Below are 1,153,433 nucleotides of genomic sequence, written 5' to 3'. Positions count from 1 at the left end.
CATGAAAATTTCAGTTTCAGGGAGTCAACTATTCATGCTGAGAATCTCTTGCACTGCCCCTCTATGTTCTTCCTCTTGTAGACTACCGGTGTTTAAACTCAACACAGAGAATTGTTCCATGACATTCCAACTGGACTACAAAGCCATTTCATAATGTTTATTTTGAAATATGTTCATAATCAACCACTAAACTCCTATTTTAACTCATTATTCATGCCCTCTAGCATTTATCCCCTAATTTCATATATTCTTTTTTCAACTTTAATAGTTTCTTAATTATTTCATAAGAAATATTTTGGTTGCATTCACTCACCTACTACAACTCCTACCAGATTCACAGCCCTTCACAATCCAGTCACTTTTGTGTGCTTTTTCTAACAATCTTGTGAAGTCCAGTTTGGGTTCTGCATATACTTGTGGAAGAGTTACCATCCATAAAACACGATCAAACCACCAGAGTTCACATCACTAAAGAAAAGTGACTCTTCCTTCATTAGAAACTATTGGTTGCCAATATTACTGTCAGGAGTTAGTGAAAAGTTCTCATACATTCAGGCTTGATTTTGCATTATGTCTTGTGTATGCACACCATCATATATCATAACTACTATGAGTTCATATGTGCATGTATCTTTTTATGTTTCTTTGGAATAGTCAACCAATTTTGGCTTTTATAAATGGTCCACCATTCTTTTGCAATTATATCTGAGCATTTGGGGCAGGGGTGTTGACAGATATATGTCCTATTTAGGTCAACAGTCTGCATTTTTTTTTACTCTCTACACATTTACTGTTGTGAGTTTCTGTGTTAATTATTATCCACTGCAAAAATAAATTTCTTTAGTGAGGATTGAGTTATGCACTCATCTGGGGTTATAATGGTAAATCAAGAATAAGTTTAATACTATGTTCTTTTAGCAGAATTGGTAATGGTACATCCTTCCAAATACTAGGCATTTGAACTAGTCAACAGAGTTTTGACTCAGTGGTGACAGATATGGCTCCCAGTATGTAGAACATTTCTTAAATCTATTGAGAATGTGGGTAATTACTCCCATAACATGAGTGTCTTGCTAGGCTTGTCATTATTGTCACTCACAGGTTTCAAAGCTGGGTAAGATGGATGATTATTTTTCTCTTCTGGAATCATTCCTATAAGCTAGACTGAGTCTTATCATTTCTCAGTGTGGAAAAAGAATTGTGTTAGTCTACTAAATAATGAAAGAGTGGATGCAGTGAAAGTGAACATAAGGAAGAATGACTGAGTCTCTAAAACTATAATGCATGATGAATTATTTTCCTAACACCATTTACATTTGAATCTGCCTGGATATAAAGAAGACAGTGGGATAAAATATGTATATGTAGATAATTTTTCTTGGCTTTATCTCTGCCTTTGTCCCTGGTTTGATCATCTAGCTTTTGTAGATAATTCATCTCTCCTTCCTAGAGATAGTGCACTGTACAGTGGGTTTAGCCCTTCTTTAACCTCCTCAGAGATATGGCCAAAATTAATAAAGTAGCACTATGGGTAAAATGGGGTCACTTACAAATTTCACAATTCAATTGAAACTCAATGTGTTAACCAGCTCTAGTCAATTTTCAGGGATGAACTCCATCACATATTATCTAATCCCATGTGCCATGTTATCATATCTCATTGTACATATATATGAGGAACACTGAATTAATTTAGTATGATACATAAACACACACTAATATAAATATACATATATAATACACTAATATATATATATATTTGTATATATATATGTGTGTGTGTGTGTAAAATAATTCAGAAAGAGATCATGAATCTACCTAGTCTTTCCCTATAGAATATAAATGGAAGAATATGCTTTTTCCCTGGAGTTTATAAATGCTAGTTTCAGGTTGAGGAGAATTTGAGGGAATGGGATAGTCGATTTGGAAGAAGGACAGATATGAGAGCAAGGAAAGAGATATCTTGATTCAGGGAGCCATTGTGGAGTTTTCAAGAAACCTGGCTCTAGAAAAATGCCCAAGAACCCACAGGGATGACCCCAACTAAGACCCTGAGCAATAGAGGAGAGAGTGCCTGAACTGACCTTACCCTGTAGTCAGAGAGATGATTATCTTAAATATCACCATAGAACCTTCGTCCAACAACAGATGGGAACAGAGGCAATGACCCACATCAGAGCACTGGACTAAGCTCCCAAGATTCAGTTGAAGAGTGGAAGGAGTGAGAGTATGAGCAAGGAATTCAAGACCATGAGGGGTCACCCACTGAGACAGTTTGCTTGAGCTAATGTGAGCTCACCAACTCCAACTGAACTGGGAGTGAATGAGCATGGGAACAACCCTCTGAAGGGGGTTGACAGCTGTGGCCATTGATAGTGACACTTCGATGTGTCTCTACTGCATATACCGGCTTCATGGTCTCCTGTTCTCTTTGGATGTAAACCTTGCTCAACCTAGATGTAGTAGGGAAGACCTTGGACTTTCCACAGGGTGGGGAGCATGGCACTCCCTTAGGGTTGGATGGGTGGGGGAAGGGCCTGTGGAGGGAGAGGGAGGGCACTGGGAAGAGGAGAGGGAGTGGGAATTTGGATTGGTATTTTTAAAAATATTTACTTATTTGTTTATTTATTATGTATACAATATTCTGTCTGTGTGTATGCCTGCACGCCAGAAGAGGAGACTCCATTACAGATGGTTGTGAGCCACCATGTGGTTGCTGGGAGTTGAACTCAGGACCTTTAAGTAAAAATAAAAAAGAAAGAAAGAACAAAAAAAAGAGAGAGAGACCATATTAAAAGGTCAGTAGAAATAAGGCAGGATACACAAAGTTGAATTTTACTTCTCACATAGAGGAACATGAAGGACAATGCATGCACTCACATTCACATTTGTACTCGTTCAAATATAAAGAGGTGTGTATACTGTATCACACTAACAAAAGCACACGTACATAGACACAGACAGAGAAGTATTGCTAGAAACATTTAGAATTGAAAAATAAACTTGGATGGACTTGGATGATCCCCTTTTAGGAATTAATGACAGGATGTTAACAGGGCTGGACAGGAGACTATGAGTGTTGTGTTCTCTTATTTGTCTAAAGTGAGCTAATATTGCGGATATTGGCACATTGGCAGTGTTTACTCCAAATTTGATTCCCAAAAATAGATGGATGTGGGGTGACAAAGCCCCAGACACCTAGCTATTACTGACTGTGATGAAGCTAGGAAGCCAGCGATTCCTACAAACTGTGAGCATAATATATTACACTATTTGGATTTATTTTAACATTTATACATTCCTGACACCTAAGAAAAAAAGCTATTTAATACTCAAATTATCAAATTAAAGAAAACTATTTTAAGAGTATTAGAAACACTGTAAGACTCATTTAATAATAATTTCACAGCTCTAATATATAGTAAGAAAATATTACTGTCAACAAGAAATAATGCTTTTTAATATTTCACCTAGATGAAATCAGCTGTTGCATCAGTCTATGAATCTTGAATGTTCCTAATAAATACAGAGAAATAGAAGCTTCCATCAACTGAAAAGTGAATAAGAATTGTTAAGCAGATAGTGGAGGAGTCGCAGGTATTAAAAATCCTGTCATTTGTGACAGTGTGGATTGGTGTGGAATTCATCATGTTGAGTGAAACAGGCTAAACATGGAAGGCAAGCACTTCATAATCTTATATCTGCATCATGGAATTTATATATGTCAATATGGAAATTTTAGGTATCATGGCTGTTATCAGAGCTGGGGAGAATATATAGTTAAGTTATTTGAGGCCAATTAGTGGCTTTCATCAGCAGAGTTTTAGACAAATTCTAAATATACCAAATATTCTAGTTTGCTTTCAGTTTTTTGTTAAAACAAGGATTACAATGCAACTTGAAAAAATATTTATTATACAAATTACAGTTCATAATCAAGGGAAGACAGTGTGGGAACTCAAGATGGGAAACCCGGAGTCAGCAAGTGAACCGGAGTCCCTTGAGGAACACTACTGGCCTGCTCCTGGCCCTACATACACTTCTATAAAAAATAAAAGAAACATTTCTTTTGTCTTGTAAACATTTCAGAGAGGAATAATAAAATTTAAAATTTTGACAGTGTAGGATATTATGCCTGATTTCTTTTTGTATTGAGGAAATATTACCTATTTGCACATCATGTTTTTAGTCAGAAAAAAATCCTTCATACTTATAAACTGAAGAGCTGCTTCTGTACAATATAATGCATAACAGAGTTTGCTGTGGGTTGCATTTAGAAATACACATCTATTTATGAAGGTGTGCACACACAATTCCTCACAGGATCCATTCCCTAACATACAAACATTCCCCTCCCAGCACATTTACCTCATCAACATGGATGATTGTTATTATTAAAAGAAGTGAAAACAAGCAACAAAAGAAATTCTTTTGGTGTAAATCTGGATGAATATACACAAAGCATACCTACCGTTCAAGTCAAAGAACCAACAAATTTGTATGTTGTGACTTCAGAAAAATTCTTACACAATCTGTACATAGAAAACACCATTTACACACTTCCTTTTTGTAATAATTTACCTTTTGTGACTAATTTTAAAAACTCTTGCACTCACACTCTTTCAAATGAATACTTCACAAAAGTTCTTTTTGTCTTAAGATTTTCATTCCCAATGCATTTTGGAGGAAAACGTGGTTTAAACACTACGAATATCACAGTGCATCTGAAAATGGGAGCCTGTGGCCCTTTATGTCCAAATTACATAAGGTAACAATAAGTGCATCTTGACTCAGAAATGAAATGTGAGAAACAAATACTTGTTTTTTTCCTATCACTGGTGTAATGGTCAAAGGCACTTAAAATTTCTGCAAAATTTCTCAAAGTTGAAGGGATCTATAGGTAATTATACAAATATGCATGAGTTCTGAAGCGCTGTGGACAAGAATCAAGATCAAAGTCACCTCCACTGATGTAAGAATCTGAGTATGTGATGAGCTGACCAAGCTTTTCTTGGAAGTTTGCTGCATAATGATCTTGGCATTGTTGTAAATCTATCATTCTTGCACCTTGACCTGTCCTAAGAATGAAATATGACTTTTTGTGCTATGAAGTGTCAGTGCCTCATTTGAATGCCTAAATGAATGGAGCAGAAATGGAATGGTATGGAAAAGGAGGAAATTCCAGGGTAATTATCTGGCTGTCTTTCTTTTCCATCTGCTCCATTTCCTTGCTGTCAGGTTACTCACATGCTCATGTAGAAAACTGTCCCCGTAAGTGACATGTAACAGTGATGTGGCAGGTAGATAAAAAGAGTATTAGCAAATTAACTGGCTTATTCTCCTAAACAGCTGTAGTCCGGTGGCCCTTGAACTTTCCATTTTCTCTATAAATTTATCTGACATTAAATTTATAACTGTTCAGTTGGAAAAGTCAGTTCAATTCGAATGAAATGTATATCACTGGCCACAGAAATCTGTCTTTTAGCTAGGAGATTCCCTCATAGTGATTCTGTATTCACTGGCCATTTAGCTAAAAATATACTATTGTAATTTCTGGGTAGATGGAAAATTCAAACACCAAATAGAACAATTTTTGTGTATATTAAAAATGTCTTCGGGTTCAAGAGATGGCCCAGTCATTGAGAATGTTTGCAACACAATCAAAAGAATCTAAGTTCAGATATAATCATCTATATAACAAGTTGCGTGTTATCTTTTATATGCATTTAAGCTAGGTTCCTTAGAGGAGCAGTTTGGATTATTGGTCACCAAAATGTCTAAAAGACGAGATTTCTAGGTTAAGGGACAGACGCAGCCTCATAGGAGTAATATGGAGTACAGTTGTGACAGCGATTCTATTAGGTATCTTGGCATACGTGGCAAGAAAGAGCCTCAGTTGAGAAATTGCCTCCATCAATTGGTTGTGTGAACATGTGTCTCTGGAATATTTTATTGACTGCTAATTGTTCAAAGAAGGCCAAATCTACTGTGGGCAGTGTTTTGAGTTATATAAGGAAGCTAGCTGAGCAGAAGCCTGAAGCAAGCCAGTAAGCAGGTTTTCTCAATATATCTGTTCCTTTGTGAGCTCCTCCTTCCCTCCAGGAAGTCAACTAACCTCTTCCTCCTAGTAACTTTTGGTCAGCGATTTATCACAACTAATCTAGTGATGGAGGAAGATGCTCTCCTTTGAGCTCCGCACATCAGTGTACACAGAGTTAAGCAGTTTGCCAGAGCACTGAGATTCATAGTTAACATCCACCATTACATTTTACCATCTTCCTGTATACTTGTTTATTTATGGAGTATGAAGTGAGGTTAAAAATATTAATATAGTGTAAATTAAACAAATCAAGTCAATCCACAAACCTCTTTTATGAGAACTTTTTAAACCAACTCTTGACTATTTAGAAGTGTTTTAGTTATTTTATTGTATTTAGTACAATACAACTTATAAAACCTTATTTTTCCCTAATAAAAGAAGTTTTATATCCTTTCATCATCTTATTTCTTCCATTCACAACCCCATCTGCAAATGCAACACCATGCTCTAGCTTTTTTATGACATGTTTTGATGTGTGATATCTACCTCCTTTCCCTGGATAAAAAAGTAGAAATACAAAGGGCCAGCACACTGATGGTAAAATCCAATTTTAAATGAAGCCTCACCCTCAATTTGGTCCTACGGAGAACGCTGAAATAGGGATTACAACACTTTATTCCCAGTGTGTAGACAGAAGTCTCTGTCCTGCCCAGTTCCACAGCTGTTCAGTCCCAAAGAAACACACAGGAACTATACTAACTACAACACCGTTTCACTTGCTAGCTAGCTCAGGATTCTTATTAGCTAATTCTTACATCTTAAATTAATCCATCTCTATTAATCTGTGTTCCGGTTTAAGAATCATCGGACTTTGAAATCTCTTTATTTCTGAATAAAATTTTAAACTATTCTGTGTCTTGGCTCTATTTTTCTAATCCATAAAATTGAGATAAAAATAGGGGTAAATAAAAATATCTCAAATAATGTAATGCATATCAAAGTACTTAGCAGATAGACTGACAGAGTACTCAGCAGATGCATGAAACGCTGGAACCTGAGCAATTAGTGCAGTGTTCTATTTGTGTTCTTCAAATGATTTGTATCTATTAATTTATTTATTAAAATAATCAAGGTAAAGAAACTTGAATATATCTCTTTAAAATAATAGGCAATTCAAATTAGCATATTCTTAAATAAAATTGCTCATTAATGATTCATTGTGTGAAATGCCATATATTTATCTATAATAATAATATTTATCATTGATTCATTGAATATTCATCTCTAAAATGTGTTTAAATTGGAGTCATAGAATATATATGCATATTCTAAAATTATATATATTAAAATCAGAATTGATATTTTTAAGGAAAGCACTGAAGCTAGAAGTTTATCACCTAAATTTTCTTCTGAGTTATTGTGAAGTATTTCTGTCATTTTCATATCAGAAAGCATCATGAATTACAAGTGAATAAAATAATTCATTAAACAAGATGCAGCAGTACACAACCTTAATCTCAGAATTTAGGAAACAGAGTCATAAGAATCTTTGTGAATTCTAGTATAGCCTGGTCTACATAGTGAATTCCAGTGCAGCCTGGTCTATATAGCAAATTACAGGACAACCTGTAATAACCTGACTCTCTATAACACACATGCCTACACACACACACACATGCACACACACATGTCTCATGAAAATAAATGTACTTTTAGCTTCATCAAAAATAATTTTACTTTGTAAAGAAGTAAACAATCTTTGTAAAAGTGCTATCTTGTAGTTTTAGCTCTATAGCTTTTATAGACACATTAGGCATTGTTTTCTCTTATTTATAAATTGTGAAATATTATGTGATTTAATACTCTCTAGAAATTATATCATTTTGTGATTCAGGAGTTATGTCAGTTTAGAGTGATTTGATAGCTTTAAATGCATTACATAGTGCATTATTTTAAAAATAATGGAAAACATATTGAAACAAAATTTACACAGTAAAGTCTTGTCACATCCTTGTTCTTCTGAAAAATGACAATCTAAGGTAACATACTTAATCAACCATAACCTCTTACTTGGTTCAATATGTCAAAACATGCATGGTATATATGCAGAAATAATAATATTTAAATTTGTTTTTCAAAGTAAATAATGATTGACATCTTTTTATCTCCTGTAGTGATATTGGAAGATTTCATAACAATTAGGAAAATTGTGGATATGGTTGTCATTAATTGAGAGTGAATTATTAATATATTGAATTAACCCTGGGTATAATTATTCAAATAAAATATTGAAGTATATTGTTAAACAGTTAGGGGTATTAGTTTCAAATCAGGCATCTTATAATTAAACAGTTTTTAGTAACAAAGAGTGACTGAAAATAGCCTTCAAGGGTTAGGGTACACAGTGTCTTATTCACAGTTCTATTGGTATGAGGGATACCATGAACACAACAACTTTTCTGCAACAAACATTTAATCAGGCTGACTGACCTTTGAGAGGTTTAGTCCATTATCATCATGGCAGGATGCAGGGCTGGTGTAGAAGGATCTTCTTTCTATGTGTTGTTTTCATTGGTCAAATAAAGAAACTGCCTTGGCTTTTTGTTAGTGCAGAATTTAGATAGGTGGAGTAGACCGAAGAGAATGCTGGGAAAAAGGCAATGTGACAGATGCCATAGCTCTTCTCTCTGAGACAGACGCTGGTTAGACTCATGCCGGTAAGCCACAGTCAAGTGGTGATACAGATTATTAGAAATGGATTGAATCAATATGTGAGAGTTAGCCAATAAGAGGCTAGAACTAACGGGCCAGACAGTGTTTAAATGAATACAATTTGAGTATTGTTATTTCGGGTGTAAGCTATCCGGGATCTGGGTGGTGGGAAGCGGCCCGCTGCTCCTTTTACAACACAGTGACACTCCAATGTGGTCTATTAACTCCATGTAAAACCTGAGAGGGCTTAAAAAGGAGAGGGGGAAAGAGAGAGAGAGAGAGAGAGAGAGAGAGAGAGATTAACACAGCTTTTTGCTGTTTGTGGGTGGCGTGCCACAGAGAGAATTTCCTGACTCAGCAGCCTTATAAAGAAAAAAAAAAGCTGCACCATTTTAAAACAAGGCTTCCTGGGTCCTGCTGCTGGTGCAAACTCCGGCTATGGAGCATTTCTGGGCCCATTCGGGGTCAGGAACCAGCATAGAGGAGGTAAACCACAAAGCAAACAAGAAGTCACAGGGTAGGAAAGAATTATTTGTAAATCACAAGGTGTTAGGGAAAGCATGCTTAGAACAGAGATGAAAAGAAGACAGGGAACGGTGGGTGACATATTTGTGAGTAATTCTAAAAAGCAGGAATTACTATGAAGTTCATGACCACAGTTTTGGGAGTAACTGCAGAAATATTGAGGATTCCAAGCAGGAAAAAACACGTTGCCTCATCATGGGATACCTGTCAGACAGATTTTTCGCAGGGGATTGTTGCAGTCCTTCCAGAAATATCCTTCCTCATCTGTCCAGAAAGGCCAGGAGGAAGCTCCAGTTTCTCACGTCCTCAATGAGCAATCTACCTTGTTCTCCCTCCAAGCCATCCCATGTGCCAGTTCTTGCTCTCTTTCAAATTCATGGCTTCTTTATTCATTAAATTTAGTTACATATATAAAGTGTATTTCCATATACGTATTTGTAATGCATAATATATACTAAAATAGCAAACCCATAAATAAATAAATGACCAAATCTTTACTTTCTTCAGTTCCTTCATATTACACTGCCCTTGTGTCATCAGAATATTAACTTGTTATGTAATAACTAGAGAATACCAAAACCATTGGCTGAAGACACAATTATCCTCCAGAATAGGAATAGAAAGACAAAAAGAAAAAAAATAAGAAAAAAAATCATTGGAAAATGAGAAAAGCAAGGAAGCCTTGTTGCCAGAGTCTGAATAAATTCTCACTTGCTGGGGAGTTAGAACTCTAGCAAAATTAGGAAGATTTCAGTAAAGGCAGCTGACATAGAGACAGTATTTTAAAATAGTGGTTTTCTCCCAGTGGATTATGAACCCTTTGGGAGTCAAATAACATTTTCAAAGGGGTTGCATATTAGATATCCTGCAAATTAAACATTTACATAATTCATAACAGAAGAAAAATTACAGTTATGAGGTAGTAACAAAAATAATTTTATGTTTGGGGTGCACCATAACTTGAGAAACTGTATTAAATGGTCACAACAGTAGGAACATTGAGAACCATTACTTTAAACTAATACAGAACCAGACTAAAGACATGAATATGCATGGGTTTGAGTAAGTCTCATTCCTTTTCTCAGATATCCATTAAGAACCTCAAGCAGTGTTGTCTTACAGAAAAATACCCTACCTTTTGATAGCCCGGGGGGCTAGTCTTTTACCTTATCTCTTTTAACTGAATCAGGTTTACCACGGGATCCTTCTTATGATCTCATGTAGGTTCTTCTGAATCCCAACAATAGTAGCTACAAGCCCTAAGAAGATCATTCGAAAGACTATTGTAGGACACAATAAACTGAAAGTCTTTACTAAGAAATACACAAATGTGTTCTCCTATGTAGCTTTCTTCTGAGATACACTTTGATATATAATAAGATCTCTAACTTTGTCATAAAGTAGCAAGTCCTGAAATACATTTTAGCATTGAATACAGTAATCTTCTTTGGCATAAGTGGAGAGCACTAAATCTGGTGGAAATTTGGGATGCCAAAAGACAATACAGAGCTTTCTTTTTCACTTCATAGCAGGCATTCTCACCAGAAACTACATTGGCCTGTCTACATACATTCATGAATTTTCTACCTGGGTTTTGTTAAAGTCATCTTTAACAGAAGGGTCTTGGATAAAGGTTTAGCGATATACTGATGCATAGGTATGAAAATATGTCATTAGGAATCATTTTATTATTATGTTTGTTTAGTTAAATAATAGTAATAGACATTCTTCTACCTAGTTACAGGTCCTTAGTTTATTATTGTAAAGTTAGTTTCAATATACTAAAATGTGGGGCTTAAATCCAGGTAAAGAGGAATTAGCTACACCCTCAACCTTTGTGTCATTATTAAAACACCTTATCTTGCAGGCAGGTCACTGCTGAAAGTCACAGAGTTCACAGTTGAGTGACATTAAGAATTACTTTTCTCCTCTGGTATATCCACAGTATCTTTTAGTACCATGAATGTTACTCAGTAGGGGTAAAGCTTCTAATTGGGTACCAGCTAGATTCATCCGTGTTTGAGTGCAAAGTAAGTGGTGTATTCAATAATTGGTTTTTACCACCAATTGGTGATAAGTAACCAATATCATTGGCAATTACTATTGGTTTGCGGGACCTAAGTAGTCACATTAGTAAGTATAGACAGAAGTTTCTTTCCTGCTTGGCCCCACAGCCATTTGGTCCCAAAGAAATACACAGAGACTTATATTAATTATTAACTGTTTGGTCTATTAGTTCAGGCTTATTATTAACTAACTCCTACGACTAAAATCAACTCATAATTTTTGTCTATGTATAGACACGTGCCTTGGTACTTTTCATCAATGAGGCATTCTCATCTTGCTTTCTCTGCATCTGGCTGGTGACTGCATCTTTTTGCCTTTCCTCTTCCCAGAATTCTCTTAATCTGGTTTGCTAGCCTATCCTTTCTGCCCGACTACTGGCCAATCAGTGTTTCCTTAAACTGATGAATGACAAATATTTACAGTGTACAAAAGCATTATCCCTCAGCAGTAGCTAGTGACAAAATATGATGTGAATCATTCTTAGGACAGAATTATTGGCAGAAAAAAGAGTAGTAGTGAATAAGCAAAACAAAGAATCTCTGAAAAAGATTCATGGAAATCTAATAGTACATTACTAATTTCAATGTACAAGTGGCTGTGAGTGTGTGTGTGTGCTCACGTGCACATGTATTTTTTTTAATTGTTTGTGTGTATAAAACATGATTGGATAGTGCTGCTTTCAAAAATACTGGGTAATTAAATGAGAATCTAAGTCCGTGGCATGGGATATCTTTCTTCAACTTACTGGTAAAGATGGTGTCAGAAGTCTAAGAAAAAGAAATAAAGACAGAAAGAAAGAACCCACAGGTTATTGCCATTGTCCTTGATTATTTTCTTACTTTGTCCTCCATTGCCATGATAAACATTATGACTGAAGCACCTTGGAAAGGAAAGGATACATCTGACTTACATATCATGATTGCAGGCAGTCATTGAAGGAATTTGGAACAGTGGTACAAGAAAAAGCATAAGAAGAAACAATGAAAGAAACCTGATCTCCATGACTTGCTCATTTAGTTTTATATATAGCTTAGTCTTACCTGCCTAAATATGGCATGAACTTGAGTGATCTAAGGCATCTTATGTCAGCTAGTCATCAATACAATACTAAAGATATATCTACAGGCCAGCCTGATGGAGGTAATTAATTACTCTACTGAGATTTCTTCATGCCCAGGTATGTCTAGATCTGTGTAAATTAGATGAAAACTAACCAGTACAGCAACTCACCATTAGTAGATGGGAAGATCACATTGATAAAGATACTACACCCTTTGGCTTCAGAACATACAGAAATAAATGCAAAAGCAATCAGAAAGCCTTCCTTCCTCTTGGATAGATTTCAAAATACCAAAGATGCTATGAAAACTTCTGCTTTGGTTGACATCAGAATCCAAAAGTATGGCAAAGAAATTATTCTCTATTTTACTTTTCCTGCTCCTAGACATTAAATTTATTTAGTTATCTCTAAACAACTTTGAGATCTTCAAGAGTTTTGAGGAAACTTTTAGAAATAACATTAAAAAGTATGATTTTTATCATTTTGAAAAAGCAAGTTATCTTGGTCACTTTTATCATTCTATGTTCTCAAATGCCTTAGAAATAGTAGTCCCTGTGGAAATTGAAATTTTACTAACATATACATACAAAGTGACAGAAAGATAGATAAAAAGGTAGATAAACAATAGATAGATAGATTAATATTAACTTTTGTTTAACATTAGCCAGCTTAAAATTTAAACTGAGTCTTTGTTTTATTAATCTCTATTTTTATTAATTTTCATAAGTATTATGCAGTAATTTTACTCATTATTAAATTTTATGCATTTACTTTCTTAATTATGTCATTTGATGAAAAAATTTTATTTCAATATGTAGAGTCAAGTTGGCACATTAAATATACTTTTGAGCTCAATGCAATAAGTCAGTAGATAAATAATCTTACTGTGCAAGTTTTATGAGCCAAGATTGGACCTTTAGATCCAACAGTGGGAGGAGAGGACTCCTGAGGTTGTTATATGATCTTCATAGTACTGCGATAGTGTGCATTCACATGTAATTTTTCACAGTTCATGCACACTTACACAACAATAAAAATACATTTTAAATAAAAATATCTTGGCAATATAAAACTGTATTATTTTGATGCTATGTAAAGAATTTCCTTTCATATATATATATATATATATATATTTATATATACACACACACACACAATTAAATGCATTTCTACAGTATCTTCCTAAATTACAAACTCTGACTTAATTTTGTTTATAATATTTTCACTGACTATTATTTATAATATTTGTCTACTTTCATTTTATGACTTCATATTTTGCACCAGACTTTCAATTAAAACTGGAAATTTGAGTTGCTCTCTTTTTCTTCATAAAATAATCTATTATTAATAAGCAGTGTCAAAGATTGTCAATGCACAGGGCTAACTTCACTTAATTATGTTTTGTTGTTGGTTTTAGGAACAGCACATCCTGAAAATTAAAAATAAATTCATCTTGAGCATAGTTGTTAAAAATATGTATTGTATATTTTGTGTATTTTGTATTGTGTCTCCCATAGCTCTGTCTTTGTTTTTCTTTTCTCTTTTTTTCTCCTACTTTTAATTGGTTTGTCTTTTTGGCTGTATGGCAGCCTCAGGTAGTATTTTCCATCAAAATAAAAGCTTTTCTGGAATTGTTGGTTTCTCATATTCTCTTGAGTTGATCTTTAGAATTGCCTTCCCTACTTTACTGAGGTAAAATTTCTCCAGGGCAGCTCAGATTTTTGTGCTTGTTTCAACTTGAAAAATGGTTCCATATCCTGCTTTAATTTTAATCTTAGTGTTTGTTGTTACAATTAAGGATGGAGAAGAGCTGAAATTGTATTCTATATTTAATATATATTTCTACCAAGTTTATTGTGTTTTTTGAAAAGGTAAGATTTTTAGAAACAGGTTTTCCATTACTTGCTCTTTATAGTAAATATTAAAATGATTAGAAACTATTACTGTCAGGATGTCCCAAAAAACTAATTGGAATACGTTTTCTCTTGGTGCTAGTCTTAACCCTGTGGTATTTTCATCAGATAATTATCTGTGATCTGCATAAGTCCCATGAGGGATTTCCAGGTCTTGGTGGAAAATGAATGCTTGAACCTTATTTCACTATTAGAGCTAATCTTCTGATTAAGCTGCATCTTTAAACCCTTCCTTTTGTGGCTTTTCCTTCATGTGTATATAATACCTTTTGCTTTAAGCCAGATTTCACTTGTACATTTTTATTTTTGAGAAGCAAACTGCATAAACCTGGAGACATCATTCTTACTATTAAGGCACACAGATTTCAGAAGTCATGATGTGTGATTTTTGACCTTATCCCTTAAAACAGTTGGGAGACAAGAAAAATCACAAAGAAGTTGAGTAGAGAAAACATGGGAAAAAATTAATATCCTATAACCATATTTTCAGCTTTCAAAGAACATTAATGTGTGCAGACCTTACAAATAAACCTTAATGAACCTTATAAGCAAAATTCAAATAAAAAAAATAGGAAATTCTGAATTTCTTCCTAAGGGAACGTCTTTCAAATGGTTTTTAAATTTTTAGTCTTTGAATCCTGTACTTGGTGTCTTTATTTATTTTACATACCAGCCATGATTTCTCCTCCTTCCTCTCTTCCTGTTCCCACCACCCACTTCCTGCCTCACACCCACATCTTTTCAGAAAGGGGAAGGCCTCCCATGGGAGACAACAAGGCATAGTTTATCATGTTGCTGCATACCAAGCTATTCTTCCTGCACCAAGCCTTGGCAAGGTAACCAATTATGGGTCCTAAGTTCCAAAAGCCAGCTCATTCTCCAGGAAAAGGTCCTGATCCCACTGCTAGAAGCCCCAGAAACACAGTGAGCTACACAACTATCACCTGTGTAGAAGGGAGCGGGGCCCCTTGTTTGTCCCAGCTGCCCTGCTAGCTTACTCCCAAAATAATCACACCGAAATTATATTAATTAAATTACTGCCTAATCCATTAGCTCTAGCCTCTTATTGGCTAACTCTCACATCTTGATTAACCCATTTCTATTAAATCTGTGTATCACCATGTGACTTTGGCTTACCGACAAGATTCAAACCTATGTCTGTCTGTCTCAGGCCGGAGATTCATGGCGTCTGCCATTCTGCCCTTCATCCCAGAATTCTGTTCTGCCTTCCCTGCCTACCTGAGATCCGCCCTATCTACTAGGCCAAGGCAGTTTTTTTTTTTTTTATTCAGCCAATGAAAGCAACACAAATACAAAAGGATTCCTTACACCAAACTGCATGTGTAGAACCTAGGTCAGTATCATGAAAATCCCCAACTGTCAGTCCTGAGTCCCTGAGCTCCCAGGTCAGTTCAACTATCTCTGTGAGTTTCCGGTTCATGCTCTTGATCTGCGCTTGCTTGTACAATCCCTCCTCCCAGTGCTTGGCTGTGAAGATCTAAATTTGCTTTTGTCAGTTCTCATCAGTCTCTGATGAGAGCCCATCTGAATATAGCATAAGGCCAGTTCAGGAACCTTCTTCACTATTGCAAGGAGTCTTAGCTGGAGTCATCCCTGGAGATTCCTGCAGTTTCCCTGGCACCAAGTTTCTCCCTAATTTCAAATGTCCCCTCTATCAATGTATCTCCCCACTCTGTCTTGCCCAATTCAACTAACCCAATCCCTCACGTCCCCACACCAGTTTACCCAGGAGATCTCATCTATTTCTTTTTCCTAGGGAAATCTACATATCCCTCTTAGGGTGCTCATTGTTACCTAGCTTCTCTGGGGCTGTGGTTTCTAGCCTGATTATCCTTTGCTTTATGCCTAATATCTACTAAGTGTGCACACATGCTGTGTTTGTCTTTCTGGATCAGGGTTACCACAGTCAGGATGGTTTTTTTTTTTTTTTTTTTCCTGTTCCATTCATTTGCCTGCAAATTTCATGATGTCATTGTTGTTTTTTCACTGAGTAATACACCATTGTATAAATATACCATATTTTCTTTATCCAATCTTGGGTTGAACGGTATCTAGTCTGTTTTCAGGTTCTGATCGCACATCCTCGGTCATTTTCTAGGCAAATTGCACATTTGAAAATCCTGCTTCTCTGATTTTTGTGTTTCATTTACATTCTAAATTGGGCTAAAAGCTGACAGTACTAACTCTACTTCAAACTTGAATAAATTTCTTTTCCTCCCAATTAATTTGCCCATCTCCTTTAAGTCTGGTCCCTAACACCCTTTCAAGACCCAGAGAAAATATAGACAGTTTTATTTTTTATTCTAATTTAACACAAATCCTTTTTATTTCAATTCCTAATGGAGTTATTGTTGCCGTAAACAACCTTTACTGTTCACAGTTCTGTCAGAATTCTGGTCTTCTGCATTTCCAGCAGATCAGCATTATTCTCTCCTAACAACAGTCTAGCTGTTTTCTAGTCAGTATCAATAAAGTCTTCAATATTTTTTCCACAGACCAGTGCCTAAGGTTTAAAAACTATGTGCTGAGGATTAGGTTTAATAGTGGCAATGACATCACTTCTCTCGCAATAATAACAACAACAACAGCAACAACAACAACAACAGCAACAACAACAACAAATAATAGTAATAATAATTGTTAGGTAATTTTGTCTTGATGACCGAAATTTCTCATTGTTTTCTTAAGGAGGAAGTGTTTTGGGTATCATAGGCTCAGAATTTTCATTGTTCCATGTTAAAGACAGAATAATAGGTTAAGACATTTTGTATAGTGTAAGAGAGGAATGAGGAATGAGTTGGAAACCATCCTGAGTGAGATATACCCAAAGAACTACCAGGGGCTTTATTTCTCCAATTAGCCGTGTGCTCCCAATGATTCAAATTCCCTAACATATTGCCCTATCTGGAGACCAATCACTAAAATCATAATCTTGAGGGAGACATGTCATAGTTACACTGTGACAGCCTCTTTGTCATCCCTGTTGGAGGACTCTTCACAGTGTAACACAGCAATTCTGAAGCTCAAATCTGGAAGGTCTCTTTTTTCTTTGCTCTTCCCTCCCCCCCCCCCTCTCTCTCTCTCTGTGTGTGTGTGTGTGTGTGTGTGTGTGTGTGTGTGTGTGTGTGTGGTGGGGAGTGGTTTGGTTTTTCTAGATAGGGTTTCTCTGTGTTTCTTTGGCTGTCCCGGAATTCACTTTGTAGCCCAGGCTGGCACCTAACTCACAGAAATTTGCTGCTTCTCTCTCCTTATAGTGCTGGGATTAAAATGGTGTGCCTCTAAACCTGGCAAAACCGGAGGATTCTTAGATAATCCAAGAGATTCAATTCATGATTCTAGGTTCATTCCTTAGTGAGACCAAATATTTCTTACCTTTTAACTGGGCATTCTTTTTAGGCAGCTTTTGTTAATTTTGCCTTACGAAGTAAATCCCAATTTTTCACAATTTTTGCACTTAAAAAATAAATAGCTGTTGTTTTCAAAGTAAATTGTTAGCCAAACATCCATGAATCCATAATTTAGTTTCCATCTTTTTTACTGTTACACAATTGGAATATTTTACTTCCTAATGTTCCATGCCAACATTTATTTCACTGTATACACAAAAGTACCCAATCTGCTCAGCATGAATATCAATAATTTCCTTTTATTATTTGAAAATTCTCTAAAACATTTCCTACCATAAAATCCTACCATGATAAGGAAAGCAAGACTAAAGTATCAAATGTTTGGTTTGCTAAGTTTACTACCTTTAAAAATATTTATACGGCAGACTAGGAATTCCATCTAAGATTATTGCTTCTTTATCATCAAAGACATTGCATTATTATACTTTATCCCCAAAACAACACTCACATTATTAGTTGAAAAAAATATAATGATAAACAATGCAATGTTACATAATAAATAATTTCATGGATGCTATAAGTACATAAAACTTTTGTATTAACCAAACTTGGAATAACCATAATAATTCTAGAGAGACTTACACTGAATCTGTATTACATAAACATTTTAAAATAAATTAGCATTTACAAAGAAATATTTAAAAAGCATCTTTATCCACAAGATGACTTTACCCATTTTCAGATGAAAGATGCTATCTTTTTTGACTACTTGACGATTATCAACACACTGAATGTGATCCACTATCAACACTATGTCACAGAAGAATAAGCTGTGATTAATTTTCTTTGTATTCCATATCCAATTAATTACAAAGATTTGTCCTAGGTCTGCCTGACTACAAATAATTTACTATTGTTCTGGTTGTTATTGTTGTTACTACTTTTACAAAATGCATTTCAGAATTTAGTATAGAGAAATAAATAGAAAATTAACCTTGTAAATACATTTAACAGCTTCTATAAAGATGAAATTTTTAAAACATTCTATAGACAGGGTTACCATTTTTAGCCTATTCATATTTACAAATGAATTAGCTTTACACATTATTTTTTCCTCTTGAATTCAACCAGTGTTCAGTGATCTACTGGACAAATCTGAAGCCATTGTGATGTGTTTGGTAGAGTTTCATCCACTCGACAACTTTGTGAATAGAGACGTTTTGCCTTTCTTGCTAAGAATCTCTATAATCTGACAGAAGACAAATAATGCAAGCCCCAATGTAAATAAGTAGCCTTCATTAAGAACTTGCTTTAGCTAATGTAGAAGTCTCTATAAAGCCACATGGAAAAAAAAAACAGAGTAAAGTCATGGGTGAGAAAGCTGCACATGCAAAGAAAGAAAGGACTCTAGATATACCCTGGTGGGAGGCTCTTGGCACCTGAACGCTTGAGGTCAGTTAATAAGGAGAATATGTTTTATGTTTGATCAATAGAGCATAGCTCAATTTCTTAGTTGGTCATACCTTGTAAGGTGTCTATTTATAAGAAGTAACAATTAAGTAAGTTACCACTAGTAACTTTCTGATCTAATCTGACATTATACAACTAAATGCTGCAGCAAGGTATTGGCTAGACTTCCTGACGAATTGCTTCAGGTGGATGGTCATAGTTCCATTAATACTCTGACTTACTTACTCTCCCATCGGCCCCTGTCCTTTGTTTTGATAATGCTAATTGAAATGATTTTGGCAAAGGGATGCAATTACTTGGAATGATTTAGGAAAAGGAAGCAAGTTAATATCTTGTATTAATTCTATAATTTCCATTTTTGATAATCTAATATAGGAGTTAAAAAAATTCTATGGGGCTAAATAAATGTTGTAGCACTTGAGAGCACTGCTGTTTTTCCAAAGGACCTAGTTTCAATTCCAAGCACTCACACGGCAGCTTAGGACTATCTGTAATTATACCTTCAGGGAGTCTGACATCTTCATGAAGACATATATGCAGACAAAACACCAATGCACATAAAATAAAAATAAATAAATAAATATTTTTTTAAAAAAGGAATTCTATATTGTGGTTGTTGAAAATACAAATATATACATAACAGCTCTGATAAAATCACTTCTTATTGACCTACCTCTTAAGACAAACACATTAGAAATCCAGACTATTCAAATGAAATTTTAGGGACTGCAGCCATTCATTCCTTAGAAGAAATAGCTGCTCTTAAACATATTGCTTTTCTGAATCATGATTTAAAAAATGGAATCTCTAAACATGTTCTTTTTCTTACATAAACTCTTTATTTTATAGAAGTCCATATAAGTATTCTTTACTAAATAGTGGGTAAAATACATTAAAAATTAAGATTTGAGATATAACTATTAGACTACTTTTTCCTATAAATCTGGCCATTACTTGGAATTCTACAAATGCTGAAACAATTCAGGCTTACGACTTCGAATTCAACCATTTTTGAATTTTCAATGAATTTTGAAATTTTCAAAATTTCAACCAAATTTTCAATGACACTTTATAAATTCACCAGCTAAAAGACACACATTCTGGCATATCCTTGCTATTCCACCATATGGTAGGCTAACTGAGGGTTTTGGCAGCCTGACCTACCTAGGGAAATAAAAAAGCCAAGTTTGGATCCAAAAATCAACAAATAATAATAACAGTGAAGAAACACTAAAACCAAAGCTAAAATTAAATCTGTCTAAGTAGTATAATTTTAATCTGAAATTAATTTCTAAAAATAAGCAAACATAAACTTTTTATCTATTGCAAATAACAAATATCTTAGAATCTTCTTTATCTGTGATCTAATACTCTAAATAATGAAGTGGAATTCTGAAAGTCCTCTTGAACATTTCTCATTAGTAGGGAAAATCTAGTCAAGCATTGATTTTCAACACACTGTTTTTGAAACTCTCTTGAATACATCCATTGAGCTCATTGCCATCAGTGTAATTTATTCTTATAATCATGATGAATTGTAATATTCACTTATTAAGTGTATTTTATGACAGGGCATGTTTTAAACTACAGAATACATAACTTTTATTGTTATCACCCTATCACCAGAATTTGTTATACAGTCCCAAATTAATTGAATAAATACTTGTTAGGTGAATAAATATATCAATTGATCAACTATCATATTCCTACTAAGACCCATTGTTTTTCAGGACTGCTTTAATGATGGAAATTTAACCTAGTTCTTCATACATGGTAGCTAATTTCTCTACCACTGAGCTATTTCTCATATCTTCAGAATTTCTAGTTAATGGAGTATAGTAGACCATAAGCAGGCCACAGAAGACATTACTAGTTTGCAGAAGCCAATTACTCCGTTGAAGTTGTCACTTGGGTTGAAAGTTACTGCTATGCCATGATGGCCCAGATGCTAGTTAGGAATTTGATAATGGAGGATACTCTGTTGTCATACACATTGTAGTTTCTGTCCATATTGCCTGTGTTCCAAGGGAAAGCTGCTTTGTCAGTTTATCACTGGAAAATAAGATGAAAACTATAAATGATGAAAATGTAGCTGAGAGAAGCAAATCTTTTAGTCAGTTTGATTTCCCAGAGCTCATATGTTATGCCAGCATGGGTGTCAATACTGCCAGAGAGCTCACTAAAAGATTAGCTGAGAGATTTCATGGTGTGTGATTCCTTCTGTATATGTGCTGCTTTTATTGGTTAATGAATGAAGTTGCTTTCACCTATGGTAGGGCAGAATATAGCCAGGCTGGAAGAAATAGAGACATAGAAAATAGGAGGAATCAAGGAGATACCATGTAGTTGCTAAAAGAGAAGGGCATGCCAGAGCCTTACTGGTAGGTCACAGCCTTGTACCTATACACAGACAATAGAAATGGCTTAATTTAAGATGTAAGAGTTAGTTAATAAGAAGCTTGAACTAATAGGTCAAGAAGTATTGCAATTAATATAGTTTCTGTGTGATTATTTGGTCTGGGTGTATTGAAAACAAATTTGCAGATTCCATTTACAATATTAATCGGGAACAATGTTGTGTTATCCACATTTTAATCACCTTTAGCATACGTACAACCACAAAATCATGCATGCAGAGAGATATTAAATGTCATACTATTGAAATATATACATTACCTATCAGAATGATGTTTTATCATATAAAACATAACACAGGACAAAATTGTTAGTGATTTAAGTGTGTCGTTCCAGATTTAAGATAAAGAAGACATAGTTTAATGATAAACCTAACAGCTACTATAATTTGCATGTAATGGTGTCCCAAATTAGTATCTATCAAAAAATGATGCTGAAAAATCTCACAAGGAATTTTGATATCACTATGAATTTTGCCTGACTCCAAACTTAAAGATAAAGCTACTTTTCAATGAAAGATCAATAAGATCAAACAACAGGGCTTTCTTATCCAAGTTCAAGATAACCTTGACTTCTGTCTATCAGTACCTGTAAAAGTCCACATAATATGCACATAAGTCGCTTGTGGGTAAGCAAAGTAAAACAAGGGCAATATGATGGAGACACTGAAACTTAGCTCTTACGTTGCCCAGAAAGGCTGAACCAAAGTGACTGTATTTGATTTATTTTACTTTATAATGATATATAAATTCAAAACATGAATATCAACAACATTTCAAATTGTGTTCAAAGAATAAAGAAAAATATATAAATTTTCAGAGTTTTTGACACACTACTAGATGTGGATCCTAAAATAAATTTCACATTTCAAATGCAAGATATTTTAAATGAGATAAGGTCATAGGACATCACTTACTAAAATGGCTACATGTTATTGAGAATTCATTGTGGAGATCCAAAATATTCCAAAGGAGCAAATCATTCTTCAACTAATAGTTACATAGCCCTGCCAGGGACCTATCACTTCTGACAGGTGGAGAAGACAGAAGTGATTCTGAATTTAGCTCTAAATGTTCAGACATAATTGTATGTCCTAGAATGCATATATTGTTCATGAAAGGTACTCACAAACATTTTTTACTGCTGATTAAGTAAATCATCAAAAAATTATTTTCATGTAAATGTGAAAATCAAAAATTTTAATTTATTGCATAGTCAGCTACCAATTCATGCCATGTATTTTTATTATGGGTGACTACCCCTCAGTAGATTTTCATATTTTAATGAATATTGTTAATCATAATTCAAAAATTTTCAGTTACCTGAGTAACTAAAATAAAAGTACAGATATTATGAAAATCAGTATGGAAATTTCACATAAAGATGAGAATTGATCTACCTTCACATCCAGCTATACCATTACTGGGAATATAAAAAAAGATATTTCTTACTGCCATAGAGACATTTGTACATTCATGTTCATTGTTGCTAAAATTTGTAGTTTCTAGCCATAAACTAGAAATAACCTAGATTTTCCTCAATAGATGAATAAGTAAGAAAATGTAGTATATTTATAAAATTGAGTATTATTCAGTTGTTTAAAATTCACATGTCAATGGATAGAACTACAAAACTTCATCTTGAGTGAGGTAACTGTCGTGGTTTGAAAGAAAATGAAACCAAAGTGATGGCAGTAGTGGGATGTGTGACCTTGTTGGAAAAGGTGTCATCTTGGAGAAAGTGTGTCACTGTGGAGGTGGGCTTTGAAGTCTCTTATATGCTCAAGCCATTCCCAGTGAGATAGACTTCTTCCTGTTACATCAAATGTTCCTGTGAATTAAGATGTAAGGACTCTCAGCTTCTTCTATAACAGCATGTCTACCTGTATGTTGTCTTTTTTTTTGTAATTTTATTAAATTATAAAAGTTTCCATTTCCAACCCTCCTCCCACCACCCTCCCACTGTCTGTGATAAACTATGAACTAGGGAGGACAGATAGAGCTCTCTAGGTGAGGCAAACAATATACATATGGGTATGGATTAATGGGGAGCAGGAGACTGGAACAGGAATATCAAGAGTGCAATGGGAGGGAAGAGGAGAAAATGGAGGGAGTATGGGGAGAAAATACTAAAATTAAGGGCCATATGCAGAATAGAATGAAAAACTAATAAAGCAGAAGCTTCATTTTATTTATTGGCCTGTACCAGATAGGGCTGACCCATCCTTAACTGAGAATCTTCTCCAATTGAAAACCATTTACAAATGAAATTTTAGTTTTCTCTAATGTAATATTATCAGTGAAGCAAACAACGCTTCAATAGTAAGGCACAGCAGAAGACCAAGAGACACTGAACTCAATAGTGTCTTTGGAAGGTCCTCATCTCAGACTTCTTTTTTTTTAATTTTATCTCATTTTTATTTCATTTTATTTACATATTGTTTTAATTAGAGTTTCTATTGCTGTGAAGAGACACCATGACAACAGCTACTCTTATAAGAAAAACATTTAATTGAGGGGGCTCATTTGCAATTCAGAGGTTCAGTTCTTTATCATCATGGTGGGGATGATGGCAGCACGCAAGCAGGCATGGTGTTTGGTAGTAGCTGAGAGTCCTACATCATGCTGGTAACAGGAAGTCAACTGAAACACTGGTGGTATAGGAAACCTCAAAGCCCATCTCCAAGTGACACACTTCCTCCAACAATGCCATACCCTCTCCAACACTGCCACATTTCCTAATAGTGTCTCTCACCATGAGAATAAGGGGGGCAATTGCAGTCTAACGACCACATATATTTTTTACTTTTTATCCTTTAGATTTTTTTATTTATATATTTTGGTTTCTGGTTTAGTGTTTTTATGAGATTTCTGAATGATCAAAGGAGCAGGTCTTTGTATTTGTGTCTGTTTCATGGACCTTTACTCAGCCTCTTTTTCTTTTGTTTGTTTTATCCTAATCTGATGTATTTGTTTTTATCTTATTTTATTATACTATATTTGATTTACTATTATCCCTCAGAAACTTATTTTTTTGATGATCGGCATAAAGAGGTGGATCCAAATGTATGTAAATGGAGGATATAGGGAGAGGAAACTATTTTCAATTAAAAAATATATACATGTACACATGAGCATATATATACATGAAATAACAATAAAAAAGAGGTCATACACGTGATTGAGAGTGAGGAGGGGAGCTTTATAAAGCTTGCAATTTTAATTATTTTGTCAAATTTTAATGTCAGTGAGAGGAAATTAAATTCATTCATGCAGTGTCCATAATACAAATAATTATAACTGTAAGACGATGACCTGAATAGCTATGACATATCTAAATATAGCCAGGAAATGACAACTTTGTTGTTACTGTTGCATTGCTGACAGTAAAAAGATAAAATGAATGCTGAAATACATCCCTATTTCAGAAATGTTAAGAAGGAAAAATAACGCTTTATAATAGTAGTACTTTGATAAAGATACATAATTATGACAATGTTTTCTGAGATGTTCTTAAAAATATCTTCCAACGAATTTAAGAACAGAAATTATATCTGGTCCTAAAATATAATTTTTCTCCTCTCTATGTAATTAAACCTGTACATTTTTAACATGTTCTATGGTAATTATATCTCTCCAAGCAACTTAAAACTATATTTTAGAAACTTATCCTTTTGTTTTCAGATTTGGGTATGATTTGTGGGTTTGCAGGTGTGCTTAGGTCCCTGTAGCAGCTATAAGAGGCCATCTTATCCCCGGAACTACTGCAAAAGATGGTTTGAAGCAATCCTACATGGGTGCTTGGAAACTTGCATCTTCCTTAAGTAGTATGTGCTCCTAACTACTGAGCCACTCTGCCAGCCCTTGACTCTACTTTTAAAGAGAAACAGTTCTTTTTCAACCTACAATAAATTGACCCAAGGGATAATATCACCAATTTTTTAAATAAAAAATTCAGCTGAAATAAAAGTACAACATCAAAATTTGTGTGCCTCTCTTTCATACATATTTATCTTTCACCAATATCACATTCTGAAATAGACATTTAAAAGAAAGTTCCCAGCGAGACTGTGTCTCTTAGCAATATCAAAACCTATGCCCATAAAGTCTCATCACCGTGACTTACTAAACTTTAGCTGAATAATGATATAACAGTAGACCTGCACAGAGATCCATAGTCAGCTCAGAAATGCTGGGTGTGGGTCTTTCCCAGTGGAAAGCAAACCAACTGGTTATTCAACACTAAGAGGTCATTTCTGAAAACTTACATAGAAAAAAAAAAACATTATATAGAGTGAGCAAGTTGTTTTTAAGAATAAATAGGTGCATGTGTGTATGCACATGTGTACACACACACACACACATGCAGGATTTGGAGAATAGGAAGGGAAGCAGGCAGTGATATAATTACAATCACAGAAAAAAAAATTGAAAAAAGAAAGTCACCATAAAAAGAGAAGAAGAAAGAATGCTCTTGTGAGTCAGACACCATTCAAAAGACTGCCTGGCAAAGCTACTCTAGTTACTCCAGTTTGTAGTGAGTTATTTAAATGCTTAAGTGAGGAATGTGTGAAATAATGAGCCTGGAGCACATCAGGAATGGTAGCTTGTAGAGTTACCAAGAGACCCATGGCCAACCAGATATTATGCAGGGTCTAAATCGAAGGTCTCCTTTGAATTCATCCCCTAGAGGATCTGGGAGCCCCTTGGAAGGGGGAGGGGAAAGAATGTGGGAGTCAGAAGGGATGGAGGACACCTGGAGAACATGGCCCACTAAATCAACTTAGCTGAGTGCACATGAGCTCACAGAGACGGAAGAAGCAAGCACAGGGCCTGCAGGGGTCTACACCAGGTCATCTTTATATATGTTTTGACTGTAAGCTTGATGTTTGTGTGGGACTGCAAACAGTGGGGGCTATGTGCCGCTGACTCTTGTGACTGCTTTGAGGCTTCTTTTCCTCCTATTGGTTTGCTTTTTCCAGTCTCCCTATGAATGCTTTGTTTAGTCTTGTATATTCTTTCGTCCTGTTTTGCTGCTGTCTCATGGAGGTCTGTTCTTGTCTAAAGGGAAGTGAAGTGGGGATGGATCTGGGGAAGAGGGGAAGTGGGAATAGTATAATAGCATGGGAGCTATGGAGGGAGCAGATACTGTGGTGGGGATGTAATATATAAAAGAAGATAAAAAGAAATAGAATATATTTGTTTTGTTTTGTACTCGAGTTAAGCAGCAGTCCCCTAACAATGCTCTGGAGGAACATTTAAATCCCAAATATATGCTAACACAGGAGAAACAGAACTCACTGGGGGAGGTCGATTTCCCAGAGGAAAACCTTCCTATGTAACAGAGCTGTTCACACAGGGGTGACAGCTGTCTCTTGCACCTTCATACAAGCTGCACAACACAACTTAAGACTCTGGTTGAACAGACACTCGATTTTCTTATTTTCGATTGCACTCATCGCTTTAGTTGTGTGAGACTTCTGCTTGTTAGCTTTCATTTTAATGCTGCTTCCTAAAGGAGGAATGGTTTGAGGAAAATTAATTTTTACGGCTGTTGATGTGTGTTATTGAATGGCTATTTGTGTTGAAAAGTTTTCTTAGCGCTTTTAAATCGAATCCTCATAGGTTCTGTTGTTTGTGGGTTAACAGTTAATATAAGTATTAAAGAGCTTAGAGATAGCATGACTTAAATCTAGAAGTTTACTGGGCTCTTCTGTGAGGGAGAGTTGATAAAAAGTGTCATGTCTAACATGCTCTATAATGGAATTTAAATATTTCCCATTTTCCTGGCAGTAGGAAGAATGAAAAACAAAAACAAAAACAAAAACAAAAAAACCGAAGCAAAGCAATGGCTTAAAAACATGAAGTTATAAACATGGCACAGAGATAGAAACCTTCACGCTGTTTGAAATTGCCCAGAGAATAGTTTAGCTGTAGAAACAACCAAAATCTGAAAAAAAAAAAATCTAGACTCCCACTGCTTTCTGTGTACTGCGCTAAAACCCCAGGGATTCTGCCAGCACACCTTCTCATCCAAACGCACGTGGTTTTATTTTTATATAGAGAGCTCATCCTATGAAGAATGTTTTCTCATTGGATCTAATTCTCTTTGACTCCTCCATGATGGGCTGTACCCTGGCCTTGTAAGCCAAACAAGCCCTTTCTTCCGCAGTGTTTTCTGGTCATAGTGTTTTTTCACAGCAACAGAAATAATACTAGAACAGTGTCATCAGCAACAAATACATAAAAATATAAATATCTCGTTTCCCCTTTATCTTGTGCAAAGCAATGTTTCAGGTAAGGTGTACCTGGAAAATCAGTGAATTCTCAAATTAATATCAATGTCTTGATAAGCAAAACAAGCTACTGAGACTACTGGAAACTACGATAAGATACAGAACATAGTTCTGCTTGAAGAAGCGTTGATTCCCAACCGCTCTCCTCTGTTGCATCATGGTCATTCCTTCAGTAAATTCTGTCAGCTATTCTGACAAACATTCCTCTATGATTAACTTTCCTTCCTACTAAACTTTCTGACTCTGATGAATGCTGTGGGACAATGGTCTGTACCCTGTCATTTGTATTTTAATAAAATGCTGATTGGCTAGTAGCCAGGCAGTAAGTATAGGCGGGAAAACCAGGAAGAAAGTAGAGGTGTGGCAATTAGAACAGTAGAATTCTGGGAGAGGAAAAATGAAGTCTGCAGTCATCACCTAGACACAGAGGATGCAAGATGTCACAGCCTCAATGAAGAAGTTACCAAGTTATATGGCTAACGCAGACAAGAATTATGAGCTAATATAAGTTATAAGAGTTAATAATAAGCCTGAGGAAATAGGCTAATCAGTTTATACTTAATGTAGACCTCTATGTGACTTATTGGGACTGAATGACCGTGGGACCTGGTGGGACAGAAAATTCATCAACAGCTGAAGCAACTGTTTTCCTTGAATTTTATGTTTTCTTTCTTGTCTATTCTTATATTAATTTTCCCTATACTCCAATAAGCTGCTTGACATTTTACTTAACATTTGTTTTTCTGGCAATTTTTTTTATGTTTGCATCTTGATCTTATCCACATCTTGAATCCTGGGACTGGGTATATTCACTTAGACACATTTTTCATTCTTACTGTATTGGATCAGCGATTTTTTTTTTATTTTTTGAGGTTGTAATGGAATTATATCATTTCTACCTTCTATTCCCTCCTATAAAGCACTCCCCATATGCCCCTCCTAGTTCTTTTTCACATTTTTTACCTCTATTTTTTTAACTTGTTACTACATGCATATATGTATATATTTATATATACACACACACACATACATACATACATACATACATACATACACATAATGTAACCTCTTCAGTCAGTATGATGTTCCTCCTATGTCTACTTCCAGGACTGATCATTTGATACTAGATAACTAATTGGTGTGTTTTTCCTTGAAGAATACCTTCCCCATGCCCACTCTCAGCATTCCTTAGTTATCTTTAGGCCCTGTGTAGAACTGAGACCTAATAAATAATCTTTCTGATGTGCATTTGACTTGTCTACTGGTTTTGTCCTTTGTGAATCCCCTGTTTAGACAGTGATAGAAAGTCATTTAAAATTGATCTCAGCACATTTACCCCTTCTCTCAAACTTTTCTCATTTTCTAATATATTCCATGTTAATAATCTGAGCCACAGTATGAGCTGTTTCTATAAATTTGCATTCATTCATTACATATATACTTATGTGTTCAATTGTGTTGCTTTTTTCTCCACTAATTTAAGAGCAACTGAACAAAGTTCCCTGAGAACCTGGATGTAGAACTAAGATATCTATATGTTCTCATAGAGGCTTATGAACTGAGACATCAAGAAAACACAGATAGTGTTCGGTGTTCATTATTTAGAATTTCATATGCCAACTTATTTGTCATTTGTCTATAACAAAGGCAGTATAGAATCGTAGAGAGATGAGAAATCACCTAATGTTCTCCTCTTCCTTGGTAAGAGACATTAAACCTCTGGAGAAATGGAGCTATGTGAAGGTCAAAGCAAACATCTTTCAATTTGATAATCTATTAATACTTACAGTGCTGGAAGAAACCATTAAATAAAGATATAAAAGTTTCTGAAAATGCCATTTGGTTTAGATGAAATGACACTGATATATACTTTCAAATGATACATGGACTCTTCTTCAAGAGGTATTTATGAAGGTGTTGTGAAATGTCATTACTTGCACACAACGTTTTGTGCAATCTTTTGTCTCGAGTAGTCACCTTTTCCATTAAAATTAATTGAGAGATCGAGACTTCTTCCTTGGGGTGGTAAAATTTGATGGGGTATAGTTTGCTTGCTTACTTTGTGTTGATAAAATCAAGCTATCTACTCCACAGAAAGTTCCTTGACTTATTTTTATTTTAGTTTCAGGTTGTTAAGCTGGTTGCAATGCTCGAGCAGAGCCTTTGAGAAGCAGTCTGCGTCTGGATTTCAAAGAAACAATATGTGAGTTGTGCAGGCAATGAATTGCGGTTGCCTTGTAACTGGCTACTTTCCTTAGAATTTAAACAAGAAGTACGTTGAGTGCCATTAAATCCATTTTAATAAGAGATTTACATTTCCTTAGACAGAGTAGAAGATAATGCTTTTGAATATTTCCTTTGAATAGTAGGATTCTTGTAGCAAGAAATGTGAATAAGTCTTTTCCTAGAATTGAACAAGCTAAAGAAAAGACACAAAATTCAGACCAGATAAATAATTTACCAATGTTCAAATATGTTCAAGGTCTATAAGGAGGCATTTGAAGGTCAGTTATTTTAACTCTTACCGCACACTATTTTTATGACTCTAAGGTTAAAAGAACATGAATTGTGTGACTTTACAAGCTTAATTTTTCAGTGTTTAGGAAAATGCTATGACATTTTTCTAATGTCATTAAATACACAGTGACAGAATTTTCTAAAAAGCAATCTTTATGAGATTATAAGTTATTCAACAATTTATAGTGAGCGCTATTCTAATAATCCTCTTATTGATTTTTAATGCTTACATCAATATTAAAAATTGAACCTTGTTATTTCTCATTGTACATTACCATAAAATGAATTCTAGAGATTTTAAGCATTTTAATTTATTTAACAAGCAATAAGCAATATTCTAACTTAATACCATGCTAAGGCAAGGTTTTAAAATTGTTAAAACAAATAGCGATCTTATCTAATGATTTGAATCCTACCATTAAATGAATCATGGGTATTATTTCAAAACTAACATGAATAAATTTTAAAGTGCTTTGTACAAGCACTTTGTAGAGATCATGCTTGATTTTCAAATGTTAGTAATGAATCTAACATTGTGTGTGTGTGTGTTATGTGCACTCATACATATGTCCTATATGCAACAATATTTCTGAGGGACTGTTTTGTGGAGTTTAAACAATTTCTATATATTCCTTTCCTAGACTTTATATCCCTGTAATTCTTCTACAAATTACACAATTTAATTCCAAACATATTGTTCATTGTATAAAAATGCAACCCTTGTTGGACTCTGATACATTTATGCTACTACATAAGTCTCATAGCTTATCGACAGTTAAGAGGAAAACACTTTTGAAATATTTAGGATCTGTAACCTGAATCATATAATATAATATAATAGAATGTAGTATAATATAATATGATTAATATAATATAATATAATATAATATAATATAATATAACACACAGCCCATGGTTCCCAGACTGGACCAGCTATAGATGTTGCAGAACCTTGCATAAAATAAAAATGAATGCAATTTCCAGTGATAAGCTGCAGTTTCAGCACATGAAAACAAATCCTGACACAAAGTTTATTTCTTATGGGCACGGGTTTAGTTTAGCCTCAGGGGCCATACATTCACTGATGTAATTGTTTAAGATAAGTATCATTTATATATATATATATATATATATATATTTGCTATAATTAAACTGTAGAAGAAGGAAGCAAAACTTCCAAATGTATTATCCTGTGTGAATTTCTGCAAAAATATCAAAGTTCTGTCATTAATGAAGCACTGATAGGAATTGAACATGACTCCCCTAGTGGAGGCTGCCATAGCCATTTTGCATTGAATGTCCAAATCATTTTCAGTGTCTTACTTACACTTTTATTGCTGAAACAAAATATAATTATCAAGGCAAAGAAAACTTTCAATTAGGGTTCTTAGTTTCAGAGAGTTAAAGTCGGATACCATTAAGGCAGAGAGGTTGGAAGCAGGCAGAAATGCAGGCAGGACACTGGAGCAGTTGCTGACAGCTCATATCTTATCCACAAGCATAGAGAGACAGAGAGAGAGAGAGAGAGAGAGAGAGAGAGAGAGAGAGAGAGAGAGAGAGAGAGAGAGAGAGAGAAGGAGAGAGACAGAATGGAGAACTGGCTGAAAATACAGAACACTCCTTAAGGCCACATCTCTTAAACTTTTCCAAATACTTCAACCAATTGGAAACAAAGTATTCGTGTAAATGAGTTTGTGGAGACCACCCTTATTCATTCTGCTCTAGACTGTTTGCAATTACATGTCTCTGTGCTCTTCCTTCCTCACAATTAATGATTAATGAATTAAGTTCACTTAATAAATATCAAGAACTGTAGGTCATATTTGATCATTCTACTTTATTGAACACAAATGACATTTGTGTAAATATGTTAAAGATTCAATGACTTCAATATGTTTTAATTATTGAAACAATCTAAAGCTATTGAACATGGGATTCATTTTTAATTGAAACTGACACAACAAGATTAGAAGGTCTAAAATTCATTACTGTCTGTTATTAACAAAGTCCCTTTCAACTTTATGAATCAAAGTTAGAAAAATAAAAGAAAAAAATGAAGGCAACTTGTGATTTTCCCCGGCCCCTCAATTAACAAATAATTAGAAGTATGAAAATATGAGGAATGAACGAGGTAAGTTAAGTCTCTTTTTTTTAAAAAAAAAAAAGTTTACTTTTACTTCTTATGTATGAGAGATTTGCCCGAATGGTCATAAATGTGCATACCTGGTACCTGCAGAAGCCAGAAGAGGGGACTATATTTCTTGGAAATGCAAATTGACAATTGTGTGCCCCCATGTTGGTTCTGGCAGTTGAAGTCAAGTCCTCTTCAAGAATAAGTGCTCTCAATGGCTGAAAAAGCGCCCCAGATCCAGTGATATCTATTTGTGGTTATTTTATGTCCTTTTATTTAAGGTACACTTAAAAGAGTTCAAATAAGACACTCTATATCATTTTGTGCCATAATTTTGTAACAGAGACATAAATGATAAAGTACTTCATGCTACTTCCAACCACATGCTATCTGTAAATGATCACCTGATACAGGTACAAAACTGCATTTAATCTTCATTGTTTTCTGAACAAGTAACCTTCTCCTGTGAATGTATTCTGCAATGGATATGCGGGCCTTCACTTTAGAGAAGAAAGGTGTTTTTCTATAAATATCATTAACATGCCTGTGGACCAGCTTCATAATAAAACTCATGGAAGCAAGGTCAGGGAAGAGAGATTTTGTTACTTTCCTTCTGTGTGAATGTCATTTGTTTTTGTTAATACCTGTCATACTCTGCTGAGTCTAGAGATTATAAATAAAAAAGGAAGTCTTGCTATATTCATGTTATAGGAAAGCAAAATGATGTGGAGCACATCAAGAGGAGAGAAACACTACCAGTCAGTAATGTCTATTCTTTACTGCTCCTGATTCCTCCTGATCAGAGTTTTAAGTTTTTCTGTGATATGGCAAAACATGTCAGATGAACAACTTTTAAGGGAGGGAAGATTTATTTCTGCTGAGAGACTAGCATTGTACTATGATTTTTTTTAATTAAAAAATAAAACTCAGAGTCAGGCAGTGGTGGCACACGTCTTTAATCCCAGCACTCAGGAGGCAGAGGCAGGCAGATCTCTATGAGTTCAAGGCCAGCCTGATCTACAAAAATGAGTTTCAGGGTAACCTGGGCTGTTACACAGAGAAAACCTGTCTTGAAAAACCAAACAAACAAATAAACAAACTTGTGAATAAAGATTAAGGATATAAACCTGAGAGAACCACAAGCAACTACAAAACCCCACCACTGTCTACTTCCCAGCTCTAAGGAACCATGCAAGGATGACCTCAGCTAAGATTTCTAGCAATGGTAGAGAGGGTACGTGAATCAGCCTTCATCTAGAATGTTGATAGGGGAGTTCAGCCAATCATATTCTGTTTTCGGGGTGTGCCGCCCTCAGGCAAAAGCCTGCCTATAAACCTTGCAAACGTGCGCTAGCTCTCTTTTCGCCTGGCTCCTGTGTCCGGACGGATCGGTTGGATTCTGGTGTAAGCTGTTGTAAGTCTTACTTCTGTTTATTAAAGCTATATATTTTGTATCAAAATAGTCTGGGGACTTTTCTTTACCAATCGCCCTACAGCTTCAGAATGTGATTAATAACAACCCTAACTGTCATCATAGAACTTCCATCCAGTAACTGATGGAGGCAGAAGCAGAGATCCACAACTAAACACTGGGCTGAGCTCCTAGAATTTAGAAGAGAGGGAGGAAGGATTTTGTGAGCAAGAAGGGGTCAAAATCATGATTTTGAAAACCATAGAGACAGCTAGTGGAAGCTCACAGACTATGGGCTAACAGCTAGGGAACCTGCATGGGACCAAATTAGTCCTTCTGAATTTTTTTTAACTTTATTTAACTTTATTTCATGTGCATTGGTATAATGATGTCAGATTCTCTTGAACTGGAGCTACATACAGCTGTGAGCTGCCATGTGGGTGCTGGGAATTGAACCTGGGTCCTCTGGAGGAGCAGTCAGTGCGCTTAACCACTGAGCCATCTCACCAGCCCCAGTCCTTCTGAATTTGGGTGACAATTATGTGGGTGATAATTATGTGGCTTGCTTGATCTGTTGTGTGGGAGAGCTGGCAGTGGGACCAGGACTTATCCTGGGTAAATGAACTGACTTTTGGAGCCCATTCCTTATGGTTGAATACCTTACTCAGCGTTGATTGGGGGGGGGGGGGGCTTTGTCCTGCCTCAACAGGTATGCAGGTCTTTGTTGACTCCCCAAGGGATGCCTTAGTAACTCTGAAGAGTAGATGGGGGGGGGTGGGCGGGGTAGGGAGTGGGAGTGGTAACTGGGGTTGATTCCTAATGAACCATGGAAAAAATTAAATAAAAGGAAAACATGCAGCCCATCTGCCCCAACTCTTCTTCTTCCAAGTGCCTTTCTTTCTCTTCTCCTGAGTTGGCCAGGGGACTTCATGATCCCTTCTGGCCAGCTAAAATTTAACCCTGCCTCTTGAACAAATCCGTTGGACATCAGACCACAGCAGAGACAAAATTCTGGGAACAGATCCGAGTCTGTGGATGCATGGATGTACTGCATTTAAGCAAGTGACAATTGACAACAAAACTGACACTTCATTGTCAAGATGGACCCTTGCTACCCTCCTTCACTACTTACTGTACGACCAATGAAAATATAGATTTGTGCTACTTGTTTTATTTGACTTTACATTATTTCTAAACTCAGATCTTCATAGTAGTTCAGCAAGAGTTTTAATCATTGACTAATCTCATTACCATTAAAATGTCCTGCGGAGATAAGGAGAGAACATGAGACACAAACCCACGTGTATAAGTTTATTAAGATCTGTGCAGCTGAGCTCTGGTGAAACAGTGAACAGAAGGGGTAGAAGAGGCCGTGGGAATGGCGTCTTTAGCTTTTAAAGGTTTCCCAGCACATGCGCACGAGGGGAAAGACGTGTATCTACATGAGACATACGGGGGGCCTATACATCAGACACTGGTGACAGAGATGACAGGCGACTCACGCATGTGCACCTGGGATACATGGGGTGGCCTCAGAACCCCGAAGTGCAGCCTTCCAGGTGGCTAAGGAATTACAACCATCAATGTTCATGTGTTTTTACTAAATTAATTGGCATATAAATATGCATCTAAAGTTTATACAGGATATCTTTGTAATATCCAACAATGAAAAATAAGGAAAATAAAAATGAAAGAAGAAAATCTTTTAATAGTACCCACTAAAAATTAAATTTTTAAAAATATTGATTATTTGAGTTTAATAAAATGTATTTCAACACTCATAAGCATCCTTAAGTCATCCTCAATGCATCCCAGTTTTTCCATCCACTCAATTCTGTGTCATAACAAACAAATAAACCAAAAACAAAATAAAACAAAAACAGAAAGCAAAACAAACTAACAAAAGCAACAAAACCTTGAAGACTTATTTTTCGAATGTTCTTGAATGCGGGATCTTCCACTAGAAAAAGGGTGATTTTCCAGTGGCCACTCTTGGAGAAGGGAACTAGTTCTCTGTTTTCCTGCAGTTGCTAAAATTCAATAGCACCACTTCTTGAAATGGATTTTATGGCCACCTCTATTTTCCATGCTGGGATATGATATTGGTTTTTGTACATATTGTCTTAAAAAAAAGATTCTTTTGAAGAAGTATATATGTTAAAGAACAGTGTGAAGAAAAGATAGGGAGACATGTGTCACCCCTATTCAGATTGATAAGAAACATGTAAAGCTGGCCATGTAACTCTGCTGGAAAACAGTATACATTTCTTTAAGATGTTTTCCTTCCTTGTCATCAAAAAGAACACGTTTATTAGCCTAGAAAATGTAATGCATCTTCGAAGGCCCCTTCCCTATGCCCATTGAAGCTTGACCCCTCCCCAGGAAAGGTCAAGACCACTCCCACAGGCTATTTAAACTGCTCCCCAAAAAATAAACACATGATTTTCCCTCTTCCTCTGCTGGTCATGATGGTGGCTTTCTGGTTTCCCTTGAGGCCACCGGGAATATAGGTGCCTAAATAAACCTGGATATCTTTTAATTTGGTCTGATTTGGTTTGATTGGGATTATTTTGCATTGGCAGAGTGACTGGATTCCTAACATCTTGGAGGTCCCACCAAGAGGTTGTTTTTCCTGTAGGCCCAAAGTCACATGTTGGAAACACCCTTATCTCCTGTGCTCTCCACCAGACTAAAACCGGCTCCCAGGCTAGATCGGCTTCATCTTGGTGTGTTTGTTTTTCTCATTTATGTTACTAGGGTTTTGGGGGACCCATTCCTGTTTACTTTTGTCCATTTTTGGGCTTTTGTTGAAAGTGAGATCCATGCCAAAAGCCTGACCCACACTGTGAAAGCTGAGACTTTCACTGAGGTGAATTTTGTTTTTCCAAGGATGTCTGACATTCAATTTTCACAGCCCCATTTTGGTCCCAGACTTATTTCAATGGGTATACTGTACTAGACCTGAGCCACACAATTGGACATAGACCTTTAAAATGGGCACTTGCAATTTGATGCCAGATCTGTTACCACCCCTGGGCTGCCTCTTACAAAATCTTAATAAATTGGCACTGTCCTATACAATCTGTCCCGATCGACTAATTTCTCTATGCACTAAAATTTGACCTCAATATATGAAAGACTCCCGTGGGCATCTTCCCTCGGGAGAGACCCCATGCCCAAAGATCAGTCGAAAACACGCAGCCGGATGCAAACAGCAAGAGGTTTATTGGATACGCAGGTACCTGGGGCGAGAGAGTCTCTCGGAGGACTTGCGCGCCGCAGGTTGGGGGTGAGGGTTTGTTTTTTTTTTAAATACAAATACATAATATATTTTTTTAAGGAACTATTTTAAATTATTTTCTTTTTTATTTTATTTATTTATTTATTTATTTATTTTTTAGTAAATTTTATTAAATTATAAAAGTTTCCATTTCTGCCCCCCTCCCAACACCCTCCCACTCCCCCCACTCCCCCACTCCTTCCCCTCCGTCCCCCAGGACAGTCAGGGTTTCCTGCCCTGTGGGAAGCTCCAGCTCCCTCCCCCTCCCTCCAGGTCCAGGAAGGCGAGCGTCCAAACAGACTGGATCCCCAAAATCCAGCATATGCAGAGGAAACAGGTCCCAGTGTCATAGTCAATGGCTTTTCAGAAAGACCCCGGGCCAGCCACAGTCAGAGAATCCGGCCAAATTCCGAGAATCTGGCTAGATCACGTCCTCATTCAGTCCCAGTCCGGCTGGCCCTGGTAAACTCTCATCAGATCCGTTCCCTTGCATCAGTGGGTGATAGCATCCCTCGCAGTACTGATTTCGTTTTTCATGTTCCTCCTCCTTCCGCTCCCCCTCCGGACCTCGGGGGGCTCAATCCGGTGCTCCAATGTGGGCCTCCGACTGCATAGCCGTCCTTCGCCAGACGAAGGATCTATGGTGATAAGCAAAATATACATCAGTATGGTCATGGGCCACGGCCGATTCAGGCACCCTCTCCTCTGTCCAGAGAGCAATCTGGGGGATTTCTCCTTGGACCTGGGATCCCATATATAATCAAGTCTCCTGTAAACCCTAAAATGGCTCCCTTAGTTGAAATATATTGTTCCCTGATCCCATATTCATCCTCCCTCCCTCCCCCCCATCCCCGGCCACCAAGCTTTCCCCGTTCCTCCCCTACTCCCTTCTCTCTAGTCCTCTCCCCCTCCATCGACCCTCCCACCCCCCCATGCACCCGAGGTTACCTGGGACTCATGTCTATTTCCTACCTCCTGGTGGATAGCTAAATAATCTTCATCAGGTTCATCTTCTTATTTAGCTTCTCTAGGATCACGAATAATAGGCTCAAAGACCTTTAATTATGGTTAGAATCCACTTATGAGTGAATACATACCGTGTTCCTCTTTTAGGGTCTGGCTTACCTCACTCAGTAAAGCGTTTTCTATTTCCATCCATTTGCATGCAAAATTCAAGATGTCATTGTTTTTTACCGCCGAGTAAAACTCTAATGTATATATGTTCCACACCTTTTTTAACCATTCTTCTATTGAGGGGCACCTAGGTTGTTTCCATGATCTGGCTATTACAAATAGTGCTGCTATGAACATAGTTGAACAAATGCTTTTGTAGTATGTTAGGGAATCTTTAGGGTATATTCCCAAGAGTGGTATTGCTGGGTCCTGAGGGAGGTTGACTCCCAGTTTCCTGAGAAACCGCCACACTGATTTCCACAGTGGCTGCACAAGTTTGCATTCCCACCAACAATGGATGAGTGTTCCCCTCACCCCACATCCTCTCCAGCATAGGCTATCGTTGGTGTTTTTGACTTTAGCTATTCTGACAGGTGTAAGATGGTATCTCAAAGTGGTTTTGATTTGCATTTCCCTGATCGCTAAGGAGGTTGAGCATGACCTTAAGTGTCTTCTGGCCATTCGAAGTTCATCTGTTGTGAATTCTCTGTTAAGTTCAGTACCCCATTTTTTAATTGGGTTAATTAGAGTTTTAGTGCCTAGTTTCTTGAGTTCTTTGTATATTTTGGAGATCAGACCTTTGTCTGTTGAGGGGTTGGTGAAGATCTTCTCCCAGTCAGAAGGCAGCCTTTTTGTCCTACTGACAGTGTCCTTTGCTTTACAGAAGCTTCCCAGTTTCAGTAGATCCCATTTATTCATTGTTTCTCTTATTGTCTGTGCTGCTGGGGTCCTACTTAGGAAGAGGCCTCCTGTGCCTAAATCTTGTAGACTACTTCCCACTTTCTCTTCTATCAGGTTCAAAGTGGACGGATTAATGTTGATGTCTTTAATCCATTTGGACCTGATTTTTGTGCATGGTGATAGATATGGATCTACTTTCATTTTTTTACAGGTTGACATCCAGTTATGCCAGCACCATTGGTTAAAGATGCTTTCCTTCTTCCATTGTATACCTTTAGCTCCCTTGTCGAAAATTAGGTGTTCATAAGTTTGTGGGTTCATATCTGGGTCTTCTATTCGATTCCATAGGTCGACTTCTCTGTTCTTATGCCAATACCAAGCTGTTTTCAATACTGTAGCTCTATAATAGAGTTTGAAGTCAGGGATGGTAATGCCTCCAGAAGTTCTTTTATTGTATAAGATTGTTTTGGCTATCCTGGGTTTTTTGATTTGCCATATAAACTTGATTATTGTTCTCTCAAGGTCTGTGAAGAAGTTTGATGGGATTTTGATGGGGATTGCATTGAATCTATAGATTGCTTTTGGTAGAATTGCCATTTTTACTATGTTGATTCTCCCAATCCAAGAGCAGGGGAGGTCTTTCCATTTTCTGGTATCCGGTGAGGGGTTTTTATAGGAGAGCAAAAAGCGATGTTTACAGAAGCAAGATGCAGGGTGGTAAATTCTTAACCTAAATAACAATGAGGGGACTACTCAGCGGTTTACTGTTCCTCTTATCCTGCCCCCCCCTTTCCTGGCTGGCGACCAGATGTCTGATTGCACAGCCCCTGACTCGTGACGAGCCCCGCTTTATACGTGACTCAGGCCTCGCAATCTTCTCTTTCTTTGTTTCTATGACCAATCCATAAATCTCCTGTCTTGCAGCCAGATAAGGCTGTCCTTGCTCTAACCTCAGGTATCTTTGCTCAGCATTCTGGAGGCCCTGAATTCCGGAGGCCCTTAATTAAGCCTGTTATTTGCTCAGCATTCCGGAGGTCCTGAGCTAGTTATCTGTGAACCTTTGCAAAACGGTATAACTGTGGTTAAAACGGGGGGTCCTTCATATATTCTTGAAAAATGGGATGTGATGGACACCAGAGCAAAGCCTTGGGTTTCCCATCATACATGACCTAGAAAATTTTTGTCACCATGAGGACAAATGAACAGAACTCTCATTAGTCCATGGATTTTAAGGCTCTGCATTCTCGCCCCTCCCTCAGTAGCCAGTGTCTTGCAGCACATTTCTTTGACGCTAGGGTCATGGTGCCTCCAGATTCCCAGCCATCTGGGTATTGGGATCCCAATAGTTCAGCCTTGGTCATGCACCCAGAGGCACTGACCCCTCCCCCACTCCCTTTAACCCTCACTACCCACACCCTTCCTGTGGAGCAACATTTGCCACATTCCTTTCCTTATCTACCCACCACCTAGTCCTCCCCTAGCCAAACCAGAAGTTCAAGGTCAAATCTCCCCTTACCCACCTTCCTTCCCTCCTCTGCCCACCGGGTCTCCCTACCCTTGGACACCCTCTATGCACTGGGTTAACCTATCCCAAGCCCTCCCTCCCCCCTCCTTCCATACCAGATACCACCATAACCCTGCCCTTCTCTGCCCTCTCCAGGAAGTAGCAGGAGCCCTGAGGGCATTATTAAAGTCCCTGTTCCCTTTTCTCTTCCAGATATCTCTTAGATAGAAAAGCAACTGGGTTCCCTTTTTGCTAATCCTTTTGCTTGTATAAAGAGTTTTGATCTCTGTCTCAGGCCTCCGACCTAACTGGCACGACTTCTTTGTAGTCCAAGCTTCTCCTCTGACTCCTGAGGAGTGAAGTAGAATTCAGGCAGCAGCTACACAATCTGCAGACCAGACTCCTTTAGTAGACAGTATGGTCCCTGTAGAGGAAGTGGCTGTGCTAGCCACAGAACCACACTACCAACCTGGCCAAAGCGGCCTACAGACGCAGGACTTCATGGTTTGTTGCCTCCTTCAGGATATGGAAATGGTCTGAGAAAAGGTAGTCAATTTTGACAAACTTTGAGAGATCACACAGCTAGCTGATGAAAACCCAGCCGTTCTCTGTTCACACGCCTACAGTTGTCTACCTACCCCCACACCAGTGGACCTTTATGCACCTAAACCTGTCCCATCTACCCAGGGGAAAGAGTACTCCTCAAACAGCTAACTCATAGATCTCTTGAACCTCAATGGACAGGACCTCACACAGTAATCCTCACTAACCCCTCAGCTGACAAGCTCCTGGGACACCCATGTTGGTACCATCACTCCAGGCTCAAGTGGGCACTTTTTCTCTTCAGCAGTTAGAACCTTCCACCCTCTGGTTTTCCAACATGCCACAATAAAGGGCATACCTGCTTCTCATCCTGGCACACTCATCTTGGTGATACAAACAAGATTGGTAATAACAATATTTTTTCTCCTAGACACCTACCTTCTTATCTCCCTCAAGAAACAGATGCCTGGTGTCTCTGGGATGATGGTAAACAGGATGCCTCTCCATCACACCTCTCGCTGAACATAAACCCACCAACACCCAGTTCTCCAACATCATCCCATGCCCACAGGAAGTTGCCAGATTTGAGTCGACATCCTATTCTCTAAAGAGAGCTTAGAATGTTGGCCATAAATATCACCTCAGCTTCCTGTCACTCCTTATACAAACAGTCTGAAATGCCTCCATCTTTGTAGGCCCCTCCCCTGTGCCCCTTGAAGGAAAGGTCAAGACCACTCCCACAGGCTATTTAAACTGCTCTCACAAAAATAAACACGTGGCTTTCCCTCTTCCTCTCCAGTGGTCACGTTGATGGCTTTCTGTTGCCCCTCGGGGCCACCCACAGATGTTTAATTAATCCTGGATATCTTTTAATTTGGTCTTATTTGGTTTGAGTTGGATTATTTTGTGTCAGTAGAGTGGTTCGGTTAGGAAATATTTCTAACAGATAATAGATTAGTAAGGAAATTTGAACTGTGATTTAGGTAGCAGCTGTCCTGCTTTGGTGGATATTAGAGCCTGTGGTGAATCAGATTTAAGTGCACTACCTTGTGATGAGAAAATACCACCACCCTCATAGAAAATTCAGTCAAGGATAGCCACTTTAGCTGGAGAAATGAGGCATTCTAAACATCACTTGGCCATTTGTCCAGGCAAGACTGATTCTTCTCCACAGTCAATTTTGAAAAGCTCTGCTTGTCAAAAATATTTAGCAGTTATATGTGAGCATGACATATTATAAAGCTCGAAACATAATATTGAAACATGTAAATTATAATCTATTAAAAAGGAAATCCATTGGAAAGCCACATAACTCCTTCAGTCCCAGAATATTCCAAAAATAATCAGTGTGAATACAGCAAAATTAAGTATAATTAAATAAGTCTTCTTTTGCTTCTCTTAGTGTTTTAACAATCTCAAAGAGTAGATATCATTGAAATAAACAGGAAGCGAATTTATTTTTGCTTTATGCAAAAAAGAAATATATATAGTATCAGAGTAATATATGTGTAAGTTTCTATACACCAAATTCATAGAGAGTGGAAATATTATAATGTGCAGCACAAAGGAAGAAGAAGTTGGGGTTAGTGATATTTAAAATCAAGGGTAATTGAGAAGCTGAGCATGAATGTCACTGGATTCTCAACGGCTACTATAATTTAAAATAGAATGAAATCCGGGCATACAAAGCAAGGAATTTGCAAGAGGAAACCATTTCCAATGATTTTTCTGATTTTAATTTTACCCAGAGAATTTTTTCATCTTATATTGTTCTATATGAAATGTTTAACTGCATCCTGAGGTATAATCGTTGTTCAAAGAGTCATGATGAAAGCTAGTTGCTAAGACAATATTAAAGACCAATCAAACAAACATATTCTCCTTTTATACCTCTCTGATGCTTCTCCATTCCTTACTTCTTTTCCCTTTCCCTTTATATGTATTTTTTTCAATATGACCTGCTATGAATGTGTCAGATGTATGCTATTTTATATTTATGCGTGAATAAATGGTAATGTAAGATTTCAAAATTCAGGAAAGTAAAGGAGAAATTAATATGCTTATAAATATACTCCCTTTCCAGAAAGAAGAATGATTTAACAAAGTAACTGTAGCAATCCAGAGTGTAAAATAGTATAGGAAAATACCAAGGAAGAATGAGAGCTTGGCATGTTTCTATTGAAATAACTTATCTGACTGAATGAAGGCTTTTACTTTTCTTTTCTGTACAATCAAATATTTTAAAAATCAATTTGATAGTGAATTTATAAAATTGTATAATAGCAATTATATGTAGTAGGACATATGGTTTTAAAATATTTATTTATATTCATTTAGATATGTATTTCACCTTCATATATGTCTATAAGCCAAGTGCATGCTTAGTCTAGTATCACCTGAGTCCAGAAGAATATGTCAGATCCCATGTAACAGGAAATATAAGTAACTGTGATGAGAATTTGTTGGATTTGATATGGGTTCAGGGAAGAATATATCTCAACTATGGAAGTCAGTTTAGGGTTTACTAGAGACTTGACTGTAAATGGGATCCCAGGTCCAAGGAAAGATCCCCAGATTGTTCTCTGGACAGAGGAGAGGGTGCCTGAACTGGCCTTGGCCCATAACCATACTGATGAATATTTTGCTTATCACCATAGATCCTTCATCTGGCAATAGATGGAGATAGAGATGGGGACCCACGTTGGAACACTGGACTTAACTCCCTAGGTTCAACCGAGAAGCAGAAGGAAGAAGAACGTGAGTAGGGAGGGCAAGATCAGAGGGAACCTTCATCCGGTGATGGATGGCGATGCAGATGGAGACCCACATTGGAGCACCGAACTGAGCCCCCCAAGGTCCAAAGGAGGAGCAGAAGGAGGAAGAACATGAAAAAGGAAATCAGAACCGCAAGGGGAGCGATCACCCACTGATACAAGGCGACTGATCTAATGAGAGTTCACCAAGGCCAGTTGACTGGGACTGAAGGAGCGCTTGATCCAACCAGATTCTCTGAAGGAGGCTGGATTCTCTGAATGTGGCTGGCCCGAAGTCTTTCTAAAAAGCCATTGACAATGACTCTGGAACTTGTTTCCTCTGCATATTCTGGATTTTTGGGGATCCAGTCTGATTGGATACTCACCTTCCTGGTCCTGGAGGGAGCGGGGAGGAACTTGAACTACCCACAGGGCAGGAAACCCTGACTGCTCTTAGGGATGGAGAGGGAAGAGGAGAGGGAGTGGGGGGAGTGGGAGGGTGTTGGGAGGAGGGGCGAAAATGGAAACTTTTATATTTTAATAAACTTTTAAAAAAAAAACAAACAAGTGACTGTGAGCCACTATGTAGGTGCTGAGAATCAAATCCAGGTCTTCAGCAAGAGTAGCAATGCTGTAAGTCACTGAGTCATCTACATACACTGAGAAATTCGATATTAATTTTACATTCAGCCACATAATTAAATATATAAACATGCCTAAATAGTTGTATGATAATGCCTCATGTCTTGTGGCTAGCAATGAAGTTAGCTTGAATAATTCTATGAAGATAAAAGTGTGCATTTATGTGTTTACACATACATAGATTGTCATAGCAAAATAACAAAGAGGAAAAACATAGCTCACATCATTACATTCAAATTACAACCAATTTAGCATGTATCATATTCTCCTGAGTATTTTCTAAGCAACTAAATGCAGCCTTATATGACCATTAAGTCAAGAAATATTCCTTTTTTTCATCCCAACTCAATCCCTAGACTATTTTTCTGAATCATTTTCTCTTCAACTATAAACGTTCAAAGCAATCTTCCAGCATTCATCACCTCTAGTATAACTGCAGCCATCTTTTTAATTAATTTTATCATGTAAATTTCTTATTTATTGTTCTATTCTTCATATCAAACATGTAATTACTTATTTATTTTTAAGCAGTTTTAAATGGTTGGGCTCAATATACTATATTTATCTGGAACCATTTTCACTGGGTCATTCAATACAAAGTAACTCCTTACTGTGATTTAATATATGTGACAAGGTATTATTTATATTAATACTATTATATATATTGTTTAATTTTCCTTAGTCCCCTAAAACTAAGTATTAAGTGGGGGGATGACTCATATGTTGCATATAAGATAGGTCTTTGCAAAGAAATATATAATTGAACTGATAAATAAACATGAAGATGTTTCAAGAACAGTGGTGAATGTATGATGCTCATCAATCTTCTCTCTAGAGTCTCATGAAAAGGTGAAACGTTGTCATTCTTTCAAGAAGATATCAGAAAGGCGGCACCGACAGCAGTCACTTTCACAAGTTTAATTTTCAGTGCAGAGGAAAATTCAAAATTCTTTTTTCAGATGAAATGGTTATAGAAACCAATCATTTCTGGACATAGTAAAGGATGAGGATACCATTTTATATGTAGCCTCTGAGTTTATCGGTTCATCTTCTCTGTGGTTAAATGGCATGAAGTGCCCACATTGGACTTGACTGCATGTCAGACACATTGCTCAGCCATCTGGGGGGCAGAGCTTCCACTTGAACTGTTGAATGAGGCACTTAGGTGTGACCACTCAAGAACAGCATATCTAGGTCACTTGCTGTAAAAAGCAAGTTCAGAAATGCCCAGTGAGTCCCATAACCTTGCCTAGGACTAAATAAGTCGTGTTGTCCCCAAAGGTACTTTTTTATATTTAACTTTGTTCTCCAAGGCAGTATTTTTTCCCATTTTTCATTTGTTGTTGCTGAATTTCCTCAGCACATGCTGGTCTTGGGCTCCTTGCTGTCAGCTTGTATTGGCGTTCTACATTCTCAGATTCCACACAAGAGTCACACGCCTCAGTCCTTTGACATACCTGCTTAGCATGCATCACTACTGGAAGTTTTGAGACATACAAATATATTTGGTTTTGGAGACTATAATATAATTACATCATTTCCTCATTCTCTCTCTTTTCTCCAAACCTTCCTGTATACTCCCCTTGCCCTATGTCAACTCACTGGTTCTTTCATTAATTGCTGCTACATACATATGTATATGTGTATGCAAAAGTATATGTATGTACATATATATTTCTAATTACAAGATACAACTTGCTCAGTATATGTAGTATTTCATGTATGTACATTTTCAAAAATATGTTTGAAATTATATTTGCTATTAGATAAGGAATTGGTGTGTTCTTCCCTGGGAAATATTATTTTTACCTGTGTCAGCATATGTTATTAGGAAGGAATCTTGAACACAATCCATGCAGTGTAATGATAGTAAATCTGAAAAACAATGTGTCTAATAATTGTCTGATGAGTGGTTGAGTTCTCAGTATAGAAAAGACAACAAGGGATAATTCCATCCTTGTAGCACGAATAATAAAACGCCCTGAGACAGATATTGGGGTTCAAGCTGAAGATCAGAAAATAAAGCAGCCAACCACTAGAGAAATCTATCTCTATCAAATCTTCAGACCAACAGGAGGAGATCTAGTCTCCATGAATCCTCAGACTCCACACTCCAGTGTTCCTGTCCCTTCCTCTTTATATTCTTATCTCTGCCAATCCTTAGAGCTCCTGCTCCACCTCCCTAGTGCTGGGATTAAAGATGTGTGACCCCTAAACACCGGGATTAAAGATGTAAACCACCACCACTTGGATCTGTTTCTGGATGGATCTTATGTATGTAGCCCAGGGTAGCCTTGAACTCACAGAGATCCATCTTTCTCTGTCTCTAGAGTCCTGGAATGAAAGATATTTGCCACTACTCCCTGGCCTGTATGGCTGACTACTGTGGCTACTTTGCTGTCTTGTTTTCAGGTAAGTTCTATTTATTAAAACACAAGTAATAAACCACTGAACATCTTTTCTGAGCAGAAGGAATGAGTAAAGTCTAGATGTCACCATGGTACACAACCTACAATGTATAAATTGTTTCTGGAGTTTTCCATTTATTATTTCATTGGTCCATATTAAGTAAAATAGCTGAAAATAATAAGGAAAAAACAGAGATATTCACTCCCAGAGATATTCACTCATCTAAGAATATGTTCATCTTCCTTAATAATGAACTCTATTTGTACCACTTTAAATTGTGGTTAAATTTAGTGACAGCATTGGAAAGAACCAATTATTGTGTAGTAGTTCAACAAATGTTTGTTGTATATGCTCTACAGCTAAACAGATACCAATCGCCTGGGAAGTTTCTCTAAGTCATGAAATAAATGAAATAATATTTTATTCTTATTTTATGCTCATTCCACTTTTCTAACAATAGCTGGAAGGGTAGACCAATCTGTATGCTCTGTCAGAAATTGTTCCAGAAGGACTCCTTAATTTCAAAACCCTTTATTCTGTGTGAGCCTAATACTGGGGAAGACTGACAATGCAATGGCACTAATTACCTTACCCCTTGGCATAATTCCCTATCAGATTCTGTCATTGATGGACTAATTTTCTCCTTTGTTTTCCCACTTTCCCAAATCACAGATTGATTCCTATTAAGTGAATTAAGTCTTTAAACCCTAAGGAGAGCAAATACTACGGTTAAAGTGGAATCAAACATACATGAAGGCAAAAGTTAAAAGATTATAGCCTCTTAAAATTCCTGGCAGTATTTCTCAGTAGAATTTTAATGAGGGGGAAAAAAAGCAGTCCTGAAACTCTGTATTACAGATGGGAAAATGGTCAAATAGATTGCGAAAGAAGATTAATCAAGGAATTCCTTTAAAACTTGTATGTGGGAGATTGGACTATATTCCTATGAGAGAGAGGTAAGACTCCTAAACTAGCAGTGTCCCAAGGCAATCTTACATTTGTCTGCATCTGTTGCTGAAAAAGATATATTGAGCATGATGGCATTATTTTATTATTTCAGTTACTTTTTCTTCCATCCAAAGATTATACTTCACAAAGTCATCTATTTCTCTTTCTCTCTCACACACAGACACAGACAAACAAATAGACACACACACATATATCACAGAGACACAGAGATATACACATATATGCACACGCATACAGACACACAGATATAACACACACACACCCACATAGACATACAAAGACAGACACCTACGAGAAAGATAAATGCAGCCGAGACAAAAAACTGGATGGATAGTTAACCTTCATTAACTACAAAGTGGCATTTGTTTATGATATACTCTATGGTAATTTTAAATCTTTGCTTCATAAGGTGAAATCTGAAATAGAACCTAATGTAATTGTAATTCCGTATTTAATTGATTTTCCTATTAACTAATTTTGAATCCATTTAATGCCTATTCAAGTTACAAATGGGAAGCTAAATGTGAAACACTTAAATTATGTTTTTAAAAATCAAATTCTAATAGTACATATTCATAGAATTCACTATGCTACTTGCATATATGTACATTTAATATATGGATATGACTATCCATATGTCTACCACTAATTTACTAATTTCTTTACCCAAATCATTTTAGTTTTCATCTGACCCCATTACTGTCACTCATATTTCTAATATAGGTCTTATTTTCTTTTCATTGCTTCCAAATATTACATATATATATATACATATATATATGGTTATTATATAATAGCTACCTTTTTGCCTACCTTGATATTTTTCAATCTGTTCCTGAAAAGTGATCTACTTGACCAACTTGTTTCATGTACAGATATAAGCTAATATCATATGTAAAGGTCACATAAGATAATACAAGATAATTCCAATTTTGCCCAACAACTATAAGAATTTGTACACGAAGTGCATGTTTTGATTTTATTCAAAATTTGAATAAATTTGATTTTATTCTTATCCATTTGTCAATAAAGAACTTCTAGATGTCTCTATTTTCTAGCCCTTGTGGCTAAACTGACACTGAGAAAGTCTAGCAAGTATTCCTAGTAGGACATCGAGTTCTTAGTACATATGCTATGGAGTGTGATAACTTGATCATATTAGATTAATTTTTAGCTTTTTTGAGAATTTTTTCCTTTGTCTATCACAGTGATTGCACTCCTTTGCACCCCCACCAATCGTCATTTCCCACCAACATCTATGAATTATTTTCTTAATTTTAGCCATTCTGACAGGGTAAGGTGAACTCTTAGTGTTATTTTGTGTTTCCCTCATTAATAAGAATATTAACTACTTTCTGAGATATCTGAGTCACTTTTACCTGTTTTATTCACAACTCCTTACTCAGAGTCCAGAGTGCTTTAAATGAAAATAATCCCCATTATTTCAAATATTTGAATGATTGGTCCATAACAGAAACTGTTTAGGAAGGATCAGGTGGTACCCTTAGTAGAAGAGGTATATCTCTGTGTGTTGGCTTTAAGGTTTCAAAAGCACATTCATTCTCTTCTCTGTCTCTGTCATTCTGTCTCTTGTTCTTTCTCTCTCTTTTCCTTTTTTAAAATAAGCTTACAAATTAGCAGGGTTCCTTGTGGCATTTTGGTTCATAAGTCTTTTTGATTGACTCTCCACATCCAACTTGCTTCCTCCTTATGGATCAGAATGCAAACTTTTCAGCAGTTGCACCATTACTTCCCCACCTGCCCTGTCAGGATGGCCATGGTTTTCTCTTTTTCTGAAACTGAAACCCCTAGTAAACATTTTCTTCTGTAGGTTAACCTGGTCATGTGGTTGCTTCAAAGCAGCAGAAAGGGAGTTGGTACCAGCAAATGAGCTACTGATGTGACAGGCCAGATCACACAGCGGTTTGGGAGGAATGTGGAAGATTTTTGAATTTTGGATTAGGAGAGTGGATGACTATCACAAGCAGGACTTAGTGGACCATTCTCCTAGGAGCTTGGAAGGCGTAGGCTGAGAGAGATTTGTAGTATTGAGGCCCAGCTGAAGAAGTTTCCGGTGTAACAACATTATCAACCGAGCTAGAAACCATTCTTGGGAATTTTTGGCCAAGAATATAGCGACTTTTGACCTTTGTCCTAAGAACCTGATAGAGATTAAACTGAAGAGGTTTGGAGTAGTTCCCCAGAGAGTATTTCAAGACCGCTTAATATTTACCTCATTATACCATTGCCGGTAATTAGTCTTGTGAAGATTTGCATTGAAAACAAGTGGGTGGGGAGGAAGGAAGAGAAAGAAAAGCAGGAAAAGAGAATAATAAAATAGACAGCTTGAGGAGAAAAAGAACGCCAGAAAATGTAATGTTAGAGCCAAGGTTGGTATTGAAAGAGATTAGGAATTATTGGTTCCTAAAGAGGAACAGCAAAGTAAAGCTAGTTCTAGGACGGCTCCAAAGCAACACAGAGAAACCCTGTCTCGAAAGAACAAAATAATAACAGCAAAGTAAAGCTTGTTCAAATATGACTCAGAAGGGAGGCACCATCCATTACAAGCAGAAATTTAAAAGTTAGAGTCAAGAAAGATAAGGGAGCAATGTGGTTTTAGGAACTTCCTTAGTGGTGAAAGTAAGTCACTAGGGCAAGTCATGGGACAGCATAGTCCATGAATGAAGGTGGGGGAGAGAAGAGGGCACTGTGTGAAAGCCTTGGAGACTCTAGAATGTTGGATTTTCTAGATCCATATTATACCTACCAGGGAGAGCTGAAATCAGGAACAGGAACCAACCTAAGAAAGACAAGTGTTTTGCAGACAAAAAAAGTTTGAAAAGAATAGCTGTCCTAAGCTCCATGTATCAGACACACAACTACAGGATTTGGAGAGTGTCCTGCTTTGTGTTCCTACAGTATCTCCTCGCTATGTCCCTATTCCTCTCTTCTTAAATGGTAATATATATTATGTGCCATTGTATGTTGAAAATATGTAAATTGGTTTTTCATTTTAATCTTTCCTAGACTTACAATTAAGAACTCCCTTTGAGTCTCCTCCCCTTGAGTCCCAGAGGAGACTTTAATCTTTGGGCTTATACATTATGATGAGCCCATAAAAGACTATGGGGATTTCTCAAGTCCATCTAAATACATTACAACATGGCCACACACATATGGATTTGAGAGAATGGCATGTGTTAATTTGAATTAGAAGAAGTCTTATAGGCACACATATTAGAAATTTGGTCCATCGTTTGTGGAACTGTTTGGTGATGATTAGGAGGTGTAATCTTATTGAAGGAGGTATGTCACTGAGGCTGGGATTTTCGTTGTCATAACCCCATGCTGTTCCCAGTGCTTCTCCCTCACTCTTTTCCTGTTTGTGGTAAGTAAAGTTTCAGTTATCCTCCAGCGCCATGCCCAACTGTCTGCTGTCACTCTCCTAGTCGTGACAGTCATGGACTCACCCTCTGAAACTGTAAGCCATGAGTAAATAGTGTCTTCTATAATTTGTCTTGGTCATGGTGTCAAAACTATCTTACACGTACAGTTCCAACACCGAGTTCATGTTGGGCCACTGCGCAGGACACATAGACTTATCTCTGTAGGAGCTTGAGCTAGCATTTCTGTGAGAAACTGACTGAAGCTCTAAAACCTACCCCAGCTCCTTACGTAGGGTCACAATGTCTCAGAAGTCAAGAAGTATAAATACAGTCAAATGTTATCATGGTACTAAAAAAGAAATTCAGACAGCAGTCCAGTAGACTGCCCCTACTGGAATTTCTATCTCAGTAAGAGAATAAATTTTTCAGTGAGCTTTTGCAGTAGTAAAAATTTGCTCTTATTGTAAAGCATACAACATTGATCAAATTTCTCTGCCTACTTACTTATGGATTTTTTTAAATTATTCATTTAATAAGTATTGAATGTTTGTCTCACCTATGTCAATCCTGAAAGGCATGTGGAGGTCAAGAGTGCAAAGGATCATGTTAGCTGGAGAACTGTCATTCATGGGGAACATGAAAATGGGAAGCAGAGACACTGTTATATCTAACATGTTTTAAGCTAGAGTATTGCTTTAGAAATATTTAATTTTACTTTTAGAATGTCACTGCCCAAGCAGGACACTTAAAGTTCCTCCTCCTATAATTAAAAATAACTAATGTTCTTAAAAAAGAATTGGATGATTAGAAAAAACAGAATAACAGAGCTCAGAACACAACACCCCCCCCCCCCTTTCTTTACACTGGGAGTTTAAACACTGTTCCATGCCTTCTTGCCTAAATAACAGTCAACATCAGGATCTCAATTACATGCAATGTGATAAATTCTCGAACAGGAAATTATGGTTACCTTCTCCATAATTAAGCTGTACTTCCTTCAGACCAGCCCTATTAATCAGATCGGGCTTCATTTGCACAGATAAAATATTTTGATGCCTTTACCATACATGATTTTGTTTATAGCTTAAGATTCAATATATTAATTTCTTTTTTCTATTTTATTGCCATCTATAAATAAAGCCTTAAAGATCTAGATGCAACAATAGCTAGAAATGTAGTTAATATTCTCCATATGGATGTCAACTCATTACTCTTCTTGTCAGCATTGGATTAAACACCAAAGGAATGCATTATTTATAGCCTAAGGGAAAATACTGTAGGGTTGTAACTTTTAGAAATGTATCTATTAACCAACTAGCTGCTCTGTAGAATATTATTATGTTTAGACTCAACACCATCATGCCTCCATTGACATACAGACATATTACCTTAAGATAATAAGGTCCCATAAAATAAAAGGAAATTATTTTATCAAGAATTTCCTGGGTTTTTAACAGCATAGTGATTGATTTCACAAGGTGGGATTGGCACTCATTTATAGAACATTCAAGGAAAATGTTGTTTTACTGTCTTTCCAGTTATTTGAAATTAATTTCTAGCAAACTCTACTTGATGTGCTACTATTAAGACATAAATTAGCAATAAATTTAGTTCATGGTAATCTTCCCAGTTAATTAAAAGTAGTATATGATCCAAGAGTTAGTGAAATAACTTCTACTTAATAATCAATTACTCCACAGTTTGTCAGAAGAAAATGCAACTCTCACAAAGCAGTCGTTTTGAGGATGTTTTTCATGGTTTATCACATGTAAAAGTGTCAGCAATTGGCATTTTACAAAGCTGTCAGTGCATTCCTGATAGGTGAATAAAATCCCGTATGCTCCCCTAGGTATCATTCATTCTCTTCCTTGTCTCTTTCCACTCCACTCCTCTCCCGTCCAAACCCCTCCTCTTTCTCTATTTCTGTTGTCTCTGAGATCCTTATTCTCAATTACCTAATCCCTACTTTTCCCTCTGATTTATATTTTTACTAATTTCTAGGTTGTTTTCTGCTAGGCTGTTTAACATAAAACAATAGTCAAATTGATACCATCCTGAATTTATTTCTCTTTATACCTTTCCTCCTGTTTTAATCAAATTTTCTATCTCTGCCCATTTGCATCCCTGTTAATTCTTTAATGTCTCAAAGCTCTGATCAGGCACCTATTTCCAGGGGTAAATATTTTGCTGAGTGCCTAGATGAAATCAAATTTAAAGGTAAGAAACAAAACTTGTCATTTATTCTCTAAGAAATATTTTAAATAAATTGAGTACATGCACAAAAGATTCCCTTTCTATTTTATTTAGTTAATAACTGAGAATTCAAGTTTTTCTATAAAAGCAAAGAATCAAATGATCTGATTAAAGTAAATACATTTCTTTTTGATGGATAGGTGTTCACCTTCTCCCCTGATCAATATCTCCTCTCTTGTTTGCTTTGTCTTCTTTTATTATTATTTTCTATGCATTCTCATATCACTACTCAGCCTGGCTTCATGTTCTTTGTTGTGGATAAAGATGATCTTGAAATCCAAAGTGAGGCGTCAGTTAGATAGTTGACTTTGTACAAACAGGATCATTTGTGTCTTACCCGGGGTTTCTATTGTTATGATTAAGTACCGTGAACAAAAAGCAGGCTGGAGTGGAAAGGGTTTATGTGGCTTACACTTCCTCATTGTAGCCCTTCAACCAAGAGTAAGAAGAGAAACTTCAACAGGACAGGAACCTGGAGGCAGGAGAGACCATGGAGTGGTGCTTCTTATGGGCTTCCTCTCCATGTCTTGCCCAGCCCGCCTTTGTATAAAACCCAGGGCAAGCTGACCAGGAATGACACCATACACAATAGACTGGTCCCTCCCCCATCAGTCACTAATTAAGAAAACACCCTACAGGTTTGCCTGCAGCCTGTTCTCATGGAGACATTTTCCTAATTGGGGTTCCATCCTTTCAAACGACTTTAGTTTGTGCAACTTGACATAAAGCCATCCAACATAAATTGCTTTTTGAAATCTGAATGTTAAGAATTCTTTACATATTTGGTTATGCCATAGGTCCCTTCACTGTCTAATTTCAGGTACTGGGTTACACAAACAATATCTGATATGGATGTCATCTGCTAGAATGGGCTTTATGTCAAATCAGACAGACATTGGCTATTCCTACAAGTTTTGTGTCATATTTAACGAGCATATTTTGCAGGCAGGAGAACATTGAGCAAAGTGTTTGTAGCTGAGTTGGCGTTTATGTTTCTTTTTTAATACTGAGCAGAATACCTCTGTACTAGGACACTAGCACATAAGAGTGAAAGCTCTGTGTGGGCACCAGGTCAACTTCACCATATTCAATGGGTTATGAAGATGTTGTTTCTGTGAAATCACTACCATAAGGATTTCAAGGAACTCCGCAGAAGAGGGGGTGGAAAGAGTGAGTATTAGAGCCAGAGGGGATGGACGACATCAAGGAAACAATGTCTTCTAAACCATCATAATTGACACAAATAAGACATCACAGAGACTGATGTAGCATGCACAGGGCCTGCCCCAGTTCTTGGATATATAATAAGGATTCCAGCTTAGGGTTTTTAAAAGACTCCTGGGTGTTGGTATGAGTAGGTCTCTGTGTTGATATCTATTCCTTGTTCCTTTTCTTGGGTTCATTTCCTTCTGTTTGTTTGTTTTGCCCCATTCTGATATGCTAGATTTTTTAAAATTTTATTATATTTTAGTTTGTAATATTTGGTTGTAATTTCTTAGAAGCCTGTTCTTTTCTAATAAGAGGCAAAATGGGTATGGATCTGGATACTAGTGGAAATGGGAGAGGGACAGAAATGAGTAGAGGGAAGGAAAACTGTCACAAGGATATATTATGTGAGAAGTTTTGATAATATCAAAATAACGATATAATTAAACTTTAAAAAGAAGGAAGAGAATGTCTCTTTATCAGATATTACTTTACTCAGAAATTTTGGCTCACCTTTTCATTATAAACTTTGTTTTACAGGTGTGAAACTTGAGTTTAGTTTGTCAGTTCTTCTCTCAAACATTTTGTCTCTGGCATTTTGATTTAAAGGTTATCGACAAAGGTGATATCTAAACTTTCTGCAGTTATATCTGTTACAAGTTTTACAATTTTGCTTTTTTTCTTCAGATCTGCCGATCACTTTTTATTTGGTTTTGGGAAAGGTTTCAAAGTCTGCACCTAAATTCTTTTCATGTTTGTCTGAATGATCAGTTTCGCTGTCTTCACTGTTGGAAAGACTATTTTTTTTCCTTAGATTTCCTTTCTACCTTTGTCATGATCTCTTGACTCCATTCATAAGTGTGGTGTTAGTTTTTCTGTTCTATTGTGGTATAGCCTGCAAACATAACTCTTTGGCCAGGAGATTTACAGTAAATGTGGAAATTGGTTGCTATTCCTCTGATTTTATTCTCTATACGGTGTTGGTTATAAGTTCCCAGCTTCTCCTTGTAAGTTTAGATAGTTTGTTGATATCTTCTAACAACTTGAGCGGGAATACATTTGTGTTTGTTTTGAGTTCTAGGTAGTAATTTGCAAAAAAGTGCCATCCTCACAATAAAGATATGGGATATACAGTGTCATACACACACACACACACACAGTTTACAGATATATTCCTTTACTCTGTGACCATCCTCTGCTTTAGGAAAGCAACACTGGACAAAATAGAATATGCAAAGGGTCACAAATTCTTATTTCAGTTTATTAATCTTTTTAATGGTATTCATAAGAATGCATTTTCTAATTCTTAATCACAAAATGTTGATATTTGGTTTCTAATAGTCATATACCTTACCTCTTAAATTTAGGACAGCAGTCAACATTTAGTAGCTGTATATCACAAAGTTCAAATATATAGTCATGAGTTTGTGTGTGTGTGTGTGTGTGTGTGTGTGTGTGTGTGTGTGTGTGTATATATATATATATATATCAAGTTCTTCATTAACTTTGAGAAAAAACTACTTATTTCATGTTTGATTCTCTAGGTATTTTTGACAAATTACTAATTATTATTCTCTGTGTGGGTTTATTTTTGGTCATTTTCAATAGCTCAATAACCCTTATATCTATGCTTAAGATAATATCACACTTTAGTTAGCTTAGCTTTCTCACACGTTTGTAAATTGGGAAGAACATGAATGCTGCAATATTTCAAGATTGCTTTGTACATTCCTTCATTCTCATCTCTACAAAAAGACATGTATGATGCGAATGGCAACTTGCCAAATCAATTTGCTTGCTTGGAGTAAATTGTGATTTTCACCACATTAAGCTCATCAGTCCATGAACGCAGGATAGTTTTCCATCAGTTTAAATCTTCTTAATTTCTTTGAATGTTGTCTCAAAGTTTGTGGTGTGTATATCTTAAACTTTTTGTCATATTTATATACCAAGTGTTATATGGATTTAGTGCTATCACAAATTTAATTTTCTTAAATATATTTTCTTGAGCTCAAATGTGTATTTGTTGTTTGTTGTTCTTATATGGAAATATAATTTTATAAGACATTGCAGGATATGACTTATGAATATTTTCTTGAAGCTTTTTGTTCATATTTTTGGATGTTCCTCTTTATAAACATAATGCCTTTCATTGGTTTGATTGTTAAGGTAATTTGCATGCAAAGCATGAACCCTACTAAGCCATAATTTGACATTTCTTTCTTTATTTTTTATTTGTTTATTTTTATTTATTTATTATGAATCAGGCCATTCATACACTTTGACCTCTGGGAAAATAAATAGATGTGAAAGTCACTTTGGAACACAATCTGAAAATTTCTCAGTTAAAAACAGTTGCTATAGATGGTACAGAAACATTCTTGTCATAGAGTTTCCACTGCTATGAGAAAACAGGATGAAAAGCAACTTGGACAAGAAAAATCTATTTCAATTTACAATGCCAAGGTCATACTCCATCAATGGGGGAAATCAGATCAGAAATCAAGGCAGGAGGTCAGCTGCCTACAGTCTTGCTTTCCATGGCTTTCTCAGCCTTCTTTCTTATCACCCCTGGGATTGCAAGACCATGAGTGACTCTATGGACAATGAGCTACCACATCAATTACTAATTAAGAATATGTACCACATGTTTGCCTACAGGCCAATCTTGAGGGGACATATTCTTAGTTGAGGTTCCTACTTTCCTAATAACTCAAGCTTATGACAGATTTATACAAATTTCCTTTATATAACTCTGAACTCAGGTTGCTAACTTAAATATTTGTATATCTAGGATTTTTTTCTGAATACTGTTTTTCTATACTGTCCTTCAGACGTGTCATTACAATTCCCTTGTATATCAAAAACCCCACCTCTCCTAAAAAATATTGAAATTGTCCTTTCTTTAGTGAAGTGGTTCTCAAGTTTCCTATTGCTGTGATGCTTTAAGGTAGTTTCTCATGTTGTGGTGATCCCACGTTTAAAATTATTTTTGTTGCTATTTATAACTGTAATTTTGCTACTTAATTGTACCTCATTTCCTAAATATGTGCTTTCCAATGGTCATGATCCACAGTTTGAAAACTATTTCTTTTGGGTGTCTTAAACTATTAACAAGGCATTGGTGCTCATTTAGTTTAATTTTTGTCAGAATTCACTAGTCAATATTAGATACTTGGCCTTTCTTTGTAGGTAGTTAAGTTTATACCCTGTAGTATGAAGTCTCATTTATATGCCTGTAACCAGAGACTGCTCTTCATTTCCCGGCCACCCAGATCCAAATAATAACACAGAAATTGTGCTAATTACAAACTGTTCGGCCAATAGCTTAGGCATAATTCTAGATAGCTCTTACATCTTAAATTTACCCATTTCTATTAATCTGTGTATCACCACGAGACTATGGCCTAGTAGTACGTTTCTGGCATCTTTCTTCTTCGGTAGCGACATGGCATCTCCTTGACTCTGCCTACTCTCTCTCTCTTTCCATACCTCATCCAGCCTGGATATCATCTGTCCTGCCATAGGCCAAAACATTTTCTTTATTAACCAATGGTGATACAACATATTCATAGAACACAGATGGGAATTCTACATCATATTCCCATAAACTTTTTGCAAAAAACAAAAAAGTATAGCAAAGTGCTAATACTTTATCAGGTACAAAACTAAATCTTTGTCTATCGCTCCCCATTATTTTTTGAGTATTGGTTGGAATGACTGAATACAGGTATTTTGTGTGTGACCATGGCCACTGTGAGTTCTTATGTGCAATGAAGGACTGGTATATCTGAGAACCACTTCCATAGCAGTCCTTTGCAACTGATGACTCTTCCAATCTGTACCCATGAATGCTGAGCCATGGTTGAGAGGGAGAAATTGTGGAAGTATAGGAAGAAATGGAGAGAATAGAATAAGGTATAGGTTTGCTTAAGACAAATTGAATAAAATTCTCAAACAGTAAGTAAAATGCATTTTAAAACATTTCATAACTTATTAAAAATGAAAACTATTGTTGCAATTGCTTTAATTTGAAAACTAGGAATAAAATCATGGCTATTAATCCTTTTTTTCTTTATACTGATGATATAGGATTGATGAATCTCTCTGTACTCACCAGAAAAACCTCTTCTTTCAGTAGATGGAAATTAACACTCACGATTGGACAAGGTACAATGCATGAGAGACTTTAGAGCACTCATCCCAGACGGGATGTTGATCACACCTTTCCCATTAAGGCTCAGGAAATTATGTCAAAGACAAAGCAGAAAGATTGTAACACACTGAGGCAGTGAATAATTTCAAGAAAATAGCATATTCATACACAATCAGATTGATACACACATTACTTTCTATAGAATAGGACAGCAAGCCCAGGACCTACAGAAGTTCAAGTTAGATGAAATTCAAGTTCTGAGAAGGAGAAATGGACATAAATTTCAACCTCTCATTAAGAAACTATTTGTAATTGATACTTGCTGAGAGAGTAAAAATCCATTTTCTTAAAAGGAGTTACACTGGATCACACTCTGGGGCAGGTCTTATTCTCTGAAGTAGTTGATCAACACAAAATGCTCTCCAAAATTGTGTGTAGTTGTGTGTGTGTGTGTGTGTGTGTGTTTGTATGTTTCTCTCTTTGTGTGGATGCTTATGTGTGTGTTTGTAATTTGTGTTTAGCTTTTAGCACAGAAAGAATAGAATGTTTGGATGATAGACAGTGGAAATACGAGAAAACTTGGAGAAGCGGAGAGGATATGATCAAAATATATTGTCCAAAAACTTTTTAACTTAAAAATTAAAACACTATACAAATTTTACATGTGGAAATATGTGCATGTGTGTACTAGAAGAGAGGAAGACTTCTCAGAACTTTGCTAAATTCTGTATCTTTCCAATGATTGCTGTCTAGTACCAAAAGAATCTTCCTCAACAAAACTTGAGATGAATCAATATCTATACATACAATTATTTAGATAGTAAATTGACATTATTGCCCCTTATAATAACAATAGTAGGTTTATCAACAGGACCTGTGTGTGACCTCCCCAGTCATGAGCAATTGACAGTACTAGACAAACTTTTCTTACCTGTGAATCAGTTCTTAAACTCATTGAGAAATCTCTAAGATCCCCCGACAAATGTCATGTCACTATTGTAGAAATAACCACATCATGTCTGGCAGTTGGAAACTGCAGCATCCACGGTACAGTGCTGGGCAAGATAATTTGCTTTTCTCTCTCTCTCAGTGGTCCTCATAGGACATTATTTCTGTACCATAAATGTTACCAAGTATTCTTGTTTGGTGTGAGATATATTTTATGTGTGCTAGCACAAGATTGTATGAGGTCTTTATTAATAAGGTTTAATCATATAACTATGGTGGGTAAACAAGTGCAGTACCAACATGAAATAGATAAGTGATGTGGGAGTCTCCTCTGTGGACTGTCATTACCATTAATGAATAAAGAAAGTGCCTTGGCCTGTTGATTGTGCAGAACTTGGGTAGGCATAGAAGACAGAGCTGAATGCTGGGAGAAAGATGGGCAGAGCAAAAGAGATGCCATGGATTCCCTTGGAGACAGATACTGGGAATTTTACCCAATAAGCCACTGCCACATGGCACTGCAAAGATTAAAAGAAATGGGTTAAATTAAGATGTAGAAGTTAACCAATCAGAAGCTAGAGATAATTGGCTAAGCAGTGATTTAATTAATATAGACTTAATTAATATAGTTTCTGTGTGGTTATTTTTGGTTCTGGGTGGCTGGGACAAGCAAGCAGGCATTATCCTACAGATAAGGCATTTTTGAGCAATAAATGGTAGTGAGACAGTCTATGCTTTTCCCCCAAATTTCCATTTAATAATCCATGTCTATAGTATCATAATTTTTATGTTGAAGTTACAAATGAGGAAATAAGAGATTTCTGTTAATTTTAATTATATCAGAGGTAAATTGGTTCAAGAATATAGTCTTTGAAATCTCTCAATGCCTTGGACAGTTTCATCCTTTGTGTGAGACCTTTGCCCCAAATTCATTCTATGTGGTTCTTTTTCTCCTTACCTCTAATTGAACTAACTTTTAAAAATATCAGCTGTGCTTTCATGTCCCTATTATGAGTATTAATTATACATAAAATAGCATGACTTGAATTTATCTCTGTGGGCTCCACTAATAATGATAGGCTATGATTTTATAAACATTACTAATAATGATATATTATAATTTTCTAACTATTTTAGCAGTATCTTTAAGTCACGGCTACTGGTAAACAGCCATCTAGTAACAGTAATTTTATTTTTGTCTAATTAGGTAAATGAGGTTACACAAATTGCTCAAAGGTCATTTTTTTTAAAAGAATGTTTCTTTTATTCTTTATAATTGACATAACTCCACTTATAGCTTTCATACCTGAGATTTCAAGTGTAAAATAACAGTAAACTTACTCAAAATCAGCAATATTAATCTTGAGAATTATTTTTAAGTATTATCTCTGTTCTCTTGTACAATACAGAGGATAATCTTTGTTGTTGCATGAATCTACAATTAAAACATATTGAAAATATGGCATAAGTATAAATTGTATTTTATTCTGCAACATATCCTTTATTCTATTTAGAATAAAGAAGATGAAGAGTATATTTGAGACCAGAATGGGCAACAAAATGTTTGAGGTCAGTAGAGCTAACCAATGAGATACCGTTTAAACAAAATATAAAAAACAAAACAAAAAGCAGCATTCTAGATCTCTCTTTACTATTTCTATGTGACAGAATTCTTTCACTTCAGATCTCAGAGTCTTTACTCATGGAAGACAGAAGCCTTACCTGAATTCTAATCCCTGACACAAAACACTGAATTTCTCAGCATTTGCTTTTCTCATTGTAGTGCTCTATCAGAAATTTCTTCTCCACTGTGCTTAAGCCAGTAAAGCAACAAATCCAGGATATAGTCACAAGTGAACAATGCTACTATATGATCTTCAAAGTGTGGTTGGCATTAGTCAATTATTGGTATTAACCATATCATTTCTAATTACTTAGATGAGGTGTTCTAACACATAACAACCTTCTTCTGTTTATTACATTAAACTATATATTGTAGTAAGAGGAGCAGCAGGCTGTGTTCTCTTGCCCAGCTAGCTTAACTCTGAAATAACTGCTCAGAAATTGTGTTAATTAAATGACTGCCTGGCCCGGTATATCCTCTTATTGGATAACTCTCCCATATTAGTTTAACCCATTTCTAATAATCTGTGTATCACCACGTGATTGTGGCTTACTGGCAAGAGTCTAACCTACATCTATCTCAGGCAAGAGATTCATGGCATATGCCTGACTCTGCTCTTCTTCCCAGAATTCTGTTCTGTCTACTCCTCCCACCTAATTGCTTTGCCCTATTAAAAGTCCAAGGAAGTTTCTTTATTCAACCAATAAAAGCAACACAAATACATGATGTGGTTACTTCTAAAATAGTGGCATGACATTTGTGGGGGGATCTTAGAGATTTCTCAATGAGTTTAAGAACTGATGCACAGGAAAGAATATTTTGTCTAGTACTGTCAATTGCTCATGACTGGAGAGGTCACACACAGGTCCTGCTGATGAACCTACTATTGTTATTTTAATAAAGGGTGATAATGTCAATTTACTATCTAAATAATTGTATGTATAGATATTGATTCATCTCAAGTTTTGTTGAGGAAGATTCTTTTGGTACTAGACAGCAATCATTGGAAAGATACAGAATTTAGCAAAGTTCTGAGAAGTGGCTGAGTATTCAGCCCTAAGTAGGATATTGATCAATATTAATCTCAACACTACAAGATTGAAAGAACACATCAGAAAAGAGGTCAGGAATTAATGTAATATCCAGAGAATGTGTAGGAATGCTCTGAAATACTATTTTTTGAACATGACATTTCTATAGAACTCATGAACTCAGGTCGCCTATAGTTACCTGCAGAAGATGTATTTGAGATCATGCCAGCCAAAATCTTGGTATAGAAAAGATAGACAATTCCCAGGCTCCAACTCTTATTAAGCATGTATTGGCAGTGGACAGTCCCTGGGATAGGAGAGGCATTATTTATTGGGGGGATAAACATTGATAGGTTTCCCATAATTGACAATATTGCACCACACTCATGCACATTTAGACAACACTAAATAGACTTAATAGATTACCAAAATAAAAATACAAGGAGTTGTGATAAGGCAAGTGTGGGGGAACATGAAGGGGATTTGACTTCAGATTATATATTATCATACTTTATTATATACATGTATGACATTTTCAAAAATAAGAAAAATATACTTAAAATTTTTTAATTCTAAGTTACTAAAGATTTAAATATTAAACATATTTATGTGTGTATACAACTCATATATCTAGGTACATAAGCATATATGTAATGCAGAAAATAATTATTTTATTAGATTTTTTCTAACAAAGTTATTCTTTACAAGTATTTAAAATAATGTAGTTTTAAAAAGAAATCTAGTATGTAAGAAATTACATTCGAGTTTTTAATTTTTCATCATTGAAGAATAAACTGAATTTTCAGAAACAATTGCAAATCATACCACTATTTATAATTCTAGCATATATTAAGTTTTGTATTTCAATATGCCTTTACAAACTGTGGCTTCAGTTTTTGGTCTTTTTATTAGATTCATAGCAATGATAAAAGTCATCTGAAATATGTAATACTCTTGTTACTAATATGACCAAAGCCAAATATCAGAATTTATTTATTCAAGTGCTTGTAGTTGCAAAGGGATAAATAATTTCAGTTTACTATTTCTTCCTTGATATGTATCTGAATTTCTAATTAAATCATGTAGAAGAGTAGTGTGTGTGTGTAGAACTTTAAAATTCACTAGTGACAGACAGATGAGTACATATCTAAGAGCAGCTTATTTGAGTCATTGAATTAATGCAGGTGCTTCCTTCAAATGTAATTGACAGATATTATTTTTTGTACTTTACCTGAAGGAAAACTAAGCATAAATGCTTAGTTTAAAATTCAGCAGTGAAAACAGTATAAACAGAAAAGCACTGTGAAGACAAAGCATTATATAAGATTATAGATATATTAATACAAACATTTTAAACCTGAAAGTTGATTTAAAAAATAAAACCAGAAAAAAAGTTAGAAAGTGTAGGAGACATAATAAAGGTCCCTACAAGAGAAAAGTTTCATCTCCCAGCATGTAATTCAAATGCATGTGGCAAAGTGTGTTTAGAAGCTTTCTGTGCATTGGAAGCAGTACAATGACCATCCCAGGACACTGTCAAAACTGCTCTCCAATGTCGAAAGTTGGATTTTTAAAAGTCATGTGCTTCTATTTTGAAGCACAGCACTTTCCCACATTAATAAAATAATTGCGCAGGGCACATTCTATCAACAATAATTTCAGGTGCATGCTCCGAGGATGCCGTTTAGAATAAATTTACTCCTAAATTGCTTATTTCTGAAGTACAACAAAGGAAATTGGTAGGACTCTCTCTAAAAATAGGCCTGTCTACAAACTTAAGAAGAATAATATTAATAGTTCTCTTAAAATTTTAAATAAATCTACAGAAGTTGCATTTCTCATATTCCTAGATACCTAGCAATCTACTCAGTAAAAAATGAATATAAAAATATGCCATTATGATTACTAAGACATAGTTATTCAATATATTTTAATTATGTAAGATTTTTACAGCAATGGAGTAGATAAATGAAATTTTGATGAAAAACTATATAAATTGAATTTTATGTGATTAAAATGATTTTGTTGGGGAATTTTCTTTTTCAATATTATTGTTTGAGACTGTTTTCTTTTGTCTGAACATATAGCACTAAATTATGTCATCAAATATATAAACAAGTGTATTCCAGTAGACAAATTTGCAACATCAATCTAATTAAATTTAGATTAATTTCAACATTTTCACATTAAATAATGTCTCAAAAATTAGATTCTCCTAGCAGAATATAATAGCTGTAAATGAAGTTGATAGCCTTTTAAGTTCACTGCTACTGAAAAGCAAAATCTGTTATTTCACTCCCAACTGGAGACTACATAGATCATTTATACATGGAAATCTTGATCATCTGCATGAACCTTTTATACCTTGGGGGTACAGATGTACCTTTCTTTCTTTTCCAAGTTGTTTTTGCCAAGTTTTTATTTATGTAAGAGAATTTATGTAATGCCTTCACCACAATGAGGAACTCATATCTAATATGATATTATATAATAACTGGGTCAAACACTGGTAGTTAGCTGTCATCTGTCCTAGGGGAAAATTCAATACTGTTATTCTGCTAAACATATGCAATAATATACTGCCCTAAATTTCTTATCATTATACCCATTTATTATATTATCTCTCTACCACCATCAGAGAAGATTCTTTTTGTATAGATGGTGATTAATGCTGAAACTTACACCTGGTAAACATTCAGAAATTGAGAATGTGGAATGCTAGATGCTCTAATTGGACATCTATATCACATTTCTACCCACGAGGCTAAGGGCTCATCATAAGAAAGAGGTGGAGATGGTAACAGCCAGTGATAGTGGACATCTGCAGCAGAATAATGTTTGCTGGAAATGAAGGTGTCATTGTGCACGTGAACTCACAGGGACTATGACTTTATTCACATGACCTACACAATAAATATGCCAAATTACTAGACTGATGATGTTGTTGGAGGACACTCATGACGTCTCTGCCTTTAGGTGAGATGATATTGGCAATTCTTCAAAGTTGGAAGAGGGAGAGAGGCAATTTTCTTCATAGATAATACCCTAATACTCTCCTTAGGTGCCTTATGACAGGAGTAAGTGAAGTTATAAAAGAGTAGCAGATGTCGTGGAAGAGGTGGGAATGTCACTTCATCATTATATGCATATGTGAAATGTTCAAATGACAAATACATCTAAAGAAAATATCAGCCAGAGACTGGAAAGATGCCTTGCAAAGTAGCAAATAAAGCAATACATATACAATAATACTGCTTTAGAACACCAATTTCTATTTTTAAAATATAAGAGACTTCTAGAAGGAAGAGAGAATTGGAGAATATCTATTATTCCATTTTCAACTTTCTGTCTATCCCTTCATGTTTTTGAACAAACAAAAACAAGCATGGTAAAATTAATAGAAAAAATATTTTCATTGGGTATCTAATAGATAAATAAGTTTAGCTTCCAATACATAGAAAGTCTTAACTTTGATCAGTAAAACTATTTTGTGGAATCCATTTTCCTCATTTTTATATAACTCTACAGGCATAAAAACCCAGGAGGGAATCATAGAATAAAAATATATTAGCAATTGTTGTAGGGAACTTGATCCCATTCCAATTATATGCAGGTGCATAGTTTTAAGTCACGTGAATGTGATTGAAAATTCAGCAGTGCCTTATGTAACTTGGTTCCCTTTGAGATGCTTAGAGGAAGATTTTCCATGTGCTAAAAAACAAAAGCAATGATGTTTCTGCCTCACTGTTGTTTTCTTTGCCTTTATTTTCTTCATAAGTTTCTTTTTTTGCAATTTCTCTGGAGTTTCACTATATCATTGTCTTTCTCTTACTTCCTTGATTTATACAGTAAAATTCTTTGCAGAAATTTAGCATAAAATCTGAATCCTGCAGATTAAAGCTTCTAGAAATATCATTTAGTTACCAAAGTGCATAACAAAAGAACATTTTATGGATCATTCTAAATCTTGTTTCTATTAATTTGTTAAAATGAAATGGCATGCAAGATAGTGTGAATACATGTAAATGCTCCTTTTGTCTGGTATATCAATATTTTGGTTTATAATTACATTTTACTAGACATAAGACAAATTTGACTTCAAAACACTAATGAGAAATAATTAAAACTATCCTAGTGTACACATATATAAGTTGGTAGTTGTACCAGATAAATACATAAAAAATAAAATTAGTATACCTGAAATAACACTAGCATATATCCTTATCAAATGTAATTAAAAGACACAGAAAGAATATTGAGATTAATAAAATCAGAAACAAAAAATAAAGCATAATAACAGACACCCTGAAAATGAATATTATCATAATTGCACATTTTAAAAAAAATACATATATTTCTCCACCAAATAAGAAAATCTAAAGAAGTGGACAATTTTCTCAATAACTTATCAAAATTAAATCAAGATCAGATAAACAATTTAAACAGACTTATAACCCCTAAGGTATTAGAAGCAGTCATTAAAAGTTTCCCTACCAAAAAAGTCTAGGGTCAGAAGGTTTTAGCATAGAATTTTATCAGTATTTCAAAGAAGAGTTAAGACTATTACTCCTCAAATTATTCCATAAAATAGAAACAAAAGGACCATTCATTGGCAAATTCATTTTATGATGCTACAGTTACCCTGTTAGCTAAAGCATATAAAGACTCAACAAAGAGAATTATAGACTAATTTTCCTTATAAACATAATACAACAATACTCAATACAATACTTTCAAACCATACTTAGGGAAACTTCAAAAATATCATATACCATGATCAAGTAGATTTCATTCCAAAGGTGCAGGGATAGTTTAATGTATGAAAATCAGTAAATATATTGAGCAGCATAAAGAAAATTAAAGAAAAAAGGCTCATCATTATCTCATTACATGCAAAAAAGGCCTTTGACAAACTCCAACATACCTGCATGATAAAGATCCTGGAAAGATTAGCAATACAAGGGCAATTGATAAATGTAATAAAGATAATGCACAGCAAGCCTATAACATAAAATTAAAGGGAGACAAAATAATTCTACTAAAATTGGATACAAGATAATGCTGTCTCCTATGTATCCACATAGTATTTGGAATCTTAGCAAAGGCAATAAAGACATCAGAAAGAGATCTACGGGACACAGCTTAGAAAGAAAGAAATCAAGGTATCTTTATTTGTTCATGATATAATAGTTTACGAAAGTACCATAAAAATCTACCAGAAGACTTATACACCAATAGATGCTTTAAGGAAAGTAGCCTGATACAGTATTACCTCAAAAAATTCAGTAGTCATTCTGTATGCAAATGACAGTCTGAGAAAGAAATCATGGGAATAGCAATTTTCCCAGTAGCCTCAAATAATACAAAATGCCTTTGGGCTACTCCAGCCAAGTGAGTGAATGAGTTGAAAGATACAATCCTTAACAATAAAAGAATTGCTGGAGGTTTCACCATTTATGATTTCAAGTTACACTACAGAGCTATGCTGTGGGAGCTCCTTCTGCTCCTTCAGCCAATAGCCTTGAAGATACCAGTTCACTTGGGCATGGCCTCTTATACTATAAATGCAGATGTAAAGCCTGTGCTCACTCTCTTGCTTCTGGCTCTTGCTTCTGGTTGCAAGACTCTGTTCCTGTTCCCCATTGATGTAGAGGACTGTGATCTAGGACAGTGATCTGTAAGTCTCCCCTAAATAAATAACCCTTTATTATTCCTAATTCTGAACTAATGTGGGATTATTTTCTAACTTTTACCATCATTTGATGCATTTTATGTCATAAAAACACACATGTTGACCAATGGAATTGAACCAAAGGCCCAGGCATAACCAAACACACCTATGAACACCTGATTTTTTTCTTTTTTATAAAGAAGACAGAAATAAATGCTGGAAAAAAAAAAGATAGTGTCTTTCATAAATGTCATTGGTCCATCTGGATGACTGCATGAAGAACAATGTGAACAGATCCATGCTTGTTATACTTCACAAAATTCAAGTCTGTATGGATTAGAGACCTTATTATAAACCAGATACACTGAACTTAATAGACAAGTAATCTTGGAATACTTTTAGTATAGGAGTAAACTTTCTGAACAGAATACCAATAGCACAGACACTAAAAGCAACAATTAATAAGTAGTACCTCTTAAAACTGTGTGCTTCTGTAAGGCAAAGGATACCTTCTGGTGTGAGAAGTCCTTATGTATATGTGTTGCTTTTATTGGTTAACGAATAAAGAAGAAGTTTTGCTTGTGATAGGGCAGAATAGAGCTAGGTGGGGAAAACTGAACTAAATACTGGGAGATAGAAGGTGGAGTCAGAGAGATGCCATGAAGTCACTACTGGAGACAGATGCATTGTAACCTTGTCAATTGGCCACAAGCCTTGTGGTAAAATACAAAATAATAGAAATGGGTTAATCAAAGATATAATAGCTAGCTAGGAATACATATAATGTGGCTATTTTGGGTCTGGGCAGCCGGAACAAACAGTTATGGATGGTGCCACCTTGTCCAATTGAAGGTTGGTTCTCCTTCAATTGGTTGTTGGTTCTCCAACAACCTTCAGTTGGACAAGGTGGCACCATACATAATGGAAAAAGATTTTTACCAATGCCACATCCAATAGAGGACTAATATCCAAAATATATGAATAATTCAAGAAGCTAGATATCAGAAAGCGAAATTATACAATTATAAATTGGGTACAAATACAAACAGAGAACTCTCAATAGAGGAAACTGAAGTGACTGAGAAACACTTAAAGAAATGACGAACATCCTTAGTCATCAGGGCAATGCAAATCAAAACTACTTAAAGATTCTATCTTACACCAGTTAGAATAGCTAAGATCAAAAATACAAGTAACAGTGCATGATGGCAAGGATGTAGATCAAGAGGAGTGCTCCTCCATTGCTTGTGGGTGCATACACTTAGAGAGTTGCTATAGATATCAATATGGTGATTCTTCAAAAGTTGGGAATTGATTTGCCTCAAGTCCCAACTATATTGCTGTTGGGCATATATCTAAAGCATTATCTCGCCTACCAAAAGGAAAATAGATGGTAACATGAGAAGGCTGGGCCTTTTTGTTGGGGGTTTTCTGTCCTGCCTGCCCCCCAAGCTGTTTAGTCCCAGAGAAAAATCAAACAGATCTTATAAATTATAATGATGATTGGCCCATTAGATCTGGCTACTTATTAGCTAACTCTCACATCTTGATTAACCCATTTTTCTGATTTATTTTAACCATGTGGCTCAGTACCTTTTTCAGTGGGGCAGCTCACAACCGGCTGCTTAGGTGTTCTGGGCCGGAGTGGGAGGAATTAACTTCCTCATCCCCAGAATTCTCCTGCTCTCCTTGCATCATTTCCACTTCCTGTTTGGTTTTCCTGCCTACACCTCCTGCCTGGCCAATCAGCGTTTTATTTAAAACATGATTGACAGAATACAGACAATTCTCCCGCACCATTTCCCCCTCTTTTTTTTTAAAACAAACAAACAAACAAACAATGGAAAATATCCATAGTCCAGTTTTTGGGAGTGTGGGCATAGTATTCCAGGCTACTTCCTGCTGGTTGGGGGCACTGATAATCTTATGGGAACCTAAAGAAAATTTAGAGTTATGATCAAGTCCTCACTGAAGTATCCTGTGAGTCTTGATCATGTCAGGCAGCAGTCTTGAACCTGTTCTGAATGAAGAACTCAGACATCTGGGCCATCTGTTCCTACTGGAGATTGCTCAGGTGGTCTCCCTTGGTCAAAGATGATTTTTCTTAACTCTGAATAAATCCAGAGCCTCTCATTTTCTGTGGAAACAAAAGCAAAATCTCTTCTCCAAAGTAACATACCTTTTGATTTCAATTTTGAAGCCAAGGTATTTTCAAAATATCTATCTTGGATTAATTCTGCAGCATTTATAAGCAAATATCTTTTAGCAGCTGTTGCTCCTTCCTTAGCATTCAAACAATTTAAAGAGAGCATAATAGCAAACAATATCAAGATTCTCTGTGTATTTTCCATCTTTATGTGGCTTTATTTTAACCTCTATTTCTTTTATTTTTACTTTTAACTTTTGGCTTTTTGAGACAGGGTCTCTGCATATCTTTGTCCTGGAATTCCCTCTGTAGGCCAGGCTATCTTTGAACTCCCAGAGATCTGTCTGTCTCTGCCTCCCAGGCTACTTGTTCTTTCTTTTTTTTTTAACTCTGAGAACTTTAATCTTTAGGCTGTATATATTTTTAACACATTGTAAACCGTTTAGAGGTTTTCTTACTCTTTGAATCTCTCTTTACTGTATATCTCTCTTTTTCTGACCACATGGGTCTTTAATTTGCTAAGAAATATGGAGAAGACAACACTCAAAAGCTCCTATGGTGTTTCAAGGTCCTTGCCAGGAAGCAAGCTGCAACATTGTATCCATAGTCTGGACTGCCTGCTTGAAAGTCAAGAGTTTTCCCTGTCAGGACGGCCCAGAAAGCCTGCATAGCTTTTTTCCTGCCACGGCTGAAAACTTAAATGCTTTACTCTAATCTTTCCCAAGCATTCCCAGGCTTTCTGTGGATTCAGTTATCCACGATGGGCGCCAAATAATGGCAAATCAATCCCACACCAGTTATGTTTTAAAGGGGTATTTATTTTGGGGGGGGTAAAACTTTCATATACCATAAACCATCAGGAAGGGAGCCTAGTCGCTGGAGCAGGAGACGGGAGCAGGAGCCGGAACCAAGCGCCAGAACCAAGAGACCGAGCCGAGCTTGCTGCTCTTCTTTTAAAGAGAAATATACCACGCCCCAGTGGGCTGGTATTTCAACGGCTATTGGCTGACGGAGCGGAAGGCGATCCCGCAACAGTGTGGGCTCCTGCTTCAGCGACTATTGGCTGAAGCAGTGGAAGGTACTCCCGCAGCAATAGTTCTGCCGTGTTCACTGCTTTTTTTTATTCATAATAGCCAGAGACTGGAAATAACTTAGATGTCTCTCAATAGAAGAATGGATAAAGGAAATGTGGTACATTTTCATAATGTAGCATTACTCAACTACTTTCTTTTAAAAAAGTGACATCAGGAAATTCGCAGAAAAATGGATGCAACTATGAAAAAAATATCCTGAATGAGGATTCCAAGATCCATAAAGCCAAGTATGTGGTGATATTTCATTTGTATTATAATAAATAAAGCTTGCCTGAAGATCACTGAGTGAAACAGCTGCCCTGGCCAGCCTTACAGACCAGGCTGTGATAACATACGTCTTTAATCCCAGTGGGCACACTAGTTTGCCATAGAAACGAGGTGGCAGTGATGAAAGCCTTTAATGCCAGTACTAGAGAAAAGTATAAGACAGAAAGAGACAGTTCTCAGTCAGTTTCATTCTGAGAATTCATGGAGGCAGGATTCCCATTTCAGACTAGGTAGAGGTAACAGCCATAGCTGGATGTTTGGCTTTTCTGACCTTCAGGTTGAACCCCAATATCTGTCTCTGGGTATTTTAATTATTGTGCTACACAAGAATTATAACCATTCATTTGTAAGTACATATAAGACATTAAGAAAATTATAACCAAGCTACATTGTATAGACACAGAGAGGTTGGGTAAAGAGGACAGGTCTGTGGAGGTTGGGGCACAGGTCTCCTTTGGAAGAGGAAATAAAATAAATGGTACAAGCAAACTGGGGTCAGGTAAGAACAGGAAGTAGGAAATCAGGTGGGAGGGGGAGATGAGGTGAAAGGAGTGAGTACAAAGAGAGATGGCTGGAATTAGATTCTAGTGGGTAGTGTGAAAACCTAATGCAGTGGAAAAATTTTTGGAATGTATAAAGATGATCTGAATGTGGATTCAGTAATAGGGAATATGGAATATCAATTTGCCATCTCTTGTCATCAAGCAAGGCTTTCAGTGACAGGACTGGGTTGCATTAAGTTGACTTATTAGCCTTGGTGAGTCCCATGGAAATTCCCAAACAACCCAAGTTATTGCTAAGATAAAGTATTACTCTCTGCAAACTGAAAGAAGCCCCCATTGCCAAGGGCTAAACCCACACAACTCAATGAGCATAGGAAAAAAAAATCAATCTCCAAGCATATATGGAGCCCTCTACATTCTAATTTCATTGGTGTTGATAGGTACTTTTCTTGCTACAAAAAAGAGAAACAGCGATAACATTTCACCATAAAACCTCTAACACATAATATAATCTGTCCTGCCTACAAAATATGCTACAGCGATGGTGGCACATAACTTGTGCTAATAGCGAACAAATGTCTGATTTGACTTTTGAATGCTAAAAATGCAGGAAAAGAAAACTAAATCTGTTGATGAGAACCAATTATTATACCATTTTCTATGAAAAAGTTCTGAGAGACAGGATGCCTCAAAGATTTTACAGCCATAAAATGCAGGCTTAATTTATGTCAAAATTGGATGCACTTGATGTAATTTCTTTAGATCACTTAGAAAACCTACACAGTAAACATGGCACATGATAATGAAACGAAGGGAAGACAAGGACTTTTCTTGGAATCCTCCCTGTGTTCAGTTTGCAACATGGGCATCAATAGACGTCCATAGTTGTCTGATATGGGAATAAAATCTAGAGTTAAAGGTGATAACTTAGAATAAAGGTACCTCCATCCTCAGTGTCTCAAGGATTTTCCCTTCTGTCTACCAAAGCAAAACAGCTAGACTTCAGAAGTAATGTATTCACCAGAGTTCTACAGCGCATCCTATTTGTCTCTATGACAAAAGTTGAACTGCCTGTAGTTATTGTATGCAGAAAGAGATGCAACAGTTTACCTTAGGTCTTAGCAGCAGAAGGGTGTGGCTGTGTCTGAATCCTATTTATTTTTCCCTTATTTTTGAGATTGGGCTTTGACAGTGCAAAGCATGACACCATGTATTAATTTACTTCGCTAATTGAAAAATCATTTCAGATTTCATTGTTAAGGCTTACCAAATTTTAGGCTGTATAATCTTTATCTGTCAGGTGCATAAGCAGGCAATGCCACTGAAGTATCTTATATTTTTTTTTACCATGATTCTTCAGATGCCTTTCACAAAGTAGATTCACTAATCTGCTTAGTAAAGTATCTGTATGAGCCAGTACTTATAACAAAGGGATCTAAGCAATTCATGTATCAAAAGTGTGTAAGCCTGATTAAGTAAATTCTCTACTTACTGGTTTTTAAAATCCCACTTTGTAAGATTATCATTTTGCATACCCAGTATCCCAGCATTCATTTGTCTCAGGAAGGAGAAACAAACCAGAAACATCATGATTAAGACTTAAACACTTTCAAATCATGCTATCACTGGGAAATAGCTTGGGTATCCTTTGTTACTTCCTAAATGTGTATTATAATTTAATCATAAATATGAAACATCAAGAGGTAGGATGAGACTCGTTGGTGCATTTTTATAGTCCTAGCTGCTTGTGAACCTGAACTAGGAGGATCACATAATCCCCTAATTGAAGTACAGACCTTAAAACACAGGGTACCTCTCAAAAGTAATAAAAATAAACAACTAGAAATGAGATTAAGTATTACCCTTGTCTTAGTTAAGGTTCCTATTGTTGTGATGAAACACCATGACTAAAAGTCAGGTTGAGGAGGGAGGGTTTTTTTTTTCCCACTTACACTTCAGCATTGCTGTTCATCACTGAAAGAAATCAGGACAGGAATTCAAACAGGGAAGGATCTGGTATAAAACAACTGATGGTCTAATAAAGAGCTGAACAACCAAAAGTGAGGCAGGAACTAGGAATAGGTGGGCTGGCAGGCAGAGAGGATAAATATAAGGAGAAATCTTGGAGAAAATTATTGGGTAAAGAGAAAGATAAAACAAGGAGAGGAGGACATTGGGGGCGGCCTCTCAGCCACTCAGCTGACCAGCCAGTCATGGAGTAAGAGGGAAAGTCAGATATAAAGTAGAAAAGGAAAAAGCCAGAGGCAAAAGGTAGATGGGATAATTTAAAGTTAAGAAAAACTGGCAAACAACAAGCCAAGCTAAAGCTGGGTGTATTTATGTAAGAATAAGTCTCCATGTTTGATTTATTTGGGAGCTAGATGGCAGGCCCCCAAAAAAGAACAAAAATAATCAACAACAGGTCCCTTGTTAATTACTGCTAATTTTTTAGTTCTAGCTGACTAACATCAGCTAACCTAATAACATATAGGTTTCACTTCAGTAGTTCTGGTGTCTTGTTAATCATAGCTAATTCTTCAGTCCAGGTAACCAGAATCACAGGATCTTAATTCAAAATAACAAGTGGACCTGATAGAGTCTTTACTGTTCCCTCCGAAATTTCACAAACCAGGCTTCCATCTTCTTCACTTTTCTCGATCTTTTCTCCCAAGTTCCCACAAAACATCCCTCTGAAGTCTCTCAACATTCAAAGGATCTTATAGCCCAAGATTCCAAAGTTCTCCACAGTCCTCCCAAAACAGGGTCAGGTCTGTCACAGTAATACTCCCCTAAGCTGGTACCAGCCTGTTTCATTAAAGTTTGCATGACTGTGATGAAGCAACCCAACCCAAAAGCTAATTGGGAAGAAAGGAATTTATTTGATTAATAATTCAACATTGCTGTTCAGCAAAGAAGCAAATTAGGACATGAACTCAACTAGGGCAGGATCCCAGAAACAGGAGCTGATGCAGAGGCCATGGAGGGGTGCTGCTTACTGACTTGCTCTTGCTAACTTGCTCTGTCCATCTTCTTACAGAACCATGGACTAGCAGCTCAGGGAATGCTGCCTGTCACGGCCTGGGTCCTTCCACTTTGATCACTAAAGAGAAAATGCCTTATATTTTCTCAACTGAGGCTTCTTCCTCTGATGACTCTAGCTTGTGTCAAGTTGACCCACAAAACTGCCATGCACAACGCTTTAGGTTGATTAATTTTTTCCCTCCTGAATTGGTTTGGTAGTTTGCTGTGGTATGTTACTTTAACTATATGAAGATGTGTTGCATTTGTTTATGTTGCATTTCTTTTGTTGTCTTTTACCTCTTTTCCATACCCAAAGCACCTGATTGGTGTAAAACAAAGTTGAATAGACAATAGCTAGGCAGCAGAAGGATAGGCAGGGCTGGTGGGAGGCGAGAGTAAGTAGTAGGAGGAGGAATCTAGGCTATGGAAGAGAGGGAAAATGAGGGAGAAAGAGGAATCCACATTCCAGTCAGCCACCAGTCAGCCAGACACTGAGGACAGTAGGACATACAAAAGAAAGAAAGGTAAAAAGCCATAAGGTGAAATATAGATGAAGAGATATAGGCTAAATTAAGTCATAAGAACTAGTATGACAAACATAAGTTTAGCATGAGATTTCATAACTAACATTAAATCTCCGTGTTATGTTTTGGGGGCTGGCGATCTGAGAATGTCAGTCACGTTAGTTTGTTTCAGTTGATGGTTTAATGAGATGATGGGTTACTGTGATACCTTTAGAGTTAGAGGAGGTATTAAAATCAGTGCTTTTTGTTTTTGTTTTGTAATTATCTCAGATGCTTCATATTCCTTTACTGCCCTGTACTTCCTTGAGAAACCAGAAAAAAAAAAAAAAACAGCACAAGATGTCAGCCCTCAACCATAGCAGCATGAGCCAAACCAAATTTCTTTTTTCTTAACGTAGCTCTTTAACTATTTTGTAGGACTGCATTAGAAATGGTATTAAAAAAAATCATCATTAAATATCTTCTAGAGCTCTGAATGCCTTATGTGTTACAATGATTTGGAAGTTATTGATCCCAAAAGCATGGCCATAGTCAGGATATTGTTTGAGTTGATGTCTGTTGGTTCTAGAAACTGCCTATAAAAGAGTGCCAAATTTTCGCCACTCAAAATCATCTAGAGTTTCATGTTTTCTAGTTTCATTACCATTATTCTGATATAATTCTAAAGTTGTCTCACCACTACTTGTGTGGTATTGTTTTTCTCCTTGTTATCTTCGTTAAAAGTGAAATATATTGTCTTTAAAAAAATTGACAAATAAGGCTGAAATTGTACCATGAGCAGTATTTAATAAAAATATCTGCACAGAAATGCCTAGATTAGCACCTGAGAACACCCTTCCTAACTACCAAAATGTCCTTTGACTTTTCCAGGTTGAGCCATGCCTAAGTAGGTGCTTGTAGCTTGCTGAATTGGACATTATACTCCTTACAGTTGATTCTGTTTTTCAAACTCTCTAAATGTCATGATACTTTTTGCTTTATTTACTCAAGATTCAATGTCTAGGTATTGGGAGGAAAAGAAGGCATGGCCAGTGGGTTCAGGTTTTCTGTTGCCAAAAAGAAGGGATTATCCACCCTTGTTCAGTTTCCAAAACAGATGGTTCAGTTGGCTTCTACCTATCTTAAGATTTCCTGATATGAAAATATCGGCCAAAGCAATGAATTTATTTTTGCTTTAATTAAAGTATAAAACTTCATGGGGTAGAAGTTAAAAAAGCAAAGTGGAGAATTAGTAACATAACTGTTTTTAGTTTTATTAGTTTATTCATATGTACACTTTTTGATAGCGTATCTTACATGCCACAATGAAACACATTTTCTAAATAAATAAATATATATGTTATCTAACATGTGTCTTAAAAACTGCCAAGTAGCAGAATGTCTAGGTCTCTTTCTGTAGAAGCTACTGAGTTACCTGTGCAGGTTGCACTACACATACAGTAGTAGAAGGAGGAGACGGAGTGAACATTAACAAACTGAAATAGGTAGTTTAAACAGAAATTTTAGTTTCATATCTAGTAAGAACAGATGATCATATTCACTAAGTACACATTTTTCACAGAACCCTATAATGTCTGCAGTCAAAGGTTCACTTAATGAAAATCTGCATACACTTTCACATAATCACACTTGAAGAGTTTGGAAAAAAATTTACAGGGTAGTCTTTTACTTTCAAATACAGTGTTATCCTGTATTTAGTGTTTCTGTTTATTCTGTTTGATACAAGTATTATCTAAACAGTTTGATAATGAGTGAAAAGTAAGTAGCCTATAGTTATAGGAAAAAAACTTATATCAATGCTCTATTCCCAGTCCTCATTTAGAGAGACCAGGGGTGGTATCTACTTGGCTCTCTATTTGTGAATTTGTCTTTTCATTGCACCCTTTAATATATTGGTTATTATACTTTTGTGAGTTCTCACTTCACACATGTGAAAGTACAAATACGTAAAATAGTACAGTCACTGTTAGCACAATAAATAACTAGCTTTTTGAGAGATTTTTACAAGACTGTGTATTTATATTTTTGTCTTATTTTTATATATAAACACCAAAGGGCAAATTGATGAAATAGCTTATTATAATTATGTAAAATAAATTTATATTTTATAACTACTATGTGAAGATTCTCTATTCTGTTTGCAATGACAATTTTAAAAAGGTCACTTGAAACAAAGAAAAATCATTCTAGGTGCATATACAGAAGAATATTAAATAAAAGACAATTATCAATAAATATTTTTCTTATAATTTTATTTTTTAAATGTTTATACAATAAGGTAAAACCAAGAATTATTCTAATAAATACATAAATAATATTTGTGCAGCCATCATATTGACATACAGTTTTGATATAATGAGGCCATAATAATTTAGTAAATGAGTAAAGTCAAAAAGACATTCAAATCACTCTCAAAACATTTCTCTGTGAATGAAAATGAGTTATGATTTGTAAACTAAGAAATATTGAATTATTTTCATTTATAAAATTAAATATTTTCAAGTATATAATTTCTGTATAATATTAAATAGAATGATTAAGAAATGAAATAATATTCTGAGGGATAAAATCTCTGGTGTCTATGGAAGGATTCTCTGGTTAAAGAAATACAATACCCAAATAAAACAAAGATCTAAAAAATTTTAATCCCACAATGGGAGAATCAGAAAAATGAATTATACAGGATATGAGCAGAAAAAGAGTGAAATCAATTTGCAATGGAAAATAGGCAGTCAAGACTTTGGAGCCAGAGCTCTTCATGGTAGGAACCTGACAACAACAGTGATTTAGAGGTATGATCTGCTGTTGTCAAACACAAGGGATGATGACAGGGATGAATGGCAATCACAGATAAGAGAAGCTTGAAATCAAAGTTGTTAATAAAAGAGGCTGATAGAGGGTCATTGTGTAGACAAACAAGGAGGGACTTCCCATACATTTTAATATAAAACAGGAGTTAGGATATTTGTTGCAAGAAATAAAGAATTAAATAAATGACTTTGGTCATCCTGCAGAGAATTTACTATTAGAATGGAGCAAAGGAAATGTAGATTTCAGGTCAGAGATAGCTGTCATGGGCCTTGTGTGGGATAGTATTAATTTAAAATAAAATTGGGGCTAAGCAGCTTTGATCACTTACATGTGAAAAGAGAGAAGGGGACAACCACTATTTCGATTGAAGTAAGAGACAGTGATTTTTTTTTTGAAAGAAAATTTATATAATAAAATAGTTAAAGGGTGTTAAACTTCTGGTTAAAATATTTTAAATTTCTGAGGAAGTAAAATAGACATCTTAATTAGGCATTTTAATTCTTATGTGAAGGAAGAAATCTTTAGAAAGATATGCACATATAATTGAATGTAGTGTATTTTTTTCTTAATTTGGAAGTCACTGTCATATGTTAGTCTTTAGCAGCATACAAATAAGTAAAGGGTACATTTTAAATAGCCAGTGAGTTTGAAATCTATATCATGTCCCCAAACATGCAATATTGTGGAAATAAACTATTATATAAAAATTAACAAAACAAATAATAAACAGTGAGTGAAGAAACATATAATGAATTAGAATACATATGCTGAGAATGAATGGACACATAGTTATGCTTTATTATGCCTTTATAGTTTACAAATATTTCTTCTTAATAAGTAAGATATATTTTGAAAATTATACAGAAGTTGAAGCTGAAGCTCAGTTGGTATCATGGTTGCACAGCATACATAAAATTTTTGTTCAATTCCTGTTGCCATAAAATAGGCGCTTGTGCACATGTCTACAATCTCTACACAAAGTAAATAGAAGTAGGAGGATCAGAAGTTCTAGGTTTGCCTAAGATACATAACAATTCCAAGGACTCTCTGGGCTACATAAGCCTGTCAAGAAAAATATGGATAAATAAAATTAAAAAATAAAATTATCCCGTTTGTATGTGTGCCTGAGGATACAGTTCATCTATCTATCTATCTATCTATCTATCTATCTATCTATCTATCTATCTATCTATCTATCTTCTATATTTATATAGATAATAGATAGATAAATGGTGACAGAATGACTTATGAAGTCTCAGTGTCTTTAGACATATGAAGTATTGTTGATAACAGTTCAGAAGAAAGAATATTTCAGTTATCACCTACTGGTTATTCTTTGGTGAAGACTCATAAATACACACACACACACACACACACACACACACACGTTGGGAAGCAATGGGAGGAACTAAACTCTACCATTGCACAAAACAGACTGGAGGCTTCAAGAGAAGTGCTGGGCGGGGGGAGAGGGCAATGTGAAAAACCAATGATGTGCTGTTCATTTGAAGTCTGTGAATAGATTACATGAGTAAACACTGGAAATGTGAAATGTATCTAAATGAATGATTGCATGTGTATTGGTAATGCTCTGTCTGGGTACAATTGCATCATTCCCTACATTTGCTACAACCTACTTTGTGATAGACCCTCTCTTCATCGTATTTTTGACCTATGGAAATTCTATGTGAACTGTAGAGTCAATACTGCTTAGAAATGAATTATGCACCTGTGATCTGGATGCAGATCTTTGTATATCCATGAAATATTTGTGCGTATGTCATGAGGCGTTTGCTGTCTTATTAGTTTCTTTTCAGAAAGATAAAAATTATTCTCATAATCCTTTTCTTGTAATTCTTGTCTGTTACAAATGTTGTCTTTGTAGGGTTTTTACATGTGAAACTTATACTCGAGAGTAAAGGGTGGGGGGGTATTGAGTGACCACATCATGAAGGTAGATCACTCATTATTTACATAGTACTCTAGTAACTGGATGAAGAATTGGTCCTTTCCTTGTCCTTGATAACAGAGAAAGAAATACTCTAAAGAACCAAGAAGTGAGTTATCATCAGTCTGCTAGAGCTTTGGTCATGGACTTCCCATATTCCTAAACAATTAAAATTAGATTTCCAACACAGATTATGTTATTTCATAATGTCAGTCTAAAGAGAGTAACCCGCTCTAAAATATAAGGGAAAGTTTCAGACATTGTTAATGAAAACTATTCCATTAACAAGATACTTGGGTATATGCTTTTTAGACTTGAGAGAAATTATCAGCAAACATCGTACAATGGCCAGTCTAAAAACACAACATGCCTACCAGTTTCAACGTATTCCATAGGATCTCATGAAGCACTAAGACTGGGGACACAATGCTTATTTTCAACAGCCAGATCAAATCAGAGGTCACTTATTAAAAAAAACCTGTTTTTTTATGACAGACAATCACTTTATTCTTTAATAGTCTTTATCCTCACTTCACACCCAGTTCTAGGAAAATACAATGTCCATCTCGGTAGGAATAAAAATGGTTTGTCCATCCACATACTATTCTAGGAAATGAGCAACTTTAGTTCACACACTAAACTAAGACAAAACTCTTTGTCCAATACAAATTTCATTTCATAAAAATATTTTAAAAATGTATATTCATCATAAAAGAAATTTTTAAGGTAGACATAGGTTAGAAATATAAAAGTCAATTGTATGAAGTGCAGAACTTGATCCATTTTAAGCCACAGGTAATTATGAAGAGGAAAACAAAGATTTTTAAAGGTCAAGGAAATTTCCATCTGCTTAACAACCTGACCATCTGTGAAAGATAATTCAAGGCCAGTTAAGATCACAGAGGGTTCTAACTCTTACTCAGTATGAGTCATTCCATATCTGAATTTATAATTCAAGACACCAAATATCTGAACATTCCTATTTAAAGCAACTTAAATTTTCATTGTTAATTAGATGTAATAACCAAGTTCTCCTAATTAAAACTGTGATATAGGGGTACTAAAATTAAAAGAAAAATATCATTTTCTTTCTATTTTACTGTAAATAAAAAAATCTATTGTTTGTGCTATTTTGGTGAAAGTGGACACTTACAACATAATATGTTTTGCACATGTAATGAGATTTTTAATTTTATATATATATATCAATTTAAACTATTTAATATATAAAGAACACTTATTTACTCATCAAAATTGAAACTTCTCAGTGATTCTCTTTGAGTGTTTCACAGAAAATTAGTGTTTAAATAACTCAATAAAATATGGATGCAAATATAATGGTTTGTGCATCTTCTATTTTTAGTAGGTGAGCCTAAATTGTAAATTATTTTGAAGCATGTTTGAGATTTATCAGTCATAAACAGGGTGTATTATTCCACTTCACCTCATTATTACATCCATTGATGGTTTAATTTAAAATACCTTTCCTTAATCTAATTATATATTTCATTGGGTAGGGCTTGCTCATTTGAAAGGTAGCTGCTTTCTCATCAAAAGTTAGTTTAATGAATTTGTTCCATGATTGATATAGGTGAACTATATTCACCTGTATTTATAGGTGAATCGACTCAAACATCAAACTTTATCATCTGATATCATCCTTCAGTAGCAAATATCTAGTAACATTTCAGGGTCATTTACATTACTGGGCATTGAGAATGTAGACATAAACCAAAAATAAAATTCATTTTATAGATTAATGTTTTAAATTAACAATTTGAGAAAATAATCAATAATGTTATGTTTATATAAAAGGTAAATTTTTAAAACTTCATGATTCATAATCAAAGAATAAGCAATCTGTTTATATTCTCTGATTCCTCATATGTTTTCCACTGTGTATACAATTATCAATATTTTCTTCAAATCATCATGTTTTACCTTATTCAAAAATTTTCCAATTTCTAATCAGGGTTTTGTGTTTTCATAGTTCTCAGACTTCCCATCAGAAACTGATCTTTGTATATATGACAGACACATTTTTTAATTGAATCCTTTTTCATTTTCCATGTTTCTTTTGTAGATCCTCTTTTCAATTAGCCTTTTTTTCCTTTAGTGACCTGACAAGCAGTCTCTGCCATTTCCTTAAATTGCTTGTTGAGAAAATGATTATTCTGCTCTGTTCCTTCATCCAGAGTCAATGACACTATATCAACTACAACACTGCAGTAACAGCTTGGACCTTTTCCCTTTCAGAACTGACCTGGTTACAGAGCAGTCGGTACTCTTGAGAATGTTTTGAGCCAGAACCTTGAATGACACTACCATGAAGAAACTGTATACACTCTATTGACTTTATTAATATAAGGAAACCTTCACTTTTAATTGCTTATATCTATTTGTCATATGTTTATAGTATCTGCTCAAGTACAACTGAAATAAGATAACAAGAAAATATGCATTTGAGCAGTTATTTTAATCTTAATTTATATTGTTTATGGTGAATGTGTAGAAATCAGTAAATACAAAATTTGTAGGTAGGTAATCAAACATCTGAAAATTAAGTGTAGTAGATTTTTATAAAAGTTGAGGATATCATTTTATCTTATACCAGTTCTACACACCTCCACAACAGTCATATATATATATATATATATATATATATATATATATATATATATATATGTATATATGTATATATAAAATGTTAATTACATTTTTTATTAAGGGATATTTACAGAGAATATACTATGTATGCAATATATGGAAAACATTGTCAAACATGATTCAGGCTACTTTTAACCATCAACATATCTTGTCATTATACTTATCATTTAATTAAAATAGAAATATGTGGAAATAGACTTACATTAGGGGAAGAGCTTCTGGTGAGATGGCCATTGTCTCTGTTTCATGAAAAAGCTTGTGTGAGTTTGTGTGCATTTCTGGGCATGTGAATTTAGATTAAGAAGGAAGTTTTATTGGAAATACTGGAACAAAACCCCTGGAAGAATTTATAATGATAGAGAAGGGAGGGAAGGAGAGAGAGAGAGAGAGAGAGAGAGAGAGAGAGAGAGAGAGAGAGAGAGAGAGAGAGACTTCAGGCAAATTTAATTATGTTTGAGAATACACTGAAATATATTTTTATTTACATTATTATAATAGCTGCATGAGATAGGTAGAGAAATGTAAGCATTCTGTAAATGACTGTTTTGAGGCTCGTAGGAAAAAATATCACCTGACAAAGCACGTTTATGACCTAGAAATGACACTGCCACAAGTGATTAAGTCTTACAAGTGAGACCTGTCTTTGCCTGTAATTTGAAACTTGCCTGAGCATCAGATACCTTTTATGTCTGCAGAAAAGACAGGAAAGAATTGGTTCTCATTATACCAAACGCAAGTTCAGCATTTTGAGCATTTTTTCTCTTCCTAACTGATGTATATTTTATCTCTGCTTAACTGACACAGACAGAAAAAAAAATCAGAGTTGGACACAGCATTTATGCTCAGATTCATTAGTTAACCGAAGGGTGGAATAGGAAATCTTTCTATACTAGTTCCTATCTAAAAAAAAAAAAAAAAAAAAAAGCCCTAAAATGATATATAAAAATATTTCCAAAACATGTAAATCAAAGAAAGTACTCTATTAAGAAATATTCTTCCCAGTATTAATTCAGTGGTTTAAAGCAAGATAACATATTTCTCCGAAGGTTTAAGCTATATCTTGGGAAATTTTGAATAAGCTGGGAAATGTGATAGGAAATAAGGTCTAGGACATGCCCCCAGAGATTACATCCTAATTGGTATGTTATATCAATGGGTATTGAATTTCAAAGGGCTGCCAAAGCATTCCCCATGCATGGAATCACTGATCTAATAAACCCTCCACTGCTCTGACTTAATTTTGGAAGTCATTAACTTTCTTGGGCCACAGCGTCAGTGGTAGGTTATCTAAACCCGCATGCCTAATCCCCGATAATGAATAAGTCAAAGATTTATTTATCTTAGGATTTTAAATTTGAGATTCATATTCAAATGGAAAGACACTCTAGGGCCCTCGTATAAAAGTAATCACATGATAATCTGACGTTCACACTCACTCAGCCCTGCCATTAGACATTCTGATGTACTTGGATGACAAAGACGAGGAGAAAGCCATGGATAAACTATAAAACCACAAGCCCTACCTAGAGTGTTTAACGACTGGTGGGTGCCATTTAATTTCTCATTCTGGGAAAATGGAGATTGTGAGAGAGAAAAAATCACTACTTTCATTTTTTTTTAGAGATACCATTAACCCTGTAGTGGGCACTGCATTCTTCAGATAAATATGCATATATAATTTTTATATAAATAGATACATATATAATTTTTTAGACCACCAGACATATATAGGCATAAATTATCTCAATCCATAAACCTAATCTCTGATAATAAATGAACAAAAGATTTTAATAAGGCCTCAAATTCTGGTTCATGTAAAAAGAAAATAGTATATACTGAGTGTGCTGATATGGTGTTTAATGTTTTGTTTCAACTTGTCAGATTGATCTACAATCACCTGGAAAATGGGCATTCTTGTGAGATATCACTTTAGCTCAGTGTATTGAGCTGTGTAGACCACTCCCCTAACTGGCATCTTAGGAAGTGTAAGTGTGGACACAGAATCTAGTGGTGGCGTCCACTCACAATTCTCCTGGTTCCAATTGTGGCTGTGATGTAAGCATCTGCTTCAGTCTCCGCTGCTGCTGTCACACTCCGACTCCTACCATGTTGAAATGTTCCTGTGAGCGAAAGCAAACCCCTTGCCTTGAGTCGCTTTCATTACATATTTTACCAACACAAAAGAAAAAGGGACAAATAAACCAATGTGATGCAAGTTCACAGCAAAAGTAAAGATTTATGTTTAAGAATAGGAAGAAGTGATAAAAAAAAACCAGCAGGTATCTCACTGTCAAAATTTAATGCAAGTCATTTCTAATTACTTTAAATATTTGTGATGTGGACCTTAATTCTCTGCAGAACAACAGCTAATACACTAAAATACTAAAATATAAGAAACTAGAAAAAAGAACTTTTTCTCCACTTATGTCTTAGTTCTTCATTATTGTATCAGTCACTTTGCCGAAAGAGAGGGTGCAGGAGCCAAGCCAGTCTGCAAATTCTTCCCATCCGTGGATTAACCATGAACAGTTATGCACATTGTTCCAGAATGTTCCTACATTTTAGATACTAATTTCTAGGTATGTTTACTTCTTGCCGTTTTCCTTATGAAGACAACCATGTCTGCGTAGAGCTTGTGCCAATTTGAGCTAAGGTTATCATTTGGAAATAAAGGTTCTTCAGACTTATAGTAATGGGAGTGTATGGTTTCATTTAATATGATATATGGATCCATGGCATACAGTGTTATATGTAATGCCCAAGGAAAAATATCATTGCTTGTCAGATATTTAATTGCTGAGAAGGCGGCATGTTTTATCTCTAAATTAGAAACTGCATATAAGAAGTTGCCTGATGCTCTACTATAGAAGATGTAATTCTATATATAATTCTTGCGAAGATTATTACTAGGAGATGTAAACTAACGTTTAGTCACCACAGATCGCAAAACGATTCCACTTCAGTTTTGTGAGTCTATGAGATAATTGTTACACACAGGGCTTTGGGTGATCAAAGATAAATGCATCAACAGAAAGTGGGTGCTCACTCACAGCAGCCTCATCTCTAGATGTTTCATATGCAGAGTCTGGTCTCCCTCCACACTGATCCCATGATCTTGGAAGGAGCCTCAGGAGTGTTGCAACCTCCTTACATTCATGACTCTTTTAAAAATCTTAAGTTCTCTGATCTTGGGACATTTCATTTCCTTTCTCAATTTTGCAAGTCTCTGCTTGTGTGTGTGGGGATCCTTTTATTTATGGGAATTAGCTACATAACCCTGACACACAGAATATTTCAAATATAAAAGGATCACATTCCTTTTATTAAATATGTTTTTCTATTTGGGAGGTTAATACAGCTAGTAATTTTACTAATATGTATTTGTTTTTAATATACATTTCATTGTATTATTATAAGGCAGTGCTCTATATCTATACATCTATATGTACTGAATGTATTATATACATATATACATATATATATATATACACATATGCTCACATTGCTATTTTATATTGTAGCTGTCCTTGCCTTGTGTAATTACTACATATGTTGCTTGAGGACATTATGTGATTCTAATTTTTGGACTGAATTGAAGATATGCTGCATATAGTACCAATATAAATAAGGAATCATATTCAGCAATATGCTTTCTAAATATGTTCTTTGATTTTATCCTTAAAAGTCTCTCTTTAGTAGTGCAATTTAATGAATCAAGATCAATAATTTTTGAATCATTCATCAATTTTATTTCTTTGATTTATTGTTCAAGAAATCTCTTTCAGGCTTGAGGGTGAAGCCCAAACAGTAAAGTGGTTTCCTTGCTGGCATAAATATTAAAGTTTGATTGCCAGTACACATGATAAAATATGATTCAGTGTATCACTTATTGTTTTTCAGATGTAATAAAACAACTCAAAAATGCAGCTGAGAGAAGAAAGGGTTTTATTTTGTATTTGGGTACCTGAATTATAGACTATATCATAGTGGGGAAGGCATGGACGCATTCAGGAAAGATATGGGGCCAAGAGCTGGAAGCTGGATTATAACACACAAAAAACAGAGAAATAGAATAAGCAACAGGGAGACACTATAAAAATCACAAAGTCTACCACAATGATGTATTTCTTCAAGAAAAGGCCTGCTTCTAAAGTTCCTATTGCCTTCTTCAACATTTCCACAAGTGCGGACCAGGATTTCAAGAACATCATACTTTGAGGAGCATTATTGCTGAACGTGCCATATTCAAAGTGTTTATTCCTTACTGTGGAGAGACAGCGGTAGGGGGATCCCTAAAGCTCAATGGACAATCAGGAAGTATTATTACTTGGCAAGCAAAAGACCGATAAGAATCCCTGTCAAAGCAAAACAGAAATAAAGAAAGACAAGAAAATCAAAATAGGCAGCTCCTAAGGAGCAAACAGCTTGTCTTACAGTAAGCAGATTAGTACTCTATGCAAAACTACCTCCAGCCCCAACAATTATACATCCATTGGATGAGACTGTCTAGCATTTTACAGTGTCAGCTATTTTATGAATTATGGTCACAGTATTATAGATCTACATGTGAGTTAGTAGTCCTGATACATTATATTATTATTATTATTATTATTATTATTATTATTATTATTATTATTATTATTATATATCCTTTTGCCAACGTCACTTCTTGACTTTGGACATTTTTAGTATATATTGCCTTATGGTGGTATAAGTCATCTGTTATTCCTTTGACAAAAGATTTACCTGCAATAATATGTTTTGGCTTATGAAAAAATCACCTCAAGAAACCTGTGGAAATCTGGGTTAAAGTATTACATAGATATTGAATGGATTGATATCAAATCTCCAAAAACAATACACACTCTACATCATAAAAATTTTACCTGTAACTCCCAGCAATAAGTAATTAATAGCTTAAGCACGAGCTGAGGGAAACTATCAGACTTTTTCTTTAATTAGACATTTAACATTTGTATTCATCAAATGAATTTTCTTCATGAGCTAGTATGGTGAAAAATTTTTATTTTTTAAATAGCGATGTATTACCTCTATTCTCCCTTTTATGTTAAAGGAGATTTTTTTCAAGAGTGACCAAGTAGGAAAGATGTTAATGGTGATGTCAGAAAGGATGGTCAAGACCTTCGCTGTTTTCACCAGAAATACCAGCCTCAGGAATTTGTTGTGCTTACTCATTCAGGTATTAGAAAACTTCTATACACTTAAGCAGTCAGAGCACAGCATCTAACTTACGGATCCTACAAAAGCAGTTGCTTATTTAAATTCATCTGTGTTTTCTAATGGTGTAAAAAAGTTAAGTACATTACAGTAAAAACTTTTTAAATAGTTCCTTAAGGAGAATGAATGTGTTTATTGTAAGATTATAGCACTGTTCTTATCTGCCTCCTTACTTTGTAAGAACTTATCACAAAAGTACAAAGGTGCTTTCAACATACTAATCCATGTTGTGGCCCCACAAAGCACCATCTCTAATGAGTGTGACATGTGAAGATATATGATGTAGGACAGTGACAAGGAATGGGTTTTCTTCAGGCAAAGACAAGTCTGATTAATAATGTTCTCTATATAATTACAGTCTTCTTTATGAGATAGTAAATACAGAGGACAAAATACTGTGATTTAATTTATTTCCAAAGATAGTTGATAAGACATAACCAACTTAAAACTCTAAGAAGAAAAAAAACTAAAATTAAGATTAGTTTTGTTTAATTATGTGAAGACCAAAATTCCACTGTAACTTCTGGATTTACAGTTTTGTATCACCCACAAGTTTGTACCTGTACATATGACATATAACATGGTGAATACCAAAATTACACTCTTTAATGTAACACACCATGATTTGAGAAATTTGTGAACTTTTTACTTCAGGAAAAATCCTTTGTGTTTCATTTATTTTTAGTTTGACGCATAATGGATAATTTGTCATTTTTGTAATTCTTTTATCTCTCCTCTGATTTTTGTAATACTTCATATTCTTAATTTGTTTCTAAATAAATATTTTCCTTTAACATTTCTTAAAATCTGGATCTAGTGACAGATTTGCTGAATTTCATCTGTGTTCCACAGAAGACCTTTGCTATTTTATTTGTCTGGTTTTGAAAGCGGAATTATTTGTTTTTATTTTGATGATTTGGTATAATTTTTCCTTTTAGCATTTTTTTTGTTTAAGAGTCCACTCAGGCCAGACTCATAACTTTCTATGAGAAATTATCTCCCTATATCTTTAAAGAGCTTATCCTGTATGCAAGGAGCTACTTTTCTTTCCAAATTGTCTATTATCATGTAGATAATTTAAAAAATGATTTATCCCTATTTGTTATTTAACAATTTTATTGCAATGTGTGATAGTTTGTTCTTTGTATTTTTATTATGTAATAATTGTTGGGATCTTGGGATTAGAAAACCCAAATTTAGGAAATCTTTCACTGTTTTATAAACCACCTTTTGACATTTCATTTCCCTTGTGGCATCCATGCTGAGCACACTGGCATACTAAACAACATTGCATGGTCTTAACAGCTTCCATCGATCTTTTCATTTTTCTATTCTGCTTCTTTGATTGAATATTTGAGTCATCAAACAGGCCATTTTAGTTCTCACCTATAAGGTTTCCATTTTGTATGATTTATTTTTCATCACTTCAAAACTTTATTAATATTATCCTGACCTCTTTAGCATAATTTTTGACAGTTGTCTTGGGCTCGCTGTTAGTTGATTTGCACATTTCTATTTGACTAGGAATATCTTTAGGCAATTTATCTCTATGTTTAAAACATTGTTTTCAGTTTCCTTTATTTAATTGTATGTTCTGCCTGAGTGCTAGAGATATTACTAATCACCTTTCTTAAGTGTAGTCTACTGGCATTTTTTGAGTTGACAACTCTCATAAATAAGGGAAATCAGAGGATACGGAGAATGAAAATTGCCTCAGTAATGTAGACTGTTTCTACCTCTGTCCTTCTTCCAAAGCAGGCCCTATAGAAGACAGTACCTTGAAAAAATAAAACATTTTATATACTGTCCAATTATCCCAATAAATGTTTCAGATGACAATAGAGCAGGAAACTCCTTTCTGATCATAAAAGAACATACTGAAGTTTGGAGTTACATTGAGTTGTCCACATGCTACATAAATTTTTTTGTGAGGAGAACGTTTTAACTTCATGCTCACCTCACTTAAAGAAAATCTCATATATGTTCTGATTTCCTCTTACAGACATTGTATGTATTGCTCTGCTGTATCCTCTCTTATCAGAGAAGGAGCCAAAGCTTCCTACTATGTTGACTTCTCTACCACTTACTGCTGTATCAGTCTTTGCTCTTCATTTCACTTTTATATAATCCTGCCTGAAAATGATCTCCCAGACTTCTCATCCTAATTCTGTCCTCACTCATATGAACATTCATCCCTAAAGCCCCACCCTTAATATCTGAACTAATGGAGACACTTTTAGTCCTTTAGTTTGTTATCCATGATCAATGTTATTTCTTTGATTTCCCATAATATTATGGTTAGTAATTTAATTTTATCTTGAATTAATCACTTTTTATTGTGTACTTTATAAACCTTTGGTTTATCTTAATAATACATAAAAATGCATGGTTTGTAATCATTTGCACCTTATGAATTGTAAAATGCATTACATGAAAACAAACTGATTCATGTATGCATATATGTGTTAGATGTATACACAATTTAGTGACTATTAAAACATTGATAATCAGAAGATGTGTAAATATCAATAATAAACAAAAGAAAATTTTGTTTTCAGAATCAACCATTATTTCTTCTTTATAAGTGAACTTCAATATCAAAGTCAAAATGCTAATATTGCAGCTGTTTAGGTTTTTTTTTCTAGGACTTTCGGTAAGAAATGTTGGCTCTGGAGAATTACACTAAGTTTCTGTGTTGGGAATAATGAGTCCTGGCCTCCAGCTGCTCTTCCCAACTAGAGCCTTCTAATTGAAGTGACTAAAAGCTGTGCTTTGCCTAGAGGATCAGAGGATGGGATTTTCACCTGTTGGCTATTGACTGCAGGGTATTTAAGCCTCCATGGTGCTATTAAAAGAGGGCTTTTGGTACCAGTGATTGAAGGTCCGTGTGTCGGTCTGTCTCTGCGTGAGTATTCTCAACCTCCAGCCCCTTTCCCGAAGCTCGCGAACTGGGGTCTAGCACACAGAGCGCAGACAGGGGGGCGCGGTGCGTAGCATTTCTGAACGAATATATTGGCATCTAAGGGTATACAATAGCCTGTTATGAGCAGGAGCCTCTCTTTTTTCTTATCCTAAAAAAAAAAATATATTTTTCTACCCACATTGAAACGGCTGTTTCATATGAACAGTAATATAAATTCCGAAGGCAGGAGGAATACAGCAAATCCATAACTGAGAGGATTAACCCAGCCTCTGTTCACATCAACATTTAGGAAGAAAAAAGAAACAAACAAACCAGTCAGGAAAATTTTGATTCGAAAAACAAAAGTGAAGCAAAGACACGTATTAAAAATTTTATATACTAAGGAAACCAAAAGCAAGAGATGTTCTTGATATCAATGTCAATTGAGGGCTGTATTCCACTTGATTTGGCAGTAACAATCACTTTAATGAGAAATAAAATATTAATAGTTGTATTTCCAATTTATGAACATTAATATGATACCCTTCAAGAAGGTCTCAGTCCAAGGAAAGAGAATATGTAAAACATGGAAAAACAGATTGAGTATAGAACTGACTTTTCAAAACTGTTTCTAAAAATAAAATTGACAAGTTAAAGAAAGAACATTAGCTGTGAGTTTCTACAATATGTCATTTCCTGTAGCGAACAAAGTAACCTCAAAATGCTTTAGACAAACACCTTTAATATAGTGAAATTGTTTAAATATGTCATTTATACATTAGTCTGTCAGACAATACTCCCACACAAGCAGAATGACAGCTTTCTGAGAGTCTGGTTTACCTAAATACTCTGCACTGCAGAGATGAAAATAAATGCCCTACACATGCTCCACTGAGGTTCCCTTCAGCTAAGGTGGCATGAGGTGTATGGGAGAAGGGACACTGGAGAGACAGATTAGAGACTTCAAGTCTTGTTCCCATTGTGAGGACTGGAGTTGAGTTCACAGAACCCATGCCTTGTCTCTTACGGTTGCCTGTAAAATTAACTCCATGAGTTCTCATAAACTGTCTGGTCTCTGTGACTACCCATACCCATGTGTTTCTCTCTCTCTCTCTCTCTCTCTCTCTCTCTCTCTCTCTCTCTCTCTCTGTCACACACACACACACACACACACACACACACAAATAAATCTTTAAAAATAATGGTACAAGGGATTGAAATAGATGAAGACTACACATAATGTTACTGATAAAATCTAATAATAACACAAAATTAATGTATTAGTAATAGAAAAAGTAGTCTATATCATAACTAAATATCAGTAGTATAGTAGACATTAATACTATTTATAAATAAATAAATCTATAGACAAATACTCAATTGAAAAGAGACAGATGAAATTTGATTATTATATCAACAGGAAATTTAATTTAGAACCCAACTTAATAACCTGACTATTCATTGTGACTAATACCTAACCAAAGCAACTCAAGGAATGAAGAGTTTAGTTGGATCACATTTCAAAGCTAAACTGGTCATGATGGGAGATCATTCTGGCAGGAATTTGAGGAACATTTTCATATGACCTCTACAGTCAGGAATCAAGGACAGGTCAATTATGTGTTCTCTGCTTTTGACTTAGTTCAGCAGCACAGCCCATGTGATGCTAAGGCTCACATTTGTGATGGATTGGTTGACTTCATTAAACCTATCTAGAAAATCTCATAGGCATACTCAGAAGTTTGCATTTATAGTGATATTAGATTTTATACAACTGAACATGACATTTAATTTATAAATATATGATTTAATAAGAATATAATGTTATCGATTTTCTGTCCTATATTATGTATTTTTGTTACTATAGAAACTTCGTTTCTAGAGCTATATACATCCATTTTAATCCTATGAAGGCTTTTTGAAAGTCAAAATTATCAAGATATTAAAAAATAGAATTTGGTGATAAACAACTTGCATAGTTAAGAATGCATTGTTTTTATAACTATATTTAAGCATCATTTGTTGTTTCTGCTCTTTGAAAACATGGTGAACATTCATTATTTCAATGTGATGATGAAAGTGATATGCTTTCTTCTTAGAGTACACTATAATGTGGTGTTTGCTTTTTTTATAACTTTTCTTTGTAAATATTTTTGACAAAATTGTACTTGTTTACAGTTCATTTTTATATTACCCTACCCTCTCTAAACTTCCCCAGCTGCTATTAAAGTCCACTCATCTCTATAAGAGCCTTACTATTGTTTTTGTTGTTGTTTTATTCTGTTATCCCCTGAGTTTAACAAGGGTCATAGGTGTGACAAAGGACTATAAAGTCCACATTTGAACTTCTTAGTTACATTGCTTCCTTAACTGAAGAGAATGTCTTCCCCTCAATCAAATTTTTTTCTTAACCAATTGTTCAGTTGTGAGGGGCATGGGATCTATGAGCCATGGTTGCCTGTTGACAGGAGCAGTCCTTTGTGAGTCCATTGCCGGTAGTCACATGTGCTGTGAGATCAGGAATGCATTAGCTGAGTTGTACCAGAAGACAGTGTTTCATAAACACCCTTCTTATCTTCTGGCTCTTACCTTCTTTCTACTCCTTCCATGATTTTCCTTGAGCACCAAAAAGGGTGATGTAAACTTTTGTTTAAGGTTGAACTACTCAGTTGCAACTTTTATCCCCATCTTGAGCAATCCATGTGCTTCTATATTCATTGTAGAATGTGGAGGTTTGAAGGAGAGTTGCCCCAATACCCCCCCACACACACACACATTTTCTCACCAATTTAAAGACTGGCTCTGAGTTGATGGAACAGTTTTATTCAATGAGTAGGAGGTGTGATTTTCTTGGAGGAGGTGTGTCAATATCTATCTCTTCTCTGTGTTTCCAATTTTCAGGCAAGATGTTTCTTTCAGCTACTGCTCCAATTCCCGGCCTCCTGCCTTCTGTCATGCTCCCTACCATGATGGTCAAAGACTTACCCTCTGAGACTTAAAGCAAGTGCCCAGTCAGGTATTCCATTTTACAAGTTGTCTTGGTCATGGCATATCCTCAGTAAGATTCAAGGAGGGAACTTCTCTGTGCATGGCAGAGTTACTAATTATCTACCAATTTCCTAATATCAATTTTCAAAATGTAGTTTAAGCTTCTGGTTGGTTTTATTCTTTGTGCAAACATACTATGTAAAAACTCATGTGCCAAAATTATAAAAGTCTTTTTTTAATCCAATTCCATGTATCACTCATATTGCATATTGTTATTAGAAGCCATAGAGAATGTTTCTGTCAGTTACATTGATTATAATAACTAAATCATTGCTGAAATAAAATGATATATGTAATGAAATGCCCTGAATCCCTGGGAAGTTCTCCTCATTGCAGAACCCAGTAAAACTTAACCTTGCAGATGGATTTTTTATGAAAGTAATTTTGTCATTACCTACTTTGTCTTATAACTAATACAATGTTACTTCATTTTTCTCAGTATAGCATATAATACATATGACAAAAGGCTACAGATATCATTTAAAAAGACAAGGTTCACAAAGCCTTATGATAATTCCCAAAATAAAACATTTTCTTTTGCTGTATAATTTCCTATTCTTCATTAAATTCAACAGGAACATCTCATGAAAGGAAGGAAAGGAAAGAAGTCGAGCAACAGTAAAGTAATGAAAAGCACAATCACAGAATTATGATAGTTTTTAAGCATCCACATTTATAATACTTAGTAATATTTCAAAACTGTAGTGATTGCAAAAAAAGAAGAAAGATGGACAGAAGGAAGAGGGTTGTGAAAAGAAAAAAAAGAAAAGAAAAGAAAAGACAGGGAAAAGAAAGAAGATTCCCAATCAGGCATTTTTTTGAATGAAATGGATTGCAGTTTCTGCTGTACCACTTACTTTCAAAATGCTAAATGACATGAACGAATATTTTCAGTACCGTATTGGAAGAGACATCATCACCATTAGGACAAAATCTAAAAATTAGAGAAGAAATGTCAGGGCTGACTGAAATTTTGAGGCACAATTTTTAAAATAGTCTTCTGATGGAAAGTAAGTAGCATGGAGAAAATAAAAGGGAAAAGAAAAACCAGCAGCTAGCAGCTTATAAATAACCACAAGATGATAGTGGATGTTCAACCAGAGACATTAATGTGGGAAAGGCACTTTAGCTACAGTTCCTGAGACTATTTTGGAGTTGTAAATTACAAACCTAGCCTTAAACATGTAGTTGTTCTGTTACTTCAGATGACTTGATAATACTCAGAGCTTTTACTGTCTAAACTTTGATCAAGAGAAAGAAGGAGGTAATAGAGAGATGACCCAGCAGTTAAGAGCACTTACTGATCTTCCAGATATCTGGGTCCTTTTTCTCGAATTCACATTCCACAGTTCATAACTACCTGAAACTCGTGGTCCAAGGGATAAGAAGTGTTCTTCTATCCTCTTAGGCATAAGTACACACACACACACACACACACACACACACACACACACACATACACACACACACACAAGCATACACACACACACAAAATAAATCTTTAAAAAATAAAAAGACAGAGTAGAGACACACACAATTCTAGTTGTCTCTCTCAGTACTCTCTCCCTTCATCTGTCTGAACCTGAACCCTCCTTTTTAGTCCTCTCACCTTTTCCACCACCTATTCTATTTCCCTTTCTCAGGTAGATTTGTTTATCTCCCCTTGAGCTCTCCTTGTTACTTAGACTTTCTTGATATGTTTATTTTAGCATGATTATCATTTTTTTAACAGTTAATATTCACTTATAAGTGAGTATATATCATGCTTGTCTTTCTGGGTCTTGGTTATCTTATTCATGATGATTTTTTTCTAGTTCTATCAATTTGCCTCCAAATTTCATGCTGTTATTGTTTTTAACAGCTGGGTAACTCCTCATTGTATGCCACATTTTCTTTATCCATTCTTTGGCTGAGGAACATCTCTTGTTTCCAGTTTCTGGATACTAAAGGTAAAGCTGCTTTGAATATAGTTGAGCAACTGTCCTTATGGTATGATGGAGTATCCTTTCGGTATATGGCTGGGACTTAAGATAGATCAATAAACAATTTAATGAAGAACCACTGTATTGATTTCCACAGTGCCTGTACACATCTGCATTCCCACCGTCAATGAGAGAATGTTCCCCTTGCTCCACATTATCACCCGCATGAGCTGCCACTTGCGCTTTTTATCTTAGCCATTCTGATAGATATAAGGTTTAATGTCATAGTGGTTTTGATTTGTATTTCCCCAATGGCTAAAGATGTTGAACATTTCTTAACTGTTTCTCAGCCATTTGAAATTCCTGTGTTGAGAATTCTCTGTTCACATCTATACTCCAGTATTGAATTGGATTATTTGGTTGGTTGATGTCTAGTTTCTTGACTTCTTTATATATTTTTGGTTATTAGCCCCCTGTTTAATGTGTAATTGTTAATAAAATTTCCTCTTGATGGTGTACTTTACCTTACAGAAGTTTTCAGTTTTATGAGGTCTCATTCACTTATTGCTCTTCTTGGTGCCTGTGTTATTGGTGTTCTATTCACGAAGTTGCATCCTGTGCCAATGTGTTCAAGGGGCTAACCCCAATTTCTCTTTTATTAGGTTCAGTGTATTAGGTTTTTTGATTTTATGTTGAGGTCTTTGATCCACTTGGATTTGAATTTTGTGCTGGGTGATATATATCAGGCCTTGTAGAAACCTAGTACAGTAGAAACTCCATAGAATCTATAAAATAAACCTAGTGAAGTCTACTAGCAGAAGGAAAGGCAAAGCCTAAACTGACCATATTATATAACCAAGCAAAGCTCACAGCAGTGTGACTATGCCATCAACCTAGATCCCAGATCATAGACCTCTAATATGTCCTGCCTGAAAGGCATGCTGGGATAATGTTGGTACAGGATATTTGGAGATAATAAATCAATATCTGATATAACCTGAAGTCCACAAGTCCAGGTAGGCTGCTTCTTACCTGTCTTCTTCCTGAATTCAAAAAGGTTGAGATCCTATCTACACCCAACTTTATCACTACCTGCCTCCACCTTCCAGGTGCTGGTATTAAAGGCATTAACCACCATTGCCTGACTTCTGTGGTTAATTAGTGACTAGTTCTGCCCTCTGGTCTGCAGGCAAGTCTTATTTTTTAGGACGCAAACATAGGGGAAAGTGAGTTTTCCACAGGATAATAAAGTTGCATCGACATTTTATATAAAGATACAAGCAAAGAGAAAAACAAAATGAATTTGTCTTTAAAACTACCAGTTGCCTGAGATTAGATAACTCAGAGACCTAGGGTAAAAACAAATCACTACTGTTCTACTAAATGCTCTTTCAGCATCACAGATGCTTCCTCTTGCTGCAAAAGGGAACAAGTACAGAGTCCCACAGTCAGACAATATAGAGAGTGAGAGACCTTGAAACTCTCAGTTCTAAATGGGATGTCTCTACCAAATTCCTGTCCTCAGAAGCATGAGGAAGAGGAGTAAAAAGGAGTCTAAGATCCAGATAGGATGGAGCACAAGAAGACCTCTAAGTCAACAAGATCAACGCACTTATGAGCTCATAGAGACTGAGTCAGCTTGCACAGGGCCTGCACAAGTATTCACCAGGAGTCATAATGCTAAAAGTGGAAGTGCACACATGTTCCTATCCCTCACCTGGAAGTTATTTTAATTGACAATAACTGGTAAATGAAAATTGATATTTTTCCAAGGGAGTCTCACTGAGGAAACAAACTACTCTTAAGGATAAGCTGCACTCACCATGGTGAATGGCCAACAGAAAAAGAACCGCACAATGTCTTTGGAGGTTCCTTCTTTCATAGTGTCCATTAAGGGCTTTTTGTTCATTTACTTTTTTAATTTTAATTTTTATATATTTTTCTCTCTTTTTACCAAAATGTACTTTGCATAAATAATTTGGGTTTCATTTTATGTTTTTGTTGGATAGTTGGGTGTGCAAATGTGTCTCCATCTATATCTATTTCTTATGGATTTACATGGATTCCTTTTTCCCTTCTTTTCAGCATTTTTTGTGTATTTGTTCTACTTATTTTAACTCAATTAATTTAATTTTTATCCCCTATGAGCCTATTTGTTTGTCAATGAGAGACAGAAAGAAAAGAGGAGAAATCTGAATGGGATAGGAAATGGGGACAATATGGGATGGAAACAATCATTAGGATAAAATATATGAAAAATACCTATTTTCCATAAAAATAAGCAATTGTATTCTGCCAAAATGTCACTCAGGTCAGTATTCACAATGTGATGTGTCAGTATTAAGCAAAGAGATTAAAGCTAAAATCATTACATTTATTATAGAGAGATATGATGTAGTGATTGTGTACCTTGTGGTAAGAGTCTGAAAACTCCATCCATACTTTGACTAAGAACAGAGAGATTTTGATATTCTTCAAATACAAAATAAAATTTAAAATTTTTTAATATTTAAGTCGAATTCTGCTTTAAAATGAAATCTATAGTTCTTTGATATTTCTTATTACTTATTGTTTGTATATGTTTGTATGTGTGTGTATGTAAATACGTATTCATGTACATTGTGTGTATGTGCACACATGTATGCACATACATAGGGATTTGTTTTTTCTTCTGCAGGATGAACTAAGCCATCATGCTTGTACTGAAGATGATCTCACCTACCACTCCATACTACTGGTCCTTGTTTATGTGCCTTGTATTGCCCTGTTGAAAGCTATAAGCTCAATTTAGGAATGTATTTAATGTAGTGCTTGTGCTATCTTTAATTTCTTCATGAAATATTATCTCTAGCTGTGTTTTCACTACAGACATTATTTGGGACATTGGAGACAAGATTGAAATGACATTTAACATGAGCAGGATATATGACATCCTGTTATTACTATTTGTTGTTCCTGGGTTTAATTAGAACATGGTTACTAAAAGGTTTCTCTTTGGAAACTTGCAAAACATTTCTTGCTTTTAAAATAAATTTCAGAAACTTTTTAAAGTCAGGAATATGTGCTGTTTAGTTCCTGAGGAAGCCTGGCCATTTGATGGATGAGACACTGATACTCAGTGATCTATGATGCAATCACCGTACAAATCAGCTTAATAGGACTTGCAAAGGAATCTCTTTTTAAAATTTCTCCTCCTTTCTCTGCTGTCATCATTTAAGTTGATTCCACTAAGCACCAGAAGTGGCCTTCTGTGATGCTCATCTCTTCCAGAGCAGAACTTTCCAACAATGCTATTTATGCCGTCACCTGGGGATAATATAATCAAAGGATTTATAGAACATTTGAGGTTGTTTCTATCTGTTGCCAAGTTAGTGAGAATCATGCTTGTGTACAGAACAAGGGATTGATGAAGGAAAGGTCTGCAGAGCTTGAGAGTATGACATACTGCTTTTTCCGGAACACTTCATTTTGCAGAACTCTGATTCAAGGTCTTCATGTATCACATGATTTGCTCAATGTGAAATATGAGTGGGAACTTAAGGTCAAATGAGATTAAGAGATAATTGCTATTTTATAGGAAAAAAGAAACCTGGAATATTCAGTTTGTGCTAATGAAAAGAATGAAGTGTTGTATGTCCTATCATTTATTATACACACACACACACACACACATATCTTAGAAAATGTCAACATTTGCAGCTTCTGACAAGAGAAAATAATTAATGAATGAAATAATAAATTCTCATTCCCCCAAATATAATGTTAAATATCTTAATAAATTAGTTATTCCTTATAATAAAGATTGTTCCTGTTGAATTGTTTACTAAAATTGAATCAAATTTATTAAATAAAACCTCATTATTTTCAAAGTTATGCTCAGTTTTCAGTCTTTGGAATTTGAACTCACACCATACCACATCACGTCAATGATCTTAAAACGACTAGTGAAACTTCAGTAATTTAAACCCTGATGGTACAATGTTCAAATAAAACCAAAACTGACTTCTTCCTTGTAAATATTGAGATAAAGCACACATTTCTCAGAAATCCCTCTCATGAAAGTGTCTCTTAGTGTTTCGGGTCAGATACGTGATTCAAGGCCCAAATAATAACTAGTGTACTAGGAACAGGACATTGAGTGGCCGGAGAATAGATGTAAAATGACTGTTCTAAACTAACCCTTCTTAATCATCAATGGAAATGACAAGGACACAAAAGCTATAGAGAAAGTATAGTGACTTGTCTCCAAAAGTCTTTATGTTCATTTAGAATAAATAGTGGTAGGTGGGAGGAAAGATAAAAAAAAAAAAAACTCAAAGGATTTATGAAAAATTTTACAGAAACCAATGATTTTTATAAAGCTGTGCTTGTGTATGTATGAGAGTTCCAGAAGAATAATGACTATTCAACCCTCACTTATGTCGCTAATTTTAGCTCTGTAGGTACAAAAATGGTAAACATTAAAAGACAGAGCCACTCTTTCTTGCCGTTATTTGTTCTTCCCAAACAAGAACATTTCAGTATGTGACAAGACGGTATGAACTATACTTGTACCTGCATTATCTTGAACCGAAACACATTCTTACTCACATAATGCCCTTGTGTTATTCTATCATCAAGGAGAAGAGGACTGTGTACGAATGAATTGGTGAAAGGGGAATCACATCTTCTTCTGTATCTGTTGTTAAAGATCAACACTCAGACTAAACACAGGTAGGAATGATATTTTTATGAGCACTGAATGTCTACTTAAATTTCACCTGTTCAAAAGTAATTTAAAGGAAATTTGAATTTCCATGTTAGCATAATAAAATTATCAAAACTTAAAGGCAGTCTTTAGGGGGACATAAAATAGGAAATGGTAAACTTCCAATGATGACATAGGGTCAGGAACTTGGTGCCTCAGAACCCAACGTAATGGAACGTGCACAATGTTAGGTTTTATATAAAGTAGCAGATATAGTTATATTTAAAAATTGAGGACTGAAGATTAGATAGGACTTCAAACTGCAATATGGCATTATATGTGCATGTGTGTGTATATGTATGCATGTTCATGAACAAATACAATAGTGAATTATGTCTGTGGGCTTAGAACAATTAATTTGTCATATCCATCTGTCTTAGGGTTTATATTGTTAGGAAGAGACACAATGACCATGGCAACTTTTTAAAAGCAAAACTTAATTGGGGTTGCTAACTCATTTACAGTTCAGAGGTGTAGTCCACTATTGTTATGGAGGGACGCAAGGCAACACACAGGCAGACATTCTGCTAGATAAGAAAGTGAGAATCCCTACATCTTAACCCTCAGAAAAAAGGAAATGTTCTAAGTCATGGGACTTGAGCACAATGAGACCTCAAAATCCACCTCTGTTGTGACACACATCATTCCACAAAGCCACACCTCCTAATAAAGCCACTTCCTGGGAGCATATGGAGACCAATTGCATTAAAACTACCACATTGCACATTCTGGGATCCATAAGCTTGTAACAATGTCATAATGAGAAATGCATTTAGTCCAACTTAAAAAGTCTCCATAGTCTATCAGAGTCTCAAGCAATGTTCAAAATTCTAAGTACAAAGTCTCTTCTGACATTCTCTCAGTTAAGAGACATGTAATCTCTTAACTGTATTCCCCTTTAAAATCAGAGAAACAGATCACATACTTACAATATAAAATTGTATGGGATATGCATTACTATTCCAAAATTTAGGAAAAGGAGCATAGCGAGGAAATATTGGACCAAAGAAAGACTGAAAGCCAGTTGGGCAAACTCCAAATTCTGCATCTTCATGTCCGATGTCAAAGTGCTCTTCATATCGCCAACTCTTTTTAGCTTTGTTGATTGCAACATGCTTCTCTCTCTTTGGCTGATTTTATTCACTGTTCACTGTTAACTGCTCTCCTTGATAGATATAGCAGGACTCTGTCATCTCTAACATGTTGGGTTCTCCAAGGCAAATGAGATTTCAACTTCACAGATTCATGCAATGGTTTCTCTACGAGGCCTCAAAGCTGGCCCCCACAGTGACATACTTTCTCTACAGTGCACACAGTTCCTAATGGTTTCACTCCTTTGGAGGGCCATTTTTTTTGTTTACAGATTAAAAGTTTATTCCATTATCTTGGCAGGAAGTAAGGAAGCAAGCAGACTGACATGGCTCTAGAGAAGGAGCTGAGAGTGTTTACAGTGTGCCCTACAGGCAACACAAAGTGATCTGAGTTATTGAACATGACTTGTGCATAGATGAGACCTCAAATCCAGCCTCCACAGTGACTCACTTCCTCCAAGAAAGTCATACCTACTCCAATAAAACCACACCCCCCAACAGTGCCAAATCCTATGAGCTTATAAGGGCCAATTACATTAAATTTCCCACACCATCTTTATGCATGTGTTCTTTATTACCTTTTATCTTCTCAATCAGGAATGGGCAGGTATTCTAAAGCCACTTTTACATTTATTTCTGAAGAAAAACAAATGCTACATGTTCTCTTTTACATGTGAATCCTAGTGTTGAATATTCAGATTTTTTGTTTAAATTGTAATACCTAGAGACATGAGAAAAATAAAAACAAATCACTGAACATGGAAAAGTTAATGGAGGGAGGGTATAGAATATATACGTTATGATAGGTTGAAAGGAGAATAATGGCACATGATATTTAAACAGAGAGGGGAGATGGGAAGAAGGATTAAAAATACAAAAGATGTTTAAAGCATACTGTGTGAATGATCTTAATATATACCCATGTATACATATATGAGATATACCAGAGTTGCCTTACATTGGGGAAGATGCTCCTCCCAGAAACCACTGTGTGTTAAACTAAAATCCCTGTGGCAATTGTGGGAAACTAACCTTGAATTAAACGTTGAGGAGAGGTCCCAGAGACATCTTACAACAAAGCTAGTTATTGTCAAAAGTCTTGATTGATACGAAAACATGACGTAAACTCTTCCTAGCTAAAGTTTCCAGACCTTTTATCCCATGACTTACAGATAAAGTGCTACTGACCAGAGCTTATTCATAAGTGTCTAGCTTTCATAATGTTATATTTTATGCTAGATATTGGGTGGTGGTGTGGGAGAATTATCTGTATTTTGTCAATCATGTACTTTAATAAAATGCTGATTGGCCAGGCAGGAAGTATAAGCAGGTCAACCAGACAGGAAGTAGAGGCGGGGTGATGAGAACAGGAGTATTCCAGGAAGGAGGAAGTCCCTCCGCGAATCCTGTGCAGACCACCAAAGAGACAGCATGTAACCTGCCCAGCTGGAAAATGTGTAACTTGCCCAGCTGAGAAAGGTACGGAGCCATGTGGCTAATGTAGATAAGGATAATGGGGTAACATAAGTTATAAGAGCTAATGAGTAGCCTGACCTAATGGGCCAATCAGTTTATAAACTTATGAAGTCCTGTGTATGATTTTCCTTGGGAGTTGCTGGCTGTGGGGTACCAGGTGGGACAAAATCCCCAACAAGCCGGCCCACATGTTACAGAGTGGGTAGACTCATCAATGGTTTTATCTGCTTGTGAAACTTAAAGCTAAACATCTGGCCTGGTGAAAAAAAATATGCTCATGTTTTCATGAGTGATGTGAATGCTATATAATAACCAAACATATAATGATCGAACATAGGGCCATCTCTCCATGAAGAATTAAAAATCTGACCAAGGAACTGATACTCTTCTCAAATGGTCATTATAGACCCTAGCAGCAAGTATACTATTTTTATTTTGCTAAATGGACATACTTTCAAACTGTCTTCTAATTACTCTCACAATATTCACAAGTTAATACAGCTCTAAGTACTCAAGAGAGAAATTTTATGTCAATAGATGGTAGTTACTGCAATACCTGCAGAACTTGTCAAAGTACAGAAAGTGGAGAGTAGGGAATCAGGTAGTATTAGATTGTCATAGCGAACTAGTTAGTTTTTATTGTCATTCTGATGAAACCTACAATCTACTGGGAAAATAGAACCTGAATTGAATAATTGCTTGGTAAGATTTGTTTGTGACTCTGTAAGAGACTGTCTTTACATGAAATAAACCCTTTCCTCAACAAGTTGCTGTCGATCATGATGTTTAACAGGTCAAAAGTGAGAAAATTTGGAGAGCAATTGCTATCAGGAGTTGATGTTGCTGTAAGGGATTGGCAATTTCATTTTAAAGGATGATCTTGGAAGTGTTTGTAATGTTGAAAAAATATCACTTTTCTCCCCAAGGTAAATGATCTATTCTGTTGGAGATTCGAAGATTAAAATATTGAAGGAGATGGAGGCAATGGAGGCCTTGCTTTTTATGCGAACAAAACCTATCAGGGCTGCTTGCTTGATATTCTCAAAGAAAATCTGTTATTGTTGTTAAGAGAGGTCTGAGGGTTATTAGCTTAATAATGGTTATTAAGGTTATTTCTTGGTTAATAAGAAATATGAATAATTGACCTGAAATCTTTGGAAAATACTTTCACAAGTTCAGGAAGCAAAGAGTTGGCCCAGCAGGTCAAAAATTGCATGCCACATTGGTAGACAAACTTGTCAATGTGTAATAGCCACTTATTGATTTTAGTTTTGAAGGCAACATAAATGCAAAACTGAGGTGGACATGGATAATTAGTGAGGGCCAGCACCCTGTGGAAGGGGTTGAATTCCTACAAGAGGTCAGAAGAGACTATTAATCAAGGAACATCCTCATTTGCTGTGGAGACACAAGGATATTTGAAATTCCAGGAAAGTGGGATATTGGCCAAGAAATGGCAGTTGTGAAATTAAAGCAGCATAACCTAAAAGACATGGCGTCTGTCCTGAGGAGGGTGCGGCTGAAGAAATGGGGCATCCTAAGTTTTTAGGAGGCTAGAAGATTACATTCATCGTTTTCGCTCTTCCGTGTACTACATTAAACCACTCTCATCCTCCCTTCAGTACTTCTCAAATTGAAACTCACCTCTGAATTATCATTGTGATTCACATAAGCACACACACACACATACACACACACCCTCTCTGCTGCGTCCAGAAACTGTAGCTTGTGTGTATCATTTTAGAGATGAACACTATGTAATGGGTAATTACTCATCCCTTAGTTGGGTTAATTCTCCTTCTCCCAGCAGTAATTAGTTGCTTGGAGTTCTTTGTCTAGGGGTGGGCTTCTGTGATATTTCTAACACATTTTTATGTCTATTGATATTATCATGGCTGAGGTCTACTTCAGGAATTCATATTGTTGAGGCATCATGTGTGAAATTTCTCTGTCATTTCTAGAAGGTACCTTGTCTAAGCAGATTTTCTAATTCCTCTTGTTCTTAAATTCTTGTCATGATTATTTCCCCAATGTTCCTTTAATTCTTAGGGACAGACACAGTCCTTTGATGGCAGTGAACGATAACAATGACTGTGGAATTTCTAAAGAGGCACTTTATTCCATATTAGACTTTTACATATGTTTAAGATAAACAAGAATGACAAGGTTATGTTTTAACAGTTTTTTTTGTTGTTGTTGAAGTTATAAAGGTAATCTTGTGGTGGTTTGCTTAATTGCCCACCTAGAAACTAGAGTCACCCGAAAAGGATCTCTAATTGAGCACTTTCCTTGAAATCATGGTTTTGTGGTCCCGATCATGAAAGATAATATTGACTTATGATTTAATTAGGAAGTCTAGCAAAATCTGTGGGAGGGGGTGAGAAAGGAAAGAAGGCACCATCCCTAGGAAGGTTATCCTGAGGTGCATAAGAAAGCTAGCTGAGCAGGAGACAGACCAGAGAGTGATTTCATAACCTTATTCTTCCACAGTTCCTGTTTTGGTAGCTACTTGAATTTGTATCCTGACTTTAATCAGGCTGAACTGAAATTTGAAAGAAAATGCCAAAATATACCCTTTCATCCTGAGTTGCTTTTGCATATGTGTAAACATAACAAAGAATAGCAACAGAAGGCAAACAGGAACAAACAGGATTGCTTACTTTTCCCATCACTATAACAAAACACTGCCAAAAGTTTAAGTAAGAGAGGTTTATTTTGTCTTACAGTTTCAGAGAGACGAGTCTATCATTATGGGGACAAGCTAATGTAAAGACTTTGTGGTAGAAGGTATGTTCGGCTGCTAGTTTTTCACATCATGGAAAGGTCTTGAAGAAGACTGCCAAACCATAAGAGGAGGCAAGAATAAACTTTACTGTTGACCCTTGCCACCCCCTCCATCAGCTATACTTAATGTCTCAGATTCTACAACTTTCTAAACCAGTGTCATCAGCTGAAGATCATGTGCCCAAAATATGAAATTGTGGCAGACATTTCGCATCTAAATCAGAAGAGTCCAAACTATTTAAATGGAATAATAGAATGTCTCTATCATGGTATTAAATAGAAAATTTAAAGACGCAACTATCTAGGACTCCATGGATATTCAGTAACTCTCTGTCAGTCTATCTATCTATCTATCTATCTATCTATCTATCTATCTATCTATCTATCTATCTATAATCTATTTAGCTATCTATCATGTGTCTATCTATCATCTATTTTTCATATATCCATCTGTCAATCATTATTTATTTCTATTTTACAATCTATTATCCATCTTTATTTTCACTTATCTATACTATCATTCTTTTCACTATATATCTGTTATCAATCTATCTATTTATACATCTAGCTACCATCTAGCTACTATCTTTCTATTATCACCATATAGACACCATCATTATATGACAAGGTACAATTACTATCATTTCATTGTGCAGAAACAGTTTGGTTGTGTATCATAGAGTGAGTGTAATAACTTATCTTCTGTCCTCTAAAACAATTCACATAATTTACAGAAATTGTACTTTTCTCAGTAATAGGTCAGTGTTGTTTGTTCATCTGTTCAACAAATCCCTACAACAAGCTATAACTCAGGTTTTGTTTACAAATGGTGTCTTAAAGACTTATAATTAATTTTTTCATTCAGTAGCAGATGGATTCTGTAAATGGTGTTGGAAGACTATTATTTTCAGTGGAGCATAAACAGAAAACCATAGTTCTATTAAAACATTAACTACATTAGATCCCTTGTAGCGGGTTCATTGGACAGATTGCCATATCTTCTCTAACATGAGAAACAACAGGGATACCAAATTTCTCAATTAAATTTACTATTATAAAGATTTTACAAACATCTCCTATCTGTACTCATTGAAACATGTATTTCTTACTGTGGCTATTTTAATAGAAAAAGTTTTGCATAATATCTTCTCAAGTGGTAAAGAAAAAATATATTTCTGTTCAGTCTCAAGTGGTCTTCCAGGAGATCAGGCAGAGATTATACTGTTATTTTTATTATGTTTATGAAAATAGCTTGATGGAAATATGTTTAAAAGTGACATTTGATAAGATATATAACTTGAAAACTTGATTGAATTCAAACATAAATTGAGGATTTAGATTGATAAAAGATGTAAAATATTATTCTCTTTTAGTTAAGATATTGCAGTCATGTTGAAATAATACAAAATGAATTTACAATTTGTCTGCTTTACAAAAAGGGCACTGATACAATTTAATGGATTTCCTAGAAAATATAACTGGCATTTTGAATATGATACTAGGAACCCACAGGAAAAGCTGAAAGTCAACTCTTGAAACTTGACCTCTAATTTCCAAATCATATCATACAAATTACACCTCTGTCCATACATGTATGTACACACAAACATGTTCATTCATATATATGCATTTATGTCATTATATTTTTATCACCTCATTTCTTTGTTTATTACACCATCAAAGAATGCAAGAGAGAATCTCATGTAACAATTTTATGTTTGTTTGTGGTTTATTTATTATTTTATTATTGTTAGCCTCCGCACTTTTCTGTGAATACCCACACCCAATCCAGGCGCGCGCTTTTCCTGACTCGAGTCCACGAGAATGGACTATTGTCCTAAGGGTTTAAACAGACACACACAAAGAGACCTGCTCACTTACCAAAGAGTAAATGGCCCCTTTATTAAACTCAAGTCGGGTATTTATACCAGTGGGCAACGGGGGCAAAAGGGCACGGTCCCCTCCCATCAGGAGCAGTGGAATAGGATGACAGGTGCCTGGTGCCTCAGGCAGAATCAGCTGGGGGAGCCAGGCATGGCAGGCATATAGGGCCTGCAGCTTGAACCTTGTTTACAGGTGGAATTATCATAACAAAAAAGAGCCCAGTTCTTTCTAAACTATACCCTCAAGCCAGTGCTAGTGCAGAATCTCCAGGGAGCCAGAGGTCAAAGGGCCCTGCGAATCGCCAGGAAGAAAAGGGAAAAAGACCTGTGTACCTACAATGTTCATTTTATAGTTCAAATTGGCGTGATTTTATTGTGTAGCACAGGCATACCTTAAACTATGGACAATTCCTGGGTATAAATATATGATACCCAAAACCTGGCTTATCCACAGTATTCAAATCATTGCAGTGATTCTGTAGTGATGTTTCAGTATACATGTTCATACTTACAGATCATTGTTTTCCTACATGGTTCTAAAAGGTTAAAGGATTTATTATTAACTTGCTTGCCATAAAAGTAAAAGTAGTTCAGTCTCATTTGTCAGATTTTTCTTGAGCCTCTGACCAACAGAGAAGTGTGCTCCTATATTTCTTCTTCCTTTTTTCTGTTTTCTTTTTACTCCTTCTTCTGCACTGATGGCTGTATTTCTTCAGCCTGGATATTTTCTCTCTCTACACAGTATTTTGCAATCTCTGGGGATGTATTACACTTCACATCGAGATAGCAAAATCTTTTGAAAGGAGAGCAATTATTTGATCCTTTTACATTAAATGTCACCAATTTGTTTTGCATATTGATCTGTTGGAAACCTTACATCACTTTATAGCACCAGACATTGATCATTTTGGAACGCCAATTCACTGAAAGATGTGTGTAGGCCAAATATATGTGTATGGTGGTTTGAATAAGAAAGTCTCCTACAGCTCATATAGATGTGACCTTGCTAGAGTAGATATGGCCTTGTTTGAGGAAGTGTGTTATTGTGGGATTTGATTTCAGGTTTCACAAGTCCATGCCATGTTCCCCTCTCTGCCTGCAGATTAGAATGTAACTCTCAGCTACTGTTCCACTGTCATGAAGGCCATCATGCTCCCACCATGTCCCTACAAGGATCATAATGGGCAAACCCTCTGAAACTGTAATCAAAGCTCCAATTAAATGTTTTCTTTTATAAGATTTGCCTTGGTCATGTTATTGCTTCATATCAATAGAATATTGAGGAAGACATATGCTGTCCAGGAGTGGGATGCTGCTGTGTCAGGCCTAAACATGTTCCTTGTTAGTGGAATGTAGATTGATTTTGGGATTTTTGGATTAGGAAAGCAGTTGAACACTTTAATTGGGATATAATAGGCCAGACTAGTAGGTGCATCCAAGATATGGTACTGAGAAGGATGTAGATTATGAAGGCCCAGATTAAGATGTTTCAAAGAGGGAATATAGTAGTTAGTAGCCTAAAGATCATTCTTATCATATTTTGGCAAAGAATGAGACTATTTTTTCCCTTGTCCTAAAAATATTACTGAGGTTGAAATTTTTGATTAATCAAATCGGCGGAATAAAGTTCAAGTTCAAGACAAACTAGAATTGACTATGTCATGTGCTTTTTCGTCATCATTCTTATGTAGATGCACAATGAAAAGAGCAAGCTTGGCAAAGAGAAATACAGAATGAACAGTTTGAGAAGGAAAAAAAAATCATGAGTATAATGGAGCTAAGTCTATTGCTTAAGCAGATAAAAAGTTGTTTTTTTTTGTTTTGTTTTAAAGAGAAAACCTGATGCTGAATGTAATAAAAAAGAGTGTAGTCATCCAGACAAGACCCCACCTAACTAAGCTTCCAAAATGTGAAAAGAAATTAAAGAAAAGTTTAATCAGGGAAGGAAACAATCAACAATAGAAAACTGATGCAAATGTAATTGAACTAGGTGGTCAAGTAAGTAGCAGAACTTGAAAGTTTTGTTCCTGTGGATCTATTTTTAGTATCATGAATACAATAAGTAGGTTGTGGAATCTTCTATTCTAGCTAAAGAAGGACACTGATACCAGACATGTGTCAGGTTTAATTCTGTGTGCATCAAGAGATGCCACTGCATCATGCTCTGAAGGTCAAGCCTGGATTACCTTGGAGCCCTAATGGTGTTGAAGATGTTACAGGATGCCTGCTGAGGAAAGCATCAAACCAGGTGTGGAAAAAGCCCAAGAGAGAGAAGAGTGTTTCAACAATGTTGAAAAGTGCTGGAGCTTTGAAGAGCTTTTTTGTCATATTTGACATTATATAGATGTAGATTTATATAACTATAAATAATTGCTATAGATGTAGGTATAGATAGATGATCTAGATCATATAGATACAGATATAGATATATCTGCCTAGATCAGGATGTAACTCGGGTACTGCTCCAGCATATGTGTTACCATGCTTCCACCACAGTCCATCATGATGAAATGGACTAACCCTCTGAAACTATAAGCAAACATCCAATGAAATGCTTTCTTTTTAAAGTTGTCTTAGTTATGATGTCCCTTCACATTCACTAGAACAGTGAAAAAGCCAATATCATCATACATTATTTAAATTCTATAAATATTTAAATACTGAGATCATCAAAAATATTAAATAATAGGAAATGCTTAAGTCTGTTATTACATTCGTAAGTTTTCCAAAATTTAAATTGACTTGAAATTTACCATTTTATTATTTTTTCATATTCTATCATTCACTCCAAAATTCTTTTTTTTTTTTTTTTAGTAAATTTTATTAAATTATAAAAGTTTCCATTTCCACCCCCCCTCCCAACACCCTCCCACTCCCCCCACTCCCCCTCCTCCTCCCTCTTCGTCCCCCAGGGCAGTCAGGGTTTCCTGCCCTGTGGGAAGTTCCAGTTCCTTCCCCCTCCCTCCAGGTCCAGGAAGGTGAGTGTCCAAACAGACTGGATCCCCAAAATCCATTATATGTAGAGGAAACAGTTCCCAGTGTCATAGTCAATGGCTTTTCAGAAAGACTTCGGGTCAGCCACAGTCAGAGAATCCGGCCAAATTCGGAGAGTCTGGTTAGATCACGTCCTCCTTCAGTCCCAGTCCAACTGGCCTTGGTAAACTCTCATCAGATCCGTTCCCTTGTATCAGTGGGTGATAGCATCCCTCGCAGTACTGATTTCGTCTTTCATGTTCCTCCTCCTTCCGCTCCTCATTTGGACCTCGGGAGGCTCAGTCCGGTGCTGCCATGTGGGTCACCGACTGTATCGCCGTCCTTCGCCAGATGCAGGATCTGGGACTCTTGTCTATTTCCTACCTCCTGGTGGATAGCTAAATTCTTTGTAACACATTTATTTTTCTATAATCGTAGTGTATCTGTCATAAATCATCCCTTGCCATATAATAATTAAAACACAAAACATATAGAATAAAGAAAGAAAATTCTTTTTTATAATAAGGAATAATAAAGAAAGAGCTGCAAAGGAAAAGGGTCAAGTAGCATATAAAGGTAAACCTACCAGAATTGTATCCGACTTCTCAATGGAAACCATGAAAGCCAGAAGGTCCTGGATAGATGTGCTGCAGACACAGAGACCGTGGATGTGAGCTTAAAGTACTATACCCAGCAAAGCTTTATTCACCCTAGACGGAGAAAACAAGATATTCCATGACAACAACAGATTTAAACAATACGTATCTACAAACCCAGCCTTACAGAAAGTACTAGAAGGAAAAGTCCAACCCAAGGAAGGTAACTGCACCCGCAAAAACACAGGCATCCGATAACCCCCCACCAGTATAACCCAAAATAGGGAAACACATGAACACTACTACTGATAACGAACCAGAATTAACAATCACTGGTCATTAATATTGATTAATATCAATGGACTCAATTCACCAATAAAAAGACACAGGTTAAGAGAATGGATACTGCTGTATACAAGAAATGCACCTCAACCTCAAAGACAGACACTACCACAGAGTAAAAGGTTGGGAAAAGGTTTTCCAATCAAATGGACCTAAGAAACAAGCAGATATAGCTATCCTTATATCTAACAAAATTGATATCAAACTATAATCAGTCAGAAGAGATGGAGAAGGATGCTTTATACTCATTACAGGAACAATTAATTCATCAAGATGCTGTCTCAATGCTGAACATCTATGTCCCTAATAGAAGAGCAGCTAATATGTAAAAGAAACATTACTAAAACTTAAAACGCACATCAAACCTCACACACTAATAGTAGGAGACTTAAACACTCCACTTTCCCCAATGGACAGGTCAACCAGACAGAAACTTAACAGAGAAATAAGGGAACTAACAGATGTCATGAATCAAATGGACTTAACAGACATCTGTAGAACATTCCACCCAAACACAAAAGAATATACCTTCTTCTAATCATCTCATGGAACCTTCTCTAAAACTTACCATATACTCAGTAACAAAGCAAACCTCCAGAGAAACAAAAAAAAAAATAGAATAACCCCTTGTGTCTTATCAGATCACCATGCATTAAAGTTATAATTTAACAATACTACTCTCAGAAAGCCTACAAAAGTCAGGAAAATTGAACATTAAACTATTGAACCAACCCAGAGTCAAGGAAGAAATAAAGAAAAAAGATATTAAAGACTTCCTTGAATTCAATGAAAATGAAGGAATAACATATCGAAAACTATGGGACACCATGAAAGCACTGCTAAGAGAAAAGTTCATAGCAATATGTGTCCACGTAAAGAAAACAAGAAAGCTCACATTAGCGACTTAACAGCACACCTGAAAGGTCTAAAGAAAAAGAAGCAGACTCACCCAGGTGGAGTAGAAGATAGGAAATAATCAAATTGAGAGCTGAAATCAACAAAATTGAAACAAAGAAAATATAAAGAATCAATGAAACAAAGAGCTTATTCTTTGAGAAAATCAACAAGATAGACAAACCGTTATGCAAACTAATCAAAATGAAGACAGAGAACATCCAAATTAAAAAAAAAATCAGAAATGAAAAAGGGGACATAGCAACAGACTCTGAGGAAATTCAGATAATCATTAGGTCATACTATAAAAATCTGTACTCCAGAAAATTTGAAAATATAAAGAAATGGACAATTTTTTTAGATAGATACCATATACTAAAATTAAATCAAGCCTAGGTGAAAATTTTAAATAGACCTATAAACTGCAAGGAAATAAAAGCTGTCATTAAAAACCCCACAACCAAAAAATGCCCAGGGCCAAATGGTTTTAGTGCAGAATTCTACCAGAACTTCGAAGAAAAGCTAATACCTATACTCCTGAAAATGTTCTACATAATAGAAAGAGAAGGGTCATTGCCAAACTCTTTTTATGAGGCTACAATTACCCTCATACCAAAACCACACAAAGACTAAACCAAGAAAGAAAATTACAGACCAGTCCCACTCATGAACATGGATGCAAAAAACTCAATAATACACTGGCAAATTCAAGAACAGATCAAAAAAAAAATCAGTCACCGTGATCAAATCAGCTTCATCCCATAGATGCAGAGCTAGTTCAACATATGAAAACCTATCAATGTCATCCATCATAAAAATAATCTGAAAGAAAAAAAAACATATGATCATTTCATTAGATGTTGAAAAAGCATTTGACAAAATTCAACATCCCTTTGTGATAGAGGTCTTGGAGAGATCAGGGATACAAGGAACATATCTAAATATAATAAAAGCAATATACAGCAAGCCGACAGCCAACATCAAATTACTATCTCAAATAAAACCGAAATTCTATGAGTATACAGGTAGTTCAGCTTCTAATTCATCCACAACATAAGGCATTTCCTGCAGAGAATCACTGCACTGGGATTCCAGAATATAGGTTCATGCTGACTCACAGTGAGTTAATTTTCTTTGGAAAAAGGTTTCCCCTTAAAATTTCATTTGGGTTTTGGAATTGCTAGAGCCAACCATCAATCATTCTTGAGTGTAGAATAATCCCAAGCCTACCCTTATAAAATGTATGTCTCATACTCATTCCCATACTTTCTAATGTAAACTGTTGTGGCTTGTCAGGGCTTTCTCTTCATGTTTGCTCAAGTAAACCCTCACATGAAAGCCTTGCTGGTCCTCATGGGTTAGATTATTGCAGCTGCTTTTCGGTGCTTGTTTCGACTGCTTATGTTACCAACTCTGTTGGGGGAAGAATAGGAAAAATCACAAAGAATATTAAAAACTCAACACTGAGATTGCTATAACCTGCCTCCTTCTTGACAACAACAATTTTATTAGGGAAAATGGTGCCATTTTAACATAATTGCTTTATAATTTATACTGTGATCATAATTCCTCTTCTCCATCTTTTGGCTACATTTTCTGTTGTTTTTCATAAAAATATATGTGACATGAAACCATTTTTTTAGCCTCCACCTTACAATATAAATGAGTTTTTACACACCGTAAAAAAGTGTGTTAAAAGTGTGTAAAAAAGTGTAGGGCCCTGGGAAGCCTGGCCACACCTGTGGCCCTGGAAGCATAGCTACCATGGCAGGCTTATAGAGATGAACTAAAGAGTAATATATATATATATATATATATATATATATATATATATATATATATATATATGTCTGAGGATATAAGCGCTTTTATGATTTTAAGGTCACAGAAAACAGTATCAGATGTCAGTGACAAGTTATTAAGATATGGAAAATATTTCAGATTTTCCCCCTTTTATGGTATAGTTCTGATAAGTTGGTAGAGCAATGACTACTTACCGTTTCTGTTACAAGCTGAAGTTTTTGATTTATTTTGGTTGTCATCTAGACCTAGACTTCAAGGTACTTCTCATCAGGCTAAAGACATTTCTGTCCAAACCATACCTGTTTCTCTGGATAGAAGAAAAATGTATATGTTTCTAACCCAAATCTGTAGTTGTTGCTAGGATTCAAAGGTATGAGTCTGTTCCTGATGTTTGTTAGATACCTGCTATCTGCTATTTCTGTGACATGGATTTCATTATGGGCCTGAATGTTTCAAATGTAACATTTTCCTTTAAGTTCATAAAATTTAATTTATGTTCCTTGTCTCAACAAGTTTGCATTTGGCTGCAGATGACATCCAAGCATCCGTTGCTGACTACAACCTACTCTGAAGGACTGAGAGTCCTGGACTTACTGAGAAGTGACGTGGACCAGTCCAGCTGATGTGAATGCTTCCTGTCTCTTCAGCAGAGTCAATGAACCAGATGTTTCTGATAAATAGAACGTTTCCTAAATTTCCTCCTTACCTTTGACTAGCTTTGCAGCCTTCTTGAGCCTTGATAACAATGTCCTAATGTTAGCTCAAAGTAGTGACAGAAGAGGACACGTTGTCCCATGTTCCTTGAACAAAATAAGTTGAAATGCTAAGACAAAGGGGAACTCCCTGGTATGGGGAACAAAATGATTACTTATAATGCCCATCAACAAACCATGAAAAAGTCTCAAAGCTGTCGATTTATTGATTTATTAATTAAAATAATTCTGTAAGTAGATGAGACACTTGACTTTTTATGCAGAACCAAAGAGGTACTATATAACCTTTAAAAACTAATATTTTTATATAATACACACCCATATATATATATATATATATATATATATATATATATATATATATAATCATTCAAGGTTATAATCTGGCTATACTTAATATCAGAGATACAGGGTCTTAAGAATGGCAATAGATGAAAATGTCACTGTTGTAAAAACGTTTGAAAGCTAATGGTGCTGAGGTCTCAAAACCACCCACATAAGCCCCTAGGAGGGCAGGGCCCATGATTGTGTCCTATCATTGGTACTTGTGAAAAGGGGGCAATGTGGGACTCACGGAAGCCTGGCCACATATATGGGGCCCAGACTGCACAGCTGCCATGGCAGACTTGATAACTTGATAGAGACCAGCTAAAAAGTAGACCTGAGTCTCAGTTACTGGCAGACAGCACCAGGTTCTAGGAAGAGCCATAAGCTGACACCTACCCAGGGAAGGCCAGCACTTACAGGAAAGTTCCTGACATTTTAACCATTAGGTAAAATCACCAGAGGTCCCTGAGCCCAGCACACACTTATTTCCCCTTTGCCATGATACAAAACCCCTTGACAAATATCAGCCAATCAGGGTTCTGAACAATCCCTTTACCCTCAACCTCTATTATGATAAAAACCCTATCCTGTCTGGGCTTGGGATTCTTTGCTCTCAACCAGTGTGTTGAACAAACTGAGAGTCCAAGATTGAGCTTGAATAAGGACTCTTTGCTTTTACATATGAGTGTTACTCCATGGTGGTTTGGGGGGGTTATGTTTCTGGGCCTAACAATAATAAATTGTTCTGAGAGTTTTATAAATCTATTTATAACAATTTATACATCTGGCTCCTTTTAAGCTCCACTGTAACTCAAGAGTATTTCTATAGTTCACAGAAGATTTTCTAAACCCTATATTGCCTTTACTTGCATTTTTAATATTATTTTACTGCATTTTAAATTCTCCATGATATTATGGCTAAATATTATAAATTTAATTCTGAGTCTTTCTAATGTAATATATAATACTAATACTATTTATAATTATTTAATTTACTTATGGGTCTTCCTCAATTTCTTGTTTTTATTTTCATTTTTTCTCGGTTAAACATATAACAACGTTTATGGGATCTGGGTTAATATACATTTTATCAAGGAAAAATAATTTATAATCATATTTTTTCTTCAACAGTGTCTAGCATACTACTGTAGAAAAGGAATATCTTAATTACTATCTATGTCCTAAGTACAGAAGACATAAACATGTATAAATTAGAGTCAGCTTTCTGGGAACTTACAGCTAAGTGGAGATGTAGGCATGTAACATATACTACTATGGACACAAATCACAATTCTCACCTCAAAAAGGTTAAGAGGTAGTTTATTATGAAGTCAAATTTGATCCAGGCTACACAAAATTCCACGATCTGAAGCAATACCACGTTTTGTGGTAAAGGAACAAAGAAACTTGTAAATCATCTATCTCCCTTTCCTCTCCATTGGTGGAAACACAAGGAAGGTAGGTTCACCAAAGCAAGCAAAAAAAGAAAATAGCTACTATAGTCTTTAGATGCTTCATAGCAACATTTTTAGCCTTATGACTTGTGGAAGAGAGTGGTCTGATAAATTAATATAATTCAAAAGTTGTCACCTAATAGTCACAAGGCTGTTAGGTCAGACCCAGACATGGGAGAGGAATGGCTAGCTATGAAGGAGGCTAAAGGAGAGTTAAGGATATATCGATAAGAGATTCTGAAGCTGCAACATTCCGTCTCTCCACAAATAGTGATGTCCTAATTAGCTCATCAGCCTTGCTGAAGATAAAATTTAAGGAGAGGTTTCTTTCTAATTATTTCCATTCACATTGACACAGAGTTCATGTTCATGTTTCCTTTCCACTGTTGTGATAAAACTCTGTGACCAGTGAAAACTCAGGAAAAGGAAGGACTTATCGGGCTTATGCATCCAGGTCATTGTTCACCAAGGTGGGATGTCAGGGCAGGCACTCTAATAGGTGCTTTGGGAAGAAACCATGGAAGAATGATGCTGGCTGGCTTACTCTCTGGCTCATTGAGGTTTATATCTAACTAATTTTGTTATATAGAGAAGGACTATTGCCTAAGCAATGCAAAAGGCTCTGACAGCTATTATTGGTTGTCATCTTGACTATGTCTGGGATGAATTGCAACCCAGATGTGAAGGACACACCTGTGAAAGATTTGTTGCTTGACTTTAAGTAAGTGAATCTACTTCTAGTCCTGACATTTGATGTAGGAAGATACTGGTCTTTACTTATATTATGAGAGAGGGAGACACATCTTTAATATGGGGTATAAAGTTTCTCTGTCTGTCTCTTTCTCTCTCAATGCGAAATCCACAAAGAATCAACAAAAGTTTAAAGAGAGAAAAAGAGATTCATTTTATAAGTTCTGTTACTATAGATAACCTTGACTAATAATGATCATAGTGGGTTGGGTCCAGTGTGATAAAGACCATTATTGTGGCTTTTTGTTCACGTGATTCTAGATTAGATAAAATTGATAATTAATGCTAACAAGAACAGTAATAGTAGTCAGAAATACTGTAAAAGCAGTAATAAAATCCTAATGTTATACAAATACAAATAGAGAATAATGCAAGAATTTACTTAACAATGAGTAAACTAGAAAGATATTTCAGCTTGTTTAAGGGAGAACTCAAAATTCTTTCGGCACACAGGGAGTCATGGGCCATTCATTAAGTGTAGTATAAAAAGAAATTCACAGATATATGCAGCTGCGACCTACTCACATTAGAGAATAAACATAGCTTTAAAGACAATACCATTCAAGAGTTTCTTTTCTATTATACAAAGCCAGCTTCTCCACTTCTTTTTAATTTTTTAGTCAGAAGAAGACAACATAGTGACTATATTTTCATACTTACTTTATATAAGAACAGTTTTTTTAGAAAACAATACACAGAAGTATTAGCATAGTTTAAGAATCTGGACCTTTTAGAATTACATGTGAATAGGATGTTAGTTTTAAATAAAAATTGACAGTTCTCTTATTTTCAAATGACAGGCCTTTGGGAGTAACAGTTTTGCTCACTCAGAAGAAATGTCTAGTGATTATTCCAAGTGGAGAGTGATTTACTATGATAAGTCATTGCCTATTTCTTCTGGGAGGTCCGGGGGGGGGGGGCACTGTCCTGAGCAGGGAGCTGAGAAACCTATAACTGCCTTTCCACAGCAGGTGCTTCACATGTGATGTCTTTGTCTCTACCAATGCCAGCTCACAACTTTAGTTCTGTCCATGACAGCACTCCATGTCAGTGTGTGCTTTCCATGTTCAGAAAGGGGAACAGATTTATGAACTTGAACTACACTTTTTAAAATTGAAAATAGATTCTTCTCTCATATTATACATCCCACCCATAATTTCCCCTGGTTCTCATCCTCCTTGTTCCTCCATACCTGCCATCTCTATCAGATCCTCTTAGCCTCTGATTCCTCTTCAGAAATGAGCAGGCTCCCAAGAGACAGTAGCCAGACAAGACAAAACAAGACACGATAAGAATAACAAACACCCTTATATTGAGACTGAACAAGATATACAATAGAAGGAAAAGAGTCTCAAGAGCAGGTCAAAGAGCCAGAAATACAACAGTTTTCATTGTTAGGAGTCTTCCAGGAACACTAAGCAAACAGCTGTAATACATACTCAGAAGACCTGGTGCACACCCATATAGCCCCGTGTTTGCTGCTTCAGGTTCTGTGAACTCATGTGTCTTGCTTAGATGATTTGGCGATCCATGTTCTCCTGATATCCTCCATCCCCTAAAGAACTACTGACTCCTATAATATTTCATCCTCTTCTTCCTCAGGGTTTCTAGATTTCTAAGGGGAAAAGACTCAATGGAGCCCTCCAACTTAGACTCTTAATCTATCAGTGGGTCTCTTCCCTTATTCCTGTCTGCTGAAGGAGGATGTTCTGGGATAACATTTTTGTAAATCATAAAGATGTGTCTTTTTACCACACCTGCCTAACACACCTTCTGATTGGTTTAACTAAGAGCTAAATGATCAATAACTAGGCAGGACAGGATAGGTGGGACACTCTGGGATAGAAAGGAACACAGGGGAAGATTCAAAGAGGCAGGACACTTGCCAGACTGACATGGAGAAGTCAGAGGTAAAGTACTGAGGCGATGTAGCAAGCCGTGTGGCAGAACATAGACCAATGTACTAGATTAATTTAAGTCTTAAGAGCAATTTTATAATTAATAAAAATTACCAAGTCACTATTCAGGAACTGGACATTTTGATAAATAAAGTAGCTACCTTTTTCCCTTGTCCAAAGAGTCTGCCTAAGGCTAAAATATAGAGTGTATATTAATTACGTTCACATAGGAAATATTCAAACAGACTGGTATAGACTGTGGTTTTTGGTTATTAGTAGGTGTGACTTCGGTTTTCAATCACAATGAGGAGGCAAAAGGAAGACAGATCTCACCCAGCTAAGTTTTCAACTTGTGAAAAAAAAATTAAAGACAAGATTATGCAGGGAGGTGGTGCTTATACCTTTAATTCCAACAGAGAGGCAGAGGCAAATAGATCCCACCCAGCTAAATTTCCAACTTGTGAAAGGGAATTTTAAAAAAAAAGTTTACTTAGAGCCTGGGGTGTTAATGCCAATCTTTAATCCCAGCACTTGAAAGAGAGAAGCTGCCTGAACCTGAGTTTGAGACCATTCTGATTTACAGAGCAAGTTCAAGGATAGTCAAACGTAGTCAGTAAAGGAAACCATAAAAAAACAAAAACAAATATACAAACAAAAATCCAGAATGTTGGTGAAGATGTGATTGAATAAGGGGACCATATTCTACCCCAGCAAGCAGCAGAATTTGGAAGGTCTAGCTGTGTGGTTCTGGATTTAGAGTTAAGGACTGAAAAAAGGTATTATGGAACCTTCCTTGGTGACTAATAAAAGTCACCGAGGCCAGGCATGTATCAGGGTGTCACTGAATGGAGGTCCCTCAAAGTCATTGTCTGGAGTTGTAAAGGTGAAGCCTGGGTTGCCTGTCTTGGAATCTCATAGATTTTGGAGATGCCAGAGCCATGGGATACCTGCCAAGAAGAGATGCTCACAGAAAATGGAATGAGCCCAAGAGAAAAAAGTGTGTTGCAGTCAACAAATCAGAAAGGAATTGGAGTCCTGAGGGCATTTTGACATTAGACATGGAGTTGCCAAGTTTAGAGTTTGCCCAATGGTTTTCTGTCTTGCTTTGGTACAGTATTTCTTCAATACACTCCCTCTGCCTTATTTTGGAATAGTAATATATATCATGTGCCATTCTATCCTGGAAGTAAGTGATCTGTTTTTTTGGTTTAGCATTAATCTCAGAAGAGATTTTAAACTTTTAAATAAATTTGAGATTTTTATAGACTATGGGGACTTTTGAAATTGGACTGAATACATTTTTGAGTTATGATATAGTTAAAAGAATTTGATTGTCCAGGGAGTGGAATGTGGTGTTTTGAAAGAAAATCGCTCCCAAACAGAATGGCGCCATTAAGAGGTCTGGTTTTCTTAGAGGAAGTATGTCACTGTGGAGGTGAGCTTTGAGGTAAGCCATGAGCATTTAGAGAGACCACTTCCTTTTGCCATTGGATCAAGATGTAGAATTCTCCAGAACTATGACTGTTTGTATGCTGCCGAGGTCCTTGCCGTGATGATATTGGACTGACCCTCTCAAACTGTAAGCTGCCACCTCAATCAAATGTTTTCCTTTATAAGAGTTGCTGTGACCATAGTCTCTCTTCACAGCAGTGGAAATCTCAACTAAGATATCACACAGGATAACAGTCAAAGAACATTTTGTATTCTCCCAAGCACATTTTAATAAGTTTACCATTAATAATTTGAACTTAAAATTCTAAGTCTATAATCCTCATACTTAAGGACCTGTAAGTCCATGTTAAATTTCACTTTTATCAATCATCTGTCTAAAATTATTTGATGTGGCTTGCTATAAATATTTGATATTCATAAGTAGCAGTCATGTGGAGCAATACAACCTTAAGGCAATAAATTCTGTACATATTCTCACGGATACGTCTATACATCCGCACACAGTCTTTTCAATGCTGTTCTTTCCGTAACAGCAGCAACAGAAACTGAAAACGGTGCCTATGACTGTAATGAGCACATTATAGAACAAAGCTCTTCAAACAGCATATGGCATTTTAATTTAAATTCACTTCAGGGTAAGAAAAGTACTTCACAATGGAGTGTAATGGAAAATAAATAGCTGTCTAGGGTCCTTTAAGTACAGAAAAAGGGTTTTGGATAAGAAGATAATGCTATCCTTAAACACAGGAGGCACGCTGCATATCTTTTCCCTGCTGAGAAGAAAATCCTGGAAATATTTTAGTTTTATCAATTACACATTTTATAATCTTTTCTTTCTTTTTCTCTCATTTCTCTTGTCTTTTAAATCTTTATCATTTTATTCTTTGCATCACCTTCTTTTCATCAAGTAGACCTTTCTTCTAAAATCGCTTTCATGAAATTTTGACTCTGTCGATCACTCACACCATAATTTGTGTAAAGCAAAAAATTCGAGATAGGAAACCTCTTTATTCTCTAAACAGCTTAATAGTCTATGTAAAAATTATGCTGTCTGCTTCTCCAGGCAGGTCAACTTGCTCTAAAATCCACTTCTGAAGAACCCATTGTAAATCCATTAAGGGTAAGTTTGAAAAAGAGAAGTTATCAACCTCAGTCTTAAACTATTGAAGTTTAATAGCACACATATCTAAGAAAATTATCTGAGAAGTCATCTAGAAATGCAGCAATGGAATGAAAAATCCTTGGGTTAAGAAAGCAAACGTGAGGCTGAGAGAGAAACTGGAGGGTTTACGGAGGGAGCTGAAGGGTAGGAATTAAAGATGGACGTGACCAAAACACATAATATAATTGTATAGATGTTTGAAACAAAAAATGAAAAAAAATAAGAATGTAAATCGTACAACAAAAACTATAAATATACTAACTATTCACACCTAGTGTGGTCGTAGATCTGAGAGAATAACCTAGTACCATCCCTTCCCCATACCCATATAAGTCCTAGCTCAAGTCTCAATACTGATCTGTATACTCACAGAGAAGAGTAGCTCCCATCAATCATCCAAAAAGCATCTTTTGCAGCAGAGACAATGACAGAAAACCACAACTGGTCAAAATGCAGTTAAGATATGACATAGTGATGCTTCACTGCACCTGGAACAGGTTCCTCAAATCTCTTACAGCTGAGACTCAGGAAGCAGTATATGAGATGAGGCAGAAAATTCTTGTGAACCAGAGGAACAATATGTTTTCTGTGTGATTCCGTCTTTTATGTATGGCACAGAAGGAATCTCAAAAAATATGACTGTCTAAACAAGATCGTAACAATGACCAGATGAGTTGATATGCCATCATCAGATGGGGGAAAACTCATGGGGCCTCATCACTAGATTAAAAAACTATAGGTAACTATTGATGACTGAAAGAAGGAGAATTAGTCTTCCCCAAATTGAGTCCCTTAAACATTTATACAATAAGAGGTTATCAACCTAAAAGTATATTCTTGTAATTAATACTAAAGAACTCATCAACATCACATTGTACTTATATATTTATTAATATAGAAAACAATAATAGTTTAAGAAAAGGAGAGCATAACTTGAGAAGGAATGTGGGATAGAGGGAGGAAGATGTACATAATGATACATCAGAAAACAAAATATAAACATTTAGTCTGAACTAAGAAATCAACTATATCTTTGTACTTGATCTAGAATCTAAATAATGACTACCTATCTTTTTGGTTTCAGTATTTAATTTGTGTCTAGATAATTCCTTAACTTTACTATTTATGGAATTTGCATTTTTGAAAATTTGAGTTGTTTTGCAAATAAATATAGCTGAATTATTTCTTAAATCTAATTTGTCAGAGAAGTCCTATAATTTATTGCACAATATCTTATGTAGATAAAGTAAACACAGATGGAATAATAGAACAAGCGCTAATGTTTAAGAATTTGGAAGCTAGTTCATGTTTTTACAACTGCTTATTTGAAGAGAAATAAGGTACCACTGGAACCTAAAATGATTTAGGCATTCCTTATTTGTAAAGATATTAGATTGAATAAATATGAACAATAAGAAAATTGTCTAAATTGGTAAAGAGATAATAGAAAAAAAGGATACTAAATTAGTAATGAATTCTCACAAGTAGATACATGGGTGCAATGGTTTGAATAAGAATGACCCCATATGTGTATTTGAATGTTTAGAAGAAATTTCAAGACAGCCTAGTATTGTGTCTTCTGTCATCATCAGTAATGACTCTTATGCAAAGCTATAATGTAAAGTAACAAAACAAAGAAAAATATAAAATGCAGAGTTTGAGGAGAAAGTGAGGATCGGGAAGTGTAATGGAGCTAAGTCCAGAGATCAAGGAAATAAAAGGTTTAAAGGAATAAAAAGAAAAAGAACTTGACCTTAAATAGAATAACGGGAGTGGTGACATTAGGATGGGCCAACTCATAGACCTGGTTCTGAGCCTGGGTGCTAACAGGGCTGGTCAGCTCATCAGCTTTCCCTTGGGGTCTCTACCCAGGTGAGTTCTCCAGTACTGCATCAACTACCTCACCCACTGCAGCCTACATCAAGGAAGCGAGAAATGGGACCAGTTCTCCTGTTCTCAGGTCCTCGGATCCTGGTTCCCCACACTCACGTTGTCAGAGCCAGCCCTACTGTTTTGCCCAGGTGAGTTGTAGGGCCCCCTCAATTACTGTAGGGGGAATATGAGGAGGAGGTGCAGGATCAGCTCCCCTCTCTCATATCCTAAGGGGTAACTGACCTATGCCCTAGAGAAAAGATTCAGCCCTCCTGTGCTATCCAGGTAGGGCTCAGGACCCGATCTCCTATGTGTTGCAGCTAATGTAGGGCAAAGTTAGTTTTCACGAATGCTGAGCCGACACTCTAGAGTAGTTCCACAAACAGCAAAGGGTGGAGGAAGGAGAACAGCTTTCCCTCACCCGTGCCACCACATGGCAGATGACAGAGAGATCAGCTCTGCTGCACTCATGCCCTGAGAGCTGGTTAATCTGCATGCCCCCCAAACAGAGTGAAATCAGCTCTAGTGCGGGGACGAGCTCTGCAGCAGCCAGAGAGTGGCAGGAGCTTCCAACCCAGGGCCAATGAAGGACAGGGATGGCTCAGCACAGCATAGTTCCAATGACCCCCTAGTGCTAACACGAACCATAGACCTCATCACAGACACTAGCTCCAGTAGGACTGTGGACCCAGACATGTCTCTTGACAGCAGCTCAGACACAGATGTCACCGCGGCCCCCAGGCAGCACGGGCCAGACAGATCAGTATTGCCTGGGTGGAAGTGTGGCCTTTCGGCACCAACATGGTCTCGGGTGGCTGACCAGACGCTTGGCATCTGCAGAGCCTTCGGGGGTCACAGGAACTATGGATACTACTCCAGACCCAGGCCTCTAAAAAGCTATGGATCTAGACATGGTTCGAGGCAGCAGCCCATGAACTGATGTCTCCATGGCTCCAGGTGGGAGCACTGGCTAGCCAGATCAGTATGTCCCTGGCAGTAGCATGTTCCTCAGATGCCAACATAGTCTGAGATAACTGACCACACCCCAGTCATCCCTGTGGCCCTTAGTGGCTCTTACATCAACTCAGACCTTGGCTACTGTAGGGCGAAACATGCAGCCATGGCTCTCAGCAGTAGCCCTGGCCCAGTGTCATTCAGGCTTAGCCATCAGAGAAGGTAATGATATCATACTGTAGAACACAAACAAGAAAACAGAAGAATGAACAATGGATGGAGAATGAATAGAGGCATCTTTGACTTCTCTTCAGATGAATTCTATTATTCTGACCTGAGTATTTTACACTTCAATTCTGTTAATTTGCAAAAAATTGGCATCTCATATTTATACATACATTTCCCATAATGCACAGGTATCAACTTGTGAACATCACCACATTTTAGTTTTATTTCATACCATCTTCATAATTGTAAGGGAAAACTACAATGGTTGCAGGCCAGATTTTGTCTGGGAAAACTCACTTTCTTACTTAAGATTCAAGTCTTTTCTGATTTCTAATTAATCCAAAAACCTTCCTAGAGATCTGTTTCTAGGGTCACTTATGTTACCAACTTACTGTACATATGTCCCCTGAAGGATAGTCTGTGCATAAAAGGATAAAGAGAGGATTTCTTAGTACTCTAAATTCACTAGAATATAATACAACAAGGAAGAGTTATATTTAATGATAAGCGTTGTGAACTCTTCACTGTGGTTCTGAGTCCAAAACAGTCTAAGCTGAACCTCAGCCTTCTTAGTTTAAAGAAGAAAAGGGAGGAATGTGGTCCCTAACTTCCATGGCTCTCCCAACAGTGTCTCATCCTTTAGGACATTAGGATTTCCTCATTTAAGATTGCATGTGCATTAAAACAAACCTTAATCGCAGCAATGTCTGAAAAACTCTAGAGCACGGAGAGCACAGGACTGAACAGAGGGAACACGCCAGGTAGTTTCGCTGAAGGTTGTTGGAAACCAGGTACAGATGTTTACTACAGTGACCCAGCGAGTAAAAGATGTAAGACAGGGGGTTCAGAAACTAGGTATTCCATAAAGGAGTGCTTCAAATAAAATACTGTTGTGTAGGGCACCTGCATGGGCTTAAACTGAGCTTGGTCTATTCCAAAGGATATTCATTAATTTGCACCCACCTTTTTTATTTTTTCCAAGATGAGTTTCTTTATGTAGTTCTGGTTGTCCTGTAACTAGCTTTGTAGATCAGACTGGCCTTGAACTCACAGATGTCCACCTGCTTCTGTCTCTTCTGAGATTAAAGATGTGTGATGTGTGTCACTATTGCCAATCCAATTTGCACCTTTACAAAATTTAAAACTCATATTCAGGCATTCTTAATTTAGAAGAGAAGGGGGGAATATTTTTATGAACCCATCATTGAGGACTTATCTATAGAAGTATATATATTCAAACCACTTGTATATTAAAGAATAATGAATCCAAGGAGATTTTAAAAAAATACATATCTTACAAACATGAATAAAGTTCTACCAAGAAACCTAAAATATTTCTTGGTAGAACTTTATTGAAACATAAACATATCAAGTACATTAACTAATTAACTTTTAAATAGCTAAAATATGTTTTCAAATAATATTTAATTTAAAATATTAAAAAGTAAAGTAGCTGAGAAACAGAATATATTCAATTTCTTTCAATTTTACAGAGTAAGATAAAATAAATTAATTAAATCCATCTTTATGTAGAGGAATAAAATGTAAAACTAGATCTTAGAACCAGTCTGACTTAGTTCAATCAGAAAAAAATGATTAAAATCATATTAATCAAATATGAGCTCACCTTTTAGATTTTTATTCCCATAATATAATCATGTTTATTTCACCTGTTTTCTTTCCAAGCTAACCAAAGTGATTGAGTTATTTTAGTAATATAAATTTATATTCTACTTGGGAAAGTAAAAACATCAGAAAGAAACTAACCAAGTGGATATTTTCATAAAAATATTTCCATAAATTTCTGTGTGGTAGCAATCTTAACAGATGTCTCCTCACTACGTTTATCCATTATGGGACCCTATAAAACACAGTCAACTCATTTTCATACAAAACAAACCAGTTAGGATTTTTAATTTCAAAGCACTATGATGATATTAAATGCTAAAGATAAAATGTTCTCTTCAATACCCTATTTCAATCCTCTAGCTCCTGTCACTGGCATCCTATCATCAGATCTCATCTGACATAGTTTCCTCCTGGGATTCCATCTCCCGCCAAGGCACCGTCTGCATCCTGACCATCCTCTCTGTCTTGTCTCTATAGATTCTCTCTCTCTCTCTCATCATAATCTGTCCATCTCTGTTATTACCTCCTTGCTATCTCTGTTTTCTACCATCTCTGTCTTTTCCTATCTCTCTTTATACAAATCACAAGACAGTTGTGTGCTGGGCTCCATTTAGTGAGAGTGTAACAGAGATATTCTATCATCCACTGCATTTGAAAGGAAAGCTTCAGTGTAAATTGAATGTATTATATGAAATAACTTTTGCATTAAACCTCAATCTCTGTGGTTGTGCCTAATATGACTTTTACTCAAGTTTTTCATTATTCTCTGTGTGTGCACGCACACGCACACACACACACACACACACACACACACACACACACACACACACACACTCTAAAGCCTGCCTACACTCTCCCAGCCCGTTATTGTGATGAAGTCCAGTTAAGTGACATAACAGCCACCTAGTCAATAATTCACCTTCATTTTATTGGCACTGCTGAAACGACTGCCAGCATTCTAGGCTAAAATTGCACTAATGGAAAGCACAAGCACACATTAAATGTGAGAATAAACAGTTCACAGAAGAAATCACTAGGGAAGCTGTGAACTGAGTTCTGAGAGACAGGAAGAAAGCAGGAGTAGAGCAGACAGGAAAGAGTTATAAAGACGATCATGACAGCTACAAGAAGAAGGTCGGAGACACGATTTACTTCTAGTATAAGCACATATTAACTACAAAAATTTGAACAACTGCTGGCAATTATCATGGTAATAGTCATTTCTCTCCCTTTTCTCTAAGTGTTAATAGTCTTTCCTTCTCTGGGATAATGTTATTAAATATTTCTCATTGGCTCCTGTTACACAATTTATGGAGAAAGAAGTCTATTAACTACATTCTGTGTATTCATTGCTTTCTCATCATGGTATTGCAAGAAAAAAACTCTCCCTACTTTTTTGACCAATTTTGTACCATTTTAGATATATTTCTGTCTTTCTGTATCCTGGATTTGCCCACAAGCCCTAAAAATCTTTCTGACACTAGAGATCATAGGACAAGTAGCTTATTGGAGATGTCACATCTCCTCGTCATCCCTGCCCTTAAATGTTCATTCCCATAGCACAGGGACCTTATGAGGGAAATGAGCCCCTGTGAGGAAGGGATTGTCACCCCTCCCATACTGTGGGTTTTAAGGAATTTGCCCAGTTTTTTCACTGCAATAAATTCTAGTGAGTTTTAATTAGAGGTATTACAACCTCCAACAGCAGTAGATTCTGACAGTCCTTTTTTGTGTGTGTGTTTGCTTTTGCTTTTGTTATTTTTTTTTTCAAGACAGGTTTCTCTGTAGCTTGGGGCCTGTCCTGGAACTAGCTCTTGAAGACCAGGCTGGTCTCGAACTCACAGAGATCTGCCTGTTGTTGTCTTCCTTGTGCTGGGATTAAAGGCATGCACCAGTATCGCCCAACCTGACAGCCATTTTCAAATAGGAAGGTGGCACTTACAGGAATAAAAGACAACCATGAAAAGGAGCAAGCACAGATTAACAGTGAGTATTGACTCAAAGTGCTCTAATATATAGCACTGTAAGACACAGAGCATGTCAGTATGATTGGCAGGATAGTGTCTCAGAGAAAACAATTGTTTAAATGGGTGTACATTTTAAGTCTGATCTCATCTAGATGCCTTCAAGAAGAAAATATGTGAATGAAGCAACCATGAAACAGAAGCATGAAAAAACGTTTTCTAATTTTAAAATATTTTTAGTATTTACTAATATTCAAAAATCCCTAGAAAACATGATATAACAAGAATGGTTGTTTGTAAAATAGGGAGTTTTTTTTCTTTTGTAAATTTTTTTCTTTTAATTGTTGTGTTTGAGGATTTGGCTGAGGTATAAATGAATAGTACGGACCTATCTGCTGCCCATGAAGGCTTTATCAGGGCATCCAGCTTCCTGGAACTGGAGTTTCTGATCTCTGTAAACTATGAAGATGGCATCTGATCCCAGGTGTTTGCAAGAGCAGCATGTGATCTAAATGCTGCACCATCTTTCCAGATCTTTGTGCCCTTCTAAAGCATAATACTCATTGCTAGTATTACTCAACTATCATTAATTGAAAGGAATATTAATAGTTTTTAATTTTAAGTAATTTGCTAACATTTTATGAGATATGTCTGACATCTAATTATAATTTTTTAATAAATATTGTGCTTCAAACTAGGCCGACGAAATGTACCATAATAATTATATCCAACCTATTATTATTATATGATATTCAATTGACATATCATCATATAACAATTCAACTGTTAAATACATGAAGGTATACACATACCATATTTTTCTAAATGCAAATATATGAGTACCTCTATTTTGATAAAATATAAAGGGAACAGCTTAGACTCAAACAAAGAAAATTATTCCCTCTATTTGAAGAGTAGCTTAGGAGACGGTAGCATTGGCCACATGAAGAATGAGGACTTGAGAAGAAACCTTGTTGGACAGCCAGATATTAGTGGTTGTGTTTCCTTCAGTGGCTTGAGTGATCTGATTTATGAGACAATAACCATAAAACGTCAAATGTGTATTAAAAGTGAAAGATACATTTTCTAAAGAGAAGTATTTCTGTATCAAATAAGCACAATATATGAATATTCACATTTGTGCTTTTCTCCATAGTAAAGAAAACTGACATTAAAATTAGTAGTCACAAAAAAGTGGAAGCAAACCTTACTCTAGTCATAGCTTGCAGGAAAAGCCACTGTTCCAAAGAAGTATAGATTAAGTACTCACCGATTCTCAGAATGTAAATGAGTATAAGGGACAGCTATTTTATGATAGAATTACACTTCAAGTTTACCTCTAAAACATAATTTGAATAGGATGGTACAATATTTACACTTTCTCTGCTACTTAAAGGCTCTGTGGATCAACAGCCAGCCCTACACTTTGTGCTTCTGATTGACAGATCATTCATTTGACAAAAGATTTCTGAATTATGAATCAGTTGACAAAGTAAATATTCTGGCTTTAGAAAGAAATGTATTGCAAACAGCCTATCAACTTTAATGAAGAGCTCACTATAGATGAGAATAAGTATTTGGAAACAGAGCAATATAGAAGCCAATGCACACTACTGCACATAAAGTGATAATACACACTCAATGACACATTCCTAAGGCCTTTATTTCTAATATTTCTCTCCTTGGCTCCAGGAGACCTCACATCTCATAGGTTCAACATTGCCATGACCGATAAATGGTTCTTTTTATTGCTGTAATCATTGTGGCTATGCCACATGCTTTCTAAGGGATGAACATGAAAAAAAGTCAAACCAATCATTTAAATTAGTTTCAGGGATACTGTTCTTGGCACAGAAAAGACTCCATGAATCTTTTGCAGCTATTTCAGCTTACAGCATACCAGCTTCTGTAGATTTAACTACAAACCTCTCTTGTATTTTCTTGACCTTGGACACTTATTAACATTTATGATTCTGAAACAGTACTTACTCTATAATGACCATACTCTTTTTATGTTCTATTATAATAATAGATTACACAATTATTTTATAGGATAATATATTAAAATCCTCTGAATTTTTAACAAGCCTCTGAGCAAAATGTGAATAGGACTAACAAGGTGAAAGAAATGACCTAATTCTGTTTGCTTAAACTCTGTTCTTTCCCATCAAAAGAGAGGCCTCACTTAGCAAAATCCATGACCATTGGGAGGAATCTTCTTAAGCCAGAAAATAAACATCCATTCTCAATCTAGAGTGACACACCAGGAATTAGTATCACTTCACACACAAAAAAAACCTTGTTATTACCCTTATGACTAACTTCTTAATGTGATTAAATTCTTAAGTCTCATTCCTTTTAACTGTAAAATATATCTCATAACAAAAAGCAAAACCTCATAGATAATTATAGCTTAGCCAGATTGTATGTCAGTACTAATACTTGCTTTTGTTAATTCCTGAAAGTGAACATAAACTATAGAAGACATGTCATGTGTGATTTTTTTTTCCCTAAGTTCTTGGTTTGTTGAAGTAAAGGATTTTCAGAACTTTCTCTGGATAATATGCAGCAATGTGCCTGTTAAGCATGCTTGCAGCAAACAGAAATGTAAAGTCTTTGAAATTTTATTGACTAGTGTCTAAATGAGCATGAAGTTGAAACAAACAGATATACACAAAAGATCCCAAGGACCCTTTACTATTACGTGTTTAATAGGGTTCCACCTTAAAACATTCTTTATTGCCTAGAAATTAATTTCATTTGCATTTTAACAGGGTTTAAGTCAAGTTAATCCCCTTTCCTCCTTTAATAAGAAACTATTGTGCACACACAGCAGAAGAGGGAATAACATGAAATGTCATCTTGTAGTCAAAACTAAATTTATGGAGTGTGGGAGTGGCTGAAGGATAAAACGATTTCCATTGAGAGAAGGAAGATGCAGGTTTGCAGCTTCAGAATTCACACAAAAGCCAGATAGACTGCATTGGTGGCAGTTAGGAATCTGAGCATCCTGGAGGCAGAGGCATACATCCTGGATCTTAAGATCACTAAATCAAAAAACAAGAACTGGCAAGCCAAGAGTTCAGAAGGAAACAATAATTCAATTAATACAGAATGGAAAACAATTGCAGAAGACACCCAGTATTAGCTTTGAACCCCCACAAAATGTACATGTATACACAACCACAGAAAGACATACACAAGTACATATATACACATATGCACATACACATAAGCACATACATATACTCATAAACACACACACATATGAACATATAAGCACATGCATCAGGTATACCAAGTTCTTTGGATTTGTAGCAGCTTATTAAAAATATACATGTATTTATATAGCTCCCTTTTCATTTATTTCCACACCAAACATCATCTTATGGGTTCTAGCAAGCTTTACAATGAAGATAAACAATTTGGGTAATTTAAGTTAAATGTTAACTAGGGAAGCTGTAGTAAAAATCTCTACTTTTTGTGAATGTAGACAATAGATAAATTATAGACCTGTAATAACTGAATACATTTTCACAACGTGCTTATGCATGTAATACCTTGCATGAGTGCAGCACCTTTGTAGGTGAATATTTTTAGCTAGACTTTTAAATATGTTATATGTTAGAAAAATGGAAAAATAACATTGTTAACAGAAAGGAGAATGCTCATGATTTTAATTTTAATACTTTATAGACTACTTCTATATATACCATGAATATGCACCGTGAATATATACAATGGAATATATTTTTATATATACCATGAATATGCAACAATAAAAGAAAAATAAATATATAGTAATACTTCTTTACAATGAGCATTTGAATATATCAATATGACGATAGGAAGTTTCGCTGTAGAATGTTTTAGCATGGGAACAAGACTTGTTCATTTAAAGACTTGTAGAAGATATTAGAGACTCCCTCTGTGTAAGTCAATGAAGAAGACATACAGGATGAAAGAAAAAAAAAACAGAAAGGAGCTTGGAGTATTATAAGGGAAATTAAATGTATCAGAACAGATCAGGGAAAAGATGTCAGAGCTAAGAAGGGAGTCCTAACTTTGCTTAGCCCTGCAATTCCTTTGGATTGAACTCTAAAGAACAGACAGATCGGTAAGAACATCATCCAAAAGAGGGATTCAAGACAACATATGCAAAAGTTACACTACACAAAACAAACATGGTAAATATGAACCAGAACATCTAACACCACACACACACTCACACACTCACACACACACACACACACACACACACACACACACGCACAGAGAGAGAGAGAGAGAGAGAGAGAGAGAGAGAGAGAGAGAGAGAGAACAATACAACAATACTACATAGAAACAAGGACATTTTTATTTTTTTAAACCATCTTACCTTATATGCCAATCCCAGTTCCCTCTGCCTCCTGTCCTGCTGCTCCCACAACCTCCCCACCCCACCTTCATCAACTTTTCAGAGAGGGTGAGATCTCCCATGGGGAGTCAACAAAGTCTGTCGCATCACTTGGGGCAGGACCAAGGCCCTCCACCCTTTATCTAAACTAAGCAATGTATCCCTCCATAGGTAAAGGGCTCCTAAGAACCAGTTCCTGGAAGCAGATGCAGAGATCCACAACCAAGCAGGGGCCAAACTATTGCAATTTAGTCAAAGAGGTAGAAGTAATACTATGAGCAAAAGGGGAGAAGACTATGATGGGAAAGACAGAGAAACAGCTCATCCAAGCAAGGGGGAGCTCACTGACTCTATACTGACAGCTGGGGGACATGCATAGGACTGAACTAGGTCCTTTGAATGTGGATGACAGTTGAATGGCTTGGGCCATTTGTGGGACCACTAGCAATGGAACCAGTATTTATCTATAGTGCATGAAACAAAGACATTTGAGTAGAAAAACAAAAAAGTAAGTCCATGGCATCTTAATCTGCACTGCAAATATTATTTTTTTTAATTTTTAAGTTTTAATAAAGATATGAGTACTTTATTTCCCTTTGACTTTCCTCACTCTAAATTCCTCCTTTATCTTCCTATTTCAAATTTTCCCAAGGAATACTTACTAATCGAGGGAGATAGTGTGATCATGAAAATGGTTTTCGTGGGGTCAATCTCATCCATTCTATCTTAGATGTGCTTATTGCTATGGTTTCCTCAAATGTGAGAAACTTGACTTTTAACATGTGGTAGTGGGTACTGTACTTTTGTGCTCCTGGCTGTTAGCAATTCGTTTTTCACATCTAAGAAGTACTGTATAGAGATTCAAAAGTCCAAAAACCCTTCCTTACACAATGCACAAACATTTCTAAGATGGACTGTGATTCACAAAAATTTGTGGGTACCCAAAGTGCTCAATGATGAGTAATTATATATATATATATATATATATATATATATATATATATATATATATATATATATAAAAGAAATGCAGCTACCTAAATTCTGTTGGAGAATAGTGACTAATGGCATGGGAAGAAATTTAAGGTATATTATGTTTTAAGTTTTTGAAATATTTCAATTGAAAAAGAGTTACATGATTTCTCCACTACCTTCCCCTCCCTCCAAACTCACTCATCCCCTTTTCACTTCACACACACACACACACACACACACACACCCTCAAATACATAAATCCAACTGACTATCTATTTACTGTTGCTTATGTGTGTATGATTTCAGAGTTCTCCACCTGGTGTTGAGCAATCAATGAGGTGGCTCTTTCATTTTTAACTGAAAATATTTTGAAAATTCTTGAGGTCATAGCTGAGAAAGGGAAAGACAGAAAGGATATATCATATCCAACAAAGTAATCTGACATTGCACTAAATGGGGAAGAACTGTGAACATTTCATATAAACTCTGGAGTAAGGCTCTCAAATTCAATACAGTGCTCAAAGTCATCAGGTAAAGGCAGTTGAATGACCGAGGTCCACAGAAAGTTAACCAACTCATATATGAAAAAGAAAGACATGGTGATGAGTTATGCTGCTGACATTTGATTTTGTGTTATAATTTGATCTCTCTAGAGTAATCAAATGAGTCAATGACATGATTTATTTTTGTCTCATATTTTTCTGGCACACTTGTGGGCTTCATTTTGTTGAGATTTAATATACTGCAGCAGCATTAATTTTCTTCCTGGATACTGTATTGCATCGCCATAGCTGCCACGAAGGTCAGTCCTTGTGAAGGACAGTGTTTATGATGGAATAATCGCAACAAATTACAGACTACCACGAAGTTGTTTTCAGGTCTGTTGCCATTTCTGAACTTAGTAAGCTGTAATATATGCTGAATCCTTGAAAAGAGCATCCTTCTCCATTGTGAATTTATCATGAGAGTTTTCGATCATTAATCCTGAAAGACAGCTATGGGGACTGCAACTAATATGGGGACATTGGAGATGTGGAGCATAGAATCACCACGTAATATACAACAGTGAATGATTTAAAAGATCTGTTTGTTACAGGACTTATATTTGTCTTCTCTCCTCCTGACTTGTTGATATCTTGAAACACTGCTGAGAATAATTTGTATCACACTGGACCCATAGTTAGGGACTTTTCTACGCCTGGTAGACATTGCTTGGTGCCTAAAGAACAGGGCCTCTGATTTTTAGCCATTAGTGAAAATCCATACAAATCAAAATTGACACTGACAAACAAGTCTCGAGGGAGCCTACTGTTTAAGAAAAAAAAATCAGTAACTTTTAATCTAGATTTTAAAAAGTGACTCAGATAAAGAACACTTATTTGGTAGTGAATGCATTTTCAAATTCCTTGGGATTTTACAGAAAACATGCATGTCTAATAGGGACATAAATTAAAACTTGTGGGATGGAGGGGGTCATAGCCACGTGTTGGCTCTCTGAAGAGTGGATACACCATAAAACTTCATCCAGTCTCTTAAATGTCCCAAATGCATTGTGGATGGGAACATTTTCTTTTACTCAGTACAGAGTTATTTGTGATTATTTATATTCCCAGGAGAAGAAGATGCAGAATGGGATACTTCTCATTCTGTGGGTTTGCCATTACCTCAGCATTATTGCTCGGTAGATAAAAGAGGGTAAGCAACAGAATGCATTTCTTTGATAGTATCTCTAATGTATTTTTGGTAAGTTTTCATCTTAGGACTTAACAAGGAAAAAGGTCAATCTTTAATTATTTATTTACTTCTTTGAGATCATATTGTAATTGCATCATTTCCCCTTTCCCACTCCTTTACGCATATTTATCTTCTTCCCTTTCAAATTTACAGCTTCTGTTTGGATCAATTGCTGTTACAAACCTATGTGTATTTATGAAATTCCATATTCAGACAGGGCACAGAACATGCTCTGAATAAGGACATTTTGAAATAGCACACATGCCATAGTATATAGTTCCTGTTTAGGGTAGACCTCCTAAGCTTTTAAGACACAGACACTTCTTAGAGTGAGTAGCCTGGCAAGTGTAGGCAGGATGGACTGCAGTGGTGGATGGGAGTGTCATTAACTTCCACAGAAATTGATGAGTTTGGAGATCAAGCAAAAGATTGGTAAGAAAGCATGCATTGTTATTCTAATAATGTTAGATATATCCAAAGAAAAATTAAATAAATAGAAATCTGTATGTTTCACAAGTTTAGAGAAAGTGGAGTATGTACTGCAATGGTGAATGCTTAAATAAATATCTATAAGTGAAGACTTTTGAAAGTTCAGGTAACAAAAATGACAGGCATAATTATGATAACTATGTGATGTAAATCTGATAACACAGAAGCCTGAATTTTTTAACCACATAAACCAGAGAAACTGGAAAAGACTGGTGTAGGAGGCCCTTCTGTTTATGTGTTGCTTTCATTGGTTAATCAATAAAGAAACTGTTTTACCTAATAGGGCAGAACTTAGGTAGGCAGAGTTAGAGAGAGACACCATGGAGCTGCCAGAGACAGATGTGCCAACTCTTTCCAGGTAAGCCACTACCACATGGTGATACAGATTTATAGAAATGGGTTAAATCAAGATGTGAGAGTTAGCCAATAAGAGGCTAGAGATAATGGGCCAGACAGTAATTTAATTAATACAATTTCTGTGTAGTTATTTCGGGTGTAAGATAGCCAGGTGGCTGGGACAAACATAAGGCCTCTCCTTGCAAAAGAAGACAAAATAAAAATCAAAACCAAGAAACGTTAAATGTAGAAGGCCGCAACCACACTCTCCACCATAGATGGCGCTGCACCGCCAGGTGAGCTAGAAAGCTCACACGTGTTGGTATTTTTCCACTACTCCCAAGGTTTCACCTGGGACTGGGAGCAGTTGACCAATCCAGGAATGACACGTCCAGAGCAGGGTCTGTTTCCTTTATAAGGGATGGGTTCCATCTTATCTGGGTCCCCGGCCATGTGGCTTATGCTCTAGCTCCCAAGAGACATAAAGCTTTTCTGCAGAAGGATCCTATGTGTCCCACGTGGTTCTTGCTGGTGAGACGGTAGCGCGGGACAGTTAAAGTGAATTTTCAGTAAGTTTTCTCCACCTCAATTCTGTGGCAAAACACTGTAAAGTCACTGAGAAGGTAGTTATGTCTTGATTCGACTTAAACAGAACTCCTCATTTATTAATACTCTAGTTATATCATACTTTACATAGAATATAATTTTATATTATAATCTATATAAGATAGTATATTTTATTTAAATATATAAACCAAAACATTCAATACAATGTTAAGACAAATTAGACAAACATTTTTGAAATATTTATGTTATAGCTACAATACTTTTTCCTTATCTTCCTCCAGACTCTCCCATTTATCACTAGCCTCTCTCCTTCAATTCCTGGCTTCTATTTCCATCTACTGTCTTTCTTGCATACATGTATATACTTGTAGAGTCTTAAAGAAAACCTATTCATTTCATATAGTGCTGTTAGTATGTATGTGTTCGGGGGTGCCAATTCAGCACTCAGCCACAATCGTTGCGGTCTTCCCTGGGGAGGACCACTTCTGGGGAGGACCACTTCTCACGCTGCTGGTTTTTCTCAGTGGCCTATACTTCTTCGTGTAGTGTTCAAGCTTCATAGGTTTTCTCCATCCAGCTAGGCACACCCATAGGTGTCATCCTTGCTCATCGCATGTTTGGGTAGTCATAGTCATGTTCTTAACACTTTATGATGTAAATTCTCTTGTTGTTAGAAGACACAGTCTCAGGATCTTAAAGTAAAAAAAAAAAAAAACTTAAAGAACTGGATTATAGTTCACTAGCAGATCAGTAAAGTAAGGAAAGGACCTGGGTTCCAGTCTTCACATATTAAGTAAAAGAAGAAAAAGGAAGGAAACAAAGAAAGACACAATACTGGAGAAAGAAAGACAGTTGTATGTAGATTCAGGAATTCTCAGTAAATAAATATATCTCAGGCCTGGTATCATCTCTTTAAACAGTACCAAAAATTGCATAGTTTATACAGGTTATGATATTCATATAAAATAATATAATCATCGGTTCTACAATACTGTGTTTTTTTAAAACCAAGATTTAGATGAAATGTATCATAAGCCTTCAAGCAAAGATGAGTAATATAAAATGTACCAAAATGATACATGATGCATGTTGAAAGAACTTGATTTTCTCTTTAAGAAATTGTAGTAATCATAACGTATCATGCCACTCAGACAGATCATGGTTGACCTTAAACAGAGTGTTTTCAGTTCTGTCCTGAAATCCTGTCTTCTCCAAGGTGTTTGTGGTTCTCTGAAGGGAAGATAAGTGGAGGAAAATTATATTTTCCTTTGTCTTCTGCAAGAACCTCAAATAATGAGTTAAACTGACAGTGAAAAATTACTCATTTGAAAATTTATGAAGCTATCACTAAATTCAATGGCAGACATTGCTAGTGTGACTTTCTGCTACAACTGTTTTTCATGAATGAATCAACTGCTTGAAAAAGTTTTTATTCACATTTTATTTTAAAATATTTTAATTTACATTTCAATATGTGCAGTATGTGTTTCTGTGTGGGTGAACACATGGGTGCAAGTGTCCAGAGGTCTAATTCTTCAGAATCTCATAAACCTGGGGCTACAGGAGCTTGTGAGATGCAAAGAAATGTGTTCTGAGAAGTGAGTACTGGTCCCCTATAAGAGGAGTATGTTCTCTTAACTACCAAGCCATCTCCCCAGTCCCCAGTTATGATATTTTTTAAATTGTATGTAGTATATTGATACCATATTCTTTCAATTACTTTTCTTGTCTTTTTCTAAATCCTGCAAATTCTTTGTCTCAGTAATGACAACAGCAACCAATGAAATTTTTAAAATATTTGAACATATTTTGCAAAAGGAAGTGTAGTGGTTGGTTTGCTGAATGCTGCCCATATTTTTGGAACTTTGAACATTTTGTCCCCAGGATTTGTTGTTTAGGGAGGATTAGGTATTACAGACTTCGTGAGGAAGTACATCCCTGGAGCTAGGCTTAGAAAATAAGAACAATATCAATAATAATATTAATAAAACTTCACCTACTTCCAGATCACTGTCTATGCTTAAGGCTTGCATTTCATGATGTGAGCGTTCGGCTTGCTGTTTTAGATACTCTGCCTGCATCTTTCTGTCAGGCTTCTCTACCCTCACATACTCCAACCTTCTGGAAACGCAAAGTCAAATGAACTCCAGTTTAGAAATTGCCTTGGCCGTGGTGTTGTAAAGCAGCAGAATAGTATGTATTATAGATAGGATACAAAAGACCAGAGAGTATGTGGAAAGGTGTGGTTCCACATTAGTTAGAATGGAGTAAAGCAATTCTACGTAACATATTACCACATGAGATAATACCGACCATTAATGGTTCTGATGCAGGTCATGTCGTAACATAAGTTGGAAAACTTTCATAGCTTGTTAAATCATTAAAGGTAATTACATATTATAGCATTTCTACCCTTGTATATCTACTCAAGAAACAAGGATACATTCTAAAAACTGTGTATGTAAATGATTGTAAAAGCATTATTTCTGAAATCTGAAGTTTAGAAAGAACCAAAAGGTCCATTAGCTAGTTAACAGATACCAAACTATAATACATCCATGAATTAAAATGCTATTTGGTAATAAAGATAACACTATGTTGATATATGCCACAGCATCCACATAATAGTAAATGAAAAACATGGCGAGTGGAGTGGTTAATTCTCTGAATTCTATTCATATTTCCTTTAAAACCAATGAAATTCTTTCAGGAAAAATAAAAGGGCTAAGTTTTGGACGCAAATATAAGGGACAATGACTAGCAAGTTATTGCCTTCTGCTAATGAAGTCAACAGGTGAGCTTTCACTATGTTCATTATGTATCAGGGAGTCACTGAAGATGACTAAAATCTGAAGTTGTGTCAAATGTCTTTTGAACAAAAATCACCATGAGTTAGAGAATCCACGTGACCTTTACAAATCAACAATTCTCTTCTGCTGTTTATTTCTCCATGCAGTCATGGAGGCACAGCTTCGTCAGAGACTGAGACACATCAGTTTTTTATATAAATATAATGTAACGAGAACTAAAGAACAAGTTATGAATTTGAGAAGTGGTGGGGACATAAAAAGAGCTGAGGGTAGCAATAGAGAAGAAATATAGTACAAATATGGTACTCAAATAAAATTCTCATTTTTAATTTAAAATTGTGTATTATTGAAAGTACATATAATTTTCAAAGTGCAAAAAATTTAAATTAAATCATTAAATATTTTGATTTTGAGCAATGTTAAATAGTCTTGCCTGTTAATTTTGCATTTGTAGTGTTATATATACTTTTAGAAAGTATATCTGAGGAACATGCCATCAGACTTTTTATTTTGTTTCTTTTCTTTTCTGTTTTATTGATGCAGGGTCTCACTAGGTAGCTATCTTGGAACTTACTATGTAGACCAGCTTGGCCTCGAAATCACAGAGGTCCACCAGCCTTTCCCTCCTGAGTGTAGAGATTATAGGTACCAGACCTGTTCAAACATATTTTGATGTATTGAATACATACCATTTCTGGATTTTTAAAATTTAATCTACAGTGATTAATTGTATCTATCCCCAAACACTTGTCCTTAGTATTCTGTATAAGGCATTTTATAATTTGAAATTTTAGTTACAGTTCGACTCATAATGTCAAAATACCGTTCATCAATTTTATCACTTAAAGCTAGTACTTTGACTTCACACTGTGTTTATTCCAAACCTTCTTTCCTCGGCTCTCTAATAAGCTAACATAATAACAATAAAAATAAAACTTTTCTTAAATATCCAAAATACATCTCCTAGTTGCTATATTTAATAAACTTTCTAAATTGCCTTTCAGACTCCAACTGGATGACTTATTTAAGAGAACAAATTTTAGAATCCACTCTGTCTGTTATTGATGTTTGATTACTACTTTTGAGATTTGAAAATATAGTTTTGCGTGCCTGAAGTGTTTTCTACTCATATTACAAAGCATGAACAGCTTCATAGTTGGCACATTACCCTGAGAAGTTGGCAGTGAGCTCAACTTGAAAGAAAATATTTTAAAAACTGCAATTTAGCAAATGCAGATAAATGTAGTTAAAGCAAAAGTAGCCTTTTCTCTGATTATTTTAAGGGAATGAGCGATATAAGCACATATGGCGTGAATCTTCAGTGTCACGAATCCTTGTGAGTCAGACGTCTAGGCCAGATGAGAATTTCTGGAATGTTTCAACATAAGAAATATTGGAAACAACTGAAAAAATGCATAGAAGTTAGCCCTCATCAATAATAATGGAGATACTCCACTTGGTACTTGTTTTCTTCTTGGCAAAACTGGCCTTTAGACAAAGAACTTCCCATGCCTCATCCACTGACAGGTACTTGGTATCTGGAAATGGATAAACAGGACTGTCACATCTTGCTAAGACACAGTAAACCAGTTTTGAAAAATTTGCTGGCTCTGAAAACGGTCTGTCAGTTATTCTAGGCTTTAGTCAAAGTTGGTTGCTTCAACATTGCAAATGAGACTTTGGGTTATTATCCAGGTAGACAGTTGTCTCTGTTATTTGTTGCACATTTTGGAAGTTGCTTGATTGCACTTCCTGCTTACTCAAGTAATATTATTTTCCTTCTTTGATTTTCAATGGGGTTGAAGACTAGATAGTTGTAGTTACTTTCCTCTCATGACTTGGCCAAGTTATTTATTTTACAAAACTTAAACTAGTAAGGATAGGATAATTCCTTATCTTATTGTATGAAATTTTATATTAGGCTTAGATTTCTCTTATTTAATCAAAAGCGGGAAGTGCTGTAGGAAACCCTACAGCCAGTAGTTACCTGCCCAAAGGGCATGGCCTCATATACTAGTTATGCTCATGTAGAGCATGTGTCGGGCCTCTTTTCCGGCTTAGGGATTTGGTTTATGACCTCCATTCCAGGAGAGGATTCTGATATGTGAGTCTACACCTAAACAAATAATTGTCTGTTTCTGAGCTAGTGTGGAATTTCACTTAAGCATCCTTGTTCATCAAAGTGCTAAAAGTACATGGTATAACTGTCTTTTTGTTTGTTGTTCTGAAATCTGTCACTTCTTTTCTATATCTTGGGAGGCTATGTCTTCCCAATTGCCACCCTTGGTAGTATCATAAAGCTTCTCAGATTGAGCCTGGGAGCCAATTGTATCTAAGAGTAGTAGCAGAGGTATTCAGAAGGCAGTTTGCTACTGTGCTAGATTAGTTGATCTCCTCATCACAACTCCGTCTTTATTCTTCTCTGCCACTGAAGCCTGTCTTCCTACCACCTCCTCTCCTTGTATTTATGGCCTTTTGTATTCTAGTACAAGTGAGCATGGTTGGGCGGTCATTGCTATAGGCAACTTATCAGAGCAACGCGATTGAACAAGGCACGCCTTTACCCAAAGGCCATTGATTAAAAACAATCCATCATCTTACTTCCTACTGGTTTCCAATGTTATCCTATAAGATCCAATGGAACTGTTACCTGGAAGGAATGATGGATGGCTATTCACTGGGATTGTTGCCAGAAATGTTAGTTTGTGGATACCTCAATTTCTCTCAGCCTCTGAGAGTATTCATGTTGCTGTATGGATTGGGTTGCAAATCCAGTATCCAGTATGCGGCAACATACTTTAGTTTTTAAAAGACATATTCAGACCCAGCCTCAGAAAAATTTCAACATCACTTCAGATACGACGTGGTTTGAAAGTTGCCATAATTACTGGTCAATGTCAAAAGACAAGAGAACCTGGATTTACCTTTGGATAAAAGAAAACACTTACAATAAAACTGATTTTGCAAATTCAAAGTAAGAAACTGAAGTTCATACTGTTCAATAATAAACCACTTGTATTAAAAAAGATTCAAACCATTATGAGCAAGATCACTTTCAGAGAAATATGCAAATAATTCAGACAACTAATTTCCTTTTCTTGACTCTTCTTTTTTATTCTAAATACAGAGAATAAATTCACAGAAAATAGGTCTTTCTCAGGTGACTTATCCAGTTGATTTATTTAAGTTTATTAGAAATTACAATTGAACAATTAAACCCACATCTTTAAAGTATGATTTCCCAATAAAATTCTTAAGTTCTACATTAATATTTCCAAAGATTTACTTGACAATATTAGTTTATTAGAGGATAATGCTAACTTAAGAATGGGTACCCACTAAGAAGTCCAAAGAAAAGCATCAGCATTTTGTAATATTTATGGAAGAAAACATGATGGGAGGCAAATATAGCAAGGAAAATTATATATGATATAAAATAAAAAGCATAATATTCAATTTTTTGTTAAATTTCTAGCAAGTATTTTTCCACTATAGATTTCTGTGATACACTTTGAAAATGTTATGTGTAATTTCCTTATTCATTATAATATTGGTGCTTATAATAGTGAAATGGATTAGAAATATACTCCCTTTTCTATTTTAATATTAGTAAAGGAAATCCCCAACATTGTTAGTAAATTGTATGCCTTTTTGCTAGAAATTATTTTTGTGCTACCTAACACATTAAAATTTGTATTAATGAATGTAGATACTTTTCCCCCTGATATTAGATTCTCTACTCAAGAAATCATGGTGTTCCATTTGTTCTGTGAGGCATAATTCATTTGCTAGTGACACAACTTAAAATATAGCATGAAAATGCCCACATAAACACAGATGTATTTGTTTTGTTTATATCTCCAGACATATGCAAATGAATATTTTACATATATATATATATAATATGTGTGTGAATATTGCTGTTTTTTGAAAATAATTAGCATTCACATGGTTCTGTGTTCAATACTCAGAGCATTCGAAACAGAAAAAAAATCAACATAAATAGTATGAGTTTGATTTCCCGTTAAAATTCAAAAGAGAAAACATGGTGATTTGTAAACAGACAGCTATCCCATTTTCAGGGATGCTGCTAAAGAATTCAAAAATATTATCAGAGGAAAAAGGAATAATTGTATACATACACAAAGCACCATCATCATATTCCTTTTGTTTTCTGTGTCCAACAAAGCACTTGGAGACAATATTGTGGGCCAAGAACACAGGCAACTGGGTGCACAGTGGAAGCGCCCCAAACTCAGGAAACACTGGGTATTTATAGTAAGATACTGATATGACTGTATATTTCTGGCTAGAAAGAGCATTCACTTCACTTAATGAACACACTTGCTCTCTGCTCTTGAAAGACACACTCTGATGACCTTACCAGACTGAATGTTATACATAAATATATAAAGACAGTCTAGAGAAGGCTATTGCTGTTTCTGCTTATGCTATATGCAAAAATGTGTGAGGCACATGATGTATTTCTCTCAAATAAAATTATAGTCTTTTCACTGTTCACTATAAAATATGTGTATCTACATACTTAGGCTCATGAATCAAACATTAAAGATTATTTGATGAAATAGCAATATCAGTAAAGCATAAATTTGAATACAACACTAGTGATAAAAGTTTTAAATTGTATAGATGTGTCAGCAAAATTACAATATCAATTTGGTTTTGAAATACATGCCTGTTCTATTTTGTTGGTATTTTTCTAATGTTTTTTTCATTAGTAGAATGCATTAAAGATTACAAATTTATGTTATGGCTATGAGTCTATGAGTTAAGTGTTTGACTTGAGACTTCTGTGGATATTAGGTTGATAATAATGACAAATCTAAAATAATTAATAGACAGTTATCAAAGTGTACTTCCTGAGATCATTGTCAAAAATGAATTCCTTTGCATACTAGTGGTAAATTAGTCTTTGCATTTACATTTTTATCTCTTATTCTGTGTTAGATGTGAAAGTAGAGTTACATATAGTTTTGATGAATACAGATCTGATTTCTCTCTTATATGCAGACCTTCAATTTTGCAACACTTTATTCTACAGCCTATCCTTACCCTATAGTGTGATATTTACAATATCATGAACAACCAATTCAGTATTAATGTGTAGAGTAAATTCTGGGCTATCTTTCCCATTCTCGTTGAACTGTGAGTCTGATATTCTATCAACATCTAGCTGTTTTCTATACCATGATTTTATAGTAGATTTCAAGTAGTGTGATATTTCTGTCTTCATTGCTTTTTAAAGAATGTTCTATGCATATAAATCACATGAACTGCTATTTATGGCATATATGGATATTTTTAAATAGGGTTAAATTTTTCTGTGGATTATAAAATTTTGTAATAAGCAAATTTGTAATTGATTACACTAGTAAATAAGATTAACATATTCATCATTTTACTCTGTCTCTGTCTTTATCTCTCACTGTGTGTAAATACACACATATATCTATACTCAACAATATCTTGTAGTATATCTCAAATATGCACAATAAAATTATCAAAATTTTTATTTTGAAAAATATACACATACACACAAAATAAAGTAAGCAAAGAAAATTATTAGGAATATTTGATTATTTTATATGAATATATATGTGTGTATTTTATATATATATATTACATATAATGTTCCAAATTAATAGGAGCATATCATTTGTTGGCTAAGTGAGATGTTAATGATGCTATTAATTATCACATCATGACAGGTACAAATTTCAATGCTATTGAACAAGCAATTATAGTTGCTCTACTTCTGACCCTGTTTTATCATCTTCATGATATGTAATTTTACTCTCAAGAATCCCTACTTATTTTATTTAAAAACATTTAAAAATATTTTTCTGTAAATTATAAAACTTCCAATGAATATTTCTTAGTATATATTAGATAACTAGGCAAATTCACTATTTTGTATTTTTTTATATCTAGCTTTAACCTAATTACATTTCAACATTCAATACATAATTCATAAGTTCTACATATGATGTATATGTTTCTGTACCGAGCACTATGCTATAAATGCATCATAAATCGACTTATCTTCATCCTGTGCTGTGGTGGAAGGTCTATTTATTAATCTTGGCACTCCACGGGTTAAAAAAAATAAGATTAAGGTGCTGGGAGCTGTACACAGTGTCTCACAGCCATTATATAGTAGAACCTCATAAGGAGTCCATTCAGTCCTGTTCTGGAATATTTGTTTTAATGTTTATATGGATTTAATGTCTTGCGGTCAGTCTTGACACTCACCAATGTGGTAAGGTTGACTTAGATGTCAACCTAGTCAAGGCACTAATGCTATTAGTGTTTTTTTCTTTCAAAGGACAGTTGAAAAATAGTTGAGTTCTCTGTTCATTTTTCACAAAACTAGTACTGATTAAGATGACTCCAAACTGACTTCTGATGAGCATGGAAGCTGGAGCGATTAGAATTTGATTCTGTTACTTCACACAGTTTCCCCAGGTTCCGAGTTATCATTCTCATCACTTAGATTTACCATTTTAAACCACAGTTGAACAATGAATTTAGAAAATGTAGCCTGCAATAAATGAATACATACTACCCTTGGGAAAGATAAAAGTAGGATCCATTTGAAATCATCCATCAGCTCCCTGCTCCCTCAGTTATACTGATTTATACTTTAACTACTGAAAGTTGAGACCATAAAATAAAACTGGGAACTCACAAAACTGAGTCAGCAAGAAAAGCATTTAATGTATCTGTCTCCTGATAATTAAGGAAATGTCTAAAAAGTTAGTATTCTTTTCAGCTTTCAAACACAGAAAAAGAAATTACCAGAACTCAGTACAGATGTACTAATGGTCTATGATACGAATACCAACATAGGCACTAACTAATGAAATAATGTCTCTGATTTTAAAATCACTTAAGAGTTGGAGCTAGCAGAAAGGTAAAAAAAAATAATCTTTAGGTTCTCAAATTAAAGTCTGTTCAATGTAGGTTCATATTAAGACATCTTTCTTAATCTTTGGTCAAAAGGTAAGATATGTTCAGGAAACGTCCAGATGAAGGAATAGAAAGATTTTAAGAGCCAGAAAACCAGGAAACCTGCTGTGAAACTATCTCTCCTCAAAATGTCTATACAAACAAATTGGAACAATGAGAATATCAGTGGACATAGTAATATGAAAGAGGAAGCATTTTCAGGGCCCACCCCTAGATAAGAACTACAGGAAGCTAATGACCATGGGGAAGAGATTTGTCCTCTCCCAGAGATGGTTGTCCAAGACAATGTGGAAAGCCCTGAAATCCTGACATACAAATAACAAAAACAGATTTAGTAAGTTATATTTATATATTTGTATATACATAGAAACATGTATGTGTGTGTGTGTATGTGTGCGCGCGCGCGTGCGTGTGTGTGTGTGCAAAATGATGATAATCAAAGAAAAATTCTATCAACTTGAGAATGAATAGGGAACAAAGGAAAGATTGGAAGGGGTGTCTAGAGTAGAGTGGTTGAAGAAAAGCAGTGGGAAAAATTGATGCAATTCTATTTCAATTATAATCTTTTTTTTATTTCAGACAGTTTTTCTGTATAGTTCTAGTCTGTATACTACTATAGAGTAGGCTGGTCTTGAACTCACAGAGATCCACCTGCTCCTACCTCTTGAGCCCGAAGATTAAAGGTTTGAACCACCACTGCTCAGCAAAATTATTTTGAAATTGGAGCATGCCCTACCTTAAGTTTTGTCATAACAACACAATACAGGAGGTGATATGAATTACTCTTCCTTCTTGAGAAGGTTCATGCTATACTCAGCTCTAGTTAGGGACTATGAAGGAATGCTGGCTTATCTTTATTGCCTACTTAACTAGATTTAGAAGTGTTGTAGAAACATTACTTTCAGTGATACTTTAAATAGAACTCAGACAGGTGTAACTGGGAAATTGGGAGACCTGTTCTGAAAGTGGGGAGCACCATTCTGTTGCTGGGGTCCTATATTTAAGAGTAGAAAAAGGCAACTCAATAGGTCTGATGAGGGTGCATGAGACCAGTTACCTTGTGTACCTGATGCCATACCTTGACCACCGTGATAGAATATACTCCCAAATTGTGAACCGAAATGAACTTTTCATTTCTTAAATTGATTTTGCCATATATTGTTAATCTAGTTTATCATAGTGTAAGTACTATATAATAGCAATTATGCAATTTATAGAAGCATGTAAAAATAAATTTAATGTAAGTGTGTGGTAATATTTTGTTTGTGAACAAACAAATAAAGCTTATCTGACGATCAGAATGAAGAGCTAGCCACTAGTTAGCCATAGAAGCCAGGCCGGTGTGGCACATATTATTAATCACAAGAACCCCACACTTGGGAACTGGAAACAGGAAGGAATATGGCTGAGAAAAAAATATAAAGTGGGAGGAGACAGGAGCTCAAGCCATTTAGTCTAAGCATTCAGTCTGAGGATTCATGAAGACAGGATCTCACTTCCTTTGGTCTGAGAATTCAGTAAAGGCAAAAAGTCTCTCTAGATGTCATTGTTTTTTACCGCTGAGTAGAACTCTAATGTGTATATGTTCCACACCTTTATTAACCATTCTTCTATTGAGGGGCACCTAGGTTGTTTCCAGGTTCTGGCTATTGACATCTTGAATTTTGCATGCAAATGGATGGAAATAGAAAATGCTTTACTGAGTGAGGTAAGCCAGACCCAAAAAGAGGAATATGGTATGTATTCACTCATATGTGGATTCTAACCATAATTAAAGGTCTTTGAGCCTATTATTCGTGATCCTAGAGAAGCTAAATAAGAAAGTGAACCTGATGAAAATCATGTAGCTATCTACCTGGAGATTGGAAATAGACAAGAGTCCCAGGTAACCTCGGGTGCATGGGGGTGGGGGGTGGGAGGGTTGTTGGAAGGGGAGAGGGTTAGAGAGAAGGGAGTAGGGGAGGAATGGGGAAAGCTAGGTGGACTGGGATGGGGGGAGGGAGGAAGGATGGATATGGGATCAGGGAAGAATATATTTCAACTAAGGGAGTCATTTTAGGGTTTACAGGAGACTTGATTATATATGGGATCCCAGGTCCAAGGAGAGATCCCCAGATTGTTCTCTAGACAGAGGAGAGGGTGCCTGAACCGGCCTAGGCCCATAACCATACTGATGAATATTTTGCTTATCACCATAGAACCTTCATCTGACGATGGATGGAGTTAGAGACAGAGACCCACATCGGAACACTGGACTTAACTCCCTAGGTCCAAACGAGAAGCAGAAGGAAAGAGAACGTGAGCAAAGAAGGTAAAATCAGAGAGAACCTTCATCTGACGATGGATGGATGGCGATACAGACGGAGACCCACATTGGAGCACCGGACTGAGCCCCCCAAGGTCCAAATGAGGAGCAGAAGGAGGAAGAAAATGAAAAAGGAAATAAGGACTGCAAGGGATGCGATCACCCACTGATACAAGGGGACGGATCTAATGAGAGTTTATCAAGGCCAGTTGGACTGGGACTGAACGAGGACACAATCCAACCAGATTCTCTGAATGTGGCCAGATTCTCTGAATGTGGCTGGCCCGAAGTCTTTCTGAAAAGCCATTGACAATGGCACTGGGACTTGTTTCCTCTGCATATACTGGATTTTGCGGATCCAGTCCGTCTGGACACTCACCTTCCTGGACCTGGAGGGAGGGGGGAGGAACTTGAACTTCCCACTGAGCAGGAAACCCTGACTGCTCTTAGGGATGGAGAGGGAGGAGGAGAGGGAGTGGGGAGAGTGGGAGGGTGGTGGGAGGAGGGGCGGAAATGGAAACTTTTATAATTTAATAAAATTACTTAAATAAAAAAGATAAACTTCTTTCAAGTACAAAAAAAAAGTCTCTCTAGCGCCTGGATCCTTAACTTCTCTGACCTTTCAGTTTTTAGCACAATATCTGACTGTGGATTTTTATTTATTAGAACCAATTAGAATTTGTGCTACATAGGTGACCAAAACAGTGAGTGAAAAAGCAATAATTTAACCAAAAGTGGAATGTATTTAGTGGGGCAGACATTTCTTCAAAAAGTATATCTACTGAGACAAACATATGTGTAACCATGACCCAGCAAGCAAGCACGTTAACAACACTGTTTGAATTTAACCTTATCAAGAAGATGTCAATTACTATTGTTTTAGATGGACACAATTTTAACACTTCCTTAGTAGACAACAAATGTAGTTATTCATCATTGTCATTTAACCATGTCCTTTATCAAGTTTAAAATAGTTTTAAAAATGAACATTTAATATTGACTCTTATTTATACTAATAACATCATCTCAGGCGAGTCCCATAGTCTTGTGTACACACAAGGTGACATTCTCCATACTGAAGGCTGTGTAATTCTTAAAATGGAAAGTTACATACTGCTATCAGTTTTGTACTTTTAAATAATGCCAAAATAAGGATTGGAAAATAGTTGAGAGATCAGACAGGCATGATTTTACAGAAGAGAAAGCTAGAAGAAACCAATACATGCTTACACTTATTTATTTGTACAGAGATGCACAGTTGGTATTTTCCCAAATAATATTTTCCCTATAATACATAAATGCATAGTCCTGAATAAAAGCTTTGTTTACCCATTTTCTTATCAGTTGTGCCTATCTCTTTGGCATGAATTCCAATGATCTACACTCGGGTCCTCATGCTTGCTCTGCAAGAACTCTGCAGACTGAGCCATTCCTTAGCCCTTGGGAAAGAAGTTCTTCCATACTGACAGATATCTCACTACAGAAACTTTCTGTAATGTAGTATGTGTTCAGGTAATGTATATAGGATGGATGAAGCAGTATGGTAAATTTTATCATTAGGAATTAATTTAATAATTGAAAAGGACTCTGAAGGAACTCTGCCATATTACGGACACAGGACAGGTTCTGTAGAGCTGTAAGTCATTGTGTCTTGGCTTCTTTTTTTTCTTAATTGGTAGATGGACTTTGTTCTTGTGTAAATAAGAAAGAAAAAGGGAAAAAGAAACAGGACACAGAAATTCTGATGTTTTATGCATTTTCAGGCATAGACAATTTCCAAGATCCTCAATTCCCTAGGAAATGTTTGAGTTTGACATAATTGATTAAATGGTGTAAAGGACAGAAATCCAATAGTCATTTTATATTCTAAGATAGTAAATCTTTTAGTAAAGGGAAGTTGAAAGACTCAATTAAGAAGATATAGAAAGCTCATATGTTCTTTTATCAACGTATCCTTAAATAAAGATGGAACTATCACTGGATGTGCTTGAGAAATATGCAATTACAGGGAGGTAACTATGAATAAGAGAGCGTTCAATCTTTGTCTTTGTGGGAACTATAGTCTGGAAAGACAGGGGGATGGTGAACTAGTGAAATCGTATCTGGTGAGAAATTAATAAAAATATGGTAGATTGAGATAAGCCCCTATGTGTCGTTAGAAATTAGCTATGGGACAGGAGTAGAATAATAGGTAAAAGTCAGTTAGACAAGGGGGAAGAAAGGTCAACCAAAGATGAACAGCAGCATGAGGGAGATAATTTAAAGAGGAATGCATTAGTGGTGGCAATATCTGTATGTAAGAGAAGAAAATAGTAAAGGATATATTGAACAAATTAGCTACAGGTAATTTGGGTAGTGTTTGGGTGTGTGTGAATGGGGGATTCAATCGATTCCTTTAAAAGTCTTAGGGACTGGTAGATTTGAAATCTGTTCTATGACCAGGAGAGACACGAAGTGTCCATGTTGCAAGCTAAGTTTATATCTGGTAAAAACATTATTTCTGTGCTACAGTGTAGAAAGAGTGGCAAAGTTTCTTTGTGTCTCTTCTCTTAAAGCTGCCAACTGGGCCAGATAGTTAGGACTAAGTTATAGAAGTAATCTAGTTTGCTTAAGCCAGTGTTAGTCAATTTTAGTTACATTTTAAGAATTCTGTGATTGCACCATCTAAATTGAAGTTTGATCAAGCAACCCTTCCCCACAAGCTAGATAAGCAGACTCACAAAAAATTTATCCCAAAGTATACAATAATAAAGTACAATATTATCCTGGTCCATGTTATCCAAAATAAATATTCAGAAAACAACTAAATACAATTCTTCATATCAAATTCTCCAGCTATTAAAAAACAATAGGTTAATGTTTGAAATGCTGACAAAGTAGAAATGCAAAGAAGAGTTTCCAGGTTTATCCTTGGCTATAGGGTTCTGTGACATCTAAATGGCAGAGAATTTTGGAGGCAGCTAAATGAGGGGCAGTTTGAGATAAACAAGCATTTGCTACTGTGAGAGTTCTAGGGGGAATCAAGCAAATTTGAAATGAGTTAATCTAGACAGCACAGTTCTCCAGAGTGAAAAAATTTTTTAAAAGGGTTATTTTAAAAAATATTCATTTTAAATTAATATGTAGTTCCATCACTTTCTCCATTTTCTTTCCTCCCTCCAGCATTGCCCAGGTTTCCTTCCTCCAATGCCTTCCTTGCTTCATACCCCCAGTCTCAAATTTATCGTCCTTTTAAAATTTTATTATTGTCATATATAGTTATACATGCATAGACACACACACACACATATTCATACACAATTCAGTAAATGCAGACCATTAAATTCATTTTTGTTGTTTGTATGTATGCGATTTCAGAACTGATCATTATATATTGGACAAATAATAAAGGGCTCATCCCTGTGACAAAAAACATCACTCTTCCAGCAGTAATTTGTTGCCCGTAACTTTATTTTAAAATTTTTAAAATTTTAATTTTAAAACAATCTATTTTACATATCAATCCAAGTGCCCTCTCCCTCCTGTCATTCCACCCTCCCATTTTCCCCACCCCACCCCCATTCACTCCTCAGAGATGGTAAGGTCTCCTGTAGTAGGAAATCAACTAAGTGTGTCACATCACTCGAGGAATAGCCAAGCCCTCCCTGCCCCCGTATCTAGACGGATATAGGTATCCCTCAAGAAGGGATAGGTTCCAAAAAGCCAAGTTGTGCACTAGGGATAACTACAGGTTCCACTGATAGTGGCCCCACAATCTGCCCATGTCACACAACTGTCACCCACATTCAGAGGGTCTAGTTCAATCTTATGCTGGTTCCCCAGCTGTCAGTCCAGGTTGAGTGAGCTCCCACTAGCTCTGTTCAGTTGTTTTTTTGGATATTCCCATCATGATCTTTGCCCCTTTGCTCATAATATATATTAGCCCTCCCTCTCTTCAACTGCACTCCAGGAGTTCAGAGCAGTGTTCAGCTGTGGATCTCTGTATCTGCTTCCATCAGTTACTGGATGAAGGTTCTATGATAACAGGATACTCTAAATCTGATTACAGGGAAAGGCCAGTTCAGGCACCCTCTCCACTATTCCTTAGATACTTAACTGGGGTTATCTTTGTGGGAGTTTCCTCAGTGACAGTTTTCTTGCTAACCCCACAATGACTCCTTCTTTCACAGTATCTCTTTCTTTGCTCTCCCTCTCTGTCCTTTACACAACTCAATCTCTTTATCTGTGCACACACATGCACACATGTATGCACGCACACACACACACACACACATACATCCTTTATACATACATACATATTTTTAAAGGAATATTTGCCATTTGGACTGACAAACTTCCCCACAAAATCATACACTACATATAAACTATCAGCAACCTCAGTACCACGCAGGAGAAATTCCATTTAGAAGGGTTGATCAAGGTAGTCCATGTCTCCCTAAATTTAGTCTCCCTTAGTGGTATATGTTATTAATAGAACCCTTGATTATTTCTCAGAAGTTGACAATAAGCCCTATTGCTGAAGACACCACATACTCAAGGTACATGACTCAGATGATTTGAGCTGAATCTGACCATAAAGCCTCCTTCCTAATATCTGTTCTTCTTACCACAGGGAAATATAGTTCTCAACTTTTATTAATACAGACATAGTGGATTATTTTTATAAATTTAGAAATAGGTATGTAAATATGCATACACATAAGTGTACTAAAATTAAAGAAAAAGAGATTATGAATTCAAAAGACAGAAAGATTGATACCTGGAGGATTTAGAGGAAAGAGAAGGAGCCAATGATGAAATTATAGCCTTGAATAATAAAATATTCTTTTAAAAAGATAAAAAAGAAATTGGCTTTCTTACCTAGGGTTTCTATTATTGGGAAACGATATTACCATGGCCAGTCTTATAAAGGAAAACAATTAATTTGGTGACTTACGTTTTCAGAGGTTTTGTCTGTTCTCATCATGGTGGGACATGGCAGTACACAGGCAGACATGGCGCTGGTGGGCCATGGCAGTACACAGGCAGACATGGCGCTGGTGGGACATGGCGGTATACAGGCAGACATGGCGCTGGTGGGACATGGCAGTATACAGGCAGACATGGCGCTGGTGGGACATGGCAGTACACAGGCAGACAAGGCGCTGGTGGGACATGGCGGTATACAGGCAGACATGGCGCTGGTGGGACATGGCAGTACACAGGCAGACAAGGCGCTGGTGGGACATGGCGGTATACAGGCAGACATGGCGCTGGTGGGACATGGCAGTACACAGGCAGACATGGCGCTGGTGGGACATGGCAGTACACAGGCAGACATGGCGCTGGTGGGACATGGCAGTACACAGGCAGACATGGCGCTGGTGGGACATGGCAGTACACAGGCAGACATGGCGCTGGTGGGACATGGCAGTACACAGGCAGACATGGCGCTGGTGGGACATGGCAGTACACAGGCAGACATGGCGCTGGATACCTAGCTGACTTCATCATCTTGACTCACAGGCAGCAGGAAGTGTTCTAACTCACTAGGCATAAAAAGCTTCAGCGTAAGTGAGGCCTCAAAACCTTCCTCCTCAGTCAACAACTTCCTCCAAGAAGACCACATCTACTCCAATAAGGCCACACCTTCAATAATATCAAGCCCTTTGTAGACTATTTGGTTTCAAACTACCACAGTAACAATTGAAACCAAATTCTCTATTTTCTTCAAAGCCCACCAGATAGTGTTTAAATTTTGCAGGTTTTTCATGCTATACAAACTATATTTGAGGGGAAATCACAGGTTACAGGGGTCTCTGAATAAAACTTTTTGGGGAAGAAGCTGCTGAATATTGTTGATTGTCGTTTGTGAAAAGAAGAATGTACCCAGGCATAGCACACACTTTTAATCCCTCATTCTGGAACTAAACCAAAAGATGTTAATGACAAGGAATACAGCTTGGACTAAAAAAGCAGACTTTTTATAATCATCCTTTTCTACCAATAGCCAAAGGAGAAGATTTTCTTATTATAATTGCATAATTGAATCTTTTAATTCATTGAGATATTCACAGTGAGAAAAACTGGGACCTTTCTCCCAATATCTACATCCAATTTCTTGGGACCTGTAAAAATGTTATATATTCTAAATCATTTTAGAAATTATTATTAAATTTGCTTAAATAGATAATAATTCTGGGCAATATAAGTAAGAATATGGGATCATTGCATAGTCTAGTTAAACTTGGAAGAGGAACATATGTTCTACTGAGAGGGAGGAAGTGGCGAGACCTGAAGCTCAGACACTGCTCAACATTGCTGCACCTTAGAATAAAATGGGAGTGTTAAACAAGAAATAGATGACCCCAAAAGGCCACCACTAACCTGGGATCACTGAAAAGAATTAGCATGTTTGAATTTAGAACATAAGCAGGTATATGAATTCCCATCTAGATTCTTCAAGAAGGAGAGTTCACACACAGACTTTGATTTCAGCTAACTGCATCTCTTCTATACTGTGAGATGCTAAATACAGTTCACTTTGAAGTGCTAAATCTCTACTGATCTGCCATGTTAGCAATACAAATTTAATAGGCTCATGCTTAGTTTACTTTTTGTGAACATGTATTTATGATTTTAATTCCTTGATGGCAGATATAGAGAAGGAATATAGAAATACTCAATAAATTAAAACAGTTTTGCAAATGTTCTATCCTTTTTTGGGGCATATTCCACATGAAAAACAAAATCCATGGAAAGCAGATTTTTTGCCTTGTGTCGGTACAGTTAAGGCTGTAATGTAGTAAAAATAACGGAAAGGAAAGAATGCATAATTCTGTCCATTCTAAAGCCTTGTAGAACCACCAAAACTGCTGTCTTGATAATCAGGATGGCACAATTGTTTATAGTGTATACTTTATCATGTCTAGCAAACTCTCACTAAGATGAAATAGTGTAGCCAATTCTATTTTCTAGCAGTAATAAGTTTTTGTTTTATCCCCCAGGGTTCTTGGGCCAATTCTCTCAACTGGAGATTGAAATGAACTCAAGGTCCTAAGTTTCTTAGACCGTGGTACTAAAATCATTTCCTGTATTTAATACGGTGGGTCTTTTTCCTTTCTTTTCTTATTTTCTACACTTTATACTCTTATATCATACATGTTCTAAATTTAAAAGGCTTGTTATTTATCTTAGGTACATAAATTGCTGCTGGAATAAAGATGGTGTCTAGCATACTTATCTCATTTTAGGTCATTTGTGTGGTATTATACTACAAAACTAAACTGTGAAAAGGCAGATTGGTGGGAGCTGGTCTTCACAACACTCATCGTATGAGAAAGGGCACCAAGTGCTCACATTTTAGGCTCAGTGTGTTTTCACTGCAGGCTATAAAGCCAAGGTGATTTAGCTTTCACTTCATTTTTAAAACCTCTAAAAATGTCACAACATTCAAAAGCAATGTGTTATTCTGTAGTTTATAGAAACAATGATCCTACTATTTCTGTTGTTTATAAATTATATTTTCAATGCACTTTATTCTCATCTCATACTTTCAGTGATTTATACTTTTGGGACAAGAAAAAGAAGCAACATCACTTACCTATTGTTTTATGGTTTGATGTAGGATTCCCCTCTGTATGCTGTGAATACCACTGATGAATAAAAAACTGCCTTGGCCTGTTGGTAAGGCAGAACTTAGATAGGCAGTAAAAAACTGAACTGAATGCTAGGAGAAAGGAGGCAGAGTCAGAGAGAAGCCATGTAGTCCCATGGTGATGCACAGAATAATGAAGTTGGGTTAAATTAACATGTAAGAGTTTGCCAATAAGAAGATAGAGTTAATATGCCAAGCATTGGTTTAAATATTATGGCTTCTGTGTGATTATTTTGAGTCTGAGCTACTGGGCAGACAGCAAACCAACAAGTGTCCTCTTACTACAATGGTTAGCTTGTACAAATCGTCATGAGAAAATAGAAGGTCTAAAGAATGTATATAATCAAAGTACATTGAACATGTACAAAATGATAAGGAAATAAAAAGTTTTAAAAGCAATGTATTTGATAACACTAACATAAAATTAAGTATATTTCTGACTTTGCAGAACAGGTTCAGAAACAGTACTTTCTATTTGTATTCCTTTAAACATATGGTGTATTTTATTGAGTTCTTTATTTAGGATGTTTTAAAAATAATTCAATGAATTACATTTAAGTATAATAATTTTTTAATTTAAAAATACTTAATGTATGTTGTCTTCCCCAAAATATTTATTAGGTTCAAATGAAGAGAATAGTATACAAAGAACATTTGTAATCGTGCCTGATTGCAATCACAGTTATTTATTTTAAATATTATGCTTTATTTTCCTGGTTCCTTAAAATGGGTTTTACTCAATGGTCAAGAAAATTAAACTGAGCTGTGCAAATATGATTTTTTCCTTGTTGTTTGGCAAATGTTAAAGTAGATTAAGATCTAAAAGTATTCTGTAATCATTTACTGACCATAGTCCATGGACGGCGACTGTAGCTCAAGAATATCCATGAGGATTATTACAGGCTGTTTTGATTACTTGTTGTTTTAGAAGATTTTAAAGCCTTGTACTTACATTTGACTTTGTATTTTAGTGTCAACATTTATTTTTGAAAGAAAATGAGACACAAATTTTGCAGCAGATTATCATTTGAACAACTTGGATCTGCTTACTTTAAATGTTATTCCTGCAGAATTCTGATCATTGTACTTGGAATTTGTGACCTAATTTTACATTAAAACCAAGAAACAAAAGTAGTAATAAAGTCCAGAACAAAGTTTCTAGTGTAAGAAAAACCACACGACCACCAAAATATAAAAATATATTATATTAGTTATGTTATTACTAAACAGATTTTTAAAATGAATTTTAAAAATTAGAAGAAATAAAATAAAAGATGATATAGATAAATATAATGTTGTTTTAATGTCACAAATCACAAAAAAGTGCCTTTGGATTTTACAGTCTCTCCATCTCATCTTTGGTGATTATCTCTGAGACTTAAATTGGATACTTCTGTTGCAGGTTTAATCATTTTGACTGACGTCTGCATAATGTCATCACCTCTACAACATGATTTCTTGTGGCCTTCTGTAATTGTCTTGTTTTGTTCTAAAGACAATTATCGTTTATGAGGGGTAAAAGCTACACTTATTTGAGTTAAAGGGTAACCTTTAGGAAACAGGTATGACGCTGGTCTAGTTAGCTGATGATAAGTGGTTTTCTTCTAAGACAAAGCCTCACAAGAGCCAGACTCAATAAAATGTGATTATAGAAGATACCAGAGATACCACAGAAGAGCAAAATCTCACAGGAACCACAACTAGACAAAGAACTTCAGGTAAATAGTAACTACTGAAAGAGGGAGACTCAGCCTAATTCAGGCATGAGTCTCCTAAGTAATTACCCAATACAAGTGGTTAGTCCTGAAATAATGCATACATAAACCACACTAAGTGTGGTATCAACTGGTTGTATTCTATATTCATATGTATATATTTGTATCAATAATAATAAAATGAGGTCATCAATTTAATAGGAAATAGGGAGGGCTTATGGAAGGTTAGAGAGGAGATGGGAAGAAGAAAGTGGTATAATCACATAAAATTTTTATTTTTTTTGGATTTCTTGAGAAAGGACTTTTAATTAAAAAGTAACAAAAATTAAAAATCTACTCTGACTAATTGTCATTTTTCTATCTTGAACAAATATTAACCAAAATGGGTAAGCACATGTATATAACTTTAGTTTAAACAATACAATATATTATATATATCATGTCCTTACAAAACATGAATATAATATGCTATAGTTGATATAATATATATATATATATATATATGTAATGTGTATTTTGAACTTATCCTTCCCATTATCATCTAGTATCCCATTTCTTCCCCACAACCACTGAAACACTCTTCCCAATAAGTCTTCTTTATTTTCATGTTACAGTACCACTTTATTGAATTCTTTATTTTCATGTTACAATATCACTTTATTGAATCAGGGTTCCCTGAATGCACAAAAGTGTGAGGCTATTAATTAATCAATAACACTTTACCAGAGGATGCCACTGAGGAATTTGACGGGCCTCTTTATATTCCCATTTTAAAATCTCATATTCTATATTCTTTCTCCCACATTTTTCTTTTCATTTACAATTTAAGTATAATAGCAGTTGGTTGGGGGTAACCATATATTTTTTAGAACCAAGAGTGTCAAATTCTCTCTTTATGGTATTATGATTTATAACTTTACTGAATTTAGACTGTTTCAATAAAAGGGAAGCAATAAAGGGAGATAATTTAAGGGGATTATATTTTTTCAAATGTCAGAGGCCAAATTATAATCAAGTTTTCATACATTTCATTAATTAACATTTGGAAATAGGTTTAATTTATGTGGAATTTAGAGAGCTCTTAATAGGTTAGACACATGTAATTGCCTTTAGTACCTGTAATCATCTTAGTACATAATTTGCATGGATTAGTATGAAGATAAATGATCTTGAAAGTAAAAGGCACCAAGATTAAAAAAGTCTTTTAAAGCATTCAAGCCAATGTTCAAGTCTCATGAAGAACACTCGAGTCTGTCCCTTCATTTTAATAACCATGTAGCTATTTATCAATAAGACAAAATAAATGTTTCCTTGTAATTGATGTCAACATGCTATCAAAAAGCAGTAATCTACTTCTAATTCATATAACAAATTATAGAGATAAAAATAAATTGCTTTTCAGAAGGCTTAAATTGTCCTCTTCTGTTCAGTAAAGCATTGGAGGGAAAAACATAGTTCTTTCCTATAAAATGTGTATTTATTATGATGAAGGTTTCTGACTCTGTATCCATCAGCTGCTGGATGACGGTTCTAAGGTGATATTTAAGATATTCATCAGTCTGAATACAGGGCAAGGCTAGTTTGGACCCCCTCTCCTCTACTGCTTAGGGTCTTAGCTGGGGTCACCCTTGTGGATTCCTAGGAATTTATTTAGTGCCAGCTTTCTCACTAGTCACCTAAAAGTTCCCTCAATTAAAATATCACTTCTCTTATCTCTGTGCTTCCTTTATCTTGACTATTTGATTCCCTTAAGTTCTTCTCCTCCCTCCTCTTCTTTCATCATCTGCCCCTTCTACCCTCCCTACTCTCCCCACCCCCATGCTCTTTCCAACCTCCAGATGGATCTATGTATGGTTTTCTTTTTAGTGTTCACCTTGTAACTTAGTTTCTCTAGGATCATGAACTATAGGTTAAATATCCTTTGGTTTACAGCCAGTACCTATTTATGAGTGAGTACATACTATGTTCATCTTTCTGGGTTCTGGGTTTGTGTTACCTCACTCAGAATGTTTTTCTCTAGTTCTATCCATTTGCAGGCAAATTTAAATATGCCATTATTTTTTTTTTTTTACTGCTGAATAGTGCTCTAATGTGTCATGTTTCAGGTAATCTTAGTTTGTGGTTCTTCAGGGTAAACAATTAAGACTTAGGCCTCCATTAAATTTGCCAATGGCTGAGTAATATTCTGGCAGGTGGTTAGAAGGAAAAAACTTTTTTTGGGTGCTCTCTTTCTATTTACCTTATCATGGCTGTCTCCTACATTCCCTCTTCACAAGCACCTGGTGTGGGAGAATTGTCTGTATTCTGTCAATCATGATTTAAATAAATGCTGATTGGCCAGGCAGGAAGTATAGGTGTGAAAACCAGACAGGAAGTGGAAATGATGCAAGGAGAGTAGGAGAATTCTGGGAAGGAGGAAGCTGATTCCTTCCACTCCTGCCCAGGCCACCAAAGCAGCAGGATGTTAGCTGCCCCACTGAAAAAGATACTGAGCCACATGGCTAAAATAGATCAGATAAATGGGTTAATCAAGATGTAAGAGCTAGCTAATAAGTAGCCTGACCTAATGAACCAATCAGCATTATAACTTACAGAGATCTGTGTGTGATTTTTCTCTGGGACTAAACAGCTGGGGGGCCAGGCAGGACAGAAACACAAACAAGCCGCCCCCCCTCATGTTACAGAATGGCGCCCACGTGGATAACTGCAACCACACAAAGCCTGAGAAAGCTTGGGAAAGACTAGAGTAAAGCATTTCAGTTTTCATCCATAGCAGGAAAAAGCTGCACTGTTTTAAAATGCCGACTTTCTGGGCCGTCCTGCCAGGGAAAACTCTGACTCTTTCAAGCAGGCTGTCCCGATGGATACAATGTTGCAGCTTGCTTCCTGGCAAGGACCTTGAAAACGCCATAGGAGCTTTTTAGTGTTGTCTTCTCCATATTCCTTAGCAAAGTAAAGACCCATGTGGTCAGAAAAAGAGAGATATACAGTAAAAAGAGATTCAAAAAAAAAAAAAAACCTCTAAATGGTTCAAAGTCCTTAAAATAAAGAAGAAAGAAAGAAAGTAGTTGGTTGTGGTGGTACACACCTTTAATCCCAAGGCTTGGGAGGCGGAGGCAGACAGATCTCTATAAATTCAAGGTGTGGTGGTAGACACCTTTAACCCCAGCACTGGGGAGGCAGAGACAGACGGATCTCTGGGAGTTCAAGGATAGCCTGGTCTAAAGAGTTATTCCAGGACAAAGATATGCAGAGAACCTGTCTCAAAAAGCCAAAAGCTAAAAGTAAAAATAAAAGAAATAGAGGTTCAAAATAAAGCTGCATAAAGTTGGAAAATATACAGAGAATCTTGATACTGTTTGCTATTATGCTCTCTTTAAATTGTTTGAATGCTGAGGAAGGAGCAACAGCTGCTAAAAGATATTTGCTTATAAATGCTGCAGAATTAATCCAAGATAGGTATTTTGAAAATACCTTGGCTTCAAAATTGAAGTCAAAAGGTATGTTACTTTGGAGAAGAGATTTTGCTTTTGTTTCCACAGAAAATGAGAGGCTCTGAATTTATTCAGAGTTAAGAAAAATCATCTTTGACCAAGGAGACCACTTGACCAAGGGAGACCACCTGAGCAATCTCCGGTAGGAAGATGACCCAGATGTCTGAGTTCTTCATCCAGAACAGATTCAAGACTGCTACCTGAGATGATCAAGACAGGATACTTCAGTCAGGACTTGATCATAACTCTAAATTTTCTTTAGGTCCCCATAAAGTATCAACGCCCCCAACCAGCAGGAAGTAGCCTGGAATACTACGCCCACATTCCCAAAAAATGGACTATGTATATTTTCCTTTGTTTTTTTTTTTTTCAAAAAGAGGGGGAAGTGGTGCGGGAGAATTGTCTGTATTCTGTCAATCATGTTTTAAATAAAACGCTGATTGGCCAGGCAGGAGGTGTAGGTGGGAAAACCAGACAGGAAGTAGAAATGATGCAAGGAGACCAGGAGAATTCTGGGAAGGAGGAAGCTGATTCCTCCCACTCCTGCCCAGATCACCAAAGCAGCAGGATGTGAGCTGCTCCACTGAAAAAGGTACAGAACCACATGGCTAACATAGATCAGAAAAATGGGTTAATCAAGATGTAAGAGTTAGCTAATAAGTAGCCTGATTTAATGGGCCAATCAGCTTTATAACTTGTAAAGATCTCAGTGTGATTTTTCTCTGGGACTAAACAGCTGGGGGGCAGGGCAGGACAAAAACCCCAACAAGCAGGCTCGGCCTTTTCATGTTACAAGCACCAATAATAGGACCCAGTCTTGGATCCTGCTTGCCCATGGATTTAAGGAGGTTATATAATATAATATAATATAATATAATATAATATAATATAATATTTATTATAGTATAATAAATCCATTAATTGACAACTTTGGACCTATTTTTCTGGTATATCAACAGGCACTATAGGTAGTTATCTTGTACCCCATGCCAGGATTTCCCTCTTGTTTCAACCTATTCTGGGCAGGGAGCATGAGACAATGTGTTCCTTTCTGCAACTGCTTCAGGCTGACAATAGGGCATTGTTATCTGGTACCAAGCAAGTTGAAAGGCTAGCAAAGATAGGGAGGAAATTCAGGCAATGTAGCACTCATCAGACTCCATTGAAGGGACAGGGGGCATTCTTATCAGCTGGACTGGTCCACAACAGCTTTCAGGAAGTCCAGGGCTCACTGCCATTCAGAGGAGGTTGTAGTCAGCAACTCATGCATAGATGCATCTACCAGCCAAATGGAAGCCTATTGAGATAAGTTGAACTAGGAACAGAAGTTAAAATTTATATACTTAAAAAAAAGTCATATTGTAGAAAAGAGTAGATAATGAGTATATGTGAAGAGAAGGAATAGACTCATTCCTTTGAGTCCTAGCAAAAGCTATGGATTTTGGTTGAAAACATGTATATTTTTCTGCTGTCAGGGAAGCCATGTATGGTTTGGACAGGGATGCCTTTGGCCCGATGAGAAACACCTTTCAGTTCATATTTAAATGGCAATAAGAATAAATCTAAATTCTTGAGTTTGTGACCCAAACAGTAATTAGTCATTCCTCTATTGGATTTTAGACTATACCATAAAAGGAGGAAGATATCAGAAACACTTTTCATATTTTAACCTGTATTTACATCTTAAGTCATTTCTTTTAGACCCTCGTGGCTTATGAACATTTATATCCTCAGACCTTAAAATATTCTTTAAAGAGACCTAGTAGCTTTAGAATGAACTAACAAGCTGGCTGTAGCTTTCTGGAAGAATCTGGATACCTTTAGCTGCTAAACTGACATTGTTACTGCCCTAGCCATCAATACTATCAGAGATTTCAGAAGGATAAAGTATATCTGAGTACAGATCAAATAGTTTCCAAATCTATTAAAATTGACAAGGACCGGAGCCCTTCTACAGTTAATCATACCCACATCTCCATAGCATTGGAGGCAGAAGTATCCAGAACAGCAGTCTTAGCCAGGCCCATAAAGTGAATATTTTTCCTATGGAACAAAGACATTGAAAAGACAGACCCAATTTTGTATAGTCATAAGTGGTGTAATAAATTCTCCAATGTCTTGCTGTTTGATCACAGTCTGGACCGGGTCTTGACAGCAGGTGTTGCACTGGGGCATCTCACCCAGTCGTCAGCATCATCATAATCCAAGTGGAGATCATGGTGTCCCATAATCTTCTTTGGAGACCTTGGGTTACTGCTCATATTTCTGAGTCTCTGTCTAATATAATAAGCTTTTTAATCGTTATTTTAAATGACATATTCTGCAGATCTCTGAAGTATAAGGGCTGCCTTGGTATATCTGATTAGACAAACTTTGTTTCTCATTACTTGTTTTAAGTTTGACTTTGAATGGGATGGGTGGGATGGAGGAAGGGTGGATATGGGAGCAGGGAAGTAAATATCTTAATTAAGGGAGCCATTTTAGGGTTTGCTAGGGACTTCTCTCTAGAGGGGTTCCCAGGTCCAAGGAGAGGTCCCAGATTGTTCCTTGGGCAGCAGAGGAGAGGGGGCCTGAACTGGCCTTGTCCCATAGCCACACTGATGAACATTTTGCATATCACTATAGAACCTTCATCTGGCGATGGTTGGAGATAGAGACAGAGACCCACATTGGAGCACTGGACTTAGCTCCCAAGGTCCAAATAAGGAGCAGAAGGAGAGAGAACATGAAGGAAATCAGGACCACAAGGGGTGCGTCCACCCACAGAGACAGTGGGACTGATCTAATGGGAGCTCACCAAGGCCAGCTGGACTGGGAGTGTTGGAGCATGTGATCAAAATGGACACTCTGAACGTGGCTGGCAATGAGGGCTGACTGAGAAGTCAAGGACAATGGCACTGGATTTTTATTCTACTGCATGGACTGACTTTGTGGGAGCCTGGTTTGCTTGGATACTCACCTTTATATACCTGGATGGAGGGGGGAGGACCTTGGACTTCCCATGGGGCAGGGAACCCTGACTGCTCTTAGGACTAGAGAGGGAGGGGGAGGTGGGGAAGGGGAAGTAGGGAGGGGGAAAGAAAAGGAAGGCGGGGAAGGAGGCAGGGAGGAAGTGGAAATTTTTAATAAATAAATTAATTTTAAAAAATAAAAAATAAACAGGGATTTACATAATTAATTATATTAGTAAGGATAACTGAGTATCTTCTATTTCCTAACAGTCTATAACAAGTTAGCAGCTTTCACAAGAGTAGAACTCCACACTCTGTAATGATTTTGAATTAAAGCTAAGAAAAGGGTAAATACAGAACAAGTTTGTATTTAGCTGTTAATGCTGTCTCCTTGCAAGGGCAACAAAATGTCCCAAGGTGAAATGGGAACAGAAGGGAGTCTAAGAGCTAGCATTGTCCTAGGGAAAACTGACTCTCAGGTCTATTTTCCTGCTGATCTATAGAACCCATCTTGGCAGGTCTGTACCAAGTTGCCCTGGGAAAGCTGCCCTGCGCCCTACATTTTTCTCCCTTTACAAGTACCAATGGCAGGACTCCAATCACGAGTTCTGTCTGTCCAGTGGCTCAAGGGGGTGATACTGGGTCCTCAATACATCAGTCAAACAGTTTTGACCTATTCGCAAATAAAAGCCATCAGTCTGTTGACAAGAAGAAACAAGATCATTAGGGGCCTGTTAGAATTGAAAGTAAGGTGGTTAACCAAGGAGACCATTTGAATAAGTTTCTATACCATCTAGCTTTTGCATGAGCATTCTGTTCTCTATCATTCACAAGGCAATTGGATCTCTAATTACCCTGGAGTGATTGACTTCGAAACAACATTCTTTCCCCAGAAGAGGAAGTCCATACCTCTTAGTATCAATACAGAAATTTATGACTAAATTTATCCAAATAGCTAAACCCAACAAAATTACCAAAACCACGAAGGCTAAACATACATTTTAAAGCCTAAATGGACCTTGAACAAGAAAATACATTTTAAAAACATTAGTTAATATTTTTAATGCTTTGACCTTTTAATATAGTTTCCAATGTTATAGCGATCCTCCCACTACAGATTTTTTTTCTCATTATTATTTTACTACTGAAGTTTTTCCTATGTTATGATTCTCATTTCAAACATCTGACATGCAGGTGGTCCTGTACAACAGCCTTCAAAAGATTGAGATTCATAGGCTTGGATGATATTCCAAGCCCTCTATCAAACTGCTTAGGTTATTGTCTTCTGTAACACAAGAAATGAACATTTCCATTTCTGGTTAGCTTTTGGTGCTTATGGCTCTTACCCTAATTTTTAGTTTCTTATTTTACATTCAAATGTTAACAATATAAAACATTTATCAGCACAGATGTCCTACAGCCTTATAAATTTATTTAAAAACCTTTTTAAGCAATTAAAACCTCTCAAATATTTTCTTGTACTATTAAATACAAAGTACTTCTTTGGTCCCACCCGCAACAGCATATACATAGCCTGGTCCTTATTTAGATCTCATCCATTTCACTGTAGCTGATATTTCTGGTGACTGTCACCTGGCACTGGTATTTCTAAACCTGTTAGGGTCCATTGTTGCAACTGCACATTCTTTTGGACTCTAGTCCTGCTAGACATTTGTAAACCTCAGATGTTTCCTATGATCCCTTTATGTCCTTATAACCATTATCACCTGGGTGACTCTTAAAGAAATCTAGTTGACAGAGCTAGACACATTGTTGAGTATAAAACCATTGAGATGAAGTTTTAATACTTTAAATTCTCTCTCTTTATATATTTTAAACCTTGTTTATAGAAAGGGGCATGAGTCATCATGCACAAATCTATCCAATTTCAAACTATCTTTGAGATATATTAGGTCCATTTCACGTGGTTACCTTTAATCAAGATGGCAGTGAAATCATGTGACAATCTTTTTTTTTTAATTCTAGCAAAATGGCAATTCAAAATTTAAATGGAATCATGCCTTATGGTTTCTTTAAAATTACCCATGCATAGATTTTAAGTTATTAATTTCTAGTGTTACTAACTAACTTTTAACTAGTTTTATATTAACTTTAACAGAGTTTTGAATGTATTTGACAAAATAAACTTGTAAATCTGAAGCTACAAAATGTTCACATAAATAAGACAGTTTTGACATTATCTATATCAAACAAATCATCTGAATTTCTGCTATGTCAAATTTATTAACCAGAGCTTAGTGATAAATTTCTGAAGTCAGGCCTGTTAATGTGACCACAGCAGCAATGGGTGGCAGAAACAGCAAAAATAGTCAGACCATTTCTGTCTCAGCTCCATGCTTGCAAGAAAACATTCATAGAAAATGCAAGAAAACAAGCATATTCATAATTTGCATGTATGAGAAACCACAACAAACATAGCTCACATCCCCTCTGACCTTCTATAACTTTTATATTCCTTCAATCCACGTTTCTTCTCTTCATTCTTTCAGTCTCCTGTTTTCTCCCTTGCTTTCCAGATATAAAAACTCTTATCAAAGTCTTTCTTGTGGTTTCCCTCAGTGGCGTATGACATATGGTATGGCAAGAATATTTTAATCAAGAACAGAAACATGCATATATTATAACAAAAAACCTTTAAACTTACATCACATAAAATTCTGTACCAGCGTAAAACATTTGAGAGCAACATTGGCTTTCTTCCATACACTAACCAATAATAATTTATAACCAGCCCCTATAAACGATGACAGATATTTATAACACATTGGATCTGAAGGATCAAAGCAGTTCTGGTGGAAGGAAGTCTGTCTGGCTATCGTCTCAAAACATGGCCATTTTAGCAACACCTATAGCCAGAGTCCTTGACCTGCAGAGCCAAATCTTGGTAAAGTTTGACCAGAAGTTGAGGCATGCAGCCCCCAGGGGAGGCAGAGGAAACTCATCCACCAGGATCGAAGGGGGCAGGCAGGGTGGTATGCAGCATGGGGCAAAAAGATTGTTAGCCTCTCCAGCCATAGCAACTAGCCCCAGATTCTCGGTTCAGTGTTTGTTTGAATTAATATTGGGGCACATCTGTCCCCTTCAACAGTGGCTAGTAACCTTGCTAGAGTGTAACAACAAGACTGTAGACCCCAGCAACCCACCCATAAGACAGCTGCCCCACAGTCTTATGTTTGGGGCATGAGACTCCTTTTTCTGAAATGTTTAAGGCAGTGGGTAAAGGTTTTTGTGGGTTTCTGTAGTAGTAACCATGGGCATAAGGGGCCTCAGAGGTTCAAGTCTCTTGATTGGCTGACATTTGTCTAGGAGTGTGCTGGCAGGCGATCCTATCTACAGCGCATGGAACGTTAGGCATTTCCTTCGAATGGTCTGTTTTTCGGTGGTGCTCAGGTAATATTAGTTTGTTGCTCTTCCTGCAACCGGGTATTGCTTCAGGATAAACTACTCAGACTCAGGCCTCCATTAAACTTATTGATGGCTGAGTCCTACTGTCAGGTGATAATGGTTGGAAGTAAAGAACTTTTGGGTGATCTGTTTCTAGTTAGCTTATAATGGTTAGTCCTACAGATGGGCATGGAGTGAGGGGATATGTAGAGGGAATGGGAGGAGAGGAGGGAGTGGGAACTGGGATTGGTATATAAGAAAAAAGATAGTTTGTTTTCTTTTTAAAAAAGAAAAAAATGTGCATACATTTTTTTTCTAAAAAATATTTGCCTCAGTACATGAAAAGTCCTTGAAGACAAGGACCTAGTGTTGAGAAAACTAATGTATGTGGAAGCATTAACTCTTTCAAAGGTAAGTAGGGAGGCTAAATATTAATGTTTTCTCAGACTTTCAATTTGATGACAAAACTTTCAACTGAAATTCAAAAATCACTCCTAGGATATAATCGGAATCAGTTCTAGAAGTTTCTATAAGAAAGTCCAAACTCTGTTAGTATATTTTTAGTGTAGTTACTTTTTCACTTGGAGTGAGTAAAATCCTTACATGTCTTAGTCTTTAATTCTCTTGTAATATTTGGCACTTTAATAATAAGCAAGGAATCTAATGTGGTATGAAACAGTTATGTAGAAAGAAACCTACTACCTCCTAACACAAGTAAAAATATTAATAATTAAAGGGAGATATCATATATGAACGCATAATATTCTTCCTTGATTCAGCAAGGGACAACTCAAGAATTCCAATGTCCGTTATGGGGTGCTTCCAAGGGAGCTGTTGTTGAGGAAGGACCCGAAACCCCTTTTTGCTTGAATGCCCACTGGGACAAATTGGTAAGACTTTATTGATGAATAGTATACATACGATGGTTATAATATACATACAAATCAATCTAAAATTGACCTAAAAAATTCCCTACTGGCCAGTTTTCAAAAACAAAGATTCTATTTAGGCTGCTGGTAGAGAAAAGAATAACAACAATTGTACCCAGCACTGAATTCTCCAAATTACAGCACCAATATAACAAGTAAGATGGACCATCATCTGCAATAGTAGCAGGGCTGTTATAGGGGTAACTAATCTCTCTCTGATACTATTTGAGGTTAATTCTTTAGAAGGGTTCCCCAGTTTTCAGCTATAAATGGTGTGGGAAGTCTTTATTATATGTGTTGCTTTTTTTGGTTAATGAATAAAGCTGTTTTGGTCAGTGACTTAGCAGAGTAGATCTAGGTAGAAAAACTACATTGAATGCTGGGAGAAAGAAGACAGAGTTAGTGAGAAGTCATGTAACTGCCCATAGGAGACAGATGTACCAGGACCTTGCCGGTAAGCAACAGCCATGTGCTATTGTGTATAGAAATTAAAATGTAAGAGCTAGCCAGTAAGAAGCTATGATTTAATTAAAACAGTTTCTGTTTGATTATTTTAAGTCTGGAAGCTGGAAATGAATGAACAGCCTCTGATTACAAATAAACTTCTTCTAAATTCTGTTTGTTTGGGGCTGTTTTTAGTAATTTGTTTTGTTCAATTCTAGTTTGTTTGTGTTTTATTTTATTTTATTGTTTTTCTTTAGATGTTTGTCCTCTAACAAGTGACAGAAAGTATGTGAATTCAGAAGGTAGAAAAAGTGGAAGGATCTAGAAATTCAGGGAGGGAAAAACAATAATAAGCATCCATTTTATGAAAGAAAATCCATTTCAATATAACAAATCTATATAGAACAAAAAAGTATACTCTGGGAGTCATAGACGATGTAAGAAAATTTGTGATTAATGCTTACTTACCATCTGAATACATATGTTCCTGTGTGATTCAAATGTTAAGAATTAGTAGTAAATATTGACTCAACCCTAAAAGTTTCATTTACATCAGCAGCTATAGAACTAAGGAAACTTGTAGAAGATGAAATGTAAAGAACATTTTTTAAAAAATGCAGAAAATAGAGAGAAAGGGAAGAAAAACCTCATCTTCCAGACCTATCAGTCAATGTAATCGTGAACCCATATTTGCACTGGGCCTGTACAAAAAGTCAGTCATGAAGACTAGAGGAGCTCATGGGACTTTGCCTCTAACTGCTGAGCTAGGAGCTTCCAATTGACTCTGGAAAACAGGAAGATTTTGCCTTTAGCTGGGTACCAACTAGCCACCAATGGATAATTACAATTCCAGAGCCACACAGACAGCCTTGATCAAACCCAGAGGGAGGTAAACGTATCAGAAAGACCTGGATGTGGAAACAATAATCTCTGTTTTCATCTGTAAAGTTCTGATGTGTCTTTCTGGATTTTATGTTACGCATCTTTCTTTGGCTATTATCTACTAGGCGTTCTCAAGAGGTGTTTTCTAAGCTATATTCAGTGAACATTCATTTTTCACAACCTGGGAGATGATTCTGGTTGCTGTTCAAATTATTTTTCTATTTTGACAGTCCTAGTTCATACAAACAATCTTTTATAAAAATTTAAATGTTATATAAAGAATAGACACCCATGATGACTACACAATACATGGGTTTTCCAAAAGACCATGATAGCAACTCAGGTATTGAACATGCAATGCGCCTTCCTCCACTATCCATCTTCTCAATTGTTCTAAGTCTTTTTGTGAACACCTCTAAATTTAAGAAACAACATTTGTAGGCGTTCAAATATAACAATTAAGATGAAGAATAATTAACCAAAATTTTATGGGTGGTAATTGATGGTTTGTTCAATAGATCACTTGAGTATCTGAGTATATTTTGATCATATGATTTTGTAGTTATGGTTCAAATATCTCAAGTGGTAATAGATTTATTTGGTTCATTGACTTGTATTATTAACACAGTACTGATGTGATTACTATACCCCTATTAATAGGGATATATTTCAAGAAACTGCTTTCCTTCCTGTGGTTTCAAAGTCAATATTTTCAATATGATTTTTTCCTAAGATAGATTTGCATATATGCAAATAAAGGTGCTCACAGATACATATAAGAGTAAAAAAATGAATAAATCTTAAGACCCAGAAAAATAGTCTGTAAGCTATTAGATATAAAAATATGCATTTTAAAATATAGCAATACTTCAGAACTAAATTTAACTTTTGAAGGGAATTTCTTTTTGACTTGCTTAATGAGGGCTATTGGAAGCAATGCAATTGAGACACTGGTTAGGAATAAAGACAAAGAGATTTATTAAAGATAATAGCACGAGAAAGAACTACCAGAGTGGTATTTCCATAGTACCATGTATTTGAAAAGTTTATCTCACTTTTCCTTTGGAAAGTGGGGAGTGAAAAATGCCAAGTGTGACAGCCATGCTTTTAGGATGAGTTATGATTCTCCATAGGACTGCAATGAAAGACAGTGTTCCACGATAAAAAATATCTGGATGATTGGGAAACATTTATCTTCGTTTCTAACTAAAAAAAGAAAGGATGGAAGGAAGGAAAGAAGGAAGGAAGGAAGATAAAAAGGATGGAAGGAAGGAAGGAAGGAAGGAAGGAAGGAAGGAAAGAAGGAAGAAAGAAAGGAAGGTCACTAAGAAGCCTGAAGGCAATTGTCTTTTGGTAATTCGTTCAGGAAGACAAAGGAACTTTGCTGAAAGTCCCTTTTTCTTTGGGGAAGAACAGAAATTAGGGAAAATAAGCAAGTGAGACCTTGACCCTCTCAGGTTTTACAACAGTGATGGTTAGGAGCAGGTGCAAATCTCCCTGACACTTGACTATTCAGGTTACCTAGCCTTTTAAATAGCTCATCTTGCACAAAAACAAAACCAAAACTGAATAAACCACATATGCCTGAGCCCAGCTATACCTTGAGTAGTTTCACTAACTCATTGGCCACCACCCATTATCACTGTCCATTGTTTTGTCAATTTAAAAAGTTTAACGGTCACAGGATAGAAGATACAATTTGCAGTCGTACTCATTGTTGTACTTTGGTTTGATTCATTCTCGCCAGCATCTAGGCCAAAATTCTTTAATAATTTTTTACTAGGGGTCATTTATTAATGCATTATATGGCATTTAAAAATGTGCTGCTAGCTCAATAATTCTCATGGTATCAATCGTTTGCACAAAACAAATTCACTGAATGTTGACGAAATTCAAAAGTTGCTATACAAGTATGACACAACTTGAGAACAATCATTGATTTGTTCACCAGTTATGTGTGGCAAAAAAGGACTCTGGTGTTCTGGTTTATGGATATACATGATCTTATGAATTGTGGAAATGATAGTTGTGAAGAAGATTATTTGTCAAGGGTAGATATCTAGATATTTTTGCTGCTAATTTTATGCATCATTTGTTGAATATTTTGATAAATACTTATTTCCATGAACTTAAAAGGGATTCTCTGAAAATTGGAAGAAACTGGACAATAATACTTAAAGGTTGCATGTCACCAAGCATATTGAATTATATGTGTGGAGGCACTGGGAGCTTTTCCTATGACTCTAAAGTCTTGTTAAACTCTAAAATCAAATTAGGCAGCTTTGGGAATGTCATCCTAACTTTTGTTTTCAGTAAAGACAAAACTAGTATTTTGAAATTTAGTAGTCCCAATGTTTGAAAAGTTGCACATAATAATGAAACTCTTAGAAGCTAATGAAATGTAACCTTTCGAACCTTAGATGTTCTTCTCTTCAATTTTGTTTAGTTTTCAGCTTTTTTTTTTTTACAATTTTTTAAACTTAGTTGCTTTTATTGTATCAGCATAATCAGGGAACTGTGTTCTCACCAATAACCTTTGAGCAAGAGTTTTCAGTAAGCAATATTTTCAGTTAATAAGGTACCAAAAAGTCATGTCAGTCTGGAGTTAAACTTGATGAATTTAAACCTCAAGTCACTGCAGTTTTAGAAATCACTTATTGTGCTATTAGTTTAGATGCTAGCATTATTGCACAAAACCTGTCAAAAAGTCAAGAAAAATAAAGGAATGAACTGCAGGAAAGACTACATGTTAGAATTTCATATTACAGATGAACCAATGAGGAAGACAGGCAAATAGTATAAGAAAAAGTTAAAAAAAAGTTTAAAAATCTTAGAAAAGTATAAGGAATGTACATCACAAATTAATGAGTAAATGCAAAAATATTTATTTTTATATTTATGTAGTTTGTGTGTGTGTGTTTACCTGTGTGCTTACGTTTATAAATGTACTCATGTGAGGGTACATGTGGAAGCCAGAGAATATTTTGTGGGAGTCATTCTCTCTTTCTACCATGTTGGAGCCATGAATCAAACTCAAGTTGCCAGACTTGGTGACTAGCAACTTTATGTGATGAACTCCACATCTCCTAAACAACCTGTTTAGTTAGAAGTACTATAAGGAACAGGACTTCACATTTTCTAGACCTAATTTGCATGTCCTTATACAGGAAATACAAAGTACTGATTTGAATAATGTATAATGTCTACAGTTTCAATGTATCACACATACATGAAAAGATAGAAATTGTTAATTTGGGGGTGCCATTAGGAAATTACACATTTGTGTTCATTTTTGTCTTTAATTCTTAAGTATGAAATTAGAAAACAAGTTTTAAAATTCGCTATTTTTCAGACTGAAAAGGATCTAAAAATAGATGAACATATGCTTATAAATCTGAAATTCTAATCTATTTAAGATGTCTTTTAAGTGGACGGAACAATACGCTTCTGTGTCTTGGACTAATTTAAAATTTAATCAGTTATTTCTCTGATTATGTTTTGTTTATTTCCAAGAAAACATAGAGATTCTGAAAGGGAAATGTTGGTGATGACAGACTTTGAGATCTAGAAGTCCTATCATGGCCTTGCTTTCAGTAGGGGGCATTTACATACCTGTATTGGTATGTGTTTATAATGAGTAGGAAAGAAAATCTTACTGTAGAAGCTTTGTGTCTAATTCAAAATATAGACTCAAAACTAGTGCAAATGTAGTTTTACATCTTAAATTGCTTCCTTTCACAATAATGTGCATGAATTTTTAAAGTATTGGAACTAGAAATTACGCAATATGCAGCTTTTACGTCTATGACAACATAAAAAAACATATAAAAGGCTCTTAGAACTTATTGTTTAACTGTCGAGAATCCACATAGGAAAAATGAAAAATAAAGATTTTCAAGCTGGGTTAAAAATCCTAAAAGAAATGGCTTTCACCCCCCGGTGCGGTTTTAGTTCAGAGAAAGAAAGGATTATAATATTGAATCCAAATGTGACTGAGTGAATAAAGCAATTGGAATCTCTAAAACCTACAGAGGAACACAGACACAAAATAATGATGGGCTTTTGATATGGCCTGAGAAACCACTGAGAAAGTACCTCTCATGTGACTCTCAAGAGCTTTTCTTTTAGTCTTTTGTGACTGCATTCTGTCTGACATGGGGGGCCAATTTTTCCTCCTCCTGACAAGCCCACCTGCACCTCACTGATTCATTCTTTAATACAGTTCTTGATGGCTGCTATCTTTCCATTCCCATTTCACTGAGAACTCAGCTCCAGGGTCCCTAAGCCCTGGGGGACTGCCTTGGAACTACAGTCACACCAAATCTCACCAAGTCTTGCAAACCATTCAGAGTGGATTTCCAAGCAGGAGAAGATTCCTACTCATACGCCGTCATATATTTCTTTTATTCCCGTGGCTTTAAGTGTGTCTCTCTGTAATTGAAGGCCTCCTGGGGAGTAATGGGAATTGTCCACAGAAAGAGTCCCTGATGGGTTGCTCAAATCATCGCATTACATCTCCTCAAATCACAAAATAACCCTTCCCATAATTCCTGCCAGGCACAAAAATATCCTGATTTCACAACAACAGAAAGTATTTCGTAGGAAAGAAACTCCTGAGAATATTCTGGTATTTCTATGCTGGTTCTGCAAGACTCTTTTCCTGAAAATGTGTGTAGGAGATTGTGAGAGGCATGCAAAAGAACCGAGAATGAGTGCATTGTCTTCTTGTGTAGAATATTTGATGAAAGAAAAAGCCTTAACCAAACATAGTTATCCATACTTCTTTGAAGTATATTTTACTTCTCCATGAAGGGATGGAAGAAGACTCTTGTTTTTGCTCAGGTTGATCTTGAACTCATGGGCAGAAGGGCCCCTCTGAATCCCCAGAGTAGGAATACAACCATATCTGGCTCTTTCTATAATTTTACAATACTTCTTTCCAAATGCATATAATTTTCGATAAATCTATCTATGACAACAAAAATATATTACCCAGAATGGTAGCACGATTTTAAAGAACACTGACACTCTGACTCAGAATGAATTTCAAATTCTATAAAACAGCATTTTTATTTTACAGAGATAAAGCTTGGCATTGTAGCAAGTTGATTTTCAGAGTGTAACTTGATTTAATGGGATTTTATTATGGCATTGATAGAAGTTCCTCTAAAATGACAACAAAGAATTCTTTATTTTATCAATAATACCATTGGCAATAAAAATAGATTTCTCCTGTGGTATCTATGTTGAAAGACAAGTAGTCTATCTTTCTACTCTGTAAAATTGTGATTAATGAGGTAGTGATAGATTATTTATAAAGTCTTTGTGTTCTATTCATTACAGCATAGAAAACCGATTTTTTCATAAATCATTCTTATTAAATTCAATAAGGTGATATTTATTTAATCTGTTTAAAACTTTTCTCCAGCTATATTATTTATATTTTTCTTTAATCTTAATTTTTTAATTGCTATGATACATATAGTGAAATATAGCATACTATGCTCATAAAATAGCCATGTAACCAACTATATGATGTACAGTTTTGTGAAATAAGTGATTATCAATAATTTGCTTTTAATAGCAATGTGACAATACAATGTCATTCCATGTTAAATGCTTAAAAATATTAAGTTACTTCTAGAAAAACCTCTATAAGTCAATGTCATCTAATGCACAAGACAAAAACTATACAAAAGTACTCAAAATGGTAGCTATTAAAAAGTGTCATTAAAATAAAATAAAACTAATGAAATATGGGTTCCACTCAAATTTCAAATGTGTGGTATTTGTCAGATGGTAGAGGTGACTCTGTTCAGAATTATCTTATATAGAGATCGTTGGTCTTTCAAGTTTCTACAGATAATGGGAGAAGACACTTGGAAGAAAGAAAATGGGGACAGTGCAAGAGAAGCATCTTTATTTAACAAGAAAATCCGAAAGCTGGAGCATTTGGGGGAACCATAGAAAGCACGTCTATATTAGCGGCTACACATGTAAAAAATACTCACTTTCCATCTATTTCCCTAAAACCTACAAAAGTTCATAGAGTTTGTTTCATCACAGAGTGTAGCAAAACACTACTTTCTTACTATCAAATTGTTTTCTATTTTTTTTTTTTAGTTTTTCTATATTCTGGCTTTTGCTACATGATGTTCATTTTGACTGTTTGTAAGCACCACTTTCTTCTGTGACATATAGTAAAAAGACTGTTGAATCATCAGTAAATGGCAACTGAATAAGAAATTCATCTGCTTAAATGTAGGGCCGGGGCCTTCCCTTGGTCCCTGGGATGCAAATCAAGGACTGTTTTGGATAACCAGCTAAAGCTTCCCGCTAAATTCCGTGCTTGTTCTGTTCTAGCCTGGTATAATAGCCTAGGGCTCTATATTACTTTGAAATGGTATTTCTCAACCTGCCCAGGAGAGCCCAGGTGACAAGGTCCCTCTACCCTGTCTGACACTGCCCTGAACCCCTCGCCCACCTGCCTGCGGAGATGCTCACTCAGCGCCAGCTTCCCCATCCCCCTCTGGCTGGGAGGGGTTCTCCTCTTCTGGGGACAAAGTATATTAACCCCGGATTAAGTTGAATAAACGGGCATTCTCCTCTTGAGAATGACTCGAACTCTCTATCTGTGTTGTGTGTCTTGTGTTTGACCCCTAGGACCTTACCCAGCTCATGGAAGGTATTGAGTCGTGGTCCATATCAAGTGGGTGGTGATGCAGACGTCGGGTGCGGTGGAAATGTCCTCTGCAGTTAAAGTGAGATCTATATAATTCAAACTGCTTAGCCTGAAGGCCAGCAACATCCATGTCAATATATCATGTTATATGCAAGTGTCATGGTTCTACTTAAGAGGTTGATTTTGGGGACAGTTATTATTTTCTTTTCCTTTGTAGTTATCAGTTCAGTTCTATCTGCAACTGATAAGAATGCCACCCTCCTAGGAAGTGGTTTCCTGTGCCTATGTCTTGTAGACTACTTCCCACTTTCTCTTCTATCAGATTCAAAGTGGTCAGATTAATGTTGAAGTCTTTAATTCATTTGGACTTGAGTTTTGTGCATGGTGATAGAAATGGATCTACTTTCATTCTTCTACAGGTTGCATCCAGTTATGCCAGTACCGTTTGTTAAAGATGCTTTCCTTCTTCCATTGTATACCTTTAGCTCCCTTGTCGAAAATCAGGTGTTCATAAGTTTGTGAGTTAATATCCGGGTCTTCTACTCGGAACACTGGACTTAACTCCCTAGGTCCAAATGAGAAGCAGAAGGAGGAAGAACGTGAGCAAGGAAGTCAGGATCAGAACGAAACTTCATCCTACGATGGATGGAGATAGAGACGGAGACCCATATTGGAGCCCAAGGTCCAAGTGAGGACAGAAGGAGGGAGAACATGAACAAGGAAGTCAGGACCGCGAGGGATGCTTTCACCCACTGATACAAGGGGACTGATCTAATGAGAGCTCACCAAGGCCAGCTGGACTGGGACTGAACGAGCATGTGATCAAACCGGATTCTCTGAATGTGGCTGACATGGGGGCTGACTGAAAAGCCATTGATATTAGCACCGGGACTTGTTTCGTCTGCATGTACTGGCTTTTTGGGACCCTAGTCTGTTTGGATGCTCACCTTCCTAGACCTGGAGGGAGGGGGGAGGAACTTGGACTTCCCACAGGGGCAGGAAACCCTGACTGCTCTTAGGACTGGAAAGGGAGGAGGAGAGGGAGTGGGGGGAGTGGGAGGGTATTGGGAGGAGGGGAGGAAGTGGAAATTTTTATAAATAAATAAATAAAATAAAATAAATAAAAAAAAAGAATGCCACCCTAATTGTGGACTGTGAAATAGGATTTGGTGTATGCCTCATTCTGCTCAGAGCTGCTGCCTGCATATTTGATCTTTGGCTTCCAAAAGCCAGTCGGGAATCCCTGCTTTCAGGGTCACTTGACATCTCTGGCTTTTTTCTTATTCTGAGGACACTAATAGTTGGTCAGTAGCCTACCTGACACCATATGATGTCATCTTCACAATCTTCTTCTTCCATGGCTCTAACACCAAGCCCAGTTTATTTCTGATACAGTTGGTGAGAGAATAGAAATAGGACTTGGAGGAATCAATGCCGCACTCCCTTATAGACTATTGCAAAATCACTATCTGCTCAAGAGTGTTTGGTTCAACCATTCCAACGTCCTGTTCTCCTAAAACCCCACATTACAAAACTAAAGAAACACTAAAACTATATTTTTTTCAGAAAGGATTTAATCTGAAGTCCTGCAATTGTGAAAATTTCCTTCTAGCCTTCATTTTTATGGTTTTGACTACATTTTTTGCAAATTATGTTGGTTATGTTTATATGCATGTATATGTTAACAAACTATAAAACTTCATTATCATGCTCAGACTTAAAATGTATCTGAATTATATCAAAATAATTTCTTTAAATTAAAAAAGATGATTATTTTAAAAGATGATCATTTTTCTCTTTTTTTAAGAAAATCATTCTAAAACTAATACTTTTTATTACTTAAAGGACTATATGAGCTTATATTGTATTAATTTCAAGTATTTTTCACAAAACAACAAAAAAATAACATATAACCTAACCAGATACTTTTACATATATGTACATATATAGGTAAATTTAGAAAAGTATTAAATCTTAAAGGTCTATGATAAGAGGATTTTGACTAATAGAAAACTCATATAGAGATTTAAAATAAATAAAGGACTTTAGGTTATTGTATAAAAATAATCACTATCTTGATTTTTGCAACATACCTTTTATAATTTTAAACCATATATAAGAATTAAGAACCTTTAGAATGACAATTGTCTGACAGATAAAATCAACCCAAGTTACATAACATCATTCATAATATTTAGTGCAAGAATTTTATATTGTGTAGGGTTGTAAAAGCTAAAAGATACAGCAGACTCTTTGCTTTTCAGTGAACACAAGAGAATGGAACATTCCCCCAATAATGCGTAATATGTCGGCAGCAGATTCCACTGAGGATTGGTATTCTAAGTAGAAATAAATTTCCCTTTTGTGATCTAGGCTAGTTGAGCACAATGTCCAGTCAGTGCCAGACACTTAACATGCAGCAAAGTGTTGTTGATTATAAGCTTTTTGACTGAATTCACAGACTGTAACTGCCGCTGCTTAACTGTATAGAATCATAATTATGTGGATTTGTTATAGTATTCTTATTATTTTAATATGTGTCTTATAATTAGATGATATATTTCATCAGTAGATTGAAACATTGTTTCTTTTCATTAAAGTAAATAAGCTGTAGTCACAGGCATTTATAGTTAGGTTTTCTCTCTGAGAAACTGTGATTAGAATGTAAAATAAAATTTTTAAATTTTTAAGAAATCATGAAAATCAATAAATGTTTTATATATAATATCATAACAATTAAATTTGGAGAAAATAAGATGAATAAATTTTTGTAAAATGAATGTTAACAAGTGAAAGATTAAAAAGGAGCTCACCATAAACATGGATATAACTATGGCCCTCTCTAATTTTATGTGTATGGTGTATTGATATTTTACCTGAATGCGTGTCTATACCTCTTGTTCATGGCTATTGTCTGTGCCAGCTAGAAGAGGACATCAGATTTCCTGAAATGAAAGATGGTTATGAGCTGCAGTTGTGGATGGTGGAAACCAAAAGTAAGTGTTCTGCAAGGACATCAGCTTCTTTTATGCACTAGGCGTATTTACATCCCCCAAATACAATTATCTCTTATGTACAAATCACATCCTCAACACTCATCTCTTCAGCATCAATTTGGAACTTCTAATTACATGATGAATCCTGCTGAGTACATAAAGATGGTGCTCTTAGTACAAAATTCAGACAGAAATATGCTTCTGGGACCTCTATGTTATTTTCAAGCATGTTTTAGAGATGACACCGTCAGTTTTACAGGATTATTCACCCAAGAGTTAAGACATTTTTTAATCATGCATGATACAAGAGACACTGTACCCGTGCTTGTTACCACAGGGAACAAGATCTACAAATGTCCTTGTCTGTAGAATCTGAACTCAATTTAGCAGATACAAGAGTTAAAAAAGAATTATAAAGTAGATTTCTACTAGAAGAATAAATCAGGTGGCACTGGTGAAGGACTATTAGGTTAGGTGAGATGAATTAGGAGTTGTCTCAAAATAAATCAGCTGTAATTTGAAAGCTAACGTAATCTCTTAATGAAAGGGCCTGGGAGCCGTGTTATTGTTATTGGGGATTGCCAAAAGATAAGGAGGCGTTGCACAGTGGAGGAGATTAAACTGGGTGATTGCTGTTATCATTTATAATTCTGTGTCACAATCAGGCAGATAAAATTGTCTTTGGGAGGGGCTATGCTAACCTAGCTATTAGACGTTGTTCAAAAGAATGTGGCTCTTCTCAAGACACCTGTTTACAGTAGAACTGCCATTGCGACAGATGTACTTGGAACGTCCCCCAGCTAATTACATGGGGACTGCTGTAATCAAGAAATCCCGAGTAGAAATACAAGATGGGAATTATGCTTTGGAGACTGAATGTGAGAACCACGCTGTGGCAAACATGTCAAAGTGTCACATTTCCCTAGAGAGTGAAGCTCTCCTATAAACCCGAAACACAGAGGGAAAGAATGTGGGGTCTTCCCAGAGATCAAGACCATATTGTCATTGTTTTCATCCTTAATTATACTCATTTTCATGACATGTCTTCTGTCATGAAAATATATGCAATAATTGACATCCAACTGAGTCAGTAGTTTCAAGACCAGACAAACACATTTTATTGGGATCCAGTGGAATGTTTCTACAAATGTATTCCAAAAAGTTGTAGTATTTAATAGTTAATAGTCATCTAATGTTTGACCAATTTTTAAAATATACCTAAATAGCTACTGCTTAATCCTTGAAAAATCTGCACAGGACAGCACACGTTTGCCTACTTATTCACCTTACTTTGATGATACAAATACATGATGCAGAAATCATATGTGTACTATTGGGTTTACAAATATAAGAAGAGCGTTTGACATTTATACTGTTGTTTGGTTATTTTAAAAATGCACTAAGAGAGAGCAAACAGGAAGTGAGAAAAAAAGCAATGATGCCTTTTTTCCAGAAGTTTGAGAAGAAACAGTAAACTAATAAAGACTTTTAATGACACATGGAATAGTAACAATGCCTTTATTCCTTAGTTTCACATTTCTATACATGGGATACACACTTATGCACATACACACAAAAAAGACAGCTCCATTCACTAAAATGCTCAAAAATTAAATATGTAGACTCTAACTCATGTAATGCCATAAGTTATTTCATATTTAGGGAATAACTTCTAAACTAACATGTGGGTTTGTGTGTATGTGTATATATGCATATGTTAAGATAAGAGTTATTTTTGATTGACACCTAAAAGTGACAGCTATCCTTTTGCACGTATATTATTGCTTACGTTTTGGGGCCTAAAGAATACATTTCCACAGGTAGTTAGTAATTTTATATTAAGTAACTTTAACATTTACTTTCTTTCTGTCTTTAAGGGGGGCAGAATTTGGTTTTCTGGTACCTCTATCTAGTTATTGTCTCACAGTTCTCTGTGTCCTCTAGTACAGGTGGCTCTGGTGCCATCTTTAGAACTTAACTGATCCTGAGTTACCATTCACAAACCCACACTCAACCACATAACCATACACATAATTAAAGCAATTAAAAAAGCACAATAAATCAACTCTAGCCACTGTTTCTTTTTCCTTTCCTCTTAGCCATGTGTTGTTTTACATCCTTCAGAAGCATCTCTCCAATCCATAAATATATTAGCATTGTTTTGATGTGTCTGCTTTAATTTTGTTAACAGGAGTCTTCCAATTTCAACCATATTGCTAAAAAGAACAGGGATTTGTTTTCTGTTATAGGTGGACAATATAAAACTGCATACACATGTCATATTTTCTTTGTTCCTTGGTAAGTTAGGAGACACGTAGCTTGTTACCATTCTTAGATATGGTATGTAATGCTGACCTCTTATTCACATACTAACCTCATTTCTTTGGAGCATTAAATTTCTCAGTCACAGTTCAACAGTAACACAGATTTATGTTGAGTATATGCTGTATTACATTCTAAGTACAGGGAATGCAAAATTATATGTTAATATGAGCTAATAAAACTAATCAGATGAGGAACTATGCACTAGTGGTGAACATATGGCAATTATAATAAAAGATCTGATTGCAACATCAGTCTAAGATAGTTCTTATTCCCTTGATTTTCCAACGTTCCTGAGAGCCTGTCTCCTGCCCTCTCACTCCCAGCTCTGTGTGTATAAGTGTGTGTGTGTGGATGTATATGCTGTTTGTGTATACCAATTGAAGAGCCAGAGATTGAAATCTATTGTCCTCTATCACTTCCCAATTTATTCTTTCAGACAAAGTTCCTCTTTAAACCTGGGGCTAGCAGTTTTGACAGGACAGCAGCTGGCCAGTGATACACATGCATCCTGCTATCTCTGGTTTCTGCACCCTGGAGCTACAGAGCAGTGGCACCTCACCCAGTTTTCACACACGTGTGGAAAAACTGACCTCAAGATATCATGATGCATGACCAGCAGATAGAGTCATCCCTGCAGCAAGCAAACTATGTGACTCTTTCTAACATTCCCTTTTATATATATATATATCTATACCTCTCTCTCTCTCTCTATATATATATATATATACATATATATATATATTTCAGCAGAATTCTAGTCATTTAAATACAATATCACTAAGATGTAACTAATCACAGTGATCAAGTTAATAACAAATGCAAAGGAAAGGCAAACGAGAAAGACTCTAGATACTTCCTCACATGTGATACCACACTTAAGTAATTTGCCTAATTAAGAAAGAAAGTTCATACATATGCATCTACTATTTTACATATTGTAAAACAGAATGAAGCCCCAGAGGTCTCTTTATTCATCTGTTCATGTTGCTACAACAAAGTACCTTAGATACCATAAATAATAAACAAAAGAAATATGTTTTTAAGAGTTTTCTAGTATGGGAAATCCAAGGTGAAAGTGCTTCCTTGCTGGTGTTGCCATGTACACAGAGGATCACTTACATCCATGTGGTCCTATACACAAAAGGAATATGGAGACTTGATCCTTCTTTTAAGAAGCTGTATTGAGGACTCTGCCTTAATTTTCTCCTCATCTCTCAGAAGTTCTATCTCTTAGTATTATCATCTGTTGAAGAAGAGACATCACAGGAGATTTCAGGAAATAAATACTTAGTCTAAAGCTGTCCATGAAGTTTTTGAAAGCAGGTACAGTATGGTAAATCTAGTGGAGAGAAGGAGCTGCAATAACAAACACTGCTAGAGGTTTGATATTCCCGTACAGTACTCGACTTCTGATCTGTTTCATAACAATATCTGGTTTTTGCATAAAGCAATGATAACTCAGGAGTGATGACTATAAGTGGTGAGGGTTCAGAAGGTAAGTATTTTTAAGTTAAAATTTCTGTGTAAAGGTAACAGATACTGAGTGACATACAGTTTTTCGACTATTCCTGGATGCTTAAAATCTGAGATCAAAGTGACAGGAAAGCTTTATTCTGTGCTATGTTTCTGGTTGTAGGTAGCTGTGTTTTCTCTTTATCGTTTCTTATTTGTGTCAAATATTATTCTTGTTGAAAATAAATCAGCAATATTGTATTAGGCATTATATTAACACATTTTAATTTTAATTATTCCCTTAATGATGTGATGTCCAAATCCAGTCATACTCTGGCACTGTAGTATCAAGCTACAGCTGTTCCTATCTCCTGGTAATGAACCTCACTGTGAGGAGGACACCAAATACCATGGCAGTATTATCAGCCTAAGCAAAAACTGGATGTTTTCAATATACCTCATGATTTATGGATGGAGAGTTTAGTTGACAAATCAGCACTTTGTTCAGATAAAGTAGAGACACCAAAATCAGTATCCATGCTGAGCACTGCCAAACTCATGGACAGGCAGGATTTGGAGAAGGTTCAGATGAGATCCTCTTACAATGTGCTTGAAGAACCTATTTCTGTCCCACAGAGATTGGCAGGTGTTATACATTTCACACCAGCTGAGCAGGACAAAAATTGAACAAAGCAAAACTAAACAATAACAATAACAAACTTACACACCAATGAGACATAAAGAACTTACATTCCAAGTGCTTATGCCCAGTCTACTTGTGAGGTCACTTTATTGCCGTTTCCTGAGTCTGTCATACAGTGAACACTACGACATACTAAAAATCATGTGGGTAAATAACTTATCCCATAACATACTCCAAATACTATAATATGAATTGACAATTTTCCTCCCTATTTCATGTCGTCCTTCCTAAGGTGTGATTGTATTATAATGTGGCAATAAGGTATACTCAGCTGTAATATACTACATTCCACATCATAGACTTTTGGTTTCATTTGGTCCTATCTCACTCTTGAAATTTTGGCATCTATCATTATTAGTGTGTTTTATATCCAGTTCCATCCTGCATGCACTGTGGCAAGAGATGATCTGTTTTCCTAAGTCTTGGTGTTTGTTGGAGTTGTTTCCAGAGCAAGTACATTGAGAATTGACCTGTGTATAAATAAAGGAGATTATCCATAGGAAACAATAAGATGAACATCATAGTGCTCGAATCACAGGTATACCAAATAGTAGGCTAAAGTGTTATTATATTACTTTTTATATATTTATTTTTTAAATTTCATTTACATTTCAACCCCTGTTCTGCCTTCCACCCTTTCTCCTGTTCCCTCCTTGTCTCCAACCAATTCAACCCCTCCATCCACTCCTCACAAAGGTTAAGGCCTCCCACGGGAAGTCAACAAAGTCTAGCCCATTTAATTTTCACAGGACAAGGCCCCTCCCTTCTGCATTAATTTTGAGCATGGTATCCTACCGTAGAGCATGGTATCCCTCCCATAGAAAATGGTCTCCAATAAGCTAGCTCATGCACCAGAAATAGGTCCTAGTCCTATTGTCAGGGGCCCGCAGATAGATCAAGATACACAGCTGTCTCCCAAATGCAGAATGCCTAGTTCAGCCCCACAAAGACTCCACAGCTCTTCTTTTTAAGCTACAGTTATAAGGTATTTCAGAAAATGCTGAAAATATAATATCAAAAACTAAAAAAAAATGGGTCTATATATGTTTTTCTTTGGGTTCACCATATTACTTAGCTTCTCTAGGATCATGAACTATAGGCTCAATGTCCTTTGTTTATAGCCAGTTTCCACTTATGAATGAGGACATACCATATTCATCTTTTTGGGTCTGGGTTACCTCACTCAGGAGAATGTTTTCTACTTCCTTTCATTTGCTTGCAAAATTCAAAATTTTATTGTTTTTTTTTTAACCACTGAGTTGTACTCTAATGTGTAAATGTGGCACATTTTCTTTATCCATTGTTTGGTTGAGGGGCATCTAGGTTTCAGCAGGTTCTGGATATTACAAATAATGCTGCTATGAACATAGTTGAACAAATGCTTTTGTAGTATGATTGAGCATCTTTTGGGTATATTCCCAAGAGTGGAATTGCTGGATTCTGAGGTAGACTGATTCCCAGTTTTCTGAAAAACTGCCATACTGATTTTCAAAGTGGTTGTACAAGTTTGCATTCCTACCATCAAATGGATGAGTGTTCTCCTTATTTCACATCCTGTTCAGCATAAGTTATCATTGGTGTTTTTGATCTTAGCCTTTCTGACAGGTTTAAGATGGTATCTCATAGTTGGATGGTGCAGACTGATGGGCCACTGGCAGTGGCACCAGGATTTACCTTACTGCATATATTTTTGGGGGGCTTTTTGGGATTGTATTCTCTTTGGAGGTATATCTTGTTCAGCCTAGATATAGTAGGTAGGGCCTGGAACCTTCCTCAAAGCAATGTGACTTACCCTCTCTGAGGATTAGATGGGGTTAGGGAGGCTATGCAGAGGGAATGGGAGGAGGGGAGGAAGTGGGAACTTGTATTGGTATTTTTTAAATAAAATCTAGTAAATTGAAAAAAGCTAAAAAACTTAAAAAACTAAAAAGAATAATATTAGAACTTCATGCATTCAAATGACCAACTTCTCAATATAATGAAAAAAGAAAATATGAAAAAATGTAATCATATGCTTAGAATAACTATTTTAATATGTGCGATTGGAAGAATGATCAATTAAGTTTCACAGGATGAGAGAGCAAAGAGCAAAGATTTTGTTCTTAAATTCTGAGAAATTCCAGACATCCGTCATCATACAGTGAAAAGTGAATGATAAATTGATAATAATCATCTAGAAAACATTTCTTTTCAAGTTGAGTTTTATTATATAAAGACAAATCAATCTGGACTGTCAAGATCAGAAAAAAAAGTCTTGAGATTTCAAAGAGTAGACACTACAAAATGTACCACACGAATTTCCTTTCTTTTCTTTCAAATGTAGCCAACTAGATGAACAGAAGAGAGTGACATCTGGAAGACAGAGGGAAGAGCCAAAAAAAAAAAAAAAAAGCTACAGGCTGTGGAACTCCTAGATCAAGCAAGGTCAAATAGTGATTGTTTTCTCCCAAACAAAAAAATGTATCAAGAATTGTTGAAAAGTTTGCTTCAACTGCTCTAAATCTTCTTATATACTAATGCATTTCTTATGAAAAAAATCTCTAGGAAGATTTGCCAGAAGGTGATAATAAATCAGTTTCTACTACTTGTCTTGGAATCTCAGGGAAATCATTTGGGTTTGAGTTCATACCAAGATATTAAGAAGCCAAAATTTCTTATGAAATGCTTTGATTATGAAAATGTGAAATGTCTATCTAGGTTATCCAGCATACGTAAGGATAATCCAACCTTGTGCAATCCAAGTATGGGAAGACTTACCTGATGTATTTTTAATGAAATAAGTAAACAGGCAATAATTAATGAACTATGTTATATAGTGTGGGTTTGAGACCTTCATTAAAAGAGTGGCCAAAGCAGCAAGATTAAGATACATGGACAGAATAGAGGAGTCTGGGGTTAATGTTAGCCTTTCAATGACTGCTTGCTACTGCCAGTAGTTTGGGGAGAGGTCTATAAAAGGTTAGAAATCTACAGCCCATCAGGACACAGCTTACCAAGTGTTTGGACATATTAAGCTGACAAATGAAAGACCTAGAAATTGAGCACGCCCTTTTTGTTAGCAGCTAGGAATCTGTGTATCCACAAGCATTGAACTCATGGGAAATAAAAGCATATTACAGTTTCTGCAAGAAATGATCCTGATGCATTCACCTCATGTTAAATAGAACTACACACATAAACAATATGTGGTTGGTGGTGGGTGGCTTCAGTGTTGCAACTGGAATGAGCAAGACTGTCATAGAATAAAAATAAAATAGTAAGTCATAGTAAATACATCCCTTCAAAATATGAATGGGTGGTAGAATGTCTATGTGGTATGTACAAGGAGAAAATACCCTTCCTAGCCAATTGTACCTTCTTACTTTTTATTAGTTTATATTAATAAATTACTTGGTGAAGCAAAAGCATACTAAAGTACTTTTAAACATTAAGACAACTTTTTTCTATTAACCCGACTACGTTACCAGAAGATTTAGGAAAATTGATTATATTGAAACTTCTATATCTTTCAAACTAGTCACTAGATATTATTTATTATGGCTGCACTTTAATATTCATAAGGCAGTGCCATGAAAATATTAAAGTTTGAATAATTTAGAATAAAAAAGTCCTGGAACAAGACTTATTGTTATGAGAAGTTAATATTTATTTTCAATATTTTTTGTTAAAATGTTTTACTATTCAGCAGAATTATTAAGAAGGTTTAATCTTTGGAATATATATAAATACTCATTTTAAATATATTTTAACTAGCTTTATTAAGACATAATTCATATAAGACTCACCTACTAGAGGAATGTAATGCAATGCTTTAAAGTTATTTACAGAGTTGCACAATCATTAGCATAATGTAATTTAAAACATTTCCTTTATGGCAAAAGTAACCTAGCGTCTATTAATAAGCCTTTATTTATCAACCTAATCCAAATTCCTTTCAGCTTTTAATTTAAGTTCTGTTCATGTAAGTTTGTCAATTTGGGGATTTTGAATAAAAAGAATCGTGTAGGATTCAAGCTTGAAGTGAGTATGCCTTTTATACACTTATAATACTTTTTTAGAATATGCAGGGTTTTAATTCACTTTTGTGATAAAATAATATACTGTGTATATATATATTTGTATAGCTGATAAATTGGAAACATTTTCATTTATTGACCATTGGGAATATTGTTGTTATAGACATTTATATACCAAATTTAAGTAGCTATTTGTTTCGTTTATGTTGATTAGACATACAAGGAGAATTTAGCATATATTTTATTTATGAATTTTTTTCTTGAATAAACTACAGGACAATAAAACTACACTCATTAAAGTTTGCAGATGAGTACACACACACACACACACACACACACACACATGAGTGTAATATGAAATTTAGTTGTGCCTAGCTACCATGAGCTACTTCTGAAATTCACAAACTAAAAGAAGAGAAGAAATGAATCAGCTTGGAGGCTCTGTGTTTCAAATTTTAGATGGCAGTGTCTGCCAAGCTCATATTTCTGTCAAAATAGCTTTTATTCTTATTACAGATTCTCTGAAAACCTAAATGACAAAAATGATCACATAGGTAGTAATTTTGTAATTTTTTGGCTGAGTGGTCCCGAGTCTATTGGCACCCAACAGTGAGGAAAATGATTTATAAACAACCACATCACCTGATGTTCCAAAACTCCCCAGCTCTCAGACTTGAAAACGTTATTGCAGCAAAGATTTTACATGTTTGATTGACTTTTACTAAATTCGGTTTCCAATGACATTTTATCACAGATAAGAATTTCAAATTTTAAATTTGTTTATTTGTTCTGCTATTCCTTTCTTAGGAAGTCCACTGAAGCAATATACAAACACAAACTTTCTAAACATACTTCAAAATTTTGTAATCTTAAACGTGTTTTAAGGAAAAATATCTAATTGCTGGAAACTAAATAATCATTCTATTTTATAAATACGTTATTCGATTATGTAATTAATTCTTTCAGGTCTCTTTTCAGTGTTCATAATCTTAAAGACATTGGAAACTGATTCTGATTACATTATCTAATTTATATTTTTAGATTAATTATTTCTTTATTTAACCTAAACTAATATTGTAAGGGTCAGAACCGATCTTTCATACTGTTTCTTATATTCCAGTAAATGCTGGGGCCATATCTCAGTCATTGAACACTGGTCTCTCATTCACAAGATTTAGATTCAATCCCTGGTACTTGTTTGAACAAAACAGATATTTTTTAATGACCAAAACACTATTAAGAGAAGAATGGGGTTATTTCATTCGCTTTTTCTATCATAATTTAGATATCACTGATATACTAAAATCTGTTATACTGATTAGTAAAATAATTTCACACAACTATATTTAAAGTTAGTTATTTTGTTCAGTATTTAGGTAAAGATAACCTCCCACAGATCTGCTCCATGATAAGTTGAAACTTGATCCCATGAAGATCTAAACTCAAAGCACCCATGTTCTCCTCACTCAAGGTTTTCTCTCCTTTCAGTTCCTTTATATTAAATTATCAAGATTCAATAGGACAAGATTACAAAATAGACGCCCATACCACAACTTCTGGGAGGAGATTATAGACAATTGGAGAGGTGGAGATAATTACTACATGCCATTATAAAGAATATGTCAAACTAAGTACTTTTACATATTGTCCTATTTTGGGTTAATACTATTGCTGTGCTGAAACACTGTGACCCAGATGATTGCTGTAGATAAAAATGATCTTGAATGTCAAAATGTATCAACAGTTAAATGATGCGTGATTAATAAAAACTCAGAGGAACATATAGTGGTTCAACCTGAAGACAGAAAAGCAAACAGCCAGCCACTGGCTCTTACCTCGACCTCGATTCAAAAATGGAGATCCTGACTCCAGGAATCTCAGAATAAGAATGAGACTGAGAGCTGCCTCCTCCTGTTTTATAATGCTCTCTCATTCTGGGATTAAGGGAGTCCACCATTACTGCATGGATTCTATGGCAAGATAATGTGGTTACTGAGATTAAAGGTGAGTGTCATTATGGCTCCTGGGATTAAAGATGTGTATAATTGCTGCCTGTTCTGTAAGGCTTGCCAGTGTGGCTGTTTTACTTTTCTCATCTTCAGGCAAGCTTTATTTATTGAAAATACAAATGAAACATTTGATTATATACAAAAGGGCCATTTGTCTTAGTCAGGGTTTCTATTGCGGCAACAAAACATTATTACCAAAAAGCAAGATGGAGAGAAAAAAGTTTATTTATCTTACACTTCCACACTGTTGTCCATCATTGAAAGAAGTTAGGACAGGATCCCAAACACAGCAGATGACTGGAGACAGAAGCTGATTTAGAACTCATGGAAGGGTGCTTCTTAGTGACTTGTTTCCCATGATTTGCTCAGCCTGATTTCTTACAAAATGCAGAACCTCCAGTCCAGGGATGGCACCCCCTTCCATAATCTGGGGCTCCTCTATCAACTGTAAAATAAGGATATGCCCTATTTTATGGAAGTGGTTTCTCAGTTGAGGTTTAATCCCACACACCAGAAATAAAAAACACCAGAAAAATCGAAAAGCTTTCAAAAGATGTGAAAAAAGACCATTAGGACCATTAGCAACATTTTTTGTTTGTTTGTTTATTTTCTGGTAAAAGTCTTAGCAACATTGTTTTTTTTTTTTTTTTTTTTTTTTTACAAAGTGGTAAAAGTTCTTAAAATTGTTACTACAAGATTGTAAAACAAGCAGCTTCTGGGAATCTTGTAGAACAGAAATCTGGTATGTAGGGGGCGGTGTTGGTAACTGCAGGATCTAGACCACACAATAGCATGGTACAGCTCTGCCAGGGGGTTACTCCAGACTAGTCTGTCACCTCAATTGAAAAAACTCTGTTTTGTACTGAAGACATTTTAGTTTTTATAAAGAATTTGGGTTGCAGGATTATTTATTTATTTGAGATAAATAAATTAGTTAAACCATGAGTTTGAAATATTTGCTAGAAGATTTTGAAAATAAAGCACAATTTGTACTTAAGTCCATGTATGTGTATTGGACCAGATGCATGGTTTTCCTTGAATTCCTGAAGTTTTAAAATAAGATGGAGACTCTAGAGGGATACATCAGTGTTTATGAGCACTGCTTGCTAGCTCTTAAGGACCCAGGTTTCATTTTCTGGACCCAGTTGTGGTTCCCAACTACATGTAACTCCAGTTTCAGAAAACTGACATTCTCTTCTAGCCTTTGAACCCACCAAGCATGTGTGTTGTGCGTGGACATACATGGAGACAAATATTCATGCACATAAAAATAAATTTAAAATTTTACAAATAAAATGGAAAATAATATTTTTCAAAGTGCTAGAGAAAATTTAAGTGATTTAAAACTATATATTTTTGTGGGATTTAATGAAGACAGTTTAAAAAGAATCCAGCTGGTAGGCAGCCAGGGGAGGGCCATGACAAAGATGTCACTGGTTACTAAGATGCAGGAGGTAAGGAAGAAAAATGCAGTGGGGATATGGATAAATATGATAAAGGTCTTCACTAATCACAAGCCTAAGAATAAAATAATTCTTGTCATCATTAAATATTAAGTGTTCTGTCAAAAGCAATTTCTGATGAGCTTAAAAGCATTTCTTAAACCCATGCTGTCTTTTCTCTCTAATATGTGAATTACTTTTCTTGCATTGCACAGTGCTGGTTCTCTTTTCTTAGTAGAATTTTACTTGCAACAGGCATCAAACTTTCAGGGACATCCTGCAGCACATTCTTTTTCGAGGTACTTGCAATAATTATGAGTCACAAGTTGTACTACATAAGAAATATATTTGACTCAAGAACTGAAAATGAGCTTGTTTCCATTTGCCTCACAGCTCTTAGTCGACTCAGATTTGTCTAACTAGGTAATTTCAAAATAAATATCAATAGCAATTAAAACTGTTATGCTATTTCTACTCTTATATTTCTTTTATATTTCTTAAAAGTTATATAATAAAAGTAAAGCCTGGAACTAAGCAGATACTTAATAAAGTACGTCCCTCAAAAGCCTTACCACCAAATCTACGTCAAAAAGGACAGGTTTAAGTGTCTAAATTGTGCAGTGTGGAGGTGCAAACCTGCAGTTTAGAAGCCGAAATGGGAAGAAACGTCTTTCTGGTTCCAAGCCAAGCCAACCTTGCTGAGCTGGAGAGCTGCAGGTCCATGAAAGATCCCATCTCAAGAGATGAGGACATCTATCTTGAAAATGATGTATAACGTTGTTCTAGTTTACAGATATCTGTGCATATACATGCATAAACTCATATGCATCTTTTTGCATATATCTCACATGTTAAAATAGCTGAACACTATAACAAATACTAAAATATGCATAGGCAAGAATGGGGACATCAGAATGGGTTAATGACTTCTATTGACTACAGTAAACATCCATGAGAATATAGTATATCAGAATGGGTTAATTATTTCTCTTGACTTTCGCACAACATGGATGGCATTTCATTAGGAAATGGTGCTTACGATTTCCAAGAGAACTCGAGATGCAGCCTCTCAGTTTATTTTGAGCAATTCTTGATGCTGTGTTGGAACATTTATTTATCCACTCAGATGCATTTCTATTTATTTAGATGGCAAATTCCACAAATACTTTTAACCTTAAACATTTTTGCTTCAATATAGCTTAAAGGATTTTAATGCATCCTTACATGCTTTAAATAATTATCCAGATAAGTTTAAATGTTAAGATTATAAATAGCTCAAGAAAAATTCAGATTTCTTCTTTTATAGTAATAAAGGATTTGCTTTAGTGGGCACGAAACTCTTCCAGCTTGCTTTTTCTTTCTCTCTCTCTCTATTGGAACCTGGCACTTCCATTCCAATGGCACGGAGACTGCTGTAAGTCTCCTTTATTGTAGCCCAGCTGTTCTTGGTGGGCAGATTCTTTGACGGGAGCAGTGGTGGCAACATCACAGCTGTTGTAATAGCATTCCTGTTATGTCAAAAGTCTTCATTATTATTGGTTTTGATCCTACAAAATAAAACAAATCCTGCATACATTTCTAGTTAAATAGAGGTTTCCTCTTTCCCTGAGAACCTCTCACTGTCACACAGTAGCGTGGCTACAGTTTGACACGTAGTTATTCGTTGTCATGACACTAATCTGAGAGGTTTTATGTGTATACATAACAATCGTTACTGATTGATTTCATTATGAGGCGGAGCACAGTTGACTGAACACCACAGGCAAAGCTCCCTGAACTGTTGTCATTTGTAGAGGACAGGTTTTCCCAGAATCATTCTTCATGACTCATTCTCTAATTATTTTCTTGTTCCCTATAAACAAATTAGTAAAAAAAAATCCTAAAATTCAGTATCTTTTTCAGTACCTACCCAGTTTCCAAATTAGCTGTTAATTTTTTCAGTGCTCAGATGAATGAGAACTGCTAAATTAGAGCTATTTTTATGAAGAGTCCACAAATGACTATCTCTACACAAAAATACTAGTGACTGTTTCAAAGCAGATCATGCCCAGCCTACGCCAGCTAATGAAGCCCGATTTTGTCATTAGGATTGCTAAATTAATTGAATTGACTTTGCAATTTTCTGGTTATTTCCGTCTTAACCACTGACTCAGATCCAATCTATATTGCCTCATTCAATTTGTGACAAGTAGCTATTACTATAGCTAAGAGAACAATTTTAAGTCTATTAAGGAAGGGTTACTTTGATTATCTAAAAATAGCTTTAACAATGCAGTACCAGATTAACACAAAGGAAAGTGCCCCACAACCCACAGATGATACTTCAATTGACCGTGGGCTGCATCTTTGAAGACATTTACCATGCAATCTACCTGGACTTGGGTTGTGTTAGGTTATGTATTTTTGAAAATTTATTCTATATTTATACAAACACAAAAATGTCTAGTGCTACACATTTCAGAATACATCTTCAAATAAGCTACAATTGGCTCTATTTGTTCATGTAATATAAAGAGGATATAGACACAAAATTATTTTCTCTTGAAATGGAAAATAATAGGCACAAATGGTTCGCACAAGTTGTTATTTCACTTGACTGTAACATTCCAACATTGGTCGTTTTGACAATAACAATAAGAGCACTTTGGAAGAAAGCATTGGGTGTTTCCATGAGAAAATGGCTCAAATAGATCAAGTTACGCAGGAATGAGAATGAAAGCAGCTCATTGCCTGAAGGTATTCCAAAACCTTGACCAAATTATTTGCTATATATTTGGAGTATATACCACTTGTATTATTTTGTTGAAAAATAATACTCTTGGACATTAGCTGTTATATATACTCAAATTTCAGCTTATTTACTTTTAGTCATCTGGGATTTTAGGAGAGACAAGCTTCTTTGTTTGTGACGGTATATGGTACAGGTAATTACTGCCAACTCTCTGAGAAGAGAGGAGACTTGGAAAAACTGGAATTAAAGTGGATCCCTTTTATACATATCCTAAATGGACTGTAATTATTGGAATCTTTATCTGTTATTTACCTTGAATAGATTGACAACAGCTCCTCTCATACAACTATCATTGCCAATACTGTCACTAACACCATCAACACCACGACTAATGCTATCACTACCAATAGTTCATCATTTGATATCAGCACTAACTGAGAGAAATCTTCGGATTAATCAGTTGTAAATTGTATTACTAATTTTCAATAGTTTATTTCTCATAAAGTTTAATCTATTTGTATACTTAATTCTCAGCCATCTCAGATTTCTAAGGTATGAAACCTTGCTAAAAGATGAAATAACGTCATATAATAATTTACAAATTTGTCCAGAGTAACTTTTGTCCTTATAGAAAAAAGATTATTGACTTACACTCTTGGAGCAAATGTTATTATGGAGTACTTGACTAGACTTCAAAAGCATAACTGCAATATTACTGGTATTTATTTATTTATTTATTTATTTATTTATTTATTTATTTTTCGAGACAAGATTTCTCTGTAGCTTTAGTGCCTGTCCTGGAACTAGCTTGTAGACCAGGATGGCCTCTAACTCACAGAGATCCACCTGTCTCTGCCTCCTGAGTACTGGGATTAAAGGCTTGTGCCACCACTGCCTGGCTGCAATATTACTGTTGTAGAGTACTGTTATCCAAGCATAGTGGCCATTAGCAGCTTCATCAGAGCCATTATAACAACCTGCAAGTTACCCTCAAACCTCTTTAAGAGGGCACAAAGGCTAATTAGACAACTCCCTGATGTCTACCCACTACTTCCTCCTACTTTATCTAGCCAAATGCAATTGTGACCAGGCTGCATGTCATCTCCTAGCCTAGGAAGGTGCAAATGTAGAGTATAGAACTTGGAGGGAGTTGTCATCCATACTGAGGTGACACAAAATGATGAGGTTACTTTGGAGGGTAATCATACTGAATATTATTTCAAGTTGGATGTGGATGGCATTGTTACTTTGGTAGGTTATTTGTGGAGTATGTATGGTATAAGGAGACTGCTAGTTAGTTCCTGGCTGCTTAGTCTCTCTCTCTCTCTCTCTCTCTCTCTCTCTCTCTCTCTCTCTCTCTCTCTTGCACTCTCTCTCTCCTTCTTCCTCACCATCTGGTACTCTTTTCTCTCTTTTTTTGATATCTTCTGAGTATCGATATCATTTATCTCAATTCCTATTTGATACCTGTCTATTGATGTATTTCACCAGCTCTAAACACTTACTAGGCCAACATATTTATTTCTCTCCCCAAATCTGTTCCTCCTTTAAGTTAGTGTCTATCAGAAAAAAAGTGTGAAATACAATCCAATTTTTGAGGAAAGAGTGTTAGAGGACATTCTCTAAGTATACTCCATTGCATATACCCATGCTTTTCCTCCCTAGATTTTACTATTTTATGTGAAGCTTTCTGCTTCACATTGTCCCCTTGATGATTATTATGTCATATGGGAAATGGCGTCTTCCTTTCTTCCTTCCTTCCTTCCTTCCTTCCTTCCTTCCTTCCTTCCTTCCTTCCTTCCTTCCTTTCTTTCTTTCGACAGGGTTTATCTGTTTAACAGCCCTAGCCGTCCTGGAACTAGTTCTTGTAGACCAGGTTGTTCTCAAACTCAGAGGGATCCTCCTGTTCTGAGTCCCAAGTGCTGGAATTAAAGGCATGTGCTACCACTGTCTGGCAAATGAGAGTTTGTTTTACAAAGTTTCTTCTGTTTTATAATTTAATTCCATACTCAGTTTCCTTCCCACAAATATTTAAAATAGCTTATATTTCATGAAGCATAAACCCGACTCAATGTTAAATACTTCTTTCACATAATGCTAGGAAAGGAATGATTTTACCCAATGATGACATCGCCTTTTGTTACTAATCATGATTTTTATTTTTGATTAAATACTACTTTCAAATTATCACATTCTTCATCTATCTCTCATCTATCTGTCATTTGTTTATATATCATCTATCTCTCCCCTCTATGTATAGCTGTAGATTTATCAAAAATAGGCTGAAGTTTCTTGAATTACTTTTGAATCCAGAGTTCAATTTTCCAAGTATTTAAACTTGTTTTTTGTTATTGTTGCTGTAATATTGCTATTCGCCATGCCCACATTTTCGCTGCATTCTATTAAGGGATTTAGTAAATACAGAGAATGAAAAGAAGCTTCCTTTGAAAGACCACTTTTCAATTGTTTCTCAGATTTGATCAAGCATTTTGTGCATATTTTGCAAGTTTTGGTATTATCACTTTTCTAATCTCAAAAGGTTTGAGATTTCCCTTCTGTCTACGACCACAGCCAAATGTTCTGTGTCCTGTAATACCAACAGGGAGAGCTTTCTAGGTCTAAACCACACAGTACGACTTGAGAACGTTCTTTAATTATTCACACTTCATTCTGTGCCAGTGCAGCTACCTCCTCACTTCCTGGATGGGTAAGACTGAGCTATTTCACCCCACCCCCTTCTAACTTCAGGCCCTGTTGATAACTCCTCTCCTTATTGGTAAGTTGAAGTAGAACAACTTTTCCCTGACTTCATTTATTTTATTTAGGTGAATAGCTGCGGATGTGCTTGTGATTTTATTTTTCCCAAAGGATCCAGATTTCTTGTCAAAATCAACAGCTAATCGACTGCTCTGGTGATGTATAAAGTCTGAATCTCATGGATGCAGGCAGACAATGACAATTATTTTTCCAAAAGAAAGCTGAAGTTTGGGGCATAAAAATGGAAATTTGCTATAAATCCGGTAGTGTTTACTGAGCTCAGATATTATAATATAAAAATACAATTATAATATATAAGAAAAATATATAATTTAGAATTGTCTGATAAAAAGAGTCCCGTGTTAACATTACACTGGCAAAACTTACATCTGAAAGGACTTGTCCTTGGTGCTCCCAAATTTGTTCATTTTGAACAGAAGGGCCAGCTTGTCCTATACCTACTCATTTTTCCATATCTATTTATTGAATGAATTACATAAATGAAAAACAAAATGAAGAAGTGCTATATCTTTCTCATTATGTATTTATTGTGGAATCAGCAAAGTTCTCTACTAAAATGACTTTGTTGCAATTTCAGAACTCCAAGTTTCATCTGAAAATTGAACTGCTACTTGAAATTTTTACAAAGAAGTTGAATGACGCAGTGCACTATGTATTTGTTAGTATTTGCTAAATTGCACCATTGGGGTTTGTTTATGATGGATAGAACAAAATAACCATATACTACAGAGGAGGGGATGCTTCCCAGGCTGATGGTTTCAGGTGAGGATTTGATTGGTAGTGAGTCATTTCTCTTAAGTCACACCTTCTTGCCGTGCCTCACATGCCAGAAGAGAGCTAACTAGATGTCTAATGTCCCAAAGTGGGTAATAATCTCACTTGTTACATCTTTCCTAGGTGGTTAATTCTTTAGAATTTGTGTTTCAGCAAAAGGCGTTTTGAAGATATGGAGATTTAATCACGTCGAGCTCATGGCAGAACAGGATCCATGCAGTCATGTCTTTCTTAGAATGGAAAGTGTATTCTCCTAATCAAAAATGACCACAGATTCCAAACTCACCCCAGCAAGATCTCTACCATGTAAAATCATAAATCTCATTTCCATGTAATTTAAATTAGATACAAGTAAGTTATGAGGTACAATTATTCCCCAAGCAAATGTCTCCAATACCAAACATAATTTTTTAAGTGGTGAGGCAGGGCTAGGATACGGTCCAGTCTTAAGGTAGATTTGGAGGTAGGAAGGAAGATTGAGGACTCTGACTGAGGCACAGGCCCTCACTTTTTGGTATGAAGGATAATTGTCTGTTACTCCAGGATTTTCCTTCGAGTCTTCTAGTTTACAACAATCCAGTCCTACCTGAGAAGTAGCCTTGTCCTGCAGCTCTGTTAAGTCGGTTTCCTCTTTGAAGAGCAGGCATCAAGCAATGTGTCCTTGGCTAACCCTGTCACCTAGAGACTGACTCATGGCCTATGTTATCCAGGATGTATACACTTCATTGGTTGGCTCCACGTGGTTGTCTCTAAATTGCCCAGGAGTCCTTGCCCTAAATTTTATTTTGCTTGGAGCAAACATTCCTGCTACTCTAAGAAGTCTGAGCACCTTTCTTCACTCCTCTGCTTTCTAAATGGGGCAATATCTCTCCTGGTTTTCCTTTTAACTCTACATTCATAACTAAACTCCTTTACTAATCAATAGTCTATTGACCACACATCCACCATGCTCCCATCCTATAATGTCTTCTCAATTTTACAAAAGGGCTATACTGGTACTTTGTTTGCCTGTTTGTTTTATTTTTCAAATCTTTCTGTTTTAGTTACATCTATTTTGAATTTAGTTTTGTTCTTATAGTGTGTGAATGCGCACTACGCATGTGACGGCATATATCTCGCAGCATGTATGTAGGGTTTAGAGGAAACTTGTTGAGTCAGTTACCTCCTGTCTTTTCTTGTGGGATCTGTGGATTGAATACAGGTTTTAGGTGTGAGTGACAAATGCTCTTTAGCAACTACACTGTCTTGACAGAAACTTATTCTGAACCAATGTCTGTCTTATGTTTTCTTCTATAGAAATTCCAGAAAAGGGCAACTGGAACTGGAGTTAGAGACAGCTATAAGCAGTGATGTTGGTACTGTGAATTGAACCCTGGTTTTCTCAAAAAAAAATCAGTGCTAGTAACTGTGGAGTCATTACTATACCCCACCTAATCTCAGCATTACTTCTTTTGTACCCTCACGTGTAGAAAAGAGGACTATCCAGTCACCTTGGCTCTTCTGATAAATACGCAAATCTCCTAACATATCCAGTTCATTGTAAACATACAATGAAAATCTGAATCATAGTTTAAAATATTATATTTATTGCTCTGCTCTGCATGCATGCATATATGTGTTGGCCTGTGTGTATATGCATGCATATTTGTGTATAAAGATCAGAGTACAACTTCTTGGGATGGGTTTTTTCATTCCTCCTTATCAGAGCCAGCTACCAAACTAAATATGTAAGGCTTAGCAGCAAGGGTCTCTACTCTCTGGCCAATCTTTGATCCTTGAAATAGAGGAGTCACCAACCACTTTCTGACTGGTTCTAAAACTCATACCACAGGATAAGACATATACCTGGAATCACTATCTGCCTAATATCCTGTGGTTCGGCAGGTCATAGGCAAAAAGGAATAACTACTACTACTATGTGGCTAAATGGTCACCCTATAAGCTGACTCATAATGACAGCATTACATCTTCATGTCAATGCATCTGTCATCTGAAAAGCTCCTATAGCAGTAGGATGTGATGATCACAGTGAACTGCAAATGGCCAAGTTGTAAACATTAAAGGTTTTTTTTAAAAAAAAAGCTTAGTCCTAAAGGGAACATATACAGCATATACTCCCTCCCAAGGCTCAGGCTTCCATTTGGAACATGGGAAAGTGAAGATAGCCTCTTACATCCTGAGCTGGTGAGGAAATATTATCTTCTGTGCACATTAGAGAAGCCACTCACACATGAACTAAGAGCAATTGCAACATCATGAACAAACCAATGTAATCAAGGAGCTGGATGCACAATCTCCCTCCAAGATGTGGACTTTATTGACAGTTGTCAGCATCTGGGAGAATGGGTTATTTTCTCTGGGCATATATCCCTTGGGTGTTGATTACTCTCCTGTAAATGATTGCACATCCAAGAATATTTGGAGAACATAAAACTGGTCTTGAAGCATTAAAAAAGTGAATACAACTTGTGTGGGTGGAAAAAGGACATGGATTGGAAAAGAGTTGGATGAGGGCAGTGGAAAATGTTCCAAACATACAATAAAAGTACAGAATAGATGATGTTATAGTTTAGTTCTTATAAATGCTACTTCTATATTTTGTCCCTTAGTGCAGTCAGTCCCAAAGAATCTAGTCAAATTCTAAATTCTATAAGCAAACTAAGATTGCATGACTTTTTTCAAGAAAAGTTTTGTCGTTGCTATATTTCTCTTTCTATTTAAAACTCCAGAAGTTTGTAGGCATTGTTTAAAAAAAATGGCAGTTATAATTTTATAACCTATGAGGACTGGTGAATGCTCACATAAGGATGTGTTTTGTTGTGTGCTTAATGATACATCTTCTCTCACCTCACATAAAAGAAACGGCAGGGTTTTATCCTGACAATGTCACAGCTGTTTCAAATTCCCTTTCTTAGTCGTTTCCAGCTTTTATAGCCTATGCAGCTGTCAGTAGCAATGACTCTTTCTTTGTGAGGTAGGGAATGTCTAAACTTATAATTAGACCTCAGTTATGAAAATGTAACTAGTTAATCATAGCCTTCATTAGGGCTTTTTGCATTCCAAAGGGATTTGCACAAAACCAAGAATGGTGGAACACATCAAAACAAAGGGGTTGAATTTCTTCAGCACTGATTTTCTACTTTACATACAAACACTCATCTTCAACACATCACCTACAATTATCATTTGAACTGTAACTCAGCATCTTTAAGTCATTTAAAATGTTTACAGCATTTGAAACACCTTTATTTGAAGGATGTACCCACTTCTTGATGAAATTACATTTGTTACAAAACTGACATATACATAAACAAAACAATAATAAAACCCATCAGAGGTTTAAAATGCTAAAATATACAAAACATAAATATGAATTAAACTATGAAATGATGAATTTAATGTCTTTTGACTTTTTTTTTCTTTTTCAGTTTAAATTTGATTACCTCATTTTCTCTTTCCCTTTCCTACCTCCTTGCTCTGTTTTAAATTTGTGGACCTTTTTTTTCACCTCAAATGTTGTTATATTCAACTACATGCATGTATATAAACATATCCCAATAAATTATCCCAAATTCATAAGAATAACCTTTTCAGTTTGGATAATGTTCCAGGGCATGAGGTGCAGAATAACCAATTGATGTTGTTTTCCTTGGGGAAGAGTATTTCTCCTACCATCTGCATTCCTCATTGGTCTGTAATTCTCATGGACAGCAGAATCTTCCTGGGCTTTCTCAAGCATATTAGTATGTCTATTGTTTGCTTGTTCAGATCATGATGCAGCAATTAATTTTAAATTAAATCTGTAAGCTATTGGCTCACCATATATTAAAAATAGGTCACTAATAAGATTCAGATTAGGATGAGTTTATTGAGCCTGGCCTTATTTGCTCTTCTCAATCTTTCTTTGCCTTTATTAAAATTTCTTTAAGCTCCAATTATTTTTGAAGAACATTGTACAATTTTGAATATTAATATTTCTCTTTTTGAAAATTTCTTATGTGCACTCAAAAAACTATCATAACCACTCCCAATTTCTTCCCTCAATTCAAACACAATGTCTTCCAAATTTCATGCTTTTAAAAAAAAATAACCTACTAAGTCCAACTAGTACTGTCCATCTATGTATGGGAGTAGTGCAAGCCACTGAAGCTTACAAAGTCTACCTGCTGCATCACATTAAAAAAAATATATTCTCTCTTTCTAGCATATGTCAACTGCCTATATCTATACCTCTCACAAGAAATAAAAAGACTGAGTTTTCCTTTGAGCTCTGTTTTTCCTGGTTTGTCAATATAATCTATAGCACTTATATAAGAAAATATAACTTAATAATATTTGCTTACAATGTGGTTCTTTAAATCACATAGAAACCAGTCTGAGAAAAATTATTCTTCACATAAAAGAATTAAATTGCTTGCAGCTTACTAGCTGTTTTTAGACTCTTGGGAATTTCTCTGGAAACCGCAGCTCCTTTCCTTTTACCTGATTAAATATGAGGAACAGTCTCCCCTCTCCCAGGAACCATAAACCCATGACATTCTACCCTCCCTAATGCAATGCTGTATTCTTTGCTTCTTTACATTTCTGAATTAGATTTCACAGATCATCAACCTGTTATCGCTATTGAAGATGCCGTATGCTCCTTTGTTACCTCAATTCTTAAAATACTTGCTAAAAATTTTCTCAATATTGTTTCTACCTTCGTCATGTGAAAGACTAGAGCTTTACAGTGCATAAAAAAGTTGCCTACAAAAGCTTGCATGTCTTTCAATCACACCAAAGTATTCTATTAGTTTTTTGAAATCTATTTGGAATCTGAAATTACTATAAGAAATATGCTGTTGTTTCAAATCATTCTTCCAAATGCCAATGCTCAACAAATTATTATATCTTCTATTTACAGATAATATAGACACATTAAAAAAAGCCAACTATTACCATGCTTATTTCACAGTATGGAGGCATGAAAAGTGACCGGTGGCTGTAGTGAGGGCAGTCCTGGCCCCTTGATGCTGCTTCACTAAAGCAAAGGTTTAAAGTTGTAATCCCTGACCCACAAAGAGCTGCTAGTAGTTATTGCAAGAAAAAGAGAGAGAGAAGAGGGTGAGGAAAGCAAAGGAAAGAAGAAAGTGATGAAGGAAGAGTGGGAAGGAGAGAAAGAAAAGAATGCTATTAGCAAATCTGAATTCTGAGTGAGGGAATCAGTCATGTAGGTTATCAATTTACCATAGAATAATGAAACAATAAACAAATAGGAACCTCAGCATATACGTAGATGGTTATTGATTCGAAGAAAGGCACAAGCCCAGTGGTGGCGGCACAGGCTTTTAATCCCAGCACTTGGGTGGAAGGCGTAGGGAGAGAGATTTACAATGTATGAAAAATAAAGATTAAAATCTTGATGGATTACCATAGTACCTGAAAGTTACATTCTACAATTGATAATCTTAAACCCTTTCAGGATTATCAGAATTTACTATGAGGTCTGGCTGTCTCTTGGAATAGCTTGGAGTCCATTTCCCAGTCATTACAGCATAAGACACTGCTTGATAACTTACTCATTTCTCCTGCCAGTACATCCACCTTTCCAACCTTACAGGTGGATGGGGGAATGGTCTCAGTGGAGGTGGTGACCATTGGAACAGGAGGGATCTGGTGTGAGAGGATGGAGAAAGAGAGTTCTGGGAGAGACAACTGGGCTGGAATCACGAGTCCTCATTGGGAAGAGCTACAAATGTAGGACAATGTAAACTCCCTGGAATCCGTGAAGGTGATCCTATATAACATTCAGAGCCGGGCAGTGGTGGTGCACACCTTTAATCCCAGCACTCAGGAGGAAGAGTCAAATGGATCTCAGTGAGTTCAAGGCCAGCCTGGTCTACAGAGCAAGTTTCAGGAAGGCTGAATAACCCCGGGGAAACCGTGTCTCGAAAACAAAACAAAACAAAACAATACTCATAGCAATGGGCGATATGGAACCTAAACAAGTCATCTCCTCTAACCAGGCAAGACTTCCGCTGGACCTCAGAGAATTCTGTGAAAATGAGAGGATTGTAGGAGCCACAAGAGAAGGAAATTCTAAGAAATTCCACAGAAACAACTAACCCGGCTCCTAGGGGCTCACAGATACCGAACCAACAACCTGGGCGCCTGCATGGGGCTTACCTAGGCTCTCTACATAGTGTTACAGTTATTTATCTTGGTCTTCTTGTGGGACTGCTGAGAGTGGGAGCAGGAGCTGCCTCCGACTTTGTCGCCTGCTTTGGGGCACTTTCCTCCTATTGGGTTGCTTTGCTAATCCTTAATAAGAGAGGAGGGGCCTAGTCTTTCTGCAACTCGATATTCCATGGCTGGCTGATGTCTATGGGAGACCTGGCCTTTTCTGAAGAGAAACAAGAAAGAATTGGGAGAAGGCAGGGGCACAGGGTCTGGGAGAAGAGCAGAGAAAGAAGTGAAACTGGTTGGGCTGGGGAAAAATAATTGATTAATTAATTAATTTACAAATGCTAAAAAACTTCAAAAGGGGAAAGCAAACCATAACTAAACCAAAGGATTCTTACTCTAATTCTTGGCAACCTTGCTCTGTGTCATTATTTCCTTTATACCGTGATGGATTAAAATTTCTAAAACCTGAGCCATGATAAATTCGTTAAGTTTCTTCCCTAAGAAATTTTGTTAGTTAAAAAAAAATCTAATACTACTCCAAATTTAAATTTTAAGTGACGTATTATAAGCTTGAGTGTATATGATTGTATATGGTTTACTAATACAACAGTGGTCAATGATTTCATGTTTTGTCACTATTATTTGATAGAGAGAATATTCCCTAGGAATCTACTGAATAAAGTAACTAAAGATGACTGGTACAGTAATGGTGCTTGTAGTAGTGCTATTATTACTTTATCATATATTTATAAAATCTTCTAATAGTCACTTTACTGTGTTGTTATTTTACAAGAAGTCACGGAAAAAGGATTTATAATAATAAGTTACATTTATTAAGAACAACTGATTGCAATTAGATTTAGTCTTTAAATGGTAAATTCTAAAAATAAATATAAATGAATTAGAATCGTACTATTTTGGCAAGTACTGGCAAATATATAGAAAATAAATGATTTAATAATATTTCATCTCATGTTTTCTTTTCAGTTTAAAGAAAAGAAGGTCCTAACAGAATCCCTCTGCTCACTGTTTTATCAAAGTTGAAGACTTTAGTAGCAATCAGGCTACCTCTGCAGTCTTTAGCAGCTGATACCAAACAGCACAAATGAGGTTCTATGGAGTTCAGTAGTGCTCGCTACAATATTCATATAAAGACTTGAAGGGACCAGCTGCCGGGTTTTTTACTTAATTGTGCACTATATTCCTTAATGAGCTATTGCTTCATTTTCTGCAAAATGTCAATTTTCAGAGCAATGCCCTGGGACATCAGCTACCATGCAGCAAATCCCATTAGTCCTCAGGCTTCCATTTGTCACACAGACCAAATCAGAGGAAAAGAAAGGTTCTGCTCCTAAGAAAATGCAACGTTCACAAGAAATTTGTATTTAATGATGTTGAGATATGTGTAAGTATGAAAATATCATAATGAGACACATTACTAACCTAAAATTCATTAGAAAATCCTGAATTTAATGTTTTTGTTTCAATTATCAAGAATTATTAGTGTTCACATATTCTGAGCAAATTAAGAAATGTTTCTATAGCTAATGTCATGAATTTCTCTGTTCTGCTCTGAAATATACAAGAGTAAACAACCAAAAGGCATGCTTTGCAAACAAACTTTTTTCTGTTTACTTATTTATTTATTTTTAAAAAGAAGACAAACTATCTTTTTTCATTTTACATATTAATCCCAGTCCCCACTTCCTTCCCTCCTTCCATTCCCTCCACCTAATCTCTCACCCCACCCCAAATCACTCCTCAGAAAGGGTAAGGCACATTGCTTTGGGGAAGGTTTAAGGCCCTACCTACTATCTAGGCTAAGCAAGATATCCATCCAAAGACAATACAAAAAAAGCCAACACAAGCAGTAGGGATAAATCCTGGTGCCACTGCCAATGGCCCCGCAGAATGCCCCAGCCAGACAACTGTTAGCCGTATTCAGAGTAACTAATTCGGAACTATACTGGCGCCTTCCCTGTTCAGCTGGATTTGATGAGCTCCCATTAGCTCAGATAAACTGTTTCAGTGGGTGTACCCATCATGATCTTGACCTCTTTGCTCATAATCTTACTCCTCCTAGTCTTCAACTGAACTTTGAGAGCTCAGTCCAGTGCTCAGATGCAGGTCTCAATATAAATCCGACAACACTAAACCTGATAAAAAGAGATAGTGAGAAATATTCTTCCATGTATGGGCACAGGAGACAACTTCCTAAATATAACACTAGTATCACAGACATTGAGAGCAACAAGAAATAAAGGGACCTCCTGAAACTGAGAAGCTTCTTTAAAGCAAAGAACATATTCAATAAGACGAAAGGCAGCCTCCAGAATGGGAAAAGATCTTCCCCAACCCCACATCAGACAGAGATCTGATCTCCAAAATAAATTTAGACATCAAAATTTCAAATAACCCAATTTAAAAATGGGGTACAAAACTAAGCAGAGAATTCTCAAAAGAAGAATCTCAAATGGTAAAAATAAAAAAAAACCTAAAAAAAAGTCAACCCACTTAGAGATATGTTCATAGTTTTAGTCATTAGGGAACTGCAAATCAAAACAACTGTATGAAAACAAACTTTATAAAGGTATCTACAAATGTAGGATTTCTTACTTTTATGTACTTTATGTGTCTGTGACGTTTCTGAACCTTGGGAAATTAAATGTACATTTTTATAAGTTTATGTTCACATTCCTTTCAAGCATTCATCTCACATAATTCTAATAACCATGCAAACACAAAGAATGTTCCTTGAGTATGTCTTTTTTCTGCCTCCACTCTTCTGCCTTCCCCCTTCTTATCTCATGATAAAAAAGGTTGCTTTTGGCATGTTCGACAACCACATCTTTCATAGTCTCCAACCAGTGATATTTTATGACCTTGGACATGAGGGTTCAGAATTATAAATCAAAATTAATCACTGTTCATTCATTAGAAAGAAAATATCAGCTACTATTTTCCATTTATGTTGATCAAAGTTAACTCAAACACAAACACACACATGTAGAATCACAAACAATTCACATGAAATAGTGGAGTGAATAATATTGTTATGTCGTATTTATTCTCAAGGTTAATTTTGAGTCTCACACTATTAAGCCTATTGGTACATAAAAGGGATTTCCAGAAATTTTTGTTATTGTTAATAGTTTAAGTTTCATGTCTTTTGGAATTTATTATCATTTTGTTATGCTAAAAGGCTCATTTCAGTTTGTTAAATTATGTAAGAGAAACACTACGTTTAAGTACACGAATTTTTGTTGTTTGTTTATGAAGAATGAACCTCACTATGTTGCTATGGCTGGCTTGGTATTAACTTTATAGACCAAGCTGGCATCAAACTCGTAGAGATACACTTGCCTCTGCTTTCCAAGTTCTAGGATTAAAACAAAAATGTGCTATACCACACCAGATACACATTTTTTAACCATGAAAATAGTAATACTAATACATTGTGTTGACAGCTATGCTATTTGCATCCCCCAGCTGTTGGGAAGAGAAATCAATACATATAGAAGAAGAAGGATCCATGTAAGGTACTCTGAGTATACATGCAAGAAATGTATAACTAGATCATTTGGTAGATATATTTCCTGCTTTTGATGAATAAATACAATAATGTGATAATTTATATACTGGAATATTATTCAGCTATAACGTAAAGTAGAACAATGAAATATTCAGGCAGAAGGAAGTAACTGGATAATCATTCTGAAGGAGGTAACACACACAATGACAGTCATCATTTTTTCTCTTATATGTGGATATTGTTTTCCTGACACAACAGAATAGAAGGACATATGAACTCCTTGCAGTTTTGACATCACGTACATGTACTATGTTAGCTCAAACCAGACAGAGTCCTATCATGAGGGATATAAGCAGGTAATCTCACCCTAAAATTAGGAGCTCTTGGCATGGATTGTTGTTGAGAAAGGTTGGGTCAGATTTCTCGATTGTTGTAACCTCTAATATGTGGATCGCACACTAAGGTAGGGCTTCACCCCAAAACTGTTGGCTAATTCAGTGATTTCTTAAAGATCAAGATGGAGAAAGTAATCATGAGGTTGGGTGGTTAAGAAGTTGAGGTGTATTTGGTGGGAGCTGTGGGAGAAGAGAATAAATATGGTCAAAATATACAGCACAAAACTCTCACAATAGTAAGATTGTCATTAAAAAATACTAACGCATTTCAAAGAATTCTTTGAAAATTTAAGACTCTTTGTTAGTTTTTCATGATAATTTTGCTCCTTTCTATGTATTTTTAATTTTTGTTCTTTTTATTTTGAGTTAAAACGTTGCAATGAGTGATAAAACAAGCGTATATAATTTTAAGCTCTCTCGTCCAGTAGTCTTCAATAGCCCATACTCTTTGACCCTGATAGTGCAATCTGACCTCTATTTCAGAAAGTGAATATTTATAAGAGATGTAGAAGTATTTCTTTCTGAAACTGTTCCTGAAAGTAAGCAATATTAATGAAATTGAAGACTACTAGACAATTAGTCCCTTAAAACTAGAGAACTCGAGGAAATAATCAACAGTTATGCCTTTTTAATTAAAGTCAATGTAAAGTGACAAATTTGGTGGTATCAATATCACTTAAGAGAAGTCTTTTTGATATAATTATTTTACTTTGCTGCAATTATATTGCATTTATAATCTTGTCTGATTATATACACTATAAAATGGGTCTGTTAAAACTTTAATGCAATGTGCTTCTTTACTTTGGTTTTGAAGACTTGGGCATCAGCAACTGATGTAGAATGTAATGATCTTAGAATAAGGCATCTAGGATCGGTGAACCTGTCAGAGAGGTTTTGAAAGCATGCCTGCATTACAACTGTATCTCACAGCTGAAGGAAAAGAACACTTTCGCTATATTTAAGTCAACAATATACAGTTATTGAAGCTGAAAAGCAAACAAAAAAATTCAACTGTGATAAACCTGGAGAATAATGATAATTGTATGGATAGCTTGTGTCTTTCATTTTGTTGTTGCTAATCTTATTTCAAGTGCATGCACTCATGACTTGTTTTACTAACTATTTGAGAAACACACAATATGACATCTGATCCCTTGGAATTGGAGTTCCAGCTGTGAGAACCCATCTAAATGTGGCTGCTCTGGCTTAGCAGCTAGAGGTCTTAACAGACAAGACACATGCTCAAGCCCTGTTTTCCTATTTTTAAACTACTGAGTTCTTAAATATGAACTTATCTTTCAATATTGATTAGTAAGCAGATTGGAATAAGTAATAATACTAAAGAAATCTGTGTAACCCTGTGCATTTCTACACTGAGATGCTTCCTCTTGTAGAAGTAATACATTCAAACGAATATAGATGTTCTCCTTCATTGTCTCTTCTAAGAGAAATGCATTCACACCCTTCTTTTTATACAATTAGGACTCAAAGGGCTCGTGATCTGATAAATTCCTTTTCAATCTCCATCACAACTTTCAATTTTGCTAAAATTGTAAATAATGATTAGGAATATCGTGTTAGCAATTTTATGATGTCGTTTTCTTGGGCTATCTTCTTAACCAAGAAAATTAGTTTGACTTTTATTATGAAGCTAAAAGCAACTGGAAACTAAACTTTTAATTGTATACCAGGTTATATTACTGTCTCCATCTACTGCTATGGTTTTCTAATTTTTAAATTATTCAAATCAGACCCTAAAGCACATTTTATGCATCTGTATTTAAAAAAATCTAAATTCTCCCAGTAGCCATCTTTGTTAATACTGATTTATAATTCATTACTCTGTTGATGAAAGCACATTTATAATATTTTCCGTTTACTTCCCTCCCTCCAAAGCTTTCCATATACCCTTCCCCACTCTCTTTCCAATTCTGGGCCTTTTTCTCACTAATTGCTATTGCTTGCATATTGTATAGTTGGATACAAATATATCCCTAAATATAACCTGATTAACCCAAATAGCATAACTTACATGCAAATTTTCAGGAATGAACATTTGGCACTGAATAGCAGATTGGCATGCTTTTTCCCAGGTAAGATCACCTCTATCCTGGTCCCAGCTTTACTCAGCTGCCAATAGCTTGTTGGGTAGTGCTGAAGCCTTAAGAACTTTTATTGATTCATTTTGATACATCTATTGGTGTTTTCTTGTTCAGCTAATGTTTGGGCAGTCTCGTTGGTGAGACTTCTGGGTTAGTTTCTAACAGTAGGAGATACAGTCTCACAGAAAACTGCCTGATACTTTATCTCTTATGATCTCTTCCACTCCTCTTCCTAAAGATTCCTGAACCTTAGGCATAGGAATGTTTTTTCAATATATCCGTTTGGATGAGGCTCTACAACTCTGTATTTTGATTGGTTGTGGTTTTCTGTAGTGGCCCTTATCTGTTACAAATATAGGCTTCCACGATGAGGGGTGAAACTACATAAATCTGTGCATATACAAAGATTTCCATGATGAGGAGTGATACTATTTAAATCTGTGCATATAAGAACTAATATTTATGGAATATTGGTAGGGATTATGCTGTTTTGGTGAATATGTAGTTGTAGATTCTCCTCCAATAACCATGACTTCATTAGCACTGAGGATTTAGTTAGGTTTCTAGTACCAATTAAAGGTTTCCTATTAGTTGAGCAGGGGTTTAGTTCAATTAGACAGGTGATAGCTACCACTAAATTATGTGTGTACACACTGTATCTTTTAGGTTGCTCTGCTTTTCTGGTTGTTTATGTTTCTTACAGGCATAATAGATGGGTAAGACTCAGTAAAATTTCAGCTAAATGTAGTAAAATATTTATTTATTATCACCTCAAGAGTATTTAACCAAATTCTGGAAGAAATTCAGACAGTAAAATTATATATGGAATACTGAAAAGAAATCAAAAGCCAAAACTGGATAGTAATTTATTTCTAAAATGGTGTAAAAATGAAGAAAATTTTCAAAAATATCAGAGTATATATTAATGTAAGTATTTTATAATCTAGAAAATTGTAGACTATTTCATAATTATTTCATAGCTATGTATTTACTATAGACATGTGTTTAGCATCTTGAGAGATGTACATAGTTTCTTTTTTTTAACATTTGGGATGTGGACACAGCTTGAATATGGCCCTGTAAGGACATAATAGATATATGTATTCAGTGTTCCGGTCTACAGTATCATGTGGAAGTTCAGTTATTGAGGGCTCTGTTTTTGTGTGTTTAGTGATAGAAAAAAAAACCTCCTATTTTCAATAGCCTTTTGCACCCTCCACCTTAGATGTAAATTTTTCTTGCTGTTGGTAGATTTCCCAGGTTTAGTTCATTTCCATGACAGAGTATTGAAAGGAGATGTTAGTTGGCTGTCATTTCTGGAAACATGGAGGCCTAACTCTAACAGTGCCTCCAATATGGATGAAGGTTCTTTACCTGGATCAAGTCATGGGAAATTGCAAAGTGCAATAAGAGATCTCATTACCAAGAAAGAAGTCAGAGAATTTATGAGTTAGACTCGCTTTGACAAGTACTAGTTCCTGTGGGAGCTGGATGTGGGGTGTTCATGAAAACAACATGAAGTTCTTCAGATGGAAATTTCTCTGAAGACATATTGGAAGAACAATGCTATGCTTCTTATGGCTATATCCTCATTATCCTTCTGTAGTACCTAAAACCATAGGGTTTTGTATGTGTAGTCTAGGTCCCAAAGAGAAATAAGTGGATACCTAGGGAAGAAGAGCACTCTCCTATCCAAGAACTATATTTTACATGTGACTAGGTGGGAGCAAGGTTTAAGAACTTCACACACATCCTACATCTGCAGCATTCCTGCTCCTCCCACTCATGTTCAACTCTTCCTGTGCCCCACTTCTATCCTAAATTCATGACTTATTTTTCTTTCATTATGTGTGTGTGTGTGTGTGTGTGTGTGTGTGTGTGTGTACATGGACATACAGTCTACTTAGTCCATGTAGAATTTCTTGTATGTATATATATCCCTGGCCAATAACTGGAAGTACCTCCCTGGAGAAATTGATTCTCGATCTCAGCAACTATTGTCCACCAGTAGCATTCAATAAAATCCAACTAGGCAGAGGCAGCGTGAGCACATCCGGGCCTATTTCTCAGGAAACTATGAGGACTCAATCTTCCTAAGGCCATTTCCATGGTGCTAGAATTTGAATACATGTTTTTAAAGGTACATGCTCTTTCCAATCATAATACCTCTCCTGTAAATGACTAGAGCATTCATTGTTTAAGACTTTCTTTCATTACTCGGGATTTTGTACTTTTCTTACTGAACCCGAACCTTAACTTTCAAATGAGGCTTCCACAGACTGCTCCGTGTTCCCCTCCTCTCACAACTTCCACTTTAGTCCATTTCTTTTCTGTAGTTTTCACTTTGAAGTCCATAACAAAGGATGTGAAAAGCATCGAATCTGAGATAATGTCTAGGATTTTCTTTCAAGTATTTTTTTTAATCTAGTCATCTCCTACTGTTTAATTTAAAAATGGGCCCTCTAGATATTTTTGTTTGCTACCTACTTTTTTATCCTCTGCTCATATTTTATGTTGACTTACCAATAGTCTTGGCAATGTATACACCTTTAAGAGAGACATTGTTCATGTAATCTCCGGGCACAAGACAGCATTGACTGCCTGTCACATGCTGTTGGTGCTCTGGATAATGCTCCTTTTGTTAGAGAGCCTTCACATTTCTTTATTTTGCAGAGCCCTATAGGAAATCACTGACCTTGATTAGGGCTTGAGCCAATGCATGGAGGGTTAGAGCCATCAAAATCTAACATGAACTTCCTACTTTCACTATTCCTATTCATCCTTGGATTCCAGCACAGTACTTGAAATGCTTATTTGTGCTAAACAGCTTGGAAATATAAATATCAAATTTTGTCTCTTCAATATTGTGGAAATCACGGAATGTCATTGTTAATTGTGAGAATTTTGCCCTCTCCTGGCATTCTTTCCCCCAGGTGAGTAAAATTTTAAAGTATAAAATAAGAAAAACATGGTGATCATTCACATTTATTTAAAATTTTTTCCCCTTCTTACTTAAAGATGACCATCTGGTGCCATCCTGAGAGTGGAGCTTGGTGCTGTCTCCCATCCAAGCTGTATCTATCGGGGTTGCTTTTATGCCTCCTAGCAGTGGACCTTGGCCCTCACTGTTGATCCTCCATTTTGTGCCAACTCTGGCAAGTATCCTGGGAGAATATGAGGCTGTAGAAGGTTAGATCTCTGTCTGCCATTTCTGATTTTCCAGTCTTTCCAATTTCGCTTAATGTTTGCTTTGTTATTTATCTGTTCTGTCAGAAAATTGTTCTTTTCTTGATTGTTATTTGTTTTTGTTTCTAGCTATTCAGTTTTTTTCTTTAGTTCTTCAAGTAAGTGTTGGTTTTCGGACTATTTCAACAACCAAATTTTTTATGTGCATGCAAGTCTTAAGGGGCCGGTTCCCTGGGGAATATTCAATAGAAAGAAACCCCTGATGATTGTAAGAGGTGGAGGACACAGAGGAGTAGACTCAGAACACATCCACATACCACTTTCTCAACACAATGGAGATTTATTGCCCAAGAGGGACAAGCATGGGACAGGGAGGGAGACCTCTGCATCCTTCATAAACAGACAGCAAGGAAAGGTTTTACCTTGTTTCTTTTTTTAAGAAGTGGGGTTTTAAAGAGGAAAGGAGGAGTCTTTGCTAGTGTGAGTGGGTAAATCCTGATTGGATGGGTTAGCAGTGCAGCCATATAAGGAGATTTAATTGTTCAAACTTAGTGTCTAATCTCAGCAATGAGTCAAAGGACCAATAAGGAAAGAGACTGGGATCTAAATTTAGGAATGTAATCTAGTGGTTTAACAAGTAAGAGGGAAGGGGAAGGGAAAAACCTGTTGACACATGTTTGCCATGCTTGGGCCTGTTACAGAATCCTTCACATATTAGAAATGAATAAACAATATCAATACCTTAACAGTAAGCATCACCAATATATATTTTCTTTCCTTTTTGTTTACAGTTTTTATAAAGTTATTGACTATATGAGATATTCCATCTTTTGAGACACGTTTGAGGAGAGAAAGAAAGAGAACTCAGCCTTGGAGGAGTCTTTTTTCAAACATAAATGAAAGAATTAAGCAAACAGGAAAAGAAGTGCTTTTTGTGTTCTGATATGAGAAGAATAAGCTGTTGTGGTATTAGAACAAGGTGGCTTTTGTAGATATCTGTATTAAATGTAATTAATCCTAGCTATCCCTGCCTGAGAGCTTGCAGTTGACTCTCGGAGCTTGAGGGCAAGCTTATGTGGGTAAACGCATAGCACTTTAAGGGGACGAGACTTGAGTAATTCAAGTAGGTCTGATTTGAAAGGCTCTTCCTATAATCTCTCTTCCATGGTACCAAGAAATATAATGTGAGCTGCCAAGAGTGGGAAGCAAATAAATAGTCCTATCCCATCAAAACCCTCATGAACCATGAGAGTTATAAGAATAACAAAATATCTTTAAATATGTGAGAAGAAGCATCCACATCTCAGTGGTAACCAACAGTGGTCCAATTGCATTAGACAAAGTCAACAAAGGAAAGAAATCATATCTGCTGCTGAAAACTTGGTGAGCTTCCTGGGTCTAGGGAGGCCATGACCATTATAGAAGAATCTTCTGGGTCACTCTGATAGACCAGTACATTTTAAAATGTAATACCACAGATAAATGAAGCTAGGAACCCTCATCAAAGAAGCCTGTCTTTACGATAAAGGGAGACCATCGCAGAAAACCACAAATGGGCTCAATGAAGAGATCAATAGATAGTTTGGAGCCCAGCCCCGGTGGATACATCTATATCACATTTATGTTATCTATGCCTCAGGAAACATCAGGGAAGAAGGGACAGAAAAACATTGTAATAGCTAGAATACCGAGACGTTTGGAGTGAAACCCAAATTTTCTGAACAGGTGATGTTTTTCTCCTCACATTTTCCCTCCATGCATCATAAAACATCTCGTTCTGAATACCTCTGGATTAAACTGCAATATTGTTTCTCATTCTTCACTTCAAGCTGGAAGGTGATTGTTCATTCCTATCTTTGCCAGCTCTTTTAAGTTACTCTGGAGTGATGGAAAAGCCTGCCACCAACTTTACAACTTATTAGCAGCAGATGTGTATTTCTTACCACTTCTAAGACATGAGCTTGGAGGTCAGTGTACCAGCACAGTTATGTTCTTGTGAGAGCTTCTTCTGAGTGGCAGAGTGGAGAATTATTTACGATATTCTCGCAGATCAAAATTAGAAAAAGGAAACTATCAAGGTTTTTGTGAAGATGGGAATCTTGTATAAAAGGATTTGATTCTGTTTTCCAAGAAATCCCCAAGGTCCACAATAATCAGTTTCAAAGACCATCTCATTGATCATAAGAATTTTTATGTATTAAGTTCTGGGAGAAGTAGACATTACAGCTATTGTTCCTTATCCTTAGCAAAACACATCTCTATGCAAGACATCAGATTTTTCATTTGGTTCATTTTATTCAGATGAGATTTGGTGCATTCTGGGTAATATGGATTGATATTTGATTTACCTTATTCAGTGGAGTGGGTTTGGGCATATTAAATTAATTGTCTAAATATGTTGATTCAATTGTTTCTGTCTGCTGTCATAAACCAGTGTTGAATCCATCAGCCTTGGTTGAGCATGAAAAGACTTGCATAGACAAGCAGCCACCTCGAAAGCACCACAGAGCCACATACAATCAGGTAGAACTCAGAATTTACAGGTCACAGTTTGCAGTTAATATTTTGACTGTAAAGAATCATGTGCCCTTGTAGTTCTTGTCAGTGATAATAAAGTAGATATGCACTGCGGAACCAGGAGAATGGTTTGATTTCCTCATATTCACTCCTCCTTTGGCTTCATGTACCGTTTCCTCTCCACCTATGCCATGTTTTGTTTTTGACTTGGCAGAACTCGTTTTCCCACCAGAGGATTAACCATATATCTCAAACTTTGATATACTTCTGTGAATAGAGTGATCCATATTTCTTTTCTATTCTTGGCTCTGACATAAGAACACCATGTACCAGCTGGGGTGTGCTTCTTGTCCTGAAGGATATGAAGATGTAATGATCACTGCCAAGTCTATTCACTGCCAATCTGAAGATTCCTGAGTGAGATATAAGTGATTGTGACTGGGTCCAGAGAAACCCTTGGTTTTGAGAGAAAAGAGCTGGAATATGGGTTCCTGTTTTTTTGTGTTAGCTTGCACTTATATTATCCTGAATGTTCGTGATTGTTTTGGGTGTAGGTCTTATTCAGATTTTAAATTGTTTTCTTTGTTTTTCTTGTTCTCAAACTAACTATACCATCCATTAGCCTGCCTACACAAGGTCTCTCTGCCTTCTTCGTCTCACTGTATGCCTAGAGTCTATTATACCATAAGTAATATATATAATATGCAATATGTGCAAAGATATTTCTAGAAAAATAAGTGATATAAAGTATCCTCATTTATATGGATATTTCTAACATATAAGCATGGAATGTATATATTTGAGCCTGTAGAATTTAATAATAATTTATTAGAAATAGTCAGCAGTTTCAACTTCTGTTTGATTTAAACTTATATACATTTACACCCCATTATAGCTAATGTCAGTTTTATCCTGAAAGTGTCTGTGATTCAACTATTAAAAACTTATTTCACATACTCACAATTTATTATAAAAGTTTAAAATTTTATTTCCTGTCCTTTATCATGGTATAAAGTTAGAGAATAACTTCTTTGTCTCTGTGTCTCCAAATGCTTTTTAAGGACCCTTTTTCAGGTTATCAACCCACGAATTTCTGCTGATATGGAAGGGGTGCATCTCGCTGAGGTTATTATCCCCTGACATGAAGGAAATATTGCATCTATTTTCTGCATTGCTTTCTTCAGTGCTCCAGGTGTTTCCTTGTCTTATATCATTCAGTATCTCTCTCAGTCATTTGGGTTTCCAATAACTCCATAACAGAATTAGGAATATTTCTTTCACTAGAATTTTTTAGCCTCTGTAGAAAAGCAGCAATCGAATAAGGACTTGTTATACTCTCTTACGACATAAAGAAATCAGTTACAGACCACATCATATGTATACTGTGCATTTATGCTAGAAAAGTAAATTTAATTACGCTTCCTTTTGTGATAAGATTCAATTAACTATTCCCATGTGTATTAAATTAGCCTCAAGATTTACATACGTAGAAATCAATAAACACATGATCTGAATAGCAAAAAGTACTGTATTTGAATTTATATCTTTAGGATTTCTATCCTCACAGATACTTTTTAGGTACTTTTTAAGGTAGTCTTTCTTACATCTTTCTGAGACGAATAAAAATAGAAACCCTACCACTTCAGAAGTAAGAATGTCTAGGGCCTGAACTGGAGTGATGACTTAGTGTGTAAGGCTCTTGCCTTCCCAAACTGATTACCTGAGATCTAGAAGGCATCTACAAAGTCAGATTCAGTGGTGTATGTGTGCAATCCCTGAAACCCTAGAGGGAGTTGAGAAGTGAGGACAGGATGACTGAGAAGCTCAGTGCCAGTTGGACTATAATCCACAGCAGAACAACAACAACTAGAAAGGGAAAAGTCTACCTCAATCACGTATAAGAGTGGACTCACAAAATCTTTCCTCTGAAGAATGCACATACATCCACATATGCAAATATACACATACATAAATATTTTGAATAATGATGATGACTGTAGAATGAGAAAGAACAGAGAAATATATGTGAGACTTTATGATGGCTTATTCTACTATGCAGATGTATTCACATTCATCCTATAGATAAATATCCTTCAAAGTTATTATAGTAATCTTTTTTCAGTTGGGGGAAAAAGGAGACTTGCTTAGAATTAAGTAGAGGAAGTTGAAAACTTCCTCAACTGATTTCTCTTTCAGACTGTGCTTCTATTTAAAATCTGAAACACTTCTATAAATTGCTCCTTAGAGAAGTGTATTCTTCTTCAACTCCTTAACCATATGTCTTGATTTAGTCAATAACACATGTGTGGTGGTAGAAGATACTACTTTAGGGAAGAACTCTAAATTGCCAGCTATGATTTCTTGTGTCTTCCTCCCACTTCTTGTCATGGGAAATGTGTGTCTACATGCACTCCTCTCATCTAAATGCTTCGCTAGGGGTAGTCATCACAGACCCTAATTGGTCCTTCCCAGGCAAGGAGAAGAGATATTATGTAAGACTTGGGGATCATCAATCTAAGCTAGATGACTTTGTTTACACATGAAAACTCAAGTCATGAGTAACAAATATAGTATTTCAAAAAGTAATTAAATATTATTTGACTTATAGTCTTCAGATAAAGTCTATTCTAACACGAAACCTTCATTACATATAGATAGTTTTGATTGCTTTGCTTGAATCTTTTATTTCTGATTCCTTCGTTGGATGATAAATAATAAAAATTGTTCATTTGAAGTATTAAAATTTTCCTTTTCACCTATTTATATTATTTATGATCACATGTATATATAATGTAATAAAGTATATGTGATAGATACTATATTCTAGGTGATATAAGAGTATTTATTTTAAAAATGTTCATATTGTACAAATTAATAAAATGGTCAAATCACATTTTTATATACACAATACATTTCTGTTAATACTTTCAAATCATAAATTTAGAAATAGTTTTGAAGAAATTAAATAGGAATATGTATTAATAATGTCATTGAATTAATTTCACACATATGAAATGATTTGAATAAAGTTTATTTAATAATATAAAGTATATCTATTTCAGCTTACACCAGGTATATTTAGATAGCTGTGGTTTTAATGAATTAACTAGTTTTCTTGTCTTCAACAGCTATTAATTATGTAAGTTTTTAATTAAAAGTAAATTAGTACCATTACAAAAAGCCAAAAAATCCTTAAATCACAAATCTGTTTTATAAAATATACATAACTTCTGTTTGTTAAATAAATTCACTTATCTTGTAAATGTATAAACATAATAATCACTTCGCCAGTCTTTAACTTTGTGAATGTTTTCAAATGAGCTCAGTCAAATGAGAAATGGTGAGCTGTGTATTTTTAAGTGACTCAGAATGACAAAGTCTGTACTGCTTAACACTCTTCAATGAAAATAATTTCAAGAAAAGAAACTGTAGGTCAAATCAACTATAATATCTTCAATCATTAGCCTACAGTGACCAGAAGCAAATCAACAAGATAGTCATGAGTTATTGACATGAGACTAGAGAATTTTTAAGATGTAAACATTATTATTAAATTGTACTTTAAATATAAAAATAGAATCAAGAGACTTTTCATTCATAAGATACTATTTTACTCACAAAGAGCCTTTTTGTAATAAACAGGTAAATTCAGAAAATAAATCTATAATTTCGGTAGTTGTTCTTAATAACTACAAAGCACCATTAATGCGGGTCATGACAACATTGATTTTAGAGAGCTTTTAAGTAGTCATGTTGTCTGTTTATGAAGATAAATCCTTTCTTAATTTCTGTCTTGACCTGTGTTTATCCCAGAAAGTAAGTAATCTCCTTCTTGGATGAGTTCTTTATACTTGTGAAGTACTTTCATTTTGTTTTCTGAGTTTCCTTGTGACATTTAAGTCAGTAAATTAGTTCTTTCTGTTATAAATACAGCTTTCCCTCCCTCCCTCCCCTCTCCATTCCTCTCTCTCTCTCTCTCTCTCTCTCTCTCTCTCTCTCTCTGTGTGTGTGTGTGTGTGTGTGTGTGTGTGTGTGTGTGTGTGTTTGTGTGTGTTGAAGGGCTCCTGGAAGTTTTGGCGATTTCCTCAGAAATAAAAAGTATCAACACCTGCCTATATACGTGTGCATGCAATTTCAGCGAGTTCAACAGAACATTCCTTGTATCCCTTTGTTTGCCATTAGATGAAGTTTAGAAGTAATGGTTTCATTTATTTATTTACTTATTTACTTATTTTATTAATTTTGCATACCAAAATTCCCCTTCCCTCCTCTTCTCCCTCTCCCCAACCTAGTCCCATCCTCTCCCCAGAAAGGGCAAAGTCTCCCATGGGGAGTCAACAAATTCTGGCATATTCAGTTGAGACAGGACTAACCCCCCTTCTTTGCCAACATCAACTTTGAGAAAGATATCTGACCATGTGGAATGGGCTTGAAAAAGTCAGCTCATGCACTCGGGGTAGATCTTGGTCCCTCTGCCAGGGATTCCACAAACAGAGAAGGTTACAAAACTGCCGTCCATTTGCGAAGGGCCTGGGTCAGTCACATGCAGAAGATCCCCACCTATTGATCTAGAGTCCCTGAAGTCCAGTGAGTTCCGGGTCAACTATGTCTGTGGGTATCCGCATCATGATCTTGAGTCCCCACCTTGCTCATATACTACCTCCTCCCCCTCTTTGACTGGACTTCCATAACTTGGCCTAGTGCTTGGATGTGGATCTCTGCATCTCATTCTATCAGTTACTGGATGAAGATTTTATGATGACAGTCAGGGTAGCCACCAGTCTGATTACAGGGGAAGGTCAGGTTAGCTACCCTCTCCACTAAGGTTACGGTTTTTAGCTGACATCACTCTTGTAGATTCCTGGAAAATTCTCTAGCATCTGGCTAGATAAAGGCTAGCTAGCCCCATAATGTTTCCCTCTATAGAGATGTTTCTTTTCCTGCTCTCCCACTCCTGGTCTGAGCATTTGAAACCCTAAAGCTCACCTCCAGTGACACACTCCCTTTAATGAGACCAATCCTTTTCCCCAACAACTCCAGCCTTCCTAATTCCTGTTCAGTACCACCACTCCCTAATGACCAAGCATTCGGATCTATGAGTTTGTAGGTGCTGGTCTTTTCAAACCACCGAACACCATATCATTTTATTAATACTATATTTGTTAGTTATATTTCATATAGCCATATTTCATTTTAATGGCATCTACTTGGTCTGGAAGCCTCCTGTTTTATTGAAAGAGGAAGGGTGGTTTTAAGGTAGAAAAAAACAAGACTGTATTTCTGAATTTTGACGTATGAGGCAAGAAGAATATTTTCTACTAGTGATGGACAGAATAGATTCATCATGGTAGCTGGCAAGCTAGCAAGCTATCATGATAAATACAGTGTCTTCAGGTTGTCCCTGGGAAGAAGTGCTGACTACAACTGGTATGAAAGTTAATGAGTAGGCAGCAAAGTGTGGTTTAGAGAGAAACTGCCATTTTAATCAACACATCTTATATTCATGAGCAAAATAATTATACAAACAAGAATGAGGGATCAGCTTTTTCCCAGGGGTAACATTCTCTTTCACGACTTTGAAATTTTGTTTTGTTCATTTCTTATTAAAAATTTGCTTTTTTTTTTAACTTAATGTTGCTCAAATCAGTGCTTGTAATTGAGTAGAGAAATAGAATAATATGAGCCCTTTATTAAGAATATTGTGAGATTTATTGGTTTATTAGAGTCCAAAACTGAGAGTGACAACTTATTAAAATATTTTCAGAATAATAAATGCTACTGTGATCAACATTCTGATAACACACATAAATTTTTATTTCCATGTTAACAAAGAGATATATCTGTTGTTTCGTAAGTTTTTCTTCTTGTTAAAACCGTGGTCTCAATTAGAATGAATATATTATATTATTATTATTATTGGTGATACTAATTTCTTGATTATTGAACACTATAATTTTTTGATTATTTCATCCTTTTGAAAAATTGATGACATTTTTTCCATTGTCAATATGAATTTATTCATTTCACTATACATAGAATTGCCACAAACTCTGTGTAAGAGGAGGTGTTTATTTACTGAATTCTAAGTGAATAGATTATATGTCCTCTTTATAAATTCATGTGTATCATATATATATTACTATTAAGAGTTTCATTTAATAATTTTCAAATAGAAAAAAAATTTGTTAGCATTGATATATGTTCAAAGGAAAGATATTAATCAAGAAAGTAAACACACATACTAGAAATGACTTTTGTATATTGATATTGTACAACATACAATGAAGCTTCAACAATTTCACATTTTCTTCACCACAGAAGAATATTTATGCACATATCTATATATACATCTGTTTATGTACCTGGAAATACATCACTGTTGCTTATGTTAATATGCCAATTATTTGCTTTTTAAATATTAATAAAGTGGTTTTAGTCCATGCAAAATAGTAAAACAATATTCTGTTATTCAATAACACTTTTGAAATTTGATATGTATAGTCATGTATATTTCTTGTCTTTCTCTAATAAAACACAAAATAAAGAGTGTTATCAATTACTTAGGAGTTAGAGGTCATTTTGAAGCAGTTAATGAACAACAATTCCATATATTAAGGTCACCACCATGTAAATAGTTTGCATATTCCAAGTGGAAAACAAGAAGTGTCTCTGATATCTAGCAATGCAGGTTTGAACAGGTTCCTGAAAATGTTGCTTGGTTTGCTTGTTTCAGTACATAAAAATAAAATAAAATAAAATAAAAATCCATGACATGTTTTAAATGAAAATCTAAATGTAATTTTGGAAAGAAGAAAACTGATCTATACAACACATTAACAAAATATGATATTGTACTATATGAAAATTTATGTTCATGTCATATTATTTTAAGGACTTTGCAGGTTTTCTACTATTCTATTCTGTTCAACGATCTATGATTATTGCAAAGTTATGGGCATTGCTGCCTTTGCATTTGTTTAACGAGTCTTTTGTTGCTATTTTTGTTTTGTTTTTTCAGATAATAGTGATTAGCACAGAGACCCACAGCTGATAAACGTGCTGAGTATCAGGGACTACAAAGGACTACATATCCTTTGCTCCCAATGCTCAGGGGTCATTTTATAAGACTGGGTAGAAAGACTGTGAGGGCCAGAGCCGAGAAAGTTGTAAGTATGAATTCACAAGAGTTTGTGGCAAGATGCAAAGGATGGATGTAAGATAAATGAATCCGGACCAAATCCCAACATAGACAATGGGTAGAGGGCACATAGTTCCAGTGCAGCCTGAGGAACAGTTGTTAATTCATAGCAGATATGAGATGGAGAATCAGTTTCCTGTAAGTCAACATAATAGGCTGGCCATGCTCCAATGAATGGTCACATTGAACAAAATATGAGAAAACCAATTTTGACTTCTGAGGTTTCAGAAAAGGAAGGAAGAGAGAGAGAGAGAGATAGAGAGAGAGAGAAGGGAGGGAGGGAGGGAGGAAGGAAGGAAGGAAGGAAGGACAGACATAAAGTTGGGTAAGAAAGGAAGAACTGGGGGTAGTTTGGCAAGTATGATCAAAATATATTATATGAAACGCTCAAAAATGAAAAGTTTTATATCAAAGTCTGTTCATCTTTAAGACTACAATATACAAAGCAGTCTGCTATATTTTTCTGAGTATGTAATCACATGATTTCTTAAAATCTTGAAACAGGTTTGTTTTGTTTTGACTTTGTTTTAACCCTAGGCTTTAGAAGAAGCAAATTTTCTAGAAAAGCAAATCTCCCTTTTCTGCAAATTTTACCTTACTGCAATCATTTCCTTCTGCTTGGCTTTAAGATAGGAATGTGGACTGGGATGGAAATAGGCTTCTCAAGTATTATAGTTTAATTTATCTTTAATTTCAAGCACTGATGTAATACGTTTTTTCTTAGAGTGCCTCAGACTAGTCTGCTGGATGTTTTAGATTCTGTAAGGACCTCATTTACAAATGGAAAGCTAGTTGATTTTGGAAGAATCAGACATATTTCTCTATATTTCTTTATCATTGAGGTGGAAAATTATTCTCTTAATACCTCTTTGTTATTAGAGATTTTATTGGGTTTATCCATTTTTCAAATATGTATGACAAGTTGTCTGATTATTTATGCCTTCTTACAGACTGAAGCGTACTATTTGGTTGCTAAGAAAAAGATAATTACATCTTTAGAAAAGTACACGGAACACTATGTGCTGTATCGTCCTTGCTCAGTAATTTCTTCATAATTTATCCACATAGACACTAAGGTACATCTGATGGACAGATTAATAGAGATGGGTTAGTTTAGGATATAAGAGCTAGCTAGTTATACACTTAAGTTATTGGCCAAACAGTATTGCAAATAAAATAATTTCTGTGTGATTATTTCGGGTCTGAGCAGCTGGGAACAAATGAACAGCCTCTGCCAACAGAGGAATTAGGAAGTTTGGCCAACTTGGAGTAGGCATTGGAGAAAGGGTGCTGTTGGGCTTTTCTTTGAGTTTTCAGTAGCCCACAGAGCCCCAATGCTTCTCTCTCCCTGCCTGAGGACCAGGGTAGAGCTTTTGAAAACTTCTCCAGCACTATGCACCCAGCCATGATGATGTTGGACTAACCCTCTGAAATTATGAATTCCAAATTATTTGATGTCTTTTATGAGTTGCCATGGTTATTGTGTCCCTTCACAGCAATAATACAGTGACTAAAACGAGCTACTCTGGACACATCTTTTCTGAAGCATTAGTCTCCTCTGACTGGATTTTTATTACTAAAGTGTGCCAAATATGTACCCATTTCCAGGCTCACTAACTAGCTCTGGATAGTGCAGCTTTGATGCCCTGATGAAATAGAGTAGCATCACCTCTCTTATCTTCTCATCCCAACATTTGGGGGATGCTAACTCTTTTCAATGAATAGAAATTATGTCAGTTGGTCACTTCCTACCAATCCATGTGAGGTCACTCAGGTGAACATCTTACCTAAACAGTATACAAGAGACCGCTCAGAAAGTAGCTTAGGCACAGGACTCATTTAAATTCTTAGCTGAAGGAGGATTATAATATGACACACATGAGAAAAGAAAGACAAGTCTAAATGAGAAGGCATTAAATGAACTGCAAGAGAGGTAAGTTTTGTCTTTCTTGTAGTTTTAATACGCCAGATGTCTAGGAAATATGCTGCACTCCTCTGACATCTGACAATGGCGGTCCAACGGGATAAAATGCAGATGAGGAAAAACGTTTTGTTCTTGTCAGTGGCCCCCTGGCTAAGGCTCAATTTGAGGTGTATTTTTAGCCACCTAGTTATATGACTCTGAAACAATGAGATGGTATTTATTCTAGTCTCTTCTGTTCTCAGCATGTTCATTCTCTCATCCTTACAGTTCTATAAACATTGTAATTTCTTATATTATTAATAAATATATTAATGCTAATCATTATTTATACATACATATAGAAATAAGACTCTAGAATTTGATTGTATAAAATCAAACAATCCTTTTTATTATTGAACAAAAGAAATAAGAACCAAATATTTGAGTAAAGAGGAAAAATTTTACCTTAATGGCACTAAAAAATATTTATTCTTAATTTTGTACTATCTCTTATTCTAAAAATTTTGAGTAAATTTAGCTTAATAAAAGGAAATAACTGATACTCAAACATTATTTAAACCCATTTTTAATTTTAAAAATAACACATCTCTCTTATGCCTCTATATAAAATGATGGTGTAGAGTATAGATGCTATAAACATATTTGATAATCTTTTATCTGATACGGGCACATACTTATTAGGGAATTTTGCCATACTACTATTTTTACATAAGAATTAACATTAATTTATAGATGTATACTAAGACCATTTGCTACTAGACATCTAGCCTTCTGAATCTTGTGTTAATTCAAAGTTTCTATGCATTATATAAATTTTTTGAATTGATATTGATAGAGTAAGTGAGCCGGAGACGAATAAATGTCACAATCCCATGTCTGGAGTAAAAGTTCAGTTTTCAGCTGGCATATATGGAAGGCAGTCTTAGTTTTATGAAATGGTGCCAACTTGCTGAATTTTACTTCAAGTTCTCAAGCTACAATTTTGAAATTTATTTCCTGACATTTGTCACTTTATAAATATATACTGTGCAGGATTTCTGGAGTGAAGCTGGCTAGCAGCCAGATTTTATGCTGTCTATATCCATGACCTATCCTAGAATATCAAGAAACACGTTCTGCTTTCTACGTAAACTGTTTTAGGAACTAAAGTTTCCATTCAGAATAAAATGTCCTTGGTAGTAAGTTTTTCTAAATGTAGACTTAAGATTTCCAATGTACTCCCTTCCTTTCCTGGAAAATTCATCATACAATATTCATTATTGTATTCTGTCACTCTTTATCCAATAGGACTTCAAAAAATAAATAAATAAAACACTGAGTCTCTAATGACAAAGAAGAATGAATCAAATGCACACATAAAGTGAGTGAGCGTGCTGATTCCTTCCTGGTCTTAGGGGAATAAGCATCTGGACTATTTTGCATCTTTCTGTTCTTCCGACAAATTACCTGGAACAAATAACTGAAGAGGAGGATTGCTTAGTTTTGGCCATGTTCTTAGAGGTTTCATTCCACAACCAATTGGCCTCACAACTGACAAGGGCTAAAGCAACACAGTGTGCTGGTGAGTGCATGACAGTGACAGCTGTACACCTGTGTGAGGTGACACGGGGTGTCAGGGCAAGACAAACTCCCTGGTCTCACTAGGACCTAAAGAGAAGGTCCTGATATGTCACCTGTTTTGTATTTCAAAGGTACAGAACTCCAGATCTGTCTGCAATTTTTATCTCTGCTCTCTGAAAGTGAGAATTAATTGCTTTGTCCAGTCAGAAATCAACAAACCCACAGACAGATGTTTCAAGATTGCTGAACATTAAACATTCTACATTGTGTCTGTTGAAATTTTATCTGCATCTGAAAATGGGTTAGTTTGATAGATGGTAAAGTTAAACCTTTCTCATAAAATTGGTTGACTTCAGGGACTGAGGTAATGGCTTGGAGGCTAAGAGTATTGTTGGTCCTCAAGAAGATACTTGCTAGAATCCTGGCTGACATATCAGGTGGATCACAAATGCTTATAAGTCCAGTTCCAAAGCATCCAACATCTTATTCTAGTATTCATACATATGTTACACACACACACACACACACACACACACACACACACAAGTTTGTTGTTAGCACAATGTATCTAAATAACTAGGAGTTTGGAAGAATGCTGAACAGAAATTGGCTATTAATACCAGAACTAAATAGAATGAAGGGTGAATAGAGCAATCCTCCATAATCCTTTATTTTGTTGAGGGTGAAGAAGGGATAAGTACATCTTCAGGACACAGAAAGGGATGAGAGATGGCTTGGGAGTGTGGAGCAGAGTAAAGGAAGAACAGAGTTACACAAGGATCAGTATTCATGATTTGCGTTCTTGCCTGTGCCATCTTAGGCAAGGTCTTGCTAATGGGATAAAAACCAGCACTGACTGACTCATTCATTTACATTCCAGCAAATGCCACACTGTCCCACACAGATGAATGCTCATGAACTAACTTGATTACTAAGTGTCTTTCAATAACAAGCAAGCAAACAAAAACAAGAGCGAAACAAAAATGACAGCTTTTTACGATTTTTATTCATGTGCCAATCCTATTTGTCAAAAATCTCCTACTTAAAGACAGCAGTATTTTTTCACAGAACAGCCAGAAGAATAGAAGCAGGATTCTAACTCATGGATTATAATTTTTAAATTTGTCTGATTTGCAAAGTTCTGATTTCTTCTTGTGTCACGAAATTACATAAAATCCATACACATATGCAACCATTCTACACAGTTTTGAAAAAAAAATTACCAGTTAGCAGACTGTAGCAACTGCAGTAGAGGGATTAATATGGTTTTCAGATTTATCTTTCAAAACAGTTATTCAAACTCTAGATAAGCATGTCATAAGAAATTGGAATGCATTTTTAGATTTTTTTCAACATCAAATTGCCAAATGTTTTAATTTTTTCCTCTGTCTTAGTTCTTGAATCAAAAGGCTGACTTTCAAAGCTCTGTAAGGAAGGGACAGATTTCCTTGGGGCCACAGTCTGAGAAAGTGATTGATAATATTAAAATGAGTTATAAATATAGTTAAATAGTATACAAGATGTTAGCAGCAGCCCAATGAATGACAGAAAATTACAATGGTTTCCTGAAACTTTCCAGTAGAAAATGATCCATCTTAGCATGGTCAGAGCCAAATAGTAAATACAAGTCACAGGCTATCTATTAGGAGTCAGAATCAAACTGGCATTGATTCATAGTCCTTCTGGGGCTTTACAAATAATGCAGAACTTTTAAGATATATTTGGCTTCCTCAGCATGCAAAGTGCAGTGTGTGTTCAAAGGAAAATAGATGATTAAACCAATCTCAATAGACTACACTCGAAGAAGTACTGCCCCCAGTTATAGCTCAGAAGAACCTAGGAGTTATTCATCATTTGTTTTACAACAGCAGAAGAAAGGGCTTGAGGGTAAAGTAGGAGCGCCAAGAAAAGTATGTTGATGAGTAAGGGCAGCAGTGTACATTTCTTTTAATATTTTGACTAATTTATTATCAGCAGTTAAGCAGGGTAATTTTACACACTGAAAGTCTGAACCAATGAGAGTAGGAATACAGTTCATGATGAATTTATAAAATTTTGTAAACTTTGTAGTTCTATCAGAAATAAAACTGCGCAAAAGGAAGATTAAAACATGCTTAAAAGAACATATTTTAGAATATTATTTGAATTAAATTATTATAAATCATACTATTTGCTTCCAAATATCTCCACTTACCTCTGTTTTTGTAATTATAATATCTGTACTTTTAGAAAATTTTCCATTTTGTAAGAAATAAAATACTTTGATTGGAAGGAATTCAATATTAAAGGTCATGACAAAAAATAATATAGCACATAAGATAAACCAGCTATAAAACCAATATAATTCCTGTATTCCAGCAGATTTGAGGAGAAATTTAATCTCAGTCAATGTGGGAGTTTTCTTTCCATCTCAGTGCTATGTAAATATCAGAGCTGAGACATAAAATGCAAACATAATAAACAATCTTGAGGCAGACATGACCTTTGCTGGGAACCCCAAAGGCTACCTTTGAGGCCCTTGATGAATTCTGCCATGTGTTTCATGTCGTGGATTCTCCTTCACTTTCATAAGAGTGTTATACTCCTTTTATTTAGTTGGCTTTTTCTTTGATCAGCATTGAAGATGACTTGTTATTCAGACATATTGCGGATGTTCTATTTGCATTCTCTGTGAGAAGAACACAGCGCTGTTAAACACACTGTCTTCCTTCAGAGTATCTAGCTTTTGATCTTTCATAAACTTTAGAAGTTACTTGAGACAGTTTCATATCTTTTTACTTTGTGTGTGTGTGTTTCAGTGAGAATGATTATGTGTCTGGGGAGCTAATAAACAGAATTTAAATTAATATCTAAATAAATTATTCCACCACAACTGAAAAATATTGTATCATGTGAACATAATCAAACACATTTAGCAGTGCAAGTAAGCCTTGGGGCAATGCAAGTAAGCCTTGGTGTTTGTTAAGAAAAATAAATTTCCTTCAAACTTGAGAGCTTAGAGGCAAAAAACAATCATAAACATGTGTCAGGGTCCGTAGGCTTCAACTTAGAAACTATTTTCCCCCTAATTTGACCGGTATGGAAGTGCAAGAAATAACAAGACACAGTTTACACAGTCATAACGGAAGGGCATCTCAGGCTTTCTTCATCCTGAAGATCTACCCGCGTTTATTATACAAAACACCTTTTATTCCCCAGGTAAACCAAGGTGGATACTCATTAATATTCTCTTTTGGGGGGTCGCAGGGCTACAGAAACACCTGCAACTTCAGTCACCAGCTTTGGAAACAACACCTCTCCCCAGGTGATCTACATTATAACAAAGGAGAAGGAGCCATACATCCTGGCCTTTGTCAGGTGGCTAGCTTGTTTGGCAGGATTGCAACTGCCTTGAAAATTAAGCATGGCTAGAGAGCCTGCCTGCAGATTATCTTGTATGAAATATGGGCCCACAAGTATGTCCCCTTTGGGAATGTTTTTTCTAAATATATGAACATTGTTCTATGGATTTTGACTAAGATTGAATCAAATGTTCAAATGTGTATATTTTTTTCTACAGGATAGGAATTTCCCCAAGCTTAATTTTATCAAACCGTGAGTACTCGAAATACTTTAATCTTCCAGTGACTTTTTCAATCAACACTTTTATTGTTTTCATTGTTAAAGATGTTTTTATTTCTTTAGATATATTTATGCATGGATATTTTCTAGCCTATGGTGAATAGATGTATTTCTGTAATATCTTCCTGAACATAATTGCTATTGGTGTGTAGAAGATATCCTATGTTTTCTAAGTTGATTCTGCTTGCTGCCATTTTGATGAAAGGAGTGATCATTTCTGAAAGGTTTTGGTATAATTTTCTGGATTTCTCATGCATAGCGTCACATTTGCCCATAGGCATAATTTGAATTTACACAAGTTGCTAGCTCTCATATCATAAGGTGCTATGCAAGCTGTCAAGAGAGAAAAGTAGTCAACAATCTTGAACAGCTATTAAGTTTGGGAACCATAATAATGACAGGAGAACTAAGATACTCCCAGGCCTCTGATTACAGAAATCATATCTTGTGGGTAACTGACAGCTGTCTAATTAGACTTAAAACTTGTTCAGTATATATTCATGACTCACGTATTCAAGTATTCCTACAACTGATGCTCAAGGAACATCACAGAAGTGGCTAGAGATTTTAAGAGCCTGAGAATCAACATAGCAGGTATTTTACAAGTATAAACCTTATGAATTCTGATGCCTAAACAAGACCTTAATGACCCCATAAGTCAAGGTACCAATGAGGGGAGAGATCTCACTCCTTCTTAAGGAGCCACAGGCATGGAGTTTCTTTTGGGAGATTTACACAAGAATGAATAATCTCACATGAATGTAAAACCAAATATCCAGACCCAAACACTCATAAACACTAGTAATTCTAATTAGCTGCATGTGTGTCTGTGTGCACAGGTGTTTGTATTTTTCGTTGTGTGTGACATATGTATGTGCATACTAGTGACAATAATTGTAGAATAAGCCAAGAGTCTGAAAGGGAGTAGGTGGGACACTAGGATATGGAAAGTTTATAGCATTATAGAAATGATGTACATGCAGGGTAAATGATGTAAACGCAGTGTAATAAAATTCTCAGAATAATAAAAAGAAAAATACTATTAATGGATTATAAGACACCCCAAACAGATAATTAATATATTAGACATATATTATACTGGGATTGAGTTGGAGGTTAAAGAGTATATTTAGAAAGTCATTGTGAATTATTTTAGCTACTTGTCAAATGTCTTGTTGAATTAATTTTCTGTACTTAATTTAATGTCCTTAATTGGATTTTAATGTATCTATAAACTCCTGAAATTTTATACAAGCTTTTGCTTATGTGTGTAATTTCCTGATGGACAGATATACAACATCATTGAATTGACAATGAGTCCTTAATTGCATAGAATATAAGAAAGTACTCTAGTGACATAATAAATATTTCAGGGAATTAAATTGGTATAACTGATTAAAAGAGAAAATGGTGTTGGGGAGAGATGACTAAGTGGGTAAATGCTTGATACACAAGGAAGAGAGGATAACTTTGGGCTTTGTGGGTCACACCTGTAATTTCAGCACCGTGAAAGAACATTCAGGCAAATATCTAACCAGGGTTGTCGGCCAGCCTGGACATTCGAATTGGTTAACTAAAGTTTCAAGGAGAGACTCTGTTGCAATAATAAAGTGGAAAGTGTCTGGTAAGAGACCACCATCATCAAGCTCTTGTTGATATATATGCAAATGAACTTACACATTTATATCACCATATTTCCCATATATAAAATAAATAGAAACAGCATAGTTTCCATGACGATAAGCAGAAAAGATACATGGGAGTGCATTCTGTTAAGAGCTTTTGCGGATTAGAATGAGGACCTAAGATGATGGGACCATCCTATAAAATATTCATTTATGAAGGCAGTGTAAATGAAATTACCAAGTAATGGGAAAAATAGAACCTCAACTAGATGTCTTTGTCACCAAACAAATTTGCCATTAAAAAGAATTGGTTAAGTATCATAGAGTTGTTGGCCAGAAAAGTCCCAGTCAGAACTTCCAAACACCTCAGGTTGTTACCATGCCAAGACTATATGTGGTTTACCACAAATTAATGGCAAGGCCCTCTAGTTGAAGATAATCCCTAAATAACACACTAGAAAATGTCTAGTGCCTACAGACAGCTATTTTTAGTGCCATTGGTATCGCAAACTTCTAAAGGGGAATTTTAAATACCGACCCAGTCACAAATGCTTTGATCTACAACAATGCCTTCAAGATATGCTAGGACAACAGTGGCACAAAGCTTGTGCGAGGAAAGAATTAGTGTCTGATTTGAATCAAGGTCCAGTCCACAAGATGGAAACCATGCCCTGTTTTGCTAGGGTGACCAAGAAAGAAGCAGAGATTGAATGGCCCAGGGATATACAGTAATCCCAAATACTACTGTTTTTCTAAAAGAATGATAAAATTAAATGACTCCTAGTGGTATTCTTATGCAGTCAAACATCAGTGCTTTGGTCAGCCATCATCAGGGAAGCTTCCTCCTTCAGCAGATGGGAACAAAAACAGCGACTAACAGCCATCATACAAGGTAAGAAACCTTGGAACATTCAGCCCTAAATTAGATGTCTCCATCAACCCTTCTCCTCGGGGTTCAAGGATCTATGCAAAAGAGGAAGAGGGAAGAGTATAAAAGTCGGAGGAGATGGAGGACAAGGAAACGAGATCCTCCAAAACATCAGGATTAATGCACACGTGAACCCATAGAGATGAAGGCAGAAGGCCCAGGAGGGCCCTGTGTGGGTTTGCATCAGATGGGGTCCTGAGTGAAAGCAGAAGTGGTCACGTGCCTGCATCCCCTAGCCCAGAAGTTATCACCAATTGATGACTGCTTGACAGTGAAATTTAGTTTTCTTTCAGGGAGTCACCCCGGGGAAAGAAACTACTTCTTACGTGTAGTCTGCATGCCCAGCAGTAAACTTTCAACAGAAAAATATACTCAAATGCACCGTTGAATGGTTCTTGCCTCATAAATAATGTCAGGGCCTTCCTTCCTCCCTCCCTTCCATTCTTCTTTCCTTTCCTTCTTTCTTTCTTTCCTGCCTCCCTCCCTGTATCTCTTTTTCCTTCTTCCCTTTCTTTCTCCTTCCCTCTCTCCCTTTTTTCTTCCATCCTTTCTTTCTTTTAATGTTATCTTATTTTTAATTTTAATTTTCATTCATAAATATCTTTTTTACCCTACAGATCCTTGCATATATTCCATGATGTCCATTATACTATTTTGATGGAATCCTGAGTGTTTGAAAGACAGGGTCTCTGAGTCTTCATCTGTGTTTTGCACCTTTGCTTGGGCTTCTTTTCTGCTTGTTTCTGTATGTGTTTGTTTGTTTTTACCAATTCAGGCCTGTTAGCTTTTGTTTATTCTGTTTTATTATTACTATTATTAATCTTAAAAACTTGTTTGTTTTCTAGTGAGATATTTCTGTTTGTTTTTTTTTTTTCACATAAAGTAGGTGGCTTCAGATGGATGGGTAGGTTGGACCGTATGGAAGCAGTAGAGGGAGGAAAAGCCATAATCACGATATACTATGTGAGAAATAATATTTTCAATAAAAGAAAAAAATATCAACAAACAGCTGTAGATAATTAATGACTGGTGAAAGAAAGACAATGAGTCTTTCCCAGAAAAATGTCCTCTAATTTGTTATCAATGCAAAGTTGTCAGGCTAAAGTCATATATACATAAACGTCAAAAAAGTTACATTTAAAAATTTATGCATACTTATAAAGATAAGTATGTAAAAATAATAATCAAAGAAGAATAGTCTATTAACTTGACACTGAGTGAATAGAAGGAGCTAGAAAAGGAAACTTGAAAAAAGTTAAAAAGGGAAAAGGAAAATGATACAGTTATATTTTAAATAAAATATATACACATAAATTACAAAATCATAACATTTTAAAATATCTTGATATACCCCCAAATAATAAATAAAAATTCTTATTGTTCTTCAAAATTCTTTGTGTGTGTGTTCATGTACAGCATAAGAGTAGAACAGGGCCTCATGTGAGAGGAAGCACACAGGGAAAAAGACAGAGAAATAGATGAAAAAATAATTTTGGTATTAAATTTTTTTCAAATTATTCTGAAATGAAACCAAGAAGTAATACACCAAAGAGAAAACTGAGAAAACCAGTGCAAGTGAGACATTGTTATTTATGAATACAATCACTATAAAGTTCAGTAGCCAGTAAAGAAAATACTCAAGATCTTTCCTGGTGACCGAAATTTACAATTTCTCTCCATTGAGCTTTCAGCTCCAAATGTTGTGGGATTTAATAAGATAAAAAAGGTAATTTGCAAAGTTGGTTGGATTTCTCACACTCTACTCATAAACATTTTTAAATGGCAGTAATTGAAAGACATAATTAGATTTATATTTACACATCTGTAACAGGAGATTAGAAGATTGCAGGCTTCTTAAAGATGCAGTGTTTACTTCAGCAAACATTCTCACACCCTCCTGTATGGATTTTTACCCTACTTACATAATTAACTTACAGAGACTGCAGGACTGGAAATGAGTTTGCTCAGGTGGGCGCTGTCTGTCAGAGTTGAAATATTATTAGTCAGAAGCACATATGTACAACTTCTCATTTACAGCATCGGTTTCAGTTAATTTGGTTTATGTTTAGGCTTTAGAGAAATGACAGTCTTCAAATAGAGATTTGATGTAGTTTATTAAGTTCTATACTCTCATTTAATACTTTCCAGGGGAATTTGATTCCTCTTTTGGTTCATCTCCTGGTTCTGTTTATCAAAACTTATGCATAATATTTGCAACTTTTTCAAACACTTCCACTGAATGAGTGTTAAAGGAGATATTTATAAGAATATTTATAGATTCATATGTGAAGGACACAGCATCCACTTTTCACACATTCTCATGGTGCAGAAATTGTAAAATATCTTAAATTATTATATACTTTAATAAGATAAGTTATACACTTCGTTGAGTAATTCTTAACTCCAAATAGTAAGATCATTTTTGAACAGAGCTATAAAAGTTTAATTTTGAAGAAGTTGAAATATTGTCACTTTTCTACACTTCAAAACTTTCAGAGCTTGATATATCTAAACACAACACCTGCTTGAAGACATCCAGGATGAGAGAACTAGAACCTGATTTATCCATTATGTTTCATTACATTTCCAGGAACTACTTAGCCTGGACTAAACTTTGTTGAAATTACATATGTCGTTCTTTCATGCTCAAATTTACCTTTCTGTCTTCAGAAGACATGAAATGACACTAAAAACTTTTGACAAACACAAAAAAGAAAGTCAGTGCTGACCTATGACAGAAAATGTTGTCAAAAATTTTCACCAACATCATTAACTACACACGATCTGAACAAGGACAAAAAGCAGCAGACACACTCGAGTAAATAAGGAAAAGTCCAAGAGGTCTCAACAATGTTGGCAGTGGAAGAAACAATCTTCCTTACATAAGACCAACCAGTTGATTATTCAATAACAAGTGGTCTGCCCTGGAAACATGCATGTGATTAACACTGTACTGACTAGTCAGGTTGACTTGGGAACATATGTGAATATATATATATATATGTATATATATAATTATATGTATATGCATATAGTACCACATGATAAAAAGAGGCCACTAATTTGTAAGACAAAGAAGGGGTATATGTGAGGGTTTAGAGTTAGCAAATGAGTGGCAGAAATGATACGACTATATTGTAATCTCAAAAAATAAGTAATAATAAAGTAATTCTGTATTTACAATATCTGCTGGAAGCTGATGATTTAATCCCAGGACAACTTTACTCCCTTCTCTTATTTGTTTCAATGGCTCCAAGTAACTTAAGGTGACATATTTTGACGGTTTCAAGATTTTATATAAAGTATATATATATGCTACTTAAAAGGAAACTTGAAGGTTGATTCCTGGCTTTTATTTTGTTGTTCTGCATATTAGAGCATCTAAGCCCAGTAGCTTGAACCCAGTAGCTCTACAATGGCCTGAGAAACTAGTAGGACTTTGTCTTATATACGTGGTATAAAAGACTTGCATAGAAACTGCTGCCATTTAAAATATAAAAACGAGACAGAATGGAAGCCAAGTGTGGCAATAAAAACGAGAAGACTTAGTTGAGTTTGTTGGGCAGAGGCAAGTATTTGTCATAGTTTAATACCTCCAATCTTGTGCAATTTTGAATCTGTATTTTAACTTCTGCTTTGGATATCCAGGTTCTTTGGAAGCTCTGCAAATGTCAATGGTGAAAATCAATTCTTTCTCCTCTTCCAACTGTAGTTCCTTTAGAGCATTTTTTATAGGAGAAAAAGTCACAGGAGCTCTGAGTGTTGAATGGAGAAACCACACAGCAGAGTAGCACGGGGCAGGTAGGCGTTAGATATGAAAGAATAGAGTGGAACAAGCTCTCCATGTGTGCTCTCCAGTGTAGGACCCCGCCTCTTCTGTGGATACCCACACCCGATCCAGGCATGCGCCTTCCTGTACTCAGGCCCACGAGAATGGACGATTGTCCTGAGGGTTTAAATCAGACACACACAAAAGAGACCTGCTCACTTACCAAGAGTAAATGGCCACTTTATTAAACTCAAGTCGGGTATTTATACCAGTGGGCTAGTGCAGAATCTCCAGGGAGCCGGAGGTCACATGGCCCTGCGAATCGCCAGGAAGAAGGGAAAAAGACCTTGGTACCTGCAAACTTTCTTAAAGCTCCGTTCTGACAAAGCAAAAAATACAACCATGTGTTTGACATAAGCACCATGCTACTTTATTATCTGTTGTAGGAAAGCAAATCATTATCCAATATTGGAAGTGAGGAAGACGAATTTAAATCTTTTTTTAAAGAAATGATATTTTCTGAATTTTAAGTTTTCTTTCCTGGAGAGAAAAGCAAAAAAGGAAATAATTGAATTGTAAAGTCAAAGTATGGAGTTGGTGAGTTTCCTCAGGTGTAAAGATGCTTGCTATACAGCTTGACAACCTGACTTCAATCTATAGTCACAACATAGACAGACCATAAGTTTCCTCTGAGCTCCATATACACACTGTGACATAGGCGCAAACTGGTGCTCACACCAGTGCACATGTAAGTATGTAAGTATGCAAAGACAAGCACACCCCCTGACTTAATGATAAAAACTAAAGTGAAATAAACAGGGATTTTTGTAAAGAAGACGAGAAAAGATAGAGAAGATTATATGATATGACTAATATAGCAGTAATCAAAAGTAAAAAGTATTCTATTTTTTTACATAATTAATATAAATTATCATTCTATACTTGATTAAATAAGTGTGGTATTGTTATAAAAATTTATTGTGCATGGCCCCCTTCTGCATATTGTTTTGAATGAAGGCACGGGTATGGTTGAGTTGGGGCTCATGTGCAAAGAAGGGGGGCCATTGGCAAATGACTTTTGTGGGTAGTATATTCATTAGTTTGTATATAGGTAATAGTATTCCTAATTTTTCCTTCTTAAACAATATCATCTTTCTGACTTCTAGGTAATGGCTATGGGAAATCCATAGGACCTGAGATCTATAATGACACTGTGTACTGATTTTCCTGTCTCACCAGAACAAAAGAGACTCATGATTAATGACCACAGGCTATAATCTCTTGATCATCTCAGTGTGCCTGTGTTTTAGCATTAAGATGGTTACAAAATTGAACTCCTAGAATTAGTGTTCAACGAGTAATCTCTCAGGGCCCATTGAGGTTCCTTTCTAGTTCCTATTTCCAGGCAGTGTTAAGCACTTATTTGTAGCTAATGATACTGCGGAGTCCTTACGATTGGCTTAATATTCAAGAATCTGTTACTTGGCACGTGGATACAAGTTAAATTAAGTTCTGACATTTACTGCCCATTTTACTTTGCCTTAAATATGATTCATTTTTAATAACATGCCAAGTCCATGGTTCAACTGATTTCATTTACACAAGATGTAGAAAGTTAACAGTTTATTATATGGGAACAAAAGATCCCAAATTTAGCTAGAAAGATAATATTTATTAATTAATGATAATAGACCTAATTATTTTTAATATCTTGAAATTATTGACTTATTTTGATGGCATTCATTATTTTATGAATTTCTTTTATACAAATATTTTGGCATTGCAACATTTTCCCTTCTCTTTGCTTCATCCAAATCCACCAATATACCACTTGCCACTCTCTTTAAAATTAACAGCTTCCTTCTTTACTAATTTTTATTGCATGTGATGCATATATATGTGTGTATATATACATATTTATAAATATAATCTACTCAATCCACATAGTGTTACTTGAATGTATGTCTGAGATGTATTAAAAGAAATTATTATTTATAATACCTGAGATATATCAAGACTTCTGTGTCTTTTGTTTCTCTTTGCAGCATCTTTAGTTACTCTTTCATAAGTGCCAGTTTGCATGACATAAGGTGTTTCTTTATGCTCACGGTCTTCAACTTCATGATGCAAGCATCAGTGAAGAAGAATATAGCCTGAAATTCCTTCCCTTTTTGACAATTGCTGTCCATAATTCCATCTAGAGACTCAATTATGTACAGAAACATGAACTTCCTATAATCTTCTTTCTAGTCATCATCTAGGTTCCCGTCACATAACCATCCGGAGTCACAAGAATTTTCAGAAAACTAAACATAAAAGAATAAATAACACTCACAAAATATTCACTGACAGCTCAGGAAATACCCGGATAGTGCTATAACTTAATGAAAATGACAGTAGCAATCTATTGTAGTGTAAACCTCTGGGTTGTGCCTGATTTTGTGTCCTGTTGTCAATCCAAATTAAACCAAAAGTAATAGTTATTTTTATGCTCTAGAAAAAATAACACACACTACAAAGTTGGAGGTATATTCATACAGAAAACATTAGGTAATTAAATAACTGATGAGTTTTGTTCAATCCCCAAAAATGAAAAAAAATATAATATCTTGTCCTTTTACAGATGTCAGATTGAAAAGCATGCCAATACTGGGAAAACAAGAATGTTCTGAGTCTTTACTTTTAATAAGGAATGATTGAAAAAGTAAAGCAAACAATATAAGCAAATAACTTGCCATATCAAAAGTAGAATTTTCTAAGAATGTGATTAGTTTCTGTGTTTTTCTATAATTTCATGACATGTTTTCTTCCTAATGGGACCAAATATCATAAAATTCTTAAATCAACTTGATTTCTTTTTCTAGACATTTTTATGAGCGATACATACATTTTTAAACTGGAACATATTCAGTTGGATCTCTTTTTTGAAAAGTGCATAAATGACATAGAACTGAACCTCCATTGTACTAGTTTACTCAGAAATTCATGCAAATTAGCCCACTGTTGACAAGGTAGAATTATGAACTTCCCGGTTTTCTTTGTGAAGAAGATGGGGAAATGTTTATTGAGTGAATAAGGTTAAGCTGAACATATAGCCTTCGAAAACATACTCCTGTAAGTTTACTATCTCTCACAAGATAATAATAATAATGTCATAGACATGGCTGTTCTCCCAAAAAACTCCAACTTCTCTTAGTAGTGAGCATAGGAGCAAGTGGCTCACAGCACAGAACATGCTGTCCAGGAACCCTTTACAAGGTTTGAAACTGTCTCCACCAGATTTACAAGCGCATGTATGGAAATATCAAGAGTCAGAAGTTCTGAAATCAGGGAATTTCTTATTACTGAGTCTTTTTTTTTTTTTGATGCCTATGAAAATCTTGGCTTCTGTTAGACGCCTTTTCAGCCTTGTTTAGTCATTCAACAACACATTTCTGGTTCTGGGAGAGGATTGCAGTTTTTGTTTGGCTCAAATGATAATATTTCCTTATCTCCCAGAAGAATATGGTCCTGATAAAGCTGAAACGTGAGGTTTTAAAGAGATCATGTTCTCACTTTAGGGGTCATGCCGGTTAAACGTCTTTGAATATTTGTGTTCTGGAAAATCACTTGATTTTGTTGGTTAAATGTCACATTTCCAGCTGCCTCTTGCAGATCTTGTCTGTTGGATCTGGACTCTGAGAACAGGAAAAGATGGGGCAGACTACAGGCTAATGCTGCAGACAACCTTACTGCAGTTTCAGTGTACTTTTATACATCAATCTAACAACAGCAAAAAAAGATCTAAAGAGGATTGTTTGAGTTCCACGAAACATGATCAGAAAAAACATACAAAAAATAAACATATAAGTAAACTTCCATAAGCTCATCCAATATATTAACAGATCAACATTTTCTCAGAATTTTCTCAGGATAGAGTAATTGAAACACAATTGCCTGACATACTGTATAGATTATATATCTTGGAAAGCATGAAGGCAAAGAAGAAGCCCACACCCAGATTCTTGGTGCATTGACCAGATTTGGTTCTATAATTATGTCCTGGCATCTAACATTAATAAACATGTCTTAAAATTAAATGTAAATGTATATTACAGGGGACACAAAAATCAAACTCAAGAACAATCCAGTGAACAAAATGTACCTGAAATCAAAGAAGCCATGCATTTTTCTTTTCCTGGAGACTATCTCACAGTTCCTCAAGTTATTGTTCATCATGAATCATTCTTTTGGCCATATCCTGACAGTGAAAGAATAATTTTACTGTCTGTGAAGCACAGACATTTTGCTTTATTGATGTTTTTGATAGGATGGCATATGTTCTTTTTTCTTCTTTATTTCCAAGAAAGATCTTGAAATAAACCTGTACTATCTAATGGAGAACACAAACATTGTATATGGAATTCTCCAATGTTAGTTGCGGTGGTTTAATGTGCACCTTAGATGGTAGAAAAGAATATCGATTGGAGTATTTAGGATAAGTGAGCTTCTGTTTGGGATGAGAATATTTATGGACTCTTAGAACCTAAATGAGAGTCATTATACTTCGAAAAAATGTCATGCATCAGGATCTCTTTGATTTCATCACTGATATTTCAGCAGCCATACTTCCTTTGAAACAGCTTAGTCACCTGCAGGTATAATATAAAGAATCATACAGTGTAATGTTAAGGAGTATTTAAATCCTAATATGGAACCAGTGGCTCTTTAATTTCTGTCCATCTGTTCTCAGTCATTTCTTAAAAAATATCCAGTGTTCACCACTCACTTTACATTTTTTCTCATGACCCATGATTCATAGTGTAATATGAAATCCAGAGGTAATTTTTCTTCATTTTCCAGTATTCTATGGTTTTCTCAGAATATGTCACTCTAATTTGGCAACAGGATATCTGTGTCAGTAGAGTAGGGAACTGATGCATTATGAAAAATCAAAAGTTTCTTGAAATTACAATAAGATCCTAGGACCTCTTCACTTCACTCCCCACAGAATGAATAAAATACTTTGTAGATCATGCTGCATAAAATTTTGTGATGTGGAGGTTATAATTCATCACCCAGGAAAGCCTTATCTGAAACCCTGTGTAGATGAGATAGATTCATATTTACAAAGAGTAGAAGAGAAAGTCATCTATAAGAGCAGAAGGAGATTGACAAGAACACAGCCTTCCTTTTGGGTTTGCTAAAATATGCAAGCCTTATTTTTAAAATTATTTACTGAAGCCCGAACTCTCTGTTACTTTGAATTTGATCTTCTTTTAGAGAGCGAATTTCAAGGACAACAGTTACATTAAGGGGGAAATTATGGTGAATCCTAAAGTGAGTGGTACACTTAGAAGAACAGGGTTTAACATAGAAGGAACGAAACACTAATAGATGAATTGTTCAATGCTTAAACAATGTGAAGAAATGCAAGAAGTCATCCAAAGGCTCATGAAGAAAGGACTTCTCACCCAGAGGTAATCACTCTTGCCATTTCATTAATTTTGCCTTAACTGATAACAGTCCTAAAACAACTGTTGTATGCCATTTCAGTAACTCACCACGTAGACGTTTGTTACAGCAGCAGTAGCTGACTTATACACATTGGCTTTGAAAGCAGAAAAAAAATAATCGATAGTCAAAGAATACATAGAGGTAAATACAGTATTGGAACTAAGAAGCCACATGCCTTCTTATGTCCTCTGAGTGTCTGCTCTTCTATTTCTAACACCTTGAATTCTTCTCAGTGATCCTGTGAAGGTGTGAGAGAATAAATTTCTGCACTTTTAAAATGTCAAGGTTATGGTCACTGATTTAATCAGCCAGAAAAAGCTACAATATTCTATGTGACAGAGGAGATGGTGGGAAACTTTGAAAGGAAAATAGACTCTGAAAAACATATTCCATGGCAAAACAGCAATAGTCAGGTAAAATTACAATTAATAGCTCAGTGTTGCTTACATCAACTTAGTAGTTGAATAGCTCTCGCTGATTGTAAAGAGTTTAATTTCAAATTAAAATATCTTGTAAAAGGGAAGACAGTTTATTAATATAATAATTTAATTTGACATAATTTAAAGTGACACTCAAACATGATGCCAAGTCTTGAGATGGAGGGCAGTACCTTAAAGAAATAAATGTACTAGTGTTTCTCAGATATCTAAAACCACAGGTCCAGACTAAGATGGCTGGTGTGACTCTGTGCTCCAAGCTTGTAGGCATAACAGAAATACTGATTTACAAAAGAGCTTTCTCAGAAAAAAAGAAAAAAAAAGTATTGAGAGTTTTTCAACTCAATGTTTTAAGTTACAAAAATAAGTACATATAGGGCCTCCCAATTAAGTGTTTATCTCACTGAAATTTTATCCAAAGGTGTGGTGTGTTGATTAAGAACACTCAGATGCAGGTGATTCCAAAGGAGAACTCAGGTTACACAGGTTAACAGAGACTGGCGACAGCTGTAACAGCAATGAGAACACGTGACCATGAAATTTCACCATAACAACCTATGCACACAAACAAGAGACACGCATGATATTCAATCAATGTCGCCCAGTGCTATGGTTTAGAAAAGTGATGTTTTACACTGTTAACAAAGTGTGCCTCACATATACATGTGTGCTTAGATAGTTAATTGATTCAATAATCATCACCCTACAAATCCCTTTGTATCTTCTGCACCTTTTTGATTCTACAGTTTTCCTGTGAATTGTTTCCATTTCTCTTTTAAAATTTGGTATGATTCTGTGAGTTGCCCTTTATGTAATGAGTTGTGAGAGATGACAATTGTGTTTTCCGTGTAGCCACTCTCCACGTGACTGATTAATTTTCATATTTCTATTTTCCTATATAACATTGAAAACATGTATTTATAAAATCTAAGCTACTTAGAGGTATACATGGAAAAACAGATTTAATAGGGGAACCACTCAGATTATATATGTGTACATGTTAATAAAGAAAAAATACACACACAGAAACATCCATACATATAAATATAGAAACTTGTACATACATATCTACATGTACATAATAATCTACTGTGATCCTAAGAATATTTACTACAGCAAATAAAAATAAATTATTTAAACTATATATTAAAATAGCTTTATCTAACCAAGCCTGGGGGCACATGCTTTTAACCCCAACATTTAGGAGGCAGAGGCGGGCAGATCTTGGTGAGTTCAGGCCAGCCTGTTCTACAAAGCAAGTTCCAGTACAGCTAAGGTTGTTGCACAGAGAAACACTGTCTACAAAATCCAAACCCTCCAACATTATAAATAAATAAAATAGATTTATCCTATGAATTCCAGATGCAAAATTATTTTACCTTTAATCATAAGATAGTGAATTACTTGGCTATAAACAATGTCATATTTCATGCACACTTTCCACCACAAACATTACTTTTAATGAATGTACACTGAAGTATGTCTTAGTTTACAATGCAAAATATTTGCTATAAATATATCATAATCATATTTTATATGCTCACTGGAAATGGAAGGGTGAACATGGCTATATTAAACTAGGTAGACTCGCACATAAAATAACTCATACAGATTCATGTTCTATAGTAGAAAAAATATTAACTTCATCCAATGCAGTCTGCTTTTATTCGGAGATAAGGGCTTGCTGAAATTACTTTTTACACTATAGCATACAAAAAGAAAATCAAAGTCAAAAGTCAATAATTCCTTATACTCAAATATCCCCACTTTGTCTATATTAGTCTCCTCACAAGTAAACATATGACTGCATATGTACGGACAGACAGGTACGTTATGATACTGAGCATGTTATCTGTATAATGTGGTAAAAGCCACAAAGATGAGGTTAATTGGAATCATACTCATTATTTATTTCCAGGGTATTGGTTAGTGTGTGTAATGTAAAGGACAGCAAGGAGAAAAGGAGATGGGAAAGGGCTGGAAGGGCACAACGAGAAAACTAGAGTGAGTTTCAAGAAAGCAGAATTCACGGCAGAGAGGGGAGCCTGGAATGCTGGCTGTGATGACTTCATTAGACACACAGGTATATTTTTCCAGAATATCTTATTACTTTCTTCAAGGTTATTCAACTATAGTTGAATGCAAATTATACAGCCTCTTAACTGACATTGAAGACTCTGAATTGGTGTTTCAGCGAGTCTGTAAATTGGATTTTATGAATAACTTAATCCTTTTTGATTCTGTCATATTAACACAGGTTTGAATGAAGGAATATTACAAAAAGGCCATCCTATCAAATTTTGCCTCTGTATCAGCTCAAGTATTAAATCTGAAAGAGACCGAAGGAAGGGCATTGACCGAACATTAAAGAGACTGAACTATTTCATGATCCTCAGTCCTTTTGACCTTCACGGTTCTTAACTCACAAATAAACATGTTAGCAGCTTTGGCTTCTGGCTCAAGTCAATAAATACTAAGAGTTTGAAGAGCTCCATGGCAATACTAGCAGTAAATTGTATCATTACTTATGCAGCATTTATATTAAACTGTAATAATTTAAGGAGATTAAATATATACTTAAAAAGTAAACTTACCTTTTTCTCCTTTAAGAAAATTTACTTTACAACTCATAACTTCCAATAAATAAGTTACTGCTGAATGTCTGGTTTTTAAAGAAATATCTCTCTCACTACCTCCAAAAGGAAAAGTATTGAATGGTGGCTATAGAAGGAAGAGCTTTATTTGTCATATCTTTTTGTTTATTTGATTTTTTTGTTTCTCTCTCTCTCTTTTCATAAGTTAAATTAATTTATTATACATCCTTACCACAGTTTCTCCTTCATTTTCACCCTCCCAACAAGTACCCTTCCTACTCATCTCCCATCCACTAGTCCTCTGGATCTGTGCAGAAAGAGGCTGGTCTCTCGTGGGTTTCCACAAATTGTCCTTATGGAGCTGCCTAGACACTAAGCATCACCCCTTCTTAGTCGAGCAAACAAACTTGCTCAGGTAACTAAGATCCTGCCAGTGCTCATGCAGGCAGGATGCAGTGGACCACAAACAGGTCACGAAAGCAGGAGAGGATGTAGTTGAACTAAGGATTCTTATAGGAGACTGATAAGAGGGTAAAAGGAGAGATGATCAGAACACAAATTTTTAATAACCTTTTATGTATTACACCATCAGAAGTACTAAGTGATATTCTTAAATATCATATTAAGTTTGTTAATTTAAATGTAAATATGATCAGTTATAATTCTAACCTTAAAATTAATGGGAAATATTACATTTATACTAAACTAAGAATATAATGCTGAATTTATTAACTTTTAAAATATAATCTATTATACACACAGATATTTAACGTTTTTCAACATAAAATTATATTTGGGAGTTACTTCTGATGCAGGCAGACAGAGATATGTGATTCGGAAGTGCAGTTAAGTCCATTGTTAGAATTTGCCCTAGAAATCAGTGCTAAAGCTCTTTCTTGTCTTAGTCAAGGGTTTATGACTTTCAGACAACTTGATGATGTTTATAATGCTATTTATTAATTTTTAAGACTCTTTTTCACAAGTGTAACTTGTTTCATACATAATGTAGCATTGCTCATGATTTTATTTAATTTTTTTGTACTCAGTTTGGGTTAGTAGTCCCATTGAATGATTTTAGGTTTTACATTTTATTATATCTGATATTAAATTTAGATGACATGTGTAATCTGAAAGTTTTCCAGCAAATTTTCTTATTATTCAGATTTATTATTTTTGTATGTGTATGAGGAAGAGTGGAGGTGGCTGTGGACATGTCCTATAATCCCAGAGTAGCTGTAGGATCTCTAATGCTAGGGCTATAAAAGTATAAAAGTGAGGTGCTCCACCTAGGGGCTGTGAACTGCACTGAGATCCTTACAAAGCAGTAAGTGCTTTGAATGTCTGAGCTCTCACTACAGACCCTCTACTCTGTCTCCTGTTCTAGCTTTATCCGCTGTGTAAGACAAGTGAAACATTAGGGAGACAGTAAGTGGGATCAATGATCTCATAAACACTGGCTAAGATGAGGGCAAGCAAGTGGTTTTCTGAAAACATCTGTATGTTCGGTAAATAAAACTCAACAGACCTCAAATTTGACATCAGTTTGATTTCTGACCTGCCAATTCCTACAAATATGTAGAAAAAAATGCATCATATTAAATATTTGCCCAATATGTCACTTCGTGTAATGACAGCAAGAATTGACAGACAAAAGGTGGGCCTATTCTTGCACGTCTATTGTTATAGACGTGTCCTTATCCAGCTCATGTTTAGGTAGTCATGTTGATGACACTTTGTGGGTGGAGCTTCTGACATTACTGGCAGATACATTCTCAGAGCCAATGTCCTGGTCCTCCAGATTTTAGTATCTTTCCACTCCGTCTTCTATAATGATCCATGAGCATTAGGGGCAGGAGGTCATGGATTCGTTTAGGTAATTTTATCTGTGTATTGAACTCTATTTTCATATCTTGTTTTCCCAAGTGATTTGCTCTTGAGGCCGTGACTAGCGACTTAATAGCTTGTGTAGGGACATGTTGCTATGGTTATTCCTGTTCCTTTTGTTTCTACTCTTTGAGTTGGGGGTCTGCAGCCTTTCTTGGTTTCATTTCTCTTTCTCTTAGATTTTCAAATAGCCTTTTCTCTTCCAGAGCAAGTGTATATATTATCCTGGGGAGGACTGGCTTGTTTGGTGGCTGAGATATTGATTGTTTTCTTCTCCCCTGTGGCTTTGTTGAAGATTGCCTTGTTGTGTTGTGCTCTCTGTTTTCCTAGATTCTTCAGGACTCTTATCACAAATGGATGTTGGATTTTTTTCAAAGGTTTTTTTTTTTCTGTGTCCAGTGATATACATATTATGATGATCTACATACATCATCATTAAAAGTTTAAGTTACTGTATGTTGTGGCATATGTGTTATTGGAAATCAGAATTGTCATTGCTTTTGCTATTCATTTCATCTGTGGGCCATTGAAGTTTGAATAATCTTTTCACTTTTCTTCTCTGTATGCCTCTGAAATAATATAAAGTCAAGCATAAATAGCAACAACACACAAACACAGACACACTCACACGCACACACAAATACACACATATACATACACTTTTACTCCAGAAGCACATAAGAGTTACTGCTTGTGGAAACAGAAAGAGGCATAATAAGAACTCATAATCACTACATAGTACTTTCAGAAATTTAAGCTTTAACTGCATCTGAAGAGGGTTAGCTTGTGAATCAGTGAGTTAGCTGCAGAGCAGAGATGCTCTAAATGAATTCATTTACTTCTAAAGGAAAGAGGGAAAAAGACTAGATAGATTTCACTCAATTGCTCTGCCTGAAGAAAATGTCAGGGAAATACTTAAACTTGGATCTTTTCTTGAAATGGGCAATTAGTAACATTATGCTGACTGGGGATATGCATTAATCAGTGATTTAGACTTTAACACGAATTAAGCATTTATAACCAAAATGTCCAAAATGATCTTATTAAACTATCAACCAAGTTTTGAAATGTGTAACTCGTATTATCTGCCACTTCCTTTGAGACTTTACAAGAATGAGAAATCCATTAGTCTGTTTTTATTTCATCTTTAAGAGGTGAAATGTCAGATGATAAAATCTTATTTGAAGATAAAAAGGAAGAGGGAAATGGTGAAGGCCATTTTATTTAGAAATTATAGATAAATGTCATCCTTTGTTGTGAACCATGGGATTATTGCTACACTCTAGAAGCATTTGATTCACATGGAAGGTTCTCACACTTTTGGAAAGCATAAATTAATATCAAAATATTGTTTACAAAATTTGCGTTGTACAATCCATACTACATTTTTATGTTTTACAGAGAAAGGTCAGGTTAATAACGAAAGAGTCACCTTTCCTCCGGGGAAATAGGTGGGATTTGCCATAACCTCTTAAAAAACTTTTTTCCCTCAGTTCACAATGCCTCATCTAAGACATGATGTCACTATATGCCCACTATTCAGCTGACTGCACCCAAGGAAATTGAGCCTGGGGTGAGAGGCAATGAGGAGTTCACGAAGATGACACCGACTCTAGTGAGCAGTTGAGAGTAGGAACTTTGACCTAGGTCTCCTGTGCTCTCTTTTGTCTCTTATGAAACCCTGGAAAGTTAATTCATTAGCTTGCAAGTAGAGAACAACTCAGAACTTATTGTATCATTCCTTCTTTGAAGATTGTTAGGATTTCCTTGGAGTCTCAATATGCATGTTGATATTCCCCAGGGAAGAGCACCGGGCACAGCTTTCCATTTTCACCATGATCCCAAGAGTCCCGCAGCCACCAACAGACCCTAGGAATCACTAAGAGTTTAACGTTTCTCATTTCTGAAGCGCCACTTTCTTACAGGAAAATTTACATAATACTTTTCAGCTAGAAAAGCCATTTATCCTAAATCTTCCAGCTTAATATTCTCAAAAGCCATTAAGAACACAAGAACACACAAGTTCTCAGAAAGAAATCATGAGGTTCAAAACTGTAATAGCAATCAGTACATGACATTAAAAAATAGTATCTTCTCACACTGACACTTTGAATACCGTAACCAATGCTTTCTTTTTCAAATCTTATTGTCTACAATAAATAAAACAGAATATTATCTGATTCAGACTACAAATGTCATTTGAAAGTCTAAATGTTTATTACAGGAAATTTTATATTTATTTATCATCATTAAATTCATCAGGAGTACCATCCAGTAAATGTGCAAGATTTTAAAAAAATTGTTAGGAAGCTGAGCATCCAAACAGACTAGGAACCAAAAAAGCCAGTACACACCGAGGAAGCTAGCCCCAGTTCCATTATCAGTGGCTTCTCAGACAATCCCCGTGTCAGCCACATTCAGAGAATCCGGTTTGATCGCATGCTCGTTCAGTCCCAGTCCAGCTGGCCTTGGTAAGCTCTTATTAGATCAGTCCCCTTATATCAGTGGGTGAACAGAAACCCTGACTGCTCTGGGGTCAGGACTGGAGAGGGAAGAGGAGAGGGAGTGGGGGGAGTGGGAGGGTAGTGGGAGGAGGGGCGGAAGTGGAAATTTTTATAAATTAATAATAATAATAATAATAAAATTGTTAGAAATAAAAGTAGATTACACTAAAATATAAATTATATTAATAAGAAAATAAAATTTAGGTATAAAATATTTATTTAACCTTACAATTCTTAATCTAGTGAACTTCACTGAGGAAAGACAAAATGTTTACATGTTGACAAAAATAACAACACATATGCCAACATTATTCGGTGAAATCTCACAAGGTCAAATTAGTAATTGAAGAACTATAAGCAATTAATGGAGCATGTTCACACAAGGAAAAAAAATGGAGGGAGAGAGGGATAGAGGGAGAGAAAGAGAGAGAGAGAGAGAGAGAGAGAGAGAGAGAGAGAGAGAGAGAGAAGGAGAAAGTCATTTTTTTTCCCCAGGGACGAGTCCTACGATAAGTCGTAAATGTATTTACATACAGCAGCACTATATGTACTCAGTTGGTTATATACATATGTACACAGACAGTGTAGTGTGTGTGTGTGTGTGTGTGTGTGTGTGTGTGAGAGAGAGAGAGAGAGAGAGAGAGAGAGAGAGAGAGAATGTTTAAATAATGGTAAATAAAAAGAGGGAGGTTATGAGTTTGAGAGGGAGTGGAGGACATCAGAAGCATTGGAGGGGTAGAAATTATGCAAATAGAGTACTCTTGCATTGAATTTTCCAAAAAACTTTACACATCAAACATATCAAATAAATGTGAGTCAGACAGGGAGCTTATCATCCTGCTATATTCTTGTCCGTTTTATTTCATTAAGGCACTGTCTCTCACTCAGTTTAAAACTATGCTAATAGGCAACACACCCCAGAATCCTCTTGTTTCCATCTACTACAGCACTGATGTAAAAAACATGCAAGTGACCTAACCAGACTTTTCTAAACCTTTTTTATTGAGTTTTATTGAGCTCTACATTTTTCTCTGCGCCCCTCCCCACCTTTCCCCTTCCCCTTCAATGCTCCCCCATTTACTGAGGAGATCTTGTCTTTTTCTACTTTCCGGGCAGATTAGATCTGTGTAAGCCTCTCAAACTTTTTTAGCATAGTTACTGGGGTAAAACTCAGGTCTCCATGTTATTCAGACAGCACACTTTCGGGGTTTCTATTGTTGAATGAAACACCAGTACCAAAGAGCAAGTTGGAGGGAAAGTGTTTATTCAGCTTACACTTTCACAGCAGTTTTCACCATGGAAGAAAACCAGGATAGAAACTCAAACAGGGCAGAATCCTGCATACAGGAGCTGATGCAGAAGCCATGGAAGGATGTTGCTTACTGGCTTGCTCATCCTGTTTTCTTACAGAGTCTGTAGCCCAGGCCTACTAGCACCATCCACAACAGATTGGACCCTCCCTCACTGAGTACTAATTGAGAAAATGCCTTACATCTGGATCTTAAGGAGGCTTCTCTTTAATTAATGGTAGTCTTTCTCTCTGATGACTCTAGCTTGGGTAAAGTGGATATAAAACCAGCCAGTACACACAATTACAAACTGAGACATCTCTCTGCTGCCCCTGTACTATTTCAATTGATCAATAGGTTAAACTGAGTTATATCTATATAACTTAGGCCATTTGACACCAATTATCATCATTATAAATGTATCCATGCAATTTTAACAACAGTATTAATAAACAAAAACCTAAAGTAACTGCAGAAATCAGGAAAATAAATGGAGGTTATATAGCTCAGCTGAAGTTTGGGTTGATATAGATTGGAATATAAAGTGTAAGTTTATATCTGGAAAAGAAAAAAAAACAAGAGGAGGATATCAAATTAGTCAGTCATCAGGGGGAAATCAGTATAGATTAAGAGGGTAAAATAACAGTAAGAATGTCTGAAAACATTAGAAGGAATTATACTATTTACTACCTACTTAGGTATGCTCATGGTTGCTAATAATATATACTCAAAGAAGTTTTGAGTTTATGTAAAGGAAAGAAGTTCACCAGTCCAGGAGAAACAGTTCCCTCAACAAATCATGAAATGTGATGACATCATATGATAGAGAGAAATTGTTTTCCTTCTCTCTGACATGGTCAGAGTCACAAGCACACACTGACTTACCAGCTTTCTAGAGGTTTTTCCAACACTACAACAATACATCAGATTAATTAAGCCTACACTCCTGAACACTGCCTACTATAGCCAACCTGAAAATGTAGAAATCAAATATAGAGATTGCTTTTCTCCTGCCCTATCTAAATTGTGCTGTATGGGGAATATGTTTCTCTTGGGGGAAAAATAGCCATTTCATAATTGCCACGTTGTGAAAACTGGTGATTTTGTAAATTCTTTAGAAGCACATATCATAAAGTGTGTCTTTTGGCTTCTTCTAAAATATTTAAAAATGGTGATTGTAGCAACTTTCCAATCTACCTTTTATAGTGGCATTTATTTTTCAAAATTCTTTTTTATGTCACAGTTCAATTACCACGGATTACAAGTAGAACTAGGAAATGGTTGAGTTATTCTCCTTAACGGGGGAAATCAGAGGTATAATTTAGTGCTTTTCCTTGTGGAACTGACACACAATTATTTGCTGAGGAAACCCTTTGTATATGCTAATAAGTAGTCCCTTGGCCCACTTCTGTGATATGGTTGAACAGCCATCTACTCAGGAAGAAGTAATGGTTAGATCCTTCAACTCTCAGCAGAGGATTCAATCGTTCAGGCAACAAATTTTTATTGAGTGCCAGCCATATGCCAAAAGCGCTGTTCAGGTCACTTGGATAGCGAATAAAAAATAAATAAAAAATATTTGCCCTTGTGCAGCAGATCAGTCTGGGCAGAAAGCTAAAAACAAAACAAAACAACGATAAAAAAAAAGCACTAGGTCTGTCTGCAATTGTCTTCCAAGCCAGAGTAATCATCTTCAAGCATTCCTGAAAGCCTATATCCTCAGAAGCTCAGTGACACATTTATCAAAAGAATGGCAAGGAGAAATCATGTTTGCTTTGATTTGTGCTGGCTGCTTGCACAAAGTACCACAACAAGGGTGCTTTAAACTAAAGCATGTATTGTCTCCCTGATCTAGAGGCTTCATTAATGTTCTTCCAGGGGACAGTACTTATTTACCTTCATTCTCACTTGGCATTTTCCTTTGTCTTGTTTTCATCATCTTCCTCTTCTAATCACATTAAAACCAATGATATTCGACTATCACAAGCTTTAATGCTATTTTAAGTGGAATACATCAGCAATGACTTTCTGTTTGGGAAGACGTTGACATTTTGAGGAACTGAAGATTAGGGTATCAATATGTGAATGTGGAAGGTCCCAAATGAACCTGTCACAAAGCTTCTAAAAGATGCTGTAATAGGAAGATCATCATGACAATAGGTCAGGTCAGTGTGTATGAACCTCAAAAATTGACACTGTCAGTCCGTTTTGCTGCAATCACAGAGAGTATTTTTCTAGAAAACATTTCTAATTTGTAGCACTGTGATACATTGGGCTATAAAACATTCTATCAATTTTGTCTCATGAACGCAATAAATTACTCATCAACTATTAATTATAGAGTGGTATTTATTAAGTGTCTAATCAAGAAAAATTTTAAAGTCTTAGTATAAAGAATGTTATGAACTAAAATTGGATAACCAATTCACATTTTCATTCATAAAAATATTATTTATATAGTCACCAAAAATATTTTTATTTTTCTTTTGGGAAGTATACTCATATAATAAACTAGATAATTAATACTTATAAAGTTATAGTAAGTGTATACTTACATTTTGTTTTTTTTTCATATTATCTTAGATTGAAACCTAAATACCACCTTTTTTGGTTTTGTTTTTGTTTTTTTGAGACAGAATTTATTTGTGTTATAGTTTTAGCTGTCCTGGAACAAGATCTTATAAATCAAGCTGGCCTTGAACTCACAGAACGCACCTCTGCCTTTCAAGTGCTAGGATTAAAGGCATGGACCACCACCATCTGATTTAATTACCACCATTAAAAACTAAAGATCAAGTATATTTATTTAACTATTTAGAAACAAATGGAGTTTACAAATAGATCAATAAATAGTTCATATAGAATAACTAAATCTGTATTATATAAGAACACATTTTATTTTATTACAGTAAACATTAACTTATTGTTCATTTGGAAATTATGCTAACAGTCAAAATCCTGTGACTAATTTATTTAAAATATATTTCTCATTTAAGTGCTTATTCTCCTGTGGCAAAAATGTTCTATTTCCTTAGTGTTCTTAGTAGATCAAGGAAACTGAATTTCTATTATCAGTATCATTGGTCTCTCTCCCCCATGAAATTTCAAATTCTATATTTATTATATGACTACTACATAATATATATTCATTGCAGTTGCTACCCTGCTTTATTTATGCCCTTAATATATCAAATAAAATAAATAATTCTACATTTTTATTTATTTTTAAATGTAATAGCTTTTAATATATTGTAATCAAATGTCAAACCATTTCCTAACCGTGCCTTGCAAGGCAAGGTCTTCAGCAACTATTATTTCTTTTTCTCCAATTTACATTATTAGATGTTTAGGTAGAATGATTTGTATTGTATTTTTAAACTGAAATTATTTTTAATCTGTTAAAATATTTAGTTAATACTTACCATCCAATGAATACTTAGTTTCAATTAAAAACTTTACTAATTATAAGCTATTTTTGTTTTTTCCTTTTCTATTGATTTTTCTATTCTTTTCTTATCTTTTCCTGGTTTGTTATATGTCAATTATGTTTTTCCACACACATACACACACACACGCATATATATATACGTATACATATGTATATCTATATCTATATCTATATCTATATCTATATATATATATATATATATGCGTGTGCGTGTGTTCTCTGTGACTCAGGTGCCTACTGCACGCCCCATTTAAAATATGTTCTCTCTCAGTGGGGGACACCTTCATGGTCTTGAACTCCTTGTTCATACTCTCACTCCTCCCACTCTTCGTCTGGATCTTGGGAGCTCAGTCCAGCGCGCCACTATGGGTCATTGCCTCTGTTCCCATCTGTTTTTGGATGAAGGTTCTATGGTGATATTTAAGATAATCCTCACTCTGACTACAGACTCTCCTCTATTGCTTAGGTTCTTAGCTGGGGTCATCCCTGTGGGTTCTTGGGCATTTTTCTAGAGCCAGGTTTCTTGCTAACTCCATAATGGCTCCCTCAATCAAGATATCTCTTTTCTTGCTCTCATATCTGTCTTTCCTCCATCTCAGCTATCCCATGTTCTCCTCAAACCTCCTTCTCCCCTTCCCTCCACCCCCTGCCCCCCCTTCTCCCATATTTTTGTCTGATTCCCGGGCTTGAGCTAATGGGTGCTCACCAACTCCAACTGGACTGGGAGTGAACGAGCATGGGAACAACCAAGCCCCTCTGAAGGGCGTTGACAGCTGGGGAAAACTGAGGGGCCACTGATAGTGACACTGGATGTGACTCTACTGCATATACTGGCTTCATGGCATCCTATTCTCTTCAGATGTAAACCTTGCTCAACATAGATGTGCTAGGGAGGGCCTTGGATTTTCCACAGGGCAAGGTTCATGGCACTCCCTTAGGGTGGGAGGGGTGGGTGGGTGGGGTCAGTGGAAGGAGAGGGAGGGGACTGATAGGAGGGGAGGGAGTGAAAATTTGGATTTGTATTTTTTAAGTAATAATAAAAAAATCAAAAATAAAATAAAATATGTTCTCTTCCCCTTCTTAATCATGATATCTCCATGGACTGTTTTTCCTTAATAAAATTAAAAGGACAACGTTTTGAAAAAAATACATTGAATAAAAGTAAGGAAACTATCCATGTGAAAACAGGAATAAAACGAATTAATAGAGCACGCAGTTCAGACTGAAACATGGCCAAATATGCTTGCACAGCAAATTGCTAAGAAATTTAGACAAAAATAGTCAACAACTATCACCAACTCACACAGGAGAATGGCAACACATTCATCCAAAGAAATACCCCTTTTGTAGAAAAATGTTATTCATTATAACACTCAACTCCCCATGGTCATATGATACTGTTTCAAGCAATCACTGACTTTCCATCTACTGCGTAGAGCAAAGACCACCTGTGAAGGATGTTCTCTCATGTCACCCAGTGGCAACAGTAATTTTTTTCAGAAGTGAGAGTTTTGAGAAAATTCTTACAGCTAAGGGAGCGCCCAGATATCCATGTAATATCAAGTTAACATAGAAAGGACCAATTGAAACACCTCTCTTCAAGGTGTGAGAACTCTGCGGGATTGTACCTGTGGACAGAAAAACTGTTTGAGGAAGTAAATCAGGAAAACAGCCACATTCTCATCTCTCCTGGTTCTTTATTTCAAGAAAGTTTCCACAAGCTCAAATTGAACTTAGGTTCTTACAACAGAGCTTGCAAGCAGACTGTGGATGCCCTTGGATGTAGTCCCTTTTTCCCTTCATGTGTTTTCACTCAAAGTTCCTTTGTGATTGACAGGAAGGAAAGCTGGGGAGCATCACAGCAAAAGGCTTCAAATGCCAATGCAGTAGCTATTCTATGATATTGACTGCATCTTACCAGCTTTACTAGAGTAAAGCAAAGGCTCAATCGTGAATCAATAAATCATGACCATGTCCACAACAGTTTCCTCCTGGTTAGGGAATCTGTAGATACCATCTGTAACAATATTTGGCTCTTGTATAACTAATAAATGATCAGCTTATATTGCTGTTGTAGCCTAGTGATCTTGTGGAAAAACTACACATTAAAAGTTGAATTTAGAAATGTGTCCTTTGAATAAGGATTGTTGGAAGAGGGGATCTCATGTCAAAATAAGAGTTAAAATTTTGCTTCTGCTTCCATTTTTTTCTTTAGCTTTGCTTTTAATTAGGTCAGTCTTATCAAAACAATGTATTTATTTCTACAAAAGAAAAAAACTAACCTGTTCTATAATTCAGTAAAGTTTAGAGAGGACATTGAATTGAAAAGAGATTGAGGGATGACATTCAATAAGGGCCACCAGAGAAATAAAACTTTTATTTTACTTTCCCTTTTTTCAGAAAAGAGCTGTCTGTTTTGCAGAACAGGGTGTCTTAAATGCCAGGGCTTCAATATATAGAAAGTGCTAATAAAAATGCAGTGGTTTTGCATGTAAGTATTGGAATTTTTCGGTGAACAGAGCCTATGATCCTGACATTCAATTGAAGTGGCCTTTCTACAGGAGATCACAACTGGTGAAGAATATTAGAGCCACAAGCTGATCAGTGACCAAAAGCAGAGGAAAAAAGAAAAGAAAATCCCTCATGGATTCATACCTGATTGAGACTTGTAGAATGATTTTTTTTTCTAAATCTCTACTTTAAGGTCTGGTAAATTAAAATGAAACAATTTTCCATATGATTAATATGTAAGTAGTTTGAGTGTATGTGTGTTTGTGAGTGTATGTGTGTGTTCGTGAGTGTATGTGTGTGTTTGTGAGTGTGTGTGTGTGTTTGGAAGTGTGTGTGTGTGTATTTGTGAGTGTATGTGTGAGTGGTTTTGAGTGTATGTGTATGTGCTTGCATGTACATGCATTAATCATTAGAATATGATTATCTTTTATTTTTTAGTATCTATTTTGTCAATATAAAGCATCTTCACTACTTTACTTTATATACAATTCCTGAACATTTATCAGGGGTGAAATGTAATGATAAATTTTGTAAAGGGTTCTAACTCATGTAAAACTTTTGTTAAGATTCCAGCTCCCAGAGCAGAGAGAGAAAATCCCCAATGTTCCAAAGGCCTGTATTTTAAATCCTCAAACACCTGTCATATTTACAGCATCAGAAACATAGTTTTTGAATGAATTATGGATTGATTTTCTTTCAAATTAGGTAGCCAAAAAATTTAACTAAATCCCAGCACTAGGCCTAGAGTAACGGTAATGAATGAACTCTTAATACACCCTAAATCCCCAAATAAGTGCTTTCAAGAGGCTTCTCTGTAGATATTTGAAAAGGACAGTTCTAGTGCTCCCACCTCTTCCTGTTCTATAATCCTGCAGACAAGCAAAGTGTTGCCAACATCATAACAGGAGAAAACCTGTGCTTTATTAGCTTGTACTGGGGCTTTAAACTGAAAAGAAAACACATTAATCTCTAATCTGAATTTTTCATCAGTGTTCCACAATCTAAGCAATATCTGATCTTCTGATGTAATACACACGGGTTTCACCAGCATCAAGAAAACATGTTCTCTGTCTCTATCTCCATCCATCGTCAGATGAAACTTCCCTCTGGTCCTGCCTTTCTTGCTCACGTTCTCCCTCCTTCTGCTTCTCATTTGGACCTAGGGAGTTAACTGCTCTTAGGACTGGAAAGGGAGGAGGAGAGGGAGTGGGGAGGAGGCGGAGAGGGAGTGGGGGGAATGGGAAGGTATGGGGAGGAGGGGAGGAAGTGGAAATTTTTATAAACAAATAAATATTTTTTTTTAAAAAAGAAAACATGTTCTAAAAGGACACTACTTTTAAAAATTGCTAACCATTAGAAATAAAGGTGCAATCACAAGCAAGATATTGTTGTCTAAACCATGGGCTCTTAGTTGCAGATAGACCAATGGAATCATAGTGGTATATTGTTCATGTTTTTAATAAAGCTTGCCTGAAGGTCAGAGGGCAAAGTAACCATAATATCCAGCCAGTCAAGCCAGAGAATGGCGGCATACACCTTTGATCCCAGGACTTGGAAGACAGATCTCTGTTAGTTCAGGTCTTACACAAGATCTCTCCAGAAACAGATTCAGGTGGTGGTGGTTCACACCTTTAATTCCAGTGTTTAGAAGTCACACACTTTTAATCCAAGCATTAGCAGGATGGATACAGGAGTGATACAGCTGGACAGAGAGAGGGATATATAGGGAAAAAGATGAACTCAGTTGGGTGTGGAGTCTGAGGATTCTTGGAGACAGGATCACACCTTTTTGGCCTAAAGATTTGGTAGAGGTAAAAGGTCTCTCTAGTGGTTGACTGCTTTGCTTTTCTGATCGTTGGTTTCAACCTCAATGTCTGTCTCTGGGTTTTTATTATTTTTGCTACAGGAAACAAATTCAAGAGCAATACATGAGTGACTATTGTCAGAAGAGCTCCATACAGATATAGCAGAGAATATGTGAGCTTCTTCATAACCAAGTTCTCTAGAGCAAGGGAAGGAATGGAGACTTGACATGGGAGAATATCATTACTGACTTATATAAAACACTTTGTACTCATGATTCCGACTTTGGCTGACATCATTATTTTCCTTGTGGATTAGAGTTTTCCTATGCAAGAAATTATGAAAATAAATGATCATTACTGAGTATGCAACAAGTTAATCTTTAAAACATCTTATTCATCCAAATAGAAACGTAAGTAGCCTACAGCTAAATTATGTAGTAAAAGAAGTTTCCATTGACCAGTCAAAACCATGTCTACTTACTATACAACCATCTGTGTCATTGCTAATTGTAGGCAATGAACATATTTTAAAAACTTGTCAAAATTTACTTCTTCAACTAAGAAACATTCCTCTATTCTTAGAGGTGCAAATTCTGATTTTTCTGTTATTTTTGGAATGACAGAGATTTGTGTTAAACTAGGGAGGTCTCATGGCTCGATAGGTAAGTACATTTACTATGCAAGCATAAGGATCTCTAGGACTCATGTTAAGGAGTCAGACTCATGTTAAAGAGGCAGAAAGAGATTGTGTGCACTTGTAAACACATCAGTGGAGAGATAGTGGAGATGGGATCTCAAGATTTCCTTGACTTATAACAGCACCCCAAACTTCAAAATGCACAAGAGACCTTGTTTCAAGTAAATAAAGCAAAGTGATGTCTTGCATCTTGCTCTGAGCTCTATGCAAGATACACACATTTTTCATCATTAGTAGGCAACAGACACAGTCATACACACTCATTCCATCTTTAGATATTAAATAAAGTTTCTGTAAACATTATCTGGTTTGCTCATTTTCTTACCAGATTCATTAGAGGAGATGTTATTTTGTAGCAACTGTAGTCTGTAGACCCTAACCACTAAATTCAGCAGATTTGTTGAAAAATGTTTCCAAATTCAAAATTCTTTTGGTGATACAATTAGAACTCAACACTGTAAGAACTATTTATGATTTGTTTGAGAATTTTTCTCACATTAACTTGTGGCAATTTGTTACAAACATGCTGCCTATACAAGTTTATTCTTAGATATTAGAATATTATAAAATTTTATGCTTGTTTTGACAAAATAATGCATTTATTATTTTGCATACACACACACACACACACACACACACACATATATATATATATATATATATATATATATATATATATATATATATATATACACACATATAGCTTAGATGTTCCATTGTGTGGAAGTTAAAAAACAACTCATGGGAGTTGGTTCTCTTCTTCTACCATGTTTGGGTCCAGGTATTGAACACAATCTATCAGGCTTCATGGAAAATCCCTTTAGCCAAATTCTTACCATAGAATCTCAAATACTGATGTCTCATAAATCAATGGACAGTTGCAGGTGTTATTCTACTGACGTCACTGAAGTTAACAAAATATTACTCGGGACTCTTTCATTATGAAACTTCTATATGCTCACATGTGATGCTCATAAAATAGTTAGGCATGATATCATTCCCTTTTGAGGTGAAATAGAGAATTATGTTTAACAATATAAAGGTGAATAGTTCTTTTTTCTGTATACATGTAATTTTTCACTGCCAAAATCTTTTCTTGCCTTGCCTTTATAAACTTTCAAAGCAGCTTGTAATTCTGATAGAAAGAGAAAATGTTGAGATAAGTCTTAGATAGGCAGGAAACAAAACATGATGAGTTTGATTCTATGTGGATTAAAATGTATAAATCTAATGAGAATCAAACCGCTTTGAAAATATCAATTAAATAATTACTTCCATAATTTTTCCTAATTAACATATGAGCAAGATGCAGGAACTAATCATAATAATTTGAATAGCTCTAAGAGGCTAGCACAAGGAAGAACAGAAGGAAGATGAATCTCTATTGGATAATTATGATGCAAAACAAAGTAGAAAAAAACTTTGCAATGTTACTAACAAAATAAAAGAATAAAGTGCAGAAGTATTAATGCACAAATGATATAGGACCTTAATGCTATGTAACATAAACAAACAAAAAATAATATTAAACAGATGATTCATATTCTTTCCTAAAGACAGTGAAATTGACATTTCAGATGCCAATCACCTAATGTCCCATATCCCTTTAAAGGTAAAGGAAACAATTGGAAGCTTTATTAATAAGGATACATATATGCTTTTCTTTTTTCTTGAAAATATAAACATTTCACTTATCCTATTTCTGCAATTACAACATGTTCTTTGTAGGAAATAGTAAATTGGACATCTGCTGATAGTCCAGCATGCCCTATGTTCTCGATGCAAAAACAGAGCAAAATTCATCCCTGAGAGTTATATGTACCTCACAGAAAGGTCATGAATTGAAATAGAAACTTTTCCATGGGATACGTGTTCATTCTTCCAAATGAATTGAGAGCTTTCAGAAATAGATTCTTAGAAAAAGCAAAAGCCAAGTATACAAACCAAATCCTTGATGTCAGTGTCTACTCTTCATCAAGCATTCATACAGCTGCTCAAAATCGTTTATTCAAAACTCCTCATCACCCGAGTGAGAGGTTTTGTTTCTTATTGATTTCTTTTATCTAAAATCAAATAACATGCAGTTTTATTGTATCAAGGAAACAGCAAAACCATTTTGTTATACATTGGTGGAATACAAGCTTTAAAACCAATAAAAAATCAATTATATCAGCTCACATTTTTAGTTTAAAATGAAATGAAAAGTTTATAACTAACACAATACGGCACAACAAAAAAATTTAGATGGTATTGCTGAACCAGCTATAAAATAATTGGAAATCTAGACAAATATTCCCTAATATTTTTAAGATCTATTTGTAGAAATGTTTGAGTTTATGAACATAACACTTGTTATGATATATTCACATATGTGTGAGTGTGTTATTACCAACAAATCTAATTCAAATTGTTGCTATACAGAATATACCAGTGAATTTTATTGGTTAATTTATGTATGTATGTGTGGTTTACAAATGTGTGTATATCAGGGTAAAACTCTACAATAAAGATAAAAGAGGATTTTGAAATCCTGGGATTAGAATTACAGAGAGTTGTGAGCCATCGTATGGATGCTAGTCATCAAACCTGTATCTTCAGGAAGAGCAGTCAGCCCTTGACCACTCACCCCTCTGATTCATCAATTTTAATGTGTTCATTATTCTTTAGGAATATGTGAAGAAAACAGCCTGATTCTCAGACTTGAAGAACAAGGTGTGTTACCCTGTGGCTTCATGTGTCTACCATCCATCACATCTCCACTGCTATACCATCCATCACATCTCCACTGCTATTACTGTAATAAATATATTTTATGGTGCTTTTTAGGGATAAACCCAGAGATTTCTTCCAATCTGAAAGAATTGTCCAAGACACTGTCTTTGTCAAATCATCATGCCAGTAACTTTTGCCTTTTCTTGATGTTTGAGTCTTTTTTTACATAATCACTTATTAAAAGACCAACAATACATAGATAATAGTCTTCAATAGAATAAATCTTATCATGTATTACTTAATTTATTTAGAATTATTAACTGTTGAAATGTCAATGACTTCCAATAATAAACACTAGTTAATACTTTTTATATCAATGTTCTCCCACATGATAGAGCATAATGACGTGAATCTCTATGTCACAAATACATGGGTTGCCAGTGTGCATACGATTCATAGTACTGAATTCACTTTATATAAAATTTAAACATAATTCTACATAGCTACTTTCAAGAGGAAATGTTATTCTTGGTGATGAATTGCAATTTTGTGTGAGCATAATGAGGAAACTATTTGATTAATTACTTTCAGACTTCCTATTGTAAAGGTACTTTGTGTACTTTTGAATCCAAAATTTCAGACTATATTAGACATAATTTGTCTTTGGGACCCTGTTTGATAATGAGAGTTCATATATTTAGTCACCTGTCTGAAGCATCAAGGATAATCATTTATACATTTTGCTTTATAGATAAATGACTACTGACAGATCGTTAAAACTATATGTGTCCTATTGTTATAAAGTTAATATATACCCCATTCAAGAATTTGTTAAATTCCACTTAGAAGTACATCAGAAAAGTTTATATTATAAAATATGATTACCTATTTTTTTTACAATATCTTCCATAAGTACTTTCAGACAAGTATCAAAATAGAAAGAAGCAGATATTTGATGAAATTCGTTTGCTGTTCTCCTACGTACAACAAAGCAGAATTCACTAGTGATGGAAAAGACAGTATATAGTGTGTTTCACTAAATCTGACTCTAAACCACCCCCATCATAATGCATAGATGACTCAAAAAGCACTAGTTTGTGATTTGCTTCCATGTGAGTAATAATTAATTGATTTGCTTTGCTATGCTTGAGGAAGGCTGACAGACCTGGTGACTTAAAAATTTGAGAAATTCAAAATGTAGGTCTTCAATCTAAACTTGTTGTGGTGGTTAGAATGACAGTGACCCCCACAGGCTCCTATGTTTGACTAGTGGGTCCCCAGGTGGCTTTGACTGGGGTGATCAGGTGTGGCCTTGAGCAGGGTATGTCAATGATGACAAGTAATAAAATTAATAAAATGTATGTCATACTATTCCCACTGTGCTCTCTGCCCCATGCGTGGGCATCAAGATGAGAACTCTCAGGCGCATCCCTCCAAGCCTTTCCTCTGCCACTGTATACCCTAATCCTCAATAACTGAAAGGCCAATTAAACACTGTATGTTTTTAAGTTGCCTTGGATATGGCATTCTAGCATAGCACAAGAAAAATATTTCTTTAATAAAAATCAGTGAGATATTTGTTTATTTTTACCTTTCTAAGAGTCCATGGTACAGTTTAGTAGTGATACCATTAAGACTAAATTAATGTAAAGCTTAATATTACTATTGGACTACATGAAAACTTTCAGTGATACTCAGGGAAGCAGAGAAGGAGTCACATTCTTTCAGGTACTGAGCTGGGTTTCTAGTTTAGCATTTTATCTTCAAAGCTTAGTTTCTGTGGACATGAACGTAATTATTAAAGAATCAATAAAATTATTATATGTAAAAAGACACACCTTACATGGTTGGGACATAGAGAAAACAGATTTCCTCATGCTATACTTTTATCTCTAAAAATATTTCTAGTGTTACATGCTGTTAAAATCCCTGGATTTGATAAAATATAATCCTGCTAATTTCTTAAAGGTAAAGTTTTGCTCTGTAAATATAAATTTTGCTTTTTTCTGTATGGACAATCAGGAGTATTACTAAGTAGATAAAAATGTTCATCAAACAGTGACAACTCTTTTGTATTTTGCTGAAGGCCTAGAGAGATGGATCAGCAGTTAAGAGCAATGCCTGCTCTTCCAGAAGTCCTGAGTTCAATTTGCAGCAACCACACATGGTGACTCACAACCATCTGTAATGAGATCTGCTGCACTCTTGAGGAAGAGACCTTGTCAGTCATCCTCATCAAATTAGATCATGAAACACAATATGGCCAAGTTCAACAGAAATGCCATATTCAGGTTGTTCATGCATGCCTCAGCATTGCCAGGGCATAAATTTCATTCATTCATTCTCCATAGACTACAACATTGTCCTTTGATTTATGATTGTAGCATATTTTCAGTGTGGGAGTTTTTTATCATAAAAATATTTCATAACTATTCATATTAATTTTGTTTCTATTGAAATCATATATTGTTTCTCTAAAAATTGTTTCCAGAGAAATTAATAAATAAACTTTTTTTTTGAAATAATAACATTGGCCATTGTAGTAGTCTGACTGTAAATGACATTCACAATCTCAGTGGCATTATTAGGTGGTATGTTTTTGTTGGAGTCGGTATGGCCTTGTGGGAGGAATTGTGAGCACTGGTTTTGAGGTATCCTACACTCACAGTATTGCCCAATGAGTCAGTTGACTTCCTACTCCCTTCTGGTCAAGATGTAGCCAGGAGTACATTTGCCTGCACACCACCATGCTTCCTGCCATGATGATAATGAACTGAATTTCTGAAACTGTAATAAGCCACCTCAATTAACTGTGTATTTTTATAAGAGTTGTTGTGGCCATGGAGTCTCTTCTCCACAAGGAAAATCCAAAAATAAAATAGCCATTTATAGGTCGATTTTTATAAATAAATTTCTTAAAAGAAAGGTAATATGTGACGGAAAGGAAGTTTATAATATAGCTCTATATTTCTTAGTAAAATTATGCTCTTCCTGCATACTAAAGAAATCAAAAGTGACTCAGAAAATATTTTTTTAGTTATTATTTTTAGAATGATGAAATAAATGGATTAAATATGCTCAATGGAATGTATTTTTGTCTCTACATATGGTAACAGAAAATACTTAGTTTATGTAGAAATTGTCTAAAGCTTTTGTTACTTATATAGAGCCCAGGACCCAGTTTTCTCATTTCAGAAATTAGAAAGGCTAAAGGGATAATAGAGAAGTTATACTAATAAAACCATACAGCATCAAGGAATATATGTTGTTTTGCAAAGGAAAAATGTATGTTCTGTTTATAGTCATGAAAGACAAAGGGGATATAGTGTTTTTACATTAAACTAAAGGAATATTTAAATGAGCTTTAAATTGTTATGTAAACAGACAAATTATTTCATCAACATGATTTGAGACTTCACGCTCTAAAGCACAGACTAAAACCTTCCAGTCTAATAATTCAGACGTAAATGTTTTCTATTAATTTTGTTCCAGATTCATGTTTTTATTCAAGACACTAATTGAGAAGTAATAAAGCTTTGGCTTTAGGTAGCATTTTACAATAATTTGCCACAGTAAAGAAATTTCACTTCTGTTGTGAAACATTAGTTTGCACTGTCAGTCTGAGACTGATAATAAAGGTAAGACTTGAACCAAGAGGTGTAATGCATGGCTGGTTGACTGGGACAAGCCATAGACATTTTTAGAGAAATATACAGAGAGGTACAGGACGAGATAAGAAGGGGCTTACGGAGAGTCCCTGATTTTTTACAATCTGGGAAGGTGGAGAGACAGAGTCAGGCCATCATTTCTTCACTGTTTTCTTGATATATCAGGTTCACATCCCAATATCTGCCTCCCGAGTTTTTATTGATAAAAGAATGACTTAGATAAGCACATCACGCTTCCCTGCATTTATATGTTGTCTCACACTGAAGTTCAGACACACTTGGCTGAATTCAGTTAAACCATTTGGAAGAAAAGCATGAAGTATAGTCACTCAAGAGGCAAAGTTGAATTTCTATTTCTTTACTTCCTTTGGCAATCCATGGGTTGAGCAGAATTCTTCTAAACTGAGAATACAATTTTAAAAGATGTATCAAATACTTCATCTTAAATTAGAAGATGTGATTAATAGAACTTTTAAACTCTGGTATTTTATTAGACTAGTAGACATTTATTTTAACTTTGCTTTCAAATGTATAAAATTTATGTTCAATTGAAAAGAGAATAAAAATATAAACCTTTATAATCTTGGAGTATTTATTTTTTATCATATTCTCCTGGGGAAAAATCTATCTTACAGGTTATCTTCTCAATATGAAAAAGGATATACATAAAATTGGGCTTTTAAAAATTATATATTTAGCTTTTAGAATATACTATTGAAAAAAATCTCTGCAGAGTAATGTTGCAAGGAAGGGGACCTGCTTGTTTGTCCCACCTGCCCAGCTAGCATAGCCCTGAAATAGCCACACAGAAATGGAAATTGTATTAATTAAATCACTGCTTGGCCCATTAATTCTAGTTTCTTATTGGCTAACTTTTACATCTTAATTTAACCCATTTCTATTAATCTGTGTATCGTCACGTGGCAGTGGCTTACTGGATAAAATCAGCATCTGTCTCTGGCAGATCAATGGCATATCTCTCTTTCTCCACATTTCTTTCTCTCAGCATTCAGTTCTGCCTTCCCTGCCTACCTAAGTTCCGCCCTATCAACTAGGCCAAAGCAGTTTCTTTATTCATTAACCAATGAAAGCAACACACAAACAGAAGGAACTCCTTCACCAGAGTAAAGCAGGTTCCCCAGGGAAGAGAGCAAACACAGTAAAGTTCTCTTTTAATTTTATATGCAATTTTAACAGTTTGTGAAATTGATCACCTTGAGCATTTGAAATGAAAAACAAAAGCATTCACGTAGTTATCTTTTGAGGAGTTTTTTTTAAAAAAATGTCTTCCAGAAAACTGAATATATAAACAAAAGCAAGTGCATAGAACCAAAACACATTATCACTAATATACTTAGTGAGCTCCAGGTCAGTGAACAACTCCACCTTCATAAATAAACGGTATGATTCCTAAAGAATTGCTTCCACCCACACACATGAACACATGCATATACAAACATGTCCAAAAAGTAGCAGAAGCAGTTATAGCAAAGTATCAGTTTAGTATTTGGTTTATTATGTTTTTAGTTAAAATTATGTTTTTGTTCTTCTCAATCATTGCTGAATTATTGTCACCTACTGAAGAAATAATATTTAAGTGGTTGTGTTCTTAAAGTTATCTTTATATTTTTATCACTAAACTGACAATAATAAATGAATAAATTATCTATCTTTAGAGTCATATGTGAAATGTTTGATAATATTTTATAAATTCTAGAAATTACATTCATAATGTAGGTATTTTGATTTTGGAAACATTCAAAATTGTTTAATAATTTCTGTGTAGGTACATACACCTGTATTTCTCCTAGGTACAGATTAGTAGATAGATTATTAAGAAAGATGCAGTTTCCAAAAGCAGTCTACCTGTGTATATTCTCTGGGCAAGAGTAAAACCCACCCAGCAACACTGTTGTAGAGTAAGTCATTCAGTAACCTGAAGTTTGCTTGGTCCTCTTTAAATTTCTCTTGATCATTATTGCTCTGTCTTCTTCCTCTAACTCACATGGAATAACTGTCTACCTTCTCACTGGCTCCCTCTTCTGCTCCTTGTCCTGAGCCAATCTCCTTTCCCACAATTCTTAATGTCAAAAGTGAGATGCAGTTGTCCTTTCTTCCAAAGATGCTTCATAACCCAGCTTATAACTCCCCAGGAGCACTTCTAAAGTTCTGCTTTGATTTTCCCTTGACAGTGCTTTTATAATATATAGTTCCTAAGTGCTTTTTTTATAGAGAGTTCCAAATTCTTAAAAGACAATCTGATAATACTGGCGCTAACTAATGTCACCAGGATGCATTTGTTAGCATCTTTTGGAACTCAGAATGTGAGTCTTTTACAAGTTGAGTGCTAATTATGAGGAATTTAACTTTCTTTTAAATCCTAATATAATTATATCATTTCCTTCATGTCCCTTCCTTTTCTCCAAATTCTCCCATGCTCCCTATTGCTCTTGCTTAATTTCATTGCCTTTTTACTTTGAGTTGTTGATACATATGTAAACATATATGGTAAATATTATAATTTATGAGTTATTACATATAATGCATGTTATAAATTATGTGTAATATATTATAGAGCCTTCTCAGTTGATACATTTCTTGCTAATTAATATATCTTCAGATACATGAATTTCTTTTGGAAACTTATTCATTTGACTTGACACTTTAAAATTACAATAGATTCCTTAAGGTTAGAAGTTGGTCATTTTTGTTTGTTTTAATTTGACAAAGTTTCTTCTTGATGCCCAGGAAGGCATCTAAATTACTTCCAGGGTAAGTTGACATTAAAATCACAGTCTCATCCTTGAGCCTTTTGGTGCTGAGATTAAAAGAATCAGGCAACATTCGCAAATATGTGTTTATGTGTTCAATTTTCTTCAAATAGAACTTTTGATCATTCTTATTTTCATTATTATTTACTATAAATAGTTTCTAGTTTTTGTTGTATTTTTTATTTTTGGGTTTTTTAAAACATATTGCCTACTTTCTAAGTATTTATTTTTCTATATTTATTTCATATGACTTTTACATGCATCTTTTGTTAGTTATTAATTTCATTCATAATTTATATTATCATTTTAAAATCATCTAACTCTGCTATGCAGCACAGTCTGTGGTCAAATTATAGAAAGTACTATGTTGTCTGGGGTTTTCTGTCCTTCAGTCCCTGCAGTCATTAAGTCCCAAAGAAATCACACAGAGGTCTACATTAATCATAAACTGATTGGTCTATTAGCTCAGTCTTCTTAATAATTCTTATAACATACATTAGCCCATTATTCTTATCTGTGTTAACCACATGGCTCAGTACCTTTTTCAGCGGCGTAGTCACATCTTGCTTCTTCTGTCTCTGAACAGGACTGCAGAGGGAGCTTCCCTCTTCCCAGAATTCTCCTGTTCTCACTGACCTGCCTCTACTTCCTGTCTGGTTGTCCCATCTATATTTCCTGCCTAACTACTGGCCAATCAGCATTTATTTAAAACATAATTGACAGAATATGGACAATTGTCCTGCACCAGTATTATGAGGGTTTAGAGAAATAATGCAGGCCTTGAACAAAATGTGTAAAACACTGGGCATGGCTGTCTGTGCTTTTATCCCCAGCAACGTAGGTCAAGACAGGTGGATCATGAGAGCCAACTGAAGGGACTGGAACAGCAAGCTTCTGATTTAAGCAAATATGCATTACATCTCAGGTCAATGGAGCAAAGAGTAATATAGAACGACTCTGAGGTCAAATTCTTGCTTCTAAAAGCTTTCACCTGTGCATATTCAACTGCCCATCCATACAAATACATAGCAGAAAGAGAGAAGGAGAAAGAGAGAGAGAGAGAGAGAGAGAGAGAGAGAGAGAGAGAGAGAGAGAGAGAAATGGAGAGAAAGGGGAAGAGAGAGGGGGAAGAGAAAGAGAGCAAGAAATTTCAAACTTTTTAACACAAAAATAGGTACAACAACGTCTTAAGAGATGTCTCAGGTCATTGTGTTCACAAAGTAAGGACTCTTTTCCACTGAGCCATCTACCCAGCCCTGAGATACTTTTTTTATTTCTTTTAGAAACCAGGGGTTAAAAATTATGCTGCTAGTTTGTTTATAATGTTTTAGTTCTGCTTTCTTAACATTGTTGGCCTTCAAATTCATTACTTTGTGCTTGGAAAAGGTATCTGAAATTCCTTTTGTCTTGAATTTGTTAAGGATTTATTTGGAACCTCAGATTTGCTCATACTGTAGAGTGTTGTGTATGTATTTGAAGAATGTATATTCATCCCGATGTTGGTTGGAAAGTTTGTATATGTCTATAGCATTTAATTAGTCTAGTTTTATTTAATCTAGTTTATGGGTTTTCTTTGGGTTCTCTATGAGCTAAATTAAAATATTGAAGTCTTTTTAAACAATTGCATCCATATTAGCTTCCTTTTTTAAGATTGTCAATGTTTGCTTTCTATATTTAAGGGTTCTCAAGTGGTTTGAATATGTTTATAATTTTATTTTTTTTCTGTGAGTTGACTTTGTGTCACCATATTTTCCTACAGATTTTAGTAAGTTGAAACAAAGTGTGTTATATAAATTTAATCTATATTAAAAAATAAAGAATAATATATAAAACAGTGGATGGGGATATTGTCCTGTTGTGCTTATTAACCCAGGATTTAACCTGTGTCCTTACTAACTGTTCCACTTCTACAGGGAGAACTGATAAAGATATTTTCATCTGTCTCAGAGTTTATCTCCCTCTCCTTCAATTTTGTTAATTTATTCTTGATTTTGGTGTCTATGTTAGTAAGTGATTATTGGTATGACATTTTAACTGTATGAAAATAAAATGAGTCACCACCACACTCATTTATGTCTTTTGGTACACAAAAATTACTTAGGGCTGAGGAGATGACTTAGTGGTTCAAAGCTCACTACACAAATGTGAAGACCAAAGTTAGGACACTGATGCTACATCTAAGGGTAGGGTATGTATAACAGTCTGCACTAATTCCAGTCCTCATGGCAGCCACACATGATCCCTGACTAAATGAATAAGATAGAAGAGCAACTGAGGGTTGTTCCCAACATTATTGATGATTCTTAATGTGCATTTGTATGAACAAGTATGCATACACACACACATGCCACACACATGCACAAAAATATTAGAAAGGAAAACATTTTCTTGATAAATTTACTAAACAAGATTATTAGAGTCATTTTTTCCAGAGATTGAGTTTGTGTAAATGTTTGTGCAAGTGTGTGTGCACAAGTGCAAGTGCATGTGTATATCCTTGTGTGCAATTGTTACATGTGTGTGGGTTTATTTGTGCATGTGAATGTGGTGGTCCTAGATCAACTCCTTGTGTCTACTTTAATTGCCCTCTACCCTAATTTTGAAGCAGCATCTCAAACAGATGTTGATACTTAACCACTTGGCTTGATAGGCTAGCCAGTGAGCTTCAGGATTTTGCTTGATTCTTCTGTGCTCTCAGTCCTGGAATTACATGCATGGTCATAAGGGAAACCAGAGTTTTTACTTAGATGCAATGGTCCCATTCTCAGGTCCTTGTGCTCATGTGTAAGCATGGTCATCTCCCAAACACCAATGTTTGTGCTTTCTTCCATCAGATGAAAACGTCTGATAAAACCATAACATGTATTATGGTTTACGTTCCTGAGAGGATATGTTATTATGAGCTTCTGAATGTGCATTTTCTTCCTTGTCTTACAGCTCACAGATTTTTAAAAGCAAATGATTTTCGTTAGAAATTTAGAAGACTAAACCAGTAAATGAAGAGATACCAGGAGCCAATGACCTATTAAACAGGGACAATCAGTCTTCTCCAGAGAAGACCCGTGGTATGTTATCCAATCCCAAATTGATCTCCAGATATGAACACTACAGTAAGTTACACGCATGCACACACACACATACACAAATAGTAGTTAAAGAAGAAAGAATAAACTTGAGAGGGAGCTGGAGGATGGGTGCCTTGGAGAGTTTGAGTAGGGAGAGAACAAGGTAGAAATGATTTAACAACAGTACTTGCACATTCAATACTTAAATTTTTAAACGTAAAGGTTAAAAAATAAAATCGTGATGTTTCTGTCATGCAGAAAAGCAAAATTCCCTCATTTCTCTGAACATAGAGAAGTAGTAGTCAACCTTCAGGACAATGCAAGTTTTTTTTAATAATTTTCCTTGATTAGTCATAATAGCATCCTACTCATCTCTGATTTCTTTCACATTCAGAAATAACTGACTCACATCGTTTACCTTTCCATAGTTCATAGTGGGAGCTGTTTTGAGACAATAGAATGTATCTTATTTAATGCTTTCATTTTAAAATTATGTATTCAGAATGTTTGATATACTTACTGTCTTCAGTTCTAGTTGTTTTGAAGAGCTGTTGGTCCTTTTGGTTTATGAAATTTCTAATCTTATGTTGAAGACAAGATTTAGGTATTTGGGGGGGGGATGAAGTAAAATAAATGCTAAGATGATATTTGCTTTTAGAGAGGGAGATTTAATTTGAAAATAAGCCATAAGGTTCCCAGGTCATATTTTAGTAAATTTATTCTGTTCTTGAAATTCAGATAGACGTGAGAAGAGAAAATCGCAGCTTGAAGTTAAGCACAGTTGATCCTAGATCACGGATCTCTTAACTTTTCAAGAACATAAGCACTGGAGTTCCAAAGCTGTTCAAACAGAGGTTGAAACATCTGGCAAAGCCTGTTCTCACTCACAGATAATAGCCTACTGCAGTATGCTGGATCCAGCATGGTACTTTCCCTGGATTATAAAATAAGTGTTTTTTCTTGGATCTGATATAAATCTGCCTGGAGGTTGGTTTCAACTGAACTGAAAATCAGACTCCAAATCAGCCTACTGGGTACAGGTCTATAAGAAAGCAGCCACAAATATTTTAGAGCGGGGACACTTAGGATTTTCTCTTATCTTATAAATAGTTGACTCACTCTGAAACTGTCGTGGGCATATATATCTGGTTAAATGTTGGAGTACTGAGTATCAAAGCCCTCATTAGGATTTAACTGAAATGGAAATATATATGCGGTTAAATGTCGGAGTACTGAGTATCAAAGCCCTCTTTAGAATGTAGTGTGTGTGCTGTGTCCAAAATTCTGATTAATACCTATGTGATAATTTAGCCACATTTGAACATGCATAAGTTTTCTTTACAATACCTGTGATACATCTTCAAACTGACAGCAATGAAAGCTGTACATTAGGCTGGATAAAGTCACGCAATTCCATTTTGTATCTAATATTCATGGTGATACTTCCATTATGGTTTTATTTTAGGAATACATGTCCACATTAGCATTAAGTCTTTGTTCTGAATTATATCATCACCTCAAAACACTCTTCAAAAAGATATTAGCATATATGTGTGTACCCAAGTGGTTAAGTTTTGGCAATTGATTTCATGGCCATCTCTTTTCTGTGCTATATCATAGGTATTTGCAATTTACTACTGTATGGAGTTTTACCTGAGGCACAATTTCCTCTTTAATTTATTCAAAACACATTACTTGAAGAGATTTGCAATAGAATACATTTGTGACATAACTCCAGCTTTTCTACAAACATGTTAATTTTTAAAATGCTGAGGAATATTAATAAATACTGTGACAAATCCAATGCTACAAAACATCTAAGATAAATTTTTGTCACTTAATATTTTCTTCAATTGTAGAAATACTACTTTTGATAGAGTCTGTCTAAAAAATAAGTGGTCCATAGTTATTGAATCTACACTATATTTATGTAAAGAAGTATTAACTGATCTGCAAAACATGCAGTGAGGCATCATTGGTGTGAGAATCCAAGGCTATTTCTTGCCATGAAAGAAAGTAAACAGCTCTCTGAATTCTTGGAAAACGTTTTGTGGAGACCCACACAGATGTAATCCTGTTCCACCTTGTGAGAAGGTCGGAGAGTTTGAGCGTATTTTTGCTCTTTCACAGCTGTTGACAGCAGGTGTGGCTACAAAACAAGAAGAGATCCTGACCTAGGGTGTGGCTACTTGGTGTTTTGGACTTTAAGATGGTCCATAGAGATGAAGCCGCTCCACCTGACCAAAGGTCAGAGAATTCAAGCATACTCCTGTGCTCCTTCATTTAAAATAGGAGGTTTGACAAAGGGAGTGGCTGCCTACAGGACACTTGGTCTGGGTGTGTTCACTGCACCTTCTTACCCAAACCATCAGCTGCTGTACTGAGGAAATAATGGTTTGATGTCTCAAGTATTGAAGCAAGTAACTGTACTGTTTGTCTTCTCTGTCATGTTAAAGAAGTCTTTTGCCTTCTCCCTCCACCCCTTTTTTATTAGGGTATAAAAGTGTATGGAAAGAAACAAGGGCAAATTCAGGATTCAGTGTTCACTGAATGTCCCTCCCAATGCTGTTCTTCTCATTTTTTCTAGTCTCTGTTCTTTTAGCTTAATAATTCTAATCCTCACTCCCCTACCCAACAATGCACAAATTTTGTTAAAGATGGTCTTCGACATCTTTCTTTGCTATTGGTAAAACTGTTGATTTTAAATATAACCTATTGAGAGTGAGTAGCCAATTTACAGAGCATGATTTCCCATTACTATTTTGATTTAAATAATAGAATTGGAACCATGAAACCTGCTTTCTACTTACAATAACTAAACAAGTCTTTACTTTCAGAGTCTATATCAAAGGAAGGATCTAGAATGACTGTTAACTATTATTATTATTATTTTTAAAATATTATTATTTTTAAATTATTATTATTTTAAATTATTATTTTAAATTATTATTATTTTAAAAGTACTTCCAAATATAATAGAACCATATGTATCTTCATATTTAGATTAACATTAGGGACTTAGATGCAACAAATCTTTATAATTAATAAGTAGCTAGAATTAAGTAGCAGTGCATCATTTCATTGTACAAAATCAGGGAAATATTTTAGTGTTTGCAACCATTTAGAAGTCATTGGCTTTGTTACAGAGTTGAAAGGATACACACACTTTCACTCCTCAGACCCTCATCTGTGAAATAGCCTGTTGAATATATGAATTTATTTAAGATACTGATAGTTTTACAATCATAATAAAAAACTGAATGGAATGTCATAACTGGACCCTCATGGCCTATCAGAGTCAGGAGAGGTAACCTGTGGATACATTGCATTCCCCAAGAAGTACACTCTTCTCAGTAGAAGATGCTTCCTTATTAACATAACCAGACCTTGGGTATCCTAAAGCTGTTGTTTCCCCAGCCCTTTTTGTGTTTGATTTATCCTTACACTGGTGTGCACCCCATTATGATGTTTAAAGAACTGATAAAGCAGCATCTGGGAAGCTGGGAGGTTGTAAAAAGCTTAAATTTCATTTTATTCCTCAGGCTTAGAACACAAACTGAGAATTATTTAAATTAAACTCAGTTCCCAATCCTCAAAGCTGGAACATGACAGCACAAGGCAGATTCAAACAGAGGCACAGTCCCGAAGTTTGCACAAGGGTGGGATCAGAAAATGTCACATAACTTTTGGGGACATTATACTCTAATAAATTTAAAGGTCAAATGAAAAACATCTATTCCTTCAAATACTTTATATCTCATATGTTTATAAATTCTGATTTACTAGGAATACATAGATGAGGTAATTTTGAAGAGTAGTACCTTAATGTTCTATATTTTTTACATAAAGCCCCCAAAACAAGAGAAAGGAATATTCTTTTAAAAAATTTAAAAAGCCCCAAGAAGTTATAAAGAAAATGAGATTATTTGGAAAATATTAAAATTATTCGATCTGTTATTACATATTTATGTTAACAAAAGCTTGGCTCTTGAAGGTTTCATAAAGTTTTCTCATCATAAGATCATTATCTAGTAAAATGTATGCAAATATATATTTGGAAACTCATGGTATTGATAAATTAGCTGTGTGCAAGTTTTCAGAGAGCAGGATACGTTGCACTTGGTGAAGTGGCTCTTCAACGCCTAATCTGTCCTCACAACAGCCCTGTGAGGTAGGCAGGGACTTCATTGCCATGGCAACACTGCGCTGGGGGATCCCGACATCCCAAGACTCTGGGTGATCCGTTCAGGGGTCATCTGCATGATTCCTCGATTTCTTTGGCCTGTTCCTACACATTTTCCCGTCAATACCACATGTGCAAGGACTAAGCAGGGGACATGAGAAAATCTGAACCCACATGAAGGACGAAGGTGGCTAAACAATAGGATAAACCACCAAGTGACTAACATTGAAGGAAACCTAACATTGATGGAATTATGTGAACTGTGGGGAGGTGTAAACCAGTCTACAAAAATCATGACAACCGGTTTCAGATATATATGTAGTGAAATGAACGGGAATCAAAAGAGCGAGAGAAAAGCAATGGAATGTTTTCAATGTTTTATACAGGACAAGGTTCGCAATTAATTTTTAAGTCAAAACTTCCCTGACATATCTGGTTATTGGAGTCTCTTCATTTCATCAAATTAAAAACAGAGCGTCCCCTGTTAACATGTATGATTGACAGGACAGAGGCCTCGGTCTCCTTGCTGAGAACAGTGCGCCATCAGTGCGCTGAAGTTGCATATGTTAGAGTGCAGGCAGCAAATCCCCGTGCTCCATCAGCTTTGTGTGGAGAAAAGAAGTGGGGAGGGCAGAGGGAAATGAAATAGTCAACTCCACGACAGAGTTGCCTGGTTTGTGGAGAATATCCTGTGTAATTCAAGGAAAGGACAATAATGAGATTTGTCGCAATGACAGACTATAGGTCTCAAAGGTCTACCCAGAAAAGTAGCAAGGGAGGCTGTATGCGTCCATGGGCAGCGTATTACACTGTAGGGATCTGACAGCGAGATTAAATCCCCTTTCTAAATTTTGCTTTAGGAAAAGGAAATCACAACATAGTGAAATAAATATTCATTGTTTGGCTTCGTTCAGATAATCTTAATTAAACAGTACCATAGACTTTATTGAGCAGTTGAAAATATACACAAGGAACAATAGTTTTTTTTTTCTCTGTATTTTTATATTTGACTTTCTTCCAATCCAATAACCCACATTTGATCATAAAAAGGGCACTTGTTTCTACAGGAGCTGTGTACAGCTTGCTCAGTTCCAAGTACTGTTTCCGCTCGGCTTCTTTGTCATATTGAGGTCATATCTCCACTTGGTCAGGAAACAAATACTACAAAGCTCCAAAAAAATCGACTGTCTATGTTGTTCTTTCTGTCTCCATCTCTCCGTAGAGTTCTGCTAACTTTTTAAACTCCGGCCCCCAGTCACCAAGGTAGTGATAATCCTGGTCTGATTGCGTGGTGGCTGAGTCCAGGGAGCTGATAGACCCAGCTTCAGACCTCTGACCCTCATAGGCGTAAGTCTGAAGAGAGTCATAAGGGGGCACGCTGGGATCCAGGTCTGCCTCGGCCAGTCTTTGCTTAATAAACTCCTGAACATCTATACTCTCCAGAGTGGACAACGTCTGGTGTCTAGGATTGAGCTTCACTTCAGGCCGAATGTCTCTGCGGTATTTGAACTCCTCTGCAGCGGAAGGATTCCTCAAGGCTGTGATGTCGAAGGCCTCCGTGTCTTCTTCCCCACCTCCCTCATCATCGTAGGTGACCACATTCTCCCGCACATCCTCCTCTGAAATGATCAAGGGCTCTTTTTTGCTGCGCCTCAGGGTAATGAAAATGACTACAATGGCTGAAGAAAAATGGAAACAGGATGAAGTTAGAAGAGAGAAGACAATTCTTGGACATTAGGTATCGTTTTCTTTTTCAGTCTGTATTTCCTACACCTTGTTGAATTCAGATTGCATTGCAATGTAACCTTGATCTTCTTACTACTGAGTGAGAATGCAGACATTTGAATACTTCAGAGATGTCTAAACTGGTAACCTATTTAAACCATCGTAGATTTGCTAATCTGTGCGACGTTGTGATGTCCTCTTTTACCAAGTTTGTATGATGGAAAGAAATCTTATGACTGGAAAATATTTGTTCTTATAATTCATAAATAATCATTTGTATAGATATGCAGAAGGCAGGAAATATTTTATAAAATAATCAAACCCGATATTTCCCAAAAATACCTGCAAGATATTTTTACTTATTTATGCACAATGTGTGCCTTGAAGGAATTATCTACTTTGCAATATTTTTCTTATAATGTATGCATTCCTCATAGCAGAACTTTGGTTCTACACAATTATAAAATGAAGAAGCAGAGAATAAGAAAGGAGGAAAATAATTCAACAATCAAGAGAATTACAGAGAGGATACTAAATAGAACTGAGAGACTGGGTAATGACATCAACCCCTAAACATAATGGTATCTGCAGCAAAATTTCCCACTCGATGATACATTGTGCACACATGTATTAATGTATATGCACAGGTATTCAAGTAAGTGAACACCTAGACTGTGTCTTAAGACCTCTCACCAAAAGCTGTTTCTAATGTTGCTAGCACTGGATAAAGTCATGGAAAGAGGTCTTCCCACGTGGTTTTGGTCATTTCTCAGGGTTCTTTTGCCTTTATAGTTCAGCAAATAGAAAAAGGATTTCAGTTAAACTTTGTTACAGAAAGTATGCACATAAAAAAGGAAAAAGTAACCAACCCTATTACAGTCTAATAGAGACTATTTGTATTCTTCACAAAGTAAACGCTTCAAATTTTCTGTGTACTACATTTACATAACGAAATGTGGAGGATAATACTATGTTTCTTAAGCTGTGATCTTTTGTATGTGTCTATTATACAAAAGTTTAAAAATATTCATGGTAAGGATGGTTTAGATTTACTTATTTTGAATTTATGTGGATAAGCTGGGGTGAACAAGAGAAATTTCCTTGAAAGCAGAGGCATACTAGGTGAATGGAGACTCCTTATAGAATAAATAGCCTTTCTAAGAAGATTACTGTTAAGTGTTTCTACAAAATCATTTCTGGTTTACTATTTGTACTGTACATCTAATTGTTCTTGATAACACTTTGAGCTCTTGAAACTAACTAAACATTTCACCAAATCCAATGATTAAAAACACATCATTTTAAGACCATTAGTGAAAATGATAATTATATGAAATATCCACGATACACATAACTTGTTAAAAACTTGGAACTCGGCGTCAGAAAAAAATAAAAATAAAAAACAAAAAAAAACAAAAAAAACCTTGGAACTCAAATTAAAATATTCAAAATTTCACCCATTCTTTGAAATCATGTACATACTATGGCAATGTCATTTTATAATAAGCATTTGAGAAATACAAAATAAAAGAGCCATGGTACTATAAAATAAATTATATAATTTTATATACTATTATAAATTGTATATATTTGCCTTCTTTATTTAAAATTATAAATCATCCCAGAATATTTGAAAGCACATTTTAGTTGTACAATATAGCATGGAATTTCAACAACTATTGTAGTTTTGAAATGTTATCATTCTTCAGTATTTCATTCTTTCCTGGTAGATTTCTTTTTTTCTCTTAGTGCATTTCCTTTGTTCTCTCTTAGTTTCAAAGTAACAAAGAATTTGATATTATTATTGTTGTCGTTACTTAAGTAATTTTGAGAGGGGTTTGGACGGCGCCCTGGTCTTCTCAAACTTATGGTGAATTCTAATCCTCTTACTTGCTCTCAAGACTAATGAGATTCCAGACATGTGCTTCCATGCCTGCTTTATATGGTGCTAGGAGCTGAACTCAGTATGTTGTGGATACCAGACATCCTCTATACACATTCTGCTACATTTGAACCCTAGTATTATAGCATTTAAATTATCTATTTAGCATCATTTCATGAGTACAGATCTTTTAAAAGAGTGTGTATATGTACACCACTTATATGCAGTGCTCTAAGAGGCCATAAGAAGGTATTAGATCTTCCAGAACTAGAGATAAGATGGTTGTGAACCAACATGTGGTGCTAGTAATTGAACTCAGGTCCTCCCCAACGGCAGAAAATGTTGTGAACTGCTAAGATAGTTTCCTACTTATCTGACACTACATTGTCATAGACAAAGTTTCAAACAAATTGCTCTGCTTCAATTATTAATTTTAGTCCCAGGGAAATGTAAGTTAATGTAGCTACATTTTGCACTGGTTTTTCAGATTATTTTTTCCTGTCAATTGTTTATTATCCTCATATTTGGACTGCTCAGGGATTTCCATATTCATACACACCCTTTGTGTGACTTGTGTTTGCTTTCATTATCCATTGAATCACAATACATTGCCTGCAAATAGACATCACCACAGATGTGTTTACCTCAAATATCTGTTGATTCTTTTAGATTCCAAAATATCTTGGTATTAAATGTGGTAGAAATGAAGTAACACGATCATAGTGATTATTTTGATTAGCTCCACAAATGCTATTGGCAGCCTCTGGTCATGGCAGTTTTCACTGAAAAATTTCCAACCTGGATATTGAGAATCTCTCGAGATTGTTTAATTGAGACCAGATTGGCGGTACTGCTCAGCCTCCCTCTCCCTCCACTTCTGCAATCGCCACTCTGGTTTTCTCCGTTCATTGTGCTTCTCACACCTCTTAATCTATTCTAATCTCATTTTTTTCATATTCAAGATTATGGAGCAATCTGAACAGTGCTCACACCAAAGTTTTGTGCTTTTATGTGATCTTGGAAACACTGATATTGTCAAAAGTTTTTTGTCATATCGTGAATGGGTCACTATTTGTGACAAGAGGCAGGCTAGCAACACTTTCTTGGTGTGTCTGGCAAATGAGAAGATGAGATTGAAAATTTAATGTCAGGCATCTGAGTGGGACTGGGAAACCAAAACTTAAGTATTGAAATCTAATGAAGGGCCAACTCCAAATGGTCTTCCATGTATTACATAAAATATGTCTTTAATAACTGTGCCCATTGTGTGTGTGTGTGTGTGAGAGAGAGAGAGAGAGAGAGAGACAGACAGACAGACAGACAGAGACAGACAGACAGAGAGAGAAAGAGATACAGAGCAACCAAAATAGAGACAAATCATGAAGTTGAATGCATAGGAGGAGGAGAGGACCTAAGAGAAATTTAGGGATGGGAAAGATACTTATCCAGCAACATTATATGAAAAATGATTAAAATTATTAAAATTATTCATTTAAAAATAATTAAAATTTTAAAATTTGATTGCAACAGAGAGAGATACGACCACAAAACCTGTATGTGCATCACTTAAAACTGGGCTCTATTGGTGACAAACACCATTTTCTGCTAATCAGTACGTGTATAATTAGAATATAATCAGTTGTTGAAGCCAGTTTACAACCCCACAGATGTATGTAGAATGACATTTGGCCGACGACACTAACATCCTTTGAACTGACATTTCATTTTCATGGATTCAGACATAGAAAATAGAAAGTCTGAAAGTAAAGAAACTATAAGCTTATAATTATTGATCAGACTGGGACTGGGTTTGTATAGCTGCTTACATTCCCATAGGCATAAAAACACAATTTTCAGTATTAGGATATTAATTTCACAGCTAAATTGACTTGAAAGTTTGACCATTAGAATTTTGGATTATAGACTAAAGCTTCACTTTACAAAGGTGTTACTCGTTTCTATGAAAATGGAGAATAATTAGAAATTAACTTAAATTATAGATGACTACTGCCTGTCCAGTGACCTATATTTTCTGAAGATCAATAGCTCAATAAAAGATTTAAAACTGATGATTATTTAAGGAAAGCACGAATTCTTTAATATTTACCAAAAAGTTTGATAATGTTTTATTACAGGTATAAACATTTCAAATAGTTTGTCTCATTTTCTTGAACATAGTGCAAATTTTGCAAATGTACCATTAGTTTTCTTAGAGACTAAAACTATGTTAATATAGTGTGATTAAAAATATTTTTATGAAATAAAGTTTATTTAAAATAATAAAAAAGTAAAAACATAATTTACTTCAAAATTACAAGAACATCAAAACATTCATAACATTATAAAAATGTTTGTCTTAATATGTGCTCATAATTATATGACAATAAATAAAAATTAAAGTGAAGAAAACATGACTCTCCCAGAAGAATTTTTCTTACTATTGCAAATTGATTATCGTACAAGTACTAACGTGGGTCCACAGCCTCTATTTAAGCCATAATATTTTCTCCTATTTTCTCTTTGTGTTGTGTGCTTCTTTTATAAAAAATTAAAAGACAAGTCAAATCCTAAAGAAATGAGCAATAGTATGATGTACATAGGGACACAATGCTAAAGACCTGAGTTTCCCGGCTCGCTTCTCTTCTCTGCTTTACTATTAAAGGCTAAATGGAAAAGCTTAATGCAGCAGGGGTAGCTACAATGAATAAAGTAGATATTGCTCTCTAGCTCTAGTGAATCCTGTCTTGCTATAACGCACTAAAACACCAGGTGCCAGGTGACTGAATCTGATCAATAATTTTTATAAAGTAATTACGCACTAAGTTGCTCCTGACATTATCAGTAGACCTGTTCTATAATACATTTGTCTGTTTTTTCTACCACCATTTTTGCTTTTGACTTTCATGACACTGTGTTACTGATTTCCTTTATCTCCCGCTCCCTCTCTTTCATTATTTTTCTTCTGATTTTTTTTACTTTTCTCGGCTCACATATTTCTTTCTGTTCTAATCTCAATTTACCTTTACCGAGGTCAGTTATAGTATCACCTATCTAAGCATGTTCTTTTGCTATGTCCCTTGCACAAAGTATTTCTCTAGTGTGCAAAGCTCACAAAGACTCAGTATCTACACCAAGATGCAGTTGTCCTTCAGACCATTTAAACTCATGCAAATATCTAAGTGTCAAAGTTTATTTGACTTTTATCCAAAGTATTCTGCTGTGGATTTTTCTTTTGCTTAACTCAAATTATGCTGATAAATTCCATATCAAAGAACTCCTAGTATTAGCATGGTAAAGGTTCATCACAAGAAAATCTGTCAGGTTCTGTTGCATAGCCGTGTATGCATTCTTTACTCCTCAACCTCCTTCACTGAGCTGACATACTTATCCGAACTGTAGCCACTTACCAAGGAGAATGACAACACAGAGAAGAATAGCGATTAGGGCTCCTGTGCTCAAACCAGCGGAGGACAGGAAGGCTTCTGCATGGCAGGTCCGCACACGCCCATCTCTCTCGCATGCACAAACCCTGATGGTGAGGGTGCTGCTGCTGCTGAGAGAGGGGATTCCACCATCAGAGATCATAATGGGCAGATAATACACATCCTGCATAGTTCGACTAAATCTCCTCCGCCTTGTCAGAATGCTGGCTGTGTTATCTATGACAGACATAAGCAAAACAAAATATACTTAGTAAATCTGCCGTGAAAGATTCACATTTCCTTCAATGGATACAATAGTTATATGCAATTTTCTCAGCTTATAAAATTGGCACTGCAGCCTGAAGGGGCAGTTATCAAAGGAATAGCAAATATTGGTTCTCCAGTTGAGAAACTTACATCAAAGATAACAGACATAACTTCCGGAAAAGGAATAGAGTGGCATTACAGAGAAGAAGGTAAAACAGTAAAAATTTTGGACATAAACAGAGTCTCTGAAACATTTAAAAGGTGAAAATGGCCTGAAGTCAGGAGAGAGCCATAGGAAACTTCCAAAACAGAAAGACTGTAGCAACATGTTTCTATTCTTTCAGCAAATGATTCAGGTCACTTTATTTCCATTGATCTTGAATTTACATGGAAACAAGACTGTAAGGTTCTTGATGAAGAGACCACATCTTTATAGAGAATACAAAGAAACCAAGCTGAAAGTAAATTGTGAACACCTTCTGCTCTGTCATCTAGATGGAAGACATTATGCATGCTGTAGCCAGTACATACTAATGATTTTATCTAGCTATGAATCCTGTGTGCCAAAACACTGAGTGCCTTGTAGCGTGCACTTTTGATGAAGATAAACACTAGGTTTGCATTTGAATATGATTAGTAATAAAAAAGTATGTTCTTCTATCACATTTTGAATTTTTAATAAAAGTTTTATGAAATGGTAATATAAAACTTTTATTTTTTTTTCAGTCAAGGGTCTGACTTTTGAAAAGAAAGGAGAATTTAAGAAGCCATAGTCTCTCACCTAGACAGGCTTAGCAGAGGAGAATAGCAAGATCCTGACAAAAGGTATTCTATACTTCACTGGAACCACAAAATATACTTGGTGGAATACTCACTGAACTTGAACAAGAAACTCTAAACATCAAGAGTGAACATCAAAGTTGGAAAAAACATATGCAGCCTCACATATAAAAGATAGGTGGTAATAAATGCATACATAGATGGATAAATATATAGACAGACATAGATTATCTGTCCACATAGGTGAACAGATAGATGGATAAAGTGATATACATAAAGAAAATATAGAGTCTTCAAATAATGTAAAATAATTTTTAAAGCATTCATAGTATGTATAATTTTGACCAATCTCTTCCTTTAAAACACTAAAATAGTCACACAAAATTTTGCCTACTATTTAAAATGTGGCATTTCAATCCAATAGAGTGAGTGTAGAGTAACTCACCTAATAGAATGATCAAATTAGGAAACAATATGACAAAGAATTTTAAGGTAACAAGGAGGCAACATGTCAGATACAGATTTGATAAATTGAGGGTCTCTAAGTAATTCCAGAAATTAGCAAATTTCTTTCAGAACATAACTAAGGCAATTGTGTGTGCAGTACCTGCACGATCAGTTCAGTGCAGAAATAACAACACATGTGCTTTACTTCTTCAAAATAGTATAGTCCTTATTCATTCTACAAACCAATTTCTTGTTCAGAAACGAATATGGAAGCCTATTGAAGGAATAAGCCCAGATGTCATATTTAATGTGCAAAGTTTAAAATAATATGGTGATAACATAGAAATAGTGAAAATCAGTCTTTGAAATGCAGCAATATCAAAGATAGTAGTAAAATATAGAAATACTTTAATGGATAATTTTGTGGGATTTTCATAAATATATTTATAGTAAAGTATATTGGTGAATTGAAGACTGTTTCAGTAATGACAGAAGACTACAAAATAGGAATAGTACAATGCAAATTGCTCTTGGTCATAGAGTTTTGACATTATTTACTGAATTAATCTTATGAATAGCATGTTTTTATACATCTAAAAAGAATCCCACATAGTGAATCCTATTACTGACTACAGTTAAATTTAACTTACAGCTAATTTGACTTACAGTTAAAATAAGACACATTTTAAAATATTTTCAGTGCCTAATTAAAATCTATTTTACAGTCCATCATATCGTAGTAAGTATGCAAATCTTATGTTTCAGAAGGTGAAAAGCAATACACACAGATTCCTAGCCACTTCAATGGGTTATTTGATTTGTAATGAAGTTTGGAAGACATATTGTATGTAAATATGTATACATGTAAATACAAGGACAGTAAAACAGACGATAGAAACAATCCTTTTCACTCCACCAGCAGCAGAAATATTTGAGATCCTCGGCTGTGTGCCTCTAACAAGAGCAAGTGTTTAGGCTTTCTTTGTAATTATCTGAAGACAGCTGGGAAGTAGTCCTTCATCCAGACAGTCGGACAGACAGGCTTTTACCTCCTTTAGTGTTCAACTGTTCTCAGGCAGTGGTAGGAGTCATTCATAATTTAACTCCTAGAGCCCACACATGAAACAGTCTTGTCTGGGTTTCCTGTAAAGCTCCCCTTACATAATATGTTCCGATATGAACTTTACTCAGCAGGAGCTTGTCTTCTGCTAGTTTCTTACTGCAATGTCTGGCTTACAAAACACCCAAAATGAACTAAGCTAAGGCACATTCTTTCCACAGCAAAATCCTTTTTCTCTTGCCTTTGCCTTCAAAACACTCCAAGAAAGTCTACAACCTCGGTGTTTCAACTCTCGGTGTTTCAACTCTGGATTCTATCTGCTCATTTATATTTCCAAACACTCTTGGCCCCACTTGTCTGGCAGCCAAAACCCTGAGCTACCATCCAGCATCCCAATATGTTCTCACCCTGTAATACCACCCCTTAGACCATCTGTCACCCTTCTTCTGCAAACACCTTTATATCACAAATAGATAAAACAATCTGACAATTCTGGTTTTAGATTCATGAATAATAGTGGAAAATTATGTAGTAATCACTATTTTTTACTCATGTGTTTTATAGATAGACAAAACTTTCAGGGAGAACTAGAAATAATTAAAATTTATAATTATAAAATACAGTCAAGTAGCACTTCTGTGTTTGTTGGTTTTTTTCTATTTTTGTCTGACTGATCTATCACTGTCATGAAGAAAACAATTTTCTTGAAAAGAAGGCAGAAGATTTTTATCAACACTTTGATAATCCTTTTTGAAAACTCTTTAGCCCATTTTCACAATGAATTATACAGAAGGGTTATATGGATATACCATGTGGAATACAAAACACGAATAAAAATTGTAAATAGATATGAATCAAAGACGGATATCATGTCTTCAGGAAATCTGTTCATGAAAATCAGCCAGATTTTCATTAATTTAGGAGGCAGGTAAAATAAGAAAACATTAGCAGGCAGGTGAGGGAATGCCAGCTTATAGCGGCACTCAGGAGGCAGAAAGAAAAATGTGGAGGTTAATCGCCAGCTTGGGTCATGACCAGCTCACAATCTCCCTGAATTAGACTGACAGAAATGTCTCAAAAGAAAAAGAGGGGAAAGAAAAGGTGGTGGTTAAGTACGGGGCTGTTAGGTGTTCAAATGTAAATCCCCAACCCTGAATACTAAATAACCCACAAATATGATATAATAATATACTGATAGAATTAAGGGTAAAAGTAAGTGGCAAAGAAATATGAACTCTAAGGAACACCTCTACTTATTATTATTACTATCTGTTTATTATACACATACAAGATAAAGTACCATATTTTTAGCATTAAAATGATGATTGAGAAGAGATACTACAGTATAAAAACATTTTTAGTTCCTGGAAGTTTAATCCATGAAGAAAGTCTTTAGTCAGTTTTGATGAATACATATTGCTACTCTTTAAATTTGTTGAAATGCTCACTGCCATTTATGTAGATGTTGGATCCCATTACTCCTACAGTGCCGTGGTTCTGTGCAATGAGTATAATGAAGTAAAAATGGGGCTGACTATGTCATCAGAAGAAAACAAAGCAATATGTCTAAAATGGAAAAACAGATTTTTTATTTTTTTGGTATTTTTTTAAATTTTGTTTTTATAGAGCATATGAGTCAGCTTTCCTTTTGTTCTCATTGTGTGTGGGATGGAAAAGGATGAGAGACAGTGTGGGTTAGTAAATCAAGGAGGGGGGAAAGGGGTTAAAATGACTGCATAAAAAACAGCGTAAGAAATCAGCAAGGCTTGAAACATTCAGACTAACCAAAAGCACATTTTTCCATCTACACCGAAATGTTGACTAAAACTCCTTGCTCCAGTAGAAATTCACACATTCCTACTTTGGGGTCAGACAGTGCACACAGTTGTTTAACTTTGCAGCAGTCATGCTCTGGAAGTCTCCAGCGAGAGGACCTCGCTGCTCTGTCAGGTGAAGCCAGGTAAATGTTAGGAGCTGGTGACCCTGAGACTTGACTGCTAGGGCAAGGAGAACCACAATAGAATAAAAACATGTCCCAGCTCCTTGTTGACAGGAGTTAAGTGACTCAGCAGGGCACAGTGGCTGCCACATCCATTAGATGATGTCTGATGCTTGGTTTGTAACTTAGGGGTGATTATGTGTGCACTATTTTGTTTAGGAATGGGAGAAATCGCTAAATGTTTTCTTGAAACCCTGTGGATAAAAACAGAATTTTAAATGTTTATGCTCGATGGAGAAATTAAGCGCATTACAGCACCAGCTGCGAGTTCTTATTTGAAGGCCAAAAATAAAACTATGGGGAGATTGACTGCTATGCAGCTGACGATGCTAAAGAAATATAAAATAGCACGGCAAAGCTCCCCAGGTTTCTAATGTGTCTCAAAGTGACTTTATTGCAGTGAGATCTGAAATTCCAAAGAAAGAGCATCAGAAGCTGCATTAAAAGCTCCAGAGTCATGACAGAAATCATTCCACATGCTATGTCTGCTTAAAGTTTTGATTTAATACACTTTAATATGTCCACACAAAACATTATCCACCTTTTCATTTCTATAATTAAAAAAATTACCATAAGCAATCCATTGTATATTTTCTGAAGGGAAATTAGTATTATAAAGAAATAATTAAAGCTAAAAATGAAGGCAAAAAGTATATAAAATAAATTTAATATTTATTTTCAAAATATAAAATATTTTATATCTTTTTAATTTTTTGAGATTAAAATATAATCACATCATTTTTCTATTCAATGCATCCATCCAAACCCTTTTATGTACTATGTACCAGCCCCCTTGCTCTTGTTTCTTTTTAAATGTATGTTTTCTTTTTCATTCAAATTTGCTTTGTGTGTGTATGTAATGAAAATCATATATATTAATATACTTTTTAAATATTACTTAAAAATACCTATATTTGCATATCTTTCTAAGTATATTTAAAATGTGAAAATGCCACTTATCTAGATATCTTTACAGAACTCACCATTTGGCACTGAAAAACAAATCAGAATATGTTTTTTTGGGGAAGCATTTATGTTTAAAAAATATAAGTAAATATATACTTGGAAAATCATATTAAATAAGAGATATAGTATAGATGACTAAGGTATGTATATAATTAAATTACCATCATTTCTCATAAGAATAATATGCACATCTTACTTGATGCAGCATTTACAACCATGAATGGTAAATGAACTGAGAAACTTACATGCTCTAAACAAAAACATTTTCACTGTAGCATGACCTACAGCAATGAAACTGAAAGTACAGTAAATATACAACAATAGAAATTTATAAAATGTGACATAAAATATATATTCATAAACACATCCACAAAATTGAATACTATTTAAATTTTAAAGACACAGTGTGCTTTAGTACCCTGCAAGCAGCTTAGATATCACCATACAAAGGTACTGGATATCTCCTTAACTGCTAAAATCTGTAGGATTTAGGAATACACTTTACAGTCAGAATTAAGCCTCCGGCTTTGTCTGGAAAATCTCTTTACATTAAATAATGTCTAGTCCCTAAAGACCGAACAGGAGGTTTATGAAATAAGTTAGATCCATACAGCTAAGGAATTTTAAATTAGAGTAGCAGGCTGTTGTTACATATTAGTCAAGGCATGAACAAAGCTGTCCTAACAACAGATCCCTGACAAATTCCGTTACTTATTTGGTGACTACAGCTCAATTACTATAGCTAGCAAAGTAAGAAGCGAAACTTATTTAATGGAGAATTTTGGTGCTAAATTTAAAATTTTACAAGTTACAAGGGAAGGTCACCAAAAACAAAACTAGATATCAATTAACAAATGTTTCACATATTTCTTGCAACAATTTTACAATTAATTTCTTTAGCATGTTTTAAAATTATACTGGGTTTATTTATTTCATTATATGTGAGTTTTTGCTGCATACATACATGCGTGTGTGTGTGTGTACCACAACTACATCCATAGATGTCAAAAAGGGTATACAATTTCATGTCATTGAAGTTATGGATGATTGTGAACCAACTAAATGTGATTTGCCAAAGACCATATCTACCGTCTCTGAAAGAGTTTTAAGTGCTTTTATTCTCAAAGCATTTCTCCAGCCCCTTAACTGTGATCCACGTTTACAATAAGATTACACTACTAAGAGCATATTATTTAAAGCAAATAAAGCTCATTAAACCAAATTAAGTATTCACATTCTTTTCCATACTATGTCTTATAAAATAATTATCTGGTTTTATTTTTTAATATATGTGATTAATATCAATTTAATGATCTAGGGAAACAACTGTTCAGATAAATATTGATAATTTTTGTTTAGCACAACGTAAGTTTTCTAATAAAAAAATTTGACTGTATCTGCCCAGGAAATGGATGACAGACTCATTTAGTTATTTTTGAGGAAAGACAATTTTATCATATTCATGAGTTATATTTCAAGGACTAGAACGAGACCAAGTCTTTGTAGTATTCTGCTAGATGAGTCTAAACAAAGCATAATCTAGATTATCTGTCACCTGTATACATCTTGTTCAAAAGTTTCTGCGTCACTCTCTCTGGTCAATCACATTCCTAATACTTTATAAGGAAACATGAATGCTCTCTCTACATTCACCTAACTGACTTGAAATACAAATCACGTCTCACGCAGTTCTTGCTTCTTGAACCACACAACAAGGACCTTGGGAGCGGGACTGGCGGGTGATTTAGTCCTTTGGATTCCAGACAGCTTCCGCCACTGTCTGACACACTGCTGACTACATACCACTTTAAAGACGAAGGAGCAGGAGTGAAACAGGGTTGGCCTAAGACCTGACAATAGAATTTCTCTTAGAGGAAAGAATGTGTTCCAAGAAGGGAAGGAAAGAGAGGTACTGCACTGTGCCACACTATGCACTTGAGTGGTATTGTCAGTGGAGGGAGGAGGACAGGGGTATGCACACTGCATTATTTTTAGAGAAGAGTATTTTTTTTCTTTTTGTCATAAATAAACATACTGAAAATTTCTAAAGCATACTCAATATTTAACAAGTCTTCTATTTTCATCTCTGCTATTCTTGATTGATAAGTGTATTCCACACCCAATCCATTGAGTCTTCAAAGTTGCTTAAAATATAATAACTTTGGTAATTGTAAATAGGTTGGGATGTTTTAGGTCCCGAGATAAATGCATCAGATTATTTTTAGCGCCCTAAATACTCACTTATTGCATACCTCTTCGTGTGAGTGATCATCACTCTTACTATGAGGTAAATCCTTTGAGAATGTATGTAACTTTCACCAAGACAAAAGGTAACATGTACCAAAGCATCTGAGGTCTGTTGCCCCAGAGTTTCTGACAGTTCTGTAACATAACTTCGGTGCACACCAATGTATTTGAAGACATTGATTCATAACCATTACTATAAAACTTCCGCAAAGTTGTTAATTGCGAACAGGAAAGCTGAAAACCCTTATCTGTGTTCTCAGATCACAATCACTTACATTTGGCTCAAGAATAAATTACCTGTTACTCCCTCTGATTTGCAAACTACATATTTGTAAACATACCACCAATACTAAATCTGTGTGTTGCTTCAAATCTGGGATGGGATTCTGAGTTAATTACAATCATATACTAAATTTCAATTTTTTAGCATATGAGGAATAAACACACTTCCATCCCTGTGAAGGCAGATAATCATTCAATAAAATTATTCCCAACATTTCTCGAGTTTTTAAAATAAATTATGGAGAAGGGAAATGAGGACTTGGGTCAAACTGTACTCCTCTTGTTACAAAAAGAAATCCTGATAATGGGAATGGACTGTGCTCTTCGTGGAACAGAGAACCAGTGCAGCAAGATAATTCGGGAGATTAAGATTCCAGCAAGGAAGAATGTGGGAAGATAGCTGACAAACAGCAAGGAGCAATTTGTTCTACCTCCACTTGCTTCTCTTAGGAGCCTCCAAGCATTCCTGATTACATATCGTAGGCAGAGCAACTCTGAGAACTCTTGGAAACTGTTGTAAGGACATGGAAAATTTTAAGAAGCTTTACTTGATTAGAATAAGGTAAAGACACATGCCCTTTGCAACACCAAAGGAGTCAGCGTGGAAAAAAACAAATGTCCCTAGCAGCTAGCCCCCTGTCAACACCCAGCTTTGTGGTCTAGACAAGAGCAGAAATAACTTCTTGGGCAGAGGGTGGGGGGGCATGCACATAAGCAGAAGGAGTCCATACCCTGGACTGCAGAAGTAGTCCATACCCTGTACTCAGCAAAACTAATCCTCTTGACCCTAAGTAAACCTGGTTTGTGGTTTTTGCCTATATAAAGTCAACCCCAAATGATGAGAGGGTCTCTTCCCTACTGTGCTGTGTCATGAGTAGTGATCAAGCCTCCAGCTTGGCTGGAGAGTGAGCTGAATATGCCTTGCTTTTGCATTCTGGACTTCACTGGATCCTGGTGGTGGTCTCTCTAGGGGTCTCAACTTGGGCACAACAATTGTCAGGGTTGGTTTTCAACCTGAAAATGGAAAGATCTCAAATGGATGTGACCGTTTTTCCCTGAAGAATTTTGCGAACGTGGAAAGTCCAGTAGTAAATTACTTTTAGAATTCTAGCAGAGATCTGAAGCCCTACACTAAAGTCTTGAAAATCAGAGAGGGGCCAAGAAGAGCTCAGAAGGCCTGTCTTCGTGTTGAACCTGCCATGATTCTAGAACAGTCACGCACATGCAAATCCTCTGTAAGATGCCCCAGATTTACTGTTTATAGGATAGAAGTAATCAGAGACCACCTTCTCATTGGTTTATGTGAAGCAGTTTCAATGACTTTTTGAAGATAGTGAATATTGTTTATTGGAGTGTGTTAATATAGAAGTATCTTCTAGTGCTGCAGTTTGAGATTTTCAATCCCTTTGAAAATGTGGATTGATAGTTTAATCAAAACCACATCTGTTAAGAGTTGGGTCCCACTCATCTGTTTATAGATGTGTTTGTCTTGAGTGGATTTATGGCACACTGCAAAAAAAGCTCTTTTTAGTGAATTCTTTCCTCTGTTTCTCTATCATGTGAGAGACAGTGTCCCTCCATTCTATACAATCTCAAGACTCCATCTAGAAATCAGAAAACACTCCCTCAACCTTTCAAAGAATCTTTAGGTTTGTGACATTGGGAATTGTGAGAAAAAATAATTAATGTTTTCTAATTCCATCCTCAAGTGTGTTATTAAAGAAACTTGCAAGAAACAGAGCCATGCAGTTTCCAGACTAAATGTTCACAAATATGTCAGTAGACACATGAGGAATTATGCCCCATTCTCATTAAGAAAACAAATCAAAAGCATGTTAACAAAGAACAAAACTGGAGTCTGCTTCTGTAATTAGATGAGGTTGATATCTAATATAGCTCTTAAGACAGACATACTCATGAAAACACATGAAAATATGACAGATACACTAGTATCTTTTATGCTTATCATAAAAATAATTGGCCACAAACCAAAGCAGTGAATGTTTGGCACATATCTTCTTTGACAGATCTCCTGCCTCCCCAATAGTTCATGTGTTCCACGCTGGTGTTTTCTTTTAGTATATTTCCAGCATATGTCACAGACAGTAGTAAAAACTAAGTAAACCCAAATAACACTTAGTAATTAAATGAGCATTCTTGATGATATATGTTCTTCAATTTTCTGATAGTTAGTAGATTCTAAATTAAAGAGGAAATACAGCAAGTAAGAAAACACACAAAGAAGAAAGAAAACATGAGTATTGTGCAAACTCATGTTATTCAGAATGGAGTTGAAAACAGAATGGAGTTACTACATTGCAGATGAAGGAACATACTATTAACTGATACAAGGAACCTAAATACCGCTTATTAATTAATAAAAGTCAAATCACTACTGTAGTGTCCGGCTAAGATGAATTTCATATATACACATTAATTCTTCTTAATAAAGAGGTACTTTACAAGTGCTTTATAGAATTCTTACAGGATTAATTTAAGTGCCATATAGGTTCTTATAGGATTTAGTTCAATGATGACTCCATTATTGCTAAGGATTTTGTCTTCATAATCTTTTAACCTGTTAACATGCCATCATGTATAAATACTCAAAGATAGCACAGCGCTCCTGAACGAAGATGATCCACTGAACAGTACACATTCTGACAGCGTTTCCTGTTATTAAGGGATGAATAGGGGTGTTGTACAATAGACTAGGTGCATGAAGAATATGCAGTGTAAAGCATCCTTGGAAGATGGCCTTCTCAGGCGAAATTCTTGGGCAGGAGGTAGTGTTTTAAAAGGAAAGCCTTGGTATCACTGATTAAAAGAAGATATACTATTCCGGAATCTTAAGGTTATTACATAATTATTATAAATCAAAATGATCATTTCTTTCCCACAAAAACATTTTCTATGGAAAAATGGAAGCAATTTTTCATAAATCTTGAAACATTAATTGTCTTAAATTGTTAGTTTTCTATATCTTCCTTTTAAGACAAGAAATGGAAGTCTATTTACCATAAGCTATGAAACACAGATTACCTCAATATAGCCTTACTGACTATTCTTAATTACTTCCACCTTCCATAGACTCACCTATCATAGAAACTGACATGGAGAGTTTCCAATCTGTACTCAATGAATATGTTAGTTGATTTCATATCTACACTGTAAAAATTATTAGACTTATTTTGGTGAACTATTTCATTTATGTAGGAGTTAAAAGAAAATGTCACTGCTGAACTTTTATAATATAGCTATACCATTTTGCATAAATATGTTTTGCTTTAAGTAAACAGAATATTCATATATTAGTTATCTTAATAGTTCTGTCCCACCAATCAAAAGGGGCCTTACATACAACTATGAGGAATAGATAGACAGAGACCCTAAATAATGATACATTTCCTATAATTACTAATTAGGGTGGGTTCCTTTTCTCTATATAAGACAGAAGATTAAAGAAAGGAAATTTTGAAATGTAGTGATTAAATTATTGTTTAAAAAACATAGTATCCTATATTTATGCATACTTTTCTTTTTAGAATACATTTACAATCACAAGAGAAATTAAAATTTGTGCAGCACTTCACGATAGTTTTCCTAATGCAGGATGATTTCAAATATTGCATCTGATCTCAGGACTCTCTTAGGGACATATTTTTGACTTTTCCTAATTTATTATATATGGCTTTCTAGCAGTTGCAGAAGTGCTCATAAACACATTTATCAGCAAAGATTTCTCATAAAATTTGCCCAAGAGCAAGCTCTATGTACATTTCTTCTTCAAAGAAATACTTCTGAGCGAAATCAATGAATGGTGTTTGTACATATGGCTCAATTTTAAATACAAGCTAGTCTCAGATCATAACACGCTAACATCAGATTGAGTTTGAATGTCAATTTGCAAGAAAGGCAAAACTAGTAATGCCTGTACCTTGCCGATCAAAATAGAAAACACACATGTCAACAAATCTTATTTATGTTCACCTTCATTATCCTTGAGTGTGAAGTTTGGGTTCATGGGCAGGCGCTCATCAAGGAAAAAACTAAACCTTGGTCCATTGGCAAAGTCATCTTTATCAGTGGCAGCGATGGTGTGAATAACCTGAAGAGAAGACAGACACTAAGAGTAAGTTAATTTGTTTATCCCTTTGACTTTAATTATACTGTCATTTTAGTAGTTGTAATTAATGAATTTTAAAGATCTATTTTCCTACTCAAGTGTTTAAAATTAAACACACCAAAGAACCAATTAACTTGCTTACCATCCAAGATTTTAGAAAAAGAGTTTTAGTTTAATTTTAAATACTCACCCTGTATTTTACATAAGGATATACAAACATTTTGTATTAATTTTCTTTGTGAACCACAATACCTTGGCACTTATTTTCTTGGGACTCACAATACCTGGGGCTAAGTGGTCATCAAATTATGGTCATTTTTTTTAATCAGGAAGCATTTTTGCATAAATATAACATTCCAGTGTCCAGGTAGAAAATGTTGCTATCTAAAATCATCCCTTCCATTTATATAAGAAAAATAAAATCCCCTTCTTAAGGGTTCAAAAGAAGCAAGAAACAGCATTGCAGGCCCTAAATTTCATAGGAGAGATTGGGTTCCATCAACTGGGATATGTTCATTCTCTAAACAGTGGTGCAAATGACCACAGAACTCTCAGGGTCTTTCTGATTAATTTTGATCTTTCTGGTGGCTCAGACACAAGATTCTCAATTCATATTAATGAATACTCAGGAGCAAAGTGAAGTAAAATATAGGGAAAAAGAATTCTGGTGGCAAAAGAGAGAATGCAAATTCTAATTACCTTGCTCAAAACTGCCTTTAAATTTGGTTCCCAAACAAACAAATGGCAATGTAGGGTGTATCCAATTTTAAAAATTGTTGTTCTAAATATGCTGATTATCTCCTTTTACTTTTTAAACAAGGAAAAGCAAATACTAATCTAGCTTTAATTGATGATATTGAGCATGCAAAGTGCAAAAGTAATAGTTTCTAGGAATACCCGATGTTAATGTTTACAAGAGAAACAACGCATTTAAAAATAGCACAGTTGATTTTATTGGTTAATGAATAAAGAAAACTGGCTTGGCCTATAGCACGTGAGGAGGAAGACAGAGTTAGGGAGAAGCCATGGAGCTGCTGGAGACAGCCGCCGCTGAAAACTTTACCCGGTAAGCCACTGCTACGTGGTGATGCACAGATTCACATAAATGGGTTAAATTAATATATAAGAGTTAGCCAGTAAGAAGCTAGAGCAAGCAGCCAAGCAGTGATTTAATAAAAAAGAAAAAAAGAAAGAATAACACAGTGAAAACTCTAAATCTCCCACTTTGTACTGAGAGTATTGATTGGTACATGAGATCGCTAAGAGAAACCAGAAAAAAATATATATATAGAACTCAAACAATAGGAACAGCATGCCCTTGTGTCATGAGACACAGGCAATGTTTATAGAATTGAAGTGGCGGTTGTCTTCCATTCTTTCGTAGGTTTCACTGCACACCCCTGCCACCCGTCTTTAACCTCTGAGATCTCTCTGGGGAAGTATTCCTCAGCCCCCACCTTGATTTGTCGAGAAAGACATCTCTGTTGTGCTTTAGTAATTTCTTGTTCTCAAGAGTATTTACTTTAGAGATGATAGTTCTCCCTGATGCTTTCCTCTTCTATTTTAAGTACAACTACATCTCCACATCCATGTTTTTCTCATTTGACTTTTGATTCCAAACAGACGAAGGCACTGACGAGGAATCAAAAGCAATCTAAGTGTTTTTCTCAACTGCACAGAAAGCTTCAAATAGAGTTCAAAATGTTGTGTCAACTGAGCAATATATTTGAATTCTCTATGTGCCAGTTCTTAGCATAATCCAAGTGAAAATCATGTTTTATTTTCAAATTTGTTTTCATGGTTAAATACACTCAGACATCACACCTCATGTATCAGTGCCCAACGTACACACACACACAGGCAATGACAGGCACACATACACTCAAACACTCACTGACATACACACACACACACACACACACACACACACACACACACACTCAAGTAGTCTCTCACACACCAACACATTTATTGTACACTCATGGACATTATACAAAATATATTTCTTTTAAAATGATTTAAAACTAATAATGAATCCATAATGTTTATTCATTATGATTTCATTAGTTTTAATACTACTTTCCCTGAAATATTTTATAATATAATGATGTATTTGAAATTCAATTACTAATACAGTGTAGAATTAGGATTGGAAAAGAACAATTTAGCTGGACACACTGAGTATTTTGTCTTAAGTTTACAGTTTCATTTTCTTTGCTTCTCATTTCATAGTGAACTTATAAATAAATATGATACTTTCTAACTCTTAGAATCATGAGCTTATAGGCAGAAATTCTGACGTATCTAGTCTTATATTTTGTTATCTGTTTTGTTTTTTCATCTTTCTAAAACATCCTTTCTATTTTTGCACAAATAATTTCAAATTTGAATTAACAACGAGTTCGTTGACGGCATCTGTTTGCTTGAAACAACCTCCAGTCTTATCCACAGGACAAACTGAATATTGCATATTGATGCAAAGTATCCTCTGCTCCTTATACTCTTGCAATTTTGATGCTCAAGGACAATTTCATTTCCACTTGTATTTACTTAATTCCATAGCCATCATTCTTCTCCTTTGTATGTGGTGCTTCTTTCCATTCATTCTTCTGTGAAAGTATTGCTTCATTACCCCTTTATTAAAACTATATGAATAGTCCATGTTAGGTATTTTAGACGATTTAAAAGTCTAGCACATGTTTATGCAACTGACAGTTCTCCCTAATAAATATTTTCAGAATTGGCATTTGATTTACTGTTGTGACAATCTCTATTTCTGTAACTGATGGGTAATATGTAATATCCAACAGCTTGTTGTTTAATTCTGATGTTTTCTGGTTTCACACAAGCGTTATCAGTCAAGAAACCAAGTTCTGATTAATGCCTAATATATCTGGTTATTTTATCAGATCTAACAGGCAGAAATCCTTGAAGATGCTTCACCTTTTAAAAGTAAAGGAAGAAACAACTTGCTATTCACATACTACAAATAAACACTGAGAAATATTTGACAATATCGGAAAATATATGTTACTGCTTTTAAAGTGTTATTGACCATAATGTATTGATATGAGGATACATTACTGGTAAAAACTAAGTCTAACATGTTCAACTTATTACTAATTTTCTACTCAGAAAAACACTTTTGTATTTTCTTTAGTTACTTCATTTTATTTTTATATTTATGCAGCACTGGGAACAGAACTTTGAGTCTGACCCTTGGTGTGATAAGAAAGCCATTCACCACGGAGCTGCATTGCTTGATGGCATAGCAATTTCTAAATGTAAAACCCTCAGCCCTCACATTAGATATGAAGTCCTAAGAAACACTTAGCATGCTGTTTAAGTTAACCCATGATTTTGTTCAATGTCAAATACTATATGAGATCACATAAACTTACTTTATAATTATATGAACTTTTGTAGGTTAAATGAATTGAAGTATAGTAAACTATAATTCTGTATAAAGTTTGTTATACTTTAATATGACATTATGTAATCCATAATATGTACGTGATATAACAGAGGCTACATTAAGTAATAAAATGATAATTTTTATATGTTCTTATATAGTCTAGGCTATACTGGACTTCCAGCTTTCTATGTAGGATGAATAAGACCAGAAACATCTGTTCCTCCTGCCTCTACTTCCCTGATGCTGAGATTATAGGCATGTGACATCACAACTAATTAAATCCTGAGCTGAAAATATAGCTCGTTTTATTCCTAATAGCCAAGTTCTCACCCAACAGACCTATATTCTTATCCAAGAAATGACTTTTAATATTATATAACCTTCAACCTACTGTTTAAGGAATAGTAAAAAGGCCACAGCATATTTGTTATGAACAAAAGAAAAGTTTCCAGTTAAACTAAATATATAAAAATTCTCTTGGATGCACTGTAGTCTGGGAATTGACTCTAAATTTCATGCATAACAGACTTTCTGGTTTTCAATGAAGTTACATAAAATTAATTGTTTTCAGAACAGTAAAGTATACTAACTTGGAGTACTACATTGTTGCTATTGATATTGTGTTTAATTTGAGCTAATATTGGCATTGCACATGTTTAGAAATTCACAAAGTGACAATCTCTACAAATCAACATCCCAATGCATTTAGTTGCTCAACACCTCATACAGACTATCTTCAACCTCTAAAAATACTGTTGCAAGGAGCCGTTCATTTGTTCCCAGCCTCTTGTTCATTTCCCAGCAGCCTAGCAGCTCAGACCCCTGAAATAATAACATAGAAACTATATTATTTAAATCATTACTTGGACCATTAGCTCTGGCTTCTTATTGGCTAACTTTTAATTTAACCCATCTCCATTAATCTGTGTATCACCACAAGGCTGTGGCTTACAAGGTAAAGTTCTGTCTGGTTCTAGCATGGCTACATGGCTTCTCTCTTCTAAACTACACACATTTATCCAATACTGTATCAATTTAGAGGTCTTTTATGTCTGAATCTGTCCTATTGTGTATCTGTAATTCTTTACTGTCGAGGAGCACTTCTTAAAATGCTAAGTGCTTTTCAAAAACTTAAGCTGTATCATTGCTAGGGGAAATATGGCAGTGCCTGCTTGTCCTGCCCAGTCCAGCATGACTGAGTTGTTTGATGCCTCTGAGAGCCATGTTCACAGTCCCATTTTTAGGCACACAGCCAGTCTATGTTGCCATTAAGCAAGTTGTATCAGTCTCCTCACGAAAACTATTTAAATGCTTCATAGCTGGACGTTGTCAGAGTTTGCCTTGGCGGCATGGCCCGGAAAGCCAGCTTTCCAAATTGGCAGGGTTTTTTTTTTCCCTCAAGAGCAGAAATATATATACACAGTATAACAAAAGTGACCTTATTGTGGTGATGTGGGATTTTCCTCTGTGTGCTGTGATTACCATTAATGAATAAAAAAAACTGCCTTGGCCTGTTGATAGGGCAGAATGTAGGTAAGTGAGGAAAACTAAAAGGAATGATGAGAAAAAGGAGGGAGAGTCAGGGAGTAGCCAGGTAACCCAACTGGAGCCAGATGGAACTTTATCCAGTAAGTCACAGCCATGTGGCAATACACAGATTAATAGAAATGGGCTAAATTAAGATGTAAAAGTTGGCCAATAATCAGTTAGAGATTATGGGCCAAGCAGTGTTTTAAATAATATAGTTTCTGTGTGGACAAATATTGCATGCATTTTCTCATTTTGACTACTAGATTATTAAAAGTTCTTTAAAAAATGTATTATTTCTTTGAGAATTTTATTTTAATTATAATATCCCTCCCTCAGCTCCATGTGAGTTCCTGGTTTTAAGTAGGTATAGAGAAATAAATACACAGCATTAATAATCAAATAGAAACTATCCAGGGGTACTGAAGGAACTAGTGGAAACAAGGGTAAAAACGAGGTAGGTGTCAGTGTATAGGGAATGGCTAAACCGTATTTCATACATACGGGCTTACAAAATCAAGTATAGGGACTAAAGTAATAAAACAAAAGAGAACAACAATATGATAATCAAAGCATCTCACAGGGATTGATAAAGTCATTTCCACAGGCCCAAGTAGGGAACAGTGGAGAAATTCTAGGTCTCAAATCAAACCAAGACGAGTTCACATGTGAACCACATGAAATGATAATCTAATTACTTCTGAGCATCCTTTCTTCATATTTCAAGCATTTGGCCATGAATCAACATGTTTGTGCTATGCTACTGAAAGGGAGCATAGTATATTTCTGAGTTTCCAAATGGATTCACAACCTCAAGACATATTTATTCATATGACTAAAATGTATACATTTACATAGGTGCTCAGTGTGGTACATGTATTCTTCTTCTCCTACCAGTCTCTGAAGGAACAGACAGGAGAATCTATGAGTTAAAAGACTCTGTCTCCTACACAGCAGGTTTCAGGCCACACACTGCTAACCAGTGAGACCCTGTACCAAGGTAAAACAAAATCATGCTGCTATATTTAGGGAGGCGTCACATCACCATTCTTACTACCTGCTCTTTGGCCTCTAGCAAGCAGTAATATGTTCTGACTCTATATGTCTGTGATTCTAATTGTTGTCTGCTTTAGACTAAACATTGATGGATATATTGCCCAGTCAGTATTAAAAATGAGTAACCAATGTGTACGCTAAGAAGCTCCTACTGATCACCCCACATGTATATATACATATATACATAAAATATTAAATGTCATCTTGTCATGAGTTTCAAATGTGTTTTCGTAATTTTGAATGGTGTACACATTCTGATGAGCCCTCAGCATACCAAGGTTGATTAATATGAGACTTTTACACTTCTTCTCTGAGTGGATTTACCTGTAGCTAACAATTTTTAAGATGAGTTCCAAAAATGTATATTTTTCTCTAATTTCTTCTCCTTAAATGTGAATAACACCTGTGTCTGTCATTATCAACAAAATCTTCCAACAGTACTGATGTACCACTCAGCAGATTACATTGCATATGACAAATGTTTTATTATGTGCAAGAGAAGCTCACTTTATGCTCAGATAAAGTAACAAGTGGTTCACGTGGCAAGAAACTAGGTATGGTATCTCACAGTTGTTGGGAGCCTTAGAAGCTAGAAAACACCTCGAATTCCCTGGAGGATGGCTAATAGGAAAGTAAGACAGCGAACAGTTCTGAGAGAATCTATAGATTTCCAAGACTTGGTTGAGAACAAGAATGCCACCATGATGACAGTCTTGTGAGAACCTGAGGAGACCCAGGCTCGCCATACACTAGTGAGGGTGAGTCACAGGAAGTGAGATAATACGTGGACTTTTATTTTGGCAATAGTCTTCATATATTTTGTCAGGCAGCACATAAGATTAATTTATATTCCCCACTTATTTTTTTTGGCCTCAGCCACTCCAGCTTTCCTTCATGGGTGTTAATTCTAATGGGTGGCACAGTGGATCCAATCTCCTTTCTTGTCTATGTTTTCTTTACTTTCCCCATCTCATAATGCATAGGTTCTCTTAACAGTGTATGCAAACTCAAATGTCTGCATACATAGACCCCTTTCATAATCAGTATTTCACCAGCATGTGTTTAGTCCCAGAAGTATATGATCCAGACTCTCCTCACAGATACAGCCTCTAGGCTTCATCAGGTCATGAGAAGAGTCTGCTACTCAGTGAATACAGGGCTGGACCTAGACCATTCAAAGCCTTCAATTGTCATGATGAATTGATAATACCTAAATGAGCTCATTGTTCTGAATTGCATTGGGATTCATGGAAAATTCATTTTCTATGATGTTCAAAAGTCTATTTGTACTCAAAACCTTATAAAATTATCATCACTGAGCATAAAAATGACACAGAGGGATTTGTGGGATCAAACCTAAGAATAATAGAAATAAAGCTGCTTATTTTTCTTCCATTCAGAGGGTAGGAAGAAAGGAATTAACTTACCTGACCAGGCTTAGAATTCTCACAGACAACAATATCATATTCCCTGGCAAGTTCAGGTGGATTGTCATTGACATCGAGAACTCTAATGCCCACTGAGACGTGGCTCAGCAAATCAGGATTGTCTGCAAAACACACAGGGATGTATTTAGTATTTCAACACACACTTTAAAGGCTTGGCTTACAGCAAATCTCCTTAACGCTGTGGCTTGCCTCTAGCTCAGTATGCTCTAGTGTGATTTTTGGCAAAAGACAACTGCATGAAGTCTCTCTCTGCTAGAACTCATTAGCTCATAGAGAAGAAAGAAAAATGCAAGCCATGTTTTGACGTGAATACCAAAACCCCTCTCTTCCCATCAAGGAATTGCATATTATTAAGGATCCGGAGTGAAAGAAAGCTATCAGAATTCATGGTAAGCTGTCAGAACCTAAGAGATGAACAGCTGAATGTGGAAAACCCCAAGAAGAGCACAGACGCTGATAAAAAGCAAAGCAAAACAAAACCAAAAACATACAATCTGTAACATTCAAGGCTTGTAGCTAAACTTAGAGAAAATAGTAGGTGAGGTTTTTATAACACATGTTTACTATCATCTTATGTAAAACTGTATGAAGTTCGTAACTAGAATGTTTGATGTTAATAAAATCTAGCAAGGAATTTACATATACCAAATTTATTTCAAAATATTATATTATATTCAATATTAAAAATATTATATTATAACAAAATAAATAGTATTTATTATATATAATATAAAACATGGTCTCTATATTTTCCAGAAAGTTTATTAACTCTAAGATTCAGGATTAAAAAAATACTTATTTGATTTTTTTCTCTTTTGTTTCAAAGCATACAACTTAAAAGTGGTTTCAGGAAAACTAGGCCTTCCACTCTTGTTAACTGTCGTAGTTTTGATATATCTTTATTTGTCATTTTCTTTGTTATTGATGCCATGTCCTTATAAGATTCACAACAGTTTTCTGATCTCCAAAATATACAGAGAACTCAAGAAATTGGTCATCAAAAGAACACATAATCCAATAAAGAAAAATGAAGTACAGACCTAGTCAGAAAACTCTCAACAGAGGAATCTAAAATGGTTGAAAGACACTTAAGGAAATGTTCAACATCCTTAGTCATATGAGAAATGGAAATGAAAACAATTCTGAGATTCCATCTTACACCTGTAAGAATGACCAAGATCAAAAACACTGATCACAACTTTAGCTGGAGAGGTTGTGGGGTAAAGGGAACACTTCTGCATTGCTGGTGGGAATGCAAGCTGGTACAGTCCCTTTGGATGTCAGTGTGACAATTTCTCAGAACATTAGGAAACAACCTTCCTCAAGACCCAGTAATACCACTTTTGGGTATGTATTTAAAGGATATTCAATTGTACCCGAAGGATACGTTCTCAGCTATATTCATAGCAGCATTGTTTGTCATAGCTAGAACCTGGAAACAACCTAAATGCCCCTCGACCAAAGAATGGATAAGGAAAATGTGGTACATTTACATAATGGAGTACTACACAGCAGAAAAAAAATGACATCTTGAATTTTTCAGGAAAATGGATGGAGCTAGAAAACATTATTTTGAGTGAAGTAACTCAGACCCAGGAAGAAAATTATCACATATATTCATTCACTCATAGGTGATTTTTAAATGTAAAGCAAAGAAAAGCAGCCTACAACCCACAAACCCAGAGAACTTAGACAACAATGAGGACACCAAGAGAGACATGATATATCCAATCTACATCAGAAGTATAAAAAGACAAGATCTCCTGAGTAAATTGGGGCATGGGGACCTTGGGAGAGGGTTGAAGTGGGGAGGAGAAAGGTAGGGAGGGGAGCAGAGAAAAATGTAGAGCTCAATAAAATTCAATAAAAGAGAAAAGCAATGCTATTCTACAAAAGTAATCACCAAAAGTTTATATTGAGCACTCAGTCAATTTACAGTGTTGTTTTGGGTTGTAATTATAGGTATACATGGCCACATGCAGCTCACAAGATAAGGAGGAGACACATTGAGAAGGAAATAAACAATTTGAATAAAACTATATTATAAACTAAGTATATTTTTGGGAAAATTTCAGAAAGAATATACTTGGTCTATGATTATTGATATTTAATGAAACAAATAAGTTCACACTTACTTTAGAAAAAATTTTCCATGTAAAATGTGTCCCAGGTGTGGCAATGCACACCTTTAATCCTAGAACTTGGAAAACAGAGGCAGGTGGAATTCTGTATGTTTGAGGCCAGCCTGGTCTACAGAGTGAGTTCCAGAGTAGCCAAGGCTATACAGTAAAATCCTATCTCAACAAACCAAAAAAATAAAAAACAGAACAAAATAAAAAGTGTCCCATATTATTTTCTATCATATAAAATCTTTGAACTAATACAACACAATCTTCCTAATAACAGATATTTCGCATCAGCAGAATAAATAAAATAGTAGTGAACCACTCCCCTACCTTATTGAAATAAAATCTGCTGTGGTGAATATAAATATATACCCATGCATATATACATACACACATACACACTTATATACTACATACATACATACACACATGCCTACGTATGTGTGTATGTATATGTATACACATTTATAAATGAGATCTGTGTGGAGAACTACATAGGGAGAGAAGGGGAAGGAAGAAGTTGAGAGGGAAGGGAGCTTGTGGAAGAGGGGTTTATTTGGCTTAGACTTCCACATCACAATCCTACATCAAAGGGAGTCGGGGCAAGAAATCAAAGCAGGGACGAAAGCAGAGCCCATGGAGGGAGGCTGCTCCTTATCGTATCCCCGTGTGTTCTCAGTCTGCTTTACATTCAACCCAGGCACACCTGCCCATAGATGAAACTGCCACAGTTGACTGATGCCCTCCAAATCAGTTGGGGGAAAAAATGTTCTACCAATATGTGTCCACACCAGTCTGGTGGAGGTATTTTTGCTGGTTAGGGCATTTCTTCCAAGATAACTGTAACTTGTGTCAAGTTGGTAAACAGTAACCAGAACAAAAATGAATATTCTTAAAGAAGTAGAAGCTATCAATATAGCAAATTAATTACAGAACACATGGAACCACTGAACATAGAAACAGAAAACAAGAAATAAAGCACAGCACCCACTCATTCTAATGAAAAAAGCAGAAGAATAGTGAACCTAAAATGTTTTTAATTATGAAAACTAACAAGTCTTATTAACCAAAGATAAAAGAACTTAAGAATAAGTCTAATAAATTATGCATGAGATCTAACTCCAGAAGTTTTTATTGAATTCTATTAAAGAAGAGCTAACACAATTAAGATCTGTATTATGTCTGTGGTTAAGGAGACAAAATCACATAAGCAAGACTGCTCTCTGCAGATCGATGTGTGGCTTCAATATAATTAAATACTAACCCCTGGAAACTTCTCATAAAAACTGAAATTTGATTCTTAGTTTTATAAACACAAAGGTTATTTGGACTTTCAGGGGAAGTACACAGGGAAAGAGACTGGATCCATGCTTCACTGAAGGCTCTTTATCATATTAAAAGTACTGTGACAGCATCAGGGAGACACCCAAAGAGAAACAGAAACAGAATTTGGGATGACTGAGGACCCTGAAAGGGCTCTGTAACAATCCAGGTAAGATCAATTGAAGGGGATCATTATATCAAGGCAAGATTTTCACTCTACTTGGTGTCCACATAGCAAGGAGAAATAAAGTGTTAATGCTGATAAGTATTACAGTAATAAATTAATTATTATTTTATTTTGGCAAGGTATACACTGAACCTTAAAATGTATATTGAGGGACATAAATGTATATCCCAAACTACACATAAATTTTGAAAATATATTAACATGAATATATGATTAGGAGGAAAATTCATAAAAGCCAGCATATCGTAGACATAAATGAAACAGTGACAAGCTTGACGTCTGGGATTTTAGCACCCTCTGAGTTGTTCCCATATGTGACAAAAGAGCAGTTTGTCAGAATTCCGCTATGGAAGACACATTGACACCACAGGAAACTGACAACAGATTTTTCTCTAGAATAAATAATAAATATATTACATGGAAAGAAGCAAAATACTAGCACCATGCAAATTTAGACTGAAAAATTAAAGTATAAAAAATCCAATATCACTAAAGAAATAAAAGTTACTCAACTAAATTACCATTTTATGCCAACTAGATTGACATAACATTATACTGTTGATAAAATTAATGCAAGAATATGATTGGCCACAACATATAATATTAGGTTCTGTATTTTTGTGACAAATATCCAGCCATTTCTATGGATTTACAGATAGTAAATTTATTTTATACCTTCACAACCGGATCAATTAATGACAACTTCAAAAATTAGGGATTCAAACAACAGATGAATCGAGACAATATCAATAAAAGGTCTATATCAAGGAAAATAAACATAAACAGCAACATGTCCACTCTGTGGCAAATGATCTAGAAATAAAGCATAGCCTGAATCATTTTCTCAATAAAGTTAGAAGAGCATAAATAGCTATAGTAAAATTAAGCAATACAGGAAAACCAAATAATACAAAATTAAGTAACAGTGTTAAAGGCTGTTTCCTCTAGGATAATGTTCTTAGCAGCAACACTAGTTATTGCTTTTAAAAAAAAAACTTAAAGACATTATTTGTTTGTATGTAGGTATACATGTTTGTGAGTGTGTATGCACGTTCACACGTGTGTGTTGCTCGTGAGCAACAGCATACGTGAGGAGGTCAGACTAAAACTTAGAGGCATCAGTTTTGCCCTTCTGCCTTATCGAATTGGAGCTCAAACTCAAGTTATCAGTCCTGGAAGCAAACACCTTTACTGGCTTAGCCATCTGATTGGCTCTGCCAAGATTAATTCTTAGATAAAGACATTTACTTAAAATCTGCCTTTTAGTATCCCATGAATGCCTTTCTGCAGTTATTAAATAGTCAAAAGTAATACAAATAAGTAGCCTATAATTCATCCATGTAATTACCAAAACCTATTATTTTATCCTCAATGCATAATGTGATACCTGTGGATTTTTCTACATATGTTATACATATAAAATAAATACATATTTGCTCATGCTAATTAAATACTGACTTAATTTTGTATATTTTTGTGTATGTGTTTGTGTGTGTATGTGTGTGTGTGTGTGTGTGTGTGTGTGTGTGTGTTGTGTGTTTCAGGAGGTAAAGAGGAGTCAAAATGCTGTCCTTTAGTCAGACTACACTTATATTTGCAATGGAAACTAGTTTGGTGGTCTTCAATGTTTCTTCCTCTGTCTTCCAAGAATATTACACCCATGTGCTCTGCTCATTTCATATAATAAACCCTTATAGTCAGTGTAAATCAATGTTATGGCCTTTGTCTGAAATATATTTGGCATGTGAATCTTTGCTAATTCTTTTTAAGTTTTTTGTTTTGAATTATATAATAATTCAAAAATGATCTAGTTTACACAAAGCACCTTGGCAAAGCCAGTATTTTTACCATTTGTTAGTATCCCTATTTCCGGTCTTGAATTGGCCTGTATTGGCCTATATTTGCATATATTTACTCTCCTGGAATTACCTATACATTTCATGTTTCTATATCTCACATTTTGTGCAAAGGAAACTATCCCAGAAACTATTAAGCATATCATGGTATCCTTGCCTTAATATGTCCTGGGTAGGTGGGTAGATTCATCTTCTCCTACACTTGGCAGTCAGAGGTGAAAGCAGCACCAATGAAAGCAAAAAAAATGAGCTTTTTATAAAAGGATTCTTCAGAGATGGCATCTCTGGTAAGAACTTACAGAAAAGAGAGAGCAAGTCTTGAATGCAAAATGCTCTGTGCTTCCGTGCCTGCCTGTCTAGTTTGTATTTTGTTTGGCAATTGGCGTGCAGCTGAATCCATTCCATGTACACTCAACCACTCAAGACTGAGACATGGCACTGCCCACGTGAGGTGCTGCTTTTACATTCCCAATGCTGAATAACTAGGCCCCATTATAATCACTAAAATATAATCACTTAGGATCAGACAAGCAAGTTTTTATTAACTCCTAATGCCATTCTGCATTGAGTGGGAAAATAAGCTGTGAGCTTAAGCTAAGCACGTTGAGAAAGTGTATGAGTACAGTGCTCACACGACAACACTGTGTGAGACACTGAGTAAGAATAATTTAGAGAGAACCATGCATGATAGAAAAAGTTTAATTTACTTCCAAACTCAAATTATTTAGAGTTCCATATTATTTTAACTAAACATAATTTTAATTAGCAATGTATTTGTGAACTGGACACTTCTGATTCTTTTTTCATTGGTCCCTATGCTAGCACTTCATTTTGACTGTCAACCGTCTTAGCTCCAAGTTTGTTTGTAGATGCTGTACCATGTTTGTAAGATTAATTTTGAGATCTTTTTAAAAACCGCTAATGGATTATTTGTTCTTACTCTTTGTTCTTTTTATATCTTATTTCTAGAAATAAGACTTTGTATCCTTCTTATAATAATTTTAACAAAGTGCATTATCATCAGAGATTCTTAAATACTACTTCAAGCATTCTGCAAACTGGGAAACTTGCAAATTTGCTATATTTAGTCCTTAATAGTGCAATTAGCTGTCTGTTTCTTGTAAGATGCAATTAGAACATCATACAAATATTGTAACAGTGATCATGGAAGAAAGTTGAATGGAAAGATTAATCACGTAAAAACAAAATTTATAAAAAACCAAAAGGTATGTGATGTCAGTTCTCTAGTTGTTCCTTTAATATGTACTTTTTTAAAAAAATGTATTTATTTATTAAAAATTTCCACCTCCTCCCATTTCCCTCTCACTCCCACCCCCCTCCCCTCAGTCTCCAGTTCTAAGAGCAGTCAGGGTTCCCTGCCCTGTGGAAAGTCCAAGGTCCTCCCCCCTCCATGCAGGTCTAGGAAGGTGAGCATCCAAACAGACTAGGCTCCCACAAAGCCAGTCCATGTAGTAGAATCAAAACCCAGTGTGATTGTTCTTGGCTTCACAGTCAGCGCTCATTGACAGCCACATTCACAGGATATATATATATATATATATATATATATATATATATATATACACTCACACAGAAATATATATTGCACATATATATTGTTTCACAGAGAAACCCTGCCTTGAAGAAAAAAAAAATAGTTTGCAGCCTTTCTTGTCTTTCCAATCATTTGAATCTCAGTGCTGAACAACTGTTTTATTCATTGAGTTAGGGCCTAGCTTTCCATACTACCTCCTTGCCTTCAGATTCCTCCCTGGGAAAACTTTTACAAGTGTTTTACCTTCAATTCTGTAAAATTCAAATACTCTTTCTTACAGGATTCTGGCAGAGACGGAACCTTCTTTTTTTCTGTTTACATGTCGCTGTGATTTGTTCTCACCTATAAGAGTAACTATAGTTGTTTTTTGTTTATTAAAAACGCTATCCAACATTCCCTTTAATTTCCTATTAAAAAAAATCATTTGACAAGCAAAAAATTTCAATCTTTATTTTTCTTGTTACAAGTTTTTGTGAATCAATAGTGAGTTCTCTCCTCCCATCTTGGGTTCTGAAATTTTTACACAAGTGTCAGACCTTTGTTCAAAGTACTTTTATTTGCTGACCAAACTGTATGTAGAGTAAAATGTTTTATTATTAAAACTACCTCAGTATTTATGAACATCCCATAATATAAACATTTTCTCATTTTTTCTCCCTCACTTCTACTTTATTTGACCTTGTTTTAATATCATGAAATCAAATAGTATTTTAAATAATGCATTATTACTGATATGCATTTTTTGGTATCTGATTGAAAATTTAACAAGCCTAGCTTTATAACAGTAAATCATTGAATAAAATTTATATAACTGAAAATTAAACTAACTAAATATGTCAAAATTAATTGATTTCACACAATAAAAATAATATTTTACACATTATACATGTGTGTGTGTAGTTTAAAAATGCAAAAAGAGGGAACTTAGAATTAAACCATCAAAATACATCTCATGCATCCATCTTTTTTTTTTCAGTGAGCATACTTTAAGTTTATTTATTTCATAATCGTTATTCCAAGTCCTAGAATAAAATGAATTACTTAAGGGAAATCCATTCTCTTCAGGACATGGCTTTTTCCACTGTACACACAAATACCACAGTTCCCAGTAGGTCTTCAGTGTTATTGCTTGGCAATGACACAAGTTTCAGGCTTCAAATTTAAGTGGTGCCTTTGATCTTAGAGAAATGAACACTGCCTTTGTTCTGTTAAGCATAACTCCAGAGTCAAAATAATCTACTCTTATTTGAAATTAAGACCTATAACTGCTCACATTGATTATGAAATAAATTCGAAACTGTCCTTTCTTTAGCTCTGCAAAAAATGACGCGACAAGTCAGTTCAGTTAGACTGAGAAGACCTAGCTGAAATTTGTCCTCTGAAGTCTCTAATATTTCTGAATCCCAATATTTATTTCCCGTCTTAGTATCCTTACTTATAATGCCCGTGAAGACTATTTTAGCTTTCATCTTTATACACTAGAAAAATTCATTTCATCATCAACTCTTATGCTCTCCTTTGAACTTGCATTTACAGCTATGCATCTGTGCTGACTAGAACATTATCAACTGAATGGGGAGACATTTATTTATGAAGAAATAGTCCATCCAATACATCATTAACAAGAGAAATCTGACTCTTTTATTATTTTCATTTTTCAGAAAAAGTAATATAAATATAATAAAATTTTCATTCAACATCATCAATTACAGATGATCATTTGATTATTTTTAGGAGAAATGGAAATTATAGGAAATATTTTAGGAAATAATCACATATGTTTTAAAATATCCAAAAATTATATATTCATAGTATTTGTAAGCTTGATTATTTGCCAAGAACCAATTTCTCTGTGAATGACAAAATTTATATTTTAGGATATATTTACATTGTTTAGAGCTAATGCCAGAAGCCTATGTCAAGATACATGTTGAGATATCTAAGACCTAAAATTGACTTACATAAAGAAATAGGGTGAATATTTTTAAATATAGCAGTGTTTCTTCTTTGCTTGAAATTCCTTAAGATTTTATGATTGTTTTATCTTTTTTTGGAATTGTGTCACTTAAGAAAATCAAGTTACATTATCCATCTTAAGAAAGCTTTAAGCTTAATTCTAGCACTCAGGAGGCAGAGGCAGACAAATCTTAGTGAGCTCCAGAACAGCCAGGACTGTTACACAGAGAAACATTGTCTCGAAAATGAAGAAGAAGGAGAAGGAGAAGGAGAAGGAGAAGGAGAAGGAGAAGGAGAAGGAGAAGGAGAAGGAGAAGGAGAAGGAGAAGGAGAAGGAGAAGGAGAAGGAGAAGGAGAAGGAGAAGGAGAAGGAGAAGGAGAAGGAGAAGAAGAAGAAGAAGAAGAAGAAGAAGAAGAAGAAGAAGAAGAAGAAGAAGAAGAAGAAGAAGAAGAAGAAGAAGAAGAGGAAGAAAGCTTTAAGCTTAGACTAAAGAAATCTACAAATCTTGTTTCAATGAGTGCATACATTGTACATCTTACTATCTTACTATTGTATGCTATTTAAACTAATTGCCTACTTGTAATAAATTATCTGGTTCAAGAGCTAAAAAAAAAACAAATTTCCTTGTCTTTTGGAAAGAGCGTATCATGATGGCTTTCTCATGCCTTACTGTGCATCATAAAAAGTGCTGGAAGTTAGCAGTCAGAAAATAATATCAGAATGTTGATGATACAAAAGAAATCTATGATTCTTGAGAGATGAGGACATGAGGACTAGCCCTGGGCTCCCTGGAACTAAGATGAAGTGGGCTATAAACCAGCAAAAAGAGGCTGTTTGTTTCACACTTAAAAGAGTTACTTTCAAAAGAACCAATCATAAATAAATTTAGACAGTCTTTATTTGTTATTGTTGTTTTTTTCTTTATGAATAAGTCTGTATTTGTGGATATTAGTGTGAATGCGTGCTCCATAAGTGGCAATATTTTTAGTAAGCAGAAACGCATGTCAGATCTTGTGGAGCATCATTAGAGGAGGTTGTTTGTTGACAAACTGGGGATTGGGAAATGAACCTGGATCTTCTGACAGAGCAGAAAGGCCTCCCTGAACTTCAGCCATTTCCCTAAATCATAACCAATGGTGAAAATACATTTAATTCACTTGATCTATATAACATCACATCCCAAAACACTTAAGAACAGACCAATTACAGTCTCTGACTTGCAACTCATGCTAGTGACTGCTAACATAACAAGAACAAAATTCAAATTAATTTCTACTATGTGTGAATTTTATATATTACATATTAAAAATTTGAGAACTAAACTACTTTAAAATTTGGCTATTTGTTCTTTTGTGTACATATATTCATTCAGATGTTCTAATAGATATAATATTATAATAACATTAATTTCAGAAGAAAAATAGCATACAAGGAACTGAAAAAGCAGTCTACCCAGGAAAAATATGTGTACCTCAATTTGTTGTGAAAATAGTTTGTTATAGAAGCAGCAAATATAGTGGTTACATGAGTCGAAATGGAAGTGGAGAAAGAAATTCCAGTCAGACAACTTAAAATATCCTCTTACCTGATTAAGTGGTTGCTGTTTTAATCAAAGTTATTCTAAGTTAATTAATGATTAGAACCATGATAAATATTTGAGGGGATAGGTATATTAGTTTCCATTTAAACATAATGATATTATATACAAAGTTTATGTTCATAACCCTAAACTTCCATGACTTAACTCAGAAATTTTGTAGAATGATTGTAAAATTCTAGAGAACACTGAAATCCAGCTTAAAACAAACACACATGCACATACATACACACCAAATTTACTTATTTATATATATATGGCATATGCATTTATATATGAGTATATATATACACTCTCACAGAAATATATATTGCACATATATACTCACAAAACATAGAAACTCTTATGTATATATATATACATATGCATACATGTGTGTATACATGTAAATAGATAAATGGAGAGATGGATGTGTGTGAGTGTGGTGAGTGTGTGTGTGTGTGTGTGTGTGTGTGTGTAAATTACTGTTATGAGGATGTATAAACAACCAAAGAAAGAAATAATGAACAGAAATCAGAAAGGAATGTCTCATTGTGAAATAAAAATGGTTTATCTTAACATAAACATGTGCTACCTTATAAACACAAAGATGGTCACAGAAATAGCTCAATTATCTACACAACCTGCTGCCAGGAATAAGTACCCTACCTCTACCCTGAGAACCTTAATTGTAGGAGAAAAAAGTTCCCGCAAAGGATTTTTTTGACCTTCACACAGAGTCAGCCAAGTACTTCCAATGGCAATTAATCAATCACTTATGAGTAATATAAAAATTGTTAAACATAATTAAAGAGCCTCGAGATGAAATACAACTCTAACAAAGATGTGTCTGAATGGTACAATTATGCTTAATATTAATACTGTTTAGTTATAAAGGTGACTTTAACGTGCTTTTGTGTGAACTACACTAGATAGAAGATGATACACAGAGGTTAACATAAATTTAGAAAAACAAAAAATTTGTTCACAAAGATTTTGTGCATATAACTATGAGAACATAGAAATACCTTCTAAAATATTTTATATTCACCATATCATATCAAAATTAGACTGAAATTCTATGTTTAATCAGACAGATAAAACTATGTGAAGTATCATTTTCAATGATAAAATAAGAAACTTCACCTTTGTAAAATATTACAGTAAATTTAAACCTAACTTTAGTTCTCATAAATGTAGACACACATGAATTTCCATTTTATTATGGAAACAGTCAATCATTGATGCATGCTCAGAATACTGAAAGTTGGTTACAAATATTATGTCGACTTTGAAATAAAAGTGCCAATTGCTAACATATCAAATATTAACAGGAAAATAGTTCAGTATTTTTTGATGTACAAAGCCAAATCATTTTATATTGATAACAAATAAGAATTAAAATGAAAGCTATTAGAAACATGGATAAATATAAACATACTATGTAGTTTTACAGCAATACAGAGTTTATAAACAACAACCGTAATTTCTTATGAACTTCCTTTCTGTTTATTTGATGTGCTGGAAGCGGCAGAGATGGAAATGAAACAAATGATACTTGGGCAGGAAGAATGAGAATCAATACTAAATGGAAATGCCAGAGAATTTTAATGAAGTTCACTTTGTATCTAGGGTATAAGTCAGTCATGATTTCAAATCGCTGAACATTTTTATCTCACTAAAACAGAGCAACATCTGTCCATTTCATTACATGTCAAAATTATCTGATCAAAGAGAACGCACAGGAAAAACAAATCAAATTCACATGCATTCTGATTAAGACCCTACTAGTCACCCTAGAAATTAGTTCAAGGATTGACTTTTAGAGAAATAAATGGCAAAGAGTGAGATCAATTAATTCATTTTTCACGTGTCATGCTTCAATTATACATTATTTTCTAGATGTCCCTATATAAGCCTGACTTTTGGATACAAGTAATGATATAGAAAAGTTCAATTTCAACTTTTCATATAAGTTTCCTGCACAACACAATATATTCTCATGATATATCTAGCAATCATTAGTATTAATTTAACACAATTATCAAACAAATTATGGCAATAATAGGCACTTGCATTTATTATTTTATTACATGCAAGGTATCATGTTAAGTTGAATATCTTTGGTGATCCTCACTACAATACACTCTTGCAGACAAGGAAATACAATATATTTTTAAAAATGTTTAAAACATCTCTCCAATTCCCAAAATCTTTCTATGACTAGAAGTAAAACTTACATGGAAGCAGTATTATTCCAGATTCTGTAACCTTAAAATTATGCATATCTTCTTGCTAAAGTAATTTAAAGACTTCAGATTCTGTAACCTTAAATATTATGCATAACTTCCTGCTAAGGTAATTTAAAGACTCTATGCACATGAAAATGATAGCTAATATATAAAATATGCAGACTTGTTACAATAAAGACTGAAAATTATACATGATTAAAAGAAACCCATACAGTTATCACTTCACAATTTCTAAACTCCTTAATGACTCCTACAGATAATGGAAAATAGTTTTATAATCCTTAATTTTCTAAAATTTCAAGTTACATAGGATTGTTTTCAAACCAATTTTGAACTAAATACAACAGGTATTTTAAAGTACAATTTTTATGAACTATGTTAAGAGATTTAATAAACATTGAATATAAATTGATATTTAGCTTAATTTCATATAAATACACATTTATTGAAACTTAAGTGAATGATACTATTTGATAAAACATTCTAGAATGTTTCCAACATTATGTCACCAGCTCTGTAATACAGACCCGGAATATATGACAAGAAATGCTTTCTACAATATGCATACATGTTCAAAGCACAGTCAAGCATATTCAAATCACCACTGCCTCTAATACTAAGATCATACAATACAGAAAACAACACAAACACCATTGATGGTTGCATATATAAACTAATGTGAAGATATCAAAACTTCAAATAAAATGAGTAAATACATAGCTTCTTATTTAAATATAGAAACTTGTTCTAATTTCTTATAGACAACATCAATAAGTCCTCAAGATCATCAATTTATTAGCTAAACATAAAAATAAAATTTAATATATATTATAATTAACCAATAAATGAGGATGACTATATGGACATTAATACTTAGTAGTCAATAAGTTAAGCTCCATATCATTAATTGCAATACTTTCTACAATTATGGACATATATTTATTATTAAATAAGATACAGTGGCAAAAATATGAACTATTCTACAAAATATCTCAGAGTAGCAGAATTTTCCACTACTACAGGAAGTGATCTGTCGTTCTAAGTTGTTAATGAGGATGGTTGCACGCCAGCCTATAATTATACCATCATGTTACTGTGCACACATGTAACATAGAAATTCTTACAGAGCATTTACTATAATGCAATAAGCACTAAGACAATGAACAACATAGATACAAACTAGAGAATTTATAAAAAAAATTGGGACATAAATTAGATAAAATAAAATTTGAATTCTATTTCCATAAAAATTTTATAATCAATAGATATCTTCTAAATCAAGCATCAGCTAAATAATATGTCCTGTTTTCTTCTTTTTTAATACTGAAAACATTCTAAGGGTTTTTGTTAAATATCTCCAAGATGGTAAGAACATTCTCACTCCAATACTTTGATTACTATAAAATGCTTTTCTCCCTGTTGAACTTAATCTTCATCGTCCTCTTCACAGGATTTAGAATCATTAAGAACACACTAATGGGTGTGTGAGAGAGAGAGCATTATAGAAAGGGTTAACTTAACAGTAAGACAGAAAACCATTGCCTTGAATTTTAGATTCTACACTCCCAGGGCCTGTAATCCTCTGCTGAATAAAGAGTCATAGTGAAAACTTCATGGTCTACCTTTAATCTGAACCATTCACTAAAACTGTTCCTGTTTTAATCATCTAACAACAGGCATGAATAATACTCTTTAACGAGATTGAAAGTCAGTATTTGGAGTACAGATTTTTCCTGTCACTCCTCAGGCTAGACACTGACATTTTTATACATAGACAGAATTCCAGATGAGCAATTTATTTCTCTTGACTATCAGTGAAAGCAATTCCACTTTCATTGCTGTTATTCCCTTTGTGTGCCAAGGGAAGAAACCGTGCCAATTAGAATGGAGATGTGTGCTAAGTAAAATTGATAATATGAACACATTTGTGGAAGACAGATGACACATATCAAAATATCATAGTGACAGGAACAAAATGATGTGCAGAAGCTTTGGGAACTTGAAACCACTTGTTCTCCACTAATAGATTTTTGAATCATTAGATGCACCTGCATAAAAAATAATTTCAGGTTAAAGTCAACTGGGACCATATTCATTACACCTAAATTTAATTTGTACCACCTGAAATTACCAGTTGAATTAAATTTTAAAAAGGTGGCTTTGTTCTTTAAATATATTTGCATGAGAAAAAAGAGTCAATGAATAGAGAAAATACACAAATGACTTTTCAAATGAGTTAGGCATGCAATAAGAGAAAAAAAAGTTGAAAAGTGAACTGAAGTTATGTATCCTCATCACTGCAAGTCACATCCCATTGTTTCTACTACCATCATTCAATTCATGAACTACTAAACCGCTCTCATTCCCTAAATCACTAGAATCATATTTGTAATAACCACTTACTTATGCCGGCAAGGGAATCACAGGTAAGGCACAAAAACAACCGGATGTGTTTGTCTGGTATCATAGAGTTCCTAATTTTTTAATTCACATTGGAAACAAAGAACCGGTTTTGCTATGCTTTGAAACACTACAATTTGAGAATCATTACTTTGGAATTGAATATTCTGAGTCACAAAAATTTTGCACAGTATAAGATCATCTTGATTTGGTAGAAGCAATAAAAAACAGACTCTCAATTTGGCAAATTGATGAGGTCAAATAAATTCTAATATTTAACCCATGCAAGAAGGAAGAGCAGACTATGAAAAATGAAGTGGAATAATTATGAGTTGGCTGGCTGGTGTACAGAGACAAAAGAAGTTGGTGGTAGAACAGGGGTAGAACATTGTCTAACACTTAGAAGGCATAGTGAAAGAGGAATCAGGACGTCAAAAAGAAAGACAAGAAAGAGGGAGAGGTGGAGAGAAGCATAGGGATGAATAGTCTTGTGAGCAACATATTTGGTAGAGGAAGAAATGAGAAATAGACAATATTCATATATTTAAAATATTTTACTTATCAGTTACCTGTGCCAATTATTTTACTAATTATTTTAAAATAACTTGGTCAACAAGATTAAAATAAAGGTGTATCATACATTTGAAATGGTAACAATATAGTAGAAACAATAAAATATAACAAAATGAAACGTAATAAGATTTGCCTCTACTTAACCTGTACAGAATCTTAGATTATGGAAGCAGAAGTTATAAAAATTTCTAGCAAGTTGAGAAGAATTTCCTAGATATTACTTTCTTTGAAGAGTTATAAAGATATGGAAAATGAAACCTGCAAAGCAAAACATAGAACTAAAAAATTAAAATAGCAACAATTAGTATAAAAATATGGCACAGTTAGAGGCTATGAATAAAACCATGATGCATATATTTCACATTAACCTGACAATATATTCTTATGTAAGTTAAGAAAATCTTTACCTTTCTATATGGACTTTTTTAGGCTGTCAATGTGTGTGCTTATGGCTTTATGTATGTGTTCATGTTTGTACAAATGTGTGTGTATGTGAGTGTGAATGTATGTGTGTGGGTGTGTGTGTGTCTTTCTGAGATAAGTAACAGTACAATGATTTTAACTGAGTTATAACTGAAAAAGACTCTTTTTAAGTTCATATAATCTCATTTACATTTGACTAATTGACTTATACACGCAAAAGAAAATTGATGCAGGTGGGCCTTCTGTTATGTGTTATTTTCATTGGTTAATAAAGAGTCTGCCTTGGTCCTCTGATAGGACAGAAAATTAGGAAGGCAGTGTAAACAGAACAGAATGCTGGGAAGAGGGCAATGAGGCAGACGCCATGGAGCCAGCCACCAGGTCAGACATGCTGAATATTTCCCAGTAAGCCACCACCTTGTGGTGCTACACCGATTATTAGAAATGGGTTAACCAAGATGTAAGAATTATCCAGTAACTAACTCTCTAGAGATAATGGGCCAAGCAGTGTTTAAATGAATACAATTTGTGTGTTGTTATTTCTGGGGCTAAGTTAGACATGCGGGAGCCGGGTGGGACGAAAAGCAGGACTTCCCGCAGCTCCTCACTACAAATGGCACCCAGACATGGATAACTGAATCCACAGAAAGCTTGAGAAAGCTTGGGAAAGAATAGAGTAAAGCATGTTTTCTTGGTAGCAGCAATTTCTCGGGTCTGCTCTGCTTGCTAGAGGCAAGCAAGGCTCTCATCTAAGAGAGGCTTCCTGACTCAGCTTTAGCTGCAAAACCCTGTAGCTCTTTTAAGAGGTCCTGCCACGAAACACTTAAATGGTGTTGATGAAAAGCTAAATGCATGCTTTTCAGGTTTTCAGCGGTAGCAGGAAAAAAGCTACTCTGTCTTAAAATGCTGACTTTCTGGGCAGTCCTGCCATGGCAAACTCTAACTCTTTCAGGCAGGCAGTCTGACTGAGTGTGGTCTGTGAGCAGAATGCTGCAGCTTGCTTGCTGGCAAGGACCTTGAAATGCCATAGATTTGTGGCAGTGAACACAGCTCTGGCTGGTATCTCAGCCATGAGGCTGGAAAGCTAAGGAATGGGCTGGATCTAACTGTCAAAGCTACAGCTTTAGTCCTACCCATTGAAGGCTCCTGTAGTCAGAAAAAGAGAGTTATATAGTAAAGAGAGATTCAAAGAGGAAGAAAACCTCTAAATGGTTTACAGTGTGTTAAAAATATTTGCAGGATAAAAGTTAAAGTTCTTAAAGTAAAAAGAAAGAAAGAAAGTAGTTGGGTGTGGTGGTACACACCTTTAATCCCAACACTTGAGAGGCAGAGGTACATTGACCTCTGTGACTTCAAGGTGTGGTAGCACATGCCTTTAATCCCAATGCCTGGGAGGCAGAGACAGACAGATCTCTGTGAGTTCAAGGTGTTGTAGAACACACCTTTAATCCTAACACTGGGCAGGTAGAGACAAGTGGATCTCTGTGAGTTCAAAGATAGCCTGGTCTACAGAGTTATTCCAGGACAAAGATATACAAAGAACCTGTCTCAAAAAGTGAAAATAAAAGAAATAGAGGTTAAAATAAAGCCACATTAAGATGGGAAAATACACAGAGAATCTTGATACTGTATGCTATTATTCTCTCTTTGAATTGTTTGATTGCTGAGGAAGGAGCAACAACTGCTAAAAGATATTTGTTTATAAATGCTGCTGAACTAATCTAAGATAGATATTTTGAAAATACCTTGACTTCAAAATTTGGATCTAAGGTTATGATGCTTTGGAAAAGTTCTTCTTTTGTTTTCACAGAGGATGAGACCCTGTGGATTGCTTCTATCCCCATATGGTATGATAGACCATGCCCTCCTGAAAGGTTGCTGTAACAGCCTCAAGAAATTACTTCATTCAACTGTCAACTGAGATGAAGCTAGCAAACAGGTTTACTGTGAAAGACCTGATTAACAGTGCCCCTATACAGCAGGAAGAAGTTTGGAGAGAAATATCTATGTCCATATTCCCAAATATTGCTTATAAATGTTCTTTTACATTTAAAGGGGGATATGATATAGATATGAATAATTTGCATTGGTATGTATTTTAAGGTCAATTTTGTTATATGTATATATATTTCTGATCTTTATTGAGGTATTGTGACTGTAGTTCATTTAAAAATGCAATGTATAATTAAAAATATAGGTTGTTAATGGATAATCATCGATAATAATCAAGCTTGTAGTAATGTTAGTTTGATTTTTCTAGATGTGTATAGATATATTTCAGATAGGTATTCTTCATATCTTTCAAAGACTACAAAACATGGCATTTAATGTTTTAATAACTTAGGGCTTTTTATGACAATGAGACACGTCTGCTCCTGGCAACACCAATCTACTTCAAGAGGAAGATGCGCATCGAAGAGGCTCCTTATGGAGTTGGTTAGCTATTTTGGGCAAGAAACTGCTCTTGCCTAAACTTTTGTATAAACTGGACACAAAGAACCCACAGAGAGAAGACTGCTGAACTTGCCTATAGGTGAGATGATCTTTCGGGGTTCCTGATTCATGAAAGAGTCTGCGAGACATTCTGCAGGACACAGCAAATAGTGTCTGAACTGCCTTTGAAATTTCCTGCTTCATGGAAATTTCTCTGGATACTATGGGCCTGTAGGGTGAAGATGGATGCCCCAATGCTACAGAGGAACTTTGGGTGACTGTCCAGGTAGCAAGATGTCTCTGTCATTTCTAGAGTTTTGGAAGTTGCTTACTTCTTGTTTACTTAGGTAATATTATATGCTTCTGGAGTCTTTGATGGAGTTGAAGAATGGTTAGTTATAGTTATAATTTTCCATTATTATGATAAAGATAAAATAGATATAATATTGTAACTGTAATTCTTACTTGATAACTGTTTTGTTATATGTAATTTTACTATGTTAAAGTGAAAGCCTTTCTTTTTTGTTTAAATAGAAAAAGGGGAAATGATGTAGGTGGGCCTTCTGTTATATGTGTTATTTTCATTGGTTAATAAAGAGACTGCCTTGGCCCTCTGATAGGACAGAAAATTAGGAAGGCAGTGTAAACAGAACAGAATGCTGGGAAGAGGGCAATGAGGCAGACGCCATGGAGCCAGCCACCAGGTCAGACATGCTGAATCTTTCCCAGTAAGCCACCACCTTGTGGTGCTACACCGATTATTAGAAATGGGTTAATCAAGATGTAAAAATTAGCCAGTAACTAACTCTCTAGAGATAATGGGCCAAGCAGTGTTTAAATGAATACAATTTGTGTGTTGTTATTTCTGGGGTTAAGTTAGCCGTGCGGGAGCCGGGCAGGACGAAAAGCAGGCCTGCCTGCAGCTCCCTACTACAGAAAATAAGAACGGAAGCACAGTCAAGGATGAAGATTCATATAGATTCCTAATTATTAAATAAAAATGAAGACAGAACTCTACATTACTATATTTCAAATACCAGAAATTGAGATTCATTGATATAGAAATGAAAGCACAGACAACAAAATCACAATATATTGGCATGACAAGTGATAGTATATCACTTTCAAGCTGATTCAAATACAGAATACATAGGAGTCACATGGTAGGTGAGAGGCTCTGAAATACCATTTCCATGGTGAAACATAACCATTGCAATCAGGATCTCATGAAAGTCTAGTTGTCCTGTTGTACACACAGGAATAGTACCAGTAACCAAAAATGGATGGAGAAGGCAAGGATTTCTTTTAATGTCCATTTGCTATTTCTGGGATAGGGAAATCACTGCTTTTACTTGTTTCCACCCTATTAATTTTCCCTGACTCATGTGAATTGTGCCATTCCAAAGCTCAATCAGAAGGCCCTTGATAACGTGAAAGGATCACAGAACCAAACCTGAAGTCCCGAATCGGAGAAAAGTTCTCTTAGTAAGATAAGGGTAAGGTTTGGTGGGATGAAAGGAGATAAATGATTGTATTACAGGACTCCAAATATAATGCATCTGTATGATAATGTCAGAGAACATAAACAAAACAAATGACACAAGTCGTCTTGACTTAGATTCAGAAACTGCAAAATTCACAGTATAAATGAGAACTCTTATGCCACTCTGAAGTGAATTTTTGTGTCTCTTTGATTGCATTTTGCGTTTCCAATGCATGTGGTCACAGTTTATTCGCTTCTACAACATTGTTTGATTTGAGATTAAAATTTAAATTGACAAGCCAAACAGCTGATTGTCTTGCATGATGCACCTGTGCCTCATTCACAACGAGTCCTGAGAACAGCAGAAATATTGCCTCGAAACAATGAAATCCATTCCTGATTTGGTTTACCCTGAAGAATCTGCTTTGTAAGTCAGCCTGATCTCCATCCTGTTTTCAGCTAGGCTATGCTGCATTTGAAAGCTCTGGACTCCTGCGCTACTATGAGCCAATATATTGAGATAAATCAGACTCTCTCAGTTGCTTGTTTCTCTCTCTCTCTCTCTCTCTCTCTCTCTCTCTCTCTCTCTCTCTCTCCATATGTGTGTATGCATGTGTGCATATATAAATATTAGATATACACTATATGCATAGCCCTTCTTCAATTTCTCAAAAATACTTACAAATTCATGCTTTTGAGTGTATCTATAATTTGGACAAGAGGCCCAGGGCAGCTTCTCAAACTTCTCCAGACAACTAAATGCATTCATAAACCTCTTTATGAAGCCCTCACTGTGAGATTTAACTCCTCATTTTATTTTCTATCTCGAGTATCAAATACAATTTTACTATGATAAGGATTATTAGTGTAACTTTCTGCTTATTTTACCACCAAAAATAAACACATTCACAGTCAAAATAATGTGTCTGCTATGTTTGCTACCTAAATGCCACTATCTTTAAAATATCATTCATTAATAATTTCACAGTATGTTATTTAATAAATTTCTTACTATGGAGATTTTAAGGCATACCAAAGCAAAGACTAAATGGTTGCTTTTCTCAATTGGTAGTTGAAGAGACTGAGAGATTCAAAACACCGAAGAAACCACTCTGAATGTCCAAGGTTTAGAGCAATATAAGTTGAAATGCAAGCTGCCTCCACAGGAAGGTGAAACCTCTGCTGATAATAGGAAGAAATAAAAAGCTCACTTCGGTATTCTCAAAGTAGTAGGTTTTGTTAAAGAGAATGAGTTTGATTTTACCAAAGAGCCACCATAAAGTCTATCCAGATGGCATAAAACTTTAGTATTTTTGAGCCATAGCTATGACTGAATAAAGTCTGTTTCTTGACATGTTGTTTCATCTTCCTCTTCTTCATACTCTTCTTTTTCATAATCTCCTCTCTGAGACTGAAGAATCTGTCTCTGTAGCCTTAAACTGGCCTAGAATTCATCATCTGTTCCTGGTCATTCTTCTGAGTTCAAAAGAAATATCCTCTATTTTACAGAAATCTTTAAAATATATGCTATACTATAATTAATAGTTATCATTTACCAATGCAAGCTCTCAAATCCAAGCACTAGAAGACATATTAAAAACAAACATACCTATAAAGGTCAGGAATTGACTAAACATTTATTGGTAAGTATTTTCAAGGGAAATGGGGTAGAACACACTGGCTATAAAGAATTAAAAGTAAATACTGCAACAGGAAGGGTATAACTAGGTGAGGAAACTAAAGGTATGTCAAAGATGGAGTATAGCAAAAAACACTACAGTTGTTTTGAGGAAGATCTATAAATCCTACTACTGTACAAGATTAAATACCTATACACAAATAGTTAAAGCAGATAATAAGACAACTATGCACTTGCTAGATACCATAGGAAATTTTCAGTCTCTACGACAAGTAGAGAGAGGTTTCTCTGGATCATGGCACATAGTTAAGTTGAGCTATCTCTAGTGAATGATTCCACATCTAAAAAGATTTGGATAACATAAATGATAGGTGTTAAACTATTAACGGAAATGAACATAAAAATCCAGCAGTGATAAAAATGAGCAAGATCTGGAAAGAGTTTTTGGGGGGTAAATATGACTAAAGTGTGTTGTATGAGACTTTCAAAGAATAGCAATAAAACATGCACACACATATAACACACACTTACATTACACACACACACATACACACACACACACACACAAACACACACACATTCAACCTACAGTCGAATATTTCCACAGATAGCTTCTTACAAAATAGTAGGTCCCTAAGAACTTTGAAAAATGATGTAATAAAAATTTCAGTCTCAACTGATGGGAAACTTTTAAAATACAAATTGAAAAATAAGACTATTACACAATTTGAATAAACGTGGTTCACAAACTTTACGTCAAGTAAGTTAAAATGATTGCTGTCAATAGTACTGACTTAGCTAATACGCAAGATTAAATACAGAGGCATTGAATATTCAAATATATATTTTGTGTGCTTCCATTCCTTTGTTTGTGTGATAGTAATAGCTTTTATCTGTGTTACACAGAATTTTTTTTATTATGATAACATATTTGGTAATGGATACCTGTACTGGGTAAAATCCAGATGCTCAATAATCTGGGAGGTATGCCAGTGCTTATGCTCGGAGATAAGCTCTAGGGAAACCAGGAATGTTAAACAGAGAATTGTGTCCTCTGGAAAGAGATGCATAGCCTGTTTTTTACCGTGGAATGCTGGAAGTAGACATAGTTTTTAGACCAGTGACCTTTGTGCTGTTCGTGTACCTGAGACCACACTTATTCCTTCTTGATACCCTTATGATGAGCCCATTTTTCTCATTGAATCTATAGATCCATTTTATAGAAAGAGAGTGGATTTCATCATGTTTTAAGCTTTATTGTGTACACGAGATCAAGTTAATTATCACCAAGAAATTTTTTTCAACAAATTGTTCTGTACTTAAATTTACCTAAAATAAACTACTTGGGCTCAGAATTTCTAAGTTGAACCAACGCCTGGTGCTTAGTCATCCTAAATAAAACTACCTTCCTGGCTCCTACAGATCACTACTCTGCTAGCCATGGTGATCAAGAGACGTTTTAACAATACTTAATTTTGACCACAGCAGAAAATGACATCATAGTCCAGGCACATTGCTTTTGCTTTTATTGTGTGCTTGTGTGGTGGAAATCTCACAGTCCACAAGGGCAAAAGAATGGAAGAAGGAACTCAGATTCACAGTCTATGCAGTCAATGTCTCTGTTATTACCTTTGAGCTTTCGCTGAATGTGCACAGGCACCCTGGTTGAATTCTTCATTGTCATACTGTATTGTAGAAGTAAGGATGTTCGGTAGAGAGAATACCCAGCTTTCTTATTCCCTAGGCATGTTCCACATACAAAGCCCAGGCTAGCCGTAGGCTCCCTACTCACATTTGAAGGCATAAGATCATATGTGTGCTGTATACCCTGTGCCCGAATATTCTTATGCTCCTAAATCCTGATACATGTCCTTTTCTGCTCAGACAGGACTCTTCTCTTAGTTGCATAATTCTCACAGTAGAAAAATTAAAGTGCTTTAAATATTAACCAGTAAAAGCATTTGCATGGGACAATCTACTCTGTAGAAGCTACTACATTAAGAAGAATTTTAAAAAGCAGTTGATAAAATAGCAACTGCATTCCTAAGCAGAACATGTTTTTCCCATGTGGCTAATGGCGGAGTTGAGGCTACAATTATGGGAAAGCTTCTGTCTCTACTAAGGGACAGTTAGGCTAGGCATTAGGTGCTGGAGATGTACTTCTCTAAAAGCAATCTCCCAGCATGGTTGTAAAATCTTAACTATTGCTTATTCACTCTGTACACCTGTTTATGATTGGGATTAAATTATATTTCAGTAATGTTCATTGAATGGGTCTCTACGGCTTTTTTATTACCAACTATAAAATCCAGGAAATTACAATTTAGTATACTGCTTTACTTAGTAGATATGTATCAACTCTTTTCCCACAAGAAGGAATAGCAAATAGAAAAGAAAACTCAAATAAATAATTAAAATTTTACTCTTATAAAAACAGGACTTTCTCTTGGTAATGACTGCAAATGATACTCTATTTTATAGGCAAGTACTTGTGTCTATTTGTTAGTTGGTTTCTACTTGATGCAAATATTATTGTGGCTTAAGTGATGGTTCAGAATTAAATAACACCTTCTTTTTTCTTTTTTTCCTTTATGCTTTTTGGTTTTTTTTAGACAGGCAGTTTTGGAGCCTGTTTTGGAACTAGCTCTTGTAGACCAGGCTAGCCTCAATCTCACAGAAATCTTGCTTCTGCCTCTCGAGTGCTGTTTTTAAAGGCAGGCACCACCACCGCCTGGCAACACCTTCTTATATAAATCCTGAGAAGTGTTTCTCCTTCTACAAGTTTTGCTTAATATTTTCCACATTTGTTTGTAAATATTTTTAAATATTAATTCCAGTTTTTCACCCGATTCTTAATATTATTTATTATTTATTTAAATTCTGGGTATTTAGAAAATGAAAACTAACCAGAATGATATGAAACTAACCTACTTATGTCTGCTTTATCTATTTTCTAATAATATGGTGAAAATAAAATTTAATTCATTCTAGAGGCATAAACATTATAAAACTTATAAATTGGAAGGAACACAGTGATACAGTGTCTTCTGAAAAGACAGGACAAAGTGTCAGGATGCACACAGATGTAATCCTGTTCTACCTTGTCTGAAGGTATGAGAGTTTGAGCTTATTTTCGATCTTTCATAGTTATTGACAACAGGTGTGGCTACAAAACAAGATATCCTTGGTGTTTTGGTTTTTAAGATGGCCGACAGAGGTTACTCTGTTCAACCCTGACCAGAGGCTAGAAAATTCAAGCATGTTCTTGTTCTCATTCATTTAAAATGACATGGGGAGTTGCTGCCTACAGGAAACTAGGGCTAGGGTGTGTTCACTGCACTTTCTTGCCCAAACCATCAAATACTTTACTGAAGAAATAATGGTTTGATGTCAAGTATTGAAGCAAGTAACTGTTCTGGTTGTCCTTTGTGTCATTTTAAAGCAGTTTTTGCCTTCTCCTCCCTTTTGTATAGAAGTATAAAAATGTAGAAGATAAATGTGGACAAATTCAATATTCATGATCCACTGAGCTGCCTTGCAGATATTATCCTATCCTATGTCTCTCTGTATCTTTCTTATCTCTCTGTTCCTCCTACCCAACATTTCTAATCCTAAAGCCCCTACCCTAAAATGTATGAAACCGCCTTTGCAAGAACACAACAGAAGTTACCCCAAAAGATGGCTTATGACACAAAAAAAATTATGAACTCACAGTAGTGACTGCCAGAACAAGATTAAACCTGGCAAGATTTCAACATGGATAGATGAAATCATGTTGATCTCACCCATGACTGGAAAGCTATAGAGAGTTAATGGCATCTTTACGGAGGTGCCTTCTCATAGGCTGACCATGCTCTAGTGACTGGCCCCATATTTCTGAGTGTGTGTAATTGGAATTGGTATATAAAACAGCAATTCCACATTTAAGAAAACACTCACAGAAATGGTATGGAAACATTCTTACCCTTGCATTTCAAGGCAAATATGAACAAAAATATTATAAATAATCTAAATGTAAGACCACACTATAATATAACAGTTAAAAGAGTTAACTAAAAGATGCTAGATTCACACAATATAGGAAGCTTTATTTTCACATGGATCTTTCAGTACAAAATAAATATATTCCAAGTGAAATAGTTTAGTTAGAAGTTATCACATACGCTTTCATTGTGCTGGAAGAATCACCAGAAGAATCTGTTGTAGAGAGACAGGATGCATATCTGTGGTTTTCCTTACCTTTCAGGAAAAATGGCAATGTTTCAACATCCATTGTGATAATGGAGAGAAAACTGTATTATATACTTTATAAGGAAAGACATATACCAAGCCAATATTATTTAAATGAATGTCTTTAAATATTTTTATATTCTGTTTCATCTACAGAAAATAAATAACATAATTTCTGTTTACATAGCAATATTTTCCCTCTAAAATATACATTTAATTATATTTATGTTTTCACGTGTATTGAAACATTTCTTAAATATTTTTGTCATTTTTGTCTAAACTGAGGTGCTTTTAATATTTCCTAAAACATTAAGACAACATTATCAAGAAAACAGATTTCTTTATGAATATCTTGTTTTGATTTATAGTAATATTTGCTTTTTTCAACACCAAAATAATACTTTGTGTGCATGTGAAGGTGTGTGTGTTTGTGTATTTTTTGTTGGCTTTGTTGTTTTCTGTACACTCGGGTGTTTATGCACTGCCCTGGATGTGTGTCCACTTTCTCAGATTTGTCTTGTAAGATTTTCTGAAGGAGACGTTAGATAGACAGTTGAGATTTCCCAACAAAATCTTTCAGTGTATGCTATAAGTGCTAATTCAAGTAAGGTAGTTTAATGATATCTAGGACCTGAACAGCCTGATAATAAATACCCTTGCTGATAAGACTCGGTAGCATAAGTGAAGTATAAGTATATGAAACAGGAAATTAGCGCAATTAAGAGGAAAATCAGACACTTGACTCAAGGATGAGGACTAATCATTCCATCATATCAATTTATAACTTCATGCTAGATGAAATTGAAGGAAAAATAATAAAACGTACTCATTACATTGTGGATATGAGAAGGGCTTCATGTATACATTCTGCAAAATCCTGACAAAAGAGAAATGGGTCGTGCCTTGCTGGCTAGAAAATCTCTGCCTGGGATCCCATGCACAATGGCATTGCTCCCTGAGAAACATAAAGCAGGTTACCGTTCTCTGATGCAGTCACTGTGATATTGTACCATGGCGTTTCTTCTCTATCAAGCACTTTTGAAGTCTTAATGGTTCCAGTATTGGCATCAATATTGAAAAATCTGTCCTCTTCTGCATTGTGGTTGATGTAATACCTGGAAGAAAGAAGATGAAAGTTTCCCATGTAAGGAATGGTAAATAAGAACCATATAACATAATAATGGAGTTATTAAATAAAGTGCATTAAAATGCAGTTACATTTTAATGCCTGTATTTGACTTAAGAATTTTATTTATATAACCTCTAACAGTTGTTTTTAATAGTTAAATCATATGTTAAAATATTAGAGAAAAACTAATGAATTCCATGAATAAAATAAGCAGTAGATTTTAGGCTGGAGAGGAACCTCAGTAGTTAAGATAAAATACTTCTCTTATAGGTAACCCAAGTCAATTCTAAACACCTGTGTCATGTTGCTCTCAGCTGGATCCAACCAGTCAACATTTCAGGATAGAAGACCCATGTTTCACTAGATGACCCCAGACCAACTCTATATGTGTCATATGTGTGTGTGTAGACATATATATACACATACAAATGAATATGTACAAGTATACTTACATATACATGCATGCACACACATATGTAGAGAGACAGAGAGAGAGACAGAGAGAGAGAGAGAGAGAGAGAGCAGGAATGGACGGGTTGGTTGTGGATCTGGGAAGAGTTGTAAGGAAATTGGAGCGTGGCAATTTTCAAAATATTCTGTACATATGTATGAAGTTCTGAACTAATTATAGATAAGCATTGATTTAAAATGTTTTATTCTCATACAAACAATGAGAAGAACATTAGATTTAATACTTGCTCTACAGTAGGTAATACATGCCTGGTGTAATACATTTTGTCTAATATCCATGGGTAGGAACACAGTAGTTCTGAGGAGAAGGAAACCTACCATTTTTATTTTGCCAACTTGATGTGGTATAAAAACACCTATTAAGTATTTATGCCATACCTATGCTCAAATTGCCATCTTCTGTCTTGATTCTCTTAGTTTCTCTTTGCAATAAATAGTGATAAACATAGAAACTGATGGAAATTCATTAGCTAAATAAAGAGACGCATTAGTACATGAGGGGAGAGGCTGATTATTTCTTTTTATTTATTGATTTTTATCAAGCTCTACATTTTTCTCTGCTCCCCTTCCTGCCTCTCCCCTCCCTGCCTCTACCTTCCCCTTCAACCGTCTCCCAAGATCCCTATGCTGCCAATGGAGATCTTTTCTATGTATGTCTCTCTTAGGGTCATTGTTGTCTAGGTTGTCTGGGATTGTGATTTCTGGGCTGGTTTTCTTTGTATTATGTTTAAAAACCACTTATGAGTGAGTAAATATAAATGATTATCTTTCTGAGTCTAGGTTAAATCACTTAAAAGGATGTTTTCTAGCTCTATCCATTTGCCTACAAAATCAAGATGTTGCTTTTTCTGGTGTGTAGTACTCCATTGTGTAAATTTACTACATTTTCCTTATCTATTCTTTGGTCTAAAGGCATTTTGGCTGTTTCCAGGTGCTGGCTGTGGCAAACAATGCTGCTTGACCATAGTTAGCACATGTCCTTAGGCCACAATTGAGCATCGTTTGGAAATATACCCAAAAGTGGTATTATTGGGTCTTGAGGAATGTTGTTTCCTAATTTTCTGAAAAATCGCCACATTGACATCCAAGGGGGGCTGTATCAGTTTGCATTCTCACCAGCCATGCAGGAGTGTTCACTTTATCCCACAACCTCTCCAGCATAAGTTGTCATCAGTGGTTTTGATACACAGAGCTATAGTACTGAAAACAGCCTGGTATTGGCATAAAAACAGACAGAGGGCCAATGAAACCGAATCAAAGACCCAGATATTAATCCACACACCCAAACACCTGATTTTTGACAATGAAGCAAACAATTCTAAATGGAAAAAAGAAAGCACATTTGACAAATGGTGATGGCATGTCTGGATAGCAACATGTAGAAGAATAAAAATAAACCCATATCTTCGACCATGCACAAAACTCAAGTCCAAATGGATCAAAGACCTCAACATAAAGTCAGCCACACTGAACCTGATAGAAGAGAAAGTGGAAAGTACACTTGAACACATTGGCACAGGAGACAACTTCCTAAATATAACCCCAGCAGCACAGACACTGAGAAAAAAAATTAATAATTGGACTTCCTAAATCTGAAAAGCTTCTGTAAAGCAAAGGACATGGTCAATAAGCCAAAATGACAGCCTACAGAATGGAAAAAAATTCACTGACCCCACATCTAACAGAGGTCTGATCTCCAAAATATACGAAGAATTCAAGAAATTGGTCATCAAAAGAAAAAATAATCCAATAAAAAATGGAGTACAGACTTAAACAGAGAACTCTCAACAGAGGAATCTAAAATGGCTGAAAGGCACTGAAGGAAATATGCAGCATCCTTAGTCTTCAGAGAAATGCAACTCAAAACAACTCTGAGATTCCATCTTACACCTGTAAGAATGACCAAGGTGCTGATTTTTTCTTGTCACCTGTGCATCTGTTCTGTGTCTGTTGTGCTGTGCTGCACAAGAGAGAAACCCCCTGATGGAGCTGAATAAAAGATGAGGGATTGCCATAATGCAGCAATGATTTCACACTCAGATGTAAAGAATGGAAGGAAGGATGAAACATGGTGTGGGTTTCTATTATGATATCTAAACATGTGCATTCACAATAAATAGAATAAAATCTCTCACTGGGGGATAGTTGTATCCAATTTGGAAGAAAATTAAGAGAGAAAAAGAAATAATGAAGTATGGAGCTAATATTAAAAAAAAGCCTTTAGAGACCAAAAGCAGTACGATCTTTTTATGAGAATAGGTGGTAGAACAAGACCAGTGGGGACTAAACTCTGCATAAGGGGTCATAAGAACCAAGAATACAGTATCTCAAGCAAAGTTTGGAAACATAGGAAGAAATGAAAACAAATAACCAATAATTACATGAGTAAGAATTTAATCTCCCGGAGAAACACTGTCAAAAAAAAAAATAGAATTTCATCCCCTTAGCCAACAGTGAGATGTAAAGTCAAGCTATTTTCAGATTTCAGACAGATGATAACCATTCAAAAGTTAAAAGAAATGCTCTAAGGATTCAGGGAATCACAGAACCCGTATGTAGGAAGTTCAGGCCTATTAGGCCAAAAGGGGCCAGTCTTGTGCTGCCTGGAGCTGGCAGAGGTCCTGATCGTGCCTAGGCAGAGAAAGATGAGCGTGAGATTGTCTTTGATCAGAATGCCTGGCTACTGGAAAGTTTATAAGTGTTTACCCCGTCTAATGTAAGCCTTCTACCTGATTCCATGCATTTGTGTTTCCTGATGTTGCACCTTTTCACCCCCGCCCCCAAAGAAGACATTAGGGTCCAGAAACACCCTTATACACTGATACTGTGACTATAAAGTAGCCCATTCATTGTGAACAGGTAGTATGCTTGCTGTCATGTGAAACTGCTGTGTCACTTCTGAGTTCATCCTAGGGCATTGGACAGAAGTGTTTGCACAGATGATGCAGTGCATCACTATTTATAGGAACATATTATAGAATTAGATTAGGGGTCTGTCAATAATGAAAAGATAGGTTAAAAAATACAATACCCAAATATAGAATTTCATCCAATCATACTGAATAAAGCTATGCTGTTTACATGAACATAGTTATGATTACAAATATGTAATTTTGTGTAATTTATACACACATTTTGGTATAATTCATTTTATACACACACATGCACATGCATATGGGAAATTGAGAAGTGTGGGGGACATAATATATAAGGATGTTTATCTGAGAAAGGATATTGGAAGGTGGAGAGGATAGAGAGAGTATAGAAGGGAAATACTACCAAAGTATATGAAATTCTTGAATGGGAACGTATTTATGTTCTTATCACTATATATAATTCTATATGTCAGTAATAATTATGCACAAAAGAAGCTTGTAAAAATTTATAGCTTTGTCATGTTATATAATCACTATATTACATGTGAAATAGCCATCAAAATAGCATCTATACATGATGCAAAATCGTTAATGTCTATGCTAGGAAATACCTATTAAACAGTGGAACAAACTTTGGGTGCACAGATGAGGATTCTCATGAGAAAGTTAGGCAGTGAAGCTTCTGATGCAATCAATGGATTAATGTTTAGATGGACTCATAGTACGAAGTAATTAATGGGAAGTATTGAAAGTGGGAAGGTATGGTTTAAGTAGCGGAAGTAGGTCCCAAGCACATGAATTTGAGGCTTTGTCTCCCCTGGCAATTTCCCTGCTCATGCTCACCATGATGTTCCTCTATTTCATGCTCTCACCATATATTTCTCTACCTCCATGTGTTCATTACATTGGACCAAAGAGCAAATGAGTGAATTATTTCTATAACTGTTAAACAAAATACATAGTTTTTCTTCATATTTCTTTTCTGTCAGGCAGATGCTTGATAACCAATGAAAATAACTAATATAATCCATTGAAAGCTACTTATAATATATGATCATTAATCAAGTAAGATATTCATAATGTTGTAGACTTAGACTACAGGAAGTCCTATTGACATGTTGCTAGTTGCTATTTGCCCACTAGTCCCTAAAAACCCTCTAATTGGACCTGTCTCCAGTGGAATCACTAGTAATTTAGCACCAGCATATAATGCATCACTTGCACCTTATCTATTAATACATTTTTGTCAGTTTCTATTTTTATACAGAATCTTAATACTTGTGATTATCTATTTTACCACTTCCTACTAAGACATAAGACATTTGCATCTGTTAGTCTAGCATGTATATTTCAAACAGTGTAAAAAAATGAAAGAACTTCATTTGTCAAAATAAGATTAAATTTATTATTCAAATTAGCACCCTACTGACCATGAAACAGGCAGAAAGCTATACACTCTTGCCCGGCTATTGGCCATTCAGCTTTTATTGCACCAGTCAAAGCAATACATATTCACATAGTATACAAATACCTCATAAAAATTTGAAAGTCACTATGTAGCAATAAAACATCAATTAAGTATATATGTAGAATATAGAATGAGAGAAAATGTTTGTTAATTAGCCGTTGTGGAGAGGATTACTTTTTGACTATATAAAGAATTCAAGCTGGGGATAGAGTTAAGTCTTGTCAATCTCTCAACCGAACTGAACACTCCAATCAGAAAGAATTTTAACACACACCTCAAGAGGAATCAATTCAACTAATAAACGGGATAGCAAACATATTTTTTTATAAATGAGATATGTATGGGCAATTTGAGAAATTATTTTTTAATTAATCTACTTATTATACTATTTCCCTCTTCCCTTTGTTCCCTCTTAAACTTGCACGAACTCTCATGTGCTCTCTTCCAAATTCATGGCCTATTTTGTCTTTAATCGTTCCATATATATGTATGTCCATGCATCAATATCAAAAGTGACTGCCTTGAGTCTAATATTTAAACAAATCACTTAGTTCTTCACTTGGTACTCTAATTTCTCTATGTTAGTTTAAGCATAGGCCAAAGATAATTTTCATTTCAAAGTGTATTGGAAGAACTGTTTTTCATTTTGATACTCTCATAATCTCCTTCCTTATAAGGGTTTGCTCTATCTATGTTATTCTTTCTCTTTCCTCCAAGACTTAATTTCATGCTTGTATCAAAAATACATTTCCATATTGTTTTGCTCTAATAGTATCAGATTAAAGTATAGATTATTTCTCTGTTATTATCCTTTATATACTTGCAAATTCAGTATGTGGGAGAAGAAAGGAAATTCACAGAGATTCTTCGCTATGTAGCAGTTTTGTAAGATTGTGAATAATAGTTTGAATAAAGTTTAATAGTCTTTAATTATCTCACAAAATGTGACATATCATGAAAGCTTGGCTTTCTCTGCAGCATAATTAAAGGTCACAGATTTGAAGTGTATCTATATTTCATATTTTAAAACTTCCTTTCAAAAGGTTAGGGTAAGAAATGCGTGAACCATACAAATATCTGGAAAGTAATCATTCTACGCAAATAAACCAAAAGTACCATTTGTCATTTGGTAAATCGGATGTTATACTTCAGTGTCTAATAAAATGCCATGGAGACAATGCATAAACTGTATTAACCAGAATACGCATTATATAATAGATGCTTGCATCGAGAGAATTTTTATATTGTTAGCTGTACAGCAGGTGTGTGTCTAGAGTGTTTAACTACTACAGTTTATTGTTTGCCATTCCATCATTCAGAACGTCTATCTAAAGATCATCATCAGTGAAAAAATCATGACTGCTCTAATCATCTGTGGGCCCTTCTTATCTAATCTGTCATATGTAAATTGTATTTTACAGTCTTAATCTGTATGTTTTTATTAGCTGTATGTAATTGATACTAATAAAACACAAGTCAAAGGCAGAGGCACCTAGTTTTAATCAAGACCCTACTTTCTCTACCTCTATTCATTTCTTATTAAATGATTCTGGGGAATCGTCACCATTATATTTGGAGACTTTGGTACTCTTGATTAAGGCATACTTATGACTGAATTAAAAACAGTATTAGCATTATTAGTCAATAAGCTAAATGTTATATTAATTTGTCTATTTAAAATATAAAACATTAAAATCAAACATTATTTTAAAATATATTTGATGATATTTCATCTTTATTTTAAAAATTAAGAAACAAATAATCAATTTCAGTTATGTTTTTCTTCCCATTTATCTTTTTCAATGCTGCCAATGTAGCCATATCATTGTTATCCAATTTTTCTTTTCCATGAGATTGTAACATCCACAGATAATGGAATACTCAACAGTTGTATTTTTTTTTTAGAAAATCTGAATATTTCGGGAGAGCATAAGAAAGTCAGTATACCGCAAAAGAAGTGGTGAACATCTTCCCAGATTTCAATACTTCTCAGATGTTACAATTGGGGGGGGGTCAATAAAATATGCAGAATCATTCTTCTCCCCACTTCACTAAGATAGAGCAAGGTGTTCCATCACAGAGAATGAGCTCCAAAAAGCCAGTCCATGAACCAGGGATAGATACTAGAATACAGTGTTATACTAAATGTGTTAAAATGATACCCATTTAAATGTAAACTCCAATCATTAGCAGACTATTTCACAAATTTCCCAAGGCTAGGCAGTGGTGGTGGTGGGGGTGTCTGTTCAGCTGGTAGTGAAAGGTTTACATTTCTGTGATCTCATATCAGAAATAGAATGTTGTGTTTCTCAGTACCTTCTATGTGAAGTTCTACTTCTATTAAGCCAGAGAGTAAATCCAGATCCTTTAAACTACTGAGCTTTTAGGCCTGTATGTGCTACCCACTAATTTTACTTTTTGTAAACAAAAGGTAATAATTATATTTCAGAAAATTACATGTTATTTTGAATTAAACAAACAAACAGAAAACACAGAACATAATAGTTTAGAAAAATGAAATGTAAAATAAGAATAAAGTCTAGCAGATTTCCACAAATGCCTGTAAAATTACAACTTATTACTTTTATTATTAGTTCTACAAGTAGGAAATTAATTGCATCTCCTTGCACAGTGTAAGATGCATCTCCTATGAGAAATGTTCTTTAATTACTAAACATTTGACCCCCATAAAAGGAAGACATGGGGCATGTTTGTATCTTTGTTATATTTTCTTTTTCTCTTTTTTCTCATTGTTTGTACCTTGAATATTATGTGAATGACACATTTTTATTAAAATCAAGAATGAATGTTATGCATGTAAATTATATACTAATAACAGCTTTTGAGTTTCTAATTATTTCAAGGCAACTGAAGTAAATTCATTTTATTTTTTGAATCAAAGCAAAACATTAGGTAATGGTTATGCTAATAAACCTATTAGCATTTGAAGACTATGTGTCAATCATCCCTCTCCAGCAACATCTAATGCTTTAAATGTTCAGCTCCCTTTCCAATATATGAAGAAAGTACTGAATCAATGAGAAATATCACAGGATGATAAATTAGTCATAGAACTAGCCAGTTTTTCTCATTAATATATGAACGTGGGAAAACTCACATGGCCACATAACACACGGCTTCCATGTAATGACAAAATCTTCCAGAAAGATCATGTAAATTTATTTATATGAGTATAGTTCCTATAACAATTCTTTTGTCTTTTGATGTATCAAAGTTTCTCACCTTTAGCCATATGGGTATTTGAAGACAGAGAATTATTCATCATGCGAAGTGTTTTATTGATTAGAGTTTGGGTGTCCTGAGTTCTTTTCTGTGTCACTTTCAGTTAGCAACCCTCTACCGCTATATTCTAGACATACTTATCAACAAAACACATAGGTAGGACTTTGAGCAGTAAGGCTATAAATGTGGAACTCTTCTAAAGGAAAAAAAAAACAGTTAACTCCTTTTCAAGTATGTGAGGATTGAGGATATGTGTTTAACTAAATTGAATCACATTAATTTACTTTGTGACATAAACCACATCTTCAAGTACCTGTGTGATCAAGTGTATACCATACCTTACTAAGCTGTTGGCACTGTCTGGATCTTGTGCCAAGACGGTGCCAACAATTGTTCCAATCTTGGCATTTTCATAGACGTCCATGACGTAGGACGGCATAGAAAAGAGCGGTGGTTCGTCCACATCCCCAACAATGATCTTCAGCATTGTGGCGTCTTTAAATGGACCAAGGTGTGAAAAGCGGAAGTCCAGGTTTGTGTTTGCTCCTTCAATGTTGAGTGTGTAGGACTTCTTTTTTTCATAGTTCAGTGGCTGCAGAAGAATAATGTGATAGCCATCATTAGAATTTCCACATTTTCAACAATGCAGTTATTTTTCTACGTGTGAAAAACCACAGCAGAAAGAAGTCAAATTACTTTTATTTAAAAAAATTGCTATAATGTTTTCCTGAATTATGATATCAAAAGGGAACTCATGGCAACTCCAGACTTAATCCATAGGAATTTTATATAGCCTTAGAATGTGTTTACAACTACACGCAGAAATAAATTACCCCAGGAAAATAATATTCAATCTCAGAGACATTTTCTAGTTCTCCCCATCACCATGAACCTGGAATTATCAGATGAATAATCTAAAAATGTCTGTTGATAACTTGTCTGAAATTTGAAAAAAAATAACTTCTTATATTTATGTAATTTACCTCACATTATTTCAAAATGTTTTCCTTCTTTTAAATAGGATGTTTGGTGATTTTCCTTTTGACTTTACTTCCTTCTAGAATTGTGCTCCTCACTTATAATCAAATACATCATTTGACAATATTTTCTCCTTTCTTTTTTTAGATTTTTTTATTGATTTTTTTATTGAGCTCTACATTTTTATCTGCTCCCATCTCTGCCTCTCCCTTCCCCTTAAACCCTCCACAAAGTTCTTTTTTGTGTGTATTTTCCCTTCACTCTAATATTTGCATTCTTTGCTACACAGAAATTATGGAGTTTATGTTTGTTCTTTGTTTTACTTCTTGTTCTATTTAATCTACACTCTCATATTCTTTATTATATTATGCTATTTGGATCAAAGTTTTAAAAGCTGCCTTTTTTTCTTTGCTTGCTTACAACTTTTAGCTTTGACCCGGCAATAATTGGTCATTATATTCCTTCAGTTTCTTCCTTACTTTTCAGTTTTCCAAAAGCAGCTTTTATTGTTTTTGGGAAATGAACCTTGAGGCTGATGCATTAGGTAATCATTCTATAACTTAACAGCACAACCAGTCCTTCAACTAAAATCTAGCTTCCATTAAAAGTATATGTTGGGCATCATGAATGACTTTACGTGCAATGATATCAACCTATGCTCTATCTCAAAAAAAAAGCCATTCTATTATTATAGGAAAATATAGCAAACAAGTATTTTATATTAACTTTGCATGTAATATTGAATACTATAAATATTAGCAGTGATGCAAACTGATATCGGTATGCATGTCAATAGACAAACTGACTTTTTGAGGAGAACTGAAAGCCTGAAAAATGCTAACCATGCTGCACATTTATGCCTGCATTTGGATTTGGGAACCAAAATATTCTCAGATTTAGTTATAATTGTTGTAAGAACGTTTGGATAATGTAAATCGTTCAGATTTACACATTTTTAGTGGTGAACTAATTAAATCTGTAGTATAAGACCTACTAATTAGATGTTGTTTTCTTGCAAAAGAAGTGAAACTGAAAATAATTAAAAAACTCTCTTCAAAAAGATTTAAGTTCTGAGCCAGACGGTGGTGACACACGCCTTAAATCCCAGCACTAGAGTGGCAGAGGCAGATGGATCTCTGTGAGTTTGAGGCCAGCCTGGTCTACAGTTCCCGGACAGGCTCCAAAGTTATTGTGAAACCCTGTCTCGACAAACAATACAAACAAACAAACAAACAACAACAACAACAACAAAAAATCTAAGAAGATCTAAGTTCTGTCAGGATGTACACATTGAAACCTTAAATTTCTAGATCCCACTATGCTTTACAGAAAGAATCTGTCTCTCATTGTTTTATGAACTTCATTCTAGTTTAAATAAGATATTCTAAAGTTTGTGAACATTTGTTGCCTCTCAGGGACCAGAGGGTGCTGAATACTTGTTTATGGTGAATGAACACTGCTTTCAGAGTACCACCTGCTGGTCCCTAGCACCCACATGGAAATTCACAGCTGTCTCTAACTTCAGTTGCAGAGGACCTGACATTCACTCCCTACCATCAGGAGCACCAGGATTTTACATGGTTTACATACCTGTTATTTTAAATTTTAATTTATCTTATTTTATATATTGGTATGTGTTCCACAACAACACCATCCTCTTTATATCTAGGCCAGGCTATTTATGTCACTGATAGGAAACATAAGACAAGAGGTCTCATATTGATCTTAAGATCAATGTCTATAATATTAGTTATTAAACTTACTTTGGTTTAAAACTTCCTAACCAATGTTCTGATCATTATAAAGTGTGGGTCATATTTGCTTTGATATAGTGATTAGCACATCTTTTCTCACAGCACTGGATTATAAAACACCCATTTTCATTCATTCACTTTTACAGAATTTCACTCCCTTCGATTCAGAAAAATCAGTGACGGAAATTTTTGACCATATTAAGTTTATTTCGATGTTATTATCAGGCTGCACAACAGAGAGGATGGACCACACATTTCCTAGCAGGTCCCTTTGGCAAAAAAGATGTCACATGTCATAATGCCGCCCACCTAATGCTAAGGTACAGGCTGTTTGTGTGGACACAGGGTTTCGTGATGATCATCTACTATAAGTTTAACTACCTCCAAGCAGAGATAATCATCCTGGGAAACTTGTTTGCCAAGACTGGCAGTTGGATGGATAGGGGCCATCTGTAGCCACAAAGGAAGGAGAGAATAATTTCAGGTTGGGTCAGAAATTTGAAGAAAAATTTGCTACCACAAATAGGATAGTGTCATTTCTGAACAAAAATTGGTGATATTGAATTACACATATTGAAAAATTGGGAGAAATATAATAATTCATTTATTCTGTATATTTCAGAATTATCTATTCAATACCAAGCATATTAGTCTTTGTATTATAATCACAGAAGTATATAAAGTGGGCAATATATTATTTCCCTATACTGTAACTGTGGCAAACATGTATAACTACTTATCATTTATAAATCAAAATATAATTCTAAAAATCTTTAGACTTTGGAATCTGTCTCTGGAGCTTAGATGCAAGCAAATTTTAGCCTAAATATAATCCAACAAATATAGTTTGTTAGAAACAAAAAAAATCTATTTACAAAATCACATAAGTCAAAAGTCACAATGAAAAGAAAGAACAGGGAAAATTTACCATGACCACTGAAGTATCATGAAAAGGAAATAGCATGAGATATCTTTTGGAATTCATAAACTAAAACATAGCATTTTCTACTTAAACAAAAGAAACCTCACTGAACAAGGGTTACATGATAAAAACATATCTGTGTATTGTAAAACCACTGATTGTTCATGGTAAATTAGAGCTTTATCATAACTCTGCTTTGTAATGTCAAATACTTAGGATCATAGATGTTTCTAGGTGAATCCTGATGATCATTCAAATTGAGTATCCATGTAGTGCTCAAACTAAAATAGGAATTATGAAAATAAGTGTTTCTCCTTTAAATGATATGAATCTGCACTAAAATGACGGGGTCTAGTCCTTGCCAATCTGTTCACTATTATTTACAGATTGTTTCATTCATATATTTGCTGGTGGATGGGTCTGATTATTTGAAACAAATTAATTTTAGTTTACAAAACTGTAGAGCTGGGATGAATCTCCAGGGTGGAGCACCATGAGTCTGCATAATGAGTTTGTATTTACTATGAGAGACAGCAAAGTTCACGTTGGTTCTGCTTGGGAAATCACGAACACAAGTCAATGCTTGGAGAAGACAATTATAGGAATAAGAGCAAATTATTTCTCAGTTTTGTTTTTGGCTTTTTTGCTTTGTTTAGTTTTTGGTTTAATCGGATTTGCTTTAGGTTTAATTCTTAGGATAAAATTTTATAGCAGTCAAATTCCATTGACTTTGTTTGTATATTTATTGTGATAATGGTCATTAAACTGCACAAATCAAGGAACTACTCCATCAATGATCTATTTGATATAATTAAAATTAATGAATTATAAATTAAATAATTGTACTAATAACCATCTACTGGAAGAAGCATCTTTTCTGATGAGTGATGATTAAGGTACCGATCTATGAGTATATTAAGATGTTATATTATGTTAACATAGGTCATTCTTTTGGTATGTTCATTTAGCAGTATAGCAATAATAGGTTTTCCCCTATGACCTATTTAGTCTCAAGTTGTTGGCCTCATTTATAGTGACAGATGTGTGTTCCTTTTAATGGAGTGGCCTCAGATCCAATCACAATGTGGTGTTTAATCCCATAACGTTTGGGGATATGTGTCAGAATATTTTGGAGGCAGGTTCAGTTATCTCTGTGGCAGGTATGTAGCAGGGTTTGTTGCTAGGTGAGATTAATGATAAATTCCTTGTCTAATAAATTATATATTATCTTTCAGTTAGGGTATTAGTCAGTAGGGATGAAGCTTCTTGTTGGGTACCACAGAATATCTACATATACAGTGACATATGTAAGTGCTGTCTTTATCATATGTGTGTGCATGCATATGTTTTAAAAATCATCCAATAGTCATTACTCAATATATTCCCTTCTTTAGACTCCCCTTCCTTCTCCTCCCAATTTAAAATCTCAGAACTGGAGAGTGTGTAAAGAGATAGAGACTTTGGGGCACTCTGCCTTAAAAATGGGATGATATGTCCAAACGAGAAGCAGAAGGAAAGAAAACGTGAGTAAGGAAGGCAAAATCAGAGGGAACCTTCATCCGACCAGGGATGGCGATACAGACGGAGACCCACATTGGAGCACCGGACTGAGGCCCCCATGGTCCAAATGAGGAGCAGAAGGAGGAAGAACATGAAAAAAGAAATCACTCCCGCGAGGGGTGCGATCACCCACTGATACAAGGGGACTGATCTAATGAGAGTTCACCAAGGCCAGTTGTCTGGGACTGAGCGAGCATGTAATCCAGCCAGATTCTCTGAAGGAGGCGGGATTCTCTGAATGTGGCTGGCCTGGAGTCTTCCTGAAAAGCCATTGACAATGACCCTGGGACTTGTTTCCTCTGCATATACTGGATTTTTGGGATCCAGTCTGTTTGGATGCTCACCTTCCTGGACCTGGAGGGAGGGGGGAGGAGCTTGAACTACCCAGTGGACAGGAGACCCTGACTGTTATTGGGGATGGAGAGGGAGGAGAGGGAGTGGGGAGAGTGAGAGGGTGTTGGGAGGAGCGGCGGAAATGGAGATTTTCGTATTTTAATAAACTTAAAAAAAATGGGATGATATTATCAAACAAACCCCTCCCATCAGGACTCAGATAATAATGAAGAAGATGAATTGGGAGACGAGAAAGAATATGATCAAGTTATATCGTATGAGAATATTTTGAAATAATTACAATATTAAGAACAACTACTCTAAACTCGATAACAAAATATTAGGACCAGTGGAGTGAGATGTCGCAACTAGTGAAGTTGTTGCTGCCATGCCTAATGACCTCCTTTTGATTCCTGTGACCAATGAGGTAGAAAGGTAGAAGGCATCAACTGACTCTAGAAAGATGTCCTCTGACATCCAAACACACACCTTGGAATGCAAACACACACACAGACACATACACACACACACACACATTGGAAAGAAAACCACAGGCACCTATTCACCTATTAAGTCAAAGGATTCTCTACTCATTCTAGGGATTTTAATAGAAACTGTTTCCTGTTGGAAGTCCAAGGTCCTCCCCCCTCCATCCAGGTCTAGGAAGGTGAGCATCCAAACAAACCAGGCTCCCACAAAGTCAGTCCATGCAGTAGAATCAAAACCCAGTGCCATTGTCCTTGGCTTCTCAGTCAGCCTTTATTCAGGGGAGGGGGAGGGAAAAGGGAGGCAGGGAGGAGGTGGAAATTTTTAATAAATAAATAAATAAATAGATTCTGAAAAAAAAATAGAAACTGTTTCCTGGCTTTTTTAGGTTATATAAATTCTCAGGCACTGTTGGGATGTAAACCACCACTTGATGTCTAGGAATTTCAATCGCACTGAAATTCAACAACCAGCTAGAGATGCCCCGGATTTTGTTCAAAAATCTCAGCTTGCTCCTATGGTTGATAAAGATCCCTTTCAAGGCAAACAGATTTTAGATGATGGAAGCACTGAATTGAGACAGTGGGCTGCAGAGCAGTAGGCTTAGAAAACAAACTTGAACCACAAAGCATTATCCTCAGGACTTGAAATCAAATGAAATGTGCCTTGCTGGATTTTAAACTTGTTTTAGGCCAGAAACTTCTTAGCTTTCCATTTTCTCGGTGTCAGGATGTCAGGCGTGCTAACTACCTTCTTGCCTCTCCTAACACTAGCATTTGGCAACAAATGGTTTATTTTCTAAGCCCATATGTTCACAGATAAAGGATCAAACATACACAGAATTTCATCATTATTAGGTTTAGATAGAAGGATTTGGGACTTTGTACTGATTTTGTTTAGCACTGAGGTTTATGAATGTTTCCAGGTATGGTTTTCTATGCATTGGACAGACAAGAATTTTAGAGGACCAGAAGTAGATAATAGCAACCAAATTATAAAGAGAGACAGAGAGAGAGAGACAGAGACAGAGAGAAAGAGAGAGAGACACACACACAGAGAGAGAATATATAACAGGTAGGTAGGCTTGGATGTGCAAGTGAATGTCAAATTAAATTATAATAATCATTAAAGTTGAGAGATTAAATATTGTTAAACAATGCTATTGCATACACAGATATAGGAGTGCTATAAGCCAATATATTTGAGAACTTCTAGAATAGTGCTTGCTTAACTTAAGGTTTGTTTGTTTTTATCTGAGGGGTATGGAATAAACTCACACACGTGCTGCCCTGGTCATGTTCATTATTGTTCTGTTTATTCTTCTGTCTCCTAATTTTCTTCTAAATTTTTAATCCTTTCTACTTTTCCTTTGTTTCAATTCCCTTTTTAAATTTTCTTCTGCTTCTTTGTTTACCTAGCTTAATACACTTTTCCCCCGGGAGGCTAGGGGAAATAGGAAAAAAAATTACAAGAATTTCATCTCATTGGTCATATTACATTCCACGGGTAAATGATAATGACCTGAATTATACTACGACAATGCAAGGTTTTAATGATTCTGGTGTAAGACTGTGATAAGAGGCAGGGGCACAGTACCCAGTGAGACAAGCTATAACACAGTATAAAACAGGTTTTGTTTTGTTTTATCAGCCAGATTTGGCAAGCAAAGAATTGGAATGATGCCTTAGGCTTCTTTCTGCAACTCTGACCTTGGGCATGTATGTAAAGTTTGTTTTGTTTTTTGTTGTTGCTTTTTCCATTGCTTTGTGTTCTCTCTCTCTCTCTCTCTCTCTCTCTCTCTCTCTCTCTCTCTCTCTGTGTGTGTGTGTGTGTGTGTGTGTGTGTGTGTGTGTGTGTGTGTGTCTCACCACAGGAGTTCTCTGATAGCTTTTAGAGTCTGTTCTAGAATTCGTTTTATAGGCCAGACTGTCCTCAAACTCAGAAATTTTCCTGTCTCTGCTTCCCGAGTGCTGGGATTAAAGGGGTGCACCACCACCACCTAGCCTGTAATTTTTTTTTATTTATGATTCATTTACAGAATCATTCAGTGTAGTTTGATCTTGCTGTGAGGTAAAAATAAGCTAATTGTGTGTAGCTTGTCTTAGATTGAGGAAAAATCGATGTTTTCTTGTGTTAGTATTAGTATAAAAGACAAAGCAGGCTTTTAAGTACCCTACAGTCTTCATGGGATATTAGAGGTAGCCATGAAGTATATCCTAAAATATTTCATATACATCAAAATTATAAAACTTCATGAGAAGATATCTTCCTTATCAACCATGGATATATGTGCACATAAGTGTCAGATGGTATCATGAGATATAAATAAACACATACTCATAATTAATTGTTGACTAGGATTACAACTTTCTTTTTTCATCATTCAGTTTTGTATCAATAATTTTAGGCATGTCTTATTTGGTCTTTTCCTTCCATTATCACTTATATAGCTTTAACTACTATGTTTTAAAAAACTTCACTTCTGTAGGATGAAAGTCTTTTGATATTTGAAGAGTTTCAATTTTTGTTGTTTTAACTGCTTCTAGTGTACAAATTTTCATACCAACTAAAGTGCTTCAACAGCAAATATTAATGTCATAATGTAGTAAATAAAATAACTTGTTTCACCATTTTTTATTTTTTATTAGCTTTATTTATTCACCCCCTTTACATTTGACTATTCTAATAGAAGTAAAATTTGTTTACTGGCTCTGACCTATATTCCTTTATTTTTAACTATTGCCATTAGAACAATTGGTGATTTTTTTTACTCATTCCCAATTCAATTCCTGCATTACAAAGATTATTATTGGTATATTTTAGAATGAACACGCTTACCATTCTCTTCTTCCCCAATCCTGAGTCTAATTGTCATCAGTATTCTGACATACCATTATGTTTCAGCTGATAAGTAGTTTTCTAGAAGATAATGGATTTACAAAGATGATATACCACATTTTTAAATTTTTGCTTATTACTTTGTATATCTCTGTGTGAATACAAAAATATTTCTAGTTCTCCAGGTAGCATAAATCAGTGTGACTGAATTTCATTATTTAAAGAATTATCTTGTTCTTACCTTCCTTTCCACCACAGGAGTTCTGTCATTATATTCATGCATTACTGTATTGAATTTACAGGGATTCTGGCTCCCAAAACTCAAGTCATCAAGTTTGACTAGAAGATTCTTTACCAACAACTTGCATCCTTTTCTGAAATATATTTTCCTGTGATTTTCATACTTGAAGATTTCAGATATAATGCATTTGCTCATAGTGCATTCCAGCAAATTTCCCTGATACTCTCCCACTTCTGAAAAGGTATCATTCCTTAATAAAAGGAGATCAAATCAATTCAAAGAAAAATGTATGCTACTTCAGTATCCCTGTGCTTTGACAATAATTCATATAAATGCAGTTTTCCTCAAGAAAACCATATTATATCACTCATATTCATATTTCATGTATCTGAAGCATGTTTTAGTTCATGGAAAGTGACTGAATTCTTCACCACACTCAAGTATACCTGTGTTTGACGTGGTACTTAACTGAAACATGCCAAATTCCACATTAATTCAGAAATCTGAATTGTCAACAGCTGCATGTACCCCAAATGTTTATTATAAACTGATAAACTGATTCACTTAATACTGACATATAATTAACTTCTCATTTGTTTCTTTCTTACAAATGAAGAGCTAGAAGTCAGAAAAACTGAGAATTTCCAAGTGGAAGCAGGATATAATTGATGTGAATGTGTTTTTACAAGCATGAGGTCATATTATTGGAAACCTTACATGAAAAATATATACTATGGCATAACATAGTTGAATGAGTACAAAGAATTAGTCCCTGCATCTGGTTCCATTGGTTACTGGATAAAGGCTCTATCAATCTATCTGATTGCAGGAGAAGGCTATCAACAGCTGAACTCTGGGAAGACAATTGAAGAGAGGGAGGAAGGAATATATGAGCAAGGGAGGTCAAGATCATGATGGAGAAATCTGCAGAGTTTAACGAAGCTTGTGGAAAACCATAAGCTCTACAGAGACAACTGTGGAGTCTCCATGAGGCTGAATTAGGTCCTCCATATGTGAAAGACAGTGGTGAAGCTTGGACTATCTGAGAGGCTTCTAGAAATAGGAGCAGGATCTATCCCTGGTTCATGAGCCAGCTTTTTGGACCCCAATCCCTATGGGGGGGGGATTGATATGCTCACCCTTAATGCAGAGGTGAGATGTTTGAAACTGCCCCAACTTAATGTGTCAGACTTTCTGGACTCTGCATGGTAGCCCTTGCCTGTTGGGAAGAGTGGATGGGGGGGGGGGGGGTTGGAGGGCTGGGATGTGAGGCAAAGGGTATGAGAGGAAGGATGGGAAGAAAAACTAAGGTTGTAATGTAAAGTGAAATTTTAAAGTAAACAATTTTTTTTTAAAAATTTGAGCTTTGTGCATATATTATATAAAGTAATAAAAGAACTCATCCATTATCGTTTCTAGTATTTAGAGGTAAATTTAAAATGAGTCAAAAATTCTCCAATTCTAACTACAAGATGACCAAGTATTTTTGTAATTTTTTGTTTAAAATAATTATATAGCAAGGAAACGAACATTATTTGGGCAAATTTCTTTATCTCCTTGGTCTCTGCAAGAAGTGCTTACACGGGGACAATTTTAATTTCCTTGGACAATTGGATTTCTCTTATTTCTTTTTAGTTACTGCTCAACTTTCTAATTTAGCACCTCATTATCAATGAGCTAAGTGTGATTTTCATAGAAGATTTTAGTTTCTTAATTTTATCTTATTTTTCACAGTAATTGTCTTTACACATCATTGCTCTTTCTCACATATAATTCAGCACTTGTGCTCTTTAATATTAATCTATTTCCTATTAATCTAGATAGTTGTCATCTATCACATCAATCTAGTTCCATCCAGTTATACATATTTAGAATAATTTAATAGTTTCTCGTTTATCTCTTCTACTGTCCCTTCAATCACCCTTGTGTGTTTCTCCTCTGTAAGTATATTGCCATGAAGAAATTATGAATACTGAAACTACATCTAGCCAACAAGCCCTATTAAGTAAATTTTCATTGAATACAGGAGGACTAATGGTACTGGTCTTCTAGGAAACAAGAGAAAAACTCATCAGAACTTTTCCTTTATAGAATTCACATGTTGTTCTTTCATTTGACTTGGGACTTCACAGTGAGTAGATAATGATTCTGCTTCATTCATATTTCCATACATTAAAATCTTATTTTAATTATGGAAAACTGCTAAATTATAAATAGTACACAATATCATCATTATGCATAATTTTTTTAAAAGTGTACATTTGGTATACAAACGTAGGAAAGTAAGGATTAATTTACCTAATGCCCTCTTTGAACTTTCCTCTAAGCCTGCTTATTGTGGTTTTTCCAGGTGTTAGATATTCTAAGGAGATTAGAATTCATGTATGAGCTTTCTTGTTATTGATTTTGCATGACAGAAGAGTGACCATTCATTTATGTATAATTCCAATATCAATAAAATAATTAGATGTTTTACTCTTTTCACTTCTCCATGGGAAACAAATGGAAATATATTTCATCTCAACCATTGTGTACATAATTAGACACAACATTTATATGTATATGAATGTAAGTATATGTGTCCATATATACTGGATGTGCAATTATGTGTTATCTGTATATTGGACACAAATAAAGAAACCCAAAATATCAAAATTTATCAGTATTAATAAATGAACAGAACTTAGCTAATTACAATATCTTATTAGAAAACCTGTTTCCAATAGTTTACAGTGTTATACTATAAAATATTATATGTGATTGAGACTATAGTAAACATTTCATGAAATTTCCAATGATTGTTACTTAATGCTCATGATAATACCTAAATCTAAACATGTAGAACAGAATCTGTCCAATAGCAGTCCTCTATCCAATATGTTAAAAATGCAGCACTCTGGATGATTAAATTAAAATCCTGACTCTTCATTTTGTTGTTTCTAGAAAACTAAAATAAATTCCCAGATAATAGAACCTTCAAGAATCAAATATTCTTGTTTAATTTCTAAAAATAGAATAGCAAGCAATTGTTCAAAACGAATAGTGTATTAGAATTACAGTGTAGGAAGATGATTAATCTTTGTGTTTGTGCATGTATTCAAAGATACTTGTTTTGTCTTATTTGTTTTTCTTTGTGGTTCAGCAAGCATTAAAGTTCCATGGAAAAGTAGAAAAGAACAACATAGTATTTACTCTTCTAGTAAAAGCAAGAGGAGAACCATATGAATCTCAATAGTACAATTTACAAAACACCAAAAATATGTTATCGGGCATAATATTAATATGATTATCATAGAAAAATAAAACATAAATTTTTTCTTAGAATTGTCTGCAGTGCCTCTTATGGGTACTGCACACATATAGTGCACAGTGTTATATGAAGGCAGTATACACATATAAATAAAATAATAATAAATATTTTTTTAAAAATGAGTTTATGTACTAACAGGACCAATATTGATTTGTTTGCCTATTGCATTCCATAGACCTCTTCTCCTAAAGATGACCATATTGCTACCAATGTAACTGATTATGCTACACAACCTGACTGTTAGGGCCTTTTGCTAAAGATGTCACGTGTGTAGTTTAATACAGAGAAATAACAGTGGTGGCCAACTGGATGTTTTACCACTGCTGACAAGCTAGAAGGTACCATGCATTATACCAGACAAAAAAAGTAGCTATTAGTATCAACTAGATACAAACACTCTGACTCACACCAGCAATCTGCTTTGTGATATACTAGCACAAAAGTGGCAAAAATGTTATGTGCTAGCCAATCACTTAAAAATAGATTTAACATTGACTCACTTCAATGGAAGCATATGAGACACTGTTAATCAGACCAAACACCTGAGACTAGAACGACCATGGGCTCTAGGCGGAAACCTTACTCTGTATTATTCTTTTAGGGGAGTATAGCAATAAAATGATTCCAAGGGACACAATGCACTGATTGACCCCTCTTTTGAGACACTCTTTTTGTAGTGGTGGTAATGAACCCAGACGGATAACTGGATACTCTACAGCGAAAGACATTGGAGTACTCAGAACTACTTGGATGTATTAACCATACTCATACTGCCGTCTTGAAGATTCAGGGACCTTTTCAGAAAAAGAGATGAAAAGATTATAAAAAGCCAGAGGTGGTGGATGGCTCTGAGGAACCTGTGCCTTCTAGACATGACAGGACTGAAGGAAACATAGCTCACAGAAATAGAGACAGCACATGGAAGGCTTACGTGGTGAAGACAAACAAAATTTTAACCAGGCAGAAAAAAATCCCAGTGCTAACAAAGAGGCTATGCAAAATTTGTATCTAATCGGACAAGGAAAATCAGTTTCTCCAGGGGAGTGACAGTGGGTGCGTCAATCATCGTCAAGGGCAGACTTCATTCCTAGAAGGTGGTATCTAACACAAAATGTGATACGTATTTTTGTGTGATTTCAATTTCATTTTGTTATTGTTTATTATTTTATTGTTTTCAACTGCTTGGTTTGATTATCTTTTTGAAAGTGAGAAAGAATATGAAGTTGGGTGGGTTGGGAGCTTGGGGAAATTATTAGATGATGGGAAGGAATGAAATAAAAGTATATCGCACAAATCCGTATTTTCAAGCATTTATATGCATACAAAAAAGCTATGCCCAGTGATCTAGAACAATAAGCCTAACATACCCAGATGATGAACCAATAATATTAATTCATGATGGTGGTTTCCGGAGGAAGAAGTAGTAAAGCTCAAATAGTTAAGGTGTATTCATATCAAATATTTGTCATATGAATAAAAAGCACAGACTAAGTTGAACTTGTCTTTTATTTATATGAAGACAAAGAATGAATAAAATGTCATGAATTATTTAAAAAAAATTGCTTAAGTCTTCAGCTAATAGATTTATAGAAAGTGAAATAAGATAGAAAATGATAAATAGGTATCAAAATAGTTGTTGATAAAAGAATTAAGATAACAACTAAAATTGGAACCTTAAACTTAAAATGACAGATGCTGGAGAAATGACTCCATTGTGAAGAGCGGTTGTTTTGCCAAAAACATGAATTTGATGCCCAGATCTCATATGCAACTCTAAAACCATACATAAGTCTATTTCCAAGAGATCCTAGGACTTTCAATCACCTCCACCGGCACCAGAAACACAAGTAGAATATATAACTACTTTCAAGCAAAACAATCACGAAAATAAATAAAATACATAAATCTAAATACATTAACAGCAATAATAACTAGAACACTTCTGTAAAGGTACCGCTCTACATAGTGACCCTTAGAAGGGGTTCAAAGAGAAATTCCTATACAGAAGTCCATTCTCAAGCTTCAGAGGATTATTTTTTTCTTTTTCAGAGGAGTGGATTGGACTTTTATTCATCCTTATCTTTTCCACCTTTCCTCCTAGTCGGGCTCCATTAAGCTACGAATGAAACTTATCAAAGTGTATTTACAATGTAGCATGCAATGCATCAGTGAATTCAACCTGGCAATTTCCTGATGGAGCGATGATATGGACCGGGATGAGCATCTGTGTCTGCTGCTGATTCGCAGAGCAGCACTGACTTTGATCTCAGGAGATTGGCTTTTCTGCCCTGCTGACTAAGGTGAGCTGCCTTACAGATTAAATGAGAAACAAGTTTTCAAGGACTGTTTTATCCGTGTCTTGCCACTTGAACCAGTATCTTCGGAAGGTTAAAATACCCTAAGGAACAGAGTTCATTTTCGAATTACAATTCCTTATAAATAATTGTGAGATTGATATTATTAATCTGAAGATATAACAATTTTATAAGTGCTAACATTAATTCAACTCTGAGGAAGTATACCTAGGAAAGCGAGTTAGCACTTCTAATTGGAGCCAATTAGACCTAATTATCAAGACTATTTTCAGTCTACTCTCACTTACGCTTAGCCAATAAAATATTTCTTTCAAAACATCCACTCTATTCATAGAAAAGATAATGAAGTCAATCAAATGCGTAAACATATATCCATCAGTTTCTTATTGTGGAAAATTAGCTATGATCATGCAGATGGTAAGAGCTCTTCAATGTCGTCAATATCATGAAAAGTTTTTGTACTTTACTCGTACAGAAAAACTATCCCCTATAAGCTTTTTTTTCCCCTGAAAATCTAATAATGTCTCAAATTGTATGAACTTAATAAGGTTTAGTACTGGGGTGACCTCAATACAAGAATGCTGTAACTAGATTGTTGTAAATGTATCTGTATCTTAATGAATGACCTTCATTTTTCTCAATGGAGGATGTACAATACACTTTGTCATAAAATATATTTTTCTATTCTACTGATTCCTTTCAAGACAATCTCTCCCTCCAAATCCTCTCTTAGAATCAATTCTCTTGACTTATCACTTGCAATTATTCCATACTGAGCTTTGGTCCTAATGTAGGGGAACACATTTCAGGGTCCCTCCTTATGATTACTTCATACCATCACGCTAATATTCTCTTGCTTTATAACCCTTCCTACATTATTATATAGCTTACCAAACAAGGTGATATCCTTCCCTAATTTTTGTCACAATCTTCTTTATTCCTGTTCTTTCAAGACAGCAACTCACTATTCATGTTATATCAATATAAATCATTAGGAAAAGGATAGAAGAGAAACTATACTTTTCAGATAAAATCGTAAATGTGACATACATTGTTAGATAAGCAGTCAGATGGGCAAATTGACTCCTACATCTTTAACTTAGAATACAGTTTTTCTCAACTCACTTTTGGGCATCTATTTTTCTGCCGAAGTATTACCTCAATGATGGCTGAAAAGGCAAATACCCAAGGCCATTGTTGTTTGTCTTGAAAATATGCATTAGCTCAGACACTAGGAATCAGAACTTGCCATCTTTCCAAGAGGAAGTCTGAACCGATTTAAAGGTTTAGAATCTTTCCATGATAATTGTCTGTGTTCTGATTGAATTATAAAATTGAGTGTATTTTGATCTTTAGAACAAAATGTAACAGTTAAATTCACATAACAAGGCTGTTTTATAGATAAGAAACTTAAAAATTAAAGGACATGTGCGTAATAAATGGTTTCTATTAATTGATCTAATGGCTCCATTTCTATAAAAATAATTTGTACTTCCTAATAAGTGTAAAACAAGATTGTTGTATTGGAAGACTATGGATGTTATATAAATTAGTATAATAAAACTAATGGCAGTAGCTAAACTTGCATTCAAAATAAACCTATTATCCCAAAATCCAAAATTCTTTTGTACAAATGTAAGTATTTTGAAAAACAGATATTTTAACCTTTTAGAATTCATTTTATATGCATGTGGAGAAAAAAATAAAAGAAATGGTATTCATCACATGAAAGCAGATAAAATTCAATGAAATTCAATGAGCTATAAATTAAAAATGCTGGACATATGAAAAAAGGTGAGACCAGGGGCAAAACTGAAGAATCAAATGAACCTGAACGCAAAGAGAGCAAAACGGAGGAGCAAAAGATGAGGTATTAATAAACACAGCTGACAGAGAGAAGGCTGATCTCTAGCAATTAAGACATCACAGCATAGATTGACAAGGGCAGTTGAAAGCTGAGACTTATATCTGCTTTTTGAGATTCAGTTTCTCAGGTACTTTTCTGTTGATTAGCAGTTGCGTCAGAAAATACATTAACATTTTTATACAATAAGATTTAATGTCATGTAAGGTAGTTCTTTAAATTTTTATCATTTTTTTCTCTAAGAGATTGTAACTCTGAAATTTGTCCTTTCTCTTTCTTCTGTCAAGTTCTCCTATATACCCCTACTCACTCTCTTTCAAATTCATGGCTTCTTTATTTCTTCATTAACTGTTTTATATATATATATATATATATATATATATATATATATATATATATATATTCCTAAGTATAATATACTTAATCAATATAATGTTGCATCTATGTATATTCTCATCATGGACCATTTGATATTAGATAATCAATTGCTGTGTTCTGCCCTAAGGAAGACTATTTCCACGTTTCTGCATGCCTTAGTTGCCTGTAGGTTTTTTTCATAGGGATAAGTAAGGAATCATGAACTTTCTCCCAATAACCTAAGCATGGCTATTGATGTTGGCATTGCTTGGCTCTTGTTTAGGCAGTCATGTTGGTCAGACCACACGTGTGAGCTTAAGATGCAATGGCTAGAAGATGCAATCTCACAGCAAGCCACTGATTTTATGACTCTTTCAATACTTCTGTTTCTTCTTATATAATCTTACCTAAGTAGCTTTCCTTTTAGTCATTAGAAAACAGGATTATTCATATTTCTGCCAAATGTTGACAGTTTGAAATATTGATGGGTGATTTGAATCACAGTATTCTTTGTTTGCTTACCTTCTTTAAGGAGAGTATTCCTTCCCTGGTGTCTTTGTCTGTAGAGATAGAGAATATCCCAATCCCATCTCCATTAGTGATAGAATAAGTCATATCTGCATTTGAGCCTGTGTCTGCATCATTTGCCTTTATTTTTCCAACAGCTGAACCAACTTGAGCAGACTCAGGTACATACAGCTGATAGTGTTCTGGAAAAGATTTTATATTAAAGTCACTTACAATAGTTTTTAATAGAGTACATATCTCATCAGAAAAACAATGACTAGTATCTCATCAACCTTGTCAAAACATTGCATAAAATAAACTCACGGGTTTCTCTTAATCTTTCAAAGCATTTTATTAGTTTTTTCAATGTGACAGTATATATAAAATAATTTTGAATACTAGAATATGAATTATTTCATTATTCCTACAAAACTAAACAGAAAAATATTAGAAAATTTATTATATGGAATAAATTTTGAGTCAATCATAAGTTTAATCCCACTTTACTTTCTCTTCCCCATTGGTGTGAAGTTCAAATATGCACTGATATGAATATATGTGTATGTATTTATATATGCGTGTGAGAGAGAGAGAGAAAGAGAGAGTATATGCTTTAAAATTTAACAAGGAAAAGGAAAAATGATACCACAAAATATAGGCTATCAATTTATGAATAATGTACTTACTAAATACATAAGCAATAGCAAAGAAAGCTATGAAACAATTTAGAAATTTATCAAATATTTCTAATTATATCTGCAAATTTGTTGACACTTTATAATGGTGAAAGGAAAATTTTATTTTCACAACTAAAAACAAAGCCAATGGGGCAGTTGCAGAATGGAATTTTATACACATAGTGACGTAGAAGTTGTATGGTGACTTCAATTTTGACTGATTATCCAAAGTGCAAAACATACTCACCCTAAAATTATCATTGCTCAGGATTTGGAAAGGATACTATAAGTGAACTGATGCTTATAAATTGAGTTGGTGTTCTTATAATTATTTAATAATCATATGAATAATGAAAACCAAACAATATATACTTTATTAAATATAAAGTCTGGAATGAAGATATCTGAAAGGCTAACAACAGCTTCATCTAGAAGTAATGGGTTAATAAAAACAATGTATTTTCTCAAAGAGGGATGAAACTTTCTTTTGGACTTGTGGACCATGGAGGCCATAGATGCTGCTTAGCTTAGGTTCTGGCCATTTCTCTTGGTTACCAACCAGAACATAGACAATGAGAATCTATTGTTAAAGACGCATGCTGTTGGCATCATATAGAAAAATGAAATTGGAATTAAGCAGGAATATTTCACATCCAGCATATATGGAGTACCCCTCACTGTCCAGGTTTTGTGGAGCTTAAGCTAACATACAGGTTGCTATAGAAGAGTCACCAAACGGTATCACCCGGTTACAAAATCCCACTAAGCAGAATACTAACCAGCCATATAAGATGGCTCTGCTGTTAAACAGTGGTGTGCCTATTATGGGAGAAGTTGAGTTTTCTCTAAATCTGTGTCTCCATAGGACATCATCCATACCTGGCACTACAAACACAATTAAAAACCTATAACAGGGAGGACACCTAGAGGAAGCAGCTGAATTGTTTCATTTATTCAAATTGACGCACTTTCTAATCACATTCTGCATATACAAAAAAAGTTATAGTCAATTATTATTCTCAGGCTTAGTCATAGAAACCTCCCTTTTCAGTTAAATATGGTGCCTGAAAAAGGCTTCAGGTTGTACTCAATTGATGTTGAGAAAGAGTAGGTTAAGTGCTCAATCCCAAACAATACACTTATACCATGGTCACTGAGGCAAGTGAACATTATGTCAGAGAGGGTTGGAAAAATTAGGAGTCAGAATACAGGGACAAGGACTGTGAAATAACCATCTTCAGGGCAGTACACAACCACTTCAACCAATCAAAGATTGTTTGATTGATTGATTCCAACCAATCAAAGATGCCAGTAATGGCTTGGATAAGAATGGTCTATCAATAATCAGACATGGAGACATGAGGGACTTAGATAGCTCTAGCCATAACTGAGAAACTATTTTTTTTGCTGATAGATTAAAGCAAGGGAAAAACTGCCTTCACTTTTGTTCTCCCAGTGGTAACCACACCTGGATCCAATGGATAATTACCACCCAAAGATCAGACACATGACACTAGTAAAACTAAACTGATTGCACATGAAAATGTAATGTACCTAGAGAGAGATCCAGGAGTAAGGATGAGGAGTTGTTAGGACTGAAAACTAGATATGAGCCAGAGAGATAAAAATCAAAATTTTCATACCTCAACCACACTAACAAAAAGTAAGAGAGAGAAATACAGAAATTAAAGATGAAAAGAAGAGAGCTTACAATAGCTACCAGTGGAGAATTATTGCTTCACATTACATTCCAAAATTTTTTTTAAATTCTATAAAGATTACTTGATGAATTTCTAATGCATGTGACCTACCACCAGCATCACCACCATCAACGTCACCACGACTGCCACCAATACATCGACAACTAGTGATGAGTTTGAAACATTAACTGAAAAGTTTCTCAGCTAAAATCATCCAAATCCAGAGTTACCAATATGTCCATTAGTGATTTCTAGCAGCTCTTCATAGAGTAACTGGAATCACTCCTTCTCATATTATTCATTTTTAATTCATAAAGTGTTTAATTTTAGTAAAAAGACAGTAAGAAGTCAACTGAACATGTAGGAGTGGGCAGGTTTATTGCCTTTATTTATGCTTTTACATCAATATTATTCTATTTATTTGAAAAAGAAGAAACACTATTAAGTTCCATTAAAAAAGTCAGCATTAATTTTGTGCAAAACCAAATAAAGACATGAGGAAAACAACCAAAAAATAAAATTATAGATCAATTTAGCTGATGATCATACACACGGTTTTTGTCACTAAAATGCTTGCAACCAGATTCTTATCAAGATGCCAAAACATATTCATCACAACCAAACTGGGTTTAATTATAGATATGGAAAAGTAGGTCATTATATGACAACAAATAGCTTTACTACATCACAAAAGTGAACTGAAAAATTAGTGTATAAGATAAAATCAATAGATTTTATGTGACAAAATCATGCGTCCTATAATGAAGTTTCAAAAAGATAGAAAAAGAAATGAAATGTTTCATTGTAATAGATACAATATCCAATACTGTACTAAATGGGGAAAGAATGAAAACATATCATTAATACTAGGATGGAGATCAAGATGTCTAATTGATTGTCTTATGAAATATAGTGCTTGAAAATATATAACAAGAAAGAGATGTATCAAAGAAAGAAAGGAGGAAATTGAAGTACCCTTATTGGCTAGAGATATGCTCCTAAATATAAAATGAACTAAAGTATCCAAAGTTCTAAAATTTTGACATTACAGACATTGTTTTTTAGCACCTTCTTACTTTCATTGTTAATGATTCTCACTCTAAATGCCTTTTCTTTTGTGCAAGTTTGTATGGGATTCAATAAAGGATGAAAAAGTGTACATTGGTTGCCTCTCTAGATAAAATAATTCTTCTGGAAAAAATCCCTCCCACCAAGGAATCAGGAATTCCACTGTACCTTCCTAATTACACCAAGGATAGGAAGTTAGACATTTACACCAAATCTCAAGGATGAAAGGTCTACAATTCAGATCTAGAGTCTGAGGCCACTAAGGGCAAGAGTTCAATTAATAAATACAGGGAAATCAAAATTCTATAAACTAGGGGAAAAGACTAAGACACCAGGACCTTTCCGAAAAGTCAGTTTTATGAGGGGAAAAAGCGAATATAGAAAGATTAATTAAGAAATTGTAGTATAATGTGTGCTCGCCAGAAGGAGTCCTCTTCTCAGGTATCTAGATAAGGGTCTCCTTTCCTTGGGTGTTTGAGTAAAGTTCTTCCTTGATAAAGCAGTCATTCTTCTTATCTATAACAAGAAGAACTTGCGACCCCCTAACTAACTTATAACTGGTGGATATTGTCAAAGTCAATGGTAGATTCCTCAAACCCAGATCTCAAGCCATATCCTATTTCACATGCTCTTAATTGTTATGCAACTCTAAAGGATACAAGGTGTAATCTTTTTTCAATTAATGATTAAACAGAACCCTCCTTCACTCTCAGAAACTCTTAGTCTCTTCCCCTCATCCTCCACAACTCCATACTCCTCTTTGGGACTTGAATCCCCCTGTTGAAGCAGTTCTTTGGCAGATAAAGACTTCAGAAATGTGTCAGGCAAAGAAACAAAAAATATCAAATGGAAAAAAAGAAAGCATATTTAACAAATGTTGCTGGCATAACTGGATATCAACATGTAGAAGAATGAAACTAGATCCATATCTATTACCATGCACAAAACTCAAGTGCAAATGGATCAAAGACCTCAACATAAAGCCAATGACACTGAACCACATAGACAAGAAAGTGGGAAATAGACTTGAACACATTGGCACTTCTTAAATATAACCCAAGTAGCACAAACACTGAGAGTAACAATTAATCAATGGAACCTCTTAAAACTGAGAAGCTTCTTTAAAGCAAAGGACAGGGTCAACAAGACTAAATGGCAACCTACAGAATGGTAAAAATCTTCACCATCCCCACATTAGACAGAGGACTGATATCCAAAATCTACAAAAAACTTAAGAAATTTGTCATGAAAAGAGCAAATAATCCAATAAAAATATTGAGTACTCTCAACAGAGGAATCTAAAATGGTTGAAAGACACTTAAGGAAATGCTCAACATCTTTAGTTATCAGGGAAATGTAAATCAAAACAAATCTAAGAGTCCATCTTACACCTCTAAGAATGGCCAAGATCAAAAACATTGATGACAACTTATGGTGGAGAGGTTGTGAGGTAAAGAAAACACTCCTGCATTGCTGGTAGGAGTGCAAGATGGTACAGCCCCTTTGGATATCAGTATGACAATTTCTCAGAAAATTAGGAAACAACCTTTCTCCAGACCCAGCAATACCACTTTTGGGTATATATCTAAAGGTTGCTCAACTGTACCAAGAGGACATGTGCTCAAATATGTTTATAGCAGCATTATTTGTCATAGCCAGAACCTGGAAACAACTTAAATGCCTTTCAACTTAAGAACTAATAAGGAAAATGTGAAACATTTATGCAATAGAGTACTACAGAACAGAAAAAAAATAATGAAATCTTAAAATTTGCAGGCAAATGGGTGGATCTCGAAAACAGACCCAGAAAGACAATTATCACATGTACTCACTCATAAGTGGTTTTTAAACATAAAGCTAATAAAACGCATCTATAAATCACAATCTCAGAAAACCTAGACAACAATGGAGGACCCTAAGAGAAACATACATGGATCTAATTTGTGAAGCAGAAAATGACAAGATCTCCTGAGTAAAGTGGGAGCATGGAGATCATGGGAAAGGGCTGAAGGGGAAGAGAGAGGAATGGATAGAAACAGAGAAAAATATATAGCTCAATAAAATCAATAAAAAAAGAAATGTGGTCAGGATATAAATAACATTCTTGTATACCAGCAATGAGCATTCCAAGAAAAGTTTAGGGAAAACATCCAATTAATAGCATACTAAAAACATATCTTGTAATAAAACTTGACTACCAAAGCATGGAGATACTAAAGAAAAACAATGAAGAAGATTCTAGAATATTAAAAGTCATTCCCCATACTCATGGATAGTTAGAACAAAAACTGTAGATATAAATATCTTACAGAAAACAGTCTATTTATGTAATCTAATTTCTACCTCATTTCCAATATTATTCTTCCTAGAGTCAGGAAGAATAAAACAATAAAGTCCATATGGAAGTACAAAAGACGATCGTCAAAGCAATGCTGTACCAACAGAATGATGCTGAAGGTATCATTACCTCGTTTTCAAGTTAATCGATAGATCCACCAGACAGATCACGGTACCAGCACAAAAATATGCTGTGATAAGAAATAAAATGCAATAGATGATCCTGATACAAACAATACAGTTACAGTTACCTAAACTTTGATGCTGATAAAATTACATATTGGAGAAAAGGCAACATCTCAAAAAAATAGCAATGAGCAACCCATATATCCATGTGTGGAAGAACAAAATCAGATCGCTATTACTCACCCTTTTTTAAAAATAAAACAAAAATAAACAAACAAACTCAATTCTGGTGGATAAAACACTTAGCATAAACCTGAACTCTGAGAGAGCTAGGGACTGACAAATCATGCACACTTAAAGAAGCAAGAAAAAATAAAGATTCCATAAAAAAGATGCTTAAGTTAGTTTTTTTTAAAAAAAAAATTGTTGTGGTTAGAGAACATGACCATAGCAACTCTTATAAAGAAAATATTTAATTGGGTGGCATGCTTACAGTTTTAGAGGTCAGATCACCCTCACAATAGGGAGCTTGGCAGCCTGCAAGCAGACATAGGGCTGGAAGAGCTAAGATTTCTATATCTCTTAGGCAACAGGAAAACTACTGAAACAGTGGGAATATTCTGAGCAAAGGAAACCTTAACGTCTTTCACAACAGTGACACTTCTCTAATAGGGCCATACACACTTGAACAAGATCCCCTACCCTAATAGGGCCACTCCCTTGAGATTCTGGGCACCCATTATGTTAAACCACCACAAAGACGAAGTGTGGTGTTCATCCCTGGGGAAGGCTTCTTCTCCTTCCTTCAGCATTCTTTAAAGAGCTGTAGGAACTGAACACAAAGTTCTCAAAGGAATAAAAGTGACTAAGAAATATCTTTGAAAAAATGATGGTTATTCCTAGCAATTAAGGAAATACAATAAAAACATCGTGGACGTTTCATTTTACACCAGTCAGTGCTGCAAAGATGAGAATAGTCACCGAAACAAAATGCTGGCGACATTGCTAGGAAAATGGAAAGCTTGTTTTCTCTAAGTGGAATTATAGCCACTCTAGACAGCAGTGTGGAGAATTCTGAGAAAGCTAGAAATTAATCTACCACATGGCCCAAAATACACCAAAATTGACATATGTCCTAAGAACTTGAAACCCAATTCCATAGATATTTTCTCAGTCATGTTTATTGCTGCACTGCTCAAAATAGGTAGAAAATAGAAAACACCTAAATGTGCTTCAGTCAATGAATTGTCAATGAAATGGGGAATATGTACACTATGAAACACTATTCAGCTCTAAAGCAAATGGAAATCATAAACCTTAATTTATCTAAATGCATGCATCGAGAAATAGAGCCTATTGAGTGAGATTACACTGTCACATGTTCTGTCTCATTGAGGGATCAGAAAAACAATATTTTTAACCTCCTAAATTAACATTATAATTGCCAAAAAATACCTGATATTCTAATAATTTTGGAACTTTTCCCAAGGCCTTTAAAGGGAATGAAGTGTCTGTAATCAGTTCTCTGAGGTGAGCATGCCCCTATGGTCCCGTTCAAAGACATGAACTACTGCATACCTTAGTACATGACTCATTCCGTTCCCGAATACCACATGTAGGTAGATTTCTCAAAAAAGTAAACCGCACATTCCTTCTATCACACAAAAGTTATTTGTATGGTATTATATATCTGTTGAATATGCAATTATATATTGATTCAAGCATTCTTTATTTTGAAATCTGGAAAAGCCATCCCTCCAATGCACTTCTTCAAGCTCAAGTTTGCTTTGTTTATGTAGGGTCTTTTCTGTTTTGATAAAATTTTAGATATTTTGTTCTATTTCAGTGAGGAATGGTATACTTAATTTTATTTCTTTAGATTTTTGAAGTTTTCATTGTAGAAGCTTTCCTCTCCTTGATTAGATTTATTTGAAGACATTCTATTATTGTTAATGTACTGTAGATGGGCGTGTATCCATGATCTTTTCTCAGAGTGTTTCATACTGGTGTACAGAAAAATCTACTGATTCATAAGTTGACTTTGTGCCTTGCCAATTTGGCTGAAACTGCCAATTGTTTCTAAAAGACTTCTGGTAGAATATATTAAGGATATTTATAATATCATCCACAGGTGATTACATAATAGCATTCACAGGTCAGTGGCAACCAACAGCTACGTAATTGGACTTAAGGCCCATTCAGTGAATGAAAGCTTTGCCTGTACTGGACCATAGTCAGTTATTCTTGCCTAGGGTGGTTGTGAACTGTAGAAAAGAATCTATTCTTACTAATGTGTCACACTCTTATTACATTTTAAATATTATACTTATTCTCACTTAACAATCTGTGTCTTTTCTTTACATCAAACAGAAAGATATAACTGAGCACAATGCCAGTATCAATGGATCAGGGAAGGCACAGTCCTACTTCACAGATATTTTATCTATGGCTAGGAAACATCACAAAAGATGGAGCAGAAAGACCAGAGGATACAGAATACAAGAAAACCTGCTATTTAACAGCATTTCCTAGAAATTGTTGAAAATAATTGCTGAATATATATACACAAACATATATACACACATCTGTTTACATATATATACATTTGTGCATACATACATATCTGTGTGTGTTCACTTGTGTATATGTATATGCAACAAACATACCAAAAGAGAAAGATGCTATGCATTCAGTATGGGGAGGATATGCTAAACATTCAAGGGAAAGTAGGTGGGAGGATATAGAGACGACAAGAAGAAATGATACAATTCTATTGAAATTAAAAACACACAAAAATCTTCAGTGCTAATATGACTTGTATTCATCAGATCTTTCAGTGAGCCTGAGTGTCTTTCCTCGTCAAGAGAGGAGCCGTGCTGCTCAAGGCAACTCAGTGGTACACGCAGGGAAGGATAAGATTGCTGCAGCTATAACATTTGTTCTTTTTTCCTTACTTTTCTTTCTTTCTTTGTTTCTTCCTCCTTTCTCTTTTTTCTCTCTCTCTTTCTTTCTCTCTCTCTTCCCCTCCTCCTCCTACTCCTCCTCACGTCCTTCTGCTCTCTTTGCTTCTTTTCTTATTCCATTTCTTTAAGTCACATTAAGGTAGGCAAGACTTATTATTTTTATCTAAATAGTTGATAATGAGTGCCTCATATTAACTTCTGCTTGTATCTTGTAAGTGGGATTTCCTGTGAGGATTATGGGTCATTGTCAACATAATCAACTTAGTAACCAGACCTTCATATAACCCACTAATTATATATGTTTTATCAAAACACTGTCCCTTGTAGAAAAGATTTTTATAAAGCAAGTGATGGAGATGGATTACAATGTACCCACAGTGGAACTCTCAAGATATGAGTAGACTCCTTCAAATCTCCACTTTACCAGGTAGCTTTATGTGTGTTTGTAATTCCTCCTTGTCATTTCAACAATGTTAAAATACTCTACACAGAAATAAAGTCCAAGAAACCACATGTGTGCATATTTTAGTAACACTCCTCATCTGTGTAATCCTTTAACATGAGATTGCAGTAATTTGGTCACATACATGGGTATACAATTAAAGACATATTTCTTAATATTTATAGCACAGTCTCAAATGTGAATCTTGAGTCACAGTCATCCATGAGGTTGAAACCAACTCCTTTATTTTGCCATTAATGTTGTATCTGGCAATACCCCATAAAACATGAATGTAAATGTTCTCTAGAATGTGTCTGATTTACTTGATTCAGATCGAGGGGGAAATCTTCATGTGTGACAACAAGAGTCATATGAAATATATTTCTTCAACAAGAAATCTTTAATATAACACCTTAATTCTCTGACTACAGAAAAAATATTGTATTAGGTGGAATAGAAGCAACTTTAATCTTCATATGCTCCTCTGTTGGATCAATAAGATTACTAGGTACATTGAATAGGAGAAGAACTATTATAAAAAAGGGTCTCTTTGTTTTTTTAAGATGTATTCCTCAGCAAATTGCTTAAACCTTCAGCAAAGTATTGCTGTGGAGTATAATTTTAAGATGTTTTATACTTATTTATGTTGTGAAATCTTTGTTTAATGATGCAAAGATGTGTTGCATTCTTTTTTATGTTGCGTTTGTTTAACTCTGTGAAGCTGAACTACTGTGCCTGTCTGAAGCATCTGATAGGTCTAATAAAGAGCTGAATGGCCAATAGCAAGGCAGGAGAAAGGATCGAGAGGGCTGGCAGGCAAAGAGAATAAATAGGAGTAGAAATCTGGGATGAAAAGACCAAGGAGCTAGAAAAAGGAGCAAGTCATCAAGTCACACAGCCAGACATAGAACAAGAAGGAAAGAAAAGATATACAGAAACAGATTATTCTAATAACCCAGAGGAAAAAGTAGTTGAGATAATTTAAAGCCTGGTCTACAACAGATAGTTCCAGGACAGGCTCAAAAGCTACAGAGAAACCCTGTCTCAAAAAGCCAAAAAGAAAAAGGAGAGAGAGAGAGAGAGAGAGAGAGAGAGAGAGAGAGAGAGAGAGAGAGAGAGAGAGTGGCTAGAAGCAAGTTAAGTTTGGGTCATGCATTTTTAAGTAATAAGTCTATTGGGGAACTGAGTGGCATGTTCCGAAAGACCAAAATGAACAAAGAGTAAAGAGAAACAACAACCAACTACAGTATGTTGTAAACAGATGCCCTGTGATCTGGGTTTCCTGCTTCAACTTGTGCAGCAGCTTCAGTACAACATGACAGATCCTGAGGTTTCTAAAGTGAAGTTTCCTTGTAAATTAGAATTGGTTTCCATTCAGTGTCAAAGCTGTATTAACCATGACAAAAAGATGTAATATTTATAAACAGGAATAAAATTAAGAGATTATGATGAGTCATACTTATAAAATAAAATTAAACTAAATATAATATCCATTAGAAATATTAAACTTTCTTCCAAATGGAAAAAATAAGGATAAAAAAACCACTTATGAGTGAGAGACGAGACATGTGATAATTGTCTTTGTTGTTCTGGGTTACTTCATTCAAAATGATGCTTTCTAGCTCCATCCATTTGCTTGCAAAAATTCAAGATGTCACTATTTTTTCTGCTGTGTAGTACTCCATTTTGTAAATGTACCACATTTTTCTTATCTATTCTTCTATTTAGGGGCATTTAGGTTATAAGCATAAAGCAAAGAAAAGCAGCCCACAATTCACAATCCCAGAGAACCTAGTCAACAATGAGGACTATAAGAGAGACATACATGGATATAATCTACACAGGAAGTAAGAAAAGACAAGATCTCTTGAGTAAATTGGAAGTATGGAGTCCTTAGGAGAGGGTGGAAGGGGAGGGGAGAGGCAGGGAGGTGAGCAGAGAAAAACATACAGCTCAATAAAAATCAATAAAAAAATAAGGATAAAAGCTACAAAAACAAGGGATTCAAAAGTTAAGAATTAGATTCCTAAAGTGAAAGCTATATAACTACTTGTACTAAAATATTAGTTTTGCAATGAATGAAGCTTAGACTTTCTGAGACATGTTGTGAGGTAACTACATATATATATCACATGAACAAAAGCTTCCATTTTGGAATTCATTTGTTATACCATATTAGCACATTTTTCTTTTGATATCTTCAAATGCTTCCAGAATTTTAGCATGATAACCAAACCAACCTCATTATTCCCCATTTTTGTTTCTGAATGGGCTATAATTTAATGCACCATATGAGATCTTTTCTCATGATTTCTTTGACTCCACTGTGAACTGGTAATACTTTTCTAAAGCACACTTCAGAAATACAGTCCTGATGGGTAATGAAAAGGTATTTAGTTCACCAGCTCTTGGCCACTTTAATATATATATCCCTTCCCCAGGCAGTGATAACTCTAATTGCTTTTATGTTGTCAAGAACTAGAAAGAAGAGAAAAAGTTCAACACAATGACTTTTAAATTGGAAGCATTAGGAAAAGGTTATAAATTAAGTCTGTTCATTACATTTAAATAAAAGGGAGGAGATCTTTATCTTAAACCAAAGCTCTGTATTAGAACACAGCAGAGTATTTCATTACTGGAATTTGTGCTTAGTTAATGTGACTGCTAAGTTCACTGGAGAATGAAAAAGCAGAGAAGTAGACTCATCTATCGAGAATACAGATAGCATAAAATATCCAGCTTAAATAACACTGATAAAATATCTATCTACGAAAATATCAATCAATAGATTGATGATGCACATGGAACAGGTATAGTAATATAATGACTGGCACATAAGTAAGAAACTTGAATTGATTGTGACAGAATTTTCTCATGATCAGTACATAACTTTAAAAGAGATTACATGGGGAAGTGCCTATGTGCATCACAATTTAACTACATAGAATATAAGAGAAGATGTTATAAAAGAAAAATCTGTTAAATCTAAATTAAAAGAAAAACATGTTTAGGATAATATTGCAATCAGATGTTTCAAATAAAGACAGGGTTTATTTACTCTAAGATGGAATGATTACAAAAATTCTATTTTCTTGCCACACAGATTAATGTAAAAAGAAATTATTTGAGGTCCTAATTTAGAGTGATGTAAAGAAAGCATTGGCACTAAAGGCAATTGTAATGGTATGGCAGGAAATGTCTTTGAGTTCTGTGAAGAAAGATGAAAATTACAAGTGCATAAACTAAAAAAAAAATGGAACGCTCTTACTTGTTGGATCTATCTCACAATGAGATAAGCATCTGTGTACACTTTCAATTATTGAGAGATTCCTGGACAACCTAGTGCTCTGTGAAAACGTAGTCTTCATTATTGATTCTTTTGTCCCAAGTAGCCTGTCATGATATCCCACTATGTAAATAGCTATTTGATAATTATGTATCTATATATCAACAGAGTCTTAGTGATACAAAGTTATTCGACATTCAGCTTAACCTTCAGTTTTAATCAAAGTCAAAACCATTTTTTAGACAAGACAGAATAAAAGATTCTAGTTACATACTGCCTCCATCTGAAATCTCTAAGTACATTTCTGAGTTTGACAGGGTCTCAATCATTTTTTATCTGTTCAAAACGCTGAAAGTGGAAGAAAGCCACAGTACATTCTGTTAGAGTAAAAATCTAATGCTTCCTTGTCAGAGAGAGCAATTGCCCCTTGTTTATGAACTAATGTTCTCACACCAACATTGTTATCTGCCAATATAATTAAATTACAACTGCATGTGTCTCGTATCTAGATTCATCTGTATAAACGATATTATCCACATGTGACAAAACTTCATTATTATTTAAACTTCTTTTAGAATCTTATCTGACTTATAAATGCAGTAGTTTTTAGAGATAGAAATAAGGATGGAATACGCAATTTTACTTTAAGTAGATGTTCATGCAGCCCCAGTCATGTATACCCTGAGTTTAGGGGCTATTTAGAACTTCAATGTTAAAATATTTTTGAAAAAAAAATACTGAAATGTATGAGATGATGGGGAGGGTGATAGCAGGAGAAATGGGACTGTGCATGTTTAAGATATAGTGAGTGAAATCCTCAGAGAACTAATGAATATATTCCTATAAAGGTGCTCTAATGCAATACAAAGGACAGAAACTTTCATGCTACAAGCTGAAAAAATTTATATTCAGTGTGTGAATGTACGTGCACACACAAGGATATGTACATTTTATAACATGAATTGTTTTTTAAAATTGCAATTAAATAGCCTCAATAAAATTTTTTTAATGAATGAAACTCCTCTATCAAAATAGACAATAAATATTGTCATGAATGTTTTAGTAATGCATAACTCCTTTGTAATAAGAAAGGTATCATTACTATTAAGACCACATAATTTTTACTATAACTTAGGCCTTTAACAATATTCTAGATGTGTCTCAGAATTACAAGGTCTTAGGTCAAGTTATATATTTATATATCATTAGTGAAAAGACACAAGTACAAAGGCAAGCATCAGACATGGGAATATTTTAATATTCTCACTTTATAAAACAGTCCATCTATATTCAATCATTCCATTTGTTTTGCATAAATTAATAATAATTGATCAATACAAGATATAGGAAAAGGGTACTTACTCTGTGGGAATCGTGGTGGGTTGTCATTGACATCAGTCAAGGTTATATTGACAGTTGTGGACCCTGAAAGTCCACCAACTTGCCCAGCCATGTCTTTGGCTTGAATGACCACTGAGTAATGCTCTCTGGCTTCTCTGTCCATGTTATGTAAAGCTGTTCTAATGACTCCTGAAATATAAAGTTTAAAAATCAATCAGTACAAGTTTTATATTGAACAAGTAATATTTTTGAGAAACATGAACAGTGTTCTCAATATTGACTTTGAAATAGCACCATTTTAAATGAGAGCTTTTTTTGGAAAAAAATATTACCAATATTGAAAAACTGAGTCATTTACACATTTGTTTGTATACACATATTTTAAAGCAGTCATTTTTCTCAAAATAAGAAATCGTTCACTATGTGCTTCCTGGGTTAGGTGGCTCCCCAAAGCAGCCTTCACAAGACACACACATTGAAGTCACAGGACAACTTGTGAATATATGTTTTCTCTTCCTATTATATTGGATATGGAGAATAAAATCAGGTCATTAGGATAGGTGGCAGCCATATTTACCAATTGACTGATTTCACTGATGTTACAGATATTTATAAAAACATCCTCATTATCATGTCTTAACCCTCTGACTTTTCTGACAAATACCAGCAATGTCTATCTAATTTACATTAAAATAGTTTTCATTGTATTTAATTAGAAGTTTCCCAAAAAGACTCCCTGGTTCTAGAATTACTATACATTTATATACAATATCTTGATATGAGAGAATTAATTTTTATAGCCAGGTTAAAAGTAAAAAGAAGATAAGCTATAAAAGTGAAAGAATTATTGAATCTATCCATGGTTTGCAATATAAGATATTATGATATTTCTTTTTGGTTTTTTTTGTCTAATTTGTTTTTTGCAACTTAATTGATTGAATTTATAGTGACGCATATTGGAAAGCCTTGGACACCATGAAAAATGATAGATACCACAATTTCATATATATTGAACAAATAATTAAGGACATTTGATAGAGGCTTTTCTGAAGGTAAACAGAGAAGAAAATGATCACTATCAAAATAAATCCGACACTACAATAGTAAATGATACACCTAATTCATGCATATGCAAAATCCCCTTGCATTTCTCTTACAAAAAAACAGTGCTTCATCCCATATGTAAACTGAAAAAGTTGGAAATTGAATCATATAAGAATTATCATTCATAGGATGTAGAGAACAGATAGGTAAATGGTAGCTATTCTGTATTTTCTTAGTGTTTAAAAAAGTAAAAATGATGTTATTGAAAATAAAACAGTGTTTATTCTTTCCCTAGAACAAAATAAAATGAGATTTATAAATTATATTGTATATTCCTAGATACACAGCAATCACTAAGCAACTGTTATTGTGGTACTTACTAAATATATATATATATATATATATATATATGGAACATAAGACATAATATAAGAATAATAAATAGGGAAATATAACCATATTAAAAAGGAAAAAACATAATATAAATTGATGTGGGATTCCCCTCTGTACGCTGTGAATATGTTTTATTATCATTGGTTAATTAATAAAGAAGCTGCCTCAGCCTATGGCAGGACCCAATAAAGCCAGGCAGGAAATCTAAGCAGAGATATAAAGAGAGACTAGGTAGAGTCAAAGAGATACCACGAAGATGCCAAAGAAGAAGGACACCCCGGAGCCTTACTGGTAGGCCACTCTCTTGTGGCAATACACAGATTAGTAGAAATGGGTTAATTTAAGATGTAACTTCTAGCTAGGAATATGTTTGTACTATTGGCCAAAGAGTATTATTTCTGTGATTATTTAGGTCTATGTGGCCAGGAAATGCATGAGCAGTCTCCACTTACAGTAAACAGGGCATATATAATAGAATAGAAATGTTGCACAGATTAATCTTCAACATAATATTATTAAAACGATATTTTATCTAATATAAATATCTAAAAAATTTAAAAAATCTTTGCACAGTAAATGGCATTGTTTTCTTTGGGATATATTTTTAATGTCAGTCATTTAGGCGGACCTAATAAGGAAATATGTAATCTTTCCGGCTCTGTAAATGCATTGAAATCACAGTATGTTTCTACTTGTGCACTATATCTATTTCCTGAAGCTAGTATAAAGAACACAGTAACCAAATTAACTATATAATGAGCAGGATATCCAAAATTAACATGCAGTTATCAGGAACAATGGTCGAGGGTTCATCTGCACCTACACATTTCTTTAATACAGCATGTAAGATGGAGGTCACTTGTTGGTTCCTGGCTGCCTGGCTAGCTTAGACCTGAAATAATCACATCACTGATTGGCCCATTAGCTCTAATTTCTTATTGACTAATTTATACATATTAATTTAACCCATTTCTATTAATCTGTGTATCGCCACATGACTGTGGCTTACCGGCTAAAGTTTTGGTGTCTGTATCCAGCAGGGCTCCATTGTTTCTCTCTGACTCTGCCCTTCTTTTTCCCAGCATTCAGCTTAGTCTTCCTAGTTTGAGCCTATGCACATTTGCTTGTTGTCAGTTCAGAGTCAGTGTGTTCTCACTAGCTCGAATCAGCTGTTTTTTGTGTATCCCAATCATGGTCTTGACCCCTTTGCTCATATTATAACTCCTCCCTTTCTTCAACAGGACTCCAGCGGCTTGCTGTGAATTTCTGCATCTTTTTCCACAAGTTTCTTGGTGATGTTCAATGATGGCAATTAAGGGGTTCATAAATGTGATTACAAGGGAAGGCCAGTTCAGGAACTCTCTCCACTATTGTGTAGGGTCTTAGCCGGGATTATCTTTCCTTGGAATTTCCCTAGTGCCAGGTTTCTTGCTAGCCCCATGATGGCTCCCTTCATCAAGATATGTTTCTTTCCTTTTCTCCCTCTCTGTTATTTCCCCATTTTGGCCATCCTGTTTCCTCACATTCTCCTCCCTCATTCCCTTCTTCCCGCCCCCTCCCTTTCCATCTTTCCTCCCTTGCCCCATACTCCCAATTTTAACAGAAGTTCTTGTCTATGTCCACTTTCCAGGGGCATCCATGAAAGGAAGAAAGTATCTTCAACAAATGCTACTGGTGTAATTTGATGTCAACATATATAAGAATGCCAATGGATACCTATCAATCTCTATGCACAAATCTCAAGTCCAAATGGATCAAAGTCCTCAACAAATATGCAGCCACACTGAACCTCTTAGGAGAAAGAGTGGAAAGTAGCCTTCAATGTGTAGGCACAGGAGACCACTTCCCTCATACAGCATCCGTAGAATAGACACTGAGATGTAAGTGACTTAATTTGAAAACTTTGGGTATTTTTTGGTGGCTTTGAAAATTCTATCTTAACTTTGAAACTTGTCTTTAATTCTGTTTGCGTCCTCACTTCTGTAAGATAAACAATCTCCTCTAGCACATGCTCCTGAGGCAGTCGTGTCCTTCCTCACCTCTGTTCCAAGGCAGCTCACCCATCTATTCCTGGATTGAAAGATCTGAAATCACAAACTGATATAAAGTCATTCTTTCAAATAGCCTCTATCAGTTTGGTCACACAAACAAGTCTAATTACTACCTCGTATTTATATAGTATATGTGAGCATATAATAATTGTGGCTTGAAAGGTTTTCTGTTTCTCACATTTGTTCACGAATCTACATACCCAGTAATTACAGCATAAGTGATTTTTGAAGAGTAAAATCAATATGATCATACCGTACAGCATTTTCATTGGCAGATTTTACAGAAAGGGCAATAAACCATCACTTAATTATTCTGTTACTCTATGCTCCACATGTTGCCAATAAAGAAAAGGAGTTAATTTGGGTACATAGTATGAGAAAGGCTGTGTCCCATTAGAGTTTCTGACATGTTTTCCTAGCAATGTTTTCACACAGCTTCAACAGGAATCATTGCCTTTTAACCTATTGTGATTCTGGATTAAATCAACAGGATATGATTGCATGCATATCCTTTCATTTGTACCTAAGTATATTCTTGGTGAATTATTGTAGCCTCTTTCCTGCTGCATATTACATTCTAAGGTGGTCACTAGTATTTTCCAATCACCTTGGTAGAGAAGCACTTGAAAATGGGAATTATTCTCTACTGACTATAAGTTCTCAATGTTGAAGCTTCATAGATGGTTATAAACATTATTTCTTGAATCTCATTTATTGGATATCTTTGAAATTTAACTACTTGGATAATGATATTTGTATAACATTTCTCCAAAGTGTTTTCTTACATTTTTAATCAGTTAATAAAAAAAGAGAAAAAATATAACCAAAATTTGGCTTATTAGATATCACCATAGAAGGTTTCAAAATAGATATGCCAAAGAGATAAGAATAAATAAACACATACATAATCAAGTTGCTGTAGAAGCTTTTCAGGTTCATAAAGCATTTATATCAAGACCTTGTATATTTTTCTTCATGTGTATGCTTCCTTTTGCTAAGTTTCTGGAAGTCTAACACTTTTTCTCCAGCATATTAGACATTGTAAAAACTAATCAGCTATTGACAAAAGAATAAAAATAAGCATTTGAGCATGTGTGAAACTTAAGCATTTTTATAATACTAAAAACTTAAAAATGTGGCTTGACATTCAATTGTTCTAGAAAATAGAGAGAGAATACTTAGGCAGATTAGAATATGACACAATAATTTTGAAAAGACCCTCAAACAAAAGCAAATCCTTATAAAACATATCCATTAATTTAGACTACAGAGATAGAAATTATATACATATGAAGTAAATATTTATAAATTATATGTCTCAAAGACAATACATGACAAATATGCAAATAAGAATTTCTAGGTTTAGAAAAATAACCCTAATATATTGAAGTAAGATACCCCTTAGCATGTCCTAAAATAAGACTTAGAGAGATGCAAGAAATGATCAATATTGCAGATCAACATAGGATTGTAAGCCAAAGGCACAATAATATTTCAATTCCCCAAAATGTAAAATGACAGTAATCACAAAGGTTCAGGGAACTTGTGCTGAGGGAGATGTACAGATGAGGACATGCAAGAAATATTCAAAGCAAATTAACCTGGTAGTCCTCATAATTTCCTTCATAGGAAATTTTATCATAGAAGAAAGGAAGAAAATTAAAGTACTCCCTGCCCCACCCATCCCTCTACTGGGCCTATTTCCAAGACCAGTGATAACAATATGATTAAGAAATACTTTTATTATCCCTACGCCACCATTCTCAGAATGGCAGGAAGAAGAAACACCATATTTGGGATGAAGCAGTATCCAGTCATCAATAGCAACCCTCACACACTTGAGAAAACATGGATGCAAGAACTTCTTGTATGTAATTAGATAAGTTAGACACACAAAGAAAACAACTGTATGATCTCAGGCAAATTTGAAATATAAAATGTTAAGTTGAGACTTGGAGATGGGGGTGTAGTAGCACCTTCTGCCTATGTAGGGAAACACATTAAATTACAAGTACTACACACACCCTACACTCATATACACATGTGAAATTGAGACTATAATAATGATTACTAGAGTTCAGTAAATGAAGGTGATAAAATGGTATGAGAAAGATTGCAAATTTTATAAGTTACCATCTGGTAAGGTACCATTATAGGTGATGATGGATAAATAGTATAGTCATGAATTTCAATTTGAATAAGTCAGGAGAAAGGGTAAAGAATTTCCTCATCCACAAATATTATAGACATTTCAGGTAACAAAACTGCATCATCCAATTTAATTATTATATAGTATGCATGTGTAGTAATAAAACATGGAGTCCTATCAACATGTATAAATCTTATACTTATGTATTTGAACAATGAGTAAAATCAATATTAGAAGTTACAAATTACTGTTTGGGAGATGTCTCTGTGGTTGTCAGTGATTGCTTTCAAAGCAGTAACATAAGACATAAAATTTCTAGACTACACATCAAGAACCTAGAATAGCTATACATGATTGTAAAACAACTGGTAAGAATTGGAGACAGGCACATCTTGCTGGACAGCATTCCTAGCTAAAACAGAAGTATAAATAGAGACTGCTCATTCATTTTCCAGCTATCCAGAGCAGAATAATCACACAGAAACTATATTAATTACAACACTGTCTGGTCAATAGCTTAGGTGTATTCCTAGCTAGCTCTTATATCTTAAATTAACCTATTTCTGTTAATCTGTGTATCACCATGAGGTTGTGCCTATAGGTAAGGTTTCAGCAACTTTCTCCTTTGATAGCTGCATGATGTCTTCCTGACTCTGTTTTCTTTCTCCCTGCATTCAGCTTAGCTTTTCTGCCTAGCTCTATTCTGTTCTGCCATAGGCCAAAGCAGCTTCTTTACTAACCAATGGTAATAAAACATATTCACAGCATACAGAGGGGAATTCCCCATCACAGAGGCATCAGCTTCAGCGAGACACTGTCTCAAATAATAAGGTGGAGACACATAAGACTACTTGCCCACTTACTCTCCTCTAACCACACTTCCTAATCTTGAGTAGAAGGCACTATATTCCACAAGAAGGTTTACTTGATCTCATCATATGTATTTCACTGAACACAAGAACTTCTGCATGGTGTCCTGCACTGTCCTTCATATGATCAAATATTGGAATACATGCTCCTTCCCATGTGTGAGAATTTTTCTCTCCCTTTCTGCCCTCCCAACCTCCCTCTCCTCTCCGTCCCTCCCTCCGTCCATCCTTCCCTCCCTTTTTCCCTTTCTCTTTCTTACTTTCTCATTCAGACACAAATATACACACACCAAGAGCAAAGCAAAAGAAATCAAAACAAAATGTCAAGGAACTAAAGTACAAACAAAAAATTCCCTAAAAAATGGGATTTTCTTTGGTTCCCCTTAATCTCTCTGAGTCCGAAGATGACATCCATGTGCCATGAACTTCCAGGATGAATTCTCCTCTTTTAACGAATTCTCCTAGGAACTTCCCTAAGAAATCTAGCCCAAAGTGTGCTATACTATATCCTAGGCAGCTCTCAATTCTAACACACTAACAAGCAAGCTACAGTGATAAACTTTAATAATTAAGAAATAAAGCAGACCTTATTTTCAAACTTCCACTATAAGGATGCCGTAAGATACAGGGAGATACACCACAGACAGAAATTTTGTTGAAAAGATAATCCAGGGATTGTCATAGATGGACAAAATTAAGCAGCACATTTAGAATTAAGGGGATAGGTATACATACCTAGATATAGTTCACTCTCGACTTCTTTACATTAATATGAACTCTCAGAGGTTTTGCTATATTTTGAAGTTCCATTTACTGTTCACTGCACAGCTTGATTTTTGAGTATAATTGTGATATAGTAGTATTGAAAATTGTTTGCACTGGTAATTTCATTGCTATGCAAGTGTATATATTTCTATATATTTAGATTTTCTAACAAGTCTTCTGGGCTTGCATAAGTTCTTGTCTCTACTGTAAGATATATGCTAAGATCAATCAAGCAATACCTTCTTGCGGAAATGAGTGTCAGGAACTAAAGATTTGGAAGTGTGCTTGGAGTAGATCAAGCAGGCAAGTGAGAAAGTATAAGGAAATGTTTGTGTACACACATGCATGCACACACACGCACATACATATTGATGTCGCTCAAGTGAATGTCAAAATTGTCTAATCCACAAACTACTAGTCATTTTCCATAGCACTGCTGAACAGTGACACGGGTTGTCTAAAGGGACATTAGCATATGTGATAGCCAATGTTCCCAGAAGATAATGGGTAGTACTTTGGCTTGTTATTTTTCTGCTGTATTATTACTTTAATTAATACAGAGAAAGCATAAAATATCACATAAGACATTGGCATCGTACACTTAAAGGGAAACCGTATTTCCACTTAAAGGTATTATTCATTGAGCAAAGGTATAATGACAATGATCTAGTCAGTTGAAAAGAAATTGAACCTCGCCTTCTGAGAGCAGGATGACAGGATTTAAACCTCAGTTTGAGAGTGATGATGACAGAATTGCTCATGGTAATTTTGCAATAAAACTACTTTTATATCCCAGAACAATAAGGACTCAAATTACCCACCTGTTTTAAAATAAAGAGAATGCCAAACCTGGAAATGAGAAAATTGGCCAAAGATAGATAGGTCTGATTCAAAATCATGTTAGCTCTCGTACTACTTTCAAAAATAAATGGACAAATTTAGCATCTGCCCTCAGTCTCCACCTCAAAGCTTTCTACTCATTGTCAGTTAACCATGGAAATCACTGAAGATTATCTGTGCTCATACCAAAATATGAAGTACTGAACCATATTGTGTTTTAGGGACTCAATGCATGTTTGTTTCCCTTTTATTTGCTACATCCTGATGAGATATTATGATAGTATTGTAAGTTCTGATTTTAAAATGCATAATTTTAATACCTAGTGATATAAAAATAATTTGCATACACAGCAGTCTGATAGATTTTCTAAACAAATCAAGGCTAGTTATCACAGATACATACTTAGAGATTGTACTGTCAAATAACCTTAGTTTTATTTTCACATTTTTGCATTCTGACGAGATGGATGTGCTTTTATTTATTTTATTTTTCAGATTATAATTACATCTTATACACACGTTTGCACAGATGTGTGTAACAACAATTAATGATAGAAAAGTGCCTGTTAATTTGAAAGAAAAACAAGAAGGGTGTATGGAAAAATTGGAATGAAATAGGGGAAAAAGAAAATGATGTAATTACATATTACAATCTTACAAAAAAAAGAAGGAATACTTTTCAAATCAGAGATAATACCACATAAGCAATCCAGATTTGGAAAAAGAAACAGTGTCTGAGGAAAGATGGCAATGAAAAATGACATTTGTTTGTGTGTACTCTTTAAGACTAAACACTGTTAATAGTACAGTGGTTCAAAGTAGATTTGTGTTCCTCCGGTCCAACACTTTATAGATTATAGCACTCAATAGACACTCCATGCTCTACTTGAGTCTTACAAACAGCGCTCTTCACATGAAGCTTGCACTCATGACAGGGAAAAAACCTTAAGAAGGATAATTAAGAACACTGTACAAAACAAATGGAGTGGTATCAAATATTAAGGAAAAATAAAAGCATTGGCTTTGTGCATAGTTGTAAGGACAGTTAAGAGACAGCATGTTTAGAGTGGTGTACTTATCTGTTGACTTACATGTTATTCTTCTAAAACTTGCAGGGACTTAGGCACTGTTTATAGGCAAATTATAAGAATATATAAGAAATTATTATGTCTTAAGAGCTTATAGTGATTTTTGTCTTTACCTAATGCATTACTGTGATTTTACATTATCTGTGCTCTCAATGATATTTGTGCAGGTCTCTGACAGTATAGTAGACTTGCAACAAGGTGTAGGGCTACTCTCATTCAACTTTTCTCAACTTCATATTCACGAATCTCCATGCAATAACTTGGAGTATTTTATCCACTGGCATAATAAAACAACACTAAACCAGAACTAAATATACAAATTTGATGACCTAAGCTCAAGAAAGTAATACACCATTAAGTAGAGCTGCAAACTTAAATTTGTAGTCATTTCATTAAAAGCAATAAAGGCTGAAGAGATATTATTAAAAATAAAGGTATCTTCAACATTCAAAAAAAGTAGTTCATAATAGTAATAAGTGGCTGGTGGTCATGTAAACATTAATTATCTCCACATACATTAATGTAAACAAAAATAACCACAGTCAAAGTAGAATGATGTGCTTTTGTCAGGTAATAATCACAATTTATTAAAATTATGAGACTATTAGTAATATTTGAAGAAAAAGTATTAGATATGAATGTTAAACCATGACAAAAATCAACATAATTGTGTCGACAAAATCAAACAGCTTCATATTTTAGAATTATTGGCATATTTTGTGCTGCAGAAGGTTTATCAATTAAATATGTACATGCGTACAATGAAATATATGCCCATGAATTTCTGCTTGTTAGGTAGGATTCCATCTTATTACCTATGATTAATATGTTAGAAAGACGTGTAAAAGAACTCATCCTTTATGCAAACCTTTTCAAGTAGTATTTCTCAAACAGAGAAGAACCAAGGATTTCGTCTCACCTAAATCCTAAGGGAAATGCTGAGATACGATAGATCAGACTGAAGATACTGAATCAGCTCTGGAGATAAGGGCCTGCAAACTACAAGGCTTTTGAATTTGCCAGCAAATAATATGGAAAGTCATCAACAATCTTTATGCAAGGAAACAACATAATGTTATATTTTAGCACAATGGATTTGGATGCTGTACAGGGACTAGATAGTGTAGAACAAGTAAGAAATCAGAAAACAAGTTCAGAGATGATTACAATGAAGGGAAGTAAAATAGACTGCGGAGCAGTATCAGGTGTTGAACCTTTTGCTGATGGAAGAATTGTGTGCATAAAAGGAAAGGGATGGGATAAAGTATGATTTAAAATATTTTACCTTAAAGCAAATTGTAAGCAGTATTTGTGGGGACATTTTATATACCAGTGCTTGTGGGTTGCATTGTGTGTGTGTGTGTGTGTGTGTGTGTGTGTGTGTGTGTTTGTGTGATGCTGAAAAACTGGTTTTGAACATATTCTGTAGCAGACATCTCAGTAATTCAGAAGAGATTTTCTGTGAGCTCATAGTATATCAAAGGATCAGTTAAACCACACTTTAAACCTATCATAAATATAAGATTTAAACCCTTTAACCTGATGACATTCACAAAGGAAGAAGTATATAAAGACGTTCAAATATTGAATCCTGGCCCAGGAGACAGAGACAAAAATGCACACCAAAGAACAGGGACACAAGATGAAAAGCATGGAGGTGTGGCATGCTGGACATAAAGAAGTTTGCAGAGAATAGCAACTGCTCAAGTGTGCCCAATGCTGCTGCTAAGTCAAGTGTGATCCAGCCAGAGCAGGCTGTGGGATGAATTGATGGCACAGGCATAATAACGGAAAGTGTGGCGGCCTGACCTAAATTTTAACAGTGAATATGAGGCAAAAGAAATGTTACGTGAGGTATTTTGAAGTGCATCTTTAAGGACAAGTAGACAGGCCAAGATGTCTGATTATAAGTGGACCATGAAAAGGGGCATGATACTAATGGCACTCCAGGACTTGGTTTAAGGGGCCAGGTCAGGAGGGAGTCTCTTGAGAGAATGAGTACCAGCTGAAGATCACTGAAGAGTGCTAGCGCCTGACTACGTTGACCTCGATGTACTTGAGGGGTATCTGTGAGAAAGAATGAAGAGTATTTGAACACAGGGCCCTCTCGGGAAAGGTCCTGGACTGAAAAATGAAGATAATAATTACAATTTCAAAGAAAAAGATGAAGCGGCTCTCACTCCTGTAACACCGAAGAATATGCCAATTATGGCAATAAATGATCAAAATTGCTCTTGATTGAAGCTTCATCCCTTGTATTATATGTATAAAAGACTACAAAAGTTAGATTTTTAAGAAAAGTGCATGAGATAAAAAAATTGGTCTATCTGATCTTAAGAAATATGAAATAAAATTGTTCATTTTCACTAAATTAAACATATACATTTATTTATTAATATCAATACTGATCTTATAAATTAGCTTAACCATCTCTAGTTAGGCAAGTCAATTCAGAATATGCAAGAAGAAGTCACTATGCTTAATTTCCCTCAGCTAAATTTGGAGGATCCATAGCCTTGTATGGTTTGTTTTTAGATATTTGGAAAGACATACAGGATATTTCAGTAATCAAGATTAATATAACTAAAAGGAAATATATATGTAAATATATATATAAAATTTAAAAGTAAGAGTGATTTAAAAAATGATGTTACCTATTTAAATGTTTTCATGTATCATTTCTGCCACCTGTTTATTTGCTGGTTGTATGGCCAATTTTTCTAATTCTGCATGCTCCAATATATCTGGCAAGAAGAGGCAATATTTTATGAAAATAATTCCATATTGTTGCTTTGTATTACAGCTATTTTACCTGATCTCATGTAGCATATAATTTGAATGGACATATTCTATTTTTCTATTTTAATCTCTGTGTGTATATGCTACTTTGGTTTTGTACCTGTAAAGTTTCTATTTTGTGAGGTACTCCTAAATACTGAAGAGTGAGTGTGACTGCTCTCCCTCCTATTCACATTCCAAGGAGTTTTTTCCCTCTCATATTAGCCATTTTGTTCTTTCCTATGCAGAATTGACAGGAACTGAATTGGGCATTTACAGCAGTCCTATACATCAAGCAGAACAAACCCTGCACTAATGAAACAATGCACCACAAATGCTTGCAGGTCCTGATTCCCTGGGCATATCCAAGAATTCTTTGCAGAGAATTATTTAAGGTTTGAAGAATGATCTGTATTAGAAAACAAGAAAATAAATAACTAGAAAGGACTATGAAACAAAGCCTGAAATAGAAAGAAAATTAGCATACAATGACTGAAATAAAAGTAAATGAAGTATTGATTTTGGTTTCAGTGACTTTTGTTTTCTATTAATATACACCTAAAAGTCACACTATTTTTGTTGATTTAGCACCTTTCATGTTTATTTTAGTATTATTCATTCTTGAGGTTCCAAAGTACCTATAAATATCATTCTACTGATCAAGTGCCATCCCTCGGGGTTACTGACTAAGGTCTTACCAAGACAGTGCTTTGGACTCATCTTTTCCAATCTTTCCCTTCACAAATATTTCTAAAGGGAGTTAGCTAAAGAGATAACATCAAATGCAAACAGACAGAAGCCAGAAATCCAGGATGCTTCACCATATGGGTGATTATGATGACTTATAACTGAGAAACGTTATTACATTTTCCACTGTCAAGCAGAAGGAACATCACAATATCCTGTCACATTTCTTTTCACATTTATACTTCATACCGTTTGAGATTTAACAGACTCTTCAACTATCACATCTTCTTCCTGTAAGAGCATTCTATTCACTAAGGACTGCAATTTAAGAATTCTATTTTTCGCCTCTTAGTGTCTTTTTGTGTGTTCATGATAAAGTCATGGGACAAGTTATTTCTATAACGCTAAAGCAACTTTCAAAACGATATGGACCAAGATAAAACTTCTCTCTATATCACACCAGTATTCAGAGCTTTGTGTAATGGAAAGAAAGTTTATTGAGACTGAGACCATTGTGCTGGAGTATACCTCAGATTGACTAGTCTGAGAGAGCACTGGATATCATGGGTTTGAGCACTTGCATCATTAGGAAAAATAAGGCAAACGAAAATTAGTTTATAAGAATTGGAAGCAATGTATATAACAAGATAAAAGTAACTACAATCTAGTATTTTTTAAAAATTATTCAGATATAGTATCTTTCAAATCTTGTGTGTGTGTGTGTGTGTGTGTGTGTGTGTGTGTGTGTGTGTGCATGTGTGTGGTCCTGCAGGTAAAAACCAAGGCTTTGCATTCTGCCATTCAACTATATTCCCAAGCCAGAAATTTGTGTTCTTCAAAAATCATTCAAAATTATGTATTTCATTCATTCAAACTTTTTGAAATATTTTTGACTCGTATTCTTTGTAATTCTGTTTTCATTATCAATTGCCTGATTTAGCAGCTGGGGTTCTCTTGGTCATGTAGTTATTTGACTATGCATCACACTTGGCAATGTGCAAAAACCTGTTAAGATGTTAAGGAACTACATTTTAATTTTTCTGCCTCTACTGCCTGGCGTGTTTTCTCCTGAACCATAAGCAGAAACATCCATAATGTGGGTTCATTTGGTCAATACAAGGTGATATTGATCAGTTCATAGACTCTTTCAGAGGACTGAATAGCACATGGCAAAACTCTCCATAGAGTTATAGTACACTCATAAGAGACCTTGTTATAATTTTGTTCAAATATGAGCATGCTATTTTTAAAATGTCAATAAAATGTCTTTGTTTAGAAACAGAACTAAAAATACATCACAATTAAATGTCAGTAAAGGTTTGAAGATAGAGGAAGATTTAGGAATGCCTTGTGTTTTACAGCACCTTCCAAACAGGAGGCATTCCACACCAAAAAAAAAAAAACCCACATTGAATGAGTAAACAATTACTATTTACCAAAATATTTAATGTTAGCTAGAAAGGAAAGCAGAATTACTTGTACGATTTAGAGACTTGAGCCTTTAGCTTCTCTACACATGACAACAGCAATGTTTTGACTGTCACAATAGATCCAGAGAGAAAGTAGGGGGTAGCGTATATCATTTTTCCTTATCTAGACCAACTAAAAGTCTTAAAATTTAAAGTTCAAAATTAAATTGAATAGCAGATATTCAACTACTCAAGGGAACATATAAAACTCTATAGAAGGGCCTTGAGGAAGGATGTGCACACAGTAAAGAACCTGACAGGTCGACACTAAATTATAGTAATTATACTTTTTAAAAACATGACTTAAGCATCATGGAAAATTTCAGATATTTGAATCTTTTCAGGAAAGTCAGGAAGGCTTAGGTACTTAAAGGCATTTCCTCAAGAAGATCAAAAATGTATGAAATGACACATCAGAAAACTATCTCCTTAACATCAAATTTAGATTAAAATCATGCTTCTATGTAGTATGTGCAAATGAAACAATATACATACATGGTCTTTCTCAGAGGATAGATATACAGTTATCACTTATTCTGTTGTATTTATTCTGACAAATGTTCTACATCTTTATTTATCTTAATGGATTTCACCTGTCATCCTTCTCCTTTTCTTTTCTTTTTTTTGTGATTTTTTTTAGCTATATATTTTTTTCTGCTCCCCCCTTTCCCTCCCCTTCCCTTCAATACTTTCCTGTGGCCCCCATGCTCTCAATTTACTCAGAAGGTCTTGCTTTTTCTACTTTCCATTTAGAATAGAAATATGAATGTTTCTCTTAGGTTCTCCGAGATTGTGAATTGTAGGCTGGTTTTCTTTGTTTTATGTTTAAAAACTACTTATGAGTGAGTACATTTGATAATTGTCTTTTTTGGGTCTGGATTACCTCACTCAATATGATGTTTTCTAGATCCATCCATTTTCCTGCAAATTTTAAAATGTCATTTTTTTATGCTGTGTAGTACTCCATTGTGTAAATGTACCACATTTTCCTTATCCATTGTGTAAATGTACCACATTTTCCTTATCCATTCTTCAGTTGAGAGGCATTTTAGGTTGTTTCCAGGTTCTGGTTATAAGAAACAATTCTGCTATGAACATAGTTGAGTACATGTCCTTGTGATACGACTGAGCATACTTCAGATACATACCCAAAAGTGGTATTGCTGGGTCTTGAGGAAGGTTGTTTTATAATTTTCTGAGAAATCGCCATACTGATATCCAAAGGGGCTGTAACAGCTTGCACTCCCACCAGCAATATATGAGTGTTTCATTTACCCCACAACCTCCCCATCACAAGTTGTCATCAGTGTTTTTATCTTGGCCATTATTACAGGTGAATATTGCATCTCAGAGTTGTTTTGATTTGCATTTCTCTGACAAATAAGGATCTTGAGCACTTCCTTAAGTGTCCTTCAGTTATTTTAGATTCCTCTATTGAGAGTTCTTTGTTTAGGTCTATACTCCATTTTTTATTGGATTATTTGTTCTTTTGATAACCAATGTCTTGAGTTCTTTGTATATTTTGCAGATCAGACCTCTGTCTGATGAGGGATTAGTGAAGATCTTTTCCCATCCTGCAGACTGCCGTGTTGTCTTGTTGACTGTGTCCTTTACTTTACAGAAGCTTTTCAGTTTCAAGGAGTTACATTTATTAATTGTATTCTCAGGGTCTGTGCTTCTGGGGTTATATTTAGGCAGTGGTCTCCTTTGCCGATGTGTTCAAGTGTACTTCCCACTTTCTCTTCTATGAGGTTCAGTGTGGCTAGCCTTATGTTAGGTTCTTTGATCTATTTAAACTTGAGCCTTTTGCATAGTGATAGACGTGGATCTATTTTCATTCTTTTACATGTTGATATCCAGTTAGTCCAGCACCATTTGTTAAATAATGAACATAATTTTTGAAAACAGTAAATGTTAGTGACTTAGTCTTTAGTTTTTTTAAAATTTATTTTTATGTCTGAATGAGTATTTTCACAGGTATGTGCACATGTTGAAGTCATAAGAGGGCACAGCATCCATGGAGCTGGAGTTAGGAGAAAATTGTGAGCTACCTGGCATTAGGCTAGGAAGTCTTACTGTCCTTGGGATAGCAGTAAGTGATTCCAACATCTAAGCAATGATGCTGGACTCATGAGTCAGTTTATTACCCCAAGATCTGGGAATAGAAGCCTAGACAGGGTGCATTTAACATACCATGTGCTGTGACCAATATAATTCTTGCAACTATTTAATTTATTCTCTTCCTAACCAGAGCTACTCCTTACTAATACTCGTAAGTATAGAATATTTAAAATCCCAGTGGTTTCCAACATTTTTTCTTTAACTTGGGTGCTATGGCCCAGATGAAAACACCCTTATTGCCTCTGTTCTGTGGAAACATACCCTTTATTGAAACATCACACAGACTCCTTTGTGGCGAGTCTTCATTTGGCTGGTGTCTCAGTCTCACAGCTGGTTACAAAGATTGTTCTCAGCCTGTTGGAGTCCTCTAAGCAAAGCCCACAGTGTGCTGTCCTCTGTGGCTAGTGTTCAGGATTCACTCACAGTGCATCAATTGGCCTCCAATGTGTTTGCTGCTTTCTTGTTGAATACGAAGGAAATATGAAAATCCTCACAGGCCCTGGTCTCTTTGATGTATTTTCCTACCTCAAGGTTTGTGTTTTCTTTATGCTCTCAAACGGAATTGTAAAACGAAGCAAATCCATCAGGCTAATATGCCAACAAATGGTAAACTGTTTTCTCTAATTGCATTTTGTATGTTAAAACTACAAAATTCTGTGAAATTGGAAATCACCAAATGATTCAGCGGCAACCTAATGTTGTCATTAATTCAGTTGACATTGATTGCATTATGAGGTATAAGGTTCTCAGAACAGAAATCATCTCAGAAAGCATTTTTATTCAATTCAATGTGCTCATAGAGTATGATAATCTTACATTTTAAAATCAAATTACTCCATAGTTGATTTTTAAAAGTAACAAAATGTTCACTTCTTCTATTCTGCCTTTCCTTTTGCCTTTCCTTTTCATTCTTTGTAAAATAGAGTAAGATATAACAGTTGGGGAAGGAATTGCCCATTTGCATATATATTTAAATTGTTTCACAGACATTTAATCACTTGATGTGTTTCCCAGAGGAAGCAATTATAAGAAACTTTGTGTGACTGTGCAACTATCATTGGTTTTCATGTGTACATTGGGAACTTTGTCTATCAAATATCTGACCAATATGAGGTATCGATGATCAGTTTTAAGCTATATCTATCCCCTTTCCCTCAGAAAAGCAGGTATTGACTTGTAGGACTGTAAGCTAAGAGATTTTCTTTCTCTTGTGTATTAAACATGTCTACAATAGTTAATGCACTGTAACAATTTAAGACATGGACTTGCCAAGTAGACTTACAGGGTCTGAAGGCTATTCTCATTGTCTGTTTGTTTCTGCATTTTAATGAAGTTATTGTTCTATAAGTCAACTTCTTATTTAAAGAAATTTAGCTCACGAATTATCATTTGGTTGCAAGGATACTATATCAATTAAATAACAAATCATACTGAAAAATCTATAAAAAATTGGTCACACAAACATATATAAAATAAAAACAAGAGTGAAAACTCTTCCTACTTTGTAATAACATCAAAGAACCTCTGGACCACAGTCTCACAAGACTGACAGCAAACACAAGACCTAAAGGGATCAGCACCACTTGGGTTCCTGCTTCTCCTATGAGAGGAAGAGCAGAGATATTCCACACTCCTAATCCAGAAACTATCTCGAATAGACAGCTCTTTACAAACAAAGAATTAGTTTTTGCCATCAGAGTCTCACTGGGGAAACAAAACTCTCATGGGGTAAATCACATGCCCCCAATAGATGGAGAGCAGAAAGCAAACTCAGAATCATCATTGGGAGGTACTGTCATGTTATCTATCAGACGCTTTGTTGTTTTATTACCTTTGTTTGTTTATTTTTCTATGTTAGAGGTCTTTTCCTGATATATTACAGCTCCAGAGGTTTTTTGTTGTTGTTGTTGTTTTGATGGATTCTTTAGTCTGCAAGCATATTGGTCTCAGCATCTACATACCCTTCTTGTGTTTTTTTCTTATTTGATTGTTTAGTCATATTCAAATTTATTTGTCTTGATTTATTTAATTATCTTTCCTTAAATGTCTGTTTTTTTCCCTAATGAAAGACAGGAAGGGTGTGGATCCAAACATAAGAGTAGATGAGATAAACTTGTAAAGAGGGAAGGAAAACCACAATTAGAATATGTTGAATGGAGAAAATTCTATTTTCTAAAGAGTTTTATTTATCATCTAAGAGGAAGAAATAACCCTAAATTATTTATTTGAAGCAATATTGCACTAACAGTTCATAACGTTTTAAATGCAGTGCATTTTATAAATTAAAAAATTAACTTTCAATTCAAAGTAGTCTATGAAATGAAGAGTAGAGACATGTATGTATTAGAAGACCAGAAGTGTGTTTGGTAATTTTCCAATGATCATTGATGTCAGTTTCATCTTTCCATTTGGAGGAGTACAAGACAACATTCACATTCCAATAAATAATTTTCCCTCATCGTATTTGCTTAGGCAGTACTGACTGCCTCTTTGAAACATATATTTGATATGTTAAACAGCATTTTATATTTAGGTAACTCTCCTAACTTCATGTGGAAAAAAACCTTGAAAATATTAATGAGAATTCCAAATATTGTCTTCCCATTGTTGGATTCTCCGGACAGCAGTGCTACTGTTGTGCTGTTGATATATCATAATCGCACCTGAAAGAAGAAACCAGAGAGATTGCATCTTTTCAACCTCTTATTCACAAGAGCTTTCATCTCTGGAAGTTACATTAAATGCTTAGAAATATAGGTAGAAATTTTAAACCAAAGATGATGAATATAAGATTGAGCCACGTGACTATCCCGCATTTGAATCAAACTAACAACAAAACAAGAATCAATATCCTGAGAAAGGGATGTCTGTGATCATTTATCTTCGCCTCCTCCCTGTCATTTGTCAGCCCTCATTATCTGCCTAGTCAAAAATTGTTTCACTTTTGATGGAGGAGGGTTATCTGTCTATTGTGTTATTTTCATTGGTCAATAAAGAGACTGCCTTGGCCCCTTGATAGGACAGAAAATTAGGTAGGCGGAGTAAACAGAACAGAATGCTGGGAAGAGGGCTATGAGCCAGACGCCATGGAGCCAGCCACCAGGTCAGACAAGCTGAATCTTTTCCGGTAAGCCATTACCTCATGGTGCTACCACAAGATTATTAGAAATGGGTTAATATCAAGATATGAGAGTTAGTCAGTAACTAACTCTCTAGAGATAATGGGCCAGGCAGTGTTTAAGTGAATATAACTTGTGTGTTATTATTTCTGGGGCTAAGCTAGCTGTGCGGGAGCCGGGCAGGATGAAAAGCAGGCCTGCCCGCAGCCTCTCACTACACACTTTTTTTTTCTTTTTGGTTCACCTTGCAAATGATCTCTGAACATATTTTTGAAAGGAGAAGTAAGAGACATTATCAAGTTCTATAGAGTTGTATAGAATATAATTCTTGAAGTGATTGCGTTAAAAGGTAGACCACTTTATAGGGTTTGTGGTGAGAAACTAATGCATTGCCATTTATTTTGGTGAAAATGTATATTTATAATAGGTAATAAAAATGATGAAAAAGTTTCATGAAAGTAGAGAAGGATTTTTGCTTAGTAAAGTGACAATAAATTGTGAAATATTACCCATAAAACCACTTTTTGCTGAAGCACGCTTGACTCAATCGATTTTCAATTACTAACTTACAATGTCCACCCTTGACTTTAATATAGCTGGATTCAGTTAAGACAATAAATTCTCCAGAAAAACATTATGAACACTGGATTTATAAGGATACTTAGTTTTAGAGCTTAATTACTGAAAATTAATCATCTCTTTTTATTACTGCTTTGAACAAATTTCCACAACCTTGTTTCCCATGCAGTCGGACAGTTTCAGGAACATATATGTTGCAGAAAACGTCCTCTGATCATCATAGCTACTCCCTTTGAGGAGCTGTGAGGATTTGCAATAGATTTGCAAAATACTTTAAATATAAAGACTGTTGTCATTTCCTCAAGAAAGAAGAAACTTTTGACCTTTGCCTGAAATCCCAGTGACACTTTCTTGCACACTCCTCCCAGCTGTAGGTGATTCCGTTCAAGCTGTTCATGCTCTCCTAACTTTGAGCACTTAGAGTATGAAAGATACATTTATGTGCCTATGGGGGAAGCCATCATCCACACAGGGATGAGGATTGTCTGGGATGCAGTTCCTCTGGTGGTACACACTCTCCTGTAAGAACCCTCACCCATGCTCTGTGCGGAGGCCTGAATGTCACCAGCTGTTCTGGGCCATGATGCAAACACAGCAGATGGTAATTGATAGTTCAGATGCCCAGCCTCCAGATGGATAATTCTCTGATGGAGAAGAACCTTGTTCAAGCAATGTTTTCTGGACTACAGACTCTGGAAGCCAGCTGCTTCTGTCTTTAAATTCACATGTACTAAAAACTTTTGTGGAATCTCTTAAATACTATTCATTTTCATGTAATTTGTACATATAATCTCATGATTCCATATCAATGTTATGTTCACATATATCTGTGGATAGTCAGGAAAGTGACTTCTCATTATCTGTATAATTTTGATGAACAGAAATATACTAGAATATGCTTTTTAATTAGATCTATTGTTTCACAAGGACTGTAAGACATTTAGATGCTTGTTTTATTTCTTTACCCAGACTAATGTAAGAAAATAACAATTACTCTAACAAGCTACATACATTCAGGTGATATAAAACCTCAGAACAATTTCCAACTCTGTAAATGGATCCTAAATTAAAAATTTTACACATATGCACAAGGACAAAGTTCAAATGTTTAAACCAGGGTTATTAGTACAAAGCAACAGAAAATAATGGGAGTTTCTCTGAGTCTTGCTGACAGAGATCAACTCTTTGTGCAAATTTCTCAACCACTTGTCTCACTGTGCACTATTCCCCTTGCCTCTAGAACAGTCTGTACACCCGGAAACTTGAAACCAGGCATTGACATAGCTACCCACTCCCCCCAGATGTAGCTTTTATAACCTTTTTCAATGAAAAAAGTTTGTTGTTGAATGTGTAAATGTAAACTAGGTGAACAGAGAAGCTAGAGAGAATTAGAACTGGAGAATAAGAATAGGAAAATAATAAAGAATGTGACCTTCAGATCATGCATATGTGTCTTTCCCCCTCAGAAAGGTAGAAACTTATCCCTAAAACCCTAAGAGAAAAAGTTTCCTATGTGTGTGTATGTGTGTGTGTGTGTTCCTATACATACTTATGTATATATGTAATGTATATATAAGCACCTTGAGTAGTTCGCATGGTTTTTTATATAAAAATGCATAGAATGTTTCTATTCAAATGCTATTTTTATTATATTTGTATCTGCCTTATAAATTTTATGTGTGTATTCTTTGTGTCAAGCGGGTTATGAAATGTATTTAGCATTTTAAATTTAGTTGTTCAGCTATAAAACTTTGACTATCAAGTTTCATTGACACTGTCACCACTAATCTCAAGGGTGTGAAGTCAGTAAAGATAAATTTTAAAATATTTCAGTCTATAAATCAAATTATTTATATAAAGTTGGGGAGCATTTTATAGTGACTTTCAATAGCTAAACTTGACAGTCCATTTCAGTCTATAAATAAAATTATTTATATAAAGTTGGGAGCATTTTATAATGACTTTCAATAGCTAAACTTGACAGTCCATTTTCATTAATGGCTGACATTTTCTCCCAACATGCTTAAATGTACAAACTAATAATTATTTATTGTCATTAAATAGTAAAAGTAAGGAGGGAGGGAAACTGAAGTGCAATGATCTATTTTCTTAACTCTATCTGTAATGTATGGACATTTTGTAGTTAGAAACTCACAGTGATATCATATTTACAAATTAAGCCGCTTCAACTCTGTAAGTTCTATGACTCAGACATGACAGCATCCATTCTGTCTTCTCGCAAGCAAACAGAGAGAAAAGACGCGAGTCTGTGCTGTCTGTGCTTTTTCTCTAATGAGATTTCGTTCCGTGGGGGAAAATCAAAGAAGAGCTTTGGAAGTCTCCAGACTACAGGCAGAAATTTGTTTATCCTGTTTATTTCTTTCCCAGATTTCAATTTGCAAATAACGTTATTTTCTGTGTTGACTTCATACCACACTGCGATACCATTTAAACTCTACAATAAGGAAATTCTCCCTTTTGCATTAAGACAGATGAACCTGGACACATTGTTCTGTGCGTAATTAGCAAAATTTAGAAAATTCAATACTAAATATACCTGTTTACATGTGTAATCGAAAACTTTGTGCATGTACATGTAGAATAATATTTCCTAGGAGTATACAGAGAGCAGTGTAAGCGAAAGGCTAGCCACAACCCGAACTTGTGGAATTGTATTGTTTAACAATGTGACATCTGATAAAGCAGTTTCTACAATGAAAAAATTAAGTTGCTATCTCTCTAATAGTTCTCCCACAAAATAAAACTACTAGCAAATATGTGAGATTATATATATATATATGTATATGTATATACATATATGTATGAATTACATTGACAGTGAATATGTTGGAGACCAGTCTTTATAAGGATACCACCTACCAGATTAGGGGCATGGGGATTAGAAAAATAAGTAAAGAGAACAAAAACCCGAGTGAAAATAATGAAACAAAAACTTTTGGATAGTACCTGTAGGGAATTCTAGTGAGTACCAAAATCCCTGAGTTTAATTTTCCACACACTTGATACTCCAATACAACAGGGGTGGGTGAAGGCAAAAGAGTGCTTTAACATAATACAAAGGACACAGTTACTTGCTTCAATACTTGAGTTTTCAAACTATTATCATGAGAAAAACATTCTGTTGTTTAGGCAGAACCTACCCTAGACCAAGTATCCTGAAGGCAGCCACTTCCTAGATCAAACCTCTTAATTCAAAAGAAGGAGAAGAAAGAAGTATGCTTGCATTTTCTGACCTTTGGTCAGGGTGAACAGGGTCCACCTGTATAGGCCATCCTAATGCCAACAGCACCAGGTCAGGGTGTGCAACTATACTTGTTAAGAACTTCAAGCAAGTTGGAACTCTCTGACACTCAAACAAAATAGACATTAACTCACAATTTTATGTGGATACATATTCAAAAGTATTTGATTACATGATTTAAATATAATAAAAAAATTAAATTTTCACATACACTCTAGTGATGTTGTGAGGAAAGAAATGACACAGTGTTTACTTGTAACTTAAAGAAAAAGTGACAACGTATCTATACAAATTTAGTGTTGTGATCTGCTGCTGACTTGTCCAGTCACCCGGGTATCCTGCCCCTTTAAGAGACAAGACCCACCCATTCCTGCCCCTTCCTCCAAGGCAAAAGGTTCTTCAACTTATTCCAGCCTGTGCACACTCTCTTCCTGTACTTCTTTGGAAGAGGTGCTGCAGCCTTCTCTCTCTCTCTCTCTCTCTCTCTCTCTCTCTCTCTCTCTCTCTCTCTCTCTCTCCCCCTCCCTGTCTCCCCTTTCCCCTTTCCTTCCAAAACCCACTAAATATTCTCTATACCCAAACTCTCTCTGCATGGATTATTTGTCTGGGTCTCCCACCTGCCTGGGACTTGCCAAAAACTAGGTTGGTGGGACCAGCTGCTCCTTGTGGCCCTCTGCTGGCCCTTGGGGAACAGCTGCCCCTTGGGTAACCAACCTGCTGTGGCCTCTTGGTCACCCACCACCATGGTCTCCCAACTGCTGCTGCCCTGCTTGGGACACTGGTTATTTTTTTATTAATTTTATTGAGCTATTCATATTTCTCTCCTTCCCTCCCTTCCTCTCCCCTCCCCTTCAACCCTCTCCCATGGTCCCCATGATCCCAATTTACTCAGGAGATTTTGTCTGTTTCTACTTCCAATGTAGATTAGCTCCATGTATGTCTCTCTCAGACATAAAGCAATGAAAACCAGTCTACAAATCACAATCCCAGAGAACCTAGACAACAATGAGGACTGCCATTTTTTAGGGAATAACATTCAGAACAAAAGCTGTTGATTGTCACTAAGATAAAAAATATATATATTTAGCAAACCATTCACTTAGAATTTAATGACACACTCTAATAAAAGAAACATGCTCCGCACTCTAAATTTGCTTTCCAAGAAAGAGAAACCTCCAGTATTTGCAGCTTTGATGAAAATAGAAAATGAAAAAAAAGACCATCTGAGGTCTGACGTGACAGTATTCCTCAGCTTTGTAAATGCCGCAGGAGGCAACACGTTTCCTATATAATTATACTTTAGCAATGCACTTCAGTAAGTAAGGACTGCAGTGCAGAGGAAAGCAAAATGCCAAAGCCTGTCTAAAACATTCTGGAGCAAATGGCCTGGAAGCCCAAACAAACCAAGGCACTGGAAAGGAGGAAGAACATGCAAAGAGTTTTGCTTAGTCCTCACTTCTACAGAGAAATGCTTCTCGTATCTAGTTCAAGGGTAGGATGGAAGGTTTGATGAGATTGTTTAAAGGAATTTGTGGTTAAACCTTATATTGAAATGAAGATTCTCAAGAGTGGACTAAATAAATAAATAAGAAAAAGAACACGATGCTTTTTTTTTTTCTTTGATTGCTGTAGTCCCTTTAGAGTTTATGGGTCTCTGAAATGGTAATACTAGTTTACATCAAACTAGCTTTCAACTTCCCATGTGGAAAAATTCAACGAATTTCATATGTACCACGTGTGTTCAAATAACAACCACTCAATGCACTTGAGCAATTTTTATTTGTTTATGGTAGCAGCTAACAATACATTCCTTAAAATTGGAATACTCAGATTTATACTGGGTTCGTTCACTTAATCCTTAGTGAAGATAAATGGCTGAATCCTTTCTTTTCCTTTCTGAGCTGAAACCATGAATACTCATGAATATAACAGTGACATCTTTTTATTATTATTATTATTACTGACAAAATAACATGAGCCTGTAAGAATGGGCCTGTTCTTCTTTAGGCCACTCACATCGGTATTGGTCTTCCAAAAACACTATTAAGGGTGTCATGGAGAAATCTACTGGGACAGCTGAACAAAGTTTATTGAAACTCGGGGACTCTAGCTGACAACTGGGGAGCCTCCAAGGGACAAAACTAGGCCTTCTGCATGTGGGAGACAGTTGTGTAGCTTGGTCTATCTGAGGGGCTGTGGCAGTAGGTGATAGGCAGGCTACGCTGGAAAGCACAACAGACTCTTGAGAAGCACTGCAATTTCCAGTACCAGAGCTACAAATTTGTTTCAGGTGACTTTGCGAAGTCAGGAGAATCCCAGGCAACCAGTGGCTAGCTTTGGAGCATTTCTTTATGGAACACCCCAACTCTTTGACCCACCAGATATCTCTGGTCACCTATATCTACTCTTAGTCTGCTGAAAGGCTTTGCTTGCTTCTGTGACTAGACAAATGCTTCTGATGAAGGTCATGTGCAGCCTATAATGTCTCAGTATGTGAAGACTATGACAACAGTGATCAGGGGAATTGACAGCTGGTAGCAATCACAAGCTAATTCCATGCATCCCATGCTTTCTTTTCGTTATATCACCAGACTGCTCTCCATTCTTTTCAGGCCAGTCCTGCACTCCTATGCTATGTGCTGTCTTCCAATATTTATGCTTTATAAAAAAGAGTCTTCTTTTAGAACGTTTGCCCAATTATGGTTTTCATTGCATGTAAAGCTGACTAGGTTATCTGTAAGAGTTCTTTGCTTCCAGGCCTGAGAACTACTGAAGAGATGGCTGAAGATTTCTGGAGAGAAGCTGAGGACCCTAAAACCTAAAGCTCTGGTAGTCACATAAAGAGACAACAGCATTTGGGAGGTCCACAGATAGCAAGGACTCTGCTATCCATGTATCAGATCAGAGTGATAACGAGTGATAAAAGAGTAAGCAAAGAACTAAATTGAAACACTAGAAGCCCTGAACTGTAACACTAGAGATGGCTAAAGAATTTCAAAGCTGAAGGTGGCATCTAAAAACACTAAAATTGAAACTGAGGCTAAGGAAACAAGAGATCGAAAAGAACCTAAGATATCTTACATACAAAGAAGGCAAGACCTGATCACCAAAGTAACTGGAGAGAGAGCCAAGAGTTAAAGAGGTTAAGATCCTGACACCATGGCTCACAAGCTTTCACACTAGCCACTGCTAACCAATGAGTACGGTCTCTAAATCCCAAGTGATAAAGTTTTTTCTTGAACAGCAGACTACAACATCCCATTCCTAACTCTAAAATGTTGGTATCTTGAGCCTTAAATCTCACAGTCCAGAGCAGTCATTCCCTCTGCTCAGCATGCCAGGGATCACCCCAACCAAAGGAGCCATGGTGATTAATTTTTTTCTAGAGTTAGGATACAATTTCACCCATGTGGCTGTGTGGCAATAATTACTGGAAGAGAAGGCAGAAGACAATGACTTTACAAACTGTTTTGATCATTTATGTGATAAATCATTTGAAGACCAGCATAACCTGAGACATAAAAGTTGAATTGGATTGAATATTAAATGAAGGCATTGTGTACTTTTAAAATATTTGACTAAAATGGGGGGATTGAAAGAAAAATAAATGTAGTTTGAATACAATGTGTGGAAGGAGGGGAAAGTAAGCAGAGGGTCAATAAAACCCATATTAAGATTGATACATCATGCTTATTCTATCACATATGGGTTATAGAATAAACAAAAGCATATACAATAGAATGGAGATTATTTAATCAGGTGAGGGAGACCGAAGGGTTCAGACAGAGAGGGCAATAGATTTACAGATGTGAAAATGGTGTAAGAACATTACAAGTGTGTTTGAAAATGTCACAATTAAAGTCTTTATTTCGTACAAATTGTATATGTTAATTAAAAAGATTTTGGAAAGTTTTATTCATCCTGAGGCAGAGAGGAGAGCTGCCCCTGCCTTCTACCAGCTGAAATTCTCAAGAGAACAGGTCCTAGGCAACATAATAGAGTCAACTCCATCATCAGAGTTATGTGTGAGACAGTCCCGATGTTTTGAGTAAGGGAGAACTGTCCCAATTATTCACCTGCCATGTGTCTGCATGGATGGGAGGGAGATACCCTGTCCCCTTGCTCATCAATGCCTGAGGCAGTTGGGAGTCCTGAGATCATAGGGTGGGAGGACTGCCTCTGCCAAGCACAAGCTGCAACCCTCGAGAGATAAGGCCCTACACCACTCTGTGGGCAGCACAAAGGAGCCAACCCCATCGGCGGAGGTGTGGCTGAGCTAGACCTGAAGTTCAGAACAAGGGAAAGCTGTCCCTATTCCTAATCTGTCCTGTGGTGACACGAGTGGCATAAGAGCTGGCCCTGAAGTCATAAGTGTGGGGGAGCTGCTCCTGTCCCCCATCAGCTGCAACACTCAAGATAGTGGACACTATGGTCATTCCTGGGCAACACAGTTGGACTGACCCTGAAGGTGTAGCTGTGGGAGATCAGACTCTGTGGACAAGAAAGCAGAGCTGGCCCTGGCTTTTGCTCATCACTGCAAAGGCTGAACTTACCATGGCAATGCAGGAGTAACCCTGCAACTACCCAGGCGCAGAACCAGGGTACTGAGTTGGCCCACCCCAGCAACCATCCTATCTGTCATCTGCTGGAGCATGAAAATGGACATGCAGACCCAAAGCAGGATAACCAGGAGGTGCTCCAGTGAGGGCCCAGCAGAGATAGGATAACAGAAACCAGAGGCTTCGAATCAGACCAATGACTCTCTGCAACGAACACTTGCAAGTAAAGATATATAGATAAAAGGGTTTACTTTATGCTTCACTGTGTCACACTACAGCTTCCAAGTTGAGATTAATTTGTTTTCCTTCTCTCTGTCACTTTTTTTTCTTTTTTCTCTTAAATTTTATTTTATTATTTATTTTTTTTGGGGGGGGTTGCAAGGGCAGAGGGTGGATATGAAAGGATGGGGAAATCAATGGGACAGAGATCCATGATGTGAAAGACACCACAAATAAGTAAAAGGATGGAGAAAAAAAGTTGTGTTCTTAAGGAGAAGCAGGCAAACACTAGAAGTCACTGTAGGGTATGGCTCTGCCTTCCACTATAGGTAGGAATAAATAAGTGTTATTTTTATGTTTGTTTTTGTTTTGCTTTGCTTTTTAAAAGGAAAAGAGATCATTTATTTCTAAGGCAAATATGAGTATTCATGACTCAGAAATAAATTTAGTTTACCCTGAACTTTGTGTTTAAATGTGGAAGCAGTTTTGTGAAGTTTTTTTATAGTAACAGAACAAAGAAAACTATATATCAAGATATTGTTCTGATACACTGTTACAAACATTATGTATCACTGTTAAAGGGAATTGGACAACTTCTGTTAAAACTCAGACACTACCTGATGAGACTCTTAGCATCATAGCTGGTGGAAACTAGTGTTTTATTAAATTTAGATCAAAAGATTTTAATTTGTCTCAATTTTTTAGGTTAAATTTAGAGGTGAGAAAGGAATAAATATTTAGAGGATCAATAGCCCAAGATAGATTAAAATTAGAGTCCAGACTCGCAATGTTCCAATCTCTCCAAAGTCATTGAAGTTCTAATCAATCAATAATCAATCAATCAATCAACCACGCAAGGTTCCCTTGAAGGTATACCTTTTTTCCCCCAAGGAACTTTCTTCCTTCATTCACATCATGCAGAATATCTATTAAACAGGATATCTGGTAGGCCAGGCTGGGTTTGATCTTGCCTTGTAGTTAAGGGCGACCTTAAACCTTTGACCTCCTACCGGCAGAGGAGGTCCTAGCATCACTCTAGCTTAGCTAATCCAAATGGTCGGATTTGATTCCAGTTCACATTGCAAATCCATGGTCTTAGATCTTTGTAACACCTGCCTGTGAGTTATTTTATTCTGCTGTATTCATACATTGTGATTATCTCCCAAGATGGAATGGAAAAGCAAAAATGGAGCACGGTAGCTCAGAACCGGCATGTGAAATGGACATTTATCACTCAGTACTTGAATTGTATCAATAGTAACCCTGTAAAGAAAGTAAGGAATTACAATACCAGAGAATCACATGGAAACTCAATTGTCTTGAAGAAGGAACAATCGTCTTTATTATATTTAATGTTTATTTGAAACTAATCTTCATGTGAAGTGAGAATATATATTGAAGAAAGAGGCAACATGGCCCAGAAGGTACTACTGAAAGGAAATATGACATTTTTTTTGGTTTGGCATTATTTCCTTTTGGCCTGTGTAAGTAGAACAATGGTCTTTGTGTTAACTAGGTGACTATAGAATAAGAAAACAGTGGTGTGAGAAAAAAAAGAACATTACAAGAGTACAAATGTGTATAGTATAGTGCACCTAATAACTTACTTGAGAAAAAAATACTTTTTCAAGAATATGAAACACTGAATTTAAAATAATAAATGGATAGTTTTGTGGATTTTAATGAAAATCAGCATTGAAAAATCAAAATAACCTCTCAGTTGGAAAAATGATGTTAAAGCTTTCTCATAGAAAAGATTAAAAATAAATAATGGAAGCAGGAATGTAATAAAACGCATGCTTGGTTATCTTATGAATGCCAATCAAGTTTTTTCCCAAACCAAACCCCAACACAGACAACGTTGAAAAATTCAAGGATGAGAGAGGAAAACAAAAAAAAATTGGATTATGATAAATTGTAACAGAGATAATTATTACTAAACCACAATGGATCCTATATGAAAAATCTTCCTAGTATGAGATAGAAGTAAGAGAGAAAATAATATTTTAATATGTGAAAACAGGCTTTTTAAAAACCCTATCAAAGTAAAGCACAAATATTGAACAGCGACGTCTCAGGGCAGCAATAACGGCTTCATGGTGGAAATGGAGACATTACTATCCTTATCACCTTACGGGTTTGATGGCGAGTGAGTTAGACTTGCCTAACTTAAGAAGCATAAAATTCAGTATATCCCTCAGGCTCCTGTGATTAGGGCAGTCTTTCTCAGAAGGTCCTAGCACTCATCCCTAAGCATTCACAGATTTAGAAACAAATATTTGGGATCAGTTCTTTATGGAACTCAGATATAAAATAAGTCAATTGCAATGTTGTTATTAACTCCATTGTACAATTTCATTACAGACTAATAAAAATTTTAACAGATACAGATACACAGTTTGATTTGCCAAATATGAACCAACATGCAAAATCATCCAGTTATACACAAGGTACTTCTTGACAATGGAGGCCAAATGACACCATACAGCCTTGAGCTGGAGATTTTTCTACAAAAAACTTAACAGCAACTCCTCTTTCTACAAGCCTAAACTGTCCAAAATTACATATCTCAGTGAAAGAAAATAAGACACAGTAAGCAAAAGTGCTAAAGCTGTAAGTGTAAAGACTCTATGCCTTATCTAGTTTATAGTGAGGAGCCCCAGAGCACACCCACGAAAGAAGATATTGTTCTTTACTGCATTTCTGCTTTATATGGAAGAATAAAAAATGTTTAGGAATATATACAGCAGATCAAAAACCCACAGTGATGGCATCAATTCCTAATACTCAGAAGTTAGCTAAAAGAATTTCTAAATAAGGCAAAGCACTGTAAGCTATCAGTCTCATAAGTTTTTACTATGTTTCTGAATTCACTTAACCAATCACACAGGACAGCAATGTCTCCAGGTAGAGAAAACAGATACATACAATATAAGGTATGTTTGGGTTTTGATTTTCTTTTGTGAAATTTGATTACAATAACACACAAATTTCCTTTCAAAGTTATAAATTATATATAGTATTTAATAAGCCCTTATAAATTATTTTATGCTACTATTAACAATAGCTTCCATTCTCCAAGATGTGGTTCATTATGAATTGCCAACACTTCTTGGGTAGACCTATACCAAGTACATATGGGCCACACTAATTGGATATGGTGGGAACAATATAGGTAAAAGATACAACGTTAGGAAGAGAAAAAGGTTAGATAGATGTTTGAGTGGTCCAAGGATAGTTGAAGATGGAGCATGTGGGGTGCGGGAATCGGAATTGAATATATGATATAACCATAAAGTGAATAATTAAAAAGATCATCAGAGAATTAACAAAAAACGATTTTATACATACAATCAATAATTTTGTCACAAAAATGTTATATAATTGTTTTTATTGTGTCCACATGTAGGTGATACCTTAAGATTATACTAAATATCAGAAGTTATGTTTCAATTCCAATTTTCATTTTGATAGTATCTTTCACTTGACTCTTTATGAATATGTTTGACTTAGCAATCTTAGGCAAATAGTGGTATAAGAAAGATTTGTAGAAGACTAACATAACAGACAAAGGGTGTGTTTCAAATTGAAAATTGAGGAAATTCGGTAATGGTTTCTATAAACTCCAACTTATTAGAGCAAGAAACACTGATGACAAAGAGGAAACTGGGTCCTTTGTACACAATGGGAGAACTGCACACAAGAACCTTCAGGGATTTGTGACAGAAAGTAAGCATGTAAATTCAATGAGGATGATTACAGCCCAAGCTCTGGTATCTTCAGTCATGTGTTTGCATATGATTTTTGAGAAAATGTTGGGGAAACTGGGGAGGATCTTATGCTGTATATGGATGTTTATACAGTAATGGGATGCATCAAATAGCAAGACATTAATCAAAGAGAAAGTATTTGTTAAGATAAAGCTGATTTTTTTCTTTTACCTTGGAAGATAAAAGAAAGACATTAAGATAAATGATTAAAATAAAACACAGAAAAGATGAAAAATTACAAATAGGGCATTTGGTAAGAGAATTGTAGATACACAGAAATTCTTTGAGAATTTCATACAATGTACTTTATCATATTCACCCTCCTCCTAGAATACTTACCAAGTTTAATCCTGTTCCCTTTCCTGAGAACTTTGTGTTCATTGTTTCCACAGCATGGTCAGTTTGTGCTGTGCAAATATTCCTGAATGTGTGGCTATCCATGAAACATGGGTGACTTATCAGGTGCAGCACTCTTAGAGAAAACTAAATATTCCTCTCCCAGCATTTAAAAATTCCCAATTAGTCCTCAGCATGGGTGGACTTTGTACAAAGCTCTACTCTCCACAGAATTTATACAACTAAAGACTGCAAGTCATAGACTCCCAACACCTCATACACAAACTGATATGAGTAAAAGCTATGATCCTAAAAAGAATACCTGAAAATAGTAAGTACAAACAAACAAAACAACAAAAACAAAAGCAAAAGACATCAGTGATCAACAGGAAAAAGCAAATCAAAATTACAGTTAGAGCACAGTTACTAAAGAGAGGGTAGTAACATCAAAAGACTGAAGATAACAAGAGCTTGGAGGAATATAGAGAATGCTGAAACTTTGAATGAACCTTTGCATACATGGATGACATTTTCGGGAACATCCCAAGTTTCTATCAGCTGATCAGTAGTAGAAGACAACATTACACATAAACAGAATGAAACACTGGTCAGGCAGAAAACACAGAGTCATCTCCTTGAGAAAGTATCAAGGGAATTGGAGGCCACTGCATCAATTGGAATAACCCAGTCAGATAAATACGATTATCACCAAGTCAACATCATGTTTGCACTCTAAACAAAGGAGGAGCTCATATTTGATTGATAACACTATGGTTACATCTGGCAGGAAAAAAAAGAGGTGTGAGAAATGTTAAAATTTTAATGGAATCCCAGCACCTGGAAGGATGGTGATGACATATAGCATACTCATTTATAACCCTTTACAATATAGCTAAACTCTTCACCAGATATGTCACAACTTATTAGTAATCCAGTTACTTGAGAGTCTGAGGCAGGAGGACTACATACACGAACCTAGCCTAGTACACATGAGTAAATCCTATCTCAAAGAATAAGCTCACACTCACAAGCGCATGTACACACACACACACACACACACACACACACACACACACACACCAACACACCCACAAAAGCAACATGTTTTTAAACACTGAACTAAAACTTAGCATGTATAAAGAAAAATTATGGATTCCCAGATCATTAAAAGCAGCAATTGCAGAACTTATATTGTAGAATTCTTATTACTTGGAAAATAATCCACTAAAAAGGACCATGGAAGCTCTCCATCATCTGAGTTAGGTAAGCATTAAAAATTGTAAATTGGGAACATACTGATAAGATTGAGAATAACCTTGGACTTTCTTTCACTTAGTTCAAGGCCAAAACCAATAATAATAATAAAAAAACTATTACTATATTTAAGTCAGTATTTCTTTCTGCAAGCATTTAGGATACCAACTTTCTGCGTATCGCCTACATACAGGCTCTGAAAATCGAACACATTCTGCTAATGAAGTGCCACCTTGGATATCTCTTCTCAGCTTTCCTCCTGCATATTTGAAACAAACCTTCAGACAGCAGGGAAAGTGACAACAAACCCCAAAGCAATGCTCAGTGTTTGAGAGAATCAGTTATCCCAGTGTCTCCAGCAGCAAAATCAATTCATGTGCTCTGTCACTCTTAGAAAGAACTCTCTAACATGCTGTCAGCAGTAAATTCTACAGGACATCCCCAAAGTCAATTGCTTCTTCTATTCAGGATTAAGATAAAAGCAAATTGATTCTTCTCATACATAGAGGGAGCATGAGAGAAGATATGGTTTCAGTCTCCTCGTTTCTTTCCCCATACTGACAGATTTCTCTTTCCTTGCTAATGTAAAGTCCTCAGTAATTGAAATTCTTGCTGTGACATCTACTTAGGCATAACCAACAGGAATGCAATATCCATTCTCGCTACCTTCCATGATAGTAAAACAGGAATTTATTTATGAGCAAATTATTCTGGGCACATTAAAAAAAAAAAGAATAAGGTAATTCTTTGCAATGTTTTAACAGACATGTCAGCTAGGTTACAGAGACAGTCATGGTTTTGCCATATTTTCTGAACACCAATGATAGCAGTAATTTGTGTTCATTTTACTGGAATTGAGAAAATTCTTAATTAGTTTTAAATTTTCTTCATAATCTTTTTGTAACTATAATCACTTAAGAGCCACAGAGAATGCTTTAAAATTAAAACAGATAACTGGACAGTAAGAAAAGGGCGACACTCACATCCAAACGTTTTATTATTTTCTTACCCAAGATAACACATTAACAGAATGTACAAAATTTATAATAGTTTTCAATTTTTAAAATACCATTAATATATAGATGCTTTTAAAACAGTTATTATAAGTAATTAGTATTTTTGATGTATAGAACTATATAAAATATCAGACAAAATAGTCTAATATTTCTAAAGAAGGTAAAAATCATATAAGGAAACTATAACCAGATCAGTATTAGTTTATACAAGTCTTGTTATCATTGATAAGTACATATGAGGTTATGATAAGCATTTTGTCATTTATGAAGAATTAACATACTTTAGTGAGATATTATACTGTCCCCAGTAAATTTTATATACAATGTATATATGCATTTGAGAGAGAGAAAGAGAGTGTTGGGGTGGGGGAATTCAAAGAGGGACCATTTGGGACATGGAACACTACAGTTCTCTAGCAAGGAGAGCTGATAGATAAATACAAAGAGCATGCTGTGAAGATGGAAACACTGATAAATCAATACATTGTGAGGTTGGTGGGAAAATGTATTATTCTTCCTATTTTACTTTTTATTTTTTAATAAATAGGCATTCTTTTTATTAATTAATTTTTTCATTTATTTTACACATTAACCACATTTTTTCCTCCCTCCTCTCCTCTGATTCCCTCCTTCCCGCCCATCTAGATCCTTTTCCTATCTGCTCCTCCTCTGTCTCAAGTACAGAAAGGGGCAGGCCTTCCGTGAGTGTCAGCAAAGCATGGCACATCAAATTGAGGAAGAGCCAAGCTCCTCTCCCTGCATCAAGACTGTGTGAAGCAACCCAGCATGGGAGATAGAAAATGTATTATTCTTAGGTCTTCACAGAATATGTAACATTTTATTTGTGAAAGTGATAGCATCACTTATTTGTTTGTTTTCTTAATTATAATTTTAAAACCAAATATTAGAATTTTAGGGTAGAGAACAATGATGATTTCTTCAGTTCCAAAATGAATTAAATATTTATTAATGCTTTTAAATTATTTTGTGAGTTTCATGCAAAGTAGTGGGAATCTAGATTAATTCAGTGTCTCCTCAGGGAGTCTGTAAGACGGTTGAAATCTAGCTATTTCCAAGTATGGTATAGAATTTGTCACTGTAAGTAAGTAATCATCTTAAATTATTTTGAATTACATAGCATGGAAGAAAGAAGATATAAGATTTCTAATAACATCAAAGCTTCCAAATTCCACTAAAAATGAATCCTGTTATCAAAATTAAGCAGGATAAATGCTTTCACAAAAACATCATGAGATATTCATATATTAGAAGAACTTGTTTATAAAGTAGAATTTGTATAAACTGTTAACTTTATAATGTAATTTACTAGTTGATTTTTAATTGATAAGTTTAAATATGTACTCTTCCTGGAAAATATTAATTTGAAAAGAAAGTTTTTAAATTTGTTTTAATAGTTATAAATTTGAAAATGGTAAAACTGACTATAGTCACTAAACCCTACATATGAAAAATTGCTCCTAATATCCTCACATAAATCTAAAAGATTTTCTTTAGTTTGCCGATACAGCTTTAAACGTATCTTCTCAAGTGAAAAACACAATAGCATTCATTTCAACAGAGCATTTTTCCTTCAGGACAACAGCCTCGAAACATGAAATTGATTAGGTATTTTCGTCACTCTGAGATGTTTTTGGACTAGTCCAGTTTTGGGACCTGGTGAGGAACAGTGATTTTCCCTGGAGGTGTTTGCCTCACCTCATTTTGAGATTCTGAAAAACCGCCCAAAGGAAATGTGTGCAAGGCAGCTGAGACTTTGAGCAGGAACAGCGCTTGCTGGGAACACACTGCTCTTGTCATCAGTGTGAATCCAATCTGATAAATGACACTGGATAGAACGCTTTAGCTGGAATTTCATCTGCGAGATCTCTAAATAAGTTTCATCTTCAAAATAGCTACTGCTTCTTCAAACCTTGCTTCGTTAGTATGTGCTCAGAATTCTACATTAAAAGGATTACTTTCTACTGTTTTATCAATATTTCGTTATGAAACTCAACAATTTATTACTTGAGTTTTTCACTGGTATTTGTGAATATATATGTGACATTAGAAGTATGAAATACATTTGCCCTTGCAAGTCAATGGACCCTGCCCATCTAATGCCAGTGTGTAAGGAAGTTATCATTTGCACTCACTGTTAATAGGATGGGTAGCAGGGTGGGGCTGGGACTCAGCAGTAGAGAGCTTGACTCACATTCATGACAAACTATGTTCATTCTCCTGTATTAGCAAAGAGGGTGACGTGATGAACCACTGACTGCTGATCTATTGAACTCATTACCTTTGTGTTTCTGAGCAAGTTCTCTAATAAAGTTTAAATGCAAGGAAAAGTGGACTAAGAGTTCTTTTCTTACACCGTTCTAATATTTAATTATGCAGGAAAGTACCTTTGAAAATATAAAATCCCTGAGATATCAAGAATGTTAATTACTATTACTTTTAAATATAAAAGGATGCCTTCAAGAAGGTATGAAGTGATCCCTTCACACCATATTTTTCTCATTACATTTCTGACTCTCATCATGTGAGCACACAGGCCTGGAGACTAGAGAGTACAGTTTCTCACCAGACACCAATATCACCATCAGCTTGATTTTGAACTTACTGAAACTATGAGAAAATTTATTTATTTTGTTAAATTATTTTCTTCTATTCAGTTCCAGAAAATTTGTAATAGCAATACACTTGAATTAAGCTGTGCACTGCACTTGGCTTCGTCAAATTTCCTTCTCTATTTGTTGATGCTGCTGTAGTATAGCTTTAGATACAATAGTGTGTCTGAACAAACTATAACTTGCAATGTTATATTTTTGTATATATGTAAAAACCAACATAAACATTGGTTTTTTTCAAACATTTGAGTCATTTTCTGATTGCTTTCAATTCCTGAAAATATTCTCACTAATAATGATGCTAGAGTTTCCTGGCTTCCATTTAAGGTTAGTATGTTAAGAAGAACGAGCATGTGATCAAACCGGATTCTCTGAATGTGGCTGGCATGGGGACTGTCTGAGAAGCCATTGATAATGGCACTGGGACCTTGTTTCCTCTGCATGTACTGGCTTTTTGGGATCCTAGTTTGTTTGATTGCTCACCTTCCTAGACCTGGAGGGATAGGGGAGGAACTTGAACTTCCCACAGGGCAGGAAACCCTGACTGCTCTTAGGACTGGAGAGGGAGGAGGAGAGGGAATGGGGGGAGTGGGAGGGTATTGCGAGGAGGGGCAGAAGTGGAAATTTTTATAAATTAATAAAATAAATAAATAAAGAAAGAATATAGACGTTACCAAAACAACAAATAAAGGCAAGGAAAAGGACTGGATAAACAACAACAAAACTAATAATATTTGGCATCAGACAAGAAAGTGTGAATGGTAAAAGCATGACCACAATTTTCATATGAATGTATGAAATTGCCAAAGATAAAAACCACAATAAAGTAATTTAATTACTATGAATGTAAAAATTGTCCTTAATTAATAAACTAAATGATAAACATCAGTTCTGCTTCCTAACAGTACATACTGACTGAGTTTCAGATGCAAAACCGAAGATCCATCTTAGTTTGAATTCAGGTCCTTAAGGGAAATGGGATGTCAACAGGCAGTTGTGGTTGGAAATGGGGCACTGTACCCTGACTCAACTACTGCTTCCAAGACTGGTTCAATTGTGGCAATCCTTTGCAAAGTGCATTTTTTTTAAATGCTATCTATCAATTTGGCTAAAGTATGAAGACCAAATAGTCTTAAAAATTACCTTTACTATGAATCTACATATACAATTTTACAAATTTTCGAAGTACTTTCTTTTCAATAAAACAAGTGTTTTAGTTTGGGTTAAAGGAGCACGAAGATAATACGAGACAAATACATGAAAGCTACAAAAGATATTGAAGTTGGGGAACTGAAGGTAACCACTGCGCTTCTGTGATTTTAGGATTGGACAGGTGATTTGCAGAGTCTCTGCAGCCATAATTGAGGCCTGTAATCATTTGACCTTCAGTTGAGGCAATTACCTAGGTTAATCTAACCTTTCCAGAGATCACTTTAAATGCGGAGTTTTCTTCTGGTAGCTGCAGGTGAATTCAAAAAGATTTCAAATGCAGGAAGCATAAACCGCAGAAAGGCTTTTGCTGTTGGTATGAAAAAGAGGAAGTCCTTGCCAAAGAGAGGAACTTGCGAGGAGCCTTCCAGAAGAGTCAATGCTCCATGCTCAGTTCCAGCAAGCTACAGTTACAGAGGTTTGTAACTGTATGGTGCTGACTTTATGGCTCCTAGAGCTTCCCTGCCAAAACTTAGCCAGAATAACACATGAGCTTCACCTGTGTGAAAACCTACCAAGCAAATTCAGGACACATTTCATGACCTTCTGAACATCTCTCCACACTGGATGATATTGTTGTTGCTCCAATAACCTCGAAATTTGAAGAAACCTACTAGACTAGACATTACGGAGATAGGAGCACCAAGAAATGTGTGATATAGCCTGCCTGAAATCCTAGCCATGGAGAGGTAGACGTGAGCTGATGCATTCATGTCCTACGTATGCTAAACAGGTGCAGCCTGCCTCAAAATAGACAAAAAAACAAGCAAAAAATGACAAAATTCAAACAAGGTGCTAATATAATACAGTGTTGGTGACAAAAGAAATGGGGATATGTGGGGCAAAAAAAAATGTGGATGAAAAAATGATTTCCAGTAAGAGGGATTGTACACAATACACACATACACAGCTAAATCAACTACAGTATTTTCAAGAAGTATATTAAATATGTTATTATCCTCTTGTGTTAGAAGGAAACACTAATGTGTTTAATTAAATGAGTACTTAATTTCTTGAGTACATAGTTTCTCTTTAGTTATTCATTTTTATGAAACATTGAAAATCACATCAAACTCATATTATTACTAGTTCTGACTGAGATTGAAGGTATTGAGGTGCACTGTATCAACCAAATTGACCCCCAGGTAAAGGTGACCTGGTGACCCATTTCAATTCCTGCAACCCACATAAAAGAAAGAACTAACTCCCCAAATTTTTCTTCTGCCTTTCAATTGTATACACTGACAAACACACATAAATAACCAAAAATGTAATCTGATAAAATGTGAAGCTGTATAGGAGGTACAATTGCGCCACAATGGCAGAGGATCCTCCTCGAAGGGACCTGATGGTGCGATCATTCAAGTTCAGAAGGAAGATTGAGCAGTGACTTATTTTTTTTTTCAGAGGTCTGCCTAAAATTGGTGTCCATATGATTATTTATTACACATTCAGGGGCTGATTTTAGTTGACTCCTGCTTCCCAAAAGAGATACCATGAAGAGGAATGGATGAGGATTATTTTTTTCTATTGACTTCTTGGTAGAAAACTGCAACCCAATAATCACATTTAAACTCAAATCCAAATTCATCACTCTTAAGTGATAGTACCCATTGGGTTTTCTGAAGACAATACGTGAAATCTAGTATCAAACTTATTTAGTTTGAACAACTCATTCCCTTCCTTTTTTTATGTTTTTGAAATCTTTGAAATTTTATATTTTTTTTAATATTCACTATGCATACTAATTTGGGGTGGAGGAAGGGTACTGGAAACCAACCCCAGAGCCTCATTCACACTGTACTCCTGCCCTCTCAATGAGCTAGATTTTCTGTTCTTTTATACATATTATAAATATTGTAGAAAGATGCATGCAGATTTCACATTTGGTCACCATTCGCTCCCAAGTGAGGGAGAGGAACTCATTCTGAAAGCACAAGATTTGACTATCTTATCCGTAAGGTCTATTTTAATATATTTACATTTATTTTGAGCAAGCATGTACTCCATGGGAACAGTGAGGTAGAAGAAATATCACATAGATATTTTCAGGGAGAAAAAAGAACAAATGGATCATCTAGTCCCCAGAATTGCTACTTCTTGCTGTGAAAATAGTGGCAACTATTATCCTCTGAGAACTCTCGCTGTGACATAATACTTCAGTGACGTACACCTGAACTCGAAAAGAAGGTAATTGGACAATTTGTTATTGCTGCCAACTTTTAGGTCTGGTAGGTTTAGAAATCTGCTCACTTTAGCTATGGTAGTTAACAACGTCTTATAACTACCTTTTCTAACTGTACTACATCACTCATGACAATGACATTAACAATATAGTTGAAGGCACGTGCCATCCTCCATTTTATTTTCTTGACCAATATATTAATTATGAGGTTTTGGTTCATGACCTGTATTGTATGTGAAGTTATAAAAATATAAAATAATGAAGAACTGTATTGAACAATATGGAAATCTGCAAAGATAAAATACTACCAAAGTATAGTATAGAAAGTCATAAGAAGGTAGGGCTAAGTTTCTGGCTTACTTTCAGAGATGATCCCAAGTGAGTAAGACATGCTCAAGTGTTATAAAATATTTAGCACATATCAATGTGTTTTCTATTTTGATGGAGCCAAGGGAATAAGTCACATCAAATTAGGTAGCTTGAGATTATGCAAAACTCATATTAAATAGGTGAAAATTTTCTATTTAACTGTTGCAATAATGCAAGCATTACTTAAAGTCAGCAAAGTAAAGCTTTTATGGTGTTTCCTTATATTGCAAATGGCCATTGGGTACTGTTTTGAATTAATGGCAGAATATGATCAGAGGACTGTGTCTAAGTGAAAGCAGAACTGTTTAAAACCTCTTGTAAAAGGTATAATTTAAAATATTCTAATGCATTTTCATGAAACATAAAATATAAATGCTGGTGCTACACGCTATTTACAACTGTTTCAGAAAATATCTATACCTAATGCTTTCAAATTATTTGTTCTTACTTTAAAAAATAGTTTAAGTGTATGAGAATATCTTCCCCACATGCATACCTGGTGCCCTTTGAGGCCAGAGAGGGTATTGGAAACCGTGGCACTAAAGTTACTGATGATTGTCTACCCAATCCCAGTTCTCCACAAGAGCAGCAAGTGTTCTTCACCACTGCGCTATAGTTACAGTCCCAGCTCCTACTGTTTAACAATTCAATTGCTCATAATTATGTGCACACAGCATTATAAATCCTTGCATGTACAGAATGTGTGGTGATAAGATTTATTATAATTTATAAAATATATACATATGAATTTAAGTTTAGTACTATATAATTATAAAATATTGCAATAGAGTCTACTCTACCTACAATGTTATATAATTTGCTGTGATCCCTTCTAATTAAAAATATTTTGAGAACGAAAATACAATCCTTTGCTATAATCTTGCTGGTGTCCTGAAATCCCCTGAGATCTGCTTTCATAATTAAAGTATGAAAACTCATACTCCTTCTGTGTTTGTCTTTTTTCCACTAAATTGCCTCTAATACCTTTAAACTTTCTGTGAATCATAAGACGTCATTTATATTTTGTCAGATTTTAGAAAACTTATCTAGTCCTTTCAATGAAAGATGATTGATGCTTTAATTGGTTGCTTTTGATTTCTGCTACACATATATTGTAGAGTTCAACCACGATGAAGAAGCTTTGTGAACATTTCAAAGTTAAAACACTGTGAAGAGAGAGCGGGACGTCTGTCTTCGGGTAGCAGCAGCGTTTGTGGTGTTGATCACCCGGGAGCGAATTAAAAATGGGTGATGTTGAGAAAGGCAAGAAGATTTTTGTTCAGAAGTGTGCCCAGTGCCACACTGTGGAAAAGGGAGGCAAGCATAAGACTGGACCAAACCTCCACGGTCTGTTTGGGAGGAAGACTGGTCAGGCGGCTGGATTCTCGTACACAGATGCCAACAAGAACAAAGGCATCACCTGGGGAGAGGACACCCTGATGGAGTATTTGGAGAAATACAAATAAAGTACATCCCTGGAACAAAAATGATCTTCGCTGGAATTAAGAAGAAGCGAGAGAGGGCGGACCTAATAGCTTATCTTAAAAAGGCTACTAAGGAGTAACTCCACTGCCTTATTTATTACAAAACAAATGTCTCATGACTTTTAATGTGTACCATAATTTAATTCATACCCCAAAATTCAGATCATGAATGACTAACAATGTTTTGTTGGACAGTCCTGATTTAAGTAAAACTGACTTGTAGAAAAGTGGATCTGATCTTTTTTAAAAGTAACGATTCCAGTTGCATAAACAATGTCACTGCTCTCCCTTTCTCAAGATACGATTGGACTTAGTTATTAAAGTTCTACTTTCCACAAAGATGGGGGTGTTACCTCAAACCTACTAAACGGTCTTATAATTACATTTATATAATTGGACGTATGAATATGTTTAAACACTGGGGAAATTCTGTCACCATCTCAGAAATGAGAAGACTCGCCTGTGGTAAAGTTTGTACTCCCTGTTGTTACAGGCAATGGCTAAAGGTCAGGAGGCAACTGTCTATTCTTGACTCAGTGGTGTTATTTTATTAGAATTCCTTAAGTCAAAGGATGCTGCCTTTTACCATTGAAAGGCACTTACTGTGGTCTATGTATAATATATCAAATAAAGATATTTAGCAATGTTAAAAAAATAAATAAATAAATAAAACAAAAACAAAAAAACACTGTGAAGCCTGAATTTCTTAAAGGAAATGGGGGATGTGTAATCTCATGATACCATGAAAAATATTCTCTGGAAAAAAATAAGAATTATTCCTAGATTTCCTAAACGGAAATTATTTCCTACTGGAAATAGAAAAATGTCCATATATACTGTGAAGGACTCTGCAGACAAGTAAATTCTTTCTTTTCTCACAACCCTAAATTTAAAACTTATTTGTCCAATAAATACACTTGCTTTTAATAAGTTTATCAGCATTCAATATGAAGTATATTGATAATAAACTAACTGTGTGAAGTTCTTTACTGGAATATTATTTTACTGTTTAGCAGGAATTCAATATAAAATCATAAAAATTACTAAGTACACATGTAACAAATTAAGCATGTAACTCTGGAACTGTGTTAAAACAGATTATAATAAAAATAAAAATGAGAACTGGGTCTATGATACACAACAGAATAAATCATTAAATTGTATGCTGTTATTTTGTAGATATCGATTAAACATTATCAAGTAACTTAACTTCAAGCATAAATCATGGCATGGAAACATAATCACATTATATGCTAAAATATTTTTAAAATATAACCTTGAATTTAAAGATGTATTTAACAATGTCCACCATTCATTACATTTTTTATCAACAGAAGAACATTTTATTGAATAAAAAAATAGATGTATTACATCTTCCATGATCAAAATTGTGAAAGAGAACAGTAATTTCATCTGAAAATATATTTTTTGCTATGCAACCTAGATGATCAAAGGGGTATGAATTCAGTTTGATCTTAGTCTGGTAAGAAAGTCAGATAAAATGTACTAACAAGTTTTAATAGGACTAAAACAATGATCTATTACATATAAAATAGATTCCATATTACCATATTACACAGCCTTCCTGAAAGATGAGCAAACAGAACAATATCAAGCCCGGCAATCTCCCTTTGAGAATGAACAAAATATTATACTATCAGTAAATATATATATATATATATATATATATAGCTTTAAGATAGAGTTTTGCTGTTGCTTTTGAATACATTCAATTTATGGTCCTTTTTTTAAAATCAGGAGAGTTGTTGTGAATCAGATGGAAAACAACTCTCAGTCACTTCTTAAAAAGAATTTTGCTCAAGCCAATGTTTCCAAAGGAAATTAATTTTTGGCAAAATGTTCTTATCCAAGGCGAGGCAGGATATTTCAGTGTTATAGAAACTGTGACTAGGGTCAGCGAAGAGGAAGAAGTGAGCTCATGGTCATGGAAAAGGATGAGAAGTGTGCTCTCAGACACTTTATGAAAATTTTATTTGTGGTCTAGTGTTAGTTTCTTTGGAATAAGAACACAAGATAAGCAGAGAAAATCAAAGGAAAAACTTAAAGAAGTCTATACAGTCTTACTTTTTAACTTTAAAAAGCTGCCAATTACATGTAGTTTTATTTTTATATTAAAATCAATAATGAAATTTTCAAAAAAGTAGTATTACCACCTATTTGTTGTCTTCTAGTAAAAATATGTTTCTATTTTAAAATATTTCAGAAAAAAAAAATCATTTCATTCTCCAAGACTAAGTAGATGAGTAACAAAAAGAAAGAGGTGTTATATAAAAATGTAAGATTAGCATATATATATTTATTCACATATACATTTATCCAAATATATACTATATATATATATATATATATATCAAACATCCCATATTTTGCTTCTTTGAAATTGTTAAAAGTGTATCTATATTATATTAGTATAATATATATCTATATTATACTAATTTAAAGTTTAATAAAAATTAAAGGTATCTTTGTTATAAATTACCTATAATCTTAGGATTTAGGTAATCAGATTCAGGAAGGCTGTCAAAAGTTCGAGGTCACCCCTTTCTATATCGTGAGCACATTGTTGGTCTGAGCTATTGCAAGAACTTGTCTCAAATATCCATATAACAAGAGCAGTTAAGGACTTTTTCAAAAACTACAGATTATATTATTAGTATAAATTGATACCTATTAATCGCAACAAATGAATATAAGCTTTAGATATTTGCTTTTCTAATAACTTACAGATTGTTTTCTCCATAAAACCTAAAGGAAATCTATGCTGATGCATTACTATGATCCTATCTCTACAATCTGAGACTACACTGTGACTTTTGTTGGGCCTTATTGTTGGATCCCAGGCCTTTCCCAGCTCCTTAAGGCGCTTTACAAGACTGTTTACCCCACTAGTCTAAGCTTCCTGTCATCTCCTCTGCTTGCTCCACCAGCTAAGGGAATTAGCATAGAGAGCTTTATCCTCTATTGACATGGTAATTCCACCTGCAAACAAGGGTTCTTGCAGGTGCGCCTGAAATGTCTGTCACTGCAGTTAGCTCGAGCCCCCCTGCCCTGTTCCTCCTGTCACTGGCGTCAAGAGCTCAACACCTCAATCTCACTCCCAGCCGGAATGGGGTTCTCGTCCTTTGGCCCCCAAGTGTGGAATTTTGCTGAATAAAGTTGACATTTACCTTTTGGGCAAATGATCCAGGTCTCTCTGTGTCTGTGTGTATCTGTTTTTAACTCCTAGGACATTGTTCCAAGCTCGTGGTTTGATAAGTGAGGCGAACACAGTGTCGGGGAGTAGGGGCTCACAGAATTGGGTGGGACACCTTATTGCCAGAATGAATAAAATATGGTGGTGTTACTCACGAGCAAAGACTATATTCCTCCTGTGTACTCAGACTGTTTCATTAAATTATGAAGAAAATATTGTGACAATCATTTGTTGTTGTCATGTAATCAATGTTTACAGCCTAAGTTAATATAGAGTTGTAACCTTAAGTGATATACATTCCCATGTCCCTGACACAGAATAATGCATGTGTGTTTGTCATATGATACAATAATCATTTTATCAAAACAGAAAATACAAGTTGAAAAGAACGTTATAAAATAAATGACCACCATAAATGTTGAACACAACAACATACAGATATAGCTTGACAGACAAGGATATTTGTAATACTGCTTGCTAACTGGGCCAGTGGGAGTCATTTATTACACTTCATATAAAACTCTGTCAAGTATCAGCCACTCTGTGTCTAGATGATGATCTCTATAGTCTTCAACAAAGGAGAGAGGAAAGACAACAGACACAGAACACTTACAGGACAGCCTTCAGAAAGCACACATTCGGATTCATACGACAGACAGACAGGGATAATGGCAGACCCAAGGAAGAAGAAGTGAAGAATTCAAGTCATGACTAACTCTTGGTTAAACAACACCAAGGGGATGTGCTGATTTCTTTTCAGGACACTAATAAATCATGGCTGACTCTGAATATATTCTTAATGAATTAAAACTAAAATCTTGTTCATTTCATGAGATTTAACAATCACAACATATGCATATATGAATTTGAAAGACTGATCAGTGTTTACTAATGCTTTATAGTAAAAGCACATAAGTATCATTCGAAGAAGTCAAAAGAAAGTATGTAATACTATGTATGTGGCCATCTTTATGAATGAATCATATATGCATGGAAAGTATAATTTATAAATAAATTTTAAATAAGGAATATAGTCTCTGTCTGAGCTAGAGTTTTTATTGCTGTGAAGAAACACCATGCAGCAGCAACTCGTATAAAGTAAGACATTTCAATGTGACTGGCTTGCAGATTCAGAGGTTTAGGACATTATCATCATGGCAGGAAGCTTGGCAACACGTAGGCAGACACGGCATCAGAGAGGTATCTAAGGGTCTACATCCGGATTAGCAAGAAACAGGAAGAGAGAGTAAATCTCTGGGTCTGATTGAAATTCTGAAACCTCACACACCACTCCCAGTTAAAGAAAAAAAAATCCTACAATAAGGCCACCCATACTCCAACAAAACCACATGTCCTAATCCTTGAAATAATGACAATCTGTATGAGCCTATCAGGACCACTTTTATTCAAACCATGAATCATTTTGTTTGTTTGTGTATATGAAGAATATATATATATATATATATATATATATATGTATTAAGTAAGGCATAAATTTATACATTGTAAAAGCAAAGGACCCAGTATCCCTTTATACAATTATGTCCCTATATGTAAATTCATATATGCGAATTTTCCCTTGGTGTGAATTTTTACTCCTAAGTTAAAATCTAGTCTAAAGTTTCTCATCTTTTGATGAAATGAACAGGCTATAAGGCTATAGGAGCACCAATAACCACAGGAATTTGTGACCTATGCTAGACAGTGTGTTGGTGGTCCTCCTCAGTCTCTATACACATGCATTGTCAAAAAAATGCTCACTCATATATACAGACACTTACTTTTTAAGTATTAATAAAATAAATAAAAAACAATAATTTCCTTTATTTTGTCCTAAAACAATGGTGGGTATTTAGAGTTATCTGATAACAATATAAAGCATCTTTAAATGTAAAAACATGATGGTTTTCCTTAAGAAGAACATAAATTATGTGGGTACAGAGAACTAAGTATCTCTACTTACTGATTTGAATGCTCTATTTGTATTTACTTTAAATTTTGTGTAAGACAGTGCTTAGACGTTTTCAGTTTTTCTGCCCATGTGTAGTATTGAAAAGGGTTTGCGAAATCTATTAATCGTCTAATTTTACCTGGACTTCAGATTAACATAAAGTTGTCACTAATGATCAAATAGTTCCCAGAACTATCATTAGTATTGTAAATAAACACATAAGATTTTATTCACCCATAAAATCATGCCTCTCTAATCTTTTAGGTCATGTGACCAATACACCAAAAAATTATCATTGTAATTTAAAACGTGAATTCTGTTCAATACATAAAAGTATATAAAGAATTTCAAGAAGGAATGCCAAGGATTTCAGAGTCAGTTTGCTGTAGGTTGATAAAAAAGATCACAGCTTATTCCATCCAAGTGGCAGTTCAAGGCTCTCAGCATGGCTTCAAGGATTTATGAAAGGCTTCTTCTTTGGTAATTTAACATAGTCCTGTAATGAATGGTGTTTCTTAATTAATTGCCAAAAATAAGAAATGAAGGTGACTCCAAAATGTGCTATCCCTGCCTAGATGGCATGCCAGCAGTGCGAAGTATTCCATGCCAGCATTCATTTCTTTCTGAATCCATTTAGGTGAGTTTCACGAATATTAACTGAACAGGCAGATAATGTCATTTGATGTAAACCTACTTCAGTTAAATAAACTCCAATTTTTGTGTTACAATATTTAGATAAATAGTAGAGCAATAAGGCAGGAACCTAAATCCTAAATATTTTTGGTTTTTATTTCCTTCGCCACATTTCCATTCCATTCCATGACTTTAATCCATACTCTCTGTCTACAGAATTCATGCCATAAATCAAATAGATGTGCAGAACATTATAGTTGTACATTTAAGAGTCTTGCTTCATAATTCCACTTGTGTTCAAGATCACTAGCTAATAAATAGAAAGGATATATTTTTGTTACTCGAAATTCACTGATTTATTAGCAGATCTATAGATCTGTCTATCTATTTCTTGAAAGGTCTATATAGAGAAGAATTTGGGCCAAAACAGTAGTGACTTCCTCTGCCTACTTATTACTAAGTAATGGTTTTCTGAGTTACCTTCCTATAACAAGTCTTACATAAGTCCAGTAAATAATGTAATTAATGATAACAATAATAAATAAAAAAACAGAATCAAAAAGTTTATCTTACCTATCCACTGCTTTGCAAGGAGTATCCATTATTTTTATCCAGATACTTTATCAAGGATTGAGAGACAACCCCTAGCACATTTTGAATTCACATTAGAATGTGGCTTATACAGGCAAAAAGATGGTTCAGTGGCTAAAAGTGCTTGTTGCTAAGCCTTTTGACCAAATTTCATTCCTGATTACCACACAGTGAAAAGAAATATACTCCTGTAAGCTGGACTTTGACCTCTACAAGTATATAATGACCTCTCTCTCTCTCTCTCTCTCTCTCTCTCTCTCACACACACACACACACACACACACACACACATTTGTACTCACAGAAAGCAATGAACTGCGATTCATAGAAATAATGGCCATGAAAAAGAGGAAATAAAAGAAGGCCAAATCGTCAACTAGATCTGAAGGATAAGACTCCATGGAGTTTATTCTACACAAAGACATTTTAGATAAGAACAGAAAAAAGCTCCTATTGGTAAAGTTCATGAAGAAATTAACTAATTAATTTTGTCCCTTTTTAGATGAAAGATAGAGAGGATTCATTTTCTTTATGTAATTGAGTAAAGGATACAAATGAGGTTTTCGCAAAGAATAATAAACACTGCAGTCTCTGGGGTAAGCGAGGGAAGTGTATGTTAAAATCAGCACTGTATTTGTGGAGATTATGAGCCACACTCAGAGTTTAAGCGGCATAGAAATAATAGTTTGTGTGAATGCTCAGAGGGCTCGAATGGACTGTAAATAAGGGTTTTTTTCCACACTGAATCAATTTTACTTTAATTTGTAATGGCTGGAGAGTATTAAGAGGGCTTCATCTTACACCCATTAACACATTATAATAGCTAAGATCAATAACTCAAGAGGCAGCTCACGCTGGAAAGGATGTGGAATAAGGGAAACATTTACCCTATGTTGGTGGGAGTGCAAACCTGTAAAGTCACTACGGAAATCAATGTGTTGGGCTATTTTCCTCAGAAACATGGGAACTGCTCTACCTCAATATCCAGCTATTCAACTCTTTGGTGTATTCCCAAAAAGTACCTCATCCTGCTGCAGAGACACTTGTTCAACCATGTTTATTGCTGTGCTATCAATAATAACCTGAAATTAGAAATAACCTAGAAGTTCCTTGACAGAATAATGGATAAAGAAAATGTGGCATATTTACACAGTAGATTGGATATTATTAAGATTTAAAAATGATGCTATGAACATAGTTGAACAAATGCTTTTGTAGTATGTTAGGGCATCTCTTGGGTATATTCCCAAGAGTGGAATTGCTGGGTCCTGAGGGAGGTTGACTCCCACTTTCCTGAGAAACCGCCACACTGATTTCCACAGTGACTGCACAAGTTTGCATTCCCACCAACAATGGATGAGTGTTCCCTTCACTCCACATATTCTCCACCATAGGCTATCATTGGTGTTTTTGAGTTTAGCTATTCTGACAGGTGTAAGATGGTATCTCAAAGTTGTTTTGATTTGCATTTCCCTGATCGCTAAGGATGTTGAGCATGACCTTCAGTGTCTTTTGGCCATTCGGAGTTCTTCTGTTGAGAATTCTCTGTTCAGTTCAGTACCCCATTTTTTAATTGGGTTAATTAGAGTTTGAGTGTCTAGTTTCTTGAGATCTAATGAGAGCTCACCAAGGCCAGCTGGACTGGGACTGAATGAGCATGTGATCAAACTGGATTCTCTGAATGTGGCTGACATGGGGGCTGTCTGAGAAGTCATTGATAATGGCACTGGGACTTGTTTCGTCTGCATTTTTTGGCTTTTTGGGATCCTAGTTTGTTTGGATGCTCACCTTCCTAGACCTGGAGGGAGGGGGAAGGAACTTGAACTTCCCACAGGGCAGGAAACCCTGACTGCTCTTAGGACTGGAGAGGGAGGAGGAGAGGGAGTGGGGGGAGTGGGAGGGTATTGGGAGGAGGGGCAGAAGTGGAAATTTTTATAAATTAATTAAAAAAAGAAAAAAAGATTTTAAAATGAAACTTACAGGTAAATGAATACACAAATGAATAATCATCCTGACTGAGGTGGTTCAGACTCAGAAAAACAAATCGGTCATTATTAACTTATATATCCATATAAGCTGTTAAATCAGTGATAATCAAATTACAATCTGCAGAACCACAGAAAATAGATATAAAGTACAAGGACAAGCAGATAAATTTTCCTAGGAAAGAGAAATACAGTAGATAGTTACAGATAGAAGGGATTGCTGGGTTGGGAATAGAACCCAAGGATCAAGTGGGAATGGGAGCAAAAACAGAGATGAGGGTGAGAGTATGGGGAGAGACAGTTAAAATTTGAAGGGTAATATTGTAACCTAATTCAGTAGAAGGTTCTTAAAATACATACGTGAGCAAAGTCAATCTAAATGAAATCCCCAAACAATTAGGGGACAGAACCCCAGCTGGACAGATCTTGTTGCCAAATGAAGCTTCCAGTAACAGGAATGGGTTAGATATTATGAAGCCTGTTGTCAAAACTATAGGTTAGTTTTCACAAACTGTCCCCAATGTCCTGTTGCTAAAGACGACATCACACAACTTACTGAACATGGAGACTTTGTGCTGCTGCTATATAGAGTCTTTACCCCAGTAAGCTACCTTGTTGGGACTAATTGAGTCCTGGACTTCAGCTGCCCTTCCCTGTCTAGAACCTTCAAATTGAAGTAACTAGAACCTGTGCTTTGCCTAGAGGATCAGAGGATGGGATTTTCACCTGTTGGCCATTGACAGCAGTGTATTTAAGCCTCCAAGGTGCTATTAAAGAGGGGCTTTTGGTACCACTGATTGAAGGTCTGTGTGTCGGTCTGTCTCTGCTTGAGTATTCTCAATCTCCAGCCCCTTTCCGGAAGCTTGCGAACTGGGGTCTAGTGCAGAGAGCGCAGACCGGGGCTGCAGTGCGCAGCACTTCCTGCTTTAGTGCAAGATTTTACTTTGCATGCTACCAAAGGAGAAATTCAGACACAAACACATTCATAACTCCTTTGATCTACGATGACGTCCTGCCTGCAAGATTTATTGGCACAAACCGTGTGGGATAACCAACCATTAAATAACTTGTGAGCTCACAGAGACAAAGGCATCATACACAGGGCAAGCATTGGTCTGCATTAGATGTGGTCCTAGAGTTGACAGGAGAATTGGACACATGCTCCACCCCTAATCCAGGAGCTATCATCAAAGAATAACAACAGGCAAATGAAAATTTAGTTTTTTTCAAGAGAGTCTCACTGGAGAAAGAAACTACTCTGTAGCATAGGCTACATGCCCAGCAGGGGACAGCCAATGAAAAATACACTCAGTGGCATCTTTGAGTGTTTCTCATGATGTTATATCATTTATTTTATCTTTTTATTTTATGTTTTATATATATAATTAAGTTATATATATAATTTATTTTCTCTTTTTACTCTATAGTTCTTTTACATATATATTATGAAATCTAATTTAGTGTTTTTATGGAAAACATGTGTGAAGAAGCTTGTCTTTACACTTATATGTGTTTTTGTATAGTTTCTTGAGATCATTTCCCTTTCTTTGTTTGTTTTGTAATTTTTAAATGTTAGCTTTTGTTTTATCTTATTACATAGATTATATAGAGAAGAATTTTAGAGAGAGCAAAGAGGGTTGTATGAAGCATTTGGAAGGAGGGAGGGGAGAAGAAAATTATAGTATAGTCTCAAATGAAAAATAAATAAGTAAAAAGAATAAGTTGTAAGTAGGCGCCTAATACCATACATTCAAATTAGAAAGTTCCATTCAGAAGAAAAATGTAGAAAGAGTTAATAGTTATTTGTAATCAAGTACATGACAATGGTTTGTTTGTCTCTTTTTTATCTCATGGATTCATTCTGTCCTAGTTTCTCTTCTGGTTGCTGTGATAAAATACTCAGATGAGTGCTACGAAAGAATAAAGGATTTATTTTACTTCACCATTCAGGGCACAGTAAACCATGGTGGAAAATTAAAGAAGGGTTGGGCCTGAAGCAAATGGTCATATGACTTCCACAATTAAGAAATAGATGGGTGAATACATGTTTACAAGTTCTCTACTGACTTTCTTTATTTTATATTGTTGGAAATTCCTGCCCAGGAAGTATCCTAACACAAAATTAAGATGGAACTTCTGGCATCAATTAATGTAGTCCAGAGATGTGCAGGCACACCAAGGGCCTGTCTCCAGGCCATTCTGGATTCCATGCAGCTAACAACTCTAACCATTCCTGACCAAAGCTCCATGTGTCTTATAAAAGGGTCTTTGCAGGCTTGGGAAGCTTTATGCACTGAGCCCGACTTCTTTGCTAGGAGCATTGTTTGCAGTGCTGTGGTACAAAATCTGCATTCAGCACTGTGTAGAAGGGAGAACATCACTCAGGTGGGGTCTTGTATAGAGTAGCACTCTGAGCCAGCCTTGAAGCTCTTCAGTCCTTTTTGAACTTTGCATCCACTCTCACTGAGGCAAGCAATGTTTAACGACGATTTTCACTCCTTTACATTAGTCAACCATAAAATCAAGATAATTGCATCATAGCCATCTTGAGAGTTTAATTTCATAGAAAGGCACTTATTAAATAAGTGATAATTAGGTTTTTATTAAAGAGAGTGCTAACTTCTCTCAAAGACTCCCATTGCTGCCTTTTGAACTGAGAAGTGTCATCCTTTCAATTCATCCCACCTCTCACTTTTTCTAGAACAAACCAATCTGGTTTCAATTTTTTTATATGACTGGAAGCAGTTGAAGGTTCTGAAATTATACTGAATGACTGAATAATTTGATGTAATTTTTAAATTGATCATTGGTTTTGACCTAAGAATTCTTTGCCAACACAGGAATGTTTTATAAAGATGGATTCCAGGGCTGGGTGGTGGTGGTTCACACCTTTAATCCCAGCTCTTGGGAGGCTTAGGCAGGGGGGATATATGTGAGTTCAAGGCCAGCCTGGTCAGCAAGAGCTAGTTCCAGGACAGTTAGGGCTGTTACACAGAGAAACCCTATTTAGAAAAACTGAAAAAAAAAGATAAAAGATGAATTCCAAAGAAAGAGTGATTTCAGGGGCAATATAGTAATAATGAAGTCATTAGCTGACAGAACTATGAGAAGTTCTAAGAAAATTCCTTCATAACTATATTAAAATAATGCAATGAAGTTAATAACAATGAGACTTTTGTTCATGGTAAAGTCTGGTGTCAGTCTTTATGAACGGGTCAAAGGTATCTAAGTGCTGAATTTTGCTCTATAAAGCCTATTGTTTTGAGCAACAGTAAAGGTTTCCCATCACAGTGATTTCCAAAGAAATGACTGTTTCCTAACTGAAATATTTCAGAGTATGTTTGAATCAGACATATCTTTAGCTGATGTTTACCTGTGGGTCACAATTTATTTCATTCAACAGCAGACAATATCTCGCCACACTAATGAATCAGTTGTTAGTCATTTGTGGTGCTGTGGAGATGAGAGGTAGTTCTGGGAAAGTCTTTTCATTTAGTTTCCTGGGTACTGTTTAGTTTCTTATTAGAATTGACAGGAATTACCTCTGACAGTCAAGTTAAGTGTCATCTGGTACAATGTGACCCGGAAAAGCATTATTTAGTATCAACTTAAGTCCTTTAGCTTATGAAATATTTAGAAACCATAAAAGACCACAAACCAACGTTTTTTATATTTTTATATATCTTAATAATGAGCTCATATTCATCTGCAAGCCTAGGTGTTTGTAGGTATAAATGTTGGTATAAATCTGATCTATATTCAGTTTTAATAAATTGTAGCTTTCTTAACACATGTCTGTATATGGCTAAATAGGAATTTTGGTATAATTATAAATTATCAGTTGGATCATATTGTATTTCTTTAAGGTACTGAATTAAAACATCTCTAGAAAATATAATAGTTGAATATTTTAATTGGCTCAAAAAAGTTTCAGTTTTTTAAAATAGTTTTTGCTTAAATTCTACACATATGTTTTATTTCTGCTACGAGAATGAAGATAAAAATATGTAGCTCTCTTACCATGCCATAAACTCAAACTCTCTACTTCAGTACACATACACCATTTTCACAACATTATAAACCTGTTGTTTCTCTCTTCTTTTTATTTTTTTTAAAAGTGCTTTATTGTTTTGGCAGGCTGGATAATGTCATCCCAATATTACAAGCCAGAAAGTATGAAACCAGACAAGGTCCCAAGCCTTACGTGACAAATATTATACCACTTGCATCTTTATATAGATGCACATTCAAACTGGACAAACTTTACAGATCGCTACAAGCTGAAAGAAAATGAAGAAGGACCAGGCTGAAAATTCTCCTACTTTCATTTTAAATTTAATCTAATTTTCCCCTGAAGTTAAAGGAGAGACAATATTCTATTGAAAAGATGATCACTTAGCACCTTTTCAATTTGGAATGGAACATAGAACTACGTTTAATCGAAGAGAAATAACAAAGGTTTGCTCAGTGATAAGCAAGTCTGAGTTCAGCCTGGCTGAAAAATAAAGGGACTATATAAAAACTGATTGCCAATTAAGATTTAATGAAGAACAAATTAGAAGTAGCCACAAAAACAAAATGAAAAGAGGGAAATAAAACTATTTGGTGCTCATCCAAATTATGTCTAAAATCTGGTTTCTGAAAGAAACTATTTGGCATCTCGCTGTTATTTTTTCAAAAGTGTTTAGATTTCCTTGCAAAATTGTTAGCTAGAGACTTAGGTCATTATATATACTTGAGTGTTTCAATTTTAAATACATTAACTTTATGGGTTGCCAGTTCCTCATCTCTTGTTTGTTAACTATAAAAGTATAAAAGCCACATGTTGTCTACCAGCTAAGTCTGAATTGTGTATCTGTTATCTGTATCTGCATGCATAGATGTATATACAGATACAAATCTCCTCTCTCTCCCCCCACCGTGAGTGTGTGTGTGTGTGTGTGTGCTGTGTGTATGTGTGTGCTGTGTGTATGTGTGTGTGCTTGTGTGCATGTGTGTGTGTGCTGTGTGCATGTGTGTGTGCTTGTGTGCATGTGTGTGTGTGCTGTGTGCATGTGTGTGTGCTTGTGTGCATGTGTGTGTGTGTGTGTGTGTGTGTACATGTGTGTGTGTGTGCTGTGTGCATGTGTGTGTGTGTGCTTGTGTGTAATGGGGTAGAAATGGTAAGAAAAAATGTTACTATTAATATGCAAAGTGCATAAAGCTTTATTTTTTTAAATTGATTTTTATTGAGTTCTACATTTTTCTCTACCGCCCTCCCTTAATAGTGTATTTATCAGCAAAGACACATATTTAGAATATACAACCTTCTCGCCACCAGGCAATTTGGTGCACAAATTCCTTGTGAAAGACACCAGTGAGTTGAAGAGTTTTGCTATAGTGATATCCTGTCTCATTATCATTTATCTTGAGCCTTGTAAATCACTTCTTTATATTTATTCTTTTCCTTTATTTGTGGTGTTTGTTGTTTTGTAAGACAAGGACTCATGTATCCCAGGCTGTCTATGAATATCCTTGCAGCCCAGCATCACATTGCACTTCTAAAGCTCCTCCTGCTAACTGCTTGCTTGATGGGAGTAAATGCATGAACCACCTTCTGGATGAGGGTGCAATTTTCAAAGCAATTTAAAGGCTAGTTTCTTTTCCAAAAGTGTTGACATCAGTCAGTTGCCTGATATACATATCTGATATATCTGAAGTATAGACCCGAAAATGAAATTTCTTAGTTTCAAACTGTTCTTCATTTACCATTTTATTTCCCCCAAAGTAAGTAAGTAAATAAGTAAGCAAATAAATAAATGTTGACTAGAGCGACGTCTTAGGAAGAACATTTATTGTTCTTGAAGGTGATCCAGGTTTAGCTACCAACCCCCATATAGTGGTTTATAAACATAAAAACATTCTTTTTTCTTCTTCTTCTTCTTTTGATTTTGCTTTTGGATTTTTTAAGAATGGGTTTCTCTGTAGCTTTGGAGTCTGTCCTGGAACTAGCTCTTGTAGACCAGGCTAGCCTCGAACTCACAGAGATCTGCCTGCCTCTGCCTTCTGGGTGCTGGAATTAAAGATGTACACCACCACTGCCTAGGTCATAATGATTCTTCCTTCCACTTCCAGGCTATTCAATTCTTTTTTCTGACCATTATAGCAACAGGCACACAGGTGGTGCATGTACAAACAAGAAGACAAAAACACACACAGGTATAAAATAAAATAAATAAATGTAAACAATTACAACCTTATTTAAATTTTGATTCTTGATTTTAAGGTTTAGATTCGGCCAATAATACTTCTCTCGCAATGTACCCCCATTCTTTCTGTGCATAAGAACCCAGAAGGGCAGAAAGCAAGAGACAAGACTATGCTTGGACCATCGTGCTGGCTGTAAGACTAAGTTTCCTGTCTCTATTTTTATCTTTATTTGCCATGAAGAAAACCAACTTTCTCTTCTTCTCAGAAACACCCATGCAGCACAGCAGTACAAGGCCTTAGAGCACACATGACCACTCCATGAGTTCATAGGTGCAATATTTGGAACACTTTCACCAAAAGGACAAGCTGACCAGTATACATCCTCAGGGGAATTCTCTCATAGTCACCGGGTTCATACTGCTTCTCTAAACTATTATTCCTAATGGATTTTCATCTAATTTGCTTGAGAGCCATGAGAAGAACGCAGTGCAGGAAAGGGAATTGCTGTCTGCTACTTCTCTATGTTTCAAACAGTGTTTATAGTCTTAATCTTTACCACTGCCTAAGACAACTCTGATAAATTTCTTATCTTATTTTCTCAGCAATAAGATAAGTAAAAGGACCACATTTTTTTTTTCTGACAAGGTGTTGATTGATCCTACTGAAGTCTTTAAGAAAGTAGAACATGAAGTGTGAGTTTTCTCAAGCCACCATGAGCAATGACCTGTTAACTATGTTGACACAGGAAATGGTCCTAATTGCTCAGGTGAAAAAACTGTCACCAAGAAGAAAAATGCCTTTCTAACACTGTTAACATTAGGAAAAACAAGAACAGTTTGTGTATTTATTGTTTGCCATCCGCTGCAGCACTCTACCACTTAGAAAGCCACTTAGCTTTTAGATATTTGTGCTATATCAAATACTTCCTTATTTTTATAGAATTCTGTTAAGATCTACTTTGCTCTTCAGGTATTCTGAAGTTTATACCATATAACTGATCAGTAAATTCCCTCCTGACAAGAGGTAGGGCTTAGGATATAAGAGTTAGCCAGAAATATGCTTAAGCTATTGGCCAAACAATGTTGAAAATAATATAGTTTCTGAGTGATTATTCTGTGGTCTGGGTGACCGGGAATGAACAAGCAATCTCTTACTACACTCTGTGCCTTGGTAATGAGTGACCACATTGACTACATAAAACCCTAAGTTTGTGAAAGCACTGGGTCTTGCAAGAGTCAGCATGTGGGGAAAGGTCACTAAGTTACTTTGAGCATCTTATCTGCAAAGAGATTTTCTCCTGCCCCCCCACCCCCATCTGTGGGCCAACCACAGTGTATTTGGATTTCTATCCTCTAATTTCTACTAGTTTTTTTTTTTTTTGCAGGTAAGAAACACTTCACATTAATACAAAATTAGGCTGTGACTGGTCTCCTACATTTCCTAGAGTTCAGCAGATCTCATTCTAGAAGTGAGCAGTATGTACACAGACACCAGCTCACCATCTGCAAAACTATGAAATGTGTGACTATGTTTTGAAACAGCAATTTCGTTGCAAACACATGTGCTTATTAGGAAAAGATATTTGTTCAGAAACATGCGTCACATTTCAAATTAATAAGTAACATTCAGTATTAGTGTTTTGTCCAGCATGTTACTTAAAGTCACATTGAGGAGAAAAGGTAAATGTCATTAAAAGAGTAATTTATACAATCTAGCAGAATAAATTTATACCTCCTAGCAAACAAATTATTTCTTTATATAATTAATAAAATTGATATATACTCAATAAAATACTCATCAAAATCCCAGTTCAACTGTTCAAAGAAATTGAAAAACCAGCCTTCACCTTCATATGGAAACAACAACAACAAAAAACCAAGATGGTTAAAACAATCCCTGAGTACTGATAATAATGATAATAACAATTTGCTGAAGATATCTCCATCCCTCTTCCTTTATTTAAAGGTTTATTTCAGTTGCCACTGATTCATTTAAATAGACTTCTGTGAATGGCACTACCTCTGAGGCTTCATTTATATGGCTGAACTGATGTAAATATATCTGAAGGAGTTCTTTTACAAGGAGGCAGAAGAGACACATTTTTAAAGTATTTCAATAATTAACAATACTTGTAACTCTGTGTCTATTCATAGTGTATTTTTTTTTCTTTTTGTGGAGACCAATTTTGGGCAAACCCTTTCAGTTTTTCAGGGCCACTATATTATTTTATTGAATAACTGTGTCATCCAGGATAGTCTGTCCCGTGTTAACTTGTGCAGATCAATTTCTTACTTTTTTCTCTCCATATCCTATTTTTCTCTGCTTTATCTTGTTGGGCCTCATGAGGCCCAGTGTAACTTCCTGAGCCTAACTCGAGTTTGGTGACCTATCTCTGGCTATAGGTTCCACATAAGAAGTGACTCATCACAAACCAACCTAGGCCAGCCTCTGCCCAGCCACTGCTGACCTGGGAGGATGTTATTGGCCCTTATTCCTTACTCCACCTCACCCCATCCCAAGACTCCTGAAGACTTCAACAGACTCCTGACTCAGTATGTGTTTCTCACCAGGTGGCCATGGGGGAGGTCTGGGTTGTGGACACTCACCATACTATTCAACCCCAGGGAGAGACCAGCAGGATTAGCTCTGCCTCTGCCCTATCTGCTAAAGAACCCAGCAGTACCTTTATGTAAAGAGAATTTCCCCTTATGATCCTCTTTTCGTATGACTTCTGGATATTTTTTCATATAATCCTGACTCCTCAAAGTTTGGTTTCCATTGTTGTCTTTCTCGGCGTTACCATTCAGTTTTACAGTGGTTTTACAGGTCTACAACCAGAACTCTTTCAACATCTCTGCTGTGTAGGCTCCAAGAACACATCTTCTGCCTCTTTGTGAGGTTCATTTCTCTCTCCTGCATCAGGGCTACCTGGTTGGGTTTTGTGCTGTTACATCATCTTTGAAATCAGTTTCCTAGAGCTCAGGAAAATATATTCACTCTCTGGACACTGACAGACAGCAGTGCAGGAAGCGCTGGTTGTCTTCAAAATCACACGGGGAATTTTGAGGTCCTTTTGATAGATGATAAATATATCATTTTTATACTCTCTGTTTATAACACCGGAAAAAGTGACAGGTAAAGAGAATAGGGATTTTTTACACTTACTAGAAAAAAGAAAATAGTATCCTAGGCACAACAGCATATTTTGACAAACCATGGGATACCCCATTAATTATTTGAAGTGCAATTATTTCTAACTTCACCCTTATATCAATCATGTTGAGATACATTTTTGTTCCAAACATCTGCATCACAGTGCATTGTGCTCTTTTTCATGGATGAATTAATAATTCTCACATATCCAGTGAAATAAAAAACAATTAACTATAGTGAGACATACTATAATCTGACTCTCTTGTTATATGAGCAACCAGAGATATTTCTCAGGTTAAGAATGAGAATTTGGAATAAAATTCTAAAACAGAGTCTCTAGAGTATACATATAGTACATATAAAGTATAAAGGAGAAAATGTTATAGTTTTACTCTCTTGAATATGTGATTTATTTATGTGAAATTACTATGGTACTTTTATTTACAATCATAAATTAACAAATGAAATTATTTGAATTTATTTGAAAAAAGAAAATGTCAATTTTAACTTAAATTAGGCCTACCCCTGAAAAGTAAAAACAGCTAAGTATGCACAAGAGTTTCTATAAACTTTTTAAAGATAACTGTTTCAAGGTGAGATGCTGTGACCCAAAAGTTGAATTGAAATTTGATTATATGATCATAAATATTACATTTTAGATTACAGATCATACAGATAGCTGTCAGTTATTGCTCAAATTTTTTGGTTCTAGAGACAAGACTCCAATTATTTGAAAATATGAAGGACATTTAGTCAAAACCAGTGCTTTTTTAAACATGTGGGTTATCTTTACATATCAGAACTCTCCTTACATAAATAAGATTTAACACCTGAAGAATGAGGGGTGGGGGTTGAACAGATGACTCTGTGGTTAAAAATAATGGCTGTTCTTGCAGAGGACCTAGGTTTGATTCCTAGTACCCACACAGTAGTTTACTTCTGGTCCAGGGTACTTGATATCTTCTTCTGACATCCACAGAGACCATGCAGAGACACGACTAGCAGACATACTTGAAGGCAAAACATTCATAGAATAAAATGCAACAAACACATATATGTGCATGACAAAACATCTATAAAATAAAGGTAAAGAAATGCATAAAATTTTTAAAGAGTTAATCAAAACTGAACTTTGAAATATGATTCTGAGAATCCGTGCTATAAAGTTTTGATTTTTGAATCTGCTAATATACAATTACTAAAAATCGATATATTTAAATTTATGGCAGTAAATTTATTTAGAAGTTGTGGGAACAAATATAAATCATTGTGATGTTAAATGTTGTTATTACTAATACAGTTTACCAAAGAGCATCTACTGAACATAGCAATTAAGTGAAGGCTTTATTGTTTCTTTATAATCATAAATCTGTGTGTGCTTTTGTTCATATCACTGTGTGACAATTCTATGCAGAGTAATGGATCTTGACACCAGGCAACAGACACATTAGAGAAAAGCTATACCATTGAACTTCACTTATCTGTTTACTTATCGTTTTAAGGCTAAGTCTCACAAAGTTGCCCAGGCAGGCATTGAACTCACTCTGTGGCTCAGGCTGTCTAGAAACTTAGCTCCCTTTCCATAGCATTCTATGTAGCAGTGGTGACAGGCATGCAAGGCTAGTTGTAGTTTTGATATCTTAGATTAATCTTTTCCAAATTATATGTACAGTTTACTTTCAAACAAAACTCTGTGAGCAATGAGGGACTGATAAGATGGTTCTAGGAAATGATAGGAAGAATCTTAAATCTGAACAATGTTGATCAGTTTATCTGCTCTATCACAGAGTCGGGTCCTGCTCTCATCCGTCTTTTTATGCATCAAGTTTGTGCCACTTTTGCAGCGAAGACAAATACGGCCTCCAGTAATGGAGGCTTCTTGCTTTCTCTGGTAGATGAAATGTTTCAATAATGTTAATCAAAATTTGTTCAATAGAAAAAATACATTGCAAAACACTAGGGGCTAAGGAGCTAGGTTAGTTAATAATAATAAAGATGCTGCCCAAAGCAATGGGTTATAGCAATTAGTGTGAAAAATGCAGGGATTTACTATTTTTTAGGATTATTTTATTTGTCATTATGTGCACATGTCTGTTTCTGTGTGATTATGTGCATTTGAGCGCAGATGCCCCAGAGGCATTAGGCATCAGATTCTCTGGAAGCAGAGTCACAGGCAGTTGTGAGTCAAGGGCTATGCCTGCTAGGAAGGAAGACTGTGTTCTGGGCAAGAGCAGTGAATGCTCTTAGCTCTTGAGCAATCTCTCCTGCAGCAAATTTTTATTTCACTTGTTTGTTTGGACTAAAACATAAAACTCCTTTCCTGGAGCAAGATTAAGGACAGTGGGTAAGTAAGTGATTCTGAGTGAAAATGAGAAGGAGAAATGCAGTTACAGCTGTGGTCACCTCTGTATGCACAGACAGAAATCTCACAGTTTGCCAACTTGCTGAAAGGATATAGGCATGGCCTCTGCTTTTTCTTCTTCTTCTTCTTCTTCTTTTTTTCACTACAAAACTGTCTCAAAACTGGAGCTTTGCTTGTTGAACACATTTGTATTAAGAATAAAAACTGTCATTCTATTTTATTTTCTGCAAATAATAATTTTTGAAAATGCCACTGTAAGAAATCTTTCCCATAAGGACTCAGAACTCTTGACTGGTAAATATCAGTTTACTTATTAGAGAATGCCTCATTGATGATTGTCTTCCTTATCCAACAGAAAGAGCTCTTTTTGGAGACTCAAAATTTACAGGATAGTAACAGCCTGATGTGTATTTATTATTTTTTAATTCATCATAGTTTTAAATCCACAAATACTGTTTTAGAATTCCCTGACAATAACCCTGGGACCTTCCCCTCTCACAGATTTCTCCTCTGCAATCAGTGTCCTAGAGGGCTGTAATCAGGAACGAGGTAGACCATGTGAGCTCTTTTTGCTCTCACAGACCAATCAGAATATATTGCTTCCCAAGTGCACAGCCACCTTTGTTTCCATAATAGGATGTCTTACCCTGCTCTACTGGACAAGTGTCTAAAACTATAACAGATTTCCATGGTAATTCACTTACATATACTCTATACTATAACATCTCTTAGCTGTAATTACATTATATGTTAATCCATTACTTCATATACAGCTTAAATACTTTTTTGTTTTTTTGTTCGTATGTTTTCTGTTCTAATATGTAAGTTTGTAAAATCGTCATCGTTCTTGTCAACGTCATTTGGAATTAGGACATTTATGTATTGTTTGTTTATTATTTGGTCTTAAGGAACGTACCCAATGCCTTTTCCATGTGCTTCTGCTAAGTACCAGGGAAGAGTTTTTAATTTTCCTTTTATTGGGTCAGAACTGAATGAGCTAATTTAGTTGGATTGTGCTAATTATTTTGTATTCAAGATCGGAAGGAATACAATGGGTCCACACAATAATATTTCTGAATTATTTTATTCTGAGTTTCTGCTTCTCAGGACATACAAGCTATCTCATTCATTCTGTTGCCTTTCTCTCTTCTTTCCCTCAATCTTACCTCTTCCCCCTCCCTATCTCTTTCCTGCTCACTCTTTACTTAGCTTCCCTCTTTTCCTGTCTCTCTCTGTAGCTCTGATCTGCATTTCAAATAAAGAGTGCTCTTGTTGTATGATTTAAGCAACTATACTTTGAAACCTAGAAACAAATTTAAAAATAGTGTTTTTGTTTGGAATTTGGAAAGTGCTCCTAACCAGTACATTTTTAATCAAGGTCTCATGGAAAGGGACATTTATTACTAAATAATTCAATGTTGTATTTTCATAGATTGTCTATTAGAGCTCATTGTTGTAACTATTTATGCCAGTGGTAACTACATTCCTCATAGCAGGAACACATTTGGAGGGAACAGGAATTCTCAGCTCTTCATTTTATTGTTATGACATAAAAAAGTTATATTAGCCTATCATGATTATAGCTTCACGGGATTTAATTAATTTTTAATTGAACCATTGGCTTAAATATGAATATTTTAAATCAATTAAATTTTTCATGTATATAAATTTTCCAAACAGCACTATTAACATCTTGTGTTCTGGATGGATGTTAAAAATATCATCATGGTAAGTCTTGAAGAAATCGTGTCAAATTGCCTTATTCTCAAGGATGTGCTGCAGAGTTGATGGGGATTTTGTGTAATCAACATATACTTTAGTGACAGAGAAGTCTGGTTGCCTGCAGGCAGTCCTTACTAAAACTATTTTTAAATGAATCCCATTGTGAGCATGGTATTTCATTCATATAGATATCATTGCTCCGGCCCTGTTGTTATCAATAAAACTGGATAGATTTGTCATGTATAAAACTTATTTCTACGAGAATCAGCACTTCTCCTTTCATATTCAAGAAGCCTAGTCCCTCTTAGTTTCAGCAATGAGATCACAAGTTTTGCTGTTCAGTATTTGTTATTTGTAAAATTTAAAAGTTCTAAGCAGGAGCACACTATCAGGAATGCAATTCCTGATTTTATCCTACATAGTCAGAGGCTTCTTGTATGTCCCTGTCACCCAGACCCGAAATAACCTAACAGAAACTGTATGAATTGCAAAACTTGTTTTGCCAATGACTCTACAGTATTCCTAGCTAGCTCTTGCATCTTAAATTAACCCATTTCTATTAATCTGTGTATCTCCACATGGTTGTGGCCTATTGATAAGGTTCTGTCCGGTGCTGTCTCTTGCAGCAGCTACATGATGTCTCTGACTCCACCTACTTTCTCCTCTTTCTCTGTTTGGAATTCCCGTGTTGCTCTATTCTGTCCTGCCATTGGCCAAGGAAGCTTTATTCATTAACCAATAAAAGCAACACATATACAGAAGGACCTTCTACATCAATCCTATTAACTGGAAGATTTTAACATTTAACTGAAGTAGTGGACATCCTGGTCAAGCACCAAATATGGGCTGACTGAATAAATCAGCTGACATGAGTCTTAAATTAATGACTTGACTTACATGCCTATACATGGCTGAATAAAAAACTGAAACAACAGCTTAACTATCTGATAACATGCTTATTTTTATAAATGAAATCAGAAAATGTGTAGAGTGACGGAATGGGTCCTGTCTTATGTTTACTTGTCATGCATCTCATTCACGTCCATTATATTTAGCAATTGCTACAAGTGGCGTACTGATTCTTCAATGCAAAATGAAGCTAAATCACCTTATCTATTTTTAACGATGACAATTATCTATAGATCAATTGATGCATAATATTTCACATAATTGATGTTAGTAGAGTTACATAAAACAAATGAATTATTTAAATAGTACTTGAGATTCAGAATTGTGTATTAAATATGCATTCGCATTCTTTTATTGTAGGCATATTGATTATTGTAAGTTTAGGTTTGAACACTCAAAGTGTGATTCAAATAATTCCATTATATTATCCGAGGCACTCCCGAAACTGCAAGTAGTGCATTTTTATGCAAGATTTATTCATTATCTGATTAGTATCTTGTCATTAGAGAAATATTTTACTCTGTAGCTTGCTTCAGTTCTCTAGCAACAGGAGTCATGGTTTTAATACAAGGAAGACGATCTAAGAATAAAAGTTTATTTTATGTTTGTTTCAGATAGCATTAGGGTAATTTGAAAGCCTTTCACTAAGCCATGGAAATAATGAGACTTGATCAAGATCATATTGACAACCAAGACACTAGGATAAGCCTAGAATTTTACCTATTATGGGGGATTAAGGAAAGAGAGGCTCAAGTTCTTAGTCAGTCTGAGCAAATTAGTGAAATCCTGTCTCAAACTTACAAAAATGATAACAAGAAATAAAGATACATAGTAAAATAGTTTGGAGGCAGATCGTGTGTTTGGCATGTGGGAGACCCTAGGTACATTCTCCGTATAGGAGGAGGAGAATCAGAAGTCAGATAGACAACCTTAATTATACAGAATGAGCTCACATAGAAAAAAAATTATAGTGTGTCTTCCTGCCTGTGTATTCACTGTGCTATCTCAGTGACACTCCTCTGTATCCAAAGATGAATGTTGCCTTCTGTTGGCAGAACTGCTTTTATTGACTGAGTCCAGGTTTTTTGTCACATATGTGTCATATATGTGCATATGTAATCTATTTTCTGCTCCTGGAAGGTTCAAACACATTTAAATACCATAAATGCTACACTAAGTTCTATGTATATCTTTAGAAGAGTGGGTCATTTTTTCCCATTTCTACACACAGCCATATTCATTTGGAGAAGCAGAAATAGTATCTTATGTTACAGTCTTCACCATGACATTCTTATTGTTTTATAATTTCAACATTGTGATCAAATGTGTGCTATTTTGTACAGACTATATGCCACAATAAATATGTTCAGCATATGTGCAGTAAAAGAAATGATAAATGTGCTGTAACTATTGTTGTAGTCTTTCTAATCTAGAGGTCTACTTTTTTCATTTGACATAGATTTTAAATTTATGGAAGGCTAAGTTGACCCAATAAAGCAACAACAGACGCTCACAATTGTATAAGGATCTGTAAAATAATTTTACCTGGATGATAACAGAAAGTTAAAGCATGCAATATATTCAAAGTCATGATGTGCATAGGTAGAATGTTGTAAAATGGAAAATATTCCAATAAAAATGATAAGTTACAGGATAATTCATTTACCTTATAGTTATTTTCTCATTGTTTTAAAGTAGTCCCATTATACTTATTTGAGATGAAAAATAAAGTAAATGTCAGTTCCCATTCATAACAAAAATAAAAAGAGGCATAATTTCTATTCATCAAAAATTGAGGTTTAAATTTCTATACATAAAATTTATTAAATTTAATAACACATCTACAGAAATTAAAAATTGTATGGAAGTTGAGGGAGGTAAAGAGATTGTTCTCTCTAATCTAAGCTGACATGTCTTGAAAGGTTGTGATTGATGATGACATTTATACTTCAGGGATGATTAACATTCTTTCTTTATTTCACATTGGGCTGGAAACTATAAGCTGTCAGCACAAATTAATAGGGACTCTTCTTTATAAATATTCCTCAGGATTCCCATTTATTTATACTCCACTTCTCTGCAGAGTTCAAAGGTAACTCTGAACTCTTTCTATTTTTTAATAGTAGAAGGATGAAAAACTATCTTAAAACCTGCCAGAACATTCTCTAAAACTCAAGTATTGTATGTCTTATTGCATGTTTTCTGAAAGTTTTAAAGTAATGAATGTGTTTATTTAATAGGCTTTTCCAACACTTGCTCCATACAAATTAGCATATGCTTGCAAACTGAACATACGCCCATCTTTTATTACTACTTATATTCATTCTGGGGTCTATGTTCTCATGCATGTTGTTTCTATGATGCTCACTGCAGTTGAAACAGTTTTCAAACTAAATTTAATAAAACAATTCAGAATCTAGAAAGTGTGCAGACTACATACATTAATTCTTTACAGCACAAAACTAATAGGCTGAAGATGATCTTTATTCCTATAAAATGTGTGTTTATATCCTCTACAAATTTAATTGTCATATGGATCCCATTGATGAAGGGTCATGTGGAAGTTCAGTATTGGATAAAAGAGTATCACAGGCAATTTCTAAGATAAAACACAAATAACGTGTCTTCCCTATGATACTGAGAGCTATCGGTGTGTGGGGGGGTGTAGAGTGTAGATAAATGTAGCTCCAGAAAAAAAAATGCTAGAGGATCCAACCATCTTAGTACCTTGATTCCAAATTCTCTGCCTGGATAACTCTGAAAATACATGTTTGTTGCTTTATCTATACAACATACGGTCTAATGTGGATGTACAAACTATGAAACTACCAAAAATGTGTTGTACTTTTTATTAATTTGAGATAGAATTCAATTTACCTTTAAAAACTGCATACAAGTGTGCAGGTGTATGTGCATGTGTGGAGGACAGAGGCCAACGTTGGTTGCCTTGCTTGTGTACTTTCTACCTTATCTTATTAGGAAATGTCTTTACTGAACCTAGATTAATTAATTCACTAAGTCTGGATATCCACCGAGTTCCAGAGATATGCATGTCACCGTCATTGAAGTACAGATGTTACAGACACATCACACCAAGTTACTCTTTACATGGGTCCTGGGAATCTGAACTCAAGCCGCAACCAAGCACCTTGGTGACAGAATTATCACTATAGCACCAAGGTTCCATGTTTAAAATTTTTTTGTGCCCTGTTCCGCTTTCTAAAGAAAAAACATACAACGATTTTACAGACTTTTTCCTCTTCCTATGGCTGATCAAAATTATTTTCCACTCAATTGCACATAAATCTGTATAACTTCCTGTTAAAAAGCATTTGTCAGTGAATTTTCCTTTACTCTGATAAAATACCTGACACAATCAACTTCCAAGGATGCAATTTTTATTTTGTTTTTTTTTTTTTTAGTTTCCAAGGTTAAATCTGTGGGCAACAGAATCATCATCGCGACCTTTGGGAAAACAGACATCATGATGGGGAATGGGAGAAAGCAAAATTATTCACTTCATGGCATCCAGGACGCAGAGGGAAATGAGTTGTCACAAAACAGGTTTTTTTCAATGCTCAATGTGCTCTTTAGCCAGGGCTTTGATTTCAGAATTCAGGAGACAGAGGCAGGAGAATCTCTAAGTTAGAGGCCAGCATGATCTAAAGAGTGAGTTACAGGACAGCTGAGGCTAAACTCAGAAATCATATCGGGGGGGGGGTGATATAAGTAAACAAAGAAACAAACAAAAATGCTCACTAATTTCCCAACTATACAATGAAATAAATACACCTAGTATGTTTGAGCTCATATTTCAGTCACCTTGTTAAGGGCACTTTTGAACGTCTGTGCATTGTAGTCCTGCCTTGTGAAACTGCAGCCTGTCTAAATAAGATGCCAAAGACAGAAACTTTCAAGTCAACCTGTGCTTATTTTCTCTGCATCTTGTGGCTGTGTCTACATGGAACAAAGAGCACCAATACGTTCAGAAGGACATACACACATAATTAGAGACTCAGTTCCAAAGTTGAGCAGTTTGTGGAGGTGAGAAATTTAAATGTAAAGTAAAAACTATTTCCACTCATAGTTTTTCTGTTGAGGAAAACACACAGTACAACAATAGTACCTTTTCCTCTACTTACCCTCATCTAGCACAGAAGACTAAAAGCTAAAGATAAACAAAGGCAAGATATTCATGTTCAGCCTTCAGAAAAATTCAATTTATTCATGTTGATAGTTTAAAGATATAAATGTCAGTCAGCATGAGTATGTAAATAATGATTGTAAAGCAAATGTCAGACACTATCCTGAGCATTTTTGAAATATTTTATTTAATCTCTAAAGTAATCACATAAGAAGTTTATTTTTCTTCCATTTTATAGGAGATGACAAATAAAAAGTAAGAATTGCGTGTCTTATATGACGCACATGTATTTTTATGTAAGCTATGTTTATATAAATTAGTTAACAAGGCCTATTCTTTGAGACAAGAGGCATGAATAATATAACAAAATAGTTGATTGAGATAAGGATGAAAAGATGATGTCCTCAATGCACATTTCAGTACACACCTCCTGGTCCCGTGTTCAGTTTCCAATTGATCTCCATAGAGAATTGTCCAATTGTTCATAGAGAATTAACAATTTCAGCATTTCTGAGAAGAGTGAATTGCCCGTGAAGATTCTAAAGTAACTTTAGGCAAATTGGAGATTGATAATTAAAGACATATAATATACCATGTGTTAAAGAACTAACAAAGAGAAAATAATTAGCTGTAAAAATTAAATATCTGACCAATATCACTTTCTACTTCTTTGGATCTAACTGAGCATGGAAGAACCAAATAGTTAAGGTCCTTGACTGTTTTCATGTAGCCAGCCAGCAAGGAAAAACAAAACAAAAAGCCCGTTTGGGTTTGGCATCCCTATCAATCACCTACTCCTGGCAGTCAATCAAGCAGTCACCTGGAGAGCGGCACTGAACTGTTTGGCAGGCCTGAGAGGAATGTGAGCAGCAATGAGCCATGCTGACAGTTGTAAGACCGCTGCTCAATTTGTTTTCGAAGGATAGTATTAGAACGCATGGAGCACTGTGAATGTGTAGAGGCTGCATCAGTAAAACAGCACCATAAACATTCAGCTCTCAGAGGTAATGCCGCTTACAAAGCATCATAAATATGTGGTCAAGGAATAAATGCCTTAAGAATGCAGAGCAAAAGCCACGTACAGTCAATAACCATGTTATAAAATATCTATACAATGTATATCTACATCGAAAAGAACATGTATCTAGATATTTGATACTCATAAACCCCAAGATTTCAGGAGCTATTTCAATGTTCCACTCACTTTTCTTCATTTTATTTTTTTTCTCCTTTTTTGGTTTGCAGGTACACTGTCTATACAGAGAAGCTTTGGGACCACAAAGCCCTCATCTCTTAATACATAAGTTATTCCTGCCTCGGATGAATGCTCCACAAACTAAGAGTGACAGTCTCCTGCGGGTGTTTTGAAAGCATGAGAATACCAAAAGAAAAGCTTGCCTGTCATTAAATTTCAGAAACTTCCACTGCTGAGCATGATGCTATGTGTTAAGGATTCCCAATAAGGGTTTTGTTTTCTCAAAAGACTATGCCATGGGCCTTTGTAGCTATGCTAAAGTTACCTTACAACTGGTATCTAGTAAAGATTATAGTCATTTTAAGCAGAAGACACATAAAACAGGTATGAAAAATTTGTGTTCAGGGCACGGGATAGACTGTAGGGTATTCTATATTTCTATATGATGGTCTGATGATGTGTAAACATATGTGTGTGTGTGTGTGTGTGTGTGTATGTGTGTGTGTTTGTGATCTATCTTAATTATGATATTAAGTGACCAAAATACGGAAGGATTAAAATTTAAAATATGCAAACAATCTTATGGACACATGGTGTGGGAGAATTGTCTGTATACTGCCAATCATATTTTAAATAAACGCTGATTGGCCAGGCAGGAGGTGTAGGCAGGAAAACCAGACAGGAAGTGGAAATGATGCAAGGAGAGCAGGAGAATTCTGGGGAGGAGGAAGTTGATTCCTCCCACTCCTGCCCAGAGCACCAAAGCAGCAGGATGTGAGCTGCCCCACTGAAAAAGGTACTGAGCCACATGGCTAACATAGATCAGAAAAATGGGTTAATCAAGATGTGAGAGTTAGCCAGTAAGAAGCCTGACCTAACAGGTCAATCAGCATTATAACTTATAGAGATCTGTGTGATTGATTTTTCTCTGGGACTAAATAGCTTGGGGGCTGGGCAGGACAGAAAACCCCAACAAACAAGCAGCACCCCCTTCATGTTATAGACACATATAGTGATTATAATCAGTAAATAATTTTAAATAAGAGAACATGTTTCTTTGCCCTTTCTGGTCAGCTTTTATTGTTCTGGAAGGTTCTATGCATGCTATAGAGGAGAAAGGTACTCAACAATCTTTCCTAGCTGCAAATCTTATTAGCAACAATTAACAGCTGCCCTCTTGAGAGATGTCTATTGGTACAATAATGACTCAAAAGACATGGGTATAACCAAATCGTTTATGATTGGATTCAAGATCTAATGTAGCCTCAACCAGGTAAAGCTATCAGATTCTGAGAATAAATAGGTCAGAACCCCTGGAGAGGAGTCTACTACTACTATTCTAAGAAACAGACAGAGTATAAAGATGAGCCTTAATGTCTCATTGTCATTCCCTTGGAACAGTACAGCTCTAGGTTCTCAAAAGACAAAGCTTATCTTGCAAAAGATGGAATAACAAAGAAACTCACAACTGCTCAATTTGAATGGGAAGGTACTGTTCAATGTTGAGCAATAAATAGGTCATCTATATCCCAGCCTCTGCACAAAGTTCAGACATCATTGTAAAAGAGGGTTCAGAATGAGTTTGGGAGCCATCTGTTTTAAGAAAAAAAATGAAAAAATAAAATTCACATGGAACTGGATGAAACTAGGAAAAATGTCAAGCAGGGTGAAGTAAGCTAGAATCAAGAAGACAAATACAGTATGTACATGCTTCTATATAATGGTTAGAAGTTTTTGAGAAGCAGGCGACAAACTATTTACCCACTGAGTAAGGAAGTAGATGGAGAGATTGGGTCTCTTCCGGTAGGAGAAGTAGATAGTTATGAGCTGACAGGATAAGAGAACTGTAAATGGTGGATCAAATGTGGAAGGGGAGAGAAAATGGAGGTGTACAGGGAATATGTGAAAGGTTAGCTAAAATAAAGGTCATTTGAGGAATCATATGGAAACCCAACAGAGTAGAAGCTTCCTAACATCCATACGTGTATGAAAGTGATATAATTGGAATCACAAATTAATGTGGGAGACCTAACCCTACCTAGACATTTAGAGTCACCAAATGAAACCGCCAGCTCTGGTAATGGGTTTTAGCTAATTGAGAAAGGACCCAGTTGGAACCATTATCATCCAAAGCTATTGCCAAGGCTATTAATAACTCTCCATAAACGAAGAGTAGGGTTGTAGCGCTAAAAACTTAAAAAATTCATTGAACATGAAAAAGTTGACCAGGTGCCTTTAGAGAACCTTCACCCCCCATTGACTGGTGCTCAAGGTACCAAAAGCGTTCAAAAGAGAAGAGTAAAGACAAACCCAGTTACAAAACCTTATAATCTATAATGGCGTCAGCTTTCAAGATGTTCTACAATGGTGGTACAACACTTCTGCACCAATCATGCTGGTGGGTCTTAGTCAACTTGACACAAGTTATAGTAATCAGAAAGAGAGAAATAATGATTAGTAAAATGTCTCTATTAAGATCAGGCAGTAGGCAAGTGTGTATAATATTTTAAAATAAGTGCACGATGAGGAAGTTCCCAACCCATGGTAGATTTTGTCATCCCTGGGCTTCTTATCCTGAGTTCTATAAGAAAGCAAACTTTATAGGATTTGAAGAGAAATCCAGTAATAGCTCCACGCTATAACCTCAGTTCTTAAATTTTCAGTTCTTGCCTCTAGGAACCAGTTTTATTTGAGTTCCTGTCCTGACTTCCTTCAATGATTGCCTACAGTGTGAAAGTATAAGCCAAGTAACCCTTTCTTGCCCAACTTAGTTTTGGTCATGGTGTTTCATCCTAGGATTAATAATCATAACTAAGAGAGTATCAAAATATATCTGGTTGTACTTAAGGTCTAACCCGTTAGTGGGAATCAATTTCTAAAATTGTTTAATTGACTGATAACCAGATACTAAAAGGCTAGGGACGTATGGGAAAATCAAACACTACTATTTTGCTAAAGAAATGAGCCATAAATTGACTCATACTGACCCTTTATTAAATTCATAGGTTAGAGATATCCTCTGTAATCATCAGAGATGTTTCTCTCTTCTGGTAGTAGTTGAGAACGAATGCAGAAACCCACAGCTGGACAATGTTCAGAGAGTAAGAAACTTTTGAACATTCAATATTAATGGAGATGTCTCCATGAAATGCCTCCTTTTAGGGATCAGAAAACTCTGCAGAGGACATGTGCTCAACCTGGTTAATAGCAGCGTTATTTGTAATACCAGAACCTGGAAACAGCCTAAATAATCCTCGACTAAAGAATGAATAAATAAAATGCAGGAATTTACACAATGGAGTAATACAAAGTGGGGAAGAAATAATGACATCTTGAAATTTGCAGGCAAATTTCCAATTGAGTGAGGTAACCCAGACTCAGAGAGATGAATGTAATATGTACTCACTCATAAGTGACTTTTAGATGTTAAACAAAGAAAAACAGCCTACAATTCACAACCCCAGAGAACCTAGTTAACAAAGAGGAACCTAAGAGAGACATACATGGATCTAATCTACATGGGAAGTAGAAAAAGACAAGATCTCCTAAGTAAATTGTGAGTAAATTTAATCTCAGTTTCATTTTTATTATGATTATCATTATTATTTTACATGACTGCTTGTATTCTAATGAGAAAAAAATGTGGATTTGGGTGGGTGGAAAAATGAGAAGGATCTGGGACGAGGTGGAAAACTAATAAATATACTGTATAAAATATTTATTTTCATTTAAAGAAAGATACGACTATAGCAGCCCTGTAACCTTTTTTCTGAATTAGCAAATTAATTAGGGAGGGCTCAGATTATTATGTGAGGCGGTATCCCTGGGCTAGTGGTCCTGGGCTGAGAAAGCCATGAGGATGAAGAAAGTAAGCAGCCCTCCACCAAGACCTGTGCATTAGCTCCTGCCTCCAGGATCCTACTATGCTGAGTTTCTGCCTTGACTTCCCTCAGTGGATTTGACTCCAGGTATATAAGCCAAATAACACAACCCCAGACCCTATCAATCCCCAAGGAAAGATATGGGGGTATTGGATTATTACAAAGAAAAAGTGTTTTTCAGCTATGTTTATGAACTCAAAGATGCTATGGCAGTATATATAAGGTCAAGTTGTAAAAATAATGGCATAGAATTGGGGGTGTGGTGGGATCATGAAGTCCTCTTGCTAGTAGAGGAGTTACTGGTAATTGATTGCTATTGGAGAAAGGAGAACCAGTTTTCTGTAAGGGTGTGTGCTCTGAGAGGGGAACCATGGTACAAGACAGGCCCCACAGCCAGAAGTATTTGAATAAATTTGGGCCACACAAATAAAGCTTATTGTGTTAAGAGACAGATAAGGAGGGAGGGAAAGAAGGAGGAGACAAGAAGTTAGAATGAAAGAAAGGGAGTTGCAGGTCACATGGGAATGGAGGTGGTGGTGGGTCAGCGCAAAGCTGGAGGGATGAATTTGATCAGTCTGCTGTATGAAACTCTCAAATAAGCAATACTATGAAGTAAGAAATGGTGGTAATGGAGATACAGAATGCTTTTGTAACATGAATGTTAAGTGCTGTAGGGGAGTGGAAATACATTGCTTGAAGCAATTGCTTGTATTTTCTCTGGGGTAGCTCTGTGCAAGGAGAATGGTAGCTGTTCTGAGAATAGTCATCTTTACTATGTTTTCGATATTAGGCTAATGATTCTTAGATTTAGCAATGAAAGAGTCTGAGGCCCAACAAAATTGTTTTGTCTCTATGTACTCACACCAGAGATTCCGTGGAGCACTTGGAATAAATTTACAATACAAAGACAATAAAATGCAGCCCACAGAGTGAGGGAGATAGAACCTTTGTGAAGTGGAAGCAAACAGTTTGGTTCTGTAACACTACGAAAAAAATCACACTGAGGAATTTAGCTTCTATTCCAAGAAGATTCTGTTTTGTGTACACAGCATTATGTCCAGCATTGTTTCAACTTCCAGTGAACCAAATAAACAAGCTCCCTGTCGCCTGTGTTGTTATCAGTGCAAAGGGATATTAAACAAAAGTGACTTTTGTCCAGCAGGAGGTGAGACAAGAGCCCTTAAAGCTAAGCTTAATGTTGACAGCCTAACAACAGGACAAAAATTCTTTCTAGACCCAAAATATTCAGACCCACACTCACCCCATACGGCTTGCAGTGGAAATCTAAGGCATTTTAATATTCTTCTAATGTTAAAGGGGAGTTTTATTTTATAAAAATAAATGATAGAGTTGTTCTTTTTTTTCTTTTCTTTTTTGGGGTTTTCGAAAATGGGTGTCTCTGTAGCTTTGGAGCCTGTCCTCGAATTTGCTCTTGGAGACCAAACTGGCCTCAAACTCACAGAGATCCTCCTCCTTCTGCATTGCCAGTGCTGGGATTAAAGGCATGTGCTACCACCACCCAGCTCAATAGACTTGTTCTTAAAATAGAAAAGGGAGATGAAGTTTAAGAAACAGAAAAAAAAGGATGTTTTCTCTATTTGTTCTTTGCTTAGCTATGTGAAAGATCTGAAAAAACATTTTGAAACATGATGTAATGACAATAGAAACTCAATGTGGTCACTAAAAGAGATGAATAATATGCTATATTCAAAGTGGTACTGTCATCTTTTATATGTTATCAATGTATTAATCATCTTGTGCAGTATGGAAATGAGCAAGGACAGCTCTTGGGGAGTTTGTAACCTAGGAATTTATTGTTTAATTAAGAATGTCCAAGACATACAGTTCTATCAGTAACAGTTTACATAGTGATCTATGACTCAACAACAATTTAGTTCATTTGTTTTCTAACAGCTTTTCAGTACTAATTTTTTTGGCGATCATTAGACCCTATATTTTCAGCTCATGTAGTTAAAAAATACCAATTAAAAACAGGTGCTTATATGAGACTAAAGAAATGGAAGATATTATAATATACCGGTGATATAAAAATAATTTTTAAAGAAAATTTCAAAGATAGTCAGTGCATTTTTTTCTGCAGAACTATAGATAGTTTCAGCAATTTAAGCAAACAATGAGAAAATAAGAATCTTTGTTTTGTACAGCAGCAGTCTTGAAAATGTTCATTGAACCCTCAGAAATAGAGAACACCACTCTTTTTCTTTTCATAGGCATAGGCTTGAGAGGATGAGTCCAGATTTATGATGTCTGCCTTATATCTATTCAGGACAGTGAATTTCACAGTGAACGTCAGTTATCAGATTGCACAGGCTTCACCACTGTCTCTGGCTTTAGTCACATTTGGTTATATCAACAAATGAAACTAGTACAATGTAAATTAATTGAAATCTATTTGTTTACTCATATTTGAATTGTGTATATTTTCATAGGACTCTATCATGACTGCTACTCTTCCAATGACTGAATCTGTGCTTAATCACAGACATTAAGGTATAGGAAGCTGTGCTAGCTAGGTTTATGTCACTTTGACACAAACTAGAGTCATTTTGGAAAAGCAAATCACTATTGAGAATGTCACCCCATCCTACCATATTAGACTGTTGGCAATCCTACGATCCATTTTCTTAATTTGTGGTTGTGTGGGTGGAAGGGCAGTTGACAGTGAGTGCTGTCACCCTGGGCAGTTGTTTCTGACTGCTATAGAAAATCAGACTGCCTCAATCAAGATATCTCTTTCCTTGCTCTCTTCTCTGTCCTTCCTTCATCCTGAGTATCCCTTTTCCTCAAGTTCTACTCCCCACCTCTGCCTTCTCTCCTCCTTTTCCCCTTTCACCTTCCCTCTCTCCCCGCCCCCATGCTCAATTTTGTCAGGTGATCTTGTCTATTTCGACTTTCCAGGTGGATCTATATATGATTTTCTTAAGGTTCACCTTATTACTTCGCTTTTCTAAGATCATGAACTATAGGCTAAATATTGATTGAGGGAGCCATTATGGGGCTAGCAAGAAACCTGACTCTAGAGAAATTCCCAGGAATGCACAAAGATGACCCCAGCTAAGACCCTAAGCAATAGAGGAGAGGGTTCCGAACTGCCCTTGCCCGGTAGTCAGACTGATGAATACCTTAAATATCACCATAGAACCTTCATTCAGCAACTGATGGAAACAGAGGCAGAGATCCGCATCAGAGTAATGGACTGAGCTCCCAAAGTCCAGTTGAAGAGTGGGAGGAGTCATAATATGAGCAAAGAGGTCAAGACCATGATAGGGACACCCACTGAAACAGGCTGCCTGAGCTATGGGGAGCTCACCAACTCCAACTAGGTTCAGAAAGAACAAGCATAGGTCCAAACTAGCTCCTCTGAATGTGGGTGACAGTTGCATTGTTGGGCAGACTGTGGGGCCACTGGCAGTGGAACCAGGATTTATCCCTACTGCTTGCACTGGCTTTTTGGGAACATACTCTTTTTGGATGGATACCATGCTCAGCCTAGATATAGAAGGGAGGGCTTTGGACCTTCCTTAAAACAATGTGCCTTACCCTCACTTTGAAGTTAATGGGGCCTGGTATATGATGGCAAATGTAGAAAATGGGTGAAGAGGAGAGTGTGGGAACTTGGATTGGTATGTATAAGGAAAAAAAGATAGCTTGCTTTCTTTATTTAAAAAAAAAATAAAAGTAAAATAAAATAAAAAAGCATACTGAGCAAACAGAAAATGCTGATGATTTTCATTACCTTAGGTGAACAAGCAAGAATGTTGAAACTGACATTTAGTTCTTACAATTGTGTATTTCTTGTGTTTATGATTTATGGAAAGGATTTCTTAAAATTAATAAGAAAATATGCTGGCGAAATTATTTTGAGTTCCAAATCCTCTTTAATCTTTGTTAAATTAAGTTATAGAGTATTAGCTTTCCATATGAGATGTTCATACATAATTTATTTTCATCTCATTCTCCCCAGTTTTCTGCTCTATCTGCCATCCCCAGTTTTTCACCTCTGTTTTGTTCTATTTTCTTCTACTCTAAGCCTGTTCTGTCTAGTCTTAAGGTTCCCTTTCTAGTTTTTTTGTCTTTAACCATGTTTACTCCCATCTGACTACAGAGTTAAAAGATAGATTCAGCTGGGATATTGAGAGTGAATAAGTTGCTTTTTTTTAATGCAAAGAATTAACTTGGTTGATAAGATTTTTACAGTTTCAACTATTTTCCAACAAAATTCATTTTTGTTGGTGGCTGAACAAAATTCCATTGAATGAACGCATCATATGTTTACTTTCCTTCCATGTGCTGCTGAACAGACTGGTTCTGTTGCCTTCCTACTAAAGAAAACCTGCTACAAGTAGATGTGTGTCAGGGTCCCTGTCAGAAATCGCACATCACATTGCCCGGGAATCGTACTGCTTGCTTAGATGGTGCTTTCTGTTGTTTCCAAAACTTTCACATCAGTTTCCTGAGTGGCTCTCCTACTTTCCACTTTATCCAGCAGTGGATAGGGTTCTTCCTTGCGCATATGCACACTAGTGCATGTTATTTATTTTCTTGATGGTTGCCATTCTGACTGGGTTGGATGGAACCTCAAAGTAAGTTACAACAGATTCCTCTAATGGTTAAGGATATTGAACATAAAATATTCATAGGCCAATTTTATTTCTTTGTTAAAGACTCATTTTATTATTTTTAATTATTTGTATGTGTAGGCACCCTTCTGTGAGTATGTGCATATGGATTAAAGTGTTCTTTAGGCCACTGGTGACAGACAGCTTAGAAGCTGAAGTTAGAGGTGATTGTGATTCACCTCACATGGGCACTTTATACTAAACTCAGGTTTTTGGAAGAGCAGTTCTTGCTGTGTTCCTAACTGCTGAGCCATCTTTCTGGACTCCTCTTTTTATTATTTTAATAACCATGTGTTTACTTCATTGGCAAATTCATTGATTAGTAGGGTTGTACGTGTGTGTGTGTGTGTGTGTGTGTCTATGTGTTTGTGCCTGTTTATTTTATTTGTTATTTTTATTATTTGTAGTACTTTATAGATTCTGAACATAAAATTCTTGGCTGAAATATAGCAGGAAAAGATTTTCTGCCATTTAGTAGCCTATCTGTTCATTCCTTTGATCATTTATTTTTCTGTGCTTAAGCTTTTAAGGTCTTATAATTCCATCTGTCTCTACCGTCTGTGATATTATGGTTCTATTAAGAAATTTGTTGCCTCTGTCTATACCATGAAGTGATTTCCCTATACTCCGTTAGCAGCTGCAGTGTTTACAGTTTAAATCGATGTTTTTGATCTACTCAAAGTTATTCTATTCTCAATATAGAACATATACTACACCTAAAATTCTCTGAATCTGAAAAGCACTTTCAGTAAACTACCAGGGTACAATATCAATGTATAGAAATCAGTAGTTTTTATACACACTGTAAATTGCATTTCTGATTTAAAAAAAAGACCAAGAAAAATATGCTATTCACAGACGCTGCAACATGTGTTAGAATAAATCTAAACAAAGGGTTGGAAGACCTCTGTACGGGAAACTTTATGATGATGAAAAATAAATTGAAGAAGCCACCAGATGGTGAAATTCCCTCCTATGTCTTTTGAATTGGCAGGATTTATATCACAGCAAGGGCTGTATTGAAAGCTGCAGAATTCAAAGCAATCCCTCTCAAACTTCCATGGACATTCTTTACAGAACTACAAAAATAAAATTCTAGAATTCTTAAGGAAAGAAAAATAATGCAGAATAAACCAATACATCATTAGATTTTAAAATATACTTACCACACTGATAAAGAATGACACACAGAAACATACCTGTAAACCATTGTGAGTTCTAAAGAGCCACAGGTAAATCCACACAGGTATACACACTTAACATTTAAATCATCAAAACCATGTATTCGAAAAGTAGGGACAAGAAAATCGATATCTTGATTGAGGGAGCCATTATGGGGCAAGCAAAGGATCTGGCTCTAGAGAAATTCCCAGGAATCCTCAAGAATGGCCCCAGCTAAGACATTAAGTAATAGAGGAGAGAGTGCCCAAAGTGGCTTTGCCCAGTAGTCAAACTGCTGAATATCTTAAATATCACCATAGAACCTTCATCCAGCAACTGACGGAAACAGAGGCAAAGACCTGCAAAGGATCACTGGCCTGAGCTCCAAAAGTCTAGTTGAATTGTGGGAGGAGTGAGAATATGAGCAAAGATGATGTGGGCTTCCCTTCTGTATGCTGTGAATACCATTGGTTAATAAAGCAACGGTCTTGAAACTGCACAGGAAATAGAGGTAGGTGGGGAAATGCTGGGAGAAAAAAGGTGGAGTCAGAGAGAAGCCATGAAACCACTGGAGACAGACACTGGGAACTTTAGCCTGTAAGCCACTCTAATGTGGTGATACACAGTATTAGAAATAGGTTAAATTAATATGTAAGAGATTAGCCAATAAGAAGCCATGGTGATACACAGATTAATAGAAATGGATTAAATTACTATGTAAGAGATTACCTAAGAATAATATTATAATAATAATAAGAAGAATGTAATAAGAATATTACAATAAGAAACTGGAGTTTATTAGCCAAGCAGTGATTGATTTAATACAGTTTTTGTGTGATTATTTCAGATATAAGCTAGCCAGGCAGCTGGGAACCAACATGCAGCCTCCTTTCTCCAACAAATTGGCATTCAATGCTGCTAACTACATTCACATAAAAACTTGAGAAAGTTTAAACAGTAATCCTAGACACAAAAGAATAGAGTTAGTTAAGCATGGTTTGGGAGCAGCATTGTCTTGGGTGGGCTCTGTTTGCTAGAAACAAGTAGAGGCATGGCTCCTTTAAGAGAGGTTTTCTGTAGCAGAAAAAAAGTAGCATGGTTTCAAAATGCAGCTTCCTGGGTCATGCTGCCAGCGCAAACTCCAGTGATGGAGCTTTTGAATGGCATTTGTGGGCTCAGGTGTTTGTGTTCCTACTTAGGGTTGGGTGTAAAGTAGCTGAGACTGTGCCCCCGGCTCAGTGCTCCCCACCTGGGCAGGCAGCAGGATCAGGACAACTAGAACTGCAAAGGCAGGTGAGCATTGTGGATTCCTGTCACCATACACAGAGCCATTTCTAGGCTGTGCAGTGCTCTGCATGACAGATTCAGCTATTACTCAGATAAAAAGGGTTTTTATGATGCACGCTCATTCTCAGAGTTAAAATGCTGAGCTTGGCTCCTACCTGGAAGCCACAGAGCTGACAGTAATGGTGCCTCCATAATTTGAAAAGTGGAGAGAGGTGGAGTCAACATCCAGAGCAGTTGAAACCAAGCACTTGCCATTTTAAAAGCTCTTCAAGACAGCAACGAATTACAGAAAACACAATTATCTGAAGGACAGATTCAGACATAAAGAAAAACTCTAAATGGATTACATTGTTGAATAAATGTATGTAGGCTATGGAGAGAGAAGAAAAAGAGTATAGAGAGTTGGAAAAGAAGTAAATTGTTTTAAAAAGTCTTTAAAGAGACAGAGTATAGACAGTCATAGATTAAAAGGTGTAAAGGAAAATAAGACACATAAAGGTGGACTTTACACAGAGTCTGGATTATGTATATAATTGTATTTTCTTTGAATTTTTTGATTGTGAATGAGCTAAGTACAGAAAGACATTTCATTGTATGGGCTGTTAAGCTAAACCAGCATGTATATTATAAAATTCTTGACTTCAAAATTTGTGTCTAAGGATATTTGCTTTGAAATAGAGGTTCTTCTTTTGTTTCCACAAAGGATAAGAACCTGTGGATTCATTCCAGGATAATATGGTTTGATAGATCACAAGCCCCTAAAAGGTTACAGTGAATATACCCCCAAAATTACTTCACCCAACTGCTGACTGAGATTAACCTAGCACACGGAATACACCATGAAATATCTAGTTACCAACGCCCCCAATCAGCAGGAAGCAGTATGGATAAAACAACGTTCATATTCCCAAATATTGTCTATAAATGTTTGTTTATGTATAAAAGGGGATATGATATAGATATAAATAATTTGCATTGGTATAGATCTTGGCTTATTGATGCAAACTTAAGGTCAATTTTGTTACATGTATATTTCTACTCTTGATTAAGGTATCATATTTGTGTAGCTCATTTAAAAATGTAATGTATAATTTAAAAATATAGGCTAATAGATAATCATATATAATAGTCAAGCTTGTAGTCATGTTAGTTAGATTTTCTATACATATAGAGATATATTTCAGTTACATAGGTATTCTTCAAATCTTTCAGAGACATTCAGAATGTGGCATTTAAAATGTTTTAAGAGCTTAAATTATTTATAATAATGAGACACATCTTCTCTTGGTAGTACCAATTATGTCAAGAGGATGATGGGACTCAAAGAGTCTCCTTATGGAGTTGGTTGTCCATTTGACAACAAGCTGCTCTTGCCTAGACTCCGTGATAAACTGGACATGCAGAACATGCAGAGAAATGACTACTGAAGTTGCCTAAAAGTCTGCCGATACTATGGTCCTGTAGGGTAAAGATGGATGCCCCAACAGTACAGAAGGACTTTGGGTAATTGTCCAGGTAGTGGGGTGTCTCTGTCAATTCTAGAATTTTGAAAGTTGCTTACAATGAACTTATTGTTTACTTAGGTAATAGTATATCCTTCTGGAGTCTTTATAGTTATACTTAGTTATACTTGCTTGATAGCTGTTTTGTAATATGTAATTTTACTATGTTAAAGATAAAACTTTCCTTTTTATTTAAACAGAAAAGGGGTGGTGATGTGGGATTCCCCTCTGTATGCTGTGAATGCCATTGTTTAATAAAGAAACTATCTTAGGCCTGTGTAGGGAATAAAAGTAAGTGGGAAAATGCTGTGAGGAAGAAGGCAGAGTCAAAGAAAAGCCATGGAGCCACTGGAGACAAACACTAGGAACATTAGCCAGTAAGCCACTCTCACGTGGTGATAAACAGATTAATAGAAATGGGTTAAATTAATAAGTAAGAGATTAGCCAATAAGAAGCTAGAGCCAATGGGCCAAGCAGTGATTTAATTAATAAGGTTTCTATGTGATTATTTCGAATCTCAGCTAGCTGGGCGTCTGGGAACCAACAAAAGACCACTCTTAGACCCTGATGGGGACACCCACTGAAAAAGTCTAATTGAGCTAATGGGAACTCAATAATTACAGCCGTATTGGGTAAGAACAAGGATAGGTCCAAACTAGTCCCTCTGAATGTGGTGACAGTTGCATGGCTAGGGCAGACTGAGGGGCAGTAGAACCAGATATATCCCTATTGCTTATGCTGGCTTTCTGGGAACCTGTTCTTTTTAGATGGATACCTTGTTCAGCCTAGATATAGCAGGGAGAGCCTTGAACCTTCCCCCAGAGCAATGTTACTTACCCTCTCTGAGGAGTGAATGGGGGTTTGGGTATGTGGGGGGAGCGTTAAGTGGAGGAAATTGGAGGAAGGAAGGGAGTGGAAATTTGGTTTTGTATGTATAATGAAAAAAAAAAGATTGCTTTCCTTTTAAAAAATAAAAATAAAATAAAGCAAAAAAGAAAAAAGAAAAGTGGGTAGACTTTTCAATAAATAATGTTATGACATGTGGATATCTACCTCCAGGAGAATGTAATCATATTCAAATCTCCCACACTACTCAAAAATCAATTGAACAGCCACCTTCCTTACTAGGGGGAAAAGATGTAGGAATCGATGCTAAACACTTTTTTCATAAAATATAATCATTTTTTTTCAATTTTAGATAACACTACTACAAAGGCATGACTATCCATCTTTCAATGGTAATAAAATCTTTTTTATTTTACAGGATAGAATAAAGAGGACACAGTACATTGCTGGACACTTGCATTTTACCAGACACATGGTTAAAGAATTTGCTAACTTTGTCAAGATATCTTGTAGAAAGGGACGGTGGTGGGCTGCGTCCCCCCCACCTGGATCCCTGCTAGCTTACCCCCGAAATAATTACATGGAAACTCTATTCTTTTAAACACTGCTTGGCCCATTATCTGTAGCCTCTTATTAGCTAACTCTTACATATTGATCTAACCCATTTCTAATAATCTGTGTAGAACCACGAGATGGTGGTTTCCCAGGAGGATTCTAACCTGCAGCTGTCTCGGAAAGGAGAGTCATGGCGACTGCCTCATTGCCTTCTTCCTCCCAGCATTCTGTTCTGTCTACTCCACCCATGTAAGGACTGGCCAATCAAAAAGGCCAAGGCAGTCTCTTTATTAACCAATGAAAGTAACAATAGACAGATGACCCTCCTCCATCAATATCTAGATAGGCACCATCATTACAAATTTAGATATACTGGAATTGGAATGCAAATTTTCTGGAATATGATCAGTTTAATAAATATTAAGTTGCACATTTGTATCAAAACATAAAGTATCTCCAAAGTTATTTTCCACAAGAATATTATTTTTTGGAAAATATAAATTTAACTAGTTCTATGTAGATATCATAATAAATTTTAAATGAACTAATTATGAGTCTATTATCTGCAGAATTACTGTTGTAAAAAGGCACATGTGTAATATTCCATACACTAATGATTACTGATATGATTACCATTAAGTAGAAAGTTCTGTATTGTATATGAGGAGACTCCTGTACTGTGGGATAGATGTAATTCCTACAAAAGTAAATGATTAACAAGAAATTTGATGTTCAGTCAGTGTCTGTTTTTTAATATCAAACAGCAAACAATGTTGAAGTGCTAAACCATAGTAGGAGTACCGAATGCAAGTGTAAGTAGTACTGTATGTAAAACTAAAGTCAGTCGTTTAAACTGTATTACTTTTATATACCTGAAAATTAAGTATGATATTTATAACGTGTAATATTTCTTACTAAGGGTGTATTCTATTATTTTCTTTAGTAAGAAATTGAGTCTTTTTTCAATTTTACATTTATTTTATAAAATTGAATTTTAGTTGTTTGTATCACATGCAATATATATGTATGTATATACATATATTCATTTATATTACAATACGGTATGTTATAAACAAATAAATTAATGTTGTAAATAAACATGTAAGCATCCTTGTGTGCCTTAGCATAGGAAATATGGAGTGCCTTCTTTTAAGGGAGCCATCAAGTCACTATCAAACACAAGACCATTAAACAGATTCCATTCCTAATTTAAGACTGCTTGCTTGTGTTGTATATAATATTTTTTTTCTGCTCCGAAGACACTGGGAAGGCATCTCCTTAATCTCTGTTCCTCTAACCTAGGTAAGGAAACTAGATTCTATGAAATGCCAATGGATTATTCAGCTATTGCCTTCGACCCTCAGAGAAGCACAGAAGTCTTCAATATAATCACTTACTTCTAATGATGTAAACAGTACAATGACAGTGTTGGATTGAGCTATGTGCTTTGTTAAAAGCAACGATCCTCAGCCGGGCAGAGATGGGGCATGCCTTTAATCCCAGCACTGGGATGCAGAAGCAGGTACATCTTTCTGAGTTCTAGGCCAACCTGGTCTACAACTTTCTTCAAATATCTAAGTGTTTCTGCTTTAGATAATAGTAAACATTATTGTTTGCTTATTCTACACCAATGCTTCATTCATAATCTTCCATAAATAGTGTATTTTTAATATTTCATTCCTATAAGGTTTTTACTTATCAAATGTTAATTTTAAAATAATATTTAAGTGGGTACTCTTTGGTTGTCTTATATACGGAGAAACATCACATTGACTATAACAAAAGTTGCACAATTTACAAACTATTCGGTTCACAGAACTAATTAAGGAATTTCAGTTTAAAATCCCACATGTTATTAAATGATATCTATTTTATATGCTGAACCAATAATCTCATCATTGCTATCTTTGGATACTGGTTTTAACATATGGTTTATACAACAGAAAAACACAGCCTCTTTGGGAACTCATTATTATAAAATCAAGGTGAATAACAAAATGTACTTTTACCATAATGGAAAGAAGGCAATACAAGTAAAAAATTTTAATGATAAACACTGAAATCTCATTGTTATTTCAAGAGAAAAGTTAAGTTATGCATTATGATAATTGCTCTTCAATAAAAGTAATTGGAAATGTGTTAGGATGGATCATTCAATTAGGAGAATGGAATTAAGTTATACTATAAAATTTCACCTTTGCAAATGGCTAGTGTTCCCATGCTTCCTATATTACACCCTATTATAGCAACTAATTCTCTACTTTTCACTATGTCTGTTTAGATTATATTCTGGGCATTTGGAAGCACAGTTACAACTAGATTTATTAGTTTTAAGCATGTTTAATTGCATGGTAATAAGGTTTTTAAGCACAAGTAGCCAAAATGTAGAAGCTTTGCAGAAAATAATGAGTGTTTGTCTTAGAACTCATCTTAGCACTTTCTTCAATAACTGTTTAATGAATTTACTGGCTTAATGCAACTTTTAAAACATTTTCTTTCATTACTGGCATGATAAACAGGAAATAGACCCACAGGTCCCATGATGCTTTAAGCAGAGAAATACTGATATTAACACAGATCCCTACGGAAGCATGTATTTCATTTAATACACTGTGCATTTGGAAGAGAAGAAAAATAAGAGGTCCAAGAATTAATAGAGTTTTCTTTGAGGTCACCTTCTTATTTAGCTTCTCTTGGATCACAAATTTTAGGCTCAATGTCCTTTAATTATGGCTAGAATCCACTTATGAGTAAGTACATACCGTATTCCTCTTTTTGGGCCTTAGATATCTTCCTGGATATTGGAAGTAGACAAGATTGCCAGGCAAAACTTCCGTGCACGGGGTTGTGGGGAATGAATGTGAGGGGAGACAGGTAGAGAGAAGGGAGAAGGGGAGGTTTCAGGAGAGCTTGGGGGAATGGGATGGGTGGGATGGAGGAAGGGTGGATATGGAAAAAGGGAAGTAAATATTTTTTTAAAGGCCAATAATGTTGCAATTTATTATGAAAATGATTTTTGTCTCAACTTGTCAGAAAGTTCCAAAGGACCTACCCAAACGTCTTTCACCCCCTCCCGCCCCCCTCTGTTTTTTTTTTTTAATTTACTTACTTATTTATTTATAAAAATTTCCACTTTCTCCCCTCCTCCCAATACCCTTCCATTCCCCCCACTCCCTCTACTTCTCTCCAGTCCTATGAGCAGTCAGGGTTTCCTGCCCTGTGGGAAGTTCAAGTTCCTCCCCCCTCCCTCCAGGTCTAGGAAGGTGAGCATCCAAGCAGACTAGGATCCCAAAAAGCCAGTACATGCAGACGAAACAAGTCCCAGTGCCATTGTCAATGGCTTCTCAGTCAGCCCCCATGTCAGCCACATTCAGAGAATCCGGTTTGGTCACATGCTCCTTCAGTCCCAGTCCAGCTGGCCTTGGTGAACTCTCATTAGATCAGTCCCCATGTAACAGTGGGTAAACGCACTCCTCGCGGTTCTGACTTCCTTGTTCATGTTCTCCCTCCTTCTGCTCCTCGTTTGGACCTTGGGGACTCAGTCCAGTGCTCCAATGTGGGTCTCCGTCTCTATCTCCATCCATCGTCGGATGAGGGTTCCCTCTGATTCTGCCTTCCTTGCTCACGTTCTCCCTCCATCTGCTTCTCATTTGAACCTAGGGAATTAAGTCCAGTGTTCCAATGTGTGTCTCTGTCTCTATCTCCATCCATCGCCAGATGAAGGTTATATGGTGATTTGCAAAATATTCATCAGTATGGTTATGGACCAAGGCCAGTTCAGGCACCCTCTCCTCTGCTGCCCAGGGAACAATCTGGGGACCTCTCCTTGGGCCTGGGAACCCCTCCAGAATCAAGTCTCATGCAAAGACTAAAATGGCTCCCTTAGTTGAGATATATACCTCCCTGCTCCCATAACCATCCTTCCTTCCCCCCCCATCCCATTCCCCCAAGCTATCCCCAGTCCTACCCCTCTCCCTTCTCTCTAGCCCTCTCCCCTTTCTTCTTCCCCTCCCCCGCCCCGTGCACCCAAGTTTGCCTGGCAATCTTGTCTATGGGAAGTAAATATTTTAATTAAGGGAGCCATTTTAGGGTTGGCAAGAGACTGGAATCTAAAGGGGTTCCCAGGTCCAAGGAGATGTCTCCAGATTGTTCCTTGGGCAGCAGAGGAGAGGGTGCCTGAACTGCCTTGTCCCATAGCGATACTGATGAATATCTTGCATATCACCATAGAACCTTCATCTGGCGATGGATGGAGATAAAGACAGAGACCCACACTGGAGCACTGGACTGAGCTCCCAAGGCCCAAAAAAGGAGCAGAAGGAGGGAGAACATGAGCAAGGAAGTCAGGACCACAAGGGGTGCGTCCACCCACTGAGACGGTGGGACTGATCTAATGGGAGCTCACCAAGGTCAGCTGGACTGGGAGTGATGGAGCATGTGATCAAACTGGACACTCTCAATGTGGCTCTGAATGAAGGCTGACTGAGAAGCCAAGGACAATGGCACTAGGTTTTGATTCTATTGCATGGAGTGACTTTGTGAGATCCTGGTTTGTTTGGACGCTCACCTTTATTGATTTGGATGGAGGGGGGAGGACCTTGGACTTCCTGTGGGGCAGAAAACCCTGACTGCTCTTAGGACTAGAAAGGGAGTTGGGGAGGAGGTGGGAATTTTTTTAATAAATAAGGAAAGAACTAATAGAGTTTAATGCATTAGAAACAGTGAGAGAGTCTCTTTATACCTGAGATAAAATTCCTTGTTAATCATTACTTGATCTACCTGTAAGATTTATAACTACAGCAAAATGTTAATTGCATTTAAATGGTATGCCACCAATAGCATGCTGATAAGAACAGTTATAAAATGCAGAATATAACAGCATACATAGGCAGACAATTACCCTCAAAAATCTGTTTAGCTCACACAAGTTCCTTCTCACACCTGCTTACATTTACATTCAAAACATAGGCACCAATTCAGATACTATGATATATATAGAAAACTGATTTTTTTAGCTGATATGAGGCATAATTAGAATACTAAAGTTTAAAACACATTTCATGCAATATGACTTTATTTCAACTTATTGTTACGTAAATATGACATTTTCTTAGATGAAAACATTTGACTAATATACAGAGTATTAATGGACTACAAATTTATTTGGGTACATGTGTATTTATACATGGCTATATGTGTGTTCATAGTAAAAATAGCAATGCCATATTTTTTCTGCTTATTTCTTTCATAATACACTTGTGCAAAGCAGAAATCTTCTTCTTTTTTTAATGCGAACTTGATTTAAAGGCAAGAATAAAAAGATCACTTATATCAAATAGTGAGGTAATTCAGTTGTCAATAAATTTTCATTTGTTCACTAACAGAGATAACAATTCATAAACATTTTGATTACCTGGTTCATAAGAATTTTCCCTCTATAAATATCTCAAAACTAAATTGACTGAAGTGTCACATAATAATGTATAGCACATTACTGACACTTGTTTTATAATATTTATTTTTACATCGTCAATGAAGTATTTCAGTCTATATTACAATTGATATTTATAAAATGTGTGGATCCATAAATGCTTTTGCATGAGTTTATCCTCCACTTATAACTCCTTCTTTGAGTATTGGTTCTACATTGTATCATCTAGGGAAACAGAGAGATACAGGTCTGTTTCTGGCAGTGAACTTGAATGCTGGAACCTCTTATCAAAGTAAGGAAGATTATTTAATCAAATTTTCTTAAAAACAAGGTAATAAAACACCACTAACAGTAACCTAGTCCCATTAGATTCTGAAAGTGTGCTTAAGCCACGAACTTCTTACTGGTATGTATTTCATTGTATAAGAGGATTTGAAACTAGGATGGATTTGAAACCATAGGACTAATGTAGAACTTCTTACACAAATAAAATACCTAGCACCAGTCAAGAGAAACCTTCCTTTGCATGATTGGTCAGGGCAGTCCAATGGACTCTCTAAACAATATAGACTACTGATGTAGTGATTGCTTAGATTCCAAAGGTTGAAGGTGAGCCCAATTCCTAAACACACTGCATACAAAAGATGCAGGACTCTGATGATCCCAACTACATCAGACATGAACACCTCCTTTCTGCAGTGTACTTTCCAAGGTGGCAAAAAACACTTTGCAAACTGCCAGAAGCTGCCTTCCTAGCTGTTAAAGTTATGAACCACATGTACGACCAACACGGCAAGATATCTAAGTGACACTTTACTGTTGATGAGGACCAGTAGCAGCCTTTTTGGACTTTTTCCTTCATCAGGAAGGAAACTGCACCTAGTGCTAGAAATAAAGCTATTTCCCAGGGCTAATAAGGTCAAGGACTTTAGAAAAGTTCTGCTACCAACAATTTGCTAGACTAGCATAGCTCTTTATTGCAATCTTGCACTTATCTTTATAGTCACAGAAAAGTGAGACTCCCCTCGTCAGTACAAAGAAGCTTCCCTCTACAGAAAATAGGGACAATCATAGAAACCATAAGTGAACGCAAATGCACAGATCACGTGATCTTGGAGAACCCAGCCCCAATGAAGGCATCTAAATATCATAGCTCCTGTGTCAATGGCTCCGGAAACATCTCATTAGACAGGGCAACAGACTATCAGACACAAAATATCAGAAAGTGTGCTGTGAAAGTCTCTCCTGGAAGTGACTGCACAAACAATAAGCACGCTATGGTTGGGCAGGAAACTTTCATGAGTTCCTACATTTAGACCAAATCCATAGACAATTAAAGACAGCTTGGAGAGCGGGAATTAGCCTCTCTTGGGAATGAGCCCCGTTAACTAGTTAACCAACGCAACATTTTCAGACACGAAAGCATGTAGAAACATCCACAACAGAGAGAGAGAGAGAGAGAGAGAGAGAGAGAGAGAGAGAGAACAAGAGCATGCAATCAATTCAACAAAATGTATTTAGATATTTATGCATACATTATACATGTACATATTATCGGTAGCATTAAGAATAAAAAGAGAGCTTAGTAGGGAGGAATGGGGAAAGCTCGGGGGACTGGGATGGGGGGAGGGAGGAAGGATGGATATGGGATCAGGGAAGAATGTATCTCAACTAAGGGAGTCATTTTAGGGTTTACAAGAGACTTGATTATAAATGAGATCCCAGGTCCAAGGAGAGATCCCCGGATTGTTCTCTGGACAGAGGAGAGGGTGCTTGAACCGCGTTGGTCCATAACCATACTGATGAATATTTTGCTTATCACCATAGAACCTTCATCTGATGATGGATGGAGATAGAGACAGAGACCCACATTGGAACACTGGACTTAACTCCCTAGGTCCCAACGAGAAGCAGAAGGAAAGAGAACGTGAGCAAAGAAGGCAAGACCAGAGGGAACCTTCATCCGATGATGGATGGCGATAGAGATGGAGACCCACTTTGGAGCACCGAACTGAGCCCACCGAGGTCCAAATGAGGAGCAGAAGGAGGAAGAACATGAAAAAGGAAATCAGGACCGCGAGGGATGCGATCACCCACTGATACAAGGGGACTGATCTAATGAGAGTTCACCAGGGCCAGTTGGACTGGGACTGAACGAGCACGTGATCCAACCAGATTCTCTGAATGTGGCCGGATTCTCTGAATGTGGCTGGCCCGAAGTCTTTCTGAAAAGCCATTGACAATGACACTGGGACTTGTTTCCTCTACATATACTGGATTTTTTGGGATCCAGTCTGTTTGGATACACACCTTCCTGGACCTGGAGGGAGGGGGGAGGAACTTGAACTACCCACAGGGCAGAAAACCCTGACAGCTCTTAGGGATGGAGAGGGAGGAGGAGAGGGAGTGGGGCGAGTGGGAGGGTGTTGGGAGGGGGGCGGAAATGGAAACTTTTATAATTTAATAAACTTTGGAAAAAAAAGAATAAAAAGAGAGGTTATAAGTTTGAGATTGAGCAACAAGCATGGGAGGGTTGCTGAATGGTACATGGAAGTATCTGGAAGTAGTTGAGGTAAGGTTAGGGGGAAATGATGTAATTATATTTTAATTTAGAAATGGGTTAAATAGAGAAGAGTGTTTCTTATAGGCCACGAGAAACAGTAAAAAGAAAAGAGTATTGTTTGTACCATTGATGGAAGAACTTGCATAATAACATACATAAATTTGCTAACCTGTTTTAGGATCCACAGAGAAATAAGGTTGTCCTTGCAGGATGCTGTAAACAACACGAGCGCTGTTTCCATAGGTGGGGTCATCTGCATCTGTAGCTGTCACCTGTAGAACAGAGGTACCTGTACATTCAGAAAACAAATTTTAGTGTGATGTCATTTAGCGCATGACTCATTTGAACACAGTAAAATGTTTGTCTCAGTTTCAATGCATTACTAAAATGACTATGACCTATCAAATTTAATTCTTGTCTTAAGATTTATTTCTGCATTTATTTGTATTTATGTGTACATGGGTATATTGATGAATAAGCAGAGGTGCCCAGAAAGCCAGAAAATGCCATGGGATAAGCCAACACTGGAGTCACAGGCAGACTTGAATTCCCCAATGTGGGCATTGGGAACTGACCACAAGACTTTTGGAAGAGCAGTCAATGCTCTTGACAATTGAGGGAGCTATCCAGCCTCCCATAAATTACTTCTTAATTGTGCAGTGTATATATTGTTTACTTTATCTCCACACTATTAGTAATATATAAGCTCAAATACAACACATGCTAGATATTATATTATATTTTTTTATATGACAACATTGAAATGTTCTTGCTGATATGTTAAGAGGAATGGGCTTTTATTATTGTCCATAAATAAAGTAATATTGCATGTTTTGATAAATCAAGAGTACAATGAGGCTACACATTTCATGTATTGAGAACATCCTTAGTACCAAAGATGAGATAATGTGTGATTAACGTGAGAAGATAGACAAGTGATATTACCAGTGACATTTAACCACTCAATCCATATTCAATTGTTCATTTATCTATTTGTTTTATATATCTTGCCTGGACTAGTGAGTCTCAAACTACTATGCTTGATTCAAACTTTATTTACTCTGAGGCTTCTTTACAATATGGACATAGTTGCCTTTTTAAAACAAATATTAAAATAAGCTTTTGAATAGTAGGAACTTTAAAATAATTAGTAAACATTAACATACATATTTGAAGTGCTAAAATTGGAGATGTATCATCCTGATTTTTTCCTTATACTTTGTGAATCGCTTGTTTCATTACATACATCTTCTTTACTTGGGAATTATTCTTAAGTTAAAATTAGTCCCCAACATAACAGCCAACTACTGAGGGTTGTTCAACTTTATGATAAGTGGGTAAATACTCTCCTCTGTTAACCGAATTCATTTTACAAATTATTCTGTGATAAATACTATATAACTAAAAATATTATCTAATACTTAAAAATATATGTAAAACAAAAATATTTACACAACCAAAACAGCTTTTACGAAATTTTGTTTTGATTCTTGTTGTTGAATATACAGTGCAATAACGTTCTGTTGTGAATTTTGTTGTAAATTTTGCAAACATTTATTTTCTAGTATCAACTCACTTCAAAATTTTTATTTCTACTTTGAAACTCAGACACAGCCTTAACCAAATCTTATTCCATGTCTTTGAGAGATTCTAGAATACCAGAATCAGTAAGTTCACTTCAAGTTTTTTATGTGCAACAAAAATGCACGTATGTGTCGAATAACATAATGAAATTTTAAGACACATATTTTAGTTTATACAATAAGCACCTGAAATAAATATAAATGATGAAATAATGAATGACTATGTCACACTTATATTTAAGCTGTAGATTAGTGTAACACACTGGGAACTAAATCCTGACAGCGATTCAGTGAAACAGGTGATACAAACACTGATGTGAAAACATAGAACAGTGCAGCTGCCATTTTTAAAACAAAATTCACAATTGTAGTATGACCCAGAAATTGTGATAAGGCATTTATGCCAAGTAGAAAATTTTATTAATATAAAAGCATTATATAAATATTTGTCAAACAAATTTTTTCTCATAGTCTCATAATGGAAAGGAATGAAGTTCTTTTAGTGGGACAATCATTAAACTATATCACATTATAATATAGCATATTATATATGTTACTCAATTAAAAGGAAGTAATTAAATGTTACTCAATAAAAAAGGAAGATATATTGACTGCTCATACATGCATTGACTTGAAGAGGTCTAAGTTTCAAATATAAATCATGCATACTTTTACGTTGTATTATTCTGCTGATATGATATTGAAATGTATATTAGGATCCTATGGTCTGAAGATTGAAACAGTGAAAAGCAAGTTTGATTTAAACCTATAAGACGACAAACTTAACAATGATGAAAAGGTTAAGTATTCTTTACAATGATGATTCATTGCATGATGGACATGTAGCCCCCCAACAACACTCAGGGGGCAATAGAATGACAGGGAGAATCTGTAATGAAACAGCAGAAAATACATGAGAACACTGGAAAACCTTAGTGTACTGAGGTAGAAAGTGGCCATGAAAACACAGTTCTCCTATTTGTACTTTCTGCAGCTGTGAGACACAATGCTTCTGTTGAGTGAATCAACTTCTTTACATATATGTGAAACACGGAAAGAAATAAATGGTACCTGTCCTCAATACTGACTGTTAAATCCTACCAATAGTCTAAAAATTCAAAGCCAACAAGCAAACAGTGAAAAATCCCATATGGTATTTGGTCCCAGATACCTTGCTGAGTAAAGGAAACAAACAACATGATCATATGTTGATTGAATTTCATACAGGATAATATTTTTGGAGACTCATATATTTTTAGTTGTCCACTTGTTGACATTTAAAATTAAATCAATGGCTGAGTTATATTTTAATAATTAACCTTTTTTCTTTAAAAGTTTATATGAAAAAAATCAGCATTTATTTTGTTTTACATATTTTATTGTTACCGTATTGCTATATGTACATGCTGTACAGAGTGAGTAGAGGTAAGAAGACTGTGTGATAAGCTTTTCCCTCAACATAACTTTGTCAATAAAGATCCTCTCACAGTGGAGTGCACAATTCTTTCCCTCGTAGTATGTAGTAAATAGTGTCCTTGGTAAAAAAATTAAAAAATAAATTTCCCAAGAAAGTTATATAGAATAAGGTCTATAATTGCACTAACCTGTCAGAATGTTTAATGTGGACTGTAGCATTTGCTGGGAATTATTTTGCTTTGTGATTAACACTTATCAAGACTACATCTCTTCCCCTGCCTAACTGGCCTTTCTTGTGAGGAACGCTGGCTACGTGGATGGAAACATTTTCTGATTGCAGAAGCATTCCTATTGAAAACAGCAACCCTGGCGATGCTGGATTATGAAGCACATAAGCTATTTCCCATGCAGTGTTTTATTCCGAGTATTTCCTGTGACACACACTTGCTGTTCAAAGCCTAGGGATTAGTTCCTCTCAGCTGATGTTTTCTACAAATCTGAAAAGATTTAAATGCATGAAAAACAGCTTTCCAAATATCTTCACAATGTAACTTAAGTCTATTTCCCCCTCTGGAGAATCCACCTTGTCATTCCCTTCACTTGGCTTTTCTTTGTTCTGATGCTTTTTAAATAGCACACATTCTGTCAAGTTGCATATCAACGAGAAGCATATGAGTGGCCTTCTTTGAAAGTCCCTAAAGACCAATTTGAAATATTTAACAAGACTTTTTTTAATACCGAGCAAATTCTCCCTGAGGTTGCCAATTACTACACGTGACTTGTCAGAGTTCACAACTGTGTTAAAATCCCATGAGAATCGAGGCTAAGCAAAACATTTGGATAAAAATAAACTAGAGATTTCTGCAGGCTGAAAGGCTTTACTGACGGAAGCTCTTGAGGCATACTTCTCTAAAGACTGCCTTAGGATTTCGGGATAAAACACGACTCATCAACACTCTGTGTGAATTTTGTGCTACACAGGGAGACTAGACTTTCATTAACAGATGAATAACAGTGTACTTTAGTTGTTTTGGGATTTTCTCACACTTTATTCACCCAAAAGTTATAAGATTTTCAAAAATTATGTCTGAGATAACCCTTACACAACATCTCTGCTGAGTAACAACAGAAAAATCACTATTTTAGGATCTGACAGATGGCTCAGATGGACATCTTTCTCACTGCCAAGTTTATTGACTTGACATCTATTCTCCTAACTTACGTGGTGGAAAAAGTGAGAATTAAATGCCATACATTGTCTTATAAATTTCTTATGATGCTCCATATTCACATGCATGTGAAACACACACATGTGCTTGCACACACACACACACACACACACACATTCAATCTCTATTTCATTTTATTCTACCCTGTGTGTAAATTATGGCTACTGTTTATTTTCAAATTTCATTTACATGCTTATTTAATAATCCAATGTGAAATGAAATTTTTGTCCAATGTGGAAGTTTTTTAGCATCTTCTTTAAATGAAAAATATAACAATGGCATGATATGTTTTTCTTTAAAAGGATGTTGAAAAGCCATTCCTATAAGCTACTTAATTTAATGATAAAATCAATATGGAAAAGGTTATATTTAATTATATTTATAAACATATGATATTGAGAGTTGTAAAGTTATATAGTTTAAGCACATCTATCTATTCTGAAAAATCTATATACTCAGTTTCTCTGCCCAGTCATAATTTCCTGCCTCTGCTTTTTTCTTACCATTTTCTCTTGTATAATCTCTTGATAGAACACAGTCCAAATTCAGATGCATCTCTCTGAATAAAGGCACATTTATTATCTAACTTTATAGACAAAAGACAATTATATAAATAGATTTTTCACAAACGAAATCTCTGGAATTGAATATCAAGAGGAAGTATTGACTGTAGATATGACTCAGTACAACTTGTTCTCCACTGTCCCTGGGTTCAATTTTCAGTACCCATGTTAGGCAATTCACAATCTCCTTTGCCTCTGACTCCTGAGGAATCTAATAACTATGGCCTCTCAGAATATCTGCAATCACATGTACAACAGACACATACACGCATATACACATACCTAGGCTTTAAAATAATAAAAATTCATCTTAAAATCAGGTAGATGACATTGCAGAACAAAGCATTGACAGCATTGATTTTCCCTGCAGTTTTTTACAGCGTGTATGATTTCCTACTTCCTAAAGAGTAAGTGACTGTAGTAAAAATAGGTAGACTAATCATATGCTTGTCAGTCTTATTGATTCTATAAATAACATTTTCAGGGGCTTTCAAATAAGTCAGACCTTCTGCCCAAGAACGTAACTCCTATTACTGGTGTCCACTGGCATTCCTGACCACCTGAAGAAAGGAAAATTATAATGCAAGAGAATGCCCCCACACATAATCTGTGAGTCTATCTCTCTCACTAATCCCTTCTCCCCCTTTCCTTAGGAAAGAATTTTCTAGAAATATCAGTTTCTTAATGCTTCTATCTACTTATTAATGATATTTTTCAAATTTCTACTCTATGGGGCTCATCTCTTGAGGTCATATTATAGTACATCACCTAGAACCAGAAATGTCCACGGAGAGATTTACTCCACTGGTATGCTCACAGTCTATTTGAACTTTTATACTCTACATTTTCCATAGTTGAGTCTCAAGCTCTGCATTCCATCACTCTAACTGATAACAAGTTTATTTTTTCTATTGAACATTGGTTGTGGCAGAAATTATTTGCATATATATCACTAATTCTTCAGTTACTTTCTTGTGTGAATGACTATGTTCTGCCAACTGTACACTCATAGAATACAACCAACATAAAGGTTGTGTTCTACACTCCAGGTTGATATGCTAAGAGATTTAAAATATAAATCGAATTTTTTCACATTCAAAAAATTGATTTATTCAGTGTATTAGGTTCTGGCTGATGTTTTATTCTGGAGAACTTATCAGTATATGTAAGAAAAATAATGAAACTTTATGAAAGGATATTTTATGGTATCAAGAAAATATATTTGAAGTTAAAAAAATACATAAAATTTCCATCAAGTATTTCCATTTTCAGGAAATCTATGGTGCTTAGAAATTACCTTTGAGAGAATATTTTAGTAATTTAATAAAGATATAATTTCATAACTTCACTGTCGAGAATAATGTATCATGATTTCAGTATATAATGACAAAACAGTATTAAAAGAACAAATTAGGAGCTCTCAGATCAGTGTGGGAGAGAGCCCCTCAGTGTTATTGTCCACTGGTGAATCATGAATGCAGCAATCCCATCAAACTACAGCTTTCTGATAGGCTCTCAGGCCTGCTCCAGTTGGGCTTTGTAGTAAAAACTCATTAATATCTATATTTCTGGAGCTCATAGGTACTAGTGGTGAGCCTTCTACTGCAATCTTGCTTAATCAACATGTTTCAAACTTCCTGATAAATACTTATGTTTATACTTATTGGTTAGTTCTACCCTTAGCCTTAGTCAGAGCATTTGCTTCTGCTGTACCAGCAATCATAATTTATTTTTTTCCTTTAGAACTATTTATATAAACACATATCATACCGTAAGGATTATTACATTGTTAGTCTTTTTATAGAGTAATGAATGCACTTTTTCTAAGGTTAAATTTGAGAAACTGAATACACAAAGGACAATGGCTAGACAATAGGTATATATAAAATACAAAATTATAATGGGAAGTAATTAGCAAAGATAACTAGTTCATTATCTCCCATTATCTACAGGAGCAAAACCATGAACAAGATCCACCTGTAAAACAGATTCAGGAGAGTTTCAATAATCATTATTAGCTTTGTTCCGAGAAACAATGAATCATTATCCTTCTGCCAATGGCCAAGAAATGATCAATAATTGGTTAGTAAAATTTTGCTTGTTTTTAATCCCAATTTCCAATTTAGACTAAGCTCAAAAAATCTAAAATTAATCTCTAATAAGTCTTCCAGGATGATGAAGTTTTATATAATTGTTCCTGCATGTTCCTCATGCCAAGAGCTTCTAAAAGAAATGTATTAGTAGGTCTTAGCTTTTGCATGGTAACTAAATCTGAAACATCTCCACGTATTTTTGCCTATGCAGAAGAGGAAATGATAGTGACTGATTCCCAGACTTGCTTAAGAATTTAGTAAACTGCTTTTATTTGCTAGATTTTAACTAAAAAATATAACATGTATTAGGGAATACAAAATCCATTTTCTCAAATCTTAATGTTATCAATAAACTTAAAATGATACACATGCCAATTATTCTACATTTTGCACCAAAGTAAAAACATTCAAATAACTCAAAATTTTGCTTACATTAAGAATAGAATTAACACCCTGATAACTGTAAGTATTCTATAAGTCAAAGTTTATAAAACTTATAAATCTTTATATATATATATGTATATATATTTCTGTCTAGTGTAATATATTTTCGTCTCCTATGTATATATTTCATCTAATATATATGTATATATAATGTTTTGCCTTAATACAGTCTTTTAAAACAGTAAATTATAACTAATACAATACATTTGCATAATTGGCATAGAGATATTTACAGCAGATTATTAAGTGTATACAAAAGTGCATATTTGTTTACGGAAAGAGCTCGATCACACTGTAACACTTTAGGTCCTTCCTAAGAGTAGAACTTTTTGCTGGTCTGTAACACAGTGGAGACCACACTGGTCTTGAACTCATAGTCAACTGCCTGTTTCAGCATGCAGAGTGTTGGGATTTAAAGGCCTGTGTCACTATAACCAGGGCAGTTATAGAGCTTTGAATGCACATAGATATTCTTATTTTAAGGTAGATAGGATGTTATTAGGTTTGCTTCTGTGAAGAGATATGACACTCAATTTGTGTTTATCTTCCTTGTTTTTTTCTACTTTCATGAAATTATCCAATATAACCAGTAGAGTTAATTACAAAAGGAGACTGAAAAGCAATGTATTTCATTTTCTTCCCGCAGAGAGTGACCTGAACACTTGCCATAGAACTACATTATTCATAGACTATTATTACCACCAAAGTACTTCTACTGGTTTCCAGTGACAATTGTCTTCTCATGACTTGTCTTCTTTTCTCTGGGACTCAACAGATTTCAGGTTGATCACCACTAGGGATCCTATAAAGTCTAAAAACACCTGACACTGATATGACTGAGACCCTCTAACTGGCCTATTGCATCTTGAGAACCTGGGCTAGTCCACACCAGTAGAAAAATTTGGTTTCAGATTTCTTGACCAAATAGTTCAAGACATAAGGGAAACAGAACACTTGGAAACAAATGCGTCACCAAATTCCACACAAACATAGGTAGTTGAATTTCTACCTGATGTACATAAGCCTTATCCTGAATATTGTGAACACCCATACTTCAGGAAGAAATATAATTTGAATACAATTGAAAGAAAAACTCAACCAACAAACGAACTCCATTTGAAAATTTAAAACCCTTAAGAAAAATTGAAAATAACATGCCAGCTCCAAAGTAGAAATCCCGAAATAATTGCCCCTGATGAAAACATGGACAAATTTACAAATTCAAAATAATTATCACTATGGAAAAACAACTGATAAAAGACAAACACAAAGAGAAAAACAAAATAATGAAGGAAATACAACAAGGGAAAAGAGAATGTGATTTCATTTTTTTTAAAAAAATCTAAACTGAAATAATATAGGAAATGGAACTTGTAAGAAGCCAATTACAAAACTAAGTAGAAATCATCAACCAATCATAAGCATTGACCTAAATTCTACAAAGTTATGTGGGCAAAGATAAAGCTAAATTTAAAAATCACTAAAATTCAGTGAAGACTAAAATTATTTTAATATAAAAACTAAATTTTGCATGGGGATAGGCTTCATGGTCCTGAGTTTTCAGTGAACAATGATGAGAATCAGAGTAATCAGCAGTCATGGAAATGGACAGGCATGATGCCACATACACATGGAACTCGGGTAATTTGGGCCATGGCATAGAGAAAGGGGGAATGATTGGCCTTGATGGATGCCAGTGAGCCTCAGGTTAATGAGTGGTCCTTTTTCTTTTTTTTCAAATAATAAAGCAAATAGTGACAGAGATGATACACAGGATTTTCGTCTGGCCCACCCACATACATGCAAGGCTGTTTTAATACATACACAGACACACACACACACACATATCCATACTCTATCTCTCTTTCTTTCCTCTCTCTCTCTCTCTCTCTCTCTCTCTCTCTCTCTCTCTCACACACACACACACACACACACACACACACATACACACACACACAATTTAAAATAAATAAAAAGAAAAGAAAGTTAAATATATACATGCCAAAACTTTGTCCTATAAATGAATACATTGAGTAGACCTCTCCACTGCTATCAAATTAATATGCAGTTTGTTTTGGGTTATTTTATTCTTTATTTATTCTTATTGTAATGGTTGTGTATGTGTGTGTGTGTGTGAGAGAGAGAGAGAGAGAGAGAGAGAGAGAGAGAGAAAGAGAGAGAGAGAGTTTCAGAAGACTAAAATATGACAATAATTCTTTGTCACACATTGAAATACCAAACATAAATTTAATTTGAGCTAGTTGTAACCTAGAAAAGGACAAAAAAAATATTTATTACCGTAAGGTCTTTGTTATCATGAGCTTTTCAGTCCATACAGGAATTCTAAGGCTTGTCTGTTTCTGAAATTTTCATACACACAAAAAATTACAATAAGAGTGTAAGTAAAGAAAGTATGAAATAATCTAAGGCAAGCTACATATTAATTTGATGGCAGTGGAAATATCTACACAATATTTTTATTTACTGGACAAAAGGCAAACAGAAAACCAAAGATTTATCTGTACCATAAAATTCAAACCACTGACTTACCTCAGCCTTTAAAGGAAAGTGAGAAGCTAGTTTGAATTATTTGAGACTTCTTATTAGAATTTAATAATGTAATCATAAATAGGAAAACATAAAATATACCATTGCCCAATATTTACCACACACTTTGCTCAGATGTTCAAACAATGTGTTGCACTTAATATGGGTCTATATGCCTGCAAAATTCTCCCTGAATGGAAGTATTTGTGGAATGGATGGCCACGCATTAATACAAAATATATTGAGAGAATATTTGTTTCAAGTGAGGAGGTTGCAAAAATTATCAGACTAAAATGAAATAATGGTAGAACTCCCAAGGCTCCTATTCAAATATTTCCTTCCATTCTGAACTCGGCCTTTTCTTTCTGTCAAATGTCTTTCTAACACTAACACTTTATAATTAAAATCAGAATCTCCAAAGCTCCTCTCTCAGGCTCTGGAAACACTGCCCAGCATGTCCAAGTTAATGAGGACCTACATCACCTAATTGAGTTGAGAAAAATGTGGGAGTTATTCTCAAGACACCTGCTGAAACCTAACACAAGAGTCACAGGGCAGCATTCACAAACAAAGCATCAGTTTGAACTTTGAGAAGTTACAAGCCAATTGTCTGTGACCCCACACAATAATGTTCTGGCTACTGAGAAAAACTTAAATGCAATGAATACTACATTGGACTTCAGTCTTCTATTTCTTTTCTTTTTTGTTTTTTCATTTGAAATATTATCTTCTAGGCTCATGTGTTTAGAGACTTGATCCTTCACTGTTGGTGGTGATAAAGAAGTTGTCAAAACTTTGGGAAGTGATAAGTTATCCTGGACAAAGCAGACCACTGAAGACCAGCCTTGAAGAATGACATTCAGACTCACATCCCAACTATGCCAGGGCAATAGACAATACTTTCTGATTTTGATCATGGCGTTCTCAGCTCTCTTCTGGCACGGACAACATGGCCTCTTTTCCATAAGGGCCTGAATAACCTCAAACTGTGAGTCAAAAAAAAAAAATCCTTCGTAAGGTTTCATAGGGTATTTGGTCACATCAAAAGCAACTAACTCAGTTACTAATTCCTGAATGACATTTTGTATAAGATGAAAGCTAACTAACATTTAAGGAAAGTTATCAGATCAAAGAAACAAAGGAAAGAAGAAAGCTTCATAACTTGAAGATTTTTGTTCAATGGACTGTTCCTCAGATCCACCATATAAAACCTCACGTACAAACCAGCTATTATGTGATATATTGTAATACAACCCTTGTGTTATTAAAATCATATCATCTACAAGATTATGTCTCCAGGGTGAACGTTGGGATATGGAATCTTGAATCCTGGCAGGTGTCCAGAATGAAGCTCCCGAGATGTTTGGTCTGATCTAAATCAAGGACCCAGCAAGCCTTACCGTAAAACCATTACCCATCTGATGCCTTTTGTTGCTGTGTGACAAGGAACACACACAAAGAGGCCCTTTGGCTTTTAAGATTATAGGCAAATTAAAAAGAGGAATAAGAATGCTTAAGTATATCACACAGAACAAGGAACCTAGTGGATTAAGGATTAGAAGCAAAGCAAATGGCAGTATAATATCTGAAAAGTTTTCAGTGTTCCATTAACCTAAAGTTTGTAAGTGATATGCTTGCAATTATTTACAATGTATACAATAGACTAATAATCAGTATTTCTGTCATGTGTTCTATTATCTAAATATCTTATCTCAGAGACATTCTTCCAGTGAGAACAGTAACATCCTTTACAAATACTGTTCTATTGATCTTCTTTTAATTTCTCTTCTGTCACATTTTACTAACCTCTGACTCAGGAAATACGTAGTATTCTGTGTAATGATGTATACTTAATTGGACTATGGTATACCGTAGTACTGAATTATATCACATTTTGTGTTATTTGCAAAATGACTTGACAGTTTATACAACTATCAAAATAATATGGAACATTATAAAAGCGTACTCTTTTACTTGTTGAAAAAATTAGAAAGAGTATTAGAAGGAAAAAGAGATGGTTGCCATGATTCCTCTCCAATTAGAGGACATTCTCCAGAGGTTCATGTTCTGGAAGCTTGGTTCCCATGTGGTGATGCTGAGACATGAGTTGACTTTCAGGAATAGAAATGCAGTGTGATGACAATAAGTCACTGGGGCAATCACTGTCTTTAAGGAACCAAAGTGACTCTTGTGAGACCATAGTTCATTCCCTGAGAGACTTGATATTTGAAAATATGCTTCTTCCTCAACCCTACAACCTCTCCATCATTGTACAGCAATTTACAGGTAGTGCTTAGCAGAGCATTATATGTCAGACCCAAATAATCTTGTACATTCAACCTCAAAATTGTAAGATCATCTTTTTACTTGTTAGGAAGGCTCAGTAATTTAATGTGACAATATAAATGGACAAAGATTGTCATTACCAGCAGCATGATCCATGATGATGCATTGCAATTATAAACAATAGGAAAGAATCCTAAATTTGAATTGCTATAATTTATAAAAGTTTATTTTGGGTAAAGGAAATAGTTGACTTCAATTGTGTTATAATGTTTATTTTCAAATACTCTTACTATACAAAAATTATTAAATATGTATTTATATAAATATACTATATGCACTTATGTATATGCAATTATATGGCTATCACTAGATTGATTTACTGAAAATAATCTAAATAAAGGTTATAAAAGTAAATTTTATGAAGCTTGTGATTTCCCCATATCCACTTATTTTCCATTTCCTCTCAGAAAAGAACAGGACTTCTAGAAACATCAACTAAATATGGCAAAAACAAGCTGCAATAAGACCGGGCACATATTCTCCCATCAAGGTTGTGGGAGGAAAACAGTCCCACAGGCAGGAAAAAGAGTCAGACACTACTCACTACCACTATTAGGAATCCCACAAGAGCATCAAGTTATACAACCATAAAATATGTGCAAAGGACTTCGATCAGACACACAGTGGCTGCTCGGATTTGTGAGCACACATGAGTGCCAGTCAATGATTCTGTGGGCCTTGTTCTTGTGCTGTCCTTGACCCTTCTGGATCCACAGTCCTTCTTCCCCTTCCTCCACAGACAGGACTCGCCGAGCTCCACCTAATATGTGACTGAGAGACTCTGTATCTGCTACCATCGTTTATTGAATGAAATCTCTCTTGTCTCTCTAATGACGATGATGCTAGGCTCCAATCCCAACCTTTCTTGCAGGAAGGGAACTGTTAATCGAAGGTTTTGTGGACGGGTTAGTGTGCCAGTTCCTCCACTTGAGGCCTTGCCTGATTACTGAAGATGACCAGTTTTGGCTCCATGTCTTCTTTACAGGAGTCTTAGATAGGGTTCCTCTTGTAGGTTTCATGGCGTTTCCAATGCTCTAGGTTTTTACTTCAATCCCCGTTCGCCCCCAATTCCAGTCATCTCTCCTCTATATTCTCTCCCTCCACCTTCCCATCTTATTCCTCCTGTTCCCATCCCTACCCAGTCCGAGTCCACCCAAGAGATCTATTATATTCCCTTCCCAGGGAGATTCATGTGCCCCCACTAGCCCTCCTTTTTACTTATCCTGAATCTGTGTACCATAGCATGATTATCATTTACTTTACAGCTGATATTCACATACAAGTGAGTGCTATAACATGTTTATCTTTTTCGGTTGGGGTTATCACACTCAGACTGCCTTTCTGCTAGTCTCATCCTTTTGCCAGCAAATTTTATAATGCCATCTTTTAAACAGTTAAGTAATGCTCCATTGTTTAAGTGCACCACACTTTGTCCATTTTTTGGTGAGGATGAATTTATGTTGTTTCCGGTTTCTGGCTATTACAAATAATGCTGCTACAAACATAGTTGAGCAAGTGCTCTTGGAGTATGATGGAACATTCTTTGCATGTATGTCCAGGAATTGTTATAGAATATTATCTTAAGTTTGTTACTTTTTTTATGTGGTTGAACAGTGGTTTAATGATGAGAATATGCGTTGCATTGTTTTATATTGCATTTGTTTAAGTCTGTGAACCTGTGTTACTTTGCCTGTCTAAAGCATCCAAAGGTCTAATAGGAGCTGAATGGCCAATAGCTAGAAGGGACAAAGGATAGACGGGGCTGGCAGACAGCAAGAATAAGATCAAATATTTTAATTTAATAACAATATTCATTTCTTTTAACAAAATATTTAATTTAATAAAAAATAGAAGCAAAATCTTGCAGGAGCAGGGGAACACGGAATGGAGGGTGCCAGGAGTCAGCCATGCACCTAAGCTGCAGAATAAGGGTGAAAGTTTACAGAAGTAAGGAAAGGAAAAAGCCCAGAGGCAAAAGGTAGATGGCATAATTTAAGTAAAGCGAAGCTAGCTAGAAACAAGCCAAGCTAAGGCTGGGCATTGATAAGAAATAATAAGCCTCTGGGTCATGATTTGGGATCTGGGTGGCAGGGCCCCCAAAAGCAAAGAGTCCAAAGAGTGAAGGACCACCAACAACAGGGATTGGTATGGCTGAATCTTGAGGTAGATCAAATCCCAATTTTCTGAGAAACTGCCTCATTTCCAAAGTGGCGGTACAAGTTTGCACTCCCACCAGCAAGGAGTCTTCCCCTTGCTCCACATCCTGGTCAGCTTGAGCTGTCATTTGTGCTACTGATCTTAGTCATTCTGACAGGTGTAAGATCGAATCTCAAAGGGACAAAGATTTTCACCACATTTGACAGTTAATATCCAAAATATGTATAAAGAATTCAAGAATCTATATATCAACAAACTAACTAATCGAATTAAAAAATAGAGTGCAAGAAATCAATCAATAGTCTATATTATTTAGAAAGCCTTCTGGAATCCCCTGACCAATAAATTAAAGAAAGGTTTCTCCTGGATGGTGCTAGGGGGTTTATTTGTGAAAGAAATTTTTAATAACCATGGTATTTCAGACAAATAAAACAATTCCATATTTCATTTTTATCCCGAGAACACAAGTATGATCTTCATGTTGACACCGTGATGACAATTTTGACAAATACACGACATTATTGTAAATACATGCGATTCCTGACACTTAGCAAGTGTTTAACAAGTGTTCCTTGTAGTTGTCTGTTGGATCATTTTCACAGTTACTATGGTGACCAACAGTCACAGACTCAGGCAAATTTTTGTACAATTTTTGATGAAAAAAACTACCGCTATTTTTTTTCCAGAACAGAGAGCATACATTCAAAGGAACAAATCTCATTAATCTATTAATTAGTACTTCTATGGGCACAAATAGTTTTGATGGCAAGAATGATTTGAATATTTAAAATAGCTGTTAGCCACACTCAAGCAGAAAGGACGTTTTCTATCACAACAAGTCATCTGACACCATAATTACTCTGTGGGTCAGTGAAAGAAAAAGGAAGTGAGAGTTTCATATTTCAGCCCCAAATCAACTTCTTTAAAAGAAAGCAGGATTGCTGCTTCTAAACAGTAGTGAGCATCACTTTCCTTTGGATTCACTGTTAGATTTGTTTCTTTATGAGTATTTCCCCAACAAAACCTTAAATGCCATAATTAAAGTGCTCTCGATGGATGGATGAAGACATGAGTTCTGTCTGGAGCAGCCCCATGATAATGGCACAATGTTGGAAAATCAGAAACAGACAGATAATAGGGACCTGCTGGCCAGCAACCGTGGTATAACTGGCAAGCATCAGGTTAGTGAGAGACCTGAACTCAAGTTAACATGTGAATAATGTTTTGGTAAATTTGAAAGAAAAATAAAAGCTGCCCACTGGTTAGATAGATGGCAGCATGTTTTAGGAAGAAAGGGAGCCATTTGTTTATGCTACAAGCTGTCCTTCTGTGAAGTGTCAAGTACTGAGGCAAGGCTTGCAGAAAACTTCCTGGCTCAATCAGCAGACACCTTGTTACTCAGGACCACAGCACAACTCTCTAGTTGTTCTTCCTCAGGTCTTGGTCCCTGAAATCTCTTGCAATGCAACTGACAAACTTTCTTTTCCAAAAATAATCAAATTTTAAGCTTTGAAGCCACATAACCTTCCTCCCAACTGTGCGACTGTGCAACTCTTCTTCTTTCGTGTTTAAACTATGTAAAATCTTTTTCATGTGAGTGATCGATTATGCTTCAAGAAATGATCTGCAAAGTCAGCCAGCAGGGAGATTGTCTCTCCTGCAATTGCTTGATGGTCCCTTATCTTCAGCATATTTACATTTTATTTCTACAATCATAGTCGAAACAACATCTTCTGTTCTTAAGCTCAATAGATAAAAGAAGTTGCACACACACATGCATGCACATACTGCGAGTTTAACATCAGCTTCCAACAATCATAGTACAACGTGAATTATTTGTTATTTTTATACAAACACACACAAACATACACATTTTGCCACAATAATAAGCTCCGTTCATTCAAAACCAATAATAAAGTGTAATATCCAAAATTTGGCATCTGGCCTCCAATAAATTACTATCATAAAAATGTTCTTGTTTTAACCACAGTAGTATGGAGATAACACTTAACTGTCTTAATTATTTTATATTTTTATGAATTAAAGTTATATTCTAAAACCACATTTTTGTCACTCTGAGAATGTAAGAGTATTCCTTATTCTCTCAATGATTCACGTTTTAGGAAATGTCTTGGAAGTTATTTTGTTGAACCCACAGCCTTTGTTGAACCCTCAGCCTTTACTATGATAATTCCACCTTTTATTTTGGCTTTGATTCGCATTATCAAAGATCAGATTGGTGCTTGAAAAAGGTACCAATTTGTATATACATTTCTATTTGTCTTTATGCACATTTCTGCTTCAGGGTTTGCCATGTTATCTTTACCATCTCTTTACTGATTTGACTTAGACCTCTGTTCACCTTCAACCATTTTCAATTTCTCATCCTACCTATCAGTCATTAGAGCTTGATTTTGTATTCAGTCTTTGGAGCATTGCCAATATTTGCCTATACCAAATCTACTAAAGTTATCCTAAAAATTAGTATCTCCATGAAGCTTCCCCCATCTGAGATGGGAAAATACAATTTATCTCTTCCTCTGTGCATATTTTCTCTGCTATTGGGGATATACCTTGTTTCCCTGATGCTTAAAGAATAAGTTTTCTACAGGTTGCTTATTTCTTAAGAACTTGATATATTCTCTTATGCCAGGATACAAAGTCAAGCCAAATTAGTGACCATTCATTATTTCAGGACATTATGTACACTTTTCTCATGATTTATTTCTCATGATATATTTCTCATTTTTATGTTTTTAACATAAAACATCATGACTCTACACCCTCCTCAATCTCTCTGTTGTATTCAATAAAATTTTCCAGTTCTCTTCTTATTATTTGTCAATTAGGAACTACCTTTGGCTAACGATGAGTCTGCCTATTTCATTGTCTCTACTGTTATTTCTTTATAACTCTAGTGGTTTCATGTTTGTCCTTGCCCAGTATCACACAATGGAAGCCTACCAGCATATTTTTTATAAGTGACGGTGTATTAAAACTTGTTGCATTTATAAATTAGAAGGGGCTTAGACAACATGATATTGCCTAGCCTGTCCTAGACAGGCATGGGGTTTATTTTCAGGCTTTCCTCACAAGCTCTTACCCATCTTGAATAACAGTGCCTAGTCCACCATTTTTTCCCTTAAATGTCCTTAGAGACCAATAAGCTTGAATATAGTCTGAGAATATGCCAAGGACTGCTATGGCTATTCCCTGAATTCTGCTGCAGATAGAAAAATGTTGGAAAATTGTTTTTCCCCAGAGGCTCTGGCTGAGAGCATCTCTCTTGATTTCTACCCTTTCTCCATCAGCTAAAGAGCCACCTGGCTCTCAGGAGAACTAAAATGGGCTGCAATTCTAAAACGAAACAGAGGTTCACTGCTAGCAAGGAAGCTTTATGTGAACATTCACAGACTGATTAAAGAATACTATCAGCATTTATATTGTCATTATTGAGAAAAAGAATTGACATAGATATTTAAGTAAAATACAAAAATTATCATTAGAACATGTTTTCTGAAAGCGAGTGGAATCTTACAAAGTTGACAAAAATTAATGCAACTATTTAAGTTCATTTTTAATTACTTCCAGGAAATTTATTTATGGAATAAAAATAAAAAAGAAATAGGCTAGCAACAAAAATCAATGAGTAGAGAAAATATCTCACGAAGTCATAAACCTTGAGAACTGTATGAAGATATTTCAATTTCAGTACAGCCATGCATTGAGATAAATCTTAAATTAATTACTAGTTGTTTATTTTTTAAAAATGTTATTATAGTTAAGAAGGATCTAGAAGTCTATAAAACCTGTAGTCTGAACTTCAAGATGTCATACACTCTGTCTTCAAAGCCGTTACTATCAAATGTGCTGGCATTTAAGATTACTCAGTAATATGAAATAAAAATTTAAAGAATCAAAAATAATGCCAACTAAGAAAAAATTACATGTTACCCAACTTAGGAATTTTTCCTTAACAAACCATTATATGGACATACAGGCTCAAAATTTTATTTCAATTAATAATATATGATTAAATAATCAATAAGTCTTAATGCAATAAAAATAGCCTAACATTTTAGAAGTTTCTCGAATTTCTACAAATATACACATATACGTTTTAAAAAAGTTCTTCAGAAAATAATCTTTTATGTTATCAATAACATACATTAATTTCTACATTATAAAAATAACTTCCTTACCCATATCTGACATTTCAGGCACAGTAACGATGTATGGTCCATCTGTGAACTTGGGAGCATTGTCATTGATATCTTGTACTTTGATGATGAACTCGGATTCAGGTTCAAGAGGCTTGTTTGTCCTTCTGTCGATAGCCTGGGCATGAAGAACATAGTGTGTTTTCTGCTCTCTGTCCAGGCTTTTGGTTGAGTGGATGTCACCCGTTGTGTCGTCGATGATAAATATAGTCCCAGCTCCTTCCCCAGTAAGGATGTACTTGACAGACCCGTCACCTTTGTCGGAATTGGAGTGCAGCTGTAAAACAGACATAGACAAAATCAGCTTGATTTATATTCTGATGACATGTGTTTTCTGAAGATTATCAAGAGATTAAGACTTCAGTTTTCTTTTACACTGTGAACTTCACGCTACAACAGCCATTTCCTTCCTTATAGATTTCTTTACTTGGTATTAACGGATACTCCGTCTTGATTTCTCCGAGTTTCAATAACTGTTTTAGAAACTGATAAATAGTATGCATTTTAATTTCAGTATTTTTCATAATCACTGTTGTCTTTCTTCTTAATCAAGATTACACTGTGCAATATGAAGTTAGGAAAAGATATTTCCACCACTCCATCATTACTTTCCATGTCTGGGGAAATTGTCATGAGAAAATTCATATAAAATTTAATCAACATTGATTGTTGACATTAGATCTTGAAAGAGTAGGAGCAACTGAAATTCAAACATATTAATCAATTTTTCAAAAGCCAAAACATATATCACCAAGGTACTAATTTCATAATTCGTAGAATAAAAAGTGTAATATCATTTCCAATAAATGTTTCTATGTAGAAATTATAATTTTTGTTGCTATTTTTATTTACTTAAGGGACTTGAAAATATTATGACAAATCTAGTTAGTGGAGAAATATTAATCAATTGGTAATACTGACAAATGATTACATTTTCATTTCTTCAAATGATAAAATATATAATGTTAATTTACAAATACTACCTCTGTAGCAAATAGCTTCTGTAAGAAAGATGAATTTAGAATATAAATACATAAATTTGACTAACGTGTATAGATAAAATAGCTTCTGTATGTCATTTAACTCTAAGTGACTGAAATTTACATGGCATAGCTTAACGTGCAGGTAACTCACAATTAAGATTCTACTTCAATTTAATTTGTGACACCAAAATAAATAAGATTCACTGCCAGTAGAAGACAAGGAATTTTGTAAAACCACTGATATCTATTTTTTGAAAAACTGTCTTTCCCTCTGAAGAAATCTGAGTGGTTTCCTCTGCATGGAATATTTTGGTTTGCATATCCTCAACTGCTCACTTTTAACTTCCTTTTGATGTTAAGAACAATGAAAATATAGTGGCCTCGGGCTCACTTAAGAGTCTGGTGTGGAATAGTGTAGAATAGTGTGGCCAGTGAATCTTAGGAACCCAACTTTCTCCTCCTCCACACACTGGGAATATAAGCATTTATCACTGTGTCCAACTTTTAAAAGAATAATTTATTTTATGTTTAGGAATGTTTTGCTTGCATGCATGTAAATAAAAATAAAAACATTTTGCCATGTTTTATCATTTATGAAATGCTTATCATTTATGAAACAGACACTGACAATCTGCCCTAACAACCCATTTAAGCCACTCTTCATCTGTATAACAATTTGTGACTAACACTAGCAAAGCATCAAAGATGCTATCTAACCATTTCTAAGAGATTTTCTAGAATACTTGTTAGGAACATTATTAAATAAGAAGTAGTTTGGTAATATATATATTTAACTATTATAACTTAAAACTTGGCAAAAATGTTTTATTTTATTTTAGAAGTAATTTTAGAAAGATATAACAATGCTTAAAATAATCTTCAGAAGCTAAGGAGTGATCACCTATATAATCAGTGAAATCACTATGAATACTTATTTTTGTATTTAATAATTATACTATATTTAGATAAAAGAGAGTCTTGTATGTATATTAGAAGGAGAATTAATGTTTTCACCATGAAGCACATGTTTACATTTTTTCTCACTATGTATTTTGTAAACTAGTCAGATAAATTTTTATGAGTTTTTATGAATTTGGCTTTTTAAGCATGAATTTAGTCCAACAAATGTATCTTCACAATTTATAAAGCACTGTACATTGACATGCCAGAAGTTATGATTAAATTGAACATAGTTTATTACTGATGATTTAGAAATATTTATAAAACTGGAAAATATTACTAACATTATACTGAAATACTAGAAAATACATTGGGAATATCATCAGTTGTTCATAATACATAGCTTGAGTATTTAAGTAATGACGGTGCTTATATTACTAAAGAAACTTTTAATCTAGTGAGCTTGGTTGACTTGTAAAATCATTATTTCAGTGTAGCACTGATGAAAACAACTTCATTAGGATTTAGTTCACTTATTAATAGTTTATATAATTTTGATGATAACTGTTGCTGAAGGAGCAAACTGATTCATTGAGGGTTTTCCTTCACTGTTCAATCCTTTCTCGGTTATCCATTTTTACTTTCCAGGTTTATTCTGCAATAAAGTTTGAGCCTGAGAAAACTACACTTGTTCTACTGTGAAATTTTGTTTAATAAGAGATTTGTAAGTACCCAGAGGGATCACCGTATGTATATTATATTTTAAGAGACAAGGTATGAGTAAACAGGGGGAGGAATGGATGAGAGAATTACAACTAAGAGAAAAGAAAGGTTACATACACATGGGGTGTGTGCTGCTTTGAAGGATGAGACACAAAAAACAAAACACAAATCTTTTGCAAACAAATATATGTTGTATTATTACCTAGGTCTAGGCAATGGTAACAGAAATGTTTTAGTTTGTCTGCGGCTCACAATCAGACTTGACTAAAAACAATTATGAGTAGAGCATGAAAATAATGAATATTCAATGCATAGATAGAACACTGACTTTATAGATACTAAAATGTTATTCGTTTGCGTGAATTTTTCAAGGTATGTTAGAAAAATTATTTGGAAAATAGCAAAATGTTTTGTTGAAAAAATTCCAACTTGTACTAACTTATTTTTCTGAAAATATCTCTTGATTCCACAATGACTGAACTTTCTCTGGGCCTTGCAGCCAGATGAAAACTATGCTTTGAGAATATTGTAGTGACCTGCTATCCAATGTGCACTTAGCATGATAATTTTTAATATGCCTTTAAGAAAAAAATATAACCAACCAATCCTTGGATTTCCCATGCAATTATCTTTTAAAACTTAAGCTAAAAGCCTAATTTTTAAATGTCTAAGTACTCTCCCATGCCCTTAACTCCAAATTTGTGTGTGTGTTATGCTAATCATTTAAATCATAAAAGTTTTCAATACGTTGAAAGCATTCTTAAACAAACTATCATTAATGTCAGAAGTACTCGGTGGATAAAATCTTTTTGTAGCTTCAGGTGCTTTTCTAGATCAGTGGTGTCTTGAATTAGGGTCTCTATTGCTGTGACAAAACACCATGACCATATAGCTCTAGATCATAGTCTATCATTGGAGAATGTGAGAATAGGAACTGAAGTAGAGCTGGAACCTGGAGGAAGAAGCAGTTGCAGAGGCCATGGAGGGGAGCTGATTGCTTACTTGCTTCAACTGGCTTGCTCAGCCTTCTTTCTTTTTTCTTTTCTATTTTTTTCTTTTATTAAATTGGTTTTTATTGAGCTCTACATTTTTCTCTGCTCCCCTCCCTGTCTCTCCTCTTCCCTTCCACCCTCTCTCAAGGTCCCCACGCTTCCAATTTACTCAGGAGATCTTGTCGTTTTCTACTTCCCATGTAGATTAGATCTATGTATGTCTCTTTTAGTGTCTTCATTGTTGTCTAGGGTCTCTGGGATTGTGATTTATAGGCTGGTTTTCTTTGCTTTATGTTTAAAAACCACTTATCATCCTACTTTCCTAAAGAGCCCAGGATACCAGCCTGGGGATGAACCACCCACAATAGGCTGTGCTCTCCGCCATTGATCACTAATTGAGAAAATGCCTTACAGTTGGATCTCATGGAGGCATTACCTCAACTGAGGCTCCTTCTTCTGTGGTGACTATAGTCTGTTTCAAGTTGACACACAAAAACAGCCAGTACATTTGGGTTTAGGAAAGAAACATTTTTCTTCGTATAACTCTGTTAAGGATTTCTGTAAAGAATTCTGTCATTCCTTTCTCAGACCCCATTTTATATGTCATTTAACAAATATAGATCACAATGCCTTTATTACAGTTACAGACTTATACAGAGAACAACACACAGGCAACGTGTAAAGACAGAACAGACATATAATTGATAGACCACAGACAGCATTAACCACAAACTATAGACTAATAGGAAATTTAAGTTAAAACGTGGTGGAATCAAATTTGGGTTCAGGTTTGTTCATGTTAATTCAAGAGAATATTTCTCTCAACTTTTTAGTATGGCATTGAAACATTTTAGTGCCTTCTCTAAGTTGGTTTTACATTAACAAACATGTTTATTAAAATAACAATAACAAGGTGTTACGCAGGATGAGAAATAAATGATTAAACTTATGAACTTTTGTGAAGGAAGTTATATTGTCATTCTTGTAGTCTACTAGGAGTGTAGAAACTTCTTGTATGTCTGATCACATAATAAACAATGGTAATCAGTTCTTCTTTAACAGACAAGAGAGAACAAAGGGCAAAGAAGAAAAACAGGAAGGTAGTCACCCAGAAAATAGCATGAACAGTTTTCCTGCATTACCTTCATAGAGTGTCTTTTTCTTGGTGTTAAATGGAAACATATGGTCCTCTCAAAGCTAATGTGGCACACATGAATTCACCCCAGAAAACTATTTATGCACACTAGACCACATTCGGATCATGACCTAAAAATTTATAGTTTTCACTCCAATGCACAGTTGCTCTCTGGGATAATATGTGATTCCTTAGGGATGAATAATTTTAAAAGGTTAAGGACATGGTGGCAGAGTCATTAATTTTGAAAGTTGCTTTGTGTTAGAACTTCGAGCTGTATTACAAATGTGGGCCACTGAGTTAAAAGTGCAATATAGTATGTTGTATAACATTTGTATAGGGGAAATGCTTGTCTTTATATTTCAGAGAAGAAAGAAAGAAGGGCAAATATCCAATGTTAACAATCCATCATTATCAAACCAACACTGTTTTTATAAAAAATACTGGTGAATCAATGTGGGATATAAAAATGACAGTAATTTGTGTTCTTGATAATTACTAAATATATTGTTTTAAATTGTTATATTTTAATTAGAAGTTTAAAATGTAAAGTAATATATCATTGATATATATTAATGAATTCATTTTGTCCCAAACATTTCAAATACCAACAATATCTTGATACCTCTAAACCTGTTTCTCTGGGAAAAAAGAAACAATAATAATATCTTAAAATTAATTTTCAAATTTTATTATAGAATATATGTATTCAATGAAAAAGTAAGTAACAAGTAAGTCAAAACAGAACAATATTTTAGAAAAGATTGGAGGATAAACAATTAGCTTGATAAAATCAATATGAAAAGATATTTTGAGTAAAAATTTATCCTTTAAATTTTATCAAATTTACATTTATTCCCAGAGAAGTAAACTAATAAATAAGGAATAGGAGGGCAAAGAAACCAACGGGAAATTAGATAGAATATTAATCTTGTGGGACAATGGTTTTGTACCCTGTAAAGATTTGTTACTTGTATTGCTTTAATAAAATGCTGATTTCCAGTAGCCAGTTAGAAATTATAGGTGGGGAAACCAGAACAGGAGAATTTTAGAAAGAGGAAAGGCTTGGTCTGCAGTCATCACCCAGATGCAGAGGAAGCAAGATTAGAATGCCTCACTGATAAAAGTTACCAAGCCATATGGCTAACACAGACAAAAATTATGCTTAATGTAAGTTTAAGAATCAATAAGAAAACATGTGCTAATAGGCCAAACAGATTATAATTAATGTAAGCCTCTGTATGTTTCTTTGGTACTAAATGGCTGCAGGACTGGGAGGTAGAGAAACATCTGCCAACAGAAATCTAAATACAAGTTTGGGGATCTTAATATACGCTATAAGAAGTCTCATGTTTCTTATCATTTGAAGTGGTCATAGTGACATACCCCTCACCGGAATTTTGGAATGTCTCATCTAGTTGTTCTCAGTGTTTGAGGACTATAGAATACAGACAGTGGTTAAGAATTTCTTTTTTAGTTGTTGGGAAAACTCAAAAATTGATCAAACAAGTTGGAATTGAAATAAAATTCATAGCATACATATCTACCTATAATGACATAGTGACTTTTTTTTTGTCTCCATCAGAGTCAACCAACAGAAGAAGGAAGTGACAAGTAGCAGTAAAAAAGAATAATAATCTCATTAAACTTGATTTCAAATCCCAGAAAATATTGACCCATATTCACTGACCAAACATTAGGGTTCAGGAGAGTTAGTGATTTATCTGATTAAAATGAAAAAAATGCTATTCATGCTAGATTGTTTCATTTTCAAAGGAAAACAGTGCTGACATACAGGAGAGAAAAGAGACAGGAATTAGATGTGCTGTCAAAAATCCATGTGAAAGTAAAATAAAAAAATAGCTATTTAATATGATCAACACTTTTAGTTCTTTTATCCGTCTGTGTTTGGGTACGAACAGTGTTTATTGCTCGTTGTACATAATTACTTGGCTACAACTCTGAGAAAACCATCAGAATGACATTCTGAGTAGAGTCTACAAGTATATCACTGATGAGATCAGGACAGTTACCAGAAAAACATAACAGATATGCATTATGCTGAGAGGTTACAACCAATTCAGCAAAGAAAGAGAGAAAGAGAAGGGTTGGAATAAAGAATGACTATCAGATACTATTGGAATATTGTAAAAACACTGTGAGTTTAATTGCGGGCTGTGTTATGCTCAACACTCTGCATACAGATCTTTATCTTACAAAGATAGTTCATAGAAATGAAGATTCAGAAAGAGGTCTCTTGAAACTGACAAAGAATTCTCAATGGATTATTTTCTTGATACTATGGAAATGACTGAAGATCTGTTCAGTTCTTATTCTAATCCAGGGAGAACTATCTAAAACCTATGGTCAGGTAAAGTTACTGAAAAATATTTTCATGTTTCAAGTAATCAAGTTTGGAGGATTTGTTAAAGAACTTGGAAGGGTCTAACTTATCATTCTGATACAGACATAAAAAATTCTTTTCACATCGACAACAATGCTTAACAAGTGAATATCTTAGGGGGGAAGTGTTGACAGAATAAAATAATCACTTTAGAAATATTACTAGCATATTTCAAAAATAAGATGCCAATGTGTTCCGAGGAGCATGGGGAACAGGAAAGGCTCGCAGAGAATTTATGAAAGTGAGCTCACAGATGAAAATTGCATGAGATGGGGGAGAGAGGAGAGTTTTGACCTGTGATGTATCATAACTACCTGAGACATATAAAGGACCATTGTGGTTTTAAACTAGAAAATACAAACAGGAGATTAAAGTGACATGAAGCAGTAAGACATGTTCCTACCATTTATATGTCCTGGAAGTGAAGTTTCTACAACATCTGTATTTTAATTTGTAAGAAAGATTAAATAAAACATAATATTTTGCAACAGTTTCTGAAAAAAAAACAAGATAAAAATTTCTATTGATCAGTTGAAGGATTAAATAAATTACAGAAATATCAGAGGAATTCTGAGACACTCTACTTTGGCATTGTCATTGAGATATCCCAAATAAGATCTTAGAGAGAAAGAAAGATGATATTTCAATGTAGAATCTTGAGTTCATGATAAAAAATTTGGCTAACATTACTTCATGAGCACAAAAAAGTATCACCAAAAAGGCAATAATTACAGAAATAAAGCTAAATGATGTTATTGGTGAACTAAAAATAAAGGGGGAAATATTGGGGTATTCAGAAGCCTGTGTTGCAACGCCCAAGCAAAGGGATCCAATTCCATTTGCTTCGATCGGTTCTCATTTGAAGAGAATTAGCAATTTGATCTGCTTGCAGTCAATATTCCTAAATACTTTGCTGATTTCCAAGGCTATTTGATTATGTTTTTCAGGTATTTAGTTATTTTATTTTATATTATTTATTTTTTATTGATTTTATTGAGCTATACATTTTTTCTCTGCTCCCTTTTCTTCCTCTCCCCTCCCCTTCAACCCTCTCTCATGATCCCCATGCTCCCAATTTACACAGGATATCGTGTCTTTTTCTACTTCCTTGTACATTAAATCCATGTATGTCTCTCTTAGGGTCCTTATTATTGTCTAGGTTCTCTCTGGAAATGTGGATTTTAGGCTGGTTTTCTTTGCTTTATGTCTAAAAATATCAGACAGAGGACTGATCTCCAAAGTATATGAAGAACTCAAAAAATTGGTCATCAATAGAACTAATAATCCATTTTAAAAAATGGGGTCCAGACCTAAACAGAGAACTGCCAACTAGGAATCTAAAAGGGCTGAAAGACACTTTCGAAAATGCTCAACATCCTTAGCCCTAAGAGAAATGCACATCAAAACGACTCTGAGATTCCATCTTACAGCTGTAAGAATGGCCAAGATCAAAAACACTGATGACAATTTATGCAGGAGAGGTTGTGGGGTAAAGGAACACACCTGCAATGCTGGTGGGAGTGCAAGCTGGTACAGCCCCTTTGGATAGCAGTGTGGTGATTTCTCAGAAAGGTTTCAGGTATTTCAATTCGATATTTGTTAATTCAGTCCTTCCTGAATTTTTTGAATTTTTAACCATGTTTCTTTCTCCCATATTCAATATAAGCCTTATCATTTCTATTTCTCTTCATAGTCATCAATCTGACCTGAAATAATGCACCCGAAATAATTAACAATCAATAAAGTCAATTCAGTATAACTGAAGAGAAGGACTAAGTATATTTTTACTATGTTCCAGGCAACATACCAACATAAATTCAACAGAATCCAGTATCCTCATGTGTATTCTTTGTGAGAGCAAGGAAAAGTAATAGATCCATACCTCGAGAGTGCTCCCAGGAAACCATAATGAAAGCCTCCTTTCAGTTTGGGAAAATTTTTCAGAAGTTAGAACACTGAAACCCATATCCCAGCTCTGCTTCTCTTCCATAAAGATCCTAAGGTACTGATTTTTTTTTTTAATTTCTCAGCACACTTTTCCATAGATCCTCATCTTCTTTAATAATAAATTTTAATGTATGAATAGATTTAACATCACAAAGAAGTAAGAGTTATTAGATGACATAGATTTTAAAAAGGAGGGGAAACTTAGGAATCATCTTAAACTAGATTAAAACTAGAAATCAAAACACAACATTCCGACATAAAGATTTTGGATTCTGGAAAGTTAGGATAAGTGAATAGCAAAAATGGAGAGAAATATATGAACTAAAGCATAAAAAGGATTTCTTCAGGCTCCCTCACCAGGTTTCCTAGCCTTGTGGAAATTACTCAACTCATGTAGAAGTCCTCACGAATCTGCATGCTAAAAAAAATTTCTGCAAAATCTGCCATGTATTTCTCCTTGTTCAGTTCATTAAGAATGAAAATGGCATTCCGAATTTTTAAATTGAGTCCAAGTTGTTTTGTTTTGTTCGACACCTAAAAATATTCTTTATCCTTTCTTTTCTTTTTCCTTTATTTCTTCATTCTTTCCATACATCTTAGTTTGAATCAGAGTAAATAACCAGAGCTGTCTGACTCTGCCATTTCTTAACTGTGATTAGTATTTTATGTTTTGTTGTGCATTTGTCTCTCAGATTTTCTCCAGATTATTTTTCAATTGTTTTCTGATTCTGTCTTCATTAGGATATCTGCCAAATCCACTTCTTTCACCAGCTGCCGTTAATCCATCTACTCTTCATACTTTCTCCCTTAAATTATTTAGTGTTTTCTCACCTGTAGAATCAACTCTGTTGCCCTTTTCCCCATACCAAGACGTTGACTCTAAATAAACCTTAGTGAGTTTCAAGACTTTGAATCTGATTATTATCCAGATGAACAACATGTAAATGTTCCCAGGATCTACAGTTGAATAATGCCTTGTTTTTTGTTATCTCTGCTTATGCGCTCATCTTGTGGATGTTCATTATTCATGCTAAATTAAAATAAAAACAGAATAAATTTGTTCCTTAATTGGTAATAATTTAAAACTAATTATTTCAAACAAGTATTGTCTATTTGTCTGCCTGGATTTAAGTGAATACCTTTCAATTTTAGTGTAATTTAAATAATGTATTTTGTTATTTAATATGGTCAAATAGACAAAATTTAGAATCAACCCAGGAGAAAAAGAGACTGCACAACAGGTCATGTAAAAAGTTTGTTACTCCATAATGTTTCACAGAACTCCATATCAGTGTATCACTCATCACTGTGTACATGGTCGAGCATCACCGATATTGTGTCCCATCTCTCCACAGTTACTTTAGTCACACTGAGAGCAGAAACAAAATTCCATTCCACTTTGTTCCATATCATAAAAAATTCTGATTGTTAATAAGTACCATTCTAAAATAACGTGATTCAAACTTTCATAACTAATTCTTTTACCACTATTAAGGATTAATCTAAAAATTTTTATACACATGCAATGCTGTGGTTCACAAACTTCCCCGATGATTCAGTCTATTGTTATTGCTCTTGGTGGGCCACAGAGATTGAAAGTGCCTATTGCTGAAAGTATATATACTTCAGAAACAGAGACCAGAGAACTCTGAGCTAAAACTGACCTAAATGTCCCATTGTTTCTCGATATGTTTCCTGGTACCAGAGGGACCCATGGAAACTTCAAGAGATGGAAGCAACCAACAGGCCTATGATGCCTATGAACCATATCAATAACCAGCATGGCACAAATCCCCCAAGGCTGCAGTACTGGCATGAATACAATGGTGGCAACCAATAATTCTCTACTGGACCTAACCTGACCTTAAAATTGAAAACCATGCTTGGCACTGAAGAACTACCCAGCTACTCAGCATGTCAACAACAGAACAGAATATATAAACAACACTTTAATAGGACAGTGTAATGTCAAACTATATTATAAATACTTGTTCTTAATACCCACAAGTAACTGTAGTCCTAACTCATCTATGATGAAATTTATTTTTCAGCAGACAAAGAACAATATGAAATGTCACAATCAATCAAAACACAGATTGTGGAGACCAGTTTTAGTGGGTAGATCTAAAAATCACTCCTAATCTAAGGCTCAGGGGATTGTCATAGAAGAGGAGACAAGATTATAATAGCAAGAGGATCAGGAGTTTGCTGAGATATTGCATTTTCTAGTGATGCCAATTACCAATAAAGTCTCATACACATGACTGCCTAAACATGAGCTGAAGAAGGCCATCAACAAAGAAATGACAAACTGGAAAGATAATGTCCACAAGGCCTCTAGCCTGCACCTGAATATCTCAGTGCCTGAGGGATGCTGAGAGGGGCAGAAAGAGTTTCCTCTAGTAACAATTACGCTGACTGGTTACCCAATGCCAAAGGGTCACCCCTGAAAAGGTACAGAAAAGTATCATCATACAGAATGAGAAGGCTATATTTAGAAATATATGCATATACATATAAGCATGTAACAGCAATTGATTAAACATAGGGGTCATAGATTAGTCAAAGAACAAGGATTAAATGGGAGTATTTGGAGGGCTGAAAGTATTTGGAGGGCACAAAGAGAAGACATTCATTGTTAGTTATTTTATAATTTCAAAACAAAATAAAAAATTTAAAAATATGTATACCACCAGGCAATGGCGACACATGCCTTTAAATCTAGCACTCAGGAGGGAAGGACAGGCAGATTTCTGTGAGTTCAAGATCAGCCTTTTCTACAAGAACTACTTCCAAGACAGGCTCCTAAGCTATAGAAAAACCCTATCTCTAAAACAAACAAACAAATAAAAACATATATCATGCAAAATGAGTCAAGAAAGTTAAACCAAAACATTATCAAACTAATAAACAAAACTGGGAGAAAATAGAAGGAATAAAAGACACCATTAAGTATTCCTAGCAGAAAAGCATTCATTACTGACAACGCATCAGAAAACTCTCATCTGTTCTCGTTAAGTAAGTATTACTAGTGTCTATAGACACATGACTAATGATAAGGCCAAATGATAAGTAAATAGGTAGGCAGGTAGATAGGTAGATAGATAGATAGATAGGTAGATAGATAGGTAGGTAGGTAGATAGACAGGTAGGTAGGTAGGTAGATAGATAGATAGATAGATAGATAGATAGATAGATAGATAGATAGACAAGTAGACAGCAGATAGACTGAGAAATGACATCATTCAGATAAGTAGATAATTGATTATTAATCAAAGCATAAATATGTAACAGGGAGTTTAATAGATACTGGTTTGATTCATGATAATAAAGATGGGGATAAAGAATAGGTTTACATAGCACTAACTTGTACAATTAAATAAATTCTATTATATAAAAAAGCTCTTTGTAGCACAAATTGGGGGAGTAGGCTTACCATCTATAAATATGGTACAATAAGGCCCAAAGTGGGATTTTCTTTAAGGAAATTTTAATAATACTTTAGCTAAGTTAATACTATAAAATTAGATTTTTCCAAATTAAGATGGAAAATTGTACTCAGCATCATAAAACTTTAAAAAATGTATAAAATTTACAAAAATTATAAATATATGTGAATTCTAGGAAATATTTGGTATAAAAACAGAGCATTTAAATATTATGAGAAAAATAAGATGAATGTAGATCTGAATTGCATGTATTGGCTTATACATATTTATCTGAGATACCATGGTGGTAAATCACAAGTAATTCCCCTTAAAATATTGGCATACTTGCTATTAGAGATTGAGAGTAAAATAAGTTTTCCAATAACCCAACCAAATCTGATTGTTATAAACAAAAAAAAATAAATTTCAAAGACAAATACCAAATTGAACATATATAAGAAAAATATACATCACATAATCTTCACAAAGGAAAAATGATAGTGTCAGAAATCAGAAATTATCTTATTTCAAGCTGAAAATGGCCAATGTAAAACCATTATGAATATTTGAAAACAAAAGAATTAACCAGGAAAGAGTACACAGTTACAAGTGGAAGCCCAATACTAGTGGTAATGAATATATGAGAAAATGAGACTGTAGGAGAGAACTATCCTTTAGACATGGGTAGTTAAAACTTAAGTCCTTTTTTCACAGTTATAGATTACTCAGTTAGTTAGAGAATAAACAAAAATAGAAGACTTGACAACAACTAAGTAAAATAGAAATAAAAACTCTTTAGATAAAGCTCTAAGATGGGTTGGAGAGATGGCTCTGTGGTTAAGAGCATTGCCTGCTCTTCCAAAGGTCCTGAGTTCAATTCCCTGCAACCAGATGGTGGTTCACAACCGTATGTAATGAGGTCTGGTGCCCTCTTCTGGCCTGCAGACATATACACAAACAGAATATTGTATACAAAATAAATAAATGAATAAGTATTTTTTAAAAGGAAAAGAAAAAGCTCTAATATCATAAGATCACCTATTGCTTTCAGTATGCATTCTCCAGTTTAAAACATATTTTAGGTAATAATAGCAGGGATTAATATGCACATGCAACATATCTAATATAATCTTTGACCAAACAGGAATGAGCTTAGAAAACAAGAAGTAAAAGAAGTTTACAAATGAACAAAAATTATAAAGCACTCTTAAATAATTAATGAGTTAAAGAGAACTCTTGAAGAGTATTCAGAAATTATCACAAATTTCATGAAATATAAACATATAATAAAACTTTGAGCATTTATATAGCTCAAAGCTATAATATATATAGCAATATAGCAATATAATAATATATAGCAAAAATTACAATAGAGAAAAATATGAATAACCAAAAGGTTGATTATATGTTTAAGATAAATAGAAAACAAATGGCAATTTTTAACCATTGAATATTCTGTACTGGAATCCTTAAAAATAAATTGAAAAATCAAACATTGATTGGATGAATAGCAATAGGCCATATTTTTGATAAGGATTCAGGTTATACAGTTTATATATAACAATACTCAATAAGAAAAAAAATGAGAGAAACTAGTTTAAAATCAACAAAGTATTTTATGTATACTTTTCAGAAGAATGTTTAAAATAATTGTAAACACATGAGAAAATGTTTATCTCCATTAGTCATTAGGAAAATGAAAATTCAAAACACAAAAGTTCACACACTAAGAGCTAAAGCTTCAAAGAGAGAAAATGAACAAGTGCTGGCAAAGTCGTGGACAAATTTGATCACTATATACTGCAGATGCAAATGCAATGATTGTAGTCATTTTAAACTGTGATAATTCTTTAATTTGTAACATATATAATTATTGTATGAAGTTACAGTTCTAGCTTCAGTTGTCAAAGAAATAAGAATCTCGTACCTCAGAAACACATAGAATCAATATGCAGAAGTAGGTGAATTGGAAGATAAATGGGATTGATTACTAATGAGGAGAATGTTTTATTTATAAGAAGGGATATAGAAATATTCTATATCTAGAGAGTTTTATGACATCACATTTCGAGTATATTGAAAACTAGTAAATTATACATGTGCAAATGTAAATGCTATATTTTACTATTATATTATGTTATATTTAAGTTGTATAATACTTTATATATGTTTATATCTAATAAAACTGTAAATGTGTTAATAATATGGAATACAGGCAGAAGCTTTTAGGCTTTGTTAAGAATAAATATACACATTGTCTGTGTTCGTGTCCTTTACACTAATTTATATGAGAAATTGGAAGGATGAAGATGACCTGGGACTCTTGCCATAGGCATTGTCAAGCATGGTTTGTGCTGGGTATGAGGGTACATATCTGCAATGCTAGCAACTTAATGGGGCTCAGAAGAGTATGAGGGTCCAAACTAGTGCAGTAAACACAGAGAAATAAATATCTCCTTTAAAAAAAGTGTACAGTTTTGAATATAAATCATATTTTAAACAATATGAAACATAAAGAGAATTTAAAAAAACCCACCAAGCTCTAAGTCTTATAAGCCATATTCAAATTCCAAAAATTCCAAAAGAATTTTGGAAGAAGAAAAATTCCAAAGCTTGACTCAAGCTTTCCCATGAAAAATTGTTTGTGGAGATTATAAGGAAGCCATAACTCGTTATTATTCAACATGTGGATCAAATGTCCTACACCTTTAGCGAGACTGAAAAAAAAAATTCCTAGAAAGCAATGCCATACTCAGGATAGACAGACAAGGAGAAATCAAGATTTCTCCTTTTGAAGAAACAATTAAATATTACCATATGCTAAAAAACGTGTACACAGAGAGTAGAGGTCAAAATATAGCACTAAGGCACCTAAGAATTTCAGGTAATATCTAATACAATATAATAGATTCATTTGCTGCTACCCAAAGCATAGAGTCAAGGAAAATTTTGCATATTTTGTTAAATCAAATTTATATTTGTATGTATGAATTACAGAATTGTTGTGGAACAAGAACTCCATTGTGTGACCCATTAAACCTTCTGAAAAAATATTTGTTAGTTTTCTTATGTTTGTTTCATGAAGCATGCTTTGTGTATGAAGGGCAAATAATGTGTCTATTTTGCTCGACTACCAACCAAGAGAAGAGTGTTTTCTATCTGTATACACCATGGACATCATATATCCAGATTTAAATCAAATAAAATTGGATACTTTATTAGATAAATTTATTAATTTGTTAGATTATAAATTAGATGATTTATTAGATAATTTAAATTAGATAATATATTTTAGTTAGACAATTTAAACAAGATAATGGACCAAATTTCTTTAAGAAATTTGGGTGGAAATTATTCTAATCTGAGGAAAGAAAGGAATCATGAGGATTTTAAATGGAAGTCGTCAGCAATGTCTGCTTTGACCGAAACTTATGTACCATCTCTGATGAATTTGCATGTTGTGTTCCTTTCCTTTTGCTGGGCGAGACTCATAGGAACCGTGTAATAAGGTGAACGTGATGTTACGACATTTTGACAATTTGTTTTTAAAATGCTGCTGTTTGTATTGCTTCTCTCCATTCGCCATCCCTGTCTTCCTTGATCTCACTGAATCCTATTGACTCCAATCTAAAGAAAGGGAACTGTGTGTCGTAGCCCTAAAGAGAGAGAGGCTGATACCAGAAAGCAACTCAGTCACCAACTGCAGTACAAACTGTAAGCCTGAAAGTAGACTCGTGAGTGAGCGTGAAGGAGGATTTTCTGTAAAATTGAGCCCAGAGATAACAGCAGTTCCAGCTGCCACCTTGATCCCTGTGTTGTGAGAGACTTGCTATCACAGAAACCCAGCTAAGTCACGCCTAAATCTCTGATTCTCAGTAACTAGGATGACAAACACTGCATGTGGAAAATGAGACGTAAAGGCTTCTTTTGGGTTACTTGTACAAATTTGATGGATTTGCCTAACGCCTTTAATGTCTGAACTAAGTTAAACCCACATCTGAACATAATTGAAAGTTTAGGTGCTGTGTGTAATTTATTCAGCTGCTTGCTTCTGCATGTTGTGGCTAGAACTTTTTCCTCCGTGGCTAGACCAAAGGATCTGTCTTAGTGTTAAATCTATTTTTCACTATTTCATAAAGTATTTTTTTAAACAACTGATACTTTGTGGGAGAGAGGATAAGGATTTGATCTTAAACAGAAACATATATGTTAAAAAATTAATGTATATAACAAGGAAGCCGGTACATACAAAACATTTGTAAATTGCCTTTAAATGCATGACAGGAATAGATAAAACAGAGTCACTGTTAAATGACACAAAACAAATGGGTAGTTTCAAATATCTTCAATTGTGTGTGTGTGTGTGTGTGTGTGTGTGTGTGTGTGTGTGTGTGTGTGTAGTATAAAGCACTCAAGGAGTAAATCTCTCTATTTGGTCTTACCTCTGCATTAGAGGTTTATGATAATTGTGTAGGTTACTGAAAAAATACAAATTTCCTTTTATTCTATGACTAACCATAGAAGTTTTCATTAAATTATAGAACGCATTTATTTCCCAATGTCCTCATTTATAATTTAGTTCTGCACAGAACTTGAAAATGAACATGCTAAAATTCATATTTAAGTTCTAAAGAGTATGAATCACAAAGATAATACTCAGCAGAATTTCCAAAGAGCCATATCTCAGATTACATTGTAGGACCCTAGTAACATAAGTAGTATGGTGCTGAAACAAAATGAAAGAGTAGATGGATGTAATGAAGCATAGAACTGAAATGTAAATCCACAGAACCCTAACCTAACAGTAAACAAAAGAAGTCAAACATACACATTGGATAAAACAAGGAGTATTTAACAAATGGTGATGGGAAAGTTTGATTTCTCTGTGTAGACAGATAAAACCAATTCCAATTCCCATACTCTGTACAGAAAACTAATCAAAATTCGTCACAGGTTTTTTCTTTGTTTGTTTTTTGCTTTATGAAGTAGAGTTTCTCTGTAGTTTGGGAGCCTACCCTGGATCTAGCTCTCGTAGACCAGGTGGGCCTCAAACTCACAGAGATTCACCTGACTCTGCCCCTGGAGTGCTGGGATTAAAGGTGTGTGCCACCACCACCCGGCAATTGGAGCATTTAGTGTAAACAGAATCTTTGCAAATTACCAAGAAATCCTAATAAAGCGCTTTAAGATATAGGAATAGGCAAGGTCTTAAAAGGATTATAAAAGCTCAATTCATAAACCTAGTAACTAACAACCGGAGTTCCATGAAATTTTACTACAGTGTAACAAGTTAATTAATCCTTAAGAGTAAATAAATGTCTTTCAGAAAGGAAAAAGAAATTATGTCCAGGACACACATATTCTTATTAATTTTGATGACTAACTTGATAAAATCTAGAGTCATCTGAAAAAGGAAATTCAAATGAGAAATTATGTAGAACAGATTCACCTGTGTCCATGTCTGTGTGAATGTGATTGTCTTGGTTATTCACTGATAGAGAAAGGTCTAGCCCCAGGTGGGCAGCGCATTAGCTGTGTGGGTGGTAATGAAGTATTCAGTAAGTCTAGCTAAGAATGAGCCTGTGAGCAAGCCAGCCCCTGGCATTCTTTCATGGTTCCTCTATAGGCCTGCAATGACTTCCTCGAAAATGGACTATGAACAGGAAGCACAGACCAAATAAACTCTTTCTTGAATTAATTTCCTTTTAGCTAATTGTTTCATTATGGGACCACAAAGAATACTAAGACAACAGCAGATGAATTATTCATATATATATATATATATATATATATATATATATATAGAGAGAGAGAGAGAGAGAGAGAGAGAGAGAGAGGGTCATGGCTGAAAAATGAATCACCCTATCAATCAATGGCTTAGTAAACTAAAGAGACAAAATTCACAAGAAAACAACGAGTAACCAAAGAATGGTTGAAAAATTGCTTGACCTCTTTTACAGTCAGAAAAAAATAAAAATTAAAATTGCCTTTGATTCTAGTTCATTACATACAGCATGGCAATATGCAAAGAAACAAATAACAAGACTGGCAAAGGGCATAGCAAAACACAAATCGCTATTTATAATTTATGGGAATGTAAACTTTCATAGCAACTAGAGAAAAGAAAAATATTATAGAAATAGAGCTACTATATCACCCATCTATGAAGCTCCCAGTGTGTACCTGGAGGACAGATTGGAAGTCGGTGTAGACAGAGACAATTCCTGACTATTGCTGCTCAATTCACTATAGGAAATCAAGCCAGCATAGACATTTATATTTATCCATTGATGAGAAAGAATATGCAACAAATCCATTATTCAACCATAAAGAAAAATGAAATAATGGAATTTGCAGGAAATTTGATTGAAGTGGAATTCATCACGTCAGTTTTTCTTTTTTTTAAGGCACATGCGGATAGGCAAATGCTGCCTCCTTTTTGGCATAAGGTGAAAGAATCTAACAGTTCAACTGTCACCAACCCCTGTCTCCGTTTTTGGATTTCAGAGCTTAAAACCTAGGTTTCTATCACCTTTGTCGGGACAGAAATATCAAAGTGTCAGGATTACAATGTAGAAGTCTAAATATTTGTTTCCCCCTCAAATTCATGCTTAAATACTAAAGCCCAGTATGATTGCACTAAAGGCTTGAGGAACAAGATATGAAGCTAGACACTTCCAGGATGGCCCAAACACGACTGTTAAAGTGACCCCAGCGTGACAGTACCTCTCATTTTCATGTGGGAATAGAAGGGATCTGCAGCAAATTAGATGATGTTGGAAACATCATCCAAAACTTCTAGGCTCAAAAAATAGAAACAAATCACTTGTTTATAGAGCACCTTGTCTGTGGTAATTTATCGCCAAGACAAAACAAGGTGTAATGATGCAGCTTAGGAGAGTCAGGGCAGGAACAGAAGTGCAGCAAAGAATAACAGTTGAAAAGAAAGAGCCAAATTGAAATAAGTGCTCCCTCACCATGACAAGTACCAGTGAAGACGAGGAGACAATGTCAGCTCCATCACCATGACAGGGCCCTGTGAAGATGAGTTGTGGCTGTCTGTATTCATTTCCTTCCACAGTAATACTGAGAGCTAAAGTGGATCAGAAATAAGATCTGATCCTGCTTCCAGCTGAGGCATATTAACATCCACAATGGATGAATATGAGGCTTACATATGAAAAATAAGCATATGTTCACAATAAAACATTATGAAACATGAAAAAGTGTGGCTTCACAATTGAGATCAGCAGACACACATTAAGATTAAGAAATCATTATACTGCACACAAAATGAAAGCGGAATAAAGGATGAAATTACAAAAATGCTCAAACAATAAGAAGCTATCAAGATTGAGGAATCAATTGAAAAAACTACCATCTGGAACAGTAAAATATGAGAATTAACATGTTCGTGGGTGTCTTAAACAGTGGCTAGGATAGAATAAAGACTATATGCATGAGCAAAATAGTTAAAAATTGAATGTATAACAACATAGACCAGCAAATCCAAAAGGACTTTCCTGTTAAATTTTTGTGTAGGTGTGTTATATGTACATGTTTCTGCATATGTGTGCATTAGTGTGTGCATATATGCATATATGCACGCAAATATGTGTCTGTGTTTGTGTGTGAATGTGGAGATCAGCAATCAATATCAAATGTTTTCTCTGATAGCTCTTCATACTGCTATATAATCTCTAAACTGGTTGCTGATCAAAGATTCCAATAAATAAGCTTGCGAATGAGCTCCAGGGATCTACCCGTCAACATACTTTCTATGGCTATCTCTTATTCTCCTTATGGAAGGTTGACTTTATCCTGAATAGAAGCAAAGGTCCCCCTGACACCATGCACCTTGCTTGCTCTTCAGTTTACTTCTCATACAAAAGAACTGTAGAGAGTGAATTTCTTTTCTTTATAGTTGGACCAATATCTTTTACTCTTTTACACTGTCAAAAAACAGAGTACACTAGTAACATTTTCTCCTCAATTATAAACTGAGAAGTAAAAATTAATATGAAACAGGCTCACACAGTAAGTAGTATTATGGGAGGTTGTGTATGTGTGTGTGTGTGTGTGTGCATGCACACGCCTGTTTGTTCAATCTAAAAGTTTAATTTTGTGTAGAGAAACTTCTGACAAACAGGAAAGTTTCTCAGGGATTCTAGAATTATATCAGAAATCCTTTGACATTTGTATACTTTATGTTTGTTATTTGCTATTTTAATTTTTAAATCTTACCACACTACCTTTTTAATTTTTGTACAATAATTTTGCATTATTTTAAAGTTTATAATATCGGTTTTTAGAATGATTCGAAACTGTAAAAATTACTCAAATATTAATTATAAAATATTATAATTTTATTACATGTATTATTTTATAATTAAAGATACTACACATATTTTCAGTTCAAAATGATTTTAGCTTGATTTAAGCATTAAAAATAAGCTTAGCTCCAAATGACTTCCTATATTTAAACAAATACGTAAAGTTTATTTTCAATGAAATATAATTTGCCATTATTTTATTTCAATCGAAGGCTAAGCAATATATTCCTGAGTAAAAATATTGGTACAAACTTGATATTTGAAACATCATTACCATTTAATCATTATAAATAGCTACAGTACATATAAACACTACTATCCATATTGGGACATTACATATGTTTCTGTTTAATCATGAGGCTATAATTTAAAGTAATGATTTTCCCAGGTGACAGAAAATTGCCAACACTGCCTGGTGACAGAAGAAATAAGTAAAAGGATTGTTTGACAAAAATGAGCTTATTTATTGTAAACCAAGCATATATGTGATAATAAGTCAAAAATAAATGATTAAAGCCCATGGCAACATTTTTAAAATATTTTTATTATTTTATTGTTTTTATTGAGCTATATAAATAAGTCTCTTATGAGTGAGTACATATGATATGTATCTTTCTCGGTTTGACTATCTCACTCAATATGATGTTTTCTAGATCCATTCACTTGCCTATAAATTTCAAAATGCCACTATTTTTTCTTCTGTGTAGTATTCCATTATGTAAATATACCACATTTTTCTTATCCATTAATTGGTCGAAGGGCATTTAGGTTGTTTCCAGGTTCTCGCTATGACAAACAAAGCTGCTATGAACATAGTTGAGCACATGCCCTTGTGCAACGATTGAGCATCCTTTGGGTATTGACATAGGTTGTTTCCTAATTTTCTGAGAAATTGTCATATTAATAATCAAAAGGGCTGCGCCAGTTTTCACTTCCACCAGCAATGCAGAAGTGTTCCTTTTACCCCAAAACCTCTCTAACATAAGTTGTTATCTGTGTTATTGATATTGGCCATTCTTAACATTTGTAAGACGAAGTCTCAGAGTTGCTTTGATTTGCGTTTCTCTGATGACTAAGGATGTTGAGCATTTCCTTAAGTGTCTTTCAGCCATTTTAGGTTCCTCTGTGGAGAGTTCTCTGTTTAAGTCTGTACCTATTTTTTATAAATTGGATTATTTGTTCTTTTGATTACAAATTTCTTGAATCCATTGTATATTTTGGAGATCAGCCCTCTGTCCAATGTGGGGTTGGTGAAGATCTTTTCCCATTCCATAACTGCTGTTTTGTCTTGTTTACTGTATCCTTTGTTTTACAGAAGCTTCTCTGTTTCAGGAGGTCCCATTTATTAATTGTTTCCCTCAGTGTCTGTGCTCTCGGGGTTATATTTAGGCAGTGGTCTCCTGTGCCAATGTGTTCAAGTGTACTTCAGACTTTTTCTTCCATAAGGTTCAGTGTGGTTGACTTTATGTTGAGGTCTTCAATCCATTTGGACTTGAGTTTGTGCATGGTGATAGATATGGATCTATTTTCAATCTACTACATGTTGGTATATGGTTATGCTAGCACCATTTGTTGAAGATACTATCTCTTTTCCATTTTATATTTTTTGCTTCTAGACAAGGCTTTCTACTCTCTCCGTTATCTATTCAATACAGTTTTTCAGGTTCTAGCTAGAGCAATAAGACAACAAAAGGAGATGAAGGTGATATAAATCAGAAAAGAAGTCAAACGCTCACTATTTGCCCATGATATTATAACTTACGTAAGTGATCCCAAAAGTTCTACCAAGGAACTTCTACAACTCATAAACACCTTCAGTAATGCAACAGGATACAAGATTAACTCAAAAAAAAAATCGATAGCCCTCTGCTGTTGAACGATGATCTTGTATCATTTTACTAAAATGTTGATTGGCTAGTAGCTAGATAGGAAGTATAGGCAGAATGACCAGGCAGGAAGTAGAGGCAGGACAATAAGAACAGGAGAATTCTGGGAAGAGGAAAGGTGCAGTCTGCAGTCACCCAGACACAGAGAAAGCAACTCGAGAACACCTCACTTTTAAAAGGTACCAAGCCATGTGGCTAACACAGACAAGAATTATGGGCTAACTTAAGATGCAAGAATTAATTAATAAGAAGTCTGAGCTAATAGGTCAATCAGTTTATAATTATTATAGACCTTTTTGTATTTCATTAGGACTGAATGGCTGTAGGACCTGGTGGGACAGAAATCTAAGTCAACAAACGGCACCAACGTGGATTAAGTACCATGCCTAAGTGTGCTGGTATCTTAAAGGCTATTGGTCAAAGAAGCTCCCACAGCAGCCTTCCGTTACAAAGATAATAAATGGGCTGAGAAGGAAATCAGAGAAGCTGCACCCTTCACAATAGCCACAAATAGAATAAAATATATAGTTGAGCACCTGTATGAATGGCAGTATGACTACTGAAAAGAAGCTGAAAAACATCAGGTTGTAGAGAAAAGGCGCTGTCTTAAACACTGTGTTGGTACTGAGTTAGATTCAATCCAGAGCCTTATGTGTACAATGTAGCCACTAAGTTCCATCTGAAGACTGTCACTTTTTAAATTGTCCGACTATACTTAGATTAGTGATCCCTAAAGCTCAGTGTCACAAATAGCTAGATTGTAGAGCTACATCTTCAAGCCTGTCCTTTAAGTCCTTAAAAAACAATCAAATGCGTGTAAACAAACATATCAAGAATGTGACCCACTTTCAAATAAAATTAATTTGCATTAAAAAATATAAAGAGGCTCAGATTCGACATTTCTTTCTGTGCTTAATTTTGAGATGCAGCAAATAATTCAAGATTACACATTAACATCATATTACCTACAGATGACTGAAGCTCAAAAAAGTTTTGGATTATGAATATAAATAAAGAAATTTTCCACCAGATAGAATATGACTAAAGAGTCATTTTGCCTATTTGAAAACGAAGGAAATATTGCATGTAATTTTTAAAAATGTGGGGAATTCTGGGCACAAAACACTGAACAGGTTTTTACAGCACAATGTGTAAGCTATGTAGGGAGCCAGCAATGTTCCAACACTTCCAAATACACACCTACTCTCCTCTCTCTCTCTCTCTCTCTCTCTCTCTCTCTCTCTCTCTCTCTCACACACACACACACACACACACACACACTCACACACAGAACTGCTATCTAACCAAGGATTTCCTGAAATGTATTTCTTTTAATAAGCGTTGAATAATTGTATTTTGTATTCAAAATCAGAAATGTATTGGATATCTATCTTACCTTAAGATATTTTAACTTTCTGGAATAATCTTTATTTTGACATTCTTCATCACGTCTAACCATAGGAGGTAATTACTCCTTCTCACTACATAGAAAGGTAACTTCCATCAGCATCCTGTGGCTGCCGATTTCAGCTTTTCTGTTTACCAGGAAGAAAAGCAGCTCCTATCACATCTGGCTTTCAGCTACAGAATTCGGAACGTAATTATCTGACGTAGCAGAAGCCTAACAATACTTTGCTTTTATTTTTCTATCTCAGACTTCAAATGTGAATCAAATTCTTACAAGAAATATGACAAACATAGAAATAAATATATGTACTAATTTATTTACCTGAGCCAAAGCTCACATGAACTCTAAAATCTTCTAAAGGGTGCTGTTCATTCTTCAGCAGCTGACACTCCATTCTCACTTATTTTGTGCTGTTCCGCAATCTTTTTGAACAGTGATAAGTTGTGTGAAGATTATTTATTTCCTTTCACTCTAAATATGAATATGCCATAACATATCTGGATCCTGTGTTTTAGTCAGTGTGTGCAAAATGTTATGTCTAACTGTATGGATGCCCAGACAAGTGAAAAACTAATTTTTTTGTGGCATGTTTGTGAGTGATTCCTGAAGGGACCAGCGTTGCATTAGAGAGCTGAGTTAGGAATATCATTCTGGATCATATGTGAAGGCGCCATCCTGTCCTCTGTCAGCCCAGAGAGAATTCTACAGCCCATGGAGAGTGGGACTAAGGTCTAGAGATGAGAGGTCTATCATCCTCTGGCCTCAGTTGTCAGATATTCCCTATTATAGCAGTACTACTGGTCTCAGACTTTAAGTCAAGGTTTGAGCTACATAATCAGTTTTATTAGTCTTTTGGATTAAAGATCACAGATAGAGTGGCTGCTGAACCTTTGTTTTATGTAAATGTAAGTAAATCACTGTGAGGTGTGTGTCTGTGTGTGTGCTTTTAACTATAATAAATCTACCCGTTTATCTATGCTCTGTTCTTTCTGTTTCTTTGTAAATATTTAACTAAAATCACTTGCCATAATCTTATACTTAATGTTTTTTGTAACATAGTCTTTTACAAACAAATGCATTGTGTCTATAGCATTTTGAGAACAACTGAGTGGCAAAAGTCAATATTAAAGACATAAAAGTAAAAATCTAGACTTCTTGACACAAAATGACAATTAAGACTTAGAAAACTCAGAATGTAAATGTCTACAAATGACTTCTGTTTACCTCTGTAGCTGTGAGTATACTAAATGTTTTTCATGGAGAATTTCATATTTTTATTATATTGATGCAATAGCTCCTTAAAACACTTTACTGGGACTCCCACCCTGCTGTACATATATGCATATATGTATATGTTTGCTATATAAACTTCAACTGCTCTCACTGTTCTCCAATACCATTCAGTCATATATATTTGGTATCAAATGTTTTAATTGTGTAAACATCACTTACAGAAAGCTACCACTTTCAGAGGGAGCCTGGCTCACATACATCACTTCTATCATTAGCTGTCTGGTTAACTAAGGAGAAAAAAATCCCTATTCTGCTTTTTTGGAGGCAATGGAGGCCTCAGGATCTTGGGCTTTCTTACTTTAAATAAAGGTAAGTCATCATAACATGAGCAATTTAGGGTACGTGATTTTGCCTTCAAGAAACTTCCCTATGATTCTGGTTTATTGTAGATGTCTCCTCTTCTGTGGTTGTGATCTCAGTAAGTCAGCTGCTTTCTCAGTACCCGTATGAACATTCTCAAGACCTGATGTTTTCTTTGCTGAACTGACTCTTTTATTATTGGGGTATGCCAGTATGAAGTCAGATTCTTCACCTTTATAATGTGGAAGACAACGCCTAGTTGCTGAAAATATCAGGCAGTTCAAACACAGTGTTTAGAGACCTCTGCATTGGCACTGACCTGAAAACTTCCTTCTTGGGGAAAAACTTTTATGGTACCAGATGTGCATGCAATCTTACCAAGGATCAAAATAACCAACAATCTGATCTGTGACAGCTATAAATGAGAAAAAGTACCAGTTTGCCTCAATAAACTTAAGGGTAAAATAGCAGTGCATGTTCCTTGGAGGTGAACAGTAACTCTCTCTTTGGACCTAAAACCCACATAACATGAACAAAGTCATGCCTGGTGCTGGAAACCTTGGCATCCACCCAGGGCAAGTGAAAGCATGGATTTGAAGAACACTGAACCATCTTAGTAAACCGGAGGAACGACACTCTAAATGTGTGTCAGTATACCTACATGTAAATGTAACCCTCAGTGTTCCTCAAGGCAACTTCTCTTTGCAGCAGACACAGATCATTACAGAAAACTGCAATCAAAATTCAAAGTTGTGGAGTCAAATAACAGGGCTAGAGCTATAAACACCCTCTCACCCTTGGCTCAGGGAAAGCTGTGGAAGAGGAACTAGACAAACTGTAAAATCAAGAGGAAAAGCAAGTTTGATGTGAAACTGGGTTTTCTAGTAATGTGAGAAGCTATACTCAGAAAGTCTCATCAACGTGACTGCCTAAATATGAACCAATCAAGGAAAACAACTATAGAATGCTAAAATGTCTGGGGGCAAGATTCCATAAGACCTCCACCCTATATAAAGCACCACAGGCAGCTAAGGAATGCTAAGATTTCGAGAAATATTTTTCCCCAGGGAAAAGCACACTGACTGGTTATCCAGTAACAAATGATCAACCATAAAAACATATATACAAGCAACATTATACAGACTTACACATTTATGAACACACACACACACAAACATACACATACACACACATATATTGATTTTTCAAGACAGGGTTTCTCTGTGTAACAACCCTGACTGTCTTAGAACTAACTCTTATAGACTAGGCTGGCCTTGAACTTAAAGAGATCTACCTGCCTCTGCCTTCTGAGTGCTAGAATTAAAGACATACACAACCACTGCATGGTAATATACATATATATATGTATATGTGTTATATACATATATGTATGTAATAACAATTAATGAAAGAGAGAGAACATGAATTTGAAAGAAAGCCAAGAGAGTTAAGAAATCATTTGGAGGGGAGAAGAAAGAAGAAATTATGTAAAGATATTATAATCTAAAAAAATAAAGAAAGAAATAATTTAAAAAGCTCCACCTGCACCAGTTAGAGGAAGAGGTACATGACTGACCTCCTGCTTAGACGGCCTTCATCTCTAGGCTATAGACAATGGGACAGATTGTGCCCCTCCACCCATCCCAGACTTATTCGTGGTCTACATGTAGAGTCCTGCAAACAGACCCCTCTCCTCCCCTCTCCACCTGTTCCCCAGGTCACTCAACCCCTGAGGCATCAGAGTCCCATAAAACACAGGCTCCACCTTTCCCGTTTGAAAGATAAGCCACAGCAGCCTGTCAGCAGCCGGTCCTCAGAGGCACAGACACCTCTTAAAAAATCAACACCTGAACCTGTAACTTTCTCAAACCTAGATGGGTAGATGGCAGTTTACGAATACGTTCAACTGACATCATAGTAATTCTACAACAGCAAAGTCTGAACATCCCATCGCAGATGAAGCAGGAGAAAACTATCTTATGGGGGTAGGGGTGGGGATGGGATTGGGAGAAGGGGAGAAAGGGAGAAAGGGAGAGAGAAAGGAGAAGGGAAAGACTGTAGAGAGCTTAGGGGAGTGGAGGAAGGGCAGATATAGGAGCAGGGAAGTAGATATCTACATTAAGGGAGTCATTTTAGGTTTGCAAGAGACTTGGCTTTAGAGGGGATCCCAGGTGTCCACAGGGATGTGCCCCGCTAGGTCCTTGGGCAGCAGAGCAGAGGGTGCCTGAACTGGCCTTGCCCCACTATCACACTGATGATTATCTCAAATATCACCATAGAATCTTCGTCCGGTACAAGATGGAGATTGAGACAAAGTCCCTATCAGAGCAACGGACTGAGCTCCCAAGGTCCAGTTGAAGAGCAGAAGGAGGGAAAAGATGATCAAGGAAGTCTGGACCGCGAGGGGTTGGTCCACCAACTGAGGCAGTGTGTGTGTTTTAATGGGAGCTCACAAAATTCAGTTGGACCAGGTCTGAACGAGCATGATCAAACCAGACTCTCTAAATGTGGCTGAAAATGGGGGCTGACTGAGAAGCCATTGATAAAGGCACTGGGACTTGTTTTTACTGCATATACTGACTTTTGGGTACCTTAGTCTATTTGGATGCAAAGCTTCCTAGGCCTGGATATACAGGGGAGGGCCTTTTATTTCCCACAGGGCAGGGTTCCCTGTCCTCTCTTAAGGAGGGAGGGAGAGGGAGGAGGAGTGAGAGGGGAATGGGAGGAGGGGAGGAAGTGTAAATTTTTGAATAGAAAAATAAGTAACTACATACATAAATACATAAATAAATATGCCAAGAAAAAAAGTTGGAGGGAAATAAGCATTTAATAATTAAAAAATAAAAATTAAAATGAGAGAGGCCCTTAAGAAAGAAATGAAAAAGTTCCATAAAGAAATCAAGGGAAAGACAAGCAAAAAAAAAAAAAAAATCAAATAGACGAAGGAAACAGTTGAAGACTTGAAAACTGAATTAGTGGCAATAAAGAAAACACAAACTGAGAGAAATCTAGAAATGGAAAAATCTGTGAACAAACAGTAACTACAGATGCAAGCATAACCAACAGAATGCAAGAAATGCAAGAGAGAATCTCAGGCACTAAAGACAGGATAGAGGAAGTGGATCCATTGGTCAAAGAAAAAATTAAGTTCAACAAAGTCTTCACACAGAACATTTAGGAAATGTGGGACAGAATGAGAAGACTGAACCTAAGAATGATAAGGATAAGATAAGGTGACCAGTCTAACTCAAGGGCACAGAAATTATAGAAGCCTCAAAATAATAGAACTGAGCCCACAAGGTCCAAATGAAGACTGAGAAGCCATTGACAATGGCACTGGGTCTTGTTTCGTCTGCATGGACTGGCTTTTTGGGATCCTGGCCTGTTTGGATGCTCACCTTCCTGGACCTGGAGGGAGTGGGGAGGAACTTGGATTTCCCACAGGACAAGAAACCCTGACTGCTCTTGGGAATGGTGAGGGAAGAGGAGAGGGAGTGGGGGGAGCTGGAGGGTATTGGGAGGAGGGGAGGAAGTGGAAAGAGTATTTTCGGATACTTGAATAAACAAGTCTAACGGGGGGGGGGGTACAAGATGCTTACAGAACAAAAAAAAAATAGATTGTATCAAACTAAAAAAAAATCCAGCTGCCATAATATAATCGAAACACTAAACATACAGAGTAAAGAATACTAAGAGCTGCAAAGGAAAAAGGCAAAGTAACATAAATACAGACCTATCAGAAAAAATACCCGAGTTCTCAGTGAAGACAATAAAAACCAAAAGGTCATGGACAGATGTTTTATAGACACTAAGATAACATAGATGTCTGCTCAGACTGCTAGACCCAGCAAACTTTTCAATCACTGTAGGTGAAAAAAATATATTCAATGACAAAACTACATTTAAACAATACCATTTCACAAATCCAGCCCTGAAGAAAGTACTAGAAGAAAAAGTGCAACCCAAGGAAGTTAGCTGCTCCCAGGGAAAGACAGACAATAGATAATCCTATATAGGACATACCAAAGCACTATCACTACCAACAACAAAACAAAACACCCAGAGATTTATAATCACTGATCATTAATACCCCTTAATATCAATGAAATCAATTCACCTATAAAAAGGCACAGGCTAACATAATGGATACAAAAACAGGATCTGTACTTCTACTGCATACAAAAAACACACTTGACTTCAAAGACTGATATTACCTGAAAGTAAAGGGTTGGGATAGATGTTCCAATTAAATGAACCTAAAAACAAGCTGGCACATTTGTACTAGTATCTAATAAAGCAGATTCCAAACTAAAATTAATCAAAAGAGATGGAGAAAAACATTTCATATTCATGAGAAGTAAATCAAACAAGATGAAGTCTCAATTTAGAACATTTATACCCCAAATAAAATGGCATTACTAAATTTTAAACCTTACTAAAATTTAAATTATACATAGAACCCCACAGAATAATAGTCCGACTTCAGTTCCCTACACTCACCAATGAATAGGTCCCCCAGACAGAAAATTAGCAGAGAAATAAAGGAAATAACAGATGTTAAGACACGAATGAGTTTAACAGACATTTATAGAACATTTCACCCAAACACAAAAGAATATACCTTCTTCTCAGAACCTCATGGAACTTTCTCTAAAATTTGCCACATACTCAGTCACAAATCAAATGCCAATAGGTATAATAAAATGGAAATATCTCTTCGTATCTTATCAGGTCATATTGACTTAAGGTTAAAATACAACAGCACGCAAATTGCAGAATTCCTAGAAACTCATGGAAACTGAATACTGCTCAACTGAATCAGCACTCAGTAAAGAAGAAATAAAGGAAGAAATTAAAGACTTCCTAGAATTCAATGGAAATGAATGCACAATGTACCCAAAGTTATGGGAAACTGTGAAAGCAGTGCTAAAAGGAAAGATAATAGCACTAGGAGCATAAAAGAAGAAATGAAAAAAATATCACACAATGAATTAACAGCACACCTGAAATCTCTAGAGTAAAGAAAAGCAAACTAATTCAGGAGGACTAGATGCCAGGAAATAATCAACTTGAGGGCTGAAGTCAATAAAACAGAAGCAAAGAGAACAATACAAAGAATCAATGAAATAAAGAGCTTGTTCTTCCAGAAAATTAGCAAGATAGGAAAACCATTATCCAAACTAACCAAAAGATGGAGAGAGAATATCCAAATTGACAAAATCAGAAAAGAAAGAGTGATATAACAATAGATACTGAAGGAATGCAGAGAATCACTAAGTTATACTTCAAAAACCTATACTCAATAAAACTGGAAAACCTAAAAGAAATAGACAACTTTCTGGATGGGTACTACAGAAAGCATCTTCAACAAATGGTGTCGATAACTGAAAGATAATATATACAAAACTACAAGTAGATCCCAAATACATCCATATTTATTTCCTTGCATAAAACTCAAGTTCAAGTGGATCAAAGACCTCAACATAAATCCAGTTACACTGAACCTGAAAGAAGAGAAAATGGGAAGGAGCCTTGAACACACTGGCACAGGTGATCACTTCCTAAATAGAACACCAGTAGCACAAACACTGAAAGTCACAATAAATACGTGAGAAACTTCTGTAAGGCAAAGGACACTGCAAATAATACAAAATAGCCATTTACAAAATAGGAAAAAAAGTCTTCACAAACTCCACATCTGAGGGAGTGTTGTTCTATAAAGTATGTAAAGAACTCAAGAACCTAGACATCAAAATACTAAATAATTCCATTCAAATATGGAGTATAAATCTAAACACAGAATTTTCAACAGAAGAATCTCAAATGACTAAAAGACATTTAAGGACTTGCTCAACATACTTAGTCATAAGGAAATTACAAATCAAAACGATATTGTGATACCATCTTGCAATTGTCAGAATGGCTAAGATCAAAAACACTTATGACAGCTTATGTTGTAGAGAATGTGGAGTAAGGGAACACTGCTTCTCTTCTGGTGAGAGCACAAAATTGTACCGCCTCTTTGGAAATAAGTATGGTGGTTTCTCAGAAAATTGGGAATCAACCTATTTCAAGACCCAGCAATACAACTCTTGGGCATATACCCTAAGAATGCACAGCCATACCACAATAACATTTGCTCAGCTATGTTCATAGCAGCTTTATTTGTAGTAGTCTGAACATGGAAACAATCTAGATGCTCATCAACCAAAAAATGGAAAAAAAAAACCCTGTAGTACATTATACAATGGAGTATTACTCAGTCGTTAAAAAAATGACATCATAATATTTGCAGGCCAATGGATAGAACAAGGAAAAAGATCATATTGAGTGAGGTAACCCAGACTCAGAAAGACAAACTGGTATGTAATCACTTATAAATGATTATTAAATGTAAATCAAATGACAACCAGGCTATAATCTGCAACCCCAGAGAAGCTAGATAACAAGGATGACCCTAAGAGGGACCTGTATTGATCAAGCTCGGAAGGGGAAATAGATTAGATCTTCTGGGTAAACAGTAGGTGGTAGGGGAAGAGAAGAGGGGAAGGGCGATAAGAATGTGAGGAAACAGAATGGTCAAGTTGGGGGAGGGATGGAGAAGAGGGAGATCAATGAAGGAGATACCATGATAGATTGAGCCATTTTGGGGTTAGGGAGAAATATGAGGCTAGGGAAACACCCAGAAATTCACAAGGATGACTCCAGATAAGACTCTGAGCAATAGTGCAACAGGTGCCTGAATTGGCCTTCTCCTGTGATCTGATTGATACCTACCTTAATTGTCAACATAGAACCTGTTTGGTTGGAAGCATCACCTCAGCCCCTAACATCCTTATCCCCAAAAGTCTGGAATGTTGGGTTAGAAGTGTCACCCTAGCTCCTGATATTCATTTTGTAAATTTGAATGGAAAATTTCATTTCAAGTCCAACCCCTGGGAGTTGCTTCAGTCCAGACTCCACCTCTGAGAAAGCTTGCCATAAGATGATTCCTCCCCAGAAAGAGTCAAGACCACTCCCACAGGTTATGTAAACTGCCCCCCAGAGAATTAATACAAGGTCTCACCTTTTCTCCTTCCCCTTCTCCATATTTTTTTGGAGGACCTCCCAGGAACACTGGCATCCATTAAACCTGGGCTGATTCTAATTCAGTTTGATTTGGTCTGATTTGGATTATTGCATTGGTGGAGAGGCTACCGGGCTGGAAAAACATTACACAACCTTCATCCACTAACTGATGGAAGCAAATGCAGAGATCCACAGCCAACCACTCAGTTGAGCTCCTGGAGTTCAGTTGAAGAGAGGAAGGAGGAATTTTATGAACAACTAGGACCAAGATAATTATGGGGTAACCCACAGAGACAGCTGATCAGAGCTATTGATAGTTCATAGACTCTGGACGGACTGCTGAGGAGCCTGTCAGGGAGTGAACTAGGCCTGTTGAATGTTGTTGACAGATGTGTGGATTTGTCTTTTTGTGGGACACAAAAGGGCAGTGGGACCAGGATTTGTCCCTGGTGCATGAACTGACCTTTTGGAGCCCATTTTGTAGTTTAAGGTACCATAGTCAGCCTCCAGGCAGGGGGAGAGGGGCTTGGCCCTCCAGCAACTTTATATGCCAGGCTTTGTTGACTCCCAGTGGGAGGCATTACCCTCTCTGATAAGTAAATGACAAGTGTAGTGGTGGGAGGGAAAGTGGATGAAGAGGGAACTGTGGTTCATATATGAAATGTAATAATTTAAAATGTAAAAATACATCCTTAAATGGAGATTGACAAACCTTATTCTTCATAAAAAAAGAATGGCAATGATTTATAAGAATACAAATGAAGAGAAAGAAAGGGATATGCTATGAAGTTTGTATAGAGCTATCATTTCATTTGTGATATAGAGAAAAATGAATATAAAATGAATCAAAAAAACTGTAACAGTGTACAGGATCTAAAACCAAACATTTGAACATTCGAAGTAGAAGATGTTTGGCAAACTCTAACCAATTCACACAGTGTTATCAAATGTTTACATGAAAAAAAAAACATTAAAAAGCCAACAGGTGTGAAGTATTCCACAAAGGAATCATGAAACAGGAAATAAAATCCAGATCATAGCATATCATTGCACAATGGCAGGAATAAAAAAAGAAAATGAAATGCTGACAGTCAGTATGACTCTAAGAGCTTATGGGGAGTCACAACTAACTCTCTCTCTCTCTGTTTCCCTCCCTCCCTTTCCCTCTCTCTCTCCCTCTCTCTGTTTCCAATTTTGTCTTCTATATTATAGGGGAATGTGTTCAATCAATTTCAAATAGTAGGCTTCAACTCTATCCTCCTGTTTCTGTCTCCAGAATACTGGTATAACAAACATTTATACCACATTCTTCTCTATTTCTATTAATTTCCTTGTTAATTAGTGTTGTTTTAGCTTATTGCTGTTGGTGTTGTGGTAATTACTGTCAGCTGGTTAGTGCTGTAGTTTTTTTTTTTTCTTGTCTGTTTACATTTTGTGTTGTTGAAACCATTAAATTTATTCTTTATAAATGAGACCATGGATTGATCCCAATCCTGTAATCTTTTTAGCTGAATGTATTTCTTCTGAGCTGTATAATTTACAGCTAGAAAAAAAATGTGACTCAGTCTCGCCTGGATTTAACTCTGTCTAAACCCTGATAAATAATCAGCGAATGATGAGAAACAAAAAGACCTTCTACATGATAACTTAACCCACAGGTTTGACTGAGGTTCCCATTTGGGTACTTCACTCATTAGAGAGCAGCACAGAAAGCCAAGTGATTATGGCTGTGTCAAAAGAGCAGCAGGTGACAACTGAATTTCAAGGTGTCAGCCCACCTGGAGGAAACTGATGGGCAAGTCTCAGAAAGCCAAGGGCCCTAGACCTCAGACCCTGGAATGTCTTTTGTTTCTGCTCTGCCTTTACATATTTGTAGCTGCTCTCTTTCTCTGGTATCTGGCATGGTGTGAATGAGTGTGGGGAGCTCCCCACTGCCTGTAATGTAGTGTGTTTATCTCATAAAAGCATCCCAGTCTACTGAGCATTTTACCTGTGGATTACTATAAAGGCGACTTCTTCTCATGCTTTACTGTCTAACTGATAATAATAATAATATTAGTTTTAAGTAGAGTTTTGATGATTGAAATTAAAACAAAGAAGTGTGACACTGCTACACACATGAGCTTCTATTGAAGAACTATATAGACTGTGGCTTAGGTTAGGATTAAGAGAAACAATTGAGTCCCAGTTAGATCTACTAGCTTAAACTCTTAACCTTAATTTTGGGAGATGTGTTCACAGGTTTCAAAGTGCATCACTAATGTAACAAAGCTTTGAAAATTACTTCGACTAAGGTGTTTTTGTCAAATAGCTTTGAGGTTAAAAAACAAAACAAAACAAACAAACAAACAAAAAACCAAGAAGATAATCTATAGTTTTAGAAGGGCATATAGTTGAATGAAGAACTTGAAAAAGAACAAAAGAACAAAGAGGCCTCATTATTACTAGTTGAAGCACTCTTTTTGCTAGGATTAGTTGATGAGCAAAGGTGATGATTAGTTACTTGTACCCATCGATCTTCTGATATAAAAACTATTGATGAGTGGGTATGTACAGTAAAGATTTAATAGGATTTATATATGTGTGAATGTGTGTGTACATCTCTATATATTTCTGATGCTTTCATTCTGTGTGTGTATGTCTTATTCTTATTTGTTTGTCTTTTATTCCATTTTGTTCTCATTTTCAGGTGTTTGTTTGTTCTCTGAGAGCAAGAAAGGGTATGGATTTGCATGGGTGTGGAAGTAAAGAGGACCTGGGAGGCATTCAACAAGGTGAAAACAACATCCCCCCACAGCTCATTGAATATAGAGAAATGAAGCTGATTCCTCCATGGAGCCGTCACCAAACATTCTGGTCACATTGGTATAGGAAGACAATCTTCAGGGAACAGAAAGAGAAGCCTGGACATCCATTCAGCCACAAATCCCTCTACCTACAATATTTCCTACAAAACATCCTTGGCAATGATGGCATGACACTTGTGGGAGTGACCAATAATGGTCAGATTTAACTTGAGGCCGACAGAATGAAAGAAGGCCCATGCCCTATTCTTCCTGGATGACCAGAAACCTGAGACTGAATAATTCAAACACATTTGAATAAAACTAAATAAAATAGACAAAGCAAAAGAAAAAAATAGAGAGAGATAAATGAAATGTGTCTTAATGATATTCTTGCTATACATGTAGACCTGTACCTTGTCCATGTATTATCAGATGGAAGCAGGTACAGATACTCCCGAGAAAGAGGCCTGCCTACATCTTCCTGAATATGTCCTGTGGCTATCAGCTTGGCGTTTTGTGGGACTCCTAACAGTGGGAATAGGAGTGTCTCTTGTGTGGAATATTATTTTACACTGTGTGAAGAAGATACGTCATTGTGATTGGTTTAATGGAAAGCTAAACAGCCAATAGAAAAGAGAAGAAGGTAAAGTCATGAGACAGCTGTGGAGGAAAACAGAATGAGCAGCATGGTACCACAAACATTCACTGAAAGAGGTTAATTTAAGTTATAAAGGCCAGTTAGTAAAAGCTTAAGCTATCAGCCAAACTTTCACAATTAATAATAAGTTTCCATTTAGGGGCTGGCTGATGGTGCAGAAAAATCCACCTAGAGTTTCTGACTCTTGCCTGCTCTTGGAGCTCTTTCCTCTCACAGGGCTGCCTTGTCCAGTCTTGATAAAAGCGTTTGCTTTGTCTTATTGTATCTTGCTTTCCCAAATTTGGTTGTTATCACTTGGAAGCATGCTGCTTTCTGAAGGAGAGGAGAAGAGTGGCTCTGGGTGAGAGGTGAGGTGGCGGGGGCCGGGGAAAAGTGGACAAGAACAAAATGCAGCTAGGATGTATCCTGTGAGGAAAGATTCGATTTTCAATAAAAAATATCAGAAAATATATTGTATGAAAAAAATCTCTTTTCAATTGAAAAGAATGCATTCTTCAGATACGCTGCTATTAGGTGAGTACTCAGGTAAAAGAAATAAAAGAGCAGAGAGAGGAGAGCCTGCATTACTGTACTGTGGCACTTCTCCCATTGGCCAGACCATGGAATCAGTGCACTGCTTGTCAGCAGACAAATACATAAGAAAAATGTGGCCTGGATAGATAAGAGAATGAGTTACTGATGAGAATATGAAGGTGATAGTGATGTGTCTTACTGCATATTACCACATTACTCAAGAAGCCTTTCAGCTTCAGCATAAAACTAAAATTCAACCGACTGTGCTGTGGGAGGAGCACACTTATCCACCATGCTTGGTTTCCTGCATTCTATTTCAAGGTTATAGAAAGAGCAAGAGAACATATAGAAAACAAAGTTGATAAGTTTTGAGTAAAAAATTAATTTAGAGATCACCAAAGTAGACAATCTAGATTCTAACAAACACTCATGATTTCTCTTGTGTGAAAACTGGAGAAAGAAAGAAAAAAGAGAGAGAGTGAGAGAGAGAGAAAGAAAGGGGGTGGAGAAGGAATGTGGCAGAAGAAAGATAACAGAATTAAACAGGTAAACAGGAAGAAGATAAGGGTGCACAATATATTTGAGAATATGACCAAAATTATATAGTATACATGTACTCAAATGGCAATGATCACCACTATATTCTATAATAATTCTTATGCAATTAAAACAAACAAATACTAGAATTGGTGAAAAGAATGATTAGACCTTCCGGAAAGATATGATTTCTATGCAAGAAAACTGTGTTTCGTTGATGTGGAGATCCCTGCAAGGATCATGACCTACTGGGAAGCAAACCACAAGAGACAAAAAAGGAACACTTGCTTCAGCCCAAATTAGTTGGCACTGGTTCACACTTCTAGAGAAGTCTGACATCAGGCAAGTTATTGTAAGCATATTTAAATAAGTAGAATTTTGCAGCAAAGAAAAACATAAAAATCTTCTTTGTATAATACAATCCTTGATGCAGGAGAAGCCATAATTACATCAAAACTGAAAGTACGTATGCTCATGAAGATGGGTTCTATAGCATAAGGGCCTAGGATCTCCTTTTGTCTTTGACCAAGATAGCACAGGGTCAGCAGGTCAGCAGTCTATAAAGTACATGTGACTACTCCCCTAAGAATGGGTTCTATTTACTGAGAAAAAAAAAAGCTAAAAATAAATGTCTAAGGAGAGAGTCTTTGATAAACATTGCAGGGAAATTGTGAAGACTGGCAGTACAGATAACAAAGGTTACTACTTTATTAAAAACATCCATTCCCATACTTCTCAGATGTCTCTCAGCAGACAATCCTTCCCGATTAACATTTCAGGATTCCCTGGTGATCTGTGGGTACAAGGACCTCTGTGTTCCCAACTTTTGAGACAACATCAAATGAAGCCCAAGGTTATTAAATTCAATATATAGAACACGTAACTTCCAATCATTACAATCCAAGTGTTTGATTTAAATGTAAGTACCACTATTCTCTTACTGAATGTCAAATATTAAAATGATGTACTAAAATTGCATTCTCCATATTACTGTGAAAGTATTGAATTCCAGTAAAAAAATTCCACTATCTATCCTTAGAAGATGTACTTTAACATATATATTGTTCAAAGAAAATGCTAATAAATACAGAAAAATGATACTTTTACCATAAAAAATGGCATATGATCTGAGAATATTTCAATATTTGGCTAAAATTCATAGCACCAATGTGGTGGTTTAAAAGAAAATGGCCCCCATTGGGAGTGGTACTATTAAGAGGTGTGGCCTTGGGGGCTGGAGAGATGGCTCAGAGGTTAAGAGTATTGCCTGCTCTTCCAAAGGTCCTGAGTTCAATTCCCAGCAACAACATGGTGGCTCACAACCATCTGTAATGGGGTCTGGTGCCCTCTTCTGGCCTGCAGGCACACACACAGACAGAATATTGTATACATAATAAATAAATAAATATTTAAAAAAAGAGAGGTGTGGCCTTGTCAGAGGAAAGATCTTACTGTGGGGGTGGGCTTTGAGGTCTATGTCCAGTGTCACAGATTCCTAACACTGCCAAGGGATCAAGATTTACAACTCCCAGCTTCTTTTCAGCACCATGTAAATGTGCATGTCACCCGCCATGATGATAATGGACAAATCCTGTGAAATGTGAGCTAGCCCCAATTAAGGTTTTCTCCCTTAAAACAGGTTCCTTGGTCAAGGTGTCTCTCACAGCAATAAAACCGTAAGGAAGACAACCTGACTTCCATACCAAACAAATACAATTTAGTGAATTTTGCTATAATTTAAATAAGAATTAAAATTGTTTGTGACATATTTGTTAATATTGGTGGTAAATTAATATCACATCAACAGACTAAATTTTCTTCTCTGATGAATATTTATTTATTTTTTCAGTAGGGTTGCTTTTTATATTAAACTTTAAAAAAGCAGAACATATTAAAAATGTTTGATTACGTGTATAAAAATGTGTTTGTTGAGATAAAATGATGAGTCGTTCTTTGCATTTCTCAGAAAACCAAAACTTTAAAGTTGTATAGCTATCAAATCTAGAAAAAGAGAGAGAAGACACATAAGAAATATGACAATGGAACTACCAAGAAAAATAAATCAATTTGAAAAATCAAACTTGACAATCAAATGCATGATTTACAATAATTCAGTAGAAAATAAATCAAAAGTAGTACAAATTACATTATAAGTGACATGGAAAAGAGAAAGGGCAAATAAAAGCAGATGTGATTTTAAAAGTGGATTCTTTGTGTTTAATCCAGAAAATAAAAGGAACAGTTTAACTCTAGTTCTCATCACGAAACTAGAAATAAATCATGTAAATTATGTTGAAAGGAACTTTCAGAAGATGTGGTAGCACACACCTTTATTCCCTGCATTTGGGAAGCATAAGCTAGTTGTCTTGAAAAACAAAAGTGGGGAAAAGGAACTTTTAGAATGAAGAAATGAGCAAATTAAACAAACTGAATGCAGCAAGAGGTGACACTATATTCATGCAAATGTTAGATTTCATAGTGAAAATAATAGTTAAATAAACCACATTATACAAACGTCAATAATTCCCAAAAGTGATGGTGTAAATGTGCATCAATGTGCACATGATTTTGTTCCAGGACTTCTCAACTTCCTTCTTCAGAGGAAGTCTTCTCAGTACTGAATCAGTCAATGTTAGACCATTGACAAGGATTATAATTTAATACAATAATTAGAAAAATAAAACTTGTGTGTGCAATTTCATTTTGTTTTCTGTTTGGAAAATCCATTATTCTCCCTTTTGGTTTATTTAGCCAAGAATTCTGATCACTGAGCCAATATAAATGTGTGTGACTCTGAAGAAAATATTTCTTAGTCATTGTTAATCGTTCCTGAGGTCAAGTTCTCCAGAGAATGAGAGCAGTAGCCTACACAAGCATGGATATTAGCACACACACATACAAATACACACACACACACACACACATGTTACTACTTTTTTTATATTTGGAGATATCTTTTCATGCAATATGTTAGTTTTACTAATTCTTATATTTTTGTATGAGGAATTATAAAAACAAATTTCATCCATAAAAATTGGAAATAATTTGTTAGTTTTTGCATCATTGAATTATTAAAATAAAATATAAGTTATTCTTTGAAAATGTAATTAATCTTCTGAGGCTGTTTGAAAGAAAATGTTCTCCAAATGGAGTGACACTATTGGGAGGTATAAGTTTGTTCCAGTGGCCTTCTTGGAGGAATTGTGTCATTGTGCATTGTGGGCTTTGATGTCTCAAGGATGTTCAAGCCACACCCAGTGTCTCAGTTCACTTCCTGTTGCTTTTGGATCAGTTCTAGAAAACTCATCTCCCTTTCGAGAACCATGACCATCTGCATGCCACCAACCTTCAAGCATCATGTCCCACCAGGATCATTGTGATCTAAACATCTGAAACTGTAAGCTGTCACCCCAATTCCCAATTAAATATTTTTCTGCCCTCTTTTAAGACTGGATGGGGAGGGAGGAGGGAGAGTGGGGGAGTGGAGGGGAATAGAAGGAGGGTTGGAAGTGGAAGTTTTTTAATGAAAAAATTAAAATAATAATAATAAAAGAAGAGTTGCAGTGATCATGGTGTCTCTTCACAGCAATAGAAACCCTAACTAAGAGATCTTCTAAATATGATTTATTTTAAAATTACGCCCAAGTCATTGCCATAACTTAGATATAATTAGCCCCATAATGTTGTCTGGAGTAGTACTATTAGGAAGTGTGGCGCTTTTTTGGAATTTGGAATGTATATTATTTTATTGGATGAAATGTGTCATTATAGGGGTAACTTTCAGATTTCTTTTGCTGAGGATACGCCAGTGTCTCAGCTGATTCATTCTAAATTTCCTGTACAATTTAGAAATTTGAGCTACCTCTCCAGCCTACACACCACCACAGAATGTTGAATAATGGACAGAACCTCTGAAACTAAGCAAGCCACTCCAATTAAATATTTTTCCTTCATAAGAGTTCCCATGATCATTGTGTTTCTTCACAGCAGTAAAAGCCCTCACTAAGATAGATGTTGGTACCAGGAAATAGGCTATTATTGTGATAGGTCTGAATGTGTTTTTATTTTGAGGAATATATGACCTTTATGTGAAACTTAGGGGGAGTTACAGTTATCAAAGAAGTGGAATGCTTTAAGTACTGCTCAATGCGCCATGCTAGTAGGCACCTGGAAGACATTGGTTCTAAAAATTATTTGAACTGTGATTGACTGATTCAAGAAGTTTCAGAGGAGAAAAATTTCATTACATTGCTTCGAGATTGTTTTTGATGGTTTTGTGAAGAATGTGTCTGCTTTCTGCGCTTGTCTGAAAAGTTGCTAGTTTTGGATTAATTTCCATGGCACAGGAAATCCCCCCCACAAAAAAGAGCAAACTGAGCAGTGTAAGTTACAAAATTTAGGAGAAGAGGAACACAAAAATAGAGGAACTGAACTAAGTCCAGTATTCAAGAAGATATGGAATAAAGGAAGGTATGACATCAGGGCCAAATCTCAGTGAGTTAAATTTCTAATTTGTGAAAAGAAACTAAAGAAAGTTTAGAGCCAGGTGTGGTATTTCACAAGATTAATCCTAGTACTTGAAAGACAGAGACTGACAGATCTCTGAGGTGAGGATAGCATTGTCTAAAGATTCAATTTCAGAACAATCAAGCTTAGGTAGTTAAGGACAGAAAGTTGGTAAAGACATAATTGAACAATGAAGCCATGTTCTAGCCCTAGTAAACTGCAAAATTTGGCAGATTAAATCACACGGTTATGAAGTTGCAGACAGAAGAAAGGGCCTAAGGAATTTGTCTTTGAGATTAAGGAAAGTCACTGAGGACAGCAATGAGTCAGGGGTGTTCCTAATGAAAGCCTAGGAAAGAGGCCATTGTGTGAAGTTGTGAAACTGAAGAAAGGATAGCCTTAGAGAACCCCAAATGTTAGAAACGACAGAGTCAATCAAGAGATAACTGCTGAGGAAATCTGCTGAAAGACATTGGAACTAGCCCAAGAGAAAGAAGTGTGCTGACATCAACAAAGATGAATGGGTTTGAAGAACTGAAGAACATTTTGACATCAAGCATGGAGATACAGAGTGTAGAGTTTGCCCAGGTAGTCTGCAGTTTTTCTTTGGTCCAGGATTTCCTCACAGTGTTTCCTTCCATGAATTTTGGAATAGTAATGTATGCCCTATTTCATGATACATTGAAAGTATGTGATCGGACGTTGGATTTTATAGGTGACTACAGTTGAAAGATTACATGAATCTCAGAAAAGACTTTGGACTTTGAACTTCAAAACATTGTTGAGACTGTGACAGACTACAGGGATTTTTAAAAATGGAGTGAATATATTTTACATTATGATACTGTTATAAATTTATGGGGTCAGGGAGTGGAATGTAGTAGTGTGAATGTTATTGATCCCCATAATCTCATAGGGCGTGACATTATTAGGAGGCGTGGCTTTTTTGAAGTGTCTATTTCTGTGTTGGAGAATGTGTTTCACTAGGGAGGAGTGCTTTGAGGTTTTCTATGCTCAGGAATTAGTCCAGTGTCCCAGCCGACTTCGTTTTGCCTGAAAGATGTAGAGTTCTCAGCTACTTCTCCAGCACCATGCAATCATTAAATCAAATTTCCCTTTTGCTCTTAGTTTCTTCTAAATCAAATGCTATACAGGTAAGTTTCTAAAATGTTAAATACTTGCATAAAATGTGATCCATTGCTCTGAATTCGCAAGATACTGTGAATTCAAACTGTCATTCATATGAATTTCCTATGCCATATTTTAATACATTAACTTTTCAATTTCAAAATTTATCAATTTAATAATATGAAATAGTTACTGGGTTAATTTTTATGGCTATTCATTTATATTTTAATTCAGAGTTCTTTGACATTAATGCTACTGAATTCTTTTTCTGAAAATCTGAACATCCCAATATTGTATGATTTATTCTTTTTTTAAATCTTAAACTCAAATATTTGATAGGAAAATTTGGCGTTAGAAAATAGAAGATATTTAGCTGCTCTTTTCTCTACAAACAAAGGTGTAGTTAAATGGAAGTCGTCTTGAAAAGCTCTCAATAATTTCACACTTTACACACCTGAAAGCATTTTAATTAAAGTATTGGATATATTAATTGTTCTGACACTGTCATAACAAATCCTAAAAACATCAAGAAGTCACTTAGTTGTATTGAACTTGTTTCCCATCACTTCAGATATGCAAAAAAATGGTGATTTTATTTCTATTAGAACTTAGAATTCTCTTTTATTGTTTATATGTTTAAAATCAATGTAAGGGTGATTCTCTTTAATGTAGAACATTATTTGAAAGGGAAGAGTAACAGTGGGAAAGACTTAGTAATAAAGTTCATAGTAGATATATGTGACATCTTCAAAGTATTATAATTTAAACCTAGTGAAAATTATGGCAGTAATATAAAATACTGCACAATTTCAAAAAAGTTAGTTTATTCATTTCATCAGTAAGATGCAAGCATTTATTAACTTTTATTATCGTACCTATTTCATTGTAAAGATAGCTAAAAGTGAAGGTAAATATAAGGAAAATGGATATATTATTCTTGTCTTAAGTATATAAAACATTTTCCTCTTATTCATTTTATTATGTGCAATATAGACAACATATGTACAAGTATTCTGAAATAAATATGTTTCCTTTCTGCTGGGGAACCCCCTTTAGTCAATGGCCTTTGAGACACTGAACCACCTTGGTCGTAGCCTTGGGTACAAAAATATGCATGCTCACAAACATGCATCTCCTCCTCTCTCACCTGATTGCTGGATTTGGTTACTGTTGCTCATTCTTGCAGAGGACTGTGATCTGTGAGTCCCCCTAAATAATTTTATCCAATTATGAGGTAGTGTTGGACTACTTTATTCACATTTTCCTATATCTGGCACCCAACGTGGACTGACTGCATCCAAATAACACCTGAGAGAGTTTTAAAAAGGAATTCTAGACACACAAAAAAGCAGAGTTTAGTGCAACTTCTTGGTAGCCACATTTTTTCTTCCGGCACCATTGCTCCGTTTAAGAGAGGTTTTCCTGACTCAACAATTCTGAGCTAGTGCAAGACTACTTTATTCACATTCTCCTACACTTGTTCTCATTAAAGCAAAATATAAAACAAATAGAAACACCATATATTCTCTTTTATATTCCCATACTAGCTTCAAATCTTTGATGTATTTAACTTGGATCACAAGTGGACAAAGACAGTGGTGACATTAAAAATAGGGATAATAGAGTATAATAAAAAATAAAATTAGGAAGATGGGACCCTGGAGGGGTCCTTACCATAAGGTTTAAGCAGGAAATATTGTTTAAAAATTGGGGTAAATAAGGGGATAAGGCTACCTTAAAGGACAGGTGCATAAAAATTTATGCTGAATCCTCTTGTTGTCAACCATAATCAAAACACACTGTGGGATATAAAGTAGAGTGCATATGACATCAAAGAAAAGGAGAGAATACTGGGAGTTCATGTACTGAAGAGGCAAGGTGGGAAAGAAGAAAGAGTAGTGGGTCTTAACCAAAATTAAGAGTTTACTAGGAGTCTTATGGAAACTTACTAGTTAGTAAGATAACTTCAAAATATACCTCAAAAAAAGTTTGCACAAAATGACCCTGCAATTTTCATCGCAGAAGACATGGATCATTAAACTACAGTGAAAGGCATGAGATAAACTCTCTTGAGTTCCTGGCTGGGTATACCACATAAGTCTTCAAACAAGACAGGCTATTTGACCTTGATAACCAACAATAACATAATTGTAAGACCTTAATGCTCAATATACCGCATCTTTGGATATATGGCTTAGAGACATTAACGTCAATTGATGAGAAAAATCTGTCTTTAAGAGCTAGCTTTCAAGCGGATGTACAGGAAAGAAGAGAAAAAAAGAAAAAAAAAAGAAAAGAAAAAAAGAACAATGATCTGATTCTAGACTAGACTGTCCATGTTACAAAACTGATCAGTCTGGCAAGATATGGTTATTAGTGCAATGTCCATAATGAAAGAATTGTTATGGGGAAGCTAACAGTTTTCACACTATATCTGAAGCCTGTTATACAAGAAGAAATTTCAATCCTGGTACTCCAGTAATGGTTAAACTCCTTGGCAGGAAGTCATAGTCTCTAGGACAGTATTGCTAGTATTATTTTGCTAAATAGTGATAATTTCAAGTTTTCTTTTAAATATTATACTCATACCATTGACCTGGGATTCTCTGTACTTCAGTCAGATAAGCTTCTATTTTTGCAGTGGGCAGGGGTCAATGGAGAGCTGTTTAACTGTTTTACATTCTGAGAATGAAAGACTGGGTGCACAGCATTAAATTGTATATCTTTGTCAAACCTGAAAGACTCAGGACCACAAAAGCAACAGAAGAACAAGGAATGCTATGAAATGTTATCCCTGGACATGGCGTGGCTCCCACAGTCATGAACTCATAGCTTCTGTGGTTTCCTGAATAAGACCTATCCAAGATAAGGACAACTAAATTCTATCTAGAATATTTACCAGTCCCAATCTCTAACTTAAATCGAAAAAGATATACTGGCAGGTGATTGCTTCTCATGAAGGAAGAACCATTCTTATTTTTAAAGAATTAGTTAGCTTCCCCATGACCATGTGGATGGCCCCAGATCAATGTATATATCAACTATAATTAAACCAACTATTAGCACTGCTAATTGGAGATGGGGGAGCAGTAGTTGGATTCAGAGGATCTTGATGGAAGAAGAAATATATGAGAAGGAGGAGGAGGAAAAATTAAGTTGGTAGGAGGATTTTTTGAGGGTGATATAGGATAGATGAGTGAGACAAAAGCAGAGGTAGATGCGAGAATGTTTCAACATATATGTATATATATATGAAATTTTAAAGTATTTTAGAATATAAGACCTCGATGTATGTATTATACAGATGATAACATATATAAATGAATTTAATTTTATTTTATCTCATTATATTTTATTTTTTGTTATTTCTTAGAATTCTGATTGCTTTTTGATGAGAGACAGAAAGTGGATGGATCAGGATGGTAAAAGAATGGAGGAACTGAATGTAGTAGAGGAAAGGTAAAACAAACAGAATACATTATGCTATAATAATCTATTTCAAAAAAATGGGAGGAAACATCAAAAAAAGAAAAAACAATCTAAGTTAAGAAATTAAGTCACTAAAAATGATACTATCATCCAAACACAGTATGTGAAATTAAAAATAAATTAAAAATAAAATTAAAAACACAGAAGTCTCCCTCTAAAATTAGTAAGACATTTTCAAAATTTCACACCCTGTAACTTTATCTGTGGCATACCTATTCAGACAGCTACTTCTATTTATTACTATTTAATGTTAACATACTTTACCCCCTAAGTGAGAAGATCTACAGTTATACAAATTTTGGTATTTTCATGAATCAGAATCCTACTTCAGAAAGATATTTGTGTGTACAAGTATTGAATTATATCTACAAAGAAGATTTATTCCATAATTGCATGCCATAGTAGTAAAGCAGACAGCTCAGGTTACTTAGTACTTAATAAATTAATATGGGAATTTTAGGAACAGCATTGAAAAAGGCAATGACCTTTCAATGTCTCCCTTATTGAAAAATACAGCCATTCACTAAAGATACTTTGATTTTTATCTCTTGTATTAGTTATTCTACCTACTAACATTGTTACAAGGTCCTGAGATATATTCCTCATATAAGGATTAATATCTAAGAACTCTCTTCTGTGCGTTGCATGCACCTAAAACCTGACTCAGCACAGAAAAATTTTCTGTAAACGGTAATACTGAATATTTTCAAATTTGTTCCTTTTTTATTCTACAGCTACTCAGTTCTGCCATAACTGCATCCATGTAGCCATAGGTAGTATGCAACTAAATAAATGTTGTTGAGTATCTAAATTGATGCATCTTTTGGGGTCATCCTTTATCCGGAGTATTTTTTCATTAATACACCAAAAGTTGGTAAAAAGCACCATTATCCTTCAACCCTCTTTAACAGTTAGAAGATTTCAACCTTAAGTCAGGGGGCTCCATATTCAAGAAAGTAGCTTAGAACTAATCCTTTCATTAAGGCATCATCTTTCTTCAGCCTAATTATGAATAAGAGGACGTGAAAAATTGCCCTATTCTTTGCTCACCTCTTCTAGAAAATTTTATTGATTTTGCATTTATTTAAATCAACATCAAATGTTCATTGACTAAGTAGTAAAATACACGTGAATTATGTATCTTTATATTGTTTTATCGTCAAAGAATCATTTTTTTCTGTTTCTCTTGTTTTATATCTATTTCAAAAACTAAAGGATCATTAAAAGGATATAGAAGTTTATAATAAGTAAATTATTTGCTATGCACTTTGCTATGCACTATGCTATGTTTTAATGTTCATGCACTTCTCATTCCTTAGAACACACTGATGGGTAAAAACACATGATGCATGCAGATAAATCAATTGTTTCATTTTGATATGTGAATGTGAATATCACCGAATTGTTTCAGATTTTTCTCTGTCTTCTGTACACAGACGCCCCTCAACTTCTACATACTATAGATAGAACAGCTGCATCCCAATCTCTGATGGGCCACATAATTGATTGCTTGTGATCTTGCACAGTCTGCATATGAGGTAAGTACCATGGTTTGGATCAAGAACTATTTTTCTTTTAACCAGTAACTATAAAGCAAGAATAAGTAGCCACACAGGGAAAAGGAAGAAGCTGAGCCTGCAGTCACTGCTCTGAATTCTGTTGTAGCTGTTGGTCTGAAGGGTGTTAAACAGACGAAAGAGCAGCTGCTTCCACAAATCAGCAATTAATCAGAATTAAGCTTTCCCGATGCATTTTTTTTTGTTCTAAAATTGAGGCGGTGCATGGCTAATCTGGCTCATATAATAATCATGGTTTCCTCAAATTTTTGACATAACACTGTTTTTAAGGAAAGGGAAGTTGATCTGACATTATTAGTAATTTTATAACTACATTCTTTTGTGATTTTATCAACATCTCAATCATTTTAAGCTACATGAAAATATAACAACATATAAATTATTCATAGATATTAGGCAATATGTTCATGTAATTTAGCAAGCTAATTTAGGAATACATCTTAACAAGTGAAGTAATTATTAAATGATAAGAGGTAAAGTATTATTTAAGATCATGTCCGTGAGACAGAAGAGAGTGAAATAGAGTAGCAGTCAATAGCAATAGACCAATCAGAACAATGGTGAAATCTGAAACAATTGTATGATAATAAGGACAAAGGTATTTGATTGCATGCCCAATAAAAACTTCCTGTACAGGGAAAAGACAACATTAATGCAGAAGCATAATTCAGTATGTATAAATAACTTGTTTAACAGATATAACCTGAGATATTCCTGTTTTTCACAATAATTTTGATTTTCCCAGTATAAGGAATGGCTTTCTATAATTCGTGCCACATGGTATTGTCCCTTCATTTGCCACCTCCCCCTTCATTTCACCACAGGATTTCTCAAAAGAAGAAAAAAATAACAAGCAATTCTAAAGGAATCGAAACAAACTTACTTTTCCCACATACTGTGGATCTGGTCCCATATGTTCTTCTAAAACAAAGAACTGGTTCCATACCCATCCCCTCTTGGGACGATGGTGGACTTCCGTCTCCCCTTCAATGTGTTTGGTTTGGTTTCTGGTCACCTTGATGGAGCTGTGGTGAGCAGTTCCATAACACCTCTGCACGAAACAGAGACACACAAGGACTGGGCAGATGCAAGATGTGCTCGTAACTTTCATTGTAAAGATCACTTCCCGTTCACACTCCGTCTTGTCTTTGTGGACTACAAAGGCTCAGGGTGCATTCAAGAAGAAAGCCGAAGCATCTCTTGGAAGGACAGTCCAGAGTAGGTCATTTAGTCTGTCCATGATTTAACTGCCCATCAGCAAAGTCAGACCATATTTACATCCTTCTTCATGGCTGGAATCTCAGGGGCAGCCATTAGATCCCAAGTTGTCTCTGTAGGTGAAGCCAGCTCATCATTTTCTACCTAATGGGAAGAGAGAATTTGTACATGTTACTAAACACCTGACTTTTAGTTACATGTTTCGAAGACAAATTATTTTTTACTAAGGCACGTAGATGGTGGGTGTGAATTTGTCTAGAATACACCCTTCTGTGCTTTGCTGTGAAGGTATTTTTGAGAGATATGACTGAGGCGAGAACAATACTGAATGTGGATCTTCACACTCCATGGAGCAGGATTCTGGGCAGGATGAAAGAAGAAAGAGGATACAAATATAAAGCTGAGCTCACATGTGTCTCTTTTTGCTTCCTGACTGTGGATACAATGTAATCACAGACCTCGCACTCCCTTGGCTTGCCTTCATTGCCATGAAAGCCTACACCTATGCAAACCCTATGTTAAAACAAATCTTTCCTCCCTTAAGTTACATTTTCTATGATATTTGGTTCCAGCAATGAGAAAAGTAATCAATGAAACTATAAAATGATAATGTGCAAATGTTTTCAAAAATACACATAAACACACATGCTTGAATATATTTTACGTGTAATTTTTTACCTTTGATTGTCATCCTTAATTACACATGTACCTATATATGTTATTCTATACTTATACTTTTGGTAAATACAAGAAAAAATAATGTGTATATTACAAATTAGTACTGGAGGAAAATCTACAACCACTAATTTACTACAACAATCTATAAACATTGGTTATCATATACAGAGAAGTGTGATCTTCACTCCCATCAACAACAACAGACCGAGAACACTACAAAATACCATAGCCATTCAAATGCCAGAATTATGAAGGACAGTCCTAGTGGATATATTTACAAATGCTCCCCTAACGTTCAGATATCATTGTGGAAGACTGGATGGAAAAACTGTAAGAGCCAGAGAAATAAGGAGTTTGAGGGGAAATAGATAGTGTCTCCTAGTAACAAAAGAAGCTATGGTCATAAATTCTAACCCACATGACCACCAAAACCTGAGCTGAACAAGAGTGATAACAATTAACATACCATACTGGAATGTGGGATTAGAGTCCGTGAGGCATCAACCTTACACAAATACTAAAAGCAACTTGGTAAATCTGGGAAAGGAAAGAGGGCCTTCCTAGAAAATAGCATACCAAATTGCTGTCCAGTGGCAAATGGAGAGCCATGAAGACAGCTCCAAAGCTGATGGAAATGCAAACTTTTACATCCACTTTGGATATCAGTATGGCAGTTTCTCAGAAAATTGAAAATCAATCCCAGAAAATCCCAAGACCCAGGAAATCCATTACTGAGCATACTGCAAGGACATTTGTTCAACTACGTTCATCCTATCATTATTTGTAATAGCCAGAATGTTGAAACATCCTAAGTGGCCCTTAACCAAATAATGGATAAAGAAAATGTGGTACATTTATACATAGGAGTACTTCTCAACCATAAAAGACAATGACATCTTGAAATTTGTATGCAAATGGATGGAACTAGAAAAACATCTTTAGTGAGGCAACCTAGATCCAGAAAGATGAGCATGGTATGTATTCACTCACGAGTGGACACTAGCTGCAAAGCAGAGGATAACAAGCCTATAGTCCATAACTACAGAGAAGTAACAAGGAGAACCATAACAGAAACATATATAGCCCTGGAAAGGGGAACTAGACAAGATCTCCTGAGAAAATTGGTAGCATGGGGTTGGGTGAAGAGAGGGCTGAATGGAAGGAGAAGGTGGGAAATGGAGGGGGAGGAGAATTAGAGGGAAAAGCACACTTGAGATGTCAGAAGGACAGGGATGGAGAGCAAGAAAGATGTATCTCAAATGAGTGAGTCATACAGGGCTAGCAAAAAACCTGGCACTAGAAATTCCCAGGAATCTACAAGGATAACTGCAGTTAAAACCCTAAGCAATAGTGGAGAGGGTTCCTGAACAGGTCTTGCCCTGCATTCAAATTGATGACTATCTTAAATGTCACCATAGAACCATAACACAGCAACTAATGGTAACAGAGGCAGAGATACACAGCAGAGCACTGGACTGAGCTCCCAAAGTCTAGACAGAAAGAGAGAGGGGTGAGAATATGAGCAAAGAGGTCAAGACCGTGATGCGCAAAGCCACTAAAACAGCTTCCCTGAGCTAATGGGAGCCCACCAACACTGGCCTGATGGCAAAGAAACCATCATAGGACCATACTGGGCCTACTGAATGTGAATGACAGTTGTATGGCTAGGGCATACTGTGTGGCCCCTGGCGGTGATAGTAGGATTTATCCCTACAGCTTGTACTGGCATTTTGGAACCCATTCTCTTTGGAAGGGTAATTTGTTCAGCCTAGATATAGTGGGGAGTTTCTTGGTCCTTCCTCAAAAATCAATGTTCTATACTTTCTTGTCTCCCATGGGAAACTTACCCTTTCTGAGGAGTGGATGGGAGGGTGGAGTCTAGGGGTGAAGGTGGAGAGAAGGGAGAGAAGGAGAGCAGGGGAACTAGGATTGGTATATATATATATATATATATATATATATATATATATATATATACATACATACATATAGTCAAATAAAATGTAAAACAGATGAAGCTCATTGGGAGAGTAAATACAGCTGAAAATCCATACAGGCTTGAGAACAGGTTGACAGAGTAAAGTATAAAAGAGAACGCCATTTGGGCTCATCCTTGGCTTCATACATTTTCGCAGGTACTTTTCTTGTTTCTCTAAAGTGTGGACTTTATATCCAGGCAAATGTCAAATATCCAAGCTGGGGGTTGACTTCAATAAAGATTTGATTTTACTACACATTTTCTTTGCTGCTGTATCAAGCAAAGCTTTCTGGTAAAACAGTGATAACATTTCCAACAGTAAAAAGTTTTTATTGGTTCATATAAAAAATATCCAGGATCTCAACTTAGATTTTGTTATATTTAAAGGCAGTGTGACTTGTTTACTTGATAAGGAACATGAATGTCTTATGTACTTCTGTATTAAAGTGTAGTTCACGATGACAATGTTTCAGACCATCCATAGTCCTTCTTTATCTATAAGGAGCTTTTCTAATAAATTAGACTTGATATTTATGGCATTTTATTTGTGGTATGAGATTTGTGGAGAAGTAAAACTGGGGTTATATTTCAAACATCTAACAAATGTGCTAATCACATTTTACACTATTTTGTGAGAGCAGAGATAGATACATGTTTCACTGATTTTATTTAATTGATTCAAAATTTCCTGTAGTTTATTAGTAAAAAAGAGTATTGTTCTAGGCTAGGTTCAAAGTTATACAGGCACTGGAAAGAGAGTCAAAACTCACAAAATTTATTATAATTTTTAAAAACATTTCTGCAGTATTCCTATTTGCATAATCCAAATTCTTCAAGTCTCAATAGTCATATCTACTTAAACTTTTGACTGAAGTAATTGCCTTCAATGTTCATTCCACTTTACTTAATACAAAATTATTTTGGTGTTATATATTTTTAATTTCTCCTGGACTTTTGTCAACTAATGAATTTCAAGGAAAGAGATTTTAGTAACACTTTTTAGACTCCAAAGTGAGAAATATATAGAAGGTGATATTACCTTAATGCTTTCTCACCATTTGGTGTGATTTCTCAAATGAAATTAATATCATTGCTCTTTATAAATAACTTAACAAAGCATAACTTAAGAGTGCAATGTGATAAAAGTTACTTTAGAAATGCATTACACATACGATGAATGAGTGATCTTCTTTACAATGTTGATCCTGTGTATCATTGTAAAAATATGTAAGTGCATTTTCAACTGCCTGCCCGTTAAAAGTTGTAAGCTCTTGTTACAGTTATGAAAAGTAATAAATACATTGAAGAAATTAGAGAAATAAGCATAACTATTGAGCTTTTTTAAAATAATATCCTAACTCAGCCGATATGTCATAGTCCAACAGTGACTGTAAGTGTTTGAAGCCACCTCCAGTGGCAAAAACATGATTGTTTCTGTGTCTTACCCACATTATTTCTTACTTCTTTCTAAACACAGTTCTTAAGGAGTCTCCTCACTTCAGATAGTAATAAAATATTCCTTCAAAAATTGCGTTTGTAACTTCCCAAAAAAATCTAGGTTTGTGCTAAAAAAATAGAATTTCTAGTATGAGTGTGATTGCAATAACGCCCCCAAAATGTAATATCTGAAGAGGAGAATATATGAACAGCAAAAAGGAGATTTCTCTCCCTTGTGTTCTGAGTTCTGCCTGAGTTGTCTGACATTGCTTGCAGACGTTCATCCCTGGCACTTGGAAAAATACACTTTTCAGAAAAGGAGTTAATAAACCAGTACCATCAGGAGACCTGGCCTGTAATGTTCATTTTAAAGAGCAATATGCAATTTATATTGGTATTTTTTTCTGAGATTCATATTTCTTACACTCCAAATATCATTTCTTGTAAATAAAACCCTTGACTAGAACCACTTTTTAATTTAAATTTATGAATCTTAGATTTAAAAAAAAAGTCTGGGGAGACTCTTCTATCTAAAAAAAAAAATTCCTAAAGCACCAAGATAAAAACCATGCTGGTCATAAATTCATGGTTCTTCTGATGCTGTGTCTTCAGTACATACTACCAATGCACATCTTCACAAATGGGAATCAAAAATGGGATGTGGCGTTGAATAGATATTTTTCTAAAGAAGAAATATAAAGGAATAAAAGTACTTTAAGAAGTGTTCAGCATCCTTAGCTATTAGGAAATAAAAATTGAAAGTATCTCCCCCTATGAAAAAATCCTGACATTAAGAAAACAAATGACAGCAAATTCCAGTAATGATGTGGGAAAAGGGCCCATGCACTCTTGTTGGAATGCAAACTGGTGCAGATACTGTCAAATCACCAAAAATTCTCTTTAGATTTATCGTTTGACCTACTTCATTTCCCACTACAGACACACATGCCCTTTCATGATCATCTTATCTACTCCCAATGTTGGTGCACAGTTACAGTCTCTGTTTACATTAGCTGATAAATGAAAATATTTATATACCACATATCCATATACAATGAAATTTTATTTAACAGCAAAAAATAAAGAAATTTGCAAGTCAATATACAGAAGTAGAGAGATTGTGCTGTATGTGGTAACCTGGATTCAGATATAGAAATGGCAAATGTTCAAGCTCACATATGGATTTTAAAAAAGAAAGTTTAGATTGTATGTTTACCTTAGACATTATGGTGAAAGGAGTCAAGAAACAAGTAAGAGGCCAATGAGGGGGGAACGTGACAGGGGAGGGATCATAGAGAACAAGTGATATGAAGGGGGAAAGTAGGGGTGAAAAAGAGAGTGTTTTTAAAGGGGGGAGAAGAGGGATGAGACTGTAGGACACAGGAGGTGTAGGATGGGGGGGTCAAAATTCTGTCAATGTGTTAAAAAAAAGGAAACTATCTATTATATACTATACAAGGAGGTCAGTTGGAGTTATTCTACAATGAAGGTAACAATGCTCTTCCCAGAAATCATAGGCTGTCAATTTAAAAAATCACTACCAGGTATCAGATACTTCTACTGGGTTGTTGGCCAGGGGCATTCCACAGACTACTACTAAAGACAACATTTTGGTAACAGAAAATACAGAAATCAAGTTCATACTGGAAGGTGCCACCAGGTTGTTGAGGGTGAGAAGTGCTTGAGACATTGTATATCATAACAATTTGCTTGGCAAGTTGCAGTCATGGGTGCATATAAAATATAAATGTTAGGAGGGCGATTACCTTCTTTCTGACTGGATTTAAGAAATGATCTACAGGAGGAAACACATGCCCACTACTCTAAATCTATCAGGGAAGCCATAGCTCAGGAACTCATATACTACAGGCTAGACCCTCCTGTTACTATTTTGTCAAATGGATTTACTATTATCCATATCAAAAGTTTATTTTTCCAGTGAACACAGATAATCCCAAATGGTTAAGGTGCAGAGAGTAAGTGGTTATGCATTGCTCAGATTTAAATGAGATATTTATATTACACTCCTTCCCTGAGAGGTTTTGGACTATAGAAAAGAATAGGCATGGAAGATTATAATAGTTACAGGTGATATTGGAGTCCCCTCTGTGTGCTGTATTACCATTAGTGAATAAAGAAACTGCCTTGGCCTGCTTATAGGGCAGAACTTAGGTAGGCGGAGAGAACAGGACTGAATTCTGAAAAAAAAAAAAAAGGTGGACTTAGGGATATACTATGATGCCACCATCAGAGTCAGGCATACCGGAACTTTGCTGGTAGGCCATGACGTCGGGGTGATATACAGATTTATAGTAATTGGTTAAATTAAGATAGAAGAGTTAATCAATAAGAAGCTAGAGGTAATGGGACAAGCCGTGAATTAGTACAGTTTCTGTGTGGTTATTTTGGATCTAAGTTAGGTAGGCAGCCGGGACAAACAAGTGGGCCCTCCCTCCAACATAGGGGTTAGGGAGAGCTGAGCAAAATGACTGTTTTCTGAACAAGATCTAACTATTATAAACTTGCAGCAGCTCAAGTTAGCAGCAAAAATTCACACTATGTCTGGCCATGCTACAAACCAGACGAAGAGTGAGAACAAGGTCTCAGTCATCTGAGCTGGCGAGTTATGGGCAGGTAATATCTGTTGGAAGAGTGAGAGTCGATTTTTGTTAAGACATGGGTCCCTGCTTAGTTAATGATTACACAGTGTGAGGACCAATATCTAATTGTATAAGCAGCACATATTGGACTCTGCATATATATTTTGTAAAAAGGACATAAAGTTGAAAAGAAGATGGGATGAATCTAGAAGAGTTACAAATTAAAGTGTGGAATAAATATGATCAAAATGTGTTTATTACATGTACATTTAAAATTCTCAGATAATAAATAGCATAGCACATTTCCCTTTCTATTTCAAGTTTTGAAAATTATCTTCATAAAAGTTTGATGATTTCTTTTCTAAATGACCCTTTACCTTTCTTATAAATGACAGGACAAATAGTATTGCACATGTTCATAAAACATAATCACCTTGAACTTTAAAGTCTTGCATTATGTATTATTGGTATAGCTTATTCGTTTTATCTAAAACAATAGTACCTTAAATATATAAGATATATATACCATATTGGGTGAAATTTACTTAGGAATTAGTTTTATTTGGTGATCATTAATGACCTTTTATGAATAAACAGCAGAAGCATTGTTATCCAGAGTTTTACATACTTAGAAAAAATACCCATAGGAAAAGTTTCAATATATTTACTAAGTGAAAATATGTAAATGTAAATTCACTCTGAGCAAGTATATTCTATAATAAACAATGTTTCCAAATCTTGATGAAATAAGGCTATCTTGGAACAGTTAAATTGAAACTTCAATATAGATACCAGACTTAGACTGGAATGGACACTTGAATCACCATTCTACAGTTCAGTCTGTCTGATGAATAGACTTCCTTTATGAGAATGACTTATTGTGAAAAGAGAGCAACCTTACTCTTCCTGCAAGAGGTTCTTTAGCCATCCTGAGATTGTCAGGCATACTAAATATGAAATGGTTGTATTTGGATATCTTAATTGCAGTCATTAGCTGTGAAAATTACAGATCTGGAATAAAAGAACATTATCTTTTCCTTAGTTGTGATTCTTTATGTGTGCTACATGGTAATATCCCAAACTAAGGCACATGACTTACAGAGGATTTTAGTATTTAGCTTTTGTCACAGAGCCCAAGGTCATTCACTGGCCTGTGATACATAGACACAGCTTTCTTTATGAGCTAGACATGTCTTCAGATACTTGTTTGATTCTGGAATGACAGCTTTTGAAGACTTCTGTATCCACTCACGACTATGTGTGTACAATTCTTACTTCAAGTCTCTTTTTTCAGTAGATGATGGTATCTGCATCTTAGTTTTAATTATATTATTTCATTCCTTAGCACTCCATTTTAACTCTTTTCTCTGTAACTAGTGGAAGTTTTTATTTCACAATATACAATTTGTGAGTTGAATAATTAAATTCACCCCTCCATCTGCCAATTAGTATAAATAGTTTTTGTTTAAAGTCCAAATGCAAATTTGTGTACACCACAGAGAATCGTCAAGAGCCTTCCTCAGTCCTTTGTCTCTGACTCAGAGTATCTCGCCTCCTGCCATAATTAAAGCAACTGTGCCAGGTCAAGCTGTTTGACTGTAGGAAGGGTAAAATCTCATTCTCCTACTTCGCACAGTAGCGCATGCGTGGAATAGCAGCATCTGTAAGACTAAAGCAAAGCGAGGCTGGGTGAAGCATGTCTGGGCTGCAAGTAAGATTTAGGCAAGCTTGCATTACATAAAAGACCTTCTCTGAAAACTAACAAATGAAAAGGAAAAATTTATTATAATTCCCTTATCCTTTACTTCAAAATTCAGACATCAAAGTTCATTGAGGTAGCCCTGTCTCTAAGCTTCTGTGCTCTGATCTGAATTATTCTAGAGAAGTCTGCTATTTGTCTTGTTTTGTCAAAATCGTTGACAAAAGCAGTTTAAAGGAGCAAGGGTGTATTTTGGCTCACACTTCGGGGATCTAGTCGTCCTCAAGGAAGGAAGATTTGTGAAGACAACCCCATTTTATAGTCAATCACAAAACAGAAAGTGATCCATGATCACTTTATCTCTTTATACTTTATACTGAGCTCACTTTATCTCTTTAATTTATTGTTGAACTCCAAATTGTGCAATGTCATGATTAAAGTAAATCTTTCTAACTCAAATGACATCATCTCTAAAATCTCTTTCAGGATTTTATAGAATCTTATGTGAAGTGAACACCGATGGCCATCACACCTCTGCATCTGAGTTGTCTTAGTCTTTTCACATTTAGTGGATTTTCTTGCTCCTATATTAACTGGTTTAGTTTACTTCATTATTGTAGCCAGTGAGTAAACATTTGTAGAGCGAGGAAGAAAATAAAACCGTGAACAAATTAATCCTGACTCTGGCAGTACTTACATTGTTAAGATAGTTAGCTTTAATTTGTGTCTTTGTGGATCCAGTCTGTCTGGACACTCACCTTCCTGGACCTGGAGGGAGAGGGGAGGAACTTGAACTTCCCACTGGGCAGGAAACCCTGACTGTTCTTAGGGATGGGGAGGGAGGAGGAGAGGGAGTGGGGGGAGTGGGAGGGTGGTGGGAGGAGAGGCGGAAATGGAAACTTTTATAATTTAATAAAATTACAAAAAAAAGAAAGAAAATATTGTTAAATAGTCCTCCAGCAAGAGAATAAAGGTAAATACTTACAAAAAAAATAAAACTGTACTATAGAATCCAAGTAATTTAAAACATGTGTTGACTTAAAAACTTGGTTCTTTTTCAGCTTGACAAAACACACTGGAGAACTCTTAAAGTGACAAAGTCCCAGTTTAACAATTGTACCACTCATTACTGAGATCTATGAACTTAAAAAACCCAGTTCACTATTGAAACACCCATATATTTTAGGTATTATTTTTGGAGCTTTCTGGACACATTTTTCGATAATTTTAATTCATTAAGTCACATTTACATTATATTTTAAGGCAGTATGGACTAAATAAACATGAATTTGATTCTTAAGTCTTCTGTTTGCTTACCTTTTGACTTTGAGCTATGAGTCCCTAACACCAAATGGTTTCAGAGCCCAGGAGATTGAAAGCACATCCTCCAGTGTCGGTTGTACTTATTATCATGTGAACTAATTGAAAATAGTATAGCTAAGAATTCTTCCTGTCCCATGGTAAGAATACTAGTGAGCAAAGTTAATTATGTTTTTAAAAAAGATCAGGCATCCAAGAAACAACAACAAACTTGTCAAAATTAGGTACAATAAAACAAGGTAAAAGTCCTCCTATTGGAGATGGACAGAAAAACCCAATAGGAGGAGAAGATTAAGAAAAAGGGAATGGATCTAGGGAGGTGTGGGGTGGGGGAGCTGGAGGAGTGAAGGGAGAGGGAATTGTGGTCTGAATGTACTATACGAGAGAAGAATCTATTTTCAACTAAATATATTTAAAAACAGCTGTCCGAACTGAACTTGAAACTTTCTCTTTCTTATTGAGGACTTATATTTTGGTTTACATTTTGCCTTTGCTCATGTGTGTGGGTAGAGAAGCATGTGTACATATTTGTTTCTGTATCTCTATGAATGTGTGTAGGCAAGAAAGCAACCCTTATTGTTTTTTTTTTGTTTTGTTTTGTTTTGTTTTGTTTTTCAGGAGTCATTTAGCAGTGGCTGTTTTGCTATATGAAATGCAACTTCCATGAGGATCAGGGCTTGTCAGTTAGGCTAGGCTACTTGGTTTATCAGCCCTGCATCTGCAGGTGTGTGCCACCACAACAGGGTTATAGATGGGTGAGTCAGATTGCCTCTGGGACTCATGTTTGCATGGGAAATGTTGCAGAATGACCTGTCTGCAAGTTACTACATCCTTATCATTTACCAGATTATTTTTAAAAACTTTTGTGATTTAACTTTGTATTTATGTGTATGTGGGCATGTGCATAAATGAGTGCAGGTTTCCTAATAATCCAGAAGAGAGTACTCAATTTTTGGTGCGATACTTTCAGGTGGTGTTGAGTTGTGTCATGTGAGTGCTGTGTTCCAAACTTAGGTCTTCTCCATTACAGCATTGTGTGAGCTTCAGGAACTGAACCATCTCTACAGTCCACATTTTTTAACCTATACACATGGTTTAAGGATTGCATACCCACTTCTGTTATTATGTGATTTATCCTATCATAAATTAAAAAAAAATCTAATGTGTCATGGTAATTAACGACAAATAGTGTGGAAGGGACATGTGATTTTTCCTCAAATTATTTTCTCCATACAAGCTTAGAGAAGTCAGCCATGCATACTTAATAAAGAATTTAAATGAGATAAAGATCTTACACATTATAAATGGGAAAAATTCACTGTCTCTGAGAAAACAAACTTAGACTCATAAACAATTTCCACATAGGTTGTGTTACATGCAGTGGCAGGGATGGTTTGACTGTGAATTAGTGGTAGAGAATACACAGGAAGACTGCAGAACATTGCACCTCTTTGATACAGCCACTAAGGTCTATTAGAGGAGTTACTAAACTTTGAGTTACTAATAATACAATATCCATTAAACATCTCATTTTTTAGAACTAGCACTGAAAGTCTCAGATTTTGGCTGTTACTATGTGTAACCTCATTGAGATTTTATCAGCAATTCGGTGTACGTATCTCCAGCTTGTGTATTATCCTGTTTATATAGCTTTATAGCCTATGGCAATTAGGAAATAAAACAGGGGTAATGCTGCATAACACAACCATCCAAAAGACTGAATATAAGGAAGCCATTCCTGGTTGTACTGATGTCCCTGTGGATAGTGTCGTTGACTGCTCTTGGCTACTGAATTGAAATTTTTTTGAGTCTTGAAGAAAAAACATTTGCAGCATGAAAATAAAGCTGTAGCAGAATCCTGTACAATCCCCGGGTGTATTACTAGATATAACGCAGATAGGGTTTCCTGGGGAATCTGCAACATTTTAAACACAATTGCTAAAATGTAGTCTTATAAAATAAAGGCTTTTAAGTTGATGTCTTTATGGGGAATATTTCAGAACCTTTTATAACTCCAAAACATGCCCCTGTAATTATGACTACATTCTACATGTATTAATTGTTATCATAGAAATATTTGTTTTTATGCTTCTGTTATTTGATCTTATGATTGATTTGTCTACTCTAAGTGGGGGAATTAGCAAATATACCAACAAACCTGGGTATGAATTTGATAAGAAAAAAATTCCTTGAAAAGCTTTGTATAAAAGACAAGGCAGTTTTTCTTGGCTGGGGTAAGGAAGTAGGCTGAACTAGCCATGGAAAACAATTCAGTAAGCATTGTTCCTCCTCCATGACCTCTACTTCAGTTCTTGCCTTCAGGTTCCTGCCATAAGGCTGGCTCTAACTTCTCATCAAGGAGGATTTTAAACTGCAGAATGAAGTAAACCTTTTCTTCCTAAGCTGCTTCTGGTCATGGTTTGTATAAGAACAGACACCAGACTAACATTGTGCTCACTGGAAATATTATGAGAAGCACAAGTTTATATGCTGAGGTTGAACTCTAGGTAACTGTGGAAGTATTATGTCATGCCTATGCATGCCTATGCAGGTAATAGTATGATCTCTGAGGTCCATCATTAAAAGAAATTAACATGTTTCAGAATAATGCAAAGAGTCACTATCAAGATATTTTTTAAAAAAAATTGATGGAAGTAAAAGTGTTTACATAACATTTTTTATATAAATATTTTTATAGAATAATTGAAGAAGTTATGTTATCTCTCATTTACAGAAAAATAGTAAACTGTTAGAGAAATATGGTTCAAGAATAAAGTATCTCTAGGAGTCTCAGTTATTTGAAAGCATAGTCCCCAACTGTGATGCTGTTTGGGGAGATTTAGCAGGTATGACTTGCACAAGGGATTTCTTACTGGAAGTGGGCTTCCACTGAGAATAAAAAGCCTCACCTGCTTCCAGTTTGTTCTCTGCTTAATTATTATCATTTAAGATGAAAGCACTTAGGTTTCTGTTCTTGGATTAAGCCTGCTGCTTGTTACAAAGCCTCTGTTCTGCCACCACACACTGTTAGACTTACTGAACAAGCACTGTCCTGAACTTTCAACCTAAATATTTCTCCTTTACTTCACTTCATAAGTGAAGTCCTCAAGGGACATTCTCCTTGCAACTGATGAAGACCCCAGAGGACTACCGCTAATCAACATGAATAGATATGGAGATCAGTCCCAGTGAATATATCTAAAAATCAACCCCTATGTGGAAGGCTCAGTGGATATGGAAGAAGAGGAGGTAAGAGTTATAGGATCAGAAAGCATGTTGTGAGATTGTATCACCTAATAATATCAGCAATTACATCTGCAAAGTCTCACCAGCGTGACTCTCTTATATATGACCTGGACTTGGTCAACAACAAGAGTCATGCCAAAGTGGTCAAAAGAAATATCATGAGGTCTCAACCCCACACACAGAAATACAGGCATGGATGGAATTCTGAGAAAAGAAGAAATAGTCTTCCTCAGGAAGTGCATGCCAACTGCTTATTCATTACAAAATAGAAAGACCTGAAAACGTACATACAAATAACATACATACTAAACAGGTATAATTTTGAAATATGTATATACAATATTATATCCATAATATATTATAGATATATGAATATAAAAGCAATTAGTGAAACCATGAATTTGAAAAAGAGTAAGTAAGAGTATAAAAGAATGAGAAATTTGAAGGGAGAAATGATGCAATTATATTAAAACATCAAAAATAAAAGAAGTAAGAAAACAGTAAATAAAAAGTGTTTAATAAAAGAAAAAGGTAACAACTTTGCAATAAAAAGACTGGCACCTCTTCATCGTTCTGCTCATTTGTGCATATGTTTAAATAATTCTAAACAAATGGCAAACACTGAGCATCTGGTGCTTGAGGTAGTGTGCCTCTTCCAGCTGTGCTTCATCCTCAAACACAATATGCTTTTCAGTCGTGATGTTTTAATAATTTCAACACTTTAGTTAAAACAGATAAACCTGAGTGGTAACTTAACACTACTAAAACAAATAAGATCATATCATCCATTATGTAGATTGAGATGGTACGGTATTTGAAGAGTTCTGCTTGAAAAACATGATAAGCATATCTTCTGAATTGATAATACTTTTTTGATATTTTCAAGCTGGTTTTTAGAAAAAAAAGATGTATTGTGTAATGGCAGAACAAGAAACATTATGCTTTTTATAGAGAGGAAATGCATTCATTTAAAGTCAAGTGTATATTGTAGCAAGTATTTTCTCAACAATTGTTGTAGCCTCCCTTTTATCGCTGACAATTTTAAATCAAATTATGATATTTTGCAGAAGAAAGGGCTATAAAGCACAGGGTACATTGGTGTGAAGGGTTTTGAACTATGACACTTAACATGTGCTGGAAACCCAGCAGCTTCAGCTTCAACTGAAGCTCATTTTAGATGAAAACTCCCAGATGCCTTTGTTGAAGGTATTATATTCTTTGAACAGAAGTTGTGCATGAATCAAACTGGAACTGACCTGGCACCCTTATTCATGAGGACTACATCTCAGAGTCTCTGATGGAGCTGTGCAAGCTGACAAAGGAGAAAAGCAATCAATAGTTATATTCAACTAGAATGTCTGAGAACCACAAATATACCAAAACCAGTAAGATATTTTGGAAGGTACAATGGTGATGCTTATATTCTGGCATTACCCAACATCACTTACTTGAACTTTGGGCCTACACAACAGGAGTGAATTCTTGATTTGAACTATAAATGTTGTCAAATTCCTGTGGCAGGTTGTGCCATAGAATCTATAGGAGAGACTAACACTGCCATTTTTCCAACCTATATTTGGTATGGGAGGTTTTTCTGTCTATGTGTTGATTTTATTGGTTAATGAATAAAGAAACTATCTTAGCCTATAGCAAGGTAGAAGGAAGGCAGAGTCAGAGAGAAACCATGCAGCCCCCGCTGGAGACAGACGCAGGGCAGAATTTTACCGGGTAAGCCATGGCCACGTGGTGATACACAAATTACTAGAAATGGGTTAAATTAAGATGCAAGAGTTAGCAAGTAAGAAGCTAGAGCTAATGGTCCAAGCAGTGATTTAAATAATATGGTTTCTGTGTGATTATTTCAGGGCTAAGTGGCTGGGAACTGAAAGCAGCCTCCCCCAACATATATTATTTATCACTGCTTCCAAAAACTTTTCCTGTTGCCTACAGACAGATATAACCTTCACCCCTCATCTAAGAAACTTCATTCTTTGGCAAGAAATGGAGATCACAGCAAAGACAACAACACTTCAACACGTACGGGACAAATGTCATTGGGGTGTCGTATATGCAATTAATAAATGTGTGTTCCAACACAAAACACTTTAAGAATCAGAGGAACAGGATATCTGCTGCAAGATAGTTTCTCCTAAAACAGAATTAAGAACATAAAAATGAGGACAAACAGGAAACAGAAGGGAAAGAGAGTAGAAGAGATTCTAGGTGGAGTTGTGGGAATATTATTAAAATGCACTCTTAATATTTTAGGGAATTAACAAAGTATTGTATTAGTTATATCTTGTTTGAAAAAATCTCAGAAGTAAGATAGTCTTGAAGAAACGAAAAATTACATTGTGTCAGATGCCATAGCAAGGTGTGTAGAAAAAAACTAAAATAATAAATAAAATCATTACTCCAAAATCCTGAAAAAAAACTAACAAACAGTATTGTACCCAGTCTTAGCAAAAGTTCCAGGAAAATATGAAGATGCTTTGCCATTGTATATTTGTTCCCTGAAATTCTTCACAAGCTCACATATACAAGAAATCAATTTTCATCTATCAGAGATGTTGCTAATGTACATTAAAAACTAAGCCTTTTATTAGTTAATTTCTTGTCGTAGACATTACAGAGAAGTTCCCTGTGCAATTGAAGTCAGGCCTTGACACGTGGGGCAAGTTCCACCCCATATCTGATAATCTCCAAGTCTACATTGATAACCCTTGTATGCTAATCGGCTGTGCTCTAATGTAACTTATGCTGTGCATTGCACAGATGACCAGAACATTCTAATTTTGTACCTTACAGGGTTTTTTTTTTTGTCACTCATACTTGTAATCTAGTGGGAATCAGTTCAGACATTCTGAACTGAGCACGGGTTAAGAAATGGAATGAAAGAGGCCACCAATGGAAAATTAAGACCTGTTAGCTGCTGGAAAGAAATCCCTTCGCGGGGAACCAGGAGAGATGAGTGTATGGGGTTCTTTCAACCATTGATCATAACTACTACTAAATAAAGCAACAGCGTTAACACAGGACCATTCACTACCTGTCTTTCCTCTGCATCTGGGGTCTTTCCAAGTATCACCCTTTGTCAATCTTTAGGATCATTTCACAGAGAAAAGAAAATTCTTCACATGAATATGAATAAACCTACCCCTTTTCCATGCACATCAAATACTGCTCTAAGTTTCTCATGTGGAAGGATGCATGAACTAGGGAAGTCAAATTCTATTTTCAATACTGAGCCTAACCAAATACAGATATTTTCCACCTGAAAACTCTAGTAGTCACCTTTGCACAGTGACGTGCAGAGGGATGGACCAATACTGGATATCCCACACACAGGGATTCATTTTTTTCCCCAGTGCAGAGCAAAACATTCCTGTTTATTTCCACTGGAAATCCCCCATTCCCAGTACATTGTTGTGTAAGTTTTGTTGGAGAAGATGTTGTATGCCTGTAAGTCTGCATTCATTATTAATATTTCTCTCTACCTCTTTCAGGGGATGGAGTGGTTTTATACATACCTGCCTGCTTGCACCTATAAGAAATTTAAGGGCAGAGCAATTTGACTTCAGCTTCGTGGCTCTTCAGGTAATGTGATTATCATCATTCTCCTGCCACCCTGGGGTAATAGGCCTTTATGGATTGAGCTTCTTGTTTACCCAGGGTATGGCCAGAAGGTTTATTGAATCTCTCTGCTTTTGGTTCTCTGCATGTGTCTTTTATTTCAGATTCATTTTCAAAGATTATGTTCAGGATAGAGATAAGAAACATGATTTCAGAAGTTCTTCTGATTTCATACTTTATGTTTCCCCTTCTGTTTTGTATTTTAGTTAATGACAGCCTTGTCAAATCTGCACTTCATTGAAAATAAGAACAAAACAAAACAAAAAATCATACAAAAAGATTCATACAAACCAAAACCTTTCTTATTATTTAAAGAATAAACTTTTGGATTAGAGGTCTTTAGTTCTGCATTTGAACACAGAAACCAAGTCCCTTAAAACGCATAAAGCATTTCTCTCTACAACACTAACCATGCCTTGAGGCGTTTCTATAATAAAACGGAGAGCAATCAACCAGGAATGGAGATTGTGCCTGGAGAACACATAATCAGTATAATCAAATTATTATCCTGTCAAGAAAGAAATGTGTCCTTACAAAACCCAGCATCTAGGATAACCAGCAGGCTCCTAGTGACAGCTCCACTTAGCATCAACAGAGAATGATAGGTTTATAGACTTGGACTTAGGAAAGGGAAGATTTAAGGAAGGGATTTGGCAATAGAAATCATTTATTATTGGGGGAAAGAAAGAAAGAAAGAAAGAAAGAAAGAAAGAAGGGAGGGAGGGAGGGAGGGAAGGAAGGAAGGAAGAAAGAAAGAAAGAAAGAAAGAAAGAAAGAAGAAAGGAAGGAAGGAAGGAAAGAAAGAAAGAAAGAAAGAGAGAGAGACATTCTGTGGCCCACAAATGCAGGACCAGTAATGACTAAAAGGTGCTGAACTGAAGTCAGAATTTCACTGGAGGGAACTAATACACCTGTTTCCAGCATTCTCATTTACCATGGCAGGAGATTATGATTATTCTATCTTTTTCATCTTGCAAAACAATGTAGATTTGGTCAATAAGTTCCTCCACAAAGTCAATCCACATAAGTTCTTAGAATGTGAAACTATTAAATTTTATGGAGTACCTACTCATCCCCCCAGTGGCAATATTTTGACAATATTTTATTGACATCTAATAATTATAAAAATGGGGTTTTGAGACATAGCTCAGTGGATCAGAGCAATTGCCACTTTTGTAGATGTAAGTTGGTTCCCTACATCCACATGGTATATCACAACCCCAATTTCAGAGGATCTGGTTCCCATTCCTGGCCTCCTTAGGCACCAGGCATGCATACGATATTCATAAATAAATGCAAGAGAAACTCCTCCAGAGACTATATGAGTAAATAAATATTAAAAGTAATTATAAAAAATGTGAATCTTGATATCATGAGAAAAATATTATTTAACATCCATTTTATTTAAAAGGCTTTTAATTTTATATACTAGCCCCATTTCCTCTTCCCTCCCCTTTTCCCTGCTCCTCCACATCCCCCTATCCCAGCCCCATCCACTCCTAAGAGAAGTTAATGCCTCCCTTCGAGGAATCAACATAGTCTGGAATACCAAGTTTAAGCAGGACCAAGCGTCTCCCCCTGTATTGCAGCTGAGCAAGGTATCCCACCATAGGGAATGGGTTCCACAAAGTCATGGACCTAGGATAAGCGCTGGTCATACTGCCATTCCCCTACACACACACACACACACACACACATACACACACACACACACACACACACACACACACACACACACACACACACACCAGAACAAGCCACATAACCATCAACCACATTCAGAGGGCTTAGTTCAGTTTCATGAAGGATCCCCAGCTGTGGGTCCAGAGTCTGTTAGCTCCCACTGGTTTGGGTCAGCTGTCTCTGTGTTTTCCCAATCATGATCTTGACCCCCTTTGTTCATATGATTTCTCCTCCCTTTCTTCCACTATGTTCCAAGAGCTTAGTTAGCCCAGTGTTTGGCTGTGGATCACTGAATCTGCTTCCATCAATTACTGGATATAGGTTTTATGATGACAACTAGGGTAGTCACTTATCTGATTTTAGGGAAAAGTCAGTTCAGGCCCCCTCTCCACTATTGCTAGGAGTCTCAGCTGGGGTCATTCTTGTGGATTCTTGGGATTTTTTTCTAACAACTGATTTCTCCCTGACTCCATAATGGATTCCCTCTACCAAGATATGTCTTTCCTCGCTGTATCCCCCCACTTGACTATTTCAAGACCTCGTGTTTCCAGCTACCATCATTTCCTTCTATTCCCCTTCCCAGTTAATCAAGGAGAACTTCATTATTTTCCTTATCTGTGTCTCTCTTAGGATCCTCCTTCATAAATAGCTTCTCTGAGGCTGTGGACTGTAGTCTGGTTATCTTTTGCTTTATGTCTAATATCCACTTACAAGTGAGTACATACTGTTTGTCTTCCTGGGTCTTGGTTACCTCATTCAAATAATTCAAATATTTTTTCTAGTTCCATCCATATGACTGCAAATTTCAAAATACCTTTGCTTTTTTTTTAACTGCTAAGCAATCCTCCATTGTTTAAATGTTCATTTTCTTGTCACATGGAACTTTAAAAAATAAACTAAGACATGGATTTAGTTAAGAGAAATGCAATTTTCATAATTTCATAATCTTAGGAACCTCATTCATCTTTTCATACTTTATATTTTTAATCCCCTTAAATAACAACAGACTATGTAGCTTGTTTGTATCCAAGATTATGAGAAATATTGATTTATATAGTAATAATAAAAATTTGCAAGTTCAAATTATAAGACATTAAATTATCCTTCATAGACTTCATTTATCAGATAAAAATCTCTCTGTTTCATACAAAAACATATCAGGATGAGTCCTACATCCAGAAGACCATTTGATCAGGACACCCAATAAGCTTCAAAATCATTTTTCTGACACTCCCTGAAGAGGAAGAAGAAAAGACAGACAGACAACCTGGGAACTTGAACCTAGCCTTTGGAGACCTAGAGTAGAGACTCAGATAAGCCACTGTTACCTCCTGCTGCACAAGAACTGAGAAACCAGTGTATTTTATGTAAATATAGAGATTTGCTTAAATTTTGTTTACAGAGTTTCAAAGAACAAACAAAAATTGAGAGGATCATTTTGCCTGAGAATTAAAATCAGAACATATGTGTGCACGTGCGTGCGTGTGCGCACACACACACACACACACACACACACACACACACACACACACACACACTGGTTTAAAGGAGTGATTATCATGCTTAAACAGATCATAAATACTTGATGATCCCATCTAGTTATCATTCAAACCCTTTGGTAATCTCAGGAGAAAATTGCATGCAAATGTTTAAGCATGTCTGAGTAAATGGCTCAGTCTACACTAAACCAAAGCAAAGTAACAAATTCACTGTAGTCTTAAGGAAAATATAATCTTTAAGAACATACTCTTTTGGGAGAATGAAGAATTTCTATATAGCACCTAGGAACAAAGGTTACCTTGGTGTGACTCTAAAGTTTTTCAACTTTACTTAAACATAGCTCTGTTTGTGCTGACTGTGATAAACCTTACAGAAAATTCTTAGGAATTCTTATGATAAACCTTATGAAAATTCTGTTCATTTCTCTTCTTGTGGAACATAAAAATATGGAAAAATCCACAAAATATTTATAATTTCATTCTCTCTAAATTCTAAAACTGATTTTCAAGTTATGGATTGGGGTTTTATAATTGTTTCTATAAACTAATTTTAAACATAATTTTAGATGACATAGTGACTTGTTAAAATTAAAAGGCAATAATTTAGAAAAGTAAGTGTAGAATAGATAAATAAGAAATTGAAAACCAAAGGTCACATGAAATTGAATCCTTGATAGCTAATATAACATTTCATTATTGACCAAAACTTGAAGCCCCCAGCTAAGAAACTAAGCAATGGAGAAGGGATGGCCTGATCTTTACTTGCCCTGTAGTCAGACTCATGAATATCTTAAATATCACCATAGAACCTTCATCTAGCAAATGATGGAAACAGAGGCAGAGACCTGCATCACAGCACTGGACTGAGCTCCCAAGCTCTAGTTGAAGAGTAGAAGGAATGAGAATACGAGCAAAGAAGTCAACACCATAATGGGTACACCAACTGAAACAGTCTACCTGAGCTAATGGGATCTCACCAACTCCAGTCAAATTGGGAAGGACCAAACGAGTCAGTCTCTCTGAATGTGGTTGACAGTTCATGGCTGGGGCAGAATAAGTGGCACTGGCAGTGACACCAGGATTTATTCCTACTGCATGTACTGGCTTTTTGGGAACCTATTCTCTTCACACTCAGCCTAGATATAGTAGGAAAGGCCTTGGACCTTCCCCAAAGCAATGTACCTTACCCTCTCTAAGGATTGGATGGGGATGGAGTGGGAGGATGTGAAGAAGGAATGGGAGGAGGGGAGGAAGTGGGAATTTGAATTGGTATTTTTTTAATCTAATAAAAAAAGAAAAAAATTTAAAAAAATACCGGAAGCCTGGAGTTTAAAGATTTTCAGTATTAAAATTGATTCTTGTGCCTGTGTTTTATAGTATCTAAAAACAAGCAGATGCTGGGGGGCAACAAAACATAGTTTTTGATAACACAAAAATGATGAAGCAACAAGAATTTGAGCATTAGAAATGGGATAACCCAAAACTTCTTACACTGTGAGTCTTGACCCCATATGGAGTCATGTAGTTAAATTTGGGGCTTTTGGAAAATTTGGGATACTGGAATATACGAGGACAAAACAGGTATTTAAAAAGCAAGTGATTGATGCATCTGAAGCTGCCTTGGCAGCTGGTTTCTAGAGTTGGTTTATTGAACTTCACTTAGCTTTGGTACAGAACACTACCACTTCCTACTTTACGTTGCTAATGCCACATAAGATGTAAAAGTAATGAATGCTTCCTGAAACACCTCAACTTCGATCCAACCATTCAGTTTTGCACTAAGAATCTAAGAGTTATTGCTGGGCATGCAACATTTTCTATTCTTATGAGCATAATGGTATAACTACAAAACATTTTTTTTTCATGTTTTCTGGTCATCGTTTCTCAAATTGTGTATTCTTGAATTGTATTGTTTTAAAGTGTTTGATTCACTTAATCACTGAATTTGCATTTAGAAGGTGTTAAATGAATTTTGGATTGGGTTAGGACAGAATTTCTAACCTGAGCCTGAATATATTTCTGCCACGTTGTACTACAATGTATACGAGGTGTTATTCTCAGCAAGAAAAATTGTATGTCCAAAACAATTATATATGATAACCAATATTGAAAATGGTCTGTATTCTATAATATTAAATGTGGACCCAAGGTTTAATTCTTTTTTTTTTAAGGATTTTTTTTTTTTACTTTTATTGATTCTTTGTAGATTTCACATCATGCATTCTGATCCCACTTATCTCCCTGTCCCCTCACATCTGCCCTCTGTCCTTCTAACCACTCCCCAATCACAACAAAATTTAAAAGAAAAACCAAACAAACAAACAAATAAAACCAAAACAAACAACAAAACAAAAGTAGGAGAATCTTGTCATGGAAGCTGTGGTGTGGCCTGTTGTATCACACAGTCCATTCATCTTCACTTGCAAGTGTTCATTGCCTTGAGTCTGCATGTGTAATTTTAAGAGGAGAAAAAGTTAAATGGGCAGGATGCAGTGGTGAAGGAGATAGGGGAGAAAGAAGAAGATGGACAGGACAAAGGAAATGGTGCTGGGGTATGTGTCCTGTATGGACAAAAGACTGCCTCTGGATAGAGGGGAGACATACATGGCATATAGGCAAATGGCAGTTTATAAATGTAAAGGTGAAAACTCTGTATTAGGATGAGATGTTTAATTTTAATTGGGCATATTAATTAGGTGAGCCAAAGGGGGCTTCTGGCTGCTGGACTTTGGTAGTAAGCTTCAGGAGGAGGAAGTGGCCAAATAAGGGAATAGACTTTGGTGGCCAGCTTAGGAAATACAATATAACTTTTTCAAGGCAGAGGGAATGGAAGAGAGGGCCAAGGCCTGCTAGAGCCACGTGTTCAAGTGGGCCAGTGTCTCTTCACTGACTGTGTAATTGAGCCTCTGTCTTAAATTCTGGATCCTCTCCTTCTAGCTCCCGAATTCTGGGACTGCAGGCATATGGAAAGCAGAGTCAGAGAGGAAGCCATGGATCCTCAGCCTGAAACAGATGCTGGTTAGAACTTTACCCAGGAAGCCACTGCCACGTGGTGATATACAGATTAATACAAATGGGTTAAATTAATGTAAAAGTTAGCCAGTAAGAAACTAGAGCTAATGGGCCAAACAGTGATTTAATTAATATAGTTTCTGTGTGGTTGTTTATGAAGGGAAGGAATATGATAAAATATATTTAAATTTAAATTCATTTTAAATAATTAAAAACATAAAAAATAAAAGAAAGCAATATAAGAACAAGGTTTAATTCTTTATGTAGATTATAAATAATGACATTTATTTCAGTAGTTTTAAATTTACTTTCATTTGTAATAAATGTTAAAATACTGAATAAGTAATTTAATTACTTTTATTTATGTTTTATTATCAATAATTACTTCATAATGCATGCTGATTTCATACACTTAAATGCCAATTTTCATATACACTCTTCTCTAGTGAGGGTCTAGAACAGAAAAAAAAATTTAAGCAACTTCAGTCATATTCTCATTTGCATGTATGAAACATCAATATAAAGTTATAGAATGGAAATCATCTTTATATATTATAGTACATCGTGGATCAAAGGTTTTTAACCCTTTGTTTTATTAGAATTATTATTATTAGCATTATCACCTTGCAAATCAGCCTTATTAAGCTACCAAAAAGATTTTGGTGAGAAAGCCCACTGAACAATGGGAGCAGCATTCTGCAGAATGAGTATAAGCATTCCAAGATGCAAAATGGCCAACTGTCTCCAGCGCCTGCCTTCCTGACATCTTTGTCACTCTGGATTGTGGCACCAAACTGTGAAGAAAAATGAATTACTCTTTCCATAAGCTGCTTTTGTAGGGCTTTATGTCATACCTACAAAATGCATGGCAAATGCATTCACCTTAAACCATTAGAAGATCTAGTCTCTAGTCTGTTTGGCTATGGTTCCAAGTACTGGAATTTTCCAAGACGTTTTCTTGTGGTCCTCTCCTATTCACAGTCAGTCCTCCACACTTTATTAACCCAGGCCTCAGTGTTGAAGTAATTTATCAGTATCCTCCAAGTGTGTGAATTAGAGATCTTTGAAGAGTTTTTCTTTCAAACCACCACACCACCCCCATAAAATCTGCAACTATTTTTAATAGTGTCTTCCACAACACATTTATGACAATAGAGCAAAGCATTACGCATGTTTCTATAGCAACAATTTCAACATCACTAAACATGCTTCTCTTTTAGACTTTACTCAAAGAAAGCTAATTATCTATCATAAGTGTATTTTTTATGATACATAACAAGGTTCTTTCCTATCTTTTAATGTACTTCTACTTGAAAGTTATTAATTAATAAATACTGAAGAGTATTACATAATATGTATCTAATTCTCTTTGGGCTAAAATAAATATATAATACACATAAAAAGAAGGAAAATATTAATTAACTCATTCATTCTTTATTACATTTTTTATTTTATTAATTTTTTATTAAATATCCACAAGACCTACTTAACTGTGATTTATTCTTGAAAGGGACATTGGTATTTGCAAAAATTATTGAGTACAATATGTTGACAGAGGTTTCTGTCCCACCCAGTCCCACAGCCATGCAGTCCCAAAGAAACACACAGAAGTCTACATTAATTATAAACTGATTGGCCTATTAGCTAAGGCTTCTTATTAACTCTTATTACTTACATTAACCCAAAATTCTCATCTGTGTAGGCCACGTGGCTTGGGACCTTTTATAAGTGAAGCATTCTCATCTTGCTTCTTCTGTTTCTGACTTCCTCTATGAGCACTGTAGACTGAGCCTTTCTCTTCCCAAAATTCACCTGTTCTGGTCACTCCACCTATACTTCCTGCCTGGCGACTGGACAATCAGCATTTTATGAAACCAGTATAACTGACAAAACTTTACAGGATATAAGACCATTATCCCACAGCAACAATGAAAGTAAACGAAATAAAAGTTGCTGTGGTGAATTTCTAACATATTAAATATTGATATTGTATTATAAACAATGCTCAAGGTAGGGTAACCTAGGAGCACTTGGACCTGCTCTTAGACATTATTCCTATTCATGTGATCATCAGCTTTGCTTGTCCAAAACTACCAAGGGTTTTATATATACATTTCTTGAATTCTTGCGTGTTTAATGAGTTCAAAGGTGGCAGTAATTCTGTCCATTTGAAGCAGCATTTATTACTCATTCTAACCAACTTTAATCTGTTTTATTTACTTTTGAATCCTCATTAAATTTCACTGACTCACAAAGGACAGATGCTTAATACATAACTATTGAGAGGTCAATCAAGGGCTTCACATTTTCAAACAACAGTGTTTAATGAACTCTTAAACAGGTCCAAATTAATGAAAAGGTCTAGAAAAGAAGTTTTACTTTCAATTTTGGCCTTCATATTATTGGGGAACCCAAATTATCCATAAAAAGTATTCCCTTCACTACATGGAGAGAGGTTTTTATTTACTTACATTAACACAGATAAACACATGACTCTTTCCTTGTAAACTATGTATAACCTATATGCAATTAGATATTTTTCAAATTGTTAGAGTGAGAACCTTTTCTCACACCTGAACTAATATTCTTTGTGTAGGCTTGCAAATTTCATCAAAATCTAAAACTTTATGCCAAGATTATTTTTCTTCCATAAATATAGCAACACAGGGACAATGTCTCTTAGAATTTCTCCTTTCCATCATAATGATGCAACTGTTATAAGACTTCCTCCTTCTTGTAGATTTGACTGTAACCACTGAGTTCTTAATGAATATACATGTCTGAAATGGAAAAAATATGACTTTCATGTGTTATATATAAAAGAGTCCCAAAGTTTTGCCTCTAATTTTCCCATTTACAGGTACTAGTTGAAGACATTTGAAACTTTGATCTATCTGGACAAACATACAAGAAAATTATAGACTTACTTTTCTAAGGACAGTAATCAAAATTCCCATGGCTTTCAAGTAATCTCTGATTTTAAGTAAAGTAAAACTGTGCTGTTTGTCAAGTATGCTTTCCAGTTTCCTTCCAACTCAAGTCTGAATTCAAGCCTTGAAAGGGAACCCTTTGTCATATTCCAGGCTCTTAAATCTTGGTTAAGTAATCATAACTTGCAGTCATTTAGAAGATATATAAGGCAGATGACCTGCTGACTGACACTGATGATCAGAAACCCTTAATCACAGAGCCTTCTGGAAGCAGTGGCTGTTTGTTCTGCCTTCACAACAATAATGAGTTTTCTCTGGGACTGTCTATTGATGTTTACCTAGAGATCTAAGTAATGGAGCCTGTGAATTTTGTTGATAAACACAAACTGTATCGTGAAGTCCAACCAGAGAAAGGAAAACAGATTTTACTGAAATTAAAATAAGAAGTCTTACAATCTGTCAAAAAATTGGGTTGTCTACAAAAACAATCAAAAATAAGTATTTTAGAATTGTAGAGATGGCTGGAGGGTTAAAAACACTGGTTGCTCTGAAGGAGGACCTTGGTGAAATTTTCAAAGCCCACACGGCATCGCAGAACTATCTGTAAGTGCAGCACTGTGGAAAGCATTGCCCTCTTACAGCCTGTACAAACGCACATCAGGAGAAATGTCAATACACATTTTTTTAAAGGATATTATGCATTTGTACTCAAGTCTAGATCTAGAACATCTCAGCAAGAACTGTTTATCAGAAAATAAAAAGGGACTTAGAGATAATATATAAGAATATAAGTAAGAGTAGAATTAGTCTCTGTGGGAAGACTAGGTAACATTAATGCCAATTAAATTTTTATGATTATATATTACACTTTTAATGTTTTCATAATTGTTAAAAGTTTATGATGCATGAATGCAGTCAACAAACACGGCCAATTTAATTTTTGAAAGTAAATAAGAATCTTCTGGCTTCTGCTAGGTCCTGCCTTATTTTCATGCACTTAGAGTACCTTGAGCATCACCCCACACCCCAAGTTCATACCCAGACTTCTCATTTCCTTCTCCAGGCTCCTGCTTAATGATGAGTGGAGTTCTTTGTCACTCTTCATAAAAACTTCCTCTTGCAACAGATAGAGATCACTACAGAAAAACAAGATCAATTTGCAGGGCTGTGGAGCCCAGTCCAGTAGGCACATCTACAAAACACTCCTACACCTACGGACGGCTCAGCGGATATTGCAGAAGAGTGGACAGGTAGACTGTAAGAGCCAGAGGATTGGGGAGTTTGAGTTCAGACTGTGTTATACCCATAAAGTCTCACCAGCATGGCTTCCCAAAACTTAATTGGGCAAGAATGTAATCAGAGAACATGCCAAAGTGGATGAAAAAAGATCATGAGGCCTTAACCCGACATAGGAAACTATAGTCAACTAAATAGAGCTTGGAATGTGAGAGAAGGCTGTCATGGGAGAAGTGCACACCAACTGATTGGTCAATATAAACAATCAATCCTGAAAATATACATACAAGTAACACTATAAGCGCGCAGCAGATTATGATTATATTTAGGAATATATATGCATTTGTATACACATACAATGGCATTTAATGAAAAGTGGGGTCATGAATTTGTTGGAGAGTAGGAGGAGATATTGGAGAGTTTGGAGGGAGGAAAAGGAAGGGGAAATATTGTAATAAAATTAAAATCTCAAAAAGAAACAACAAAGCCTTGTTTGAAGAAATGTTATGAACAAAGAAACAATGATTTCAAACTAAGAATCTGTTACAATTTTTGTGATTCAGGTCACAATCAGCACCATAGTGCATGGCTATGTAGAAAGTACAGGAGTTGATTCTCAGTAGGTTTTGAGGGGGAAAAGCCCATGATGAAAGCTTGAAGTTTCTCACATATTTTATAATGAAAATTAGACATAGGTCAAAGGGAAAATCAGAAGCAGAAATGTAAAGGCTGGGACAATGAAGAAGGTAAGTGAGAGGCTTTTAGTAGGGAGTGAGACAACCAGTTGACCAGATAAAAGGAGAGACAGGGAGCTGGAACAATAACAGTGATGTAGGTGTGTCTTTCTATGTGTTACTTACATTGGTTAATAAAGAGACTGCTTGGTCTGATAGGTCAGAACATAGGTAGGCGGGGAAGACAGAACAGAATGCTGGGAGGAAGAAGGCAGAGGAAGGAAGAATGCTGTAGCTCTGCTCTCCAAGATGGATGTAGGTTAAAATCCTTCCTGGTAAACCACCACCTTGTGGTGCTACACACATTAATAGAAATGGGTTAATCAAGATGTGAGAGTTAGCCAATAAGAGGTTGGAACTAATGGGTCAAGCAGTGTTTAAAAGAATACAATTTGTATGTTGTTATTTCAGGTGTAAAGCTAGCCATGCGTGAGCCGGGCAGGAATGCAGCCCGCCGCTCCTTCTACATAACAGAAGGCCAACTACCTCACCTCTCTGAAGTTTTAAAGCCATGTTTCTCAACCTGTGAGATGCAATCCCATTTTTTTTGGGGGGGGGTTCATATATCAGCTATACTGCATTAATAATAACATTCACAAAATTGCAGTTATGAAGTAGCAACAAAATAATATTAAGGTGGGGGTCACGAGGAACTCTAGTAAAGATTCTCAGCCTTTGACATGATGAGAACCGCTGTCTTAAAGAACATACAGAAGGCAGTGTGCTTATTATACTTTTTGTATTTTATTACTTTTGTTGAAGTTAGTTTTTTGATTTCTATTTTCTGTTTTTGTTTTATCTTTCAGGACTAGACTGTAAGTGACAATGGTTTCCAGTAAGAACACTTCTGCATCTATTTCAGGGAAGAGTTCCTGACCATTCCATGGCAAAGGTGTTAACTAGGGTCAAATGTAGCTTCTTGGTAGCTCTGGAAAGTAATGCAGCTCATTATAATTAATAGCACTAGAGATGCCTACGAGGTGGGAGAGTGGTAATACTGACCCAGGGATTAAGAGGCAAGAACAATAAGTACCAATGACAGAGTCAGTGATAGACTGAAGGGAGCTTCAGTCACCCCTAAATGGGTAGGCAGTATATGAGTAGTGACTGCATCATTAGCGCTCTGATTTGGACAGGGAAAAACCATAGGGCATGTATGCTTTCCTTTGGTTCAGCATTTAATACTCAGGGAGCCAACTATTCTCACTGAAATTATATTAACCCCTGTCCCACATTTATCACAACCCTATAAATCGCTAGACAAGACATTTCAGTGTTTTTTTCCTCTCTTTTAGAAACCCCTTCCACTATCTGTAGTCTCTCTGTTTTCTTTACTTTCTTGGTTCCTTTAAGCAAAGTTTTAACACACTTTGCATATTCACAAAAGACCATGGTGTGGTGGTTTTAATAAGAATGGCCCAAGCCAGTCAGTCCCAGTGGCTCTCTCTCTTCCTGCTGCCTATGAATCCAGATGTAAACTCTTAGCTACTTCCCCAGTACATGTCTGCTGATGTACTACCATGCTTCTCACTGTGAAGATAAAGGACTAAACCTCTGAAATTGTAAGCCAGATCCAATTAAACGATTTCTGTTTATGAAAAAAAAAAAAAAAAAAAAAACAGACAGAGCTTTGTTGGAGAAAATGTGCCCTTGCTGGAGGAAGCGAGTCAGTGGGGGTGGACTTATGGGGTTATCAAAAGCGCAAACTAGGCCTAATGTTTCTCTCTTGTTTCTACACAAATATCCGGGCACTGAACTCTCAGCTCCCCTGTCTTCCTGTGTTCTGCTACGCTCCTCTCTTTAGGATAATGGACTAAACCTCTGAAACTGTAAGCAAAATCCAGTTAAATGTTGTCCTTTGTAAGAGTTGCCATGGTCATGATGTCTCTTCACAACAATAGAACACTTGCAAATAAAGTTCTATTCTATTTTTTAATTAAAAGTAATTTGCTTAATATAGTCGGTGATTTAATCTAAGAAGGATTAAGTAGCAGAAGGAAGTGTGATGTTGTGAAAAATAGATCGAAAGGGTGATAAGAATACTCTAAGTGAATAGAAAATTTGTGTTAAAATCCAAGAATATAGCAAGGGACATAACTGTCTACAAAGTAACTGTTGATTGTTTTTAAAGCCAGAGTTGATACTTTGAACATAAACTGAGCTTACTAATTTTTTTTTTTTATTTGTGAGGAAATGTGAACGTGACTGGGAAGTGGAGCAAACATTAAATACACTGTTTAACACTTGGTTCTGACATTTATTACATATAGTACTGGTTAAATTTCCAGAAATGTGTTCTTAATTACTGTCATAGATATGAAGTAAACATAAATATGTAACTGGGGTTTTTATGGGGCTAATGAAAAGAATATATAGAAAACAGTCACTGAAATGCAGCAAATGATGTTTTAGTTTTAGTAAACTTGTGCGTCACTAGGAAAACATGGAAATACTAAAGCACTAAACCGCAATACAGAGTAATTGAGAAGATTTAAAGCTCTTAATGCATACATTTGATTTGTTTGATCAGGTTACTTTTAAAGACAGACATAGATTTTTCCCAGGTTGAATCTAATGATTTTAAATTATTACACCGTGGCTTCTTTTCAGAGTTTCATTTCATGCCTGCCTATTTATAGCTTAAAAAATGAATAATATCTTTCAGAAGTGCTAGTGAAGTGTTTTCTGGAAACATATGTCTCAACAGGATGAGTGAAAGAATAGAATTTTTTATGATACTGAGCTCTCTTGCATGACTTTGGAGACACATTAAATGAGTAAAAGTTCATATATTACAATAGTCAACTATATTTTCCCAATGTAGCTTGAGCTAAGGCACTGTTGTGTGAATTTGATCTCACAAATTCTCATTTTAAAGTTAACCCTTATACTTTTTTCTACTTCCTTTTGCATCCTCCAAGTGAACCTATGAAGAACATATTTAAATACAATTAGGTGGAAAAAAGAAATAAAATAATTCTGAAGTTGCAAGATATGTCAAAGTTCCACCTAGGAGTCTTGGCTGTATCAGACACTAAAGTTTATTGAATTGGATTCTGTTTAAATTGGGCTTCTGAACAACAAATGTCATTCACACATACTGAGGTGAATGCAAATTGAGTAATTTAAAACAAGAAGAATCAGTTTTAGAAGACCTAAAATGAGGAGTAATTATACTCATTTAGATTACCATCAAATCTATAGGATTCAAATTTCAAGTGAATTAAGCATTACAGAAGGATGGATTTATCTGACAGTTTTGTAAAGAGCTCCCCAGATTTGCAATATTTTTGGTTGATATACATGTGTACAAGACCAACTACTTTGAAAGTGAAGTGCAGGGAATAATGTCAAGAGATCAATTTGGTGTAATCACTGCTCTGGACTTGGCATTGCGCAATGAGCTACAGTAAATTACTGAAGTGTCTCATTTTGAAGGTCACATTAAATAGCATTTAATTATATCTGTTCCAAACATGAAGGGATTTTAATGTAACACCCAAAATATCTAAAATTAGAATGAAGAATATGTTGGAAACATTTGCATGCTCACAGAGAATCATGAAAAATCTTCTTTATAAAGATAAAGATGCCATTTACTCTCAAAAAGAATCTGGGGCGGGTGTTAGTGGCTCATCTATTGCTAATCTTACTCTGAGCTCTTATTGACTCTGTCTGCTCTAATTGTTGACATCTCAAACAATTTCTATTTACTCTTGCTTAGCATGACGCCTATAGCCCTGCAGGGAGCCCCTTTGAATTCACACACTTAATTACTTACATCTCTCTAGGGAAGTGTTAACTCTGGCAGAAGGAGAGGGGAAAGAGTTTATTAAATGGTGCCATAAAATATTGTAGAAGGGCTGTGTGTGGACGAAGGCAGCATGGATATCCTTGGAAAATACTCTGAAGGGGAAGCAGAATGTCCAGTTAGTGCCTTTTCTTCATACACTAGCTGAAGGTTATCTAAATATGTAGAGAAATACCACATCATTTTATGCCTTATTTATTATTGATTAAAGGTCAATATACACGTTGTAGTCTAATGCTTTTTTAAAGGTCAGACCAACTATGAAGAGTTCTAATCTGAACAAAAATGGCATCAGATCTTCTGATCACACTAGTCTGGTTAGACTCAGTAGTCATACAAAAATCAAATCTGACTTTTCTTCACATGCCCTCTGAATCGCTTTCAGTCTTCTCCCGTGCCCTTCCTGATGAATGCTACATTTTATACATTCTTATTCTCTGTGATATTAAAGTCACAATAGATTTCACCCTGGCAAGCAGAGGTAGGTGTATAAAATACGCCTATGTGATCAAAAACACTTGTGTGCCACGTCACACTATATAAGTCTTAAAATATCAATTCGCTTATTTAGCTTTGAGAAAAATATTTCATGCACAAAAGCATAATATTGCTAACAATTTTCTATTATTTTTGTTCTTTTTGAAACTGTATCTCATTATTTTACAACAAAATATTCTGAGTAGAGGAATATTGTTGCTTTAAGTTCTTTTTAGTGTGAAGTTATAGGATAAACTTTTAATATATATATACATATATCTTTATATAAATCTTAATTATTCATGTAGCCATAGTCCTTTTGTACTGATATTAGTATTAATATTTTCTGCATTTAGCCCTTTTAATAGAAACACATGCTTTGACTTTTAAGGAACATGTAACCTTTTAATAAAAAAATAAACTGTCAAAGACACTTTCAGGTTACCAAACTACAGATGACATAAGATATAATTAAACAGCAATCAACCTCCGCCCTGCAGATAAGAACTTGACATGGCTTGAAAAATATACTTAAAACCATTTGCATGATTTTCAGAGTTGTGTTCTAAGAGTTGGAAACTTATATTAAATTGGTGAACTAGAGTCATGAAAATAAGTTTGACAAGAAACTGTGAAAGCCCCACTACCCATTAACATGAAGTTAAAGGCATCTTATAAACACAGAAAACTAGTAGCTGATACCCTAAAAATAAATCCCAGGTATGAAAGTCTGACACAAAGACTACCAAATGATGCTCTTACAGGATTTCATTTAAGCATTTCTGATTTGGCTACTAATTATAGGTTTATATCATTTCAAATGATTAATATGAAAAAGAATTCTATTTCTTTCTATCTAATACAAAAATTTCAAGGTTGTTTCTTATTCCATCATCATTTAAATGTAATAACTACAATGAGAACAGGAGTCTGAGTTTGTGAGAAAATCCATTTATTATTCAGTATAGCTTTGGAACTGGTTATTTTGTGTCTTTCAGAATTTTCAGTGACTGAAAGATTATGTTTTGTGTATTCAGTGCTTTATCTTAAATATAGCAATTGTATTTTTGACATTAACTGTGGTTTAAAATTTCTTATAAGCTTGAGACCAGAAAAAAATAGAAAAGGTTTATTCTTCTGTTTAGTGTCAAATACATATTCTTGCTGAGCTGTTTCTTAAATGCAAAAATATATTTCAGCTTATAAGTACATAAGAATAGAATGGGGTTTACTGAAGAAAAATACTTATTTTTTTAAATATTAAGCTAACATCAATGCTTTATGTTATGTCACATTATTATATAATTTTCAGCTGTGTTTGTGGCATCTTTATTTAAATTTCCTTTGGTTTTCTGAAACATGACTTAAGGAACAACATTTGTTCTATGTGTTTTCTGGTCCCTAAAGTGTTTATTTCCTTGTAATGTGTGACAATTTTTATGCGAGGTAAAGCAGGGGTTGTCAAGTCAATATGCCTCAGTGTATAATCTTTACACCTTTTATGGAGAACTCCACAAATAGCACATTTCCTATATACTTTCAACTGACGGGCTAAGGGAAGCTGAAATCACTGCTACTTTGGGAACCTGTATCCTACTCAAACATCTGAAAGTCAATTCCTCATCAAGCTGGTTGGCTTGAGATCACCGACGGCTGGAAAGGACTGTTAACAGAATTATACTCTCTCAAGCTTTGAAAATTTAAGCATTAGAGTCTCTGAGTAAGCTTAAGCCCACTTAACGCAAAGGGATGAGAACACACACGGAAATCTAGACAACCCTCAAGGAGCAACCCTCTAAGTTGACTTGCTGACAAGTCTCTAGTATCTTTTTGTCTCTGCCCACACAGTGCTGGATTTATAAGCCTGGTTAGATGGTATGAGGACTTGAACTAAGTTTCTTGTGTTTACACAGCAAATATTTATCTACTGAGCCATCTCCCCAGGACCCTTCTTACCCTAGAAAAGGAGGTTACGTTTCCTAATAACTTTGACCAGTCTAAGATTTTAAGTTTTTTTAAAAAGTTTTGACCATATCACTTCCCTAAAAATTTGTAAAAAATCAAATCCATATGATCAAAGTATTCCATTTTTAGCCTTTAAAAAAATCTGAAAATTAAGTGACTATTGATAAAAGAAATCACACATTATAATTATTTAACTAATGATGAATAATATTTAAGAATATCAAGACATGATTCATTTTATGCTATTTCAGCAGAGATTAAATAAAATAGAAAAATATCGCTGTAGAGCTATAAATTAAGGCAGTATGAGCCAATTTTTGTTCTCTAATGTATTACATATAACCACAGAATATTTCAGAATGGTGCCTTTCTGGTTAAGGAAATACATCTCAGTCCTAGATTCTGAACCAGACCTTCTCCATCCAGCTTCTCTGGATCTGGAAAAGTGGGTTGGTTTCTGCTTCCTTCACCTTGTCTAGAGACAGGTGTATTGAACACCTTGTGTTTGGAAGGTTGTTGAGAACACTTACTGCAATAAGAGCTCACCCCAAGAAGTTAATGCAGTCAAGATGAATGATCGTTTTTATAAAGAAAATCAGATTTGCATAGATCATGATTCCTTTATACAAGGTGGTCAATCTGTCATATGACATCATATCTTTTTAAGAGTACCACATTTATTCTGTGAAAGAATAAAAACCTTGGTTCAGAAATCAATTAGTATTTGTTGCTTACATATTCATTATAAAATAAAGTCATCATATTGGGGTCAGGTATTTGCATAACTTATTTCAGCTGTTTATGAAATTAATAAAAATAAACCATTTGCTACTCACATACTTTTTTCTATACAGGAGCAATACGAGATATTGCTAAATCTCTTAGCAATTTTATTTTTAGAATAAAAAGCTAACTCTTTATATTTCTTTATAAGTAGCTAATGTTTGTGATACAGACATCAGTGATATTTTTAACTTTAAATTTTTATTTTTGAGCTAGTCTGCTGCAAAAATCAATAAGCATGATGTACAGGTAGTATAAAATTTAATAAAAATCAATCTTTGTTCTTACAAGTGAACTCTGTTGAATTGTTCATGTGAATATTCAATAATAACTTCAATAATATTTTTTCTTTGGTAGTCTTTAAATTCGGTTTCATTTATTTTGTATTAGAAAAATTCTAAGGCTTAATTTAAATCTCAGTAACCTTCAGATTTAACATCTTTATTTCTAAGGAAATACTGTATTTCATCAAATATCTTATTTGAATATTCTTTATTTAGTGAAATTATTGTTACATATATATTTGGCTACAAATTCTATTAATATGTGTTAATTTTATAATATTTTTATTACTTTTTGAAAAAAACATACAATTTTTGTTTTTTTCTGTTATACTTTAAGTATTTTTAAAACACTATTGCTCCAAACAGCCATATTGTTCTGAAAGCATGTCAATTTTTTTGACTTTGTGGTGAATGACAACACTGGATCCTTCCCTTCTTTATCCCCCCCCCCATCTCTCTACCTACCCACCGCTTTCTTATAGTATTTAGTTATAACACATCATACATTTATTATATAAATTTATATCACTCAATTAACTATTTCCCATGTTCATATTCATTAGATGTTTCACTAAAAGTATTATTATTACATATTTAAATATTTGCATGACAAGACAGTGCATACCTCTCAAGTCTATGGTTTATTTTAGCATGATTATTTTTTATTTAACATTTTTTTTTAGTTCCTTGAGACTTTTGCATATGTATACTATGCAATTTGATCATGTTCATACTGTGCTCCATTCCAGTTTCTTCTAGCTGGAAACTAGAAGCTGTTGGCTTCTCATTTCATATCCTCTTTGGTTTTATAACGCACTAAATCCAGACTCCAATTTGGAATCACATGTGTGTGGCCAACTATGGGTGCACACTCAGCCTTTCAGAGCTCTCGTTCTTAAAGGAAACTGCTTCTTTTCCCCATGGAAAAACATCAGCTATCAACAAATCCCATGTCAGGGGTATGTCTCTTGAGTACTTCCCACTAGTCCTGGGATTTTCACGGGCTTCCCCAGTGAAAGTCTTCTGCATGTAATCACAGATACCAATGCTCAAGAGTACAACTACCAGGTACTATTCAAAAATTCTGTTTCCTCCAAGTCAACCCTGGCCACCTCCTCTTACAATCTTTCCTCACACTTCCAGAGTGGTCCTTAAGCTTTGGTGAGGAAGGATGCAGCACAAGTGTCCCACATGTAGCAGACAATCTACAGATGCTGAGTCTCTGGACTTCAACAAGTATAAGTTTCTGGTACATCCACCAAATTAGAAAATTGTCAAATGAGATCTGGCAGCTGAAGTAATATATGTGTATAGAAATACACATATAAGGCACATTCAGAGTATATAAATATAGGACTATACAATATATTGCAAATACATACACATATTATATAGTCCTATGTTCATATAATATATAATACAATATATATCTATATATTCCAACCCCTAAAAATAAGCAGTTTAAAATAATCCTTGATAAAACATGAAACTTATTGCATTGTAGGCATGTGGAAAACCTGAAGAGAAACTGCTACCTACAATGGCACGTTCTTCATTTGTTTTCACTAGCAGTAGACCCTAAGGCAAATTATTGGTATATGGAAGCCTTATTGAAGCTACTGCCATCTTTAATGCATGTTGGTGCTTGCCTGACTCAGATCAATTCTCTGCAGCCTGCAATAACACTGTTAAAAGAGATGGAGGTGACTCTAGTGTTAATAAATTAGCCTCTTTATACTCCACATTTTATGCCCATTCCTTTATTTTGAAGACCTTGTATTGCAAAAGCCAAGGAGAAATAGTAACAAGCAAATATATTTCACTGTATTTTTCCAGCAGTAAATTTAACAGTCTTGACCTTATTGTGATAGCTTATTATACTATCATTTTGTTTAGCTTCAAATTTTAAAAGTATATATGTATTCTAAATAAATAATTTTATTGATTGTATTTATGGATGTGGATATGCTATACCTAATCTCTTATGGTAAATGTGTTTCTAATGATATTCATTAAAGATTATAAATATTTCATGATACGTAGAATAATAAATACACATTTAAAATCAGGTCATGATGAATGACAATGTGTAGGACATGTGATTTTTACACATGACTGGGATAATTTGAAAATTGAAACCTGCTTTAAGTGAAAAATATGCACATGTTCTCATGGTTCCATAATGTTAAATTATTGTTGCTCTCTATGAAGATGTCATTTATTTTCAAGAAAGCGTAAGAACTACGTATGCATTGTGAATTGAAGAAAACTATGATTGACATTGTTTTTGTTGCCCTACCTCTGTTTTCCAAGCTAATCCTCATTTATCTTCACAATTGTTTTTATAGCGTTTGGAGACTTGAACGTTATCAACATTTGACCCTGGAACATTTCTATCTTCTCTCAGACTTGTCCAATATTAGAGAACAACAAAGGGTCATCTATCACTCTGTCACACTTGCCTGGAGAATTTCTTAAGGGTTTGGGAAGAATGATGAGGTTCGTCTTTAAGTTCTCAGATTCCTGAAGATGAATTTTCTGCTTTTTTTTTTTTTCAGAGATCATTTTGTCATTTCTGAGGGTGTGCTCTGTACTAGATTCATCTATGTAATGTTCTTCAGTGACGAGAACATAAGCAATAATCTGCTTTGAAAATACTTGTGAGTAAACCTAGATTACTAACACCGCTAGCTAGGATTATGCGCCCTGAAATTGTAGGATATATCCAACGGAAACCTAATATTGTAGTGGTGATGGTGGAAGCAATGTGTGTGTGTGTGTGTGTGTGTGTGTGTGTGTGTGTGTGTATGTGTGTGTGTGTGTGTGTGTGTGTGTGTGAAGGAATTGCAAATGCAATGGATACATTTTTTTATGAGATATCTCTAAACCTAGATGGCTTCGATGAAGTTTGATTTCAGAGTGTATGGAAAGAGGCCAGAAGCTGAGCTGGATCTTGTGTTGAGCCACATTTTTTTTTTAAAAAAGTAGCTTTCCTCAGTAAAGCATCAGACATACTATAATTTGTCTTTGTTCCGAAATCCTGGGACTTAAGGAACAAGGCGCTCTGGACTTAAAAATGACAGAGTTCTAAACCTCCCAGCCTTTCCAAATGACCCAGCAATTGCCCTGCTGGGCACTGATCCCAGAGAAATGAAAACTTATGTTTCCACCAATACCTGTACACAACTGTTGATGACAGAGTTATTAGTTATAGCCTGGATGTGGACATAGATCATGTGTCCTTTCCCAGGTATAGTGAACAAATGGTGGTTTGCTCACACCACAGAATACTGCTCAGTATGGGAATCTGGGTTATTGGTGAGTGGAAGGGTACCAAAATAAAAAAGCCAGATTAAGAAATCTGTAACCTAAATTTTCTGCATATCTTTTAAGTTCAGGTTATTAAGTTTGGAAAAAAGTTTTCATTTGAAAATTATTTTGTAATATGTAACAATTACAGTTATTCACATGACTTATGATTACATTATTTTATTCAAATTTCTATATACAGACACATATTCTATGCATATGTTTTGGACCTCAATATTTATAATTTTAAATAAGAGAGTAGTATCTGGAGCAGTGATAATGAAGTAATCACATTTACTATAATACATAACTCACTCAAAAGTAATGTGAAATTAAAAGATGTAAAGACTAGTTCACAGTGAAAATTCAATTTTTTTTGCAGCAAAAATATTGCTTAATTAGTCTGTGGAGGTAGAGTCTGCTTTTTCTGTTGGATGTTAGACACAGATATCCAGAGAAATTACACAATATTCTTGTGTAATTCTGTTTGTTCATCTAGGGGAAGAGAATATGAGTGACCAATTAAAATTTCATCAGTTTCATATTTAACGTTTGTGTTCTTCATGTGTGGCACATATCAGTTAAATTATGCTTGGGGTGCTTCTGTTCTGAATACTCAGTCCTCATATTGACAGAAATCAAATTGGAATTTTACTCAGCTTCTCGACTCGGGAATTAGGTTACACTTGCTAATTTTCATCTCAATAACCAGGAATTCTTCATCTTTATATTTACTCACATATGGGAAAATTACAGTATTTTCTTCTTTCTTAATTGTTCATAAAAGGTAGGCAAAAGAAATGGCTCAGGACATGATGCACTTCCAGAGGATCTGAGTTTGATTCCCAGCAACCATGTCAGGGGCCTCACAGTAGTCTGTAATTACATGTTCAGTGGATCCAACACCTCTAGGCTCCAAGAGCTCTAGAACTCATATGCACATGTAAATATATGTAATTAAAATATTAGAAATAAATATTTAAGCATATTTCAAAAACAGCATAAAATAGAATTTTAATAGTTCATAAATGATTTGTGGCAGCATAGCTTTATTTGAGCCACACTTATCATGGAAAGAGAAACATCACATTTTCTAATTAATTAATAAGTAGAGAATCAATTTTACATTTCAGAATATATTCTAGTCAGATAATACTGGATATGCACAAATACATAGCTCTACAGGGATTAAGCTTGTTCTGCCTTTTGAAAAGGTATCAAACCGTTACTAAAACTCGATTAGAAGACAAGGCTGTAATCAAGTAAAGAAATCATATAGAGTGAATAAAAAAGCTAATTATCATTCAACTAAACAGAAAATGAAGATAACACATTGCACTTGAAATGACATGTTATAAGTAAGCTAGAAAAAATGTCAAGGGAAAAGTTTAGCTATTATTTTGGCAAAGATTTCCTGGATATGACACTAATATCAAAACAAGCAGAAACATAGCCAATGTAAAATCTGCATTTGAAGGAATGACCCACAGAGTGAAAACAGGCCCTGTGGACATGAAGAAAATATTTAAAAACATAAATATCATATGGTGTACTTCCCAAAGTATGTTAGAAACTCTTTTTTGTTTTTGTGTTTTGAAGTAGGGTTTCTCTGTGTAGCTTTGGTACCTGACTTGGAACAAGACAAGCTCTTGTAGACCAGGTGGGCCTCGAAATCACAGAGATCCGACTGCCTCTGCCTTTTGAGTTCTGGGATTAAAGGCGTGTACCACCACTGCCTGGTTAGAAACCCTTATAATTCAGTAGCACACCCACAAATTTCTTGAAATAAATCAAGGGGCCAAGAACCTGAATATGCACTTTTAGATAACTTTCTTTCCTTAAAAATTTCAGTGATACATACAATACAGCATAACCTTTACACAACTCTTTACTCCCTGCAGCCCTTCTGGGGCCCCCTAAATATATTTCCCTTCTAGACTCACATATTCTGTTATTCTTTCTTTCTTAATAATGTTTATTCTTTTCCCACTGAAACCAATCAATGCAGCCCATACTAATATGAACATTGTGTTATCCACTGTATATGAATATTGAATATGATTTTGAATATGACCATTTCAAAGAATATATAATATGGCAACTGATAAAAGAATATATGTTCTGCCATCACTAATCATTAGTGAGAATAAAAGCAAAATCTATGTGATATCATCTATTATAGTGAATAGGTTAGCTCTCACTCACGATAAAGAAATCTCTAAAATACATTTTTGAAAAGAAAGATCAGTGCATCTGAGCACTTCCTGCCAATTCTGATGACCTGTGTTCAAATCCAGAACTCTGTATGGGAGAAAGAGGAAATAACTCCCCCAATATGTCCTCTGACATCATATGTGTGCTACAGCCCACACAGACACACACAATTGCAAATAAATATAGTTTTGAATCATAAGAAGATTTTTTTATTGTGCTTTACAGTTTCAATTTACCAGGCCATGTTTGGGAAGGATACTAGCTTTTAGATCAGAATAGTTAAAGTGAGGCATATACATAGTATCATAGAATAATCTGGCACCAAAAAAGAATTTTTGCTGTACATAATAGCATGAAAATGAGAATGTTATGGTAAGCAAACTAAGAAAACAATGCAAAGACATTTGCAGCATGCTTATATATATGCATATATTTATATACATATATGATTTTAAATACTATATATACATATGGTTAATAAAATACAACACATGAAAATGCAAATACAAATGGTGGTTCAAAGATCTGGAAAAAGAATACAAGGTTACTGATTAATGAGAATGAAATGTCAGTTATGTATAGAATTAAATTTTAAGGTCAATAATATAATACAATGTTGCAATTATAATCTTGGAAGGAGTAGACAAATCTTTCCTAAACACTCTTTCAATTTCTTAAAAAAATGCATGATAAATCAGATACAGTCATTCTTTAAACATTCTCTAATGATCTGAGACTATTACACATGATTGAAAAACTTCATGTTATATCTGTGGTTTGCTTTATTCTTTTCTTGTGTCTGTTCTCTTGAAATTTTAGTGAGAGTATTCAAGCCATTACGTCTATACTGAAAATCAATATTGTTCTTTTTCAGAACAGTAATAAACACTACACGATATCATTATTGATGTTTTATAAGTAGAGTGATGTGGGATGTCCTTCTGCATATGTGTTGCTTTTATTGGTTGATGAATAAAACTGGTCCAGTGGCTTAGCAGCATGTAGCCAGGCTGGAAGAGATATAGAGAGAGAGTAGGCAGACTCAGGGAGATGCCATGTAGCTGCCAAAGGAGGAAGAAAAAAGGTCAGAAACTTACCTGGTAAGCCACAGTCTCTTGGTAACAAACAGACTAATAGAAATGAGTTAATTTAAGATGCAAGATTTAGATAATAAGAAGCCTGAGCTGATAGACCAAGTAATAAATATTGCTTCTATGTGATTATTTGTCTGGGTGGCCAGAAAACAAAACAGAAGAGATTCCCACAATAAAATCTGTGTCTCCTCTCCACATGTGACATGCACCCACTCCCAAACTCACAAATGGAGAAAAATAAATAATTTATTTAATAAGTAAAACAAACAAACAAACAAACAAAAAGCAGGTATAAAACATTTCTATCTTGAAAGTCAATGGAGGCAGTTCTAGGTCACAATGCTCTTAGATCATAATGTACTCAGATTCAGAACTCCTAATAACAGGTTAAAATCATGATATGCATGAAGGTAATTTCTCCTTCACTAAAAGTTATAGCAATGTTTCTCTACACCTCTTCCAAAAAAAATGCTTTGAAGAATTTGCATTTTATTATTGTCTCAGTTCTATGCAAATCTGAGAAAATTTATAAAAGGAGATGTGTTTCCCTGTTTATAAATCATCATGCAACACTTTTGGCTTCTTACACTCTAATAATGTTGTCCAATAGAAATATTTCTGAGAACCCCATTCTCTAGCCTTTTTAGTCCCTATCTCTAAACTCAAAGTGTCCTTTGAATCCCATTTTACAGTATGTAGACAGAACTTTATCCAGCATCTGAAAAGACAAATGCAATATCCCACATCCTCCTCAATGTCAAGGACACAGTGGGTGCCTGCTGGAGTCTGTACTGACAAAATAGACAGTGCCTTAAATAGTTCCCATCTCCCCAAGCATCTTTTTTGAGTCTCTGCTGAATAAGACAATTGAAACTGATGACACTGGAATTCTGCTTGTGCTTAATGATTTAATGGGTCTACCTTATCAGAAGACAAGGCCAAGAAAAGCATGCGACATAACAGCATAAGAAAGTAGAGTATATATATGAAACATAAATTATAAAATCCATAAGGGCTAGGAATCTGAATAGATTCTTGAGCACCATAATTTATAAATATAGTATATTCTGCTGCACTTGCAAAGTATCTTAGAAAAAAATCAAGACCTCATGATTTTCTTTCTATGTAACTATTCAAACATACGAAAGAACCCATTACTCTGCTTTTAAACCTGGGGCTACAAATTAGTTAAATAGGTAGCTTGGATAAATACTAGCTTGAGGTACTGCTTTCTATGTATGACAAAATACATACATTTGATTTTCAATATTAAGTGACTTCATGTAGTTAAGTATTTATTATATTAATCTTGATAATGATAATATTTTCGAATATGATAAAACTATAATATCAATGTCTTGGAGAAGGGAGAACAATGCTCTTACTGTATTGAGAAAATTGGGAGAACTGTGAATTTTTTTCTTGAAAAAATGCAGATATAAATGGAAAGACCTTCCCTGCTCTTGGATTGGGAGAATCAACATAGTAAAAATGGCAATTCTACCAAAAGCAATCTATAGATTCAATGCAATTCCCATCAAAATCCCATCAAACTTCTTCACAGACCTTGAGAGAACAATAATCAAGTTTATATGGCAAAACAAAAAACCCAGGATAGCCAAAACAATCTTATACAATAAAGGAACCTCTGGAGGCATTACCATCCCTGACTTCAAACTCTATTACAGAGCTACAGTATTGAAAACAGCTTGGTATTGGCATAACAACAGAGAAGTCGACCTATGGAATCGAATAGAAGACCCGGGTATTAACCCACAAACTTATGAACACCTGATTTTTGACAAGGGAGCTAAAGGTATACAATGGAAGAAAGATAGCATCTTTAACAAATGGTGCTGGCATAACTGGATGTCAACCTGTAGAAGAATGAAAATAGATCCATACCTATCACCATGCACAAAACTCAGGTCCAAATGGATTAAAGACATCAACATTAATCCGTCCACCTTGAACCTGATAGAAGAGAAAGTGGGAAGTAGTCTACAAGATATAGGCACAGGAGACCACTTCCTAAGCAGAACCCCAGGAGCGCAGACAATAAGAGAAACAATGAATAAATGGAACCTCTTGAAACTGAGAAGCTTCTGTAAAGCAAAGGACACTGTCAGTAAGACAAAAAGGCTACCTTCTGACTGGGAAAAGATCTTCACAAACCCTTCAACAGATAAAGGTCTGATCTCCAAAATATACAAAGAACTCAAGAAACTAGACACTAAAACTCTAATTAACCCAATTAAAAAATGGGGTACTGAACTGAACAGAGAATTCACAACAGATGAACTTCGAATGGCTAAAAAGCACTTAAGGTCATGCTCAACCTCCTTAGCGATCAGGGAAATGCAAATCAAAACAACTTTGAGATATCATCTTACACCTGTCAGAATAGCCAAACTCAAAAACACCAATGATAGCCTATGCTGGAGAGGATGTGGAATGAGGGGAACACTCATCCATTGTTGGTGGGAATGCAAACTTGTGCAGCCACTGTGGAAATCAGTGTGGCGGTTTCTCAGGAAACTGGGAGTCAACCTCCCTCAGGACCCAGCAATTCCACTCTTGGGAATATACCCTAGAGATTCCCTAACATACTACAAAAGCATTTGTTCTACTATGTTCATAGCAGCACTATTTGTAATAGCCAGAACCTGGAAACAGCCTAGGTGCCCCTTAATAGAAGAATGGTTAAAAAAGGTGTGGAACATATACACATTAGAGTTTTACTCAGCGGTAAAAAACAATGACATCTTGAATTTTGCATGCAAATGGATGGACATAGAAAACGCCTTACTGAGTGAGGTAAGCCAGACCCAAAAAGAGGAACACGGTATGTATTCACTCATAAGTGGATTCTAACCATAATTAAAGGTCTTTGAGCCTATTATTCGTGATCCTAGAGAAGCTAAATAAGAAGATGAACCTGATGAAGATTATTTAGCTATCCACCAGGAGGTAGGAAATAGACAAGAGTCCCAGGTAACCTCGGGTGCATGGGGGTGGGGTGGGAGGGTTGTCGGAGAGGGAGAGGGTTAGAGAGAAGGGAGTAGGGGAGGATTGGGGAAAGATCAGGGGACTGGGATGGGGGGAGGGAGGAAGGATGGATATGGGATCAGGCAAGTATATACCTCAACTAAGGGAATCATTTTAGGGTTTACAAGAGACTTGATTATAAAGGGGATCCCCGGTCCAAGGAGAGATCCCCAGATGGTTCTCTGGACAGAGGAGAGGGTGCCTGAACCGGCCTTGGCCCACAACCATACTGATGAATATTTTGCATGTCACCATAGAACCCTCATCTGGCGATGGATGGAGATGGAGGCGGAGAACCACGTTGGAACACTGGACCTAGCTCACTAGGTCCAAATGAGAGGCAGAAGGAAAGAGATCGTGAGCAAAGAAGGCAAGGGCACAGGAAACCTTCATCCGACGTTGGATGGCGATACGGATGGAGACCCATATTGGAACACCGAACTGAGCACTCCACAGTCCAAATGGGGAACAGAATGATGAAGAAAATAAAAAAAGTAATCAGGACTGCGAGAGATGCGAACACCCACTGATACAGGGGGACTGATATAATGGGAGTTCACCAAGGCCTGTTGGACTGGGACTGAGCGAGGACGTGATCCAGTCAGATTCTCTGAATGTGGCTGGCCCGGAGCCTTTTTGAAGGGCCGTTGACAATGACACTGGGACTTGCTTCCTCTGCATATACTGGATTTTGGCGCTCCAGTCTGTTTGGACTCTCACCTTCCCTGGACCTGGAGGGAGGGGGGAGGAGCTTAGGCTTCCCACAGGGCAGGAAACCCTGACTGCTCTGGGGGATGGAGAGGGAGGAAGAGAGGGAGTGAGAGGGGTGGGGGGTCGTGGGAGGAGGGGCTGAAATGGAAACTTTTATAATTTAATAAAAAAATAAAAAAAATAAAAAAATAAAAAAATGCAGATATAGCAAAATAATCACATGATTTGGTTCACTATAAAACTTGTCTGAGGGAAGTCATTACATTTTGAGATATCTATATTTCTTGCAAAGCTTTCTATTTGATGCTTCTTGAGAGATGTTTTTAAATATTGATTAAGACCCTTCACATTATTAAAGAATGAGTTTCCAAATGTAAAGCCTACAGAACTCTGAAGAATTTGAGATGTGGAAGGAATAAAAGCCTAAATCATACAAACAAAAATACATTCAAGTATTCCAATTTGCAAATTCTAAACCGGAAGCTGTTTTACAAAGATGTATTTAGGTAACTAATAGCCAGGTTCTAGAATGATCATGGTGCTTCATTTTAATTCCATTTGCTATGGGCAGAATTGCACAGGGTGGTTTGGTTTCCTGAACGTATTAATCACAAAGGTTGTACAAAGAAATAACTTGTAGACTCTAACAGAGGCTTACAAAAGAATTTGCAAAACACAACCTGTTTGTAAATCAAGGATGCCCTCATTTCTTTATTTTCATGGATATTGTACTGCAGTATCAAAAAAAGAGATTAATGAGTTATAATTTCTTTAGAATTAACCAGATTTGTACAAAGTACACCTAATTTTATAAGACTGTTATGACTTGTAGTTACAATTTTTGCACTTATCTTCTTCGTATGTTCATTCATGACAAAGAAGGAAGAACAGTAGCTGCAGGTACAATAAAAGTGATTGTGCCTTGAATTTTATACTAACTTACCATTGGTACTAACACTTGTAGGGAAATGGGAAGATCGGTTGGGAATAATAGCATAGAACCCCTGAGTCACAGACCAAGACACAACCGTTTCAATTCCACAGTCCCAGAGAATTTCCTAAAACAATAAATAGTGGGGAATAAAGGAAAAACTCACAATCTGCAGCTATATTTTCAAACCATCATTGTAACTGATAAAAGTCAGAAAGGTTTGGTAAATGTAAATCATCTGCTGTAAGCATTCAGACTCCTTCAGATAATTGCGTTCTCCAGACACTACTCTTTAAGAGTAGTGATCCATATCTTCTGGGCATTAAAATACTCTTCAACCATGTGTATCTAAGCAAACTAAATTCTAAGTGTGCTATCCTTAGAGATCATGTGAGCGAGAAATTATCCATTAATGATCAGTTAAACACACAAAAACTAGATGTTGGTATTTCCTGTATTTAGTGACAGCCTTATAAAAATTCATGAAGAATGCTCTAAACTTGCTGAGAGCAAGGAGATCATGGGATTTGTAAATGTAATTTGTAGGCATTAACGACATAGCACTCATATTTTTAAATCTTTTAAATATTTTCAATCCTTTGATCATTCCATTAATACTAATTTGAAATGTCTAATATGCTAAAAAGTTCAATGTCAAAATTAATTTTAGTTTATAATTTATTATAGTAAAAACATTTGCATCAAGACTTATAATTTCTTCAAATGCAAAGAATAACGGGTTATGATGTTAAACATTTGTTTCATTAACCTAAACAGGACCAAACTGCCAGAAACGAAACCACAATGGAATCATTATTCAGTGCTTTTCTTTCAAGGGTCTGTCAGTTGTACACGTCATCACCAAAGTGAGGCAGCCATGGTGTATAAGACTCCAGGTTTTCATGTAAAATGTATCATTCGTAGAAATGTTTAAAAAAACAAATCAGTTTATCCCCCTTTAAGACATCATGGGAAGTCCTTAAAAATGAAATCGTTTTTCTAGATGACTTATTAGCAATATTTTTGGAAGCATAAATGAATCTAGAAATAGATCTAGATAATAGAAAATCCCTATCCACTACAAATCGAAGAGACATCAATTAACCAGTTCTGAATAACACTCTTTTTGTCGAAGATTTTGCTAAGAGCATGTTAGAGTTTCTGGAGAGATGAAGGAATACAGCACTGGACCCATGGTGATGTCCACATCCATAGAGTGATAAACAATAGAGTTTTTAATTTGTGTCTAAAACGGAATATCAAACCTTTAAGTAATATATTGAAATTAAAAAAAATCATCGTTCTTGTATAGTATATAAATATAGACTATTTTTATTTTAGTTTCCAGTCATTTTCCTGGTTTGTCTTTGTTATATTTTGATTTGGCTTTGAGTTATTTGGCTAGTATACGGGTTCTGTACATTGAGTCCTGTTTGTCCTGAAATTCACTCACTCTGTAGACCAGACTGGCCTTGAAACTTCAAATATTTCGCCTGCCTCTGCTGCCAAAGGATTAGGATTAAATGGGTGCTGTTTGTTTGTTTTTATTTCATTTCCAAATCACAAAAAGAAAACAAATGTAGGAAAAGTGTATTCATTAGTTAACTTACTATAAATATTATAATGTTATTACATGATGGTGTATTTACTTTGTGAATTTAGTAATTTCAAAATTGAATAAATTGAAGGCTACTATATTTTTAACTGACAATTAGTGTAGTACTCATAAACAATACACAATTTATATTATTTTTATTGATGTCTCCTATTAACATTACGTTTTCAAAATTGCATTCTACTCCTCTTTGAAACAAAACAGTCTATTTCAGAAAGCTTATTTATTCTCATTATAAAAATGTTCTAATTATCTGACCACTCATTTAACGTGTATGATATACTGGAAAGGCAAATGGAATTAAGATCCTTTAGTAGGTAATGAAAGTGATTTTTGGAGATTTCTAAAATATTACTTTGATGAAACTATACCACTAACATTGAAGATTTGAATATTTTAGTACATAGATTTGAAAAATCTGATTTAATTAAAATTATTTGAGGAAACTAATATTTTAGCTAATTTGTTTTCTATATGCTATGAATAAAATGAAACAAAACTAGGATTAAAAATAAATGTGTAGAACATGACAATCTATCATCAATATTTTATGCATAATTTCTATATATTTACTAACTTGACTTCAGTAAGTTTTAAGATGTTGGAATGCTTAAGAGAGTGTTTAGAGCTGAATCATATTTCCTGTTTTGATAGCTCTTTTTTACAGAGTGTGCTGTCCACAAATACAGAAGATATTGCCTAGAATGATCATCCATATGGCCTGCTTTTATCTGAGCCCTGGTTTCTATTTCTTCCAAGTACACAGTGGTAAAGGCATGATCATTTGTAGTAGTGATTTTAACTCTGTTTTACCAAGCATTAATCCTAACAGAAAATGTGATATTGAAATCTGGCTGTGAAAGTTCATATTCCCCTAAATCCAAATTCATTAGAAATACTGTCTGATGGGGAGCTTGACTGTTTGTGCGGGGCGTCACTCCAGCGCACAGACGAGAGCCAAGTATTAGGGTCAGGTTGTCTGGCAGACACTGTAACCTGCTCTAGTCTCGTATTTTGTGTACATTGCCCCATGATTTGCAGAATATCTGCCATCCTCAGAAACATCAACTTTATCAGCAAAATAAAAACTAGTAAGGAAGAGGACTTTTTCTATATTTTTTGAAGAACGAAGTGCATTATGACACAATTTTTTTCCTTTTGAACTGAAACTCAAATGAAACACAGGTCCTAAAATCTTTGTTTCTAAATATCTCATCTATGAAAAAAAAACTCTGTATACTTGAGAAACTGAAACAATGTATGGCTAGTATATGGGTTTCCTACACTTCTGTTTTACAGGAGTCTTCTAGTAAATACTATATTTGTATATCTTTCCTTTATTTTCTTTTAATTTTTGCTTGTTTGTCTGTTTGATATGTTGGTTATCTTGGAGGCAGGGTTTCTCTATGTAGATTTGTCTGTCCTGGAACTCACTATGTAGAACAGGCTAGCCTTGAACGCACAGAGATCCACACGGCTCTTGCTCCCCAGTTCTGGAATCAAAAGTTTTGCTACTACAGTCATTTATTTTCAGTACATTCCTAAGTAATTTGAGGGATGTCTGATGGGTGAAGCACTGAAAACATGTATGCATCGATTTCTGTCTATGATAACATGTTTTTTATTCACCCGCATTCAGTGCAGGAAAAATCATAATACTAAAGGAAAAGATTTATGGTGTTTTTTAGCATAATGTTTTCACTTTACATTCAGTTAAAATTATATTGAATACATACCCTTTCTTGCACATTAATGGTAAGTAAATATATAATTCAATTTGATAAGTGAAATAAATTACAGATGTAAGTACCATAGCTTAAACTTCAAAATATGCATGCTGAATTTTATGCCCCTTTTCCTGCTTGACATATGAGCATGAGGTGATTTCAGTTTTTCCTCTGAGTTTCTTCTTGTTTTGTCATGAGAAGCATCCTTCAGGGTCCAACTAAGTAGGTTTTCCTCTGCTAATGTATCGGTTAACCTTCATAAAATGGATAGTTTATTTTCTACTCAGGAAATGAATCAGCCCCAGTATCATTCAATAGCTGTGGCCCAAATAGGATATAAAGGGGGAAATGTGAAAAGAATTGCTTGAAAATGGATGTTATTTATGACTATTAAAAAATTATGACATGCTATGAAACCCACCCTAGTGAACTGAAACACAAATTAGTCGGCAATGACACAATCCTTCTTCTTAAGTGCCTCTGCTACCTAAATAAATACAGCGCTATACAATTTTAGGTCACCCCAGGGCAGGTGGAGTGCATTGTCCTTAATAACATGGAAGTAGCAGCCTGTATACCATTAAGCCCTGCATTATAAATTCCTGTGGGGATTTAGGCTTTCTATCTTCAGAACTTGATTCTTCAGTTACACCCTTTATATGAGTTTCCTTTTGATGGATTCACAAATGGACATGGTCAGAGATATTTCTAGGCAATCAAATCAATATTTCTTTCTCATATTAATAATGAATGAAGTTTATAGGCACTATGCGAGAGTAACTGAGAAACAAATGAGTACTCCAAGAAAATATTGGAGTGGAGAAGTCACACGTGGAAACAATGGTTTCTAAAAGTAATGTGTGACATAGGCAGACATTCATAATCATTTTGCCAAAGCTGAGTAGTCTCCTAGGTACTGGTGATGACAGATGTGCCGCCTGCTAGGTAAAGGCCTGGCTCCCTTGCACCATATGATCTAAACATATGACAAGTATAGATAGCATTTGAGTACCCATTTAATTATTTTAAATAATCTAGAATGTATAAAACGATGTGGACTTTTAAAAAGAGGAGTTGCTCTCCCTATGAGGAGACCTCCATCCCAAACTGATGTCAGAGCTGAAATGTGAATGGAAAGTACATCCCAGTGTGGAGCCTGGTGAAATTCCACACAGAAGGCAAAGCACCCTGAAACACCTGGGCGTAATAGCTAACAGCACTGTTACAAAAGTAGCAAGATGGGGGGGGGTCACTTAAACATAAGTTGAAGATCTTGGTGCCTGCCAGCACAGGAACCTAATTTGTATCGAGTTTTTAATTTTTAAAGAGAAAAAAGTGGTGGTGCGTGGTGTCTAAGGCCATGATTAGACCTCTGGTCTAAATAAAACTCACTCTTGTTCCTGTGTAATGAGCCAGAGGGGGAGGTTTGATAGATGCAGATAAAAAATAAGTGATTGAAAGAGATTGTTGATACTGGATGTAGACAGAGAGGAGACCATTGATGACATAGGAATTTGGTTGAAATACTGGTGTGGAATGACTTTTCATGCTGTCTACTCCTGAAAGTAGATTTTAAAGCCATATATCATTCATTCTTGACATTTGGGGTTGAGGCCCTTAGAAGGCAATACAGTTTGGGTGAGTCCTGATGAGGGTAGCTTTATGATGTGAAAGTCCTATAAGAGCTGTCCAACCCCTTCTCTGAAATAAGAGGTATGGACAGACAGGAATCCTTACCAGGAACCAGATCTGTTAGCATGTTTACATAGTTTCCAGCCAGGAAGAACTACAGAGATATAAATGTCTGAGCCCTATCTAAGTGAGAACTGACTCGGTTATATTAACAGTAGAGGGGAAGTGAATACTCCAGTAGGGAGGGAGATGCCAAAGATTATGTTGAAGATCTTTCCTGAGCCATGGATGTCACCGGGAAATGGAGACAGCCATGAAGAGCTGCCCTAGGTCTGGTGGGTGGGAAGTCTAATCACATATCCATGCGTGGTCAAGTGGAACTGGAGCCGCCGCGGGAGAGATTTTAAGTAAGGATGTCAGCAAGGTGGCTGGATTTACAGCTCTGGAAATTAGAGCAGGCACCTGAGCTAACGCTGTTCCTTGAGAGTGATCGATGCTGGGTAATAATTAAACACGTGCGAGATAACAGAGGAAGAAAGCAGAGTAGAAGGAGGGGGGAAAAAAGCCCAAGATTCTCTAGCTTTTCCTGGCGAGCAGCTTGCAATTTAACAAGCTTTGCTGAAACAATGGAAATTGCAACAGAGCAGCCTCAGGAGGGAAGGCGGTGGAGAGTGAGCTTCACATATGCCAGGGATGGCTTTCTAGAAGAGAGTGTATGAACTACCCAGTGCTCCAGGCTGAGAGGCTGGGAGATGGCTAGAAAGAGCTCTGGATTTTATGATCCTGGAAACATTGCCATCTCAAATAAATGGTTGCGTTTCATCAACGAGGCCAAATATTAGACTAGAGAGGGAAACACTGTCATACTTAAAATCGAATTTGAAACCAAGTAAGTATAGGGACAGAAACTAGCCATTTCCTCCATGTTGAATCTGTTCTTTTACTCCATAAATGTTACGTGACCTGCACGCGAGTTAAGAAGAGGTGAATTATTTTACTACTAATCAGTTTTGGGTTATGAATTGGTTGACAGCAAACGCCAAGAGAGAAATGACATGTGTGGAGAAGGAAAAACTGCGAAAGCAAGAAGCATTAGTGGTCAGTGTGAAGGTCAAATGCATCCTGTGGGAAAGCTAAAAGTGTCCATTAAGTGACAATAAGGCTGGGTGGAAGCCGCGGGCAAGAAGATCCTGAAACATAAGGAAACACAGGAAGATTTAGCATATTGATATTATCCGGCAGCGGACTCTAGAAGATTCTCTGGGGTCTTGATAGCCAATTAGGGAAGTTAACATCTCGGGAGAGTATGATGGTCTTTGAGGTAGTTAGTCACATTGGAAAAATCAGAATATGCAGGGCCTTTAATCATGCACTATGGCAAACAAGAAAGTTATAAGAAACTGTACTTTTCTTTTTTCTTTTTTTATCATACTAATAAAAATATTGAGTCCCCATAAACATGATGCTTACAAATGTAAATGATTTAATTGAGATATTAAATTTACTCAGCTTTTTAATAACATTTCTCCTTAAAGAAACAAAAAGATACATAGATAAAATGTATCTGGGGGGTGAGTGACTGAGTTTGGGCTTTTGAGAATTTCCAGGAAGGTAGAAGGAGAAGAAAAAGATATAAAATGCATTAGTAAAAAAGAATTAGAAACATTCAAACTCGTCATTTTATTACAATGAGTGATGGATTACCAGGAATCAGAATTTTCTGTGCCTTTCTATTTTATGAAGCCATTTGAAACAAAATCTATTAACTATAACCACAGTTATAATGCAAGGCTGAAATCAGACAGCTGAAAGCAATGGTCATGCACAGATATCTCCAGATACTTACAAGCAAGCCTCAGTAAGAGCAGAAGATAGATCCCTCAAGGGCATTTCTGCTTGGATGAGCCAGATGACTGAGAAATGCTTAGAAAACATGGAGAAATCTCAAGAAAAGATACTGCAGAGATGCTCCTTAGGCATCCCAGACAGAAATTCCCTACTTATACTACAAAGCATTCATGCCTTCGCTGATGCCCCATCTCCAAGATCTCCAAGATCAGTAAGAAGAGCTTGTAGGTTTAGAGAATGAAGAAAGATCAGAGCATTGTGGAGAAAACTCACACACATGCAAATGTATGTGCAAGACCGCAAGCACAGAATATCTTCATGTTCAATGACAGAAAATTACAAGAGGACAATTTCTTCACTTTTTTGTTCTATCAAATATAACTTTCAAAATACTGAGGATACTAATATCTTGTCATTGATAGCCAACTTGTGCCTAAATTTTATTTAAACCATCAGCAAGGAAGTCAAACAAACATACAAGCATATCAGGCTACAAAAACAAAAAATGACCTGGAATTGCAAAATCATGATGGGACAACAAAGTCATATAAGTTTGTTTTGTTACATACAAACTCTGCCTGTGTTTATATGCGGCAGGGAAAAAGGATCACAATTTTCAACAGCTTTTATTGCCCATGCAAAAACAAAACTAAAAGAAAAATAAAACTATCTCATTATATCTGTTTTATAGTAACATAAAATACCAAAGAAATAGATCATTTATATAACATTCTATACTTTCTTGAAATGCATGCAATCCCCTATGGTAAACATTGCAACTATCATAATATTAATAGGCAATTTAACCAAATGTCTGTTGATTTTGTTAAGAAGACTGACCTACAAACATATATAGATACATGAAGATATAAATGTATATACATGACTGAGTATTAACTCTGCATATACATATCAATGCTTGACAGTTGTTTGCTTATAGTTATAATATACATTGTGTTTCATGTTGTTCATTTTTGCTCTGTACACTTTGGGGAGCCTGCCCACTCGGCTCCCATATAAATCACACATAGAGGCTTACTTCAAAATGCCTGACTTAGCTTGGCTTGATTCTTGCCAGCTTTTCTTAAATTATCCCTATCTATCTTTCGTCTTTGGGCTTTTACCTTTCTATATTTCTGTATAATTTTCATTATTTCTTACTCTGCTACTTGCTGTGTAGTTGGTTGGCTGGCCTTTGATGTCCCCTTCTCTTCTCCTCTCTTCCTTCCTCCCTTCACAGATTTCTCTCTTCCTGCTGGTCGCACACATTTCTCTCTCCTACTTTGTTATTGGCCTTTCAACTCTTTATTAGACAATCAGGTATTTTAGACATGCAAAGAATCATACATACATGTGCATATATATATATATATATATATACACACACACACACACACTTTTAATAATTCCCCTACCAACTATGAGATATGGTGGCCGCAATAGGAACTTATTTGACAATTTTTCGAAGTCATATCAGTAAGAATCCAGCTTGTTGTCAGCCTGTATTTCACACTGATGCATCATCTTTGACCTAACAAGTCCTGGGGAAGTAGGTCCTTGTTGGAGAGATTACCTAGGATTCTCTAGGCCTTAACTTTAAGCCCCATCACTAGAAAACAAACAAAAAAAACAAACAAACAAAACATAAACATTACTACTATTTTTCTACATGGAGGGAAGGAGGGAAACCTCAGTGTGACAGCATCCTATACTAAAAAGATGCATTTGTCCTTAGTAGACACACAGAGAATATCTTTACAAAACAAGGGTGCGAGTCATCTTTCATGAAAGAAAGCACACCGTTTCCCTTTAAGTGGTATATAAAAGTGGCATTTTTTGTCTGAGTCTGCCTTTAATTCCCTGTCCCTTTTTCAAACCCCTCTGGTAATTTTCTTTTCTCAAGCTATCATGTCTCTGGGTCATTTATCAGTTATCTTTTCTTAATGTCTTTTTATCATCAGTATTTTCTGTTCATCTTCAGCTTGCAGATTTGAGATCTCAGATTTTTCTTTTAGCTTTCTGGACTTGTGATCAATCCAGCTGCCCTCTTTTCTTTTCTTTTTTTTTTTTAATCTGTCAACGACTCAGACCTTTTGAAAACTTGAGGGTCTGAAGTATTGTTTTGATGTCATTCCCTCTAACTCCCTCAAATTGCTCCTGAGTATTGTGAAAGGAAAACCACTCAGTCATTGTAATTTAAAAAATTATAAATTAAATTAAAGTCCAAAATTTTGTTCTCTGTTTATTACTGATAAGGAACAAAGCAGCATTTCACCCATGCAATGCTGGTTACTAGGGTGAACTGCATGCACTGTGGGCACATGGCATTGCTGACCTGGCACTGCACACAGGAATCACATTGTTCAGTTACACCCATTGTAGAAGGAGAAGGCAAAAATTTTGAGATGGGCTGTATACAGTGAAATTCTATTTTAAAAATAGTATTGCCACTTTGTTTGCCAAATCCTTAAGAACTCAGAGTGAGAAAGCCTTAGTATGAAATATCTTTTTAAATTCTAAAAGACTGCAGTGTCTACTGTGCCTCCCAGTCAGAGTTAATCATACACCTTGAAGTCACTTAAGACTCAAAATTACACTCTCCTGTGTACTCAAACCTGTTTGTTTAACCTGATATTAAGGGAATAATGCAATAACAGACCTAACTTGTATTGGATTTCCCTTGTGATCAACTTTTACAACCTAAGCTAATGCATAGCTATAATCTAATTTTGTTCTCTTCCATCGCCCTAACTCAAGAGTAATGCATGTGAGTTTGTACAAGGGTTATGATAATCACCTGCTATAGCAGTGGATATAGCATGGAAGAGGCCTACGAAATGGTTATTCACCATAAATATTTGACACAACATATAAGTATTGCTTGAAAACAATGTTGGTGATACTATTGTTATATTTATCAGTTGAGTTTAGTGGCTTAATTCTTTATAAATGTCAGTTACAGCTCTCTCTCTCTCTCTCTCTCTCTCTCTCTCTCTCTCTCTCTCTCTCTCTCTCTGTTCAATGAAAGAGATATGTTAGGTACACACATGGACATAGACACAAGTACAGACAGACTCACAAGACAGCAATCAGGCAAGCACAAACTCAGGCTCATACAATAGACAGAAACCAGTGGAAGACACAGGGAAAGAGGAGCAGAGAATACTACTCTGAGCTCATTCTTCATAAAAATATATCAAAAGCAAGTGCTTTTAAAGTCCTTATCTTACTGAGGCACCTACACTTGTTGGAGACTCTGGACTTATAGATGATTTCATCTTGAGATCCCATATAAGTCATTGAATACCATGGTAACAATAATCTTACAGATATAGTAAAAAAATTAAAAACCAGAACTTCTTTTCAAGCAAAATCATGTGTAACACTCCAGAGAGTAGACCTTATGGAGCGACAGGTTTTTGTTAGCGCTTGGAAATGAAGGCATGATCCTTCTCTTGGGATGTCACTGCATGATATGCTCTCTTATAACAAATACTGCTGGTGAGAAAAATACCACATTGCAAAACACATTAGACTATTGTTAATTTTTACGGGACTAGGCAACCTCTTTTCTTGTAAACAGATGAATAAGTGGAGGGAGAAAAATAGAGGGAAAAGGGAAAGAGAGAGAGAGAGAGAGAGAGAGAGAGAGAGAGAGAGAGAGAGAGAGAGAGATTGCTTTAGAGAGAGAAAGAGAGAGATTTAGAGAGAGAGAGAGAGAGAGCAGATGCAGATTAAGCAAAATGGTATATAGATAAATGGGTCTCTGTCTTTGTTCAGAGAATGTTTAGAAGTAAAGTTAGTGAGACTTTATGGGCATAGCTTCTGACAGGTTCCAATAGCTCGAGAAAATATTTTCTCATATTCAAGTCCCCTAATGCCTAGTGATGTCAACTTGTTGGTCAAGTTGAGTTTCACCTTCTGTGCATTCTATTAACTGTAGTGCTTTGAATAAGAATGGCCCCAGAGACATAGCTACCCTGGGACTTTTAAAGGCCCTGCATGACCTACATGTGGCATGGTGGCATCACCTGCTTCTGACACAGCCCTTGTGCATGCGTGAGCACTGTCATCTGCGTATGTGCCAGGGGAAGAAAATAAAACAAAGTAAAATAAAACAAGAACAAAAGCTACAGTATGTTATTAAACAACTAATGATTCTAGCTGTCATTTTCACTAGGGTTATGGAAACCCACCTGCCCAGGGTAATCCTTAACCATCATGATTGAAGTATTGTCTCCACCTGGTTGAGGGTTTCCATACTCTTCACCATGAGTTTCCTCTACTCTACAACCTTCATATTTAAAAATGAGCACAGTATGAGACTATTGATCCATGATGAAGTCTAAAGCATGCTGTTCCTTTGCAGGAATCCACAAATTAGTTGCAGATTGAAGCTTTTGTTACATATTAATAATATCCATAACATTGCACAATTTAAATTTTGTTTAGAGTACTATTCTAAATTGCCCAATATCCTGTTTTTTTTTCTATTGGTCAAATATTTTAAATTATACTTGTACATTATTTTAAAATCAGGAGCCTAAAGACTAGTGTTACATTTTAGCATATCAAGACCAAAGTTTCCCGAAACCATAGATTTTTAAACAGGCATTAGCTTAACAATAAAAAATTCCTGATTATGCATTCCTATGCCCTCATTTAATAGGCCTGTATCTTGGTGAATACTGCTTCCTCTGTTTGAGTTTGAACTCTGCTCTATGAAGGCAGCAAATGATATCTATTCAGTTAACATCTCCTGGGTCACCAGAGCTAATGGAAGAATGCACAGCCACGTTAATGCACACCATGTCCAGGCAAGGCATTATTGCAAGCCGTTGAAAGGAAGAATATTACATAATTTATTTCTATATTTCCTAAGTAACTAAGACAGAGTTTTACCAGTTAATACTCTGGAAATATGTGCTTAATTGGTTTTTTACCACATAACGAAGTCAAAACTTCCATTTACATTATCTATGAGGTTATTTTACTATTTGATTTAGCCCTTTGAGGGAATTCAACTGTTTTAAATTAAGCCTCTAAGATGGGCTCATTCTAATGGACAAGTAACATCAATTTTCTAGATAGTTGAAAGGGAAAGTTTAAATGTGGAGAAAAGATTCATAAGGCAGCCCCTGTCTTCAGGAGCCCACGGTTCTCAAGGAAAGTGAGCAATGTTATAATACTCTAAAATGATGTGTGTTGTTAATGTTCTCCTATCATTTTTCAAGTCAATTCCATTTTACGTGATGGTGAAAATTTTTACATGTTTGAAGGCAGAGCTGTACTCTGTCATGTTTGGTCAGCATCACCCTTAATCTCTGACTTTCAATGAGACTTTTATGAAAATGAATTAACTCCCAGTATGACAGCCATTTTGTCATTGCAAACTAATGTTCTCTAGAATAGTATGGATACTATGTTTCTTTAAAGGATAATTTCCAAATAGATTTTATTGTACTTTGTCATTATCATCAATTCTGTTTTTTAAATAGAAGACTTTAGAGTCTAAGTAAATATGGGCTATATCACATAGGTTTGGGTGGAAATTGGCAATATATAACATGTTGCAATACTTTCTCTGAAAAACATTGAATAGAATCTCTTATGACATTGTGCCATGGCATGTACTAAGGTCACATGTGATTTATCAAGACTAACAGACCCAGACTAATGCAGTGATAACATTTACTGAACCACACAGTAATACCTGCGCTATTTAATTCCTACAGATAAAAATAACTTTAGATATTTTTTTAAATTTCTTATGTACATGTTATCATTTTTTAATAACATTTACAAGCACTTAATCAGAATTAGGAAATTTCCTTGGAAAGTGTCAGTATTCCAAAAGCACAGAGTAAGTAGAGTCACAGTAAATGGTAGGCAAGCAACTGCAGTCTGACAATAATATATATTTGGTCTTCATTTGTAGTTCATGGCTCGAGTTACTATAACCCTTAAAATTTCCTGAGAAATAAAGGATCTAATACTATTTCTTGCTAGTCACAACCAACTCTTGGAACACACCTGAATCTGAAAGAATTAAATGACTGGCAGATGGAAGAACTGTAGCTTAGGTATTTCTCTATTGCTGTAATAAGACACCACTCAGAAGAATGCTTCCTTAGGGCTTACAGTTTCAGAGAATGACCATGACGATGCCTGTGGGGATCGTGGCAGTGGGTAGGCAGTGCTAAGCAGTGTCTGAGAGCTTGCTTACTGAGAAACCCAAAAAGAGCAAATTGAAATGGCAGGAGCCTTTGAACCCTCAAAGCCCAACTCCTAGTGAAATCTCCTCCAAAAAGGTCACATCTTCTAATGCTTTCCAAAAGTTCTACCTATTAGTGACCAAATATTCAAGCATAGGAACACACGGCAAAAATTGTCATTAAAACAATCAAACTCTGCAATAATTTCAGGTTGTAGATGGTTCATGGGGATCAAGTCATAATGTGAGAGATTTTTCTCTTTCTCATTATTTTCATATAATCCCGACTTGGATCACCAACCACAAAATTCTAAAGAAATGCTATATGCTAGAGCACAGTTTATTATCAGTGTAATGGTTTAATCCTTCACATCTGTATAGCAGACGTAGTTTCATACAAAGAATTAGGTAGACGGTCCTGGTTGATGACTGCAGCACTGTGGCAGGAGGATGGAAAGTTCCTCAAATATAAGGTCAGAGGAGTTTCTGAACTTCTTGGCCTTCCAAATTCACTGTCTCTAAGTCTTCAAATGGTTGCACCTTTGCATACCTTGTCATATCTTTTACAATGAACAAATAAAATCTTATGTGACATCTGTGAACCTTAAAGCAAGTTATTGAACTGGAAAACGAGATTGTCAAAAATCCTCATTTGTAGCTAAATGAAAGAGACACATGAATACTTGGGTCATTCAAAATTTGGAGTAGATCTTTTAGTGAAGATTAATTTGGGAGGAAATAAGCATTTCTTTTTTCATTTTCCCATTTATTATAAATATTATTTTCTCAGATAATATATCCTGAGTTTCCCACCTCCCCTCTTCTGCAGATACTTTCTTTCTGTCTCCTATTAAGAGAACAGAAAATAGGTACAGATCTAAACAAAGAGTCCTGAACAGACAAAATAAGCCTTTTGAATTATGGGGTCTATTCTAACTTTGGATAATTATTTTCTGTATTAAAATAAGTTATAGGAGACTTTGTTGATATGCATAAAGAGTTACAAAAATGCTTAGGAAGGAAAATTCATATTTGACATCACATACATTGTGACTAGAATCAGCTCATAGCAAAATCACATAACAATGGGTTCTTAAAGGGTCAGACCACATCTTTTACCAATGTCAATTTACTTACAGTAACTTATGTAGTTCACTTCAATTTGAAGATACGATTGAAATTCTGATTCAATGTGAACAGAAAATAGTCATTAAAGTTTTATCCTTTGAGAACTACCCGAAAACTTCTCAGTTATGTTTTCCCCTGTAAGAGTGTAAAGAGATAATAAGTATGAAAGGAGAAATAAGAATATAAATAAGGCCAAAGTTACAGTGGCTCTATGCTAATTTCCTTTGTGTTTTATAGTGAAAATGGTAGCCCCTATATCAGGATGAAAAGAATTCAATCCTAGCAGTTGTTGATTTCTGTACAGACTGACATTCTAATCTTACCCCTTCATAGACTCTAAAGGAAATGGCAGACAAATTAGAAAATACCATTTTTAGGACTAACATATATTCAGTCTCAAAATTAGTTTTTCAAACCCTTTAGTTAAAATATTTCTTCATTTAAACATAGATAATGATATCCTAAAGGATATTTACTTTTTCTTTGATCATTTTACATACTTTATATTAAAATTTATAATTTGTGCATGGTAACACTTGCAGGTAGCTCTCAGTCTTCAGAGTCTCTGCAAGGAAGGCAGATATTTTAAACACAACCAATTTGCCTAGAAGAACCTGTTCCACAAAATATATTTCTTTAATTTTTAAGGTGAGAAGTTTTAGTACAGACATTATGGAGAAAAATATGGAGGTTTATAAACTAACCTGATATAGTTAAGCAAATATCTAAAATAGTTCTACCATTTATTCTTCCTATTATACCAAAATTAATGAACTCAGTATATCACCAAGACACCTGCATCCTCTTTTTTTTCACCCAAGCCCTACTAATAACACCTAAAATACAGCAGGCAGCCTAGGTATTCTTAACAAGATGAATGGATAAAATCCACTGTCATAAATAAGGCAGTGCTCACAAGTATCGAGTCAACTTGAAAGTAAAATAGTGGCCATTAGGGACTGATAAGCATGAAAATTATGTTGGGAAAAAAGGAACTATATTAGTTCAATGCAATCAATATATATGATTGAAAATATCACACAGAATTCTGTACATAAAAATAAAATGTGCCAATAAAAATGTTAAATACGTAGTTTAAACAAAATAACATTTATTTTTTTCACCAGCATGAATTTCCGGTTCTTTATCAAATATTGGGTGGTCGTGTGTGTGAATTTATTCTTGGGTCTTCAATTATTTTCCACTGATCAGTTCAAAATGTCTGTTCTTATGCTAGTACTATGCTCCATTAATAGTTATAGCTTTGGAGATATTTTATTCACAATACCCAGAAATTAGAAACAAACTGTATATCAATGAACAGATGTATAGATAAAAAATGTGGTGTATTTGCATAGCAGAATGTTACTAAATGGATAAAAACTGAAATCAACAAAATCTTGAGTGAGGTAATTTAGACACAGAAAGACAGATTTGGTATGAATTCACTTATATGTGGATGCTATCTCTTAAATTATTGATAAACAAGCTACAATCCATATATCCATATAATTTACATAGAGAGAAAGGATTAGGAATAGGGATGAATCGCCCAAGAATGAGAAATGGAATAAATAGTTACAGATGTATGGGTAGGATAGGGGAATGTATTGGAATTGCGGACCAAAGAAGGAGAAAGAAAAAAAGAGTTGAGGAAAGGAATATGGGGAGTGATAGCTAAAAGTAAGGGCCAAATGGAAACCTCATACAGTAGACATTTCCTAAAATATGTACATATATGCTTTGAATATAAATGAAATCACCAAATAGTGGATCCTTAACTGGATGTCTCTGGTAACCAAGTGAGGCTTCCTACACTAGAAATACTTCAGCGACTGAATGGGTTCTTGGAAGGGGATTCCAGGGTAAACTCAAAACAACCTAGGCTTTTTCCAAGGCCATTGATTGTTCTCTACCGAATAATGGTAAGGCCCCATTGCTGAAGACAACACCTACCCTATTCTCTGAACATGAAGCTGGTGCCTACCTGGAACTTTCAGCCCTGTGAACTAGTGAGACTACTGCAAGGTGTTCTGAACACTGGCAGAAGAAACAAAAAGTATCACCAATCCAGCTACAAGCCTTCTGATCTACAATGGTGATCTGCCTGAAAATAACATTGGGGCAAAAGTGTCACAAACTTTTGTGATTAACAACCAATATCTGTTTGAATTTGAAGACCACCACATGAAACTGAACTTATCTCCAACTCTGCTTAGGTGACCACAAATCTGAGACTGGCCAGGGACCCAAGGTAGAACCAAATGCCACTGTCCTGCTAAAGAAATATAGTCATACAGGGGCTGGAGAGATGGCTCAGTGGTTAAGAGCATTGCCTGCTCTTCCTCCAAAGGTCCTGAGTTCAATTCCCAGCAACCACATGGTGGCTCACAACCATCTGTAATGAGGTCTTGTGCCCTCTTCTGGCCTGTAGACAGAATAATGTATACATAATAAATAAATAAATAAATAAATAAATAAATAAATAAATAAGAAATATAGCCATACAATGACGTCTAACGACATTCTCCTACATTTATTGATCAGTGCCTTGTTCAGTCGCCCTCAGAGAAAGTTCCTTCTCCTGTTGAGGAGCATGTACAGAGACCCACATCTGGACAATGTGCAGAGAGTGACAGACCTTATCACATTCAGCTCTAAATGGCATGTATCCATCAAATTCTTTCCCTCAGGGCTCACAGAACTCTTTGGAAGAGGAAGCAGAAAGAGCAGGGGCCAGAGCAGATGGAAACCATCAAGGAATCAAGGCCTCAACAACACTGCAGTTACAATATACTGTGGAACTCAGCATGTAAAGGGCACATCAGTCAGAGCCACATGGGGTCCTTGGAACTAAGAGAAATGGAGCATGTTCCCATGCCTAACTTAGAAGTTAGGCTCAACAGATAACCAACCTCAAAGGTAAAATTAGTTTTCCTATGGGCATTTCACTGGTGATACAACCAGTCTTAATGGTTGGTCGCACATCAAACCATAAATACTCAACACAAAATGAATTCCATAGAAATCTTGGAGGACTTTTCCCCATAATGTAACAGGTTTTGAGTTTACTTGTCTGTTTTGTTTTATTGTTTCTCTTCTTTTTTCTCTTTTTCTTTTTCCTTTTCTTCTTCTTCTTCTTCTTCTTCTTCTTCTTCTTCTTCTTCTTCTTCTTCTTCTTCTTCTTCTTCTTCTCCTTCTCCTTCTCCTTCTCCTTCTCCTTCTCCTTCTCCTTCTCCTTCTCCTTCTCCTTCTCCTCCTCCTCCTTCTCCTCCTTCTCCTCCTTCTCCTCCTCCTCCTCCTTTTCCTCCTTCTCCTTCTGATTTGTTTTTGCTTTGCAGGTTCTTTGAATGTATATTTAACTTCCAGTTTGAGGACTTAAAGGATTTGCGTGTGAGAGAATGTGTGTATATCTCCTAGTCTATGTGTTTATAATTATTTTTTCCCTATGGCTCTTTTCCTTTTATTAGATTTGACCTATTATGTTGTTCTTCTTTTAATGCTATTTTATTATTACTCTTTAGATGCTTTTTTGTTTTCTAATGAGAGACAGAAGCTGTGTGGATAGGAGGGAGATAGGGAAGAAACTAGGAACTATTGTGGGAGGGAATATATTAATTGAAAAAATACTCTATTTTCAATAACAGGAAAAAGATTTTAAATCTCCATGGATATTCAGTTGGAGAGAACGAATTTTCATTTGTGAATGACTATTGGGTGGAGACAGCTGCTGGGTTAGGAATGGGGGCATGTGCCCACTTCTGCACTCAGTGCCGGGCGCCATCTGACACAGACTCATGCAGTTCCTGCATGCAAGGCCGCAGTCTCTTGAGTTGGTAGGTACACTGTTCCTGCTGTAATTGGAGGGCCTTTTTTCTGTGGTGTCTTCTGTCACCTCTGCCGCTTAATTTTGCCCCTGCTTCCTCTGCTTCAGGAATCCCTGAGCCCTAAGCAGGGGCGGGTTGATGGATATACCCAATTTAGTAATGACTGTTCCAAACGTTTTCACTCTCTGCATGTTTTCTGCCTGGGGGTCTCTTTCTCCATCTGGTGCATGAGGAATCCTCTCTCATAATGGCCTAGCGAATCACTGATTTATGACTATAGCAGTGTTCTGTTAGGAGTCATTTTATTATTATGTTCCTTTAGCATAATAATAGTATTTGAACTTCCCCAGTTCCTTAGATTACATTGTCTCGGGCAGACTCTTGGCCACTGGAGCAGTGTTGGTGATGGATTCCAACTCATAGAGTGGACTTTGAATCCAATCTGATATTGGTTGGTTACTCGTACAAACTTTGTGCCACCATTACATGAAGGTGCCTTGCAGGCCAGGCATCATTGTGGACTGAAGAGATGGAAACTGGGCAGGTGTTTGCTTTTCTCCCTTGGTGGCAGTCAGAGTAACTTGAAATGACATGAAAAATGTCTGTAGTGGTAAAGACCCTTCTTCGGGAGTGAGCTGTAATTTTAATTCATCGTTGTCACAGGTGACATATTCTCTAAAACCAGCCATTTGTCAGAAAATTAAGGCAGATTATTTAAGAGGTGCCACCTTATTTGTTCATTTTGTGTAGATTAAGGGATATAAAATTGATGGGGAAGCTCAGCCAATCACATCTAGCTAGGGTGTGGCCGCCTTGGGCCAGGTAGAAAAACCTGGAGATCCAGGTGCATGCAGTGATCACCTGACCCGTTTGGACTTCTGACCTTCTCCTGTAGCATGAGTTTCCTGGTTTTCAATTACTAAATTATATCTGTTGTTTTGAGCTGATCTGTTTATTTGAGTGTACTGGTCGAATATGCCTTCAGAAAATATAGTAAACACCAACATATTTGTCAGAGAGAGAGAGAGAGAGAGAGAGAGAGAGAGAGAGAGAGAGAGAGAGAGAACCAAAGAAGTTGTTCATATAAAATTAAAATTACATTAATCAATAAAGAAAGATAAATTATCTCTCAACTATTGTAACATAGAACACTAAGAAATGATTATTTCTTGAATCTCAGTAGAAAAATGAATTCAGCGGAGATCAAAATAAAATAAATACAATAGTGCATATAGGAAACAAAACAAACACAAACAAACAAAATACCAAGAACAAACACTTTGTGACATACCAGAAAAAACATTATAATTATCAACTTGGAATGAAATACAAAAACTGATTTATGTAAGCTTTTGCACTTTTCTGTGGACACCCGAACCTCGAAACAGGCGCGCGCTTTTCTGACTCGAGCCCATGAGAACGGACGCATGTCCTAGGGGTTTGAACAGACGACACACATACAAAGAGACCGGCTCATCTGCCAAAGACCAAGTGGCAAATGGTAGCTTTATTAAGCATAAGTCGGGTATATATACTGTGGGGCAAAAAGACACCAGTCCCCCATCAGGATCAAGGAAAGAGAAAAGTCAGGGGGCCGCACCCAAGGTCGGAGAGCAGCTGAACAGAGAAAAGAGAAAGCCAGGTGGGCATGCTCAGGCTCAGAGAAAAGCTGACCCAGGAACCTTGCCTGCGGGCGAGAACCTTGCTTGCAGGTGGAATTACCATGACAGAAGAGTTTTCTCTGAGCTACACCCTTGGGCCGTAGGTGAAATTAACATAACAGGAGAGGGTAGTTCTATGCTACATCCTCAAGCTGTTGCAGTGGAACCAGGAAGCAGAACAGTCCTGCATAGCGCCTCGGGAAAAATAGGGAACCTGTGTACCTACAAGTCTCCCTTTAAATATATATAAAACATGATGACTAGCAGCTGTCTTAGGCATGTCGGTCATTGGGTAAGATCTCTAAACCCGTCTACGGGAATGTGTTTAGGTCCAAACGCATCCCCTGTCTTAGGCGAGACCGCCTCCCCGTGCAATAAACCCGTCATTGCTTATTAGTCATACATTGAATTTAGCCATATTTATGTTGAAAGATACTCCGAGGTGAATGTCTATTAGGGCCAGGCCGTGGCGGACCTGAAGCCATTGGCCAAGTCAAGATGTTCCAGCATACATATGAGCAATCCTGGAAGAGACTGTGCTTGCACAGTGTCTGAAACGTTTTGCTCTGAACAGAGCCCTTTTGAGTAAGGCTATGGCATCGGCAAATGGGACCCCTGGAATGACTAACTATATTAAATTAAAGCCAATTAGTAATTTTGTATTTTGGGGTCTGAGAAAAGCAGCAAGATCTTATCCAGCGACCAACAGAGGTCAAAATCCATACCCAGTTTGTAAAGATCAACTATAGCAATCAATCGAGAATCTAAATTAATTTGAATGTCCATGGTATTTTTGTCTGACCGGCAGGGTTTTTGCCTCGAGTACTCAATGTTGCAATCTAGGGTAGGGGAAGTAGCTGCTTCCCCTCAGGGGGTAGAACAGCCTTGGCTAAACAGGCAGATCAAGGCAGAGCAAAGATAGGAAGCTGGGAAAGGGGCAAAGGCAGGCGCTGGATCATCTTTTAGGAATCTGTCATCTTTTTCGCCGCCTCTGTCGCGCCCGCGGGGTTTTTTGATCTCGCCTTGCCCTCAGGTCTCTGAATAGAGGAATCCATGGTCCACATCAGACATTTAGGGACCCAAATGGATTGCTTTGCATCCTGTGGAAATACACAAACTGCTCCTCTACCCCAAATTAATACATGAACTGGACGATGTTACATATTGGGAGTAACAAATAGAACAAAACTTAGCTTAGCCAGTATTGACGTTGGCTGGTCTTGAACTTAGAGACCTACAGGTCTCTCCTTTAAAGAGCAAATTTTATTGGCCTGTGCCATTGCAACCGGCCTAAATATTGGGCTGCATAGCGAACCCCAAAACATCCTTTAGAATTAGTTTTGTCTGGAACTTTTTTAGGGGTAGAAAATAATTATCTGATCCAGTATGTGAGCACTTATACAACTGGATAGGATTATTAAAATTGTTATCTTTATGGGGGCACATTGTCTCCCGCCAACATTTTGAGAAATAATTAATAGGATCGACATATCTGTCTACAGATGTGGAAATCTTTGTCAGTCATCAATCCATATAGAAAACATTAGGACTCCAGAAATAGTCCTCCAAAGAACAATTAAATAAATTAAAATATATGTAACAAGTCTAAACTGAAAACTCTCAATGGACAAACCTTAAAATGACTGAAAGATATTTAAAAAATCCTTAATATGATATCTTTAATCATAGGAGAAATGTAAATCAAAATAACTTTTGAGACTATCTTATTTTAAATGACATGACCAAGATCAAACATTGTTTATAATTTACATTTAAGAGAAACCTTTTTATGATTGGTGGAAATGTAAATTGGCACAGTCTGGAATTTAGAAAATTAGGCAACATATCATTTTAAAATTTAGCTATGCCTCTTTAGGTCCTAAATAGATTGTTTTGAATCTGGTATAGTTGAGCTATTGTTCCAAAAATTTGAGAAAACCAGTTTTCTCGCTCCTAGCCTGGAGCCCTCTAAAAATGTGTAAGCAACCTTTCCTTAGAAAGGAAAACATTAGATTTAAAACCAGACAACTGTTTTTTACAACAACCTTTTTAACTTTGATTTACTCGGGGTATTTCCCATTTTTTAATTATCTCTTATTTAATTATATCTCAACCCATAATGTATCCTGGCCATACAACAGGATGACCCAGTCCATGATCCTCATCTTTTTGATCTCGTCTACGAGTCTTGGTGGAGGGTGTCCAGGTTGAATGAAATCCATAGAGCATGAAGTTGAGGAGAAACAGCAGCTTGCTTATTGCTGAGGGAAGTTATGATTTTTTGTAGATAAGCTCCTAAAACATCTTGTCCTGGAATAACTCTGTAGACCAGGCTGTCCGTGAACTCATAGAGTCCCATAGTTTCTGTTTTCCCAATGCTGGGATTAAAGGCGTGTGTTATAACATCTTGAACTCATAGAGATCTGTCTCTGCCTCCCAGGCATTGGGATTAAAGGTGTGTACTACCATACCCAACTACTCTCTTTCTTAAAGAACTTTAACTTTTAGCCTGTGTACATTTTTAACATATTGTAAACCAGTTAGGTTTTTTTTTTCTTAGAATCTCTCTTTATTGTATATTTTTTCTTTTTTGACTACATAAGCCTTTAATTTATTAAGCAATATGGAGACCCGTGGCTTTGACGGCTAGATCCAACCCATTTTTTAGCTTTTTGTTGAGATGGAAAATCCTTGAGCCAGCTGTCTTAAAGTTGTTTACCGTTGTCCCAGGCTATTGGTTTGTCTTTGTTATCTAGAACATGGGCAACCTGCTGAAGCAGCTCCCCAGCAATGGCATGCTTTTTGAGCTAACCCAAAGGTAGCAACTGCCTGCCAGAAAACTGTAGGCTCGTGGCCTCTGTCAGCTTAAAGGCATTTGTGTCTGGCCCGGTTTTAGTCATGGGCGTGTGTAGCCTTTGTTCTGTAGACGCTGCTCCGAGCCTCATGTGACTTTACATACAACCTCAGGCGTAAACCTGCCCTTAGCCCGCCCACTTGTGGCAGGCACCTTTTGTCACCTCAGTGTTCCACGCCTTGGCCGCCAGTTTTCTGGGACTCCTAGAGTTGTCAGCCGCAGTTGCGCAGCCTGCCAGAGTCCCATGTATGGACCCTGTATGGTCTGTTGGCCTCCACGCAGGTGGATCATATTCTGCCTAGCATGTAGCTCATTAGCTGCGGGTAATACCCAGCTTCATCTATGGCTTGGGGCTCAAGGCTGCTGCGCTCTCTTATTTTGTTAAAACTCTCTTTCTTTTGCTCTTTTGCCTTTAGTTCCTCAGAAACTTTTAATAGAATTGTTAGACATACCTTTGAATATTTTTTTAGCCCGAGGCCCGCAGTTATATGGCCACCGGCTATTGTTAGCGTGCTTGCTTAAGTTGGGTCCCGGGTCCTGTAACCTTGGGAACAGATTTTAGCAGGGAGCTAGTTGCACCCCGCCTGTTCTCTTTGGCAAAAATTAAAGTTTCCTGCATGTGAGAGTTAGGGACTGAGTTTTAAAATAGTCTAAACAGTCTCTTGTGCAGTGTCATCTTAATCCTGGTATCTAGTCTCTTTACGAACTTTAGCAGCTGATTTGCCCATTGGCCTTTAGCTCTGGATCAGACCTTTTGGTACCCATACTTCTAAAAATCAAACTCATTTAATACCCCCTTATCATATGTGCACAACTGCACATCACAACATTGGCCAGATTTTGGATCGTGGGGGAACCCCTACTTCTTTGGGTTTCTCGTGGTAGATCCATAGACGGCAGAATACTGTTTTTCAGTCCTTATTTAAAGCCCACCCAGGGACGCCATCTGTAAGCTTTCGCACTTTTCTGTGGACACCCGAACCTCGAAACAGGCGCGCGCTTTTCTGACTCGAGCCCATGAGAACGGACGCATGTCCTAGGGGTTTGAACAGACGACACACACACAAAGAGACCGGCTCATCTGCCAAAGACCAAGTGGCAAATGGCAGCTTTATTAAGCATAAGTCGGGTATATATACTGTGGGGCAAAAAGATACCAGCCCCCCATCAGGATCAAGGAAAGAGAAAAGTCAGGGGGCCGCATCCAAGGTCGGAGAGCAGCTGAACAGAGAAAAGAGGAAGCCAGGTGGGCATGCTCAGGCTCAGAGAAAAGCTGACCCAGGAACCTTGCCTGCGGGCGAGAACCTTGCTTGCAGGTGGAATTACCATGACAGAAGAGTTTTCTCTGAGCTACACCCTTGGGCTGTAGGTAAAATTAACATAACAGGAGAGGGCAGTTCTATGCTATATCCTCAAGCTGATGCAATGAAACCAAAAAGCAAAATAGCCCTACATAGCGCCTCAGAAAAAATAGGAAACCTGTGTACCTACAGATTTATCCCATTATATTTCATTAAAAACATTTACATCAGAAATAGTATTAACAAAATGAAGTCAAAAATCAAAAGCCAAAAGGATGAAGATACCCTGCCCATACAAATACCAGTTAATACTTCATATTATAGAAAACCTGTAAAATCAAGGAAGAATAAAGTCAACAGAATAATATGAATAATTTAAACTTCATCACAGAAAATTTTATGAAGAAGTTACAAGGTGATTAGAAATAAAAATAAATTATATTTAACTTATAAGCAATTACTTCCTTTACGATATGTATACAATAATGTATAATGAGTATTTTATGTAAATTTTCCTTAAGCAATACATTTACATACACATTTTTATTTACCTTCTTAAATTTTAGGAAAATCAATAGATTTTAAACATTTAGGTATGTTTAAACATATGATGTACTGAAAGTCTGTAATATGTCCTTGGGTCTTAGTGAAATAAATCATCCCAAGGTTAGGTTATTTCTCAGGTTAATTTTGAAAAATTAACAGTTTTAGAATCATTTCTTTCAGTAAATTGTCAGATCCAGTCATTGTAAAGAGAGTGTTGTTTTCCATTCAAGGCAATTAATCCTTTCTGTCTGATATAAAATAAGTCTCCTGTAGAAATAATTTTAAGAAGGGGATATAAACATAAAAGCATCTTTGCCTGTGAATGTTGTACATATACACTAGTGTAGCTAGGTGGGATGAAGCATGTTTACATTTCTTTCCATCAGTTTGTGATACAGTTATAAGAAATTGAATTTATTACAAAATGGAGTCTTTAAAATGATCAAGATATTCACAACTGCCAAATTTAGAACATAATTTTTTTTCAGTGAATGGAATTTTATAGACATTACAGGAGATCAAATGTCATATAAGCATCAAATACTAGCATATGACTTAACAGTATATCTTTGATCCTGTCAGATCTATGATTTTGACATGAAAATCATCTCCAACCTCCAATATCTGATGTTAACAAGATCCTTGTTGCTGTGACAAAAAGATTTAAAATCACTGAACTGATGGCTACCTCACTGAATTTATCTTATAATCTCTTCTACCTGGGAGTTTTGCTTTCATTCTTGTACATTTGTTTTACCTCTGTGTTTTATCATGTCAGCCTTTGAGATATTAATTGTTCCATTGTAATCTGGATGAATAAAAGAAAACTCATGAAGTATCAAATAATTAAAGGAAGAATGATATATCGTAGTAGCATGATTGAGGTGTTACTGAATGCTGAGCACTTCTTTCAGAAATAAACATGTGAAATCACACACACACACACACACACACACACACGTGTGTGTATACAAAACATCTTCTTTTATTTTACTTGCTGCTCTGCGATATGGTTCATTTAGATAAGACTTCCTGTTAAACAGTATAACCTCAGTTGATTTCTCAAGATTCAAATTATGAAATCAGTGAGCTAATTAGTATATTTGACCTCCCCTGACTTTCACATCTGCTGCATGGAACTCACATGTAGGAAAACACACCAGTGACAAAAAAACTAAACAACAACAACAAAACAAACAAGCAAAAACCACCAACTTTCCATGGTTTCCTACCACCTTCTACTTAGATATGGCCAATCTTGTGGAAAATTTGTGTCCAATAGAAATGATTCTATCTTGCAAGACTAAAATATATGTCTATGCAACTTAGCTTCTGTATTTGATCTTTTCCATAAATCCAGGAAGTTTCTTTCTAGTCTTTGAGTTCTGTGAAACCATGGCAAATCTAGGAACTATCAGGGTCAATGGAGATCCAAGTAACAGTTGAAGGTCATGTAAACTTTCAATTGAAAGTACTGCTGATTTATTTGTAATAGTCAGAATCTGTAAATAACCTAGATGTCCCTTAACTGGCATATGGATAAAAAAAATTGTGACACCTTTACACAATGGAGTTTTACTCATCTGTCAAAAACAAATGACATCATGAAATTCATAGGCAAATGGAGAGAACTAGAAATAAATATCCTGAGTTTGCAAACCCAGACCTAGAAAGAAAAATGTGAAATGTACTCACTTAGAAATGGATATTGGTGTAAAATAAAGGATAAAGAGGCTATAAACCACAGCCCCAGAAAGGTTAGGTAACAAGAAGAGCCCAAGGTAGGGGATACATGGATCTCCCTGAGTGGGGAAATAGAAGACGTTGTGGGTGGACTGGAGTCTGGCAGAGACAGGAACATGAGTGATAGGCAGGAGGGTATGGGGGAGAGGAATGAAAGAGATGACAATAAAAAGGGGACATTTCAGGGTTAGAAATCTACAAGGATGAACCCAGCTAAGTCTGCTAGCAATCTGCGATACATAACCTGAACTGGGCATTTCCTTCAGCAGGTAAGACTTCAACACAGCCTCATACACATCACTGACCTAGTATGTACTGTCTATGGATTGTGCTGGGGGTAAGATGGTACAGAAATTGTAGTAGTGGACAAAGACCAGTCTAAGACCGATGCCATGAGAGTGAGCCCTCCCAGGACACTGTCTAGAATGCCAGGACCCACAGATTTGATGGTTCAGAAACTTAGACTAGAACCAAACATGGCTGGAGAAAAATATCAATGCAGTGATGCTTACGGATTTTCTGCTAAACTCAGATTGGTGCCTACCCCAGTTGTCATCAGAGAAGCATCATCCAGTAACTGGTAGAAGCAGATGCAGAGACTCATACCAAACATTAGCCTAAGCACGGCGAATCCTGTAGAAGAGATGGAGGAAGGATTGGAGGAGCTTGAGGGGTCAAGAACAACACAATAAAATCCCCAGAGTCAGTTAAGTGGCCTCAGAAGGGCTCACAGAGACTGAAATGGCAACCAGAAAGCCTGTATGGGACTGATTTAAACCCTCTGCATATATGTGGCAGTTGTGTAGCTTGTTCCTTTTGTGAGGCTCCTAACAGTGAAAATATGGCCTATCTCTGAGTCTTTTGTTATCTTTTGGGACCCTGTTCTGAATATTGGGTTGCCTTGACCAGCCTTAATACAATGGAGGTGCCTAGTCCCACTGCAAATTGACATGCCTTATTTGTAGATATCTATGGGAGACCTCCCAGTTTCTAAATAGAAATGTAGGAGGAGTGGAAGGTAGTGGGCAGAAGGGGTAGGAGGAATGGACTGGGAAGAAAGAGGGGAAACTGTGGCTGGGCTGTAAAAGAGATAGATAGATAGATAGATAGATAGATAGATAGATAGATAGATAGATAGATAGATAGATGGATATGGATGGATGGATGGATGGATGGATGGATGGATGGATGGATGGATAGATAGATAGATAGATAGATAGATAGATAGATAGATAGATAGATAGATAGATAGACAGACAGATGTTTTTAAAAAGTGCTGCTGAACCAGATTTCAAATGATTTCAATTGCAACCTCACAGTCAGGTGAGTGGAAGTCCCAAGATCATTTTCGTGGCCAGCCAGGTAGATAGGCATAAAGCCTCCTTTCATGGGGTTCCTGACAACAAAACAGGTATTATCCTTATGTGTGCTAAAAGGTTTCTGAGACAAAGTTAACACTCGGAGAAGATTAATTTCTCTAACTAATTAATTTTTCTAACTAGGCTTCTATATTAGGCAGGTCCATTTCTTTTACCTGGTATTTCTCTAAGTTCACATTTATAACAGAAATACAAAGAAAAATGAATTCTAGGTATCAGATCTTTTGAGCATTTAAGAATATAACCTTATAGAGAAAGTTATAAAATAGCGAGAAAGGCTTTACTCCCTATGTCTTATCGCTGTCTGACAACGCAAGCCAAGAACTGAACTGGATAAAATATAAACTGACAGTGCAGTTATTTATAAAATCTTAAATATCAGCTCAAAGGTCTTTAAAACATCTGCAGCCATACGTAAAGGCATTCCTATTATATCACCGTGTAATCTTCTGAAAAGGATGGCGTTTGAAGACTCATATTTAAGCTGTAGATTCTGACAACTGCCTAAAGCTGTTGTTCACCTCTAGTTAAAAAAGAAAGTTGCAGACCAAGTCCTATGCCATCATTCAGTGAGAAACAGGACTTGCAGGAACTGTGCTGTGAACAAAAGCGGCAGGAAAAACGTGCACTGTGCTAAAATATGTATATAAATACTTTGTTTCCATGCTGTCACTGCTGGTTTCCATTTAATGCTGTTCAATATAACTTTCCTACAGTGAAAAGCATAACAATATAATGGTTTCCAATCAGAAATTTAGAACTTATTAATATTGAAGATTATTAATATTCACTTGATGAAGAAAAACATTACAGAAGATTGAAGCTTTGAAGAGTATGTTCCTTTGACCATACACCAGACCGATAAAAATTATATCCCCTCTTCCAGAAGAACTTATTTGACAGCATGTTGATTTGTGTTTGAATCTTTATATATGTATTTACATAGACATACATACATAAGAGAAAATCCTCATTATGTTATTTGTGTCAAAAACAGAGATTTGTTGCTGCGTAAGTAGCTAGAACAAGTGGACAAATGAGAGCTCAACCCTGAATCAATTATTCATGCCATCCTTTGTAAGTCTTGGTGAACTTTGTAGAAAGGGATGAAAAGAACAGTTAAAAATGAAGAAAAAGATATGTAAAATAATTATTTGAGAGCAACAGCTATTTGAATCTTACACTCTCAGAAGTAGTTAGAAATACCTGTACTATGAGTTACAAGAGTGGTCCAGTGGCTACATGTCTTAGGTAGAGTTTTTATTGCTGTGAAGAAAAGCCATGATTATAACAACTCTTATAAAGGAAAGACTTAAATTGAGGTGACAGCTTAGATACAGAGGTTTAGTCCATTCTCATTATAGCAGGGAGCATGGTAGCATGTAGGAAGACATGCTGCTGGCTACATCTTGAGAAGGCAACAGGAAGTGGACTGTAACAGTGGGAGTAGTTTGAGCATAGGAGACCTCAAAGCCTTGTTTGAACTAAATGAGCCAGTTTTATGACTCTGGGAAAGACAATACTTGAGATCAATCAGAGGGTGGTTGAAGGGGAGGTGGAAAGATAAAGGGTGGTATAAATGAAATGCATTACATACATATGTGCAACTGTCAAATACAATTACTAAAACTTTGAAAAATGTTTATTACAAAAAGTAGTCATGTAATTTAATTTTTAACAATGGGGTACATGCAATGGAACCTAGTGGTGATATCAGAACAAAAAATCAAATTCATGAAACATCTAAAAGCATTTCTTCGTATGGAATACACTCTTGTATCTGCCTCTGTTCTGCAAAGTACATTTTGAACTTAATGTAGACTATGAGTCTTAAAAATTATCAATTTAATTTTATCTAAAAAGTAATTTAAATATATTTAATCTTGCTAAGAATTTATATCACTTGTGCTGATATTACAATTTGAGATTTAATAGATGGGCAATTATCAATTCCTAATATCACCCAGATAAGTCACGTTTTACTGTCTTCAGCGTAAAGCTATCTAGGCCATCCATATTTTAATTAAAAATACTGTGAAACTTCTCAGTGACATCTGAAAGCTCTGACTATATGCCAGTGCTCATCTGTGCTTGGTAACTTTGTGTCAGCTTAACACAAGTAGGAGTCATTAGAGAGGAGAAATTTCCTGTTAGGATAAGGCCTCAGTAAGATAGGGCTATAGACAGGATGATGTGGTGTTTTAAAAATTAATGATTGATACAGGAGAGTGAAGCCTAGTGTAGGTAGGGCCACCCTTCAGCTAGTGGTTCTGAGTTCTAAAGGAAAGTAGAGTGAACAAGCCACGGAGAGAAATCCTGTAAGCAGCAATATTCCATGGCATCAGCTCCTGCCACCGGGTTTCTGACCTGCTTAGTTTTTGTCCTGACTTTCCTTGATGATGAACTGTGAAGTGGAAATGGAAGCTGAAAAACTCTTTCCTCTTCATATTCCTTTTGTCATGATGTTTCATCGAAGCAACAGGAACTCCAAGACACCATTTTTAAAAAATATTAAAATTTTACAAAACTTTGAAAGTGAAAATAAAGCAATAAGAAACTAGAAAGGATATAATATAAGCATACTATGCATTGCAATTTCTAGTACTCAGTTTTTATATCAATGAAATACAACATAGTTAATTTTATGTGAAATATGAATAGCTATTCTGTTTATCAAATATGAAATTAAACATTCTTGAATTTGGAATAAAATAATTTCTATGTGTTGAATCTAAATGATGAAGTAAGGCCCATAGTTTTATTCTACTGTAGAATGGAAGTCTCTGGTTCAGTTTTAAATTTGTTTTTTCCTTCTTTCAAAGTAACTTTAGCTAAATAATCAAAATATTACGCCTATAAATGGAATCACTCAATTAAAAGGTACTTATATATACTTATATATAATTGGCTTTATTTATATTTACTTTCATTATGGAAAATATTTTTTGCAAACCATTCTTAACGAGACAAATTGCTGAGTTCTAGTACAACTATTCAAAATTCTATGTAATTCATAAAAACGTAAAGTGAAACAAGAGTTACATTGATTCCTATCAGACTGTTTTCATCAATTTATTACTGATGTGTCAGTACTGGAGGTTTCACCTTCAAGTATAGACTACAATCTCCCAGTAAAAGATCTAATGTAAACTACTTTATATTCTATTAAAAACCCTTCTAAGGATGAGCTCTTTCCATTTTAAAATAGTCACTTCATACCTTAAATTCATCTACAACACAAGATTGGGGAAATGTAAGCATAGATAATTGAGATGGTATACTGACGGCCACGTGTTTGTGACCCTGGAAATTGCAATGGATTATATTCAAATCAGATAAAGTGATAGCAACATTTTAATCACATTTATTAATATAACATGCTGCCATTATAATATAGCAAGATGGGTATTGAAAAGATCATATACAGACAGTAGACAATTGAAAAACAGAGTAAAGAACTATTTAAAAAGAAGAAATGGCTGGTTTTTTCTTTATCAGAACACCATTATGTAAAAAACAAATAACCTGCAGCTCATGAAATGTAGACAATGATAAAGAGGTGCTCTTTACATATTAAACAATAGCATTTAGGGTTCAACTATGATGTAATTCAGATTAAGATTATTGATCAAATGGCTAATAACTGAGAGGCCACATAAATCTCGCAGGGATAGTTCTCCATGAGAAGGTAACTAGGAATGAAATTGGAACTGAAAAGATTTTAGATAAGCTCAGTCAAGGGGCATAGAATGCCAAATGAAACTAGGCCACCTTTAAGTGTACACCACACACTTGTTTTCATTATGTAGATGTGTTAATTCCAGAAGATCATGGGTTTCACTTTTTATGCCATAAAAACCAATGGCCACAGCTGCTTTCACACCTGAACGATAGAAATGTAAATCAAACATGATACAGGCCTGGGGAGATGGCTCAGTATGAACCATCTGCTCTGCAAACATGAAGCAGAGACAAGTGAATCTGAGTGGCTACCTACCAATCTAGCAAAATCAGTGAGTTCCATCTTTGGTGAGATTCTTCTTTAAAAAGCAAGCAAACAAATGAACAACAACAACAAAAAAAACACTCCAGTAAAGGAAAAAAGCAGAAGATATATCAATCTCTGACCTTCACAGATGAAAGCATTGGTATATATATATCCTGTGTGTATGTACACACAAACCACACATGCACACATGAGCACACACCACACACACACACACACACACACACACACACACACACACACACACACAGGTCATCAACCATACAAAAGATTTGTGGCTGGAGAAACAGTTCAACAACTAATGCACTTGCCATGAACATTAAGTTGTGAGTTTGAGTTCCCTAAGCCCATCTGCAAACAGTGCTGTAACAATTGCTAAACATTGCCTAACATTGCTATGTGAACATAGCAATATATATCAAATATATATATCAAATAGACTCTGTTTTGAACAGGTTCTCCTCCAACACCACCAGCACCATTGTACATGAGCATCCCTGCACAGAAACAAATGCTCACACACAGGCAAACAGGAACACATACATGCAAACACACATACATACAAAAATTTCTTTTATAATACACTATGACTAAATTCATGTACTTGTTACTTGATGAATCCAAGAAGGGAAAATGGATTTAATTTTAGTTGTGCATCAGATCTTGCGAGGTATAATTTCAGAAACAGGCTATGCAGGCGTGGCAGTTATAGTGAACTCAAATTAGAAAATGATGAAGTAAAATCTACTGTTATTGTTCAATGCCAGCTCACATCATCTATAACATTTTAAAAAAATATATATCACACATTTTCATGGCTAAAGATTACTTAGCACCATCATAGCTCTTATATTTAATTAGCAAAATTGCTCCTTTGGGTTAAAATTCCACATTCATCAATGATAATTTTATGCCTTTTCAATCTAATCTCAGTTGTGATTTAATTTGTCAAAATATCATCAGCTTAGCTAAAATCCTGACTAATTATGGACCATTTTTCTCTGTTTTACTGTTCTCAAACAGAGACATCATTTGTGATTCCAACAATGAAATCTCATTTTTTTGAATTAACATGATTTTAAAAATTTGGAATGAAGGATTTTCTCATAAATGTGTATTGTAGTTAAATCTGGGTGTCAAGGAAAACCTTGGTACCTTATTTGGTTTTTTCTCATGTGTGGGTAATGATGGCTTAAATTTATGGAAATATTATCACTTAAGTAGACATCCTAAAGTCTGCTGACATTGTAAGCTACTAATTAGATAAATAAGTTGCCACGCTAATTTGTCCTTTTGAGGAAATTTTTGAAATTTTATATAGTTTTCAACTGTTGTATACGTGTGAAACCTAACAGGATTACCATTTTATTCCCAAATAAGTATTAGTATTTTTTTAAAAATAATTTTTGCATTCTTCAAGTTTTTAACAATTTTCTCATTTTTTATTTGCCCCTGAATCGCTCCTCTTTGGAAATATACCTCTGTTATCTCTTATGTATATCTATGCTTTCTTGTTTATAGTTATACCTTATTTTCTAGCTTGCTCTCATTCAAAATGTGACTATGACATTTTCTTTCTTTCTTTTTTTTTCTTTTTCTTCTTTTGTTTTTCTGAGACAAGGTTTCTCTGTAGCTTTGGAGCATGTCTTGGAGCCAGGCTGGTCTCAGACTCAAAAAGATCTGCCTGTCGCTGCCCCCCAAGTGCTGGGACTAAAGGAGTATGCCACCACCTCCTGACTACATTTTCTTGATATTTAATCAGAGAAGGTTCCATCTTCTTGTGTCTCTTATTGTAGCCATAATGTCTAATATTTTTCTTTTGGAAGTTGATACAATAGTTAAAAATTAAGTGCAGAAAAGGAAGGAAAGGCATTTAGCTTTTGAACCAGTAAGACTGTATGTAGAGTTTGCATTTGGAGCACTTAGTTTTTTTGAACAACAATGACCAGGCACTTAGAGTAAAGAAACACATCAGGGTCCTGCCAGTGAAACACAGTGACAGAAAAGGAAATTTCTGATTCTTCCTGGCGGCTATTTCATCCTACCTCAAAGTCCCAGACCCAAACAATCCTCTAGGAAAAATGATATCAGTAAAATAGACTCCAGTTCCTCTGTCCATAAAAGTTTCTTACACATTCATGACTCAAACTTAAATTTCAAACAAGTGTCAAAAACCCATGTTCTAAACTAGAAGGCAAAAATGATATGGATATTCAGTATATGTGTGGTTTCTCTTGGTTGATAAATAAAAATTCTTTTGGCTAATAACTTAGCAGAGTAAAGTCAGGTGGAAAGTCTGAACAGAGATCTATTGAGAGAGTAGTCAGAGTCAAGGGGACACCTTGTAGTTGCCATAGGAGACAATTACTACAGCCTGAATGTGCTACATAGGTTAATAGAAATGGATTAATTTAAGTTATAAGAGCTAGCTATAAATAGGCCTGAGTCACTGACCAAACAGTTTTGTATTTAATATTGCTTCTATGTGATTATTTGGGCCTGGGTGGCCAAGAACAAAACAGCAGTCTCCCTTTTACAAAGAATTACAAGCACAGCAGAGGGAGGAAAAGGAACTCATAGATAAATACAGAATTTCTTCCCCACTGGGAGATGGGTATATTCACTGGAATTAGATAAAATGTACCTTTAATGTGAGTGCAGCCTTCATAATACTCTGTGACTACTTCCATGATTCCTTTTATTTATTGGTATCTTATTTGTGAAAATGCTTAGATTAGGTTTTCATTTAATTACTATAGCCTTAATTCAGTACAAAATAATAAATGAGGTCAGAAAGCTATTTTCATCATAGTAGCATTAGCTCAGGAATTTTCTACTATAGTGTATCAGCAACCCACATTTGTAAGGTGCAGAATGAATTCCACAAGAACATTTTATCCATCATAGCTTATCATGCATAAAAACTTAAAGTATTATAATTTGTTTTCTTCACTTGTGATTATGTTTTATCTCCAAGATATTTAGTTTTGAGAGAGAAAGAAATTAAATTGGTATTACATTGTGTTTGTTCTGTATAATGTACTTTTGGAAGGAAAAGTCCTTCAAAACCCTTTATATTTCCTAACATTTCTCCAATGGTTGATTGAGAAGGGCCAGGTTATAATCTTTCAAGGGCAGCTCTACATTTATTGGATCCTATCTGCAAGACCTAGTAATTGTTAGCAGACTCTGCCTTGCTTTCCACTTTCCTCTATTTCATTTGTAGTAAGGTTAAACTACCGAGAAAAGTAAATATCTTATTGTATTTACACCAGGAAACAGTCCTCTCTCTCTCTCTCTCTCTCTCTCTCTCTCTCTCTCTTTCTTTCTCCCCCTTCCCTCCCTCCCTTCCTCTTTCTCTCTGTGTGTGTGTCTGTCTTTCTTCCTCTTTATCCTCCACTTTTCTCTTTCCTTCCTTTCCAGACATGTTAACACCTCTTCCTTCTCTTCATTCTCCCCCTTCCTGTACAATGGATTTCAACATTTTGAATTCTGAACAATTATTGAAGAATACAAAATAATGTTAAAGTTCCCAAGTAAATCTTTAATACAAGTCACCCTGGATTTTATGCTTTTTAACTCCAAATATTCTGTTTGATAACACCACAATGGAAAAAAAATAGATGATATTCCTCTGAAAGCTACTTTCAATCAGTTACAGTAATGTTTACATTCAAACTCATATAGCAAACATGTCATAATTTTGATTTGAGAGTATTTTGTTTTAGCTTTTGAGAACAAAACATCTTTACTTGAAGTCAAATTTTGAATTTTGATAAAGTTTTAAGAAATTTACTGCTTTATTTGAAGCTTAAATAAAACAATGTTAATACAGTATTTGATAACTCTCCTGAATATTTCTCTAGAAACCACGTATCCGCCCAGCTTCCATCCAGAGGGCCATCGGAGGGGTGAGTGTGCTTCGGGCCCGCGACAGGGGCCCTGCGAGGAGGAGCTAGGACTTTCCCCGACCCCATAGACTCCCAGGTCAGCCTGCTCTGCTGGATCCACCCTGCTAGCGCCTCTGCCAGCCATCCCAGCTTCCATCCAGAGGGCCATCAGAGGGGTGAGTTTGCTTTGGGCCTGTGGCAGGGGCCCTGCGAAAAGAAGCTCGGTCTTTCCCCGACCCCATAGACTCCCAGGTCAGCCTGCTCTGCTGGCTCCACCCTGCTAGCGCCCCCGCCAGCCATCCCAGCCTCCAGCCAGTGGGCCATCGGAGGGGTAAGTTTGCTTCAGGCCAGCAGCAGGGCGAGGAGGAGCTCGGACTTTCCCCGACCCCATAGACTCCCAGGTCAACCTGCAGTGCTGGTTCCACCCTGCTAAACTCTCCCGCCAGCCATCCCAGCTTCCATCCAGGTACAAATTTCTATATTTCTCCCCTCCCACTGGGGCCATAAAATTTCCCCAGCTCAGCTGCCTTGCATACTGGGCCTGCTCTGTAGGTGCATCCCGGAAAGAGGGAGTGCCTGTGCTTCAATAACCTGCCTGAGGAAAGGTAGGCATTCTATCAGTGAACTCCCTGCCCAACAAGGGAACCTGACCTGCTACCAGAAGTTCCAATAGAGAGCATTTGAATGAAGAGATTGGTAGACGCCAAGGCAAGACCTCCTCCAACAATCTGAAAAACAACATGAAAACACCAGATCCCAACGAACCTACAACAGAAGGATTTGAACTCTCTAACCCAGATGAAGTGGAAAAAAGTGCCATTGTGAAAGCAATAGAGTCCCTTAAACAGGATATGAATAACTCCCTTAAGGAACTGGTCGAGAAGTATTACAAAAATTTGAAGAAATGAGTATAGAAATGGATGAGAAATATAACAAAAAGTTTGAAGAAATAAGTAAATCTGTGAATGATACCCTGAGAAACCAAGAAAAAACAATCAAACAAGTAAAGGAAACAGTCCAAGAATTGAAAACTGAAATGGAGGCAATGAAGAAAACACAAAACGAGAACCGGCTGGATATGGAAAACCTAGGTAAACGAGCGGAGACTACAGAATCAAGCATAACCAATAGAATACAAAAGATAGAAGAACGAATCTCAGATTCTGAAGATACCATAGGGAAAATAAATGCTCTGGTCAAAGAAAACAGCAAATTCAACAAATTCTCTTCACAAAACATTCAGGAAATCATGGAAAACAATAAAAAAACCAAATCTAAGAATAATAGGGATTGAAGAAGGAGAAGAACTGCAGATCAAAGGCCCAGAAAATATATTTAACAAAATTATAGAAGAAAACTTTCCAATCTAAAGAACGATATTCCTATGAAGGTTCAAGAAGCATACAGAACGCCGAATAGACTGGATCAAAAAAAAAGTCCCCTCGCCATATAATAATCAAAACATAAAACATCCAGATTAAAGAAAGAATATTAAGAGCTGCAAAGGAAAAAGGTCAAGTGACTTATAAAGGTAAACCTACCAGGCTTACACCAGACTTCTCTATGGAAACCATGAAAGCCAGAAGATCCTGGATAGAGGTACTGCAGAAACTAAGAGACCATGAATGCAAACCCAGACTACTATAACCAGCCAAGCTATCATTCACTATCAACGGAGAAAACAAAATATTCCAGGATAAAAATAAATTTAAACAATTCGTAGCCACAAATCCATCCCTACAGAAAGTAATAGAAGGAAAATCGCAACCCAAGGAATCCAACATTGCCATCACTGCCTACAATAACCCAGACATCTAGCGACCCTTCACACCTACAACTCAAAGAAGAGAAACACACAAACTCTACTACACACACACACACACACACACACACATAATAAATGGAATCAACAACCACTGGTCATTAATATCACTTAATATTAATGGACTCAAATCATCTATAAAAAGGCACAGACTTAGAGACTGGATAAGAAAACAGGATCCAACATTCTGCTGTTTACATGAAACACACCTCAACCACAGAGATAGATATCTACTCAGAGTAAAGGGTTGGGAAAAGGTTTTCCAAGCAAACGGACCTAAAAAACAAGCTGGTGTGGCCATTCTAATATCTAACAAAATTGACTTCAAACTAAAATCAATCAGAAGAGGTGGAGATGGACATTTCATACTCTTAACAGGAACAATTAATCAGGAGAAAGTCTCAATCCTGAATATCTACGCCCCTAATATAAAAGCACCCACTTATGTAAAAGAAAAACTTTTAGAACTCAAGGCAGTCATCAAACCACACACACTAATAGTAGGAGACTTCAACACACCTCTCTCACCAATGGACAGATCAAACAGAAACTCAACAGAGAAATAAGAGAATTGCTAGAGGTAATGAATCAAATGGACTTGACAGATATCTATAGAACATTCTACCCAAAAAGGAAAGAATATACCTTCTCGAAAATTGACCACATACTCGGTAACAAAGCAAACTTACACAGATACAAAAAAATATTAGTAATCACCTGTGTCTTGTCGGATCACCACGGAATAAAGTTAGAACTCAATAACAATTCGAATTCCAGAAAGCCTACAAATGTGTGGAAGTTGAACAGTCAACTACTGAATCATCCTTGGGTCAAGGAAGAAATAAAGAAAGAAATTAAAGTCTTCCTTGAATTTAATGAAAATAAAGACACAACATACTCAAACCTATGGGACACAATGAAAGCAGTTCTAAGAGGAAAGTTCATAGCGCTAAGTGCCCAATTAAAGAAAACGGAGAAAGCATATATTGGAGACTTAACAGCACACCTAAAAGCTCTGGAAAAAAAAGAAGCAGACTCTCCCAGGAGGAGTAGAAGATTGGAAATAATAAAATGAGGGCTGAAATCAACAAAATAGAAACACAGAAAACAATCCAAAAAATCAACGAAACAAAAAGTTGGTTCTTGGAGAAAATCAACAAGATTGACAAACCCCTAGCCAAACTAATCAAACGGCAGAGAGAGAACACTCAAATTAATAAGATCAGAAATGAAAAGGGGGACATTACAACAGACACAGTGGAATTTCAGAGAATCATTAGATCTTACTACGAGAGTTTATATGCCACAAAGTTGGAAAATGTACAAGAAATGGATTGGTTTTTAGATAAATACCATTTACCAAAGTTAAATCAAGAGCAAGTGAACAATCTAAATAGACCTGTTAGTCGCGAAGAATTAGAAGCTGTTATCAAAAACCTCCCCACCAAAAAAAGTCCAGGTCCAGATGGTTTCAATGCAGAATTCTACCAGAACTTCCAGGAAGAGCTAATACCTATACTCCTTAATGTATTCCACAATATAGAAACAGAAGAATCATTGCCAAACTCTTTTTATGAAGCTACAGTTACCCTGATACCAAAACCACACAAACACACAACCAAGAAAGAGAATTACAGACCAATCTCACTCATGAACATTGACGCCAAAATACTCAATAAAATACTGGCAAGCCGAATCCAAGAATACATTAGAAAAATTATCCATTAAGATCAAGTGGGCTTCATCCCAGAGATGCAGGGCTGGTTCAACATACTCAAATCTATCAATGTAATCCATCATATAAATAAATTGAAAGAAAAAAACCACATGATCATTTCATTGGATGCTGAAAAAGCATTTGACAAAATTCAACACCCCTTTATGTTAAAGGTGTTGGAGAGATTAGGTATACGAGGATCATACCTAAATATAATAAAAGCAATATATAGTAAGCCGACAGCTAAAATCAAATTGAACGGAGTGAAACTCAAAGCCTTTCCACTAAAATCAGGAACATGACAAGGCTGTCCACTCTCTCCATACCTCTTCAATATAGTGCTTGAAGTCCTAGCAATAGCAATAAGACAACATAAGGGGGTCAAGGGGATTCGAATTGGAAAGGATGAAGTTAAACTTTCGTTATTTGCAGACGATATGATAGTGTACATAAGCAACCCCAAAAACTCTACCAAAAACTCCTACAGCTGATAAACACCTTTAGTAATGTGGCAGGATACAAGATCAACTCCAAAAAATCGGTTGCCCTCCTATACACAAAGGATAAAGAAGCAGAGAGGGAAATCAGAGAAACATCACCTTTCACGATAGCCACAAATAGCATAAAATATCTTGGGGTAACTCTAACCAAGGAAGTGAAAGACCTATTTGACAAGAACTTTAAGTCCTTGAAGAAAGAAATTGAGGAGGATACCAGAAAATGGAAAGATCTCCCCTGCTCTTGGATTGGGAGAATCAACATAGTAAAAATGGCAATTCTACCAAAAGCAATCTATAGCTTCAACGCAATTCCCATCAAAATTCCATCAAACTTCTTCACAGACCTTGAGAGAACAATAATCAAGTTTATATGGAAAAACAAAAAACCCAGGATAGCCAAAACAATCTTATACAATAAAGGAACTTCTGGAGGCATTACCATCCCTGACTTCAAACTCTATTACAGAGCAACAGTATTGAAAACAGCTTGGTATTGGCATAACAACAGAGAAGTCGACCTATGGAATCAAATAGAAGACCCGGGTATTAACCCACAAACATATGAACACCTGATATTTGACTAGGGAGCTAAAGGCATACAATGGAAGAAGGAAAGCATCTTTAACAAATGGCATAACTGGATGTCAACCTGTAGAAGAATGAAAATAGATCCATATCTATCACCATGCACAAAACTCAAGTCCAAATGGATTAAAGACCTCAACATTAATCTGACCACTTTGAACCTGATAGAAGAGAAAGTGGGAAGTAGTCTACAAGATATAGGCACAGGAGGCCTCTTCCTAAGTAGGACCCCAGGAGCTCAGACAATAAGAGAAACAATGAATAAATGGGACCTCCTGAAACTGAGAAGCTTCTGTAAAGCAAAGGACACTGTCAGTAAGACCAAAAGGCTACCTTCCGACTGGGAGAAGATCTTCACAAATCCCTCATCAGACAAAGGTCTGATCTCCAAAATAAACAAAGAACTCAAGAAACTAGACACTAAAACTCTAACTAACCCAATTAAAAAATGGGGTACTTAACTGAACAGAGAATTCACAACAGATGAACTCCGAATGGCCAAAAGGCACTTAAGGTCGAGCTCAACCTCCTTAGTGATCAGGGAAATGCAAATCAAAACAACTTTGAGATATCATCTTACACCTGTCAGAATAGCCAAACTCAAAAACACCAATGATAGCCTATGCTGGAGAGGATGTGGAATGAGGGGAACACTCATCCATTGTTGGTGGGAATGCAAACTTGTGCAGCCACTGTGGAAATCAGTGTGGCGGTTTCTCAGGAAACTGGGAGTCAACCTCCCTCAGGACCCAGCAATTCCACTCTTGGGAATATACCCAAGAGATGCCCTATCATACCACAAAAGCATTTGTTCAACTATGTTCATAGCAGCACTATTTGTAATAGCCAGAACCTGGAAACAACCTAGGTGCCCCTCAATAGAAGAATGGTTAATAAAGGTGTGGAACATATACACATTAGAGTTCTACTCAGCGGTAAAAAACAATGACATCTTGAATTTTGCATGCAAATGGATGGAAATAGAAAACGCCTTACTGAGTGAGGTAAGCCAGACCCAAAAAGAGGAATATGGTATGTATTCACTCATATGTGGATTCTAACCATAATTAAAGGTCTTTGAGCCTATAATTCGTGATCCTAGAGAAGCTAAATAAGAAGGTGAACCTGATGAAAACCATGTAGCTATCTGCCTGGAGATTGGGAATAGACAAGAGTCCCAGGTAACCTCATGTGCATGGGGTGGTGGGAGGGCTGTTGTTAGGGGAGAGGGTTAGAGAGAAGGGAGTAGTGGAGGAATGGGGAAAGTTAGGTGGACTGGGATGGGGGGAGGGAAGAAGGATGGATATGAGGTCAGGGAAGAATATATCTCAACTAAGGGAGTCATTTTAGGGTGTACAGGAGACTTGATTATAAATGGGATCCCAGGTCCAAGGAGAGATCCCCAGACTGTTCTCTAGACAGAGGAGAAGGTGCCTGAACCGGCCTTGGCCTATAACCTTACTGATGAAGATTTTGCTTATCACCATAGATCTTTCATCTGACGATGGATGGCGATGCAGATGGAGACCCACATTGGAGCACTGGACTGAGCCCCCCATGGTCCAAATGAGGGGAAGAAAAAGGAAGAACATGAAAAAAACTCAGGACCGCGAGGGGTGCGATCACCCACTGATACAAGGGGACTGATCTAATGAGAGTTCACCAAGGCCAGTTGGACTGGGACTGAACGAGCATGTGATCCAACGAGATTTTCTGAATGTGGCTGGATCTCTGAATGTGGCTGGTCCGGAGCCTTTCTGAAAACCCACTGACAATGACACTGGGACTTGTTTCCTCTGCATATGCTGGATTTTTGGGATCCAGTCTGTTCGGATACTCACCTTCAGGGACCTGGAAGGAGTGGGGAGGAACTTGAACTTCCCACAGGGCTGGAAGCCCTGACTGCTCTTAGGAATGAAGAGGGAGGAGGAGGGGGAGGGGGGAGTGGGAGGGTGTTGGGAGGAGGGGCGGAAATGAAAACTTTCATAATTTAATAAACTTTTTTTTTTAAAAAAGAAACCACGTATCCAATTGATTTATTGAATACTCAAATATAAAATTCCCTTGATGTTAAGACAATTAAAAATGAGTTGTTAAAACTGTCAAATATATTAGATACAATAATTCACTAATCATATATGTGTAATAATTACATAGAGATACTATTGCTACTGTGGATATATTTCAGTTTTAACAGCACTTTTATTAGGTAATATAATTGTTAGCAGAGGGTGAAAGAAGGTGGCAGTTGTTGGGGAATGTTACTTTAAATTGTGTTGCTTTTGTTTATGGTGTATTTGTTTAACTCTATGAAGCAGTGATTCTTTGCCTTTCTAAAACATCTGCTGGTCTAATAAAGAACTGAATGGCCAATAACAAGGCAGAAGCAAGATAAATGGGGCTGGCAGAGAGTATAAATAGAAGGAGAAATGAGAAAGAAGAAAAGAACAAGGAGAAGGGAATACTAGGGTTCAGTCACTCAGTTACTCAGCCATGGAGTAAAAGTGAAAGTAAGAGATATGGAAATAAGAAAGGGAAAAGCCCAGAGGCAAAAAAAAAAAAAGTAGTTGGGATAATTTAAGATAAGGAAAGCTGCCTAGAAGCAAGCTGGCGTTAACAGATAGTTTTGTGTTGCCTTACATGGATGCTGAGAAGAAACTCTATCCTGTTCAAGAGTAACTGAATCTTCTCCCTCCAGCCCACTGGACTGGCGTTCACAACAGGAAAGTATACATACGTTTTCTCTGAGGAACAGAGCCATTGGTAAATCCACCATACTCCAGTGGAAGTCATAAATCACAGAATATTTGGGTGGCACAAATTGTTCCTAAGGCATAAAGAAAGGATGCAAAGTTGGGTGGCTAGGGAAGGAAGGGAGGAACAGATTGGAGTGGGTGTGAATATAATACAATCACATTTAATGAAACTCTCAACGACATAACCTTTTTTAAAAAGTTACTGTGTAACAGTTACCAAACGTAGTTTAAACTTTCTAGTCTTGATGTAGGCTCTTTCCCATGATATTATTTCAAATCTTGAATAAATATACTTGTCTTTATTAAAATTTTATTTTTGAGTTTATGATTGCAATAATTCCCCTTTACTTTTCTTTCCTTAAATCCTCTCATATACCTTTTCTAACCTTCCTTTAAATCCATGGCCTCTTTGTTCACTAATTGATACGGTATTCATGTATGTGTCTGCATTCACATATATATTCCTAAATATTACTTGTTCACTCTGTATATTGTTATTTATATGCATGTTTCCAGGGATGACCAACTGGAAATGTAGTAAATCTTTTTTCTTTAAAAATTAAGCTTGGTTTTGAACATTTTCATATATCCATCCATTAATTTAATCTGATTTCTGTGCCTACCTACCATTTTTATCCATCGCCTATCTTAATCGTCACCAAACCACTGCATTCCCCCATAAAGTCTTTTTTAAAATTTTTATAAAAAGTCTTTTTCAAAGATTCATGTATTTTTCATTTTCTTTAGAGATCCAGTGTATAGTCATCTGATAGAATTGTTTTTTTAAGTCTGGTAGATTCCCTCATAAGGGTTAATAGATACCTAAAATCATTTGTTCTCTAACCATAAAAATATTCCATTTATTTCTTACTTTACTGGATTATTCATGCTCAATCATATTGCTATCAACATATTATTCAATATAAAAAAGGGATGTGGACAATATTTAAAGAAGTTACAAGCTGAGATTTAGGATATATCAGTGGGTTAAAATATTGAATTTAGTCCTCAGGCAACCACGGGGCAGAAAGAAAGAAGAAACTCCAGCAAGGAATCCTCTGATGTGTACAAGAGCATCACAGCAAACACATGAACACACACATACATACACTTATGCAGAAGGGTGCAACCAACATGAAATACGAGTTTTATTGAAGTATAAGAGGTATAAATGAAACGTATTTCCAAACACTAAACTTAAACACTCTTCCCAACATGAGAATACATAGAGGCAAGTTCTCTGGGAAGCCAGGCATGAGATAGCACCTCACTAATGGGATCAGCAATCTTATCGAGGAGCCTCCAGAGAGCTTATGATCACTTCTACTTTTATTGTGAAAACATTGAGGGACCTATTACCCAGAATATAGTTCTCATCAGACAAGAGATCCACAGACAATCTGATCTTAGCATCCTAGCTGTAATCTGTGATGAAGAACAAGCTGTCTGGTTTGTCTTGTGATATCACAACAGCCTACATGGATAAACTTTATAATTTAATAAAACATGTGACAGTGTCTGAGAAAGCATTTAATACAAGTAATCTAATTTTACTTTTTACAACTAACAAACCTCACACATGCTCTGGATGTTACCTTAGATGGGTTTTAGCATTCTCTCCCTTCCTAACTTGTTATACAAGAAAAGAAAAAAAAATTGAGTCACAAGCAGACATATTTTCTGGAATTCATCTATCAAACTTCATAAGAATTTGAGATTAATATAGATGCCTCATCAACTCCACACATGCTCATTTTATTTGCCTTTGCTGTTTTCCTTCTGCTTGAATTCTGAGTGTTCCATAGATATCTAAAGTTTTCAGTTATGTTTAGTTCCAGGGCAGGATGTTGTGATCAGGAAATTGGATCTCAAATAGGAAATATGACATAGAATGCAATTAGATAAACATTCAGAATCAAAAAGCCCATTAAATCTTGGACCCAAATCATTAACTCCATTTTTGTGGGGAGAGTTTCTATTCCTATTCTGTTCTGAATGTATGAGAATACGTCAGAAGAATATATTGAATGTAAGAATGTTTTCAATACATTGGAGAGAGCCATTCGGAAGAAGAATTTACACACATATTTCTGATGACTTCCTTTGAATGGAAAAGATGTAATTACATTTCTACAGGTTTTCTTTACCTCTTGGAATATGACATATTAGCATCAAACTGGATCAAGTCATGGTCCTTGGAATGTATAATCTACTTTAGGTACTGAATGGCTGGCATTTTAATAACTGATGCTGCCATTGTGAGTTGACTCTCTGACCCCAAGTTCATGAACAAATAAAATATTGTCTTTTGTTTTATCTCAATGCTATATGATAAGAAATATTCAGATTTTCCAAAGAAAATATGCTTAATCGAATTTTGTAGATGACCGCATTGACCTCTTCATATTTTGGTTTTAATCTATTCTGCTAACTTTTCTTTCATGGAACGAAAGACTGTCAAGGTGCTTTCTTCTGAACAGATTCTGCAGGCTGACAGATGTTATCCATCTAGTCCTTTTTTTTTAAACCTCTTTCTATGGATGCATCCTAGAGAAATATTAGGGAAAGAAAATGATTTGACCTAAGTGTGAAAAGCAGGGCAATGTCAACACAATGAAGTAGTCAAAAAGAAGTTTTAGGAAATCCTCAGGTGCATAACCTATGTCAAGATATGCGCTGATTTTCCAGGGAACTATCCACAAAGGCAGGTGGGCTGGGCAGCTTGATACTGACAGTGTATTAGCCGACAGAAAATCCAACACAATGTTACCGATAAAATTAGTCCTGAATAGTCTGAGCAGGTGACCCTCATGCTTCTTGATAATATATCTCTTTTAAGCTTACTATTATCTAAAAAACTTCCTTGTCAAGAGACAATACTAGAAACAACACCATAAAGAACAATGATTTGCAAACTGTTTTGAGTCATAACATCATATCTCAATATTCTCAAATCAAATTCCGTGCTCACAGAACAAAATAACTTCAACAGGTTTTTTTCTGTAAGGAAAGTAAGAATCAGAGAAGTTAAAAGATTTGACAAGCATATAGAATTGTTATATGGGGAAGTTAGAATTCAAATGTGGTCTCCTGAAATGAAATGTCATTTTCATTCCACGCTACCGTATCAATCTAAGTAATTCAGTTCTCAAAGTGAATTGGGAGGAAACATGAAACTAAATGTAATATTTCAAGGAGATAGAGAATGAGTCCAAACATATGAATTCTGAGGTAGAACTCACATCGTAAATAACCAAGCTTGTCAAGATATGAAAGCCATTCTAAGCTATAAACTGAGATTTGATTTAAATGTCATATTTGAATAACTGCCTTCTGATCCATCACCTGCTCAAAAATTTAAGATCTAATTTTAGAGGAAATTAAAACAAATAAGTTGTTTCTTTTATACCAACATATAGAAAAATCACATAATACGCTATGAATCTTTAAGTCATAATTTTAACTATACTGGTCCATTGACTAAATACATTTCAAACTTTTTTCATATTATGATATTTGAGTTTTAGAACATTGTACCATTCTGTTTATAATTACATTTCAACCTTAGAGAGAAGAATAAATATTTATTATTTTTTCTTAGTAATCATACCGAAGGCTGCTAGAGATGTAAGCATCTCATTACTTCCAAGTTTAGAGCAGCAGACTAAACCAGGGAGAATTTCCCCAATTGTCACTCTGCAAAACTAACAAGTAGCAGTTGTTCGAATTCACTCAGACAATAAACACTTAGTTAAAAGTCAGGTAAGTAGTTCAACCAATAAGATACAGTGTAATGCTATTCACTTTTAAAGTCCTGAGTGAAGAAAGCACTTGTTTACATTTGATTTCTACTTTTTATCTGTTTACTCTATTCACTATATTTCTTCAAACAATTATTCTAGGTTTATAATACTGTTCCCAATAAAGAATACAGTTTACACCATATATTTTTTAATCAAAATTTTGTTCTGTTTTTTTTAAATACACAAAATTAATTCATCATTTGACATAATAGTATAAAAATAGATATAAAATAAACCTGTAGTTCTATCCTATTTAAATCTTATATAGATCTATCACATTTCAATCTAACATTAATGGATTGAAGAAATGGAAAAAAATTAACATGAATCTCAATATAATTGTTAATCCTAGTCTCTGTGGCTTATTAAAAGTTCTAGTTTAAACATTCCTTTAATAATATGTTGCTTTATCATTGAATATTTAATTGGCTTAGAAAGAGAAAATATATATTCTAATAGTAATTTCTTCATGGTTTTAGTAACTATTGTAGGGTTTTGTTCAGGCTTTTCCCTATCTAAGTTCTGTTGCTGGAAATGAGCTCTTTGTCTTAATAAAAGCTCTACATAGAAGCGGTCAGTTTGAAATGTTGATATGTGTATATGTACATATACACACACATATCTATATATGTGTATATATATATCCATGTCATGTAGACCCATTAGTAATGTTAAAATGAGATGCTACAGATATCCTGTTGTTTTTTTTACCCACAGACAATCATCAAAGAATTATAAAAACTTATATAAGAATTATCTTGTTGAAGAATTCAGGACTCAAGGCAAATTGTTGTAATTATTATTTGTGTATTATTTAAAATTAACAAATTGTTTCCCAAAACAAGGACTATGTCCTGGAATGATCAGTATCAATATAAGCACACTACTGGTTTTAGCTACCAGCTAAGTGTGTAGAAGCCCTAAGACCATAAGAAGAGGGCTCCAATCTCAGTTCTACATCTAAGGTGTTCCATAATCTTGAGAGAGCTTGGGGTTTATGTGCTCTCATTTCAAAGAATTTAGATGTTAAAACTAAAGATCTTTGCACTGTGGAGTGTGAACCATGCCTACTTGCTCCTCTGTGTATGCTCCCATGCAGGTGGTTATCCCAGGAAAATAAGTACCCAACAGCTGGCACCAGTAGGCCCAAGCTGAAACTAGGTCAGTAGAAAGACACACAAGAATGCTAGAAAAGTGAAGCAGACAAGTAAACAACCTAAGAAACCTGAACATTCAACCTAATTTGTAAATGAAGTTAGCCCAAATACACTCAGCCTTTTAGAATACAACTCACTGCTTATATAGAAAGATGAAGCGGAATCATTGTCTCTTAACATGATATTCAAGTATTCAGAACTCCAGGAGACAATGGAACACTAAATATAAAGCTCTTCATAATGTGATGGTATAGAAATTAAAGTAGATTAAAATTTAGTTTTAGTTGTACTTGGCAGCTCTCAAAAAACTTCAGCAACCAACTAAAAGTACTATCAAAGGAAATAAAATATTTCTAAAGCTCAGAAAATATACTAAATTATTATTAAAGAACTGCATTGGGAACTACAGAGTAAAAAGACAAGAAAAATAATAATTTTGATGGTTTTTCTAAGTAAAAAAAGTGAAAAACAGAAAAGAAATCTGAAGGCTTAGCATGAGTCAAAACCATTTGACCTCTACTAAATACAGGACCCCTCCACACACACACACAAAATAACCTTTCCTTGGCCTCAGGTTTTCTGGGTGATTCTAACAGACCCACTTATCATTCACCTAGGTGAAACTCAAAATCAGAGAACAGAAGCTGCAACTCTTGAAAAAAAAATGAATGGAGCCAACATACTATACTAAATATACTTTGTTCACTTTTAAGCGCACAAAGTAGAAGTCTCATTAGTGTGAAATAACCAAAATTTAAAACAAATAAGAAAAAAAAATAAAAGCAGAGAAAAATGACTTGCTTTCTGTAGAGAAAGCAATGTGAACAAGGCATGATACCTTTTTTGTAGCTACAGACACATGAAGGAAATCCTATAACACTTTGCAAGTGATAAATAACATAAAAGGACTGTCAACTGTGAATTCAATATGCTGAGAAATTACACTTCTAAAGTGAAATGGAAAACCCCAAGCTTCTAAGGAAATACATGAGGAGAATAGTCAGCTGACTTCCCACTAATTGTAGGCACAAGAAGATTACTGAAGAAGAATAATCTGATAATAAATAAATAAAACAAAATTAAAAGAAGGGACAAACATTAAGACTGTATGTAATAATCTTTCTTTCCTTGTAGGATCAAAATAATTATGCTATTTGATGAGGTGTTTTTAAGTGAGAGGCTGCTTGAGAAAATTAGTGCTGAATATATAACCCATGTAAGTAACAATATACGGACTGTGTACATTGTAGCTATGCATTTAGAAACACACACAAAAACATATTCATATTATAATATATGTATATATTTGTATCAACAGGCAAGAAAAAGAGGTAATAGATTGGAAAGCAAGCAAGAGGTGGTACACTAAAGGTTTTGGAGGGTTAGAATGGAAGGTTGAAATGATGTACTTAAAGTCTAATAATAAAAAATAAATTAAAAAACATTGAGTCTACAACACCAAAACTCATTCAAGATAAAATAAACAGTTGTAATAGTCTTATAAACAGCAAAGAAGTTGAAACACAGAGAAAGTGTTTTGTGTTTGAGGTTTAATAAAAAGAACTTGATGATTATATAAGGAAAGATTTCAAGCCAAAGTAAACAATATTTTAATCTAATTTTGTGTAGTCTCTCAGGAAATAATGAAATATTTCCAAATATATATGTATAGTATTAGCTTGACTATAACACAGTAAAAATCAATAAAAATATAGAACTATATCTATTAGGAACATTAACGGTAAACAAAGTACTTTAAAACTGGATCCTAGATGAATGAATTAATTGCTTTCAATAACCAAGTAAAAATGTATTCCATCAAGTCCAAGCCAGTAAAGTTTGTTTAACATCTAAGCTTTCTGCCGTCAATTTTAATAATCTTAAAAAGTTAATTAGACTTGAAACCTTAAAATTCTTTCCTTACCAATTGGATGTCACATACAAACTTAAGATTTGACAAATAATACATTTTGGTTTACATTTATATGTAAATTTATATGGTCATTTATACTTATAACTATGTTTTAGTCAGTAATTAAATTATGGTTTCTCAGTACACGTTGTTTAGACGATATGATTTCCTTTTTATAATTGAGTTCATGATTTTCATTATTTTTCATAGTAAAAGAAGATGAAAAAAATCTCTAGCTAAACCTGACTTAATGGGATTTTCTCTAATATTTACTTAATACTTTTGATGTGTGTGGAGTCAGGCCATAAGGATTCCATGGAAGGTGGAGAACACCCACAGGTGTCTTATTCTAGCAGGCCAAGTGTATTTTGATTAAAACAAGGGTATTATAGGCTCATTTCCAGCATCTGCTCTCATCAGTTATCTGAAGTACCCTTGAACAGATGTGAACAAGGAGGAAGTCATAGCTGGGACAAAGACTAGAGAGATCTGTAACTATTGAAACCTAGAATGTGATGAAGCATCAAATTTATTTTCACTTTTCTTATATTCTGTAAAGATATGTGAAAATGATACCTTGCTTGTCAATGACTTTTTACCCATATAAAATTAGTAATCATGTAGCTCAAAGCATGCAATATTCTTTAAAGGTTTATTACTCTACACGGCTACCTCTTTATACATTCTCGCATATGTAATTTTTGTCTTCCAATAATGTAAATTAGCCTTTAACACTGTTAACTTTAAATGAGAATATTCAACATTATAATCAGAATTTAGAGAATGTTGGATGAAGTCTGTCATTTTGTGCTTGCTTAAGTGGGCTTTTATAATTCAGCTGAAGCAGTTATAATACCTTACTTTATAGTGTATGTAATTCTGAAAGAAATACTTTTAACTCTTGGAAATGAGAAGATGATTTTTAAAATCTGGACGCTTTGCAAAACAATGCACATTCTCATTTTAGGCAATTCAGTTTTTCAACTGTGTGACTGGTGGGGGATGTCCAGCTGTTTGTTATGATTACTCTATTTTGCTTTTGTCTTCTCACCATTCAGTCGTAGCCAGATGGTTATAAATATTTAGTAATCTGAAGGCATTTGAAAATTATCAAATCTGTTACATTGCAAATAAGAAAGCAACATACTAATTTTCAACTCACTGATTTGCAAATCTAGAACCAGAGAAGCATGAAAAGAAAGTAAATTCAAAGAATTACTTATTCTCCCATACAGCTGTCTTGAATATCATATAACAATTGCATGTTATAAGACAGACAGAGCTATAACCTAGCAACTTTGCCTCCTAAGTTCACATATTTCAAAACTGATTAATGGACATTTCTGCTTGCTTTCACTACCTTTGAGTTCAAAACACTCAGTATGCACAAATCACACTTATATCGCTACACCTAGTTGCTCCCTGCATAGCACTCTCCATCCATTAATAACATACACAACTTTTTGGATTTAGTCCACAAGAAAGAAGACATCTGCATAGCAGGATGGAAACATTTCCTAAGACCATCTGAAAAACATACTCGTCCTGATTTTAGTAATGGGTCAGAATTTTTTGTGGTAAACAGCATTGACTCTTATATAGGAAAATTCAATGTTAGCTCAAAAAATTAAATGTGTAGTCAAACTCTTTGCGTATTAATCAACATGGAAGGATTTGTAAGAAATATGTGAAGTAAAAATAATAAGTACTTCACTATAGTAAAGTTTATAATGATTTGGTACTGCCAGTAAACCAAATTATCTCTGGAACATAAAATAAATAAATCTACAAAATATTTATTATATCTATGTGGTAATTTAACCATTTTATATAATCCAATCACCTGACTAAGGAGCATAATTTATTGACAAACACATATCTATCTATTCTTTATTGGAAAGAATTCTTGTTGTCATTATTTTTTTAAGATTTTAATGCAACTATGCTATTTCTTCTTTTTCTCCCTCTAAACCTATCACGTACCACCATCCTCTCTTGCTCTCTTTCCATATTCTAAGTAAACATGAAAGACATTGATGGCTGAGAAAGCTTTTTGTTGAGTTCCTTTGGGGTACACACCAGTCTCAAAAGTCCCATGGAAATACTATGAGATCTCACCTGTTTTCTAGACTACTAGAATACCTATATTAACAGAAAATTCCTGGACGACTTCAATTACTTAGAATGAGAGCATAGTAAAATTTAATGCAAATACTCAAAGTCTGTGCAAAATACTGAACATGTTTGACACAAAGACAAAATTAGATTAGCTGTCAGAGAAAGAAGGACACATTTCTCAATTAATATGTTGGAGTTTTGTTTATAGTCTACAGGCTTGTAATATTTTGGCAGAAAGAGTAGATAATAGCAATGAGTAATCTTTGGAAATTCTTGGGTTTTCTAATTATGATTGTGTGTTTAAATAATAGTTCTTTGACAGACATTAATGGTTGGCAGGAAAGTTTCATCCTAATAAAAATTGAACAATATTGCATCCAAATCTTTCCTGGCCATTTAGGAAAGTTGATGATTATGATGATTTTGTTCTGGCAGTGTTCATAGCATTAGGAAACCTAGCCAAAGGTCAGGTATAGTATTACATGTCTTTAATCTCTCCACTCACATTGCAGTTACAGGCAAATATCTATAGGTTTCATAGAAGACTAGTCAACATAGTGATAGCTATGAACTGGAGTTACATAGAGAGATCTTGTCTCAATAAAACAACAGAAAGACAAAACAACTTCACATTAGTGAAGCATCTAATAATATCGTTCTTCAAACGATTCAAATTAACTCTGAAAAATAAAATATAAAAAAAATCTTCTTAAAATTGTATCATTGAGAAAGCTAACAAGTAGAGGTGAAACTGTTAGGCCAGTACAAGTTGGATTTCTTCATTTTCTATGGTTTGCACATACTTGATAAAATAAACAATACAGTCTAAACATCAGTTTCTAGAGGTTAAATAAGAGGAAAGAAATATCTTGTAATGTTGGGGGGGGGGTTCCTATAGAACCTCATTGACTGATGAGATTTTAAAGATGTAACAAATTCCTGGGCTTTTGTTTGCTTGTCTAGTGTCTAGAAGGAACATTGTCTCCAGTCATAACATTACTCTAATTAAATCTATTTTACATGTGTGTGTGTGTGTGCGTGCATATTTATATGTGTTTTAGAAGGCTTCTATGTTTGAATGTTTCAAAATTAAACTTCAATTGTCTTTAGAGTTGGCTATTCATTCCTTTCTTCCTCTTTTTGGCCTTCAAATAAATGTACTCTACTCCACACTTGATAGAATAATATGAGTTATAACAGTTACATAGGAATTGGATTCAAAGCCTATTACACAAGACAGAATCTGTGAATTGGCACTTCTTTTGGAACCAAGAAGCAGAGTCTAGCTAGGCCATAGAGCCTAGGGGGAAAAAAACCTCCAACTATTACTAAGATAAGTAGATGCAGATTTAAATTAATTTCTAATGATTTATTTTTATATCAATTGATTGGTGCATCCTGCAACCCTCATCAGAGATGTTTTCTTTGCAACAGATGACAATCAACAGAGGTACCACAAATTGTAGACTGAAGTTTCCATCTCAGTTAATCCTACAACCAAATGAAAACGCAATAACAAAGACAAACTCATTTTTGCACTGAGGAATCTCATAAAATCATTAAATTTTATGCTTTAACATATACACAAAAGACCATTAGGGTATAAATAGAAAAGAAAAAATATACATAAAATAAAAATAAAAGTCATGAGAGAAAATTAATACAAACCATTATATTTAAGTTGATATCACCAAGAACTTGGCTTTTCGTTGGTATAATATTTGGAAACTAGAATGGTGTCATTTGCCCATTTTGTTTAGGAGACCAGGGAAACAGAATTATTGCTAGTACAAGGCACCCAGGACATGTATGTAGGACCCCACTTGAAACGAAACAAAATGAAATGAAACGAAACCAACTGTAGGAACTGATCATGTTTAAAATCATTCAGGAGTCCATGCAGTCAGAAGCATTAACCATGAGCTATTATGAGCCATAATCCAATTGCAGCTTATAGCAATTGAAAATTCAGTTGTCAACCCATCAGAAAAATTACTTTCAGTTGGAGGAATCCTGCTGGGTAGACCTTCAGGGCCTCTGACTCCAAAAACTGTTGCTTTTATCTGCAATTTCACATGTGCCATAACAACAATGATATATCCCCGTTGTGATGAATTTTCATGTAATGTATGTATGTAATCTTATAATTGCATTTCAATCTTAAGGACACATATATTTGAGGGTAGTCACAAAGATAACTTTTCATTTAGCTATGTAATTTTGATATAGAAAAAAGTACTAGGCCATGTTGTAGGAGGCCACTTGTTCCTTTGCTACCACCCAACCTCCCAAAATAATCACTCAGAAACTATGTTATTTCCAATATTGTTTGGCCAATAGCTTAAGCATATTTTTGGCTAACTCATATCTTAAATTAATTCATTTCTATTATTTTATATTTTACCACGAGGCTTGTGGAAAGGTTCAAGCTGGTAATTTACATCATTCTCTTCTAATGGCAACATGGCATCCAGAGGAAGTGAACATTCCTGCACCATGTTGAACTGAGTAGAGCCAAAAGACAAAACAGCTTTAGTCCTAGTTATAACATAGATTAGCATTTTAATAAGAGCTCCTGGACAGAAAAGGATTACAGATACACAATAGGACAGATTCAGACATAAAAGACCTCTAAACAGGTCACACTGTGTTGTAAAATTTATCTAAGCCTGGGAAAGAGAAGAAAGAGTAAGAGACAGTAAGTGTAATATAAGAGAATGCAGGCAGTCATAGACTAAAGGAGTAAAGATAATAAAATAAATATTAAACTTGTAGAAAAAGTAATAGAGTAAGAAAATAAGCCACAAAAAGATGGAATATACACAGAGTCTGGATGATGTATATTATTGTGTTTTAATTAAAATTTTTAACTGTGAGAGAGGTAAGTACAGAGAGACATTTCATTGTATGAGCTGCTAAGCTAATCAACCTGTATATTTTAAAGGTGTCTTGATTTGAAAATTTGGGTCAAAGGATTTGTTGCTTTGCAAAGAAGTCCTTCTTTTGTTTCCACAGAGTGTGAGAATCTGTGGATTAATTCCAGACTAATGTGTTTTGATGGATCAAGATCCTCTGAAAGTTGCTGTGAACACATCCAAAAATAAAACAAAGCAAGAAGCAGTTTGCCAAGAACTATGCCTAAATTCTTAAATGTTGTTTATAAATGTTTGTTTGCATTTAAAGGGGAATATGCTATAGAGACAGATATTTTGCATTGGTATGGATTTTGATTTATTGATACAAATTTAAGGTCAATTTTTTTATATTTCTGCTCTTGATTAAGGTATTGTGTTTGTGAAGCTCATTTAAAAATGCAGTGTATAATTAAGAAATATAGGTTAATACAGACTCATCTATAATAATCAAGCTTATAGTCATGTAAGTTAGGTTTTTCTAGACATATAGAGATGCATTTCAGTTAGATAGGCATTCTTTAAATCTTTCAGAGACCATCAGGATATGGTATATAAAATGTTTTAATAACTTAGATTTTTCATGACAATGAGACACATCTGATCCTGGAGCACTGATAACTTCAAGAGAAAGATGGGCACCGCAGAGGCCCATCATATGGAGTTTGCCAGCCGTTTGAACAAGAAGCTGCTCTTGCCTGGACTGCTTGATGTTATGATATATTAACTGGACATGAAGGACCCACAGAAAAATGTTGAACTTGCCTAAAGGTGAGATGATCATTTGGGGTTCCTGCTTCATGAAAGATACTGCCAGACATTATGCAGAACACAGTAGAAAGCAACTGTTGGACTTTGCCATTTAAAGGCAAAAGAGATCTTCAAATATCCTGCTTCATGGAAAAGTCTGCTTGATACTATGGGCCTGAGGGTAAATATGGATGTCCCAGTGGTACACAAGAAGTTTGGGTGACTATCCTTCAGTGAGATGTCTCTGTCAATTCTAAAGTTTTAGAAGTTGCTACAATGAACTTCCTATTAACTTAGGTAAAATTATATCCTTCTGGAGTCATCAATGGAGTTGAAGAATAGATAGTTATAATTGTAGTCTTCTTTAATTATAACAAAATATACAGTAGATATAAATGTTGTAACCGAAATTTTTTCTTGATACCTGTTTGTTATATGTGATTTTACTATGTTAAAATTTAAGCCTTCCTTTTTATTTAAACAGATAAGGGGAAACGATGTGGGAAGTCCTTCTGTATATTTGTTGCTTTTATTTGTTAATGAAAAAAGAGAAGCTCTTTTGTCCTGTGACAAGGTGGAATAGAGCTAGGTGGAAAAACCTAATCTGAATGGTGGGAGAAAGAAGGTAGAGTCAGTGAGAAGTCATGTAGTCTGCTGGAGACAGATGCAGGGAATGGAATTTTACCCAGTAAGCCACAGTCAGGTAGTGATACACAGATTAATAGAAATTGGTTAATCAAAGAAATAAAAACCAGCTATCAATACACTTAAGTGCTTGGCCAAGAGGTGATTTAAATAATATAGTTTCTGAGTAATTATTTCGGGTCTAAGGGCCAAGAATGAATGAACACCATCCACAGCCTCCACCAACAAGGGCATGTTTCATAACTAGATCTATTTGTCTCGTGACAACTGTGGGAAGTCTGTCTTGCTCATTTTGCTAAGAATAAATGTACAAAATTAGCTCACTTTCACCTTAGAGAGAGTTCAAACTAGACTAAAGGCTTTTGGTCAATAGTTTGTAAGTTTCAAACTTGAGAGAATTGCACAAGGTCAGAGACACAGGTGTCTAACCCAAAGCACCCTAAGAAAAGCATGCCAATTCTTCACTTGCCAAGTCTGTTTACCTATGTCTCAGAGTGTGTCACTTAGCACTGCTGCCCCTTCCTGGTCTGATTATAGTCTTACTCCTGTAACCTAGGAACCATGTGTGGTCATTGAAAAGCTCAGCTCCTTATCATTTACCTAGGAATATGCTTTTAACCAATAAGCAATAACTCTTGCATTTTGTTTATTGCATCAAGGCTCCTGTTAGAAGGAGAGCTCTGAGGCTGGAAGAGAAGAAAAAAGAAAAAGCTAGGATAAATGAGAAGCAGAACATGAGGATTTCAATGAAAACAGAACAATAGAGACTAATTGAGAAAACATGTAGTAAGAGAGTTTGTTCATTCACACTCAGATACCCAAAGAAAAATCCCTTTTCACTTACTGCTGTGTCCAATCTATATCCTGAAGAGAGTCTTGGGGATGAACCTCAAAGGTTCTCATTACCATGTCAAATGTGTTTATTAATAGTTGTTATGGTTTTATATGTCAACTTGAACCAAGTTGTAACTTTTGGGATGAAGAAATTTGCTGAGAAACTCTCCACCACATTGCCCTATAGCCAATACTGTTGGGCATTTTATTGATTAGTGTTTGGGATAAGGGATCCCAGGTCATTATAGGTAATACCCTTATTATTACCCTGACTTCTTTCAGTGATGGGTTGTGATGTATAACTTTAAGTGAAATGAACCTTTCATTTCCAATGTTGTCTGTGGCTATGGATTTTCATCACAACCATAGATGTCTGAGACACAAAATTTGATAAGCAAAATTTAAAAATTTATATATAGGCATTGCCCATGTCTTGCTTCAATGTGCACTACTACTTAAGACTTAAAATAATAGAAACAAAGATTACAGTGATATACTTTTCCATAGTTTAACTATTAAATTTGGGTATAATGTGCTATGATTGTCTCTTCCCCCAACCTTTCCCAGGTCACCCTCTGTATCAATCAAATGACTCAATAATTATATTTGCTTTATGATACTATTTCATCATGTAAATATACTATAATCCTCATATACACATATATGTGTACATGCAAGACACATAAATGTAATAAAATATAAAACTCTAGTTCTAGAAATACAGATAAATAATGTACAACTGTCCATATATACAGTCATATACACTTGTATACAAAATGAAAACTGCTATTAAACCTAAGTGTTTTCAATTCACTGCATCAATATGAAATGATTCTCAATATCTGTTTGTTCACTTATTTTTAGAGTAAATGTGTCTTTTCAATATACTAAGCTGATAATATTTTTAAATGGATAGTGAAAGGCCTCAAAGATACTATGTTCCATAATAGAAAAAACATAAATAGAAATTTTACATTTCTTCAAAATTGTAGGGCAGATTTTATTTTTCTCTCAAAATATTTCTAACACTTATTGAGCAGAAAAATGAGCTAAATAAAAGGGATGATAAATCTAAAAATAGAAAACTATATGAGGTATAAATTCATAAATAAGTTAGATAGTTTTGTTTATTTCTCTCTTGTTCGAGATTTTACTGGGATGCTTGCTTCACAGATTTCTGCTCTTGCAATTCTTATATGAATTATGTATGACAAGTGAAAACAAGACGAGTTGAAGTGTGAAGTCTCTGAGAAGGATTAACACCCACGAATAGTCTAGGGATAAAGTTGCATCAGATTCTCAGTTCTACATCAATATTTATTCTCTTTGTTGAGGTTATAAAACTCTGTGATATTTAATGACGAGTAAGCCTCAAATTAAGTTGTGCCAGGCATAGAGAGAGGTGTCCTGATAGCATATCACATCTAATCACCATTGCAGTGAATATGAAATACAATGGAAATTTAACATGCCCCTGGCAAGGTTAATGTCTGTCTCACAAATGTCCCAGTGCAGTGGCCAGGCTACCAGACTTTAGTGCCAAGTATACACCAAGAATTTTGTCATACAAAATGATGATCGCAAGAAAGAGTAAATATAAAATATTAATGTAAAAGTAGATACAACCTTGCAAAGCAGTTCAGAAAGCACTGTAACTATATAGCTATCAATGTGAAACTTAAGACTCCCTGTACTGGAATGTTGTACTTGAAACACAGTATCTGAAATTATGGATAGTTATAAGCAGCAAATATGACAGTGCATGATGCTGTGTATAATGCCATAGTATTTGACAATTCTTAGATGAACATTGACCCTTCAAACACAGCATTGTTCAGTCACACTCCCTAAGGTCAAGGGCAATGGTGTCCTTTAAATTTGGAGAGAATATTCTTCCCTTTGTATCATACTTTCTTCTAAATTATTACAATTTTCATTTTTCTTGAATTATACCAGTAGTGACTACGATTGGTTTTGTTTTAATAACTTAAATTATAACTTTTATTTAAAGATAGTGGTGTGGAGGGAACAGCAATACGTGTAAGAAAAAGGGAAAGAAAAAATGTAGACTCTAAAGTTAGTAAAGTACTAAAATGAACAGAAAAAAAGGGGGCAACAGAGGAACAGACTCAAAAGACACAATGTCTTCCTGGAATACATTTTCACAAATTTTGACTGATTTTTTAACACAAGGTTGTATGCAAATGAGAATTTGCATGTATTAAGTGAATGTGTGAAAACTATTGATATTTTGCATTTTATTTTTAAATTAAGGAACTTTTGACATAAACTGTTAATTTTTACTTATGATAATTTTTAAAGATTTGAATAAAAAGGGCACCAATGCAAAGTGCTTTTGTGCATGTACGTGTATATAAATCTGATCCAACGCTGTTTAAGTCATTACTTCTCTCTTCACAAAATCAGAGAAATAAAGACATCCCACTTTCCATCAACTGATGGATGGATAATGAACATCTAATACATAATTACAATTAAAACACTGAGTTTAAAAAAATTAAATTGTGAAGTTTTCAAGGACATGTATGGAGATGAATATAATCATTCTAAGGAAAATCAGATGTGCAAACACAAATGTTGCATATTCTCTTTCATAAATTGATGCTAGCCTAAGTCTACACATGCGTGCTTAAATTGGAATACTCACAGAAGTCAGGAGACTGGTAAAGGGCCTTGAAGTTGGTGGCAAGAGATGAGAAGAAGACACAGATGTTATGGAGGTAGAAATGGCATAACAAAACAGGAAGGGTTGAATGAGGTGAGAGATCGAGGGTAGTAAATGGGGTTGTGTGTGAATATATCTAAACTTTAAAACATTCAAAAAAATAAATGGAATCCTACTCTCAGAAGCATGTATCATGAGCTATTGCAGGCCATGACATAATTAGGGTTTAGTCTGAAAACCATTCTTTTCTATATTCCTGACACACTACTACTCTAGAAGTTTCCTAAAATATATGCACACATTTTGCTATATACTAAAGGATATCAAATACACTTAGCCTATGAATAAAGAAACTTCCTCTGCCTGATATTATAGGGCTATTGAATACAAATTCTAAGGCCAGGTATGAGCAAATTCCTTTAGAACTGGGTCCGTGGGCTTTTATAAACCCTTTCCTCAAATGTTGGGAGGTATTGCTTCTGCTCTTGATTGTCCATCAGAATGTTATAGAATGCTCCTATTTCTGAGTCATGGCAAAATGGAGAAATCAAACAGGTAAAAACCTAGAAACTTTATTTCCTACTAACTACCGTTTGTAGGGATGAAAATATTATGGCAGGCACTCAGTGTGCAAAGAGTCACCAATCTTAGTCAGTTAATAACCCTTTGAGATAGGGTTGTAATTGACCTTGTATGTAATGACCAATGATATAAATCTTGGTGGAAATATTATAAAGAAACCAACCATTTTGCAATTGGGTTATTAACAGGACCCCATATCCCAAGATTGACTAGTCATGAGCTTAGCAGCACTATTGTGCTGCTAAAGAAAATAATAATAATCTGTCCACTGACTTCCAATATTCTGATCCATCTCTCAAGCTTCATTGGATCACCCACTTTATAGAGTATATATTGATTCACAGCATGTTGGGGTGCAGAGAATAAGAGGCTGTGGAGTGCTCATCTATAAACAGTGAAGCAATATCACATCCCCTCCTCACAATGTTCAGGGAGCACCATGAACATGAGGGTAAAATGATTGGAAGGGTCCATGATAGTGGATGTCTGCAGCAGTACAGCATTTGACCATGTGTGGTGTGGGAGAATTGTCTGTATTCTGTCAATCATGTTTTAAATAAACGCTGATTGTCCAGGCAGGAGGTATAGGAAGGGAAACCAGACAGGAAGTGGAAATGATGTAAGGAGAGAAGGAGAATCCTAGGGAGGAGGAAGTTGTTTCTTCCCACTCCTGCCCAGATCACCAAAGCTGTAGGATGTGATCTACCCCACTGAAAAAGGTACTGAGCCACATGGCTAAAATAGATCAGAAAAATGGGTAAATCAAGATGTGAGAGTTATCCAGTAAGAAGCCTGACCTAATGGGCCAATCAGCATTATAGCTTATAGAGATCTCTTCTGTGGTTGATTTTCTCTGGGACTAAACAGCTGGGGGGCAGGACAGGACAGAAAAACAAAAACAAGCTGACCCCCTCATGTTACACATGTGAACTCACAAGCCTGTAACTGCTTGCACAAGACCTACACAAGATCAAGTGCGTCAAAACTCCTACAAGGACAAAGAAGGGCTTGTGAGGTCTCAACCCAAGCTGTGCTATATTGTTAACTTATGGATGCCCAGGGATGGAGTATCCATTCTTATAATAGATGTGATCTCATGCTTCAGTCTTACACCCACAGCCATACAGGCAGAATTAAGGTAACTCTAAGTTTAAAATAAGATTATTTCAGGTAGGGAGGGAAAAGCAGTGGGGAAGATACGGAGAAACTGCTGGGTATGGAAGAACATTTGAAATTAATCAAAACATTATACACATATATAAAGTTATAAAACTATAAACATACTATAAAATAAAGTGAAAATATGTGTACAACATAAGGTAATATACCACAAGAGATCATAGCCATTATATTCTTTGACTGTGGCCCCATGCCACAATTACTTAATTTTGAAATCTTCTACATATTTCTTATATAACGATGTTGCTTTATAGTCCATTCACAAGGCTTTCCAAATTCTGTCATAATACTGAGGTAAAATAATTGACCTATCAAGTATAGTGCAGCAAATATTTTATCAGCTTTCTTTACTATTTTTGTTTACATTTCTCTAATTCAAAATTTTCTTCTGGATTAATTTATTATGAATATAAAAACATGTTTTCCCAGGGTATCTTAATTACTAAAATTATTAAGAATAGGAATTATTATAATTACTCCAATTTTCTATGTTCTTCTATCTAAAACATTTCTTCTGGATTGATTTATTAAAAATATGTTTCCTTGGAGATCTTAATTATTATAATTATTAAGAATATAAATTATCACTATTTCTCTGCTTTTCTATTTTCTCATGTTTATAATTTATTTCTAGGATATTTTTATTTTCCTTGAAGAATAATGATTTTAAAGTACTTTTCCTGATTTCTATAAGATCTACACTTTTTCTTTAAATTAAGTGCGGATATTTATTGATGATAAATAAAATAATGATGCTTGAAACCCATATAAAATATTTTAAATTGTCCTAGACATGTGTCAAATTTTAATTCTGAAAGGTGAAAATGTATTATTATAACTTAGAGTTACTATTAACATATATAACAGATTAAGGTGAGAAGAACCATTAATGTATAAGTGATAAATTCATATTTGAAACTGAAGTTCTAAAAGGTCCCTGTTCTTAGATACATAATTCTTAAATCGTTCATCTCAAAATTTGAAATTTACTTATACTTATTTTTATCAAGCAATCAGAAAAGAAAATCAAAACCGTAGGCAACAAATAGACATTAATAAAGAGAACACTGAGACACAAGCCCAGTCCCTGAGATAACCCAGGTGATAATCCACACAACAAGCTGAGTCTTAGACACTTTTACTGACCAACACTTTTAAAAATTATACCAGAATTTGTCTAAAATATTTTTTTCAATAAATATATCATATAGACTTATAATATTTTTTTCCAGATTTTATTGAGATTGTCTTTGAGTATGGACAGTTTAAAATTTCATTTCCTCCCTACATTTTCTAAACTCACTATGAACATGGTAGATCTGTATCACCATATCCAGAAGAAAATGAAAATATACCTTATGATGATATTTTCTATTTCATACAGTTTTATGCAAGTTCAAGTCCTAATCACCTAGGACTTTCAAAGAAGTGATAAAATTTATGTGAATTGAGTAAACATTTATGGGTTTATAAAAGGAACAACATGATGGATTTTAACAGAATTTTGACTAACCAAAGGAATATTGGTTATGTACCCTACATTGAACACTATTGTGTAGGTTCTATCTGAGATATATTAGAAGCTAAATATTTGAACAGTTCAGTTCTACCTGAGGGTGCTTCTTCTTCATGGATGTATCAAGTCCAATTAGAGTATCTGGATTATTAATCTTCAGGAAATTGGGCATCTGACTTCCTTTCTCGTGTATTAAATGCATTTTACTTCCTCACAAATTCAACCTGTCATAAGGTGGTACCTCACAAAAACTTGAAGCCACAGATCAGGTTTGGTAACCTCAGAAACTGTAAGAAAAAAAAAAAGCTTCCTTTTATGAAAGAGTTTCCTTTAATATTTTATTGTAGTAGCAAAATCTGCTTCAAATGACCCCTGATTTTGAGTCAAAAATCAGTTATCACTCATCTGCTAGACAAAACCAAATGAAATAATTATCTTGAGTAGATTTAATGCACCATACTACATACTAGTAAACACCTAATGTTGATGAACCAGCCATGTAGAATCAAGCTATAGCTTGCTTGCTATTTTTGACTCTGGGAATTGGTAAAGAGAGCGCTATACATGACACCATGAAATCTACTGTTCTGTAAGCACAATGTTTCAATGAGATTTATTTAAGGGGGTATTGGTGAAGGGCAGACAGAGTGGAGTGTTAGGGTATTATGAGTGGTGAGCAAGAGATTTTCTGGACAGAAGAAAAAGAAACCCTCAAAGCACTGGTTCTCAACATTTGTAATGCTGCTGCCCTTTAATACATTTCCTCATGTTATGATGACCCCAACCATAAAACTATTTTTGTTTTTACTTTATTGCTGTAAGTTTGTTAGTGTTATGTATCTTAATGCAAATACCTGATATGCCATTCCTGTGGGGGGATGTTACCCACAGGTTGAGAACCATTGTCATAAGTTATGGTCCCTGTTTGTCAATGAATAGCTCTCTATGTTCTAGAAAGGGAGCCAGGGCTCAAAGAAAGTGTATGTACAATTTTGGATTGTTGATCCAGCCTGAAAATAAGAAGTAAACATACAGCAGGTCAGGTATGTTGTACACATAAAAACACTGAACCATTGCTTCCAAAAGAAATTAATCAAGTAATATTGTGACTGTTAAATATTTATATTTATTGTCTTTTATGCATATGTGTATGGTCTGTGTGCAGCTTTGGACATATATTAGTGCTTGTAGAGCTCAGAAGTGTTTAGTTCCTCCTGAAACAGGAGATACATAAAGCTATGAACTCTGACATGGGTGTTGGGAGTCAAATACAGGTCCTCTCTAAGAACAGTAACTGTTCTTAAAAACTGAGTCGTCTCTTCTGCCTCCACTTTAAACGATCTACCCAATGATCTAAATTCATTTGTATATGAAGAAATAATATGTTATTTAGATGATGCAAAAAACAATAGAAAGAAACCACTTTTAGAAATTTAGTACATTAGGTAAGGTTACTAATCCTTAAGCATAGTGTATGGTTTATTCTGTACAGTGTTTCAGAGGATGTTCTTTACGCAATTCTTTTCATAATAAATCCAACAATGCCTATGCTCCACAGTAAAAAATTTCATGATTTCACAGGTAGTAGCTAGCTTCTTATTTTTAATAGCTAAAATTATGGAAACCTGACAGGAGATAAAGGGAATGTGAATCTGGATAAAATTTAAAATGTTAATCACATTTTAATCTTATTAGCTGTGTAATTTTATAGTCTGAAAAGTCCTTTATATTAAAGCTAAAGCATGAGTAATGATGCATTGGATAATTTTTCATATCAATGAAAAGTAATAAAATATCTATATTACAAAAAATAAAAAGTGCTACTCTTAGCAAAAGGATTCTTATTAAAATCTGACCATTGGAAATGACTTGAAAATATATTTCAGATCTTTTTTTCTTTCTACTAGTAAACTTAAAGTTATAAAATCCAAAAATTCTTACAAAGTTACATATAATATACAGTGACTAAATAATTTAATGTATTCAGTATTTATTATCATGAGCAAATATAAAGATTTTGTCTCAGAATATTTTTTGGGAGAGTTGATTTTAAAATGAAACACATCAAATAAAAATCATACATTGCCCCAAATTAAAACTTCATTGAGTAGGTATCAGACCATGGTAAAAAAGTGCTCTAATAGGAAAATAATTGCCTAAAATGAACACTGTTCTCATAATAATTTCACTATGGGGAGAGCATCTAGCTGTCAAAAATAATTAAGAATTGTATAAACTCCTAAGACAGAGTATAGCAGTGTAGCAAACATGAATCTGAAAAATGTTTGCAAGAAATAATAATAATAGACAAATATTAGAATACAGGCAATAGAAGTTGTAAACCAACTAGGAATGGTTGAGTTTATTAAATGAAGAGTTATTAGTATACAGCAGACTTATATCTACAAAATATTTAAATGACAGACTGATCGATTTATAAAAGAGTCAGAATAGGGAATTAAGTACTGTTTAAGCATTCCAATATTCAAGGAATCACACTGCTCTTGATACATTTGATTGATTGCTAAATACAAGTAAATCTGTTGTCTAGAATAGACAAGGTAGGATTGGTTTGTTTGCACTCTGTGGTTTTTTTTCATTTTAAATTGGATTTTATACTTAACAGTACAAACTTTCAAATATCTCTATCTGTTTCAAATATATTTTACTAATTACCTTATTTTGCATTGTTGAACCTGCAGGTACTCTCCCCCGAATCTATACAGGTTGTGGTCATTGTTCTTGGTTTCCCTCCAAATATGTCAGTAATATCCTGTTTCTGAAAACACGACATGCTTGCGTCTTAGCACACATGGAAAAATTAAACTGTCACTAACCTGGCAATTTATACCTAGTCTCCTTACTGCTGAAAGGTGTGGTGGACAATATTTGGAGAAATATGGCATTAACAGTTTTACCATATTTGATCCCCGTGATACAAAATGACCACACTGACAAGTGCTCATTGGTGTTAGACAGGCATGGATGTTGTGGGGACAGCTATCGTCTTTAAGTTTGGCTCACTAAACTGACTAAACTGGGTGGCATCTATATCTGTTAATATTAGCTGAGCCAAAAGACCATGGACTGGGAATATGATGCGCCCTAGAGGAGAACCCACTACCAATATTCTCCTAAAGGAAGTAGAAATAAATTGCCTCTACATGCTCATCTTTATACCCATGGAGTAGTAAAGTTCTCAGTCTACTTCCTTTAAAGTAGACAGATACTAATATAAACACAAAATATCAACGAGTGGAAAATCAGAATCTGTGGAACATTTAATAATAGATGAAACATCTAATATCACCTCTCCAGTCCCCAAGGCTCAGAAATCATGCTTCAAATGAGAGAAGCAAAACTTTAAATCAGAGATTTTGAAGGTCTGCTGCAACACAGTGTGTTCCAGATGTGGCAGATACAAAAACTCAGTGGTTATGACTGCACGCACATGGCTTGGACAAGGTTCAGCAAGACAAAACGGAAACACTGATGGCTTACAAAGTCCTAGGTGCAAACAGAGTAGCAGTCAATAGTTACTGTGGGGGAAGAAGCATTGGAAATAGAAGTTATTAATACTTGTGTGGTTTTCAGATTCCTCTTTCAAGAAGAAAAACATTCTGTACCTAGAGGTTCCCATAGGATGCTCAATCGTGCCACAAGGACATGTGCTCAACTATGTTCGTAGCAGCTTTGTTTGTCATAGCCAGAACCTGGAAACAACCTAAAGGCCCCTCAACCAAAAAATGGATAAGGAAAATGTGGTAAATTTACACAAAGGAGTACTACACAGCAGAAAAAAATGACATCTTGAATTTTGCTGGGAAATGGATGGGAACTAGAAAATATCATATTGAGTGAGGTAACCCAGACCCAGAAAGACAATTATCACATGTACTCACTCATAAGTGGTTTCTAAACATAAAGCAAAGAAAACCAGCCTACAAAGCACAATCCCCGGGAACCTAGACAACAATGAGGACACTAAGAGAGACATATATAGATCTAATCTACATGGGTAAAAGAAAAAGACAAGATCTCCTAAGTAAATTGGGAGCAAGGGTACCTTGGGAGAGGGCTAAAGGGGTGGGGAGAGGCAGGGAGGGGAGCAGAGAAACATGTAGAGCTCAACTAAAAACAATTTAAAAAATCCTAAAACTAAAAAAAAAAAAAATCCTAAAACTTTAAAAAAAATAAAAAGTTCTTTTAGTTGTTTATATTTTCCTATATTTTGAGATTCCAACATTGGTACTTTCCCAATCATCCACCCAGACTCTCTCTGTTTCTCTGTCAAATTTGTGGCTTCTGTTTTGAAACACTGGCAGTGAACAAGGCTGAGTGTTCCTTCAAGTGAATAATAAGTGATCAATTTGATAAATAAGAACAAAATTGGAAAACCGGTGCATTTAAATCTGAGTGGACACTATTCATTTATCTCTATGGATAGCTATATAATGTGTACTTACAAACATAATTGTTTCTCCCAAATATCAGTATACTTTAGTACCATGATAGAACAGTGAACCTTCATATGATATTGATCTATTGTCCAAATGTGTTAATTTACTATCTTAGAAAGTATCATATTTTTATAACTTCCTTTTCATGAATTCAGTAAGAATGAATTTTAGTAGGAAAAGATGATCATTTATTGATGGAGATCAGATTGTAGAATACATCAGAGAGCTGTACTTCAGGGCAGGCATCTATATTCTCTACAGTGTAAGTTCTGGGCTGAGCACTCAGGCAGAGCAGAAGGATCAATACCAATTAAAGACAACATTATTTGTAGCAATTCTTATTTTAGGTATACTTGAAAATCAAATTTTTGCAAAGATTATTTTCTCATGGTTGGTAATAAATTTAGTAGATAAAGCCTATTATCTAAGAATCACCTATTCTTACAAAGCTTATTGATTGGGACAATCCAGCTTTTTCATTGAGTTAATGTGTTTCTTTTTGACTCCGAATGTTTGGCATTTCCTATAGTGAAAGAATGGGCATCATTTCCAGGATGCTGACAGGGTGTCCTAGTTTACTTCTGTCTGAAAGCCACAATTTTGCACTCGGAAGAGTCAGCACTTCCAGGATGATAATACCACATTTAAGTGTTAAAAATACCTTTCTGCATGCACATGAAATCTGCCTGCAATGCTTCCTCAGAGGAACAAGCTATTCCCAATACACTTTGCTAGTCACAGCCATTCAAGAGCTGTTTTTGAAGCTACTGCGCTTAGATAGTCTAAAAGCTGGTTCTTGTCTCTGCCCTGGCAAATCATAGATATCCATAGAAAACTGAGTCTTTGAGTTCCAAAACTGCATCTTTTTGGTGTTTTGTGTTAGCACTCAGTGGTTCAAAGTTAATTTTTCTTGATGCAACTTTCATAATTTCTTCTAAAATATGCCGAAGCAAATGATTTTGCATAGCAATTTATATGATACATTTAAATGTGCACCTCCTAGAAAATGTCTTCAGATAGTATGGAAAACATAAAATTCGCCTAGATTTTGACTATCAACATGATCATAGCAAAAATATGTAAAGAGAAAAGACAAATGATCTTTTGACATTCTGATGTGTTCTGAGTGATAGTTACTTGCCCATCACTGTACACATGGACATGCAAAATGTAATGTTTTCGGTATTTTACCTTATAAATCAGTAATTTAGTTATAATCAGTAGTAATGAGGATTTTTAAACAACTTTGAAGGATTAGTAGTCAATGATAATTGTCTACAAGATTTAGGAAGTAAGTGTAGACTTTCTTACTAATGAGAAGTTTCAAAAAACAAGCTGCCTATATCCTCCAGGTATATCATCTGTCAATTGTATAAGTTGGAAGGACTTTATAGGAAGAAATTAATGAAGATCAGAGAAAATTTCAAAGATTGGAAAGCTTGGTAGGATAAAGAATGACAGAGTAAAGAAATAACAGTGGTAGGAAATAACTATGATTCACAAAAAGCAGGAATATACATATATACACATATATCCATGGGTACTGATTAGAAATGATGCTGGCGTAGACACAGAAATAATGTTAAAATGAGCTAAGAGGGGAAAAAGGCCCAGATTGATTTATTTTTGTGAGATATCAATCTTCTCATAAATATGTATGTTCTATAGAATTGAGAAAATTAGTAAACAAAAGTTGAACAAAGCTTATGTAAGTATTTCTATCAATCTGCCTCTGTATGCATAAATGTTCATACATATGTGTGTATATGTATATACATACATATAATCTTTATATCTATCCCTCTCTCTCATATGCACACATGCTTCTCCCCCCACATAAACACTATATCACAGATTATAGATGGAAAAACTAATGATTAGTATGTGAAAATTTTAGTAAAGTAGATAATTTAAAGAAGGAAAGGAGGGTTAAATTTGGAGTATGGATTTATTGTTTTGTTTTGTTTTTTGGGATTGGACAAGACCTTCAGCATCTTGAAAATAGCAACTACATTTGAGTCACCCATTTTACTGCAAGTACCTCTAAACAAACTCTTTCACTGGACTTGGACAAAATCATACATTGCCTTTTTGGTGCCCTTCCTATCTGGGTAAATAGTTCTGCATATCACCCCAGAAAAGTCACACAACAACCTTATCATTTAATTTGTTACAATAAATATTGCCACCAAAGAAGCTAATAGAACTAAGGCATAAATGTAAGAGGAAAAGACATGAAAAGCTATGTCTTATTTGGATGATAAGCAAGGGTTTTTGGAGAGAAGATAGGTGCTAGTATAACCGTTACTACCTGTTGCTTCCATGGGTTCTGCAATCCCCAATTCCATATTCCCCAGTTCTGTATTCCCCAATCATTTGTTTTTCTTATAATTTCCTATAATTTCTGAAATTCTCTAGTGTGCAGGGTAGGCAGCCATACTACTGCTTTAAATATATATATATATATGTATATATATTCGATATAAATATTAAACAAGTACATTTACACTAGACAGAATACCCTATTTCATTTTTTTAAATTTATTTATTTATTTGTTTATAAAAATTTCCACTTCCTCCCCTCCTCCCCATACCCTTCCGTTACCCCCACTCCCTCTCCTCCTCCCCCCACTCCCTCCCCTCCTTCCTCTCTAGTCCTAAGAGCAGTCAGGGTTTCCTGCCCTTACCCTATTTCCTTTTATGAGGAAATTCAAATTTTATTTTCTGTGAAAAGCCCTGATATCTATCCAGCTGTGAATATTCTTCATGTTTGTGCACTGAATTTTCTTCAATTTATCCTGCCATGATGAAAATAATTACAGGTCAGTGAGTGGAATATCCATTACAGATTCAGTGATAGTTCCTGTTTAGATATGCAAGTGGTGATTTTTTTTTTTTTTTTAGCTGTTAACACGAGGCACAACTCAGTTTACATCAACGTCAGCATATCCGTGCCACTAGGCAGGTACGATGTGGCAATTTCTTCTATGGTATTTATAATTTTCATTTTAAAGGGTATCTCCTCAGAAAGAAGAAGGATAAAAAGAAAATGACAAGGAATACTAAGAAGTCCCATTATGTTTTATAAGTGGTGGTGGTATATGTACCATGTAATACTTTGTGAAAGAATATTTTAATTTCTATTAGTCTCAGAAATACTCGTTTAGTTTAGTTATCTTTTTTGCATAAATATCACATTTACATCTACAGTAATTTTTTCCCCTTGTTGCTAAAAGTACAGATTTATATTTAAGCACCTAAAGGTTTTTCAGGCTTTTCAATGTCTGGACATAAATCATAGGTGGAATTGCAAAGTTAAATGTTCAGCCACTTAATCAGATAATTAAGGGAAAAAGTTTTCATAATTCATATAATGTTCTCATTAGATTTATTGTTGAATTAAAATTTTCCAGGAGTTAACACACAATAATATTAATTTCATGGTATAACCTAGTCATATCAAAAATGAAAATATTAAACAACATAACTGTATATTAGAAGACAAACAATTCATTATACAAAAAACCCACATGGATAGTTATAGATTTTTGTAGCCTTCTGTGATTTATTTATTTATTTATTTTTGACATTCAAGAAACTTTCCAGAGCCGGGTGTGATGTCACATGTTTGCCATTCCATTGCTAGAGAGGCTGAAAAAAATAGAATCAAGAATTTGGGGTCAACCTATTAAATAAAGTGAAAGAGTATTTCAAAAAGATTCTTTTCTGTGCCAGGATGGTGGCACATGCTTTCAATTCCAGTACTCAGGAGGCAGAGACAGTTGGATTTTCAGGTGTTCATTTACGTTCATTTCTGATTAATAAAAATATTTATATGTATATTTCTATACTACCAATATAACTAATTGAATTAAAAAACTGTAATGTTATTTGAGTTTTTTTTTAATTAAAGCAAGTTCTTCATTCAAAGTAAAATATTGCTATCGGCTTTCTGCTCTATGCTATTATAATAGAGCTCGTTAGAATGGGAAATCTGCATTGGCCAGAGAGTTTTGTTATCCCTGCTCTGGACACCAGCAAATCTAATAGCAAGGTCTGGATTTTCATAAGGGTTTCCTGGCTCTGAACCACATGGCAGAGGAGTAGAAATCTGAATCTACTCTCCTGAGTTAATTTGGGAGTATATTCAATTAATTCATGTGACTAGGAAACCTCACTTGTTTAGTAAACAGCTTCTCATTAGACCTAACTTTTGTTTGTATGTGGATGTATTTACAGAGGTCAGAGAACAACCTTGAGTGTCATTTCTCAGGCATAATTCAAATACACTTTCTTTTTTTTTTTTTTTAAGATGGGTTCTCCAGCTGGTCTGAAATACAGTGTACTGCAAAGTTGCCTTGCTGTCAACCAACAGCTTCATGTCTCGCCAGCCTCTGCACAGTTTTAAGACAAAAGCACATGGTCACACCTGTGTGTGTGTTGTGTTTGTGTGTGTGTGTGTGTGTGTGTGTGTGTGTGTGTATGATGGATCTGGAAATCAAAATCAGGTCCTAACATTTGAAAGACAAACACTTTTCTGATAGCAGATTCCACCTCTCAACAGTGTCCATTGTTGATTAAATTCTAGTATAGGATATTGAAAAAGATAATAACAAAATAAAACAAAGCTATAGTGATAAATGTTGTTCTTTGCAACATATTCAAAGAATATATATATACTTGAGACAAGGCTTTTCTGTAGCTTTGGTTCCTGTCCTGGAACTAGTTTTTGTAGACCAGGCTGGCCTCAAACTCACAAAGATCCACCTGCCTCTGCCTCCCGAGTGCTGGGATTAAAGGCATGGGCCACCACTGCACAGCTGTATATGTGTCCTATTTATATGGACATACATTTTTTAACAATACAAGATTTTGTTCCATAGTTTCTTCTTGAAAATCATCATTCCTGCTCAGAATATAATTGCAAGGCTTGAGGCCACAAGCTTTAGCTGTTTGTTTTGCAGTTGCTCCTAAAGCCAGAAATAATGGAGAGCATATGGTTATGCCTCCCTGCTGTTTCCACTGTTTCTGTAAGGGATCCTTTTGTCAAGGTGAGTGAGATCTATTGGATTAATGTTGAATTTTTTCTCAAAAATAGACTTTTTATTTTATTTATAATCTATGATGTTATAGCATCTAAATTGATAAAGATTACTTTTTAATGAAATGTGTCTCCATATAAAAATGAGAAATCAAACAATAATTTTTTAAAGAGATCATCTTCTCCAGGTTTTCAGGACTCTCTACTCCCTGCAGACACATCCTTCTATTCAATTTAGTTCCCGCCAGTTTTCCCAACCTGAGTCCTCATTTCTTCAAGTCGATAGCCTTCTGTGTACATCTTTCTTCAACATTCCTGTTCTTCCTTTTAACTGCATTCCTCTAACCATAACTTCTACTCTGGTGTCTGAACACACAAATCTTCTGTGATTTTGCTTTCAGAGAAGACATAGACGCCCATCGTGGACACCTCATGCTTTAGAGTAGAAAGTACTATTTTATTATTCTCTCTTCTTTCTCCTCTTATTGGAAAACATGCTTATTATAAAAGCTATACTAATTATATTTTTCTTCTTTAGGACACAGTACTTGTTATTTTTAGTGTTCTCTCCAATACATCTGCATATGCTTTTTTCCAGCTTTTTTATTAATGTAAATATAGAATCCAAACTTTTCTTGTTTCTTCTCTGTCACTTGGCTGTTAGGCACCATCATTCCTTCTCAGAAATCAGAATATATCTGTCACCATCATTCCTTCTCAGAAAACAGAATATATCTTCTTGTTTTTGTCCTTGTTCCTCTATGGTGTAACTTCAACAGAGTCTGTGGTATTCTTGTAGAAATATACGACAGATAATGTCACTTTTCTGCTCAGAACTTTGACTGCTGTCCCAACTCCCCAAGGAAGACTCCAAATGCCTAACACTAATCTTCCATACCAGCATGTGTGGCTTCGGCTCTTGTTTCGCTATGTTTCCTTCTGTGATTTGTGGTTCTTTTATTCATCTACATCCAAATGTCTCAGTTGTGGAAAAGAATAAACACATTTCCTTTCAGATAAGGAATGTGAGAATCTAAAACACAGCTCAAAGAAAAAAGAGAAAACCAATTCCGGAATGCTTGTTTGTCTGTGATTTGATTTTTATTGTTTAGCTTTATTTGTTTTATATGTTCTGTTTGAGACATGACTTCACTTTATAGACTAGACTGACCTCAGACACACAGGCCTCCTACCTCACCCTCCCGAATTTAAAGGATCTCTGCTTGAGCCACCATGCCAACTAAGCTTCAAATTAGAGCCTTAATCCATTCCTAAGTGTGGTTCATTTGGCCTAAAATTCTTATATTTCATCTCCTTTCTCAGCATCTTTTCTTAGGAATTAAGACTTCAACACCGGAATTTTAAAGATGCCCCCAGACTTTCTCTCCATGGCTGTTTATTCAGCCACTGCTGACCAGGCGGATCTTTCAACAGGGCAGCTGTTCTTTTGCCCCAGGACTTTTGCATTTCTCACTGTCCATGGAGTGTGACTCCACAGAAATCACTCTCATTCCAAGTCACAATTTTTCGAAGATTTTATTAAAAGTATTCTTTTTAGTGAGGGCTTCATAGTCATAGTAGATACAATGCCTAGTCACTGTCTACCTCTTTAAACATGTGTTCCCATTTCGCTTTTATTCCTTCTTCATATAATTTTTCTAGGACCATAAAATGTTCATTATAGTCTTTTTTACAACAACTCTTATCAGACTGTAACTTATTTAATTAAAGATACAGATTCATAACTGAATGTGTAATATCATAAAATATAAGGTAGTGTTTAGTAGGCTTTGCTTTTGTTTCTGGAAACTTGATTAGTTTCTCAGAGAAGAATTAGCCTCCAAAAGAGAAAATTGTAACAGCATTGGGAATTGGGCTTTCTTTCCGAACTCAATCACATACGTTTTCTCAGGTATCCTGAGTTCAAAAGAAGCCACCCGCTAAAAACAAGATATTCCATAAAACCAGAAAAACAGAGATGACGAAAATGTCATTCTGCATATTTTTATTATTCATTCAAATTGTGTCATCTTTATTGCAGACAGACACAGTTAACTGCATATGTTTAAAAAGCAAAACTAATAAACAACAAAAGAGGAACAGGAACATGCAATTGTTTCAATTCATCTGTTAGTGCAATAAATTTTTGTTGATAAGAATTTTAAATCTCAGAACAGAAGAATATGTATAAGGTTTATGATGCTATTTTCAATTTCATATATATATAGTAATATTTATTTAAACACTTAAATTAGCTTTGTTCATTTTGTCTCCTTTCATATTTTCCATTACGTCATAATTTTTAGGGGAGTGTTTTTCCTTTGTTTTGGTTTTGGTTGTTATTTTTGTTTGTTTTGTTTTGTGTTTTAGAAGGTGTCTCTATTTTCCAGGTCTGCCATGACTTCGCAGCAACCCACCCATGTCGGACTACAGCATGTTTTAATTACAGCCCTGAGGCACCATGACAAGTTCCAGAAGGTCAACAAAAAGAAAGTTAGCTTTCTTTTTCTAGAAAGACATTGTGCTATATTTTTTTTAAAAAAAAAAACTTGTAAAATAATTCACTTCTACACATTTTAAATGTAAATTATAATTCCATTATACCTATTCCATACTGAGCTCAGTGTTCATTATGATAATAGTTTTATTAGTTAAATACCACCACAAATATTTATAGGAAATCAATGACTCTGTGTTTAAATCTTGATAGGTATATTGATCTACAAGAATGCTGATTTCAGATAAATTGAAACAATTATACAATAAACTTCCAATGTCTTCTAACTATGTTTCTTGTGAGATACAAATAATCATAGATTAGTTCAAAATATCAAAGTTGATGTGAAAACTCTCCCATTTACAATGTAATGACTGTTTAAATCCCCTCTAGTGGTTGAAACTGGAAAACTTGAGCTATCTTTATTTTTTAAACATAGTTTCACATCCTTTACATGGTGTAGGCACAATCTTGACTTGCCAGTCTTATTATTGATCACACTCTTCTATGCACTGGAGAAATGAGCTTTATTGAATACCTTTGGGTATTATCCATTGTCCAAGTAGCTTTGTTTACCAAGATTTTCATAAATTCTTTTAGCCCATCAAAAAAGAAAATCTACACATCAAAACCTTAAACACAAATGCAACATCTGCACATGCGGTCAGAGGGAGGGGCATCTGTGACTTGTCTACAAGCTTTACCTGGACACCCTTCTGTTCAATTTCCTGTACGTGTCTTGCTATTTCACAAATGCACCTAATCAAAGCAATTTCAGTACTGATACATTACCTTATTTATTTTGTACTGGCCTTCCTTTCAGTCTTCAATAAAGCATTTTGATATGTAACTTGGTAAAGAATGATAGCATAACTATGCAATAATATGGAAGAATCAACATAGAGATATATACTACCTAAAACTACTCTAATAATAATAATACAAAACTATTAGCAACTGTCTCCAATGATGAACCAAAGTCAAACATCTTGGGATCCTTGTTCTGCTTTGAATTATAGACTAGAACTGTTCCAATATTTTCAAAATGTATAGTCGGTTGCTGTTGCCACTGGTTACACCTCAGAGGCGAACGTTACATCTTCATTGCTGCAGACACCATGTAGTGTAGAAATAGGACCCGAGACCTCTGTTCTAGAACTCATGTGAGAACTAGCCTTTGTGAAAACAGAAAGTACCATGGAAGCTTCCCATACCAGGAAGTTCTATTCTGGTATGATGCCCACGGACTAAATTAAAATATGCATGACAGGATATCATTAGCGTGCTATAGTGGCATGCATATCTTGTCAGTAAACAGTATCTATGTAAATGGATATAAGACATGCTCAATGAGAAGGAAACCACTCCTGGTACTGGAAAGATGGCTAACTAACCACTCAGTGTGTGGTGAAGTCATGGTCATTGTTGGAGAATCTACAACTACCAATGTACTAAACCAACGTATACCCTAACAACTATAGATATTTGTCCTTGTATCCACAGGAAATTTCTCATCAAGGAAATTTTTCTTTGCAACAGACTGAGATCACTACAGAGAACCACAGCAATCAAAATTCAGAGCTGTGGAACTCTGAACTGGTAGATACATCTACAAAACATTATTGCCTAAGAGGGAACTGATATAATCTAAGAGTCAGTAGATCATGATTTTCCTGTGAGTTTGTATCTCCAAGTAACAGTATAAGCTATCCCCATAAAGCCCCATCAATATGATGCCCACACATGTGCTAAATAAAAATGATGCCAATGGTCATGCCAAAGTAGAAGGGGAAAACCATAGGCTACTGAAAACTGTGGGACCAAGGAAGGTGTTTATCCCCAGGGAAGACCACACTAATTGTTTATCAGTACTAAAGGATTAATCTTGAAACATGCTTACAATTTACATTATATGGGTAGTCTATATATGCATATACAATATGCATGCAAAATCAATGTATGTATGTATAAAGAAGTCATGTATTTATAGGGGAGCTGGTGCAATATGTGGGATTACTTGGAAAGAGGAAAGGGAAGAAAGAAATATAAACTTAAAGGGAAGAAATTGCTCAATAAAGTAGTAATATATAATGCCCAATTGTAAAACCACACACACACACACACACACATACACACACATTGGTTTTTCAAGACAGGGTTTCATTACATTTACATTTTAATTTATAACGGTACATGTACATCTATATTAATTTATCATTTCACAATTAATTCTTAGTATTCCAGAATTAATGATGGAGTTTCTTTTCATGTGTGTGTAAGTTTGTAAGTGTGTGTTTGTATACATGTAGGCAGGTGCACATGTTTATGAATACTCATGAATGAGAATGACCCAAAGTTGATGCTAGGTGTTTTCTGCAATTGATCCCCATTCTATATATTGAGGAAAGGCATCTCACTGGACCAGTATCTTGCAAATTTTGGTTAGTTTAACTGGATCCTTCTCTGCACAAAAGAGCAAGTGTTATAAACAACCACTACATCTGCTGTACTTTTGCCTAAGAATTTTTGGGACTCGAATCCCAGCATTCATTCTTGTACAGTGAGTCGTCTTGAAAGCTCTCAACACCTGCTTTTGAAAAATAAATACCAAGTCACATATTTATGAATTTTTAATTCTGCATAGGAAATTTGACTATGGCTTATATGAGAGTAGAAACATGAAACAAGTGAAAATTTACATCTAGCTTTAAATTGCACATTTCATATTAAATTTGTGCTCCATGAATGAATATTATCTGAAGAGAAAATACTAACCATTCTTGTGGATAAGTTTTATCAACCATCTAGTTTGAAGGCAGCATTCCAAAATACTCTTAAGCAAACAAGACTTTAAGGACACTGATTCTGTGATAATATAACAACAATGCCTTGAATCCTTACAGATAACAACCAAGCATATCAGTTAGTATGCTAGATTTTTACGCCTACCATTGCTTCTGTTGAAAATTGGGAAAAAATATGTGACAGAGAGTCCACAGGAAGTACAGCGCTTCCTGGAGTACCCAACTTCTGTCCCATCTTCACATCATGGTACTCAGTGCTTTCCTAGTTTGCTACTCGTAACTATCAATGAAAACTTATTCTTTAAAATAAAAGTTTTATCCTATTATGCACAGTGGTTTGAATGCTCAAAAGTACACCAAAATCCAGAACAACTAGACTAAATGTCACCTCTAAATGTATACATACCAAACATTACACCCCAAGCAATGAAAATGGAGAACAGAAACAGTCTGCCATAAGAAAATTAATTTTCAATAGTTCATCTAAAAAATACCATTTGAAGTAACATTTATTGCAGTCCAGACATGTAAACTGTTTCTTTAGTGTTCTCCCTCTCCTCTATTCTATTTTAGCATAGGACACTATAGTGTCAGTCTTGTCATTCATAGAAAAAAATGAGGATGGTGTCATGACAGTGTCCAAGAGTAATGCGCTAAGGGCTCATTGGAAATGTACAACATGGAATTCATTCATTTTCAAAGTAATTAGAGATTAATAGGCAGAGCACCTAGATTGAAACACATGAACAGTCTGTCTAGCTCACTGGTCTACTTACTGACACTTTCTAAAGAAGTATAAAGAGCATCATGCACAATAGTTTTAGCTTTCAATGTCTGTACTCTTCCATGGACTCTACTACCTCCATCAACTTATTCAGGGTAAGTGAAAATTTATCCTCAGTATTCCCAACGTGCTGCAGTGTACCTGCATATTTAGATGTCACCACATTTAGTTTAAAAGTCCATAAGGGATGGTTTCAATTCCTAACCACCCAGAAGTCAAATTCAGAGCCGAAAAACCACAAATTTTCTAAAAATGCAGTTTATATAAATTGGGCCACAGAGACAGATTCAAAACCTAACAATCATATTCCTAGGAGCAGATAAGGACAAACAATTTATATTTAGTCTATGAAACACACTTTGTTTAAAATTTCATAATGTTGTACAATTAAATCTCCAATCATTTCACCATATCCATTTTAGCAAAGGTCACAGGAGTAATAATAACCACCAGTTTGCACAATATGAAATCTAAGTATCAGAGAATCTGTTGCCTATGCTTGCAACTGCTATAGATAGCTATATTCAGAGTGTAACAGTCCTAGTTAGAAGTAGAGTTCCTACAATATTTCTTCTACTGTCTTACTCTCCTCTGCTATTGGCTTATTTCTGCTGAGCGTTTCTGCTGCATTTGAAATAGCTTTCCTTCATTTTGTACCATTCCTTGTTTTCAGGTAGCCAATCAATAGAGGCCATTAGCATCATTGTCTGTTTGTTTCCTTAAGTTAGCGCTCTGTGTTGAAAAACACGGAAACTGTAATGCCTAAAGTAATTATTGACCAGAACCCATTAAGTGAATACCGTCTAGAGTGAATGAATTGGGTCCTGACTCTAGGTTAATTCATTAGTTGTAAATATAGAATCAAATATATAACAGGAAGCTTGAAAGAAACGGCAATAACAATTGGAGCTTGGACCAGAATGCTACAGAACGGACTCTCTTCTAGCATCATGTTCTGATTCCTCCTCCTACATCTTACCAGGTATGATCAAGATCTACTCTGCATTTCCACTCTTGATTCAGGACTGAATATAGTCTTTGAGGAGACTATGCACTAAGACAGAGAACACTCACTGAAGACGGGAAGCCCCCCTGCATTTAACATCTGTGGGTGATACCAGAATGAAAGATAAAGGTGGGAAAACGCAAGCAGAGCGTATAGTTAGGTTTTTGGCTGCATAGCAAGATCTTTCTCTGATCTCTCTCTGGTCTCAAAGCAGACTTGCCATCACCTGAGCACACCAAAAAGCAGACTATTTTCCCTAATACTCTTATTTTTCTCCTTTTCCAGTCTAAAAAACACAAAGAACACTTAGCTTGAACAAGCGTAAGGTTTATTTAATGTAACAGGTAACAGAGCTAAGGACATCTCCATATCCCTAACTAGTAAAATTCTGTTTTCACCTGTTACAGAGACAAGATTTGCCCGATTCAACATCTGCATGCACAGCACACTCACATACAAGTACGGACGTGATCTCCCTTGATGTTCAGATGTGGAAACAAAGACAAAATTAGGGGATTTCCACACTCAGAACAAAGCAAGTGTAGGAAGTTAAGGCAATGCCTGAGAGTTAAGAGACAGAGGCAGACACTAAATGAACGAGCTAGTGATCAGAGGAGCCAGCAGGCTTCTTTCTCTCCCGGCATCATTACTATGCCTTTTATAAAACATAAAAGTTTCACCTTAGGCTTCCATAAACAGGTATGAAAGACATTTTTTAAAGTTAAAAAAAAGGAAAAGCAAACAAATTTCTAAAAATAAAAAAAAAATAAAATTAAGCAAAAACAAAACAAAACCAGAAAGGCTCATGTTGCAGCAGTCCCGGTGCGGAGATGCCATGTAATTTTAAAGATACTGGAAAGACAATAATTAAAAAGCTCTGTGGAAAATCTGACTGCAACATCCCTGTTTGATTCTGATCACGCGGATCGCACTTTTATAGATAGACATAAATGCTGCTTAATCGCACGCCCTCAGTATTCCAATGCGCCTGGCAGAGTCCCCTTCCAACTTCTTCAGGGGCAAGGCAGATAACAGCACATCCACAGACCAACATCTCCACCAAACCAGCTATATCAGAAGCTTCACATTCCAGAGGCTCTAGAGCAGCATTCCGGCATAAGAAACACAAATTTATACAAGCGGCAAGGCTGCGGGCTGCAACTTTCCCATTAGCACAGCACCCTGTGAAAAGCATCCAGGAGGAAGATTTTCACCAATACTGTTTCACTCCGAACTGGGTAAGCAGTCCCATTGTATAAAAATATGAATGTCACGACAGAGTAAAGTGTGATGTATTGAAACCTTACCTTGGCTGACTTGCCCTAACTGGTGGAAAGAAACTTAATTTATGAGCAGCAGAGGGGGGGACGTTCTCAGAGCTCTGGGCACGGCTGCTCGCGGTCCTCGGAGAGCCCAGGCTGGGCTGCGCGCACCTCCAGCCCCAGGCTCCCAGGCTGGGTCTCTGCAGCTCCTAAGCGTGCCTCTGATTGGCTGGCAGCGCTTGTCGGCCTGATGCTCGGCTCTCGCAGTCTCTCCTCCTTCCTCTGCTCTCTGACTCTCCCTCTACTCCCTTCCCCTTTTCGCCTCCTTCTCCCACACCCCAGCGTGCATACTTTTAGGGCTACACTACTACCCTTTCTGTCCCATAGACAAGGTCACACAGAGAGCAGTAAGGTTAATAAGAATCATTTCAACACACAAACAAAACAAGAAATCCTGTGTTCTTGAAAATTGACAGCCCGGACTGTGACAGTTTAGACCAGCAGTTCTCTGCCGGGGGGGGGGGGGGGGGGGGGGGGGGGGATGGGAAAGTAGGGTGAGAGGCAGGGGGTGGCTGTCAGAGGGAGTGGGAGTATACATCAGAAGGGAAAGAGCAGAGGCAGCCAGGGTAAGCGCTGATGTGGCAAGCTGATAATAAATTTTCATATTTCCGTGCAAAGTCGTCACAGCCTGCTAAACATTCAACTGCTAGCTCATCCATCAGCGATTCGTAGTACTGAGGAAGTCCGGCGGTTTAGCCTGAGAGATGTCCTTTTATGCCTTACCCCAAGTACTCAAAGCGTGTATAAAGCTTCCTCTTGGAGGTCAGCGTTTTATTTGTGAAGACGGATAGGACTGCAGTGCCTTCCTTACCTCTTCCTAGTGCCAGGAGAACTAAGCCAAGCATGAACTTCTCACCCTTTCTGACTCCTGAATAAATTACAACAATTTGTAACGTACACAGCTTATGATAACAGGGATTTCGGGCCTGATTGGCTGTTTTCAAAATTGATGAGAACAGCTGAGAGGCAGCTTAGGTACTTTCTGCCAGCAGGAAGTCACGGACACTCACCCACCAATATCACCTTGCATCTCATAGTAAACAAGTATGGGTGGGTGGGTTTTTTTTGTTTGTTTTGCTTTGTTTTTCTTTCTAAATTGAATGACTATTTCAATAGTTTCCTGGCAGGGATAGTAACACTGACATAACATTCTCGATCATTACTAATACCAAGAGACTAGCATTCCTTTGGATACATATTTGTTAAACCTACAAGTGACCCCCTCTTGTGCTTTAGTGGAGGAAAGATTACTCAGGCTTAGCAGAGGGAGTGTGCAAAGGATTCAGGTTTGTTAATGTGCAAAGCATCTGGGTGTGCAGTAAGGTTGGTCTTTCCTCCTGATGTCCATACGGATGAATATGGCATCCCGCGGTCTCAAGCGACTTCTTCAATATTGATAAAGTAGTCCTTTTCAAAAACCTTCTTTGTGAAGAGTCGGTAAAAATATCTAGGCAATTATTACTAAATCATGGTAAGTGTTTGACAAAGGTTACTTAACTTGTAGCAGTCCCTTTTTATTTAGTTTTTTTTTTCTGCATTGAGAAAGGTCATTTGAGAAGATAAGGTAAGTGATATTACTTTTAAAGTGCAGCAGAGGGAATATTTAGCATCCACTTCTTTATATTTGACTGTCTTTATCTCACTGGAGTATGTGGCTAGCAGAGCCATTTCCGTTCATTTGGAGGTTGATATGTTGAAACAAACAGTGATGGAAATGCTGCCATTCAATTACTCCTTATTGTGAAAGCCTGGCACATTGAGGTGCTAAGTTACGCCTAAGAAAGATATAAGAAGTCAATTAAAATATGGAAATTACCAACATTTAAAGTGGTTGAGGGAAAGTATCTGACACTGAAAGGAACAGTGTCAGAATAATGACTCAGTGTTCTCTCCGGCTTTGGTTATTCTCTCCTTTGGGGCTCCCAATAGACGTGGAGGGTTTTCTTTACATTGTGTCCTAATTTATTATTGAAAAATATTTCTGAAAATTTTGAGATTGTGATGAAGTTACATTGTTTTACCCATACATTTTGACCCACATCTCTTCTATAATTTATACTCTCTTTCAAGTCCATGGCCTCTTTTTCTTTTCACTAATTTTTGATGAACACACACAGACATATTAAAAACACACACACAAACACACACACTATGTATTTATATATGTGATGTATATATAGCAGGTTGTAATCATATGTATTTAAATATAAATTTTTGAAACTGAAATTTATGCCCTGGCAATGCTAAAGCATGCATGGGCAACCCATATGTGATGACTCTGCTGAACTTGTCCATATTGGGTTTCATGGTCTAAATTGATGAGATCAAATGATCAGGTTTCTTCCTCAAGAGGGCACCAAATACTGTAACAGATGGTTGTAAGCTACCATGTAGTTGCTGGGAATTGAACTCAGGACCTTTGGAAGAACAAACAGTGCTCTTAAACTTTGAGCCATCTCTCCAGATCCATCCATTCATACACACACACACACACACACACACACACACACACACACACATATGTTCAAAGGTATAATTATAAACTGCTCTGTCTGTATAATGCTACTTCAATGTATGGTCAGTCTTAAAAATATACATACAAGTAGAATTATACAGACTAATATATTTTTGATTCTTTTAAAAAATATAAAAACAGAGTCAAGATCATGTCTTACTTTGCTACTAAGGCACTGACTAATAAGGGAAGGGTTTGTCCTGAGGAGCATTTGATTTCAGAAAAGACCTGTAGCTTAATTTTCATATTTCACACCATAGCATTTTCAGGAAAAGACCAATTTTGCTTCTAGTATAGTGAAATGAAAATGTTTATTAAAAACAAAACAAGGTTTTATTATCACCCTTGTGGTTTTCCATTTCTAAGACCACAGCAACTGAACAGAATGGAGACACATCTTACGAGTCTACATGGACTTGCTCTGAACTGCCAAACCGACACTCCGTTGCTCTGAAACAAATCTATTCATCGAGGAATGATTTGTATCAATGACTGCCCTCAGTCTAAGGGCTGTAGGCACTCTCCAAACCCCACGATAAAATGTGCAGTGTACATAAGTGGCTTTAAAAGTTTGATGTTCTGAACAGGTGTCAACTTTCTCCAGTAATAGGAAAGTGAGCCTGTTGGTCATCAAGTACATGGGGTGTGTTCTCAGGCTTCAAAAGAGACAATAAATGAACTAATTTGGTCAAGGTTCCCTGGGGAAGGCCAGGTAGTAAACAGTTGATCATTTTCTTTTTATTTCAAAGATTAGTTTAAAGGACTAGACATGTATTTCAGTCAACAAAATTTATTACAGTGCTAATCTCTGAACCTGAAAGCATGGACATTTCTCATACTGAGCCCTTCCTTTGTTACCTTGGGAGAGTTATAAGAATCATTTTAGCTGGTGGCAGAGAAGCATCCAACATTAGATTGATGCTGCTCAGACTACAGAAACTAGAAAGGCAAAATTTAGTGCTAAACTCTGAAGGTTTTGAGAGAGAACCTCAGAAAATTGTCACTTTAGATGCTGTCACACGCTTAGTTTTACTGTGAAAATTTAGGAATATTATATTTTCAAATACAAATGAAACAAGATTGTAAAAATGTATGTAGATACTCCCACCACTTCTTGCAATTCAACAGCGGGAAGGGCCAAGGGAACAAAGATGGAAAACTAGTTCATCATTGAATGTCTTTATTGAGTTGTCTCATGAACCAACGCATATGCTTAAGGTATACAGTTTTTGTATTGATATGTGTTGTGAAAAGGCCTTCACATTTCATCGAATTAGCATATCCATCAGCTCAAATAATTTCTAAATAATAATATGCAATTAATTATTTGATTTTATGTGGGAAAAATCAGAAACATTATTACTTCAGTCAGCGAAAATGTACTTCTTATACCTTTGGTTAAAACGATGTGAAAGAAAGGCAGTACAAATGGAAATATATCACACTACTTTATGGTAAGAGCAGGAAGCACCACAGAAGAGGGACAGAATGTATGTGAATGAATTGGACTGCTTTGAGGTGGTTTCGTGAGGATGTGACAGTGTTGGTTTGTTGACCCACAATCTCAGAAGACCCTGCTCATCATCAAGCCCGCCAAACTTACAACATGGATGGGTAAAGAACGCTTGAGAGACTGACCCTATCTGTAGCTGAGGAGCCACTGGTAGCTGATAGCTGCTGCCCTGTGACAGCTGAGAAATCGCCTCTCTAGTCATACACATAGTAGTGTGGCACGAAGCACAGTCAGTGCGATAATTCTTCTTAACAAAGGAAATCAACTGGGAGGCATTGGGGAGGACAAGGAGTCTGAAAGGAGAAGGCATGGGTAGTAAGGAGTGAATGTTATCAAAATACATGGTATTCTTATGTGAAATAATTAAAGAATAAATAAAGTAGCACCTTCACTTTTCTTATTACAGTTTACCTAATAAAGTTAATCTTGACTCATTTTGGCATTTCAGATTAAAATATGGGGTAATAGGTCAATAATAATGCACTAGAGTCAAAAGAAAGGTATCTATGAAGAACCTTTCAATTAAACATGAATAAATTATGACTAAAACAGAGTATTTCCTTTCCACATAAAAATATCAATCACTAAATTCATTTTACTTGGATTTAATGTATATAAAATTCTAAATCACTCTTGAGAGTTTTGTTGGATGGCATAGTATTGATAACTGGTAAAGCAAAAAGCAATAATGAGCTTCTATTGATATCTATCTATCTATCTATCTATCTATCTATCTACCTACCTACCTATCATCTTCCTATAATCTATCATGTATCTATCTATCTATAATCTATGTATCATTCTACATTTCTTGATAGCATTTTATTCTAACAAAATTAATAATGATTTCAGATAGAATGAGTGCATTAATTTTTAGGAAATTGAAAATACATCAAAATTTAAATCATATTTTATGGATTGAATCTTAGCAATATTATATATGTATATATATATTTACATTCATGTAATGATTTACATGATAGGCTTTTAAAATTCTTTAAGTAAAGGGAGAATTTAGAGAAACAAAGTCAAATGTAAAGAGTAAGGGCAAGCAAATGATTTGCAGTTTTGAGAGCCAGAATGTGTATGGATTCTATAAATTTTTAATTGTTAACCATGAGTTGGTTTGCCAAAATTTTAAAGTAATTTGTTAAAGATTGGTGAGAACACTTTGAAGAGGAAATAGTCCAATCATCCTGTGAAATCAACCATCTGAGAATGAAGTATGGCTTTCCATTACAGATATGCCAAATGTGAAAGAGCAGCCTTGAAGAGGGCCATCTTTACACCATCAGAGATGTATTTTGAAAACTTTAAGTAAAATATCCATGCAGCAAAACAGATATTCCATAGCTGGATTCAAAAGTGGAATTGGTTAAGTATATGTATTGGAGACAATTCTAAGTTTATATTTATGAAAAAGATTTTTCTATTTATATTACAATAAAATCTGCTAAATTAATCAGCTGTATGGTAACGAGAATATATATTTAGCTCAAGGAGTGGATTTGGGAGGAGCTAAGTGAAGGTGAACATGATCAAAGATCATTGTTCTAAATTCTCAAAACACAAATTGCAATTAGGTATCCTTAGTAAACTAATAGTTTCCAGTCATCTCAATGAATTCTAGATCTAAGAAATGATAGTTTAGTTACAACATTTTATTTTATGAAGAGTTATCATGTTTGTCTTTTTATTCTAATCAAACTATTTTTTAGAAACATGACATTCTATTTCTTTATATAAAAAAAAACAAAAAATAACATCTCAAAGTTCTTGGTTTTACCCTGGAATGGCACATGATCACTACTTTTAACTTTTAGTTTCTTCAACAACACCTGTCTTATTCATATTTTAAAAGTCAATACCAACTATACTCCTGGTTAATGAGGCCTTCCTTAAAGTTATTTATAGGTACACACTTATTAAATTAAACAGAATAATTTTTAAAACATGTCAATGTATCAATTAGAAAAGTGTTTGATAATTAGAGGAAGCATTGTACAGTAGTTTGGAACACAAAATCTAAGAAAAAGTCAACAGGTAAAATTATTGTTGACTTATATGTTAGATGTCTTTAGCAGTAAATGACTACAAAAATTATCTATTATATTAACTAGGCTTATCCAGAGTGAGAGAAAAAATGGAATTGAATGAATAGACAGATGAATGCATAGATGGTTGGATGGACAGATGGATGTATTGATTGATCAATCAATGGAGAGGTCATATATGTCTATACCTATGTCTGTATAGATAAGAGATATATAAATAAAGATAGACAAATAGATGATAGATATGTAGATAGATAGATGACAGATAGATGACAGATAGATGACAGATAGATAGATAGATAGATAGATAGATAGATAGATAGATAGATAAATAGATGATAGATAAGACATAAGATTCAGGAAGAAACAACTCATTGATAAACCTGGTGAAACCTCATGATCTCCATCTATAATGTAGATATGCAATAAATCTGGTAATAAACAAACACAAAGGATGATAAGTTAGTGAAACCACCTTAATGTCCATTCAAAGAAATTTGGATTAAGACCACTGATTATGGAAGCCATGATAAGATGAATGTTGCCTGTAAAACAGAGGGCAAATTTATCAGTCCTCGCATGTCTCATTTTAGGTAGACACATGAATGATTAAAAGATGACCATTGTTGATGATGATAATTATTTGCTTTACCTACTCCAGGAATGGACATACTGTCTAATTTCTTTCATAGGTAATTTAGAAGACACACAAGTAGTAATGTTTTGCCTTCTATATTGGAATAATTTAATCTGGCTCATTATTTATCAATCTAAATATTTATATTTTAGGATTTTCTTTGCTTCTAATATTTTGGGTTAATAAAATTTATTCTTTAAAATATCCTAGGATCATTACGTATGTGTTGCTGTGGGATAATGCTCTTGTAGATTCTACAGATTTGTCACTCATACTATTAAATCACTCATACATATTAAATCATCAGTGATTTAATAAAACACTGATGGGCCAAGAGCTAAGCAGGAAATATAGCTAAGCAGGAAGTATAGGTAGGGAAATTAGACTCAAAGAATTCTGGGAAAAAGAAAGAAGAGATTTAGCTGCAAACCAGAAACAGAGGAAGCAAAGTAAAAATGACTTACTGAAAAACGGTGCCAAGTCACATGACTAAACACAGTTAAGAATTTTGGGTTAATGTAAGTTGTAAGAGTTAGGTAATAGTAAGCCTGATCAACAGGCCAACTGATTTATAATTAATATAAGCCTCTGGGTGATTATTTGGACTGATAAGCTATGGTACCTGGTGGGACAGATTTCTGTCTACAATGAATTAGAAACATACTAAGCTAGTAAGGTTTATGTAAATGTGTTGATTATATTGTTATATTGTGTAACCTGTTTGAGATATTGTGTAACCTGTTTGAGTCACACTACTAATGTCCATCCAGTTTCTAGTAGGATTTTGGAAGCACCAGTGTGATGTGGAAGTTCTAAGTTAGCACTGAAAGACATAGATCAAGTCATATCTTGATATCTTTTTATTTACAGAAGTCTTTAAGCATGAAACTTTAGTCTCAATATATCACTTTATAATGATTAGGTTGCTATCCCCAAACAGGTGAGCTTTTACAAGTCTTACACAATTTTATTACAGTCCAAAGTCTCTGGCAGTTCTCAACTTATAAAAAGGGTCTGGAGGATGTCTAGGTGAAACTAGGTGAAACAGTAAAGGTTGGTTAGTAACATTATATTAGATTTGCTTTCTATGCTCAGCAGAGAAGAAGCCAATCACAAACCAAAAAATTCTTAGTGGGGAGTTTATTATTAAAAGAGAAACTATGGTGTCTGTGTAATATCCTGGGGGTAGTATTCACTCTGTTCATCCTTTCATTTCTGTGTTTACCTCCTTGATGCAATATAATGAAACTGATGTTTGGGTGATCCTGAGGCACTTTAAGTGCTTGACCCTCTAGGATATATTCTATTGAACTCAGTATAAATTATTATAAAATATAAGAAACTCTTAAAATCAACTTGATAACCTCAGTTTAATAAGTGCTAGGCTTATTTTACTAATATTTAATGAATCAGAACTTCTAGATATTAAATCCTTGACATTTCAGAAATGCATTAAATTAGTTATTGTAAGTTGTGATATATAAAGATGGTCAGTAGCATGCAGTGACTCTTAAATCTATAATTGTTTTCTACAAGAACTTGGAAAAACTCTCCATATCTCTTTGACTTTGAGGATGTGTTTGTCAGAATGTCTATTTAAGTAAATATTGTGTTCAACACTTTTAGTAAATTTTCAGCATTGGTTTCTGTAATGTTTTTGTGGTATAATGTATTTAATCCTTTTCATCTAAGTGAATCCTAAGGTTATTGACAAATTTTGCTATTGTCTGCTTTAATGAACAGCTCTGCAGATGTAGAGACCGATAGCCCTATTTTAGACAGAGTTCAGATAACTCCATGAAAGAGGAAAAGGAAGGACTTTAGGAGTCAGAGGTATGAGGACACCACAAAAACACAGACAACAGAATCAACTAAGCAGGGTTCATAGGGTCTCACACACACTGAACTGATAATCATGAACCCTGTATGGGTTTATATTGTGTTTCCTGAATATATGGTATGGCTGTACAGCATGTTGTTTGGGGGAGACCCCTAGTAGTGTGAAAAGGGGCTGTCTCTAGCTCTTTTGCCTTCTGTTGAGATCCCTTTCCTCCTACTCGTTTGCCTCATCAAGCCTTGACATTCCTCAGAGGCCTGCTCTTTTATGAAGGGAAACAGAAGAGGATAGGTCTGTGAGAGAAAAGAGATGCAGAGGGGGTACTGAGAGGAGTAGAAGGAGGAAAAACTGAAGTTAGGATGTGCTGAATGAGAGAAAAATAAGCAACAAACAAGCAAAAGAGTAAAACAAAACAAAACAAAACAAAAACCAACCACTTAATGATTCCATACCTAGATCTCTACCTACTGTAAAATTGTAACTACAGTTACAATCTAGAACAATGATTACTCTAAACACCATTAAAGAGAACTTAGTAAAATATTAATTATATCTTCGTTATGACTGAGCAATAACTTTTTTCAATTTGGTTATGAAATATCTGAAGATTAATATTTCATTGTTTCCATTTCTATTAATGTGATTACTATAATAATTATTGACCATTTCTTGTTTTTTCTCAAAATTTCTTTCCACATCCATTTCCCTATCATATTATTGTTAATTGAGGATTATAATGGACTTAAATTATATTAGTACTTAGTCAAATAGGAACATTAGAAGTTCATCTGAAATTTCTGCAGCTTTTCCTTCATGTACTTAGAATAAATGAATGTTTATGTGTGTGAATGAGCATGCATATGTGTAAGAAAATACTTGTATTTGAACACATATATACCTGAAAGGCATGTAATATCCAGATAGAAAGTGCTGAGGGAAGTTCATTAAGCAAGATCAAGAGAAAGAAGAAAATCTATTGATGTAAATTAACAAATTGAAATTTAATAAAATGCAAATTATTTGCAAAGACCTTTACATAAAAAATAAATATAAATTTATGTGCAACGAGCTGATATCAGGCATATTAGAAAGGTAGACTTTGAAGATAATCATAATATATATATATAATATATATAGTGTGTAGAAAAATATTTTTAAAAGAATTTATGATTTCCAAGAAAATGCAGTAAATATTACTATATAAAAATCAAATTATTTAATTCTGTTACGTGAATTTTAAAACACTTCCACAGAATATATAGTAGGCAACTACTGTTACAGAATGTCTCATATTTGTGGTGGTTTGTGTGTATATTCCCTTTTCTGTTCCCAAGGGCAGGATTAACTACTGAATTCTGACATTTCTGAGAAGATAAACAAAATGTATAGACTATTTTAAGAAGATATCACATTGAATAGTATTTAATGCCCTTATTTCTAGACTTCTAGCGTCATTCTATCATATACCTACATTAACACGTTTAGTATGTGACAATACAATATATTAGTGACTATATAGGCGACTATATATGATTATGCAAATAGAAAATCTAAAATACATGGCAAACAAATACAATAATATATGTAAGTTTTCTGGTTCAGTTTTGCACAGGGCAGTCAAGTAGCTATCTATCAAATAAAACCACGGAAAATTACAATTCACAATTTAATTTTATCATAGAATGATGGAATCTTAAAAATCAACATTTCGTTGTAATGTGATACAATAACAGAGACAAGCGCAGAGGGCTACGAAACCACAGGGATGCTTTTCCATTCTTCCTGAGCATGTGAGGACAGATTTTGGGGAAGTGTGAGTTGGATGATAGAAATAAATTGCCCAGAAATAATAAGAAGAACAGGAATCAGGATGAGCCCACATGTTTATTAAAATCCAGTAAAGGAGAGAAGTTCAGAGAGCAGATAAAGACAGAAAAGGACTAGAAAGAGGCCAATGTTTACTGTGTGAAAATTACATTCTTGTTAAAATGTGGCCATGATTAAAAGAAAGGCAAGGAGGATGATGAGATGTCATCACTTGATTATGTGCAGGGTCTGATTACTGTAGATAAATATTAAGAGTTTAGTTACTTACAATGTTTCACTAGCGAGAAGGATGAAATTGATACCCATTTATTTAAAAAAAAAATAGAAAGAAAATGGGATGATACTAAAGAAAAAAAGATGTTTTTTTCCCATTTGGGTAATGGGAAATTTAAGAAGGGTCCTACTAATTCTGATCAGTGGAGACTGATATCTAAAATATAAAATAACAGCAAATGTAAAAAGAAGTAAAATGTAGTTTGTTTAAGTTCCCCAGAAACATAGAAAAACACTCAAGAATATGTTAAGTCTATTTCTTTTGTGCTTTACAGGGTTTCTTATGACAGCAAAAGGACTCCTACAGAAGAAGACAAATACACACCAGCATACCACACATACACATATACACATGCATACACTCACTTTGCAAGTGTTAACACAAAAGTATGTGCACTGCTTTTGGTGTTCTCTTTTCTGTAAATGCAGATTCCTATCTTTGAAGTGAGGGGATTTTAATAAGTGTCCCATTTAGAGCTGAACTATCCATAGTTCCACATTCTCTGAAAATTGTATAATCGTCATTGTCTTTATTAATTACCAACAACTTAAAAGAATATTTCTTTAAATTTGGACCTCATAATTTATTACATTTTCTTTACAGTAGAATAGTAAATTCTTCCTTCAGGACTAAGAACTCATGAGTGATGAGTTTTGGGCCCAGTTACCAGTACCAGGAATGAATTCCACATTAAGTTCAATAAACAAATGGTTGAATAACCTGATAACATTCATAGCAATATCTTACCAATGAGAATATCTATGAGGCAGTCATTGTTATATATCATAGAGTTTTCATCTGCATAAGACTACTGAATGCTTTTCTCTCCCAGCAGTGACTATACGTAGTCAGAACATTCAGTTTTGTACTGGTTTTATTTATCTATGGTCCATATCACACAAATATGGCATTTTCAGAAACAGAATCCCTCTCCTCTGGGATCTCAAGGGTGCTCCAGAGCAATGGCAACAATCTTTAATATCTCAGAGTTCTATGAGATCACAATGACAACTTAAAAAAGATTTTACCTATACCGTTTCAAGCTTATTCATTCATCAATAATTGATAATGTATAGGGAAAGGAACTGGCCACTTATTATGGAGTATCATTAGTTAAATTCCTTTTATGTATACATATGTATATATTTTAGGAAGTGTCAACAGTAATAATTATTCATATATCTTTTTACTTTTTTCTAAATACTTATTCCTATTTTTTCTTCTTTTAATACCATTTAATCTTTGTTTTGCATTATTAAACTTTTTTGTTTTCATTTTTCTTTGTTCTATTCTATTCTCTAGAAATACCACTATGGCCTCATACTACTTTTTCTGAACTTAATGAAACTCCATTTCAGCACAATTATTTAAAAATTCAAAGGAACTTCCAACTGTGAGATAGAACATATTTGTATGCAATATCCACTGAAATGGAAATACGGTAGACAGAATTTGAAAAACTGATCTCAAAATTCAAATATAAACATGACTGAATAGCTAGAATATACCTTAGCAGTAAAACCTTCTGAAATATCTATAATGGAAATTCTAAGTTGTCTACTTGAAGTAACCAGAAAGAGAGGACCACAATTATAAAATATTCTTATTCCGGTTGGCTCATTGTAATGTATGCTCAGTGTTTAACAGATTCATACAGGATGGATTAACTCAAGAATAATGCCACCCTATGCAAGTGTCCCTAGATTATCTAAGAAAACAAATTGTGCAGGAAGCTGCAAGCAATCCACAAAATATCACTCCTCTATAGTCTCTTCTTCAGCTCCTTAATCCAGGTTCCCATCTTGTGTTCCCTCAGTAGTAGACTGTAACATGTAGGCCAAGGTAAATAAACCATTTCTTTCCTAATTTCTTTTGGATAGTGTTTTATTAAAAAAAAAAGGCAAAACAAGCAAACAATTAAATGTAGGTAAGGACATGTATCATCTTCAACAAAAAAACAAACAAACAAACAAAAAAACTGCTGAACAACAGGGATAGGATATGAAACAAATGAAACAAATGAAATTAGATCCTCAATTGTCATGCTATAGAAAACTGAACTCCACATAGATGAAGGTTCTAAACCTATAAATGGATGCTATATAGTAGTCCCATGCCAGCTCAGAATTATATACTAAAGTGTAATAAAAGGTTCTTTATTTTAGGGTAGACTGACAGATCACAATCCTCTGCATGAACAGGGAATAGGAACCCAAACCAGCAGCCAAAAAGAGAGTGCAAGTTTTACAGCTGCATTTATAGTATGGGAGATCATGGCCAAGTGGGCAAGTATCTTAAAAACTATTGGTTGAAGGAGTTCCCACAGCACAAACCTAAGACCTAATATCCTTAATCTCTTCTAGGAGAAAGTGGGTAATATATTTAATCTTAAAGGCATATGAAAAGACTCTCCACATAGTAAAACAGTAGGCCAGGCTTTAAGATCCACAATTGATAAATAATATGAACTTATCAAACTCTAAAGCTTCTGCACAGCACATAAAATCATCAACCAAATGAAGAGGTTGTAGAATGGAAAGCCATCTTTGCCTCCTACATATGAGACAAAAAATTAATGTGTTCAATATACAAATAATTAAAAATACCTAAGGATTAATGAAACAAAATATTCAAAAATGAAGTAAGAAACTAACAAAGCATCTTCAAAGGAAGAAGTATATGTAAAAGATAATGCTTTTAATGTTTTAAAATATTTTTGTACTTTTTAAATTATTAAACAGATTATATTTAATGATCAAGAAAGATAAAATTATGAAATTTGCAAACTACAATAGCAAAAAAAACCAATCATTCCCACAGTCCCTTTCCTCTTTACAAATTTTTCCAAGCATTCTTTCTTGCTCTCACTAAAATTCATACTATATATATATATATGTGTGTGTGTGTGTGTGTGTGTGTGTGTGTGTGTGTGTGTGTGTGTTTGTGTCTGTGTGTCTCTACCTTGGTCAAACAATTTCTCCCAATCTCAATATTCCTCATTCGGCTGGGGGTAGAAGGCTCATGATAAGATAGGGCTTATCCCTAGTTGATAATATTTTGGAACTTCATAGTCACTGAGATTGTTGATTAGATTTTCTTCACAGGTACCAGTCCCCATGCACTGTTGAATTGTCTTACAGGCATGAAAACACAGGGCACTCTAACTTAATTCATTGGATTAAAATAAAAGAGCGCATGAATTTGGAAGATAAAAGTGGTAATAGAGAGGAATATAAATAACTAGACCAGAGACATTCAGGGTTGATTTGATAAAAATGTTTAAACTTTTTTAGTTTCTTTTTTAATTTTTTATTGCTTTATAAATAATTCTATTCAAAATTTCTACTTTCTCCCCTCCTCTCACTTTTTTCCTGCTCCCCTACTCACCCTCCCCCCTTTCAGTTCTAGGAGAGGGCAGGGTACCCTGCCCTGTGGGAAGTCTAAGGCCCTCTCCATTCCTGATAAATACCTTCAGTGATTTGGCACTTACAAGATCAACTTAAAAAAATCAGGATAGAGAAGCAGAGAGGGAAATCAGAGAAACATCACCTTTCACGATAGCCACAAATAGCATAAAGTATCTTGGGGTAACTCTAACCAAGTAAGTGAAAGATCTATTTGACAAGAACTTTAAGTCTTTGAAGAAAGAAATTGATGAGGATGCCAAAAAATGGAAGGATCTCCCTTGCTCTTGGATTGGGAGGATCAACATAGTAAAAATGGCAATTCTACCAAAAGCAATCTATAGACTCAATGCAATCCCCATCAAAATCCCAGTGAAATTCTTCACAGACCTTGAGAGAACAATAATCAACTTTATATGGAAAAACAAAAAACCCAGGATAGCCAAAACAGTCCTATACAATAAAGGAAGTTCCGGAGGTATTACCATTCCTGACATCAAATTCTATTACAGAGCTACAGTAATGAAAACAGCTTGGTATTGACATGAAAACAGAGACATTGACCAATGGAATCGAATTGAAGACCCAGATATTAATCCACAAACCTATGAACATCTGATTCTTTACAAAGAAGCTAAAATTATACAGTGGAAGAAAGAAAGCATCTTTAAAAAATGGTGCTGGCTTAACTGGATGTCAACCTGTAGAAGAATGAAAGCAGATCCATATCTATCACCATGGACAAAACTCAAGTGCAAATGGATTAAAGACCTCAAAATAAATCCAACCACATTGAACCCGATAAAAGAGAAAGTGGGAAAAATCTTATATTTTTTAAAAGATATAATATACTAAAGACATAAAGATGCATGATATAAAACTACTGGGCACCTGCTCTGAAAGGAATATCAATTTTCTCCAAAGAAACTGTCCAGACCCAAAAAGAGGAACACGGTATGTATTCACTCATAAGTGGATTCTAACCATAATTAAAGGTCTTTGAGCCTATTATTCGTGATCCTAGAAAAGCTAAATAAGAAGATGAACCTGATGAAGATTATTTAGCTACCCACCAGGAGGTAGGAAATAGACAAGAGTCCCAGATCCTTCATCTGGCGAAGGACGGCGATACAGTCGGAGACCTACATTGGAGCACCCGACTGAGCCCCCCGAGGTCCAAATGAGGAGCAGAAGGAGGAAGAACATGAAAAACGAAATCAGTACTGCGAGGGATGCTATCACCCACTGATACAAGGGAACGGATCTGATGAGAGTTTACCAAGGCCAGTTGGACTGGGACTGAACGAGGACGTGATCTAATCAGATTCTGGGAATTTGGCCGGATTCTCTGACTGTGGCTGGCCCGAAGTCTTTCTGAAAAGCCATTGACTATGACACTGGGACCTGTTTCCTCTACATATACTGGATTTTGGGGATCCAGTCTGTTTGGACACTCACCTTCCTGGACCTGGAGGGAGGGGCAAGGAACTGGAACTTCCCACAGGGCAGGAAACCCTGACTGCCCTGGGGGACGAAGAGGGAGGAGGAGGGGGAGTGGGGGGAGTGGGAGGGTGTTGGGAGGGGGGGCGGAAATGGAAACTTTTATAATTTAATTAAATTTACTTTAAAAAAAAAAGAAACTGTCACTATTTCTGTCAGCCAAACCCCAGGGAAGTTTAAAAAGGAAAAAAAAAAAAAAAGACTCCATGCTTTTTATTGTTTTTTGGATATTTTTTTTTGGTTGTCTTTTGTTTTGTTTTTGTATTTTTAGTATGACTGACTTTTAAAAATTATCTTTTTTTAATTATTTGGAGAGAAAGAGAGGAATTATTTAGGTCTGAATGTGGTTAGGATCTGAGAGAAGTAGGGGAAAAGAAAAAAAATATGATCAAAGTATATTGTACAAAAAATAAAAAGAAAACCAATTCTGTTCTCTAATAAAATCCAGTCAAAGTTGGAAAGAATGAACATAGCAACAGGAGATCTAGTTCTATACCTTAGAGGAAAACACATTGAACTTATTTTGACTGAGTATATGGTGTTGATTATTGCTCTGTATTAAGCAGATTAGTGTGGGAGAATTGTCTGTATTCTGTCAATCATATTTTAATAAAACGCTGATTGGCCAGGCAGGCAGTGTAGGTGGGAAAGCCAGACAGGAAGTAGGGGTGGAGCAAAGAGACTGGGCGTATTCTGGAAGCAGAAGCTCCTTCTTGAACTCCTGCACAGATCACCGAAGAGGCAGCATGTAACTGGCCCAGCTGAGAAAGGTACAGAGCCATGTGGCTAATGTAGATAAGGATAATGGGGTAACATAAGTTATAAGAGCTAATAAGTAGCCAGAGCTAAGGGCCAATTAGTTTATAACCTTATGGAGTCCTGTTTGGGATTTGCAAGCTGTGGGGTACCGGGCGGGATGGAAACCCCAACAAGCCGGCCATCATGTTACAGCAGATGAATTATTTTTCTATAATATAGGATTTAAAAAGTGGTGAATTAAAAATATAATGTCGAACAAGGTAATTTATAACTTTCTCATGGTATATAAATACAAACTGAAGAAGTAAAGAATCTGTCTATTTTTACTGAAGGCACTGGGCAAAACCCAGAAGAATGGATCAGTAGGGGAGGGTCCACACTTTGTAATCCAGTACCAAGTGGTCAATATTCAGTTGATATGCATACAGACTGAACAGGTTGCTTTTGTTTACTCAATTACAGATCCATTTTTAAAGAAGAAGTTGTGATTTTCAGAAGATTCAAAATGGTGGAACATAGGAGAGATGGGAAGGAAGAAGTTGAAGGGAGCAAATAATTTATTTATATTGTAACTAAAAAGTTTAAAAGTTAATGAGACAACATTTACAAGGTCTGTTTGTTACTGGAAAGAAAAGAAGCAGGTGATATGATCTTCAGAGTAGAGGAAAGAAAACTGTAAACACCATGAGTGAGCATAATGGGGTTAGATTGGAATACATGGATGTTGTATTAGCTCCATATTCAAGACACCTCTAAGAATCAGGAGAAGGCCAGGCTGAAGTTTTCGAAACAGTTGTAAATGGATGCAAAATTTTATATTGTATTAAGACATTTTTGGAATTCATGGTAATTATAGGAGTATTATGTATTACTAGATGCCCACATAAATAATAATGAGCAAGATAAAAAATTCTACTGGATGGAACAGTTTGAAGTAGCTGAATACAGAAGAGATAAAGAGAGGTGAGACAGAGGGAAGCAGTGAGAATGAGAAGGGAGAGGATGAAAGATTAAGGCAGCATTTATGAAGAAGCTAGACTACATGATCAGAAAAAAAATCTTCCACTTAAAATTTTTCAGGTCATTTTACTCGTTTGAAGCCATATGTATTATTGATTAGTAAACAAATACTTCATGCTTCAGAAACAGAGTAAAGTAGAAATATATGAACTCCTTGTGAAGGTTTGGTCAGTACTGGAGGACGGCTAAAAATAGATCAAATTAGCTCTTAGTGTATGGTGAATTTGCATATTCTACAGCACACAAAATTGTCAAATGAAGTCTCATAATTTCCTTTTATTTTAATGCATGAGAAACTTGATCTGCATTCAGAGCACATGATTAGCTGTACGTTACCATTTCCTTCCTCATTCAATGTTGCTTTATGAGAGAGTTGCCAAGGAGTGAGCATGTGTAATTATTCATAGAGGAAATAAACGTTGTATGGAAAGCAAGAGGTTGAAATGTGAACTGTACTACACTGCCTTACTTTGAAATAAAAGTTAAATGAGTTCCTGAGGCTCACAAAGAAGTAGGAACATCTATATGTTAAAAGATACTTTTATCTCTAGAAACAAAACACGAGAGGAAACATACATGTACATACCTTAAAAGAAAAGTTGGAACATATCATCAAGTCTGATTATTTTTAACTCAGGGAAACCTCAGAAAGAGTAGACTAAGTTAAAAAGGAAAGAGGATTTAATGGAATCAGAAATTCTGTTACAAATAAATTGCATATTTCTATTATTAACTTGAGAGTCTTAGAAATTTGTTTAGAAAAATGTACTATATTTGCCTCTCTTTCAGGACTATTAGCATTCCTTCTTTCTTCCATCTTATACTTCAAGTCTATTTACTGTGTTGAAATAACTAACCCGCTGAGCCCAGTAATTACTAAATCAACTGATTTCCATCCTCTCAGATCATTAAATTGCTAAGAGTTACATGTACAGATCAGGGGTATCCTGAAAATACAGACATTGAATAGTCTACTCTACATTTGGCTTTCAAAGTGTCCACATTCAAGTAAGTGTGGGATTACAGTATTCCCATAATGCTATAGACATACTGAAGCTTACATTTATTTAGGCTTTAAGTCACTGACTAAGTGAAATTATCATTGTAATTCAGTGTCGATCTAAAGTTTCCTCAAGCCACCAATATTCATTTGTTAGAGCTGGCAGCTTCAACCATATTGTCCCTAACCATATGCTCTTCCCATTACTCCTAACTAGTAATTAAGGCATGGATTATTTCCGCCTCACATTCTTCAAGCCAGAATACCTTCTTCTAAAACCTTCTAAACCTATCAGGAACATATCCACCAGGCTTCAAATTTTACTTTCCTCATTACAACTCTCCCATTGCTATACCATTTGCATTGTTTCCATTTAATTGACCCATTGTGACATTTTCCTTGAACAATATGGAATATGTAGTAAGCTCTGTTGTTGTTGCTTAATGTTCAGTCCATCTCTGGTCAGATTTTTTAAACTGGAAAATATTAAACAAAAACTATTGTGTGAACTTTTAATCAAGTGTGAAGAATTTGGCCAAACTTACATTAAACAATGTATTTTATATGTTGCCATTCATAAATTCTTGCTCTCAATTTGCCTCTTTTAAAGGGTGTACTAGTACATTTCCAATAGAGAATTCATAAGACTGACAGGGAAAGATAAGGTGCAGTTTACATATTACTGTACCTACTGCATAGTATACATGGGGGAAGTAGCCATTATAAGGTCATAATCATATATATATATATATATATATATATATATATATGGATATATATTGGATATATATGATATGATATAATCTTATATAATACACTTTGGATATATATATATCTTAAATATAAACTGATGACTATGATATATGTGTTTGTTAGTGTGTGTTATGTGTGTAAGTAAAAAGCATCTTGCTAGACACAGCTAAGACTGCATTAAAGTGGAGATAGCATAACCAAAACACTATGTGATTTGTGTCAATAGCAATACAGTCCATTTGTTAAGATAGCTTGTTATTGAAATCACCTCCTTGTCTGAAAAGTGAAAACCAAGATTAAAGAAGGATCAGCTTTCATTCACAATCTTCTCAAGAAAGATACAGATTTTCCTGTCTGTGAGAGTTCCAGAGCAAACACTTAAGACACCAGAGATAAAAAGGATTGGCCTGTCAGTCACAGGACCTATAAACCACAACATTGCATATGAGAAACAGAGAAAGGGGAAAATTAAACCCAACAAAACCCTGCAAATCTCCTCTTGAGTGTGTTTTCTAGTAATTACCTACTACTAGCATATTACTTAGCTACAATGTTAACTCATTCAGACCTTTTGAACCATTATCTGTATAGCCTGTCCCAAATTGAACTGAGTGTGTTAAAAATCTGTTAGACTAGTTATGTGAGGCTGGACAATGACAGACGTGTGAAGAGTAATCAGTTTAAAAACTGAAGTGATGCTTCCCACACTAAAATTTAAAAAAAAAGGAAAGACTTAGCATGGATCATGTTTATGCAAATTGGAGTTTTATTTTCCTCACTGTGCATTAAGAGTGAGTACATGGAGCGTGAGCTTTGGAAGGTTGTAGGTTGAAGACTGATTTAGCACTGTTCAATCAGAGCTCAAGTTACTTGAGGATATGCTGTTCCTCAAATCCTTCTGCCTTCAGATTTAAAGAGACGGCAAGTTGACAACTGGCTCTTTTTAATAATCGAACTACACTTTCCAGCACTAGTGCTTCTTTTGTAAGATGACAAAATCTTCACTTTTCTCTTTTTTGACGATTCATGATTGAATCGATATTAATTTAATTTATAAAGCAGTGATAATGTAACAAAACAAGAAACAGATTCTAGCAAAAAATTCTTGCATCTATGCTTTTATGCAGATGATCTCCAACTAATGACAAAGTCACTTCTCAAATAAGTTCACCATAAATTGCAAATGGTGGGTTTATAATCGATTTACAAACCTCAACATCATTACTAAGCAAGATAGCAATTCTAGAGCCTTAGTTGTTTTCTGTGCTGTTCTTGTACTCATATTCCTGTGATGCTAGATCCTACAAGAAAATCATCAAGACTCAATGTTTTCTTTCCACAAAGTGTGTATTGCTTCCATACCATTTTAGAGGGAGAATTATGTGTTGATGCACCATGAGTCGTTAGTCTTTGCTAGGTATTGTGATAGGCATGATTTTGCCATAACGCCTCATCTTCACTTCTCCATTGCAGTTGATCTGGTATGCCTTACTTTGACATTTCATTTTCCATCTCAACATCAATACTAGATCCCTGGGTCATTTTCTACTTTATTCATTTATCCACTAACCTTAACACCTCTTTGCCATAACATAGTAAGTTGGATTTTATTATATCTATGTGAAATCCTCATTATTTTAGCAATTATATACACGCACAGCCTGCCTTGCTCTCACAACATGAGCATCAACAAAAGTTTTAAATAGCTTTTCATGCCATTCATCTAAAGATGCCTTCCTCCACTAAAGGAACAGTTAAATCAGAGAAATAAAACTTCATACAATTTCATAACAGCCTAATATTTTATGACTTCATTAAACAATTATATTTCTATGGCCATGAATAACTAGGCAAAAGTAAATATGTTTAATATAGAATAATGAATAATATGGGAAATTCTTTGTGTACTTGGCCCCAAGCTGCTGGTGTATATGGGAGAAGTTTAGTGGAATTGCCTTGTTGAAGAAGTATGTCCTAGAAGTCAGGATTTCAGAGACACAACTCCAAAACTACATTCATTTTTTGTTTGCAGATGCAAATGTGAGCTCTTAGCATTTGTTCCAGCCACCATGAAGGGTAAAGGGGAGGGGAGGAACAGAGGAGGAGGAGGGGATTGGGGAGGGTTGATGAGAACCATCATTGAAATTGTTGTCCTTTGCCAACAATTTCAAATCATATTGAAATTATGTGTATAAATGTAAATATGCACACATCTACAGACTCACATACTATCAGACATGGTTCTACAGTTAGTTAAGCAGAAATAAAAAGACTAAGGCCAGCTGGTGATTCTAAGGAATGTAGCTTTGAGGAAATATTTTTGTTATTAGAGGAGATGGGCAGTGGGTTTCAGGAAACAAAATATTTCCTCAAAGCTTCTCTGTGTAGCCCTGGCTGTCCTAAAACTTTCTCTGTAAACCAAGATACCAGGTTGGACTCAAACTCACAAACGTCGGCTTGCCTATTCCTTCAGAGTGCTTGGATTAAGGGTGTGTACCACCACCACTTGGAAAGAAAGAACACTAAACACATGATGATTTTGAACAAATCGTGCCTAATTAATTTCTTGGGTAAATGAGTAATTCTGTGAAATATAAATATACAAAATATAAAAGACAGTGAATATTTATTTCAAAATCACCAGAAATTTTGAACTTGGAATTAGCTTGAAAATAAATGTGTTTAATTTATAAGAAAAACAAAAAAAATATAAAATATATCTATATGACCATTTCAAACATGAAAAACAATCATACCAGTTCTTAGGTAGTTTATTATGAACTCTAACAAAACATAAGTTGTGAATCATGTCGATATTGCTTAACACTAGTGAATTACATGCAACAAGAAAATTATAAAAAAAGTATTTTTTAAAAAAATAAATAAAGGCTATACAGAAATATTCAAAGCAATCAAAAGAGTTAAAATACAAATGTAAACAAATATTTAATACATGTCAATATCCCATTTCAATTTATAAACAAAAATATTGACTTACTGAATTAATGGTGGAAAGTTATTTGGCTCACAATTTGGGTGAGAAAACCGAGAATCTAATCAGAAATGTACTCAAATAAATCAAAGACATAAAGACTTCGAGTTGAAGTCTTGACTGCGAAAGAAAAGAAAAATTATGAAACTAGAGTCGTGAGGAGATGTGTTCTTGATATACTTCTAAAATGATTTTAGTGAAAATGATACATTCATGTGTGTTCAAAAATATGAGTTAAATACCCATGAAATTGTTAAGTGTTGAAGAGATACTGGAGAATGACTGATCAAAGCAGAGCAATGAGGCAAATGTTCATGAAAGAGCAAAAGCACAACTGAGTGTAAATTAGCCACACATGCAGAAGAGAGAGCACCTGATCTGGGATACCTATCAGAAAGACTGACGTTTTCCACATTATTGGAATGTGTATGTGTGTTTGTCTTTTTATAAACTCATAAAATAAGAGGCACATGTAAAGTTTTCATTATATACTGAGACAAACACACTTTTGTATGGTTTATGAACTAAGAATATATATGTGTGTGTGTACTCATGTATATATGCATGCATGCATGTATGTATGTATATAGTGTTTAAACAGTAAGATTGTTGTGGACTTAAAAGAGTGTATGGTATTTACATTTTAGTGTCTACAATGAAGATTCATTTGAGCATAATCCTGTTCATTTTTGTTAAAGCCTTGGTGCTCCAACGCTATGGTGGAAGGCTTGAATAGTTTTAACAGTGCCATAAGGATCAGCAGGGTAAAATATCACTCTATTTATAGGCAGAAGTGGCTGACCACTGGTACAGTATCAACCTTCCCAATAGTCACAGCATCACGTCAATTTGTATAAAGTGTTTCTAAGCCTCATATAGCATATGAATATATATCTTCAGCAAGAATGTCCTGATAATGTAGTTTTATGAATTGCTTAATATATGTGTGTAATTATATCTGAGTGTTATAAAAATGAATACATACTGAGAGCCAGTGGTACATGCTTTTGAGACACATAATCTCTTATGTTTTCTATTTGGAGGACTGAAGTGAATTTCTGAGAACAAGCATTTATTTTCCATTTTAATTAAACTAAACATTTAATTACATTTCCACAACTCTGTCAGCAGAAACGAATCTATAAATGTGGAGTGAAAAATTATGAGAGCTGGTCTTTAATATCCCATCACAAACAGAGCATGTTATGGGCAATCTGTTCTTGGAGGGTACATAGCAGCCGTGTTTCCCATGAATGTTAATTTTGTTGGAGCATTCAGCTACAATATAGAACTTTTATATTCTTAGCTAAGATCGACTAGTAGAAGCCCAGCTCTTGAAAGTGCATGCCATATTTATAATCATACCTTTGCCCCTCAGGGTTTTAATTTTCAGCACAAGGGAATTGAATAAGTGGAAACACTTTGCATATCAAGTACAGGTTTGCTGGGAAGCAGAATATGCACTGCCTATGTTCAAATTCACATCAATAAAATTCTGTGAGCACTTAGACATTTTTATTTTATTTTCAGGGCCAATATGTCTACAGCAATTTGCTGGGCACTGCGAAATCTAAATGGTATCAGCACACAAAGTGATTATAATGGTGCTAGAAGGAAGGCTTATAAATGTGAGAAGGCATAAGAAGTAAAGAACAATGCTGCACAGGGACACATGGAGTTTCCTCTTTTGCTTATTTTTCCCTCCTAGCAGAGCTCCTAACAGGTCATGGTTCAGAATTGATAGGATTCTGGGTTCCTTTCTTACGTCTGTTCAAAAATCAGAATCTAGTAACAATCAGAAATCATCATATTTCTTTGGAACAAAACAAAAAATATATTTATTAAGATTATAAAACTGCCATATAAACCAACATACTTATATGATAATACACATTGGTGAATTTACCACTTAAGTACATAAATAACAAGCTCTCTTTCAAGTGTGTCCTTGAAAGACACACTTGAAATATATAAACCAAAAGTACTATGACTATAAGGAAACAGTTTGGTGAGAACAGACAAGAAATTATGCTATCAAGTTAAGAAAATGTAATTCTTCTTTCTTGAAGATTTGTAAATAACATGTTCGAGGCCAACCATTTGAGAAAAAAAATTCTAACAATGCTTCTTGTTTCCTACAATAACTGTTTTAGCCCTTCTGGAAAGACTGGATTCCTTAGAAATTTAGTCAGTGCATCACACTGGAGAGAACCTCAGTTTGGTTCTCAGCAGTTTACAACTGGCTAAAATTTCTGCTCTCTGGAATTCAGATGTGTTTTCTCCCAAAGCACTGCACTCTGGTGGATGTATAACACACACACATACAGATACACACACACTCACACACACTTTTTTTTAAATGTTAAGTGTAGATTTTTAATAAATATAATATGCTTACAATTTTATTTTGTTTTATAGAATTATTCTATTTATTTTGTTCGCCTAAATTTTGGTTATGTTGATGATTTTTTTAACTATGGAGGTAGAACCTTTCTTTCTTTTTCTTGGGAGCTTAACTAATAGAAATTTAGAATGTCTGAACAAATACGACTATATCTCTTTCTTTACAACACAAGATATTGGCAGATTTGTGCATACACATTTAACTTTCTATACTTTTTCATTTTTAACTTGACTTTATATCTTTCATTCTAACAGGAGGTTTTATTAAAATCCTTCATCAATCCATCTTAGGCATATTCTAAGTTTATATATACAGAAAAGTTTGATTTTTATCATCATTTCTCTGGTCATGCTTTTCCAATACCATCCCCTCTCTTATAGTATGTGTTACAGTATTCAAACACAGGCAATATTTTCAGATACTTCAAGAAATTCCATGTATGTCCTGTCTCCCACATCTGCTTCATTCATCAATAACTCTCCCATGACTGTATATCTAACTGCCTACTTAAATATCCCCATTTCTTTTCTACATCATAAATCTAGCATTAGAAAAATTGAAATAATCATTATGTATTCCCCCAAATACAGATCTTTATCCATTAGAACTGTTTTAATGACCAATAGAAATACCAATGCAGTCACCCAGTTCAGGCATCAGGAATCTCTCCAGTCTTCCACCTCCCACACTCTCATCTAGTGCACATTACACTGTCATTTGACAACCCAAATAGCCTCTTCAATTCCATCTACCTCCTCCTACTCCAATTGACATATTCTTACCCAGTTTATTATCATCTTTCTCTTAACACACACGAATGCATTTCTTAATTAGTCTCTCTACATAAGTTGATATCTCTATCCAATCATTCCACACATCACACCAGAGCTGTCTTTAAACACAGAATGGATCCTTCCTTGCTGCCTCATTAGCATTGTGAAAATGACTCCATTTATTTTAAAGGACAGAGGGGAGTTGTTATTTTGACACACAAGTGAAAAATCTGTATTTAGTTCTTCTTTTCTAAATATCTAGCCTGGGCTTAAGATGGTGAAGAGTTTTATAAATATTTATCATTGTTCAGTGAACATTAAAATAGGTCTGAGCGGAATGAGCTCTTCAGCAGTGTCTCTGCTGCTGCATAGAAAGAAGTAGTTAGCGCAGTATCAAGGAATCCAATAGAAGACCATCCTCCTCCAAGAGAGAGTAGAATGAAGAGAGTGCACAGTTCAAACTATGTCATAGTTTTATGTCGAGTGGGAGAGAGGACAGCACTGGGCATGCAGCTGGAAGAGCCACATCTGTAGTGTTTGTGCTTGCCAACAGAGTATTTTCTCAGAGCAATTTTCTTACCGTTCTATAATGATATTACAAACACCTCTGAGGCCCACGATTTAGACCCTCAAGGAAGGGGTAAAATGAAAAGAGAATTCACTTTACTTTCATCCTTGGAAGACGTATCAAGTGGCGTCCTGCTGAGAGTAAAATTGATTTTGGAGTTCCAATACATGTGTGGACATGTAAGAATATCCACCAATGCTCATTAAAATGGATGAGGTGCTGGTATAAATGCTGGACAGAATGACAAATGCCTAAAGTTTGAAGAAAGTTTAAGAAAGAGTCTCCCATGAAAAAAACCTATGTTATATAAAACCACCATACACATATTATCAATGTTAATGAAGAAATAACTCAAGTTATAAGCTGTTACTTCTAAAACTTCAAAAGTTTTTAGTAGTTTTTATTTAAGTATATCTGTTGTAATTTGAGTTTTGAGTCATCGGTCACAATTATTTAGAAAAACTAAAAGCCACTTCAACACAGATTTTCAGCTTTGCTCAAGTCATGCTTTATGTTGCTTGTTTCATGTTGAGATGCTAAGGTGTGGCTTCCCTAATCGAATATCATGATTAGCATTGTTGTTTTTATTTTATTTTTCAGTTACTGGACTTCCCGGTGCCCTGATCAGTTTTTGTCTTCAACCTGAAATACCTGGGGAGAAATGAATTAAACTGCTTCCACCAGGATGTTATGTGACCACATCGGAGGGATTTTCTTAACTGGAGGGATTTTCTTAACTGTGAGTTCAGGCAGGCAGATAAGTAAGTGGTACCATCCCCAGGCAAGTGACCCTGACAGGAGTAGCTGATCATAAGCCTGCACCCATCCAACAACTGCCTTTCTCCCTTATCTTCACTTCAATTCCTAACATGCTTTTCTTTGTTGATGGATTGTAATTTGTAAGCCAACATTGCTCACGATCTCTTTCCTTCTGCCTCTCATTTGGACCTAGGGAGCTAGGTCCAGTGTTCCAACGTGGTTCTCCGCCTCTATCTCCATCCATCGCCAGATGAGGGTTCTATGGTGACATGCAAAATATTCATCAGTATGGTTGTGGGCCAGGGCCGGTTCAGGCACCCTCTCCTCTGTCCAGAGAACAATCTGGGGATCTCTCCTTGGTCCTGGGATACCATATATAATCAAGTTTCCTATAAACCCTAAAATGACTCCCTTAGTTGAAATATATTCTTCCCTGATCCCTTATTCATTCTTCCTCCCTTCCCCCCATCCCGGTCAACCGAGCTTTCTCCATTCCTCCCCTACTCCCTTCTCTCTAACCCTCTCCCCTTCCAACAACCCTCCCACCCCCCCCATGCACCCAAGGTTACCTGGGACTCTTGACTATTTCCTACCTCCTGGCGGATAGCTAAATAATCTTCATCAGGATCATCTTCTTATTTAGCTTCTCTAGGATCAGGAAAAATAGGCTCAAATACCTTTAAATTATGGTTAGAATCCACTTATGAGTGAATACATACCGTGTTCCTCTTTTTGGGTCTGGCTTACCTCACTCAGTAAAGCGTTTTCTATGTCCATCCATTTGCATGCAAAATTCAAGATGTCATTATTTTTTACCGCTGAGTAAAACTCTAACGTGTATATGTTCCACACCTTTTTTAACCATTCTTCTATTGAGGGGCACCTAGGCTGTTTCCAGGTTCTGGCTATTACAAATAGTGCTGCTATGAACATAGTAGAACAAATGCTTTTGTTGTATGCTAGGGAATCTCTAGGGTAAATTCCCAAGAGTGGAATTGCTGGGTCCTGAGGGAGGTTGACTCCCAGTTTCCTGAGAAACCGCCACACTGATTTCCATAGTGGCTGCACAAGTTTGCATTCCCACCAACAATGGATGAGTGTTCCCCTCACCCCACATCCTCTCCAGCATAGGCTATCATTGGTGTTTTTGACTTTAGCTATTCTGACAGGTGTAAGATGGTATCTCAAAGTGGTTTTGATATGCATTTCCCTGATCGCTAAGGAGGTTGAGCATGACCTTAAGTGTCTTCTGGCCATTCGAAGTTCATCTGTTGTGAATTCTCTGTTCAGTTCAGTACCCCATTTTTTAATTGGGTTATTTAGAGATTTAGTGCCTAGTTTCTTGAGTTCTTTGTATATTTTGGAGATCAGACCTTTGTCTGATGAGGGGTTGGTGAAGATCTTCTCCCAGTCAGAAGGCAGCCTTTTTGTCTTACTGACAGTGTCCTTTGCTTTACAGAAGCTTCTCAGTTTCAGTAGATCCCATTTATTCATTGTTTCTCTTATTGTCTGTGCTGCTGGGGTCCTACTTAGGAAGAGGCCTCCTGTGCCTATATCTTGTAGACTACTTCCCACTTTCTCTTCGTGAGCAATGAAGGCAAGGGCACAGGAAACCTTCATCCGACGTTGGATGGCGATACAGATGGAGACCCATATTGGAACACCGAACTGAGCACTCCACAGTCCAAATGAGGAACAGAATGATGAAGAAAATAAAAAAAGTAATCAGGACTGCGAGGGATGCGAGCACCCACTGATACAAGGGGACTGATATAATGGGAGTTCACCAAGGCCTGTTGGACTGGGACTGAACGAGGACATGATCCAGCCAGATTCTCTGAATGTGACTGGCCCGGAGCCTTTTTGAAAAGCCGTTGACAATGACACTGGGACTTGCTTCCTCTGCATGTACTGGATTTTGGCGCTCCAGTCTGTTTGGACTCTCACCTTCCCTGGACCTGGAGGGAGGGGGGAGGAACTCGGGCTTCCCACAGGGCAGGAAACCCTGACTGCTCTGGGGGATGGAGAGGGAGGGGGAGAGGGAGTGGGGGGAGTGGGAGGGTGCTGGGAGGAGGGGCTGAAATGGAAACTTTTATAATTTAATAATAAAAAAATAAAAAAAAAATTTTTAAGCCAAAAAACCCTTTCCAGTCCCAAGCTGCTTTTGGCTAGTGGGTATTTTCTTTCTTTCTTTCTTTCTTTCTTTCTTTCTTTCTTTCTTTCTTTCTTTCTTTTTTCTTTCTTTCTTTTTTTCTTTCTTTCTTTTATTCTTTCTTCCTTTTTTTCTTTTTCTTAAGCAATAGAGTAATAAATCAGAATACCTGACCATAATGAAAATTTACCATAAAGTCACATAAACTAAAATTACTTGGAAACAAACCCACAAGCACCCTCATCAGAGAGATACTCTATTCCTCACTTTCATAGATTTGGTGAAAGGGTTTTACATACTTGAAATATATTATTTTTCAAAATAGAAAATTTATAAACAGACCCAAAGATTATCTCCGTTATGCCAAACAATATGTAGATGAAATTTTATTTTTTTCTCTTTTTTCCACAAAGTAACCTTCAAATCATTTATTTTCCATTCAGACACTTCATAACTTAAATATATTTTTTTCACAAACAAATATATTGTTTTTTTAGCAAACAGTAATAATTAGGGTTGCTTCTCCTGTCACATAGCTTTTAAAAAACAAAATACAAAACATAGCTAATCTTGTAAATATTAAAAGGCATTACTATAACAACATAGAATAAAATTAGAATTTTGTAAACGTTTGCTGCAAAATAAAAGTAACTACACATATTTTTAAACTTTATTGTTATTGTGTGTGTGTTCATGCATGTGTGTCTGTGCCTGCATGCATGCTTGTGTGTGTATGTATGCATGTGTGTATGCATGCTTGTGTGTGTGAACATGTTATGACTCAGGAGTTCAGGTCACAGGAAAATTCTTGAAGTCAGTTCTCTTTCTTATTCCCATATAGGTTCTACAGATCAAGTTCAGATATTCAGGTTTGAGTATCCAGCGCCTATACTAACTGAGCAAACAATCTTGCCACCTCTAATTACCTAGGATTTAGGAATTCATCCAAAATTGAAACAAGTGAAATATAGCCCTTCTTAAAAAATTTACTCTCCTGATCATCATCTCTATCTGAACACCCAATATATAAGTTAGCTTTCTTTTCTGTTGCAAAGTCCTGGTACTGATTCCATTACAAAGATGCTATCGGTCTTATTCGGAAGCTCTGCATAGATCGTGTGTATAAAAATACAACCAGTAGAGTTCTTAGCACATGGTAACAATACTTTTTCCGTGTTTTCATTTCACTTGTCCCTTCTCTCAACAAAGACCTGTCATGATGTCTCCATTCCATTGTTACTATGCAGTTTTTTCTTAGCATGAACACCTTCATGAGTTCTTCATTATTGGTATAATATGTGTTAAGCTCCTTAGACAGATGACCAATTTAGAAAGTCTTTCAATTTCTTTTTTTCCTGGTTAGAACAGTGGGAAAGACTAAGATTATATTCAGTGTATCTTTTTATCTTATTACGCTAATTTATAAGTTCTAATAATTGTTTAATGCCGTGGTGGATTTTATTTATAGGAGCTATCCATCCCCAAAATAGTAAAGAGTTCAATGTCACCTGGTCCTCAATAAAGAGTTACACATTTTCTGTACTGATATTACAAACAAGTCTAATGGAGAAATATAGGTATTTAAATTCACAAATACTGGGGCTGAAGAGAAGGATCAGTGGTTATGAATACTTTTTCATTAAGAGAACCAGAATTCAGCTTTCAAAATCCACCTAATAGCTCATGAACATCTGTAACTTCAGTTCTGGAGATATACAACAGCCTCTTCTAACTCTATAGGTACCAGCCATGAATGATTTGCACATAAATAGATGCAGGAAAACACTCATGTGCATAAAATAACACCTAAATCTCAATTTCAAATCTGCCAAATGATTTTTAGGTAGCAAACCTCAGGGGAGACAAACAGCACTTTGTAAATTCACTGTTTTAACTGTTTTTGAGGCCCAAAATTAGAATACCACTTTGTTTTACAGAGTCAACTGTATTTTTTATATGCTTTTCCAAATGCTATTAGCAGCAAGGAAAATTGTTTATGGTGAGATCTAAAGCATTTTAAGATTGCTTATTTAAGTCAATAGATACCCTGCTGCTTAATATACCATTGTAGAGAATCTACACCACTGTGGTTATACAAAAATGCCAATGGCTGAATAGTTACATTTCTCTGAACTGATACAAAGTGAGTTAGGGGCTCACTAGGTATGCCACAAACACATGTAGGTACTATCCTTCAGATGCTGTGTCAGTCAAGGCCAGGAGGGAACATTGACCTGCATGTCAAAGCACTTCACAATAGATGGCTCTGTGATGGTTACTGTTCACACTTTTAGAATCCAGAGAAACTGCTTCAGTCATTGCTTGTAAAATGTGCTCTATTGTGGTGGTTTGAATGAGACAGGCTCCCAGAGGCACTTACATTTGAATGGCTGATTCCCAGCTGCTGGTGGTTTAGGAAGGATTATGATGTTTGACCTTGGAGAAGGATTATTACTGGGCTTGGGTTTAAGGTTCCAAAAGTCAATATCAGGCCCATTCTCACTCTTTCTGCGCCCTTCTTATCGATAGGATGTAAGTTTTAGGCAAATTCTCCAACACTATACCTGTATGTCTGCCACAATAATGTCTACCATGATGATCACAAAAAACCTTCCCGAACTGTAAGCCAACCTCCAATTGAATGGCTTATTTTATAAGATGTCTTGGTTTTGATGTGTCTTCAAAGGAATAGACAAAATTTTAATGGATAAGAAAGAAAAACAGAAGTTTAATAGCTATAATGTAAAGAATACTATTATGGTCAAATAATATACAAATGAGAATTTTCCTAAAATTCTATATAGTCTAATCAAAGAAGTTGGAATTTTTCAAGGAAAATGTACAAATGTGATTGCAAACAATGATATAATGTGATCACAAATGGAAGACCAGTACTGACTGAAGGAAGTAAACATACCCAAGTTTCCATCTTTGTAATAGAAATATATCTGTGTATGTGTATATAAAAGAGTATGTACATATACATATATATATACATATATATGCACACACAAACATATCATAAGATTCAACTATTATCTTATAAAATTGTTTTATCCTTATATCAGAAGTATTGAAATATTATGAACAGGGATGTAGAACAGAAATAGTATAAATCAGAAGATTGAACTTGTTTGAGAAAGCACCTTTCAAAAACAGTTTTAAAGAACCTGGAGGAGAGATTTAAGCAGTTACACTTTCTAGTTTATTATCTCCAACTGGAGAAATGTTCATTCATTACTGAACAAACAAATATATCATTTGGTTGACCCATAATTTATCTTCCAAGTATTGGTGGTGTCTTTCTACCCAGTCTCTACCTCAACAGTTCAGAAGATATACAATTCTCTAGAGCAGTGGTTCTCAACCCGGGGGTTGCATTACCCTTTGGGTTTGCTGAATGACATTTCAGCAAGGGTCACTTCAGAACATTAAAATATATAGATACGACTTACATTACTATATATACCCGTAACAAAATTACAGTCATGTAGAAGCAACAAAAATGATTTTATATTCGGGGTTAACACAACATGAGGAAATGCATTAAAGGATGGCAGCTTCAAGAAGATTGAGAACCCCTGCTCTAGAATGAGATGAGCATCTTCTGAACTTTCTAATATTGTTGAAGAAAAGAAAGAATTTACATTGATCAAAGTCAACAACAAAAGACAACCATGAAAATGACAATACCCAAGAGAACATAGAAAAGCTAAAAAAAAATGGAAAGAACCAAAGTTATAATGGAACTGCCATATATGTTTGTGCAAGATTAATTTACATGTCATGTTAATACAAATTCTTGGTCAGGAATAATGATGGGACAATTTTATCTGTGAAAAAAATGAACTAGCATGTCCAGATCAAGTTTCTTATAGGTCTAAATTTATTTGAAAGTGATAAAATATTTATTATGTACCTATAACTAGACAAGTAAGAGAAACAGATCTGGACTATTTCCCAGATTCTGAGTGAGTGAGCCCAGACTACACATCAAAAGTCTGACAGACATGAGTGAATATAGAACAGCAATATTTTGGAACATCACAAAATCAAGAGAGCAAGCTTGATTTATGATGACATTGGTTAAAAGACAAGAAGTAAACATCAATATGGTTATACTCATGAATAAGAAAAATGAGGTTTTGACTTAAAGATATTACTATAATTTTAACTAATATTTGAATAATCATTGTTGCACAGTTAAATTTGAGGGTCCAGACACACCAGCTACTACTTAGTTATAGTGAACAGGGTAAAGAAAATACTGATAATGAGATATTTGAATGATTTAATCACCAAAGGTTCCTAGAAATTATTGGTCATTTCTAGAATGGTGGACTAATAAGACACTTGTATTTGAACTAGCAGAAATTATGGACAGTTTGAGTAAACATGAATAGCTTGTTTGAACACGTTTTTGTTTGTCAGTTGGTTGACTTTGCTTTTGATAATGTAAAAGTCAGCAAAAAAAAGTAAACTAAGTAAGTAGGGGAAAAGAGTGAATTTTTTTATAGAATTGAAGTGTAGATAAAATTTTCTAATCAAGGGATTTAGACATATGAGAAGAAAATACAGTGGTAATCCCAGTAGTGTTGGGAGGAGAAACTGAACAGGACCTGTCATATCCGCAGAGGGTGTTGGGAAGACACAGTTCATCTCTTCAAAACCGTTTCAACATGATATGGTCATGGTGTGGGTGTTATGAGAACAACCAAAGAGAAAAACAGTAGAGCAGAATTTGAATCGTCCAATTGTGAAGGAAGCCCCAAAGTGGTTGAGTGCATGTGTGCGTGTGTTTGTGTGTATGTATGAACGGACACAGGCCTTTGACAGTGAAGAAGAAATTAGCTTTCTGACTATCAGCAAAGATTGTCCTATGTAAGGGGGCATGACGACCATCTGTATTTTGTACTATTGTTCATGTGTTTTTTAAAGAATTTGAGAATTTTTCTTACCTTCAACTTTGAAAACACAATTTAATATTGGTTTTAGGCTTCAATTTTAAATTATAAGGTCTCATATTGCCTCTTTGTGGTTTTCACCCAATAATTTGGCTCATAGGTCAATTATTTGAAGCTTTCAAGTCATTAGCATTGCCAAATAATAAAGAAAGCAACAATTAATTGGTATGAATATTATAAACAAACATTTAAATAATACTTTAACTCCATCTAATTTTCATGTTTCATAGTTTTTTTCAAATAAATTCAAATAAATATAACTATCAATGTGAGATTATATTATATCAAGAATTTTCCAGATATATTTAAAATGCTTCAGAGAAATACATATACTCATTTTTCATGCTAATGTAAAATTATTTCAAAACATTCAATATATGTTCCAGCCAATATCTTTAGTTGTGAAGGACTGAATACATATTGAAAAATGCTCAAATATTTAAAGAAGTACTTCCCTTAAAAATTTGGCATGGAATAAATAGCAGAGATTTTCATTTTCTTAAAGTCAAGTCCTTCTGTATTCAATATGATGGGAAAATATAGGAACATTCAAATTCAACTTTTAATGACTTTTCCCTTCCAACAGAAATATCAGGTTCATTATTTTTGGAAGAATATACTCTCTTAGGTCCTTTTACTATTGAGGTAAGAAATGCTATTTTCATAGATAATGTTCTAACTAAATGTGAGTAAATCACTTCATATCATTAAAACTTCATTGATTAGAAGGAAATAATAGTCACATAAACAAAAAGGAATTGCAAAAGTCATATAATAATATAAATAAATTATCCCCTCAATAAAAATTACTTTATCACATAGACTGATATATTTACTGAGTGGATGATTGCAGGCAGAGGATTATGGTCACATGTTTATTGGTACCTGAGACAAGAAAGAAGTGAGTTTCACCTGAAGAATATATCAAAATAGAACACTGCAGTAGAACAGGATTCCAAAACATCAAAATATTTATAGAAATCATACTGATCAGGGTTATCCATCTCTGCAACGCTTATGGTCTATGTTCAGTCTCCCATCACGTAAGTGTAGTTGTGGGAATGTATGTGCTAAATGAAAAAGTAGCCTTTTATACATAAATGTAGGTCAGTTCACCTTCAACTTTCCTATAAAATACATGGCTGGAATAATTATAGTTGCCAGCTATGAAACTAGTAATTGAAGAATACATTTCAAACTCTGTAGAAATGCATACATGTTCATGAAATCTAGTTTAATATTTGAATGACATATCTTGCTGATGACTCTCTGAATTCATTGTACTAAAGCGTACAAAGCTGAATTGTGTGTTTTTCCTCTAAAGTGATGACTTTTAATATTACATTTTTATATCTCCTCTTTAATATTAAAATTAAAACTCTACCATTGTTCAGATTCTACCTTTCAAATCAATGTCCAGGTTTGATTTTTTTCCGTTTTGCACCTTTTCTTATTGTTTTTGTCACTTTCCATTACCAGCTTGACACAGCAAAAGAAAGCAAGCTAGGAGACCTGCAGTCAGAAATTACCATGCCTCAAATTGCATGTGTACCTGATGACTGCTTTCACTTCTATCATTTCACTGTTTGTTCTTTGTGTTACCTCATTTAGAGAAGAAATACATCCAATTAGTGTAGTTAAGAAAGGAATTATTACATGACACATATAAATCACAGAATCTTCAATGGCACCATTACATTAGAGGAATTTATACAAGAGGACTAAGGCCACTGAATGAGATACTTCTATCACAATCCCAAGTGTTGTTCAGGAATCACATTATCTGGGAGCTATTACAAACAAAACATCACCTGAAAAACATTCAATGGTTCACACTTTGTGCATTGATTAGAGAAACTTATATTCCATCTACAACTCATACTTTTGTAGAGAATCATAAGCACACTCCTTAGGTTTCCAACCAATACGGTCAAAGAAGTTACTTTGTTAGAATGAGTTTTGCAAAAATAAAATCACAAGTATCACATATTTGGACTAAAGTCATATTTATAAAAATCACAATGTAATGACTATTCTTCTGTCAAAATGTCTTAATCATTGTGAAAGGAAAAAGACTCTAACCTTCATTGACTTGTTTTTACTCCTCATTGTTTCTTCAAGAATGACCTGCAATTTATGCATGATATTCAAAGAGTAAAATATATTTTAATCATGAGAATGTAGATATGAATGTATTTGCATTCTTCTACATGTTGATATCCAGTAATGCCATCACCACTTTCTGTGTAATCACATATAAGCATCAATATGTGTAGCACAAATTGTATTTGTTCTTAATAATAAAGCAGCCAGACACTAGTATAAGTTTATAAAAAAAAGGTAAATCATTTGAAATGTTTTACTATTTGATCTTCATTTTATGAATACTCTTGGAACTATGAAAATTCCCATTTTTTTATCAAGTGTCTCAACTACAGTCGACAAATAGTTAAGAATTATTGACAGATTTTGGCTAAAGACAAAAATGTCTGTTTTTCTGAGGGTATTATTGGGCAGCAAAATGATGACTCTCAGGACACATGGAAACAACTACCCTAAAATTGGATCTCCTTTCTGGAGGTGGATGCAAGCTTTAAAAGGAGCAAATGTGTTGTAGTGAATGAAGGTGTAATTTTTCACTATCTGCCTTACATGGTCTTTGAAAAGGTGCCCCACCATGCAGAAATGTCCCCCAATACACCCAAGTGACTGAGTTAGTCTTCTCGCTCATGTTCTGCCATTTCCTTCACGACGTCTTACTTTCTGTTCTCTCTGTAAACACCAGCCTCTGACAGTTTTGCCTCAGTTTCTTCCCTATGAGCATCCAGAAAGCCTCTGCTTTATACATCTTTCCTCTCTGAAGCAAAATAGACAACCTCTCTTACTATGTGGACTATTTGTCCTTTCATTCTAAGTAAAATACAAATCTTTAAGCACTATAAAAAATCATTTTATGTGTGACTGTGATTTGTTAAAAGGTAGAGACTTTATCTTAACTCTGAATATGTAGAAAGTCTTAGGAATACGAGTTAAGCCAAACATTTTTACTCAGATGCAAGAAAGGCGTCAGGAAATGTGAGGTAAAGTTAGAACATTTCAAGTGTTTCTAACTCTGATATGTAATTCATCATATTTCTGTCCAAAGTATGGAACATTGCCTGAAAACATAAAAAATTGATTCCTATACTTTTTACAGAAGTTAATGTGAAAATATCCACAGTTTAATCATTGGGTTAATTAACATGTAAAAATCAGTGTTCTTATTCAAATCATTTTCTTTCCAAATTTTACCAGTTTGTGTTGTAAAATATGCTTTTCATTCCTTTCAATAAAATAATGTGTAGTGAAGGCCTGGGTCACATTTAACTGCTGTCATTTTCTCATAATCAGGACTCTTGTTTGCAGCCTCATTCTCTTTCAATCAGTTCAGACTTCCCCATTGTCAGGACCAATTCAAAATGACACAGCTCCAGTCTGTTTCCTGGGCTAACCACCCAGCGAGTTCTTTACAGCCCTATTTCGACAACTCCTTTTATCTCTACACATTTGTCACACGTTTTCTTCTCTTTTTTTTTGGTTAGAAATTTTAATATTATATATTTTTATGACTCCCCAAGTACCCTTAAAACGTCACAATTCATCGTCTAAAATTTGACAACTTAGCTCTTATAGACTTTTACGTAAATGTATGGGATATTGTTTGTTCAAAAGTAATATTTGTATTTTGATGTTAGAAAACTAACTTGAGAGTTTTATTAGAAAATATAGTAAGAACAGTCTTCTTTTCTTTCTCAGAAGAACATAATGAATGACCTGTTGGATGAGAACATGTGAAGAGTATGAGGCTGGGCAGACTGTGTGCAGTGAAATCATGACTTGGTTAATATATAGACACTGAAGAATTCTCTCTGTCTTTCATATTTTCTAAAATGGAGAAAAACACATAACATGATTCTCACTGAAAATCTGTAAAGTTAAATAACAACCTATATGACAAGAATACTAAGTTTAATTAACCTGAGGTTATTGATGAACATAAAACTTAGATCACACTTATTATATGTCTATGGAAACAACAGTATAATGGTATTAATTTTCTACCACAGAGAAAAATAGAAAACAAATATTAACTTTAGTGCTTGTAACATTTCTGATATTTATCCATGTTATACATGGTTACAAAAACCTCATAGGTTATATAGGACTTCAGCACTGTAGTAATAAGACTATTGCAATCTATTGGAAAGCAGGAAGATTTAGAAGTTGTACCTTACAACTAAAATATGCACGTATGTGTGTATAATGTATGTTTATGTATGTATATATGTATATGCATGCACACGTACTCCTAAATGTACCTACTCTATATGTGCTTACATTTAGAGTAATGAGAGATGGGGTATGATTATTAAGTTTATGTAAAATATAACAATCAGACATGTGCTAAATAAGTTTTTCCAATTCTTTAAATATTATATGCACATATCATATCATGAAAAGAGTCCATTTTTATGACGGCAAGGAGGGATGCTCTAGAACCCCAGGACTGTATAATACAGAATGCCCTGCATGGGGTTTCATCTGCACCAATATATTTAATCCTTGCCACACCAGTGAGGAAAGCAGAACTTGACCATGTCTGTGAGAGAAAGGATTCTGTCCAAACTGATTTGTCTCTGTTAAGGTGTGGGGAGTGATGATCCTTCATCTTGAGTCATCATACAGCTCACTGAGTCCTGAGATAGAGATGCGGTTTTACATCCAATACTTAAAATTTTCTTTGTACCTTTTAGAGTCTGACTTCAAAAGGCAAAACATTGACCAAGGCCAAAAAGTAAACTAATATAATTATGTGAAAACTTCTGTTTCTGGAATATTTGATTCATATGGCTGGTTTTGTTTAACCATAAATTATAGAACATATTATATCAAATAGATGCATAGTTAATGAGTACCCATTATAAACATAAACGATTACTGACATATTTAAAGATATTCTAAAATACTGTATAATTTCTTCACTTCAATGACATAATTTGTATATATATATATATATATATATATATATATATATATATATATACCGTACTTGTTAAACCTTCATTGTAAAATTCCCAATAAAATATTAATAAATTTAAAGCTTAAAGTATATTTGTCTCTGAATTAGAGGCATTAACTCCTTCTGTCTGTTAAAATTCTATGCTAACTTGTTTCTACAATCCCTCCTCTTTTCTAATGCATATGAACTAGTGAGCATAGGTACTTGACCTTGAATTCTACCAAGGTGGGGTGAGATACATATCTATTGCCTGTAAAACAACTAGACAGAATCCAACAGCTTTACCCTTAGCATCTCAATGGCTGCTTCAGTGTGGAGAAATGCTACTTTCTTTGAATCTGAAAGTGAGGAAACAATATAAAGTCAAAATAAAGTGAAGATCTGATTTCTGTCACAGCCTGTTAAATATCTTCTTTGAAATCAAAGGAATTGTTCCTTGTGTCAGGAACATATTATCGTAAAAGCAAGATGGAAATTCCAAAACTCTTATCTTCAATGTTTAAATATTTTTAAAATATATTGTTACTATAGTGTGTGTTGTCTATAGAAAATACTCCACCCTCCCCCAACACAAACATGTATATGTTTGTCAGCACTGTCAGTATGTAACAGAACCGGTATGAAACGTGTTAGGATTCTTAAAGAGGTGTTTCAGGGGAAGCCTGAACAGGACTAAGTTGCTGTACTAATACCATATGATGAGTTGAATACTGAAGCATCACTTATATCTCAACAGATAAATATTCTTTCTTCCTCGTATGCTCATTAAGTCATATAAAATGCCTGGCCTTCCCAGCAGAGTTATTCTATTTGTAAATTTAAGGTATGTTCAACCTTTAAAGCTTACATTTGTTTTAAAATTATTGAAGTTCTACTTGAGGCTTACTCTAATATTTCCTTGTTTTTATAAGATTATTTGCAAGCATTAGTTATTGAAAAATGATTAATGACTAATTTTTAAAATGAGTTTTATATAAAACACAGTAGTGAATTTAAACTGTTTATTTTTGGGTGTTTTCAAAAAGGGTATGTTATTTTAATCATATTACATCTAGACATGAATGATTATAACAGCATTAGTTTAAATTGCTGTGTAGCAAATACACCAACTTAAGCATGTCAGTGCAGCTATGTAATAAAAAGAAGTCAAAGCGCCTGAGATTTCTGCTCATAAAGTAGAACCTAAGGCTTCTGTTATTCTCCGCTCTCATATGAATGTTTGGGTAAAAGTTTGCAATCAGCGCCATTCTGCCTATAGTTAGATTTCTACAATGCTGTATTTATTGATCACAGTACCACGATGCAGAATCAATCTAAATATCAATAGCTATTAAGTGTATAAAGAAGTGAAGTATATCTAAATAATAGAATATTAGTCAGACAGGGATCCTGTTGTTAGCAGTATTATGAATGTTCAAAAAAATTTTGATTGGTTGGGCAAACAAAGCATATAGATAAATGTCGTGTTTTGTAACTCAGGTGCAATCTGTAGTCTAGAAACAGAATGTAGAAAGGTACCAAACAGAAGCTGCACAGAAGAGAGAAATTTAGGCCCAGGGAGATATTAGTCAGCATATACTAAGCACTGCTTAGATATGAAAAATCTTACATAGTTTTATTCAACTCTAATTTATCTGGAACCTCATCAGTAGACCATGGAACCTGTGGTAAAGTATAAAACAATAAAACTGGGTTAATTTAAGATGTAAAAATTAGTTAATAAGAATCCTAAGCTAATAGGCTGATCAGTGTTGTAATTAAATATAGTTTCTGTGTGATTGTTTCAGGTCTGGACAACTGGATAACAAATGAACAGTCTCTGACTACAAGTGTCCAAACTTCCCTTAGTGTGAGCTTTCAATTTCTGAGAGCATGCGGAAACTACATAACTGCTTCTCTTCCACCTCATATATGGAGACCTTAATTACATTCGTGTTGGTGTCCAGGTATCTGTTTAGTCTTTAAGAGGAAAATTCAATAGTAAAATTGATTGTTGATAGAATTTGAGATACTTGTTACTAAACTACTCTGTGTTCAAGCAAACAACAAGTAAATAGAAAGCTTGAGGGGAAATTGTATAGTGGTCTTTAATCCTTACTTAGTATCTTTATAAAAGTAACAGTGAGGTGATCAAGGCAGAAAATATCTCAGAGTTCATGATTCGTGCACATCTCTGCACAGAAGCAAAGGTCGATTTTGAGAACGCAGTTTTAAAAACTTTCAGTGGCAAATGGAGTAGATAATACTTTGATAAAATTTGGAAAACCACGGTTGTCTGATGAAGACTGCACTGTGCCCAATGTATGGGAAAAGGCAGAGAACAACCTGGAGACTGTGGCTGCAGGGACCGGGAGCCAGAGGAGAGGAAAAAGCTCACCTTCTGATCACTTTCCCAAACATTTCTCTAAATGAGAACTAAGAAATACACATTTCTTTTCCAAGATTGTTTTATAGAAGACTATTTGGATCTTTCAGGAAAAAATAATACTTTCCTGAACTACATAATAAGATCAGATCTATGATATAGTGCAGTGATCAAATACTGCTTAGCATGCATGAGGTGTTTATTCTGTTCACATCACTGCCAAACTAGTCGTAGTAGTAGTAATAAAATGAAGACTAATAATGATAGCTACAATTAATCATCTTATAACTGAAAATGGGATTATATGTGATGAAATAAATTTGAAGAGAAAGAAGCACTGAGAGGCTGACTCAACAGTGGCTGGTGCTGGAGACCTCATGAAACACCCTGCTTCCCCAAATGGCTGCTGGAAGGAAAGATTTTTCAGTTTTCACAGATGACAAAATCACCAGTATCTACTCTAAAAATAAATCCAGAACAAGGCAAGCCAGATACTGTTCTTAGTTGAATAGTGATAACTCTACCCCTGCCTAGAAGAAAATTACCCTCTTACTAGAGGTTCTCAACATCCCTAATCCTGTAACCCTTTAATATAGTTCTTCAGGTTGTGGTGACCCTCCACCCCCAAAAAATATTTCATAACTACTTCATAGCTCCAATTTTGCTAATGTTATGAATCATTTTATATATATCTTTGGAGAGAGTGATTTGCCAAGGGGTATTGACCCACAGGTTGAGAACCCCTTCTCCAGGTACTATGCCTGTTGGATCCAGGGCACCATAAAGCATTTTGATTGTCCCTTTGTTCTGTGGGTGTCAATATTCTGAGATCTTGGAGAGGGTGAGGGGAATGTGGAGTACTGCCCCTGTATTTACCCTTATTTACTACTGTAGAGAAAAAATCTGATGCTGATGCTTTGAAATATTGTCATAAAGCATATAATACATATATAAGTAGACTGGAAAAAGGAAGAATTAACACTTTTCTGGGTAGTGACAATTAGTGATTTTTTCTTATAAAAATCCATTAGTGGTGCGAGAGAATTGTCTGTATTCTGTCAATCATATTTTAAATAAATGCTGATTGGCCATACAGGAAGTATAGGTGGGAAAACTAGACGGGAAGTAGAGGTGGAGCAAAGAGAATGGAAGTATTCTGGGAAGCAGGAAGCTCCCTCCGCCATTCCTGCCCAGATCACCAAAGAAGCAACATGTGAACTGACAGCTGAAAAAGGTACCAAGCCATATGGCAAATGTAGATAAGAATAATGGGGTAACATATGCTATAAGAGCTAATAAGTAGACTGAGCTAATGGGCCAATCAGTTTTATAACTTATGGAGACTCTGTGATTTTTCTTTGAGACTTGCTGGTTGTGGGGTACCAGGCAGGACAGATACCCCAACAAGCCAGCCCTCATGTTACACATTAGTATTTCATTAACCTGTATTGTTTGGTCATAAATCCTCTTTGTATATACATGTGACTGCAAATGCGTACAGGCCATGGAACATATGTGATAGTAAGAAGACAAGTTTATGTGTTGTTTGTTGCTGTCCATCATGTTTGAGATAGGGTCTCTTTGTTGTTTGCTGCTAGGCACATCAGGGAAGTTGGAATCTGAGCTTCCAGAGATTCTTCTGACCTTATCACCCTTCTTAGAGGAGTTATCCTGGGATTACAGACACATTTCACCATGTCCAGATTTACATGGGTTGCAGGAAGTGAGCATCCTCACACTTGCATGAGAAGCATTTTGCTCACTGAGCTGTCTCTTCTTTTTCTAATTTTTTTAATGAAATATGTGCCAAAATTATGAGATTTTTGGTATGAATAAAATACACAATGGCCAAGTCAATGTACTTTCAATACATTCTGCTTAAACATTTTTAGAATTTTGATTAACATGTAATAATTGTACATATTCATGAAGTACATTATGGTTTTCAGTACATGAATACAATACATAAAGTTAAAGCAGGCTAATTTATGTTTCTATCTTCTTATCATTTATGTATGCTTGGAGACATTTATCTCACTGTTTTCAACTAATATTTGTTTTTTGAACTGTAATACCCTATGCTGTGAACAGAACATGAGAGCCATGACATAATGTTTTGTTTTGTGTGACCGTGATGGTTAAATTTTTGTCAACTTTATGTCAGCTGGCGTCACTAAAGGTGAGGGAGCAACAACTCATAAAGTGCCTCTATAAGATCAGGTTATCGGCAAGTTGGATGTGGGATGCCCCTCTGTATGTTGTGAATACCACTGGGTAATAAAGAAACTGGCTTGGCCTGATAGGGTAGAACAGAACTAGGTGGAGAAAACTAAACTGAATGCTAGGAGAAGGAAGGTAGAGTCAGGGGAAAAGCCATAGAGCTGCTGCCAGAAACAGACATGCTGGAACCTTTGTCAGTAGGCCACGAGCCTCACTGTGAAATATAAAATAATGGAAATGGGTTAAATTAATATGTAAGAGCTAGCCAATAAGAAGTTAGAGCTAATGGGTCAAGCAGTGATTTAAATAATATGGTTTCTGTGTGGTTATTTTGGAAATCAGGGCGGCAAGGAAACAAACAAGCGGTCTCCTACTATACAAGCCTGTAAGGCATTCTCTTAATTAGTGATTGATGTGGGAGGGATCAGTCTATTATGGGTGGTACTAACCCTTGCTTGATAGATCTAGATTCTAAAAGAAAGAAGGCTGAGTAATCAATATAGACAAGACAAACCAATCCTCCATGGCCTCTGCATCAGGTCCTGCATCCAGTTCTTGTGCTCCCTGCGTTCCTGGCTTGATTTCCTTTGAGGATGAGCTACATGTGGGATGTAAGCCAAATAAATCATTTTCTCCCAAACTGGCCTTTCATTCCTGTGCTTTGGCATAGCAATCGTAGCCCTGTCTGAGACAATAAACTAACCTTTTTCTATCCTATGACTTCTCTTATACCCTAAGAAAAACACCACTAGATGTACACCAACATCCTTCTGTCCTTCGGATCTGACAGAGAACCCATGACTTGTTTATGTAGCTCACTTTTTAAATAAATACATTGTCTGTATTTCCATTGATTTTTATGTACTTAATATAATTTTTAGTTTAAAATCTCCCATCATATCTCATTTTCTTTATTACATTTTCATTGTCTACTTACCCATGTATGGGCATCTAACTTGCTTCCCTATCTAGAATAATGAGGCTAAACTTTACTGCAAGAAATATGGGGATTTAGTCATCTCTTTGATATGTTAATTTCATGTTTTTTAAATATAAATCCAGAATTGGGACAGTCGGATAATATGATTGATCTAATTTTAGTTTAATTGAGGAGATTCCATGTTGTTTTCTATAACACTTCTGCTAATTTACATTCTTGTCAACACTAACCAAGACCTTCTCCTTCCCTAGTATCCAAATAAGTATGAAAATATAGGTAAATATTGATTTTAAAATAATCTAATTGGCATGGGCTTCCTTATATGAAGAAATATAGGGGGGAGAAGAAAGAAAGGAAGAAAGAAAGGAAGAGGGGCAGGAAAGAAGGAAGGAAGGGAGGGTTAAATGCCAGTCAGTATGTTTAACTTTGTCTATCTGGGAGGAACCCCCAGATCAAAGGAGGGAACTATTTCAGACGTCAAGAGGTTGATAAGGACAGCAATGGCTGCATTCCAGGAACTAGAAAGTTTTGGTCAGCAAGTGACACAATGACAACAAGAAAATTACAAGTATATGAGACATGTTTCTTGTCTTTGCAACTCCGAAAACTGAACATCAGCTGAATGTGTTGAAGATGGCGTGTCTCAGGAGAATTCTCGGCATCGTATGAAAAGATAGGCTTGCACCAATGACATTAAGAAGCATCTCCATCCACAGAAGAAAGTAAGCTACAGGATACTACGACAGCACTTGAGATACTTCTCTCATGAGAATAAATGATGGCAGATACCCGAAGATAGCACTCTTTGGAGGCGTGCATAGAATAAGTCAAAGAGGAAGGTCCAAAAAACACTTGGTAGAGAGCATAAAGGAAGACTGTGGGACCTTGGGAATGAATGTAACTCAAACATTTAGGACTACCCATGATATATACAAATGGAAAATAGCCAAAACTGAGCAGCCTGTGCATGCCTAAGTATTGCCAGGGCATAAATGATGACATATAAAGACCTTATATATTATTACCCAATGGAACAAGTGAGTATTAAAAAAAAGAAGATGAACCTGAAGAAAATCATATAGTTCACCCACTGTTACAGTGGGACTGATCTAATGAGAGCTCACCAAGGCCAGCTGGACTGGGACTGAACGAGCACGTGATCCAGCTGGATTCTCTGAATGTGGCTGACACGGGGGCTGACTGAGAAACCATTGATAATGGCACTGGGACTTGTTTCTTCTGCCTGTACTGGCTTTTTGGGATCCTAGTCTGTTTGTATGCTCACCTTCCTAGACCTGGAGGGAGGGGGGAGGAACTTGGACTTCGCACAGGGCAGGAAACCCTGACTGCTCTTTGGACTGGAGTGGGAGGAGGAGAGGGAGTGGGGGGAGTGGGAGGGTATTGGGAGGAGGGGAGGAAGTGGAAATTTTTATAAATAAATAAATTAATTAATTAAAAAAAATAAAATCACAATGAAGTATACAGCAACTCACCCCATCACAATGGGCGTTATATTAAAGAGTGAATCTGGACCTAATCTGCTCTTTAAAAAAAAAAAAATCCTCTACAAAATAAAAAGACTTAGAGAGACAATCCCTAATACCTCTTTACTATTAAAAGAAACAAATGAACAACAACAACAACAAAACAAACACCCTTGTACTCTGGATCAGAATATCAAAGAATAATAAAACTAAGGCATGCCTTTTATCAGACAGACTGGGACACAGCCTTTGTCTGCTGCTATATGAAAGCACTCAGATCACTGCAAACAGATGTGTGATAGCACATTAAATGAAATGAATAGCTCACCATACGGGAACAGAACATCTGGAAGTTGGAATCTGTGTTCCACACTTCTGAACCCATAAGGCCAGAAAAGTTAAATACTAGACTTATGCATACTTAACGAGGCTGTAATATTTCTTCTGCCTGGCTAGTTTTAAAAGGTAAAGTCTTGATTTTGAAATGGTAGAAACAAATTTTACATCACAAAACAATCTGTTTCCCATGGCAACAAATTCCTTTATATTCTGCTGTGCTTTTAGCAGACAAGGTTCACACATACTCTTTAAGGTATATAGCAACATATTTCCTTCACATTAAATAATTATACAATGAGGTACATTCATAGTACCGCAATGTCTGAGTTTATATTCTCATACATTTCCATTAGTTATTTTCCATGTAATTCCTAGCTGTTCTGGATGATAAACATTAATGTTATGAAAATAGAAAATAGACTTGCGTTGTATTTTAAATTTATATTTTATGACAATCACTGATCCTGACATAGTACAGCTTACAGAGAAGAAGCACCTCACACAATAATGAAACAGTTCTCAGAAATCAAGAGATTACAAGATGCTGAAACAGGATTGACTTTAAAAAAAAAAAACACCAATGGCACTGGAAGCAGCTGCACGCCGTTCCTGCTGAAGTGCCATACACATACACACACACACATGTGCCTCGGAATATGGCGTGTGGAAGGCAGAGAAAATCCTATTATACATAAAAATGAGAATCTGATACAGCTTCAGACTTTGGGACGTGGTCCAAAGACAGATGACAGAATCTACTCTACTCATATTTTTTGTCTTACTTATTAGACATCATTTCATGAATAGGCTTACTTTCTAATATCACCAAATTTATTGAATTTTAGAGTGTCGGTTTTTGAAGTTATTTGTTCACTTGAATATGCCATAATATTATATATATTACATTATATATGTATATATATCAAATATTTTATATTATTAAATATCATATTTATGTGCAAGCATTATTTGGGGAAATTTCTTAGAAGATACTTCTGGAATTAGTATAGAAGCCATCCTTTTCTAGAGATGGTAGGTCACATAATACCAGTGGATTTATGAACAGAATAAAATTTTGAAAAAATAATTTTCTTTGTGCCTGCACTATCAGCAATCAACTCAGAAAGTTGTTTCCTGTGCTAATAAATTCTAGACTGTTGGCTAATTTCTGTTCTATGAGGTTCAGTATGACTGGTTCTATGTTGAGGTCTTCGAACCACTTAGACATGAGTTTTGTGCATGGTGATAATATGGATCTATTTATATTCTTCTGTATACAGTTTGACTAACACCATTTGTTGAAGATGCTTTCTTTTTTTCCAGTATATGTTTCTGGGTTCTTTATTTTAAATTTGAGGTTTGTAAGTGTGTGCATTTATGTCTGGATCTTCAATTCTATTCCATTGATCAATGTCTCTGTTTTTATGCCAATTCTAGCCAATTCCTATTGCTTTAGCTCTGAAGTACAAATTAAAATCAGAGAAGATAACTACTCTGGAAGTTCTCTTATTGTACAGGTTTGTTTTAACTATCCTAGTTCCTATATGAAGTTGAGATTTTCCTCTCAAACTCTGTAAAGAATTATTTTGGAATATTCCTGGGGATTGAATTGAATCTGTAGATTTTCTTTTTACTATGTTAAAACAACTGACCCATGAGCATGGGTGATCCTTCTACCTTCTGGTGTCTTTCTTTAATTTTTTTCTTCAAAGAATTTTCTCGTACAGTCTTGGACTTTCTTAGTTAGAGTTATTCCAAAATATGCTGCATTATTTGAGGCTATCATGAAGGGAATTCTTTTTTTTTAATCTCTGTCTCAGTTCCTTTGTCATTGTATATGAGAATAATGACCTTTTCTTTCTTTCTTTTTTTTAGTTAATCTTGTATCCAACCACTTTGATGAAAATGTTATCTAGTGGTAGAAATTCCCTGGTATAATTTTTAGTGTCACTAATGTATACTACAATATTATCTGCAAGTAATGATAATATGAATTCTTTCTTAAACTTGATATAAGAGAAAGTAGGGAATATCCTTGAATTCAGTTGTCACAGGAGACAACTTTCTGAACAGAACACTGGTACTGGAGTCAATAAGAACAGCTATTAATAAATGGAATCTGATGAAGTTGAAAACCTTTTCTAGGAGAAGGACACCATCAATCAGACAAAGCAGCAACCTACAGAGTGGGAACATGTTTTTTAGCAACTTAATATCTGATAGAGGATTAATATGTAAAACATAAAGAATATAGAAATTATATAGTAAAAAAATCAAATAATCTAATTAGAAATTATGTAATGTACTGATTTAAACAGCAAATCCTGTAGAGAGGAATCTCAAATGACTGAGAAATGTTTAAAGAAATGTTCAACATCTTTAGCCATCATGGAAATGAACATCAAAATTCCATTGATATTTCATCTTACACTTGTCACAATGGCTAAGGTCAATAATACACATGACACAGTTCATTCTGGTGAAGATGTGGAGCAAGTAGAAAACTCTTTCATTGCTGTTTGGAGTACAAATTTATACAGCCACTATGTAAATCAACATGGTGGTTTATAAAAACACTGGGAATCTATCATGGTGGTTTAAAACACTGGGAATCTGTCTACCTCAAGACTCAGCTTATCACTGTTGGGTACAGACTCTAAGGTCATTCCATCCTCTCACAAAGACACTTGTTTAGTTATGTTCATTTTGATTTTATTCATAAAATCCAGAAACTGGAAACAAGCTAAATGTCCTACAACTGAAGAACGTGTAAAGACTATGTGGTACATTTAAACAATGGAGTATTACTCAGTTATTAATAATTATGGAATTTGCAGGCACATGGTTGTAACTAGAGAAATTCATTCTGAATGAGATAACTCAGACCCAGAAAGGCAAATATGGTCTGTACTCATAGTGGATATTAGTTGTGATGTAAACGATAATCATGCTATCATCCCTAGACCCAGAGCGGCTAAGGAGCAAGGAGGGCTAGAGCATGGGACACAAAGATCTCTCTGGAATGAAGAAATACGATAGATTTAATGTGTGGACTGGGCGTCCATGGGATGGAATCAGGAAAGACTAGGTGGAGGGGAGAGATGGAGGAAGAGAATAAATGATGAGACAGTTGTTATTCGGGGACACTAAGGGGTAGTGAGCAAGCCTAGTGCTGCAGAAACTTCCTGGAATCCACGATGGTGATCCTTATGAGTACTCCTAGAAACGGAGGACACAGAGTCTGAACTAACCATCTTATGGAGAAAGGCAAGGCTTCCAGTGCTGGAGTGGGTTTTATTTGACTGAGTCATTGACTGAGGGGGTTCCCTTGGAGATCCCTAAATTCTGCAGACTAATGGTAGGGCAGATAGTGTTTATCTGAAAACAGACAGTGGGACCCAATTGCTGAGGACAAAATTTACACAACCCATGGAATGAGAAAGGTCAGCCTGGGGCGGGAATGGAAGGAACCTCCACTCTATTATGGAGGAATAATAAATTTTGGTTGGTATATATTGTGTGGTAGAAGAATTTATTTTCAATAAAAACAATAAAAAATAAAAGCTAATCATATATGAAAAAGAAAAGAGAAAATAAGTTCCTTCCCTACTTGATTTTCACTGTTTTGTGTCATCAGAATTTTTCTACATTTGCTCCAAGATTCATCCTGTATCTTAAACTGTATAATCTGATTACTTTTTCTTTTAGATTTTCGATTCTAATTCAAAATATAACATCTGCTTCATCTGGTTTCCTGGGTCTCATCTTTCTAGTCTCCACAGCTGTGAGAATCACATTCCCAAAATAAATCTCCATGTATCTCTCCATGTCTTTCTCTCTCCATGTCTCTCTCTCTCTCTCTCTCTCTCTCTCTCTCTCTCTCTCTCTCTCTCTCTCTCCCACCACTCTCAATATATCTATATATCTATATCTATTTGATCTTTATTCATATTGGTGTACACACAAGCACACACACTCTCAATCACTTCAATTCTGAAAAACCAAGGGAGAGGCTCCAGCAAATCTTCTCACATGCGCACTTCTCTCAGAGGACTTTGTGGTAAAGGTAAGCAATGTAAACTTGGCACTAATTATCACAGGCACTAATTATCACATACTGATTGCTTCTGCATTAAAGAATAAAGGTCTATTATATAATTAAACATGTACCCCCACTTTTATTTGTAGGAAGGAATACTGAGGCTCTTGGAAGAACCTATGCATTTCTGGGCACTTCAGTGTTTATAACCAGTAGTTTGTCACATTAAAGTTTTAAAATTCGTCAAACATGAACATCTAATACTTGGGGATTTTCCATTTTATAAACTAGCCAATATTAATTGTTTCAGCACAGACTTCCCATGAAGTGGGATAATTCCTGGATTTTACTATTGTTTGTTAGAATAGTATTGGGCTAGATAATGAATTTCTAGAAATGCTGCAGATATTAAAATACATATATCATTATAGAAGCTATGTCTTGAACACATTAAGAAACCTCCCGAAGCAAGAAGCCAAAGAGTCATTCCAATGCTTTCTACAATCTACAGTTGGAGATTTTACTTTTGACTCTGATTTCATTTTAGAATTCTATTTTACATAACAGTGATTAATGGTTTTACATAATTTTTTCATTCTTGGAATTTCAGGGTACTTTTCTGGAAGTATGAGAGGCAAAATATTTATATAAACTTGTTTCTTCAAACATCATGTTTGGAAATATATGCACAATTGTTAGCTATTCATAAAACATTTTAAGTTTAGTAAGGGTTATGTACCAAAATATTAAAAAGGGAGTATGAATATTTATAAAAGACACACTTCAGGGTGGCTTACCCACCATACACAACCAGCAGAGTTGACCAGCTTTAGTATCTGATAAGCGGGCTTAGACATGGGCTACTGTCCACTGCTCAGTTCATCAGTTTCTCTATTGACAACAGGGAAATTATGACTGTCTTTCCTACTGATACTCATTAGGATGGCATAGTTACATTACTCAGTCTGACAAGTAATGTGTTCCCAACATAAACAGAGATGGTAAATATATAGAAGAATAAATAAGCATGACAGCACATAGAGAAAAAATATTAGCTACAGTTGTGTATCTGAGCTTTGTCATAATTCAAGCTTTTAAATGACGAGTGGCTGGATTGTCTGAATGTGGCTGGCCCGGAGCCTTTCTGAAAAGCCATTGACAATGACACTGGGACTTGTTTCCTCTACATATACTGGATTTTTGGGATCCAGTCTGTTTGGACACTCACCTTCCTGGACCTGGAGGGATGGGGGAGGAACTTGAACTTCCCACAGGGCTGGAAGCCCTGACTGCTCTTAGGGCTGGAGAGGGAGGAGGAGGGGGGGAGTGGGAGGGTGTTGGGAGGAGGAGCAAAAATGGAAACTTTCATAATTTAATAAACTTTGAAAAAAAAAGAATTTAAAGGTGTCTAGCCTTGTTTTTGGATGATATATAAATATATTTATAAGCAGTATTTTCTTTTGTATTTCTTTAGAAATGAAGATTGGGTATCAATCTGGAGATATGTTCCCAGAAAACAAGCTGACAAAAAGAAAACGCTGAAACAGAAGTATTGTATTGGTGTTAGGCTTCTAATTTACAGAAAGAACTTTACAGCTAGGGAATGGGCCAAGCTCCAGCACAGGGCTTCTGAGAAGACAAATACAATATTGTGCTAAGTCGGATGAATAAGACTTGCAGAGGGCTTAGAACTGGAATGAAACTAACATTTAATGAACTGTGCCTAAACTAGAAATGATTTATTGCAAGTAAAAGAGAGGCTGCTGATTGGATGTGAACGTGTGCTCCATTTGCAAACTGCCAATGAGTAAGCTTCTGTTCCGACTTGCAAAAAGCAAAATCTCCTCATGGATCAGGGTTTATTCCTTACTGAAAGAAAAAGTTTTTTCTTTTATTTTCTTAAAGAGTTTTGTAGAGTACATTACAAGGCACATAAAACTGGAGAGTAACTTACTTCCCAGAAAACACTGCTTATATATCCACAATCTCTAAATAGATTCTCTGAAAGAGTCCCCATGAAGAATATATCCTTGCCCTAAAAACTTTGTTATAGATGCCAGTTCAAGTGACTCTCTGTCCTCTTGCACAGCACCACAAGGGTGGCGAGGAGAGGAGTGTTACTTAATAGAAATGTGTTTTGAGTCCAGTTACTTTTTATACTTCCTTCAAAGCATGAAATAGTATATTTGTCTCCATTTAGATCTACTCGTAAATCTATCAAGTATGTAAAGATTTTGTATCATAATAAAAGCACTTTGAATGAGATTATATATCAATCAATTCCATGAATGACAAGAAAGATATTGTGTTGTTTTACGTAATTAAGAATAAGTTAAATAGCATGACAGTGGATACATATAGTAAAATGGTAAAAGTGCTGCACGAACACTCTCAAATTGACTCTAAGATTGGAACTCTCAATTATCTTCCTTCTTTAGTGTAAAAACACAATCTTTTCAGTTTTCCATTCCATCTCTGGGCTGCTTTCTCGGTGTCAGTATATTATAATTATATTTCATTGAATTAAAAACATCATCAGGTCATAAAAATCAAGTGGGATTTGTTGAGTTCTAATCAGCGTTTGCCATTTCTTTTGCTTTCTGAGATGAAAATCCAAAGTTATATTTATGAATCCAATAGGGTTTAGAACACTTCTTCTTAAATGTTGTCATTAGCAGATTGCTAACATCTCGTGATAACTGCTCAGTGAGATGAGTCAGTATTATAGAATTTTATTTTTGAAATGACTGTGCACTTCAGTGAGTGATTTTCTTGCTTCTTCTTGAGAAAATTCCATCTACTGACTAATGTCATGAGACAATACAGACAATGGTTACACAGAAGGGGAAAGGACAATAGTAAGAGGTGGTGACTAAATAAACAGCTCATGACATTTTCTTGTTTGTTTTTCTTCTGTTTAAATTTAGGTAAATCCATTATTTTGTTTTAAAGAGCAATTTTTTTCCTTATGCTCTCATAATGCTGTCCTGTTTTTCTGGTGAGTCAGCATTGCCATGACAGAACATTAAACACTACTTGTAAGATGAAGGATAAAAGAATTGTAGTGTTGAATAGAACTAAGAAAGCAATATTACATTATAAGAAGATTGCGCATACTATTTATAAGTAATAGGAATATGGATAAATATACCACCTTCTATAACATGTGACCACAGATATGAGTCATATTATCGTAGCTCTAAGCATGGTAGTTCTCACATCTCTGGGTATAAAATTAAGTGTCATTTTCAAGAGAATCTTATCATTTCAGATAAATGATGGGGAATGAAAAATATCCTCATAGTACAGACAAATAAAAATTTGGAAAGAGTTGAAACAAATGCATTTTTCACATGCGTCTTTCAGTGACTAATTTGGATAAGTAATTGAGATTACTAATTGAACATAGGTACACACTTGTGGTCATAGCACTCAAGAGGGTAAGGAAGATTGAGCACAAGTTCAAGGCCTGCCGGGGCATTGAAGCCAGGACATGTCTCTGTGAGTTAAATGCACAACAAAACAAAAGAAAAACAACAACAGCAGCTGTACTCTTTTGGTTCCCTGATTTTACCTTCAGGATTTCAGTATATGTTTTTAACTCAAGTCAAACAGTACCTGTAGATTTTGAAAAATTAAAAGAGATTTGGAATGGGAGAAATTCTGGGAATATAGAATTTCTTTATTATGCAGAAAGATGTTTACCTTTCAGTTTGTTTAGTACTGTGTAAAGGTGTCTAAATTAGCAAAATATTTACCAGGAAATATACTCAACAGGCATGTTTGATCTGAGTGGCAACATTTATTACCAAAACATTCTTTTCTGCCAATCTACCTCACTAACCACTGTGCCATTTGGGCTATAACTTTTCAAGCTCATATTTTGAGTAGGAAATTTATTTGATGAAAGTTCATACCTAGGAATAACTCACATAAACGTGCTGCAATCTTTATCTGCTCTTCTCCTGACAGGATTATCTTCCGACTATATTTCTGCTATTATTTGCTGTTAGAACATTTGCCTCGGTAATAAGCTAAGCACATGCCTTTGTTGATATTGCTTAATGTGATTCTGTATTCATGGTTTTAAAGGTTAACTCCTCTGCCTTTTGCTGCTATGGTCTTATATCAGGGTATAAAAGCTGAGAATCATAATAGGGTCTGGATATCTTCAATAGATCATCCCCTTTCAGGCCAATCTCATGAAGTATGAGAGCTTTCATGCCTTCTAAGGTGTTCTCTTTATACTATTGAAAACTACCCCAAGTAATTGGATGTCTTGTACTTGGAAATTAATGTAACCATAGTGACATGATAATAGGGAGTACTCCCAGACTAGTCTTCAAAAGTCCATTGACCTATTTAATCAGTTCAAGTCTATAGTTGTAATCCCTTGGGTTTTGAAGTCTGGTAATAGGAGTTCCACTTTAAAAAATAAAAAGGAGAAAAGTAGATACTTGAGTTTTCATTATTGTTTTTCCTTCCTTCCTTCCTTCCTTCCTTCCTTCCTTCCTTCCTTCCTTCCTTCCTTCCTTTCCTTCCTTCCTTCCTTCCTTCCTTCCTTTCTTCCTTTCTTTCTTTCATTCTTTCTTTCCTTCTTTTTCTTTACGCTGATGCCCTTTGGCAAATAAATTAAGCCAAAGTGATTTAGTGTTAGCGTTCATCATATAAGTTTTATCCCCAATTCTAACTTTGTAACTGGGACTTGGGAGATGGTTCAGTATGCCAAATTCCTTGTGTCAAGCATGAGTACTTCATTCAGTCCATAACCCCAGCAACCAAGTAAACATTCCCACACATGTGCCCGCAATTCAAACACTGGTGAAAGTACTAGAGAAATGGACCACATCCTAAGTTTATTAGCCAGTCCGCCTAGCAAACATGATGAGCTTCTGATTAGCTGTGAGTCTTTGTCTCAAAGGATGAAGGGAATGGGGCTTTGAGGACTGACACCCGATGTCTACTTCTGGCACCAGCACACAACTGTACGAAGACCTTCATTAATAAGTGCAAGAATCACACATATACACATGCATAGCCACATTAATTCATTCTCATTTTTAACATAAGGAAACCAATTTTTTTCTTACGAAATGCTATTAGATAACTTTCTAGTAGAAAGTAAAGAAGTGAAATACAGTCGCTGCCTAAGGCATTTACCAGATACAGCAATAAGTACATGTTCAATTTTGAGTCTTTTACCACCATCTTCTTTCAGAGGTAATTTCTGTAACTCTCGGTTTCACCTCCATGCTTTTGATTAAAAAAAACAGATATTAACTGTCTTTTCAAAACATGCCAATCATTCAGTTATTCTAAAGCTACATGGTAATGGAGACATATTTCATGACTTGAGGGGAAAAGACCTTTGAAATTTAGGAAAATATTGGCTATAGTAATAAGGAAATGGTATTGGGTAGGCTTCTCATGACAAACCCTAAAGTAGCTATGCATATTTTCCCCTCCCATAGGGATGCTAACTGTCACTACCTAATTATGTTCTGTTCTCTCATGCATTTACTTCTATGGTAATAGCTTTACAAATGTACTGAGGAGATTAATTGAATGAAAAAGAAATAAAGTAAGTGCTACATTTACATGTTAGCCATTTACATAAAACAGAATTCATAGAATTATTGTGATGAAGATGTACTATTATATCTTTCCTGGAAGTTCTTATGACAGGCTGAAGAGAATACTGTGTCTAGGGTTACAGTTCCACCACAGTACCTCAGGAAAAGGATTACGTCTCTCTCTTCTTTCCACACATTTTGACAGAGGGTAATTTTAATAGGACTAAAGTTATTTTATTCTCACAAATTCAGAAACAGGTTTAACTCACCCAATCATAGTATTTCAGTTTCCCGAGGAAACACCGTTCCTGCTGCTAGGTTTATTTTCTCATTAAAAAAGGATGGGCATGGTAAAGACTGTGAAGTCACTGAGTTTTCTTCAGCATCTTTGGTATGTCTTCTTTTTAATTTGCCTTTCCTTTTATTTTATTTTCTCATTATTTCTTTCCTTCTATACTGCTTTGCCTCCTATCTTTCTTTATGAGATACATTAATCTCATAATATATTAGTACATTAATATAGGTCATATTTTTTGCATTTTTCAACAGTTAAGACCATCCCTGAGATAGACTACTTGTGCAGACGTGAGTGCTAGAACACAAACAATTGCTGCTCATCCATTACTTTAGTTTGGCCCATGTTCAGAAGTCACGTTCTGAAAACAGAAACATAGTCCTGGGGTATACCTGGTCCTGCCTTACAAGTTCCATACTGAAGAACACTAACCAATTAAATGGGAAAAATGTATTTCAGTTCATTGTATAGATTACTGTACATGTTGTATTTCAGTTCATTGCATAGGTTACTGTACATGTACAAGTATATTTTGAATAAGTACTGGTCTTGCTATTTTTTTAACAAGAAGTAATTTTTATCAATTCATGTGCACATAATTTCAAAATTGTAATATATTAGCAGTACATGTAAATGCCCAGACAGCACAAAAGTTAATACCCTTAGCTTGTTAAAGCTCCCACCATAAATATACAAAACACTTTTCTCAGATTCATAAAAATTGCATGCATGAGAGATTAGATGTTTTCTAAAGCTTGAAGTTGTTCTTCATTTGATCTGAGCTTTTGCTGCTGTGAACTGATTTCCATTTTTTGACTTCCTCTATACCTCTGAACAATTTTTTTAAATTCATTTTATTTTTTTAAAACAATCTTTATTTTACATTTCAATCCCAGTTCCTTCTCTGTCCCCTCCTACCACTCCTCCAAACTTCCTCAACCTTACTCCCTAGCCACTCCTCAGAGAGGGTGAGGCCACCCATGGGGAGTCAACAAAGACTGTTAAATCACTTGATGCAGGACCAAAACCCTCCTTCCTGTATCTAGACTGAGCAAGTCTTGTTATTTTCTTTTAAGTAGAAATATGGGTACTGCAAGGCAAATTCTAGGACTTATCTTTAGCTTAAGACCACAAAGACTGCCATAGAGAGAGGAAGCTGGTAGGTGACAGGGCAAGCTCTGAATGATATAAGGATATCCCTGTTCATTAACACAGGGGGTTGATATTAAATATAGTCTTAAAATTATTAAACTCTTCAAGCAAAGGCCCAGAAAATATATTCAACAAAATTATAGAAGTAAACTTCCCCAACCTAAAGAACGATATCCCTATGAAGGTTCAAGAAGCATACAGAACACCTAATAGATTGGAACAAAAAAAAATCCCCTCGCCATATAATAATCAAAACACAAAACATTCAGATTAAAGAAAGAATATTAAGAGCTGCAAAGGAAAAAGGTCAAGTAACTTATAAAGGTAAACCTATCAGACTTACACCAGACTTCTCTATGGAAACCATGAAAGCCAGAAGGTCCTGGATAGAGGTACTGCAGAAACTAAGAGACCATGGATGCAAGCCCAGACTACTACACCCAGCCAAGCTATCATTCACTATCAACAGAGAATGCAAAATATTCCAGGATAAAAACAAATTTAAACAATACGTAGCCACAAATCCAGCCTTACAGAAAGTATTAGAAGAAAAATCACAACCCAAGGAATCAAACATTGCCAATACTACCTACAATAACTCAGACATCTAGCGACCCTTCACAAGCACAACTCAAAGAAGGGAAACAAATACACTCTACTACCCCCCCCCCAAAAAAATAGAAAGAAAATAACCAGAGTCAATAACCACTGGTCATTAATATCACTTAATATCATTGGACTCAATTCACCTATAAAAAGGCACAGACTTAGAGATTGGATACGAAAACAGGATCCAACATTCTGCTGTCTACAAGAAACACACCTCAACCACAAAGACAGACATCTACTCAGAGTAAAGGACTGGGAAAAGGTTTTCCAAGCAAACGGTCCTAAGAAACAAGCAGGTGTGGCCATTCTAATATCTAACAAAATTGACTTCAAACTAAAATCAATCAGAAGAGATGGAGATGGACATTTCATACTCATAACAGGAACAATTCATCAGGAGGAAGTCTCAATCCTGAATATCTATTCCCCTAATATAAAGGCATCCACTTATGTAAAAGAAACACTTCTAGATCTCAAGGCAGTGATCAAACCACACACACTAATAGTAGGAGACTTCAACACACCTCTCTCACCAGTGGACAGGTCAATCAGACAGAAACCTAACAGAGAAATAAGAGAATTATTGGAGGTATTGAATCAAATGGACTTAACAGATATCTATAGGACATTCCACCCAAATAGGATAGTATATACCAATTGAAAACTCTTTGAGCTAGACAATGAAGTACTTATACTCGTAGATCCTTCAACACAAGAAAATCAATCTTTGTCTTAAAGATAAATGGTGATGGGTATTAGTAGGCACTTAATAATGATGTTACAAAATCCTCATCAGTTTACTTCAACCTTTCCCTCTGTTATCATTAATATTTTGTGATTCATCCATGCTACAATAACATTGGAAAGAATTATTATACCTACTCTTTGTGTGTTTGTGTTCTCTAGACATGGTTTTTTGTATAGCCCAGGCTTGTCCCAAACTCATAGGTCTTCCTGCCCCTGCCTCCAGAGTGCTGGGATTAAAGAAATGTGCCACTACTGCTGGGCATACATGATTTTTAGAAGAAAAATTATTTTGGAAAATGGAAACAATTTTAGCAGGTATAAAGCAGAGGCACTTATGAAGCCAACCATGGCATTCTGTGATCCTTATTACTTCAATTTTCAGTTCCCCTTCCTCTTCTCTCTCCTCTTCCTCCCCCACATCATTCATCTTACTAATGGTCTCCATTCTAATTGTAATATGGTCTATATAGTATTTGTTTAATTAAAATGGGGATAATTATTCTTTCCCTTACTCAAAGTACATTTTATTTTGGGCATTGTGGCATAAATGCATAGCAGCTGCTAGAAGATCTATCTCTGCAGTGAGGAGTGTCCATTTTATCCCCATCTTTTTTCAATATGACATTGTTTTAGTTAAGTAATGTCCATGTGATATAATGCAGCCAAAATTTTAAGAAAGGCTTAAAATATTTTTTTTCTGAAACTCAAGTGAGTTCAGATATGTCTGTCATAAATTCTAGGCATTACAGTTTCTATAGAAGAATGATTCTTAACCTTTTGACTATGACCCATTTGGGGTCACATATGAAATATACTGCAGATCAGATATTTATATGACAATTGATAGCAGTAGCAAATTAGAGTTATAAAGTAGCAATGAAATAATTTTATGGCTGTTGTTCATTACAATATGAGAAACTTTATTAAAGGGTTGAACTTTAGAGATGTTGAGAATACTGTTACAGAACATCTAGTTATGATTCTTGAGTTACGCAGTACTTCTCATTGATGATCCATCATGCCCGTCCCTGGGAATTATGGGTTTCATCCCTGAGATCAGACATGAGAAGAGTAACAATAAATAACCTGTAAGATATAGACCACCATCTTCTTTATTAAATGCTAGAGATTTAACACATAATTAGGACGAAAATGTTCAAGATACCTGTTCACATAAGATGCAGGGCCTACAAGTTGGTGATGTAAGCTGATTAATATATAAAGAAGTGAGTATCATGTGGGTAACAGTTTCTGTAAAGTTAACTAGAAGCAAAGGTTTGCAGTCTTAGTAAACCAAATTCAAAGCAATTTACAAGGAATCTGCAGCACTTAGTGGAGCAAACATTTGCTTTCAGATAGTCTATTGTTAAAATTTGAAAAGTGCAATCACATCCAAATGATTTTGAGGCTGTTATCTAATACAGAAAAACAATTAGGAAGCTAAGTATTAGCAAGTATCACTCAGAAATAAATATTTATTGTTCACCTTACAAATAGGAGAAGTCCCATTTCTATATATAGTTCTAATTGTATTTAAGCTGCTTTCAAAGTGTTCTTGTGAATCTTGGATTCTTTTTTACAAATGGCAACATCAGATTATCTTCGTAAATTTTAAAAATCATTGAATACATTGGAATGCAGTAATTGTCTAAAATTAACAGAATATATAGGTGTATTATGAGTTGTTGTTTGGGGTCCCTTTCAAAATAGTAAGAGATTTCAATGCATTATAATAAATAAATAAAGGAACATTCCCAAAAAGTGGATGCTTTGGATTCAGAGTTGCATAACTCCATTTTTGACACCATTTTACTGTCTTCCCTATCATTACTAATCAACCCTAATCTAAATTTTATTAAATGCTTTCCTTGATTTTTTTAAAATGAGTGAATAAGCTAAAAATTGTAAATGAAAATCAGAACTTGGGAAACCCTGTCTATTACTTCATTTTTTTTTATAGCTACACTGTATTCTTACTCCATTCCTTGCATAGAATGAGCCAATCACATTAATTAGTGCCTCCTTCCTGATGTGCTCCAAGTACCTCCAAATGACTTATTGTGTTAAAGCCAGAGGAATAAAGTTTTATAAAAAGGGACTGCTTGGGAAAAACTTTTGATGAATTAAAATCAGCACTTTCCTCTCTATCAATTACCTAGGTTGAGTTGCTAATGGGTCCCTTCTTTTTAACTGTATACACCTGTGACCTATGAAGATCTTAATAAACAAAGGAGAGAGGTATTGATACCTTCTTCTAGGGAATGAAACTAGAGACTCAAAGAGTTACCTAGCCAAAATAAATGACATCATAAGGTTTGAAAATCAATGACTCATTTCTCTGTAGGTATTCCATGGTAAATTTTCTATAATGGATATACCATTTATAAAATTCACGGGACTCTTTCTTTTTTCCTATAAAAATCAAACAATCCTAAACTATCAGAAAATGCTTAGTAACTCTTTAATACATTAAGCATTTTCTATCTGGAACATTATTATATTATTGTTTTATACATTTTGATTCCTCTATTTCCAACTTTTTAAAAATATAGTATGGATGCCAATAGAAGATTTTATAGTTGAACTGGTTTTCACATAATGTTATCAATAAATGTGCCTTTTCTCAAAGCAGTAAATTTAAGTAAATTTATATTGGCTTAAAGGATGTCAAATGTGAATTTTTCAAACCTTCTAAGCCATGAGACACTACAGTATTTCACAAAATATTTACTGTATTGTTTTCAGCAATGTAATATAATAGTGATTCACAAGCATCTATAGTGTGAGTGACAAGTAGAGGGTCAGAAGCACATGTGATATATTATTTATTTTATTAATAAAACAAAAACAAACAAGAGATGCATCTGAGAGAAATTTATAAAGACAACAAAGAGAAAACATCCGGAAGAAGATTCTGCTGGATATTGTACATGTGTGCTGCACATAAACTCATTTAAGACATTTAAAATTACTAGACAGATAAGCGTATCATTTTAAAAAATACTCATAATCTGCTATCTCTAGATATGAATTTACCTTTTTCTACCCCAGGTGGACAACAATAGTATTGGCAATTTTGTTCTTGATCAAATTGAGCTAAATATTCTTTTCTTTTAAATGAGATTTACTAATTTTTATTTAACATATATTAGTTTTGTTTTAAAAGCCTGTCTGTTTAATATAACTCTGACCACACTGAAACTGATGGAAGAGAAAGTGAGAAGTAGTCTTCAATGCATGGGCACAGAAAATCACATCCTAAATATAATGCCAGTAGCATAGGCACTGAGAGCAATAATAAATAAATGGGACCTCCTGAAACTGAGAAGCTTCTGTAAAGCAAAGGATACTATCAACAAGACAAAAACAGCTTATGGAATAGGAAAAGATCCTCACCAACCTCACATCAGATTGAGAAATGGTCTCTAAAATATATAAAGAACTCATGTAATTAGGCATCAAAATTCCAAATAACCCCATTAAAAATGGGGTACAAAACTAAACAGAATTCTCAACAGAGGAATTTCAAATGACTGAAAGACATGTTTGCATAGGTGGCAACATCCTTAGCCATCAGGGAAATGCAAATCAAAATAACTCTTAGATACCATCTTACAACTGTAAGAATGACCAAGATCAAAAACACCAATGATAACATATGCTGGAGAGGATGTGGAGTAAGGGAATACTCCTACATTGCTGGTGGGAACGCAAACTTGTGCAACCACTTTGGAAATCAGTGTGGCAGTTTCTCAAAAACTTGAGAATCAACCTACCTCAGGACCTAGCAATACCACTCTTGGGCATATACCCAAAAGATGCTCAATGATTATTCAAGGACAATTATTCAACTATGTTCATAGCAGAATTATCTGTAATGCCTAGAAGCTGGAAAGAACCTAGATGCCCCTCAACCGAAGAATGGATAAAGAAAATGTGGCACATTTACACATTAGAGTACTACTCAGTAGTAATAAAAAAAATGACATCTTAAAATTTACATACAAACGAATGGAACTAGAAAAAAAAAATATCCTGAGCCAGGTAACCCAGACTCAGAAAGATGAACATGGTATGTGCTCACTCATAAATGGATACTAGCTGTAAGCAAAGGATAGTTCATGATCCTAGAGAAACTGAGTAACAAGATGAACCCTAAGATAAACATATATAAATCCACCTGGAAAAAGGAAATAGACAAGCTTGCCTGACAAAATTCGGAGCATGGGAGTGGGGGTGGTAGCGAGGGTGAAAGTTACAGAGGAGGGAAGAAGGAGAGGGTATAGGAGAATTTGAGAGAATGGGAGAGATGAGATGGAGGGAAGGACAGATCTGAGAGTAAGGAAACTGATATTTTGATTGAGGGAGTCATTATAGGCCTGGCAAGAACCTGGCACTAGAGAAATTCTCAGGAATCCACAAGGATGACCCTAGCTAAAAACCCTAAGCAATACGGAGGGTACTGGAACTGGCCTTTCCCTGTAGTCAGACTGACAAATGTCTTAAATATCACCATAGAAACTTCATCCAACAACTGATGGAAACAGAGGTAGAGACCTGCAGCGGAACAGTGAACTGAGCTCCTAAAGTCCTGTTTAAAGAGTGGGAGGGGTGAGAATATGAGCAAAAACGTCAAGACCATGATGGCTACACCCACTGAAACAGTTTACCTGATTTAATGGAAGCTCACCAACTCCAGCCAAACATGGAAGAAAACAGCATATGTCCAAACTCGTCCCTCTGAATGTGAGTGATAGTTGCATGGCTGGGGCAGACTGCAGGGCCACTGGCAATGGCACCAGGATTTATCCCTACTGCTTGCACTGGATTTTTTGAAACCTATTCTCTTTGGATAAATACCTTGCTCAGCCTAGATAAAGTAGGAAGAGCCTTGGACCTTCTCCAAAGCAATGTGCCTTACCCTCTCTGAGGAGTTGATGGGGAGAGAGATTGAGGTCTAGGTGGAGAAAATGAAGGAATGGGAGGGAGTGGGAATTGGGATTGGTATGCAAAATGAAAAAAAGATAGTTTGTATTCTTTTTTAAAAAAATAAAAGCCTATCTCATTGTTTTAAGCATGTTAAAACTAACCAACTTTGAAGTTTATTTTAATTTTAAGTATAAGAACACGAATACCAAAATGAGAAGACTGAAAATCAGTGGCAGCTTCTTCCTGTCATATTATTGGTATGACCTGAAATTTCAAAACTGGTAGGTTCAATCACTGTGTTGTGGAGGTTGAAAACACCACGACATATATGTTTTCATTCATATTTTAATTTTTATGCAAATGGTTACTTGTAGTACTTTCAGTAAATGTTTAAACTCATTAATAAATTTGTAGTAACTTAAGTTATCATTAAGAATGGAAGCTTAATTAAATATTAAGGACAACATGAAGTACTGGAAAAGAGAAAAGTTGTTTTATTTCTTATATAGCCAGTAAGGAAAGAAATGCTTACTCATTGTTGATTTAGGAGGATTGTGAAATATCCAAGCAGAATAGTGGTAGGCTCTTACTACCAAAATAACACAAGGTGATCACTGATCATAACAAAGGAAGTCTTGTCTTTAACTTGTGAATAATAGGATGTAACAGAGCATTGAACTTGAGAAACTAAGTATTTTTTTTAAAGGGAAATACCCTTGGGATGTGAATGCTGATTTCCTTCTCTAGAAATCCCCCACTCTAGAAAAGTCACGCTTTCTAGACAACAGCCTCTCTTAAATTTTGCTACCTATAATTTTACAATTCCAGATAGCCAACCCTGAGAACATATACATATAAGTATTAGTTTAAAGATTAAGCAACTGAGCAGGTTATAATTATGAATACACACACACACACACACACACACACACACACACACACACACACACACAAACACACTCTATATACACCATCAAACAATTTAGAAACAAGACACCAAAAAGCTACAGACAAATTTTGAGTAAGAAGAAATGTATTTGTAATACAACAAAATTTACTTTGTCTTCCTTACATTTATTATTTGTCCAGAAAGTAAAAGTATGGTCGCATGTATAATTTCTTGTAGTGGTAATAACAACCATAACAAATCAAATATTTTTGTCCTCCTTCACACTGGCTCTTTGGAAGCTGTCCTGTCTGCACTATGTTTGTGTGTTTCAATGCATGAATCAGTTTGCTCAAATAACCCTATAAAATATTTTGCAGCTTAACATTGAAATACATTAAGAGTAGACCTTATAAAAGATAATCAAATGAAAGCTTCAGGAAAGAACTGGGTCACATGTTCATATATTTCAGAGGTTAAGCATCACTCGGTGGAGGGCCAGGAGATGGCTCAGTGGTTAAGAACCCTTGTCGACAAGAGAACTGGAGTTCAGATCCCAGCACCCATGTCAGAGAATTCACAACTGCCTGGAACTCCAGAAACAAACAAACAGAAAGCAAAAGAGCTGCAGGTGCTGCCGCTTCACCTGTGACCACACATCCATACATATAATTCAAAACAACATTTTAAAATGGGCAGCTTTGTAACTTGCATACTGCTAACTGATGATATATAAAAACATTTTGTTAGCAACACTGTGCTCTTCTCGTCATCTATATTGCAGGTCATATATATACATATATATGATTTTTTAAAAAAAATTAGTTTTATTTTTGTAGATGGTTGCTTTGTCTGATTGTAGTTCTGTGAATCACATGCATTCACTGCCCCCAGAGGCCAGGAGAGGGGGCCGTGGGTCAGCTGGAAGTGAACTTTCAGACCGCTGTCATCTCTTAGGTAGGAGCTAGGAATTGAATCAAAGTCCTTAAGTAGACCAACCATTGCTCTTAAACACTAAGACATCTCTCGGGTATACTTTAAAATTTCTTCTCATTCTCATTTTTCCCCAAGTGTTCTTGGTGATTTTATCTCATTTAATGACTAGAAAGCCATCTACACGATTCTCACAGCTCTTCTCAAAGTTTCTAAAGCTGAGGACATCTTCCTAGTTGGTTATGGAACTTAAGGACTCCCTAATTTTTTTCTCATACATACTACAAAATAATCTTTACAGCATCATTCATAAATATTGACAAATTCCAAATAAATGAAAATAGATCAATCTACAACTAATATTCTTTTGGACTTCACACACAATTCTCAACAACTCTGAATTTTCTTGCTCTTTTCTTTATTATTATTAAGATTTGTTTGTGTATGCATGCTTTATTTCTATTTCTTTCTTTCTGGTCCCTCAGCCTTTCCCATACTTTCTCCTCAACACTACACTGAAAGAGAACATTAAGTTAAACTTTGTCAGTATTTTACTGAGAAGCATTCAATGATCCAAATTTAAACATGATTTTATGTAAAAGCTAAAATATATAACCTCTGCAAAGATCCTCAGATTCTCAGGTTTACTGCTCAACATAATACAGACTGTGATTCAGCCAAAATTTGGTTCATCATCATCTAAACATTCTGGAGATGTCTTTTATTTGTGAAATCTTCACCTGAGACCTTTTGTCAACTATCTACCTAATGATGTCCTTTAGTGCTTTGCCTAAATATCACCTCTTTTGTTTTCTACAGGTCGATTCTAAACAGTCTCTGAATGCCACTTTTGCCCTAACCTTAATCATCTATTTTCCAAAATTTGTGACATAACATAAAACAGAGAAAAGGACTCTAGGATGCCGCATCTATATCTGGCTGTTAGATTCCTTCTTCTAGCACATGGAATGTAGGTGTTAATACTCACTTTCTGAGACTTCATTGGGGATAGTTTTTAGGTTGAGACAGATGTTCATATTTGTGACAAGGAAATCCATGCTGTATGGATTGGTTACATTAGAAGGCAGCAAATGCTTATGACCTTGCATCATGGCAGAGGGGATATTACAATCATGTCTTGTTGAGATCTGCATTAAAAACTGCAACACACTGTGGAAGCTGAGAGCATCTTGTAAAACTAGAGTCATTGTCTTCAGCCCTGTATTCATCATGATTTCCCCATGCTTCAACAGATATCCACACACCCATGTTCATGCTGGCATCACTGGTTGCACTCAATAGGAAACAGAAAAAACAAACAAACAAACAAACAAAATAAGTGAAAGTGAGAGAGAAATGTGCTGATATTGCTCAGAGCAGAACGGGTGTGACCAGAGATGGGTAGAAAGGGTATATGTAGGGAGAAAGGAGAAGAAGATGTATAAATGTAGTGAGGATGCAACATATACTTCTATGGAATTGTCAAAATTACATTTAAATCATTACTAAAACAGTTCTTAGAGCAAAATTGCTAATTGCCCTATTGCAACATAGTGACTTTTTTAGTATTGTCTTCTTCACTGAAAATGGAAACCACATTGTATATTTCCTCATAAATTTTTGTGACATTGTTTTCCTTTACAAATCTATTTCACAAAGGTGACATATTACGTTACAAAATGTGTAATGTATAAAATGTGTAATGCATACAAATGTGTAGTGCTTAAAAACTGTGTTTATTTTGTGATGCGAGAATGCATGAATTATGTGGCAAAGGGAAGGATGAGCACGTTTGCCACAAGGATTGTATACATAAAGATTTAGGTATTTGATTGAAAAATGACAGTGAGCAAAATTGTACTACAGCAATGCTCGGTTTCTTTATAACATTTAGTGCTTATTTACATTAAAAACACGATAATCAAATCAGTAAATGCTAAAGAAGGCTGCACAGTGTGGAGGTTTCTGAGATCTGAAGATATTCTATCCCTTTGTGAGCATTTTTCAGCATTGGAGATTTAGTTCCTTCCTTCGTCAGTTTGATTATCTCTTCTAACCCTTGTCTATCACTCCCTCTGCCAATCCATGTTTTCAGTCCCATAACTCTGCTTTACTTTATCTAGTTCTATGTTATCTTACAATGTACCCAGACTCCTACGGCTCTTCTCAGAAAGAGCAGTTGGTATGAAGAGATGGCTAGGTAGCTTCCAGACTTCCAAGTTACTCAAGCCATATGGAAAAAAAAATGCATTCTTAAGTTTCAATATGTTATTAGTTATCCTAGAGGAACAAAATGCCAGCTCTTCACCCGCTACCTGGAGGAGCTAACTCCTGATACAAACTTGACTGTCTATGACTTTGAAGGTGTTACAGTCTCTGTCATGGCACAAGGTAGAGTTAGATCCCTGGAGGAAGGATGAAGATGCAGCAGTCCTAGCAGCAGGGATGGATAACGATGCCCTATCCCATCAACACAACTCTTCCTGCTTCTAAAAATGGCAGTCAGTAAAAGAAAACCAATTTTTGTTTTTCTTGGGAATTTTAACAAAATTATATTTTTATTGTACTTCAATTATAAAAAGCATATTAGGGAGTAATCATTTTAGATACATCTGATTACCACTAAGAAGCACTTCTGACTCATTATTAATGAATGGAATTATATAATTCTTATCACAATAGTTTAAGACATTGGAAAAATAAGTAAGCCTCTTTAGTTGTGAAGTGTTCTCATGTTCAAATTTGGCAATCAAACAAGCCAAGCTCCCAGTTCTCAAATCCTGAATTCTAAAACACCTTTTCTTTCAACTGAATACATATTTTTAAACTGTGGAGTCATCTTATATCTGCAAGCCAAGTAGAACGTGTGTCGAGGAAGGATGCTTTTTCTTGTTGTTGTTCATAAGCCAGTGAGATAAGTTCTTCAAAGACACTTGGAATGTATCCACTGCGGGAAAGCATGCGGTAAATATAGCTTCTGTATTTGTATTCTGCACCCATGCTCAGAGAGCCAGGCTAAATGTGGATTTATGAAGTAAGTAAATAAACTCAGAGCACAATGGGTTTTCAGGACAGCCTGCTTTCTCTCAGCAGCCATTGATTCCAAAAGTGCTTCTTCTGAATGAAAGAAACGGAAGTATTGGAGAGAAGCACCCCCCACTGAGTTAACACATAGGTTCTTCTTTTTGAAGCATGCCAGAGGCACTGAAGTAGACATTTACACTTTCATTTTGTTACCTGGCCTGAAATGGAAGGTCCTTTATATAGATGACAGGAATACATAAGCACCTGCTCCTGAGATCAGTATGAGAAACAACTGTTTCTTTCTATGGGAGAAAAAAACGGCGTTTCCCCCTTCAGTATTAAACAGGGAATGCCCCTTAAAGGTTTCATTTCATTTCTAAGTTTGAGTCTAAAATATTTGATATGTTCTAAATTTACAAAATGCATTTTCATATGCAAGAGTGGGCAAGGTGTTTATTTAGAATAAATTTTCTCAGCCTTCAATACAAATTTTCACGTGAAGAGAGGTATGCCCCAGCTCATCTTGTTCATGTAAAGGTGGCACAGATTCTAAGACCATATATCAAGTTGTCCTCACTACTATCTGAAGACAGCAAGGAAAAATCCTTCAACTCAAAACTGCTGAGACAAATTAGGACAATGGAAAGAAATGTGGAAATCCATATATTCAAAGCAAAACGAAAGGCATGTGTACTTCTCAAATGATTTCTTTAATTATTTTTTTAAATATTTAATATTTTTCTTTTTTTGTAACAACCTCAGTTCCTCCTCCCTCCTGTCCTGCCCCCCCACTTCTCCCTCATACTATTCCTACCCACTCATAAGGAGGTAGGGCCTTTCTTGGAAAGTCAACAAAGTCTGGCATATCAAGCTGAGGCAGGACCAAACCCCTCCACCCTGTATCAAGGCTGAGCAATGTATACCACCATAGGGAATAGACTCCAAAAAACCAGGTCATGCACACAGGATAAGGCCTTGTCCTTTTACCAGACGCTCCTCAACGGATCAGATTTTATTACTATCACCCACATTCAGAGGATGTAACTTGGTCCCATGCAGGTTCCATGGATTGTCAGTTGTCAGTCCAAAGTCCATGGGCTCCCACTAGACAAGGTCAGCTGTCTCTGTAGCTTCCCCTATCATGATCTTGACCCGGATTGCTTATATGATCCTTCCTCCCTCTCTTCAGCTGAACTCCTGGAGATTAGCCCAGTGCTTGACTGTGGATCACTGAATCTTTTTCTATCAGTTACTGGGAGGATGTTGTATGATGACAGTCAGAGTTGTCACTAATCTGAGTATAGGGGAAGGCCAGTTCAGGCACCCTCTTAGGTTTCTTGGCACAAAAAAGAAAGCATAGCCACTAAGAGAATGTCAACATCATGAGAAGAAGGACATGATTTGGACTCTTAAGTACTTTATGCCCAGTGTTTAGAAAATGTCAAACAATGATAGCAGCATAAATATTTCCTCCGTATGTAAATTATTGTTCAATAATGTGTCCTTGAACAGTTCCCATCACAAACATCTGATTGCTATAAAATTTTAGAAATTTAAATGAGAGAAAAAAAGTTAATTTCAAACTTTGCAAATATTCACTCATTAAGTCACCCACTTCTAAATGAATTTTGTAATTCGGTTCTGAATTATGCATGCAAATATCTTGTTCCAGACTTCAGACAGATTTCACTTTCATCTTGTTGTATAAAAGTAATTAAGCAACGTAACAATAATGGATGCCATATATTGTTTATAAACTTAACAATTTATCGACTAATAATATTGGCTCTATTAGCAAATATTCTATGACTGTCCAATATTTGTTAGACATTATTTCAGCCACCAAACATACAAATCCTTGAAGAAAGATGACATCTATAAAGTTTGGCTTCTCTTAAAAAATAGCTTTGATGTCACCTATCAAATTTATGTTCTGTAATTTTGTTGTCATTGAATCATGAATGATCTAGCAAGTACTTGAAAACAGAGATCATTGAAGTCATTGTGATTTTGACCTCATTATAAGAATATGGAACTCCAACTTTCTAACTGATCTCTGTCCCGAGAAGAGAAAACAACTTTTCTTTCTCTTTTTAATATGGTAGGATAATTCAACATAAAAGGCACTTTTAGAATATCATTGTCTAAACAAACACACATTTGCTTAGAAAAAGGTTATTTAAGTTATAATTAAATTAAGTAAATGACTAGATATTTTATGATCAATACTGCTTTTCACATCTTGCATTGATTTAATTCTTTTTGGTAGCATATATTATATTATTTGAGAATTTCATACACGTATACACTATGTTTTAAATATATTGGACTTACTCCCTCCCCTCAAACTCTTTTAATATTCTTAACACACACATATGTATATGCATATACCACATTATATATTGTTTTGCTTTATTTATATGAAACATTATATATAGAACTATACACACACACATATACACACACACACATATATGAAATAAAATGCCTCACAAGTATGCCTACAGGCCAATATGACTGAGGCCTTTACTCCATTTGGCTTCTCTCTTCCTAAATGTTTATACTTCTCTAAAGTTGACAGAAACTAAAAAGGATATTTTTCAAATATTAATGCTTACCATTATTAAATTTCATTTCTGCCAGCATGAAATAAATATCTTCAGTATGTAGATTTACATGAGTCTTTTATGATAAAGAAAAGTTCATTTTCCTCTTAGGTAGAGATATTATTGTAGCTTATTTGGTATAATTTAGACACTTGGGCTATATACATTGAAGATGTGGTTCAAATATATTTTCTGCGCAGTAGTATCATTCCCTAGTCGCACATTCAGACTGTAAAGTTCAATCAAATAATCCACTAAATAAAAAACAAAAAATAAAAAAATTAAAACATAGTTATTAAGTATAGATTATAAGGAATTGAAAAAGTAAATCTTAGTCATGTAAATATTAATTATTTGAAGTTTTTAATCTTGGAAGCTTTTGTTAGTGTGCCAACACTAAATGAAAAGTACATAGTTGGTTTCTATTTCCACTACGAAGCATGGCCTGAAATAGCACCTATAAATGCAGTGACTGCTAAGTTGACTACTAACTCTAAGTTAGTAAGTTATGACTCAAGATGTGAAAATCACACAGAAAATTATCTAAACAATGACAACAGTTCTCATTTAAGTAACTACTTACATGCACCAATCTGGCGTATCGTGTGTTTTTTTTTATACTGAGAATTTATGAAAATATAAATATTCATGAAATAAATGTCATCATTTATTAAATAAAATTGTTTAAAAATGAAAACAGCATACCTATGACAAAAAAGCTATCTTTTGGATATAAAGGAAAAACATGTTAATCTGCTTAATCTGATTAATTAAACATGAATCACTCAGAGAATGACATTTAGTTTGTTCAGTTTTCTTTAGAGCAAGCAATTCAAGATTTACTCTGTGCTTATTTTGAAATGCATGACAACTGGTTTTGAAAGAAAACAGTTCAGTACTTTAAAGATTTGTGCTTCTTTTTTGTGTGAGTGAGATTCATATTTCTAAAGCTAAATTTGTTCTAGAATTGCAGTGTAAAAAAGCTGCTTTGAAATGGAAAATAAGATCACATTTGTAAAAGTTTCATAACTTATGAAAATAAGCTTTGCATATTTTGTATAAGTCCTCTGGTATCTAGGATCTTTGGGGTGATATTTACTATGTGGGTGATTGCTTCTTCCCGACAGCTTCAAGGAATTTCCTGACACATCTACCGCAGTGGTCGGGCTAGTTGGATGACAGTTACGAACTCAGCCCTATAATTATTAAACTTAAAAACTAAGACATTGCCGGAAGATCACTAAACAATTAATAAAATAATTCAGCAAATATCATAACTGCTCTATTGTTATAAATAAAGAACCATTTCAACGTAAGATTACAAACATTCTCTGTAGAGACATACAAAACCAAGGAGCAAGCCATGGTTCTACCAAGGTATTATAAGTGCTTCTTTGTATTAAATTAAAATTATGAATAAGTTAATTTAAAGGAGGACCACTTTTCTAAAAAAAAAAAAAGCTTATGTAGTAAAATATACATACACAAAAATATTTATAGGTTCACTAAAAGTTATCCAACTTCACACTCAGTCTCTCTGGCTGTGGGGTTGTCTCTTGTACTGTAACGATCCAAAAGGATTATATGGGACGTTATACTCAATTTCAAATAATATGAGTCAAAAACTTCAGCAGTAATTTATTACACAATTTTATTTACCTTTCTGGTTCAGTCATTCTGCCTTATAAAATTGGAACACTTGTCATAACAATATTTTGGCAGACTATTTTTGTGATTTTATTAATAAACATGATTTGGTGCAGTGTGGAATCCAGTTTCGTTAGACTTAGCCTTTAGGATTTCAGGGGAAGCTATTGTCCATGGGCCAGATTTTAGATGTATTTGCTTCCACCTTAGTTTTGTTTGACTGACCTTCTACCCATTCTTTCCTCTGCCACCAATTCTTTATAAGAACTTGAAATTTTAGCTATCAGCATCCCAACCCTGTTCATTATCACGTGTTCTCCTTTTACCATTTCCTTATATTTACTTTTAATTGTGCTGCAAGTGCATAGGTTCTCAACTCATGTGTACGTACATCATTAGGTTAACCTTTCCCATGTCCCTTCTCATTTCTCCATCACCCACTGTCTGCTTGAACATTTCTGTGCAGTACTCTGCTCCCTCTCTACCTTCAATTCACTCATGTGTTATTTTCTGTGCTCCATATATTCATCCACTCAGTATTGGGTCATTTTGAGTTTCAAGATTTCCAAGTGATCTCCAGCTAAATATACTAAAGATTTGAAGTTAGTATCCACATACGAGAGATAATACATTGTATTTTTCTTTTTGAACTTTCACGATTTAACTAAACATATTTTTCAATTCCATCTGCTTACCCATAATTTTTTTTATTTCACTTCTCATTACAGTTAAAGAATATTATACTGCTTATATACCACGAATTCCCTATCCGTTTGCTGGTTAATGAACATTTGGTTTATCCTAATTTGTAGTTATTGTTGTGGAGACCCAAAAATGTGAGCCTATATCCACCTTGTCTGATGGTGAATTTGGAGGTTGCTAAAAATGGTTGACAACAACCAGGGCTACACATTCTGACCCAGGATGTGGTTACTTGGTTTTTTTTGACATTAAGATGGCTCATCCAGGTAGATCCACTCCATCCTGACAATTGGTCAGGATATACAAGCATACTTCTTCTCCTTCTTTTGTAATAGGAGATGACCTGGGGAGTGACTGCTTTCAGAGTTCTTGGTCTAGTGTGAGTTCCCTGCCTAAACAACAGAATGCTAATGCTGTGGTGTCTCAAATTATTGAAGCAGTTAACTCTGAGTTGTCTTTTGTTTCATGTTAAAGAAGTCTTTTGTTGCCTTTTGTATTGGGATATAAAAGCGCATGGAAAGTTAAATGAGAGGATTTTCAGTATTCACTGGAACTTCCTCCCGATACCATCCTGTTTCTGTTTTATTGTTTTATTCGCATCTTCATACTCTTTACTTGTTTTTCTGATCCCTACTCCCCTACCTTGGCAAGAGGCTGGTCCCTTATATGTTGTGTTTGCAACACTGGTGAACATGGTTGTACATGTGTCTAGGTAGTGGGACATACAGTCTTTAGGGTGTTTTTCTGGGAGTGGTATAGATGAGCCAATGAGAAGTCCCATTCTTTATGTTTTGTGAGAACTCCAGGTTCATTATGATGGTCTCTATATTAGTTTTGTCATCTCACCAATCGGGTATAAAGCTTCGCTTTTCCCCATACTCATGCTAGCACTTTTTAAAAAGTGTTTTCTATGAGTTATTATATGAAGATGGTTAGGACATAAGTTATAGCAGTTGATGGTTCACAGATATCTATAAAATGTCGTTAGTGAATATGCAGTTCATGAAGGCACATTATCAAATACAGCATACCTTAATGTCTTCACTGTATTTGCTGTCAGCTACAAAAAAACATGAGAGGTACCTTATGATTAGGTGAACAGGCAATAATAAGTATACCATTCTACACGTGTATGAATTACAATCACTCTTCCAAATGCATTACTGCTTACTTACTATATCTTAGAGCTTAGAGATGATGGTGCTATGATTTTTTTTCTGTTTTTAGAAGAAACTGAATCCTTAATATACACTGTAAATCCCCTAAAGTGACCGACCTGAAGACAGACCCATACTCAGAGCTCTAATGCACCGTTCTCCTGATTGCTTCCCAACAGAAATACTACAGTACCCTGCTTGCTTCTTTACGGAGAGAATAAAATGGTAGGAGAAATGGAAAAATAGTGACCCCTTTGTTGTGTTTAATCACGTAGAATTGTCAGCCTGAGAAGATTCCTCTAGGTCTTGTAAAGTAATGAAAAGAGCATTAATCTGATTTTAAATTTAATGGGTGAGATTTCTAATACCTTGGAAACCACCATAAAAAAGAAAACAGGTCAAAATAACTTTTTAACTTGATATTATGTTAGAAAATTTTAATAAAAAAATGAAACACGTCATACATCTAAATATCCAAAATTTCTTCAAACATGTTGATAAGAGGATTTAATGCCTAGGTCATTTCTATCTGGCAATTAGATGACATCTTTTGTGAGAGAAAATGCACAACTATAAATGTTCTGAATTTCTTATTGTAATGTACTCATTGTTTATTGTTAAACACATTATTAAAAATGTTATGCATTATTATTTGATAAAAGCTCTCTCACTACTAATCTCCTCTGGCTCTTTCAAAGCATCTTACCCACCCAACTTTTGTGTTGTTTCTCTTCACTGTCTCTTTCTTTATTTCTTACTCTCTTTATCTCCTTCTTACTCTTTTTCTTTCTGCCATCCTCATTATCTCCTCTGTCTTTCTCTCCTTCCTCTCTTGCTCTTTATGTCTATCTCCCTCTGTGTTTCTTTCTTCCTTTTCTCCATTTTTCTTTCTCTCCTTTCCTTTTTTTTTCTTTTCTTCCACCCACCCATCTCTTTCTCTCTATATCTCTTACGTAGACAACATAATAATCAAAACAAAGGAAGAATGGAATCCCCAATAACATAATTTTTATAAAAAGAAAGTTACAATAACAGCTAAAATTAACAAAGAAACAAGCAAAATAAAAATGTTTTGTGTTGGCCAACTACTCCAGAGGTTGAGAAGGAGTGTGGTTGATATACCCAGGGACAACCCACTTGAGAAAATTTATTTTTCCATTTATTAGGGAGCTTCTTAGTCCTTTGACATTATGCATATTTCCCCTTCCCATTGCTGGCATTTTGTTGGTATTAATCTGTGTGTGTAGTTCTTGTGTTTGTTGTTTTAGTCTTTGTAAACTCATAAATTCAGACTTGTATCTATAAAAATGCTATTAGGTTGTTGTGTGTTTGATTGATTGCTTTTGTTTTGCGTCATTCATCATTCATGACTGGTACAATGTGTCTGTGTTCTAGTCTTCATAGGTCCCTAGTCCTTGAGAAATGAGTTTAGATAAAGATATCCCTTTCAGAGCTATATGCTAGAAAGTCTCTGATTTTCTGTGTTTTATCCCATTGTGGGTACCTTGTAAACTATGCTCTATTACAAAAGACACTTCTCTGAAGAGAGCTAAAAGATTTTTCTCATCTATAGGTATAAAAATATGCAATAATGACACAATTTATTGATATGTTTACTTAACAGAATAATAGTAACAGTTTTCCCTTAGGGCCCCTGTCATATCTAGTTTCTGTTTCTTGGCCAGTTTTGGTGTATTAGTTATGGGCTCTATCTCATGAACTGAAATTAAATGTAGTCAAAGATTGGTTTGCTGTGCCTATAACATTTGTACACCTTGTGTTCCAGTATGTACTTCAAAAAGGTTGTGGTTTTAGGACGATCGGACTTATATCCGGGTGAATTTAATACCTACCTTTATCCTCCAGTAGAGTACAAAGTCTCTTTTAGGACCATGGTCACTAGTGGTGAAGAATCTTGCAGGTCACCAACTCTATTCCCTCACTTTGATAATATAAATAAGATGTTTTTGAGAAATATGGCCTGACCTTTAGGTTAGAGAGAGTAACTACTAGCTTTGATACTAAGCTATGATAGTTTATGGGGTCTATCAGAAGACTTTAGCCAACATCTAACCAAAATACAACCCAGATGAGGTATTGCTTCCCCCATTATATAGTAACTCTATTTAACTTCATTTCTTCTATTTATATATTTTGGGAAGCTTCTACACTATTAGGTTTTAATATGAATTTTTCAAAAGGCCTTTAGTGTTAGGTATCTATCGCCACTTTCCTCTGGTGTGTGACAATTCTGTATTCTGTCAATTATGTTTTAAATAAATGCTGTTTGGTCAGTAGCCAGGCAGGAAGTCTAGGCAGGTACAACCAGACAGGAAGTAGAAGCGGGGCAATGGAAACAGGAGTATTCTGGGAAGAAGGAAGCTCTTTCTGCAGTCCTGTCCAGATATCAAAAAGCATGGTGGGACCTGCCCCACTGAGAAAAGTACTGAGCCATGTGGCTAGCACAGATAAGAATAATGGGTTTATATAAGTTAAAAGAGTTAATACAAAGACTGAGCTACTACTGGGCCATGCAGTTTATAACTTATGGAGACCTGTGTGTGATTTTCTTTGGGGTTTACCAGCTATGGGAACTGGACAGGACAGAAACCTCAACAAGCAGAACCTCATGTTACATTACCCCTCTACCTTATATTCCCATCTTACCCTACTTAATCCTCTGATCCTAGTATCTCCTTTATAACAGTCTATTCTAGGTCTCCTTATTTGGAAGATGTCCTCCTTCCCTTGACTCTTTCTAGCTACCAGAGCTCTGTAGATATTTGTTTTGAAGCACACACACCTAAACCCTAACAGTTCACATCCACATGTAAAAGAAAACTTAAATATTTTTTTTGGGGGGGGTCCTGGGCTATTTCACTCAGGATGATTTTTATAGCTTCATCCATTAACCTGCAAAGTTTTAATTTAATTTCATAGCAATTGAATAATATTCAACTGTGTAAATATACCCACATTCTCAGTATCTTCTTACAAGTTGGTGAACATCTAGGCTGTTTCTGTCTAGCAATATTTATAGTCATTTGGGTTTATATCCAAGAGTGGTATAGCTGTATTTTTTCACAGATTAATTTTCAGCTTATTGACAAAATCCAACATTCCTTCATGATAAAAGTATCACAGAGACCAGAAGTATAGAGATACACCTCAACATGGAAGCAAGCATAATATAATCATATATGGAAAGAAACTCAATGCATCTTCACTTAACTCAGAAATGGCCACTCTGTGTGTATCTGTTTAATTCAGTACTTGATGTCTTACCTAAACCAATAAGACAAGTGAAAGAGAGTCAGGTGATACCAAGAGGACAGGAAGTGATCAAAGTTGCTAATCTGTACAGAATTTGATAAAAAACCCTCAAGACTGCACCAAGAAACTTCCACAACTGATAAACATTTTCAGCAAGTATTAAGATGTGAACACACACACACACACACACACACACACACACAGCAAAAACAAAACAAAACAAACAACAACAGAAACAGTTTTCTTACCATCCAAATGGCAAACACACTTTATAGCATTCGAGTAATGAAAAAGAGGCCTTGGGAGCAATGCCTTTTAAAACAGAGTCAAAAATATTTTGGGATAATTCTATTCAATCAAGTGAACAATCTGTATAAAACAAATTTTAAGACACAGAAGAAAGAAATTGAAGCAAACATCAGAAAATAGAAAGATCTCCCAAGCTCATAACTATGGGATTAATATTGTAAAAATATTTTTTCTGCCAAAAATCACTCTACAAATTCAATGCAATCTTCATGAAAATTCCAACATAATTCTTTGCAAGAGTTGAAAAAAAAAAGAATTATCAACTTACTATGCAAGCAGGAACCCTCTAGGATAGCTAATACAATTTGGAATAATAAAAGAACTACAGGAGGGATCACTATCCCAGATTCAAGTGGAACTGCCAAAGCATAGTTAAAAACAGCATGCATGGTCTTGGCATAAAAATAAGCCTGTTTGACAACAGGATAGAAATGAAGGCCTAGATATAACTCCACACAGATAAAGGTCCCTGATTTTTGACAAAACCAAACACACTGAAAAATGGACAAGATCCACATGTGGAGCTGCTCAAACTGGATTGCTGCTTGGAGCATTCCTTATTTGAACCTCTGAATTTCTGGATGCTATAATATGGCAAATAGTTTATCTTTGCTTTGCATCGTGTCCATAGAATTTGGTTCAAATTTTCACAGTAAGAAAATATTGTGTTTCATTAAAGACTTTAATAATTGACGTATTTAGCAAACATTTCTTGTATTGTCATTGTCTCTTAAACACCTTTTCATTTGTAAATTTTTTTTGTAAAGTACCCTCACTCTATGTGAACTTTTGGATCAAGACTTCACCCAGCTGTATCAGAATCAATACTATTTTCGTAATGGAACACCTATAAAATAAAATCATAAGTCTCCATGCCTCATAATATATAGGATTTTTTTTAAATTTCAAGAACAGTTACAAAAATACTTGTTTAAAAATTTTTTATCGCTCAAGAAACCATTAAATTCTACATGTGAAGATTAGCTGCAGAGCCGGAAACCTGAAACAGACCTTCACCGGGCACGCATTAATTTACTGCATCTGCGCTGACTCGCCCAAACAGCACGTAATTATAGGTATCATAAATAATCCAAAATCTAACGGACTTTCACAAAGAATCTTGATTGAACCGGAGGGCATTGACAGATTCACATTTTGCTAGTGAGCCATCAACCACAGAAAGTTTAATCAACAGCACAGTGTAGTCACTCCGATTGTTCTTTCTATGTAAGGCAAGTTTTTTTTTTAAATAATAACTAAATTCCTTTGATTGAACTCATTGTGTAAATTCTTGTTTTGATACTATCCATCAAACCAAAATATTAAATCTGCATATTTTTTATGCCCTTGAATTCAACACCCTAGTGTCTTCACTTATAAATACACCACTACTCGGAAGGCCGCTGCTTCTTAAGAAACACTGAAGAAATGTGGACTACAAACTTGTATCCATTTTATAATCAAACTGCATGGCCCTCATGAATAATAAACTTTTAAAGTGTCATGCTCAACTTCTAAGAAAGAGAATCATGATTTAGAAGTTCCTTTAAAAAACAAATGTATTTTAAGTCACTTCTTAAGTTTTAAAAAATACCACATTTCAAAACCATATCAAATGTCAGAAGGTATTAATATTTATAACATTTATATACTCAACATTTACAACTCAAACAAGTTTTCAATGTGTTCTCTTGAAAGCCAACACTGTTTGTCAACAGAGACAATGTTGTGTGAAATCTCCGCAGCCACACTGCATGGCTGGTAGTGACAAATACAAGACTCTGGATTTGGAGTCAGCATATTTAGAATTTATTAGTTGAATATACAATGTCACTTAAAAGCTTGATGACTTTTCTTACTATTTCATGAACAAGCTGAAGAGCCTTAGATGAAATCACTTTTTCAAGAAATACTGGCAAATAAAACATCTATCCACATCTATATACCCTGTTTCTTGCTTTTTGAAATTAATAGAGAGCTGTTGTTCAGGAGGTGTTTATGACCTATGCATTGCTTAGGATGACAAGAAACACTTTCATCAAGTATGACAAAGAAATAAATATTAGAGTCATTTTAAAATCTGTGTTATTTCATGTATAAATTTACAGGATTTACTTGATTGAGATGTTTTACACTTTTGTGTCATATTGCTTAACTTGTCGGATATTGTAAGTCACACAGAGTGATTGACTGACAGCCTTGATTCCTCTGATGACTTGAAGGCTAACGAACAAGTGACATGCTGTTAATTAATTAAATTCTGATCCCTAGTTTTTGCAGAAATCCTACATGAATTGAGACATTGAATGCTCTGTAATGAAAGTAAACTTAAGTATTTCTCATGAAATATATCTTAATATTAATACCTAAAACTCAATTAACATCCTCAAACTTATGAAAAAAGTAATATTTTATATTACATACTTAAGTAGGTAGGGTGGAATATATAATCTATATGCTGATGCAATTTTTGTAAATTTTTTAATATGTTCTTTATTTATCTTTGGTGTTTCCTAAAGGCTTGTAATGTTAATTCCCACCTAAACTACGGACATACTTTGTTCTCCTATGTGAACCCACTTTCCTTCCTTATGTCCCTCTTCAAATTTCCATACCTTTTTCTTGCCCCCTAAGGAATGCCATGGTATTGACATAGGAAGCAGTTATAAGTTAACTATTCTTGCCAATCCATGGATTTTATAAGGGTACTGTATAAAATTAGGATCATGCTTTCACAGTTTTAATTGATATAGCATTTGTATAGTACTAATTATGTGTTGAGTTTAAGAAGTTTTGATTTAACTTTATTTTGATATTCATTAAATATGTCACTTATATTATGACATGCAATTTATGTGCAAGAAGGAAAGTTACTCTTGAATAGAATTTGAAAGCAACGACAATGGTTAAGACTGTAATTGATTTAATTATAAAATTAAGAAGTTTCTTCCAATAATTTCCTTAAAATATGCCATGATTATTCACATGTTTGCACAGTAGTTTACACTTTTAGTAGACTAAAAAGTAAAGTGTGTAAGAAACTGATTAGAATACCATAGCAATTTTCCTGAAACTTTATAAATAGATTAATATCTGTCTATATAGTACTATACATCCATTATTTAATTTTCAATATATATATATATATATATATATATATATATATATATATATATATATATATATATAACAACAAATAGCAAGAGAGCCATTTTTGGGTATAAATGTTTTTTAATCAATACTTTCAAAATAGATTCACAGATTTTTATCATATGCATACAATAGTAATGATTTCATTTAGAAAAGTTACCACAGTGAAAGTTAAGATGAGTCTACTATGAGTACTCAAGAGTATATGGAAATGCTCCAATGAAGCAGAGGATGTGATTTCATTAGCTGATCTCTGTCGCTCCCTCTCTCTCATCCACTGTGCACTGCGTTACTTAATATATTACTTGAGAAATCATTACCCTTCAAAAATTGTCTAGTTACCCGGTTAAATATCATTGACACGTGACTTCAACTGTTTTTACTTACTTTGTGAAAAGCTGAATTTTCACTCCTCCCTTAGAATTGCTCTCTCGTTATGAACTTGAGGAGGAACAAACCAAAAGCAAATACATCTAATCATCTGAGGTTACTCATAGGAATTCTTATTGTGAAATTTGAGAAAATCTGTATATATTAAAAAAATAAGAAACAAAAAAGAATCCTTTGTGGTATTTAAATTTAAATTAACATGAATTATTTCTTTTTATGGAAAAGTTGTACAGGGAGCAGTGCTTGATGATAATATCCTCACGTTTTATTAGAAAATTTAGAAAATTGAAGAATGTAAACTGAACAGCAAAATTTTAGATTCTAAACAAAAGGGCTTGATTTTTTCAGGTCTATAAGATACTAGCATTATTCTGACATTCTCAATAATAAGTATGATTTTAAAATAATAAGCTATACCCATATTGGCCAGAGAAAATTTATATACTTTTGTATTAGTATATTCAGGTTTTTGTTATTTTTTTTCTGTATTTTGAAACTTGCATTGAAATTCCAGGAGCAAAATAGATAATTATGTAATTTCTGAGAGCTCTGTGATATTACTGTAATATCTCATTGACTACTACATGCTTGTAGGCAATCTGGATTCCAGCTCATAGGTATTGGAATTTTTGAAGCCTACACCTTCAGGATATAAGCTTATGAGATTTTATTAACAATAGTGAATATTAATGTTGAAAATTTTCAAGTGGCCAAAAAGAATTCTACTATATGACCAGGTTATACTACCTTGGTTTATGCCCAAAGAACTTGGCATCCTACTCTACAGATTTTTGCCACACTCTTCACAATGGAAACAACCTGAATGTTTTTTAACTTATGAACAGATAATGAAATATGGTGCATATAAAAACAGAATACTATTCAACTATACTGACAAATAAATGAAGGTAAATTGATGGAACTAGAAAGTATTAAATTGAATGAGGTAATCAAGACTCAGAAAAAACAAGTCACCCACATTTTCTTTCATTCTATTTACCAAGTTCCGATTTTACTGTGATTATGAAGCCTAAAATAATTGTAGAAATAAAGAACATAACAAGGAATCATGGGAGGGGTGGTAGAGAACAAAAAACAGAATACAGGTTATGTGAAATAAGAAATAAGAAATGGGGAATCGGTGAGAGAAGTGAGTAGAAAAGGAGGGGGAGAAAGAATGAATAATAATTTAGAAATAACTTACACAAGTATTTATCCTAAATGAAATTATTCTATTTGGACTGCCAGGATCCATAGACTACATGACAAAACCCCAGTTATAGATATAAGAAACATCATTTCAAACCTTTAATCAAGATCTTCAAATTGACTCCCCAAACAGTATAGGCTATTGTTACCCATGATTACTTCTCAGAGACTGAAGTTAAGTTCCTTTGACTAAAGTTGTCATAAATTTCAGACACAGGACTTTCAAGATAGAGGTGATATTAAACTGGAAGCCCCTTTTGTGGGATGTGACTTTCATAATAATAGAAGATCAATGAATGCTTCCGGGAGAGGGAAGCAATCAATAATCCTACTCAACTGTGATGTTTATACAGAACAATGAATACCACCTTTAAAAGATATACCTAATGACATATGGTGGCATGCACATCTAGTGTTAACCAACAGCTGTTTGCATGAACTGAAGGTCCACTCAACATGAGAAAAATCATATCTGGTACTAAAACTCTAATCAACCATTGAGAGTTTGTGAGGTCATGGAGTTTAGATTATACGCTAGAACGCTAACTGCACTCTATAACATATTCTTACATCTAGAGATAAGATCTACTTTTGTGTCTCACCAGGAAGTGTCTTTGTGAAGCTAACTAAGCACCACTGAAAACCATAAATGTACAAAATGCGGAGATCAACTGATCTTGGTATGCAGTACATGTATTTATAACACAAAATGTTTATGGAACATCATGGAAGATGGAGCAGAAAGATTGCAAGGGACGGATGATTGGGAAGTCTTGTGAGATTTTGATCTCAAGAAATGACAAGGAAAATACATCCATGATACTTGAACAATTTATCTACCTACGTATGACTTGAATGATAACAACATGCTGACATAGAAAAAAGAAATCTCATGGGGCCTTATGTGCAAAGAATTACAGGTCACTATTGTAGGAGGCAGGCATAGATGTGTTTTGGGTAAGTAATGATAAGGAAGAAAGGTATGATTTTAATTCATTAAAAATAAAATAGTAAGAATAGGAATGGTTAGATGAATAAAGAAAATAGCTAATAAGTCTGATGAACTTTGCTAGATCCTGAAAACACTCATGGTGAAGAAGTGGCTCCAACATATCATCTTCTGACCTCAGCCTTGTGCTCTCCACACCCCTCCACACATAAATAAATATATACAAAATTACCAATATAAATAAAAAATTTCATAATGAAAGTGTGAGTTATCTAACTTCATCCATGTAGCAATACTTTGCTGTAATACAGCTACTCAGGCCTTTGGTTCATTGTAATTAAGTGAAAGTCTTCTAGTGATTAACGGCTAATTAATTTTTAACTGAGTAATAAACTAAGGCAAGGTTATTCATTAATGATGAATATTATGCAATTCATTATTCTATATGTGAATATATGGTCAGATAGATACTTATGCATCATTTATTTTCTCTAAAGGAATGAAAAAGTTGAAATAGCATGTTAGACATTATTCTAGTAAGACTTTTACCTTTTTGGTAAGTGCATAATTTATGTCTTTGTACCAGCACAGCACCACTTCCCATACAAATATATAGTGCAAGTTTTATCTAGAAATAAATTTTTATTGTAAGAACAGAAGTTTTATCTTCTCATTGTCTTATCTGTTTTAACTAACTTTTATTATCATATTCATTTCTCCCTTGCACAAAGTCACATCTAATTGTAAATTTCTTAATAAAACAAATCAAAATAATAAAATATTTGTGATATTGTATGGGTGACTCTTACTGCCATTAAATGTTGCTTTTAGAGACATTGTTAATTTTTCTAAAAGATTCAGCCTTGGATTATAAATTTTGTAAACAAGAGTGCAGATTTTAAATAAAAGATGCTCTGAAGATTCTGTTGGGGAAAATAAAGATGAAATATCTAACTTCACACACACACACACACACATAGCATACAAACACATATGTGTATGTAATAGAAGTCATGTGTTTATGAAAAATCACTAACACCTTACTGGTGATCCACCCAAAACAAAAGCTAAGTTTAAGTTGAAAATGGAAAATTCCTAATATCTCCATTTTTTAAGAATTGATACTTTGTCATTGATTATATTATTGCCATATAGTTAGTTTCTGTGGTTATATTATCGACATATAATTAGTATACTTTATACATAAAAAACAAAAACATATGGAAAAAGAGACTCAACAAAGTGCATGTACCAGCTGCGAAAGGTGATGTTTTACTGCGGAAATCACCATGGTGTCTTCATCAAGTTGTAAAATGCCAAATAATTTTTTAAATCAGTGAAGTTTTGATAGAGAACATAATTAAAACAGTCAAAATATCCAGGCACAAATGGATTGTTTTTGTCATTTTAATAAGCCCTTAAGAATAGTAGTTCATTGATTTGATTGATAGCTTACTGCTTCATTACAGTAGTGAGGAAATATATCCAAATTCACTGAAATAATTTTATCAAACTGATTAAAATGTCTGTTGATGCTCGTTTAAGCTTGAATCTCCTAAACACACACACTTGACAAATGCTGTGCGCCAGCATAAAAGGGATTCTTTATTCTTTCAGTCAGAACAGGTTTAATGATTTTGAAAATTTCTGATTCTAGAGGTTATGCAAACAATCATCTTGACATTGTTCACATTCAACAGCAGAGAAGCCTTTATTCCATTATGCGCACAGCCAGAACTGACTGCTGAGGACACAGTAAGCAATTGTCAAGGTGTGATCTTCAGTTAATTCAAACTAAAGGAGAGGAAACAGCAGATATGATCCCAAAGTTTGATGCCAGGTGTTTAAATATTCAGGGAACAAAGACAACAAAGGGAGTCAGGGCAAAGCTCAGGGGTCCAGCACATGGTTAGCATACCAGAGACCAAGTCTTTGATATTCAGTTAAAATATCAAATATTTTTATATAATATAAAATATCAAATAGCTATCAACCAAGCAAAATATGCAGTAATTTAAAAGAACGAATACTTTGCAGAACAAACGTGAAAGCATGCAAATATTAAAAGACAGGGCTATCTGAGTATTTTGTTTTGATTTACTTTAAATAAAGCTACTATAATATTCCATATTGAAGATGAGATTAAAATGACAATTTATGATAAGGACCAATTACATATTTGCTGAAAATATTCTTCTGCCATCAGTTTAGCAGGAAATAGTGTTTTCTAATGAAAAAATTTCACTTGCTAGTTCATGATTTCTCTGTACTCTAAATTTCAGGTAAATTTAATGAATGTAGTCAACCTGATAAGCATAGGAAACAAAGATACAACAATTTATCCAGGTAAAGTTGGTACATCTGAAGTGCAACTGATACGTGATGTTAATATAAAAAAAAACTTATCTCATATATCTGAATATAGCAGATGCGCCTAAACTTTTGCGAACGAAAATGAAAACTAGGAAATAGCTGAGTCAGCAGAGTGCTAGCTATTCAATCATGAAACTCTGAGTTCAATTTCCACAACTCTTTTCTGAAAAGACAGATAGATACAAAGCAAGAAAGCAATCAAGAAAGGTGAGAGAGAGAGAGAGAGAGAGAGAGAGAGAGAGAGAGAGAGAGAGAACCCAGTCATTATAATAGCAAATGGCAAAGCAGTAAGAGCGGCAGTTTTGTCAGCCTTGACAGGAGAATCCTGGGGTTTGGAGACAATGAACCTAGTTAGTGGGATGCCCACAGCCTTTGAAGAGATCTGCTAAGAAACAAACAGAACAAAACAAATGCCAAGAAAGATTACTAGATTACTGTTCTCTATCACCTACAGTACAGAGAGTCTCTGGCCACGATTGTGGTAATGAATGTTTAGGTAACACATTAATACTGAGGTGGCAGAGTCTCTACATGTCCTCTTGCCTACTCTCATGTATGTCATTGATCCTTATTTCACACTGTCTCTTTCCTTTATATTATATAAATATATCATATAGCAGAAGTGGCTCAATACCATTAGTAACTTCATATAGCTCTCTCTTACTAAATAATTGACTGCTGTGTATTCATGGCCCATGTTGTTTGGGTTTATGTAAGTTAAATACATGTTGTGTGAGCATAGCTCTAGAATGGAATCTATACCACCTCGCCCAAGACCCAGCAAATACCAAAGCTAGTGTAAGGACGGTAGTCCTGTGAAATTCTGTTTTCTAGAAAAAGCATGGGTGATGTAGACATAAACACACCATTTGGCTCTGTATGTGCAACATTGTAGTTCTCCATAATCATGAAGTTACAGCCAGTCTTATAGTACACTGTTCTCCCCTCCCCACCCCATGAATTATGCTACAGGAAGCCACTTGCAAAGTTGTACTATAGTTTTCTGCATTTATTTTGAGATGTACATGAGATTATTAGAGTTGGGCTAATGAATTTTTGCTTGGCTATGGGATGTTTGATTTTTCTTTTTAAAATGTAATGGGGAAATCCCGAACAAGATGATAAAATTAATATAGAATCCTTTGTTAGCTTATACTTTCCAGGAATCAGAAGACAATGACTGTATTATTTGAATCCGAGTATGTGTATATATTTCTGAATTTTCAAAGGTGAAGTCAAACCTACATCAATAATCACTTCAGAAAATAGATTCATCAAAATGATGGGCCACATATGAAAAAAAAAAGTTCATGAAAAAATAAATCTGGCATTAGCAGAATGTGTTTGCAGGCACCATCTGAAACTGAGGGCCATTTCTTTAGATTCTTAGAGAAGCTACGTTTATAGTATAAAATTATGAGTATCGTGCCACACAGTTTCAAATGCAAACGTTTAAAATTCCTGGTGTAATTGGCTGTCATAGCAACAGTTTGGATACTCCTACTTGGCATATCTGTCAGAACTGGATCACATACATGATGGCAACCCCATAAGATTGTTTTACCATCTGATATCACCTTAATTTATGTAATTATACACAATAATGACCTCACAGTGATCAAGGGAACATATATAAGAACCCCTTCTGGACATAATGGCTGCATTAGAAAGTGGTGTCCCTAGGAATTGCATGAGGGAGGGGCTCTCCCTTCTTGAAAAGTTATGCCTTCACCCGGATTAGGCTGGAATTTAAATGACAAAATCTCAAAGCTGCTATTTAAGATTGCAGTATAAATGTTTCCCATGAGAGAATAAAAAGGTCTCAACCTCTGCCTCTAAAGCATATTCAGCCATATTTCTTCATCTACTTATATTCATTAATAGTAGTAATTCTCCATACAACACAGAGAGTGTGTCAACCCCTTCCTGTCCTCAGGTTTAATCACTGATGAAGAAGAAAGGAAAACAGTAACATAGGACAAGACCTCAACCGTAAACTTCCCAGAAAGCAGTTAAGTGAGAAAAAAAATGGGAGATCTTCACCAACCCCACATCAGACAAAGGTCTGATCTCCAAAATATGTAAAGAACTCAAGAAACTAGACATTAAAACTCTAATTAACCCAATTAAAAAATAGGGTACTGAATTGAACAGAGAATTCTCAACAGAAGAAGTTCAAATGGCCAAAAGACACTTAATGTCATGCTCAACCTCCTTAATGATCAGGGAAATGTAATGAAAACTACTTTGAGATACTATTTTACACCTGTCAGAATGGCTAAAATCAAAAACACCAAAGATAGCCTGTGCTGGAGAGGATGTGGAGTGTTTCCCATTGTTGGTGGGAATGCGAACTAGTGCAACCACTTTGGAAATCAGTGCGGTGGTTTCTCAGGAAACTGGGAGTCAACCTACCTCAGGATCCAGCAATTCAACTCTTGGGAATATAACCAAGAGATTCCCAATCATACTACAAAAGCATTTGTTCAACTATGTTCATAGCTGCACTATTTGTAATAGCCATAACCTGGAAACAACCTAGGTGCCCCTCAATGGAAGAATGGAAAAAGAAGGTGTGGCAGATACATACTTTAGAGGTCTACTCAGCGGTAAAAAGAAATGACATCTTGAATTTTGCATGCAAATGGATGGAAATAGAAAACACTTTACTGAGTGAGGTATCCCAGACCCAAAAAGAGGAATATGGTATGTACTCACTCATAAGTGGATTCTAACCATAAATAAAGGACATTGTGCCTACAATTCATGATCCTAGAGAAGTTAAATAAGAAGGTGAACCTAAAGAAAAACCTATAGTTATCCTCCTGGATATTGGAAGTTGACAAAATTGCCGGGCAGGATTTGGGAGCACGGTGGTGTGGGTGAGGTGGAGATAAGGGGAGATGGGGGAGAGAAGGGAGAAGGGGAAGATGGGGAGACCTTGAGAGAATGGGATGGTTGTGATGAAGGAGGGGTGGATGAGGAAACAGGGAAGTATATATCTTAATTAAGAGAACCATTTTAGGGTTGTCAAGAGACTTGACTCTACAGGGGTTCCCAGGTGTCCAAGGAGATGTCCCTATCTTGTTCTTCAGCAGAAGAGGAAAGGGTGCCTGAACTGGCCTTGTTCTATAGCCACACTGATGACTATCTTACATATTACCATAGAACCTTCATCTGGTGATGGATAGAGATAGAGACAGTGACCCACATTGGATCACTGGACTGAGTTCCCAAGGTCCTAATGAGGAGCATAAGGAGGGAGAACATGAGCAAGGCAGTCAGGACTACGAGGGGTGCGTTCACCCACTGAGACGGTAGGACAGATCTAATGGGAAATCACAAAGGTCCCATTTTGAATGGGACTGATGGAGCATGTGTGGTCAAACCGGACTCTCTGAATGTGGCTGACAGTGGAGGCTGACACAGAAGCCAAGGACAGTGGCGCTGGGCTTTGATTCTACTGCATGGACGGGCTTTGTGGGAGCCTTGTCTGTTTGAACGCTCACCTTCCTGGACCTGGGGGAACGGTGAGGACCTTGGACTTCCCATAGGGTAGGGAACCCTGACTGCTTTTGGCCTGGAGAAGGAGGGGGAGGGGAGGGGGAAGGAAGGGGAGGGAAGTAGGAGGAGGGGAGGAGGTGGAAATTTTTAATACAAAAAATAAAAAATATCACCTATGGAAATATCGGCAGATATTTCACTAGAGAAATGATGCGGGATTACTAAACATGTGGCAACTCATTCATTGTAATTAAACATGATCACCTGTATAATTCACAAATAAACTGCTAAGTGATTATCATCAAATCCTTAAGAAAGTTAATATTTTAAAATGTATGTTAGTAATAGTTGTAGTTTATGATAGCAATCACTAATAGGAACAAATTTCCTGTTGAATTTAAATTAGATGATAACCTGGATATTAATCATACAAGGAACTAATAACAAGAACTCTAAATAAAAGCTATTGGCATATGTAAAACTCAGGGAGTTTACATACATACATATATACATGCGTACACACACACGTATGTGTGTGTGTACGCATGTATGTATGTATGTGTATTTTTTTAAACAGTTTCTATAAATAGCTTTGGTGCCTGTCCTGAAACTAGCTCTTTTTGACTAGACTCACCGTGAACTTAAAGAGATCCACCTGCCTCTTCCTCCCAAGTTCTGCCAAAAAAGGCCTGCACCACCACCACCGGGCTATTTCTCTTAAGATAGTAAACAGTGCCAGGTATGGTACCACATGTGTTTAATCCCAGGGCTGGGGGCAGAGGCAGACTGATCTTTATGAGTTCTAGGCCAGCCTGGTTCTAGAACAGAGTTAGTTCCAGGACAACCAGAAACCCTTGTCTTGAAAAAACAAATAGAGAATAAACAGTGTCATAATAAAACCAAAAAGTGATGCTTTGAATGAATAATTAAAAAAGCTGAGGAGTGCATATAAGTTCAGAAATTAGTAAACAAATTTAGTGTTACTGCTAAACTAAATTTACTCTCTGGGTCACAGTGAGTAAGAGGACCTTTTTACAGTCAGCTATATTGAAATAAACATTAAAATTTAGTGTTTTAAAGTAAAATGTTTTCTTTTTTCATGTAAGAATTAGGAAAGATTATGGTTTTCCATATGACATCTCCATGAATATTATAATGATTTCGTCATATTTATCGTGATTACTCCTTTTTGTCAACCTCCTGGTTGTTACGAGTCAGGCATCTATACTGGCCTGCCCTTCGGGTCCTGACAGGATAGTCCTCAGCTGCAGTCAATAAGAACACCTCCTGAGCACATTCACTACATTTCCTTTTCAAAGGCCACTTCCTATCTCTGTCTGTCTGTCTCACTTTCTGCCTTCTCTCTGTTTGTCTGCTTATCTCTCTGTCTCTCCCCTTTTCTTTTTCTCTGTGACTCTCTCTTTTCTTTTGTTTCACCTGTCTCCCCTTCCCTCTATTTATACTCCGTTTCTCCTAATAAACCCCCTGGACATGAACTGTGTTGTGAGGTGTCTTTATCGCTCAGCACATATTTAAAGTTACAACACTGGTCCCCCATACTTCATCCTATTCACAGTAATCCTCATTCAACTTTAATATTTGTTTATTTTAAATTCAGTCATCTAAAATTTGCTATAGGAAAAATTTTTGCTATAGGTGCATCAGAGAAAAATTATTTACAAGAGTGTGGGCATCTTATTAATTGTCTCACTGCTGAAGAAAAATGTGCATATCTCAGAACTCATGTCCTCTAATAGTTATCATTCCTAATAATGTCTATAATCTCATAGTGCTGGAATTATGCACATGAGTAGAGGGCCATACAGTGGGGTTTTGGAGAGACCTTTCTTTCGTCATGAGATAAATATGTTATCTATTCACTTATAAGTGGATTCTAGCCATAAACAAAGGATATTGAGCCTAAATTCTTGATTCTAGAGAATCTAAATAAGAAGGTGAACCCAAAGAAAAACACATATTTATCCTCCTGGATATTGGAAGTAGACAAGATTGCCGGGCAAAAGATGGGAGCACGGTGGTGAGGGTGGGTTTGGGGAAAGGGGAGATGGGAAGAGAGAAAGGAGAAGAGGAGGATTGGGGAGATCTTGGGGGAATGGGATGGTTGAGATGGAGGAAGGGTGGATATGGGAGCAGGGAAGTAAATATCTTAATTAAGGGAGCCATTTTAGGGTTGGCAAGAGACATGGCTCTAGAGGGGTTCCCGGGTGTCCAAGGAGCTGTTGCAGCTACGCCCTTGGGCAGCAGAGGAGAGGGTGCCTGAACTGGCCTGATCCCATCAACATAGAACCTTAATCTGGCGATGGAGATAGAGACAGAGATCCACACTGGAGCACTGGCCTTAACTTCCAAGGTCCAAATGAAGAAAAGGAGGGAGAACATGAGCAAGGAAGTCAGGACTGCGACGGGTGCGTCCACCCATGGAGTTGGTGGGACTGATCTAATGGGAGCTCATTAAGGCCAGCTGGATTGAGACTGAACGAGCATGTGATTAGAACGGACTCTCTGAATGTGGCTGACAATGAGGGCAGACTGAGAAGCCAATGATAATGACACTGGGTTTTGATTCTACTGCATGTACTGGCTTTTGGGGAGGCTAGTCTGTTTGGATGCACACCTTCCTAGACCTTGATGAAGTAGAGAGGGCCTTGGACTTCCCACAAGGCAGGGTACCCTGACTGTTCTTAGGACTGGAGAGGGAGGAGGAGGGAGAGTGGGAGGTGTGGGAGGGAAATGGGAGGATGGGAGGAGGTGGAAATTTTTAATAAATAAATAAATTTTTAAAATGCTGTTCATTTGAAATTATTTAGTTTTTGTGTTCTATGACATCAACACAAAAAGAAACAGGACACCATGCTAGCTTCCCTTCTTGTATAGAATATCTCTTACAATCATATGAGCCATAAGTTAGAAAAACTCCAAAGGTTTACAAGAAAATGGGGAGGAGAGGCAACAGAAAAAAAAAACTGCCAATAGAAGGGACAGTACTCTGAACATCCCAACATCTCAGCTTGCCTAAAAGTCAAAAATAAGGGTCCTCAGATTCAGACAGCGCCTGGGAGTGCACACTGCTAAAGCTACAGAGCCATTTCTTTGAGAAAAACAAGATTTTCTCACTCCATAGCTGACACATCATTCTGAGGGTCCTATTTTCTAAAATGATTATTGATGTTGGGTTGACATGACTTTTAAAAATTAGAAATGTCAAACGAACCATGCTTCAAATAATAGAGGTGATTTTTACTGATTCCAAGGAATTATGTAAGATGGTAATTTGTCCTAACTGATTGTAAGTCTATTGGATCAGCTCCCTTCATCATGGATAAAATATAGAAATAAAACTGGCAGACATTCACATATCTACAGATAGTTATACAACTGGGGCCATGTCCACTCATTTCAATTCTTTGTGCTATACCTTAAATTCATATGCATATGATGACCATATCTTGTCACTCATGATTAACTTTGAGCACTCTTACTTGTTTGGAAATAGCTCATTATGACACATACCCACAGTACAGTTTTAAAACTGATGATTGGCCCACTATTGACAACTTCTTGAAAGAAAATGCCTTGCATACAGATTTAGTAATAATCGCTATGGGCTTTTGATACAAAGGAGCTAAATGAAATGTCTAAACAGTAACTGAAGTAAGTCAAATTCTGAAGTGTCTTCCTAAATTAACAAGCACAAAGTGGCACATTAGCACTTCCAATGGACCTTAAATAACAGGAGAGCACAGCAGAAGAAATACCATAAAAATGCTGATCTTCATGAATTTGAGAATATCATCATTATCCACACTTTTCTACTTTTACAATTACATAGAAATGGCAATGACTATACAGTCAGAATAGGCAATACAAACCACCATATGGGAACACATGAAGACTTTGATACAACAAATTTCCATTAGCAACTTGATACTTTTATATATAAATTCTACAGTGTAAAACCCTAAAGGCAAATGTTGTGAACATTTGGAACTGAAGTGTCATTCCCAGTGGAAAGGCAAGTTCCTTACTTAGCATAGTATTACTTCTTTTAATTTACTATATAAATCAGCTACCTTGGATAAAATGAAGAGCACATGTCATCATATATTTATTTACGTTGTTAGTAAAGCAGTTCTGTGAGTTTGATCTTCATCTACTCATTGAGTCCCTAAACAATCACACATGCATGGGACGTAGGACAGGAGGAAAAATTCATGAGTACTTGTCTATGGTTTCAGATCTATTGGCCTATCTTGTTCGTGCTTTGAGGTCAGAGAGAAGTCAGCTCTTGTGTGCAGACTTCCCTTGGCCTGAACGGAAGTGCTGATCATGGAGAACTTTATCACAGCAATGGGAGAATTAGAAAACTTTAGGTCACTAAAGATAATACAAGGAACTGTAGAAAGGAGTTCTAAATCTTCTATAATTCATATATGAAGAGTGAATATCAGTCGATATTCTTGACAGCTGCTAATAAACATAACAGCTCTGATTCTGAGTCTCAAGTCCATTGTTCAGTGAAGCACTTTTAATAGCAACTTAGTTGGGGTCTCAGCAAGAAACTGTTTATTGAGATAGTTTTTAAAAAGTATTTATTTTATTTTTGTTATGTTTTAGTATTTTCTAAATAGACATGTTGCCATGTTCATGCATACATAGTTCAGAAAGAGGCCATAAAAAGGCATCAGATTCCTTTGAACTGGACTTACAGGTAATGACAACCCACAATGTGAGGTACTAGGAACCAAATGTGGGTCCTCTGAAATATCAGCAAACAACACATGCAATTCACCACTGAGCCATATCTTCAATCTTTACAAGATTTTTATATTAAACTTTTGAGATTTCATTATGCCACTAGAAAAGATGAAACTGATAAAAGGCTTTTTAAAAGAGTGATTATTTTTTGTTTTATTGGTTTTTATTTTTCTGCATTTTTGGTGTGTGTTGTCTTTTTGTTTTGAGAAAGATCATATTATGAACCTGATCCCTTTCTTGCAAACATTACTCTCATGCCTCAGCCCATGCAGTACCAGAATTAAAAATATATACAACCACACTCAGAAAATATTTGTTCCTTGTTCTGAAGTGATAACAAGCAGTCTATAGAGCAGGTAGGAGGAAGAAAGGGAAAGGAAAGGAGGAATCATTATAACCAAAGTACAAATACATTAAATATATGAGAGAAAATATCATGGAAAGCATTATATTGTACAAATACAGATACAAATAATAAGAACTAAGTTTGGATGGCAAAGTGTCTTGCTAAGCAAGCATGAAGAAGCTTGTGTTTCTGCAAAACTGTGATTTCTTGTCATCTGTACTCACATTGCTGGGGAAGCAGAGATAGGCATATTAATGGAGCTGCCTTTGTATATCAGTAAGCTCCAGGTTCAAAAAGAGAAAGGATGTCTCAAAAATTGTAACAGAAGATACGGAAGATAGTCAACATGAGCCTGTCACTTCTATTTAAGAATGAACACAAGTTTGCATGCATACATGCAAAAGTGATGTTGCCATAGACATGTATAGTCAACACACACACATATGCTCAATCTCTCAATTTGTCTCTCTCTCTCTCTCCATGTCTCAAAGTTAAAGGTAAGTAAAATAAAAGAAAATAAAAACAGTCTGTTAGCAGATATTCAGTATCTTATTCATCTTTTGATAAATATCAAATTTTATACAAATGTTATTAACAAAGATCATTTATATACTCCTATAATATAATACATACATTTGTTTTTTAATGTCAAGACTTGCTAAAGAATTTCTATTTTGATTGAGCAGATACAGTTTCTAATTTATTTTTCAGAAATTGATATTGTTTTTATTTGTCAAAGTCAGAAAATAGAAAAAATGTGACAGTTTTCATGAGTATTTCATGAATAACTGAGATGATGATAAATTACACAAAAATAAATACAAATATCATGAGATGAAACACTCTTATCCCCTTTATCTTTAATTCAAAATAAAAATTTATCAGCGTGCATCAGACAAATGAGTTATTAAAGCATGTTTGAAAAGAAATGAACAAGACCAAGTTCTAAACTCAAGTACAGCAAACATCATGAAGAAAGACAGGACAATCATAAGGACATTTATGAGAAGGTTAAGGCTTCTGCAATCTCAAGCACAAGTATTTCATCTTTGACTGAAATTTACAAATAGTCCATTTAATTTCACACTTACTTTATGAAAGAGATACACTATTGAAGAAAGAGCTATAATAAAAGGTAATATAAGGTAGAAGACAGAATAATTTATCAAGTGTGTGATATCAATTTATTTTGTAATTATCAACATTTCCCAGACAATAACATGAGATAATGCAAATAACAAGGGAGGAAATCATAGGTATGTGTTTTTGTTTTCATCTGTTGATTTATTTTTATTTATTTGGTGGGGTTGGGAGAAAGAGAGAGAGAGAGAGAGAGAGAGAAGAAAAGGGGAGAGAGAGAGATATGATTGTTTATTAGTATAGTTGTACGCATGGATGTGGCGATAGAGAAAAATTCTTGAATGTGCTCTTCTTTTTCTCCCTTGAAATTTGTGCTTTACACTCAGGTTGTTGGGCTTTTACAAGAAATGAGAAAATGACTTTACATACAGCCACCAGATACGATTACCATGATTACCATGTCCTTTTTAAATGTGATGCCATTAATTCCCAAATATTGGGTTATGCATCCTTTTAAAAATTAATTTGCTTTGCTGTGGAAAGAATGCCCAATATATCTAATTCCAATTGGACTGAGTTGTGCTAAGTACTCAATAGTCCTATAGATGTGGCATGAGGGTGAGCATTATCTTGTTCTTGCAGCACACACTGTCAAATATTTATGTACGAGGGTTTATAAAAACACTTATATATGGCCTGGTTAAACTTCAGAATGTATCCCTTAGAACAGAGATGTTCAAACTCAGGAGTCAAAATTCTCTGATATACAAACATAGGACAGGCCTTTACACAGCAGTCCCTCAGTTTAAGTGTGCTTTCCACTCATCTAAGCCAGGGCATATTGTCATTGTCAGAAAACTTCATAACCTAACAATAACCTTTTGCTATCCGTTCTGTAGTGTTGTCCAGATAAATTGTCGTGCTGTGCAGCTGAACAAGATTGATGACACAGCAAACTGCCGGTGCAGACCTTAAGAGAGTCTACCCCTGCGGTGAACTCCACAGCACTCCAAATCTCTACCGTGGGCTGGGATGGCAGGAGTCCCTGAAGGATGTTGATTTACAGGCTGTGAAGTGCCAAAAATACAACTCCAACATGAAAGAGTATCTTTAGGAAATGGAGCAATAAACCTTTTCTTCTGAATATAGTTCATGAGGCTATGCGTTGGTAGGAACAGAGTTGGCAACAAATTTTCAAGGGGAGATTGGCAATTAAGGGTAGTTCTGGGGGAAGAGTCCAAATTCTTTGGGGAAATGCATCCCCCTGAGAGGCTACCCTCCCTGTACATGGCCCTACACCCATGAACAAACCAGAAGCACATAATGGACTGTGTCTATTTAAAAAAATCCTCCAGAAGAAGGGGCTGGAGAGATGGTAAAGTCACTAAAGAATGTACCACTCCTACAGAGGACCCAAGTTCAGATTTCTGCCTAAATAAAATGGGCACACATTGACATGCCAATGTGTTCATGGGAAATTTCACATGGTACCACCTCCAGATGATGGTGGATGGCTATAAAGGCAGAAAAAAAATCTGTTTTTGCCAGGAATTAACTTACCGGTTTTCCAAGTTCAATTGGGCAGCTCTGCACACATGTACTTACAAAATATGCTAAATGGACATGATTTTACTGTGTTTTCCTAGGTTTTATGGTGATTAAAAATATAAAGTTTGAGAATATGGCATTCTATCACCCCAGTGGTCATGACATTTGGTTATCTTTTAGGAAGAAATTTGGCTGTGTCAAAAACATTCACTGTGTCATTCTCTTACAACTGCCTGATTTTTAAATTTATTTTAAGTTTGCTTGGCACCTACTTTGTCTATGAGAACATTTTCTTTACATTTTAGTTACAGTCTCATCATGACAAGTCTGTCACACATTAAGGAAATGTTACATTGATTTGTTGTTGTGGTGGTTGTTGTTGCTAGGGATATAAAGTTTAAAAGCTGCCACTTCATGTTTGGTCAGACTTTTGAGAGCCAAAAATAACTGACATAATCTGTTCCTATGCTTCCTAATCATCTTCACTTCTTTGCTGAGGAAGGTGTGGATGCAGGTCATGAAGCAAGGAGGCATTGGCAAGTTTTATTGCATATTTGAAACATAATATGGTCAGAATGCAGTCTCCTTTTCTGCATATATTTACAAATGTAGAACGTACCATCAGAAACGAGTTTGTCAGTGGTGGAAAAGAGCATTCACTGCTTTTAATGTTCTAGTCTAATAAGCAGTTAAGAACACTACCTTAATTTTGAGTGTTATAGCTAGCTGATTGCCATAATCCTGAACTACTTAAATAGCACTTCTTGATTTCAGATGGATTTGGGGACTGCAAAGTCCATGAAAGAGGTACCAGAGATTATTTTATTGCTGAAGACACACTTCTCATTTCTTTTTGAAAAAGTATTTGATTACTATTTATTTACACATACATTTGAATATGTCAGTATATGTTTTGTAAGAAGCTGCTTGTTCATTTCCTCGCCACGCAGACTCCCCAAATAACCACACAGAAACTGTATTAATTAAATCATTGCTTGACCTATTAGCTCTAACTTCTTATTGGCTAGCTTTTATACCTTAATTTATTACATTTTCATCATTATATATTTTATCACGAGGCTCATGGCCTATGGACAAGGTTCCAGCATGTCTGTCTCCAGCAGCGGCTCCTTGACTTCTCTCTGACTCCGCCCTCTTTCTCCCAGCATTCAGTCTAGCTTTTCCCACCTAACTGAATTCTACCTTGCTACAGGCCAAACCAGTTTCTTTATTCATTAGCCAATAAAAACAACACATAGACAGAAGGATCTCCCACACCATATATGTGCATGTATCTGCACATATATGTGCAGGGACATCCTTTGGAGCTTGAGCTACAAGTAGGTTCAAGCTGCCTGATGTGGGTGCTGGGAATAGCTCTCTGGTCCCGTTTAAAATCAGACATGTTCTTAAACACTGAGATATCTCTCTAGACCACCATCCTTTCTATGTCTAGCCATGTATCTTGTTTTTCTTTTCTTATTGGTTGGACAACTTTGAGAATGGACTACCGCTGTGCCTGTACACATGAAGGAACTAATCCCATTCTACATGCCAATACCTTGTTGTGACTAATGACCCCAGAGAATAATTCCTAAAATCCATCACACTGGGGAGTTAGTCTTAACTTTGTAAATTTTGGAAAGACACATGTATTTACACATTGGAGGACATATTGACACATATATTAATAAGATAATCATATATATGCACAAATATCTCCTTTAATCAAATCATAAATCAAGGCATGTATTTCTTTAAAGCTAAGAAAAGCAGTGTTATACTTGTTACACAATATTTTTATGCTCTGTTATGACTTTGAATTTTCTTAAAACAAGTCCCAAGTCTATATAAAAATCTTTTCTTTTTCCATTGAGCAGTCAAAGGACCCTGTGATTAATAATGAGACATTATAATTTAGCATAGTATATAGGATCCCATTAAGATAATTCATTAGGAATTAAGCACCAGTGTAGCCTTCAGTGAAGGAAGAAGCTGAGAACTGAGCTGAAGAGTAGAACAGTGATATAAAGGAGTCCTCCGCTGAAGCAGGAATGTAGATCACAGTATCCTTAGATTGGTATGGTTAGCCATATAGTGTTAAAACAGAGTTTCAAAGGGATAAAGAATAATACATATCTAATTATTTTAGTTACATCTCTGACTATTTGATCAGTGTGTTTTTGGATTCTGAAATAAAACTTCCTAATATTATGCATTTTAAAAGAATAGTATGAAAAGACAGGAGACTAGATAGGGTAAGATAAATGAGAATTCAAAAGAATAAAGAGAAGGACTAGGTTAATGACTCAAAACAGTTAAGAATACTTATGGATCTCCCAATGTATGGTGACTCACAATTAACTTTGACGTCAATTACAGGGGGTCAAATATTCTCTTCCTGCCTTTGTGGGCACTGAATGTATATTTTCTTCAGCTTTACCTGTAAGCTAATCACACACAGGCACAAAACTTAAATAAATATATAATCTTAAAAGAAAAGGATCTGCTGATATGACTCATTTGGTAAAGTACTCTTCACACAAACAAGCAAGCTGAGTACAGATGTTCAACAAACATGCAAGGAGTCTCTAAGGTTGGCCAGACTTGTAATCCAAGGGATAGGGAGGCAGAGATAGGCTTAGTCCTGAATTCCAGTGGTCAGTCAGCCTAGCACAAAATGTAAACTAAATATTCAGTAGAAGTACACGGGAGTTTATCTCTCAAAACAGAGGATAGTGAGGGATTATTTCATTACACTTATTTTTTATTATTGTTCATACTTTTATAATAAATGATAGAAACACTTTGGATGACTCTTAAACTATATTGCATTGCATTTTTACTTTGGAAATTTTAATTCGAAATTTTGAAATGCATATATACAATGTGTCTTAGTTATATCCATTACCCATCACTTCCTTTGATTTCCTATTCCATTTATCTATCTCCCAATTTTACTCCATTTTCCGGGCTTAAAAAAAATAACCCACTGAGTCCAGTTAGTATTTCTCATATAGTCATATATGTGGGTTTATCTTCAGAAACAGGGTTTTGTTTCTTTAATAAATATGTGAAAATCTACTTTTAGTTCCATAGAATATGTTTTCATTTGGATATAAAGCTTCTTAGTTGTGAAAACAGTTTTAACATAAGTCACAGATTTTTAAGGTGGCTAAATGAAAATAATTGACGGAAAAATTATAGTCAAATTAGAAGCAGAGGCTGTCTCAGAAATGGATAGCTTAGAATCAAGAATGGTCTACAATTAGTAGATAATGATTTACTTCACTAAACTTCAGAGTCAAAATATCATGAACAGAATTATAAAGAGAGAAAATGTCCAATATCTGACATAAGAATTCAATGGATTTTGCATTTGGTAAGGTTACTGATAATCAAAGTCAGTTTGTTCTAATAGCATATTGCCAAGGAGATGAATAGGTATAGCTAAAATATAGGAAGGCTTACTAACAAACTGATGACAAAATTACAGTTGAAAGAAGAAGGTATAAACATCAAAATATTTGTATTATTTTTTTTTATTTTAAAAAAATCTTTCTAAATTTTATATAGCACCCCCAGTTTCCCACCCATCCTCTCCTCCCTGTCCCCTCATTTCTCCCCACCCCACCTTAGCTCACCCCAAAATACAGCTCAGAGAGGGTGAGGCCTCTCTTGGAGAGTCAACAGTCTGGCAGATCAGGTTGAAGTAGGACCAATGCTTTCCCCCCTGTATCTAGACTGAGCAAGAATTTCCTCCATAGGGACTGGGCTCCAGGAAGCCAGTTCATGCACTAGTTCATCCTCATCCCACTGCCAAATCCACAAGGATAACACCAGCTAAGACTCCAACCTACAGTGGAAAGGGGCCCTAAACTGGCCTACCGCTGTAATCAAATTGATGACTATTCTAATTGTCATCACAGCCTCTTCCTCCAGTAACTGACGGAAGAAGCAGATGCAGAGATTGACAGCAAGGCAGTGGGCCGAGCTCCCAGAGTCCAGTTGAAAAGAGGAAGGAGTGATAATATGAGCAAGAAGATCAGGATCATAATGGAGAAACCTACAGAGACAGCTGGCCTGAGATTAGTGGGTGCTTACTAACTCTGAACTGACGGCTGGGGAACCTGCATAGGACTAAACTAGGTCATCACCATAATTTTGAGTCCCCACGTCTTGCCACACACCAAGTGCATGAATTTCCTATTGTGCCATGCATTGTACGTGACAGTTTACAAATGTTATTTCACCTAAGCCTAAAAGAATGAGATGATTATTCGCTATAAATACGTGTATCAGTTGATATTTACTTACTTATAGTTTGGTTGAGCAACTGAGAGACAGATCTGGTGGTTTTATTCACATTCTGTCCATAAAAACAATTGCTTCTGAAATGCTCACAGAATAACATAGTTTATAGTTCAAAATCATCAGGGACATTTAGGTTAGATCTTTCTGAGAAAACGAGTCTTATTTTTACAGAGAACACGGGCATACTGTAATTTTTATGTTTTACTGCATGCAATGTGGGGAGAAGCAATTGTTCCTATTGATTTCTAACACGTGACTTCTGTCCACAAGGCAGGCTAGCTTGTAGCTTGTGTGGGCACTTCCAGCTTGTGGAGAAAGACAGACACAGGACACCAGAGAAAAATTAGCTGGAGCGGAGTGATTCAGGAAGAATGACGAAATGTTCCTTGACTTCTATGGACTAAGGAAGTTACCTATCATGGAAAGCTTCTCCGATTGGCTTTTCTATAATTGACCATGGAACCAAATAGAATAACTCCGCTTTTATGACATTAAAAAAATTAAAATATTGAGTCCAAATGCCCATGATTACAATTCAGGTAGCTGCTCCACTGGTTTTAGTTCCAGCTTTGTGTGACTCACTGCCATTAAATCCTTTCTGAAAGGATCTAAGAATAGTTCTCATGTAAAGGGCTTTTGACTTATCGATCCCATGGCTCTGTCTGGCTTTTGAGTTTAAGAAAATGAAGAAAAACCCTGGATTGTATTTTTATAGAACCTCAATAAGATAGCAATATAGTGAAATTATTGCATATTTCTTGATATAGTACATATAATTAAAAATATTGTTTTAGTCCTGTTTTAACTTTTAAAGATTATTGCTGCTTTCACTTCAATCATGTTTAAGATATATAGCATTATGCCATCCAATTGGTTCAATATCACTAGTTCACAATTCTGTCTTTTTGTCCAGTGTCTAATTTTTCATTTTTTTGTCAAAATCAGGTGTCCATTGGTGATTAGGTTTATCTCTATATCTTCAATTTCATTACTTGATCATTGAATTTTATACCTAGTCAATGTTGATTTTATTATAGTTCTTAGTACAATTTTAAATTTAGAACTTTGATATCTCCAGCAATTATCTTAGTATTTTGGGCTGCCTTCAAGATACATATACTTGTGAAATAATGGCACAAACATTGTTATAGTAACCAACCACTCTCTGATTGATGTTAAGTCCTACTTCTTGAGATGGATCACATGCATGACACTGCTCATGTGGCCAAGAATCTGAGACTATCAGGTCATGGTGCTCAGAGGAAATCAAAGACTATTGTTGTGTTAGATGAGAATAGCAATAGCAATAAATGACTTAAAAATCTTGTTTTGAATTTAAATATTTGAATTTTTCTATTTCATGAAGGACATTGAATATTTTATTCTGAATATAGTCAGTAAAAAAATGTAAGTGTGGTGACTTTTCTTCTGATACTTTTTTAATACAACATGCTGAGTTTTCTTTCTGGACTTATTTGAACCAATGTTAAGAAGACTATGTATATATAAAACCTAAAATAATTATATATCATGCTCTCACATGGTGAAGGAAAAACACTTTAATTTATTAAGAAACATCAGAAAGCACTATCACATATTTAATACCCCTGCGGTTGCTATGCTGATATTTAAAATATATCCACTTTGGGGTCCTTAGGGTCCTGATGAAATCGTTCAAAGAGTTAGCATATTACTGGTACTAGCTTATTTTCTGTACCTATATATCAAACAGTGACAATCCCCAGCTATTACATTATAACTTCATTCTTACTTCTTTTATATATGTGTATGTATATATTTAACAAGTTTCTATAGAAATTGGTTTAACATGGCCTTTACCAAAGTTTTTTAGTATTAGTTATTCCCCCACTGCATTAACTCTTCTACTGTGGTCTCCCAAAATCCAACTCTTTTAACCCATTCTGTTCTTTTATTTCACTTTCCCAATTTATAACATTATGTTGTACCTCCTGTCCTTTTAACCATCCCAATACTATAGCTACTTATCAGTCTTCTGACTCTGGGTTTTCTAAATGGAATGAACATATCTAAAGATTCAAAGCTAGCATCCACAAATAAAGAAAGCATGAGGTACTTATCTTTCTGAGTCTGAATTATGTCACTCAAAACAATTATTTACAGCTCTATTCACAAACATGTAAATTTTATAAGCTTGTAATTTCTATCATTTGACTTATGTTATTTAAACATACCACGTTTTCATTATCTTTTTTTAGTTGATGGAAATTTAGGCAGATGTCATTTCCTAATGAGAATAGAAGTGTAACAAACATGGATAAACAAGTATATTTATAGCAGAATGTAGAGTCTTTGGGAATATGTTCAAATGTGGTATACCTAAATTTCATGCAAGTTCAGTTCTAGCATTTTGGATAACCTTCACATAATTTCCATAGCGCCTGCCCTCTTTGCAAGTCCACTATTTGGGGAGGAAATATTCCCCTTTCCTTACAGCATCTGCTGCCATTTATTTTTCATATTAAACATTCTATCTTGGGTAAGATGAAATATCAAAGTAGATTCTATTTCATTTTACTCATAGCTATTGATGTCATCATTAAAAATAAGTAAGTCTCAGCAATTTGTACTTCATCTTCAAATCGGTTTAATTACTTGCCCTGTCTTTACTGATTTCCCTAGAGAACATAATGCTAAGTATCTGTTCTTGAGGACAGCGCATGTATGAATCCTAGAACATGGAGAAATTAATCTTGTACACACCTGGAAATACCTGCCATACTGGCTGCCATATTGTTGGAAGATGTTATATATGCTTCTAGGAGAAAAAAGCAAATAAACAAACATAAGAAATATCGTTATACCTAGCTGTCAACTCTTTAATCTATAACAGTGATACAGATGGTATCACATCCCTACTAAAGCAATAGTGTCAGGATATCATATGATTGGCCAACCTCTTTGTGGTTGACTTACATCCAGCTCTACTACAAGAAATACATACCTGGGAACTTTATTAGAACCAAAGACCAAGAGCTAGGGAGGACATAAATCTTTTTGAAAACCTATTGGTATTAGTCTGTTACAGATACAATATTTAACCTACTCTTAGTGAGTTATTGTTATATGTAGGCAGAGGTCACCTGTTTTTTTCCCACCCACCCAGTTCTGAAATAATCACACAGAAACTATATTGATTGAAGTACTATTTGGCCAATAACATAAGCGTATTTCTAGCTAACTCTTAAATTAATCCATTTCTGTTTTTCTGTGTATTACTATGAGGCTTGTGGTTTATTGGTAACATTCTGGGGTGTCTGTCTCTTTTGCCAGTTACATGGTATCTCCAACTCTGCCTTCTTTTCTCCTCTCTCTCTGCTTGGAATTCCCGCCTTGCTCTATTCTGTGCTTCCATAGGCCCAAAGCAGATTCCTTATTAACCAATGAAAATAAAACATATTCACAACATACAGAAAGGAATGCCACAACAGTTATACACATAGATTAATTAGCTTCACAAACTTTCAGAGAAAATTTGCTTCAAAGATAGGAATTAATGAAAATATTCAAAATTGATTACAGTACAGAGAATAGGAGATTACAAATACTCAGCCATAAATGTTCATCTAATTTGTAATCCTGCCCATTAAAGTTCACAGATGATCAAGGACAAGCCATCAGGAAGATTTTAAGAGTTAGAGGAGATAAAATAATACAGTTAAATAGTTTTCTGTTTTTTTGGGACATAGTAAGACAATTGCATACATGAACTCACATGTATTGTGATAGCATGAACAAGACCTATAGAAGCTCAGGCATGACAAAATCCAGTATGGAGTAGGGAAGGTGGCAGGATGTTCCAAGTTCTGTTAAAGAATCTCTGGCAATTGGTAACTTCTTAGGAGTCAGTTCATTTTCTTTAAGGGTGTGGCCCATTATAGGTTGAACACAGTCAAGGGAGTGAATCCACATAGAAGAGTATTGGGGAAAGACAAATTTGGTTGGGTTAGTTCTGACAAAAAGAAGACAGAAAGTTAGCTAGATAAATCATGGTTGTGGATTCAGGAGGAGTTAGAGGATAGAGGCTATAAAGGCTCTAAACACCTTGTATGAAATTATCAAAAAATTAATAAAATTTATATGTATATGTATAGTCTGTAATACTTTCAAGATCAACTAATAACAGAGAAATGCATTTTTACAATCATTACATTTCACATACATGAATATCTTGTGCTAATATTCATGATTCCATTGTAAAAATTCAAAAGCTGACTTTATCATTTTAATCTGATTTTACAATGAAGACCTGGCAGACCTTGAACTCACAGAGCTCTTCCATCCACTGCACACTGAGTCTTGAGTTAAAAGCATGTGCCACCATGAACGGCTCAAGAAATTGTTCTAAAATAGTTAGGGATTATGTTTCCACCAAAGCTCCTTTTGTGAGCCAACCAAGAAGATTTGCATAAAATATGATCAAAACTATGAGATATATAGAAAGATCATTTTTACCATGAATTTTGTATGACCTTTTATTAAAATGTAAACTACTTTAAAAAGATTGTCAGATTCAATATTTCCAAATATTGCTGTAGAATTAAATGACTATATAACTAGAGATTGTTATCTAACTGCCAAGTATAACCATGGTAAATTGTTAAATAAGTGCATCTAATTTACACTGTTATCAGTGAATATTAAGAGACCAACATAACCGTTCTTCATAAATTATTCATGTTCTATATTTCTCAATATACATTCATAGTTTTACCCTTTTTGGCTGAAGTTTTGATTTTTAAATTGCAGTTGTGGAAAAACTTCACACTGAATCTTTAAATAGGCACTAAAAATATTATTTTTTTGAAAAATTTGAAATTATACTCCAAAACTAAAAACTCAATTTGGTATAAAATTCACATAAAAAGTATAAAAAAGAAGGTGGCCTTTTAAAAAGCCAGCATCAAGCAGTTTGATACTTCTGTCTCTCTCCACAGCAAACAGGTTTTTTTTTCTGGTAAAAGAAGTGAAGTCAAACGTTTCAAACAAGCTAATGATATCTTAAGGAGTTCTTGATTTTATGCTCTAAACTGTAATATTTTTAAACAATTTATTTCTTTCTAAGTTTCCATATTGTAGTTTTCACCTGATAAACTGCTGACATGTGATTCCCAGTTATTTCATACCACTGTCTTCTAATTTATCAGAAAAATAATCATAAACAACTTTTCCAAACTTGGACTCACTAATCATCAGATAGTAAATTAGACTTAAGTTTGTTGTGCTCTGTATAGAAAGGGACCCTTTCAATGTAAATTTTACGCAACACCATACTTAAAGCTTGTAATATTTAACTCCTAAAAAAATTTTAAAAAGTAAGTCACTATTATTTCTGCTTCTTACATGTTGATTATGTTCTAATGCCAGGGAACTGATTTTAGGAAGGAGCTGTGACACACAAGGAATGACAATAGAGCCATTATGTCCTTATGGAACTCATTGCCAGGTATTCTAGTATCAAATATTTCAAAACCATTATTAGCAAAGGCAGCCTCATGAGTCAACTAGAAAATCCAAAGGTGAAAACATAGTGGTTTGTTGGTAAAACAGCTCAACAATACATTCAAGATAGAAAGTCCAAGTTCACTAACCATAATTTCCAATGAAAATATTGATGGAAGAAGAGGTTAGCTTAGCAAATTCAGAGAGAAGTTGTGACCATACACAGTGATGGGCTGACTGGGAGGTAGACTTGGTAGTGGACTGAGGAAAAGAACCATAAGAAATGGACTCTGTACTCTTTAGTATATATTCAATCCTGCTTCCTTTCTCTCAATAATCATTTTAAATATTGACATTGTGACAATATTTTCTGTATCTCTGCTATTGGAAAATTGCTGTTGCTAATTTCAATTATAAAAAATTGTCTTATGTGTTTGTGTTTATGCAGTGAAGTTCTTAGCTCAAACAGAACCATAAATTCACAATGGTCTATAGGTTTAACATTAATCAAGTAGATAAGTTTATTAAAGATTTTTTTCTTTTTTTTTTTTTTTGGTTTTGTCTTGTTTGTGAGACACTGCTTCTCTGTGTAGCCCTGGCCAATCTGGAACTCTGTAGACAAGGATCGCCTGGACTGATTCGCCTAACTCTGCCTCCTGAGTTCTTGGCTTGAAAGTATGACCCACCACTGCCTACGGTTTTTTTTTGTATTTATTTATTTATTTATTTATTATTCTTTCATATTGCATCACAACTTTGACCATAGCTTTCCATTCCTTCACTCCTCACAGTCCCTCCAATCTCTTTCTCTCTCCCCAGAGTCTGTGTGCGGTCTGAGCAGAGGACAAATCTGAGAAATGTATGTACACATTGAATGTTTCTTCTAGTTTATAGTAAGTGCACAGAAGAAAGCACAGTGAGTAGATGATGCTGAGGGTGTAAAGGACGCTTTGTGTGACATGGAACACAGACACTGAGATAAAGAAAGCAAGGAATGGACTGAATTATAGTCTAGTGCTATCAACCAGAGAAATGATAGCCAAGGGCTTCATTTGATGTAAGGACACACAGCAAGGAAGTCAAAACAAAAGGGGGCATATGAGAGACCTTGGTGAAACTAAGTGCCGGAAGAAAGTCCTTTGATTTCAGGACCAAGAATCCAGCCTTGGTTTGTTTTTAATGGTCATTTGATAAAAAAAGAAAACCAAGCCATGGCTATGGTCTAGAAGATATCTACACAGAAAGGGAGAGGGGAGGGAGAATGAGAGGGGGAAAAAGGAAAAGAGACAATGTGGGAAGACAGGAAAAGAAAACGGGACAGGGATTACTTTTAAGGTTGTGGTCACTGGTAAGCTGCTTATGCTCCATAGAAGAGTAAATATCCAGTACTCTATGGGTAGCACAAATTGTACTTGATGTCATAAAAATAACAGAGGATAAGAAGTTGGGAATATCAGGATACTGGCGAAGATCTGGAAGGAGTTGGAAATGCAGGTGATTGTGACTAAATGTTATTTTGTGAAATACTCAAAGCACTCATAAAAAGGGACTAAAAATTACCACGAAGTTGATTGAGACTTGTGAAACAGGAAGAGAAAAAGCAGGTTTTTTGTTTGTTTGTTTGTTTGTTTTGTTTTGTTTTGTTTTGTTTTGTTTTTGTGGAAGCACAGCAACACCTGAGAAGAAGCAAGCAACTAATATACCTTTTCAGGAGTATACAGACACTTAGGGCCATGGATACATTTGCTAAGGATAGAGAAAAGATGCTAGCAAGTGGAATATGCTCTCTCATAAGCAAGTACATTCTAAGATTATCGAAGGCAGATTCTCATTCCAGATGGCAAGCTGTGTCATCTTGGATATATTTCAGGAGGAAAGCAATAGTCATAACTGAAAATGAGAACAGAGCTCACGCCCTTCCACAGCTATCTCTCGTACGCTCTCATTGTAGAGAACATTAGCTTTTTTCGATCTTAACTTGTAAAGGAACCTAGGAGTAAGATAATTTCATTTTTGTGTGTGTTTTGAAAAACAAATTCTTAGAAGAGAAAGGAGTTTGTGTCTTGTCTATTGAGAGAAAAATACTGTGAGTACCCACTCATATTACAGTATGAAGGATGACAAGGAATGTTTGTTTGTTTGTTTGTTTGTTGTTTGTTTTGCAGCTGTCCCTGAGCCCAGGTGGTCTAAACAACAGTAATTTTCTGTATATAATTCTAGGCAGGACCATCCCAGATCAAATTGCTAGTAACAAAGTTCCAGGCCAGAAGCTAGCTCCTGTTTTTTTTAGATTTTTGCCCTTTGCATGAATATTCACTTGATATAGAGTGATGAAGAGATCTCTGATCTCTTTCTACACTAACAAGGAAACAAATGTCATCCTGGGCTCTAACTTCCCATGACATCATCTACAACTAATGACTCCTCATAGAGTTGTGATACCATCGCCACACTGAGGGACAAATTTCCCCAATGGAAAGTTTCAGAAAAGCGTGATTAGTTCACAGGAATGCTGGAAAGAGTAAAGAGACAATATGTCCTCTGACACATTCTGTGCAATATGCAAATGTTTCCATCCAACTTCATTCTTAGAAAGCTTTGCTGATTATCATTTTGGACCAAGGAAGAAAAATGTTTTCGTGCATAATAAATTGAAAGCTGTTCAAATCACGACTGAGAATCCCTGTAGATTTACTATGGTTATTAACAGCACAATCCCCAAGCCTGCAAGCCTTGCAAAATGCTCTCAGTCTTCCTCCCTTATTTCTCTCACTATAATTCATATTGTATACGCTTCAAAGACACCTACAGGCTTATTTTAACTTTGCAATGGGCCTGAGTATTGTGGTTAAAATCTATTGTTTCTAATTTGTGCATCAAATTTCCCAATTGACTTTTGACTCTGGGGCTGCTGAGGTCAACAGCCTCATCTACACTTTTTTTCCAGCACAAAATGCCTAACTTAAGTGGAATTTTTATTACAAAATTTAAACTTTTAAAACCATGTTATATTTTGCTAATATATATCTAATGAAATGTTTTCTCCTTTATCTTTTTACTAAAATTGCTTTAATATCCAATGAAATTCATTATTGCAAGATATTTAGCACTGGGTATAGAACTACAAAGTAAATATTCAATCAGCATCTCATGATGCATAAAGAAGAGGGCACAATGATGCCTTTTGCTTAATAAGCATCAAAGTAATCAGAGGAAATGATAAAATAGGCTAGAAAATTCTAATATATATTATATATTATATGTATGCAAATAATTGTATATATATTCAAATATGCACACAAATGCACAAATACATGCACACACACACACACATAGACATACAGACACATATCCTTGGCAGGGAAATGCCAAAATATTGTAGAAATAAAATTATGAGGACATATTACTCCCTTACATCACACTTAAAAATAAACTCTAGGTTTTATTAGGTTCATATCTCACACGTTACATACATATATTGGTATCTATACTTTGTATACATTACACCTATTTATAACAATTAATTTTTTAATAATTAATTTTTGCTTTGTAGGTTTAAGAAAGCTTAGCATATTTTCAACTTTATCATTTATTTAATATGTTTCATATTAAAATTTGTATCCATAAAACTTAAGCACAAGTAGTTACAACTTTTTATAAGTATTTAGGCCATCATTTCAAAATTTTTCAGAAAAGCCTTGCAAATTAGAAGTACAAAAACTGTGTTTGTATACTGTACATCAAGGAAAACACAGTAATTTCATACAAACTTATTCTAAAATATAGTTTGTTCTGATAAAGTACGTGTAGTCCAATGAATTCTGACTAATTTCTAAGCAATTATTTTAGAAATGCAACGTGTCTTAGAAACAGAAGGAGCAAAACATACTTGGCCTTAATGAGATTTTATTGGGATTACTTGTTTTTATGTGGCAATCAAATCTGCCCTTTCTAATACAGTATTTGTTTAAATCTCACGGAAATAAATTGAGTGCACTGATTCTAAATTGAAGATCTATTAAGTAATAAGTACAATGTATTTACAGTCACCTCTGCATTACAGACAATATTTACCACAATATAAAAACAAGTTGACCTAGAAGTAACTGCAAATTGAAATAATGGAGATTTCAGTAATGCAGTCATTTTTATCTCAATATGTGATGCTGTTAAGATTTTTCTCAATATTTCTTATTTCTTTTTAATGAATGGTGATTGTGCTTTGGAGGAGTAAGTCAAGAATAATTTTACTGTACTTCATATAATGTCTAAATAATTATAGACCAATAGTGAAGAACATAGAAATCAAGATATTCCAATTTCTTGAAGGAATAGTTGGATTTATCACACTTTCTCTGTTTCTTTTGGTTACTAATTTGCTTTCAGAGCTAATGAAGGAAATAAATTCCTTTAATGCTTACTATTATGACACAGGACCAGTGGCATATGAGAGCCAAGACGGACTGCAAAGCAATAATGACATTGCTGCTAATTCTTTTGGAATTCACAAACAAATAATATCAGGAAGGATCAACTCTTTAAAATTGAACTTCTTTGGCTTGAGGTAATAAAAGTGAAAAATATTTTTTATGCTAAAGGCAGACTCATAGAAAACCTTCATAAATTGTTTTTTTCTTATTTTAACTAATTTTTGGAAATTGGTGAGTTCCTTACAGTCTATGAATCATAAGGATAATATTTTCTTCAAATACATTAAAATATTAACTGCTTATATCCAGTTTATACAAGGGTCTGTTGGTAGCCATTACCTTTCAATAAACTTTTCTGAATGTGTCATCAATTATGAAATCAAGCAAAATATTTGCAGATTACAATTAGTCATTACTATAGTTGTAAAAGCAATGTATTGGAAATAATTACTGTGTGTTCTTTTTATAATAATATAACAATGTTTGGAAACCTAAAGTTACTCCATGCCAATTCTTGTATGTACATAAAACATGTCTGTTAATCTGTCTGTGTCTCTCTAGGCTTATATTTGTGTTATTTAAATTACCTGTGAGCATGACTTCATCACTATGTCAGGAAGTAGAGTTCTTAAGCTGGCACACAGAGGACACTGCCCAGCAGTCAATCAACAAAACTAGCAGAACACAGGAGCTAAATTTAGACATGACATTGAAGCTCTGCATCCCGTTTGAGTTTAAAAGATCAACATATGAGATAAAGTCACTACTTCTTGCTTCATCACTAGTTAGTAGTTGTGTGTGTGTGTGTGTGAGTGTGTGTGTTTGTGTATGAAGGGGTCAATAGCTATATATGATTTCAAAAGTTAGTTTGAAATAGAATTTTTATTAGGACAGTAGTCAGAGAGAATCACACAGACAACCGTAGATAATCCCAATAAACTAACAGTTCTCCAGCAAGACACGCAGTCTTGTCTTAGGTCTATTGGTGATCAATCTGGTGCCTACAGATGACACTGTAGATCTCTTTAGAAAAAGTCACATAACATACATGATACAACTAGTATGGCAACATTTACAAAGTGTGGTTTAAAAAGCTAAAACCAGAAAGCTTTCCCCTGCCTCTCTGTAAGTGCTCATTCACCCTCCCAGAAATACACTTTCCCCTCTTCTATTAGGCCCGTGGCTCACATAACCCAATGGTCTATCCTTCAAGATAAAATTTATCTATGAACTCAGGTTAATTTATTATCACCAGCAATGTTTACTTTAAACACATACATTACACTTTGCCATTATACACTTGGTGAGTGCTACTCTACCCCATACTAGTCAGTGCTAGAGACCATGCAAAGTCACAAGTTCATATAGTGGGAGAAAATGAATCTGACTCAAATGATTCATGCTCCAAGCATGTATTGAGTTTTATATTTTTCATTGTACATATGAGCTTTATTATTTTATTCTTGATTTCATCATAGTAAATTACCAAGTAATCATAATATTCTATTAAAACTTATATTAAGAGATATATTTTATGTACAAAGTATTAAAATACAAATAAATCTAGATTTCATCACCATGAGCAGCAAAATTTCTTCAGTGATGTGTTGCCAGTCTTCAGCACTGTACCACAGCTTACTTAAGATGAATGGCTATTAGTGTTAATATCCAGGGATCAGTATACATGTTATGAACTGAGAGGGACAAGAGATGCAGCACATTTCCGACATGTACTGTTCTATTTTCTTCTTAACGTGGAATTGAATTAGATAGAGAAAAACAAGTAGTAATGCGGCTATGTGCTAAATTCTTGGCTGTGAATAGGAAATGATTATGACAGGTTAATTGGTGAAGAAAATTATTTCGGCCTGTAGTGTCAAAGGTTGACAGTGATATAAGCTCCTCTCCCAAAATACATAACAAAGAGAGACTAAATCTTTATTTACTAGGCTTAGTTTTAAGATATTTAGATAAATGAAAACACTTAAGAAGAAAAACTATTGAAAACATAGTATGACTTTTATTTTATAGATATAGAAAATATAATGAAATTGAAATATAATGAAATTGAATTACACACAGTTTCTTCATTCAGGTGACTATGGGTCTGTGTGTTTAAATATTTTTGAATGTGTTGTCATGTATGTGGCAGTATATGTACATGCATATAAGGACCAAGGATCACATCACTCTCATCCATAAACAATTCTTAACCTTATTTGTTTTTAAATTGGGATAACTAGCTTACTAACAAAGAAGATAGGTGTCCTGCTGTTGCCACCTCCCAAGCATAGGAATTGCAGGCAAAAGCTAACATCCTGGGCTGTATGTTTGAGTGCTGATATCTTAACTTGGGTGCTTATACTGTGAAGCTTTACTTATCTTCAGAAATCCTGTGAGTTGGATTCATTTATTTGTAACACCTTTCAGTCAATGAAATTCATCCCAATACTGACTTCAACTCAATAGATTTCAACTTTAATCTAGTCTAGAAGCTACCCACTGTTTTGGGTATGTTACAGAATTGCAATTCATTGCCTGTATTTGGAATGTTATCCATAAAATGACACATGTGTTAATCGGATTTGAACCATTTCTCATCAGAAAAGAAGTCAGTTGAGATGCATTACAGACTATTGAAGCGTCTCATTTGTTAATATCTCAAAATCCTTTTTTACTATATTAATCTTTTGAAGAAGTCAAAAATCTGAAATCAATTTTGTTTATTTTTATCTTTTACGTTTACCAGTAACACTGGGTACACAGAAGGAAACACTACTTTTTATCAGAATGCTTTATGATTTCCTCCCATATTTCTATAATACTTCCAAAGGAAGTGATTTGCAAGAATTTTTTTTATCACAACTGATTTAATTTCTAAGTTGTTTTGAAAAACATTTTCAAGACATCCTCATTCACTGATGTTTCTAGAAGAATTAAATAAATTTAAATCACTGCATTCTTCATATTTGTTTTGAATTTCAGAGAAAAAGATATGGATTCATGGCTTCAGCTGCATTTAATTAAAACTTGGTTTTGTTGAAAAATATGTGTTTCTACACTGTTTGTTACCATTTGTGTTATTAACTGAAGTAGATTATAGCCACTTCTTAGAGGAACAGCGAAAGTATGAGACTCGAGAATGTGCAAATACCAGCAGATGGCTCTTCCTACCTGGGAGCTGGCAATCAGTCCATAGAAGCAAAGGCTTTGTAAACATGAAATGGCACAGCTTTCTCTTCCTGATACACAAGCCTGATAATGTACTCCCGCACTTCCATTCACATCTCAGCAGGTCTGCTGCTCTGCAAGACAAACTCTGACGATCTTACAGAAAACAGGAGCATTACTGTGTCTGGGCTGAAAAGGAGGCCAAATTTCCTGCAGTATCTTGCTCACAAGCTGAAGCCGAATGCTGTAGAAAGTGATATGGGCTTAACCATCAGAGATAAAACAATAAGAATGAAGAATCAAATATTCTTTGCTAATATTGTATTATTGTACTGTAAAGGATATTTGACAAACCCTCTGTCTACACCGAGCAAGCATCATAGTCATTGCTGGAGCTTCCCTGTTTGCAAACCTTATAGCTTACTAGCAGTACAGCTGATCCTCTTCCCTTCCCTCATAGAAACACCTAGAAAATAGATTTTAGTAGAAAAAATGCAAGGATAAAGTGGAAAAATAAGGCTTAGCACTTCTGTGTATATTGCTATAAAAACCCAGCAGTCCTTTTGCTCCACATGCTCTTGGTTTATAGCTTCATTGAACACAGTCCATAAATACACAGAATTGTAGCTGTCATACTCAACACCTATACTCTGCAGCCTTAAACAGTCAGTGGGTGCCTGCGTATGTGTGTTGATGAAACCATTTTTACTTAGACTGTCTACTTGTTTCTATGTGGACTTTTGCAAAATTTTGGTGGATAATATGTGAACGCCACTTTATAACGATTGTTATTTCTTCGTAATGGACAATAAAACATCAATAAAATATCAAATCTTTTAGAAAAATCTGGACATTTGAGTAGTTTTGAGTTTAAAAGTGCATGACTATCACATATCTCTTTTCCTATCTATGGGTGATTAATACTGAATTTGTATTTTATAAATACCAGTTACATAAATGTTTCCTTAATTAGCAGCTATTGAGACTTTGTGGTTATTCTGTTTCTACTGCCCTAGAGGACTCCAATGAAAAGGCAAATGCTAGCTGTGGGAATGAACACTGCCTGGGAATGTTGCTATTTTAAAGTCCTATTATGGCTTATGAAATTATCTTATATGAATAGAAAATGTGTGTTTACTGTAATCTGTCTGGAATAAATACATCATGTGGTTCTTAATTATGAAACACATTACTTGTATTATATACTCATCATAATCAATATTTTGTGATCTTCTTTGCCATGATCCCTGAAATTTAAACACAGTTAAAGCTTGTAAAATCTGTACCAATATTTATGTATGAAAGTACATAAACACTATTTTATAGAACATAAAGCCAATATTATATACTTATATAATTTTAATTATTTTATTTTACAACATATATAGACATATCAGACAAATGTATTGTAAAACGTAGTCAAACATAGAGTAGACTTGTGACGGTAAAAAGGAAAAGAAGTTATGTTGTTGATCCTATGTCAGTCTAAACATGCACCAGTCAGAACTCCAAGTACAGATGCAATTTAAGCACTGATAGCCTAAAGACTCGTTTCGTTCAATTAAAATTTAATGCCACTTTTAGACTGGTGACTTTTCTGTGCTCTGAAATGCCACGGGTTAGATGTATGCAAGTGAGAATGCAGTTTACAAAGCAATGGTGAACACACATACCATATCACCATTGATAATCTGTTAGTAGTAGCTATTAGTTGAGACAGAAATGTGAATATAACACTCTCTAATTTACTGAACTTTTATGCGAGTCTTAAAACATGGAGGCTGGACTTCTGCTGACATGAGACATTGTGGTTTTGCAGTAAAGAGAAAACCTAGAGAAAACCTGAACTGATCTGCAGCAAGAAAGGAAAGAAGACATGAACTGAGGGGAAGAAACAAGTCAGGATGAGAAATTTTTATTCTTGGGGAGGAAGCATTGTGATGTTTATGATTTTGTTACATTTCCCGGAGGTAATGTAGAAGACAGAGTGCTTTACAAGGCTGCCCAAAAGTAGATCAATATCTTTAAGGGGCTTATTTGTGTTCTAAAGAAAATAATTGTGCTACAAACAAACACAGCATGACTTTCCATCTGAGAAAGGTAGATTTAGAAAGAAAAAAACGGAGGTTGTGTCTCCATTACATCAAGTGCAAGCTGTGCAATCACCTTGAGTACCAATCTCCTCGCTGAGAAACATGATGCTGTGAGGATTAAAAAGGATCAGATGGAGGAAAATTTTTTAAACCATCAGGATGTTTAAATGTCTAGATAGATTAATATACTGTTTTCTTTACTGAAGTAGCTTTTACCCAACCCAGCTTTACGAGAAGATTGTAGAAAGTAGGTCCTTCAGGGAAAAGAAGAAACAAAATCAATTTCTTTGCAGTGAAAGTCTATTGGAATGAATGTTCGGGAAGAATTTGTAGCACTCTTCTTTCACACCATTTATCATTTTTATGTAAACTAAGGAAAGTCCTATCTGAGAAGGTGTTTGATTCCTGTGTGTTGAATTTGTGGAAAAAAAATGAACAAACAAATAAAACAAATAACAAGATGATGTCTTCAGGGCAAAAAAAATTGATTGATCAATTCATTCTTTCTAGTAATATCTAGTAGAGAACACTGGGAAAAAATTAGATTATGTTGAAATAAAACACTAAACAAAGGATTTTATGTGTAGTGGTCCCCGTGTAAATTTCTTCTGTTCAGTGTTCATAGTTGTGCACTGTTTGCTTTTGCAACATAAAATTTATGTTAGAGTCTGAATTATCAGACAAAAACAATGATGTGTACTTTGGTACTGTTCTTTTTTTTTTTTTAAAAAATATGGTTCCTTTAAAACGTTGTCAGATATTAAGTTACTGAACATAGTATTAAACTTGTAAGCAATGTAAATAAACAAGCAATCTCTCTACCATACAAGTGTACGTAAGCAAAAGTTTGTGTGACGACAAATTATCTTTCTTACTAAATGGCTTAAAGAGGGCAATTGTGACTCAAGAAAACTCTGAAAGTAAATAAAAATGAGGATAATCATCCTTTATTTCTCTCTCTCTCTCTCTCTCTCTCTCTATTTTGTGTTGTTATGAATTACAGAGGAAAGAAACTTTTTTCTGTGTTATTTTGCAACTTCTTCATTATGTTTGCAATAATGACAAAGTTTCCTATACTGTAATAATTTTATCTTCTCTGTATTCTATAATCTTAAGCATGGTTTTAGTTTTTTCCAGAAATATGCAATTTAAATGTTCATATTTCATTTGGGAGAATAAATAAATTGTTAAATCTTTAAAAATAAATCTTCCTAAATAAAATCATATTCTATGTTGTCTCTTTCTCACTCTATATTTAGAGAATTTCCATTCAAAATGTCCACTTTAAATGTTTTAAGTGAGGGAGGCTGATGTACATCAGAATCATCTATAAATGATCACATATATATTTGAATATGTAGATATGAAAGTTTAAATTCATCTATTGAAAATTTATTTCATTTTCATTGTGGTAGAAACTTCTGCCACTTATATATTTCACTGAAGAAAAATGACTCTCGCTGATGATTTTCTCTGCATTTCGAGGTTCTTAGAGCTCATTCTTCATGTCATACTCACACCATGTTTCTAAATTTAGAGAAAGCCTTTTTAAGTAACTTCAAACCCCAGATGCCTTCAAAGTTCCCTAAAGTCCTTTAAAGTCTCTTTGGACACTCTATGGAAACAAAGAAGGAATTTCCAAACTTAATGTAGAGCCATAACACACTCCAAATAAGCAAAGTGTTCTTGAAAATAGAGACAAGAAATACACAAAACATACCTCTCTTTCTGATATTAAGACAACCTACAAAGTTTCAGCAATTAAGAAGTATGTTACCGATGCAATGGCAAAATTTCATCAAATAAGTGAAAGACTTCTCAGGAACTTAAATTGTCATCTTATTTTTGACAATATGTTCATCTGTGAAGAAAATTAACGGGTAGAATCATTCTCAAATGGGGACGTTAAACATCTATCAATATGGATATGAATTTGTCGGTCTGTATGTCCTGCCTCTAATTGAACTATGACACTATGTGATACAGCTGCGTCATGCTGAGATTCAGGGAGGTGACTGAAGCAGTGGTGTGTTACAGTAACCACATGACATCCACTGCAACACAAGAACTGTAATCGCACAATGGATATGACAAAACTGGAACTGTCGCTAACTGGCTAGTGAGTGGGGAAGGGTAAGCATCATGGCTGTAATGTGCAAAATGATATTGGAGTCCTAGGACTGTTGCATGTTGTCTTGGGATTTAGACAGCATTACTAACAATTAAAACCTTAATAACTATGGAGCTTTTCTATAGATAATTTCAGTCTTCTTGGATGATAGGCTATAAATCAGTGAGAAAAGAGACTGGCTAAAAGCTAACAGCTGTACGGGGTATCTAAGGCAGTACAACCACAGAGACACAAATATAGTCCTTGCTAATACCCAGGAGAAAAGCTAGCATGAGCTGAGTTGGTATGAAAATTATGAAGCTAAATGTGTAGTGAATGCTCTATTATGTGCTTGAAACGTTCAGGAAGCCACTTGTCACATTGTATGGAAGTTTATATGCTCCATTATCAAAGAATAAGCAACATTCATCATAGAAATCTTTTTTTTTTAAACAAGTGTGTGTACTACCTGGATAAAAAGAAACTTGACATGAGCTAAAGAGCAGTGATTTATGGAAGTTTAACCTTTCCCTGGGAAGAAGTACTGCTTTTCCCTCACTCTGTTCATCACTGTCCCCTTCAGCCACTACTAGATCATATCAGCATGATTTTTTTTTCTACAAAGCAAATTCCAATGAGGAACATCCAACAACATTCCATCTACTACTGAAAAGGTCATTTTTGAGACAGGGCACTCCTCATTCTGTGCCTTTAGTCTGTATCATTAATCTTTGCCTCAATGTTCTTCAATTCTTAGTGACAAAAGCCCTCTTACCATTCACATAAGCATATTCTAAGAGTACAAATAAAGGGTGATATGGAACAGTATCTTTGAAACATCATACAAACACATGATATAATTGCTTTTAGGTAAAGTTGGCTAAAATATTTCTAAACTATAAAGGATCTGCATCAAGAAAGAATAATTGCAGAAACTTAAGTCTAGATTGCCTGCAGTATGTAAAATACCCTGCTGTCAACCAACTGGAAACCAGGCTTGTTGTACAGTGACCAGGCTTGTTTGTACAGTGCAGAGGTGTTCTCATGAGTTCCGTGGTATGAGTCAGTTGACCGACCACCACATACTGCTGATTCAGCTATCTCACATACTTAATAGGATTTCATCACCCACACTTGTCTCCATACCCAACACAAATCCAGATATTTCCTTTCCGGGAATAGGTCAGTTTTCAGTTTAACATTTTACTAACTTGTAAGACCAAAGTATCAGGAGAAAAATGATGATTAATCAGAAATTCTATACTAAGGTTATTAGTAATTTTTCTTATATTAATAGAGTCACATCAAGACACTTTGAGGAAATATCGCATCTTAAAAAATTAGATGTTCTGGCTACTTAAAAGATTTATTTGCTACATGAGAGCTTTGTTCCCAGTTTGCATGTCAATAAAAATATGATGGAAAATTTCCAGGATATCTGCCCATTGCACCCAGAATCATTAAATCTTAACCCAGACTCTATCTTCTCTGGTCGATTATGACTATTGACCATAGTTAACAACAACCACCTACACCACGTTCTTTAACTGTAAGTAGACTCTTGAGAAAAGATTAAATAAGAATATTTCAATCCTAAAGTTTGACAAAGTCTGTAGAGCTCAAGGTATATGAAACATGGACAGATTCAAGCAAGTTTATTATGTGACATATGAATCAGAAGACTTTATAGGAGATTTTATGGGGTAGAGATAAAGGTGAGAAATGGGAATGAGTGAAGGAAAGGAAGAAGGAGGAAATGGAGAGAGATATATTGTTTATGTGGTTATAAGTTTCAGGAAAAACTTAATTCCAAATGCCTAGGTTGAGGGTAAAAGCGTAGCAAGCACCGTGTTGATTAATATCTATATTCAAGTAAGGTAATAAAATTTACAAAAATTCAATTTTCTTTTATAACCATTATTATTGCACACCTTGCATTTTCATACTTCTGAATAGTTTTATCTCACACTATATTTAACTTGCTATGAAATTATGAAAGGGTACAGGCAGTGCCCATAGGCACCACATTCTTCTATTGCAAGCATTATTTTTATAACTATCACAGATCTCCTGCAACCATAAGTCAGTGCTGAAATTCTATCATTAATAAAATCCATAACAGTTTCAAATTTTCCTCATATTTGAAATATCTCAAACATAAATTATTCTTTGTTGAAGACAGTTTTCGAAAGCCACTCATTGAGCTATGTTGAATTACTCCATCAGACACTCTCACGAGTGTTTGCCTTTGGGGTGAGACCACTAGTTCATACCGTATGGCTGAGACAATTCACATGCTAACCTCACCTTTATTTTTCCTTCTTCTAAGTTGTTATGTCCATAACCACTGCTTTGCTATCTACTTCTCTCATGATGTTGCTTCCTGGTGCTTTATTCCATGCAAACATATGCCCACAGTGCTACAAAATTCAGACTTGGGATTAAAATGTTGCATTCCTTTCCTTATTTTTGTTTTTTTTTCTTTTAATATTTATCTTCCTTAGATGCACTTCTTATATTTCTGTCATTTCCTATCTTGTGAATATTCTATTTCTGTTAATATATTATTTTAGGTAAATTATGTTCTGAATCACAATTTTTTTCCTTTTTGACGTTGTTTTTTCAGAGGACAATTTCATGACACAAAGAATTATACATTATTGTCATGGGTATTTCAGTTTAAGTGTTTGTGTACTTCACTCTTGTCTGAAAACAAGCCTGCATTAATCATCCCTTTCACTCATTCTACAAGATTCTTTCTCTCAATCTATGCATTCTTCTTAAGACATATCTTGTTTACCACCATTCAATGTTATTGTGAAATATTACTTTAAGTATATAAAGCTGTTTTACATTTGTATGCTGTATTTGTATAATTATGTAAAGATTTGTCGCTGTTTCATCCTGCTTACCTAAGGCACCCAATTGGTCTAATAAAGGTTGAATGCCCAATAGATAGGCAGTAGAGGGATAGGAGGGGCAGGCAAGCAGGGAGAATGAATTGGAGGAGGAAAGTAGTCTTATGAGCAGTGGAGAGAATGAGAAGTGAATACTAGGGAGAAAAAGGGAGACACCCAGGGCTAAGAAGGCAGCTGCCAGACAGGCAGATGTGGAGTAGGACATACATAATGAGAAAAAAGTAAAAAGCCATGATGCAAAATGTAGATTAAAAAAATAATTATATTAAGGAAAAAATAGCTAGCCAGTAATGAACATAAACTAAGTCTAAGTATTCATAACTAATAATAAGTCTGTCTGTCATGATTTGGCATATTAATCATGGATATTCTATATAAGTATATGAAAATGTTTACATATATTCCTTTACAATTTGACACTTTTTTGCTTAGTAGTTTTGATTCACTATTTTATTTCATGCTGTCTGATATTCTCATCTGTAGGGAATCTGTGTCTTGCAATCTTTCACACAATCCACATGTACTAGACCTGTGCAAATGTATTCATTATCTATCAGAGTGTTTTCAGTCTCTTACTGGAGCTACACTTGAGGGCTGTGTCCTGCACCATTGGACCAATGTTCTCCCATGTTCTGTCCCATTCTTTGCCATCTGACTGTCAGTGGTCTCTGTCCTTTCAACCCAGTTGACCGGGCTTGTATTTTACCCATGTGTAGGAAATATGTTGAAATAGAATGGTAATAATTTAAGTATATAAACACAAAAATTACACCCTTACAAGGATTTTGCTCTGATTAGATAGTGTGCTTTGGATACAGAACATTTTTTTGGACAATTCGGAATGTAATATTTCCTTCCCCACCGAATACACCAGGGATTTATCCTCTATCTAGACTAAGAAAGCAAGAAGTTCCTTGGTATAAAGCTCAGGAATAATGTGATCTTTTTATCTTTAGCCCTAGGGTACTATCATGAGTATGCCTCGCTAGATATAGACACCAGAAATCCAAGATACTACTGCAGCCCTGACGTAGTTCTGCGAGCGTAAGGCTGCGTCAGAGCCAGTTCCACAGAAGCAGCTTCCAGCTGTGCATCTCTGAACAGAAATGTTCTCTGACCTCAATTTCCTGACGGATCTGCCCAGTTATTAATTTTCAGTGTGTTCAGCTATTTCTGGTTGTGTATAGATGACTGATGTCTTGCAACTTCTTGGCGTGTCAGAGCTGAAACTGAAAATAACCTTGTGGGAATGCATTAAGTTAACTATATTACCTTCAACCCTCAGTCGGCTCATGGCTCTGAGTTCTAAACTACCTTTCTATCAAACTTTCAGAAAGCTGGAGATCTTATCTAACGCAGGCTTTCTCTTTCCTTTTGAGCCGTGACAACCTCCTGCCACTCGCTGAATTTCCATGTACTTGGATGCACAGATCAATGTCACCAGACATTTTTTCTGGGCTTGACACGTGTTCTCTCGCAGCCAAACTCCCACTCAGCTTCCATTTGCAGCTGCGCCGTGTAATTTACTCTGAATTTCCAGGAAGAAATCTTGAATTGTGTGAATGCTAATCTCGATGCGCGTAGTGTTCAGCGCTCATGAGTAACATAAGACTTATTTTTATGCACAGGTCTCCTAAATAGAACTTGCTCGTGAAAACAGAAAATCATATCTGTGTATCCAACGAACATTTTAACAATTGCCCATGACAGCTGATTGAATTGACTCGGCAGTACTGCTAGAACTGTTGTAGAATAATACCACAAAGGAGATCAGTAAAGTCAATACTAAAATAGGATTTTATTCGTTGGCATACAACTGATGTTTACATATATCTTCTGAAAGAGAATCAATTGTTATTGTAGGAAAATTAAAATCAAACAAATAGAAACTCAGTGACGCCCCTGGAAATTGTAAACTGGGAGGACATTGGACATCAGGTTACAATTACAGGTGCCTCAAAACAAACATTAGATTCTGGCTAAATGCACTCCTTACTCAGTGAATAATGAAATCTCACCAGGCCCAAGCTCAACATACGCTGATGCTTACAAGCTGAGTTTCTTGATCTCTTTAAACTGGATTGTTCTATTCCTACAGTTTGCAAATAGTCATTTCATTTCTTCTCTTCCATCCTTTTCTTGGCATTTCTTCTCCCTTCACTTTCTGTTTACTTTCCTTGAGAGACTTATCCCTCCCTCTTTTATACCAGGGTTAACTATTCTACCTGCATCAATGTTTGATTACTGTTTAGATCTCCTTCCCATGTGGGATTTTACCGTTTTATGTAAAATAAATGAGAAAATAAAACCAAAGGACATACATATCTGTGTAAGTTTCAGATGCTTTGGAGTTCCAAAGAAAATGTTTTGAAAATAAATTGTAAAATAATTTCATATGACTTCTGTGGAATCATAGATAGTAAATTTACACAAAGTTGAGATCGATCAAAACCTAAAATACTTCTCTTGTTTTATTTTAAGGTTGTAAAGGAATTGTTTTGCCCCCACTCCACAACTGTGATGATATAAGCTCAACATTTGTATGTGTTTTTTCCCTCACTGTTGTATTAAGTCGTTGTTGTAGGTAGTGACCCTCTATTAAAATATTATGGCATTTTTTTACTATGTACTCAACAGAAGGGAAAACTAAGCTTCTCCTCAGTCATACCTACAAAAGGAAATGTAAATTGGCAGGCAGCAGATCATTTTGTAATGGGAAACACCTAAAGTAAGTTAATGCAATGATTCTTAATATAAAAGATATTATGATTCTTTAGTCTACATGTCTAATTCTTTTAAAAAGGAAAAAAAATGTGTCAATGTTGACTATGTTTATTTTACATTTATTTCTGACTTTTAATATTACAGCTACTTGAAGAAGCCAATCACAATTTTGTAAGATGAGTTGTTCCCCATCTCATATGTGAATGAGTCACTGATAGGAAAGTGCCCCTGCATGAAACCTAAGGTCACCACTGCTGTTTACAAGGCTTCCTTAGTGCTTTGCATTGAGGAGACTTCTTGGTCACTTCTTCTAAAGGTTCTTTTCTACAGAGTTCTGTCCAGAGAACAGCCTCCTTTGTTTTGCTGGATGTAATTTCCCTCTTTCCTATCTGATTTAGGCCAGCAGTCTGTAACACCTCACTGCTGTGTCCCCTTTGTACCCGACATGTGCGCCTTTGTTCCTCTGTTCATGTTGGGACTCAGCCAGTTCTCTCCAGCAGCTTTCTTTGGGTGACCCCCCCCCCACCCTGAGAACCCTCTCAACTTGATGGTCTCAAATCTTTCTTCCAAGAACTGACTCCTACACACTTCAGATCTGCAAACCTGATATGCTCTCTAATATCTTTATATGCATTTCTAACAGGCATCTGACACACGACATGATAAAATAAATGTTACAAGGTGAGAAGTCCCACACTGAGTCTCCAAATTCTTTGGGATCATTTTTCACTCAAATGTCAAATATAAGATGATCTTGCTTGAACTCTCTCCTTACCACCTAGAGGTGATACTTTTTTCCTTTGTTTGTTTGTTTTACAAGACAGAGTTTCTCCTTTCTCTGTGTAGCTCTTTGGTACCTGTCCTGGAACTAGCTCTTGTAGACCTTGCTGGCCTCGAACCCACAGAGATCTTCGTGTGCCAACACTTTCCAGGTGAGGTGGTGCTTCTTAAGGGATGCGGATCACAGTAAGCTGAATTTGACCCAGGGCTATTGCTCACTGTCTAGACTTTTGAGTGTATCTTATTAACATTTTGCTCAATGAGGATTCTTTTCTGTTGTCATTCACTGGGCAAAAAAAACCCAGTTCCCAAATGCAGTCACTCCAGAGTTGCTCATTTGGAATTTATTATATTTTTTTATTATTGTATTGCTATCTGTCATTTTAACACATACCACTAAAATTGAAGCTTCCTGACACATTTTTTTCTAATAAACGTTTACTCCATCAACAAGACTTATTAATACTTAATATATTACAACTACAAATAACAATTTTGAGCAAAGTATAGCTAGTTAGTTAGACATATGTTTATAGTAGTTAAATGACTGTATAATGGCAATGAATAAATAATTAATTGAAACTTTTTGTTAAGTATTCTTTGGAATTGTTGAGAAATACTATTATAACTTCAAATATTTTCCTTTTGATGATATACTTTAGATGAGTAAGAATAGTATTCCTTTTGAAAAAAATGTAGTCAAGAAAAATATTTTGCAAGATTTTCATATAGATACGCTTCTATATCTTAGATTTCCAATTATTTTAATTACTTTTTTAAGAAAATGTTGAAAATTAAAATTAGTGTTTATGTTTTTAATTTCTAGAAGAATGAATTCATTTTTATGGAACATATGTCTGATAAACTATTGTAATGGAGTTTATGATAATGTTTAAGATTTGTCTAGCTAAAGAAAAACATAATTTTGAGAACACTGCCAAAGGGCGAATTCTACTCATTCATTTTCAATTTTAAGAGATCTGATTACAATATGTTTGCAAAATTTATTATGTGAGTTTAATTTCCATATGTTGCATATTTGATAACATCTTTTTGAAAAATACTTAGGGATGTGATATTACAGCATTTCCTTATTTTCTGCTTTGAATGTTTGGTGTATGCATACAAATGAATAAAATTATGACTAACACAAAGGCTTCACATAGTTCCAAAGCAGAAGCCTGATTGCATTTGTGCCCTACAGCTCTTCAAAAATTGTGATTAGATTGCTATTAACAATAAGAAAAAATTCAAAACTAAGTAAAAAATAAAAATATAAACAACAATGCAAGTATAATATGGACTTTTAATATTCACTTGTGGCTATTTTAAAATTCAGAAATTTAAAAAAAATGATCATATAGTAACTATGAGGATACCCCTCACTTAATAAAAACAATATGCATTTTTATTTAATCATGAGAACTGAACATTTGTTAAACTCTTATCTGCCTTTTAGTTTCTTCTTCCTTCAACGTTTATAAAAGTAGTTTTTTTTTTTAAACTAGCCCCAGAAAAGAACCTGCTTTCTAAAAACTTCATTTATTACTAGTGTGTGGATGATGTGTTTCAGCTGTCACACATGTGCCGTGTCATGTGTGTGGAAGTCAGGACACAATGTTACAGAGTCCATTCTCTCCTTCAGTGTTCTCGTGGGTTCTGGGAACTGATTCAGGTCCTCAGACCTTTGTCCATATCACCCTCATCTACTGAATCTCCTTGCTGTTCCTCGAACCTATTTTGGTAATTTGTTAGGAGAATTTGTACTCTGATGAGATAATGACCAGGAAAATACTTTCAAGAAAAATACACACTAGGTATCATGTAGCGAGAATATTTTGTGTTTTTAGCAAAGGAATCTCACTGTCAAATTATTGTGGGTGACCAAGAACAACCATAACTGCCTGCAGGGTTTGGGATGCAAGAGTAACCATAACTGCATGCAGGGGGTCTTTGTCACCCCCTCCATGACTGACATGCTCAGATTTGAGTAGTCAGTTACAGCACAAATATCTCATCGTGGTTCCATCAATTGCTCTTGTGTTTTTATAGGAAATGCAATAAGTGAACAAAGAATCCAAAGCAAGCGGAGGTTATGGCGCCGAGGAAGAGAAAACTGCAAATCACTGAGCAGCACCCAACCCTGGTTCTTATTTCCCTCTCCAGACTTCTTTACCTTCTTTCACTTTCTGAGCCAATGGTTCTCAGTCTTCGTACTCTGCGACCCATTCATACTGTTCCTCCCATGTGGTGACCACCAGTCATAGATTTGCTTTTGTTGCTACTTCATGACTATAATTTTGCTAGTGTTATGAATCATGTTGTAAATATCTGTGTTTTCTGATGGTCTTAGGTGATCCCTGTGAAAAGGTCATTTGACCCCCACAAAGAAGTTGCAACCCACAGTTTGAGAACCTCTGCTCTAAGGAGATGATTAACATATTTATATGTCACCAAAACTTGTGAATTTAGGCAAACTTTTAGTAACCCACTCTAATACCTTAGATATTGAAAGAAAAATTATTTGACTCCATAAACCAATAAACCAGGTTTTGACATATGATCTACTTGGTTTTCAGACTCTATTTAAAAATGTGCATATTATAGTAAAAAAAACTGTTAAATAAACAAAGCTCACATCTTACCAATATTTTGTTTCAAACACACGGAAGCTTATTTACATCACCCAGACTCTAAATTTTTCCATCTAATTGACCTCTCTCACCATGGCTATATTGACAGACATCAATCATATCAAGAGACAGGATATCAGCTCTGTAATTGAAAGCTGACTACTTCTGGCATCTCATACAGAATTGAAGAATAGCCTGCATTCTAGCTACCACTTCATTATTTTATCAATCTGATTTTTAAAGTTCTCTAATGATCCTCTTATTTAATCACATGCACACACACAGACACACACACACAAAAATAAACACACATTCTTATACATATACACACTCACACACATGAACCTGTGTTATTTAAAATAATAATAATTATAATAATAATTATATCTTAATTGGGAAAAACATTTGTTTATTTTATCCTAAATCAAATGTCTATTTGAATTTTTTTCTTACTCTTTCTAGTTTTATCCCAGTTTCAACAAACATTTCTCCATCCTCCCTGACACTATCATTTTAATGTTTCTCATATATTCCAGAGACTTTTTCCTATATGATTTTACCTATGAAACTCTGAAGACGAATACACATTTTTCATTGCACTAATTTAACGACGAGGAGACTAAAGCACCACAATTTTTAATCGTGTTTCATTAGTCCCTACTGGCTTCAATAAGAATCTTTCAAACAAAATTTCTTTCTGATGATTCTCCTCTTCAATAGTCTTCAGCATCCTTGAAATCTCTTTTTGTGCCTTTCTGCTTCTCTCCAACATAGTTTTATTTCTTGATTCTTATCCCAGATAAATAACCAATGCTTGTCCTCAAAATATTTTTGCCCTGTGGTGGCCTCATTTCTACTTTGATGGCCCATTCCCATGTGTAACCCGCTCTTATACTTTGAAACAAACACACTGAAGACTTAGATCTTCACAGTTGGAGTTTTGACTTTCTCAGCCTCGTTTACTTTGTTTATTGTGTAGCTTTCCAGAAACATTCATTTTTTTGCAGACTTCATGGTTTCCTATCTCTGTAAGCAGAATAAAACTCAAATGGGCTTTTATGCTACAATTTTGTTGTTCATCTGTTGATGGATATCTAGGCTGGTTCAATTCCCTTACTATTGTGAATGAAACAGCCATAAATATAAATATGTAATGATTTCAACAATGTAGTCGGGTGGTGGTGGCACATACCTTTAATCACAGGACTCGCAAGACGGAGGCAGGCCGATCTCTATGAGTTCGAGGCCAGCCTGGTCTACAAGAGCCAGGACAGGCTCCAAAGCTACAGAGAAACTCTGTCTCAAAAAACAAACAAACAAACAAACAAAGAATTTCAAGAATGTCAATTTTAAGATATAATCATTTGGGTATATGTCAAGGAGTCAATATAACTGGGTCATGTACATCTTGTCTTGTAATGATATATATCCCGTTGCTTGGATAAAATTGGAAAATTCTCTGTATAAACTCACCTTGTACTCACATCATTTTTTTCAATTCAGATCATTCACTTCCTACTGGAAATAAGCAATGCTTAATGGATCTATTTGTCCTTGTTATTTTTAACTGTTAACGAAATACATCATAAAGTCAGGCACCAATGGACACAATCTCAATGAAGTACGATAGTTCGTAGATCCCTTTGGCCTATGGCCATGCTGTAGGGGATTGTCAAGGTTGTCAGTTGATAAAAGACAGAGCCCCACTCCCTGTCAAGGTGTTCTATAATATGTAAGGAAACTATGTAAGTATGAGCTTTCAAACCAGCAAATGATTACTTCTTGACAGTGACCAGGTAATGGAATAATTAGTGAAATAGGAAGAAGGACCACCTTGATTGCTTCAATGATAAATGAACTCCTTAGCCATTTTCAGTCAAAGAACTTTATCACAACAACAGCAACGATGGTTTTAGAACAGAAAGTGCAGTTTTGCTGAGATTAACCTGACTCTGTGACTTTGTATGGTTTGGAACTGTTTTGTGGGAAGATTGTGAATTTGTTTGAAACTTTGAGCTAGAAAAGTCACTGAGTAATCAGCAGCTTAATGAGCCATTCTTGTGAAAGCATGGGATACAGTAATTCTTAAAGGAATGCAGACTTTGATGGCATATCTTGTGAGGTTACAGGGGAATTAAGGCCATAATTAAAAATGGCTGCTAACAGAACATCTAACAAAAGCATACTAGCTATCAGAAGCTCATTTTCATGTTGTTATTTAAGGGAGTTCAATAGACTCTGAATACAATACTGGCTACTGCTGTTGTCCTTGGTTACCTTCTGGATACAGAAGTTAACTCCATATTGTGGAAGGCATCATGAACTTTGCACATAGGACTCAGACGTTACAAGCTGGGTAAGATCCAAAAGCCTGTGTGTCCTGTGCACACTTCCAAAGAAGAAAAGAAACCATCAGCCTTACTCAGCTGTGATGCTCATTAACAACAACAATGACCAGCATTGCGAGGTAGCTTTGTGAGTACAGTAGTGGCATCTGCATATTGATCATAACCAACAGTTCTCTAATAGTTCTTAAGACAATAAAAGAAAAACAATGATTGTTACTAGAAACCTGGCCAAACAATGAGGGCTAATGAAGTCATGACTCTTAATCAGTCTGTCTACTTTTCTAAGCAGGCATAATTCCCAATTGCACCTATGTACTTATACCCATAGCTAATTTTAGCTTTCTCTTTTTAAATTTAAGATTCTGGAAGAATCTTATTTATGAAATATATGGAGACTCTTAAAGACTCATACGATGGGTCAAAATCACAGAGAACTGTGGGATGCTCAGCCAAAGTGTAACATTTACAATGCAACTCCGGCCCTAAAGCTCAGTGAACATTATGGAAAAGGGAGTGGAAAGATTGTAAGACAGAAGACCAGGAGCCCTGTTGTTATATTGTATCTCCTGGAAATGAAAATGAAGCCTCACCCATGATACCTCAATAACATGGTTGCCTAAACATGACCTGAACATGAATGTCTCCAATAGACATGCTAAAATGGAAAGAAGAAAATTTGCAAGTCTCCTCGACTAGACAAATAACTATAGAAAACAAAGAATGCCAAGAGTAGAAGAATTTCCTAGTGCAAGATCCCTAATTGATCATCTAATAACATCCCTGAAATTATGTACATACAAGTACCAGTAAATAAAATAACAACTTGTTTTTATGTATTTATAATTATGATGGCTAAAGATCTGTGTGTACTGATCAGATGGGGTTGAAGATACAGTTGTGATTAATGAGATCAGCTAAGGAGATGATATCTTCAATGCCTCATTGGAACTATAAAAAAAATAATTACTTAGTACTAGCACATAAAGGCTGTAGCCTAAGGCAGCCAAATTTGCCTTTGCTCTCAACAAAGCTTGGCTATTATTATCTAAAAATTATCCACATGATGCTGATTTGTATAATTGAGGGGATTCTGGAGTTTCCTTTAGGTAAGCCTCTTTGTGACAGTCTCAGAGACTTCCTGATGAAAATTCTGTAGTAGCCATTGAGAATGAAGTCTCATTTTCAGCGGATCTCCCCAGGATATCGGAGATCATCTGTCTGAGAGAGCAATAAATATAAAGTGGAACTTTGCTGAGATTACAAGACAAGCTATCTGCATAAGAGGACATTGCTGGATGAGGGGAGGCCATTGGAGAAGAAAGGCAGCATCCTAGCTGTTATTAACTGTCAATTAAATACATCCTCTATTCATCTGGGAAATATTCTTATTGCTGCGTTACCTTGACAGTTGGGAACTGAAGTTTGTATCCAACAGTTGAGGACATCATTGCATTATTAATTGTTTCTGAACTTCATGAGAAAGCAAGAAGGTCATGAGCTGGGGAGCCAGACAGTAGCAAACAAACTTCCCCATGCAGTTTCTGCTTCCAATTTATGCTGTATTTTCTGCCAAGGCTGCTTCCAATGATGGACTGTCACTTGGAAGTTATACGTCAAATAAATCCCTTCCTAAACTAAATTTATTTATGTTAGAGTGCTTTGTCCCCAAAATAGAGTAAAACTATGACATTATTTAACTGATTTTTAAAACATCTTGTTTTACTTGATTTTTCAGTAGCATCTGGAAATCTGTTTGTGGTATGGGCATTCCAAGGCTGAGCTTGTTTGACGTTATTCTTTGTTGGCTTTATGTTTTATTTGGTCTTTCTTGAGGTGTTATGAAGGATAAGAAAGTGGGTTAGGGGAAATAATGATGATGAGTGGCAACTTTTGTACACTTTCATTACAAGACATATGACACATATAAAAGTAAAATGATGGACGGTTAGTGTCAAATCTACACAGCATAGACTGCATTGTCCATGCCATCCTTCATATCTTTCTTAAGTGTCAGTCATAAGAACATATTTTTTTATGGCAATTCTAAAATGGTTGGGAAATTTTGAGGGATTTAATAAAGAATCTCTGCAACATTGGCCATGATGACACTATGAATACCATCCACATTTTCTTAAGTAACAATTTTTTTTTTGGTTTGTGGGAAATTTTGTCTCCAGATACGATAAAAATTTAGTCAAGAAAGAGAAGAATAAAGAACATTAGGAAAATAGATAAGAGATGAAAAAACTGCAGGCTTGTTGTTTAAACACATTGTATTTTCATTCCTGTTACTTATATGTAAAACTTGCATTTTACACCCATGGAATTTTAGACAAGTAATCAATCACATACTACAGCTGCTTGAGAATCTAGATAAATGGGGTGGTTTTATCCTAAAGATTTTACAATTTTTAATGTCGTAGTTTCGTGTTAAAATCTAAGAGGGTGTTCTTTTAATTAGGACTATATCTATGTTTTTCAATATAATTTTGGTGAACTTTCATAAGAACTGGGTTAAAGTAATTACATGCAAAGTACATAGAAAAGCGGCATTGTATTACTACATATTCTGCATCAAGGGAACAGACTAATATGATGCATCTTACCTCATATTGTAACAAATAATCATAATAATAAGGTTAATTTGAAGTTATTATAAAAAGTAATATGTACTTAAAACAGAAAACTTACCACTTAAAAATAAAATATCTTTACAATGTTAAATTGTATGATGGTCTCAAAGAAACGCAAGCGAGGTTTAATTATCAAATGTACATCTACGCTAGAAGGGAGTAGGGGAGCCATCATTGGGCAGATGAAACTCATTATGAAATACAAATTGTTGTTGCTTTCATTTTCTGGATTATGTATACAATATGAACATAAATATTTCCTTTTCCTCTAAGAATTCATATGTTCAATTATGGTTGTCAGTTTCTTTCTTTACAAAAAAAAACCCCACTTACATATAACTTATCAAAAACTTCTATAGAAACTAACAAGCATTTGACTTTCAACTACATTGAATCCTAAAATGTAATTTTAATTTGGTCATGCTTTGAACTTTGATAGTGGAATGATTTCCTATGTTTTATGTCCTTACAATTTGTCTTTGTTTTTTTTTCTTTTTCTTGGTGATCTTTTCCTAACTTGAAGTGAACAGGTTCTACACATAAGTATGAAAAATGTCTCCATATGTTTTCACAACTTTTGAAATATAATAATCTTTAATGAATAATTATATCATAATTACACTGTTAAATGCTTCAAAAAGAAATACCCCTTTAAATACAATGGATCACATAACATTACTGTCAATAATTAATAGTTATTGGTATCAATTATTAGCAACTTTAATAAATAGCCACTGAGTCTATAAACAAGCTACTAAGTACACTGTGATCAGCTATTAAAATATTCAAAAAATTCTTACTATAACTATGCTACTGTCTATTGACTATTAGAATCAAATACACCTTAATGGAAAAAACTCTGGAATAAATAGGAAATATTACACATAAGAAGGTATCTATTTAATACACTAGACAACATAAGCCCCACTTGGACATCATATTCTCAATATTGTCATCATATGACCACTCTGTTGTCTGTTCTATTGCATATGTTTACAGAGTCTAATATTGGAAATAAATTAAATTGCTTAGAGTTTTGGAACACTTTCTTTGTAGACATAAAGATTAAATTTCTCTCTCATGGACACAGAGTGAGTATTGCTTTTGCAGCTGGTTAATCCCCATAATCTATTACCCAATCACAATTCCCACAAAAATTAAAAAGCTTGTTAAAAGAAGATAAGACATTATCTCCTCACAGAAGGGTGCTTCTTAGTCTCTGAAAAAATTACACCAGTGAAATTTTCTTATAAATTAAATTGAATGTAAAAATGTGCTTAATACAGACAAGACAGTTTTGTAGATTATTCCAAACTGGGACTCTAGGGTGTCTCTGTTAGCTCAGTTGGAGATCTCTGCTTTCAAGGTTAAGATTGTATGCAGTTGTAGCTCCCTAATGCTTATTAATTTTGCTTAGAGAAAAGTTTCTTTTTCACCAACTTCTGATGAACTGACAGGTGCACGTGTTATGTGTGAGTCCTTTATTGAAAACAGGAGATGAAATGTCTTAAACAGGTGTTTATAGGCAGGTATTTTTCAAGTTATTTCAGGGTTTTAGATGTCAGGATGTGTTCTGTAATTTTTTGAGTCTCCGAATAACTAATTTACTCATATTAAGTAATTCAAATTATATATATACACACACACATACACACACACACACACACACACACATATATATATATAATTTTCTTCTTTGGTTTTTCTGTTACTTAAGGTTCTAATAAAAGTGCTATGAGAAATACAGTCAACAAGAACTATAAAAACAACTAAGACTTATAAAACAATAATAATAATTAAATCACCTGTGAATTTTTCTGGTTTTATTTTCATTTATAAAGCCAACACATTTATATTAATTCTATAATTTTTAAATGAAAAATTACTGAGAAGCCACAAACATTTTTGGAGATCAATGGCAAAGTTATCCAGACTGGTGACTTATTCATTTTGAATTATTTAATTTCAGGCCTTTTGGCTTTAACAGTTGAATGAGTTTTAATAAAAGTTTTCATGTGTAAATAGAAAAATAGAGCATCTACACATTGATAGCATTCCCTGGGTTTCTTAGGAAGACTATCATTCATATATATTTTTAAGAGAATCTTAGGTTGAAAGATAGGTTAGTACTGAAAGCGAACCTTTCTCCTATGTCTAATTCTCTAAACTTAGGCTTGCTTCTGCTCCTGTAATGAAAGTTTCTACCACACAATTATAAATTAAATATTAGTAATTCTTTTCATCATTTTGTTTGCAATCATGAATTTAACTCATGTTAAGTTCAATGCAGATAAATTTAAAGAGACGAAGAAGAAGAAGAAAACAAGGCATTCCAGTGAGAACTGAGGCCATTAATATCATGATCGAATAGATGGAAGAGGAGCTACAGAGTTGTCTGCTGATGGTGATGAATACAGCCAAATGCACTAGTGTTATTAACATATGAGAAAGGTCGTCCTCCCATGTTTAGGCCCAATGCGCTGAGTAGGTTCCACAATGCTCATGCCATGTTTTCACTTTCTTAAAATCAAGCTAGTTACCAGCCAACCAGTCATGGAAGTGAAATGAAAATAGGAAAACCTTTGTGTTTGTGTAATATTTGGCATGGAATCACTACAAGGATGAAAATCTTCAAATTCACAATTTCATCAAGTTTCTTCCCTTAGCTCAATGGCTCTTAATCTGTGTGTCTTGATCATTTGGGAGGTGGGGCATGAATGACCATTTCACTTAGGTTGTCTAAGACCCTTGGAAAACACAGATATTTACATTACGATTCATAACAGTAGCAAAATTCAAGTTACAAAGAAGCAGCAAAAATAACTTTATGGTTGGGGATCACAACAACAAGAGGACATTTAGTAAAGGGTCACAGCATGAGGAAGGTAGAAAACCACAGATGAACTTTTTTCAGTCTCATCATGATTTGTGAAGGTTCCCCATGGTGCATGGCTCCTGGGGTCACTCTGTGATAAGAAGAACCCTTATGAAAATCTCAATTCTCTTTCTTGCTCACAATAGGAGAGTTTTCTACTGGGGTTGAAACTTGGTCTCTAAGTAACTTGAAGAAGATATAGCCCAAGGGTTTCCCATCAATATTGATGTACAAGACATATTGGGGTTGACCAGGACTCTAAACAAGTAACTCTAACGGATGGTGACACCTACCAAGCACAAGAAGTTTCTTAGTTAATATTCTTACTCATATGAAGTGGAGGATGAATATATAAAAAAAACACCAAAATTGTCTTCACATGCTAAATGTCTTTTCCTTTATTCAAAAACCTCCAAAATAAAAAAAAAACTGTATTGTTAGAGATTCTAATAAATCTACTTTGGATTTTTTTCCTCTCTGTTTTTTAAGGTCTGTTTCTGTTGTTTTCATTTGTTTTGTTTTGTACAGCTGAATATTCTACATAGTGACTTTAGAGCTTAGTTAATGCAGTATTTAGGGAATTTGTGTTGGGGTTTCTTGTCCTGCCCAATTCCCACAATTGTTAAGTCCTAAAGAAATCCCACAGAGGTCTACATTAGTTATAAACTGATTGGCCCATTAGTGCAGGTTTCTTATTAACTCTTATAAATTATATAGCCCATTATTAGTCATTATTCTTATCTGTGTTAGCCATGTGGCTCAGTACCTTATTCAACGGAGCAGTCACATCTTGCTTCTACAGTGATCAGGGCAGAACTGATCCTCTTCCTAGAATTCTCCTGTTCTCCTTAACCCGCCTCCACTTTCTGTTGGTTGTCCTTCCTATAATTCCTGCCTGACTACTGGCCAATCAACATTTATTTAAAATATAATTGACAATACACAGACCATGGTCCCACACCAGGGAATGACAGATCTCCAACCTCCTAATAAGAGTCTTCTAATAACAGAGTGGATGAGGAAGTAGTGGTGAAGTTTAATCTTGTAGTTAACCACTAGGCTTGAGACTTTCTGATTACACTTTGTAGAGAGCTGAGCACAATGGGCATTGGAAACAATATCAAATGTCATAGTACCTGTGTATCAGTTTCTAATTTTGTGATGAGAAAAAAAAATGACACATACACATCAGCATCATTGGCAAATCAACTCTAGATACCTTCTCAAATATTCATACACTGCAATTTACGTGGGATTACAATGAACTAAAACATGTTTGTACCAATACTTAACAACTGTGAGCAATAATTGGGTTCAATCTGATTTCTTCAAAAAATACAAAACTAGCAGAATTCATCATATTTAATTACAAAACTATTTATCTTTTCCTATTTATTTGACTAGATTATGTATTATCTTAAAAACATATTACATGTTCCTTTGGTACTGTTGTTGAAAAAATCATTGCACTTTTATTTTATCTTAAGAAAAGATTCATGAATTACATAGCAAATGAAAAGATTGCACAGATATTAGTGAAAACAAAGGAAAGGTAATGGTCTGGTCTGGGAAAACATGGTTCTTAAATAACAACAAGTCTCCCATTCACATTTTATTTCATTTATTTATTGAAAGGTAACAACATTATTCAAGTTGAATGTCTTACAATAGTGACCAAAATATATACCTTGTAGGACAAATTAGTCACAACACTTTTTGCTATTATTTTCAGCTAAGAGTGACACCGATGATGTTAAATATTTGTCAACAAGAAGATTTTCTGTGATGCAAGCTGGGTTTTTAGTTTACTTTTAAGTTTCCATTGATAATTTTTATGGACAGAACCTTCACTCTTTTAAAAACAAGTATGATTACATTAATCTTATTAAAACATTGAATACTTCTGAATGATGTTGAAACACACAAAACAATAAATACTTACAAAAATCAAATTATAGTTTGAAATGTCACTGTTAATGTCTGTGATCTCATGGATTGATTAGACTCATTTTTGGGTGTACTTTCTGAAAGTGTGCATTCAGTAATTACTTGACTGAGAAGATGATGTCTACCTTGGTTTTTTGGGTATTACTTCTCTTAATCCCATGGTCTTGCACTATCATTTTTCACATGGAAACTCATTTTCAAAGACCACATTCCTGCAGGATAATCACCAATCTGCACATGGTCATCAGATATGTAGCACACAACAATATCAGACTATATAAAGTAACTGTACAAAGGACAGATATCTTTTGATGTGAGATGAGAGGGTCATATTTGAAAATAAGTAGGACTAGTGTGTGTGTGTATACCATTCAGCATAATTTCCTTTCTGTTGTTGTTATTCCTTTGTTTCACAAATGAAAATAATGAAATAGTTAACTTTTATTAAGTTTTAAAGAAAATTAAAGTTTTGTTATGTGTCTGAGTTAATCTTTTTTAGCTTTGTACATGTTTTATTTGTGTGAAAACTATTTTTCTGTATTTCTTTATTTATTTTCTGGTAACCAGTTTTCTATGGAATATATACAGATGCAATTTTTTAGGCATGTAGTTATTTATCGTTATCTCTGTATTCGCTTTTGACAAGAATACCAAGAACCTTCAACTCTCAGTTTTAGAATATTCTGAAGCAATACATCTTCAGAGCTCAAAGATGAAAATATATTAAAGTACAATTCACATGTTAATTTGAAAGATTTTTTTCCTTTATATCTAATTCTTTATATTAGGTAAGATGACTTTCCTTAGACCAGAACAGGAAGACAGAAATTGGCCTTTCATTCAATGTCTTCTTATATTGAAGTTACGGTCATTGGGCATATCAAAAGTATTTAGAAATTCCACCACAAGGTTTCACACCTAGAAGAAGTACCGCAAGCTTATAAAAATCAAAGTCAATTTGCACATGTCAAACTTTACAATGCCCACAAGACATAATGCTGGATACACTTGACTGCCATTACTCTTCTTCTTTATGACTTTAAATTATTTTTTCCTCATAACTCCCTATTTTCATGAGAAGTCATTGATGCAATCATAGTGACAGTTTTCTTTGTTTAGTTTTTAAAGTATTTTAGCAGCTTTCAGCAGCAAGTTAATAATTCTGTATAGTTCATCATCATGCTAGAACCAGACAGATTACTTCATCATTTGCAAAGTTCCTCAAATATTTTTTTTTAATTTTTAAATGATTATAAGCACATTAACGACAGATAATCCATTCATGTGTAGATCTAATTATTATGAGGATATTTTATTCCTTTTTTATCACATCATTTTTGTGTTTAAATAACAATATATAAGTTCACCTTTGTTTTATACTACACATTTGCAATCGTTGAAGCTATGGAGATATTCTTCCATTGCTATAATTGACTTACCATTCCTACAAATATTAAAAGTGTCTAATATTGTATAGTATCATATTCATGCTAAAATTTCCTCAGGATCTATAAATGATATTTTAATTCAGTGCTTACTCAAATTAGTCTTTATATCTATGTAAATATACGCTATGTATCTAGAGTAATTTTAATCTATAACTGGTTTTGTCCAACATTCTTGTTAAATATTATGTGATATTTTCCATGGAAAGTTTACAATTATTATCCAAATACTTTTTAGGCATCTCTACATGTGTTTATGTCAGCTAATATAAAGGCTAACAATATGAATATTCAATGCCATCCTTAGATTATTCTCTTCTTTGACAGCATGGTCCTGAAATGATGAAATGTCATTCTGATGAAGAAAATTTCTAGAGAGCAAAGAATGAGAAAAAACTGAATGGTACAATATCAAATGGAACAAAGAAATTAAGGAAACAAAAATAAATCAGTGTCTGAAATTTTCTAAATATATTACTTTGCAAATATGAATAATAGCAAGACACAAATCCAAAACTTTGCATTTTCCCATATCACACATCTATCTAATTTATAATGTAAAGTTTTATGCTAGCATGTGAAAATTAGCAAATTGTGTATCTGTCAGACACCAGTAGTGGCTATCTATTTGTTTTAATTTATTTAAAAATGTGTACAGTATACAAAGTATATTCACTCATGGTCCCAAGTTCTTAATTACTGTAATTGATTCATTTATTTCTAGATACGCTAGTTAGACATTAAAGTAAGGATGCCATCCTTTCCAGCCCTCCACTGTTGGACTATAGATATTCGTCATCATGCCTGCCCTATGCTTATGTTTATTGAATTCAAGAAAGATTTTCACACACATAAATCAATAGACCAATATGTTGAATTTCTGTTGAGATCTTAAACCTTGAGGAATTTAAAGAGGGTTGTACAGGTACTTAGAAGTCAATTGCTTGAGAAGATGAAAAGATGTGCATTTTAGTTGAAGAGAGTAAGATTTTGAAAATGTGTTTTTGAATGATACACTGTTTCTCCAATGTTTACTAACATCATAACTTTCAATTTTCTCTTTCAATATGCTTCAGGTTTAGTGGGAAAAGCTAATTAGAGTTGATTGAGTAATTTGAATAATAACAGAGTAATTCTTAAAGAATTCAGCAAAAGTTTATACTATATTTCTACTATGATTTTTCAATGTATTTAAGAACAATTATTTAAGAACCAGACAAACTGAAATGTGTAGCATGAGGGCCGGCTTGTTGGGGTTTCTGTCCCTCCCAGTACCCCAACAGCCAGCAAGCAACAAAGAAAATCACACACAAGACTCCATAAGGTTATAAACTGATTGGTCCATTAGGTCAGGCTTCTTGTTAACTCTTATAACATATATTACCCCATTATCCTTATCTATGTTAGCCACATGGGCTCAGTACCTTTCTCAGTGTGACAGCTTACATGTTGCCTCTTTGGTGGTCTGCGCAGGAGTCGCTGAGAGAGAGCTTCTGCTTCCAGAATACTCCCAGTCTCTTTGCTCCACCCCTACTTCCTGTCTGGCTTTCCCGCCTATACTGCCTGCCTGGCCAATCAGCGTTTTATTAAAATATGATTGACAGAATACAGATAATTCTCCCGCACCATTTCCCTCTCTTTTTTTTTTAAACAAAGGAAAATACCCATAATCCATTTGTTGGGAATGTGGGCGTAGTATTTCAGGCTACTTCCTGCTGGTTGGGGGCGCCGATAGTCTTAAGGGGACCTAAAGAAAATTTAGAGTTATAATCAAGTCATGACTGGAGTATCCTGTGAGTCTCGATCATCTCAGGCAGTAGTATTGAATCTGTTCTGGATGTAGAACTCAGACATCTGGGCCATCTGTTCCTATCGGAGATTTTTCAGGTGGCCTCCCTTGGTCAAAGGTGATTATTCTTAACTCTGAATAAATCCAGAGTCTCTCGTTTTCTGTGGAAACAAAAGCAAAATCTCTTCTCCAAAGTAACACACCTTTTGACTTCAGTTTTGAAGCCAAGGTATTTTCAAAATTCCTATCTTGGGTTAGTTCAGCAGCATTTATAAACAAAAGTCTTTTAGCAGTTGTTGCTCCTTCCTCAGCAATCAAACAATTTAAAGAGAGCATAATAGCATACAGTATGAAGATTCTCTGTGCATTTTCCCTCTTTATGTGGCTTTATTTTAACCTCTATTTCTTTTATTTTTACTTTTACTTTTTGAGACAGGATCTTTGTATATCTTTGTCCTGGAATAGCACTGTAGACCAGGCTGTCTTTGAACTCACAGAGATCCTCCTGTCTCTGCCTCCCCAGTGCTGGGATTAAAGGTGTATGCTACCACACCTTGAACTCACAGAGATCTGTCTCTGCCTCCCAGGCATTGGGATTAAAGGCGTGTACTACCACACCTTGAGGTCACAGAGGTCAATCTACCTCTACCCCTTGAAGTCACAGAGGTCAATATGCCTCTGCCTCCCAGGCATTGGGATTAAAGGTGTGTACCACCACACCCAACTACTCTCTTTCTTTCCTTTTAACTTTAAGAACTTTAACTTTTAGCCTGCATATACACACTGTAAACCATTTAGAGGTTTTCTTCCTCTTTGAATCTCTCTTTACTGTATATTTTTCTTTTTCTGACCACATGAGCCATTAATTTACTAAGCAATATGGAGAGCCGTGGCTTTGACGGCTAGATCCATCTCATTTTTTAGCTCTCCAGCCTCATGGTTGAGATACCAGTCAGAGCTGTGTTCATTGCCATAATTCTATGGCGTTTCAAGGTCCTTGTCAGCAAGCAAGTTGCAGCATTCTGCTCACAGACCATACTCAGCTGGACTACCTGCCTGAAGGAGTCAGAGATTGCCCTGGCAGGACAGCCCAGAAAGCCGGCATTTTAAAACAGCACACCTTTTTTCCTGCTACAGCTTAAAACCGAAAAGCATGCGTTCAGCTTTTCATCAACACCGTTTAAGTGTTTCGTGGCAGGACCACTTAATGAGCTGCAAGGTTTTGCAGCTAAAGCTGAGTCAGGAAGCCTCTCTTAGATGAGAGCGCTTGCTTGCCTCTAGCAAGCAGAGCAGACCCGAGAAATTGCTGCCACCTAGAAAACATGCTTTACTCTATTCTTTCCCAAGCTTTCTCACGCTTTATGTGGATTCAGTTATCCACGTTGGCGCCATATGTAGCATGAGGGCCGGCTTGTTGGGGTTTCTGTCCCTCCCAGTACCCCAACAGCCAGCAAGCAACAAAGAAAATCACACACAAGACTCCATAAGGTTATAAACTGATTGGTCCATTAGGTCAGGCTTCTTGTTAACTCTTATAACATATATTACCCCATTATCCTTATCTATGTTAGCCACATGGGCTCAGTACCTTTCTCAGTGTGACAGCTTACATGTTGCCTCTTTGGTGGTCTGCACAGGAGTCGCTGAGAGAGAGCTTCTGCTTCCAGAATACTCCCAGTCTCTTTGCTCCACCCCTACTTCCTGTCTGGCTTTCCCGCCTATACTGCCTGCCTGGCCAATCAACGTTTTATTAAAATATGATTGACAGAATACAGATAATTCTCCCGCACCAGAAATGATTTACCTATTTCATAAAAATATGATTTGCTCAAGGTTGAACTAATATACAAGAACAATATTTCCATAATCTAATTTTGATTTTGGTTTCAAGGATACAACATCAAAAACACTGGCCTCACCCTACTTCACTCTCCCCATCTCTTAGCATTTACTAAAAAAATAGCACAGTGAGTAATTCATTTATAAATTACCTCTATCTATATCTCGTAAATAAATTGTAATTTGAAAAAAATAAAGAGTTTCTTCAGGTAGTTTAAGTCTGTAAAGAGATAGGAATTTTGACTAGAAGAAATTGCGTTAGGAAAATAGCAAAGAAATTAGAATAGTGAAATTATAAAAAATGTATTATTTAATTTTCCCATTGGTTTTCTCATTGAGAAGATAAGACATGATATCCAACAAGTAGAAACCTGAAGAAATATTTATTTTGTCTTACACTTCAAGAAAATACATGGCACCAAAAGCAAAAGTGGAGAATGCAGGGCCAGCTGGTTGGGGTTTCAGTCCCGCCCGGTACCCCATAGCCGTAAATCCCAAAGAAAATCACACACAGGACTACATAAGATTATCAAACTGATTGGCCCATTAGGTCAGGTTACTTAAGCTCTTGTAACATTTGTTACCCCATTATCCGTATCTACATTAGCCACACGGCTCAGTACCTTTCTCAGCTGAATACAACATTGCCAACACTGCCTACAATAACTCAGACATCTAGTGACCCTTCACAAGCACAACTCAAAGAAGGAAAACACATACACTCTACTACCTAAAAAAATGACCGAAGTCAACAACCACTGGTCATTAATATCACTTAATATCAATGGACTCAATTCACCTATAAAGAGGCACAGACATAGAGATTGGATACGAAAACAAGATCCAACATTCTGCTATTTACAAGAAACACACCTCAACCACAAAGACAGACAACTACTCAGAGTAAAGGGTTGGGAAAAGGTTTTCCAAGCAAATGGACCTAAGAAACAAGTGGGTGTGGCCATTCTAATATCTAACAAAATCAACTTCAAACTAAAATCAATCAGAAGAGATGGAGATGGACATTTCATACTCATAACAGGAACAATTCATCAGGAAGAAGTCTCAATCCAGAATATCTATGCCTCTAATACAAAGGCACCCACATATGTAAAAGAAACTCTTCTAGAACTCAAGGCAGTCATCAAACTACACACACTAATACTAGGAGACTTCAACACTCCTCTCTCACCAATGGACAGGTCAATCAGACAGAAACCTAACAGAGAAATAAGAGAATTATTGGAGGAATTGAATCAAATGGACTTAACAAATGTCTATAGAACACTCCACGCAAATAGGAAAGAATATACCTTCTTCTCTGCAGCTCATGGAACCTTCTCAAAAATTGACCACACACTCGGTAATAAAGCAAACTTCCACAGATACAAAAAAATATTAGTAACCACCTGTGTCTTCTCACATCACTATGGATTAAAATTAGAATTCAACAACAATGGTACCCCCAGGAAGCCAACAAACTCATGGAAGTTGAACAGTCAACTACTAAATCACCCCTGGGTCAAGGAAGAAATAAAGAAAGAAATTAAAGTCTTCCTTGAATTTAATGAAAACAAAGACACAACATACTCAAACATATGGGACACTATGAAAGCAGTGCTAAGAGGAAAGTTCATAGCACTAAGTGCCCAATTAAAGAAAACGGAGAAAGCACACATTGGAGACTTAACAGCACACTTGAAAGCTCTAGAAAAAAAAAAGAAACTGATTCACCCAGGAGGAGTAGAAGACTGGAAATAATCAAACTGAGGGCTGAAATCAACAAAATAGAAATGGAGAAAACAATCCAAAGAATCAATGAATCAAAAAGCTGGTTCTTGGAGAAAATCAACAAGATTGACAAACCCCTATCCAAACTAATCAAACGGCAGAGAGAGAACATGCAAATTAATAGGATCAGAAAGGAAAAGGGGGACATAACCACAGACACAGAGGAAATTCAGAGAATCATTATATCTTACTACGAAAGTTTATATGCCACAAAGCTGGAAAATGTAAAAGAAATGGATATTTTTTTAGATAAGAACCATATACCAAAGTGAACCAAGAACAGGTGAACAATCTAAATAGACCTGTTAGTAGCGAAGAATTAAAAGCTGTTATCAAAAATCTCCCTACCAAAAAAAAAAGGCCAGGACCAGATGGTTTCAATGCAAAATTCTACCAGAACTTTCAGGAAGAGCTAATACCTATACTCCTTAATGTATTCCACAATAGAGAAACAGAAGAGTCATTGCCAAACTCCTTTTATGAAGCTACAGTTACCCTGATACCAAAACCACACAAAGACACAACCAAGAAAGAGAATTACAGGCCAATCTCAATCATGAACATCGACACGAAAATTCTCAATAAAATACTGGCAAACCGAATCCAAGAACACATTAGAAAAATTATCCATTATGATCAAGTAGGCTTCATCCCAGAGATACAGGGCTGGTTCAACATATGCAAATCTATCAATGTAATCCATTATATAAATAAACTGAAAGAAAAAAACACATATGATCATTTCATTGGATGCTGAAAAAGCATTTGACAAAATTCAACACCCATTTATAATAAAGGTGTTGGAGAGACTGGGGATACAAGGATCATACCTAAATATAATAAAAGCAATATACAGCAAGCTGACAGCTAACATCAAATTGAATGGAGAGAAACTCAAAGCCTTCCCACTAAAATCAGGAACACGACAAGGCTGTCCACTCTCTCCATACCTCTTCAATATAGTGCTTGAAGTTCTAGCAATAGCAATAAGACAACATAAGGAGATCAAGGGGATTCGAATTGGAAAGGATGAAGGTAAACTTTCGTTATTTACTGACGATATGATAGTGTACATAAGCGACCCCAAAAACTCTACCAAAGAACTCCTACAGCTGATAAACACCTTTAGTAATGTGGCAGGATACAAGATCAAATCCAAAAAATCGGTTGCCCTCCTATACACAAAGGATAAAGAAGCAGAGAGGGAAATCAGAGAAACATCACCTTTCACGATAGCCACAAATAGCATAACATATCTTGGGGTTACTCTAATCAAAGAAGTGAAAGACCTATTTGACAAGAACTTTAAGTCTTTGAAGAAAGAAATTGAGGAGGATACCAGAAAATGGAAAGACCTCCCCTGCTCTTGGATTGGGAGAATCAACATAGTAAAAATGGCAATTCTACCAAAAGCAATCTATAGATTCAATGCAATCCCCATCAAAATCTCATCAAACTTTTTCACATACCTTGAGAGAACAATAATCAAGTTTATATGGAAAAACAAAAAACCCAGGATAGCCAAAACAATCTTATACAATAAAGGAACTTCTGGAGGCATTACCATCCCTGACTTCAAACTCTATTACAGAGCTAAAGTATTGAAAACAGCTTGGTATTGGCATAAGAACGGAGAAGTCGACCTATGGAATCGAATAGAAGACCCGGATATTAACCCACAAACCTATGAACACCTAATTTTGACAAGGGAGCTAAAGGTATACAATGGAAGAAGGAAAGCATCTTTAACAAATGGTGCTGGCTTAACTAGATGTCATCCTGTAGTAGAATGAAAGTAGATCCATATCTATCACCATGCACAAAACTCAAGTCCAAATGGATTAAAGACATCAACATTAATCTGTCCACTTTGAACCTGATAGAAGAGAAAGTGGGAAGTAGTCTACAAGATATAGACACAGGAGGCCACTTCCTTAGTAGGACCCCAGTAGCACAGACAATAAGAGAAACAATGAATAAATGGGACCTACTGAAACTGAGAAGCTTCTGTAAAGCAAAGGACACCGTCAGTAAGACAAAAAGGCTGCCTTCTGACTGGGAGAAGATCTTCACCAACCCCTCATCAGAAAGGTCTGATCTCCAAAATATACAAAGAACTCAAGAAACTTGACACTAAAACTCTAAATAACCCAATTAAGAAATGGGGTACTGAACTGAACAGAGAAATCACAACAGATGAATTTTGAATGGCCAGAAGACACTTAAGGTCATGCTCAACCTCTTTAGCGATCAGGGAAATGCAAATCAAAACCACTTTGAGATACCATCTTACACCTGTCAGAATAGCTAAACTCAAAAACACCAATGAAAGCCTATGCTGGAGAGGATGTGGAATGAGAGGAACACTCATCCATTGTTGGTGGGAATGCAAACTTGTGTAGCCACTATGGAAATCAGTGTGGCGGTTTCTCAGGAAACTGGGAGTCAACCTCCCTCAGGACCCAGCAATTCCACTCTTGGGAATATACCCAAGAGATGCCCTATCATACTACAAAAGTATTTGTTCAACTATGTTCATAGCAGCACTATTTGTAATAGCCGGAACCTGGAAACAACCTAGGTGCCCCTCAATAGAAGAATGGTTAAAGAAGGTGTGGAACATATATACAGTAGAGTTTTACTCAGCGGTAAAAAACAATGACATCTTGAATTTTGCATGCAAATGGATGGACATAGAAAACGCTTTACTGAGTGAGGTAATCCAGACCCAAAAAGAGGAATATGGTATGTATTCACTCATAAGTGGATTCTAGCCTATTATTCGTGATCCTCGAGAAGCTAAATAAGAAGGTGAACCTGAAGAAAATCATGTAGTTATCCTCCTGGAGATTGGAAATAGACAAGAGTCCCAGGTAACCTCGCGTGCATGGGGTGGTGGGAGGGCTGTTGGAAGGGGAGAGTGTTAGAGAGAAGGGAGGAGGGGAGGAATGGGGAAAACTCAGGGGACTGGGATGGGGGGAGGGAGGAAGGATGGATATGGGATCAGGGAAGAGTATATCTCAACTAAGGGAGTCATTTTAGGGTTTACAAAAGACTTGATTATAAATGGGATCCCAGGTCCAAGGAGAGATCCCCAGATTGTTCTCTGGACAGAGGAGAGGGTGCCTGAACCGGCCTTGGCCTATAACCATACTGATGAATATTTTGCTTATCACCATAGAACCTTCATCTGGCGATGGATGGAGATAGAGACAGAGACCCACATTGGAACACTGGACTTAAATCCCTAGGTCCAAACGAGAAGCAGAAGGAAAGAGAATGTGAGCAAAGAAGGCAAGACCAGAGGGAACCTTCGTCCAACGATGGATGGCGATACAGAAGTAGACCCACATTGGAGCACCGGACTGAGCTCCCCAAGGTCTAAATGAGGAGCAGAAGGAGGAAGAACATGAAAAAGGAAATCAGGACTGTGAGGGGTCCGATCGCCCACTGATACAAGGGGACTGATCTAATGAGAGTTCACCAAGGCCAGTTGGACTGGGATTGAACGAGCATGTGATCCAACCAGATTCTCTGAATTTGGTCGGATTCTCTCAATGTGGCTGGCCCGGAGTCTTTCTGAAAAGCCATTGACAATGACACTGGGACTTGTTTCCTCTGCATATACTGGATTTTTGGATCCAGTCTCTTTGGATACTCACCTTCCTGGACCTGGAGGGAGGGTAGAGGAACTTGAACTTCCCACAGGGCAGGAAACCCTGACTGCTCTTAGGGATGGAGAGGGAGGAGGAGGAGGAGTGGGGGGAGTGGGAGGGTGTTGGGAGGAGGTGCGGAAATGGAAACTTTTATAATTTAATAAATTTCAGACAGTTGAAAAAAAAATAAAATCACACACAGGACTCCATAAGATTATAAAACTGATTGGTCCATTAGGTCAGGCTACTTATTAGCTCTTGTAACTTTTGTTACCCCATTATCCTTATCTACCTTAGCCACATGTCTCAGTACTGGACAGGTTACATGCTGCCTCTTTGGTGGTCTGGGCAGGAATGGCAGAGGGAGCTTCCTGCTTCCCAGAATATTCCTGTTCTCATCGCCCCACCTCTACTTCCTGTCTGTTTGTCCCACCTATACTTCCTGCCTGGCCAATCAGCGTTCTGTTAAAATACATGATAGACATAATACAGATAATTCTCCCGCACCACAAAAGGGAACTGGACATATGTTTCAGCAGTGAGGAAGTCTGGAGGGATAGGTACTGGTTCAGACAATGCTATACTTGATTTTTGCTCTTAATTCTCTTGAAGGCATTGAAATGAGGATTTCCCCATTAAAGGAGTGCCTTTACTCTTCAGTTAAATCGTCCGAGGCAGACCTTCAAGATACATCTAGAGAATTGTGACTATGGAATTCTACATCAAGTTAACATAAAAAAGAAATTTACTATGGAAATTAATTTTATTACTGGTATGTCTGGGTAAGCATCAGTAAATTGTTAACACTGTTATGGTCAAAAGTGGAAGATAAGGAAGTGATACTAAAACATTCATTTGAGGAAAAAGGGGAACCTTAAAGTATACTACTTTAAAGAACAACCATGAGGCTGTTACAGAAGATAGTGATTTTGTTTCACTGCATGTTTGAGTATCTCTGGCCAGGGCACCAATTGTGATAGCCCAACAAAATGCACACCAAGGGTACAGATAGTTTACTTCTGTAGGTTAGACGGCTGAATTTAAGACAGTGGAGTGTAAATATGCAAGGACCAAGAATAAAACTTGACTGAAAGATTATTCAAAAGAAGGAATAAAGGCATGATGAATGAATGAGTGACTACATAACAGATATCCTTAAGAGAATATTTATAAAGCATTATATATTTTCTTTTGTGTTCTCTTTACTTGCTAGTGATGTCAGACAAATTCCATTTTAAATAATAATATTTAAATTGCTGCACTCTCCATGAAATTTTTACCATTAAATTGCTATAAGGATTTTATTTTCAGTGGTATTTGTTAATAAAATTGGGATGCTTAAAATTAGAACTGAATGATTCACTTTTGCATACATATAATATTATTGAAGTTTCTCCTGACTGGGCCTGTCAATACTGCTTCAACTTACTTAGTTTTAATATATCTACCACATTTTAAAATACATATTCCAGTTATTGTTTGAACAAGGCTTAAAAAGAGGGAAGAAATGAAATAAACGTTTGTGTGTTTGTGTGTGTGTGTGATGTTGAAAATTGTATCCATAATTTAACAGGTTGTAATGACTTATTTAACTAAAGAATGATTTCATATACATGGTACAATTTCTGCAAGAGGCAGATGTAATATCACTTCCATGTGATTAAATCAAATATCTGCAAAACAGTCAGTTATAAGATCTAGAATAAAGTTCAAAGCAGTACTTTATGCACAATTGAACTTCGCTAATTAACATTAGTACATGATTTTACTAAAGCATTTACAAGTAGAAAGGTATTTTAGATGTCAGTTTTAAATGATGGAGTTATTAAATAACATGAAAGACTATTGGGATGTCCAGTAAATATTCCCAAATAAATGTTAATTGAGATAATATTCTGGTAATTTGATCACAATTTACATAACCTGTGTTTTCATCAATAAAATAGCTTCTCACGTGGCAGTGATAATCATTATCTTTCTGACTCACCTTTATGCTACTTTCTACATTGAATAATGCAATCAAAATGGAGCTAAGGGATACTTTATGCATGCAAATTATTTTGGGCTAATTTAAATCTTGCATAGTCTTAAAACTTACTTTTACCTTGAATTTACAAAATCAATTCTATGTAATACTAAATATTATACAAATAAGTAAGATAACACCATCTATCCTTATTCTTAAAAATAGAATAATATTCTTTTCTCAATATTATTATATTACTTAAAATTTAAATTATATGCTAATATATGTCCCTTTATAATCAATCATTTTTTAAAATGGATCTAATAAAGTCAGCATCCAATAATTAATTAAAATTCGATTATTTTCTTTTCTTAAAGTGCACTTTAGTGGTACTTTTTTTGGTAAGAATATTATTGAGAATTTGAAATAGCTCAACTTTTCAAGAAAAAATATATAAACATTTGTGTTTATTATAGTGTTTCTGGAAAAAATATCAACTGAGTTTCTTATATTCATAGACCAGAAGTCTTTGTTAATCATTGTATATTAGCAAAGCAGATAACCACTACACTATGACATGTTCTATCTGGAAAATACCAGTGAGGTTATACTAAAAACTTTGATCCAAACAGCACAGATTAACTTTTTTCAATCTGAAATATTTTAGTAGGCATTCATTGATATTCTTTCTAGTAAACATTCTTTTACTTCTGCCTTCTACAATATTCCTTTTTTTTTTTCCTGAAATGTTAAACTTCTTTAAGATAACAGGGGGTATTTTTAACCATGGTGTCTATAGGTTACAATATTGAAATGCTTTTATGTTTTGTTTTCTAAACAGTCTTGTAGCAGTCTTCTTAATTAACATGATTGACTCTTAAATGGAGCATATTACAGTCTGGATTTTTGTAACCACAGTGGTGAAAAGGCTAATAGGAATGCAGAGGTAAAGGAAGGGATGTATGAAGGAAGTCACACACAAAGCAGTGTAGGGAGAAGATTGTACCTTAAAGACGTGATCATTGTCAGGGAGTAGAGTCAAGCAAAGATCAATGGAATAGTCAGAATAAAAAGTGATTCTCTCTTTTTGTTTTTTTGAGCTCTACAGTTTTCTCTGCTCTCCTCCTTGCCTCTCCCCTCCTTTTCAATCCTCTCCTATAGTCCCCATGATTCCAATTTACTCAAGAGATCTTGTCATTTTCTACTTCTCATGTAGATTAGATCTATGTAAGTCTCTCTTAGGGTCCTCATTGTTGTCTAAGTTCTCTGAGATTGTGATTTGTAGACTGGTTTTCTTTGCTTTATATTTAAAAATCACCTCTGATTGAGTAAATGTGATAATTGTCTTTTTGTGTCCGGGTTACCTCACTCAAAATAATGTTTCCTAGCTCCATCCATTTTTGTGAAAATTTCAAGATGTCATTATCTTCTCTGTTATGTAGTACTCCATTCTGTAAATGCACCACATTTTCTTTATCCATTCTTCAGTGGAGGGGCATTTAAGTTGTTTCCAGGTTCTGGCTATGACAAACAATGCTGCTATAAACATAGTTGAACACTTGTCCTTGTCGTATGATTGAGCAACTTTTGGATATATACCCAAAAATGGTATTGCTGGACCTTGAAGAAGGTTGTTTCTTAATTTTCTGAGAAACGTCATACTGATATCCAAAGTGGATGTACCAGATTATACTCCCACCAGCAATGCAGGAGTGTTCCCTTTTCCCCACAACCTCTCCAGCATAAGTTGTCATCAGTGCTTTTGATCTTGGACATTCTTACAGGTATAAGATGGAATCTCAGAGTTGTATAGATTTGCCTTTTTCTGATGAAAAAAAAATAAAAGTGCTTCTCTTAACCCATTTCTCTGAAATATGGAGACCTGCAAGTGTAGGAAATTCATAACTGAAGCCTTCATTAAGCTTATGACAGATTTGACAAGTCACAGACATTTTAATAAATATAAATAAAATATTATTTGTTTTTTTCTAATCAGGAATTACTTGGATGAATGTTTACTGCTAAGATTAATCACTGAAGCCTTTTTTAAAAAACAGTTACCAAATTATTTTATTACTGGAAATGAGTAGAGACTTCATCTTAGAGAGATTAGAGAGAGAAAGAGACTGAGAGACTTGTCAACTACTTACTCCAGGGAATGAGGTCTACCATGAATTGTGGTTGACATACTTAGTTAAACTAATGGGAGAAAAATGAGCAGAAAAAACAGCTCACTTTCTTTATACTGTCCATGTCTCGGTCTCTCTGTGAATTACCATCTAGATGTTATTATATCTTCTTCTGGTGAAGAAGGTTATTATAACTTCTCTGGTGAGGTCTAAATGAGGAAAGATCTCCATGTATAGCAATATGTCTTGATTTTCCCTTTTCCAGATTATCCTGTGATTCCAGGTCAGGCCCCAAGCCCAAGAGTACTTTGCTAGTACAAAATAGAATCCACTTTTTTCCCCTAGTTTTTTGTTTTATTTTTGTCTTATTGGTTTTCCCTTTTTTATTTGTTTTGATTTTGTTTTGTTTTATTTTTAAAGAGAGCAATAGGGTGAAGTTGAATATGAAGGAAGGGGCAGAGGATCTGTAAGACTGGGGGAGGGGATGGAATGGGATCAAAATATATTATATATCAACTCATATCAGAGTCTGAAAAAACAAGTATAACTAAATTAATAACATTGTGTTTACACCAACAATCCTCATGTTTCTAAAACTTAAGTCACATAACAATATACATTGTACATATTCCCCAAATTATAATATTATTGTGTGTGTTCATGTCTTCACCATTTTAAAGCGTTTGCAAATGTGTTAATATTTTCAGTGAGAAAAGAAATGAAAGTGAGACTATCCCTAGGAATTTGCCTAGACAGAAAAAGAAGTAAGTGTGACAAATGGAAAAATACATTTACTCATTGGAAATAATAAATTAAGTTATATAAATGGAAATCATTTTGAAGAAAAATATGAAACAAAAGTTTCACAAGTAGCAATGAATTCTGTGAATTTAAGTGATCGTTAATCTTCCTCAATAATTATTGCCAGAAAATTCTTATTTATTTACATAACCCCTCTCTGATTATCTCCACTTGAGTTAATCTTGATGAGGAAATCACTTACAAATATATTCATTTGTGTTGGACATTTGTCACATATTTATAGGTTATTTTGAAATGAAATTTATTTGTGCTTTAAATGCCTTTATTACCCTGAGCTGAGCCTGAATCACTGAAAATATCACAGCAGAGACCAGCTGCTTAGTGCTGCCTCTCTGAAGGAAACATGAGTACACCTTTCGTCTCACAGTTTAGTAGATTTAGTTTAAATTGCAGATAGAACTAATATGAACATCATGCTGGTTTATAAGAAACTTTCATTGACTTTAAATCAAGTTATTTTACTACAAATTCATTATTGTAAACTTTCTTCACTTGTGAAGAGTGTACATGTTCTTTGTTCAAACATGTGGTTTGAAGGATATGCCTAATATGTTTCTTTACATAAATTCATTTGGATTTTAATAAAACAGTGTTCATTTGCTCTACAGAATTTCTGTAATTTTCTTTACCTAAACATTATACATAACCTAAAATTCATTTTAATAATGTTTTCCATTTTAATTTTCTTCAATAATTTAATTTCAATTTTTTGTAATTTAGATTTGTGATGATTTTACATGTCATTTGTCATTTTCCTTATTTTTCAAGCTCATTTTAACATTTTTTAGTTCATCTTTTTATTGTGTGGTAGACATGGATGCCTAAACTACTTCTTCAACTGTAGGAATATTACAGTTTACAGATTATATACCCTTTATTTCCTATGATTTCTAAGGTAGATCACAGTAGCTTTCCCTGACTCATTTTAAAGGAATTTTCTTTTTTCTTTCATTTTAAACCACATTAAAACAGTAGAATCCAGCTTTCTGAGGTTCACATCTGCCTGCCGTTTCTGTCATATTTTCTCATTCTCCTACCCAACTCATTGATATTCTCGCCATGCTTTTGACTTGGGAGCGCAAGTTGGTTTATGAGTCTCCAGGGTTCATAACCCAGAAACTTGGACAGCTTCAGAGCTGTTGACCTTCCTGTATCCTGTTCTATGTATTTGATAATTGGCGTCTTTAATTTCAACTAACTCCCATGACAGTCAATTTCAGAGTTATCATCGGGCTGGTTGGTGAGTTTTACCACTGAACGCAAGATGCTCGCTCTCGGTATTCCACTTCTCTGGATCATCACATAGCTTTATTTAGCAATAGTTTTGATATTAATGTTTAACTAGATCATTTACATTTTAGGTTTGAAGAATGTGATTTGTCTCCTAGCATTGTGGGAATCTTATTCTGTTTACTGTCTAGTTTTTTTTTCCTGTCTTCCAAACTGTTCTTCAGTTGATGCAAATAAATAATAACACTAACAATAAAATATTCCTGAAGTAGTTCTGCAGATAATATTTAAACAATTCTAAAAGTAAAACCTAGCAATGTACTCTCAAAGTTGTTTCAAGTTCCAAGAGGAATATAAATATAAACACAAATCTTACAGTAAATAATGAAATATCATTAAATCAGTCATTCTGTTTATGTATTATACATGTTGACACAGTAAAAGAGTCTTAAAGAAATTATAAACAGTCAATTTTAAAGAAAATGAATAATCTCTTTGTAAAATTTGAAATGCTATTTATTAAATAACAAAGAACATATGATGATGATACAAAAAGAAATTAACAAAATAGTTAAATAGAAATCTAAGTTTTCAGTGACAAGACTGGGTTTATACTTAGGTTAGGTGCTCAAATCTATTTTGTTGTATGTTTGTGGTGAAATTTTGTGATAGTCATGCTTCATGAATAAAACAAATGTAGACTTTTCAAGATTCTACAAGTCATGAAGCTTTCTGTTCGCAGTGATTTTTTTCCCTTCCATCTAAACAATCATCTCTTTCCAAGACAGGATTTCCCTGTGTGTCCGTGGCTGTCCTGGAACTTGTTCTATAGAACAAGCTGGCATTGAACTCAAAGTTTCACATATCTCTGACTCTCGAGATGGATTTGGTCATGATATGAGAAGGATGAAATAATAAATTAAAGGAATAGGAACATAAATGGTAGAGAAAATGAAGAAGCAGAGGAAGAGGAGAGGAAGAAGAGAGGAAGGGAAGGAAGAACAAAAGGAAAAGAGGAAGGGCAGTAGAAGGATAAAAAGGAGACAAGATGTATTATAGAAGAGGAGTAAAAAATTATGAAAAAATATATTCCAGTGCTACAATAAAGCAATGTGGCACTATGCATATTGGATAACAGAATGCAGCATAAGGTATTCTGTCGTTAATTCACAATAAAGTTTTCCAATCATCAAGAAGTAACTATACCATTTTCGATAAGATGTATGCAACTGAGATACTACTATTTATTCTCTTTTGTAGTTTCAAAAAATTTTTTGTGGAAAAAAATCTAATGAGAGTTTTCAAAAAGAAAGTGGAGTTTTTGGCAAAGAAGGAGAGTAAGGTAATATGCAAACCATATCTTATGTAGTTGTTGAAAATATCTGTTTGGAATTTAGAGTTGATCATAATGAATGTACAAAATGGAATATATATATATATATATATATATAATATATTATAATATATATATATATATTGAAGGGAGTAAAGTGGCTGGGGTGATGACCACAAGTCATTTTGGAGCTTCTAATGCTTTATAAATTTACACTTATATATTAGAAGGAAATTGCTTTTATGGCTGGATTCTGACAGATTAAAAATGTATATCATTCTAGTTCACACATCTTCCCGTTTTCTCCACAATGCTAGTCACCTGGATAATTCAAGGATAACCTTAAAGTTTTATGATGAGCATAGAACTCCTATGGCCCATGTTATTAATATCAACCCTTCAAGGACTATTCAAGATTGAAAAATATATAGCAATTGCCTTAAGTTAGTGAAGACTGGAAGTTATTTTCTGTTAAAACAATAAGTCTGACAAACATAAGAGTTTTCAAAATAAATAACTTTATTAATATTTGGTTACAGTATCTCATATTTAATGATAAAAAATCTTATTAACTTCATCTCAATCAACTTTGCTATCTCTAATTGACCATCCTAGTTAGTCTTTCTTTCTTTCTTTCTTTCTTTCTTTCTTTCTTTCTTTCTTTCTTTCTTTCTTTCTTTCTTTCATCATTCTTGGTACTAAGAAATTGCTAGTCTAATTAAATGAAAGAAATATGGCATCAGGTACTGTTATTACTGCAGAAATTTCATAGATCATTCCTTTTATAAAAAATACTCTTCTCTTGTTTCTCCTGGGGATTCAAAGGTGCTGTAAAATACACACGAGTTTCTCACAAACTCTAAATAGATACTTCCAAGAGTGTAATGGGAGAAACAACTGAAGTAAAGTGTCTGACCTTTTCACAATGAGGAAGTTTCCTAGTTCAGAAAGTTAAGTTAGGTGCAATTTTCTTTCTTCTTTGGCCATGAAAACTAAACATAGCTCTCTGTAGCCAAAATTCTGCTGTATTTCAGAAAGGAATTTATTGTATAGGCTTCCCTTCCTTCTGACTTGTCAGCTACAGATCCGGGGATTTCTCATCAGGCAGTATCACAAGTAACTGTGTTAGCTAGGCTTTCTACTGCTGTGAAGAGACACCATAAGGAGAGCAACTTTTGTAAAGGAAAAATATTTAACTGAGTGGATGTTTACAGTTCAGAGGTCTAATCCACTACCATAGTGGGGAACATGGCAGCATACAGGCAGACATAGTGCTGGAGCTGCAAGTGTTATATGTCTTGCAGGCAACAGGAAGTGTACTATCTCTCTGTGTGTAGCTTGAGCATATATGAACCCTCAAAGCCTGTCTCCACATGACATACTTCCTCCAACAAGAATATACCTACAAGTGTATCATACCCATACCAACAAAGCCACACCTTTAATAGTTCTGTCCCCTTTGGGCGTGATTTTCTTTCAAACCACTACAACTTCCTGATTAGTCTCTGCCGACTCTTTCATCTATTTCTGAGTGTCAACACTAATTCTCCATTCCTTGTATCCTTGGTGTTATTTCCCTTTACTCTACTATATGACTGCAGATAAAATAACTAGGCTTTTATAAATTCCAATTAAAGCAGCCAGAAAAAAGAAAAAAACATTTAAATAGTTAGAGCAGGTGTGAGACAAAACTTTTTTTCAATAATTAGTGTAAATAGACTTTCTCCCGTTTTTTCTAAAGTAGTAAGTGTCCTGCTTTACTTACACAGCAGGTGGCAAATGGCTCCAGGGAAATTTGTAACAGCGGGGTGTGCAGGCAATAATAATGCCTCCCTCTGCTCTGTGAGTCCCATTCCCAAAGCATTTCTATATGGATTTGAGTCACAGCATAACTAGAGGGCTGACAGCGCAGACACTGTCACCCTTCACAGAGGAGACATTGCAGAGAGAAAGTAAGTGTCAGAAGGAAAATTTCAACCAGGGTCTTCGGCAAATGACTAGGCCATTTTTGCAATTTCATGGCTATGTTTGGACATGGTGCTGTGCTAATGAAATCTTTCAGGAAGAAATTGATTGTCCTCAAAAACAGAATGGACAAGACAGATGTAGCTGGAATGTGCTCCAGCACTAGCTGGGATGGTTTAAATTTAAACAAAGAGTTACGTGGAATATAAATCTGGTGAGTATGAGGTAATTACAAAGAGATGTTTGATTTATGCATTTGCAAAGGAAATCGGCATTTTAGCAAATATTTAAATGGAAAACCAATAAGGTTAACAGTAGTTGAGGCAGTCATCTACATCTGCATAGCACCTGCTAAGTATAAAGAGACTTACAGTAATTTTTCTGGATTTCTGAAAATGGTGTTTATGAAAACTGTTCTAACTAACTTAACAGTGTTGAAGAAAGTGAGACTAAGTTTAAATGAGACTAAAACTAGTTATATTTCAAATTCGTATGTACTTTTGAAAAAACTATAATAATTTTATTATATTTATATTACTGTCACACTTTATTCTCACCATTTTCATTCCTTCTACACTCCCTTTCCTCCCTCTCTAATTATTGAACTCTTCTTTAAGTATTGCAGTTATACAACAAACAGGCAAATATTTGTGTTTTCAAAACATCCTTTTGAATCGGTTTAGTATTGTTTCAGTATGAATGTGTTTAAGATTATTCCAAATGAAAAAAATAATTGACTGTGTTGTGCCCAACTCCAACTGATATTTCTACAACAGAATCTCTATACCTGAGGAATTAACAACACTAAAGAGGAAAGGTTAGAAAGATTGAAAAAACCAGGGACCAAAATGTTTACTGAGAGAGAATGTATTTTATATAGGACAGGAAAGCTGCATCTATGAAAACTCAAAAATACAGCTGTCTAAACAAAATTTAAATAGCGATGAGACCAGTTGGCATGCCAATGTGGATGAGGGAAATCTCATCAGACCACTGGATGATGAGCTTCAAGCCATTAATGGCTAGAATGGTCAGTTGCTGTGGCAGTAGGATGTTCTTCTCCAGACTTGAGTGCCCTTGTAGATTATCCTATTCAAGTGGGCAACACTAAGTAGATACACATATTATATTAAATAATAATCGTAATCTTCACATGAGGAAATACACATTTCTTGAGAAATATGGGGACAGTTCTAAGAGCTATGAATGGAAGACAGATATTTTTGTAAGTTTGGCATGGCTAAATAATGAATTCACTACATATGAGGCACCAAATGCCTAGAAAATTTAGGAAAAAAAAGGGATCTGAATTTTTGTAACCTTTCTTTAGTTTGATTTACCCTGGGAAAGGCCAACCTTTCTCTCAAAAGTAATTATTTTCCTATAGTTCTTTATCTATGGGTAGGACTCTATATAGTCCCTGCTTCTTTGTTAACATATGTATTGACATTGTCATTGTTTAGGTCTTATTTAGGCAAAAATTACTAGAACACTGATTGCATAGAACTTACTGGCAATATGGAAGCTAGACTGCAGGGAGAAGGCTTTTAGTCTACTTAGCTCATCGATCCCCTGTGTCCTTGTAAGTAGAATCTTTAGAAGTAGGAATTAATCTGTAACCTCTGTGAGGCAACCAAGGGCAATAGCAATAACCTAATTTATTTGAGAGTTACATGGAATACAATGACCAACAACTGAAACCAAGATTTCTTAAGTTTGGCATAGGGTATTTGTTTGATAGAATGTGACTCTTGTAGCTACTCTTGTAGCTCAAGTTGAATAACCTATTCTAAGAATATATATGTGTATATAATTTTACATATATATGTAAATTTAAAGTGGTATTTTTGACAGTTTATCAGATGACTTAATCATTTTCCATCCTTCATCCTTCTTCTGTATTGAATTCTTCCCTCTCAGTTAGAGTCTCCTCTCATGGTCCTGTTCATATCATCTCTTTCCAGCTATTTCCCTCAAGTCAAACTCCTATACTTCTTATACTTTTTTGATTTCTGTTGTTACTCCATACTGAATATTCACCTTTGAATATTTAAAGCTAGGACTCACAGATGAGAGACTATATGGCATTTTCTTTCAGGGTATATGTTATTTGATTTAATATGCTACTTTCTAGTTGCACCAACTTATCTAAAAATTTTCATGATTCAGTTTTTGTTGCAGATAAAAATATTGAATTATGTACATGTAGTATATGATCTTTATCTACTCATTTGTTGATGGATATTTTATTTTGTTACATATACTAGCTCTTATGAATAAGGTGGCAATGAAGTGTTGAACAAGTATATTTAGAGTAAGATGTTCAGTCCTTGGTTATATGGCAAGGAATGGTATAGCTGGGGTATATGGTAGATTTATTTTTGTCTTTGTGAGAGCTCCCCATACTGATTTCTAGAGGAACTGCACAAGTTTGCATTCTGAGCAACAGAGAATAGTGATTCGTTCCCTTTTGCACACATCCTCACCAGCACTAATTGTCACTTCTTTAGTTGATCTTTACATCTCTAATTAGAATGACAAGGAGATTCAAAGTTGTTTTCATTTGCATTTTCCCCATTCCTAAAGATCATGAACACTCTACAAAATATTTGCTATCTTTTCTTCTTCTATTGAGAAAATTAGTCTAACTTCTAGCATATTTATTAATTTTGTGACTTGTTTTGAGGGTTTGTTAGCATTTTTAGGGCTTTGCATATTCTGGATATTTTTTCTGTCACTCTGTGGCTTTCTTCTTCATTTCACTGCTTTCTAAGCAATACAAGAACATATTAGATTTTAGGGTCCTATTGGTCAATTGTCAGCCTTAATTACAGTGGTAGAGTCCTCCTCAGATCTTCCTTTCCTGTTCTTAAATTTACTAGCATACTGCCTATTTGTCTTCTAACAGTTTTAGTATTTCAGGTTTCAAATTGACATCTGTGATCTCCTTGGAGATAATATTTGTGTGGTATATAAAATATGAATCTACAAACATTCTTATGCATGTAAAATCTAGTTTTCAGCAATATTTTTTAAATATGTTGTCTTTTCTCCAGTGTAATTCTTTCTTCTTTGGGGTCAGTTATGTCTATGGGATAAAGTTATGTCTCGTGTCTAGGGCTTCTATTTTTATTTCAAAAATGTCTTTGACAAAAATATAACACATTCATGATGAAAATTCAACATATTTTCATGATCAAAGTAGTATAGATTGTAGGATTAGAGATAAGACAAATACAATCTATATGTAACAAATTCATTATTATTACTAATAATAAACTCATTATTACTAAACGGAGGAATACTTGAAGCAATCCCATCAAAATCATGAATATAACAGGCGGTGATCTATCTCTATTCCTTTAAAATAGAGTGTTGGAAGCACCAACTAGAGCAATAAAGCAAGAAAAAGAATTAATGGGCACACATAAGAAAGAAGCCAACTTATGCATATGTGTAGTGGAGATAATATGACATATAATATATCAAAAATACCACCCTAACACTTCTATAACCAATTAACAAACCAGCAAAGTGAAAGGACACAAAATCAGTCTACAAGAATTTACCTTTCTATACACCATCAACAAACATGCTGAGAAAAAGTATGTTAATATACTCTCACTTATAGTATTATCAAAGACAATAAAAATACCTTGGACTAAGGAAGCTGAAACATAACTAAGAAGATGAAAACACTCTTCAATGAAAATGTCAAGTTTCTGAAGAATTAAAAAAATGAAAACCAACATGTTTATGAATAACTATAACTAATATTTTAAAAATGAACATCTTTCTAAAAGCAGTTTACATACTCAATCTGGCATGATTAAAAGACCCACACATGTTTCACAGAAATAGAACATAAATCAAAACTCAACAGAAGTCAGGATAAGTCTGGCTAGTCAGTTCAGTCCTGTGACAGAACAGCACTGGTGGGGCTGAGATGAGGCAGCCAGAGGACATCAGGAAACACCAATGACCAATTTGTGTTCGACTGTCTTTAGAATTAGGAAATAGTTGTGCTTCCCATGACACTCAAGCATCACTTAGGTCACCATGACATCTGGAAAAGTAAAGGTACTCAAAATTACAGGATGCTGTGTTGTTTGGGGAGACCACAGGCTATAGAGACACATTGCCAGAGTAATGTCAAGTCGTCTCATGATTGGTCTCTTGGGATTCTTAGCTGCAACATCAGAATAATAAGAGTAATCGTATTAACTAGTTTATTACTCCTATTCTCAACTAAAGCGAGACTTAATTTTTTTTCTGGCAATTAAAATAGTTACCACTTACATAGTATTCACAAATAATGCCTAACATAGAACAATCAGTTTTAGGTACTGTTATCATAGCTGTTGTTCGTATTGATGGGCAGCAATAACTCCTTAGCAGTCAAAATAGCCTTGATTCATATACACAGACCCCTAAAAATCTTTTCACAAGTTCTGTTTCCAAGTAAGTTTTATGTACAGTGAATGAAATAATTTAATGGTAAGAAGTAGTCATGTCACATTCAAGAGCCAATTATATAAAAAATTTAATATTATTACAACTTTGGTATTTTGTATTTTCTTTTAATTTATTTCATCTTAATTTTGTGAAGACTTGCCAAAGATAACTTGAAAATTATTCAAAAGCAAAATATGAAGAAATGGTGAAAATAAAGGATTATTCTCTCTCTTTCTCTGTGAGTATGTTTGTGTGGTGTGATATGCTAATGTTTGTCTGTGTGTGTGTGTGTGTGTGTGTCTGTCTGTCTGTCTGTCTGTCTGTCTTCAAGTGGTGCTGTGTATAGTGTTAAATGGTCTGTGTATGTGTGTGATGTGATATGATGTGGTGTATGTGTGTGTTTATATGTGGTGTGGTATATGTATGTGTATGTATGTGTGGTGTGGTATCTGTGTGTTTGTTGTGATATAGTGTGGTACATATGAGTGTACCTATTTTTATGAACAAGTGCAATTATATGTAAATGGATTTAGACTCCAGGGAACCATACTGCATACCTTCCTCATTTGTGAGTCACTTTTTTTTTTGATTGTCTCTCATTAAACCTGGAGCTTAGTGATTCAGATAGATTTTGCTAATAAGCAAGACCTAGGGATAATCTTCTTACTGCTGGTAATACAAGTATATACACAGCAACAACCAGTTTATTATTTATTTGTAAAATTCTCTCATGTGTTACCCGTGATAGGGATCATCTTATGTTATCTGGTTCCAACATTCCCCTTATTTTAAAAATATTATCACATTTTATACAGATTCAATTGCATATACTATTCTCTTAAATCAGACTTTTGGTTCTTGTCTTCGAAGAAATCTTAGTACTATTTCATGCACTAAATTGCATCTCTGTAACTATTTAGTAAATAGATGGGCAAATAAAGCTATAAGCTGTAAGATTCATAACACATTAGACATATGGTTGTTCTGAATAATATTGATTTTCTCTAATAAATCTCCTACATTGACTACAATGTCAAAGATTATTATAAGAGATATTAAAATGACATTAAGATATATAAACTTCATAGTAACCAAATATTTTCTTCCTTCAGTGACATTGAGAAACAGAAATTGATTTAAATTCAGAATTCAGAATGAACTGAAATATAAAACCCAGAATTTGTGGATTGCTCTCAAGTGTACTAGCTTTCCAACTTATTCCAACTAACAGGAAACCTCACAAAATATACTATTCTTTACATTATGCAGGCATAAAACTTACTTTTATAAATGTAAGTTTAATAAAGTTACTTTAATGAGCAGGTACAAACAGCTCAATCAAAGACAATGGTCCTTACTCTGGGTTGCCAGCAGTAACAGTAAGGCTTCATCCATGAAACTCCCTGATGTAAAAGATGAAATGATATGACTTTTATTGTCTTAAAACTTTTCTTATTTACAGAGCTGTGGAATCATTTTCCTTTTTTATTTTTGTGTCTTTTCTCATTTATCTGTCCACTTCAAAACTGCCTTTTAACCTGAGATCAAAGTACTAGTAGCTTAAACTCTCTTCTGGCCTAGACACAATTTCTGTTCTGGTCATAACAAATAGTGGGAGAACACCAGAAGTTTTGTACGTCGATGAGGGTATGAGAAAATAATTTTTAAAAGCTGAATTAAATTATGTTATTTTCAAAGATATCTGGAAAAATGCATAACTAACTGGATGAATATTTTTCACCATTTCTATCAGAATATTCTTACCAATTCTGTCATCTATGGTTTGAAAGACTGTCAAAACTTCTTAAGCGGTTAGTCTATCTTTGCTACAAAGAACTTATGCACTTATAATGTGATGTCCATACCCATTTCATTGAAATTCAAGAAATACAAGGCAGTCCTCTGCTCAAACATTCCATTGTTTCTTCATGATATAATCCAATGTGTACTACTACTTCAAAACACAGCACACCTTGACATCTTAACCTCTTTTAGTTTGGGTAACACTATTCTTGCATCTCACTCAATTTCTTTTGTCAGTCATTCTGGAGCCCCTCAGAGCATCAAGTGTTGACATTCTTGTGCATAATGTTTGCCACATGCTGGGTTCCTTCCATAGCACCACAGAAAATAACAATCTTAATAAAAAATGACTGTAATTCAGTATTAATCCAAGATGTAAGTCAACAATAAAGGTAAAGAGTTGACCTCATATTCATGGAAATATATTAAAGTAGTGAGTGAGTATATGAAAAAATAAATAGGAAAATAAAAATCAAAACAGTAAAAAATCAAAAATGAAATATAATTTATTACATCTGTTAATTTAACTATCTGAAAAAATTGAAAATGAATGTTGAGAATACGACTTGATTTTGCCAATTAAAATAAAAAAATCACAGCCAGAGTGAAAGAGAATATATTAACAGTGCAAGTACCAACACTCACACACATATGTAGCAACCAAACTGTCTTTGTCAAACCAAGTTAAGGCCCAATAATTAGGTGGAAAATCACGCCTGGTACTGGAAACATAACAACCTTACGGGGGCTTGTGAGGACATGAACCTTAGAAAAGAATCTGTTGCTTTCGTTTTCTACACCAGCATAAGGCTTATTACATTCCAAATCTTATCTTTATGCCCTCAAACATTTGTAGGCACAATCCTCATTAAAGAAGCATCATGTACAGCATATGGAAACCATAACAACAACAGAAAACCCTAATCCAAACCAAACCAAAACAACAACAAAAACTCAGCAACTGAACAAGATGCAACAATGTTGGATTACAACTTCTCAGATATATCTACATCATAGTTTCTGCATTCTTGGCTCAGGGAACATCAATAAAGATGAGTTAGAAAAACATTTAAGAGCCAGAATACCAGAAGTCTGCTGATAGTCATTTCTAGGCATGTCTACATAAATAAAACTGGAACATTATCAATATTGATTTATTTGTTAATTTGGAAGGAGAAACTTTCATGGGGTCCTTCCACAAAAAAAAAAAAAAGACTACAGGAAAGGATTGACTGCTGGGCAGCAAGGGAACTAGCCTCTCCCAGAGATCAGCTGATTATTGTTCAGTGAGTAGAGGTTAGTCTTGAATCCATATACAAGTAACAACAAAAACAGACTCAGTATGTTGTATTAACTGATTTATCTGTATTATCATAGAGACATTCAAGAGATGGTAACTGGGTAAGGCATTACTGGAGGTAAAAAAGGAAAGGAAAAATAAATTGAATTATATTTTAATTAAAATAGATTAAAAGATAGTATGGTAATTCCTCAAAAGTTAAATAAATATTGCATGTGGTGATGAGGTAGCTATGTGTCATTATCCATTAATAAAGACATGAGAAAGTAAACACATAAAACTTATGGTTATAGAGGCAATACTTGAAATGAATAGAATGAAACACTTTCAAATATATATAAATATAATATATATAAATAAGATACTTAGTGTTCTGTTATCAAAACTGAACCATACATCAGTGGAACAAAATAGAAAATAAAAAAATGAGCTTAAACAGCCATAGCCATGTGATCCTGAAAAGTGGTACTGAAATGTGTATGGGAGAAGGTGATCTCTGAACAAGTAAAGCTGGGGAATTTGGGTGCTAATTTCTAGGAGAAATAATGTATATCTGTATCCGTCGCCCTCCCCATATGCATCAGATACAGTTATACTTCAATCTGAAATCTTAAACATTAATAGAAACTAAACTAGCTAAAAGAAGACTGCTTCAGGACATTGGTCATTGACTTTGGCAACAAATTGCTGACAAACAAACAAAAAAAAACCCTCCAAAGCCCAAGAATATAAAAGCAAGAGCAAGGATTGCATAGAAATAGAACACCCTGCACAGTAATTGAAATACTTGGGAGAGGGACAGGACAACCTAAAGAGTGGGTGACAATGTTGACACATATTTATCTGGAAGGGGGATATTATCTTGACTATATATGAAATTCAAGGAATTGCTGAAGAAATGCACAAATGTCAAACAAACCAATATTAGTAAAATTAAACTATACCTAAATGCTTTAAACTCTTATTCAATTAAATAAAATAATTTTATTTGATGAAATACATTCAGAATTGTGTTATGATGTTAATTTTTCTAAAAGTCTCTCATATTGGAAGCTATACATGAAGCAATATGATTAAAACATTTGTTTCTGTTTGTCAGACATGTCTGAGAATGGATTTCAAAATATATTCCTTATACCTCTGAGCCCTCCAAATATTTATTTCAATTCTGTATTGTTATCTACATTTTCCCTGAACAAAATAATAAATAAATAAGTAAAAATAACAATTTTCATCATTATCATTGTCAATATTATCTCTTTGATTACTGTCTTCATCAACCTCATTTTCAGAATGAGCTACTATGTGTGTCAACAATTCTGCTAAATATTTTATGTGCTCTTTAAAGAAAGAAGTAATTATTCCTTACTTTTGTTGTCACAGCAAGCATGAATAGTGTCTTCAAAACTAAGCAGATGGCAAATTGTGGAACTGACATTTCTGTCCTGTTTTGAGTATCTTATCACAGTGTCCTCATAACATTATATTCATTTGCTTTCTCACTTAGAGACCTGTTCCAAATGCAAAACGATCTAGAATGTACTTTAGCCATATTTTCTCTATTATCTTATCTAAAAGATGCCATTTATTTTCTTATGCTGTATACCCACTTTCTCAGAGAATCTAAAATATTAATGTAAACTATTTCTTCTACTCCTCCTTCCATTTACATTATCCACTGGGTCAGGCAAACATTCCATTTCTTTGTTTTCTCATTTTGTGTCTCATTTGTGGTTCCTCTCTTAGCTCCCAGGGAAGGCAAGGTTCTTGACTATTATCAGCCCCCAGGCATTTGTCATTTAGCCAATTACAAAGCCACATCTTTAACAGCTTTACACAAATGTAATCATTCATTTCACAGGTTTCTAGCCGCTTTCCCTTTTTCTCAGCATGGTTTTCCAACTTAGGAACTTATTGCAACTTTTGTGCATTTCAAAATATATCTCATAAATTGATGTAAATTCTTATCTTTTCAAATTTTTAAATTCATGGACTATTTTAAATACTCAAGAAGATTAATTACATAAATCAATGACTTTAATGATTTCATTTCAGTAATCCTAGACAAAAAGTAGAACAATGATAACAACTGTGATACATTAGTTTGATTTATGCATTCTGCTTTAACTACTTCTGTTTACACTCCCTACAAAATGAACAAGTATTGATCACCAAAAAGGTAAAAATATAATTCTAACCAAGAGATCCTATGTGGAAAGTCTACTGGTTTTGGCTAGAGTTTTGGACCATCAAGGACTTGGACCTAAAAATAAATGCTTTCTTGCTGGAAGGAGGGAGGCTGCTGGTTGATTCCCAGCCTCCTGGATAGCTTATACCTGAAATAATCACACAGAAACTGTATTCATTAAATCTTTGCTCATCCATTAGCTCTAACTTCTTATGGGCTAATTCTTACATTTTAGTTTAACCCATTTCTAGTAATCTTTGTATGGCCATGTGATGGCTCACTGGCTAAATTTCCCAGCATCTGTCTTATGTAACTCCATCGCTTCTCTCCGACTCTGCCTTCCTCCTCCTATGCTATAGGCCAAGCCAGTTCCTTATTCATTAACCTATTAAAGCAACACATAAGCAGAAGGACCTCCCAAACCACGTTCTTTTCTTTTGTCAGACTCACTTTTATCTATTGATATTCCTCATTCCTAGTTAATCTTTAGGATTTCACTAACATAATACAGGATTAACATAACTAGAATGAATTTTTTTTATTTTATCTATTTTTTTTCAAAGTTTATTAAATTATAAAAGTTTCCATTTCCGCCCCCCCTCCCAACACCCTCCCACTCCTCCCACTCCCTCTCCTCCTCCCTCTCCATCCCTAAGAGCAAAGACCTCAACATTAATCTGACCACTTTGAACCAGATAGAAGAGAAAGTGGGAAGTAGTCTACAAGACATAGGCACAGAAGACCACTTCCTAGGTAGAACCCCAGTAGCACAGACAATAAGAGAATCAATGAATAAATGGGACCTCCTGAAACTGAGAAGCTTCTGTAAAGCAAAGGACACTGTCAGTAAGACAAAAAGGCTACCTTCTGACTGGGAGAAGATCTTTACCAACCCCTCATCAGATAAAGGCCTGATCTCCAAAATATACAAAGAACTCAAGAAACTAGACAATAAAACTGTAATTAACCCAATTAAAAAATGGGGTGCTGATCTGAACAGAGAATTCTCAACAGAAGAACTTCGAATGGCCAAAAGACGCTTAAGGTCATGCTCAACATCCTTAGCGATCAGGAAAATGCAAATCAAAACGACTATGCAATACCATTTTACACCGGTCAGATTAGCTAAAGTCAAAAACACCAATGATAGCCTATGCTGGAGAGGATGTGGAGAGAGGAGAACTCTCATCCATTGTTGGTAGAATGAAATTTTAAACTTACAACACTGTATAATAATTCAAACAGAGGCTTGGTTACATTGTTCATACAAACATAAATATAAAATTGTTGATGAATGAAATACCCAGAGATACTTAATAACACACGGGATTAAGATGGGATCAGGGTGTCAGGGTGATAAGAATGAAGGGTGTATGTTTTCTGCAAAATTGAGCATGTTTCTGAATACCAGAGTTGGCACATTTAACCTGGTTGCTAGAAGGGATTTGGGCTTTCCTCCCTTACTACTCTTACCTGATTTCTTCTCCTGAGAGGCAAAAGGCAATTTCATATTAGAATTTCATCACCATAACTTCAAGCCTGATTTAATTTTTTTCCTCTAGACTTGTTGTCCGTATATATAGTTTCAGTTTCAACTTTTTATTCTTATCAGACTGTTTTCAAAGCCTATAATGTTTTGTTAATACGTCAAATGGTTTTATTTTGAAGCGACGGTGTGGTCTAATAGAAACAAATAGATTCAACAAGATAACCAAAATTAAAATCTCAAATAATACACATAACTCAACAAATACCAGTGTCTTAATAAGTCATAGGTTTTGTGTATAAACATTCAACATTATAAATTCATATTTCCTTATTACTCAAGCACGCAGTGAACAAGAAATTTCAGTTTCTTGAAGTTGCCTATTCATTGTTATTACAAAAAAGAAATTTTAGCCCTTTAAAATATATATATATATATACATTATTTTAATGCATTTATATATTAAATAGATCATATGTATTAGCTATAAATCATGCCAATAATCTCTTTAGCCATCATTTCAAAAGTGATATTTACTACATAATAAATAGCCCTAGCACATCATTCCATTTGACTTACAAACATTTAACTAATTCATTTATCAACTTTATTCTATTTTGTAAATATTTATTAATTTTTATTTGATTTATCTTCATGCATGCAGTACTATATATATACATATATATACTATATATACATACACACATGTATATATATGTGTGTATGTGTGTGTACACAGGCCAGATTGGATGATAGTCTTCAGACACTGGAATTATAGACAATTATAATCTGTCATTTTGACAGATTGAATCCAAACCTGGGTTCTTTTCAAAAAATTAATGTGATCTTAATTGGCGAACCCTGTTCTTAGTCTCTATCAAATTGATTGACTTTTAATTCACATAAACTATTTATTGTGACCAAGTTTATCATAAAGTTTGAAAAACACATAATAGCTGTCTTTGGTTAAAATATATGTCAAAAAATTCTTAAATAGTTTTATGAAAGTATATTATATTGAAACTAAACACAAAATAGAAATAATATTTAGGACATAGAATAGTATAAACAATTCGATTATATACAATTATAACAAAATCCCTTTCTACACAGACTCTGAAAAGCTAGCTATCTTCCTTTAAGAAATTGATTATTTTTTTGGTAGGAGGTTTTTTGATGACAACTTCTAATTCTTCGCAACTTACAGATCTATTTAAATTGTTCACCTAGTCATGATTTAATTTTTGTGTATGGAACTTATCTAAAAAAAATGTCCTTTTCCTTTCCATTTTCTAAATTTGTGGCATACAGGCTTTTGTAGTAAGATCTAATGATTCTCTGAATTTCCTCTGTGTCTGTGGTTATGTCCCCCTTTTCATTTCTGATCTTGTTAATTTCTGCTGTTTGATTAGTTTGGATAAAGGTTTGTCAATCTTGTTGACTTTCTCAAAAACTGGCTTTTCAGGCTGCCTCCATGAGGACAGGTATTATCCACATATTCCTCACTATCTTAATTATTTCTTTCCCAGGAATCCACAAGGAGGACCCCAGTCAAGACCCTAAGCAGTGTTGGAGAGGGTACCTGAACTGGCTTTCCCCTGTAGTTGATTGATAACTATTTTATTGTAACCATAGAACCTTCATCCAGCAATTGATGGAAGCAGATGCAGAGATCCACAGTGAAGCACTGAATCACTGGGCTGAGCTCTCAAAGTCCAGTCGAAGAGAGTGAGGAGTGATAATATGATATATATATTATCATATTATATATATCCCCAAAGATGGGGATACCCACTGAAATAGCTTTCCTGAGCTAATGTGAGCCCACTGGCTCTGGGATGACAACAGGAATCCAGGAAAGGAACAACCTAGACCCTCTGAATGTGGATGACAGTTGTTTGACTGGGGCAGCATGTGGAGCCACTGACATTGGGATCAGGATTTATCCATGTTGCTTAACTTGGGTTTTTGGAGCCTGATCTCTTTGGAGGATACCATGCTCTGCCTAAATATAGTGAGGAGGGCTTTGGTCCTTCCTCAAAGACTGTGCTAGATGCTGTTGACTCCCCATGGGAAGTCTTACCCTCTCTGAGGAGTGGATGGGGGTCAGGTGGATGAAAGATGGAGAAAGCAGGAGGAAGGGAGGGAGTGGAAACTGGATGGGAAGATAAAATGATAAGATATTGTTTTTTAAAAAAAAATAAATTAATTAATTTTAAAAATAGACAACTGTTAAGACTATAAGTCAGTGAGTAACAGATGAATCTACATCTGTTTGTTTACCAAGTGAGAGACTGACAAGGACAATGTTGTTTAAAAAGTTCTTTTACTTGCTTGTTTTCAGTATAATGTTTGTTATAAATGCCCACTCCACAACATCATTTTACCAGACCTCTGAATCTCATATCATGCTTGGTTATACTTGTAACACTCACTAGTTTGTCTGACAATATTTTGAATACTGTAACTCTATTAATTCCTTTAATCTGTAAATTTCCAGATTTCTATTTTAGAAACAAGTACATAGGGGCAGAAAGGCAAAGTCAATATGACAAGACACGCAACTAACATAGAGAAAATTTGAAATTACATACAGGGATATCGAGCTAGGCTCTCTGCAATTATGCCTTAAACTGATCTATTATCTTTCAATGGAAATGTTAGTCTAGCTTTCTTCAGGGAAAAAATATTCACAGTTATATTTAATTTTTGTGTTCCTAATCTCACGTTAGAAGTAAACGGATATAAGTTTCACCTATTTTTATATCCTTTAGAGCGTTATATCCTTTAACAGCGTTTATATCCTTTAACAGCATTACTGTTAGAGCACTGTATATTCACACAACATTACTGTAAGGGCACTGCAAGGGCACTGTGTATTCACACAGCTTTACTGTAAGGGCACTGTGCATTCACACGGTGTTACTCTAAGAGCACTTCCTGTTAATAAACGCTGCAATGGATGGAAATGTAAATACAGGATACCAGACTCTTCATCTTTTGTCTCCCGAAACCTGGTTGGCTGTTTATTAAATTTAAAAGTACCTTCCTTACTGTCCTCGCTTTAGCTCTGTTGCTGTAATAGCACTGTGACCGAAAGAAGCTTAAGGGAGGAACAAGTTTACTGGATTTGTGGTTTTAGGTATAATCTATCAGGACAGTGACTTAAGGCATGAACCTGCAACTAAGAGGCATGAAGAAATATTCCTTGTTATCTTGTTCTCCAGTTTCTTCGACTCACAGCTTGCTAATTTTCTTTATATAACTCAAGGCAAGTCACTATCTTGAATATCCTGACCTCTTCTACAACAGCTGCTACCTAAGGCGGTCTCTCACTCCTCAGGCTTCAACCTGATGTTGAAAATTATGCATTTTTTTCCAAGAGATTCGCAGTTGTGTGAAGGTCACCGGTGATGATAACACCCTCGGACACACGGACATAGAAACACACACACTCCTCTCGTTTAAATAGCACGCTGGTAATAGTAGTCACTGAGCATTAACACATGAATCTTGGAATTATGGAAATACTTTGAATCACTCTGATTTGTATTTAAACACAATATGTTAACCAGGGAATGATGATTTAAAAAAAGAAAAGGAAAAATACAAGGGAAGACCTTTTTTGTTGTTTCTGTAACTCTCTTGCAGTGATGAGGCTCTATATTTAGAATATGTTGTTAAACATAATAAATACACCCTAGACAACAAGCCAAAGTACATCCAGTAATTATGTTGTACTAAGTAAAAAATGACAAACTGTCTTGGCTTAAAATTTAAGTGTCATTTGAATAATTCTACTAACACTATATTCCAACTATAGCTGACATAAAAATTAATACACTTATATACTCTAGTTGGAAAAACCAAAGTTTTGCTATACAAATACCACTCCCTGTGGTAATGACCATAATTTTGTCCTGAGGCACAATGTTGTAATTTTCTGTTGCTGAGCATTGAGATTTGGACCTGTAATTTATTAGTGTCAACTGTTAAAGCCAGACACTATGACTGTATAAAAATGGAAAACATGCATTACATATGAAATAAGTGGGGAAAGGAGAGATTGAATCCAAGCATAGAGAAGCAGCATTAGAATTCTTGGACACTTGACTAAAATATTAGTCATAAGATCTAAAAGAACAGTGATAATAAAAACACTGTGAATAATATTTCAATTATTCCAAAAAAATTTCTAGACATCAGGTTTTCTTAAAGACAGTTAAGTAATATAGTAATTTCCTTCTATTTTCTATTAATGATAATAATCAAAGAAAAATGTTTTTAAGAAACATCAGAATTTTATCATATCTTACAGAAAATACAGCTTTGAATCATCAACCAGAAAAAGATTGCATGTTCCTCTACTTCAAGTCTTAAGTATTTCATACAAAATTAGTAATCAAAAGACAGTACAACTTATTTCTTATAAAACTTTTGCTCACAGGGGTTGAAGAGATGGCCCAAGGGACAAATTTCTTATTTTGCAAGTTTGTACATCAAAATTAAAAGTTCCAGAACCCACATGACTGTCAATTCAGAAATCAGTTAAAGAGAATCCCCCGGAGCGTAGTGACTTCTCAAATATGTCATATCTGTCTATGATTATTGCGTTAAACCGAGAAACCGTGTGTCAATATTCAGTTTACAGCAGTTGAAAAAAAAAATCTGAAAACTAACCCTGAGCCTCAATACAGACTTGTACATATATCTGCCTTCACCTGCCTTCAAGAGAACCCACATACATGAAAACAAAGATGCATGCAAGCTTAACACATGCACACATATGGATGAAATAGAAGAAAAGCAAAGTTCATTAAGACTTTCAGCACATGGGGTAAACTCTATATACTATTTCAGTCATATGTTATCCAATATTCAGCCACCCATGAAATGTAATTATAATGCTTTGCAAATTCTTATACCCATGTAGTGATTACTATTCTTATTTGTTGGCTCCCAATGAAAATGAAAGTGTTTGTGATTTCAAGAGCCTCATTATACTGCAAATCTCCCCATCTTCAGTGCTTAACACGCCAGTTATCCACTTTTACTCTTCACTACATTCTAATGGCATAAGTTTTTCAGGACTTCAACCATCAAGAAGGCTAAAAGTAACCATATATTTTTGAAGGATTCTGGAGGCTATCTCAGCAGAACCCTATTCTGTTCTCTGTAACCTGCAGGTAAGAATCCGTACCTGCCTCTTCTGAGTTTTTAACTTTGCCTGCAACCCTTAGCTTCTGTTAATTTAAAAACACGTGTCTCTTAGTTGGCCCTTTGCTGGCCTGCCCTTCTGAGTCTTGGTTTTCATCTGATGTTTTCAATTCTTTTGAATGATGATCATACTGCTTTATGACATGCTTTAACAATACCATATTTAGAGGCTACTGTCTATATATGTTCTATTTTTAAATTGAGTAGTATCTACACTTAACTGATGATTAAGATTCCAATAGAATTCCTAGACACAGTTTAATTACTCACAATTTTTGTCTTACAATAGTCTTACATATAAAATTGGGGAAATATTGAATCAAAATTTCAAGGCGATTATGTGGGAATTTTAAGATTTATTAAATCTATGATTAATTCCATAATTATGCCTTTGTAAAAATATAAAAACTTCATATATATAACTGATATATAATAATTGACTGAAATATTATACATCATTTTTCTGCATGTGCTAAAATTCCTAAGGGTGTTTTAGCTTCTGTTCCATGCAAAATTGTGCCTGTGATATGATTTCATTCATTTTGTTCCTATATTTATGGATTCAACTTTGCAGAGACACATTCGTGCAAGGATAGGTAGAGGTCAAAGTTTTCCTCCATTGCTACCATATTTATATACAATAATATAAAACAAAATAAACAAGCTATGAAAGCATTTCTGTTTGGATAGGAGACTATACTAATTCTAAGCAAGTAATATATACAGAAGAAACAAATCTTAACATTTCCACAATGTTTCTGGTGATTTAATCAGGAAGAAATATAGCAAATAATGTAAGAAAAATGCACTAAGAAACTAACCAAAGAGTGTTTGGGAACAATTAAAATCATAGTTTGACTCATATAGAGATACATAACACAAAAATTGAAATATGTAAATAATGTGGGATTCCCCTCTGTATGCTGTGAATATGTATTATTACCATTGAATAATAAAGAAGCTGTTTTGGCCAATGACTTAACAGAGTAAAGCCAGGTGGGAAATAAGAATAGATATAGAGAGTATGCAAAGTCAAAGAGAAGCCATGTAGCTCCTTAAGGAGAAAGATACCCAGAACCTTACTGGTAGGCCACAGTCTCATGGTGATACACATGTTAATAGAAATGGATTAATTAACAATGTAAGAGCTAGCTAGTAATGCGCCTGAGTTTTTGGCTAAGGAGGGCTGTAATTATAGTTTCTGTGTGATTATTCGGGTCTGGGTGGCTGAGAAACAAATGAGCAGTCTCCTTTTACATGAAAAGTCAGTTAAAAATAAGGAGAACATCAGCCAACATACCAAACTGGACTAGGTAATGCCCAGAAGTTCTCAACCCTTCACGAAGGACTACCAAACACTGAGTAAGACTGGGCATGGGAGAGGTGACCTCCATATGTAGAAATACACCAATTGGTTTCCTGGTGCCAAACAGTCAACTTTAAAAGCACTTGTTTGGACTCAACAGGTTGTGTTTAAGAACATATTATGTGTGTGTGTATATGTGTGTGTGTGTGTATCTTATAACAATTAAAATAAAAGCTCAATAATTGAAGGAGAGTGGGGCTGGGTATATGGCATGCTTAAGAAAGGACAGGGCGAACTGTAATTAAATAAAAAAGCTCAAAATTGAATAAGAACAATGCAACCAATTTAAACTGAATTCCAGAAAGATTCTTGCAGATTTTTCAAAAGGCAATCACATAGGGATGCTTGTGCGCCATGACTTTTCTTAGAAATGTTGACAAATAATTTGTTCAACTTCGGCTTGGCTAACAAATCTTGCCAAGCAAGGATGAAGACCAGAGGTCAATCTCCAGAACCCATGCATTAGAAGTGGTGGCAACACTAAGTGCTGGAATTCAGTCACAGGGAGGTAGAGACAAGTTATTTTGAACACACTCATAGGCTGTCTAGTTTACTTGAACAGACCCTGACTTTAGAAAACAAACAAACAAACAAACAGGGTGAATATCTTCAGGAGAATTACATTTTATGTTGATATCTGACTTCCATGTATACACACATACAACCCTCATGAACAGATGTGTTCTCTCTCCCTTCCTCCCTTCATCCCTCCCTCTCCTTCCTTCCCTTCCTTAGAGATAACAACCAAACATGACTAAATAAAATGTAATCAAATGAAATAAAATGCATCATATTGAAGTTGGACATGGCAACCGATAAGGACGAAAAGAGTCCTAAAGGCAGGAATAAGAGTCCCAGTGGAATACTAAGGTGAAAGCTCTGATATCTACTCAGATGACCTGGTGTAGATCTGTGCAGGCCCTTGTTTGCTGCTTCAGTCTCTGTGAGTATAAATGTGCTTTGTTAGTTGATTTAGAGGGCCTAGTTCTCCTGTGATTTTACTTTTCCCTCCCTTCTTCCATCTCTCTTTCCCTCTCTCCTTTCTTCCCTTCCTTTTTCGGTTCATTTCGCTTCTTCCCTCCCTCCACCCCTCTCTCCCTCCCTCTTTCCTTCTCTCTCTCCCTCTCTTTCTTTTAAACATACACACAGGAACGACTAAATATTCTGACAGAAATCAACCAGGAGGCAGTAGCATTTATTCGTTCTGCAAATTTCTCGTGTTAATAAAGTCTTCAGTGTGCAAGTTCCCTGGAGCTTGGAAAAGGAAACACCAGGACATTTTATAATCTGAGGAAAATACAAAGACATTTGTAAGAAATCTACCTGCCTAACTCAGACTTTTATATCCAATTTTTTTAAAAATCAATGCTTTTAAGGTATTTTTTGTTTTCAGTAGTTTCTTTTTAGTATCCCTAGGCAAAAACTTAAAAACATTGATTATTAAAAAGTTTAGGAATCTGGTTTTTAATTAAAGATATGTTATTTTTGTCCACATCACTTTAATATATATCTTATATTCTTCATTAAGTTTATTCTTAAGAATGAACACATTTTCATTACATTGAAAACAAGATAACAATAGTCTTCAAATCCTTAATTTATTATTTTTACCTACTTATTGAATAAAAAAGCTAATGCAATAATATATTGCTGAAAACCAATAATACTGTTTAGTGTTTATTGGATTTTTGCTTTAAAACATTATAATCTTCAAAATTTTAATATCATTTTTCTTACTATCTCACTATATTTCACTATGAGTCTCACTATGCATCCCTTTTTTCCTGGAAATCTGTAGACCATGTTGCACTTGAAAAATGAAACAGAGATATGTTACTATATCCAGGTTCTCATCACTGGTTTACCAGTATGTTAGTGTACCTCTTTATTGCATGACAAAAAGTAAGTGTGTGTGTGTGTGTGTGTGTGTGTGAGAGAGAGAGAGAGAGAGAGAGAGAGAGAGAGAGAGAGAGAGAGAGAGAGATGGAGGGCTGGATATTCTGGTTAGTTTTCATATCAACAACACAATAGCTAAAAATGCCTAGGGCTAGAAAACTCAATTGATAAAATTCCTCCATTAGATTATCCCTAAGCAAACCCTTCATGCATTGTATTGATTGGTGTTTGAGGGAGAACACAGCACACTGAGGGTCATGCTCCTCCTGGGTAATTGGTACTGGGATGTATAAAATAGCAGAGTGAGAAACCCACAGTGAGAAAACGAGTGAATAGTGTTCCCCCATTGTCTTTGCTTCAGAGCTTGCATTGGGTTCCTGCCTTGAGTTCGATTTTGCTTTCAATGACAATGGATTGTAAACTGCAATGCAAATAAATCCTATCCTCCCCAACATGCTATTTGGCTATTTGTAAGAGTTTTATTTTATATATATATTTAGTTGGGCAGAAAAGATACTTTTTTTTTTTTTTACAGTTTCTAGTACATAATTAAAGGAGGTCAAGGCTAACACTTGAAGTCAGTAACTGAAACAGAGGTCATGTAGAAATATGACTTACTGATTTTATCTATTCTCAAAAACCACAGAGGAAAAATCAATGACCTCTTCTCTCTTACTTCCATCCTTACTCTAAAGCTAGCACCATGTGGACATCACTAACAACATTTTCTTACCATAGAGTATTAACAGACTGAAATACAGAAAGGCCAGTTTTGAGGTGTTTCTAGGAAGAAAAAGTATCCTGGCAACCTTTCAATGCTCAACTTGGTGAGATACTGCCTGGGGCGGGGGGCATCCTTCCTTTTATTTCATTGCTCTTCTTTCCAAAATGGCCCTAATCTGCTTCTTTATTTTTCATCAAACTCTCCAGTTTCTATTTGTTTCTGCCCCACTTGCTCTTTTTTTTAGACTTGCCTAAGAGTTACTAATTATTCCTAACAACCACACTACAGAGTTAATAATATACTATTAGAAATTGCCTCTGCCAAATAAATCTCTCTACTACTTTTAATTTATCCTTAGGCAAGTTCTTCGATCAAGGGTAGAATATACAGCCAGATTCTTTGTCAAAATAGCAATTAAGGGCCTCAAGTCTTGTTTCTACTCTTTTTATTTGAGACCTCATGTGCTGAGCCTTTATTGCCCATATTTCTCCGACTAAAACTGTCTAAAAGGTCTCACTCAGAAAGACCTTAAAGCTGCGTTTTCAGAATTTGATCACTTTCCTCATCCACTGTCCCCAAGTCTCCCACAGGCCTTCCAAACATGGCACGAGTGGGCACCTCACAGCTCTAGTTCTCTCTATGGCATCAGAGGCTTTATTAGTTAATTTTCTATGACCATGGCAAAAGCATGATGACCAGAGACAACTTATAGAAGAGTTTGTTTCAGCTTTGCATCGCAGAGGGTAACAGTCTGGAAAGCAGGCCAGCAAGGGAATGCAGGGACAGAGAGCTGAGAAACCACAAGCCATCCCACAAACATGAAGCAGAGAGAGCTAACTGGCAGTTACACAGGCATTTCAAACTCTTAAAGTCTGCTCTTTGTGGTATACTTCCTCCTTCCAGCAAGGACATACTCTATCAGTCTCTCCAAGCAGTGCCACTAAGTTGGGAGAAACTGTCTTTTTCCCAACAGAAGTCAAAGCCAGAGACTACCAGGCATATTTCTTATGCAAACTATCACAACTAGGTTCCTAAGAGATACTCTGTCTTCTCTCCTCTCTCCTATCTCTCTCTCCTCTCTCTCTCTCTCTCTCTCTCTCTCTCTCTCTCTCTCTCTCTCTCTCTCTCTCTATCTCAGTGTGTGTGTGTGTGTGTGCATCATGTGTTTTTCTATTTGTGTGTCTCTCTGAGAGTGTGTCTGTACTGGATGTGGATGGGGTTGTATCAAGTTGTATGTAAGTATGTGTGTGTGCTTTATCTAAAATGTGCTCAGTAAGTTCTTGAAGACTATTGGATTGTTAGATTAATTAATAGGATTACTATGTCTTTAAAATTTATTCATTTCATAGCTTTAGTTTTCTGTGTTCTTGCTTTTTATTTTTGATCTATATTCTTTTGATGTAAAAATCATTTTTCTTATGCAAAACTGCCTTTTGATTCTAGTTCCTAAATTTGTCTTTTAGAGTAGGATTCTTCCTCTAAGCATTAGAAATGTGCTTATATTTGGTCAGGATCAAGTCTTTGAGTAATAGATTTCATGAAAATACAACTATTGGGTTGTTCTTACTTTCAAAGTAAAATCAAGATTTTATTTCTTTATATTCAATGGTAATTTAGGTGAGTGCATTTAAAAATGCATTTAAAATTTTATCCAGACTTCCAAATAACTTTATTAAAATATCTATACCGTGAATATAAGTAGTTTTAAAAGTAATGCTTTTAATTGCTTGAAAGTTTCATGCTTGTATAATATGAACTCACTAAGTACACTCAAACTTCCTCCCCTCCAATTCTCTCCTAGTTTCTTTCACATCCCCCCCTCAAATTCATGGTCTCTTGCTTTACCCACAGAGTCTGCTTAGTGCTGCCTCTACATACATTTGGGTGACAGAACATTTACTAGAACATGGGCTATCTCCCAATGAACACATTCTTGAAGTAAACTGCCTTTTCTCCTCTAGTAGTTATCAGCAGCACAGAGGATCTCAGTTCTGGGGGAGATTTCATGTGCTTCTCCTACCCACAGTGACAGTTTTTCTGGCTTATGCTTGCAGATCTCATATATGTGTCTAAAGCAGTCGTGAATTCATGCATGCCATTATCTTGTCATGAATGACAAGTAATGTTCACTGCAAATATTCCCCTTTCACCAAGTTTTACAGGTTAAGACCTTTACAATTAATATTTCCATGAGTCACCTGTGGATTTTTAATATTTTTTTATGAATACATTAGAGTTGTTTTAAATTGGACTAGAATGCTCATTCCTTCTTGTCAACCAATAATATTGATGTAATCACTGATGAAAGTGCAGATTTTCAACTAGAATTTTACCTATGATAGAAAAATAGAGCTGTTCCCTCTCAAATTTATGTATATTGATTTTCAACTTACTGAGTCCACGTATTCCACATTTCCAAAGAAAATAAAAAATATAATGTTGATCATTCTAACACTACACAAATGATCTGCATCAGATAAAGTTACATATTTCAAGTCATATTCACCCTTTCAGAACTCATGGTTAGCTGAAAATAAATAGGGGTTTATCACTATATCCAAATAGGTCTCAGATATTTCATTTCCTCTCATCAGCTCTTGACTCTCTACATATTGAGTTCCTAATATTTGCCTTAGCATTCTATAATAGATTTTTAGTTGAACTTCTAAACTTTTCTTAGTAAATGCCCCTAAAGTGTTCCTGAGGAAATGTGTCTGTTTGACAGCAGAAAAATATTCCAGCAGCTGCAGTGGAAGACTTAAAAGCTAACAATGAAACAAGAAAAGTCTGAGACTCCCTTTTATAGTCTTGATCCAACTGAATCTAATCACATTTCCCCACATTTCCAAGGTATATAGAGATCAAATGAAAATCAAGATGAAGCTGTCTTTCTTCACGGTGCATGCTTATGCAAGCAACTCTATGGCATATCCATTTCTGACACCTTTCTCCTTTCCCTTACTTATCGATATACAATCAAATGTCTTTTGCCAGCATTTATTGCCTAAGAACAGGGGGTTCCTGAAGAAATAGGATATGTGCAGTGTGGCTGTGCTGTCCCTGCTCCTCGGAGGAGCTAATAGGAAAATGATGCATGAAGAGAGATATGTGCACAACACCTCCATTTAAACGATCAGAACAATTCTCTGCTCCAACATAATTTAACTTTCACTGTAAAACTGAGGCATAACATGTATGTTCACAATGTACAAAGGGACAATATTTAAATATGTCTTTTGCATCTCTCGTGATTATCCCATTATACAGATGAGAAGATTTAGGGTATCTCAAACTTGCCTGGGTCACACTTGCTGAGTACAGGTAGGGTTTTCCTTATAGGAAACAGTTTGCTACCAAGACCACCAATATGCTCTACACATGAGACATAAACTGAACCCAATTTCTGCTTCCTCCCTTCTCTGAATGGTAATCCACCAATAACCTGGTAGAGTAAGGCCAAGATCAGCGCAGCACAACATAGTGTGCATCCTGGTATTTAGATTTAACTTAGTGATTTACAGTTATAGAATCATAATGATCATATTTTTAGAAGTCTGATTTGTGAAGAAAAATATGCTTTGCCTCCAGGTTCATTCAATCAGTATTAAAAGCAACAGCAACTGGATGGTAACATTTTAGTGCTTTTACAAACGTATTCTTGGAAAATTTCATACATGTATACAACATATTCTGATCACATCTACTGTTCTTCAATCTCAAGCTCATGCCAACTCGTGTTTATCTATTTTGCTTTTTTTTTATTATTTTAACTCAGTAAGTCCAGTTTCTGCTGTCCATATGTATAAGGGAGTGGGGGTCATCTGCTGGGCAAGGGAAATTTACCAGTAATCCTTCCCCTGGATAAAGTAACTCTCCACAGCAACCATAAACTCACAACATCTTCTCTAGGGAGAGGGTGATCATTTTTTTATATATCAGTTTCTGTTTTTCTTTTCATTTAATATTCAATTTAATTTTCAAATCACTTATAAAATTTTCAAATATCACCTATAAATTTTCAGATTTTACTAAAATATTAATTCTCTTTTTATCATGTCTATTCTCATTATCTAAGTAATTCATTTGATACAAATTAGCTTATATTAAAACATCATTGATGGTTATGTTATCAATAAGTGTCACACATTGTATACTATTACAATTCTTTTCTGTTGTGATTTCCAGTTTTAAGAATATAGCTACATAAAACTTATTTAAATAATAAACATAATAGTAAACTAGAAAGTACTTGCATTTCATATTTCATTAAAATTTAGAACACAGGGCACATTTTCAGTACCTACTTCCTACAGTAGCAGAAGTGGCAAATGTCACAGGAGATAAATTAATGCATCTTTAACAATGCCCTGTGACATTCAGATTCTCTGAAATCTGAGTCTTATATTGAACATGTGAAATTGCTTTGACAAAGAGTTTCTGCAGTCTTGTTTCAAGAAATATAGGTCAAGTATTTACTCATTAAACAACGGTATTTAACAGGCTGATACTGTACATGATAACAGTAGCCTTGACACTACTTTATACCAGAGGAGCTTGTATTTTTTTTTTCTGCTAGAAGTCAATGTGAAATGTTACCTTACTCTGGATATTTGGAAGCTTCTCTTTTGTTGGAGAATTTTTCTATCTGAATACCAATATTAATTTTTATGAGTTAGGATATCACACAGAGTTCATAGTCAGAATGTGCTAATAATGGCTACATTATTCAGTTCTGAAAACAACTTGTATTTTTGCCAGGCAAAAGTCTACATTACCCTTTCTCTATTTGAGTGAAAATGGTATTTATTTCGAAATCAATTTGTACTGCATTATCTCGTATCAATTTTATTTGCTATTTTTGGTTAACTCAATTCTATTTATGAGCCATTTGGTTAAAGCATTGTAGACAGGATAAAACTTATTATTCTAATTAAAGGACATATGTAATTTTCTTTTTGTAATTTAATGAATGCTTGAAATTATAACAGAAAAGCTTACTAGAAATTTCATGGTAAGGATACTGTTTCCAAATTGTAATATTTGTTCTTCAAATGATTATACAATATTCACTAGAAAAAGGCCAATTACTGAATATTGAGTGGAGCCACAATTATTTTCATTTTTATGTAAAAAGAGACCCATATATTTATGCATGTGAAGATGTACTTTGATCCTTATCCTCTGTGTCCGTCTTCCTTGTTCCGTCCCATGAACCCTGCAGTGAATCTAGCTGCTACATCATCACACCAAGTAGGCAGGCAGTCTTTTTCTTTTTCCATTTCGATAACTCCATCATTTTCTTAATTCCAATTACTGTTCAAATGACTGCCTGTGAAATCAATGAAAATCTTAATGAACTTTATTCTCATGAAGGTGCGGTTTCCCTTCAGATCACTCTTTCTTATGTTTTCATTGTGTATTATGCTTTATGCTTATCTCTAATATAAAAAGACAATTTCTACAGCACTAGGTAAATATTGACCAAGTATTAGCAACTGCGTTTGTCCTGAAGCTGAGGACAGATGCCCAAGTAAAGAAGAAATTTGTTGAATACTTTCTGAGTGGAAGAATAATAAAGGAAGAACAATCAGCTTCCAATGTTAGCAGCATGGTAGATAAATGGGATGATTTTGCCATTTACATAATCATAATACCTCAACTGCAGCCTGGGACCACAACACACACACACACACACACACACACACACACACACATACATTGAATAGTAACTGTGCTTCAGGAACTTCTAGTCTCTGTTATGAATAATGAAATAATGTTTAGATGTGGTTGGCATGCGTTTTGGATGAAGAATCATGAGGAAGGCATAAATGTGTTCTTAAATGGAGGCTCGAGGCTGTCCACTCTCTCCATACCTCTTCAACATAGTGCTTGAAGTTCTAGCAATAGGAGTAAGACAACATAAGGGGATCAAGGGGATTCGTTATTTGCAGACGATATGATAGTGTACATAAGCGACCCCAAAAACTCTACCAAAGAACTCCTACAGCTGATAAACACCTTTAGTAATGTGGCAGGGTACAAGATCAACTCCAAAAAATTGGTTGCCCTCCTATACACAAAGGATAAAGAAGCAGAGAGGGAAATCAGAGAAACATCACCTTTCACGATAGCCACAAATTGAATTCTTTGCTACATTGAAGTCACCTGAGAAACAAAAGATCAAAGAAGCAAAACCACAGGATAGCAAATATTTTGTGTGGAAGGAATGCTTATCATCCCTATGACAAGAGTAAATGCAGCAGAATGTGGTATATCCTTAACTGTCTTCAAGGCATCTGTTTAATAAGGGAAGATATTTTGGATGAGATTTTAAATGGAGGTAAATATTGAAGACTCCAGTGGACTTAAGTAAGTATTTGTTTCAAAATAGAGTAATCTAAGTGTAATGAAGAAAACTGTCCACAGCTCAGTAGAAGGACCAGTCGTGTGACTAATCTGTTGACAGGAAATTATTAAGGAAAATAAAAGAATTTAGTCACTCAGGATGCAATAAATTCACTAAAGTATTCTTATATATACAACATACTGAGAACCAGTATCAACTGAGTTGGACATGCTCCAAGATGTGTTATTATACAAAGATGTATTCAAAAGCCTGTCTTAAAGTAAAGGGAAAATAGCCATAAAGTCGCCGACCTTTGCAAGGACAAACAGATGATTTACTGCAACCTGGTGTGCCATGTTTTGTTGATACTCATGGGAGACCTGCTTTTCCTAAAGAGAATGGAGAAGCAATAGATTGGGAGAAAGGAACAGACAGGTGATGGAAGGAGAAACTGGGAGGAGGGGAGTGGGGAAAACTGAAGCCAGGTTGCAAAATAAATAAATAATACCTGTACACTTACATGCACACACACATACACACACACACACACACACACACACAGACATATACACACACACTTTTAAATAAAAATGGCATGGCTCAGGAAGTAAAGTACTTGCTGTGTACACATGAGAAGATATGTTCAGATCTTTCATACCAACATAAAAAGCCAGACACTCATGCTTTTGTAACATCAGTGCTGGTCCAGGGACTGGTGAGTAATGGGGGCTCATGGGAACCCTGGTTAGCTGAAGTAGGAAGCTCTAAAAAGACTAGAATAGGAGCCTGTTTCAAAATAAGGTGGAGAGTAACCTAGGAAAGCATTGGATAGTTACATCTGGTCTGGACATACATACTCATGGCCTTGTCCATTCTTATATACACAAGTAAATATCCACAAGAATATTTTTAGATTGACACACACCTACATGCAAATATTTTAAGTAAAAGTATATAAATTATCTGTCAGCGTCATGAATAAGATCCAGGTTATATTTGACAATCAAGTATCAACTGAGAAGTGAAATAGTGAAATTATTATAATTAAAAGAAAATGAAGATATTAACTTTACTAATTTATTATTTGATCAAATGAGTCATATATATGATTATATCTCTTATACTATACATATATTGTAATTAGGATAATTATTCTTTGATGAAATTGGTGAAGGGATTTCTATATTGCAAAAGGAATTATCCTTAGAAAAATGCCAGTTTAAAAATAAAACAATAAGTTTCAATATAGCTACATTTAATCATAATTTAATAGCATATATTTTTATTGATTAGATGGAACAATAATCTGAGATACAATAAACTGAGATTCAATAAATTGAGAAATAAATACAATATGTAAATGCTTACAACATCTTAAACATATAAACAAGCTGTGAATTATCATAAGGTAGCTGAGCTGTTTTACCTATATTTAAAAATATATATTTGTCAAAAAACTATCCTAATGTTCAAAAACAGAGAATAATTAAGAGTCAAGTAATGGTTTTATGAATAAGCTTTGTGATCTGCTTAAATATATTTGGCCAATGTCTTTCTTTTAAAATATAGTAAGTATTTATTGAGGTATATTTAATTAACTTGTAAGAAAATGATTTGTAGGTTAATGTATGTTTGCCTATACTTTAACATTTCAGCATCTTATCATTTGAAAGTAGAATGTACTTCCATATATGGGAAAGAGAAAGTGGAATTATCCCATCAATTATTTTCAATTAAATGGTATACTTGTTTGTCTTAGGAAAATATGCGATTGAGTCCCCGGTGAAGAGCCACGACAGTTAAGGACAACATGCATGTAGAAAAGGAGCACATATCTCACCATGAGACTTTATTTGAAGTATATGCTTTCTCCTTTAAGAGGATAGAATTTCCCAAAATACTTATGATCTCCCTCAACTACTATTTGTATATTATTAAATATTGTAAATTAAATATTCAAATGTCTTATTAAAATTAGTTTTTATAATAGTCTGAGATTCCCCCAAATTAGAAAAATAAGTATGTACAAATAAATATATCTTTCTTTTAAAACATCCATACCACATTTATCAAGAAATAATTTTATTTTATCTTTGAAACTCTAAGCCTGTATTGAGGGATATTTATAGATATAATCATATGTTTCTGCTGTCACAAGTAAGTGGTTCCAGCCAATGTGAATATACTGCTTTGTCCGTAAGACATGCTGTAACTTGATTTCCTAAGTTTTTCATGTTTGAGACACTGTTTTTATTGTAGATTCCCAAAACTATTCATACTCTTTATTAGAATGTAAGTAATTAAGCCATTTGTCCCTACACCTTCCCATCTCTCTACTTGAAGCTCCTGTAAGAGTTAGAATTTGAGACTATTACAATCGGCTTACTGGATGAACAGAAGGTATTATCACTCTCCTGCATACTGTGCTCCTCTCAGGACAATGTCCGCCTTTCAAATTCTAATTTCTTCGTTCAACTGCTTCTTCCAAGTTACAGAATTTTCCTTCCTATCGTTTTTTTCATCTTTATCCAAGTCAAATTTCATTGTTGGTGAGAAACTAAATAACTTCTGAATTTTCCCAAGTCTCTATTTCCCCTCACAGAGTGATGATCAATCATTTGCATAGTTTACTTTGCATTTTCATTCCCAGGTCTACACTCGTCCTGTGTGGGTTCAAACATTGCCGGTGGATAGTTGTGTCTATAGTTAATGGAAACATAAAAGATATCAGGATTCACAATTAACTCTTACTTTATTTTAGTAATATCTATTCAGATGTCTGCTTTATTCTGCCCAAATCCTCTAAAACCAACCATTTCAATATATAAATATATATCTCATCCTGATCTCCACATCACAAAGGTAGGTATTTTTACTCCCGTTTTACTACCTTTTGTTTTCTCTAAATGTTTATGTACCAGTGTTTAAGCATACTTTGATCAGTTCCATCTAACATAGCCAGCAATACTAAATGCCATCCCCCCCCCCATATTTCTATTCATTGATGGGAGTACTGGAACACATAAAGGCTTTGGTTTTTGTGTTGACTCCTCAGTCTAAGAGAGGCTATTCGATGTCTTGGGCCATGTAATATTGGTTCTTAGAGGATGATCAGATAATACCAGGTTTAATGTGTATGTCAACTATATTTCTTTGCAGGGCAAGGAAGGAAATGGTACTCATTGATGGTAATAGAAACTCTTTCATTAAAGCATACAGTTGAGGAAGTTGGGGTCATTTCATGTTCATAGTGGGTATAGGCAATGGTAGCTAAATTTTCTAATTGACAACTAACCAATTTTTTATAACATGTCTCTGCTACTTTGGCTCTTTGACATTTTAGAATGTCAGGGGGTGATGACAGGGGATAAATCTTAACCATATTAAAATCTGTCTAGGTGTTGAATCATAATTTCTTCAGCAAATATCTAACACTAGATTATTTATTAGACTGGTAGCTTAAAATTTTGATTTATATATTTACAAATGTCAGCAAAGTAAATTAGATTGAATCATGAACTTCAGATAAAAATATTTAAGCATTTTGACATTGCTTTGGTTAATATTCTCAGATCCTTCTGGGTATACAATCTCTAGAGAACACTGAATGTGATTTAAAAATTGAGGTAATCTTTCTCAGGGCTTTCCCAGGAGAGAAATGAATTTTCAGTTGGGAGACAGGCCACAATCTAAATAATTCCTGAAATATTACTAAGATATTTGGTATTCTGTAAAAGTCTTTTACTTTTTATATTGAGTAGATTTCTTAGAATCATTATCTTTCTATGAGTTATTTTCCTTTCTCAGGTACCTTCTATATTTTTTATTCATTTTGTAGTAATATGCCCAACTATATTTATAACATGCTTCAATTTATCATTACTTTATTTTGAATTCAGTATAGTTATCATTTCATTTCATTTATTTATTTATTTTTCGGGTGTGTGACTCCAGCTATCTTTCCTGTGGAATAGATTCTTTTTCTTGTTATTTATATATATTTTAATGTGGTTGGATTTATGTGCCCAGAGCCAAGACTGACATAATTTTTGTTCATTTCTCACATAAAATCCTATATTCTGTTTAGTGAGCATTGAATTTAATAATGTGATCACCATGTTATTTCTGCTGTTTATTGTCTGTAGAAAATGTAGAATATGGCCGGGAGGTAGTGATGCACACTTTTAATCCCAGATTGTGGGAGACAGACAAAGATGGATGTCAGTGAGTTCAAGGTCAGCCTGATCTACAAAGAGAGTTCCAGTACACCAGGACTGTTCTACAGAGAAACCTTATCATGAAAAGGGTTTCTCAGAAAATCTGGAATCAATCAACCTTAGAATTCAGCAATACCACTCTTGCGCATATACCCAAAAGATGCTCAATCGTACTACAAAGCCATTTGTTTGACTATGTTCATAGCAGCATTATTTGTAAGAGCCCGAAGCTGAAAACAACCTACATGGCCCTCAACCAAAGAATGGATAAAGAAAATGTGGCAATTTACATATTAGAGTACTACTCAACAGTAAAAAAAGAAGGACATTTTGAAGTTTGCATGGACATGGATGAATTGGAAAACTAGAAAAACTAGAAAATAACATCATGAGTGACATAACCCAGACCAAAAAAGATGAATATGGTAAATGCTCACTCATAAGAGGATACTAGCTATAAACAAAGGATATTGAGCTTATACTCATGACCCTAGATAAGCTAAGTAACAAGATGAGACCCCCCCAAAAAAAAATCTAGTTAAACCTGAAAAATGGAAACAGACAAGATTGCCTGACAAATTTGGGTATGGGGAGAAGAGAGGGTGGAAGGGGAAGTAGAGGGAAGAAGTGGAGGTAAGAGAACTGGAGGCAACAGGGTAGTTGACATGGAAGAAGGACACAGAAAGAGCAACGAATGAGATATCATGATTGAGGGAACCATTATGGGGCTAACAAGAAATTTGTTCTTGAGAAATTCCCAGGAATCCACAAGGATGACCCCAGCTAAGACCTTAAGTAATAGAGGAGAGGGTGCCCGAACTGGCCTTGCCTGTAGTCAGACTGACAAATATCTTAAATATCACCAAAGAGCCTTTATCCAGCAATGGATGGAAATAGAGGCAGAGACCTGCAGCAGAGCACTTGGCTCAGCCCCAAAGTCTATTTGGAGTGGGAAGAATGAGAATATGAGCAAAGAGTTAAGACCATGATGGGTACAACCACTGAAAAAGTCTACCTAAGCTAATGGGAGCTCACCAACTCCAGCCGGACTGGGAAGGAAGCAGTAGGGCTGGGGTAGACTGTGGGGTCACTGGCAGTGGCACCCGGATTTATCCTTACTGTTTGTACTGGTATGTTGGGGAACCTATTCCCTTTGGATGGATATCTTGCTCAGCCTAGATGTAGTAGGGAGGGTTTTGGACCTTCTCCAAAGCAATGTGCCTTACCTTCTCTGAGGAGTGGGTGGGGGTTGGATTGTGGAGTGGGGTAAATGGAGGGAATGGGAGGAGAGGAAGGAATGGGAACTTGGGTTGGTATGTAAAATGAAAAAAACATTTGTTTTATTTTTTTAAAAAAAACAACACAAACTTCATTTAAAAAATAGAAAAAACAAAGTGGTAAAAAAGAAAAAGAAAGAAAGAAAATGTAGTTAGTATACATAGTATGTTATATTACTTACAGTTCTTATCTCTAGATTTGTACATAGCTGGTGTGGGAGAATTGTCTGTAATCTGTCAATTATATTTTAAATAAATGCTGATTGGCCAGGCAGGAAGTATAGGCGGGAAAACCAGACAGGAAGTAGAGGTGATACAATGAGAACAGGGGAATTCTGGGAAGCAGGAAGCTCCCTCTGCCATTCCTGCCCAGATTACCAAAGAAGCAACATGTGAGCTGACAGTTGAAAAAGGTACCAAGCCGGCCCTTCACACTACACATAGCCAAATTAATTTCTTAGCATTTATTTATTTATTTTATTGGAATTAAGTCATATCCTTAGGTTTCTTAAATATGAGAAATATAAGTGATAATATCCTCCAAAATTCATTAAATCATAAACTCTCATATAACCCATGTCCTGCCATGTTCTTCTCATAGGAGTCCAATCTTCCTCATATGTCTCTGCCAATCATTCATGTGAATACGAGAAATGCTATGCCACTATACATGAAACACTTAATGTCCATTGAAAATAATCAGTGCTTGTATACAATATTTACTGTCCTAGTATAACTTCCATAACCTAGAGAAAGTGAATTTCCCACTTAGACTTATAGAAAGACAGATAAGAATTTAAAATACATTCTCAAATCATATTTGTTCTCTTTTCAATGCTAACCAGAATTTGACTTGGTATCTTAATTTCAGGTACTGAGATACTAAAATCTAAGCATTTCTGCTTAAAGCATCCTGTTGGTTGAGCACCTACAAAACTCTGATCCTCTATAGTTCAGCTATGATCATCCTGCTCATTTTTTTCCCAAGTATGCTGTCACAGTTTGCATTTGAAGTGACCCTTAGAGGCTCTGGGTTTGATGTCTTGGTCTCACGCTGTGCTCACAGTTTAGAAGTTCATAGGACATTTAGAAGATTGTGGCTTACTGGTAGAAGTCTCTCAGAAGGAGCATGCCTTAAGTTTATCTGGCCACTACTTCCTAATTGTCATTTCTATTTTAACTATAGATACATGTGACTAGCTAGATCAGCCTTCTTCACGCTTCTTCTGCCATGTTTTTTAAATGTTTATGAATGATTTCTCCACAACTGTAAAGGGAAATAGCATCTTCCTTCTTAGTGCTGTTTCTTATCAGGTGTTTGTACAAAACAAGAAGAGATATGAGTCGTGCATGAATATATACATATAATATCATTACTGTATATTTATGGTATTCCTTGTCATTCTTTTCCTTGAAATAATAGCTGTTATTAATTTTTAGAAAAATTAAATTTATCTGAACTCTGTCAGTTCCTATTTGTTTAATTAGGTGATTGACATTTTTTCCAAATATTAGAAATGAGTTTTCTTACTACCATACACACACACACACACACACACAAACACACACACATATATATGCATATATTTATATTTATATTATTCAGGTACAATACAGTATGGCAGCTGTTAAATATTCATTGCATTTCTCTCAAACCAAACCAAAAAAAAAAACCCAGAAAACTGAAATAGACAGTATAGTCAGCATAAAAATTTGCTGAGGACTTTTGATGATGATTTACATATCCTTTTATAATGATGACTCCGTAGGAAAAGGGTATTCCACCAAACCTTACCACTGGGGTTCAAGCTGCCCTCATGACACCTTTGATAGAAGGAGATATGGATTTTCTTTGGTAGACATTTGACTTCTAAATATGTTCTATGCCATGAATATAGATACACACTTATACACAACATGTATAAATGAATAAAGCTGGGAGAATCAAAAGCAATTCACAGGAAAAAGGTGCGAGAAAAAGGAACAGGTCTTCAGTATTGTCCACATAGTGAGATATTTGTGAAATGTTCTCCTTAATAGGTCAGTGAAGTAGAGCCCAAAAAAGTATTTAGGATATATTTATCTTTTAACAAAGAATACGTTCTTTTAATACTAATACTATCATTGGAAAATATTTTTTTTCATATATAGAATAACTATTATGAAAATTTTGGAAACAAATATGTAATAAGAAATGTATTGTACCACTGGGTAAACGATAAAAATACTGATTCAAACGCTAGTGGATTTGCTTCCCCCTAGTGGTAACTAACCAAGATTATACAAAATGCATAAAGCACTCAGACTAACACCATAAGCAAATTTGTAAAAAAAGTCTCCCCATTTCTCACATTTCGCAAAATATCTAAATTCTACATCACCTGCATAGATTACCAAGTCACTTTGGAGGGAAAGATTTCCTCTTCCTTCCAGATTAGTGACTGTGATCATGACGGAAGTATTATGAATTATTTTAACAGCAGATTAAGACTGCAAAAATTTCAATTTATTAATTATAGTGTAGTTGTGTAATAAAAACTAAAATTATTCTATTATTTAAAATTTTTCCAGAGCCTTAAATTTAATGGATGGTATCACTTAATGGGTAATAATAATAATTTATTATTTTAGTGAAAGAATAAAATATTTAAAAGTTTGTTTCACTAAGCATAAACACCAATACTTCAAGATTATTTAGCAAAATCATAAATTGTTATTAAAATATTTATCTTCTTTTCTATATGTAACACTGTGCACAAATGCACGCACGCATACACACACACACACACGAAAGCATTTGATTGCACACGGGCTAGAAAATGAAGGCATTTTCAGCACTTATTTTTATAATTATTCTTACTGTCATAAATGATATATATGTCTCATTACTTTGTGAACTTGAATCCTCAGGCAAGGCACTTCTGAATTGAATATAAGCTAAAGATATTTATTTGAAATGACCATAACTATGATGCTCACACAGCTATGCTATGCAGGAAAATAAAGAATGAAAAACTTCAATATATAATTTGCATTAAATTAGAATTACTAGATTCTTACAAAACGTCGTCCAAGTTATCCTTTGGCTATGTTTAGAAAGTGTATAAAGTTTCCTTGGAAGTTTTCTTCAGTCCAAGCACCTTCAGTGCTACCCTTGTTCTCCTCTCCCTTTGAGGATTTTTTTTCTCCTTTGTAGCATCACTTTGTCAACTGTGATAGAGTTTGCTTCTGACCTACTTCTATGAGTTATATAGAAACAAGGATATGTCACAGAGATGTGTCTTACAAGAATGAGAAGAGGGATATTGCTAGATAAAAATAGTAGAAATACAAACTTTGTGATAAATGAGTTCTATTTTTGTGTCACAGTTGACATGTGGCATATATAGGCTGGATGTTATGTATGAGTGTATAGGTTAAGAGACCAGCTCCCAGCCCATAGTCGGGGTTCCAAAAGAGAAGTGCTTCTCAAGAGTGGGAATTGAAAGATTTCTATAATAACCACATAGTATCTAAGGATCCTTTTCTTTATTTCTTCCTTACTTCTATTTCTCTTGTCCTAATTGTCAATAATTTCTTAGCTCTAATTTTCTGTCACAATTCTAACATTCTCATTTTTCTACATTCTACACTCTGAATTCTCTACATTTTATATTCTTATTCTTCCAATATTATTTCTTCATAATCTTATTTTTCCTCCATTGCAAATTCCCAATACACACACACACACACACACACACACACACACACACACACACACACATCCATTCTGGTTGACCCGCCTATGCTTCCTGCCTGGCCAATCAGTATTTTATTAAAATACATGATTGACAGAATACAGACAATTCTCCCACACCAACCTACAATTTCATAAGTAAAATCTGTGAAAGTTCTATTTGTTATCTGTCTGGAAGAGCACATGTCTGGCACATGTACACAATGTTATTATACAAGCAAAATTCCAGATGAAAGTCAAAGTTTTCAGAGCCAGTGACCCAAAAGTCTTGCTGGTGGATTGACCCAATGGAGAATAATTTCTCTGGTGGATTGACATCTGAATTATCAATTGCTATAAATTGTTAGTGTGTCATGAAAGATCATAGTTCATGATTAATGCTCCTGACTTATAAAAGGGTTTCCTGTCATTGAATAATGTTTTACACATATAATATATAAATCTGTGAATCGTGATGTAGTTTAAACTTTTATCATATTGGAGAACAAATCAGAAGAATACTAACTTGGACAAAGAAACCTAATCTCAAAGAAAGAAAATCCAGCCAGTCAGGGACAGTAACCCCAGAATAATGCACTTGTCTATCATGTAGAAGTTTCTGAATTTGTTCCCAGGATCATAAATAGAACACACAGCTAATTAATGATTTGACCTTTCACATCTTCCATTCTATACAAAACGATTATAAATTTATAAATTTTGTGATTTCTTTTACTTCTCTATTTTAAATAAAATTCTTGAAGTTTTCTGTGTCACAATATTTGAATGCATTCTACAAATCCAAATTTAATTTAAAACATACTAATTCTGAAGCAAACTACTAACAATAATGCCCAATTAGACTGTTTTATACTTGGAACTATTTTAGCATCTGTTTGTAAAGCATCATTAAAGCCATATTAGTTTTCATTTCTAAAATCTTTATCTAATGGGAGCTAAAGTTGAAATTTTAATCTCAACCTCCGACTTCTATTTTGCATTACTTTTTTTTTGGTAAAATGAAGAGAAAATATTTTGTTTTCTTTCTTTATGTAAGTAACTCTCCATTGGATTAGAATAAGTTGATACTCTTTCATTTACTTTCTGTTAAACATATGAAGACAAAGGTTATTGCATTCAGTCTTCTTTTTTGTAACATAATACAAAAATACTTTGAAGTTATTCTCTCTCTCTCTCTCTCTCTCTCTCTCTCTCTTTCTCTCCCTCCTCCTCCCTCCCTCTCTCTCTGTCTGTGTGAGTGTGTGTGCTGTGTGTTTTGTGTGTTGTAAGTTCCTTAGTTTTATTTGGCCTCTCTTCAGGCTCCTGCCCTCCCCCGTTGCTGACATCACTCATTCCCTGCCAGTTAGTTGCTTGCTTTGGAAGGAAAATATTCTAGGTCACCTTTGAATTTGTAGAATTCATTAAGTTCTTCTCAGGCAATACTCTCTCTTCTGCTTCTGTATCACATGTTTGGTTTATTTATTTATTTATTTATTTATCTATCTATCTATTTATTTATTTATTTCATCAGCCTGATATCTGCTAGAGTTATTTAGCAGATATTTAGAGGAACCTCAGTTGAAAAAATGCCTTTCTCAGATTTCTAAAGACCAATCTGTAGGACATTATTTTTTATTTATGACTAAATTATAAGGGTACATAAACCTTCTGTACCACCCCAATGTGTGGTCTGCATTTGTGTAGGAAAGCATGCTTAGGAAGTCATGGAGAGCAAGTCAGTAAGCAGTGTTCCTCAATGGCCTTCCTGCCTTCATATTTCTGCCAAGTTCCTGCCCTTGTTTCCATAAGTTACTAATTTATAAGCTATAATGTAAAACCAACACTGCTCCCCTCAGGTTGCCTTCAATCATGAGAAGCTTAATAAGACACAAGTATTAAATTATCCTTCAGTCCTCTCTCTTAAAATCTCTTTGTCACAACTCATGGCCTATGTCTAGATTCTTAGCTTATAGATTCCCTCATTCCCACACAAATATACATATACAAAAATTAGAACTGGGATTCACATAACATTCGAAAGGATATGCACTGTTTGTCTAACAAAACTTTTTGTTCCTATAATAAAACATTCAAGTTTTCACAGATGGAAATATAAGGCATTACTTAGGGAACTTTGTCACTGCTAAACAAGAAAAATCAGCTTTTATCATATGGCTAATGCCTCTAATATCAATGTACAAAATCCAACAATGGTTATATGCTGTTATTCCACAGAATTGAGTGAGAAAACTGGTAAAAAGCAAAGACAGAATAATGAGTAAGTTAGTAAGAGAGAGAAAAGCAGAAACAGAAAGAGAGAGACAGAAATAGAGGAATAGACAGAGAAAGAGATAGACATAAAGATAGAAAACAGTGTATGGGTGTTTTGTGTGTGTGTGTGTGTGTGTGTGTGTGTGTGCATTCTCTTGCACAGTTACTGGCTTTCAGAAATTAAGGGACGATATAAAAAAGTGATTTCGTTCCAAAATTAAATCCTAACCTCTGATGAAATGGCCATTGAACCTCACTCCAAACACAAGTCCACAAACTTTTAAAAGTGCTTAAGTCTTATTTAGTTTGAGGCACTATTTACATTCACAGTATATTAATCACTCTTGTGAAAAATTACACAATAAATTATGGCAAAAAATACCCTTAGTTAAGCATATGCAGGATAAGTGAAGAAAAAACTGAAAGCAATAACTCACTTGTCTGAAGTTTTACTTAGTTTTATAGAAGGAATTTACAATGTAATTTAATAAGAAAAATCGTTAATTTAATGTTTGATCATGGATTTTATTGGAAAGAAGATTGGCTACAAATGAAAATGTTGTGAAATAATTACTCATCTATTATTTTATTCATCAGCTAATAAAAGTTTTGTATTGCATGATATTTAAGTTTTATTTTAAAGTATTTTGAATAGAAAAAAACAAATCCCCACAGGACTTAAGTGGAGAACCGAACTAAGGAAACATATAAACATTATTTGTTCTTCTTCTTCCTCTTTCAAACTCAAAATAACCTATGAACCATGCATCTAATATCAATCCCAAAAACCCAACAATATTTGTATAATGCTATTCCATAGAAATAGGTTAGACAAGTTATTAAAAGCCAAGGCAGAATGAGAGAGAGAAAGAAAATGAAATGGCCCTCTCTATTCAATTTCTCGTGTTAACTAACAATTGAAATGAATAAACGTCCCTATTATGCCAGTGATCATAAAGGCTAATTAAATTCATTCCTCACAAGTGCCTCAGATGAATTCACACTCACTTCTTGCTGAACACCTGCTCTCGAAGGAAATGTGTAAGGGCTTAGATCTTAGGAAGCCCTTAGCATACATCGATGCATGACTCAAATGTGCTGAAAGTTATGTTTTGCTGACGTGAATACAAGGCTCCTAGGCTGGCATCTCCATGTGATCCATATAGCAAGATGGTGAAACAGCTGCATGCAGCCAAAAGAGGAGCCAAGTCCACTCTGAGTTGAGAAGGAGAAACTTCACCTTTACTCAGTTTGTTGTCCTAGGCCTATTTCTCTATGAAGATGTCTTGTGTGTGATGGGAGACATGCTTTAGCTTTCCTATATGACTGTATTTTGGTAGATAGTCATATAGTCTTCATCAGATCTGGGTGACAATTTTGAACATTTAGGTTTTATATTTTATGGTCATCTTTTGATTGCTTTGTAACTATATATAATATCTAAATATTTACCCCTACATATTTACCAATGACAAATGATCATCAATAGCATTAATAAAATAAGCACCTTTGATCAGTTATCAGATGAACTAATGTAGAAATCTCTTTTTGAAATGTATGATAAATTTATGTTTAAAACAGAACTATAAGCCTACTAATTACTATAATTTCACAAAAATCTAAGAAAATTCAATTTAACATATAAATATAGAATTAAACATATAAATAAAGCAGGATTCTTAAGTAAGAATGCCATTAAAATAAACTCAATGATCTTGTCCATGATTTTAAATAAGAGCACCGAAAGTTTATAATGGAAAAGCATTTGAGAGTCACTCATTCCCAAAGGTGATTTTCAAGTCACATACACTGAGACTGAGAAAGGCTTCACTAATTATCTAGGGTCATAAAGGTAATAAGCATCGAAAGAGAGAGCTGTCAATCAAGCCCGTATCTCTGAATTCACAGTTGAACATTTGACACAGTTCAATTAAAAATTTATTACGACTTACTGAAAGAGTGAGTGTTATGCAGTATTTACATATTTTCACTCAAAATATTGCAGTTTCAGCAGTGCTGTTGAGAAAAACAAATGAGTATCCCTTACTACAAATTGCTACCTGTAAACTAAGAGCAACCTACTGACATTAATTCCTAAGTGAGAAGTTTCACTTTAAGTAGCTATTGAAGGAAATGTCATAATCAACACAGAAAACAATGCAATGATGCACAAGCAGAAACCTCATGTTTTGTTTTACATGCTAATGAGTTCTACTTGGAGACTGTTAAACCGGGCACTCTGCACTCCCTTTCCGTGTTCACATATGCCCACACTGGATGGAGTCTTCATGGCAACAGGAGAAGAACAACATCAACACATTTAAAAGAAGAACACCTCCGCAAGTATCAGAGAAACCCAAATGCTGAGAGTCGTGGTGGAATTTCAAGAAATGGTTGAAGACAAAAGAATTGCTGTAATTAAATAATTTGGATGGGATATAAAAATATATAGTTTGTTTATGATAAATACATGCAACAATCTCATATTTTCTAAATAATTCTTTGATTTAAAAGTTTTTGTTCTAGGAAAGTAGAACTTTTTTTGACCTGTTCATAGTTTATTATAAAAATGCATTTTCAACTGTGATTTTTTTTTAGGGAAGAAACTAATAAAAAATCCTAGGAAAGAATGGAGAACCCAAAAAAGTAATCTCTTGAATGGTGGGGGTGGGGGTAGAGAAAGGAGAAAACTTGCTATTTTCTTTAATGTGTCCAGCCCTTATGCAATAGATTTAGAAACTGATTCTGAATAAACAAAATTGGAGAAACAAAATTACAGAACTAAAAGACCTTATGCATTGACTTTGAATATGAGGTGATTTACTAGTGCCCAGAAATTGTGTTAAATCAAAACTAAATGGCATTTCTTTAGTAGGTATGGCTTCCTTGTCCTTACAGAGTAGGCTTAATAAATAAAATAGAAATCCTTTCTTGTACAATATTCAGATCTTGTTTTAAATAAAACAAAGCAATGATAATATACTTTTGTATTTAATTGAGGAGGATGACAATATGTTATAACAATCTCTGATTTTAAACTTTTGAAGCTATATTAAAGAGTTTCTAAAATATAGAATGCCTAGATTTGAATCCGAGAACAGTATTACTAAATATAATTTATTTATTTCAGAGACAGAACAGTAAACAAAACTGTAGTAAGTATTTTAAGGCAGATGCCACCAAGAAAGCTGAGATAGAACACACATTCTTGCATGAACAAGCAACTTGAAATGAATTTAGTGTGTTTTCAAAAAAAAAATAAAAGAGATTACATGATGTTGACGGAGGATATTGGAGAATAAGCAACAAGTTGGAGAGGATAATTGGGTGACAGGGATGATCATATTTCTCTGTATATTTGTAAAAGTAGAACTCCAGAACCTGAGTGTAGATGCTTATTTGGTCTAGAGGTATTTGTTCAGGAAATTTCTTCTGTGAAAAACCTGGGGTAGTCAAAGTCACTTTAGATTTCTAAAAGCTTTTATAGAAACTTCTCCCCCGTGTAAGAGCCTATCACAGTGGCTAAAACTACAGTTACTCAGGAACACTCATGAGAATGATAGATATCATTGTGACTGGTGGCTGTATGCTATTGCAACAATCCATACCACACATTAACAAAAATGTGGACAGTTGCAGACAGAAGAGATGGCTGTTGTTAAGAACATTTATTACTTCTCCAAATAATCAAATGCTGATATTTAATTTCTTGTTGTTATTATCTTGGTTTTTTTTTAGATTTGGAGACATGGTTTCTCTGTGTTACAATCCTAACTGTCTTTGAACTCTCTGTAATCCAGAACACTCCAAGCTCATAGAGATCTGCCTGTCTCATTCTCCTGGGTGCTGGGATGAAATTTATGCTCTAGCATGACCAGAATACCAAATCTGATTCTTAACACCTGTACCAGGTGGCTCACAACCACCTGTAAGTCCGTCTCCAAGACTACTGATGTCTCTAGCCTCCATGGACCTGACACTCATACACACACAGTTACATAGAGAGACACATGTTTACACATCATTATAAATAAAAATAAAATTAAAAAATAACACATATAATAGTACTGAGGAGGTGAGAATATATTATGAGTTTGAAGGCTGCTTGAGCTGCAAAGAGTTTCCTAAAAGGCTGAGCAATACAGAAGAACCTCCTAATTCTCTCAACAAAATAAAAACAAACAATAAAACTTCAACGCATAAGACACAGTGAAAACCCATGCATCAGTAAACTTTTGTGCTTTTCCTGAGCCATCAGAATTTCTGTTGATGCTTTGCAAGTACTTTATAAGCAGCTTTGAAATTTATATGTAATAATGTACATTTCCAAATGTATATATGTACATATGTGTGTATATTATATTTTAATATATAATTAATTAATATCTAATATATTAAATCCATAATACTTACCATCTTTGTTATAGCAAAAGTTTTAGAATGAACTTCCAAATTTTGGAAAGTAAAACAACAGAGTATGAATTATTCTAAGGATCATGCACAGGCATAGATTTTTAATATAGAGCAATTTCAATAATGTAATGAGCTCAAAATTGTGTTAACTACACACTGTTGCCTATAATTACTTTAGTGAAGTATATAACAGAACATAACACATGTGTGATGATGCTACAGTAGTATTTTGTAAAATTGACACAAAAATCCCCTGCTGTGGGCTTCAGATCAGTCAGTGACAGTGTTTGCTTTACATGAACAAATCCTGCATTCATTCCTTGACATTTGAAAGCACATATATGAACAATAAACAAACACATTTGAAAACATATGCATAAAGGAAAATAATCAATGCATTAAGATATTTGTATCTTGTCTGCTAGCCTTACTTCAATCCTTAGGATTAACACACACACACACACACACACACACACACACACACACACACACACATACAAACACACTTGTAGTGAAGGGGTGCTGAGGTTTCTTTTTAATGTAAAATTTTATAAGGTTTTATTTGCTTGTTTGCTTTTTTAGAAAAGCTGAGTTTTTGGTTGGAAATGGAGCATTCTGATTTACTACACACTGGATGAGGGTTATTTCTTCAAAGAGACATGTTTCAAGCAGCTGTCACTACTAAGTAAGAGAGAGCAATAAATGCTTGACTCTACAGTCTGAGTGATGCTGTCCATCAAGAAACCTGAAAGTCCGCAATCATATTCTTTCTCATAAACAGTCTTTTAGACTCTGTCTCTCAGACGATAAGACATGCTTATAAATCTTCAGCTTCGTGTGGAGAGAAAAATATTTTCATGGATTCAAGGACATCTCTCTACACCCTAGACTCTTGTATTCAGACAAGTGGCAGCATCAACAGGCAAATCAAGAACGATACCTACTTGCAAGAAGGAAACCCATTCTGTCATCTTCATGAATTACAAACCTACATAAAACAAGCATGCACATCTCAGACAAACCAGAGTTCTGTTAGGTCAAAGATCAAGGGAAGCACAGAGAAACTAATCAATATCTTAATCAGGTAGAACCATGGCTCTCTTCATGCCAACTATCGTGATGTTTTTCATGAAAAGACACACAACAAATGAGGAGCTTAACATAGAATTACTATTTCCTATTTTCAATCATGTTTAACATAAACTCTCTTGAAATCATATGAAGTTGTAGATTTCATCTGTAGTCAAAGGTCTAATAGAGTAATAACTTACACAGAGCTTGTGATCATTTTGAGTAACAAATGCATTGACAAGCAAATATCAGAAGATGCTGAGTATGTTGATGGATACGGATTTAATCAATTTGATTTGACAAGCACAAAACCATTGGTGCAGCACGTTAGACCTACTCAATTAACCTTGGGAGACTTTTAATTGTACTGTAGTTTTATCATCTAATATCTCTGTGGATTTAAAAAGACATGTGAAAATAAACTAAATACCTGTGAGTAAGTACAAAAAAAAAATCAAATGTGAATTTTCCTAACATACTATATGTATCTGACATATGAGTGCTGGTAATTTGAGACAAGAAATATAAATACTAAAGAGTGCATTCAATGAAACATACTTAAAATAATTTTTAGAAAGGAAGGTATTATCTCACAGCACTTAAGCAAACAAGATATTGGATAAATTGGAAGTAAATAAATATACAGGAATCATTTATCATTTAATAAGATTAATTTATTTAAATGTTATTTGTATATATTTTAAATTAAAAACATATTATTGTAACAAAAATCATAAAATCATAAGTTAAACATCAAAAATCTAGATTAAAGGAAACATTTGATTAAATGTGCTCTTTTTTTTTTTCCCCGAGACAGGGTTTCGCTGTAGTTTTAGAGCATGACCTGGAACTAGCTCTTGTAGACAAGGCTTGCCTTGAACTCAGAGATCCTCCTGCCTCTGCCTCCCAAGTGCTGGGATTAAAGGCATGCACCACCACTGCCCGGCTCTTAATTGAAAGCTATACAGCTTGAATAACCATTCCATAGCCAAAAAGATTTCTTAGGGCATTGTTGTTTCAGGATCAGTTGTAGTTCTATGTACTTCACCATCACAGTAATAATAATAATAGCTGTGACAGAGTTGAAACTATAGAAACAATTTGTTTTATAATATTTTTATGACCTATGTATACTTCAACATCAGTATTTACCCTTACTTGATATTTCTAAAATAAACACTCTACCCACTCATACAGCTGTATTAATATATATATATGTACAATTTTATATCTGATTCATGTATGAGTGCAAATTTTTTGTCTTTTTAACTTAAGCAACCTTTCTCAATATTAACTATATATTTTAACTTTCACTTAAATAAAATAAAGTTCAAAACTGATGAGCTATTGAGCATTATGTAATTATTACTCCAGATTTTAGTTTTATAATTAAAATTTTGCAAATATGTTTTGTATTCAGTTTGAAGACATCATTAATTTAAAGTAGAAATACTGCTGAATACAAAATCTCTTTGTAAAGATAGTTGAAAATGATTTTTTTTCTAAAATGTAAGACTATACTTAGGAAACAGTTAAGCCACAGTTACTTTGTTAGTGAGTTTAATTCTTCAAGAATTTGCAAACCTTATTAACTAACAAAATGAAAATGTGCTTCTTGAACTTATTGCTCTTGACTCTAAAGTACTTATTAAAATCACTCATAGTTAAGACTTAAAATATTATATTGTAATGTAGAATTTTAAGAGTACCTAAGAAAATCCTAAGATTAACTGGAATTAATAGGACTTCAATACTATGTAAGTCTTTGCCCCACTGTAGAATGCAGTTTTTCTCTTAGCTTTATTTTCCTCCTCTATTTTCCATGGTTGACTCTAACAATTGTGGTTGATTTTAATAGCTTAAAAGCATCATCATCATCTTACACTAGTCAAACCTGTTTTCTCCAATGGAAATGTGGAGTCCACGTTTACAGTGTGACACATTCTTACACAGATAAACCTCTGAGTCAACTACAAGAGTTTTGAAATTAAGCAGGGACGGTTTCACCATGAAGAACAGAATAAATACATAAGCCTAGGTCACCTCTAGTCTAGGGGAAGGAGATGTAAAATTTATACATAATAAGCAATTTATTGCAAAAAAAAGATACAATTGTTTAACTTCCAAACTTATAAGTTTAGTTTGCATCCTGGAACATAAAAAGAGCTTTCAGTTTTCATTTCGACAAACTCAAAACACATGGTTAATGGTGTACTTACAATGATAAGTTTTAAAAAGGTATTTGTTAGTAATAGTATGATTGGCATTTTTATGTAAACAGAATTTCATAAACCAAACTAACAATATAGATTTAAAATTATTTTTAATTTGATGTTCAGTGATATCTTCAGAGACATTTAAAGCATTTTTGAAAAACAAATGAACGCTAAACTATTTGAGAGCAAAACAATAAAGAAAAGCACTTTGCTTGAAGATTTCAGCTCGGTTAATGTGAGACCACCCTAAAGGAACGCTGGGAATGGAGTGGAGAGAACTTCAAACCAGCATCCAGCCCTGCATCTTTGCATAGAAGTGAATGCAATTTCAGGTGGAATTTGCTTCGAGTTAGCATTTTATCTGTGTTTATTTCAGACTTCCAAAATTAACAGACATACCAAATTAAATAACACACTACAATAATATCAATATTAAAAATGAAAATACTTAACTTGAGTTTTACTTATTTTACTTCTGTTCTTTTGATACTGGATCTCACACTATCTGGAGGGGTAGATTTACTACATATCTCAGTATGGTCACAATTTTCTTGCCTACGTCCCTTCCCAAGTGAGAGATTACAGATAAATACTGTTAAATCTTGCTGATTATTTTATTTTTCATCTATACAAATACAAATAATTCATAATGATAGGATATTGATGTATAAAATAAGTGGTAAGCTTATAATATATAGAAAATTAAACGAGTATGAATTAGCTCATGTGTTGTTCATCATATTATATTTTAAAGAGAGAGGTAAATCCTCAATAGCTTTTTGATATATAGATTAATAATTAGATAATAGCAGGTACATTATAAACTGCTATCAATAATTGTCTTTTTATCTCCCATAACATTTACAATTTATTGTATTAAAAGGTAAAGATTTTATTGAAACAAAAGATTTGCATATGTAAATGATTATTTTAAAACAATATATCTCCATATTTACTTGTATAAAGAAATATGGAGTATCCAATAAAATAGACAAAGTGTCTGTTTTTCTTTGTTTTCTCTATAATGTGTTGTGTATACTCCTGTAGGATGAATGATCAACCAGAAATGATAGCACACCACTATAATTCTACCACTTAGGCCTCAGAAGGCAGATTCAGAGTTTAAAGATAATCTAATCTTCTGTACATTAAATACATTTGAGTCTAGAGTGAGCTCTGACTACATAAGACCATATTTTGAAGAACAAATAAGACAGAGGAAGTCATAGAGAAAGAGAGACAAAAATACAAAAATTTACTAATACTAATAACTGTTAAATGAGTTTTAAAAGTAAATTTGAAATATAGAAGATACTGGGTCCTGTCACATTTCTAAATATTTCTTCATTATCACAGAAGATAATTCAGAAACATTGCATGCTAACAACTTGACATTTCTGTAACATTTTTGTGTAGGAAATAGAAAATTTACCTTATAATTCAGTTCATGAATATTTGATGATAGGATTTCTTCTTAAGTATTTCAGGGGTTGAGTCCTACACTGAAAAAAAAAGTGGAAAGAGAGAAAGAAAACATGAAATCCTTGAGAAAGGAAAAAAAAAAACTAAGAAATCTCCCTGAATACTTTTATATTTTGGTTTTACTACTAAAATCAAACTTATTTTTGTTATAGACGATATATGATTAGTTTTAGAAAATAAACTTTTTAAACCAATTTAAAATATACAGTTTTTTGGTTGAATAATTTTGGTGTTGGAGATTGACCCAAGGGCTTTATCTGTGTAAGACATTCTATAGCTTAGGTATAGCATTAGTTAAAGCACATTTAACAGGCAAAATTGTAAGGACACAATGGTAAGGAAAACCAGAACTAATAGCAGAATGTCATCATGCATGGAAAGGCTTAAACTTTAAGACTTTTCTTTAGATTTTGTACTACGAGGGAAGGGAGTGGAAACTTGGTTTGGTTTATAATATAAAAAGATTGCTTTTTAAAAAAATAAAAATAAAATAAAGCAAAAAATGAACTCTGTACTCTTTAATATGCATCCAATCCTGCTTTCTTTCTCTCAATAATCATTTTAAATATTGACATTGTGACAATATTTCTTGCATCTCTGTTATTGGAAAACTGCTGTTGCTAATTTCATTTAGAAAAATTTGTCTTATGTGTTTGTGTTTATGCAGAGAAGTTCTTAGCTCAAAATGAACAATAATTCAAAATGGTCTATAGATTAAATATTAATCTAGTAGGTTTTGTCTTGTTTGTGAGACGCTGCTTCTCTGTGTAGCCCTGGCCATTCTGGAACTCTGCCTGTAGACAAGAATGGCCTGAAACTGATTTCCCTAACTCTAACTCCTGAGTTCTTGGTTTAAAAGTATGACCTACCACTTCCCTTTGGGGCAGATTTAAGGCTCTCCAGGCTGTATCTAGGCTGAAAAAGGTATCCATCTTAAAAAGATCAGTTTCCCAAAAAGCCAGCATAAGCAATAGGGATTTATCTGGTTCCACTGCCCCTCAGTCTGCCCTAGCCATGCAACTGTCAACACATTCAGAGGGAATAATTTGGATCTATCCTTCTTCTTACCCAGTCTTGAGCTCCCATTAGCTCAGGTAGACTGTTTCAGTTGGTGTCCCCATCATAGTCTAAGAATGACCCTTTGTTGTTTCCCAGACACGCAGCTAGCTGAGACCCAAAATAATCACACAGAAACCTTATTAATTTTTTTATTAATTTATAAAATTTTCCACTTCTGCCCCTCCTCCCAATACCCTCCCATTCCCCCCACTCCCTCTCCTCCTCCCTCTCCAGTCCTAAGAGCAGACAGTGTTTCCTGCCCTGTGGGAAGTTCCAGTTCCTCCCCCCTCCCTCCAGGTCTAGGAAGGTGAGCATCCAAACTGACTAGGATTCCAAAAATCCAGAACATGCAGAGGAAACAAGTCCCAGTGCCATTGTCAATGGCTTCTCAGTCAGTCCCCTTGCCAACCACATTCAGAGAATCCGGCCACATTCTGAGAATCGGGATTGATCACGTGTTCATTCAGTCCCAGTCCACCTGGCCTTGGTGAACTCTCATTAGATCAGTCCCCTTGTATGAGTGGGTGAATGCACCCCACACGGTCCTGCCTTTCTTGTTCATGTTCTCCCTCTTTCTGCTTTTCATTTGGACCTTGGGGGCTCAGTCCAGTGCTCCAATGTGGGTCTCTGTCTCAATCTCGATTCATCATCTGGTGAAGGTTCCCTCTGATCCTGCCTGCCTTGCTCACGTTATCCCTCCTTCTGCTTCTCATTTGGACCTAGGGAGTTAAGTCCAGTGTTCCAATGTGGGTCTCTGTCACTATCTCCATCCATCGCCAGATGAAGGTTCTATGGTGATATGCAAAATATTCATCAGTATGGTTATGGGCCAAGGGCTGTTCATGCACCCTCTCCTCTACTGTCCAGGGAACAATCTGGGGATCTCTCCTTGGGCCTGGGAACCCATATATAATCAAGTCTCTTGTAAACCCTAAAATGGCTCCCTTAGTTGAGATATATACTTCCCTGCTCCCATATCCATCCTTCCTCCCTCCCCTCATTCCAATCCCCCAAGCATTCCCCAATGCTACCGTACTCCCTTCCCTCTAACCCTCTCCCCTTCCATCCACTCCCGCCCCCGTGCACCCAATGTTGCCTGGCACTCTTGTCTACTTCCAATCTCCAGGAGGAAAACAACATGATTTTATTCAGGTTCACCTTCTTATTTAGCTTCTCTAGGATCACGAGGAATAGGCACAAAGACCTTTAATTATGGCTAGAAACCACTTATGAGTGAGTACATACCATATTCCTCTTTTTGGGTCTGGCTTACCTCACTCAGTAAAGCGTTTTCTATTTCCATCCATTTGCATGCAAAATTCAAGATGTCATTGTTTTTTACCGCTGAGTAAAACTCTAATGTATATATGTTCCACACCTTCTTTAACTATTCTTCTATTGAGGGGCACCTAGGTTGTTTCCAGGTTCTGGCTACTACAAGTAGTGCTGCTATGAACATAGTTGAACAAATGCTTTTGTGGTACGATAGGGCATTTCTTGGGTATATTCCCAAGAGTGGAATTGCTGGGTCCTGAGGGAGGTTGACTCCCAGTTTCCTGAGAAACCGCCACACTGATTTCCACAGTGGCTGCACAAGTTTGCATTCCCACCAACAATGGATGAGTGTTCCCCTCACTCCACATCCTCTCCAGCATAGGCTATCATTGGTGTTTTTGAGTTTAGCTAATCTGACATGTGTAAAATGGTATCTCATAGTTGTTTTGATTTGCAGTTCCCTGCTCGCTATGGAGGTTGAACATGACCTTAAGTGTCTTTTGGCCATTCGAAGTTCTTCTGTTGTGAATTCTCTGTTCAGATCAGTACCCCATTTTTTAATTGGGTTAATTAGAGTTTTAGTGTCTAGTTTCTTGAGTTCTTTGTATATTTTTGAGATCAGACCTTTGTCTGATGAGGGGTTAGTGAAGATTTTCTCCCAGTCAAAAGGTAGCCTTTTTGTCTTACTGACAGTGTCCTTTGCTTTACAGAAGCTTCTCAATTTCAGGAGGTCCCATTTATTAATTGATTCTCTTAATGTCTGTGCTACTGGGGTGCTACCTAGGAAGTGTTCTCCTATGCCTATGTCTTGTAGACTACTTCCCGCTTTCTCTTATATCAGATTCAAAGTGGTCAGGTTAATGTTGTGGTCTTTAATTCATTTGGACTTGATTTTTGTGCATGGTGATAGATATGGATCTACTTTCATTCTTCTACAGGTTGACAAACAGTTATGCCAGCACCATTTGTTAAAGATGCTTTCCTTCTTCCATTGCATACCTTTAGCTCCCTTGTCCAAAATCAAGTGTTCATAGATTTGTGGGTTAATATCTGGGTCTTCTTATTCGATTCCATAGGTCAACTTCTCTGTTCTTATGCCAATACCAAGCTGTTTTCAATACTGTTTTCAGCTCTGTAATAGAGTTTGAAGTCAGGGATGGTTATACCTCCAGAAGTTCCTTTATTATATAAGATTGTTCTGGGTTTTTTATTTTGCCATATAAACTTGATTATTGTTCTCTCAATGTCTGTGAAGAATTTTGATGGGATTTTGATGGGGATTGCATTGAATCTATAGATTGCTTTTGGTAGAATTGCCATTTTAACTATGTTGATCCTCCCAATCCAAGAGCAGGGGAGATCTTTCCATTTTCTGGTATTCTCTTCAATTTCTTTCTTCAAAGACTTAAAGTTCTTGTCAAATAGGTCTTTCACTTCCTTGGTTAGAGTTATCCCAAGATATTTTATGTTATTTCTGGCTATCATGAAAGGTGAAGTTTCTCTGATTTCCCTCCCTGCTTCTTTATCCTTTGTTTATAGGAGGACAACTGATTTTTTGGAGTTGATCTTGTACCCTGCCCCATTACTAAAGGTGTTTATCAGCTGTAGGAGTTCTTTGGTAGAGTTTTTGGGGTCACTTATGTACACTATCATATCATCTGCAAATAACGAGAGTTTAACTTCTTCCTTTCCAATTTGAATCCCCTTGATCCCCTTATGTTTTCATATTACTATTGCTAGAACTTCAAGCATTATATTGAGGAGGTATGGGGAGAGTGGACAGCCCTGTCGTGTTCCTGATTTCAATGGAAATACTTTGAGTTTCTCTCCATTCAGTTTGATGTTAGCTGTCGGCTTGCTGTAATTAGCTTTTATTATATTTAGGTATGATCCTTGTATCCTCAATCTCTTCAACACCTTTATCATAAAGGGATGTTGAATATTGTCAAATGCTTTTTCAGCATCTAATGAAATGATCATATGGTTTTTTTCTTTCAGTTTATTTATATGCTGGATTACCTTGATAGATTTGCGTATGTTGAACCAGCCCTGCATCTCTGGGATGAAGCCTACTAGATCATAATGGATAATTTTTCTAATGTGTTCTTGGATTCGGTTTGCCAGGATTTTGTTGAGAATTTTTGCGTCGATGTTCATGAGTGAAATTGGCCTGTAATTCTCTTTTTTGGTTGTGTCTTTATGTGGTTTTGGTATCAGGGTAACTGTAGCTTCATAAAAAGAATTTGGCAATGACTCTTCTGTTTCTATATTGTGAAATACAGTAAGGAGTATAGGTATTAGCACTTCTTGGAAGTTCTGGTAGAATTCTGCATTGAAACCATCTGGTCCTGGGCTTTTTTTTTTGTCGGGAGGGTTTTGATAACAGCTTCTAATTCTTCGCGACTAACAGGTCTCTTTAGATTGTTCATCTGGTCTTGATTTAACTTTGGTAAATGGTACTTATCTAAAAACCAGTTCATTTCTTGTACATTTTCCAACTTTGTGGCATATAAGCTTTCGTAGTACGATCTAATGATTCTCTGAATTTCCTCTGTGTCTGTAGTTATGTCCCCCTTTTCATTTCTGATCTAATTAATTTGAGTGTTCTCTCTCTGCCATTTGATTAGTTTGGCTAGGGGTTTGTCAATCTTGTTGATGTTCTCCAAGAACCAACTTTTTGTTTCATTGATTCTTTGGATTGTTTTCTGTGTTTCTATTTTGTTGATTTCAGCCCTCAGTTTGATTATTTCCAGTCTTCTACTCCTCCTGGGTGATTCTGCTTCTTTTTTTTTCAGAGCTTTCAGGTGTGCTGTTAAGTCTCCAATGTTTGCTGTTCGTCCATTTTCTTAATTGGGCACTTAGTGCTATGAACTTTCCTCTTAGCACTGCTTTTCATTGTGTCCCCATAGGTTTGAGTATGTTGTGTCTTTATTTTCATTAAATTCAAGGAAGACTTTAATTTCTGTCTTTATTTCTTCCTTGACCCAGGGGTGATTCAGTAGTTGACTGTTCACATTCCATGAGTCTGTAGGCTTTCTGGTGTTAGAATTGTTATTGAATTCTAACTTTATTCCATGGTGATCTGACAAGACACAGGTGGTTATTTGTATTTTTTTTGTATCTGTGGAAGTTTGCTTTGTTACCCAGTATGTGGTCAATTTTCAAGAAGGTTCCATGAGCTGCAGAGAAGAAGGTATATTCTTTCCTAGTTGGGTGGAATGTTCTATAGATATCTGTTAAGGCCACTTGATTCATTACTTCTATTAATTCTCTTATTTCTCTGTTGGGTTTCTCTCTGATTGACCTGTCCATTGGTGAGAGATGTGTGTTGAAGTCTCCTACTATTAGTGTGTGTGGTTTGATGACTGCCTTGAGTTCTAAAAGTTTTTCTTTTACATAAGTGAGTGCTTTTATATTGGGACATAGATATACAGGATTGAGACTTACTTCTGATGAATTGTTCCTATTATGAGTATGAAATGTCCATCTCCATCTCTTCTGATTGATTTTAGTTTGAAGTCAATTTTGTTGGAAATTAGAATGGCCACACCAGCTTGTTTCTTAAGTCCATTTGCTTGAAAAACCTTTTCCCAACCCTTTCCTCTGAGTAGATGTCTGTCTTTGTGGTTGAGGTGTGTTTCTTGTAAACAGCAGAATGTTGGATCCTGTTTTTGTATTAAATCTTTTAGTCTGTGCCTTTTTATAGGTGAGTTGAGTCCATTAATATTAAGTGATATTAATGACCAGTGGTTGTTGACTCCGATTATTATTATTTTGGGGAGGGGGTAGTAGAGTGTATGTGTTTCCCTTCTTTGAGTTATGGTTGTGAAGGGTTGCTAAATGTCTGAGTTATTGTAGGCAGTGTTGGCAATGGTGGATTCCTTGAGTTTCGATTTTCCTTCTATTACTTTCTCTAAGGCTGGTTTTGTGGCTACGAATTGTTTAAATTTGTTTTTATCCTGGAATATTTTGTTTTCTCCGTTGATAGTGTTCGATAGCTTGACTGGGTATAGTAGTCTGGGTTTGCATCCATGGTCTCTTAGTTTCTTCAGTATCTCTATCCAGGACCTTCTGGCTTTCATGGTTTCCATAGAAAAATCTGGTGTAAGTCTGATAGGTTTACCTTTATAATTTACTTGACCTTTTTCCTTTGCAGCTCTTAATATTCTTTCTTTAATCTGTATGTTTTGTGTTTTGATTATTATATGGCGAGGGTTTTTTTTTTATCAAGTCTATTCGGTGTTCTGTATGCTTCTTGAACCTTCATAGGAATATCGTTCTTTAGGTTGGGAAAGTTTTCTTCTATAATTTTTTTGAATATATTTTCTGGGCCTTTGATCTGCAGTTCTTCTCTTTCTTCAATCCGTATTATTCTTAGATTTTTTTTTAATTGTGTCCCAAATTTCTTGAATGTTTTGTGGTAAGAATTTGTTGGATTTGCTGTTTTCTTTGATCAGAGCATTTATTTTCTCTATGGTATCTTCAGAATCTGAGATTTGTTCTCCCATCTCTTGCATTCTATTGGTTATGCTTGATTCTGTAGTCTCTGGTCATTTACCTAGATTTTCCATATCCAGCCGGCCCTCAGTTTGTGTTTTCTTCATTGCCTCCATTTCAGTTTTCAATTCTTGAACTGTTTCCATTACCTTTTGATTGTTTTTTCTTGGTTTCCCAGTGTATCATTCACGGATTTACTCATTTCTTTTAACTTTTTGTTATACTTCTCATCCATTTCTTTACTCATTTCTTCAAACTTTTTGTTGTACTTCTCATCCAGTTCTTTAAGGGAGTTATTCATATCCTTTTTAAGGGACTCTATTTCTTTCATAATGCCATTTTTTCCAATTCCTCTGGATTAAGGTGTTCAAGTCCTTCTATTGTAGGGTCGTTGGGATCTGGTGTTTTTATGTTGTTTTCAGACTGTTGGAGGAGTTCTTGCCTTGGCGTCTGCCCATCTCTTCCTTCAAATGCTCTCTATTGGATCTTCTTTTGTTGGGCAGGGACTTCTCTGACAGAAGGCCTACCTTTCCTCAGGCAGGCTATCATAACACAGTAACTGCCTCCTGCTGAGTTGCGCCCACAGCCCAGGTCCAGCATGCAAGGCAGCTGAGCTGCGGAGATCTTATTGACCCAGGGGGAAGGGAGGAAGAGAGGAAGGTGTACCTGATTGAAAGCTGGGATAGGAGGTGGGAGAGCTCCACAGGGTGGAGCCACCACTGCAGGGTGAGCAGGGAGTCAAGGGGGTCGGGAAAGATCTGAATTCCTCCTTGCCGGGCTTCTGCTGTGGGTCAGGTGTAAACTCACCCTTCCTCCGATGGATGTCTGCTAGAAGATCAGTGCCCCTTGCTGGCCAGGAATGTCACGGAGCTGACAAAGGGCCCACCTGTCCTCAGGCAGGCTATCAAAACACAGGAACTTCCTCCTGCTTGGTTTTGCCCACAACGTCGGCCGAAACCTTATTAATTAAATCACTGCTTGGCCCATTGTCTCTTTCAGTACTAGAACTTGGTTACATCCAATTGAGTTCTTGACCCATAAATCCTGGTCTCATAAACCCTGGTCTCCATAAATCTTGGTCTCAGAAAAACTCAGAAAACCAGTCTGCTGATAATGCAATACATTGTTCCCTATGCCAGACAATGCTGTAGAATAATGACTGTAAAGATTTGTCATCCATATTGGTTTAATAAAACATTAATTGGCCAATAGCCAGGCAGAAAATATAGGCAAGGAAACTAGATGAGGAGAATTCTGGGAAGAGGAAACACAGTCACCAGCCAGACACAAGGGAAACAAAATAAGAATGCTTTACTGTGAAAAGGTACCAAGCCACATGGCTAAACATTGACAAGAAATATGGATTAATTTAAGGAATATAAGAGCTAGTTAATAATAAACCTAAGCTAATAGACTAAACAGTTTGTAATTAATGTAAGCTTCTGTGTGTTACTTTGGGACTTAATAGCTACATACTAGCTGGGACAGAAACTTGCATCTACATGGCTTCAAATTTCCATTGCTGAAAAAATACACACACAACTCATTGAACATGTAAAAGTTGATCTGGCACATATATAGACTCACTACTATGTTATAGTGTTTTTTAAACAAGATGGTCCTTTATAAGCTACCAAAAGAGAAACCTTACACCAACACAGTCACAAAATCCTTCTTGTGCAATGCTGATCTGCCTGCAAAATATGCTAGGGCCATAGTGGCACAAGCTTCTGTAAGTTACCAACTAATAACTGATTAGACATAAGGAGCATTCCATAAGATGGAACCCATATCCAAAGCATATCCAACACTTCTCAATTGTCCAAGAACCAGAAATTACAATGTCCAGAAACCTAGAGTAAAACAAAATATTATTGTTTTTTAAATGGAGTGATAAAAATGATTCCTAATGATATTTTACTCTACTCATATATCAGTGCCTTCTTTAGATGTCATCAGAGAAACCTCCTCAAGTAGTAGTTAAGAACAAATACAGAGACCCACAGTCAAATAATATGCAGAGAGTAAGAAAGACTGTGGAACAGCCTCCTTGAAAGAAAGTCTCTGTGAAATTGTGCCCCTCAGAGATCAGGGAACCCTGTTGAAGAGGAGTCAGGAAGAACACAAGATTGAGAGAGGATGGAGAACGCCATGAGAAAAGGCTATCTAAGTCAACCAAATTCATGAACTCACGGAGACTGAAATAGTCCACATAGGGTTCATAGAACTATCAGGTCCTCTGCATATATCAATGCATATATATCAGTGCTTCAAGTTTAGTGTTTTAATGGAATTCCTCAATGAGTGAATGAGTGGGTTTCTGATATTCTGCCTCCTCTTAGGCTTCTCTTGGCATGCCTTAGCCACCCTCATTGTGATGTTCTTTGTTTGTTTTTTATTTTATTTTATTGTGTTTTCTCTGTCTTCTATTATTTTCTAAAAAAAACAACAAAAAGTAAATATATCAAAAGGAAGGGAATGGGGAAAGAACCTAGAAGAGTAGGGTTAAGGTAAAGTGTAATCAGGATGTATTGTATAAAAAAAGAATCTATTTTCAGTGAATGGTAAATAAAAATTCAAGAAACCGAGAAATATAAACGAAAACATTTTATAACTGTAGTGTATTGAAAATCAATACACATATAAACTTGAGAACAGAATCTTAAAACTGAATAAAACCTATTCAATAATGTATGATCTATGCAACATAATTTCAGATGGACTGAATTGCTAGTCCTGAAAACCAATATTGAAAGTTCACTGAAATGTATGATCTTAGAGATGATGAATATTTTACAAATGCTAAGGACCCAAGAATTATATGTATTCCTTGACCTTCTTAGAAAAAGTCAGTTTTACCTGTTCATAGCTGTCGATGTAATTTAATTCATGATTGCAATTTTTCTGAAAGTGTGACTATTTTCGGTGTAGTTTTCAAACAAATATCTCAAATACTTTCATGACATAGCAAAAAGAATAGACTCATTAACCAATTCTTCTACTGTCTAAATATCTGGAATCATTATATTTAAGTCTGGCAAGTTCAGTGGTGAAAGAAACATAAGCAGAACTTCTCGCCAACAAAACCACACACTACATGTAGGGCTATTGTAAGTTCTAGAAGGAAAATAGAGACTCCAGGATTTAGAAAACATCATGGATGGAGATAGAAAACACTATCCTGAGTGAGGTAACCCAGACCCCCCAAAAATGAATATGGCATGTACTCACTCATAAGTGGATTCTAGTCATAATTAAAGGGCTTTGAGCCTATAATTCATGATCCTAGAGAAGCTAAATAAGAAGGTGAACCCAAAGAAAAACATATAGTTATCCTCTTGGATATTGGAAGTAGACAAGATTGCCAGGCAAAAATTGGGAGATTGGGGGTGGGGTGGGGTGGGAGTAAGGGGAGATGGGGAGAGAGAAATGAGAACGGGAGGATGGGGAAGGCTTAGGGGAATGGGACGGCTGGGATGGAGGAAGGGTGGATATGGGAACAGGGAAGCATATATCTTAATTAAGGGAGCCATGTTAGGGTTGGCAAGAGACTTGACTCTTCATGGGTTCCCTAGGTGTCCAAGAAGATGTTCCCAGTTTGTTCCTTGGGCAGCTGAGGAGAGGGCGCCTGAACTGGCCTTGTCCCATAGCCACACTGATGAATATCTTGCATATCACCATAGAACCTTCATCTGCGGTGGATGGAGATAGAGACAGAGACCCACATTGGAACACTGGACTGAGCTCCCAAGGTCCAAATGAGGAGCAGGAGAAGGGAGAACATGAGCAAAGAAGTCAGGACCATGATGGGTGCGTCCACCCGCTGAGACAGCGGACTGATCTAATGGGAGTTCACCAAGGCCAGCTGGACTGGGACTGATGGAGCATGTGATCAAACCGGACTCTCTAAACATGGCTGACAATGAGGGCTGAGTGACAAGCCAAAGACAATGGCACTGGGTTTTGATTCTACTGCATGGACTTGCTTTGTGGGAGCCTAGTCTGGATGCTCACCTTACTAGACCTGGATAGAGGGAGGAGGATCTTGGACTTCCCACAGGGCAGGGAACCCTGACTGCTCTTTGGACTAGAGAGGGAGCAGAACAAGAAGTGGGGGGAGGGGAGAGAAATGGGAGGAGATGGAAATTTTTAATAACAATAAAAAAAGAAATGTCAAAATAGGCAACGTTGTATTAGGTGAGACAAGTGGATTTTAGGAAAACTGTTAAATCATTGTTGAGTATGAAATGCTAGTTAAAAGTTCAGAGCCAAGAGCTTGGTCCTTTAAGGTCCAGGAAATAAAATATAGTAGTTAATGAGCTGAGAATACTAGGAAATGTGCTATGGTGTTCTATAAGTATCGTGTGCAAAAAGAAACCTTTAATGCTTTGATTGTCTGTCTATTGTTTAATCTTACAATAATTTTATAATATCACAATTATAAGCATAGGAAGGCAAAATACATCAAATTACAAAAACACTTTTCTTAAGTCTCATGGTAACTATGTGAGTCATACAACTTTATAATGCTATCCTACAAAAATAAATATAAAAATGTATGATCTTTTTGAAAGTTTAACTCCAGGAACTATGATAGAAGTGTGTGTTTCTCTGTCTATTAATTCTTAGAATTAACTCTTTCCAGGACTTGGTATGTTAAGGTCTGAGAGAAGTATCGAAGAAAAGATCCCAATAGTCATGTCTGCAATAATCAAGAGCACTTTATTAATTCCAATGTTGGGGTGGCACATGGAAACGCCCAAAGAAGGTCTAAAGCTCCTTTTAAGTGATGTCAGGGGAATTCCTGGGAGAATGGATTAATCTGAGGCTGATTAGAGGAGGAAAGATTAGTCTGGGGCTGATGGGTGGGAGCTGATTGGAAGGAGGCCTAGTGCTGTGTGAATCTCTGACTGAAGGGTAGGAAAAGCTATCTTTAGTTGTCAGGAGACTGTGGTCATCTGCGAGTCAGCAGAAGGCCAAGGGGGTGCCTGTTGATTGGTTGCCCCTGAACTGTAGTTTCCTATGAGAATTGTCAGTTCAGGTCCAGGCACTTCCAGTAAAACAAAACTAAGGCCTGGTCCCTGGTAGGAGCTATTTGACACCTGCCATGGCCTTTGTCTGGTGCCCCAGCCCTTCTAGGTATACACACATCAACTTTTAGACAAATAATCTGGAGTGAGGAATATCAAAAACTTCTAAGCAATAATGCTCAGAATTGGATTAACTTACTATTCTACAGAATGGAAACCTGTGCACCAGCGAAATACTTTTATGAATAGCATATATATATATATATATATATATATATATATATATATATATATATATATATATCCTGCTGGGGCTAACATAGGCTAATCGGAAAAAAAAGGCAAATAGCAGGTGCCTGTTCCTCTTTGCTCCAATGTTGGCACTTGGGGGCCACCACTCTTAGACCTGCAGTACAATGTACATCTTAACTAAACAGGACTTAGCATGCTGGCTTAGTCACTGAAATGTGGCAAGAGAAAATTAATCTATAAATGTTCTTTATTTGCTAGAAAATGCTCAGCTTGAGCTATCGCCAGAAACAAGTACATTTTCCTTATTAACATATTTATATGAAAGTAATAAATAATCCAGTTATAACAAATCTAAAGAAAGGATTTGTAATATTTTCCCTTATTAAGAACATATTTCATTTTCACCTTATTTTTACTTTTATGTTTGGAGTTGTTCATGTTTATATCATAGTTTAATACCATGGCTGGTACATGCTAGGGAAGTATTGTGGGATAATATGTAACTACAGCATTGTCTCCTTTTTACCTCACATCACATTATCTTGTCTTCATATCAACAATTTCTGAATGTCTAAGATTAAAAATGTAACAATTACTCTAAAGAAAATATCAACAATATTAATTTATACTGAGTTCTTGGAATAACAATATAACTCCTTAGTAATGATAAGAATTTGCTCATATACATAATTGCATAAAAATGTATTATATAGGACACCGTCTTAAAGGAACTCAAGTTATGATAAATTCCACTCAATTTCAATTCATTCTTCTATTTACAATTTTATTGTAGATTCACAAAACCAAAGGCTCTATGAGTTCAGAAAAAGTGAGTGGCTGCATAAGAAACAATATTAAAATGCTTTGCTGTTACTTCTAACAGGGTTTACAAGAACCAGGTCGGTCAATTCAGTGAGACTTCTAAATTTGACTCCCAGAAAGAATTCCAATAAGAAAACAAATAGAGACACTTATTTTTATATTTTAGTTGAAGGAATTACTTCTTCAAACAGTGTGTTTTCTGCTTAGGAGACTCAGATCCCACAGATGATCTCATCAACTATTCCCTCACTACTAGTTTAATCATTTTTGAGTCAAAAACCTTTAAAAGTGCTGCTAAATCCCTTTCAAGAGATATGATTTTTGACTGACAGATTTTTTTGAAGAGTTTCAAATGAGTTTTCCAGGTCTTCAAACCCAATGAATAGCATGCACCTTTTTGGAAACATGCAGCCTCATTTCCCCATTCATGTTGTCACCTTCTTCGTTCAGAACCCGGAACTATTTCACTTTACTGCTTGTTCATAGTGAAGTGAGTGCTTTGTAGTTTGATAAACTTGTTACTATTTGAGGTTTATCATAGAAAAAAATAAATTCTTGGAACTCTAATTATTGAATTACATCAGGCACGTGCCTGACATTTTAGCACTGGAGAGCAGCAATTGACTTAGTACTATTTACCTGGTTTAGATTTTAGCATCCAAGATAATGTGATTTTGATGAGGTTGGCTCTGAGCTGATGCACTAATGAAGTGAGGCTATTTGTAAACCTGAAAGGTAATGAATGTGTTTCACCTTTAGAAAGACCCAAATCATGGAGTAGAAGTTGTCAAGCCCCCACCTTCTACTTTATATTTCTTGTGGAGATTGTCCTTCCTTAAAGGCAGACTGGATTTAATCATGGATAGGAAATCTGTGATTAGGTTGTGTTAGGAAAGGGTCCTTCATAGTAAATTCACTCTCCTGCTGGCTTTGCAGAAGTAAGATGTCAAAGTTCTGCCTTCCTGAAAGACTGGGGTCCTCTAAGACATGCTTCATTAAACAGCTCTGTTATGCAAATGCCATAAACGCTAAAACCTAGGTCTCTGGTGAAGAAAACAACTCACAATAATGAAGAGAAATTTAAAAACATCACTGTGAGATGTGGAACACACAACACATGTGAATTTGCTACAATGCAATATGGAATTTTTTACAAGACTAATTTTATTATAAGTAGAAGTTATACTTAAATTAATAATTATTTAATTAATAAGTTATAATATAATTAAATTAACAATGAATGAATGACATAATTATTATTATCTCATATTTGTACAAAAGGGTATATAATATATGTACATATGTTTGTCATCACTTAAGGTTTGCTTACAGCAAGAGTATCCTGGCTTCAGTGTCAGTAGGAACTTCTAAGGTCTATTGTAATCTTACAGAATGAACTTTATGCATATAGTTCTTCTTGATCAAAATGTTTTTTATTACAATGACTATTCATTTTATTAAGACTTGAAAGTTATAATTTTCAGAAGTATAACAAAGCAATTGTTTTATATCAACCACTTACCCTTACAATTTCAGAGAACTAACTTTTCCCAAAGAAAAAAGCTGAAGAAAACAAGCCTCTAGCTATGACATTAAAAGTCAATGCTAGTTTAATCATGTAATATTATGATTATCTGTTATATATAATTTGAATCTAATATATCCAGTTTCATATTAATATTGGAAATCGATGCATGCCTAACTTAGCTCTGGTTATAAAATGATATAAATACATTATTTTCATAATTATCTAATACCCACTTCTGTAGTATCTATTTTTGAATATTGTCAATTATTAGAACTCTGATATATATATATATATATGTATATATATATATACTCAAACATATATCTGAATTTGGAAAGAGGAAAATAAATTTTAGAAACACAAGACAAAGATTTTATTTTTATAATCTATTAATATTAACTATAAAAATCATTATTTATTCAATACTTTTGATCTGGCATGTAGAAATATTCCATAATGTAACATCAGTAAAAAAAAAATCATACTTGTGGTTATTTCCAGTAAGGTATTATTTCAAATGAGGCAATAAAACAGAATCTCTTGCTTGAGTCTCATTGGAAAGTAACCTGCTACAGGAACTATACTTAATGATATTATGAGGAAAACAATGAATAAATAATCATTGGTGCTTCATGCAAGGTGCTGATCCTTCATTATTCTAGGGGTCATTTGTAAACCAGCATTGTTATTGCCCTGAGATGACATTATGGTTAAATTGTGATAAAGGGGAAACCATAAATTGGGAAAGAATTGTAATGGTCATTACCTTAATTAGCTAATGAGATTGCTAATTACGTTTTTAAATGACAATGATTTAATAGCCCTGGCATAAGGGCTCACAGAGTAGCGGCGAAGACAACCTTTATCAATGTGTTTTCACATTGGTGGAAAAGATATATGTGTGAGACTGAGTAACATAATTAGGTTATGCATGAAATTAGTCATTAAACAACTCTCTCTTAGTTGTAGAGTTAGTTCAGATTTTGTGTTGTTTATTCACATACAATATACTTACATAAAATTCAAAGTATAGACAATGTTGTGTATGAAACTTCTGGAAGTACAGTCTTTCAACTACTAGTACAGCCGTTTTCTTGTCACGAGAGATATGAGGACAAACCATTTTAACAATGAATGATATCTGCGTAGGACAGTACTGCTGAGGGCCAAAATATTAATAGATAATGAATATTGATTTTAATTTACCCATTTTACAACTTGCACTTAGAAAAGATCATGGAGAATATCTTCAACATATGTAATTTTATATGTTATATTAAATCTTTAATGAATTTAAAATAGGAGTGATATACAGGATGAAGTATCAAAGTAACTCTGAACCTAACTCTAACTATTAAGGCTTATATAAGTCAGAAAAATTAATTGCAAAAGAGAAAGATAACTGAGAAAAAAAATATAAAGTTTAAGCTCTGTGTTTCCATGGCCATAAACAGCCATTTCACATTCAAGAAGAAGACCTAGAAAATGTATGTCCAGCAGGTGCTCTTTGCCAGGATGGCTGATGGCCATGGCTAGGTAAATCAAAGATTGTGGACTGCTCTGAGAGAGAAACAATGACTTGTATCTGAAGAGTCCACGTTTGTTTTCAGGCCACACACACCCGAATAATCACACTGACTATATTGATTACAACATTGGCCAATATCTTAGGTGTGTTTCTACCTTGTTCTTATATCTTAAATTAGCCCATTTCTAATAATCAATGTATCATCATGAAGCTGTGGCATACTGGCAAGGTTCCAGTGTATCTTTCTCCTTCAGCAGCTACATGGTGCCGCTACTCTGCCTACTGTCTCTATATATCTTTTCCAGCCTGGCTATATTCTCTACCGTCATAGGCCAAAGCAGCTTTATTCATTAACCAATAAGAGTCCAGCATTTACAAAAGGACATCCCACATCATCTACCCTTTTCTGTATAAATAAAAAGGATGGTTTTAACGTTTTTTGAAGCTCACCAATTAAGATTTATTATCCAAAAAACTTTAGAAAGACAAAACTCTACAATCAACACCTATGTGTGTTCACTTATGACACCTAAAAGATAGGATAGATGATAGAGTATTTTCCTTAATTTGCCAAATATAAAGGGAATTTTGTAACTACAATTCGTGCTTGATAACGTTTTGTTATATGTAATTATACTATGTTAAAGTTAAAAAACCCTCCAGTTTTTAAATACTCTATCATCTATCCTATCTTTGTGAATCTAAAGTTTTATATCTAATTTACCCTTTATCATAAGTAATAAAAATTATAACTGTCTTCAACTCTGTAAAGACCTACAGAATATGGCATTTGCTGGGTGCAATGTTGTAAATGGAGACTGCTCATTCATTTTGGCCACCCAGACCTGAATAATCACACAGAAACTATATTAACTACAATGCTATTTGTCCTATTAGATCAAGTTTTGTATTAACTAACACATCTTAAGTCAACCCATTTAAATTCATTTTTATTGTACTACAAGATTGTGTCCTATAGGTAAGATTCTGGTGTGTTTCTCTTCTTTGGCAGCTACATGGCATCTCCTTGACTCTGTTTACTCTTTCTCTATGTCTTGTCCAGCCTGACTATGTTCTTTCCTACCATAGGCCAATGCAGCTATATTCATTAACCAGTAGGAGCAACACATACACAGAACATCTCAAATAAAATTAGTTTTATCTGCTTATATGCTAAACACCACTTTCTTGACATGATCTCACAGAAGAAAAACATAATTTGGCCAGTGGTGGTGCATGCCTTTAATCCCAGAATTTGAGAGGCAGAGGCAGTCAGATCTCAGTGAGTTTAAGGCCATCCCAGTCTACAAAGCAAGTTCCAATACAGCTAGAACTGTTACACAGGGAAACCATATCTCTAACATCCCCTCAAAAAGAGAAACACAAAGAAATAACATAATCCAAATATATAAATATATTCAATTTTGTTTTTTTGTCAATAATTATTTAGTCTGTCTACCAGGGTGGACATATTATTAAGCGTTGAATATATAGACATATTTATTTTTAATTTTTTTACTCTTTTAATAACATCACTGATGTTATTTATTATATGTATATTCTTATTTTTTTCTTCTGTGGGCCTGTCTTTGACTGTTTTGCCTGATCTTGGGAATCATTTCCTCCTACTGGGCTGCCACATCCAGCCTTGATATGAGGGATTGTGACTAGTTTTATTGCATTTTGTTACACTGTTTTCTGTTGCTGTCTTTGGGACTCCTATACTTTTCAGAAGGTGAATGGAGAAACAGTGGATTGGGAAAGGAAAGGTGACCAAAAGGTGAGGAGGGACTCAAGCATTAGAGGAAGGTATCCTGCAGTCAGAATGTATTGAATGAGAGAGGAATACATTTTAATAAAGGAAGGAAAAAATTCAAAAAGAAAACAATAGTAGATGTCAGTTGAATTTCTTAAATCTTTGGAAAAATTTAAAAACATTATTGAAATAAAACCCAAATTGCCAGTTCTTCAGTACAGTGTTAGGGGAGAAAAACATGGGCTCATGTCTGACTCAGAATTATGGGGAATATGCACATATCATGACATCATTTATCCCTACTTATCATACAAGTAGAGAATTCCTTGTAGATATTGAATAGTTCATTTTAATGGAAGGTCATTAAGTGGTGAATCACACAGACTCCCATATGTGAATCTTGTGAATCACTGCACTACAATGATTTCTTGATAATTCTTTAGATGTAGAAGTTAAATAGCACATGGCATACTGATCACCTCCCCAACACAGAGATCAAGAATCACAGGCTCATTGTCCAAAAAGGAACACTGCATTGACTTTTTCTGAATAGTGGAAACATACGATTTCCAACAGTCTCATTGATTATACAGGACTTTTTTTTTCCAATAGAATTAAAACCACATCAAATTTAATAAAAGTTCAATATTTTAAAATGCATATAGTTTGAAAATGACATATGTATTCAAAAACAATCTATGGTGTTCTCCACAAATCTTTTCTGAGTTCTTGAAGATCTTTTAAAACTCCAAAATAGTTTGTACGTAGTGACTTACTTTTAGTGGAAAAATAAGGTAATTGAAATAATGAATTTTCAATTGGACACATTTTAGGTCATTATGGAAGAATTACACTAGAGATATTCACAGAGGTCACTTTTAATCCAATTTTCCTTTCTGTTTTAAGTCTCATGTCAAGTCTGGAATGAAACTATAAGCTTATTTTATTAGAATCCTTCTTTTCATATTTGTATAATCATCACATTTTCCACTGGTCATTCAATGAAAACTACACTCCCAGGAAATAAAGTGACTTTAAATGGAAAGCATCATGATCCATTATTTGTATAACAAAATGAAAATGAAATATAATATGCTTATTATCATAAAAAATAATTGGTTAAAATTACATCCAAGTAAGTGACTTTTATAGGTTGCTGTGTTCTTTCAGTTGCTTCATCTTAACTTTGCAGGTTGTTAGAGACAAATAAGACACCAAACCATGTACTGGAGAAAAGACAGCATCTTCGGCAAATATTGCTGATAAACTGAATATCCAAATGTAGAGAAAGGAAGTTATATCCACATACACCACTGTCTCCAAAGATAAGTGTCAAATATATCAAAGAGTTTAATGTACAACTTGAAATCTGAAACTCCTAGAAAATAATTCAAAAGTCTACAAGACTTACATACAGAAAAGACCTTTGGAATATGACTCCATTTTCCAAGGAAGTATGGTCAAGATTTGACAAGTAAGACACTATGATTTTGGAAAGCTTTTATATGGCAGTAAAGTTTTAATGAGATAGAGATGAAGCCCAGAGTTTAAGAGGATCATATACATCTGACAGAAGAGAATTATCCCTTTTGCATTAAAAATAAAAAAAAGTCAAGAAAACAAATATCACAACTAAAAATTGGGTTCTGAAACTGAACACATCAATATCCATAGAAGAAACAAAGATAACTAATACATATATTAGATTGTGGTTAACTTTCCAAAGAAAATGGGAAATGCACATTGCAATTTCTTTTAAATATCATCTTCCTGCAGTCTGGCAAGGACAACAAAACAATTGACACCAAATGCTGGAGATGGAATGGAGGAAAGGTAAACCACCTCACTAGTGCTGTGATAGAGAACTGGAGCAGTCACTTTGGGAATCTATGTCGAGAATTCCCAAAAGCTAAATAAAGTCTACCCTGTGGCTTAGCTATACTGCTGCTCCATAAGTGCCCCAAATCTACAATACACCTCATAAATACTTGCACAATTATGTTCACAGTGGCTCTTTTTGCACTAGCTATGCACTGGAAACAGCCAAGATGTCTTGCAGGTAAAAGGATGAAACTAGAATGGATTATATTGAGTGACATAACCTTGAAACAGACAGACAGATGAGGCATGTCCTTTCTTATCTGTGGCTCCTAATTTCAAATCGTTAGATTGAATATATTGCCTAGAGTAATCACAGAAAGAAAGAAAAGGAAATAGAAATTGAGATGGTGGGGGAAAGAAAATCATAGGATACAGACTCTATGAGGAATGGAATATTAAAAAAATAGGGTAAAGGTTTTTAAGTGAGACTGGAAGAGGGAGGGCAATATTGATGGAGAGGTAAAGAATAAATAAACCTGTTTGGTTGAAAACAATGAGTAAATATATTACTTCATGCTTATCTAAATGTACATGTAACACAAATATATATATATATATATATACACACACACACACACATAAAATAAGTATATACATTATCTATCTCTCTATCTACAGAAAGAGAGAAAGAGAGAGAGAGAGAGAGAAAATTTATATATAGAGAGACCACTAGAGGTAACAATACTTCTCACTAGAGACACAGTCTAGCCAAGGAAAAATTCTAGTGCTATGTATGAGAAATCAACATTATCCAAGAGACTTCCAAATTACTATAGGTTATTTTCAGTGTTTTGGTTGCTTCCCACAATATGAAGTCAATCTGTATTTTTGAAACAATATACAGTCAATACACAGACCTCAGCGGTTTTGAGCTGAATCTGATTTAAATTTCCCTCCTCAATAGATTTCAGAGTATCACAAAGTGCTTTGTGAGCTGCCAAGTGAGAAATGTGATCAATAGTCCTACTCGGCCTTTATGTTTACTGTAGTGACTTCTCTTATGTCAACTTGCCACAAGCTAGAATAATTGGAAAGAAGGGACCCTCACTTGAGAAAATTTTCTACATAAAATCCAGCTGTATGTATGCCATTTTCTTAATTAGTGGTGGATGGGAATGACCCAGAACATTGTGGTTGGTAATCTTCCTGAGCTTGTGGTCCTGGGTTCTATAAGAAAGCAGGTTGAATTTTTTTCCATTTTATATTTTGGCTTTTTTATCAAATATCAGGTGTTTGTAAATATGTGGATTGTTATCTGGGTCTTCAATTTGATTCCATTAGCCCTCCTTTCGCATTTTATGACAATACCAGGCGGTTTTTTATTACTGTAGCTCTGTAGTAGAGTTTGAAGTCAGGGATTATATTGGAAAAAATAAACCATATTCAACAAATGATTTTGGCATAACTGGATATCATCATGTAAAGGAATGCAAATAGGTCCATATCTAGCACATGCACAAAACTCAAGTACAAATGGATAAAGACCTCAACATAAAACCGTCCACACTGAACCTCATAGAAAAGAAAATAGAAAGTAGAGTTAAATGTATTAGTGTAGGAGACCACTTCCTAAACATAACCCCAGCTGCACAAACACTGAGAGAAACAATTAATAAATGGGACCTCCTGAAACTGAGAATCTTCTGTAAAGCAAAGGACATGGTTGACAAGACAAAACAACAATCTACAGAATAAGAAAAGATCTTTGCCAGTAGCACATCGAACAGAGGGGTGATCTCCAAAATATACAAAGAACTCAAGAAACTGGTCATCAAATAATCTAATATAAACAAATAATCCAATAAAAATGGGGTACAGACCAAAACAGAAAACTCTCAACAGACAAAACTAAAATGGCTGAAAGACACTTAAGGAATGCTCAACATCCTTAGCCTTCAGAGAAATGCAAATCAAAGCAACTCTGAGATTCCATCTTACACTTGTCAAAATGGCCAAGAACAAAAACATCAATGACAACTTATGTTGCAGAGGATGTGGGGTAAAGGGAACATTCCTACATTGCTGATGGGAGTGCAAACTGGTACAGCTGCTTGGAAATCAGTGTGGCAATTTCTAAGAAAATTAGGAAACAACCTTCCTCAAGACCTAGCAATACCACTTTTGGGTATATACCTAAAAGGTGCTCAACCATACCACAAAAATATATGCTCAACTAAGTTAAAAGCAGCAATATTTATAATATTCAGAACCTGGAAACAACCTAAATGCCCCTCAACCAAAGAATGGAGAACGAAAAAGTGGTACATTTGTACAATGGAGTACTACGCACATGAAAAAAATTAATGACATCTTGAAATTTGCAGGCTAATGGATGGCTCTCGAAAATTTCATATCGAATGAGATAACCAAGACCCAGAAAGACAAATATAATATTTGTCATAAGTGGCTTTTAGACATAAAACAACAACAACAAAAGAGACGAGCCTATAATTCACAATCCCAGAGAACACAGACAACAAAGAAGACCCTAAAGATGGCATACATCAATCTAATATACATGGAAAGTAGAAAAAGACAAGATCTCCTGAGTTATTTTGGAACATGAGAATCACTGGAAGTGATTGGGGGAATGGAGAAAAATATTCAGTTCAATAAAACAATTAAAAGATAAAAATTTAAAAAAAAATTAAAAAGTAAAAAGTAAGCTGAGCAAGTCAGGGAGAGTAATCAAGTGAGGAGCACCCCTTCATGGCCTCTGTATAAGCTTCTGTATCCAGGATCCCTCCCTGTTTGAGTTCTTATCCTGCGATCCATCAATGATGAATTAAGATATAGAAGTATAAGCTGAAATATACCTTTCCTCCCCAATATGCATTCTGGTCATTGTTTTCTGTTGCAACATTAGAAGCCCTACTTAAGATACATATGAACTACAGCAATGAGCAGCACAGTGAGAGAGCCCCAGGGGTACAATAGCGGCACTTACATGTTTGCAGTAGCCAATAGCTATCTAATTGGATAAGATCCACTTAATAGAAGGATGTATGACTGGTACTAGAAAACTAGCCAAATATCCATGGTTGGTGAGACTATGGGATCTTAGAGGTGAACATAGCATGGTGACCTTCACAATCCAATACAAACAAATTCTACGTTTAAAACTTAAATTTATATTTTTCTCTTGTAAGTATACATTGTATTTGCATCATTTTGACCCTCTCTCCTGCCTCCAACACCTCTCATGCTTACTACGCTCCCTCTCAAATTCATGAACTCTTTTTATTTAATTATTATTTTATACCCAATAAAATAATTTATAATGCTGAGTCCCTTTAGTGACTAACCTTTTTTCTTTTTAAGTTCATTTTTGTTAATTTCTTCATGTGCAAGTGTGTGTGTATGTGTGTGTGTGTGTGTGTGTGTGTGTGTGCGTGTGTGTATGTGTATGTGTGTGTATGTGTGTGTGTGTATTTGTACACATGACTGCAGGCACTCTCAGAGGTGAGAGGCAGCTCTAGGATTCTCTGTGAGGCACTAGCTGGGAGTAGTGAGAACTATAATCAGGCATTCTGGAGGGACAGCAGTGCCCTTAAGAACCAGTTCATTTATCTGACTTTTTAATACTTATCCTTACCACTCTCAGAAAAGTGTGGCTAGGACTCTTCATAAAAGATGTTCCTATTTGTAGTAGATGGGGAACATTAGTGTTACTTTTCCATTGCTATGACAAAACGTCATGGCCGAGGCAACTTACAGGAGGGAGGGTTTATTGGGCGTTCAGTTATAGAGGGAGAAGAGTCTAAAGCAATCAAAGCACTGAAGCATGGCAGCTTTTATTGAAGATACTGTGTGATGGCTGAGAACTCATATCTTGAAACGTAAGCTGTATCAAAGAGCAAACTGGCAATCGTGAGTTTCTTGGAAACTTCAAAGCCCACTTTCTGGAAAATGCAGATTTAAGTCACTAAAGACAAGGCAGTGGGTGTCATACACCTTTAATCCCAGTACTCAGAAGACAGAAGTAGACAGATCTCTCTTAGTTCAAGGACACCTTTATCTTCACAAAACTGACCTGTCTAAAAGAGAAACAGAGCTCACACAAAGGTGATCCCAGCACTTGGGAGTCACATACCATTACTCACAGCACCTAGAAAGACGGAAACAGGAGTGATATGACTGGGTAGAGAAAGGAATATAAGGCTGGGGGAGACAGGAGTTCATTACAGTCTAAGGATGCAATGTGAGCTGCAGTCTGAGGAAGCGGTCTGCTTACTGGTCAATCGCTCTTCTTTACGGAAGTTCCAAATCTTTCACATTCTCTCAAAACCATCCACATTCATTCAGAAAAACAACAAACAAGCATACAACAACAACAATAACAAACCCCAGCTTGGTCAAGTTTGTCACATCAATACCCAAGATCTGGTCCCAACTTCTGTATTAATTAATTTTATACTACTATGATAAAAACCATGACTAAGGTTTTTTTTTGGCTAATGAAGTTTTTTAGGGGAATAAGGTTTTTTAGACTACCAGATACAAAGGTATAAGAGCCATCACTATCACTACTATTTTAGAAAAGTATGCAAGTTAATGAAGTGGTGGTTAGGACAACTGATAGCTCATAGATTGAGCACAGGAAGGAAACAGACACGAAATGGTCGCTGACTTTGAAAACTCAAAGCCTGCTTCCAGGGGTTTATTTTCTCCAGCAAGGTCACAGGTACAAAGGATCCCCAACTGTACCAGCAAACACAAGCAGGAACCAAGTATTCAGAATTTTGGAGGCCAGGAAGGACATTTTTGTTCAAACAGTCACAATTATAGAAAGATTCAACTGAGAAAGCTGGAGAGAGCAAATGACTATGGGATGCCCAGCCATAGGAAATACATTTGCAAGTGAATCGCTACCCTGAGTAACTGGAAAACTTCAAAAAGCAAGGAAAAGAAATTATGTAAAACCCAAAGGACCATAGGTATTTTGACAACTTGCATCTTCCATGTATGACGAGGAAGTTAATTCAGGAAACTTCAGCAATGTGGTTGACTAAACATAAGCTGAATAATGACACTATCACTTTATCTGCTCACACAATATGGGAAACCTCCCAATGCCCTATTTCTTGGTTATGATCTATAGTTAGCTGATGCATACGGGGAGGAAGAAGAAATGTTCCCTATGAATGTTCTGCCTAATTGATTATCTAACACCAAATGGTAAGAACTAGAAACAATATTAAATGGATTCAGAAGGTTAGACTAATATAAGAAGAGAGTTTTGATCATGCAGGAGAAATGATAAGAGTAAGAGGAGTAACTAATATAAATACAGTACACATGTATGAAATGTGAAAATAATTTAAAAATAGTTTCATAGTTTTAACTTTATTTTTGCCATTGCCACACTCTATGCCTGATGATAACCTTATAACTGATTTGAAAACACTGTGCTGTGTTCAGAAAACAAATAACAAAAGAATACTCAGAAATTCTGATTATGGGAAAAATACAAGAATTTCTGGGAAATCAAAATGGTTGTTATTAATTTTTTATATTAAACATTTTGTTCACATAGTCTGATACAATTTTTCAATATACAAACTAATTGCTTCTAAAAATAAAGTTGCATGAAGGCACAAGGGCAAACGATAAGGATAAACTATCCAATATACTGAATTATGTGTGTCCTCTACTGGCAATTTTCTAGATTTCAGTAAAATGCATCTTTAAAGAAGTATATGTTCTTTATTATTATTATATTTTTCTTTTAATTTTATTATTTGAGTTTTATATTTAAGCTAGAATACATAATATTAGATCTCATTGTGGCAGTTTTGAGCAAAGTCTGTTTTTATTCTCTCAACTTATTTCCCACCCTCTTACTGCACTGAAACCCTTTCTGTGTTCTCCCCCAAATAACCAATTTCATTTAATTCATTCTTCATTGTAGCAAGAAAATTGCTAGAACAGTATTTAAATAGAGGAAGCACCAAGTTTCTTTCTGAATATTTAAATAAATGGAGTATTAAGTTTCTTTCTGAAGATCTATATTTGTGTGCACATAAAAATACTATTCTCAGCTTAAATCAGGGAAGCCATACTTTTCAATGAATGGCAGTGAACACAGATACTAAGAGAGTCCTTAAATAATGAGAGTAGGTGACTCTTGAAAACATGACCAAAATGAGATACATACATCACCCTCTGTATGACTTAGCAACCATTGTCTAGGGCAACACAAGTAGATTTTAAGAGCTAGAAGACAGCAAGGAGGGCTCTGAATTGCTATGCCCTAAGCAAAACACAAGCATTGCAATAAAGAGCTTGCAACTGCTGCGGTTATTGCACTCAACATGCAAAACACTGGCCCTGTCAGCAGTTATTCATGGATAAGCAGAGAGAGTTCATAGTGCACTGTCCTTGAGTAATGAGCTGGAGATTACTGATTGATTGTAGACTTAGGGAGACTCTATTTTCTGCTATATGTCAACTAATGAGACTCCTAGGATCCAAAGAATAGTTCTAAACCCATAATTACACACATCGTCCTGTATCAAATCACAAACATGAAAACGTGACACATAGGAAAGAGGAGTGTGGGAAAGTATACAAATGAGTGTCATCAAGATAGAATATATTTAATTAATACACTTTTTACACTAAAAGAAAAAAAATTAAGTAACTAGTTATTAATGGAAGCAGAATATCTTAGAGTTTAATTCAATGTAATTTGTCATTAGTATCTAGCTTTTAATGAGATATACATAGAGCTACTACACTTAAGTTATAATAACCATTCTCAACCTTTTGGTTACAAACTTTGGCCTTTATTGACTCAGCCCTTTCCCCTATCCAATGACAATTCTTAAAATGTAACGAAATAGAAAGTATCTATTTCTAATGTGATAGAAGCACAGAAGTTGTAGTACCTAGAATTACCATAGTGCATATTTTAATTAAAGAAACATGTATGATTAACATAGAAAAATTGATACATATAATATAACCCTTTACTGTTTAGTTATATTTTATGTAACTTGGTGATTTTAAAATGAAAACACAATGTCCCAAGTTATTGTCTGAGTCAACCCCTCCTCAGTGAGCCCTGTGTCAACAGAATTTTCCTGATTAACGGCATTCTTTTCCAGAGACTGGGATCTCCCTGAGATCTAAAGGAGGAGATTCAGCACACAGCCTAAACAGAAAGGCTTTATTTACTCTCTTCATCCCTGGTGACCAAGTTTGTGATCCAGCTCACTGAAGCTTTTAAGAGGGGATTGTGTATTCCCTGAGCAGATACTGCAGAAGCTCGGCCATGAGAACAGAGTCAGATAAATAAAGTTCATCTGCCTGCATTATATCAGAAAGTTTGAGTCTACTTTTAGTTCTTTATAATTTCTTCAATTTATGATATATGTGATTTAAGTTCATTTACTACTCCATGTAAATTGGTTGTTTTTCTAAAATTAAATGAAAAACAACAACAACAAAACAAAATAAAAAACATCATTATTTTCAAGCCAAAGGAAACTTTGTATTTTTGGACATAAATTCTAGTTGTGACCCTAAGCTAGTCAAAAATTGCTTGAGGTAATCAAATAAATTAGAGTTATACATTTTTGTTTTCATAAAATTTACTAACATTACTATGGAATAGTTCTTAAAAATAAAGCAAGTATTATCATTTTTATGCCCAGATAAGAGATAATAAATAATTGATTTAATAGAACACAGAAATCATGATCATAAACCATGTCCTCTAAAAAGGTAAACAGAATAATCAGAGAATGCACATGTAGATTTAAAGACATAATGTTGTCACTTGCCACATATCACAAGTTCTAATATTTCATTTTTTCTTATTTTATAATAGGATACAAGTCTAAATATTTACTGTATCTTTTAGAATCCTACATTTTTCATGATTAAGAATTACATAAAAGTCAAATAATACGGACACATAAAAACCTTGTATTCTTAAGATTATGCAAACAAATAGAATTTTATGGCATTCTATTTTCAGCTCACATAATGTGTTACTACAACAGACAGACAGGAAAGTATGTACTCACTCACAGAAACACAGGCAGATTTGCAGACACGCATACCCAGAGACACATACACAAGTACATATGTACAACGAATTATGATGTGCTCATAAAAGTAATGAAATACATTCCATAATCCATAAATCTTTTGGAAATAGCTGATTTGAGAGTTTGATTGAATTTTCCTTACCATTGTAGACTAACAAGCACTCACGTGAAACGAATCACTGTGTGACTTCTCAGGATGCCATTAAAATGCAATCAAATATTTCATGCAGTCTCATGCCACGGAAGAATAGGAAAAAGGATTGCACTGATGTAACTGACCTGAACAACATTTGTTTTCCAGGACATATCCATATGCAAACAGCCAGAGCTTTCGCTGCAGTTTGGATGTTTGATATACAAGGCGTTGCATAAGCAAAAAAAGCATTTCACAAGGTCAGAAATGAAATGCATCTGAGTCCGCTGTTAGCATTCAGCAGAATTTACTGCAGATATTCTGGGATCATATTTTTTTTTCTGTCACTGTGGAAAAGATGACATGCAACCTACATAGAAAGTGATGGCATAGATTCTTTTTCTGAAGGAATATACTTTGCAATATAAAAAGAATGAAGTTGCCATCCGCAGTCAGAATCTCACTTCCTCTCAGGCAACTGAAATACTTGACTGCAATAGAAATCATTTATGAGGATTTGAGTGTGTCTCTGAAAATAAGTATGCCTGTTTAAAAACCTGGGAAAGCAGGTTGATTTGTAATCAAACATTCTTCTTTGAATCTGAGCATTTCTGTTTTATCTGTAGCTTAACAAATGTGACTAGCAGAAGAAAATAAATCAGAAGTGACTCTCGTGTTTTCGCTTTTTTTTTTTTCCCCCTTGCTTCTGCTGATCAGAGCTTTTGCAGCTCAGGGTACATCTAACGCCACTCAGCGCTAATTTCATTGGGTTTGAGTAAGTAAATTATAACAAAAAGTTATACAAACTGAAGTAAGAAGTGGAAATTTACTAAGTTATATTTTAAGAAATTTTTTATTTATATAATAATTTAAGTAGTATAATATTTTAACCTTAAGTAATAATTTTAATTTAAAATTGCAATTGTACTTTATAGTTTTAATAAGTGAAGCATAAATTACAAAATTATTTGCATTAACAGTGTGTTTTTTGACAGTTTTCCACATGCACACACCATGTAATCAAGCCAAGTACATTATCTCCACAAGTAGTTGTAATCACTTTATGGAAAACACATAATCTCTTTTAAAAAATAGCATGGCATCACCTGCTTGTCGTGATGCCGCCCACTAGCACACTGCAGCTTCAGGCTTCGATCTACATTCATCTTGACTCTTAGTACTCAACTTTACGTGGCCCTTTTGTCTCAATATCTTTCTCATGTTTCTGGTACCAATAATTTAATCTTCAATTTTTGTGGAATCAACTTTTACTTTTTAAATTCCACATCTCAGTATATGCAACATCTGTCATTTTAATGTCTGGCACATAGTCACACAACACTGTGGTCACTATTTCAAATATACATTGCTTGAAAATCCATTCCTTTTTAGGTGTATGTCATATTTGCTTCTGTATGCACATGACATTTTTTTATTCCTTCATAATAATTATATTCACACATGCAGAACAATAAACACATATATACAGTACAGAAATATTGATACTTTGGATATTGGTACTCTACTCAAAGACCAATAGTGTAGATTCATTTCAGCAGATTGAAATCATGTGGAATTTATGGTACATACCTACTACTTTTCCTCCTTCAACAGATGGGTTACCACAGTACCTAGAGAGTAATCATTTCCCACTATGAAAGATCCCGTGGGCAAATACCAGAGTTAGGAGATCCTCATGGCTGGCCAGGGAGAAAGATCCTTATTTGTGGATTATGTTACCAAACACACAACAGACAGAGTAAGTAGGTTCAGGAGAATAGCTACTTCTGAAATACACATTAAAAAATCACGAATTTCTAAATCTAAATTTTATTATTTTCAAATTATTTCATCTGCTCATTTATTGTTTGTTTTGAATTAGACATATAGCTTTAATGTTGACAATATTTTTTGTCATATAGCAGAATTGTTTTCATTGTCTTGTCATGATTCTTGCATCTTCTCAAGCTTTCTCAAAATGTTTTCTCTTGAGTGATATAGTATCTAGCCCCAGATAAGGAATTGATATTAACAGATTTTTGGTAAACTTTTTCAGCACTGCAACTATATTACAAATGAAATGTAGAATAAATTGTATATTTGTTCATATACTGCTCAGTGCATCTTGAGTCATTTAAAATTTTATACACTTTTCTTTTCCACTTTACAAACAGTTAATTTAGTACTGATGACTTTGCTTAATTAGGACATAGGAAGCTACTGTCCAAAGGCATAAAATTACTAATAAATCACAGCCAAAGCAGGAATCAAAGAAGTTTAGGCACAAAATAATATTAGTCACATTATGACACATTGATTTTTTGTAATGTTCAAAGTCCCTGATCTGAAGTCTGTACATATTGGAAAGGTGGTTACATTAGGTGGAAGAAGAAAGAAGACTTCCCAAGGACAGGAACAAAATAAAATAAATGTTATGCCCAGGGGTCTCATGTTTCATGCTTTTGAAATAAGCCTAAATCCCTAACTCATTAAATCTATTTTTACTGAAATTAAATGAGATCAAAGAAAAACATAGATTTTAAATCTAAATTAGATTGTTCATATTTAAAGATATATAGCAATGGTAGTATAACAGCAAGAAACACTAGAAAATAATCCATATAGTAAATTTATAGATTCTGTGTAGTCCTAACAGGTAGAAGAGGCACAGGAGGGTGATGAGCTTGCTCAGTGGTGAAGTGTACTTGGAAGGCATGTAAAAGAACCTGAGAACATTTTGCTGGGACCCACAACAAAGTCGGGTGTGGCTTCACATGACACCGCCTAGATTCTGGTTCACTGAAGGAGTGTGTTAGAGGAAATAAGGCAAAGATTGACAAGGCAAACCATTCAGTATCCTCCTCCAGTCACCATGGTACACAACTGCACTCACCCTCCTCAACAAAACAAGCAACCCGGAAAGACAGGGCAATAGAGTAAACACTGTAATAAATTTACAAAAATAGGTAAAAAGATTATATAAAGGTATTTGTTTCTATTTTCAATATCTGATTATCATTTCTTTTTTATTTTCAAAATTGGGATATTGTAATCATAATGCACAATATTTTTAATTTATCACAATAAGCAACAGGTTTCAGAATGCCATTTTCTTTTTTTTTTTATTGATTTTTGTTGAGCTCAACATTTTTCTCTGCTCCCCTACCTGGCACTCCCCTTCCTTCTCCCCTCCCCAAAGATTCCATGCTCCCAATTTACTCAGGAGATATTGTCTTTTTCTACTACCCATGTCGATTAGATCTAAACATGTATCTCTTAGGAGCCTCATTGTTGTCTAGGTTCTCTGTGATTGTGATTTGTGGGTTGGTTTTCTCTGCTTTATGTTTAAAAACCACTCATGAGTGAGTACATGTGATAAATGAATGTCATTTTCATGTATATCTAGTGCTGTACTTTGTTCATATCACTCGCTACCCACACACTCAGAGATTTCCTTCCTCCAAGCTGCCATGTGTTTGACACAAACACATATATAATACAACTACAGTGCCCATGTCTTTATGTTTCATGTTTTTATTTTGCAAAGCATTGAATTCTCATGTGTTAAAATGGTACTCAGCCATAAATTGTAACAAAATATGATTATATAAAATCAAAGAGCACAGTTCAGATATAATGTAATCTATAAATACAAATAGGAGCCTGGTAATCAAGAGGACTCACATAAACTATGTAATGATAAAATTATGCAAGGTGTTTTGTATGTAGGTATATTCTTTAAATTGAAATTCTACATATCATATAAAACATACAGTTTTTGATATTCTAAGTCTAGATTATTTTACTGACTTTGAGAATCTCCAGTTTCTATCTTTTTTTGCAAGCAACATATGGTCTTTTGTTGAGTAATCTGTGAGGCATACTACATTTTCTGTATCCACTGATCTGTTGATGGATATCTAGATATTTCTGCCTGAGTCTTTTCTTAATACAGAGAAAATATATTCCCTTCCTCCTGGACTGTGATCTGTTCCTGAGGCAAGTACCAAAATGAGGTTGGAAGTGTGGTATTGGTTCAGGACAGTCCTGTATCCCATGATATTTTATGAGTCTGTACTTGATTCTGAAATTTCGTGGGAATCACTGAAAAATCTAAGACATAGGGAAGCTGTGGTAAGATTATAATATTTTTAAAAGAATGTGGAGAGTATTAAAGCAACAAGATTGAGCACAAAGGATTCAATTATAAAGATATTAAGATGACAAAGAGAGAAGAAACCTAATATTACAATGTTGGCAAGGATAAAAAATTTAGCTTTCATAAACACATATTCATTTTATAAGTAACCTATTGAATGTAGGAGAAATTATATTCACAAACTAGACACATTCAGACATGAGCATGTTCATTTTATTTATTTTTTTATTTTATAAACTTAATATTAATTTATAAAAATTTCCACTTCCGCCCCTCTTCCCAGTACCCTCTCACTCCCCCCACTCCCTTTCTTACTCCCTCTCCAGTCCTAAGAGCAGTCAGGGTTTCCTGTCCTGTGAGAAGTTCAAGTTCCTTCCCCCTCCCTCCAGATCTAGGAAGGTGAGCATCCAAACAGTCTAGGATCCAAAAAAGCCAGTAAATGCAGAGGAAACAAGTCCCAGTGCCATTATCAATGGCTTCTCAGTCAGTTCCCATGTCAGCCACATTCAGAGAATCTCGTTTGATCACTTGCTCGTTCAGTCCCAGTCCAGCTGGCCTTGGTGAGCTCTCATTCGATCAGTCCCCTTGTATCAGTGAGTGAATGCACCCCTCGCGGTCCTGACTTCCTTGTTCATGTTCTCCCTCTTTCTGCTCCTCATTTGGACCTTGGGGGTTCAGTCCAGTGCTCCAATGTGGGTCTCTGTCTCTATCAGACAAAGGTCTGATCTCCAAAATTTACAAAGAACTCAAGAAACTAGACACTAAAACTCTAATTAACCCAATTAAAAAATGGGGTACTGAACTGAACAGAGAATTCTCAACAGAATAAGTTCAAATGGCCAAAAGACACTTAAGGTCATGCTCAACCTCCTTAATGATCAGGGAAATGCAAATCAAAACAACATTGAGATACCATCTCACACCTGTCAGAATAGCTAAACTCAAAAACACCAATGATAGCTTATGCTGGAGAGGATGTGGAGTGAGGGGAACACTCATCCATTGTTGGTGGGAATGCGAACTTGTGTGGCCACTTTGGAAATCAGTGTTGCGGTTTCTCAGGAAACTGGGAGTCAACCTCCCTCAGGACCCAGCAATTCCACTCTTGGGAATATACCCAAGAGATGACCTATTATACTACATGAGCATGTTCATTTTAAAGTTAATTGTGAAACAATGAATTAATTAAATGATATTGTATGGGTTGGAGATATCAGTTTGAAAGTTATTAACTAATAGTTGCTAACTGAGGGATCACACGGCAAGCGAATGTTCTCATTTAGTCACTGTCAGAAAGTAAGACTAAAAGTTCCAGACCGGAAAGAAAAGACTAAAAACTGTTAAAATGCACGAGTGACTGAGGAACAATCTTGAGAGTGGTAATGGGGAGCCAAAAGCAGAAAGATTATATACAGTTAAGAAAATGTAAGAAACAAAATCAGACTCAATGGGGCAATGCAAAGGGCATTCAGCATCTAAAGAAAATTACAACACCAAGTATGTGAAATAAAAATAACCCTTGTGGCTGTACAGAAAAGCACAATCTAGACAGAGCTAGGTAAACAAGGAACATGGGATTTGCTTCATTTTATTGTTTCTTGTGAGCAATCGTGTCTTGACAAATGGGACATTTTAAAATGCACTTTGTCAGCATCAAAAAGAGAGGTAAGAGAATAATGTTTAGATTCCAGAAAAAAGAAATAATTAAGAATGAACCAACACAACTTCCAGCTTTGAACTTCCTTCTTATTAGTCCCCAGTGCAAAGTAGTCCAGGCCAATTTAACCTGGCTCCATTGATCCTAAATTGTCTTTGCTTTATTTATGTTTCAATGGGGAAAATTCTTAAATTTAGAATAACTCCCTTGGTCCTACTGATTTTTCCAGCCTTAGTGCTTATTTTGATTTAGCTCAGTGATTGGACTCATACTCCAGCTCTTTATTGCTAGACTCCCCTTTATTCAGACATTTCCTACAAACTCCAAATGGCCTCCATGCTGTATAGCTAAGAGTAGGCATGTGACAAACTCATTCAAGCAACCTTCAGAAAATGGAGGCATTTACTTTCATCTCAGATAATTGTAAGTGAGTGAGATAGTTTTATCTTCTTCTTCTTCTTCTTCTTCTTCTTCTTCATCATCATCATCATCATCATTATTATTCCTGATTTTCATTTCTATCAACTGTTAGAACAGAAAATACGACTGAATGAGGATAAACTGAGAAATGATAAACGTCATCTGGCATTTCACTTTATGATAATGGAAAATTGTGCTGTTTTGCTTTAAAAGTTGGTTTTAAAGAGAAAAGTTTGCCAAAAAAAAAACAAAAGAAAGAAAAGAAAAAAGAAATAAACATCTGCCTCTAGTCAAAGCCAGAATGATTACCCATTCCCAGATTGCCTTGCTAAAATTGTGGCGGACTTCTCTTCATTTATCTTTAGTTTTGAAGCTTTTCTTATTATGATAGTAGATGGTGAAGAGTGTTCCATGGTGCTTAAATTAGTTTCCTAAGGCTGGTTTAATAAAACTAGGTGACATAAAATAGCATTCCTCTCTCTCATTCTAAAGACAAGCTTCCCAGGATGATATTGTTAGCCCCACCACACTCCATCATGACTTAGCATTTTGACTTGGAGGAGAAATCTGCCCTTTGTCTTTCTGATAACTCCCAGATATGTTCATAATGGTGGTTTGATGGTGATGGAACGTGTAAACACATATGTTTGAATTCTTCATCTCTATTTGGTAGAAATGTTTCTGAAGGACTAAGAGGCATGGCCTTGATAGGGGTGTGTAAATCAGGGTAGAATTCTAGTGGTTCGCTTTGCCTCTTGGTTTTGTCTCGATATGTGAGCTCTCAACTACTACTCCAGAACTGTATGGACTTGTCTGCTGCCGTACTCCCCACCATGTTGATCATAGAGTTTAAACCTCTGAAAATGTAAGCCCTGAAATAAACATTTTCGTTTTAAACTGCCTAAGCTATGGTGTTTTATCACACCAATGGGAAAGTCACTAAGACAGTCATCTTGTGAATCTTTGGTTTACAGAAGCATCACTTCATTCCTGCTGCGATTATCACAAATATTTTCTTGTTCTTCCTTTGTATAATTTCTCTCTCCTCTTTTCCTGAGAAACCTTAAATTGATTGTAAGTACTCAAGTCTATATCTTTAGGTCTTATTCAAGAGATTGTGTGTGTGTGTGTGTGTGTGTGTGTGTGTGCGCACACACACACACAAGCGTGTTTTTAGTTCGAGATTATTGTGCTTCTAACTCAAACAAAGGTCCCATCTAGTTGTAAATCAAGAGTTCTGCTCTCTCAAGACTATTGTGAACAGGTGTGGCTAGTTGCCAGACCTTATGCTTTTGAAACAGGGAAGTAGTTGGTTCCTACCTAAAACAAAAGTCTAAGGATCCAGCTAAATTCTTGTTCCCTTTATGGAAATAATTTGGGATTCCACCCAAGGAGGGATTTGCCTACAGAATGTTTGGTCTAGGGCATGATTCAAGGGTATGAGTGATGAATGTATCCCATGACTTTCAATTTGTATGTTAATGCAGTCCTTTTTTCTACTCCTACTTTTGAAATCAGGGGTGCACTAAGCTGTTGGAAATTAAATACGGACAAATTTTCCGTACTCATTGAAATTCCCTCCCAATACTAAAAATAAAATAAAATAAAAAAAATACATTGAATTAAAAGTTTCAATGTGTTTTCTAGGGAACATGATTTGACTTATCAAATCTGTTATCAATTGTACTAAATGGGTCCGCAGTGATTTAAGACAAATGAGGAACAGCAGTTAACATTATAAGTCAGGGAAGAAGAGTGCTGTCCCTTAGAAGTGTGCTGAAGAGACGCTGCCTGTAAAGGCTGATGAACTGATTTTAAAAAAAAAAAAGCCTGCAGTTGCTAAGGAGATTTCAGAAATTTCTGCAGTATTTAGACCAATGGCCATTTCTCTGGGGCTCATTTTATGCCAGTGTAAAGGTAGTCCTAGCCTGCATCTGTATAAGACCTAATGTTCTTAAAAAGAAATAAAAACAGATAAAGATGTTTGTAATGTATTAACTTATTATTCTCTAACCCTGGAGGGCTAAGAATGCTATCAAATAACATTAGGTCCATCTACCTGGGTGAAAATTGCATCTGAGCTACACACACCAAAGAATTTTATTAATGACTTTGATATTATACTTTCTGTGTTCTGTTATTATAGAAGTTCATGAAACTTGTCCCACTTTGGGACATGGAAACTGAGATAACCTAGTCCCATCTTACCATAATAGGATCACTCATATTTGGCTCTAAAATTAATTATTTAATTATTTCCTATTTCCTTGAGAATAGACATTGCGAAGGAATGCTGCAATGTCTTAATAAGAAAAATGCATATGCTGAATAAAAGAGAAGAAAAGGGTATTCATATACAAGAAAGAATAGGATTTTCCAACATGAAAAATAAGTAATGTTTAAAAATAAAAAAGTATTGTACTTTAGGAATTTTATATTTAAGTGTACTTGAAAAATACATCAAAATCAAATTTTCAAGAAATATTGACTATAGTAATACATGAATTATGACTTCAATTGAATATCAATGAGATTTAAAATGTCTAATTACATGTATTAAGGATATCATGCAATGTTATTGGCTTAGCCAGTCTTTAAATAATGAATTATCTTCGGTACATGCAGAGAATCTTAAAGAACATACAAAAACACAGGTAATATCAAAATTTAAAATAACCATGAAAATAAATGCAATGGTATAATTTTGGTAAGCTTATGAGATCTTTAAGCATATTCAGTACATCGAACCATTTTTATGTGCTTCCTTTGAATAAAATAATTTCAAATACCCTTCAATAAATATTTCAAGAATATATATGCCTTTCTATAAGTAATAGATAAATTTATATGTACTTCTAGGCTTAGAGCATCAGTTGAATTGGGAAATACACATTGTCAAGTTGGGAGCATAGCCCTCAGCCCCTCACATCCATCCCAGCACTCAGGCCTGAGAGTTGTGTTGGTCTGAACTCCAAATCCCAGAATTCCAGGTCCTGACTCCTACCAGGTGAGGGGAGGTCAGGAACACTCCCACAGTGTATTTAAGTGAGCTCCCAAATGAGAGAAATGTGGTCCCCATGCTCCCTCCCCAACCCCATGGTCGTGTTTGTGGCCTCCCGATTCCCTCTTGTGGCCACCAGAGAGAGCAGGAATCCCATTAAACCTGGATATCTTTTAATTTGGCTTGTTGTGATATGGTTAGATTGGGATTTTTGTGTCAGTAGAGAGTTTGCATTAGGAAAAATTCCTAACACACATAAAATCTTTAATAGCTATATATGAATACATTATATATATATATATATATATATATGTGTGTGTGTGTGTGTGTGTGTGTGTGTGTGTGTGTGTGTGTAGGCATATATGCATATATATATTCTATTATTAAATAGTACTTGAGTACCCATTTTGTAATCTGCGTATGTAACAAAAATAGCTACTGTGGTTAAAATGTCAGCATCTTTGCAATCACCATATTGTACAAGCTTATTATCAAGTAGTTTTCCATTTCCTTGCACAACAGAAAGCCTCAAAGATAAAATAACAGCACTATTCACCACAAATATATCCTGTTTGTTTTGTAAGTGGATGCTTGGGTTGATCTTTTCTCATATAAAAATAGCTGATTAGCTGGCCATTAAGTAATAGATTTCTGGCCTAGTACAGTGGGACATTTAATCTCAGCAGCCAAAAGCAAACACAGGCAAAACTCTGTGAGTGTGAAGCCATCCTGTCTACATACTGAATTTCAACAGCCAGAGTTACATAGTAAGACACTTCTCAAAAACAAACAAACAAGCAAACAAAAGTAATAAATTGTTTATCTAAGATATAATGGTGAACATTAAAAGAGAAAAGAAAACAAAATATCAAATTATTGTTGAATGAAAAATAAAGAGTATATTACTTGGCTTCATTTAAAAACCAAATATGGGCTATTAGTCACATGATTTCATTTTTTTGTGTACTGTCATCTTTTTAATGTCTCTCAGATTTTTAGCATCATAAAATTACAGTGGCACTTTTCACATTGTTTAAAAGAAAGCAGGAAGACAAAATTTTCCTTTAATATTTTTCTTGCAGTTTTAATTTACATATGTCTACCTAGATCATCCATTATATAATTTTGATTCGATTTTCTTAAAAAGCATCTAGTGGCAAAATCCTTTAAGGAAAAAAATTGGGTCATCACTATGACATTAAATTTACCGCTTCAGTTTTATATATTATATGTAATTAGTTTTAATATCTTAACATTGAAAATTAAATTATATATGTGTAAGAATGCTGGTGTAATTTTACCAAATAATAAATTTCCATAATGAATTAATTTGGAAAAAATAAAATGTTTCCTATGACCATGCACTCACAGGGCATTTTTGAGTGTATGAAACTCAAACTAACATTGACATGTACCCTATATTTTTAATATAATTACCTTCAACTCCAAAGCTATATTGTTGCTAAACTTATAACATATTCGATAGTTTATCATATTTTAAGACTCTTAAGTAGACTCTTAAGATCTAGGAAGGAGCTAAAATGACAACTTAATATCATAGTAGAAAACAATAAGAACTTTTTTATTGAAAAGAAGAGAATACATAATAGAAAATGAGGGAGGCGAAGAAAATGATTTTAAAGAACTTTATTAGATTGCTACCAATTGAATAAAGATATTAAGGAAATGTGAGTTTTATGAAATCACCAATATCTCTAAATACAAACAGTCATTGAATTTTGCCTTGGGCACATTTATCTCAGGAAAACAAGAACAGAGTCAATAATAAATAACAAAGCAAGCCCTTTACAATCTCAGACCGAGACACGAAGTGACTTTTGTGCTTTGTATTTACAGTTGTGTTTGACAAATGAAATCGATCTGCTTACAAATTTCAATTGTTTGTAATGACACTAAGTTAATAATCCCTTAATAAATATTTATAGTGTATTCCCATGCTACTAATTAGTATATAATAAATCAATCTACATAAATGTAATAATTATTATCTAATTCATGATTTATAATACACAAAATATATACCTTTCTATAATACATTATGTAAACAATATAATTATACATATTTAAATGTTGTGAACCTAGGATGTATTTTAAAATTATCACCAGTGTCTTCAATTTGTTTAAGGTAAGATACAAGAAAAAAGTTAGTTTTCAGTTACTAACATTAGCTCACAAACCTGTTTTACTCAGTATAAATCCTGTTAATTACCGTGTGTGTGTGTGTGTGTGTGTGTGTGTGTGTGTGTGTAAGATTTTCACCTATCCCTCTCCGTGTTTTCACTCTGAGACTGTCTACCATTGAAGTGGAAGTTTTTCATAACACTTGACTGTTTGATGGGAGTAGTTTACAGACCTTCCAGTGATCACTCCATGTTTGGGTTAGAAAAATAATCACTGTCTTACTTGGAATTTTTCATGGGTGCTGGTGCAAATTCAGATCTCCGTGCTTACAGGAAAAGCACCCACTCAGTCTTCTCTCCAGCCACAGAGAGTTTATTTTTGCATGTGTACTGTCTATTATGTGATAAGAGATTAGTTAGAGCCGTCAGACACAAGTGCCTATTGATCTATTTAAATTTACTTTTCAGTGACTATTTATCTCATGTCATACCTGAAACAATTTTAGTCAAGAGCTCACAAAAAAGATATTGACATTTAAATGTATCATATGACAAAGGAATTGAAGGTTACTCTAAAACAGTACAGTGTCTAAATACAATATTTGCATTTAAATAAACTCAAGATGTTACTATAGTTAGTGCATGCCCTTACCCATTTCTATGAATTGCCATGTGTAAACTTAATTTTTCCTCGGACGACAGTCGTTTTTAAAATGTAAACAAACTGATGCATAACTGGTCCTGGACACAAAAGTAAGTCTTATTGTAAGGAAGGACAATAGTTTCTACCCAAACTCACTAAATCTGACTCCTGACTTTGAAATTTTCTAATATTGATAGATTCAAACTTCTTCCTAAACATACACCCCAGTCCTGGGTCGAATTTCTTTCTCACAGTCTTTCAAACAAAAGAAATCCTGTTACTCAGAAACACACATTATAAGAACAGTTCTTAAACTGCAGACTCAGGAACATCGAACAGATTATCTGGAGGCTCCATCAAATGTGGACTGGTTCCAACAATGATTTATATCGGACTCTTGCTAGAATGACTAGTATCGAATCACTTCTTAGAACATTGTTTGGTGTAAGCAAGAACAAAAACATGATTCTCAAAAGGAAATCAGAAAGTATGTGAGAAAATAAGAGCGCTCTGAGCTCTGAGTTAGTTGATGATCTGATGGGTTACTGTCGTCCACACATCTCTGATTCTCTTCTTGATAGAAAGATTTTATTTATGTATTTACTTACGTATATTTCAGAAAAATGTGTGTGTGTGAGTGTGTGTGAGTGTGTGTGAGTGTGTGTGTGTATGTGTGTACATGTCCACAGCACATGGGAGGATATGAATATGGAAGTCACAGGAAAACCTTGCGTATCTTTCCTCAGGTACTACTGAAATGGATTAATTAAAAATGCTGCAGTGGCAGAAACACTGCAAGTCCCCGAGTAGGGGCAGGCAGTGGGCCTCTGTCACGTGGTGGTGGGCATGGGGCAGCAGGGTCCCAAGAGCAGCCAGTCCCAGGCAGGGATGGTACATGAGACCATTCTGCAGGTGTCCAAAGGTGCCTGGTACTGGGCAGTGAGCCATGTGGCAGTAGCAGGTGACAGACAGATGGATAGGCACGCCATGCAGAGTGAGGTTTGATATTTATTTAGTGGGTTATAGAGGGGAAAGAAAGAAGGGGAGAAGAACAAACAGAGAGAGAGAGAGAGAGAGAGAGAGAGAGAGAGAGAGAGAGAGGAGAGACAGAAGCTACTTCTTCGAGAGGGGGACAAAAGAAGAAGGAAGAGACTCAGCTGCAAGCAGGAAGATCTGCCTGCCTCAGCAAGGGTGGGTGGGTGTGGCTTGTCTCTTAAAGAGACAGAAGAGACAGAACAGATCATTACAACTACCAACATTTTGTTTCCATGTAGTATTCCTAAGTGGTCTGGAGCTCACCAAGTTAGCAACATGGGTAGCAACATGGAGGAACCCACCTATTTCTATCTCTTGGACTTTGCAATTATCAGTGTATTACCATACCCAAAATGCTTCTTTTACATGATTTATGGATTTTGAATCATAATCCTATGACTTACACAGCAAGTACTTTCCTAATTAAACTATCTCCAAAGAGAAGAATAAATTGGAAACAAGCAAATTCATCTCAATCAGCCAAATACTTGAAAAATAACTCAGAAACAAAGTTTTGGGGATTATCATCTTTGAACAGTATCTATAAATATTCTATTTTAATAAGTAAGTCTAAAGCATCTATTTTTCCAAAATGAGTTAGCCAGTCAAGAGATTTCATTTCCTATAAGAAAAAAAATGAATAAGTACTTGCATCTAGAAAAAGAGCTTATATCAGTAGAAGACTGTAACTAGGCAGTGGCAAGTTCCAGTCTGTGATGATTTTAAGCTATCACAGAGAGTGATATGTCCAGATGAGTGATAATTCAATACAAGAGAATTCAGGAATAATCTCAAGGCCTCAATAAAATTAAACATACATACAAAGATTATTTAATACATAAAAATGAATCTTTTCTATAGTATTCCTTCAAACAGTTCAATGAAAGGACGTTAACTTAAGTAACTGATAGAAGTTTGAAGAAAGTTCTATGAAAAGATAACCTCAGTGACTGCTCACAAGGTCTAGACGAACTCACTGACAATCCTTCTTTCGTGCTATTCATTTAAGGAAGTGAAGTATTTTATCCTTGATAATTAAGTCATCAAACATTGTAGAAAAGTATTAAACATCAAAGACCTCATGCTCACTAACTTGTCTATAAGGGATCCTAGAAAGTAATATCCAGGATCTTCATGCAGCCTGACCGTGAATACACACAGTGCTGACACTTGTTATGAGGTACAGCAGGATCTATAACCACTGACATGTCTTCTAAATTACTGTAAGAAATGTACAAAAAAAATCAAGTAATTCTTCCAAACGAAAAAGTATTCACTAATACTACACGAAGGGATTTTAGAAATGGCGAACCCAAAAGGAATTGAAGGAGAGTCTTGGATAAATATAAAACAGTATGGATGCCAAGTGGTGGTGGTGTATGCCTTTTAGCCCAGTACTCGGAAAGCAGAGTCAGGCTCTCTGTGTGTTAGAAGCCAGCCTGGCCTACAAGAGTTAGTTCCAGGACAGGCTCCAAAGCTTCAGAGAAACCCTGCCTCGGAAAAAAAAAATCCCAAAAAACAAAAAAACAAACAAAACAACAAAAACAAGACAGCATGTATGTCAGGACATCTCTGCCTTGGTAGAACACAGTATGCTGCTGGAAAGAAGTCATAAAATAGGGATACTGGTTGGGTGAGAGAAATATCAAAATCATGGAACATTTCCCAGAATTTTAGATTTGCTTTGGGATGGAAAAGTTTGGTGCATTTGAGAATCTTTGCTGTGTTTAGTTAAACAAATCATCGCAGCTTCTCAGTGCCATCTGAGGAGACTATAAGACTGCCCAGCACACAATGAGTCATATCTAAAAGATTTCTTCCCAGCAATGTATAGAAAAACATAACACACAGCCCAAGAACTCTTGATCGTCTGACTTAACATATGCCCTTCTAAAACAACACTTCAGAAACATGTTTTACATAGTCTAACAAAATGGATGTAAATTTATAATTTAAAAGGGTATGGGTTAATGTATCCTTTTTTGGGCATATAGAATGCATTTCTCATTGAGATTTATCCAGGTATAAAACCAACCAAAATTAATTAGTAAAATCCAATGTTTAGAAGAAGGAAATTTAACACTAAATATGAAGAAGCATTGATATTTAAAAATTTATTATGGATGTTTTTCCTTCTGAAAGAATCGAAGCTATTTTTTTTTCCAGAAGAGTCTGTGTGGACTCTCAAGTGCTCACCAAAACTGCAACTCTCTAGTTTTATCAACTACATATAAAACAGGGTGGCAGTGCCAGGCTTGCTTAGACAATCCGATGGATGAAATCTTGTTTGTGTCATATGTGTCCTTTCCCGCTAATAACAGGAAACGTTCATGTTATTTTTTTCATTCTCTGTTTCAGTTATCTCCTCACATTAGCAAGATAACAATATGGTTCTCTTCTAGTCAGAACTCCCTGTCTCACTAGGTTTCAGAAGACAATTTTGAAGATATGGCAGGTGGGTAAGGAAATTGCTTTCAAAATCTAACTGCCGATAAGAGATTAGAAAGGAAATTTCATATATCCTCTAGTTGCTGAAACTTCATAAATCCTCAAGACTAAATCAGCCAATCATCAAAAGAATATGCCATCTTAGGAAGCCATCTTTATTTTGAAAACAGTTTGTCCTCCCTGCCTTACATATGAAATATTCAATTAATTAAGAAATTATGTGTTTGAATCAATCTGGCCAAAATATTTACTCCTAATTATATGAACTGCTTCCATAGGCTCCCTTCATTCAATAAACACACTTTCATTAAATTATCCATTTAAGAAAGTGAATTTGTTTTCCCTTATAGTATACATGTATGCCATTGAAAAGAATTAGCATTTCCATTTAGTTTAATAGAAACTAAAATTTAATTATAAATTTATATGGTCAGGAGCCATTCACGCTAATAAAGAAAACTAATAGAAATAAACCACAAAAATGTAATGAATCAGAAAAGGATAGCATTAACGGAATTAGGAAGATATATTTTTAAGTTTTGAGATTATATATACATCAACCAGGCTTTCCTATTACTCCCTCAAAACTCTTTTAGGCACACCTGTTTCTTGCTGTCTTTCATAACCGTTTTCACTAACAATTTTATACACACATAAGTTATTTTATACTTTAAATGAATAATAAATTAATTTCAGACTTGGACAATTATACATTTTAAAAAGCATCACACTAAATAAATACGGTGCCTATAGTGAGAGAATTTTTTTATGGGATATGGTAAAAACAGGCTTTATTATGTATTCATTGAGCCCTATCTAAAATAACTGGTATGTTAGACAGTCAAGACAGATCTACTAACAAAAGGGAAAGGGTGAGAAGCTTTTAATTGTTTATTTTTACATATTGGAAGAGTAAAAACCTCAGTATTCCTCTCCTCTTTTCTGTTTGTTTTTTGTTTATTTGTTTGTTTTGTTTTGTTTTGGCATAGGGTTTCTCTTTGTAACAGTTCTGGCTGTCCTAGAACTTTCTTTCCCAGCTTCTGTATTCTAATGCTGAGATTAAAGACATAAATCTCAGCGAAATTTTTTATGCTACAACTGAATCCATCAAATGACTGCAAAGGGAGAATTATTATCACTTAAAGATACATTTAGCTAAAAATTTAGCTTTTAATATTTAGTATCTATTCAAAGGAGTAAAATTTGCATACATATATGTAGGAAAAGTGGCTATTACAAAGACTGTCAACTTTTAGATGATGGAGAAAAAGTTACTAAAGACAATAATTCCCCAGATACAACATCTATAACACAACTTCTGCACACAAGTGTCAGCTGACATCCCAGAGGAGGAGGTGGAATGATTTCAGAGTCATAGGAACAGGGTAACTGGTGTCATACATGTTTTCCTATCAATTGTATGGCTGCTTGAAGAAGATCATACCAATCTACATGCCAACTTGATTTGGAGAGATTTCTTTATGGTCCCATACTAAGATGAAGAGCCATAGGCAGCCAACAGTTGCAGAGTGAGGGAGAAGCAATTTTCTTCAGGGATATAATTGCTAATAAGTTTCCCTTGTCCATCCTGCCCAAGTTAAAGCATATAAAGATACATTGCAGTAATGAGAGTCATGAGGCATGTGTGTGTGTCTATATATGTGAATGAATTGTATTTGAATTTGTGATTTGAGCTATAGGTAGACATCAGAAGAGTAGAGGGAAAGAAAAGAGTAGAGATGATATCAAGTCAGTTTCTTTATTTAGAAAATTCTCCAAAATTTCAAAAAGTATAAATTTTCCTCCCCAGCAATCCTTTAGGTATATACTTTAAATTCCCAACTGAAAGCAAAATTGGTGTGTAAACTACATGAAATACTGAAGAACATGAAAGTTGGAAAAAAATGTCCACAATAAACGAATATGTTTGAACTTGATCTCCTGTAAATAATATTTTGGAAATCTGTAGAATATTTAGGTGTAAGTGTATTTGTTGAAGTGGGTATTATGGGGAAGGCCTTGAAGGGAGCACCTGTCTAGGGTTCTTGCTTGTTCGCAAGCTCAGATTCCAGGGCCTTTTAAAAATAACCGTTATCTAACTACTAATGGATGGCACCGCTCAACACATATGAGCTTAACTCTTCTTGAATTAGCAGTATTGAAAATGGCCTACTTACTTGCCCACAGACTAGACCGAAGAGAGGAATTCTTCAATTAATTACCCACTTCCTACGTGTGTGAGAGCTGACAATCAATTTAGTGACGAACCCATTTCTCCAGTGCTTGTTTGCTTTTCTTAAAAAGAAGATATAAGCAAGTGGAATATATAAGAAAAATAGTCAGGGAATACACATTGTTCAAAAGAACATAAAAATTCAAGCCCAAACATATTCATTCTTTATGAATTCATATAAATTGTGGGGAAAATAATGCAATAAAAGGCATCTATTTTAGTTGAATTAAGAAAGGTTCTTTACTCTTAGCCATTGCAATTCTTAGGTCATGGAATAAAAAGTTATGAAAAAGATCATTTTACTCAATAGACTTTCTCCATAGCTGGCTTAAAACTTTCATCATTCAAACACTAACTCAACTCAATACAATAATTGATATATATTGTGAAGAAAACGCACTATGTTTCTAGAGATTTCCAGGTAGTCCAGCAAAAGATATAAGGGGAAAAAAGGCTTCAGACACATTGACTTATATGCTACATATGACAGAAGATAACACTTCTAATGTATAATATCCACTTAAACAGGAAGTAGGGAAAGGAGTCCAGTATAGCGGGAAGTTCAGAGAGGAGAATGACACGGTATTTTCAGTCCTAGGATCAATGGAAACATATTGTGGACATTCTAGTAATGGAGGAACAAGAGTGCATCTAGATTTCAAACACCCTTTGAGGACACGTGGAGAAGTATGACAGTCAGTCAGTGATTAGTTTAGACAAGAAATTATATGTACTTGGATACAGATTTTGTTTTAATGAGAGATATCAGATTACAATATTATTCTGCAGATTTTATTTTGTATCAAAGAAAATCATATTCTGAACAGTCATACACATTAGGGAGGCACTGGAGAAGACATTTCATGCATGCTAAACTTAAGCAACAGTTTCTTGAACATGAGAATGAACCTCCTCTATTGTGTTTCATTGGCATTCATTTCCTAGCAGAGAGACGAAAAAAAAATCTCTTGGGAAATACAGGCAAACGGCAATTACAAAATTGCTCCATGCCTCGGTATTATTTCTCTCACATTAAGCACAAATATTCCAAACCACAGAAAACAGCTATGGCAAATTCATTATTGAAAAACTTCCTAATCTTTCCCTAGCTCCCCTAAAATATCCATCACTCCGTCAGTGCTGCAGCAGTGAAATCCAGGATCACTTGTTTTTTTGCCTTGCTTTTTTTTCTTTTATGTTGATTAGGTTTTGTCCCACACTAACCTTCAATATTTATAATTTTGCATATGTGAATAGAACACAAACTCAAAATTATTTGAGAAGGAAGAACACTTATTTCTCTGCCATTTACCTCAATTGTGCTTTTTAGATGAATATGGAACATTATGGTGAAAGGACTCTATTTTCAAAGCAATGTGCATTAAATCGTGGTCCTCTCTGGCTTATTTGTTTCTCTTAACTACTACTGTGATTGTTGGCTGTTTGAAAAACTATATTTCGCAGAATATAGTTAATGGAGCTTAACTCTTTTATGTTGGTATGATTAAGCTGTGAGATGAGTACTCCCTTTCTGTTCATGAAGCATTTTTGATTGTAGAACTGAAAACAAGAAGAGGAGGAGTTCACATGGAATGCTAAAAAAATTAAATGACAATTATTCTTAAAGTAAGAAACTGCTGGAAAGCAGTCAAGGAACTTGTCAAAATTAAACTCATGTCAAAATTAAACTCTAACCATATATTTTCAAAAACATAAAGGATGGGACTGGACAGATGGCTCAAAGCTTAAAAGCACTACCTGCTCTTCTGAAGGTCCTGAGTTCAATTCCCAACAAGCACGTGGTGGCTAGCAACCATCTGGAATGAGATATTTGCCCTCTTCTGACCTGCAGGCATACACTTTATGCATAATAAATAAGTAAGTAAGAAAGTAAATATGTAAATAAATAAATAATATAAAGAGCTACGTATACGTCAATCTGACTCATTCTGCTGTGAACGCTGTGAAGAGCTGTGTTTTGATCGCAGTGTTTTATGGACAAATGTTTTCAGAGATAGGACTTTTTCTGTGTGGTCTAGTGTTCTGTTGTGCACGAAGCACAATGATCTCCTTGCTCATAGATGCTCGTTTAATCACAATGGATTTTAATTTTTATACATAGGATAATTAAGATGAGCCCATTCCCTATGGTGGGATACTTTGCTGAAGCTTGATACAGGGCAGAGGTGCTTAGTCCTGTCTTAACTAGGTTTGCCAGACTTTGTTGATTCCCCAAGGGAGGTCTTACTCCTCTCAGCAGTGAATATGGGTCAAGTAGGGGGAGGGGAGGAAGGGGGAAATCGGTGTTGGTATGTAAAATGAAAATGAATAAATAAAAAAAAGATAAAAGATAAGATTTACGATTGCTTAAATTTATAAAGAGTGAACAGAGGAACAGAACTCTAGAAAAACAAAAATAGTGAGAGGTGCACATTCCGCACTCATTCCCATACACACGTGCACATACACATGAGTAGTTGTTCAGTGAAAACTTATTAAAGATTTCTTCTCATAGTAATATCCTGGCTATTATACTCTTAATTAACTTATAATGATAATTTCTTTCTCAAGTATTGCTAGAGAAAAAAAAAATAAAAGTAACATATAGTTTCTTGTGTTGGAAAAATATAGGCTCTGTCTTTTTACCATATTCTCTTAAAACATATGAATTGCCTAAATAATCAAGAAATGTTGTTGTCAATGTTACCTAGGGGTGCTTTTACCAAAATAACATTTATTTTGTTCTATCCTTTTATTTTCTTTATTTTTCCTTCCTTCCTTCCTTCTTCCTTCCTTCCTTCCTTCATTTGTTCCTTCCTTCCTTCCTTCTTTGGTGATACAGGGTCTCTTTATGTAGCTGTGACTGTCCAGTAGCTCAATTGTAGACAAAGCTAGCTTCAGACTCAGATCCTCCTGCCTCTTCCACCCAAATTCTGAGATTAAAGGAGTATGCCACCACACCCAGGCAAAATAACATTTCTAAGGAGTGTAAAATTTCAATCTATTCTTATACTAAAATAATATAAAGCACCCATTATTTTAAAAAGAGAGGGAGAATCATTTAAACCAAGATTCATGGTTAACGTGATACTTATGATGAAGACACTACAATAGGCCTTCTTTAATATCAAATAACAGAGACCATAATATTGACAGCAAACTCATGAAAGAAACTGCTAGCAATTTTTCTTCTCCCATGTGATGTATGAGAAATACAGGAATAATGAGTGAATTGTGCTGAATAAATATTTGCTTGGATCTCACTCAGGTTCCATAGAGACTTTCTTATTAATTTGGAAATTCATAGATAAATGTTTTTGAAAGGTACCAGTGTCATTTAAGAATTATTACTGTTAATTTATCTTGTTTCCCATTCACATATTGCCTTTCAACTTAACATAAACTCCATATTCTCTAACACTTTCATTTCAGTTTCAAAATAAAAAAAAACAAAATATATTTTTAATTTCTTGAGTAATTTTTCACTTTTGATCTGGAATATACAATCTACTGTATCCATGTCACACAACACATACTAAGATTATCTATGTGTGTGATGACATACACAAAGATAAAGCCGTGTCAAAATGTCAGAAAGGAGAACACCCAACTCTTTATTTACCTATTCAATTGATGCTCATTAACTATGCGAACACTTTCTCATGCTGTCCTTTGAAATGACATAATAAAATGTATAAATGTCTTTATCCTATTGAATCTACAGTATGTTCTTTTGTGAAACCATCATTTATTCTGCACACTGAGGACAGAACACCCCTTTGCAATGAGTTTAATAAAGAAATACACGTGAGTACATAATGAAATAAATACTATAGGGTGTGTTCTGTGAGATTCACCTTTGTTTTTCTTTCTGTTTAGCTGTCATATCGTTTAAAAACAAATGGGGGTCAAACCTGTGATCCCCGACTTGCTGTTGCTTATAGTGGGTAGTCAGAAACTTCTTGTGTTGTTTTCTTTTCAGACTCCTCAAGCACATTTTCTGTACTTGTTGTTTTCATGCCCCATTTACCATTGTTATTAGGATTCAATCCACATTTTACTCCTCTGCTTTATTTGACAAAGCAGAATGCTGAGCAACTCACATAATATGAAGTCATTTTCAGAGCAGATTTACCACCAGAATGTCAAGTGCTGCCTTCAGCCCAGAAATGCACTGATCACATGAATTTGGGACTGTTGTCTCAATCATTGTTTGAAGTTGTGATAAAAGATATAGAATATGTACACACACACACACACACACACACACACACACACACACACACACATGCAATGCATGCACATGCTTCAAACTTTCAGTTACAGAAATTTTTATTGCATTGTAAATATAACAACACCAATTTCTATAACATTGACTACATCATCTTCTTTCAATTCTAGTATTTGGTTCAATTTGTCATTTGATATACATTTCATATTTAAGGTACATTTGAATGACCTATTAATTTAATTCCTTTCCACTCAGATTTATTTAGTGGATGCATTTTATTCCAATATAAATAGCTAATAATTTGTCCTTATACTTCTGTTTATTTCTCCTGATATCCATGTTTCAACAAATTTTCAATAAAATTGTTTGTTTTATAAATTATCTTAAGGTTATAAATTTCCCAGTACTTTATTTTGGGATATCATACAGAACACCCAACTTCTGTATTAGTGATATTATTCAAAATTATCCTCCCTCCTTTGTTGTGACAGAGTAGTTACTAGATTCTTTATGTACAAACTCAAAATTTTGTTGACCTTGTTTTAGAAAAAATAGAAAGTCCCGCTCCAGTCACATTTATTTCAAGGGCGATTACAGATACTCGCTGTTTTAAACTACAGGCTAGATTTTGGTCCCTCTTTGCTAACTATTAACTGTAGTTAACATCTTAAAATGTTTATTATTAGAATAATTTGTTGCCTGTAACAGATAAACTTAAAAATAATGACTAAAGAAAAGATGCATCTTATTCTTTAAAGTATTTTGGAAGTTATACAATGTTATGTATTCTTGTTACATACCAAAGGTAAATAAGTTTGCACTAGTATAATGATTTTCAATGCAGAGGACAAAAGTTTGGGATAACAGTACGGAATTGTTATTTAGATATGAGATTTCTGACTAAGAATGTATTTGATTCTTTTTTGAAAACTATTACTACCTCAATCAGCAAATACTGCCTCACTAAATACAAGGGATGCCTTCATTTTATTATTTTTATAAGAAGTAGACTTTTTGAACAGATTATGTCACAATTACCATTTCTCCCCCCTCTAGTCCTAACATTTCCTCCCCAACACCCTCCTATAGGTATCCAAACCATTCTGTTCTTTCTTTAGAAGACAGAAAACTTTGACCAAGAGAACAAGTAGACTAACAACAAATCTTCACCTCTCTTTCTGTTCCACCAAATTCAATTTCCTAGTCTCATACCCAGCTATGCAACAGAACATCTGTTTCAGCCTTCCCTGATCCTATACCATCACTATTGGATCACAAATCTCTCTCTGCTAATCTCACTCCACACAATCATTGCTCTAGCCAGGCTTCCTAATCCAGCAGGCATTCCCTGGGTGTCTACAAGCCACTTTGACTTGAAAAAAAGGTAGATTAACAGCAAATGTTCACCTCTTCCTCCATTCCTACATGTTCAATCCCCAGTCTCATCCTCAGTTCTACAGCAGACATACTTCAGTCTCTCCTCACACCCTGACCCCATTCCTATTACATTCTGAGTTTTACATATGCCAAAGCTTTTATTTAGAGTTCTTGTTATTAGTTCCTTGTATGATTAATATCCAGGTTATCATCTAATTCAAATTCAACAGGAAATTTGTTCCTATTAGTGATTGCTACCAAATACTACTACTACTACTAACGTATATTTTAAAATATTAACTTTGTTAAGGATTTGATGATAATCACTTAGCAGTTTATTTGTGAATTATACAGGTGATCATGTTTAATGACAATGAATAAGTTGTCACATGTTTAGTAATCCCGCATCATTTCTCTACTGAAATATCTGCCAATATGTCCATAGGTGATAGTTGTTTTTTTTTTTTTTATTAAAAATTTCTACCTTCTCCCCTCTTCCCACTTACCTCCCCTCTCCTCCCCCACTCCCCCTCTTTCTCCTTCTCCAAGCCAAAGAGCAGTCAGGTTTCCCTACCCTATGGTAAGTCCAAGGTTCTCCCCGCTCCCGCCAGGTCCAGGGAGGTGAGCATCCAAATACACAATGCTTCCACAAAGCCCGTCCATGCAGTAGAATCAAAGCCCAGCACCATTGTCCTTGACTTCTCAGTCAGCCTCCACCATCAGCCACATTCAGAGAGTCCAGTTTGACCACATGCTCCATCAGTCCCATTCCAAGTGACCTTGGTGATCTCCCATTAGATCTGTCCCACCATCTCAGTGGGTGAACGCACCCCTCGCAGTCCTGACTTCCTTGCTCAGGTTCTACCTCCTTCTGCTCCTCATTAGACCTTGGGAGCTCAGTCCAGTACTCCAATGAAGGTTTCTGTCTCTATCTCCATCCATCATCAGATGAAGGTTCTATGGTGATTTGCAAGATATTCATCAGTGTGGCTATAGAAGAAGGTCAGTTCAGGCACCCTTTCCTCTGCTGCTCAAGGAACAAGCTGGGGACATCTCCATGGACACCTGGGAACCCCTCTAGAGTCCAGTCTCTTGCCAACCCTAAAATGGCTCCCTTAATTAAGATATATACTTCCTTGATCCCACATTCACCCATCCTTCATCCCAACCAACCCATTCCCTCAAGCTCTCCCCATCCTCCCCTTCTCCATTCTCTCCCCCATCTCCCCTTATCCCCACCTCACCCCACCCCTGTGCTCCCATAATCATATCATCTGCAAATAATGAAAGTTTGACTTCTTCCTTTCCAATTTTCTTATGCTGTCTTATTTGCTATTGCTAGAACTTCAAGCACTATATTGAAGAGGTATGGATAGAGTGGACAGCCTTGTCTTGTTCCTGATTTTAGTGGGATGGCTTTGAGTTTCTCTCCATTTAATTTAATGTTAGCTGTCAGCTTGCTGTATATTGCTTTTATTATATTTAGGAATGAACCTTGTATCCCTAATCTCTCCAAGACCTTTAACATAAAGTGGTGTTGAATTTTGTCAAATGCTTTTTCAGCATCTAATGAATTGATCATATGGTTTTTTCCTTCAGTTTATTTATATGATGGATTACATTGATAGATTTGCGTATGTTGAACCAGCCCTGCCTCTCTGGAATGAAGACTACTTGATCATAATGGATAATATTTTTGGATGTGTTCTTGGATTCAGTTTGCCAGTATTTTATTGATAATTTTTGCATCGCTGTTCATGAGTGACATGGGTCTGTAATTCTCTTTCTTGGTTAAGTCTTTGTGTGGTTTTGGTATCAGGGTGACTGTAGCTTCATAACAGGAATTTGGCAATGACTCTTCTGTTTCTGTTTTGTGAAACACATTAAGGAGTATAGGTATTAGCTCCTCTTGGAAGTTCTGGTAGAAGTCTACAATGAAATCATCTGTTCCAGGGCTTTTTTTGGTAGGGAGGTTTCTGATGACAGCTTCTAATTCCTTGTGACTTACAGGTCTATTTAAACCGTTCACCTGGTCTTGATTTTATTTTGGTATATGGTACTTATCCAAAGTACCATATTTCACATTTTCTTTTCACATTTTCCAATTTTGTGGCATACAGGCTTTTGTAGTAAGATCTAATGATTCTCCTAATTTCCTCTGTGTCTGTGGTTATGTCTCCCTTTTCATTTCTGATCTCGTTAATTTGCATATTTTCTGTCTTTTGATTAGTTTGATTAGGAGTTTGTCAATCTTGTTGATTTTCTCTAGGTACCAGCCTTTTGTTTCATTGATTCTTTGGATTGTTTGCTGTGTTTTTATTTTGTTGATTTCAGCCCTCAGTTTGATTATTTCCAGTCTTCTACTCCTCCTGGGTGAATCTGCTTTTTTTTCTTTCTAGAGCTTTCAGGTGTGCTGTTAAGTCTCTAATGTGTGCTTTCTCTGTTTTCTTTATGTGGCCCCTTAGTGCTATGAACTCTTAGCACTGCTTTCATAGGGTCCGATAGGTTTGGGTATGATGTGTCTTTGTTTTCATTGAATTCGTGGAAGACTTTAATTTATTTCTTTATTTCTTCCTTGATCCAGGGGTGGTTCAGTAGCTAACTGTTCAGTTTCCATGAATTTGTAGGCTTTCTGGTGTTAGAATTGTTACTGAATTCTAGCTTTATTCCATGGTGATCCGATAGTACACAGGTGGTTACTACAATTTCTTTATATCTATGGATGTTTGCTTTGTTATCAATTATGTGATCAATTTTTGACAAAGTTTCATGCCATGCTGAGAAGAAGCTTTTTTGTTTGGGTGGAATGTTCTATAGATGTCTGTTAGGTCCATTTGGTTCATTACATCTGATAGTTCTCTTACTCCTCTGTTAAGTTTCTGTCTGGTTGACCTATCCATTGGTGAGAGGGGAGTGTTGAAATCTCCTTCTATTAGAGTGTGTGGTTTGATGTATGGTTTGAGTTCTAGTAATGTTTCTTTAACATAAGTGGGTGCTTTTATATTAGGGGCATAGATATTCAGGATAGAGACTTGCTCCTCATGAATTGTTCCTGTTATGAGTATAAAGTGTCCATCTCCATCTGTTCAGATTGATTTTAGTTTGAAATCAATTTTGTTAGATATTAGTATAGTCACACCCACTTGTTTCTTTGGTCCACTTGATTGGAAAACCTTTTCCCAACCCTTTACTCTGAGGTAGTGTCAAACTTTTAAGTTTGAGGTGTGTTTCTTCTAAACTGCAGAATGTTGAATCCTGATTTCGTATCCATTCTCTTAACCTGTGCCTTTTTATAGGTGAGTTGAGTTCATTGATATTAAGCGATATTAATGACCAGTGGTTGTTAACTCTGTTTTTATTTTTTTTCTGGTGGCAGTGTTTGTGTGTTTCCTTTCTTTGAGTTGTGCTGGTGGAGGGTTGTCAGATACTTGTGTTATTATGGGTGTTGTTGGTTTCCTTGGTTTGTGGTTTTCCTTCTAGTATTTTCTGTAAGGCTGGGTTTGTGGCAACGTATTGTTTAAATCTGTTTCGTCCTGTAATATTTTGTTTTCTCCATCGATGGTGAATGCAAGCTTTGCTGGATATAGTAGTCTGGGATTGCATCCATGGTCTCTTAGTGTCTGCAGTACATCTATCCAAGACCTTCTATCTTTCATGGTTTCCATTGAAAAGTCAGGTGTAATTCTGATAGGTTTCCCTTTATATGTTACTTTACCTTTTTCCCTTGCAGCTCTTTATATTTATTCTTTATTCTATATGTTTGTCTTTTGATTATTATATGGCGAGGGAATGCTTTTTTTTTACAAAATTAGAATAGAGGATGGAATTTACTATGATATTACTGAGAGACCATCTATAGATTCATTTTTGTCATCAATAAAATTAGGTGACAAGTAGATACTTAAAAGTACAATACAATTCTCCTATTTAATGTCACTTGTATATTTTTCACAATTATTAATTCATTAGTTTCACAAATGCTTAATCTTGATTTGATTTAAAATTTAGAAATTGTAGACATGTAATCTTGTAGATAAAAATAACTAAAACTATTCAGGATATACAGTGAAAGAACTTTATTTAATCTCTTGCTTCACATGTCTCTTTTTAAAAAATGGTTATGTTATTAGAGATAAATACTACAATGTTTTTTTAGATTACCCCTATGATAATTCCTCTTGCATGCTTAGAAAGGTAAATATTGATTTAAAAACTGAGAAACATATTTACTAACATCTATTGAAAAACATGCCATAATTTGATGCTGTTTTGTATCTCCTAAATTTATTAATTTTGAATTAATTAGAACTTTTTTGCCTTGTAATAAAGGAAGACACTAACTAAAGTTTTATATTTGGCTTGAAAATGTATTCTAACTTTGGAGAAATGAACAAAATAGTGACATTTGACAACCAAAATGTAGTAGCAAATTGTGAAATGATAATAGCTCAAAAAAGAACAAAAGATTCATACTAGATGGATTTGTTTAATATGCATGCATTATTTTATATTTTATGATATATTTTAAGCAATTGGATTGTTGGATTTTGTTTCGTTTAGCAATGATTTTGATGATACATTTAACTGCTAAAATAGAAAAGGTTCTAAAAGTACAAAACTCTTAGGAATTGGAAGGATTCCAAAGTCTTAATAAAAACAGAAGGAAGAATTGCTTATGCAGAAATGTGAACTTTATCTTAATGGCATAAAGTATAATGAAATTTCTGCTTGCTGTTTTTATCATAGACGTGCTATTCCGAATCAACTAAACGTTTGGCTTTGCTCTTAGAATTTCATCATCTCTGCTGAAAAGCATGAAACCACACTGTAAATATCGATAACATCTTCAAATTTCAATAAATGTCAGGTCAGAATAAAGTCCAGGAAAATGTGTGTGTCCATGCTGACAGCTGCTCAAAGAATCATTTATTTAAATGCAACTTCATATTCTTTTACTTGGAAGTACAACTGAATGCATATCAAGCATAAGACACATTTATCTGAAAATTTATATTGGAATATAAATCTCTGTATAAATCTATTTGTACTCTCTAAGATGGTCTTTTATTGTTATTTTTCAAGAAGAGATGGTTTAAGGTTAAAATTTTATCAGTTAAGTATTTAATATTTTTTAAGTGATGCAAATATTTTTTGTTACAATCTGATATTTATTCTTTATATAAACCAAAGAGACAGGATGTAATTACTTTGGATAGGAATGCACATAGGCATAAGCATAATTTTAGTCCAAATGGTCTTTGAAATGCTTACAAATTAAATTCATCATAAATTTTGAGCATCTACCAAAATGATAATGTTAGGTAACAAGGATGCATTTTAATTACAAAAATGTTTCATTTGTGATTATGGTATGATGTGTGTTCTGTGGTGGCTAAATTTCCCAGTAACTCACATGTATCAATATGCTACCTTAAAGATATAATAGAAAGGGACGGCATATATCTAATACTGAAAGACAATGTTAGAATATTGATAAACTAAATCTACGCCTCTGTTCAAAAAAAAATCTTTAGGACTGTTGTATAGTGTGTCTATTTTGTGCGGGAGGAAATTAAAATATAAAATTGTTTGCTAAGAGCAAGTAAATGTGGGCAGTAATGGAAATTTTGCTGTTTTACACTTCTTCAATCCACTATTTTAACAATTTTGTTGATCATGGAAATTCTATTATTCTTTTTTGCTTCTATTTTCTTAACAGACACAGGTAGTTTGCTATAGGGCCCAAGAGAAATGCTGATTTAACTACAAGAGACACTAGAATCCTCAAGGTTGTCAAGAACAAAGAAAGGCAACATAAAATAAGACATACAGAATCACTTTTCTTCATTACACTTTTTCTCTTTCCTTTTGCTATCACATCCCCATCAGACAAACCACTCTCAAGAATTCCACCGAAAGATTATTTATCAAGCACTAATAGTATTTGAATATAATTTCTTTATAATGAGATTTTGCCTTTTCTCTCAATGTCCTCTCTATTCATAGCCTTTATTTACCAGGAACCCTCGCTCTTCTGTGCTGCGTTTTTGATGTATTTGTGGCCTGTACTTTGAACTCTATGTACTTGTTTATTTCAGAACACCATGGTTCTCTGTTAGGTGACTGCCACATGATTGTGATGCCATTGGTTCACAGCCATCGCATTTACTTTTTCCCTTTTTAAAGCACATCATCCTCAATACATCAGTCCTGTGCTACGATTCATAAATGATTCCCTTTGACACGATAAAGCAAATAATATGGCACTTGAAATTCTTCACATTTAAACAGTATTCTGCTATTTTATTTTTGGTGATTTCTAATTGAAATGTTGAGTATACCCATTCTCCCTATGTATATATTTACTTACATATATTCTATTTTATTTACTCTTGTGGATTTCTGTAGATTTCTAAAGTATTTTCAGGTCATAACTGTCTTCCATAGCCTTCCTTCCTTACCTACTAGACCCTACTCCCAGTTTCTTGCTCATTTCTTCTTTTTCAGCCTACTGAGTCTGGGGAGGGCTGCCCATATGCTCCTGAGAATGGCATCAAGTGGAGCTTAGGCTATCTATTGGGACCACAACCCAAAAAATATAAAAGGACTCTCTTTAAAACAGGAAATTATTTGGGACATCAAGTCACTGTGATGCTAGTGACTATATCTTTCCCTACTTCTTGAATTATTTTCTAATTATATATTAGAATTATGTGTTTTCACTAATCAATTATGAAGCATTTTTAGACATGTTGTGTGATTTCCCGCAAGTTGTCTCTACCTACTAATTCTGATTTGTTTGGACTGAAATAGAAAAAAGAAATCAAGCAATAATCCAAGAAGAAAAGGGTGACTCTTTTCAGATTAGACTGTTATATTCCATCACTGAATAAAATAACTATTTTTTCTCAGTTGTGTTTCTGTGAACTTGAAAATGTAATCATTCATGGTTTCTTCTAAAGAACAATTTTGTTTATTTCTTCTCCTTTCTCCCTCACCCACTCTATTTTATGTGCCTTACATCTAGTAGTGCTCGAGAGAAAGTGTGCTAATGGTCCAACAAGAGAGCAAGAAGTAATTTCATGCAGCGGAGCATATGACAACCATAACAACAGACACAGACTGCTTTCTTCTAGTAACATCATCCTCAACCATCTTTCCATCACCCGTCATTAACCCTGCTACAGAAAAAAGGAAAGAAAAGTCTCTCTTTTGAACAACAGAAACTTACTTTTTTGACACTTATCTTTCAAGACTCACTTGGTTTAGATTTCAAATTTGTTTCACATCAGTGTAGAGAGATTTTGCCTGCACTAATACGTTTTAAGATGAAATAATTGATTAACGTCATCACGACACTTCCCACAAAGAAGCAGGTGAGTGCAACTTAAAGGTAGCAACTATCGATGACTTGGAATTAGATGATTGAATCTGCATCACGGTATTTACAGCTGAATCGATTTGAAAAAATAATTTGAAACATTTGTCATCAAATTAACTTAATTGCTATTATAATTACTGCTACTCAGCAGATGAGAAAGAAAATTAAATTAGAATTAGGCTAAACTTCTAGAAAGCAAACATAAATTTCCCACTTATCACTGCATATAACAAAGAAAAGCAAAACATGTATTTTTATTCAGACTATATTAGGGGAACATAGGTCTTAAATACATAATTGTATGACTTGGGCAATAACTTAAGTGTTAGGACCTTAGTTCATCAATCTAAATATTAACAATATAACACAGTGTCATGATGGATATTAAATAGAGTTGAATATATGGAGGGAAAATCCATGCTCAACATAAAGGTGTTCAACACATGCCAAGTATGTTAAACTAGTTTCCTTTATAAAATTAGATTTGATTTATTAATTACAAGATTCTAGAATAAGTCAGAGGAAATATAAATCTTCAAAGACCTCATGGATTGACAAAAGGCACCTGACAAAGTGATTTTAACTGCTGTGTTTTGGTTTTCACAGCAACATTCTGAAATTACAGGCTTCATAAAGTAACATATTATGCAAACTATCTAAGGAAAGCAGAGTGAGAAAATGTGCGAGGCATTTGCCCATGACTTTGATTCCTTTGTAACACTACATATAAAAACATTAAAAATAAGCCCTTATTTAAATGAATATAAAAATCTAGAGAGAATATTCTTGGTGTATCAAGGAGAATAACACTGATTGAATATACTTTTTTTTAAAAAAAAAAGCAAGACAAAATGATGAGACAGAATCTTTCTTATACAGTCTGCATCCAATTTTAGATATGAATAAATGCTTAAATATACTTCCTCTGGTGAGTAAAAAAAGACCAAACCCTTGAAAGCAAAGCCAAGCATGAGGAAAATGAGCATACTTTAAGGGCTGGCTGGAGTCCTTACAGTGGTCTGCCTTAAATTATGCATTTGTTCAGTGTAATGTAACATAGCTGTATACATAGCCATCAATGCATAGTACTAATATTAATTGGATCTCTGATCTGTGGCTAAGGAAATATGTAAAAGATATCCTTCATGTGAAAACACACAAGGTCCTTTCTTCTGTTCTCAGTTTAAATCCTTTCTTTAAAATTCATGTAAATAGATTGCCATTTGCCTCAAGAGACCAAATGATAAATTTTTTAGATGAAAGTAATTTCAGTGTGTTTCAAGAGAATGCACTTCACATTAAACAGTGCATGGAGTGTTTTTAGCAACCATAATGGCCTTCTTGTTCTATGTGCTTGAAACTGAGAACTGGGCATAGATTGCAAGACATACTTTCCAATTCATTTTAAATTCCTCCCTTTGCTATGTGTCACTGAAAGAGAATTCCTGAGACTTTACGGCTTATAAGCAACAGTTAATTTTCCCACTTATGAAAGATGAGGAGCAGGAGGGGGGGGGGATCTGGTGAGAAGCTGCTTGCCCATGGTGGAAGGTGCTAAGTGTTCATGTTTAACCTTAGATCAAAGAAACTATCAATAGTCCCTGCATCAGAGTGCCCCGCATGGTAACTAATTCAGACTATCTTCATTTGTCCACTCTTGAGACATTGGATGCAATCTATCGACAACTTGCATGCCTTAAATGGTCACATTGCCACATTGGAGTTTGCTATTTTTTTTCTCTTACCCTTTTGGCTCTTTGTGGGGCCTGCCACGAAGCTCCCGAATAAATACACCCAGGGTGTTATTCTTTGTTATGAGCGCCCACCTTAGCTAGGCTATTTCTACTTAGCTTTTCTTCACACAGATTGTCCTGTCCTGTCTACCTTTTGCATCTGGGCTGTTATAGTTCCCTATTTTATGTTCCTTCCTTTACTTCTTACTTCTTTACCGGCTGTGTGGCTGGGTGGCTGGCCCCTGGAATCCTCCTGTCCTTTCACTCCTTGATCTCTCCTTCCAAATTTCTTCTCTTCTTTATTCCCTCTGCCTGCCAGCGCCACCTATCCTTTCTCCTGCTTAGCTACTAGCTCTTCAGCTCATTATTAAACCTACCAGGTGTTTTAGACAGGCAAAGGAACACAGCTTCACAGAGTTATACAAACGGAACACAAAAGAATGAAGCATATTTTGCATCATTAACCAAATGTTTCACAGCATAAACAGCTGCAACGCATTATCAACTAATCTTTCACAACAGTGGCTAAATACCAAGGGCTTGCTTTTTAGGGGATACTGACCACATAAGTGGCTAAGTCCTTATTTCTGGGTATTTGGTATAACACCATGCAGAGAACAAGCTTTCTTTTTTCTATAGTTCCAGTAAATATTATTATAGTAAATTGACTGAATTCTTCCATATTTATGCACTCTAAATATGACCTGTATACATCAGTAATTGTTTTAAATACTTCTTCTTATGTTTTTAAGTACCTAGTATAATACAGAAAATTTATAACATAAACATCTATTTTCATTTACAATATTCTGAAGCCAGTACTTCAATAGATTAATTCACTTGCAAAATCATAATCCAAAATTTCATGGAAATGCTGATATAACTTATGGAGAATAGATAACCAGGTATAACATATTAATAAAGTTAATACAGCAACACTGATTGATTGCCCTTTGGGTATATTTATTGTGGAAGTGTCAAAATTCAATGACTACAAGCTAGAACTATTTTCCTTTTCACTATTATATACTATTCTTGCACTTTGTATACACAAAACCTTATGATTAGTGGCTTCTTTCATTTTAATTTTTGTATTATTTTATTTTTTATAAAAGAAAATAAACTATATTTTCTCATTTTCTATACCAATCCCAGTTCTCACTCCCCCCCCAACTCTATTCCCTCCACCATCCCCTCAATTCATTCATGATCCATTGCTCAGAGAGTGGCTTCCTTATCTGGGCTCATGACATGCTCTCTTAATGATACATGATTTTATTTACTGAAGATATGTACCTATAAACTGCTTAGTATCTAGAACTTCTCCTTTCCCAAACAAAGGAAACAACATTGCCAGAAAAATATGCCTTAGCAGCTCAGTATTGATTTGAAATTGGAATGTGGTAAGGGCCTTGAATGAGTGCATATCAGACAGGACACAGAGGGGTATTTAACCAGTCAAAGAGGATGGACAAAGGCATGGGAATGACAGATGATTATCGATATATAGTCTTTTGAAATTACATTGAATTTTAGTTAGCGACAACTTCTGCAACAAATGTTTCTGTTTAATTAAACTAGGTGTGTGGCCAGCTATACAGAGAGCTTTGAAAAAAACAAGTGACGTGGAATTAAGTAGATGTTATCCCAAGACTTCCATTAAACATTGTGAAGAAAACATTGTTTCTGTCAAATCTAAACACTAGTCAATGTTTGCCCTCACCATGAAAAACAAAAACAAAACACAGCTAAATAAAAATGAGAAATAAAAAGCAAAAACAAAATGAAATTGCAAGATGTATATATGTACTAGATGTTAATAACGTAGAATCTTAAAGGTTTGATAAAGCCCTAGGAATATATTAACTTCTCATACCACATCATTTCTCCAACCTTACACTACTAAGATCAATAGGCTCAATTGAAACTGGATCAAGGATTTATTTTTTGTCCCCTGACATATCTCACATTGTTTATTTTTCACCACTGTTTTCAGAAAACTAGTTATGACTTTGACTTTTCTAGACTATAAAAAATTATGTAAACTCTTCTAAAATTGAATATTTCATTAAACCAACCTGAATTTATGTTCCCAGATTGTGGCTTTTTATTTTGTTTTGTTCAGTGTAAGTAGTCTTGAAATCCTTTCAAAGCAAGAAATATTTTATATGTTTTCATGAATAAAGACTGAACTACTTTCTTTTGCTCCCTGGGGGACCCACCTCCAGAGCACAGGGCTCAAAGGGAATCCACATAGTGGATTATTATGACATTTAATCTGAAGGGGTAAAATGAAAGAAACTTACACACTCTCTTGAAGTTTTCCTTCTAACCCTCTTTACTCTTCCTTATATTCTCATTCTTGATGTTTTCCTTCTTTTTTTTTCCATTTGAAGTTTCTTTTTTATTTATTTATTTATTAAGAATTTCCACCTCCTCCCCGCCTCCCTTTTCCCTCCCCCTCCCCACCTCCCCCTTCCTCTCTAGTCCTAAGAGCAGTCAGGGTTCCCTGCCCCACAGGAAGTCCAAGGTCCTCCCCACTCCATCCAGGTCTATAAAGGTGAGCATCCAAACAAACCAGGCTCCCACAAAGTCAGTCCATGCAGTAGAATCAAAATTCAATGCCATTGTCCTTGGCTTCTCAGTCAGCCTTCATTGCCAGTCACATTCAGAGTGTCCAGTTTGATCACATGCTCCAGAGACCCACATTGGAGCACTGGACTGAGCTCCCAAGGTCCAAATGAGGAGCAGAAGGAGGGAGAACATGAGCAAGGAAGTCAGGACCACGATGGGTGCGTCCACCCACTGAGAAGGTGGGACTGATCTAATGGGAGCTCACCAAGGCCAGCTGGACTGGGAGTGATGAAGCATGTGATATTTTCCTTCTAACTCTATCTTTTTTCTTCCTTTTTCTCTGTAGGTTATATTCTCCAAACAAAATAGTTCAGGCAATATGTAAATTACAATGTGGTTACATTCTACTTTTCAAATTAATGATTACAAATGATACAGGTTTTTAAAAAGCATGTCATTTATAACTCTTATATGATTAAACGTTTACATATTATAGGTGAGAAACAAGTTATCTCCAAGAATCCACAAGTATCCATACCCAAGCAACTTGTTATAGATTAAGAAAGCACAGGCAAGCAAGATGTTCTCCTTCTTGTGTCTGGCTGTGTATTGTGGTTACAATAGGACAAATCACTTTATTACTTATTTTGAAAGATAATCTTGTAACGAATCTTAAAGGAATCACAAACCTAAACTTCTATACATGAAAAACAATCAACCAGTGGTACTTTAAAAATTTAAGGTACATACCCATATATATGTATTGAGAGTAGTAATGGGTACAAGAAATTAATCATTGCCTTTGGCCACCAAGCAATCCAAGCAATTGGTCTGCTTTAGTGTTTGTTCTCTGAACACCATGAGTTCCTCAGTCAACTATGTACCAGTGTAAAACTTTAGATTTTCTTCTTGTGTTTTTCAATTCAAAGCTATTTGACAAAAGCATCTTAGTCTAACCTTATTATCAAGGTTTTTTTTTTTCAGCTATGATAAACTCTAAAATCTGTGAATATATCTCCCAACTTTAAGATTAAAAGAATTTATACTAACTGGACCACTTGGACTCGACTGCTTTCATTATTCATTAATCTAAACCACAAACTACATGGTCCGTCAATAGAAACTCAAGTGGTCTAGTTGTAAGACCCTTGCTGGTTTTACCCTCTGCAGTCTCTGCTTTATCAAAGGCAGAGACAACATCTTATTACAACTTTACCTCTGTTAATTTTTCCACTAAAATCACACCTACATAATCCCTTACTATAGTATATATTTAAAGAAAACCCCAATCATCAAAATCCTTTTTACACACTAACATTATAATTGTATAAAATCTTTATTTCAATTAAACAATACAACTTAGGAGGCAATCATCTTTATAATAATCCAAGATAAAAATGAGCAGAACAGGATATTTCCATGAGATAATCATGCGACATTACAGGCAGTGAGTATCTCCCTCACACCCATTCACACCATGCCAGATGCCAGAGAAAGATATCATGCAGCGGCAAACATGTGAAGGCACAGCAGAAGTCGAAAACATTATAGAGTCTGTGCCTATTAGAGATTCACCCATCAGGGATTTTCTTCCCTATGGACTGACACTTTAACCTTCAATTGCCACCTCATGCTCCTCTGTCATGTCCACTTTGTTTTATAAGTTTTTTTCCTTTTAAATTTTTATTTTAATTTTATTTTCATAGATCTTCTATGCTTCCCTACCAAATCAACACTGTGTGCTCAATGGTCTCTCTAAATATAAGACAAAAAAGTAGATAAACAAACATACAAAACACAAAAGAAAAAAATCAACAAGTCAAAAAATAGTAAAATAAAACTAATATTTCTTTATATTATGAGGTGTGTCCTTAAAAATGATTAGATTTATTCCTCTTATAGAGAAAAAGTTTAAATGCAGTGTTTATATAGTTTATTAGAGAGACAGGGTTTCTAGATAAGATTGCATGTGTGTGTGTGTGCATGTTCATGTATACATGCATACATATATACATTTATGCATATAGAAATATACATGTGACTAATATTATCTTATAGAATAAATTTACACATTATCTTCTAGAAAATTAATAAGAAAATTACTCGTAAATAACAAAAAGCCCCTTTACACAGTTGGTTTGATCTTCTAATGAATGTGTCTCCTCAAACAAATTACAAGAAATCTTTATTCTACATCTAACTTTCCTGTCAAGCATGTTTGGATATGAATTGGGATCACTAACCAGGGAACAACAAACTCATTAACAATAAAAGACATCTACTAATTGCTTAATTACAACACTCAATGGTGAATATGCAGGCAAATCTATGCCTTGTTGACAATTACAACATGTAAGAGAATCCTGTTGAAAATGTGAGTGAGCAGGAAGACACCCAGATAACAGAGTCAAACAGATTTATGAGATAACACTCATGAGATCTTAGAGGCTTTTGGAAGGTGATGCATTCCTTTTGTTTTGTTTTGTTTGTTTGTTTGATGTTTGCAAGTGTTGGTCCTGAGGCAACTTTCCAGGATGTGTGGTGTACTGATTTGTAATAGTGACTCATTAAGGACCATTGAACAATTTAGTTCACTGAAGCAGAAGCTAAGAAGGTGAAGAGCACTGTAGAAAAAGACAATTGGGACATTTGCATCAACCAAGAAACTATATGAAAGAAAGATGCATACATGAAAAAGAATGGCAATTTGATTTCACATTGGATATTAGATGCATAGTGGGAAGAATCATCAAATGACAAGAAACTGTGATATACAATGTTAAATCTCTTATGTTTTATAAGCACTCTTTCCTGTAGAATTTGAGAATGGTAATACTGGATAGAAACTATCCTCCCTAGCCCTTCATCCTCAAAGAATAAAGCAAATCAAGAACACAATAAATGTTCATACTCCATCTTCTGTGTGTTCCTTAGCTGCACAGAGTTAAATGAAAATGCAAAGTTTGTAAAACTGGTGCTCTTTTGACCTACAATCTCATTTAATTTGTTTTGAAGAAATGAAGGTAAAGGATTAGTTGTGTCATTAAATAGCAAACATTACTTGTGAAGATCATTTAGACCAAAAGTCTGGATATGTACAACGTATTGACTCTAGTGCTTTAGTGATAAGGTGTAATTTTAATTTAAATATAACTTTGCCTCTCTCACCAAGAAATAACAAATTTCTTTTAATTATGGTTCAAGTTGATACAGAATATACACCCTTAACATATATCCAAAACTCGATGAATACTCTGATTTCTACTCACCTTTGGTCTCTCATCTTCAGAATAAACTGGTTTATTTTGAAAACGAGAATAACACATGGGAACTCTTTTCATCTATTGATAAAAGAAAGTGTTTGATCCAGCAAGCATTAGAGTTCAAATACACAGATAAAAGATGAAATAGTGGATTATTGAAGAGAAGATCCTGGGTTATGCATTCATTGCAAGTGAATACATGAAAAAATGATTTTATTTTCAGTGCATAATGAATTGTAAATACACAAAGATTATGAGATATAATGTTTGAGCTTCTTATTTATAAACATGATGAATGTAGCACATCCTTACAAATCACTGCATTGTATATGTCCAATTTTCCAAAAGTAAGTTGCATGTGATATTTGAAAGCTTTAAAGAATTAAATACCCTGTTAACTAAGGAAAATTGAAGACATGCTATCAATTTAATTCTTGATGCTTTATAAAGAAATTTGTAAGAGTCCATAAAATAAGAATATTGTTTATAATACAGAAAGTTTCACATTTCAGTATAAAGGTATATTGAGTGGTTTCAAAGATGTAGTAAAGTTGATCCATGTCAAGTAAGCAAATCTGAAAAAAGCTTCCTATAGTTTACCCGACCTGGAAGGTCAAACAGTAATGTTTCAAAGACAACAAGCGTTGGGCTACTGTCTACAGTTTTTATGTTATTAGACAGGAGTTTTCAAAGTACAAACAAGAAACAACTAATAATGTGCTTGCTTCCTTTCTACTTATCTTAATTGTCTTAAGAGATAGCTTTTTCTATTAGATAACATGTTTGCAAAGCTAAGGCTAAGAAAGGTGGCCATGAAGTTCTCCAGAAGTATCTTTTATGTAGAAATTTCCACAGGATTAGTGTATATGAAAATGTGTTTTGAGACTAATAAAACCAGATAGAGATCATATTACTCATTTTAGCGTATTAATAAGAATATTAAAGATTATAATAATGATAAATGTATATTAATATATCACACTTCTACCAATCTAACAATCTAAAGATTGCTAGAAGGGATGGGAAAAAGAGAAAAGGAGAGAAACATAGATTTATATGTGCGCATCTTAATTAATTTTCTTTACAGTGAATAAAAGCTTAACTAAAAGCATTTTACAGGAAAAAAGGCATGTTTTAGTTCAGGATTCTCTAGGGGAAACATGATAGTAAGGAGAAAGTACATAGGTGGGAGCAGATGGCTAAATGGTTATACTGCGTCTAAGTTGTTCAGACAGTGGTAAATAGGATATGGGGATTAGCTACAAAGCCTCATGGCCCACCTACAGTGACACACTTATTGGAATGTGCTATTTAATGCCAGGATGAGTTACAATGCCTTCTCAAAAAGAAAAAAGGAAACTCTCACACAGTGCTCTGTTGTTAGAAATGTAAATAGATTCAAGCAGCAGACCAAAACAGTACATAGGGTGGAAGGGAGAAAAAGACATCAATATTTGTACTCAGAGATGGACCTTACGTGCCATAATATTTCCATAAATAATCATGCCACTATTGTGGCTTTGCCGTCTTAGCAATAGCGATATGATAAGGAAGTAGTTAACTATTCTGTTGTGTAGGTCTGAGAATTTCTTCACAGAAGAGAATAATTTTATGTTGTTCCTCATGTGGTCAAAGCCCATCTAGTAAAACAATACATAGGAGAGAATTTCTTCCTATTGTTTCTCTGTGTTGCTGGGTTGTGAAACAATTTTCTAAATATTTGTGAACCCAGCCATTACAAGGTCAATAGAAGCCTGAGTCTCAGTAGTTTACTCTAAGGTGATACCTGGTTCCAAGAATAACCACAGATTGAAATCACCTAGGCACCATCCAGGAACAGACCATTCAAAGGAAATTCCTGATGATTCAACCTTTGTTATAGGATCACCTTCCAGAACACACCCATTGCTTTTTACCAGGACACCTATAGACAAATGTCAGCCAATCAGGGGTCATGTACTTTAGAAATCCTTCACCCCAACCTCTACCACTATAAAAAACCTCACCCAAACTGAGCTAGGGGGCTCTCAGATCACACCAATACGTTGGACACATGGAGAGTCCAAGTTTGGACTTGAATAAGATTGAAGGCTCTTTGCTTTTATATACAGAACTCAGTCTCCTAGTTGATTTTTGAGGACTCTGTGATCTGGACATAACAGTTTGCATCCATAAAAGTGTGCTGTTCTCAACCTTGGTCAGAAAAGATTCTTATTGCAATGGATAAAGATTAATACAGAGACCAATTACTTTTCTACTTGTAGAGAAAAAGCAAGTGTGAGTTTTGAATATTATGGCCCCCATTGAGCTCACAGGGAGTAGTGTTGTTGAAAAGTGTAGTTTTGTTGAAGTAACTATTGCCTTGTTAAAAGTAGTGTGCCACAATGGGGTGGGACTCAAGTCACACCCAATACTTCAGATTTCTTCTGTTGCCTGAGGGTCAAGATAAAAGAACTTTCAGTTCCTTGTCCAGCACCATGTCTTTCTACATGCTGCCTTGCTTCCTGCCATGACAATAATGGACTAAATCTTGGATCAGTAAGCAAGTCAAACCAATTAAATGTAATTCTACAAGAGTTGACATGCTCATGGTGTTTCATAACAGCAATAAAAAAACCCTAACAAAGACATGAATGTTCAGTCACAGATGGAAAAATCTATATCCTCTGTGCCCTCCAAAGTCCCAGGAACATGATAGAGTGAAAAGATTTGAATCCTATCCGCTGCTACATCCCAAGACTCGGGAACACATGGGCAAGGTATTAGAAGTAATTGAATGCTAGTGGGTTGAAGAGCTATAAGCAGAGTGATGTGAAATACTGTCCTCTGGACATGACATGGCTATTGCATACCTAAAGCCCCAGCAGCTATGGTTATCTCCTCTAGTCCTGAATTAGAGAAAGGCAATAAAAACTCCCAGTATGGAGTGTGGAGAAGTTACTGGGGCCCTACAAGGAGCCGAGGAGCTATCCGCATTCGATGCTACCTGAGAGCGAGAAAATCGCTTCTAAATCTAAATGTTGCTGCTGATGGCTTCACCATAACCAGTGGATAACTCCACATCCACAACCATATAGGTAGCCAGTGTCTTAAAATAATAAATAAATAATTTTAAAGGAAAGACATCAGTTTGGGAGAGAAATATTATGGAGCCTACTGAGCATAATGTTGGAAGCGGTGACTAAAAGATCAATATCACCAAACAAAATATGTACATGTATGAAATTTCAAATAATATCTAAAATTTAATGTTAAAAACAAACAAAAGTAATGAAATTCTTTAAAAATTCAAACCCAAAGAAAAGGTAACCCATTTTGAGTTTTTGGTCAGATTTGTTCAAGAGACTCTGAAAATATTAAAGGTTATTGTTATTGTTCTTGTTTAATCAAAGGAGCCAGAAAGTAGGACCCTATACTTCCTAAGCAGGGGCCAAGGGACAATGAGCTTAATCTAACTGAACCCTCCTGGAAGATTAGCTTTCTTGGCAAAGAAGGTGACAGACAAGCTCCAGAGGGAGGGAAGCAACCAACAATTCTAACCAACTCTGATGCTCCTGAAATACAGTAACACAGAGAATGGTACACTAACCTCAGGATACTGTAGTGCCTTGCATACCTGTGCATTCTACTTGACTTTAAGACACATTCAATGTGAGGGAAAATATTCCTGGTACTGGAAACCAAGCCACTACCCAGAGCTAGTGAAATCATGGTTCTTGAAGAAACCAAAGCAGCATAGTCCCTAGCTGCATAGTAAACATTTATCTTTACTTATAGATAAATATAGTCATCATCACACATCAAGAATCTTCTCTTTACCACTGACAGAATGGAGTTCAGTTAAGTAACAATCAATAGCTATGATAACTTTTTATATATGTTTGACTGTTGTAAATATATCCCTGTGAAATTAAGTGAAAACCTGTTTTGTGACCATATTTATTGCAGCTTTATTTACATTAGTGAAGATTTGTAATAAGTGTCCATCGACAAGGACACTGTTTCATACAATACAGAATGGAATGCCACATTGTAGACATGAAAAATATCACACATATACATGTAAAATATTAATCAAAAGCAAATAAAAGGGGGTGATGTTTAATACATTACATTAAACGTAATACATATGTTTGATACATGTATTAATGTAATACATTAATACATATAATTTTTATTTTCTAAGGGAAGAAATATTTCTGATATTTTTATTGTTAACCATACCATTGCTATTATGTAATTGAAAGAAAGAAGATTAAATTTCACAAGTGTAAAATGTACCCTACTTTTGGGTTTCAGTAAAACAAAATTACTCCCTATAATATTACCTTACAAAGGTATTCACTTGTCATTTTAAACTCCACCATCTGCTGACTGAAGAATAAAATGGCAATTATGGGAAAGATTGTGTGCAGTGTTCGTGCTCAGGTCTGTCACCTGCATTGTGAGTCAGTTCAGTCAGGTAGCACTGTTTCCCTGGCTGTACTTCTGCCTGGCTATTCTTTCCGTGGGTCTCTGCCAAAGATCTGTGTGATGATTCAGCTCTTCCTCTAGAGGCAGATATTTCAGAAAAGGATCAAAGAATGGGATAGAAGGAGGCTTAGAATTTAGACATAAAAGCACCAGGAATCTGACTTATCAAACTTAGCTTTGCACCTGGATCAGTAAGAATATTATTGATCCTTGAGGTCTCTATTCAGAAGAAGTTTAACTTTTTTGTAATGAAAGTGGATATGTAAGCAGGAAGAAATGATCTGATGCAGAATCTCAAAGACTTCCTCATGCCTACATTTTCAAAAAGTGAGAAATTATTTTTTTTTTAATTTCATCAAAACTAGCCTCTTGTAACACTTTTACAGAGGTTTGCTATGACCTTTCCATTTAACATTGCAGGCCATCTCATGCCCTGTCTTTCTCACCCTGTTATCATCTGTATTTTTTAAATGCATTATTCAAATTTCTTATGTGCTTGTATATATCTCATATTTGTTATTTAATGTGTTCTGTTTCCCTCTATTAAAGTATGGATTCTATAAAAGAAGAGAATTTTACTCTATTTACTATTATTTCAAAGTATCAAATTCTTCTTCTCACAAAAATTATTTTCTGAATAAATTCATAAATATATGTCCATGCTTTCTTAAGACATATATAGCAGTAAAAAATATCAAGGGGTTCTTACCAATATTTAAGTCAAAAAGTGGCATGAGAAACATCCAATTACTTTTCTGAGTTTTTCTTGAACTGTGTGAATAATTTATATAATGTCTTGTCTTCCCAGAACAAACTTAATTGCTTGAGTTAACAGAAAATGTGAGAGCAGACGCTCAGTTATGGAGATTTATGGGTTTTGTTTTACCACAACTCAATATACACTCTCCTGTAAAGAATTTCCTAATGTTCTTTTTATTAATTTTAGTTAAACTCACACTTTCCTCTCTTTTTTTCCAAAGATTGCATGTCTTACAACAAGTTAAAGTTTTGTAATCAGGGAGATGATTCTGTGGGTATAAGTACTTGCTGCTTACGCCTACTTTCCTGAGCTCTATCACTGGACCCTGGAATCCATAGTGGAAGGGGAGAATTGACCCTTGAAAGATGTCCTCTAACTTCCAACATATTTGCAGTAGCATCTGTAAGCCCCCGTACTTAGTTTAGTTTGATATGATCCTTTTTCTTTCTTTTTATTTCAACTACTCTACCTCTTTTAATAATATATCTTTATTATATATATATATATATATATATATATATATATAGCTATTTTTTTTGTTTAGCTATTCTGAATCATTGGTGCAAAGTCAGGTGTACAATAATGTGACCTCTACTGCCCTTTTAAGACTCTACTAGGATATATTCACCTACTTAATATCTATGAATTAACTGTAACAGTCAATGAATTGTTTATTTGATTGACAGTAGTTCCTTTGTCTTTCTCCTTTCCCACCGGCATTTTCCTTTTAAATTTCCAAACATGTTTAGTTTATAAGTGAATACATGTTTATCAGTAATACAAAAATTTCCATAGGTTCTCCAAGGAAGTCTCAATGGAGACACAAACCATTCTTAAGGGGAGGCTCTATGCTAGTAGTAGATAGCCAAAACAAAGTGACCTTACCCAGTCTTTTTCATATATGTTCGTACTGCTATATTTGTATTTTTATGGGATTCCTATGTGTCTCTGCATCTATATGTGTTTAATGTGCTTTTTCTTTGACTCATTTTCTTCTGTTAGTATTTTAGTCCTATTCCAACTTGTTTTTGATTTAACTTATAGTAGATTATTATTATTATTATTATTATTATTACATACCTGTTTGTTTTCTAATGATATATAGAAAGGGTTTGGTTTGTATGGGAGTGCAGATAAGGAGGAACTGAGATATTGGAAAGGAGAAATAATAATCAAAAAATATAGTATGGAAAACGTCTATATCCATCAAAGAAAAAAACCTAAAAAGAATGAAAATGAAAATTTCCACAATATTCCTTAGTAGGATAGGTATATGTTATTAATAGAGTGCTTCTTATTAAAATTATCATCCATAATTGAGAGAATCAAAATGAGGGAGTTAAAAAGACTGCAATCTTCTTGCAAACACAGTCAACAGCAGTATATGATCTGTGTACTAACTTAAATACCATTTAATTTATCATCCAGATACAGCCTAGTGTTGTGCATTAGCTCTCACATGAAGGTTCTCTTCTGACTCACAGAGTTCAGACTGTTATTCATGGCTTCCCGAGGATTTGTCCTCAACCTTCAAGCTGCTGCCAGAAGTCTCCCCGGAACTGCTTATCTTAAGCCATCACATTGTCACCTGAAAGGGTGATTCATTTTGTGACTATTTCCCAACTCTTTAAGGCTGTAATTTGTCTTCTTGTGCACTCTGAGTCAGCTAAGTCCCAAGAGCTCCCACATCCTTTCATCCTTTCTCTCGCAGAGCTGAAGAATCAAAGAAAGCAGGCGCTCCCCAATAGAAAGCTTAAGCAATTCCTTACCAACCATGGTTAGAACTTAGGAAGCTCTAACAGACCCCCAAAAAAATTGATTTGCTTTCTATTATATATATATATATATATATATATATATATATATATATATATATATATATATATGAGATGATCCTTTTAAAAAGAAGCACTTTTAGCTTCAATTCTATAGGTATAAAGTTAAATTCTTCTTTAAAATGGATATCCTGTCACCATTATTTTTATCAGAAACTAAGTAAGCTCCCTGGCTTTGGACATTGAATTTCCAGCATGGATTTGAGATAGTTTTAAATTCTCAGTACAGAAGAAAACATTGCAATTGATACACTAAATAGAATCATTTCAAAGAGGAACACACACGGAGAGTGTCACTATTCTATCCAACCACTTAAAGAACTTTCAGCTTTAAATTTCACATTTCCTGATGCGATAGAGGGCATTCTGCCTAGAGAAGGAAAACACACTTATGTTCACTGCATCCAAACTGCTCTAATTTATTCACAATGAGAACAAGTTTCTTAATATAATATCACAAATTTATGCTCGCACTTGAATTCCATGGTTTTGATATATCCAATATAGGAAAAGTACCCAGAGAAGTTTTTCTTTCTTTTCTTTCTCTCTATTTTATCGAGAAGATTTAATGTCTGCAATTGCAAGGAAGGACCACGAAAAATGTAATGAGTGAATAACCATGAAAATACCTTATCCCTTTAGACAAGGACATCACTGACAATATTTCTTATGGTCTGTCCTAAACAGTCTTTTATTCTGTCTATTGAAATGAGAATTCCCACAGTTGTTCCCAGGAAAGGACTTATCTAGACAACTTACCACACTAAATGATTTGTAGCTAATATTCCTCTAAAAAACAGCAACGCCTTTTTTCCCCCCATTTTTCCTGTTGTCATGCTAAAGCGTTCTTAGCACCAGATGTCACTGCCTTCTCTTTTTTCTGGGAAGAAAATGACACCTTTATACTTTAAACATTTGTTCAGATCTCCTTAGCACTTTCCACAGCTTCTCCAATTAAGCTCCCTTTTAATAAATGTCCTGTACATTTAATTTTGGAATGTATTCTCAGCTTAATAAACTGCATTAAAGAGAAGATCTTATCGTCTAGCTCCCCAGCCCCACAGACCTGGGAAATCCAAGGTGTCTGCTGGTGAAAGTGGTTCTCACCTTACTCACTTCAGTCCAGTTCTCTGGACCATCCAGCAACCATTAATGTTGCCCACACGAATTCAACAGACTCTGTAGAGCAATGACACTATTTCCCCCTAATGTTACTAGGAATGCATTCAGTGGCCAGATGTCATGCTTGTTTGAGTCTATTTGACTTTTTAAAGGAATATTAAGACTGAAATTGGTATAACTGAGAGAAGGTGGATACTTTTCATTAGTTGTAATTAAGACTACTCGAACTGTGTAAAGAAAAGTGTGTGTATGCATGTGTGTGTGTGTGTTTCTAAAAAATAACTTAAGGTAAATTAAAGTTACTTTTAGATATTTGAAGCTATTTTTGGAACTGGAAATGTATCTATATTTAAGTGATTATTTTGTAAAGCTTATTCTAATTCTGGTTAAGTTATATATTCTTAAACTACTTTCAGAGGATATTTATGGAGACACTAAATGCAAATACTGCTCTTGGTATTTTATAGTCTAAACAAAATAAAGAAAAGAAACTTAGATAATAGCAAAATGCCTCAATAGTTCTGAGTTATAACCTATAAAGTAAGCTTTCTCTTCTAAATGCATGATATGCAATATTTGTAAACTATATGCAACTTTAATTTAAAACAAGACAACCAGTATACTCATTTTCTAACAAAAAATAATACTTTTCCAAAAAATACTAAGATCTTATAAAGATTCTTCCGAAAAAGCTTTAATTACACATGGAAGCACGATGACACTCTAATAAGTTAAGATTTCTCTTAGAGAATAAACAAACACTTTATTCAAACAGTTGTTTATTGGGAATCTTTAATAACTTGCACCAAATGTAGATAATTTTAGGATGGAGGAGGCTTTTCTTCATGGGGTATATAAAGTCAGGGTTAATAGAGTCCCTGCTTCATGACAGTTAGAGAAAAACTTTCAGATCAACAGACCAGAACAAAAGTGAGACAGGAAGAGACAACACATTGAGACACTTGGCATCTATAATATAATCTCTTCCCAGAGAGGTGAGTGGGTGCTCGCCTGGGTGGCCTGCCTGTCCGAGAAGAGAGCACAGCCCCTCCCCCCTCAGCTTCTGCAGCAGGGTCTTCGGTGTTCCACGGGACCCCTCCCTGCCCCCACTACTGCTGGCCCTTTGTCTCCTGGGTCCTGGGAAGACCAGCTAGCCCTGTTGCACTGCTGAGGAGCTCTTCCCAGAGAGTGCTGAGGAGCTCTATCCAGAGAGTGCTGAGAAGTCCTACCCAGAGAGTGTTGAGGAGTTCTATCCAGAAAGTGCTGAGGAGTTTCATCCAGAGTGGAGGAGATGGGCAGGCGCCAATGCAAGAATTCCTCCAAAAACCTGAAAGGCAACATGACATCTCCAGAATCCAGGGAGCTCGAAACTAGAAGAATTGAACATCCTACTCCAGAAGAAATAGAAGAAATCGACTCTACTGGATCTTTATGAAAATAATAGAGGAACTTAAACAGGAGGTGAAAATCTGCCATAAAGAAATGGAAGATAAGTATAACAAAAAGATTGAGGAAATGAGTAAAGAAATGGAAGAGAAATATACCAAAAAGTTTGAAGAAATGAGTAAATACGTAAATGAAATTCTGGGAAACCAAGAAAAAACAATCAAACAGGTAATGGAAACAGTTCAAGATTTGAAAACTGAAATGGAGTCAATGAAGAAATCACAAACCGAGGGCCAGCTGGATATGGAAAATCTAGGTAAATGAACAGAGACTTCAGAAACAAGCATAACCAACAGAATACAAGAGATAGAAGAAAGAATCTCAGAGTCTGAGGACACCATAGAGAAATTAAACACTCTGACCAAAGAAAACTGCAAATCCAACAAACTCTCATCACAAAACATTCAGGAACTGTGGGACACAATAAAAAAACCAAATCTAAGAATAATAGGAGTAGAAGAAGGAGAAGAATTGCAGATCAAAGGTCCAGAAAATATTCTCAACAAAATTATAGAAGAAAACTTTCCCATCCTAAAGAACGATATTCCTATGAAGGTTCAAGAAGCATACAGAACACCTAAAAGTGTGAATCAAAAAAAAAAAAACATCCCCTCGCCATATAATAATCAAAAACAAAGCATTCAGACTAAAGAAAGGATATTAAGAGCTGCAAAGGAAAAAGGTCAAGTAACTTATAAAGGTAAACCTATCAGACTTACACCAGACTTCTCGATGGAAACCATGAAAGCCAGAAGGTCCTGGATAGAGGTACTGCAGAAACTAAGAGACCATGGATGCAAGCCCAGACTACTATACCCAGCCAAGCTATTGTTCACTATCAACGGAGAAAACAAAATATTCCAGGATAAAAACAAATTTAAACAATACGTAGCTACTAATCCAGCCTTACAGAGAATATTAGAAGGAAAATCACAACCCAAGGAATCCAACATTCCCAACACTGCCTACAATATCTCAGACATCTAGCGACCCTTCACAAGCACAACTCAAAGAAGGAAAACACATACACTCTACTACCCAAAAAATGACCAGAGTCATCAATCTCTGGTCATTAATATCACTTAATATCAATGGACTCAACTCACCTATAAAGAGGCACAGACTTAGAGATTGGATACGAAAAGAGGATCCAACATTTTGCTGTTTACAAGAAACACACCCTCAACCAAAAAGACAGACACCTACTCAGAGTAAAGGGTTGGGAAAAGGTTTTCCAAGCAAATGGACCTAAGAAACAAACAGGTGTGGCCATTTTGATATCTAACAAAATTGACTTCAAACTAAAATCAATCAGAAGAGATGGAGATGGACATTTCATACTCATAACAGGAAAAATTCATCAGGAAGAAGTCTCAATCTTGAATATCTATGCCCCTAACATAAAGGCACCCACATATGTAAAAGAAACTCTTCTAGAACTCAAGGCAGTCATCAAACCACACACACTAATAGTAGGAGACTTCAACACTCCTCTCTCACCAATGGACAGGTCAATCAGACAGAAACCTAACAGAGAAATAAGAGATTTATTGGAGGTACTGAATCAAATGGACTTAACAGACATCTATAGAACACTCCACGCAAATAGGAAAGAATATACCTTCTTCTCTGCAGCTCATGGAACCTTCTCGAAAATTGACCACATACTCCATAACAAAGCAAACTTCCACAGATACAAAAATTATTAGTAACCACCTGTGTCTTGTCAGATCACAATGGATTAAAATTAGAATTCAACAACAATAGTACCCCCAGGAAGCCAACAAACTCATGGAAGTTGAACAGTCAACTACTAAATAACCCCTGGGTCAAGGAAGAAATAAAGAAAGAAATTAAAGTCCTCCTTGAATTTAATGAAAACAAAGACACAACGTATTCAAACCTATGGGACATTATGAAAGCAGTGCTAAGAGGAGAGTTCATAGCACTAAGTGCCCAATTAAAGAAAACAGAGAAAGCACACATTGGAGACTTAACAGCACACTTGAAAGATCTAGAAAAAAAAGAAGCTGATTCACCCAGGAGGAGTAGAAGACTGGAAATAATCAAACTGAGGGTTGAAATCAACAAAATAGAAACACAGAAAACAATCCAAAGAATCAATGAAACAAAAAGCTGGTTCTTGGAGAAAATCAACAAGATTGACAAACCACTAGCCAAACTAATCAAAGGGCAGAGAGAGAACATGCAAATTAATAGGATCAGAAATGAAAAGGGAGACATAACCACAGACACAGAGGAAATTCAGAGAATCATTAGATCTTACTACGAAAGTTTATATGCCACAAGTTGGAAAATGTAAAAGAAATGGACATTTTTTTAGATAAGTACCATATACCAAAGTTGAACCAAGAACAGGTGAACAATCTAAATAGACCTGTTAGTCGTGAAGAATTAGAAGCTGTTATCAAAAATCTCCCTACCAAAAAAAGCCCAGGACCAGATGGTTTCAATGCAGAATTCTACCAGAACTTCCAGGAAGAGCTAATACTTATACTCCTTAATGTATTCCACAATATAGAAACAGAAGATTCATTGCCAAACTCCTATTATGAATCTACAGTTACCCTAATACCAAAAACACACAAAGGCACAACCAAGAAAGAGAATTACAGGCCAATCTCATTCATGAACATTGATGCGAAAATTCTGAATAAAATACTGGCAAACCGAATCCAAGAATACTTTAGAAAAATTATCCATTATGATCAAGTAGGCTTCATCCCAGAGATGCAGGGATGGTTCAACATACGCAAATCTATCAATGTAATCCATCATATAAATAAACTGAAAGAAAAAAACCATATGATCATTTCATTGGATGCTGAAAAAGCATTTGAAAAAATTCAACACCCATTAATGATAAAGGTGTTGGAGAGACTGGGGATACAAGGATCATACCTAAATATAATAAAAGCAATATACAGCAAGCCAACAGCTAACATCAAATTGAATGGAGAGAAGCTCAAAACCTTTCCACTAAAATCAGGAACACGACAAGGCTGTCCACTCTCTCCATACCTCTTCAATATAGTGCTTGAAGTTCTAGCAATAGCAATAAGACAACATAAGGAGATCAAGGGGATTCGAATTGGAAAGGATGAAGTTAAACTTTCGTTATTTGCTGACGATATGATAGTGTACATGAGAGACCCCAAAAACTCTACCAAAGAACTCCTACAGCTGATAAACACCTTTAGTAAAGTGGCAGTATACAAGATCAACTCCAAAAAATCAGTGGCCCTCCTATACACAAAGGATAAAGAAGCAGAGAGGGAAATCAAAGAAACATCACCTTTCACAATAGCCACAAATAGCATAAAATATCTTGGGGTTACTCTAACCAAGGAAGTGAAAGATCTATTTGACAAGAACTTTAAGTCTTTGAAGAAAGAAATTGAGGAGGATACCAGAAAGTGGAAAGAACTCCCCTGCTCTTGGATTGGGAGAATCAACATAGTAAAAATGGCAATTCTACCAAAAGCAATCTATAGATTCAATGCAATCTCCATCAAAATCCCATCAAACTTCTTCACAGACCTTGAGAGAACAATAATCAAGTTTATATGGAAAAGCAAAAAACCCAGGATAGCCAAAACAATCTTATACAATAAAGGAACTTCTGGAGGCATTACCATCCCTGACTTCAAACTCTATTACAGAGCTACAGTATTGAAAACAGCTAGGTATTGGCATAAGAACAGAGAAGTCGACCTATGGAATCGAATAGAAGACCCGGATACTAACCCACAAACCTATGAACACCTAATTTTCAACAAGGGAGCTAAAGGTATACAATGGAAGAAGGAAAGCATCTTTAACAAATGGTGCTCGCATAACTGGATGTCAACCTGCAGAGGAATGAAAGTAGATCCATATCTATCACCATGCACAAAACTCAAGTCCAAATGGATTAAAGACAGCAACATTAATCTGTCCACTTTGAAACTGATAGAAGAGAAAGTGGGAAATAGTCTACAAGATATAGGCACAGGAGGCCACTTCCTAAGTAGGACCCCAGTAGCACAGACAGTAAGAGAAACAATGAATAAATGGGACCTCCTGAAACTGAGAAGCTTCTGTAAAGCAAAGGACACTGTCAGTAAGACAAAAAGGCTGCCTTCTGACTGGGAGAAGATCTTCACCAACCCCTCATCAGACAAAGGTCTGATCTCCAAAATATACAAAGAACTCAAGAAACTAGACACTAAAACTCTAATTAACCCAATTAAAAAATGGGGTACTGATCTAAACAGAGAATTCACAACAGATGAACTTCGAATGGCCAGAAGACACTTAAGGTCATGCTCAACCTCCTTAGCGATCAGGGAAATGCAAATCAAAACCACTTTGAGATACCATCTTACACCTGTCAGAATAGCTAAAGTCAAAAACACCAATGATAGCCTATGCTGGAGAGGATGTGGAATGAGGGGAACACTCATCCATTGTTGGTGGGAATGCAAACTTGTGCAGCACTTTGGAAATCAGTGAGGCGGTTTCTCAGGAAACTGGGAGTCAACCTCCCTCAGGACCCAGCAATTCCACTCTTGGGAATATACCCTAAAGATTTCCTAACATACTACAAAAGTATTTGTTCAACTATATTCATAGCAGCACTATTTGTAATAGCCAGAACCTGGAAACAACCTAGGTGCCCCTCAACAGAAGAATGGTTAAAGAAGGTGTGGAACATATATACATTAGAGTTTTACTCAGCGGTAAAGAACAATGACATCTTGAATTTTGCATGGAAATGGATGGACATAGAAAACGCTTTACTGAGTGAGGTAACCCAGACCCGAAAAGATGAATATGGTATGTACTCACTCATAAGTGGATTCTAGCCATAGTTAAAGGTCTTTGAGTCTATAATTTGTGATCCTAGAGAAGCTAAATAAGAAGGTGAACCTGAAGAAAATTTATATAGTTATCCTGCTGGATAATAGAACTAGGCAAGATTGCCAAGCAAACTCGGGTGCATGGGGGGTGGGGGGGTGGAAGTAAGGGAAGATGGTTAGGGAGAGGGGAGAGGGTGAGAATTGGGGATGGCTTGGGGGAATGGGAGGGTGGGAGGGAGGAAGGATGGTTATGGGAGCAGGGAAGTTTATATCGCAACTAAGGGAGCCATTCTAGGGTTTGCAAGAGACTTGATTCTGGAGGGGTTCCCAGTAAAAATTAAATAAAAAAATAAACAAATAAAAAGAAAAATAAAAAAAAGAAAAAGAAAACGCTTTACTGAGTCAGGTAAGCCAGACCCAAAAAGAGGAATAAGATCCTTCATCTGGCAATGGATGGAGATAGAGACAGGGACCCACGTTGGAACACTGGACTTAACTCCCTAGGTTCAAGTGAGAAGCAGAAGGAAGGAGAAAGTGAGCAGGGAGGGCAAGATCAGAGACAACCTTCATCAGGCGATGGATGGCGATGCAGATGGAGACCCACATTGGAGCACTGGACTGAGCCCCCCAAGGTCCAAAGGAGGAGCAGAAGGAGGAAGAGCATGAAAAAGCAAATCAGGACCGCAAGGGGAGCGATCACTCACTGATTCAAGGGGATTGATCTAATGAGAGTTCACCAAGGCCAGTTAGACTGGAACTGAACAAGCACGTGATCCAACCAGATTCTCTGAATGTGGCTGGCCCGGAGTCTTTCTGAAAAGCCATTGACAATGACTCTGGGACTTGTTTCCTCTGCATATACTGGATTTTTGGGGATCCAGTCTGTTTGGATATTCACCTTCCTGGACCTGGAGGAAGCAGGGAGGAACTTGAACTACCCACAGGGCAGTAAACCCTGACTGCTCTTAGGGATGGAGAGGGAAGAGGAGAGGGAGTGGCGGGAGTGGGAGGGTTTTGGGAGGAGGGGCGAAAATGGAAACTTTCATATTTTAATAAAAAAAAGAAGTTTATTTATGCAGCAGACAGAGGTATTACAGATATCTCAAGTTAGTCAAACTGCAAGAAATAACCACAAGGTTTCCAGCCCCCACTTACACAGCCCTAAATCTAAGGCAAAGGGAAAATAGCAAAAGTAGGAGCGGATAGATTGTAAAATCAGTGGTCCAGCGCTTTAGCTGCTACATGGAATCTTCTATGCCTGACTTGGATGTTGCTACCATAAAATTTCAAGAGCCTGATTTTTATTGAACACCTGCGAAAGGACAATGCTAGTTCATAGGCCAATATGGAGGAAGGAAATCTCACAAGACACAACCATGTCTGAACCAGGGCTCAAGCCTCCTGGCCCCTTCACTTCTGACTCTGCAGCCTCCAGAACAAGAAATGTGTTTTAAGCCTGGTGCTGGTGGTGCACACCTTTAATCTCAGCATTTGGGAGGCAGAGGCAGGTGGTTTTCAGTGAGTTCAAGGCCAGCCTGGTCTACATAGTAAGTTCCAGGACATCCAGGACTGTTGCATAGAGAAACCCTGTCTCGAAAAAAAAAAAAAAAACCTCCACAAAATTTAAACTTCTTAATAGATGGTATTTTGTTTAGTACCCAAAGCTAAGGCACATATAGAAAAAAAAGGAGGGACCATAGGAGAGAGGGGTAAATCACCTACAGTCTCACCTCCCCCAATATAGTCTGTTACTACCTTAAGTATATTTGTGACAATATTCCTTCAGTCCCCAAATATAACCTGGAGTAACCATACATGTAATGTAACTACTACAGATAAAAAACCAGTCTAAATTTTAGGATTACAAAAAGATTTCTCAGTTCAGTTCTGACCTCTTATAAGATTGAATATGCTTTACATATATTACCTAACAGTTCTGACCTCTGATAAGATTGGATATTGTTTGCATATGTTACTAACAGTTTTTGTGATGGAAGCTTGGTCACACCTGTCTTGCTGTTGAGGTGATGGGATGGTTAAGAGGTGAGGCCTGCCCATGGAAACCCCAAACAACCATCACATGTCATTGCCAACGTTATTGAATACTCTTTACAACCTGAAGAGTTAAAGCTCCTCTGCCAAAGACAGCATTATAAAAGTCATCAAACAATGAAATCAAGCTGGTACCTAACTAGAAACTTCACTTCAACTGACTAGCATTCATGGTACTGGAAGGTATTCTGCAAGATACTAGAGGAGAAACTCAATCATTAATATCTCCCTGCTACTGTGACCTCCAACAGTGACCTGGTGCGACAGTGGCACAAATGTTATGGAAATAACCGACACTTTTCTGTCTTTCTGACTGGACTTAAGGCCTAATCCATGAGTTGGAACCTGTACCTGACGTGGCTAATGTGGCCAAGAACCTGAGATTAGATAGGCCATTGGCTTAGGGGAAAACTACAGTTATCCTAGTAACAAAACAACACAAAGACTAAAGCAAGAAAGAGAATTACAGACCAATCTCACTCATGAACATCAATGCAAAAATTCTCAATAAAATACTGGCAAACTGAATTTTAAAAAAATCCCAAGTGGAAGAATAAAAGCAAGAATTTATACTTCAACATCATTAGTATTATAATTTCTAGGACAAAAGGTTTTGTGACGTCAGGCACCAAACTCCTAATGCTCTGCCTATTGTTCTGAGTGCTCTTAAACCAAGTGTGTGATAATATAACAGTCTGCTGATGATATTGGGCATGAAACTCGGAATTTGTTCATATTGGTAAACACTCTACCAACTGAGCTATATTTTGACACTCACTATAACAATTGTCAGTTTAAAGTAAAATGGCGGAATTTAAAAATAATATTAAAAATGAATTTTAAATACTACAAATGGCAAGCAAAGATTATTTTTTTAAAGCAGAAAGAAATCATTAACATATAATTTTGCAATTAAAATCAAACTACTATCATAAAACTACACATATGTGTTGGAAACTAGAAAAGAAATATGTAAAAGGAAGATAAAATCAATGAACATGGTAATTTATCAAAATATTAAAGTTAATTTCTCATTTAAGTATTCTAAGTTCTAGCTTATGATGAAAAAGAGGGGGAGGGAGAGAGAGTAGAGTAAAACAGTGTATCTTGTCTTCTACTCATGTACCTTAAAATGAAATGAAATTCACATTTGGTTAATGAAATCTATGTCCCTAAAAATCATAATTTTTAAAACACATAAAAATGAACTGGAGGTATATTGCTATCTCTTGCCCTATAATAAAGAGTGAAAACATTTTTGACCATAGCTAATAATTAGGGAAAGGGAGGAGGAACGCTAACCTCCACTGTCTGGAAATCCATCTACAAGGTACTTATAAATGCTAACAATCAACCAAGCAAACAAACAAAACCACTCACACTTGACCAAAATGATGTTGTGTGTATTGTCAGAAGCTACAAGCCTTCCAGAGGTAGTTCAGTCTATTTTTAATGTGGTATCTTATGTAGATTTCCTGGAAGTGTATACGATGTGGGTATCCATCATGAATGTGTGTACGTGAAATTTTTGTAGGAATATGGACATCCACACACCAGAGTGTGTGCCACCGAAATTCAAATGACACCCTCATGTGTTTTCTTTACATTTCATTTATTTTTGTTTGCTTACTTGAGGGAGGCTAGTTCTCACAGTAGCTAGTTTCAGACTAGCAGGCATTATGATTTCCAAGGGTGTCCTTTTTTTCTGCCCCTCATCTTTAGTAGGAATTGCTGGCTTACAACCATTTATTCTACGCTTTGGTTTTTATATGAGTTCTGGGAAAGATTTTTCAACTTTGCTCCTCTAGCTTGTGCAGTAATTCCTTTTAGCCACTAAGCCATCTCCCAAGACATCCTGCCTTTGTGTGTGAGTGTTTGTTTTTATGTTCCAAAATTCCAAGCTAAAAAGTCTTAAAAATACTGATTATTCGAAAGAAGTACAGTAAGTGCTGCTTGAAAGTAGATAATCTATATCAAGTAGAAAATACAGATTTTACTGATGGGGTTTTCATGTAAACTTATGTTAATACATGTGCAGTTACTTTAAAATATAGATAGAGACTGAGTTTTGATTTGGAGGGCTGTGTTAACTACTTTTCTTGTTCAAAATAGTATTGTAAATATGTTTTTCATAAAATATATTCATATTATCACTTCCCGTTGGCCAACTCTTGAACTTTGTTACTCAGTATATTACTATTTTTATTTATTTAATAATATATAAATATAATTATAGGAAGCGATGCCAATATTATGGGAAACCTTGTCCTATCCAGATAGGATTGTCTCTGGCCTTCATATGAAATAGAATGCACTTGGGAATTTATTTTTGTGATGCCTTTGCCCTTTGAGAACTCACATTGCCTTTAATCCCACCACTCGGGAGGTAGAAGCAGGCAGATCTCTGGGAATTCTAGGCCAGCCTGGTCTATAAGAGCTAGTTGTCCAGGACAGGCACCAAAGCTACAGAGAAACCTTGTCTCAAAACAAATAAACAAACAAAAAAGCTCACATTACCTTAAAAAGAAAGCAGCAGAAAGAGTTACCAGACATGTTCTTAAGGAGCTATGCGTTTAAGTACTCAGTGTTCTTTGAACATGGTACTTTGGTGCTTTTACCTTTAGCTAAATTAATGTAGAACCCCGATAGGGATGATTTTAACTGTATTCGTAGAGCATTTTCCACCTGAGAAGGCTTTATTTTGTGTACTAAACTCAAAGAAATGCTCATTACTCCATTTTCTTAAACCCAGTTATTTTACAAGTGGCGTTCCTGACCCACTTCCAAGCCCTGTACATATTTCCAATCAACTTCTAAGAAAAAAATAATGAGGCTTGAAATATTTCAAGCTGACTTTTCATAATTTTCATCATGTTAGCTTCAGACAAAATGTTCCAAGAAAACATTAATCTTAATATTGAGTAAAGATAAAAATGTAAATTATTATCCATAGCATTGTTCTTGTGTGAATAATATAGAGGCTTTGAGAGCTCTTTCATACTATCCTTTAAGCTTTCATCCAGTGTGTTACCTGATATTCATTATGAATATCATTAATATAGCATTCTATAAAAATTGTGTTCATGTAACCATTATAAAATAATTATATGCACCACAGAATATACATAACTTATTGAAGTCATCAATAACACCTCCTTTTTCTTCCTTCAGTTTAAAATAGTACATGGCTGTGGCTAAGCTGCATCTCTAAATATAAATTCAAGGTTAATTCTCGTTCAAATGCTTTAAAGAAGGGGCACTGTCTTCATGCTGGCATAGTTTTTCTGAACATGTTTGAAGATTTATTAGTGGGAATCCTGCCCTAGGTAAACACATTTGATATGTGAGCAAGGCCTCTTGGCTTTGTCATCCTCAGCTCATCTGTTACGTTGGCATCGTTCCTACTTAAAAATTTGTTGGAAGTGTGCCCCAAGGTTTAAGTGCCAAAATGCAAATTTTTAAGTAAGACACTGCATATAGCTTTTTTTCCTGTAATGGGTATGAAAACCCATATTAGTAAATCTGAGCAATAGCATAAAATCAGGCTGTCTGCTTCAACACCAAAGTTGGGCATGTGTTCAAAATCATACAATTAGCTAATTAAATACACTCTCCACATAATTTTGTCAGGTAATAGATTTTGTCCTTACTGAAGAAAACAACTTTGAAAGTCATTTTATCATAATTATAATTGCATCTTAGTTGATGTCATATAAGTGTAGTTTCTATATGGATATGCATATGACTTTTTATTTTCAAACATTTATATAGAATAAAAATGACATATATTATAAGAATAACCCCCATATATACCAAGAGTAATTTAAAATATAAGATATTCAAAGTTCAGATTATTTGATATATTGCAATTGAGTAAAAATGTACCTATTTTTATATTAGCATTCAACTAAATACCAAGACATTTAGTGTGCACATATATACAGATAGTTTATTGGAAAAAAATAAAATCAGTTCTAACACAGGAAGGAAATATCAATAATTTTAATTCAGAAATTGACTTGGTCACCTGAAATTTTAGAAATAATTTTTCAGTGTTCCACAAATTAATGACTACTTCATTGTTGGTATAAGAAATGAAGAGTCTAAAAAAGTGTCTATCTGTAAACTAAAAAAAAAAATAGAAGACATTGGTTTGTGTGCCAAACTCAGCACTTAAAATCACCCATAGTAGATAATTAATAAAGCAACCCAATAAAAAGCTTTCTAAATTAAAAAAGAAGTTATTCATGGCCATCCTAAATTAAATATGACAAGATGAATTAGAATGTCTTTAACTCCTCAACCAGCTAATTTCTATAACTTTCTGGGATATTAAGGTTTCTGGGATATTCAAGATTTCCTGTGGAGTTTTATTTGGAATCATTAAATTTTGAGTATATAGAAAATACAAACTTTCTGTAGGAATATGCCTTAATTTGGATTTAGTTTTTGTTCTTGCACTAAAAACATGATGTAGGATTTTTGGGATAGCTTAGGTAAACTATATCATCAGCAAACAGTGAGAGTTTGACTTATTCTTTTCTGATTTATATACACTTGATCTCCCTTTGGTGTCTTATTGTTGTATGGAGAGGGTCAGCTTGCTCTTCCTGGCCGCTCGACTAGCTTATCCCCGAAATAAGCACACTTGACTCATTAGTTGTAGCTTCTTATTGGCTAACTCTGACATCTTGGTTTAACTCATTTCTATTAATTTGTATATCACCACATGACAGTGGCTTACCAAGAAAGATTCTAGCCAACGACTATCTCATGCAGAGAATCCATGGTTTCTCTCTGACTCTGTTTTCTTCCTCCAAGAATTCAGTTCTGCCTTCTCCGTCTATCTTAGTTCTGCCCTATCAAGTAGATCAAGGCAGCAAGTATCTTTATTCATTAACCAATAAAATCAACATATAAACTGAAAGACCTTCTACACCATCTCATTGCTCTAGCTAGGACCTCAAAAACTATATTGAATAGATATAGAGAGAGTGGAAAACCTTGTCTTGTTCCTGATCTCCAAAATATACAAAGAATTTAAGAAATTGGTCATCAAAAGAACAAATAATCCAGTAAAAAAAAAAATGGAGTACAGACCTAAACAAAGAACTCTCAACAGGGGAATATAAAATGGTTGAAAGACAATTAAGGAAATATTCAACAACCTTAGTCATCAGAGAAATGCAAATCAAAACAACTCTGAGATTTCGTCTTATACTTGTAAGAATGGCCAAGATCAAAACACTGATGACAACTTATGCTGAAGAGGTTGTGGCGAAAAGGGTACACTTCTGCATTGCTGGTGGGAATACAAGCTGGTACATCCCCTTTGAATGTCAGTGTGGTGATTTCTCAGAAAATTAGGAAACAACCCTCCTCAAGACCCAGGAATACCACTTTTGGGTATATATCCAAAGGATGCTCAATCGTGCAACAAGGACATGTGCTTAACCATGTTTATAGCAGCATTGTTCATCATATCCAGAACCTGGAAACAACTTAAATGCCCCTCGACCGAAGAATGGATAAAGAAAATGTGGTACATTTACACAATGGAGTACTACACAGAAAAAAAAAAGATATCTTGAATTTTGCAGGAAAATGGATGGAGGTAGAAAACTATTTTGAGTGAGGTAACCCAGACCCAGAAATATTATTATCACAGGTACTCACTCATAGGTGTTTTTTAAACATAAAGCAAAGAAAACCAGCTTACAAACCACATTCCCAGAGAACTTAGACAACAATGAAGACACTATGAAAGACTTACATAGATCTAATAATCTACATGAGAAGTAGAAAAAGACAAGATCTCCTCAGTAATTTGGGAGCATGGGGACCTTGGTGGAGGGTTGAAGGGGAGAGGGAAGAGACAGGGAGGAGAGCAGAGAAGAATGTAGATCTCAATAAAAATCAATTTTAAAAAAAAGAAAAAGAAAAAATGCTGTAGGGATTCCAGTAACCTTTAAGTTACCCGCCCACATGGACGTGACTTATTGTACTATAAAGGCCAATGTAAAGTGCGCCATCGCCCTCTTTTATAGCAGTGTGATTTGGTTCCTATTTCCCATTCATGCAGAGGACTGTGGTCTGTGAGTCTACCACTAATAAATAATCCTCTCTTTTAATCGTTTCTGAGCTAGTGTGGGTTATCGTTTTATCATCCTTCATATGGCGGCCATGTGGGGCTGAGCTCCACACTTAACCTACCTGGTGGACCAGCTTAAAGGCCTAATCGGTGCACAGCCCAGAAAGTCTCCCACCCATGTCCACTTGGCATGGTTTTACCTAGCAAGCAGTTTTTGTAAAACCCCACCACAGTAAAGCTAACTTCATGCAGCGACCCGGAAATTTACCAAGATTGCAACACAACTCGCCTCCTGCTGTGTTCCCTGCCATGTGGTGACTTGTGCAGCTTCCGGTTTGTGCTCCCTGTCCATGAGTTCCGGGTTTGTTGCTCTTTGTACAGAATTAATTTAATTGCTTTTAATTTGACAATTAAAGCATATCTCTCAGTATTTAACCAGCATCAAGGTGGAAAACCAAAGCTGCTCAGGACCGTTCGTGGTACCAGGTAGTGACTCTGCAACCATTACACCTGGTGCATGATAAAGGTCATTACACCTAAAACAATATACCGGACTCATAATATAACAAAAGGTAAATATTTTATTAATTAATGAATCAATAAACTTGAAAGTTATATAATTGAAGACAATATTACCATAGAGAATTTTAGTAACTTTTTTGTTAATACTATGGACTTTATTCTGCAAGGCTTATATAGAAATTGTGATACATTCATTTGTTTGATATTGGGATTCCATTTTTTTCTTCATAGTATATCCTTAAGAAAATGGTTTGATAAGAGAGCCAAAAATGAGAAACTTTTAGAAATGGCAGAGTCTTTACAGACTAATAATGACAGCTAGCTGGCAGCATTAATACCATTGAAATCAAAAGTTACCTGAAAAAAATTAATACTATTGAAATGGGCAACATTGATTTGACCGTCAAAATTGAATCCATATCTAAGAGTACTGAGAAATTATCGAAAAATTCATATAGTTGAATTTGACAATCAAAATTTGTTGAAAAGTTATGATAGGTTAGCAGATAAAGTATCTCTCCAGAAGTCAGTGTGCATGCTACCCAAATAGTGTCCAAGGATGAGATGTTATTTTTAAATGAAAAATTCAGACCTTGGAATCACATGTGCAGAATGAGGATCAGAGATTATGTGCCTCAATAAAATCACTAGAAATATACACAGGCCAGGAGATTCAGGCTTTACAAAAGACAGTAGTAAAAGGATTTGAAATGATTGAGGAAATTATTGAAGTTGATGTATAGGGAAAGAAGGCAAGAGGATAGGATCCAACATCACCAGTAGTTGTCAGAGATAACTTACTCAGAGTTTTAGCTCTGTACCCTGTAATCTATCCTGACAAAGCATCAAGTTCTAAAGATCCAAAAATATCCAAATAATGAAGGTAGAGTAAGACTGAAGATAAGCATGGATAATAAACATTAAAGGTATGAGGGGGGAGGAACTTGAACTTCCCACAAGGCAGGAAACCCTGACTGCTCTTTGGGATGGAGAGGAAGGAGGAGAGGGAGTGGGAGGGTGTTGGGAGGAGGGGAGGAAGTGGAAACTTTTATAATTTAATAAACTTTGAATAAAAAAATAAAAGAAATAGAGGTTAAAATAAAGTTACGTAAAGATGGAAAATACAAAAAAACGGTATTTTTAGTAAAAATTTGGAAATAAACTATTTTGTATGCTTCCTAAATGAGCACAGATATTTTTTTCATATAAAAGAACTTACCAGGAATTTCCCTATGTAGTAGACAATGGTCCATGCAAAACTCACCGACAGTCTTAACCAATTGCAAATACAGTGCTTTAGAAGAATGGTCAGCCTAGAAAGAGATGCCAAGGAGTGGCATATTTGTTGTGGGTTTAACACCACTCTCTGATGGTACTGAAGGCTACACCAAGAGTGGAAACTCACGTCTGCCATGGTAAATCTGGTCAAGAATCAATGGTTTCAGGTGTCACAGACTCCATTAAAGAAGTTTCTGTGTGAGATAGACAGAGGTTAATGACAAAAATCTCAGCCAGTCAAAGTACAAAGAAAAGTGTGAAAGCATCAGCCACAACAGTGAGATCTGTTACAGTCGTCTGGGCCTTAATCACAAGTTCAGAGAACACTGTCAAATCAAAGTCCAGGAAGATCAGATGAAAAGGCAACAATGAAATCATCGCTTTCTTCCCAAAGTTGTTTTAAGTCTTAGGTTAATTACCAGTGAAAGACAACGAATACATGTACTCTAAGTGGACATATTGTTTATAATCATTGAGAATTTTTTCATATAATAAGTGTGGTTTTTTTGTAGGAATTATAAAATTTTATAATTAATCTATAAAGGAGAGTTTATATATTATAACAAATGTTTTTATCTTATTCATTCTGTTAATTTTAAGTACTAAATATAGTCATTTTAAACTTTATCTTAGTCAAAATGCCAAAAAAAGATAAATGTCATCACACATAATTTTCTAGTTGTTTTTGAAAACATCAAGATTCATTTGTCTTGGTTTTATTCCTAAATTCTTTACTTTTCCTCTTATTGTTTGCTTTACTTTCCTTTTAATATATACTGTGTCGTTAATTCAATGAGAAATTCATACTAGGATTAAAATGTGATTATATAAATAGGATGGTATATAAAAAGACATATTATAGAAAAGCTGAACCTTTTGTTTTTGACACTATCTCTTTAACAAGTCAAAAATGTTTTATAAGAATGTTCTATGCAAATATTTAGATATCTCTCTAAAATGTAATAAGATTTATAAAATTTATTCAGAATTATCTATTGTGATTTGAATATCTGATGGCTAAGATAATCTAATAGTGTCTTTCCCACTTCTTTAAGGTCTCCTTGTTATATTCCATAGATTAGGTGGTGTAAGCAATGAAAATATAAAAAGTTAATAATATAAATATGAATTGTTGAGTGATTGCTTATGCTTCCAGGTTGTGGACACCTAATATGTAGGAGAAGAAGAGAAAAAGATGAGAAATCCAGACTGGAAATGACAGATAGAAACAGAAAAAAGGGACAGCTCTGCCTTGTGAGTAGATGTGATAGGATCTACTCACATCATGAAATTATGACCAGTGATTTCATCTGATAACAGTTACATCTCAAAAGATTTCATCCTTAAACATCATGTACAGGGTTCAAAACTTTAGCACAATTCAGGGGAGATGGGAGACATTGTATGCTTTGCAATTCCTACTCACCCACAAGGCAGACCTACATAATCCATCATTACTGGTATTATATAACATATTTTAGAAAATTAACTAATGTTTTGATTTTAATTTAACCAATCAAAAGTGTAAGATCATATATGCCACCAGAATCTATGTCTGACTGCCAAAATGTTTATTATTTTATTTGCATTCATGTTCAGTTATTAGTACTGATTAATAAAATAAATTAAACTTATTACTTCTAGTAATTAGATAAAAATTACATTCCCCAGCCTATAAATTTCAAAATGAACTCAGTTGCTGCCACAACAGTCAGACTATAAAGAATGTAGGCATATTTCCAGTTTTTACCAGTGTCCACTGAACACTTAACAATGATCAAACTGCTTTGCTTTACCTCATTCTTATTTATATCTTGCCGAATACATATTTTGCCTCCTTTCCATCTCATTTACACCTAAGAATTCTAGAATTCTTACCTTACCTTCTGATGCACTTAGTTCTATTAGAATACCAAATTCTAACTTCTAAGCAATCTAGCTTTTATGCTCAATGAAGGGGAACATAAATCCAATGAAACTTTGTGTTCAGTGATGAGAAATGTAAACAAAAGATGCGACGAAATCTAGAGAGCTGCACATTCAAACTCAAATTTATCATCCCCAAAATTCAGCGATCTTCAAGAAACACATTTCCTTTATCTTCCATTCTCCTTATCTCATTTCACAAGACAGAGAGCCTGTAGTGGTGATTGATAGCACTTGCTTGCTTGCTTCTCATAACCTCTCAATCAAATATTGCTTTCAATCTCAGATGCAAATTTTAAAATTTGTCTACTCCCTCCTGATTCAAATTCACATATATGTATGTATGTATCTATTCAAAATATTTAATTCACTTGTTTTCAAAATTCTCGAGTGAAGTGAAACAGTCTGTATACTCAGGTTTTGTAATCTTGAAACTAGTCTGTGTTGCATTGCTGTAATATAACTGATGAATTTGGTAATGGTTGAGCTTTATTTTATCATTCAAAAAAGAAAATAATAACTTTTTCGTGATAGTCATGAGTGATAGATAAACTGATACATGAAAATGAATGAAGAGTTTCTGTAGACATATTGGCTAACATTGTCATTTGGAATGCATTTGTTTAGCCTAATGCGTACTGCACTCTGTACATGGTTAGGCCCTAGAACTGAGGAAAATGTGGAAAACTGCTATTTAGTACTCCAAATGATGGAATTTTCTGTGTGTTTCTGTGATGTAGGAGTTTCTTCTGTTTGGGTGTTGCTTTCATTGGTTAATGAATAAAGAAACTACCTTGGCCTAGTTGATAGGACAGAACTTAGGTAGGCAGAGAAAACAGAACTGAATGCTAGGAGGAAGAAGGACAGAGTGAGAGAAGCCATGGGTGCTCGACCTGAGATGGATACTGGTTAGAATCTCCGGTAAGCCACTGCCACATGGCAAGACACAGATTAATGGAGATGGGTTAAACTAATATGTAAGAGTTAGCCAATAGGAAGTTAGAGCTAATGGCCAAGCAGTGTTTTAATTAATACAGTATCTGTGTGGTTATTTCGGGGTTCTGCTAGTCAGGCAACCGGGATGAACAAGCAGCCTCTCCTTACAACATTTCAGGGTATTAGGAATTAGCAGTAATTCTAGATTTGAATTGAAGGTCACTGGCTTTTAAAATAAATTAGCATTTTCATCAACAAGAAGTTCATGCCATGTGAATATTCAAGGTGATATGCATCTTGGTGTTTCATACAATACTGGTAATTAGACTGATACCCTCATGAGATAAACAGTAAACAGGGACAGTATGGAATGGAGGTTAGCTAAGAACAATAACAGGGCAAAGAGGAGGTAGCTGTCATGTCATTCAAGATTTGGGAGTTTGAAGAAACGGCTAGAAAAGTTTTAAGGGTCATTGTTCTCTATACACCAGAAACAGGTTCGACCTTATCATCATATTGCCAAAAGACAATAGGCTAGACCCGAACACTGCCTTGATAGTTTACATGGATAAAAACGTAGGCTAGCACATGTACTGGGAATGAATATCATCACATTTGTCTTTGAGCCACCAAGGAAATACATAAGATAAATATAAAGAAAAAATAAGTGATAACATTTACATGTTTCCAATGATCTGGAAGACAATCTTATCTCTAACATTACAGAGCTCATGTTGCAGACACACAAATCCAGGTCCTCATTATACAATTAGGTGAGTCAGGAGGCAAACTTAGAACCTGGCAGCTAAAGTAAGACACAGGCTGGAAAAAAATTAGATCTTGTGATTTAGGACAGCAGTGGTGAAGGACTGAGGGTGTTGAGTCCTCAGATCCCAATAGATTCAATCTGCCTGAAAAAATTACCTATCTACTCTAAGAGGGAATGCATTCCCACCCCCACCTGTACTCCCTACAGTTTCCCCATCATTCCTTTCCATGGAAATTAGCTTTGCCTACCACATAGAGCAGGTTATTTACCTTAGACATGTGCAACCATTTTGGAAATCAGTGTGGCGGTTTCTCAGGAAATTCGGGATCAACCTACCCCGGGATCCAGCAATACCACTCTTGGGAATATACCCAAGAGATGCCCAATCATACTAAAAAAGCATTTGTTCAACTATGTTCATAGCAGCATTATTTGTAATAGACAGAACCTGGAAACAACCTAGATGACCTTCAATGGAAGAATGGATAAAGATGTGGAATATAGACACGTTAGAGTACTACTCAGCGGTAAAAAAAAAAAAAAAATGACATATTGAATTTTGCATACAAATGGATGGAAATAGAAAATACTATTCTGAGTGAGGTAACCCAGACCCAAAAAGAGGAATATGGTATGTACTCACTCATAAGTGGATTCTAGCCATAAATAAAGGTCAGTGAGCCTATAATTCGTGGTCCTAGAGAAGCTAAATAAGAAGGTGAACCCAAAGAAAAACATACATCTATCCTCATGGATACTGGAAGTAGACTAGATTGCCAGACAAATTTGGGATCTTGTGGGTGGGGGGGAGGTGGTAGTAAGAGGACATTGGGAGAGAAAAGTGAGGAGGGGAAGTTGGGGAGACCCTGAGGGAATGGGATGGTTGGGATGGAGGAAGGGTGGATATGGGAGCAGGGAAGAAGATATCTTAATTAAGGAAGCCATTTTAGGGTTGGAAAGAGACTTGACTCTAGAGGGGTTCCCAGTTGTCCATGGAAATGTCCCCAGCTAGTTCCTTGGGCAGCTGAGGAGAGGGAGCCTAAAGTGGCCCTATCCTATAGCAACACTGATGAATATCTTGCATATTACCATATAAGCCTCATCTGGCGATGGATGGAGATAGAGACAGAGACCCACATTGAAACACTGGACTGAACTCCCAAAGCCCAAATGAGGAGCAGAAGGACGGAGAATATGAGCAAGGAAGTCAGGACCGCGAGGGGTGCGTTCACCCACTGAGATGGTGGGTCTGATCTAATGGGAGCTCACCAAGGCCAGATAGACTGAGACTGAAACAGCATGGGATCAAACCAGACTCTGTGAGTCTAGTCTCATTGTGGACAATGGAGGTTAACTGAGAGGCCAAGAACAATGGCACTGGGTTTTGATCCTGTTGCATGTACTGGCTTTGTAGGAGCCTAGTCTGTTTGGTTGCCCACCTTCCTGGACCTGGATGGAGGGGGGAGGACCTTAGACTTCCTACAGGGCAGGGAACCCTGACTATTCTTTGGACTGGAGAGGGAGGGAGAGGGGAGTGGGGGGAGGTGTAGGAAAATGGGAGGTAGGGAGGAGGCAGAAATTTTTTTTAATAATAAAAAATTTTTAAAAAAGTAACACCTAAATTTATTTTAAAGAATTACTATTCATGTTAAAGCTATTTAGAACATCAAAGAAGTTAAGAATGTGACAAACAAAAGATAAATCTCTATAAATATAAATAGGACAGAAATTTACACTGGACAATATTACCCAATTTGAGCTGGAAAATGTAGAAAGATAAAGGTTTTTTTTTTAATTTTTTTATAATAATATTGAAATAATAGCATTTTATACCTGAATATTTTTGTGTAAAATGAATTTATTTATGTGGGGACTTTCTTTTTTCTGAGTTATGTAAAATGTTTTACTTTTTTAAAAAATATTATCATTAGCCTTTGAAGAGGCAGTGCTAACACTTGATAAATTTGAACTGTCAATTTTGAGCACACAATATTGGCATCAAAAAGCAGAGTGATAACCTGCAGTACCAGTACTGGAGCAGAGTGAGCCCAGTTCAGATGCCAACAGCAAGTGCTGATTCCCAGTCCTGCCCTTGGAGCTGGCTGGTGTTTCATTCATCTTTGGCCCTCCATCTGTGTATTGTCCATCAGCTCCCCAGTCAAGCGTTAGGTTCAGATTCAGTGACACAGATGATGCCCTGCGTTCTCACAGAAGCTATTACTCTGAGTTTTGGGAACAAAGACGATATTCTGTCCAAGCCTACACAGCAGTTTTATTTCTTTTGAGTTTCCCTTCCTTTTTATTATGCTTGACTTTTTCTCTTTATCTTGGGATTCAGCTTTTGCTTAGACTTCGAAATAAATTTTCCCCTGCTCCTTTTCCACTTGCCCTTGACTGCTATAGAAACCAAACAGAGCTATAGAAAAATGGAGAAATGATTTTATTCCCTTGGTGGGAGCATTGGGAAATTATTCAAGATCTTTTAAATCTGATGTAGACTTAAATGGCTAACAGAATGAAAGAAAGGAAATAAAAAAAGCCTGTTAATTTGAACCCAAATTGTCTCAGATGTCACAGACCAGGCAACAGGAATAAGGAAGGCCGATCACATTTATCTCGACTGTCAATATATTATCTTACACTGATTTTACCAGAAATGAGAAATATAAAATTTAGAAAGACACGAGATATTATCTCAATTAAAGAATATTAATTTACTTGAAAACATTCCAAGGTACAGGTTAATTTTCTGCATTTAGTTTTTATGGAAATTGTTAGTTTTCAAAGTCAGTTCCATTTTTTTCCTCATTGAGACATTTTACCAAATAATCATGCCTAATGGTTACAAATGCCTCAGTTAATCCCTGATTGTGGTCTGGAAAATAATTAGCATAAACGATTATAGGGAATGATGGATGAACCAGGCAGCTTCTGTTGTGAAGATTTGACCCCCTGTCACTGTCCCAACTTCTCCGACCTGCCTCAGCAACAGATCTCACCTGCAGCATTTCTTCTCCAGCAGTTAGTAAATCATGAGGCTATTATCATTAATTTAATAATCATGAGAAGCCAAAATCGGAGGTAACATTTTGTGAGAGTTAAACTTTTAGTGATGGGTTCAAAAGAATCCAATGAAATCCCATAGTAGCTATTCTGACGTCTAGAAGCTCATGCAAGTTCGAAGTCTCGGGGTCTGGTGAACTGCAGTGGAGATTTTATCCTCACATAATATACCGTGATTATGGCTTCCCCTGCCTCTACTCTTCCTAGTTCTCTCCCAGCTCCCCTTCCAACCATACCATCTCTTTGGCGTATCTAACTAGAAAACAAACGGGAAACAAAAGTGACTGAAAAAAAAAAGGAAGAAAAAATTCTAATGTGGTATGATTCCTCATAATATTCTGCTCTACTCATTGCTTATGCCTGCCCTAATTGTCATCACAGAGGCTTCCTCCAGCAACTCATGGGGAGTAGGTTAAGAGATCCACAGCCAAATATTAGGCAGAGCTCTGGGACCCTGACAGAAGAGGGGGAGAAAGGGTTGTAGAAGCCAGAGGTGTTGAGGATACCAGGAGAATATGGTTCACTGAAACAAGTAAGCAGGTCCTTTCAGGGTTCACAGAGACTATAGCCACAATCATGAAGCCGAGCCTGTTTATGTCTGATCTAGATCCTCTGCATACATGTTAGGATTGTGTAGCTTAGTGTTCTTGTGGGACTCCTAACAGTGGGAGGGGCCTGTCTCTGACTCTTTTCCTCATGTGGATTGCAATATTGAGCCTTAATGTGAAGGTATGTGCCGGTTGTAATATAACATGTTATACCATTTTAGGTTGATTCCCTGGGAAGCCTGCTCTGTTTTGAAGAGAAACAGAGGAAGAATAGATCAGGGAGACAGAGGTTGGGGGTTTAGAGGGTGGGTGTGGGAAGATTGGAGGGAGGGAAAACCGTGGTCAGGAGATAATATGTGAGAAGAGAATAAATACTAAAACTATAAATAAAAGATAAAAGATAACAATCATGCTTCTAAGATATAACAATTAAATAAGTTATAGCTTAATATAATGCAGTAAGATAAAACTAGCACATCATAGTTGGACAAGACAAATAACAAAGTCTAACTTGCAAGGTTTTTATTATGATATTTTTAGAAAGCAAATTCATCTAAGTTTTATTGACAGAGTTATACAGACTTGAAAGATTTTTTTCAGTCAATAATAATGATGCACCTCATGAAAAGAACACAGAAGTTTTATTTTAAGATAAATTATTGTCCTCCAAGTTTTATTTTAGGAGACCATTATCATCCTCACCAGCCTTAATATTACCACCTTATGACAGAAATTATTGATTTTATGTATCTAAACAATTCATTATTTTCAGTGTCAACTCTGCATTGCAGCTACCATTGTCATTTTAGATAGTAAATACCTGAAGATAAGAGAAATGAATAACTGGCATTTACTTATATATCTCCTCTAATACCCAGATAATCTTCCTGTAAATCATATTAGGAAAATATTCACAAATTTTCTCAATGTTTTCTGTTTCTTTATATTTCATTTTTATGTGTAGGATGTGTGCGCATACATATGCAAGCATGTTTGCGTATGTGAGGGTGGACACAGGCATGCAAGGAACAGATGCTGAGATCACACGACAATCTAACATGGTGGTCCTTCCAGCTGGCTTTAGACAGCCCATTTTTGTTGTGCAATGACTGTGTTCACTTGATTAGTTTGACTTCCAGGAATTAGTTTGTCTCTGCTTTCCACCTTGCTTAGAAACACTGAGATCGATGATAAGAACTACTGTACTCAACAATATGTGCATTCTGGAAGACTTAATCATATATATATATATATATATATATATATATATATATATATCATATTAAGAACCAGGATACTCCAACCTAAGCTGAATATGTCCATGGCATTGTGATTGATGGTCTCCATTAAATTTGAAAGTGTTATGTCGCTATTTCCTCCTAAAGTCCTATTGGATGAAGGGATGAAGGGCTTCAGAACCGGGGAATAAACAAAACATACAAGGATCAGAAAGCTTTTGAACTCCTCCTCCCAACACAATGCAATAAAAACAACAAATAATTGAGAAAGGAGAATCTCTAGTTGGCTTGTAGAAAATTGTGTGGTGAACTTGTGGGATGAAGGCTTTATGGGTCATCACCCATGCTGGCAAAGGCATTTCCCGAAACAAGTGTCTTAGTGTATCCCTTGTTCCTGTAACTGACATTTCAGTCATACCGAGGTAAGTAACTCCAACAATCTCAGGTGTCACTACACTAAACTTTGGTTTGTCTAGATGCACTATCTGGAATGAACCTATGATCATTCATGCTTTCTCAGTAACACAGTAAAATATATTTAAATAGTCTTCAGAACAAGTCCCATGGTGGTAATTTGGAGCGGGGGCGGGGCAGTTCTAAGAAACATCTTGACAAAACTCTTTTTCAATAGGACAAGATACATTTGACTAAATAAGTACTTAATGTGGTGACTTTTTAAGATTAAGTGTATTAGAGAACACAGTATGTATCCAGACAACAAGAGCGGATAGCGCATTGGTGATCTGTGAGTAACACTAAATACTCATGGGCTTGCTATGGTCCATGGAACCTGCTAAGGGCTACAAACACTCAAGGTGTAAATATCTAAGTGCTGATCTCTTTTGAGGGGACAATGGGTTTCTTTGAATTAGTTTTTTTTTTCTCTTTGCTGACACTACACACAACTGAGTCAATTCAAGCTCTGTGCAGTCGACATTCATAAGAGTTCGTCAGCAAAGTTCGTGCTGAATTATCTTTCTCAGAATTTATTCAGAATGTAGGAATGGGCTTTGAAGGGAGAGAGGTGTGTATTGATGAACAGCCACAAAACAGCTCAGACAAGGTTTTTGTCTCCATTTTATTATTTACAGAAGCACAGTTAATCCTTAAGTTGGAAGTTCTAAATCATGATATGGAGAAAGGCAATGACTGCCGCGTTAATGAAAAGAAGACCAGGGTAACCGACACGCCTCTCCTCTTTTCTTTTGAGAATCACAACCATCTTTGATCTCTCGGTCTTCCTTGTGTTGTTTAGGTCCTTTCAATGTAAACCAAACTTCCCACTAACAGACATAATCAGTCAAATATATTCAAATACACAAACGGACCTCTAAAAAAAGACAGAAGTTGGGAAGAATTAAGATTTAATTATTATTCCACAAATAATCTAAAATCATTGCTAATGAACAACCTATCAATACCAGAACTGATCAAACAAATTAAGCCATTTTAACAAACTCATCTAATTATTCACAGAGATTTCTGTTCCACTAAATGCCTAATATACACTAAATTTCATGAGTAGAATTAATTCTGAAGGAATCCTTTTAGACTAAGAACATGGGTTCACTTTTTTAGCGTTATCATGAAGAGCCCGTAAATTGATTACTTATATTTATTTGAGTCTGTCTATATTAGGTTTGGGGGCCACATTTGAGGCAAGAGTCTTTCTCTGTGATACTATTCTTTGCATGTATACTTACAGTTGATAAATTACTAACTATTTAACTTGATTAAAGAATGACAAAAAGGAGCTTCCTTTCTCTAGCTCTTCTGAAACATCTTCCTCTCAGTTATTCTGTCCTTAGAACTCTGCATATTTTATTTTATTTTTTCGTGCCTGTTATTTTAAACTCTCTATTATAGTTTTGAAACTTGCCTGCTAGGTAAGAAATACTTGGTTGCAGAGACAGCATTCATTCACCTCATGGGGTACAACATGAGGATTAATCACCTACTGTGTGGAAAGCAGAATTGCAGTGAGACTTGCAATAAAACTCAAGACTGATAGCAGCAAGCAAAAGCAAGTTCCCATGTATTCATTAGCCTCCTCAAGGAGTACCACTTAAGTCATGAAAAATATCATTTCTGACATAATAAAGACAACTACAACAAGAAACAACAGCTCATAGAATTTCCCAGGATGTATTGTTCTCTGAGCATGAATTTTCATTGTAAATAGAATCATTTTGGCTTTCACTGGAGACCATAGACTTCCTCTAATGTTTCTCAGGTGTGACTATTACCATATTATTTGGGAATATTTGTTTCTTACATTTTGAGTTGTTTGGGTTGTTGAGAATATTTTTTTTCTCTTTTAGACATAGTTTTATCTATTTTTTTCATTTTCCTAACTAAATATTTTAAGACAACAAAGGAAGCAGAACAACAAAGATTATTCAGCAATGAGAGATGTTCTGTCTTCTGCATGGGGGAGGAAAACCTTTCTGTATTTAGTATAGTGTAACTTGCAAGTGAACATCCACTTCTGGTCTCACATGCATAAGAATTATCAGAGGTTTTGTTTTACAAATATAAAATACAAAGTTTTCAGTCCTCTGATGTCTCTTTCATGTAGGCTTATCCTTTCCTATATAGAAACAACAACAACTATAAATAATGGATTAAAACTGCTTTTCAATATGTATAAACTCTTATGAATATAATTCACATTAATTTTCCTATCATTTCTAAAATGATTGAATTAATTAAAATTTTATGTGTAAAATGATAAGAAAAATATCTTAGTGTCAATAGTAGTTCATGTGGGAAGTATTCAATGTTTTCTAGTTACCTGTATATCTAGTTCTGAGTTAAGAAATGTACCCTGCCCAGAGATTTGGTTTGAAAAATAAGGTATTTGTGGTTGTAATGAAAAGAATCATGGAATATTTGTTTTCTTTGAAGTGTAAGAATCTCATTATGATAACTGCCTTCTGTGATAAGGCAATTCATCTCTTCATTTTTTATTGTTTTCATATAGACTTAACATAAATATTATTTATTTAATAGATGATATAAAATATATTGCAAGCCCATACTTAGTCTAAATAGTAAGGAATCCTTCCTAACAACTTCAGATTCTGATGAATAGCTTCCATATTATCAACATGAAACTTTCTTGACTACAATTATAATCATAGACAAAATCTTGAAGGTCATACACCTTTAACTCAGGCAATCTCATGTAGCTGGGCAGCAGAGTGAGTGAGTGAAAACAAGAGAGCATATATTCTGTTTACATTTAATTAGTAATGTAAAATTGTTGAATGATGTAATGAGAATATGCTTGGTGAGATGAATGTTACCTAAAACCAGTTATATGCCTGGACAATGAATTTGGTTCTAAGATCTGATTCATTATACAGCCAAAAAGATTAGGCCATAGAGATATTACACTTGGACTGGGAATAGAGTCAATTCAAGAGAAATGTAGGGAAATAAGAACTATGTTATTTCTGATCATTGAAGAATCAATATGAGAAAGAAGAAAAATGAAGCCATCCAGAGAGCTGTAGGATTGTGACCCCAATCACAAAAGCTAAATTGATCTCCTAGATGGATATTGAAAATCAGACCAAGGTATCTGATAGTGCAGGCACAAAATGCTTCAATATCTGAGTTCCATAAAGTATCTCAAGTGGTTTTTCTATTGTTTTCTTTCAGCCAAATATGGACTGTGGTTTCTAATGATTGAAGGCTAAAAGAAGAAGTGGCTATCTTTGCAAAATGACAGAAGAGATAGCACAAAGGAAATAGTAATATATAAACTATATGATCTCTTAAAATATGTTTGTTGATTTAACAGCATTTTGGTTGATCGATTGAAGTTATTTTAGAGTTAATATTTGATCTCATTTTGACTCACAGATAAATACAAAGATGCTGAAGGAAGACAAATCTAGATTTCAATTCATTGTCAGGATGGTAAAGTTATATAATTTTAGGGAGGTATTAAAGCATGCTAAAGTTATTTCATTATTTGTAAGTTGGATTACTAATACATAGCCTAATGAGGTACTTGATGAATAATTAAATATTTAAACAGGAATGGTGGTGTGGATTAAATTTTATTATTTTAACTTACCCCTTGGATTCTCATGAAATCTCAGTAAATATCAAGTTATTATTTTACAACTAAATTGTAAAAATGTTTGTTGTATTCTACAGTATCTAGCATTTTATTTAATATATTGTAGCCATACAATCACCCAAAAATCCAATGAAGAATAGAACATTGAAAGAATTTTCAAGAGAGCAGCTATGATATATTAGCTGTATGCATTGTAAATTAGACATTAGTTGAGAATTTAAAATACCATTTGAAATAATGTCTTTTACTCTAAAGAATCCTTTCTATTACCATATTAAATTTCTAATATATAATAAAATTCATCCATTCTAATCATACCATAAACATTTTAACAAAATTAAAAAGAAAAATACGTAGTGTAGTAGATGAAAAAGCAAAAGTGACAGGCTAATTCTTTGGAAAAATTAAGTATAGAAAATTATTCTGGCAGTGAATGTGACTAGACTCATTCTAATGAAATACTCAAAGACACAAGTTATGTATCTCTAATGTATATGGTAATCTTTTGGTGCCTATACCTCAGAATGCCCTACAAAAAAATTATAGAAACAAGAAGGTTAAAATATGGGTGTATAAAAATTGGCAGCTTAAAGTATGTAAAGTTCAGAATATTTAAAGTTCCACTGTATGGAATTCAAGGAGAATGCTAGGTACATATATCTACTCAGAGTAATTTAGGATGGCAGAGAGGAAGCAGGCTGACGTCACCCAGGTGGTGATACTAGCATTTTTATTCCTAAATTCCAATCTTCATATAGTGAGAAAATAAACCTAAGTTTCTTATGCTGTTGTATGTGTATTGCTTGTTATGTCTGTCCCTGCAGAATAATATTGATCATATTCAATTGGTCACCATAGTTTAGGTGACCTGCCAGGTGAAATCACCATCTATTTAAAGTGGAAAGTGTTGATGTAGAGGATGTTGAAGCTGAAGAGTAGCACATTGAATGAATTTGGATAGTTCTCTCAGTTAAATTCAATAATGTGCAGGAGAGAGGATCCTACTTTCTTTTCAATAAATTTTCTACAGTTCTGATCAACATTCATCATTTTTGTTAATATATTACATGAACATTAATATTTTTCCATTTTTTTTATCTCCTTGGCCATTGTAATAAGGAGACTTTTTTATCTTTTCTAATTTTCTTTATAGTGATATTTGCTTAGGACTAGAAATTGACTCTTTCCATAATCTCATAAGAACATGTTGAGAGGGAGGAAATAAAGGCATCCAAAAAGAACATGCATCTTGTCTGCTCATTCATGAAAATCAAAAACTGACCTACAGATAGGTTGGAGGAAACTCTACCCATTGAGAAAAAGAGGCCAATATGAACTGTAGGGGGAATTCCTCGTCTCATAACTCACACTTTTATTTGCAAATGGTTTTTACAGTTTAGCAAGATGGACATCATTTTGCTTTCCTTTATCTCATCTAAGAGAGTTATAATGGAAATTGCACTGCAGTAAACTAAATTAAATTAAAAATAAACAAGTAATATAATGGAATATGACAATTGAAAAATTTGCAAAATCAAAGTTATAGTTAATAATATGAAAACCAGAGACCCACATGTAAAGTGAATAAATATAAAATTAAAGCTAGTGAAATGTTACAAGGCAATGATAGATGGAGATTGTGACAAAGATTTACAATTTTACTGTATGGATAATATTTCACTTTCCCCCCTCGGATTTGGTGCTGTAATACTAGTAAACAGGTGATACTACTAAATGCAGCTTGATTTAAAAAATATATAACACTGTTATCTATAAGGATGAGGTCAGAGAATGGAACTAGATGGCAATGCAACTTTATCATAGATGAACAACTTCCTGTTCCTCCATTTTCCTACACTTCAAAACTCTCATGTACACTTTCTTTCTCTTTTCTTCCCTTCTTTCTTCCCTCTTTCTTTCTTTTCTTTCCTTCCTTCCTTTCTTTCTTTCTTTCTTTATTTATTTCTTCAATTTTGTCTAAAATCTGACATTTTTAGTACCTCATTAAAGGGAGATAATGTGTTCTTTTAGGGTCAGCATGGCTGGCGTTGGCCTTATAGGGAAAGTATCACCCAGATGTTTACAGAATGTTAACATCCAGATTCACCATAGTTGTGGAATATAACCATGTGTCCTTTCTGTGAAGCAGTAAACACTTCTCCACTCCCTGATAACTGCCGCCCTTTCACTTACAGTAGAACTACTTAACGTTTTCAACTCTGGGACAGAATGAAAGTAGTACGGACCAAAAAGGCTCTTGACAGGGCTCACAGGTATGGGTCCATTCTGTGTTGACTAAAGGTCATAGTCTGGGAATTTCTATTCTTTCAAGGTTACTGTCAATAGTTTAAATAGCAGATCAGAGAGTTCTGTTCTCTCAAGGTTATTGTGAACAGGTGTGGCTAATAACCAGCTCTGGTATTTCAAGTATTAAGAAGTAGATCTATTTCTACCTCAAGCAGAAGTCTAAGGATCCAAATAGGTTCCTACAACCTTAGGGTGATAACTATGGATTCCACTCAGGGAGTGAGTGGTTGTCTTCAGAATGATTTAATCTAGGGTATGAGTGTTACTTGCCTTGTTCTGGCAACAGAGATTTTAACTAAGAATATAGCCCATAATCCTTCAACTGACCTGTTCATTCCCTGTATTATGTTATTGCAGTATTTTTTCTATTCCTACCTTTTGTGATTGGGGTATTTAAGCAAATGGAAATCAAACTGGCGTGGGGGGGTGACATTCAGTATTCACTGGCTCTTGTGATACTATTCAATGTTTTTGTTTCTTATTTCTTCTATATCATTTTCTTTAGCCTAATAATTCTTATCATCATGCTCCTACCGTGTAATGACAAAACCCGCCATAGCTAGGAGATGGGCAGAAGTCACACCAAAAAGGTGATATATGCCATCATCTTCTCCGTGACCTTGAGATTTTGATGTTTCTCTGGTCTGTGTGCTATGACAGTCTTCCTTATAGGACCCTGTTGGCCATACAGACATGAGGATAAACATTTGTCCTATGCGTTTTATTATATTCCTTCACTACTTGAACAATAAAATTAATTCCTATTAATTATTTTAAAAAATTTTAAATAATTAAAAGTTAACTGTTAATTAAATTTTAATTAGTTAAATCAATAATCTAATAAAATTAAATAATAAAATGTGATTGTTTTTGATTAATTTTTAATATATAATTTTTGAAATGATGTTAGATTTCTGAGATTTTAACCTTCATATAAACCAAGGTAAGTGTATTCACCACATTTTTTTTATCTTTTCTTTTCTTATCTAGTCATATATATTTAGGTCACAATCCTGTGGCTATTGTGAACAATATTGTGAAATTATCAGACGGTAGGCAAGCTTGTGTGGTTCAGATTTTAATTATTTGGGTTATAATGCTAGAAGTGAATTGCAAGGACATATGATATTTCTATGTTGGGGGTTTGATGTGACAAATTAAAGCTTTGTTTTCGTGGTGGCTTCATGCCTCACAATATTTTTTAAGAACAATGATACTAAGATCTGTCAGAAGGTACAGGTATCTGTGGACTATTGATTGATATTAGTTATTAATTTAAAAATTTTATAATATTAGTAATCAGTTAAATATTTCTCCTCTCAGTTCTTTTGTTAGATTATATTTACCTCAAGATTTGCAGACCTGGACCACAGGCGTCTGACATAAGCTTGAGAATGCCTGATTATCTGTGTGATCAGGATAAAAGCAGGATAAAGCACAAATACTAAGAGCCTTTGACACAAATCTAAGAAACTGTCCTTTGCTTCCCTGAGTAGGCTTGATCACAATGTTCTGACCCCAAAAGCAAGTCACTCTCTCTGAGCAGAATGATGTGGGGTGAGAGTGTAAACTTCCCTGACAAGCACCACATCAGCACGAGAGGCCGGGGATTTCCTTAGGCTAAGCTGGCAGGCTTCGGAGAATCCTGATGCTGACTGGGATCCTGGGATTTGCAGAACACACAACTAAACAGTTATGTTTCAGGCTTTATTGCTTATACAGATGGGAAAATACCACAGTTCCCAGGGTATTGCAAAATTTTGACTTGCTGACAATCACTTGGTAAAACCGTTGAAGTGTAAAAGATCAAGAACGAGATGAGATACTTAGCCATGGGGACCTTACAGTGCTTTCAATCTCTCTCTCTCTCTCTCTCTCTCTCTCTCTCTCTCTCTCTCTCTCTCTCTCTCTCTTTCTCTGTGGGGAAAGGGGAGTGATGTTAGTGGTGGCAGTTCCTACAGGAGAAAGTAGAGAAGTTACTATTAAACAAATCCTATGCAGTTACTGTACTGCCGCAGAATGTGTATCCATGAGTGACCACGATATATCCCACAGGTTCAGATTCATCTGTCCAAAGCGTAAATTAATGTACTTAAAATATTATCATATATATATATATATATATATATATATATATATATAAAGGAGAAAATAAAAATTTCATAAAATCATCAAGCTGTCATTTTTAATATGTAATTTTAAAACTATTTTACATATCTGTATGTGCCTGTGGATTTTGATTCAACATGAGAAAAAAAGAGATCCATTGTAGACTACCATTGTCTTTATTATAGATTCTCATTTATTCACCTCGAGGAAGGATATGTAATTTGATCTGACAGACCCAGAAATGAGTGCTACCCTGTTCCTTAGACTTATTTTCTATAGCCAGCAGTTCTGCTAAGAGAACATTCTTCTGCTCTTGACAGTACTGCTGTTGGGTTAGGGGTAAATGGCCTGTTCTCAGTAGAAACGTGATTTACCACTAAAGTCTCTCCAAATTCCAAATCTAATGATATCAAGTATTCCTGACTACAGGAATTAACCACTAAATGCAATGCCAACTTTCACAGCAATGAAGCTATTCCTGGATCACCTTTTTCCCTTTCATGCTTACTGCAAATGGTTTGCAAATCTAGAAGGAATACATTTTAGATCATAGGAGCATATGATGAAGTTACAAAAACATTCAATGGTCTCCCTTTACAGACGCAAAACCGAAAGACAAAAGAGTTTCAGCACTGTGGCCAAAGACTTGCAGGTGATTAGTGTGAATGTTTAAATTGACGTTTTAACAACATAACTTACTTCACATAATCAGTACTAGTTATATTATTTATATAAATAGTTATATATACAAATATTCCTAGATAATTTGACATAAACAATATTGGCAGGTAGTCATTATTAAAGTCTTCTTGTATACTTTTTAAACATTACTCAATTCTAGTTTGCTATACTAAAGTTTTGATCAACTTAGAAAAAATTGTTAATATGTGTCATTATATATGCTAAATATAAGTGTATGTATATATATCTATATACGTGCATACACACATACAACAATCATACTCGGGTGCTATATATTTTGTTATCTTGCTTTTTCTGTATTTCTTTTTCATAAGATAAACATGTAGCTTTTCCCCATTTGAAACTAAATACACAACTCACCAATCTTTCTATAAATGGTACAGAGAAAAGGTTTTTGCCCAAAGCAATATTGTCTCATTCACAAATATTTAAACCCCTGCTATTTCTGGCTTCCCAATACACAAATTCTTACAAACAATAGGATCTGGGAAATTCTGAAGTTGCTACCACACACTTCCATCTACCTCGCTAGATTAATAGTCATTTTTAATGAAACACAGGAATTCAAATGGAGAGAGTGAGAAACTTATACAGTCAAATTATTTTGACACACAGTCTGTCTTGCCTATAGATTTTGCTAAGATAAAGGTGGTCTAGGTATTGGGCGAGTGGCCAACCAATCACTAGTCTAGCCTAAAACCTATGGCAAGAGAGTAAGATCACCCCTGACACTGCCTGGAGCCCCAGGACCCAGAGTCTGAATGACCCAGAGACTTGGGATAGAACCAAACGCGACTCTAGAAAAAAAAAAAAAAAAGTTAATGTAGCAATGCCTGGCGATTTTCTGCTATACACATAGATTGATGCCTAATCCAGTTGTCATAAGAAACGTTTCATCCAACTCCTGATGGAAACAGATGCATAGACCCACAGTCAAACATTAGGAGCTCAGCGAATCCCGCAGAAGATGGGATAAAAGAGTTTAGAAGCCATGTGTGCCAAGGATACCACAAGAGAATCACCATATCAACTAACCTGGGCTCTTTAGGTTCACAGTAACTAAACGCACAACCAGAGAGCCTGCATAGGGCTCTAGGCATGTGATATGTGTCTCGGTTGTGTAGCTTAGTCTCTTTGTGGGACCCTTAAAAGTGGGAACAGGAACTGTCTCTGAGTCTTTTACTGGTTTTTGGGACCCAACTCCTCATACTAGACCACCTTGGCCTTGCACAGCCTTACGGGATAAGTGCTTAGTTTTATCAAAACTTCATATGAAATTTTATTTTATTTTATTATCCATGGTAGACCTGTCCGTTTCTTACAAAAATGGAGGAGTTTGGAGATTGGGGGTTGGAATAGAGGGGAGGGAGGGACTAAAAGAAGAGAGGCAGGGAGAAATTGAGGCAAGGATGTAAGGGCAAAAAAAAAATAATAGTAATAAAAATAAAATTTCCCCCAAACAAACAAAAAAAATTATAGGCTGCATTGAAAATTATGCTGCTGTGGATAGAAAGTCTGATTTTATTTCTTGTGCCTACATTTATCATATGAGAACACTTACCTAGCATGCATGAATACTTTTAAGTTCAGTTCACAGCACAGAGATAAAAATTTGACTGTAATTTCAGTAGAACTGTTAAAAAAATTATATTATCTATTGTATTAAAGAAGATAAAATCTAATAATGGCTTTGCATTATTTTCAGAAAACATCAGAGACACACATTTTGTTTCCAAAACAGAAAATTACAATGTAATCTGAACTTATTATTTCAATATAAAATCTAAATATCGCTTTTGTCTTGATTTTCAGTCCATATTATATTTTCAGATTGCAGCAAATTTCAGTAGAGATGTACTTTGAAATTCTTAGAAGTGGAGTTTCTAATGTGTCACTGAATGTCCAAATACAACTAATCTTACTTATTAATGGGAATAATTCTTGAATACTCTGAGTTAAAATGTTATATATCATTGGCATTGTTGTACATTCAAAGTTGAAAAATCTCTCACTATTGTTCATTAATATTCCTTTAATATTGAGGTATTAAAACCAACAAAACTTACTGAGTTCATGTGACAAGATAACCATTTCTAGATATACACTATTTATACTTCAAATAGACAATATTAACTTTTAAACTATAAACGTATCCTGTGTTTTGGATTTATTCAGAATATAACGTATGAATTGTTATTTCATGTTAATGTAGGTCCTAAAATACAGCTGATACATATTTTCGGGTACTTTACTACATCAGTCTTGCCAGATAAAAAGACAATGGAAGATACATTACAAATTTAATTTTCTAGGAGAAAGATAATAAATTAGTTAGGCTAGTATATTTTAGAAATTGTGGACAAAATATTCAAACTTCTTTTAATACAAATATACTATGACCTAGAACAGTGGTTGTCAATCAATGGATCCCAAGCCTTTTGGGCTTAAAGGACTCCTGTCCAGGGGTCACATATCAGATAGCCTGCATATTTACTCTATGATTCATTACAGTATCAAATTTAGAGTTATAAAGTAGCAACAAAATAATTTTATGGTAGGGAGTCTCCAGGACATGAAGAACTAACTACGTTAAAGGATAAGAGCACTAAGAAGTTTGAGAACCACTGCTCTAAATATGTCTCACTGTTTAAGAGCACATACTCCTGCTTGCCTGAAAGGACATTGAGATCAATTACATTCACCCATACAGACCGCCTACAACTTCCTGGAAGTCCATGTCTAAGTATTCAATGTTTCTAGCTCCCAAAGATACATGCACTCAACTGCAGCTACACCTCAAAACACATACATATAATAAAATAAAAAATTAAACACAAGTACACACAATGTATTAAAGACATAAAATACATTCCATTTTTCATGTGAAGCATTGAAAATCCATGTGTATTTTTCAAGAATGTTCATTGTTGTGTGAACAGTGAAATTTGAAATATTTAACATCAAATCTGAACAGACAGTTTTTCTTGACAGAGCAAATGCCAACTTACTTCAGTTTATATATGAAAACTAAAGTTTTAAACTGAATAGTTACGTCCTCAGCTCTATTTCATATATTTCTTGGACACAATAAAATGTGTCAACTGGCTACTAAAATTGGAGAGAATTTCTGAAAAAAATGTCATTTTAAATAATTTATAGACACAAATAGAATATTGCTCATTTTATCTACTGAGTCTTTAAGAACTATGTTATTCAAGGTTATATTCAAAATGCATTACTATTCAATTTAAAGTGTAGCAGTAATCATATGATAACAGTGTATCTGTTCAGTTTATCCAAAATGTAATCAAATACATAATTGCCAATTTTGATGTGAAACTATCTCTGAATAAGTTTAACTCAAATTCCGTTAATACATTATTCAGAGACTCAATCAATAAAATGGTCACGTTTGATGAACACCAAAGCACAATTTCAATACTATTCTGTTTCTTAAAAAATTTCAGGGCTTATTGTATTTGCCAGCAATTTTAGTAGATTCTCAGAAAGGAGAAAGATGTAGAGCAAGATCAGGAGAAAAGCAATTAAACAAACAAAGAGAACAAAACAAAAACATCCTGCTCCCTCATGCAACACATCAATCCGATAAGACCATTGTTCTTGAATGAGAAGGTAAAGCAAATAGCAATAAAACAGAAGACCAAGAATTAAACAAGAGAATATTACCGACTTTCTGCCTACAGAAATCTAATATCTTATCAATTGTTCTCCTGGGTTCAGTATAACTTCTTATCAGCAGTCTTAAAGTGTATGACAAAATGCAAACATAATCTAATTTTACAGAGTAAAAGAAATAAAAGGTGCTGAGGAGTTGGAAAGATCAGTGGCAGAGGAAGAACTGGTTTCTGTGGAAGGCGTAGGAATGGATGATTCTTAATAAAGCACGGATGTACAAACCACCTTAACCACCACAAAAAATTAAACGACACAGAGAAAACAATAAATTGGTGAAATAAATATTTAGTTTTAATAACAGAATAACTGATGAAAAACTACTCCAACTCATTTGTACACAATTTCTTAACTTCAAGAGTTAATTAGAGACTGTAAGTTAGGTCAAGGGAAAGGTCCTTGCTTCCAAGTCCGAAGACCAGAATTTGCCTGTGTATTTGCTCTATAATTTTTATTCATGACTAAAATTATCTCCCAATACTCACCAGAGACTCTTCTTTTTGTGGTAGATGATAATTAACATGGAGATTCGCAAGTAGCCTAGATTCTGAGCTTTCCAAGATGCACAGATTTCAACCCTAAAGGGGACATAAATAGCTGTAGCCGAATCCCATCCTGAAGACTCAAGGATCATCCATCACTGCAGACTGGGCATAAGAGTGAATAGGCCAGAGGTAATGAATGAAGACAAAGAAACAGTGTCTTCATGAGACAGTGGGACAGTTGCCCAAAGGACACACTGAGATCATGGCAGAAAGCAGAATATCTTTGCAAGTTCAAACTATATACTATCCATATATAGAGACCAAAATTGGGCAGAAGATCCTTTCCTCATCTAGGATCTATTTGTAATAGTTAGCTGCTGGGAAAGGAAGGGTCAGTGAACCTAGTCTTTCATGCTGCTGAGGAAAGTTACATATCCAAGAATAATTAACCCCCACTAATTGACCTTGATGGTAAAAAAAAACTATAAACAGTGAGAAGAAGTAAATTTATTTAATGTGGGAAGAATTGAGAAAAGGACTATAAAAATGGTGCAAACTCATTGTAACAAATTCTAAACTAAGTAATAATCATAATAATAATTAAAAAGACATAAAACATATAGTGACCCATTTTACACTGTTGTGATATAGTGTATGAGTAGCAATGAGTACATAAATTTGGTTCCTGAAAAAAAAAACTTTACTCTGTAAGCTTAGAAGCTCATGAGTTTTAAATCACTCTCCTCTACTGAACCATAAAAAAGTTATTTCAAAAATAACTAAGTATTATGCAATTTGGGTAAGAAATGTGCATTGCAGCAGAGGTTAAAAGTCATGAAACCAAGAAACCCAACCCTGAAACCTTGATGCTGCACTAGTTTAGTCATAACTCATGCTCACACATCAATAGGACATTTTTGTGTTCTACTTTAGTAACTGAGTATACCTAGCCATTTTAAAGGGCTGGATATTTTACCACGTGTGCTGTTGTCACAGGTCATGATACCTCCTGATCCACATATGCATGCAGAACTGTGTAGGCATCATGAATAAGATTTAGGATTACTGCAGAAAAGATGATATTTATCAAATATGCAAATGTCAAACTTATCAAATACATGTTGTGAGCCACAACACTGACTCACAGTGAGGGTGCCCTGTATCTCTTTACTGGCCAAAAGCAGATTTCTTACCATTTTCTATTTCTGTCAGAACTAAGCAAATTGCAATTACTTTCTTTCTCTCATTATATCCATATAACATACATATAAATATTTCTTTAATTTACTTACTTAAGACACAGTTTGAATGTGTTATCAATAAATTGCTTTGCTAAAATTCTAAGAAATAATATACAAACATATTAAAATGACTTTAAGGTTTTTTAGTGTTTATGAAAAAGGCAATTTAAAACTAAGACTAAGAAAGAACATTTCAAAGATGACCAAAAGTGAAAAGTTATATGTTTAATGATTTATGGCACTTCTAGTTTATGGTATATTTAAATGATGGTAAAATGATAAAATTGTAATTAGTCAGAATAATATTGTTCTATTTTATATGTTTCTCATGTTATTTAATTAACATTCACAAGATAAGTTTATTTATTGCAATTTAATTACTGTAACTATTATTGAATATTGATATTTTCTAAAAATTACATAATACACTAACTTCAGATTTTACCCTAATCCAACCTGTTTTCTTTTTTTATCAAATTTAAGATCATTACCAGGTATAGATTACATTCTTTGATTTCTGTAGAATCCTCAGACATTACCATTTCTGCCATTGATCATGGTTGTCCTTCAGAATTTGATGGTACAATCTAAAGAATCTATATTCAGTTACATTTCTTCCTGTTCCTTCATATTTACTTGGCAGGTCTCATTTTCATGCTGGATTCTGTCTTCCATTACCAAAAACATGCCACACTCTCCTTTCCCAATAGAGTTTGCATGTTTTTTTTAACCTGTCTGAAAATACCTTACCCTAAACCACTGTCTACTGTAGAGAGCTGCTTAGTACCATGCCTTAAAGATGGCGCTGGTGTCCGCCTTCCACCTCCCTGATGGTGAGTGCTCTTAGTCATAAACAACTCCATATATGGCTAAGGCTAAGAATCTGGCTTGCTTCCGCGTTTCTGGACCTATCTGCATTTCCCATGTGGCATGCTGGGGTTGGCTACCCAGAGGCTATTTAAGCTGTGGACTGGCTTTCTCCAGAGTCAGAAGATTGTTCAAGGTTCCTGAATAAACCGCAGTTAGAAGAGTCTGTGTTGCGTCTTCCTTGCTGGTCGAGGCTGGCGTGACAGTCTACAAATGTTTCCACAAAATCTAGCTCCTGTGATGTTCATAAAATATATCAAAATAAAGTTAACTTTTGGTTGCTTCCCCAGAGTACTGGAAGTTCTCTACATCATTATTTATTCTTGAAGAAGTATATATGCAGAGGATCTCTTTATAAAATATTCACTCAAATTCTGTTCAAGTTAAAGAGATAGATTTTTTTCTGACTGAAATATTTGTATATCCATGTATTTATGCTGAAAAACATACACACCAAATTATTATTTCACTTGGAAACATTCATTCTTGATATTTACTATTTAGTTAATATTTTCAAACACAGGAATATATTATAAATAAATACATTTTAATAATTCATTATAGGCACACAGTAGTGTTCTCTCTCATTCTCTCTCTCTGTCTCTCTCTCTCTTTGTCTCTTATTTTGAAAACAGAAGAGTAGTGAACCTAGGAAAGAGTGGAGGTGTGGGGGAGGACTGGGAACAATGGGATAACTGATAAAAATTTTTAAAAGGATGAAAACTAAGAATTCCTATCACCAAAGAACAATAAAGTATAATTCATATGAATAAGAAATATAAATAAATAAATAAAGTCCACTAAGAAATTTGTAGTAAGAAAGCTGCATGCTTGTCCCAATCACCCAGAACCCTGAAATAATCACACAGAAACTGTATTAATTAAATCACTGCTTAGCCCATTAGCTCTAACTTCTTATTGGCCAACTCTAAAAATTAATTTAAACCATCTCCATTAATCTGTGCATCACCACAAAGTTGTGGCCTACCAGCAAAGTTTTAGCATATCTGTCTCCGGTGGCAGCTCCATGGCTTCTCTCTGATTCTACATTTGCTCTCCAAGCATTCAGTTTAGCTTTCCCCGCCTACCTCTATTCCCTGTGCAGGCGGCTCAAGATATTTTCTTTATTAACCAGTGGTATTCACAGCATACAGAAGGGAATCCCACATCACTAATTCACTGAATAAATCAGTAATGAACATTGAATTTAAAACGATTAATGTGAATTTAAAATAACAATTTAAGTTTTGGAAGGATTGCTCATTTTCTGAAGTACTTTCTTTAAGCATGAGGACCTTACATTGTTCCTTAGCATTACTGCTAAAACCCAGGAATGGGGTACAGTAGTGTAATTCCAGCACTGAGCAGGCTAAGTTCCTGGAGATTACAGGCCAGGAAACATAGCCAGTATGACCATTTCAAGTCAAAATATCTTTGTCAATAAGCAAGGTAAGCAACTTCTGGGGATCAATCTAAAGAGGTCATAGAGAATAATAGTGACAATCCATTGTTTCATAAAATAAAAACTATCAAGTATTGAATAACTAAGAAAATACATTTTCTAGACTAATGTAATTAGGAATGATTAAGGTTAACAGATTCTGTGACTAGTGCAGAAGTGTGCAAAAGGAATTAATACCTTTGCTTCATTGACTGGCTATTCAATAATTATAAAATCCAGAAATGAATGAAGGGAATCAAAGAACCTCCATATCAAGTTTGCTTTCATTGTGGCAAAGTAGGTCACTGAGTAAGAACTTGCCCTTATCTTGGCTGCTAACAGTATGCTGTCCAAATTGGACATGCAGGACACAAAAGGAGATTGCTGAATTTTGCCAAGTTAATGTAGGACAATCTTTCAAATTTCTTTCTTCACAGGAAAGTCTGTCATATATTCTAGGCCTGTAGACTGAAGATAGAAGCTTCAATGCTGCAGAGAAATCTTGGGTGTCTGTCCAGGCAGCCAGCTGTCACTGTCATGTCTATAGTTTTAGAAGCTATTTGCCCCATACTTCCTGTTTAACTTAAGTAATATTATATTCTTCTTGGGTGTATGATGGGATTGAAGACTAGATAGCTATACTATTTTCTTTGTTACCAAATTCAGAAAAGAAACTCAAAAAAGATATGTAACATTTATGAGCCTAAGAGACACAATTTCTTAAGTTATTATTAAAGAAAGTGTTCTGGCCTTGTCCTGGAGTCAGAATGATGACTATCTTGAATATCACCATAGAACCTTCATCTGGTGATGGATGGAGATAGAGACAGAGACCCTAAATGGAGCACTGGACTGAGCTCCCAAGGTACAGTTGAAGAACAGAAGGAGGGAGAATATGAGCAAGGAAGTCAGAACCACGAGGGGTTGGTCCACCCATTGAGACAGTGTGCCTGACCCAATGGGAGCTCACTAAATTCAGCTGGACTGGGACTGAACAAGCATCTTATCAAACTGGACCCTCTGAATGTGGCTGACAATTGGGGCAGACTGAGAAGCCAATGATAATGGCACTGGGATTTGTCAATACTTGGGATCCTATTCTATTTGGATGCACACCTTCATAAGCCTGGATATAGGTGGGAGGGCCTTGGACTTCCCACAGGGCAGGGTAGCTTTCCCTCTCTTAGGACTGGAGGGGGAAGAGGGGAGGGTGACTGGGTTAGTGGGAGGGAAGTGAGAGGAGGGGAGGAAGCGAAAATTTTGATTGGTATTATTTATAAAGTAATAAAAAATTAAAAAGAAATTGTTTTAATATCTGAAAAGATAGATTGGGGTTGGTAATACAAGTTAAGAAAGAAAGTGAATTAGGTACACAACTTTGGGCTAACTGAAGTAGAATAGGCAATGGTATATTTTCTATGAATTTTACAAATGTGAATGGACTGAACATTACGAATGTAATTATTACTTGATAATTGTTTTTATTTTACATAACTTTACTCTGTTATATTTAAAACCTATTTTTATTCAGAAAATATTGGATAATTGTTCTCATATATAGTATTACTGTGCTGCAATAAGTGGATTCTAACCATAATTAAAGGTCTTTGAGCCTATTATTCGTGATCCTAGAGAAGCTAAATAAGAAGATAAACCTGATGAAGATTATTTAGCTATCCACCAGGAGGTAGGAAATAGACAAGAGTCCCAGGTAACCTCGGGTGCATGGAGGGGGGTGGGAGGGTTGATGGAAGGGGAGAGGGTTAGAGAGAAAGGAGTAGGGGAGGAACGGGGAAAGCTTGGTGGCCTGGGATGGGGGAGGGGAGGGAGGAAGGATGAATATGGGATCAGGGAAGAATATATTTCAACTAAGGGAGTCATTTTAGGGTTTACAGGAGACTTGATTATATATGGGATCCCAGGTCCAAGGAGAGATCCCCCAGATTGTTCTCTGGACAGAGGAGAGGGTGCCTGAATCGGCCGTGGCCCATAACCATACTGATGTATATTTTGCTTATCACCATAGATCCTTCATCTGGCGAAGGACGGTGATACAGTCGGAGACCCACATTGGAGCATCGGACTGAGCCCCCCGAGGTCCAAATGAGGAGCAGAAGGAGGAAGAACATGAAAAACGAAATCAGTACTGCGAGGGATGCTATCACCCACTGATACAAGGGAACGGATCTAATGAGAGTTTACCAAGGCCAGTTGGACTGGGACTGAACGAGGAGGTGATCTAACCAGATTCTCGGAAATTGGCCGGATTCTCTGACTGTGGCTGGCCCGAAGTCTTTCTGAAAAGCCATTGACTATGATACTGGGACCTGTTTCCTCTGCATATACTGGATTTTGGGGATCCAGTCTGTTTGGACACTCACCTTCCTGGACCTGGAGGGAGGGGGAGGGAACTGGAACTTCCCACAGGGCAGGAAACCCTGACTGCCCTAAGGGACAAAGAGGGAGGAGGAGAGGGAGTGGGGGGAGTGGGAGGGTGTTGGGAAGAGGGGCGGAAATGGAAATTTTTATAATTTAATAAAATTTACTTAAAAAAAACTTTTCTTTTTATTTAGACAAAAAGGGATAATATTGTGGAATATTTGCTTCCACTGACAATCCCACACTTCTAATAAAGTTAAACCTTTAATCATGGGGAGGAGTCCATGATTGGTTGATCTAAAATAGAGATTTTAGAGGACCAGATAGAGAGGTAGAGGAAATGACAAGCGCCTTTAGGGACATTTCAAGGTCTTTTTTGATCTGGGAAGAAAGAGTATTTCTTAATTACTCATTTGCTTTCTTGATCTGTCAGGTTTGAACCCCAATATCTGACTCCCAAGCTTATCAATAATAGACTAACTTAGATAAATACATTAGACTTGTTTTTGCAGTAGATAGACACCATTACCAAAATTTACTGATCAAAATAAAGGACATGTGACCTTTGGGTATTCAACTTTATTGACACATCTACAACACAACCTCTGTATTTAGGGCTCAGAGAAGATCGCAGAAGAAAAGACAGAATGATTGCAAGAACCAGAGGACAAGGATATCTCCAGCAAAATAGTGCCTCTGTACCCGACAGGGAAATCTTAACAATATAGTCAAGTAAACAAACCATTATAAAAAAAAAAGTTGACATTATAATATGGGTCAAAGAGTTATCAGAAGATCATACCCTTTGATGTGAAATTTTAAGAAGTTAGTGGATGCTGACAAAGGGAAAACTATAATATATAATATATGTATATAAAAGTCAGAATTAAACTTAAAATATAATATACATTATTTAAATTATAAATAGATTACATAATATAAAATTTAATCATTTAGTTAGGGTTTAAATTCAATATTTTCCAAATAACCTCAATACCAGCTTTGAAATTTTATATAAAATTATGTTTATTTACATGAAAGTAATCTGAACTAAAATGATATTGTAAGGAAGTAGTTTCATGATAAAATATGTAAGGGAAATGAGCCATGTTACTATAAAGTTAGATAATGAGTTCACAAAATAAACATTTTTGGAATCTTGAAATCTATAATTGTGCCTGAAACTTTGCCTCTTTATGCTGTCAAATGATAATATAGTTTAGTGTGGCTTTTTAACTCAAAGACTTCAGGATTAGAATTTGGGGACACTGTAGGAAATGTAAGTATTCATCATACAAATAAAAAAAAGTGCATGTGTCCAGTACCTATAATCCTACTACTGAATTGGTAAGGGCAGAAGGATTAATCCCTCTGGCCATTTTGAAGCCAGTATAGCTGAGCTGACAAGATCAAGCATCAGGAAAAACACTTATCTTAATAACTAAAGTGGGGAAGAATTAAGGAAGACTCTCTCTCTCTCTCTCTCTCTCTCTCTCTCTCTCTCTCTCTCTCTCACACACACACACACACACACACACACACACACACACACAGAGAGAGAGAGAGAGAGAGAGAGAGAGAATATATCTTAACAAAATTGGTCTTCTCTCTCTCTCTCTCTCTCTCTCTCTCTCTCTCTCTGAATTTTTTTGTTTTTACCTGTTTGCAAACTTTTCCTGGAAAGGTAAATATAATTTTCTCATCCAAAATCAAGCATTTAAGAAATATTTTAAAAAGCAATTCCTTGGGTATAGATTAGTAAAACAATGTGTTTTAATTTTGGAAACCTCAGGAGGGTTAAGTATACTGCCTTACATCCTTTAGCAGACCTTGTCCTTGTTGATAAACCAACTCCAGAACTAAGTACCTCCATAGGTCCACATGCACTGTATCAATTTAAGTTGCATATAGCTAATTTATAATTTACATCATGCTAATTAGGAAAATGACATAATCATTTTTTGGGGGGGGATATGCTTCCATGCAAAGAGTACATGTGCCTAATAGACTGCAAAACTAAGATCATATGGTCTTTAAGGATTTTCCATCTATTTCTCAGTTGTAGAAAGACAAGGCAATAATACAAAAGAAAGTGCAAACAGTAAGTTTCACATGACCTAGAAATTAACAGGAAATTCCTCAAAGGGAGCTGTGCACACTTTTATTTAGTGGAGGCAGAATGTACTTCCTTTCCCAAGGGACAAGTCCATAAAATATTGATGCTCTACAGAAGAGTGGAAAAGAGCACAGGTGTTTACTCTCCATTTCCTTCACTGATTGTAAAATTTCCTCTTTCTAAGCATGTTCTCATCCAGCATATCTCTTCAAGGGAGTCTTGGAGAGTCTCCTTCATGGTTTTAGACTCATTTAATTTTCTTCATAAGATTTATATGGAAACCAGTCACTGGTATAGGTGGGACTACTATTCTTCTAATTCCCAACACATTTTCTACTTGGTAATCTACATTTTCTGATGATGGGAAAAAATGGATCAAATAAGTTAAATATTTCAAATTTCAGGGTATGCAAAGAAAGAGTAAATAGTTTCATTGTACTTAGAACTGATAATTGACACTGGAATTTCACAAGTTGTAACGAGGATAATTTGTGTCTGTTGTCTCTAATGTGACCAAATGAAATTAACACTGCAAATAAATCTGTAATATAAAGTGATAGATCATTGAATGTTTGTAGTCATATCTGAAGTAAATTAATTGACATCTATTGCACACTTTCCTTTTTCCTTCTGTACTCTTGTAAATATTTTGTATTTTGCAAGTAAATATGAATGAGGTTTAAAAGAAGCATGTAAGTTGTATGCTTTTCTATTTATACATGTTCTGAAGAATGGAAGATTCAGAGACTGACAAATCAACTTGTGTTTCCGTAAACAACAGCATGAACTATTTCTACAGGAACTACTCTGCAACAATTTCTCTCAACAATAAAGTTAAAGAAAATGACATATTACATTATTCTAGGGTATCAAAATATTCTATAACAGATATTTTATTATACTGTGAAGCAAAATAAAGAGAAATATAAGGAAATTATTGTATTAAAAGTGATATTTATTTAACAAAGTTGGTTGGTAGTGATTAAATCTCATTTCAAAAAAAAGTTACAAAATTAATATAAGGATTTTTCATAAATACTTATTTGCATTTTTCTCATAAATTTATTAAATTCATTATTTTCTTCATATTTAATGTTTGAATAAAGGACTTAAAGGTTTAGTAGTTAGCACAGGTCTTTTATCAAAAATCTTTACCAGTATGTTTTGGTTTTTTTTGTTATTGTAAAAGGGTTGCAGACAATAAAAAAACATGTAGAGTAATTAAAGTTAGATTAGATACTTTTAATATATATATACTTATTTGGGATAAAAATTGAACAAATATAAAAAATAAAACTACATGTAATAGACAATGTGAACCCTAACATACTTTGAAAGATTTGATTTGCATCTCAGACATAACACTTAACACATTGTAGTTTTTTCTATTTTCATAGTGTAAGCTGCGTGATATCACACCAGCTGGAATTCAATAAAGTGAAATTTTCCTGGTTCAAAAGTACAAGCTGTGGACATAAAAGACTTATATTTTATACCCTCCATTCTGAATCATAACCCACCTACCAAATACATATATGTTGCCAATATGGCATAATGATAGTCATATTTATATTCTCTACAGAAGTTGCTTACTATCTGTGTATCCCTCAAATATAACTATTTGTGTTATTGAATGTACCTATAAAAACTAGATCCCAATTACTTCTTAATGTAGTTGTGATAAAATAGTAGTTTGCATATTTCAATAAGAGAATCAAAACTTAAAGCAAACAAGAAATAAATGTAAAATTGACAGTCACCATTCATAACATAAATTAAGCTTATTTAAATATTTCACTCTACTAGCATGATTATAGTGAGTAGTTTGTTTTTAATTTTTTCTATATTGTAACTTAATACATTCATTTAAATAAAATAAGAAAAGTCTTTACAATTTCAAAACTATGCGAAGAAATACATCATGCCCTACAAATGTTTTATTAAATTTTTATTTGTACATATGGGTGTTTGATTGAATTTATGTTATGAGCTCGATGTGTGTACATAATGCCCAGGGGAAACAGAGAGGATATTGGATCCCCTTGAGCTGAAACTAAGCATCATGTGGATGCTGAGAAACAAAACTGATCCTCTTCAATAACAGCAAATGTTTTTACTTGCTGAGTCATTCCTCTAGCCCTTGAATTTTTTTAACTTAAACTTTTTTAATGTTTTAAAGAGTTTCAAATATGAGTACTATATTTACTGTATTTACATGATTTAAACAGCCTCCTTTTCCCACTCCAATTCCTTCCATGTCCAACCTCTTAAAGCTTCATGATGCAGTCTATAATTAATATTGTGATAAATATTTGTATCTACATTTATATTTGTTAACTGTATATCTATTTCAATCTCTCTCATATATATGAATATATATACACTATATATATATATGAATTAACCTATTGAGTCCATTTAGTGTAGCTTATATGAAGATGTTTTTATATATGAAAACTTGTAGCTGAATAAAAAAAACTTGGAATTGTGCCACCAAAATAAAAATAAAATTGAAATCTTTCTCTCATTCTATCAGTAGCCATTGATTCCTTTAGCTCTTTACCTAATGGTGGGGCTTTGTGATGCCCCCTAACAGTTCTCCCCATAGCATACCTATAGTACCCCTCAGCATAAACTCAAAACAATTAAATCTCAAAATGGGGATATTTGTTCCAGGACGCCAATCAGTTCTCTATTTACAGTAGCTAGAAAATGGAAACAACTTAGAAGTCCTTCATATTATGAAAATACCATTACTATCCCATACACATGAGCAGTGGAATTCAATTTTGCTGTAAAGAAAAATAAAGTCAAGAAACTTGCATGTAAATTGATTGAGTTGAGAAGTTATCTGTTGCAAAAATTAAATCATAGAAGGACAATTGTAGATGCTGCATTTGTGAATAAAGCCCAGAATCTTTAGATTTGAGCATGTCCCTTGTGGTAACTACAAAGAACAGGAAAGTGGAAAAGGACCATGTGTGAAGGGGTTGAAGAATGAGCTCTAAAGGTGGAGAGGGTAAGACAGAGGCGCAAAGAAATGGGGGGGGGCAGGTAAGAAGTGTAGCTTTAACTGTGAATGAGGAAAGACAGTAATACAGTAGAATAAGGCAAAGGAGGTACCAAGAAACCTGTGTATAACCAGGCTGACTTTTCTCCTTTGTTGGGGTATCAAGCTCATAAATGTTCTTTGTTCCACTTGTTGGACAGAGTCTCAGGAATTCTGTTATGCTTTCTAGATCTTGTTAAGCTTAAATTGTCTAAGGTTTTTCTTTAAGGTGTATGAATTTAATTTAGTAAAAAGCATCTTGTATATTTGTAAATTTACTATAAATAACCCACAACTGTTCTTACTTTATCTTCATAACACAGCAACGTTCTCTCTCTCTCTCTCTCTCTCTCTCTCTCTCTCTCTCTCTCTCTCTCCCACATCCACCTTGATTCCTTGTTTTTGATATTTATTTTGTTTTTGCAATGGAAATACATTATTTGGAAATTTAAATACAGTTTGAATAAATGTTTGATCATGAGTTATAGGAGACACTTGAAAAGTAGACAAAGTCAATGAAAAATTATCTGTGATAACACAATGTTATGAAATGTATCCTTTTTGCATTACACATTCAAGGTTGTCACGGTGATTTCTGCAATATGTGAAAAAGCAACAGATGGGGAGGCGGCAAGGTCTTTTGTTAAGTTGTGAACAAGCACAAGAGCAGCTCGTGCCTGCAAAGCTACTACTGGTTTATAACTTTTAAAAAATTTTATTCAGACTGAATTTCAACTTGACATTCAGATGAAGATATAATATCCTGTAAAAACAAAAAAGAAGCAAACAAAAGTCCTGAGAGATGGACTAAAGATGGGGACCGGAAATGCAATGGTTACTGAGGAAATTTAATTTAAATTCAAAAGTTGTAGTTATAGTAAGCTTTGGAGAACCCATGAAGACTGCCTTTGTCAAATTTAGATTTGATCCCCATAACATATACCACAGCATAATTTATTTAAAAACAGATGTATTTTCTCAGAGCTCAGGAATGTTGGTTTTACTCTGAAATTACAATCTTTGGTTTGAACAATGATATCATCACTTCTTACCTTTTCATATATAATTTCTGCCTCTATGTGTCCATGACTGCTTTTCATATGGAAAATGTAGTTACTAGATTATAGCTCAACTTAATGATTCTATTTTCTATTATTGTAATACTCTAAAATATGAAGTTGCTTTTATTTTTCACTGCTCTAACAATTTTTGTGAGACAGATATATTATAAAGGAAAGAGAATTATTAGCTTACACTTTTGGAAAATCAAAGTCCAAGTACTGATGACATGTAGTGTCTGCTGGTTAAGACACACTGTAGCATCATGACAGGAGCATATTTAAGAGATTATGTGTTTAGTCAGAATGCCATAGGGGTTTGGTGGTGAACACAGCTCTTCAAAACACAACAATTGATGAAAAATGAGATCACGAATTTGGAAAAGACCAAAAAGGGTCATATGGGAGGGTTTGGAGGGAGAAATGCCAAGGAGAAATGCTATAATTATAATCTCAAAATATAAAAGAAGTAATAAAAAAGAAAAATTGCAGTGCTGCAGTAATATTTGCATACAGCCAGATGAATTAGCATTGGCTTACTTATTCTCTTCTGGGATTTTCCAGTCAATAGAAGTCCTTCAAATATTATTTTGGCTAAAGTTGAAATAGATCAGGTCTATTGCATACAAAATTATTATTCCAATGAGAAAAGGAAATTCATGAATAAGATTCTGGTGAGTCCCTCACACATAAAAGCTATACCCATCATGACAGCAATTCAAACATAGCTTGTGCCTTTCAAACATCATTAAAATGGCCAATTTCATGGTAACTGTAGACATGTCGCTGCCCACTTTCAGCTGCTTTCAACCAAAATAAAATAATATTATCATACTTTGAGCCAGTGCTGTGTCATGAGCTATAATAAGTATTAAATCAATTAGAAAGTAAGCTACTATGTCACATGATGGATGTAGTAATAAATTTTAAAAAATATCTTTTAGAGACATAAATACAGAGCTTCAGAATAAAATTAGTATCAGATATAATCCCTCGATCAGGACTACAAGCAAACAAATCAGGAGTGTTAATACCTGTTATGCATTTAGTATCCTTACCTTTGACACAAGCCAAAGTCACTTCTAAGTATAAACTACACCATGTGTCCGATCTATTGGGAAAAACACTGCTTTCTACAGTATTCTTTGAGAGTCATATGAACTCACAGGCCTAGCCTGCCTACATGTGCCCAAATAATAAAACTAAAGTTAAAGCAAGAAAATTAGTAGACATTTTCTGAGGTACTTAAGTGTAAATTGCCTATGAATATATATATATATATATATATATATATATATATATATATATATGAAATGGAGCTGAGTTCCAGAAGTCCAATGGAAGAGAGGGAGGAGGAATTATATGAGTAAGGGAAAATCAACAGAATGAAAGGGAAAGCCACAGAGACAGCTGACCTGAACTACTGGGACTCAGACGCTAGACTGACAGCTGGGGAGCCTGCATGGGCTTGAACTAGGCCCTCTGCATGCAGGTGACAGTTGTGTGGATTCATCGGTTTGAAGGGCCCAGGCAGTGGGAACTGGATCAATCCCTGGTGTATGAGATGGCTTTTGGGAGAGCATTCTCTAGGATGGGATGCCTTGTTTGATCTTGATGCAGTGAGGAGGGCCTTGGTCTTGCCTTAACTTTATGTGCCAGTCTTTGTTGACTGCCTATGGAAGGCCTTACCCTTTGAGAAGAGTAGATGGGATGTAGGTGCAAGGGAGGTAGGGAGGAGGGGAGAGGGGGAACTGTGGTTGGTATGCAAAATGAATTGAAAATTTAAAATAAATAAAAATGAAACAATTTAATCAGAACTAAATAGCATTTATCTTTGAAAATTGATCAAGTTATGAATTGCTTTTATCACTATTTTTTTGTTATTGACTAATACTTCCTTTTCTTTCACTTTCCTTTAACATAAGCACTGCTTATTCTGCAAAGATTTAAAGGGATTATACATAGAAACATCTGATCTATACATGCAAAGATGTGTAACCAAGTTCTATGATTGATTGATTGATCAATTTATTGATAACTATTAAACCAGTTTTAAATATCATGGTTTATAGCAATATAACTTTTAAAGTATAAATAAATGCAATTGAAAGACTGTAAGAGAGAAATTATTATATCTCAGTGGCATTACATCAACAATGAAGCAAATTTAAGTTTCAAGATGAATGTATTACCTCCATTGATGATTCCACATTGTTATGAGAATCGAATCCACCTTCCAATCCTTGTTACACTGTTAAGTGAGGAATTATTTGATTCAAGAATTCTTGAAATGAAACTAAAAACAAATCTCTTCCTTCTGTTCTTTTGAGTACACACTAGCTTATCTCAATTTAGGTATTGTTTAGCTTATTCTCATTGTCAAACTCAAATAAAGGTGGAATTTATCTTTAAATATCATGTTCCTTTATGTGAAACAGGACTTGCAAATTTGTAAGCTACTCTGCTTATCCCTAAAAACGATACCAGTAGCAAATGAAACAGATATGAAATTAATTATCAACTAAAAATACATGTATCCCGATATTTATTACAGTGTGCTCTAGTTTATATGATAAAAGACTAAATAAAGTTAAAAAAATCAAGTACATTTAGAAAATCAAGTGATTTCATAAGCTATAGAATCTTCTTTTATAACAATGCTGTTGAATTAGGAAATGAGCAATGAAAGTGATGCATTTATTTGTGATGTAAAGTCAAGACAGTTTGAGTATAAGTCATTTAGGAAAATAAGTCACTCAGGCGCAAAGATGACTTTGACAGTGTGAGGGCTTGAGTTCAAATCTCACTTTGGAATGAGGGAATTAATTCCTAATATGATTTTTTGACCTCTACATGCATTTGTCAAGCCCACATCCCACTCTCTCTCTCTCTCTCTCCTCTCTCTCTCTCTCACAGACACACACACACACACACACACATACACAAACACACACACACACAATGTGTATACACACAGGACCTGGCACATGCAAATGCATACAAACACATACTCTCATGTACACAAACATGTTCATACACACCCACATGTATACACAGGAACACACATACATTACAATAATAAATCAAACCGTAAAAGTGATGCAAGATTAAATAGTTGCCTAGTTGGATTAATTTTATTATTAATATATGAATTTATGTTATAATAATCTCCCCTTTGTGTGTAACCTAAGAGATACTAGTTTTTCATCATTATATGTGGCATGATACTTTTGTTAAAAATGAATTACATAATTTAGAATAATATTAATAATATAATTTATTTTGTACTACATTAAAATTTTTTTATGATCTAAGAGAGAAAGTTGTAACTGACTTAATAATTTAAACCAGGAATAAGTAATGTTCTTCCTTGATGGTAGGGTGACTTTGTGCTGCAGATTAGAAAGAAGAATTGCTTCCTAGTAGTTAATACACAACCTGACACTGGCAAGTTCAGACTGAACTAATTTTAAATGCAATTATTTGATGCCAATGTTCCATATGTAAATAAGTTTATACACATAAATTAAGTGCTAAACATTTTCAGATGGATCAAGGGACACAAATTATTTGCTTTCATATATCCTTGATTGGGAAAATATGACTTGATTATTTTGTTTGTGAGACAATGTTTTCTCATTCTGAAGAATTCTTTCACAAAGGTTTGTAAATAATAACTTACCAAGTGCTCATATACACATGGTAAATTTATTTAGAGATTTCTACCTCATCTCTGAGCCTGTAAAATTAAGACTAGTATCTATCAGTTTGGCAGCATTTACTATTAACTATTCTCAACTTAAACCTGAATTAGTCATGGGAAAGATAATAGTGCATACAGTCATAACCTATGATTATGTTACGAGTGACTAAGAAGCTAGAACTCATAAATAAGTATAGAGTATACCTTAAAACAATTTTGAATCTTTATATGATCATTAAAATTAGTGATTAATATAGATCACATCTCATATGATAATGATAACTCTGAAACTAGTGAGTTTGGATAGTAACTTCTTCTCTGGGAGATAGGATATTATGGGTAATATTATTTCGTTCTATGCTTTTGACTCCATCATCTAGCTGCCTCTCTTTTCCTTATACCAGAACCTATATGTTTGATTCTCTCCTACAGATATTCTATCACTATCTGAACTTCAACAGAAATGACTAAACATTCTCTGATCTCAGTGTTGTATTAGTAGATACATGGGAAAACACAATGCAAATCAAGTTGCATGGTGATTTTCATGAATTATATGTCTTCAGTTCTTTACCATACTGTTTTCAGTATTATTCAAGTTGTCCAAGTAGCTACTGCTAACAAAACACAGAAGTCTTGACTGAACAAACTTTTATCTGGCTTGTAGAGGGAATGGAACATAAATGGACATCAGTTTCACAGTATGTGTTATTGTCAGCATCAATGTGTGCAAATTAGGTCAGAATGAAGGTTAAAATGAGATTATATTAGTAGAATAATAACTTCTTCTCACTATAATTTCACATTAAAAATTCATATAAACAAATGGAACATTCCTATTACATAGAATAATGAATAGGGAACGTGTATAGCAATAACTACAATCTACTTAATATTTTTATTTTAATGGTAATTTGCAGAATTCTGTCTAGAGAGTTACAGCAATGCCCTCGGAGAGATAGCTGGTTGAATTTCTGAAGTTCTGTCTGAATCACATGTAATAAAAAGGAAAGTAACCACTACTTTATATAATATTATGAGCACAGCTATTCGATAAGCAGTGTCAGAGAATGGTCTCCTGCTTAGAAATCACGGAAAGCTGCACAATTTAAAGTCAACAGCAAGCAAGGGCACACTTACGAAACTCATAGCTATGAGAAATTTATTTATGCTACTAATACTCTTGAAATTGTCAATTTGTTAATTTCTATAATTTATTAAAACAATAATATTGTTTTGTGGAAATTTTCATATTCACTTTCAATATGTTCATAAGGTATTATATAGAAAATATTTACAGAAAAACATTAGCAAAACTAAATATTTTCAATAAGTATATAGACAAAATAAATATCCAGGTCACAGAGTTGAAAACTCATTCAGGAGCACATAAAAACAAATTTGGGATAGGAGAAATATAGTCTCAAGAGAATTCAGATCCTCAAACATAGACATGTGTTTACTCCAGAAGTCGGTCAGTCTGAGGCTTCTGTGTTTTATTATGCATGAAATAAAGAGAGAATCAGCCTGGAAATTCAAGCAGGGTTATCTGAGAATTTTACACAGCTGAGTCTGAATAATAGCACTCTGCAAATACTGGAATTTCCTGTAGGAAATTGTTTCTCTTTGTAAGTACATAAATTAAAACGTGCCTTTGTTTGAATTTACAAATTTCAATAAAATGCTTTCTGACAATAAAAGCGGTTATTGTGATCACAATAACTTAAGATTACAATGAAACTGGAAACAGCTAAGCCTACCTTATTTCATAATAAATTATGTCTTGATAGTCAAAATTAAATATTCTAACCAGAATGCCACAAGATTGCATAAAGTTGCAGTGTACCTTTGTGATATTTGTTTACATATATGAATTACAGACTGTGTCAAAAAACATAATTGCTTCATTCTATTAAAAAGATACAAAATACATTTCATCTACAAATAGCCTGTTATGGTTGTTTTTCCATCTCAAACACAATCTTGTGAATTACAGTCTACCTCTGAGTTTGATTTCCTACCTTCCTAGAGCTAATTTTCTCTCATTTCTGTTGATTAATTTATCTCCATTAAGAAATATCAAAGGATGCTTTCAATTTCTTACTTTTGATTTTCAGAAACTATGTGTTGAAGATGAGAAAACTGAAAATTAAACAAATTAGGTAATCAACCTAGAACCGCAAGAATCTAGAAAACTAGCTGGTATTAATTAGTAGCACCATTTCAATCATTGTGTCATTAGTTTGTCTGATTACTATATACATAAGATCAATAGCAGTTACAGTGAAATTCCTTCCTCTTGATAAGTTTGTTGTCACACACTGAAATGGAGAAGGTCCACACAACAACTTAGCAGAGTTCAATTGATTATCTGTGACAGCAAGTATTTTTGTCAACTTCCTGTTTTGCTAATAGCAACCTGTCTTAATTGTGTGGCATGTTCATCCCTCTGTGAACCAAAGTTAACACATACAATAGAGGTTTTACTACATGGTTCCCTGATAGTTGTGAATTTATTAATGAGTCCATTGCGCATTGCAACATTTGGTCTAACACAGGAAAAAACACTTCTATGACACTTGAAGTCAGTGACATAGATATATAGAAGCAATCTTAAGTTGCTTTTTCATCAAAAATATGTGCTAGAGCACTGAAATTTTCCAGTTGTAAAAGAAGGTATAAATATGAACACATTCTACTACTCAATAAAATTCAAGATGCATGGGAATACTTATTCCTTGTATGCAAGATATTTGAAATCAACATCTCATATGCAAAATTATTCAGAGAGAGGAGATAACTGTGTATTTAAAGCCCAGATAATGTCATAGTCTAAAGGAATATGTTTCTGGGACTGGGAGTTCAATTGTGAGCAAGACAATATGCTCTAGAAAGCAACAGCAATAACCTGTTCTAACACTGCTTTTTTCCATATCATATTGACTATGAGTAAAAAAAATATAGATAAAATTAAAGCATGGAACACTTGCTGCCTACCAAGATTTAATTGAAGGAACAACTGTTTGCTATTGCCATAAATGAGTTCCACAGGGAAATCTCGATGCATTTCTGACAATACAAGTAAATGTAACATAACAGTTTTCCCAAAGAGAAGAGGGAGTGTGAAAAGCTGATCTATAGACAGATACTGTTGCAGTGTTTAAACTTTGCAAACAGGATATTAAAACTATTAAAGAAAATAGAAACAACAAGAATAATGAAATGATTACTTGGTCTGTTTTACAAGTTGCTTTCACAGTGGCTGAAAAGTTACTACAAAATGAGAATATATTCAAAAGACTAGATTTAATATTTTATTGTTATATATTTACATGTTTTGATTAATATATAGAATTTATGTCACAGTCATATGTATTTTAACTATATTAACTCTCCATATCCGGTTCTTTCTGCCTGTTCCCATTTTTCATCTCCCTCTTCTCCGTCTTTCTCACAGTCTCTCTTTGGCTCCACCATTTGTGTGTGTGTGTGTGTGTGTGTGTGTGTGTGTGTGTGTAATCTTGCAAGTGAATAAACAACCTAGGATCCACAATTCAGAGAAAACATTCACGTTTTTATTTCTTGGATCTTTAGTAAGTATAAATATGACAGTGTGTTAGTAGGAAGAACATAAACTTCAAAATATAACGACTTAAAGCAAATAATCAGAAGATTGACAACCAAAACTAAAAAAGGGATTAACATATGATATGTTATAAATTATCTTTTAGGGAAATCTTCATTATAATGGCAGAATTATGTCCTGTGTCCCAAAGTATTTAATAGTATAAAATCAATTATTATAAGAATTGGTAGTCATTAATTACTATATTTCATGTTGGTACATTATGTGGATTTTCTACCTCATCTCATTATTAAAGGAAACATATTTATGAAAAAAATGGTGATATATATTTAGTGTATTCTAAGACAGTTGGTTCCAATATCCACATCAGCATAAAGATGTATGTGACTATTAAAGTCATTGATTCATAGTGATACACACACACACAATTTTTTCTCTCTCTCTTGCTCATCGTATGCTTTCACAGTACCTTCGTCACACTTTGGAGACTAAGGTCAAGCCAAGATTCCTACCAATAGTCACAATTTATTAATGAGTTATCAGCAGAGTCTAGAAATATAATTTTTCTTCCTTCTTTTTTTATATAAATGTAAGCAATTGACTTCAATTATATGACTAATGGAATAATGGTCCATGAATCATTTCCTATTAACTTTCGTGTAAAGGAATATTATATATGGGGAATATATGAATCCAATTGCTACCTTAATTCTTTATTTAAACTCTAGATACTAATTTTACAATTACTATTTAAATAAACATTTAAAAACTTGGATAAAATTTTACATAAAACTCTAAATTAAAAGCTCATGATTCTCCATTTATTTTCAGGTCTTAAAATTAAGTCCATTATGGCCATTTGATACATTTTTTCAGTTTTATTTTTGATCATAGTTTTGGTGAGTTAACAATAAAATTGAGATAGGTATATTGGAAAGAAGCCTCTGCTATTATCACAAGGATTTTCAGGATCTATGTGCACATATTAAATAACTATTTGCTTAAGGATCAAGATTAAAGCTGCATAATTCTTCAGCTGGAAATGAAGTTCAATGATGGGTATGGTTTTTCATATTTGGTCCATTCAATAGACAGCAATAAAAATATAATACTTGAAAGATTGATTGTAAGAGCTAGTGGAGGTGGAGGATACCAGGAGAATAAAGCCCTCTGAAAAACTCAGCACATGAACAAAAACAGCGATCAAACTGCCGACATAGGTCAGCATCACATCCTCTGCATATAATTACGGTTACTAGATTAGTGTCTTTATAGAACTTCTAACCTTGAGAACCAGTGGGTCTTTGACTCATGAATCCTACTCTTGGAATTCTTCACCTTTAATTTGCTTATTTTTCCAAGGTCAATATGACAGTTTTTGCTTCACCTAATTGATTTTAATTGCTCATGTTTGGTTGAGAATGGGTGTGTCTCTGTCTCTCATGCTTGTTCCAGGGACACTTCTCATCTACAGAATAGTCTTACCCAGCATTGATATGAGGGTTTGTGCCTAGTCTTATTCCACCTTTGCTATGCCCTGGTCTACTGATATACCTGGTAGGCCATTTTTTTTCTGAAAGGAAACAGAGAGGCAGTAGATTTTGGGGAGAAGGGGGGTTGTGGGAGTGAGATAAGGGGAGGAAGAGGAGATTGTGGCCATAAAGCATTGAATGAGACAAGATTATATAAAAAGAAAGAATGAATTCAATAAAGTTAAGTAACTTATCTCTGTGAAAATACACCTCATATGCTAGACTTGAAAAATGAATGGCAATGGCACACAATTTAGAAAACAGGAGGCACAAATGCACATCCTTGTTCATCAGTTCAAAAACTAGGACTGGAATACCATGCTGCTCCGAGGAATTCCTAGACCCAGCTAAGGTAGAAAATTTAGTAAAAACTATACTTGGGATCAATTAGATGACTCACTTCCCTGTAACAGAATCATCAATTTAAAATCTGTAAGACTACACTCTTTAGAAGAACAGAAGGTAGACTTTGGCCAAAAAAAAAAAAGTCCAAAATAGATCAATTGCCTATTTTAAGCAACTACACTAAAATAAAAAGATATGAAAATTGGTTCATAAAACAAAGTCTCTAGTGCCTACTGGTGCATTAGTGACAGGACTGCTATGGATCATCTGTTTTATTACTGGATTTCAAGTTTGCTTCAGAGAAGGGAATTTCATATCTGCCCTACAACCCTCCCAAAAGCCTATGGCTGGAACTAAGAGGCTGAGGGTTCATCTCTATTAACCTGCTATCACCAAGGCTCCATTAACATCATAGAGTTGTAAGCAGAAATAATATAAGCACTGGAAGATCCATAGGAGTGCTACAAGATGTTGTCTTCAGAAATGACTGTATCACGTACAACCTCACAGACTCTGTGGAGATTCCACAAAATCTCACAGCAGCAAGAAAGACTAAATGCTGACAAAATTCTGTCATGGGTATCATAGGGAAGCTCCATGTCTTTATATGTGACCCCTAGTAGATTTTCAATGAACCATTGAAGAGCCCAACACTAATGCATCTATGGCCAGCACTGACTGGACTTAGTGATGAGAGAGAGGAGGGGAAGAGGAAGAAAGAACAGAAACACAAAGATGATGTTTCATTGTACAGAGCAGGAAATTCTCAAAAATCAAGAAAAAGTTTCAAAGAGGAAAGATGTCAGTGATTTGTAAATGAACATTTCGATCTTATTTTTGTGTTGTTGATATGCTTAAACATGGGGAATATGGGGACAACAGCTGTTGAATTAGAATTAGATATGGGTTAAAAAACACTAATCTAATTTACCTTATATGAACCTTATAGTACTTTTTTATCTTTTTGTAGAGTTCACATTTCCCAACTAGAAATACATGTTTGCAAAGATTGTATTTTTAAAAATAAAATTATTATTTTTTTAACAAAATACCTATTATTTATTCACTAATATTAAAAAACATGCTTAGTGGCACCACCTGATAAACATTTCTTCCTATGTTTTCACAAAACAGGGGTTATAAGAAGAGGGCTCTGCCTTATTTATTATCATATTCCATGAAGTACTTGTCAGGTATTTGGAAATATGCATCCAAATAAAAGAACTAACGAATGAAAGTTCATCCATACTGGGGAGTGTAAATTTAATTAGAATAAGAGAGATGCAATAAAATATCATTTAGTCTTATAACACTTTTATTGAACTGTACTATATGTTGGCCAGCTCTGGACACTTGTGGTTCCTTTTCCTTTGAGTACAGATTTTACATGCATGTGATTATCATTCCTGTCTCTCTATCTTTGCTACACACTAAGAAAACAAATTTATAGTATCTAACAAGATCCTTTGTTATAGAACACAAATTTTCCTGAGAGAAATTGTGAGGTTTAAATGTATACATGCTACCTATAAAACAATTTAGTTCCCACTGTTTTATTTTCCCTCACCACCATCAATTCATAGAAGTTTTCAACTTAGACTTATCCAAATCATATATGGAATGTAAGCCTTTTTACTAGCCTTCACTGCTCAATGAGACTTCATTTGCTATGAACAAAAGAAATCCCAAAATAGAGAAAATGCTAGTCTAGCAGTCAAGCAGAAACATGAATTATTCCACTTTCATGCTCACAAATATTTTAGCTGAAATTCACAAGTGGCTGTAAAAAAAACTTAATATATATATATATAAATCATTTACATATATAATTACAAATATTAAGATTTGTTGACCAGCTGTAGCTTTCTCTTCAAGGCAAATGAAGACTGCATAATAACCCGGCACTTTTATGCACTGCTTATGGGGGTATCTTTTGATTTTTTCATTCACAGTTGGCTCTTTCTGCCTTGCTACCCTTCTGAACATAGTCTAGAATTAACGTAATAGAGAAAATTGCTCTGGGTTACAGAGATATTTTGTTACAATGACTAAACATTAGAACATCATTTAGAGTTTATTTCCTTAATTTGCACACAATTCTAACAACTTTGATTATCTGTTTTCTTAAACACTACAGATTAGAAAAAGAAAATTAAAAGCGGGGGCCTGGAAGGGAACTTGCCAATTAACTACAGATGTGACAGAAACAAATAGACAGAACACCATAGGCATCACACTACATAGCTTGGGTTCTAGTAACACTTTTCAGTGTAAATGAAATTACTGCATTATTCTGATGCAAGATAAATGGCCAGGAGAAGTTTATTCAAGATTGCTTCTGATGGGTCAAGACTACTGAAATTGAAGAGGAAGATTGGGGGAGAAAACAAAACCCTCAGCTCTGTCTAAAATAGATACACATTGAGATGTGGAATTGAAAGTCTTGGAAAAAAAGGAATAAAAAATTACTTAGAAGTATTTGGATTGGATAAGATAAGCATGGTTTGATTTCAGGAATGCAAGGGTTTCAATAACTTGATGTAAGTTTCTTTTGTATTCCTGTGCCTAACTCAGGATGAAGTGAAGAATGTAAAACTCGCAGAACATGGCATGGGAGTTGAGGATAAAACTTAGCTAGCAGAGTTCTTGTTTAGCATCTATGAAACCTTGGATCTGAGTCCTTTTATTGCATCGACTTAGTGTAGGGGCACAAAATGTACACAAATACTTGAAAAAGTGGAGCAGGGGGATCAGCAGTTCAACCTCACTCTCATTTCTACTGAGACTTCAAGATCAGCTTAGGAGTCATGAGCCCCTGCCACCAAAAACAAAAAGAGAAACAATATTAAACATCTCACTGAGCCTGATAGGAATGTCTTCGAAGGGAGTCAATTCTCTAGAATGTCAGAAAATCATGAGTAGCATTTGAGAAAAAGTTTCATGTAAAATGCTTCTTCCCACCAATCACGCCTCCTAAATATTCATCTCTCATTATCAAGGATCTCAGTGATTCAAACAGTTTATTACCTAATGATGCTTTGCCTAATTTATTAGCATATAAAATAAAATAAAAGTCTTGAACTTTTCTCAAATTGAAAATTAGCATCTGTAGATTAGGACTCTTTGCGGCAGTCGTGCAATAACCATTATCTGTCCTGTGACTCAGAGACTTTATTACTTAGTGAAGGTTTAATTGGACTAGAAGGAAATTAACAAACAGGAAGCAAGCAAATATTTGTTTAGGATGTGTGATGCAGTAGCAGAACACCAACTTCAGGAACCAGGGAGCTGCTAATGTCAGTTAGCAATATGCCTCCCCCTGTGCTTTTCATTGCAGTACCCTTCCTAGGAGTCTTGAATATCTCCAGGATTCTAAGTCTCTCACTCACCCCTGCCGCACACAATAATGACCTACTTGGACTTAGGCATCTGGTTTTCTTTTCTTTGGAAGACTGTCTGAGCTCCCAAACAGCTAAGAGACTCCTGTCTTGCATCTGACATCACTATCAGCAAAGCCATTTGTCTTGTCATTACTTTAGGAGAACTATGTCCCTCTGTCTACATCTCAACCCACAAACCTCTTTCCTTAGACTGAATGTAAACCATCCATGGCCAGGATCTATGTGCCCATGTTCTGGATCACAGAGGATCAAAGGACCAGTGGAGAAGAAAATTGAGCCCAGAGAAGGCTGTGGTTTGCTAGATCTTAGAGAATCTCTTCTTTGGAAAGAAGTGAATGGACTTATTGCCTCTTAGAATAAAGTGGAAGAAGTCACCAGAGAAGGTAGAATGATGTGCAGACAGGGCATGGGTCATGCTTAGGACTCCTGACTTCAAATGTAGAATTGGTGTTTTTCTGATTAGAAATGGAGAATAACCCAGGTTTGAGGTTATCATAGTGTGGAGTCTGCCTGGCTTCATTAGTCAAGTTCCCTATTTGGTGGGTAGGGCCATCCTAATGAAAGACTAAATGAATTTAAATACATTCACACAAATTGGTAATCCAGATCTTAGAGAATTCAACTCTTCTAGCTCTAACACTAAGGGTCTTGTGGACTGGGATAACTAAACGAGGTCCGAGTATAGCCCAGGTTACTGATATGCTCTTGCCATTCTTGATTGTTCTGCCACTGTAGAGGTCAGAGGCAGCCTGTCTCCATGCAAGCCTCCTCTTTTTTCCTCCCACCCCCACTTCCCTCCAGATGTGACCTTGCATCTTTCACCTGCCTTCTCCTCTAGCTATATTCTCTTGTCACCTAATGCCTCCCAGTCTCACACCTCAGAAGCAGTAGTAGGAAGAGGAGGGCCTGGGCTTGCTCCACTATAGCGCTGCAGCTGTTCCCTGAAAGGGTTGAAGCAATGATCTGTGTTCTAGTTGGTTTCACACGTGCTCAGAACAGCAGTTTACAACAGAAGAAAAAGTAGGAAGATGCCAACTGACCGTAACACTTGCTGCCTGCAGAACTATATGTACTCAATGCATTGACTGCCTGCAGAACTATATGTACTCAATGCATTGACTGCCTGCAGAACTATATGTACTCAATGCATTGACTGCCTGCAGAACTATATGTACTCAATGCATTGACTGCCTGCAGAACTATATGTACTCAATGCATTGACTGCCTGCAGAACTATATGTACTCAATGCATTGACTGCCTGCAGAACTATATGTACTCAATGCATTGACTGAGCAAACCACCCAGTCACTGTTAACTAAAGTACCCACCACTCAATAACAATGACATTAGATTTTAAATCTATTTTCTTTTAAATCAAATATGGCCTCTCTGAGTATTCATGAGTTTAATACTAGTCATTATTTATTGATGGAATAAATATGACCATTTGTGAATATGCTATTTGCTACCGTGACTTATTTCAAAAATAAATAACATTTCAAGGTTTTCTGAATAAAAACATAATTTCACATTTCCATATATTTATATATTATAGATAAATTTGTACATGTGATTGTCAAGGCTTCAAGACAGTCTCTTTTCTTCCATTGGACATAACATAGGGTACTAATCTTTTGGACAAATTTAAAAAGTGATTTGAACTTTTTGAAAAAAATTACTAGTTGTTTAGAAATGTCATATATTAATATAGTGTACTATGCTTAAATTCATAATGATCTTGAAATTTATGTTTCTAATACTGTCCAAAATATTAACAAAAGTAATATTCCCGTCAGGTCCATGAAGCAACCAATCAAATACCTTAAGAGTCCAGTAGGTACCTCACTGTCTCCTTGACGGTGCAAATAATATTTCAGCATTGAACACTCATGCAAGTAAAGATGATAGTAGACCTACTTCTGATCTGTAGGTAGCAGCAGAAGCATGTTTCAAGTGAGAGTGGTAAATAAGGAAACTCAAAAGGGTTTGCACTGCTGGTTACTTCAAACAACTAACAGAAAGATCATGAAGTTGGGTAGAAAGAGAAGTAAGAAGGTAAGGAATGTGATCACCCTCGTGCAAAAAATAAATAAATAGGAGGCTGGAGACATGGCTCAGCGGTTAAGAGCATTGCCTGCTCTTCCAAAGGTCCTGAGTTCAATTCCCAGCAACCACATGGTGGCTCACAACCATCTGATGCCCTCTTCTGGCCTGCAGGCAGTTACACAGACAGAATATTGTATACATAATAAATAAATAAATAAATAAATAGCCAATTACAACAGTCCTAAGAGGGGATGATTCCTGAATGCAACATTTCACGTATGTCCCTGCGTTCTGCTAGATTTAGGTATGTCTAAATACAATTAAAAGTGAAGGCACAGATCCTAATCCCCAAACGGGCAAGGAAAGGCAGCTAGATCTCTGTGAACTTAAGTCTAGTATACTTTGCAGGAGGAATTTCAGTGTAGCTGGGGCTGCTTCATGAAAGCTTGTCTGAAATAACTGTCTAACTAACTAACTAACTAAATAAATAAATAAATAAATTTTGTATATCAGTTTGAATTTAAACTAGAACTTGCTTTTTATTCCATTTAAAATGGTATTTTCCTTATACTTTTAATGGCAATTTATGCCCCAAAGTAATATTATAAAGAACATAGGTTAGAATTATGAGAATCTATGTGGTTGAAAGAGATACTCATGATACCATTCATTTTTACCTTATTTCTTATATTATTTACACTATTTCTTCCAAATAAATAATGATATCCAATCTGTAGAATCTTCTTACTACCTTTAGTAGTGTTGAGATATTTATTATGTGGGAATTTAGAAATCATGTGAATCTTTTGGAAAGTAAATTTTACATGGCTGTGACCCCTCCATTTAAAACATTCAACATATATGATCAAAATAGAAATCAGTTTCTAAAATAATGACAATATTATTAGCTTAAATTTTGATAAAGTGTTTTACCATTTTAAAGAATTATAGTTTAAAGAATTATAACATATATTATTTTAAAACAGTCAAATAATACATGGAAAAGAGAACACACAGATTTGATGAGTCTGAACTCATGAAAAGTTAAACTCCTGAGGAAATTAATATAATAGTTAAGAAATAGTCAAAATGTACTAAATATGTTAATTATGGTGAAAAGTAAACAACTAGAATCTGGAAGAGGCAGTATTTATGTGAGATCAAATGTAAAAATTAATTAAAACACAGTAAATAAAATAGTTTTAAAGATAATTATGTTATAATATGAAGGTAAAGTAATGATTGTGGTACAGAATGACAGCCATCTCTAAGCCAGGCACCTATATGAGATTATCTGTGGCTTACTTTTTGTAGTTGATATCAGCCTTAAAGTAGATATACGTCATTAACTTTGGAGTTCATCTAAACAGGTATCTACACTCAAACCTTCTGTGGGACCACAGATGCAGTAAATGAGGAATAAGAAATGTACCTGAAAATCCATTTACAATGTGTTTTTGTACACTACCCTGTAAACTAATTAAATAATGTCTATGTTTTTTTACTTGTCTACAGTACACTGTCTGGTATATATAGGATCAATAAATATTAATTACTCTACTTAAGTAATTAAAGAAACACTGGTGGTATCTGTACTTTGTGTATGGTAGCAGTCATATATGGTGTGGAGGTTTGACAGAAAATAGAATAGAAATGGCACTATTAGGAGGTGTATCTTTGTTGAAGTAGGTATGGCCTTGTTGGGAGAAGTATGTTACTGTGGAGAGGAACTTTGAGGTTTCATATATGCTTAAGCCTCACCCAGTATCTCAGACTTCTTCCTTTTGCTTGAAAGTCAGGATGTAAGCCACCAGGTTACTCCTCCAGCACCATAACTTCCTGAACTCTACTATAGCCACATTATGATGATAATGGACTAAACCTCTGAAAATGTTAGCCACGCCAATTAGATGATTTTGCTTCATAATAGTTGACATGGTCATAGTGTCTCTTCAAAGCAATAAAAACCTTCACTAAGACATATGGTCAGCCAAGGAACATGTGCTTAGTTGTAAAAGCAAGCAAGGCTGCATAGAAGGAAGGGGTTTGTCATGACTCATAAACTGGAAGGATCCCTTTGTGTCCAAGTCTATATAATAGACTTTAGGAAAGCAAGGCAGTAGGAGAGGGACAAATTTAAAGGTTATTACTGTGGTTGGAAAATACGGCTATGTAGCTTAAACAAAGTCAATGATGTCAGGAAAAGTAGGAAAGTCATTTGAGCAGAAGAATTAATTTCTGTTGTTGATAGAAAAATTGCTTATTACTTCCTTAATTTTTTGAGGTTATAATTATACCATTTATTAATGACTACCCTGCCCCCAAACACTTTCATACACTTCTGCTTGTTTGCTGTCAAATTAATAGCCTCTTTTATCATGCGTATATGTATATACACATATGTTTCAGCTATAACCTATTTGGTCTGTATTATGTTAGTCATATGTATGTTCGTATGCAGATAGGACATTTGGTATTGAACAATCAATTGTTCTGTTATTCCCTGGAAAGTTTTATTTTTCCCACTGTATATTATTAGTTGCCTGTAGATGTTTTTGTGTGATTGAGTGCTTCATTGTTTCCTAGCAGTATCAGAACCTACACCCATAAAGTTTCATGAACATGGCTACCTGAACCTGAAAGGAACAAGGACAACAAACAGAAATATACTAAAGTGGGCTGGAGAAAGACTTAATGTTATTAGGCTGAGAACTGAGTTACAGAGGATAAATGATTCTTTGGTCCTCCCTAATTCAATATAACCTCTTACAGAACTCAAATGTTTAGAGTGATTCATTTGTAACTAGAACCATTAAAAATTATGTGTCATTAAAAATATACAAGATTTATTGATATGTAATTATAGCATTCTTTCTGTTAGAATCCATTTTGTACTTTCACATTTGCTATGAATTCCTGGTTTCAATTTAATTTTCTTTATAAGACTTATAAATTAAGACATAATGATATTAATTTTATGTTCCATGGGCCTCCCCAGTTTATAACATATAAAAATTTGTGATTAAACTGAGAAATATATGATACACTTTAATTGTTACATTCTTCTAACATTCAGCTTTCAACTCCAGAAATAATCTCTTTACATTATATAAGCTAGATAATACAAGATTAGAAATGGTTTTATTTATATCCTCAATGGTTTATCTTAGCTAAACCTTACTTGAGAAATTTTGACTGATAGAAGTTCATTTCAATTATACTAAATTTTAATGTTAGTGTGAGTTATGCAAATGAAATCTCAATGGTACATACTTTTCATAATTCATTGTCTATTTGAAATCATGTTATGAAAGAATGCAATGTGTTGAATCAGTTAAGTCATCCAAAATATTTGTATATAAGCACAATCCAGGTTCTTTTGGATAGCCAGAGATATGAATCTTAAGATAAATAACACCAGCCAGGCACTGTTAAATTACTTTAGATGGCTCTTTATCTTTTTTGGAATAGATAAACCTGAAATTAGGGTCAGTGATACACCTCAGCAATACATTCCTTTCTTAGGATGCACATGGACACAAGTATTATCTCCAGGGCACTTGGAATGGTGCTCCTCTAAAGCCCATGGATTCTTGACGTATCTTTGACTTTACAACTCACACTGCAATACAGCAACAGTTACAACCATTTCATGCCTGACAGGCTCGTGTTGCTAGCCCAGGAAGTTGAAAATAGACATTTTAAAACAAGATTCTTCTGAAATCTGCTTTTCTAAGATAGAGTCATATTACACACAGTTAGTTTTCCTTCTGTGGAAGTATTATATATATAATGTATATATATATATATATATATTAGTATATAGCTGATTAATGCACTAATTTAAGAAAATCATACCAGACAAAAATCTTTCACATGTAACTTCGAATTTTATGTTTAATTTTATAATTTATATCCATAAATATTTACTAAGATACGATTTCTGGTTTTCCTCAAGACTCCAAAGAGTAATTAAGTTCAATTATCCTCTGAGCTACATACCTACTTAACTGAAAAAAAATCTACATATAACACACCTGTATTTTGTGTGCATGAGGTACAATGGGATGGTAAAGTTGCAGAAGCCATTCTGATGAAAAGTACCATTCCTTTTCTGTAGAAAGTACACTTTAATTTTTTTTTTTATTCTAGAAATAAACAAGAGCACACAACCACATAAAATCAAGTAGTTTTGATTTTGATTGTCTTGTTTTTAAGCTTGGGCGTAAGTTTCAACACAGAAGTTCCTACAGTGAATTATGGACCATTGAACTCTTGCCTGACCTCGCATAGAGCCGACCCTTCCATTTTTATCCAATTTTTGTTACAAGCTAAAGAAATGTGAGTTGCAATGATGTGAGGTTTCAGGAAATTTAGTTTGACAGAAATTCTGAAGTTCAGTATCTTTGTCAAGAAGTAAAAAGATGACAGTGGTTGTTTAATACCGCGTCTTCTAATTTATGTTTTTAAAAATACCTTGAAGCCTCCATATCAAAACAAGACATTTCATCTTAAACATGTGGAAAATGGCATCAATATCACATTATTTTTGTATTGTACATCTGGAGATGGTATCTCTGCCATACTAAATTGAATGTCTAATAACATGTCTAAAATTCTGATAGATTTGAATGGCAGGAAAGGCAGGATGTGGAAATGCTACAGCGTTTGTAATTAATTGGAGAACGCTTCTTTATGAAAAAGTCGAGTTTTCATGAATGTCGCATTGACATTTTCAAAATTGATTTGCCTTGACATTTAGAAGAGTTCTACAGAATTATGTGTACATGTTATAACATTATGCAAACTACAATACATCTGTAATATTTAAAGGTCTGAAAAGGATGATTGTTTTAATTGACAGAGAACAAGTCTACTTTTATAAGAAAGCAGTTTTCAGACTTCAAAAATGAAACAATGACATCTGACTCTGTACATAGCATTTAAAGCAAAGGAGGCCAAAATTTCAAATTATTGAAATAATGATACGGTACTCATTTTATGAAAGAGTACATGACAGTGTTGACTTACATGGTACTTACATGTTTTTTTGTTTGTTTGTTTGTTTGAGGCAGATGCTATTTCTAAGAGCCTCATCTGTCCTGGAATTCACTTTATAGACACGGCTGGCCCTGACTAACAAAGATCTCCCTCCTCTGCCTTCTAAGTGTGTAACCACACCTGGAATAAAAGGGTACATTAACATGTTTGTCCTAAAATAATTTTTAAATGAAAGATAAAGAAAGGAAATTTATGGTATATAAAATTAATATCTAAGTATTCTTCCCTATTGAATAAATAATTTCAAGTGATGTAAACCGATAGCTGGTATTTCCTGAGTGCAAGGACTAAGTAAGCCTCTAAATTCATTACATTTGCACAGATAAGAAAATTTTGCAAAGAAAGGAAACAACATACCACAGGTTTCAAAGACAAAAGTTGTACATGAGCTAGAGCAATATAGTTATAACCTTCATGTGTCCTTACATTTATGATAAAAGAATGCCTAAGATTTTTTACTTTGTTGCAAAATTTGAAAACTGAAAGGTATCTTAAAATAAAAGAGTGGATATACTTAATTATACTTAAAAATGCTAAACTTTGCTTGAAAATTTCATGTTAATATAATGAGATAATATGAGCTAAATTAAAAATAAAACCAACACACCATGTTCCTCAAATGTAGATTATATATACATATATATATATATGTGTGTGTGTGTGTGTGTGTGTGTGTGTGTGTGTGTGTATAACATAAAAGAATAATTTTATAAAACTGTCAATAAAATTTCAAACTTGGACTTAATCACATATCTACGCATCATGAGATTATTTCAAGATCTATATAAAATTGAACTATTCAGGCTGTACATATTATTTGTATTTAAGAACATATTTTAATTACAATTTTCTTCCTTCACTTCCTTCCCCACAAATCATCCTCTAGACCCCTTATCATTATCCTAAAATTAATTGCCTCTTTTTTATCAATTATTATTTCATGCATATATGTGTTTGCATACATTTTTATTACTCAATACAACCTGTTCAGTCTATGTGTTTCTTATATGTATGCTTTCAGGGATGATTGCTTGGCACTGGACAACAGGTTAGTATGTTTTGCCCTGAGGGCCACCTCTCCTTTGCCCTGTTTTACTCAGTTTCCTTTCATTCTTTACATCGGCCTGAAGCCACGCTAATAAATCAATGTTAGAGAAGTCATGGTTATTAGAGAAGAATATGCAACTACTAATTTACTGAACATGCATAAACCCTAACAGTAACTTATAAACATTTGTGTTTATACTCACAGATAAGTATAGGTTTATGTTTAATCACTTTGATATTCTGGTTTGAAAGGTAGAGTATGAGGGGAGCTAAGAACTTTCTAATATTTCTGGATCTCTGTGATGAAAATAGTAACCCTTTTGAAGACTTTGAGAGCTCCGTTAATTTAATAATGAGCTCATAAATTGCTGCTTTACCATTAGATTTGTAAGCAGTAAGTAAAAATAGTATATACAGGATCTGGAAAGATAGCTCACCAGCGGATAATGATACCCGTTAGGTGCTCTAGCAGAGGATTGGGGTTTGATTTCCAGGGTAAACTTGGTGATAAACAACCATCTCTAGCTCAATTTTCAAGGAATTGTCTTCTACCCCATTGACTTCTAGCCCGTATGGGCAAACCATGCATGTGGTGGATAGATATACATGACAATAACAGCCTATACATGTAAAATAAAAAAAGTAATACACACAAAGGTAAACTGAACACAGTGTGATTCTAAAAGGAAGACTGGATACCAATAGTTTTCTTGGTAGTATTTAGAAACCATGACCTTTCTCAGTGTAGCAGCACTAGGAAGTGAGAATAGTGCTTACACTGTGGAATCCTTCTCTCCTTCAGTAACATCTGCAATGTGCACGCGTATGTGTATGTCATGCACTAAGCATGCATACATAAACATTATTTTATAGGTAGGAATCAGTCTTCCCAGTTATTCTCAGTAACATTAATTAGGTTACTAAGCTGATTGCAAAGGCTAAATCTGAATCAGATCTCTGACATATACTCTTTAGATATTCTTAAATTGGGGTATGCCTGAGTTGGAAATGTTATTTACTTAACCTGGAGCTTTCAGACACAGTATTGAATTGAGATTCTTGTATGGCTGGTTGGATATAGAATTAAGTCAAGTGTCTTTTAGATGAGTTCATTGTTTTCAGATCTCAAAAAAGCATAAAGATAAATCCGTGTCTTTCTTTTTTAGATTTTAAAGAGCCAGTGTGTCATTCTGAATAATGTCAATTCTGAGTGAATGTTTAATATGAGGGTAGAATATAATGTACAAAGATACTCAGACACCTTGATTGGGGTAGGTACCAAAGCTGAATATAGCCCCTGTAAATAGTTTTGACTAGAGTTTTGTTTGTATCTGTAATAAAAGGCATATACTGCCCTTTTGTTATATGGAAAGCAGAAAGACAAATGATAAGTCACAAATAGATGAATACATGATTACACTGTGATATACAGTCACACTCAATAACAGTTAGATTTCACATTTTAAATTTGGCTTCCTATATTTGAGAACTTCTGAGGTTAGTTATTACAAATTTCACTAGAGAGATGAATGTTAATATATTTGATATGGAGAGTTTCTCTTTGCAGTCAATATAAGTTTTTATAGATTTCATAGTGAAAAGTTCAAAAACATTAGTTGATGCTTAATAAATATAATATTGCTTGGATTTTACTTTCAAATAGAAACTACACTAACAACCCCTAACTTACAAAGAGAGAAGTTTTTATAGATTTCATAGTGAAAAGCTCAAAAACATTAGTTGATGCTTAATAAATATAATATTGCTTGGATTTTACTTTCAAATAGAAACTACACTAACAACCCCTAACTTACAAAGAGAGTTATTGGATATCACTGTTCGGTTTTTATTAAAGAACTAAGGTGAGTGTATAGATAATATCTGCCAGTAACAGCGCAAGTTCTCATACTAAATGATGAACCACATGCAGCTAAAAACCAAAAGAAACTGAACATTTTCTTTAAATGCATTTGTGCCAATGTCTCAGAGACATGACAGTCACTGTTACAGAGGATAAGCAGAACATGCTGGATGTCCTAACCTCCAAAAAGTACGCCTTGGGAAGATTCCTGAGATTGCTCGAAGATGTGTTAGGACTATCAGCCCTGTGGTTTTTCCTCCTTTGAGGGCATAGTGGGCTGTAGTCTTTCCACAAACCTCTGCTTTTTCCATTCTTCCTTAGGTTTTTGCATTTTATCTGCTGCATGTTTTTTCCTTCTTTTTTAATTAAAGAAAGTTTATTAACAATACTATATAATATCCTTTATGGTACAACATTATGCCCAGTTCTCCAAACTTTATTTTTTAAGGTTTAAATTTCATCTTTGGAAATTAAAAGAAGACATTTATTCCTCAGCATAAATGTATTAATCAATTATCACTAGACATTACAACTATATCTGATGGAGAGTACAAAACTAACTGTAACCATTAATCACTGTTGATATGAATGCTTACCTTGTGTCTGTCAATGTGAAATATATTTCCATGATGAAACATCAAAATGATCCCTTTTGGCTTTTGTTATATATTAGTTTATATTGCAGAAATGAGGAAACTTGGACAGATGAAAGGAATGTGACTTGACCCAGTAAGTGAGTATCACCAAGGCTTTAGCCACACTATCTGGTTCAACACACCTGATATCAGGATCATAGCAACTGCTTATGCTTCAGTCTGTATTTAAAAAATCAACCTTGTTCTCCATTTCATTTCTAAAAGACCATTTTATCACAACATCACATATTACATAAGAAAACTACTAGAGTGTGTAAAATTTTTAAAATGGAATCAATAACAAAAAAATAGCTGATTCAGCAAGCCAAAATTTTTCTTTTACATCACTAATGTTGGACAATACTTTGTCCATGAATGACTGGGCCCTGATTTTTATTCACAGCTATGTGAATATAACCTGTAGGAATATTACTTATCATATCACATAATCAATCCTTGAGAAAATTATAGCAAAACCAGACATTAACATTAAATTACTTAAGATTTTGTAACCTCTCAGAAAAACAAGAAAAAATATTATGAGCCACCAAGTTGATAGGGAAAATCCCCACATGTTCTGATCCATATTTTGTTTATTACTACCACAGCATTTGAACTCAGATTTACTTTCTTCCCCATTCCCTTAGCCAGTTTTGTATGCGCAAAGACATGCTGGAGATCAGATGCTGATTAATAAAATAGCAAAATTTGAAGTAGCCAAACCACAATGTGTATTCTAAGATGCACAAATTAAGCATTCAAATTTAGTTCTTTAGTGATGAAGAATGTCATCATATAGGCTACATAGACTTTAAGATGATGGGGTATATAACAATATAATAATATATAATAACAAAATGGAATCTTCTAAGAAAGATATTTCCTATTCTTTGTCTATTAAGGCTATAAAGTGGTTACTGCATATCCAAAGAACAACTTTTTGGACAATGGCATAAAGGATCAAGATCATTTGAGTCAGAAATGAGGAAACATGAAAATATGAAGTTGAAACCTTAAATGTATATGAATTGAGAAACAGAGATAATAGAAAGTAAAGTGGGGGAATAAAATTGAAAACACAGCAGACAAACAGAAGAAGAAAGACTGATACAATTCAGAGATGTCAACATTCATGCATGCAAAATCACGTATAATAAAATGTGAGAATAGGGAAGATTCCTTTGTTTGCTGGATTCTGGTGAGTATTTTGGAGCACTTTCCACAAGGTGAAAAATGAATAATATAATTAATTCTAAGTGCACATCACATGGAATTGCAAAGAAAAGGAGCAATAATTTTAAGTGTTAACTGTGTACTCCCTATTAACACAGAACTATGAATTATCATACATCCAGACAATGTGTAAGGAGACAATAGATTCACCAATAGCAGACACCATAGAAGATGCTGATCAGAATACATGCAAGAATAAATTAAGAAGAGGAGAAAATGTAAGAAAGAGTTCTGATATACACATAATAGAAAAGTGAAAAGGCTTCATTAAGAATTTAAAAAAGGAAATAGCTATCTATAATAACAACAGAATAGTCAACACTGACATCTAAAATTTTAATAATGAATCATAAAAAGCAAAGAAACAGTAGAAGACTTGAAGAAGGCTCAGAATATCAGGGCATTTATTTTGAAAATATAGATTCAACAGAAATACATACACACATATTAATTTTGTAAAAATAATCCACAGAAGGTTATAATAATTTGATGTTAGTGCCTAATCTGAATTAATATTGTAATAATGGATATATTAAGAAAGTTGGCACTTAAATATAATACAATCTCTGTTAAAATTCTGATGATAGTACTCACAGAGAAGGAAAAGCAATCCTAAACTATAGAGAGAAACAAAGAAGACTGAAATAGTCAAAGAAATTCTTTGCAAACATGAGCAGTTGTGAAGAGACCACGAAATCAGGTTTTAGATTGTATTATAGAAACATAAGTTGTTTAAAATGTATTGCATTGCTACAAAAACAAATACAATGAATGGAACATAAGTCCTAGAAATAAATCCACACAGCACATTTGTCAGAGTTCTGAGGAAAGTACTAAGAATATATATATATATATATATATATATATATATATATATATATATATATTGAAACACAGACTATCTCTAAGAAAACGGTTGAGAGAAAATTGAATATACACAAGAAAAAGCCTGAAATTAGATCTGTGTATGCTGTCCTGTATCAAAGTCAATTTAAGATGGATCAAAACCTTTAATATGACACCTGTGAAACCAAAAGTAGAAAGCTGAGGGAAAACCTTAAAGATACAGACACATGGAATGGCTTTCCAGATAGTACTCCAATGACTCAGGAGAAAACTCTCAAGAATTGATGAGTAGAATTTCACAAATGCTAAAATCTATGCACAGAAAAGAAATGAACAGTTCCAGAACAAATAAAATGGGAGGAAGTTTTTGCCATCTCTTCACCACCAAGGAATACATATTCAGAATTTATAGATATATTTAAAAAGTAAAGCAAAGAATAAGCACTCTAGTCATAAGTGAATGAACTTTTTCAAAACAAATGGAAAGAAACAAATAATACATGAAAAATATTCAACATTCTTGTCTGCCAGGAAAATGGAAATCTAAACCTCATTTGTTTCCATCCAGCATTAGTCAAAATGGCTATGATCACAAATAAATGAGATGATATCGTGATAGTGGGAATATTGATATGTGCTGGTAGGCATGTATCTTAGTATAACCACCATGGAAAAAGTATAGTGAGTCCTAAATTTTTAAAAATAGTATTAATATATGATTTACATGTGGTACTTTTATATATATACTCAGTAAATTCAAAGACAGCTATACTCAATACAAAATAAGAATGATGTAAAATCCTTTGACATGATATACTCATATAATATTTGATATACTTATTGTTTACATCAATCTGTTCACAATACTCATTATATGAAATCAGTATATGTATAATACACAAGAACTCCCCAGTATTATTACTTTAAAACACTCCACAAATCCTATTATATATGGAAAAATAATTGAACCGTTGCTCATTATAAAAATTGAAATAGGCGCTGGGCCTGGGCTGTAAGCATAACCCAGCAGGAGGCAATTTCCATGTTTCAATAGCCTGCCTGAGGACAGGTAGGCCCTGTGTCAGCTCAGTGACATTCCTGGCCAGCAAGGGACACTGATCCTCTAGCAGACATCCAGCTGTGGGGTGAGTTTGCTCCTGGCCCATGGCAGAAGCCCGGCAAGGAGGAGTTCAGACTTTCCCCAACCCCCTTGACTCTCTGGTCACCCTGCAGGGGTGGCTCCACCCTGCTAAGCTCTCCCCCACCTCCTATCCCAGCTATCACCTAGGAACACATTCCTCTGTTCCTCCCTTCCCCCTGGGGCCATAAAATTTCCCCAGCTCACCTGCCTTGCACACAGGGCCTGGGCTATAAGAGCATTCCAGTAGGAGGAAGTTCCTGTGTTTCAATAGTCTGTCTGAGGAAAGGTAGGCCTTCTGTCAGTGAAGTCCCAGCCCAACAAGGGAACCTGACCCAGTATCAGAAGATCCAAAAGAGAGCATTTGAAGAAAGACATGGGCAGACGCCAAGGCAAAAATTCCTTCAACAATCTAAAAAACAATATGACAACACCAGATCTCAACGACCCTACAATAGAAGGACTTGAACATCTTAATCCAGAAGAAGTGGAAAAAAGTGCCATTATGAAAGCAATAGAGTCCCTTAAACAGGATATGAATAACTCCCTCAAAGAATTGGATGAGAAGTATAACAAAAAGTTTGAAGAAATGAGTAAATCTGTAAATGATACCCTGGAAAACCAACAAAAAAACAATCAAACAGTTAATGGAAACAGTTCAAGAATTGAAAACTGAAATGGAGACAATGAAGAAAACACAAACCGAAGGCCAGCTGGATATGGAAAATCTAGGTAAATGAACAGAGACTACATAATCAAGCATAACCAATAGAATACAAGAGATAGAAGAACGAATCTCAGATTCTGAAGATACCATAGAGAAAATAAACGCTCTGATCATAGAAAACAGCAAATCCAACAAATTCTCATGAAAAAACATTCAAGAAATCTGGGACACAATAAAAAAAACCCAAATCTAAGAATAATATGGATTGAAGAAGGAGAAGAATTGCAGATCTAAGGCCCAGAAAATATATTCAACAAAATTATAGAAGAAAACTTTCCCAACCTAAAGAACGATATTCCTATGAAGGTTCAAGAAGCATACAGAACATCGAATAGACTTGATCAAAAAAAAAAAAATCCCCTCGCCATATAATAATCAAAACACAAAACATACAGATTAAAGAAAGAATATTAAGAGCTGCAAAGGAAAAAGGTCAAGTAACTTATAAAGGTAAACCTATCAGACTTCTCTATGGAAACCATGAAAGCCAGAAGGTCCTGGATAGAGGTACTGCAGAAACTAAGAGACCATGGATGCAAACCCAGACTACTATACTCAGCCAAACTATCGTTCACTATCAAAGGAGAAAACAAAATATTCCAGGATAAAAACAAATTTAAACAATTTGTAGTTACAAATCCAGCCTTACAGAAAGTAATAGAAGGAAAATCACAACCCAAGCAATCCAACATTGCCAATACTGCCTACAATAACTCAGACACACAGCGACCCTTCACAAGCACAACTCAAAGAAGGGAAACACACAAACTCTACTACACAAAAAATAAAAAATAATAAAAAAAAATAACCGGAGTCAACAACCACTGGTCATTAATATCACTTAATATTAATGGATTCAACTCACCTATAAAAAGGCACAGACTAAGAGATTGGATACGAAAACAGGATCCAACATTCTGCTGTTTACGAGAAACACACCTCAACCACAAAGACAGACATCTACTCAGAGGAAAGGGTTGGGAAAAGGTTTTTCAAGCAAATGGACCTAAGAAATGGGTGTGGCCATTGTAATTTCCAACAAAATTGACTTCAAACTAAAATCAATCAGAAGAGATGGAGACGGACATTTTATACTCATAACAGGAACAATTCATCAGAAGGAAGTCTCAATCCTGAATATCTAATTAATGCCCCTAATATAAAAGCACCCACGTATGTAAAAGAAAAACTTTTAGAACTCAAGGCAGTCATCAAACCACATACACTAATAATAGGAGACTTCAACACACCTCTCTCACCAATGGACAGGTCAATCAGACAGAAACCCAACAGAGAAATAAGAGAATTAATAGAGGTAATGAATCAAATGGACTTAACAGATATTTATAGAACATTCCACCCAAAACGGAAAAAATATACCTTCTTCTCTGCAGCTCATGGAACCTTCTTGAAAATTGACCACATACTCGGTAACAAAGCAAACTTCCACAGATATAAAAAAATATTAGTAACCACCTGTGTCTTGTCGGATCACCATGGAATAAAGTTAGAATTCAATAACAATTCTAACACCAGAAAGTCTAGAAACTCATGGAAGGTGAACAGTCAACTACTGAATCACCAATGAGTCAAGGAAAAAATAAGGAAAAAAATTGAAGTCTTCCTTGAATATAATTAAATAAAGACACAACATACTCAAACCTATGGGACACAATGAAAGCAGTGCTAAGAGGAAAGTTCATAGCACTAAGTGCCCAATTAAAGAATAAGGAGAAAACACACATTGGAGACTTAACAGCACACCTGAAAGCTCTAGAAAAAAAAAGAAGCAGACTCACCCAGGAGGAGTAGAAGACTGGAAATAATCAAACTAAGGGCTGAAATCAACAAAATAGAAACACAGAAAACAATCCAAAGAATCAACGAAACAAAAAGTCGGTTCTTGGAGAACATCAACAAGATAGACAAACCCCTAGCCAAACTAATCAAACGGCAGAGAGAGAACACTCAAATTAATAAGATCAAAAATGAAAAGGGGGACATAACCACAGACACAGCGGAAATTTAGAGAATCATTAGATCGTACTACGAAAGCTTATATGCCACAAGGTTGGAAAATGCACAAGAAATGGACTGGTTTTTAGATAAGTACCTTTTACTAAAGTTAAATCAAGACCAGGTGAAAATCTAAATAGACCTGTTAGTCGCGAAGATTTAGAAGCTGTTATCAAAAACCTCCCAACCAAAAAATGTCCAGGACCAGAATGTTTCAATGCAGAATTCTACCAGAACTTCAAAGAAGTGCTAATACCTATACTCCTTAATGTATTTCACAATATAGAAACAGAAGAGTCATTGCCAAATTCTTTTTATGAAGCTACAGTTACCCTGATACCAAAACCACATAAAGATACAATCAAGAAAGAGAATTACAGGCCAATCTCACTCATGAACATCGATGAGAAAATTCTCAACAAAATCCTGGCAAACCGAATCCAAGAACACATTAGAAAAATTATTCATTATGATCAAGTAAGCTTCATCCCAGAGATGCAGGGCTGGTTCAACATACGCAAATCTATCAATGTAATCCATCATATAAATAAACTGAAAGAAAAAAAAAAAACATGTGATCATTTCATTAGATGCTGAAAAAGCATTTGACAAAATTCAACATCCCTTTATGATAAAGGTGTTGAAGAGATTGGGGATAAGAGGATCATACCTAAATATAATAAAAGCTATTTACAGCAAGCCGATAGCTAACATCAAACTGAATGGAGAGAAACTCAAAGCCATTCCATTGAAATCAGGAACACGACAAGGCTGTCCACTCTCTCCATACCTCTTCAATATAGTGCTTGAAGTTCTAACAATAGCAACACGACAACATAAGGGGACCAAGGGGATTTGAATTGGAAAGGAAGAAGTTAAACTCTCATTATTTGCAGATAATATGATAGTGTACATAAGCGACCCCAAAAACTCTATCAAGAACCCCTACAGCTGATAAACACCTTTAGTAATGTGGCAGGGTACAAGATCAACTCCAAAAAATCAGTTGCCCTCCATACACAAAGGAAAAGAAGCAGAGAGGGAAATCAGAGATTTACCTTTCACGATAGCCAAAATAGCATAAAATATCTTGGGATAATTCTAACCAAGGAAGTGAAAGACGTATTTGACAAGAACTTTAAGTCGTTGAAGAAAGAAATTGAAGAGGATACCAGAAAATGGAAAGATCTCCCTGCTCTTGGATTGGGAGAATCAACATAGTTAAAATGGCAATTCTACCAAAAGCAATCTGTAAATTCAATGCAATCCCCATCAAAATCCCATCAAAATTCTTCACAGACCTTGAGAGAACAATAATCAACTTTATGTGGAAAAACAAAAACCCAGGATAGCCAAAACAATCTTATATAATGAAGGAACTTCTGGAGGTATTACCATCCCTACTTCAAAGTCTATTACAGAGCTAAAGTATTGAAAACAGCTTGGTATTGGCATAAGAACAGAGAAGTCGACCTATGGAATCGAATAGAAGACCAGATATTAACCCACAAATGTATGAACACTTGATTTTCGACAAGGGAGATAAAGGTATGCATTGGAAGAAGGAAAGCATCTTTAAGAAATGGTGCTGGCATAACTGGATGTCAACATGTAGAAGAATGAAAGTAGATCCATATCTATCACCATGCACAAAAATCAAGTCCAAATGAATTAAAGACCTCAACATTAACCTGACCACTTTGAACCTGATAGAAGAGAAAGTGGGAAGTAGTCTACAAGACATAGGCACAGGAGACCACTTCCTAGGTAGAACCTCAGTAGCAGAGACATTAAGAGAATCAATGAATAAATGAAACCTCCTGAGACTGAGAAGCTTCTGTAAAGCAAAGGACACTGTCAGTAAGACAAAAAGACTACCGTCCAACTGGGAGAAGATCTTCACCAAACCCTCATCAGACGAAGGTCTGATCTCCAAAATACACAAAGAACTCAAGAAACTAGACACTAAAAGTCTAATTAACCCAATTAAAAAATGGGGTACTATCTGAACAGAGAATTCTCAACAGAAGAACTTCGAATAGCCAAAAGACACTTAAGGTCATGTTCAACATCCTTAGCGATCAGGGAAATGCAAATCACAACAACTATGAGATACCATTTTACACCGGTCAGATTAGCTAAACTCAAAAACACCAATGATAGCCTATGCTGGAGAGGATGTGGTGTGAGGGGAACACTCATCCATTGTTGGTGGGAATGCAAACTTGTGCAGCCACTGTGGAAATCAGTGTGGTGGTTTCTCAGGAAACTGGGAGTCAAACTCCCTCAGGACCCAGCAATTCCACTCTTGGGAATATACCCAAGAGATGCCCTATTATACTGCAAAAGCATTTGTACAACTATTTTCATAGCAGCACTATTTGTAATAGCCAGAACCTGGAAACAACCTAGGTGCCCCTCAATAGAAGAATGGTTAAAGAAGGTGCGGATCATATACACATTAGAGCTTTACTCAGTGGTAAGAAACAATGACATCTTGAATTTTACATACAAATGGATGGAAATAGAAAACGCTTTACTGAGTGAGGTAAGCCAGACCCAAAAAGAGGAACACGGTATGTATTCACTCATAAGTGGATTCTAGCCATAATTAAATGTTTTTGAGCCTATTATTCGTGATCCTAGAGAAGCTAAATAAGAAGGTGAACCTGAAGAAAATCATGTAGCTATCCTTCTGGATATTGGAAGTAGACAAGAGTGCCAGGCAACCATGGGTGCACGGGGGTGGGGGTGGTAGAAGGGGAGATGGTTAGAGAGAAGGGAGTATTGGGGAAAGCTTGGGGGATTGGGATGAGGGGGGGAGGAAGGATGGATATGGGAGCAGGGAAGTATATATCTCAACTAAGGAGCCATTTTAGGGTTTACAAGATACTTGATTCTAGAGGGGTTCCCAGGTCCAAGGAGAGATCCCCAGATTGTTCCCTGGACAGCAGAGGAGAGGGTGCCTGAACTAGCCTTGGTCCATAACCATACTGATGAATATTTAGCATATCACCATAGAACCTTCATCTGGCGATGGATGGAGATTGAGACAGAGACACACATTGGAACACTGGACTTAACTCCCTAGGTCCAAATGAGAAGCAGAAGGAGGGATAACGTGAGCAAGGAAAGCAGGATCAGAGGGAACCTTCACCGGAGGATGGATGGAGATTGAGACAGAGACCCACATTGGAGCACTGGACTGAGTCCCCAAGGTCCAAATGAGGAGCAGAAGAAGGGAGAACATGAACAAGGAAGGCAGGACCGTGAGGAGTGCGTTCACCCACTGATACAAGGGGACTGATCTAATGAGAGCTCACCAAGGCCAGCTGGACTGGGACTGAATGAGCACGTGATCAAACCGGATTCTCTGAATGTGGCTGGCACGGGGACTGTCTGAGAAGTCCTTGATAATGGCACTGGGACTTGTTTCCTCTGCATGTACTGGCTTTTTGGGATCCTAGTCTGTTTGGATGCTCACCTTCCTAGACCTGGAGGGAGGGGGGAGGAACTAGAACTTCCCACAGGGCAGGAAACCCTGACTGCTCTTAGGGCTGGAGAGGGAGGAGGAAAGGGAATAGGGGGAGTGGGAGGGTATTGGGAGGAGGGGCGGATGTGGAAACTTTAATAAATTAATCAAAAAAATAGAAAAAAAAGAAAAGAAATTGAAATAGCTCAGACATGGAAAGTTGAAGGTTGCATATTTTCTCTGGTACACAAAACCCAAATTCAAAATCACAGCATGAAACAGTGGAAGCTCAGTAATAGAGTTTATTTTCAACTTGTATAATGGCAGAGTTTTATTCCACATACTACATTAAATGAATAATAAAGTCATCCATGAAGATGGGAGGGATTTCGGGGAAGGGTGTCAGAAGAAAGGAAGGGTGTAAGATCACAGCAGGTGGTAAGCATTTATATAAATAGAGTAATGTGCCTAAATGCATGCACGTTTTGAACTTTATATAATTTTTCATAGACATATTATAATTCACTTAAAAATGGTTCTCATAACCAACCTACAGTAACTGAAGCCAGTGATTGTGGTTTCTTTTTCTCCTTAAAGGATAGCATAAATTTAAATAATAAATCATAAATTATTTTATTCCATAGATGTTTAGATGTTTTAAACAGAAATATATACCATGATGAAAAAGTCTGAAAATAAATTACTTTTGTTACTGTCAATTATTGAGTGTGTGTTTGATGAGTATGTCTGGGGTATGAGCCAAAGCATACATGCTCTCATCTGAAGTCATCTCTCTGAAGTTGGTTCTCTTCTTCCATATTATCATAGATTTTCAAGATAGAATTTAGGCTATCAAACTTGGGAGACAAACTCACTGATCCATTGCAAAAGATTGAAAATTTCATAAAAAGTCTATGGGTCTGGACATGAGTCTAGGACCTCTGAGGAACTAGTACTGAGCCAGGACCTCTGTGGGTCTGGGCGTGAATCTGGGACCTCTGAAGGAGTAGGCAGGAACCAGAGATCTCTGGGAATCCAGGCATGAGTCTGGGATCTCAGAGGGAGTAAGCCTAAGATAGGACATCTGTTGGTCTTGGATATCAAATGGAAGCAGGAGTCTGGGACCTCTGAGGGAGTAAGCCTGAGTCAGGTCCTCTGCAGATCTGTGCACACCGGAGCCTAGGAACTCCGAGGGAGTAGACTGGAGCCAGAGTCCTTAAAAGGGTCAACCCCAAGCCAGGGACCTCTGCAGGAACAGATCCAGACCAAGGACATTTACAGAAACAGGTCTGAGCTGACAGCCTAGACTAGATCAGGTCTGAGACAGCAAACTCCAAGGGAGTGGAGCAGAGCCTGGGAGCACTGAGGGAACTCCGTGAACACAGAATGAACAGAGGGGTGGAGTGAACAAAAGGGTAACTGGAACTACAGCACTGACTGTACCATGAGGAACAACCATCTGAGCCTTGGATTCACTGGTACCTAGAAAATTAATCAAAGAATCACAGACAGCCCAACCACACCTATTAGAGGAAAAAATGAGTAGAAAATGTAAGAACACACACAACACCACAAAGAGCAACATGACACGAGTAAAACATAAAGACCCTACAACAGCAAGACTTGAACAACCAATTATAGATGAAGTAGAAGAAAATGACCTAAAAAATAACCTCAGAAGAATGTTTGAAACTCTTAAAGAGGAAATGAGAATTTTTTTTCATAGAAGACAAACAAAATATTGAAAGACATCAGCAAATCCCTTAAAAAAAAAACAAGAAAAAACAATCAAACACATGAAAGAAACAATTCAAGACTTGAAGGCTAAAATAGAGACAATAAAGAAAACACAAGCCAAGAGAATTATAGAAACAGAAATCATGAGAAAATGATAAAAAAAACCACAAACACAAGCATGAACAACAGAATGAAAGAGATGGAAGAGAGAATCTCAAGCACTGAAGATACAATAGAAGAAACTGACTTGTCAGTCCAAGAAAATGTTAAATCTAACAAAGGTTTAACCCAAAATATCCAGGAATTCTGGGACACCAAGAAAAGGCCAAACCTAAGAACAATGGGAATAGAAGAAGGAGAAAAAGTTCACTTCAAAAACACAGAAAATATATTTAACAAAATCATAAAAGAAAACTTTCACAGTCCAATGAAAGATATGCTTATGAAGATACAAGAAGCTTGCAGAACACCAAATAGACTGGATCCAAAAAAAAGTCCCCTTGCCACATAATAATCAAAACAATAAACATACAGAGTAAAGGAAGAATATTAAGAGCTGCAAAGGAAAAAGACTAAGTAAAAATAAAGACAGACCTATCAGAATTACACCTTACTTTTCATTGGAGACAATGAAAACCAGAAGGTCATGGTCAAATGTTATGCAGACATTAAGAGACCATGGATGCCAGCCCATACTACTATACTCAGAAAAATTTTCAATCACCAATGAAGGAAAAAAACAAGACATTTCAGGACAAAACCTGATTTAACAACTGGGCAGATTAATCAGACAAAAAAATAAACAGAGAAATAGAGGAACTAACAGATGTTATGACTCAAATGAACTTAACAGACACATAGAGAATATTCCATCCAAACATAAAATAATATACCTTCTTTTCAGTACCTCATGGAATGTTCTCAAAAATTGACCACATACTCAGTAGCAAAACAAACCTCAACAAATTCAAAAAAAATGGAATAACCCAATGTATCTTATCAGATCACCATGGTTTAAAACTAGAATTTAACAGCAATACTAATTCCATAAAGCCTACAAATACATGGAAATTAAACACTGCTCACCTGAATCATCATTGGTCAAGGAAAAAATAAAGGGAGAAATTAAAGAATTCCTAAAACCAAGGAAAATGACCTCACAACATACCCAAATTTGTGGGACACAATTAAAGCATTAGTTTTCTTTCAATAGATAAGGTACAAGTTTTATGAAGTTCTGTGTAGAGACTCGAAGAGCAAAACACATTTTCCTGGTCTTGAATCCTATGATTAGGGCACAGGACTGTTTCGGGTTGTTTTTGCTATCAGGATAAATGCAACATCAGTGATTGTGAATGTAATAGAATTTTCTTCCTGACTGTGCTCTATGTGAGGCAGAGTTATCATTTCCGGAGGAGTCTGAATCCTCACCAAACTCTTTCATCGTGTCTGTCCTCATGCTGATGATAGGCTGGACTGACTATTTCAGCAAACTTCAAATTTGAAGAGTTTTTACCATTTATGTAGTAAGAAGAAGAATTGGTCTACTTTCCTAGTTCACAAAATGATCACTGAATAGCTTAACAAATATTCTAAAGTTATGGTTTATGAATAAAGTAAATGTCTATTATATGGAAAGAAGAAGCTAATATTACATAGTCCAAGAATATTAGGTTATAATAATTCAAAAGTTGCATTATTTTACAAATCAAAATAGGTAAAATTGGAATTAAAATGAAAGATAATTTTAATTCTTAATTATCAGCTGATATAACAACTACATTTCAAAAAAAGGTACGTAATGAGAATATTTTCCCTGTTCCTAAAGTTAAACCTAGTATTGTCTAATTTTATGAACTCTACTATGGTTCTTTGAATACCAAAAGGAAGAAGGTTAAAAAAGCACCAATAACTATCCTGGAGCTGAAGAGAAGGGTTAGTCAGAAAGTTCCCACCTCACAAATTAAAGAGCCTGAGGTTAAACAACCAGAACCCACATAAAAAGCCAGAAATAGTGTACACTTCTGAAAACCAGCCCTAGGGATATGGAGGGCAGACACTACTTGAAGCTCATTGGCCATCTAGTCCTGCCATATTGATGAACTTCGACTTCAGTACAAGAAACAGTCTCCAAAAACAAGGTAAGAAAGTGACTGACTAAGGTACGTGCTGTTGACTTCTGATTTTATATTAACATATGGCCTGTGCATACATATGTGCAGGTACGTATACTGTGCAAACACATGTGCAGATACACATTCACATTGTATACACACACATGCACACAAAGAGAAGCTGCCTAATTATGTATATACACATATACTTCACTATATTTCTGTATATCAGTAATAAAATGCTCTGTGGTCATTTATAAAGTATAACAAATTTGGGATCCCACTGCAGATTTATAGAGTCCTACTCTTCAAACAAAGTTTACTTCAGATTCTAAGTGGTCTAATAAATTATAACAAAGATATATCCATTAAATGAAAAGCAATACGAAAGAAAAACTGTGGGGGAAGAAGCTGCCAAGAGATTCTGGTTGCTGTTATCTTGATGCCACTAGCTGGATTCTGCAATTACATCAAGACAGAAAAAAATTAGAAGGCTTAAAAGGACTGAGGAGCTAAATTAAAAATCTTTGTAATTGGTTTTTCTACTGCTCTACTGAAATATCTGATTAATAAAAATTTACTGAGTAAATTAACCAATGAGTCAATGCATAAACAATTTACTCATTGAATATTTCAAGGGAAGGAGGGTTTTGAGGATGTTTTCCTAAAAGTTGGCTTGAAAACTCTAAACTTCCATTTATTGAAGCAGAAAGAGTCCTAGTCCAAGAGGTGTGTTTTGTGTTACTAACCCTTTTTTAATTTTTCATCCATTGCTCCTGTTATGAAGAAGACCTAGGTACATTTTCATACTTTATATGATTCCATTTATGATGTTAGGAAGTCTTTGCCTCATCTTTCTGTGCCTTCAATTCTTTTAGATTTATTCATAGAAACAACATAATGCAGTTATCTTCTGATCCTTAAAAATCTGTTGTGGGAGCACATTCTGCTCCATCAGCCAATAGCCTTTAAGATACCAGCCCACCCGGGCATGGTCTATTATAGTTTAAAAAGCAGTGGGAACCATGCACCCACTCCCTTGCTTCCAGCTCCTGTTCAGGCTGCTAAGCTGTTTCCTATTTGCACTCAGAGGACTATTGTTTAGGGTAGTGATCTGTAAGTTTCCCCCTTAAATAAATAAACCTTTTATTATCCTAATTCTGAACTGGTGTGTGATTGTTTTACAGCATCATTAGTAATTCCTTCATCTCATTGTAATAGTATTAATTCCAATTGAGCTGATATACAGCTATGTATTTTAAAAGTTGTGAGATAAAATTTATGTTCAAAATTGTACTAATTACATAATAGCTGGATTTCTTTTATAGTCCCACCCCTGCTGGTTTTACAAAGTCATTATACAAATAAACATTTGATTAAGGGAAAGACTATGTTAAGTAAAGGCTACAAATGCAGATGGGAGAAAATAAGAGTTGGTCACAAAAAAGATGCATGGATAACACATATATAACTGGGACACATGAAAAACTGTAGTAAACTGAAGAGAAGAGAATTCACAAATGTTAGGGGAGTAAATCTAAGAGGGTGAGCAGACAGCATAGAATCTTCTCAGAACTAATGTTTTCCAATCACTTTACCTTTTCCACTAATTATGGACAGTACTGTTGGCGATATTATAAAAACAAGCAATATAAAATCATAACTTTTCCTGAAATCATAACATACATACACATATACAAGTGCACATACACACACAACTGTTCAGATTAAGACCATTGCTGGTCCATTTTCTTTTATAGGAGAATCATTAATTATATCCATATTTTGCACCTATCAAGATTTAAAGTGCATTTAGTGTCTAAGCCAAGACAAATAAAATAAAGATGCTGCTTGATATAAAACAAAGTGGAAGTCACTTGTTTTTCTTTGTTTTTGTTTTACTAGTATCTTAAATTATTTATGTTTTGGTACATATTTGCAAAAGTGAAAATCTGCCCCCAGAAATCCCTCCCACAAATTCACTGAATAATCCCCCGTTTTTTAGGAATAGGACCTGCATTGAGTTAGGACTCCAAGTTGTCGATGATCTCTATCTGATTTCATTATATCCTGCTGGATACTTTCCTTTCCGTTTAAAGAAGAAGAATACCACTCACTTTTGTTCCTTCTTGTTTAATTCTGTCTGCTCAATTCTCCATCCTTGCAGACATTTGAATTTCCCGTTTGGGTTTTTGGACTGTCACCAGGACACTGTAACACTGTATCATCTACCAACAAGTTTCTCTCCATCAACATCATCATGTCAATTTGTTCGACTACACTATCTGCTTCCCATCAGAAGTGTTGATGCTTTCAGTTGTGAATGTAAACAGAAATCCTACCAATTTTGGCTCTTCGGTCTCTTAACTACTACACAGACGCCTTGTGTAGTCCTCTCCCTGCTGTACAGTTCCATAGCCATGTCCTGATCCTTCTAACCACCATACCAAAATTTCAGGTTCAGTTTCACTTTCTGACTTCTTTCTCATATTTCTCTTCCTCGTGCATTCTCATCCTAAAGAGCCTTCTGTACTAGATAGGCATTTATTAGTTCTTCAGTATTTCATTTTTCTTCTAAACCCTGTATTTTTCCTTTCCATCAAAACAAGTTATAAGTCCCACCATGTGTTACGGAAATTACTTCCATGCATTTACTTTCCAAATCAAGTTCAACTACTCCAGGCTGTTTTATTTTCTCATCCAAATCATCAGTACGTTGGCTTCAGTTAAACTACTAATTACTGAAGCTTTACACTGAAAGAGTTATGGAACAATTCAAAATAATGCTGCCAATAGCATTGCATTCAATTTAAACTTTAATGTAATTCATTTCTCTGATATACTCTATCCTAGGCTCTGAAGTAACTACCCCGTGTATTTTCCACTGTCTTCACATAGTCAGTATTTCTTCATAAGCTCTAATTTAGCTGATGAAAAGTGTTTCAATTTACTGACGTCTGAAATCCATCACTTATCCTTAGATCTGTGTGCCTTGTCATATCTGTTCTTGTATATTCTGCCTTCATTTCTATGAATATATGAAAGGTCTAACCTTCACTCATGGTCATTTCAAAATGGTCACAAGTAAATTAAATAAATAAATAAATAGCCCACAGCTACTTCATGGGTCTAAATCAAAAACCACAGCAGGTCCAAACTGTGGAATTATTTATGACTAACTCTTGTACTTTTTAAACAAAGTAATCTTTTTTTCCTTTCTATGTGAATCAAACATACTTTTGATATGTACAATACTTAGTGATAGGCATTTCTTTCTCATTTCATTACATAATTTTTAAATGATCCCTTTACACCCCACCAATGTCATATACTTCATTTTTCTCCCAGGAAGTCTGTATTGTTAAGTCTTTAATTACTTTGTAGCTGACTATTTTGTCTCGTTTTTCTGCACAGAATGATTGTAACTCCCATAAAAAATTAGAAATCAAATATTTTAATTTAGTTTCTAAAAACATATTTCTATCCTTTGAAAATGTCTTTTAAAATCCTAAATCAAATTCTAGCATATTATCTCTCAGCAGAATAGGCACTTTCAGTTTGGTTCCCTTGGTTCTCTTTAACAGCCTTTAGTAATCTTTGCCTTGAAAAATTGAAATGATGTATTATGCTCCATGAAATCAGTTATGAATGACTAAGTGTAATTCTAAAACTTTAAGAACCTCTCTTGGTAATGGTAGTCAAATTGAATAGTCTTATTTATGGAAAACAGGATTATGAATAAATCATTCTACACATAAGGAAGGTGACGAACAGAAAGAGATTAAAAATGAAGAAATCAATGTCTAAAGACAATAGTGATGTATATACATCCAAGTGGAGAAAGACAATGAGGGAAAATCATTGCTTTGGATCCTGGTGGATTACAATACATGTAATCTTTAATGAGAGGATTGTAAGTAAATGTATGACCCTGCAGTTCATAAGCTTTCCACTTATCATACTAATAAGCACAAAGATATGTTTCTTGGTCTTTTCTCATTTATTTTGCTTCCTTAGTTTTTACCTCAGAACCAAGTTTGTTTCAGGAGCCCTATGATGCACTTTATCTGAGGGATCTACAAAATTACCCAGTATGTTTATTATTACACATGCTTACATTGGTGCAGAATTTTTGCATCATTTCATCAATTTGATGTCTATGTAATACAATTTTTACCCAAAAGGTAATAGCAGAGTTTTATCTATTAAGTTAAATCACCAGAGTGGATGTATGTGGATGCTGGTTGCACAAAAGTCATGCTGCAGTATAGACACTATATTATCTGAGCTTATATAGTCACAGACCAAAGAAAGATTACGTCAAGGCATTTCAGACACACATGTGGGAAAGGTAAGTACTCTGTTGAAGTTAAGCAATGAAAGTATTTCAGACCAGATCCTAAACTTTCTTATTGATGAACTGCTAGTTTATAATCCTATAAAGATTTATGTGAATATTGAAAGAATGTTAGGTCAGATAATGAGAAAGGGTGCAAATGTTTGTTAAAAGAGAAAAGTACGCCAAGTATATTTTTTTTAATTCCAACAACATTCTGGGGTATTCACTAAGTACGTTAAATCAGTCATCCAATCTTATGAAATCTTTAATATACGTATAGTTTTTTTTCAAACTGGGAAGTTTATTTCACATTTGAATATCAACTTAAAACCTATTACGAGCCTAACTATACTTTAATTTAATATGTAAGACAATTTAGTAACTGACTGCATGTTTCAATCATTTTGTATGTAGTAGTTCACTATGCTACTTTGGTTGCTTTCCTTCTTGTTTTCCTTAAACTTGATTTTATTAACTAGCCCATTCTGGTCTGGCTATGCTCACTTCTAAGCTTCCTAAGTACTAGGGTTAAAGCCATGCATCTTCTAACTGCTACATCAGATGGCTTCATAACATGTACTTTTATATAAGATCATAAAATCTTTCGCAATAACTTCTGATTTAGGTTTTGCTACCTTATGAGTCACGAATGTGTCTTCAAAGATCTAGTAAATTTTATTGAATCTTACACCATTCTAATATTGACTATGGTATTGGGCAGAGGCAGTAAAAACGGTGGAAACACTATACCCATTGCTTATGAACAAGAGGGAATAATATAATTTGACGGCCAGTTGATAAAATCATTAATAAATGAAAGTAGGAACATTATCCAATTTGACATATAACCTTAAGGATGCTGGTGTCTAAAACAAGAGTATAAAAACAATCAGTATGTTTATGGGTAGGAGTAATATGACCAAATTTATGTAAGATACATTTATGAAGATTTGTGAGTTGGCAGTTTTCTTTGAGTTAATTATTAGTTACGAATTGTATGAGTCTAGGGAGTATCAATACTGATATAAGTCAAAAGGTTTGGTTTCCTCTAGGGTTGGAGTCAATGGTGTTTGTGAATAACTGGACCTGATTATCTATTTGTTGATTAAAGTCCAAACATAAAATCTAAGTCCAATTTACTGTTTTCTACACAGAATCTTGATGTATAGAAACATTCTTTACCTATATCTGTGTACCAGAAATTTTTCCATATTTACTATAAACATATGAAGATAATAGTGATGGTTTGATGATATAGGAATATCTTTTAAAATTACGTATTTAATTTAACTGAAAATATTATCAAAAATATATATAGATAAATATGCATATACATCTATTTTTACATATAAGAAAATATTAGTTCAATAAATAGATTTATACATTTGAATGTATACTAACTTCTAGTATAACTAAGAGCAAGCAAATATCAAGTCAAATTTATTAGTTCAAATAGAAAAAATATATAATGCGTACTCATTCAGTAATTAACTTAAATGTATTAAAACATTTATTATTTTTAAGATTTTTCTAGACAGTGAACTACATTAATTTTTTATGTTATAACATAAAAGTTTTATAATGGACTATTGACACAACAGAGAGTGTTATTTAATATGGTATATTAAATTGTAAATTTATTATAGTATCCCATAATCCTTATCATGAAAACAAATGGAATATGCTTAACTTCCAAGCACATTCTCCCCTATTATGGCACTGGGAAAGCTGAACATGAGGCAGTGTCACGTTCACTAAAGCTAAGTAACACCTTTGCAGTTGCTTTATCCATGGCAAGTCTCTCGGAAGCTGATTGGCTGTCCTCCCTGTGATTTCCATGCACTCCATTTCCTTCTTTCCTCCTTGCACTTCTGAAAATGTCATACATTTTGCTTTTGAGCAGAGAGATTATTTTTATCCTTTTCAATTTTCAATTCTCAGCACACAAGAGCAATTTCAAAAGATAGCCCCTGAAGCTAGAAAATATATCAAAGGGATCCTAAACATCTGCAATTCATAGAAAGCTTTTTACTTGCATTTAAGTAAATATGAATGACTTAAGATTTTGAAATCTATACTTGTACCTCAGTGAGCTCTACAAGTGTGAATATGAGGTGGCATCCTCACGTTAAAAACACTCTTTCTAAAAGATGATGCACTTGGAACATTTCTATATCTGCTTAAGACATTTCTTCTGACAAGGTGAGTCATCCTCTCACTGGGCACCACATGCCACGACATGCAGGGAATTCAGACCCCAGTAATTGTGCTTCATCATTAAAACTCTTGAAGTTTAGAGCAATTGTGTGCTTTAAAATTATTTTAAGGTAACAATGGCTGACATTTCCTATATTTAAGCTACTTTTTTTAAACCTACTCAAAATAAGTTATGTCATTGTGAAAGCATTTTACCATTTGGTGTTCTGTCATATTCAAACAAGCTATATGAAATCTTTGTTTCATGTTCATGTGGGTATAAATGCATAACCATATGTTTTGTGTATTCCAGTATACTTCAGCAAATTAAACTAAAGTTACTTCAAGAAAAATAGGAACTGGTCATTTTTATTTACAAATATGCAGGCCGATATCATTAGGGTTTGTGGAAAATAACATCTTAAAACAAGCCTTAGACACAGAGAGAGACTCAATGGTTTGATGAAGAACAATTGTTGCTCTTATAGAGAACCCAGGTTTGAAACCCATCATCCACACGATGGCTTACAATCATTCATAACTCCAGTTCCACATATCTGCTGTCTTCTGGCCAACACATGAGTGCCACACACAGACATCCATGCAAACAAAGCACTCATACATGTAAATTAAAATAAGAAAATTAAAAATATAATTAAAAGAAAACATACATTCTTATAGAGAGTATTTAATGTGTAAAGCATATGCTAAATAGACTTCTAAAATAAGAAGATTTTATTTATAGGCTCTAAATAAAAAAAATCACTCATATGTTTATTGTCAGCATTAACTCTTTAATGAGGATTCATATATATATATATATATATATATATATATATATACTTTTGTACTTCCTTAACTTGTAACAAAAACTTTATTTTGTTTTAATGTGTATAATTGTTTTTCTTGCATGCATTTCAGTGCAAATACATTTGTGCAATACCCACAGAGACCAGAAAAGGTTTTTAAATGTCCTGGAAGTGAAGTTACAGTTTGTTTCAAGTCACCTAATAGGTGCAACAAATGGAACCCAGGTCATCTGAAAAAGAAGTGTTCTTTGTGCTCTCTAAACTGCTAAGCCATCTTTTCAGTCCCTGCTTGCCAACACTCAAGTTTGTAATAAAGACCTATATTTTAAATAAACAAACCTGCACAGGAATCTAAAAGAGGCTGGCAATTAACAGCATGTCTACAGACTGTTCATCCTAAAATTATGACTTTCTTGCAATATGTTCTGATCCAATAGTGGCACAACGTGTATGGGAATAGCCAACCAAGACCTGATCAGATTTAAGACCCACTCCACGAGATGGAAGTCATTCACAACACTGTTCAGATGGCCTAGAACCTGAGACCATAAAGACCAGGGATTTAGGGGAAAGTCAAATACTACTCTTCTGTCAGTGGAATATAAGCATTAAAGGACTCTTATAGACATTCTGCTATATCCATCCATTAGTACCTTGGTCATAGTCAGAGAAGCTTCCTCCTGCAGGAAATGAGAACAAATAGAGAGACCCATAGCCAGACGATATGAAAAAGTGAGAGACATCAGAATACTCAGTAATAAATGACATGTCTCCAGCATTCTCTCAACCCTACCAGGGCTTGTGCAGAAGAAGAAGCAGAAAGAGCTAGAGCCGATGGAAGACACCAAAAACACAAATCCATCTAAACACAGCAAGAAGAATACACTTTTGAATTCATAGAGACTGTAACAGCAAGCAACAAGTCTGCAGGGGACTGCTCAAGAGGAAGTCTAGGCCCTAAGAGGAATGTACGCAAGCCCAATTCTATCACAAAAGCTATCTCCAATTGCTAAACAGTTTTAAATGAAAAATTAGTTCTCTTCAATAAACCACTTTTACAATCAAGCCCGATGACCAGCAAAACACAAAAACAAACTCAATACCATTGGTATCTTTTTAGATACTAAGTCTCATAATGTTTTTAGGGTGTTTTCCCTCCTTAAAGGTCATTTCCATATATATTATGTTTTAATAGAACTCCTGTGTCTATGAACAAGTGTTTCTATGTCTATAGGTGTTTATTCTTTTCCCACCGACAATGGTTTGTTTTCTTCCATGCAGAGAATCTCAGAGGAATTAAAGGAAGAAAAATAATGACAATACATTGTATAAAAATATTTTTAATAATAGAAGAGTAAATAACAAAAGTGAGACAAAGATATGCTATTTTTCAAAGCAACATACACACAGTCATATTATAAACAAGGTGAAAAGAACATAAACATTGGGGATGCTATTCTTCATTAAGTTATCAACAATTTGAAATTTCAGGACAAATTCTGAATATACAATCCAGTGACTATCTGACACTGTGAAAATAATTCCATTTCTTATGACAGAGTTTACAGATTATTGAAATCTTTTAACAGTTTTATAAATAATATAAATGATAACTTCGTATGTGAATTGACTTAGTAAACGAATTGACACTTAGCTTCTCATCTAAAGAACCATCATCATTGTGAAAAGGAAATACTGAAGGTATTCTCTCAGCAGATATAAAGCTCAAACCCCTCAGTTAGGCAGGTAGACTTGTGACCTTAGAGAAAGAGTGATCCAGCAGAGAAGGGCGGCATCCTGAAGCTTGAGTTCTTTGGACTACATGGCATCGTTGATTAATCTGTGAAACACCAGTCTATGACTTTAAGAAATGAACAGTACTGATGACTTTTCTATGAGTTTAGCATTCAAATTGTATAGCTTTTTTCATCAATTTCATAAAACATTTAATATTTAAAATGTTTTTACTTTTTTCAAATTACTCCTAGAAAAGTATGTAAAAATGTTATAAGACTATGAAAATCAAAGGTGTCATATGAAAAGAATTGATTCTTGCTTCATGGCATCCCAAATGTTACAAATGAAATAACATTGGTAAAGTTCTAGGTTTAGGATTTTTTTTAATCTTTTTAAATAACTTTGCCTTTCAATTTGACAGGAAAGGTTGTTCTTGGGAAAAGTTCTCAGCAATAAGTAAATGTCATAATCATAGAAAGAAAATGTTACAAGATATTTTGCATATTTCAATTGCATATAACTATACAAAGAATAACAATTTCACAGTGTGTTAGATGTTAAATTCTATTTTAAAATAAATTCAACATCTGTATATGTGTTTTATTTATTTTTATTACTATTCCATATTCTGATACAAATTTTCATTCTTTATCCATTCTGTTCTTGAACTCTTAGTAATCTCTTGCTTTGCTCTCAAAAACAAAGATAATACATGAGAGTTACTTACTATACAAAAGTGTTTTCTCAAACCTTTTTCAAATGCATACCTCCATGTAGCTCTCTTTTATCTCAACTGATCCTGTTATTTTGTGAGATACTAAGCATTTGACAGAACAAATATATACGACAGCACAATAAAAGCTTAGTAAACCTGAGGTGAAAGAAATATCAGAGCAAAGTAGACAATGATTAGATTTTTATAAAAGCCACCAACATATACAAGTGATAGAGTCAAAGGCAGACAGGAAAGTATAAAGCTTTAAACTGAAAACTGGGGATTTTCAAATATATACTGAATGATGAGAATAAGTAGATAAACCAGAATATAAATACAACAGCCTTCCCTTGCCCATGTATTTAGAATAATGATATCCAAAATATCTTTAAGTTGAGAAGAAGCAAAATTCCTCCATAGAAAACATGATTATGAGCAACTCACAAAGAAAGGAGAAATTTGTATTGTTGACTGTATGCTTGTATTAATTACACAAATCCTGATTGTGGGTTCAATCAGTTCAGGGATAGAAGGGGGCAGCAGAGAAAAGTGGTGCTTCATGGCAAATTCATATACATGGGGACTTCTTTATTTGTACCAAGCCACTCACAAGCAAAAAAGGGGGGGGGGGACAGAAGAGAGCTAACAATAAATATCAAAGTTATAAGTATATTCTGACCTCTCACTAGTTGACCTTAATATCACTTGTCCACATTATCTTGTCCACATTATCACTATTTGGCTATTTATTACCACTGACTCCTCTCTCTATCTCTCCCAATTTTAAAAGCTCTTGCCCAAATCCTCAATAAAGAGCAATGTTCTTTTTTTCCCCTACTCTTCCATTTTATGTCTAGAGTGGTATTTGACATACAAGAATTTTTTTTAAATAAAATTCAACTTTTATTTAAAATTTAAATGTCCACATTATCACTATTTGGCTATTATTACCACTGACTCCTCTCTCTATCTCTCCCAATTTTAAAAGCTATTGCCCAAATCCTCAATAAAGAGCAATGTTCTTTTTTCCCCTACTCTTCCATTTTATGTCTAGAGTGGTATTTGACATACAAGAATTTTTTTTAAATAAAATTCAACTTTCTAACTAGGCTTTGACATATGTCTGTCTTGAAGCATCAAGTGTCATTTAGACACGGAGGAAGGGAGCTGAGTAAAATAACCCCAAATAATACTTTAAAACATATAGTCAAGGATTCCCTAATATCTCCTTCAGAAACAAAGGGATGCTATTGCCACAACACCAGATCATTAGACAAAGACCTTTCATTAATGTGGAAGAGCACTTGTTCATTTATTCACTTCCATTTCTGACTCTACATTTTTCAGTCTGATTTGCCTATACAAACAAGAAGTAACATTGCCAAAAACATTTATCGAGGAAACTAATTTTCTCTTTATCTTTTTCCTTCTCCCTTACTTCTCTCTTCTCTTTGCCACCCTCACTTCTACTAGTGTTCAATCCCAGGACCTCCTAATTGCTAATCATGTGCTTTATCATGGAATAATATTTACTGGATAAAGATAATGCAAGAATGTTGTTGAGGAATACAGTATTTTTCTTGTGAGCACAAGCCTGGAGTTAATTTCCATTATATTTAGTAAAGAAAGGAAAAGGGTGGGAGGGGTCTTATTCAGAATGATTCTTTCTCTCTTTATCCATTTATCAGCTCCAGAAACAAGGAAGGGAATCTGGTTTCCACTCTTAGGTCCATCTGCTATTCTCAGACAGGCCCTTTACTAGGATCTCAGCAATAAGGTCTCAGTGGCCCACTTGATCAAGTCTGCATACACTTCCGAGCAATTACAGTCCAACAACACTCTGTTACTAACTGAACTTTAACATGGACTGGAGAGACCACTCAGGACTTGAGAGAAAATATTATTCCTGAATGATAACTGAGTTTGGTTCCCATGACTCATGTCAGATACTTCACAATCAACTCAAACACCATCTCCTGCCTGATTCAAAGCTTTTTGTCTTCTGAACCCATCTGGCACCCAAATCAATGTACACACACTCTCAAAAATCCAATCTCAAAATGGGATTATTTTAAAATATAATTTCATAAATGACAATGATAAAATGTTTGAAGACTAAAAGTTTGTTCTTTGTATTTTATGTAATCATTCTCAGATTATTGCAAGAATAAAACATGCAGGTATAAAAAGTTATTTCTCTTCATACCAAGAAGATAAATACAGAAACAATATGTAAGCATGATACTTACTTTGAACAATATAAGCCAGGAAAGTTATGATTCAATAACTGAGGTATAAAGGTTTATTATCAGTAACCAAAAGTGTTTCACTGATTTCCTTCATGTTGAAATGTTGTTTAGAGCCCAATGAAAGGCAGTTCTTTCAAAGCTGAAGGAGATTTTGTCATATTCCATAATTCCTAGAATAATTAACATTAATGGGCTGATTAGTGAAGTGATGCATTGAGAAATATTTTTGGAGAATAAATATAAAGATTTGCTTATTATGATGGACAAAATTTTTCTTTTTAATCTTAGTTCAACAATTTTCTAAAACTTATATTCACCTATTAGTTATAAACACAAATACATATGGTATATTTAAAGATCAGTGGGAAACAAGATCGTTAATTTGATCTTAGAAAAAACTGGCCGTATGCTAGAACAGAGAAACAGTTGACAGAACTGAGAAATAGCCAAGTCAGTTCTATAGAAAAGGTTCAATAAAGAACCAACGGAAACAGATGAACAATCAGGGTTGGTACATTTATAAGGGGAAGTTGGGCAGTTTGATGGGTTGACATTTTCCCATGACAAGTTCAGCACCTTAAGTGATTCTAGAAATGTCAGACAGAAGCTTAATAGGCACCTCAATGAAAACATTAACTACACAATTAAACTTAATGAGAATAAATTCTCCTTTTATGAGGAAAAGGTCAATGTTAACTTGATCTTAGAGTGGGGAAAGAAGAGGGTTTCAACAGTTAGGATGAAAGCCAATTAGTCCCATAGTTAATGCAGTGGGGGACAGAGAGAGCCTTTAGCAGCCTTCTCATTTCTCACTGTCGTATATAAACCTTGTACCTTCATTGTGAATTCAAATGGGAGGTATGATCCTACCCAGATTAACAGTATCTGTTGCATCTTTGATGGGCAACAGACTCAAAGTAATTTCAGAATTCTTAATGCACAGTACTTATCTATTTGTTTCCCTTTTTATTTCTTCTATTTTTTTTTCATCCATATGTCTTGAGAATTTCTTATATTACATAACATGGCAAAATATAACACAAAATAAAATTATTTTATTTCAGTGTTTCTTTCATCATTCATTACCTTTTAAAGTAATGAAAGTAAGTATTAATTATTATGGGTCTTCAACTATATTTTTTGAAAATAATAAAGTTATCACAAGAATACTATTGAATTTCTTATATAGGAATTTCATTTTACATTCTAGAAAGGTGCAAATTCAAAATGATGTGGTCAAGCAGGACACAAAAAACAAAATCTAGTTTGTATTTATTTTTGAATGATTTTACAATATTTTTGCCATTTTGTTCTTTGATTTTGGTAATCATATTGAGGAAAACTTTGGTAAACAAACTTAGCCATGATACTGCAATATTTAAAAGCATTTATAAAGACATTTCTGTATATACACATATGCATATATTTGTATCCATAAATATTAACCACCAGAGTTAGCATATGAAATGAATTTAAGGTAAATAAAACCAATTTTAAAAGTAATTTGAATCATTTTCTTATATAAGAGTTTGGTAAATAGTATATGAAGAAAATCTGAAAAGAAACATCAAAATTAAAATATAAACTATATGAGACATTGGTATCATATCAGAAGTGTATAATTAATATTTGAGTAATAAGTGAAGTTCAGTGAAGCTTTAGAGGACATAGGTACTGGAAAGAAACAGTGGGATCTGTGGAGGTGGAAAAATGCAGGCTCATTTTTACCTTGTCAGACAGTCAGAGAATCTGGGGACTAACAGGCTTAAAGCCACCTTCTAACTCAGGAGGTGATTTCTGGCCCCTTTGGAGTTAACATAGCTCAGTGCCATCCTGAGGGATGGTGGTCGGGATATGCAAATGCACGTCTGCTCTTTCCCCATTGTAACTAAGAGGTCACCTGGGTAAGGGCTGTCTGTAGTTACCTGACTCAGCCTGTGTGACTTGGAACACCTGCCACCTAGGCAACAGAATGCTGACGATGGGAGGTCTCAGAGTTGACTGTGTGAGTTAATCTTATGTATTAAGTTAATGAAGTCTTTTGTTACCTTCTCCCTCCCCCACAGTTTATACTAGGTATAAATGCTGTGAAAAATAAACTTGGGTGATTTTCAGGGTCTGAATGATTCCTGAAATGCCTTCCTGAAATACTATCTTAGGGCTTTTGTCCTATTATTTTTTTTTATGTGTCTTCATATAATTTTTCTGTTCCAATGCCCCTCTACCCTGGTAAGAGGTGATTTTTTTTTTCAAAGCTGGTCCTTGAAATCAAGAAGCTTTGACAGAAAAAAGTAACAGTGATGTTATATTAATGAAGAGAAGAGATTTTGGCATGTGGTTAAAAGCGGTAGGAGATAGAAATTTAAACAAAATCACTAAATAATTTCATTTTAGAAAATTTTAGAAAAGGTGGACAATAATATTTCAGAGATAACATGTAGATAAATAATGTTAGACATAGCCATGTATATTGCTAAAAGAATATTATGCAAAAATTTGAAAGTAAAGATGCCATTATAACACTGGTTTGTTTAGGTAATCTTTCAAGTAAATGTTAGAAATGGTAGAAATTTTAAGATTATTTATGAAAGAAATATTGTATTATGTAATCCAGCACATTTATATAGATACACAACAGTAGAGATGCATTAAAAGATGAGGAATCAGTCAATTCTCGCATCACCTTCTCTATTTCCTCCAGTTGTTTATGTGCATATTTCATGTTATAGCATCAATATACATATATATTATGTCCTATAATTTTAATTATTATACTATGAATAATTGTATAAAATAGTGTATTTTGTCGTTCAGTTTCTTGCCAACTTTATATATATTTACTAATTACATTAAAGAATGATAAATTATTTTCATTTCATACATATATATTTATGTTTTGTGAACACGACACACAACAAACTGAAGTCGTAGACTGAAGCCATTTTGCATGTGAGGTTGTAATTGTGGATTCGACTGGAAATCTGACTTGAAGTAAAGGAAGCAGTGAATACTAATGAATTTATTGTGATTATAAAAAAATTCCAATTAATGAAACTGCTATGTCAGTATTACTTTGGCAAGCTTTCTTCTTCAAGTGAGGGGGCAGAGTCAGCTTCCTATGCCCATGGTATCAGGGTCAGTTCTCCCTGTGGTGCTGGGTGGGGCCCTCTATCCTGAGTGCAGGGACCAAGCTGTCTCATGTGGTTCTTGGTTGGCTGTCTTGCTGCAGTGTACAAACAGAGGCAGGACCAGCTTTCCCAGGGCCATGAAAGGCAGATAAGCTCAACATAGTACTCTGATTTCAACTTACATGGTTTCTATGATCCCCTGATGCGACACAGGTCACTGACAGCAAGGATATTTAAGAATTTTAAAAAACAAATGTCATGTTGACTTGTCAATTTTGCTACAAATATGTATGTAGGACAAAAATAAATTTAAAAACTATCTGCATTCTACCCACAAAATACTCAATTTATTTAGCTTAAAATGTTTAACAGGCAATCACATAAATTATTTTTATGAAAAATTCAGCATGCCATCTGAATAATATTTATGTCTGAGAATTTATTTTCCAAAATATTTAAGTAAAGCTTATTTTAATGGTATAAGATACTTTGGGTATTTATGTTATGGAATCAGCAGTTTAAATTATCTCTTTGTGTTTATATATTTTCAGATGTTCTTAAGGCTGTTAAAAACAAGGCTTCCTCATCCAGAACGCATTTGATACATATTAGCTACATATTCCTTCTTTATTTTTAGTAGTTTGAGAAATGTACATTTTTTAAAATTTATATATTCATTTATTTATTAAAAATTTCCACCTCCTCCCCACCTCACTTCTCTCTCCCCCTCTCCACCTCCCCATCCCTCTCTAGTCCTAAGAGCAGTCAGGGTTCCCTGCCCCTTGGGAAGTCCAAGGTTGTCCCCCCTCCATCCAGGTCTATAAAGGTGAGCATCCAAACAAAACAGGCTCCCACAAAGTCAGTCCATGCCTTAGAATAAAAACCCAGTGCCATTGTCCTTGGCTTCTCAGTCAGCCTGCATTGCCAGCCACGTTCAGAAACACATATTTTTACAATTGATTCGCACAATGTTTCTGACACAAGTGAGACAAAGCTCACCGTGTGGCCTGTGAAGATCAGTTGGCAAGCAAGCACCTGAGCTTATCTCCATGTATGCCTGTGTTCTTCAACTTGTGTGACTGTGCTCTTTTATGTCTTTTCTTTTTAATTATATCAAATTTTAGTCCTCACATTTAACATGCTAACACACTCATGTTAAGGCATTAGAACGTGCATTTTCCAATGAGATCTTGTATTAATAAATATAAACTAATGTTAAAATGTTATGTGCAAAGAACTACTTATTTCTTATTTGAAATTTATATTTTTCTTGTTTTTACAAGTTATCTGGCTATCACACAAACTATGAGAATTTAAGAGACCTACACCTGAAATTGTTTTGTGATAATTACTTTTATTTTATGGCTATTTCTTCCTGAGTAGTATTCATGATATCAGATAGCAATGACAGAATGCTGTTCGTAGTGGGAGAGAAGGCATGTGTGTGTGTGTGTGTGTGTGTGTGTGTGTGTGTGTATACCTAAGTGTGTGTGTGTGTGTTTATATGTGTGTGTGTATGTATCTATAAAAAAAAGAAAAAAGTTAGCGGTAATGAAAATAGGAAGTCTGAAACTTGATATTGTGTGGTAAAATATTTGCTGTCTACCTGATATGTGCACATCAACGAGAGCTAAACATTCCTATTGAAATTAGTAGATACTTGTTGAAAATGTGAATTACACAATTGGTCATTCACATTTTCAATAATAATACATGGGGCTAAAATGTAATATTATGAGTGACAGCACTTAATTAAGAGAGGGTAGATAGCTACAGAGAAGAATACTACGAGAAGGAAGAGCAGGAGGATGTATGAGGACTTCTTACAGGTCACAGAGAACAGCAGTCTTGTGTAAAGCCAGCATCTTTAAGATATCTGCTCCTCTCTGACCTTTATGTGTTTTGCTTCCCAAAGCTCCATCTACATTTTCTTCTTCATTAGAAATAGGCAATTCAGTTTTATCCAGAAGGTCTTATTTGTTTGTTCCTTGCCGGTATCATTTTATTAAGAAATTCCAACCATATATAGTTTAGCAGGTTTTTATGATAAACAAAGCTACTCCATTACTCTCAGGTAATTTGGCTGCGCCAATGCATCTGTTATATAAGGTTGGCTAGCATTGCATTACTGAGAGTGTGTTTTTGAACTTTTATTTATAATATGTCTTAAAGAAAAATAAAGGACCTAGATATTTTCATCAAAAGAAATAAAAATTCAATCTTAGTAAACAAAATTAATTTTTATTGTCTTTTGATGGGTTTTGGCACACTTCTGCCTTTCTCATCTATAAGCATTTACAATTCTATCATCAGCAGAGCCAGAAAAAATATGAGGTTAAGCTGCTTGACTAATTGACTGGCATTAACTTAATTAAACATATTAAGATCCAGATTGATAGCCACTAGTGAATTTAATGACTAGCATGCTCATTTTTATTAATTTGTTATTAGACATTTAATGTAATGTACTCAGCAGAATTCAAAATTATTATGTTGAAATTTTTGACATATGGTATATCATTATTATTATCACCATAAATTGCATATTTAAAATGAATAATAATTTTAATATGTTTTAAGAACTTGAAATGGTGACTATACTATACGATTTTTCTTTTGTAGAGCTTTTGGTGTAAAGTGCTAAAATATGTGGAGAAATTCACCATTGCCATTTTTGTTGATATATTGATTCATTTCTATAATGACCTTCGACGATAGCACTGGATTACAAAGGTCTGAGAGAAACACTGGTAAATTGAAAAGTATAAGAGCTTGGAAAGAATGTTATATCCTTATGAAAGAAAAATACGTCTATAAATCAAATTGAAAGTACAGTGAAAGAATTTTCTTTGAGCAATATATAAAGATCTTGTGGAAAACAAGCCCAAACAAAGGCAGAACTGGAATATTACATTGGATTGTTCTAAGTAAGACGATTGGACGGCAGAGTCCAGAGGAGCCAGCTGTCAGGAGAAAAGGGAACTGGTGTATTATGGGTAAATTCAGGCTAAGAATGCCACATCAAAGTATTGCATGAGGTAGAGAAACTTTATATTGAGAACAAATTGTGCATTAGCTGCTTTTCTCATTACTGTGAAAGAAAAACAATTTACGAAAGTGTTCTAATGAAGAAAAGGTTTATTTTGGATCACAGTTTGAGATCACCGTCTATCATGTTGGAAAATCATAGTGGCGAAACCACAGACCAGTTGTTCTTACTGGATCTGCATTAAGTAACCAGGAGCAGATGAAAATTGATGCTAAATGTGCTTCCTTTTTTTTTATTGCAATTTGAGACCCAAAACAATAAAATGCTGTGTCCCATGTTCATGGTAGATTATTCCATCTCAATTCATGGAAGAAAAAAGAAAACAAAACGAAACAACTCACAGTTGTGAAGAGTCTATGGACTAAGAAATTCAATATCTGTTGAGGTGATTGTCAGCATTAACTATCAAAAACTTAAGTGATAATTTCTTTCTAATTTTTAATTATATACTCTCTCATATTCTTAAAATAGAGAATTTACTTGCTATATATAATTTTACATCTAAGTAAAATTTACTATATCCACTGATATATAATTTATTTTTCTTTCTATAAAGGTTTGTTAAGTTTGTAGAGATAGAAACATAAAATATGAGTCTATTAATTATAAAAGAGTGGATGGTTGGATAGTTTCATTTAAATAAAAAATAAAATTTCCACTATGATTAATTGTGCTTCATGTATAATGTTTAAAAACTAGATTTTAGCAGACTGCTCAGATAATGTACTTAAGAGGAATTTAATGACAATATATAGATCTTTGAGTCCATTGCATAATCCTTGATGATTAGGAAAAAATTATGCATAATGATATTCAGCCTTGGAATCAACTTTGTTAAAGTCAATTGTTATATGTCTTTTCTCTGATTATTTCTGTATGTTTCTGGACACTAATGAATTTACAAACTTCTGTATCCCACTATCTATTTTTGCTTAGAAATAGTAATATTTTATAAAGGTATTAGGCATTAAATAACAGCTACAAAAAAGTTAAGACTAGAACATACTGATAAGTTATCTGTGCCTTTATTCTAGATATTATGACTTAGGATGCAAACTGATTATAGCATATGATGAAAGAAGAAATACCAAAGAATTATATTCCTAAAGGCAGATGTGGTGGAAATTGAATAGATAAATCTACATAACATATTTTTAAGAGAGGATGTTAATATTTTAGCTTAATGAATAATATGATATTAAGTGAAAACTACTTAATTCTCTTGACCAGCAATTCTTAACAGCAAGTAACGTCAAATTCAAAGACTAATAACTGAAACTCATAATATGAATACAGATAATTTCTGAATAAACTATAGCCCATTTTCTTCATTAATTTCACATGAGCAATTTTGCATTACTGAAAAAAATCCTTCTATACAAGGTTCTCAAAAGATACTTAACAAGAGATGCCCTATCATACCACAAAAGCATTTGTTCAACTATGTTCATAGAAGCACTATTTGTAATAGCCAGAACCTGGAAACAACCTAGATGCCCCTCAATAGAAGATTGGTTAAAAAAAGGTGTGGAACATATATACATTAGAGTTTTACACAGCGGTAAAAAACAATAACATCTTGAATTTTTCATGGAAATGGATGAACATAGAAAACGATTTACTGAGTGAGGTAAGCCAGACCCAAAAAGAGGAATATGGTATGTATTCACTCATAAGTGGATTCTAGCCATAATTAAAGGTCTTTGAGCCCTTATTCGTGAATTATTATTCGTGATCCTGGAGAAGCTAAATAAGAAGGTGAACCTGAAGAAAATCATGTAGTTATCCTTCTGGAGATTGGAAGTAGACAAGAGTGCCAGGCAACCTTGGGTGCATGGGGGGGTGGGAGGGTTGTTTGAAGGGGAGAGGGTTAGAGAGAAGGGAGTAGGGGAGAAATGGGGAAAGCTCGGGGGATTGGGATGGGGGAGGGAGGAATGATGGATATGTGATCAGGGAAGTATATATCTCAACTAACGAAGTCATTTTAGGGTTTACAAGAGTCTTGATTATAAAGGGGATCCCAGGTCCAAGGAGAGATTCCCAGATTGTTCTCTGGACAGAGGAGAGGGTGCCTGAACCGACCTTGGCCCATAACTATACTGATGAATATTTTGCATATCACTATAGAACCTTCTTCATCTGGCGATGGATGGAGATTGAGACAGAGACACACATTGGAACACTGGACTTAACTCCCTAGGTCCAAACGAGAAGCAGAAAGAAAGAGAACGTGAGCAAAGAAGGCAAGACCAGAGGGAACCTTCACCCGTTGATGGATGGAGATTGAGGCAGAGACCCATATTGGAGCACTGGACTGAGCCCCCAAGGTCTAAATAAGGAACAGAGAGAGGAGAGAGAGGGAGAACATGAACAAGAAAGGCAGGACCGTGAGGAGTGTGTTCACCCACTGATACAAGGGGACTGATTTAATGAGAGTTCGCCAAGACCAGTTGGACTGGGACTGAACGAGCACGTGATCCAACCAGATTCTCTGAATGTGGCCGGATTCTCTGAATGTGACTGGCACCGGGTCTTTCTGAAAAGCCATTGACAATGACACTGGGACTTGTTTCCTCTGCATATACTGGATTTTTGGGATCCAGTCTGTTTGGATACTCACCTTCCTGGACCTGGAGGGAGGGGGGAGGAACTTGAACTTCCCACAGGGCAGGAAACCCTGACTGCTCTTAGGGATGGAGAGGGAGGAGGAAAGGGAATAGGGGGAGTGGGAGGGTGTTGGGAGGAGGGGCAGAAATGGAAACTTTTTAAATTAATAAACTTTTATAAATTAAAAAAAGATACTTAACAGATTTTAAAAAGTTATTTCATATAAAATATGGAATATAATGATTTATTAGAACTAAATGATTAAAATTTTAATGCAAAAGTGACTATACAAGGATTATTATATGCCGTAGTATAGTTGGGTGTATTATATAAGTTTCAAATTTATAGTTGAAGAAATTATCATCTTTTCTTTTCTAAAAACTGTGATGAATTTCTGTGGTGGCAAGAGTGGAGTGAGTTAATAGAGAATTGATATCAAATTTTCTTTAAAATTATGTGATAAAACAAAGTTTAGTAACTGAAAATATTTCATACCATGCTGAAAATATAACATTATTGTTCAAAAATATGAACCTTAGTTCATGTAAACTTCATTTATGAGTTAAACAATAAACTTCTAGGTGATTCTTATTTTGGCTGGAAGAAAATATTGAAAAGTGTACCTCATCTTAAAAACAGGTAACTTGGGTTCATGGTTTTTTTTGGTGACTTGACTTTGGCTGATAGTACTTCAATTATAGTAAGAGAACAGAGTACTTAGGATCCTCTGTAAGAGTTGCAATCTGAGAAGTATTCCTATTTTATAAACATATTGCTTCAAGTGATTTGTTTTCCTTTATGTGATAAATTTTCTTTTTTTTTCTTTTCAGCATAAATTTAAATAAAGTCATAACGAAATAACTGGTCCAAATGGTTAAATACAAAGAAAAAAATGGAAAGAAAAATGGAAGTATTGATATAGTCTAGAGAACAAGGAAGTCAGTTGGGAGAGTGCATCTTCTAATGATATTAAGGAGGTACACAGATAAAAATCGCAATAGTGTCCTCCCCAAAAGATCTGGACAATAGCACTAGTTGATGTGTCATCATGAGTGGGATAATCGCACTAGGCTTCGTCCCAAATAAAGAGTTCAAAAGAATGGAGGACTGATGAGAAAAGGAAAACTATTTTTCCTCAGGGGTGGTCCCCCTGATTGCTAGTCTAATATCAAGTAGTCAGGCCTAACAAATACATGAAACACTAAATTGTCTTAGGTTCTCTTTAGATATTTATTGGTTTATATATAAACATAAATAGAGCAAGAGTAATTAAAAAGAGGCCAAGGATATGAGATAGAGTGGAACAAATAGGCAAGGTTGGAAGGTAGAGGAGTGGGAAAAATAGTGTAATTATACTTTAATTAATAAAATAAATTGTGGGTGCTGGGGAGATGGTTCAGAAGGTAAAATCTTTGAATGCACTTCTAAAGGACCCGGGATAATTCTTAATACACATATGGTGTGAGGGAACGCAGCAAATACCGTGGCCCATAGCAAAATGACGCACATGAGACAAGAAGAAAGTCCAGTTCAACATGACTGAGTGACCAGTACTGGTTCCAGTTTAGAGTTTGACACAGGACAGTTTATTTTAGCCATATTTAAGTACAGTACAAATGGGAAAAAAACTTCCTGGTGAAATATAATCCTGTATGCACAATGAGGTATAATTACAAAATACTCATAACTTCTTCCATGAAGATGGGATTTATTGATAGAGTACATGTGTTATTTTAAGGCCCGAGGGGAGCATCTGGTATAATTGTGGTCAAACAGATAGCACTGAGTTCATCTGGGCTAACAATTAACTCTGGTCCTTTTGTGCAAAACTAGGGAACTCCTGGCGATACAGGTGGTGCAGAGGTCACTTAGACTATTAGCCAACTATAGTCCTGATTGTGATAACTTGGTATAGACAGATATTTGGCAACTATATCCACATAAATCTTAAAGAACTTGAGAAGGACTTCTATACACAAAAGAACAGGGCTAAACACAGCTTCTTGGTAGCCACATTATTTTTAGATAGGCTCTGTTTGTTGGCCACAAGCATAGGTGCAGCTTCTTTAAGAGAAGGCTTTCTGATTTAGCATAAACAGCAAAACTGCATGGCTGCATGATCTCTGGTTCTTTTGAGTGGTCCTTCACTTAAATGGGGTTTGTGAACAGCGTGTTACTAGGGGCTTAACGGCAGCATTGACCTGCTGTGTCCCTGGAGCTGGGGTGGTAAGTATAGCTTGCAGAGGACCTGAACATACCTCCGCCATTTTGGAAGGGGCAGAGTCAACATGCAGGGCTGAGAAGTTATTTCTTGCCATGACCACTGAGGATTTTAAGAAGTGCTCCTGGTCAGAAAATGATTACAGATACACAATAAAGACAGATTCAGACAAAAATAAACCTTTGAATGAGTCACAGTATGTTTTTAAAAATGCACCTAAGCTAGAGAGAGAGACAGAGGAAAAAGAGTACCCAGAAATAAGCCTGAGACATCAGTCAAACAGAATTCTGTGTGATTATTTAGGTCTGGGCATTGGGAAAATGAATGAGCAGTCTTTGTTTATAAGTCCTAAACACAGTGCAAGGATAAACTAGGTTATTTGCCATCTCAATTTTCACCTTCCTTGAAGAAAATCTTTTTCTTTTTATGAAATCATTCTTTATTGATGATATTTATTATGTTATTTATTTATTTTTTCTCAAAGTTTATTAAAATACAAAAGTCTCCATTTTCGCTGCTCCTCCCAAAACCCTCCCACTTCCCCCACTCCTTTCCTTCCTCCCTCTCCATCCCCAATAGCAGTCAGGGTCTCCCATCCTGTGGGTAGTTCAAGCTCCTCCTTTCTCCCTCTAGGTCCTTACTGAGTCAGGTAAGCCAGACCCAAAAAGAGGAATATAGTATGTATTCACTCATAAGTGGATTCTAGCCATAATTAAAGGTCTTTGAGCCTATTTTTCGTGATCCTAGAGAAGCTGGATAGGAGGGTGAGCCTGAAGAAAATTCAGGTAGTTTTTCTCCTGGAGATTGGAAATAGACAAGAGTCCCAGGTAACCTCGGGTGCTTGGGGGGGTGGGAGGGTTGCTGGAAGGGGAGAGGGTTAGAGAGAAGGGAGCAGGGGAGGAATGGGGAATGCCTTGAAGAAAATCTTATAAATTTATAAATCTCTTCTTTTGAAGAGACAACAATGGATGCTCAACATGTCTGGTCTTCCTGGCCTAGTACTTATCTGTGAGCTCAAGTTTTTTTGTGCTCCTTGGGCCATGATAGCTCACAACACTTTAAATCTTTAAATCCACTTCTAAGGGTTTATAGCCCATTCCTGGCCTTTTCAGGAGCTAGGCGCATACGTGGCACACCCTCAAACATTCAAGCAAAACATTTAAACACATGAAAAAAATGAAGACAAAAGTAAGAGAAAAAAAATACATTTAAAGAAAAAGAATGATTCTGTAGGAAAAATCCCTATCCATCAAAATCCCTATAACTTAGGCATAAAGGCTCTCAGTTTTTTTTGTAAGTTTCCAATCACTAGGTTTCCATATCATCCCTCATTTCTAGCTGTCTCTCCCCTTTCTCAGTCTCTGTACTAATCCCCCCTCTTCCCATATGATCCTCCCATTCTTGCTGTCAGTCTTGCCCTCAGTCCTTCCATAACATCTATTCTTCTTATTTTTTACAGGGAAACACATATGTATCCCCCTAGACCCTTTCTGTATACATAATCTCTTTGTTTCTAAGGATTATAATCTGGTTATCATTTACTTAATATCTAATATCTACACATAAGTGAATACATACATAATTTTTATGAATCTGGGTTAACTCACTCAGGATTTTGTTTTTCAAGTTCCATCCATTTGTTTGCAAATTTTTACCCAAAGAGAAAATTAAACGAAAGAACCACAACTTAGCATTTGACCTACAATATGTCCTGTCTGTAAAATATAGTAGGACAATGATACTACCAACATCTGGTTTGGCTTAAGGCTCACTCTACATTATGAAACCCACAATCAAAACTGCTTGGGTAATTAAGACCCAGAGACTAGATCCCCTGGAGACCTAGGGCAAAACTAAACACTTTTGGTTAAAAACAAAGAAACAACAAAGAAAAAATGATTACTAATTATATTCTATGCTCATAAGTCAGTGCCTTACTCAGACATTATCAGAGAATTTCCACAAGCAGGAGATGGGAACTGATGCAGACACCACAACCAGATATTATGCAGAGAGCAAAACCTTAGAATACATAGCTCTAAATGGGATGTCTCTATCAAATCCCTTCCCCTCAGAGCTCAAGGAACTTCTGGGAAGAGGAGGCAGAAAGAGGATGAGCAGAGGAGATAGAGGCTACTAGAAGGAAAAGACCATCTAAATCAACTAAATAAGACTCATGTGGACCCACAGAGACAGAAAAAACAAACCCAAGGCTGAAATGGGTCTCACCAGGTCTTCCGCATATATATTAGAGCTTTAAGATTAGTATACTTTAGAATTCTTGAGTATGTGAATAGGTGGATCTCTTATTCTTGATCTGTTCTTGTAACTATTTTCCTTCCATTGTGTCGCCTTGTTAAAACAAAGCATACAAAAAAATGAAATAAGAATAATTTAAAGTTCTGCAGAATTGAGGAAGAGGGGAAGATTGACAAAGTTATACATAGTCCCAATTATAAAACACTTTGAGTGAGTAATTAGGCTTTTAGTGCATATATTTGAGATGTCTAATTGCTGTGTGAGCACAATCCACTCCTTCAGCCAATAGCCTCTGATTCTCTAAAAGCAGTTGTAAAACGTATGCCCACCCTCTTGCTTCCGACTCCTACTTCAAGCTGCTAGACTCTGTTCCTGTTCATGCAGAGGACTGTTATCTAGAACAGTGGTCTGTAAGTTTTCCACCTAAATAAATAACCATCTATTATTCTCAATTCTGAGCTAGTGTGGGATTTCTTTTAAGTGTCCTTCTTCATCTAATGTTTTTCCTAACATCAATGTAAAAAAAAATATGTCAGGTATTTGGAATTCAGGAGGAAAATACAGGGAGAGTGTAAAAAGAGTAGAATCTTCTGAAAATAGACAAAGTCATTAGGCTATGTGAGGTGATTATACTAGAAGGTGTTCACAAGAACAGTCATGACTGGTTGCTCAGAGTGTATCCTGAAAAAGAACAATCAGCTATAATAAGAGCTAAGATAAATCCTAGATTCAACTAAGTTATATCTTCTAAAGTGGTAAATCATCTATCTGCAGAGCGAAACTTCTAGTTTAGTAAAACTAGTGCCCAGAGGAAAGCAGAATGCCAAGAGACATCAAAACTCTAACGACAGAACTGCGTGGCACAGCAGTGGCTAAGCCTGGAAAAGGACGCTGTTTGAGTTCATTGTGGTTTAAAGTGTAAGCGGTTTTGAGTGCAAAGCAATGTAAGATTATTTTATGATATACTCAGTAATTAATGAAGTAATTAGGAAAATGAATGTCTGGATTCCACAGACAAAGCTGGAAATAGGTCTGGGATGACTGAAAGGGAGACAATCAAAAGACTCAATCAGAATTCCTGTCTTGCAAGCAGCAAAGTGTTTGAGAGACAAAGAATGATTGAAGGAAGGACTTTGAATTAGCGCCTCCATTAGCAAAGGGGTACTTATTGTCCAATTTGACTGGCATTTTGATTAATTGCATTTATTTGATCAAGAGTGAGTGAATTAATAGAGTATGAGGGTACACACAGAAACTTAATTTTGGAGACCCTATTTCAACTGTAGCTGAGGTTGGACTATTACCTGCAATGTAGCCAGATTGAGGTCAAGTTCATGGAAGTCCTACTGTTGAGGCTTCTCAGGGCTAGAATTAGAGGCATGAAAAATACTTTGTTTCAAAATAAAAGATAGTGCTAATAGTTCTACAGAAAATAATTTTAATGATTAATGCATTTATACTTGGTATTGATTGCAAACTGGGATTCTGGATAAAATATTTCTGCAGACAAAGAAACCTTGTATTGGTTAATCAGGATGGATGCAATTTGCTTCAGGGGTATGAGCTGATATACATATCCTTACATTTTTATTAAGTTGATTTTTTGTAATAATACCAATAATTATATCTGTAAAAATGGTCTTTGAATAAAAATTCTCCAATGAGCAATTAGGAGGTTTCTGTAATAAAGCAGCATTTCCATTATATCTTGCACTCCTTCTCACAATATCTCAAGGTATCACCATATTTGTATCATATTTCATAAGGGACTTAAAAATTAAGTAAGAAATTCAAATTATACCTTAGATACCTAACACATATTACTTTTTATTTAGTTTGTTTTGTGTTTTGAGACGAGTTCTTCTTCTGTAACGCAGGATGGCCACATACTCACAAAAATTCTTCGGTGTCAACTTCTTACATGTCTAGAAAAATAAGCATGAATTACCATGCACAGATAACCACCCATACCCTTATAGAAGAAATTTGAACATTTATATTATAAAAGAAGAAATGAGATAACCAGGTGAACCCACAAAGAGAAAGCTTATATGCTAGCCAATGTGGAAGAAGTTATGAGAAAACTAACTTAATTGTTCTTATTTTTTTAAATTTTTACATCCAGAACTATGGTAGTAAATTTTGTCACCTTATTTACCCAGTCTGTGAATTTTATTGCAGCCTTAGCAAATTAAAACAGTACGAAAGGCATTTGATTTCAGTCGACAGCACTGATAATGGTATTTTTCATCCTATTGAGTATTTACTATCAATGATATTAAATGAGTGTGGTTTGGAATGGTTTTTAAGGGCAAGGCTGAGAATGAATACAAATATTTGGCAAGACCATGGCTTTATATGTACCAGGTTTAATTATAGTTCACTGTTCCTGAGTATATTCTTATCAACAACATACTTATATATAAATGCTAAAGTGGAGAAATATTGATTCAATGGTGATGGAGTTTCTATCCAACTGAATGTCTAATATTATTAGAGTGAGATATCACAAGATGAATCAGAAATACTGTATCTTTCCTCGAAGGAATAGAAGCACATTTTCACCACTTTTTAGGTATATAGAACAAAATAAATGAATGTTTAGAAATTCTCTATAAAATTTTTCATATAGTGAAGATTTCATTTATAGACATGATTCATTGTTTGAATCTTATTTTTTAATTTATGTACATATCTTTGTAAGTCAGCTATTCAACAAATTGTGGGATAAATCATCAAATCATTTAAAGACACTTCAGTAATTCTTTTGAGTATGACCTTTATTTCAAAAGTGATTAATATTAAAATACAGAACTAATTGCATTTTACCTCCTCTAAAGTCATAATTTGCCTTTTTATGCTAGACAAGAAACTGCAAAGTACATGGCCTTTGTACAAATTTCTCAAAAAGCTTTATTGTTATACAGTACAATTCGTATTGCCACAATGACTTTATGTGGCGAATCTTTGTAAAAGATAGGAGGCAATGTCTGTAATCTCATTTCCATTGCTTTCGAAGACTTTAATTTTAACTAATGCTGAGAAATGTTTGCTGAAAGCAAACTTGCTCATGCGTTCATTTTGCAAATGTCTTTTTATTCTTCACCATCAGCTGAGTTGACATTTTACCACTCTATACATTTGTGAAGAATGCTGGCAGAGGAATGTGCATGTTCCAAGACATTTCCCAACTCTGATATTAGTCTGTGCACTGACCCTAAGCAAATTTGAGTTTAGCTGAATCTGTGTTTCAATTATTTGCATAATAATTTTGAATTTTGCTCAGCATGATAGAATAGGAAAGACGATTGCTGAAGTATCAAGTCCAGCCTTGTTATATACTAAGGTTCTGTCTCATCCCTTCCCCCACAATAGCAACAATGATGACAGAATAGGTAAGTAGATAACTAGTATTATGGAATATACTACGTTAACTGAAGAAAATATCTGCTAACTACTGAGTATTCCTATAATTTAACATAAACTCTAAATGAGAAAAACAGATAAGAGAGAAACATGGGAATATAAAATCAAAGAGAGAGGAGAGAAGAGTAAAGGAGAGGAGAGGCTAGGAGAAGAGAGGAGAGAGGAGAGAGGAGAAAAATGATAGGAAGAGGAGAGGTGAGACAGGGCCAGGTCAACCAGGCAGGGTGGGGGGTGGGGTGAGAATAGGCGAGGTAATGCAAGGCCAGCTGAAGGTATAGTAGGAATGGAGGGGTAGAAGAGGGGAGAATTGAAGGGGAACACAAAGGAAAGGAGAGAGAAGTTAATTTGCATAGATTAATTCGAAGACAACAATTTAGAGATTACATTGCAAAATTGCCTTCCCAGTTTTAGGTTTTACAACTGATCATTATGTTCTATTTAAATAAGATCATGTTCTTTTAGCTGCCTAGATGGCTTTGAAAACTTGACCGTAAACACTGAAGCTTCATTTAAGTAAATAATGCACTATCACTTAATATTGTACTTGATTATGTGAGTTGGAGGTCTCTGAAAAAGATATCATCACTGAAAATCTAGCAGGCCGACACAGAAAAGAATGCTGAATTTAGAGAAAAGAAAAATTCAAGCTTAGAGTCAAAATTTTCTTGGCCAATCTTTAGTTCTCTATCACAGTTATTTATAGCAAATCAATTTATCTAAACTAACATCTACATGGAATTACTAGCTGTACCTTTTGGAATTTAGTGCTTAACTGATCCAGACTCTCACTCCTATCAACCCTAAATCTCAGAGTGAAATGTATGTATGTATATACGTATAGATGAATGGATGACAAATAACTAGAAAAATGTTCACTGGTTTTGTCGTAACAAACCTTACTGAAATCTTCATGTCATACATGGTAAATGCATTGATTTCACGTTGATTTTGTTTTCTTGTTCATAGGTTAGAGCAGTAGCTCCAGAAAACTTGAATTCATCATCTCAGCTATGACCACTAAGACTTCCAGTGTCAGAATAAATTACCTTTTATTTCCTATGATGCAAAAGTAGGGTTTTTTTTTGTGTAGTGTAAAAAATCCAGTTAGTTTATATTAACTAGGATATTGCCATAAACAAGATGTCCTTCAATTTGAATGCAATTCTATTTATTTTCCTCAGATCCATGTAGACTATATTTATGTGTGTTTATAAATTATACATATGTTTATATATTATATAATATATATATTACTAAATATATTTGTAAATAATAAACTATTTTAACATTTTCTTCAGTGTTTCATATGATTTCTGAACAAGGTGGATACGATGATATCATCAGTTAACATGCCAATGTAGACAAAGGGAATTCTCTAAATTCTTGTTCCTAGAAGAACAGTTACATCCAGATATTGACTCCTGAGAAGGTGAAAATTGTTTTCCTCCAGGCATCTGCACCTACCCAGGCTGTCCAATCTCAAGCAGTCAGTCTTGAACATTTGTATATACGGACAACATTAAATTCAGTCAGGAGGTTGTGTGTGTGTGTGTTTGTGTGTGCAAAAAAAACCAATAGTTCATGAAGAGGTCATGAATTTAAGAAAGATTTGTGGGGAGGAAACAGAAGTTAGAGGGGAAGGGAGGACTTTAAGGATGCTCAATTAAACACAGTGGTACTAATGTTATGGAAGTAATCAACACTTTTCTATTTCCATTTAAGCCTGATCCACTATTGAAATCCATAGCTGGTACCAATATTGAGGCCAAGAACATGTGGTTATTATAGACAGGAGGAGGAGGGGAATGAAAACAACAACAACAACAACAACAACAAAGAACCTATAAACTATATCTGTGCTAAATGGTCATTGGAATAAACTTATTCCTAATGATTATTGTTACACATGTGTATTAGTGCATCAACCAGAAAGAAACTTCATTTTCCCCTAGAAGCTATGTACCGAGAGCTAGTTGTGGTGCAAGGAATAAGAGATTGCAAATGCTCATCTACAAATAGCACATCTACAGCATAATGACTCCTTCTGGGTCTCAGGAAGCATTGTGAAGACATGAGGAAAGACTGGAAGATCCGGATGAGTATGGTAACTACCAGGAAACTGTTTTCTAGAAATGCCAGGGCAGTTGCACATTGGAACTAACAGAGTTGTGGCAGTACATACAGGATGTGGGAGAGGCTCAAGTCAGACAAAACCACAGCATGAAAAGAGGGAGATGAGTAAGAAATCATCTTAGAGGTTGGATCCTGGTATATGTACCACACATCACTGAATAGTCACTTGTTCAAAACTATAGGGCAACACAAGAAGTGCCTGACTATTCTTAATAGGAAACATAGTTGGACAGTTGATTGGGAAGGTTGGTGGGTGGATCTTTGAAAAGTGTGGTGAAGAGTGCATATGATCAAAATACTTTAGGTGAAATTATCAAGGCACTAATGAAAATGAGGAAAATAATCATAAAATAAAATAAAAAATATACTGAAAATAAAAATATACTGAAAAAAATCACACAGATGAATACATTCAAATTAGTAAATTTAACCTCAAGAAAGCGATTTTGAAATGGGAATGTTTCCATTATCAACCTCTGTCTTTATAAAATACTACTTTAAAGGTAGCAGAAGCAGTTCTACAGCACACACTTGTGCACAGTGAGCGCATAGCTGAGGTAGAAGTAACAGCCAGTAGGAACTGTGTGAAGATATGAAAATGTACTAAGAATAGGAAAGGCCAAACAGATGGTGTAGAAACATTGCTGACTGGCACTGTATGGCAGAAAACTCCAAGAGAAGAAGCACAAGATATCATGTAACTTTCTAGTAATTGTAGAAATGCAAATTGAAACCTCTTCAGGCACATTTTGTTGTTCGCTGGTTGGTATAAATTTTAATTCCCATCATACATTTTGGCAATAAGTTAGGAGTTTTTCCCTTTATGGGGAGGAAACACTATTGTGATAGTGGGAAAAGAGCTGATTTTAAATGATAATAGTCATTATATTGATAGTTACAGATAAATACAATGAAACGATTACTTAGATAGGTCCATATCACAATAAATTTAAAACGTTTATTAAATATTTAATAAATTTTGTTTTTATCCTTTAAAATGAAAAAGATACAGCTATAAACTTTCAAATGTGCAGGTAGATGTATCCAGAGGAAACAACCGCCTAGCACTGCACAACTTCAGAGCACTACTGTGCATATTGGCCAGAGGGGATGGAGGAGAGTTCCCCGCCCAGCAAGAGACACCTCCTGCTGATTTTCTAGAGCAATCTCTGAAATTAGGAACCAGGGAAGAATCTCCACTCTTGATCCAGACAGATTATAGACTGATTTCTCTAATTGTAAGATGAAAACAACAATCAAATTAAGTATGAGCCCCTCTCTCGGCCTGATGGAATCAACTCACGAAGATCACTCAATCAATCAAATGCCCACAGTAGCAAACAGAGCTCTTTAATTTCCTCAAAAGTATTTATGACACTAGAATGAGCAGTAAAGTTAGAAATGTGTGGCATTCTTTTCTTTTATAACAGAATGTGCCATGCTATTAAACCACTTCTAAATTAAAAGCGAAAGGCAAAGCTGTAATAGGCATGTAAATGCATTCCACTATACAGGGTGCTGTCCTCATGAAGAGACAATTTACATTGTTAGAAAGATGGAAAATGAGAGAAAGGCACAGGGTAGTTGGTTTGGGAGGGCTCACTCAGAGGTCACCATCATTGTGGCATTTGGAATGTTGATGAATCCTCTTTCTCTAACTAAAATAAATTAGTTTTCTTATTTTGACATTTTATAATTCTAAAAGATTATGCCTTTTTACATTTTTTATATTGAAGAATAGATTTTTCTATACATAATACATCCTGATTAGTGTTTCCCCATCTCTACCCATTATATTTCCCTCCCTACCTCCTGTCTTATCAGATCTACCACATTTTCCCATTATAAAACAAACTAGCTTCAAAGAGATTATGCTGTACTATAATATAAGAATATAATAAAGATAAAAGAAAAACTAACACATCCAAATGTGACATAAGTAATATAGCCAAGAAAGGTCACAAGTTCCGGGAATTAAAAAACACACTGGAAATAATTGCTGAAGATCATGTAGCAGTGACTATTTTTCTTTCATTATCTACCACATTTCAATGTTGTTTCTTTCTGTGTTAGCATATTGTGGATCAGTAAGTATGCTAAAACAATCATTTCTACAAACATGAATATTTATGAATTTATGCATTTATTGTATATATGCATGCATTGTGTGTGTGGTGGTTGTATGTATGTGGTAGTAAAATATACTACAAATAAGAACTTACTCTTTCTCATATATTTAAAAATATTTTGGAGGTACTGTAGGGAATATTTTTAACTTTTTGAGCTAGTAGACAGAGTTACTGACTCCTTTATACATCTTTGGTTTAACGAATTACAGAATAATTATATATAATTTTACTTATGATTTTTGTTATTTTTATTTAAGTTTTTTAATGACATAACATTTTTTACTGTATTTTGATACTATATAATATGACAAGTTATAACTTGAATATTCCATTTGTCATATAATACTAACAAACTAACTAACTTACTATATATATGTATATATATATGGTATAATGAAATTATAATCAAGCATGAAATGAAAATTGAATAAATCATGGTGACTGTCATTTCTATTTAATATTTTGACTGTTAGTTGCTTAATACTCTTTCCAGAACTCATTACTATTTATTTAAATACAGTTTAAACAATAATAGCTTCTTATATTCAATAGTGGGATTAAGTGACTAAAATTCATGACCACATACACACACACTGTATATATATCATACCCACACATATATGCTTTTATTGGTTTTTCAAGATAGGTTTCTTTATGTATCCTTGACTGCCTTAGAACTAGTTCTATAGAACTGGCTGGCCTGGAAATCAAAGAGATCCATTTGTTTTTCCCTCTCTAGTGTTGGGATTAAACACACGAGTCAACATTGCTCACTTGTGCACTATCAATGTACATATATAACATACCAAAGTCAAGGAGAAGAAAATTAGAGCAGAATTACTCACTGTATATACATGTGTGTGTGTTTATGTGTGTGTGTAATGTTCATATATATATACATATATATATGATATATATGATCACAAATCCATTTTATCAATTCAATGTCTTTTATTGGTATTATATTTAGCCAAGTATAAGTATATTATATACACTTATAATTTACTATAACATATTTGAATTAATGTTTTAATTGTCTGTAACAAAAACAGAATTTTTCTTCGTATTTTATAGATAGGAAAAAAATGATATGTCTGGGACTTTAGATAATTCCTAAGAGTACAATACTGGTACGTCTCAGCTTTGGTAAGAAATGAAGAATTTGACAGCAAAGATACTGGGTGTTAGAAGCAGGTATTATCGAGAATGGAGGGATTTTCCGGGTTATTTTATCATTTTCATGGCTGTCAAAAGTCAAGCCTGAAGTTTTCTTGTCTATATTTCTGTGAACATTTCAACACAAATTCCTCTGTGCCTGCACCTCTGATTTTGTGAAAGGATAAAGGGCTTCAAAAATAACAAGCAGTAGAAAGACAAACAAAAGAAAGTGATGCGTATAAATAACAAGATGAATATACCTTCTGCAGTCCCCTCACTGGAGTAAAGATAATCACGGTCATGAGATGCTTGATGACTTCCTAAAGGTGGTATTTCTCAAGAACCCTGCTTTCAATCTTCAGGAATTTGAAGGCAGTGCTGTGTGCTGCATCTAGATATGATAGGTGCTGTAGACAGAGCAATCGTGTGATGTGTTTTTCCCGGAAGTGCCACTTCCCAAGATATTCTATTCCAGTAAAAAGCTCAGCTGTGGCTGAGGCACTACTGCAAAACCTCACAGACAGTGTCCCTGCAGGAGAGGTGAGAGACCACTTTTTAGAAGTATTGCTAAGCGACCCACACTATTACTTAATGTTCACCTGAAAACAAAAACAGATATAGAACTAACTCTTGTTTTTCATTAAATTCAGTAGCTGCCCCTTAGGCAATTGTTGTCCTAATCAACAGTTACAACTCGCAGGTACCAGGAGTGTTTTGGCAGCACTGGTACCCAGGCAAGAACCCTATGACCTCAGGCTCCAGCTCTATAAGGCTGCTAAACATTACCTAGATCTCTATCCCTCTGTAGAAACTCAGGTCACAAAGGTTGAGGTGAAATTCTGCTAGCTTAGAGAGGGTGAATACAAAGTAGCCAAGCTTCTCTCCTAGCTTGTGTCTCTCCCTTAACAGGGTGTCCTTAGTCTCAACTCCCACTTAAGGACCCTAACTACATATGGCTACACCCTACCACTTCGTGTTAGTTAATTGCTGACTCAGCCTCCTGACCCCAAGTTAATTTCATTTAATCAAACAACTGCAACATATCTTTATTTCATTAGTCAAATATTTTACAGCATAAACAAATAGAACATAACTTAAATTAATATTCTACAACATAGAACCATGTACAGATAGACATTGTTGGCAGCTGTTAATGGACTTCAGTTCAACCTAAAGGAAACAATTATGCATGAATCAGAGAATTAAACACAAATCTCGGTCTGCATAAATATCTCTAGGAACTACAAAGAACTTGTCACCCAAGATTTCCAAAACCTTCTCTTCCTAGATACCACTAGAAAATAAGCCTCTCTCGATGTTTCTGTACTCCACAAGTAAATGAAAATAGGGAAGGAGCTGGAATGGTAGGCAGTTCACAAAGAGATGAAACTTTTCATCTAAACTTGAGTAAACAGAGTTTTCTCAATTAATTGATCTTGCATGTTGTTATATTGTCCTTCTTATATGATCTTATATTGATCTCCACAAACATATGCTTGTGGAAGTCAATGCTCAATATCAGATGTCTTTCTTGAACACCATCTACCTTTTTCTTCAGACAGGGTCTTCCTTAATTTGGAGTTTATCAATTTATATAAGCTGGCTAGTTTATGAGCATCTACCTGCAACTACTCATGAAGTCCTATTACAAGGTTAAAAGACATTGACAATACAGGTCTAAAATTAGTATTTTACATATTTTATCTACTTCTAAGAATCCTATAGAAGTTTTGTAACTAGAATGTGAAATATGGCGATATATAATAGTTAAATGAATTTTACCGTAGTTATTTTCATAGGATGCTCTGTGTATAATCAGTTAATAACTTGAAGAATATGATATAGAGTTTAGTTTTTGGTTGTAAAATCTAAAGTATTGAGGAGTAGTCATGGTTTAATTGATTCAGAATACTTCGGTAAAAAAGAGATCACACTTTGACTGGCACTTTTATTCTTTGTGTGAGAAATGGTGGTAGAACTGTGTATGCCAAAAACTTCAAAGATTCTTATGCTAGAGAGAAATAAAAACACTTTCATTGTTGTGAATAAAGACAATGTTAGCTCAAATGATGCATCTGCAGAGGAAAATTCAGGATTTTAAAATACGCCTTTACAGATTCAAAAAGTTTATCTGAAATTTTGTTTAAAAAAGTAAAGAATGTGAGGGTGGGTCTTGGGTGCTCAGTCCCAGAGAGACAACCGTTTTAACTAAATAAGACAGATTATTTTATAGGAAATTGTTGATAGCATATGAAATGTTAAGAAAGTAATTACTTTTTCAGACATTAATCATAGAATGTTAATATTACAAAGGAGAAATCTCTGACCTATATTTTTATATGTACACTTTATGTTTGATATAGATTATGGACTGAGATATAAATGATCTATTTTGAGAATTTAGATTTATTCATAACCAGTTCCCACTTTCTGGTACCACACTTAATACACATCAGGGTAGTTCACAATTTGAGGAAAAGATAGAGCAAACCATCAATTTTTCATAATGAAAGAGCTCTATCCAAAAAATTCATAGAAAGACTGTGTTTTTCAAGCCACACTGATTTTAACAGTTGTGTATCATAGTTATCAGAAAATCTAAGAATACACAGATTTGAATCATGACATATAAAAAATTATCTAAAAAATTCTTGCCTGAGTCTAGTTATATATAAAATTAAAATAAAACTTTTTTTTCTTGCTTGAAAATGAATGAGTTTATGAAATTCACTATGGGAAATCAATATCCAAATCTAAAAGTATATGTAAACTTGATTTCTATACACCAAGGTGGTCCCACTTAACTCATAGATTGAGTGGGGTTAGGGTGTTATTATAATGCATATATATGAGTATTTGTACATTTATGCATATATATGTATCTAAGTATACATATATGTGTATGTGTGAGTATATATTGATATGTATTGTCTATATACATTTGTGTATATATATATATATATAATTATAAAATTCAAGGATGATGAAGAAGAGTTGTATTATCTTTCCTTAACCTTAATGTAACTTGAAACCATACTACATATCTGACTTCCTTTGAAAGATCAAAGCTTATTAATACCAGAAATTAAATTCTTCTCATTCAATGATGAGAATAAGGATTCTCTTAACAATTTCCAAAGCACTAAAGTATTCATGAACATAAATTATTTTAAGCTTTAATTGAATTCAGGAAAACAAATCAAATACCTGAAAAGAAATAGAAAAGAAATAAAATTTGTTTTTGTTTTCTTTACGAAATCTTACACAAAATTCCACAGATTCTTTTTTCCCACTAAAAGAAGCTAAAATAATTTTCACTTATTATTTTCAGAGAGTACCTCCATAAAAATCTTTCCTTACTCTTGTGTTTTTGTTCAAAAAGTTTGCAATTCAGTGTGTATCAATAAGCAACACTTTATATAATAAGCATGAAAACTTTTGCAAATAACATAGTTTAATGCTACTATTTAGTATTTTGGGTGCCTGAAGGGGAATTTATATTCTAATCAACCTGGGAGCAGAGAAGACTTGGTTCAGAGAAAATGAAATCAGTAACTTCAATAAGCAAAATCTGGCCATGCTACTCTGTATTTCAATCTGCAACATATTGGGGTTTAAAGGAATGTGTCCTGATGAGAAAGCAACTTGAATTGTTTTAATGAATTCTTTGGGGAAATGCAAAGCAGAGCTGCTGCATATCTGGAGTTAGTTTGCTTCAAATGTGTAGGACCACCATGACTTAGGAAAGAGAGTGAAGCAGGGTATGACGATGAAGACACAACATTCCATATGTGCCGTGTCATGTAAGCACGTAAGTGCAAACCTGAATAGTCTAAACCTGAAAATCTACGAGACAGAATGGTTCAGATGATCAGTTTCCCATTTACAACAGCCAAGCCAGCTATAGTAGAATAGGCTCCGGTTCCCTGGCTTTGATCTCTTCTTATCTGTTTCAGAATCTGCCACTCTCCAGGTTTCCAGCCACATCATACACTTTTAATTATAGCTCTAACATTATCTATGCATCATTACAGAATCCAGAAGGGTACACATTGATGAGCACAGGTAGGTAATCTCTACTCTATGATCCATTCTGAATCTCTGTGTCATTAATCACATTCACTGAGGTTCCATTCATGGTCACAGGCAGTGGGGTTATGGTGTGGGAAGTCCTTCTGCAAATGTGTTGCTTTTATTGGTTAATTAATAAAGCTGCTCCAGCCAGTGGTTTGACAGAATAGAGCAAGGCAAGAATCCAAGCAGATAGAGGAAGAAAGAAGAGTCAGTGAGAAACCATGTAGCTGTCTAAGGATACATATGTGCCAGAAACTTGCTGATAAACCACAAGATACATGGCAAAATATAAAATAATAGAAATGAGTTAATTTAAGATGTAAGAGCTAGACAGAAATATTCTTAAGCTATTAGACAAATGCTATTAAAACTAATGTAGTTTCTGAGTGATTATTTTGGGTCTAGGTGGCCGAGAATGAACAAGCAGTCTCTGCCAACAGTGTTATGATGTGGGGCCCATTTCAAAATAAAAGCCTGTAGCATGTGATGATGTGCATGACTATGGCTTAAGAAACATCAATTGTAGCATGCCATTCATTCAAGTTATTAGTCACCAAGCTTTATTAGAGCATTCTACTCATATTCTGAGCTTTACACCTCTCTGAGTTACTTCGTCACTATTCTGTGCTCATGTTTTCATTCCATCAGATAAAAAGGAAAAGCAAGATGTAAAATAAGATAGTTTTATTCTTTTATTTTATCATTAATTAAGGTTAAATCTCAAAAAAGTCATTGTTACAGACATAGTGGCAACATAGTCTATTTTATACTATTTTATAAATTCTCCTTTAGTTATATAATAAGCAGTATCAGGAAAAAATAAGACTGTATGACCATGGAGTAATTTTATACAAGAGTCATATCCTTTCAAGTCTTTTTGGGGAGTAATTGCATATTGACTAGTTTTAGGTACATAATACACTATACTACTTATATAGTACTTGAAAAATATGATAATATCTCTATTTCTGAATCAAAGTACTGATTCAGAAATATAAAGCCGAAAAATAAAGTACTTGATCCAATGGGGGTATTTTACATTCTCATCTCATTAGGTGGATTGAACTCTTTTTAATGCAGAAGTCTTAAAATCACACACACACACACACACACACACACACACATACATGCACATACAAATACATACACAAAAATATCTTCCTACTACAGTGTAGGACATTTAAGTAAACTTGACAGCAAGGACAACAGAAAGAACAAAGTGAATACAAAATCTTCTATTTTGATGCAGAATAACACTCTTTAAACACAAAATTTGAAAGTGAAAATATAAAGAGATTTGATAAAAAGTTTTTTTAAATATTTATTTATTTATTGTGTATACAATAGTGTGTGTGTGTGTGTGTATGCTGCAGGCCAGAAGAGGGCACCAGACCGCATTACAGATGGTTGTGAGCCACCATGTGGTTGCTGGGAATTGAACTCAGGATCTTTGGAAGAGCAGGCAATGCTCTTAACCTCTGAGCCATCTCTCCAGCCCCCGATAAAAAGTTTTTACCTGGAACATTTTCTTCTGCGATAAAAATGCGACTATATTAGACTACTATTATATTCAGGGAACTAGTATTTTAACTAGTATTTTCTAAGAAAGTATCAAATTAACCTCTTTCTAATTTCTATAGGATTGAATTTGAGAACATTTTATTTTTTTGATATAAAATAAACTCCTTTGGTTTAAAGACTCTTAGAAGTATGAATTTTCTTACCCAAAGAAAGGCAAGAGATATTGATGGGCTCAAAATTTCATTCTCAAATGGAAAACAAATCAGTGTAATGATAAGACTTGGGCAGGAATTCAAAATCCACAAATCATAAGATGATGATCTAAAATGAAAATGGGGTGAACTGAGTTGAAAGCTGATTTTAATCTATTCTTATTAAATCGATCAAACTAGTAGTCTAGTGCAATCCTCAAAGGTGTACAGGGCTTGTATTTCATCTCTTGATTTCAGTCTACTACTGTTCACAATAGACTTGCCTGTATAGCCCAATATATCCACGTTAGCTCTCTAATTATGTAATTGTGGTGGCTTTTGCTATAAGCACAAATGCCAGATTGAAGGAATATCATGCTGGTAAAGTACCTTGACCTTTTAGTCTGGTCTGCATGTGTAGCTGAAAGTGTATATGGCTCTGGTGGCATCTCAAGAAGAATAATGACAGAATAATCACTGGAGCCTGAAACCACAACCTGTGGGGGGTTGCTTGTGACCATTAATCTCTGTCACGTTCTTCAGTTCTTCGAGGATGGAAGAAGTGACAGAAATATATTTCGGTTTCTAAATTTAGTCAATATTAATGAATCTCAAATCAGCTTTACAGCTCTTTGGTGAACTTGAAGAAGAAAAATATTACTTTAATAATTTGAAATTTATTCTGTGAAATTGATAATAAGCTCTGTTTAAAGAACTGAAGCTTATTTTGTGGTATTCTCATTAAATAGAAGCATATGTACATTTTTAATTTCTTATTGTTAAAGTTTTAAATCATATATAACATATACAATATATATAGAAATTATTTTTCTATTATATTTCCTAATTCAAAATAAAAAAAAACTAACTAAAGGAAATTTATTTACCTATTTTGATCTCTTACTATTCATTTTTTAAAATAGTTTTTCTAATCTGAAATTCTTGGCCATGTTTCTATAGAATTATTAGAAGCATGAATTTCTAAGATGCCCATTGTCAAAAGTCAAAATTGCTGCTTATTATAGAATTACTAATTTAAACACTTTCTAAATTGTATCTTTACCCACCTCCTTTTATATATTGAAAGTCAATATAAAATGTGTTGTTTATTTGGAAACAAAAAAAGTCAACTAATAGGACTTTGAGAGTATTTGAGAAAATGTGAGAATTAGCATTTTAAATCAGCTAAAGTGTTTACTAATGGTGACTAAATAATAAAAAAACAAGACAATTATGAGAAAAAGCCATTAAACAGTCATCTTTCTTTTTCCCTCTCTCTTCTGCTCCTCTCTCTCATACACACACATAGTAATAGTAAGTAGTCACAAAGAATTTTGCTATGAGAAGAATCAATTTATTAAGTCTATATGTTAAAAAAGTTATACAGTTATTTTAGAAATATCATATCATTGTTTCATAAATGACGAACCTTAAAGTAAACTTGATATTTTCTGATATTAATAAAACTGAAAATCTATATAAACATTTACTATTCTTATTGGGAAAGTCAAGTTAATTATTTCATTATTAATTACTATCAAAAATACTATTAAATAGTCACTTGCTGTAGAATAATGCTCTTGTACACTATAAACACTTTCCCCTTATATTAGTTTAATAAAATATTGATTTGCCAGTAGTACTACAGGAAATATAAGCGGGACGACCAGACTAAGAATTTTGGGAATAAGAAAGGCAGACACATGGTCACCAGCCAGAAGCAGAAGAAGTAAGATGAGAATGCCTCACTGAGAAATGCACCAAGACATGTGGTAAAACATAAATAAGAATTATGGGTTAATTTAAGTTGTAAGACCTAGTTAGTTTATAATAAGACTGAGTTAAAAAGACTAAAAAGTGTATAATTCATATAAACCTCTGTGTGTTTCTTTGAGACTGAGCATCCATGGGATATGGCAGGACAAAAACTTCTGTCTTCAGTAATTAAGGTTGGTTACTACAACCAATAAAAGATATATTTAACTAATTAATGCATTAGTTTAATTTGACAAAATACATAGAAGAGTGAAATATGAGAATGAAGACATGAGATTCATTATAATTTGTTTTGAAAATAGCAATAATTGTGACTATGAATGCAGACTTTTAGTAGAATAGTTGTCCAATATATGTGTGCTTGATTTCTAACATGAAGAGAGAAAAAGAAAGATTAAAGACATAAAAGGGAAAGAAATGAGGAAGACAGAAAGGAGAGGAAGGAGAAAGAAGATTTTTTTTAAGTAGCTTTACTAACTTTCATTTTGTTCCAAATCAACAAATAAATTTAAGAGACAAATATTAGTGTATCAACTCAATCTAACTACACTTCAGTTGCCATTGTATGTCAGTAAAATATATGTAAATAAGAAAAATAACAATAACATTTGCTAATAACTGAGAACTATAAACCAGGTTCTCTTTGAAGAGTTTAAGATCACATCATTTTTGGTATCATATAGTTGCATCATAGACCAAGATGTCTGACATATTTGTCCACAGTAAGATGACATTTTGAAATGATATACAGTTTTAGAACAAGTAAAAGAGAGTAAAAATAGAAAACCCCCAAGTGCTACCCTTGAATAGGACTATGGTTATGCTGATTGTGACATATGAGAAGTCCATAAAAGTGGGGTCAACCATTACTCTGTCAATTCCTGTTAGTTAGGAGGATCAGCTAAATTGTTCCAGAGTATTTTTCTGCAGAAATTAACTAATTACCTCATTTGACAAAACATTACAGCAACACTCAGTCTGGGATAATATCTGTATTAGAATAAGTGAACTTGCTTAAAGCTGAGTAGGAAAGTAACAACAATGTGCCATGAGAACTCATAGATATCCACTTAAGGGTTCTCTTGAGATCTTGAAAGAACATCAGCAAACACTTCCCAGGGATTTAATAAACTCTACTCACATTCCTGATGGAGATACCTGAGCGTTTTGATGGACATATTAATTGTTTGTGTTTTGGTAGATTAGAGTATCTGAACTGGATTCAATGTTATCATCCACAAAGACCACATTTAGTGCAATTAAAGCATGTAATGAAATTTTCAGATATTCTAGTTTAAGGAGACATTTAAAAAACTTTTGAATGCCTGCTTAGAATCCATCAGTTCACCTAGAAACATTTGCTTCAGATACAGGCTACATGACATTATGCAATGCCATTTTAATAATGGCCTATTAGTAAAATACATTTTTAGCAAAAATTAAAGACATTAATAAAGATTATCATAAATGAAATTATACATTTTTTTAAAAAATGTAATAACTGAAAAATGAAAATAAAATTATTTAAAGAGAAAATAAAAGCAATAATAAAATGAATTTAGGTTTTGGAATATTGATTTAGTCAGTAGTGACTTCTATAAAAATATGGGAAGAAAGTTGGGTCACTAAAACCCATTTACAGTAGGCCAGATGTGGTAGTAACTGTCTTTAATCACAGTACTCAGGATGTGGGAGTGCAGACAGAAGCCTAGAACTTCCTAGTCACTGATTCTAGGCAAATGGTGAATGCCAGGCTCAATGAGAGTTTCTGTCTTAAAACATAAGATTGAGAGTAATAAATGACGTCAATGTTCACTAAATTACACCACACACACACACATACGTACACAAACACACACATACACACATTCACACATACACACAAACATGCAATTTGCATAGAGAAATGCACACATATGTACATTTACTACAAATGCACAGAGAAATTTAAACGTATATGCATTTGGGATCAGACAAAGGACTACTTTTATACACTAACATAGGAAACATGGCCAAAAGCTAGTTTTGTTACTGAGTTTATAGTGGATAAATTACTGCCAAGTTCTCTGATATTTGCAAAATTTCTTTTAAAATCAAATAAGTAATATCCATAAAAGTACAAATAAAATTTAAGCAGTTCCTATTTGAACTGACTTACAAAAGGTCCCTGAGGAATATATGTCACATCTCAAGGCAACATTTTTTTAATAAAGACAAATTAGCAGGGTGTTGTGACATTGTTTCTTACAGCAGAACCCTCTGAGAGATAATTGTGTGCAGTGATTGAGCGCAGTGTCAATATCTTAGCTATACCTCCAAGGTTTAGCATTAATTAGATTTGCATCCCTCACCAAGTTATTGAATACCTCAAGTACTGCTTTCACATGAAGAGAAAAATTTGAATCAATTCTAGTTCAATTGTTATTAACATTACGATTATTGTAAGAAAAGATGACGTGGTAAATTGAAAGTGATATGAATGAATTTCAATATTATTTTTGTTAACTGATGAATAGGAAGAAAAAAGGAAGCAGAGAATCTACACATGGTCATGGCTTTTATATGTACCATAGTTTTCATAATTGCCATTTGTGTGAAAGTGTTCATATATATATATATGTATATATACATATATATATGAGGTACATTTAATAGATATACTATATACACAATTGAGTCAATTGAGCATACATACATGAATAGTTATATACTTATATACATATTGTCAGTATGGACAAAAGTGTTATGGTTTTACTACCAGACAAACTTTCAATTTTATTAATAAGATCTGAGCGGGGTGACACATTCCTTTACTTCAAGCACTTAGGAGGCAGGGGCAAGCAGATCTCTGTGAGTTTGAGGCCAGCCTGGTCTATAAGAGCTAGTTCCAGGACAGGCTTCAAAGCTGTAGAGAAACGCTGCCACTAAAACAAAAAACAGAAACAAAAAACAATTTTATTAATAAACAGGGTATGTGTTCACCTCATTAATTATTCATTCATAGGAGATTTATTTTCTATTTCAACCATAAAATACATCTTGATTTTAGGGATTATGATACTATTTATGTGCTATTGTGATTCCATGTTGAAAAGTCTCCTTAGTTTGTCCTGTTACACACACACACACACAACACACACACACACACACACACACACACACACATTCATTGTTCTTTAAATTAGATTTCCTTTAACAGAGAAAATGTGAACTCAGTAAATGATACAAAACAAATATTTTGTCATTTAAATTCATCCTTAGGAGACCTCTTCCCAGAAAAATTGGGGCCCAGCAGGGATGGAAACATGGGGGATTGGGTTGGGGTGGGTGGATGGAGGGGGAGATTGAAGAAATAGATGTCTAGATTGAGAGTATTTTGGGTCAGGTAGAAACCTTATGCAAGGAAAAAACTCCCACTAGTCTTCAAGAATGACCCTAAGACTTCTAGCAATAGTGGATAGCTAGTCTGAACTGGATATCTCCTATAATCAGATTGATAAATACCCCAATTGTCTTGGAAGCCTTCATCCAGTGACTGATGGAAACAGATGCAGAGATCCACCCCCAACACCTGGGCTAGCTTGAGGAATCCTGTTGTAGAAAGTCAGTTACAGAAACAACTGACCTGGGTTCATAGGGGCTCACAGACTCTGAACCTACAGTTAGTAAACCTTTATGGGGCAGACCTAGGCCCTTTATGTATGTGTGACCATTGTGTAGCTTGATTTACTTATGGAATTTCTAGTTGGGGTAGGGGCAGGACTTGTTGCTAACATTTTGGATTACCTCCAGGATTTTATTCCTCATACTAGATTGCATTGCCCAGCCTTAATTAAAAGAAGGGAACTAAATCCTATCTCAACTTGATATGTCATGCTTTGTTGGCACCCATGGGAAGCCTGTCCCTTTCTGAACAAAGTCAGAGGAGGAGTGGATGGGAAGGGACAGACAGGGAGTGAGGAGAGAGGAGAGAGAAGAATCTGAGGTTGGGTATGTAAAATAAATGAATAAATTTAATTAATAAAAAGGCAATATTACAATGTTATGTTTTTGGCATTTATTTTTAAGATAATCTTGGAAAGATAACTTAGTATTACTTTTGTCCTTGAATAACCAAATAATTATGGAAATGAAGCTTTACTTTTTGATGCAAAGCTGTGAATTTAAAATAATAGTCATATTTTGGATTTAATATTTCCAAATTGTCCAGATCAGAAAGATTTATTTTAAATATGGTAGAACTGGGCCTGGAGATGTGACTCAGCCATTAAGTGCAATGGCTGCTCTTCCAGAGGACTCAGGAGCAGTTCCCAGCCCCTACATGGCAGCTACCATCCCTCTGTAACTCCGGTTCTAGGTGATCCAGCAGTCACAGAGACTCTCACGCAGGCAAGACACCAATAAACACATAAAATAAAAACAAGTTTTAAAAAAAATAAAAAATAGTATAGAAGTTGGAAGGAACTTCTGGAAAATGCCAAATTCACATTTCACTCTTGCCAAATTTCAACTGCACGTTACTGACTAATAATTCTATATGTACAAAGCTATTCAAAGGCTTTTCTCCAATGAACGGAGTCATATTAGCAGAAGTTGTTTCCATGAAATATTTACTGTAAGGTGGCTCTGATCTTTCTATGTTTTAGGTTCAAATTAGTCACTGTCATTTCAAAGTAAACATGAAATTATTCAGTCCAACCTATTATATATAGAAAAATGTATATATTTTAAATATCTTCATGTGTTAAATGTGTTTCCTGTTTAATAACAACAGAAACAGAATGTACAGCATGAATATATCAACATTTTCGGAGGGCTATATTCTTACATTTAGAATCTAACTGTTATTTTATTACCCCTGTAAATAACACACAAGCATTTAATGCGTACTTCCATTTGTCCTTTTCTTGATTTTTATTAAAAGCATTCTTTAAAACTTGCTTTTAATAATCAGGATCAAGAACGTGCCACATTTTGTACCCAAGTGATTATTTGTACCCAGCTTTATTGCTGAATTTATTTCCCTCTTGTTCTGATGGAATTGAATACCGCAAAATGTACTGGCAAAATATTAATTCAAAGGGACATTTACAAATTGGAGAACTGTTTACAAGCATACCACCAAGAGTTTGTTCAGGGGTGAAAACTTGGAGGTAGAATTCAAGTGTAAAATTAACTTCTCTTCTATTGTCATTTCTGTTCATGTTCTTTCACACATTGATTTCCCAATGTATACTGTCATTACCATTTATGAATAAAGAATTGCTTTGTGCCTATAGCATAGCAGGACAGGGTGTAGCAGAGATAGGCAGGGAGGACTGGACTGAATGCTGGGAGAAAGAAGGGCAGAGTCAGGAAAAGCCGTGGAGCTCCAAGGAGACAGATGCCCGAACTTTATCCGATTAGCCACAGCCTCATGGCGAAACAAAGATTAATGGAGATGGGTTAAATTAATATGTAAGAGCTAGCCAATAAGAAGCTATAGCGGATAGGCCAAGGAGTGTTTTAAATAATATTGTTTCTGAGTGGTTATTTCAGGACTGAGCTGTTGAGCAGCTGGGAGTCAACAAGCGGCCCCTCCTGCTACTATAACACACACACACACACACACACACGCACACACACACACACACACACGCACACACACACACAAACACACACACACACACACACACGCACGCACACATACACACTCAAAGGATACTAATAAAAGTAACATGAAATATACTTTGTTATGATCAAGAAAAATAACTGAGATAAATATTTAATAAATAATAGCATAACATGGGGGCTATCAGAATACAAGTTGTAAAGAACTGATAAAAGACTCACAATGATGTGTCTATGTACAGCCAAGCTGAAAAGTACAATATTTTGAAAACTAATATAAGATGCAAGAGATTTAGGGATTCTTCATCCAGGCAAGTTTCCCATAACTAATTATCTAGAGTGTGTTTAGAGCTGAACCTACGATCTCACACTGGAATATTTAAGGCTCATTGTATATTTGGTGTGATATATAATGGTTCTAAGTGATGCTAAATTCAACAGTTCTTTAAACTTAGCCTTAGATTAATACAAAATGTCAAGCACATTCACTATGTTCAGTAAATAACCTGCTATTTATCCTTTTACAGAATTTTTGGTACTGTGAGCAGGTCAAAAGTCCAAACCTGGGGAGACCATAGGCTTTAGGAAGGAACTCACTTCTATTGCTTAACTAATTTAACATGGCTTAACAAGGTGCATTCAAAATATTTTTTATACTATAGAAAATGCTACTCATTTTCTGAATCAAATAAGCCTCTCGTTGCCAGAAATAGAATACAAAGATTCATAAATGTTCAAAGTACTTAGAAACATAGAAACCATAAAGTCAACCTTTTGGCAAGAAGGATAGGCTCACTGTTCCAATGGGCACTATTCTTATAATGTTAACAAACCTCTCATATTTTATTTCTACAGGAAGAAAACTATTTCAGCATCCTACACAATAACTACTAAACTATTTGTATATTAGCAGATGTCCTATAAGTATTCTTATACTTAAGGTTTAATTTTGGTTATGGTATTTTATGCCTGTGCAAGGCATGTACAGATAAAGAAAGGCTTTCACCATGGTAAATGATAAAATCTACAACTTCCCAATTCAACACTTAGGTCTTAAACATCTGAAGTCACAACAATCAGAAAACATTGTCAAACACACTACACAAGGTTCATAGTAGGTATAGGTTTGGGTGTTGTGAAAATAAAACAAAACAACAACGGAACCACATTTACTGGATGAGACATTTTGGGTTTGAGTATGCCTTTAAGTTCACTACTTAACAGGAGACTAATGCAGGTGACTCACAAGCTGCTGCAAGCCTGGGATATATAATCATTTCAGAGCTGCCGGGACTAGTCACCAAGATCTCAAGAATATGTAAAAGAAGCAACCTAGACTTTAAAAAGCCAGCATCATTACTGGCAAGTGCTGCATTGTAAAGATCATACAAACAAATATTTTAGAGCAAAGATAACAAGAGGAATAAAATCTGAATCAAAATCTACTTGCCTGAAAGAAGAAAAAGAAAGCTGTTTCCCTCTCCCCTACAACTGACTCCCAGGACAACTATGGACCAGCTCTCCATAGCTCCTCAACAGGGAATGACAGCACATATACCCTTTTCTATCTCATGCTGGAATGTTAACTTCTTCAATCTTGTGCAGTCAAACATAAGTGATATGGGTTTGCACATATAATGGCCTTGTCATGTCCAGATGACAGCGTTTTGATTTGATTCTCTCTTCTGTCAGTCTCTTTGCCTCTTTTGTGAAGGTTCCTAAGCCTTGGGAGGGGCTGCGGTTTATATGTTCCATTTGCTGTTGAGCCTTCCACAGTCCCGTATTTTCTACATTTTGACCAGTTGTAAGTTTCTGCATTAACCTTCATCTACTGAAGAAAGAAACCTCTCTGATGAGGTCTGAGACTTACAACCATCTCCAGTATTAGAATATATCTTAATTCTCTGTACCCTTAGGGCATTAATAAAGAACAGTAGAAAGTTTACCTTTAGTGCCTGTGAGCTTCCCAGTCATGGGCTCTATGTTTCTCTTAGTAAGTATATCATATCCCAGTGAATGACTCTACACACAGAAGCATATGGCAAGAACAAATGGGACTCAATTGGCTGTTGAATTTATAAAAGGAAGATATGAAGTTAGGGACATAGTGATTTGGGTGGAAATCAGGAAAATTATGGAGTGGAGTGAATATCATCCAAACAGATTTCATAAAAAATATTCACCAACAGAGATCCAGATCTTCACAGTGGAAACAAAGAATCATATTGAAATCTGATTCATATATAGAAATAAATTTATCTATTAGAGATGTATAATTGTTTATAGGTTTTGTTTAGCTTTGGTTTTGTTGTTGTTGTGACAGGGTCTCACGCAGCCCAATTTGGTCTTCAAATAGCTATGTAAGTCAGGTTGGCACTGGGCTTCTGATCCTTCTATACCCACATACTCAGTGCTTAGAAGACGGGCATGTGCAAGGACCTCTGATGCTTTGCAGTGCTAGGGATAAAGTACTGGTCCTCATGCACACTAAACTCTACTGAGCTATATCCACAACACCTGAATATTTAATCTTAAAATTTTCCTCATTGGAAAACTTACTATGATACAAGAAATAATATTTGATTTTGGAAAATTGGTTTCTTAGATGATTTATAATTGTCATTTACTTCCACAATAATGACTAAAATACTCTCTACCTAAGAAGAACTGAAAGGGTTATAGATAGAATTCCAAGAAGGATTCTGGAAAAAGCTTAAGATTATATTATGGAATAAATAAGTTGATAAATAATGAAGGATATTAATTTAAATATCCATTTAAAATGAGAATAGGTGTGTGTGTGTGTTGTGTGTGTGTGTGTTGTGTGTGTGTGTTTAAAACAATAGCATATATCATCAAGAAGTTCTGAAAGAATAGACATACAGCAAAAGAACCACTGGAGCAAATGGGAATGTCTTTCTGAGATGAACCTTCAGGTATGAAATAAACGTTACCTAAAGAGATTTAATTGGATTCCAAACCTTGAGTTTTCCTTAATGATGTGGATCTTATTATAAGAGATTTGTGTTATCAGGAAACCTGTGAAAAAGCAGTGGAACTTGCTACGGACCGGCTCAGGGGAGCCACTCAGACCGTGAGGGAATCAGGGCGAAGGACAGAAGATTTCAGGATACGGCGGAAGAATGACAGACAGACCATTCTCTATGTATTTTTGAAAATGCTGCTAGCCAGCGGAAGAAACCTTGAGTGTTATCACAGTGAAAAACTTGGCTCAGAAAAGAAAAGAGGCACAGAAAGTGTCCTTAGCTGCTAATGCCTTTTTAAATTCCCTGTTAACTTTTCTCTGATCATAATTTTAGACTTTTTGTTTTATATTTGCCTGGTTTTTATTTCTATTTTTATGTTTATTTTTATTCTTATCTAAGAGCGTTCCATCCTTATGGAACTTAGATTTACATTCATTCTTCCAGTGCTTTCCCTTTTTGCATCGGGGACAAAGTCCGGGAGTTCCCCTTCGCCCTGATTCCCTCACGGTCTGAGTGGCTCCCCTGAGCCGGTCCGTAGCAGGAACTAAAACAGCTCTCTCTTTTAAAAGAGTTGTCTAAACCCAATAACTATGCATTGTAAAACTCCTTTGAAGGTAAGGTCTTAAGAGTTTCCCTACCTAACATCTGGCTTTGCTAAGGAAGTGATTAGTTTAATTACTTCAATTTGAAGTTGTGCTTACCTTTTTGCATTTTGGGTCATATACCCCTGTCTGATTTCCACTTAGTGTTAATGAAAACAGAGAGAAAAAATACACACATCCTGTTTGATCATGAACTTTTTCCAGGGCTGGCATTTGCTTCTAAATGAGTGTGTGTGCTTTACCAAATACACAAGAAGGACACACAAAAGTTGCTCTTCACAATTTACTGTGTGTATACTGATCAGAGAAATACATCAACAAATCATCAAATTTCTAGTTGTTTTTCCTTAACAATACAGTGTTAAGTTTCTTAAATGGACAAATGTGTGCAAATCTATACACAGTAGAGTTAAAAGAAGGTCATATTAAATATCTTACTAAATTCTCAAGAAATACGAGAGAGTAATAAACATTTTTACTGGATAAATGCAAGAAAAATGTAAAGGAATTACATATGCTTACATATGAATTACATATGTGTCAAGATATGAATATAGGAATATGTATGTATCAAATTCAATTCATCACTTTTATACAGTTAAAATTTTATGTTCATTTTTTTCAAATACTAAAAAAATGTGATGATTAAGTGGCATGTTTGATATGGTTTTGAATGCCTTAAAAGAAACTATAAATTCACATTACAGAAATGCTGAAAATAACTAATAAAATGTCCTGAACTAATGAATTCCATGTTTTACTTACTGCCTTACCATAACAAGAAGTTTATCCACTTTTGTTATGGAAGGTTCTCCAGATAATAATGGTTTTCTAGTAGCCTGGGATTTATTTCACTTCTGAGTACACTGTGTTATTTTTAAATGATGACATCATAATTTTGAAGACCTATAAAACATGTATCTACATTTTATGGAGAGATTCAAATTACACAGTAATTTTAAAAATACTCCTAAAATTAGCCAAGCTAAGATATATTTTAAATAACCTTTTAAAATAAAAAATTGTTTCAAAGTTGTTACAGTCAGGATGACCCTGCATCTGCTGTCCTTATCCTAGCACCACAGGGATACCAGTTGGATCCAGTCAGACTGTGTGATTGTTTCAGGAGATGAAACCTACAAGAATGAACTAAATTAATTACTTATAATGCTATGAAGAGAAAGTCCTAAAGTGGTTTGAACATTCTGATAAAACCAGGAGACTGGTATTTCTGTTCTCTCAGTCTCTCTGTCTGTGTGTGTTCCTGTGCGTATGTTTCTCTCAAGCATAAACTTTTGTGTCCCTACTACTCTAACGATGGGGAATCTTTGTTAGTCAGTTATTTTTAAGAGGTGGTACCAAATTAGGGCATGACTTTCTGGGTACCCTGAGAAAAATACCACATGGCCCAGGGGTGCTTTCTATGTGCGTTTCCTGTGCTCTATAGCTGAGCTTAGAATTCTCATTCCTGTTTCATGAATTTGCCCTTTATAAAAAAGAAAAGTACAATTGGTCTATCTTTTAGCCAGCCTGTTTTTTTTTTTTTTGGTTTTTTTTTTGTTTTGTTTTTGTTTTTTTTGTTTGTTTGTTTCCTTAATCAGAGATGATGGAAAAGTCAGTGCTCAACGTGGGGCTCAGTTTCCCCCTGGCTATAGCCAGTCATGGCCAGGTTCACCGTGATGCATTTGGGTAGGATCCCAACATGGCAGCCCTGAGTAGCCACTAGCCTTGGTAGCATCTCGGACCTGCTCCAGGTCTCCTGCACCTCTGGTGAACTGAGCCGCCAGCTTGTGGATTCAGCTTTCCTGGCACACTGCAGATGCTCAGGCAGGGCTCAGTTTTTTCCAGGTGTCTCTGTTGGCATTGTTGTCTTGTGTCCTTGGATTGCTGAATAACTGCTTTTAATTTGAGCATATTTTTCTGTATCTAATGCTATAATTATTTATAGTCATATAAATGCTCAAGTTAATACAGTTATATAGTTGTTCAAGCGGCCACAAGGCTGCAACTGCATCATAACAAATACTGGCCGGTAACAATTATTGCACTCACTCCAACTCATTACAGGTGAGATTACAAGGTCAAATTTATAAGGTCAAATTTATAATTTATAATTTAAAAGGGCAATATGGCAGATAACTAAACAATACAAAAATTCAACAGAGTTTTTTACTTATACCATGTATGCAATGTTTATTTCCCTTTTACATCCCTCTATTTGATACTGTGAATTAGCTTTGTCCTTCATATTTTCTTCTTAAAAACATGGTTTGAAAAAAGGGCAAAGTGAGGCACTTTTAGAAATGATGCAGTCTTTACAGACTGATAATGACCAACTAATAGGGAAATTCAGTGCTCTGGTGAAGGATACAACCAATTTGACAAACAAAACCCAGTCAATGTCAGAGGGTGCTAAAACATTGTCTGAGAGAATTCATGCTGTTGAATGTATTAATCAAAATCTGTTGAATGATTATGATAGACTAACAAGATAGAATATCTCTTCAGAAAGGTAATATGTATTCTATAAAAAGTATCCAAGGATGAGGTGTTATCTTTACCGGACAGATTTCATACCTTGGAATCTTCAATAAGGGCATTAGAACAGAACACTGGACAGCAGATCTAGACTTTACAAAAGGCAGTGGTAAAATGATTTGACATGGTTGAGAAATTTGTCGAATTCGATAACCATGGATAGAAGGTACAAAAAAAGAATTTATATGCATCAGTATGTATCAAACTCTGGGATTGCTTACCCAGAGTTCTAACTGCCTATCCAGTAATTTCCTCGGAAGGAGCATCTGGCACCAAATACCCTAAGGTAGTCAAATAATATACATGCGAATCCATATGTATGACTGATCTAAAGGAAATTAAACAAGCAATAGATTTTTTTATGGATTACATTCATCCTTTAGGAAAATGGTCAAAATGTGGGCTTCAAACCACCCCACAAGATTGGTTTCAATTAGTCTCAACTGTCCTAAAAAAATGGATCGCAGCTTCTTTGAAAATATTACTAGAGAGAAGACTCTAGTAGACAATGTCCTCTCTCCCAACAATTTTGTCCTCAGGGTTGGGGCACCATTTAAGGTTGATTATTACTTGAATAAGATAGAGTGTTGGGTGAAAACTATGTAGGGCCAAAAATTTAAAAAAATAAAGAGGAAAAAAATGAATGGGATAATGAATAATTTAGTGTGAACTCAATCACCAATAATAAAAATAGTGGGTAATAGAATGAATACTTGTGAGTTATTATTGATGGATAATTTACATTGGTATAGTTTTTTGTATATCGATACAAGTTCAAATTATATTTGTTGTTTCTGTTAACAATATTATTTGTACACCTATGCAACGTATTTTGTCAGATTGTATACAAGCATGTATCTACCACTGTTTAAGACATTTTATATATTGATACAATTTTTAGGATATATTTTCATATTGCATTATATATTATTCCTATCTCTGATCAGAATACTTATTCATTGTTTAATTTTGAGGCCATTGTCCTCATTTGCTGCACATTTGTTTACAGATTATTTAATATTCTGATATGAAGTCTTAGTCTTTAAGTTATACAACGATTAGGTATTATAGGTAGATAGTTAATCATTTTATTATACATACAGTCAGATTAATTAGGTTCTTTAGATACATAGAGATTGTATTTTGCATAGATAGGTAATCTTCAACTGCCTCAAGGATCTGTAAAATATGGCATTTAAATAACTTAGGGTTCTGTTGACATGGGACACAATTGCTCCTGACAGCACCTATCTATTCCCGAGTGAATGTTGAGCACCTAAGACACTCCACTCAGAGTTTGGTTTCTTCTTGGCACAATTGACCTTTGGGCAAGGAACTGCCCATACCTCAACCACTGACAAAGCACATGGTATCCAGAAATTGATAAGCTAGACACTAGGAAAAAGACTGCCTAACCTTGCCAAGACAGGGTAAGACAGTTCTGAAAATCTTCCTACCTCTGAAAATGATCTGTCAGGTACATTAGGCCTTAGTCAAAGTTGGTTGCTGCAATATTGCAAATGATATTTTGGATTGTTGCTCAGGTACCCAGTTGTTTCTGTCATATACTTCTTGCTTTGGAAGCTGCTTGATAGTACTTCCTGACTACTCAAGTAATATTATCTCCCTTCTCAGGCCTTTGATGGGCTTAAATACTGATAGTATTAGTTACTTCCCTCTTATGATTTATCCAAGCCAATTACTGATGGAAAATTTAGACTCTTTGAGATAGAATGTTTATTAAAACATTTATCATGTTTTCCTAGCTTAATATTGTTTATGTTGGTTATAATTTTATACTTGATGTCTGTTCCTATATTATATAGTTTTGTATTGGGTTTGGAAAGCTCTTACTTCGACAAAACGGGAGGTGATGGGGAATCTTTGTCAGCCAATTATTTTTAAGAGGTGGGAACAAGTTAGGACGTGACTTTCTGGGTGCCCAGAGAAAAACACTCCATAGCCCAGGGGCACTCGTTCTCTCTGGTTCCCATGCTACATAGCTGAGTTTGGACTCCTCATTCCTGTTTCATGAGTTTGACCCTTATAATAAAGAAAAATATAATTGCTCTGTTTTTTAGCTAGCCTGGTTTTTCTCTTGACCTGAGATAATTCAACACTCTAAATATTCTGTCTATGCACATTTTTTAATAATGTTTCTTAAAATGGCAATATTCTTTTCGGTTCTGCTCTCAGATAATAATAGCCTATATCACTAGCTGTTCCCTAATATGCACTTGACAGTTGATTCTTGCAAAATTTCTCCTGTAGTTTCAGACACATTCTCAATAATTTTTCATTGCAAGCATTTTGTGCCCTGTGTCTCCAATTCAAAAATACTCCAAAAAAAAAGAAAAGAAAAGAAAATACAGCACAGCTTCTACTGTTCTTCAAACGAATCCTCCTTTATGTAAAGTTTCTGCATATAGGTATTCTATTCTTCGTATCTTTAGTTAAAACATAAAACATCATCTCATTACTTCAGTTACAACAATAACACCTAGTACAACCAGACATTGATGCCTTGTGGTTCTTTGAAGACACTCTTTACTGAAAGTTGTGATGTCTTGTGTTTCTTTGAAGACATTCTTCATTGAAAGTTGTTCTGTATACAGTCAGGGTATTTCTTATTCAACAGAATATTTAATATTGTCACTTTCAGTATAGCAATTATGAATACAATTTAAAGCAATTAAACTTGTCTCATTTTCTCCTGACATATTGAGCCTAAGAGTACATGTAGTCACCCATCAAATTGTTCTTCAGCTGAGCTAAAGTAGCTTCATTTAATCTGGTATGATATACTTAGCAGTAAATATGATCATAGAAGGAAACTTTGATAGTCTTAACATGAATCAGTCATTTAAAAAAAGAAAAGAAAAAGATAGGAGTGAAAAAGAAAATGATGAAAGTCAGAAGTTGTTCTCTTTTAGAAGATTTAAATAGGATTTCTACTTAGTATGAATGTCAGTCTTTTTTTAAAATATCATGTCTACATTATCAAACTTGTTTTAAACAGGCTCATTGCTCAACCTTTCTTTTCATTGCCTCATGCTTCACACTAGTATGAAACACAACGTATTAGATATTAAATTCTTCTTTGTACTCCAGACAGCACATGTATTCATATCTTTGTGCTATTCATAGATCTTGTTAGCCTCCAAAATCTTGTAGATAAATCTTCTGCTTGAAATTGAAAAGATGTTAAAATAAATGCTACTAAGTAAATAATGTCTAACTGCTATGTATTTGTGTGGATTTCTGCTTCAATGTTGCCGTACATGCTTATGCTTCTGTCTGCTTTGTTCTTTTTGTAGGATTCTTCAACCTGGTTATGCATCTCTTTCAGTAGATTTGAGAAGTTTCTTTCTATCATTTTATTGAAATGTCTTTTATGGCGATATAGAGGACAGGAAGTATAACTGGGTTGTATCATAAGGGAAAGAAGTCCAAGAGGACCCAGGAGAGAGTTTGAGATGTGTATAGGAGACACAATTGAGTGTGAGTTCCTAAGGAGCTGAGCAGACATTTGGAGTAGAAAGAGTAGATCTAATTTTTAGTGCAAAAGAGGACAATTGTAGAGGAACCAGCTGGGCCTCACAGTAAGGAGCTGAGTGGATGCTGAGTCCAACTTGAGCTCATTGGAAGCTGTGTCCACTCTGCTGAAACAGTTTTATATTCTGATTTCCAGACATTTCTGACCTAACAACAGCAAAGGATATCTCCAGAGTCTAACATTTTTAAATTAAGAAGACGTGATTTTTTTTTTCATATGAAGTTGATTATTATTCTTTCAAGGTCTGTGAAGAAGTATGTTAAGATTTTGATGGGGGGTTGTTTGCGGCGTCGGCGCGGTCGCGCGAGCCGGACCACAACATTCGCCGGGCGGTGGCGGCGGAGCTGCGAGCGGGAGCCCGGGGCACCCGCCCAGCGCCACGTCGGTGAACACGGACGAGCTGCGACACCAGGTCATGATCAACCAGTTCGTGCTGGTCGCGGGCTGCGCGGCCGACCAGGTGCAGCAGCTGCTGCAGGCGGCGCACTGGCAGTTCGAGACCGCCCTGAGCACGTTCTTCCAAGAGAGCAACATTCCCAACAGCCACCACCACCCGCAGATGATGTGTACTCCCAGCAGCACCCCTGCCACACCACCTAACTTCCCTGATGCACTAGCCATGTTCTCCAAGCTTCGAGCCTCTGAGAGCCTGCAGAACAGCAACAGCCCCATGACAGCGGTGGCCTGCTCGCCCCCTGCAAACTTCAGCCCCTTCTGGGCCGCATCCCCACCCAACCACCAGACGCCCTGGATCCCACCCTCTTCCCCCAACTCCTTCCATCATCTGCATTGCCCACAGCCCACGTGGCCCCCTGGAGCATCACAGGGGCCCACCCAGCAGAAAGCCATGGCAGCCATGGACGGCCAGAGATGAGACTGGATGGCACTGGGCTCGAGCAGGGGCAGTCCAGGGTTGTGGGGACACAGAGCAGGGCTGGGGAGGGGGGACATGAGGGCAGGGTTTCTTGAAGATCGCACTGGAAGATTTTATAAGAGAATTTTTGTGGGTGGGGGTACAGTAAACGTCCTGAGCCACTTGGGGTCTTCAGGAGTTTCTCTTTGGGAAAGTTTTTTCTTCTTTTTAATATATAACTATAATATATATGAATATAGATGTATCTGAGAGAGGGGCCTGCACATCAGGGATGTTGGCTTCAGAAGGGAAGGGCCTCAGAATCTCCCCTTGTTGACACCTTCCTCTGTCTAATTTGGGGTAACAAGGGTGCTCATAGTCAGATGGAGTGAGCTTGCAGCTGGGTGGGTATGCTGCCTTTAAAGCCATGTTGGCCGTTAGGAAGCCCCTCCCCCAAGGGAGGTCCCCAAAGGGTCCTGTTGGAGTCATCGACTTTCCTACCCCATCAATGGTAGATGGAGTTTTCATCTCTGCTGGTGGTGGCCTCAGTGGCCCTGAAACTCATCACCCTGTCCCCAACTGAGTATGCTGAGCTCCTAGGACTGAAGAGTTGGCTGACCTCTGAGTGGATACTTGGCTGTCCCATCCCTTACTGTCCTGGCTGTCCCACAGGTCTCCAGCCTCTGACTAGCGGCAGAGGAGGACAACTAAGGAGAGCCCGCCTTTGGATTGAGTTCCTAGATTAAAAAAAAAAAAAAATCACGTCTCACCAGGGTGCAATTTTAATTTAAAAACTTAAAGACTTTTCTAAAAAAAAAAAAGATTTTGATGGGGGTCACATTGAGTCTATAGACTGCTTTGGGTAGGACTGTCATTTTTATTATGTTGATCCTATGTATTCAAGAGCATGGGAGATCTTTCCATTTTTTGGTTCCTTCTTAAATTTCTTCATCAAAGGTTAAAGTTCTTGTCAAACAGGTTTTTCACTTCTTTGGTTAGTGTTACCCAGAGGTATCTTATGTTATTTTTGGCTATTATGAAGGGTGATGTTTCCTTGATTTCTTTCTAAGCTTTTTTATCATTTGTGTTAGGAGGGCTACTGATTTTTTTTTTTGAGTTGGTCTTGCACCCTGTCACATTACTGAAGGAATCTATCAGCTGTTGGAATTCTCTACTAGAGTTTTTGGGGTTTCTTATTCATACTATCATATAATCTGCAAATAACAAAGTTTTGAATTTTTCCTTTCCTATTTGAATCCCCTTGATTTCCTTTTGTTGTCTTATTGCTATAACCAGAACTTTAAGAACTGTCTTGAATAGATATGGAAAGAGTGAAAAACCTTTTCTTCTTACTATTTTAGTGGAATCACTTTGAGTTTTTCTCCATTTAACCTTATGTTGGTTGTCAGCTTGCTGTATATTGCTTTTACTATGTTTAGATACATTTATTTTTTATACTTATTTATTTATTATGTATGCAATTGTAGAAGGAACAGCAGCCCACCTGGTTAGCTTTACCCCGAAATAATTACACGGAAACTGTATTCATTTAAACACTGCCTGGCCCATTAGTTTTGGCCTCTTATTGGCTAATTCTCACATCTTGCTTTAACCCATATTTAGTGATCTGTGTAGCACCACAAGGTGGTGGCTTACCGGCAAAGATCCTAACCTGCGTCTGTCTCAGAGAGGAGAGCCATGACATCTGCCTCATTGCCTTCTTCCTTCCAACATTCTGTTCTGTTTACTCGCCTACCAAATTTTCTGTCCTATCAAAGGGCCAAGGCAGTTTCTTTATTAACCAATGAAAGTAACAAATAAACAGATGACCCACCTACATCATTTCCCCTTTCTCTGTATAAACAAAAAGGGAGGCTTTAACTTTAACGTAGCAAAATTACATATAACAAAACGGTTGTAAAGCAAGAATTACAGTTACAATATATCTATTTTATCTTTTATCATAACTAAGGAAAACTATAACTATAACTAATCATTCTTCAACTCCATCAAAGACTCCAGAAGGATATAATATTACCTAAGTAGAAATGACAAAGACATCTCATTGCCTGGACAGTCATCCAAAGTTCCTCTGAAGCATTGGGGCATCCATCTTTGGCCTTCAGGCCCATAGTATCCAGCAGATATTTCCATGAAGCAGGAAATTTCAAAGGCAGTTCACTCACTATCTGCTGTGTCCTGCAGAATGTCTCGCAGACTCTTTCATGAATCAGGAACCCTGAAACACCATCTCACCTTTAGGCAAGTTCAGCAGTCCTCTCTCTGCGGGTTCTTTGTGTCCAGTTTATGCATCAGTCCAGGCAAGAGCAGTTTCTTGCCCAAATGGCTATAAAACTCCATAAGGAGCCTCTTCAATGCCCATCTTCCTTTTGAAGTAACTGGTGCTGCCAGGAGCAGACGTGTCTCATTGTCTTGAAAAGCCCTAAGTTACTAAAACATTAAATGCCATATTCTGTAGTCTTTGAAAGATATGAAGAATGCCTATCTGAAATATATCTATGCACATCTAGAAAATCTAACTAACATGACTACAAGCTTGACTATTATTGATGATTATCCATTAACAACCTATATTTCCTAATTATACATTACATTTTTAAATGAACTACACAATCACAATACCTTAATCAAGAGCAAATATATATATATAGATATAACAAAATTGACTTAAAATCCATACGAAAGCAAATTATTCATATCTATATCATATTCCCCTTTAAATGTAAAAGAACATTTATAAACAATATTTGGGAATATGGATGTAGTTATTTCTCTCCAAACTTCTTCCTGCTGTATAGGGGCGCTGTTAATTAGAACTTTTATGGTATAACCTCTGTGCCAGGTTCATCTCAGTCAGCAGCTGAGTGAAGTAATTTTTTGAAGGTGTTCACGGCAACGTTTCAGGAGGGCGTAGTCTATCATACCATATTGGGATAGAAGCAACCCACAGGGTCTCATCCTCTGTGAAAACAAAAGAAGGACCTCCTTTCCAAAGCATCATATTCTTAGACCCAAATTCTGAAGTCAAGATACCTTTAGAACATACATGTTCGATCAGCTTAGCAGCCCACACAATGAAATGTCTCTCTGTATTTAGCTCCTTCACAGTCAAAAATTTAAAAAAAAAAAAAACAATAATACACAAAATCCAGGCTCTCTGAGAATTTTCCATTTGTATGTGGCTTATTTTTCTTTATTTCTTTAATCTAACTATCTATACTCTGTCTCTTTAAAGACTTTAACCTTTTTTTTAAGGCATTAACTTTATTCTCTGTATTCTTTTTCTTCTCTCTCCCAAGCCTACGTATACTTATCCAACACTGTGACCCATATAGAGGACTTCTATGTCTGAATCTGTCCTATTGTGAATCTGTACTTCTTTACTGTCTAGGAGCAGTTCTTAAAATGCTAAGCGCTTCTTAAAAACTTTAGCTTGTGCCACATAGGGGTAATACGATACCGCCTGTTTCCTGCCCAGTCTAAACCTTAACTGCAATGTTATTATGATAGTTACGATAGTTCCTGCCTGACTTCAGCACAGTTCAACATAGCAGAGCGGAGCTGGAGCTGCTCCTGCCTCAGCCATTTGGTGCCCCTGAGCCGAGCACAGTTCCAGGCACACAGCAAGTCTACATTGCCATCAAGCAAGCAAGCAAGCAAGCAAGCATTTTACTCCGAATGCTCCATTCAAAAGCTCTGTCTTCCCACAGGAGTCAAACAGAGATCACGGTGGCAGCACAGCCCAGAAAGCCGGCATTTTAAAAGTTCACGACTTTTTTTTTTTTCTGCCTTTAGGTAGGAGCTACACTCAGCACTTTTAACTCTGAGAATGAGCTTTTTATCTCAATTACAGCCTAATCTGCCAGGCAGAGCACTGTGCAGCCTGGAAATATCTCTGTGTGTGGCAGGAATCCGCCATGCTCTCCCGCTTCCCTAAGCCAGGGCCCACAGTCTGCCCAAGTACAGATGGAGAGCACTGAGCCATTGGCATGGTCTCAGAGTACTTTCTTCCTGATCCTGAGTGGGCACACAAACATCCAGTCTTATAAAAGCTATTGAGATGCTTTATAGCCAGAGTTTGCACTGGCGGCACAACCCAAGAAGCTGTGTTTTAAAATGACTCAGCTTTTTTTCCTCTCGCTATTGCTGAAACAGGAAATCTCTCTACAGCAAGCCCTAGCAAACAGCAAAAAACTGTGATAAACTCTTGTTTCTTTTTTTTTTTTAGGTCCTCTCAGGTTTTATGTGAAATTCATTACCACACTGGAAGCCATTTGTAGAAGGAACCCCCCACACACACACACACACTAGCTTTACCCGAAATAATTACATGGAAACTGTATTCATTTAAACACTGCCTGACCCATTAGTTTCAGCCTCTTATTGGCTAATTCTCACATCTTGCTTTAACCCATATTTAGTAATCTGTGTAGCACCACGAGGTGGTGGCTTACCAGAAAAGATCCTAACCTGCATCTGTCTTGGAGAGGAGAGCCATGGTGTCTGCCTCACTGCCTTTTTCCTCCCAGCATTCTGTTCTGTTTACTCCACCTACCTAATTTTCTGTCTTATCAAAGGGCCAAGGTAGTTTCTTTATTAACCAATGAAAGTAACAAATAAACAGATGACCCACCTACATCATGCAAAAGTCTGTCTGTGTGTATGTCTGTAAGCCAGAAGAGGGCACCAGACTTCATTACAGCTGGTTGTGAGCCACCATGTGGTTGCCAGGAATTGAACTCAGGACCTTTGGAAGAGCAGGCAATGCTCTTAACCACTGAGTCATCTCTCCAGCCCTAGATACATTTCTTTTGTCCTTGATCTTTCCAACACCTTCATTTATCAAGAAGGGGTGTTGGATTTTGTTGAGTGTTTTTTCAGCATCTAATGAGATGATCACATTGTATTTTCTTTCAGTTTATTTATATGGTGGATTACATTGATAGATTTTCTTATGTTGAACCATCCCTGTATCTCTGGGATGAAGTTGACTTGATCATGGTGGATGATTTTTTTTATGTATTCTTGGATTCGGTTACCCAAAATTTTATTGAATATTTTTGTATTTATGTTTATGAGTGAGATTGGAATGTAATTCTCTCTCTTGGTTAAGTCTTTGTGTGGTTTCAGTATCAGGGTACCTGTAGCCTCATAAAAAGAGTTTGACAATGTTTTTTCTGTTTCTATTATGTTGCACATTTTGAAGAGTATAGGTATTATCTCTTCTTTGAAGTTTTGGTAGAATTATGAACTGAAAATATTTTCCCTGTGATTTTTTTTTGTTGAGAGGCTTTTGATGACTGCTTCTATTTTCTTGCAGATTATAGGTCTATTTAAATTGTTCACCTAGTTTTGATTTTATTTTAGTAAGTGATATTTATCCAAAAAATTGTCCATTTTCTTTAAATCTTCCAGTTTTGTGGAGTACAGGTTTTTGAAATATGACCTAATGATTCTCTGAATTTCCTCTATGTCTGTTGTTATGTCCTCTTTTCATTTCTGATTTTGTTATTTTGTTAACTTAGATGTTCAGTCTCTGCCCTCTGATTAGTTTGGATAAGGGTTTGTCTATCTTCTTGATTTTCTCAAAGAACCAGCTCTTTGTATCGTTGATTCTTTGTATTGTTTTCTTTGTTTCTATTTTATTGATTTCAGCCATCAATTTGATTATTTACTGTTGTCTATTCCTTCTGGGTGAGTCTGCTTCTTTTTGTTCTAGAGCTTTCAGGTGTGCTGTTAAGTCACTACTATGAGCTTTTTTCTCTTTTTTTATATAGGCATTTAGTGCTATGGACTTTCCTCTTAGCACTGCTTCCATAGCGTCCCATAGGTTTGGGTATGTTGTGCCTTCATTTTCATTGAATTCTACGAAGTCTTTCATCTCTTTATTTTTTCTTTGATCCACATATGGATCAATAGAACACTGTCCAACTTCCATGAGTTTGTAAGCTTTCTGCAATTGGTGTTGTTTTTAAATTCTAACTTTAAACCACGGTGATCTTAAACAGTCTACCTGAGATAATGGGAGCTCACCAACTCGAGACAAACAGAAGGAACCAGCATAGGTCCAAACTAGTCCATCTGAATGTGAGTGACAATTGTATGGATGGGGAAGACAGCAGGGCCACTGGCAGTGACACCAAGTTTTATCCCTATTGTTTGTATGGGCTTTTTGGGAACCCATTCCCTTTGGAGGAATACCTTGCTCAGCCTTGATATAGTAGGGAGGGCCTTGGACAGTCCCCAAAGCAATGTGCCTTCCACTCTCTGAGGAGTAGGTGAAAGTAGAGTGGGACGGTAGGGGAGGGACTGGGAGAAGGGGAGGGGGTAGGAACTTGGATTGTTAAGTAAGTAAACTGAAAAAAATGGTTTATTTTCTTTTTAAAAAATAAATTTAAAAAAAGACTTGAAAGAATTGAAATACCTTACAAAACTCAGAAAGCTATCTTGTGAACCTGACAGCTTTCTCTCTAGAATCTCTAGAACTCAAGCGGTATACTTGTATCTCCTGATGCATAAAAATTTGAAACTTGGGATGATTTTGAATTAATCAAATTCAATAGAAAATGAAAAGTCTCAGGTGCATACATCCTGGAGAGTTTTCTTAGTCAGAGTTTATAGAACCACACATATCCTAAGAATTCGTTAATTCTATAAATTGCATACATTTGAAGTCCACCATTCACTGTTTCTTCTATGTTACTGTCATATACACCCATTTGATTATGACTATATGTTTGACAACTGCAGGTGCCAAGGTTGTATTGTAGTAGAAGGAGCAGCGGGCTGTGTTCCTGGCGCCCCACTCACGGCTAGCTTTATCCGAAATAATTACACAGAAACTGTATTCATTTAAACATTGCCTGGCCCATTATCTGTAGCCTCTTATTTGCTAACTCTTACATGTTGATCTAACCCATTTCTAATAATCTGTGTAGCACCATGAAGTTGTGGCTTACCGGGAGGATTCTAACTGGCATCCGTCTCGGAGAGGAGAGTCATGGCGACTGCCTCACTTCCCTTCTTTCCAGCATTCTGTTCTGTTTACTCCACCTATCTAAATTCTGACCTATCAAGCCAAGGCAGTTTCTTTATTAACCAATGGAAGTAACACAATAGACAGATGACCTTCCTCCATCATTGTATTTCCTATAACATGATAATTTACAAAATACGTATATAACAATGCTTTTGAAAAGTGGGGACTGAAGAAATGCTTCATTGAATGTTGACTCATTAAATTTTTTGTAAAACCTAATCATTGTTTAAGGGCCATATAGATAAATTACCAGAAAGATCAAAAAAATTTTAATTTTCTAGTATCACCAATACAAAGTTAACTAAATAAAGTAAAAATATACAATAAAATGTTTGAGATGAAAAGTTATGCAATTCTTATTATATTTTCTTTGTCAAATCAGATATTTACTTGGGAGCTTATGTTCTAATATCTATCACATAGCATGACAATAATACCTATCTGTGGGGTATATATAAAATTATGTAAGACACAATGGTTTTAGCTTTTGCTGTAGTACTATACAGACTGGGATAAAAAATGTCAAATTTTATGTTTTGGTAATCTTGTGATTGATATATGAATATAACAAGTCATGGAAACTTAAATGAATAAAAGCCTTAATGTATAAAAATCAAGAAATCACTGTAAGTACTTAAAAGTCAGCTTTTAAAGGTTGCCTGCAAAATTTGATATCTAACCACTCACATCCTTACTGAAGGGGAAAAAGGCATTAAAAGTTTGTTTCATGCCTCCCCAAAGGTAATAAAATTAATTAGGAAGATGGGCAGACTGCTGATTCATTTGATTACATGTTACTACCTAAAGTGCAGAATTTTCAATCAGCTTAGAGGAGTTTTGGTTGATTCATCACCTCTCTCTGAGGGTTGATCACTGCAAATGGCTTTATTGACCTGTGTCTTGGTTCAGCATCATATGCTCCAGTGAACCAAGCAGTAAACATCTGCTAAGTGCAGGTGAGTAGTCACGGAAAATTCAAGGACTGAGTCAGCACTTCTCCACCATCAGGCCCCCAGGCTGTCACAGATTTCTGAACCTCTTCAGAGACCTAGATTTTAAAGTGACTAGCCATAAAATAACATGTTGTCCAGGAGTTTGTGACTTTTAGAAAGTCAAAAAGGACACTCTGTTCTCAGAGCCTTTGCTTTATGTGTGTGGATGATAGTCAAAGTTAATTTTGAGTGTTTTGTTATTTGGCCATGAAAATTTCAAGCATAATAAATTTTGAGACACCAAGAAGCTGTTTTCAACAATCACAAAAATAAGTATGCAATTCCATACATAAACAACACAACAACGATATTAAACCAATATCTATTAAACATCAAAGGAAATTCAGTAGTAGAACAAACCTTGAGAGAGACACCTCAGGATAATAGGCTAATTGACCATACAGCCTTGTCAGAGTCTGTGTTTGAAGTGCTCTAGCCGTGTCAACTGAAATAGGTAACCAGAAACTAGGCATATTATAAACAATAGCATTTTCAGCTTACAGTTCTTCCGCCTCGGAAACCCAAGGCTCTAAGAAGTGCACCTGCTAAGGTCCTTTTACCTGCATAATGCATTACATGAACAGGCAAGAACACACGGAGCAGAGAGAGGGAACTAGGCTGAACTCATTTCGTTTCTTCTTTCTCCTCTTCTTTGTTAATCCTCACCTACCCACCATGCGTGTGTTACCATCTGTTCAACTGTGAGCTGCACACGACACACAGCTCGAATACAGAGGCCAGAAGACAACCTCAGGTGCTAATTCTAATCGTGTATGTGAGTAAAGAAATGGTCTCTGTTTTTCTACCATGTACGTGTAAATTTAAAGCCCAGCCCCTTCTGAGTACTCCTTTGTCATTGCCTTCCTTCTCACTGCTGGAAAAATGTACCTTGAACTCCATGCGTCCAGCCTTTAAGTGGTTCTGGGGACTTAAATTCACATGCTTGTATGTCAAGTTCTTTTACTCAATGACCCAACTTTCTGTCCTGAGAGTTCCTTTTATCCCCATGAATGTATTGCTTCCATAAATTCTATTCTGTTGTTTCCCCATTATCCTATCATTAAGGCAAAAATCAATCTAATATTTTTTAAATGACAAATGATAGCACTTAGATTCCATAAGTCTTCTGTTTATTGCTCATTTTTTCCTGTTTACTCTAGACATTATGAGAACTTTAAGAAAATATGTTTTGTGTTAGAGATGCTTATCTAATATTTATTTTTTTATCCAAGCTGGTCAAAATTATTTTTATGTATTATAAGAAGAAATACATGTGAAAAAAAGGTTATCATACAACATGTACAGAGGCATCTTAAAACCCACTTAGACAACCAAAAAAGACCAGGTATGATGGTATAGTACTAAACTCCCAAACAAAGAATATAACATCAGGAGAACTGTAAGCTGGAACCTAGTTTATCCTAAAGTGTAAAGAATAGGACAGGGAAAAAAATTGTTTGAATTAAAATAATTCCTCTTCAAAGTTTAAAAAGTACTATCCCTGCAACTGATCACAAAAGCATGATGAATGATATTTTTACTACTGACTTCTATACATTTAAAAAAAAGACTGTTAGGTTTTACCTCAATAGGTTCAAAACAAGATGATATCCTGGGAATTTTATTTGAAAATCTGAGTTTCTTGAGAGCAATCATTGGATCACTACCAGTCATCTCATTCAAATAACTAATTATGAACAAAAAGATATGCTATGACTCTTTGGTACTACTCAAAGATATGATGAATTAAAAATCATTTTCTCCCCAAAGAGTTACTAATTGATATACTCTTGAAAAGAAAAAATAAATTGTTAATAAGAGTTCTAAATTTGCTTTGAAATATAAAGAAATATTAACTGCTTGTTAAAAGCAAGGAGATAATACATGATCTTCAGTCAACAATACCTATGCACTATCACTAGAAATAAAATATGTGAGTAACTGAGAGAAAACTTGTCTTCCATTCTTCAACTATTAGATAAGAAAATGAGCTATTAATTGATATATATGTAGTAAGAAAGCCTAAAAGGGACTTGGTGTGGTAATTCAGTAGATAGGGTGTTTGGCATTTGTTCCAGCTTATCTTCTGTTGCCCTTTTAAAACATCTAGACAGGAAGATGGAGGTTTGTTTGTTTCAGTTTATACTTTCAGGTCACAGTTCAATATAGATGAAAATCAGGGTAAGAATTCAAGCAGCCGCTAATACAGAAAACTTTTGACTTGCTCATCAACTTGCTGCCCACAGTGTGCTGCCCCTCAACCCCACATCAGGAACCAATAAAGATTATTTCACATTCATGTGCCACATCTGATAAATCCCTCAACTAAGACTCCATCTCCCCAGATGATTCTTAGGTATGTCAAGTAGTCAATAAAAACTAACAAGCACTACACCATCTGCTGTTGTCAAATTGACATATAAACACATCAGCATTGGCCTTTGTTTTCTTTTTTTTTCCAAAGACTTCTCGTTAATACCAAAATACATATACAATTGCATCTCCTACGCTTAGTACTTTGGTATAGATATTTGGGTTAATTTAGTAATCGAAAGCCATTCTCTGCTAATAATGATAAAAATCATCCTCATGATTTTTGAATAATTGTATATTATAATGTACTTATTTATTGTGTTAAAAATCAAACATCCAGTTTTCTTTCAAAAAATTCTTAATGTTCTAGAATTTCATACACATATATTTGTCTTGATCATGTTATGACTTGTATCCCCTTATTTCTTCCTACTCTCTTTTCCATCCAATTTCCTCTATTTTTTTTTTAAACCTACCATATTCACTTACTGATGCTTGAGGAGTTCAGGTGTATGACCAACTACTGCAATATGGGAAGCCTTGCTGTGGCCACGACTCTGAAGAAACCTGATTCTCCAAACAGAAATTAGTTTTCCGATTAGTTCTCAGACTGACACGTCAACATTCTCTCCTCCACTGATAAAAGTTTTACTGGTGTAATATGGTACAGCAAATTAATTAGTGTCATGGTCCTATAAGCCCAGTAGTCACTGTTGCCATGAAGAGGTATACTGTCTTATAAAATATGACTGACCACTCTTCTCAAATGTTAACTCCACCTTGGAATTAACATATGTATATGTTCCATACTCCAGAGTCATTTATTCTTTGTACATTGATTAATTGTGCATCTCTATATTAATCATACTATACTCTAAAAAGAAGTTTCTCTGATGAGGATAAAGTAATGTATTTATATATGGGTATAAAGATTAAACTTAATAGACAGTTGAATACTAGTTTTTTTCAAAATAATAACATAATGTTATCCCATAGATCCTATGGACTACACAGTCATGTCTTCTTATATCAGTTAATGCTCTTAGACATTGCTTTTATTTTGTGAAATGAGCTATATATTCCATGTGAAGTGTATGGTTGCTCTTACAACATTCATACCAATGCTTCAATAGCAGGCATATGTTGCAAGGTCAATTATTAATGTACTTTTTTGGGGAGGGGGCGGTCTAGACAGGTTTCTGCTGTAGTTTTGGAGTCTGTCCTGGAACTTGCACTGTAGACCAGTATGGCCTCGAACTCAGAGATCCACCTGTCTCTGTCTTCTGAGTGCTGAGATTAATGACATGTGCCACTATTGCCCGGCCTAATAAATTTTCATTGTCCACAGCTGTAGAATATTACTAATTATTTTTCTCTCCCATTAGCGTACACATAGCTTTCAATTACTATAACTACTAGCCAATAGTGATGAAGTTTCTATACCAGAACTAGCTTCATATCTTTTCATGACTCAAGTATGTGGCACATCAGCAACAGGGTCTTTTATCAAGTTTGGAGGGCATCCAAAAACAATGACAATATCCTGCAATATTCAAGGTCCAATAAAATATTGTACATATTCTACAGTTCTTTAAAAGAGTTATTAATGACGTTAAAATGTAGATAACAGTACCTAACAAGAATAAAACAATTAGATTTGAGATCACACAAAACTGTTTCCAACTTCATAATTTAAAAAAGCATCAAAAACATTTAAGATTGTTATTGATCATAAATAGTCATCTCATAACCCATTCCTTTTACTTTTATTTTTGCTTTCATATCACATGCATCCTTTTGCTGTTTCTTTTCTCAACATCTAGTGTTAGATTCTGCTCAATATTTGTTCTCCAGGTGCATTGAATAGAAATTAATTTTGTATAACTGCCTAAATCTAGACCCTTTTATTTGTTTGTTTTTTGCTTGTTTCTGTATCACATGGGAAACAATATCTGAACTTATCAAGATCTGGCTCATATTGTTTGAGTCATTAAGAATTAAGCATGCAAGAACCCAAGGCCACAATGGCTTCTTGCACAAACAGTATCTATTTTTTGTCTGCTTTATTTTACAGCTCATGATTTTCTTTTAGAATTTTACACATCGTATTTTGATTACATTTACACCCAACTCCTCCCTACCTTATCCTCCATCCATATCACCAAACTTTGTGTGCTCATTTTAAAGAAACCCGTTGTGTAAAATTAGTACTCTCTGTCATAAATATTATACAGTTAAAAAAAATAACAGGAGGCCGTGTTGTACACAATGTCTCATTGGTGTTGATGGGAAGTATTTTCCAATGGAAACTGTGAGAGCTCATATGTAAAAGGTATTCTTTAAACAGCAACAGACCTGTGATTTTCAGGTTAATATGTTAACTAGGTACACAAACAACTTTCCAATGGGATGAGCGCATTGAACACATCTATTTCAATCTAAATGACATGATTAATTTTACCTTTATACTGTTTACATACACATGACTTGGTCAAGGACATCATCCTGGTGTTTATATCTTTTTGAGGATGATGTTCTCTGTTATTGTTTCTTTCAATGATGAATAAACAAATACAATTTAATAAAAGGGCTGTTTACTGAGGCAATACTTTCAAGTAGTATCTTTTAGGTTTGAAAGTTATTTGCTGTTGTATTTAAGTTCTTATTCACAAGTTTAACCCAAGTTACTGGTTGTTATAGAGCCGCAGTATATTTCACATGCACAAACATCTGATAAGGGAGCTCTATTGCCTTAAGCAAACTCATATTTGTAAAAACTGATCCTGTAAAGTAGTCATCCCACCATGTCTTTAAACTCATTTTAATCCAATTGTCTTCTAATCATCAGACAAACATTTGAATAAAACAATCTAAAGTAATGTTCAAACTATAGCCCATATTATTCTGTTTCATTATTAGAAATGACCAAGCAAAGTATATGCTGCAATTATTAATTTTAACAGATATTATAAGTTGTATATTAGATCACAAAACTTTTTGAAACTTGTACACCAATTCCTTAATCTGTGTAAAGTGAGTTGTATGCTTTGGTAATAATATGCTCATCTTTCTTTCTCTCTGTATTATCCCAATATTCTCATAGAGAACCATTCTCCCAGCTCTTCAGTACTAGAGGTGTTTTCCTCAACTCTCCACAGTCACTGTGAATTTCCACTTTCCTATTAATATCTTCCTACTTATTTGTCCATTTTTCAGAGTCGACTCACACATAAAGTCCTCTGCGTCCCCTTAGCATATTAAACAAAGGAAAAGGCAATTAATTTCTTCTTTCAATTTTCTCTCAGCTCTCAAAAAATCTGACCTCTAAGAATAATTGCTAAATTTTTGCATGCAATATTAGTTTGTAATTTTCAGAGATAGGACATTATCAGAAGCATCATTGTGTCCCTTCCATGCTTAAGATTCTCACTGTAAGATTCAGAAATCAAACGCAAGGATGACAGCAGCAGCCAAATGAATGTATATTAAGTGTCCTTTTAGAAGAGAACCATTGGGGAGGTTAACAAAGCAAGTCTTCTCAATGCAATTTGATATCTTTTAAAATCTATTGATGACTTAATTGCCACAGTTCCCAAGTAGAAAAGCTCAAATATTTGGGGTAATGAGAAATTAGTATTAATTAATACCCAGGAAGTAAATTTTTCGGACTGTTGTCGTCTTCTCCATTTCATCCCTCTTGCAAGTAATTTGAGGACAAACTTGTGAAGGATCCTTGTCGCAGCGTGGTCACTAAATATCAAAGAGATTCAATCCCGCCAGTTAACCAGTTCATCCCATATTTGCCCAGGGAACATAATCCTTATGTGGAAATTCAAAATTTCCAATCACAGACCTAAATACAGACGTTCTTTTCTATTGTTACTGAATAAATTGTGGGAGAACAAATGTGATTGACAGATGCCAACACTCCCACATCTAAGAAACTCCCACTAAGCATATTGATACTACTGTTTTCTTATTAATTGATTTTTAGCTCTGACATTTGTCTTTGCTACATGGTTTCTATTGTTCAAGTAACAAGGAAGCAAATTTTCTAACTAGTCACACAACCATACAGTGAACTATCTGATACTATGATGTTCCTTAAGGCTAAGTAATATATATAAAATAGTCCTATTAAATATTCCAATATACAGTATTTTCCATCTATGATAGTTTTGAAAGTTATTAAGATTTTCTTATAAGGAAATTATAAATTAAAATGTTAAAAACATCAAGCAGTAAAAACATGAAAATTGATTTCCTTATGATAACTTTATCCAAATATAAGGATACTGAGTGAGTTTGTTTATATTTGATTTATCAACAAAATAAAGGTTTAGAGTTATTTTCTAGTATGCAAGAAAACCTATTGAATTAACGTCTGTGGTATATGAATCATGTAATTACATGTAGTCGATTTCAGTATTGTAGCTTCTCAACCTCTGACTAGTTCTTTTATGATATACTAACAAACGCCCTTACTTTCCAGGAATATTAATTAACTAACTTATGAAAAGGGTTTAGAGGATATGTTATTTTTTCTTAGATCAATATTATTAACTATGTCACTAATGCATGGTGAGCTCTGCATATAATTAATGGGGTCAGGAAATAGTGAAGGGAAGGGTAAATATACATGAAAATGGGAAACCTTAAGCCAAATCCCTCAAGTGATTAACTACTTTATCAACAATCCAGGTCAGCTTGGTCTTCTCATGCAAGAAAGAATGGACGCTTCTGCTGTCAAGAGAGGCTTAGGAAAACAGTGTTTCAAGCTTCTCAACTAAACCCTTAACTACTCAGAGACCCTTAGAAGCTTTCTGACTCTCCTGTAACAATTTGATCTAAAGATTTTAAGCCATGGTCTTATGTGTGTGCTTTTCTTGGCTTGTTTTCTGCATACCTCTAAGCTCTCAAATATAGTAAAAATAAGCAATCTACCTTGGAGTCACTGAATCAACAGTACAAGTAAATAGTTAAGGAGAGTTAACTGGTTTTCTTAAGCCATGCTCGAAAGGTTCATCATCTTTGCCGTAGACATGACTGGCTATTAGAATGATTGAAAACAGCATTGTTTGATGTATATATTCGATCATACAATTTGGAGTCATTATAAATAACCCAATCACTTTACTGATTCAAATCTTTTGTTATCAAACTCCCAGTCTCAATTTGATTTTTCACTTTTGTGTTAAAATTCACAAAGCACAAGGGTTATTTCACCAGGAATATTACTATATGTCCTTTTTTTGGTTTGGCTATTTTTCTTAGTTTTATTTTATTAATTTTATTAAGCTATACATTTCTCTCTGCTCCTTTCCTCTCCCCTTCCCCTCAACCTTCTCTCATGGTCCCCATGCTCCCAATTTATTCAGATCTTGTCTTTTTCTACTTCCTACATAGTTTAGATTCATGTATGACTTTCTTGGGGTCTTCATTGTTGTCTAGGTTCTCTGGGATTGTGATTTGTAGGCTGGTTTTTTTCGCTTAATGTTTAAAAACCACTTATGAGTGAGTACATATAATAATTGTCTTTCTGGGTCTGGGTTACCTCACTCAAAGAGATGATTTTCGCTCCATCCATTTACCTGCAAGTTTCAAGATGTCATTACGTTTTTTCTGCTGTGTAGTACTCATTGTGTAAATGTACCACTTATTTATTTATTTATTAAAAATTTGCACCTTCTCCCATTTCCCAGTCTCTCCCCCTCCCCCTCCCTCCTCCCTCTCCAGACCTAAGAGAAATCAGGGTTCCCTGTCCTGTGGGAAGTCCAAGGCCTCCCCTCCATCCAGATCTAGGAAGTTGTGCAACCAAACAGACAAGGCTCCCACCAAGCCAGTACATGCAGTAGAATCAAAACCCAGTGCCATTATCATTGGCTTCTCAGCCAGCCCTCATTGTCAGCCACATTCGGAGAGTCCTGTCTGAGCACAGCTCTTTCAGTCCCAGTCCAGCTGGCCTTGGTGAGCTCCTACTAGATCAGTCCCACCGTCTCCGTGGGTGGCACACTCCTCACGATCCTGACTTCTTTGCTCATGTTCTCCCTCTTTCTACTCTTCATCTGGACCTTGGGATCTCAGTCCAGTGCTCCAATGTGGGTCTCTGTCTCGATCTCCATCCATCGCCAGATGAAGATTCTATGATGATATGCAAGATATTCATCAGTGTGGCTATGGGACTAGGCCAGTTCAGGCACCCTCTCCTCTGCTGCCCAAGGACCTAGCTGGGGACATCCCCTTGGACACCTGGGAGCCTCTCTAGAGTCAAGTCTCTTGTCAACCCCAAAATGGCTCCCGTAATTAAGATATCTGATTCCCTACTTCCATATCCACCCTTCCTCCATCTTAATCATCCCATTCCCCCAACTCTGCCAATCCTCCCCTTCTCCCTTCTCTCGCCCCATCTCCCCTTTCCCCCACCCCACCCCACCCTCATTCTCCCAACTTTTACCTGGCGATCTTGTCTACTTCTAATATCCAGGAGGATAAATATATGCTTTTTTTTGGGTTCACCTTCTAATTTAGCTTCTCTAGGATCATGAACTATAGGCTCAATGTCCTTTGTCTATGGCTAGCATCCACTAATGAGTGAGTACATATCATATTCATCTTTTTGGATCTGGGTTATCTCACTCAGTAAAGTGTCTTCTATTTTCAACTATTTGCATGAAAAATTCAAGATGTCATTGGGTTTTTTTACCGCTGAGTAGAACTATAATGTGTATATGTGCCACACCTTCTTTATCCATTCTTCCATTGAGGGGCACCTAGGTTGTTTCCATGTTCTGGCTATTACAAATAATGCTGCTATGAACATAGTTGAACAAATGCTTTTTTAATATGATTGGGCATCTCTTGGGTATATTCCCAAGAGTGGAATTGCTGGATCCTGAGGTAGGTTGACTCCCAGTTTCCTGAGAACCACCACACTGATTTCCAAAGTGGTTGTACAAGTTTGCATTCCCACCAGCAATGTGTGAGTGTTCTCCTTAGTCCACATCCTCTCCAGCATAGACTATCATTGGTGTTTTTGATTTTGGCCACTCTGACAGGTGTAAGAAACCTGTCAGGGTTGTTTTGATTTGCATTTCCCTGATTGCTAAAGAAGTTGAACGCGACTTTAAGTATCTTTTGGCCATTTGTAAAATGTGAAAGAAATGGACTTTTTTTTTAGATAAGTACCATATACCAATATTAAATAAAGACCAGCTGAATAATTTAAATAGACCTATAAGTGACATAGTGATGGAGGAGGGTTATCTGTCTATTGTGTTATTTTCATTGGTCAATAAAGAGACTGCCTTGGCCCATTGATAGGACAGAAAATTAGGTAGGCGGAGAAAACAGAACAGAATGCTGGGAAGAGGGCTGTGAGGCAGAAGCCATGGAGCCAGCCACCAGGTTAGACGTGCTGAATCTTTTCCGGTAAGCCACCACCTCGTGGTGCTACAGATTATTAGAAATGGGTTAATATCAAGATATGAGAGTTAGTCAGTAGCTAACTCTCTAGAGATAATGGGCCAGGCAGTGCTTAAATGAATACAATTTGTGTGTTGTTATTTCTGGGACTAAGCTAGCCGTGCGGGAGCCGGGTGAGGCGAAAAGCAGGCCTGCCCGTAGCTCCACACTACAGATCTTGACTGATGTATTGTGATTGTGTAGTTCATTTTAAAGATGTAATGTATAATTAGAAAATATAGGTTGTTAATGGATAATATCGATAATAGTCAAGCTGGTAGTAATGTTAGTCTGATTTTCTAGATGTGCATAGATATATTTCAGAGAGACTTTCTTCATATCTTTCAAAGACTACAGAACATAGCATTTAATGTTTTAATAACTTAGGACCTTTCATGACAATGAGACACGTCTGCTCCTGGCAGCACCAATCTACTTCAAGAGGAAGATGGGCATCGAAGAGGCTCCTTATGGAATTGGTTAGCCATTTGGGCAAGAAACTGCTCTTGCCTGGACTGTTATATAAACTGGACACAGAGAACCTGTAGAGAGAGGACTGCTGAACTTGCCTAAAGGTGAGATGATCTTTCGGGGTTCCTGATTCATGAAAGAGTCTGAGAGACATTCTGCAGGACACAGCAGATAGTGACTGAATTGCCTTTGAAATTTCCTGCTTCATGAAAATGTCTCTGGATATTATGGGCCTGAAGGCTGAAGATGGGTGCCCCAACGATACAGAGGAACTTTGGGTGACTGTCCAGGCAGCGAGATGTCTCTGTCATTTCTAGAGTTTTGGAAGTTGCTTACTTCTTGTTTACTTAGGTAATATATCCTTCTGGAGTCTTTAATGGAGTTAAAGAATGGATAGTCGTAGTTATAGTTTTCCTTTATTATGATAAAGATTTAGTTATAAATATTGTGACTGTAATTCTTGCTTGATAACTGTTTTGTTATATGTAATTTTACTATGTTAAAATGAAAGCCTTTCTTTTTGGTTTAAACAGAAAAAGGGGAAATGATGGAGGAGGGTTATCTGTCTATTGTGTTATTTTCATTGGTCAATAAAGAGACTGCCTTGGCCCATTGATAGGACAGAAAATTAGGTAGGCGGAGAAAACAGAACAGAATGCTGGGAAGAGGGCTGTGAGGCAGAAGCCATGGAGCCAGCCACCAGGTTAGACGTGCTGAATCTTTTCCGGTAAGCCACCACCTCGTGGTGCTACAGATTATTAGAAATGGGTTAATATCAAGATATGAGAGTTAGTCAGTAGCTAACTCTCTAGAGATAATGGGCCAGGCAGTGCTTAAATGAATACAATTTGTGTGTTGTTATTTCTGGGACTAAGCTAGCCGTGCGGGATCTGGGCAGGATGAAAAGCAGGCCTGCCCGCAGCCCCTTTCTACATATGGCGCCCAGACGTGGATAACTGAATCCATAGAAAGCTTGAGAAAGCTTGGGAAACAATAGAGTAAAGCATGTCTTCTTGGTACCAGCAATTTCTCAGGTCTACTTTGTTTGCTAGAGGCAAGCAAATGCTCTCATCTAAGAGACGCTTCCTGACTCAGCTTTAGCTGCAAAACCTTGCAGCTCTTTTAAGAGGTCCTGCCGCGAAGCACTTAAACAGTGTTGATAAAAAGCTGAACGCATGCTTTTCGGTTTTAAGCTGTAGCAGGAAAAAAGCTGTGCTGTTTTAAAATGTCGGCTTTCTGGGCTGTCCTGCCAAGGCAATCTCTGACTCTTTCAGGCAGGCAGTCCTACTGAGTGTGATCTGTGAACGAAATGTTGCAGTTTGCTTGCTGGCAAGAACCTTGAAACGCCATAGAGTTATGGCAGTGAACACAGCTCTGGCTGGTATCTCAGCCGTGAGGCTGGAAAGCTAAAAAATGAGCTGGATCTAGCCGTCAAAGCCACGGCTCTCCATATTGCTTAGTAAATTAAAGGCTTATGAAGTCAGAAAAAGAGAGATACAGTAAAGAGAGATTCAAAGATGAAAAAAACCTCTAAATGGTTTACTATGTGTTAAAAATATATGCAGGCTAAAGGTTAAAGTCATTAAAAATAAAAAATAAAGGGAGAAATAGGGTGTGGTGGTACACACCTTTAATCCCAATGCCTGGGAGGCAGAGGCATATTGACCTCTGTGACTTCAAGGGACAGAGGTAGAGATTGACCTCTGTGACTTCAAGGTGTGGTAGTACACGCCTTTAATCCCAATACCTGGGAGGCAGAGACAGGCAGATCTCTGTGAGTTCAAGGTGTGGTAGCAAACACCTTTAATCCCAGCACTGGGGAGCAGAGACAGACAGATCTCTGTGAGTTCAAGGACAGCCTGGTCTACAGAGTTATTCCAGGACAAAGATATACAGAGAACCTGTGTCAAAAAGTAAAAGAAAAAATAAAAGAAATAGAGGTTAAAAATAAAGCTGCATAAAGATGGAAAATACACAGAGAATCTTGATACTGTATACTATTATGCTCTCTTTGAATTGTTTGAATGCTGAGGAAGGAGCAACAGTCGCCAAAAGACATTTGCTTATAAATGCTGCAGAATTAATCCAAGATAGATATTTTGAAAATACCTTGACTTCTGAATTTGGATCTAAGGATATGATACTTTGGAAAGGAGGTTCTTCTTTTGTTTTCACAGAGGATGAGACCCTGTGGATTGCTTCTATCCCAATATGGTATGATAGACCACGCCCTCCTGAAAGGTTTCTGTGAACACCCTCAAAAAATTTCTTCACTCAACTGCCGACTGAGATGAACCTGGCAGACAGGTTATACCATGAAAGACCTGATTAACTGCGCCCCTATACAGCAGGAAGAAGTTTGGAGAGAAATAACTACGTCCATATTCCCAAATATTGTTTATAAATGTTCTTTTACATTAAAGGGGGATATGATATAGTTATGAATAATTTCATTGGTATGGATTTTAAGGTCAATTTTGTTATATGTATATATATTTCTGATCTTGACTGATGTATTGTGATTGTGTAGTTCATTTTAAAGATGTAATGTATAATTAGAAAATATAGGTTGTTAATGGATAATATCGATAATAGTCAAGCTGGTAGTAATGTTAGTCTGATTTTCTAGATGTGCATAGATATATTTCAGAGAGACTTTCTTCATATCTTTCAAAGACTACAGAACATAGCATTTAATGTTTTAATAACTTAGGACCTTTCATGACAATGAGACACGTCTGCTCCTGGCAGCACCAATCTACTTCAAGAGGAAGATGGGCATCGAAGAGGCTCCTTATGGAGTTGGTTAGCCATTTGGGCAAGAAACTGCTCTTGCCTGGACTGTTATATAAACTGGACACAGAGAACCTGTAGAGAGAGGACTGCTGAACTTGCCTAAAGGTGAGATGATCTTTCGGGGTTCCTGATTCATGAAAGAGTCTGAGAGACATTCTGCAGGACACAGCAGATAGTGACTGAATTGCCTTTGAAATTTCCTGCTTCATGAAAATGTCTCTGGATATTATGGGCCTGAAGGCTGAAGATGGGTGCCCCAACGATACAGAGGAACTTTGGGTGACTGTCCAGGCAGCGAGATGTCTCTGTCATTTCTAGAGTTTTGGAAGTTGCTTACTTCTTGTTTACTTAGGTAATATATCCTTCTGGAGTCTTTAATGGAGTTAAAGAATGGATAGTCGTAGTTATAGTTTTCCTTTATTATGATAAAGATTTAGTTATAAATATTGTGACTGTAATTCTTGCTTGATAACTGTTTTGTTATATGTAATTTTACTATGTTAAAATGAAAGCCTTTCTTTTTGGTTTAAACAGAAAAAGGGGAAATGATGGAGGAGGGTTATCTGTCTATTGTGTTATTTTCATTGGTCAATAAAGAGACTGCCTTGGCCCATTGATAGGACAGAAAATTAGGTAGGCGGAGAAAACAGAACAGAATGCTGGGAAGAGGGCTGTGAGGCAGAAGCCATGGAGCCAGCCACCAGGTTAGACGTGCTGAATCTTTTCCGGTAAGCCACCACCTCGTGGTGCTACAGATTATTAGAAATGGGTTAATATCAAGATATGAGAGTTAGTCAGTAGCTAACTCTCTAGAGATAATGGGCCAGGCAGTGCTTAAATGAATACAATTTGTGTGTTGTTATTTCTGGGACTAAGCTAGCCGTGCGGGATCTGGGCAGGATGAAAAGCAGGCCTGCCCGCAGCCCCTCACTACAACATAGGATTAGAAGCTGTCATCAAAAACCTCCCTACCAAAAAAAGCCCAGGACCAGATGGTTTCAATGTAGAATTCTGCCAGAACTTCCAATACCTATACTCCTTAATGTGTTTTACAAAATAGAAACAGAGGAGTCATTGCCAAACTTCTTTGATGAAGCTACAGTTACCCTGATACCAAAATCACACAAAAACTGAAACAAATAAAAAAAAGAGAATTACAGACCAATCTCAAGCATAAACATCGATGCAAAAAATCTCAATAAAATACTGGCAAACCGAATCCAAGAACACATTAGAAAACTATCCATTATGATCAAGGAGGCTTCATCCCAGAGATGCAGGGCTAGTTTAACATATGAAAATCTGTCAATGTAATCCATCATATAAATAAACTGGAAAAAAAGCATATAATCATTTCATTAGATGCTGAAAAAGAATTTGACAAAATTCCATACCCCTTTATGATAAAAGTCTTGGAGAGATTAGGGATACAAGGTTCATACCTAAATTTAATAAAAGCATTATACAGCAAGCCAACAGCTAACATCAAATTAAATGGACAGAAACTTAAACTCATTCCACTAAAATCAGGAACAAGACAAGGCTGTCCACTCTCTCCATACCTTTTCAATATAGTGCTTGAAGTTCTAGCATTAGCAATAAGGAAACATAAGGAGATCAAGGGGATTCGAATCGGAAAGGAAGAAGTGAAACTTTTGTTATTTGCAGATGATATGATAGTGTACATAAGCGACCCCAAAAACTTTACCAAAGAACTCCTACAGCTGATCAACACCTTTAATAATGTGGCAGGATACAAGATCAACTCCAAAACATCAGTTGCCCTCCTATATACAAAGGATAAAGAAGCAGAGAGGGAAATCAGAGAAACATCACCTTTCACGATAGCCACAAATAGCATGAAGTATCTTGGGGTAACTCTAACCAAGGAAGTGAAAGATCTATTTGACAAGAACTTTAAGGTTTTGAAGAAAGAAACTGAAGAGTATACCAGAAAATGGAGGGATCTCCCATGCTCTTGGATCGGTAGGATCAACAGAGTAAAAATGCCATTTCTACCAAAAACAATCTATAGATTCAATGCAATGCCCACCAAAATCCCAGCAACATTCTTCACAGGCCTTGAGAGGACAATAATCAACTTTATATGGAAAAACAAAAAGCCCAGGGTAGCCAAAACAATCCTAAACAATAAAAGTACTTCCGGAGGCATTACCATCCCTGACTTCAAACTCTATTACAGAACCACAGTAATGAAAACAGCTTGGTATTGGCATAAAAACAAAGATGTTGACCAATGAAATCAACCCAGATATTAATCCACAAACCTATGAACACCTTATTTTCGACAAGGGAGCTAAAGGTATACAATGGAAGAAGGAAAACATCTTTAATAAATGGTGCTGGCATAGCTGAATGTCAACCTGTAGAAGGATGAAAATAGATCCATATCTATCACCATGCACAAAACTCAAGTCCAAATGGATTAAAGACCTCAGTATAAATATGACCACTCTGAACCTGATAGAAGAGATAGTGGGAAGTGATCTGCAACACATGAGCACAGGAGATGACTTCCTATGTATAACCCCAGTAGCGCAGACAATAAGAGCAACAATGAATAAATGGGACCTCCCGAAACTGAGAAGCTTCTGTAAAGCAAAGGACACTGTCCTTAAGACAAAAAGGCACCCTACTGAATGGGAGAAGATCTTCACCAACTCTGCATCAGACAAAGGCCTGATCTTCAAAATATATAAAGAACTCAAGAAACTAGACATTAAATTCTGAATAACCCAATTAAAAAAATGGGGTACTGAACTGAACAGAGAATTCTCAACAGAAGAAGTTCAAATTGCCAAAAGACACTTTTTTTTAATCTATTCTTATTTCGAGGGGCATTTAGGTTGTTTTAGCTTCTGGCTATGACAAACAAGGCTGCTATGAACATAGTTGAGTATATATCTTTGTAGTACAATTGAGTATCCTTTGGGTATACACTCAAAAGTGGTATTGCTGATTCTTTAGGAAGGTTGTTTTCTAATTTTTTGAGACGTTGCCATACTGATATCCAAAGGAACTGTACCATCTTACACTCCCACCAGCAATTCAGGGGTTTTCCCTTTACCCCACAACCTCTCCAGCTTAAGTTGACATCTCACAGTGTTCTTGATTTTGGCTTGGTGGACTGAAAATACAGCAAATAATCAGTAAGACAACCAAGAGGCAGATGTCTGCAGCAGTAACAGAAGACTAATAAAGATTTCCTCATAGTTTTCCTTCTATCTTTTAGGAAGTAATAACTGCTTTTAAAACAGTCATAGAAATGCGCCATTTCAAACTTGAAATCCTTATATTTTGTTAAAGTTCTTTGAAATATTTTATTTTCCCTGGGACAGCTACTTTAATGGACACAAACATCTGAAAGAATGAGGAGAAGGGACAGGAATAAACAAGACTGATGTTGTGTCATTCTGGATCACTGAGAACTGAATCTCTAGAGTTTCAAAGGCAGATAGAAATGGGATGCAAATGTTTTTGAGTGACTCTGTAAGGAAGAAGTTCTCTTCCTTATGAAGACAAAGAGCCCTGTCACAGGAGGTATGTAAGACCATCAGAAAACACAGATATGTACATTATAGGAAATCTACAGTTACGATGCCGCAGCAGAAATCAGTTTATGGTTGATGGTCACCACAATCTGAAGAACTGTATTAAAGGGCCTCAGCACTGCAAAGCACTATAAGGTAAAGAAAATTGCAAAATATTACAAAAGCAATCCACAGCAAAAGAAAAGAGGGTCCCTTTATTTGGCCTGACTTTTAACTCTACACTCTTCTTGGCAGAATCTAAAGAACATAATTCAGTGTTCTTTCAGGAATCTAAGCCCAGATTCTCAGAACAGAACATGAAAGAATATAAACAAGAATATATGAATGACTGATGCAATTTTTTATCTTACTGAAGAGATGGAGAATCTTAGCCCATTTTTATTCATCTTTATAGCTAGTTGAATCCCAAAGAATGAAATATGATAGCCATTTGCTCATAAGTGTGCCTGAGTAAAAAAGAAACATAGTCAGATCAGAGGTGTTTAATGTTACCTGGAGCCTTGCTGTGATCTGTCTGTCTGGGATTAGGTCAGTCTTCTTTATGAACTGTTTACTTCAGTTAACACAATCAGTCTTATAGTTATGTCACCATTCATTTCTCATTCTTAATTTATTATGAAGAAGTTTGCTTCCAAAAGTATAAAAGCCACATTTCCCAAAGTTTTAGAAGGGCATGGCATCACACAGCTTCAAAAACAGAAGAACCTTGCTATTTTAATATTTTTTCAAGATTTTTGATTACACACACACTTACACACACCTGCTATATTTAAACAGTCTGTTCTAATTAAGCAGTGCTGATAAATTATTTCAATTTTAGTAGTTAGCTCTTAGCATCCTCAGCATAAATTCACAGTCCACACTTCTGTATCTCAGATCTAAACAACCCTGTCCCTTTCTGCTCCTTTTAGGAAAAACTGACTGGGACACTAAGAGACAGATGTGCAGTAATAACAAAATCATGCATTACACCTATCTACAAGGTTTCCTGATTTGTGAAATAAGCCTGAATTTGAGTGAACAGTTCAGTTTCTCTTCTTATAAATATGTTTCAAAATTGGGCTTTGAAATTTTATTTCACAAAATCATTAATACTCTGCTGGAGGAATTCCTAGAGCCAATAGTTTTTAAATTATCTGGGGCGTGGCCTTTTATACTATAAATGCTGATGTAAAGCACGGGTCTGGCTTGCCTTCTGATTGTGGGATTCAGTTGTTATTCCCTGTTCAAATAGAGGACTGTGATCTGTGAGTCTACCCCTAAATAAATAACCCTCTTATACTCAATTATGAGTTAATGTGGGATTTCTTTTAAATGTCCAACATCAATACTCTCAATGATAATTTTGTTGTTGTAGTTCAATTGTATCTCAGTAAGTGTTAGATAGAGTTTGTTAGAGAATATCCTTGGCAAAGAAATTGCCTGTTCTATGCTTCCACCCAAAAAACTAAAATGATATCGATTTATGTAAGAAGATTTCTACACCTAGGTGTAGGAAATGATATCCTGGGCATACATCACAGCCAGCAAATAAGCTTATAAGAAGGAATATTAAGAGCAAGCATACATTATTTAATGAATGCATAAGTGGGCAGTTCAGAATATAAGTCAATTAACTTGAGAGAAATGCACTAACAAATCAACTTATGTAAACATTTATGAAGAAAGACAGAGGGGTAGAGGGATAGTAGAACAGTATGCATTTTTTTCCATGTGTTCATTGCTGCAAGATACTTTCAAAATTTATCTAGTGAAAAAGAACACTGATTCAAGTATTTGGCTCCAAGATTAATATCCTTTCAACTAAAAAAGAAAAAGAGACAAGAAGAAAGAGAGAGAGAGAGAAAAAGAGAGAGAGAGAGAGAGAGAGAGAGAGCTTAAACCTATACCATTGATATTTCTGTCTTAAAATGATTGCATTCACCACATACATTAATATTTCCTTTTCTGGAGAAAGTATGCTATTTACTGTCTAACGATGCCATGTTTATCTATGGCTCTTTTCATTGTTAAGGGAGTCACTCACATTGCTGTTACTGTCATGAGAGATAGAACAGTGTATTATTTTCAATGAGCAGACAGAGGAGCCAAGTGGCATGTCTTCAAGCTTTTAATTATCTGAAATAACATAAGGATTTGAACACAAAACTGTTCCACAGACCCAACTGTCACCTATCCCCAGTGAGATGATGAGGAATGAAAGGAAAGGAACATGAACCATGCTCAAGAGATTCACCAAGAAACTCAGTTTCTAAGTGTTTAATTATACATTAATATATATGATAGATATTTTACTCTAAAGATTTAAAAAGTGAATCAGCTTTCCGCATGAAAACAACACAGCCTTGATAGAAGGATATATAATGGATTTACAATAAATATTTAGTTGACTATGCAAGCATTATATGCTTAAAAGCATAAAAATTCTCAAGATGTAGATTTCTGTGTTGGTCATCCTCTATTGAAAGCAATAGACTTAAGACTTAAGATTTAGACTTAAGAAGTCAGGACCATGCTTATGTATAAGGAGTTGCATGTCCCAGGCCCCATGGATTGTCTGTGAATAAAACTTCTGCACCTAAGACTCAGGGGTCATTGCAGAAGAGGGAGCACAAATATTTTAACAGCCAGAGAATCAGGGAGTTTGCTGTGAGAGTGTATCTCCTAGGAATGTCAGAAGCTACACCCACAGAGTATTACCAACATGACTGTCTAAAGATGAGCAGAAGAACGGCAACACTAGATACGCTAAGGTATCTGTGAAAATCCATGAATCCTCAGTCCGACACTTAGAACCATGAGCAACTAAGAAATGCTGAATGTGGGATAGATACTTAGCTAGGGAGAAGGAACACAACTGGCTATACAATATCAACCAGTCAGCCCAGAAAACATACGTATGCTGACCGAGTAGGTTGCATTTGTATATTTAGAATAAATATATTTTAATGTAAACATTTTTGTGTACAGCAACAATTAATCAAAAAATGTACCATTAATTGAAAAGAGAGACAGATAGTGTATAGAGGAAGGTTTGAAGAAATATAATATATTACAATCTTCAAATAATAATATTTTACAAATAAATAACAAAATATCTCACAAATAAAAGTTTGTCTACTTAATCTTGTTACTCCAAATATTCATTTTTGGTCCTAATTAAAAAATACAAATAAACGTAAAGGATAAAAAACTTCTCAGACTTTAAGCTGCAATAGTCAAATACTTGTTTAGCAAATTTAAAAATAATTTGTCCAAAAATATCTGTTTGTTATAGATATGTTTCTGAAGGTAAAACTTTGTTGAATACTTTACACAATGAATGAGTTGTTATAACCAATCAGTGTTTGCTAAAAGCAATAAGACACACTAAACACAACTATTAAGCCATGAATTTTAAAGAAAGCAATGAGAGGAATATGGAAAGATTTAAACTGAGAAAGAGAAAATATTCATTAAATTAAAATCTCAAAATATTAAGATAATTAAGCATAATTAAGATAAGTCTAAAACATCAAATTCTTATAGTTCTGTAGAACATTAACCTTTATTATTTACTAATGGTAACCCAACAGTTGTGTACACTTAGGAAGATAAACTTACAGTTTCTTATGGGAGTAAAGCTGCAATTAGCACACAGACAAGTAGTCATAATCATTATGATCTCCCTCAAGAAGCTGAAAATTGTGTACATACAAATGCTGTCCACAAAAGTTAACATAACCTTGATTGATGATTTGTCAAATTAGAAACAAGACACATTATTATCACTGAATGGATGAGAAAACTGCCTCAACCACTTAGTAGGATATTATTTAGCAATGGAAAGGAATAAGCTAACAAATAATAAAAGAACATAAAAATTTTAAATTGATATTACTTTATTTAAAAAACATCTAAAAACACTATACCATCTTACACGATTATAACATTTTGAAGTCTATCAAAGTAAAATCTGTGGGCATAATACTAAAGACAGAGCTTCCCAAGAGAAAGAACTGTTAGCATGCCACACGAAGGACAGCACGAGGCAATAAAAATATATGCAAGGGATATAATTTGACAGGCACCTGTCGCCGAGAATGAATAAAACCTTGAGAACACACGTGAAGGGTAGGGCTTAGTAAAAATGAAAAAATTTAAAAACATAATGGAACAAATGACACCTAGGGGGCAAATTTTGAGCTCTCAATTACACTACAGAAGCCACACTGATGTAAGATTTTCATGACAAAAAAAGCAGCACAGATAGTGACAAAAAGAGGGGATGAAAGAACATAAGCAAACAATAATGTTTACTTGTATTTCTGCCTAAACCTAACATCACTCTGAAAATTGCCTACTTCTAGAAGAGATGGAATGTTACATATTTTTGAAACACAATTGGCATGCCCAAACCAAACCTGTTATACACCACTGTTTAATTCTGGAACATCCCAATATTTTTTTCTGTAAGACAAAGGATGAGAATTGGTACTTTTCTCTCATGACTTGCACTGATATATGTGGAAGTCATTTAATCACACAAAAATCTACCTTAAACATTTTATCATTAATAAAATGAGTGTTGTGCTCAAATTATTATCTTCTATTAGTTGTAGAAGCTCTGTGTCAAAATCCTCTCATTTATATTTCATAATAACTGAAGTTTGATGAACAATAGTGTTCAAATATTAACTTATATGACTCAAGAAAGAATTCCAATGAGCTGAAAACAATGTGCCAGAGAAACCTCTAATATACATCTAAGGTCATAGCCAAACAATATTTTATATAAAATAAAAAGAGAAGACAGCTGAGATATGTATTTCTCCTATAAGATAAAAGAGTGAATACAGAAATATAATTCTCTGAAAATATAAAACAATGATATAAACTCAGACTAAAGTGGGAGAGATTGCTCAGTGGTCAAGAATACCAGTTGCTCATAGAAAGAATTAGTTTTATTCTCAGTACACACTTGGTGATTCGCACACATCTCTAAAATCAACTCTAGGAAATCTAATGTCTACTTCTGGCAGCCACAAAGGCTGTACTAATGTGGTACACAGACATACAATCAGGCAAAGTACTCATACATACAATAAAAATAATCAAGTCTTTTTAAAGGACAAAACTGAGAGAAACTTTCATCAATCATACAACTTAGTTCAGTAGAAATGGAATAATAAATATACAAACATTTCTGCCTCTGCAGGGCCATCAATCTCAGTTAATTGCACTAGTCTTACTAAATGGAGTCTTCTTACTGTGTTATTTTGAAGTCTAATATTGGTCTATTGTATAATGTCACCACATTCTCTACTTCCTCAAACTAGCAGGATGGTGAGGAAGAAAAAAAGACATGCTACCCAAGCATGTGGACCTGAATTCAAATCCCTAATGTCCACTTAAAGTCTAGCTATGGTTTTATAAGCCTATCTGGCTAAATCTTGTAATGGTCAAAATTAAGATGATTTCAGGTACTTGAGGCCAGTAGTCTAGCTCAAAGTTAAAGGAGGGAGACTGTATTAACATAATGATAGACCAAGTCAGCTGACACAATCCTTAAGATTAAAACGTATGCAGCGGAAGATACACCTACATAGCCATGTGTGTATATACTGCACACAAACACACACACAGGTACCCAAATTCACATCCAGTCACATGCTTATCCACCCACCCCTCACACAATATTCACACATTTACACAAACACATATTTTTAAAAGCTCTTTGCCCCTACCAGATGATATAAGATATACTTTATTTTAGAGACATTTTCATTTATTTAATATTAAGTAGAGAACATGTTTATATCCATCTTGTTCTGGGCAAACGTTGATCTACGTATATATTTAAATTCAAATTTTGCAATTATATTGGTTGATTATATTTAACTTTAGCTCTTATCTCAAACTCAAAGCTTCTGTTTTTTGGGGAGGGTTTTGAGAAAATGCTTTTCAGCAGTCCTGAAACTCCTTCTTTAGTCAGGCTGGTCTTAAACTCACAGAGATTCACTTGCCTCTACCTTCTGAGTGCTAGAATTAAAGGTATGTACAACCACCTGTCCGGCTGCCATCTATGCTTCCTTAATATAATAGACTATGTCATGTAGTGTTGGGCCAAAGTTATCTCAGGGCCTGTAACTCGAGGCCTATAGGACTGTAAAAAGCCTGGCTCGAGATTAAGTGAGGATGAGACAGCAAAAATAAGTAGACACCCCTCTCCATCCAGGTCTAGGAAGGTGAACATCCAAACAGACTTGGCTCCCACAAAGTCAGTTCATGTAGTAGAATCAAAACCCGGTGCCATTGTCTTTGGCTTCTCAGTCAGCCCTCATTGTCAGCCACATTCAGAGGGTCCGCACTGATCACATGCTCCATCACTTCCAGTTCAGCTGGCCTTGGTGAGCTCCCATTAGATCAGTCCCACCATCTCAGTGGGTGGTCGCACCCCTTGGGGTCCTGACTTCCCTGCTCATATTCTCCCTCCTTCTGCTCTTCATTTGGACCTTGGGAGCTCAGTCCAGTGCTCCAATGTGGGTCTCTGTCTCTATCTCCATCCATAACCAGATGAAGGTTCTATGGTAATATACAAGATATTCATCTTGGATTTCCCCCAGGGTAGGGAACCCTGACAGCTCTCAGGACTGGAGAGGGAGGGGGAGTGGGAGGGGGGTGACTGGGAGGGAAATGGGAGGAGGAGAGGAGGTGGACATTTTTAATAAATAAATAAAAAGAAAGAAATAGTGCTGCTATGAACATAATTTACTATAAAAAAATAGGTAGACACCCCTTCAGTTAGAGGGAGGGTATGGCTGCCTCTTATTGGATAAAGGTATCCCCACAACACAACATGTCTGATTGTCCTGTGTCGTCGTGGGGCTGCAGGAATGGGTGGGTAGTTCAATCACCTTTCCCTGGGAATAAGGAGGCTAGTAATGACTAGGGGATTATGAAGGCTCAAGAAGTCAGTCAGCTGGAGGTTCAAGAAGCCTGGTAACCAAAGGCTCAAAGAAGCAAGCAATGTAGAATAAATAAAACACAATTAAAACATTCTTCACACTGATGTGGGAGTCCCCTCTGTGTCCTGTGATTACCATTAATGAATAAACCGCTTTTGACCTATAGCAAGGGAGAACTTAGGTAGGCAGGGAAAGCTAGGCTGAATGCTGGGAGAAAGCAAGGCAGAGTCAGAGAAAAGCCATGGGGCCACCGCCAGAGTCAGATATGCCGAAACTTGACCAGTAAGCCACTGCCACGTGGCAATACACAGATTAATGGAGATGGATTAAATTAATATTTAAGAGTTAGCAATTATAAGCTAGAGCTAATGCTCCAAGCAGTGATTTAAATAACATAGTTGTGATTATTTCATGGCTGAGCATCTAGGAACCAACAAGTGGCCCTTCTCTCAACATCACACCCTTGACAATAAAATTTCAGTATCAGAATTCTCACTCATTTGAATGTTAATAATTTGTGTTCTCACCATTGTTTTGTTTTAACATTGCCTAGATAGATTTGGGATGACTTAAGCATTATTAGATGCTTCTAATATTATTCCTTTCAACATATATGAATATTCAGTTAGATAATATAAGCCCTGCTTCTATCCACCAAATAGATTGCCTGTTTCTGGTTTCATATATGTTTCTTGGATGTCTAAGCACATTCAGCACTAATCTATAATCTCTGCTGCTGCTAAGAAGGAAAAAGTAGGTTTCATTCCAAGAAGAAAGTTCATGGTGCAGCTCGCCTATCATTGTGTTGAAAAGTGATAGGAAAGGAACCCTTTTTGCATTATAATCAGCTGTTGCAAAACCACTCATATATGTCTATGGGAGTTCATGGCTATGAAGAAAATGTTTAAGGATTCGAAAATGCTCTTCTTACATGCAGATTGACACTGATTCCATCATTTTATTTTTTGTTCTCCTGTACTTAGGTTTATATAAAATTGGTAATCCTCCCTCTTAGCTAGATTCTGTTTGTTCTGTTTGAGAGTAAAATGCTTGAAAAGCAGTCACTGAGATTCTGTCTTGGACTCAGATATTTGACAATAATGCAGATATTAAGTTCCTTAGATTGTTTTGTAGTGGTGTCTCTATAACAAGCAGTCTTTAAAGATCACTAAATCACCACGTTATACACAGTTCAGCAATTAAAATTTGTACTTATATGCATTAATAAATTCAAAGAAGGAGAATCATAGGGTATGTTCATTTTCATTTGAAAATAGATTTCTTACAGATCTTAATAGTGTCTGTTTTGTGGGCACTAGAAAAATTCTTGAAGCAGTACACATTTGCCTTACAAGCAGGAGCAAATGCTGCAAGAATGCAGCATCACCTTGCTGTATTTCACTGAGTATAACACAGGGAGAAAGAGCCCCCTAATGGCTCAGAGAGCTGCAGGAACAGAAATGGCCCTGCTTTCTCAATTTCTTTTCTTCAGCGTGGTTAACATAAGTAATCAGAAGAAACATCTGCTACTATGGGAGTTAATGAGAAGGTGAATAAAAGGTCCAATTGACCCCTCTCATACACTCAAAGAAAAAAAAAGAGCATCTGAAGATGAACTGATTGAGTAAACTGCAGATCTCAGAGTTGGAATGACCCTGAGGTTTCTGGCTCCCAGGACACTAGTCCTCTTTGATCCTGTTTGCAGAGAAAGGTAATACAGACTGCCTGGGGAATATTAATTAAACAGCTGAAAACAGAAGTGCTCATTTTAAAAGAACTCTCTTGCTGCAGTCGCTGAAGATTTCCTGCTAACTACATAAAGAATTAAATATTCTAATAGAAAGTGCAAATTTGAAAGGAATAAAGCAAGACTAAGAGTAAAATGGAGCGTCCTGTAAGACTCTTGTCTACCTGTTGGAGGCACAGAGGTTAAGATGGCATTTCAAAAGGCTTCGAAAAGAATATTCTTTTTGTTACCAGAAAAATACTATGAAAACTGCATATATTCATACCTAAATTTAAAAGAGCTGATAAAAACATACAGTGCAACTGAGAGCTAATCTCTTTTATAGACTAATTTAACATAACCAGTAAGAAGTATCATAAGAGAACTGTACTATGAAAACATATCTGGACGTTACTGTAAGAAAATTAAGCTTAAATAAACAAATAATATAGTTAAAATAAGTAAATGATTTTGTTGAAAAGAACTTCTGCCTACTCAGAAGATAAATCTAAAAATTTGCATAAAATTGCATAATACTTCTGACAATATTGACATGCTCCTCAGAAAAAACACAATTAACACTGAATGTTGAATGCAGTAGTGGATATACCAGATTTAAAACAAGTGCAGAGTTTCTGTTAAAGACACTGTTGCATCAGTACAAGTATGTGCTAGGATGCCTTCATTTCACAATTGGGTGATTGAATCTCGCTCACAATATTCAAAATAGGTAAACATAAAAATGGTTCACGTTACTCAATTAAAAACAAAAGAAGCAATACCCAAAACAACATGTCAATATAGATATATAACTTTATGCAAGCCATACTTTATGCAATTTCTACTTACAATATGTTTATTCTCTTACGGCGTTGTCCTGACCAACAGAACTATCTAAACCTCTAAAATTGTAACTGAAAGAAAATATGACATAATGAAGGAATGTAATTTGTATGTAGGATTTTCTTTATTTTAAATGACATTAAAGATGAAATAAAACACAAATAAAGCAGTTCAAGATAAGTATCCTCTTAACTTCAGATATTTTGCTCCCAAGAGGCAGGCAATTTTGTAAATATTTTAAAAATGGAATAGAATATTAAAAAGTTTGATCACTTTTCACATAGTAGCATGTTCTCTGATGAAAAGGAGCAACCCAGAGAACCTCACTCAAAAGAATCAAGAAACTCTTGTGATAAATTAGCTCTTCACTGTTCCAAAAGTAAATGCCTTTACACATTAATATCACAAATCATAGTACCTCCAACAAGAAGAAATAAACTTTCACTATCATGCTCTCCCAGTGCAGTTAATATTTTGACCCACACCCTAAGGTCAGTCATTCCCATCAGTACTGCATGCTCCAGCATTATGCCTGTTCCATTCCATCAGTTTCTTGAGAAATCATTTTCTAAAACCCTGCTCCCGGAGGAGAATTTCATAATGTAAAGACCACATGTGTTCACGGCACTTTGCCTGTACAGACAATCTCTGACACTTTAAATATTAACTGATAGGACTGCGGCTCAGCAGTGAACTCTAGAATGCCTAAGCATCTCCGGACTCAAATTTCTGTCCTTAGCACAGGACTCTTTCAATAACAAGCACAACATCCACAGTCACAATAGAAGGGCAGTCTAATGTCACATTTTTAGGACACAGTGTGCTTACTCTGAAAAGTTAAAACTGCACTTAGAAGGCAGATTTCACAAAGAATAAGGAAACAGTAGCTTCTATGTTTGTATGCAATTAAAACTTGTAGTTCATGCAATAATGGTACTTCTTGATATGTTTTCATTATCAAAGTTATTTAACATCATAAAGGCAATGTTTTTAAACATGTTGTAATACCAGCACTAAAATGACCTTACTCTTTCTAGGATAGATTTGGCTTAATTATATTTTATATGTGGAGAATGTTCTACATAAATACACCATGTGAATGCTGTATTAAAAAGTGAATGTACCTGTGGATAAGCATGCAAATATATTCATTTAAACACATTGCAACATTGACTCTAATGTTGTACTGCAAACTCAGTTTTAAAAGCGTGCTTAGCTACTACATGCCTTACTGTGGCTTTCTGAAAGGAAACACATGAAAAGAAATGATAATAATTTCCTTACCTGGAACATGAAACTGTTCTCTCTGCAGTGTAGACATGAAGAGGGGCTGTGTTAGGGCTTGATTTTTGTTTTCTCTTCAGATCTGCTTGAATGCTGCACGAGTGTGTTGAGCTGTTCCAAGGTGAAGGCTGTTATTTCTCGCTGGCTCTCAGAGCTGACATCCTTTTGTAAAAGAAAAAGCAGCTCAGTAAGTTGTTGACTGAGGCAGCTGGGAAGCAGGATTATCCGGCACCAGCAGCCACAGAGTGATAGGCTCTCCTTTCTCTCTCTCTCTCTCTCTCTCTCTCTCTCTCTCTCTCTCTCTCACTCTCTCTCTCTCTCTCTCTTGCTCACTCAGCTCTATGTCTTAGCTCCTGCTGCTGCTGTGTAATCAATCTAGCCTGTCTGAAGCTAATAGTCCCCTATTTAACTAGCCAATCAATAGCAAGGATCCCACTGCTGGTCCCAAGAGCCTTTTCCAAGAGTGGTACGAACAATAAGAGTTTTGCCAGCAGTTTTGTCAAGTATTTTTCATTATTTTATCTCCCTTAGCGATAGGATTTGAGAGAGCAGAGGCTCAAAGCAAGCTCAGTGTTATTGCAGATTTTTGCATTTTAAACTTTAACCCTTCCTTTACAACTGGCAGCAATTTATAATTACACATATTCACCTTTCTGTTATTATTTGAGATGTGTTGCAGAACAACGAGTAATATAATATTTTTTTACATACACACAGATAGATAGGTAGATAGATAGATAGATGGATGGATGGACGGACGGACGGACAGGCAGACAGACAGACAGACAGACAGACAGACAGACAGATAGATAGATAGATAGATAGATAGATAGATAGATAGATGATGAATTGATATCAATAAATGAGTGGCACAGGTGCTTACAGAGGAATCTGCTTTTGGCTGGAAATAACAGTGCCCAAAGCAACTAGTGTCTCAGATCAGAGAAAGAATGCCCAGCGTGTTGAATGATATTGAGTTATTCATTTTGTTCTTGAAAAACCGTGATCAATATTTCTGTTTCTCATAAAAATGACAGATGATATTTGTAGATATTTTTAAACAAGATCTGAGTCAGATGCCAGTGTATAAAACATTTTATGAAAACATAAATCTACAAATAGATCTCAGAAGGAATCAAAAAGAACATGTCACACCCAGTTCAAACTTTCAAAGTTAAGATGATATCCTTCTTAAAGACACACTTCCATTGCTGAGCTACTATGACTAACCATAATAAAGAAGCCCACAATAAGTCTTTGGAGACAAGACTGGTCTTTCATTTTCCACTCACTGCCAGAAGGATGGGAGAAGAAAAGAAGTGAATAAGACAAAGGACCTAGGGTCATATTTCAGCCCTATTCTTGCCCAGTTCACTTTCACAATTCTTAATCAGCCAGGCTTTTTGTGGCTTTATTTCTTTCTTATAACCCACCATGACACTTATTAACAAAACTGTAGGATACTTACTATAATTCAATTCCCAGTAGCTTTCAAATTCCAAACAGCTGTTTCAAACTTGAGTGCCAACAGATACAGATGAAGTGTGCAATGTCTGTTAACATGACCTGAAAAGAGCCATGAGATCATAAAAACATCCATAAATGTACTTCCATATTATAATATATAGTAACATCTACTTGATGAAAGGTTACTAGAAATAATTGGTCAAATTCAACAAATATTAGGCGATTCTTTGTTTCAAACCTCTGCTTTTATTTATAAATAAGTAATTTACTAGAGTAGGAACAGGCAATATTATTGGCTTGGTAATTTGGGTGTTATTATTCTTTAATCAGTCTAGAGCTTACAGTCTAGTGAATATCAAGAAATTCTCGAGTAATCAAATACAAGAGACTGTAGAAAGCATTTCACAAGTGGAAGAAAATGTCACAGGGCTCTTACAAGAGCAATATCACAAGGTCAAGAGATAAGAAAGTGGGAGGGGCAGTATTTAATGGAAGAAGATTGGCTGTAAAATTTCGAACAAAGGACAGTAAAATGAAAAAGAAGGTGAGGTTATAAAATATGCAAGAACTCCAATGGTTGGATAAGAGTCGTGGAATGATAGAAGTGATTTTCTAAATATCTTAGCAGACAACTCATTCACATCATTCTCAACAATAGAAATCTTAGTAAAACAAAAGGATTTATTTTACCTCCTTGGGATACAGGTGAAAGCAGACAACAAATGGCACAATCTTGTCCTTGGTACTGGGATGAACAAGCTTGAAATGATACCAGAAATTCTAAAGTAACACTGTAGATTGATTTTCAACCTGTCAAGCATTTTTGCCACCTAGAGAAATTTCACATTTCTTCTCCTGATTAGTAACTGAAAAAAAGTGAATGGGAATCGTAACATATATTTTATGTTTCTGTTTCAAAATGTATTTCAATCAATTATTTTTAGTTTAATTTTCTTTTGTTGTTATATGTATTTTTCTACTTTATTATTGACTGAATGACAAAAACAGGTATTATTCAACATACTTTTTTGAAAATTACCTTTCTTTTGAAATTAATCAAGCTATATAGAGTTGCTTGAAATAACCTATTCAATATAAAATACACAAATAATTACTATATTTAAAGAAATTAGATCACATTTGTATGACAATTTCTAAGTGAAATGTTTCACAAGGATTTCAGCAGTTCCTGAGACATTGACATATTCAAGGGTACCAGAGATCGAAAACTGTCTTTCTCAGCTATTGTCCTGCAGAGATCAACCTGGCTCCACTCGAAGTTACTCTGTATTGTATAAAACTTGGCTATCAACCCTCTCTCAGTGACTGCACTTTACTAAGCAGAATTTGGCTTCATTTTAGTGCAAATGCAAAGGCACAATGACTCTGTACCATGTCGTTATTTAGAAGCAACCACTCTCCAGTGCCAAACATGAGGTACTTAGACTCACTACCAAAAAGGGAAACTAACATGTAATGAACATGTCAACTATGTTGGGAGCATGAAAGTTCAGAAGTGTACTAAAACCTTAGAAGAAGGACTGCTTACCTCCCTGCAGAGAACTTGGAACCAAGTTTTTATTTCAGCATCCAGATAGAGCAATTTATAGTTCCTGTTACTTTCATATGGATGTACACACATAGACACACATGCACACACACAAAATAAATAAACGTAAATTAACTTTTTATCAACCAAAACAAACATGTCAGAAAGAGCAGATCTGAGAGCTAAACAGTTGGAGTGGCAAAGGCTGGAAGACCCAGGTGTGGAGTCCATAAAAGGAAAAAGAAGCAACTGACACTGTGTGGGTGATAGCCACCTCCTTGGCTACACTGGTTTATTTCCCCATTGAGCATGAGTGTGAAGTTAACTACAGGCAAAGAACTCATGACTGTCCCAGGCTTTCATCACATCTTCTTCCACATGGATTGATATGTCCAACTATCAATTCCTCTTTGTCATTTTCCTGAGTCACTCATTTGAACATATCTTGAGTCTCACTTCAGAGGTCCTGATTCTCCTAGGTTCTTTTCAATCATCTCACGGTTGAACCCGGCAAATCAGCAGTTTAGTTCCAAATGCCACCAGCATGTCAAACCTAACTAGCTACTGATCCACCCATCTTTAGTAACTATTTTCAACTCTATTAGCTTGCTGCCTCTCCTATCGTAATGCCACTTTGAAGCCTGCCTGATTCTTCAACATTTTTGAAGTCACTGTGTAAAATATATATTTATGCCTTCACATATAATATACATATATTATAACACTAATATATATTAATTCAGAAATATATAATGTATTTCTGAACTAAAAATAATTATATGAAGAGTAGTGTGTGGTTTGATCATTAGTAATTAACACTGGAGTATAATAACCTAATACTTTATTCAATAAAAATTGCATTCAGAGCCAATATGTAGATATGCTAGGATAGATTTCAACTGAAATATACTTCTGTATATTTAGAATATATTATTAATATATATCAATTCAGAAATTTATAATACATTTATAAATTAAAAATAATTTTACCAAGCATACGATGTTGTTTGAGTCTTAAGTTAATAACTACTGCTGGAATAAAATATCCAACTGATTAAACAATAAAGATTTTCAGATTGAATATAGAGATTTATTAAAATAGATTTCAGGTGAAATATACTTTAGTAATACAGCTGCATGTAAATAAGGACATTAAAATAAAAAATTAAAAACTTCCTATGGAAGGAAGAAAATTTCTTACTTTCAGATACATTTTGGAGAAGGGTTTTATGAGTCTATACACTTATGGAAAGAATTAAAGAGTTTAATTACATTTCAAGTTACCAAATACAGTTCTGGAAGAATTAAATTCTACTACTATTTTTGTTCTTATGGGTCTAGATAATCTTAAAACGGAAAATAAAATAACTCAAGGACAATTGAGAGTCAAAGAGGCAAACTTGCCATGAAATAGGAGGAGAAACTGAGGAAGGAAAAGAAAATAGAATAGAACAGGAAAGCTATCATTTCTGTATCAGAGCTGGAATTCAAGCAGGCTCACCACTGAGAATCTGAAACCAAGTCGTCTGTAATTTGAATAAGAATGACCCCCATAAGCACATGCATTTGAATTCTTAGTCACCAGGGACTGGCACTGTTTGAAAAGAGAAGGATTGGTAGGTGTGGCCTTGTTGGAAGAAGTGCATCACTGGAGGTGGGCTTTGATGTTTCAAAAGATCATGCTAGGTTAAGTCTCTCTCTCTCTCTCTCTCTCTCTCTCTCTGTGTGTGTGTGTGTGTGTGTGTGTGTGTGTGTCTTTCTGTTTCCATAAGAATCATGATAAAGCTGTCAACTATTACTCCAGTACCTGCCTACTTGTTTCCATGTCCCCTCACTCCCATAATGATAATGTACTAAGCCTCTGAAATGCCAACAAGGACACATAAAACTTATCTTCATCATGATGTCTCTTCATAGCATCAGAACAATGACTAAGAAAAATAGTCATCATGGTCACAATGATTAAGACTTTGGGGGCACACAAGAGCAAATTCCATTAAGGGGCGTGTTATTTTTTCTATTGGCTCACTTCAAATGGCTTAGTCAGGTCATCATTAAGTTTTGAAAACATGGGTTTTTTTTGTGCCTGTTGTTTGTTTTTGTTATTAGTTTTTAAAGATTAGTTTTTTAAAGATAGTTTAAAGTTTTTAAAGATCTAAACTCAGATGTGTTATGCTCAATTTGTCAGAACATGGAAATGTTATCTGGTTTTATACATCAAAAAAGTTATTGTGTTTCCCTTTCTACCAAAAGATACGGGTAGGTCTAGGTAGTACATGAGTAGTGGGTAGCTTCAGGAGGACTTTCTTATTCTTTTTATTCCTGCCTGAGTTCACTTTTCACAAGTGATGAGGCACATGTAAGATCCAATGCCTATTTTCTTGCCAAGTGTTTATAATCAGAATTTAACACAACAAAATATAATTTAGATAGTGATTTGAAGAATGTTGTAATGGGTCACTTACTTTTGTCAATTTAGCATAAGCTAGGTTCATCTAGGAAGGAACCTCAACTAAGAAAAGAAGTCCGCATCTGATTGGCATTTATGAAATTCTGTGGGTATTTTCTTGATTAATCATTGATTTTAAAGAACCCAGCCCAGAATGGAAGTGTCACAGATTATATAAAAAAGCAACCCGAGCAAGCAATGGAGAGCAAGTCAGTAAACAACATTCCTTCATGGACTTAACTTCAGCTCCTGCCTCTGGGTTCCTAATATGAGTTCTGGCCCTAGCTTCTCTTGATGATGGACTACAATAAACGCGCTTTTTTTTGTTGTTGTTTTTTTGTTTTTTTTTCTCATGTTGCTTTTGACTGTTGTGTTTATTACTGCAATAGAAAAAAAAATAAGGTAGTTTTATAATGAGAGCACGTAGAAAGAATAAAATTAATAGCTTTGATTCTGGGAAATAGCAAAATGGAAACACTACCAATCTATGCTCCCAACATCACTTACACAATGGACAATAATTGCATGTGGAAAAACTGATCACATAATGATTTTAAAAGTTTCAAATCTATTGATTGCTTACAACTTCTAGCAAAATATTGGATGATACATCCCGTTTGGTCCATGTAAACTCTTAGTATCGTCAAAGCTATTATCGCTCATCCATCAACCCTGTGGCAGGCCGACATTCATGTGTTGCTGGAACAGCTTACATTCAGATCATGAGGCAAGGACTGGAAAACATACTCTGTATTCAGTGGGTTAAGCATCTGTCTCCTTATTTCCAATATTTCTTCACCGAAAAATAAAAAATTTTTAGTATTTGGTCAGTAATTCTGCATATTTCTGAAATTTTGCATACTCTATCCTTATAAATAAAGTGACTGCCAGGCTGTATGGAACTGGAAGCCTTAGCAGAGAAAATAAACATACAAAGAAATAAAGCCCGTCTAAAAAAGAATGAAATACATTATTCCTGTCTATGCTATATATTTATATAATGTTACACAAAACTCTGTTAAAATTAGTCTGCAAGTATATTTAACTGTTAAAAATTGAAATTTATTATTATTATTTCTAGAGTATTTTGAAAGGTGTTAATGAGTGTCGCAACATATATGTGGAGGTCAAATAATGATGGACAGTGTTAGGATTCTGCCATCATGGTATCCTGTCACCTGGCAGGATTCACTCAGGCAGTACCGTAGTCAGCCCTGGGTCTTACGGCTTCCACTTCACTATGTAGTTTGTACGCAGGTGCAAAAGTTCCCTTTAAGCACCCAGTTCCAGAATGTAGGCTGGTTATCCTTTACTTTATGTCTAATAACCACTTAAGAGTGAGCACATACCGTGTTTGCCTTTCTGGGTCTGGGTTACCTCATTCAGGGTGTTTGTTTTTTCTAGTTCCTTCCATTTGCCTACAAATTTAAAGATGTAATTTTTTTTAACCACTGAGTAATAGTCTAATTGTGTAAATGTACCACATTTTCTTTATCCATTCTTCAGTTGTGGGGCATCTAGCTTGTTTCCATGTTCTGGCTATTATGAATAATACTGCTATGAACATAGTTAAGCAAATGCCCTTGTAGTATGAGTGTGATTCCTTTGGGTACATGCCCAAGAGATACCTTGGAAGAGGTAATCATTATGGGGTTAGTGAGATACCAGTCACTAGGGAAACTCCCAGGAATCCACAGAGATGACCCAGCTAAGAATGTAAACAATAGTTAGTGCCTTACCTGCCATTCCCCTTTATTGTCATCAAAGAACCTACATCCAGTAACTGATGGAAGCAGCTGCACAGATCCATAGCTAAGCACTGGGTAGAACTCCTGGCGTTCAATCATAGAGACCAAATTATAGATAACAATATTATGAGCATAGGAACCAAGACCATAATGGAAAAACACAGAGAAAAACTGACCTGAGCAAGGTTAACTCACTGACTACAAACTGACATTGGGGAACCTGCAGAAGAGTGGACTAGGCCCTCAGAATGTTGGTGACTTGGTGACAGTTGTGTGGCTTGGGCAGTTTGTGGGGCCACTAGCAGGGAATTATTTATCACTAGTGCATGAACTGTCTCTTTAAAACCCATTCACTATGGAGGATACCTTGCTCAGCCTAGATACAGGATGGAGAGCCTATGTTCTGCCACAAATGAAGTGATAAACTTTGTTGACTCCTTATGGGCAGTCTCACCTTCTCTGAGGAATAGATGGGGGAGGGACAGAGAGAAGTTGGGGGGAAAAGGAGCAGGAGGAGGAGAGAGAAAAGGACCTGCAATTGGTATGTAAAATAAGATGATATTATTATTATTATTATTATTATTATTATTATTATAGAAACAAGCTCTGGCCATTTCTGCTCTCATTTTCCAGATTTTCTTCTGAAGAGGCTAGCAGGTCTTTGCCTCTCTTTCTCTAACTGTCTCTTTTTCTATCTGTCTCTCTCTTTTTATCTACCTTCCCTTCCCCTGCTCCCTTTATCTCAATAAAACTCCCCACTTAATCTCTGCATGGCATGTCTAACCCTCATGCAATGTGGGCTCTTACCCTCCTTGGTATGATCAACCAGCTGCCAAGGTCCAACCTCATTTATGATCATGTCAGACAGGGGGCTGGTGAACTTGCAATCCACCAGTTACTAGAGCTTCCAACTTTATAGTTGTCAATGCCCTGAAGTATACTCAGTAAGCAGCAAGCCCGAATGAATAAAAGGACTAATAGAATAAAAAATATTATTTTTCTAAGAAATTAGGGTCACATATTTTAGGAGAATTTGATAATGGTGAGTAGGAAGAGGTTGTGATATATAATATTGTATATATAAAAATGACATTGTCAATCTCATTAGTCTGTATGCTAATTTAAAAATCTCACCTAAGGGGTTTTAAACAAATAAAATAAAATAGAAGAAAAATAATTAGAGAAAAGGATGATGGTTGCAATGCGGGCATGGGAAAATGGACAAACATAACTAAGTGATAAGATACTTTAAGGAAAGCCATTTTCAAACACACCTATTGTAGCTAGGGTTTCTATTGCTGTGATGAAACACCTTGACCAAAATGCAATTTGGGGAGAAAATGGTTCGTTTGACTTACACTTTTCACATTGCTATTCATCACTGAAGGAAGTAAGAGCAGAAACTCAACAGGGCAGAAACCTGGAGGCAGGAGCTGATGTAGAAGCCATGGAGGAGAGTTCCTTACTGGTTTGTATCCCCTGGTTTGCTCACCCTGCTTTATTATAGAACCTAGGATCACCAGCCCAGAGATGGCACTACTCACCATGAACTGAGACCTCCCTTCTCAACCACTAATTGATAAAATGTCTTATAGCTGGACCTCAGAGAGGCATTTCTTATACTGAGGATCCTTTCTGATGACAAAAGGTTCTCTCAAGTTGAAATGTGAAACCAGCCAGTCAGCATTAGTTTATACAGTGAATGTACAGTAGTATCATTTTTATAATTTGAGCAAGAAATTAAGCTTCATAGAGGAATTGTTAGATGAATTAGCTCAATTAATTCAAAAATATTGTTGGACATCTGCTATCATATTTTCAGTATGTACATTTAGCATTTAGAAGTACAATCAGGAATTTTCAGGCATTTTTCCAAAATAATGGAAAATTTATATTGCTTTAATAACATAAAATTTATGTGTTTAATTATTAATACATAATCTACACTATGACTGTTATGTAGAACACTGATAGTAATGGAACTGTGGATGATTAGGATTACATTAGAATCAAAACAAGGTATGGAAAACAGTGAAAACTGACTGCAAAATGTAATCAAAATAAAATGGGCTTCAGGGATAGTTAGTTCTATGATTGAGGCTGCTTGCTGCTCTTGCAGGGACTGGAGTTTGATTCCGAGACTCCAAGTCTGGCAGCTCCTAACTACGCTTTTCTCCAGTCTCTGGGGATCTGATGCCATTTTACCCATACACAGAGACACAGGTACATACACCACTTATGATGGGGAATCTTTGCCAACCAATTATCTTTAAGAGGTGGGACCAAGTTAAGGGATGGTTTTCTGTAACTCTAAGAAAAACGGCACATGGTCCATGTGTCCTCTCTGTGTGGTTCCCTAGCAGGACAGCTGAGTGTAAATTTCTCATTTCTGTTTTGTGAGTTTTCTTCTTATAATAAATAAAAATATAATTGTTTTATCTTTTAGCTAACCTGGTTACTTCCCGAATCGAGCTCTCTTCAAATTTTATTATTTTGTATAATAAAAATAAATCTTCAAATACAAATAAAAATAAATAACCCTGCTGTTGTAGCACACATTTCTTATCCCAGCACCCAGGAAGCAGAAGCAGGTAGCTAGCTGTGTTTTAAAGCCTAGACTAATCTACATAACAAGTTGCAGACCAGCTCAGTTAAATAGTGAGACCATTTAAAAAAAATCAACTAGTAAACAATAATTTAAACAATTAAAATTATAATGAGAAAGTGTACTGGAGCCTAATTTTACATCTGTATGCTCTGAAGGTTGGTCTAAAAGAATGAAGTAAAAATAAAATTTAAATGACAAAATATCGTATTAAAACAGAAGGAAGCAGGAGCTCAGCTCAGGAAATGAGAATGACAATAACTGACAAGGGAAAATTTATACTGATTGTTTAACCCCTGTCTAATAAACTAAAATATCATTAAAAAAGTTAAGTTGCAAAATTGGCATGATATGCATAGTCACTGATATGGTTTCTTAATTCTAGATCAGCTCAGTGAAGCTAAACTCTCAGAATATAATGTGAAATATGAACTATTAATCATCTCTGCATATTTATTGTTTAATTGAAACAGGATATCAACTAAGTGATGTCCAAGAAAATTGGAGCCATTCTGAATGTGCAATGTGTTAGAAAAGCACTGTATTTATAGTCTTAAAGGAAAGATGAAAAAAAAATTAAAACAGACATTCCAATGCCAGTTTCAAAATAGATCTCCATGAGTTTTGGCCATGAAGAGCTCCAGAATAATGGAGACAGTTGTGTTGCCCCTATTCTTTTTGACCACCAGAACTAGTGGCAAGATTCCTGCTGAAGCCACCACAGGTTTTTGAATAGAAAACACACAAAAAATATCAAACTGAAATATCCCCTGTGGATTATGCTTACTATCCCAGAGCATGTAATATGGAATGCTGGAGACAATGATGCATCCATTGCCTCATCAGATTTGATTTCCGTGTGCCACAAACAGCTCCAACTTTCCAGGCAGAATATATGCTCCCGTGAAGCAGTGACTCAACTGTTTAAGGAGTAATCAACCCCTTTCTCACTGGAACTCAGGCCTTTTCTACAGCAACAAATGCATGCCTGGCACTAAGAATCTGATCAAAGCTTATGGCTGATATGTCATAAGTTCTGGGTAAGGTTGATACTATTATTTTGGTAAGTGTTCATGTAATTAAACTGTCTTCTAATATTTTGCATCTTTATACTCATCATTTAATGCTGTCTTCAGCCCTAATCATCTCTCTCTCTCTCTCTCTCTCTCTCTCTCTCTCTCTCTCTCTCTCTCAGTGTGTGTGTGTGTGTGTATGTGTGTGTGTGTGTGTGTGTGTGTGTGTCATATTAATACAAAAACATAAAAACTCTCTGGTCAATGTGATGAGAATAGGTGACTACTGAGTTTTCTGACCTAAAAAGGAAATCTGCAAAACAACCCTTCTCGATAGTAACATTAGATCCAGCATAATGTCCAAAGAATATTGTGCAACATATACCCACACCCACACTCACCCCCTCCCAGAGAAATAGAAGAAAAACATAAAGGAAAATGAGGAAGAGATTAAAAATTAGTGTAAGGGGAGTGAGAGGTAGTCAGAGGTAAGTGTATTTTATACATATATGAAAAAAACAGAAATTAAAAATAATAAAATATATTCAAGTCATTTAAAAATACCTCAAATATCAATAAATATAAGAATAATGATTATAAAAATGAAATGTTTATCTGTCAAAGGTTTAATTTCTGTAGTAATTGTGTAGTTACAGAAATAGAAAATAGGTCACATGTGTAACATGAATGTATGAACTATAGACTATTTTCTGATGTAAGTTTAAACAGAGGCTGATCTAAAATGAGGAGTATGGTATGAAACCTATGACTTGCAGACTAGCTTTGAGTCAGGAGTTGCTGCATTACCACCGTAGCCTTATCTCCTTCAAAATCGTTTCTTCACAGATCTGGTTTCCAGTTTCTATACATAGGTGAGAAAACAGTGAGAAAAAAAAGCTATGAGCATCTGAGAAGGCTTATGGTGCCAAGTGGCATAGTGCAGTTGGACCAGATTTCTCCAGACAGAAGGGAAACCAACACAGATGCTGTGGCTAGCACATGCTTTCAATTCAGCAAAGGCTTCTGGTTAATGATTTGAGAGTTTTGCAGTAAGTTCTGCCTATTGCATGGTTCTAAATACATTTGCCTGTGATCTGTGCTGTCATTGAATTTCTTCAACACATACTTCTTGCCTTGACCATTCAATCAACTGAAAGAAATAACTTGATATTGTGGAGGATCAATGTACAGTGTTCTATACAGACAGTAGAAACATCACAGAATACACCAACAATTTCATGTATATGGTAATTGCATTTATTGACTGGTGACATTTTATTAAAAGGATTTATCATGTTATCTTATGGAAAAGTGGATACTCTCTCCCCCAAAGACATATTTACCCAGATATTTTACTGCACTTTGGTACCTGGAGGAGATTATCGTAATTCTGGGATAACCAGAGCTTAGGAAGTTTTATAGAATTTAGAAATGATAGTGGGGTTTTGAACACTTTATGAATAACACTTCAGGTATACTTTAGCTTGCTATTGCCATTTACGTTTGAATTATACATGTGAAGGAGAAGATATCACAGCTTTCAAGATGTAAAATGGTAAAAGTGAGACAAGAGACTCAAAGTGATAGTTTTGAAGATGTGAAGAGAAAAGAGAGTAAGAGGAAAAAGTCAATATTCTCACAGATAAGAGACTGCATCAGTGAAATGAGCAACACTGTCCATCAGATGAAAGGAAAACAAGAAATCCGATGTGTGTTTCACAAAGAAATCTTTTCAGGAGTTTCTGAAAAGAACTGGGGAGAAAGGCGGACTTGGAAAATACAAAGGCAGGCTTGTTGTAGCTTCATACCTAGGAGATGCATAAGGATCATACACAAAAGGAAAAGTCATTTTGGTTTATATCCATATGAGCACATAAGTATGTAGATTCACAGATATATAGACACATATAGAAATATACATGCACACAGAAATTGAGATCGATTGAGTCATTTTACCTAAACTTAATATTTAAAAGGAGGAAAAAAAACTAGAAATCAATTAAACGTAGATATCTGTCAGATTTAGTATATAAAGAGATTCATTCAAACACTGTTGCCTGCTTGAATCAAAGAAGCACACATAAAGAATATAGAGGTACAAAAATCTGTGAAAATATAAAAAAAATACCTGTAGATAAAAAGCTGCTTGAAGATATTAGGAGGCCTTGCTGGTCAGAGGTTGCAGTCTGTTGTGGCCTGGCTGATCTCTCCAATCTCAGTGACATGAGGGACTTCCTCCCCATGGAGACTGTCTGCTCTCTACCTGCCATGATCTGGAGAATGTCTCTAGGTCTGGAGGTTTGACCTTATCTGAAAGCTGTCTCTAATTCTGAATGCCTGATTAAACTCTAGCATGACCTTTGGCATAGTTTCCTGCTACTTTCCCCCTGGGTACCTATGCTAACTAAGACTTGGACTAAAAGCTTTGCCATAGGACCATATTGCTACATAAAAAGGCTTATGCTAGGAGCCTGCTGTTTAATGCAAATAAAATGATTCTCCAGGTACCATCCCCAAACATATATTCCATATACTCTGAAATAACGTTGAATGATCTTAATGAAGACTTCTACTGGACAGATATCTGTGTTTTATCCACAGTAGTCCAAACCCTGTTATTTGCTTTGACTCCTTCCCCTCTCCTGGACAAGCAGCCTATGATACTGAGGAAGAAGGACAATCATGTGAAATGAACATGGTTATCATCCAAAAGGTATGCACAAAGAAAAAAGATAACTGATTTGTATTGAGCTGGAATGTAGTAGGACTGCACTCAATGTAGTTAATATGTTAAGTAAAACAATTATTAATATTTATCTTCAATATTCAAATAATATATTCAATATTCAAGTAATATTCAAATAAACATTAGGTGATATTTCAAACAGTTGCAGGTTATGTTAAGTCATATATCCTGTTAGTCCTGTTATAGATGTTTTTATATTTATTGTCAAATCTCTAGGCTTTCAGTGATGAAGGAAGGATATATAAACATATCAAAATATAATGTCTGTATTTTCAGTGTTACCTTTGGCCAATGATTTCTTTACATTTGCATTCAGGTTAATCCCATATGGTCTTTCTACGGCTATCTAACCATTGAAATCTGTCTCTGATTACAGCCTTAAGTGTCCCACATTGTGAGGATAATCTTAAATTCTTATAAAATTGCATCTGGGAGAAGCTGAGAAAACTACTCTGACCCAATTTTATCCTCTTCCTAAAAATTAAAAAAAAAATGTCTTTTCTTACCTCACACGTCATTGCCCTATCTTTTCCTGATAGAAACTATTACAGAGAACAGCTGGAGTCATTTGCTTCCACGTGAAAACATACTCATTTCTAAGAGATGTTGCTGGGACAGCAAACTCAGGGGATATAAAGGAGAGAGTTATAGATACTCTAGTGAGGAATTGGAGGAAAGACCGTGAGGGAAAGGGACAGAAAGGAGTGTTCTAGTTTCTCAACAGATTCATGATCGGTTACTTTTCAGTCAGCCAGACAGCCAAGGTCTTTGCCTGGGTTCTTTGCAATCTTCCTTTCACTAGATCTCCAAGCATTGAAATTGAAGAAATGGTTATAAAGAAGAAGGGTGGGGGGGAGCGGAAACTAACATAAGCTTATCCTCACATGAGTCCATTTTGGGTTTTCATCTTAGACATGTGCAGATCACCTGAACAGTCCTGTTCCTGTGTTTTGAGAGTTAATCAATTTGATTCTCCCTGGGTTCCTGTTAACTGGTTCCCTTCCCTATTGCTTCCATATAGACCAGCTTCTGCTTTGCATCCATCCCTGCATTTCTGGGTTTCATTTTTCTCTCTTCACATCACATTTATACCTGTGCAATTAGTCTGCTTTAGAATAAGCTTGTTTTCACTTTACAGTGGGTATCATGGATCAAAGATATTCTGATTACAAACAATACAATCTGTAATTGACAAAAATATTTTTAAAAAAAAAAATGTTACTGAAGCATTTAAAAAGTTAGGAAACCATGAAGTAAACATGAAGTAAAACATTCTATGAATGTTCCATCCAAGAAAATTTCAGCAAATTGTTTTTAAAACCTCTGTTCATTTGGGGTCAACTTACAAGTTTATTACTTGATATCTTTCTTATGATTCATATTTACATTTTCATAAAATTTGCCATATACATTGTCTTTTATGTCTGTTTTCTGAAAAGATTTTTTTACAAACGTTTACACATTCTTAAAGTATGTTTAAAAACGCCATATAGATTCACATATAATGTCTTGTTCCTTGACTAGTAGATCAAATGTAGTGTTAACTTCATTCTGTGGAAGGTGACCCAACAATAAAAATGACACACCATAACTTCTGGTAATGTTACAATGATAATATAATAGGTATAACATTGGCTAACTTTGTCTTATATAAAGCGTTACAAACATAATTTATGGTTCTTGAGAATTTATGGTTCTACAGGGATGTGTGCAGACTCCAGGGAACCATAAGGAAGTTGAACTTCTTGAAGGTATTTAAACATTCCATAAATGACTGTAAAGTCATGTACAGGTAGCACAGTAACTAAAATGAAAAGTCATAATCTTTAACTATTTAAACTGAAATCTCAATTTTAAAATAACAACAAAAACAAAAATCAAGTAAACCTATTTTAAGAGGTTATATATATGGATATATAGTTGTGATATTTGATCAGGTTGGAATATTATATGATAGTTGATTTACAAAAACATAGATGGTAATAGTTGACAATTTATGAAACAATAGTTACAGGATTCAATTGTAATTATAATAAAATTATCATAAATTCAAAATCATTTAGAAACACAAATAAACAATAAATTAGTCATTGACATTCCAAATTATCACAGATTGTGAAAATTTCATTGCAATAAATAAGATTATTTAATAATATAACAGAATAATAGAAAGAACACCTTCAATGAGATTCTCATCAATGGTCTAACTAAATAGGAGAAATTTTAGATATAATACAAGGCTTGACAATGCCTAGGTCATACAAGAGACTGAGATAATATTAATTTCTATTGGCACTGAACAGGGAAGGACAGCCTTTGACTAACATCTCAAAGATGGCATCATACACAGGGCTGATGGGCAGATGCTGGACATCCCTCAATAACTTCTCTTTGGTTCAGCAGCACTTTTGGCATTCTTCCCATTCAGGGAAGGTCTCTAGAATGTAACACAAAAGGTGTTCACACAGTAGTCCTAACCACCTGCCCAGATGTCCAGGTGTCATTTCTGCTCTGTTTCCAGTGCAGTCTAGCCAGCATTCTATCTGGAACTTATTTTTGTTTCTAAGCCAATCCATTTCATATCCAGGTCTGACATTTATGGTAGGATTGGACCAGGAATTATATATCATTTTCCATCTGGCTCTGAGATATAAATCCTAGAAAACACAGTGTTAACTAGAGGGTTGCCTAGTTGAGCAAAAGAAGAAAAGAATTCATACATACAGTGGTTTAAATTTTCTCACCAGCTTTGCTCTGAAAATAATCCTATATTTAAAGATAAAAGTGTCTAAAAGGAAAATGTTTTTCCATTTTTCTTTTATTCAATAAAGAAACTGTCTGATGAACTACATGACTGGTTCAGTAATGCTGAATTTTCCCACATTTATTCTGTTGTTTCTAAAAGGTAAGGAAAGCCTGTTAATGGGGTTGAAAACAAACGGATTTTGGACAAGTGGGCTAAATTTTGATTATAGTTCTTTGTATGAATTTTTTAAAGTATTCCCTGTGCCCATCAGCTGGAGCTAAAATGACTAATGAAGGATATTAGTATCCAGGGCTCTCCAGTAGTCTGAGCCCCGATGCAATCCCTTTTGAATGTCTGCGGCAAATGATAAGGAATCTTTCAGCAGCACCCTAGGGAGGAACACAACTAGAGAGGCTCCCCATTTTTGTGGACTTTAAACTTTAAGCTCTCTTTAAATTTCCATCAGAAAAATTTGGTTTGTAGTAAATATATACATTAAATTACATTATACATAATTGATTAGAACATAGGCTGATGTATTCATTTTACAAACATTGCATTACTACATTAATACGTATATAACTTAGAGGATAAGTAATAAAAAGTCAAGTAATAAAAAGTTTAAAAACTATAAATAATAATTCCTATTCTGATAATTCGGGCAGTGCTCAATCATGAATTTGATGTGCGAATCCAAAAAGGAGTTTGCATTAATAAACTGGATTTTTATTTTGAATGAAATGAATAAGCATCACTGATGGCTCCTATGTCAGGAAATATTAGTGAAAATGGAACCAAGTGTCTTAAACTGTAAATGTAAATGTAAATGTATAATCTTAAAATCACTTCTTTGGCCAATAGCTCTTAAGATACCAGCCCACTTTGGGCATGGTTTCATGTACTTTAAATACAAATAGATATAAAATGTATTGGCCTCTTAGCTGCTAGGTTCAATTCTAGTTCCCAGTGCACACAGAGGACTGGGGATTGCTCCTCTTTCTGTGAGTTCACCCCTAGATAATTAACCCTTTGTTATACTCCATTCTGGCTTAGTTTGAAACTCTTTTGAATGCCAATAAATTGTTGCCCAACAGAAAAGGAAAGATGTTGTGGGATGTCCTTCTGTATATGTATTGCTTTCATTGGTTAATGAATAAAACTGTTTTGATCAATGACTTAGCAGAGAACAAACAGGTGGGAAATCTGAAGAGAGTTATATTGAGAGAGTAGGCAGAGTCAGACAGATGCCATGTAGCTGCAGAAGTAGGCAGATGTCATCAATCTGCTAAAGAAACAAGAGGCAACAAACCACAATCTATATGGCAAAATATAAAATAATAAAAGTGGGTTAATTTAAGATGTCAGAGTTAGTTAATAAGAAGTCTGAGCTAATAGGACAAGCAGTGTTATAATTAATACAGCTTCTGTGTCATTATTTTGGTCTATCAGCTGGGAAACAAAAGTGCAATCCCCTTTGAGGAATGGCACACCAATGTGGAGAAACTGCATCCTCATAAAACCTGAGAGAGTTTGGGAAGGAATTCTAGACACACACATAAAAACAGAGTTAAGCATGACTTTTCAGTAGCAGCATTTTCTCAGGTGGGTTCTGTTTGCTAGAGGCAATCAGAGGCATGATTCCTTTAAGAGAAGACCTATGGATTCAGCATTAGCAGCAAATCTCCTCAGCTTCTTTAAAAGAGGGCTTGCTGGCTCATGCTGGCAGAATGAACACTGGCTCTTTCAGGAATTACTGCACTTAAAAGTGAGGACTGTGAGCAGTGTGTTACAAATTGCTTAATGGTAACATAGATGTGCTGTGTCCCTGAAGCTAGGAAGTGCAGGACTTGCAGAGGAGGTGAATATAGCTCCGCCATGTCAGACTGTGTGGAGCAATCAGGCAGGACCTCAGAGTTGGTCCTATTCATTCCAGCTTAACAATTAAAGAAAGGTGTTCCTGGTCAGAAAAGAATTTCAGATATAACACAGGATAGATTCAGACATAAAAGATCTCTAAATGAGATACAGTGTGTTCAAAAATGTTTGTAGGCTTGGGAGAAAGAGAAAAAAAGGTATAGCCAGTTATAGAAGGAAAAAATAGTTTTAAGAAATAAAACAAAGTCTTTAAAGAGGCAGTAAAATTTTACAAAAGAATACAAACAGTTGTAGATTAAAGGAATAAAAAATAAGCCACATAAAGATGGAATACAAACAGAGAGTCTAGATTATGCATATTATTGCGTTTTCTTTGGATTTTTTGACTAGAGAGATATATTTGATTCTGAGTGCAAGTATGCTAAACCAACATATACATTTTAAAGGTCTCTTCACTTCAAAATTTGAGTCTAAAAATAAGTTACTTTGAAAAAGACGTGTTTCTTTTATTTCCACAAAAGATAAGAACCTGTAGAATTTCTTCAAGGCCAATGTGGTTTGATGGAACAGGACTCCCTGAAAGGCTCTGAGAACTCCTAAAAATACTTTAACCAACAAACAGCAGGAAGTAGTTTGGAGAAAACTACACCCAAATTACTAACCTTTCTAAAGAAAAAGGGAAGGTAGATATAATATAAAGATGAACATTTTGCATTGGTATGGATGTTGGTTTCATGATACAAATTTAAAGTCAATTTTGCTATATGTTTATTTGTACTCTTGTTAAAGGTATTAGACTTATACAGCTCATTTAAAATGTAATATATAAATAAAATTACATATTAATAAATGGCCATTTGTAATAGTTAAACTTATAGTCATTTTTGTTAGATTTTCTAGATATACGGATGTATTTTTCAGTTAGATAATCTTTGCTACTTCAAAACATACAGAGTATGGCATTTAAGATGTTTTAAAAACTTAGGTTTTTCTACACAGTGAGACAGCACCAATTACTTCAGAAAGGTATGATTGGCATTGAAGAAGCTTGTTATGTAGTTTGTCTTCAGTGTGACAAGGTAGGCTATTTGGGAGAAAAAAAAACTGTTCTTATCTGTACTGCTTAATGGTATGCTGTATAAACTGGATATACAGTACCCATAGAGGAGTGACTGCTGAACTTTACAGAAGATGAGATGGTCTCTCAGTGTTCCTGCTTCACAGAAGAACCTGCTAGACATCCTACAGGACACAGAAGAAAGCATCTGATGTAATTTGCCATTACAAGGCATAACAGATCTTCAAATTTTCTGATTCATGAAAAAGTATATTTTAGACCTGGAGACTATAAATGGGTTTCCCATCATAACAGAACTTTGGCTGACTGTCCAGGCAGCAAGAAGTCTCTGTAAATCCTAGAACCTTGGATGTTGTTTACAATGCAATTCAATTTTTTTTACTTAGGCAATATTATATCCTACTGACTTTTGATGAGTTGAGACAGATAGTTATAGTTTTAGTTTTCCTTAGTAATGATAAAAGAAAGTTAGATATGAAACTTTTGACTTATGAAGAAATATTGTAACTGTAATTTTTGCTCCATACCTGTATTGTTATATAAAATTTTACTATGCCAAAATCAAAACCTTCCTTTTAATTAGACAGAAATGGGGAGATTATGCATTATGTGGTGTCCTTCTGCATATGTGGTTTTTTATTGGTTAATTAATAAAACTGCTTTGGCCTATGGCAACGCAGAATATACCCAGTCTGTAAGAGATATATAGAGAGAGTAGGCAGAGTCAAGGAGACATCATGTCACTACTGCAGAAGACAGATGCCAGAGAACCATACCTGATAAGCCACATTCTTGTGGTGATATACAAATTAATAAAAATTGACTAACTTAATATGTAAGAGCTAGGTAAGAACATACCTAAGCTGTTTGCCAAACAGCGCTGTAATTAATATAGTTTCTGTGTGATTATTTGGATTTGAGCAGTTGGCAAAGGAGCGAGCAACCTCCACCAATATGCAATGTCCTCAGACAGCATGTATTGTTTCAGTTTCCACATGCTTTAAAGGATGGATGCACAGAAACTTAAAAAAAATGTATTCTAAATGCTGATAGGTCGTCCTGCAAGCTTTGCTATCATATTTGGAGCTTTGTTAGCATAAAAAAAGTAATGACATGAGATGACAGCCCAACTTGAGACACTTTCTCATGCAAATAGTTAGTGAGTGAATATAAGACCTAATGAATGAAGTTTGAGAAAATATCTAGAAGAGAGTTATCAAATGTGTTAAATAGAGGTTATTAGTTTTGTATTAATGGCTGACATGTTAATATCTAAAATGACGGAACCCAGTACAGCAGATATATTCTAACACTGTTTGCTTAGTCTTTTGTAATTTGTTCTAGAGAAATACAGACCAAATACCATTGTTTTAGTATCTATTCACAAAAGATTTCCTTAGAGATGAATTGCTAGATATAACCATAGATTAGACAAACAGACACATAGATAATCCAAAGATAGATGGAGAGATACAAAGATTGACAGATGGGTGACAAAGAATTAGAAACAAATAAGTAAAAAGAAAACCATAACTTTCATAAAATTTACAGCATAACAAAGATATTCCAAAATTGACATAAAACATAAAAATAGCAAGCAATCTGATATAGCAATATGCATAAGATTATCAGAGGACTAAAATAAAGATGTCATAGTTAAGTATTTTAGAAATTATAAAAACCAAGTCCTCTTACAAGCAGTAAATCTGTATAGAAAAGCAAATGAATGCAGTCTACATTTCTGAAGGTCAATGAGAAAATAAAAGAGAAAAATCTTTTAAAAATCGACTAGAGAAAAGAAATGAATACCAGTAAAAGAGAGATATGCAGTATCATATCATTGCAATAATGTTTAGTACTAAAATCAAAGAAATGTGATCAAAAATCAGTAAAAGAATGTCACAGCTTCACTATCACCAACTAAGCATAAGGGTAAGCTACACATCAGTTCACAGATTGAAGGCACCAGAGCACAGAAAACTTAAAAGATATTTTGGCATGATAAAGAAACATAAGCTATATGTTGAAGGACCAAAATTGTGTAGCAATATTGCATTATGTTGTGCACTTTTTATTGTTTGGGAGTGATAATATTTTTCTTCTTAATTCTACAGATATGTTGTATTTTATTGAATGGTTCTTAGGGTATGTCTATAATACTTTAGGAGGAAGCACTAAATAATTAAATGTTTTTATTAAAAAATAATGACTATTGTAAAGATCAAAGCATAAGGGAGAAAGTACATTAATAAACAATGTAGATTTACAATCAAATAAAAATACAGTGAGATTAATAAAACAATAAAAGAGAAGTAAATGGCAATTAAGGAATATGTGTTGTGAAATCAATGAGTGAAATAGCAATATTAATAAAATTCAACATTCCAACAAGCAGAAATAAATTTAATAAACCACAATTGAAATCTCAGGACATCTAAGAAGAAATAGCTATTCAAAACCTCTATGCATTTTTTTTCTACATAATGGAAATGAAAGTCAATATTAAAGGACAGGAAGCATAAATACATATATAAACATACACACAAACTCTTAAAAAACCCTGAATATACATAAATTATATCTAAGCTAGCATTGACAAAACAGTTATAGGTTTACAAAACTTTTAGATCTACAAAATTTCACCAAATTTGTGAGAATAAATGTATTACATGAGGTGAAATAAGCCAGTGATTTGATAACAAATGACAACCCATTAAGTACTTGAACACTTTAAATTATACCACTTTATCCGCATTACGTTCAAAAGAAAGCAAATAAATAAAAAGCAACGAATAAATAAATTTATAGATACCAATGAGAACCTTATAGATAGAAGAAAATATGGTGGTCAAAAGTCTCATCATAGAATAAACAGCTATTTGTGTGTGTAGCGTGTGTGTCTGTGTGTGTGTGTGAGAGAGAGAGAGACAGACAGACAGACAGAGACAGAGAGACAAGAACATGAATGCTTGTGTATGTGTGTTCATACAAATGCACTACAAAAATAGGGTCTTGTAAAAACTACTGGCTTAAAACCGCTCTGTGCTCCAGGAGATACCATGTTCTTGCAGCTGACAGTAGATGACTTTGTTGATATATTTGTTAGGGAGAAGCTTAGCTTTGGAGTCTCAGTTCCACCCTGCAGACAGAAACCACACTTCCTCTGCAGAAACACAGAGCATGCGAGTTACAGAGGCTGGATTGAATACTGTGTGAACTCAGAGATAACAAGCACCACTGAAAGTGATTTAGACAGTATGCTGACAGAAGGAGATTAATTAAAGTTAGAGCATTTTCTTGCTAAATCTCCAAATTGCTAGCAGCAAGGCTTATATATAATACAGTACAAGACAAGAAGTGTACTTTCTAGGGAAGTCAAATAACCTTCCATCTAAAAGTAGCCTGGCCACTGTCCCTACATTCAGAGGAACTATTACCTTGCTAAATAAACATTGAATAAAAACAACATAAAGCCCACAAAGGGAGAGAAATATTTAAATTCAATCAAATAACATGACATAAAAACTGGGGCTGGATACAGTGCTTAAGAATATTTGCTGCTCTTCCAGAGGAACAGAGTTTGTATCCCAGAACCCCTGTCTGATATTTCAAAACTGCCTATAACTTCAACTCCAAAGGATCCAGCTTCTGCCTACAGTCTCTATAGCAGCTGCTCAAAACTACCCAAGTCCTCACAAAGACAAAAATGCAGATAATCATAAAAATACAGTAGAGAAATATTAGCCTGGAAATAAAAAATCAATAAGATGCAGAAAAGAAAGAAAATCACAGAGAATTTACTGAATTAAACTAAATCGAACCACATCATTAGAAACAGATCAATAAAAGTTAGGTAACAAAACCATTATTTCATGATGGGTGAACTGTGATGGTTAATTTTCCTTACCAAGTTAATGGGATCTTGAATCTCTGTAGAAACACATATCTGACTGTATTTTTGAGGGTAGTTTCAGAAACATGTAACTGAGCAGAGATTTCCTACCCTGAATATCGCCTTGGTTGGTTACCCACATAGAAATGAAACAAACAAAACAAAGCAACAGGGCAAAGAAAACAGGGCAAAGCGCTCCAATAAATGAAATCCTTCCCAAATTTCTGATTGGAGATGTGGGCGTAACCCATTATATTATGATCCCACTTCCTCTGCCTTTCTGATGTGATGGAGTGTACCATCCAAACATGACTGAAGCCTTTTGTAACATATTTTATAACAGCAAAATGAAAAACATCTAGTATAGAAAAACTGGTACTGGAAGTTAGGTAGGACCATCACTATCCTCACCATGTGGTCATTAAACATTTGGAACCACTGGAATGTTATAGGCTGCACAAACTGGACGATTTTAGAGGAGGTTCAATGTTGTAAAGGGGGCCACTTGCTTATTTCCCAGCTGCTCAGACTCCCAAAATAACCCCATAGAAACTGTATTAATTAAAACACAGCTTGACTGATTAGGCTCTAGCTTCTAATGGGATAACTCTTATATCTTAATTTAATACATTTCTAGTAATCTGTGTATAGCCATGTGACTGAGCCTTATCAGGTAAAGTTCCCAGTGTCTGTCTCAAGTGGCGGTTCCATGGCTCCTCCTCAGACTCTGTCCTTTCTCCCAGTATGATAATTAGTTTTCCCAGCCTAGCTAAGCTTTGCCCTGCTATAGATCCAAAGCACTTTATTTATTCATTCATGGTAATCACAGCATACAGTGGGGAATCACACATCACCTCCACTCTTCTGTATAAATAAAAAGAAGATTTTAACTTTAACTTAGTAAAATTGCATATAACAAAACAAGAAACACAGTTACAATATTTCTGTTTTATCTTTTATCACAACTAAGGAAAACTATATTATTACTGTCTATTCTTCAACTCCAGCAAAGACTCCAGAAGGATATAATATTACCTAGGAAAACAGGAAGGCATTGGAAGCTACTTCCAGAACTCTAGAATTGACAGAGACATCTCACTGCCTAGACAGTCATCCATAGTTCTTCTGTACCGTTGGGGCTTTCAGTCTTCAACTCAGACCCATAGTATCAAGTAGACATTTTGACAGGAAATTGGCAACTTGACTGTTATGTTTTCTGTGTCCTACAGAATATTTGGCAGACTCTTTCTGTTCTTTTATGAAGCAGGAACCCACAAAGACCATCTGACCTTTAGACAAGTTCAGCAGTCATTTTTCTGTAGGTCCTACATGTCCAGTTCATCAAGAATTCCAGGCAAGAGCAGTTTCTTGCCCAAATGGCTAACTAACTCCATAAGAAGCCTCTTCAATGCCCATCTTCCTCTTGAAGTAATTGGTGCTGCCAAGAGCAGATGTGTCTTATTGTCATGAAAAGTCCTAAGTTATTTAAACATTTTAAATGACATATTCTGAAGGTCTTTGAAAGATTTGAAGAATACTTATCTAACTTAAATATATCTTTATATATCTAAAAACCTAACATGCCTACACACTTAACTATTATAAATGATTATCTACTAACCTATATTTATAAATTATACATTGCACTTTTAAATGAGCTTCACAAACACAATACCTTAATCAAGATCAGAAATACATATATACAGTATAACAAAATTGACGTTAAATTTGTATCAATAAACCAAGATCCGTATCAATGCAAAGTATTCATCTTTATATCAGATCCCCCTTTAAATGTAAACACACATTTATAAGCAATATTTGGGAATATGTTCCTGTGCTCTCCAAACTGCTTCCTGCTTTTTATTGGGTGGAGTAATTTTTAGGAGTGTTCACAGTGACCTTTCAGGCAGTCTTGGTCCATCAAGCCACATTATTCTGGAAGTATTCTGCAGGTTCTCATCCTCTTGGAAACAGAAGGAGAACTTCTTTTCCAAAGAAACATATCCTCAGACTCAAATTTTGAAGTCAAGAAACCTTTAAAATACCTATGCTGGTTTAACTTAGCAGCCCATACAATAAACTGTCTCTCTGTACTTAGCTCATTCACAGTGAAAAATTCAAAGAAAACACAGTTAATTCATAATCCAGACTCTGGATATTTTCCATCTTTATGTAGCTTATTATTTTTTTACTCTATTATTTTTTAATATTTATCTTATTATCTTTACTTCTTTAATCTATGACTGTACTCTCTCTTTAAAGGTTTTGTTTTATTTTTTCATAACCATTTACTTCCTTTTATGACTCTCTATATTCTTTGTCTTCTCTCTCCCAAGATTGTGTCCATATTTTGAAATACACTGTGACCCATTTAGAGGTCTTTTATGTCTAAATTTATCTTTATTGTGTGTCTGTAATTATTTACTGTCTAGGTGTACTTCTTAAAATGCTAAAAGCTTCTTATGAACTTAATCAGTGCCATTACTAGGGGAAATACGTCACTTCCTGCATTCCCTGCCCAGTCCAGCATGGTAGAGCTGTTTGCTGCCTTTGAGAAACATGCTTGCAACCCTATTTTTCGGCACACAGCCAGTCTATGCTGCCATTAAGCAAGTTGATGTACTTTATTCACAAATCCCATTTAAATACTCCATAGCCAGACATCCAGAAAGAGTCAGAGCTTGTGCTGGCAGCACAGCCCAGAAAGCTGGCATTTCAAAACTGAGGCTCTTTTCTGCTACCACTGAATCAGGAAATCCTCTCTTAAAGTAGCCATGCCTCTGCTTGCTTCTGCAAATAGAATCCACCCAAAAAAAATGCTGCTACCAAACCTTGATTAACTCTGTTCTTTTATGTCTAGAATTCCTTTTTAAGCTTTCTCAGGTTTTTATGAGGATGTAGTTACCCATGTTGGGCAGCAGTTTGTTGTGGGGGGAGGGTCATTTGTTCATTTCCCAGCTGCCAAGACTCCCAAAATAACTACACAGAAACTGTATTAATTAATTGGCTAACTCTTACATCTTAATTTAACACATTTCTAGTAATCTGCATATAGCCATTTGTTTCTAGCATCTGTCTCAGGTGGTGACTCCATGGCTTCTCCTCTGACTCCCAATATTCAGATTAGTTTTCCCCACCTAGCTAAGTTCTGCCCTGCCATAGGTCCAAAGCAGTTTCTTTATTCATTAATGGTAATCACAGCATACAGAGGGCAATCTCACATCAGTTCAGAGAACCAGAACACCAGCAGTGATATTAATAGGGGAACACAAGTTTATGTGGTTCCATAGGATATATGGGACTTATCAGCCTGTAATGGGGACTATTCATTTTAAATTCTGACAAAGAATATGACTTTGCTAGCCCACATACTGAGTGCAGGCTGAATTCAAAAGTAATTAGCTAATGTTTGATTGTGGGTCTCTGCATCTACTCCCATTCATTGTTGGAGGAAGCCTCTCTGATTATCATTAGGCTAGACACTGATCTATGGATCTATGAGTATAGTAGAATATCATTAAGAATCATTTCATTTACTTTTGTTATCTCGTGTGTGTGTGTGTATTATGCATGAATGCTGAGTGTGTGTCTTTTTTGGTTCTACCCTAGGTCTCTGAGCTATTCAGTTTCCAGATCCTGGCCATCCAGGCCATGTTGGGCAGAGAATTTATCTCCTGTCTTGGGTCTCAAGTTAGGGTGAGCCTGGGGAAACAAGAGAAAATGGGACAAAGAACTGTAGGAGCCAATGGGGTTTAGAATAACAAAACACAGCCCACAGAGTAAACTAAGCAAGGCTTCCAAGAGTTATAGAGATGGAAGAGGCAATGATATTGCCTGCATGGTTCTGTACTAGGCCATCTTCACACATGCTGTGGCTGTTTTGATCGGGTTTTATGTTCGACTTCTAAGAGCGGATTGAATGAGTGAGCTAGTATATAATGAAACAAAATAAAGACTATATAGAAAGCAGAGCATAAGACCAAAATATAGAACACAAGACATAAATATTTACTAGAAATGACTGGAAGGAAAAGTCTGCTTGATAAAGCAAACACAGGTAATGCCATCAAATATGGACTTCTGAACATCTAGTAGCAATTAGGCAAGAAGTTTCAGCAATCATCTAAAATTCTCTGAGGAATTCTCTATGAAAAGCCTTTTGTTTTTTGTTTCATATAATAAAATATTTCATGTCAGGGACATCAAGAAAGGATAAAAAGATTCAAATAAAGCTGAAAAGAGAAAATTTAAACTGAAAAGAATACTAGGATTCTCTTCTTGAAGCAAAAGCAAGACAGAGTTTTTCCCCAGCACAAGTACACAGAGTCATCTGCAAACATGGTCCAAGTACTCCAAGTAGGTCAGGCTTCATCTCCAGCTAGCTACAAAAATTCTCTGTATTTCTTAGGTTCTGTTTTTGTATACTTGAAAAAGGTCGGAGAAAGATGGTTTCACACAGACTGGCACCAATATTTCTAAGGTTCAGTGTGGCCAGGCAGTATGCAGCATTTATATTCCCTGCTAAGAGGCCAAGAAAGGATATACTTTGAAGAGGTAATGGTGAAACCTAATTTGCATTGTATACACCAGGATGATGGAAGAGACCTGGATCAGAGAGTGCTTACCAAAGAAAGCTACAAGCAATGAACAGAACCTTCTCAAGGAAAACTGTATTTTCTCTAGAAGTCAATGATTGAGGGACAAGGCTATCTAACACCTTGGAGTTGATATGAGTGTATTTTGAGTTCTAGGTGGTTGACATATAGCTACAGGATTTGATCATTGCCCTGTTAGCTTTTAATTTTGTTTTTGTAATTCATATGTTGTTTGTTCGGTGGTTTTTGTTTGTTTTGTTTCTGTTTTTGCTATCTCTATAGGCCTTCCTTTCATAATGTGAATATTTACTCTTCACAATAACATATTGAAAATAATTAATTATTTATTTTTATAAGGCCCTGCACCTAAGAGATTGCTTTTAGTCCCCAAATAGACTAAACTATTCAACAAGTGTATTAAAACCTCTGGAGTCATTTAAAGATGGATCACCACATATCCTTTATATTATTAGATAAATGAATATTATACTCTAGGAACTATAGGTGCAGACATGATTACAGGGTGTGTGTATGTCAAGCTGATGAGGAGTGGAGTTATGATAGTTATTATTCAACAATGTAGAGCTTCAAATATTATGGAGATATGCCATTAGGTGTATCTCTTATGGTGTTTTCTGAAAAGTAGGGAAGACCAACAATGAATGTCAGTGCACCATTGATGGACAGTGAATACACTGAACAAAAAAGGAAACTGAGTTGCAACAAAACAAACAAAATCATTTCTAATCTTTGTTGATTATGCAAGTTACTGTGTAGTGAGAAGTCCTAGAAAATTCCAAAAGGAGATATTATGGCAATATTAGCCTATGCCACATGAAAAGCAAATAAGAAACCAAATATAAAGGCTTTTTTTCAAGATATATAACTCCAATATTAAATGAGTTGTTTACTTGCCATAAGCAATTTTCAAATACTAAATTAGTTTTCAATCTGTCCATTGATAATAAGGAAAATGAAGTATCTCTCTTCATGTCAATCCATAATTATAGTAACATTGGCACACAGATAATTTTGTTTGTCCTCATTTAGAAATGCCTGCTGGGTAGGGGTTAACATTGTGCTCAGGATATTCCAGAGCTGTCTAGAGGCCAGAAATACCATTCAGCATAATAAAATTTGCAGTCACTGAAATATTTGTGAAATGGCTGAAAGTGATTCATTCTCATAAACCAAAAAAGAAAATTAGGAAATATTCAGTATGTCTGGACATAGTAAACGAATTTACATCTGACAGAAGTGCTTTTTCAAAGGTCCAGCCCTAATATTGAATATCATTAACAAAGAAATATGAAATAAACATCTACTTGTTCATATTTATCTTATCTAATTTGCCCATTAAACTAATATATTAATTGGTATTATGGAATTATCTGAAATCCAGTCTGTGATTTGAGGTTTCTATGAAAAATAACTACGTATAGTCCCTATTAAGAATAGAAAAGAATCTCTCATGCTTGTATATCTGAGTGGTATAAAACTTATAGAGTTTAAATGTTTCAGCCCTAACTGTTCTTTACATTTCTCCTTAGTGGAAAGTTGTTCATATTTTCAGTTAAGTTTTAGATAATAATAAAAAGCATGACATAACACATTCTTTTTTTGGTGATTTAAGTTGTGATTAGAAAAACTATTGGGTTACTCAGGTTCAAGTGGAGTTTGTGTAACCAGGATGCTTTGTGAATACCTTTGTTGTAGTTTTCACTAAAAGGTGATTGAGGGTAATTTTTGGTTTGTGTTTTGGGTCTGTTGGACCATATGCAGTAGCAAAGTCTGAAAGTTTTGCTAGCCTTTATTAGTTATAAATAATACACGTCCCATTGGGTAGAATGAGCTTTGCTCCCAACTGTTGTGCTCAAAGTCTTCTTTATCTACTTCACACTCCCTCTGAGCCTTGTCTTCTTCTCAACTATTCCAGATTCTAACTCAGTCTATCATTTGTCTTATCAATGTGCCTACTTATGACGATCACTGAAATACTGATAGGGTTTATTTACAGCAACACGGCAATTTATCTGTGCAATGCTAATGAATGAACTCTATCTTTAATCTCAATAACCACTAATACCACACACACACACACACACACACACAGATATATATATATGTATATATATATATATATATATATATATATATATATACATATATATATATATATCCTCAATTAAGAATGAGTCCCGTGGGTCCAATCTCTTTATCATCCATCAATTGCTTATAAATCCTTAGATATGAGAGGGGCCTTGTGAGCACCTTTCCATTTCTCTATAGACTATTGACAAATGGTTGGTACAGGTAATCATGGCTGATGAGAATTCATCTGTGAAACAGTTAAAGCATGCTCAGAAGCTAACTTTCCAAAATCCAGTAGCTTCTCTATTAGCACCAAAGACTTTGCAAGAAATTAAGTTTGACAATGTCTACAGTAGCAGGCTTTAATTTTTTTCTAGTAGTGGCCGACAAATCCAATCATAAGTGCTTGGTTTCTCCATAACCATCATCACATTGTTGTACCATTGTCACACTATTGCACCATTGGTCACATCAGGTGCAGAGTTGCAAACAGGATCCACAGATGTTTAAGACTCTTGTCAGTAGAGATCTCTCTCCTTCATCTATGGTACCATAAGCAATATCAAAGTGTTGTGGAATGATAACTAACCAATGGGATGAAACATCCAGAAGAATTACAGACTGACTTTTTGCTGTCCTACTATAAAGCTGTGGTGTCCTCTGAAGTAGTAATTTATTCTCTAGAAATAAAATGTATAATATAAAATTAATAGTATATTTCATTTTGTTATAGTTTGCTTCATTTAGCATCTGTATGAATACACATGTGTCTGTATGTGTGTGACTCTGTGCATGTATGTGCTGATGCATTTTCGTAGACAAGTCATGATGCTCTTGTGATGTCAAAGGACAACTTTCAGGAGTTTATTCATTTTTCCTACTGTGTGTTAGTCTTGGTTTCAAGAATTTTAGTCATTGAGTCATCTTGCAAGTCATCTAATCCTCTTTTTTAAAACCATTCAGTATATAGTACTGGTGATATCCCTTAAGAATATTTATGTAGTAGTGAATATTTATGTAGTAGTTACTCCCTTAGCGATGTCTTAAAGAAATGCCTTGAGTAGAAAAATTTGAATTATAAACATCTGAAATTTATGCTTCATTTTATACAACAGTATAAATGAAGTCTTACATTATCCTTTCTATAAGTAAGCTAAAACATTACCACTTTTTGGTGAAATGCCATTTCTACACAGCTAAAGTATAAGTACATGCAGTTATTTACTATATGTATTCTCTTTTGAATCAAAAAGAAAATTGAGAAGAATTATAAACATTTCAATCACTAATTCATGAAGCTTCTAAACTATTTTTCTAGCAACATTCAATAAAAATATTCTTGTCAATGACCTCTAAGAAGTTATATTGAAAGGTGTAAAATAAATTATGTTATAGTATGTGTTATTATAACACACAGTTATATTTTTGACTTTAAATTACAATCTTGTCCCATTTTCTTAAAGAATTTTACATTTCTCAAACTTTGATCTAAGAAGATATGGTCATCTCTACATTTATTGACACTGAAAAATTAACAATATTAAAATAGCAATTTTCATCTTAAACTTAACAGAATGTTTTCAGTTGTTTTAGATTCCATGAGTGGAGCTGGAGACGTAGTTCTATTCTTAGAGTTCTTTCTGGCATTCATAAAGTTCCTGATTCAATATTCTGGATTAGTGAGGTGTGCTGGTTCATGCTTTATCATTATAACACTGGGGCCCTTTTTGCCTAGACATGCAGAAGTTGGGAAGTTCAAGCATATCCTTGCCTTCATAGAGTTTCAAGCCAACCTGGAAACAAGAACATGTTAAACAAAAAGGAAGTAATGAAAGAGAAAAAAGGAAGCAAAGAAATAAGGAGGAACGAGAGGCAGGAAGGAGAGGCATGGAATATTTTAAATGTGTGACCAGTTTGCTAATCTTTTCTTCTTACTGCTAGACAAATCTGCTACACAGAACTGTTATTTAAAAGTATGCATTTGTCCTGTCACAAGTTATTTGAAGGATTCTCTTCCTACTGGCTACAGTACTGAAGTTTCTTTTCTATTGTCAGGGATGCTCTCGGTGTCTGTGAACACACTACTCCCTTACTATGTGGACCAGAGTAAGGTATATTATTTTCTCTGTAGTAACGTTTTTCTTTTGGTCAAATAAATGGTGTCTTTGAGAACATAACATAATTACGGTGCTAACAAACTAATCCATTTATGTTTAAGGCTAGATATGTCTGTCAGGTACAGGAAGCTTGTGGCTATATTGACAGACTGCTACACACTTGGCCAATCATACAATTATTGTTTCAGAGAAAATTATTTATTGGCACATCTTGTCTTGGTATTCAAATATATTGTATCTGAGATTATTATCTTATAGAAATAAAAATATCAGAGATACCACATTATCTACCAGTCTCACTACTGGTATATATCTGTAGGTCATATGCACAGAGATTCCAGGTGTATCACCCACCTCCTTTGAGGTCAGCATGTAAGTATATGTGAGGATGAAATGTGTTTATTCTATCAAAACGAGGATATCGCTCTGGATACAGACCTGGAAAACATGTGCAAGAAATGCATCAGGAAGGAAGGGATTATTATTAATGAAGTTCATAAATCAGGTCCACCTCAGATCAGGAAACTGCTTTCCAGTTCATTATCCTTATTGGTATATTGGACAAGAGGTATTTAAGTGGGGTGGAAGCCGAATATTATACTTTAATGTTCTGCAAAATACTGCAGAAGTTCCTCTATTTTGTATTTTTGCCGAGAGCATTTCAGGTTTAACTAGACTCTGATCGCCTTTATAGAGAATGCCATGGAAAATTACGTAACTCTATTGTAGGAACTGATGTCAAGATGTCACCAGTAAACTTTTTATAGCTTCTGTTAAATTACTTGCTTATATGAAATAAGTTCCCCTACAACTGCCTAGCAGGATATCACAATGTGGTTTTTGCCTTTCAAACCCCATGCTCTGAACACTTGGGGCAAATCTTAGGACTCAAGTGAGTCAAGTCCCTGCTGGCTGGCATAAGGTCTTTAAATTGGCTTGAAACTATGTTTGAGCATTAATCTATGGTGTGCTTGCTGTGACATACCTACTTACAGTTCAATGTCCCCTAGTCTGTCAATATTTCATGTAGTATTGAGACAGAAAAATTTCATCAGTGCAGAAATATACCACATTATATCAATACTTATAAAGAATTAGATCATGCTTCATTAATTACATCAGAAACCATTAATGACAAGGATCCTATATCCTGTGGTATTTTCTTCTTTTGTTTTTGATGAAATGTCAATTTTATTTGCTTTCTTTTAAATTTTTTTTCATTCAAATATTTACACTTCCTTCCCTTCTTCCTATCCCCTCCCACTCCCCCACACCCTCTCCTTCCTCTCCCTCCTGCTTGAGAGAGGGCAGGGAACCCTGCCCTATGGGAAGTCCAAGGCCCTCCCCACTACATCCAGGCCTAGAGAGCTGTGCATCCATATAGACTAGGATTCCAAAAAGCCAGAACATGCCGTAAAAACAAGACCCAGTGCCTTTATCAATGGCTTCTCAGTCAGCCCCCATTGTCAGCCACAATCAGAGAGTCCAGTTTGATCACATACTCACTCAGGCCCGGTCCAGCTGGATTTGGTGAGCTCCCATTAGAACAGGCACACTGCCTCAGGTGGTGGATCAACCCCTCGCGGTCCTGACTTCCTTGCTCGTCTTCTCCCTCCTTCTGCTCTTCAACTGGACCTTGGTAGCTCAGTCCATTGCTCTGATGAGGGTCTCTGTCTCTATCTCCATCCTTTGTCGGACAAAGATTCTATAGTGGTATTCGAGATAATCATGAGTGTGATAGCGGGGCAAAGACAGTTCAGGCACCCTGTCCTCTGCTGTCTACTTGAAATATACCAATAATAAACATTACATATGAATATCTGAAAATTGTCATTAATTAGTTTTAAGAACAAAAAATGTAAAGTGGATATAAAAATTACTTTTCTAGTTATAGAAGAAGAAAAGTTTTGGAATGACAAAGTAGTTCTTATAGAAATAACCATCTGAATGTGTAATTGAGAGAATGAAATTCTTATCTAGAGAATATGCATTACAAAAATGCAAAAATAAGAGTATCTGCCATATTTTAAATCAAAGTTATCCCAGTAGACAGAGAAACAAAGGGGGGAAGTAGCAGAACAGTTTTGCCAATCCTGCACCAGTGGGCAATACTGTCAGGGCAGTCAGTATATCAGGATTCTTGACATTGGTATATTTTCCCCTGAGCAAATCCATAGCAACTTCTGGCAAGACGAAAGCTGGTTTCCTGATCAGTTTGAGGTTGGTTTCTCGATGTCCTACAGCCAAAATTTGTGTTCTCCTCAATAACAGGGTCTTTTCATGTCGCTATAAATGGTAGCGAGGAACAATGACAACAGTCTTCCTGTGTGTGAGATTTCTAGATTTTTCTGATCAGTATCTTATAGGAAGGTATCTATTTTCTGCATTGAGCTTTTATTTATTAATCCCTGTGTTCTGAGAGTGGTTTGTCTATGCTGAATCTCACATTAACCAGAATGTTCCTCATTAAAATTACAAATGACTACTACCAATCTGAGTGTGTTAAAAAGCTATTCTTTTATACTTCTGGTGGATACATAAAGTAATGCAACCAGTTTGGAATTCAGTGTGGATATTTCTCCACAGATAGAAACAATTCTTGCATACAGTCTATTTATATCAGTTCTATGTACATGTCCAGAACGCTTTATATTCGAATATAGATTCCCATGCCCATTGGTACTCCATTCACAATAGGTAAGAGATGAAATCAACTTAGATGTTCATCAACAGATAAAGGATAACAAACATGTGGCCTATATGTACAGTAAAATATTAATCATCTGAAAAGAGAAACCAAATTTGTATAAAGATGTATGGAACTCAGCACTTTATCCTGAATGATTTAACTCTGTCAGATCAAGAGAAACACATTATATTCTCTCTCATGTCTGGAATCTAACTTCAAATTTCGTGTGGCTTAATTTGTAGTACAAGTGGATACAGGAAAACTCAAAAGTACTTTTGGGAGCACATTAAGGAAAGAGGATTGTACATTATAGGTAAAACCATGGTATAAGGAGGAATACAGAAGATGCAGAAAGGCTTTAGCAGGAGGGGCACAGGACTATGTAGGAAACCACAGACTGGAGTGGAGACAAACCATAAGGAATGTTGTTTTAAGACTAATATAAATGCCTACTCTTGTCCCACAAAGTTGGTAAACATCACTTCTTCTTTTAAAATGATCATAAATCCATTTAAATTGAAATCATCTGACTTTTGAAGAATTTTCTAGGACTTCTCACGACACAGTAACTTGCATACTTTGTATTTATTTTGTCGACTAAAATTGAAAATTAAATCTGTTGTCTAGTGACATGCTTTCTGTTTTGAAATTTGTGAAGGGCAAAGCCTCTTACACCTATCTGTTCCAAGAGTGAATCAATACCGAATTTTGAAACCCTGTTACTCCGCATCCCACAACCATATGAGTGACCATCTGTTACTAACAGCCAGAGAATTTTCGCATAAGGTCTCTACATACTAGGGGCTTGTGTTTTGTAAAATAATTGGTGGAAAGTACACAGAAATGTTAATGCCAGTGTGTTAGACTCTCATCTCTGCCATTGAAAAATAGGCTTCATTTTCCCCTTTTGCATGGCAAATAACCAAGTATTCTCTGGAGAGTTGGTTAAATACAGCCTCTAGTAATCTGGCGCTGTTGCATGTGGGGTCACACTGCAGTAGAACAACACTATTATATATAGTTTTTCTTTACAGTTTTTAAAAGAGCTTAGTTATTGTTAATGTATGTTAGGCTACATTGGAACTGAAATGTAAGCCTCCAATCCGAAAGGCAAGGATTAAAAGCAAGAAATAATACAGTTCATATATATATGAAATTTAGGATTTGGAGTAGCACAAAAGGATAAACATGTTTTATTTTGAGTAATAATTTAATATACAAAATACTTATTCATGAGTAGGGTAGAAGGTGAGAGGGGAGGAAGGGAGTGGAACAGAGAAAAATGTATATCTCAAAAACAATTAAAAAACAATATCTACTCTTGGAAGAAAATGAAAATAACACCAATTTGATGAATTTCTATGAATAATATAGTACAAGTTTCAATCTTCTGAGTTTTTAAAAGGAAGAGATGATTAATCTCTGTGAGTTACACAGTCGTTTTTATTTTATTATGGGAGCAATCATACATTTTATAAGAGGTAAATTAATTTTTTTCCCAAGTAACCACAATAATGAGTATTAGGATTCCTACAGGAATTGTCGAATATGAGAGTTTGCCCCTCAACTTCTGACCATACTGCAGTCGAACTTTAACACATTGCAGCCAACGTTTGTATCCTCAGTTGCAAACATTCAGCTATGCATATTTTGCTTCTGGATCAATTATTGCTCAATAATAAAACTGCCATAAGCCCATGTCTCCATGCTGCAATTTTAGTTTATATGACAAAATAACTTCCTCAAATCTGCTAAACATATTGAAATTCTGGAGTGAAATTACTTCCATAGGACAGTTTCCTGAATGTCATCATCTGGTTTATCCTTCCAATTTGATTAAAAGTGTCACCGAATTAGAGCACTATGCCTCTTTAATTCCAAACCACATAAACAGTGATTATTGGGGGTAGTTCTAAAGATGATTACATTGTTGGTTACACTTTTATGAGCTATGACCTTCATTGCTTGGCTTTCACAAAATTACAGTAACCAAAGTAGTATACATTAGCAATTCAGATATATCCTCTTAAATGTTAGCAAATCATTAACAATTGGAAACCTTTACAAATGTATCAATAATGAAACATGTTCTATACCTCA

The 1,153,433-nt window shown here is 35.3% G+C and overlaps 1 protein-coding gene and 2 pseudogenes across 4 annotated transcripts; 2 read left to right on the top strand and 1 right to left on the bottom strand.

Moving 5' to 3' along the window:
• Window positions 1-276,113: 276,113 nt before the first annotated feature.
• Cdh18 (cadherin 18) lies at window positions 276,114-1,116,949 on the bottom strand. 4 transcript variants are annotated; one of them, XM_085676602.2, is made up of 13 exons: window positions 1,116,671-1,116,949; window positions 862,217-862,286; window positions 529,678-530,156; window positions 480,783-481,077; window positions 462,372-462,491; window positions 370,064-370,231; window positions 356,118-356,305; window positions 338,976-339,229; window positions 330,429-330,565; window positions 303,417-303,538; window positions 295,856-295,973; window positions 283,803-284,054; window positions 276,114-278,467 (listed from the first exon to the last, which is right to left on the bottom strand). In XM_085676602.2, exons 3-13 carry the CDS (start codon window positions 529,903-529,905, stop codon window positions 277,977-277,979), a joined length of 2,373 nt encoding a protein of 790 aa, XP_085532728.2. In that variant the 5' UTR covers window positions 529,906-530,156; window positions 862,217-862,286; window positions 1,116,671-1,116,949; the 3' UTR covers window positions 276,114-277,976. The 4 variants fall into 4 exon arrangements, with proteins under 4 accessions (XP_085532728.2, XP_048312988.3, XP_048312989.3 ...); XM_048457031.3 differs by lacking the exons at window positions 862,217-862,286; window positions 1,116,671-1,116,949 and adding an exon at window positions 657,069-657,224; XM_048457032.3 differs by lacking the exons at window positions 862,217-862,286; window positions 1,116,671-1,116,949 and adding an exon at window positions 657,069-657,224 and having other exon boundaries at window positions 278,329-278,467; window positions 283,803-283,948.
• LOC125414919 (cytochrome c, somatic pseudogene) lies at window positions 411,989-412,931 on the top strand (annotated as a pseudogene).
• Window positions 1,080,636-1,081,966, top strand: LOC148119708 (UBA-like domain-containing protein 2 pseudogene; annotated as a pseudogene).
• Window positions 1,116,950-1,153,433: the final 36,484 nt, after the last annotated feature.

This window comes from Myodes glareolus, chromosome 15, assembly GCF_982192425.1.
Source record: "Myodes glareolus chromosome 15, mMyoGla1.1, whole genome shotgun sequence".
In the NCBI taxonomy this organism is placed as follows: Eukaryota; Metazoa; Chordata; class Mammalia; order Rodentia; family Cricetidae; genus Myodes; species Myodes glareolus.
The sequence above is the reverse complement of the archived record's forward strand: the minus strand, read 5'-3'. Positions and strand labels throughout refer to the sequence as shown.

Coding starts and splice junctions, on each gene's coding strand:
- Cdh18 (XM_085676602.2), bottom strand. CDS start 529,905: ATGAAAGTTACGAGCACATCTTGCATCTGCCCAGTCCTTGTGTGTCTC. Junction 370,232..462,371: donor CTCTGTGGATCCTAAAACAG/GTTAGCAAATTT, acceptor TTTATATTTCAG/GAGTCATTAGAACAGCTTTA. Junction 303,539..330,428: donor AGTGACTGCATCAGAGAACG/GTAACCTGCTTT, acceptor TGTGTTTTGCAG/ACAATCCTGATTTGCTGAGC.